The sequence below is a fragment of the Macrotis lagotis genome, chromosome 1, assembly GCF_037893015.1.
Source record: "Macrotis lagotis isolate mMagLag1 chromosome 1, bilby.v1.9.chrom.fasta, whole genome shotgun sequence".
NCBI lineage: Eukaryota > Metazoa > Chordata > Mammalia > Peramelemorphia > Peramelidae > Macrotis > Macrotis lagotis.
In genome coordinates, this window is record NC_133658.1 from 97,203,714 (window position 1) to 98,357,146 (window position 1,153,433).

At 37.6% G+C, this 1,153,433-nt stretch overlaps 3 protein-coding genes and 2 long non-coding RNA genes across 8 annotated transcripts; 3 read left to right on the forward strand and 2 right to left on the reverse strand.

Moving 5' to 3' along the window:
• Window positions 1-73,630: 73,630 nt before the first annotated feature.
• PRKCE (protein kinase C epsilon) lies at window positions 73,631-727,173 on the forward strand. 2 transcript variants are annotated; one of them, XM_074205195.1, is made up of 16 exons: window positions 73,631-74,156; window positions 311,673-311,736; window positions 449,620-449,694; window positions 467,694-467,853; window positions 468,707-468,741; window positions 470,269-470,354; window positions 477,935-478,064; window positions 497,964-498,106; window positions 502,806-502,902; window positions 506,990-507,189; window positions 509,682-509,855; window positions 606,408-606,562; window positions 673,326-673,464; window positions 677,148-677,336; window positions 684,762-684,908; window positions 721,310-727,173. In XM_074205195.1, the coding sequence occupies exons 1-16, from the start codon at window positions 73,809-73,811 to the stop codon at window positions 721,454-721,456; spliced, it is 2,289 nt and encodes a 762-aa protein (XP_074061296.1). In that variant the 5' UTR covers window positions 73,631-73,808; the 3' UTR covers window positions 721,457-727,173. The 2 variants fall into 2 exon arrangements, with proteins under 2 accessions (XP_074061296.1, XP_074061303.1); XM_074205202.1 differs by lacking the exon at window positions 449,620-449,694 and having other exon boundaries at window positions 73,635-74,156.
• Window positions 162,407-175,862, reverse strand: LOC141501304 (uncharacterized). The gene is made up of 4 exons (XR_012472202.1): window positions 175,802-175,862; window positions 171,256-171,434; window positions 165,048-165,238; window positions 162,407-162,610 (listed from the first exon to the last, which is right to left on the reverse strand). It is a non-coding gene; the product is annotated as an uncharacterized LOC141501304 (long non-coding RNA).
• On the reverse strand, window positions 689,913-771,637 carry LOC141501319 (uncharacterized). The gene is made up of 3 exons (XR_012472208.1): window positions 771,550-771,637; window positions 770,791-770,924; window positions 689,913-690,112 (listed from the first exon to the last, which is right to left on the reverse strand). It is a non-coding gene; the product is annotated as an uncharacterized LOC141501319 (long non-coding RNA).
• A 111,194-nt stretch (window positions 771,638-882,831) lies between these two features.
• On the forward strand, window positions 882,832-993,744 carry EPAS1 (endothelial PAS domain protein 1). Its single transcript, XM_074205219.1, has 16 exons — window positions 882,832-883,432; window positions 942,847-943,037; window positions 956,683-956,834; window positions 957,441-957,525; window positions 961,238-961,356; window positions 961,457-961,659; window positions 972,797-972,903; window positions 977,178-977,325; window positions 978,185-978,393; window positions 979,828-980,006; window positions 980,965-981,075; window positions 982,472-982,962; window positions 984,500-984,626; window positions 985,631-985,745; window positions 986,693-986,869; window positions 991,290-993,744. The coding sequence occupies exons 1-16, from the start codon at window positions 883,407-883,409 to the stop codon at window positions 991,439-991,441; spliced, it is 2,592 nt and encodes an 863-aa protein (XP_074061320.1). The 5' UTR covers window positions 882,832-883,406; the 3' UTR covers window positions 991,442-993,744.
• A 98,457-nt stretch (window positions 993,745-1,092,201) lies between these two features.
• Window positions 1,092,202-1,098,903, forward strand: TMEM247 (transmembrane protein 247). Of its 3 annotated transcripts, none has more exons than XM_074224184.1 (3): window positions 1,092,202-1,092,336; window positions 1,095,554-1,095,895; window positions 1,098,616-1,098,903. In XM_074224184.1, exons 1-3 carry the CDS (start codon window positions 1,092,298-1,092,300, stop codon window positions 1,098,820-1,098,822), a joined length of 588 nt encoding a protein of 195 aa, XP_074080285.1. In that variant the 5' UTR covers window positions 1,092,202-1,092,297; the 3' UTR covers window positions 1,098,823-1,098,903. The 3 variants fall into 3 exon arrangements, with proteins under 3 accessions (XP_074080285.1, XP_074080275.1, XP_074080294.1); XM_074224174.1 differs by lacking the exon at window positions 1,092,202-1,092,336 and adding an exon at window positions 1,094,564-1,094,650 and having other exon boundaries at window positions 1,098,616-1,098,900; XM_074224193.1 differs by lacking the exon at window positions 1,092,202-1,092,336 and adding an exon at window positions 1,094,700-1,094,762 and having other exon boundaries at window positions 1,098,616-1,098,897.
• Window positions 1,098,904-1,153,433: the final 54,530 nt, after the last annotated feature.

Consider the following 1,153,433-nt stretch of genomic DNA (forward strand, 5'->3'; position numbering starts at 1 on the left):
TCCTGCAAAAAAAAAAATAATAGTCACTCCTATTATACTATAGTAATCATAATTAGTGAAGTTTGAGTGGCACGGGGCGGAGCCAAAGAGCAGCTTGGGATGCGGGTACCGAGAGTTTACTACACTTTATTTCATCCTTCCTCCCTTTTCTCTAAACTAGCTTTGCTTTGGGATTTTTTAGGTTTAATACGCTTTGTCCTGCCAAAAAAATAATAGTCACTCCTATTATACTATAGTAATCACAATTAGTGAAGTTTGAGTGGCACGGGGCGGAGCCAAAGAGCAGCTTGGGATGCGGGTACCGAGAGTTTACTACACTTTATTTCATCCTTCCTCCCTTTTCTCTAAACTAGCTTTGCTTTGGGATTTTTTAGGTTTAATACGCTTTGTCCTGCCAAAAAAATAATAGTCACTCCTATTATACTATAGTAATCACAATTAGTGAAGTTTGAGTGGCACGGGGCGGAGCCAAAGAGCAGCTTGGGATGCGGGTACCGACAGTTTACTACACTTTATTTCATCCTTCCTCCCTTTTCTCTCAACTAGCTTTGGTTTGGGATTTTTTAGGTTTAATACGTGCTTTTTTCTTAAAGAATTCGGCGATTTAAGGGAAGTCTTCCTCCCTTTTCTCTAAACTAGGTTTGGTTTAGGGTTTTTTAGGTATAATAAGTGCTTTTTCTTAAAGGATTTGGGGATTTAAAGGAAGAAATTTTTTTAATTAGTTTTAAAATCAGATCACATGTGTCTGTTAAGGACCTCCATAAATATTAGCTAGTAATATTAATTATCATTAGAATTGTTGTATGCTAGACACTGGTTATAAAAATACAATGAATTTAATCCAGCGTCATTCACAGAAATTTTCATATGCTTGAAGAAGACAAGGACATGTTAAAAAAAATTAGAATATAAAGCAAATATATATATATATGTGTATATATATATATATATATATATATATAAAAAATTGTAAGTTACAAAGTATCTTGTGTGGAGAGGGCACTAGCAGTGGGGGCATCAGGAAAGGTTCCAAGCAGAAGAATTCTAAAAAGAATGGAATTATCTGGGGCACTCAGGAGATAAGAGAGTCAGTTCTAAGCATAGGATGGAGTCAGGTAAAGGCTCAGGAATGGAAAAGAAGTGTCCAGGTTAGCGATGCAGGCAGAGGGTATAATGAGATGTCTATTAGAGAAAATAGAAGCTTAATGGAATACCTGTGGATAACGGTGAGATACGGCGTGTGACCCTCTCTGTTCTTTTGTGTGACTGAGGTGGAGTGAAGAAGCAGATCCTGCAGTACTGCAGGAGCAGAATTTAAGGAAACTGAGGAGTTGGTAGATTAGAGAGTTTGAGAAAGTATGAATATAGAGGCTAAAATCCTCTAAGGTAAGAAAGGAAGACAGTGAACCAGGTGCTGAAATCCTTGAAAAAGGAGGAGAATGGCAGGTGGAGGAGGATAGGGGAGAGAGATGGTAGGGTATATCATACCATTAGAGGGAGAAAGTTTTGTGACTATGCATTAAGAAAGAATTCAGGGGTGGCTAGGTGGAGTAGCAGATAAAACACCGGCCCTTTATTCAGGAGTACCTGGGTTCAAATCCAATCTCAGACACTTAATAATTACCTAGCTGTGTGGCCTTGGGTAAGCTACTTAACCCCATTTGCCTTGCAAAAACCTAAAAAAAAAAAAAGAATTCATCATTGAACAAGAGATAGAGAAAATCAGAAAAATTACAAAAAAACAATTTTGATTACAAAACAAAAAGGAACAAATTGAAATATATATATAAGAATAAGGGCCATAGAGAAATAAAATTCAGTAATCACAAGATATATGAAAAAAATTCTAAATCAGTAATAATGAGAAAATACAGATTAAGGTAATTTTGAGGTTCTCATGCCCACCAAATTTACAAAAATGACAAGAATGAAAAATTACAGTTGTTGGAGAGTCTAAGGGAAGGCAAATCCTAATATACTACAGTGAAAGCCATGAATTAGTCTATCCATTGTAGAGAACAATTTGGAACTATATTCATAAAGTCACTAAATTGTGTATCCTTTGACCCAACAATAATATTATTAGACCTGCACATGAAAGAGACCATATAGAAAACACACACACACACACACACACACACACACACACACACACGCAAATTATTGCAGTTCTTTTTGTAGCAGTTCATAAATTGAGGAATGGCAAATTATTCTTATGAATGTAGTAATAAGAACATTATTATTCTGTAAGACATGATGAAGGGAATAGTTTCAGAGATACCTGGAAAGACTTTTATGAGCTAATACAGAGTAAAAGTCAACAGAATCAAAACAGTTTATAGAATAACAATATTATAAATAAAAAACTTTAAAATAATTAAAAATAATGAAATAGATAGCCATGACCCTAGAAGACTGATAATAAAACATGTTATTCCCTGATAGAAAAGTGACGGACTGAAGAGGTGTAAAATAAAATGTAATTTTTTTTCTTTTTATCATGAGCTTTGTTTGGATTTATTTTTGTGTGATCATGTATATTTGTTTAAAAACAGATTTGTTTTTTCTTTTTTTAATGAAATTATAACTGAGTGGGGGAAAGTGGGGGAAAGCAATAGTATCATTAAAAGAGAAAAAAACAAAGAAAGAGGGTTATTTGAACTTTTTTAATGCACAGAAGCAAACAGAAGAAAGGTTAGAAAGAAAGAAAGAAAGAAAGATATGAGCGGGACAGATTTTGAAATTAACAAAGCATTTCTCAAACTTTTTTGCCTCCTTTGCCACCCTGCTCTCACCCCAGTCTCTCAACTGAGAACTTTGCCTCATCTTTATTAAATTTTATTTTATTTTATTTTTGCAATTGCATGTAAATATAGTTTTCAACATTTATTTTTGAAAGATATTGAGATAATATAAGATATATTCATATTTTTCCCTCTCCCTCCCTTCCTTGCCCCTCCCCTTGATAGCGAGTAATCTGATATGGGTTATACATATTCAGTCATGTTAAACATATTTCTATATTAATCAGGTTGTAAAAGGAGAATTAGAACAAAATGGAGGGAATCATGAGAAAGGGAAAAACATAAAACAAAATTTTAAAAAGTATAAAAACTATGCTCTGATTCACATATTTCTTTTCTCTGTGAATGGTTATCACAAGTTTTTTAGAATTGTCATTGATCATTGCACTCCTGAGAAGAGTTATATCTGTCATAGCTGATCATCACAAAATATTGCTGTTAATGTGTATTATATTCTCCTGGTTCTGGCCACTTTGTTTGGCATTAGTCCATGTAATGGCCACTTTGTTTGGATTTGTCTATGTAAGTCTTTCCAGATCTTTCTGAAATCCACCAGCTCATGATTTCTTACAGAACAATTATATTCAATCACATTCATAAATCTCCATTCTTTGCCACAACAAAAAGAGCTGCTATAAATATTTTCTACAAGTGAGTCCTTTTCCCTTTTTTATGATCTCTTTAGAATACAGACCAGTAGTGTTTTTGCTGGATTAAAGAGTATATGCACAGTTTGATAGCACTTTGGGCACAGTTCCACATTCCTCTCCAGAATGGTTAGATCAGTTCATAACTTTATCAACTATGAATTAGTGTTCCAATTTTCCCACATCCCCTCCAACATTTATCATTTTCTTTTCTTTCATATTAGCAAATCTGATAGGTGTGAGGTGGCACCTCAGAGTTGTTTTAATTTGCATTTCTCTAATCAAAAATGATTTAGAGCATTTTTCAATGAATATAGATGACTTTAATTTCTTCATCTGAAAACAGCCTAAGCATATCCTTTGACTATTTATCAATTAGGAAATGACTTGTATTCTTATAAATTTGACTCATTTATATATTTTAGAAATGAGTCCTTTATCAAAAATTATTACTCAATATTCTGCATTCCTTTTAATCTTAGTTTCATTGGTTTTATTTGTGCAAAAAAAATTTAATGTAATGAAAATTATCCATTTTGCCTTTTACAATGTTCTCTATCATTTCTTTGGTCATAAACCCTTCCCCTTTCCATACATCTGATAGATAAACTATCTCCTAATTGGCTTATGGTATTACCATTTAAGTATAAATACTATGCCCATTTCGACTTTATTTTGGTATAGAGTGTGAGATGTTAGTCTATGCCTAGTTTCTAAGAGACTATTTTCCAGGTTTCCCAGCAGTTTTTGTCAAATAGCCCAGAATCTTAAGTCTTTGTATTTATCAAACAATAGATTAGTATAGTCATTTACTCTTTTTTTTTTGTACTGTGTCTATTCCATTGATCCACCACTCTGTTTCTTAGCCAGTACCAAGCAGTTTTGATGGCTGCTGCTTTAAAATATCATTTTAGATCTAGTATGGCTAGGCTATCTTCCTTTGCATTTTTTTCATTAATTTCCTTGATATTCTTGTTCTTTTCTTCCTCCATATGAATTTTATTACTATTTTTCTAACTTCATAAAATTTTTGGTAATTTGATTGCTATGGCACTGATTAAGTAATTTAATTTTTAGGTAGAATTTTCATTTTATTATATTAGTTTGGACTACCCATTTTTTATTTTTTTATTTTATTTTTAGGTTTTTGCAAGGCAAATGGAGTTAAGTGGCTTGCCCAAGGCCACACATCTAGGTAATTATTAAGTGTCTGAGACCAGACTTGAACCCAAGTACTCCTGACTCCAGGGCTGGTGCTTTATCCACTACGCCACCTAGTTGCCCCTGGACTACCCATTTTTACTTTATATTTTACTGGAAAAATTGAGACCATTCATTGAGAACTCCATCTTCTTTATTCATTATCTCATATTACCTGGTTGCCTTCTTCCACTATCTCCTCACCCACTATCTCTCAAAAAGAAACACCCCTTTTTTTTAGGGTTTTTTTTTTTGCAAGGCAACGGGGTTAAGTGGCTTGCCCAAGGCCACACAGCTAGGTAATTATTAAGTGTCTGAGATCGAATTTGAACCCAGGTACTCCTGACTCCAAAGCCAGTGCTTTATCCACTATGCCACCTAGCCGCCCTACACACCTTCTTTTTACCCAAAGTAAACTACTCTACACATATAAATGTCCCCATTCCATCACATCTTCTGCAGTTTGCCCTTTATATCATTGCCACTCTCCCTTATCTTCAATTTCTTCCTGTCTATTGCCTACTTCCCTACTACCTAAAACATACCTATGTTTCCCTTATCCTCAAAAAGTTCTCCCCTGATCCATTGATCCCTGCTATTTTTTGAACCACATCTCCTCTCCCTTTTGTGGCTAAATTCCTTGAGAAGGCAGTCTGCAGTTGTGCTTCTACTTCCTTTCCTCTTATTTTCTTCTTAACTTTTCTGCAGTCTGACCTCCAATTCTCATCATTAAACTGAATCTGCTCTCTCCAAAATTACCAAGGATCTCTTGATATCCACACACACAAGTCAAGACATCATCCTCACAAACTCATTGGTTCTCTCCAGAATAAAAGACAAACATCAAGAGTTCTTCATAGAGTCTCTACATAGAAAGACTTCCAGAGCAGGTGTTCTGAGTTAAAATTTTTTCACACATATTTCTTAAACATGTGTCTCACTACAATTATTTGGATTTCAGTATAATCTTATCCCTTTCATGGAGGCTGCATTTGTGGGAAAGAGTGAGCTAAGTTTGATAGCATGGGAATGCTAGGTAGTGAAAAGTATTATACCAGCAAATAGTGATTATTTCTTTTATTTTTCCATGTTAACTTTTCTCCCTACATAGCCCATCTTGTATAATGTCGTTTTTCTATCATGCCCCCAAAACTTGTCATTTCTGTATCATCCTTATGTTGATAACAACTATCTAACAAACTTATCTAGTCAGAAATCTTTTCCAAAGGATATACTCTATGTCCAGTGAATATAACTTATTTCAAAATTGTCATGCCTCATGGACTAGAACTATCTGGTCTACCAAGGCATATAAAGAAAGTAATAAAAAAAAATAAGTTTGAGATGACAATGTTAGTCAAATAATGAGCAAACTATTCTTGACAATTTCTGATGTGATTCCCTAAACCACATTTGTGCAGAAATCATCACTCTCAGTTCACCTTCTCTTTCTTGACTTCCTCTTTAAAAGATTTTTCCCTGCAGACCTCCAGGGCAGAGCCAAGATGGTGGTACAAAGCTAGGAAGCTTTTGGAGCTCTTCCTGAAACAATTTTAAATGAAACTGCTATGCAGACCCCAAAGTTACAGATTCCTCAAAAAAAATTTTTAAAAAGGACTGAAATAAGTTCTTAGCCACAGCACAGCTCAAATCCCAGCTCAGCAAGTCAGAGTTGCTACAAGTCAGCAGTGAGGGCCCCAACCCCAGCTTGAAAGACATAATTTGAGCCCTGGGAACACTTAGTGCAAAGACTGTACTGGGTTGTACTATCCTGATGCAGTGAACAAACTACCACATAGGCAAAGACATGGCAAGTAAAAAAGAAGGGCTACCCTAAAGGAAGGAACAAATCACTGCATAGGCAATACTGCATAGGCAAGTGGAAAGCCAGGGTTATCCTAAGAGAGGGAAGAAATCACTAAATAGGCAATGCCATTGGCAAAAATAGCCCAGAGACTGGATCTTGACCACCCAACACAAAAAACTTGGGACTTGTGCTCCAGGAATAGAGTTCAACTATCAAAATGAACAAAAAGAAAAAAAAAGCACTAATCAGAGATAGCTACAATCCTGATAGGGATGATAAAAATGCCATTTCAAGGAGGAAGCTAGGTGGCACAGTGGATAGAGCACCGGCTCTGGAGTCAGGAGGACCTGAGTTCAAATCCAGCCTCAGACATTTAATAATTACCTAGCTGTGCAAGGCACTTAACCCCATTGCCTTGCAGGAAAAAAAAATGAAAACAATACCATCTCAAAAGAGGAAAACAGTGACAAAATACCTGCATGTGAAGCCTCAAAGGAGTTTATGAATTCACTTCATTTCCAAAAATATCTCTTGGATGACCTCAAAAAGGATTTTAAAAAACAAAGAAGAGAGGAAGAAGAAAAATGGAGAAAAGAAATGAAAGCCATGCAGGAGAATTATGAAAAAATGATGGAAGAAATCAGCTCCTTAAAAGTAAAAAGTGACCAATTGGAAAAACAATTAACTCACCAAAAAGTAAAATCAACCAACTGGAAAAGGCATCAAAAAGTAAAATTAACCAACTGGAAAAGGAAATGTAAAAGCTAACTGAAGAAAATAAAATCTAAATGAGAATTAGACAAATGGAAGCTAGTGATTTTATGGAATCAAGATTCCATCAATCAAACCCAAAAGATTGAAAAAAATAGAAGAAAATATAAAGTACCTCTTAGGAAAAATGACTGACCTGGAAAATAGATTCAGGAGAAAAGATTTATGAATTACTGGTCCACCTGAAAGCCTCAAACAAAAAAAGAACCTGAAAAATATCTTTCAGGAAATTATCATGGAAAACTGTCCCTAATATCCTAGAAGAAAAAGACAAAATAGTCCTTGAAAGCATTCTCCAATCACCTCCAGAAAGAGATACCAAAATAAAAGTTTTTCCCTGTCTTCAAAAACTTCCTTAGTTTATGGAACTCAACACACTTGGAGAAGTCTAATAAACTTAACTTTCCCCACAACTCTAGGTCATTGTGTCTCTGAATATACCTCTCTATTCAAAACTGAAACCATTTACTTCATTCTTAATTCCAGTCCATCTGCCAATCAGCTGTCAAACTGATCTACCTAAAACACAAATCTGATCCAATTATCTGCCACATCCCTTTTCAATTAATACAGGATAGCCAAAGCTGGAGAAGGAATCCTTAAGGGGGTCTTTTTTTCTTTTTACGAGGCAAATGGGGCTAAGTGGCTTGCCCAAGGCCACACAGCTAGGTAATTATTAAGTGTCTGATGCCAGATTTGAACTCAGGTACTCCTAACTCCAGGGCCAGTGCTCTATCCACTGTGCCACCTAGCTACCCCTCCTTAGGGGTTCTTAATGAAGACTAGTAGATAGGAGTGTAAAAGAAAGAGGTTCAATATATAGGGTTCACTAATGAACAGGAACTGCTGAGGACACATTGAAAAGGGAGGGTTGGTATGATTTGAGTAGAAAAATAGATGGGGTGAGAGTGACAGGACAGAAAGATAGGCACAATAAGAAGTCAATACAACTGATAATGATGATGTACTCAAAGGATATCAGGGATGTGATACCATTACAAGCACATGAATTGGATTTGAGTGAGGGGCGCTGTGTTGTCACCAGTCTCACTTTCTCTCTAGAGCCCTCTGGGTCCTGTGGACAGATATAGATCAGGACAAGAGATGACCCTGGCTGTGAGGCAGTCAGGGTTAAGTGACTTGCCCAAGGTCACACAACTAATAAGTGTCAAGTGTCTGAGGTCACATTTGAACTCAGGATCTTCTAAGTCCAGGACTGTTGCTCTATCCACTGCATCTAGTTACCCAATACAAGTACAAACTTTTGAATTGCTACAGAGCTTTCAAGCTCCTAATTAAGCATTTTCCTATTTGCCCCTATAGGGCAAATCCTATTCATATCTTCTCTTTCAAAGACCCATTTTTGCCACTAAACCTTTAGAAACTCTTGTGATCTCTTCTTTGAACTCCTGAGAGGCAATGCAGTTTGACTCTCACAATAGAAACTGTGCTTCAATTGTATCTCCTACTGTTACTTAGGTAAATATTTGCTATTTTGCTTCTAATATTGTCGGCCTCACAAACCACCCTGGCAAGAAATAGCTTGCATGACCCTGAAGATGTCACTCATACCTAAAACCAAGTAAATTTGTTGACACACTAAATCTTACTTTTTACAGATTAAAGAAACTATTATATATATATATATATATATATATATATATATATATATATATATATATATATCTTCCTTTGGCTGCAAACATTCCTTATTACCCTCTTTGGCATTGATTTTCATGAGATTTTGACAAATTCTATAATTTCTCATCATGAAATCACACTTTTATCACATTGTATATTCAATGTAATTTTGATGCACAGACCATTTTTCCAAATTTAGCTTTAAATATAACACATAGTTTTTAATGAAATTTAAATAGGGCTGTGCTCAGGATATAGAAGTATGTGGAGCTACATTTCTCAGATCAGTTTCTTAACCTTTCTTGATGTATGACCAAATATAAAATTATGCTGCAGTATTTCATCTCTACTAAGGAAATTTTATAATTCTGAAACAACTCTGTTTCTCAATTTATCAATATATTTATCAGATCTCATCATTCCCTCAATGGCACAATATTTCTAAGACCACTGGAAGTACAAAACTCCTAAACAATTTTTAAGAAGAGGATTTTATAGTCTTATAGTCTTTTTAAATGCTATTTTATTTTATTTTTTCGATTACATACAAAGATAGTTTTCAACATTCACCTTTTTGAAAATTTTTGAGTTCCCCATTTTTTTTACCTCCCTCCCAGGCATTTTATAGTCTGATGAAAATACACAGAGCCTACAAGTCCATCTAGTCTTATCCTGACAATGGTTTTGACATATCTTTAAATAAAAAGGTGTACTTCCTCAATAAAAATTATCCTTTTCTAGTCTTCAGTAGTCCAGTCTTTACATTATCTTCCTCCTGATGAACATTTTATTCTTTATATACCAGCAGCATTTTTAATTGTTTTTCTCAATTCTTTAAGATGTCTACAAGAGGCAACAGAGTGATCAATAACCGAGTATGTATGTATGTAAGTATATATGTATGTATATGTCTATATATACAAACACACACATGGGGGGAGAGAGAGAACTATATATATTGAAGCAGGTATTGGTTACAACATGATACTGCTATATTCACATGCAAGTTCAAAACAAATGAATTATGTCATAGAATAGTCTTGCATTTGAAATGTATAAACTCAAAATTAAACAATATTTTATATAGAAGTTAATATTTCTACAATGTCTATTTTATTTTTTCCAGTGTCATTTATTCTGGTATATGCAAAGTAATAAAAAAATAAAATTTAAAAATTTTTTAAAGCTGAAACTTTTGTTTTGAAAAAATGAACATAGGAGCAGCGAGGTAACACAGTGGATAGAACACCAGCCCTGGAGTCAGGAGTACCTGAGTTCAAATCTGGCCTCAGACACTTAATAATTACCTAACTGTGTGGCCTTGGGCATGCCACTTAACCCCATTTGCCTTGCAAAATCCTAAAAAAAAATGAACATAATTTGAAAATAGTTACAATAGCTGGTCTGAAATTTTCAAAATTTTAATTTATCTTAAATTTTTACTGTGTCTAAAATAGAAATTACCTGTTTAAATTGTTTTATGAAGGAAGAAATATGAAGGAGCAGCTAGGTAGCACAGTGGATAGAACACCTACCCTGGAATCAGGAAGACCTGAGTTCAAATCCAATCTCAGACACTTAATAATTGCCTAGCTATGTGACCTTGGGCAAGTCACTTAACCCCATTGCCTTAAATAATTTTTAAATGAAGAAGGAAATATAACAATTTTGTGTAAAAGGTGTGATGATGAAAAGGAGAGTAAACTAGCATGAAGGAAGAGTTAGGGGTCATGGACATTAGGTAGCACCCATATCAGAAATGAACAAAGAGGATTTGAATACAAACATGTACACATGCATACACATACACATACACACATACATGCATACATACATACATACACACAAATTCGGTTTGGTGTAAAATGCATCAACTCTATAGGCAAACAAAATAGAATAGAAAAAGGGGAAGCCATAAAAAGGAGGACTATTGGGAATAGAAGAGGTGCCTTGAATTGCCTCCTAGACATTTGGAGAATGGTATGAATGTGATGGACTAATATTACTCAGTAAAAAGATTCCCTATCTGTAGTCTTTTTGTGTTGTGTTCTTAGCAACTCTCAACCTGGCTACAATACCAACAATGCAAAGGGGGAAAAAATCTCTTTATGATGCCTAGAAGAAAATCATCTGAAGATTGTATAATTTAGAATTTCCATTTCTTGTTCTGTTGATCTGAGCATTTTACATTTTTATAACTATTCATCAATTTCAAATAAGCTGTGAATTTTACTAGGGGAAAAATTGAACAGCCTGCTTTCAGACTTAAGAATCAATGCAGTGACCAATCCACAAACCCAGAGAAGTTAAAATGAAACATGATACTCACCTCTTGACAGAAATATGATAGGCTCAGGATGCAAAATGAAATGTAAATTTTTTTAGACAAGCCAAGATTTTATTTGACTGTACATTTGTTAGAAGCTTTTTTATTTGTTATTTGTTATTTTTATTTTTTAGTGGGGGGGTGAAGATAAGGGACAAAGAAAATAAATTTTTTATGAATTGGACAATATATGAAATAAAACAAGCCAAAAAAACCCAGAGGTTATCCATCTGCCACATGAACAGCTTTTATGACAAACATTCTGGAGAGATATATGTTAACCCTATCTTAGCATGAGATGCTCCTAATTATATCATTTTGAATAACAGAACAAGGTTCCTCTTTCTACAATTCTTCAAATACTTAAATAGCAAGTATGCTATTAGAAAGATAGACTGACAAACTGTGCATACCATTTGATCTATATCCAAAAGAGATCATAAAAAAGGGAAAGGGGGAATGTCCAACAACTGAGGAATGGATGAACAAGTTTTGGCATATGAATGTAATGTTATTATTAATAGTAATAATTAATACTATTATAAATTATAATATTAATAATAAATGGAATACTTGTGCTATAAAAAGGCAAATTTCAGAAAAACCAGGAAGTTTTCATTTTGGTTTTTCTTTCAAGAGATGTCTTATGGATTCTTTCTGTTTTCTCTCTGTCCTCTGGTTCTAAGAGATCTTGAGAAGTTTTCTTTTAAATTCTCTTGAATTATGATGTCTAGCCTCTCTGAGGTTTTTCCCCCCCTTGGATCTATTTTTCAAGTCAACTATTTTTGCTATGATTTTACCTTATAGTTTCTTATAATTTTTCCAGCTTTTTGATTTGTTTTAATATTCTTGTTACCTCATAGAGTCATTGACCTCTATTTAGTTCATTGTAATTTTCAGGGAGTCTGTTGCTTAGGAAAAGTTGTGTACCCCATGAGTCAAGTCCAGTTCCTTCCTTCATGGTTCTCATTTCTTTCTATTCCCCCTCCCCAAGAGCTTTCTTTTTAGGTTTTTGCAAGGCAAATGGGAACAGCTAGGTAATTATTAAGTGTCTGAGGCCAGATTTCCTGACTCCAGGGCCAGTGTCCACTGTGCCACCTAGCCACCCCTCCAAGCACTTTCAATCCAATAATTAAAAAATTAAAACTCTTTTTTTATTAACTCTGGATTTATCCCAGAGTTAGGATGAACTGGTTGAGTTGGTGCCCAAGCTATGTTTTTCCCCCGAAACATTGCTAGGTGATGATTTGTAGTCATTCTTTTCTTCTGTATTTGTGTCTTCAGAATCCTTGTCACCAAAACAACTTGTTATGACTGTTATTTTGTTGTTATTATTGTTTGTCCATTCTCTCAGCTTATTTCCTGATTTGGACTTCATATTAGAGTTGGATGGGGGCACATCTAGAGCTAAGTTCTGGGTTAATAACAATGCTGCTTCATTGTATTATTGAGTATTATGTTACTCTAGAATCCCAGGGATCTGGAGTATTGCAGCTTTGCTGTGTTCCCATAATGGTTTAGTCCAGATCAAATCTGATTGCTGCCCTCCTAGTCTAAGTTTTGCAAGTTCCAGGGTTTGAGAATGTGCAGGGGTAAACTGCTACTGGACTTCAGGGGAAAGCTATTGGTTCAGAAAGCCAGAATTGCAGGCTCCTCTTTGACCTAGGATTCCCATGTTCCCTGCTCTTCTGTAAACTTAGTTAGATGCTAGAAGTGAAACTGCCTTATGCCTAAGGTTTGAGCCACACCATTTTGTGTATTGAGTTCTGAACTTCTTACTTTCTAGATACATGATCATTGCCATGTATTATGTCCCCCTTCTCACTTTAACTTGGCTTAACCTAGGACTGAATAGTGGGCTTACAAATCTGACAGCTGAAATATATCCATGTTGAAGTGTCCTAGCATGGGTCTGGAGGAACCCCAGCAGGAGTCTAAGATAACCTCTTAAGCTAGACCTTGTATGTGGGTTCCTTACCTAATCCTATCCCCAGTGTCAGCAGCTGTCTGCTCCCTATATCAAGCTAGACTGCTAGACTGTACAAAGAATCCACTGTGGCTTTTTTGGTATTTCCTTATCAGGATTCAATCAGGTACATTTTCTTTTTTTTTTTTTTTTTAGGTTTTTGCAAGGCAAATGGGGTTAAGTGGCTTGCCCAAGGCCACACAGCTAGGTAATTATTAAGTGTCTGAGACTGGATTTGAACCCAGGTATTCCTGACACCAGGACTGGTGCTTTATCCACTGTGCCACCTAGCCACCCCTCAGGTACATTTTCAAAGCATTAATAGAAGAGAGCTCATGGCACTGCTTCCTTTAACTCCACCATCTTGACTTGTTTCTTAAAATACTTGAAAGCCATCAATTAGCTTTTACAAAAGAATATTTACTTTTTTGATATAGATAAAACAAAGCTATAAACATTTACCCCCAATACCATACCTTATGCCACATCTGAGCATAGTGGCTCACTCTTAGAACAGTTTCTACAGCATTAGGCCTATCAAGTTTAAGTCCAAATGCAGCAAACAACCAAGTAAATCTTGGTTCAGTTACTGTCCTCTCTCCTTAAGGCATTGATGCTGGACTGGCTGCAAAATTCAGTCTGAATTTTACTCTTAGATTCCTGATTTCTGAACTCCCAGACTCCTGGATGAATTGCTCTTCTAATCTTTCAAAACTCATACAGTTGTAAACACCAACTTCCTTCATCTAAAATGAAAGGGAAAATGCATAGACATGCAAAGAACCTAGGGTCATATATATTGAACCACATCCTGGACTTAGATGAGCATAGGGTCTAAGGTATCCCTCCTTTGTACCTCTCTCTCTGTTTTTTTGAGGTAATCAGGGTCATGTGACTTGCCCAGGGTCACACAGGTAGTGGATGTCTGAGATTGGATTTGAATTTAAGTCTTCCTGACTCCAGATCAGATGCTCTTTCTCCTGAGCCACCTGGCAACCATCTTACCAGACAATATCTAGCAGGAAGAAGTCAGTTAAAGCCCACGTAGTAAACAGGTATATTAATTGTCACATATGGAGCTTTCAATTTTGTTTTACATGCAGAATTTGCTAGAAAATTATCATCATCATCATCATCATCATCATTATTATTATTACAAGTGACCCAAGACAATAAAATTGCACTAATAATTTTAAAAAAAGTCATCCAGGGGCAGGTAGGTAGCGCAGTGGATAGAGCACCAGGTCTGGAGTCAGGAATACCTGAGTTCAAATCCAGCCTCAGACACTTAATAATTACCTAGCTGTGTGGCCTTGGGCAAGCCACTTAACCCCATTTGCCTTACAAAAACCTAAAAAAAAAAAGAAAGTCACCCAAAGAAAATAAACCAAAATAAGAGAACAGTACAATCAAGAGTGAAGTCAAAGCTAATTAAGCTTTTTTTTGAATGTACCTCTAATTCCAGTTCCACAAATACAACCTATTAAAGAGGCTGCTATACAATAAATGGTTGGTAGACGGCATCAGTTATAGAATATCTGCTCATGTTCCAATGTCCCTCCTAAACACCATACATCATCATGACTGTCCTGAAAGAAGGCTCCTCAGACTCTTCCATATAGAGAATTGCATCAGAAGTACTTTGCACATACATGCCCATAAGAATTGGGCTTACTATTACACTTAAAGAAAATTATCATTCTTAATTCCTTTTCTACATAAAATATATTCAGTTCTTTCAAATTTGCTTGCTATGAAATGAATTCTAAAACTTCACTATACTAGCTACTTTCTATAGTTGAATTTTATTCAACAAAATTTACTTAGATCTTCATTATCTGCCAGGTATTGTGTATAAGATATAAATAAGAAACAGTGTATCCTTTAGAGAAGTTTAGATTCTAATGGGGTGAGCTGGATTGTTACTTTTGTTGAGTTGTTTCAGTTGTGTCTGACACTCCATGACCCCATTTGAGGTGTTTCTCTGCAAAGGAGTGGTTTACCATTTCTCTCTCCATATCATTTACAGATGAGAAATAAAGGCAAATAGTGTTAATTTGCCTAGGGTCACACAGTTAGTAAATATCTGAGGCAGAATTTGAATTCAGGACCTAACTCTGGGACCAACACTTTGTCCAGTGTGCCCCCTAACTGCCCTTGCATGTGATGAGACATAATCACAAATATATAATAAACCAATTAGGATATTGTTAGGTATATAGATAAGGTCAATGTATACCATAAGAGAAGCACATTCTACAAAGGAGGGGTGGTCAGTACAAAGTCAAAGAAATAAGACTGAGTATAGTGTGTGGGCAACAAAGAGGAACAATATAGCTAGATCACAAAAAGTGAGAAGGGAAGTAATATCTATGCATTAATAAGATTACTTTGGCAGTAGTGTGAAGAATGCATTAGAGAAAAAAAGGCTGGGGGAAGGGAGAGAGAAGTAAGGAAGTCCTGAACTAGGTGGTAGCCATGGAAATGAATTGCTGGATGCTAAAGGAAAATAAGAGCATTTATGTTGTGAAGATGGAAATTGGGTAAGGAAGAAAGAAGAGACAAAGATGACTATGTGGTTTTGAATTTGGATGACACTATCTTCAGGAGAATTATGATACCATCATCAGAAATAGGGAAGTTGAGAGGGAGGACAAGTTCTGGAGGGAAGTTAAAAAGTTCTATTTTTGACATGCGATTGAGATGTCAGTGGAACATACTGACAGAAATGTGGGAAAAGAGCTCAAATGAGAGATTGAAATTAGTGCTATATATTTGAAAGCCATCTGTATATAAATTATCATTGAAACCATGGATATAGATGATAACACCATATAAGAAACAATAGAGAAAAAAAGAAAAGAGGTCCAAGAATAAAGTCTCTAGTTAACTTGTATTTAGGTACTAGGAAAAAGAGTAAAGGAAAATATTTAAAAAAAACATTTAGAGAAGTGTGAAGAGAACCAAGAAATTGTGGCACCCTGAAAGTTAAGGAAAGAGAGACTATAAAGAAAGAGGGTGATCAATAGTGTCAGCTTTTAGAGAAAGGTCATTAAATAAAACATCTCCAAGGTTAATGTTCAAATCAGCTTGATGTAAGGAAGTTTTTCTAAGTAGAGCTACTCAAAAGTATTTGAAAACTTGCACATTTCCCCTCCTTGCAAGTCTTCCAGTGAAGACTGAATGATCATTTTTAAGACAAGTTCTTATTCAAATTAAATGTGTAATTAATTCCAGCAACAAAAAGACATAAGGTATGTTCAAGGTCAGTAAGTATGGATTGGTTCTAGATTACAGGATGAACAAAATGGCTAATTAGAGCCTTGCCCAAACTCCATTTATTCTTTAAAACTACCCAAAAGAGAAATTGTGCACCACATTTAAAGCAATTACTGCAGAATTGGGGATGGGGAAAATAGTATTCATATGGTTAAAAAATAAAACAACCAAAAAAAAAGACCATCTGATGAATTAACAACAGAGAATGTTAATTTTTTTTTAGATTTCTTCAAGGCAATGGGGCTAAGTGGCTTGTCCAAGGCCACACAGCTAGGTAACGGTGTCTGAGACCACATTTGAACCCAGGCACTCCTGACTCCAGGGCCAGTGCTTTATCCACTGCACCACCTAGCCACTCCTGAGAATGCTAATTCTTAAAGAAATTACTCAGAATTTCCCCTCTTCTACCACCTCCACATGCCTTATGAAGATTCACAAATGGGATTCCCTTGTACTGCAATTACTTTCCAGTATCCTACAACCTCTGCCCGTTCCCTCACTGGCACCAAATACAGATACTGATTTTGCTCAGCCGCATGATGATTGGGAGTGGGAGGGATTCTATCTTCTTCCAGAAATATATCCTAAGTAAGAAAAACTAAAATCTGGAGAGACTCTGTCAAAAAGACCCTCTGAAATGTCCTCTATGCTCAACAAGGGACAGATAGACACTGATTCAGACTAGCTGTGGAAAAGAGCTGAGGGAGGAACTGGGGCAACAAACTGGTATAGATGACTGTGTCAAGACTGAAGAAGAAAGGATTAAAACTCAAACTAATTTTTGTCCCCCACTACCTTCCCAATAGGCTACTAATGGTTGGAACCTAGGTCACTGAATACTAAATCTTGCAACTTGGTAGAATACTGAGACAACTTTGCAATTTAAGTATAGTGGCCTATACACCACCAGCAAAAGGGGTGAAATCAGAAAGGGAGTGATGATGGAATATAAGGAAAAAGAGGTGAAATTCTAAAGATTTTAAGAGAAAAAATCACCAAAAACTTAAGCACAAACAAATAAATAGATCACATGGAAAAGATAAGAAATAAATCCTGAAGAGATTACAAAACTCTCTAAATAGATATTACAAGACAAAGGAAAATGAACCAAGGCTCAAAAAAAAATTCAAAATGTAATCCCAAAAGAATGTGGAACCAGAAAAATTCCAAAGTGATTCAAAAAGAAAATGAAATCCATAAGAAATTAGGAGTGACTATTTATTTCAGAATTTATAATCTAAACAAAGAAATTTTAAAAATTCGGCATATTAGAAAATTTAAATGCATGGTATAGAATTTCTCTAAAGAAGTTAAAAAGAGAGTAAAAGTTTTGCAATACAAAAATATTGAAGTGGAGATGGGAAATTAGGCAGAAGAGAAGCAAAAACTAACAACTTGAAAAGAATAAATGATCTATCTTGGTGCAAAAGACTTTGACCTCAGAGACTGTATGCACAAACACAACATAAGGACATACATAGGTCTCCCTAACAAAAATGACTATAGAACAAGATATCAACAGAATGCACAATTTATTTCTAGAAAAAACTCCAAAAAACAAAGCAGTTAAATTTAACAATTCTAAAAACAAACAGCAAGTTCTGCAAGAATCTAGGAGAGAGATCTTCAAAAATAAAGGAAAGAAATTTGAATGATACAACATTGTTCCTCAATCATCAGAAGCTATAGGTGGGGGTGGAATAAATTACATATTCCAAAAATAAAAAGATCTTAAGACAAAATCCAAAATGTCGTATCCTACAAATTTAAATCTTAACCCTGATGAAAATAAAAAGAGAAACATTCCATAAGAGAATCATTTGAGGCATTCCTATAGAACCTTTGGGAATATAGTTGTAGCAAAGAGTTTAATCAAAACTTATCAGAGGGGTGGCTAGGTGGAGCAGTGGATAAAGCACAGGCCCTGGAGTCAGGAGTACCTGGGTTCAAATCCGACCTCAGACGCTTAATAATTACCTAGCTGTGTGGCCTTGGGCAAGTCACTTAACCCCATTGCCTTGCAAAAAAAACCCTAAAAAAAAAAGAGTCTCTGAATTCTATCTGTATTTTCTTAATTGAAACTTACTCAAAATGGTACAATTTCTGTTAATGTGTTGTTTTTCATTCTTTCTGCCAAGAAGTCAAATCAATGAATTAATAAATATTTACTATGTTACTGGAAATGTACAAACAATATGCTAGGCTTCATTTCACATCACTAATAAACTTATCAAGTAGGAAAATAATGTAAAGGTAAGAGGAATATGAAGAATAATGTCCTCATTGTCTATGCCAATTTTACTCCAAATTTCATGCTTTTGAATGACTGATAAGCTACATTTTTTTTAGTTTTTTTTGGCAAAGCAGTGGAGTTAAGAAACTTGCCCAAAGTTACACAGCTAGGTAATTTTTGCAAGGCAATGGGGTTAAGTCTCTTGCCCAAGGTCACACAGTTAGGTAATTATTAAGCCTCTGAGGTCGGATTTGAACCCAGGTACTCCTGATTCCAGGGCCTGTGCTCTATCCACTGAGCAAACTAGCCACCCCTGAGAAGGATATTAAAAAAATTTTTTTTAAATACTAAGGATAAGTTCATGATCAAACAAAGAATAGGAGGATTATGGGAAGTAAAATGGATATTTTTAATTACATGAAATTAAAAAGATTGTGTATAAACAAAACCAATCTAACCAAAAGAAGAAACAAAGCAGTAAACTGAAAAAATTTAGGGCAAGTTTCTCAGATAAAAGTCTCATTTCTCAAACATATAGAGAAGCAAAACAAATTTGTAAAAAAAAAATCAAAGAAGATGAAAAGACAGTTTTTACATGAAGAAATTAAAGCTATCTGTAGTCATGTGAAAAAAATGCTCTAAATTATAATTGACTAAAAAATGAAAATTAAAACAACTCCTGAGGTACTTCATACCTATCAGATTGACTAATATGTCAGAAAAGGAAAATGATAAATGTTGAAAGGGATGTGGGAAAACTGGGACATTAATGCATTGATGAACTGATCCAACCATTTTGGAAAGTAATTTAAAACTGTGCTCAAAGAGCTATCAAACTGTACATATCCTTTGATCCAGCAAAACCACTACTAGTTCTGAATCTCAAAGAGATCATAAAAAAAGGAAAAGTATTCACATGTATAAGCAAATTCATAGCAGCTCTTTTTGACTTGGCAAAAATTTACAAATTGAGGTGTTATCCTTCAATTGGAGAATGACTGAACAAATTGTGGTAACAAAGAATTGGAAATTGAGGGGATGCCCATCAATTGGGGGATATCAGAACCAGTTATGATATATGGATTTTATGGAGTACTATTGTTCTATGGGAAACTAAGAATGGTTGGACCCTAGAGAAGCAATGAATGAATGAAAAGATCTGATGCTGAGAGAAGGGAGCAGAACCAAGAGAACATTGTACACCTTAAAAACATTGGGAGTTGATCAACCTTAAGGATACAGCTCCTCTTTGAAGTCCAAAGAGCTAGGACAACCCTAGGAGACCTATTATGGACAATGCTATCCACATCCAGAGGAAAAACAAAACAAAACAAAACTACATAAATCTACATAGCATTCACTTTTTAAAGATTTTTCTTATGTTTTTCTTTCCTATCTTATGGTTTTCCTTCTTTTCCTTTAGTCCTATGGCAAAAAAAAAATGACTAATCTGTAAACATGGTAAACACAAATGCATATATACAATATTCACCAGACTCTTCTCCATTGAGGGGAGGGGGAGTGAGAAGGGAGGGTGAAAGGGAATTATGTTAACTTATAAATAGGTATTTGGATGTGGATGAAGGTTGAAAAACTTTCATAAAATGTAATTGGAAGATTAAAATAAAAAACAATTGGGAAAAATTGTGGTATATAAAGGTGATGTTTCATAAGAAATTTTTGTTTCATAAGAAATCATGAGCATGTGGATTTTTGAAAAACCTGTAAAAATTTACATGGACTGATGCTAAGTGAAGTGACCAGAAGCAAGAGAACATTATACACATTAGCAACAGCATTGTGTGATGATCAACTGATAGATAGACTTAGCTCTTTTCAAAAATGCAGCAATCTAAAACAATTCCAAAAGGTTTGTGGTAGAAAATGCTATCCACATGCTAGGTGGCACAGTGGAGAGAGAACTGGTTCTAGAGTCAGGAGGACCTGAGTTCAAATCCAGCCTCACTCACTTAACAATTACCTAGCTGCGTGACCTTGGGCAAACCACTTAACCATGTTGCCTTGCAAAAAGAAAAAAGAAAGAAAATGCTATCCACATCCAGAGATAGAACTATAGAGTCTGAATGCAGACAAAAGCACATTCATTTCACTTTTTAAAATTTATGTTATTTTTTCTTTCTCGTGATTTTTCCCCTTTTTCTTCTGATTCTTCTTTCACAACATGACTAAAATGGAAATATATTTAATATGACTATGCATAAAAAGCCCATGTCAGATTACTTGCTATCTTGGAAAAGGGGAGGGAAGGATGAATGTTGAAAACTTTTTGCATATAACTGGAAAAAATAAAAATAAAGAAATCATTAAAGAATGTGAAGAGGCAGTTTTCAGAAGAAAAATAAGGCTATCAATATTCATATAAAATGTATTAAATCACTAATAAAGAATGCAAATTAAATCAACTTTAAGGTATCATGTCATATGTATCAGATTGACTACCATGACTCCAAAATAACGGTATATCAACACTTTTTGTGATAGCTAAGAACTGGAAACAAAGCAGATGTCCATCAACTGATGAATGGATAAATCAACTATGGTGCCTAAATGGAATGGAGTATTGCTATAATGTAAGAAATGATGTATGTGATAAATACAGAGAAGCATAAAAAGAATTAAATGAACTAATGCAGAGTGAAGGAAGCAGAACAAAGAAAACAATATACATGGTAACTATAACCATTTTAAATAGAACAAACACACACCAAAAAAAAATTTTTTTAAATAAATGTAACAAAATCAGTAAAAACCAAATAGGACTTGAATGAAGAGATATGAGAGAACACCTCTATCCCACCCCTTTGTGGAGATGGAAGGGCCATAGGTTATATAGGTACATGTTTTAAGACATTTCAACATATTGATCAGTCATGCTGATTTTTTTCCCTCTTAAAAATACTATTTGTTATTTTTATGAGTCTAGGGGGTAGAGAGAAAGGTACACTTAAGATGATTATGATGATGTAAGAAACTGAAGATATCATTGGAAGCTTATTTTACAAAATAAAAAAGAAACATTCAGAAAATTACAATCTTGAGTTTTGGATAAAAAACAAATATGACTTGATGAAGCCACAAATTAACCGATGAGAATTAAGTATACAGATTTTTCAAGGATATGGATTTTTTGATATTATTCAAAAGAGTAACATCTCCCTTTCAATTATTTTAATAAGAAGTGAAGTTTTCCAGAATTTTGCTCCAAAGTAAAAATTCACTTGGACTGATAGGCCCTAATTGAGACACTTTATAATTGCTCTTACCACTTACAGAGTAAGTGTGGAGCTATTTTGTAGCCTATGCATTGAAAATAAAAATTAAAAAGCAACAAAAGCTATTGAGCAGATTCAATGGAAGCTTTTAAAATATAACTTGGCTGTCTCATAACTAGTTCTCATATTTACCATCTCCCAGACAATAGACTAGAACAGAGGTATCAGATGTGATCTGCAGACTACATGCCATACTACAGACAGCAGACTGTAATTGTGAAATGTTTAACAAAACACAATTCAACATAGATTTTACATTTTAATAGTAATTCAAAAGGATACTGGCAGGAATACTTATGTACAGATTAATGGCCACTGTGTCATTTTGAGTTTAACACCACTGAATTAGAGGATTCAGGGAACCAGTTAATGATGAAGGTTTAATTGGTCAGCTCTATGGTAAAGTATATTGCTGGCATTTCTTTGAGCAATTTTCTCACTGGATAGCAGAGTCTATGGAATACTTCAAAAGTTTTTCTATCATACAAAAGCCTTCTGTACATTCATACTATTTCACACATTTTTACACATGATCATATATGAGTAACTTTCATTAGTTTGGGAGCTACAAAAACATGACAATGGATAATTTTGTTAATGGTTGTATTGTAGTAAATGCTGCTAAATGAATGATGCAAGGCTGCATGATTGGGCCAACTCTACTTCCATTACCTGTATCATCTTATATATAGCTACAACTAGGAACCTATAAACCAGAGATAATGTATTTTTATTCCTTTAAGAACCTCTTTCAACCTAATCACAGAGTTCTGGTTCTTACAGTTTAGGAAGGTTATTTATAAACTGGGGTACACATAGAGAAAAACCATTAAGGAGAGACAGAAAGGTGAACAGAAAGGATGAAACTCAAAAGGATGGTGATGAAGCCCCATAGAGATTGATTGAAGGAAATAACAATGTTTAGTCTATAGAAGAGAATCTTGGACTGGGAGTACATAATAGCTAGCATTTATAATACAGCTTTGGGCAGGTGAGGTGGCTCAATGGATGGAATGTTGAGCCTGGAGCCAGGAAGATTCATCTTCTTGAGTTCAACTACAACCTCAGACATTTAATAGCTGTGTGGCCCTGGGCAAATCTTTTAACACTGCCTAGAAGTGGAAAAGGAAATAGCAAACCACTCCAGTATCTGTGCCAAGAAAACCCTATGGGTAGTTATTCCATGGGATCATGAAGAGTTGTTCACAACTGAATAATGGAACAACAATAACATGATATGCATTTGTTATCTTGGGTCTCTCTGGGCACTGGGGTTTCTGTTACTTACATTTATAGATACAAACAAAACTACATTTGGAGATTTCCAACAATAAATTCTGGGGGGAGGCAATAGTGAGGTAGACAAGGTGCCATCATATCACTAGAACACTCACACAGCCTAGACCAATAATAGACTGGTTTTTTTAATTTACTAATTGATAGTTAATTGTAGAAAGTTACTCAAGTAACTTTTAAGGATCCATTAAATACAGGATTTCTATCCTATCATTCTTTACAGTTCCAGATTTATACCATTTACTTTTAAAAACAAAGTGATTCAGAAAAATCAGAAATTCAGACAGGTAAAGGATAAACAAAATTGTATATTCAAAAATATTTTTATTTATCAAAACAGCATTTCAGCATGTTATAAGAGCTGCTTGCTTGACTTTGTTTTAAATCCAAATATGGGAGTCTTCTTTTAGCAGCATAGTGGAACAGTTACAGATTTTGCCAAACAATTTCAGACAGTCTGAACTTAATGTAAAAAAAAGTTCCAACATTAAGTAATGTTTGGTTTAAATGAATACCAGAACAAATTTAAATTTATTCTTGGTGTTTTAAAGTGGGGGGGTGGGGTGGAGTGGGATGGTGATGGGGGGAGGGGAGTGGAGAGGAGATAAATAATTCAAATTTATTCTATTACAGTTCTTCTTTGGAAATCACAATGGATACAAGAAGTTTGAAAAACTCTCATATTTTCTCTATGACCAAATATAAAAAGTATTTCTGAAATAAAGCAGAAGCCCTTGCAGTTCATAATGACAGCCTTTTAGGAACTTTGGGGCTGGAAATCCCTCTGGCTAGATGGCTGCAAGTTGAATTCTACCTAAGATACCTTGGTAAAAATATTCAGATAAGCTCAGTTCAAAAGAGATACTTTTTGTATTTGGAACCCTTCAATATCAAAGTTAGTGAAACATGAGAGCGACCAGAAAGTAGTAGAAGTTTTTATATGATTTGGGTCATCAGCCGAATAATCTTTGACCCAATCACTCCAGGTGTTGGAAACAGCAACACCAGCTATATAAGCAGTATTTGCTTAAGATACTGTCAATTTTTAAACATTGAAGTGTTGTTGGAACTTTGAATCACTGTTTCCTTCTTTCTTTTCATTTTTAACTTCTCCCTCTTCTCTTCATCTTTTACTTGCCAATTTTTGAACATTTCATTGTTTTCTCTTGATAAGGACAAAGAAATAGTCATAGGGAAAAAATCTGTAAGAATTCCTTATTAAGACTATTTATGAATTGAAAGATAAATACTAGAGTATAGCTTGGAGCTTATAAAGATTAATTATTTTTTCTAGGATCACATGTTTATTGTTAGAGAATGAATTATTGACTCCAGAACTGTTATTCATAGGATCATAGAATTAGAACTGGAGGGATAGTTAGGTGGCCCAGTGGATAGAGCACAGGATAGAGAGGACCTGAGTTCAAATATGGTCTCAGACACTTGACACTATCTGTGTGACCTTGGGTAAGTCATTTAATTCTGGTTGTCTCACAAAAAAAAAAAAAGAAATAGGACTAGAAGAGATCTTAGAGGGTATCAAATCTAGTCCCTTCATCTTATGGATAAGGGAACTGAGGCCCAGGACATTTAAAAGACTTTACCAGTGTCACCTGGCTAGGATATGCCTGAGCTAAGATTCATACTCTATTCTCTCACCTATGGCTCCTCACTGATGAGAAATAGTAAACAAGGAAGGTCTGTGAGGAAAGGCCAAATTGACAATTAGTCCATCTAGAGAGAAATTAGAATGTACCTGATTATTGAATTCTATCAAAACCAATTTAAAACCAAGAGACTTCAGCAGCAGCCAGACCATCTTCAATAGTCCCAGTTCCTATAAATCAGGTTATGGGATAGAATGATTCTGGTAAAGACATAATCTAACCCTTTCAATAATAAACATAATCGTTCAACTCAGTAATTGGGGTGGTTGGTGTGGTCCTCTTCAATACCAAAGAACTAGTAGTACTCCATCCTCTGCCTCTCAAAAGGAGAAATTCAAATTAATTTGGGGGTTATTTTATAACTGCTTTGAAGAAAGATAAGTGAATCTAAAGTCTAAAATAATTTTTACTGTGTCCAAAAACTAGTTATTCATACTTTCTATTGCCTCAATTAGCACAGATTATTAATAATTTTCTAACTTGGAATGGGAAGATATCTTTCATGTGTTTTCTTTTGTTTTGGGGATTTGATCTACGAGGTGTTAAATGATAATTATTTTTAGTTCATGACTCAAAAGCTAAATCACTAGTCAGGTTTTTTTAGGAAATAGTTCTATCTTATAAAACTAATAAATCATGTACCTGCCTTTTCTGCTCTCAATGCAGGGAACCCCCAGAAAAACTGCTCTCTCATATCAATCAATCAATTCATAATAATAATAATATTTGTCCTTCATTCTCAAAGAAGACCATGACATTAAGGAGGTGATGCCAAGACAAGCACATGAATTGGATTTGAGTGACTTGCTGTGCTAAGTCACTGGCCTCACTTTCTTCTCCAGTTCTTGATCCAGTGGCCAGATATGAATCAGGACAACTGGAGATGACCCTGGATGAGAGACAGTTAGGTTCAAATGATTTGCCCAAAGTCATACAATTAGGAAGAGTCAAGTATCTGAGGCTAGATTCGAACTCCCATCCTCCTGACTGCAAGGTCTGTGCTCTATCCACTGTACCACCTATGTTCCTGGCACAGTTCTAAGCACTGGGAGATACAAAAGGAGGCAGAACACAGTCCCTTCCCTCAAAAAGTTTACAATCCATTGGAGGAGACAAAACAGAAGTGTGTGTGTGTGTGTGTGTGTGTGTGTGTGTGTGTGTGTGTCTGTCTGTGTGTCTGTGTGTGTGTGTGTGTGTGTGTGTATGTGTGTGTGTGTATGTGAAAAGCAAGCTAAATAGGAATGAATGAGAAATAATTACAGAGGTAATGCATTAGAATTAGGAGGGGATGGGATAAAGGCTTTCTATAAAAATTAAGATTATAAATGGGACTTAAAGGGAGCTAGGGGAATCAGAAGGGTAATTTGGGAAGGGGGAACAATTCAAGCCCAGAACCAAATGATGGAATGTCTTGTTTGTAGAATAGCCAAGAAATAATGCCAAAGAATTGGAAATCAAGTAAATGTCCTTCAATTGGGGAATGGCTTAGAAAACTGTGGTATATGTATGTCATGGAACACTATTGTTCTATTAGAACCCAGGAGGGATGGGAATTCAGGGAAGCCTGCAGGGATTTGCACGAACTGATGCTGAACAAGATGAGCAGAACCAGAAGAACACTGTACACCCTAACAGCAACTTGGGGGTGATGATCAACCTTGATGGACTTGCTCATTCCATCAGTGCAACAATCAGGGACAATTTTGAGTTGTCTGCAATGGAAAACACCATCTGTATCCAGATAAAGAACTGTAGAGATTGAACAAAGTTCAAGGACTATTCCCTTTAGAAAAAAAACCCAGATATCTTATTGTCTGATCTTGTTATCTCATACTTTTTGTTTCTTCCTTAAGGATATGATTTCTCTCTCATCACACTCAATTTGGATCAACATGGAGACAAAGTAAAGACTGACAAATTGCTTTCTGTGGGGGGGGAGGGAAGTAAGATTGTGGGGGAATTGTAAAACTCAAAATAAATAAAATCTTTAATAAAAAGAAAAAAAAGAAATAATGCCACTGGATAGAAGAGTATATGGTAAAAAACAAAGTGTAGGAGATGACTAATTTGTGAAAGTTTTGAATGACAAGTCATTTTATATTTGGTCCTGGGGTCTTTTGGAAGCTATTGAGTTTATTGAATAGGGAAATATTCAGTACCTGCACTTGAAGAAAAGCACTTTTATGGAGAAAGAAGAATCTGAGACAAACAGACCCACAAGAAAACTATTGAAATAGTCCTTGGGTGAGGTAATGAGGAACTCTGTTAAAGTGGTGGCAGTGTCAGAAGAGAAAAAGGGCTATATATAAAAGATGCTGCAGAGGTGAAATCAATCCTCCTTGTTTACAAATTATATCGGGGGCTGGAGAGGGGGGGAAGACATAGTGAAGAATTAAGAATGACATCTAGGTTCCAACTATGGGAGACTGGATGGATAGTGATGCCCTTTATAGTTATAGGGGAAAGAGTGAGGGAGGATTCAAAGGAAGAGATAATGAGTTCTGTTTTGGACATATTTTGTTTAAGATGTCTACTGGATATAATTCTAAACAATAGGAATGAGTCCGTTAGTATTAATGAAAATGATCAAAACCTTGGGCAGGGGAGAAACATCATTCTGGAAATCTATATAATGCAAAGCAATATAACACAAGGCAATAAACATTTATAGTTTATTACGTTCAAGGGATTGTGCTAAATACTTGAGATATACCCAAAGAGATCATTAAAAAAGGGAAAATCCTGACATGTAAAAATATTTATAGCAGCTTTTTTCGTAGTGGCAAAGAACTGGAAATAAAGGGCATGCTCATCAGCTGCGGAAATGACTGAATAAGTTGTGGCATATGAATGTAAAGGGATACCATTGTTCCATAAGAAATAATGAGATGTTTCAGAAAAACCTGGAAATAGTTACATGAACAGATGCTAAATGAGGTGAGGAGAACATTGTATACATTAGCAGCAACATTGTGTGATGATCAACTGTGATAGTCTTGGCTCTTCTCTGCAAGCTGAGATCAAGGGCAGTTCTAAAAGACTTGTGATGGAAAATGCCATCCACATCCAGAGAAAAGAACTATGGAGTCTGAAGACAGATCAAAGCAAACTACTTTTTGCTTTTTTGTTTTTGTTTTTTTCCTCATAGTTTTTCCCTTTAGTTCTGATTTTTGTTTCACAGCATGATAGTACATGCTATAACCTGATTGTACATGAGTAATCTGTATCAGATCACTTGTCTTTGAGAGAGGTGAGGAAAGAAAGGGAGGGCGAACATTTTACTAAAATGAATGTTAAAAACAATTTCTACATGTAATTGGAAAAAAACAAAATACTAAATTAAAAAATACCTAGTATACAAAAAGGAGCAAAAGACAGTCTCTGCCTTTAAGGAGTTTACAATCACTAGTTAAGAAAAGTGATAATGTGCAAAAGAATGTAAGAATTTCAAGAAAAAGAGGTATGATAGCCTGGCCTCAGATATTAAATGAGAATACTGCTCAGATCAAAGCAGATTAGCTTCTTTATGTTATTCTTTGCAAAAATAAGGAAGCCTTAGAAACTCATTCAATTCAATTCAGTTTAACAAGTGAATTGCCAAATAATTTATAAGATTATTAATTAATTGATTGTGGTTTAGAGAAAAGGGAAAAATTCTCTAGTAGGGGACACAAGATTTGATTATTTCTCCTTACTGAATTCACCCATGAGTTCATTTCACTCAGTTTATTCAGGGCAGGGATTGTGAATAGTTTATAATCTCAGTTCTCCCTATAGTGATCCCAGTTTATGACTAAGGGAATTGGACCATAAAGGGGTCCCTCTGGGTCAAAGTGGTGACAAGTCTAACCCAACTTTTTGGATACTCAACAGGAAAGTTCATGATGGTATAAGAGTATAATATTTCAGTTACACTTTAATAAGGCATAAAAAAATGTAGAGGCAAATATTTGGGGTAGAGTGCAGAGGCAGGGATGAAATAAGGATGAGGGTAGGGGGAGAAATGAGGTAGCATGGGGAATAGAACGGGAAGAAAAAGCATCACAGAGAGTTGCTTACATAAGTGCAAATAGAATTTGGGAGTACTGGGGCAGCATGGACTTGAAGCAGATAGAGGAATACTCTGGGTTGGATACGGGAAGAATTTGGGGAATCTCAATTTCAAAGGGTTTTGATTATGTTAGAATGACTAACTCTTATGTCACTTTAGAGCATGTTCACTAACATATCTACATCAAATCAAAGTTATCATTCATACTTTAGGCTTAGTCATTTAGCATAGCATTTTGCTGGTGTTCTTTGCTGCTCTTACTGCATATGTCTGAAGTTTTTTTACGATTTATAGAACATGGGCAGATGGCAGGGCTGGGGGACCCTTATAATAAGACCTATGTGACTTTCCTTAATTTAGCATATAGTCTTAGTTAATTTAAGAGATTATTTACAGTGTTTCCTATGCTCCCCTAATTTATAAAGCAATTTAACAAGTAATCTTTATGCTCCCCTAATTTATGGGTTAGTATGACTTCTAGATTCTGCTTTACAATCTTACTTCCTATGGTTATTACCTTATACTGCCTACTTATAAACTTCTTTATAACAGTAATTACAAGGAGAAGGGGTGGTCAAGAGGCCCAGAATAAGATATAGTTTTAACAGTGAGCGTTTATTAAATGTCTACTATGCACCAATTACTGGGCTAGATACTGGGATTTAAGTATAAAGAATGAAACAAGTGCAAGCTATGAAACAGTCCCCTATATTGTATCAGGGGAAACATATAAATATGTACACAATAAATATGAACTGAATAAGTACTAAAAAATATAAGCTTGTAAGAGAGACAGGATGGGGGACTCTTGAAAGGTTTCGTGTATTGTTTGAACTATGTCTGGAAGAAACAGAAGGGTTTGCTAAAGATATAAGAAGAGAGTGAATTCCAGGAACAGACAATGTCCAGTCCAAAGGCATGGAGAGAGAAGGTAGAAAGTCACATGAGAGGAACAAAGAGAAAGTCAGTATTGTATATGTATATATTTAATGAGACTGGAAAGCAAGAGTAGGGTCAGGTAGTAAAGAGTTTTAAAAGCAAAACAGAGGAGTTTTTGTTATCCAAGAGGCAACAGCCATAAAATTTTATTGAGTAGAGGATTCAAACATTAATTTAACCAGTTTAGTTTGGGAACTGTTCTTATCAACACTCAGTACCCTTTTATAATTTGATGGTTTTAGGAAACTGCTCAGATGCCTTCCAGTCACTTATTGGTAAATAGACTAACACCCTCCTCCCCACCCTATTCTCTCAGTAACACAAGACCCTAACCTGTTTACCTTCTGCCAACTCAATTCAATGATGATGATGATTGACCTTTGTTCTCTAAGAAGACCATGACATCAAGGGAGATGATGCCATAACAAACATATGAACTGGATTTGAGTAAGTGTTTAAGGCCAGGTTCATCCTTCTGACTCCACCTAGCTGCCCCAATTCAATTCAATAAGAATTCATTGAGTGTCTACTAAATGATAGGCTGGTTGGTTGGCTGGTTGGTTCTTGTCCTTTGTTATTAAAGAAGACCAAAATGATATCACTATGTTTGAGACAAATTACAGTGTGTCCTATTATGGCTAATCAGACCAATATGAGCTCAGAATACTCTATCACAGTTTGGGCATGAATAGTCTACCTGGGGTGGGATGTCACGTTTTCTTTGAGCTTCTTCCATTCTGCTTTCCTTATAGAGCACAGACCCTCACTGATGAGGGCATGCCATGCTGGGCAGTCCTATGCCAGTGTTTCCCATGCTGTACTAATCAGTTTTAAAGTTCTTCAATGAGACCTTCAGGGTATCTGGGTATTGCTTCTTCTGACCCCCTTTTGAGCACTTGTCTTGTGTGAGTTCCCCACAAAACAGTGGGGTTTTTTTTGGCAAACCTGGTGACACCTGGTGTCGTGGTTTATGTCCATGATGTCATTGTATTCTTTGAGAATGAGGGAAAAACATCAATAATTCTCCATAAAATAGTTTTTTGGGCAAATGTGCACCTGGCATTCTAACAATGTGTCCAGCCCATCATGGTTGCATTCTGTGTAGTAATGTTGGAATGCTAGGCAGTTTAGCTCGAGAAAGGACCTCAATGTTTGGTATCTTCTCCTGCCAGGTGATCTTCAGAATCTTCCTAAGACATTTTAAATGGAAGAGATTCAGTTTCCTGACATAGCACTGGTAGACTGTGCAGGTTTTCCAAGCATATAGCAATGAGGTCAGCACAACAGCTCTGTAGATCTTCAGTTTGGTAGTCTAATACCTCTTCTCTTCCATACTTTCTTTCTGAGCCTCCCAAATATTGAGCTAGCTCTTGCAATGCAAGTGCCAGTCTCATTTTTGCCCTGAATTCAAGGAAATAGGGGTTAAGTAACTTGCCCAAGATCACACAACTAGTGTCAAACATCTGAGGCCAGATATGAACTCAAGTCTTCTCACCTCCAGGGCCAGTGTTCTATCCACTGCATCATCTAGCCATGCTGTTGTTCATCCTTTGTTTTCAAAGAGGACCAATGGCATCACAGCATGATGTGAATTGGGTTGAGGAAGAATTGTACAAAGTTGTCTCTTCCAGAGTCATGGAAGTTCAGTGGCAAGACAAAGAATAAGAAGACTGATGATGAACCAGATTGCAGTGGATTACTTTGGCATCTTCAGTGTCTATCCAAGCTCTTACACTCCACAGTGCCTGCTTTAGCCATCTTCATGACAATTGAAACAAGTTGTTTTCATCTATCCATTTTACAGGGAGGAATCTTCACATGCTTGGAATAGATACACCCCTAACTCACAGACAGACTTGAGGCCTATTGGTCACCCCTCAACCTGACTAAACTGAGATAGTTTTGTCAGATTGTGTCTATTGCTCATGCTACAGTTTCTTGGAGTCACAGGTGAGAGTTGGGTGAAAGGTGGACACCAAAGGTAGATGAGCAGCTCTGAAAAGGGTTCAACAGGCCCTCATATCAGAACAGCTAGTCCTCCCTTAACATTCAATAAATAAAGGTTGAACTATAAAATAAAGTTATACATTTCATGTTTTTACATAGAGTCTTTCTTCCTAAAAGTTAAAGGTATTACACAACCCAGAGAACTTGTAGCATGAGACATATACTCATAATCTCATCATGTAGCTATATAATCCTTCATATCTTATAATTCTCTATGGTCACTTAGACAATACCACTTCTCAATGGTCCATTATACTAGCCCAATAACTGGTCTTCCTGTCCCTAGTCTCTTCCTCTCCATTCTATCTTCCACAGGGTAGCTATGATAAGAACCATAGCCATTTTAGATAGATGGTAGTGGTCCTTTCAGAGGGTAGAAAGACCATCTTGCTTCCTTGCTCCCAAAGGAGCAAGGTTCAGCTGAAAATGAATCAAAGTCAGAAAATTTCATCTCACCCTTCTTGCTAACCTCAGGCAAATGCTTTGGAGGCCAGTTGCTATGTAATTTCTCTAGCAGGCATCAAGTGGTGTTATTTTACCCTATATTCTTTTTAAACATTCTTTTCATTCTTGCTTTGCAAAATTGCTACATGAATGCTCATTGCATTTTAGTTTGATGCTGCTTGAATCCTGAACCCCAGATAACTATTAAAGTGATGTTTTTTAAGTTATTTATATATTTGTTTTGAATTTTACAATTTTCCCCCTCCCTTCCCTCCCTCCACTCCCCACAGAAGGCAGTCTGTTAGTCATTACATTGTTTCCATGGTGTACATTGATCTAAGTTGAATGTGATGAGAGATAAATCATGTCCTTAAGGAGGAAAAATAAAGTATAAGAGATAGCAAAATTACATAATAACATATTTTTTAAATTAAATATAGTGGTCTTTGGTCTTTGTTCAAACTCCACAATTCTTTCTCTGGATACAGATGGTAGTCTCCATTTCAGATACCCCCCAAATTGTGCCTGAATTTTGCACTGATGGAATGAGCAAGTCCATTGAGGTTGATCATCACCCCCAAGTTGCTATTAGAGTATACAATGTTCTTCTGCTTCTGCTCATCTTGCTCAGCATCAGTTCATGCAAATCCTTCCAGGTTTCCCTAAATTCCCATCCCTCCTGATTTCTAATAAAAAAACAGTGTCCCATCACAAACATATACCACAGTTTATTAAGCCACTCCCCAATTGGTGGATATCCCCTTGATTTCCAATTCATTGCCACCACAAACAGGGTTGCTATGAATATTTTTGTACAAATCATGTTTTTACCCTTTTTCATCATCTCTTCAGGGTATAGACCCAGTATTGGTATTGCTGGATCAAAGGGTATGCACATTTTTGTTGCGCTTTGGGCATAATTCCAAATTGCTCTCCAGAAAGGTTGGATGAGTCCACAGTTCCACCAACAATGCATTAGTGTCCCAGATTTCCCATATCCCTTCCAACATTGATCGTTGTCCTTTCTGGTCATATTAGCCAGTCTGAGAGGTGTGAGGTGGTACCTCAGAGATACTTTAATTTGCATTTCTCTAATAAGTAGTGATTTAGAGCAATATTTCATATGACTATGGATTGCTTTGGTTTCCTCATCTGTAAATTGCCTTTGCATATCCTTTGACCATTTGTCAATTGGGGAATGGCTTGTTTTTTTTTAAATTTGACTCAGTTTTCTATATATTTTAGAGTTATAAAGTTGTAAAAATTGTTTCCCAATTTGCTACATTTCTTTTGAACTTGCTTTCAGTGCTTTTGTCTGTGCAAAAGCTTTTTAATTTAATGTAATTGAAATTATCTAGTTTGTTTTAATGATGTTCTCTGTCTCTTCCTTGGCCATAAATGAAGTGATGTTCTTAAAGCACAAATTCAACCATGCTCTTTCCATCAGAGTAAGGCAATCTTTAGTCTTCCAACTCTATTTTGATTCTAGTGCTGACTCCTGCTTCTGATCCTGATGTTTCTTTTGCTGCTCTCGCAGCTCAAGACCCCATGTCCTTGAGACTCTGGCTTGGATATCTCAGCCTGTACTTCTGGCCCCCAAAATTTACAGCCACAAACTTTTATTATCCTACCCTTAGAAATGTTTAGCTTCTACAGAAAGACTCTCAGGTCCATCAAATGGCAAAAACAGTAGCAACAAGTCTATGTTCTTTATTCCCTAGGGAATTTTAGCTGGGATTCCTGGTATCTTTGACAGCTATTAATAGTTAGGTGTGGGGGCGGCTAGGTGGTGTAGTGGATGAAGCACCAGCCTTGGAGTCAGGAGTACCTGGGTTCAAATCAGGTCTCAGACACTTAATTACCTAGCTGTGTGGCCTTGGGCAAGCCATTTAACCCCATTTGCCTAGCAAAAACCTAAAAAAAACAAAACAAAGAATCAACTGAGTCTTTAAGAGAAAAAAGCCAAAGACAACAAAAAGGGAAAGACCTTATCATTTTTTATCTATGTTCTGAGTAAGAAAAGTAAGGAAATAATTGTAGCTTACATTTACATTTTGTTTTTAAGATCAATTTTCATTGATATCTTTTGTTTTTAAATCACCATTTCCCAATATATCCCTAATTATCAATTCCCACTCCTACCAGCCATCCCTTAAAATAAAGAATAAAAAAGATGATTTCAATAAAAATATTATATGGAAAAAGTCTAACATTATATTAAATATTTTGCATCTATATTCTGCCTCTCCCTCAGCTCTTCTTTATAGATTATCTTGTCCTATTAGAATGTAAACTCCTTGATAGAAGAAATGGTATTTTTTAAATAGGGCCACCTCCAGTCATCCTGATTCATATTTGACCACTGGACCCAGATGGTTCCAGAGGAGAAAGTGAGGTTTGTTGACAGCACAGCCACCCCTCATTTAGATCGAATTCATGTATGTGTCATGGCTTTACCTCCATGATGCCATGGTCTTCTTTGAAAATGAAGGACAAACATCATTGTCATCATCATCATCAACTTATGTTCCCAGTGCTAGGCATTTAGTAAACACTTAATAAATATCTTTATTTATGTGTTACATATCTGTAGAGAAGCAAAGGAAGGTGCTTTCTCATATCTCTTCTTTGTCATTATACTATTAATAATAATATGTAGGATTTTTTGCTTATGTAGATAGGTAGATGACATAGAGAAAAGAGTGTCAGCTTCGAGTCAAGAAGACCTGAGTTTAAATCTGACCTCTGACACTACCTAGACATGTGACCCTAAGCAAGTCACTTAATCTCTCTGCCTCAGTTTTCTCATCTGTAAAACTCTGGATTGTTGTGAGGTTCAAACGAGGTAAGAATTGTAAAGCATTAATCATAGTACCTTTATTTGGTTTCAATTGCTTTATTGAAGGCATTCTTCTTTTCATTTACATTGGCTAATTATTACCTATTAATTACTTAGCTGTATGACCTTGAGAAAGTCAATGGTGTGAAAACAAAAAATAAAAACAACAAAAAAGAAGTTATGTAAGTCTCAAGTACAGTAAGGTGAGAAGCGAGATGTCTGGGCTGAGCTCTCTCTCTCTCTCTCTCTCTCTCTCTCTCTCTCTCTCTCTAGGATTTTGCAAGGCAGATGGGGTTAAGTGACTTACCCAAGGCCACACAGTTAGGTAATTATTAATTGTCTGAGGCTGGATTTTAACTCAAGTACTCTTGACTCCAGGACTTCTGCCACCTAGCTGCCCCCTGTGCTCTCTCTTTAAATGAAGGTTTGGAGTTCATGGCCCCATGAACTTACAGGATCTTACAAGATGTTGTTATTCCATTAATGAGCTTTCTGGGACAAAATGGAAAGTCAGTCAGAAAAGTGCTGCCCTTCCCACCCCCACCCCCACCCCTTGATTTCTTAAGTGCCTTATAGTGGAATCTCTGGGGCAAAAGGTATAGGTATTTCAATCACTTTCTTCACTTAATTCCAGATTTATATCCAGAATGATTGCAACAATTCTTAGCTCCACCATCAACGGTATGCCTATCTTTCTACAGCCTCCTTAACATTGATTTTTTCCCCTATCTTTTGTCATCCTTCCCCATTTGTTGAGTGTAAGGCAAAACACCTTATGCTTAGTCTTTCAGAATACTTTTTCATATTATTGTTAATACTTGCAATTATTCTCTTGAGAACTGCTGATCATATCTTACAACTATCAAGTTCACATCCAATAACATCACTGTGGGATGTCTCTATTTAAGTACTGAAGGTTATTTCTTGGGCCTCAAATCTGGATTGGCTGCAAAATTCAGTGTGGACTCACTGACCTCAGGTGATGAATTTTGTCCATTTAATGCTTACAAGGCTGAAATTTTTCCCAGCTTCCTTTGGTGAAGGGTCAAATATCAAGGCAAAGAAGCAAGGCCTTTGTTCATAGGCCTCTTGTAATCTTTGAATGGGAAGGACACAAGACTGTTTCTATCACTAAGTTACATAAAGCAGGAAGAAGTCACATGAAGAAGAGGAATGAGAACCTAGAGTAGTTATGACAACTCAACTTCTAGTCTATCTTTTGTAGCAGTTGGCCAGAGAATTATGAGTTAAAAGAAAGTTGTCAGGTCCTGTAAAACGCTGTGTTTCTATACCATATCCACTATAACTAAACATAACTTTCAAGAACAAATAACCTTGGGGCAGTTGGGTGGCACAGTGGATAGAGCACTGGCCCTGGAGTTAGGTGTACCTGAGTTCAAATCCAGCCTCAGACACTTAATAATTACCTAGCTGTGTGGCCTTGGCCAAGTCACTTAACCCCATTTGCCTTGCAAAAATCTAAAAAACAAAAACAAACACAAGTAACCTCTTTAAAGTTTGAAGATGCTCCAAAACAGATCAGGAATTCACAAGAATTTGTCAAATTTAAGATAAATGTCCACAACTCTATTTCAGCTAAAAACATCAGCTAAGCCTGAAGTTGGAAGCAATAGATGCTGTAATACCATTGAGGAGCAAGCCCAGCAAAGCAGAACAGTTTAGGAAAAGGGCATCAGAGAAGCACTAGCAGAATGCCCTTCCAGGTGAGGGATGCCATCCTTATGATGGTATCAGGTCAGGGAAGTATAGATCAGGTTAAGGTGGGAGTAGAAGCATTTGTTCAAATAGAAAATATATTGGACAAGAAACTTTTAGGGACCATTCCTAAGACAAAAGGAAGATTTCTAAATCTGCAGTTCCAAATTTGTGAATTTTCCTGATCACATGTAAATCTATACATGTCTTATTACACTGGCACTTTTAGTATGTACCCCACTCTCTCCATGGAGACTAGGTATGTTAGTGGGGAAAAAAATCTAAATATATGAGAGGGGATGTTATGTAATGTTATATAAATATTATGTGCTTGGTTTTTTAATAAACATTTTAATTAAGGTTAATCATTATCAGCTGTCTATTAATGGAAATTACACGAATAGAAACTCAGTATAGTGCTAGATACATATTAGGTGCTTAATAAATATTTATTGATTTAACTGGAGTGTTATAGGAATAATCACCCATGAGAGGACCTTTAGAACCCTGAGAATATTAAGTTTTACATTTGCTCTCCCTGTGGGAAAACTGCAGTCTGTGGTTATGATGAAAGATCTAGAAAAAATAAGCCACAGAGAGAAAGAATGAGTGCCTTGGAAGTGGGGACAGTATCAATGGTTGCTCGTGTGTACACATATGCCACATGTGTGTATGCATGTGTGAATATGTACATGTCTACATATGCACACACCTGTATGTATTAAATATGAGAAGTTTCTTATTCCTTCTAGGCTCTCTGACCCTGCCATTCATTTATTGACTACTTCAAAAGAGATGATGACCCTGGAATAGCATGGTTCTGATCTTATCTAACCTTATGTGTATGTGTGTGCGCACGTGTGTGTGTGTGTGTGTTGTCAAATTTGGGTCCAGGTAGGGTCTTGAGAGAAACAGAAACAGAGCCAGAGAGATAGAAACAAAGAGAGTTAGTAAAAATATGGAGAGAGACTGAGACAGAGAGACAGAAGCAGAGATAGTAACTCAAGGAGAGAGGTGAAAGTGTTATCTCTCTTTTTTGCAATCACAGTTGGAGCTCCTTTTCTCTTGTCCTTTAGGTTATCTTAGCATTTTCCTCATTCTCTATTGCCATATTTTCTGATACCTTCCAGGAAAAATCACAGGTGCCTTTGGTTAAAAGAAGCTGCCACAAGAATACTACAGTAAAAGTTAGGACATTGCAAGTTTTGGACAATGGTTCACTCTTATAAACATATCTTTTCCTTCTTGACTGTTTTTTTCCCCGACAGTGCTAGTTATTTCCTGTAAGGAACAGAGAACAAGCAGAAACTCTGGCTTGCCTACTAATTATGCCACTCCTGAGAGTTAATGGGCCTGTTCTGAAAACAGTGAGTATAACCTTTACCAGGATGTGCATCCTGCTGGCCAAATTTGAGTAATGTCAGCAGAGACTAGAAAAGCTAGACTCTGCCTGCCAAGGGGAAGAGGAATAGAGGTGTTGGCAGAAGAGGCCTTTTGTCTCTAAACTGTGTTCATGTCTACCAATCTTGGGATCTGAATTAAAACAGACAAAAACACATGAAGTGGGCAAACACCACAGTATTATTTTATTTCTGAGTGAGATGTGATCTCAGAGTTAATGAATGGCTTTGGACCTTCAATCATGTCTATTTAAATACCAAATCGTTTGACATTTGAAGCTGGCATTTCTCCCTTAAATAAACAACTTATATGTATTAAATCTGAAAAGGTTGCTTATTCCTCCTACTTATACCATCTACTGATTACTTCAAAAGAGATGGAACTGGAATAACATGATTCCAATCTTTCCTGGTCTTAGTTCTTGAACATTTTTCAGATCCTTTGTTCTCCCCAAGTTCTAATGTCCCATGTGTCCAGGACCATGTGAATATGTTCTGACATATTCCTGTAAAGAGATAACACTCTTGACTATATTGAGGTGTGTTTCTATTTTGTCCCTCCCAATTTCCCTTAGGAACAAGGGATTTCTTAAATTCATATCCAAGTTGGGTTGGGGTTAAGAGTAAGGTTTATAACTAGGGCTAGAGGTCAGTTTTAAATATGGAACAATGAAAAATTAACTATATATTCTTTGTTCTACCTAGCCAATTAGGGTCCACACACGGGGTCTTTGTGACTAAATTAGCCTGACAGACAACCATATTGAAGCTTGAGTTTGAATGATAAGATACAAAAATTGGCTTACATGACATCCTTATGACCTAAATGCCCTAAAGTAGCAAACTCCTTTTAACTCAGATAGCCAGGTGAACCTACAGAGACACAACAGGGCACTGTCCAAATGCTGAGTTGTGCTGGGTTATTCCAGGGTCCTAAAGGAGAGGTTTTTAAAGTTACAAAGCAACATAGGATTGTAGGCTAAGAAGGGACATCTAGTTTGACTCTCTCATATAAAGAATGATGAGACTACTGGTTAGGGAAAGGAAATTACACCTAGGGTCATACAGGTAGCAAAACTGGAATTCAAACCTAATCCTGAAGTCAGTACTCTTTCCCCTGTACTTGTCCCTTTGAAGAGGGCTAGATAGAAAAATATTTGTAGTTATCAATTGCTATCTCTTGGGACCAACCTACCTTGGAGAGACAAAGGGCTTCAAAACACCTTGTAACCTAAGTGACATATCTTTGATTAGAGACTGCCCATGAGTGCTAGTCCTTATGAACATGCACAGTATGCTTCATATATGCAATTCCCATGTGGACTCTGAGCATGCACAAATGTTGTTTCCAGTCTGATACCATATGAAAAAGAGGAGCCTTCCAATTATGGGGCTGGAACTGAGAATATTTTCTAAAGAAACTGCCTAGCTGCATGTGGGTGAAACATGCAGTGGAAACTCTGGATTAGGAGGGGGCTTGGGCTCTCCCTGTCCATGGCTAACATATACCCCATGAATAAGGGCATTTGTTTTTGCCTCTGCGTAGGTGACACAGTGAATAGAACACTGACTTTGGAGTCAGGAAGAAGGGAGTTTGAATCCAGCCTCAGCTACTTGATACTCACTAGGTGTGTGACCTTGGGCAAATCACTTAATCCTGATGGTCTCACATCTAGGGCCATCTCCACTTGTTCTGAGTCATATTTGGTCATTGAATCCAGATAGCTTCACAGCAGAAAGTGAGGTTGGTGACTTAGCACAGCACTTCCTTACTCAAATGCCTTACACACATGTGTGTGTCTTGGCATCATCTCTCTGATATCATGGTCTTCAAGAATGAAGGACAAACATTATCACACCACATTCTGTTTTACTTTTAGGTAAAATAGTATTGAAGGTTTCTATATCCTTACAAGTTTTGACTATTGACATTTTTCAAATAGAATAACCTCTCAACTAGTAAACTTTCTGAACAAAAATTTTCTGATATTGGAATTACTATTTCATATTCTAGCAATATCATAGACCATGTCATTTGAGGAATAAAATGAAGAATTTTGTAATAAAATTTAATTTTTTTTCAATGATCAAGCATTCTTTTTTCATCTTTCTGCTTCCACTCACTCTCTAAAAAGAAAGGAAAGAAAGAAGGTAAAGGAAGGAAGGAAGGAAGGAAGGAAGGAAGGAAGGAAGGAAGGAAGGAAGGAGAGGGAAAGAAGGAGGGAAGGAAGGAGGGAAGAAGGAAGGAAAGAAGGAAGGAAGGAAGGAAGGAAGGAAGGAAGGAGAGAGGGAAAGAAGGAGGGTAGAATGAAGGAAGGAAGGAAGGAAGGAAGGAAAGAGGGAGGGAGGGAAAGAAGGAGGGAAGGAAGGAGGGAAGGAAGGGAGGAAGGAAGGAGGGAGGGAAGGAAGGAAGGAAGGAAGGAAGGAAGGAAGGAAGGAAGGAAGGAAGGAAGGAAGGAAGAAAAGAGAAAAGAATGCTTATATCATTTAAATGCAGACATGAAAAATAAATTATCTGGTGTCAGGAAGGCGTGAATCTAACTCCTACCTCAAACACTTGGCAAGTGTGTGACTGAGCAAGTCACTTAACCTGTGTCTGTCTTAATTTCCTCAACTATAAAATGGGACTAATACTAGCACCTACCTCCAAGAGTTTTTATGAGAATTAAATATGATAATTGTAAAGTTCTTAGCACAGAGTATGAAAAATAATAGTAAGTGCTATATAAATATTAAAAGGGGAGAGGAAACAAAGACCTGAGTTTAAATCTAGCCTCAGATACTAGCTCTATAACCCTAGGCAAGCCACTAAAACTCTATTTGCCTCAATTTCCTCATCTATAAAATGGAGATAATACCACCTATTAAAATATTAGCCATGGAGAGAGATGAGCAGAACCAGAAGAACATTGTACACCCTAACAGCAACATTGGGGTGATGATTGACCTTAATGAACTTGCTCATTTCATCAGTGCAACAATCAGGGACAATTTTATTGTATTTGCAATGGAGAATACCATCTGTATCCAAAAAATGAATTGTGGAGTTTAAACAAAGACCCAAGACCTTTAATTTTTAAAAAAGGTATCTCATTATGTAATTTTGCTATCTCTAATATTTTATTTTTCCTTAAAGATATAATTTCTCTCTCAACACATTCAATTTTGATCAATGAATAACATGGAAATGATGTAAAGACTATCAGACTGCCTTCTGTGGGGAGTGGGGGGAGGGAAGCAAGATGGGGGGAAAATTGTAAGATTAAAAAAGTAATAATAATAATAAAATTAGCTATGTTGTTGTCCTTTTCTTAAAAAATGCATAGTTGTTTTTCCTCCTGTGCTTCTAACTTCTTCATTTAGTTTCATGCTAATTTTGTGTTTGAGGGTGTCTGGGATATATGATGGAGAGTGATATTTAAACCATTCCTCTAGGTCCATACAACATATATAGAAATGTATAGTCTCTCTCTCTCTCTCTCTCTCTCTCTCTCTCTCTCTCTCTCTCTCTCTCTCTCTCTCTCTCTCTCCTCCCATTGTGATAAAGCTAGTCTCTAGTGTAATTACTGACAAACTGATGACAGTTTCTGTCCTCTCTTAGCACTGGTCTGACCCTTTTGTCCTTCCCTTCTCTTTCCTTCTAGGAAAGCTCTCCTTTCAGGGAAGAAGTTAATTGGTGAACTAACTCACACATATGATTTAATGTGTTATCATAAAACTGTATGTTCTAATAATAATAGCTCACATATATCTGCTTTAAGATTTATAAAGCAATGTACATATATTATTTCATTTGACCTTCATGACAAGCCTGAGAATACTATTGATAAATACTATTAACAATATCATTTTTATAGATGGGGAAACAAACTCAAATTGGTTAAGGTGACTTTTCCAACACAGATAATTAGTATCTACAGAGGAATTGAACTCATCTCACTGATTCCTAGGCCATCATTTTATCCACTGGACCCCCTCTGCCTCTATAGTAGAGCCAGTACCACTTTGGGAGTTAGAAGACCTGGATGTGCTATGTGAAAGAAAGAGCATCATTTTTCTGAGTACCAATCTTTGTATTTGTAAAATGGGGGGATTTGACTAGATGATCTCTGATCTCTTTATCCTGTAGTCTAAATCACTTTGAGTTAATCCAATTAAGTTAGAGATCATCTAGTCCAATCCCTTATCTTACAAATAAGGAAACTGAGACCCAAGGTCACAAGAGAAGTTGGGATTTGAATACATGTTCTGAACACTGATCTTCTTTGTGATCAGTGGGTTTTTTTGAGGGACGCATTTAAAAAAAATACCTCAAGAGAGACAGTAATGCTTCTTGTTATTCAAACATGCTTGACTCTTTGTTACTCCATCTAGAGTTTTCTTGGCAAGAATACTGGAGTGGTTTGCTATCTCCTTTTCCAGCTCATTTTACAGAAGAAGAAGCTGAGGTAACAGGGTTAAGTGACTTGTATAGGATAATACAACATATAATAATAAGTGTCTGAATTCACATTGGAAACACTAAATTTCCATCTTAAGCAAATCGATACAATCAATATTATACATTGTTAAAAACTGCACATTGTGTTCAAAGCTACCCAGTTTTTCTCTGCTTCCTTCTGGGTTTTCTTTTATTGTCCATTATTCACATTTTACTTTATTTTTGTCTCTCTTCCTCAGTCCTTGCTCTAGAGAAACTTACAATTAAGTTTAGATTATACACACACACACACACACACACATACACACATGTATATAGATATCTGTGAAAATACACACACTATTACATACACACATGTAGGAGCATACAATGCAAATTTCTTTTTGTCATTTCTTGCTCTGAATAGCATCTTCCTCCATAGGTCCAAGTCTTTCCATGTTTTACTAAATCAACTGCCTCATCATTTCTTATATCATAGCACTAATTCACCACTATCATATCCTATCTGGCAGATTGTCTAGGAAAGTTTTTTTCCCCATTTTTTTGCTTTCCTTCTACTCTTGGACCCATTGGTTTTATTTATCCTGGTAATACATTGTTAATGATTAATATTTTAATAATCCTCAAGTAGTTTTTTTTTGAAACAGGAACTTTTCAGAAATCCTAAGTCACACCAATCAATCAAATGACAAGCCATTATTAATTGCTTACTCTCAGGAACTTTGCTAAGTTCTAGGGACACAAATACAAAGACTAAGATAATTCCAACTGTCAAAAAATTTATTAAATTCAAATGTAGAAGACAGATATATATATAGATATATATCCATACATAAGAAAAAATACAAAGAGAAAACCCAAATGCTATGAGGAAGTTACTTATAAGACAGTCTGAGGGAAAACGCTAACAGTTGCGGAAGCAAAAAAAAAGCTTCGAGGAAAAGGTAGTTCTTGAGCCACAACTCAAAAGGAAAAGAGAAATTTTTTTTAGGCAAACGTGAAGAGGATGGCATTGGAGGCATCGGGCACAGAGAAAGAAGATAACTTGTTTTGTGTAAAAAAGAAACAAAAAAAAAGTTTCATTTGACTGGCTTCTAGAGGATAGGAGAAAAATACTATGAGACTGAAAAAAATTGTTTGAGGGCAGGCTGTGAAGGGCTTTAAAAACTAAAGAGAGGAGGTATATTTTCTCCTATAGATAACAGAGAACTCCTGAAAATTATACAAAAGGGAAGTGACATGATCATATCTGTTTTAAAGGAAAATCAGTCATGTGACTATGTGGCAAATGGATTGGACTGGGGTAAGATTTGAGACAGAGATACCAAAAAGAAAAATTTGACAATAATTGGGACTGATAGATGAGTTCAAAGTCCTAAGGTGTTAACACAGGAATCTTTTTTCCCAAGGATATCAGGGTTAAATGACTTTCTCAGGGTCACATAATTAATCTGAGGCTGAATTTGAATTTAGGTCCTCCTGACTCCAGGGTTGGTCCTCTATCTACTTGGCCACCTAGCTGCCCCCAGAGCTGGGGTTCTTGAGTTTTTGTGATATGTGATATTTCTTTTTGCAACATAGTGAAACCTATAGTTTCTTTCTCAGAATAATGTTTAAAAATGCAAAAACTGAAATACATTGAATTACAAAGGAAATTAATTATATTGGAATCTTTTTTTTTCCACCATTCAAATTCATGAATATGAATTCGTGGATTCATGGATTCATGAATTCCAGGCTAAGAATCCTTGGAATTGTGGAGGTGTAAATAAAAGATTTGGTGACTGATGGGCTATGTCCTATGAGGACTTGTGAGGAACATTGAGAGCTCTAAAGTTACCAACTGGAAGATAGGAAGGATACCTTGACAGAAAAGGAAAGCTGGCAAGTTTGGAATTAACAACAGCATTTGCAGCTTCTATGTAATGCCTTAAGGTTTATAAACCACTCTAGTTAATCAGCGAGCATTTATTAAGCCCCTACTGCATTCCAGGGACTTTAAAAATAGTATCCCATTTTATCCCCAAAACAGTACTAGGTGTTAGGAGCTATTATAACCCCCATTTTACAGATGAGAAACTGAAGCTGAGAGAAGTGAAATAATTTGCCTATATTTAGTGTGACTCTTTAGAAATAAGTTCTGTTTTGTTATTTATTGAGTTTGAGATGTTTTTGAAGATAGCTGACTTTGAACCTTCTGATAAGTAATGATCACGTATATGATAAATAATTATCTCTTCTGCCTATTTAGGACCACAGATTGTAATTGGAAGTGACCCTCATTTTACAAATGAAGAAAATAAGAAACCGAAGACTCACTCCAGATCATAAAAAAAAGTGGGGAGGAAAACTTAGATTCAAATCCAGTTCCTCTGATTCTATCTAGTTCTCTGTTTATTGTCCCAAAGTATCTAATAAAGTTAACTGTGCCAAAGATTGATGCTTTCATTAGGAAATATTTGATGGAAAACTTTTGGAATTTTTGCTTGTGAAATTAGGAATCTAGTGGAAAATTTCATTATGTTCATAAAGTAGAGGAGGAGTGAAACATTTGGAATAGTTTATGGCTGGTTTAAAAGAATATATACTCTTCTTAAAGGCCATCCCTTCAGCTACACAATATTTGAATTTTACGTCAGTGAGTTTGACTTGTACCTAGCAAAGAAACTGTGATTCAAATTGTTTGCCTTGGAAAAAGTTTAGCAATCTAAGTGTATTTTGAAAATTGGTTGAAGAGATCTTAAGATGAAGAAATATAAAAGACATTTGCACTTAAGTCAACTTGATGAATATATTGATAGCTGCTATGGCTGATGAGAATTAGATTAAAACCCATGACCTATGAGAAGCAAAAGATAAAAGTTACTCTGCATCCAAAAGAAATGTTAAAATGCATTAGTTTCTGAGATTGAGCAGCCTGCTGGGTTGACCAGTTCTTCAACCTTTTGTACTTTTTCTTCATATCTGTGCTGGTTCTAATTAACAATCTGTAATAGGAGTGTCAAAAGGCTGGTGGGGGATGAGGCTAGTGAAGGCCTAGCTGGACCTGAGTGATGTTCAAACCAAATTGAATTGTAATTGGGAAATATTTAACAAAATGAATAAAAAATACAATGGAATATTTTCAGTTGTCTCTGACTATTTGTGCCCCATTTGGACTTTTCTTGATCTTGGAAAATACTGGAGTGGCTTATCATTTTCTTCTCTAAGATATTTACAGAAAAGGAAACAGAGTCAAACAGGATAAATGACTTGTATCTAAGATGGGATTTGAACTCAGATAGATGAGTCTTTCTGACTTTAGACCCAGCGGCTACCGCCTAGCAATCATACAATGGGGCATTGTACTATTATGTGATTTTCTAAATCAATATACTGCCTCCTAAAATATGCTTTCATGTAACTATTTGAGTTTGTCATCTACAGCACATAATTTAACACTTTATTCTCTGTAATACTTTTGTATGTTTTAGTCTCCAACTAGACTATAAGATCAATTTTTAAAAACCACAAGAGGTGTTTATCTACTGTTCATTTTCCTTCTTGGCTATAAGGAAAAAAAAAATTCTTCATATTACCTGAATTGGTAATCAAGCTTCAGATTCTATAGTTAGCTTATATCCATATAGGTCTTTAAAGTTTGGAAAGTATTTACATATGTTGTTATCATATAATCTTCATTAAGTGCTTTTATCATGCCCATTTTACAGATTATGAAGCTAAGGCTAGGAAAGATGAAATAATGTCCTTATGGCCATGCATGTTTTCTTAACTCTAATTATAACATTCTATCCACTCTACCTTCTAGGATCCTGAAACTAAGGAAAAGAATATTATACAGGCAATTGGTTGGTGATGTGTATTGATTTATAGTTATTTAGTTGTTTCACTTGTTTATAATTATTGTCTTCCCTCTCAACTAGTCTGTAAATAGAAGGAAGACAGCAACGGGCTTACCTTTTTTCAATAATTTGTCCCTCCCTCTCTTCTTCCCCCTTCCCCCACATTATATAAGGGCAGGAATTATAGATTCATAGACTAGGGCTCATTCAGACCATTCCCTCATTTTACACAGATTTCTTTTGATTTCTTTTGTTACCAAAGAAGAAAGTTTTAAAACCCAGAAGCTGTAATTTGGCCAGATTCTTGAGAGAATAACTACCCAAGGGCAAATAATTCTAGCTAGAATTTACATAGCAAGTTAAAATTTGCAAGGCACTTTACATACTATTTCATTTGATCCGCACAGTTTTGTGAGGAAGGTGCTATTTTTTTTATTTCCCTTTTTACAAATGAGGAGTTTGAGTCAGACAGAGGTTAAGTGACTTACCTAGTATTGCACAGTCAACATATATCTGAGGCTGGATTTGAAATAGTTTTCCCTGCCTTCAGGTTCAATGGTCTTGTCCCTGCATTATCTAGTTTCTTAGGTTAATGGCAACTCCAGGGTACAGACATCTTAGGTGGGTGTACTTGATCCCTGTGATATCATGCTTCCTTCCCAAGATTACTACCAATCTGCTGCTGCATTTTGTCTTGAAGCTTCCATTAGTCTGTCTCTTAGTACAACACACTCTATCCTGCCTCTCCAAGATGTAGTCACTAATGACTATCCACTCAAAGTTTGTCCTCTCTTCTCTAACCGCTTTCCTCATATATCGCACCTATCCATGGTCAGACTTTCCACTATGCCAAATACTACAGTGCTGAATGAATATGGGTGCTTGGCAAATATTTCTTCCACTGATGCTTGAAATTTTGGGAATAGTTGTCTTAAGTAAGTACAGCTTGGCTTCCTCCCTCTCTTGACAAATACCCACATCTTTTCTTTACTGCCATCATTCATTCTACATTGGCTCCTCCTGGACTCATTTAATACATGGTCATAAGAAGTCTTTTGAATTTATCACAAGAAAAATTCCATTGGTCCACATAGTTGGAAATTATTCCAGAGCTAGAAGGGGAACTAACTAGCTTAATTTTTTTGTTTCCTTCTATTTTTTTATTTGATATTCCTTTTTTTGTTTTCATATAGGGATCTATATCCTCATTTTAAAAAATAGTCTTATCTATCTACTGGATGGTATAGCTTTAGAGATTTTGGGGCAGGGTCACCCTTAATGAGGTGCTAGGGCAAATTACTTGGTGTGGACTCCTGAGACAGAGAGCTGTAACGTTTTTACATAGATTAAATCTTGTTAAAATAAAATCAGGAGGGCAGCTAGGTGGTGCAGTGGATAAAGCACCGGCCCTGGAGTCAGGAATACCTGAGTTCAAATCCGGCCTCAGACACTTAATAATTGTCTAGCTGTGTGGCCTTGGGAAAGCCATTTAACTCTATTGCCTTGCAAAAACCTAAAAAAAAAAAAAAAAAAAAGTTAACATGCTTCCTAAGGGTGGTGTGAGAAATGAAGAAAAGGGCCGTGGTTTTCAGTCAGCCAACCTCAGGTCTATAACCACTATTGCCTTGCACTGTGATGAGGGGTTCATATGGATCATATCAGATATCTCCATATGCATAACATCTCTCAAAATACTTTGTATTCCTTTTATGCATTTAGCACATTTTAATTCTACAATCTCTAAAAGGTCACAATTGCAAATGATCCAAAGGATAGTGTAGAGATGTAGGTATATGTAAAAAGCACTCTTTACACCAAAGAAGCAGTATAAAAACATCAGCAATGAAATAAATGATCAGAAAGAAAAAAGAGCCAGTCATATCTTTTTTTGTGAATTTTTTATTCATTTTAAACTGAAATCTAGAGTAAGAAAAGAACATTTCCATGTACGTAGCAGAACATGAGAGGAATCAATATAAAGCAATGAACTCTATATAACAAACACTACCTAGCTTTTCTTTGCTTCCTTCTAGGTTTTCTTTTGCTTTCTTCTGTGTACTTTTTATCTCATTTTCTTCCTTCCCCAAACCATACCCCACCCTAAAAAAGGCTACAATTAAACCTAGCATATCTAAACATATATATATATATATATATGATATATGTTCATACAAATATATGTAAATTGTGCTATGCATATTTCCACTTGTCATCTCTTTCTCTGAAGGTAGATGGCATCTTCCTCTAATCATGTATCAAGACCAAAAGATAACAGCTCTAATACTAGGGTGACCAACCTCCAGCGTATTGGGAAGAGTCTTGGAGAAGAATTTATAGGAAACTATGAACTAGAATCAATCAGAATGAGAAGGGATGGATAGATGTGGAACTGCAATCTTAACAATGAGATCAGAGACACATTAAATTAGTGATGTTTTTGTCTCTTCCATTAAAGTCCCAAAGGATAATATAACCTGAACCCAAATCTTCTTGATGTTAAGGGCAGCCCACTATCCACTGTACAGAACAAAGGTTACTTGAAGAAGGAATGAATCTTTAAGGGAAAAAAAGTTGCAATTGACAGTGTCATGTCTTTACTGGATAACAGAAGTTTCAGTATCTTTGTCTCTGTATCTATAGAAGGAAGGCAGGAAGGTGAAAAGACAGGAAGGAAGGAAGGAAGGAAGGAAGGAAGGAAGGAAGGAAGGAAGGAAGGAAGGAAGGAAGGAAGGAAGAAACAAGTATTTATTTAATGCTTGTATGTACTAGACACCATGTTAAGGGCTATAGATCCAAATGTAAACTTAAGGACAGTCCCTGTCCTCAAGGAACTTACACTTTAACAGAGGAAAGTAACACCCAAAAGGGAACTGGAAATGGTGGGGCTGGAGAAAGGGAATATAAAAGTATGATTACCCAATGTGCCCTACTCTGGGATTGACTCTGCCCAGACTTATCCTGAGTTGGAATTCTGCCTTTTACTGACTTCTCTAACAATCTTTGAAATCTCAGTAGAAGGTTCACTTTATCTATACCCACAGGTAAATTTCATTTTAAAAAAATTATTTATTTAAGGTAATGGGATTAAGTGACATGGCCAGGGTCACACAGCTAGGTAATTATTAAGTGCCTGAGGTCAAATTTGACCTCAGGTCCTCCTGACTCCAGGGCCGGTGCTCCATTCACTGTGCCACCTAGCTACCCCACACACAAGTAAAAAGTACAAATTGTCAGATATAATTGCAAATGACTGAATAACAATAGACAGTCAATTAGTGGCAGAGAAAGGATTAGAACCCTAGTTCTTCTGGAATGCAATGCATTGCCTAGCCTATGATGTTATCCTATTCTCCTTTGTTTGCTATAATTCCAGATTGTCTAAAGAGTATTCTAGACCAGAGGTTTCAAACACAAATAGTAGCAACAGAAATAAGATTAAAATGTAATTGGAGGGGCGGCTAGGTGGCGCAGTGGATGGAGCACCGGCCCTGGAGTCAGGAGTATCTGGGTTCAAATCCGGTCTCAGACACTTAATAATTACCTAGCTGTGTGGCCTTGGGCAGGCCACTTAACCCTGTTTGCCTTGCAAAAACCTAAAAAACAAACAAACAAAATGTAATTGGAAAATATGAACAAAATAAATAAAATATAATAAAACATAGATATTGTTATTGTGTGGTTTTCTGAGTCAATATACTGCTGGCAAAGATCCTCACATATAGTTCAATGGCCTCTATTTCTATTTGAATTTGATATTATTGTTCTAGATTGATGCAAGTTTTGACCAGGATTTTACACAAAGAGAATAAGAACAAAAATAAATAGGAACCACTAAACGATACATAAGGATTCCTGCAGTTTCTAATGAACTACGAACAATTCCATGGACCTAAGTGGAACAATATATATACCCAAGTGACTGTCTCCTCTCCAGGACACCTCCCTGACAAGGACCCTTCTTGTGTACTTGGGGCATCCTCTTTTATTATAAGAATAATCTAATAGTAGTTTCTGTCTGAATTTCATGACTTCTTTCCCTTTGGGAGAGCCCAATGAGTAATGTTGGTTCACTCAGAATAATACCATGCATTTTTTGCATAGAATTTTTAGTTTTTCAAAGGGTTGTTATATATCCACCGTCTTATTTGATACTCTCTCCCAACCACAAGGATCATTTTTATATGTGGGAAAACTTAGGCTCAGAGTCATTGGTCAAGAGCATAGAGTAAATTAGAGATAAGATTTAAACTAGTTCTCTAATAAATCACTCAAAAATAAGAATTTATTAATCACCGTTCAGTCTCTGAGAACATAAAGACAAACATGCAATGGTCCCTATCCTCAAGGAATTTATATGGTATCAGGAGAGATAAGACCTGTATATACACAATAAAGTGTAGCTTGAAGAGGGAGAGAAATAGCAGCTGGAAGGATGGGGGACTAGGTTTTTTTACACTATAAAATGTTTGCCTCCTCAATCTCTTTATTGTGGGCACTATTCAGATGCCCACATCAATCAGGATTGCTCTGCCCAGCCCAGATGCTAACTACTTCTTATGTTTCCCCCTTATCCCTGCCAGGATATGCTGTTGAGGCAAAGGCTGCAACATCTGGGGGACTACATTTTAACATTCACACTTCATCTACTCTCATCTGCAGACTTGGCAGTGGAGACTTTGGCTTGAGAAGTCTCTTATTTGAAGATGAAGTAATGAGGTTTTTGGAACTTAAGATGGAAGGGCCAGAATGAGTAAGTAAAGAGAAAAATTACATCACACTTACTCTTTCATTTTATAGAGATTTTATAGTGCCTAGCATACAATATGTTCATTCATTTGTCAAAAAAATTAATTGAATAATTGTCAAGCAACACACACTATTCTGGGGACTCCAGAGGGAGATCAAGACTAATAAATGTAGTTTCTTGACTGTAGAAGGCCTAAGTTAGTAGGGGACTCATAGATATAACTTTGTTTCTCCCTACAGTCTCTCCAGCACTCCATCCCCCATCCCCAACAACACATAAATTAAAGGATTTGGTTTAAATCATAACTAGCATCTAGCCAGGAGTTTTCCTTAATAACCTCTTGATTTGTATTTTTGGTCTCTTTTGCTTGTTTAGGTTAACATGGTTGGAGTTCCAAAATAGAAAAACTGGTTGTAAGTAAAATGATATCGTCTCTCTTTGGTGGGTTTGTTTGTTTGTTTGTTTTTTTGGTCAATGTACTAAGAACTTTATTTCTTTTCCTCATTAGAAGAAACATCCTAACCTCCCTCCTTTCTTTTTTTCATTTTTGAAAGTACAAAAAGAATTGTCTATACTCTTTGATCCAGCAATCTGATCACTGGGTAGATACTCCAAAAGAATCAAATATGCATCAAAATATTCAAAGAATGACTCCTCTCAGGAACAAAGGACTGGAAGTGAAGTTGGTGCCCATCACCTAGGGAATGCTGAAGGAAAAAAAATCAAATTTCTGATATATAAATGTAGTGAAATATTATTTTATAAGAAATAATGAATATAAGAATATCAGAGAAATATGGAAAGATGATGAGGGGAAATAAGCAGAACCAGGAAACTAATATATCAAGTGACTACAATGATTTAAATGATCACATCACAAAAAAGCAGATGAATTTTGAATATAGGGAGAAAAACCAAGAAAGGTTCCGGAGGAGAGATAATGAAATACCTCCTCCCTCAAGTTTAGAAAATGGAAGACTTTTAGGACTGAATACTGGAGACATTGTCAGACAGTCTCTGGATTTATAATTTCTTCTTTATCACAAGGGAGGCAGAAGAGGTTAAGTGGACTATAAGTAGGAGCACTTTCTCATAGGAAGGAAAAATGACCAAAGGTTAATTTGATACAGGTAAATGCAAGGGTTTTCTTTGGGAAAGATACTAGAGTGGTTTGTCATATCTTTCTCCAAACTTATTCTGTGAATTTGTGTAAATCACTTAATTTCTCTATGTCTTGTTTTCTCATCTTTAAAATGAGAGTTTGGGGCTAGATTATTTCTAAGGCATCATTCAGGACTAAGAGTCCATGAATGTAGACTTTCTCTTTTTTTTTGAATTTTTTATTTAATATTTATTCTCATTTTGTACAAGTAATTTTTTTACATTAATAAAATATTCTTGTTTAAGAGTAAACGAAATACCCCTCCCCCCATAAATATAGACTTTCTTGAGTGATAAAGTAAAAGAGAGAGAAAAAAATCAAAATTAAAAAAATGATAGTAACAATTGTAGGTGTGGCCAGGTGTCGCAATGGACAGAGCACCAGCCCTGGAGCCATGAGCACCCGAGACCACATCCGGCCCTGTACACCCAACAATCACCCAACTGTGTGCCATGCAAGCCACCCGAACGCCACTGCCCTGCAAAAACCAAAAAAAGGGGAAAAAGCCCAAAATAAAATAAAATAGTAATAATAGTAGGGGTGGCTGGATGGTGGACAGAGCATTGGCCCTTGAGCCAGGAGCACCCAGGTCCAAACCTGGCCTCAGACACCCAATGATCACCCTGCTATGTGGCCCCAGGCAGTCCACCCAGCCCCATTTGCCTTGCATCCCCCCCCCAAATAATAATAATAATAATAACAAATGTGCTTGAGTCTTTGTTCCAACACCAACAACTCTGTCGTGGGTGGATCACATTCTTTATGATAAGTCCATGGCAAAAGTTACTTCCATATTTTTCCACCGTTGCCATTGCTGATCACAACTCCCTCCTTTCGTATTTCTCCACTACCATGTACTATGTTTTCTCTCTCCTTTCACTCTGATTCTGCTATAGGGTAGCTGAGTGGCACAGCAGACAGATCCCTGGTCCTGGGGCCAAAGGGCCCCGAGCCCCCCCTACCACCCCTTAGACCCAGCATCCACCCAGCCCTATGGTCCCAGACAGGCCATCCAATCCCAGGCCCTTGAAAGAAGTAAAAAAGAAAATGTGTTATATCTGACCACTCTCCTCCCATGGTCCATGCTCTCCTCCTTTATTCACATCCCCCCTTCCCCCTGCCCCCCCTCCTTCTTACTCCAGATGCCTATAACCCATTGAGTATATATGCTGTTTCCTCTCCTAACCATCTCTGATGAGTGAAGATTCCCTCATTCCCCCTTGCCTTCCCCCCTTCCATATCATTGCAATAGCTCATTGTAATAAAGAAAAATCTTATTATATGAAATATCTTGGCCTATTCCCCCTCTCCTTTTTCTTTCTTCCATTACATTTCCCTTTTTTCTATTGACTCCATTTTTACACCATATTTTATCTTCAAATTCAGCTTTCTCCTGTGCTTCAAATATAAAAGCTCCCTCTACCTGCTCTATTAACTGAGAAGGTTCATATGAGTATTATCAATGTCATTTTTCTATGCAGGAATACATGCTGTTTATCATCAAGTCCCTCATATTTTCCCTTTCTCCTCCAATCTCTATGCTTCACCCAAGTCCTGTATGTGAAGATCAAACCTTCTGTTCAGCTCTGGCCATTCCAGCAGGAACATCTGAAATTCCCCTGGTTCATTGAAAGTCCATCTTTTTGCCTGGAAGAGGACATTCAGCCTTGCTGGGTAGTTCATTCTTGGCTGCATTCTAAGCTCTTTTGCCTTCCAGTATATTATATTCCAAGCCCTATGAGCTTCCAATGTAGTTGCTGCTAAGTCCTGTGTGATTCTGACTGCAGCTCCACGATATTTGAACTGTGTCCTTCTGGCTGCTTGTAATTTTTCCTCTTTGACTTGGGAGTTCTGGAATTTGGCTATAACATACCTAGGAGTAGGTTTTTTTGGGATCTCTTTCTCAGGGGGATCGGTGGATTCTCTCCATTTCTATTTTGCCCTCTGCTTCTAGAATATCAGGGCAATTTTCCTGTAGTAATTCTTTGAAAATGATGTCAAGGCTCTTTTCCTGATCATGACTTTCAGGTATTCCAATAATTTTTAAATTATCTTTCCTAAGTCTGTTTTCCATATCAGTTGTTTTTTCAATGAGATATTTCACATTTTCTTCTAATTTTTCATTTTTTTGGTTTTGGAGTATTGATTCCTGATTTCTGGTAAATTCATCAATCTCCTTGAATTCTATTCTTTGTCTGAAGGATTTGTTCTCCTCAGAGAGTTTTTTTTATCTCTTTTTCTATCTGGCCAATTTTGCTTTTTTAAAGCATTCTTCTCCTCAATATCTTTTTGAACTGTTTTATCCATTTGACCTGAGCTGGTTTTTAGCATGCTATTTTCTCCAGCATTTTTTTGGATTTCCTTGACTAAGCTGCTGACTTCATTTTCATGTTTTTCCTGCATCTCTCTCATTTCTTTTCCCAGTTTTTCTTCTAACTCCCTCATTTAATTTTCAAAGTCTTTTTTGAGCTCTGTCATAGCCTGAGCCCAATTTCTGTTTTTCTTGGAGTCTTTAGATGCAGGAGTTTGTGATTCCTCATCTTCAGACTGAGTATTTTGATCCTTCTTGGGCTCATAGACAAAGAATTTCTCAATGGTGTTCCTCTTTTTTCTCTGCTTGTTCATTTTCCCAGCCTAAGCCTGTTTTGGGGTGCTTTCTGAGCTTTTTGGACACTCCCACAAGGGTCTCAGTGTGTGAGTCTCTGTCCTCTCTCCTGGTCTGTGAATGACCATATGTGCCCCCTCTGCCACACCCCCCTCTGCCACGCCCCCCTCTGCCATGGGGCTGAGGTGGGGTGGGCCCTGCTGTTCTATTGGGGCGGGCCTAGACTGGGATCAGGATCTGAATGTGGTCAGAGCCCCAGAGTCCTGTTCCAGGACAGAGGACAGAGCTTGGCAATCTCTCTCTCTCTTCACTCCCCTCCCTAGGTTCAATGGGCTCATACCCTGGGGGGCTGCTGCTTACCGGCTTGGCTGTGCTGGCCATGCTGCTCTCTGTGTGCCCTGAGGCTGGGCTTCATGTGCTCTCTCTGGCAGAGGCCCCCCACTGTTCCCCCAATTTGTGCCCAGTGCTCCCCAGGGTGTAGCTTAGGAAACTCCCCTGCTGCTGTGAGCTGAGGCTCCCAGCGCCTGAGGCTGAAGTTCTTTTGCTTTGGCGGGCCACCCCTCTGGCGGGCCGCCCCTCCAACTCCGGGGAGCAGAGCCTTTCTGTTCTTTTCCAGGTTACCTTGAGTAGGAGAACTGCCTCACTGGGTCCCTCTGTGGGTTCTGTCTCTTGAAAATTTAGAGTTCTTAGTTTATGAGTTTTATGAGAGAGCACCTGACAGGATTCGTTCTTGTTGTCATCTTGGCTCCGCCCCTAGACTTTCTCTTTAGCCTTATAATTGAGATTTCTTCTCCATCTTCCCTCCAGTCTGGTCTCCTCTTTTTACAGGTTTTTTCCCTCCCCTCTCCTATTTATACATATCACTTATGGCAAAATAATTTTCCTAATGCACAGAGATCTGATGACAGCATTCCTCTTGCTCAGAATCCTTCAGTTACTGCCTAATTGCTAATCAAATAAAATATAAGTAGGTGAATAATAATGATAATGATGAATATTGACTGAAATGGATGAAATTGAATTGTCTCTTAATCTTTCATTCCTTTCTCAGTTCACAGACAATGTCTTATCTTTGAGTGTACCTAAATTACTCCCACAACCTCTAACAGCTCAAGATTCTTGGCTCTGACTCTAAACCAAGATGAAAGGCAGAAACCCCACTAAGAATCACAAGCAGAGGGAAGGGAGACTAGTGTTATATGAAGGATTGTCTTGTTCCTTTTTCTTCTGCTAGGTCTCTATGAAAGTTTTTCTTCCACATAGTGTGGAGATAGTGATATATCAGTATGGTATGGGAGGGCTGTGCAAAGCCACAACCTGTTGAGCCATCTGGGCCCAGTGACCAAATATGGCCACTGTTGTTAAATTTGTATGGATCAATGTTATTTCTGGATAGTTGTGATAAACAATATTCAGTTCCAGCATACTTTATTTCCTGAATTTTGAAGGATGCCATATATTATTTTATAAAGAGAGCTTCTAGTATGTATAATTCTAACTACTAATTCTGTCTTTCTCTCCTTCCAGTAGATTTTTGCAACTTACAATGATGAGTTGTACAGTTTCCACCACTTCAATGAATAATCTGCACTGATGAATGAATGAATACAAAAACCATTGTTTAAATATTAAGTACTATAAACAAAATGCTATGTTAACTGCTGGGGATACCAAATGGATACTCTCCCTACTCTCAGGGAAGTCATACTCTAATTATGGGAAGAAACACATGAAGTTTGACCACAGGAAAGAAGGAAAATTCTGGATGTTCCAAGGACAGCACCAAGGGGCCTTAAGCTTTATCAATATGTCAGAGGCTAAGGATTCTAAAGGGCACAGAGGCAAGTTATATGATAAAACCTGTAGACCATTAGGAGGCATTGTTAGGGAAGATGGTGACTCCCCCATCAACTAAACTTTGTGAATATTCAAGCAGGCTAGATGTATTATGGGATGGCTCCAAAATGGGACTAAGAAGACAATGGTAGAGAGGACAATCTCAATAGTGTCAGGTCTTCCTGAAGGCCTGTCTAGTCTGGGATCTTAATGAATGCCTTCCTATAGTCTCTGGTGGAAATGATCTGATACTAAAATTGTACTCCTTAACCTCTACATAGATAACTAAGCAAATATACATGACTCAGTCACTCATTCAGGACTTCTTTGTCAGTCTCTTGTTGGTTGAGTTCATATGCATATATATATATATATATATATATATATATATATCATGCAAGACCTTTTGATTCTATTCTTGATTCTATTCTTGATTCTATCCCCTTCCTAAGTTTCATCTGGAGAGAAATCACTGCTTCCCTTTTTTTTTTTTAAGATTTTTGCAAGGCAATGGGGTTAAGTGGCTTGCCCAAGGCCACACAGCTAGGTAATTATTAAGTGTCTGAGACCAAATTTGAACTCAGGTACTCCTGACTCCAGGGCCGATGCTCTATCCACTGTGCCACCTAGCTGCCCCTACTGCTTCCCTTTCTAGGCGTTCCCTAACTACAAACTTTAGAATTTTCCCAGAAATCAAAACCAAGCTCCTTTGGCCAAAGGGCTATATACTTTTCATTTTAAAAAAATTAACATAATGTTTGCTCTTTTCCAACATTGTAGAGACTTGCCTATTTTTCACTTAAAGCTATGAAATCTGTAACTCTATAATAAATTCTAAAAGCAACAAAAAGGATTTTAAACTATTTTGGGCACAAAAAGCGGATCACAGCAATGACTAAACTACAGTTCAGGTTTATTGAACAATGATAATGGATGATGGAGAGAAGACAGAAGCTTTCAATTGTTATTTAGTTTGTTTCCCTTTACCAGAAATAATTATTTGACTGAGAAGTCTAGAACATATAAGGTTACATAGAGACCCATGAAGTGTGGGTGTGTGATATAAGACTATGAATTGTTCCTTCCTGGCTCAGACAAGAACAAAAACACTAATTTTCTGTTCCTTAATCCTCTGTTGTCTAGCCTTACAAATTCTCTATTTTATCAGGTCCAAAGGTAGCTGGTTATGCTCTAAAATGCTATCAGAAATCACCAAAACTACAAAGCTAAACTCTTGTCAGTTCAACTGTTACTCTGGTTTAATTGAGGAAATCTCCCAAGATTTAGGTTCTCCTCTTTCAATATCAAACTACAAACTCAACTTAGGGTTTACCAAACCCAAATCACTCTAGCTTTCCTAGATTGGTCAACAATAGGTCCCAGGCCAACCCCACTGGATCTTTATTTGGGTCCTGAGAGGCTCAGAAGGAAAGTAAATAGCAACTATTTCTGTTTTGACCAGAAACTCTGAGGGTCTTCTCCTCCTAGATTGATTTCATTCTTTCTTTTTTTGACTACACATAAGAGACTATTCTTTGCTTCTTTTCTTTCTTACCTGCCATAATAACTGAAATGGGCATTACCTCAGGCAAACTGAGACCTGTTAAAGAGACCTGTTAAAGACCTTAGCCAAGGTCTCCAAATGTGTATGGGGTCCTCTTCAGTCATCCTGATCCATATCTTACCACTGGACCTGTATGGCTCCAGAGGAGAAAATGAGACTGGTGACTTTGCACAATCCTCCTTCACTTAAATCCAACTTACTTGCATATAGTATTAGCTCCCTGATGTCATGGTCCTCTTTGGGAATGAAGGAAAAACAATAACAGCAATTAACTTATAGGCTTAAACAAAAATTACTGTTAATGGCCATGTAATTTATTTCCATATAAAATAAAAAAATATAAACAATATTTAACTGATACCTCAGGGTCAATACTGGAACAAGAAGGGAGCTAGATGGTGCCCTGGTCTTGGAGTTAGGAGGATGGGAATTTGAATCTAACTTCAAATCCAGGGCCATCTCCAGTCATCCTGATTCATATCTAGCCACTGGACCCAGAAAATGAGACTGGTGACTTTAGCACAGCGGCCCCTCACTCAAATCCAATTCATGTGCTTGGCATGGCATCACACCCCTTAATGTCATGGTCTTCTTTGAGACTGAAGGACTAGACATCATTATCACTGGAGCAAGAAATGTCTATATAAGACCTAAAAGTTAACCATAAGAAATACTCTCATGGTAGAGAAAGGATATTCCAGAAGGATGTTCAGTGAGGAGCCCACACTGATTCAGCTTAATGCTGAATTTTAGTTATATTATCTAAGGTCAGAAGTCTCAGAGAGCAAGTTGAAGTTTCTTCTGAACTTTTGTACTCAAAAAACCATGTTTGAGTCTTAGTCTCCTAAATCAATTGATTTTCAAGAAGAATTTAATGTCTTAAAGAAAAAGAAATATGTGAGGGGAAAGTAGGAAAAGGTAGCCCAGCCTATATGACAGGGCCCTGGGGAACATTATTTCTTTTGTTGTTCAATCTATTTTTAGTGACCTCACTTGAGGTTTTCTTGGCCAAGATACTGGAGTGTTTGGCATTTCATTATAGATGTGAAAACAGGCAAACAGTGACTTTCCCAGGGTCACACAACTAGAAAGTATCTGAGACCAGATTTGAACTCAGAAAAATGAGTCTTCCTGATTACAAGCCCTGTGCTCTGTAACACCTAGTTTCCCATTTTCCCTATGAACATTTAAACAAAGCAAAGGAAATGAGGAAAATCTCATGGTCAAAATCGCCTGGAACATAAGGGAAAGAAAAGCTGCAGACACTAATTGACTCTAACAAGTAGCACACCAGCTAGTTTCCCTTGTTCTCAGCTTCATGCTACTCCTCTTCCACATATCTACCTTTTTCTCCTCTTGATCTCAAGATCAGACATAGGAGAGGGATAGTTTGTGAGTATTTAGAGAAAAAAGGTGCTAAGTAACAGCCATCACATATTAGTATGACTATATTTTATAAATAAGATTTCCAAAATGCTAATTAACTACGGGTGAGAGAGGCAAGAGTTTGGAAATTTGCGGGGGAGACACTATGATTCTGGATGAGGGAATTATTTAATATCATTTCAAAGGTGGGAACTCTTAATGAAGGTGAGCTGGGCAACTATAATAATGTTTGTCCTTCATTTTTGAAAAAGATCAGAAAGTGATGCCATGACAAGCACATTAATTGGATTTGAGTGAGGGGGCTATGCTAAGTCACCAGCCTCACTTTCTCCTCCAGAGCCATCTGGGTCCAGTAGACAGATCAGGAAGACTGAACATGGCCCTGAATATGAGGTAATCAGGGTTAAGTGACTTGCCCAAAGTCACAACTATTAAGTGGCAAATGTCTAAGACCGAATTCGAACTCTCATTCTCCTGAATCCAAGGCCAGTGTTCTAATCACTGTACCTACCACCTAGCTGCAACTCGATGGGCAACTAAAGGCCACTGTGAGGGCTTCAGGCATCTTAGTGAGATTGGGGGGGAAGGCGGAATGGGAGGAAGGGAAATTATCATCCTTGAAAGTAGAGATTAGAGGGTAGCCAAGATAAATGATGGCTACTTATCAGTGTTGCTGAGGACCTCTCTGGGCAAGAGTATTCTGCATGTTCTCAGCATCTATCCCCTTCGCTCTTAACTTTCTTTTCTCTGAGACTTGGATTCCTCCATCTCCTGGTTCCATATTCCCTATTCTTCTCATTCCTTTTGTACTGTTGCTGTGTTGAGTCAGCTCCTCTGGGAGCACAGAACCTTTAGAGTGGTGTAGAATTCAGAACTGGCCCTGAGTGACCCTGTAACGAGGCCAGCCTAGTTTAGTATTTGGAGTATTTAAACCAGCTGGAAGTATGGCTCATACCTTCTCTCTTTCTCTTACCCAGCCAAACCCTTTCCTAGGCCAAGGTGACTGTTTTCCTGGGCTCTTTTCCCCCTACTTTGAGTGTGGGAGGGGGTGTTTCAGAAGGAAACCAAGTGGCTTCCTTTCCAAAGACTAGACAGATGGACTCTAGACCCAGGCTGGGAAGTGAAGGTGCAGGGGACACCCGAGGAGGTGGAGACAGAGAAAGAAAGAGGACTGAGTTAGGGAAAGTTCCTCTCCTGCTCACCCTGTGAGGGAGGGACAGCAGTCATCGCTGTGGGAGGCACAGTGGTCTTTGCAGGCTTATTCCACTAGAGGGAGATATCATTCCATAGAGCTTGGAGTCCTACTCGGGTCTAGGAATAAAATCCATAGAAACTGACAGCGTTAGGATTCTAAGCTCCTCCTATCTTTCAATAAAAATCGATTATATAATGAGGAATGGCTGCTGTTAAGGCTCTTCCTCAATAATAAGCCCAAAAGCCCTCAAATGGATATGAATTGGGCATCTTTTGGCTGTTTTCTAGTTTATTATATGTACTTGTATAATTAAATACTTTTAGGTAGTTGTAAATTGGGATAGATTGCATAAAGAGTTGGGTCTGTATTGGATCAATTCATCTCTTTGACCTCAGTTTTTCCAATATGTACAATGAAGGGGTTGGTCATGTGATCATCGAGTCTTCCAATTCTGACATTTTCTTTGGTTCAAATTGCATATTTTTCAGGAGGTGACAGATACCTACAATATTCCTTTTTATTTTAGGATCTCTTCCGGGGTGGGGGTGATCCATGCTAATTGTATTTTGGTATAATTGCATATTGCTAGTACTGGCCAAGATGGGCATAGGCAATTTGACCCTAAAAGTGTTCAAAGGAAAAACCCTGGGGGAAAAGATGGTCAAGCTGGTTGGAGAGAATGGAGAGAAAAGCTTAGTTTACACAGCTGCTATCTTAGATAAGGGGCAGGAACACCTTTATCATCTGAGTTATAGGATTATGGGATTTAGAATTTAAAAGGACTGTAGAGCTCATCTTTTCTGATTTCCTCATTTGGGCCTCTGTACCCCCCAATGCATTTGGATAGTCAAATGGTGATCCATATTGTTGCACCATAAAAAACTGGAGTTGGAAGATCTTTCAGCCACTGTCTCATTTTATACAGGAGGAAACTGAGGTCAAAATAGGTTGAATAGTTCCTCCAAGGTCACATGTGTAGTAAATATATTATTAATCTTCTATTATATTCAACCCTTTAATTGTCTTAAGAAAAGTAAAGTTCTTAAGAATTAGAACTATTATATCTCCCCTTTTAGGGTTGTATACAATTTGATGGTCTTGAGTAACATTTGTTTTGTTTTTTCTTTCACCTTTTCACTTCTGGTTCAGTGTCTTCTTTTTTTTAATTGATTAATTAGTTTTTGAATTTTACAGTTTTCCCCCTAATCTCACTTCCCTCCCACCACTCCCCACAGAAGGCAGTTTGTTAATTTTACATTGTTCCCATACTATACATTGATCTAAGTTGAATGTGTTGAGAGAGATATCATATCCTTAAAGAAAAAAATAAAATATAAGAGATAGCAAAATTATATAATAAGATAACATTTTGGTTTTTTTAATTAAAGGTAATAGTCTTTGGTCTTTGTTCAAACTCCACAATTCTTTCTCTGAATACAGATGATATTCTCCATCATAGATGCCCTAAAACTGTCTCTGATTGTTGCACTGATGGAATGAGAAAGTCCATTAAGATTGATCATCGCTCCCATGTTGTTGTTAGGGTGTACAGAGTTTTTCTGGTTCTGCTCATCTCATGCAGCATCAGTTTATGCAAGTCTTTCCAGGTTGCTCTGAATTCCCATCCCTCCTGGTTTTTAGCAGAATAATAGTGTTCTATAACATACATGTACCACAGTTTGTTCAGCCATTCCCCAACTGATGGACATTCACTCCATTTCCAGTTCTTTGCCACCACAAATATTTTTGTACAAGTAATGTTTTTGCCCTTTTTCATGATCTCTTCAAGATATAGAACCAGTAGTGGTATTGCTGGATCAAAGGGTATGCACATTTTTATTGCCTTTTGGGCATAATTCCATTCATTTACCTTTTAATGAAACTCTTGACTCCTGTATTTGGCAATTGAATTCTCTGTTCAGTTCTGGTCTTTGTGTCAGGAAATTCTGGACATCCTCTATTTTGTTGAACATCCATATTTTCTCCGAACAGCATATACCGATTTTGCAGGGTAGTGCATTCTAGTTGTAATCCTAGTCCTTTGTTCTCTGATATGTGCCATTTCAGGTCATCTGATTCTTCATTGTTGAGGCTGATAGGTCCTGTGTGTGTCTGATTGTGCTTCCTTTGTATTTGAATTGTTTTCTTTTTGCTACTTGCAATATTTTCTCCTTTATTTGAGAGTTCTGGAATTTGTCTATAATAGCCCTTGGAGTTTTTATCCTGGGATCTCTTTCTGGAGGGGTTCTGTGGATTTTTCAATGGTTATATTGTTTTCTTGTTCTAGCAGATTTGAACAGTTTTATCTTATAATTTCCTGCATGATGTTTTCCACATTCTTATTTTGATCTAGGCTTTCTGGTAGTCTGATGATTTATAGATTGTCTTTCCTGTATCTATTTTCCAGGTCATTCATTTTCCCTAAAAAGGTACTTTACACTTTCTTTAGCTTTTTTTAGCCTATTTATTTTGTTTGATGGAATCTTGAAGTCTTGTAGATACATTGGTTTCTATTTGTTCGATTCTAATTTTTAGCGTTTTATTTTCTTCAATTAGCTTTTGTGTTTCCTTTTCCAGTTAGTTATTTTTACTTTTAATGGAGTTGATTTCTTTGGTCAATTTTTCACAATTTTCCTGACTGACTCTCATTTATTTTTTCCATTTTTCTTCTCCCTCACTTCTTTGTTTTTTTTTTAAGTTTTTTTAAGCTCTTTGATGAGCTTTTGTATTTGAGTCCAGTTTATAGATTGTTTTGATACTTCCCCTGTGAATGATTTTTCATTGATTTCTTCTTCAGACATGGCACTGTTGACATTTTTGTCTGTAAAGTAGTTTTCTATAGTGAGTGCTCTTTTAGCTTTTTTGCTCATCTTTATTGTTTGAGCTCTGTTCCTGGGGCATAGGGAGTATAGATTCAAGCTTTCTTTTGCTGGGGTTTGGGGTTTGATCCCTGGCTTGCTGTTGGCCAAGATGTTGCCTCTGCAGTCCAAGCCTTGCCTTTGCAGAGGTTTGTTTCATCCTTTATGTCCAGGTTCTGACTTAGCAGTGCTTTGTTTCTAACCCAGCCCTGTCTTTTACCCCAGTGTTCCCAGGGTTCAGACTTTGTTTGGTGTTGGGATCTTCCTGGCTGGCTTGCTATCTAGCTGCTTAGGTCTCTGCTGTTGTCAAGCTGTTGGGACATGGATTGCACTGTGGTTAAAAGCCTCCTGCTAAAAAAACCCCACTCTCCCACCTCCTGGATTTTACTTCCCCTTCCCCCAAAGAAACAGACCTTCACTGAAGATCCTCCACAAGGTCTACCATGGAAAACCTCTTTGAATCTTCTCTTTTTTCTGGTGGGATCTATAGTGTGAATGTCAGAGTAGAGGTTTCATGCCACCATCTTGGCTCCACCCTACTCTTCTAAACTATATTGTAATCTACTTGGGAATAGGGACCAGGTTTACCCCATCACATCACCTCCAACAAGTGCTTTGTACAGAGTAGCCACACTACTAATATTTGTGGTTCAAATGATTGATCAATTTATTTCAGAGATTCCGATTAGAATGGGAGACCAAGAAAGTTAGATACCAATTTTTCTTTTCTGATGATGCTGATGTTTGTTCTTTGTTTTTGAAGTAGGCCATACATCAAGGAAATGAAGCCATGGCATAACAGGAATTGGATTTGAGAGAGGGAGGTGCTGTGGTAAGTCACCAGTCACCAGTCACTTTTTCTTTTAGAACTATCTAAATCCAGTGGCCAGATATGAGTCAGGATGATTGGAGATAAACCTGGAGAAGGGTAATCAGGGTTAAGTTACTTGTCCAGGTCACACAGTGTCTGAGGTCACATTTGAACTCAGGTCTTCCTGACTTCAGGGCTGGCTCTTTGTGCACTGCATCATTTCTTTGGTTGTGACTTGGTGGTGGAGGGAGCAAAATCTTTGGACACTTTCTCTGGTTGTCCCACAAACTTGGAATGCTCTCTTTTTTTTCTATTCTGACTACTGACCTAACTTCAAGTTGCAAATAAAATCTCAGCTTCTATAGTATGCCTTCCCCAACCTCTGTTAACTTTAGCATCTTTCCTCTTTTAATCATTTCCTATTTATCCAGCACATAGCTTGTTTTGTATATATTTGTTTGCATGTTATCTCCCCCAATAGATGTTAAACTCCATGAGGACAGGGAATTTTTTTTTTTTTGCTTCTTTTACTATCCCCCCAGGGCTTAGTGGTTTTTGGTGCTTTTTTGTATTTTCTGGCACCTGGTTGATTTTATAAATGCTTACTGAATTGAAAGGGAAGAGTCAACTGAACATGCTCCATTCATCAATGTCCTGTCCCCTCCTCTAGCTTTCCTCTACCTTAGTTAAGATTTATGAAGTTTAGATTCTACTCTAGCACACCTCCCAGTAGAGGCGAAGGCTCCAAAAAGAACAGGTAAAAGAGTGACAGGTGTGAAGTTAAAACCTGGGTTGGGGGGAGGAGGAGGCATCACAGGAGCCAGATAAATGTGGGTTTGGCAGGGTGCCAGATGAGTTCTGGCAATGTTTGCTTTTTGGTTGCTGAGTTATTATGTTCTATTACCCAGGTGATCAAATTTCTTCACCTGAGCACACATAGAATATAACACAGACAACTGATCATTTCAAAATCCATTAATATTTTGTTGTCTATAGTGTAGTGCCCCAGAGATTTGGGTTTGTCTTTTTATTGCTTAAGGTAATTAGATCATAAATCTAGAAGGGACCTCCAGAAGAGGTCATTTAGTCCAGCCTCCCCTCTCTCAATTTATAGAGGAGGAAACTGAGGTCCAAGGAGGTTAAATGAATTAGTTGCCTGGGGCCACAAAGGTAAGAAACATCAGATAAGGGATTTGAACCCAAGTCCTCTGATTTTATAACTAGTGCTCTTTTCCAAGTCTCCCATGACTCTGATAAAGTACCGGATAATATGCTTAGAAAATTTGCAGACACATGGTGGGGTGGGGGTGGGGGGAAGAACAGACATGTGTTAGGATTCAAAAAGACTTTTAAAAGCACATGGTCTGAGCAGCTAGGTGGTGCAGTGGATAGAGCACCAGCCCTGGAGTCAGGAGGACTTGAGTTCAAATCTAGCCTCAGACACATAATAATTGCCTAGCTGAGCAATCTTGGGCAAGTCACTCTTAAGTCCATTGCCTAAAATGAAAATAGATAGATAGATAGATAGATAGATAGATAGATAGATAAAGAAAAAAAACCACATGGTCCAATTCCAATCTTCTCTAGTCAAACTACACCTGAAGCTGTACTATTTGATTTGGGTCACCAAACTTATGAGGGGTCCTGATTAGCCAGACCAATTCTAGAGAAGGACAACATGAAAGGCCTTGTAGTTTAGAAAAAATAATGCTTGCACTTGGAATCACAAAGCTAGAGTTGGAATCCTAGTATTTCTATTTACTACCTGTATGATCTTGGGCAGGACATTTAACTCTCTGGGCCTCAGTTTGCTTATATTTAAAATGAGAGGGGTTGACTAAGTGAATTCTAAAGTCCTTTCCAGTTCTAAATCTATGATTCAACCTCAAGTTTGGATCATCTGAGCATCAGGTGAACAACTAGGCTAGGGATATTAAATATTAATCAATCAAGAAAGCATCTATTAAGGTTCTTCTATGTCTCAGACACAAAACCAAAAGGGAAATAGTCCCTCATCTCAAGAAGTTTACAGGCTAAAAGGGGAAATAGCATATTTATATCTATCATCTATCTATCTATCTATCTATCTATCTATCTATCTATCTATCATCTATCTATATCTTCATGTAATGATGATCATATATATATATGAACAGAGATAGCTAAATGGTGCAAAGGATAGAATCCTAGACCTGGAGTTAGGAAGACCTGAGTTCAAATCCTGTCTTAGACACTCACTAGCTTTATGAACCTCACTTCCTTGTCTGTAAAATGAGAGAAGGAAATGGCAAAACTTTCTAGTATCTTTGCCAGGAAAACCTCATGGAAAAAGTCCATGGGGTGACATAGTCAGACATGGCTGAACAATATTATACAAATATACAAATTTATATATATATATATATATATATATGTATGTATGTATGTATATGTCTGTCGATAAGATTAGGTAACCTCAGAGGGAAAGGGACTAGCAGTTGGTGGAATCAGGAAAGGTCTCATATAGAAGGAAACACCATAACTAGATTTTGAAGGAAATTCCAAGAGTTAGAAGTAAGGAGATGTAAAGGACAATTAGTATAAAGGCACCAAGATGGAAGATAGAAAGTTGTGTGTGAGGAGGTAAGACCTGTGTGTTTGGATCATAGAAGTAGGTAGAGTTTTGAAGAATTTTAAACACAAAAATGAAGGTGTTTTTATATTTGATCACAGGGGAAATGACAGAAATCTTCCAATAACTGAAGGACCACCATTTGGAAGTGGGATTGGATTGTTTGTTCCTAAAGGGCAGAATTAAAGGAATACAAGTTTCAAAGAAGTGAATTCAAGAATTCAGTAAAGAAAATGTCCTAGGGGAGACTAGGTGGTGTAGTGGATAAAGCACTGGCCCTGGAGTCAGGAGTACTTGGGTTCAAATCTGGTCTCAGACACTTAATAATTACCTAGCTGTGTGGCCTTGGGCAAACCACTTAACCCCGTTTGCCTTGCAAAAACCTAAAAAAAAAATGTCCTAATCAGAGCTTTTCAAAGGCTGGGGAAAAGAACAAAACAAGCAAACAAACCCAAAACTGTCTTTGTTCCTGCAGAGTATAAAGCAGAGATCTGACTTTGCATTTCTTCTCTACCTCCAGGTGTTCCAGAGTTTGGGTGTTCTCCAAACAGGAGAAAACAGTTCTTAGAATATTTCCTTTCTTCTTCTCTTCCTTCTTTCTTTCTTCTCTTCCTTTTTTTCCCCTTCCTTCCTTTCATCCTTTTTCCCCCTTCTCCCAATTCAAGTATCACACAGTAACCAAACTAGTAATCTGGTAACATTTCACTGATAAAGTCATGCCAATTGGACATAATCAATTTTGCACATACAGAATCAATAGTCAAGTAAGTGGGACATTGGATAGAGTACTGGAAAGATCAGAGTCAGAAAGATATGAGTTTAGATCAGATACTAAATGTGTGATCCTTAGCAAGTCACTTTCCCTCTGCCTGCCTCAGTTTCCTTATCTATTATCTGGAGATAATACTAGTACCTCCCTACCAGGTTGTTGTGAGAATAAAATGATCACCTTTATAAGCCTTAAAGTGCCTTATGAATAAATGTAAACTATTTTGCATAGAATTTTAGAATTAAAATGATCATAAATGATGAGTTCTTGTCAAAATGATTGTTTGCAATTTATTATCTTCAGTTGCTCAGAACATTTAGAATTGTTATTAGTTGGATTGGATTGGAAATTTCTGATGTTGTCTCCTGCTTCCCCCACTCCCCCCCAAATGTTTTTGATTTTTTTTATTCATTACTTTAAAGAAAAACAATCCATTGAAAGAATTTCCCCTTAAGGCAAATTTGGAGACTATTCCCCCTCATTCAGTTCAGAAATGATCATTTCCAAAGCTCAAATTTGTTATCTCCACAATCCCCAATGACTATGTGAATGTTTTAACTGCCAAATTTGGAGAAAGCCAGAAGAGAAAAATGTTTAGAAATGAAGAGATAGTAAGATGGTTAAATAGTAATGTAGCATATAATAATGACATACAGAGACTTTAAAATTTGCAGAGAGATTTTTCTACATTGGCTTAAGTGAAGTATGGTACAGTTAAAAGTATGTGTATTCTAGAGTCCAAGATTTGAGCTTAAAATGTGGCTATGTGACCATGGGCAAATCATAACCTTTTTGTCTGCTTTCTCACCTGTAAAATGAAGGGGTTGAATTCAGAGGGCATGGAGGGTCCCTTCAGGTTCTAAATTTGTGTCTATTCAATCCTGATCTTTACAAATAGCTCTGTGAGGGGTGGCTAGGTGGTGCAGTGGATAGAGCACTGGACCTGGAGTCAGGAGTACCTGAGTTCAAATCTGGCCTTGGACACTTAATAATTACCTAGCTGTGTGGCCTTGGGCAAGCCCCATTGCCTTGCAAAAACCTAAAAATACAAAAAACAAAAACATCAAATAGCTCTGTGAGACAAATGCTGCAGGCCTTGGAGTCAAGAACAATTGGATTGCACTCGTGACTCTGATATGAAGAATTTTGTGGCAATAGGTATTACTGAATTTCTTGGTGCCCCAGACATCTCTGTAGAGAAATCATAAAAAAAGGAAAAGTTGCTGATCTGCAACAAGGAAGGAGATTCCCCACACGGATGTAATCATAGGTCAAGACCAGAAACCCAAACCAGAACATCAACATTTCTCTGAATTCAACATGAACCAAAGACTATTAGTCACCAAGCATTGTTTTCCTTCATTATTTTCCAAAATGATATTTGTGTCTTTTGAGAAAGGAACACTATAGCAATTGAAGGTCAAATTATGATTATGGAATTCCTGGAATTCAACTTGAAGGCATCTGGTGTGATAGAAGATTGGAGCTCCAATCAGGAAGATTCATTTACGCAGACTCATTTAATAGCTGTGTCCCTTGACTTGTCACTTAAATTGTTTGCCTTAGTTTCTTTATCTGTAGAATGGAGATATCTACTTCACAAGCACATAGTTCAGTCCCTAGTACACAGTAGTACACATACTTACTCCCTTCCTAACAACACTCTAGATTATATTTCAAATAATAAATTTTATTGTTTAGTCATGATTGACTCTTCCTGATCCCATTAAGGATTTTCTTTGCAAAAATATTGGAGTAGTTTGCCATTTCCTTCTTCAGCTCATCTGACAGATGAAGAACTGAGCAAACATGGTCAAGTGTCTTGCCCAGGGCCACCCAGACAGTAAGTATCTGAGATCAGATTTGAATTTAGGACTTCCTGACTCCAGGTGGGGTGCTGCATCCACACCTAGCTGTCCAGTTTTCTTGATGTCTTCTAATGCACCTGGGAGCTAGGTGGTGAAATGACCTCAGATACTCCCTGTGTGATGGTGAACAATTCACTTAACTCTGTTTGGCTCAATTTCCTCAATGAGCTGAGGAAGGAAATGGCAAAATATTCCAGTATCTTTGCCAAGAAAACCCTAAAAGGGGTCACAAAGAGTCAGACAGGACTGAACAATAACTAATGCATCTATAGAAAAGATGATGGTGATTGTCCTTAGTAATTGAAGATGCCTGTGTCTTTATATACATATAGAAAAGAAATCTGATGGTGACCACAGTAACTCACCTTCTTCACCCTTCCTTAGTAAGATAACAAACAGATCGTTAAGATATGGGTGTAGATCTGAGTCATTGCACTTGAGGAATCTCCATTTTCACCAAGTAAGCATCCTGGATACTTACCCAGGCAATCTTGTCTGTCTTTGGAGCAACGGGGATTAGGTTCCATAATTCTAGAGTGACTTGTTTGACCTATCAAGACATGCCCGAGATAAAAATGAAAATATACTATGGTGTGTGTGTGTATGTCTGTGGAGTGTGTCTCTGTGTGTGTGTGTGTGTGTGTGTGTATGTCTGTGGAGTCTGTCTCTGTGTCTGTGTGTGTGTGTGTGGGGGGCAGTCAGAGATGAATAGGACACTTTCCTTGATTTAGGCCTCAGTTTCTTCATCTGTAAAACAAGTCGACTCGCCTACCTGGCTGCTGAAGCCCCTTCCAACTCAGCTCTATTTTCCTGTTTTTTAATTAAATACCGTCTGTAAGATGCTTTGAAAATTGTAAAGGGCTATATAAACGTCATTCGCATTATGTTATTGTCTAAGTCGGGATTGTAGGAAAAAAGTGCTTTTATGACAAGGACTGTATCGATTCGCATTAGTATTCTTATCAGCCGAATTATCGGCAGACCCGCCCGAGTCTCCAGCCTTAGTTCCCCTCGCAGCCCCTCCGGTCTCGGAGCGGGACAGGTAGTGCTCTCCTTCCCGGGCCGGCTCGTCGCCAGCCATCGCCCGGCGCTGTTCTTGCGGCCCTCGGTCCGCGTCCCTGCAGCGGGCAGTGCCGGGGCTGCGGGCTGGAGTCCGGCCCCAAGGCAGCCTGGGCCGGGCGCGCGCTCGGGCCAGAGGCAGCGGGCGGCTCAGCGCCCCGGCGGGAGTGGGACGAGCACCTGCGCAAGGTGGCCCGGGCGCGCGGCCCCTCCGAGCCCAGCTCGGGTGCTGGCCCGGGCCAAGGTTTTGATCCGCCCGCCTGCCGGCTTGGGGAGGACAGACTTTTTTTTTTTTTCCTTTTGCAAAAATTTCCGATTTCATTCCCCCCCTCCCCCTCCCTCCCCTCCCCTCCCCGCTGGGCGGCGCTGACGGCGTTTCTCGCCGCAGCCAATCCCAGGGCAGGGCCCGAGCGCCGAGGCCCGCCCCCCTGCGTCCGCCGGCGCGGGACGGGCCGCCCGGAGCCCGGCCCGGCCGCGCTTGGCCTCCCCGGCGCGGAGAGCCGAGAGCCCAGGGCCCGGGCCATCTCCCCCCGCCGCCCAGGGCTCCGGCCCTCACGTGACTGAGCCAGCGCCGCCGCTTTCCCGGGAGGAGAGAGAGAGTTTAAAGGTTACGGAGGAAATTAGCATACGGGCGGGCGCGCGCGCGCAGGCAGCCTGGCTCCCGGCCCGACTCTGCCCCGGGCGCCCGGGCTCCGGAGGCAGGACCGGGGCTGGCCGCTCGCCGGGATCCGAGCAGCAAAGATCCGGAAAATGCACCCCGGGCTGGGCGTGGGGGAGCCGCCCCGGCGCAGGCCGCCCGGGGCCGCGTTCTGTCCAGCCGCCCCGGGGCCAGGAGCGCCGCCGGCTCCCCGAGCCTGGAAGGTTGCAAACAGATACTTTGTAGCCGAACCAAACAAAGAAGCCAAGCACAACCTCCCCTCCCCCCTCCCGAGGCGCTTTCCCCGCGGTGGAGGGGAGCCCCTTGGGAGAGGCCGACCCCCTGCCCCCCATTTCTGTGCCCAGACTAAGCGAGGGGCTACCTCTTCCCGACCCTGGGTGGGCGGGGGTGGAGAGTGGAAAGGGGAGGAGGTTCCCCGAAGTCTCCAGCGCCGGATCGCTCCTCCCCAAGGAAGGGGAGTTGGGGCGGCTGGGACTTGGGGAGCGCCGCGCGGGCCCCCTCCTCCCGCCCCGCCAGCCCCGGGGCAAGCGGGACTGGCCCTCGCGGCCGCCCGCCCACTTCCCCCGCCCGCACCCACGGGGGGAAGATTTTTCCACTCTCCCTATTCCCTCCCTATCTTCTGCACACTTTTCCTCGTATTGCTCCCCCAACCGGCAAAACTTTCTATTTCCACACACATACACACACACACATACACACACAGGCGCGCGCGCACACACTCACACACATACACACACTGACGTCTTTTGCGCATTTCCTGCATTACAAACACACACACACACACAAACACACTGGAGGAGAGAGCGAGAGATCCGGAGACAGACGGCGAGGGCTGGCGGGGCGAGTGTCAGAGGCCGCGCTAGAAGCGAGGGAGGTGGGGCTTAGAGCCCGAGGCTCCCGCAGCCCCGGCCCCAGCAGCTCCTGCCGAGTCCTGGGCTAGTGCCTGCCTGGCCTGTGAGGTGGAGCCCCGGCGGCGGCGGCTGCGGCGGTGGCGGCGGCGGCGGCGGCGGCGGCTGGGGCTGCAGCTGCGGCGGCGGCAGCTTCGGCGGCGGCGGCGGCGGCGGCAACACAGACCCCCGAAGCCCGTGCGGATGTGAGGCTCTTGGCTTTTGGCGTGTCTCGAGTCCAGACTGAGGGCGAAGGAGAGCCACAAGAAGAAGGCAACGAGGGGTTGGGAGGAAACAGCGGGAGTTGTGAGTGTGTGTATTTTTGCAGGGGAGGTGTGTGCATGTGTGGTTTGGGGTTTTAAATTTTTTTTTTTCTGAAGAGGATCATTCCCTATCGACATGCATATCTCTTTATAGATAGAACATCCCTCCTTACACACACACACACACACACACACACACACACACACACACACACGCACCGCTCCTCTCCTAAAGGAGCAAAAACTGGATTTGCAAGGAGGATTCTGGTTGAATTTTATATTGCATCCCTCCTCCCCTTCCCCGTCCCTGCTCCATAGCCTTAACTCCCAAGCATCCCCCCGCCAAAGTAATCATTTCCCGGGGATTATGCTTTTGAAAGATAGGTAAGAGCTGGACACGGCGCCCCCCCCCCCCGACATTAGGAACATTAGAGGGGCGAAGGTGAGCCTCTATAGTGTGGATCTTTTTTGTCCTTTTGCTGTAGGTGCGCTGGGGAGAGAGGGGAGAGGGGTGATCTAAAGACGGACTCCCCCAGCTCTCCCTGAATCCCCATCCCTCCCCCTCTCCCTGTTTTCCGTTAGAAACCCAGCGAGGAAATACATGCACTCGCTGGGAATCGCCAGGGCCAGGGTGAAGCATTACAAGGTGTAGGTGGGGTGTAGGCGCGTGTGGGTGCGTGTGAGAGAGGGGGGGTCCGGGGGTCTGGGGGTCTGTGAGTGTAAACCTAAGAGAGGTGGGCGGGAGAGGGGGGACCCGGGCGTCCCCGTCCCTCCCGCCCCAAGAAGACCCCCCGCTGCACCAACCCCTCCTCCCAGCTCCGGGAGCTCGCGTTTATTCCCCGCGGAACTCTCGGCTTGAGTGACCCCGGCCCTGCGGCTCCCTGTCCCTGCCCCGCACCCTCACTGGCCCGCCTTCGACCATGGTAGTTTTCAATGGCCTCCTCAAGATCAAGATCTGCGAGGCCGTGAGCCTGAAACCCACAGCCTGGTCACTGCGCCATGCGGTGGGACCCCGGCCTCAGACCTTCCTCCTGGACCCTTACATCGCCCTCAACGTCGACGACTCGCGCATCGGACAGACGGCCACCAAGCAAAAGACCAACAGCCCGGCCTGGCACGATGAGTTTGTCACCGACGTGTGCAACGGGCGCAAGATTGAACTGGCCGTCTTCCACGATGCCCCCATCGGGTACGATGACTTCGTCGCCAACTGCACCATCCAGTTTGAGGAGCTGTTGCAGAACGGGAGCCGCCACTTCGAGGACTGGGTGAGACTGTCTGGGGCTGGGGTCGGGGTGGGGGGAAGCAGGAGTCCGGGCAGCGGAGGGGTGGGGTTCTGGGGGAAGTGTTGTCTTGAAGGGACAAGGTTCTTTCAAGTGGGGGTAGTTGAGGTTGCAAAGCAGTGTTCCATGGGAGTTGCACTGGGTACCCCTACCTCTATTTTTAATGGGGAGCAAAGTGAGAGGCCTGGGTCGAGGAAGCTGAACCTGGGGAAAAGGAGACAGTGGGCTCCTTTTTATGTTTCCTTATTCCTGTTTCTCTCTTCCTCCCACTCCCCCTCCGACCCCATCTCCCTACCTCCGTCTCAACTACTTCAGGTCGGGTTGATTCCCTATTCATGTCAGGAAACTCAGAGCAACTCAGGGAGCTGGAGCACTAGAGTAAAGAAACCCAAGGCTAGTCACCCAGTCGGGTCCTCGGGCTGCTTAGAGGGTTGGTGCCCTGATTCTGGGGGAGGCTTCTCACCTCTGGCAGTCCCTGGAAAATGCACGTGGCTCCACTCTTCTCCTTACCACTTAAGAGGTTATCCAGCTTGATTATTTTCATTTGCTTGAGGTCAAATAAATGCAGAGTGGGGTGGTTCAGCTTTTTCAGTAAAAACCTGCTTCTCTTTTAAAAAACTGTTTCTTGGTGGTTTGCTTATTTTCTGATATCTAGGTGTACAAATGTGATCTACTCTGTGACACCTACCTCCTCTCCCAAGTCCCTGAAACCTTAGCTGAGCCTCCTTTCAACAAACCTGAGATGCTACAGCCCACCCAGTTTCTTTCTTGCACTGCCTCTTGAGGGGGGGGGGGAATGGAAAAAATGTGGGCACTAGAGTTTCTGTGCATCTCTAGTTGAAGTCACATTGTTGCCCTATTTTATATTTTAAGGTACTGTGCAATGATACTTGTTCTAAGAGTGAGGTCTAGTTGATTGGTGAGATTGTCAAAATATTAGAATATTGGTAACAGGGCTTGTCAATGTGGTATCAGTTGAAATACATTCAACCTTGGCATTCAGAAAAGGAGGGAGAAGCAAGAACAGTTAAGCTTCTGTCAGAGAAGTATTAAATTAGAAATGCTTTTCTATGTTTTCAGATCTTTCTACTTGTTTCCAGAGAAAAAAAAGTGGGCATGGAGATTTGTTTATATTTTCCATAGTTCTGTTTTTGTTTTCCAGGGTTATCATTTATATTCTTAGCAGCAAAGGGATAGATCTCTGTTTTCCAAACCTGAATTTGGAATGTTGGTAACATTCTGAGTTTTAGATACAAAGACTTTCTTGTTTTATGATCGTTGCTCTTAGGGACCAAAAGTTGAATGTCAGTTCTGGTTAGTGCCATATCTATGTATTTTTATCCATATGTATCAGATTGAGACTCGGGGAAAAATGCGAGAGCCTTTTCTCTCTATGATCGTGAGTCTAATGTAGACTGACTGAAACCATGGTTACTGTGATGACAAGGAAGCTCCAGCAAGATTCACCAGTAAAATCTTAGGTGGAGAGCAGCTGGTACTTTGGAAAGCAGGGGATACAGATCTGGAAAAGTCATGCTAGTCCTTTCCATAGGGTTTCTCCCCACCCTCTCTTTATTCCTCTCAAGCTCACACTTAACCCTTAGTCTTGACATCATAAAAATAAACTCCATTTATTTTTCTTTGTATAAAGTGGATAACCGAAAGAATATTTGATTCCAGGAGCAGATTCTGAATCTACCAAACATGTCTTTGAATGGCTTTTTGGTGATGTGTTTTGTTTTTGCAAAGGATAGAGGGGGCTCCTCCATAAGGTAGTGCTGCCGTGTTTACAGATGAAATGGACAACACAATAGGGAGAGCGTTTACTGCTCAAAGACAAACATGGCTGCTTATGTGCAGGGGGTGGGGGGTCCTGCATGCATGGGTTCAGACCATGGCTAGAGGAAATCTGCAGTGTTGGTCTGGTGACTGTCTTCACCAACAAGTATGACTGGGAACTGTCCATGATGGAGATGTGAGAAGAGGCAGGGAGTCATGTTAAGGATCTGCAGGGGATGTTGAAGAATTCACGACCCTGTTTCCCTGGTTTTGATCCCTGGAAGGCCCAGAATTTCTTCCCTTGGAGGCGATTGCAACACTGTGTTAGAGACTTCTAAGTGCATTGTCAGTAGATGAATGCTGTTTTTCTTAAGAATTATGGCTTGGGTTCATATGGCACATTGTACTTTTCATGACTGGAAAAGAACTCATCATCTGCTCCAAACCCTTTCCTCCTTTGAACTTTTCTGTCCTCTCTGTCACCCATCTTTAATTCTTCACTCATCCTGGACCCAGATGATTCCGCAGGAAAAAATGAGGCTGGTGACTTTGCAAAGCACCACTCAGTCCACTCCCTGTTGAAGGTTCTCATCTCTGAGAATGAAGAACAATCATCATCATCCTCATTCCATACAGCCTGCATGGTACCCAATTGAAACTCTCTTATCTTCACAAAAATCTCTTCTGTATCCCTTTCTCTTCTCTCAACAGTCACCACCCTAGTATGGGCCCTTACCACTACCCTCCTGCACTACTGCAGTAGATTTCTGGTTGATCTCCTCCTCACAGTATTTTTCTTTTCCAACCATCCTCCACACAGCTGCCAAAGTGATTTTCTTAGTTATCTCTGGGTCAAATAAAAAGTCCTGTTTCACATTTAAAGTTCTTCCTAACTGACCCCTTCCTACTTTTCCAGTCTTCTTACACTTAACTCCCCTCTGAAGCCTCTGCAAACCAATTTTTTTTGGTTCTCACATAGAGTACCATCTCCCTTCTCTGTGTCTTTGTTACTGGTTTTTGCCTCTCGTCAGCTCTGTTCCTTAGATTTGTTGACTTCTTTCAAGGTCCAACTCAACTCCCACTTTCTGCCAAAATCTTTTCCCCTCACCCCAGCTGTTGGTATCTAACCTCCTCTAAATCTGCCTTTCATTTATTCTGTGTGTATCATTTATGTACCTAGTTATTTTCAGGTGGTCTCCCTAGAATATGAAGGTAGGAACCATTTTTGTTCCCCTTTCTCCCTTTTTTTTGCATCCCTACCACTTAGCAAAGTTATTGGAATATTGTAAATGTTTAAGAAATGCTAGCTGACTGATTGCTTCCTACCTTTATGAGCCATGTAGTGTAGGTTTTATATCCCATTTAAAAAAAGAATAGAGACGTTGTGATAATCATCAGATGAACCAATGTGCAAGCAAAGATGAAAACCCAGTCTCCTAGTTCCTAGTTCACTGTTCTTTTCGTTGCCCCAATCAACTTCTTGATTTGTGGGTCTTAATAAGAAGGGACCTGCTTCCTCTCCTCCAAAGGGGTCCTTCAGTGTAAAAATGGGGGTCACAGATAAGAGTGGCAATCTCAGGAAGTTATGGGGTTGATTATAACTATACTGGGTATCATCTCCTAAGACAACTGAGCTATAGTTCCAGAGGAATAGCTTCATCAGGAATAGCTGAAAAGTCCATTCTGAATAGAAGAGCTTAAAAGATCATAGGTATTAAGGGAATGGAAGGTTATAAGGGTTTATTAAATGTGTGAGCCAGGCACTATGGTAAGTGCTTTTATAAATATTATTTCATTTTATCCTCACAACAACCCTGTGATGCAAGCTCTATTACAACCCCCATTATGTGATTTGTCCTAGATCACACTGCTAATATGTGATCGAGGCTACATTTGAATTCAGGTCTTCCTGTCTCAGGTTTATCGCTCTCTTAGATCTTACAGAGAATCTAAGTCAATCCTTTCATTTTTGCAGATGAGGAAATTGAGGTTTCATCGATATTAAATGATTTATTTGAGGTCACATAACTTTTGAGTCAGAGCAGGGCTTTGGAAGGGACATTTTTTCAGCTACAGCTTAACATTTAATTTATCTCAACAAGTCTTTAGTGGGTAAGGGGAATTCTACAAAAGGAAATTAACTTTTATCTAAAGGACATACTCCTTTCCATTAAGATGGTCTTGTGTTGTTAAATTTAATTTATGTTTTTTCTCAAATCTTTCATTTAATCAGTATAAAGAACTACCAGTGTGAAAAATTCCTTGACAAGTACAGGTTACTATTAATAACTGGTAATAGCAATTTCTAGTTTTAAAAGAATTTCCTTGGTGGGAGAAAACGAGTAATGATCATTCAGTCATTGTATCTCAGAGGTGAGATTTGAACCTAGATCTGTGCTGACTCAAAGCTTCTTTCTTTAAGAACAAGATGCTTCCTTTTCTTTGCATAGATTAATTAGCCTCCACCCATTCCTTCCTCCACTCTCCTCGGTTTTTGGAAAGCATGATTAGAATAATATCATTTAATGAACATATTGGGTAAACCAGAAACCTCATGTATCCAGAGTAATTACCCATCTGGGTAAACCAGAAACCTCATGTATCCAGAGTGATCACCCATTTTTATCATTGATAACTTGTTCTCTGTGGCTTAAATCCAGTACCTCCAATCTGGTTTTTCTTCCCTCTTTACTTTCCTTCATATTATCTGACTTCACACTATCTTTCCAAAGTCTTTCCCACTGAATTCTAACATTCCATATAGGTTTGATGGACCTTTTTTACTTGTCATCATACACAGTCCCTGAAGGTCAGAGCTAAAAAGGATGTTAGAGGTTATCTAGTTGGAAAGAAGGAAACAAGCCTCTATTAGGCCCCTCCTATTTGCTAAATAATTTACAGATATGATTTCATTTGATATTAAGATAGCATCTGAGAACAGATTTGAACTCAGTTCTTCCTGACACAAGCCCTGTATCTACTGCATTACCAACTGCCTCAGATCATAGATAGAGCCCTATCTTTGGTACCTTTATTCATATTATGTCTCCTGGTCAGTATGCCAGTTTTTAAGGTTCTGTTTATTCTGTAAAACCTGCCAGAACTATTCAATAGTTCTATAGTACCACACCTTTAAGCATCTAATCATTTACTCTCTTAGAGGACTTGGCTCTGTCTTCTCTTTTCTGGACTGGGCACCTGTACTACATAATTGAATAGAATTGAATTTTAAGGAGCAACTGGAGAAGTGTTTCCCTGGTGCTCTATAAAACCCTTCCTGTCATTTGGGCTTTTCAGTCACAGTGACAAAATGAGTAGAAAACAAATGAAAAGTATCCCCATGTCTAGACTCATTCATTACATACTACTTACATACTAAGAAGTCTTCCCTGGTTGATAACACCTTGAGGAAGCTTTTACTCTGTGCCAATGAGCAAGAATTTATGAAGTGCTTGCTATTTACCAGGTACCAGAGTACTGGTAGTACTAGGCATGGGTTGATGACAAAAAAAAGTACTAAATCACTATAGCTTCTATCCTAAAAAAAAGTTTACATTCTATTGTGTGAGGTAATATGTACATAAAAATTAAATATAAAACATATACATATTTTCCTGAAAGGTCCAAAATAAAGGATAGTTTGTTAACTAGAGAGCTCAATGAGTAGGGTCAGAGTAGGATCAGGACATTAGAAGGTTGGGGATGACATGGATGTTAACATGGATGCTGTAGTGAGTGATATCATGGAAGGAAACCTTGGTCTCTAGAGCCTTCAACTCAGAATCATTGAGATTTTATATGTAAGAAATGTTGATCTGGGTCCAGATACTTGATATTTATTTGCTGTGTGTGAACTTGGGCAAATCACTTAACCCCATTGCCCCGCCCCCCACGAAATGGTTATGCCCTTTAGTGTAAGTGATGATGTTGATTTTCAATCCCAAAGTAACAGGTAAAAATCTTGGGGGCTTAGGGATGGTGGTGGTGATGTGTGGCAGGACAGATGGTGAGGACTGGGTCATACCTAATGATGAAGAGAGTACTTGATGGAATTCTGGACCCAGGTGATTATAAAGAAGTGAGGCATATTTTAGGTTCGACCCCCCTCCCACTCTAGGTCAGATTTCTTTAGCTTTCACACTCATCTAGAATTCCCATAATATTTTTTCTACTCACCATAGTGTTTACTCACATGCCACTTTAAGAATAAAGCTGCTCCTATATTATACCTATAATATAAAATATTAGCTCTCCCAGGAGGTTTAAATCTCTAGATGCCATTAAGACAATGAAAATGTTGGGAATCAGGGGGATGTGCTGTCTCTGTATGGGGATGGCACTAAAGATTGGCATGCAACCCTTTACTTGTTTTACTTCCTACCAGCGTTTGTTAAATAGGTATATCCAGAATAGAAGTTTCCTGGTATAGTGGATAGAATGTTAGATTTGGAGTCAGGAAGACCTTGTTTCAGATCCGACCTCTGAAGCCTCTTTCCCCTGCTCAGAATGTACTCCCTCCCCAACCCCCACCCCCATCCACACCCACTCTTCTGTGCTTTGAAAGCTCCTACCTCCCTTCAAGACTCAGATCAAATACTTCCTCCTTAGGACTCTAACTGATACCTGAAGATATTCATGCTCAATCCAATAAACATCAAGGGCTTATTATGTTCCAGGCCTTGTTCTAAGTGATGGGACAGTTCTAATGAAGAGAAACAACACACAAAAAGGGGCAGGAAAAGTGGGTATTTAGAGGGTACCTGCTGCAGGGATATCTTGTTCTTTGGATGTGAAATGGAATGAAATCAGTTTCTGCCTTTTTTTAAGTTCATAAAAATCTAGAATCTATTTAGTAGTGTACTTAGAATTGTTTATATCCCACCACATTAGAAAGTAAGCCCCTTGAAGGCTGGAGTCATCTTACTTTTGCATTGTAGCCCAGATGTCCAGCACATAAAGGACCTAAATAAATTCAGTTGATTACCTTTTTGATTCATTGAATTTTAGTAATTGGGTGGTACTGTGCAAATCACTTAATCTCTTTGCATTTCAAACAACTGTCTAGGATTTATCTGCTGAGTCACAAATTGAGAGATTTCTCAGGCCAGGAATTCTCCCCAGATCTTTCTGATTTCACTTCTGAATAGGCTATACCAGATGATGCTGACCTTGCCCTTACAGATTTATCATTTCATTGCAACTATAATAAGACAATAGCTATAAATAATCTAACAGCCCCTCTTCTTATTTAGATATAACTGCTTTGGCAGCAACAAGAGCCAAAAACATTCTTTTTGGAAAGCACTTGATATTTCAGCATCTAATCTCACTAAGTTCATCTAAATGAGCAGACAAAGTTTTCCAGGGTCTTACCTGTAGACAACTTCTGGAGTGAGCTTTGAATATTTTATATAAATAAATGTTATTTGCAGTAAAGCCTTCTGTGTTTCTTTGCAGAGTTCCCCTGGGTATATACAGGTTTGTTAAGTAATGATAGTCTATTATAATGCTAATCACCAGGCAGTACTTGTTTGGTGTTCAAGTTTCTGACAGTAACTCAGGTGAAATAGCCCCCCACAAGTCCGTGTTGTGCTGAAAAAAAAAATAGTAATAATATACTTAGACTGCAGCTCACCAGCCTCTACCAAATGAAAATTCTACTCTTAGAATCAGATATTAGCGATGTCTAGAAACTCAGAAAGGGGTTGAAGGTTTGGAAGGCATCCCCATATCCCAGGTCTGGGAGAAGTTTTTTAGAGCTAATACAGGTCATCTTACTTTATACAATAGGAAGGAGACTTGTGCCCTCATTAAACCAAGAAATATTATAGGTTATAAACAGAGTCAGATTCAAGCATTCTTGGATGGTGGATCTGTTAAAGGGTTATTATAGGAGAGAAGCTGCATGTTGTAGGGGATAAAAGGCTGCTCTTGGAAACAGGGAGGCTTTGAGTAAAGTTCTGTCTCTGTCGCTTTTTAGTTGAGTGACCCAGGCAAGTTATGCCTTATATAACTCTGGGTTTGCTCCTCTACTTACAAAATCACAGGTTCTTGATGTAATGTATTGAGGAAGTTGAATTACTTGGTTATATAACTTAACTGACTTCAGTTATCCTAGATCATCAATTGCTTGAGGGAAGAGAGATTGGAGACTGGGTTCAAGATTATATTGGTGTATGAACTCCAGGATGAAGAAACTCAGTGTGGCTGGGCATCTTCTCTAGAGCTGATAGCCACTGAGAGTTTGCCTGGAGCTCTGAGAGGTTGTGACTTGCCAGCATTACACAATCTCAAAGACAGGATTTGAATCCAGGTCTTTCTGGTTCCACGATGACTACTATTCTTTATTATGAACCACTCTTCTTTATTGTCTCTATTCTCTTGAGATTAGAGGAAATGCCTCAGTTATCTTTGTATCTTTTCTTGCACCTTGCTTATTGCTTAATAAATAAATGTGTGTGTGTTGAATGAATGAAAGAATGATTCAAGGAAAACCCTCTCTCATTGTCCTCATCAGATAGAATCATGGGACCATCAGGTACTGTGCAGTAGACTTATAAAATGTTATTGCTTCAAAGGACTTTAAGAATCTAGCACAATCCTCTAATTTTGCAGAAAAGGAAATGGAAATCCAAAGAGGGACACATAACATGGTACAGAAGAAAGAATACTGTCTGAATCCAAGAACCTGGGTTCAAATTCTAATTTTGTAGCTTTTCTGTATTACTACTGCTCTGGGCTTTAGTTTTCTCAACTCTAAAAGAGGTAGGAATTGACCCAGATCAGGGATGAATGATATTTAAAAATATTGTAATAACTATATTTTAGTATAATTGATTTCCTTTACAATCCTATAAATTTTATTTTATGCATTTTAAAATTATTATTCTGAGAAAGGGATCAATAGACTTTACCACATTCATGACACAAAATGGTTAAGAATTCTTAGTTTAGGCGGCTAGGTGGTGCAGTGGATAGAGCACCGGTCCTGGAGTCAAGAGTACCTGAGTTCAAATCCAGACTCAGACACTTAATAATTGCCTAGCTGTGTGGTCCTTGGGCAAGCCACTTAACCCCATTGCTTTCAAAAACTTTAAAAAAAAAAGAATTCTTAGTTTAGGTGATTTCTAAGTTTCCTTCCAACTCTATAAAAAAATCTTAAATTTTCTTACTTTTCTTACAATAACTCAGTAAAGTATAAATACTATGAAATTATCCCCATTTTTGGATGAGGAAACTGAAACTCTTCAAAGTTTAATGACTTTATCCATAGTTAAGCAGCTAATCAGAATTTTAAGTAAAATGTTAAGCCCTGATGTTAAGCCCAGAACTCTCCTGGTTTGCCTCTAGTTGCCTCTCATTGTCCTGATCTCTCTATCCCAAGAGGATGTCATAGTCTTTTTTTGAAGGACAGATATCATCATCATCATCATCATCATCATCATCATCATCATCATCATCATCATCATATGCCAAGAAACCAACACAGTCTCAGCAGCTAGACTAGAACCCACATCTCTTGATCCCTAGGACAGGAATTTTGCCCTTCAGGAAACCCAGATCTGGCACTGACTAATTGTATATCCTCAGAAAAATCATTTAACTTAGAGGCAATCTTGTGCTATGTCACTAATTAGTAGTCTCACTTAACTTCTAACATATATAAAATATGTATTGTTTCTCCCCATCTAAAATGCTGTTTCTTTAGGACAGGGACTGTGTCTTCTCTTTTTTTTTTCTCCCCTTTCTTCAAGATCTTGTATTGGATTGACACTTCCTAGATTTTCAATAAATACTTATTAGTTGATTGAATGAATAAATGACTTTCATATCATATAATACCTCTACTGTATATACCCAATTTGAGTACTGTATTATTAAATTCAGTTTTTAAAAAAAGCATTATTAACCTCCTACTATGTTCCAAGTACCTTGCTAGGTTTGCACAGATCCAGTCCCCAACATTTTATTTCCTCCTAGAGTATAAAATCCTTGATGACAGGGATTACCTTTTTTTCTCCTTTGTGTATCACTTTGTCTGACACATAGTAGGCATATTAATATTTATTGATTAGTCCAACCACTACCCTTGGGTGAGATATAATGACTGAATCTAGCAATAATTCTTATAACTAGATAGAGAATGGTTTGTAAATTAAATCTTCAGACTCATAATGCAAAGCCCATCAAGTATACTAACCAGAGATTTAGTGTTAGGAGGCCTTACAGGTTGACTAGTTCAATCCTTTCATTTATAGACAAGGAAACTGAGGACTCAGAGGAGTTCAACATCTGACTTCAGGTCACACAGATTTCAAGGAGCAGAGTCAAGGACCCCCTCAATCTACAACTTGGACTACTTCCTTCTGTACCCCTGAAAGACAGTGTCTATTTTGACTTAGAATTTGGAATCAAATGTCAGATGCTAAAGCCCATGAAATCACACCATCTGGATGGTCATCTATTCTACATTTATATTAAATTCTCAGTTGGATGTGTTTTAGTCCCTACATTAGCCTGGGGGAGGAACATGCGCGCAGTTTGTTTTTAACCACCCCCCCCCCAGTCCCCCCTCCCACATCTCACTCAGCCATTGTTCTACAGAGTCAGTATTTAGTAATTGAGTTTTTTTTTAAAAAAAAGATTACATTTTAAAATGGTGTATATCATTGAAATTCTAGGTTCCTGAGTACTTACTACATGGAGGAGACATTTCTGCTCAGTCTTGTGACTTTTCATTTGTTTTCCTCCAATGAAGTTCTTACTGCTTTTTTTTGTTAGGGTGGAAGTCATATAGGGATAATGACGCTAAAGATAGTTTTCAATGAATCACCCACCTCAAAAGACCTGCAATGTTGCCTGTCACTTTGAGAATAAAATTCAGACTTCTTAACCTGGTATTCTGAGCCCCCCAGAATCTGATTTTTGTCTACTTGACTTTGTCTTATGTTCCTAGAAGTCCCTTGCAGGCTGATTTCTTCAGTGTTCCCAAACTTATCTTGTACTTTCTTTCATCAGGGATTTTGTTTTACCTTTATAAAACTTACCTTTACACCTATTCAAATCCTTTCTTCTCTGTGAAGTTTTCCTTGACTGCACAGTGATTCTTTTCTCTGTAAATTCCTATTAGAACAACCCATATTTTAAAATGTAGGGGTGGCTAGGTGGCGCAGTGGATAAAGCACTGGCCCTGGAGTCAGGAGTACCTGGGTTCAAATCTGGTCTCGGACACTTAATAATTACCTAGCTGCGTGGCCTTGGGCAAGCCACTTAACCCCATTTGCCTTGCAAAAAACCTAAAAGAATGTAAATGTAATAAATATAATAAAATTAAATAAAATTGAATTATAATTTTTTCTTTTGTTAACTATTTCCCAATTTCAAATAAAAAACATCATTTTTTAAATTTCTGACTTCCAAATTCTCTCCCTCCTTTCCCTCTCCCTTGAAAAGGCCATAATTTAGTAGCAATTATACAAGACAACACATGTTTCTTAAACAGTAAAGGAGATACAGAAATTAAAAAAAAATAAGACAGATCCTTGCCCTAAGGGAGCTTACAGCATAATAGGAGAGAGAAGACTTTTTTTTTATAGTTGTCATCATTGTTGTTCAGATCTGTGATTTCTTCTAAGCATGGAGAACTCTGTAACTGTTAAATCTTGGAGAATTGTTATCTGGGACAAGTGAGAAAGGGCAAGAGACATGTCCAGGGTCACATAGCCAGAATGTATCCAGAAAAAGGATTTTATGGCACTTATCTCAGTATCATTATTTGGAACAATTTATTTCATATTAATTTATTGTTTTTACAACTTTAACTATGTCTTGAAGACACAAACTGTTTATCCTCCACAAATAAGGAAGCCACATTGTAAACCTTAAAATATCATATAAATGCCATTATTATCTTTATTAATAATATCATGGTAGGAAACAATGGATATGAGAACCTTCTCTATCAGTATATATCTCCTGTGACTTTTGCAGATAAATCCTGAGGAGTTGCCTGAGGCACATTGAGATTAGTGATTTGCCCAAGGTTCATAGCAAGAAAGTGTCAAAGACAATATTTGAACCCAGGAATTTTTCTCCTCTAAAAGAAATCCATCTCCAAACTTTGCTTTAAACATGTAATAATAATAATAGCCAATATTTATATGCTATATGCTTACTATGTGCCAGAGACTTTAGGAAAAAAGCACTTGAAGTGCTTTCTAGTAATATCTCATTTAATCCTCATTTTACAGATAAAGACTAAGGCAAACGGAGGTTTGTGTGTACAAACATATATATTTAAATCTGTGTATGTGTATATACACATAATATATGTTTGCATGTTGTCTCCCCCCTGCCCCCCTTTAAGTTGTAAGCTTCTTTAGTACAGGCATTGTCTTAGCACAGCCTCTGACACATCATAGGTGCTATTGTTGTTAAGTCTGACTCTCCATGACCCCATTTGGAATTTTCTTGGCAAAGATAGTGGAATTGTTTGCTATTTCTTTCTCTAGCTCTTTTTTACAAATAAAGAAACTAAAGCAAACAGAGTTAAGTGACTTGCCCAGGACCACATAGCTAGTAATCATCTGAGGTGGGATTTGAAATTAAGTCCTTAAAAAAAAAAGAAATCAAGTCCATCTGATTTCAGGACCAGTACTCCTGTACTAAGTGTAATATTTCTTGAATTTAATATCATATTCCTTTTATTGAACAGAATCGGGTATTTTTTTTTTATTTTTAGGTTTTTGCAAGGCAAATAGGGTTAAATGGCTTGCCCAAGGCATTTTGAGAAGGTCTTTTTTATCTGCAGTTTACAGACAGGGAAGCTGAGGCAAAGGAATTGATTTATATGTCAAATGACAGACAAATTTAGGACTCTGATTTCCCATGCTTCCTTCTGAACCCTTGAAATCAAACTGTATTTGGATCTCATCAGAATATCTGCCTTAGTTTCTTCCATCATCTAGATTTCCTCACTTTTACATCCCCTTCCCCAGTCTTCACCCCCAATTACCCTGCATTTATTTTGTACATACATACATATATGTGTATAGGAATATAATTGTTTTCCCCTTCATATGAAAATTCTTTGAGAAAAGGAATTATTTATTAAGTAGGAGCTTAATAAACAATTGTCGATTGATTAAGATTAATATAACAAGTGAGAGTTATAAAGCTTCTTAGCCAAGAAATTCTTACCTCCAGACCCCCAAGTAGAGCTCAACCTCTCTTCCCTTCCACTTCCTTATCCTGGTCTCCTTCACCTCCCCAGTTTATCATTGTTTATTGAATTGACTATGCACAGAACACCATAAGGCAAACTATTTTAAGGGGTAAGGGGGAGGAAGGCAGATAAGACAGTGATTCTGAAACTAGCAGGAAAATGGTGTCATGTGGCTGTCACCTTGTGGAGCAGAGCCAGGCTCAGCAGTTTTTTTCCTGAAGGTTCCTCCGCAGGACATATTTATTCACCATCCAGAGAGCCAGATTCTAGATTTTTCTGGGGTTTCTGGGATTTCCTTTTAGAGGAGGAAATTAGGAAGATTGATTAAGATCCCTTGGATGTTGGGCCATGAGGTAGTGATCAGAAGCCAGAGGAATGCAGAGGGCTGTGTTAATTGGACTAATTCGGTGCGGGTAGTATTTCTGGGTACCTTTTATATCCCTAAGGTAGCCAGAGCCTATGGAGGAAATAGGGGAAGAAGGCATAGTACCTGATGTCTAGGAATATAACATACATACATGAAATGGAGAACAATGTACAAGAGATTAAAATCAAGGACCAGCTGAAATATGATTTGGAGCTGTCATGGATGTTTCATCCAAGTGGGCCTCACTGCCTGGCTCAGCTCAGAAGCTGTTTCCCAGTGAACAGGCCCACCCACCTACAGACAGACAGAGGCCGAGATGGGAGAGCCTACACTCTGTGTGTTTGTGTGTATATAAATGTTTTGTGTGTGGAGGAGATAGAATTTGAGTCATGTAAGTACGATGTTCTTTCAGGATTTTAAATGGATTAATATTTCTGTATTTCTGTGGTATGTTTGTGTGCATTTTTACTTAATCCAACTCTATGTTTCTGTGTGTGTGTGTGTGTGTGTGTGTGTGTGCGTGTGTGACAAATGGTTTTGCAGGAGAAGAACCTTTTGGTTTTGAAGAAATAATAATAATTCACATATGTATAACAGTTTATGCACTTTCCTCATAACAATCTTGGAAGGTAAATTGTGCAATTTTTTTGGGTTATTTTGCTTGTTTGTTTGTGGTGGAATGCAAGTTGAGAACTCCCTCTGATAATTAGCAATTGAGAGATTTAGAGAGATGCTGCTGGATCATAAGAAGTCAAGGAACTTTCCTAGAATCTCAGATTTAATGTATATAGCACAGGCAAGACTTGAACTCAGGTCTTCCAAGCTCCAAGGCTTCTCTATCCACCCTACTGGCTGCCTCTAAGGGATTATTATTATTATTATCTCATTTGATAGATAAGAAAACTGAGGTTCAGAGAGATTCAATCACTTGCCTACTACCACATAAATAGAAAGTGGGAGAGGATGGACCCAAACCCAGGTCTAGGGCTCTGTTCACTCTACCATGTCATGACTCCTTAAAGATTTTCAATCCCAGTGCCTGGCTCATATCAGGTACTGCTAAAGGCTTGTTGATTGATTGATGGATGTGGTTCACAGCATTGAATGATCATTTATGCCATTGAATGATGATGACACATATAACATTTTATACTTAAAATAATCTTCCCTCCCCCATCCCATTTGATGATGACACCTTGATATGGCGATAGAACAGTTAATATTATCCCCACTTGGCAGATGAAGGAACTGAGACTTAAAAGAACAAGGAAGCCACTTGGTAAAGAACTCAGGTCCCCCTAAATTTTAGTCTAGTGCAGTGTTTCTTAACATGTGCCTTTTTCTGTATCTGTCATCACCATCAGTGGTTTTCAGGACCTCTCATGGAATGTTTTATAAAAATAGCATCTTTTAAAAATTAATCTTTTCTATAGGCCTGCTTGATTTGTAATTTGCATTATGGGATCTAAGAGATCACTTCACTAATTCATTGGCTTGTTACAATTATATTTTGTACCACATATTTAAATCGATCTTGATAAACCTTAGTTCCTGGAGTCTTTCATGAGAGACTCTCAAGTTGTCTTGGGAGGACAACTGCTTTACCCCTTTATTTTTGCTACTCTACTTTCATTTCTTGGCAATTTTCTGTGTGTGTGTGTGTGTGTAGCAAACCTGGAAATTTTTGACCTGCTCCACCATCTTCCCAGAATGCTTTATCTTGAAAGTAATTTCAATGAAATTAAGTACAAGTTTTTATTAAATATTTCCTATTTGCCTAAAAAAAAGGGGGGGACGGCTAGGTGGTGCAGTGGATAAAGCACCGGTCCTGGAGTCAGGAGTACCTGGGTTCAAATCTGGTCTCAAACACTTGATAATTACCTGTGTGGCCTTGGGCAAGCCACTTAACCCCATTTGCCTTGCAAAAACCTAAAAAAAAAATATTTCCTATTTGCCAGGTGCTAGAGAGAAGAAAAAAAATGGACCTGGCCCACAAGGACTTTACATTCTTGGCAAGGGGGAAAAAAGAAGGACCACAGGATGACTACATATGCATAAATAAATACAAAATATACACAAATTAATTTCCTGAGTCAGGAGAATGACTACCAGGATAATCAGGAAAGCTCTTTTGTAGAATTTGGGGCTTGAGACCTGAAGGATATTGGGAATAACTAGAAGTGGAAATAAAAAAGGAGAGCATTCTAAGCAGGGATAACTGAGGCAGAGACATAGAGGTAAGAAAGAATATTGTGCAAAGAATACATTTTTGTGGTGAGAAAAATTAATATGAAATCTGTTTAAAAAAGAAAGGCTGGAACCAGATTATGATGGGCTTTTAATGTTAATCAAGAATTTGACCTAGCATTTATTTAGGAAGTAATAGGAAGCCACCAAATCTTTTTGAGCAAAGAAGTGACTTGAGCAGGTCTGAATTTTAGGGATATCAGTTTGGTGGCTATGTGGAAAATTGTTTGAGGGAAGACAGGAGACCAATTATTTACTCCTGTACTGTACTAGGTAAGAAGTGATAAAAACCTGAATTCTGATGGTGGCTTCTGTGAGTTGAGAGGATGAACATGAGAGATATTAACTGATGTTACTTTAGTATAGCAGGTACTTAATCAATGCTTGTGGATTCGATTGGATTGATAAATAAAACTACTAAGTGATTGCTATTATAAGAATTTTCATTTTTGTCACTTGGCAAATAAGAGTTGGGTGGGAAAGATATCCACTGTAAATTTTTTTTCTTTATTGAATAATTTGAAAACGCAAAGAGATGGGGAAACTATTTGAGAAATATGACCTGCACAGCTGCATAGTTAGCAGTAGTTTCACAGCTACAACCCAGATCTCCCAACTCCCAGCCTGATGGTCTTTTGATTCACCATATGGTCTTAACTTATAGCTATCAAGTTATCAGTCTATTTGTGGTAGAAAAACACTGGATTTGGGGTCAAAACACTCTCTGTGAGTCTTACTCAGCAGTTTACCATTTGTGGAACTTTGGAAGTATCAAATAATCTCTTAGAGACTCAGTTTCTTCACTGTAATGTGGGAATATTGATGTATACATCTTACAATTCACAGGGAAGAACTAATGAGATAAATAAGTAAAATAAGCCAACAAATATTAAGTACCTACTATAAGTAATAAGCAATGTGCTAAGTTCTGGGGATACTAAAAGAAGCAAAAGACATCTGCCCTCAAGGTGATAAGAATCTAATGGGGTAAAGCATTACAAATGTGAACTATTATTATTCATCCATCCATCCATCTACTCTATTTTCCTCCCTCCTTATGGTTTGCATCATGTGATTAGAACCAGTTGTAAAAGGGTAATTAGAATTAATTTGACTCCTGTTTCTGATTCCATAGCTTGGATAGGGGGAGATCCAGGCAGAATTCAGGCAGATGAGTATTGCTAAGATATAATTTTTTTTGAACTGATAAAGTTAGTGCTTTTTATATGTAGGTGATAGATATGCTTGCATATCTATCACTTAAGGGTTGGTTTATATATTTACCAGGTAGAGGAAGGAACCTTTGATACAGGAGGGAAAGACCTGCTGATGATTCAGAAAAATGCCTTGATTCTAGATGGCCTTATGGAAAAATAATTGACATGAGTTTCCCTCCTTGTTTCCTTCCCAGCTAGAATTGCTAAGACTGAAATTCTAATGGAGGGGTCAAATTCATTGTTATTCACCCATAGGTATTCATTAGTAAAGGAAGGAAAAGATCTTCTTTTAATGGGAGAATACTTTAGTTCAAACAAATGTTTGGAGTTGATGATGAGAATAGCAACAGGATCCAAATGAGAGGAACTTGCTGACTGATCTTTCCTAAGTCTATTCATGCTCTGGATGTAGCTGGTGACATATTTATAAACAACAAAATGCTCTAGTTCCAAAGACTAGTTTACAGAGGATTATATGAAATAAGATTCAAGGTTTACACATTACTATGATAGGCTGAATGTAGGCAAAATGGATTATCTCCTTTTTGGAAGCAAATTTGCACTTATAATTAAAACAAACAAAACAAAAATAGGCCCTCTCTTTTCTTTTCTCCCTCCTCATACCTATTGAGATTCCCATTTCATTTACTCTTATTCATTATTAAAAGTTTAAAGAAAACTTTTGTATCAAGATAATTATAAAGATGTGATATGATTACCTCTGAGAACCTCTGCAAAATATGAATTTTGAATTCAGTGACTCTTGGCTTTCCCATCACCATCATCTTCTGTTATCTCTGCAAGGAACTAGTGCTCTCATTTTCCACTTGACTGTGATCTTAGAGTATCTTTGATTAAGGGATAAAAAAACTATGATTAGCATTTTTTACATCAGATTCTTAGGTACTGAATATGTTCCCTCTCTGGGAGGATTTGTATTTTTAAGGAAACCTGGAGAAGGATAAGTCTTCATCAAAAAGAATGAATCCTTTTATGTTTGAGAAATTTGGGATACCAGTTATCTCATGTGTGTGTGTGGGGGGGCAGAGTTAAGTTTGAGCAGGTGGAATCCCTTAAAATACCTTTTCAGAACTTGATGGCTACTTTAATAAAACTGTGCTTTCATCTTGAGGTCCAAGACCATGCCATGACATTCAAATAGTAGACTTGAATCTTATGGCTTCATTAGTTGATATGGAATAATAGAATTGGAAGTGTCTTAGAAAATGGTTCTATTTCTCACTTGGCAAATGAGGAATCTGAAGACTAAAGAGGGTAGATTGATGACTAGTTTATAGTTACAGAGCTAATAATGATCTGAACCAGGGTAGGTTTCCAAAGAATTTAGCAATGACCTCCTATTTCTTAGGACCTTGACATCATAGATTCAAAACTGGGAGAAACAATTTCTTTTTAAAAACTTAATTTAATTTTTTATTTATAAAAAAGATATATCTTCTCTACCTTTACCCAACTGGAAAATAAAGAAAAAACAAAACCCAGGTAATTAACTTAGTCAAGCAAAACAAATTTTCACATTGGTCATGTCAAAAAAAAGTCATCATTTGTATCCTAAATCCATTACCTCTCTGTTGGCAGTGGACAGCATGCCACATATTCAAGCTCTTGGAATCATAGTTGATCATTGCACTGATGAGAGTTAAGTCTTTCAGTGTTGTTTCACTTGACAGTGGTGGTGTTATGGTGTAAATTGCTCTCCTAGTTCTGCTGTCTTCACTCTACATCAGTTCCTACAAGTTCTGCTAAGTTTTTCTGAAACATCCCCATCATCATTTCTTTCTCTTTTAAAATTAATTTTAATTATTTTTCCAGTTACATGCAAAGGTAGTTTTTAACATTCATCCTTTTACAAGCTTTTGAATTCCATATTTTTCTACAAACTTCTCTTCCCTCCCCCCCTCCCTGAGGCATCAAACTATCTGATATGAGTTGTATATGTACCATTGTGTTTAAGATATTTTCATATTACTCATGTTGTAAGAGAAGAATTATGACTGAGGGGGTAAGAATCATGAGAAAGAAATAAAAAGCATAAAAGAAATTTCAAGATTGAACATAGCGTGCTATGCTCTGCATTCAGACTCCATAGTTGTTTTTTTTTTTTCTGGTAGTGGATGACATTTTCTTTCAGGATTGTCCTTTATCACTGAACTGCTGATAGGAGCATAGGATCATAGTTGATCATCTCACAGTGTTGCTTTTAATGTGTATAATATTCTCCTGGTTCTGCTGTCTTTACTCAGCATCAGTTCATGCAAGTCTTTCTGGGCTTTTCTAATGAGCTGCTCATGATTTCTCTTCCTTTTCTTTTTTAAAAAATTTTGTTTTATTTTTCCAATTGCATGCAAAGATAGTTTTCAACATTCATCCATTTGCAAGTTCATGAGTTCCTCATTTTTCTACAACTCTCCCTTCCCTTCCCTTCCCCCTCTCCAGGGTGGCAAACAATCTTCTGAAAGTTGTATATGTACAATTGTATTTAACATTTTCCGTATTAATCCTGATGTGAAAGAGGAATTAGAACTAAGGGGGAAAATACCATGAGTTAAAAAGAGAAAGCATTATATACTTTGCTCTGCATTCAGACTCTATATTACTATAGTTTTTTCCCTCTGAACCCATCTTTATTTCCTAAGTCACTATAGTATTCTGTCACATTCATGTAGCAGAACTTGTTCAGTCATTCTCTAATTGAGGGACATCTCCTTAGTTTTCACTTCTTCACTACCACATTAAAGCTATTGTAAATATTTTCATTCATCTGGGTCCTTTTCCTTTTTCTTTGATCTCTTTGGGAGTATGGACTTAGCAGTGGTATTGCTGGATCAAAGATTCATAACTTTTTGAGTATAGTTCCAAATTACTTTCCAGAATGACTGGATAGGTTTACAGTTCTACTAACAATACATGAATGTTCTGTTTCCCACAGCTCCATCGATATGGGTCATGTTCCATTTTTGTCAGTGTTACCAATCTGATAGGTACAAGATAGAGTCTCAGATTACTTTAATTTACATTTCTCTGATTATTAGTGATTAGAGCATTTTTTTTCACTTGACTATTGATATACTGCCCCCCCCCCTGAAAATTGCCTATTTCTATCATGTGACCATTTATCAGTCAGGGAATGCCTAAGTATATCTAGCCAAGTGATGGTCTAGCAATCATTTTCTATACCACTAAAAATTCAGTTCACCGATTCTTAGGGAGCTTTCAAGTATAACTCAAAACTCCAACTGGAAGCTGGGAAGGCAAAAACTGACCAGTTTCTTTTTGGAAAGGCACCTACAAAAGTAGGAGGAGGTAGGAAAAGAGATTATGATGAGATATGGTTGAGGAACAATTTTTTACCCCCTGACAAAAAATGTAGCTAGCATCACTTCTATCTCCAACATCAAAGTTTTGGCATTGTGAGATATCATGAGGTACATTTCACTTAGGCAGTAAGCATTTATTAAGTGCTTACTATATGTCTAATACAGTGGTAAGTGATGGGGATATAAAAAGAGACAATGGATAATCCCTACCCTCAAGTGGCTCACAATCTAAAGGCAGAGACAACAACCAACCAATTATGTACAAACAAAGCATATTCAGGATAAATAGGAAATAAGAGAGGGAAGGCACTAGAGTTAAATGGAGTTGGGGAAGACTTCCTATATAAAAGCTGTGATGTTAATTGACACTTAAAGAAAACCAGGAGGCAAAGAGGAGGAGTGAGAGAGTATTCTAGGTATATATTAGAACAGCTAGAAAAAATACTCAGTGCTGAGGGATGGAGGGTCTTGTTTGTGGAACAGGAAGGAAGTCAATGCCACTAGATGAAAGACTATATGGCAGGCAGGGTTAAGTTGCATATCAATCAGTCACTCATACAGTCGAGCTTTTATTCATACCTGCAGTGTGCCTGGCCTCTTTGGGAGCCTCATTGGGAAGTACTGCATTGGGAATATCAGCCATAGTTGCTGTCATTGTTTACAATATTTTTTCTTCCTTTTTTTAAAAAGAAATTTATTTATTTTTTTAACTTTCATTCAAAGATAGTTTTCAACATTCATTTTTTGGGTAAGATTTTGAGTTCCACATTTTTCTCCTTCCCGCCCTTATGGCCTGGTCTTGCCTTCTTCCCCAAACTGAGTAGATAAACAATTTTGGGGGGACCTGGATGAAGATAGATTTAGAAAGTGATTAATCCATTCAATTTTGATCAATGTATAGCATGGAAACAATGTAAAGACTATAAGACTGCCTTCTGTGGGGGGGGTAGGGAAGCGAGATTGGGGAAAAAATTGTAAAATTCAATTTAAAAAAATTTTTAAATGTACAGCTGAATTTTACAAAGACTTGAGAATTAAAAAATTATCTATGAACAAAAAAAGAAAGTGATTAATCTATTAGCTGTGTGACCAATGACCATGTCACAAAGTCTTGAAGCTGCAATGTGCTGAGAATAATAATAATAATAATAATTAATAATAATAATAATAATAATAATAATACCACCTACTGCACACGTGTATTGTAATGATGAAATGAGAGAAGGCTTATAAAGCATTTCCCAAACCTTGAAATAAGTTTTAAGTGTGAGCTTCTATGAAAAGATTTTGTGCTTGAATTATCCCTGTGATTGCTTCCAGCTCTACGTTTCTATTTCTCTTTGCCCCTTGTAGACACGGTTTGCCTCAACTTGACTGAGTTGAGATCCTCCCCTTGCTTCCCCCCTGGGAAGGGAAGACATTGGGGCTGATGGACAGTGCAGCATGCATATAGCTGAATTGTCTTGGACATGGATATGTTTCCTGTGCAGGCAGGCAGTGACCCAAGGCTAATGAGAGGAGGAGCAGATTGTATGAACTGGATGAATACTTGGTAATACTCCACAGACACATTTTTATAAAGACAGTTGTGCTATAAAAGTCATATGTAACCTTCCTCTTCTCTCCTCCACCCCCAACTCGTAAAAGTACCTAAAGTAAATTTGCTACTTAGCAAGGTTTAAAAAATGAGACTAAAGGGAAAATACCTTCTGTCATTTTTTCATACTCCTGATCAGTCAGGCAAATAGACTAATTTTGTTCCCTACCCTGTTTGACCCACATCCTCAGCTCAATCAATCATCTGAGTACTCTGGTGGAGTAAGGATCATGTCAACGTGAGACCCCCTTTTCCTTCTATCCAGTCTTTTGTACCTTAGCACATTCGAGAAATCTATTTCTATTGTTCCTTGGAAAACAAATTCACTGTCATTTTCCCTTTTAAGACTGGAATGAATATAGATGAATCATTACGGCTGCATTGAACAAATTCTTTTGAATATTGGTTAATTTGAAACCAGTAGGACAAGTTTTTGAAGGCTCTGTGGTTTGGGGAAGCTGGGAGGTACATTTTTCAGGTTATTAAACCCTCCCTCCCCACTACTACCATTTACCCATAGATGGCATAAATATTTTCTGCCAGGTCTTTTAGGAGAACAAGTGAAGGCAAGGCAAGGTGGAGGTTATTCCAGTGTCCAGAGGGTTCTGCTGTCACCCAGGCTCACCCAGAATTCTCAGTTGTTCTCTTAAGGAGATGAGTCAGGGTTCTGGTTTGCGGTACCTCTGGGAGATGATAACTGAGCTCATGAGAGAATCTCCATTGATCAGAGTAGCCGTACTCTTTCTAGGCTGGGGTTATGGAGAGATTGTTATTGAGTTTAAATGGCACTGTCAGTGGGCAATGACCTTCAATTATGGACCTGGATACAGTGCCTAATTATATAGTGCTGGAGGGGGCACCCTCAGAGGGGTTCAGAGGGTCTCAAAGGAGTCCATTGGAGTGCATCATTTTTAAAGTTAAGAAAAAGTCACCAGGTCTTTTGGTAGATCTGTATGCTTTCTTCTCCATTGTTTCATTCCTCCTCCCCTTCCCTGCCCCCAAATAGCTTCCCATTCCCAATCTCCTCACCCCTTGTTTTTTTTTTTCTTTCAGGGGTGGGAGGGATTTATGCCTTAGTGACTTTGGGCTATAGGACACAGGGTTCCTTCAAACCTTCCCATCAATCCACTCCCAGAAAATTCTTTCCATAAGGGCAAGCCATATAATGATGGAGTATCATGCCACAAAGGGATTTTAAAAATAAAGCAATTACAATAAAATATTTCAATGAATTTCTTAAATAATGCTAAAAGGATTGTTTTTTTTTTGAGGCCATCAGTGTTAAGAGACTTGCCAAGGATCACAAAGCTTCTAAGTGTCTGAGGCTAGATTTGAACCCAGGTTCAGGTCCGGTGCTCTATCCACTGTGTCACCTAGCTGTTCCAAAGGTTTGATTTAATACAAGGCTGTGAGAAGCATCAATGAGGGTTGTTTGTATGTGCATATGTTATACATATTAAACTTTATTTCATATATATATATAAATATATATATATATATATATATTAGTGTGAGTTTTCCACAAAGGAGTCAGAAGCAGCAATACTGAGACATCCTAAAGGTCTCATTGAAGAAGTTTAGAATTGATTGTACAGCATGGGAGCCCTTGGCACAGGACTGCCCAGCGTGGTGTGCCCTCATCAGCTGCACTCTATGAGGAAGGCAGAATGGAAGCAGCTTGAAGGAAACTTGACATACCTCAGTTTACAGTACCCACCCCAGGTCTTCACATGGACTATTTGTGTCCAACTTGTGGTAGAGCATCCCATCCTCTTATTGGTCTGATCAGCCACAGTTGGGCACACTGTAATTTGTCTCAAATATAGTTGATGTCATTTTGGTTTTCACTGACAACGAAGGACAAGAGCCAGACTGATATAACAGTGTGTGCTGGTAAATAGTTAAGAACAGATTTTCTTAGGGGTAAAAATATACCTGACATACTTTTAAGTTTAATCTGTATTATTGACATTTTCTCCACCATTTTGATAAGTCTGCTGTTCAGTCATGTCTTACTCTTCATGATGCCATTTGGGGTTTTCTTGGCAAAGAGCCTAGAGTGATTTGTCATTTCCTTCTCCAGCTCCTTTTACTGACAAGGAAACAGAGTCAAGGTTAAGTGACTTGCCCAGGGTCACACATTGCCTGAGGTCAGATTTGAACTCACAAAGATCAGTCTTCCTGACTTCAAGTAAGGTGCTTTCTCCTCTGCACCACTCAGCTGCCCCTTCTTAATTCTAGGCAAGAAATGAAACCATAAATCAAGTCCTGATTTACTAATCTCTGGAGTACCAATGCTCTCACTGAAAATTTAACTACTGGTTTTTGAGTCAATTCAAGTTGGCTCCAAATATCCCAATATATTGAGAGGAAAAGTCAAGCTTAAAACTCCAGTATGTATGTGAATCTGCTTATTTAGCTCAACTATCAGAAGGCAAGTACCAATTGAGAGAAAGGTTACATTGCCTTTTCAAGAAAGTCACATATGATTATCTTAAGGAATCCCACATTATTTTCAAACTTGGAATGCTTAGATATTATGAGTGTATTCATGGAAAGCACAAACCCTGGCTTAGGAATTACAGATGAAATACAAACTGGCAGTAAAGGAAGTGGTACAACTAGAAAGTGAAATGAAGTGGAAAGAACCTAAAAGATTTGGGTTCAAATCCTGCTTTGGCACATCCTGTGTGAATTTGGTCAAATCACCCACCTAATCTCAAGACTTCACTTGAGGGTCCCTGCAGCTCCAAGTCAGTGACCCCACAAGCTATGATCTTAGCATGAGAACGAGACCTTAAGGACAGTCACCCACTTTTTCTTTCTTGACTCCTGTATAATCTTTGCCTTGGGAGTTGAGCTAACAGTGACTCCAGTGTCGGGACAAAAGAATTGTCAAGAGCAAAACTTCTGCTCAGTTTTCTTGGCCCAGACTGTTTCCCTGGAAACAACAAAGAAGACATTTCCCTTGTTATTGAACATTTAGTTCCTTCCTATACATAGATCAAGATCAAGGGACTCACTATCTGTTATATTAGTTAGACAGTGATTGATAAGAACACCACTTCATATTGTTACATTGCTTTAAGCTGGCAAAGTACCTTCAAATGCATTATTGCTAGATTTCATAGGGAAGGCTGTTTCGGGACAGCTGTTTGAAATCTTACTAACGGACATGCAGGTGAAATCCCATAGGGCCAAAGTGGACAGGAAGTCCATTTCCTCAATTGACAGTGGGGTGATCTAGGCTCTTTCTCACTGGTGAGAATAACAAAGTTGTTTCTCCCTTCTGTGACCTTCCTTAAAATTTAGCACTTTTCATATATTTTCATTCTCTATATAAATATTCTTTTTATTTATATATGTTATTATTTACATATTTATGAATATATATTTTTATATGGTATGCTATTTATATCTATTTTGTAAGTTGGTAAACTGAATTTATTGACAAAGAATGCTTTCTCTGGCCATATACTGGCACAAATGAAAGGCTTAGTTCTACAGAATATCATATTATTCCTCCTGAGCTGATTTTATCTAACAAGTCCACATTTTCCTAACTCAGTCTTTTCATTTAGTTTTCATGGGAGCTATTTATTACTAAAACATGAAGAAAAATTGGGTTTTCTAAACTTAGTAACTTGGGGGCAGTGGAGTGAGAGGAGAATAATTTAACTTTTTAATAATAGTAGTATTTTCAGGCTTAACATTTTCACTTATTTAATCTGTGACTTGTCAAGCTCTTGGACTCAGTTTCTCTATCTGTAAAATGAGTAGGTTGGAAGGTTCCTTCCAGCATTAAGTCCTTCGATCCTATCTATAGGAATAGTGAAAATTTTGTTGGATAACTTTTGTAAACTGTTTTCAAGACTGTGTTGTGTGCTCATGCATACTTGAGTGTGAACAGATGTGTTCCTTGTGCAACACGCATGTTTAGCAATGAGCTCTCTGCATGAATATATAATACATGTTTGTGCATTTTAGATTATATAATGCCAAACATTCTGTGAGTACATTTTTAAATGCAAATAAACACAGGGGAAAAATGGAAGTTTTTAAAAAATTATCGTTTGAAGACTTAAAATTTGACTTTATTGTTAAAATGTGAGTGAAATATAATCCTACTAATTTTAGTATAAAGACACAGAATTTCAGAGTTTTCTCAGCATTACTATATTTTGCAAATTGAAGGTGATTTGTAACTGTAATTGCCAAATGGGTAATGCAGTTGTTAGTCACAAGAAGAAAGTCTGCTGTACCTGGTGGGCATTCAAGTTTCTGCCACAAACCATGCCAAGTGACCCAGAGTCTTCTGGAAATACCAATACAGTGACACTCTAGCTTACCAGCCTCTAAGAAAAGAAGGACTTGGCTCCTGAAAGCAGATATGACTGAAGCTAGATACTCAGGTTGGGGACAAAAAACCAGGACACGGCTGAGCCAAAGAGTTGTCATTTCAGGGCTAAGAAAAAGATTGTCTTAGATGGGAAGGAAAATTATGGAATTTAATATTCCAAGAAGTATGAATCTCCATTCCCATGCAACCTCCTACAAAAGTCCTTTCTTTCCTGAGCCTCCCCATTGCTCTCCTCCCAGTTTGTCTTTATTTCAATATTAAATTATTTAAATAATTTTATTAACTTAATATAAAATTAATTTAATATTTAATTATATTTGTACAAATTATATAAGCATATGTTATATATGTAGGTATACATACCCACATATTTATATATGTTCTATATTTACTTGTGTGTGATGTTATGTTTTTCCAGTAGCATGTAAGATACTAAAGGGTAGGAGATGAATGAATAGATGAATAAAAAACATTTTTTAAGTGCTTACATATTCCAAGTACTCTACGTTTTGGGGGAATAAAAGTACAAAGCTAGACAATCCCTTTCTGACCTTAAGGAGTTTACATTTTCATGGTGAGAGAAAACGTGGATGGGAGTGGTGACCTTGGAAGGAAGTCATTGGGCTGCTGAGTGGAAAAATAGGACAGTGTATTGATATTCTCTTTCTGGAGGCAATAGTAGTATGGATTTAATTGGGGAGTGAGTAGGAGAAGAAGGTCTACCCATGGCCAGCCTGGGCCAAGGATGATGATGAGAACATCCAGTGAAGTGACTGAGCTTAGCTCCTCCTAGGTGTGCTCTTTAGTTGTTTGGTTTGGAGGGTAGAGCAGCAGCACTGATTATCTTACTTTGTATTTGTACTTAGCACAGACTTGGAAGTTGATGTTATTGCTGATCAATTCATACCCTTAAGAATGCAACCTTTTATTATAATCCATCATTTAGCCCAACCTGGCTCTGGAGTCAGGAGGACCTGAGTTCAAATTTGACCTCAGACACTTAATAATTGTCTAAATGTGTGACCTTGGGCAAGTCACTCAACCCTATTGCCTTAAAAAAATAAGTTACGTGGGAATTTTTGAAAGATTTTTATATGGAAACTCTAAGCAGGAAAGGTTTTTAAGGAAAAGTTTAGCAAGACCAGGTTCCTTCCCCCTCTTCCCCTTGTTATATAATAACTTAGTTACAACCATAGTTGTTATGTGGTACCTAAGGAGCATGAAAGAATTAACTACCCCTATCCCCAATACCCAGTGTTTCTGCTACTATTATTTTTGAATTATGTGAGTATTTTTCTTGGTTTCTGGACAGTGGAAGCTGGCCTTAATGTATTATCAGATTTAACAAATACAATATATTTTAAAATTCTGCAGTCATGGAAACAGGAATGTATCTTTAGGCCTTTGTGAAATTTTACACACATATAATGAAATGATATATATTATATTTCCTTTTTTTTAATCCTATCTTTCTCTCCCCTAATCTTTCCCAGTTGTCAAGGAGATTCATCCTTGGTGAGAAGAGGGCAAGTAGAAAGTTTCAGATTTTGAAGTTTAATTGTTATAATAATAGTAGTAGTAACAGCTAGGATTTATATAGTGCCTTCAGGTTTGCAAAGCATTTTTACAAATATTATGTCATTTTATCCTCACAACAGCCATGAGAGGTAGGTTCTATTATTATCCTCATTTGGCAGAGGAAGACATAGAGGCAGACAGCAGTTAAGTGACTTGCCCAGGGTTACATGGCTAGTAAATATCTGAGATCAGATTTAACCTGACTCAGATTATCCTGACTCTAGGCTTGGTGCTCTCTATGTTGTGCCTTAATACAAAGCAGTTGATTTCTTTTTATCCCTGAGATAACTTTTGGTTTTGCTACTCACAGGTCAGTTTGCCTTTCAGGTCTACTGACTATCATTTTTTGACTCCAATAAAGGTGGTTAATTTGTTTAGCAAAAGCACTTTGTCTCTTTGTAGTTCTTTTAATTCTAAGATTATTAAAGTTTGCAGAATAGTTAGCTTGGCACAGTGCTAGGTAAAGAGTTGATCTCAAAGCTAAGAAGTGTTGAGTTCAAGTCCTGGCTTAGCTATATGCTCTCTCTTTGAACTTGGGGCAAGTCCCATAACCACTCAATGCTTTAGTATGATGGTAGAGATAAGTTGGTGCTGACCTGCATTGATGGAGAAATTGTCTTCCCTGGGAAATTCTCTATTCCAAGGAAATCACAAATTCAGTTAAAAGACAGGCATAATGGAAATTCATTGACTGACTTACGTTTCAAAAAAGACAGGTCCAAAAAATGGAGGAAGATACATATGGTGCCACTGGACCAGATCAAGAAACCTCCTTATTACTGGATAGTTTTTTGGTGCTTGAGGGGATGAAGTTCTCAGATTGACTCTGGGGAAATGATTAAGGCTTTGGCAGAGGCCCCGCAGCCCCCTATTCCGCTGCCATCCACTTAGCTGGTATGATGTCTAGGGGCAGGGTAGGAAAGCTTTTGGCATACAAGATCTTTGCCACATTTCTCTGGATTGCTACATGGAAACTCCCACAGTTGATGGAGGAAGGGGAAGTCTGGAGAGAAAATTGCAGGGTAACTTTGGCTCTTGACATATTTGACTTCCTCTAAGTATCTTGGGCATTCTCTAGGATGAGCTCCTGGCTTATACTGTATAACAAGCAGAATCATTGGTTGTTAGTACTGGAAGTGACTTTAGGGACCATCTAATTCAATTTATTAATGATAGAACCAAGGTACAAACAGGTCGGGTGAGGAGAAAGCCAATGGTGCTCTTTCCACTTTTGTTAATTTAGCCCAGGAGTTAGATACTCTGGTGGACGTGGATGCAGGAAGACTGTCTCACTGATGATGTAACTCTGGCAAGTTGTTTAACAATCTCTCAGTGTTTGTTTTCCTCAGGGAAATAGTAATAAATATCTACCCTACAGAGTTGTGAACATCAAATAAGATAAATGTGTGTAAAGGGCTGTACAAACCTTAAAGTGCCTTGGAAATGCTGGCCATACTCATCCTCAGTCTCATTGTCCTTTTCCCCACTTTGTAGTCTGCGAGGCTCCAGGTTCAGTGTAGCTAAGAACACTTAGTGTCTTGACTTTCCTGAGGATTGTTTCTAGATCTTTCCCTTTGTGTGGGGGTGTCCAACTCCAGTAGAAACAGGGTCCACTAAACCATACATAAGGATCTTTATAATTGCATTAGTGACTTTAAAAACCACATGTAACATATCTATGTCCTTTTGTATTTTTCTTTTGTTAACTATTCATCAATTATATTTATTGTGGTTCTTGCTACACTCAGGAATATTGGGGAATCAACTACATGCTCTGTGTGTTTGACATATTTGCCTTACTGTCCTCTTCAGGTAAAGGTAAATTTATATATACTTTGAGAGTTACTATTCATCATCAAGTCTAACAATGACTTCCTTTTCTGGGTGAAGACATACTTTCTGGGCAAGTATTTTTGTATGGAAGCTTCATTAAGGAAGGTAAATCAAATAGATAGATAGATAGATAATGGATAGATGGATGTGTGTATTTATATATGATATACATATATAAATATACATATACACATTTATAATCTCGCGATAGTAGAGTGCTTTTTTTTTCCTTCTCTGATTTTCTCAAGGACTAAGCCAACCCTGGAATGTATTTCAGTGCCAGGACAGAGCAGCTAAGCTGGAATAGGTACTAATTAGCACCTCAGAGGACAGTGACACATTTTCTCTCTTTTTTTTTCCTTTGTTAAATCTTCATGAAGTGGCTTGAGAAAGGTGAGAACATCTTTCTTTAGAGTCACCAAAGGGGCAGGGTTTGTCTTAGGCCTAATCTTTAGAATGAGAAATCCTGCGTTTCTTGGAAAGGAAGATGGCTGAGAAAAAGTCTTGGATGGGGGGCATGCATCCTGACTCAGGGAATAAGAGAGAAATACATCATGCCCGGCAGATGCCTTCATTCATTAGTAGAACAAACTTTTATTAGTATTTAATTCATGTGCTAGGTTGGGGGGGGTACAAGAAAACCTTTGAGAAATTTAAATTTTAGTTTGAGGATAAGATACATGTGTGTCCTTGAAACTGAGAAATATTAAATAGCTCTCGATAGACTTCTGCCTTGAGGCTTCTGGGGGAACACTGTATGGGGGCAATGATAACACACATTTTAGAGGTGATTATTTACTTGGGAGAGGCGCTTGGATATAATGCCAAAAAATAACATTTCATTTTTTAAGATGTAACAAAATTCCCTCTCTGATCCTTGAGCTCTCTCATGAAAAGAGTTATTCAATCAACAATGATGGATCATGTGCCTACTGCATATTAGGAGGTGCTAAGAGCTGGGGATACAAGGTCAGAAAAGAAACAGTCCCTCCTTTTTTGAAATTTATTTTCTATCAAGGGAGACAATAAACAGACATATACATAAGTACTCACAGAATGAATGCAAAGCAAATAGAAGGCAGTTTGGGAAAGGTGGGCACCAGCGGTGGTAAGGGTGTGTGTGTTTGTGTGTATATATGTGTGTGTGTGTGTGTGTGTGTGTGTGTGTGTGTGTGTGTGTGTGTGTGTAAGTCTATCAGGAAGACTGTCAAGTAGGGAGTGAATTGCTGAATCCTGAAGGAAGTGAATGATTCTTTGAATTGGGGGTACAGAGAGACCACATTCCAGGCCTTATAGACAGCCAGTTTAAAGGGAGAGGGAAGAGATTGAATGTCACATATAAATGAAGTGCAGAAAGAGGACCAGTTTAGGTTCCAGAGTTCCCAAAAGGGAGCCATGTTAAGGAAGCCTATAAAGGTAGATTGGAGCTATGGTGTGAAGGGATTTAAAGTCCAGGAGTTTAGAAGAAGCCATGTAGCTTATTGAGTGGATTGGTGACATGGTCAGACTTATCTGAATTGAAGTAAAACCACTTTGGCAGCTGTGTGGAAGATGGACTGCTTGGATGCAAGCCTGGAAAATTGAATCAGGATACTGTTTGTTTTAGGGAACTGATGCTTCAATGTTTTATTCAGATAAGTGGACATTTTAAAGAATTGATGAGTAGCTCAAATTTTAGCCAATTTTCAATCATTTGACCAATTGAGAGATCTTGGAGAATAAGTGTAAATAAATAGCATAATGTAGTAGACAGGGTGTTAATATTTGAATAAGAACTGGGTAATCCTTGTAGTTATATGACCCTAGGAAAGGTATTCAGTCTCTCTGGATTCACTTTTTTCATCCATTAAATGGGAAGAATAATAATACCTATCTCATAGGATTTTTGTGAAGATCAAATGAAATAATGTGCTTTGCAAACCATAAAGAACTTGATAAATGACAGCTTTCATTACTATTAAAAATCCCAAATCAACCCAAATCTTTAATCATTTCAATTCTTCTTTTGCCTTTATGCACCAAATCAGAAATACACAATGGAGGGCATAGAATGCATTCTGATCTTGGAAATTGGGAAATCTTGTATCCTATTTCAGAAACTATCTAGTTACTGGGGAAGGGAAGGAAAGAGGGAGGGAGGGAGAGGAAAGGGAGAGAGTGGAAAAAAAGGAGGGTGGGATGGAGGAGTGAGAGTGATTAGAATCTATTAAATGAAAGAAGCCATTCTGGCTCAGTGGTCATTCTTCTTTGACGTGTTTTTCAGGGCAATCATGGGAACCAAAAGAGCAGTTAGGAACTCTCACTGGAGTCCTATGTATCCATCTACCTTTTCCCATTATGAAGACCATGGGACCAAAGCCTTGGAGATGGATAATGAGTTGTAGTTGCTGAGTCATTCCAAAGTTGAAGATCTTCAATGCTGAATCAGAGCACATCTCTGGAAGAGGTCCAAGGCAAAGCGGTCCCTATGAATGGTCCATAGGATGGTTCCTATAGACCTAGCATAGCAAATTGAGGAGGAAGTTTTCCCTAGTCATTCCCATGATACGCCCAATCTGACCTAGAGAAAGCTAGCCAATTTATATAGCAAGGTATTTGAGATCCAGAGACTAAGAAGCAAGTTCTTAACGTATGTTCACTGATCACATTTAGATGGGTGGAAGACCGAAAGTCAGAACCCAAATCTCTTACCTCTCAGCTGTAGTCATAATATTATAGATTTATCATCTGTTCATCCTCCTCCTTTTATAGAAGAGAAAACTGAAGTTAAGTAATTTGCCCAGATTTAGTTATTTGCCCAAGGTTTTATAGATAGCAAATGTCAGAAGATAGAAGTGTCAAAAGATAGACCCATGTTATTTGACTCTATAGACAATGCTCTTTCCACTAAAACATACAACTTCTTCCCCTGGCCTCCTGCTTTTATCATATACTTTCCATTGTATCATGTTGTTCTTCTTTCTGATCCTCTCCTAACTATAACCTCATTTTCTCTTTCAGTGTCTTGGAATCTTCCCTCCTACCAAATATTCTGAAACATACTTGCTCTATGGAATATTTTTTTTTCCTATCAGCCCCCTACATTTTTCTGCCAAAAACCAAAAAACCACAGTAAAGGCATCTTAAACATAAACATAAACAAAAAAAAAGTTCAGGACCAATAATTTTGGAGAAAGTTAGGCATATTTATTTTATCCACTTCCAACTTCCTTCCATCATGTTGGAGCTATGATTTATTTTCCAAAGTGGAAGGATATTAGTGGGACAAGGGGTGTTAGGAAAATTAGTTAGTGGGACTTGAGAAATTCTTAAGCTATTACCTGATCTCTTAATTGTGAGTTGGTTACAATCACTTTAGATAGAAATGGACATCTATGCTGAAAAAGAAGAGTAGAATGATTTGGATGTTTTATTTCACATTTTCAACAGCATCGAAACTACTTTGTTAATTGGCCTGGACTGGTGAGAGACTGAGGATAAAAGTTCTGGTCTATATTATTGCTGTTGTTCAGTTGTGTCTGGTCTCATTTGAGATTTTTTTGTCAGAGATAGTATAGTGGTTTGCCATTTCCTTCTCCAGATTACTTTATAGATGAGAAAACTGAGGCAAATAGGATTAAGTGACTTGTCCAAGCTATACTAGCACATATACTTTCTCTCTCTCTCTCTCTCTCTCTCTCTCTCTCTCTCTCTCTATATATATATATATATATATATATATATATATATATATATATATATTACTAGATATACTAGCTATATCTATTATTGCCTGAGACTTGTTTTGAGTGCAGGTCTTACCTGACTTCAGGTCGAGTGCTCTATCCACTATCTAGCTTTCCTGCATACTACCTGTGTATTAATGGCAAAGCATCATTTAATCTCCCTGGGGCACAGTTATCTTTTTCAAAACTCAGGTAATAGTGATACTCTGTATCACTAGAGTGTTTTCCACATAGAAAATTTCTTGTAGTGATGAAACTCACTCAGTTGGAAGGTATTTAAGAACTTATGTATCTAGTATCTTGCTAAGTGATCTATGTTTCTCTAGGAACTCATGACCAATAAGGCCACTGTGAACTTCAGTGATTAATACCCCCCCCCCCCCAATTTTCCATCACTTTCCCCCTAGACTCCTAACCCCTAACTGGTCAACTAAGAACAAATTTCCCAAGGAGGAGAATGCCATTATGCATTCTATTGCTGTTATGCAAATGATGACCATTATCCCAAGGACGATATCAGGGAGTTAACTGAAATTATAAAACAATTATATACTTTCCCTAAGTAAGAAATATAATATTGTTTCTCCACTAGTTTAGTATCTTGAGCCTGATCTCTTATAGTATTCTTAAACTGAAGGTTTAGTTTTAAATCCTGCTAGCCCATCTTTTTTCCCCCACTAAGATCCATTTTTCTAGTCTTATTTTCATTCCTTAGAATTTATAATGGGACTTGGTTTTCTAAGTAACAATCAATCCATCAACAAGCATTTATTAAGGGCCGATTACTGATAGGCATTATCAGTACAAAATAAAGAATGAAATATTCCCTACTCAAAAAGTGTATACATTTTAATGGGGAAGATAGGAACACTAAGTCTTTATAGAATAAAGACATATTTACAAAGAAGTTTGGAAGGAAGGGAGGTTGAGGAAAGTTTCATGTAGAAAGTAGTCTTGAAGGGAGAGAGAGATTCTATGAGGAAGAGGTGAAGAAGGAATGCATTCTAGATATGGTTTACTAGAGCAAAGGCATGAGGATAGGGATTGATGTCATGTGAATAATAGAGAGAAATGAAGTTTGGTTGGATTGCAATTATGTGGGAGAGGTGGCAGTATACAATGAAGCTAGAAACAGATTTGTGAGTTTTGAAAGGAAATGAATAATTTAAACTATAATTATAAGTTTATAATACAACTCTAGATTAATCATAATCATTTTGGAATAAACATGGTAAGTTAACTGTCCTTTTATAATCCATATGTTCGCTCTATAATGTCTGAAACAGCCACTTCATTTGATCTTAGACTGATAATCCACAATAAATTGATATCTGGAAGGGAGTAGCTGGTTAAGATAAAATGTCTGGCCAGGGATGGAGTGTTTGTAGTAAGGTCTGGTAAATTTTTTATTTATTGGAATTTTACAAATTTAATCCAGAGGGTTTTAAAATGGAAAGGAAGGGGAAAGAAGAAAACCCACAACAAAATATTAGTAATAAAACCCCAAAGAAAAAATAATAATAGCAGAAGGAAGAAGTTTAGGAGTGGGGGTAGGATGAAAGAGAATATAACATGCTCAGTTTTGGATGGGTTGCTTTTGAGGGGCTGGCAGAACATCTGTAGCTCAGGAGAGGTTAAAACTAGATGAACAAATGCGGGAGTCAATAGCAAAGAGGAGTGATAGTTGAAGCCTTGGCATGAGGTCGCTTAGGGAGAGAATGGAGAGGAGTCTTAAGGATAGAGACCCTTAATGGAACACCCACATGATGGGAAAGAGAATAGGGAGCCAAGAGAGGAGATCGACAGGAAGAGTTATTAATTAAAAGGTAGGAGGAGAATCTGGAGCACTCTTTCCATAATGAGGAGGGAGGAAGGAGGAGGAGGTGCTCCTCTGTAACTGGACATCAGAGAGGATGAGGATGGAGATAATGCCATTGGGTTCACCATTTAGGAGGGCCAATGGTGACCTTTCAGAGAGCAGTTTGAGTTGAATGATGAGGGCGGAAGCCAGAATGTAAGAGTGGTTGAGAAGAGAGTGAATTGCAAGGAAGTGGAGGCATTGGGTATCTATTAAATCCTGTTTTTAAACACTCCAGAGGGCAACTTGCTATTTAAATGAGTCTGCGGTGAATTGTCTATAAAGTGAAAGTCATGCTTTGCCCCTCCCCTCTCATTTAGCTGTTTCTTCAGTTTGGATTTGGTTTCAGTTTGTTTAATGCTCACCCCACTGGGAAGGACTTCTTAAATAAAGGCATTTAAATAGTAATGATTTTTTTTAAAAAAGTCCTTTTTCTTTCTGAATGGCTTTCAATCCAATCCAGCAACTATTTAATCAAAGCTCTAGGGCGGCTAGGTGGCGTAGTGGATAAAGCACCGGCCTTGGAGTCAGGAGTACCTGGGTTCAAATCCGGTCTCAGACACTTAATAATTACCTGTGTGGCCTTGGGCAAGCCACTTAACCCCAATTGCCTTGCAAAAAACCCCCAAAAAACTAAAAAAATCCCCCCCCCAAAAAAGCTGTAGGGGTGGGGTGAGGAAGAGGAGGGGCCTCCTATGCCAGAGGGGATTTGATCACTACCCTAGAGCAGCTGGGTAGGCCACTGGCCTACCCCCCAATCCGAGAGCAGTCTGGGGAGACAAAGTGTAACTGAGGTTTTCAGAAGGGGTGAGGGACAGAATTCTATAGCAGCTTGGAAGGGAAAGATCAGTAGATTTGGTTTCTCTTGAGGAAGGCTTCATAGGAGGGCTGAGACTTTAGGTGGGTCTTGAATGATTCTTAAATAAAAGAAAATTAATTAAGCTTCTGTGTGCTAGGCTTCCTGCTAAGTCCTGGTGATACAAAAAGAAAATGGCCATAGCCCCTGCCCTCAGGGAGCATAAATTGTATTGTGCTGAGTGGAAGAGGAAAGGGATTTATGGGACAAGTAAATAGCAATTTATTTAAAGTAAATTCAGAGTAATTTTTGGACACTAGGAGGAACAGGATTTAGTTAAGGTAGGGGACTTAAATATCTGCTGAGTTCTTTTCACCTAATTCTCCAGGGCCTGCCTCTATTCAGCATGACCTCTGCTCTGCCTTTTATATGTATTCTCTATCTCCACCAACCACCCTAAAGAGGCTAGTCTAATATATACTGGGAGGACTAGAATTTTTAAAAAAATTATATAATTCTAGTACAAATAAATTTGAATATTTAGGAGACTGGTCTGGAGCTCCCAGGTCAGTTAAGGTTTGGGGTGAGACCTGACTCCACATAGCATAGGTCTCATTTCCCCAACTCCTTTCCCCTTAACAGATTGAGGTTATTTAGAGACTCTGGATAAAATATCTCTGTCCCATCTTTAGTTTAAAATTTTTGAATCCTTTGATTTGTTAAAGTACTAATAATCTCTTTAGGACTGAGACCTACTTTAAAATATTATCTATCACCTTTGTAAAAGAAGGTCAAAGAAAAGGTTTTGAATAGGGAATAAATGGGAAAAAAGTGAAGGTTAAAGTAGACCTTGGGAGGTGAAAGAGGTGGGGAGTATAAAAGGTCTCAAAATTTTGCCTTCCTACAAAGGTAACTTGCAGTTACATCAGAGAATGGATATTCTTCTCCCCATACTCCAAGATTCTGAAAAACAAAGAGGATATATTGAATCTTTGGAATGAAACATTTAAAATATAGTCATCTGTAGTAACCTACTAGGTTGGCTACTGAAGACCTTTTCTTTTCCCTTAGAGAGAGATTCTGAAGATTAGGAACTGTTCTCTTGTTATAGGGGCAGCATAATTTTCTCTGGAAATTTTTGCAAAGCTATGGGTGAGGGAATACCCGACAAGACATTTTCTTCTCCCCAAATGTTTCTTTTCTTTGGAGGGAGGGTATTACATGATATGTGCTTGAGTGGATTTTGCTTTACATAGCAGGTAGATCCTTGGAAATTCAATTCAGCAAAAAGTTTGGTAGGTACTGATAATTCATAAAAGAGTAAGATAGTCACAGTTGCAATAAGATAATTTTTCAAGCCATCTTTTCCCAGAATTTATAAGACTCATCATCTAAGATGTGTACTATTTATTATTAGTTCTTTGTATAGAAGATGACCATACCAGTATATCATTTAAGAAGAAAAACCCATCAGCTGAAAGACTTGGGGAAAGGCCTCTGGGACACTGGATGGACTCTACAGAAAATTCATGATAGGTCAGTGGACAAGAATTGCACTAGGAAAAAAAAAGTGGGGTGGGAGTAGAGGGTATTGTCTGTACCAGTGGATGGTCTACTTGAATTGAGATCATAATCTGTTGAACTATTGCTGATGTAATATACAGGGCTCAATTCAAGGTTCTGGATTATTGAGACAGAAAACAATACTGACTCTGCCCTCTAGGTCTTTATAATTCAGCATGAAGTGGGGTAGGATGAGACATAGAAAGAGCTGTGAAGCAAGTCAGAGTAGCAGTTTCCTACTGAGGAGAAATTGTTCAAGGAAGGAAGCAGAGACTAGCTGGAGGATCAAGAAAGGCATCTTGAGGGAAAGGAAATTTGTCTGTAGGTGGAGATGGAGGGTTGAGGAGGAAATTTGTTCCAGGCGTGGGGGTGATGTGTACAAAGCCACTGAGGCGGGAGAAGAGAGGATGAGATTCAGGAACAAAGAATAGTCTATTTTTGCTGGAGCAGAGTGTAATGGGGAGTAGAAATGAAGTAATAGGTTAGTTGGAAGGTTGCAGGTAAATCAATTGAATTCTGTTTTCCCTTTTTTTGTTCTTAGTTCTAGTCTTTTCCCTGCATGATGTTTTTTTTTTTCAGAAAGCAATGGCTTTAATAAAATGAGGTTTCTCTTATCTTTCTTTTTATCTCATTTCCATCCTCAACCTGTCCTCAGATCTAATTGGATGTTAATTCAACTCCTTGTGACTTGACTTGGGGTTTGCCATTTCCTTCTCCAGCTCATTTTATAGATGGGGAAACTGAGACAAGTGGTTAAGTAATTTCAGTGAGCTTAGGTCATATTTGAACTCAGAGAAAATGAATTTTCATGACTCTAAGCCTGGAGTTCTATCTACTGTGCTACCCATTTACCTCAGGTCTAGGCATTATTGATTTACGAAGGAGCACTTAAATGGATCAGGAAGACTGTTTCTTAAAGTATATCTGAAAATGTAAGTCTTTTTCTGCTTAAGTCCATCAACATTCTATGTGGTTTAAAGATGAGCTGTGTATTTCATCTTCAGTCTTTTGCTTTTTCACTCAGCTGATTAGAATTCTAAAGTTTTTCAAAGTTATTTTTCTCTAAAATATTGTTGTAATTATATAAATTATTCTCCTACCTTTGCTCACTTTACTCTGCATCAATTCACAGACTTCTTTCTAGTTCCCTCTGAAATTATTCATTTTGTCATTTCTTCAGATAGATAACCCTGCTTTCCTCAATTTCCTCATCTACAAAATGAGCTAGAGAAGGAAATGGCAAACCACCTCAATATCTTTGCTAAGAAAACCCCAAATAGGGTCATGGAGAGTCAGACATAACTGGAAAACAGCTGAACAACAAAGGCAACATTTTGAGACATTTTATACTCCCCACCTCTTTCACCTCCCAAGGTCTACTTTAACCTTCACTATTGGCAATAGTTCAACAGATATATGATATATATTCATATGTCATAATTTGTTTACCAAACTCCTTCTCTATATCTGCCACTGAACTCAGATAACTGTGGAAGAGAGAGTGAGAATGGTAACTTTTCACAGTGCTCCCTCATTTAAATCTAATTCACTTTCAAATCACCTTTCTGATGTCATTATCCTCTTTGAGAAGGAAGGGCAATCAACAATATCTTATATATGAGAAAACCAAATCCAAGGTTGTCCTGGAAGTATAAGTTGCAGGGATGGAATTTGAAGCTGGATTCTCCAGCATATCTAATATTCCGGCTACATCCATCATCTTTCTTATCTCAATTCACAATACAGCCTTATTCTGACCTCTAAGGAAGATGAGGAGTATTAATCAGAGGATTGTTGCCTAACCCTTTGACATTTTCATTTCTATGAGTCCATGATTTCCCCAGTGTGGCCATACCTTTCCCTAATGTAGACTTAGACCGGCTCTCCCTGCCTTTCATCCTCTGAAATTCTTGTCCTTGTCTTTTTAGAAATGCCTTTGCAGCAGATGATATAGTCAACCCATTGGAGACCTTTCCCTGGTTCTTGTAATAATCAGTTGCGATCAGTGTCCTAAAACTGTCCTATTGCCACCTCTTCCTAGTTCCATATTCTGCTTCTTATCCTCCTTCATAAGAGGCTACAGTTTATCCAGAGTCACCAAGCCTGGGAATTAAAAGGGACAGACTGGCAATAAAAATTTTGTGTGTTGTGTGTTTGTGTGCGTGTGTGTGTGTGTGTGTGTGTGTGTGTGTGTGTGTGTGTGTTTTGCAGCCTCTAATCTAGAGTGTACTGCTTGAAAATGAGACTCCAATTAGGTTAAGAATTGACTGGTATTGCTCAGAGATGGTATAATACTTAAAAGGGGAAGGGGGAAGAGACTTCTGCTATACTCACTACCTGCTGTTGGGTTCTGACCCGAGCTGGATTGGGGGAAGCCCACTTTGGGACATTCTCTTGAATTAGAGGGTGTGGAGACCCAAGACCTAACACTAACAAAAACATTAATTTGGTTCAGATAATGTTATGTAGTCTATTACTGAGTGAATCAGTATAATTACAGCTGAGGAAATTGCTAAGGGATGCTGCAGAGCACTGGTCACCAGAGGAAACATTTTCAGTTATTGAGCAGAGTAGGTAAAAATGGAAACCAACCAACTAAGCAAAAAGATCCCAGACCTTCAATATATTTCTGTCTCTCCCTGAGGATAAGGCCCCTGGAGTTACATGGCAAAGCTTCATAATCTCTGTTTGTAAAAGGGCATAAGCTAGAAGGGGAGAGCCATTGCCTGTGGTGTGAACTGAGAGCCATAGAAATTTTAAAACTGGTACCTAAGTGCTTTTTGTCTTACCACTAAAAGTCAAGTTTTTTTTGAAGCTATAAAACTAAAAATAATTAAAATGAAGACCTAATAAAATAAACACTAGATATTTCTAAAGGACTATGGCTCTAGCCAAATGCAGAAAAATTAATATAGGTGATTACATTATGAATATGAAACATGGAATGTACCATCATTTGATCGCAGTCAATGATTATGTGTTGAATCTGTGGGGGTTTCTTCAAAAGATTAAAACCTAGGGGTGGCTAGGTGGCACAGTGGATAGAGCACTGGCCTTGGGGTCAGGAGTACCCGAGTTCAAATCCAGCCTCAGACACTTAATAATTACCTAGCCATGTAGCCTTGGGCAAGCCACTTAACCCCATTTGCCTTGCAAAAACATAAAAAAAAAGAAAAAAGAAATGAACGCTTGCAGTACACTCTGTTCTCTTCCTACTGAGGGCCAACCTCATTTTAAGTACCATGGAGAATACAGGAAAGAATATAGAGTTTTAATCTTTGAGAGAGCTCTGATTTTGATGGGGATGAAAGAAAATTCACAAGAAACACTTAGAGAGCAATATAGACAGTATAATTGAATGACCTCCCACCCCTTCTCATATGTGAATTCCAAATCTAATGAGATAGCAGATGAACAATACTTTGTAAAAAATGCTAGCTCTTTCCCTGATCATTTCTTTACAAGTTGGTAAAGCCTATGCCCCTTGACCTCACAGTTCATTTTATTTTATTACTTTCTAATGCATTTTTCATGATGTATTGGGTCTGACTCTTATCTCAGCCAGATTGAAGATGGAAAGGCTTGGCTTTTCTAGCTTCATCAACTCGATTCAGTATATTTCTCATTATTGCTAGGCACCATGCTAGATGCTGGGAATACAAAGATAAAATTTAAAAAATGTTGGTTCTGTAGTTTGCTGATATATGATCCTACCTTCTAGGCTTTTGGTTCTGGGATTAGTTGACTGAATTCAGTAGTGACTGAATAAATCTTGGGGAAATGGAAGACATGGCTTTGTTCTTGAAATCATAGAATGGAATTCCTCCCTTTTGAACCTCTAGGAAAGTAAAAAAGGTTTTAGGTGAAACATTTGAAGAGAATGTTACAAAATTTTAGATCCTATTCAGATTATCAAGCAAACCTTGTCTTTTGGGATCATACATTCTAAGACAAACTGTTAAGATTCTTGGTTCATCATAGAATAGATATATAGGTTCAATATTGCTATGCTTTTGTTTAAGCAAAATCAACTTATTCTGACAAAATAATTTGACAAAAAAATTTATCAAAACATAGCTAGACTGAAATTTAGAGGATAAATAGACCAATGCATGCCACCTCTGACCTCATTTATAGATACTACAACTAAGGCTCAGATAGTTATTTGTACAAGTTCATAGAAGTTGTAAGTGGCAGAACCAGGATTTGAAAACTGGTCATCTAACTTTAAATCCAACATTTCCATACATTACATTGCCTCTGTATTGGGGGTCTTTTTTATGAAAGGATTCACCATAGCATCCTTTCAAGGCAGAATTCTCTTGTAATACATTAAATAAAAGATTCTAATTTATATAAATCTGGTTTGCATTCATGCTTTTAGATATACTCAATTTGAGTAAAATAAGTTCTTCTTTTAAATCAAGATGATGAAGAATTATAATAATGGTTCACTTTACTGGAGGTTGGACTTTTCGGCAGTTCTGACCATATAGAATATATGCATTGGTATAGTGGAAAAAGCATTGGGTTATAAATGATCATTTTTAGTGAGCCTCTCTTATCCTCAGTTTTCTCCTCTGCTAAAAAGAGGAGGTTGGAGTAGATTATTTTTTAATTCCTCTCAACTTCCACATTCTCTGACTTTCACATCTAAGTGAAAAGAGCCTCTAAAGAGAAAGAAAAATAATTTACATCATTCATTTCATAGGAGAGTCAGAACCATTTCATCAACCATATGAAAAATAAGGCAACAAATTATATCAGTACTGGCAAGACAAAGAATAGTCAGAAGGACAATAAAAACATCCTAGAAACTATGGTCAATGAGTATAAGGGCAAAAAAACCCTACACTGCATAACCTCAGAGTGCATCATCATTGTATTGTAGCAACTCATATTCATTTATGTAATTGTTCCTGAGTCATCAAGAAAATGCTCACTTATATTCAGAACACTAAGAAGACTGAGAAATATGTAATACAATTTCATTTATTTGCTTGTTCCTATCCAGTCCAACAAACATTTGTCAAGTGCCTATTTTGTACAAGTCATTGCTTCAGGTACTGGAGTTACAAAGACAAAACAAAACAAAACAAAAATGGTTCCTTTTCTTAAGTGACTTAGTATGGGAAGACAATATGTGAACATAAAAGTGCATTCATGACAATTATTTAAACTTTTTCTTTGAGGCAATCAGGTTTAAATGACTTGCTTTATCCATGATAATTTGAGGTGGAAAAAAAGTATTAACAAGTAGAAGAATCAGGAAAGACTAACTAATTCCTTCTTTAGGAGGTGGTTTATGAGATGAACCTTGATGGTAAAGGGGTAAGCAGGTAAAGGGTAAGCAGACATGGGAAATCACCTGTACAGAAGCAAAGAAATAAGCAATGGAATCCAGAATTTAGAAAACAATAAGTTCTTTTATTTCATTTAACAAGGATTTGTAAAGTTCTATAAGAGGCGACATAATATTGTAGGAAAAAACACTGGAGCACCTGCACTTGAATCTAGGTTATACTACTTCTTACCTGTAGGCCTGAGGAAAATGAGCCAATTTCTTTATTTGTGAAATGGGAGGATAAGGAACTTATCACCTCTAGCTACTGTTTGATTGTGCTGTGATGGACAGTGAAGGAAATCAAGAGAGAGTCCTTGTGATCCTTATTATTATGTTTTTTTTGGAAAGGTTACTATCCAAAATTTAAAAATAAATTTTCAGAAGCATAATCCTTGACTATTTGGAAATTAGCTTAGTTGGGGCATCTTAATTCCTTAACCATGTTAGATAGCTAAAATGTTATTGTATTAATATGTCTGAGCAGAAGGCCTAATGTGCAATGAGTCAGGAGAGTGAGGGGATTTGCAGAGTTAAATGTTTAGATAAGTTCAGACAAGGGGAGGGAAAGTGTTTTATTTGACCCCCTTTTTCCCTTGTAAAATGATATCAGATGAGAAGATCAATCCTCACCTTTCAGTTTTTTTAGGGAGAGGAAGAGGAAAATGCGCAGGTATTTTTGCCTTTTCTATAAAAGTAGGCCCAAGTAAGTAATACCCAGAACAAGGACTAGGAAACGAAATAGCAGAAGGAATTAGAGAATGCCTGTGATGGGGTCCTCAATTCAGACCATCCATATAGCCTATTATCTATGTTTATTTGACAGAAATGAATGTTATCACCTCCTCCAACTCTCTAGTAATTAAAATTTTAAATAAAAAAAACTTATAAATTTCCTTGAAGGAAAAAATAAATATGGTTTTTGTAATTTGACACATCCGGAGAGAGAATGGATTGTCACTGTGACTCATGAGTGTGATTTAGCGCTACAAATTAAATACAGCATATAGGCAGACACAGACACAGGCAAACCGAAATTCATAGTTCATTTCACCTTTTGCTGTAATGTTTTTCTAGTTTTGCCACAATCATTTAATTTTATTTTCTTTGTTTCAGAAGAGAAAGCAAGAGATGATCTGGATAAAAAAGTTCTTTTTTCCTTTCATCCTCCACCCTAATAGGTCTCCTCCTCCTCTCCACCCTATCGTTCAGCCTCCTAGCCAAATATACTCTTTCCTGAAATATCCATATGATTTCAGTCAGACTAGTTTGTATTTGAGTCCAGATCACTTAGAGAATTGTCCTATATTTCTCTCTGCACGTGCAGAAACTGCCTTTATCAGGCTTGCTCCTCCCTTTGCTTGAGCCAGTGATCCTTTTATTCTGGGTTAGTGTCCAGGCTGTTAGCTCAGTTGTCTGATGTTTGATGCCAACGAGGCCAAGGTCACAGTTCATTCTGCACAAAGAAAAATGGCTTTTGGCTGTACCTTGAATTTCCAACGTGTGTACCATTCATTGGTCACCAGGGAGGCCAAGAAAGAGAGTATGTTTGGAAGACTCATTGTAATCTGTTCCCAGTGCTGGAGGAAGAGTTCAGAATCTATTCTGGCTAGGCAGTAACATCATCTGCTCTATGTTCCTTTCTACTTTGAAAGTTCTCTGTTTCTATGACCTAGTGAAATAATATCTGGAAAAGTGATGTATAAATGCATGACATCTTTATACATTAAGGACAGCACATAATGCGGTGGGGAGATTGAGGAAAGTGTTAGGTTGTATTTGTCCTGATTATTTGTTTTGGCCATGGAAGCCCTTAGGGGATGTTTATAGTGTATGCTCACTTGGATTTTAATTCAGCAAATATTTATTAAGCTTCTGCTATATCTGAGGTGCTGTAGGTGCAAAGAAGAAAAGTATATAGTTTCTACCCTCAAGGAGTTTTTATTTTACTAGGAGAAAAGTGATGTACATATAAATGAGTATGATACAAAGTGGGACAAAATGAAGTAGGAGGAAGGGCTTGAGAAAGGATCTAGATGGGCACATTTGAGGAAGGAGAGATAATTGCAGTTTTGACTGCACCCATGTATCACCATTTTTCTGGGTCTCTTGAGAGTCTGCTAGCACTGACCTGGACAGACATGTTGAATAAGATTAGTCAAAATCTTGTCCAGGATTTTGCTATTTCATCCAGAAATAATTAGATTTAGTATAAGGGAAGACTCTGACATAGGGCGAGCATAAACAAAAAGGAGTTTAGGTGACATTGGATTAGAGGTTCAGAGAAGTTGTGCAAAGTTCTCCCATTTTCTGTGTGTGTGTGTGTGTGTGTGTGTGTATGTGTATGCACATTTTACATACTTATGTATGAACTGTGGTAAGTGTAGTCCTGTGTGAAGGGAAATAGTCAGATAAACTGATCTCTGGAGGGTCTTATGGCTTCAAGGTTTCTTGAGAATCAGCTGACTAAATTCATACTTATCTGCATATCTGGTAGAATTCATCCTCTAAGATTTTTCTTGGGGTTGAGGTCCCACTTTTCCCTTTCTTATCTCAAAACTCATTGACATCATTTCCTACACCTCCTCTTTTTATCTCTGACAATGAAGTGGCCTTCCTCCTTTCCAAGACAATCCTTCTCCAACTGTGCATAATCTCACCCCTTCATCTCTTCTCCAGCAGATTGCAACCTCAATCATCCCTCCTTTCTAGAGTTTAACCTTTACTTATAAAGTAATTCCTTCCCTGCTTCCTTCTAACATGCCCAAGTCTTCTACATATTTAAAAAAAAACCCTTCACTAGATCTTATCATACCTTCAATGACATTATTGATTAATCATCTTTTTTTTTTTTTCTGGATAGTCTCTCTCTGGGACCCTGCTTTTTTCTGGTTCTCCTCTTACCTGTCTAATTATTCTTTCTAGTCTCCTATGCAGATTCACATCCCCAAATCACATTTTCTTTGTGTAGGAGTTCCTTGTGGCTTCCATGTTTTTAATGATCATTTCCATGCTAGTGACTTCCAGATCTATGAATCTTTTCCCTGAATTTTAGCACCAAATCACCAGTTGCCAACTGGATGTCACAAACTATATTTTCCTTAGGCATCTCAAATTCACAGAGTTCATCATCTTTCCCTCCAAAACTACCTTCTTCTAAACTATGTCTATGTTTCAAATACACTTTCCCTCACCCCTCCTGTTCAATTGGTTATTTCTACTTCCATAATTATGTCTTTTGCATCTAGTTTCTTATTCACATAGCTACCATTTTTTCCCCTTATTCCAACTTGCCTTGACTTTGCAATAGAGTCCTAACTAATTTTCCTATCTACAATCATTCACTACTTCAGTCCATACAAAATAGTTGCTAAAGAAATTTCCTTCAAGAACAGCACTAACCATGCCACTCCCCTAACACAATAAACTTCAGTGACTCTTTGATGCCTTTAGAATCAAATATGAACTCCCGAGTAGCTTTTAAAGTCTCTCATAACATGCCCCCCCTTCTTTGCCTGTTGCATTGTGAATTAATTCTCTTTCATTCTCCGCAGTTCATCCAACCTGGATCTATGATCTTTGTCACACACTCAACATTCAAGCCCTTGTCTCTGTAACTTTGCTATCTCTATGCCCTCACCTCCATCCCATGGAATCCCTTCCCTTCCTTCAAGACTCAGCTCTAACACTACTTTATGTGTGAAACTTTTTCTCTCCCCTTAGACTGTAACTGTTCTCTCCCCTCTCAAGCCATTTGTATTTAACTATGGTACTTTACATTTATTTATATCTATATTCTGTGTGTTTATTCTATACATGTGCATTTATTCTGTAGATGTGCATATATATATATACATATATGCTTTCTCAGATAAGACAAAGACATTCTATCTATCCATGTATCTATGTATGTATGTATGTTTATTTGTATGTCTATCTGTCTATCCATCCAGCTATCCATCCATCCATCTATTGTGACATAGATCTATATTAGAACATAATTTATTTTTTGCATTTATACCCATAACATTGTATTTAGCACATAGTAGGCCCTTCATAAAATCTTGTTGATTGATTACAAGCATTTCTAGAATCAAAGATTCAATCAATCTTTTTCTTGTATTTAAGTCAAATGAAATATTTAGTCCAAAAGAAAAATCTAAGTCACTTGAATATAGGAGTGAAGATTACCCTTACTCCATCAAGACATGCAATATATGCTCTTCTCTTTATCCTCACCTTTCTCTGGACATCTGATCCTGGCAAATAAGTATGAAAGAGATAGTGGGGCAAATGAGAGAGTTGGTAGGTGGGAGGCCTAGGAGGAAAATCAACTTCTCTGCCTCAGCTAGTTTGAGGTGCCAAGATTATAAAGTCAACATGTCTTTATTGATTATCTAATATGTGTCCAGTGAGCTAGATACTGTAGGAGAATGGAAAAGAAAATATAGCTTTTTTGTTTGTAACCAAGCAGTTTTTAACCACAAGCAGAAAGAAGGGTGATCTCTGCCCTGAAGGAGCTTATATTCTAATGGGATCAGACAACAGAAAAAAAGACGTAAAATTAGGGTGTGGTGAAGAGAAGGTACCCAACTTGAAGTCATGATAGACAAAGTATTGTGGAAATGAGTTAGAAATGTAGCCTGTAGAGGGATTAAGAGCTGGAAGACCTGGGTCTCTGGTACCCAACTTGAAGTCATGACAGACAAGGTATTGTAGAAATGAGTTAGAAGTATAGCTTTTAGAGGGATTAATAGCTGGAAGACCTGGGTCTCTTTTTAAAAATGAAGATTTGGAAAGAAAGCACCCAGCTAGAGGGAGAAGCTCTATAGAGGTTGAAATGGCTGTTGCTGTAGTTTTGTCCATTTTCAAAGGAGACCATGATATCAGGGAGGTGATGCTGTGATATGCACATGAATTGGATTTGAGTAAGGGGGGCTGTGCTAAGTCGCCAGCTTCACTCCAGAACTATCTTTGTCCAGTGGCCACAGATTGATCAGGATGACTGGAGATGGTCCTGAATACAGTGAGAGACCTTGACCTTTTAAAGCTATTGTGAGAAGTAGACCAGGGATGGAGTGAGCTTCCAGGGTAGTAGGCAAACTCCTACGAAAATGAATCTGGAGTGTAGTCCTGGGAGGAATGAAGATGCTTGATTTCAAGTAGGCTACATCCAATGGCCATAGCAGTTCAAGAGATAAGATTTAACACACAAAACAGTGAACTACACTAGACAGTATGTGAATAAATGGTAAGTATGTTCTTCAGTTTATAAAATGACTGGTAATCAGGGTAGGCTTTGGAGAAAGTGGGACTTCAAATGGGCTTTGGGTTGTAGAGAGAAGAATGAAGAAATGGAATGAACAAAATCTTGGAATCAAGAGTAATCATATAGGGGCGGCTAGGTGGTGTAGTGGATAAAGTACTGGCCTTGGAGTCAGGAGTACCTGGGTTCAAATCCGGTCTCAGAGTCTTATAATTACCTAGCTGTGTGGTCTTGGGCAAGCCACTTAACCCCGTTTGCCTTGCAAAAACCTTAAAAAAAAAAGAGTAATCATACATTCTTCTGCACAGGTAGGTGGAGTTAAGCTGTTGAGTACTTTGTACTTTGTCCTTGATTATAGGGAGCCAAAGGAGGTTCTTGAGTAGAGAAGTAACAAAGTAAAAGCAATGTTTTAGACTGTTAATTACTGTCCTCTTTTATTAAATTTTGACTATGGTGAACAGGTTTCCTGTGTGAAATAAATTTAAGATGCTACCTTTGTTCTCGTGGAGCTTGAAGACATATATTTTACTTTTTCCTTTGTTCTATCATGAAGCTTTTTTCTGGGATCCTTTTTTAAAAATCTTTTTTAAAGTGAGGCAAAGCGTTTAAATGACTTGTCTAAGGTCACATAGCTATTAAATATCAAGTGTCCAGGACTGGATTTGAAGTCAGGTCCTCCTGACTCCAGGATCAGTGCTCTATTCACTGTTCCACCTAGCTGCTCTTCCTTGTATCCTTCTTTAAGAAGGTGGCTCAGTGTGAAACTTGGAGAGAAAAATCCCCTTTTTAAAGAAAATTTCCTTTTTCCTTTTCCCATCCTTTAAAAATTTCCCTTTTTCTCCCTTTTTTCTAAAAGATTTGGTCTCTTCCCTTACCCCTCTGGATATCTTGATAATAGTCATCTTTGTATTTTCTTTGCTCCCACATGATCCTCACCACCCACAGAAAAGAGCATGGTCCCAGGTAGGAGGCAGAAAGGTTGACTACATTATAATCTTTACCTTCCAGAAAAAGAGAGACAGGGAGAGACAGAGACAGAGAGACTGAGAAAGAGAGGGGGCGAGGAAAGGAGAGAGAGAGAGAGAGAGAGAGAGAGAGAGAGAGAGAGAGAGAGAGAGAGAGAGAGAAGAGACTGTATATCTGCGTGTAAGTGAATGTATAGTGAAAGATAGCTAAAAGCACCTACATGTAACAAAATAAACGCCCCTTCTCAAGCTCCTTGAAGAAACCCTATAATAACCATGATGGTGTACATACTCGTGGGATGTGAAGCCTAGTGGGGAGGACAATGATTGGGGGTGGGAGGGCACTGGGGAATATGAAAGAAAAACGGATTGTATTGTCAGACTGTCAAGAATTTATTATACACATCAGTAGGTAAAATAATTACTTTTTAAATTAAAAAAAAATTCCGGAGGCCCATTTAAATACCAGCTGCAGTTCGTCATGTTTTAAGGAATTGGAATGATTGACCTTTGCCAAGGCTCCCAAAAGACACCTTGTTTTTCCCTGTCTTTGTAGGAATTTTTGTTAGGAAGCAGAGAGAATGTCCTCATTCTCCCTTAGGCTCATTTTTCAGTCTGAGTTTTTTGGTTATTGAGTTTTCAAAAAAAAATTTTTAGTTATGTGTGTACATGTGCGTCTCTCTCTCCCATTCTCCACCCCCTCCTCTCTAACTCTTAGGCTTGTTCTTTCTCCCTCATGACTGCATTCCACTCCCTGCCCCACCAAGATTTGTGAACAAAATCTACAGGGTGCAGGGTAGAGGGAGATAGCTTCTTGCACATGCTTTTCATGTGGTTTTAATCATTAAGGCTCTTCTGAAATGAGCAAAATGCAAGTCTGGGAGCTTCAGAGGCAATATGAGCAATCAGAGACTAGAGACGCAGCCTTTCAGTCTTCCCAGTGGGATGGTATAGCTTTTCAGGCTTTGATGAAAATGCTGCAGCATTGATAAAGCTTAACAACTGTAGGGCATCTCCCTCAAATGACTGGCACTTTAACAAACCCAGCCTTAGAGATTCAGAACTGGAAGAGAATTATTGATTGCCCAGTACAATCCCTTCTTTTTGTCATTGAGGAAACTGAGATCCAATGACAGGTCAAGGACAGCTGTTATTTACTGGACACACAAGATAACATCTCTGATGTTACTGACATAGTTGCTTTTGTAGATTTGAGTAAATGGATATTTGAAACCAATTACGTTGTTATTTAAGGAAATTTGGGTGCAAGTTTTTATCCCTAATTTGTAGATGTTGATTTTGCAAATAGCAATATACTGTCATATGTAACAAATTTCTGAGAATTAGAGATTCTGTCACAAATTATTCCAATTTTTTTTTGCCCAAACAGTTTGTGAGGGTATGATCCTTGTGAGGGAGGGTGACCAATCTCAGCAGGTTCTGACACTATTATTCCTCCTGATGACCATCTACTTTATTGGCTCACTCTTAGTGTTAGAATAGGTTCACTCTCTCCATGATTACCAACCATAATCTCTCAGCTCCACTGACCTACTTCTCTAACCCAACTAAGGTATATGACATGATTCCTTTTCCTCTTAGTTCATCCAAGATTATATTTTTCTAAAGGAATTTTTACTAAAAACACCAAAACAAACACAGAAACAAAATCCTGGAGAAGCATAGAAAGAGATGAATTAATTAAATTTGTAACCTTAGTTTATTTGGTTAAACTCAATTCGTTGGGGGTGTTTAACCTCTAGTCCTTCACTTCAAATCTGTCTGTTTGGTGTCCAAGCAGCTTGATAGGAAGAATCAACTTGACTTGAGACCCCTCAGCAAAGCTAAAGGCCTCAGTTATAAGAAATATATTCCCCGCCCCTTCAATTCTTTTCAAGAAGCATTAATTATCTATTAGGTGCAAAGCATTGTGTTAGGTATAGAGGTAGGAAAAATGGCAAGTCTCTGCCCTTGATCTTAGGATCTGGCAGAGAGGTTAAGAAGTACACCAATGAGTTCGAAACAATGAGTTTGATGAAAGCAGAATGTGTTAAGGACAAAGGAAGGCTAGCAAATAACATAGTAATATAAAGTAGAGAGAGCCAGGGAGCTTGACTTCTAGCCCCAATTGGCAGCATGGTAGAAGCTGAACTTGGAGGCAGATAAGTGGCTTATCTAGATTGCTGGGCCGGGAGTCTGGAAGACCTGAGTTCAAATCTAACAGTACACTTATTAGCTATGTGACCTGGGAGCAAGTCATTTAACCTGTTTGCCTCAATTTCTTTGTCTGTAAAATCAGCTAGAGATGGTAACAATTAAGCACTCCAATATCTTTACCAAGAAAACCTTTGTCAAGAAAAGGGTTATGAAGACTTGGAGACAACCAAACAATAACAACAAAGAAATTAAATATGTTAAAGCCAAGTCTTAATTTTAGGGTCCAGCAGTTCATATAAATCTGAGTCTGAGATCCCAGTTTTTATGAGATTATATATCAAGCCCACAAAGGGCAGCCTGGGAAGAGGCAGTGGGGAATCCTACCCTGTGAGTTAGGAGTCCTGCATGCCAACCAGTCATGTAGTCTTAGGCAGGTCTCTCTGGGTCTCAAAATCTGTATCTGTAAAAGAATGTTTTAAATTTGGTCTCTGAAGTCTCCTTGTCTCCCCTCTTTTGTGAGTCTAAGGTAGAGGGACTATCCCTCTCTAAAACCCTTAAAGCAAAATGACTTCCTGGTTCACAGAAAGTCAAAGTGTGTCTGTCCTTCATTTTTGGTGTACCCACTACTTTCCTGTTTCTTGTCCTAGGAATGTCCCCTGCTCAGCTCATTTTTGTTACAGAGATTATTGATATACCCAGAGCTCAATGAATGACCAAATCTCCATGGTGCAATGGGGGAAAGCACCAGATTGAGTTAGAGTTGAAATTCTGGCTCTACTGTTTACTGCTTGGGAAACTCACTTCTCTTGGCCTCACTTTTGCTCATCTATCAAATGGAGATATAGAAGATGACCTTTCTAAGATCATACTGAAAACATATTGAGTTTATCTTTTAATGATAGCCTTTTGCTGTCATATTTAAATATCAGTGCTATATAACATGCGATTTTCAAAAGAATAAGATCAATTTAGCCTGTCACTAATAGAGGAAAACCAATCCCAAAATTTGTTTCCTAGTTCAGTTCATCTCTTGGGAGGCAAGTTAGATTTATTTCCATGTTTCAGGAAGGTGAGATACCAGCAAATATCAATCTTTCCTGTCTAGCTTAGCTTTATTTTCACAAATGACCTGTTTAGTGCAACATGTAAAAGTTGAATTTGGCCACATATCAATGTTCAGACATTCATTTATGAATGTGTGTTTTTGTGTGATTATTTTTTAATCACCTCTTTTCTGTATTAACATTAATTTTTCCAAATTTATAACTTGATGAGTTAGGCAGGTGTTTTCTCCAACCAAATCATGGCTAATACCATATTTAGACCATATTTAGACCTTCCATTTAGGAAGATTAATGTGGCTTGACTTTGATGTGGGTATGGTAATACAAACTCAAAGTTGCTTTTGAGTTCAGGAGAGTAGTCTAAGGAAAAGACTTCATTTAGCAGGAATAGGTTTAGTTTGGGGGAGGGGGTTTAGTTGTGGGAAGGTAACGGCTTTGGTTTTGCCCAGCATCTATATTAGTGATCTGGAACACCAAGTAAACAGAATGCTAATGAATTTCCCAGATATGTGAAATTCAGCAGCTGTTGCAAACAGTGTCGAGGACCAAAGTAAAATTACAAAGGGGGAGAGAGAAAGGAAGAGCATAGAGGAAGAAGAGATGAGGCGGGAGGAGGAAGAGGAAGAGGGGGAGAAGAGATTAGAAATGTAAGCAGGAAATAACAAGGCTAAGATTTCACTTTAAAAAAATTCAGTCTTTTGTATCTGAGATTGTAATCTTAAGAGCACAAAGCCAACCTGAGCCATGTATCCAAGGTTGGTCAAGCCCTCATGGAGGATTGCAATGAAGACAGTTTTTATGCTGGAATTTTTCAGAGGGGGATTGTCATTCTGTAATCTGTAACTTTGAGATAGTTTTTGATAGAGGAGATCTATTGGCTTCTTTCTCTCCAAAACTGATATCTGAGAGGAGAAGCCCATTCATGCTGTAGAATAGGGCTAGGAAACCTTTTTTCCTGCCATGGACCATTTGGATATTTATTAAAAACATTTGCAGACTATATTTGGTCAAACACTTAATTAATTCATCCCTAAAAAGCTGCTAGATTTGATGAATTTTGGGTCCCCGAAATATAGTTGCCTTGGCAACACTACATCAATATGGCCTGCATAGGAGGTTCCCTGTCCCTTTCTAGACCCCTGGCTTATAGAGGGTTAAGGGGCAAAAAGAAAAAAAGAAAAAAGCTACTGGTAGTTTGGGAAGGAGAGTTCTAATTGGTTCCAGGAGAAAAACCTAATATAGGATACTTGAAATAGCTACTGGTCTATTTCCTAATGCTCTAGGCAAGGACATAGCCAAACAGAGAATCTATAATTTTTTAAAATCTTCCACTCAAATGATTTCCCAGTAGTCTATGTCCTTCCCATATCAAATTGTTTCTCCCTCCGAGGAAATAATTCCTTATTTTTAACCTCACCTCCCTTGGGTACTTAGCCTCATTCCCTCTGGCTTTAATAAATGATTATTTATCATTTGCCTTACCCTATTATGCATTCCTCCCCCCCATCTGAGGACACAGAGAAATTAATAATAAAGGTGTTCCTGCCTTCACAGGAATTTATATTCTATCATGAGATTAGGGAGTCCACACTATGCTCAGTTTAGCATATATAAATAACCAGAAACAGGAGAGATTACCTAAAACCCGAAGGTTAAGGATTGACTTCCCACAGGAGGTAATTGCTGAGTTGATAATTGAAGAGTGATTCTCAAAGGTGAGGGGAATGAAGAAAAATGATGATTTCATTCCTGGTTATCAGCCATGCCTAGTCACAAAGGTAGAAATGGGGATGCCTAGGTCAGGGAAAAGTCAGCAGTCCAGTTGGGTTGTAACATGGAGCACATGAAGAAAAAAATCTAAGTCTAGAAAGGTAGGTTGGAACCAGATGTTAGAGGACTTTAAATTCAATACTGAGGATTTAGTAGTTTTTCTTAGATGCAATAAAAAGTTTTTTTTCCCTTAGCAGAGGAGTGGCCTAATTATTAGAGGTTTGGGTCTTAAGAATACTAATTTGGCAGTTGTGTGGAAAATGGATTGGAGAGAGGAGAGACTTGAAACAGGGCAATCAGAAGGCTATTGAAATTGTCCAGGTTAAGGTGATGAGGTCCTGAATTAGTGTAATGGCTGAATGGAGAGAAGGCATCAAAATATGTGTCTCTTTTATACACACACACACACAAACATATATATATATATATATATATATATATATATATACATATATATATATATATATATACTTGTTATGAGATATTATGATGGAAATAGGAGAATTAACATGATGATAGCAGATAATGAAAGAATAAAAATGTTCCAAAACTGGAAGGATGCTGATGAAAAGGGGGAATTTTAGAGGAGGGCATATTTAGCAGAAAAGAATGAATTCAATATTAGAACTCAGTGAGATGAGTTGAGATGCCAGTGAGACATTCAGATTGAATATTCAACAGACAACTAGTGATTTGAGACTTGAGTTCAGGAAATATATTAGAGCTGATATATTGATTTAGTTATCATTTGTACATAGTTCTCAAACTCACAGGATATGACAGAAGTCACCAACCGATAGAACATAGATATGGGGACAGGGAGAGGACCAGGTTACACCCTAGAGGGAAACTCAAGTTTAAGGGACCCGAGAAGTATGGTCAGAGTGGTAGAAGGAAACCCAAATGAAAGCAATGCCACAGAAGCTAAGGGGAGGAGAGAAAATCTGTGGCAGTTCAGAGTCAAAAGTATTGAAAGCTACTTTTTAAGAGGATGAGGACTGAGAAAAAGTCAGCAGGTTTGAATCTGAGACAGTTGATAACCTTAGAGATAGGAGTTTCAGAATAGTAGTTGGGTCAAAAGCTAGGCTGCATGTTTAAAATTAAGCTAGATGGTGAAGTAGATAGAGCACCAGTCCTGGAGTCAGGAGGACCTGAATTCAAATTTGGCCTCGGATGCTTAATACTTACAAGCTGTGACCTTGGGCAAGTCATTTAACTCTATTGCCTTGCAAACACCCCCCCCCCCCAAATAAATTAAGTGAGATTTAAGGGATTAGAGACAACAAGTCTAGACACCATTTTCTATAATTTTGGCTATTAAAGGAAGAGAAAATACTTAATAATAACTTGAAAGAATGATAGGGTTGTGTTAAGGATTGGTTTGTTTCCTTCTTTCCTCCCTCCCTTCCTCTTTTCCTTCCTTCCTTCCTTCCTTCCTTCCTTCCTTCCTTCCTTCCTTCCTTCCTTCCTTTTTTCTTGACATATTTGTAAGTATGGGGGAAAGAGTCAGTGGAGAAGAGAATTGAAGATGAGAGAAAGGTAGGAAATGATTGAAGGGAGAAGGTCTTGTAGGAGATAGGAGAGGGTGGAATCCAAAATGGAAGTTGGGGAGTTGACTTTGTCAAGGAGAAGAGCTATTTCTTTAGAGACAGGACGAAGAAAAGTAGGAGAGTATAGAAAAGGACTCTCAATAGTGGATGGTCTCTATTTTCTGAATAAAGTAGGAGGCAAAATTCTGGGCTGAGATACAGGATGATAGAAGGTTGAAGAGATTTGGAACAACCCATGCAAGAAATATGATTAAAAAATCATTCTGTGAAGAATAAAAGGATTTCCATTTTCCAGCACAAAGGCAGAGATCTGAGTGAAGAGATAGACTCTAAATCACATGCAGAGGATAGTGGGAGTAAATCTTATTATCTGTATTAAAATTCAGGTGCTCCAGTGTCAGTTGAAGAACGTTGGAGGTAGTGGACAAGAGTCATATGAGATGAGAAGGTACAAAAGGACTGTGATCCAATCTTCTAGAATAAGTATCCATGTTGAAAGGGATCACAGATCTATTAAATTTGGAAATATTGAATAATAATAATAATAATAATAAATATTAAGGTTCTGGTCCTTATAAGAATAGAGTTTTTTTTAAGGTGATTAGGATTGTGACTTGCCTAGGGTCAAACAGCTAATAAGTGTCTGAGGCTTCATTTGAATTGAGGTCTTCATGATTCAATGACCAGTGCTCTCACCATTGCAAACCCTACTGCTTCATAATGATAATGTTTGTCCTTCATTCTTTTTTTTAATTTTTATTAAAGATATTATTTGAGTTTTACAATTTCCCCCCAATCTTGCTTCCCTCACCACCCACAGAAAGCACTCTGTCAGTTTTTACTTTGTTTCCATGTTGTACCTTGATCCAAATTGGGTGTGATAAGAGAGAAATCATATCCTTAAAGAGAAGAGAAGTCTAAGAGGTAACAAGATCAGACAATAAAATATATGGTTTTTTTTTCTAAATTAAAGGGAATAGCCCTTGCACTTTGTTCAAACTCCATAGCTCCTTATCTGGATACAGATGGTACTCTCCTTTGCAGACAGCCCAAAATTGTTCCCAATTGTTGCACTGATGGAATGAGCAAGGTTGAACATCACTCCCATGTTGCTGTTAGAGTGTACAGTCTTTTTCTGGTTCTGCTCATCTCACTCAGCATCAGTTCATGCAAATCCCTCCAGGTTTCCCTGAAATCCCGTCCCTCCTGGTTTCTAATAGAACAATAGTGTTCCATGACATATATATACTACAGTTTGCTAATCCATTCCCCAATTGAAGGACATTTACTGGATTTCCAATTCTTTGCCACCACAAACAGGGCTGCTATAAATATTTTTGTACAAGTAATGTTTTTACCCTTTTTCCTCATCTCTTCAGGGTATAGACTCAGTAGTGGTATTGCTGGGTCAAAGGGTATGCACATTTTTTGTTGCCCTTTGGGCATAGTTCCAAATAGCTCTCCAGAAGGGTTGGATGAGTTCACAGCTCCACCAACAGTGTGATAGTGTCCCAGATTTCCCTCATCCCTTCCAACAATGATCATTATTCTTCCTGGTCATACTGGCCAATCTGAGAGGTGTGAGGTGGTACCTCAGAGAAGCTTTAATTTGAATTTCTCTAATAATTAATGATTTAGAGCATTTTTTCATATGCCTATGGATTACTTTGATCTCCTCATCTGTAAATTGCCTTTGCATATCCTTTGACTATCTGTCAATTGGAGAATGGCTTTTTGTTTTAAAAATATGACTCAGTTCTCTGTATATTTTAGAAATGAGTCCTTTGTCAGAATCATTAGCTGTAAAGATTGTTTCCCAATTTATTACATTTCTTTTGATCTTGGTTACATTGGTTTTATCTGTGCAAAAGGTTTTTAATTTAAGGTAATCAAAATGATCTAATTGGTTTTTGGTGATGTTCTCCAACTTTTCCTTAGTCATAAACTGTTCCCCTTTCCATAGATCTGACAGGTAGACTAGTCCTTGATCTTCTAATTTGCTTATAGTATTGTTTTTTATGTCTAAGTCGTGTAACCATTTGGATCTTATCTTGGTAAAGGGTGTGAGGTGTTGGTCTAATTTAAGTTTCTTCCATACTAACTTCCAATTATCCCAGCAATTTTTATCAAAGAGGGAGTTTTTATCCCAATGGCCAGACTCTCTGGGTTTATCAAACAGCAGATTACTATAATCATCTCCTGCTTTTACACCTAGTCTATTCCACTGGTCCACCACTCTATTTCTTAGCCAATACCAAACAGTTTTGATGACTGATGCTTTATAATATAATTTTAGATCAGGTAGGGCTAAGCCACTTTCTTTTGCACTTTTTTTTCATTAATCTCCTGGCAATTCTTGACTTTTTATTTCTCCATATGAATTTACTTACAATTTTTTCTAACTTGTTAAAGTAATTTTTTGGAATTTTGATTGGTAGGACACTAAACAGATAGTTTAGTTTTGGTAGAATTGTCATTTTTATTATATTAGCTCTACCTATCCATAAGCAGCTGATATTTGCCCAGTTATTTAAATCTAATTTAATTTGTGTGAGAAGTGTTTTATAATTGTTTTCAAAAAGATTCTGAGTCTGTCTTGGCAAATAGACTCCCAAATATTTTATATTGTCTGAGGTTACTTTGAATGGGATTTCTCTTTCTAGCTCTTCCTGCTGTTTCTTGCTAGACATATATAGAAAAGTTGAGGATTTATGAGGGTTTATTTTATAACCTCCAACTTTGCTAAAATTGCTAATTGTTTCCAGTAGTTTTTTAGATGATTTCTTGGGATTCTCTAGGTAGACCATCATGTCATATGCAAAGAGTGAGAGTTTTGTCTCTTCCTTCCCAATTCTAATTCCATTAATTTCTTTTTCTTCTCTACTTGCTGATGCTAACATTTCTAATACAATATTGAATAGTAGTGGTGATAATGGGCACTCTTGTTTCACCCCTGATCTTACTGGGAATGCCTCTAGCCTCTCCCCATTGAATATAATGCTTGTTGATGGTTTCAGATAGATACTGCTAATTATCCTAAGGAACAGTCCATTTATTCCTACACTCTCTAGTGTTTTTAATAGGAATGGATGCTGTATTTTGTCAAAAGTTTTTTCAGCATCTGTTGATATGATCATATGATTTCTGATAGGTTTGTTGTTGATATAATTGAGTATACTAACAGTTTTCCTAATATTGAACCAACCCTGCATTCCTGGAATAAATCCTACTTGATCATAATGTATTATCCTAGTGATGACTTGTTGTAATCGTTTTGCTAAGATTTTATTTAGGATTTTTGCATCTATATTCATCAGGGAAATAGGTCTATAATTTTCTCTGTTTTAACTCTTCCTGGTTTAGGTAACAGTACCATATTGGTTTCATAGAAAGAGTTAAGCAGAGTTCCATCTTTCCCTATTTTTCCAAAGAGTTTATATAGGATTGAAACCAATTGTTCCTTAAATGTTTGGTAGAATTCACTTGTGAATCCATCAGGCCCTGGAGATTTTTTTTAGGGAGTTCAGTAATGGCTTGTTGAATTTCTTTTTCTGAGATAGGATTGTTTAGGTATTTAATCTCTTTTTCATTTAACCTGGGCAACTTATATTTTTGTAAATATTCATCTATTTCACTTAGATTATCAAATTTATTGGCATAGAGTTGGGCAAAATAATTTTGAATTATTACTTTAATTTCATCCTCATTGGTGGTGAGTTCACCTTTTTCATTTATGATACTAGCAATTTGGTTTTCTTCTTTCTTTTTTTTAATCAAATTGACCAGAGGTTTCTCAATTTTATTGGTTTTTTTCATAATACCAACTTTTGGTTTTATTTATTAATTCAATAGTTTTTTTGCTTTCAATTTTATTAATTTCTCCTTTAATTTTTAGAATTTCTAATTTGGTATTTAATTGGGGATTTTTGATTTGTTCTTTCTCTAATTTTTTTAGTTGAATGTTTAGTTCATTGATTTCCCCTTTCTCCAATTTATTCATATAAGCATTTAGAGCTATAATATATCCCCTGAGAGTCACTTTGAATGAATCCCATAGGTTTTGGTATGTTGATTCATTATTATCATTATCTAGGATAAAATGGTTAATTCTTTCTATAATTTGTTTTTTGGTCCACTCATTTTTTAAAATGAGGTTATTCAGTTTCCAATTTGTTCTGGGTCTATATCTCCTTGGCCCAGTATTGCATATGACTTTTATTGCATTGTGATCTGAGAAAGATGTATTCACTATTTCTGCCTTTCTGCAGTTGATCATTAGGTTTTTATGTCCTAGTACATGGTCAATTTTTGTATAAGTTCCATGTACTTCAGAGAAAAAGGTATATTCCTTTCTATCCCCATTCAGTTTCCTCTATAAGTCTACCATATCTAATTTTTCTAACAATCTATTTACCTCCCTAATTTCTTTCTTGTTTGTTTTATGATTCGATGTATCTAGATCTGATAGTGGGAGGCTGAGGTCTCCCACTAGTAGAGTTTTGCTGTCTATGTCTTCCTGTAGTTCTTTCAGCTTCTCCTCTAAGAATTTGGGTGCTGTCCCACTGGGTGCCTACATATTCAATATTGAAATGACTTTATTGGATTCAGTGGGGGCAGAGACAAGATGGCGACATGAAGGGATCCAGTCTTAGGAGCTCTCTGATAAAATTCATAAGCTAAGGACTCTAACTAAACTTTGGAGAGACAGAACCCACAGAGGGACCCAGTGAGGCAGTTCTCCTACTCAAGGTAACCTGGAAAAGAGCAGAAAGGCTTTGCTCCCTGGGGTCAGAGGGGCAGCCCGCAGGAGGGGTGGCCTACCAGAGCGAAAGAACTTCAGCCTCCTGGGGGCAGCCCCAGAGCGCTGGGAGCCACGGCTCAGAGCAGCGGGGGAGTCTCCTGAGCTGCACCCTGGGGAGCACTGGGCACAAAGTGGGGGAACAGTGGGGGACCTCTGCCAGAGTGAGCACATGGAACCCAGCCCTCAGGGCACGCAGCAAGCAGCTTGGTCTTTGGGCAGCCCAGACCTGGAAACAGAAGCAGGCAGAGCTGGTAAGCAGGAGCCCCCAGGGCATGAGCCTATTGAGCTGAGGGAGGGGAGTGAGAGACTGCTGAGCTCTGTCCTCTTCCCCTGGAACAGGACTCTGGGGCTCTGATCACATTCAGATCCTGATCCCAGTCTAGGCCCCCCCACCTCGGCCCTGTGGCAGAGGGGGGCACTTATGGTCATTCACAGACCAGGAGGGAGGACAGACCCTCACACACTGAGACCCTTGTGGGAGTGTCCCAAAAGCTCAGGAACTACCCCAAAACCAGGCCAGGCTGGGAAAATGAGCAAGCAGAGAAATAAGAGGAAGACTATTGAGAAATATTTTGTAAATGAGCCCAAGAAGGATCAAAATACTCAGTCTGAAGATGAGGAAGCACAAGCTCCCGCATCTAAAGACTCCAAGAAAAACAGAAATTGGGCTCAGGCTATGACAGAGCTCAAAAAAGACTTTGAAAATCAAATGAGGGAGTTGGATGAAAAACTGGGAAAATAAAGGAGAGAGATGCAGGAAAAACATGAAAATGAAGTCAGCAGCTTAGTCAAGGAAATCCAGAAAAATGCTGAAGAAAATAGCATGCTAAAAAACAGCTTAGGTCAAATGGATAAAACAGTTCAAAAAGTTAGTGAGGAGAAGAATGCTTTAAAAAGCAAAATTGGCCAGTTGGAAAAAGAGCTAAGAAAACTCTCTGAGGAGAACAAATTCTTTAGACAAAGAATAGAATTCAGGGAGATTGATGAATTTACCAGAAATCAGGAATCAATACTTCAAAACCAAAAAAATGAAAAATTAGAAGAAAATGTGAAATATCTCATTGAAGAAAAACTGATATGGAAAACAGACTTAGGAAAGATAATTTAAAAATTATTGGAATACCTGAAAGTCATGATCAGGAAAAGAGCCTTGACATCATTTTCAAAGAATTACTACAGGAAAATTGCCCTGATATTCTAGAAGCAGAGGGCAAAATAGAAATGGAGAGAATCCATCGATCCCCACTGAGAAAGAGATCCCAAAAAACCAACCCCTAGGAATATTATAGCCACGTTCCAGAACTCCCAAATCAAAGAGAAAATATTACAAGCAGCCAGAAGGACACAGTTCAAATATCGTGGAGCTGCAGTCAGGATCACACAGGACTTAGCAGCAACTACATTGGAATCTCGTAGCGCTTGGAATACAATATACCGGAAGGCAAAAGAGCTTAGAATGCAGCCAAGAATGAACTACCCAGCAAGGCTGAATGTCCTCTTCCAGGGAAAAAGATGGACTTTCAATGAACCAGGGGAATTTGAAATGTTCCTTTTGGAATGGCCAGAGCTGAACAGAAGGTTTCATCTTCAGATACAGGACTCAGGTGAAGCATGGAGATTGGAGGAGAGGGGGGGAATATGAAGAACTTAATGAGGATGAACTGCATGTATTCCTGTATAGAAAAATGAGACTGATAATATTCATATGAACCTTCTTAGTTAATAGAGCAGGTAGAGGAGCTTTTATAGTTGAAGCACAGGAGAAAGCTGAATTTGAAGATAAAATATGGTGTAAAAATGGAGTCAATAAAAAAAAGGGAAATGGAATGGGAGAAAGAAAAAGGAGAGGGGGAATAGTCCAAGATATTTCATGTAATAAGATTTTTTTTTATTACAATGAGCTGTTGCAATGATATGGAAGGGGGGAGGCAAGGGGGAATGAGGGAACCTTTGCTCTCATCAGAGATGGCTAGGAGAGGAAACAACAAATATACTCAATGGGGTATAGACATCTGGAGTAAGAAGGAGGGGGGAGCAGGGGGAAGGGGTAGGGATGTGAATAAAGGAGGAGAGGATGGACCATGGGGAGAGAGTGGTCAGATATAACACATTTTCTTTTTTACTTCTTGCAAGGGGCTAGGATTGGAAGGCCTGCTCAGGACCATAGGGCCAGGTGGATTCTGAGCCTTAAGGGGTGGTATGGGGGCTTCTTGGCCCCTGGACCAGGGATATGTCTGCTGCGCCACTCAGCTACCTTACAGCAGAGTCAGAGTGAAAGGAGAGAGAAAATATAGTACATGGTAGTGGAGGAAAAAGAAAGGAGGGAGTTGCGATCAGCAATGGCAATGTTGGAAAAATATGGAAGTAACTTTTGTGATGGACTTATCATAAAGAATGTGATCCACCCGTGACAGAGTTGTTGGTGTTCGAAGAAAGACTGAAGCACATTTTTTGTTATTATTATTTGGGGGAGGGTGCAGGGCAAATGGGGCTGGGTGGCCTGCCTGGGGCCACATAGCAGGGTGATCTTTGGGTGTCTGGGGCCAGATTTGGACCCAGGTGCTCCTGGCTCAAGGGCCAATGCTCTGTCTGCCACCCAGCCACCCCTACTATTATTACTATTTTATTTTATTTTATTTTGGGTCTTTTTTTTTTTCTTCTTTTTGGTTTTTGCAGGGCAGTGGGGATCGGGTGGCTTGCATGTCACATGGCTGAGTGATTGTTGGGTTTGCGAGGCTGGATATGGACTCGGGTGCTCATGGCTCCAGGGCTGGTGATTCGTCCATTGCGCCACCTGGCCATACCTGCAATTATTACTATTATTTTTTTAATTTTAATTTTTTTTCTCTCCCCTTTACTTTTTTCACCCAAGCAAGTCTATCTATATTCATGGGGGAGGAGGGGTATTTTGTTTACTTGTAAACAAGAATATTTTATTAATGTAAAAAAAATTTGTACAAAATGAGAATAAAAAATAAATTTAAAAAAAAGAAATGACTTTATTGTCTATGGTACCTTTTAGGAGGATAAAGTTTCCTTCCTTATCTCTTTTAATGCTATCTATTTTTGCTGCTGCTTTGTCTGAGATAAGGATTGCTACCCCTGCTTTTTTTTTTACTTCACCTGAAGCAAAATATATTTTGCTCCAACCTTTTACCTTTACTCTATATGTATCTCTCTGCTTCAAATGAGTTTCTTGTAAGCAGCATATTGTAGGATTCTGGTTTTTAATCCACTCTACTATTTGCTTACTTTTAAGGGGGAGTTCATCCCATTCACATTCAAGGTTATGATTACTAATTCTTTATTGCCCTCAGTACTATCTTCCCTCTGTTTGTATTTTACCCCCTTTACCCCCTTTTATCCATATTCCCCAGTCTTCTGTTTCTGAAAACCACCCCCTTCAGTGTGTTTGCCCTCCTATATCACACCCTCCCCTTTCTTTCCCCTTTCTTTTTCTCCCTTCCCTTCCTTTTGTTATTTCCCCTACTCCCCTTCCCTTTCTCTCTCCCCCCTTCCCTTTTCCCCTTTTAATACTTGAAAAGGTTAAATGTTTTATAAGTTAACTGAGTATGTGTAGGTCGACTTTAAGCCAAGTCTTATGAGAAGAAGATTCAGGTGTTTCTCCTCTGTTCCCTTCTTCCCCACTATTGCCATAGGTTTTTTGTACCTCTTAGTGTAATGAGATTTACCCCATTCAATCCCCTCCCTCCTCCCGTCTCTTTCCTGTCCCCCTTTTTAGGGAGGTAGTGTTTTTTTAGGTCATTCTAAGTCATAGAAAATTCTGAGTGCCTGTCCCTTCTAGTTCTGTATATTCTATCAAATAGAGTCAAAATTCCTGAGAGTTATTAGAGTCTTTCTCCCAAGTGGGGTTAAAGCCAGTTACATCCCATTAGATAGTAGTCTGATGGATAGATCATGAATGTCCATCATTTCTAGCTAGCTTTATTCTCTCTGTTAGAGTTACATTTCTCAAGGTTTATAAGAATCCCCCCGCCCCCATGCTGGGATATAGCAAGTTTCAACTTACTGGATTGCATTTTTTTTCCTTTTACTGCCCCCCCCCCCCTTTTAACCTTTTCATGTGTCTCTTGAACCTCCTGTTTGATGTCCAAATTTTCTGTTTAGCTCTGGTCTTTTTGTCAGAAATTTTTGGAATTCTTCCATTTTGTTAAATGTCCATCTTTTTCCCTGGAAGAGAAGGCTCAGCTTTGTAGCAAAGTAGATTCTTGGCTGCATTCCAAACTCGTGTTCTTTGAAATATCTCATTCCAGGCCCTTCGATCCCTTAAAGTTGATGCAGCTAGGTCCTGTGTGATCCTTACTGTGGCTCCTTGATATTTAAATTGTTTCTTTCTGGCTGCTTGTAGGATTTTCTCTTTTATCTGATAGTTCTGGAGTTTGGCCACAACATTCCTTGGTGTTTTCATTTTAGGATCTTTTTCTGGTGGGGATCGATGTACTCTTTCAATAACTACTTTGCCCTCCGCTACTATGATATCAGGGCAGTTTTCCATCACTAGATCCTGTAATATTAAGTCCAGGCTTTTTTTCCTCTTCAGTGTTTTCAGGAAGTCCTATAATTTTCAGGTTACCCCTCCTCGATCTATTCTTGAGGTCAGTGGTTTTTTTTGATGAGTTATTTTATATTTGCTTCTATTTTTTCTATTTTTTGATTTTGTTTAACTGACTCTTGCTGTCTCATGGAGTCATTAGTTTCTGTAGACTCCATTATTTTTTTGGGGGTGGAGTTTTCTTCATTAACCTTTTGCAACTCCTTTTCCAATTGGTCAATTCTACTTTTGAAAGAGCTTTCTATTTGAGCAATTGAGGTTTTGAGAGAATTAATTTCATTTTGCATCTGCTCATTTGAGGATCTGAGAGAATTATTCTCATTTTGTAATTGTCCAATTGCGTGGGTCCTGCCTCTGCGGGGTCCTTGGAACTTGACAGGAGGGATAGAGTTGGCGAAATGAGTTGAGTCAACAAGTGGGTAAAGGCAGGAGCAGGTTGACTGACTGTCATCTGCTTAGATTTATTTTTATAGTCTTAGAATCATATGAAACAAGCAAACTAAAATCATTTCCTTGGTTACAAAAGTATACAACTTTCATTATTATTCACATAGTTCATATGGTTACAAGTTTGATAATGTAGTAGTTACAAGTGTGAATATCAATCATGTAATTAATTTTCTTGTCCCTGCTCAGACCGTGATGACCTCAACCTGCCTGTTGCCTAGTTTGTTGCTGCATAGTAAAGTTATTGATTAAACAGAACTTTCCTTAGAATAATCTTTGATATAATTTGTTTAATGGAATGCTTCTATGTTTTTGTACCACATATGTAATGTTTTCGATATGCTCCCTTGACAACCTATAGTGAGGGTAGCTATGTTTGTCTACCTGTTCGTTGACTCCTTCAATAACTAATTTTCCTTTCAGCCCTTGTTGGTAGATGCTATGGTTTCTATGACTTTTTATTCTTTGCCAATAAAGTAAGGCTGTTAGAGTTCACATACTGGTTACCTATGCTAATTATTCTCTCACCATCTTTATCATATATTCCTGTGTATGATAAGGGGGGCAAAACTGTTAATTTCCCTGGAATTCTATCTGACCCATCTTGTATCTGGTTTTCATATATATATTCTAACATCTCCCTGGAACTCTCAGTGCTGTGTCTTCCAAAGATTTCATAATCCTGAAGCCTTTTGTATGTCTCAGGGAGAGGCAGTCCTGTTAAATTTGGACAGAGTTCACAATCTGTTTTATTCAAGGAATTTCTCTGAAATCCTTCCTTTATAGTCATTCCACTATTAGGATGAGTAAGTTTTGCAATCAGTAACAGACCTATAAATATGGGTATACATGGAATCCCTAGATATATTGAAGAAGGAAATGTTGTTCCATCAGGCAGTGTGACTGCCCTGAGTCTTCTTGCTGCGACTGTGTCAAACAGCTTAGAGACCCTGGCTCCCAACATCCAATTGATGATATGAGAGATTTATTCTTCTTTTGTGTTTGTCCAATTGTACTTTCTAAGGTTTTGTTTTCTTGTTGCAAGGTATTAATTGTCTCTCTCAAATTTTTAAGCTCCTTCCTTATTTCTTCAAGGAAGTCTTTCTGTGCTGGAGACCAGATTGTATTCTCCTCAGAGGTTCCAGGTCTCTCTGAGTTGGGATCTTTCCCTTCCAGGAATTTTTCTATGGATCCACCTTTCAGCTGACCCTTCTTCATTATGCTAAGACCTTGAGTTGGGTGGGGCTGGTTCACCTGGGCTTGGGATCGCTAAAGGCTTTACTGAGTGCAGTTTCTCTGTCTGGCCAGTAGGAGGTGCTGGTTGCTTTCTCTGGAGTGTCTGTGACCTTGGTTGAGAGGCCTTCTCCCTTTGCCAGAAGGGAGGAATTGGAGCTATTGAATTCTTTTGCCTTCAATCAGTGGTGGGCTTTACCCTGGCCTGAGGTCATTCCTCAGCTGGGCTGGTTCTTCTGCTCACACACCTGGGCCTGAGGCAGAATTAGTTTGCATTTGTTTGGGAGGAGGCCTCTGTGCAATGGAGGTGTGCACTCAGAGTTTCTCAGCATGAGGAGCCCAGGGATGGTGTCTGCAGCTCTCCTGCACCAGACCTCTACCCCCAGCCTGGTCCCAGAGCTCCAGGGGGACAGCACCAACACCAGCACCTCTGCTTCCCCGCAGACCCAAGCCCCTTTCGTCCAGCCCCACCTCTGATCCAGCAGGTCCAGCTCTCTGGCCCTCAGACTCCCAGCTCCAATTCAGCTGTTAATCTGGTTGATCCGGGGCTGATCCTCCCTCTGAGCCCAGACTCACCCTCCCAAATTCGGTCAAAGCTGCTGCAGGAGACAAATCCTGAGGTAGATGTTCTTTCTCCTGGCTTTTCTTTCTGGGTTTTGTGGGTCGGATTTCTTTTAAGCGGTTTGTTTCATGTGATAGGGAAGAGATCAGGAGACTTTAGAACTGTGCCTGTCTTCTCTCCGCCATCTTGGCCGGAAGTCTGTCCTTCATTCTTGAAGAAGATCATGACATAGGGAGGTGATGCCATGAGAAGCATATGAATTGGATTTGAGGGAGGGGGTGCTGTGCTTTGTCAGCAACCTCACTTTCTCCTCTCGAGCCATCTGGGTCCAGTGACAAGATATCAATCAGGACAACAGGAGATGCCCTGGATGCAAGACAATCAGGGTTAAGTGAGTCACCCAAGGTTACACAGTTAAATGAGCGTCAAGTGTCTGAGGTTGGATTCAAGTTCCCATCCTCCTGACACCAAGGCCTGCGCTCTATCCGCTATGTGTGCCACCTAGCTGTCCCTGCTCCACAATAGTACAGCATCAAAGAATTCCATCTCTAACTATATTACTGTGGATTGGCAGTTGTTACTGCTGACATTATTTTCAGAGAGATTTATCTGTTAAAAAGGCTCAAAGAACTACCCATGGAATTATCTGAAGAGAATTGTGCAAACTCATCCATGTGCCTTTGGAAACTTAGCCCATTGGGATGAATTTATGCTGTATCATCCATTAATTTCCCATGATTTTTTTGAAGATTAAATTTAGGCAAAATCAACATATGCCTCTTCAACGTAATATAAGGAAATTGTAGCTTGATTACTTAGGGGATGTTTTTCTAGGGTGTAGATTATCAACTTCCTTTCCTCTTCCATTCCTGTATCTCTGCCTTTTGGCCAGGTTCTTGCTTCTCCAGAGCAAGTAGGAAGGGATATGGAGATGAGCTGTAAATCATTTTGCTCTTTGTTAGCAATTTTTGTTAGAGATTGTTTTAAAGAAAAGCTGAAAATGAAACTGCTGAATAAAATGAAATTCAGGGGTTATATGAGGATTTTATAATTTATTTCCCAGGATAACTACCAGTGGCCTGTACCAAAGAAACTTAGATTGTTTTTTGTAACCACAGTCAGCAGTGTTGGGAAGTTGAGCTATGAGTGAGTGAAGGCTGTCAGTAGCCCCAATGGGGGTGCTAACCTTTATTCTACTCTAAGACAGCCTTTGAAACCAAAGAAATCCCCAAGTTTGTGACCCAAACTGATCTTTATACTATAGAGTTGATTCTTCACTTCTACTGAACTCAGTTTCCTCAACTATAAAATGGGCCTAATAATAGCATTTGTCTCCCAGAGTTGTTGTGAGGATCAAATGAGATACTATTTTTAAAACCTTTAGCACAGTGCCAGACCTATAGTGGGTTTAATAAATTCATTCCTTTCTTTCTTCCTGACGATATTGGAGGGAGGGGAGAAATAGAGCCTGGTGATCTGTTGTAGAAGAGAAATTGAGCTATGAGAAGTTGTTTTCCTGGATAATTTTCCATGTTTTTGTTTGCATGGGGAAAAAAATCAGTGTACTGGATTGTGTTTTAATTTGCTTGAGATCTTTGGCACAAAATATGCCAAAGGACAAGACAGCAATGACTTGGTGTCATTGTTAATGATAATTATGTCCATCATGGCACCTTCTGAGCCTTTCCCTATTCTCTTGGACATGTCTGTGTTCAAAGGGATGGAACCTAGGCAGAATGTATGAATTCTATTTTCCTCTTCCAGCTCCTTCAGCCCACCAACCACCAGCATCTTGGAAATATAGATTCTTGGATACATGTATTCTGTAGTTATCAAACAACCAATATAAATAGTTAGATGATCTTGCAACTTTTCGGTTAAAAGAAGCTTTTGAACAAGAGTCAGGATACTAGTGTTTAGGGTCCTAATTCACAGTTTGACTTGTGAAGACCATGGATTTGGAATGAGAAGACAAGATTCCAATCCTATCCTTGACATTTATTAACTTGTGTGACCTTTTGGACATCATTTGATCTTTATGTGCCTCAGTTTCCTCATCTGCAAAATGAGGGCATTAGATTAGATGGGACATCCAAAGTTCCTCTATCTATGATCTTATGAATTAGCAAATGGAGAGAATAATACCTTTCATAAGGACAAAAAAATGAGACAAATGAGTGTAAAAGTCCCTTAAAAATCGTGGGACTCAATATTAATGTGAGGCACTATTATTAATAATAATAATAATAATAATAATAATAATAATAATAATGATAATGTTTTCCTTCATTTTGGAAGATCATGACATCAGGGATGTGATGCCACGACAAGCACATGAATTAGAGTGAGGAGGGCTGTGCTAAGTCACCAGTGTTACTTTCTCCTCCAGAGCCATCTGGGTCCAGTGACCAGATATGAATCAGGAGGACTGGAGATGGCCCTGGATGCAAGGCAATCAGGGTTAAGTGGCACCCAAGGAGGCAATCAGGGTTAAATGACTTACCCAAGGTCATACAGCTAGTACGTGGCAAATGTCTGTGGCTGGATTCAAACTCCCATCCTCCTGAATCCAAGGCCAGTGATCTGTTCAGAAAATGGTCAGACCCTAATTTTTCTAGCTTAGTAGTCTATAGGACATGCTATGAATCTTTCTAAGGACCTATAACATTTAATCAGTGGCTTTATTCTCTAAGTCTTGATGCCCTGGTTGATCAGTTCAACCAGTTCAATCCTCTATCTCTGATTTCCTTGCCCCCTTGGCCTATCACTGCATATATGCTGTTAAACCCCAATCCTGATTGTGTACCCCTAGCATTCATCATCTCTGTTTCTATTTCCAAACTTCAGAATGCTGCTGGTGAAAGTCACAAGGATTGAACTTTCCTTGAATGAAAGCTACTTGTCACAGTCTTCCATAGGGAGAAGCAGCCCCTCCCCACTAGCCCCTTTTTTATTGTTATTCACTCATTTCAGTTGTGTCTGACTCTCCATGATCCCATTTGAATTTTTCTTGACAAAAATACTGGTTTGCCACTTCTTTCTCCAGTTCATTTTTACAGATGAGAAAACTGAGGCAAACAGGGTTAAGTGACCTGAGCAGTATCACTAGTAAGTGTCTGAGGCTGAATTTGAACTCAGATCTTCCTTACCCTGGTGCTCTATCCACTCTACCACATAGCTGCCTTCATTTCTTTTACCTGCTTTTCAACCTCCATAGGCTGGAGAATTTGATCCAGCCTTTCCCAAATATACCCTCCTTTGGATTAAGGCTAAGAGCAGAAATGTTCAGCTGAAAGTAGTAACTTGGCAAAAATATTCATGTGTCTGGAGGCTGGAGGGTATAATAGAAGGCTGACTGTAACTCTAGTCATGTTCCTCATTGCCATACTCAGTCACCATCCCTTCCCTGAATACATGTTATATACCCACTGGAAGAAGGTAGGTATTAAAAATCTTAGGAAATGTCTGTTTTCTACTGTTGGATCAACCTCAGAGCTCTGGCTTCTGGAGTGATGGCTAGAATACCTTTCATTTGTGGATTTGATAGCATTTGGCTCTATAATTTATTCATCTCAGCTAAATATCCCTGAATATCCCTTGACATGATAGTGGTATAAGGTAGCTTTGCTAACCATAATTCCTATAATCCAGAGTGTTATCAGGAAGGTGCTTATTTTCAGATCAAATGGTACTGACCTGATTAAGTCTCCTATCTTGTCTTAAGAGCAAAGTTAATGGATTTGCCCAGTGCTCTGACTGGGGACCTGGGACTTTGTAAGCAGAAGTAGACTGAGGATGGAGATCTTGTGCCCCAAAGGACTTGAATGCCTGGGGAGGTACTTTGGAACAGCCTCTTTGCTCTATGAATTATGTAGATCCCTGTTAAGGGGAAAAGCTCTGGGCTGAAAAATCACATCTTGTCCTTTCTATTTCCATGTGTAGACTGGGACACGTCTTCTGTTTCATTTCTAAAATGAAGAAATTAGACCAGATGTGTACTAGGGTCTCTTCTAATTCTATCTCATGTCTGGTTCTACTGATCCAATGAACTGGGCAACTGATGGGACCAAGAGTGAGGATGTTAAGCATAAATGTGTGCATGTGTAGAGTAGTTAGGTGGTTCTGTGGATAGAGTTCTTAGTCTCAAATTAGGAAAACCTGAGTCAAATATGGCCTCAGGTTTTAATTGTGTGATGCCAGGCAAGTTTCCTCAACTATTTCTTCAATTTTCTAAACTGTAAAATGAACTAGAGAAAGAAATGATAAAACTTTCTAGTATCTTTACCAAGAAAACCCCAAATGGGGTCACAAAGAGTCAGACATGACTGAAATGACTGAACAGTACCAACAACAAAAATGTGTGTGTGTGTGATCCCTGCAGATAAAGGGGGATTCCTGAGCTTGTTCCTCAATAGCTTGACTTCTAGTTTCTTGTGGCATGACACTTAAGATATGTTATCTTTGGGGATTAAGAAGCCTCCTGGGTTAAAGGAGAAAAACTCTAGAATTGCAATATGTCTAGAGAAAAGATGTGAGATGGTATTGGCAGATAAACAACTTTGGGTGGGTTCTGGTGTAGTACCTTAGCGCTGACTAGACAATATCAATGGCATTCTACTTCCAGCTTTTCTCACATATGGAAAGGGGAGAGGACAGTAAAGGGGTGATGGCATAGGGAAAGGCTGTACAGAATTGCCTCAGACTGTTGCTTCCCTTCCTCCAGAGGAAATAAACAGAAATGATGATGAAAAAATGGAACTTTGAAAATGTTCCTCCATCCCCTAAGGAAAAAATCAAAATGTAGAGACTGCAGTTCTTACTTTTGGGGACTCCCTTGGTGGGGGAGGGAAAGTTTTTTTCCTGGCCTCCTCCTCAGTCTGCAAGACATGGTTCGTGATGAATCTGAAATAAAATGGAAACAGCTCTTGCTTCCTTCCCACACAGAAGAACTAAGAATCGGCATCTGACGTGACTATTGAACATAGCAGGAGACACAGCAGCTGTTGGTTTCTCCCTGGGTCTGCACCGTCAGGACAGGGAAGAGTCCTAGGCCTGTCTTATTACAAGGTAGACATCAATTTGCCAGTAATCCAGAATTTATTACCTGTGTAAATGCAGTCACAAACAACATAAATTGGGTTTTTTTTTAAACTGATTCTACGACTTTGGGATACTGTGTGCCCCAGAGTGATGGAAGCTGGAGAGTAGCATAAATGTCCTTTCCCTCCCTATACATCTTCCATGCCACATTCTGAACTTAGGGTAACATCCTACTTTCTTTTGACTCTGGCTGGAGTCATCTGCTCAGACCAGGATCTAGTACCAGGGAGCATTTCTAGTTCTATAGTCACTAAGCAAGACTCCAGAGTGCAGGTCTGGGTCAGAGGCTGGCTACCAGAAGAACCGGTTGAGCTAGGGTTAAAGGCTTTCCTAGGCTTTTTGGCTACTTTTTCTCATTCTGGCCAAGAACTAATCCTAAGTAACTCTAATGGCTTAAAAATATTGGTAAAGAAAGAGAAGCAGAGCATAATTTGTCATCGGTTCTACTTATTTCTCCAAAGTGATACTGGGTCCTGTACCTCTAACATATGGATTCTAGGCAGAAGTTTCCTGTGTTTGGAGTCATTCTTGCCTTTGGATGGGGCAATCAATTAGTCAGGAAACATTTTTTAAGGGCTGGGCCAAGAGCTGGGGGATACAAAAACAGAATGAGACAGTCCTTGATTTTAATTTGTTTTTAGACTCCTAAGGTTTACAAGTTGATAGTTAACTAATTTCGACTCCATGCAACATAAATACAAAGGTGTTTGCTTTTCTTTTTCATGGGTGGGAAGAAGAGCCATCTTGAAATGAGTGACACTTGAGCTGACATTGTAAAAGAAGGTAGAGGTCCCAAGAGATAGAGGTTTGAGAGTGATAATATTCTAGGCAGGGGAAACAGCAAAGGCAAAGGTAGGAGATGGCATGCCAAAGAAAAGAAGACCATGTGGCCAGTACAGATGGAGCAGAGAGTCTGTGATAGAGATTTAGTCCAGGAAAGACTTGAAATACCAAATAGAAAAATTTGTATTTCCCCTTACAGGAAGTAGGGAGCCACTGAAGATTTTTGAATAGGATAGTGACACGATGAGATTTGTGCTGGAGGGCAGAGAGACTGGCTGCAGGGAGAATGATTAGGAGACTGTGCAGGAGTCTATCTAGTGGCATCTAGATAGATAAATGGAAGTCTTGAGTTCAAATACCATTTTAGATTCTGAGGTCAGATCTGGCCTCAGATACTGACTAGCTATATAACACTGAGATACATAAGTCTGTTTGCCTCAATTTCCTCCACTGTAGATTGGGAATAATACCACTTCCTCCCAGGGTTGTTGTGGGAATCAAATGAGACAGAGTAGGTACTTAGTAAATTTTAATTTTCTTCCTAGGTGAGAGATGGTGGTATTCTGAGTTATGGTGGTTGCTCTGTGAGGGGAAAGAAGGGGACAGATGTGAGATATGGTGTGAATGTAGAAACAATCAAACTTGGATATTCATGGTGAAAGAGAGTGGGGAGCTTAAGATGACTCCAAGGCCATGAACTATCTGCTGATTTAATCCATTCTGCTTTTCTATGGTCTAGATTGTCAGAAAGTTTTTCCTGACTTCCCACCTCTATTTTCATCTGTGAAATTTCCACGCACTGCTTCGTGTTCCGTCCTCTGAGGTTGGGAAGAACAAGCTCCATTTCAGTTATGCATAAATATCCCAGCTAATATTTGAAGATATTTACTATCCTCCTAGATCTTCTCTTCTCCAAGGATGATAGCTCTAGTTTCTTCAGTTGCTATTCCTCAAATGATCCATCTTATCAATATCCTTCCTAAAACTTTAATATTTCAGATGAATATTCAGATGAAAACCCAGGTGAGGACAGAGGGACACTCATCTTCGTATTCCTGGAAGCTTTGCTGAATGTGGCCCTACATTAGCTTTCTTGGTTGCCATTTCACATTATCAATTCACATCAAGCAATATTAATAATTATAATAATAATGATAGCTAAAATTTATATAGTTCCTACTGTAGTAAATACTTTTCATAAATATTATTTCTTGATCCTTACAAGTTCTTGATCCTCACAAGAATCCTGGAATGTAGGGGCGATATTTACCCTCTTATTGCAGTTGAGAATCTGAGATGAGGCTGGGTGTCTTGTCCAGGGTCACACAGCTAGAAAGTGGCTGAGGCTGGATTTAAATTCAGGTCTTCCTGACTCCAGGCTCTGTGTTCTGTATCCAGCTATACAAGTCTCCCGAAAATAAGCCCATCAAAACCCCTCAATTGTTTTCTGAGAATCTGTTCTTCATCATGCCTTACTGTCTTGGACTTATGAAGTCAATTTTTACTAACCACAAGTGTCAGGCTTTACATTTATCTTTATTAAATTTTAATCTTTGAGTTCAGCCCAATTTATTCATCAAATTCAGCCTGCTTTAGCCTGTCACAGTTTTTTTGGATATCAACTCTTTCTTCTCATATGTTAGCTATCTCTTTTTAAAATTAACTTTTCTTTTTTATTATGAACTAATATTAATCAACAGATTTCAGTATAAACAAAGAACAAGAAAGAGGCAAGTACAAGAAACTGAGTTTCTGTTACTATTATTCTTTCTCTCCAGCTTTGCTTCATCCTTCTCTGACTGTGGCATCTGATGATCTCTTCCTTCTCTGAAGACTTCCTAAGGCACTTAGTCTCTGAGCCACTTAATTTGGCCTTAATTATGGAATGACTTATATTGTTCTCTATTGGTGTGTGTGTGTGTGTGTGTGTGTGTGTGTGTGTGTGTGTGTGTGTACGTGTGCATGCATGTACTATATTTTCTCAAGAACACTATAAAACCCTCTCTGCCTGTGTATTCCTCACAGTTCCTAGCAGAGTTCTAGACAAATAAGGACTGAATAAAAAAGAATTTCAGAATTTAGACACTAATCCCCAAGTATTTGCTGGCAAATCCATTTTGATATTAACATGGAAAGTGCAGTGTTATTATTAAAGCTGTTAAGTCTTCAAAAAATAAATTGAAATTTGCAACCTCATAATAAAGTTAACACCATGAAAGACATTAACTTTTTATGTCTTATATCTGCTCCATAAACCTAATTGATAAGATTATTATTATTTTTGTTTATTCCTCATGAATTGTCATTAAACATGACCCTTATAACTAATGTGATTGGATAGGTGATCCAGTGAAAAGAGCACCAGGTCTGAAATTAAGAAGATTCATCTTCTTGAGTCCAAATCTGACCTCAGGCACTACCTGTGTGACCATGGATAAGTCACTTAACCCCATTTGCCTTAGTTTCCTCTTTTGTAAAATGAGTTGGAGAAGGAAATGGCAAACCACTCTAGTATCTTTGTCAAGAAAACCCAAAATGGGGTCATGGAGCATCAGACATGACTGAAACAGTTGAACAACAATAAATAACAGTTGATATTAATAATGACCAAATCTTGTTGATAGAAGCTACAACTTAATTTTCAATAATAACCTTAAAAATGAGATAATGTACATAAAACCCTTTGCTAATATTAAAGCTCTCAATAAATGATACATTATCTATAAAGACATAGTATTTGACCGAAGTCCTTCTCCATTTCTAGCAGTGCTGATAGCAACCACTGCCATCAATCTGTCCATCAATGCACAAATCTTTATGAAGTGTTGGGTTACAAATACAACAAATGAAATAATCTTTACTTTCAAACAGCTTACATACTAATAGACGAGGCAGGAAACATATATATCAATACATAAATAAAATAATAATAATAATTAGTAGTAATAAATATTAGTAGTGGTAGAATTACCAGCACAATTAGATTTGTAAAATACTTTAAAATATCTCATTTTATTCTCACATCAATCATGCAAGGTAGGTGCTATTGTACAAATGAAAATAAACTGAGGCATAGAGCAATGAAGTGACTTGCTTAGGGACTCACAGATAGTCAGCACCTGAGGCATTATTTGAGCTCTGGTCTTCTTTATTGAACTGCCTGCTTGCAAAGTAGTTCAATACAAGGTAGTTTAAGAGAGAAGGCAGTTGCATTTGAGGGGATCAGAATAAGCTCTATGGAGAAAGTGGTGCTTGAGGTGCCTCTTGTTGGAAGAGAGGAATTACATGAGGCAGAGAGGAGGATAGAGAGCATTCCAGGCAGGAATGCCAGTCAGTGCAAAGACTCAGATGTATGGGAGGAGGAGTGGAGAGATGGCTAGTCTGACTAGATCACAAAATGGTGGAGTCCTGGTCAGTGAAGCTGGAAAGATAAATTGGGGACAGTTTGTGAAGTGTTTTAAAAGCTAAACAGAGAAGTTGATATTCTGGAGGCTCTGGAGAAAGCACTGGAAGATGGCATAAATGATCACATCTGCAGCTGGCTGATTTCTTTAGATCTCAGAATTAAACTGCAGAGGTTAGGTGATTTGGACTCATTTCAAGGCTTTGCCTGGGCATTGACCAGAAACTCCCTCAAAGATAGACACAAGAAGACTTTGAAAGATGTTTTCAGCTTCCATTGAGATGCCCTTGCAGTTTTCAAGGTGGAACAAAGAAAGGGAAAGCATGCAACTTGTCTTTGTTTAATCTTGGTACGAGGTAAGGAAAAGTCAGTGCTAGGGATTGGAGAAAATCCAACACACAAAATAAAGAGTGTAAAACTTGACTAGGGTTGCCAGAATGTGTGATAATATGGTCAAATTGAACTGGAAACATCTATGTACTTTCCTTGTTTTTGTGTTTTGTGTTTAGCACTAGTATCAGGTAGTTGATAATTCCATCCATCATCCATCCATCCATCCATCCATCCATCCATCCATCCATCCATCCATCCATCCATCCGTCCATCCATTTGTCCATCCATCTATCCATACATCTGTCTATCTATCCATCTGTCTATCTATCTAATTTGTCTGTCAGTCCATCCATCTAATTAGAAAGAAAAGGTTTTCCAAGGAAATTTTCATTGTAAACCAAACTATATATTTGTTTGGTATCAGAATGCAGGCAATGTGTTCTAGTGTAAAGAAGTGCAGTTTGGGGAATCTAAGGTCTTGAATTCTAGTCCTAACCATTGCTGTGTTTTTTGACTAGGGGGTCACTTTGTCTCCCTGAGTTTCATGTTTACATGCTTGGGAAGGGGGCTTATTATATCTTTTTTCACAAAGGAATCACAAAGAAGTCAGGGACTGTTACTTAACAATGTATTTTGGACTGATGCTGTTGATGATGTTTTGTCCTTCATTTTTGAAGATGATTTTGAGTCATATAAGGTGTTTTTGTTAACAGAGCAGCCTAACCTTCCAAGACAGGACTTAATGCTAGACAGGGTTATAAGCCTGAAGATGAATAATAATAATGATGATGATAACAATAATTACTAAAGATTTTAAGGTTTGCAAAGTGCTTTACAAATTATTTTCTCATTTGATTCTCCTAACAATGTTGAGAGCCAATGACTATTATTATGCCTACTTTTCAGTTAAAGAAACTGTAGTCGATTGAGATTAAGTGACTTGCTCAGGCTCACAAAGGTAGTAAAATATTTGCTAGATAATAATGCATTCCTCAGTTCTGCTGCATTATTTACAAACTGCTTGCAGAAATTCTATTTACATATCCCCTTTCCAGGAACAGATCTGTGTCATAAAACCAACACATGTAATAATCTACATTTCTTAATCTTAACAATAACCACTGATGTTGTGATTGGTATTCTTACTCAAGTGATCATACCCCAGGATATTCAATCTGGAAGTCACCTGAATAGCCCCTCCCTCTTGTTTCATGTGACATTGGTTATTTACAAAGTACTTTCCTTATAAAAACACTGTGAGGTAGACATTGCAAGTATTTATTATTATTAATATTTTCCAGAGGGAGGACCTAGAGAATCAGTGATGAGTGACTGGACCCAGAGTAAGCAGGCATGGGACTGAGCTGGATCTCCTGATTCCAGTTTCATCCCTTTTCCTGCCTCCCTCCACTGCTTTCCTTATGTGGAGGGAATTTTTACAGGATTGAGAACTGCTGTCCTCTGTTTGCCCTGAGGATGGGGCAGTGAAGGAAGTGAGGTTAGACATCCTGGAAGCACTTCCTGACTCTTGAGTGTTTTGAGGCTCATTAGGGACGGTTATCCCAGGAATCCTTTTCTCTTTCCTACAGCACCTTCCCGAGCCCAAGTCATAGACTCCTAGGATGTTGGAGCTGGAAGAGATTTGAGAAGCCATCCAGACCAAGCCCCTTAATTCAGGATCGGGGCATTGATTTTTGGCACAATTTTGTCTCAAAGTCTTTTTGTTATTTGAATAAACAGCTTGCAGCCTCTTCTTCCTGACCAGAAAAGAGCTGCTTCAGGGATTTTCAGGTTTTATGGACTTGCCACTGGGTCCTATGAGGAAATAGTGTAAAGAAGCAAACACTCCAGAAGAGAGAAATAAAAAATTGAAACTTACTGGAGCATCCAGGGAAAGGAGAGTTGTGGACTATACTAATAATTTTTAAAAATAAATATTTATTAAATCTGCTCTAAAAGGTCCTGTATTTAGGCATAGTGAGGAAACCAAAAGAACAAAGCACCCTACAATACAATACAAGAATCTTTACCATACAATTTAATATTTAATTATATTTTGTTTTGTGTGATTTTTTTTTTTTGCTGTTTTTTTTTTGGGGGGGTGAAGTACCTTCAGGGAACTTTATGTTCTTTCTTCCTCTGTATATCCCCCTATGGCATCTCCTGTGACAATGATAATAGAGTTTACAACTGTACTAGACCTTAGAGATCCCAAGGAGGATGCTATCTATCATAAGAGGTAGTGAGATGGATAGCATTCTGGGCCAACGTCAAGAAGATCTGAGGAGGACCTGCCTCGACAATGAATTTTTGTGTGACCCTCAGCAAGTCACTTAACCTCTGTCACTTATCCCTGATTTCTTCATTTGTAAAATGCACATGATAGTAAGACCTACCTTCCAGGGTTATTATGTAGATAAAATTGAGATAATATCTGTAAAGCACTATTTAAATATTATTATTATTTTACTTTCAGGACCTAGGTCCTATCTTATGATATATGGACCCCTAGAAAATTTACCTTTAGTGTGAAAAACTCTGTGAATTAGCACATTAACTTTGCAGGATATTTCTTTCACTAGCCAGCCAGAGGATAAATTAATTCAAAATAAAAAACATTTAATCAAATACAAAGCAAATAAAGGGAAAATAAAAGATTTTTTTTTTTTTTAGCAAACATGTGGAACCCACCAGGAATCCACCAGGAACTTCTGTGATGTTATTATATCACTTTCTGTTGCTTCTTGCTGTACTTTCTGTCTCTGCTCTCCTCTGGTCCCATGTCTCTGCAGAGCTCATTGTCCCTGAGCTTTTCTCTGCTAACATCTCCTGAGCTATAGTTAATTATTTAGGGCAATTAGCCCTGCTTAAGTGTAATAATGAGAAAGCCTCTCCCTGTCAATGGGAAAGATAACTCTTTTAGACTTTAGTTGAAGGGAAACCAACAATTGCCAGCTAGAGTGCCCCCAAGCTAAATGTAAGTCTATTTTTTTATCTGCTTGTATTTAGTGTTGAATGAATTCCTTGGTTCTAGATAGCCATTCAACAAGTTTAGAAATTTTAGCATAACTATTCTTTAACTCTTGTCAATATTCATTCTGGGCTGTACCTCTAAAAACCCCATAGGAACCACATTTTACCTCACCTTATTCCTGTTCAATAATATGCAAATGAATCAGAACAAGTAGAACAAAAGACCTTCACCTGCTTGGTCCACATTCTTACCTTTATTTTTATCTTCTATGAACTTAAGTCCCTGATATTTGTACTGTAGTCTGACTAGTGTAAAACTAACATTCTCCTGCATAAAGATTACAAATCTTGAGGCTGATGGAGATTCAAATGACTTGCCTAAGGTCAGTCAGGTTGTATTTGGTAAAAGAAGGACTGAAATATGAGTCCTCTCATTCCATAGCCAATGCCCTTGACTTTTCACCAGGACTGGATACATACTTTGATTAACTGAATGGTTATTCCTCAAGGAATTAATAGTTTTGTATGAAGGACTTGGTTTGTGTCTCTTCCTTTTTTGTGGTCAATTTAGACTTTTCCTCTGCTCTTTCTAAAAACCTTATGATTTCTAAGAGCAATCTTCTCTCTCTCTCCCATATGAAGATCATTGTTAATCCTGTTTTTGTCATACCTGGGAAATAAATGGCTCCCGACTCTCAATGGTTAATTTTTGGTGTCAGTTTGACTTGCCTGTCTACCCTGTCTATGACCCAAAGAAAGGGGAGGAAGGAAAGTTGCTATGGAAACAGAAGGGACACGGTGTTGTGTTTACCCCTTTTTGCCTCAGCCTTGAAAATGTCAAGCCTTTATTCAGTTAAGGAGATACCACTTTCTCCTCTTGTCCTTTTTCTTGTCTCTTGGTTACCCTTCCTCCTCATATTTATGGGTGTTTCCCACCCTGTGCCTCTTTTTTTGTGGCTATCCTTTTAACTATTTTAGGGGAAGTTTGGGGCTGGTTTTTCCTTCCTTCTTACATTTATTTTTGCTTTCTTGAGAAGTAGAAAGAAAGTACTATGAGATTAGGGCTATCTAGAAATGAATGTGAATTAAGGGTTTGTTTTTGATGTCTCATCCCACTTCATCTCTCCATTGGAAAATTGAACCTCCTCTTCAATGTTAGATTTTAGTGTGTGAAATATTTCATTTTTATTTTCAGTTCTAAATTCTTTCCTTTTCTCCCACTTTCCCCACCCATTGAGAAAACAAGAAATACAATACTCATTATATATATGAAGTCATGCAAAACATATTTTCATGTTAACCATGTTATAGAAAGAGCAAACATATGTTAGACTTGTGGTTACTATGTTACCTAGTATCTTTCTGGATCCCAGAAACCCTCACAGTTTCAGTCCAAGCTTATCTCTTTCTTTATTGGTAGATTTAATGGTTAGCACACCTAAATTCTATTTATGAATGTTTTATTTTCAGCTAGTCCAAGAAATGCTAACTTATAATATATGAAGGGCTAAAAATCTCTTACTCCAATTCAAGGATATTTGGATTTTGATAGGAAATAATTAAAAAACTCTAAATATTAGGCAACAGGACTCTTTGGTATGTGATATATATATATATATATATATATATATATAGTCATGCAGATGGTTCCAGTTGAAAACCCTACATTTGTACCTTGTGGAAACCTACCAATAATTGTTATATGTAGGAAAAATATTTGCCTGGTCAGAGTGATTGTACTTGGCACCCATGAAACATGGCTAGCTTACTTTTCTTGAGTGACTTAGATTAAAGACTCCTTTACAAAAACTGATCATAAGAGAAATGAGACTTTCATCTGGAACTCAAGAGGTAAGGGCTGAGAGTTGGGTGTTCTGTAATTAGGTGTGTTCATACTTGGTCTTGTTATTTTGTGTTTAAACCTGTGCCTTCAGTGAAAGGGGAAGAAAAAGACATGACCCAGTTCATTAATAATTTAAGGTAGGGAAATAGATAGTGGATGGTTTGTATTTCATTTCAGGTGGAGCAATGAAGCAGTCATTCAGTCAACAAGTATTTATTATGTTCTGTTTATTCTGTGTCAGACACTGCCCTGATTAGGAATACAAATAAAATTTAAAAAAAATGTTCCTATTCTCAATGAACTTTCTTCCTAATGGAGGGGGAAACAACATACAAATAGCCTATTAGATTGTTTTCTGTCAGGGGTAGGGAAGAAGGAAGAGAGGGAGAAAAATATGAACAGAAAAGCTTACCAAAAATAATTATTGAACCCTCTATCTTTGCATGTAGCTGGAAAAATAAATAAAAATAAAAAGCATTATTAATTAAAAATAAAGACAGCATTATATACTTTGTAATTACTCTCTCCAATTCTGTAGATAAAATCAAATCAACTCTGCCTTTTTTTTTTTTAGTTTTTTTTGCAAGGCAAATGGGGTTAAGTGCCACACAGCTACGTAATTATTAAGTGTCTGAGGCCGGAGTTGAACGTATGTACTACTGACTCCAGGGTCGGTGCTCTATCCGCTGTGCCACCTAGCTGCCCCTACTCTGCCATTTTTTTGGAAAAATATATGTCAACTTAATGTTTATTCATTATTCCTGTATCTTTCCAGAATGAAGTTTTCCTTCTTAATCATCAAAACAAACAAAAAACCCAAATAGCTTTGTATGTGGAAGATAAAGATAATTAATTGAGAGGGATCAGGAATAGTAGATATAGAAGATAATATTTGAGCTTTATCTTGAAAGAAAATGGAGCCTGAGAGGCAGAGGGAAGGAAGGAGGGCACATTCCAGACTTTGGGACAGCCAACCATTATAAAGCCCTGGGAGATAGAAGATAGAATCAATATAGGCCAATGGAACTGGACTATTACAGTGTGTAGAAGTGGGTGGATATGGAAAAGTAAGAAAGGGTCAAATTATGCTGAGCTTTAAATGCTCAACAGAGGACTTTACATTTGATTCTGGAGGTAATGGAAGGCCAATGGAATTTATTGAGGGGCAGCTGAGTGGCACAGTGGCTAGAGTACCCAACCTAAAGTCAGGAGGATTCCTCTTTGTGAGTTCAAATCCAGTCTCAGATACTTATTAGCTGTGTAATTCTATTTGTCTCAGTTTCCTCATCTGTAAAATGAACTGGAGAAGGAAATGGCAATGAACTTAAGCATCTTTGCCAAGAAGACACCAAATGGGGTCATGATGAGTCAGACATGACTGGAGAACAACTGCACAAACTATTGGAATTTATTGAGTAGGAGATGGCATGATCAGGCCTATGCTTCTAAAAAATAACTTTGGCAACTGTGTGGAGGATGGATTAGTTTGGAGTCTCAAGAGTGACTTGAAACAAGGAGATTAGTTAGAAGGCTATTGTGATAATCCAGGCAAGAAGTGATGATGAACTAACTAGAGAGTGACTGTGTCAGGTGAAGAGATGGGGACAAATAGGAGAGATAGGAAAGTAGAAATGACTAGGTTTTCTAAGGATTTGGTTATGTGGGTTAATGAGGAGTTGAAGATGACACTAGAGATGGACATAGTTCAGACCAATGTGGAATCTGAATTCAAAGATTATACAATCAGAAATTAAAGAAGTAGACAGACACCAGGAAAACCAGGAAAAAGCTGTGTTATAAAAACTCAGAGAAGAGATAATATCCTGGAGAATTTGAACTCAGACCTCCCCTACTCCAGAGCCCAGAACTATATCTCTTAGTTTTCTCTCTAGTTTATAGTCTAAAAACTTCTTATATTATAGATGGAGATTCTAAGAATCAGAGAGGTTGTGTCTTGCATAAGGTCACATATTTGCAGAAGATGGAGCCCAGCTGTTCTAACTCGAGGGCTCTGTAGTCTTTTCATGACCTCATGCTGTCCTCAATAAACACTTGCTGATTGATTCACTTTCTTACCAAGGATAATGACCATTGGGTATTGAGGTCTCCCCAGAAGGGCCAAGAAGAGAAAAAGGAAGGGCAAAATAAATATAGAGGTGGAGACCAGAGGAGAAATATAGCATGCTCAAATACTACCTCTCTCCTATTTTCAGTCCTGAATTTCAAGGTGTTCTTACAAGACAGCAGGTGATGGTAGATTATTGTTGGACAGGAAGAATGATTGAAAGGTTATGGTTGGTTCTGTTTATAACCTCCAAACTGTCTTGTAAATAAGTGAAAAATTGATCCACCCCCCCTCCTGACCCTAAGTAGCTTTTTCTCACTCTCTCGTATTTTCTCATTCTCACACATCTTTTTTATACACATGCTCACATTGCTATATACCTCTCTCTTAGACTTTTTCTTTTAGGATTTTGCAAGGCAAATGGGGTTAAGTGGCTTGCCCAAGGCCACACAGCTAGGTAATTATTAAGTGTCTGAGACTGGATTTGAACCCAGGTACTCCTGACTCCAAGGCTGGTGCTTTGTCCACTGCACCACCTAGCCGCCCTCTCTTAGACATTTTCTTGCACAATTGTTTTCTATCACATTAGCCGCTCTCTCTTAGACATTTTCTTACACAATTGTTTTCTCTCACATTTTCTTCTCTAGCACTTTTTTCCTACTTCCTTAAATATTTTTGTATTTTCCTCTTTTTTGTGTTTTCTTCACTTTTCTCTTCTACTCCCCATTCTCTCTCTCATTATGTCTTTTTTCTCTTTATATCTGCCTCTTTTTGCCTTCATCTTTCTCTTTCTCTTTTCTCTCTCTCTGTCTCTCTTTGTCTCTACATCTGCCTCTTTTTCTTTCTTTTTCTTTATCTCTTTTTCTCTCTGTCTCTGTTTTCTCTAACCATCAGTGTCTGTCTCTCCCTCTCATATACACATACAGAACACTTGCACACATGTTACCCACCTAGCATCATTTGTGACTTGTGCTGGGAGAGTTAACACCATTTTTCAGAGATGAGGCCAGCCAGGAGTACAAATGTGGAAGGTTGAGTTGAAGAGGATAGTGGGGCTTTGAATATGGTTATGGTGATGGGCCCTTGTGGGGGAAGCATTTTCAGGATATTTGAGTAAATGAATGATGTTCACATTGTGTTAACTGCCCAGAATAGACTGGGTCCAGACCAGGATGATGTAATTGCTGCTGTATGGAGAAAAGTTTGATTTTCTCTTTTGGTGCCCAGGATCTGCCTTGACGCCTGGGTTAGTCGGCTGCTGGCAGCCTTGCTGACTGAGAAGGAAAGTTTCTTAACTCCTTCCATGCTGGCATCTGTGACTTTGTCCTCTCCTTTCTCTAGGCATCTCATTTCCCTAGCTCTAGTCTACTAGACAAGTCTCCCATCAGGTTGGAGAAAAGAGTGGCTGGAAGTTTTCTTCTGGTCTCTCTGATTCCTTTTCTATATAGGTGGAGGGAATCTGAGCCATCTTATTAAATTTTCAGGATTTTCAATTGAATATCAACAATAATTGTTTTTCCTTCTCAGGTTAATATTAATAACGATAGCTAGATAAATTGGGATAGAAAGACAGAAAATGCACCTGCCTTCAAGGAGCTTACATTCTGATGGGGGGAGACAACTAATAAAATATCATGAAATATAAATGGGAAGTAATCTCAGCAAAGGCACTGGATGAGGGTTGAGGGAAGATCACAGGATTTAAACTGAGTCTTGAAACAAGTCATAGGAACAAGGAGGCAGAGACAAGAAGGCTAAGCCCCCCAGGTTGAGTGGCAACCAATACAAAGAAACAGAGTTTGGGAGAGAAACTGTCCTATATGAAGAACAGAAAAAGGGCCAGTGACTCTGGATCATCAAGAAAGTGGAGAGTAAGGTATTAGAAAGTGAAGGGATTATAAAGCCCCAAAGAGAACTTTGTGTTTTCTTTTAGAAGAAATAGAGAGCCACTGAAGCTTATTGAATGGGGGCAGTGACATGGCCACATCAGAAGATTATTGCCTTGGTTAGTGTGTGAAAAATGAAAGAGACAGTCCTGTGGAAATAGAGCTGAAGTTGCAGACAAAGAATCTAAATTTGAATGGCATCTTTATCCTTTAGGACCTATGTGATTTTTGTCAGGTTACTTATTACCTTGCTGACCCTCAGTTTCCCCACCTGTAAAGTGAGGGGAGTTGTTTTAATGCAGGGGTGGGAAACCCTTTTTCTGTCAAGGGCTGTTTGGAGATTTCTAACATCATTTGTGGGCTATATTGAATTTTGAGCTTCCCTCCTCCCTTTGCCCCACCTGTGGATGCTTTGACAATGCCAGATCAATACTACCCCAGGGCCAGACATTCCCCTTTATTCTAGTCTTAAGTTTTCCTTCTTCAGATCTAGATACCTATGAGATGATAACATTATTCCATTTTGTAAATCAGAAAAGTGAAATACATATCTAAGCAAGATCATATAGCAAAATAAGAGTGGCACCAGGACTAGAATGCAGACTTGTTGACCTATACCTACCACAGTGTTATTCTGTGTCTCAGGACTATCCTTATCAAACTCTATTGCTTTTGTGTGGTGCCTGTGGTTATGTGTGCCTGACCAATTTCCAATATAAATAGTTACACAATGTCTGCAATATTTCTGTGGGTTTCCCATTCTGGTAACCTTCCTTTAGATATGAACATATATTAAGCTGAATTTGTCAGCATGTATCTAATAAGGCCAAGGTCATGGGTTAAATCCCTCTGTACTAATATGTGAGCTCACTTGGAGATCAGAAGAAACAATCCAAGGTTATTCTCAAGGTCTCTCTGAAGAACTTTAGAACTTTAGAATCAATTGCGTGATATGAGAGACACTGGCACAAAACCACTCACCATGGTGTGCCCTCATCAAAGATGGCACTGTGCTCTATGAGCCAAGCAGAATTGCAGTAGCTCAAAAGAAATGTGAGATGTGCACATTTAGAAACATCTCTCTTCCAAATGTTCATGTGGACTCTTTGTGCCCAATCTGTGGTAGAGCCTTCTGAGCTCATATTGGTCTGATCAGACACAGTTGGACACACTGTACCTTGACTCTAACATAGTGATGTCATTTTGGTCCTGTTCCAGAATGAAGGACAACAACCAACCAACTAGTTATTATATATAACTTATTCCTTCTCCTCTAGATGAAGGGGAGTGAGTTAAAGGCCTGCATCTGATCCAGTCTCCTCTAATTCAATCTGATCCAATCCAGTGAGCATCTCTTAGCAATCGTAGGGAAAAAAGAAAAATAAAAAGTAATCATGAACTTCAAGAGCCAAGTATTCTCTTTGGATATATAATATGCATTTTTGTTGTTTAGTCATTTTCAGTCATGTCCAACTCTTTGTGGTTGTTGTTTGAGGTTTTCTTGGCAAAGATATTGAAGTGGTTTGCCATTCCCTTCTTTAGCTCATTTTTACAAATAAAGAAACTGAGGCAAACAGGATTAAGTGTTGTCAGAGGCTATATTTGAACTCAGGTCTTTATTGACTCCTGACCAGACACTCTATTTACTATGCCACCTAGTTGCCCATATGCAAATAGATAAATGTAAGCAACATAAAAATAGATAAATATATAATAATTTTTTTTGATGAAGGAAAGAGCTCTATGGAGATACAGAAAAGTTCCCTGTAGTAAGCAGACTATGTGACTTGTTTCCTAAAGTAGAATTGAGGTTGAAAGACTTACCTGTATAAAAGTCTTAGAGATGGGAGATGGAAAAATTTCTTCAGAGGAGGGCAAATAGACCGATTTGATGGAAATGGAAACAGAATGTGCTTGGAAGAGAATATAGGGAAGTATCTATACATCACTCTGTATATAACAATTTCTTTTTTGTTCTTCAGTCACACATTGTGCTGTCACTCCAGATTACTGTATGGAAGACCTTTATTTCTGGTTGAAAGGCAGAGTGGTTGAGAGAATTTGGATGAAGCAATTAAGCCTATGCCCTCTACAGAAAAAGTAACTTTCAAGATTGCCATTTTCCCCTCCCTTCTGTCCTTTCTTCCTTCCTTCCTTCCCTCCCTCCCTCCCTCCCTCCCTCCCTCCTTCCTTCCTTCCTTCCTTCCTTCCTTCCTTCCTTCCTTCCTTCCTTCCTTCCCTTCTTTTAAGAAAACTATTGTTTTGTTTGTCTGTGGCTACAACTTAGTAAATTAATTTAGATTGACTATAGTTCCAACCTCTAGACTCACCCTATATCCCAGCCTTCAAATAACCTGGAGAACACTCACCTCTTGAATTCTAGTACCAAAATTATACTCTACCTGCTTCATGGGACTATTGTATCCATTCAGTCAAATGTAATAACGTAAAATCAAGGGCTGTGTGTAGAATTGAATTGTTTAAGCACAATATACAAAAGTTTTAAAAAATGAATGACAATCTAAAATTAAATCAATTCAGTTAAAAATCATCTTTGCATTTTAATCACATGTATAAGAAAGTGTAAGAAAGCATTTTATGTACAAATGTATTGCATATACCACATAATGTGGCTGCGGATGGGGTATCTTCTAAAGAAGTTGGAAATCTCCCTCTTGTCTTTATTCTGACAAGATTAGATATCCAGGAGACAAATTAAAGCACATTGCCAGTGTCTGAGGTTTCTTCCCACAGTTCCTTTTCAACATGGACAGTACAAAGCCAATGAACTCAGAATTCACACAGCAACAACATTCCATTTCCTGATGGAGCCATGGGCTGCCTGCCAGGGGGAGAGAGAAGAGAGGAGGAAAGTAGGAGAGAGAGAGAGAGAGAGAGAGAGAGAGAGAGAGAGAGAGAGAGAGAGAGAGAGAGAGACAGACAGAGACAGAGACAGACAGAGAGAGACAGAGAGAGACAGAGCCAGAGAAGGAGGATGGGGGAAAAAGGGAAGGAGTGAGACTTGAGGACCTGAACTTGGGAGGCTGCTATTGAACTCTACAGGTTTATGAGGGTACAAGGGATGATGTGGCCAGAAGCCTGTTTGGACCCAGTTCTCTTCAGTTGTGAATTGAACTATATTGAAATGGCATGGGATTATTTTGATTCATCAGTAAGTCTTTAGAATGGGAGGGTGCTCTTTTGCTGACTGATTCTTAGGAGATATAATCAGTTTTGGTCCTTGTGGGATTTCATTTTCTTTTAGGTGAAATGTGCATCATGGTGATAAGTCTAGTTATATGGGTCCCTATGAGGTGCAAATAGGTGGTCTTCGAGCAAGTGGGGTCAATAGCTATCTTTTATTCATTTAATATAGTTTGAGCTTCTGCTCTGTAAATAGCATTGTACTGCTAGCTGTGGGAAATCAGTGTTGCCTTTAGGGAGCTTAAGTTCTATTTGGAAAAGTAAGGCATACCCCCATATAACAAATAAATAGTCACATAATACAAATCTACAAGAGATGTTACCAGGTGCCATGTGATCAAGGGTTAAATCATCTGGAACAAATTATAAGACCTATAGTAGTTCAGAGAAGGAGAGATCAGTGTGAGCTGGAGTATTTTGGGTAGGTTTCATGGAGACAGTGAGATTTTCACTGGGAATTGAAGGAAAATTAGGTTTTAGATATTATGGAGGAGAAGGTAGAATATTATCTACTTAATTTCTTTAAAAGCGTATCATGGAAATTTAGAACTTTCAATTTGAAGAACTTAAACCTTGATAGTTAAGGAGGGAATTGAAAGGAAGAGTGGCTTGTTATATCTCCTTCTAGAGAGAGGAAGAAGGAAAAGCAAAGGGAAGGGAATAAAGAGTAATTAGATACTCTTTTTTTTTTTTGGCTAGGCACTGTGCTAAGTTATATTATATAAATCAAGTCACAGTGTTATTATTTTTATTCTCATTTTATAGTTAAAGAAACTAGAGACAAATAATGATTAAGTGACTTGCCCAGGATCACACAATCAGTATGTATTGAACTCAGATCCCTCTGACTCCAGACCCAGTGTTCTATCCATGGCACCAACTATTTGCCCAGGAAGAAATGGAAAGTCTGGCAGAATGTGAGTTGTTTACAGTCATATCTGACTCCACTTGGGTTTTTTTTTTTAGCAAAGATATTGGACTGGTTTGCCATTTCCTTCTCTATTTTTATAAATGAGGAAACTGAGGCAAATAGGTTTAAGCGACTTGCTCAGGATCATATAGCTAGTAAGTGTCTGAGAGTGGATTTAAACTTAGGTCTCCCTGACTCTAGGTTCAGCACTCAATTCACTGTTCCAACTTATTTTTATCCTTTACTCTTTGGGAGCAGATAGGTGGCACAGTGAATTGAGTGCTTGGTATATCTATTGGATAGAGCACTGAACTTGGAGGCAGGAGGATAGGAGTCCAAATCCAACCTCACACACTTGACACTAACTGTGTGGTCTTGGGCAAGTCACTTAACCCAGATTGCCTCTCATCCAGGGTCGTCTCCAGTCGTCCTGATTCATATTTGTCCACTAAACCCAGATGGCTCCAGAGGAGAAAGTGAGGCTGGTGATTTAGCACAGCACCCCTTCACTCAAATCCAATTCATGTGCTTATAATGACATCACCTCTCTGATGTCATGGTCTTTTTTGAGAATGAAGGACAAAACATTTATCAGTTTATCTATTGGGAAAGAATTCTTTAATCAATTCTCCATATATCTTATATATCAGTTGCTCATCAGGGATGCTTGCTCCCATTTTATTCTTCTTCCTTATAGGAAGACAAGATTTACAAACATGAAACAACTGCAAAAAGGAGGCATAATGATTCAGGTGAAGAGCATTAACTTTGGAGTCAGGGCATGAGTTAAAATAATGTATCTGCAACTAAAAATCTGTGTGACCTTGGTCCAGTCCCTTCTGTAAAATGATGGCTATGAACTAGATGGACTCAGGGTCCCCTCCAGCTGACATTCATTGATCCACTAATCCTTTGAGAAAGAACACAGCTTTCTAGAGGCTCTCATTTAAGAAATGCTACATGCTGTCCAGACCAGAATGTGAAACCAAAGGAACAGACATGTGAATCTCCACCGTGTGTGTGTGTGTGTGTGTGTGTGTGTGTGTGTGTGTGTGCATGTGCACACTGTGGCTTTGTTACAATAGTACTCAGTATAATTCCCACAAACTTATGAAGTTTGGGATTGTTACAACTGCCCCTTTTCTACTCACCTCCCCCCATTTACCTTAGGTGTAGTGGTTGCTCCTTGGAGCAGTGCATCGAGGAGTCGTTGTCCTTTTTCCTAAGCTCTCTGCCACGTGGAGATCCATGACTCATACATCACTTCTGCCTTCTTTGGTTTTTATACAGCACAGTACATTTTCCAGGACTGGAGTTTAACCTTCCAGTGCATTTCCCCTCCTCCTTCTCCCTGTGCTGTGATGAAATAAATACCTTGCACTCTGAATTCTTTTAGGAGAAACTGCCCTCCATCGCTTATCTCTAAGTAGCTTAAACCACTATGAATCAACAATTATTACTGTCTGTCCTCAGAATCTGTTTGCATTGCCTGCTGGGGGCTCAGCTAAATAGTTTTTACCTTCAAGATGTTTCTCTGGGATGCATCAAAAACTTGAAAGCATGGAAATAGTCATTTTCTTTGGGGTTCTTTCAGCTGGGGATAGGACCAGTCATATTGCAGATGCTGTTTTTATAAACCCTCCCTTGACCCCCTTCTTCTATTTCCATTTTATCCATTGCCCTATCATGGAGCAGGCTCATCCTGGTGCATTGGTGGTGGACATGACAGGGCTTATTAGTGAATCTGTTTCACAGCCAGCCCAATTGCATAGGTGAAGATGATTGGCTGGACAAAAGTCAGAAATGTCTAGTCCTGTCCCTCCCCCATCTTTGCCCAAGGTGAGCAAATGTTATTTGTGTGAATGAGTTGAATTAATTTCAGTAGGGGAAATGATCCAGCCTTCCTTGGAGAGGAAAAAATGTTGATAGAAAATGCTGTGACTATGTATTGAATATCTTACCATATGAACAACTCTCTACTAGGGTTCATAGGGATTATGCATTTTTATATAAACAGGACTTAAGGAGCTTCAAATTTGACTTTTGGATAAAGAGAAAGCATGCATTTATGTAACCCTTACTATGTGCTTTTTATGTTTTAAATAAACATTTCATTTGATCATCACAATGCCCTACTGAAGAATGTGCTATTATTTTCATTGATGAAGGAAACTGAGGGAAACAGAGATTAAGTGATTTGCCTAGATTCACCCAGCTACTTGATGTTTGAGGTTAGATTTGAAGTCAGATCTTTCTGACTCTTAAGGTCCAGCTACCAGCTGCCTCAAAGCAATGAAGACCAGCATTCCAAGGAAAGTGGTGGTGATGGTGTTGATAATCTAACATATATAATCTGGTTTATATGGATGAGTCCTGGGGTTTGGTTTTGTTTTGTTTTTCTGATTCATTGAGCTTTGTGAAGCTTTGTGAGGTAAATAGTGCAGGTGTTGTTATTCCCTCCTTTTTTTCTTGATGAGGAAACTGAGGTATATTTTTTGATCATATAGTAAGGGTAGTTGCTGGAATGAAAACCCTGGTCTCCTAACTCCCAAGTCTAGTGCTCTTTCTGCTATATGATCTTTTAGAAAATTCCATCAATGAGTTTGTTAGTCAATCAGTCGGGGTCTAACCCTATAGTTTAAATGGGCAGCCACATGGCCCAGTGGACAGAGTGTCAGCCCTGAAGTCAGGAGAACCTGAGTTCAAATCCAGTTTCAGACATTTATTAGTTGTAAGACCTTGGGCAAGTCACTTAGCTCTGATTGCCCCACATCCAGGGCCATATCCAATCATCCTGATTCATATCTGGCCACTGGATCCAGATGGCTCTGGAGGAGAAAGTGATTTAGCACAGGCCTCTCCCCCAAATCCAACTGATATGCTTGTCATGGCATCACTTCCTTGATGTCATGGCCTTCTTCAAGAATGAAAGACAATTATCACTATGGTCCAGGTACTATTCCAGGTTTCCAGTATTCAAAGACAAAAAGAAACAGTCTCTGGTTCAAAGACAATAATTTCTATCAGAGGAGAGACAACATGTCCATATAGAGATGCAAGAAATTACCAGATACTTGAGGAAAGTGCTAGCAGCTGAATGGGGCTGAAAATGTATCAGGTAGAAGGTGGGGTGTGAGCACGGCTTCAAAGGAGACTACAGATGGCCTTTATTACTGGGGGATACTGTGGAAAGGATTCCTGCTGTACACTGGATATAGCAAGGAAGAGGATACATCCACTAGAAAACTTCCATTTCATTGTAGCTCTGATCTCCTTGCAAATAAATCACATGGCTGCCAAGCCACCCTATTCTTTGCAGTTCTTGTCTATATTATTCCATAAATCCTCTTATGGAATCTTAAGGGGAGACTCCTCTCTTAGGTCAGGTATTCTTAACCTTTATGGATAATGGATTACTTTGTTTACAAATTTTGGAAATTAATTTTAATACCTTATTGACTCTTTGAGTGTCCAGGCAAGACAGATTTGAAGTTTAATCCTTGATTAAACACATACCTCCTGCGTCTTCATCTAGTGAACTACACCTTTAAAGGTCCAGCTTAGGTCTCACTGTCTCCATATAGCATTCTCTGATTCTTTCTTCTGAATTGTGTATATAGTTTGTTGACTTTGAAAAAATTGATAAATGCTACTTTTACAAGATATTTCCTGTTCTTTTATCAAGATTGCTCAGAATTCCTTCAAAGATGTAATTTGTTCAATAACCTTTTGTTTGTAAACATCACATGATACATAAAACAAGGAGATGCATATTTTCTTTTTTTAGGCTTTTGCAAGGCAATGAGGTTAAGTGGCTTGCCCAAGGCCACACAGCTAGGTAATCATTAAGTGTCTGAGACCAGATTTGAACCCAGGTCCTCCTGACTCCAAGGCTGGTGCTCCATCCACTGCACCACCTAGCTGCCCAAGGAGATACATATTTGCCAAAACTATTCACCCCTTTGATGGGGGAAAGGGGAAATCCAGCATAGAAATTCAAAGGTTGCACCAGACTGCCCAAGAGGTCCTTCATACAAAATGGTTGAGAATCTTTGGCCTAGTTTAAGGAGGTATAGCATGTAGATAGATACTTCAGATACTTGTATTTGTGGATGATTTGTGGCTTGTGGTTTTGATCAGATCAAGTCCCATGACAATGTAAAGCCTCCTAAAATCATTCAAATGAGTTTGTGCTATTCATTCACATAGCAAAGACCAATTGGATGAAGAATGTCTATTGTCCAGATTTCAGCATCAACATCTGAACAGATACCCTCTAGAACTTGTTTGTCTTTTTGAGAAGGACAATGAGCTAGACCCACAACAAAAAAGGAGGAAGGGGGTAGGCCAAATTGAGTTTGGGAAAATGCAAACTGCAAAACTTACTGACTGTAAGCTTACATAATAACAAAAGCTCATTTTGACTTGTATTTAATTTTTTTTAAAGATTTTATTCTTACTTTCCTCTCCCCCCCCCAGAAGGCAATTTGCCAGTATTTACATTGTTTCCATGGTATACATTGATCCAAATTGAGTGTGATGAGAGAGAAATCATATCCTTAAGGAAGAAACATAAAGTATAAGAGATAGCAACATCAGACAATAAGATATCAGTTTTTTTTTTTTTCTAAATTAAAGGTAACGGTCCTTGGTCTTTGTTTAAACTCCATACTTCTTTCTCTGGATACTCTAGATACTGGTATTCTCCACTGCAGACAGTCCCAAATTGTCCCTGATTGTTGCACTTATGGAACGAGCAAGTCCATCAAGGTTGATCATCACTCCCATGTTGCTGTTGGGTTATATAGTGTTTTTCTGGTTCTGCTCATCTCACTCAGCATCAGTTCATGCAAATCCCTGCAGGCTTCCCTGAATTCCCATCCCTCCTGGTTTCTAATAGAACAATAATGTTCCATGACATACATATGCCACAGTTTGCTAAGTCATTCCCCAGTTGAAGGGCATTTACTTGATTTCCAATTCTTTGCCACCACAAACAGGGCTGCTATGAATGCTTTTGTACAAGTGATGTTTTTACCCTTTTTCATCATCTCTTCAGTGGTATTGCTGGATGACTATGGATTGCTTTGATCTCCTCATCTGTAAATTGCCTTTGCATATCCTTTGACCATTTATCAAATGGGGAATGCCTTTTTTTTTTTATTAAAACTGACTCAGTTCTCTGTATATTTTAGAAATGAGTCCTTTGTCAGAAACATTAGTTATAACGATTTTTTCCCAGTTTACTACATTTCTTTTGATCTTGGTTACAGTGGTTTTTGTCTGTTGTATTTAATTTTTTAAAAAAATTTATTTTTATTTTTATGTGTATGTTTATATTATATTTATATTATTTATATTTATTTTACAACAGTTTTTCCCCTAATCTTGCTTCCCGCCCCCTCCACTCCCCACAGAAGGCAGTCCGTTAGTCTTTACATTGTTTTTATGCTATAAATTGATATAAATTGAATGTATTGAGAGAGAAATCATATCCTTAAGAAAAAAATAAAATATAAGAGATAGCAAAATTACACAATAAGATAATGGTTTTATTTTTTAAATTAAATGTAATAATAGTCTTTGGTCTTTATTTAAACTCTACAATTCTTTCTCTGGATACAGATGGTATTCTCCATCACACCTCTCCGCACCCCAAAATTGTCCCTGATTGTTGCACTGATGGAATGGGGAAAATCCATTAAGACTGATAATCAACCCTATGTTGGTGTTATGGTATACAATGTTCTTCTGGTTCTGTTCATCTCGCTCAGCATCAGTTTCTGTAAGTCCCTCCAGGCTTCTCTGAATTTCTATCCCTCCTGGTTTCTAATAGAATAATAGTGTTCCATAATGTACATATACTATAATTTGTTCAGTCATCCCTCAGTTGAGGGACATTCACTCAATTTCCAATTCTTTGTCTCCACAAACAGGGCTGCTATGAATATTTTTGTACAAGTAACGTTTTTACCCTTTTTTCATGATCTCTTTGGGGTATAGACCCAGTAGAGGTATTGCTTTTTTCGCTTTGGGTGAAATTCCAAATTGCTCTCCAGAAAGGTTGGATGAGTTAGCAGCTCCACCAACAATGTATTAGTGTCCCAGATTTCCCACATTCTTTCCAACATTGGACATTGTCCTTTCTGGTCATATTGGCCAATTTGATAGGTTGAGGTGGTACCTCAGAGATCAAAAGCTCATTTTTTTAACACAAATATTTTACTAATGTATGGCAGTGATAAGAGGTACCCCACTGCCTCCAAAGAACTAGAGATGAACATGAAGGACAATGGAGGGCCACATAGTGGGGGTCAGTAGGTCACCCCATATTACTACCTAGCCAATAACTCCAAAGAAGAACTGGAGTTAAGGATGTTATTAAAGAATTGTATGACAGAAAGAGGAGATGGACTAGTCATGAGTGAGAGTGAAGGATGACTGATGAGAAGTGAGCACTCCAAATCCTAACTGGTTCTTTCCTTCAACCTAAACACATTCTGCTTTTTATAATGTTTATTTTTATATATGTCTATACATATTAGACTGAAAGTTATTTGAAATCAATTTTGTATCCCTCCCCGGTAGCATAACACTTTGCATATAGCAGGTACTTAGCAAACGTTTGTTAAGGTATTTTATGCATTTAAAAACCATGTTCAATTCTATTAAAAATTTTTTGCAAGGCTGTAGGGTTAAGTAACTTGTTCAAGGTCACACAGCTAGGTAAGTATTAAATATCTACGGCTGGATTTAAACTTAGGTCTTCCTGACTCCAGGGCCAGTGCTCTAACCATTATGGCACCTAGTTGCCCCCTAAATATGTTTTTAAAAGCTGTGCTTACACCAAATTAATTCTCACTGGGAGCTATTTAGAAAATCTGCATATTAATTAAATCTAAAGAGTCACCCTAATTTTAGAGACCCAGAGAGATATGCCCTAGGTAGGATAAGAATTGTGGACCAATAGAATTTTTGAGTTAGGAATGGTCTTGGAGAATATGGTTCTCTTTCCACCCCCACCCAAATTTATTAGATAAAATGATTATAAGTTAGATGTTTTACTTTCTGCTTTAGTGTTCTTTCTTTCATATTATTTCTAATGATTTAGAAAATGAAGCCATTTTCCTCCTACCATTAAGGACCATATCCAATTTATGATTTGGGAAATCTTATGTGATTTCCACCCTGGTGCATAAATCAGAGTTCATGCCACTGGAATAATTGCTGTGGCATCTTTCATTTCTCTATTATCTTTATGGTGAGGTGCTGTAAGACCACATTGTAGGGGAATGAAAAGACAAATGCAGATAGCAGAGCTATATTTGATACATATAATTGAACAATGGTAATTGTAGATAAAAATGAATTACCCATTGGCTTTGCTATGTGAAGAGAGCATCCTGTTTCTTTCCATCAGAAGATACTCATATTTCAGATGGTTAGAGCACAGAACCAATGAAACCCAATTTGTGGGTTTGGTTCTTTTAAGGGTCAAATCACTTTGTTCTCTTTCATAGACTGGTGAGATTTCTTGCCAATTTATGCCATTCTAGGAAACAGAAATAGACTTTAGAATTATAACCCTTTTAGGAATTGGAGATCATTTATTTCAGACTCTTCCTTTTTAAAGAAGAGGAAACTGAATTCCGAAGTGAAGTGGCATGTCAATAATTTTCTGCTGGAGCAGAAATGGGTACTGAAGACTACTGAGCCCATTTCCCACATTGACCAAAATCATCACACACACACACACACACACACACACACACACACACACACAATAATGGAGATAAGAGAATATGGATGTTATGATGTGACCCATCCCCACTGCTAGAGAGACAGCAAGTCAGTAGTTTCAACTTCATAGTCACAGAATAGCTAGGGAAAACCCCAACAAATGTGTATTTAAGTACCTGCTATGTGGAAAACATACAAAGTTCTGATAATATTGTCCTCCTATAAGTCAAAACTGTTAGATATTTTCAGGTGTAAATAATCTGTGATATTGGTGAAAATGACCTCTATGGTAATTAAAATTTTTTTTTAATTACTAGGTTTTTTTTTTTAATAAGGCAAATGCGGTTAAAGTGGCTTGCCCAAGGCCACACAGCTAGGTAATTAGTAATTGTCTGAGGCTGGATTTGAACTCAGGTACTCCTGACTCTGGTGCTCTATCCACTGCACCACCTACCGGCCCCTGCCTCTATGGTAATTGTTAAGAGAGCTTTCTACTATTCTGCCTCATATGCAGTTTATTCTCTCCTGCCCTCTATTATCCCCTTTCTACTAAGTTAACTTCTCCCCTGCCCTATTGGTATTGTTTAAACTCACTGGAGGTTCTCAGAATAGCAGAGGTCATTGATTTCTGGCTTATGTTTCCAAAATCTTTATAAAACATGTTAGAAATGTACACAGTCTCAGGAATCCAGACATCCTTAAAAGTGAATTTGAAATATGCTATTTAAGGGCTTCCCATATTGCTCAAGGGTATTTTGCTTCCAAGTTTTCAGCAGATTGTTTTCAGAGAGATATAAGAAGTTTGTTAATAAGAAATCATGACACTGATTCATCTCAAGGGGGAGAAACTGAAGACTAGACATCTTTTAGGATAGGAGAAGGAGAGTGGGGAAGGATTTCAATTTTCCTCATGCCCAAATGTGTGTGTGTGTGTGTGTGTGTGTGTGTGTGTGTGTGTAGGATTATAAACATGACTGGTTTCTAGAAATATATTTTCCAAGAAATAGGGAATAATATAATAATTATTATAATAAATACCTATTATTTATATACTTCTTTGAAATTTATAGAATGGAGGCAACTAGATGATGCAGTGGATAGAGCACCAGCCCTGGAGTCAGGAGGACCTGAGTTGAAATCTAGCCTCAAGACATTTAACGCTTACTTAGCTGTGTGACCTTGGGCAAGTCCCTTAATCCCAATGTCTTGCAGAATCCAAAAAAAAAAGTAAAAAATATTATAGAATATAGTTTATCATTATCTTCATTTTGAACATGAAGAAATTGAGACCCCGAGAGTCAAATAGCTTGTCCAATCTAGCCAGTGGAAGAGTAGGTTTAGGAGCTTAAGTCTCCTTAGCTTTTTCCTTTTGTTTCATTTCTATCCATAAGATTCTTCAATGTCTGTGGAATAGGATTTGTGTCTCATTTAATGACTCAGAGAATGGAACATAAGATGATCTGTTGTGATGACTATTATTACATATAAGTCATTCTGATTCTTTGACCCATTCTATATTTCTTTTTCTGATGGGGAGAGATGGGTTGGGAGTATCCCAGAGTATGACTCTTGTAAAAATTGTGGCATTGAAAACTTGTGGCTCTGAATCTGTTGTTGTTGACCTTATTTTAAAAAGAAGACATGATGGAAAATGCATTCAAGTAGAAATTTCCTCATGCCCCATATGGAAGAAATACCAGTGAGCATATGGTCACTCATGTTGGTCTTGGGTTAACCTAGACCCTCTTCCTAGGAGGCAAAGGGAAGTCATGGGGATATATCAAAGTTCTTTCCTCAACTCTTTTGAACTTCAGTATGCCTTATTTCCTTATTTTTTCCTGAAGGGGGAATCTCCATTAATTAACAAAGTGCTTGTGTCCTATGGAATGTTTTTAAAAACTCAAAATAGAATTGTTTCTATTTTTAAAAATAAACTTCACTTTCATAAAACTCACACACATGTAAATACATAGACACTCATAAGATCAATTAGATCTATCATATTTTTTTTTATCTTATGAAAAGGAAAAAAACAATCCCATGAATATTATCGATATTTCAATGAAGGTTATTAGTAGAAGGACATTTTGCTGTGTAAACTTACATGCTTTCTATTAAAAAAAACACTGGTATCTCTCAGATCAGAGGGAGAATTATGTTTGCATAAGTTGCATAAATAGAGGATAAAAAGAAGGCAACATTTGTAACTGATGGCTAAAATCATAATTAGGAACTCTTTCTTTTGGGAGAAGGGGAGGGATAAGTACACAGTTATCTAGAAGACAGTTGGGGATGAAAAGAATAATCCTACAATAGGAATAGTTGTACTCATAGAAGAGGACTGTCCCCCTAAAAATCAAGTCTATCTCCATGGCTTTTTTAGGATAGAAGGTGGGCATGGTGCAGAGATGATATGGTGACAGGACTATCAAGATCAGATGTGAGTGTAGATTCATACTGTGTAGTGTAGAGTTTCTGGACCAGTAGTTCCATAAGGAGGAAAATATTAAGGCATAAAAAGATGATCTTTAGACTAATACAGGGAGGAAGTATATCACAATTATGCTGACATCTGGGGACAAAGCCATTGTTATCCCACCCTAGTTATTCTGCCAAAAGATGATCATTATGGGGGTTAGCCTTTGTTAACATAGCTGATGTCACTGCCAGTTTTCAACCCAGGTGTGGGTGGGATTGGAAAGATACAGTGACATGCATATGGAATGTATCTTTTGGCTAGAGACCATAATTGTACTAGCAAGGGCTGCCTCAGTCTCAAAGGTTTTCTCAAAAATAAGCTCATTTCTTTCAGCTTCTACTGTTAATAATTTTGACATTAGTATTTTAGCAGTTAGTATCACTACAAGTACAGAAATTATAGATAAAATCTGTGCCTTTGATGGAGAAACTGAAAAGAGTTTCAGAAGATGGAAGGAGATTAGCAAATCTTGTGATAACAGTTGTTAGAATTAAGGAGAGGGCTTTTGTTGTTCTTTGCAGTTGTGTTCTGTTCTTCATAACCCCATTTGGTTTTCTTTTTGGTAAAAATACTAGAGTAGGTTTCCATTTCCTTCTCTAGCTTATTTTCCAGATAAGGAAACTAAGGCAAATAATGTTAAGTGACTTGCTCAGGGTCATATGGCTAGTAGGGGTCTGTGGCCAGATTAGAATTCAGGACAATGAGTCTTCCTGACACCAGGCCTGGCATTCTCTCAACTGAGTGCCACCCAGCTGCCCAAAGAGAAGGCAGTCTGTCCCTGTATCACCTCCCTCAACTACCCAGCCAATGAATTTTTACCATCAGTGTCACTTCTTAGTATTAAGACTTTGATCCCTATTAATATGTAAATTGCTTTTAAAAGGGTCATACCTTGTCCTATCAATCTTTTAGGTTTTATTGGGAATAATCTCAGATACTCTCCTGGAATTCTATTGCTAAAGAGTGTTGACAGATAAATGAGGCCATAGGGTCCTTGGAGAACCCAGACACAGAAAAAAGCCTTCCATCATTGAAGACAGCCAGCACTAAATTTGCAATTATTCCTAGAGCCATTTTTGGACATCCTAGTAGAATCAAATTTTCACCTTGGCAGCTGGGAGTGATTCTGCTTATAGATAGTGTCAAATGTTTTAGGGACCATGAGGTTGGTTATATGGCGTTGTCAACAGAAACAGTCCTGTACTTTAGTCTGCAGGTTTTTTTGACCAGCAGGAAATTTTCTGTTCACATTAGACCTCAAATGCCTAATGTTCATGTTGCTGTATATTAAACATTGTAGAATTCTAAGGAATCACCATAAAACAAGCCACTCTTACCAATTTCCATATGCCAGTTTTGTGCAGGTCAGGAATATAAAGTAAATAATGTTCCATTTAAAAATTCTTACCATACACACACACATGAACACACATCCTTAGCTCCTGGTGTTCTCCTAACCTGGAATGCGCCCTTACTCCTCTCTCTCTCTCTCTCTCTCTCTCTCTCTCTCTCTTAATATATATATATATATATACACTTTTCTCCATTGGGCCTAGCCCCTACTGTTTACAGTAGTATTTAACTCTTTAGTTAAATACTTTATTATTTTAGTATTTAGTATTTAACTGCTCTCTTAATTGTTTCAATTAACCATTCAGCAATATTTATTCAACCCCTGCTTGATTTTAGGTTTGACTTACCTTCCCCAATTACTTGTTGCTGGAATCTTTTTAAATGAATCCTCAGTTTTCTGGTCTTCAAAATGGGAATGATGTAATAATTGTATTGTCTGCCTCATGTGATGATGGGGACTGCTTTTTAAATCCTGGCTCTGATTCTTATAAATCTTTATGACCTTGGCAAGTTGAATCACCCAACCAGGTGTCTGTTTCTTCATCTGCAAAATGAGAGGGTTAGAATAGATGACACATATGTTCCCTTGAGGGAAAACATGATAGCAAAGTGTCTTCTAAACATTATCTATTCTCAATTCAGTTTAATTGAATACCTAACCAATTAGACACTGAAGTGCTTTTTAAAGGATGGTTATATAGGTAGCTCATAAGAGCGGAGGCAGCAGACTATTAAAATATATCCAGAGCTGTAAATTTTATTCTGGGTTGTTATAAATGTGCCTTAGTTAATGTCCCTCCCCCAATAAAATGATGCCTAAATTAAATATTTCTCCCATGAGCTATATAATTCATCCCTATTAATATTCTTTTGCCCAATGATAAAATGTATAACTCAAAAAGGATGATGATTTTTAGGGGCAAAAGATCTGACTTCTATCTATACATAATGATTCTGGTAAGCCTAGAAAGAAAAAGGGTTTCTGGTAGGGTTGTGTTGATCTCTTCCTTACTGGCTTTCCTCCCAAGAACAACAGCGTCTTTGGTGGAGCCTCTGGTCTCTGTCAAGGTAATGGCTGTGGTTGAGGAAGGCCAGGGTCAGACTGAAACATCAGCATGTAATTTGGGTGGCAGGTTTGTCCAAGGCACCAGAACATGATGTTACAACAACACTGAAAAGGCTTTTAAAAACTGATCTTGGTGGATGTGGGATGGCTAACAAATAAATATTTGTTGTGTGATTTGCAGGGTGCCACCAGCAAGACCTCCTTGATCCCAAATAGCTTTCTTCCTAAGGCTTAAAAATTCAACTTTAGAGCTTCATAATTCTTTGGGTTAAATTCACTGGAAGGAAGATCACAGTAAATCCCTTATAGATATCTCAGTATGCCAGTTCAGCAGGTGGATTTCCTATCTGACTAGAGGGATCTGGAATATTCTAAAATCACAGGACACTTTAACCTCTTTGGAGTTTCCCGTATTTGCTTCAATATTCACTTCAAGAGCCATGTTGAGATGCTAGTGCCTCCTGTCTTTTGTTTATATATCTTTATATACACCTCTGACTGCTCTATTAGATTATAATCCCCCTGAGGGCAGGAATTGTTTAGCTTTTATTGATGAATCAGTTCCTTGATCAGTGTCTGGCACATGACATGGAAAGTATTTAATAGATACTTTTTGATTGATTGATATGTCAACATGGGAACCTTCACAGCTTTTTCTCAGTGGTGAGGATTGGAATGCTATCAAATTAGAAAGGTGTCTCTTTTCCCAGGTGATTGTACAAGTCAACCTCTTGGTGTGTTTGTATATGAATCTTTCTCCAGGATGTGGGCCTCAGGGATTGGGGCTAATGAGATCAATCCCCAGATTTCATATAATGGAGTAATAAATTCAATAAATGAAAATTTAGTATATATTCGGCTCACTACTAGACTCTGAGATACCATGATATATGAAGTATCCTATTCTTAAGATATTCATAATCTTGTGAGTATTAAAAGGCAGCATTAAAATACAAAGCAATGTGTGATAAGTGCCTATCTTTTAGAATATGGGTTATGTTGTCCTGTCTTTTTCAGTCATATCCAAGTTTTGTGACTCTATTTAGGGTACAAAGATAATGGAATAGTTTACCTTTTCCTTCTGCAGCTCATTTAACAGATGAGAAAACTGAGGTTATGTAACTTGCCCAGGGATACACAACTAGGAAATTTCTGAGACCAGATCTGAACTCGGGGAGATGAGTCTTCCTGACTCCAGGTCCAATATTCTATGTACTGCACCATATATACAGATGGCTATTTTGAATGGGTGGCAGACCTATAACTAGTTATTTTGATCCCCTGGACAAACTTTACAAAAAATCATACTTAGGGCAGATTGCATGAATGGTGATCTCCAACTTTTAACTGAAAATTTAGTTGAGGTGGATAGTAAAGGTTTATTAGAACTTTTGGAGGTTGTCACTGGGAAGATCTTCTTTGAGAGGGGGATAAAAACAGACAAAACTAGGACTAGGAAAGAATTAACCTGTCTTCAATAAATCTTATTAACCTTATGAATCTTATTAGATAAGTTTTTTTCCTATACTACTGAAAGATTTTAAGTGCTGTCAGTTCCCTATCAATTTAGTGACACTTGGACAAATCAATAAATCAACCAGTAGGTTGATTTGAACCTATATGAACATTCTTATATCCTAAATAAGTGATATCTATTTGAAAGAGAGGGGAGGAAAAGGAATAGTTTTTTTGTAGGTGTCACTTGGACAGAGTTTTGATGCACATGAGGAATACTAAGAGGTGAAAGTGAGGAGGGAATGTAGTCTAGGAATGAGAAGACAGTCAGTGCAAAGAAGTGGCGATGAGAGATGGAACTGTCCAGTCTTATTTTTTACTGATCATTCAAATGTGTGAAGAAGAATAATGGATAATTAGGTTGGAAAAATAATCTGGGGCTAGGTTGTGAAGACCTTTCAAAGCCAAACAGAAAAGGATATTAGTTGGTTCTCAGAACACTAGGAACTGCTGAAGTGGCATTCATTTTCCTAGCACCCAACACAGGGTGTGGCACATATATTAAATGCTTAATAAAATGTTTACTTGCTTGATTAATTGAGTAGAGTAATGACCTACCCAGACTGGAATTTTAGGAAAATTACTTTGGCATCTGTGTGGGGGATGGAGTAGGGTAGAAAGACAACTGAGGCTGAGAGAACATTTAGGGGGCTACCCCAGGGGTGTATCACTGAATTAAGGTCCTGGCTGTGTGATTGATGAGAAGGGAGCATATACTGAGAAATGTCATGGTGGTTAACCCTAGTTAGAACAGCCCTGCTGAGTGGTCAGGAAAGGTTTCATAGAGGATAAAGAACCCAAGCTGTGTGGATCTCAAAAAAAAAAACCAGCTAAAGTTCAGTGAGACCAAGAGGAGGGGGTTGGGTATGGTAGAAGGTAATTGCCACCTTTTGACTAATACACAATAACCAAGCTAGGGAAAACCATTAGCAAGAATATGCCTGCTCCCACACCTCTCTGCTGTTTTGTCAGACAGCTACCTACCCAGAAAGGTAGATCTGTATCTCCGATTTGCCTGGAGTGGTAGATTCTCCTTCAGGAAGGTAGTCATGCCAGCCCTGCCAACTCAAGGGCCAAATGTTCTTCCTACACTCAAATCTTCAAAATAAAATCTTGCTCTGTAGGTGGGTGAGTAAGTAAGTGAGCATAAATTATATGTGGTCCTCATCTCAACCTGCTTAAAGGGATGTCTGGCTGGCTTCATTTTCTCACTTATCTTTTAGGTAACTCCAGAGAATTCTTTTACTGTTTATAACCACTCAGTTTTGGAATGATGAGGATAGAAATAATGCTTGGCATGCTTCTAATTTTAACAGGGGTGAATTGCATCCCACTTTGTACTTTTCAAAGCATTTCCCATCCTTTTATTTCAGTCCTTATAAGTTTTCTGTGAGGAAGATGACACCATCCCCATTTAACAAATGAGGAATTGAGGCAAAGACTTCATGGAATAATAGGACCCTTCCATTTTTTGATCTGTCTTCATGTTGTGTCCTCTTAGGTATAACTGAGAATAATCCAAATTCTGATTGTCACAGTGACTCACATTGATACCATACTGCATAGTTGACCAAAAGTCTTCTTCATAATAATTCCTGGTGGCACAAGCATTATTCCTATTTTTCAAATGAAGAAACTGAGGCTCAGTGATGAAATTACTTTCTCAGTGCTAGGAAGGGAATGTCAGGGTAGACTCTGAAATCTCAGGAATATTTGCATCTTAGGAGAAAACAAATATTTTCTTCTAAAGGCATTAAATTCTGATGATGGAATTTCAGGCATGAGTGGGAGTTGAGAGTTTTCTGTTGCTGCTGCTGATCAGCAGTAGGCAGGTTCCATTTGTAATATAAAGGCCATAATAATACCTTCTCTAGCACGTGAAATGCTTTAAAAATGGAAGAGTGTTAGACAAATATAAGGTATCATGACTAAGAATGTGACATGGTGCAATGGATGGTGGAGGTCTAGCTTTGGAGTGAAAGAACCTAGGTTTGAATCCTACCTCTCTTACTTATTGCCTGTATGTCTTTGGGAAAGTCATTTGACCCTCCATGTCTCAGTTTACTCATCTCCCAAATGAGGAATTGGATGAGATGACCTTAAAGGTCACTTTCAACTCTAAAGTTATGTTCTTTGTGTGTCTGTACTACATTCAACTTGAGTCTTTGTTTAGATCTATGAGAGGAGCAATTCAGTATGTATGGTTTCATTGGAAGGGGTCTTAGGCCATTCAGTAGCAACTAGAAGATGTTTTCAAAAACTGACTTAACAGTATCCCCCTGGTTATTGAAGTCCAGAATCATTGGCTGAATTGTGCTTTTCAAGGTTTGCAGAGAACTTTACATATATTGTCTCATTTTTTAACTTTACCTATGAGCTACATTTTACAGATGAGGAGACTGAGGTCCAAAGAGGCTTTTTCTAGATTATTTCTTGGTTTACACCTATTGCAAAGTTAGCCCTCTGATGTTGTTTGAAGGTTTTAGGAATGCTACTCCATGGACTTTAGGTGAATGGGTTATATAACATGATATATAACAAGTGAAAGTAGGGTATCTTTGTATGGATGGATCCTTGGAGCAGAATGTGCCACAGCCCTGGAGGCAGAGAAAAGAGAATGAGATCCCCTATGGAGGACAGATGGGGCTCCCAGGGCTCACTAGTCACCATTTCTGCTTTGCACTTGGCCCCTAGCCAGGACCTATCCATCAGGAGGAAGACAGTGACAACTCATCAGCATATGGGCATTAGCATCTGGCTTGGGTCTAGATGTTCTGGGCACAATGCCTGGACTGAGAATCATCACTCAAATAATGTGGACTTTGATCTTCTGAACTATAGGTGAAAGGGATATCCATTTGCTAATACAGTTCAGGGTGGGAATAAAGCCAGATCATTCACCAGAACTAAAAAAAATTGTCATTCTTTGCCTTAAAAGAAAGTTTTTTAAATGGTTTTCCTCTCTTTAAGCATTGCAGAGAATTACGGGAAGGATGTGAGGAGGTAAAGATGACATCACCCTTTTTTACTCAATCTCCCTTTTAAAAGTCTTCTTATTCAAGGCAGCCATACTCCTCACCCCTTGTCCATTCCTTCTCCTTTCGGTTAATTCTGCCCAGGCTGACAGGGTGTTTCTGCAAAGAGTTACTGCTCAGTCTTCTGCCTATATCGTAAGTAGATCTGAAACTATTTGAGATTTGATTCATTGCTAGTGAAGAAAGGACTGGACTTGAAACCAGAAAGACCTGAGTAAGAATCCTGCCACAGACACTAAGTAGCTTTGTGTCTCTGGCCAAGTTACTTAATCTCTGCTGTCTTTTTACTTCTCATTTATAAATAGGAATAATGCTATATTAGTCACTTGATAAGGGTATTGGAGGGATCAAATGTGATAACATGTGTTAAGTCCTTGGCAGAGCTTAAAGCTCTATGTTATTATGGGGTACAGAGCAAGTTAGCACACATGGTCCAATGGAATCAGAAAGGACAGATCCCAGCAACCTGTTAATGGTTATTATTATTCTCTACTCCTCACTTTTTTTTGATGGCACTCAGCTATAATTAGCTGGAGGGCAAATTGCTCTCATGCTATTCTTTTACATGGAGCACACACACACACACACGCGCATATATATATATATATATATATTTAAGTATCTCTCTATGTGAGTGTGTGTATGTGTGTGTGTGTATATGTATATGTATATGTATATACATGTGAATAAGTTAGCCACCTTTTGTAAAATAATCTTGACTACATTCATCTTCTATAGATACCTTGAAAAGACAATTTTATAGCAAGCAAGATGAAAGTAATGATATGTGTTTCTTCCTATTAGTCTGCTAGGTCTCTATATTTTGAAAGCTTTACATTCTATATAGTTTGGAGATTATGAGTTCGAGATATGTCAACCCTATTATAAACACTGTTGTGAAAGTTTTTTTTTAATCAAGATTATGTCTGTGTTGTTGTGAGCAACAATTGGGATGTGGGGGTCCAGTGGGCTTTTCCATCTGCTAATTTTTGAAAGATAGTGAGGTGCTTATGTGAAATTCTTATCATGTCTTGCTAAGTATCCAATAGACACTAAAGTTTTGCAAATTTCAGAGATGTGTTGCACATTTTCTACTAAATTATTAAACCAAAGATTCATAGAGAATTAGTCGTAGGACCCCAATGGCCATCTAGTCTAACATTCTCATTTTACAGATGAGGAAACTGTGGCCAAGGGCGATTAAATAACTTGCCTGAGGTTTTCTTACACAATTTGACTTATTTCTTCAGGATAACCCTTCTGTTATTTCTGCAAATGATAAACTGACCCTGAATTGCTATGGTCAGACTTTTCCCTTACTATAAACAAATCTGTATGACTGAGCCATATGTCAGACTCTCCCTTTCCACACCTTCCACTTTTGCTGTGCTCTCTCTCCTTCTTTCTCTTCTCTTCCCTTAACTCCACTTCAGTTTCCTTTTCTGTTCTTCTCCAAGTCTTTCTGCTTTCTCTTTCTTTCCTCCCCCTCTTCTCTGGCTATTGGCTCTCCTAGTCAACCCTGACCTCGGCTAAGGGGTTCAGTGTAATCAAGACTATTGACCCTCACTGTTGAGTCTACAGCATTTGTCCCCTTTCTTTGACTTTCATCACAGTCTGGTTCTTTTTGACAGAATTATCATCACAATCATCAGCCTCTGGGAGTTTCAATGTCATGCTCTTTGTCATACTTTGTTCCAAGGTCTTAGTCAACTGAGTCAGCACATTTATTTATTGAGCAGTAGAACAGAATCTCAGAATTGAACACACCTCTGAGTCAATGGAATCCAACCTTTATCTGTATGAGAATCCCCTTTGTACCATACTACCACACATTTATGTAAAGGTCTATATACAATGTTACCATGGATACGGAAATAAAAGAAACAGGTTTTGTCCTTAATAATCTTCCACATAGCTTAGAGGGACTGCAAATTGATGTATGAAAAAGATAACTAGCTATCTAAGGCAGTTCAGTTTGGCATGGACAGAAAAGGATTTTTCTAGAAAATGAGAATGTGAATTGGGTTTGATTTGGTGGAGAAGAGAGGGCAGAGCCTAGAAATAGGGGGGGTCCAGTGTGAACAGCATTCTAGAGGCAGGCATAAGTACAATATGTTCAAGGAAGAGGAAGAGACCAGTCTAACCAGAAGAGAAGAACCATATTGGGGAGTTACTAGAAGATGAAATGACAAAAGTCAGGAACACATTGTAAAGGATGATAAATGCCATTCATTCCAAAAATATTTATTAAGCATATGCTTTGCACAATATCCGTAGCAGAAGTAAGCCCCAAGTGGGGAAAATCTTTGTTTCTATTCTTAGCATGTGACAGTTCCTTGCATATAGTAGGTATATAATAAATACCTGGTGATTTGAATAGAAGATACTTGAATGCACCAGGAGAAATCTAAAGATAAATAATATATGTTTCTTACTTTTACAGAACTATTTATAGGAACAGTGGGAAACACGACCTAGGGTATAGAGCACTGGATTTGAAGCCAGGAAAACCTTGGGTCAAATCCTCCCTTGGTCACACATTTGTTGTATAACACTAGCCAAGTCACCTAGCTCAGCCTGTTTTCTTATCTATAAAATGGGGATGCTAGTACCTTTATTAGTTGATTATCTTCAGTTAAGCCTATAGAGATCTTGTTTGTACATGGTTGTCAGCCCCATTAAATTGTAAACTCTAAAGGACCTGGACCTAGTTTTTACCTTTTTTTTTTGTATCTCCAACATTTAGCACAAAACCTGATACATAAATAATCACTATTGTGATTTGCCCTTGAAATTACTTATGAAAGCAAGGCAATGGGGGGGGGGGGGTTGAGTTGAGAAAGAGCCAGCATGCAATTTAACCAAGACTTAAAATGAAACTTAGGGGAAGAGATAGCTGGGGGGGTGGGGAAGGAGAAGGGAAATAAAATAAACAAGTGTAAATGGACACACTTTTAAGTTTAATCTTCATTGTTAACATTTTCTCTATTACATTTTCAAATCTAGACAATCAACAGAACAATAAATCAAACCCTGATTTGTAGCAGTTGGCAATTTTTAATGTGTAAATACTTAACACTGAAAATTGAATTGTTGGCACTGGAGGCAGACTGGCTCTTGCACATCCTTGTTTTGGGAGAACTCACCAATTGAGGCTTCTAACTTCTATGTCTAAGTAGAGGTATGAGTTTCAAGATTTGGGGGAAAGCTTGAATTAACTCTAATAGGCCACACTTAACTCTAAGAATTTAAAGGAAACCTTTGAGGTTCTGTCTTCCCTTGTTGTTTCCTGTCGATCATAGATGGTGACCTGGGAACCCTAGAGGTTGAGTGGGATGTTTTATTCTTTTGACGTTTTCACCGGAAAAAACGGAACTAGTTGAAGTCAACCTAGGAAGTTAGCTCATCCCGCCTTACTGAACAGGCTAGGGGCAGGTTTCAGGTCCCACCCAGCCTGGCCACATCTGTATATGTTTGTTTATTTATTTTTCACATCCGTGTTTTAGGCTTGGGGATTCCCCACCTCCCTTCTCCCTTTTCACTTCTTTTCAAAGACCTGCCCAGATGGTTAGTTGGTCCAGAAGTTAACAATCTGAAGTTAGTAGTCTTTTCTAGTGCCTTGATTTCACCTCCAGTCTCTACAAAAGATCAGGACAGATGATCTTCAGGTCCTTATTTAATATTATTGCCTTTAGCAAAATAGAGGGTGAATTCTCTCAGAAGGAGAGTTAGACTTAATTTATTGAAAGGTTATAGCAAAAGTTCAATTAAATTCCTTGTCATTTAGTTCATACTCTGTATTAGACTTAAAGAACAAAAACATATATAAAAACACCCCTTACCCTCAAGGAACTTCAAATAACCTGGAGTACTGAGTCCAAGATCTAGTTGGGGGACACAGTTGATTGATGGGGGGGACAAAATTTGCATTATTTCTAGCTTACAGAGACTTGTTGCTTATGGTGTGGGGCTAATTGCTTTACTGAACAGTTATGAGGATGAAATTAATGTAACCTCAAAAATGGTAATTTTGGAAAGGGGACTTAGAACCATCTAGTTCAACTAACTCTTTGTGTCTCTATTAAACAAGCAAAGAGCAACAACAAAAAGCCCTAGACCCTCATTCTCCTGTAGTCTGGCAATTAAAGTGTCCAGGAGAAAAGGGAATGTGTTTGATTCCTTGCATTCTTAACCTCCCCACCCCCAAAACAAAAATACATCTTGTTCTGTGTCATCTGGGGGTAAGAGGACAGGAAAAGAAGGAAGAAAAAGAAGAAAATTAATCAGAAAAAAATGCAGAGCCAAAGATGGAATCCACGCCCCCCTTTTTAAAATAATGAGTAAAATGACTAATAGGGAAATATGTTAAATATGATGGTACATGTATAACCTATATCAAATTAATTGCTGTCATGGGGAAGGGGTAGGGAAGGGAGGGAGGCAGAAAAATGTGGAACTCAAAAGCTTATAAAAAAATAAATGTTGAAAACTATCTTTGCATGAAATTAGAAAAAATGAGATAAACTAGCATTAAAAAAATTAAGGGGGGGTGAAACCAAAATTTTTTTACTAAGAGGTTTAATGATTTGTATATTGAAAATAAAAGAAATGACAAAGTTGACTCTCAGTTGACCGACCTTGCCCAACCAAGATGGTGGTGACCCTTCCTCAGTTGCTAGAGACCTGATTTGTGAGGGGCTAGCTCCTGGAGACAAGAACTCTTGTCATTTTTGTCCTTGTATGGTTAGCAGGTGCCTAATCAGTGACAGTGAGAGAGTGAGCCAACAGATATTAGGTGCTTACTATATGTTAGAAAGGCAAAAGCACATGAGAGTAAATTTTAATATGCTTATGCACATAATAGAGGGCATGCAATCTCAGGGAAAATACTGAGGGTGGATAGTGAAGAAAAGAAGGGAGATCTATAAAGGTTTCTTGCAGAAAGTGAGACCTGATCTGAGACTTAAAGGAGGCCAAGGAAGCCAGGCAGCAAAGGAGAGAGTACATTATAACTGGCATGGGGTCAGTCAATACAAACGGCATAGTGTCTGGAGATGGAAAAGAATGTGAAAAGAACAGCAAGTTAGCCCCCCCCCCCCTTCCCCATCCTTCATAGCTGGATTGTGGAAAGACTAGACTTGAGAAAAATATAAGAAACCTGGAAAGGCAGAAAGGGGGTCACATGAAAAGTGCTCAAAATACCAAACAGAGAAGCTTTACATTTTAGGAAAATCCCTTTCCCAGATGGAATGAGGGTAGTGGAGTGAGGAGAGACGAGTCAGGGAGATCAATTAGAAGACTTGTGTTGTAGTCCAGGCAGAAGGGTGGGAGGTGAGTTGTGTGAGTGGGCCAAAGAGGACTTGACAGCACATCAGATTGTGTGGAGTGAGTGGCAGAGAAGAGCAAAGGATAACACTGAGGTTGTGAACCTGGGTAACTGGTTGTCTCCCTTAAGAGTAAAATGAAAGAAAGGAAGAGGGGAGGGCTTGGGGGAATGATCAAGATAAATTCCTGTTACTTGATTGTTGACTGCAATAGGGAAATAATTGACTAATACTAGTTAAATACTAAGGGTGCAAAAATAGACATGACATAGTCGTCCTTGAAGATCTTATTATCTCTGCTCTCAGGGAGCTCATACTGTAAAGGGGGAGACAACATACACATAATTATGCTTATATCACAAGTCCACATAGTAACTTTCAGACTTTTCCTATTGCTATTCCAATATATTGTGGGTCCGTATGAGAAATTAATGGGAAACTCAAAACCTTCCCAAAAATGATTTGAAATGTATTATTGTATATAGTTGGAAAAATAAATAATTTTTTTAGAAAAAAGAAATTAAATGTGAATTTTTTGGTTTTGCAGAAGCTGTAGATGACATGAGAAGACCAGTAGATGATACAGAAAAAGTTTAGAAACTCAGAAATGCATAAAATATATGTATAGTATTATATAACATCAACATTAAACTCCTTCTCCTAAAAATTTTACTTGGATTTCCAAGAACAAGGGGACAAAGCAATTCTAACTCCTGTGGAAGGGATAACTGTAGATGGGGTGGGACAGAAATAACTAATACAAATAAGAATGAGATCAAGGCAGCAAAGGATTAGCAAAAACTACCAGTCTCTGTGTCCTAGGTACAATTGCAATTGAGGGATTTATAATTTCTCTCTTTCTTCTATCATAATGGCTCTGATTCCTTGGGGGGTCCTCCTTTATTGCTCTGGGTATATTATTTCCTTTCTGTAGGGGGAAGTCGTATAATTTGAGGGCCTATGGCAGGAGGAGGAAGGAAATTTGGGTTGAGGGGGAGTTAGAAATAATGTCCCTGGTCTCACTTCTTTGACCCTATATCTTGTTCCTGCAGGATCAGAAACTCCTTATGGAAATCTGATTCTTTACTAGATTTTCCCCCACTGTCCTCTCAGCCCCTCCTTCCCCTCTGCTCTGCTCTGTTTATCTCTCCCATCCATGTTCTGGGCAGTTTTCTTTCCTTTCTTGTCCTAACACATATTACTCATCCTGCCTGGCGGGAGTCTGACCTCCCAGCCTGGCTATAATTGAAGGAAGGCTTTTCCATTGAAGCCAAGGGAGAAGGTGGTTTTACTTTTTTTCAATTTGTGGTTTGCACTGATAGCTGCCCCCAAATAGAAGGTTTTTTGGCATTTAAAGGAAAAGAAAGATTTTTTTAAATCTCCCTTGTAATCACGGTCAATTTAGTTTCTCTGCAGTTAATGGAAGAGAAGAAAAAAGTGAATTGGTACAAACCAAGCTTCTAAGCCCAAAGAAGAGGTCCCAGATTTACTCCTTCTTAAGTATTTGCCTAAGTGTACCAGACTTTTTCATGTACTGCTAAGACAGTGAGGAATTTAATAACAGTAACTTGCATTTACATAACCCTTTAGGGTTTATAAAATGCTTTATATACGTCATCTGATATGATTCTTGAAACAGTCATGTGAGGTAGAGTATCATTATGGTTATTATTGTTATTATTATTATTATCATCCCATTTTAATGATTGAGGCCTGAGATCAAGAAATTGGCCCCAATCACATTACTAGCTATTACTATTACCTATCTGAGGTAATATTAAAATTGTGATCTTTCTACAAGGTCAGCCACTGATGCCTGTGATAACAGTGAGGGGTAGAAGCCTGGTCAGCTGGATAGTCCAGTGAATAGAGTACTGGGTCTGGGTTCAGGAAAACTTAGTTCAAATCCAGCCTCAGCCCTGTAGTAGTTCTATGAACCTGGGCAAGTCACTTAACCCTATTTGCCTCAGTTTTCTCCTGTGCACAAAATGAACTAGAGAAGGAAATGGTTAGCCATTAATCCCAGTCCATGTCACTTAATCCTGGTTGCCACAAGTTTCCTCATCTATAAAAGTGAGCTAGAGAAGGAAATTGCAAACCATTCCAATATCTTTGCCAAGAAAACACCAATTTGGGTCAGGAAGGGTCTGAAACAACTGAACTACAGTGAATGATGGTATTTTTACTTGCTTACATCTTAATTTCATTTAGACTCAGAGGAATTTCTTTCTGGCCTTGGGCAATAGGCAACCCAAGAGTTGTCGTTGCAAACTGAGCTTTGTAATAATAATGGCAACAATAACAATAAATGACTAGCTTGCAAAATATTTCACATAAATTATCTCATTGGATCATGTTGGCTATTAGTATGCCAGTAATACCTGCTTCACGAGATTGTTTTGAAACTCAACTGAGATAATGCTTTGAAACCATTAAACGTGCTCTCAAACCTAGCCTAATTTTAAGGTAAGTAGGCACATGGGATTTCAGATTGTCTGATTGCTGAGCAGCTCCCATTCTCATATTACTTAGTATTTCATTACTCTTTGTATTTGAAGAAACCCGGAGAATGGGCAGGAAACCTGCTGCCAGAACTGCTGACACCAAGGTACCATCTTTCTTCTTCCTTGGATGTCAAGTCCTGGAAATTTCTATACTGAATGTTTCAATAATGACTCCATCTATTAGAGTCTTGGACTTGGATAATCCCTTTTGCATTGACTTTCTTTTCCTCTAGGATAGCTACCAGCAGAGTTGCTTGGTAGCCATTAAGCCATTAAGAAGTATTTACTAAGCAACTACTGTATTCCTTGGGTAGGTATTGTGTAGGATATAGTAGGAAAAGACAGAATCTTGTTTTAGGGAACTTCCTAGTTTAATCAGAAATTCATTTTTTAAAAACTTATTTATTTTTGAATTTTACAATTTTTCCCCTACTCTCACTTCCTTCCCCCCACCCTCCACAGAAGGCAAACTGATAGTTTTTACATTGTTTCCATGCTATACATTAATCAAAATTGAATGTGTTGAGAGAGAAATCATATACTTAGGAAAAAACAAAATATAAGAGATAGCAAGATTACATAATAAGTTAACTTTTTTTTTTAAATCAAAAGTAGTAGTATTTGGTCTTTGTTCAAACTCCACAGTTCTTTCTCTGAATACAGATGGTATTCTCCATCCCAGATACCCCCAAATTGTCTCTGATTGTTGCACCGATGAAATGAGCAAGTTCATTAAGATTAGATAAGTAGTTCTTAACCTGGGGTTCATAAATGCAATTTGATATGGATATTATGGTATGATATTATTTTGATATGGAACTTAAAACTTTTGCTTAAAAAGATTTTCAAAAAAATGTTTTAACATGTAATTGGGGAAAAATAAAGTATTATATGATATAGATATGACTTTATCAATATAATTGATTTGCTTTGTAATTCTATATATTTTATCTTATGCATTTAAAACATTCTGAAATGTTTTAACTTCGCCAGTCTGCCAAAGAGTCTTGGCACAAAGTCAAGAACTTCTTAATGGAACACAAAGTTAAGAACACAGTATTATGAACCCCTGGTCTAGACAAACATAGATATGAAATGATTAGGGAACAATACAAAGCAAAACTACAATGGGGTATAGTCATTAGGTCTTTGTCCTAAGACATGAAATTAAGAGGTATATTGATAGAATTTATAGAATGTAGAAACAATAGGAACAATCTAGCTGAGGACCAAGTTAGCAAGAACAATTAGTTAAAATTGGAAGTTACATACCCACCCCCAGCTGAATTTGTCTTTAGAGGTCTTTGAGGGTACATTTTCTGTTGCTTACTTTGGGGACATATTCTGTGAAGGCTGCCTCAGACACAACAGATCTTGGTTATGACTTTGATACAAGAAATACTGCTCATCTCTAGAGTTAGGCTAAAGCTCCTCCACCTACAAACCTATAATAGCATGGCAAGTTCTTAGTTTTAAAATTCAGACTTCATTGTTAGGAAGTTATGAGGGTCAGGATGAACGGGAATATTTGGAATAAGTTCCTCTTAGCTTGAATAAGCGAAATAAATATTGGTGATAACTCTTTAGAGGAAAATAACTAGTCCTTGATTATTTGTTCTGGACTTTCTACAGCAAATTAAATAATTAAACATTAAAAACTCAGGATAGTTAGGTGGTGCAGTGGTAAGAGAACTGGCCCTGGAGTCAGGAGGACCTGAGTTCAAATGTGTCCTCAGAAAGACTTAACAAAACTAACTTTCTGCCAGTTAGTTTACTAAGTACTGGAAATATAAAGGCAGAAATTAAATAGTTACTGTCCTTAAGAAGCTTATGTTCTAAAGAGGAAGAATATATGTGTGTTCATTTAAGTCTTTATAAAATATATATACAATATTATGTTATGATATTATAATTATAATAGAATAAATACAAAGTAAATTTTGGGCAGTGAGGTTGTGCCATGGATAGATTACTGAGCAAGGAATTAGGAGGGCTCATATTCATGAATCCAAATCTGGTCTCAGATACTAACTATGGGACTCTGGGCAAGTCATTTTGCTTTAGTTTTCTCATCTTTAAAATGAGTTGGAGAAGAAAAGGACAAATCACTCCAGGATTCTTGCTAAGGAAACCCCAAATGGGGTCATGAAGTGTGAGATATCACTGAACAAGAACCACTGCCACCACTGCTGCCACCACCACCATTTTGGGAAGGATACACTAGCAACAAGGACATGGAACTTGAGATGAGCTTTGAAGGAAACTAGGGATATGATGAGATCAAGGTGAAGGGGAAAGTGTTTCCATGCATAGAGGACAGCTTGTGCCAAGGTACAGAGATGGGAGATAGAATCTGGCAGGAAGAAGGAAGAAAGCTGGTTTGACCGGATTATGAAATTTATAAAGGGGAGTAATGTTTAGTAATATGACTTTTGCATCTGTGTAGGGAGTAGATCTTTGTGGAGAGAGACTTGAGACAAGGAGAAATAATGAATTAGGAAGATTCGTTAATTAAATTAGAAAAAAATTTGATTTGTTATAGGGTATGCAAGAGATGATGAGTTCTTTATTCACCTCACATGAATGAAGAGAAAGAGATGGATGTGAGACATGTGGAAGTTCAAATGATATTATCTGGTAACTCATGGATATGAGGGATGAATGAAAGTGAGAGGTAGAGGATGAATGATTTCAGGGCCAAGAAACTGGGTGGCTAGAAGAATGGCTTTGTCTTTGGTAGAAGTGGGAATCCTTCCTAGGACTTTCTCTCAGGTTCATCATGGATATGTACTCAGTGATGCAAAATGCATTTGAGAAAAATATCATTAGAAGGAAACCTGCTGTAATAAATTACACTGTATTAAGAAACCAAGTGGAAGTGAAATTTTGTCCATCCATTGTTTGGAATTATTCTCCATTAATGTAGATAACTGGGATTTGAATTGGGTACAGGATAATTCTGTTCTAATAAAGCATATTATGATATGAATTTTGATATGCCATAGAGGATAAGGAAAAATAAGCTTGTTAATAAATGATCTTAGGTTAATGTGTAAAATGGTGACTCTTTGACCTGGTCCTGACATTGTAAAGATTTTCTCTAGAATTCTACATGGTAGAACCATAACAGAATATGAAATTCATCATTTTAAATACATATATATGTGATATATAAATATTCTATCATAGTCTAACTTGACCATATGAGATAGGGATTTGAAAAAAAATCTCCAAATGATTAAATGATTTCCTAGATTTGCCAATGCTTTCCAATGACTTAGGATATTCTAAAAGACAGGATTGTTTTCCCATGTCCAAGTAAATCCTTATTTTTAGGTAGGGAACAAGGATTTATTGAATATTTACTGTTTGCTATAAATTGTGCTAACTGCTTACAGAACAAATACAAGCAAAAAGAAAGGCAGTCTCTGCTCTTAAGAAACTCATATTGTAGTGGGGAAAGATAATATACAAATGGGAACTGAAAAAACTAGGAAATGTGGGAAGAAAGTACCCCATGGTGCTGAAGTCCAAAAAGTCAGAAGCAGAGCTAGAGGGGAATGAAGAAAGGACCCTCCATGGGAGAAGGTCTGAACTGAAGGGGTTGCTGGGTAAGAAGGACCCTGAGGGGAATTCCAAGGTGAGATGAAACTAAGGTTTGTTTTAGGTTGGGAAGAGCAAGTAGAGCTATATGTTCCAAAATATAAAACATTTCTTTCCCAAAGGAATGTTATATAGCTTTAAAGGGGTGAGTGTATGAGTTACAGTTGACTTCTTCCCAAGAGGGGCCTCTTCAGACCCCCACTCTTCAGTCACCCTGGGTTTATTTAGGTTCACATGGTTGTTTCCCCAGAAGAGTGTAACCTCCTATTCCAGAGTTTCTTGATGAAACCTTTTCTTTTTATACCAAATGGTGCAGTGGGTAGAGCACTGACCTTGGATTCAGGAGGATGGGAGTTCAAATTCAATCTTAGATACTTGACACTTACTATCTGTGTGACCTTGGACAAATCACTTAACCCTGACTGCCCCATACCCAGGGCCATCTCCAGTCATCCTGTTTGATATCTGCCTACTGGACCCAGATGACTCTGGAGGAGAAAGTGAGACTGAGAACTTAGCACAGTTCCCCCACCATGAAATCCAATTCATGTGCTTGTCATGGCATCACCTCTATGATGTCATGGTCTTCTTCAAAAATGAAGGGAAAAAACAAAATATGATATAATGGAAAGAACTTGGAAGCTGTGCCACTCACTTAGGGACAAATCAGTTAATCTCTCTGGGACTTATTTTCTCATGTGGTAATAGAGAATATTAACTAGATGATTTCACAGGTCCCTTCCAAACTAAGCATCTATAATTCTATGAATAATATGGGAATTGCAGACATCCTGGTAGGTGGTGGTATAAGATCTCTTAAATCAATAACTCTTCTAGACCCCACACTTTACACTTGGTTGGTGGTTGGTGGCTGGTGGTTGTTTTCTGTTTGCTACTGGAGGCCACAGCTCAGAATGGGGACCTACCTACCACTTAGCCATCAATTGAACCTTTAGTTAAGTTCTAAACTCTTTCCCTTCCCTCATTTAAAAATAATAATCTTTTTTGAACAAAAATCTATCCTTTTCCCTTTTTTACCTATCCTTACTCCTACTGGGGGGAAAAAAGAAAAACAAAACCCTGGGAACAAATATGAATGCAAAACAAATACCTTCAGTGGTATGTCTAAAAATTATGTCTCAATCCATATATATACCCTGATTCTGTCACCTCTGTCAGGAGGTGGTTGGCATTTTTCTTAATTGGTGCTCTGGAATCATGGATTAGAGTTCTTTAAGTTGTTCAAAATTGTGTGTCTTTATAATGTCTTTTAATAAAATCCTCCTGGTTCTGTTTACTTCATTCTGCATCAGTTCACCCAAGTCTTCCAGGTTTCTCTAGACTGTTTTTTAAAATCATTACTTAAAGTATAAATAGTATTCCCACTACATCCATATACCCTTGTTCATTACATCATATACCCAAATGTTCATCCATTTCTCAATTGACATGCCCCTTAGTTTCCAGTTCTTTGCCACTACAGAAAGAGTTGCAATAAATATTTCTTTTCATTTTTGCAGCCTTTCCAGTTTTTTAGATAGAGATTAGATTGGGAAATTGTTGCTGTAAAGGTAATCCCCATAGAACCAGTAGATTCTTGAAAAAGAAGCAAAAAACAAAAAAATAGAAAATGCCAGAAATGTGACCAAATGGGCATAGTAGAACTGAAGGCAGTTTCCTGCCTTTGGGACCAAGACTCTGGTCCAACAGTAATTAGGAATATTTTTGTTCATAGATGTTGCTCTCTAGGGGCTTCATTGGGAGTTTCTTCTTTTCCCAAAATGCCTTTGTGTAGATATCTTGTCTTGACTATCTCATTTCTGGATTTCCCAGTTTGGCACTTCATTGAGTCTTGCCTGGTTTTGTTCTCTAATTGCTTCATGTGTGTTGGTCTTTTTTCCTCGGCTAAGTTCCTAGACTAATAAATACCTATTGAATTAGCTTGGTTGAAACAGCTCTGGACTGGGAGACAGGAAATTGGAATTCTGCTACTGTCTGTGTGACAATTTTGTTGTGTGACCTTGGCAAAAATCACTTTCCCTTTCTCTGCCTCAGTTTCTTCATCTGTTAAATTAGAAACCTAGACTAGATGGACCTCCAAGAGCCCTTTTGGTTCTAAAAAACCTTGAGGGCTCTGATTCTCAGATTCTTTGGGGTCAGAACATAGCTTTTGTTTTGACCTTCTTTCCCCCAGTTTCCTACACCCCCAGGAATATTATTTTCCTCAGTATGCAGGTAATCAGGTCACCTTGTCCCAGGGAAATCCTTTCTTATCTCTGTGTGGGTAGGGATGCCAACAAACAACCTATTGCTGAGGAGGGACTGGATCTTCAGCAACCCTTTTAATAGGGAGTTCACTTTTAATCGGTTATATAAGCCATTTATAATCTGTCCTAAAAGTGTGCTACCTTTAAACTGCAGACAAGGAACCGGGTGTTTATGGGGATTCTTGGCACAGAGGATTTGGAAAGGCAGCCTTTTGGATTTATGGAGTCCTTCCTCATGGTGAGCACATTTAGAGAGGAATGTGTTTTCCCTGTCTCTGCCTATTCCTACTGGTTCCTCCCCTGGTCACGAGGGTATTTCAAGGGCAGAAGTGGTTTTAATAAAGCATGTAGGTATAAGATGTGCCTATGTTTATATACTCAGAGACACACACAATTACTTATATGGGAACATTTTATTTGAAATCTTAAACTGGGTAATATGAGCCTTTATTATTATTGTCATTTTAAATTTTTCATTGATGGAAAATGATGATTTGTCATAAGTGAATTTTCCAGAAAACAGGAGCATTAAAACCTTTAAAAAAACATTTTAATATTTCTTGATTAAGTTGTCTGACATTTTAAAGTACCTTTAAGCAAAGCTGACTTCTTAAATAACCCAAGGACTACACTTAAGATTTTAAATGATCGAGGGAACTCCTGAATGAGAAATCTTCTTTCAAAGAAAATTGATCCTCCTTCTCTGAAATTTCTCTTAGTAGAGCCTGTATCACTTAGTGATATGCCCAAAATCACCCAGTCAGTTTTGTGAGAGACCTATCTTGAACCCCAGGCTTTCTGACCCCAAGGCCAGCTCTTTCTCGAATATCCCTCTTGAATAAAACAAAATGGATATACTCTAGCCTTTTTTGGATGACTCTGAGTCTTTAAGACCCTCAGTAACTGTACCTGGGCAGTATAGACCCTGGAGATCTCAGAGGTGTATAGGCTAATTGCCCCAATACTAAAATAGCCCCAGATAACTGGTGGTACTCTTCGTTTTTTAAATGTCTGCATTTGACAATTTTTCTATATTCTCCCTCATTATTATTGTTTATGATTGTCTTCATGCCAATCTCTAGCAAATACCATTTTCCCCTTGCATTCCCATTTATTTTTCTTGATCAATAGTGACTTGGGAAATCAGATAACCAATCTTGGGGCAGTTTTAAATTTTTTAAAATTAAATAAACTTGGAGGAAGGGCCTCAGAAGGGGCCCTCCTGTGAGTAAAAGTGATGAGCTCCTGTTTATGGGCTTTGGGACATCATTTGTTTTTGTTTCTTGGAGACCTTTTTCCTTCTGGTTTCTCAGTTCTCTTCCAGTTCAAAGAGGCTTCTTCTCAGTTAAGTAATTTGGATCTGGAAGGACTTAATCTGTAGTGGAAAGAATGCAGGGTGTGGAGAAGGAAGGCCTGTGTTCAAGACTAGGCTTTGTCATTTAGTAAATGTGTGGCTTTGGGTAAGGAACTTTGATTCTCTGTCCAACACTTTCTTGAAATTTAAATGGGAAAATGTGCATACATAAAACATTCAGTTAATTGTAAAATTCTTAGAAAAATGTCACTATTGTTAACATTTGTCTTATTATATATATATATGTAAATGTGTATGCACAAAATGTAACAGTATAATGTAATATAATGTGCTATACTGTGATGTGATATAATATAATGTAATATTACATATACATATACATTAGTAAAGCAAGGCTTAATGGATAAGTATTGGACTGTTAAGTCAGAATCACCTGGATTCAAATTCTGTTGCTATAACAATGGGTAATTGACTTCATCTGTCTGAACCTCAGACAGTGACTTGCCCAAGGTCACACAGCTAGGTAATTATTAAGTGTCCGAGGCCAAGTCCAGATGGATTTACAAGTGAATTCTACCAAAATTTAAGGAACAATTCCTATTCTACATAAACTATTAAAAAAAAGGAGCAGAAGGTGTTCTACAAAATTCCTTTTATGACACCAACATGGTGCTGATACCTAAATCAAGAAGAACCAAAATAGACAAAGAAAATTACAGACCAGTCTCCCTAATGAATATTGGTGCAAAAATATTAAATAAGATTTTAGCAATGAGACTACAAAAAAGTTATTACCATAATATACCATGCACAGGTTGGCTTTATACCAGGCAGTCATGGTTGGTTCAACATTAGGAAAACACTCAACATAATTAAACATATCAACAGTAAAACCAACAGAAACCATATGATTATCTCAATAGATGCTGAAAAAGCCTTTGATAAAATACAACATCCATTCCTATTAAAATCACTAGAAAGTATAGGAATAAATGGAGTTTTCCTTAAAATATAAATAGTACCCATCTAAAACCATCAACAAATATTATATTTAATGGGAATAAACTGGGAGGATTTCCAATAAATTAAGGGGTGAAACAAGGATACCCAGTATCACCATTACTATTCAATATAGTATTTTGAAATGCTAGCAGTAACAATAAGAGAAGAAAAAGAAATTGAAGGAATCAGAATAAGCAATGAGGAAACAAAACTTTCACTCATTGCAGATGATGTACTGATATACCTAGAGAACTCAAGAAAATCATCTAAAAAACTCATTGAAACAATTAACAAATTCAGCAAAGTAGCAGGATATAAAATAAACCCACACAAATCATCAGCATTTCTATCTATGAACAACAAAGCCCAAGAACAAGAGAGAAATTCCATTTAAAATAACTGTAGATAACATCAAGTACTTGAGAATCTACTTCCTCAGACAAACCCAGAAATTGTATGAACACAATTATAAAGCTCTCCTCACCAATAAAGTCAGTTCTAAATAATTGGAAAAGTGTCAAATGTTCATGGTTAGGTTGAGCTAATATAATAAAAATGACAATTCTACCCAAATTGAATTACTTATTCAGTGCCATACCAATCTAACTACCAAATAAATACTTCACCAAGCTAGGAAAAATAGTAACAGAATTCATCTGGAGTATCAAAAGGGTAAGAATATCAAGGGAATTGATGAAAAAAAAAATGTAAAGGAAGGTGGCCTAACTCTACCAGATTTAAAAGCTATAGTATAAAGTGGCAGTCATCAAAACTGCCTGGTACTGGTTAAGAAATAGAGTAATGGGGGTGGCTAGGTGGCGTAGTGGATAAAGCACCAGCCCTGGAGTCAGGAGTACCTGGGTTCAAATCGGGTCTCAGACACTTAATAATTACCTAGCTGTGTGGCCTTGGGCAAGCCACTTAACCCCATTTGCCTTGCAAAAAAAAAACCTAGGGAAAAAAAAGAAATAGAGTAATGGATCAGTGGATTAGGATAGGTTCAAAAGAAAACACAGTTGGTGGCTAGGTGGCGCAGTGGATAGAGCACTGGCCCTGGACTCTGGAGGACCTGTGTTCAAATTTGATCTCAGACACTTAATAACTACCTAGCTGTGTGGCCTTGAGGAAGCCACTTAACCCAATTTGCCTTGCAAAAACCTAAAAAATAAACCACACACAGTAAATAACTACAGCAATCTACTATTTGATAAGCCCAAAGATATCAGCCTCAGGGATAAGAACTCAGTAATTGATAAAAATTGTTGGGAAAGCTGGAAAGTAGTATGGTAAAAACTGGGCATAGATCCACATCTCACACCCTATACCAAAATAAGGTCAAAATGGATATATGATTTAGACATATAGAGTGATACCATAGATAAATTAATAGACCAAAAAATATTCTATCTGATCTATAGAAAGGGGATAAATTTATGACTAAACAAGAATTAGAGCACATTATAAACTGCAAAATGAATGATTTTGACTATATTAAATTAAAAAAATCTTTGGACTAATAAAATCAATGCTTCCAAAATTAGAAGGAAAGCAGGAAGCTGCCAGGTACAGGAGTTCTGATAAAGGTCTCATTTCTAAAATATATAGGGAATTACATCAAATTTTTAAGGTCACAATTCATTCCTCAATTGATAAATGGTCAAATGATATGAACAGACAGTTTTCAAATTAAGAAATTATAGCTATATATAAGCATATGAAAAAATGCCCCAAATCACCATTGATTAGAGAAATGCAAATTAAAACATGATTGAGGTATCATCTCATACCTATTAGATTAGCCCAGATGAGAAAAAGCAAAGATGATCAAAGTTGGAGCAGTTGTGGGAGGATTGGGACTTTAATGCATTGTTGGTGGAGTTGTGAATGGATCCAATCCTTCTGGAGAGCAATATGGAACTATGCCCAAAGAGCAATAAAACTGTTCATACCTTTTAACCCAGCAATTCCAAATCTAGGACTATATTCAGAAGAAATTATTAAAAAAATGGAAAAAGTCCTACATGTTCCAAAATATTCATAGCAGCTCTTTTTGTAGGGGCAAAGAGTTGGAAATTGAGGGGATGCCCATCAATTGGGGAATGGCTAAACAAGTTATGGCACACAAATACTATGGAATATTATTGTTCTATAAGAAACCATAAATGGTTGGACTGTAGAGAAGCATGGAATGACTTATGGGGTCTGATGCTGAGCGAAGGGAGTAGAGCCAAGAGAACAATTTACATATCAACATTATGAGATGAACAGCCTTGATGGAAGCAACCCCTCTTGGCAGTCCAGAGAGCTGGGACAACCATATTTGACAGATTATGGACTATATTATTCTCAACCAGAGGAAGAAAAACAAAACAAAACAAAATACACAGAAAAAAACGCACCCCTACTCAATCTGATGAACACTTTATAAAAAATTGTCTCTTATGTATCTCTTTCCCTTAATCCTAATTCCTCATGCCAAAAACTACTAATTTGTAAATATGTTTAACAAAATATGTATGTAAGATGATAACCTGACCATTCCCAACTGATGGCGGGGAAGGGAGGGTGGAGGGAAACTTTGTAACTTGGAAATATACATATACAAATGGATGAAAATAAATTAAAAAGAAAAAGGAAAAAAGTATCTGAGGCCAAATTTGAACTCAGGTCCTCCTGACTCCAGGGCTGTTGCTCTATCCACTGTACCACCTAGCTGCCCGTCCTTTATGCTTTGGTGTATAATAATAGATATTATTTAACAATAAAGAAATATCAACAGCAGTAGTTACTGAGAAGAAGGGAAAATGGTGGTCTGATTCCTTCCAACTCTTGGCTAAAAACCATTCCATTCATTTATAGAACTTTGAGGGTTCTATTTTGTCCTTCATATGTTCTCTTCTTATCCCTTTGTAAATACCTCATCCTTGTATGTTGTTCCACTGGGGGAGGAGGGAAGGGGAAAGGAAGGACAATTTCTTCTTTAGTGTTGGATCTTTTCAGACCCTCAACAACCTAATTCACTTTGTGGCCCCTCGGTCATGATAAATATCTATATGTTCAGTCTACTTCCCCCACCTCTTACGTAGGAGCTGTTGTTTCTAACATGTTACATGCTTCTAATTTAGCTCCCTCATTCAAACCAAAGGTCCCTGATGATGATTTAAATGCCACAGTGTACCCATGGCTCTGTCTGACGTGTTTTGCAATGGAAAGCTCTCCTGCGTCAGTCAGTATCAGCTGTAACACCAGATGGTCCAACTATGGGATGCTAAGAGGCTTGCCAGTTGCAATCTGGGGGTGTGGAGTGAAGTGGGATGCTGGCATGCAAGGATGGTCCTCTACAAAGCTGTCTCCATTATTGAAGATCACATATATTACCCAGAACATGACCAATATTCAGGAAGCACATACAAATAGGACAGGAAATTAGCCATGTCTAATCAAGGAGAGTCATCCAGTGAAGCCAGTCATCATCATCATCATCTTTGTCATCATTATCATCATCATAATGCATTTATTAAGCCCTTACTTTATGCTAAAGGGAAGGCTTGCTTATAAGTTGCCAGTTGTATCTAATGTAGCCCATAGGCAGATATTTGAGGGGTGGAGGATTTGCTGATGACTATTTAACCACTTTCTCTCTGCTTTTCCTTTTTATCTCAGCTATTAACATTCTCTTCATTACTTTCTTAAATACAGCCCAGAAGTATTAATCTTGCTATGACCCACAATATTCCCTAGTGTCTCAGGAACCAGATTAAAATGTATTTGGGAAATATTTAACAAAAGAAATAAAAATACAATAAAATAGAGATAATGTTAACATGTAATTTTCTAAGTTCATATGGGCCTGGAACAGATCCTTCTGTATAGTTTATTGACAGTCTTTTTACTTGTGTTTGACATCACTGGTAAAGATAATAATACACAAAGTTATAAAACAAGTCGCTGATTTGTACTTTGTTGATTTCCAAGATGTAAATACTAAGAAAGAAAATTCAAAAAGGTATTTATTATTTTATCTTTTCTCCAATTACATATAAAAACGATTTTAACATTCATTTTTTTTTAAACTTTTGAGTTCCAAATTCTCTCTCCCTTCCCTCTCCCCTCATTGAGAAGGTAAACAATTTGATATAGATTATATATGAGCAGTAAGATAAAAACTTGAACACTTGTCTCAAGAAAAACTGACTCTAGTAATATCTCTTCCTGGGATTATTTATGATTAAGTTTGAGTCCCCATTGTGCTGGTGTAAAACCAGTGATATAAAAGGAATAAGAGATATCTGAGTTTGACATTGCTACTGTCTAAGACCTTGAGTGCTAAAATTTGGCCAGCTATATAGATAGTGGCTACTTCATAATCTGGTTCATAAGTGTCTTGGGGATGCAGGAAGGTAATGAGAATTGATAGTTGCTAGTTAAAAGGAACTGTGATTTCATTGGTATAGGTGACCTATCCAATTGATACAATTAGCATCTGCTTGCTGTTGTTCTCCATGGGTTCTCCACAGTAAATGGATCTAAGCATTCGAGGCTTCTTTTGTTCTCTTTTCCCACTATATAATTGATCCACCTTCTTGTCTGTCACATAAATATGTCCTCAATTATGTCTTTTCTGACACTCTTCATTCTTGTCAGCATGCCATCATAATAGCCAATATTTTTACATAGTCCTTTAAAGATTGGAAAAGTGCTTTACAAATATAATATTGTTTTATCTTCTTTACAACCATATTATTGCTCCCTTTTTACAGATGGGAAGACTGACCCAGACTGAGGAGGTTAAATGACTTATCTAGGGACACACAACCAAAAAATGATTATAGCTGAATTGGAACTATATCTTCCTCATCCCTCTCCACTGTGTCATCAAACTGTCATGGACAGCTTATTTGTATATTTCTTTTTAAAAAAAATTTTTATTTATTTAAGGCTATGGGGTTAAGAGTGATGCCCAAGGGGGGTTGGCTAGGTGGCACAGTGGATAGAGCACCGGCCCTGGAGTCAGAAGTACCTGAGTTCAAATCTGGCCTCAGACACTTAATAATTACCTAGCTGTGTGGCCTTGGGCAGGGCACGTAACCCCATTTGACTTGCAAAAACCTTTAAAAAAAAGAATGATGCCCAAGGACACACAGCCAGGCAGTTATTAAGTATCTGAGGCCTGATTTGAACTCAGGTCCTCCCAACCAGGGTGGGTACCCTATCCACTGTACCATCCAGCTGCCCCAGTTTGTGTATTTCAATTACTTATTGGGTTATTTGTCATTTTGAGTCTTCTTGAAACTTGGATGTTTAAGGATATAGAGCATCATTAGGAGAATATTGGTTTTAAAAGAATTGGAAGTTTGCAGTGTTGAGCAGCATGGAGTCTCTACATAATTCATTACTCAGTGAAATCATCCCAGTTGCTTTTACTTGCTAAAGTCTAGGTCTAGCTAATTATCTATCACTTGTCCAAAAAAGCAAAGGAATAGCTTTGTTCAATGACCCATGGGCAATATTCCCTTTTTTAAATTCACTTTGTTGGGGGGCAGCTAGGTGGCCCTGTAGATAGAGTGCCGGCTCTGGAGTCAGGAGGACCTGAGTTCAAATCCAGCCTCAGTTATGTAATAATTGCCTGTGTGACCTTGGGCAACTCATTTAATCTCACTGCTTTAAATAAATAAAAATTTAAAAAATAAATAAATAAATCCACTTTGTTTGCACAGTACATGTCACTTGATTTATCCCTTTCCACATTGCTTTCACTAAGGAGCTTTGTTAACTTCTCAAGATTTGACCTATTAATTTGATGTCATTTATTTATGAATAGGACCTCTTGCAGAACCTCCTCATCAACAGGACATCCTTTTCTTTTGTTTGGACCAAGCATAGGATATCTTCCCTGATGCTAAGAGATCCATGTATAAACATTCTACTGGGGCCTGAGAACACAAGGAGAAAAGTAATCCAGTTCCTGCCATCCCAGGGCTTCCAGTCTATCAGGAGATGCTTACATCATGTACCTAGATAAATTTGCCTTTTAGGGAGACTACACTAACACTTGGGAGAAACCAGAGAAAAGTTTATAGGCAAAGGAGCACTGAGTTTATTCGTGAAAACAGGTAAAGAACCAGGAAGACATAATGGAAAGTTTGGGGAATGGTTAGTTGGCTAAAGCAGGGGAAGGAATAAGGAATAAATCTGAATGGGTAACGCTGAAGCCAGATTACAAAGAACCTTAAATGTGTCAAGGAAGGGTTTGTATTCTAATCTAGATGTAATCCTTTGTTTAATACCTCATTTGATTTTAAGATTTTTTAGCAGGGTTGGATCAGTCATAGAATTTTGTAGAATTTTTTTTAAGGCAATGGGGTTAAGTGACTTGCCCAAGGTCACACAGCTAGGTAATTATTGAGAATCTGAGGCCACATTTGAACTCAGGTCCTCCTGACTCTAGGTCCAGTGCTCTATCCACTGCACCACCTAGCTGCCCTGAATCTAATGGAATTTTGATGTTAGTTGTAGGAGATTTTTTTTTTGTCTGAGGTGAACCTTTAAGGTTGTATGTTGCTCTATAAGTTAAATATTTTCTTAAAATCAATATTCAATAAACACAGAGGAACATACAATTCTTCATGTGTGATTGAATTGTGTGATTGTAGAAAATCATCTGTGAAAACCTGCTTTCTCTCCTTAGCATATTTTCATTGATGATGCCTATAATGTATTCATAGTTCTGAGAAAGCAGACATATAAACTAGGAGCTGCTAATGTCTTCTCAGGTGACTTTTTTCAGAAAAAAAAAGTCACCAGAGATGCTCCTCTATTCCCTCATAAAAGTACAAACATATGTGATACCTCTATTACCCATAATTCATCCACAACTAAGATGGATACCCTAGCCTTAAAGTGACTGTTCTTGATATATATTCACAGACATACAATGGACTCTGTTTCCTGTATCTTATCTGTTTCCTGTTGCCTTTTCCTGTCTCTATATTTTCCCTGAAGCACATGATTGGTACTCAATACATACTTGATTGCATTGATTTGATTTCCTTGTGACCTTCTGTCTCCATGAAAGCTCAAGTTTGTGTTCATTCAATCAAGCCATCGCCTATTCTGTCTCTTACCCATGAACTGTAGGTGAGTGGTTTCCATGGTGTTGGGAGAAGCTTTTCCACTTTGAGGAACCAGGGAGAGAGAGAAAGAGATGAGAAGTTCTTACTCAAATAGTTCTTTCCCTTTTGGGAATAATACAAATTTGGGGATTGAAAAAATCAGAGAGGAGAGGCCGTTTTCTAAAGCAGAAACAAAAGTCAAAGTTAGAATCACAAGCTCTAAGGGGGTCCAGGCTGCAAGCATGTGGTTTGATATGGGGCAAGGAAGCAAAAGGATTACACACTAGACCAAGTCATCTCAGTTTGGTTCCCTCAGTCCACAGGATCATAGATTCAGTGTTGGAAGAGAACAGAGCATTGGTCTTCTGCACTATTCCAACCATTTTTTGATGAAGAAACTGAGAATCATAATGAATAAATAACTTGCCTAAGGTCACCCAGGTAGTAATAGAATAAATTGAAGTGCAGTCCAGAAGGGTTAACAGTCTGTCCTCTCTGTGTTAGGCGCTGTGCTCTGGGAATACAAAGAAAGGCAAAGCAACAAGCAAAACAAAAAGCCCTGGTCTGGTGGGGGGGAGGTAACAACATGCAAAAAACTATGAATAAATAAGATATGAATGGCATAAATTGGGAGTTATTTCAGAGGGAAGGCATAGCATCAAGAAGGATGTTGGGAAAGTTTCTTGAAATAGGATTTTAGCTGGGACCTAAATGAAACCAGGAAAGGCAGGAGGCAGAGATGAGGAGAGCTAGCAATCTAAGTACAGAGGACAGCCAGAGAAAATGACTATACTAGGGAGTTGTTGGAGTATTGTGTCACTGGATTGTAGAATACATGGAAAGAAAGTCAGATGCAAGTCTGAGAAGATAGGAAAGGAGCAGTCAATGTAAGGTTTTACTAATACTAACTGGGTGACCTTAGACAAATCACTTAACCCCATTATCTCACAAAAACAAAACAAAATAAAAAAGCAAACCAAACAGCATTTGATATTGCATTCTGGAAGTAATAGGGAGATTTTTGAATTGGTAGATGAGGGCTGTAGGGAGTGACATGCCTTGACCTAGATCCTTGGAATTTGAACTCATTGCCCTTCACTATTTATTCTTTAGACATGTGCCTGGCCATGTTTATTAGAGCTTTCCCTCCAACTTTCTCTGAAGTCCCCTTAGTGGGAAAGCTCCCACCATTGCCATTCATTTTTCTTCATACAGTGACTGGTGGTTCTGGGGTCGAATCTCTGCTATTTGCATGCTCCTTTGTTAGGATGGGAGGTGAGTAGAGAGGGATCAGAGGCGAGGATGCAAGAACATTATAGGTGGGGAGATAGGAAAGCCTAATTCATCCCAATACTGAATAATGGTATATAGGGTAGCGTGGGAGTGGTCAAGTCTGTAAGTGCTTTAAGGGCCCAGAGTCAGGGAGAAAGAACATGGTTTGTGGTCATTTTTGGCAGTCTTCCAGGGGGCGATGCGGTCTGAAGGATGGGCTGGGTGTTGATGGGTTCAAGGAGAGTAAACCAGCAAGATGCAGAGGAGAGTTTTCTTTTGGGGAAGACCAGTGGAAAACTTTGAACCATAATAGAAAATGATGAAGTTTCCCTACCCCAGGGGTATGAGGGTAAATTGCTTCTGAAAGATATAAGTGAGTTGGAATGCTGAATCATAGAAGCCTCAGGAATGCCTGTAGAAGGGTTAGATCTCAGCAGAAGGCAGTTATACTAATTAACCTTGAGCTATAGGTATGTGATTATTAATAACTTACAAACCAGACAACTCTCTCTAAATACTGGAGAGATTGACACAAGAGAAGAGTGGATGTGAAACACTCTAGGCAGAACAGGGTGATGCAATGAGGGAGGATAAATTGGATAAAGATAAAGATATTGTCTGGAATTCTGAAGACTTTTGGATAAGAAATTCACCTTATTTTCAAAATCTTAAGTGCTCCCTCTTTCCTCCAAAAACAGAACATTAAAGGTTTCTCTAAAAGAGACATGGGGGTCAGAAGAGGAGAGAAGAAGAGAGAATAATTAAAGGAGAAATGAAGTGGTGTAAATGAGATGATTAGGGTCGGGAAAGTAGGTAAAAAAAAGAAGGGATTGGGGAAAACTGAATGAGGTATTCAATACAGTTCAGTTCAACTGATTAGATATTTACTGAGAATCCATTATGTGCCAAGACCATGCTGTTTTAAGAGGAAAGGGGCATCTAGGGGTCTTAGTGGATAGAGCACTGGCCTTGGAGTGAGGAGGATGGGAATTTGAATCCAGCCATAGACATTTGACTCTTACTAGCTGTGTAAACCGACCCCCCCCCCCCAAATCATTTAATCCCACTTGCTTCAAAAAAAAAGCTTGCAATCTAGTTGCAAAGATGAAATATTTACACACACACACACAAAATGATAATTACAGGGATGGGTACCACATGACCAGTGACATATGGGTGTCATATGAGGGAATCTGTGACTATATCATGACCTGTTTCTTTTATTTACGTTTCTTTGTTTATGTGTGTGGCTCACACATAGGAGAATAAATATTCATCTGAGATCAGTTTGACTGGGAGCTGACACGAATTTCAGAGATAGAGTCGAGTCGCTGACCATTATCTATTAAATGTCAGTGCGCAATTTATGAACAGACCAGCTTGAGCTCGGACTGGTGCCCTTCCATTTCCTGTGCTGTTTAGACACAGAGAGAACAGGAATTTCCTTTCACATCTGATTGTTGCTTGTAAAGAATGCCGCAGGCTACACAATGCCTGTTGAGCCACTAGTGGCGATCGTGGCACTGTCTATCCATTAAGGATGGACTATTCTGTCCTGCCTTGGATATGTCCATTTTTGCTCCTTTAAATTAAAAACAAAATAGAAAATCTGCTAAGCTTATCTTTGTCCCTCCACTAACATCTCAGCTGCTCAGAGAGGGCTGGCATCTTTGGGCCACAGTGAAAATTTTTCTAAACTCTTATGATTCCTAGCTCTGCTTCCTATCTTTCTCAGTCTGACCCCTAACATTCATTCTTCCCCTCTCTGTAAACTTGCTGCCCTTCCAAACTTTCCTTTTTCTGTGTGACCCATGTGGTAACACAACTTCATCTTGAACTCTTCACTCTTCTGTACCCCATATCTAAGCAAATAGTCTTTTCTACTCTATCTCTCATAAATTTCACTCTGTCCCCTTCTTTTCCTTCATTCACCACCAGCTTAGTTTGGTTCTTCATTATTTCTTATCTACCCTATTGCCTTAGCTTTGCAATTGTTCTCCCCCACCCTGAAAATTTTCTCCTGTTTTCAATACATCTTCTAGCTATCAATATAATTTTCCTAAAGCATTAAACTGACCATGTCTCTCCCTGTTCAAGAATCTTCCTTGGCAATTTGATCTCTTTAGACAGATTCTCTACTTCTATTTGGCTTTTAGTGTTCTTCAAAATCTGGCCCACATCAAACTATTAAACTTATTTCACATTGCTTCCTGTTACCCACTCTATAGTTTGGTCAAACTTGGTTAGATTCTTTCTTGAACTGTTCCTTCTGTCTCCTTCAGAACCAGAAAGCATCTTCTTCTCTCCTCTACCTCTCGGCATCCCTAGAAGATTACTCAGTCTAGAGAAAGTCTTTCCTGACCTTCCTTGGGATTAGTGCTCTCTCCCTTCTCAGAGCATCTTATATTCACTTATCTAGTGATATGTTGTGTAACCTAGAATATAAATCCACATAGAAGGGATTTTTGTCTTTGTATTCCCATTGCCTAGAGCAGTGCCTTACCTAAAAATGCTTGTCAAATAGAATAAAATGGCTAGTAACATTCATCAGAACTTTGGAGACTGCACTATACATTTTATCAAAAGTTTGAAAAACTATCCACCAATTTAACATTATTATAGGAAAAAAATGTACTCTTGGACAAAATTTCATCATATAGAATATTATCTTAACCAATAAACATGTGTTGATTGAAAACCTCTTGAGCCTGAAAGGATACCAAGAGATGTAAAGATGTATTGGTCCTTAACTTCAAAGAGTTCACATTACAACTGGGAAGGCCAAAACAGTTATCTTAAAAAGCCATGATAGAAGCCATTGCGTGATGTGTCCAGTGAGCAGCATGTCCAAGGAAGTCAAAAGTGGAATCAGAGGGATGGAGTTGGAAGGGCCCTTTGAAACCTCCTATTTCAACCTTTTCATTTTATAGATCATAAACCTGAGACCCAGGAGAGATGAAGGCACCTGCCCAAGTTCACACTAACCTTGTGACAGAACTAGGGTTTGAATGCAGGTCTTCTGATTCTAAATTCATCCTTCTTTCTATTACATGAGATGGAGTAGCTAGGTGGTACAGTGGATAAAACACCAACCTTGGACTCAGGAGAACCTGAGGTTCAAATTTGACCTTAGATATGTGACACTTTCTAGCTGTGGACAAGTCATTTAACTCTGATTGCCTCTCATTCAGGACCATCTCCAGTTGTCCCGATTCATATCTGACCACTGTATCTAGATGACATCCATTTTCATTCCTTCATTCCTCTTTGGTAAAAGTGAGGTTGGTGACTTAGCACACTTCCTTCTTCAATAATGAAGGACAGGGAGAAGCTAGGTGATGCAGTGGATAGAGCACCAGCCCTGAAATCAGGAGGACCTGAGTTCAAGTCTGTTCTCACACACTTAATTACCTAGTTATATGACCTTTCACAAGTCACTTAACCCCATTGCCTTTTTTTTTAAAGAATTTTGCAAGGCAATGGGGTTAAGTGGCTTGCCCAAGTTCCACATGGCTAGGTAATTATTAAGTATCTGAGGTCAAATTTGAACTCAGGTACTCCTGACTCCAGGAGTACCACTGCCACCTAACTGCCCCGCCCATTGCTTTTTAAAAAGAAAAAAAAAGGACAAAAAGGAAGATTGAAGAAGCTGAGATATTTGAGGTGAAGCCTTGATTTTGGAGTGAAATATTCTTAATTCTAATGAAGAATCACCCTTCTGGGCTGGAGTCTTCTGACTTTAAATACAATGCTTTTTTAACCACCCTAGGCTTCCTCAGCTGTGGTTTTCAGTTATTCCTTTTTTCCCCCCATTTCTAGAGTGTTTACTATCACCACTGTACCCAGTTCCTAGGGCTACAGCACTCCCCATTACATTCTGATTGTATGCTTCCTGATGGAAGGAGCTAATGTGATGAGGACAGCTTTTGGAAAAGAGCAGCCCAGCTTTGGAAACCTTGAGATAAGTAGGTAGAATAAATTAAAATGGTGACAGTTTAGAATAGGGGGTGGTTCTTAACTTTTTCTTTTTTTTTTTGGTACCAGAGATTCCTTTGGGAGTCTGGTGAAGCTTGTGTTTCCTTTCTCAGAATATTATTTCACAAGAATTAGTAATTGAAAGATTTAACTTCATTGACTATCTGAAATCTATACAAGGATCCCTTTGGTTACCAGGTTTAGAATCCTGATTTAGAACAAGAGACTTCACTAAACTGTCAAACAAGTATGGCCACAAGCAACCCAAGCAGTTCAACAAGAAAAAGGATTAAGATGAGAATAGATACTTATAGGGAAACACCTACTCCTTCCCCTTGACAAACCCACAAACAGCCTAAAACCTTAAAAGGATTATTTTGCTAAGAAACTCCAAATTATGGTCACAGTCGCCTCAAAAGGGTATTAGGAAAGAGATGAGGCTACAGAGCATAAGATTCTAAATTGCTAGACAAAGACACTCCAAAGTGGAGGTCACATTAGCTGGTCTTGCTGCCCATACCACCATTCTATACTGGATCTGGTTCAACCCCTTCCAGAACCTGCTTTCTTCCTATTCTTCTTTGTAGGCTCAGGTCCCCAAATTGTGCCCTCTTAGCTGTTCTTCCATCCTTCCTACCCTAAATCCTTCTCTGATTTTTGCTTAAGGCAGAAGTACTTTTTCTCTGTGACTTTCAAAGATTTCTCCCCTCCACTTCAGGATGTCTTATAAATAACCTCTTTATCTCTGTCTTTGAGAGTGGTGACTGAAGAGAAAATGGTTGGGGTGGGTGTGAGGCAGGCAGACCCAGCAACAGACTATTGCAGTAATCAAGGTGTGAGATGGGGCAGGGGCAGCACTAGAATAATGGCAGTGTCAGAGAAGAGAAGGGGGCATATTTGAAAGATGTTACAGAGGTGAAGTCCTCAGCCTTTGCCAACAGCTTCTATATGGTGGGGAGAGGAGGGTGAGTGAGGTTGAGATAACTCTTGGGTGGTGAGCCTGAGGTACTGGGTGGATGATGTCTCTTTAGTAATAAGAGGAGTTTAAGAGGAAAGATAATGAGTTCTGATTGAGAAAAGTTTAGTTTCAAATGTCTATTGGATATCCAGTTGGAAATGTTTGAAGGGAAGTTGGAGATGCAATATTGGCAATCAGCAGAGAGGTCCCCTAGAAGCTTTTGCCTCACTCCTGAACCTTTTGAACATTTTTTTGAATGCTCCAATTTCTATGGAAATTGTGATCCCTTCTTCTGATTGGTCAGTTCTTCCTGAAACTTCCGTTTTAAGGAAATTGCCAAGAGCATCCATTTTCTTTCCTTCATTCCTCTTTGGGTTCCATCATTATTTTTTGGGGATTCTATTCTTCCTTCTAGGTATTGTTTTCCCTCAGAATACAAACTCTTTGAAGGTAGGGACTCTGTCTTTGTATTCATATCTTCTGGGGAGCACATTGTATAGAGCACAGATCCGAGTTCCAACCTATTTTACTAGCTATGCAGCTCTGGACAAGTCACTCTACCCTGTTTGCCTCAGTTTCCTTATCTATAAAATGATCTAGAGAAGGAAATCATTCCAGTATCTCTGCCAGGGGGACTCAACAACAGGTACTGCATGAGTTTAACAGATTACCTGACCTATATAATAAGTTCTTGATTAACACTTGATAACTTGATTTGACCAATTTGCAAGCCTGAGGGCTTTGGTGAGGTACCACTTCTCTTGCTCTTCTAAATCAGTCTTATCTTGTTGACTGTTGTGTGAGCAAGTGGCCCCCAGAGTGGGAGTTACCTTTTCCTGGATCGTGTTATCTTGACTTCAACTCCTTCTGAGATCCAGAAGCCGACTTTCTTGGGCCACCCACTAAGTTCCTGTTTCCTGTCTGTGACATAGCTTTTGTGCTCAACTCATTTGCCAAACAGTGGTCTGATTCAGGTTGTTAGCTCTGCCTGCTTCCCTAGGTTCTCTGACAATTCATCACACAGGTATTCCTAGGACAGTAGTGTCTCAAAATCCATTCATTATAGTTTGGGAATATTTTTTAAAATGCTAAAATGATAGATTTAAATGGAACTTATACTCTAATTTTAAAGAGGGAGATACTTGCATTGATGGGAAGCAGAAAAAGCTTCTTAGAGAAGATAAAACTTGAATGGTTAAGGAAGTCAGAAGACAGAGGTGAGAAAGAACATTTTCTGCTGGGGTATCAACCAGTGTTGTCATGAAGTCCAGCAGGATCATGGAGCATTTGGAGAGTAGTAAGTGCAAGAACATTGGGAAGATAGGAAAGGGACAGGCTGTGAAGGGTGTAAAAGTGAAATTTATGGTTTTCTATTTGATCCTGCAAATAATAGGGAGCCAGTGGAATTTATTGAGTAAAAGAGTGTCATAGTCAGACTTGTGCTTTTAGGGAAATCAGTTGGCAGCTTATTGGAGGATGGACTGGGAGGGGTGAAGAGAGAATTCCACCTTGGAGACTAGTTAGAGGGCTATTGAAGAAGCCCAGGCAAGAGGTGACGAGGGCTTGTATCAGGGTGGCAGCTCTCTGAGTGGAGAGAATAGAAATAGAAGAGAGAAGTTATAGAGGTAGAAATGACAAGATTTGACAGTATTTTGATATGTATGTGCCAAAGACAAGTTGAACATGATACCTGAGAAGTTGTCATAAGGAAATAGGGCTGGGTGGCACCCTTTAATGTAACAGGGAAATTTGGCAGAGGAAAGGATTTAACAGAAAGATGAGTTCCCTTTTGGAGCATTTCATCTCAGTGTTTAATTTTTTGGATAATTCCACAATAACAGTATTGTTTATTAGTAGAAAGGTGTTAGGTTCCTAGTGCCCATATGGCCTCATTGTCCTAAGGAGGACAAAATTATTTTATTTGAATAACCTTTGCATTTGCCCTGAAATTCTTTCCTTAACCCTTGTCTCCATTCACTTTCTTTTCTAGTCAATAAAGAATAATCTTGTTGATTATATTTGCTTTAAGTGGGTAAATGACAATCATTTTTCTGGGCTAAGTGAAAATCAATAGACTTTTATTTATCTTTTTACCCATGTGTTTGTTTTGTTTATTTATTTGTGAACCTTAGAGGTAGTTACATAGCTGTGGAGCCCACTCCATTTAGACTTAGGGTCTATATTGGCATTCAACAGTGATTCTGTTTAATCCAGTGGGCTCTTACTAAGTTTAAGATATACAAGGACAAAAAATAACCCCTGTCCTCAAGGGGATTCCTTTTTGGGGGGAGGAGGGGCAGAATTGGACTGTATACAGATAAGAAAATGAACATTCGAATAGGTACAGAAAGCTTCTCCCAGAGGGTCTCCTAGAGTTCAAAGTAGGAGGGGGCAGGGAGTAAGTATATTCCAGGCTCAGAAATTGGAGAGGACTTGCTGAGTTTGAGGGTAATGACCAAGTGGGCCATTTTGACCAAAATACAGTATATATGAAAGAGAATAATAAAAATTTAGAAAAGGTAGACTGTAGTCCTACTATCAAAGAATTTAATTCAAATAATAGGAATAATAATGGCTAACCTTGACAAAGAACTTACTATGTGCCAGACTAGTATGTTAAGCATTTTAAAATTTCAATCCTTTCAACAATCCTAGGAGGCAGGTACTATTGGTACTATTATTGTTCTCATTTTACAGACGAGGAAACTGAGGCAAATAGATTAAGTGACTTGTTCAGGGTCACCCACCGTAGAAGTGTTTGAGGTCTGAGGTGTTCCTGTGGATAGCATGCTATCCACTGCCCCACCTAAATGGCACCTAGCCAAAGAGTTTGTATTTTTTTCTGAGAGGCAATACAATAGGGAGCCACTGAAAATCTCTATCAACAATAATCACTAGACTGGCCTCATAAATAAAGAACTACTAATCAGACAATATTTTAATAATATTAAGATGACATTTGCCCCACCCACCCCCAAATCTTCCCCAACCAAATATCAGTGACCTTAAATATCCACCATTATTATTAGATATCCATTACTAGAAATATATTATTCTTCTTTTGGATCAAGTGTTATCTTTTCTGGGCTCCCTTTTGAAAATCCAAAATCCTTCCTTGGGAAGGGTAGCTTTTTTTTTTTTTAGGTTTTTGCAAGGCAAATGGGGTTAAGTGGCTTGCCCAAGGCCACACAGCTAGGTAATTATTAAGTGTCTGAGATAGGATTTGAACCCAGGTACTCCTGACTCCAGGGCCGGTGCTTTATCCACTGTGCCACCTAGCTGCCCCGGAAGGGTAGCTTTTGAGTGTGATTGAAATGAACTGAGCTTTCTCTTTGCTAAGGGCGTCAGACTTGAGGGTTTAGGAGAGAGGAGGGAAAGAAGGATGAAAGGAGGAAAGCAGACATGAAAAGATTTAACAAGGGGAAGGAGTGCTAAAGAGAGATGACCAGAAAACTATGTGATCCATTCCAGATAGTAGGTTGTAATGGATGAGAAAGGGGATGGGGGGGGAAGGGAAATGGAGGAGAGAGAAAAAAGAAGGAGGGAGGAGAGAGAGGAATAGGGAGAAAGAGGGTAGGAAAAAGAGAGGAGGTGAGGAAGAGGGGGAGGGAAAAAGAGGGAGGAGACACACACACACACACACACACACACACACACACACGGAGACAGAGAGTCAGATCCCAAAAGTCCAAGGCTGGAAATTTTAGGGAAGTGGAGTAAATTTGAGGTTCCTGAAGATAGCCTTGGTCATCTTCATAATTGTGCAGGGGACTGATTCTTCTTAGTGTTCCCACTCAGCTTCTCTTTTGCTTCATTTTTCTATTCTTCCCTTCCTCCTCCCCAAGATATACACTCTAGCTTTCTCTCAAGGGCAACTTCCACTAAACTTAATTACCCTTGCCTCTAGCCTCTATCATAGGAATTGCTGAGGCTGAAATGAGGGCAGATTCTTAATAAAGATGTTTGGCCCCTGCTAATTTGTCTATCAGCAGTGTACCAGGCCTCTTGGCTCCCACTGTAATATTACTACTAATAATTATCACAGACATTTTAAAATAGAGTCTGGGTAAGAAATGGTACTAAATCATTAATGTTATTGCTATTAATATTATTGTAATAATAAAAAATCAAATTTGTATTGTAATCTGTGGGTTCAAAGCATTTTTCTTTCAATAGCCCCTGGAAGTTCAGGGATTTGCCTGGATCAGACAGGTAGCAAGAACTGGGATTTACTTTCTTGGGTCTTTGCTCTCAAAGCTGACCCTAGATCTCTTTTTTTTCACTCTGACCTTTGGAAACCTAGCTCTGAATGGGAAATGTGAGGGGTAGAGGAGTGGGAGAAAGAAAATAGGGTTGTTAGCCTAGAAGACCCCACCATCCATTTTTAGGAGACAAAACAGCTACTTGCTAACTATCAGGCAGTCGGACTGTGATTTAATATCCAATCAAGCAGATACCAAGTGAAGCAATGCCCCTCAATCTTGTTGTCGAATCATTCAGTCACGGCCCATGGACCCTAGTATTCCAATATTGTCTATGGGGTTTTCTTGGCAGAGATACTAGAGTACTTTTCCATTTTCTTCCCAATGATAAGTGCTACAGGGAAGGAGGAAGGACATATCAACATGAATTGGATTAGGTAGGAAAGATGGAAATGGTATCGATGATGTTGTCAGCAGAAAGGAAGGAGATTTAGGACTTGAACTACTAACAGTTGGCATTTGGATTAACATCCAATAATCTTATTTGGTCCTTATAACAAACAGCCTTGAAAAGCAACTGCCACAGGCATTATACAAAAAAATGGGAAAACTGAGGTTTTGAGAGGTGAGGTGATTTATCCAATGTCATAAAGTTAGTAAGAGTAGGAGGAGGCATTACTCCAAGACTTTGTTGCTTCCTCATGGCCCTTGAAGGATGGCTAAGCATTGGCTAAGGAGAGAGGATTAGGACAGGCATTCTGGATGGTGATCACATGGTATGTTCAAGTGAACCAATCAACCTGGTTCAGATGTCTTCTGAATACTTATCTCCCCTCCTTTAACTATATCTTCATTTTTCCTTCTTTTTTTTTTGTCTTTTTACTTAGATATCTATTTCCTTCTCTTTTGATTCAACCTATTCAGTTTGCCCTGGGAATTTAGCAAGGGCCAAGGAAACCAATTTACCATAATCAAAGATGGTAGATGAGTCCTCTCTCATGGGAGGGTAGAATGGACATGGAGAATTGTAGTTTGCTGGCAAAATGAATTAGAATGTCAGAGTCCTAAGGCCTTCTGCAAAAGAGCAAGGCTTCATTTTAGCTGCTTAATGCTTTAAGACATTATTATTATTATTATTATTATTATTATTATTATTATTATTATTATTATATCACTTGTGCCTCACACTTAATCTATTTTTCCTTTATACTTGAAGCAGACTTTTGAAGCAATATGTATACTTTCATAATTCTCTGAATAGGAGGCTTATCAATGAGTTGATCTACATGTACTAAGTGTCTTCTATGTCCTGGGGATAGAAAGACTCAAAAGACTGTCCCTGCCCTCAAGGAATTTACAGTCTAATGTAGGAAACGCCATGCAAATTTCTCAATCTGACATTCAAGGTCCCCCATATCCTCATTAATCTGGCTTCATCCTACCCAACCAATCTTGGAACTCATTTTTCCTCATCATATGTTCTCCATGTCAACCAAGGCACTTAATTTATTGTTCCCTAATTCACTCTCATGTTTTTGATGAAATTTAAAATAAAGTTTCAAAATGATTTGGGATAGTCTAGTTTTCAGGTCACTGTTAATGTAAGGCCTGCTTAGAGGCTGTTTGACCCAGAGAATGCAGAGACAACAGATTAGTTATAGAACATATTGCTCTGTCCACTGTCTTCTCTTATTACACTTATATTCACTTCTGTAACTTGAGTTTTCTGTGATCTTCACCTGAAATGCCATTTCTCCTTCTCTTTTCTTTTATGTAAATCCTTTCCATTCTGCAGAATCCAGGTCATGTTTTGTACTATTCTTCAAATGAATTGTCAAAATTGAAACCCCCCATCTCCCACCTCCCTTTTCTCACCTTCTGTAGAACTGTAGAACTGGATTCAAGTCCTAACTGATGGTTACTACCTGTATAACCATTAATATCTCTGAGCCTCAGTTTCCTCAGGTCTGGGTCCCTAGTTCAGTCCACAGTGGGATGGGGAGATATGTATCAAGCAGTGTCAGGGCAGGGGGAAGGTCTTTGGTGGCACCTATGAGAAATTACAGTCCAAAGCTTTTTGCTTGGCTGATGCAGTCCCGTAGGACTGCAACAAGGATAATAATACCTGTGGTGTTTACTTTACAGGGTGACTGAGATGTCCACTCTCAATTCCTTTACACTTTTAAAAGTTACTAAGAACTCCTCAGAGACCTTTTGTTTCTGTGGTTTATATCTATTGATATTAAACTTAAAAATTGATTAAAAATTTAAAATGTTTATTTTAGTTCATTAAAATCATAATGATATATCTATTATCTACTAACTGAAATGACATTTTTAATAAAAAAACAGATATTTTCCAAAACAAAAAAAATTAGTGGAAATAGTGTAATTGCTTTACTTTTTTGTTATTTTTTAAAATCTCTTTAATGACTTGCTTAAAAATAAGATAGCTGAATTCTCTTATCTACTTCATTCAGTCTTTTGAGATACGTTGTTTTGGTTGAAGTAAAAGAAGAAAATCTGACTTCACATAGACATGTAGTTTGAAAAAGGAGTTTTTAATACGTAAATAATGTCTTAAGACTAGTTATATAAATAACTTTCACCTCACAAATGTCCTGGATCTTCAGGGGTTCTAGGACCTACTTTTAAAATACATGTCTTAGAAGAAAAGGGCCATCCATGCCTGTTTCTTTAGAATTCATTCACTTTCTGCCTATACAACTCAACAAATACTTTTTTCTTTTTGCAAGGCAAGGGGGTTAAGTGGTTTGCCCAAGGCCACACAGATAGATAATTATTAAATGTCTGAGGTGATCTGAACTCAGGACTGGTGCTCTATCCACTGTGCCACCTAGCTGCCTAACAAATACTTATTTTTAAAATATTTATTTTGAGTTTTACAGTTTTCCCCCTAATCTTACTCCCCCCCCCCCCAACAGAAGGCAGTCTGTTAGTCTTTACATTGTTTCCATGGTATACATTGATCTAATATTGTGAATGTGATGAGAGAGGAAATAATATCCTTAAGGAAGAAACATTAAGTATAAGAAATAGTAAGATCAGACAATAAGATATCAGGTTTTTTTCCTAAATTAAAGGCAATAATGCTTGGTCTTTGTTCAAACTCCACAGTTCTTTCTCTGGATACATATGGTATTCTCCACTGTGGTCAGTTCCAAATTGTCCCTGATTGTTGCACTGATGGAATGAGCACGTGCATCAAGGTTGATCATTGCCCCCATGTTGCTGTTAGGGTGTACAGTGTTTTTCTGGTTCTGCTCATCTCACTCAGCATCAGTTCATGCAACTCTCTCCAGGCTTCCCTGAATTCTCATCCTTCCTGGTTTCTAATAGAACAGTAGTGTTCCATGATATACATATACCACAGTTTGCTAAGCCATTTCCCAATTGAAGGACATTTACTTGATTTCTAATTCTTTGCCACCACAAACAGGGCTGCTATGAATATTTTTGTACCAGTGATGTTTTTTACCCTTTTTCATCATTTCTTCAGAGTATAGACCCAGTAGTGGTATTGCTGGATCATAGGGTATGCACATTTTTGTTGCCAAATAGAGTTATTTTTAAAAATATTTAGCATTTATATTTTCCTTCATCAACTACTCTTCCTTCCTCCCCTACCTTTCCCATTCCACTTCCATTCCCACTTCATGGGAAAAAAGAAAAACAAAACCCATATTACATAAATTCCTTAGTCAAGCAAAACAAATTCCCACATTGGTCATATCTAAAAATGTTCGACAAACATTTATTTTGTCCCTATTGTATGCAAAATTGTGTGATCAGCATCAGGGAATCAGACATAATATGGCAGCCCTTGAAGAACATAAGCCATTTAGTGGAATAAGACAAAGACACAAATTAATAATAATAAATAATGAGATTATACAAGAGGCACAGAAAAAGCGCTATGAGAAAATCTAGAGAGGATGGAGTATTTCCAGGTAGATATAATCATGAAATACTTCATGGCTGAAGGTGACATTGTAGTTGGTTAAATGAAAGAATGCTATTTCAATTTTAATACCAAGTAATTTTAGTGATTAGAAAGGTATTGCTTGCTATCCTCAGCATTTAATATTATATTTCAGGTATGCTAATACCAGATATACAAAGAAAGACAAGAGACTCCCTGTCCTTGAGGATCTCACAATATAATTAATTGTGCCTGAGCCAAAATGACTTTAGAGGAATCATCTACTCCCAGTTCCAACTCCCTTCTGTAAAGGAATAAGTAACCAAGAATTAGCTAAAGTGATTAATTTCTTACTCAGGGAATAATTCTGGTTTAGGATTATCATGCTTAGTGATATTGGCAATATGTACCCTTTAATCCTATTTGGGGCAAGCACTCATTCAAGAAAATTCTTAAGAATCCTGAGTCCTCAAAGAATTTAGGAATTGGAGTCATCTCTTGGTGGAGCAGTGTTAGTGGGATGCAATTTGTCATTTATTGGAGTGATAAATGCAGAGAATAGAAAACATTTAGCAGAGTTGGTGTTTAAACACACTTAAAACTTTAGCAATAAGAACTGATTTGATCATTTATTAAGAGCAGAAAAAAACTGATAAGACACAGAAACTCCTTAGCAATGTCTATCTTATCTGTTTCCTATTGTATCAAGTCAAAACTCTCCTGGAATTGAAGATCTTTCATAATCTGGTCTCATTCTATCTATTCAGTTTTACTTCTTATTATTCCCAATATGTCCTGGTCTTGTGACTCCACAATGTCATCCACAGAGATCCAGATCCCTGTTCTCCTTTTCCTTTGAATTCTTATAATACTCAGTACCATTTAAGCCATATATGCAATAACATAGATTATCATCTAAACCTAGCACTCTGTCTCATTCTCTTATTTATAAGTATTAAATCACTCTCTTTGTTGTCTTCACTATTCCTTTACTCCCTCTGTCATTCTGGACAAATTTCATAGAAAAGAATAGATCTGTATCATTCATTTATTCTTTGTATGAATGAATTTTTAGATTTGGAATTCTAAACATTTCAAACTGGAGGATCATCTTCCAGTTCAAATCCTTTATGTAAATGGAAGCCAAGAGAGATTAGACCTCAGACTATCTTAGAACCAGAACCAGAGTTCAAATATTCTGAAACCTAGGCCTTGTCTATTGTATTTCATAATCTGATATTACTCCTTCAAAGGTATTTGCACTTGAAGTTTATAGAACTCATTATAGAATCAAAAATTTTGTCCTAAAGTAGAGGAATTTCTATCATAATCATTAATAGCCAGAATTTATAATGCACTTTAACATTTAAAGAGCTCTTTGTAAATATTTTTTCATTTGATCTTCTCTATATAACTCCATTAATTAGTGTTATTATTATCCCCATTTTACAGATTTTTCTTCCTTAGCTTCTTAGACTTGAGATGCTAAGTGACTTTCCCAGGGTCACACAGCTGTTAAGTATATGAGAAGAAGGGATTTGTTTCAGTTTATCATTCGCCCTTAAGTCGCATGACTTTGTGAGTTGCTAGAGGGTGAAGGGGAATGAGATCATGATAGGAAGAACCTTTCTCAGAACTCCTGAAGACACCCCATTTAGGTAGCTACTATACAACTAACTTGGGTGTTTAGTATCATATTTAGTTAAGGATTCTGGTTTTCCGTTTTCTATTGCCCCATACAGCTCCCAATCCTGGGTGTTGCCAAAAAAAAATTTGCTGAACACCTATGTGTGATCAGTGGCAGACTAAGTACTAGGCCCTAAGCACCATGGGTCTTTATAGAGATTAAAGAAGACAGAATTCCTTTCACTGAGGAGTTTACAATCTAATTTCCGCCACTCCTCAGCAAATTAAAACAGCATCTGTGTTGACATTTCTTTCTTAACTTAATGGTTTATTTTGTTGATGGCTGCTGTTGAGTTGTAGTCAATCCAAATGATATTGTTTGCTTCAGAAAATGGTTTGTACTTGTTCTCTTCTTCCCAAAGCTAATAGTTGGGTATTGGCTTTTTAAAAAATTGTAATGCCCTTTAGATTTCCTGAAACCTTAATGAAGCTGGCAACTAATGGTTAAATAGTTTTAGATTGAAAAATGGAAATGTCAAGAGGCACCAATTTACTAAAAGTCACCGTACACTGTTTAAATTAGTTGATCTCTATATAAGAGTATTTATGAATGTTACAGCTAAAAATTAAGCCAGGAGGAGAAGAGGTATATTAGAAAGAGTGAACCTAGACTTAGAATCTGAGATGTGGTCCACCTGGGACAATAACTATTCTGTCATGGGCAACACACTTGCCCCTTTGAGCCTTCCATCTCTCTATCCCTATCTCTGGGGATAATAATTCACTATCGCTCAGGACTTTAGAGTGTGTTGGAAATAGCTTTGTAAATGTGAAAATTCCATATCTATATGAGTTGTTATTAAACAGTAGCTAATGGTCACACCAGGGAAGAAGTATTTGCTTTTAAGTAAGACTCAGTTGCTGATGTTCCTCAATTTTTATAATAAATGTGTTTCTAAAATTACATGTAAATCGGTTTTTAAGCTTATCTGAAATACATGAAGATCTTTGATATATCAAAGAACTCTGGAATTTGAACCACTTAATTAATTAATTAATCAAATGTACCAACTAATTAATTAATTAAATTAAGACTATAATGGGGGGGGTTAGGTGGCACAGTGGATAGAGCACCGGCCCTGGGGTCAAAAGTACCTTAGTTCAAGTCTGGCCTCAGATACTTAATAATTACCTAGCTGTGTGGCCTTGGGCAAGCCACTTTAACCCCATTGCCTTGCAAGAAAAAAAAAAAAAACCAAAAATACTATACTTTTAAGACTAATTAGTCCTTGTCTCTTTTGTTTTCAAAAACTAGATATTCATATATTCGGTTTTCTCCAGGTAGTATATATCTCTGTGTCATATATATATATATATATATATATATATATATATCATATTTATATAAATTTTGTATATAATTCATTTTAACTTAGGCTAATTCTCCTATGAAATATAAGATATGAGATTTTATCACATTTTGGAAGTTCACAAGAGGCAGGGTGACTTAGTAACATAGACAATTGGCCTTTATGCATAAAGATTAGCATTTAAGTTCTTTTCCTGACTCATAATAATGGAGTGACCTTGGAGAAATAACTCAGTCTTTACTATCCCATGCGACTCTCTGATTATAGATTGAGGCCGATGATCATGGAAAGAGGTGGTTTCTTCACTGAGAGCCTTCTGCAGAGATGAAGTCTATTGTTTTACAAAAGCAAAAAACCAAAAACCTAACTGAAAAATAATTCAAACCTCTGATTTACTATCATCATTTTATTATTTATATATCATATTCTAATTTTTATCAATACTCATATTAGCAAATAAATGATTAGCAAATCCTAAGTAAGGATTATTTGTTTAAATTCTCAATGTCCTTCATTCTTTTTATTTTTATTTTTATTTTTTTTGTCCTTCATTCTTGAAGAATTCTCCTTTTAATTGACCACTAACACAAGTTTTAGTCATATTATACACACACACACACACACACACACACACACACACACACACGAGAGGGGTTGTGGGGTAGAATTCAATTCCAAATTTCTTATTGTATGGTGATAATATTTGAGCCCCATAGATTCATAAGATTCAAAATAGGAAGGGAGCCTAGAATGTATTATCTAGTTCACTGCCTTGATGACACAATTGCCATCCCCCAGTTTCCTTAACTTTTAACATGTATCTATTAAATGGGAGTAGATGGTCTTAGCTGTTCCTGTGTTCACAGATGACATTCTGATGAAGCATATGGGTTTTTCTCATTTTTAAAATATGTGAAATAAAATAAATAGGATTACAAAGGAAATCAATTATATTGAAATACAGTGATCCAAGTAACAAAAGGAAAAGCAGGACTTCAGTTTAAGAATCCTTAAATTAGGGGTTAGGATAGAGTACCAGCCCTGGAGTCAGGAAGACCTGAGTTCAAATTTGGCCTCAGACACTTAATAATTACCTAGTTTGTGTGATCTTAGGCAAGTCACTTAATCCCATGGCCTTGCAAAAAAACAAAAAATCTAAACCAAAAACAAAGAAAAAGAATGCGTAAACGAAAGAGATTTTTTTTTTTTGGTCCTTTCTAGTCTTAATTCCCATGATCCTATGAGGCCAGCAATATAGCCATATCTGGACCTTATACATAGAGGGATAGACCTTGGTCAGTTTCCAATGGGATAGAACCCTTTTAAACCATACTTTACCATTATAAAATTTGACAGTAATCCATCCCTTCATTTTGAAAGCCCATGCCTCAGCAAATACAAACATACCTTTAACAACCCAGTGTAACGCTAAAGGATTACAGTTATCTTTAGAGTTGAAAGGAATTGCCATCTGTTAGGGTTTGAGACAAATTAGATAGCATTTTCAAAACCCACATTGGTAAATGCATATTTTAAAAAAATTGCTTTGTAAAATGATTTGAGTCAGACACATTAAAAAAAAAAAAACAACAAATCTCTGAAAAGGCACTCAGCCTTTTGGTAGATTATGCCCTTGGTGAAGAAAGGAACAGGAGTGGTATGGGGACTATTCCCAATCTGAAAAACAATGTCCTCCCTGTGGGACACAATGGGGCCACATCCCCCACCACCCTGCCAACAGCCGGTTTTCACATATCTGGGTTTCAGCAGATCTCAAGACATGCTTTGATGAAGAATTCTGCCTTCATTTGAAAACCCATGTGTAATTCTCAGAGAAATTTAACCATATGTATTTAATTAATATTCACTTAAATCCACAAATATTTTATTATTATTATTGTCTTTTTTTTTAAAGATCCATGTGATGAGTAAGTCTAGGGAATAAATTTTCTTGAAAACAAGAACAACATGTCTGCCGAGTCAAAAATTTTGGCAGAATCTTAGTTGATCCTCAGTAGAGTTTTGGTCTTCAACCTGTGTAGGGGTTGGAAACCAGAAGGTTCTTATTTGGACCTCCTTGTGGTGGTGGCTTTATTATTCAAACTGGCCTCTTCCCAAAATCCTATCCTTTTCTACAAACTGTTGTTATGGGACAAAACCTTCTGTGACTTTCTTCAAAGCCTCAATACCAAACATCTCCCTGTCCCTGATAGCTCTTTTTTTTTTTTTTTTTGTTTTTGTTTTCTACAACGATATTCTCTTAACCCCACTTCAATTTTGGGGGAAAACATCCTGTTTAGGAAGAAGGGTTAAATTAAATGTCTTGGCCTGAAATTTGAAAGAACTTGAAATAGAATTTTTGACTCTTGACTTCCACACCCCAAACCTAAAATTGAGAGACCACCCACTAGTATTCTGGGCTGCCTCAGAGAACTGGGCTCCTGCCATATTTTTCACTTTAGAAAACACGATCATACTTAGATCGGGTTCCCCCACCCCAGCTTTCTTTCTTCTCCCCTCTTCAAGCTAGGAAAAATCAATTAAATTGTGTGAACATAGTTAACAGAGAGTACTGAGAGGCATATTTTAGCAGCAATCAGAGAAAAGCCAACCCTATAGTTGGTTCTGTTAAGATGGTACTACCTAAATTAAAAGAGCTGTAAAGGGGGAAAAAAGAGTAATAGTAGATAATAGAAGATAACAGTGCCTCACTCTATCCAGGACAGTGGTTCCCTTTTGTTACCAACTGATTTTCAACTGGGCTATATTTATTGAGGACCTTCAGTCCATCAACAACTAAGTTTCCTTCTCATCCCAATGTTTCAGATCAAAATTATCAACTCAGGAGAGGGAAAGAGAGTGGTTATTAGCCTGAAAAACTTGGGCAAATATTAAATTATCATTTTTCCTTCTTAGTGGATAGTAGCAAAGGATAGAGTGAGGGGCCAGAACCAACATTTTTCACCCCAAAGACCAGAAATCCCTAGAGTTCCTTGAATCACTCTGCCCTTTCCCTTTCTCCTCCTCCTAACAATTGTTTCAGTTTTGGCCAGAAACCAGAGGGTCTTCCTCTCACAGATTGATTTTGGTTTTTGTTATTGTTTTTTGATTAAAAGAGACCATTCTTTGCCTCATTTCTTATCTAGCCTTTAATCACTTAATGGACATTACCTCAGTCAAACTTAAAAATGTCAAGATAATCCACTGCAGCTTCCTGTTCTATATCTTGCCACTGGACCTGTATATACGACTCTATGGAAGAAAATGAGATTGGTGACTTTGCACAGCTCTCCTTCACTTAAATCCAAATTCACTTGTATTTCATGACATCACCTTTCTGACGTGATGATGATTCTCTTCCAGAAGAAAGGACAACCAATGAAAAATCTAACTGGATCTTTCTTCCTTATCTTTAAGCCAGGGATGACCTTATCCAATGAATCCTGCACCAACAGCCCCATGACTAAGTGGAAAGATTATTTCATTGTTTTTGGGATCAAGGTTCAAATTCTAGTTTTGCTTTTTACTACCTTTATGGCCTTTAAGTTATTCAAACTTAATTTCCTTCCCTTAGTCTCAATTTCTTCTTCAGTAAAATGAAGGGCTTGGGAACTCCATCAACCCTAAAAACCTCATCTAGCCCTAAATATATAAATTCTTAGAGATCATCAGTCCAACTCTTTTTTTTTTTACAGAAACCAAGGCAAAATAGTAAATTGCAGGACCAGGATTTATTTTTTTGGCTCACTGACTATAATTCTAGCATATTCTTTTCATTGCACAGATAAGAAAACTGAAACTCAAAGAAGTTTTTAGAAATACAAAAGAAGCAGGATATTACTAATGAAAAAATCCAATCTTTGAAAATGTTTCAGAGATTAAACCTGAGGCTGATTTGAACTCAACTTTCTCTTAAAAGTAGAATATGAATTTTGTGGAATGACTATCAGGAGCAAGATGAGAAATTTCCAAATGAAAAGTGAAGATTATTGGTCAGTCACTAGTCCTGTTTCTAGAGATTCAGATGTATGGCATTTATGTAAATAAAATGACTACATGATTCTCTCCTCCTTTTCATCTGAGTCCTTTGTGAGTGTACTGGCTAAATACTAAGGTACTGAATTAGAGGAAAATGGGTGAAGTGAAGAAGTAAATTGAAACCTGCTTCATCATTCAATGTCATTTGGGACAGAGTTCTCAGTTTCTTCTTCCATCCCTACCCTCTACACACTCACACATTTATGGAGGCAACCTAACTTTGGTTATCTATAACGACAGAAACATATGATAAGCCCCCTGATGACACAATGGAAGTGTGAGACTCAAGGGGTGAGTTAAGGAGGAAACTGAATAATGGCATACTCCATTGATTAAGGCCTCTTTCCACATTGAAACATTCTGTTCTAGAATTGTAATTATCTATCAAATCCTGTGTTCACTAAATGTTGGAGATAGAAGGAAAAAAGAAAAACAGTTCCTTTCCCTCAAGAAGCTTTTGTTCTGTTTGGAGAATTAACATGTGTGTGTGTGTGTGTGTGTGTGTGTGTGTGTGTGTGTGTGTGTGTGTGTGTATGTATATATGAATCAGGACATACATATAAGGTAAATACAGTATAAAGGTGGAAAGAATGACAGTTCAAAGGCCTGGAGGAGGTGGTGCTTTAGCTGAGTTTTAAAGGAAGCTAGACATTCAAAGAGTCAGCAGTAGGGAGGGCATGCATTCCAGTCGTGAGGAATGGGATGTGCAAAGCCACAAAAATGGGAGATGAGTTGTTATATTTGAGAAGTTGTAATAGGCCAGTATGGCTAAATTGTAGAATATATGGAAGAAAAGAAATAAAATGCAAGGAGATTAAGAAGGGGTCAAGTTTTCGTAGAAAAGTTTAAATGACAAAGAGAGGACTTTAAATTTGATCCTGTAAAATAACAGGGAGTTTATTGAGCAGAGATAGTTCACAGTCCGAATTGTACATTAGGATTTTGTTAGCAGTTATAGGGGACTGAGTAAGGTGAAGAAAGGGAGACCAATTAGAATGTGATGGCAATAATCCAGGCAAGGAGTGATAAAGTCTGAACTAGGATGGTGGATATGTGTGGAGTGATGGGAAAGATGTAGTAGAAAAAAATGAGATGTAGTGATGGTTTGGATATGTGGGGAGAGAGAGAAAAGTTGATGTGAAACTGGGTGCTAGGAAGGATGATATGATAATGCCCTTGAAATTATTAAGGAAGTCCATAAGAGAGGAGTAAAGATAATTCATTCTTTCTTTTTTAAAATTTTATTTACTTTATTTTTAATTTAAGGAATAAAATAAGCATTTCTATAACACAGTAGAATAAAAAAGCTTATTTCACATGAAACTATGAATCTATTTTGTACAACATGCTATTCCTTTAGTTTTACATTTTTATTTATTTTTAAGGGATAAAAACAAACATTTCCATAGCACAGTAGAATTAAAAAAAAAGATGATTATGCATGAAACTGAAAATCTATTATGTACAACTTGCTAGTCATCATTCTATATATAAAATAAAGTTGTCAGATAACTCTTTTTTCCTTCTCTCCTCTCTATGCACCTCCCAACCCTCCCCCCAGCTTAGAGATGGCTACCATTTGTCACAAATATGTATATGTATGTGTGTATGTGTGCATATTGTATAAAATCATTCTATACATACTTCTGTTTATTATTTCTTTCTCTGGATACAGATAGCATCTTCCTTCATAGGTCCTTTATAGTCAGTCAAAATGCCTTAGATAGTCAAAGTTGTCCTCAAAGCAATATTGCAATATGCAATATTCTCTTGGTTCAACTCATTATTTTGGGGCAAATCTATCATGCATTTCTAAAATCCAATAACTCATTCTTTCTTGAATGTTTCTTGATTTTGAGACATCAATGGGGCATTCAGTTTGAAATGCTCAACTATGAGTTGGTGATAAGTGACTGGAGTTGAGGAGAGAAATTAAGACTGAATAAATTTATCAGGGAACCATCTATATAAGGATAATAATTAAATCACTTAAACAACTGTCTTCATGTGAGTGTAGAATAAAAAGAGAAGAGGGCTCAGGACAAAGACTTGGGAAGAGCCACAGTTATTGGTCATAACATGGGTGAAGATCTATCAAATGACAGTCAGTTGATAGAGGAGAGCAAGAGAGAGCAGTGTATGCAAAATTAGAAAGGAGAGCATATACAGGATGAGAGGGTGGTCACCAGTGTCAAATGCAGCAGATAAATTGAGAAAATTAAGAAATGAGAAAAGGATTCATCAGTTAAGAGATACAGTAACTTTGGAGAGAGCACAGAAGCTCATGAAGTCACAAGCCAGATTAGCAGAGGATTAAGAAGAGAATGAGGGAATAGGAAAGGGAAACACCAAATGTGCCTTTTTCAAATCCTTTTTTTCAAGGTTTTTAGCTGAAAAGGGAAGGACACAGTTGATAAGCATGGTCAGATTTTGTGAAGATTACTTTTTTTAAAGGATGAGAAATGTTTGGACATATTTGTAGGCACAGGGAAGTAGCTAGGAGATAGGAAGGGTGAGAGATTAGACAGAGACTAGAATGAAGGGCAGTGTACTTCAGAAGATAGGATGAGATGGGATCAAGGGTACATGAGGGATTGGCCTCTGTAAAGCACAAGGGCTGCCTTATCATCCAAGACCAGTGATGATGAAGATAACAGGGATGATATCAGAAGGAAGTGTGAGATGCAATGGAGAAGAGGAGAAGGGGGAACTCTGCAAATAGCTTCATTTTTTTCAGTGAAATATTAATAGAAGTTATCAGCAGAGATAGTAGTGGGGAGAGAGAGAGAGAGTGTGAAGAAGAAAGGGTTTGGAACAGTTATGTGGTGAATGGAAAATGGATTCAGGCTGTAACATATTAATATTATTAGACCTTGACCTTTGGTTGAGAGAACATCATAAAGTATATATAGGATATGAGGAGAACATTATGCATTGTATAGGATGTTTTGTCAATTCTTAATTCCTAGCACAGGTACTAGCATATAGTAGGTGCTTAATGCTTGTTGGGTCATATTTTATGCCTGAACCCTTTTCCAACTGCTTTATTCTTCATGGCCTTCTCTCTCCTAAGAACTCCTATTGACCCTCAGAGGCTCATGCTCGTTCATTCTTTTCGTTCACATCTCTTTTAGATTTATTACTATTCTCTCCTCAGCTAGACTGTATGCTACTTGAGGGTAAGGATGATGCCTTATTCTTCTTGTATCCTCCACATCACAAGACACATAAAAACTTACTGTTTATTATCATACATTTTACACAGATATTACATCAAAATCAGATTTTGGTACCCAACCAGAATTAGATGATTTTGGCTGCTGGTCTGTGGGATAAGATGCAAATAATTTGTTCTGATTTCTAGAAATCTTGGCAATCAGATCCACAAAATTCTTAATAATACATTTTTTTAGAAAGATTTTGAGTTTTAGAATTTTTCCCCTATTCTTGCTTCCCTCCCCCACCCCCACCCCCACCCCCACAGAAGACATTCTGTTAGTCTTTACATTGTTTCCATGGTATACATTGATCTCAGTTGAATGCAATGACAGAAAAATCATATTTTTAAGGAAGAAAAATTAAGTATGAGATAGTAAAATTATATAATAAGATAACTTTTTTTTTCTAATTTGAAATCCCATAATTCTTTCTCTGGATACAGATGGTATTCTCAATTGCAGATAGCCTAAAATTGCCCCTGGTTGTTGCACTGATGGAATGAGCAAGTCCATCAAGGTTGATCATCACCCCCATGTTGCTGTTGGGGTGGACAATATTTTTCTGGTTATGCTCAACTCGCTCTGAATACCCAGACCTCCTGGTTTCTAATAGAACAATAGTGTTCCGTGGTATACATATACCACAGTTTGTTAAGCCATTCCCTAATTGAAGGACATTCACTTAATTTCCAATTTTTTTTTTGCCACCACAAACAGGGCTACTATAAATATTTTTGTACAAGTGCTGTTTTTACCCTTTTTCATAATCTCTTCAAGGTATAGACCCAGTAGTGGTATTGCTGGATCAAAGGGTGTGCATTTAATAAATTTTTGATAACCAGAGTTCTAACTAGGTTTGTTCTGTATGGGAGCCCACAAATGTTAATTGCTTATGCCAGTCATCTCTGTGGTACATTGAAGGTCTTTTCAATTCTCGCCCACCTCAGTCCTAAAAGTTATGATTCAAACAGGGTTCTCTGGATAACAACTCTCTGTGTGTGTGTTGTTCTTTAAAAAAAAAACAACTCTACCATCTTTATTAGTCCTTATTACTCCTGAAGTCATGCTGACTGTTCTTCAGTAGGGGAGGATTATGTATGTATTGAAACTCTAGTCAGAGTTGCTCAGCAAGGATCACAGTTCCAGATTAGGGCTATTGGTTATGGTTATAATAAATATCTATCTAGGTAAAAAAATGAATGGTATTAAAATATGTAGGTGTTAGGTAATGTATGAACTAAAACATCTGTAATTTTAAAAAATTTCTATGGTCTAGAATTTTATGTCAGAATTTATCATCTCACTTATGTATAAAAATGATAAGAATAGATATTAGCTTTTGAGTCTTGAAGTCATGAAGACTTGACTTCAAACCTTTCAGACACTTAACTACCTATGTGACCTTGGGCAAATCACTTGAACTTTCTCCTAAACTATCTGCCCATTTCCATTATCTACTTTCTTCCTTCCTCTCTTCTCTCAATATCCAGTCTATACTATGAATGGTTTTCTTTTTTAGCACTTACTTATAAGGAGAAAGAGAATATACAATTTCAGAAATAACAAAAGGGCAATAATTATAAAATATATCTATTTAGTTTTAGACTAGGTGGCACCTAAACTTTCTAATTTAAACCTTGACTGAAGTTCCCCAGCACCATCACTCCATATTGACCAACTTCCATCCCAGAGAGAAATGGAATCTTTTCTCCTGGAACATCAGGTTATTTTGGGGGTTTACCTAGCTGGGCTCTTTGAATTGAATTCATTTGTTCATCCTTCTAATCTTAGGATCATGCCTCACCAATCACAAAAACTTCCTTATCGATCTAATGGAATAGGTGAGGTGTTCATCTACATTTCTTAGCTAATTAATTTTCTTGACCTCTACCTAAAGTGAATGAAAGGATAGAAGAAACTTGAAAAGTTTTTCTCATCAGAATAATTTGAACCAAATGCATAGGTTACTACAATTCTCAACAGGCACCTCTTTTTTATATAGGCCACACACATATATTGAGTATCTCTCCATCACCTTCTCTTGACTTGAAAGGTATCATGAGTGTTTTCCCCACCTGCATCCAACTTATTTCATCCTTCATAAGATCTAGGCAGCTTTTTATCACACAGACAAAAGGAAAATCTTAAACCGTGGTAAAAAGAAAACAAACCAAATTGAGAATCTTTGTTTGCACTTTTCAGAGGAAGCAATTAAGGAATTATTGAACTGATTTATGTCCATGGAAAATGTTTAAGTTTGTTCATTGTTAGAGCTGACCAGTCTGATTGCATTAAGAGCAGACTTGAAAGAACAGCTATTATGTCCTTCTGAAGACTCTTGGCAGTTTAGTGATGGGTCTTTGGATTGGTCCAGGTGACCTCTTCTCTCTAATTGACCCAGGGCTTGGGGTGGAGGTTTTAAGTTTTTGACCTCTCTGGTGGTAGAGCATGATTGAGGGGTGGGGAATTGGGAAGAAAGAAAACTGAAATCCAGTCCAGCTTCCCCCTTCTAAATTGGGATTCTTGTTTCTCCAAATGTTGGCCAGGATGGTGATGAGCTGGAGGCAGAAGGGAAAAAACAGACAAAAAAGGAAGTGGTGATGCTGGTGGTGGGGCAGCTAGGGAAAGAAGGAAAACACACCAGGATTTATTTATACAAGAATCAAAGGAACCTGCATTGAACAGATCCTTTCTCTGGCTGATGCTATTAGCAGTTAGTCAGCTCAGTGAAAGTCTATCAGTCATCTAATGAGAGGTTAGGCTCTGCTCAGTTCTTCCCTCTTCAGTCTTTGGAAGGCCTGAAGGAGTAGGGAACCTGTTGGCCGGGAGTTGACCTTTTCCCACTTAAATGTTTGTGCCTACCTTGTGTCTCCTCTGAGATTTCAAAACAGTGTACAAAGTTGGGTTCCTTCACCCCCCCCTTTCCAAAGAGCTGCCCACTCTACCTCTTGGTAAACCTTGGTTATTTTTTCCTTTCTCCTCTTTTGTCTCAGAATTTTTTTCACTTAGTTTTCAGGGTGTGAATATGTCTGTTAAAATAGCATGTCCATAATACCTGTGATAGTGGGCTCAACTCACAAGATCTATATCCTAGGGAGGACTAGAAAATGATCCTTAAGTTGATACAGGTGATGGTGTAGTGGCAGGAGGGTCCTCTCCCCAGCAACCCTGATAGACACCCCTCTGCCCCATCAGGGGCCAGTAGAATCATATATAAAACTGTGTGCAAAATTTTCCTTCTCTTTCTCTAAATCTAATATAGAATCATAGATTTAGAACAGGGATAGTCCTTAGAGGTCACCTAATACTAACCCTCTTATTTTATAGATGAAGAGACTGAGGCCCAGAGAGAGAAAATGAGATAATTATGATTTTGAATGGTCTATACAGATGTCAAGTATTATTATTATCATTATAACAAAATAAGTGGCTTGACCTAGTTCAAACAAAGAAGAGGAGACAGGATTGAAGTCCAAATCTGTCTACCCTCAAATCTGATCCTTTTCTAGATGACACAGTGGATAATACAGTGGGCCTGGAGTTGGGTAGTCCTGAGTTCAAATTCAGTCTCAGACACTAGTTGATTGAAGATACAAGACTAGCATTCTTGGAAGTGTAAACTACTCTATTAAAAAATAATGATGTTTGCCATTTTGTAGTATTTTGAAGTTCATAAAACACTATATGTCAGTTTATCAGTATTAGTTAAGAACCTACTAATGCAATCCAGTCTATGATATGCCTGATACTGTGCTGTTCACTTAAGATGCAATTATAGTAAATGAAATAAACCCAAGGATCTAGGAAATGATGTTGTCTCCAATTTACAGAAATTACAATTTTCAGAGGAAACCCAGGCTGAGAGCACTTAATTGAGGCAAGATTCTTTCCCAAGCCTTCCTGAGTCTAACCCACTGTGCACTAAAGGAAGGATCATGATACTCTCTTGTGTGAAACAGAATATGAGTAGATGTCAGGGGGAAATGGAATATAAAAGTAGACTCTCAGGGAATGGAATAGTCAACATGAGTAGCATCAGTCATATTGAGCTTCACATAGCATGTGGGATGAATTGTGTAGTGAATGCATAGGTTTCTGCTCGTAATTCTGTTTTGTAAAAGAATTGGAGTAATTACTGCAAATGTAGCAATGGGAGCAATTCTTGCTGAGATGATATGGCCTCATGGTTTAATGAGGAGAGCAATAACCAGGGGAGCTGGATTTGAGTCTCTACTCTACTTAACACAGGGTCATAGACAATGTGGTTGAAAATAGCCATTAAAATAATAAAATTAAAAAAAAAAAGAAAATAGCCATAGAGGTCATCCCTGCCATTTTGTAGATGAAGAAGCTGAGTCTCAGAAAGAGGAAGTGACATTATTCAAGGTCATAGAGTTAATAAATATCAGAGCTAGTATTCAAATATTAATCTCCAAATCCAGGGTGCTTTCTATTTGCCACACTAAGTTTGAATATTTCTCTGTGGGGTATTGGGCAAGTCATTGAATAGAGGTGAAAAGGAGCAATAGCATTTCATCCTACTCCTCACTTCATGAATCTTATTTACTTCATTTCTAACAGGTGGTCATTAGATCTCTTCTTAGAGTCATCAGTACAATCCATTTTTGGACATGCCTTTTTAGAAATTTTCCCTAATGTGCAGCTGAAATTTTCCTTTTGCTAATGTTTGCTCATTAGTGCTAATCACTCTTTATCTCTCTGAGTCTCCATTTCTTCATCTGTAAAACAGGGGATAGATTACATAACATTGAGGGTCCTTTCCATTGGTAGAATTGTAGAATAATTGTGAATATGTATCAGAGAACACCAAGACCTAGGTCTTGGGAGCCATGGTGTTTCAATTAGGAAGAAGATAGTCAAATTTCCCAAGTACATTTTTTTTTTTATAATTTGTTTTCCAAATACTTGCTACGAAAGTTTTTTAGGATTTATCCACATGCATATGTATATTTTTAAGTTACATAATTTCCTTCTACTCTCCCTTTCCACCCCCTTCCCCTCAGAGGCAAACAGTAAGGTGAATAGTATACATACACATTTATATTAAACATGTTTACAGATTAGTCCTTTTCTATATGAAGATTTAGGGTTAAGGAAAAGAAGTGAAATTTTCAAAAAAGTGAATGTAGTTAGGGGACAGCTAGGTGGCACAGTGGATAGAGCACTGGCCCTGGAGTCAGGAGGACTTGAGTTCAAATTCAGCTTCAGACACTTGATAATTGTCTAGCTGTGTGACCTTGGCCAAGTCACTTAACCCCATTGTCTTAAATAAATGAAATTTTTTTTTAAAGTGAATGTAGTTTACATCAGATTGGAAAGGCTTTTTGTTTGTTTGCTTTGTTTTGTTTTTCTTCCTCTAGATGGGGATAGCATTGTCCATAGCCGATCTAATAGGCTGTCCTAAACTCTGAACTGCTGAGAGGAGCAGCATTCAGCAAGGTTGATCAACTCACAATGTTATTGTTAATGTGTAGAATGTTCTCTTGGTTCTGCTCCCTTTGCTCAGCATCGGATCCTATAATTCATTTGATGCTTCTCTAGAGTCTGATCATTTATGGTTTCTTATAAAGCAATAATATTCGATAGTATTAATATACCATAACTTATTTAGACATTCCCCAATTGATGGGCATCCCCCCTCAATTTCCAGTTCTTTGCCGCTGCAAAAAGATGTGCTCTGAATATTTTGGAAATGTGGATTTTTTTCTATTTTTATGATTTCTTCTAGATATGGGCCTAGTATTGGCATTGCTGGGTCAAAGGGTATGAACAGTTTTATTGCTCTTTGGGTATAGTTCTATATTGCTCTCTAGAATGGTTGGATCAGTTCACAACTCTACCAGCAATGCATCAATGTCCCAATCATCCCACAATATCCACCATTGATCATTTTCTCTTTTTGTCATCTTAGCCAATCTGATAGGTGTGAGGTGATACCTCATATTTGTTTTAATTTGTGTTTTTCTAATCAATGATGATTTGGAGCACTTTTTCATTTATATATATATATATATATATATATATATATATATATACATATATCTTTAATTTCTTCATTTTAAAACTGTCTATTCATATCCCAAGTACATTTGTTAACCTCTTTTTCTCTAGGTCACCAGTCCTGTGTACTGGCTGGTATAGGAGTATTTGCAAGGGATTTGAAGGCAGCACCATGACAGAGGTCCTATCTCTTTGGTTCATCTTTGGACACTAATAGCAGCTCTCATCTGCACAAAGCTCACCTCACCTTCTACTAGACACCTTGGCTCCAGCGGAGCTGCCTATCCCCTATAGTCTGAGCTCAGGAGCTGAAGTTGTCTGCTGCTGTCACACCACAGCTGCCACTGACTGGCAACTCTAGTCAGAAATAGAAATCCCCTGCGGGGCTAGGGGAGATGGCTCATTACACCAGCTCCACCTACCTCCCCATTTCTTTGCACCCCCTCTATACACAAACTCAGTTTACTGCTCATCTGGAGAAAAGGTCTATTCTGAGTTGGATTTTCTGATTAAGGGCTGTACCAGAAGAGAGGGATTCTGGGGAGGATGCAAAGAGACTCGACTCGACACAGGCAAAGAGGCATGGCCTGAACCTTGGGGTCACACCTGTAGCTTTCCGTTGCTGTTTTCCTAACTGGGCTGCAAGACCAGTTAGTCTCTTAGCTTCCTAGTGTTCAGTCAGTGGCTTGCCTTTATTTTTTCTTCCCTGTAAGTTTGCTACAATTATCACCCATTAACATATTCTTTTATAAGTTATCAGGGATATGACTTGATCCAGGCAGAGCTCAAAGGTGCTTCGCTATCATTTTTGTTTTCCAGTTTGTCATTGAGCAAGGACTTGATAAATATATTCTTGTGCAACTGTGTTGTGAGCGCAGCTCAGGTGACCAGGATCAGGATTGCACATCTTTATAGAAATGAGCAATTCTGCGTCCAGGTTTTCTTTCTCTCCCCCTAGATCTTCCCCCACCTCCCTTCACCGTTTCAATCCACACCTTCTGTACTCTTCCTTTTTTCCTTCTGCCTTAGCATCCTCCATGCTGTGTTTATGCAGTCAGTGCTAGTTTTCTCTAGGGTGTGTTGTACCTTCAGAATCAAGCCTGAGACACTAAGAGGAAATACTGCTCTTATTCTGGTGACTCCAGCATATCCTCGTGGTGGGTGTTCTTAATCCTCAAATCCAAAGGGATTTGTTTTGGCACACTTAACCCACAGCCCTCCATGTTGGCCTCCTAGTGAGTGAAGTGGGGTGCACTGTCAACATCCAGATACAGCTACAGTCAGAAGGATCTTTCTGGGACTGGCTGCCCGAGGCTTCACCCTTTTCCACATTCACTGAGTGAGCACACTTGAGTTGATCATTGATCCTACTCCTCATGTTCCTGTGGGAACCAGGCACTTGAATTGGCAACTTTAGCTTACTACAATTTAGTGAAGAAAACTAGGATTTTGCAAGTCAAATCCACATAGGTCCATCCATCCTGATGAGCTCTTCATTAGAATACACATTTGCTTCATTGACATTCCTCTGGTGAATATTTTGTATGTCTCTGTCATTTAAAAGGAGCAAGCAATGGACAGGGTTGTCAGTATCTTTTGCACTGCTCCCCTCTTTATTCACGTGGCCACCAGTCTAAAGAATTGCCTCTTGTCTGGATTATTGTAATAGTATCTGTGCTTGTACCAGGAATTGTTTTCACATGAGTTCCCCCTGAGAAGGGTCCATGGTGCCGATTCTTTTTTTTTTAATTAATTTATTTTAGCCTGAACTTAAGAAATATTACAAAAATTTCCATAACAAAGTGTTACAGAAAAAACAGAGGATTACACCTGACATTGCAGATCCCTCATGTACAGCTTTCTAATCCTTTCAATTAGACAACAAAGCTAACAAGTAACTTTCGTTTTTTTTACCTTCTCTGCCCTAACTTCAAGATGGCTATCATTAGATACAAATCTGTATGTATGTATATAGTATATATGTACACACATGCCCACACATATACAGAGGGCTCTTTTGCTGAATTCAAACAGTATCTTCCTTCATAGGATCTTTACGATTAATTTGGTTATTTATAATAGTCAGAATGGCCTTGTTTCTCAAAGTTGTTCTTGAAACAATACTGCTCTTACCACATACAATGTTCTCTTCATTTTGCTCTTCTTTATATTGTGGAAGTTTCTCCAGGCTTTTCGAAAATCATTGAACTCATCATTTCTTATAGCAGAGTAATATTTCATCATGAATATATAACAAAATTTCTTTAGCTATTCCCCAATTAACAGATATCTCCACAATTTCCAGTTCTTGACCAACACAAAGAGAGCTGCTTTAAATATTTGAGAAAAATACTTAGAAAAAAAAATTTAGGTTTTTTACTTTTTCACTAATCATCTTGGGAAATAGACATAATACTGGTATTACTGGATCAAAGATATAAGCAGCTTAATAACTCTTTGAATATAATTCCAAATCTGTCTCCAAAAGAATGAATCAGCTCAGAAATCCACCAATGATGAAATAAGGTCCCAATTTTTTCACATCCCTTCCAAGATTTGTCACTTTCCCCTTCTATCCTTTTAGCTGATCTGATAAATATTAAATGAAATCTCAAGGTTGTTTTAATTTTCACTTCTCTAGTGAATAATGTTCTAGGACTTTTAAAAATATTTCTATAAATTTTTTTTGCTTTCTTCATCAGAAAACTGTCTCCAAAATTTGTTCCTCCAGTTTTCTGCTTTCCTTCTGATCTTGGCATCATTTGCTTTCTTTGAACAAAACTCTTTTAATTTAATGTAATCAAAAGTATCCATTTTAGAGCTCTCAATATTCTCCATCTCTTATTTGTTCATTAATTGTTTATTAAGTCTGATAGGATATGTTCAAGGATCTTCAGAGTTTCTTGTAATATATTCCTTTATATCTAGGTCATATAACCATTTTCATAAATTATATAAGATATTGGTTTATTCCCAGTTTCTGCCAGAGTGCTTTCTAGCTTTCCCAATAATTTTAGCAAATAATGAATTCTTATCTCCAAAACTTAAGTCTTTCCATTTGTCAAACACTAGATGCTGTTTTAGATTGTATGTCTATTGTATTCCATTGATCTACCTTTCTATTTCTTAGCCAGTACCAGTTAGTTTTGATAATTACTGTTTTATGATATAGTTCAAAATCTGGTACTGCTAAGTTCCCTTTCTTTATAGTTTTTCCTTTAGTTCTTTTGATATTCTTGACCTTTTGTTCTTTCAAATGAATTTTATTATTATTTTTCTAACTCAAGTAAAAAAATTTGGGGGGGATAATTTAATCGGGATGGCATTAAAATATGTAGATTAAGTTCAGTAAAATAGTTATTTTTGTTATATTGACCCTTCCTACCCATGAATAATTAAATTTTTTCCATTTATTAAATCCAATTGTTTGTATATAAAGTTTTTAATGGTTTTATTCATATATATGCTAGATTTGTTGGACTTTATTGAAATTGTAACTTTTAGGTAGTCGAATAATTTTTCTATTCCTCTTTTGGTTTTGATAGGTATATTCTCAGCCTATACATATATATATATATATATATATATGTATATATGTGTATATATATATATATATAGACACACACACACACACACACACACACACACACACACACACAGAGTCTACAGTTATTTTAAATGGAGCCATTCTGGCTATCTCTTTCTTTAGCATATTGTTGGTGATATGTGGAAATGCTGATGTTTTGTGTGGATTTACTTTATATTCTGCTATGTTGATGAAATGATTGTTTCAATTAACTTTTTTAGTTTAGAATTTTTCAAATATATTATATCATCGAAAAAAAAGTGATAGTTTTATTACATTATGTCCTAGTCTGATTCCTTCTATTTCTTTTTCTTTTCTGAGATTTTCAATACAATATTGAATAATATTGGTGACAGTGGGTATTCTTGTCACATACCTGAGGATTCTAGCTTACCCCTTTTATAAATAATGCTTGCTCACAGTTTTAGTTAAATAAGGCATATAGGCATGAACGAACTATACTTTCAAATGTATTTTAGTAGAAATGAGTGTTGTTATTCTGCATCTGTTGATATCATATAATTTTTATTACTTGATCAATTATGTTAATGATTTTCCTATGTTAACCTATCTTTGCATTCCTGGTATAAATCCTGATTGGTCATAATGTAGAATCTTTGCAATACATATCATTGTAATCATTTAGCTAGTATCTTATTTAGGATTTTTGAATACATATTCATTAATTAAATTGGTCTGTAATTTTCTTTCTGTTTTACTTTTCCTGGTTTAGGTATCAGTAGCATATTTTTTTCATAAAAGGAATTTGGTAGACTTTTTCTTTGACTATTATTCCAAATAATTTATTTAACATTGGAATTAGTTGGTTTTTAAATGTTTGATAGAATTCACTTGTAAATCTGTCTGGTCCTAAAACTTCTTTCTCAGGATGCTAATTTATGGCCAATTCAATTTCTTTTTCTAAAATAGAGCTATTTATTTATTTACTTACTTATTTATTTATTTTTGGTTTTTGTAAGGCAAATGGGGTTAAGTGGCTTGCCCAAGGCCACACAGCTAGGTAATTATTAAGTGTCTGAGACCGGATTTGAACCCAGGTACTCCTGACTCCAAGCCGGTGCTTTATCCACTACACCACCTAGCCGCCCCATAAAATAGAGCTATTTAGATATTCTAAGCTAATCTGCTAATTATCTGTTAAAATAAATCTTCCATAATCTGCTTGCTATTTTGTAAATATTCTTCCATTTCACTTATATTGTTAAATTTATTGCTATATAATTGGGCAAAATAGGATTTCATCTTCTTTAGTGGTCTTTTCACATTTTTCATTTTTGATACTTGTAATTTAGTTTTCTTCTCTTTATTTTTTAATCGTATTAGTTAATTTTGTTGATTTTTTTTAATGTAGTACCAACTCCTACTTTTGTTTATTAATTCATAGGTTTCTTGTAAGCAGCATATTGTTGGACTATGATTTTTAATCCATTCTGCTATCCATTTCCATTTTATGGGTGAATTCATCCCATTCATATTCGAAGTTATAATTATTTGTAAATTTGCTTCCATCCTATTTCTCCTTATTGTTGTCCTTCTCAGCCTCTCTTTTTTCCCCTATCCCTCATCTAGTTTACTTTTAGCTACTAACTCCCTATTTCATACCCTTTAAAGAATCTCTCTTCTCCTCCCTAACCCTCTTCTTATTCTAGCTGCCCTTCTAAGATTCTCTGCCTTGTCCTTTCCCCCCGACTATTCTAAATTTTAATCCACAAACTCTTCTAACCCTACCTCCTTGTTCAGTACCATCACTTTCTTAGTTCTTAATAAATTTAGAAGACTTTCATACCCTTCTAGATGTATCTGCTGTTCCCTCTTTAACCTAGATCTGATGAGAGTAGGATTCCAACACTACCACTCCTCCAGCCCATCTGATTCTTCTGTACCATTTGTTTGAGATAATTGCTCTTTTTACTTTTTACTACACAATTTTATTTCTTAGAATCATCACATCATACTTAATTCTTTGCCAATCTTTCTTCCAAACTACCCAATTACTAATGACTGTCTTAAGTATACAGTTTACATTTCTATGTATAAAGTGAGCAGTTTGACTTTTTTGAGGTTGTAACTTTTAGATTGTTCAAAAATTCTTATTTTTCTCATATCTATTTGCCAAGACAATACTTAGTGGGATCACAGAGTCAGATAACACTAATGTGATTGAACAACAACAGCAAGAAAAACATGAGTGGTATTTACCACACTGCCCTGTACATTTTTGTCGGGGAATCTGTAGGTGAAACACCCTCCACCAATGCCTAACAGCAACTCATTTGAAACATACTATTAGCTAATTGCTTAGGGGGTGGGGTCTGTGGAGAAGTGACTTGCTCTCTCTCTCCACTATACCCAGGATGCCTTGTCCTGCATATAAATATGTGCTTAATTTATTTTGAATATATAAAAGTATATATTTAAACATATAAACATTTTAAAACTAGTAATAAACTTATTCTTGGGTAACCAAATGATGATGGTGATAACATTGCAGAGAGAAGAAAATGAATTATGTATAAGATAATTTTACATATATATTCCCATTTGTGTCTAATGGTAGCCATCTCTAGAGCAGGGGTGGGGAGGGAAGAAAGAAAGAAAAAAAATAAATTTATATTATAACTTTATTTTAATTTAAAAGGAATCTAAGTTTGTACATAATCGATTTGCAGTTTTATGTGCATCATTTTTTTATTTACTATGGAAATATTTGTTTCATTCCATAAATTAAAAATGAAAAATATTTTAAAAAGAAAATGAATTAACTGCTTTTGCAGTTATTTGCTATTTTCTTTTCTCCTCTGCTGAACTTCCAGAGTTGGGTCCAAGTTACATGCTGTGTGTGTTCGTATGTGTGCATATTGCATCTGATAGTGTAATTCGATCTCATACTTAATATTCATGTACTCATCAGTTAAAAGAAAAAAAAAATCAACCTTTCCTGCCTTTGGCTAAATAGTTTTAACCCACTTGATTCAAAATACTTTCACATCTTTTTATTCTTCCACCAAGTCATTAGGGATTATACTTTCTCATTTTTTAAAGATGGGCTAAGTGAGATCCAGAGAGATTCCATAGCTTGAACTAGAATCTGAATGCTCTGAGGGAATCTTTTCCCTTGGCAATATTTTTCCTAAGAGGAAAAAACCCCTTAAAACAAGCCAACCATCCGACTGTGATGAAGTAGAATATGGTGGGCACATAAGCATGAAATTCAGCAGAAAGCATCACTAAGGAGACTGAAAATGAAAGAAACTACAAAGTTATTTCCTACATTTTCCCTCCATCATTGCTGGCATTATCACTGGATAGAAAAGAGGGAAAGATACTAGGATGCATATGGCTTGGGGCTTGGTGCTCTCTTAGCACCTCATGGCTTAATCCATTTTTCTTCTTCATTTCCTCTTCTCTTAGCTCTTAGCAGGCTATGGCTGATGCCTCCAAGTAGGTGCCCAGTCAGGCTCTGGGCACCTATCCAAACTCTAGCTGAGCTAAGCTTATTGGCTGATGGGTCATTGTGCCAACGAGGCACCTGTGGTGTTTGGCTGGTCACTGAGCGAACACATTAGCATCTGGCTGGTAGGACCTAGACATCAATAAGATCTACTCTAGCTGAGTTTAGTCCTTAAAGTCAGCAGTTTGTTGTCAGCAGGTATTCTGTAGTAGACATAGCCTCTTTTGGGGATCTGAGGAAGAAGCATGTTGGTGTAAAAGTGTATAGACTTATGTGCTGCTTCTTAGTTCATGAGAAAACAACCAGTTTCACAATCTGATGGAGTCTGGTAAGGATCTCTTAGCTCAAATGGACACAGAGAGGACCGACAAAGACTTGAGAATAACTGAATGATTTGGCAACAGAGAGAGAGAGACAGTACTATATAGTGAAAGAGAGTCAAAGTCATGGGTATTAGAGCTCTTTGTGGAGAATTATTTAACTTTGATCTCTAGTTCTGTCTCTGCCATCAATTGTGGCAGAGTGACTGATACTTCTCTGAGCCTCGGTTTTCCCATTTTTAACAAAGAAATAATAATCTTTGTTCCTAATCTCACAATGGTGTTGGTAGGACCAAATGAAAGGACAAAAAAGGCAGACCTTCAAGAAATTTAAAAATCAATCAACAGTTATTGGAGACATCGATATTCTTTGCAAGACATTATACCAGGTGATTCAGCATCTGGACAATCATATTAAAAAATGCCACATAAAGAGTAAGTGATATGAAGTATCATTTGTATTGTACATATAATAATCTTTTTCATGATTCATTGATTGAAAAGTTAAAAATCTTTTTAAGGTTTCTTTGTTAAGTGGCAGAGGTACTAATTGGTATGCATGAGAAGCTGCTGCTGGTGCCTCTATATTTGTCTTTGTGGACATCAGGCTAACAACAACAGCAATAGTGGTAATAATAATGATGATGATGATGATGATGATGATGATGATGATGATGATGATGATGATGATAATGGAAGTTAACATTTATACGGTGCTTATATATGCCAGGCACGATTTTATTCTCACAAGAAATTATCCCCATTTTACAGGAAACCAATGCAGATAGAAGTTAAGTTACTGAGCCCTAATCACATCACTAGTAATTGTCTGAGGTTGACTTTGAACTCATGTTGGTGGTCTATCTGTTGTACCATCTAGGTGACTTTGAATATGAGCAGTGAATATTTATTTAGCCTCCCAATGGCGAGGCTAGTAATCTAAGATGTAGTTTTCAAACTCAAGGAACAAGTAGTGATTGAAGGGTGGAAATACAATGTTAGACAGTCAAAAACCCCCCAAGCAAAAACATTTCTATGCACTAGACTCTGTGAGATATGCTGAAGGTACAAATGCAGAAAAGAAAGAGTCCCTGGCCTCAAGTAACTTATAATCTAATGGGAGAGGGGATATATGATGGAGAAGTCCAAGAGGAGTGTGAGTAGTCCAGAGTAGCACAAATCATAGATGTTTGAGAAAGTTTGGATCCAAATTTGTCTTTTAGGTTTGAAGAAGTGAAGATCCCTTTATCTAGGGAGAATCAGAACAGACTTCACGGGTGGATGGACCTTTGAGGATGGGTAGAAATAGTTGTGTTCTAAGCTTGTATTAGACAAGACACAGTTCTGCATAGAGCTAATTAAAAACAGAAAGGCAGGAAAAGTCCTCCTGCCAGTTGACAGGAAGGATAATTCCCTGGGGGAGTAGTTAGGAGCCCTTGGGGTCTAATCTGGAGTACTTTGATACTCTAAGTGATAAGAACTCTAGAAATAGGTTTAGACTATGCAGAGGGATATTATTTAGCACTTACACAGCATTTTCTGTTCTCCAAAAGGCTTTCAGAACATCCAGGACAATAAATATTTGTTGAATTGAATTGAAATTCCCTGAAGGGTCATCTCTTTGCCCTCTTGTGCAGTCAGGCATCCCAAGGACCTTATTGCTCCAGTGTCAGGGTATTGACCTTTGAAGGGTGAGAAACCCAAGCTCCATTTGCTTGTTGGACTTTTGGTTTCCTGTTCTTTCTTGTCCATGGGACAAGAGCTTGGGGAGTTAAGAACAGCTCTCCAGTAACAGTTACATCTATCTGAATACTGCTTATCATTCAAGGTCTGGCTGAAATCCTCTCTCACAGTGCTCCCTCCCTATTCCTACCTGCAGAGTTTTCTCTCCCTCCTAAGAACTTTCTTGGCATTTATAGCCATCATGTTTGTGTATTGCTGCAGAGGTCTTTAAATTGGGAACCTTTCTTATGGACAAGACCTCCTGATTTCTTCCTCTTATTGTTCCCTTCATAGGACTCAGTGGAGAGTGCAGGCAAATTTTTTTCCAGGGTATTTCAGGAGGCTAACCAAACTTCTATGATCTTCAATTTTAAATCTCGCATGAGAATATTCTCATGGACTTTTATCCTAGGGGAATTCATCTTAAAGATACCAGCACCAAATTGAATATTTTCTAGTGGAAAGGTAGGTGGTCTTGAAAACTATTCCTTATTTATTTTTAATCAAGGCTTGCCTATGAGAGCTGTTAATTCAGATGATATAATCAAAGCCACACACGATGAATTAATGATGTTACACACCCACTCCCACTAAAATTACACTGAGTGTGTTTAGAGAAGCCAAATAATTCCAGTCCTAAATCCTTAGAGGGAAAGAGCTGGATGAAACCAAAGCATGCAGATTTTTTTTTCCAGTAAGATTTCAGAAAAACTAACATTTCAGTCTGAAAATTTCTGAAGAAAGCTACCACTCCATCTTACTCTATCCGATGTCTTATATTGCAGGATTTCTAATAACTTTTTTCCTAACATAAACAATGTCTGATGAAGACTCCTAGTTCTAGAATTTTAGAATATATTCTAGAAGTGTTCTAGTATGGGAGATGCTTGCAAGCCTGTTCAATAACTGTATCTCTGCACTGACCTCAGGGCTTGTCTGAATAACTAAGCTTTTGAACTGTTAGAAAACAGCTGGTATCTGCTGTGAAAATTCTCTCCTCCCATGTGTCTGGTCCCTGAAGCCTCAGTGGAATCCCCTTAACTATGCAAAGTCACAATACAGTGTTAGAACCCGGATTCAAACTCAGGCCTTTGGATTTCAAGTCTAAAATGTTATTCTTTGAGCTAAAAAACTGAATTTTTAAAGAAAATCTGGATTCTAGTTTATTCTATTCCATAAGATGCATTAATATGAGTATTTGTCTAATGTGTACAAGAACAATGCATGACCCACTCTCTGTCTCTGGGCTATGAATGGTTTTGGGTAGGTTTTGGATAAGTGAAAGGAGGGGGGAATATGCAGGAATGAGACAACATGAAGAAAACATAGTAGTGGGGAGTCATTTTAGTAGTTAGAAGAGATTGACCTGGCTTGATCTGGTTTGGAGAATAAAAGCATTGACTAGGTAAGGTCATTCAGTCAATAAGCCTTTATTAAGCCCCATAACTGTGTACCAGTCCCTGTGCTAAATCTGAGGATACAAAGAAAGGTGAAAAACTAACTGGCCTCCCAAATAACTCACAGTCTAATGGGGGGAGGCAGCATGCAAATGACTATGTACAAATATGACATATCTAGGATATCACCACAGAAGGAAAGCACCACTTGTAAGCAGGATGGAGAAAAGGTTCTTTTAGAAGGTGAGGTTTTATTTGGGACTTGTAGGAAGTCAGAAAAGCCAGGAAGAAGAGATGAGGGAAAGCATTCTAGGTTTGGAGAACACTAATGAGAATGGCTATAAGTTAGGAGGTGGAATACCTTGTTTTGAGGAATAGCAAAAAGGGCAGTATCCCTGGATCTCAGAAGTATGTAGAGATGAATAGGATGTCAGAAGAATGGGAATGGGGGTGGGGCAGGTTATGAAGGGCTTTGAATGCTAAGCAGAGGATTTTATACTTGATTCTGAAGGTGATAAGGCACCACTGTAGTCTGTTGTATGATAGGGGAGGGACAGGGGCCATGATCAGAATTTCTCCTTAGGAAGATCACTTTGGCAGCTAAAATGTCACCCAGAGGACTTAGTTTTATCCTGGAGATACTTCAAAGGGAAATAAGATAAATGAAAATGAATAAACTTCTTTGGCCTATTCAGAATGAGGCTTTATACATTGAACACATGAGTCTAACCAGAGTAACTCAAGTGCTCAGTAAAACTCCACTAGCTTCCTTCTACTTTTTGGACCAAATATAGACTCTTGTCTGGCATTTAAAGTCCTTCACAATCTATTTCTAACCTACTTTTCTGTGCTTAATATATATGATTACCCTTCATAGTCTGTAAGGGCTGTTACAATCAAACTGGCCTTCTCACATGTGATTCTCTCTCTCTCTCTCTCTCTCTCTGCTCTTTCTTTCCTTTCAGATTCCCATTTCCAGAATGCACTCTCTCTCTTCTTCTCTGCCTCTTAGAAGCTCTATTTTCCTTCAAAACTCAGCAGGAGTGCTACCTTGAGGTCACATGAAGCTCTTTTTGATCTTCCTTCTAAATTTAGCTTGTTTTGTATATGTATGTTGTATATATCCCAACATTGGCCCATTGTCTCTCTTGATAGAATATAAGCACCTTGAAGGTCTTTCTTGAGGGTCTGATTCTTTTTTTTTTGTCTGTCTCCGAACAAGTAGTATAGTGCCTAGCACTTAGAAGGTACTTAATAAGTCCTTGATTCATTTGATTGAATGAATGACATTCCCCGAGAGAATAGCCACATTGAATTCTTTAAACACATGGATTATCCTCCAAAGAAGAGAGATTCATGCCTTAAATGTCTCATCCATGACATCACTTTGAAATGGAGAAAGGGAAGAGAATAAGGCAGTATATTAAACCCCATACATAAGGAAGACCTGAAAAGTCATAGCCTCTAGTTTCTAGGTGGGTAAGGAAGCTATCATTATCTCCATTCTATAGTGGAGTTCCAGAATGCTTATGGGTCTTGCTGGGGGGTCACATTGCAGGCTGATCAGAATCTTCTATGACTATTAGCATTTGCTGCATAGGGGCAGAGCTCAGACCCATATTTAGGTTTATTGAATTTCCTGCTGAGTGTATTAGCAATCCCCTTCAGGAGCCCTGAGTTTTCAGGGTGGTGCTCCTTTCTCAGCTGGGAAGTTTTTTCCCCAAGATTTCCCCATTTCTATCCATTTAAGAGATCATTAAGAGAAATTGTGTGTGTGTGTGTGTGTGTGTGTGTGTGTGTGTGTGTGTGTGTGTTTTGGGGGGCTCCCCATTTTTCCCTGACTGATTTGTATAGCTGTGGAGGAAAAAAATATTGACACCTAGCTGAATTCAGATCCTAGTCTTGAAAAGTCCACTCTCTGGGCTAATACCTTATTTTCATTATAGTTCTATGCAGTTAGGGCTCATCAAGTCTAGAGATGGAAAAACACTTAAGTGTTCCATCAACTCTAACTCCTTAATTCTGCATATGAAAAAACTGAGGGCCACATAAGTAGAGTGTCATAGGGGGAGTGTCCACAGAGCTGGGATTCAAATTCAGGTATCCTGACTCTTGATCCTAGGTTTGACCATAACAACTTTCATTGGCCGCTTTCCTTCTCTCTCCTTCTTCCAGTCTTATTGCATCCAAACTTGAACCTCAGAATGACTGTCCAAAATTCACATTTTCTAAGACTTGTCATTGAAGATCTTAGAAAAGTTCTTTGCAACATACCATAGGAGATATCAGTTAGCCAAATGGAAAGACTTTATTGAGCACCTAGCCCAATGTTATACTTTATGAAGAGATTCATGGTCCTTGCCTTTGAAAGAGATTACATTATAATTGAGTAAAAGAGATAAGACCAGGATCTTTCTGTTTCTGTTCTGTGCAACTATTTCTCCTTTTCCTTCTGTTTTCTCTTCCTCTCTACTCTCCTCACAAACATCATCAGCTTGTGAGTTTATTTACTACTTCTGTGCAGATCAGATGATTCAGAACTATAGAGAGTAGGCAGCCCCCATTCTTTCGCATGAGTTTACTGTATCACTAGTTGCCCATTGAAGAATCATCTCAAAATCAATGTCTAAAGTAGAACTCTGTCTTTTGCAGAAAACCTCATCTTCTTCCAAATATCCCAGTTTCTGTGGGAGGTACTGGTCTCCCAGGCTTGTACTGGTTATCCTTGACTCTTCATTCTCCCACACCCCATATGTTGTCTGTTGTCAGACCTTAGTGTGACATATTCCAACAATTCTTCCAAGGGATTCCTTCCTCTACACTCATATGTCATCTTAATTCACACACTCAGCACCTCTCCTTTTTGTGCCTTTGCATTCCCTTCTCTCTTCTACTTTAGAATTCTTCCTTCAGGAGACTGCTCAAGCACCATCTTCTACATGGTATTTTTCATGATTCCCAAATCTGCCCTCCCTTGGTGTATTTATTCCGCATATACTTACATATGCACTTGGTATCTCACCATTAGAATGCAATTTAAGAGTAGGAATTGTTTCATCCATTGAATATGTATCTCCAATACTTAGCCCATAATATATATTTAATAAATACTTGGTGGTGATGATGATAGTGATGAAAGTAAGCTTTTTGAGGCCAGGCATTATTTCATTTTTATTTCCTTATCCCCAGCACCTAGTACATAAAGACCTTGCGCATAGGTCCTAAATAAATGTTTGTGAATTATTTACTAACATTTGAGAGCTGCATTGGACAAAACAGGACAATTTAAGGACTACATATTATGATATAGGTAATAAATGATGTTGGGAGGTTAGAATGATCAGGGACCATCATGGAATGCTGCTTGGAGAAGGCAAAATGTTTGAATAGTTAGAAAGCAGATGGAAGAATATTTCAGAAGATGGAAAGAACAGAGGCTAGAACAAATACATGCAGTTTCTGACAGTGTAAAGAGAGACATGACTAGCGAAGTAGAATATGTCAGGTGTTACGAGGAAGTAAGGTTGGATGCCTGTAAAGTTGAGACAGATTGTGCAGGGGCAAGAAAACCAGGATAGATGAAATTGGACTTTGATAGAAAACAGAAAAACGTTTATGGATCTTTAATCAAGAGAATGACGTGTTGAAAAAAAACCCTCAATTCTTGGCTTTATGATAAGGCATGAAAAACCCAAGGGATTTCAAAGAGAAATTCTCCTGCTTTCTTCTTATCTCCCTCCCCCTTCCTCCATCTGCTTGGCTGTAAGAGGAAGGCAAAACCCCTCATTCTGCTGTTGGTACTCCTCTAAAAACAAATTGGAGCAACTGCTTCCTTGGCATTGAAAGAAAGGACAGTCCCCCCCCCCCCCCCTTTTTGTTTTTGTCCTCAAAGCCTAGCACAGTGTCTGATATATATATATATATATATACATATATATATGTGTATATATATATATATAGTCAGCTTAGTCAAACTTTTTTAGATTTTAAACATGCATTTCATTGATATCTCTTATTTTTACATAATCTCAATTTCCTACTTCATCAGTCCTTCCTCCCAGAGATCCATCCCTATATAGGAAAGAGTAGTTTTTCAAATTCTTGATAAATTCTTGTAGATTGCCATTGGGACATCATGCATCACTGTCTTTTCTGTGTGTGTCACTTTTCATAAAGCCTCAGCCAGGACCAGTGGATGCTGATTGGTTTTCATAATGTCGTAGTGAGGGGAAGCCTATGACACTTTCTGCTCTTTGTGGTTTTGAACTCCTCCCCCTCCCCACCCTCCTTCAAGAAACATTCTTCCAGTTTTTTTTTTAAATAAAAACACATACACAGAACTTTCTCTTTGCCAGTTCCTTCTGTTGTGAGTGCTTGAATCACTGAAGATAGCAGTTAAATCTAACACACCAGAGCATGAGGAAAAGGACCGGAGGGAAGTTTGCAGAAAAGGCTCTGAAGATCCTGGAGCGTTGTCATGGGATTTTTTCCCCCAATGTGCCCATCAAGAGGAAATAGGAAATCAATCTGATTATTAAGTTGTACATCTCTGAATTCCATCTGTGAATAGATTAGCTACTCCTACTTCCCATGAACTGGAAGAGAATTTAGAGATTACATAGTCCAACACCCATATTTTATAGGTGAGGGAACAAACCCCCAAAGGTTAAGTGACTTAACCAATTTTATACAGGTAGCACAATGAATTAGACATAAATCTTTTGATCCTAAATCTTCATATACTGGTTGTGCCTTTATTCTATGTTGCTAAATTCTTTTTCAAATAAGGATAGGTTCTGGACCTAGGAAAAATATATATGTATATGTATAAATGTGTGTGTGTGTATGTATGTATGTAGAAGGTCCCAGGAAAGGAATCTCCCTCTCCCTAATATATAGCAACACCTTTCCTTAGAGATTTATCTAGAACCTTGAGAGGTTCAGAGGTCCTTGGCTATTATTATCTATCAGAGATGGGATTTGAACCTAATCAAATCTAAGTTCTCTAAGGTTCACTTTCTAGTCACCCAATTTTGCTGCCTCCTTTGTTCATTGGTTATTTTTTTTCATTATTTTCTTTCTCTTACCCATTGTACCTCCCTTCGTTTAAACTATAACATTAGAAGGGACTAAGCATTTGATCCATTCTCCTTTCCCAGAGGTAATGCATACTGGCCAGATTTGATGCCTCTGGTACTTACTAGCTATAGGACCAAAGACAAGTTACTTAACCACAGTATCCTTATCTCTAAAAGAGGGTAATAGACCTGTTCTCATAGGGCTGTTGGGAGATTCAAGTTAGATCTTTGAGTAAATACTTTTAAAGTTTTACATTGTACTATATGAGGTAATATAATCATGGCCTAAAGGACTACTTAAATGTCGGAAGTTCTTTTTACTCATGTGGGTATGCCTTTATTTGTTACTATTGTTTGAAGTTAGATTTGAATTCAGAAGATGAATATTCCAGACTCTGTACCCCTGCCATCTAGCTGCCCATGATTTTAGAAATCTCTTAGTTCATTTTCCTCAAAGAAATTCAGAGGTTTAAGAATTTCCTCAAAGTTACAGAGCTAGCAGAACCAGTTCTTCAGGGCTTCTGACTGTAAGTCCTGGGCTGTTTCTACTGTCTCTTGCTGGTTGTATGGAGGCATTTATTCATGAAGGTACTGTATTAGATAACTCAGATAAAGATGAATGCCCTATCAGCCAAGTGCCTCTGTAGCCTAGAAACTTAACTTTACCATCTTTTTTGACTTTACTTTTTTCTAAGTCTCCAAATTAGCTGTATCCATTTAGACGAGGAAGGGGAAGGTAATAAGCATTTATATAAGAATTTTGTACCAAATACTCCGCTAAGCATTTTTTACAAATATTATCTCATTTGATCCCCATAACAGAATTGGGGTAGCTAGATGGTACAATGGTTAGAGTATTGGCCCTGAAGTCGGGAGGATCTGGGTTCATATTTGACCTCAGTTGATATTTACTAGCTGTGTGACCTTGGGCAAGTTATTTGACCCCATTACCTTTTAAAAAAGAAAAAAAATGCTGGTTCCTATTATTTTTGGAGGTGGTAGTTCTATAATAGTTAAGAGTACCAGATCTGGAATCAACAAGACTCATCTTGCTGGCTTCAAATCTGGCCTGAGACACTGACTAGCTGTGTGACCCTGGGCAAGTCATTTAACATGTTTGTCTTAGCTTCCTCAACTATAAAAATGGGAATGATAATGATACCCACTTAGCAGGGAGAGATTCTCTTTCTCCAGAATTAATATTCTTCATTTTTTATTCTGTTTCTCAGTTAAGTGAAGATATGGAATAATCAGTCATCCAGTTGCATCTTTCTCATCTCCCTCCTCTACTCCCACTTTATAGAGAGTTTAGGTGACTTGTTCAAGGTCACATAGATAATAAAATTTAGTTCTCTTTATACCATTCCATTTTGACTTCTTATTCAAATTTTCTTTCTAGTTGTCTCTTTCCTCTTCTCCCCTCTCTTTTGAACTCATACTCAAACCAAACCAAAAAACCTGAGTTGAGCTCTTTCAAATTTGTGGGTTTGTTTTTTGGTAGTTGGTGGGGAAAAGATGGTCAATCCCATGATACCTGCCTTGGCAATTCTGGGACCAAATGAGTTAGTGAATGATTTCTAGTAATCAACCAATGTCATTTCCCTTTTTCTGAATCCAGAAAGAAATCCAAGTTAGAAACTAACCACAGAAAACATCCCCTTTGATGACCTCCTCTGGGTTCTTCCTCTTTATTATTTGGTTATGTTTTTCTCCCCTCAGTGATTTTGCTCTTAAGGCCACAGTGTAATCAATTTACTTTCCCTTGCCTTTCCACCCAAATTGCATTACCAACATAAATAGCTTGGGGTTGGCCCTGGGGGCAAGCCTCCTTCCCGGGTTTTGGGTTGCAGACCAGTTTGTAGGTCTTTATCTTTCTGTGGGTTTGGGCTGTTTGTTTATTTTCAATTCAATCTGTAAGTGCTGGAATGCCTTCTGTGGCCTTTTAAAACACAGCTATCTCAAAAAAACCTTTATTCCCTGTTTTCCCCCTCTTAGTCTCCTTTGAGGCATTTTATTAAGCCTTCTGCTTCTCCCCCTTTTCCACTTTCTAGCTAATCTCCTGTGTAATTTGCCATTCTAAACCCTTGTTTTTTTCCTCCAAAAGATTATATTCAGCCAGTCTCTATGAGTTCACCTTACTGAGGAAAGGGGTTTCCTTCCAGGGGTAGGGAAATGTAATAATGTAATATGGCGGTAAAAAGAAAATGCTTCCAATGGCAGAGATCAATCTTTCCCTCTTTGGGGCTTGAGACTGATCTTGTTTTTTGGACCTCCAGGCTTCCAGGATTAAATGTTAACTAGAAAGTCATGCTCTGCTGTGTCCCCATTGGGCTTGCTTGTTTTCTCTCATCCCTCTTTGCAGTAGTTGCCCAGGGGAGAAGTTTTGGAGCATATGTCTGTCTGTAAATACCATTCCCCACTGTCCACTGGATAACTTCTTTTGTTCTTCTTTTGATTAGCATTTGCTTTTGTTTCAGTGGGACCCAGGGGAATTTGGTGCTCCTCCTTTCTAGTTCATAAATACAAAATGGGTTTATGAGTAGAATATTGACTCTTTATGGTGTTTCAGCTTCTAAATTCTATTTCTCATCCCTCTCAAGACCTGAGACCTCAACATTTTTTTTAGTATCAATTCTGTATTTTGATGTTTGGTAGATATTTCCTTTAATTTTGCTAATTTTTCTTGTATTTGCCTATTAACAGACATTTATTTGGTGTCTAACTATTGCTAGGTGCTGGGGATGTAAAGAACATTTTCTGTGCTCAAAGAGCTTGCATTCCAGTTGAAAGAGACAACAAAGAGGATACAAAAAGGGACCAAAAATAATCTCTGCCCTCAAAGTACTCACAATTTAAGAGTGGGGGGGAGATGAGCATACATATACAGAATAAACTATATATAGGACAAAAGGGAAATAATGAACAGAGGGAAGACACTGGAATTAAGAGGAGTTGGGGAAGATTTCCTGTTGAAGGTGAGATTTTAGTTGGGACTTAAAGGAAGCCCGGGGTCAGGAGTCACAGACCAGTAAGGTAGCATTCTGGGTGTGTTGCACAGCCACAGAGAGTGCTTGGAGAAGAAAGATGGGGAGTCTTGTTTGTGCAGCAGCCAGGAGGTCAGTTCCACTGGAGCCTATATTGGGAAGTAAAGTCTAAGAAAATTGTAAAAGTAGGTGGGGGACTAGTTTATGGGTAGCTTTGAATGCCAAGCAAAAGATTTTGTATTTGCTCCCAGAGGCAATAAGGAGCCACTGGAGTTTATTGAGGAGTAGGGGATGACATGATCACATCTGTGTTTTAGGAATCACTTTAGTGGCTGAATGGAAGATGGAGTGGAGTAAGGAGAGACTTGAGGCAGACAGACTCAGCAATAAATGAGAGCTATATGTAAGATATATAAATGTAACATAGTTTGTGGGAAAAGGCACTATAAATGCAGTTGTGGGAAGAGGGATAGATACAGTGGATGTGGAAAGTAATATTTGAACTGAGTCTTGAAGGAAAGTAGGAGTTTCTAGAGGCCAAGGTAGGAGAGAGTACATTTGAGACATTAAAATAGAATGAAGGGGTGGCTAGGCGGTGCAGTGGATAGAGCACCGGCCCTGGAGTCAGGACGACCTGGGTTCAAATCTGGTCTCAGATACTTAATAATTATCCAGCTGTGTGGCCTTGGGAAAGCCACTTAACCCCATTTACCTTGCAAAAAAAACCCCCTAAAAAAAAGAGAATGAAAAGGATGAAGACAGAAGATGAAAGTATGAGAAAGCAGTAAAAATGTTAATTTGATTGGATCATAGTATGCATGAAGGGGGGTAATGTATGATAAGACTAGGAAGGTAGGTTGGGGAATATTGCCAATGGCTTTAAATGCCAAGGAGAGATTTATGTTTGCTTCTAGAAACCATAGGGAGACACTGGAGCTTACTTGAGGAGGCAAGTGATATAGTTAGATGTGTCCCTTAAGCAAATCATTCTGTACTGTCAGAAAAACCTGGAAGGATTTACATGGGTTGATGCAAAGTGAAATGTACTGTGTACAACAACAATATTGTAAAATGATTAGCTGCTACTCACTTAGATATTCTCAGCAAATAATAATCCAAGACAACTCCGAAGGACTTCTGATGAAAAATGCTACTCATTCCAGAGAAAGAACTGATGGTGTCTGAATACAAATTGATGCATACTTTTTTAACTTTATTTTTCTTGTGTACTTTTAGGTTTATATTTTCTTTCATAACATAATTATGGAAATATTTTGTTTGACTGCACATACATAACCTATATTAAATCTCTTGCCTTCTCAATGAGAGAGGTATTGGGAGGAAGGGAGAGAATTTGGAACTCAAGTTAAAAATGAATGTTAAGAATTATTTTTAATATAACTGGAGGAAAATTAAAAAAATCACCAAAAAAAAAGAGAAAGAAAATCATCCTTGTTATCTATGAGGAAGATGGATTTGAAGTTGAAAGAGATGTAGTTGTTTTGGGTTTTTTTAGGTTTTTTTTCAAGGCAAATGGGGTTAAGTGGCTTTCCCAAGGCCACACAGCTAGGTAATAATTAAGTATTTGAGGTCAGATATGAACTCAGGTCCTCCTGACTCCAGTGCTGGTGCTCTATCCACTACCACCTAGCCACCCCCAAAGAAATATAGTTAAGTGATTTTTTTTTCTGCCTAATTGTAAATTGTTTTGCATAATGGGCAGATCATTTCACAGTTCCACTTAAAATATCAGTGTTCCTGTTTCCCAGAAGCCCCTTTTTTTCCATCTTTTGTCATCTTTGTCAGTTTGCTTTAATTTTAGGCTATGATGTTGGGTATTGAAAGGATTGTCTATAGGAACTCTAAAGAAGTGGTCTACCTGGACAAAGGGTATAGCAGTTAGAGTATTGGAGTTTAGAAAGACCTGGCTCAAATATGGGGTGATCCTGGGCTAATCACTTCATCCAATTTACCTCAGTTTCCTCATCTGTAAAATGAGTTTGAAGAGGCAAAGCTTTCCAGTATCTTTGCCAAATCTGATACTTTCTGGGTGATGTTGGCAAATCTTTTCACCTGTTTCAGCTTTAATTTCATCATTTGTAAAGTAAGGAGGCACCTAGTCTACACAGCAGATAACACACTGAATTTTAAAAAGACCTGGTTTCAAATCCTAGACAAATCATTTAAACTACCTTTCCTCTGTTTCTTTCCTGTAAAAGGGGGATAATAATGACTTTAGCCCTTCATGGGGATGATAATCTAGACTGAATAGGATAATTTACACAAAGTACTTTGCCAATCTTAAAGCATTAAATAACTGTTAATTGTTACTTTAACTAATATCTACTTTGCAGTTGTGAGAAAAACACTTTGTAAACGTTAAAGTGCTATTCAGACATATGCTATTATTTAAAATGAATTTTAAATGTTTTAAGAAGTATTATTTGTGATTCAGCTCTTGAGACATCCAAACATGGCAGCAACATGGTGCATTGGAAAATGTCTTGGATTTAAAGTCAGAGAAATTGGGTTTGAATTATGGTCCTATCATTTACTCCTGTAGGGATGATCCTGGGCAAGTCACTTAACATGGGGTCCTTAGGTTCATTGCCTGTAAAATAAAGTGATATGTGTATATGGCCTCTAAGCTTTCTTCCAATTCCCAATGCAATCAACAAACTCTCTTATTGCTCTTCCTCAGACACAAAATTCCTCCTTTGCACTAGAAACTTTGTAGAGACCTCAGTCATTTAAATCCAGTTCTCTTGCATATCATGACATCACCTTCCAGATGTCATGGTCCCCTTCCACAAAGGAAGGACAAGCAAGGAATGAAGTAATGAAAGAACTAACAGGAAGGAACTAACACGGGAAGGACAAGTGGCCCAGAACAGAGCTTTCCAAGATAAAGATAACAACCTTTACAATTTTGACAATAGATAGTCCTGAAAGGGTGGGATGTATATAATTAGACAGCCATTTTCAGCATCAAAAGGTGAACCTCCAACCCATTTCTGTTACCAGATGCAAGAGCTCAGGGCCCAGCAACAATTTTCCATTTTAGATACAATCTTTCAATTAAAATAAATTCAACTGCCATTTATTAACCATCTTCTTTATGTGCAAGGCACAGTTGGGGATATAGTGATGAGAAAAGCTTTTCTGTAGTGGGTAGCACCAGAGCTAGGCCTTAAAGAAAGCTCAAGATTATAAGAGGCACAATAAGGAGTTGGTATATTCCAGACAATGAATTAGACTGGCTTTAGTTATAAACTTAAATGAAAATTCACACCATCTGCCTTTCAGTACCCAAACTGTGTGAAGACTTGTTTAAAGAATCCCTCTCCATTTTTGTAAAGTTTTTCTAATATGCTATGGACTTGGAAGCCATAAGTGATATTTTGTAAATTAAGTAGGTTATGAGTGAATGCTTTCAGGGGCTCAGCAGAAGATTGTCAAAAGGCATGTGGTTTTTATTTTATTGATTTATTTTATTTTTAATTGTGAATGACAGATTTATTCTATTCAGAATTAGACATGTGCCCAGAAGTGCATGAGTTTTATGGGTTCTGTGACATTAACTTTTTGCTCCTCAGAGACCCTTTTTTGCTACCTGTTCTGGGTTCTAGATAAGTAAGGATAATTGAGTTTGGAATAGATCCAGGGAGACTTGGTTTCCAGTTTCATTCATCTGCCTCTTTTAAAATTCCACTGAGTTAGTGAATTAACAGAAGTTTTTCTAATCTCAAACCCTTAAAAACAACCACATTCTAAAGTTTTCAGACTGGGACATTTCATCTTATTACTATTCATGAAATTGCATTTTCTTAGGTAGTTAAAAAAAATTCTCATTTGTGAGCAAGTCCTTTTGTATGTTGCAACAAACTCTTTCCTTTTGCTTCTACAAATCTCGCACCAGCTTGGCTGTGTTCATGTTTATGCAACAAAGGCAAGGAGAGCTTTGATCAAACACCTGGGACTTCATGGAAGACACAACAGAACAAATTTTTCTTTGATAAGGAGAGAGGAAAGCCTGGGAGTCACATGGAATGACAACTCTCCCAGGAGTTTCCTGAACCCTCTTTGGCACCATCATAGATGATGCTGACCCAAATGGATTGTGCCTCCCACTGACTGCAGACTTGCATATATACATGCGTCTTTCTCAAAGCCTTCTGAGAATTTCCTGTCCATCTTACAGAAAATGGACATTTGAATTCAAAATACTCAAGACTCGAAGGAAATTGTTCTTTCTATAGCATGCCACTATTTTGTAATAAATTGCAATTTGTCTTGAGAAGCAGGGGGGATAGGATAGCTAATGCCACCGAGAACATGAAGAAAACATGGAAAAACAGATGTCAGATGAGTGCAGGAAAAAATACCCATGTGCCTCCCAGTCTCCCTGATACGGTGTCTCTCCTTGGCCATTCTGGACACATGTCCCTTTTGCTCCTGTTATCTTAGAGTAGCACAGGGTATTTCAGGCTTGTCATGATGTATCTATTAAAATAACTCAGGTCCTGAGTAATTTAGCTCACTTGAACATTTTTGTTCCACTGAAGTACAATGAGAGGAAACAGTTCAGCAGGAAATAGTCATCAAATCAGGAGATGCAAAGTAACAGAGGCCACTAGTATTTATACACATGCCAGCCACAGCACTTGCAACTTTGTTTAAGGTAGTAAATACAATTTGGGGGGTGATTGGAGGAGATTCTGCTTTTATTCTTCAGGAGAGATAGGCACACACATAGGCAGCACTGGGGATCTGAAGAAATGATTTATTAAAGTACTCATTCTCTTGTGGGAGAAATAATACAAAGTGGTTTGGTTCACATAATCATATAGCAAATGACAGTTTTTTGGAAGCAGCATTACTGTCTTATGGAGAAACAGCAGCACACAAGGGTCAGAAGAACTTAATTAAAAACAAGAAGAAAAAGAAAAGAGATGAAGCTATGGGATAAGATAGGCAAGAATTGAGGGCCTTAATGTTCTCTCCTTTCATTTTCTTTCCTAAGAGACAAATGTAGGTTTCCAAGGATAATCTTTGATCATGGTCTTGTACATTTCTTGGGAGATTTTCACCTTGAGAGTAAGGAGATCAGACTAAGCCAAAGGAAGTAACTTCAAGTTCAATGTTCATTGGACCATTTTGTCCACTTCTAGTACTATAGTATTTAGGACAAAGGACTTTAGAGGGTACTTTCAATTCAATTTTATCAGGGTTTTTTTTTTTTTGAGTATCTATCATGTTCTAGGCCTTGAGCTAAGGTGTCATAGATAAAAAGACAGAAAAATCCCTGCTCTCAAAGGATTTAAATTTAATTCTGGGAGATAGGGGCAGTATGTACATGGATTAAGTAAATATCAAACTTAGAAAAATCAAATGTAATTCCTTCTGTTCACCTCCTCCCTTTCCCCTCCACCTTGGGATTTGCCCAATTCTCATTACTACTGCAAGTTTAGATCCTCAGAAGTGTGGCTGCTAATATTTCCAGGGTTATAGGGGCAACCCTTGGGGAAGCTGTACTCAAATAGTAGTCATAAACCCTACCTTATATAGTAGACTCAGTTCCTTCACAAAGATAGTCACTAAAATAACAGAGCAAGGACAATAGTTACAGAATATTTCACCCAAGTATCAGGAGCTCACTCTGTCTCTTTGACACATAGAGTTGCTTAGAGTACAGTGGTAATGAACACAGGTATATAAGATACCTATGGTCAAAAACTTTCAACTCGGGTAATATAAAGTCTCAATATCCTTTTACTCTCCAGAAAATCATTAATATTACTCAACTAAAGTATTTTTTCCCTACCTTCATTCACTGTACTATGTTTAGCTAGGGAAAATTCTTCCTCACTCAAAAAATCCTTTCCATAAACCTTGGAATAATTAGTAATTTTTATCTCCCATAGTCTTTTTTTTTTCTTTTTTCCTTTGTTTTTTGCAAGGCAATAGGGTTAAGTGACTTGCCTAAGGTCAGACAGCTAAGGTAATTATTGTGTCTGAAGTCACATTTGAACTCAGGTCCTCTTGACTCTAGGGCCTGTGCTCTTTCTACTGCCCCTTTCCCATATTCTTCTGAAAATCTTATGTCCTTAAGTGGCTAGAAACTAAGGTGTGAATGCATTCTATGCTGTAGAGATACATTCATTATTATGCTAACCTTTTCATATGCAATTAGAGTATTCCTGACTTCTTTTCTTTCTAAGTTGGGAGATGTCTTTTTTTCATCTGAAAGCTTTCCCTTGGGGTGGCTAGGTGGTACAGTGGCTAGAGCACCGGTCCTGGAGTTCAAATCCAGCCTCAGACACTTAATAATTACCTTAGCTGTGTGGCCTTGGGCAAGCCACTTAATCCCATTGACTTGCAAAAAAAAAAGAAAAAGAAAAAGAAAACTTTCCCCTTTACCCATCAATGTGACCTATCTAGCTGTTTAACTTTTCATGAAATTTCCCTGCCTGCATTACATAAAATTGAAGTACTTTTTTTTGTTTGAGAGAAGTGTTCTCCTAACTAGGGGAATAAATTAGGGCTTCCTGTAGGCAACAGCCCTTGAGCAGAGCTTAGAAAATGCTTTGGACATTCTAAGATATGGAAGTGAAAAGGAGAGAGAGCAATCCAGACTGGTGGCCAGGTGGGCTGGGGATTTCATTCAAAGGCAGAAGAATGTACAAGGAACTGTGTTTCAGCCCTGCAGCCTTTAATTGTGTGACTTCCAGATAGATCACTTCACCTCTCAGTGTCCTCTATGTAAGATAATGAAGCTGGACTAGACTGATACAAGTCATTTTCTTGTATCTGCTATGGGCTAAGCACTGATCTAAGAGCGGTGCAGAAAGGACCTCAGGTTATCTAGTTTTATCCCTTTATTATATGAAAGGTGAGATGACTGGGACTAGAATGTTAGCCAGATTGAAAGCTCCCTGAGGGTATAGAGCAAGTTTTCAAGAACATCCTTGTGAAATTCAAGGAAACACTGAAAATTGCAAGTCCAAAATTCAAAATTCACTAATTCTTTTAGAGCCTTCTCTTTCAAAGTGGCCAGTCTCCTTTCTTCATTTATCCTCTCCAGTTAAAGTTTATTGTATGGTTCTCTTGGTTGCAGGAGGGTTAGGAGGAAGGGGATAAACCCTGAGCAAATATCTCTGAGTTCTGGAGTCCCTTGGATTTCCCAGCCTCAGGTCTCTCAATGATTCTTGAACAACATTATTGACAAAATTCAATCATTTGAATTTTTTACAAACCTGCTTCTATCAAGGTTAGGGTTCACAAGCACCTTGAGAGAATGGGAGTGATCTCATTCAAATGATATTATTCTATTTACTTCCTTACCTATAGGGTTTTGTTTCTAGATATACTATCCCAGTTAATTATGTTAGTTTTAAATAAAATTTTGATTATGGACATAAGTACCCATGAATAAAGTATATTTCATAAATTTCACATCTTACAGCAGAGACTTTGACTTAGTCAAAACTTTCTTGTTCTGACAGGGTCTGTCTCACATTAGTCCTGACTGTGGATGTGTCAGCTGGATCATGATTCCAGACAAATCTACTTATCATTGTTCTGTTTGTGCCTAAGACACATTCTGCGTGTCTCCGTCCAAGAAGAGATTTTTTGATTTTTCACCATAACATAGTCTAATTATGCTGGGGCCTGAACTGGAGGCTACAGCTATGTTAGCTCACTGCAAATGGGATTGTTGAGTCAATGTGAAAGTCTTCCTTGGGAGTATGGCATCATTGATTTATGGTCCTTTTAAACTCTCTGCTTGATATTGACTTTTTAAAAAAGTGATTTCTCCTAAGGATGCTTTTCAAAAACCTTGAGCACAGCCCAAGCCTACTCCTTTGCCAGAATGGAGTGCTTGGGGCCTGTGACTCCCATGAATAATGAATTCCTTAGTGAGAGGCTTTGCCTTTGAAAATGGCAAATGCTTTGCTAGGAGAGCCAGGAAGACATTAAGCTGCAAGCTGGGTGTTGCTTATTGTCTTTTAGGGATGAGTTAATCAGTGGATAGAGGAAAAATGCTTCTCCAGTTTTCTTACTGGAGTCAGACATTTTCTGGAGGTTTGAATTGCAAGGGAAGGGAGAGAAACAGTTCTGGTTTTTAGAAAACCCATGAGGAACTTAAAGAATGCCTAAATTCCTTCACTGCAGAGAAACAATATGATGAACATCTCAGAGCGCTTGATGGCTTTTCCTGGGTCTGCATGATACCCCTCTTTTCACCAAATTCTTTCAGAACAAAACCTTGCCTTTTTCTATTTAGATTGCATTTGGCAGTTTTTGCTCAGGCCCCAAACCAGATTGGGGGAAGGATGAGTTGCTATTCAGATTTGGGGCTAGGGTTGCATGTTGCTGAGGCCCATATTAACTGGAGGAAATGTGGCAGTAAAGAGGGCAGTCCTACTCACACATCTCATTGAAGCAAGAGAGGATGTCTTATCCTTCAGAATGTCTCATGGGGTAGTTACTCCCTGTAAGTCTGGAGCAATGGGCAGAAAGGTACAAGGCTGGTAGTCATATGGAGCAAACTCAAAAGCATCCCTCAGGGAGACAGTGTCATCTACCCCATCCTTCAAACAACATCCCCTCCCAGATGCTGGCACCCAGGGAGAAAGCCAGAGTGCAAGACTCTCTGCTGTCTTTGAAGACTGGACAATTTATATTCCTGAATCTTTCATCTCAGATCTTTCTGGAGTTTTATATTTCTTCCCACAAATTTGCCTTTTACCTTCTGAAGAGGCCAGCATCACTTTCGCAGAGCCATGCATAAGCATAGAGAACTGCCCCAAATATAAAAGCCAATACAGGCTTTTGGTCAGAATAGTTTTCAAGTTGGCAGGTCATTACAAAGCCATTCATTTGTTGTTTTTTTTATTTTCCTCTTTTGTTTCTTTTCATTTCCAATTTCATTTACCTTCTGCCAGACAGTAAATATTTTTTGAGCCCTTGCCATGGGCAAAGCATATGAAGGATGCAAAAAGGTATAAAATCCAATCTCTGCTTTTGATAAGTTTATTGGAGAATTATCAAGGGGAAGAAGGTAGGTAGAAAGAAGAACTGGGGCTTGGGGGAGGGAAAGGGAGAGAAAAGGAAAGAGAACAATCCAATGCAATCTTTTCTTCTTTCATCATCTTTTACTCAATGGCAAAAGAGAATGAGGGACTATCTTCTTTAGCTCAAGTATCACTTATTATTGTCAATGCTATTCTTTTCTCCCCCTTTCATTTCTCATCTGGACCATTTTCTTCAGATCTCTTTGCTGCCATAGGCTTTTACCCAGCCCAGATCTGCTGCTATCCAGTTAAGAGATTTTAGCCCTTGGACAATAATCTGCTTCTCCATCCTGTCCTCTGCTATTACACCTAGTGAACTTACCAAAGTTGATACTTTGGCTCCACTGATGTTATGGCTACAATTCCATTTGGTCATCTCAGTTTATAATTTAGTCAGGAAGACTGTATAGAAAAAAAAATCCAACCAACAACTTCTAGAGAGATTTTGCTTTAACTTGAACTCCCTCTTTGACCATGGTTTTCTTACCTTCTCCTTACCCTGATTCCCTATATCTATCAAACCATTTTTATTCCCTCACTAGGATATCCAGATGTTCAACCATCCTAATTTGCTCAATTTATTCGCCTTCACTTTGACTGCACTTGGCCCTCTGATCAGCCTGCACTCTAGCCTATTTTTCCAGCCAACTGTTTCACTTCATAAAATCCCAAAATACCAGAGGTAGTAGAGATCTCTAAAATCCTCTAGTCCAACTCTTTCTTGAATAGGATATAATAACTATATGTATGTACATTATCAAAAATATGTCCTTTAGTCTCTTATGTCCTTTAGTCTCTTCTTGAAGACTTCATTTGATGGGAAACTTACTATCTCTTTACAAATTTTTTATTTCTTTATTTTTCAAATGACACATCTTTAAAAAAATTAATATATTCCTCACACTTTACCTTGAAATACTTGAGGACAGTTACCATCTTCCCCCAAAGTGTTCTGGTTTCTAACAAACACTCCCATTTCCTTGATCTCATATGTGACAGTTTCTAATCCATTCTAATCCTGGAAGACATATTGAAAAGGGTTGAGAAGTGAGTGAAAAGGCAATTAGTGTAGAGAGTTTTGTTTCCTAGGAGTTTGGCTGAGAAGGGAGTATTCTAACTCTCCTTTCATGAAGATGTAGTGATAGTGATGAGAGGATGGCAAAGATGCAGTGTCATCTGAAGGAAGCCAAGTTTCTATGAGTACAGGTATATCTGGAACAAATATGAGAGGAAGTTTTAGAATGGAGGGAAGTTTGTTTGTTAAAGAATGGGAATCCCAAAGGATACAGGGAAAGGGGTAAGCAGTGTTGAAATGGGACATGGAAGGTTTAGGAGGATGGAAATGAAAGAATGGGAGCCAGTTTTTAGGGTTTATTTTGGAATAGAGAGAATAATAAATATTGTGCAAGGAATTTACTAACACATAGGGTTGTGGAAGGTGGAAGACAATCTCAGGGGTTCAACCTTGAGCTCTTGATGAGGACATTGGAATGGATAAATCCAAAACAGACTGGAGCCCTGAATTTGCTTTCCTGATAGCATATTTCATATCTTCTTTGGAAGGGGGGAGGGGGGAGAATAAAACCAGACTTGCTCATTATAATTAAACCATGTTCAGTTTGCTATTACTGTTTTAACTTATGCATTGTAGTTGTATGTATGTCATTTCCCAGGTTCTTCAGTGGAGGTTTTGAAGCTAATGGTTCCACCCTCCAGTCAGAGAGGCAAAGGGTAGTAATGAGATGTTATTACCAAGACTGATGGGATTTCCCAATAATAAGGTTCTAGGGGCATGATGGAGAAGTTCTAAGAAGCTCCAAAGCTACATGTTTGGTAGAAAATGAGACATTGTTTTGGCCTCCTTATGTGTTCCACTACCAGGGCAGCTGAAGTGTTAAGAAAATTATCTTGATGACTGTGCCCTCAACAGAAAGGAATTATCTGGTTTCTTTGACCTGTCTGCTTATTTAATGGAAAAATCAACATTTTAAAAGGAAAATACCAGTGCCATGAGAGAAAATGGATGTTTTCAACTGAGTAATTTGTTTTGTAAGGTTCAAAACTACATAGGATTGGTTATATATTTTCTTTTTATGGTCCTGGAAAGAGTTCCTTGTATAGCAAAATATGATAAACTTGGGAGCTGGTTCTGTGATATCTTGGGTAGAGGTTCTAGCCCTAATGAGGTTTCCAGGACTATGTGTTTAAAGCCCCTTCTCTTGGCTCTTTCTCAATGAAAATCACAAATAAGCCAATTGTTCAGATGAAGCATAGAATGTAAATAGTGAACCCCAAGAGATTAAACTCAGAATTCTTCAAGTTTAAGAAGGATAAGGTTATAAAAATAGTAGAAAGGCTGACAAGGAAGGAGGAAAGGGGAAAGTGCACACTGGGGATCCCTTAGAGTAGAGGTTCTTAACCTTTTTTGTTTCATGGGCCCTTTTGGTGACAAAATGGTGAAGTCTATGAACCCCTTTTCAGAAGTATTTTTAAATGAACAAAATAAAATATATTCATTTATAAAAGAAACCAATTATTGAAATATATTTTAATATATTACATATATGTATATATAAATGTATGGTATAGGCATACAAATTTATATACATATGTGCAACTATAAATATAAAATTCATTACGCACTCATTGACAACACAACTTCTCAGATCCCAAGTTAAGAACTTTTGCCTTAGGTTCACTAATATGCTCTTTGTCATTAGAATAAAGTCATTCCCATCCTGTTAAGCTGATTTAGTAGGATTTGGGCTATAGTTCAGGGTCAAATATTTCCAAATTAAACTACACTGTCAATCAAAGGGAGCAGTCAAGAGTGGGAGAGGGGCAGTCACTTCTCTGGAGTCTGAAAGAGAGGAGATCAAGACCTGGAAAAAAGCAGCCAGTGCAAATAAGAAGTGCAGGCCAAAGGCACTGGAGGATGGAATCTAATAGAACCCCAGGAGGAGATTTCAGACTGGAACACAGGGCAGCTCTTTTGTTCAGATTCCCAAGCCGAAAAAAGCCTGGGTCTGAAGAGGCAAGTATAATCATGAGCCACAGAGAAAGGTATCGTCGGTGTAAGTAGACTATACAATGTATGCCAATAGGGCATACAAGAAAAGGAAGCACTGTAGAGAAAGTATATGCCCATTGTCCAAGGCAATGGCTCGGTGGTATTTGGTGAGACCATAGCATCTCAAAAAAATGATAGCTCATGACCTCCCACAGTGACAACCAGAGAACACGATTCATTCAACAAAGACATTTAATGACATTGCATAAGACTTGCAAGAGAACTTTCTGAGACCCTCAATGAGAAGATGGCAGAAGGAGAAGGCAGGATAGTAGTGGGGGGGGTGGACAACAAACCTGGGTCCTGTTGGACTACATTGCCATGCTTCAGGGAAGCAGGTTTTACTCTTACTTAAGCTTACAACATGACATGTCTACACAGTGTTAATAGCTAATGTATTTCAAATTTGGATGTGGGGAGCTGTTTAGGGACTGGTTTCTGTGGTGAGAGCAATGTTATTCCCTCTCTTTGGGGACTGCAGGACTGCAGGTTCTGGTCACAGTAGCTATTTCCCTTAGGAGCTAGGAGACTCTGTTGGTAGATTCTGCCTGGAATGTTGCAGGAAGTCCCATTAGCTGTGTGTTAGAATGACCTAAAGACATTGGTTGACATAGGGCAGTAGTTCAGTCAGTCAATAAAGACTGGTGACTTTTCACTGCTCTCCCACCCTTAAATCCAACTCACTTGCATGTCATGGTATCCCTTCCTTGATGTCATGGTCTTCTTTGATAATAAAGGACAAACATCATCAATTAATCATCAATCAATTAGATGTTTACCATAATGTGCCAAGCACCTACTAAGTTCTGAGGAAGGGGGTGGATGAGAGGGGAATGGAACAAGCATTATTAAAGCATCACCTGTGGCCAGGTGGTGGATAGGCGGTGGATATAATGTTGAGCTTGGAGTCAGGAAGACCTGAGTTCAAATCAGGTGTGATCCTGGGCAAGTCATTTAACTCTGATTCCCTCAGTTTCCTTATCTGTAAAATGAGCTGGAGAGGGAAATGGTAAACCACTCCACTTTGAGCTGTATAGATTTTCTCTTTCTTAAGCAATCAGATTTCTCCCCTTTCTGATCCTCCCACTGCCAACTCTTCATTGCTCACCACTTATTGAAGCACACACTTATCCTGCAAATCACCAGCCTCCAGGAGCAGGGATTGATTTTAGGATTGGGTCACCTCACCTGGTCAGAGCTCTTTACACACTACCTGATTTTCAATAAGATTTACTTTATCTATTTCCAGAATACCATCTATAATTTAGGTTAAAAAATTATTATTATCATTTAGTCTTCAGTTGATATTATTGTGGATCTCTTTCTGTCTTTTAGGCATCTCTCAGCAAAAATCCTATTTCTATGACTGTGGGTTATTTTATTTAGTTTGGTGGGAAAAATGTTTAGTAAATTTTGTTTCTGAAATGTACTCTCAGAATAAGGTTCTCCCTATTTCTAGTGTGTTGTATACTTTTGTACATTTAGCCAATTAAAAAAAGTATTCATTAGACTTTTAATAAAGTCTTAGAAATTAGGCTATAGTTTTTCTCTAAATACTATCATAAATAGACCTGTTTAATGATTAGAGTTGGAATTTAGAATTCTGGACTCCATTTGTTGTACTGCTCTGACTAGGTTGACCTTTGACCACACCATTAGCCCCTCCATGTTCTACAGTCATCTATGAAATGGGAAGAATGTGGTTTTCAGTCATATCTCAATATAATCAGATATTTCAAAACCATATATAATTAGAATATTAACATTACTGTTATTGGCACCTGTTTCTTTATCAAGATCTTTAGTTATTTTTAAACTAAGTTTTTATTGATATATTTTGTTTTTACATCATGGATATTTTCCAATTCATTCCTCCTTCATATTCTTTCTAGAACCATTCCTTGTGAGGAAAAACAAAAAAAGAAAAAGTTAGTTTTTCTTGCTTATCTGGCAGCTTTCTCAGATGGAAACAAACTTTATAACTTGTTAGTTAACAGAATGCATCAAACTCAGTACCTATAATAGATGCTTTTGGGGATATAGGAAACATAGGAAATAGAATCTCTTATTAACTTTTTATAATGTATTGTGGAGACAAAATTATAACATGAGGACATTTACCAAAAACATAAATAATGCTTAATCCAATACTTTAATTGCTTTTATATCCTCCAGTGGTGCAAATCTCAATTTATTCATGTCTTTCCCTCTGAGCACCTCCTCCCAAAAGTCCACTACAAGTGGAACTCCCAATGTGTGTCTAGCTCTCTTGATATTATTTGAATATTAGTGGAGAACCTGGCCTTTTTACTATAAGTCCTTTCCTCCCCTTACCTTATTGTCATACATTCTTTTCTAGTCTTCTCTCTATGAAGGCATCTTGTACATTGCTTCTCCAGTGCAATTCTTGGAAATATGTGACACTCTACTCACATCCACCATATTTGCTTCTCCTTTGGATGACCTACAACTTTGATTCTTCAGAACCTGAGGTTTTCCATTACAGCATAGAAATGCTGATGTTCAAAAAAAAATAGCCCTTTGTTTCAGGCAGATGTTTGGATTCAGTAAAATCATTGCATAATTTCCCAAAGACAATCCAACCTGCATTTTTTCTTTCCCATTCAATTCTGAACTGAGCTCATTATTTACCCAGAGTATGTTACACAATACATATGAACATTTATATATGCACATGTATATGTTATATATATATATATATGTGTATTATGTAACATATGTATGTGTGCATGAATGTATGTATTATTGATTGACCACTTCTGGATTGCTCATTCTGTTGGATACCATGGAGAGCATATTGTATAACTAGAAATGCTGGGAACATAGAATAAATAGAAGATGGTGAGATTAATCAGGAAAAGCTGCTTGGAGGTAGTTAGTTTTTCTTGTCAATGTTAATTCTGATAAAGGTTAGTGATCATCACTTGAGGAGAAAGGAACAAGAGTCTAAGCACTGAGAAAAATACAGTATTCAGTCTCAGAAAACATTATAATTTGGGCTTTTAAGTTTAATGGACTTCTCACTGAGACTGACTTCATACAGAAGAAACTAAGTTTCTCCACTCAGAAACCAATTTAAACTTTCCTGTCAGAAAGAATTTGTCATTCTTTCTTCCCATAATGCCTAATGAACCCGGAGATTTGATCCAATCTAGATCACGTTAGAAATGGGCCATTCAATGTGGATGTCTGAACACGAAACTGGAGATTACAGGGCATTATTACAGCAGGAAGCCCAGCTTCAGTCAGTCAGCCAGAGGGCATTTATTAACATCTTGCACAGAGCAAAACCATGTCGTTTCTCTCAAAGAGCTCACTTGTAATAGGGGAGAGAGCATGTAGATAACTCTGAATACACAAGATAAATACAGTGTTAGTGAAATGCAGTGTCAGAGGAAGGGGCTCACAGTGGGAACCCCTGGGAGAGACCCCTTGTCCAATGGGGAATTTGAGCTGAGTCTTGAAGCGCCCCACATGAGCCAGGAGTTAGAGATTAGAAGGATATTCAAGCATGGAGGAGAACCAGGGCAAATGCTGAGTTGGGAGAAGATCCTTTGTGAGGGACAGCAAATAGGTCAGCGTCTCGAGCATAGAGAATGTGTGGAAGGGAGCCATGGGTAAGAAGGCAGAAAATGTAGAAGGGGGCCCCATTGTGAAGGGCTTTAAATATCAAACAGAACATTTTCCTTTATTTTATTTAAAAAAATTTATTTTTGCAAAGCAGTAGGGTTAAGTGACTTGTCCAAGGTTACACAGTTAGGCAATTATTAAGTGTCTGAGGTCAGATTTGAACTCAGGTCTTCCTGATTCCAGGTCCAGTGCTCTACTCACTGCATCACCTAGCTGCCCCCTAGAACATTTTCTAGTTGATGCTTGAGGCAATAGGGAGCCAGGGAATTTAATGAGCAGAGAGCATGACATGATAGGACATGTATGTTCAGAAAAATCACTTTGGCATCATTAAGGAGGATGTATTGCAGTAGGGGGAGACTTGAGGCAGGGAGATCAATGGAAAGGTTGTTGGAGTAGTCAAGATGACAAGTGATTAGGGCTTGTACTAAGGTGTTTTCTGTGTGAGTAGAGGAAAAAGCTATTATACAGTATTTGTTCTGAATGACAAGATTTGATATAATGGGGATAACATTGAGATGCTGAGTTTAAGAATGGTGATGCTCTCTACAGTAATAAGAAAGTGTGAAAGAGGGGAGGATTCAGGGAAGGGGAAAGAAAATGATTTATCTCTTGGATATGTTGAGTTTGAGATACCAATAGAACATCCAATTTGAAGTGCAAAAAAGTGCAATTGGTAATGTGGGAGTAGAGGTCACAAAAGAGATTAGGGCTGGATAAAAAAATCTAGACATTATATTCATAAAGATGATAACTAAACTTATGGGAGCCAATGAGATCACCAAGAGAGTACAGAGTAGGTGTTCTTAAACTATGGTTCATGACGTTTTTAAAAAGGTAGTCAATATAATTGATTTCCTTTGAAATCTTATTTATTTTTAAAATACATTAAAAAAACATTATTCTGATAAGAGCGTCCATAGGTTTCTCCAGACTGTCAAAATGTGACAAACTCTATGACACAAGAAAGGTTGAGAACTCACTGGTCCAGAGGGAAAAGAGAAGCAGGAGAGATTGCTTACTCAGGAAGCCATGGAAGGGATAACTAGTAATTACTTAGAAGTTCTCTTTTATTGTTATTTACTTCTTTTGAGAAGATAGGAGAGTTGTGAAAATACAATTGAAACAGAAGGTGTTCAAAATTCTTTAAAAATAAAATTTCATTAAATATATATCTGTTGAGTATCTATCATGGACTTGACCCTGTATCATAGATAAACTATGGGAGACAAAAAATAAGTTGCTGATGGAGGTGGGTAGGGCTTCCAATAGGTTCTGAGGGATAAGTTCCATGCACAGAAAGTTAATTCACATGTAAGCACTTATATTATTTATTTAATGAATTATTCATACAATAAATGCTATTGGAATCAGGGAGAAAGACCACAACAAATTGGAGTAGCTGGACTTGATCTAGTAATAAGGTCCTTGAGAGCAAGAGGGCAGGGTGAATTTATTTTTTGGCAGGTTAAAGATCTCCTTATGATTTTATTTCTCCAGTTTTCTTTGAGAAAAAACAACAAACACCACAACAACAATATAATGCAATTTGTAGTCTCCTTAAGATGACTCAGAGGAAAAATGAGCTTGATGGATTTTAGTTAACAGCCCCTTCCTATCTGAAGACTTATTGTGCATAGGGGGAGGTCAAGGAATCAATAGATTAAGAGCTCTAAGTAAGGTTGACCCAGCTTGTGAGAAAATTCCCTAAACTTCTCTACCCTACTTGAAAGGACAATTCATGATAGTTTCTGGCTTCTTTTTATAATATTTTTGTCTTTTTCTTTAAACTGGAGGAACAGAAGTAGGGAAGTAAGTCCCTTTTATTGAAATACATATATGCATATCCACATATGTCTATTCAGTTTGAAATAACTTCTCCTGGCATCTAAATACAATGGTAAAATAATTGATTTGTTTAAGACAAAAGAAGTATAGACATCACTAATTCATGGACTGAGCCTGGGCTAGTTAATGTGAATTTATTGAATGCCTCCATCTACAGAATTTTGTTATAGACACCGAGGGTGGGAGTGGTAGGGAGGGGATGAAGGCAGAAGGAAAATGGAGGGAGAGAGACACAAAAGAGAAGACATAATCCTTGGCTTCAGGTTGGGGAAAGAGAGTGGTTAGTCACAGAATCAGAGTGTCTGAGTTGCAAGAGATTTTAGAAGCCCTTCATACAATCATTTACCCTCCACTTGAAGACCTCTGGTGATTAGGAGGTTACTTCTTTGTAAAGAAGCTCTTCATTATATGACCTCAATTGTTTCCCTGCATTGACTTCATTTGTACTATCTGGAGCAATAAAATAATTTTATCTCTTCCACTTGGTGGACTTTCATATTTTTGAAGATTGCTATCATGTGCCACCTGATTTTTTCTACTGTAGGTTAAAAGACCCTTCTGCCTTCATTTGTTGTTGCTTTTGTTGAGGCATTTCAGTCATGTCCTGTTCTTTGTGACCCTTTTTTGGGGAGATTTTTTTTTTGGTAAAGATATTAGAATGGTTTTCCACTTTCTAACTTATTTTGCAGATGAAGAACTGAGTCAAACAGGATTAGATGAATTGTCCGGGGTCACACACAGCTAGCAAAAATCTAAGAGTGTATCTGAAGATGAAGCCCAGAGTTCTATGCAATAGTGTAGCTAGGTGTGTAGTGGATAGAACACTGTCCTTGGAGTCAGGATGGGAGTTCAAATTCAACCTCAGACGCTTGCCACTTACTAACTGTGTGACTTTGGGCAAGTCACCTAACCCTGATTGCTTTGAATCTAGGGCCATCTCCAGTCAACCTGATCCATATCTGGCCACTGAACCCAGATGGTTCTGGAGGAGAAAGTGAGACAGGTGACTTAGCATAGCACCTCTTCACTCCAATCCAATTCATGTGGTTGTCCTGGCATTACCTCCCTGATATCATGGTCTTCTTTGAGAATGAAGAGCAAACATCATTACTTTCTAACATTCTAATATTTCTCTTAAAATGTGTTTCCTAGAGCTCAACCCAATACCTTGAGTAACCAACACACAATACTTTCCTTATATTATATTAACATTACTATTAATGCAACATAAAATCACATTGTTTTGAGAGTCACATCACAGTTTTTGACTCATAATAGGATTATTTAAGACAACATCTTAACTACATATCTTTAATATTGTGTAGTTGATCTTTTAAAATCGGGTGTAGGACTTTCCATTCTTTTCTATGGAATTTCTTCCAGCCTCTCAAGATCTTTTTTGGATCCTAAATCTAGAATAACATAAATTGGCTATGCTTCCTAGTTTTGTCAAGCAATCAAATCCAAATACTTAGTAGATGTGTGATTCTGGACAAGTCACTTAACCCTGTTTACCTCAGTTCTTTACCTCCAGTATCTTTGCCAAGAAAACCCAAAAGGGGTCATGAAAAATCAGATATGACTAAAATGGCTGAACAACAACAAACAATACACATTTATTCAGCACTATGTCCTAGATATACTGTTTCTTATGGAAAGATTTTTATCCAGTAATTCTCATTATGGCAAACCTGATTATTCTGTGATGTGTACTTGGTTTCCCTTCAACAACTTCATTTGTATTCCTGTCCTCAGGTTCATGAGGAATGAAAAAGTGCCTAAATTCTTGGACTAGTGAGGAGGATTCACATACATTCGATAACTTATATGATTCACTCCATTTTTTTTCCTTTCACTAAGTAGAATATTTGAATCATAGAGCCTTAACAATAAATGGAACCAGAGATCTTGATCATCAATCCTATTAAATTATAGCAATTATCTAACACATTTTGAGGAGTTAATAAAAGGTTGACTGACTATATAGACTTTCTAGAACCTTCCCCAAAAGTGTTATCAAGCTTCTACTTGACTGTCTCCATTATTGCTTAATCCAGATTTCCTTTCAGGTCATCTGGTTGTGTGATGTGATATGTACAGATGTGAAGGTGTGTGTGGTATGTGGGAATATTTGAGAGCCTCAGTGAGAGGTGAGAATATAAGTAGAGGATAGTGGAGGTGAGGATGTGAGATTATGGTACCAACATAAGGGCCTGAGCAAGCATGTATGAGGGGATCTATGTGGTATGGCAGAGTATATGTGTTGGTGGGGTATGGAGAATCTGGCTTATGAGTCTGTGAGAATGTGTGTGTGTGTGTGTGAGGTTGTGAAAGGGAGATTACAGGTTATACTTGGACTCTAAGGACTTCTGCCATGGTAACCATTTTGAGAGTCTTCATCTGAGATTTCTGAAACCCTGAACATCCAAATGACTTCTAAAAGCTTTTTACAATTCTTCAGAGACATATTGAATTTCAAGAGCATTTATCATTGTATTCAAAGGGGAAAAGAAAGGCCATGGAAACATGAAGGGGACTCACTTTGCATTCCAAAGTAGGCAAGAAGTAATTACTAGGAACAAGACTTTGACTTTAACTTTGGAACTGATTTTTTTCTCCTCTACTTTTTTTTTAAATATCCCTTAATAGTAGTGGGGATTACACATCTTTGAGAACAAGGTCTTCAGCCTATCTGGCTCTCCAGTGCTTAGTATATTATGATGCACTTTTTTCTCCCTCTTTCTTTCTTATCCTCAACACTTAGCATAGTATCTGAACATAGTAGGCACTTCATAAATGTTAGTTGATTGACTGACTGACACAGCAAGCATATAGATATAGCCTTTGTTGGGTTGAACTAAATAAGAGTTGGGCTGCTTGTTTTTCATCAAGGGACAAGTATTTCCTAATGAATTGAGAAGTGGGGATATGGATGGAGATATTAATCCAGGCTGCCTGGTACCAAATATTGGAATTAATTTTCATTTACCTAGGGTAAAACTGAGAGAGAAAAATATACTGTATAAAAGAATGGGTTGAGAATCAAATAAGACTCTTTTTTTTCTTTAGTTTTTTTCAAGGCAATGGGGTTAAGTGATTTGCCCAATATCATACAGCTAGATAATTATTAAGTGTCTGAGGCTGGATTTGAACTCAGATCCTCCTAACTTCAGGGCCGGTGCTCTATCCACTGCACCACTTAGCTGCCCTAAATAAGACTCTTTACCATGCTTCTCCTCTGTGTAAAAATATTCCATGGCTCCCAATTTCCTATGAAAACCTGAGTTCAAACTTCTTGGCTTGGGTCTCAAGATTCACTCTAGAGTGGATCCCAATACATTTTTCTAACCTTATGTCTCATTACCCCAACTCTAGGCAGGGTAATCTTCTTACCATTCTGAATTCCTTGAGGATTTGGGGGTGATACCTTTACTAAACACATCTCCCACCACTGGCATGCTTGTCCCTTGGCCTTTTGAAATTTTACCTATTCTCCTGGACCCAGTTCAAGTTCTCATTCCTCTGTGAGTCCCTTCTCAGAATTGTTTCTCTTTCCCATCTACTTACTATTTACTATTCATTTTGACCTATGGGACTCACTGGCATTTTGATAACAACAATAATGAAAGCTAACATTTATAAAACATCTACTGTTCCAAGAACTATGTACTAAGCACTTTATTATGTCATTCGAGCCTCACAACAACCATGGGAGATAGGTACTATTATGATTCCCATTTTAGAGGTGAGGAAACAGAGGCAAATAGAATTTAAGTGACTTGCTCTGAACAAGTGATTAGCCATAGCTACTAAGTGTTTGAGGCAAGTCTTTTTGATTTCAAGCCTGGTGTTCTATTCCCTGTGCCAATTAGCCACCTAAGGGTTAGCTAGGTTTTTCCATGTGCACATCAAGTTGAATTCCTTCTAGTAAGGACTCTTTCATAGGCTTTGAGACCATCCTGGGTCTCAAAATACAATTCACTGAATGTGCTAGAGGCTATTGCTAGATGGAAACTTAGAAAAAAAATTACGAAAGGATGAGGGGTGTTTTGTTCCCATCATCTTTTATTGGTACATTTTGATGAACAATAGCAACCCTCCCACTCTGTCCCCCAAATCCCAATGCTCTCAGGATTTTGCTGCAGTAGGAGAAGCTTAACCAGGTGTTTCTGGAAAGCTGATGAAAAAGACCATTATTACTCATCCCCTGGCTTCCTGTTTGTGTTCACTGATGAAGGAGATCCCAAAGCCAGTCCACTGGCAAGCAGTCCATTCTCTTAATATTTTACCATCAAGGTCAGTTTTACCAGACATTCAGAGGACCAGGATCAGGACTCTCAGCTTGTTACAACATCAGATAATGGCATGGAATAGTCCCTGCCACTGACTTGGTGATACTTCTACTCCTTTCAACTCTGCTCTCTTAAGGTTGTCTGTTACAGTGCATGGCGATCCTTCCAAACACAGAAGATATAATTCTATGGACTTATTCTTTTAGGATCTTCCAGTGCTTATTCCAAAAGTGACCATATCATGCTTGACTTTGGAATCTGAATAATCCTCTCCCACTTTCTCAGGATATCTTGCATGTCACTTTCAATCTAATCCTTCTAAAACATGATTGCCATCATGATACCCCTCTGTTATAAAACCTCCATTGGTTCCTATTAATCACAAATTTTTCTATCTGGTTTTCAAGGCTTTCCACAAACTGACAACACTTTACTTGTAGCAAAATTTATCCCCTCCTATTCCTCAGCAAGTACCTTCTGTTCCCATCAGGTAGATGTCCTCACTCTCTTGTGCATGAACTAAGCTCTTTCTAACAATGATCTTATGCTGCTTTCCCCTTCTGGATTGGTACCCAAGTCTTACATGTCTTTCAAGACCTCTACTCAATCTATCCTCCACTGTCTAGATCTTCTGGGCATGCTTAAGATCCCACTCATCCATCTTTCCAAGGAATTCCTATAATAATAAGATCTCTTTAAGTTGCAGAGGCAGAATTAGGTTTGCCAAAAGGAAACTTTTCTAATATTTATGCTATCAAAGGGTGGAATAGGAGTCCTTGGTTCTTCTTTATTAAACATCTTTGAGCAAAATCTGGATGACCACTTATTAGGAAGATTAAAGAGGACTTTCAGGTTTAGATGAGGATTAGAGTGGATTGCCTTAGAATTTCTTACTACTGATTTTCTGATTCTAATTTATATTCTGAACCACACAATCTAACACCTCATTAGTTATCACAAGTTATTAGTTACCTTTTTAAAATTTTTTTATATATTAGTTATTCCTTCCCACTCAATCCATAACTTCCTTTAGGTCAGGGAACCTTGTCTTCACTTTCTTCTATGGCACTTACACACAGCACCCAGACCAATGCTTTCATTTTCTACCTCTGTAATGCTTCTCAGAATCCCTAGGTTTTTTTTTAAAAGACTATGATAAAACCTTCAGCAGGAGGTCTTTTCCCATCCCCTCAGCTGTTAGTACCCTCTCCTTCCTTTGACTTCATTTTTGTCTTGCATATACATTAGATTTATAGGTTGTGTCCCTCATTATAAAATAAGCTCCTAGAGGACAGGCACTATTTTTTGCTTTGGTTTTGTATCCCCAGTGCTTAACACAATGCCTGGCTAAGTATAATAACTTGCTTCATAAATTCTTCTTGATTGATTAGTATTAGGTGCTAAGCAAACATTTAGTCAATGATTACTCAGCTCCAGATTTGAATAGTCCTCCACATTAGCTCGACTGGCAAGGGAAGGCAGATAGCAGCCTTTTTGAACTGTGAAAACATAAGACAGATTGGAAAATCATCTCCATTAGTCTTGGAGACAGGTTTCATGTTCTATTTCATTTGAACCTCCTACCCTCTCTCCTCCCACTCCCTATGGAGTCCAGCCTCATGAAACTGTCAGTTAAAATGAATTATGTATAGTTGGATTGGGTGTTTTGTTCAGAACACAGAAGTTGCTGGTCTCCTCTTTCATAGGAAGGACCAAGGGATCTTTCACAAAAAAGTCTAATTCTAAGACTGCAAAGCACACTTAATTGTAATTTAGAGTTTACTGTTTTTTTGAAGACAATAACTTCAATCTCATAATTTAGAATGATAACCCCCCCCTTCCTGAAGGGATTATGGCTATAACTTCTGTATGTTTATATCTTTTAATATAAAGATGCTGTGAAATAATGTGGGGTACTTGGGGTCACTTGGGCTGATGAGTCAGAGAAGGGAGGCTGAGGATAGGGAAAACTGGTGACCTGACCAGGTAAATGTGAAGCAGGAGGAAATGGTAATAGTGGATTTGGCAGAAGACTTGTCAATCAGCTAATATAAAAGGGAACTGAGTGGGTGAGTGAACCAATAGTTATTATAAAGACAAAGAGAGGTTGGGACATAATGCAAAACTACTACTGATAATAAGATGGTAACCACTATGGGAATTTGAAATATATATCAAGTCTTGAGCCTTCTTGAGTTTTAGGTCTCCATCTCCAGCTATAGACTATTTTCAACAAGTCTTTGTACCCAAAACTGAGTTCATTATCTGAACTGATTATCTATACTTCAGATTGCTAATTAGATCTGAGGAAGAGAGAGCAGACCACATTTGGATGGGAGAAAGTCATGTGGGGGTGGGGACTTCTTAGCTAATGAACTGCAGGGTCTAGAGAAAAGGAGAGTAATGGTAAAAGTCCATTGGATTTAAACTGGGTGTAGTTACTTTGCCAATGCTATGTTCCCATGTTCTTTCTCTTGGGAGTGTGTGTGTGTGTGTGTGTGTGTGTGTGTGTGTGTGTGTGTTTAGTCCTCATGGTGATGGTGTGTGCTGTGTTGGACAGATCCTGAGCTTAGTCCTTGTTGACTTCCTGGAAGGTAGAGTGATTCAACCCAGAGGAGACATACATTGAGATTATAGTGGGGAATTTGAGGAATTAGAGCAGAAGTAGGAATCTGGGGCTTAGTGTCCCATCTGCCCTCAGCCATTTGCTCAAAGGGTGAGGGCTAAGACAGCTTTTGTATCTCCAGCACTTGGCATAGCTCCTGTTGGAGCAGCTATGGGGTGCAGTGGATAGAGCACTGGCCTTGGAGTCGGGAGGATGAGAATTTAAATTCAGTCTCAGACACTTGGCTCTTACTAGTTGTGTGAACTTGGACAAGTCTCTCTTAACCTTGATTGCCTCACATCCAGTCGAACTGGTCCATATCTGGCCACTGGATCCAGATGGTTCTAGAGGAAAAAGTGAGGCTAGTGACTTGGTACAGTACCCCCCTCACTCAAATCCAATTCACATGTATGTCATGGCATCACCTCTCTGATGTTCTGGTCTTCTTTGAGAATGAAGGACAAACATCATCAACCTAGTGCCTGTCGTAATAAGATATACTTGTTGACTGATTAGTCTCAAACTCTATGAAACTGAGTTTTCTTAAGGAATAGAATGAGGGAGGGGAATTAGATGATTCCTGAGCTCTCTGCTAGCTCAAAACTGTATGACCACAGGGTCTTTTGGGCTGAAGAATGGGTGGCTTTTAGTTCTCCATATAGGGGTCTTGGGCTGGTGGTTTTTCTTAGCTTAAGAAGTGACATTTTGGCATATCATCCAGGGAACTGGCAAAACCCTTTAGTTTTCCTGATCCTGTAACCAGCCAGGGAGCATAACCTTGTTTGGAATAGAGTTAATATGCCTTTGGCATCCAGTTCCAGGCTGCAGAACTTCAGGGAATTTTGCATTATCTCATCCAGTGTGCTAATCTCTAGCCAGGAAACCATTACACCTTCCTGAGACACTTATCTAACCATATTCAGAAACACAGCTGCTCTTTGAGAGCTTGGGCTCAGGATGGGTTGTGTTTCAAAGAAGAGCATTGCCCTTTGCCCCAAGATCAAGAGGGCAAAGGAACGGGCTTCATTTTCAAGAGTATGGTTTGTATATCACCGGTCCACATCATCCATAGGAGAGTGTGTACTGAGGTTAACAGCTGGGCCCCAAACACTCAGTAAATTTCTTTTGATGAGAAATATATCTGCTAAACAAAAGACGCTTTATACTCTGATGAAGTCAATAGAATTTTCAGTTTTTTCACATTCTGTCCCTTTGGTTATGGGAATTTTAGGATTGGGATTCAAGAGAAATAAAAGACTTGTCCTAAAGGAACATGCTACATTCTGATTGAACAAAAGGGACAATTCTGTAATAATTAATGAATAATGCAAAAGATCATCCAATGAAATGTTAAATTGAATACAGTAAAGTGTTTTTTGGGGGATAGAATGTTTAAATCTATGATTTTAGTTGTGTGGGGAATTTCTAATATAGAATGAAGATTGGCGATTTAACAATAATTTGTAGCTTTAGTGTGTTGCTTGGGGTCACTGGAAGCCTCATTGACTAACCATGGGCATTAGGTAGTTTGTATCAGAAATAGGATTTAAAAATTTGACTCTAATGGTAGCCCTTGATCCACTAGGCCAAATGAGTCATAGATTTAGAGGCCATTAAGTTGCAGCACTTCCTTTTGTAGATAAGTAAGCTGAGGCACAGAGAAATGAAATCTGATGCTCAGGGTTATCCTTAGTCACATTTGAGGATTTGAATGGTGGTCTTCTTCTTCTTCTTCTTCTTTCTTCTTCTTCTTCTTGTTCTTCTTTCTTCTTCTTTAATGGTCTTTTTTATTCTTTATTTCTTTGTCTTTTAAACCATGATACCTCTACTGATGTGACAAAAATTAAAAATAATATAAATATAATTGAATGAAGTATTAAAGCCTATGTTATAGATATAAGTTCTTTGATGGGTCAGGGATAATTTTTGATGGCAATATCTAGGAAAGCATGGAAAGCCTTGAGGATTGACTAGGATTTGAATTGGCTGAGAGGAAAACAATGGATTTCAAGTCAGGTCACTGTAAGGATGGATTGTCCTTTTTCCATATCATCCATTGAGAACATGTCACCATGTTTGCTTTAGTCCCTGGGGAGCTTCTAGCTCTTATGTCCCAGAGTAGGCTGAATGAGGCTACAAGGGGATCCCAGAATGGCAGACTATTATTTTTACCAAAATAAACATGTTATATAAAGCAGAACCCCTTTCTCAGTGGAATTCAAAGTCTAGACAATAGAAAAAGCCCTGAACCCTTGTGTGGATGCTTTGTACTGTTTTGGTGACCAAGGAATATGCTGCTGCTTCTTCTCCTGGCAACTGTGCCATTGATAAATGGCTGATGTTACTCCCACTCCCACTCCCATCCACAGACCCATCCTAGAGTCAGATTTCCTTACTCTCCTTTGGGATTTATGAAATTATTCCTGATGAAAGGCAGGAAGGCAAATTATATTCATAGTCAAAATGAGTATCTGTATAGAGGAGCTATCTGCACCCTTTGGAGAATGATAATAACCCCATTGTCTTGAATGTGGTTAAACTACTCATGGAAAAGTCTTCCCATCTCTCTGAGTCTCAGTTTTCCTATCTACAAATTGGGGATTGGTGAAACTCAAATGAACCTAGACAGGGAAAGTTAAAATATTCTACAAATATCATCAATATCATTTATTGACTCCTTTGGAAACAGCATTTGTCCCCTCTCAGACTTCTACATCTATGTTCGCCTTAGGATGACTAATAGACAGTTTTCCCTACTCATAAAACTTTTTCGTCCAAAGAGCTTCACTTAAAACCTTATAAGTTTACCCTACAAAGAAATAAACCTGACAATTTCTTTAATTTTTTAATTTTTAACTTATGTAATAAAACAGGCATTTTCCTTTGTTTTATCCCTGCATTTTTGCTTCTCTTTCCCATGGTCCTCTGCCTGTCCTGAGCCCCATGCCTTTGCCCCTGGGTCTCTGAGAACTGCAGTCTAGGATAAAGGATCTCTAATCCACAGTGTGATTTAGTTTGTGAAACACTTCTCTGGGGTCTTCATAGGGCAGCTGGTTTCTAAAGGATGTCAGATGAAATCAATGAGCCACTACTAACATTTTCCCTCATATTGTTTTCTTTGAAAAATTAAAAAAGAATTCAATTTTTTGAGTTGATTTAAAGAGAACCAGAAGCCTGGAATGCTTTATTGGCAGGATCCCATAGGAAACATGCTAGAAATCAAGTCCTGCAAATGAACTCTCACCTTAGCTGTGTGCACATACAGGTCTGGAGATGAAAGGGAGAACAAAGTAATTGAATTCATTCATTCCACAAATATTTTTTGAGCCTCTCCTATGTGCACTTATACTCAATAATGGAAAATGGTTAGTTATCCTGAAAGGAAGAAAAAAAAGAGAGAAGAAAAAAAAGAGGTTACCTATGTTGGGTAGAAGAGAGAAAGTACCTCCCACAATTGGGGTGACTTTAGCGACTGGTTTTCCACTCTAGGTCTTCTCTGCCTGGACTTTATCCAACCCCACCATTTTATCTCTGGGTCCCTGAAGAGGTGAGCTTTTTACAGCTCTTTAGCAACAGCCTGCTTTGAGCTGATAGTTTTTCCCTTGGGTTCACCAGGCTGCATTTGTGATAAGAGAGAAGGCCAAAGAAAGGGAAGCCTTGTGTCCAGCTACAATTACTCTTTTTTTCCAGCCCAGCATGAACAAAGTCCACCTCAAAGCAAATGCTCAGAATGAAATGCTCCTGTCCAATTTCCATTCCTATGAGGCATTGATAAATAACTGTTAGACCACATGTATCAAATCCCCTCCTCATTCGAAAATTACCAAATGGCTGTCTGGATATGGAACTGGAATTGTTTTCCCAGTATGCAGATAGAGTTGTACAGTGACTAAAATGCTGACCCCGGAGGCAGGGAAATCGAGGTCCAAATCTAGCCTTTGACACGTGACCAACTGTGTGGGCAAAGTACTTCATGTTTAAATTGATTCCCTATTTCTAAGTCTAAGACTTGGGTGATCTGAGATGAAATCACATATCCTCTAATGTAAACTTTCTGGGAGAGTCTCTTTAGTAGTGTATGGGTAAAGATCACATAATAATACTAATGAAAATAATAGTCCTCATTTATGTCATTCTTTATGATTTATAAGCACTTTATTCATCATAACCTTTAGGAAATTGAGGATCATAGCAGCAGTTGTAGAGAGAATAAATTGGAGAGGGGAGAGATGAAGCAGGGTGAGCAATTAGAAGCCTATTTTAATAGTCAAGGGAAGATGTGATTGAGGGCCTTACCTAGGGTGATGGCTTTGTGTGTGAAGAGTAGGAGATAAAACTGGAGAAACTGAAAAGGTAGAAATGACAATATTTCACACTGTTCATTTGATTCTCCTATGTCTATGACCACTCCTCAATTTTGCTTAAATTTTACTTATTTCATAATAAATGAATAAATATAACTAAATTTATTTATAAATAAAACAATGAAAGAAAACATTTCCATAACATAGTAGATTAAAAAAAGATGATTGTTCATGAAACTGTGAATCCATTATGTACAATCTGCTTTTCCTTTAATATATAATAAAATTATCATATACATTTTTCTTTTTTCCTTCTTTCCCTCTCCCATCATAGATATGACTACCATTAGACACAAATGTGTGTGTGTGTGTGTATGTGTGTGTATGTGTAAAATAATTCTGTGCATACTTCTATTTATTGGTTCACTTCTTAATTTTCTTTGTTGAATCTTCACTTTTAGTCTTTCCCCCATTAGTGCCCCCTAAAGCCCTCTTTTCTCTACATACCATCTGTCTTATAAATCTCATTAGTTTCCGTGGATTCCTTTTATCATTTTAATACTGGAGCTATGTATCTGGTCCATCATCTCTTCTGTGTACCCTGATCTTTCATTTCCAATTGCCTAACAGATGGACATTTTATATTGAATATTCTGAGGGCATTTCCAACTCATTATTCCACAACAAAAATCATTATCTTTCCCTTCAAACTCTTTCTTCATTCCTTTAAGGGCAGTCAGGTGACATAGTAGATAAAGCACTGGCCTTGGAGTCAGGAGGACAGGAGTTTGAATCCAGTCCCAGACACTTACTAGCTATGTGGCCTTGGGGAAGTCACTTGACCCTGATTGCCTGGCATCCAGGGTTATCTCCAGTCATGTTGATTGATATTTGACCACTGGACCCAGATGATTGGAAGAGAAAGTGAGGCTGGTTACTTCTCACAGCAACCCCTCACTCAAATCCAATCCATGTGCTTGTCATGGCATCATTTCCCCTGATGTCCTGGTCTTCTCCAAGAATTAAAGATAAACATCATCATTCTTGACTCCTTTAGCTAGTCTCCTCTATCCTCTTGGTCACCAAGTTGTACAACCTTCACTTCTGCTTCCACAGTAGGTCTTTTCTTCCTGGGCTTTATCCTAACCCACCATTTTATCTTTGGGTCTTTGAAGAGGTGAGTTTTTTTGTAGTTTTTGACTTCTACTCTTCACTCTAAACCCATATATCCAATCACTTATCAAATATTTTCATTTTTACTTTCTCAACATCACCATATTTGTCCTTTGTTCTCTGCTCACTCTAGTTAAGGTCTCCTTCACTTCTCCCCCAGACTTTTGAAATAGTCTTCTAATTGCTCTCCCTGCTTCATCTCTCCCTGCTCTAATCTCTCCCCTTCACAGCTGCCAAAATGGTTTTTCTAAGGTAGGATGGGGCAGTTAGAGCAATGAATAGAGTGCTGGGTCTATCATCAGGAAAACCTGAGTTTAAATCTTTCCTCAAGCACTTATTAGCAGTGTGATACTAGACAAGTCATTTCACCTTGTTTACCTCAGTTTCCATTTCTGTAAAATGAGCTGGAGGACAGCACACTAGTTTCTTTGCCAAAAAATATCTTCCCCCAAAGGGGTCATGAATAGTTTGACATGACTGAAAATGAATAAACAATACAAACAAGAGTTGTTCTAAACATGTCCTTTCCTTTGCTCAATAAACTTAGGTGGTTCTCTATTACTTTCAGAATCAAATAGAATGTCCTGTTGCATTTAAGCCTTTCCCTCCAACTTGGCCTATGCCTGTAATTCTAGTCTTAAAGTTTATTTAGTTGTTTCATTCATGTCTGATTCTTTGTGACCCCATCTAAGGGTTTTCTTGGCAAAGATACTATAGTGTTTTGTCATTTCCAGACCATTTTACCGATGGGAAAAATTGAGGTGAACAGGGTAAAATTACTTGCCCAGGTCACATGAAGAGGTGACTCCAGGTCTGTCCTTATTTTAAAGTTCCCCTCCATGTACCCTAGAGACCCATGATACTACCTATTTACTATTCCTTCCAGGAACACCCACTATCTACCATCTTAATTCCTTGGTATTGACTATCCTCCATGTCTGGAATACTTTCCTTTCTTATCTTTGCCTTTTCCATTCCCCTGGCTTCCTTCTAGATTGAGTTTAAATCCCACCTTCTACAGGAAGCCTTTCCTGTCCCCTCCCCTCCCTCCACTCCCCTTTCTTCAGCCTTCCCTTTTAAGGTTACCTTCCTTTTATTTAATGTGTACCTTGAACATTTCTATTTATATACATGTTCCTTGAGAACACAGCCCCATTTTTTGTTTTTGTTTTATGTTTCTTTTCTTTGTATCCCTGGGGCTTAGGTTTGGTGGATGGAGCATAGGCTTGGAGTCAGGAAGACTGAGTTCTAATTGGGTCTCAGAAATAAGCTGTGTGACTCTGGACAAGTCCCTTCTGCCTGCTGAAATTGGGATGACAATGGTTGGAACCTTCCTCCCAGGGTTGTGGTGAGGATGAAATAAGGTAATATTTGTCATGGTGCTTATTACAGTGCCCTAGGAAGGGTTTAGTAAAATTCTAGCTGTTATTATAATTATTTTTATTAGGACCAGCATAATACCTAAGTTCTGATTGATGGTTGAGTGACTTGCCCAAAGTCATACTGTCAGTAAATATCTGAGATTCAAACCCATGGCTTGAGACTTCACAAAAAACACTCCAAAAAAAGCATTTCACAATTTGATTTTAAATCTAAAAATGAGGAGAATGGTTAACTGCATCTTGGGTAAGTATTCCTGTGGTGATCCAAGATTCTGAAGGTATTCTCTACTCATCCCTTTCTTCCTGTACATAAGCAATGACCATGTCTACCTCTAAGACGGATCCATTAAAAAAAACACATTTATTTATTTATTTATGGCATTGGGGTTAAGTGACTTGGCCAAGGTCACACAGCTAAGCAATTATTCAGTGTCTGAGGCTGGATTTGAACTGGACTGACTCTAGCGCTGGTGTTCTATCCACTATGCCACCTAGCTGCCCCAAGATGAATCTATTTATGAACACTCCACCCCACACAGATCTTTTCTGATGAACTGCTGAAAATAGAAACCATCAATACTTTTGTGTCATTCTCTATTTCTTTGTGTTAGTCTGGGATGCCCAGCAGACTTTTAGCTCATTAGAGAGAGGGCAAGGTCTGTTTCCTCCCCTTTCCTTGCATCTGGCTTAGTTCTGAAGTCTAGACAGACAGTTGTCCCTCATTGAATACTCGCTCATTGACTGCTAACTCTATCTACAGCTTGGGTCAGACATAATGCCTCTGGGCTTCAGTTTTCTCATTCTCTGATTGTCTGACCCATCCTTTACAGAGTAGTTATGCAACTTAATTCAGAGCTGCTCAGTTGATACTAATAAATTGGGAATTTTGAGGACTAGTCCAACTCCAGTGAAGCATTTCATTAGTGGAATGCAGGGCTTGGAGTCAGCAGACCGGGGTTCAAGTGTTTGTTTTTGCTGTTTATGAGTTGTAAACTGTAAGTCATTTGCTTCCCTGAGCTATAGAAATGGGAATAATGAAAATTACTCTAATGACTTCCTGGAGTTGAGAGGCAAGAGCTATGGAACTTCGAAAAGCTATAGAAATGTGAATTATTATCATTATGAACAATAGGATGACTTCTATAGTGGCAGAGTGGTAGCCTTTATGAAAACCCTCTATTCCTTTGGAATGAACTGGATTCTGTGAAGACTGAGAAATATGACAGCAGGGAAACATATCTGATATAGCTGTGGAGAGAAGGTAAAACCTTTCAAGGCTTCCTTTTCTCTCTTTGTGTAATGGGGAAAAGCAGTATTTTATTTTAGTCTGGGAGGAGTACTAGAAAATTCATCCCCTTCTTTCTCTACCTACTCACCCTTCTCCCTTTCCAGCAGTGAATTATATAGCGTTGTGGTATAGCTATTCCCAGAAAGTCTGTGATTTAGGGATTCAGCTTTATAGGTTCTACTTGCCTATTCTCCAAATCCCAGACAGACTTGGAATATATAAATGCAGATTCAGGAGCTTAGCCAGCTTGAATGGTAATTTTCCTACCATCCTCTGCATTGCAGTAAGGAAGTAGTTAGTACTCTTGGGGTCTCTTGGCTGTGACATTAAGCTATTTGTTAGTGTTCATTACTGGGGATGGAAAGCTGAGCAGATTCCTTTCAGAACAGAGTTTTTAGCTTAGAGTATGTGAATTTAAAAAAAAATGTATATGTGATATGTATGTGTGTTCAAGTAAATGCATATATACACACACATATAAATATGGAAATATACACATACATGAAGGGAAGATCATATATATGCATATATACACATATCTTAAATGTATTCCATTGCAATTACTTTCATTCATGATTCTACATATTTTACTTTGTGCATTTAAAACCATGATTCTGAGAAGGGGTTGAGAGGCTTCCCCTGACTTCCAAGCAGGTCCAGGACCCAAACAAGCTTCCTGTTCTGGAACAAAGATAAAAATGCTAGGATCCTGTGACATTTTTCTTTGCCACGCACAACGAGTTTCTGTTAATGATTGATTGATAGGATAAATACCTTGATTTGTCACTGGAAATTAATGTTTTATTTCTTATCTCCAGTATTCATAAGGACACATTTTAATTTTTGCAGAAAAGTGGCTGAAGTCAGAAAGATGGACTCTTTGACATCTAACTCTACAATTTTGGGGAAGTTGTTTAATTGTTCAGTGCTCTGAAGTCTTTCTCCAAGCCCATAAGTTATAGATGAGATGCTAGTCCATATTGGTGGAGGGAATTTCCACTCTTGTTATATAGCTGAAACCATAGATACAAGTCAAAAATAATCCTGTGTTCATCTAATATACTTATGATCAGTATCTTTTATAGGCACTTTGCTTGGAGTTTTCTATCTCTTTCATTTTGCATCTCCTATGATTGGAGGGAGGGTCCAACATCTGCCGAATGGTGAAGTTTACTTTTATCTGAACCATAAGTTAACATTTATGAGATCAATACCCTACAGGAAGTTGTAACAGGAGGGAATAAACTAATCCAGAGCCCTCATTATCATGGCACATGTTTGCTTAGGAAGATGCTAGAAGATAGTGCTGCAAAAAGAGAGGGTCCTACTGTGGGACTCCTGACCTTTAGCTCCTTTTTATATATATCCACACCTTTTCACCATTTTCAACTTTCTCTGGGGTTCAGAGATCTCAGGGAGGCCCGACATGAAATCAGCCATTTGGAGTGGAGGTCCAACCACTCATGTGGCTTTGGCAGGGAAAACAATGGCAAGTTTTGAGTGGGGGAGGTGTAGATCTGTTTTCCATCTCCTAAACAGTGTTTTCTCTCTTGCCTGGCCTCAGCAGTCACCACGCATGTTTGAAAACACGGATAACGACAAAAACCTGTATAAACATTCTTGTCTTCACCACAGAGTGTATTCAGTAGCCTTCAGGATTCCTGAGTGTGTGTGTGTGTGGGGGGGGGGTGGGGGGCAAATCAGCCAGAGCTGTTCACTTGGGCAGCTTGGATGCCTAGATATTTAGTGATGGCACTCTGCTTCATGTAGAGAAGTGCTCTCGAGGGTGGCTTAGGTAGGGGTCCAGATGGCTCATCCCCTGGGATCCTCTCAGAATTGAAGGTATACAATTTATTATCATGGTGCCATGAAAAAAGAAAAAACTCTTAGGTCTCCATGATCTATGTGTTTTCTTTCCCCTGGGGATATTAATTAAAATACAGAAGGTACAGCCAAGATCCATCAGGATGGTTGGGAATGAAAAGGGAAGAATTAAAGAAAAGGAGAAAATTCCTTCAGAATCTGTAGCCCCGGTGCTAATTCTATTCACTCATTCAGTGTGAGTTGACTCTTGGGTGTCAGAGTGTGCTGAGGCTGGAGTGAGGAGGGGGTGCTGGATTCCTTTTCCAAGGGCAGTGCCCTGGGTTCTGGAAGTAAAGCAGTATTTTCAGGGTTGAGCCAAACCCTAGTGGAGTGGTCTGAAAAAGAGAAAGTCTTTTAATGGCAAAGGGGTTTGTGAAGCTCATGGACTCAGGTGACTTGAAAGTCCTGAAACTACAACTTTGAAGGGAAGATCATGAACTGGGCAGTATGGAATGTAGTATGGGACATAATTCATCCTCCTCTCAAGCTCCAGACTCCACAGTGCTCACTCTCTTTCTCTGTCTCTGAGTTTCTCTGTCTCCCTCTTTGTCTCTCTCTCTCTGTCTCTGTCTGTTTTTTCTGTCCCCCTCCCCCTTCTCTCTCTCTCTCTCTCTCTCTCTCTCTCTCTCTCTCTCTCTCTCTCTCTCCCTCCCTCTCTCTCTCTCTCTCTCTCTCAGAACAATGGTGAGAGTATAGGGAAAGAACATACGGAAATAATTGCATCAAGATGGAGTCCTACTCCGTCCCTCTTAGTGTCTTAGTGGACCTCCAGTTTCCATAATGTATGGAGCTTGAATGTTTTCCTTTTTTTTTTTTTAAGAAAGAAAGAAAGAAAGAAAGAAAGAAAGAAAGAAAGAAAGAAAGAGAAAACTTCTGAACAGGGATAATGCCATAGAGTTGGAAATGATCACTCATCTAGGGAACATAGCAGTTGGGTCTTGGACAAACTTGTGACTTTTTTCAAAGGACGTAGATGAGATCAACAGCACAATAAAAGATGTTTTAGGTGGATTAGTCCAGAGAATGGAATGCTAGCTGGGTTTACTGGCAAAATTGTGAAGCCCTAAATTCTCCAGGTGGCTAATAACCTTCTATTATCTCTCCTTTCCCTTTTCTCCTCTAAACTTCACAGTTTCTTTGACCACTCGTTCTCCCATGTTTTAAATCTTGGGATTATCTTTGACTCATTTTTCACCTCTATGTGCAACCAGTTGTCAAGTTTCTCTTGGTTCTTCCTATTTGACTTATTTCTCATTTGATCCCTCTTTTCCCATTGTCACCCTTCTCTTAGTATCTTATTGCTGCTCACCTGCATGATTCCTGTAACTTCCATAAAGTCTGGAAGAGAGGAACTGGAAACAATGGATATCAGAACCTTTTTAGAACCTCATGCAATTGCATATTTGGCTGAAAATCTCTGTCACAACCTTGACAAGTAATCACTCACACCTGCTTAAAACTTCCAATTAGGAGAAAGCCATTGCTTCCCAAAGCATTCTATTCTACTTTTAAATGACTTTGGTTGTTAGAAAGATTTTTCCTGCATCAGATCTAAATCTTTCTGAACCATTTACCTAGTGCTCTAGGTTCTGTCTTCTCAGAGGCCTAGGATAAAAAATTCAATTCTTCCACGTGCCAGATCTTCAAATCTCGGAAGATGATTATTATGGCCCCTGGATGTCTTTCTTTCTCTGGGTTCTCTAATTTCTTCATCTGTTCCCTGTGAATCATGATCTTGAGACCCTTTATCATCCTGGATCCTCTTTTCTGGACACTTTTCAGATAAATAAATAAATATCTTGGGGCATTCAGGTAATTTAGTGGATAGATTATTGGATCTGGAGTCAAGAAGCCCTGAGTTCAAATACAGTGTCAGACTCTTATAGGTATAACCCTGGTCAAGTTACTTAACCTTGGTTTGCCTCAGTTTCCTCATCTGTAAAATGGGAGTAATACTAGTACCTCCCTCCCCGGGTTGTTGTGAGGGCCAAGTAAGATAATAATTGTAAAATGCTTAGCCTGTTAGCCAAATAAAACATAGTAGATGCTTAAATAAATGTTAGTTATTATTAGATTTTTTTTTGCTGTAGTTGTTGACAATTGTTGCTCAAGAGCATTACTTGTCTTGTTTCCTTCTCTCCTTTCATAGGAACTTTTTCCTCTTCACACTTGGATTATTGCAATAGTTTACTAGCTGGGCCCCTATGGGAATAAATGAATGAAATTTTTTAAAGAGCTTACTATGTGCAAAGCATTGGAACTATAAATAGGCAAGTCAGAAAGGTCGTGCTCTTTAAGACTTTGCATTCTTTTTTTGAATGTTATTTTATTTGCTTTTCAATTACATGCAAAGATAATTTTCAACATTCAGCTTTTTTGTAAACTTTTAGTCCCACATTTTTCTACCTCCTTCCTTCCCTCCCCCTCCCCCTGACAATGAGTAATCTGAAATAGGTTATATGTGTATAATCATGTTTAAAAGACTTCTCATTCTAATGAGAGAGACAACACATAAAGCACAGTTGATTACCTCTAATCTTGCCCTTTTCCACTCTATCCTTCACATAGCTATCTGAATAATCTTTGTAAGACATAGACCTTTAATGGCTCTCTGTTGCCTTTATAACAAAATATAGCTTGGTATTTAAGGCATTCCTTAGTTTTTTTCCTGCTCTTTTCTATATCTTCATTCTTCATCTGTGTCTAGAATGCAGAGATATTGTGACTTGCCCAGGGTCACACAGGTAGTAATAAGCAGAGTCAATATTTGAACCCAAATCCTCTGATTTTCTTGAGCCTTTCTGTCTGTGACATTGTAATTCACAATAAAAGTTGTTCATCTTAGGAGGATTAGGAAAGTAAGGTTTTTCCTTGAAATGCTATCATTTTCAGCATTTTAGAATGACTTGCATTTTCCTTTTCTCCAAAGTACATACATGTGTTATTTGTATGCCTACATATATACTCAGATGAACATATATGCACACACATGTACATACAATACTATATATATGCTACATATATGGTATGATATGCCATATACTCAGATGTATTATAGTCAGGATAATTGTTCCTTTTACCTCCAGAAGGAAGGAAATTAATTTGAGGCTTATAGGGAGCAGATGGTGTTTTAAGAGCTTTAAGAGTCTGAAAAATGAGTCAACCCTAGGAAGAAAACTGTGTTTTGACCCTTGGGGGTAGGGATAGAGGATTATAGCCCCAAGCTCTGCCCTGCCAACCTCTCTGAGTGCTTTGGAAGCCTGGAGGAGAAGCTAGTGAGAGAGACAGCAGGGACTGGGCTGAGGGTAGTCAACCTAATGGCTAGCAAGGCCCTGGTCTGAAGGTTTTCCCCTCTAGTCTCAACCCCAAGATGTGTTTTGACCTAAGTCCGTTGTGACCAGTATTTACCTCCTCAGAGTTGTTTATAAGATATTTGATAATTAGATGGATTTGTGGTCTCATCAGTGTGGGTTTCCCCATCCAGTAATGTGGAAACTCAGCTGTGATCACTCATCCTGGGTAACTCTTCTCCACACCCTTCTATTAAATCTTCTGCAGGAGTTTCCCCCATTATCTAGTTCTCTTGACAGTAATTATAGATTGTAAAACAGGTAGATTGTCCATGAGCTATCCTTCTCTTTCACCATTTTTTGGATTTAACTTTTCTTGGATTGGGGGCATCACTGACATAATTGGACAATTCTTAGTTGGAAATAGAGTTTAATCATGCCTACAGTGTGTGATACTCTTGACTTCAGTCCTTCAGGGACTATGATGTTCTATAACTCATGGTCACACAGCATTGCCAAAAGAATGCTGCTAAAAATGTTTGTTTTAGGGAGAAACTCATGATCATTAAAAGTACTATCTAGTTTTATCCCAAGATAATCCTGTTTACAACACTCCTTTAATTCAGTTCTGAACTCACTTCATTGTCCATGCATTCCTCCTATGCAAATTGTGTATGTATATACATAGTTTGACAGCATTATATGTACATATATAAATAGAAATATGTGGGTATATGTGTGTTTGTATTGATCTACTTGCTTTGCTTGGATTGATAAGTAGATGGAAATCTCTTGAGTGGTGGCATATCTAATTTAGGAGGCTAAACAGTGTTATCATGCTGGGTTTAATCATCTGGAACACCTCATCATATCCCTCTTATTTTTGCACCATACCATAGACACCTTCCATGATGGAAGCAAGCATTCTTGGCCAGTATGTGTCCCCCAGTTTTATGCTTCATTTGTTATTTTGTTATTTTTTATTTTTTTAGATTTTTCAAGGCAATGGGGTTAAGTGGCTTGCCCCAAGGCCACACGGCTAGGTAATTATCAAGTGTCTGAGGTTGGATTTGAACCCAGGTACTCCTGACTCCAAGGCTGGTGCTCTATTCACTGCGGCACCTAGCCACCCCCTGCCTCATTTGTTATTGATGATCAGAAGAAGGTCTCTGTCATTTCTCTCAATAAATTGGGAAATACACCTGGGTAATCTTGTTGGAAGAGAATCTTTAAGATGTTACCTTTGGCTCCACCAAATCAAATGCTGTTTTTGGACAATACAGCCTTGTATTCTCTATACTTTATGATCAGTTATATGAGTGTAAAGAAATGGTTTGTTGTAGAATGTAATTTTCAAGAATATATACTCCCTTCTCATATCTTTACCAAGAAATGTATGGATTGTTTTCATAAATAATTTTGTAGAGATATGAAGTAAAAGTCTAGTGCAATTTCCCTAAGGTAATACAGCCCTTATTTCATTCTGAGTCTCAAATCTCCAGAAACACCACTTATAATCTTTGTGGACATTCTACTCTGGGATGATGGGCAAGCTCTCCTCCTCTGAAAACCTGATCTTCAAGCATAATGCCTAGAACTTAGAATTTAGGGCTTGAAAGATTCATAACATTCATCTAATCTAACTCCTTCATTTTACAGATCAATAAACTGAGGATCAGAGAAATTTAAGGATTTGTCCAAGATCTAGCTGTCATGACTCTCAGGGTGGACACATGATAGATGTTTTATCAAGACTGATTGACTTCCCATACACATTCAAATACATGTACATGTATGCACATGCTGCTGACATGATCACAGATTTTTCTTGAGGTTGTAGTGGTTTCACAGAATATAACTTCCCCCACATTTTTTTGGTTAAGTTCTTTGACCAGGGAAAAGTTTCCTGGAATCTGTTGTCTTCCTAGTTCCCATTTGACCCTCCTGCAACACAGAGTAAGGGACGATGGGTCAAGTATTTAGATAGATCCACCAGGGTTTTTCCATGATCTAGTAGCTGGGCTAGGAGAGTAAGCCTTGGGGTGGGAAGGTTTAGACCTTGCCTTCCTATGCCAACACTACAGCTGTTTTTTACTTAGTTCCACACATTTAGAGTTAGTGGTAGACTGAGGAAGCATTTGAGCAAAATCCTAGAGGTGGTAATGTACAAGAAATATCTAGAAATGGGTTACTACTGCAGGAATAGTCACAGCACTAGATTCTCAAGACCTCTGGACATTCTCTTGTTCTGTCTGGACTGTTTATCATGTAACTCTCTAATCTTTATATATTCTGGCTAAAATATCTGTGTTCCCTTGCTGGTCTTGGTGAATGAGGATTGAATCCCTGCTTTCATCTGTCCCCTTTCACCTCCATAGCTCCATTCTCTACCCCCTGTCCAATCAATCTTTCATATTATCACCCTACTCAAAATTTTTATTGCCTGCCAAAGAGAGCACAAATAGTCTGGAATTCAGGGCTCTTTATAATCTGGATACCATATTCCTGCTGGTGGAATTTCTGACACAAAATCCAGGTAAGCAGCAACTAGATGGCATGGTAGATAGGACAGTAGCCCTGGAATGAAGAGGACCTCAAATTTGGCCTCACACAATTACTAGCTGTGTGATCCTTGGCAAGTCACTAATGTGATTACCTCCCTTTTCATCACCACCCCCTCCAAAAAACAAACAAACCCAAAGACGCAGGATGTAAGCCCAAAGACAGCCAAGACAATCCCTACCTCTGTCCCATAGACACATTATCTTTTTGACTTACAGTGCTACCCTTTGTGGACTGGAAACGCTAAAGAATTGTTCTTTCCATATATATAGTAGTCATGACTCGGTAACTGTGAAGAATAAGGTCTTGGTTCTTTTCTCCCATAGTTCTGTTCTTCATGCTTCAAGGTAAGTGGCTCTCCACTGTGTTGGTGTCTCTCTTTCTTGGTCTTTTTCTCTGTCTCTGTCTCTTGTTCTCTCCTCTTTCTCCTTCTCTCCCTTCCCTCTCTCCCTCTTCTCTCCTTGACTCTCCCTGTCTGTCTCTGTCTCTCTCTCTCTTTCCCTTCCTTTCTCTGTCTGTCTGTCCCTCCCCACCTTCTCCCTCCTTCCTTCTCTCACTTCAGTCCTCTCTGTCTTTCTGTCTCTCTGTCTCTGTCTCTGTCTCTGTCTCTGTCTCTGTCTCTGTCTCTGTCTCTGTCTCTCTCTCTCTCTCTCTCTCTCTCTCTCTCTGACTCAGTGTCCTCGTGTCCATATAACTGTCACTGCCATCTTTCTTGCAGCCAGTTGCTGCCTACAGAATGATGTCTTCTTCAAACCAGGTCTTCTGTCTGTAGCCCACATGTTTCCACTTATCCAGCAGTAGCAGCTCTCTTCTTATACATAGACCCCATTTTTCCATTCATGAATAGGATAATAGGCATAGTTCACATTTAAATAGTGATTAAGTTTTGCAAAAAGCTTTACAAATATTATTGAAGATCCCTTTCATTTCTGTATCTATGCTCCTATGATCTCATTTCATCTTCTTGTCAACCCTAGGACATTGGTACCCCCATTTTGCTGATGAAGAAACTGATACCAAGGGGGCTAAATGACTTACATCAATTGTATGATCACAGGATTATATTAGTGAGAGTTTGTAGTAGGATTCAGCCTTCCTGAAGCCATATCTGCCATTCTTCTTGACACTTGCCTGATGTATAGTTTTGTGGTTTTATTTGCTATTAGTCCCTAGTCAATTTGGATTACTCAGTATTCCCATCTCATCTTGCTATCCCTTTCTATCTTTTGAAATCCTTTCCTTTTATTTTTTAAATAATTTTTTTATTGCTGTTTCTGCCAGTATCCCTTCCTTCCTCCTCCTGGAGAACCAACAGTATATGAAAAAAATTTTTTTCAAGGAAAGAAAGAAAATGAGGAAGAGGAAGATAATCAGCAAAAGTAATCAATACATCAAGAAAGTCAGAAAATGTCACACACTTACAGATCTCCAATGTCTACAAAGAAGCAGGGATCATCCAGGTTTAGAGGTTGTTTTCTGTCATCTCTTCTTTGAGGCCATGCTTGTTTTTTGTAATTTTGTAATATTGATTTTGGATTATTTATACTTTGATAGTCATTGTGTTTTGTAGTCATTGTATATACTATTTTTATAGGACTTTTCCTTTCTAATGGTCTGGTTCAGGTGCCATCTCCTTGTGGTAGCTTGCCAGGGAGAAATGATCACTTCTCCATATCTTGTAGGACTTTTGTTTCTCTTTCCTGATTATCTCTACTAACTTTGGGTCTCTCAGCTTCAGTTTCTTCAACTATTAAATGGGGAAAATGTCTGCATTATCTAACTCTCCTGGCTATCTCAAGACAGGTACTTTTTGAAGTATAAATCGAGTATAAATATAATAATAGTTGTAATATGGGTAGGGTCAAAATCCAGACTATGGCTAAATTCTCAATAGAAGTTTTATTTCCTTTTGGTTTGCTTTCCTAAAATTCTGTGCCTAGAAAAATCCAACAAAAATGTGATAATGATAATGGTAAGATCAGTAGCAACATGAATTTCATTTATTTATTTATTTTCTCTCCTTCCTGGATTTCATATTTGTGTTCCTTGAGGGTCTAATGACTTCTTTATATCCCCAGAGCCTTGTGTTGTGACCTTCATCTTATAGGTAATTAATAATAATTTGCTGAACTGAATTTAGCCTGGAGCAGGGCCTAGCATGCTCTTCCTGAACATCTATTTTCATTGTTTAGAAAACAGAGCAAGAAGGCATAATCTGAGTATTTGCTGTACTCAGGATGTACCTTGAAAGTTAATATTTGATTTAATGTTTTATCTCAACTCTTTCCTTAGAACTTGTCTTTCTCCTCCGAATTATTTGATTGACTTCTGAAGTTGAGTCCACAGGACCTTAGGGCTAAGAGCTAGGATCAATAACATGGCCCCCTAAACAGATGAAAGTAAAAAATGAAAGTGATTTCTCTAAAGAGGGAAGAGCTGGCATTTGGAACCAGGTCTTTTCACTTCAAATCGGTACATTTTCAACTACATCAGTTTACTCACTCATCTGGGTGTTTTTAATTATTATTATTGTTTTATATGGGTTTTCCTCCCTTCCCTTCCCTTCCCCTCCCTTTAAAAACTAATCATGTAATGGTTTCATAAGGGAGGAAGCTAGAATGAGGGGGATAGCACACAGATTTTCCCAAGTTCCCTGTCACTGAAGGTTTTCAAGTTGGATTGTTTGAGGCACAGAATTTGTGGAAAGTAAAACAAAAGCAAATGAAACTTCTACTGAAGAGAATTTAGTCATAGTTTGGATTTTGATCCTACCCCGTATTATAGAGAGAATTCCTGTATGGGTAGCAGTTGGACTGGATGGCTTTTGAGGTTCCTTCCAACTCTGAAATTTTGTTATTCCATCAGTCAGTGCAGGGGGTCGGTAATCCAACTAACCAAATGTTCTGGTTGGCAGAACTTGAACATAGTTTTATTTTGCTCCACACAAATACTGTTCCTGGAAAAATCCACATGAAATAGGGTGTCCACTAACCTCATAGAAGACAAGTTGGGGTAGTCACTTCCATGGGAGTCTTTAGCTTTTTTGGAGTAAGGAGAAGAGTTTGACTGGCATGCAGCTCTTGAAGTTACTGGACACCATTCCTAGTGTGACCAGGCTTTCTGAGTGGTGACCTGAATTTTGTCTTTTTGATCCTAGAGAGGTTGCTAATTTGAGCTCTCTTTAAATTGGAAAATGTCATTCTCTTCATATTGACTTAATTGGGCATGACAGATGGGGAAACATTGAAGTGTATCACATTTGACCTGATTTATGCATCAGGGATATGTGTAAATACTCTGGGATAGGAAAAACAACAACAGGAGAAATGAAATTGGCAGAAAGAAGCAGAATGAATTGGTAATTGTGTCCTCATTGAGCCAAGCCCCATTCCCAACACGCCATCTGCACACTCCCAAGGTGGAGGAAGTTGGGCTGTACCAGATGGGTTCAGGTTCTTCACACCTGATTTGTTCATTTGCAAATAATTCCCTAGACCCCAATCAGCTGCTGAAGGAGCACTTGGCCTTCCAGACAGACAGACTCACAAACCCACAGAAGGGTTAGGAATGGGCTGCTTCAGCAGTCAAACCTTGCCTGGATCCTCCGTCCCTGCCTAGAATTGGTGAGTGTAGTCAATGGGGGCACAGTGTTATATTCTGGTAAGGGGGTGGGGGGAAGGCATCCAAGTCCCTGAGCTTCAACTATAGCCAGAGGTACATATAGGAGAATTGACTTTGGTTCACTTGTGAAGGGTATCTTCCAGTGATCTCCCCCTTTCCTTTTCTCTTCTGTTTTTTACTCTTTATGGTTATCTCCCTGGATGGCAGCTCCCAGGTTATGGATGGATCTCATTTTCCTCTCAGCTAACAAAATCAGCTCTTAGCAAACTCTCTGAATAACATAAATTTTCAGAGCCAACCATGAATTCACTCTTCTGACATTTTGCATTTCCATTCTTTGACCCTTATTCCTCTTACCTGGACTATTGCAATAAACTATCAAGGGATATTCTGGGCTTTATTTCTCAACCTTCACTCTCTCCTCTATATTTTTACCAAATTGATTTTCCTTGCTCAGTAAATAATGGAAGTTTAGGAAATGTTTCTGGAACTGAATTAATAATAATAATTACATTTACATGTAATGGTGCTATGTGCCAGGCTTTTTACAATTATTCTCATTTGATTTTCACAACAACCCAGAGGACTAGATGCTATTATTATCCTCATTTTACAGATGAGGAAATTGAGCCTGAACTGCCTTGCCCAGGTCTTACAGGTGATAAGAATCTGGATCTGGATTTGAACTCAGGTCTTCCTGAAGCCAAGCCAAGTTCTCTGACCACTGCCCCACCTACCTGAATTGATTTGAATTCCTCATGGACAAACTCAACCCCACTCATCCCCAGACCAACAACATTAACTTTTCATGGCTCTCCATCAGAGTATATATTTTACAAAGAATTATAAACAATACATTTTAAACTGAATCTCAAATTCAAAACTAAGCTTTATTTCCAAATATATATTTCATATATACTTTTTATTTCTATCAAACCACACTACTTGGCCATGGTTTCCAGTAACTGCTCCAGATTTTGCCATCTTTGTACATCTGATTTTCTTTGCCTGGTATATATTCTCTTCATGCTAGCACTTTTCCCCTCTTCCCCTAATGTTCATTAGTTGAAACCTTAGCAATTTCTCCAGACCCAAATGAAATGTCATCTTTACTTTGAAGTGTTCCCTGAGCCCCCTAATGTACATTGATCCCCCTGTCCCTCCCCCTCTTCTCAGAATCTCTAAAGTACATATCTTCCATATGGCATTCATTGCATTCTGACATTCTTTTTCTATACATTTTTTCCTTAGAATCTTCACCTTTCCACCACTGTCCCCTGTACCAAAAAATTATCTTGAGTAAGGGACTGTATGTTTTTTTTCAAAATAAGTTTTATTGATGCCTTCTGGCTTTTTAAAATCATTATAATTATCTCAAGTATTCCTTTTTACTCTCCCGCTGTTCTAGACAGCCATTCTATATGACATAGTAGAATTTTTTTAAAATTAGTACAGCTGATCAATACATTGAAAAATCAGAAAATGAGAAATGTGTAAAAACTGTGGACCACCACCACCAGGATGGCTGAATTGGTTTTTCTTCTCCTAGTTCTTTATTTGAGCTTTTAAATTTTGTCACATTCTTTTCTGAATTTTTTTTTTTTTTTGGTAGTTAGCTATTCTTTTTTTTTTTTGGCAAGGCAAATGGGGGTTAAGTGGCTTGCCCAAGGCCACACAGCTAGGTAATTATTAAATGTTTGAGGTCAGATTTGAACTCAGGTACTCCTGACTCCAGGGCCAGTGCTCTATCCACTGCACCACCTAACTGCCCCCTGTAGTTAGCTAGTCTTTTAGGTACTTCATCTTACTCATCTTTCTATCTCTCCCACCTCTGCCAAGCCTGACCCAATATCTTACAGTAATAAGTGAAAACATCTGGTGTTTCAGTCTTACAGCAACCCTCTGAGGTACATGGTGCAAGAATTATTGTTCCCATTTTATGGGAAACTCTGATTCTGAGAGTTTGTGATCTTCTTCATAGTCATAAATCCATTAAGGATCTCAGGAATGATTTGGATCTAGAATCTTTCTGATTTCAAGTAATACTTCTATAAAGAGAGAATATTTAATGATCTATATGGTCCCATCCATCTCAAATCTATCATCCCAATGATAAATGTTCAATAATTATTTTTTGAAAATAATTTCATTGGTTCCAACCCTGTTTATTTTCAAGATGGGGAAGCTGCTTATGTGGCTATTTAGTGGCAGCTCCAGGATTAAATGAAAATTGATCCACTGATCCAATGTTTTCCCCCATTACTTTTTATTACTTTTTTTTCTTATTTTTTTGCAAGGCAAATGGGGTTAAGTGGCTTGCCCAAGATTAAGTGTCTGAGACCGGATTTGAACCCAGGTACTCCTGACTCCAAGGCTGGTGCTTTATCCACTACGTCACCTAGCCACCTGTTTTTATTACTTTCTTGAAAGGATCTCATGTACTAATTTACATCAAAGTATTATTGTTCCTCTTTAATCCAAAAAAAAAAGACTCTAATGCATTACATTTTATTAGAGGTGATAAAATTTGAGTCCAGGAGAACCTTCATAAAGACCTTAAGTCATTCACTGATCATACAAAAAGTATTTATTTAATGATTTGAGTGCTAGGCACTCTGCTAATGTGGAGGACATAGAGGCAAAACCAAAGTAGTTCTTGTCTTCAAGGAGTATGCAGTCTATTGGTGAGGAAGACATTTTGTTATGAGAAATTAGGATTAAGGGCAAAGAAGAAAAACCATGAGATAGAACATAAATACATAAGAGAAATTTTTAAAAAGTGAATGTAGTGTTTGTTCAGATTCTGAAAGGGAATTAGGATCATATTAACCAGAGGTATCCATTAATTCATCAATAAACATTTATTAATTGCCTATTATATACCAGGCACTATAAGGCAAGAGACAATTCCTTTCTTCAAGGAGCTCACAATTGAATGGAGAAGATGACATGCCAACAAAAGTGTATAAACAAAGCTATTTACGGCAAAACAAGGGTTTTTTTTTGTTTTTTTTTTGTTTTTTTTGTTTTTAGGTTTTTGCAATGCAATGAGATTAAGTGGCTTGCCCAAGGCCACACAGCTAGGTAATTATTAAGTGTCTGAGGTCAGATTTGAACTCAGGTACTCCTGACTCCACAGCTGGTTCTCTATCCACTCCACCACCTAGCCACCCCAAAATAAGTTTTAAACAGAAGAAAGGCCCTAGAGGGAAGACTGATTGGGGAAGGCTCAACTAGCCCAGTTCTTAATTTTTCTCTTTTCCCAGAACAAATATAGAAATCTTCATTACATTACTTTCATTTTGTATTCTCTAATCACTAACCTGCCTCCTGTCTCTAAGTCGTAGAGATTGGATTTGAACTCAGGTCCTCTGATTAGCATTCCCATGCTCTTTTCCATTGTCTCTCTATTTTATCTCCAGCCTAAGAGTTCATGTCAGTCATTAAATGTTATTCATTATTACACCAGTGTCAAAGACTTTCCGCCCTGTGAGTCTCATGACGGACCGAGGGACTTCCTGTTTCATTTTACCAGTGACAACATCTTAACAGTCCATGTAGTCGTGTGTGTGATGGTTCAAAAGGGATGCCCAAGAGTGCCTCAGAAGGACCAACCGCAGAGGCGGGCAGACTCTTCAGGCAGCAGGAAATGTGCTTGGTCACCCACTAAGCTGTACATTTTCCCATGCTTTTTTTTTTCTCACTCTACAGACTTCATCTTGGGGGAGGGGGGAACAAAACGGTGCAAAGAGTTAGAACTAAGCAGTGTGAGAAAAAACTTGACATCCTCAAAAAGCCAGCAGGCCTCATCCTTGTACCACACCCATCAAGGGCAGAAGTGGAAAGGGAGGAAGAAATGAAAAGAGGTTTTGTAAATTCTGTGTGTGTGAGAGAAATCCGGACAAGTCCAGGATAGACAGGCTTCAGGGTCATTTAGGAAATCCTTTCCCTTTACTGGTCGGGGCAGAGGATGCCAGGAGAGACAAATTCAGATTTATCTTTTCCATGTTCATCAGCTCCCTAGTTTATGAGGACTTTATTCTTCCTGGTCACCAAAGTCTTTTAGGAGAATACCACTTGGGCCATTTCTTCCCCCTTTCCCCACTTCCCATTTTCATTTTGTGTCCAAAAATTTTTTAGTGCAGTTTTAGGCTTTAATATCTTAAAACAGCACTAAGACTTTTGGGATACACTATATAGGGTCTGTGTGTGTGGGTGTGTGTGCTTTCTCCCTATAGAATAAAAACTCCTCAAAGGCAGAGAAAATTAATTTTTTAGTCTTTGTATTTCTAGCTCCTAGCATAGAATTTGACACATAGTAGGCCCTTAATGAATAATTCTTGTTGATTTATCAGGGACCCAGGTATTTAATAAATTAATTAGTCCTAACTGAATGGAACCCTGATAATTATGCTTTAAGGCTTAAAGTTTAAGTCCCTTGGCCATTCTTCTTTCCTTTCATCCCTGTTTACAAGACAAAGAGCTTTTCTTGTTGCGAGTTTTCATGATTGATTTGTAGGGGTTCCTGAGTTCCTTCCATATGAATCACAGCTAAAGATTTTCTTGGAATTGATAAGGTTACCATGTGGTAACACACACACACACACACACACACACAGAGCATCATAAATATGATGTTATTGAAGCACCATCAATGAGATGATGGTTTTTTTAGGTACTTTCCAAACTCTAGTAAGAGTGTGAGTTTGGGGTTAATTCATCTCTACCATTCATATTGATGACTCACATTTATGAGTCCACAGATTGGAATTATTAGGATAGAAGTTCAATCTGTAGAAATGAATTTGTATGAGAAGATAAGGGACTTGGTCAGGGTTGAAATTCTGGACACTGAGCCACCAAGAAAACTACAATTTGGCATCATCTATGTTCTGTTCTAAAGGATAGCTAGGTGACCAGTGGATAGAGCCCTGTGTCTGGAATCAGGAAGACCTTAGTTCAAATCTGGCTTCAGACACTTCCTTTCTCTAGCCCTCTATTTGAGATTCTATTTCAGAAACCTACAGATGCCCTTTTCCAGACATCATGACCATGATGACTATCTGATAGGTGGTGTGGTATTGATAGAAAAAGTAATGGGTTTGAAGTCAGATGACCTGTGTTCAGTCTTGATTTTGCCTCTTTCTGTTTGTGTGACCTTGAACAAATCACTTAATTTTTCTTTGCCTCACTTTCTTTATCTGTTTACAGATAAAGTATGGAGTGGAACCAGATGACTTGTACAGCCTCTTCCAGTCCTAGATCTGTGCTCCTATTTGAGCTTATACAATAGAATCTTCACTTTTATTCCCTATTTCTAAGATAATTTATTTCGTTTTTTATTAAAGATTTTATTTATTTTGAGTTTTACATTTTTTCCCCTAATCTTACTTCCCCCCTCCCCCAGAAGGCAATTTGTCAGTCTTTACATTGTTTCCATGGTATAAATTGATCCAAATTGAGTGTGATGAGAGAGAAATCATATCCTTAAGGAAGAAACATAAATTATAAGAGATAGCAAGATCAGACAATAAGATATCAGGTTTTTTTCCCCCAAATTTAAGGTAATAGTCCTTGGTCTTTGTTCAAACTCCACAGTTGTTTGATGGCAGAGAATTTATTTCTAATAAATAAATAAAACATCATTATTCACACCAGTGATTTGCATATGGTTTCCACACCTCTCTGTTCACGGTCTAAAGGTGTCCCAGTTAGTCACATTTCCTTAGATGGTAACCTGTGTTTCAGTTCACATTATGGAAATTGTCTACACATATTTTTAAACTTTTTTTTTTTGAGCAATGGGAGGGGGAATGACAGTAATTTAATTCTCACACAATTGACATAAAATATATAAATGATTCCCAAATACACTATTATAATATTTTTCCCTATGTTTTTAATTTCTATATAATTTTTAGTCTTGTGAAAGAAGTTTGTAATTAAATATAAACTGAATGAGTCTGTCTTGCCCCTATGTATGTTAGATAAGATTAAAGGAATGATACTCCAGCCCCAAATCTCTTCCTTATCTTATCTAAAAGTCTTTACTATGCTTGGTGACCTTGTCTAAAATCTCAGCAAATATAGATTCTGCTGAGTTAAGTTCTCTTTAAAATGCAAACATCCTTTAACTGGGTAGCTGAGTTGGGGGTTGGAATATTAGGTTCCTCACAGATTAGTTTCTCTCTGATAGGATCATTCATTGGACCTTTGCTCCAAAGCAGGAAGGGGTCTTAGAGACCATCACTTCCAAATCCTTCATTTTATAGACCAATCACTGCAGTTTTTTTCATGAAGTGATAGGATGATTTAACAGTTGGGATGCAGTGTGGGATGGGCAAGCCTTCAGGTGGGACCATAATCAGCCAGAGTAAAGCATTTGGGCTCTTGAGGCAAGGCGATGCAGGGGTCTTCACAACATCACCCAATGTGAAGATTCTCCTCCCAGGGGCACCTGTATGATTAGGGAAGAGCCGAGGCCATATCTTCAGCTCTCCCTTCCAGTTTCAGTACTTGTTACTTTTCTTTCCATATTTTATTAGCACATACTTTGACCCATAAACTGAAACCTGCTTCTATCTAGATAAGTAGGAATTGATGAAATTCAGATGACCATTTAAGGTCATTATAAATCTGATTCTGTCTGTCCACATTTGACATGGGGCTCCAAATGAATACAAATATGTGGCAAGTTTCCTCAGACATGAGAGATTATATAAGCAGTGAAACAATTAGAGAATTTCCAAATTCATCCAATATCACTGCCTAGTAAAATAGTTGGATATTCTTTTTTTTTTTTTTTTTAGGTTTTTGCAAGGCAAATGGGGTTAAGTGGCTTGCCCAAGGCCACACAGCTAGGCAATTATTAAGTGTCTGAGACCGGATTTGAACCTAGGTACTCCTGACTCCAAGGCCAGTGCTTTATCCACTACGCCACCTAGCCACCCCAATAGTTGGATATTCTACCTAAGAGTGTTTCTAAAAATAGTTACACTCCTCCTGTGCCCTAATTTTCCTTATTCACTTTCTATTGCACTCCAAGAATTGTTTTTAGATTGACTTTCTCTGCCTCAATTTCAATGACTTCTTTCTAGTACCTTCTTTTCAGTGCAAAGGAATCTACTTATTTATTTCTAGAAGTTGGTAGCAGATAGGTAGTGATGGAACCAGGACTTGAACACCAATTATTTTTTTTTTTTTTTACTTTAAGGCCATTCTTCCTCCTGGGTCTCCATTTAGGGATGGGAAGAAACCTGTATTTGATGAATTTCAGTTTATTATTGTTGTTCTGCCTCCTGCTCCTATTGAATTCTTAGTGAATGTCTGATCATTCAGTCATTTATTCTTCATTTATTCCTTCATCCTAGAAGCAATTATTGAGTAATTATTGTATACAGGTTACTGAGCTAGATGAGTGACATTTGTGTTCTATTGGGGGTTACTGTACTAGTACTAAGTAAGTTCAAGATAATATAAGGAGGGAAGAGCATTAATAATTAGGGGAATCAGGAAAGACTTCCTGTAGAAGATAGAATGAACAAGAAAACTGATGATTCTAAGAAATAGAGTAAAAGTGAGCAGGGGCATATTTGGGATATAGGTAAAGGTAGGAGGCAGGAAATAGGATGCTTAGTTTGGGTTGTAGCAAATAGACTTGGTTGGCTAGAACACTGAGTGTATAAAAGAACTAAAATGCAGTAAGCCTAGAAAGGTAGACTGAAGTCAGACTGTGAAGGACTGATATGCCAAGCAGAAGAGTTTGTGTTTATCCCAATTATTATTATAATATCTTGAATTTCTTCAAAAGACAACATTTGTGTAAAACTACATGCTAGCACATAGAGTTGAAAAGGTAATATTATACTCTGACGTTAAAAAAATGAGGAAAAAAGTTACATTAATTGTACAATGAATAGAGTTAACAGACCTGCTACCAGTCAGTTATACTGAGTTCAAATTCTGATTCAGACACTTCCCAACTTTGTGATGCCCTGCAAGTCACTTATCCTTTCTTTTTCTTAGAAAAATGTGAATGATAACAGAATCTACTATTTCCTTGTCCAATCTCTGAGGGCTGTTGGGAGACAAGATTAACATTCTCCTCATTTTGGTTATTATTCCTGCACCAAATGAATTTTGACTTGGGTGGGGGGATATAGATTCTTTGGCTAGATGATACAAGTCATCTGACTGCATGGATAATATCTCTTTCTGAGAGTGACATGATGTTACTCTCAACTCTTCACTGGAGTAGACTCTCTTCTCTTTGTAAAGTTCACCTCATTAATTGTGAACCAATCAGTATTGATTGGCACCCTCAGGAATACCCTTCTTCCAAGGGTATATAAACTGTGAGCTCACTGTCATGATTTTCTTTAGCATCCCAGAGTACCACCAATCTCCTTTTATTAAAATACTGGCATTCTTAATAAAATGATTAACTTACCCAGAAATTATCTCTTGAACTTTTTAAATGCCACATAACCTTAAGGTATTATTATGAGAATCAAATAAAATAACAAGTGTAAGGTGCTTTGCAAATCTTAAAGTATTAGCTATGATTATTATAAACACGTGTTAACAGTTAGGATTGACTATCTTCCAATTGCTATTTGGTGGTCTTTAAAAAGTCTTCAGTTGAATATTGATGGTGTGCTTTATCCTGTGCTAGGCATGTGAAGAACTGGAACAAAGAAGAAGGCAAAGGTCTCTCTCTTTCTCTCCTCAGGGAACACATAGTTTTGGTAGAAAGACATGATGTATGGACATAAAGCTACCCAATATAGGATATTGTTTAACAAATCACTGAGAAGTGAGACTGGGGAATGTCTCATCATTTAAAATGTCTTTATGACCTATTAAAGAGGGGAGAAGAGGTAAATGGAAAGATGGATATCCTTTTTTTATGTAGTCAAAAGCACTCCCTCCTGATCCTGGCACAGGGTAAAAATCCATATAATGCTCTTCCAATAGAGAAATTCAAAGGGAAAATTTAGCTTGAGGTGTGTGTGTGTGTGTGTGTGTGTGTGTACTGTTGTTCAGTCATTTCAATGACTCTTTGTGACCCCATTTGGGCTTTTCTTGGAAAGATACTAGAATATTTTACCATTTCCTTCTCCAGCTCATTTTGCAGATGAGGAAATTCAGGCAAACAGTTTAGTGACTTGCCTAGGGTCAAACAGCTAGTAAATGTCTGATAAAATGCAATAATTTGTAGAAAAATATCTCCCACTCTTGTTGGGCTACTGATTCATTGGGTTTGAAGAAAGCATCCATACAAGGGTTGATCTATAGTTTCATCCTCATTACAAATTCAGGATCAGTTTTGCCTCTAAGTGTCCAGGTCAATTTATTTCAATCCGGATCAGTTCTAAAAACATTCACATGACTACTCTAGAAAGCATGATTCAAAGATGAAATTGTACTCAAGATCTTGCCTATAGAGTTCATGGGTTCACTGACAATGCCAATGCAAGCTTAAATGTAGTTTGTCCTCAGTCCCTTAGGAAAGGAGCATTTCCTCAATTTGTATTTGCTTGGCTCATAAAATTGAGAAAGCTCTTGCAAAGTACTTTGTTACTGTGTTATCTATATTTCTATCCTTTCCTTATTCAGCCTTCCTTGGAGGCAGGGACAGTATCTTAAAGGAACTTTGTACATCTTTTTATTTTTTATTTTTTTTAGATTTTTTGCAAGGCAATGGGGTTAGGTTAAGTGTCTTGCCCAAGGCCTCACGGCTAGGTAATTATTAAGTGTCTGAGGTTGGATTTGAACTCAGGTACTCCTGACTCCAGCACTGGTGCTCTATCCACTGGTGCTCTATCCACTGTGCCACCTAGCCACCCCGGAACTTTGTTTATCTTATCTGAACTTGTATATCTCTTACTTTGTTCTTTGCTTGTCATAGGAGCTTGATCAATGCTGAGAAAATTGATATTTGCTTACCAGAGCAGCTAATGATTTTGATTTCCTGGGTTTCCCTTTTCTCATAGATAATTTCATCAGTTGAGTGATAAAACTATTTTTCCCTCCCCTCCCTTCCAAAAGGTTCTTTAAATTCACAAAAAAGTTAGGAAATCTGATATAAAGACATTTGCTGAATCTTCAGAATTGGGGAAGGGTACCTGGAATGTAGATTATTTTGGGGGAACCCCAGGGAAGAGATAAGAGGAGGATAGGAGATGAAGTGACAGTAAATTTTAATATGTGAAATTGTGCTTTCCTTTTATTGAGCTTCTTCACTTTTGTAATTTGGTGGGTCTAGCAGAAATTTAGCTTGGTGGACTGCTGCTACAGAGACTTTTAGTTAAGGGAAGGCTTTTCCTTTGATATATACTATCTATCATCTTGTCTTTTCCTTTTCTTATGAGTAATTAGGAGTTGCCTATAACACAAGTCATATAACTAGGGATAAAGTATTTCTTCAATTATTACTATAGTCTATGCTATAAATATAAGTGAGTAAGACAGTTCCTACTCTCAGAGAACTTACCTAGTAGAGGAAGAATACTGTTCATAAAGGGGAGCTGAAAAAGGAACTTGGGGGGGGGTACTTGCAAAGGCATGCCCTGGAAGTAGCATTTTGTGGTTAGCGAGATAAGGGGATTAATGGAAGGAGGAGGAGGAGGAAGAGGAGGAGGATGTATGGGACGAGTCCAGGGTTGGGGAAATGAAGGGGAGAGCTTAAGCTAAGATTGTAGTGTGGAGGTCTGCTTCTGGGTAAAAAAAGGGAAAACACCCATGCTAGAAGGAAGTTATAGTTCAAGTTTGGAGGTGTTGGTGGGATGTGAGATTAAAAAAAAATGATAGCTAGAATATAGGCCACATAGTGAAGAGATGATGCGGAAGATATATAGAATGTGAAAGGGATGGCTCTAGTGGGTTAGTCTCTAAATTTAGTTGTCTCTGTAGTCCGGATTACTTATACTTAGAAGCTAGGGGTTTGAAAAAATTATAATAAATCATCCTAAGGGACCTTAGAATCTGTCCAATCCAAGCTTCTCATTTATAGTTGAAAGTGAGAACCCTCAAGTTGAAGTAACTTGTTCAAAATCATGCTTGTAGGTCCTACCCACCCAATTCCTACCCCCCAAAAGGTCACAGAGCCAAGTTGGCTCCAAATTCACTTCTCTATCTACAATGTCCTATTCTGATGTCAACTCTGAATAGAATTTGTGATTAGATGCTTTAGATATGAAGTTGCATAGCATTGTATCATCCATACTCTTTCATCTATGTGTCTGTTATCCAAAGGTCTCTGCTAGAAAAATATCAATAGCTTAATTGCTCTGGATTGGACTCTTATTATATCTTCATTTAACTGGACAAGGCAGTATAGAGTCTATTTGAAACTACTTGCCCAGATAGGTGACAATATATACATATATATATGGGGCTAACTTGTTTTCAGTTTGATTTCTCTGTCTGTTTCCTTCTCTTCCTTTTTCTCCTTTCTTTCTTTTCTTGTTCCTCCTCTTCCTTCTCCCTTTCTTTTTTCCTTCCTTTGCCTGTGTCTGACTTTTTGACAGAGGAATGAATGATCCATTCTAGCCTCTGCTGTAGCTTCTTTCATCTCAGTCTCATTGATAGGACCATTCTATGAACCAGTTAATCAATATATTCTCAGTCCTTGCTGTATACCTTGTTTTGACCTTGAGAGGAATTTGAAGATGCTTCCTGATCCTTCTCTTTTAAATTCACGATTTCCAAACAAATGCCCTTAAAACCTAGGTCTAACTATGCTAGTCCAATACTCAAAATTAAAGGGCTTTTCCTGGCATTTGAAGCCCTTTAAAATCTGACTCCTGTTTACCCTTTCATTCAAATTGGCCTGATAGCTGTTTTTTTATGCTGACTATATCATCTTCTACTCTCTATGCTTTTGTGTACGTGGTCCCTTATGTTTGAAATGTGGTCCATTTCATACTTCTATAGCCAAAAATTTCTAAATTCCTTTAAGGCAAAGCCTTGGTTTCATTTTTATTTGAGGAGTTTCCTGATCTCTCAAATTTATTAGTCCTCCCTCCTTCTTGAGATTACTTTAAGTGTTGTGTACCCACAGTAGAACATTCACTCTTTGAGGCAGGCAGTTTCACTTCTATCTTTGCATCCCCCAGTGCCTCACAGAATCATACCTTGTAGATATAGGAGGGGTTTAATAAGTATTTGTTGAATTGGATTGAAAAAAGAGACTACTGGGTCTCTGCCCTTCAGGAGTTTAATAGTCTAGTTGAAGAATCAAGGCTAACATATATAGAACCATTAGAGAATGCAATCCAGCAATATTTGATACCTGGTACAGCCTTGTTGCTATAGGAATTCCGAACACAGAAAAGGAAGAATCAATGTAGGCTGGAGTAATGGAGGATACGTAGGACATCAAGGCAAATTTGGGCTTGCTGTCAGGAAATACTTCTTAACAATGAGAGTGATACAGCAATGGGATGGACTATCTGGGGGAATTAGGGGTTTCCTTTCTCTGAAAGTCTCTGAGAATAAAAGCTAGATGAGTGTATGTGGGAGAACTAAGACTTTTCAGGGTATGAGTGGACTATATAGCTTCTGGGATTCCTTCCTAGTCAGAAATTCTCTGATTTTAGGCTATAGAGAAGATGTGGTGTTTTGTATTTTTGGTGGGGCACATAACTAGTAAGTATTAGGTGTCTGAGGCTAGATTTGAACGCAGGTGTTCTTGACTCCAGGATCAATACTTTATCCAGTGCACTACCACTTGCCCCAAAAAAGTCTTCTGGAATTGGAGATGCAACATCATATGCCTCAGTATTTCTAAAGTATCCATAATACATCATGAGCCTCACAGTATGATTCTGTCTTCTTTAATGCCATAACCTTAGCAGAAACTGAGCCTAAGCTTTGGAAACAAGGGGAAAATTCTCTTTCAAACAGTAGGAGATCCCCCCCCCCCCCCCGCCATTTGTGTGTGTTCCAGCTGTTCCTCACACATGAAAGACCAGCTAGGTGTCTCAGTGGATAGAGCACTGGCCTTGGAGTCAGGAGGACAGGAGTTTGTATCCGAATCTGACTCTTACCACCACTTACTTAGTTATATGATCTTGGGCAAGTCACTTAATCCTGATTGCCTCACATCCAGGGCCATCTCCAGTCATCCTGATTCACGACTAGCCCCTGGATCCAGGTGACTCTGGAGGAAGACTGAGCCCAGCACCCCTCACTCAAATATAATTCATGTGCTTGTCATGGTGTCCTCTCCCTGATGCCATGGTCTTCTTCAAGAATGAAGGACAAAACATCACTCATGCCAGGCTAATACCTACCTCTAGGAATACTTTTTCTTCCTGGAATTCTATTTCCTTTACCCTTAATCTAGACAATTCCTGCTTATTCTTCTACACCCAAAACCACTATGAAATTGCCCATATCACCTTCAATCAAACATTGACATGTCCATGATTTGCCTATAGTAGGTGTCAAACTATTTCTTGCCTTTTTATTATCATGTGGGTCTGTCATGTATCTTCAATAAGAGTGATATTTTCTTCTCTTGTATATCATAAAGCTTTCAATGAAGTCTTGAGAATAAATCCTTGTTGAATTAAGATGTGGCCTTTGAGAAGCATATGGTGTTATGAAAAGAGTCCTAAACTTGAAATAAGAATGATCTGGATTCAAATCCTGCCTCTTATTACCTAAGGGACCAGGGGCAAGGCATTTATTAACTTCTCAACACCTTAATTTCCTCATCTGTTATATAGAATCATTCTATATAAAATGGACAGCTAGGTGGCACTGGCCTTGAAGTCAGGGGGACAGGAGTTTGAATTTAGCCTCAGACACTTGATGCTTACTAACTCTGCGATCTTGGGCAAGTCATTTAACCCTGATTGTCTCACATCCAGGGCCATCTCCAGTCTTCATGTTTCCTATCTGGCCACTGGATTCAGATGACTGGAGAGTAAAGTAAGGCTGGTGACTTAGCACAGATCCCTCCTTATTCAAATCCAATTCATGTGCTTGTCATGGCATCACCTCCCTGTTATTATGATCTTTTTAGAGAATGAAGGACAAACATCAACATCTCTATGAAACGCCTATCTTACAGTATTGTTGTTGAGGGTCCAATAGCATATTGTATGCAAAGTACTTTGCAAAGGATAGAGAGCCATATAAATGTGTGTTATTATAGTTAGCCTGAGCTTAAATACCTGATGATATCAAACCATGTGTAGAAAGAAGCCCACCTCCCAAGCTCATTAATAAGGTATCCATCTTTTTCTTAATTGCAGATTGACTTGGAACCAGAAGGAAGGGTATATGTGATCATCGATCTCTCTGGGTCATCAGGTGAAGGTAAGCGATCTTGGTATTATATCTCCTCTGCTCCCAGGTTGGTGTGTTTCAAAAGTGCAGGTTTTTGTTCTCAATTCTGGGACCTGCCACAGCTATATTTAATGACACTGAACTGATGTTAAAAGAAAAAAAAAGATGAATTCAAATGCTCAGGCCTGGATACCAGAAGGCAAAAGCCATCTGTCTACCTGTTACCTCTCACAGAGAACAGGGACTATTTTGATCTATTAATCTATTTACTGAGAGAAACTGATAGATATAGGAGTTACTCTGATATTGGTTTGTAAGGCAGGCTTGTATAAAATGACCATTTCTCATTATTCATATTCATGTTTTTGGTGTTTGGAATATCTGGGTATTCATAAGTGAAATGATTAAGTCACCAGTATGTATAGCTATATTTGCATTTTCTATGCAGATTTCTATGGAGCATTCTTTATGAGAGCAAACTGACCTTGTCTTATATATGACCATAAGTAATTGAGTGTTGGTTTGTAGAGAAATCTCCTAGTTGTTCATGGATAATGGATAATGAAGAAGAATGGTAATTTCTTGGTCCTAGGCTGCTTTGTTTCTCTTCTTTTCTGTTCTCAGTTTCCTGGGTCTCTTAGGTAATTTATTTGTTCTTTAATACTTGAGGATTTATGTTGGGAGTGAGAATAAAATCAAGAGAACTGTGTGAAACAAAGATAGATACCTTTGCTCTAGTTTAGTCTGATCTAGTCTGATCAAAAAGATTCTTTGTAAGAGTAAATTGGGCTTTAAACTGGTTTAGGGATCAGGATTAATAAATAAATAAACAAACAAATAAATAAATAAATTAGTGTGAATGAGTTAATTTTAGTGGTTAAAGAAATGAGGTTGGTTCTGAAATAAGAAAGTCACACAGAACTCCACACCCTTTTTCAAAGTCAATTTTGATAAATTGTCTGTGGCCAGACTGTGATAATTAAGTTCATAGACATAGACTACCACACCCACATAACCTCCACTCCTATCTATTTTAGGGGTGTGTGTGTGTGTGTGTGTGTGTGTGTGAGAGAGAGAGAGAGAGAGAGAGAGAGAGAAATAATGAATGAATATGAATATGGGAAAGGAGAAAAGAAACAAGTTTCTATTAAATGCTTAGCAAAAAGCCCCCAAAAAGGAACTTATATTCTAATTAATGGGGAAACATGCACAAAAGGGAATTGAAAAATGGTGGTGGTGGGAAAGCAGAGGAAATGAAGGTGTCCAGGAGGCAGTAACTGGGCTGAGAGGGGAGTGAAAACCATCTTGGGTCCATCCTTGAAATGGAGGCCCCAGAAAGAGCTCAACAATGAGAGAAGGCAAATCTTACAGAAGGCTGTTCCAGGTCAGGAAGGCCACAAGAATGGTTAGATGTTCCTGGGTGAGGAGACCAACATATGACAGCAGCAGCAGAGACATGGTTTGAATTGTGTAAGCCAGGAACAAGAGCTTCAGTGGAAAGAAAAGTTGAAGAATCATCCTAAGTTACTGGCAGAGCACTTAGCTGGGTTCTTCAACATTAGGTTTTACCCTTGACTTTGCTTCTAAATTTTTGGGTAACTGGGGCCAAAACCCTTTGCCTCTCTGAGAGTCAGTCTTCTCATTTATAAGTAAAAGATAATGCTGGCATATATAAACTGTCATTTCTATTTACAAAACACTTTGAAGTATGTGAGCACCATAAATGTTATCTCATTTGAGCTTCACAATAACTCTCTGAGTTAGATAATCTTAATAATACAGAAAAGAAAGTGGATTCTCTGAGAAATAAAGTGACTTACCTAGGGTTATATAACTAGTAAATATCAAAGACCAAAACTGGACTAAGTCTTTCTGACACCTGCACTTTAGTCCTCTTCACTAGCCCTCTATTTAATGAGGGACTGGGGAATGGGATTGCATAATTTTAGTTTCCCAATAAGCTTTGAAATTTACTATTTTATGTGAATAAATGTAAGTGAGGGGAGGAGGAAGCCTTTCAGGTTTCCCAAAGGAACCTGGACAAATGATGCTACCCACAATGGTGTCTGCTGATTTTCCTCTGGCTAATTAATCACCTAATTTTCAACATGTGCTCTATTAATTCAAAGTAATTCAGTGACTGCAGGGGATAATAGTGGGGCAGGTGAGAAATCATTGTGAGAATTAATCAAGCCTTTAACAGATCTCCATTATTGGGGATGGGTTATAAACTTTAACATTTTCACCCAAATCATTTATTTGCATTTTCTACTCTTTGCTCCAGTTGGCTTTACCAATTTACATCCTGTCTTTTTCAACTATAAGAACTGGGATACAATCTATTCCGGGAATGGAATGCATTTAATCATAATCTTATACTGCCTCCCCCCCCCCCCAACTTTGATCACACTAAAGATTCCTATAGGATGTCTGAGCTTAGACTCTAGCAAGACATCAGACATATAAAATTAATCACTCCGTGTAAGTTGTAGTCAAGTAGATAATTAAATATATATTTTCTATGCTAGCTGTATATTTCTATACTAGCTGTATATTTGCTCCGGAAACCTGAAAATCAAATAGTAGGGCAAAGTTTTCAATTTTGCATAAAGCAGTGGATGGCAAGATTCTGCTTGACCAATAAGGAAAACACATTTGCTCATAACTGGAGGGGAAAGTCAGACAGATGAATAAATAAATAAATTACCAACAATTGATTTCATTCCTGCTCCTACTCCTCATTGCCACATTAATGGCCAAGGCAATTTCCATTAGGCTCAGTTCTTTGTGAATTTTTATCTCTTCCATCTTATGAAAATACTCTGCTCTGGATGTGCTGACAGATACTAGAATCAGCAAAGAGCTAACAGGTGTTGCTTTCAAGAAAAGAAAACTTTCAGCCTTCTCCCTCTTTCTTGCTATTTTTGAAATCCCAGCCTGAAATCCCATCCTATCAATGGGATTTTTTAAACTTGAGTTTCTAATCTCATTGTTTTCTTCTTGTTTTTCCCTATCCACTCCATGTGATACAGGAAGTTCTAAGCACGTGCTGACTACCAGATTTGTTTGCAGAAGGACAGCAGGACAAGACTGGGAGCTAGGGAGTATTGGGAAGGGGGAGGGAGTATCATTGCTGATCTGTGAAGGATCTGGATTTAAAACCCAGAATCACAACAGAAACTTTTTTTTTTACCTTTTCCTATTTTTGGACAGAAATCTTGAATCAGTGCATGGAATATGTATACGTGTAGAGGGGCACATTCATGGCACAGTGGATAGAGTGCTGGCCCTAGAGTCAGGAGGACCCTGAGTTCAAATCCAGACTTGATAATTACCTAGCAAGTCACTTAACCCCACTTACCTTCCAAAAACCAAAAAAAAAAAATTGTACATATGTGAAAGAAAGGGAGTCTGTATGCTCTTATGGAAAGGGGATTTGAATTCAAATCTGTCCCTTATTGTGGGTGAAGCCTACCTGTAAGCAAGTCACTTACCCTATTTCCCCAGGTATGACACATCCTTTTCTGAAAAATTTGGGGGTATAAAAATTGGGAGGTTATTATACAGTGGTTGTATGAGTGGTTCCCACTTTTTCACTCTTGTTGTCTGGGAGCTCATTGTGACTGGTATATTAGGTTATATTTTTGCCACATTATGCCCAGAAATGGCTCAGAAAAGATTTTCAAGTTCAAAGTGATCCAGTTTGCAAAAGTGAATGGAAATTGGGCTGCTGAACATCAATTTTGTCCTCCTCCAACTGAGAAAACAATTCAAGATTGACTGTGGGAAGAAGAAACCTGACTGAAAATACCATGGCTGAAGAAGGTCATGAGGGGCAAATCAGCCAAATGGCCTGAATTAGAGAGGGAATTGAAGAGATGGGTTTGTAGAGCAATGGGCCTGTGTCCACAAAGATGGTTCAGCGTGAGGCAAGAAGAATTGTGATGAAAAAGAAGTGACTGATTTCAAAGGCCACAATTGTTGCTTCAGGTTCATGAAATGGAATGGACTGAGCATGTGTCCAGGCACCAGACTTGCCCAGGAAGTGCTTGTGGTCAACCACAGACCAGAGCACCAGCAGGAGAGCAGGCAGAGCCTCTCCTAAGTCATGATTCGTCATCAAACACAGATGAGGACAAGTTAATGGATAGGAGTTTTGACAGTGATGAGGAGTTCTAGGAATTTTATGATGAATAAAACTTGTAACTTTATGTAGAAATGTTTTTTAAAATTTCAGGCCCCCAAATTAAGATGCATCTTGAACATGGGGAAGTTGGTAACCTCTGTCAAAAAATTGGGTCCTGATTTCCTCATCTGTAAAATGAAGTACTTGGACCAGATGGTCTTTGGGGTCCTTTCCATGGGTCCTGGGGTTAGGAGGACCTGAGTTAAAAATCTGACTTCAGACACTTAATACTTTTTAACCATGTGACCTTGAGCAAGTCACTTAACCCTGATTGCCTTGCATCCAGGACCATCTCCAGTCATCCTGATTCATATTTGGCCACTGGGCCAGATGGGTCCAGAGGAGAAAGTGAAGATGGTGACTTAGCATAGCATCTCCTCACTCTACTTCAATTCACTTGCTTGTCATGGCATCACTTCCCTGATGTCATGGTCTTCTTTGAGAATGAAGGACAAAAAACAACAACAATGTAATCTAAGTATATACCAAAATAAGAATTATCACACCATGAAAGACCCCAGTGAGTGCACTTTGCACGCAGTAGGAATGGAGATATGAGTTGAGTTGGACTCTTTGCAGCAGTTTTGTTCTGTCACTACTTAATAATTAATTTGAATCAACTCTTCTAGCTTAACAAATGCTATAGAAATAGAAATCAATAATAAAACAATAGGAAAAAACCTATGTATATTCCCCCAAAATAGGATATATATATAATATATATATATATATATATAAATTTGCTGTTGTTTGGCAGAATGTATTCAAGTGAAGGTGTGTACATAATCTCTCTCTCTCTCTCTCTCTCTCTCTCTCTCTCTCTCTCTCTCTCTCTCTCTCTCTCCCCCCTGTTGTGCTTAGAACATTTTTTTTAATTTGTTGCAGAGAGCTTGGGTGTTTCCAGTCTTTTAGAGCTGAAGTGAATGTTATTTTTAGCCATTTAAGACAATTTTGAAAGACAGTTTAGTATACTATCCTGACTGGACCCAGAGTTAGAAACCTTAGATACTGCTTCTGACTCTTAACCATCTGTGACCTCTGACTACCTGTGATCATAAACAAGTTGCTTAGATTCTCTGAGCCTCAGACAACTCTCATACTTAACAATTAAATTAGACATGTTACAACCTTTATTAGGTGGAAGATGTTTACACTGAGGATCTGCATGTATCAGTGTATGAAATTGCATTAATAGAATATTATATCTTGGCTATCTTGGATAGTTTTTTTCCTCTTTTTTTTTACAAGGCAGTGGGGTTAAATGACTTGCCCAAGGTCACACAGATAGGTAATATATAAGTGTCTGAGGCCGGATTTGAACTCAGGTATTCCTGTTTCCAGAGCTGGTGCTCTATCCACTGTGCCACTGTCCCATGGATAGTTTTTTTTTTTAATAACGTTTGTGGTTAATTCATTGACCATTTTTACATTAAATATTTATAAGCTCCTACATTTGTGTAGACCCCCATTCTAGATATTGAATAACAAAGATAAAGGAACTATCTCAAAGAAATTATTATATTCTGTCCATCAGGGAAGATTAGCCATATGCCCCATAACTATAATACAAAACAGTATAATGAATCCATGAAAGAACAGCATCCATGGTGCAATGAGCTTTCCATAGACAGAAAGATTTTGTTCATGGGTAGAGGATGATGGAAAGTTTAGTGGAAGAAGTAAGATTTTTCATTCAGCAAATTTCAGAAGCACTTATTATAGTGGTAGGGGCCAGGGGAACTATAAATATTGAGTCCTTGATCTCAGGTACCATAGAATTCTGGGATCAGATGTTAAGACAATACATAAAATAATACAAGTGAGTATATAAATACCTAAGAAGAAAATAAACAGTTTTGTGGTTCAATGGATAGAGCACTGGACCTGGATTCAGGAAGACCTAAATTCAAATATACTGTCAGACATTGCTAACTGTGACCCTAGACAAGTCACTTAACCTCTTAGCCTCAGTTTCCTTATCTGTAAAATGGTAGTAATAATAGTACCTATCTCCCAACAACAATCTTGGAAAGGCATAAAATCCCAAGGCTTCTTTAAGGATCTAATGAAATCATTGTAGCTTTTATTGTTGTCATCATTTATTTGCTATGAGATCATATGAAAGAGAAATCACTTCCATCTTTGAGGGCAGGGTATTAGGGAAGGTGTCACAAAATAAGGGAGGTTATAGATCAAAAAGATGGATAATTAAGAATTTCATCAAGCATAATGATTATGTAACACAAATTATTAGTTAACACAATATATTAGGTATCTTTGAAAGTTTGTTTCAAGGTTATGATGGGGAAAAACTGTCAGCAAATCTATAAATGGCACCCAAGCTCAATGACTGTCTAAATGATCCCTTTTAATAAGAACTTTTTTTTTTTTTTTTTTTTTTTTAGATTTTTGCAAGGCAAATGGAGTTAAGTGGCTTGCCCAAGGCCACACAGCTAGGTAATTATTAAGTGTCTGAGACCGGATTTGAACCCAGGTACTCCTGACTCCAGGGCCGGTGCTTTATCCATTACGCCACCTAGCTGCCCCTAATAAGAACTTTTTGAACCAGAATAGCATGAAAACATTTTGTGAATTTACTGAATAACACTCACTGTTATAAAATACAAAATTTATAGATTGTATACATTGCCATTTTCTAGGGACCTCTAATCATTGCACAATTTGTTACTAAACGTAATGCTTCCATTAACTTTAGTAATAAAAGAGTAGACAGAAAAACTATTCATAAATGTGCCAATTTCCCGTGTCTATGAACATGAACTAGTGTTTAATTTATAACTGACATTTTAATATATTACATATTAATTTTTATAATAATAACTTTTCACTGAGAGTATGTTTATGAGGGAACAAACAAATAAAAAAATCCAATGATACCATTGATAGTAAAGATAAGATTTAGAGCTGGGAGATACTGTGAATAAAGGTCATTTGGTTGTTCAGTCCAACCTCTTCTCCCTTACCTTCCATTACAGATGAAAATGGGGTCTGGGGTAGAGAAGTAACTTAACTCAGGGTTAAACAGGTGACCTTGTAGAATCAGTAGTAGAGTATTGTAGAGTCAGGGTTTGATTTCAAATCCTGAGCTCATCCTTTTGTACCACATTAATGTTTTCCTTCTAATGCAGGAAAAATGATTTTTTTTTTTAATTGCCATACCATCCTTCTCTTACTTACTGTTTCAGTTATTTTTCAGTCAAGATCATGACTCTTCATGATCCATTTGGGTCAAAGATGCTAGAGTGGTTTACCATTTCCTTCTCCAGTTCATTTTGCAAATGGGGAAATGGAGGCAAACTTGCCCAGGATCACACAGCACGAGGCAAGATTTGAACACAGAAAGAGGTTTTTTGACCCTTGGCTCTGCTTCCATCTACTGCATCACTTTGTTGCCCTCCTTAAGTATGGTGTTTTCTAAAGTTCTGTTCTTATTCTTGGTCATCTTCTCATTTAGTCCCGCGTTTTTCCCTTGGTGATCTCATGGGTTCCCATATCTAGATAGACAATTGTGATTGGACATTTCTATGGAGATTTACATTGACATTGAAAACTCACCATGTCCAAAATGGAAGCGATAATTTCCAACATCCTATTTTACTTTTATTTACTGTAACTGCCCCTCTGACAAACTTCCTTATTTTTTTAAGGTATCATCATCTTTTTAATCATTTAGTTTAGATACTCTGTAATTAGCAAAGTCTTCCATCACTCACCACTTACCCTTGACTCTCTATATTGGTTTCCAAGATTTATCAATTCTAAATCCATAACATCTCTTATACCTGTTCATTCTTTAGCATAGTGTCTGGCCCATAATAAGCTTAGGGGAAGGTGAGTTAGTCTCTTTCTTTATAGAACAGAGACTTTAAAAAACATATTACAAATGATAGAATAAGGAACTTAGACTATAGACAAAATTTAAAAAGAAATATCCAAAAGTCAGTTGGCAGATGGAACTGTAGCTCAACTAAGAAAACTAAGAATTAAGTGGCTTGTCCAAGATCACACAGTTAATGATTCCTTCCTGCTGTGGACATTAATTAGCCTTTGATCTCCTGTGACATTATATATATATATATATATATATATACATATATATATATGTATATATATATATATACACATATATATATATATTTCACATTCTTTTTTATAATGCGGTGATGGTGTTTCTGGAGATATTTTCCTGTGAGTCAGGATGGAATTCTCCTAGTTTCCAGTTCCTTGCTGTTTCCATTAGCTAGGGCTATAATAATTAGAAATTTTGGAAAGATCACACTCTTTATCATTATTTATCTCCTATCTTCAAGAATTCAGAATATTTTTTATAGCTAAGGAAGAGGTTGAGGTTTTGCTTATCACTAGCCTTGAGTTCTGGGTTAGGAAACAAAAATATTCCAAAGGGTCCCTTGAAGATTTTTTCTCTAAATATCAGATAAACATACTCTATCTCTCCAATTGGGAAAATTTCTTGTTGGGATTGTTTCTATTCCTTCTTTTCTCTCCTGTGTGGCCAGGGAAGAAAAATAGTCCCAGTGGGTTTGAGCTATTTAAATGTGTTTTGATATGAGCCTTCCCTTCTCCTTAGAAATGGAAGTTTCTTTGGCTCTCATATAAGAGGGAGGTATTTCCTTTCAGTCCCTTCCCAACATCAGGTCAGACCCTTCTGTGGATATTGAGACCAAACTCAATTCCAGTGAGTGCTGTTTCCATTAACCCAGGAAATTAGGAATTTTGTAAAGATCACACTCTTTTATCTTTATGTATTGCCCATCTTCAAGAACCCAGGGTATTTTTTCTTACTGTGTTCCCTTCCTCCCTCAACACAATCGCCTTCTTTAAATGTGATGGGAGGTCTCTGTATTGTGTCACAGTGAGTGAGTGGGTCATTTGATAGCATCTCATTGATTCTATGGTTCTATTGAGACTTTAGCTCTCATGATACTTTCTTCCCATCATATATGATGTGATTTTTAAACCATTGTCAAATAAGCACCAGACTGGCTGAGTTTGTGTCCTGACTCCATAACCTGCATCCTGGAAAACCCTATTAAGTTAAAGTGCTTGTGTACATTTTGCTTCCCCTGACAAAATGTAAGCTTTTCAAAGGCAGGGACAATTTCATCTTATTTTTGCATGCCCAGTGCCCAGCACTATATCTGATGTGCAGTGGAGCCTAATAAATGCTTGAACATCTTAGGGTTGCTGTGAGCGTCAAATGAGCTATTTGTAAAGAATGTATTACAGAGGCATAAAGAAGATGCTAAATAGATACTTGTTTCTTCCCTTCTCTCTCTCCCTTCCTTCCTCCATCCTTTTCTTTTTCTTCCCTTCTTTACTTTTCTCCCATTCTTCTTTCCTTCCTCCCTTCCTTTCTTTTTCCTTTTTCTTCCCTCCCTCCTTTTCTCCTCCCCCTTCCTTACTTCTTTCCTTTTCCCCTTTCTTTTTCCCTCCTTGGTTTCAGCAAGCTCCATCTCCTTCAGCATTTGCCTTCCTGTAGTTTGGGGCACACAGTGCAATTCCATGTTGACTATCATCATCGTATCCTCCCAACCTCTGTCCCTTTCTTCCTTTTTTCCTTATTTCCTTCCTTCCTATCTCTGTCCCTCCCCTCCTTTCTCCCTTTTTTTCCATTCTTCCTTCCTCCCTTCCCTTAACTCATATATAATAAGAAAATAACATCCCTTATTGTGAGAGGCAGAGGGTGTAATGGATAGCTTGAGATTTGGCCTCAGAGTCAGGACAATTTGAACTCAAGCCCTAGTTCTAACAAATACTGGCTCTCTAATTCTGCACAAATCAATTAATCTCTCATTAGCCCCAGACTATGAATTGCAGAATCGGTCCTAATTTTCCGATATGGAAATCGATTTTAAGGAGAAGTTGCTGCAAAATGCTGAGAGTCCAGAAGAGGGAAGAAGTCTCTCCTTGCTCCAAGAAACATACTTGGATATTTGGATTAATGAACCAGATATTGGCAGTTTCCTTAGCAATTGCTTAAGTGGAATGACCACTTTAGGGAAGCCTAATCTGATCCAGGTCTTAAAGAATGTTGTAATTTGCTGACTACTTCTCATGTCCATGATTAGGAAGACTTGGCCATCAAAACTGAGGTCTAGTCTTTCCTCTGATGGGATGGGGTTTCCAGGAGTGACCAGATGTGTGAAATCTGAAGCAAGGCAACCCAGAAACAATAGCATATTGTTAACAGACCTGCTCAAGTCTCTATCCAGGCAGGCCTAATGTCTCAGAGATACATGGCTACAAATACACTATAAGAAATAAGTCAAGAACTGCTCATTTCCTTCCAAATGGCCTCTGGATACAAAGTAGTTCCTTTTAAATGAATCATCCATACTTAACTGCACGGACTGCCAACCATTAGCTAGTGAATAAGAGAAATGAATCCTCAGTTTTTGGAAAGCAGAGCAATTTATGATCATTACTGAGATTGCTTTCCTTGGGAGTCAAGGCAGAATGTTTGAGGGACCCTCCATAAGCAAGGAGAACTTGGGTATAGCTTCAAAATATTTTCAAAACATGGCCAAAAGAAATGCCAGCTTTTTATCATAGAAGCTACAAGTGCTGAGAACTACTGGAAGATATTATGGTGAAGAAAATTGAATTGGGGACTCAGGTTATTTGGGTTCAAAGCCAGGCTTACTTCCACCAGACCATATGACCTTGACCAACTCATTCTGGGCATCAATTTCCATACCTCTAAAATAGAAAAAGTTAAATTATTTGATTTCTAGAGTCCTTTTCAGCTCTAACATGAGAGTCAGCCTATTTAGTAACATGCATATTATAAATATTATTTTTTGATGGTGAGGAGTAGAAGTTTTGGAGCTTTAATTTAACTGGTTTAGGAATTTCCTAGTGTGGAAATCCTCTTGCCTTCATTATAATCTTAAGAAGGATGCCCAAGGCAATCTAAAGCCAAGTGTCTTGCAAACAATGATTTATGTCAGATATGGGACTTAGACTCAAGTCTTTCTGATTTCAAGGTCAGCTTTCTAGCCTCTATTCTAGATTGCCAAGCACAAATCATGTCTAGGAGTGAAAAGTCTCTCATATATATGCATATATAAATACATATATATATATATCCATACACACAAATATACAAAAATAATAATAGACAATAGAGGTATTATATATAAAATATTTTATTATAATGAATAAAACTATGCTTTATTATATCTATATAAACTATATATAGATAGATTAAATATAATATTCTACTATGTCTACATTCTATTATTCTTTATGCACATAAATATGAGAGACATTCACTTCTAGACATTATATATAATATGCATATAAATATATAAAGTCTCATATATTATATATATAAATAATTTTATAAATTATATATAATATAGGAGGAGTTTTAAACACACATACAACCTAATGATTTAATAACTATATATTACATATATGCATATGTAACATATAAACATAATCATATATATATATATAATACACATAACAGACAAATAGTCTGTGTCTGATTACCAATGAAATAATTGATAAAGAAATAAATGTGTTAAAGGACCCATTCTAAGCTAGGTTCATATTTGACAAGTTCTCTGTGTCCTATTACATATGAATTCTCTGGTTTTTAAGGCTGTATCTAACTCTGTCATGTCTTGGAAGGGGGCTGTCTGAAACCCCTGTCTTTAGCTTAGCACAGACTGGGTTGTAGCAGTCTATAATTGAATCTTTGGCTGCTGTTGGTGTCCACGTGGTCCAGTTTCAAAGAAAAAGGGTATTTCCATTCATCTAACCTGATTTAGAGGGCTGTCTTTCAGGACCAATTACTTGGTTCTTTTATCCGGTTGAAGCTAGCTATTGCTGACAGTCATATTGATTTTTCTTATTAACCCAGCTTTGTTGAAACATTCACATTTTCAGAATCAAGTACATTCACTGTCTTTAAATGAGAACCATTAACATTTTGCCTTTAATCACATTCTCTGTTTTATAAATCTCTAAGTGGTATGAGTGTGTATATGTGTGTGTGTGTGTGTGTGTGTGTGTGTGTGTATTTAAAAACCTGAAATGTTGTTCTAAAACATCTTATATCATTATCATATTACTGATATATTTTGATATCATTGATATTATATGTTGATATATGTGTGTGTGTGTGTGTGTGTGTGTGTGTGGATATGTTATTTTGATATTTTGAAGGAATGAATCTCATAGATCCCCAATTGTGGACTATTTGTAGGAGGACAAGGGGAGGAATTGTACAGAATTAGTGGGCATAGATGAGTTACAATTCATGTTCATAGAAATGATCACACTAAGAAATCACATATCTATGCAGAAATGTGAAATGCAGTACATCTTTGGCCTCCTACCTTTGATCAATTCTTGTCCATGTGTTCTTGCTCATTCTCCAAGGGTGGATCCCTTCCTCTAGTCTCAGGATCAAATGAAAAAATATTTGTAAAGCTTTTTAACACAGTTTATAGTGCTAAGTAAGTGCTTAATAAATTCTTGTTCTCTCTCCCTCTTTCTTCCTCCATCTCAATGTTGTGAAACTACTTAAATAATATGGAAACTATCCGTGGCTTACCCTTTACTCATGCTGTGTGATGGTACAACCTTCTTTTCCAGTCATGGATTTCTTTGATGAAATTCTTTACATAATTCTTGACTGGAAATATGGCCCATTCACCATGCATGAGCTTCTTTATCACCCTTTAGGAGACCTGTGACCTTAATTCATCAGATATAATGGGATTCCATGACTGTACAGTTTAGTTAATAAACATTTATTCAGGCCCTGTTTGTGCCTCATATATTGTTCTTGTTGCTGATGTTGTTCATTAATGTCAGTCATGTCTGATTCCTTGTGACCCCTTCTTTGCAAAGATACTAGAATGGTCTGCTGATCCTTTCTCTGACTCATTTTACAAATGAAGATACCAAGGCAAACAATGTGAAGTGCTTTGCTCTTTAACCCTTCCTAAATGATCTGAAACAAATGTAAGCTAAGTTTTAAGGTATGGGATTCCCAGGTTATACAATAAATAACATCAAGTGAAGTTACTCTTTCCCATCACAATCTTAAATCTCTTAATCTCTTTCCTGTTCTTTTCTGTTCAGTTTAACAGATAGGCAATAAACACGATTTACTATATACTAGGTACTGTGCTATTTTGTTATTAATCAGTCATTTCAGTTGTGCCCAACTCTTCAAGTTTGGGGTTATCTTGGCAAAGATACTAGAGTGGTTTGCCATTTCCTTCTCCAGTTCATTTTACAGATGAGGAAACTGTGGCAAATAGGATGAAGTGATTTGTTTGGGTTCACACAACTAATAAGTGTCTGAGGTCAGATTTGAATTTAGGAGAATATAACTATATATAATGTTGCTCCTGAGTGGTTCGAAAGAGAAATAGGAATTATGAATATAGAATTTAAGCCTAGACAGGATTAAAAAAAACCAGAATCTTCAATGTCAAGTTTGAACAAAAACAAAAAAAAAGAAAGAACAATAGACTTGGAATTTAGATACTCAAATATGACAGGCAATATAGGAGAACAGCAAAAGAAAAAAAAGCTGCCTAAAAAACTATTTTCAAAGAAACTATAATCACTTTTCAAGCAAACATCTTGAACTCAGACAGTTTGAACAGAGAAAATCTGAGGATCATATATCTCCCAGAAGAACCTGTCAAGATGAAAAATCTGAATACCATGATATAAGAAATAATACAAGAGAATTACCTAGAATTTCTGGACGCAAAAAATAAAATGTGAATTGAAAGAATTCATAGATTTCTTTCAGAAAAAAGAAGATTATTGCAATAGTCTAGTTGAGAGATGATGGAGAGTTTGTACTAGACTGGATGCTGTTTTAGTAGAGAGAGGGGAACAAATGTGAGATAAGCTATCAAGAAATTACAAAATTTTGCAGCAGATTAGTTAAGTGATATGTATGATAAGAAAAGTTGAGGAATTGAGAATAAATAACATTGAGGTTTTGAATTTAAATGATTAGAAGCCTACTCAATAATTACATTAAGTTGGGAAGAGAATTTGAATGGAGGGAATGATGATGACAACTGTTTTGGACATGTGATTTTGAGATGCTTATGAGTAATCCAGTTCAAAATGTCCAATAAGCAATTGGTGATACCAGGCTTGACTCAGGAGGGAGACTGGCCTAGATCAATTTATCTTTGAATCCTTTGAATAGAGACTTTAACCCATGGGAACTGATGAGTCACTCAGTGAGGGACTATGGAGAGAAACTATAAGAGCACTATGGGCAGAATCTTGGGAAACTCCTATAGTTGGTGGGTATAGATACAGTCAAGGAGAATGAGAAAGAGTGATCATTCGGATGAGAAGAGATAATCAGTTGTGTCATATACTGAAAAGAGGTTCAAAAGATGAAACTTGAGAAAAGGGCATTATATTTGGCAATTGAGAGCCTATTGATTAGTTTGGAGAGAACAGTTTTAGGTGAATATAAAGTTTGAAGCCAGATCACAGAGTATTAAGAAAAGAGGGAGAGGAGAAGACATGGGGGAGGGTGCATGACCTATGCTTTTTTTCAAAGAGTTTAGCTGACAAAGGATGAATTATAGAATGATAGTTGGCAGACATAGGAGGATCTAGCGAGTGTTTTTTAAATTGAAATAGACTTGGACAACTTCATGAGGGGAATAAGCAAGTAGCCAAGGAGATTGGAGAAAGAATAGCAGTGACTGGGAGTAATCTTTTAAAGAAGATGAGTTAGGTAGGGACTGAGGAACATGAAGAGGGGGTTGGCCTTGGGAAGCAGAATGGTCACTTCATGTTCAGAGACTAGAGTAAAGGAGGAGATAGTGAGGGGTATGAGGGATATGAGAGGATGATGAGGAAATCAGAGGGAGCTCTTAGTGAATGACTTTAGTTTTTAATGATGAAGTATAAAAAAAGGTCCTCAGCAGAGAAGCTGGGGGAAAAGGATAACTGTGGGAGACTTAAAGAGAGACAAAAGGCTTTAGAATAGTTGCTATGGTGACTAAGTATGAATCAGGGAGGATATAGTATTGGTTAATTGCTTTTTTAGACATATCAAACTGGATGTCCCAAATCAACCATTTGAATTCAAAATATCCAAAGTGGAAGTCATTAGATTTTTTTCCCCTTAAGCCCTCCCCTTTTCCCAAACTCCCTATTACTAATTTTTTAAGAACGAATTTTATTTTATTTTTTTAAGGTATTTTTTTTTTGCAAGGCAAATGGGGTTAAGTGGCTTGCCCAAGGCCACACAGCTAGGCAATTATTAAGTGTTTGAGACTGGATTTGAACCCAGGTACTCCTGACTCCAGGGCCGGTGCTTTATCCACTGCGCCACCTAGCTGCCCCTAGAATTTTATTTTTTTGAGTTTTACAAATTTTCCCTCATTTTTGCTTCCCTCCCCCCACCCACAGAAGGCATTCTGTTAATCTTTTACATTGGTTCCATGTTATACATTGATCTCAGTTGAATGTGATGATAGAGAAATCATATCCTTAAGGAAGAAAACATAAAGTATGAGATAGTAAAATGACTTAATAATATAACTTTTTTCCCCTAATTTGATGGTAATAATCAATCTTTGGTCTTTGTTCAAAGTCCACAATTCTTTCTCTGGATACAGATGGTATTCTCCATTATAGATAGCCCAAAATTGTCCCTGGTTGTTGCACTGAAGGGATGAGCAAGTCCATCAAGGTTGATCATCACCCTCGTGATATTGTTAGGGTGTACAATGGTTTTTCTGGTTCTGCTCATCTTGCTCAGCATCAGTTCATGAAAATCCTTCCAGCCTTCACAGAATTCCCATCCCTCCTGGTTTCTTGACATACATATACCACTTTTTGTTAAGCCATTCCCCAATTGAAGGACCTTTACTTATTTCCATTTCTTTGCCACCTCAAACAGGGCTGCTATAAATATTTTTTTTGTACAAGTGATGTTTTTACCCTTTTTCATAATCTCTTCAGAGTATAGACCCAGTAGTGGTATTGATGGGTCAAAGGGTATGCACATTTTTGTTGCCCTTTGGGCATAATCCCAACTTGCTCTCCAGAAAGGCTGGATGAGTTCACAGCTCCAGGAACAATGTATTAGTGTCCCAGATTTCCTGCATCCCTTCCAACAATGATCATTGTTCTGGTCATATTGGCCAGTCTGAGAGGTATGTGAGAGGTATCTCTAATAAGTAATGATTTGGAGCAATTTTTCACATGACTATGGATTGTTTTGATTTCCTCAGCTGAAAATTGCCTTTGCATATCCTTTGACCATTTGTCAATTGGGGAATGGCTTGTTTTTTTGAAAATTTGACTCAGTTCTCTGTATATTTTGGAAATGAGTCCTTTGTCAGAAATACTAGTTGCAAAAATTGTTTCCCAATTTACTACATTTCTTTTGATCTTAGTTACAGTCATTTTGTCTGTGCAAAAGCTTTTTATTTCAATATAGTCAAAATTATCTAGTTTGGTTTGAATGATGTTCGCTATCTCTTCCTTGATCATAAACTTTCCCTTTCCATAGATCTGACAGGTACACTACTCCTTGATCTTCTAGTTTGCTTATAGGATTGTTTTTTTATGTTGAAATCCTGTATCCATTTGGGTCTTATCTTGGTATAGGGTGTGAGGTGTTGGTCTAATCTAAGTTTCTTCCATACTAACTCCCAATTTTCTCAACAGTTCTTATCAAAGAGAGCCAAACTCCCTATTACTATTAAGTGCACCACCAACCTTTTAGTTAACCCAGGTTCAAAATCTCAATTTGCCCTTTGTTTATTTCTCACATCTCTTCTCTCCTGCTTGTTGCCAAGTATTGTGATTTCTGTTGTCAAAAACATTTCATACCAGATCTGAAGGACATATGATGAAAGTTGCTTTCCATCTCCAGAGAAAGAACTGGTAGAACCTGAATAAAGAGCTGATCACTTTTTCTTTACTTTCTTTTATTTTTGTCTTTTTTTCATAGCATGACTTACATGGAAATATGTTTTGCATGACTATACATATATCACCTTGTCTTCTCAGTGGGAGAGAAACTCAAATTTTGAAAAAAAATTTTTAAAGTGTTTTTACATGTTATTGCGGAACATGTAATTTAAAAATTTCTTTTAAAAAACATCCTTTACATTTTACTCTATATCAACCAAACTAATTCTGCCCTTATTACATCTTTCCTGATCTGTTATCAGGGCTTTCCAATGGATACCTTTTCCTTCAAAAATATCTCTGTCGCATTTCAGTTCTTACAGCTGTCAAAGTGATTTCCCTAAAGCTCAAATCTAACCATGTCCTCTGCTATTGAGAAACAACTGATTACCTCTGGATCAAATGTGATATTTAAAGTTAGCTCTTCATAACTTGACCCCTTATACCTTTCCTAGTTTTTTTTCTCCTCTGTCACACTCTATGATGCAAGTATACTGGCCCATTTATTGTTCCTCACATCAAACCCTCCAACTCTTGTCTCCATATTTTAGTGCATTCTTGGAATGCTCTTTCTCCTCATCTCTGATTCTTAGGTTGCTTGGTTTCCTTCAGGACTCAGATCAAGTGACAGTTACAGATGATATAAATATATATAAAATGGAAAATCATGTCAGAGGGAAATAAATTCAGAATTCATTTATAAGGACTCTTTCTACTATTATGTTACAGACTTCTGTCATACAATCATCCCTGAAATAATCAAACTGTGGTTCCCTAAAGGCAGTAAGTTAAAAGTCAATAGAATTGGGTCAGCTAGTTGATACAATGGATAGAGCACTGGGCATGGAGTCAGGAGAATCTGAATTCAAATCCTCAGATACTTGATACTTATTAAGTGTATGAGTTTGGGCAAGTCACTTAACATCCTTTCCCCCCACCAAAACACAAGAAAGAATGAAAAAAGTCAATAGAATTGAAATAGACACACAAAATGAGATGTTTCCTTAAATTTGATGGATTAAAAGATTTGTTATTGGTTTTATGAACAAACCTAAGGCTCTCACTCTACACATTATTATAGAAATGGAGTGCCTAAAATGACTAGAAAAGAAAAGATCCCTGAAGTTAGCTTGTATGATCAAAACATCTAAAGTGGTGCTGTCTCATTATGTAACAGTGAAGCAATTAAAAACCTGTGTAAGTGTGTATGTGTTTGCCTGCATTTTTGTAAATTAAATTTTAAGTACACTGAGGCAATTACCCCTGTGGATTTTCTATATTTAAATAAGCCTTGCAGGAAAACCTTTTTTTTTTTTTTTCTTTTTGGTAAGGTGAAGATTAATCATGCTAATTTATCTGAAAGGGGTTTCTTGTTACTTGCTGTCTGTTTGACCTTGGCCAAGTTTGACCATCAAAGCTCAATTTACCCATTTTTTTTTTGGCTTTTTTAAGGCAGTGAGGTGAAGTGATTTGCCCAAGATCACACAGCTAGGTAATTATTAAGTGTCTGAGGCCAGATTTGAACTCAGGCCTACTGACTCCAGGGCTGGTGCTCTATCCACTGTGCCACCACCTAGCTGCCCCCCCCATCTTTCAAATGAGAGAATTGGACTAGATGTTCTCTAAAGTCCTGTCTATCTCCCATGATGATGATTTCAAGATCTTTTATTTTCTGTATTCGGTTTTCAGGCATTATATTTATTTAAAAGGAGTTCCCTTCATAAATTAAAATGTCCATCTGGAGAAAGTCATAGTAGCTATACAATTCTTTGTTACATGATTATTGAAAAGGCAAGGAACTTGGCCCTTCACCATCTTCAGACAATGCACAAAACAAGGAATTCCTCTCTGGATTTAGGAATATTGTGGGGGGGGGATCTAATGATGACAGCATTGGAGAGCCCTTTTTTTAAAGAAGATAGTTGACTTTCCTGTGCATTTCACCCTTCTTCATCTCAGGGCTCTTCTGTAAAATATCAAATGGAACTAGATGAGGTCTGTTCCTAAGTTCTTTTCTAAGGCTTTTCCAGTTCTGACTACTTGAGGAGATGTGAGTTTTGAGCTTGCGGAGAGACCAAGTCTCTTATGTAATTATATAGAGATAATGACTTGAAGCCATGAGAAAATAGATGACATTGTTAAGGAGAGAACATAAATATAATTTAAATTTATTTATTTATTATTCCAACAACATGTAAAGATAGTTTTCAACATTAATTTTTTTCTAAGATTTGGAAGAGTTTCACAGTTTTCTACCTCCCTCCTTTCTCTCCTCCTTTCTTTGACAGTAATTTGATATAGGTTATACAGAGAGAACATAAATATAAAGAAGGAAAAAGTAGTCAGACTCTTGGATCATGCCCATGCTCATCAGGGAGTTGTTGAATCAGTGAAAGAGACTGGACAAAAGGGAGATGAACCAAGAGAGAGCAATGCCATAGAAGCCTAGGAAGGAGTGAGTGTCCTGATGAAGGGAGTGCAATAAACATTTATTAAATGACTCTCATCCATCAGGTGCTTCACTTGAGAGGAATTAGGGCTACAAAGAGACAGAAGTCTAAAAAGTACTTGTACTCAAGGATCTTACTCTATTGAATGGAGATGTCATAGAAATGTAAGGAATTTGAGAATTGAACTCATCAATGGATTAGCTGTCAAAATGATGTTGAAGGGAAGGATGATCCCAGAAGTCATATAGCAAAAGGTTGAGGGATAACTTGTTGATGAGCAAGTAGAGGCAACTAGTGGAGGCTACTCTTACTAGGAGTTTCACAGTGAAGGGAAGGAGCATTGTAGGACAGTAGTGTCAGTGTATTTTAGGGTCAAGAGAAACAATTTAAGGATAGAAGCAACTTGAAGATGATTGTAGGAAAGGAAGAAATTGGATAGGCCTGAAAATGAGATAGTGTGGGTTGGGAGGGGACAGTGATCAATGCCTCAAACTCCCAAAGGAAATATCCCAAATAGTATCAAGAATTCAGGTAGAGTAATAGATTTAGCAAGAAGGGTCAGCAGTACATTTAACTATACTTTTCTATTATTTCACAATACTTTGTCCTTGCTATGCTTCTTGCCACAGAGGAAATTATTAAATGATGTTAGATTGATTAAAGGCCAAAAAAAGGAACCAATAGTCATTTAAGAAAAAAATCATTTTGTGCTTTAGTCTTAGGTGAACAAGTCTTATTTTCCACTATTTGTTCTGAAGATCATCAGGCTGATGCTATTGTCTTATGGCTGTAATTCTTCTATCCCAACAGATTAACTTAAAAATTACTTGTAGCCTTTGTTTTAGTAAAAATATCATTTTTGAATATACTTCCCCCTTCCCAGCCAGAGCATCATCCCTTATAATAAAGAATGAAAAAGAAAGATAAAAAAAGTTTAGCAAAACTAAATAACATAAGTATTGCTATGTGCCAGATAGTGTGATAATTACTGGGGATACAAAAAGATGCAAAAGACAGTCCCTATACTCAAGGAGCTTGCAATCATCTAACGGGGGAGACAACATTTAAACAAATATTTACAATGCAAGTTGTTTACAGGATAAATAGGACATTATTAACAGAAGGAAGTCATTGGATTTTAGAGGGGTTTGGGAAGACTTTTTGTAGAGGGTAACATTTTAGTTGGGACTTAAATGAAGCCAGGGAGATCAGTAGTTTGAGTTGATAAAGGAGAGCATGCCAGGCATGGAGAACGATGCCAGAGAAAATGCCCAAGATTGTGGAATAGGAGTGGCTTGTTCACCGAAGAGTCAGGAGGCCATTGATACTGTGGGTAGAGGTTACATTATATAGGAGGCAGAATTCTGAAACCGCAGGCAAGATGGACTCAGGAAAGTATTCTTAAACTCTCCACGTTATTCGCCTCCTCCTTCCTGTCAATGCTCACTTGCTCCAGTGGAACAAGTTAAGTTTTCTAGAACTCTTTCCCCTGTTTTCTGGGGTGTGAAGTAGTCTGATCAAGATGGGAAGTGTCAGTAGATAATGATGATTTTAATGAATTAAAGCTCTATTCCTGAAATGTAACATATTTAGGTTTTAACAGCTGCTTTTATCCAAGGAAGAATTCTGGGGTTGTGGAAGTCTCTGCGTGTGTGTGTGTGTGTGTGTGTGTGTGTGTGTGTGTGTGTAAGAGAGACAGAGAGATACACACATACACCAAGAGGGGGATAGACAGACACAGAGACAGAAAGAGGAGTAATTTGGGGGTGAATTTACCTTATGGAATAATAATAATTGGCATTTGTAAATACTTTAAGATTTGAAAGTACTTTACCTTTTATCTCATTTGCTCCTCCCAACAACCCTTTGGGTAGATACTAAGGTATTATTTTTCCCCACTTTACAGTTATCACCAACTTTACAGGTATCAACAAGTATTAGACTTCACCATGCAGTTAATCATACTTATAATAGCTTCATTTGTATAGGCTTTTGAAGCTTATAAAACTTTTTCCTCAAAACAATCTCAAGCTAGGCATGGAAAGTATTTTGATTCCCATTTTATAAATGGAATAACTTAGGTTTGCTTATATAAGATCACTTTAAATAAGTGACTTTCCCAGGGTGAGTATATCCCAGGGAGCTGGGCATGACCCCCTAGACCCTTGGGTCTATCTCCAGCAGTAGATAGATTTTTTTTTTTGTACGGCAGTGGGGTTAAGTGGCTTGTCCAAGGCCACACAGCTAGGTAATTATTAAGTGTCTGAGGTCAGATTTGAACCTCAGATCCTCCTGACTCCAGGGTTGGTGCTCTATCCACTGTGCCACCTAGCTGCCCCAGTAGATAGACCCTTACTGTGAAAATAACCAGCCTTTCACCTGAATGGTCTCAGCCCGAGGGTCCTCTCTCTGGGTCACACCAGTGTGTTGGTCAGTACCTTGAAGCTCTGCAGAGGCTGATGATGACCTCTGAATTTTAGGGATTTCTTGGTTCATTGATCCAGGTCCCTAGGCACTGCTCATGCTGCTAAGCCTAGAGAAAGAATCCTTCCCTAAGCCATGTGGTGTAGAGCGGGAAAGGACTTTGAAGGTCTTCAAATCCAGCTTTCACATTGCGCAGAAGAAACTGAGACCCAGGGAAATGAAATTATTTAGTCAGAGTCCCCAGTACTAAGGAGCAGCATTAGGACCCAAACCCAGTTCCTTTGATTACAATTCTAGTAGTTTATAACCTTGTTCACACCATGACCTAGAAAATGGGATGGAGAACAGTCTTTGTAGAAGTTACTTAAATGTATGTGTATATATTATATATATTTGCATATATAATTATATTTTTATTTTTTTCCTTGTTTACATGTTAAAACAGTGTTTTAAGCATTTTTTTAAAAAGTTTTGAATTCTGAATTCTATCCCTCCTTTCCTCCCTTCCTTCCTCTTTCCCTTCCCTGAAATAATAAGCAATCCCTTGTAGGTTATACATGTTGACAGAACTTTTTAAATCACAGCTTAGAAGTTGGAGATAACACTATAGTAGTAGGTATGGTTCTATATCCTTTGAATGACTCTCTTTTCTGGTTTGAGTATCATTTCCCTGCCATAGATCAAATTGAGCTAGGGAAAAACATATATACTTTATTTTTTGAAAGTGCTTTTGAATATTTTTTTTTACCTTTGTCACACTCCCTGTTGAATCTAATTCCACAATAAATCTGAACCAGCTCTGCCTTAATTCTTCTATCAAGAAGTATCTGTATATTTTTAGCTATTCAACCCATTTATGAAGTCTTTCTCCCCCTTACTGTCACAATCAATCAATCTCTCTCTCTCTCTCTCTCTCTCTCTCTCTCTCTCTCTCTCTGTCTCTTTTGGTTTCTGACTCTATCTCTCTTCCTCTCTTTCTTTCTTGGTCTCTGTGTTTGTCTATCTATCTCTGTTTCTCCATTTCTCTACCTCTCCAATCATTCATGTCTAATATTTTTGATTTGCTTAACTTTTACCAAAACATTTATTAACTTAGCAAACATTTAATAAGAACCTAGTTATGTGTTGAATACTAGGATAAAGGCACATTTTTCAAGCTTCTGGAATGTTCAGTATACTTTTGGATGTTGTATGGTGGAACGTAGAAAGGAGGAAGTAGCAATTAAGTGGCATAGTGGAGAGAGTGCTAGGCCTGGAATCAGGAAAACAGATCTTGCTGAGTTCAAATCTGCCCTCAGATAACTTACTCACTGTGTGACCCTGAGCAAGTCACTTTACCCTTTTTTGCCCCAGTTTCCCCATCTGTCAAATGAATAAGAGAAAGAAATGGCAGACCACTCCAGTATCTTTGCCAAGAAAACCCCAAATGGAGTAATGAAGAGTTGGACACAACTGAAAATGACTGAGTATCAGCAGAAGGGAGGAGAGGGAAGCAAGTCTAACTTTTGTGAGGGTAGAGTTTGGTCCCAAGACTTATCAGTTCTTACCCGGGCCAGCTTGGCACATTCATTGGTGGAAGGGCTTTGATTTCCAACTTTGGCCTTCACTGCTGGCTCAGTTCCCGTTAGCTTTACTGGGTTTCTTCCTAACCACGTTAGCATTTTCCTTGTTGCTGTAGAAACCAGTCTGAGAAAACAGATCTCTCCTTTATGGCAGGCTGAGTATAATGGACCTCTGCCTATAGATATTGTATTTTAATGGAGAATGGACTGGTTTTGAAATAGAGGATTTAGGGCCAAAATCCAAGTTATCTTACTCTTTGCCTATGTGACCCTGCATGAGTCACATTTCTTCTTTGGGCTTCAATTTCTTCCCCTAATAAATCAGGGGGTTGGATTAGATAATCTCTAAGAAACTTCTTGCTTTCCAGTTCTATGAAGAGGAGCCTGATGATGTTATTCCTGATGGGTTTGGTCCTAGCCAGGGGCAGGGTTCCGTTCATTGATGCCCAGACGTCCTGTCCCATCAAAGGAGGGGCACTTTCAGAGGCAGTTAAGAGCACTTTTGATTTTGCATGATGCTTGCTTTGGGGAACAGACGTCCCTTTGTAGATCTGCAGAGCTCCCCTGGCGGGAGTCCAGCCAGTTGATGGAACATCTGGTAAGTGCTAGACCCTCCCCATACTGAGCCAGCCAAGCTTTTTAAGCAGAGATCAATGACCTCTTCTTGGCTAGTCCTTAACTGATTGTCTGGAGAAGTGTCTCACTGGGAGCAAGTAAGCAATGCAACCCTCAACTGCCCAGAGTCTTACAGTCCTTTTTTTGCTTTGGAGAGATATGAAGGGAGGTGAGCAGAGGATGGTGACTGAGGAGAGCAGCAAGAAACTTGACCTTTGGGAGAGCGGCTCTTCTTTCCTCCTTCCATTATCATTGTCCTCATCATTGGTAGAATCTGTGAATCTGTTGTCAGGGTTTTCCTGGCTGAGGCAAAAAACAACTCAGACCTGCCTGCCCCTTGCCATCAATTCTTTTTTTGCTCCCTTCCCAGCATTGCAGTTGATTTTTATGGATGAAGAGTTGGGACCTAGAAGAGAAATGAATCTGATTCTGATATGCCTGACCAACATTCTTTACAGCCCCACCAGAGATTATTCTGTAGATTCAGTTCAGGGCAAATTTTATGTCCTTAATTTGTTATGCACAGTTTTGTGTTGAAGAGAGTGAACTGAGTTTATGAGGTATAAGGGACCTGAATAAAAGGGCTTTGTAATTACTTGCTCTGTATGTCTGCATTATGATTCATGGGTTATGGTGTACATTTAACCTAAATCTTAAAAAAATACAGTGGAATTCTCTTTTTTCAGTTCCTTCCTAAACAGCACACATAGCTCCTTAGATGGCACCTGTGCCAAAAACCAGTTCCAATCCAGTTGATTTCATGGCATTTGAAGACCTTTCCTGGGAAGCCACGGTTATCCAACTATTAACCCTCTCCTTGCCCCACTGGAAGTCAACAAGGGTGATATTGAAGGCTCTCTCCTTCCTCCCTTTTTAGCCACATCATGTCTTGCTATTCATTCCCTCCTCTTAGTTTTCTGATCCTTCTGCTCCCTTTTCCTCCCCCTCCTCCTATCTCCAGTTACCCAAATCCTCCTTATCTCTTAAAACCCAGACTAAGTATCACTTCCTTGGTGAACCCTTCCTGGACCAACTCTCATCTGAACTCTTCAAGTACTTACAGATAAAATCACATACTGTAACACCAGCTTGTATCCTGGTTTAAGTTTAGCTCTTATTTGCTTCATGTATGTTAGTCTTTTATCCCCAACAAGACTCTTAAGAGTCTAAAGAATAAGAATGCTTTTTTCCTTGTGTCCCCAAAGAATCTTTGATGGAGTAAGAATCTATAACCATTAGATGGGGATAAATTAATTAGATAAATTCATAAATTAATTTAGTGAATATTAATTTATCTTGTACCCCAAAGGTTTTCAACATTTACTTGATGGAGATGATGATTAAAGCTGGTGAAATACCTTTAACCAGGGAAGGAAAATCCTTTCATTTTCCATACTTTGGTTCCTGGGTATAGAGGAAGGGTTTAGTCCCTGCTGTGACCAATCATGTCATGTCTTTATCCTTCAATATCCTCATCTAGAAAATGCTAACCAATCAATCAGCAAGTATTTATTTTTTTTTAATTTAAATATTTTCTTTATTTATTTTTCCAACTACATGAAATCATTTTTTTGGCAAGGTTTTGAGTTTTATAATTTTTCTCCCTCCCTCCCCTCCCCCTCCCTCCATGACAGAAGACAATTTGATATAATCAGCATGTGTTTCTTTAGTATCCCCATAATGGGGACTGGGAACATAAAAAAGAGTCCCTGCCTTCAAGGAGTTTGTATTTCTTATGCTATTTATCTCAATAGGAGAGCATTTTGTAGATTATGGAATGCTACAAAAGTTGAAAAATATTATTCCTTCTAACCAGCCATTTAGTAAGTTGGTATACCATGTTCCAAAGGCATGGATACTTGAAAGCTTGTTTCCCAATTAGCCTGGGGAACAATAGAAAGGGACCCTGCCCAGCCTTCTGGATCCTGATGGAAGGCAGAGAACAGTCAGCTGATTCTTTCACTGCCAGGCAGGACAGATTGAAAGAACCTCACTGTTATTGAGAACCAGCCTTCATTCTGATTTAGAGTGAGTGTGTGTGTATGTGTGTGTGTGTGTGTGTGTGTGTGTGTGTGTGTGTGTGTGTGTGTGTGTGTATGTGTGTGTGTGTATACGTGTGTACATGAGAAGGCATGCATTGGTATATGTATTTGTGTACATGTGCTTTGAATTCTTGGATTTCGAGCTCAGTGGGGGTTGCTGCAGGCTAGAAACTCTAACACATTTTTCTTTTCAGATTGGTCCATTCTTCTGTGAGCTGTTTAGAAACATACGGTTGTTATTGGTTTTTTTTTCATTTTATTCTGGGTTAAAATCCTTGTCTGCCAGGCGCCTGCTGCTTCTCTCTACCACCTGCCCAAGGACTTGATGTAGCAGAAGGAGGCAGATGTAGGTGTCTGGGAAGGATGGCCAAAGGACAGGATCGAAAGAATACCTCTGGTTTACCCCATGAATGGGAGTGCTGGGTGTCTTCAAGGGCTGGTGATGGGACGATTTGGTATATCAGACATTATCAGCAGCATTATTTTGGTCTTAAGTTCCTTTAATCCCTTTTGGAAAGCCCCTGAGACTCAGTGCAGGGACAAAAGTATTATCATCATTATGAAGGACAACTGCTATTTCCTGAATACTGTATACATGATGCTCTGCCCAGTTCTGGGAATACATAGAGTTTACAGATAGTTTTTGGTCTCCAGTCTAATTTGGGGACAGGGTATATAGAAATATAAAAAAGTAAATAACTAGACAAAGCAATATGTGCTAAGGACCTAATGAGGAGGTAGTAATAAGGGCAGGGAAAGATCATTAAGGCTGGCACAGTAAAGAAGGTTTCTTGTTGAAGGGGAGACTAGAACTTCAACTTAAAGATTGAATTGAGTTTATGTAAGTGGAGAGGAGGGAGGAAGATGTTATTTTGGACTTTTCTGACTTAGTTTTTCTTTCATAAATAGTAAAATTCATAAATTTCCTTTCATTTTTTCATAAATTTCATGAATTTGAAATTTATTTTGAAAAATACATGTTACATTAAATGTTACATACTTTACAAGTCTATTGTGAATCTTAAATGACATGCTAGACTGATCTGCACTGTTTTGTTCCTCATTTCCATGAAAACTTCAGTTTTGGTCGAAATGGTTTTATGGAATGTAGTTCTATGGGAAAAAGGCTCTAGCTGACTAGGGTTTTGTGATTCTCTGTTAGGGTGTGGTTATAATATATTAATATATTAGCAGGATTATAGGGAAAAAAGAGGAAAATATTCAAACATACAACAGTTTTTATTGTAGTTCTTTTTGTAAGGCAAAGAACTGGAAACTAAGGAAGGTGCCCATCCATTGGAGAATGACTGAACAAATTATGGCATATGAATGGAATGGGATAATTTGGGTGGTTACAAATGATGAAGGGAACAGATTCATAGAAAGCTGGGGAAATGGTTTAGAATGAAGTAAGCAGAAATAGGGGAAGAACTTTTATACTAATAATAACGATATGAAAAAACTTTGAAAGACTTAAGAATTCTGATAAGTATAATAGCAATCTAAAATTTCAGATAACCAGTGATGAAGCTACTCACCTCCTGATAGAGAGGTGATGGATTTATGATGTAGATGAGAAATATATATTTTTGGATAGAACCTTATACAGGAATTTGTTTTGCCAGACTATGCATATTTGCTACAGGAGGTTTTTTGTTGTTGCTGTTGTTTTTTGTCTTCTTTACAATAGGGTCAGAGTTGTGGGAGAGAGGAAGTAAGAGTTGGATTAAATTCCCCCCTCCCCCCAAAAGAAAGAGAGAGAGAGAGAGGAAAGAGGGGAGAGGAGAGGGAGGGAGGGAGGGAGAGAGAGAGAGAGAGAGAGAGAGAGAGAGAGAGAGAGAGATTGAGATCAAAAGGAATCACAGACAAGCAGGACAGCTTTGATTATGCCTGTATGTTAACATACTATGAAAATGGTAAACACACATGTGAGATATTATTCAGCAAAAACATAGCCAATTGCCCTGAGAGAAGCCAGTATATATTAGTATTTTTCAGAAGATATCTAGAACTTCTTCCTGTTTTTTTTTTTAATTCTGAATGGAGAAGGAGGACTCCTAAGGTTAAAGTCATGTAACAGGATAAGACCAGCACAGATAAACAGCAGTACACAATATTACAGTTAGTACATCAGAGTTTTGAAATAAAATTTTATGTAAGGTTTGAGAGGTGAAGGTCATTACCACCTTCACCTTTAAGGGTTGGGGATCAGGGTAAGCTCCATGGAAGATATGGGTTTTAGTGGGGTTATAAATGATGGTTAAGAATTCAGGAGTCAAACATAGAGGAATAGTACATTCCTGGCATGGAAAATGACAAGAGTAATGGCAAAAAGGAGGGAATATGTACATGTATGTTGAGGCAGCTAAGTGATGAAGTGGATAGAGCACTGGACTTGGAATCAGGATTACTCATCTTCTTCATCCAGACTCATGAAATCCAGTCTCAGATTCATTTACTAACTGTCTGACCATGGGCAAGTCATTTAACCCTGTTTGCCTCAGTTTCCTCATCTGTAAAATGAACTGTAGAAGGAAATGGCGAACCACTTCAGTTTCAAAAAAACCCCAAATGAGGTCAAGAAGAGACGGATATGACAGAAACAACTGAACAATAGATGTAGTTGGGGAACAGGGAGTGGTCCAGAAAAGTGAATCATTAAGTTGAGTTGTGTGAGTTGAAGCTTTCTAATAATAGAAAATATTATTATTGTTAATAATAATAACATCTCACATTAATATCTAACATAATGGTTTCTAAAGTGCTTTCTGTATGTTGTCATTTGTTCCTCACAAAAATCTTGGGAGGTGCTATTATTATCCATCTTTTACCCATGAGGAAACTGAAGTTGAGAGTTTAAGTGACTTATCCTTCTGAGTCACATAGTTCATAAATGCTTAAACTAAGCTTAGTCTTTCTGACTTGAAGTCTCTACCCTACCTCCCACACCACCAGGTTGACTCTGCTGGCCTTGTAGCACCAGATTGAGGAGCATCTGGAGTGCCAAGCAAATGAATCAGAGTGGCTTGAAGTTAGAAAGGACCTCAGAGGCCAATATAACCCACACCCGAACAATCATCTCTTTTACAGTAAACCCAACAAGTAGAAATATAGCCTTTTCCTGAAAGCCACCCAAGGCAGCCCAATTCCACTTTTAGAAAGTTCTATTAGGAAGTTTTTCATTTCATCAAGCCTATATTTGTCTCTTTGCAATTTCCACCCTTTGCTCTCAGGTCTGCCCGATGAAATCAGATAGAACAAGTAGAATCTCTCTTGCCTGTATCAATCTTTGAAATACTAGAAAATGACTACTTCGTACTCCCAAGTCTGCTTTTCTCTAGTTCTACTATCCCTAGTTTCTTTGAACGTTACTCAATTAACAATAGATACATACTGAAGAATTTTGAGTAGAAGAGAACCAAACCAGATCTATGTGTAAAACTAACAAATGACCTATTTCAGAAGGTGAACGGTTGCTCATCTTTTACAGCTCCCCAAAGTGTCTAATTTAAGTTCCTAGTACAAGTATTGCTAACCCTCCCCGCAATTTTACAACTAAGGAGTCCCTGGTCATATGGCTCATAGTTTTTGAAGGAAGGATTAAATATCAAAACTTTTCATTTTAAAGGAAATTCTTCTAAATATATTATGTGCTGTCTTAACTTGATAATATTGTATATCATTTAGCTTAAGTAATATTGATGAAAATCATTTTTTTGTAATATGGTGATGCCCTCAGTCTATTGTGACCCTCTTAACCCTTCCAAAAAATAGTTCCAGTGGGCCCCAGTCTTCTATGCTTTAATTTTATTCTCTCTTTTTTCTTCCTCAGTTATTTACTTCTATTAACTGTTATTGTGTTACCTCTTTCTAAACAGTTGCTTTTTTTTTTTTACATATAATTTTGTGGGTGGGATCCTTATTCTAATTTCTTCTATCCAGAGATCTGTTTCCTCTTTGTTGAGGATGTTGCACATCTGACCTCCAAATCAATGGAAGCTGTTTGGTGGAAATGAGACCCCTCTATGAGCTAGAAATGCTCTGTGATCTTTTTTTTTTTTTTTTAGATTTTTGCAAGGCAAATGAAGTGGCTTGCCCAAGACCACGCAGCTAGGTAATTATTAAGTGTCTGAGACTGGATTTGAACCCAGGTACTCCTGACTCGAGGGCTGGTGCTTTATCCACTATGCCTACTAGCCGCCCCTCTGTGATCTTTTGTTGATGCTTCACTTAAAGTAGGTAAAAGGGATTTGATTTCCTCAGATTCTCATGAAGATGATTAGAGCTCTAGAGGATGAATGTCTAACCTTTTAGGTCTTCTGGGTCTCATTGCCCAATAAAGCTTGACAAGGGCTGCATATAGAATTTAATATTTATTTATGACTACTAACCTATATTATTAATGAGTATAATAATAAAATATAATGATGCCACATGAATGGGCTTTGAGGACTGCAGTTTGGACTCACCTGCTCCAGAGTCTTTGGAGTAGCAGTGTCTGCCTAAATCATTACATCTCCTTCCACTCTAGGCCAGTCCCTGTAGATATCACTGAGGAGAGAAATCATTGTGACAAAGAGGCTCACCTTCCTCATTACCAACAGCTGCTGACCAAATGGCACCAATAGGCAGTAAAGCGCAGGATCCTGGGAGTAACAGTCTATGAGTCCATTTTCAGCCCAGCCATTACAGTCATCATCTGGGGAAGTGTCTTAGGGAAAGAGGACCAGTCATCTCAACCCAATGCTAACCAACAAGACAAGCAAGCCAGTCTTACTAAAGGAACAAGGCACCCTGAGTGAGAGACAGGAGACAAACAAGTCATATCCACCCCATCATCTTGACCACCATCTCCCCTCTGACCTTAATGAAAACAACCCAAGACCCCAAATCCAAGAGCCTTGAGAAAAGCATTCCTTCCACTTCAGTGTTCATAGCCATCATCCTGGGGAGTGTCTCCTGTAGAGATGCAACCTTGCAACTACTTCTATGAGTATGACAGCCAGAAAAGAAAGTTCTTGCCATCCATTTCCTTGGCAGCATGAAATAATTTAACCTCAGGAACTGATATGATTTTATCAGTGCAAATGACATTAAAAAGGAGGTATCAACATCTGCTTTGTTATTGTAACCTAAGGACCATGGAGAGTAAGGGATTACTCTTCTATTTGTACTCTTCTATCAGTGCTTTGTACAGATGCAGAGCTTAGTAAATACTACATTCATTCTTAGATGAGATGAGAAATTAGAATCCTTGGGCTCTATGCTTCCTTCCTTGTTTACCTGAGTGACCTTGGGTGAATCACATCTCTCTATGCTTGTATTCCCTTATAATGAGGATAATATTACTTCCCTTGGCAATCTCCCAGACTCTGGGACGATGAAATAAAATCACAGATGGGAATAGCTTTGAGAAGCTTAATGCATTATACCAATATGAGGGAATTATCACTTCTTTCTGTGCATGATTGTCTGCAGAGTTAGAGCCTGAGGCACAGTGATCCATACCATGTCTTTTTAGTGGACATGAGCAAGGAACTGGAGCAAACTCTATTCATTTAAATTCATAATAAGAAATATGTTTGCACCATTGTTTCTGATTAGCCTTATTCCCTTTAAGGTCAGGGTTTATTGTTTGCTATCATTATCTTGTAATGGAGGAAGACATTGATGGATCTCTGATTTGACCCTGAAACATGAGGACATGGATGGATTAAATATGTATATACATATTTTTAATAAAAGGTTTATGTGAAATGGAGATGTGATGAGAAGAAAGGGGGTCAAGACCTGCTTTAACTCCCTCAGCTGGGTAAGAGTCTGGAATATTAGATAATGTCCCAACCTTGTCATTCTTTTGCCTTTTTCTGGGTTTTCCTTATTAGCCTGTAAATAAGCCAATATAATGAAGTCATACTTTTTGTCTCCACATGTATCCTATGTGGATCTTTGTCATCAGGCCATATTTGAACTGCATGCTGATAAAGTAGAAATGAAACAAACCTTTGAATTAATAGTTATCCTAGGAAACATACTGCATTAGAGGCTATTTAGTGTAAAATGCAATTCGCATTCAAGCAGATTTCAAAGATAATTTCTATTGCCTTAGCATCCTCCTCAGAAAAGGTTAGAGCATCTAAAAATATGAAGTCTTACATAATGTGACACGAATGGGGGAAACAATAATAACAGCAACAGCAAAAAAGGATTGGGAATCTAGGTTTTACAGTTGATAGAGTGCCAGGCCTGGAGTCAGTATAAGACCTGAGTTCAAATCCAGCCTTGCACATTTACTAGATATGTGACCTTGGGCAAGTCCCTTAACCCTGTTTGCCTCAGGAAATGTAAAATGAACTGGAGAAGGAAATTTCAAGCCACTTCAATATCTTTGCCAAGAAGACCCTAAATAGGGTCATAAGGAGTCTGACATGACAGAAATGAGACAACAACATCATCATCATCATCATCATCATCATCATCATCACCATTTATTAGGCACTGTGCTGTGTATATTACACATATTATTATCCTCAGAACAACCATGAGAGGTACAATTTTACAGAAGAGAAAACTTGGGCAAACAGAAGGGATGAAATTACAGCTCTAGCCCCAGAGTGGGAAGAAGAATAGAAGAAGAGCTCAGGTCCAGAAATTGAAAATTATGACTTCTATCTATCATTAACTAGCTGTGAGACCTTGATCAAATCTATTTTTCTTTTTTTGGGTTTGTTTCTTCATTTGTCAAATGAAGCAGTTTAGATGGGATTATTTCTAAGTTCCCTTCAGATTCTATTATTTTTTCAAAGAAGGTAAGGAATCGGGCTTGTTGCAGACCATGATACAAATAGGTAAAGTGAATTTGTATTCTATTGTACTAATGGAAGAAGTTCTAGGAGTCTGTGAGGACCACCAGTCTGTCTTCATCACCTTCCCGCATTTTACTGGCGAATTTATCTAAAGGTGTAAATAACAAAAGAAACCATCATTAAAGGAAACACAGTACTCCACTGGAACCAGGGAAAATACAAGCTTGATTGGCAGTTAGTTTATCCTTTAATTTTGATAAGGATGTCTCATTCCTGGACTGTTGGGTTTTTCTTGGCTCTGGCTACAGTAGCTCTTTGTGAGAGCTAACTTATCCCCCCCTAGTGGTGATCAATGGAAGGGAGTGGATTTTCACATGTTTGCTTCCTGAGTACCAAGAGATACCCTCCACCTGGTGTGGGCTTTTCCATTAATGTGCTCTTCACTATCAGCAGGAGAGGTGTTGAGTCTCAAGAGCCTAGATGTGATGGACTGATTGCTCATGGATACAGGAACCCTTGATCATAGCTTGGTGAGAGTCGATTCCATTTAGAGGGATAAAAGTCTTCATTTGTTAGAGATTGAAAACAAGATAAAGCTGGTGGGTAGATAATTCAGCTCTCTGAGGAAAAGCTATAAATAACTAATTCATTGATTTAATATGGCTTCTCTTGATGGAAATTAAAGCCTGCTTTATCAAAGCAGTAACAGCCGGAGAAGAAATTTGGATGAGGTGATAGTTGGTGTTTCTTTTTTTTTTTTTTACCTCCCAGCTGCTGGCTATTTGAGAGTAGATTATTTAAATAATCTCTAGATGTGATTAAATGGAATTCAGGTAAACAGCTGAAGGATTTTTAGAGGGCTTTTATTTAATAGGCAAGGCAATATCTTGATTAAAGATAACAGAGTGTGGAGTTGATATTAGAAATATGGGTACTGAGAAAACCAAGTTCTCTATTATTTGAATATTTGAATTTGACTGATTGTAGAGTGATGTCTATTCAATAGGATTCAGGCAGAAGGGTCAGCTCATGACATCCATTAAAAACAAGATTCCAGGAGACAGAGAGTCCAAGGACTGGAAGTGAAACTTTGGAGATTATCCAATCGATTCCTTCCTTTTGTGTTTGGAGAAACTGAGACCCAGGGATTTGTGGGCTGGGTACTAATGGCAGGTCTATTTAGACCTGGTTTCAATAACTATGCAACATTTAATAGATTCTTATCTGGAAGGACTTGATGTGCCATGACTCTCTACTGTTTTTATAGATCATAGAATTATAGAATGATGAACCTACAACTGGAAAGCCCTTTAGATGCCATCTAGTCTACCTTCCTCTCATTTTATAGATGAGAAAAACTGAGATCCAGGAGGTTAAGTAATTTGTTAGGGTCACCCAGGTAAAGTAGAAGGACACTATGGATAACATGCTTATCAAGTTTGCCAATGACATCAAGAATCTAAAAATAAATTTAAAAGACTTGAGTAGATTAAATGTGATATTGAAAAATTGTAGGTTAAAAAGATTAACTGTACCAGTAGGATTATCTGCCCCTTCTCTCATCTCTACTTTCCATCTCCTGCCCCCTCTGTCATCTGTCTTGGCTAAAACATTTGGAATACTTTATCAGTCCTGGACACCACATGAAATTGAGAAATAGAGGAACGTTAGTTAAAAGGAAGGAAACTTTCTTGATGAGGGGAATTGAAACCATGCCTTATGAGGATCTGTGGAAAGAAACAGAGATACTTAATGCGAGAGGCAGAAAACTTAGTAGGGACAAGCTTATGAATGGCTTCTTGGGGTATACTGTTTTCAAATACATAATGAATAAGAAAAAGAAAGATTAGATATGCTTTTTGTTATTCCTAAAGATAGATCCAGACCCTGTGAGTGGAAATTTCCTTAATTTCTTAGAACTTTTAAAAATTAGAATGGGCCAAACTTTAGAAGGAAGTGAGCTCCAAATGTCAGTGGAGGTTTACAAGTGAATGATGAGTGACTGTTTTCAGAGATGTGGTAAAAGGGGTCTGTTCATGCCTAAAATGTGGCAACTATACCAAGCCAGATAGAATAAGGGGATGGGGGTGGGGGTGCAAGAAATTCATCCTTCCCTGAATTAAAAAGTAGAAAAATGTCAAAGATGTACATTATCATTTCAGTCATGTCCAACTCTTTGTGATCCCATTTGAGGTTTTCTTAGAAAAGATGTAGGGGTGATTTGTCATTTCCTTCTCCAACTCATTTTTACAGATGAGGAAACTGCGACGAAGTGAACTGTGTAGGGTCTCACAGTCTGTCTGAAGCCTGATTTGAACTCAGGTCTTATACTCCATCCATTGAACTACCTGGGTACCCTTGCCTAACACATAGTAGGTATTCTATAAATGCTAGCTATTATTATTAATAATATTAAATAAACTTCTTTGGGGAGGGTCTTCAGCATATTGGCATCCTTCTTTGCTGCCACCTGATTTTTTCCTATGCTCAGGAACCACAGAATCAGGCAGTGACAGCCCCTTCATCTTTCTCACTCAGATTGTCCAGGTGTAGCCTCCAGCCCCCAAAAGCTGAGCATCTTTCCTAGCAGTTCACCCACCCAGGTGGGGGCCTCTTTTTAAAATCATTATCAGCCTTAGGAAATCTTCATGGCTCCTCAAGGCCAATGGGCACCAATCCACCAAAGCACAAAGATGAATAAGATGAGCGAATAGCTGACAAGTCTACCCCTGATATCCTTCAGAGCACTTCAAGTGGAACTGAGGCATCTGCTGAGGACAGTAATGACCCTCCAGCTCCTTCCAGCTCCTTTCAACCTCTCAAAGTTCATATCAAAGCTATTAAACATCCTGTGGGAATAACATAAGAATCGTGACACATGTCCCCTTAGACTCTGACCCTTCTGTTGTGGGGGCCATTCCAGCTGAAGCGTATCATTCCAAAGGTTCTCCAAAACCTCTGTTCCTGAGAGCCCCAAAGTTGTTGTTGTCCAGCTAGGGGATGATATAAAGCTGAAGGGCACAGTACTCCAAGTAGCTACCATCCATGTCATGCCCCATAGGGTCATAGGCCTGTTGGCATCAGTCACTCCAAAGACTGTGACCAAAAATGTCCTTGGCTTGACACCCCAGAGCCCTGCTCTCAAACCGAAAGGGAGGGAGCATGGGTAACAGGGACAAGAAGGTCAACATTGCCTCCATGGTGATGCTGTAGCCCTCTTGTCATCTCTTGGATCCAAGATTATCTATAGATGTTCCATGTGCAACATAGCCTTCACTTACAAATTTCTTCTCTCCTCACATTTTGACCAGCATCCATGGCCCCAATGTGACGTGACTTCAAACCCATCCTGCCCTTTATGTTCTGCTGGGAATACAAATAAAAGCTAAAAGTAAAACAGCTCTGACCCTCAAGGAGTTTACATTTGAACGGGGAAGATAGGAGGCTGAAAAGGGAGAGAGAGGGAAGAAGGTACTAGACTGGGATGGATGATAATGAGGTTCAGAGGAGTACTATCTAGTGAGAAATGAAGCAATAATCTGCCTGGAGTCTCCTTAAATGGAGTTTTTGGGAAGAGCCATCCTGAGCAGTGGGAGGGACCCCAGGAAAAAAGGATGCTGCTGAGTTCCAGGGCTGAAATAATCTCCCAGGATGAGGAGGTTACTGGGACAGGATGGAGAAGTCTAGAGGTACGCACCCTAGATGAACACAACACATTAGCACAAGATCCTTTAAGTAATCCACTGGGACACTTCCCTTTAACTTGACTTTGAACTGTTAATGATTTCTCTTTGGGTTCTGCTGTTCAGTAAATTCTAAAATCACCTAACTCTGACTCTACTTTGATCTAGTTCATGTATTTCCTTCATGACAAGAATAGCACAAGAGTTTTTCTCCAAGTCTTGGCAAACAATATTCATGGGCATTCTCCTGATCCACCTGCCAGTGTATAATTCATAAAAAAGGAAATGAGATTAGTGTGGTATGACTTGTGGTCGATGAAATCAGGTTTTTACAATCACTGCTTTTTTCTCACATATTCACTGACCATCACTTTAATAATGCATTCTAAAATTTGACCAGGAATTAAACTCAAACTCACTGTTATACAGTCCACAAACTATTTGCTTCTCTCTCTCCCTCCCTCCCTCCCTTCCTTCTCTCCTTCCTCTCTCCCTCCTTCCCTTCCTCCCTCCTTCCCTTCCTTCCTTCTGTCCCTCCATTTCTTCTTCCTCCTGTTCTTTTTTTTTCAACTAATCAAGGTTAAGCGACTTGCCTATAATGACCCAGCTGGTAGGGGTCAGAGGCCAGATTTGAACTCCTGACTCTAAACCTGGTGCCGCTTAGTTGCTGCACCTTTCCATATTCTTGGTGATTTCAATATTCCTTTTGATGTTGTTTTGAACCCCAGACCTCCCTGTCACAAATCTCCTCAGCTCCCATGACTTACATATTCTACTTAACTACAAGTGCACTTTTGACTTCATCAAATGTTCAACTTGGATCATTTTTAAACTCTGAAATCTCCTCTTTAATTAGATCTCCTATCCTTCTACGCCCTTATTCCTCCAAAGTCTGAAGACTATTGCATCCTTACTGCTTCTCTCTCTGTCTCTGACTGTCTCTTTCTTTGTTTCTGTCTTGGTCTGTTTTTCTTTCTCAAGCATGGATCATAAAGACAAACTAATGTGACCAAAGGTCAGTAGGGAATTTAGAGTAGAAACTAACTTTTGAAAACACAATCAGAAAAAAATTGATAAAGAGGAAGCACCAGTGTTGAGTTAACAGGTATTTTATTAAATACTTATGCTATATCTGCACTGTGCTGATCATCAACAAGAATACAAAGAAATCGGTGAAAACAGTTTCTGCATTATGGGAGCTGACAATCTCATGGGAGAGATTAGAAAATGATTTCCTTGAAAGCAGTTTCTGTCTTTTTTTTCTAGATGTCTACTCAGTGCTTTATATACAGTTAAGTGCTTAATAAATCATTCATTCATTTATTCATTCATGTACAAACTAAGATATGTACAGGATAACTTTGAGATAATCTTAGAAAGAATGCACTAATATTAAGTGAGACCAGGGAAAACTTCTTATGGAAGAGGATTTTGAAAGAAAATTGGATTTGGAGTCAGAGGTTGTTCTAGATTCAAATTCTGACCCTGAGATGGGGCAATCAGTTTCCTTGCTTCTGAAATGAAGGGATTGGAGAAGACCTTTCTGACCCCAAGTCCTACAACTCTCTATATCTATGGTCAATACATGTTTTATACAGCTAAACATCCTTGGCTCATATTCTATCTGTTTTGAGTGGTCTCAAATCCTGGGAGGACTAAAAACCATGTATCTGCTCCTTGTCTTACTGTTGCCTTGAGAAGGGACAAGTCATCTGCTAACAGATAAGAAAAGGTTTCTCATATTTGGATGTTGATGATATGGATGAAAAGAATTATTAGCCACTTTAGCACCTAAGGACACTCCAGATGAGGACTGTCAGATGGCAGAAACAAGAAGAGAGAAAACCAGGTGTAGCTTTCCTTGGACTTCAATGAAGGTGCTTTCTTATCTGATACATTCAGCAGGTGATGCTCTGCTGAACTTCTAAACACATCTGTTTTTGCTCCCTTTTTGAAAATTTATCATCATTTTTTTCTTTTTTTTGGATTGGTTGTCTGGTTTCAACCTGGACTGGTTTGCCCATCTTTAGGTATCTGGTGATCGTTCACTCTCTTGGTCTAAGACTTAGTCTGGATTCTTGATTTAATTCAATTGCAACTCAGAACTACAGACTTCAAGCAACCCATCAACCTTAGTCTCCTCAGTAGCAAGGGTTATAGGTATGAATCACCAGGTCTGGTTTGTATTTTTAAAAAATAAGTTTTTATTTAAATATTTTGTTTTTATATCACAATGACTTTTAGCAATATCACCCTTTTCCTCTGTCATTTCCAGTTTGAATATTTTCTTGTAATATGCAAAAATAATTTAACAAAACATCCTTCAGTAGTGACTATTTCTGCAGTGCCTAGGTAGTCCCCCACCTCTTTGCATGAAGTGGGAGATATGTTTCATCATTCCTTTTCCAGTGCCACAATTGGTTTGTTTGTTTTTTAAGAGTTCAGGATCTTTTTAGTGATTGTTTTCATTAATTTTGTGATAGTTGTGAATATTGATGTTGGATTCTGATTATTTAATTCTATATAGATTCATGCAAATCTTCCTTTGCTCCTCTGAATTCTTCAAATTTTTCATTTTTTGCTATGCAATAATATTCCATTATATTTCTGTACCACAATTTTTAACCATTCTCCAAGTGATGGGCACTTATTTTTCTTTCAGTTCTTTGTTAACACAAATACTGATGGTATATAATAATTATATATATAATTTTATTTATATTTATTATATATATCATATATATATTAATATAACTGTGGGGGCAGCTAGGTGGCACAGTGGATAGAACACCAGCCCTGGAGTCAGGAAGACCTGAGTTCAAATGTGTCCTCAGACACTTAATAATTACCTGGCTGGGTGACTTTGGGCAAGTAACTTAACCCTGCTGCCTTTAATAAACCAAAAATAAATAAATAAATATAACAGTGATGATGTGCCAGCACTTTATAAACATTAACTCACTCTATATTCAAATAACCCTAGGAGGTCTTAGGTCAAATTTGAACTCAGGTCCTCCTGACTCCAGGGCTGATACTCTATCTACTGCTTCATCTAGCTGCCCAATATGCTCCTCTTGATCTCTCTCACTTCAAGTCTCTGTCCACTCCAATCTGTTCTCTACTCCACCTCTAATATGCAGGTCTGATAATGTCAACCCACTCCTCCATAATCTCCAATGGTTCCCTTTTATCCCTCTGGCCATGTCCTAATTTTCCAGCCTTGCATATTATTACTTACACAAAATCTGAGATTCAGTCATACTGGCCCTGAATGAGAACCTGACTGCAGACAAAGCCTGTAGAATTCATATACCTATAGCTCTAACTTCTTTCTCCATGACTTTGAATTGGTTTTTCTGGCAGATACCTTCTATTTTTACCCTGACCCCATGTAATACCCATGTTCCTTCAAAACAAAGGTCATTTTTTGCATGTAGACTTTACTCCTGATCCCTCTAAACTGCTAACTCTCCAAACCACCTTATATTTATTTTGTATATTTTATTAGTATACTTATCTATACATGTGTTAGCCTCCCTTGTTAAAATATAAACTCCTTGAAAATAGTTATTGTATTGGATTTTGTACCAAATTTTTATCTTCATATTGTATTTTTAAAATTGGATTTCTATCTTTGTATTTTTAATGCTTAACACAATGATTAGAATTTGACATTTAATAAATAACTATTGATCATTTGAATAGTTAAATGTTCTCTTTTCTTAGTGCTAAATGTAGCCTTTCTAGAGCTATTTCATATAATAGTGGGGAAGAACAAGACTATGTCTGCTTTTTCTCTTATTTGCATGGGATATTTCTTAGTATTATTGCTATTATTATAGTTATCTTAGCATTTCTCCTTTGTAATTAGCACTAGATGCTGGTTTTGATTTATGCTTTTGATCATATTTAAAGAACCCTACCACAACAATGCTTTTTTAAGGATTTTTAAAAATATAAATGAATGCTATAATTTTGCTATATTTTGTCTAGAGATGTTCCTGCTTCCATGGAAATAATAGTGTGGTTTTCGCTATTTTCACTATTTGTATGATTAATTAGGCTAACTCATTTTTGAATGCTGAACCATCCTTATATCCTAGGCATGAATCCAGCTTAGCTATAGTAAATTATTTTCTGGATATACTTTGCAAGTCATTAATTGAAAATGTTTGCATACATATTCTTTTGTATAATTGTTCTGTAGTTCTTTTTTGTCGTGTGTGTGTGTGTGTGTGTGTGTGTGTGTGTGTGTGTGTGTATGTATATTTTAAATCTCTCTGATTTGGATCTCAAAATCATATAAGTCCCCTAAAATGAGTTTGGTATGGGACTTTCAGTCTCTATTTTTTGAAGACAATTTTTGTAATAGAAATAATTTCTCTTCAAATATTTGATAAAAAATTCACTTGTCAATCTTTCTAGAGCTGGAACTTTTCTTTTGGGGAGTTAATTTAGAATTCATTAATTTGGGTTAGTTTAGCTTTTCATAGGTATTAGAAACTACTATAGGGTAGTTTCTAATAATCCTCTTTATTTAGCTTGTTCATTTTTTTGATTTGGTAATTTGATCTTTTTTTTTTTTTTTAGATTTTTCAAGGCGGTGGGTCTTAAGGTCTTAAGTGGCTTGCCCAAGGCCACATGGCTAGGTAATTATTAAATGTCTGAGGTCTGAACCCAGGTACTCCTGACTCCAAGGCCACTGCTCTATTCCTTGCCGCCTCTTAGCCACCCCTTTTTCTTTTTCTTGATCAGACTGGCAAATGGTTTGTTGATTTTGTCATTCTTTTTTTAAAAAAAAAATAGATGTTTTGATTATCAGTTATTTCCCCCCCGAGTTTCTTTATTTCTTTTATAAGTTTCCAAAGTTTGTCTTTTGTAAATCTTAGGATTAATTTAAAAAATTTTCTAGTCTATTTATTTATCTATTTGTTTTTTTTTTTTGCAAGGCAATGGAGTTAAGTGACTTGTCCAAAGTCACACAGCTAGGTAATTATTAAGTATCTGTGGCTGGATTTAAAACTCAGGTCCTCCTGACTCCAGGGCCAGTGCTCTATTCAGTGTACCACCTAGTTGCCCCTTTCCTAGTCTTTTTTTTTTAAGGTTTTTGTAAGGCAATGGGGTTAAGTGGCTTGCCTAAGGCCACATGGCTAGGTAATTAAGTGTCTGAGGTCAGATTTGAACTCAGGTACTCCTCACTCCAGGGTCAGTGCTTTATCTACTGAGTCACCTAGTTGCCCCCATGTATCACTTATAGTTTAAGTTCTATGCATTTTGGACTTTTTTGTCTCCTGATCATCATTCTCTTTAGCAGAATTTTTGTTGTTTTTGTGATTTATTTTTTGAAACTTTTAGGTGATCATTACTTACTCTTCATTTAGGTCTGTATCTTTTACTTCGTGAGTATTTTTGCTGTATTAAAGTCTATAAAGAATGTTTATTATTTTTATGTTTTTATTTCTAATTCTTCTGTGCCCTAGCACTTGATAAGTTTTTGAAGAACTGCTAAAAGATGCTGAATATATGTGTATTCTTTAGCATTCTTTTTTAGAAGTTGCCATAGACAAATCAAATCTAATTTTCAAAGATTTGTAAAACCTCTTATTTCCCCTTTTTTATCTTTCTGTCAGATCTATGCAGCTCTAAAAGAATTACATTAAAAAGTGTTACTGTCATTTTCTGTCATTGCCTTCTTATAAGAAGACTAGCTATTCTGTCAAGAACTTAGATGTTATGCCATTTGGTGCAAATATTTAATAGTTTTTCCCGCCTTGTCAATAGTGGTTTAAATATCGTATGGTTTCCCTGTTTAATCTTTCTTGACATCATTTTATATTATTGCCATATTGGAAATTATAGTTGTAATTCTGACTTTTAATAATTTGAAGTATAAGAGATTTTTGTTCTATCCTCCCATTTTCACTTTGAATATTTTAAATCTGTTGTCTTGTACTATTAGTGATTTCTTCACATGTGTAAATATTACTACATTAGCAAGATGGCAAGTATCCCAGGGGCATAGAGCATGGATCAGTCCCACTCCATCATTACCATTCTGTGAATGGCTACAAATCCAGATGCTCCATTTTAGGAGTGATGTTGTGCAGTTATAGTGTCCAACTGCAGAGAAGGCAACCCAGATAAAGCTGGTCTGTAAATCATACCATTGAAGGTATCTAAGACAGTGATTTCCATATAAAATTTCTCCACTGTTTCCTGAGTGAATAAATGACCATTTGGTTTAGAGGAGAGAAGATATGTGTGAGAGAATATGAATGAATATTAATATACAAGAAGGCAGAACTATGAAAGTTTCAGACAAGATGGGTTTAACTCAGGACAAGATGCTTTTACATAACTGTCCAAATAAATGAATTTCTTCCTCATGATGTTTTGTGTTTGAGCAGTGAAGATCTTTTGCTGCTCTTAGGAGCCTGAGCAACCTGAAAGGCTACTTCTAGCTCTTAGGAATTGGTGACTATTTTGATTACAATTATTCATTATTGTTTGATGGCATTGAATATGATATATTTGTCATTTTAAGCATAAAATGACTTTCCAAGAATTGGCAAAAGTATGAGGAAAACAGGATTGAAGGAATAGAAGGAAGTATTATTTCTATTCCATCTATAAAACTTGGATAATCAATTTCTTCCTCACTTTTCATAGAGGTTGTATACCTGTTTGAGGAAGTAAAAACTTGAAATGATAATGAAGGTGCTTTAGACGTATGGTTGTTTTATATATATATATATATATATATATATATATATATATATATATATACACACACACACATATATATGTATATATATATTCATTTATTCATTTATTTGTTTGTTTATTTATTTATTTATATAGATAGATACAGGGAATTTCAATTTCTATCCTAATCCCAAAGCCAGCAGTTGAAATGGATAAGGGTACTGTGAGGGATGTCGCTAACCCTCTTGACATGCTCCCATCTTCCTCCTCTCTATATACAGCATTTGACAGATGCTACAGAAGCAGAGAATGGACAGAATCCATATATAGGACAAGATTTGTTTTAATTTGTCATAAATAGAGAGAACACAGGGTGAACCTCACATCATTGTTGAGTCACATGCTTTTATTAATGTAGAAATGGCCTTTTTCTTATGATATCTTTGAGAAATGAATCTTACCCATAAATGAATTATCCACAAAATGTTTTCCCTAAAAGTTGAAAAAGAAGCATAATTTCATTTTGTTTATAGTCTGTTTTTCTCAATATATTATATCCTTTGCCTGCCTTTTTCAATATAATATATAAAATATATTTTACCTTTTAAAAATTATTAATTTTTAAAATTATTAATATTTGTTAGGTATGACTTTGTATGGGTCTAATATATGTTTGTAGATTGCTTTGATAGTACAAGATGATCATGTTGAATATCAATTAATGATAATATAGTCATGCCCTCTGGAGCTAATGACTAGTCACTCTTTTATTTTTTCCACCCACATTCAAAGATAATTTTCATCAATCTTTTTTTTGTAAAGTTTTGAGTTTCACATTTTCCTTCCTCCTTCCCCCTCCCCTGATAGAAAACTGTGCTTTTAAAATTTCTATAACTTCTTTAAAAATTGTTATTGATAACGTTTAATTCTCAATAAATCATCTTTCCCTACCTAGAGAGCTATCCCTTATAGAAAAAATGGAAAAGAAAGTTAGTTCAGCAAACTCACACAATAATCAAGTTCTACATTATATGCAATATCATGCAGCTATGTTTTTGTTTTTTAAAATTTTTGTTTCCTCTCTTGTGGTAAACAGCCACTTGAGAGAATATCTCCCCCACTTCTCCTTCCTACTTCTCTAGTTTTTTTTTTTTATTTTGCTGCAGTGATTTTATGAACTGGGAAATTGTGATAATCAAGTTTATTAGAGTTCTATGTTAAATGAAAGTCAGTAAGACAATAAGGGTCCAACAGAATCTTCTCTTGAGTAAAGTGTACAGACTTTATACTTTATGATCTTTGTGATGGTTATTTTGACTATTTAGAGGCCATTGATGCTTCTTCCTTCCTTTTCCTACTTTCTTTCTCATTCTTTTGTTTTTTTCTCCCATCCTTTCCTTTTCTTCTTTTCTTCTTTCCTTCTCTTTCTCTCCCTCCCTTCCTTTCTTCCTCCCTCCCTTCCTTTCTTTTGCTGGTTAGTGAGTAGAAAAACCAGAGATTAGAATTTAGAATTTAGCTAAGATATTCCCCTGACCCCATACCCATAGAGCTTCCAAGTTAGCTGTCCAGGCACCAACAAAGTTCTTTTCTAGAAGTTTGAAAGTGCAAGGAGTAGGGAAATTGATACCATTTGCTTTTTCTTTCCTTGCCATTTCAATGGGCAAGACCTGTTGACACCAGGAAGGCAAAGTCCAGTACATGCTTGTATCCCCTACTCCTTGCCCTGTAGTTTTTCTAATGACAGAGCTGTTGATAGTCATGGCTTCCTCCACTTCAGTCATGTTTTCTCTTTGCTTATCCTTATGGGTTAGTTTCTTTTTAAAGTATGGGAATATGTTACCATTATGGTGCATCAATGTAAAGTGAACCACCACAATTACTCAGAAATCTTGATTCCCACTTGAAAGCCTTATTGCTCAGCACTCTGGGTCATCTAGTGCTCTCAGGAACTCTTGATCCAAAACAAACCAGTTAGAGTTACAAAGCTCATGGCTTAGCCATCCTCTATAAGACAGAAACTTATGCAAGACTAGTGTATAAAATATTTGTGAGTGTGTGTGTGTGTGTGTGTGTATGCACCAGTTTTCCTAGAGAAGTAGTGTGTTTAGCTTTGGGGCAGTTGTGTGGTGCAGTAGATAGGTCATTGAGCCTGGAGATCTGAATTCAAATCTAGTTTCAGACACTTAACTAGCTATGTGACTCTAGGAAAGTCTTTTAAACCTCAGTTTTCCCATCTTTAAAATGAGTTGGAGGAGGAAATGGCAAGTTACTCCATTATTTTTGCCAAAACTAAAACAACCAAATAATAACACCATGGGTGGGTTCAGATCCAGAGAACTTTGATTCTTGGTCTAGCTCTGTGACATTGCTTCATATGCTTTCAATTCAGTTTCCTCACTGGTAAATCAAGAGAATTGAATAAGGTTTCTATGGTCCCTTCCAAATGCAAATCCATGACCTCATGATTCCTTACCCTCTGCCCATTCTAATCTTCAATCTTTGTTTTTACCCCTTGTTTTCTAACTGGTTCTTCTAGTCCTGGTCCTGAGTTGTTTTGCAATGAGTTGTTTTCTGCAACTGCCACCAGCATAGCCATGACAACTTGTGTTATTGCATATTTGATTTGCACAAATGCAGGGTATTGATCCATCAGTGTTTCCATATTATTTGTAGTCCATCTCCAGGTAAAATATGCTGTGAAAGCTGATCATCTTCCTTTGAGTTGATCTAGAAAGGATAAAGTTCTGTTTGCCTTCATTGAAAGAGACTGTGTAAAGGGGACATGGTGTCAGTGTAAGGGCAGCAGTTCCTTATTCTAACAACTTCATTATAGCCTCACAGAAAACTCAATAAACATTTGTGAAATGAAAACCAACCAAACAGGTAGGGACAATCTTTTTTGTGGCTATCTTAGAAGAAGAAAGTAAAAACCAATGATTGGTAAGTGAGCTGTGTAACCTTGGCAAGAATCTTAACAGAAAGCATTGTTGTAATCATACTGAGCATTGTTTGATCAGGCAAACAGAGGAAGTAATAAGAAAAAATAAAAACACCCCAATCCCAGGATTTGCTATATTGTCATGGAAGGGCTGAACTTGCAGGTATTTGAAAGGCTAAAGACGCTAGAATGTCATGTCCAGTTGCTCTAGACATTATATATAAATATACATATACATATATATATATATATATATACACATTAATCTCATGTATCACTTAGCTATTAAGTGGTTTCTCTCAAAATAGTTTAAACAATCCCTCTTCTCATGATTTTTAGGGGCTAGTAAGACATCATAGAATCTCTATCACATTGCAAGTACTCAAAATAATTGTGTGGATGATGATAAAATGAAGTCTTTCCTTATTGTTTTTCTCCCCTTTTTAATGGTCTTTCATGCTATTATCCTATTTAATTCTCACATTTTTACTTCCAAATACATAAGGCAAAAGTTATTATCCCCTATCTCAAAGATAAAAGCACTTGAGGTTTGGAGAGATATAGGACTTGATCCAGGATCAAAAGGCAAGTCAGCTGCCAGACCTGACTGTGGTTCTTTCCTAAAACCTGCTTGCACTATTGATCCTTTACTTTTATCACCTTAATGATATAAGAGTTCTCTAGAGGAGATTTTGGCAATAAGATTTATTTTTGAGAATGACAGCTAAGAGGCTCTCCGGTATATAGGCAACAAAGTGGACTTGATGTCCAAGGGTCTGAATCCTAGATTCAGTTTCACAGGAAGCCTGGAGAGGGTGGTTGGACTTCTCACCTGGGTGGGTGATTAAAGTTTCCTGCCTGAGCAGAGACTCTGACTTGTTCTGCTAAAACTCAGTTTGTATGTATGAATAAGAATGTTGACACAAACTGTTGAAATACAGCGCTGCTCAATAACCACTAGCTACAGGCCTGAAGTTCCATAATTACCAAAGCTAATTCGAGAAGGTAGAGTTGGAACAAGAACCAAAGTGAATTTCTCATGGAAATCTGTTTGGTTCCAGTGATCATTTTTTTTTTATGTATGAGTAAGTATGGATTTGAAAAGCACTGATCTTGTGATGAAAAACGACCTGGATCAAATTCTAGTTTTGCCAATAACTAGTGAATGTTTGGGGCCATTAGGTAGTACGATTGGAATGAATGTCAGGCCCTGAGTTAGAAAGACTCATCTTTCCGAGTTCAGACAATTACCAGCTGGGTGACATTGGGCAAGTCTCTTAATCTTGTTTGCCTCAGTTTCCTCATCTGTAAAATGAGTTGGAGAAGGAAATGGCAGACCACTCCAGTATCTTTGCCAAGAAAGCTCCAAATGGGGTTGCAAACAATCAGACATGACTAAAATACCAACAAAGTTGAGTTGACAATGGGGAAAGTCATTTTCTTTCTTTCAAGTCCTACTTTTCTTATATGTCATATGCTAATGATAATAACCTACTTCACAGGGTTGCTGTGGGGATCCAATGAGACAATAAATACCAAAAGCTTGATTATCTAAGATGCAGAAGAAATGTGAAATTTAATTATTGGTCTGTTTCTGAATTCCTGAGGTTTTATTGATTGCATTAATATAGTAAGGCTGAAATTACATGCTTTAGACCAGTTTCCTCTGACACTGACAGCATTTCTCGGCCTTCCCTCCCCTTCTCTGCCCTCACATCCCTGCCTTTAGCTTGCTCATATTAAAATTGCAGGCTTTGCCCTATGGTTCACCACTGACCTTTTCTGTTTTTTTAAGCTTTTTTTGGCTTGGGCCATCCCATTAATTCCTTTATCTAAAGCTTCTTCATCTCACTATAGGCTTTAACAAATAGGGGGGAACTTGCAGTCCATTTCTGGGGCTTTGCTGCTTTTATGAAATCCTGCCATTTCTCTATTGACATGGAGCTTGGTACTGGCTATCTTCTGAAACACCCTCTTCCCTTTGCAGTGACTGCTACTGCAGTGAACTTTGAATACCACATGTGATGATATGGGTTTTAAAACATTATGGTTTTAAAGTATTTAGATGCGTTCTCCCCTCTTTAGTTTTTTTCCCTCCTCATTGTGGACAGGCAAGCCACTCCTACCTTTTGCTATTCCTAATCAAGATTGGTTTCCATGTTGTTGCCTTAAAATGTGATTTCAGGAGCAAGAACTGCTTTAGCTGATGGGAATAAAGCATTTCAAATTACTTCAGTACTCACTAATAAATTTTGATCCATAAATTTGTGGAGGATCAACTATAATGGCTCACATTTCTATAGGACTTTGAAGTTATCAAATGTGGAAGAAAAACTATTTTCTTCATTTTAGCCAAAGTCTCTAAGTGACAATTTATTAATCTATAGACATTATTGCTTGAACATGTATTAGGTCTGTGACTCTGGACAAGTAACTTAGTTTCCTCATCTGTAAAATGGAGATGGTAATACGTAATCTCTGAGGATTGTAGTGAGGAATAAATGATGCAATATTTATAAAGCATTCATTATTATTATTATTATTATTATTATTATTATTATTATTATTATTATTATTATTATTTTGAATTACCAAACAAAGCTACAGGTGACACACCCTTGGAGAAAATATCTTTCTGAAACTAATCACTCCCTCTTTAGGAACTTCCCTTTTAATCTAGTTTTAAGCAACAAAGATCTATTTCTTTTAATTGAATTAAATGAAATCCATAAAGAAAAAGACCAAGTCTCTTAGATTCAGGGAATCAAGATCTCTCTGGGAATTGAGACTTTTATTCAAGGAAGACTGATTAGATCATCATTCCATTGAGATCAAGGACCTGAAATCAGGACATGGCCATAATACTCTTTCTTAATATTTATAATACAACTTTAGACCTTAGTGTTATTTTGTGCTATCATGCAAAACATTCCTTCTAACATTCCTGGAAGGAAGGTAGGATAAATATCATTACCTCTGGTTTGTAGGTAAAGAAATTGAGGCTCCAATTTATTAATTATTCTAATAATTAATTATTATTAGTATATTTTAAAAATTTTATATTATCTGGATTGCATTTTATATTATATAACTATATTTCTTTAGATTTCATTTTATTTATTAATTTATAGCAAAAATATAAATTTATTATATAAAATACATATTTATATATTAATTATTAATTTATTAACAAGCAATTTATTTCCTATATGTGCTAGACAATGAAAGGGGGGGAAGGTCCCATTCTTAAGCAAATATTAGGAGACTAATGGGACTCCTAATATAGTAGACATGTAAGCAACTATATTATACAAGATATAGACAGGATCATTTGGAGGAAAAATACCAAGACTAAGGAAGAACTGGAAAAATTTCTTTTAGAAAATAAGATTTGAGAAAATTATATAAGCTGTATAATGGCAGCAGATTCTCTGGGAATTGAGAGGTTGATTTGGATATGATGTTTGTCTTTCATTTTCAAAGAAGATGGATGCATCAGGAGTGACATCATGGCAAGCACTTGAATTGGAGGACTGTGCTAAGTTACCAGCCTTATTTATTCCTCCAGAATTATCCGGATCAGTGACCAAATATGAATCAGTGTAGCCACTGGTTCCTTGAGTTTGGTTTTGCCTATGAGGAATCATTATTCAGACTTGGGAAAGCAAGGGTGGAAATTAAATAAAAATTTATTAAAAAGGTTATGAGATGTAGGAAGGGCGAGAGAGAGAGAGAGAGAGAGAGAGAGAGAGAGAGAGAGAGAGAGAGAGAGAGAGAGAGAGAGAGAATGCAGTCAAGCAGCATTAGCTGGGCCATGGTCAGAGAAGACTGTGGCCCTGAGCCAGGGTCCAACCCAGGTTTTTATGTCTTGTCTCTCTTCCAGAGGGCAAAAGGTGAACTCCCTTCCCCTATACTGGATCCAGAATTAGGTAGAGGGTAAATCCTAAAGCTGTTAGGATTACATCAAGATTGGGGAGGGTCTCCACCCAAGAAGATTTTAAGATTACAGTTGTTTCTGTTACAATCATAATTCTCTACTTCAAGTCAATTTACATCTCCAATCAATTTATGTCTCCACCCAAATCCTTTCTGTTACATTCACAATTCTCTTCATCTTTCCCCTGCTTCATCAGGATAACTGGAGATGCCCTGGAGAAGAAAGGGAGACTCCCAAGAAATAATTTCTTAAGTTTTAGACCATGGTGCCATTAGTAGAAATAGAAAAGCTAGGGGGAAGATTTCTGTTGTTGTTTATTTGTTTTTGTGGAGTGGAAAATGATGAATTGTGTTTGGGATATTCTGAGTTTAATGTGGGACATTCAATTATGAAGTTAATTCTCTACTAGTTTCCTATATGTTAATCTCCAGGCTAAATAGTAAACTTTCTGTGGATAATCTAACAAGAGGATCCAAGAATTATAGAACTGGGAGGGGGGATCACTTTGACTGCCTAATCCAACCAACCACTTCCTTTTTTTTTTAAATATATAAAGTGGGGGAAAGGAAGAAGGTGTGTCTTTTGCTTGAAGGAAAAAAAAAATTGGAGGGGGAAGATATGATAACTGTTTTCAAGTCCTTAAAATGTTTCATAGAAGAGAGAGTAGACTAAGTCTACTTATAGAATAATTCTATAGAATAGAATAATTCTAAATAGAATAATTCTATTTAACTCCATAAGTTCAATAACTTTAGTGGTGGAAGGAAGGATAGCCCATGATGTTAGTTCAAGAGAGATAATAAGGGTCAACTGAAGATTTAAAAATAGGAACATCTTGGGCCTCTTTGTAGGCAGAAGTGAAAGAAGTAGAAAATGAGGATCAGAGATTCAGAGTTCTAAGAGACTTCAGAGGTCATCAAGTCCAAGTTCCTCACTTTAGAAGATGAGGAAACTTAGATTTAATGACTTTACCAAGGTCACATAATTTGTATTCTGAGCAGAATACAAATCAAGGCCAGTACTATGCTGTACACCACATTGCACTCAAGGAAAATGTCAATGTGTTAGAAGCAAAATGCATCTGGAGTGAATTAGTTAAAGATGTGAAATAAAATCATCCAGTTTAAAATGATACTTAGGCTTTCCTGATGGTGAATCCCTGATTTTTCTCTCCCTTTTGAATATGTAGCAGCAGTACCAAATATTCCTGTTAAGCAAACTCAAGATCCGTAAGTGATGGAAAATTGACATTATTAAGAAAACCAGAAGGATGAGTTTAGAATGTGCTATTCTTCATGGAACTAATTGATCAAATGTCTTTTCTGATTTCTTACTTATGGAAAATGATAGCTACTCTTATCATTTTGCTGTTTTTTTGCCTAGGGGGCCAAAAAAAATGAAGATTGGAACTGGCATTTTGCTATCACCTCTCCCTATAACAATTAAACTTGCCATATCTTGTGTCTGCATGAATGTGACACTGTCATATTAGAATTTCTGTACTCCCAGGAATCTTGAGGATTGCTGAATGCCAAAGCTAAGAAGGATAGTTTCGGGATCATTGTGTCAAAGTATTAGAAGACACCCTATTTTCCAGAACTAAGATTCATCAAGCAGGCTGAGGGTGGCATAAGAACAATTCTTACTGCTCACCCTCTGGGTGATCTCAGGCCTAAGAAAATGCTAGAATTGTTTCCCACCAGCATCAGGTATTCTCTGAGCTTGGACAAATTATATCCATGTTCTGGACGTGAAGCCCTGCAATGAATCAAATTTGTCATATTGTTACAGTGACCCCTCATTGCTAGGGCTACAACTCACTATACAGCCATAGATATGAGTATTGAGCTCTCCCTATACTACCTTAGGTCTCTCTCATTAGGGGTGGGACTCAAGGACATATATCCTTGCTAATTAGCCATTTTCCTTCCTCTGAAATTAAACTTACTTTTGTGTTCTGACTCTCCTGTCTCTGGCCTACTCTGTTTGGTTTTGGCCATACACAGGTTATAGACTGGTTCCTTTCTGGTTTCAGCTCCAAAGCTGGAAGAGAGTCCAGAGGTTCTTCTCCATTCAATTCCTTCATTTTATGGATTAGGAAACTGAGGTCCAGTTAAGTTAAGTGACAAAATTCACCCAGTTATAGGACAATAAAGAGAGGTTTTCTTCCTAAATGCTCTGACTCCAGGGAGTTCACCACACAATAGTATTTCAGGATAGCTAAACATACCCTCAATGAGCTCTGGGCAAGTCACTTAACTCTGCTGTTTGCCTTAGTTTCCTCATCTGTAAAAAAAACTACTTCTTGTCTTTGCCAAGAAAACCCCCAAATGGGGTCATGAAGAGTCAGAAATGACTGGAAAGTGACTGAATGATAATGAGATTAGAAAAAGTCCTCAGTGAGACTAAATTGAGAATGGGAAGATGTTCAGATAATTCAGAAGAGGACCAAGAGTTAGGTGCTGTTGATTCTAACTACGACTGCCAATAACTGCATAACTTTGGACAAATCATTTTTCAGCTCAGTAAATTTATATATATATATCTATATGTATATATATATATATATATATATATATATATATATATATATCTATATATGTATCTGTAGGAAGTGGTTGGTTGAATTAGGCAGTCTCAAAGTGGTCCAGTTCCCCCCTGATAGCTCTGTAGTTCTTGGACCATCTTGTTAGAGTGTTCACAGAAAGTTTATGGTTTGGCCTGGAGATTAATATACAGGAAGCTAGTAGAGAATTATTAAGTTCATAATTGAATTTCAAGGGATCAAGAAGAAATATATATCAGGACCTTCAGTGAAATTGCATGCTTTGTGAAAGGGATTCCTGGAGACACGTAGTGAGCCTTATGGATAAAAGAGAACCTAGAGATCTTTTTTCTAGGTCCCCAGGCAAATTACTCACAAGACACACACTTGGGAAACATCTTGTAGTAGATAATCTTTGGGCTAAATGGTCAGTTTATGATAGGGGTGGGAAACCTTTTTTCTACCAAGGACTGTTTCTATATCTGTAACATCATTTGCCTGCTATGTGGTCAAACATTTAATTAATTCAGCCCTAAAAATATCCTGGATTTCTTGAATTTTGAGTTCTGCCTGTATTTGCTATGGCAGTGATTTCAAGGTATGGTCAACATACCAACATACCAGAGATTCACTCTGATCCTATATATGTGTATATGTGTGTGTGTGTGTTCATATATATGAGTATATATGTAAATATATAAAATAGAACAAACCAATTTGGAATTGTACTTTCCAGTAAAAGTCAGATAGTTTTAGGCCTCAGTCAGGGATCTGAGATGAGGAGGTGGCAGGTGAGGCTCACCTGCTCCCCCTCACCTCAAGTCTCTGGGTCCTCAGTAGTGAAAAAGTCCAGAGTGAGATTTGACCTTGGGGAGGGGAGCATGAGGATTGAGTTTTTCAATCATTGAATGTATCTGGACCTTGGTAGCTGACTCTGGAGCACCATTGACTGATGGCAGTATCTGTATTCAGAGATAAGAGAGGGACAAATAACCTCAACAGTGAAAGGCAGCCGTGCCTTTAGACAACCATACCAGTAATCATGAAGGAATATACCTAGGAATACCTAGAGAACTATTCTTAGGAATGCTATGAAGATTATGGAGGAGAACCATTCATTACTCCTTTGACCACATGTGCCCTTAGTTAAGTCCGTTCTCTCAAAAGACCAAGTCCATCTGTCTGTTCACATTTGGGTTGACTCCCTGAGGTCCCTTTCCTGACAGGATCTATAGGGAGGAGTTTCTAATAGCAACTAAATTTATGATTTCATTGGCCAGACCTGTGCTCCTTGATACAGACAGTTTGATTTCAACTTCTATTTAGAACAAGGCTCTATGACTAAATTCAAATCGAGGTGATTCTCATGCAAATTGGCATAAGGGCAATCTACCTCCTTTACAAGGTGGCAGATGGGAAGTTTATATGAAGTAGATTTCCTGCCACACACTGCGGTTAATATGGATTGTTCTCACAGTTTGCAACTGGGACCCTTTTGCTTTTTTTTTTTTGCACAGAGAGCTAAAATTCTTTGACTTAGCCATGCTTGTGCCAGGGCTTTCATTGATGGATGACTTCCCAGAGGCAGCTTCTCCAAGCCTTCAGTTGTCAAGTTCACGGGATTTGCATGGGGTCATCACAGTGAAAATGCAGATGGAATGTCTGTTCTGCCTAGCCCAGCTCCTCATCAACACAGCATGGGAGCAGACTCAGAAGTGGGTGTGACTGCTGACTTTTTACTTTTCTAACAAAGTCTATACTGTTAGGCCCTTGTCAGATTCGCCATTTTTATCTATGTAGATTTTTTTGTATTCAGACTTCATTTTTTTTTTTTTTTTGCTTCAACACAGTCCAATGAGTCTTTAGCCTTAATGAGGGCAAGAAGGTACTGGAGGGAATACTCCATCAGAGGACTGAGAAAATCCTTGGGGAGAGGCAGCCTCTGATTTGTCAGGCATTGGCGTAACTAATCAAGTCCACACTCTCCAATGAGTTTGGGCAGAGCCCTCCCTAAGCTGGATGTTGTAGTGAAGTCATAAGAAAGAGAAGAAACTCTTCCTAAGAATGAGAGCTATTCAAAAAATGAAATGGACTGCCTTGGAATGCAGAAAGTTCCCTGTATTCAAGCAAAGTTTCCATGACTGACTCTAGGTTGTATTGTAGTGGGGGATATAAGTTGGACAAAAGAGCCTCTTAGATGCTTTCTAATTCAGAAATTTGGTGATTGATGAGAGCTTCTGATCTGGATGACAAATTAGGACAGATATAAATACACAGGCTTGAAAACGGTTAGCTCAGTGAGAATGCTCAGTGGGACCAGAGTGATGGGATCTTTGGCATGTCCACTTTACTTCCCTACAAATAAATGGATGAAAAAACAATCATAAAGTGATTCTCATGTGAAAAGAACTATGCTTAATGGCTGGGGATAAGAAGAGGAAAAAAACAACACAGTCCCTGATCTCAAAGGAGTTCATATTGGGGGAGACAGATTGGATGAACCATCTGCAAGTCAGATGAAAGACCCATTGTCTTTAGAGTGCAGTGGTAAAGAACATGATAATGCATTGTTTTAAATATCATTTTTATTGTCTGATGTTGAACTATTTGATGGGGATAAGGAACTTTGCTGGAGGAGCTTTCTTTTCATTAGTTGGGACTCCTGAGGAGGCAGGAAGTTCTGTCACCTGGAGAGGTGGTTGACAGGTCACATCTCTACAAAGATTGATCACTTCCTTGTGTAGCAACCTTGAAGTACATGAGTTGGTAGCAAGGTTAGTGGACTAGGGGGCACTGCTTTTCCTAAGGTTCTTCTTTACCTGTTTTTCAGTGGGAGTTTAGTGGTTAGTGATGAGAATAGCATGCTCTTTTTTCACAAAACATGTTCCCCTTGATGGCATTTGTAAACAGGATCAATGATCTGGCATATCCCAAACTTCTAGGCTATGAGACGCCGGTTCCTGGTTTCTCTTTACCAGGGTCCCTTTAGGGAGACAGTAGTTGAGGTGGTTTGAACACCCTGGCACATTTTACCACATGCCTTTCTCTAGGATTATTTGAATCCTAAGTTCAACTTCCTCCATGAATTCAATTCAGGAGACATTTATTAAGTCTTCTATGTTAAAATTACTCTTCTCAATAAGTGCTAAGCCTTCCCTGACTGCCCTAGTCAGAAGTGATTTGTCCTTTTTTTTTTTTGAACTCTTCAAGGGCTTTCTAACTGTATGTACTAACTCATCAGGGATGTCAAACATTGCCTTGTAGTTTTTATTATTTTATTTTTTAAAAATATTTTTAAAATTTTATTTAAGGCAATGGGATTAAGTGACTTGCCCAGGGTCACACAGCTAGGCAATAATTAAGTTGTCTGAGGTCAAACTTGAACCCAGGTCTTCTGACTCCAGGGCTGGTGCTCTATTTACTGTACCACCTAGCTGTCCCAGTTTTTATTATTTTCATGATCATATTTTTTTATATTTTTCCAATTACTTGCAAAGATAGTTTTCAATATTCATCTTTTTGTAAACTTTTGAGTTTCACATTTTTTTACCTCCCTCCCCTCCCCGTGATAGTGAGAAATCCAATATAGGTTATCCATGTATAATCATATTTAACATTTCTATATTAGTCATGACCATATTTTTAAGTCAAAATACCTTTAACAGACTGAGTTCTATAAGTTCATCTTATCTTCTTTTCTTTCTTAAAAACATGAATTAGATATATTTTTTCTTCCTAGTATTGAAAAATAGGCAGTAGATTTTCTAAAGTCAAAAGCCTATTTTAATTTGTTAGGAAAAGATATCCCTTCCAGTCATCTTGGAATCATTGACAAAGGACCTCAGAGGCAATCTTGTTCATGTTCCACTGAAGAGCTGATGACTGGTTCTCAAGGCTTTATTTCAAGACCTCCTCTGAGGAGGAACCCACTACATCTGAAGGGAGAGCATTACATTTTTGTACTGACCTTGCGCGATTTCATGTCTTTGTACTGGCCATCCCCAATGCCTAAAATTCCTCATTTTTTATTTCTCTGGCTTCCTTCCAGGCTCTGCTCAAATCCTACCTTTTGGAGGAGCCATTCTCCACTTCTCTTTCCCCAATTCTTTCCCTCAGATTATCTTATATTTGCACTGTGTTTAGCTTGTTTATAAAGTTATTTTCATGTTATCTCCCCTATTTGAATGTGAGCATCTTGAAGGCAGGGGTAACATGTTTGCCTATCTTTGTATCTAATATATAACATAGTACTTAGCATATAAATACAATGTTTAATAACTGCTTATTGATTGATGATATTAAGTCTGAGTCTGACTTTCACCACCTTCTAATCATTGATGGGTGTTTCTCTGTGTGTTTTCTATCTTCCTACCTAGACCCTGCATTATTCTTCTTCATATCCCTGCTCAGCACCTGGCTCAAGGCAGAGAGCTCCACAGATGCCCAGCAAATATTTGCTGATTGATTGACAGATTAGATCTTTGCCTTCTAGTTTAAGTAGAGACAGTGAGACATCTCTGTATCTTAAAAGGCCAATTGGAACTTATTTAATTTAAAATGTTTATCAAAAATACTTTGATGAAAAAGAAAAAATGAAGGAGCAGATTAGTTTCTGATCAACAGTTAAATAGCCCATGATAGGCAAAAGATTCTAAAAAGCTTCTCTTATCTTGGGCAGAGAGGCAATCAATAACTAATAAAGTCTAATAAAAATAGATTGGATAAATTTAAGGAAAGAAAAGGAATAAAAGATTGGATGCTGTGAAAGCTATTAAGATTTTGTGAGACTTATTGAACTATTGAATAACCTCCCAAGGCAATAGGGAGACTCCCTTGAGGTCCTTTTTAAGTGGACCAAGATGATATAAGTGATCCCAATTCTCATTCCCTAAGACCCTACTCAAATATAAAATGGGACCTAAGGGAGGCAAATTTGCTCTTTCAAGCCATTATCCATGAGTGTTCCCTTAGGACCTAAACACTAGGGAAGGTAGAAGCCAATATAACAATTTTATGATTTATGAAACACATTGGTTCCTGAAGATGTAATACAAATAAAGTAAAATTTTCTTTGCTGAACCCTATTGTCCCTCTGATTCTCACTATACAATTTGAGAGGTCTTCCTATAAGGAAAACCTCATTTTTAGTAAGAAGACTATCAAATTGGTGGTGTGTTTCTGTGAGATGCCTAGCACTTTAACACTATAACTAGATCAATGGTATGCCCAGCCATAGTTTATTTTGAAGAATAGAAATAAGCCTGAAGGAATGAAAGAAGGGTGGGAAGAACAGAAGAAAGAAGGGAGAGAAAGGATGCTTTGGATTCTCTCTTTTTTAAAAGTTGATATTTTATTTGTCCAGTTACATGTTCTCGTAGTTTTTCAACATTCATCCAATTGCAAATTTATAAGTTGCACATTTTTCTCCCTCCCTTTCCATGTCAGTGAACAGTCTGGTAAAAAGTATAGATGTACTTTTGGGTTTAACATTTTTAGAGATTAATCATTTTGAGTGTGAGAAACTAGGACTATGGAGAAAGACAGAAAACCATGAGAGATGAAGTAAATAGGTTTTCTTTTGTGACCTGCTGTGTCCAGTGCAGCTTGGTGGTGTAGTTGATAGAGCACTGGCCCTGGAGTCTGGAGGACCTCAGTTCCAATCTGGCCTCAAATACTTGCTCCTAGCTGTATGACCTTGGGAAAGTCATTTAACTCTGATCACCTGGAATCCAGGACAATCTCCAGTTTTCATGATTCATATCTGGCCACTGGACCCAGATGGTTTCTGAGGAGAGAGACTGGTGACTTAGCATAGTACCCTCTCACTCAAATCCATTTCAGTTGTGTGTTATGACATCACCTCCCTGATGTCATGGTCTTCTTTGAGCAGGAAGGACAAATATCATCATCATCTGCTTTGTGTAAGGCCTTATAGGAGACAAAAATAGATCTGCATGGATATTTCCTCTAACAATGCAGTTGGCAATTCAACCATGTCTACCTAACTTGTGCAACTCTTGACCATGTCCTCTCACAAAGGAGTCATAACCCAATGTATTAAGGATTTTCATTGGCCTTTCATTGGTTTTCCCTTGCTCTTATCATTTGACCAGTACGTCCTTTTTTTTTTTTTTTGTAGATCACCTATTTCTTTGAAGACATCTTTTCCCCTCATTCTCCTTTCTAGTTTTTTTTTTTAAATAATGAAGATGCCTCAGCCTCCGCATTCCCATGTCCCCTTACATTGCCCTTGAACAGAAATGAAACATTTCTGGTTTTACTCCTAGACTAGATGCAACATGCCTAAATGATAATCTCTGTAAAATCAATAAAAATCATTTTAAGAGGGGGAAATTCTTATAGTAGGGATGTGTGTGTTGGGACTGAGTTTCAGTAAAGCTCTCATGGAGGAAATTTATTTTGAATAAAACCATACTTCTGCCTCTAAATCTAATGCCCTTTCCTATATACTTCCTATATTGTGCTTGGATTATTCTGCCTCTGGTTGTCAAGAGTTGGTTCCCAGAACCGACTGTTAAATTTTCAGTGTGAGCATTTACACCTTGGGAAATGGCAAATGCTACAAATCAGTGTTTGATTTATTATTTTGTTGATTGTCTAGACTTAAGAAAGTGATGGAGAAAAATGTGAATAATTCATATTAAATTTAAAAGTGTGTGGTACATACATTTTCTCTTCCTGACTGGTCAGTTATTAAACACTTACCAGCATACTTCTGCTCTCAACAAATTTGCGAAGCATTATATCATCTTAAGATATTAATAGAATGTTGGAACTAGAAAACACCATTTATTCTCATTACTCCATTTTTAGATGGTGAAATTGAGGACCAGGGAAAACAGTTTTACTCCATACAAATATAAGACAATAAGGGATCTAAAAATCTGAGAATCTTAAGACAGACTAGGAGAGGGCATTTGTTCCCCCTCCCTATCTCTAGGAAGCATCATGGGAAAGGACAATTGTGGGAATTTCCCAATGAGCCATTGAGCCACCACAGATTTAAACATTGCAAGTGAATGAGAATCTGCCCTATTTTCTTCTTTAGTCTTTCCATTTAGTACCCCCTTAAAAAAAAAAGAATTTAAAGTATAGTTTGTGCATCTGAATCAGGAAATCTGCCATGAACTATAAATACCATATTGCAGGCAGTTTCCTCCTATAAATACTAGGCAGTTTGAGTAAGTACAGTCTTATCAAAGCAATGAGTGTGAAAATGCTATTTTTTGAGGACCCACCAGAGATATATAGTGAGCCAAGGTAACACCTGCCCATCACCAAGGCATAATAACCATAATTTATATTTCTGAGGTTTGTAAAATGCATAATACAAGGGGTCACAGATGGCATTTCAGGGCATCTGAGGTACCTTATCCACCACAATGACCAGTTACGATTCCAACTGACTAGTGATGAAGCATGCCACCCACATCCTCGTAGAAAGAATGGACTCAGAGTGCAAACTGAGACATGCTCTTTGCATATGGCCGATGATGGGACTTGTTTTGTTCAACTGTGTGCATCTGTTATTTGAGTTTTCATTTTCTTTTTCAAGTGGAAAAAAGAGAGATTAAAGGAAGATAGGCATTTATAAAAAGATAATTTTAAAAAGAAAAGAGATATATTAGTGATTTTATATATATATATATATAAATTCATATACAGCCTGCAAATTTACCAACATAAATACAAAATAATTACCTATTATTCCATTTGATAGATGAGAACTCTTTTTTTTTGTTTACATTAGACATTTAATAAAATGAAATAGAAAGAAATAAAGCATTTCCCCATAGAAACCTGAACCACCCTCTCCCACAAAGATACACAGAGTCCTAGAGAACAGTGAGAACATGAATTTCAAGCACAGTGATGGTCAAACAAACATGGAGGAAATATATATGGTCGAGGTAATGGACATCTCTTAACAGCAATGCTTCAATGTCTTTTGGGGGCTCTTATCTGGGGACAAAAATATGAAGGGCAATCTAGGCCCTATAGCAAATTCATTATCTTTGATGGCCTTTTCATAGGCAGTTAATCTATTCAAGCCATGGAATGCTTCTATTTCACAGATAGATGAGAACTCTTGAAGCCCATAGAAGTTAAAGGATTTTTCTGAGTCTTGCTATTAATCTACAGTAATTTTCATTATTCCAAACTATGCATGCTTACATATATATTTGTGTTTTTATATTTATAACATCCATGGTCCTGGTGTTTTATGTAGTTCTTCAGAATTTCATATACAACTCCTGAAGCAAGAAAAAATTTGCCATTTTGAATTATATTAATACTGTGAACAAAAGTTATATTTTATCCTTAGAAAGACGTGAACTGATATTTTATCCTTAGAAAGATGTGAACTGATATTTACAAAGTAGAGTTGATTCAAGTGACAAATATATTTGGTAGGGAAATTAAGATTTTATCTTAGTTGCTGTGACCCTTTGTTGGGAGCACTCACAAATCTGTACTTTTACCTTTGGTCGGGTTATTCACTATGTATGCAGGAAAGAAAATAATGTGACCAAAATGACTTCTCATTGTGTACTGTTGTTTTTCTGAATGAAATAATTGAGAACAAGTAAATTTGTTGAATGAATTTGTGAGTAAATTATTCATGTTTCATGACATGATGTAAAGAACCTTGATGTTGATAGAAGTTCTGCATTAAAATTTTGGCACTGCTAGTTTGTAGCCACATGACCCTTTGCAAATGTTTAACCTTTCAGAAGTGGAGTTCCCTACCCTGGAAAATGGACATAATACCTTTTCTGAGTAATTCATAGGTTCAAATGAGATAATAGATGCAACAGTTTTGTTATTGTCAAAGACTATATAAATTTATATAGTTGTTTTTGTCGTTTTGACATTTTGATAGTGAGGCTCTGTATCTGAGGGAGACAGTCTGGCCTCTTTGGGATGAGAGGGGACTTAGAATGTCTATCCTCTTCTTTCTAGTCTAAATATTAATAACCTGTGGGACTACTAGAATTCCCCTTCACTATTTTCCTTCTCTACCTGATTAAATATAAGAGTCAGGGGGAAACAGGACCATCCTTATTTGCAGGGGGAGCCATCCCCAAAGTACTGCCTCTTGTCCTTCACCCCAAATTCCCCCATTTCATTGGATTAACAAGTAATCTCTTTCATTTCCTCCCAAATTTTATTTTTTTAGAAAAATTCTAAATTTTATAAACATCTATAAACATAAACATTTCCATATTCAAAAACAGAAAAAAGAGAACTTTATTTATTTTGAGTTCTCCCTAATCTTGCTTCCCTTCTCCCCCCCCCCCCACAGGAGGCAGTCTGTTAGTCTTTACATTTCCATGATATACATTGATCTAAGATGAATATGATGAGAGAGAAATCATACCCTTAAGGAATAAAAATAAAGCATAAGAGACAGGAAAAATTACATAATAAGATAACTTTTTAAAACTAAAGGTCTTTGGTCTTTATTCAAACTCCACAATTAACAGAGTACTTTATCATAATCCTTTTCTCATGTCTTTTTTTTTTTTAGTTTGTTTTTGCAAGGCAAATGGGGTTAAGTGGCTTGCCCAAGGCCACACGACTAGGTAATTATTAAGTGTCTGAGACCGGATTTGAACCCAGGTACTCCTGACTACAAGGCCGGTGCTTTATCCAATATGCCACCTAGCCACCCCCCCCCCTTTTTTTTTAGTTTTTTTTTTTTTTTTGCAACCTTTTCTCATTTCTTGTGGTATGGTAATATTCCATGACATTCATATATCACAATTTATTCAACCTTTCCCTCTAAATACTTAACCACTTGGTTGCCAATTCTTTGATGTAGCTTGTCCCTTTTTATATGAGAAGAGCTGAAATCAGGTCACTAAGGAAAGGAAGTTTTGATGCATTTGGAGAGAGAGAGAGAGAGAGAGAGAGAGAGAATTTTGCAGGATGGAACATTATCAGAGGAAGCTATTAATTCATTCAAAAGTTACTTAGTGCTTATTTTGTATAACAAAGGCACTATACAAAGAGTTATTAGACATAAACAAATCTGATAACTTCATGGTGATGTCCTTGGTGTTGGATCTCAAGTGACAGGTAACATTTCAAACCCATAGATAAGGGATTAATTGACAAAGGGTACTCCAGGTATAGGAAATGAAGTGAGCAAATGGTAAAGGTAGGATGTGTTTGAGGGATGGCAATCAGTCCTGATTGAATGGAGGCTAGGGTACATGAGGAAAACAGAGTGTGAGATGAGCCTACAAAAATGAATTACCTCTGAACTCTGAAGATTCTGGTATGATAGCTTGTTGAGTTTGAATTTTATTCTGTAGGCAATGGGAAGCACTACAGATTGGGGTTAGGCAAGATACTATAGTAGTTGGAAGGGCAATATCATATCCAAAGGGAAAGGGTACCAGAAGGTGGGAGAAGAGGAACAGAGAAATGGGATGCAGGAGCATTCTAAGAACTGATCTTGAGGTACAGATGGGCAATATTCTTTTTTGACAGTGAACTTTCTGACCTATAGAGAAATTCTATTTGAAAAAAAAAAGTAACCTCTATTGAATGACCATGTTCATTCACTACCCTAGTGAACATCTGTCATGTTTGAGGGTCTCCATAACAGCAAAGGACAAAGTTCTACATCCTCTGGAACAGAAGTCCTCAATCTGTCCAGGACTGTTTAGTTCCTTGGGTTTGATTGGCTGAGCCCCAGTGATGGCAAGTTCCCCAAAGGCTGAGTTTGGGATTTTTTAGTCTTTGAGTTCCGGGAAATAACATTCTTGGATACCCTTATTCTTCTCCTATTCACGCAGCTCAGGAATTTTATCTCTTTGGATGTGAAGCATTTTTTCCCTCTGGTGTTTACAGGCTTCTAGTGTGTTAGGCAAAGATAAATCTGGGAAATTACATTCAGCTGTCTGCAATTTCCACTCTTCCTTCTCTCTAAGCTTTAATGGATGCGAATTCCTGTTTCCAAAAACCTTTCAGAGAATTTGGTTCAATTAAATTCAGTTCAATTCTGTTCAATTCAGCAAACATTTTCACTCTGAATAAAATTTATTATCAGTGATAATGGTGACATTGGTAATATAAAGTAGTTTCAGTTCTAATATTCTATGTTTTGATATTCTTCATTCTAAGCCTCTCCCAGTCATTAATCTTCCAGTATCAAATCTCAGATAGCTTTGGGGGTCTAACATGTCCACAAATAAGTGATCTATCTATCTATCTATTGATATACACACATATATACACACATAAATACATATATATGTAAACACTTCAAGAGTACTAATAATTAGGGATATCTCTTTAGATCTAGGGCTTTAAGTGGAACCTGATTTGCTTTGATGGAAGCTTGTGACTTTAAGAGATAGAGGTGAGGAGTGAGAACATTCTAGACCTGGGGACCAGTTATGTAAAGACTTGGAAATGAAAAAATGGAGCAGAAAGTATACTGTCCTAGCACTCAAGGAGCCTATTACAAGGTTCAGAACTACTCTGTATTTGAAGTATTTCCTGTTGGTGGCAGAGGGAAGATCAAAAGGATTTTAGGAAAGAAATAAGTGCTTGTTTGCGATGGACAATGCCATGTGTATGCAGGAAAGAATTGTGGAGTTTGAACAAAGACAAGGACTATTCCCTTTAAAAAAAAAGTTATCTTATTATGTAAGTATATGATTTCTCTCTCATCATATTCAACTTAGATCAATGTATACCATGGAAACAATGTAGAGACTAACAGACTGCCTTCTGTAGGGGATGGGGGGAGGGAAATGAAATTAAGGGAAATTTGTAAAATTCAAAATAAATAAAATCTTTCTAAAAGTAAAAACAAGAAATATGCTTGTTAGATACTTTGGGCAGGCTTGCTCTACTCTACACTTTTCTAGAGTATGAAGGGTATGGATATTTAGAAATAGTCACTGTACTTTTAACTGCAATGCAGCATATCTATAAGGTGAATCCTTATTTTTTTCATGTTTACTATACTATGATTTTGCCCTGATCTCTTAGGGATCATCTAGCCCAGAGGTAGTGACCCTTAAGTGTGGCCTATCCTAACCAGATTAAAATACATTTGGGGAAATATTTAACAAAATAAATAAAATTACAATAAAACCTAGGTACCATTACATTTTAAAACTAAGTCAATATGGCATAGAAATGGATTAGTGGATGGAAGTCTCTAGTGGCCCATATTGCCTCTTTCTATCACACAACTGCTGTTGGGGCAAACTACTGGCATTGTATTTGAAGGAAAACCCAAGAAAGGGTGGTTGGATCCAGTGAGTTTGGTAGCTATATAGATCTTAATGTTTGATAACAGACCTTTTAAGAGAGACTAAGAAAATTCTATAAAAAAAAATCAATAAGCCCTGGAACTTTTTAAAACCATGGTGACTATTAAGAATGTAATCCAGCACTTACATCTTAAAAACCAGAACAGCAGGAAACTCAATAGTTATATAATTTTAATATTTCCAAAAAATGACTTTTCACAGTAAAAATGATTTGAATGATAGTGAAGGGTATTTGCAGTCAATAGACACCATTTATTTGGATTTTAATGTTTAAAGAAATTCACATTTTAAAGAGACTCCTACTTTTAAAAAATATATTTCTTGAAATATTAAGAAATGTTATTAAATTGTTACAATCCTTCCTTTTGGGCTGAACTTAGACCACAAGGAATTCTTTGAGGAGAAAGAGAGAATGAGAGAGCAGTGGCTTCATTTTTATCTAACTGGTCATTTTGTATCTATCTTTTTTTCCCCACTAGAATGCATAAGGGAAAAGGTCAGTGATAATTAAGTATCATCAAGACCATGGGAATCCCCTGATCAGAATTCCTAATGCTTTAGGGAGCCTGGTCCAAAACTTTCTTGGGCACTCTTTACCTTTCAGTCGGGAAATGATTTCATGCTGATAAAAATCTTTCATCAGCCTGCCAAAAACAAGTGTACTTAGAAGAATTAGACTTTATAAAGCACTTTTCCTAAAGCAGTTTTGTGAAGGGAGCTAATAAGAGTATTTCATGCCCATTTTTCAGATGAAGTACAAGAGAAATAAGAGTTGCCTTGATCATATGCTGATTAAATGTTGGAGACAAGACTCAACCTTAAATCTTCCTAGGATGCCAGTAGGTCATTAAGATTGTCTGCTCCCCCTTTCCCACCTATTACCTTTAAAATGAAATAGGACCAGGAAGTCTTCTAAGTTCCTCAACAGTTCTGTATCCTAGGAGCCTGGAATTTGAATGAATGGTATGGTTGCCATGTCAACTGGTCACTTCTTTGATGAAACAAATGTACATGGAGTGAATTTCTGGAGGATTTCAGGGATTACTTCCAAATTTGGCTTCCTATGTATGCTACTTTAAGAAATAAAACTCTTTTAATTTGATGGAATTAACTGATCTTATTAAGTAGCATATCTCTAATTAATAAAAATTACCCAATCTACTGTTATTTACTGAGTCTCTACTATGCATCAGACCTTGCCAGGGAGAGGAAGAGCTTCTCATTCAATTGATGGGGAACAAGGCTAAGAGAAACAATCTAGGAACAAAACAACATCTGTCAAATTTAAATAAAAAAGGTTTCTTGATAATAGTTGGAGAAATTTTAAATATGTAAAGATGAGTGATGAAGGCCAGAGGTGTCAAAAATGTATTGTGGTACATAATGCTCCTGAGTTTGTCCAGATCTGATTAAAATAACATTGGGAAATTCAAACAAAAGAGGATTTTTTCATAAATGAGTACAACCAAATAGCCTATAAAGTCCTTTCCTACTCCAAGATTTTATGATTCTGATCTAAGAGGGAGAAGTGGGTGGTTTTGGTTGTGACAATCTGCTCCTCACAAAGTTTGGGTATGCCAACTGGGGGAAGCCTGGACACTGTTTTTTGGGCATCAGTCACTGGAATGAAAGACTTGTATACACACTAAAATTATTCTACTAGTTTTCCATATTGATGCTACCCTTAAACACGTCCCCCAGCACATTGCATCTGAGAAGAGAGCAATGGGAGGCTGGAAAAACACTTCTGCAGGGAAGCAATGAAAGATGGCTGGATTTTTCCCTTTCATTCACATATGTGTTTGCTTGCTGACCAATTTCCTCTTGAACCAGACTGTTTTATCCCAGGCTTCACAGTCTGTGTTGCTTTTAGAACAAGTCAAAAAATGGCTCTAGATTCCATGAAATCTAAAGAGTGTGCAAGCCTAGAGATTTGACAGTAAATGGATCATTTATCATTAATGGGAATTTGATCAATTAACAAATTTTGTTTTGTTTTTTAAGCCAAATAGATACTGTAGCTCTAGACATGGAAACATATTCTTTGTCTTCTTGAAATGAATAATAATAAAATTATTATTATTATTATTAATAATAATAGCTATTGTTATTAATATCTAACATTATAGTGTGCCTTCTATATGTCAGACACTGTGATAAGTGCTTTACAAATATTCTCTCATTTGATCCTCATACCAAACCAGAAAAGCAGTTATTTTTCCCATTTTATTGATGAGGAAACTGAAGCAAACAGCTTTATAATCTAGCTAGGGTTGGAAAAAGGTACATAAATGGAAACATTTTTAAAACTTAGTGCCAAATAGGGAGGTAGAATAGATGGAGAATTTGACATGGAGTTGGGGTTTCAAATCTATCTCAGATACTTAGTAGCTATGTGAACATTAGACAAACCACTTTCTCCTGGACCACAGTGTTTTCATCTATGAAATGGGTATAATATTAGTACCTACTTTATAGGGTCATTGTGATGATCAAATGAAATAAATACTTAATTAGCCTGTTTTTGGAAGGTTCTCATCTTTTGGATGTAGCTATATGCCTTTAACTTTCTATTAAAAGTGGAATCAAACTTGTGTCAACACATGAAATTTGACAAATCCTTTTCTAGTAATTTATGCCTTATTATGAAGTGTTTGAGTCAATAATCATGGCTTTCATCTGTCTCTCCTGCTTTCCAGTTTTTTGGAGAAGAATGTCAGTCACCTAACTAAATGTAATTGTTCTGTAATCAATTTTATTAATAATGTTATAATTTCTATTTTGTATTTGGTCCAACTTTTCTTTCATTGTGTTGCAATCATTGTTTGTTATTGTTTGGTTCTGTCTGACTCTTCATGACCTCATTTGGAGTTTTCTTGGCAAAGATATTGGAATGGTCTTCCATTTCCCTCTCCAGCTCACTTTACAGATGGAGAAACGGAGGCAGATAAGGTTACATGATTTTCCCAGGGTCACAGATCTAGTAAGTGTCTCATTTGAATTAAAGTCCTTCTCCCTCTAAGTCCATCACTCTATCCATTGTACTACCTAGCTGTCCCATACTCATTATAAGTTATTTTTATATATTTGTATTTGTTTATATACACACATACATATATTTACATATAATTTGTTCAATTATTGAATGATTAAGTGCATGTGGTCCTGCTCCTAAGTACAATTTATATTTAGAGAAAAGAGACATCTGAGAAGCTTCATGGTTAGGACTTGACCTGGACCTGGAAGGTTCAGTAGAATTTGGATAGATGGAGGCAGAAAGCTCTGTGCTGATGGAGTACAGCTGTCAGATTCTCCCTCCCAGTTAAAAACCTTGATTCCTATTTCATTAGGTCCCACAGCCTTCATGTTCACTATCTAGCCAGCATTAATTGCTGGGAAGATTTTTCTATCTGCTGGCTAATTTCCCCTAGGTGAAGTCATGGTGATAAAATCCTAAGTTCATCTCTTTCTAAAAGAAATTATGTCAACATAGGAACAGGCTCCTAGAGGGGCTGGACATTTATTCCAACCTCTCTCTCATTCTCTTCCAGATCACTCCATTCTCCTTATCTCCTCCTGAGTAGACTGCTTCTTTCTGTTGGCAATTAGAGATACATGACGTTTTTCTGACAGTGTGTAATGGCCAGCAGGCTATGTTCAGGCAGGTTTGGTTGCACAATATATTATGTGTATTGGAGATGAGAGGATGAGGCTTTGGGAAAGGAGGGTTTTGTGTGTGTGTGTGTGTAAATGTGTATTGGTGATGTGTGCTTGAGGGAGTTTTGCTGAGTTAGGATGGCCTTTAACCTCTGGTGACCATTTTTCAGGGAACATTGACAATACCAAGTCACCATGGACAGGTAGGACTGTGGCGTGGTATTGTCAGATTAACTGCCCAGATGAATGTTAATCACACCCAGGAACACATCATTTTCCCTGCTGTCTCCTATGGCAACAACAGTTCCTTGTTAATTCAGAATAAAACTGCGGGGCAGACAGTCTATTACAGGCTATCTCCTTGGCTAGGAAAATAACCCAGGTCATCCACTTGCCCAATTTACAGCTAACCCACAGGCACATCCTGGTCTGCTTCTCCCCTACTCTTCCACGCCCCCCCCAACCTCCTTGCTCAGTTTTGGGAGCCGGAGAGGGATGAAGTTCCAATTGTTTGAAAGGTCAGAATGAACCTTGAATAATGAGTCCATTAAATTCTGCAATCAATATCAAGCTTCTCAGTGTTATGTATATTGATGAGCTGATTGCTGTGAGCCTGGTGGGGAGGGAATTGGAATCCATTTGGATGTAGCCAAATTGGTTGTTGATGGGTTGTAGAATACTGTGGCTTTGATAATCAACTGGAAACATCCTAGAATCTGGTAAAGCTGCATTAAGGGCCCTGGAGTCACTGGGTACTTTACTGGAAAACTGCAGAGACAGGGATTTCTCTTCATGTTGCCTTTTGACCCCTAACAGCCCTTCTGCAAGGGACCAGTGGGACTGGGATCATGTAGGAGATGGATGAGAATTAAGTCGCTCAGTCTGGTGGGACCGATGGCTTTTAAGTCTCAGAGTCACACCATATAAAAACACAGAATATTTGTATAAGGATGAGCTGGCTTCTCTGAGTTAAGTGTCAGGAATAGTGGGAAGAAGAAGAAAGGATGAAAATTAATCAACAGGGCTGGATCTCCCTGGCCTTTAATAAGAATCCCTCAGATCAATCAGACTTACGGGTGTCCCTAATCTTTCTCAGACTCACTGAAGCGCAGAAGTGGAGAGGATCTGAAAGGTCCTTGAAACACTCTCTATCACATTTCCACCTAGCTTTAGCTTGTAAAGTTACTGGGTGACTGGGAACTTTCCCTGAACAGCCTGTTCCATTTCAGAAACTGGTTGGGTAGATTCCCCCTTATGTTGATCTGAAATCTGCCTCTCAGCAGCTTCCATCCTTTTTTCTAGTTCTGAAGAAGGGAATAGGCATATATTACATTTCTTCCATACCAGGCACCAGACTAAGCACTTTTTAAAACTATTTCTTCCTTTGAACTTGGGATGTAGGTGTCATTCCTCCTCCCCACCATTTTACAGTTGAGGAAACTAAGGCAGTTGGATGTGAAATGATTTACTCAGCTACCAGTAAGTGTCTGAGGCTAGAATTTAGTAAACATTTAGTAAACATCCATCAGATATGGTGCTAAACACTGAGACTATAATTTGAGCAGAAACACATTCTCTGCTCTAAGGGAACATACATTCTTATGGGAAAAGACATACATAAAAGGAAACTGAAAACGGATGGGGGACATATAGATACCCAAAATGGGACATGGTAGAGAAATGAGACATAGGTGACTTGATCCCCTCTTTCAATAGAGTTTTTGGGAGAAGACATCCTTCAAGAGAGAGAGGCCATAGGATCGGAGAACATGTCCAGTGAGCTTCTAAGATGACTAGGTTTCTAGGGTATGTTGGTGAAAGTCCTGAATGTGACATCTATTCTCTGGAATCATGAATGGTCATTGTATATATCATAGGTGCTACATATGGCATGGTTGGGAGTCCTTCTACCATCTTGGATGGGATCTAGGCTAGAACTGATGTTCCCCAAATTTGGCACCCCAAACTGAATACTATATTCCATATGTGGTGTGTTTGGGACAGAGATCAGTGAAACTCTAACCTCACTCATTAACTCTAACCTCACTTTGCTCATTCAGTCAAAGATCACAGTAGATTTTTGAGAGGTTGCCATATCCAACTGTTGACTAACACAAGCAAATTCCCTAAAACTCCTAGGTCTTTTTCTTATCAATTGTTTTCTTGTACAAATCTATTTGACATATCGAGGCACTATCCATCCTATCATAACCCCTCAAACCAGTGTGATGGGCAAGATAAATATAATTGTGTGTGTGTGTGTGTAGTGCTGTTGGGATTATAGAAACATATATACATTCATTACCTGAAGGAACTCATGTTCCTCTTGATGAAGAGGCAATATTGTGAGAAGAGCAATAGATTTGGAGTCATAGCATATGGGTTCAAATCTCTTAGTTTTATGTACAGCTTATGCACCTTTGGAAAAATTGCAGTTTCTTAAGACCTTGGTTTCCAAAATGGTTGGACTTGAAGGTCTCAAAAGCATTCTCTTCCAGTTCTGAATAAATGATTTTGAGGGAAATAATCCTTAATCTATGAACTAGATTTTGTTTAGGAGCCAGAAATAGAAAATCCCTTCCAGTCCGACAAGTGACAAAACCAGAAGCCCAAAGATGATGTTTACCTTGCTCAAGACCATAGAAGTAGACAACAGAACAGGACTGAATTGAAGTTCCAACCCAAGACTCTGCCTTCAGATCCAGTGCTCTAGCCTCAGTTGGAATCTGAATTAAGTCTTAGAGAATTCTTAAGCTTTTTCTTGGCAAGAAAAATCATACCAGGCAGAAAGAACAGTGCAAAGAAGTATCTTGGATGGGAACAAAGGTAGTACTTGTGGGAGGAGAGGAATACAGTTGACATTTAAACCACTGTGGACTTTTCTCCTAAGCCCAGTGATAAGGATTCCTTAGTTCTTCAGACTCTGTCTAACTAGATCTCTGAGCTAATGAGAATATCAGTAAATGATCCATTCAGTGTCTTTTTTTTCCATCAATGGGTGCCATTGCCACCAAAACCTTGTCCTTCATGCAAGTCTTCCTGGGTTTTTCTGAAGTCCCATCCCTCATGATTTCTTGTAGAACAGTAATAGTCCATCACATACATATAGTGGTTAATCTAGCTTGTGGTCAGCCATTCCTGGGAATCCACCAGGAAGGGAGGAGTGTGGCCAAGTCTAGAGGGAGCAGATTTACTTAAACAACAGGTTTTACTGATATCTTTTGGCTTTATATCACCTTCATTTCCAAATTATCCTTTCCCAGAGAGTTGTCTTTGCAAAAATAAATAATAAGAGGAAAAAATGCAATTCAGCAAAATAAACTGGTTGGCTGAGTATGCAGTATATACAATATATATATATATATATATATATATATATATATATGAATTATATAAGTATTTTATTTGTTTTCCAATTATTTACAATGGTAGTTTCTACCTGTAATTTTTATTTTCCAGGTTTCGAATTTTATTAGTTTTCTCTCTCCATCCCTCCCCCCGCCAACAAAAGGCATTAGAGATAGCAAAATTACATAAAACACACAACTTTGATATTGAAGATAATAATCTTTGGTCTTCATTTAAATCCCATAATTCCTTCTCTGTCTACAGATAGTATTCTCTATCACAGATCCCCTAAAATTATCCCTGATTGTTGCACTTATGAAATGAGCAAGTCCATTAAGGTTGATCACGAACCTCATGTTGCTGCTATGGTGTACAGTGTTCTTCTGGTTCTGCTCATCTTGCTCAGCATTAGTTCATGCACATCCCTCCAGGCTTCTCTGAATTCCCATCCCTCCTGGTTTCTAATAGAACAATAGTGTTCCATATCATACATATACCACAATTTTTCCCATCCCCCAATTGATGGGTACTCCCTCAATTTCAAGTTTTTTGCCACTACAAACAGAGCTGCTATGAATATTTTTGTACATGTGGGATTTTTACGCCTTTTCATGATCTCTTCAGGGTATAGATCTAGTAGTGGTATTGCTGAATCAAAGGGTATGCACACTTTTATTCCCCTTTGGTCATAATCCCAAATTGATCCCCAGAAAGGTTGAATCAGTTCACAGTCCCACCAGCAATGCATTAGTGCCCCCCAAATTTCCCACATTTTCTCCAATATACATTATCCTTTCTGATCATATTGACTAGTCTGAGAGGTGTGAAGTGGTGCCTCAGAGATGCTTTAATTCACATTTCTCTAATCAATAAGGACTTAGAGCAATTTTTCCTATGACTATAGATAACTTTGATTTCCTCATTGGAGAATTGAGGAATGACTTGTTTTTTTTTTTTTTTAATAAATTTGACTCTGTTCTCTATATATTTTAGAGATGTCAGAAGCACTAGTTATAAAAATTGTTTCCCAATTAGTTACTACATTCCTTTTGATCTTGGTTACAGTGGTTTTGTTTGTGCCAAAACTTTTTAATTTAATGTAATCAAAAATAACCAGTTTGTTTTTTATAATGATCTCTAGTCTCTTCTTTGGTCTAACTGCTTCCCTTTCCATAGATCTGACAGGTAAACTATCCCTTGTTCTCCTAATTTGCTTATAATATTGTCTTTTATCTCTAAATCTTGCACCCATTTTGATCTTATCTTGGAACAGGGTATGAGAGGTTGGTCTAATCCTAGTTTCTGCCATACTATCTTCCAGTTATCCCAGGCAGTTTTAATCAGAGTGAGTTCTTATCCCAGAAGCTAGTCTTTAGGTTTATCAAACAGTAGATTACTGTAATCATTTACTGCTGTCTCTTTTGCACCTAATCTATTCCACTGATCCACCACTCTATTTCTTAGCCAATACCAGAAAGTTTTGATAAAAGATGCTTTATAATATAATTTTATATAATGTAATACAATATATATTTTATTTTATATTATACAATATAACTTTATAATTATATAATTTATATCATATTGTAATAGATAGTATATTACATTATAACATTATATTATATAATTTTATAATTATAAGTTTAGATGCAGTATAGCCAAACTTTTGCATTTTTTTCCATTAAATCCCTTCATATGCTTGACTTTTTGTTCCTCCATATGAATTTAGTTACTGTTTTTTCCTAGCTCACTAAAGTAATTTTTTCAAAGTTTGATTGATATGGCACTAAACAAGTAGTTTAATTTAGTAGCATTGTCATTTTTATTATATCACCTAGCTTATCCATGAGCAGTTGATATTTGCTGAAATCTGATTTTATTTGGGTGAAAAGTGGTTTATAGTTGTTTTCATGGAGTTTCTGAGTCTGCCTTGGCAGGTAGACTCCAAGTATTTTGTGTTGTCAAGTTATTTTAAACGGGATTTCTCTTTCTATCTCTTGCATCATATCTTGTTAGTAATATATAGAATTGCTAAGGATTTATGTGGGTTTATTTTGTTTCCAGTTGTTTTTTAGATAATTTTTTAGGGTTCTCCAAGTATACCATCCTATCATCTGCAAAAATGTTTCTTCATTCCTAATTCTAATTCAGTTGCTTTTTCTTCTCTTATTTGTATGCAGTATATATGAACCCCATCTCCTATAAGATGTCTTTCCCATCCCCTATTAATTCTAGTGCCTTCTCTTGATTAATTATTTTCTATTTTCCATGCATATAACTTATTCTTACATATTTGCACATTCTCTCTTCTTTTAGATTGCAAACTCCTTGTGGGTAGGGGCTTCCTTTTGACTTTTTTTTTGTAACTCTTAAGACTGGCACATAATAGGTGACTAATAGATGTTTCTTGATTGATTTCCCATTTTCCCCTCATAGATCTTATTTGTACATTTTATATATATATATATATATATATATATATACACACAAATATATATATGTATGTATATATACATATATATGTACATATGTACATATGTATTTTTCTTTTTTTTTTTAGCATGTAGTCTCCCCATTTGTTTGTGAGTTCCTTCCTTCCAGGAAGGAACTACTTTGCCTCTTTTTATATCCTCAGCATTTAACATAGCGCCTCACATGTTGAAGATGCTTAATAAATGTTTATTGATTGACAATCTATTCTACATCCATTGTCCTCTGCTTCTCCAAACAAGGAAAGGAGGTTCTCTTCTACTTTCAGTTCTCCTTTGGTCCCAAAGTTTGATTAGAGGAAACAAACTTCCAAAGGAAAGATGATGAAAATACTATCCATACCCAAAAGCTTCAGAATTAAGGTAGTTATGTCCCTGAGATCCAGGTTTTAGATGGAAAATTGTACTGAATGGCTAAATGTTTTATCATAAGTGGGGGGGATAAGCCACTCCTATCCTTCTTACTTGCAGCACTCTGCTTGTTCTGAACAGAGTGGGACTGCTAGCTAAGGCCGTTTCTGCTCCCAGGATGAGACGCATGAGTCGACGTGCATGGACAAGAGAATTTCCATTTCCGCTAGATTCTTTGAATGTTGTTGATCAGAACCAGAGGACTAGCCTGGTTTTCAGGAATCCTCGCTCCTCTCTGCATCTCTCCCTCTGACTCATTACAATTAGAGACAGAACTGCCCCTGACTCAGTGATGATGATGGTCCCCTGGTGTCCATCACTCTGCAGAATGAACTCAGCTCCTGCTTCTGAATCATCTTTATCAGTTGGCAGAAGAGCAAAGAGACCACAGTTTCCAGATGCTGGTCTGGTAACTGCCCTGAGATTGAGGGGCACTTTGGGATTTGGGCCTCAGAATGTGCTGGGCTTGGGATAAATTAGGATGGTGGCCTTAACCTCATTGAGTCAGAGTCTTAGAAGACTTTCATTGGACTTAGCTTCCTATTCATTTTAACATTTTTTGAGCCTCCACCTGCAAAAGTGATAGATGTACAGATGGATGCTTCCCCATTTTACCTAGGGTTCCATATTTCTCAGGAAACTTGAAATGTCTCAAATTATGTAGAAATGGGCCATTTGGATATTAGTTTTAGTTAGTGAGAAAGGCTTACTTAAACTGTTTGAAAAGGTAGTCAGGTAACACCCAAACAGAGAGAGAATCAGAGGTAACACTACAACCTTAGGTTGTCAGAGTGCTGATACAATGATAGGACTGGATTTATGATTGGCCATTTTTTTTTAAAAAATCCAATAGCTAGCATTTATAAGCTGTTGTAAGGTTTGCAAACCTCTTTACAAAGGTTATCTCAATTGATACTCATAATAACCCTTTAAAACAAATGCATGAGATAGATGAAGAAACTGAGGCAGACAGAGGTTAAGTGACTTGCTTAGGTCCACCCAGCTAGGAAGTCTCTAAGGCTGGGTCTTAACTCAGGTTTTCCTGACTCCTCTATCCACTCTACCACATAACCTTAAATATCACTGAACATCTGACTTGAGAGGAAGAGGTTTTTTTTTAAATTTTTTGGAGGCAATTGGGGTTAAGTAGCTCAATGTTTGTCTTCCATTTTCAAAGAAGAAATATGATGGATATTAATAAATGAAGTAATCACAAAGTGCCATGAATGAATCAGGGGTTAAATAGAAGCCTGGACTTGAGGAATGAACCAAAAGTAAGCCTTTGTCTTAAAATTTCAGAAGCAGATGGAATAAGAGAAAATGTCAAACTATGGCACTTGTAAATTCTCAAGTATTAAAGGGAATCCAGCAAGAGGTAGTGCTCCAACAGCTTGCCTAGTTTGACTGAAATTCTAGAGGAATGGAAAGCAATAGCCAAAGGAAACAAGATTGAAAGAATGGAGAAATTTTTAGATAGTTTTAAAAGGAAAGGGCTCATTACTCATCTGGTATAATGGTGGAATAATGGATAGAGTACTGGGTTTGGAATCTTTTTGAGTTTCAAGTACAGCCTCAGCCAACTTACTGGCTACATGACCCCGGGCAAGAGCAAGAGTCACTTATCCCAGTTTGTCTCAGTTTTCTCTCTCTTTCTTTCTTTCTTTCTTTCTTTCTTTCTTTCTTTCTTTCTTTCTTTCTTTCTTTCTTTCTTTCTTCCTTCCTTCCTTCCTTCCTTCCTTCCTTCCTTCCTTCCTTCCTTCCTTCCTTCCTTCCTTTCTGTAAGGCAGTGGGTTAAGTGATTTGCCCAGGGTCACATAGCTAGTAAGTGTCTGAGGCTGGATTTGAACTTAGATCCTCCTGACTCCAGGGGCATGATCTAACCACTGCTTCACCTAAATAGATGCCCTTCTTCTCAGTATTTTCAAGAGTAAAATAGGTTGGAGAAGGAAATGGCAAACTACTCCTATATCTTTGTCAAGAAAACCCTAAATGGTGTCCAGAAGAATTAGGACCAGAGTGAAATGTCTGAATAACAAAAGAAGAGACCTTCAAGGACATCTAGTGTGATCTTTCCTCCCCACCTCCCTTTTTACAGAGGAAGAAACTGAGGTGTCTGCTTAAAGAGTTGATTTGCTCAAGGTCAAACAGGTAATGAGTGATTGTGTCCGCCTCAGGTCCTCTGGCTTTGACTTCTCCATTGAACTGTACTTTTTAGAGAGCAGTTTTTCTGCTTAAGGAATGAATTTGTAACAAGTAGAACCAAAGGAGAAGAGTATAGTCTAATAGAAAGAGGGCTTAATTTGGATCTGGATTTTGTACCTTATTACCAGGGTCATGTGAAGTCCCTTTAACTTCTCCACCTCAATTTTTTCATTAGAGGCTTTGACTACATTACCTCTAAGAATTCTTTCAGCTCTAAATCTATATTCCATGATCTTAAATTAATTTAGGAAACATGTTGGACCGGTGGAGTCATCATATGATGCTTAATTTTTAGAGGGTCTGACTTTAGCAAACCTCCTACTCCCTAACCCTTAAATACTAAATTTCATGCTTTGACTGACAGTCTTCTCACATCCGTCCCCATCGACAACTGCAAAAAGTACTTTTCTATTTTCTCACTAGCTCTAATTCACACCCACGAGTTTTTCAACACCAGTAAGATGGGAATAAGACACAATGAGGCTAATTAGGTCCTGCTGGGGAGATACAGCAGGTTCCTCTGGGAAGAAAAAAAAAAGATGTTTTCCTTTGGGTGTAGAGGAGTATCCCGAGTGATGATTTAAGACCCAGAGATGAGGGAAACCTTGAGAGGGGGCCATTTCCCTCATCCTGTTCTCTCCATTTGGCCAGCCTTGTAGGGGTCACCAGCTGCTGCTCTTTATGTAACCTGATTAGATGCTGCTGCCTTTAGGAATATGTAAAAATGGATGTCTTTACACAAAACTTCCTCAGAGGTTTCTGAGTTTGTTTAGCTTTCTGAACTTTGCCCCCTCTTCTCAGAGCTAGGAAAACCCTACTCGGCTCCTTACTGTCATGGGAAGTCAGATTTAGTGTTGGTAGGTCTTTAGAGACCACTTATAGTCCATATTCATTGTTTTCTATGTGAAGACAGGTGAATTCATTTATTGAGTCACATAGATGGCAAGAGGAAGAGATAAGATTGTAATCCAGGTCCTTTGTCCCCCAGTGTTAAAACGAAACCATCTTGTTGTTGTTCAGTTGTGTGTGAGTCTTTTAGACCTTGTTTGAAGATTTTCTTGGCAAAGATGCTATAGTGGTTTGCCATTTCCTTCTCTGTCTCATTGGACAGATGAGGAAACTGAGGCATTCAGGGTAAAGTGGCTTATATAGGATTATATATCTAGTAAGTACATAAGGTCAGATTTGAACTTGGATATTCAATTTACCTTGAAACTTTTATCTATTGTTGAATATATAACCTCTGGTGGATTTGGTAATACCATTCCAAACACATAAGTATAATAAACCTAATATATATGGTATAAATTTGAAAGAGACTCTGATCTGGGTGTTAATCCCGCCCCTTTAAGTGATGGAGGTCAAAGTGTTTCTGGAGTTCATAGTTGAGTATACCTTTTTAAATAAGTTTTATAAATATCTTAACCTACCCAATCCTTCCCCTCCCCCACAACACACACACACCTAGGTTAGAAAATTTTATTTGAAAAAATAGAACCTACTCGTCATGGTGAACACAGTGTACTCACTCATTTCTGAGACTATAATCCCCAAAGTTTTTTTTTTTTAATAGTCCTGTAATAGTCCATTAGAGCAAGTCTTATTTCCCTCTCCCCCCTTCTCAGTTTCCATTTCACCTGGTTACCTCGTCTGTGTTTCCACAGAGGACAACAGACTCTCACATTTACTGTGTACCTCAGGATAAAGGCAACAGGACTCCAACCCCTAACTTAATTTCCCCAGAATCTTATTTGGTCCCAACATCCACCTGCTAGTTGAGGTTGCCAAGGAAACAGCCTAATAATGCTTTCCTTTATGGAAATGGGAGTCTTACTGCTCTTTGTGGAAGGTGGAAGGGACAAAGTGGTATCTCCATCCATGGCTCTTCCTTTCAAATCAATCTCTCCTTGACAGGGTTCCCAAGAAGTCCAGGCTAAGCTGCAGTGTGATGGCCTTGGAACATTGAAAGGAAAGTAAAAATGAAGAATAAATACTTTCTGAAGAATTCTGTGCAAGGAATTTACTAGTTACTGTCAAAATAAAAACATAGCTGAGCTCCATCACTGTCACTTTATAGCTGGGATAATTTTTTAACCTCCCCACCCACACCCTAACCCCTAGCCAGCTTCAGTTTTTTTTAATCTTGAAAATCATGATGAAACTTGTAGTAGGTACCTCACTGATTGTTGAGAGGATTGAGATCATAGGGTAATGGGATCAAAGATTTGGAAACAGAAAGGTCTAGTCCATTTTTTCCCTATTCCCAGACACTCAAGGGGTTGTAACCCACCACTACATGAAGCTCCAAGAGTCTTGATATGGTGCCCAACTCCTGAGCTTGACCAATCTCCTCATTTTACAGAGGAGGAAATTGAAGCCAACAAAAATAATTTGTGCTTGATCACCTGCTAGTACTGTGCTCCAAGTCCAGATCTCTAACTTTAAGATCTAGCACTGTTTTCCACTGAATAATAATGGAACATGCTTTGCAAACTGTTATATACCTTTGAATCCATATACTCCTATTTATTAGTAATAATAATAATAATAATAATAATAATTAGTAATACTTCAAAGATTACAAAGCACTTCGTAGTCATTATCTCATTTGATCCTTACAATATCCCTATGAGGCAGATGCTTTTATAAAGGAGGAAACTAAGGCAGAGAGAGGTTAAGTGATTTGCCCACAGTCACATAACTCAAGTATCTGAAGCTAGAAAAGAACTTAGTTCATCCCAAATTCATGATACCAAGCCTTATTCACTGCACTCTGGGGCAGTGTCCTGGGGCAGGGGGTAGGGTCCCATGGGTGAAGCAGCCTTAGGGCGATGGTTCTTTGGCAACTGAATCTGTTTTGATGAGGTTCCAAAAAGACTGACTTTATTTAATTAAATTTAGTCCAACTCCTTATTTAATCATCTCCTACATGCGAAGGGCATTGCCAGTTATTAGGGAACAGAATAAAAAAATTGAAGTTATATATTTCTTCTTTTGTTCTGCTGGAGGGGAGAAATCAAAGTTATGCCCCAATAAATCAATACTAAGTAAATTTAGAAGGGAAAAAGTACTCACAACATAATTGACTGAGAGCAGCAATAGTTTGTATAGACAATGGACAATGGAGCTTATATTGTTTTGTGAAAAAAGTGGAAGATTCCAAAAGATGGAGGTAAGAAGGGAACTCACAGGAGATGACCTGTACAAAGATCAAGAGAGTGGAAAATGGGACCATCAACTGATCAACAAATGTTTGTTTATGTTTTATCATGAGCCAGTTACTAGGCTAAGTAATGGGAATATCAAGGAGGGGGAAAACCTATTTCTGCCCTCAGGAGCTCATGATTGACCAGGAGAGACAGCACATAAACCTAAGTACAAGACAGATATGGAGTAGATGGAAAGCAGTCTGAGAGAAGTCATTAGAACTGAGAGAATTAGGATGGCCTCCTGCAGAAGGTAAGATTGATATGAAGGTAGCCAGGGAAACTAAAACCCAGTTGAGGATTATAGCCTTATAGGCACAGAAAACAACAGTACAAACACAAATACACAGCGGACAGGGTGTCATGTCCTGGAAACTGCATGTAAGCCACTGTAGCTGGATTATAGAATGCATGGAGGGGAAAGTGTAAGAATATTGGAAAAGGGGGCAGTGAAGTGGCACAGTGGATAGATCACAAGCCCTGAATTCTAATTTGGTCTCAGACATTTAGTAACTATGTAATCCCAGGAAACTCACTTACCCTGTTTGCTTCACTTCTCTCATCTGTAACATGAACTGGAGAAGGAAATGGTAAACCACTCCAGTATTTTTGCCCAAAACAACCAATGAATGGTGATGCCTCCAAAAAAAAAAAAAGGAATATTCAAAAAATAGGAAAGAGACAGCTAATAAAGAACTTAAAATGCAAATCAGGTGAATTTGTGTTTGACCCTTGGTAGGAAAAGGTTAATGAAGATTAATGAGCAGAGGACATGGTCAGACCATGGCAGCTTAGTGAAGGATGCAGTGGAGGGAGGAGAGGCTTGAGCAGGGAGACCTATTAGAGGAATATTGCAATTGTCCAGGCAGCAGATGATGAAGGCATGAGCTAGGACCGTGGCTGTGCCTATGAAGAGGAAGTCCAGGACAGATTTTGTGAAAATAGAATCAAGATCAGAATGGATGTATGGTGTGTGAGTGTGAGTGAAGCATTGAAGATGATGCCAAACTTGGCGGCCTGGATGTTTGGAAAGATGAAGGTGTCCTTGAAAGTAATAGGGAAGTCAGAAGAGGGGAAGATTTAGAGAACTAAAGCTATTTTGCTTTAGAGTATATGAAGGGGGAGGAATATGAAATAAAGGTGAAATAAAGATAGGATCTAAATTGTGAAGGGCTTTAAATAGTAGGTATCAAGGAAAGTAACATAGATTTATGTCTAAGGAAAGTTAATTTGGAAGCTGTTTATTTTATCTTCTTTGTGGGAAATATATACATAAGCATCTACATAAAACAGATTACAGCTCATAGATCATATATATATTAGATCATAGATCATATATATAACACATGTGTGCATGCACACACATATTAGTGAGGCTTTATTTTTAGGTGGGTGAATATATATTAGATATAATATATATGATAGGTATCTGTTTCTGTGGTCATAAGTAATAGCATATAGGACTAATCAATATCTTAAGGGATGACTGTCTCACTTCAATTTTTGAATAAAGTAAGTGAAGATCAAATGAAATGATTTGTCCCTCAGGGTTAGGCAGGTAGGAAGTAGCTTGATTGGAATTTGAACCCAGACCCTCTGAGTCCACAGTCACTGATTTGTTTCCCCTCCAGCCCATTACTTCCTTTGTATAAATGTGGGAGACAAAGTAGAGGTGGGAGAAACTAAGAAGAAAATCATTTAAGCATTCACTCTGAAATAGAACTAGAAGCAAAGACCTTCCAAATGAGCTTTAAAGTTGTTCAAGAGCTCTTTCATTTATCTCTATTTATTCCCAGTGACTAGTTTGTGTATATTGGGGCTTTATATGGTCTCCTAGAACATGCCACCCTCACCCAGGAGCTGCTAAGTGTTGACATTTAAATTCTGAGGGGGATTTCTGAATACTATGAGTCATGAATCTTGTTTTCCTTCTCATCCCTATAGATCAGCTTCATTATTTGGAAAAGCTTTTTTTCTTCTCTCTCTCTCTCTCTCTCTCTCTCTCTCTCTCTCTCTCTCTCTCTCTCTCTCTCTCTCTCTCTCTCTCTCTCTCTCTCTCTCTCTCTCTCTCTCTGTCTCTCTCTCTCTCTCTCTCTGTCTCTCTCTCTCTCTAAATTACAAGGTTTCTGCAGAGTGTGGAGGTAAAAAGAAGGCCTGGAGAGCCCTGTGTAGAAAATCAGTTACTTTTAATGATTTTACTTCTAATGAATTATTTCTTTGTTTGTGTGTGTAATGGGGTGGTGGGGTGAGGGAGCCAACACATGTTCAGAGTGCGTCAGTGTTCATGACCAAGGCAAACTCCCCACATGGAAGAGATCAGGGCCACTTCTCCCCTATCCCTTTTCCCCTCCCCCCAATCCATATGATGCTGCCCATATGATGTCTTGGGATAAGGTGTCCCTAATTTGAACAAAGCAGATGGAACTGTTTCAAGGAAAATCCTTGTTTCTTGTCCCATAATTATTCTGATTTTCTTAAACTCTTGAAAAAAGTTTTTGAAAAAATATACAGGACGCCTCTCCCCCTCTTTTTTTTTTGCTGGTGAGAGGAACTACAGGTGTGGAAAACTCAGTTGATATGTTCATTAGCTTTGTCTAACTGCTTCCCCTCCCCCCCTCTTTTTTTCTTTTAAATTCTTTGTGACAAAGGACGTGAACTCTTTTGGAGAGAAGAATCATTTAGAAGCAAAGGTGACAGCTATTAAAAATATTTTTTGAGGAAAAAAGATAGGAATGCCTTTAGAGTGATCAGTTTGGTCCAGAGTCAGGGTGACCATTTTGATGACCTTTCAGAGTCCCAGGAGGTAACATTACTTAGTGGAAAGAGCCCTAGCTTCTGAGGATCTGGGATGGAATAGTGGCTCTGCCCTGAATGTCTGTGTAACCTTGGACAAGTGAGTTCTGCCTGGGTCTCTAAGTGACATCTACAAAATGAATGGGCTGGTGAGATCATCCCCCTGGTCCCTTTCAATCCTGTGACTCTTAACCCTTTTAGTTTTTAAAGAATGTTCCAAGACAAAAAAAAATAAAAGCAGTTAAATGGTGAATAAATGCTATTTGGTTTTAAGGCATATACTAGGAAGACAAATAAAAAGGAGGAAAATAGAGAGGTCCTAGACAGCAGAGGGTGGGGTAGGGGCATACAGAACATCCCTCACGTACGTTATCAATTGAATTTAGGGAAATCAACCCTTTATAAATGACTTCTTACCTCTTCTATAGTCCAACCATTGTTGAGTAAAGCAATAATAGTGAGAACTTTTATTTATAGTACTTCATATTTTTCAAACTGCTTATTTATGTATATTTGTGCACCTAATCCTATTTAATCTTTATAGTATGCCCATGAAATTGCTTGAAAGAATAGTATTATCCCCATTTTAAAAATAGAGAAACAGGCTCCCAGGAAGTATAGAATTTTAGGGACCAATTTTAGGGTCAGTTAAACCCCTTCAATCTACAGATGAGGAAACTGAGATCTATGTTGTTGAAGTGACTTTTTAGTGGCAGAGATAGGACTGAAACAATGACTGTTAATTATAAAATATTTACATTCATTATCTCATTAATTCTTCCCAAAATCTTGAGAAGTAGATACCTTACATGTTATTAAACTCTGCTTTGCAGATGAAAAAACTGAAACCCATATAAATCAAGTGGCTTGCCCAGGGTCAAACTGCTACTAAAAGTCAGAGGCATTCCCTGATTGGAAGGTTCACACTGTAGCCACAGGGCCTTCCAAAACATGTTGGTACTAGAACCCAGGGCTCTGGAATCCCAGGATGTTGTGTTTGCCATTTATAGCATTAAGTGATTTTGTTTGAATTTGAATAGTTGTGTAGTGATAGATCCAGAACAGAACTCAACTTTCCTTGCTTGTTTCTTTTTGTTTTTTTTTAACCTTGTTTTATAATAATAATGCTAGTGATATTAGTTGCTAGCATTTACACAACACAAATTTATATTGCAAAGCACTTTACAAAGACTATCTCATTTGATCCTCAAAACAACCATAGGTAGGTGCTGTTATGATGTCACTTGACTGAGGCAAATAGGAGTTAGTTAGTGATTTAGCTCTCCCCCCGTTGAGGCTGTAAAAGAAGAAGCAGAAGCCTCCAAGGTCAAATCCAAAGAGCATGTCATCAACTAATTGGAGATTAGAAAGATGAGCTACATCCCACCCCCAATCTAAGCACTAGCCAATCCCCCAAGTCTCTCCTATGCCTTTGGAGGGTGAGGTGTATGCTCTGTGATAGTGATCAGTAAGAAGTCTACCTCTCTTTGCTTAAATGGAATGGAGTGAACCATTCTGAATGAACTGGCATGGGCGGATTTTGATCTGCATCATATATCTTTCCCCATGAACCCACTCTTAAACCAAACTTTTGCTGTTACTGTTGAGTGCATCACCATTTTTCCCTAAATTCACAACCTCTTTCCCATCTCATATATCTAATCATTGACTAAATTTTATTGGTTCCCCTGCTATCTAGTTTTGTCCTACTGTCGAAAATTTTACCAAATTGAACCATGCTGAGGAGTGGTCCATCAAGAGACTATTCAGTTTTACTTCGTGGTCAAAATACTATCACCAAAACAATCACTGTACTAACAATCAAGAGACAACTTGGTGTTACCATAGTGTTGTAAGTTTTTCACCATAAAATTACCATACTGCTGGTGTGCTTAGTGTTACAATAATGCTATAAGATGGAAAGATCCCATCCAAAAGGTCAAAGTCTCCCAATGTGTCCAGATCATAACCAGAAGTCCTGTTTCCTATTGGATCTGGCCACTGTTTGAAGACAGTTCTGGAAGAGGCAGGGAGAAGAACATCTTTGTTCAACATTTTCCTCACTATAATCAACATAATGTGCAAATTATGCCATCATTCATATGGCATGTCTTCTATTACAAAAGACAAAAATCATCATCATCACCAATCATTTCTTTACTCATTTAGCCACTTCCCTAATTCAAACTGGTATAGCAGTGTTTGTCACATAGTAGACACTTAATATATGCTTACTGACCAATTGACAATTCCAAGAGAATTTATCAGATGAGAGAGAACCTGCTCATGAGAAGGCCATACCTCTGCTTTAAATGCAGTGAAGTTGGGTCAACCTGAAAAAGGAAATTAATTGTTCAGGTTTAGGCTGCACTGAGCTGTCTTGCAAAATCTTTGCCTTTAGAAAAACTGGGTTTAAGGTTTCCAGAGATGAAATTAAAGGAAAACTCTTTGAAAACAGTCAACAAGCATTCAACATAAGAGCCTCTAGATGTGAAAAGATTTGAATTGGTTTCTTAACAAACTGGGTGTGGGCATCTGGAAGGGTAGAAGTCACAGAAATCTAGGACTTGGGTACTGCAAGAAACCTGAAAAACATCTGGTTCAGTCCTTTTTATTCCAGATGTGGACATGCATTTGGAAACCTCTGACTTTGGGCTATAATCACCATCTGCTCATCCATCTACATATCCCCTATGAGTGAGGAATGAATGCCTCTGATACTGTAACCTTCAGTCCAAACATTACTGTTCTCTAGGGATAGAGTTAGTAATTATAGCCATCTGGTCTAGTAGAAAGTGATTGGGAATATGAATCAAAGTGAAGGGTTCCAGTTTCTTGTGTCCGATGAGGTATGTCACTTTCCCTCCCTGTGCTTGAGTATGTTCTTCGATAAAGTGAAGATAAAAATATTGGAAGGATCAACTTAGAAGTTCTGTCTTCAGGCTACTCAAGTGAACAATTGTTTCATATATACCTGGAGATAGTCTATATTATATATTTAAAGATGAGATCTGGGGAGCCCTACTCCACATCTGCATAGATTTCAGTTTCTACCATTGGGTTGAACTGGAGGAAGGTCATGACTGAGTCTTCAGGCTTGGTCAACTTAGCTCCCCTCCACCAAATACTTATTACACAAATGCTTATGACAATCTCAGGTAGCAAGAATACGTTTTTTTTTTATCCATGTAAGGTGCAAAATAGAATTTTAGGTAAAGTTATTACAGATTAGTGTAGATAATTGAATACATGAGAATAATTTTTGCTCTTCAGGGTGAGAGAAAGATAAAATCTGAGCTCAACCAAGGAAACAGTAAGCTCACCAGAGAAATCCTTTTCCAAACTCTAGTATTTCTGGAAATCCTAGATTTCTGGAAATCAAGGGACACAAGGAAAGATAGACTTTCTCCACCTGCCTGTAGTTCCTAAATGATCTTCGTGTTCCACTGATAACAGCCTTTTTGGAGATGAGATGAGATGGGCCATTATTCTCTTTAACTGTCTTAGTCTGGAATATTGAGCCAAAAATGGTGGTCCTGGATTAAAGTGCTCTCTTATTAGAAGTTTTCCAGATGGATGATTATTTGGTAGTTATGTTGTAGAAAGATTTGTTCAGATGAGTTGACCTATAAAGTGACTGAAGTCCTGTCCAGTTTTGTGATTCTGAAAAGAAGAATTCCAGGAAAATAGAAGTTAAGCTGATTAGCAGTGAAATCAGGTTTCAGAGGTCCTAAGGAAGTAGGATCTCTAAATGTTTCAGGGTTTAGAATGCTGGATCTAGATAAGGAAGACCTGAGTTCTAATGTGGCCTCATCACCTTCAGTTAACATATAGTCTCACTTAATAGCTGTGTGATCCTGGGCAAATCACTTAACTGTTTGCTTCAGTTCCTCATTTATAAGATGAGTTAGAGAGGGATAAAGAAAATCACTCCAGTGTCTCTTTGCCAAGAAAACTCCAAAGAGTAGGACATGACTGAAATGACTCAGCAAGGAAGTAGTGAGTGCTATTGATGGAAGAACATGCTAAAAATGAGTATTTTCAGAAGGTGAATCTGATATGGTGAAATGGAGTAGGGAGGAATTGGAGGCAAGGAGATCAAACCCAAAGCTATTTGCAGTAATTGAAACTACAAGGGTCTGAATTATTGGTGATAGTGGGAATAAAAAAGTTGGAGAAACATTTGGTTTCTTTGCTTTACATGTCTTCTAGCAGGCTTTGGTTACTTCTATTCTCATTAGGAGAAGGTGTTCTAGACTTCACACTCTTTCATTTTAGGGAATGCTCATACCTAGTCCAATAGAGTAATAGGATATGGTGATTTTGATCCAGCTTTGAGCTTGTTTTGACAAATTTCAAATCAAGGTATAGGTTTTCTTCTAAAATAATGCAAATGCAAAGGGGAAAAATATCCTTTCAGTAGATAATATGGCTCTCTAAGATAAAATAATTCATTTGCATTGAGCGAGCTCTTCTCAGTTGTTTTGTTTCTAAAGAATTTAGTAACTGCCTGTGTGTTTTATTTTTCAGTTAGAACCACATATACTCAGGGGCAGCTAGGTGGTGTAGTGATTAGGAACACCAGCCCTGGAGTTAGGAGTACTTGAGCTCAAATCCAGCCTCAGACACTTAATAATTGTCTAGCTCTGTGACCTTTGGCAAGTCACTTAACCCCATTGTCTTAAATAAAAATTAAAAAAAAAAGAACAGCACACACTCTAATTCCTCTTTTGAGTGAATACCACATTTCAAGGTATTGCACAGGGGTGGCTAGGTGGTGCAGTGGATAATGCACCAGCCCTGGAGTCAGGAGTACCTGGGTTCAAATCTGGTTTCAAACACTTAATAATTACCTATCTGTGTGGCCTTGGGTAAGCCACTTAACCCCATTTGCCTTGCAAAAACCTAAAAAAAAACAAACCCAAACAAACAAATCAAGGTATTGCACAGTCATTTATTCACTTTCCCTCCCTTGCCTCACTTATATACACACATACTCCAGAAGTCAACTGATACAGCATTCTAAGTTTGTAGTTCTTTTATTGATGTGTATGCTTTCACAACTTATATGGAATTCAACTGAAAAGGACCTTAAAGGTCATATAACCTTGAACCCAGTGTCGGAAGGTTCTCTAACCAGCAGATCAACTGAGAGTGCTAGTAAATGCAGTGTCCCACATCCATGGTTCTCCACTTCTGCAAAGAAAAGAGAAGTGCATATTTTTCTTTTTTTGGGGGCGGGGTCTAACTAGACTATTATAGTCTTGTTTCATTTCATTGTTATTACTGTTTCTTTTCATTTACATTGTTGTGGTCACTGTATGTATTGCTTTCAGCCTCTACGTATTTTATTTTGTATCAGTTCATAGAAATATTCTCTTGTTTCTCTGTATACCATTATTTTTTTTATAGAGCAGTATTATTTCATTACATTTAAATATCACTCCATGACATCAATCGTCTGGTACCTTTTTGTTCAACAATTACCAACAAATTTTTGATGGTCACATCTGCAAGTTCTTTCAGGAATCTGGTCTATAGTTCATATGGGTCAAGAATCTTAAATGTGCTTAAAATGATAGGTGCTCTGTAATGATCTTTTTAGAGTTTTATTCTACTTTTCCATTTTATAGATTATTATTCTTGATAGAAAGGATAGCAAAAACACAAAACAAGCAAATGAATAAAAAGGCCATCAGTTTTAAATAGCTCCACTCTATTTATTATCATTGGATCTACTCAATCTGACTACTATCTGACTAACTTTATGGCCTTATTGTATATTCTAAAATATATACTATACATATATACAAATATGCGTATATCTGGATATATATGATATGTATGCCAAACTGTTTGGAGGCTCCTATGTTGTAGCTCCAGAAGAGCATGGATTTTTTGGTTCAGCTAGAAGACCAAAGTTTAAACCTTGGGTCTCCCACTGATCAACCACCTAAGAGGCATGTTAATGATGATGATGAGAATAATAATGATAGTAATAATATTTGCAAACCTTGAAGTGCCTTTTAAGTTTCTGTTTATATTATTAGATGTATGACTTTGGGTGAGTCACGGAATATACAAGTTGGAAGGTACCTTGGTGATCAGAAGATTGTAGGATCATTGGGTCCATGTTGACCATCCTTCATTTCCTTCTTGGCTTCACTTTTGACATTTCAGAATTTCTCATCATGAATCATCTGCCATGTTGCTCTGGAGCTTTCCATAGTACCCAAGTTTTCTTCCCTCTGGATTGTCCCTCTTCCAATGCCATCCTCATTTCCCATTAATAAATTCTTCTAAGGGCCTCTATTTTATGAAGGGGCCCATAGGTGGTGTAAGCATGAGAAATGGGAATTTGAACACAGATCTTCTGACTGTATAATGCATATTTTTTCTACTCTGTGTCCAACTTCCTCATTTTACAAAAGCAGAAACTGAGAATCAGAGAGATAAAGAAGTCTACCAGGATAATTTAGTCAGTAAGTTTGGAACCAGAATTCCAGTCCTTGTCTTTTGACTCCAAGTTCATTGTTGTTTTCTACCACATTATGCTTTTTCCCTTAAGTCATTTGGCTTATTTCATTTTCTTTTTGTTCATCTGTTTTCTAATCTTCTCTTTAATAATTCAGTCTTGAATTTTGCCAAGAATTGAAGTCTTGAATACTGTTTTATACCACGCCAGTCTGAAGGTCTCCAGTAGGAATATTTTAACTTGTCAAAGGAAGATAATGATGGAAATTGGAATTAGGACTCAGGTCTCCTAGAATTGAATTGAATGCCCTATGTGCTGGATCTGTGGCAGACTAGTCATTGAACAACAGTGCCACTTCCTGCAGAAGGTAGCCTGCTACAGGAATGCCCATTGCTTCACAGTTATAAAACCCATAGCTACAGGTACCATGAACAATTTCTTGGTGACAAATATGGGTGTGGTGCAGGTTGAGGGACTCAACAATAGAAGTGGCCATCACTAAAACCATAGAATATAAAATATTAGAGTTAGAATCTAGTTCAGCCTCCTCATTTCATAGATGATATTATGAAAGCCCAGAGTGATGTTTTTCCCACAGATTACCCCTGGTCTTTCCTTCTTCCTCTTTTCTTCTCCCCAGTCCCTATGCTTGGACCATTTATCCTCACCTCATCATGAATCTTGGACTTCTTAGGTTCTAGGCTCATTTTGAGGGTTACTTCCTATATTAGGATGTCTTCAGTCCCCCCCTTGCTTACTTTGCATTTACTTTATGTATATGTCTTGTATTTCATTATCTGTGCATATGTGGTATTCTCCAAACAGATTATGAGTTCCTTGAAGGTATGATCTATCTCATTTTTATCTTTGTGTTTCCAGCACCTAGCACAGTGCTTTGGTACAGAGTAGGTGCATAATAAATATTTGTTGAATAAATGGATAAATCTGTAACCTAAAAGATAATATTTTCATTGCTTACCTGAGACTCAAATGAGATCAAATGTCTTGAAAGTGCTTTCTAAACCATAAAAATGCTATTTTAAAAATCAGATATTATTGTTTTAAAATTTTTGTAAATTTTTCTTGACATCTTGTTTTACATCATCAAAATTTTTCTCAGTATCCTTCCCTCCTTCTAGAACACTATATCATATAAGAATTAATACCTCTAAAGAAAAAAATCAAAATGTATATATTTTTGCCTCTAAACCATGCTGCTAACCCATTTGCTATAGTTTTGAATTGAGTACATTAGACTTTAGGAATGTAAAATCAAGGGAAATATAATGACTATGTTTGATCATCCTCAAGAAACAAATGAACTAGTTATTTCATTTTCCTTGGTTCTAGGTGAACTTATTTCATTTTCATTGTAGATGTGATCATTGAGGTGAAAGTAGGGGAAAAGTCAGGGATAATTTCAGGAAAACATCTCATCAGTTGGTATCTTGAGCATTCTCCCTCTGATTTGTATTATGACTTTAATATTATTATTTAGGCTCTTTTGCAGTAATCCTACTTTTATTCAAAGTTTCTGGAACCACCTTGGTGGGATGACATCTCCCTGCCTTTCAGAAGTGACTACTCACCCCTTTACTTGCTCTTCTTTTATTTACTCAAGTTAAGATGCATATTTTACATATTAGTCAAAGTCAAAGTTCTATCCTGGTGCTTTGAACAAATCAAAATAATAATGACAGTACAAGTTTATTTAGTGACTTAATGCTTTATATAAATGATCTTATTTAATCCTCATAATAACACTGAGGGAAGTCCCTTATTATTACCATTTTGTATATGAGGAAACTTAGACAAATTAAATGGCTTGTTCAGGGTCACATAGCTAATAAGTGTCTGAGGCAGGTTTTGAACTCAGACATTCCTGATTCCAAGAATAGGCTAACCATTATGTACCAGAGACTTCTCTAAAAGACAAGGAAGACTGGATTTCTGCCTTCAAAGAGTTGTTTGGGAAATTTATCTTGAGAGATAAGCTCACAATAAAAAGAATTAGATATTTAGGCTTTTGCAAGGCAATGGGGTTAAGTGGCTTGCCCAAGGCCACACAGATAGGTAATTGTTAAGTGTCTGAGGTCGGATTTGAACCCAGGTACTCCTGACTCCAAGGCCGGTGCTCTATCCACTGTGCCACCTAGCTGCCCCTTAGATTGCTTAGTCTTATAAAGGATTATAAATATAGACTTTCAGTCATCTAGTTCAACCTCTTCATATTATAGATAAGGAAACAACTGTCCAAAATATTAAAAATAAAAGAGTTTACAGAGCCATGGTTCAGAACCCCTGGTTTATTCCAATCTACTAATTTCAGATAATGAAACAGAAACCAAGAAGGCCAATGAAGTGATAGTCTGTGGTTCTGTGATCTAACTGGGAGGCTGGTGTCCTGGGACATGGATATTCCAATTTATAGAAAAGTCCATGGATTATAATCAGATTAGGAATTTTTAAAAAATTGATAAGGTTACTCAGGTGTCAAATTAATCACGTGCAGCCTTTTCAGATTATTAAAAGTGGCGACCAATGAGGAAGGACTATCATAAATCCATAGTTAGTGAGACTTATGTATGCATTTGCTATTTTCACTGTGAATTGAACCTTTAACCAAAATCCTCCTCTAATGCCCCCTTGTGGTCTGGAGTTTTAAAGTAGCACATACAAGTTCTAAAGGGTCCTGCCATGGGTCCAGCCTAGCTAAACTCGGGGAGTTTATCACCAATAAGTCTGTTACCAGATTGTGGATTTTTTCAGTAATTCAATTCAATTTAATTAATTGCCTACTATGTGTCAGAAATTTTTTGTTAGTTGAGGAAATAAAAAGACAAAAATGAAAAACAGCCCTTCTCAAGGAGATTACATTTTAATGGATAAAAACAATACCTGAGTGGAGCCTTGAATAGAGGAAGGGCTTCCAAGATTGAAGGTGAGAAGGAAGAACATTTCAGGAATGAAAGACAGCCCGTGCCAATACCCAGAAATGGGAAATGGAATGTTACATCCATCAAGGAGACCATTTTGGCTAGAACTAGATTGCTTTAGGAGGAATAATATTTAAAATTGAAAACTAAGCTCAAGAAAGCTGTTTTCTAAGATATACAAATATTATTGTGGAACAAGTACTAACACTAAATAAAAGTATGGAATTAAGTATCAGATTTCTAGAAAATTCTTTTATTAGTTGGAATTTTCATGTCAAATTTGTAGACTAAATGTGACTTCTGCTCTTCCCTTAGAAAGTCCTTGCAAAACAACTTCAGCTGTTTCTGTGTTATGGAAGGATGAAGGGAAAGCTGTGCTTTTAAACAGATAAAAGTCCAAATTTGACTTTGTCAGCATAAGCTGCTCAAAATTTACCAAGTGAAACATCTGTAGTCCTCCCACAAACAGATATCCATTAAGATCAATGTCTTGGTGAGCTATGAATGAAGAATGATTAAAAAAATAAAGAAACTGTTGATTGATTTGGAAAATTATATGCATTTTTCATGTTCACTAAGACTTCAATCAATTCTGAAAAACCCAATGCCATTTCTTTTCGTGCTGAGGAAGAATTTGGGTATCCTCATGGACCTGCCTAATTATTACTGCTCTAAGGATACAGTTTGAACGAGAAATCAGGAAAGATTTCTATCACTTGAAGTCAAAAGTTTTAAAAGCAATTAAAATTGTTTTTTTAATAATTTGACCCATGGTTGGCTAAGTGAGATGAAGCTGTCAATGAAATCAACACTTCAAATTATAGCTTGAATCCACACATTGTTTTTGAATCCACAGATTTTGCTTATTGTTTATCAATACATGGGTTTGGTTAACAAAAAGGACCAGGTGACAAAGTGTAGACACCTCCCAGTAGACTCTTTCTCCTTACTGGAGAAAGAATCAAAGCCCACCGTTCACTGACAGTGGGAAAATTGAGTAAAAGTCACTTCTCTTTTGGTCAGTTTGTTCTCACAATGGATCCTAGTCAGCATTTTATGAGACAGGATGAAATGAGCAGAAATGTAGAGATATTGGGAAGCTTAGTCAAGGATAACTTGTCACTTGTTAAGAAAATATACTAGAAGGGTATTTCAGTGCTTCAAGTGAATAATGAATGCAGAAAGATATGAAAAACTTAAATTGATACAAGGTGAAGTTATCAGTATAGAAAATAAAATACACAATGACTTCAATAATGTAAATGGATAGGCCAATCCCAAAATAAAGATGAATGTTGTAATATTACAAAGAACAAATTTGGGCTCAAAGAAGAGACATCATACATCTCTTCCCCAGTCTTTTGCAGAGGTGAGAGAAACATGGCCATGGATATGACATACAAAGATCAGTTTTGCTGACCTTCTTTTCTTTTACTGTTTTCATTTAAAAAAAAATTCTCTGTTATGAAGGGTAGCTTTCTGTCAGAGAGATTGGGGAAGATGGGGTAAATCTAAGTGATGTAAAAATTAAAGATGATTCATAAGAAATCCTATTTTTTTTGTTTTTTATTTTGTTTTATTTTAAGAAATTCTATTTTAAAAGGTATAAATATAGTTGAGCCCAAAATATTTTCAAGTTCTCATCTGAGAAACCATGTTGACTCACTGCCTATCTTATGTGCATAATTACATTAGCAACAACAACAATAATAATGGCAAAATTTGAATGTTGCTTTTCAGTCTAAGAGCACTTTAAGTCAAAGAGTGATGTTATTCCCATTTTACAGATAAGAAAACTATCTCAGAGAACTTTAAGAACATTGTCAAAGTCACATAGCTAATGGTACAGAAAAATCAGATTTGAAATTTGATTTATTTCCTCCATCTAACTTCATTATCTTATCTTAATTCATTAATATTTCACATGCTTCTAAAAGAGTTTCCCCCTGATATTCACAGAGAGGATATTTATTCCTGATGAAGGTGACTCTTTATTAAATTATTAATCGTTTATTACTTAGGTAGTTTTGACATATGCAAAAAGTTTATAGGCAAAGAGAATTTATCCAACATATTAGTGGCTTTTGTCTTGTTCTTTTTTTTGAGAATTCCAATGAATTCTATCTCTGTTTTGGATCAGATAGCTCTAATTTTTGTTGTATTGTTATATTGCCAGCCCTATCTCCTTTTCTGGTCATATATGACTTTCATGGAGAAGCAGCATAATGGAATGAATAGAAGCCATACTTAGAATGAGAAAGACTGGTAACATGGGATTTGTACATTTCTCTAGTAAAGAAAAAAGATCCGCTAGGATAGTTCACACTTTCTCATCTAGCCCCCTTTGTGATCAAGGAAATGTGTTGTTAAAGTTAGCCCAGGTGATCAGAAAAACAACTAACTGAACCACACTAGGTTCAAGGTATAATCTCAAGTTCTTTGATCTGAGTTCAGGTATACAGGTATACAGCCATGCACAAGTCAAGTCAATATGCATCTGTTAAGCTTTGGATGGGTTACTAAGGGCTAGGAATACAAATGCAAGGAGGAAAAAAATAGTCCCTGCCCTCATAGAACTTACATTGTAGTTGGGGGATGACAACACATAGAAGGAAGCTGAAAATTGGAGGGAAGAAAGAAGGGGAAGCTCCTTCATGGGTGCATGTTTTGAAATCTGAAGAATCAGAAGTAGAGTTGGGAGAGAATGAGATGACCATCCTGAGCACTTTTGTGAAGTGGAAAGTAAGATGAAATTGTCAATGAAATCAAAGCACTAGATTATACTTAGAACGTGATGTAGGCCACCTATTTTGGTTCTTTGATCAGGTATACTTTTGGTTGACTTTATTGATGTATATCTTTGGTCACAAGTGATCAAAATTTCTTTCAGTTCTGGGAGAACTTCACCAGTGGAACAAGGGGACCCCAGAAGCAGAAGTATATTTAAAAATAAGAAAGTAATTGAGATAAAGTATGAAGACCCAAAAGTGGAGTTGGGAGAGGAGTGAAGAATTATCCACCTAGCTCCATACTCACTCAAGAGGGGGCTGCCGAGATGAGGGACCTGAGGCATAGGAGTCAAAAGAGAAGTTCTAAGAGATTCCTTGACATTTTGGCATCTCAGTGACCCGGGCAATGTATAATGACTTGATGATAATGATATGATAAATGTTCTGTGTTCTCAAAGAAAATCATAACATCAGGAAGGTGATGCCATGACAAGCACATGAATTGGATTTGAGTGAGAGGGTGTTGTGCAAACTCATCAGCCTCACTTTCTTCTCCAAAGCCATCTAAGTTTACTGGTCAGGTATGAATCAGAAAGACTGGAGATGATCCTGAATGCAAGGCAATCAGGGTTAAGTGACCCAAGGTTACACAGTTATTAAGTGTCAGTTTTCTGAGGTCAAATTTGAACTCAGGTCTTCCTATCTCCAGAGTTGATGCTTTATCCACTGTATCATCTAGTGGCACAATAGAAAAAATTCTGGGGCTGGATTCATGGAGAGTCATCTTCCTGAGTTCAAAGCTGGCCTCAGACATTTCCTAGTTATGTTGATGAAGAGGGAACTAATTGAAGAATTGTTTTTAAATGATGTTTAATGATTTAAGTTTCAGATGGCTCTAGACTAATCAATAATATCTAACAGTGGAAAGAGTTTTTATACTTAAGAAGAAATCAGAGATCTGGACCTTCTTGCCTCAAAAAATGTGTCCTCTATAGTAATTATTATTCTACTTCTCATGCATATTGATTTTCAGTAACATGCTGTTACATGCTTACACTCACCGTGTATCTATTATTTCTAGAGAAGTTAAACTGATGCGAGACACTTGACACAATGAGTAGATCAAAAGAGCCAGGAAATTGCTTCAGCCATCAAAAGCATGCCAAGCAAAGCGATGTAGTAGCCAAAGGCAACATTGGTTTAGAGGGAACAATTTGTAAAACATTACAGAGGGGAAAAACTGAAATTTTTCATTTCAAGATGTGTCTGTGGAAAGCTTGGTGTAGAATCTAGCTAAGTCAAATAATTCCTGAAACAACATTTGTAGTAAAAACAGAAGGAAAGCAAACAGAATTGAAGTGGAACAGATCTGCCCATATTTTAATCTATCCTTACCAATAAATATAACAAAATCACTCCCATTTGAATTCTACCACCTTTGTGTGTAGAATTCCATTTAATAAATGTTTAAGGAATTGGTGAACATGATCAAGAAGAATGACCTGATAGAACTACATAGAAGAAGCTTCTGGTGAATATTAATACATATGAAAAGTCAAGTAGAGGGGTGGCTAGGTGGCGTAGTGGATAAAGCACCGGCCCTGGTGTCAGGAGTACCTGGGTTCAAATCCGGTCTCAGACACTTAATAATTACCTAGCTGTGTGGCCCTAGGCAAGCCACTTAACCCTGTTTGCCTTGCAAAAACCTTAAAAAAAAGAAAAGAAAAGAAAAGTTAAGTAGAAATGATAATAATAATGTTGATGTTTGTCCTTCATTTTCAAAGAAGACCACAACAGAGAACTACATAGAAGCTTCTAGTGAATATTAATGCATATGAAAAGTTAAACAGAAGTAATAATAATAATAATGATGTTCTTCATTTTCAAAGAAGACCACAACATCAGGGAAGTGATACTATGAACAAGCACATGAATTGTATTTGAGGGAGAGGATGCTGTGCTAAGTCATCAGCCTCACTTTCTTCTCCAGAGCCATCTGGGTCCAGGGGCTAGATATGAATCAGGATGACTGGAGATGGCCCTGGATGCTGGGCAATCAGGGTTAAGTAACTTTCCTAAGGTCATGCAACTAGTAGTAAGTGTCAGAGGCTGGATTTGAACTTCTGTCTTCCTGATTCCAAGGCCAGTGCTCTATCCATTGTGCCACCTAGTTGCCTCTAAATAGAAATACATGAGATGTCAATCAAAGGAGTGGTGCAGGCAATGAGATTCAACTGGTCTCATTTTCAGCTGGCATGGTCAAGGAAAACTTTATGGATTAAACTTGGACTCAGGTTCAAAGGACAGGTACAGTTTGAATTGACAGAGGATGGGGATGGAGAATTATGCAGAGGTGGGGTGTGGGTATTGTGTTCCTGGAGTCAGTGAAAAAAGACAAGCCTAATATAAAAATGTCATAACAATGGTTATGATGCTGACTTTAAGACTGATGTAAATGAAACCAGGATGTCAGAGCCAGGTTTGCATCATTGATGATGCCTGGGTCCCATCCATAACATTTTGTCATGATTAGAGGATTTATGCAAATCAAGATCATTAAGGAAAAATAGCCAGCTTCATTTAAGTTTAATTGAAAGCAAAGGGACTATTTTTTTTTTTAAAGACACAGGATCTGAGCTCCCATTTGTTTGCAAGAGGAAGGGGGTTGGTGGCAAATGGTCTAGAGAAAGAAAACACACAGTCAAATTGACAGCATCGATTTAACAATTTATTTTAGCAAACAAGGTGTTGGCTGGCTGGTTGTATCCTCACAATATGCTGTTTCTTTTCCAAGGGGTGTGATGGATCCTAAGTTAATTGGAGATAGATAGCTCAGTTCCATTGGCAACATCTAAGATTCCCCTAGATGGAAAATATTTCTTCCCAATATCTTCTGTCTACCCCACATGGAAAAAAAAATCCTGCTTTTAAATCATTGTGTTTGATCCTGAGTTGGACAACAGATTGGAACCCTGCCCTTCTAAACCAGGAAACTATACCTCCTCTCTTTAAACACACACTCTTGTATGCAATTGGCACTGTTTGTGAGCTGGGCTGTCTGTCTTGTACCTTTCATAATACAAAAGGAATCTGAAGTGGGGAAAACCCCTAGGAGACAATGGAATTGAAAAAAATCACCCAAGAACAGATTCTTGTTTGTAGGAGCAGTTTTTATGGACATGTGTATATTTGTGACACCTGCTTCCAAAGTTAAGATAAACCAGAGAAATATATTTGTTTCAGTGGAAGATGTCACCTTAACAAATATCGACAGGACTGGACATGGTAGTACATGTCCGTAATCTTGGTTCATGGGGCTGGTAGACAACTAGATGTTCTGGATTCTAATCAAACCAAGTGAAAATCAGTTTGCATATCATCCAAATCTTACGCTACAAGGAGAGGGGATGGTGATGGTGCAGACATCAGGTAGTCTAAGTTGCAAATCAGCCCAGGTCATAATTTCCATGCTGATCAACAATGGGACTGGCCATTGAATGGTCAGAATCTTTTCTATTTAGGAGAGATAGGAAGATCCAGTCTCAAAGGCAAAAAGCAAAATAAAGAGAAAATAAATCAGAATTCCACAGGGATGTCTAACTTGGCATCACATGCAAGGATTCATACTCTTGTATTTTAGGTAGTACATGTCTATAATGTAATATAATGCACTGGAAGTATTATTCAAAGTATTTAAGTTCTCATGAGTTCTTGATTCTTCCCCTAAGTAGCTATGTGAACTTTGACCAGTGGGTTTAATCTCACTGAGTCCCATTTTCCTTATCTGTAAAATGGAGATAACAATACTGACATGCCTTGCCAGGGCTTCCCAGTCCATTACCTCACTGGAATCATCATAATAACTAGGAGTGATAAGGAAGACAGGTGATACTGACCTCATTTTAACAAGTTAAGTAAACTGAGGCTCAGAGGGATTAAGAGACTTGCCCAAAGTTACACAAGTCCCAGAGCCACACACCTGTTTTTGTGTTGGCCCCTGAGTACCAGACAGTAGTACAAGACTCTTTACTCTGATTCTTCCTGTAGGGCATCAGAACAATGTCAGAAGGTCTGACTTTCTGGGAGTATGATGACATTCTCTTTGTTGCAGTTTCCTAGGGGTTTTGGAGTTTTCTCCGAAGACCTCAACCATCTAGAGCAAATGGCAGTTTGTTAGCAGATTTGCCGCCTCAGTAATTTCTTTGTTAAGCATCACGGTTTAATTTTCCTCTGCTTGGGAAGAACAGCATGGCCTGTTTTCACCTTGTCAAGGGGAAGATAGAGCAACTTTGTTAGGAGCAGCAGGAGTTTAGTATTCTCTGCTTATGGCTTGGGGTTGCTCAGGAGACCTCACCTTTGCCCAGCTCAGTCTCTAGTGGTATGCCAAAAGAGACTGGGAAGCTGGGAAGCATAGGCAAGGCATTGGGCTAGTTCTGTATGGATTTGGTTACCTCTCTATGTGCTGGGAATAGTTTACATTCTTGTTGTTTAATGTATAGACCAATTTTCCACCCCTTATCTGGTATCTGTTTTCTGATAATGTACCCAGAAAAGCTTGCTGTAGGTAGGGATGGCATCTATCCAAACACTTCAGCTCAGCCTCTAGGTGGGATCTGGACAGCAGTTTCTGATTAAATGTTCTGTTCTTTAAACATTCCATGGGGAGGGAAGAAAAAACAAAGGGAAGGGAGGGGAAGGAAATTTAGATTATAACTTTTTATGTATTTAAAAAGAACAGAAAGATTTTCAATTTCATGTGCAATCATCTTTTTTTTTATTAAGGAAATACATTTTTTTTTTATTCCATGAATTAAAACATGAAAAGTAAAATTTTTAAAAAAGAAGAAAAGTAAACCAGGGACAAGGCTATGGATGGCTGTAACAGATTGCTTTGGTCTTCAAATGTCAAAAAAATAGGAATAAACAAAGATTCCACATATGAAAAATGAATTTAACTCTAGGGTCAAAATGAAGGACCTGGAAGGTGGGATAAAGAAGGGGAATATGGATCTAGAATCTCTCCATCTTTTCTTAATCAACCACACCTACTGAGTACTTTTTCCAGCCTTATATAAAAACAATGTGGGAGATATAAGGAAACATAAAAAGCAGTAGATCATAACTGAGATAATGGCAGACTTGGAATCAAGAAAACCTGTGTTTGAATCTTGCCTCTTGATACTTCCTAACTGTGTGACCCTGAACAAATCATTTAACCATCCTGAATCTCTCATCTATAGAAAGGAATGGGGGGAGGGGAAGGAAGGGCTAGGACTAGATGACTTCTTCTGGCTCTAAATCTATGAGCTTATAAACCTTAGAGAGTTATCAAAAGGCTCATATGAGGCTATATAAATGTTAGTAATTATTCTAATATTTGGTTCTTACTCTCAAGAAGCCTACTAAAAATGTTCATAAAATATACTACAGTAGTTAGAACACAAGGGACATTATTTTTTTAAGATTACAGGACATGAGAGGATTGGGATAGAACAAAGAGGATTGTTTCACTTAGGAAGATATTAGGGGAATATCTTTTTTTTTTACAATATTGCGAAGTTCTGAATCACAAAAAGTTTAGTAAGACTGTCTCACAATGAAAGAAATTTAAAATCAATAGACAAATATAACAGGAAAGAAAAAGTGAGCAAGTTGTGGCTATAAGGAGGACATCTTAGATTTTTAGAAACTTCAGAGGCCTTCTAGGTTTTCAGATTTTAGCAAGCTTTCTGCCAATGGCCACCTAACTATTGCACGAAGACATCCAATAATGGGGCCTCCAGTTCTTCCTGAGGCAGCCAGTTATGCTTTTGGATATCTTACATCAGGAAGGATTTTCTCTTATTAAGTCAACATATTGGGGCAGTGGATAGAGCACTTGCCTTGGAATCAGGAGGACCTGAGTTCAAATATGACCTCAGACACTTGCTAGCTAAATGACCTTGGGCAAATCACTTAACCTTATTTGCCTACTCCCCCCCCCCCCCAAAGGCAGCAAATGTCTTCTTTGTAGTTTACCACTGCTCCTCATTCCAAGAAATGCATAATTTCTCTTATACATGAAAGTCCTTCACATTCTTGAAATGTCCCCTCTTCCCTCATCTTTTATTTCTTCCACACTAAATTTCCCATGTTCCTCCAAGCTATTTTCATATGACATGTCCTCTTCACCATCCTGATTGCTTTTGTAGGAGTTTTGTCTAGATTGTCAATGTGCTTCTTAAAATGATTCACTTAAACCTGAGATGGAGAATGTCTAAGCCAGAATACTTCAATTCTCTCTCCTACTTTTTCCTGGATATTTTACTTCTATGACTGCAAGCTAAGCTGCCCCCCCCCCCCCAAAATATAATTTGGATGAAGGTTGCTATGCATTCCTTGAGGTTGTTTTCTTACTGAGAATTCTGTACTTCAGTGATATCATAGGTTTCTATCCTTCCATTCCACTCAAATATGGCAACAGTTTTGTTTGACCTGTCATACTGTTGACTCATATTGAGCTGGCACAATTTTTCAGAGACTACTGTCTAGTCCTTTCTTATTTACTGGCCTTGTAAAAGGAAACAACAAAAGATCAGGTCAAAGATGAATATTCTAGGCAATAAAAATTTCTTGGGATAGCAAAAATGTACATAAATACATTTTAGATTCTAGAATCAGAGAAATTTAATCAGTGGAATACTGAATATAAACTAGAGGCATGGACCTGAGCTAGGAAGCTATTAAAATAGCATAGATGATGGGCAATAAAGACAAGAGCTTGGGTGGTAACAGTGAAAGGAATAATACCGGAGGTGACTATCCTTGGCAACTTGTTGCATATGGGAGTGAGTGAAAATGAAGCAACAAAGAATGGGTGACTAGTTAAGTGCTGGCATCAACAATAGAAACTGGTCATTTGGGGGAGGAGGGACAGGTTTTAGAGGGAAGGTGGGTTAATTTTGTACAAACATGTTGAGTTTGAATCATTGGCAGGACATTTAGAGGTTGGGCAGACAGTGAAAAAATGTGGGACTGAAGCTCAAGGGATTAAAGAGAGATTTGTTTGGGAGTTATCCATATAAAAGTGATAATTAAAGTTATGGAAATGGACCAAGGAATAGAGGAGAGATAAAGAAGAGAGCTGAGATCATTGTGCTGAGGAAGCCCACACTGAGTGGGCAAGATGATGAATAGGAATCAATGAAGGTGAATGAGAGGAAGCGGTCAGAGAGGAAGGAGGAGAAATAGTCATGAGCAGGATTTCACAAACCAGGCTTGGGAGGATAAATAATGGATCTTTAGAACACATTCATAATATGGAATCTTTCCTCAGGTATATTAATTTGAACTAAGAGAGACAATAGAACCAGTCCCTCAATCTAATTTTAGATTAAATCTATAATTTAATCTTCTGATGACAGTTCTCTACTCAATGGCTACCTCTCAGACAGATTCTTTATTTGCTTTTTAAAAAAAATTTTTCTTAATTACATGTAAATTTTTGACATTTTTAGCATTTTAACATTTAACATTTTTTTCAATTTTAACATTTTTTAAAAAAGTTTTGAGTTCCAAATTCTATCCCTCCCTCCCTCCCCATCTTCTTTTCTGAGATGGTAAGCAATCTGATATAGGTTGTACATGACTGATACCTTCATAATTTACTAAAAAATTAATAGAATCAAATGAATAACAGATGGGCAAGTATTTGAAAAAGTGAAAAAGTCAAGTGTAAGAAACTATTCCTTTTTATCACATTATTGGATGTGGAACTCTTAAGGGTAACTTCTCTCTTACTGTAACTTCATTTCTCCCTTAGTAAAATATCATTTCCCTAGGAAGATTCCAATTTATAAATTTTAAACTTCCTTCAAATCTCTTCTTCCTTGGCTCATGCCTAGTTCTCCTACTACTGAATGCTCTTTCTCAATCACCTTCATTGGTCCCTGTTTATCATTCTCTACCCACTCAGTGTGGGCATTGTTTTGGACAGTGTTCTAAGCTCTCTATAGTTCTTCTCTTATCTATTCCAATGTCTACTCCCATTGCTTTATCACCTCACCTTTTGGTGATCAACTCCCAAATAAATCTTTCTTTAATCTAGTCCTCTTCTTTGAGCTTCAGTTCCATATTGCCAACAACTTCTGAATGTATTGTTAACATATCAAATTCAATATGACTAAGGAGAACCCACCCTCTTTCCTCTAAACCTTGTATTCTTCTACTAATGACTGATTTCTATTGACAGCATCATCATTCTCCTAGTCACCCATACTTTGAGTTTTCACTCACCCCCACATCCATGAAATTGCCAAGGAGTCATTTCTGCCTTTGAAATGTCTCTGACATCATTCTCCTTCCTGCCCCCAAGTGACACCACCCTAATTTTGATCCTTTTTGTCTCTTACCTAGACAATTGAAATAGCCTTCTACTTTAATTAATTCATCAGTCAAATGAAGAAGTTGAACTAAACTGATTTTCAAGAAGAATTTCTGATACAAGACATGATCTCTCCCTCCCTAAACCTCTTAGTTTGTTCAGTTTGCTCTCTTGTTTGCCCTTAATAATTTTCTTATATTTTAGATATTTTTACTTTGTTGTTTTTGTTGTTTGATATGTCCAAATTATCATAACCCCATTTTGAAATTTTTTTTGGCAAAGATAATGGAGTGGTTTGCCATTTCTATGAGGAAACCAAGATAAACAGGGTTAAGTGATTTGCCCAAGGTCACACAGATAGTAAGTATCTGAGACTGCATTTCGACATAAGATGATGAATCTTTCTGACTCCAGGTCTGGCACTCTCTAGATACTGTGCCACCTAGGTGCCCAGATATTTTTATACATGACTCTTTTTCCTGACTAGATTATAAATTCTTTGAGAACAGTAACCCTTCTTATTTTTTTATATTATATCCTCAGTCCCTAGGATAATACTTTGAATAAATTAACACATAATCACACGTTGTCTTTTACTGTCCTCTTTGTTAATCTTGTCTCTCCAAACCCTCACAGTGTCTGATACATTATAGGTGCTCCAAAAATACTTGATTGATAATCATCCCCTGAGGAATCAAAGTTTGATTGTACCTCTAGGATCTGCAATTTGTCCATATGGGCTCTTCTCTTACTGACACAAAATACCACTCCTGTGAAATTTAATTGATGGATTCTAAAAGTTGCTGGGGTTCACCTGGATGTAAGATTCTCAAGCTTGAACCTGTATTCAAACCATTTCCAGTTTGGTTCCTGCCAGACTTTGTGTTTTGCTCCCTTGGCCTTACAAGATTCAATTAATCAGCCAATAATCTGTTTAGTGGCTACCATGTGTCATAGTAGGCTATATAAGCACAATGAATGAAACTTTCCCTACCTGCAAGGAGTTTTAAATTTTTTTCTTTTTTTTGGCAAGGCAATGGAGTTAAGTAATGTGCCCAAGGTCACTCAGCTAGGTAATTTTTAAGTGTCTGAGGATGGATTTTAACCCAGGTCCTCCTGACTACAGAGCCATGCCACTTGGCTAACCCTAAGGAGTTTACATTCTAATTAATGGACCCTTGCAAACTGCTGCAATATGATACTGCCTCAGAAAGCTTTAGCCTGGGGTCTTCCCACTTAAGATGTATTTGATAGAGGTTTATTAAATTGAAGTGAGGAAAAGAATCAAACATGGTCAAAGAGTTGGAAGTAACCTCAGAGATCATCTATCTTAATGAGCTATAGATTATCTATGGGCTATGGTGTGGAGGTAGAGAGTTTAGATAATCAAAATTCAGTAAGGGGGTGGCTAGGTGGCGCAGTGGATAAAGCACCAGCCCTGGAGTCAGGAGTACCTGGGTTCAAATCCGGTCTCAGACACTTAATAATTACCTAGCTGTGTGGCCTTGGGCAAGCCACTTAACCCCATTTGCCTTGCAAAAAAAAAAAAAAAACTATAAAAAAAATTCAGTAAGAATCCAAATATTTCCATCTCTTTCCTGTCAGACCTCTTAACAGAGGCAGATGATTTCTATGATGTTTGTGCTGTCTCTTCTTCCTTGTCTATCCTTTAGGGGACTAGAAGAAAGCCAAGCAAGCTGGGACTTGGAGGAGGAGAAGGGTAAAGAGGTCCCTCCGATTGAATATTAAATTCTTCACTCTGAATTGCTATGTGATTCATCATCTTTTTTTTTTTCACACAATTTAGCACTTAATTATATGCTGTCTTTTATTGTCTTCTGTATTAGCCTGGTCTCCCCAATCTTATTTCTACTTCTTCATCCCCCACAATGCCTAGCAGATACATAATAGGGGCTCCAGAAATGCTTGTTGATTCATAATCAGCCCCTGAGTAATCAAGATTTGATTGTACTTAATGGTTTCAAAATGTCCCTGTAGAGCCTCATGCTAAATTTAGTGTCGTCTGGTAGAAAAGTGGGGAGTTGAGGGCCTTAAAATTGGATTTAGGCTCAATGTTGAACTTGGGATGGGACCTGGGCTAAGGTGTCCATGGCAGCAATCAATAGATAGAAGATGATTGGATTTGGTCCATCTAATGAGGATAAAAATACCTGCCCTGATTTCCTCAAAGGGCTATTATGAGGTTACAGTGATGTTCCAGATATACAAAGCTTGGTGAGAAGGACCATAGATTGGTAAGGTGGTTTTCTAAGTCTTTGACTTGATTTCATTTCTGTCAGGCATGACTTGTTAAAGCAAAGGATTCAGAAGACTTGAGTTCAAATCCTGCCTCTGACAGTAATTATTAAGTGGTTCTCTGGGCCTTGGTTTCTTTTCTTTAGTTCTATAAAATGGAAGTGCACTAGATGTGCTAGACATTTGGGATCCCATGATCCTAGAGAAAAGGACAGAGAAAAAGGAACTAGATAGATTGCAGGAAAATGCAGAGATAATGATAATGATTGAGGTATCTTCTAGCTTTAAAACCATAATGATCTTTATTCGTTTGTGTGTGTGTGTGTGTGTGTGTGTGTGTGTGTGTGTGTGTGGTGTGTCTGTGTTTGAGAGAGAGAGAGAGAGATCAAGGAGATCTTTTTGGGGACTACCTTGTGAAACCTGAATCAAGTTTTTAAGTGCAGAAATTAAAATACATGGAATTACCAAGGAGATAATTGTATTGAAATAGTTATCAAAAATTTTTAAAAGGTCACATGCACAAACCTAACCCCCTCAGCTCCCAAAGGAAGAAGCTGAGACCCTAAGAAGAGAGGAAGTGATTTGCCCAAAAAGTAGGATTTGATCCCATGACCTCTGTCTGCAAATCTGTTGCCTTTTCTAGTGCAACGTTTTCTCTCCTTTCTTTTTAGGAACAAGGATGGAAAACCTGTCCCTGATTATCCCCTTCCCCACCCTTTGGTCATCCAAGGCATCTGAATTGTTTTGAACTTCATTCTCTGATTTTCAGCCCCTAACTGTGAGAACAAGGTTCATTCATTGATGAGAGAGGGTACTTGGGAGGCTTTGTTGTTATCTGCTGCCCGGGTCTCTTTAATAGAGACATGAGTGGTAAACTTCCCCTGGCTTGCGTTGCTTAGCAGCCAGCCTTTGGTTGCTTGGTGATTATCTTGGAGTTGAGACCTAAGGTTTTTTTTTTTTTTAAAAGTATATTCTTTTGGGTTCTGGGTAGCCTTGGATCACCTGGAAGCACCTAGCTTTTCCTTTGACAGTTCACTTTTTTTTTATTCTAGCTGTAACCTGCGGAGAAGCCTTCTGGATGTTATTTCTTGGGAATTCACAGTATGTTTTGATATCCTCAGGTCTTAGAAAGCCAGATGATTTCTTGTGTCAAATTTGGGAGGAGAAAAAGCTACTACACACATTCCATGGAGAAAGAAGATGGGGCAGGAAGGGTCTTTTTGTGTTGTTACTACAGTATAACTGTTGGAAGCAATAAGGGATGGGGGGATAATTAAAAGAGGAGAAAGTACATGAGTAGGGAAAATTTAAAAATATGTCTTTGATACAGAAATCATTCTTGTATGTAGAAATTTGCAGGTTTCTGTGTGTTGCCTCCTCCCTTTGAGCTGAGCAGACTTGTGCCTTATCATCATACTAATGTGATTTTGAAGAGTAGGGGTAACCTAGGGCAAAGCAGAGTGGGTCTGGAGTGAGGGAACCTGAGTTAAAAGCAGAGTTTTAATTCTTCCCTGTGCTCCTCATGCAAGTCTCTTTAGCCCTCATTTTCCTTATCTGTTGAATGAGTGGGATTAGACTAAATGGTTTTAAAAGTTCTTTAAAAGGCTCTAGCCTGCTCTGCTTCTTTAAGATGGCCAATGTCTTTGGAGCATGTCTTTGAGGCAAAGGGAAATAATAATAGCAACAATAATAATTGCTAGGATTTTCTCTTTGCTGTAAGGTCAGTAAAATACTTTATAAATATTAACTTATTGTGATCCTCACCGCACCCCTGGGATGTGGGTACTGTTATTGTCCCCATTTTACAGATGAAGAAGCTGAGGCAGAAATTCAATGATTAGCTCAGGTATTTGAACTTATTTTCCAGACTCTAGGTCCAGTCCATTATGCTACATAACTGCTGTTGTTTGTTTTAGTTTATGCATCACTGATATGATATGATATCTCAAATTGTCTAAAGCCTTTCTTACAATCTACATCTTGTGTCTGTAGTTGCAGTTATTCATGGGCAAGAGTTTGTTGAGTGCTGAAATGCCATGGAGAATATAGATTGTAGACAATATAACCAGTTCTTGTCCTCAAGGACCTTCCATATTTTGAGAAAAATCAGTACATATTTAACATTGAAAATGGAAGAGGGAAGAAGACAGAATTTTTCAATTTGATATGCATGGAGGGACACTGCATAGACAAAAATCTGGGAATTAATTTGGCATGAATGGGAACTGTGAAGAGACCATATTGAATAGGACAGAAATTATTTAAAAGAAGGTGAGAACTATGAAGAGACTATACTGAATAGAGCAGAGGATTTATATTGGAAGAGTGGGAAATAAAGTTTGATAGTTAAGTCTTGAAAACCCTCCATGTTATTTTCAGAGTATCCAGGAAAATACTCCATTTATTTCTTCTCCTTTCCCAGGAAACTTCAGACTTGAATTTCACAGACATTTGTAGTATAAATAGCCAGGAAGTTCTGAGATGACAAGGTTGGCAGGCATATATTTATAACTTGCTTCTTGGTACATAGACTAAATTCTCCAAGACTTCCAAGAGAAATAGAATACCCAGCTTGCTTTGGGTTTACTCTTCAATTCAGTTGAACTAAACAAACTTAAGTACCTGAATTGTGCAAAGCTGAGGCACCTAGATAGCACAGTGGAGAGAGTGCTGGGCCTTGAGTAGGAAAGACTCATCTTTGTGAGTTTAAATCTGGTCTCATATACATACTAGTTGTGTGACCCTTAATGATGTTTGTCTCAGTTTACTTATCTGTAAAATGAACTGGCAAAGGAAATAACAAATCATTCTAGTATCTCTACCAAGAAAACCCCAAATGGGGTTACAGAGGCAGAGATGACTAAAAAAACAAACCAACATATTCTTTTTTTCCCATTTTTATTAAACATATTATTTGAGTTTTACAATTTTCCCCCAATCTTGCTTCCCTACCCCCACCCCACCCCACAGATAGCACTCTGTCAGTTTTTACTTTGTTTCCATGTTGTACCTTGATCCAAATTGGGTGTGATGAGAGAAATCATATCCTTAAAGAGAACAGAATTCTCAGAGGTAACCAGATCAAACAATAAGACATCTGTTTTTTTTTTTCCAAATTAAAGGGAATAATCCTTGTACTTTGTTCAAACTCCACAGCTCCTTATCTGTATACAGATGGTACTCTCCTTTGTAGACAGCCTAAAATTGTTCCCAATTGTTGCACTGATGGAATGAGCGAGTCCTTCAAGGTTGAACATCACTCCCATGTTGCTGTTAGGGTGTACAGTGTTTTTCTGGTTCTGCTCATCTCACTCAGTATCAGTTCATGCAAATCCCTCCAGGTTTCCCTGAAATCCCATCCCTCCTGGTTTCTAATAGAACAATAGTGTTCCATGACATACATATACCACAGTTTGCTAAACCATTCCCCAATTGAAGGACATTTACTGGATTTCCAATTCTTTGCCACCACAAACAGGGCTGCTATAAATATTTTTGTACAAATAATGTTTTTACCCTTTTTCCTCATCTCTTCAGGGTATAGACCCAGTAGTGGTATTGCTGGGTCAAAGGGTATGCACATTTTTGTTGCCCTTTGGGCATAGTTCCAAATAGCTCTTCAGAAGGGTTGGATGAGTTCACAGCTCCACCAACAGTGTAATAGTGTCCCAGATTTCCCACAACCCTTCCAACAATGATCATTATCCTTTCTGGTCATATTGGCCAATCTGAGAGGTGTGAGGTGGTACCTCAGAGAAGCTTTAATTTGCATTTCTCTAATAAGTAATGATTTAGAGCAATTTTTTATATGGCTATGAATTGCTTTGATCTCCTCATCTGTAAATTGCCTTTGCATATCCTTTGACCATTTGTCAATTGGGGAATGGCTTTTTGTTTTAAAAATATGACTCAGTTCTCTGTATATTTTAGAAATGAGTCCTTTGTCAGAATCATTAGTTGTAAAGATTGTCTCCCAATTTACTACTTTTCTTTTGATCTTGATTACATTGGTTTTATCTGTGCAAAAACTTTTTAATTTAATGTAATCAAAATCATCTAATTGGTTTTTAGTGATGTTCTCCAACTCTTCCTTAGTCATAAACTGTTCCCTTTCCATAGATCTGACAGGTAGACTAGTCCTTGATCTTCTAATTTGCTTATAGTATTGTTTTTTATGTCTATGTCCTGTAACCATTTGGATCTTATCTTGGTAAAGGGTGTGAGGTGTTGGTCTAATCTAAGTTTCTTCCATACTAACTTCCAATTATCCCAGCAGTTTTTATCAAAGAGGGAGTTTTTATCCCTGTGGCCTGACTCTTTGGGTTTATCAAACAGCAGATTACTATAATCCTCTCCTGCTTTTACACCTAGTCTATTCCACTGGTCCACCACTCTATTTCTTAGCCAATACCAAACAGTTTTGATGACTGATGCTTTATAATATAATTTTAGATCGGGTAGTGCTAAGCCACCTTCATTTGCATTTTTTTTCATTAAGCTCCTGGCAATTCTTGACTTTTTATTTCTCCATATGAATTTACTTACAATTTTTTCTAACTCATTAAAGTAATTTTTTGGAATTTTGATTGGTAGGGCACTAAACAGATAGTTTAGTTTTGGTAGAATTGTCATTTTTATTATATTAGCTCTACCTATCCATGAGCAGTTGATATTTGCCCAGTTATTTAAATCTGATTTAATTTGTATGAGAAGTGTTTTATAATTGTTTTCAAAAAGATTCTGAGTCTGTCTTGGCAAATAGACTCCCAAGTATTTTACACTGTCTGAGGTTACTTTGAATGGGATTTCTCTTTCTAGCTCTTCCTGCTGTTTCTTGCTAGTCATATATAGGAAAGTTGAGGATTTATGAGGGTTTATTTTATAACCTGCAACTTTGCTAAAATTGCTAATTGTTTCCAGTAGTTTTTTAGATGATTTCTTGGGATTCTCTAGGTAGACCATCATGTCATCTGCGAATAGTGAGAGTTTTGTCTCTTCTTTCCCAATTCTAATTCCTTTAATTTCTTTTTCTTCTCTAATTGCTGATGCTAACATTTCTAATACAATATTGAATAGTAGTGGTGATAATGGGCACCCTTGTTTAACCCCTGATCTTATTGGGAATGCCTCTAGCCTCTCCCCATTGAGTATAATGCTTGTTGATGGTTTCAGATAGATACTGCTAATTATTTTAAGGAACAGTCCATTTATTCTATTATACTCTCTAGTGTTTTTAATAGGAATGGATGCTGTATCTTGTCAAAAGCTTTTTCAGCATCTATTGATATGATCATATGGTTTCTGTTAGGTTTGTTATTGATATAATTGAGTATACTAACAGTTTTCCTAATATTGAACCAACCCTGCATTCCTGGAATTAAAAAAACCCAGCATATTCAAGGCACCAAGTGACATAGACATATGGCTGGGGCATCATCTGTCCCATAATGCTCTCTCTATTTATTTACATTTTTCTGGTCTCCTACTCCCAAACTCTTCTCCTTGCCTGGGATGCAGAGAACAATCCTTTGTGTTCATATTTTCACCATATAGCAAGTTAGAAAATACCCCTTGAAAGAAATGATTCAAAAGATGCATGATTTTTTCCATTACTGATCCTTGTGCTTCCATATCAGTTCATAGTTGAACCAAGATAGATGTTCTGATACACAGCCCTTTAGGTATATTCAGTTTGTGACAAATACCAGTTGAGTAGTAACTATAGGAAGTGGTATAGTGGTTGGTAATAGACATATTTCATTGTGAGTTGTGATTAGTGAAAGCTTCTTATACAATGGCAAATTGTGTTGGCCTTTTTAAAATGGATGAATTTGAAAGAAGTGGTATGTGGGGGAACTTTTTTGATTCTTTTCCCTAGTACATGAAGGTGGATCTCTGTTCCTTAACAGTGCAGATGAGGTGTCTGCTAGAACCATATGGGAGTTGGTACCAAAGGAAAAACCCTCATGGGAGCTCCTCATGAGTCAAATCATCTTGGGTCCCCCATTCTGGGAAAATGCTTTCGGCCTCTTCACTTCCATCTGCTGAAAGAGTGAGATTTGGGGATGGAGCAGCCTTTTTCAAATACATTGAAGTTTGATTTAGAATTTTGCATTCTCTCTCTGCTTTCCCCTTTTAGGTCAGACTGATTTAGCCCTTGCATGCCAAAATAAAATCCCTTGTTTTATCTCAAGAGCTTTCCTTCACCCTTCCACCCCTTACCCCTCCACCACCACCCCAGGCAGGCTATTTACAGGCTCATCATGATCTGTTTGTCATTCTACCACTCAGGTCAATCCACCATGGAAATGTGAAGGGGGGAAGAAAAGAACCCAAGCCAACCAAATTGGACAGATGAGCATTACATAACAAACTAAAAATACTCAGCTAATTGTGATAGAAGAGTGAAAGATGATTTGGTCTCTATCTGTCCTGAAATAAGGCATTGGGAGGGATAGGAACCAAAGAATTTATCTTCCTTCACTACAGATGCCCGTATGGAATAGCCTTATCCTCTCTGGAAAGCTTCTGTTTCCTAGGCTTTTTACAAACATGTATAACTGTTCTGTTATTACTTCTTGCACCCAAAGGGACTGTCTTTTTTGGGTAGCTGAGGCCCAAATTAAAAGAAGTGTTCAAAAAAAAAAAACTGCAGCCCTTCTGTTATCCCTTTAGAGTAGAATATGCTGAGTACATATTGAAGCCTAATTTTTTCACTTTCTTTTTCTTTTTTTAATATGACTTTTATGGAAAAATGTTTTGCATGATTTCATATGTGTAATTGATATCACATTTCTTACCCTCTCAATGGGTGGGGAAGAGGGAGAGAATTCATAATTCAAAATGAAAAAAAAATGTTAAAAATAAATAATAAATTTTGGGAATGAGTAGAGTGGACTTTGCCTGTGTGGATGGGTGACTGTTTACATAGTAATTCTCCTTTTTATCTGGAATCCAAACAATAGAAAATTCAGATAATCAGAATAGCTTCCCATTATCCCCCAGGCTTTTCTTTTGGGGAAGGGGGTATAAGACCCCTAGTGAATAGTGAGCTGGTTTTGGAATAAGGGGATTCAAATACTGCTTCTATTATATATATATTGGCTATGCCATTCTGAACAAGTCACTTAATCCTCTTTAAGATTTTCAGTTTCAGAACAGGTACCCATCTCCATCACTGTGAGGATGACATCTTAGGACTGGTCCAACCTTTCCCTTCTCCCCCAACTTTATTAACTCAGCTCTATCCTGCTGGAAAATACAGAAATAAGAGGCAGAACAGGAAAGAAACTAATTCTAGTACTGAGAGAATTACTGAGCCACAGAGTGACTAAGGATGGGGATGGGGAAAGAGACAGAGACAGAGAGAAAGAGAGAGGCAGAGAGTGAGAGAAGCAAAATCCTTAAAAAGGTGGAGGTAATGAGAGACAAAATATGGCAAAAAACAGAATAACTATCTCTCCATCACTATCTATTTCCTTGTGTGTCCCTTCCCCCCATCAGATACAGTAGGGTATATCACCCTTTACTTTTTTGAGAAAGGGAAAGGACTCACAGCTCTATAAGTCTGTCTACCTACAGTACATCTCCACTTCAATGCCCTATTGACATTTCCAATTGTTTGTCTCCAACCCAAATCATCATCTATTACTCACCTCCCCAGATAAACTCCAATCTCTGACATTTCATTTTTTTGCTAATCATACCATCATCTTCCCAGTTCATCCTGTTTTGAAACCTTGAAATGATCATCACTGATTTCTCCCTTTCTCATCTTTCCCCTGCACCCACCACATCCAATATTGTGTTTTATTACTCCTTTCACAATATCTCTTTCATATAGTCCCTTCTTTCCAACATTATACTTTAGGTTTTCATTGCTACTCTTAACTGGTTTCCCTGCTTCCTTTCTCTCTCCTCCAATCCATACTAGATCCTTCTGTTAAAGTAATTCTCCTAATCTAAAGTTCTGATCATGTTACTCCCCTATTCAAAATCTTTCCATAGTTTCCCATTCTCTACCAAATAAAATGAATTAGAAGTGTTGCTTCTCTCCTTGGTTGTGGCTTGTGGGTACATTTCTTAAGTATTTACCATCTTCTTCTTTGTATATTAGTATTTGCTTATATACTTTCTCTATTTCATTAGATTATAATTAGGGACTAGGTCTCACCTATAATGCTTTGTATTTAGAAGCCACAAGATGTGTGTGTGTTTGTGTGTGTGTATGTGTGTATGTGTGCATTGAATGAAAAAATGAATGCAGATGTTATCCCTAACCTAGACTTTTGTTGTTCAGACATTTCAGTCATACCCGACTTTTTGTGATCCCATTTGGGGTTCTCTTGGCAAAGAAGCTGGATGAGTTGCCAATTTACTTCTTTAGCTCATTTTATAGATGAAGAAAAAACAGCTCTAAGTGACTTGTCCAGGGTCACACAACTGGCAAGTTTCTGAGCCCAAATTTGAACTCAAGTCTTTCTGACTCCAGGCTGCTACTCTTTAACTGCCCAAGCCTGGCTAGCCATCTTAGAAATATGTTCCCTGGATAAAGAGGGAGACCAGGTCATGAATTTTGATGGACCAACTGTTTCCAGATAGTAGAGAAACTCCTCAGCACTCTTATCCTACATCATGAGAATGTCTTTTCATATGCAAGATGCTAAATTTTGGTTAGTGAAAGATACTGTATGGTATGGACTCCACTTTTAGCTTATTTTATTGGCAGTGAGTTCCTTTGCATTTTGCAGTTATATTTTAAATCTGTTCTTGTTTCAATGAAGTATTGCTTTGTTTGGGCATCAATCCAACCGTCATTTTAGGCATCTCAGTATAGCTAAATACCAGGTATATTTTGGTAAAATTCCATTTCAAGAATTAGAATTACCAGAGGGGGGTGCTTTTAGCCTCTAAGAAGACATCTTAGTCAAAAAACCAGGTTCTTAAAACTAACCCACAAGATGTATTATTGGATCTGACATGAATAGTTGAGTTCAATTTCTGACTCAGTTTTTTCTTTTTCTGTCATGTTAGGAATTTAGATCACTTTCAGCTCTAGAGCTAGTCCAATCTTAAGATACAGAGGCTATCCCTAATCCTGGTTTTTGTTGTTCATTCATTTCATTGTGTTTGAGTCGTCTCAACCCCATTTGGGGTTTTCTTGGCAAAGATACTGGAGCATTTTGCCATTTCCTTCTACAGTTTATTTTACAGATGAAGAAACTGAGGCAAATGGGCTTAAATGACCTGCCCAGGTGTAACATGCCAGCTAGTGTGAGCCTAGTCCAATTCTCTGGCTTACTGTTTACCAGACTAAAGCCCAGAGTGATGAAGTCTCTTGCCCAAGGTCACACAGATAATTAATAGAACCATGATAAAAACCCAGATGTTCTGACTTCCCATTTAGCAGGCTTTCTGTCACTCTGTGTTATCTCACCAAATCAAGAAGCATCAATAAGGGAAAGAAGTCCAGCAGGCCCTTCCACAGATCCACTGTTTGGTCTCTCTTAACAAGTTTTTTTTTCCAATTGAATGTTTATGTTTAGACAGTAGAAGCTACAGGAGAAACCTGCCAACCAGCAGTGGGAGTGACGTCAGTCATACTTCTCTGCATCCTGTTCCCCCAAATGTCCCTTTCACTCGCATGACTTATTCTTCCTTGAACATACTTAATGCATCTGTTGTTTGCTTGGTTTTGTCTGGCTCCAGGATTTGTGGTTTGTGAACAGGTGTTCAGGTGAGGAGGATGGCTTATTTATTGCTCATATTGTCAGATGTGACTTACAGTTGAAGCAAGTTGGAGTATGACAGTGACAGAGACTGACTCTCTGTTTCTATCCTTTTTTCCCTTTCTCTCTCTCTCTCTCTCTCTCTCTCTCTCTCTCTCTTTCTCTCTCCTCTCCTCTCCTCTCCCCTTTTCTCTTCTTCTCTCTCCCTTCCTGCCCCTCAGCCCCCAAAATGCATTCCCCTCTGCTCAATATCAGTAATGAACAGCCCGAGGCTTGCCTGTCAAGTTTCTGTATTAGGTAATACGGTAGTAATTACATTTTTCTAATTATATTATAACATTCTGGTCAGCTAGTATTTGGGTACATTTACTAGGGGCTTAATGTTGTGGGAGATGCGGGCAGGGGGATAAAATCTTAGTGTAGAGGACAGAGCTACAGGCAATAGAATCAACAGGCTTAGTCTAGAATCTTTGATGTAACATGCCTGTCCTCCCCATCTCTGAGGGTTACTGTGCAAATGAGAGAAGAACCAGGGAAAGCATTTGGAAAACTCTCAAATATAGAAAGTTGTATTGTTGTTAAAGAGAAAACCCTCCTTTGAAAGGCCTCGCAGTCTAATTGGGAGCAGGACTGTCACACAAAAAATTAAATAGTGATCAAGTGCCAATAGGAATATTAAAGATAGAAGATACTTTGATTATAAAAACAATAACTACTTAGAGTTAGGAGGTCTTAAGGTCTGCAAAGTACTTTTTCCACAACCACCCAGAGAGATTGGTAGTGCAAGGATTATTCATCCCATTTTAGAGATGAGGAAACAGAACCCGGGGAGGTAAATTGTTGAATCTACTACAAGGCACCTAGCTAACAAGTATCAGGATTCAAACTCAGGTCTTTGTGACTGAATCTATTGTTCTTATTTCTAAACTTAAGAAATCACTAGCTAAGAGACCCAGATCCTCCCCATTCCAGCGACACTCCCCATAGTGAGTTAGGCTTTAGTGGACTAGGTTACATGGACTATTATGGCTCATTAAGAGCACTCTATGGTGACTTAGTGTGCCAAATAGTCCATAAAGTGATGCTTCCTTAAAGAAATGCACACTAAAGAGATAATGCAATTTTCAGGGGGTCTAACTTTTAATTAGGTTACAATTGAGGGGAATCTTTCATCTTCAACCATAGTTTCTTACTTCATACACTGTAGGCACAATAGCCAGGTTACTTTGAACAGGCTATGAGAAAAGTGGGTTGGATTTTTTATCAGGAGAAAGAGAATTCAAATTCTTGCTCTGGTCCTTACTATCTAATGAGATGCTCAGCAAGTCTATCACCTTCTCTGGACCTTGGCTGCCTTATCTTAAGGATGAGGTAGGGGGAGACAAGAAGACCTCTAAGAGATTTGTGTTTCAGAAACACATCCTCACTGAGGTAGATAATAACATGTGGTTTTGGAAAAGTCACAGGTAAATTGGGTGTTTACCTATTTTAGGATTTAGAGCTAGAGGAAAGCTCACATCTAGTTCAATACTCTCATTTCACAGATGAAGAAAGAGGTCCAGAGTAATTATGTGACTTGCCCAAGGCAACCTAGGTTGTTATAAATAGCTGAGTATATATTTGAAAACAGATTTTTCTGACTCCAAGACAAGGATTGCATTGCATTGATTCATTTTGTTGTCATTCAGTCATTTTTTCACTTGTTTCCAACTTTTTTAGGACCCTATTTGGGGTTTTCTTGGTAAAGACACTGGAGTGCTTTGGCATTTCCTTCTCTAGTTCATTTTATAGTTGAGGAAACCGAGACAAACAACTATAAGAGACTTGTCCAGGGTCACACAGCTAGTAAGAATCTGAGATTACATTTGAACTGAGGTCTTTGGGACTCCAGGCAGGGTGCTTGATCTATCCTCTGCCCATTAATTCAAGGCTTTGCATTGGATCAGACTATATTAAAATTCCCTAAGTAATCTATTAAGGGTGGGAACATTTCTTTTGTTTATTAGGTTATTTAATCATTTTAATGACCTGGGTGGGCATTCCCTCCATCAACTCAGACCACAAACCCTATCTACAATTGATAGTGCTCAGAGAATTAACTGAAACTCTGAAAAATTGAATGATTAGCCCAAATCATACAATCATTAAGTGTCAGAGGCTGCACTTGACATGAATCTTCTTAAGTCCAGCCCTGGGACCATTACAGCATGTTGCTTCTCTAAATAATTTAACTGTTCCCTAACATCTGGTAAGTTTTCCATTTGTCTTTATCAGATTCCTTTAAAATGGGGTCCACCTGTGTGCTTGTCAACTTCCCATGTGATCCTCTACTTGCACTTGCAAGCAGTAGTACTTTCTGCCAGTGACATTGGAAAAGGTGTCAATTCTCATTTAATTTACTATGTCTTTCCTTGAAGTTTAAGTCCTTGTCACAGTGACTTCTCTTGGGGTTATTCTTCTGCTATTGTGAGTAATAATGTCCAATATTTCTATGGGATTTCAAGGTTTGCAAAGTGTCTTACAGATGTTTTTTCATTTGATCCTTACCATAATCCTGTGGAGTATTATTATTATCTCCATTTTGCAGAGGAAGAACTGAGGCTGGGGAAAATCAAGTGACTGGGCCAACATAGCCAATGTGTAGGATTTGGACTCAGGAGGTCTTTAGGACTTCAAGTCTAGTGCTCTGTTACACTGACATATGAGAAAGTATAAAATACTATTTGGGAACCCTCACCGCCCAGATTTCTTGCATGCTAGAGACACAGTGATTGCCTACTGAATATTTTTAAGAACTGCGCTCTCTCTTGGATCTCTGGCTCTTGTCTTTTGCCTGGTAGGGTGCATCAACAATGTCCAATGGGCCCCATCAGTAGAGGACCATGACCAAGGGTTTCCCAGAATGAAGAGCCAGTTCTGGGTGCTGTTAAGGATTCTCTGTTACCAAATATCAGAGTTTTGGGAGAGGGTTAGGGGGGTTGGGAGAGCTAAATGGGAACTGGTGTGATGTCGTCCTCCTCAGAAGTTGAAATCTGATCTCCCATTAAACCTGTGCCATAAGGTTTCCTCCTCAGCATCCCTTGTGACTGTTCCTCAGCTACAGAACAGACTGGACTTTCTGCTCCCCAACCTCCTGTTCTTTCAGGCTGTCATCTGGGGCTATGTTTTTCACTTGCTCCCTCAGGGGTGTGCTGTTTTTTTCAAAAATATATTGACATTTTATTTTAAAAATCTGATTTATTTATTCAACCTTTCTTGCATGCTATAAAGTAGATTAGCATGTTTTCTGGCTAGGGACTGAATAGAGTTTCAAAAGCAGAGGGGAAAGTTCAGAGACAGGGAGGACAATCCTGGAAGTTTGAGGGACACTAGAGCTGGGTAATCCTGAGCCATTGTTCTACTGTGGTGGGCCAGACAGGAAAGGTTCAGCCCAGGGACAGAGCTCAGATCTGTTATCTTCTGTCTGGAGAACCTCAGCATCAAGACATTGATTCTTCTGCCCCCATGTGGTCATTAGGAATCTTGTTTCAAAAATATAGTATTCAAATACTTAGGAGCAGTATTTCTGTGAAAATAATGGTTTCATATTTGTGAATGCTGTAATGGGATCCCCTGCAACCTATACAGTTTTTCTCATTAGCAGATTGTTGGGGCATGCATGAATGCATGCATTCTTTTATCCATCTATTCATCCATCCATCCATCCATCCATCCATCCATCGCTGTTTATCCTCCAAATGATTTGTCACTTCTACTGTTAGAGAGCAATGAAATCATGAATCCTGGAAGTATTTTAGTACATTTAGTGGTGAAATCTCCCAGTGCCCCATTTAAGGGGAAACTGGTTCAATCAATCAAATAATTAGAAAATATTTATTAAGAACCTTCTATTTAAATAGGCATTGTGCTAGGGATGGGGAATATAAATATGAAAAATGAAACAATTCTGATTCTCAAGACATTTATGTGTGATAGTTATTTGGGGCCTTAGAGATTATAAGATCACAGAATTTAGAACTGGAAATTGCCTTAAAAGTCATGCCATCCAAGGCTCTCCTATTGTAGTGAAGAAACTGAGTCTCTAAAAAGTGAGGTGATTTGATCAAGCCCACATATTGAATTAATCAAAATACACAGAGTTCAAACCCAATGTTCTCTTTCCATTATACAACACTATCTCTTTGATGTGGTAAAGGGATATTTTTCTTTAAAGTTATAATTAATGAATGATTTTTTTGTTCTAATGTGAGTAAAACAAACACAACCTTATTATTGTTAAATATTCCCGACTCCTGGGATTTGGGAGATACTATATAGAAGGGGTGTAGAAAGGAATGGCAAACCACTCCAGCATCTTTGCCAAGGAAAGCCCAAATAGGCTCATGAAGTGTCGGCATGACTGAATTGACTGAACAATAACAACAAAATAGATGGAGCCCCTGGAAGAAAGAGAAAAGGAGTTCTGGGGATGAGAGCTCCCGAGTGAACTTCTAGCATCTCTTCAGCAACGATGTAATTAGGGCAGGGTGCCCAGGATGCTTAACTTTAGAGAGTACACTTAGAGAAAGCACTTTAAGGCTTTTAGCAATCACAGAAACCAGTGTATATAGCAGTTACCCAGAATTAGTTAAAATTGCCTGCTGCTGGAGGCCACCATCCTGGTGCTCAGCCCCAGGTTGGATCTTCTTTGTCTTGTTTCCCTATTTCCTACCCTTGCAGTTGGACACTTGGTCTTGCTACCTCTTGAAATTAGTTGATAAAGTTGCTAAGCACTATAGGAGTTCGTTGATAATGATGATGGCAGTGATGCCACTGATAATTGCTAACTGATAAATTGCTTTAATATTTGCCAAGGGTGTTATTTATGTCATTTCATTTTGGTTCCCACGGAGGTAGATATTGTAATCCTTGTCTTACAAATGAGGAAACTGAGGCAGAGAGAAATTAAGTGACTTGACTAGAGTTCTACAGCTGAGTAATTGTTTAAGGCAGATCTTCCAGATTCCAGAACTAGCACTCTAATCACTCACTATTTGCTCTGTGAATCATCCTGTTTCTTTATTTCTCCCTTATCTTCTATTTCAATAGAATTGTGATTTCTTTGAGAGTAGGGTTGAGTTCATTTTTTGATATTATATACTCATTGCTTACTACAACCATATAGTGGGCACTAAATAATGTTTGTTAAATTGAATTGAATTCTCTGCTTAATAACTTCTCTCCACCTTCCAGGTAGGGGAAAGTTCCATTTAGCTCCTCATGAGCAATTGTGATTAAAAAAAAAAAAAAAAGATTTGACAGGCTGGAGAAGGAAAATATTCCATTCTCTTTCTATCTAAATTATCTAAACTCTATAGATACCAAAGAGCCAGAGTTGGTGCTGAAAGATTACCACAATGTTAGACATTCTCAGTAACATGTCCTGGTGTCATTAAACATCACTTGGATCCCTGATGGTTTCTTATTGGACAAGACTGTCCCATTTATTTATTTATTTATTTATTTATTTATTTATTTATTTGCTTGCTTACTTATTTATTTACTTGCTTACTTATTTATTTATCTATCTATTTATTCATTCATTTTTTTGTTTGTTTTGCTTATTTATTTATTTGTTTATTTAGTTTTAGGTTGTTTTTTTTTTGCAAGGCAAGTGGGGTTAGGTGGCTTGCCCAAGGCCACACAGCTAGGTCATTATTAAGTGTTTGGAGTGGGATTTGAACTCAGGTACTCCCGACTCCAGGGCTGGTGCTCTATCCACGGCGCCATGTAGCCACCCCAAGACTGTTCCTTTTGTTGAAATCAAACCTCCCACTCTGCAGTACTATCACTATGTATGTGTAACATTCCTTCTGATTCTACTTCCCCCTACCCCAAATCTCCCTTGCAGATTGAATCATTCAGGGGATGATTGCCTTAAGTTCAAGGTACTTTGTGAACCCTTAAAACTATAGCTTATGAACCCCTACCAATGTGTTTATATTGACTCAATTTGTTTTTTTCACTTGTTTCAGTTATGTCTGAATCTTCTTGACCTCCATTTGAGGTTTTCTTGGCAAAGATACCGGAGAGGTTTGTCATCTCCTTCTCCAGCTTATTTTACAGATGAGTAACTGAGGCAAACAGCATTAAGTGACTTGCCCAGGATCACTCAGCTAGTGAGTGTCTGTGGCCAGATTTGAATTCATGAAGATAAGTCTTCCTGATTCCAGGTCCAACACCGAATGAACTGTTCTAATATTGGCTTTGGATATCTAGAAATGGAGTAATAAGAATAGTAGCAACAATACTTCTGTGCATAAATGAACCTGGGATTTTCTCACAAAGACATATCATGTTAGTGAGAATAGTGTGTCATTCACAAATGGAGAAAAACACAAAGTCTAAGGGATATGGCAAGAGAAAATTCAAGCTGCTGGGTCATTGATGTCTTCATATTGCTCATGCTATCCATGTTCTTATAGTCTCCACAAGATACTCCTTTACTGTTCATAGTCAAATGCTGCTCTGTTGGATCATTGTGTACATCTAGAAATCCTCCTGGATCACACAGGATGATATTAATTTTGTTTAAAAAAGGAATTTTATTAATGTGCCAATATCAAAAGTCTAGGCTCAAAGCTTCTATGTTTTGGGTACTTGATGGATGTGCATTTTCACCCAGGGACTCTCCACTTGTCTATGGCTTGAGTTGACACAAAAGTCTCCTTAACATTCTTGGTCTATCTCACAATGCCCTGAAGAGAAGAATCTGGGTTCTCTCCACAAATTTTAGGTTGGGGGGTGGCTGGGGGGTGCAGTGGATAAAGCACAGGCCCTGGAGTCGGGAGTACCTGGGTTCAAATCTGGTCTGAGACACTTAATAATTACCTAGCTGTGTGGCCTTGGTCAAGCCACTTCACGCCATTTGCCTTGCAAAAACCTTAAAAAAAAATTCTTAGGTTGGACAAGTAGGACTGAAGAGTGAAGAATAAAGTAGAATTCAGGGAAGCAGCTAAAATTAGAGGATTGGGTTAGGTGATCTCTGAGATTTCTTGCAGTTTTAGATTTATGGTCTTATGAACACAACTGCATTAGGGGACAACATTGGCTGAATAACATTACCATAAAATACAGGCCTCAGTTTCCCTCTCTGAAAAAGCAAGGGATTAGGCAAGACACTCTCTAAGGTCCTTCTGTTTTTCAGGTGTATGATTCTATTAAACTTGAAGGTGCATTGGATGTGGTACAGATAACTTCCCTTTGTCCTGGGATTGAGAATTCTCCAATTGCATAAACAACAACAACAAAAAAAAACCTCTAGGTATAGAAATCAAGCAACTTTCTACAATATATTAGGTTGATTTATGTGGTCAAGTGTCATTTACATTGAATTATGATCAATAATTTTGACCATCTTAATGAACATAATGTAATGTGGAGGGTAAAAAACATAATTGTATTTCCAACTTTCCCCCCATCATTTTCTGCAATAAAGACTTAGATGTCCCCTCTGAAAATGGTTTAAATATCAGTAGAATTAAGAATACTGATTATTTTCTAGATCTCTACTTCTATGTTAGTTTTCCTTAGATTTCATCATGACCAGAATTTCCTCTCATTGTGGTCTTTTATTTACTGAATTGCTTCCCATCTCCCCTGTCCCAGATGCCTCAGTAGAAAGACAAGGGTGGGTGTCAAGAACCCACCACATTTCAGCATGTCCAGATTGCTTCTTCCAAGTCCAACAGGATCCAAGTAAACAGCCTTTCCTCCTTGCCCTTTTCTTTTTACACACCAGGTTTTTGTTTTTCAGAATTCTCCAGATTGCTTCCCTCAAAAGTGTCAGCAATGTGTCAGTGATCCAAGTAAAGAAAAAATTTGAGCCTAGTAACATGAATCTCCCCACCACCACCCAGAAATCAATGGTGGGAATTCCTGTTTTTGTTTTTCTTGTTCTTGTTCTTCTTCTCCTTTTCCTTCTGCTCCTCCTCTTCTTCCTCTTTCTTTTCCTCCTCATTCTTCTCCTCCTACGTTTTTTTCCTTCTTCTCCTTCTTCAACATCAACAGTGTTGTTGTGGATGTAATTGTTAATACTACTACTAATATTTAGCATTCATAGTGCTTTAAGGTTACAAAACACTATATGTTATCTCATTTGGTCATTTCAACAATCCTGTGACTTAAATCCTATTATGAACCCCATTTTAGAGATGAGAAGGGAAACAGATATTAAGTGACTTCAGTGAATTTGTACAATTTAATTTTTTCTGAGGCAGTTTGAAAACTCTGGTTTTCCTTAGCTATGCACTGTACCACCTTGGTGCTTAAAATTAAATTCCATAGAAATTTAAAACCAGTAGAGAACTGAATTCCCTCATCTTTAAAATGACTGGAGATTGGAGGTGGGGTGTGAGTGATCTCTTTGTCTTGGAGATGCAAAATAACATGTCCAGGCTCCTGTAGGTAGAGTGCCAGAGATGGACCTGAACCTTCCCTTGGTCTTTTGGTTTGGTTCCCTTTCTAGGATACCATACCAAACTAACAGTTAGGTTCAAATTTTTACTGGATTTTTTCACACAGCAGTATTTTTCCCCCTAAATTATCTGGATAATGTCTCAGTTCTTTGCTTTGCCATCTCCCTCTTCATATGTCCTATTCGCTTCATCCAGATTCCTATTTGCTGCTTTTATTCAACATTTCCTGGGCAACCTCAGGGTGCAAAGGATGAACTGAAAAGCCCTGTGCTCACCACAGTTGGATATCCTTGAATCATGAGCTCTGCCCCATTCCCTTTGAGCCACAATGAAAAGATATCTCTGTCAACCTTCAATAGTTGAAAGACAAATCCATCTTTTCTATTTAGGGTGGGAGAATTGCTCTCTGGAAAGCATTTTGTGATGAAGGCAGGTCAACTGTTTGCATGGTCTAGTAGCAGTAGCTCTTGGATTCATATGACTTTGGGTTTTTTCTCTTAATGACCTTTGTGAACTTGGACGAAGTTTACCTCTCTTGGTCTTGGTTTTTTCCCTTGTAAAGTGACTCTAAAATTCCTTTTACTATAAATCATAGGAGCTATGACCAATGGAAAAATCAGAACCTCCATCACATTTGTCTTCATGATTATCATCATCATCATCATCATCATCATCATCATAATCATCATCATTTCCACCTCCCCTTTCTATATTCGTTTCCTATAAGATGATGTGGAACAGCTCTAGACTTGAAACTGAGATCTGGGCCAAAATACTGATTCTGGCATATTAATTAGCTTTGTGCCCATAGACAAATCACTTAGCATTTCAGAACTTCATTTACTTTTCCTGTAGACTGGCTCTAATAATTTTATATACTGCCTATCTCACATAGATGTTGAGAAGGAAGTACTCTGGAAAATTCAAAAGGCAATATGTTTTGCATGACTTCCTATGTGTAATTAGTATCATATTTTTTTCCTTCAGAATAGATGGGCCAGGGTCTAGAGCAAGGGAATTTCAAAATAGATATAAATTTTTTTTTAAATTAAGAGGAAACTATCTAATCTATCTATCTATCAATCCATTCAGGTATAATTATTGCAACCTGGTCTTCATGTAGCCCTGATCTTTCCTTAGAAGAAATAAGTTCATTTAGATTAAGTTATTAGGGAATTAGTATGTTGCTTCTTCAAGGGGAATATTTATATCCAAACTAGGAGTCTGAAGAGGGCAATGTTCAATCCAAAAAATGTATCCAATGGTAGAAGCTTAAGTTTCTATTGGGGAAGATCTTTTGAGAAAAAGGAGATGTTCTAAAAAGCTTTTCAAATTACAATCCAAAGCAAGTCACTTTTACTTCTTTTCCTCACAGGCAACCCTGAATTGAAGCTGAGCAAAAGGAATGTGTGATGGATATGTACTTGCACAATATTTAGAAAAAAAAGAGCAAAAAAACTCTATGCTTTAAGTAAACTCAAAAAGAGCAGGGATGACAATTATTTCAGGCAGGACAATAATAAAAATAAAAATAAAAAATGAAGGCACTATTGATAGTGGCCATTAATTAATAGTTCAGGTTTAAGCCTGCACTAACATTTTTGGTATACTTGTATATTTATGTCTGTTTGAATGTGTTTATAAATGTGACACACACACACACACACATACACATGGAAGTGCAATGCATACATGCTTAAAATGCATAAACACACATGTACATATATTCACACAAATGTATAAAGAAATACATGACATTGTCATAACATCTGAATACTTAAAGAAAAGTTTATCATTTTATAGGAAAGAATAAACACTGAAACTTTTAAGAGATGGGTAAATACAATGAGCTGTATCAAACTATACAAGTCTAAATCATCAATAAAAAAGAAGTCAAGGACTTGAACAAAATTCTAGAAAAATAAAACATGATAAATCTCTGGTATAACTGGAAATTTTTGGAAATTGACCATGTTTTAGGGCTTAAAAAACCTCACAATGCAGAAAAACAAGAAACTATTAAACATACCTTTACCAGCTATAATTAACAGTAAAAATATGATCAATAAAAGACTCTTAGAAAAGAGATTCAAAATTAGTTTGAGATGAAATAGTTTAATATTAAGGAATTCATGAGTCAAAAAGTGAATCATAGAAACAATAGAAGAAAATAACAACAATGAGATAATCTACCAAAACTTTTGGTTTGAAGCCAGAGAAGTCCTAGGGGCAAATTTTATATCTCTAAGCACTTTCATAAACAGAAAAAAGAAAGAACAGATTAATAAATTAGTTATTCAGCTAAAAAGCCTAGAAAACCAACAAATTGATAAAAACTTGAAAAGACACAAAAATAGAAATTCTAAAAATCCAAGATGAAGGTAATAAAATTGAAAGCAAAAACAAAAAGAAATTAAAATAATAAATAAAAGTAGAAACTTTTAAAAATGTAGATGTCATTAGCAAGGTTGATTAAAAAAAGAGAAGAAAGTCAAATTGCTAATATCAAAAAAGAAAAGGAGAAATCAAAACTAAAGAATACAGGAAATTATTATAAACTGCCCAATTTATATGCCCATAAAACTGACAATTTCAGTAAATTGATATCTATAAAAATCAAAATACCTAGTTTAATAGAATAGAATTGAGCTAGCTCCATCTCAGAAAAAAAATGAATGGCCTACAAATATTGAGGAAAAAAAATCAGGATTAGATTGATTTACAAATGAATTTCATCAAAAATTCAAAGATAAAAATAATTCCAATGTTGTATTATATAAACCATTTGCAAAAAAAATTACCAAACTTTTTTATAATACAAATATAGTCTTGAATCCTAAATAGGGAAAGAAAAATCAGAGGAAAAAATATCTCTAAAGCACATTAACTGTCAAATTTTAAATGAAGTATTAGCAAGGTTACAGAAATACATAAGAAATAGAATATATTATAATCAGGTAGGGTGTATTCGAAGTATACAAGATTGACTTAATATTATGAAAACAAGGACCATAATAACAATACAAAGTCAAAGGATTATATCAGTGCAGAAAAAACTAAGAAGAATAGGAATAAACTTTTGTCTAATACGTAGCAAGTAATATATACCTAAAATTAAGAGCAAACATTGCATACAATCAAAATAAAATAGAGACCTTTCCAATAAAATTAAGTCAAATAAGAATGTCCTTTATCACCATTATCAAGAGGAGCTTTTCAGACCTTTAATAGCAATAGAAATTATAGTTATGGCAATAAGACCAGAAAAAAGGAAATTGAGGTTTTAAATATTTACGCAGATGATATTAAATCTAGGGAGTCAACTAAAAATTAAATGAAACAATTAACTATTTCAAGAAAGTAGCATTTATCTGGGGGAAAATGAGATCAAGTTTCTCCAGGGAAATAATGGAAAGAGTCTGAATATACTACCAAACAATAATAACCCAAACTATTTGGTGCTAAATGAAAAAGTCAGTCAATGGAACCAATCAGGCATACAATATATAAATATTGTAGTGTAGTATATAAAGTTAACCCAAGGACCCTACTAATAGAGTAAAGGGAACATTGGAAAGCAATCTAGGAGAAATTTGATTTATCAGAATCTCTTATCATGTGCCATAATATACTCCATATGGATAGCTAACCCATCTAGAAGAGATCAAATCATAATCAAATTAGATAAGAAAAAATTCATTTTATAACCAGAGAATTGACCATTAGGTTGGAAAGTATATAGATTATGAGACTTGGATTCAGGAAGAAGAGTTCAAATCCTGATTCAGAAGCTAAATAGGGCAACTTGGTGGTGCAGTGGATAGAGCACTGACCCTAGAGTTAGGAGGACCTCAGTTCAAATTTGATCTTGATGCTTAAGCAAGTGACCTTAAGCAAGTCACTTAACCCCATTTCCTCCCAAAAACCCAAAGAGAAAAGAAAAAAGAAAAGAAACCAACTAGTTGAATGACCCTGGGAAAATCACTTAACTGCTCAGCCTCAGTTTCCTTAGGTATAAAATGGAGATAACCAATAATGTTCCTCATAGGACTGTTGTGAGAATCAATTGATATATCATTGTTAAGAACTTTGCAAAATTTAGATTTCTATATAGATGTTAGCTATCATGATCATGATCATTATTATTGTGTTCATGACCAGACAATGGTTGGAGAGTATAGAGGATTCCAGAATATATAAAGGATAATTTTGTTTACTTAAAATTAAAAAAACAAAACAAAACTCGGGGCGGCTAGGTGGCATGGTGGATAAAGCACCGGCCTTGGAGTCAGGAGTACCTGGGTTCAAATCTGGTCTCAGACACTTAATAATTACTAGCTGTGTGGCCTTGGGCAAGCCACTTAACCCCATTTGCCTTGCAAAAACCTAAAAAAAAATTAAAAAAAACTCGTATACATTCAATTCAGTAAAAATTAGAAATGAAACAGATAAATGGGGAAAAAAGAAATCTTCACAGCAAGATTCTGATAGGTTCTGATATACAAGATAAATGGGAAATTAATTTTAAATATACAAAAACAAGAACCATTGCCATTAGAATAAAAAGGTCTCATAATAATAGGTACCTCCACTTCCTCTCTTCTCACTCTCTTCTTAACCCTTTACACCTAACTTCTTCTGACTTTTACATTCCATCAGAATTATAAATGATTTATCTGTTGCCAAATCCAGTAGCCTTTTCTCCAACCTCACTGTCATTGACTTCTCTGCAGTCTTTGACATTGCTGACCACTCTCTTCTCTTCCGCTGTCCTCTCTCTCTCTCGGTTTTCCTCTTACCTAACTGACCACCCCTTCTTTGTTTCCTTTGCTAGATTCACTTTCCGATCAAACCTTCTAACCCTGGCTATCCCCTCAGGGTTCTGTCTGGGCCCTCTTTTCTATATATACTACTTCACTTGGTGATCTCATTAGCTTGCATCAATTTAATTATCATCTTTATATAGATGATTCTCAAATCTACCTATCCTTCCCCAAACTCTCTCCTGATCTCTAAACTCACATCTCCAGCTGTTTTTCAGACATCTTGAACTCCATGTCCAGTAGGCATCTTAAACTCAATAGATTCAAAACAGCTCATTATCTTTCCCCTTCAACACTCTATTCTGCCCTACCATCGCTGTTACTGGAGAGGGCAACATCATCTTCCCAGTTCCTCAAGCTTGCAACCTAGAAGCCATCCTGGTTTCTACTATCTCTCATCCCACATATATAATTTGTTGCCAAGGAAATTTCACTTTTGTAACATCTCTTGAATATGTTCCCTTCTTTCCTTTGACACTGTCATCACTCTAGTGAAGTCCCCTATCACCTGAATTATTGCAGTAACTGCTGGTGGGGAAGTCTGTTTTAAATCTCTCTCACTCCAATCCTTTTCCTTTTCAGTCACTAAAGCTTAGGTTACATCAAAAAACCTTCTTTTTCCTGCCATCCTGCCCCCAATTCAATAAACTCCAATGGCTTCTTCTTGTTTCCAGGATCAAATACAAAATGCTCTCTTTGGCTTTCAAAATCCTTCATATCATAGTTCCCTTTCCAGTCTTCTAACATCTTATTCTTGTCATTTACTCTTTAGCTTCCTGGTTGTTCTATGAACAAGACCTCCATTTCTAAGCTCTGTGAATTTTCTCTTGTTGTCCTCAATGTTTGGAATATTATCCCTATTCCACTTTGACTTCTGGCCTTCCTGACTTCCTTTAAGACCCCACTAAATCTCACCTTCTATAGGAAGACTTCTCCAACTCTTCTTAATTTCACTGCCTCCCATTTATAATTTCCTATTTATCTATTTGTAAATTATTTTCTATTTAACATTTGTTAATTATTTCTATTTATCCTACACATAGCTATTTTTGTAAATGTCTGAATGTTTATTCCATCAGATTATAAACATTTTGAGGACAGGGACTCTCATTTGCAGTGCCTAGGGTATTGGTAAGTTCTTAATAAATGTTTATTGACTGAGATAATGGTCAGAGGATATGAATAGAAATTCAACATATCTACAGTTATATAAAAACATTTTCCAAATCACCAATAATGGGAAATGCAAATGGAAACAACTCTGAAATTCGACTTCACACCTATCAAATTCTCAATTATGAGCAAAAAAAGGGAAAATGATGATTGTTGAAGTGGCTCCAGGAAGAAAGCTGCATATTCATAGTTCTGTTAGAACTGTGAAATGACCCAGTCATTCTGGAATGGTTCAAAATTCTGGAACTTTGCTCTAAAGTCTTTAAACTGTGCATCCCCTGGATGTTGCAATACTTCTAGTAGGAATAAATCCCTAAGAAAAATAAAAGCATGGGGTGGCCAGGTGGCGCAGTGAATAGAGCACCGGCCTTGGAGTCAGGAGTACCTGGGTTCAAATCCAAACTCAGACACTTAATAATTATCTAGCTGTGTGGTCTTGGGCAAGCCACTTAACCCCATTGCCTTGAAAAATCTAAAAAAAAAGTAAACAAAAATAAAAGCAAAAAAAGAAGCTCAATATCTACAAAAATATTAAAGCAGAACTTTTATTGTAGCGAAGAACTGGAAACAAAAGTTGTGGTGGAAACAAAAGTTGTGGGGGTGCCCATCAATTGGGGAACAATAGCTGAAAAATTATGGCATGTGAATGGAATGCAATATTATTATGTAATAAGAAATCATGAAAAGGACTTTCTCAGAAGACTGATGGAGAGGGAAATGAAAAGAATATTTGGGTAAACTATTAATATAGTAACAATAACATTGTAAAGCAGGCAACTTTGAAAGAAAAAACTCTGATCAATTCTATGACCATGAATGAATATACACAAGACCTATGATGAAACATGCTTCCCAACTCATGATAGAGAAGTGATGGACTCACTGGACATGGTATAAGTGTAGATTTTTTTTTTTTGTTGACCATTCTTATTTCTTACAAAGATTGTGATTTTAATTTTTGGGTATAGAGTAGATTTGGGTATGAGGAAAAGATAAGGATAGAATTGTTTAAAAGAAGAAGAAAAGAAATTAGAGAGATTCATTGAATGTGTAGGAAAGAACAGAAAGAAGTTCAAAGAAAAACTGACAAACAAGACAGCTTTGAAAATAACATAATATATTTAAAAGCAAGTTTATTAGAGATTCATGATTTCACATTATCTTTGTCTTTTCTAATGTGTTTATGAAAATCTTTTTTGTTTCTTTTGGAATTCAGAAGAAAAACAATTAAAAAAAGAAAACAAGATCAGTTATTTTCAATATGTAATTGTAGGCTCTTGGAAGTTTCAGAGCCACTAGGCAATAGGGAATTAGCTGGATAGAAACCAAAGTGGCTGGAATTCACAGAATGTCAGCTGGCTGAGCCAAGCTGAACACCAAGTCCCCTGCATTCCAGCCCAATGCTCTGTCCTTATGGCCTCTCGACTTCTTTGATAAGATTGCCAGAAACTGCAAGAGCAGGCTATGACTAAGTGTATTTTAGATACACACACACACACACACACACACAAACACAAACACACACACAAGATTAGTTAATCTGTTGGTTTTTCTAGCTCTCTAACCTAGCCCATTTTCCATTGAAAAATCTGTGAAAATGAGGAGCACCTAGTTGGTATGGTGGATAGGGCACTGACTCTGGAGGCAGGAGGATCTGAGTTCAAATTTGTCGCTAGAGTGTATGACCTTAGGCAAGTCTCTTTATTCTGATTGCCACCCCCCAATGCCAAGAAAAAAGAGAAAGAAAATTTGTGAAAATGAAATAAATTATAAAAGACTTGTGTCAAAATTTCAAAGCAGTACCAAACATTGGTTGTTCAGTTGCCCAAAGACTCATCACTTAGTCAAACTCTTTGAGAAGTGGAAACCTGGAGGTGAGCCCACTTCTACCCCAAATTTAGCTAAATTGTATAGTAGATGGAAGTTTCATGTATCACTTTCTTATTTTTTTTTTAGCTTTTCGCAAGGCAAATAGGATTAAGTGGCTTGCCCAAGGCCACACAACTGGGTAATTATTAAGTGTCTGAGACTGGATTTGAACCCAGGACTCCTGACTCCAGGGCCGGTGCTCTATCCACTGCGTCACCTAGTCGCCCCGTGTATCACTTTCAATGTTTTTTGCTCCATAATGGACTGAGGCTATAGGAGTGATGCTAGTAACCAAGCCCTGATTAAGACAACCCCTATGTACACAGCCCCACATATCACAGTAACCAAGTTTGAAGGTTGCCAGCTTCAATCTGGTTTGAACTTGACTCCCTGACCTTACTGTGAAATAAATACATAACTGACACAGATTGCCAGATTGTAGTCACCTTATCCCTTGCTCTCCTGCCAAAGCATGTACTCGTCTCTACTGTGGCCTCTCCTTTCTTTGCCCCCACGCTGACCATTCACACCCACTTACAAATGTCCTTTGCCACAAATACCAGTACTTTACATGCTTCCTGTTGGCCTTAATGCCTCTTGAAGAAATATGTAATTGGGCCTCTTTCCAGCTTTCCCTGTATTGGCAAGAAAAGGGAAGGAAGATTTCCTTACAAGTATCTCTCTTTTCTCAACTTTTTAAAATTTAAAATTTATTTTTAATTTATGGAATAAAACCAACATTTCCATAACAAAATAATGTAAAAAAGATGATTGTACATGGAACTGAAAATACAGCCCTGCCATTTGAGGACTTCAGGGAAGATAAATGCTCTTAAATCATCTGTATGGTGTTTTATGCAGAGCATTGAGAGCCAGGGAGAGGCTGCAGAATTTCAGAGACAGTCAACAGCATTGCCATGCTCAGAAAACATCAAAGCTGAGAATGCAGCAATGGCACCAGCCTCCCCTCTGCAGATGGTGAGATCCATACTACGGCTGTTTGTCATGTGTTCTTTGAACCAGCTACTGCAAGACAAAAGTATCAGAAGACAACCTGATGGCTCCATAAGCCAGGAAAACTGGGTATTTTGAGCATTGATGTGCTCTCTGAATTTGAACAAAGAAATTATTAGACCCATAGACCCAAAGATTTAGAGCTGGAAAAGACAGTGGAAATCCACTAGTTTACATTCCTCCTTTTATAGATAAAAACATGACAGCCAGTTTCAGTGATTAACCCAAGGTCACTCAGGGGAATAAGAACAGTTTCTTACATCTTATCTTTTTTTCTGTATATAGTCTCCATATATTTGTCTATATTCTGTCTCTCCAAAGAATGGAAGTTCCTTGAGTGTGTGAGCTGTTTTATTTTTGTCTGTATCCCCAGCATCTCATGTACTTTTTGATTAATAGCAGTTTGAATTGAATTAAGTAAAAAAAAAGAAGAAACAGAGCTGTGTCTTGAATCTAGACTAACTCTAAATCCATGCTACCTATCATTTTAATATTTTAATTGTACCTCAGTTTTTGCATATCTAAAAATGAGAATCATAATACTTGTTCTTCTTTACCTCAGAGTCAATCAAAAGCAAATGTTATTAAGCACTTTTCTGGGGGCTAACCCCTGAGGAATATTTAAAAAAAAGGTAAAAGCCAGTCTCTGCTCTCAAGGAACTCACAGTCTAGTGGTGGCAGACAACATGCAAAAAAAAAAAAAAGCAGGGCAGCTAGGTGACACAGTGGATAGAGAACTGGCCCTGGAGTCAGGAGTACCTGAGTTCAAATCCAGCCTCAGACACTTAATAATTACCTATCTGTGTGGTCTTGGGCAAGCCACTTGACCCCATTTACTTCACAAAAACCTAAAATAAAAATGTATATACAAAGAAGATGTGTATAGGGTAAATTAGAAATAGTCAATAGAGAGAAGCAGTAGCTTTTCTATTTTTGCTTTGGTTATTGTTCCATCTTTTCTCACTCTTCATGATCCCATTTGGAATTTTCTTGGCAAAGATACTGAGATGTTTGCCATTTCCTTTTCTAGCTTATTTTACAGATGAGGAAACCAAGGCAAACAGGATTAAGTGATTTCCTCCATTTGAAGGTCCTGAGCAGAGCTGTAACTACTGTGCCACATAATTGCCATAGACCTGATAAAATCACTATCAACTCCGATTTTTACTTTTGAGGATTAAAAAGCATTTTGTACAAAACCCTGGGTGGGGTTGGTATAAGTGTTATCCTCATTTTTCAAACTAGGAAACTGATAGAGAAGTCAAATGACTTGCCTAATGTCACCCAACTTATAACTACTAGAATTTGAATGTCTAAATCCACCTCTTGCCAGTGTACCTCTCCTAGGCACTGTGTGTGAAATGCTATGGTGAATGGAGTGCTATAACAATGCAAGGCTTCAATGCTGTTATCCCTGTGGAATAAACTAACAAACCCATGTATCAGAAGGTAACAGTGCTGCCTAGCCTTGGCTACCCTGCAGCAGTAGAAGCTATGGGGAAAGTATCTATTAGTAGGCCTTCCCAACAAGAAGACAGCATTGGCATCAATAAGTAATGATCAGCTTGGCTCCCTGTATCTCAAATCTCTTCATTCTTCATTGTTAAGTACTTGAGGTCAAGGACTCACTAGTTTCAGTAAACTCGACCTCACTGCCTGCTGGTACTGTTCTGATCTTGTACCCTGGTGACCTGGCAGCGACTTGGTCCTTCCTTTACTGACCTGATCAAGTCCCTTATCTGCTAGGCTCTCTTGTTCTCTGGTGCAGGAGACCAGCCTTACCTCCATGTTAGTCATTGTAACACCTGGAATTGTGCCTGTAAGCTCAAATCCTGTATCTAAAATTCCTGTTCTCTATTACTAAGGCATATTTCCTCATCTTTCCTCTATCCTCTAAGCCCATCCTCCCTGAATGTTGCTGTGGAGATGATAGACACTCCCTCCAAACAATTAACTCCCCTTCTCTGATATGATCTCTATCTGTTGGTCACTGCAACATCTTCCTAATTTCTAGGATTGGCTGTCAATTTATCTGGTGTCTCTAACAGGTCATCTGCTTTTGTTGTTTTCTGGGAGGACTTCCCTTACTTGCTTTCCCTATTCCTGTGATTTTGTCTTTTCATTTCTAGAAATAACCATGTGATCATTGAATCAAAATAGCACTTATTGGACCTACTCCTGATCTCAGAATTGAAAAGGATTTTATTTCAGCCCCTTCATTTTACAGATAAAGAAACAGGCTCAATTGGATCAAGTGGTTTTTGAGAGAGCTCACAAAGATCTAGGGTTTGACCCATAATCTACTGCTTTATCTGCTATTTCAAACTGTTTCCCTTGGGACCTTGTTTAATTTCTTATTTTCATGTTCATCCTTTCTATCTCTTTTCTTTCCTAGGTCGTTTCTCTCTTCCTGCAAACTCAGATCCACTAAAATTCATTCATTCATTCATTCATTCATTCATTCATTTAAGATTTTATTTGAGTTTTACAATTTTCCCCCATCTTACTTCTCCCCCCACCCCCATGGAAAGCAATCTGTCAGTCTTTACTTTGTTTCCATGTTGTACATTGATCCAAATTGAGTGTGATGAGAGAGAAATCATATCCTTAACAGGATCAGACAATAAGATATGGTTTTTTTTTCTAAATTAAAGGGAATAGTCTTTGGTTTTTGTTCAAACTCCACAATTGTTTCTCTGGATACAGATGGTATTCTCCATTGCAGACAGCCCCAAATTGTCCCTGATTGTTGCACTGATGGAATGAGCAAGTCTATCAAGGTGGATCATCACCCCCATGTTGCTGTTAGGGTATAAAGCCATTCCCCCATTGAAGGACATTTACTTGATTTCCAATTCTTTGCCATCACAAACAGAGCTGCTATGAATATTTTTGTACAAGTGATGTTTTAACCCTTTTTCATCATCTCTTCAGAGTATAGACTCAGTAGGGATTGCTGGATCAAAGGGTGTGCACATTTTTGTTGCCCTTTGGGCGTAGTTCCAAATTTCTCTCTAGAAAGGTTGGATGAGTTCACAGCTGCACCAACAGTGTAATAGTGTCCCAGATTTCCCACAACCCTTCCAACAATGATCGTTATCCTTTCTGGTCATATTGGCCAGTCTGAGAGCTGTGTGAGGTGGTACCTCAGAGACTATCCAAATTTAAATAAAACCATCAGATGACCTTGTCACCATCTCAGACTATCTTCATTCCTTAGCTTTGTGAAACTTCTCAAGAGTTATCTATATCAGTTGCCTTCATTTTCTTATCACCCATTCCCTTCAGTCCCCTAAAATATGCCTTCTGACCTTGACACTTGATGCAACTTCTCTCTCACAGGAGACAATGAATAAGAAAAAAAGACAGCAATAAAGGCCATGTCCTGATGTTTACACTTAAATGCAGAAAGTATGGCTGATCAAATAGCAGCTATGGGATGCAATATATGGAGTGCCTGGTCAGTAGTCAGAAAGACTCTTAGTTCAAATCTGACTTCAGTCACTTATTAACTGTATGACCTTGAACAAGTCACTTAATCCTTTTTTGCCTCAGTTTCCTCATATATGAAATGAGCTAGAAAATGAAATGGCAAATGACTACAAAGAAAACCCTAAATGAGGTCATGAGGAATTGGATATGACTGAAAAAACAACTGAACAGCAACAAATGAATGATGAACAGGGTACTCAAGTCATGCTTCATGGACCATTTCAACACTCTAGTCACATCTATCAATGCCATCTTAGAATCATATTTTTAATTTAATAAAATACCAATTTTATTAGAACCAATCTATGAAATATAGTTACCTCCAAAAGAAAACTTACAGAGCTCAGATTAAGGACCAACTATCCTAAAATGTATTGAATATTAAGAAGATGTGTTCATAAAGGAAATTCAGGCCCCTGGGTATATATTTGAAAGGTGATAGAATGGTGGATGGGAATAGATAAAGGGAAATGGGAGTATACTGCCTGTTACCTGGACAGAAGGAGGGATTCGATGATTAATTCAGTTGCGTATATCAACCTGGGTATATCCAACAATGGCCAAATCCATTTCTCATTACTCATTCTCTTTGAACTTTCTGTAGAATTCAACATAGTTAACCTTTCCAGTCCTACTGACATCAAAGCAATATATCCAAACTCAACTCATCATTCCTCTTCCCATAACCACCCACACACCTGTATCTTTTTCCAATTTTTTTTTCTGTTGATAATATGACAGTTACCCAGGCTTAAAAATTTTTGAGTCATCTGTTATTCTTCTTTTTTCTTCACTCCTAACATCTAATCAGTCTCCAGAATCTATTAATTATATTGTCACTATATCTCTTGCGTCTGCCTTATTCACATTACCATTACTCTAGCTCTGTCTCTTATTTCCCACCTCCTAAATAATTATTATATCCTCCTAATTGGTCATTCTGTTTCTAGTTTCTCTCCTTCAGCACATTCTTCCCAAAGTCACCATAGTATCTTCATTGTGACCACATATAACCACTGCATTTAAATCAACATATGGGGCCTTTCATAATTTGACTTCAAACCATCTTTCCAAATCCTTTCCCTTATTTTGGATAGCATGTGCCTCATTCTGGAATGCTCCATTATCTAAAACTTTATTGACATTTGCCTCTTTCTTCAAGGATAGATTTGTGTGAAACCTTCCAAGATAATAATGCATATTCATTGATTGGGCTTTCCTCCAACCCCAGATTCCGCTGACTGAAAAGGATAAATCCTTCCTCAAGTTTTCTTAGAACTCTTTGTCTGAATCTCTCATTTTATAGGGTCAGAGATTTCATGTTGGAAGGGTCCTGAGAGTCCATCAAGCCTAATTCCTTCATTTTGCAGAGAAGAAGCTAGTAAGTACTTGAGTCAGGATTTAAACTTTTGCTTCTTGGTTTCAAATGCAGCCCTTTATCCATTATAATATTTTGCTCTAATGTTTTATCTAGTAGCATATTTTATATGCATGTATATGTATTATATGTGAATATATGTATGTACCTATGTGCGTATATATGCCTTATTTTCCCTATTATACTGAGAGCCCCTTGAGGACAGAAACCATACTATTTTTCAAATTGATATGCCCCCAGTGTTCATATGTATATATTTGTGTTTTTTGTACACACACACACACACACACACACACACACACACACACACACACACACACACACACACACACACACACACACACAGACACACACACACCCTGATCCTGATCCTGATGCACATTCTCTACTCTGGTTCTAGTTTAAAATTCTGTTGTGAAGGACAGTCATCTCTGATTATGGGTAGAAACTAATACTTTGGTGATATTTGTCAGTCTGGATTAGGTCTGGGTTTTTGCTATATAAAATTTGTGAAATTTAAACTCTTTCTTTGTTGGCAAAGATAGTTTTAATGAGAAGAAAATGCTATACTTAAAAGAAATAAATGATTGTTTTTCATAAAGGAAATACAAACAAGATACTAATGAATAAATTTGCTCAGTTTTCTCTTTGTTATAGATATTGGAAGGTATCTGATCAGGCTTTAAGTGACATTGATAGATGAAAGTGATTTAAGGAATTATTAGGAAAAGATTTAGGTTGTATATTCCTTCTCTGAATTTTGGTTCCTGGTCCTTGCAGTTTATTTAATTTCAGTCTTTCACTTTTTAATTCAGAGGGAGGTTGATAAAGATGTCATAGTGCATTTTCATGAGGAAGAATGGCAGAGTGAAAAGAAAGTAGATTAAAAGGTCAGGAACATTCTTGGCCTGGCTCCATTCCTCTGGGGGATTTTCTTTCCTTGAGCTTGTTTGACTACACTGTGGTATATGAATCTAGTAAAAACATACTGTAACAGAATTCTTGTGGGCACTTGGAGGGCAAAGTGAGACCAATCCATTGGGCTTGGTTTCCACATTTGTTCAAATATATGTGATTTAGCAGATATCTCTTGTCTTATATCTTATATCTCTTCTTCATTAATGGAAGTGGAAAGGTTTATGGAATAGGGTAATTATGGGACCCATTATGTGGCACTATAGTTTCTTAAATAGTAATTCTGAGGATCCTGGGTTCCCACATCCACAGCCCAGGTATCTGATATTATTACTGTAAAGAAATTCTCAATATGGAATTCTTTTACTTCTTCTGCTATCACATAGCCATGGGTCATAGGATTTTAGTTCTTAGAGATCCTTCAGTTGAATCCCCTCATTTTACAGAAGAAACCAGGTTTCTGAGTTGAATAACTTTGGGTCAGGTTGAACTTAAGGTAAGACATTTATATTGTATCTACTATGTGTTAGTTACTATACTAAGTGCTTTTTTTAAAAAAAAATCTTTTTGTCATAATAATAATAATTTCTAGCATTTATATAGTGGTTATTATGTGCCAGTCATTATGTTAGGTGCTTTATAATTATCTCAATTGATATTTACAACAACCTTGCATAACACCAACATTCCTAAAGGGCAAGAGGAAGAGACACCATTTTCATCACTGGATACTGGTGTGGTTAGTATTTGACTTGTAGAGGAGAGAAGCTCCTGAGAAAATCTCATGATCTCAGCTCACTTAGACCCATTAAGCCTTTCTTACCTTCCTAGCCATTCTAGGAAAGGATCTCTCATATGGACCTTGCCAAGTGAACAATCAGACTTGTGTCTCCCTCCTCTCCAGTAGGAACTCCAAACAGAGTTAAGCCTTTTATTCATGCAGTGAAGTCAACTGAGCTTCTTGATAAAAAAAAAAATGGAAAAAAAAAGCTAGCTGCTCTCATCACCATATTAAAGACAAGGAAAATGAGACATACAGAGGTTAAGTTTCTAGTCCAGGGTCACACAGCTAGTAGATATCTGAAGTTGAATTTGAACTCAGGTCCTTCCTTGCTCAAGACCCAGGACTGTGTCCACTGCCCCAGCTTGCTATGACAGCTATTCCAGTTGAAAGTCATGATTCCCTCCTCCCCTCGGCATGATTCCCTTTTTCGCAAGATTTCTCTTGCTGCATACTCCTGAACCTCCTTTCATGCTTCTTGTAAGCACTGTTCTGTTTTGTGGGTACTCTGTAATCAATGAATTAAAAGACTTGCTGAAATTTTTTGTTCTCCTCTTTCATCAATTTCCTTGATTGCTGTTGAGGAATGATGATAAATATACGATGATAACTGCTAACAGGCCTCTCTCTACTTATCTGGTCCTGCTCAGCTGAACTACGCACTCTCTTCACCTGCTTAGTGGACACAATACTGGAGGTCTTTTCTCTGCAACCCATGTGAGTGAAATACAAGAAGGTGACTTTTCAAGGAGTTGAATATACTCACAAAACCCGCTCATTAGCCTGTTATCTCCCCTGCCCTCTGCCAAGGAATTCCAGGCCTCTACTTCCTGCTTATAAATAAAAACATGCAATATTTAAATCCCATTGCCCATAGTTTTTACTTTTTCACATAACACAGCAGACCTCTTCCCTGCTGTAAGTAGAAATAGGCATTTAAGGCACAGAAAGGGAGAGAAAGAAAATCCAGTCCTTTTTTTTTTTCCAGGAAGCTCAGTTGACTCCATTGCAGGAACAAAAAAGCTTAACTCTGTGGGGTCCCTGCTGGGGGAAGGGGAAGCCTAAGTCTGATTGTTCACTTGGCAGGATAAATGCCAGGGATCCTTTCCTAGATCAGTTAGGATGGTGAGAAAGACTTAATGGCCCTAGGTGAGCTGAGATAATGGGACTTTCTCAGGAGCTTCTCTCTTATCTTCTACAGTTCAAATGCTAACTTCACACCAATTCCCTGTGATGGAAATGCCTTCTCCCATCTCTAGTACTTTGGAAATGCTGGTGTTTTGCCAAATCAATCTCACTGACACACACTGGTGCCTTCTTTGATGTCTGTCTAGCTGGGCAAAATAGTGTATTTGTAAATGCCATTGGGAATCTAGAAATGTGGCAATGTGAAACCTTCAAGGCTATCTTCTGTGACATTTACCCTCTCCATTTCTTCTAGTTCCTGTTCTTTCAGCATCTTTTATCACTATTGTAAAGGGTCAGTCTGCTATCCATAGGAAAAGGTGTCATGATTCTGGCAAGGTGCTTGTGACTTCATATATTACACCAGAGGGATTTATATTTAAAAGAAGAACTTTGTTTAATCCAAAGGGGGGGGGATGTCTAATGGTAAAATTTTAGGAAACAGAGGAAGACATACTCCTGGCCCATTATGTCATTTAAGATGTTGCTCAGAGTCAACCTCTTCTATGGGGCATTCTCTGAGTAATAACACTTTCCTGTCATAGCTAATTCCAGCCTTTTTTCTCTTTGCATAAGGAATTTGAGTCTTTGTCACTTGGTTCTTCTTGATAGATTGATTTATATCTGCTTTCCTTAGAGAGATTGCAGATTTCTACTGGGAGAGTTCTTAAGATTTTTTTTTTTTGGTATCATGGACTCCTTGAAAAATCTGGTGAACTTTTCTCATCATCACTTCTCTTTTTTTCCCCAAAAATTCATAATTGAAGGAAGTGTTATATCTCAGTTAGAGGTTAGTGAAAATAAAGATGCATTTTTTTTTCTCATTCAAGTCCATAGATACCTCCAAATCTATCTGTGGACTCCAAGTTTAGAACTTCCATTGTTCAGAGTGGGAATCATATGAACCATTCAGTACTTCTTTCTAACCTCTGGATGTTCGACTCTTTCCAAAGCTGTAGTTTAGATGATAGGAAACTTTCTTAAGTAAAACAATCCCCTTGTGGAGATAAGGGATCATTATCAATATCACAGCCCTACCTACTCCGTATTTTACAGGAATTTTTAAAAAAGTAATAATATGGAGCATAAGACATTGAATACAGTGGCAACAACATGGCAGGTTCTTCCTCTTATTTTGCTGGATGGGCCAATGAATTAACAAAGTAATTAAATTGGCTCATGAAATTTAAAGCTAAGCATGAAAATAGGAAACATTCATAGAGATTACATATTAATTAAAGATTGTTGTTAAAGACAGACTTCTAGGAGAGCAGATATATAGATTTTATTACTTTATGAAAAGGATGAAACTCTGTTGCTGGAGTAGGGTAAGGAAATGAAAGGAATCTAGTGCATGGAAATATATTTAAAATATATTGTCACATTTTTCCTCTGATAGGCACTTTGGAAATTGCTGCTTTGTTTAGGCATTTTATTGTAAGAAGGTATTTTACTAATATTGTCCATCAGGAAAACTTCTCCATAATGACTTGTTTTTGTACTAATAGAATGATCTGCTTATCTCCAGCTCAGTGGTAGAGATCACCGTATCTTGCACATAGTAGGCGAAGATAGATTGCCTTAAGGAACAAAAATGTCTAAGCATCCACTGTGTACCTATTCCTCTGATAGATGATATAGGGTAGAATTTCAGTTCAATTTGACTATATGCTTAGTTGCTTACATGCTCTATCCACTCAGCAGCAAATAAGATCCTTAAGGACATGGACTGTTGTTAGGATAAAACTTGAATCTTTTGTTCTACTGACATGTCCATAATTTGTATTCATGTTTTGCAAATGAGATGAATATTTTTTTTTCAGTTCACTAAGGGTTCACTGCATTTGCTTGTACTGTTTGCCCAATAGTGTACTGTTTTTTTTTTTCTCCTGGGGGCAATTGAGGTTAAATGAATTGCTCAGGGTCACACAACTAGTAAGTGTATGAGGTCAGATTTAAACTCAGGTCCTCCTGACTACAGGACTGATGCTCTTTCTACTGCACCATTTAGCTTAACAATTTTACCTTTACCTATTTGGATGAGGCAACAATGACTTTGCTTTTCCATCCCTCCAAATTTCTTAAGGACAGCAAAATCTTTCTTATCCCATTCTCTATCTAAGCTATTTCCTTCCCCTCAATCATTAGAATGAGATTTCCCCTTAAGAAATAATGATTCATGGGTAGCCAGGTGGTGCAGTAGATAGAGCACTGGCCCTGGAGTCCAGAGGATCTGAGTTCAAATTTGGCCTCAGGCACTTAATAATTACCTATCTGTATGGCCTTGGGCACATCACTTAATCCCATTGCCTTGTAAAAACCAAATTAAAAAAAAAGAAATGATGGTTCACTTTAAGTAGCAAATTCAAAGGATTCCAGTTTTCCCGCTGTTCATTGATTGACTCTTCTCTTGCATATATACTAAAAACTAGGCAAAAAGATTAAGACAAAGGTAAGAAGACATTGTTACTGCTGTCAAGGAGCTTATAGTCTAGCACATACATACAAGCACAAATAATTAGACTATAAATTAGAGACTAATAATTGCATCATAATGAGGCAAATGATGAGTTCTGAACACTATAGAGATTGTAAGAAACATGAGAAAACAAGGGGATAGGGGAAGGGTACTTAACTAAAACTCTCAATATTCTCAACATCACCTCTGGAAGTAGGAAGAAATTGTTCCCCTTTGTTCAGAAAGAGATCTGAGGAAGGACTGCTCAATCCCTGCCCCACAACTCACCCCCTCCAGATTCCAAGATTCCAGATTCCTGCCAGATTCCAAGGCAATCTTGCAATGAATTAAAGAATGTCTTTGGACAACTAAGTGGCGCAGTGGACAGAGGGTTGGGTCTGGCGTCAAGAAGATGCAAGTTTATGAGTTCAAAATCCTTAATAGCTGTATGACCTTGGGTAAGTCACTTAACCCTGTTTATCTCAGTTTCCTCATCTGTCAAATGAACTGGAGAAGAAAATGGCAAACTATTTCATTTCAGTATCTTTGTTAAGAAAATCTCAAAGAATCAGACATGACTGAATGACAAAAAAAGAATGCCATTAGGAACAGATCTCTACACAGATTGTCTTCTGAAATTTAATAAATTCTCCATATGCCATATTAGTCACTGGCAGGTGTCCTAAAGGAACCAAAAGCAAACGATTTGATGGTCGTCTCCAAAGTCCTTTTGCTCCCACATTCTGAAAATAGGCTCTGAGGCTTATGTGAAGCCCTGTTCTGTGATGAAAAAGAACATATTGGTGATTAGAGAAATTAGACCTTGATCATAGGCTTTCTAGCCTGGGGCAGAGACAGGGTGCTGGTCATGGGGAGAAAGGAACAGACTCTTTCTTATTTTTCTGAGGTTGAAGATTGCCTGGTAGGGACAAAGGTGCTTATGAGCAGCTGACTTGGAGCAGGTTTGAGAGGGAGAGGACTGTTTCATCTGAAACTTCTGCCTTCTTTTTGGCTCCAAAAGCAAGCAGGAAGATCTTGTTCCAAGTGTTTGCTGCTGAGCTGGTAACTGGCCCAGTCCCCAGCAACATACCATGTGTTTCCTTACCCCATTCTTTTCAGTCTATCAAATTACTAGAGTCAGCTTGGCAAATTAGCTGGGTTCCTGGACCCTGAACTTCTCTCTGTAATTTGGTTAAAGCAATCTGGCTTTGTGCTCTGGTGTGAGTGTGGTGATGGGAGTTGTGGGGAATAGAGAGAGGTGCTATAAATATTCTTCAACCTGGTCGAAGGATCTGGTTTTCTAACACAAACCAGAAAACTTCTCCCAAACTCTCTCCTTTCCAAACACAGAGGCAGCACTTTTATTTTTCCAATTGTTGGCATTTTCTTTTGTCAAGGAAAGGGCACTTTTGCCCTGATTTTCATATCATGGTACAGTGGGAAAAAATAAATGGAAAGTAAAAGTAAATGGAAAGACTTATGGAATCAGGAAGACCTGGGCTCAAATTCTGCCTCTGATACTAGCTGTGTGGCCCTGGACAATTGACTTTACCTCTCTGAATTTCAGCATTCTAATAAGTATAATAGTACCTGTAGTTCTTGCCAGTGTAATTTTACACACACATTATACACACACACACACACACACACACACACACACACACACATATATAAAGTTCTGTGAATTCTTTCTTCTGATTTTGGGTTCCATATGCATATTCATTCTCTCATAAGAAGTCTTTTAAAATAATAAATAAATTGATGTGTTACAAATGCCTTAAGGATTTGTGATACTGTTTTTGCTTTAACCCTGGCATGCTTATTGTGGATCTCAAATAAGATAACTGAAGGAAAATGAAGAGAAATACATATTAATATAGTATCTACTATGATAGGTAATATGCTAACTGCTTTAGAAATGTTATCTTATTTGAGCATTATAATGTTAAACCCATTTTACAGTTGAGGAAAGTGAGGTGATTTGTGCAGGTCAAACAGCTAGTAAGTGTCTAAGGACAAATTTGAACTTGGGACTTCTTGAGGTCAAACTCTCTATTCAGTATACCACCTAACTGCCTATAGCTAATGTTATCCAACATACTTTAGATAATATTAAATGGTACCCACCATCTTTTGAAGAATACAAAAATCTAAATAAATATTAATTAAGGAGAAAAATATAATGTGTAGCTCTGACTCTGGACTACCCCAACTTGAACTCCCTAATTGGGTTCCCAGGGAGATGATTACCCTTGAAAGTTTAAGGTCTTCTGTGCATCTGTACTCCTAAAACTATAGCTTATGAGCCCTCAAAAGTGCGTTTATCCTCAGTTGTCAGCTAAGTAGCTCAAGGCAATATCAAAATAATGATAATAATAATGGAATATTCCCTGTGTAAATTTGGGACGTGCTTTCTCAGAGATAGATACAGAGACAGCTGCTGGTACATGGATGGAATATTGGACCTGGAATTAGAAAGGAAATAATTAAAATTCAGCCTCAGTTTCCTTTATAATGGAGATAATAATAGCACCAACCTCACAAGATTGTTCTAAGGATCAAATGAGGTAATATTTTAAAAAGTCCTTGACACAGTATCTTGCACATAGTATTTATCACCTACCCCCCTAGAATTCATGGAATAATGGGCAAACACATGATCGCCATGTCTGAGCCATAAACCAAACTCCTCTCCTGTAATTCCACACACACTGATTAATGAGCAATATCACAACTCAAAAGGAAGTGTTAACACCTCTTTATAGTTTCTTTAACTCTTCTTTGAAGATAAGTAAAGAGAAGCTAGGGAATGTTGATATGAATTCATACAAAGTGAAGTAAGCAGTCAGGGAAACAGTTGATACAATGCTATAACACAAGAAAGGAAAGAATAATAACAAAATAAAGCTAAATGCAATGAAATTATATTGACCAAGCCTGACCCTCAAAGAAGAGATGAGAATCTATCTCCTCTCTATTTTTGCAAAGTTGGAGAATTCAATGGGTGTTGCAACTCTGTATGTAATGTTGGACTTGATTATTGAATCAGTTAGTTTTACTTAACCTTTTCTTCTTTTTAATTTTTTTATTAGAGATGATTTAGAGAAAGTGATAATTTGAACAATGTAGGTGATGGAAAACCAAAATGGAATAAAAGTTGTACCTATCTAAACTCTAGGGATATGAGGAAAGGGAAGGGACAATCTTTGTCTTTGAGGAGCTTACAGTCTAGTGTTATTATTATTAAAATTGACATTACAATAGATGAGTTAGTGGCATCCTGACTTTATGTCAGAATGGGAGGCCTTGACCTTCCCATTCCCAGTTAGCACCAAGAAAGGAACCCCGAACTCATAAGAGACATAGTCTGGAAGTAGGGCTATACTGACCATTCTTTTTATTGCTCAGGTCAGGTCATCATTTTTTGACACATTGATGTTAGTTCTGAGCTAAACTACCATATAGAGAGCCAAGCACTGTATCTGGACTACTCTAAGTCGTCTGGATGATTTAATTAGGAAGGAACTTAAAAATAATCTAGTATTTATTTATATAATCCAATTTTTTTGTTTTTGCTTTTGCAAGGCAATGGGATTAAGAGACTTGCCCAAGGTCACACAGCTAGGTAATTCTTAAGTGTGTGGGACTGGATTTGAATTCAGGTCCTCCTGACTCTATCCACTGTGCCACCTAGCCACCCTAATCTTCAAATATTAAAATGGTTGTTTGTGGAAGAGATGATTAATGGAAGAGAGAATAAAATTATGCTGCTTGCCCTCAAAGGAAGGAAAAGCATCAGTGGATGATAATTCCAAAGATAAGTTTACATATGATATAAAAGGAAAACCTTCCCCCAAAAAAGAGACAGCTCTCTCCAAATGGAACAGACTGCCTTTAGATCAGAGTGACCTCTCATCTCACTGGAAGTCTTTAAGTGGCCTAGCCAATTGTTGAGTATATTGTAGGGAACATTCCTGTTCAGGTACAAGGTAACCACAGAGAACCTTTAAATGATATTCTAGATTCCCTTGTTCCCTTTGTTAGCAGTAGAAAAGGCACAACTATCTAAGGCTAAGGAATAGATTCACTCCCATAATGATTTAACCTTGATTTTAATAGTTTCGAACTAACCAGCCATTCCTTCATATTTGAGGACTTGAAGCACTGTTTCCTGAAGACCTCTGAACTTCGGGCACATTTGTGCTTCCCCCCTGCTATTTTCTCTGTAGTTTCAGCTACAACTGTGCTTCATAAACACACTACCTGAAGTTCACCAAAAGTTTTGTTAAGAAAGTCTACAGTTTGCAGAAATGTCAAAAATAGATTTTTCTCTTCTGCTTAGTGACTGATCCTTCCATAAGGTTTTTCTTTCTTTTTTTTAAACTTCATTTGCTATTGTTAACCCATGGGGTATCTACTTGGCTGTTAGTTGTGTTTAAAGGACACCATATTGTAGTATCCTAAGGGAACCTTAAACATAAACAGACAATCCAGGTTCTGTTCAGTACCTGGGAGCCTGGTCACCATCAGGCAGGCCTGCCTCCTGGTGATTTGCAGACACTTCTTCTATGCCTAAAATGTTAAGTATAACATCTTTTTCCATTTCCCATATTTCTAAATTGAAAAGTTTTCTTCCTTTGGCATTCTCATCTCTACAAACAAAGATGCAACTTCAAAGTTACATCGGAATTTACTGCAGTAAGGAAGGAAGAGTATTAAGATTGTTGACTTAGGGGCGGTTAGGTGTCGTAGTGGATAAAGCACTGGCCCTGGAGTCAGGAGTACCTGGGTTCAAATCCGGTCTCAGACACTTAATAATTACCTAGCTGTGTGGCCTTGGGCAAGCCACTTAACCCCCGTTGCCTTGCAAAAACCTAAAAAAAAAAAAGATTGTTGATTTCAAGGAAATAATGGATGAAGAAGAGATTTCGACCACGCCATGTATGTGTATGTGGCTACTATATTCAGGGTATATGTCTCATCCTCTTTCTACTGAGAATGGAGAAAATGAAGGGCATATTAGTCATACTACAAGACTCCCCAAGGAAAAGAAAGTTCATTCTCTTAATGTCACTGAATCAGAAGTATGGTTTGGGAGGACTAAAGGACTAAAGAAGAAACAGGGACCACCATGTCCTTTGTGCAAATATGATCCAAATAAGATATGTACAACAAAATGGCTCTCCCAGAATTACTCCATTTTCCTTCAGAAAGTATTATGGTCAAGCTATCTTATTCAGCCAAGAACCAAACTTGACTTTGGTGGTTAAATAATATATCTTCATCCCCCTTTTCTTTCCTCATTGCTTTTCTTTTTCATTTCCTTGACTCAGGTCCTCAAAAAATTTCATTTCACTTTTCAGTGTTCATTCTGTTTGTAGCTTTCCCAAAGCTCATCTCTTCCTAAATGTGATCCTTGAAACCTGAAAAGAAATTTCCCCCTTCTGCATCAGACTTTGCCCATGGTAAATTTGGAGAAAGGCACTAGAGGGTTTTGGGGAGGGATAAAGAAAAGTTTCCTTTGTAACAAGACTTATTAATTAAAAAAAATTTTTTTGGTCATGGATTACCTTGCAGTTTGGAAAAACCTATGCACCCTTTCTCAAGATAGAATTTTTGTTTGTTTTAGTTTATAATTGAGGAAGTACCACATTTCAGTTAGAGATTAGTGGAAATAAAGATACAATTTTTTTCTCATTCACAATGGATAGGGGGCCATGAAACTTGGATTAAGAACTTTCACTTTATAAGATGTTATTTGAAGTTAAGCCTTAAAGTAAATCATGGATTCTAAGAGGTAGTATTGAGGAGTGAGTAAATTCCAGTCATAAAGGATAATCAGTACAAAGGCATCTTCCCTACTTCCCTGCTTCCTCACTCAATCTTTGCATTTTTCTCTTGTAAACAAGATCAGAGACTAAAGTCTCTAAAATCCATTGAAATGGAGCACTAAATCAACTTTCTTGGCAATAATGGAAAAATATTCTACTTGAGTTTCCTTCAGAATGGGGAGTGAACCTTCAAATCCAAAGTGGATGTTACAGAAAAAAAAAAAATGTCTGTTCCTAAATTGTGACATTTTGGGAACTTTCTAACCACATAGATTTGGGGAAAGAAATACAGTGTGGGAGATGAGGGCCTAGTCAGAGAAAACTCTCCCAAAGGAGAACTTACTTTGCTTCTCTCCTATTGCCTGTGTAAGGGTATTGACATAGATGTAAGTTAGATACGTGTATTTTATTTTCATTCAATAAAATATAGATTTGTTGCAACTTTCACAACTAGGTCAATACCCATAATGACAATCTTGCTGTAGGACCCATTTTGAAATGATGATTTGTTTGAAATCTCTGAGCATTAGATGAGCATTACCATGATCATGGGAAAAATCATTCAGATGATAAAGCAAAGAAGGAAAAAAATGTTGATTATGTTAAGATTGAGACACAAATGTTGAAGTGCAACTGGCTCCCTTGCCCTTAGATTACAAAGGAAATACAACATGCAGACAGTTTGGAGGATCTCTGTTCAACCACTCCTGATCAACATTGTTTGAACCTCTGGGAAGATATAGATAGCATAGAATAATCTCTTTGTGAGGAATTAATTGCTGTTTCCCTTTTCCTGTTTTGAGTAGAAAAATGTCTTTAATGTATTGTGTGAGTTCAGCATGAAGAACGTGTTCTTTGGCATTACATAAATATTTATTTAATGCTGAAAATTTATTGTCATGCAACAGTCATTTAACTAGAAAATATTGCAAGCTTATTTTCTTTTGGGGATAAAGGACACCACTCTTTGATTTTTATTTTCAGGATATTTGTCTTTCTCTTCCTTTTCCCTGCTTCCTCTCTTGATCTTGGAATTTTTCACCAGAGAAATGAGTCAGAGACTAAAGTCTCTTGAATTCATTGAAATGGAGCAGTAAATCAACTATCCCCACAATTATGGAGAAAATGTTTTTTTCTTCCCATTCAAATAAACTAAAAGATTGTAGTCAAAATGGGGTTGTTTGTGGCAACCTAAACCTTGAGGGCTAGTCCCAAATGTTGTAACTGAGTGTGTAAAGGCTGCTCCCCTCCTCCATAGCCAACACCAGAACAACAAATAGCAGCTGAGTCTGTTCTGAGGGAAGGAACTGGCACCTGCTATAAAGCAGGGGGATCTGGGTTGGAGAAAAATAGAGAAGGAAGCAGGAAAGTTCATAATGTGGGCAGGGAACAGTGAACAGATAAATTAAATTGGAGGATTGTAGAGAAATAGTGGAAAATAAGGGCTGATATCTAGTTTGGGCAGTTGGTTAGGGTGGTAGATAGAGTACTTAGCCTGGAAGCAGGAAGACCCAAGTTCAAATTTGGTCTCAGACTCTTATTAGCTGTATGACCCTGGGCAAGGTCACTTAATCCTGTTTACCTCCATTTCCTCATCTGTAAAATGAGTTGGAGAAGGAAATGGCAAATCACTCTAGTAGCTTTGCCAAGAAAATTCCAAATGGAGTCACAAAGACTCAAACACAAAATATTGAATAACCACAGCACCTAATTTGAAGACTCTCCAATATCATGCTGGGAAGTGTATCTAATAAGATCATAAACTTAAAAATGTAAATACCTTAACTTTGTCAACTCAAGTCCAACCATGTCACTTTTCAGATGATGAAACTGAGGCCCACGGAGCCTTTGTGACTTAGCTATAGTTATAGAGTCAGGATCCAAAACCAGGTCTTCCCTACTTCAAGTCCAACACAATTCCCACTCTGTGCATAGTGTAAGTTATTTGGGAATCATTGTAGGTTCCTGAACAATACACCTGCTCTGGGTTTGTACTCTTTTAAGTCAAGTCCATTGGGTTAAAGATATGAATGGAAAGAGCATTAAGCTATCAACAAGGAGACTTGGCATTCAGTCTCAGAAATATCTCACATTGATCTTGAGACTCAACTATTTGAATTCTCTGAGTCAGGCAGCATAGATTTATTAAAACCCTTTATCAAACTTTGGGGATACAAAGAAAGGTAAAAAAGAGATCCTTATTTTAAGGACTTAAAGTCTAATTAATGAGGAAACAACATGAACAAATAAGATGTATTCAGAGTAAAATGGAGATAATTAACAGAGGGACAACATTAACATTAAAGGGGGCCATAAGATCTTGGAGAAGGTAGGATTTTAGTTGGTATTTGAAGGAATCTAGAGGAGCTAAGAGGCAGATTATGGGAAGAGAGAATTCCAGGCGTGGGAGCAGTTCATGGATATGAACACTCAGGAGATGGAGTCTCTTGGGCAAGGAATGGCAAGGAGGCCAGTGACATTGAGAAGAGTGAACTCCTCAGTAACAGCTTCAATTTTTTTCAGTGAAATATGGGTCAAAGTTCTCAGCTAAGAGGGTGGTGAGGAAGCACTATGGGAGACTGAAAGGGAGAAAAGGTTTGGAAATGCCACAATGATGAATAGACTAGTGTGAGAATTGGGGATTTGTAAAAGGATTGCCTCAGTGTAGTAAAGGTTCAATTGAGATGATGTAATATAATTTTGCAGTATCGAAATCAACATGATATTATGATTTTTCTCCAGCTTCATTAAGTGGAATTTAAATTGTTATTGTACAGTTGTTTGGGTTTTCTTGAAAAAGATATTGGAGAGGTTTAGCATTTCCATCTCTACTCATGTACAGATGAGGAAACTGAGGCAAATAAGTTTAAGTGACTTGCCTAGGGTCACTTAGCTAGTAATTGAGATCAGATTTGAAGTGGTAGAAATGATCCAGACTCAGCACTTTATGCACCATGGCGCCATCTAGCTGTCCTAGTATTTAAATAAGAACTTATTTAATAGAGGGTAGGTTATAGGACATAGAAACAAAAATGCAAGCTCTAGCATAATATTTTTCCTTGGAGCAGTTTCCCAGGGAATTATAATGTTATTTTTTTAAGGGGAACATTTACTGAACACTCAATCATAAAGGATGCTATTTTTTTATTCAAACTTCTGATATTTTATTCAAAATATCAAAAAAGTAAAAAAAAAATTAAAAAATATATATACATAGAAATTTGCAAAGGGCTCGTTTTAATCATATTCTTTCTTTAAGTAACCTTTTCACTTTACCTCTGGCTACTAAAAAAAAATCATCGAAAATAAAATTCTAAATGTCCTTGACTTATCAAATGGTTCAACATCAGAAATGAATATAGTTTTATCAATGGAAATATTATTAATAAAGATGGTTTACTGTCTCTTTTGCCATTCCACCCTAAGGACCAAAATTTTTTTCATATAATTGAAACCTCCTATATGTTTTCTCTTCCCCCGCACCCCAATAGAATGTTAGTGACTTGAAATCAGAGACTATCTTTTTTTAAAATTGTATTTCCAGTGTTTCCCATAATTATCTGCACATGGAAGCACTTAATATAAATGTTTATTTATATACTCGTCTTCCTCAAAAAAGCATTCCAGAGGCATAAGGGAGAAAGGTGGATAACCCAAACTGACTTCAAGAAAAAAACACTATCAGGCAGATTCTTAAATCTCTATTTGACTCAGTTTTCTCTTTTGTAAAACAGAGGGGATTTGGAGTGATGACCCTCAAGGAGCCTTTCAATCTGCAATCTTATGACACTGGGACTTTTTAAAAGCATTCAGTTTCGGAACTTTGAAGTGAAGGAGAACTGGATTTTCCTGATCCCCTCCACTTGATGCAAATTCCATCTGACATTGTTAGATTTCTGACTACAAGCAAGTCACTTAAACCTATCAGTCTCAGTTTCCTTATCTGTAAAATAGAAATGATACCTCAGAAGGTTCTTGTAAAACTCAAAAAAGATAAATTATATGAATAACTTTTTATAGTTTGTTTCTCTATAAATGTTATTAATAAAAACCCTACTTGCTATTGCTAGAGAAGCATTTTTCTCTCTCCCATTGCCTTGTACGTTCCCAAGGGATATCCTAGAGGAATGAAACTGGGCATGGGCAACATGGAAAGATAGAAAGAGACAGGAAATTGGGTTTGAATTCTAGCTTTGTCCCTTATTTTTCTTATGACCTATGTCAAGTTGAGACCATTTATTGCTTTAGTTTCCCTACTTACAAGATAAAGGCTTTGGGATAAATGATCTTTAAGGCCTTCTATGGCTCAAAATTATTGTGCTATGTGTTGTCCAGCCCTGAGTCAGCATTAGCATCTTAGTTCAGATTGAAGTCACTTTAGCCTGCTCAGAAAAGGAGACAAATTAAGATAAGATAAAAAATGTAATAAGAAATGTAATGTGGAATCCTTTCTGGTTGACTGCAAAGCATTCTGCTGATGCTATCATGAGCTTTGGTCTGTTTCAAGGATTCATGAGCTATTGATTGGCATGAAAATACCTAAGATTTTGCAATCTACAGACAAATTGAATGAAATGGCAATTGTCCCTGGAATTTTGACTTAGGGATAACCTAAGCTGCCACTTTTATGGGACAAAATGTTTACTGGAACATGTACATATCTATACATATGCATGTCTTCATAGAAATAACTAATCTCTTACCATATTTTCCCTTTTTTCTTTCCTTCTCTTCTCTCTCTCTCTCTCTCTCTCTCTCTCTCTCTCTCTCTCTCTCTCTCTTCTCCCCCTCTCTCTTTCTTTTCTTCCTCTCTTTCTTTCTCCCCCTCTCTCTTTCTTTGCCTGCCTGTCATTCTTTCCACATTCCCTCCACTGGAAACATAGCACCTATTCATGGATCCTGATACCACTATTAGCATAGAAACTTGGATTGGCTGTATCTCTAATATGAGGTAGTTCACCCTTTCTTAGATGATCTGGGAGCTTTCTACTCCCAGAGACTCGTTATATTAGTTTTGTACTTAATACAGACCCCCCAATTAGCATTGGTCATGCTGTAGCTCAGAATTCCTGAGCTCAAGAAACCCGGCTCACTCAGCATCCCTAGAAGGATGGACCACCAAAGACCTATATGTCCAACTCCCATCACCACTCAAAGACCCTTAGCTTTCTGCATCTATGATGTCAGCCATCATGGAAGTCCCTGGCTGACTTTTTCAAAGCACATCTCTTGTTAAGCTTTTGCCTTATAATAAACTGCAGCTGCATCCCTGTTATTTATTTGACCATTCAAGTTCATGATTTCCAAGGAAGTTTTTGAGAAAATTGACTAAGTCCCATAAACAACCTTTTGTAATAACTTTCCCTGATGCAGGGGGCAGACTTCTTTCTCTTTGTTTGAGGAAGCTCATAAACTGGATTCTAAATAGCTGTGTGAGTACTCTGGGAGTTTGGACTGCCTTTTTCCCCCCTTAATGGACTATCAGGCAATGTAAGTTTAAGGTGGACCAAACACAGAAATCCAGGCCTCGCCCAGTGACAGGAGTGATTTTTCCTTTGGAAACATGAGGGCATTTCCATATCCTGGGAGGGCTGCTGGATGGAGAACACTTTAAGCAGGTGCATTGGCCAGTATGTTATTTTCATTCCAGCACCACTGCCAAAGCATAGAATCTGAGGAGTTTTCTTGTCTTACAGGCTCTTTGCTTCATCTTTGGAGCCTTTGTCACTCTTTTTCTCTTCCTATCCCTCACTTCATCTTACCTTCTATTCATTTTCCTTTCTCATTTCCCCTTTCCTATTGATAAATAATGACACAACCCCTACACCCCCAAAATAGAATGTGTTCCTCTTTCCAGGAAGGTTTCTATTTTAAACGAGGACATGAGAAAAGTGACTCCCATGAGCATCTCAGGGGCAGTGGTGAGCCAGGGGGAGGCTACCTAGGGGCATTGGTGAGGGCTTCCTCAGCTTGTCCCAGTACCCTGTAAAGATGATGCCTGACCCTCACCCTTCTTTACAAGTGGTCCACAGTCTAAATGCAAACATATTGACACAGCTCACAAATGGCTACTTTGGGATGCTCATGGCCTGTGTGGAGCTGCTTTTCCAGCACCTTCTTTGGTACTGTGAGATGTTCAGTAATTTGTCTTGGGATGGCTCTATTCTTCCAGATGATTGTGATGAGCACAATCTCTCTGTTAGTCCATGTTATTATATTTCCACAAAGGTCTTAGGATTTCAGCTCTCCATGAGTAATATGGAAAGAGGAGAAATGAGGAGGGATGGGATACAAGAGCAGGGAGGAAGAGGCAGATATCCTGAGGAGTTGGGAATGGATTTTTCCCCCACCATAATTAGGGTATTACATATTAAGATGATAAGTTCCAGGGACCAAAGGGACAGTCCATTTTCAGTGTGTCTCTTTCCTTCTCATCTCAAACTATAGAAGAATACTAGGGGTTTTCTGAATTTCCTTTTGAAACTATTTTAAGAGTGGCAGAAATATTTGGGTCCAGTGAGAAAGAAAAGAGAGGCCTGATCTTCCCCATAACCTCAAGGGGGGGTTGAAATGAAATCTGAGGATGTTTGGTTGTCTATAACATACATGCACTTGGTTCTTTGCCCCAGGAGCTCCTGGGTGACTGTAACATGAGGGCAGTTTGAATACTGTTGATTTCTATATATCACAAGTCAAGGACTCTTTTTCAATCTGTAGCCTGAAGGCTCAATGTCAATCAGTCTTTGATGGAGTAGTTTCTTATGGAGAAACAGAGTATTAGTCTCATTCATCTTAACTTTGCTTTTCCTCTTTTTTTTTAATCCCTCCCCAGCACCTAAAGACAATGAGGAGCGAGTGTTCAGGGAACGGATGCGGCCAAGGAAACGTCAGGGGGCTGTCCGCCGCAGGGTCCATCAAGTTAATGGCCACAAGTTCATGGCCACCTACCTTCGGCAGCCCACCTATTGTTCTCACTGCAGGGACTTCATCTGGTAAGGCTCTTCTTCCTACTTTTGTTTTCCTGTTCTTCAGTTTGGAAGGGTGAGTGGGTAGGGAGGTTATACATTTAATTTGGAAAGCATTGACAGCTTGTCCTTTTATTTCTTCATGATTTAATCGAGTTTTGTAAGGCTTACACAAATGCTTTCAGTGCATTTGGTAACATCCAGTTCTATGCTAGGCTCTGTGGAGGGTAAGAAATATAAAGAAAACTAGACAGGAAATCAGAAAATCCTACTTCTATCCCAGCTCTCTCACTAACTCTCTGAGGGACCTTGGTCAAGTCACTGTTCATGTAGACAATAAAATGCCACAGACACAGTCCAGATGGTACGCTCACCTCTCAATCTAGGGGCATTCCAGTATTCATCATCTAAGTAGGTAAGCATCCCTTCATCCTCAAAGATAAAAAGGGATTAAATTCCACTGTTCAGTGGAATCCAGTTAAACATTTCCTGGAACCTCTGTGCTTTCAATGGTAAGTGTCTTAGTCTCTCTCTCTCTCTCTCTCTCTCTCTCTCCTTTATTCCTCCTTCCTTCCTTCATCCCTTTCTCCTTTGTTTATTTCTCCCTCTCTCTTTCTTTCTCTCTTTCTCTCTCTCTTTTTCTTTCTTTCTTTTTCTTTCTTTCTTTCTTTCTTTCTTTCTTTCTTTCTTTCTTTCTTTCTTTCTTTCTTTCTTTCTTTCTTTCTTTCTTTCTTTCTTTCTTTCTTCCTTCCTTCCTTCCTTCCTTCCTTCCTTCCTTCCTTCCTTCCTTCCTTCCTTCCTTCCTTCCTTCCTTCCTTCTTTCTTTTTCTTTCTTAAATTGAAACTTCATTTCCTAAAGTGAGCCTGTTCTTGCTTTCAGGGGTGTCATAGGAAAACAGGGATACCAATGTCAAGGTAAGTGGTACAATATGAACAAAGTCAATGTTTAGATGAATAGATACATTCTCTTTAATAGACTTGGAGGGTGTATGTCTTAGACATCTTCATATATATATATATATTAGATCAAATGAGTGCCTGGATACAGGTTCTCTTAGCTCATCTTTTTCTCTCCTCCTCCCACTCTTCCCCTATATATATGCTTCCCTCTCCTCAATTTTACTGCCCTCTCTTTCTTTCATTTTTTCCCATGGGTCATAGGATAAAGAGGCTACTTTACTCCATTTCAGAGGCTTCAATGAAGTCCTAGAGAGCACCAGTCACACCCAGTCCTTTATTTTTCTAGTTATAGCAGGCAGCTCAGGATTTTTGGTCTCATTCAGAGATTTAAAATCTTTCTTTCTTTCTAATGGCAGACCAAACATTAGAGGTCTGGCAGAAATGTTTGGTCTGCCATTAGAAAGAAAGAAAGATTTCAAATTTCATTTGAGCTGGAGGATTTCTATTTTATTTCCTCACTTGTGCTAATGCATCCTGTGGGATCACACTCAACTCCCTTGTCTGCTCACCCTGTTTAGTATTTATGAAGCACTACTTTACTGATTCTTTTGTCCCTGTATGAATTGGGAAACATCCTTAGCCATTTGAAAATTAAAGCCCCCTGAAATTCTTGAAGGTAATTTTTAAACTACTTTAAGTGTTAGCCTTGGTTGTCCATATATAATTAGGAAATTGGGTGTCACCTGTATTCACATTTTGACTTTTTTGCTACTAAGAACTATGAAGCAGTCTGTCTAGCCCAGCCCTGGCTGCCTTGTATCTTAAAATTAGAGGAAGTTATCCAACTTAGTTAGAAAATATCATTACTTCCAGGGTTGCCTCATAACCCAGTGTGGGGTGATTTTCTTGATCACCTCTAACTTGGGGCTTTTATGCATATTGTCCTATGGGAATACTTAAAAGACTGTGGTCGTTTTAATGCGGAGATAGAAATTAAGTAGAAACTTTACAGTGGAGAGGGTCAAGACCCTACTTGATTGAAAAACAAAGCAGCCAGAGAAAGTCTCATGGCAAAGCTGCTAATGGTTAAAGAGCTTCACTGCTCTATCTTCTACCTTGGTTCTGTTCTGAGGAGTGAATGTAAGCACCATAAAGCCCACAACAGGAACAACTGTGCCGGTGGGAGAGCTTAGAAAGGAAATGGTTTCTTGACCTTGCCTATGCTTTGAATGAAACAAGAAAGTTGATCAGGGCTCCCAGAACCCTGGAAAACCACTGATGCTTCTTAAGCATAAATGTTTAATTCTTCTCTAAAAGCATCTAGTAAATCCTAATTTCAGGGATGACAAAGCACCTTTCAAAGAGCTCTGGGATGGGTTGGAGGGGAGAGGATGATGGGTGGCTTTTAAATAGAGGTGGAAAGGTCTTGTATTTCATCTTGTATTTGAAAACCCTGCCCCATTCCCTTCTTCCCTGTAATCCCCCTTGGCCCTCGTCACTTCTCCCCAGAAGCTCAGTCTGTCCATCTTCTGTTGTTTACAGTTTGCACTTGTGTGGTTCACAAGAGGTGCCATGAGCTTATAATAACGAAGTGTGCGGGCTTAAAGAAACATGAAGCACATGATGAGGTAAACATTTATAACATAAAAGTCTACCCTATAACATTCCCAAAGTGCATGTGTGTGTGTGTGTGTGTGTGTGTAACTTATTTGTCTAAGGTCCTGTTCCCTCCTTTATTTGTCAAACAAAAACTTGGGGAGTTGGTTTGTAATCCTCTGGAAAAAATGCTGCAGAGAGATTGGACTCCCTATGTTTGTGGGCACTGTGCCATTGGTAGCTAAGTTCCGGGATTCAAGCCTATAGGGACAATGTGCTGTAAATTTTATTTTAAATTCTCACTCTTGCCAGTAAATTGGGAGAAGCTGATTGGTGGGTAGGTGAAATATGGATTGCTGCTGGGCCCAGGAAGCTGAGCTAGCATTACAGTGGGGCTACCTCTAACTCCAGGGATGATGGATGGCAGACCATCCGACAGAATGATGATACTGGCAAAAATGCAGGAATTTAACTGACCATGTACTGAACTTCCATTCTGCTTTCTTAGTTGAAGGTTAGCTCATTACTCTAGCTGTTGGTCTTAAAAATGGGCATGTATGAATAGACTTGGCATGGTTTTGCACAAGCCAATTAGTAGAAGTACATTGAGAGCTGGTAAGCCAGGGATGGCATCTTTACCTGAAGACCATGAAAATGGAGAAGAATGGGCAAAACCTAGCCATTTGGAAAAAGGAAATGGCAGGATTTTGTGACTGATTGGCTAGGAGTGGGAGTGAAAGAGAAAAAAGGATCAAAGGTAACTGCAAGAAGTTCTTTTTTTGGGGGGGAAACGGCAAGAATGATGATGTCTTTGACAGAATCAATGAAAAAGAACACACATGGGGGGGATGTTGAATGTTTTTATGTGTACATGTGGATGGTCTGTATTTATGTTCAGGCTGGTTGCGTATATATATACATATATATTACACGCATACACATTTATATACATACATTACATCCATACATGCATACATATATGTGTATACATATGGTTATCTATATCTACCCATATTGTTGTTTAGTTGTTCAGTTATATCTGACTCTTCATGACCCTGTGGGCCAACTGTCCATGGGGTTTTCTTGGCTAAGATACTAGAGTGGTTGGTTTTATGCAGGCAGGAATTAAATGACTAATCGATCAGTGTATGAGGTCAGATTTGAGTTAATCTTTTTGACTCTAGACCCAGTGCTCTTTCCACTGTATCATCTAGCTACTCTACATGGATGCATGTATGCATATATGTATATGTGTGTTTGTATGTGTATATGAATATATGTATGTGTATATACACACAGACATAGAAAAAAGAGGGAGGGAGGGAGAGAGAGAGAGAGAAGGAGAGAGAGAGAGAGAGAGAGAGAGAGAGAGAGAGAGAGAGAGAGAAATAGGGATAGGCATTATAGTGCATAGACTGGTCCTGGAGTCAGAAACATTAGTGGCCAGGGCATCCCATTATTTTTTTTGAGAAAAATATTATTTATTTTGAGCTTTACAATCCCCCCCCAATCTTTCTTTCCTCCCCCCCCCACTCCCCACAGAAGGCAGTCAATTAGTCTTTACATTGTTTCCATGGTATAAGTTGATCCAAGTTGAATGTGATGAGAGAGAAATCATATCCTTAAGGAAGGAAAATAAAGTATAAGAGATATCAAAATTACATAATATGATAACTTTTTTTCCTAAATTGAAGGTAATTGTCTTTGGTCTTTGTTCAAACTCCACAATTCTTTCTTGGGATACAGATGGTACAGGGCATCCCATTATTAATTTTTTTTGGCATTAGCATGCATTAACAGAAGCAATGGTCAGTACAATAGAAACAATCTGCCTCTGGAGTATTATATTGAATTCTGATACTGTAATTTAGAAAGGACATTGGTCAAAAACACTTAATCCAAAAAAGGGTGAGCAGGTGGGTGAAAGCATTCAAAGTCTTGATTGAAGAAACTGAGAATATTCAGCTTGAAGAAGAGAGGATTTTGGAGAGATGATAGAGCTATCTTCAAGTATTTGAAAAGCTCTCTTATGGAAGGAAGATTCAAATCAGAGTATCTGAAAATTGAAAGAATATTCATCACCTAACTGGTCTAATCTATACTTGTAAGAACGGTGTCCTTTAACATCCAAGAAGTGGTTCTATAGCCTCTGCATGATCTCTAGACCAGAGGAACCCAGTCCCTTTCTAGATGGCCCATTCCTCTCTTGGGCAACTTTCCTTGTCAGACATATTTTGTTGATATCAAGCCTAAAGGGACTTCTGCAAATTCAACTTCTGGGAACAAGCAGAATAAGTCTAATCTCCCTTCCATTTGATAGCTCTTCAGATACTTGAATGCAGCTGGCCCTAAATCTTTTCTGCTCCAGTCAAAATAACCCCATTTTCTTTAACTGATCCTCATATGACTCAAGGAGTTTGAACATCTCAGTTGCCCTCCTGGATTCTCTCCAGCTTATCCGCATCCTTTTTAAACACTGGCGCCTAGAACCAAACATAACACTCCAGATGTAGTCAGAGATTAGGCTTGTGTTTGGCTCCAAGGGCAGGATTTAGAGTGATAGGTTAAAATGAATAAGTGGTGTTTGTTGAATTGAATCAAATTGAGATGAATTTGTTGAGAGGCAAATGTCAAGTAGATATTTGGGGAAACTTCTTAACCTATAAGCAATTCCAAAGCAGAACAGGCTTCTTTTGGGAGGTAGTGAGTTCTCTGTAGTCAGGTTTTCAAATATAAGCAAGATTAGGCTGGTTGGGAAAGTAATAGAGGGCCTTCTGTTCAGATACTAGATTGGAAAGAATAACTTAATGTTCTCTTGCAACTCTGAACTCTAATTCTAAGAATATGATTCTTTGAACTACAATTTTTTGGTGGCCTTGGCCAAGGTTCAAGATAGTTTAGATGCAAAATAACTTCATTTGAGAAGGGGCAGTTCTTCTTTGTTGGAAATTTGGCTAAGGAGCATCTTACCTTTCAGAGAACTTTCCCACCAATCCTAGTGTACCCTATACCAACCATTTCTGCCTGGATAGCATCAGTAAGAGGAGGGGAATTTGTAGTAATGTCAAATTCTGACTACAAAGAATTAAAAAGAAAGTTCTCACTGAGATGAATACTGACGATCTGGTTGCATTGGGTGCACAATTTTTTTTAAAAATAAGGTTCTTTTGCAGACAGGCAAATACATGTTTTAACTAGAACAAGGTTAAAATTGAACTAGTCACATATTATTAAATGGGGAATAACAGCAGTAATAGTAATAACAATAACTAGCATTTATATAGCACTTTACAAATACTATTTCATTTTATCCTTATAGTAATCTTAGGAGTTTGGTGTTATTAATAGCCATTTTAGAGATGAGAAAACCGAAGTAGACTGTGGTTAAGTGACTTGCCCAGGTTATACAGCTCAGAGAGCTTAGAACTGAATAAGAATTAAAGTCTAATGCTTTATTCTTTGCATAACTATATACTGAGATTTTGAAATTTCACAAGTTTGCTGTTTAGTAGTTAGCCCCAAAGATGGGAAGTGACTTGTCCAAAGGTCCTCTTTTGGGAAATAGTGCCAGGATTTCAAACTATCATTTGGGTTTCTTAGCTGCAAGGACTAAACTATAACCATTAGTCCTCATACTCTATCTGTCTTGTCACTTTTACAGGCAGTCAATAGGAGGATGTGATGGAGATTGTAGAAATTATACGTATTTCTGAGTTTCTAAGGCTGTTAAATATTGCAGTGATAAAGTGCTAAGTCTGAGTCAGGAAGATTCATTTTTCATAGTTCAAATCTGGCCTCTTACTAGCCGTGTGACCCTAGTCACTTTGCTTAATCTGTATGCCTCAATTACCTCATCTGTCTGTAAAATGAGTTGGAGAAGGAAATGACAAACCACTCCAATATTTCTTTCAAGAAAACCCCAAATGATGTCACAACCTGATAGAAAACAACTAAACAACTAAAACCAACTAAAAACCAACTGAAACATTTTACTGAATGGGACAAATGCTGGAAAAACTTATCAGTATCCAGTGGAGGTTTGACACCTGAACTGCAAAAGAATCAAAAGATTGAGTCCCAATTCTTTCAACAACTGGACTTCTTCTTCTTCTTCTTTTTTTTTTTTTTTAGTTTTTGCAATGGGGTTAAGTGGCTTGCCCAAGGCCACACAGCTAGGTAATTATTAAGTGTCTGAGACCAGATTTGAACCCAGGTACTCCTGACTCCAGGGCCGATGCTTTATCCACTATGCCACCTAGCCGCCCCAAGCTGGATTTGTTATAGATGGCATCAGTGACATTGTATTTATGAAGTCAGCATAGGTCCTTAGATAGTAAGTTATTACTACCTTAGAAAGCAGAAATTTTGGGGATTCTTTCATAAACAAGAATAGAATCATCATGATTATATGAAAAGAGTACTGAATTTCTAGTCCTGACTCTTAAAAACTTGGACAAGTCACTTCCCCCTGCCTTCCCTCTCTGAGATTCAGTTTGCCCAACTATAAAAAAAAGGTGTTTAGAGTAGATGATCTCTAAGCTCAGTGAAAGAGACATTTATCAGGCACTTATTCTATGCTGAAATCTAGATAGAAGAATGCAAAAGTGAATTCAGCCCCTACTCTCAAGGAAATTAAATTCTAATAATAATGGAGACCCAAGGACCAGCTTCCTTTACCCTTCTGCCTATGGAAAAATGTTTTCAGATTGGATCCCCTTATCACTCACCCCTTGAGAATGACTTTTTATGTGTCAGGAACATCACATTTATCACTGAACAGTCAAGCAAAGAAGCCAAACAATGCTTAGTTTTTCTCTTTCTTCTGCTCTCCTCCCCTTTCCCTCCCTGCAGATTATTATTATTTCTCTGTGATTTCAACATTTCCCTTCCTCCTTTGGTCTCATTCACTTTCTCTCCATCTCCTTCTGTGTCTCCCTGAGTTTCTCTTCTTGTCTATTTGCAACAGGATGCATGTCTCCTTTTGCATCTGTTTTTGGTCCCACCATCTCTCTTGCATACCTCAAACAATCAAACTGATCTTCTCATTGTTACTCATATATAGTACCTTCAAGCACCATTTTCTGTATGAAATTCTCCTCCCCCCACTTCTAGTATCTCTCTCATGAACAATCTTGCATGTAACTACTTTGTCTTTAATAACTTAATATTTATGCCTTCTAAAATCATAGATATAATTGTCTTCCCTATTAAAATGTTAACTCCTTGTGAGGAGGGATTGTTTCAATCTTTGTATTTGTATCTCACTAATCTAACAGTGCTTGGTAATTAGTGCTTAATAAATTCTTCTTGAATGATTAGAATGAAAACATTACTTCCTGTGCCTTGGAAGTCTGATCCCAAATAGTCTGTAGTGAAGGTGGGACAAGAAGATGTTGGAGCTGGCTCCCCTGCATAACCACACATCTAGTTCTTTTCCCTTTGGCCACTCACTAGGTGTATGTCTCTCCCCTGGGGAATTTTCATGAGGCATGATTTACTTCACTGTCTATATCCATAAAAATACATAAAAATAAATGCCAGAGATATATCTAGTCCTTTAAAGGTTACAGAAGACTTTCCAAACGTTATCCCATTTACTCTGATAGATAGTATCATCCCTGTTTCTCATAATCTCTATAGTTATTACTTTGTCTTTTTTTTCCTGATAAGAAAACTAAGGAAGTACTCTAAATATCTTACCCACACTCAGTCAGTAAGTGTCAGATGCAAAATTTGAACCCTCATCTATCATGATTGAATTTTTTCCACTATAATATATCACGTTGCCTCTGTATATAGCAAGTATACAAATAAGGAACAAGCAATCTATTCATAAGTGAAATACATTTATAGAGTTGAGAAGTTCAGGTAAGGCCCTAGCTAGCCAGTATCTCAAATGATATTTAATATAATCTCATTTGCTCCAACAAGGGGGAATGGTCTAATTCTTAGAGTTTTCTCTCAAGGGATCTGACTGGTTTCTGTTAGGGTAGATTAGCAACATGGAACCATTGTGTGCATGTGGGAGTCTATGCTTATTTTGGGAGTTTCAACAATTTATCAGACAGCCCAAGCATAGCAACCCTCCCTCTTCTCCTTTGTCTTTGACTCAGAACAGCTAGGAGGGACTTCCTTGCTCAGCCCACACTAAGAAGACAGTAGACTATTGGGGAAGTTGCTCTCTCTTTCTTGTCACTTTTACAAGCAGACAACCAGACAGCTAGCTTTGGAAAGGACAATGGCAGCATCCCACTTTCTACGATTGCCCAAGGCCATTTTTGGGAAGGGGAGTAAAGTTGGTAAAGACAATTTGTATCTAGATTAATGGGAAGCAAGAGAAGAATATCTTAGTTAAAACAGTAAAAACATCTAGAACACTCCTCAAAGAAAACTGTCAGTAATTAGGCTTTTTATTTCTTTTGAAAGGAAACCTGGTATCCTGGGTTAATCACTGGACATGAAATCAGGAGAAATTGAGTTCAAACCTGGCCTCAGATACTTTCTTATGCTGTGACCCTAGACAAGTCATTTAATCTCTCTCAGCCTCAGTTTCCTCATTTGTATAAAGAGGAAAATAATACCTGTAGCCCTTTAGGGTTGTTGTGAGAATCAAATAAGATAATGCATGTAAAGTTCTATTCAGTCCAAGAACATCATATGAATATGAATTTATATATAATATTTAAATATCTGTATAATAAGTATTCACATATAAGTAATGACACATAACTTTCTAGAGTTCTTTCTCATTCATTATTTACTTTGATCCTCAGAAATTTCATGGGCTTTGATTGACAGTGGAGAGGCAGTATGACATAGTGGAAAGGCTACTAGTCTTGAAATCAGTAATATATGAATTCAAATCCTGCCTCAGACAACTACTAGCTTTAAATCTCTGTGTGACTCAATTTCCCAAAATGAGGGACTCAGTGACCTCTAAGGTCCCTTCCAATTGTAAAGCAATGACTCTGTGATGAAATAAACTTCCTTTCTGAAGGTCAAGCAGAGCCAAGATTTGATCCCCTTGTTGTCACCTCCCAGGTCATTGTCCTTTCATCAAGGTTATCTCCCTCATACTACAATAGCCTCCTTTTGAAGGAGGCAATTAACAGATTCTATTAAACCTTTAGTTAGTGTTAGGTACTGTCCAAGGTACTGGGGGATTTATAAAAGATGTCTTAGATACTAACCCTGCCTTCAAGGGGATATCAGTTTAATATTTTTGTGGTTGGAGTGGGGAGAGAGAAAAGCACAAGAGTGAAGTGATAACAGTAATAATTTGCTATTAAGTTTTGAGTTTGTAGATTGTAAGTAGTTCAGAAGAAGAAAGAGTCAGAAAGGGCTTCATGGAAGTAAGACTTGAGTTGGGCTTTGAAGAAAAATGAATAAAAGTAGCAAAGAATATTATCCTGGGGTAAATGAAGAGCAGACCAAGCAAAGGGTCAGGTCTGAGAAGAAGATCCCACCCCAAGTTTACCATCAGCATTTCAGATCTGAGCCAGGATCTCTTAGGTATAATACCTGTATTTTTCAGAAGGAAAAAAAAATTGAATAAAAAGCATCACTGAGGGCAAGTGTCCTGAGTAAACCATTTATTATGCTTTCCTTACAGGTGGGTTCCCAGCGGTTCAGTGTCAACATGCCCCACAAATTTAGTATCCACAACTATAAAGTACCTACTTTCTGTGACCATTGCGGATCCTTGCTCTGGGGTCTCTTACGACAAGGTTTACAATGCAAGGGTAAGGTGTTTTTGACTGGCCTATCCTCACATTCTATTTCACTTTACCAAAATTCCTCCCCTTTTTGTCTTGCCATGAAAAAAAATTGATTTATAGATTTGGCCAAGAAGATAAGGAAATTATATATTTTGCATACAATAGCTACTAAATAAACATTTTTGCCTTGTTTTGTTCATTGAATTTATATTGCATTGTATCAGTTAGCAATAATTTATTGAGCACATAAGTGTTAGGGTCCTTTGAGAGAAATAGAAAGCTCAGAGTGGAAGGGTGATCCGGGAAGGCTCTCAGAGGAGGTAAGTATAAAGCTGAAAGTGGACGATGATAAATTAGAGAATAGGTTTCCCCTCTTCCCATGATGCTACATAGAGGCATCCTTGTTAAGTTTCATCAAGTAGAAATGTTTAAGAATAGAAGAAAGTCTTTATTTGCGTTCAGAGAAAGATCTGATAAATAGAAGTAGATATAGAAAAATTGTATGTGCCTATATATGTATATGTGTGTGTGTGTTTGTCACACACACACACACATCTATATATGTCTAATGATAATCATCTCTAAGCAGGGGAGAGGGAAGAAAGAGAGAAAAATAATAAATTTACATGATAATTTTGATGAATAGTTGAAAGGAATAGCAAGTTGTGCATAGCAGATTTGCAGTTTCATGTACAGTCAACTTTTTTTTTAATAGTATTACATTATGGAAATGATAATTTTGTTCCCTAAATTAAAAAAAAATAGAATTGATATCATCTGCTGAGGTAGGTTATCCAAGTTAAGTTAATTCAATTCAATCCAAGAAATATTTATTAAAGTTGAGTGGCCCAAAAGAAGAACCTTCAGACCAGTGTTTTTCCTCTACCAAATCAAATGCTTTTGAAAATAGGCAAAAAACTGTAAGCACGAGATCTTTTATTCTTTTTAAATTTTTTTTATTTTTGAAAATTAGTTTATTTTCATCCATATGCAGAGATCTTTTATTCTTAATACTTTGCTGAACTGAACCAAACTCAATGTTAAGAAAGAATAGAGAAAACAGATTGCCTTTAGGATCTGATATAAAACTTTTAACAGCTTTAAGCTCTCCCTGAAACAAAGGTCCATCTTTACAAACATCACTATTCTTCTGCTGATACTGTATGGTTTTTGAGTCATGGGAAATGGGAACCCCAGAGAATATTGTAGTTCATTCAACAGGTAGTGAGGTGGAAGTGAGCACATTGTGACTTATTACCAATGAAAAACTTCACAGAAAAGAAAGCTTTAGTATCTTTGCAAGAATAATGTCTGACAAGATAGGAGATAGGTCAGTTATGGAGTAAGAATAAAGGGCAATCTTTGAACAAATCCTGTCTTCTATTGCTTTCCACATTAAGAAATCTAGAGAAACTCTGCATCTCAGGGTGTTGTGTGTTCCCCTGTAGAAAATTTATAGGCAGTCATAGACAATCATAAAGACAGGGAGCCAGGGACAAGAAAATATAGATAGGTACTGATTGGGAGAATACACATATTGAATAAATCCGAGTTTCTCCTTTTCTATCAGTTGGTACCATTCTGATCCATTTTACCATCTAATTTTTCCACTTAGTCCTGCATCTCAACAACTCTTTGTGAGAAATTGATCCTAAAGTCATAGATATTTATTTCTTAGCCAAACCTAACATTCTGTCCAAATCTTGCTTCCAGAAGGTTAATTTCTTCAGACTAGCAAGAAGTTTTTATAACAGGAATCTCCTGATGAACTCCTATAACTCGTACCCAGGCCAATGGTTTCCACTCTCTGTGTACAATATAGAGAAGGTAAAAGGGCAAACAGTGGTTGGAACAAGTGTATATTATGGAAAAATTCTGATATTCAGTGAGGCGAGAGTCCTTGCAGACCATACAAGACAAATATACCTAAAAACTGTCAGAAAACAATATGTCAGGACCAAGTGGGAAATTGTGTGACACTAAATTCAAGGAGTTAAAAAGTTCACTGAAGTGAAAAAATAATATGGATTGGTGTACTAAAGAGGACTTCCTAGAGGAAGTGGGACTTGAAGTGTATTTTTAAAGATGGATAGGATTTGGGTAGATAGATTTGGAAGGAAGGAAGAAAGAGTAAGGAACCATAGAAATTAAAAATCTGGATTAAGGAGCACGATGGGTTAGTTCATTGGAATAGAAATGAGACCAGTTTGATTAAATCAACAAGTTAATGGGAGACAGGGTAGTGTGATGGCTTTTTAGTCTGAGGAGCTCAGTTAAAATTCTGACTCCTCCAGTAATACCTGCATGATTTTTCACAAATCAGTTTACGTTGCTGATCCTCAGCTCTTTCATTTTAAGAATGTAAAATGAAGAGCCTAGAATAGATATGACTTAAGGGCCTTTTAAAATCTTTATTCAATGAATGAATAATCTTTGTTTTTATATCACTTTGGTTTTGAAGTTTATTTTTACCTCCTTTTTCATCTAGGGATCTAGCCATTGTATTAAAGAATTAAAAAAAGAAAGAGAAAGAGAAAAAAAAAAACCAAATTGGCAATATTAACCAACACATTAACCAAAAGTGACATTGTATATATGTAGTGTTCTAGACAGTCCCCTACTTCTTCAAAGAAGGGAGAGAAGTATATTTTCTCATCTCTCTCCTTCAGGGCAATCCTTGGTCATTATAATTACAGTGTTCAGATTCTTTTGTGCTGTTGTTTCTACTTACATTGATGCAGATGTTATATATCTTGTTTTCCTGGCTTGCTTACTTTAATCTGTATCGGTGTATATGTCTTCTTTTGCTCCTAGAATTCTTTATATTCATTATAACTTCTGGCACTGTGATATGTTATGTGGATGTATCTCTATCCAGTTTGCAGATGAGAGGGTCCTTATACCCCCATGTTAGGAGCAACTGAAGACAAAGTTGATAAGTGGAATAATAACAGATTTCAGATAGCCATGAAATTCAGGCATGGGAGTTTAGATTTGATGGGATAGGAAACAGGAAACTAATCCTGTTTCTCAGAAGGGAAGTGACAAGTCAAGTTAAAAAGTATTTAACTACCCACCATGGACCCCATGGGGCAGCTGGGTGACAGTAGATAGAATGTCAGACTTGGAGTCAGGAAGACTCACCTTCCTGAGTTCAAATCTGGTCCCAGACATGTACTAGTTGTTTGACCCTAGGCAAGTCATTTGACCCTATTTACCTCAGTTTTCTCACCTGTAAAAGGAAATGGCAAATCACTCCAGGATCTTTGCCAAAAAAAAAAAAAAAAAAACCAGAGTCAGACATAACTGAAATAATTGAATAATGTCCCAAGTGAAGGGCAAAAATAGGCCCTGCCCTCAAGGAGCTCACATTCTAAAGGGATGTCAACATGCAAACATTTCTATATATGCAAGATCTATACCAAGTGAAGGTAATTTCAGAGGGAAGCCACTTGTATTAAAAAGGGGAAGTCTATTTCAGAAGGTAGGATTTTACTAAGACTTGAAAGAAGTCTGGATATAAAGACTAGGAAGGACTGGGTATGAGGAATAACCAATTCAAAAGCATAGAGATGGGAAATTGAGCATCTTTGCAAGGAACAGTAAGGAGGGTGATATCCTTTAGGACAGTGGACTTCTGGGAAGATTAATCTTGCATGGGCTATTTGCTCCTACTTGCCACCAGAAAGGAAAAAGAAACCTTCTCGGAACAAATGGCAGAAAATAGCATTGCTTTGGCTAGGGTATGGCACCAATGAGGTGATGTCTGATTTTTTTAAATAAATATCTTAAGTGAATTGTTGATTTGTGCCAGGAGCTAAAATGCAGACACTGTCATTTCTGAAATATTAATGTGCCCAGAGCCTAGCCCCAGACCACTGAGATCACCCTCATTCAGCATTACAGATGATAGAGAACCATAACTTCACAGAGCTACAGTTAGAAAATGGGGAAAAGTTCTACAAATATGCTTGGTTGATCATTTGTTATTGTCTTTACCCTGTGTGAACAGACAAATCCTCAGATCATGGTCCAATATTGGTGCTCTTGTAATATTCACCCCATTAAATCCCAGATATTTCTCCAACCTACATCCCTTTCCTCTAAGATGGCTATAGTGTTTTCCCCTTCTGCAGGGTCTCAACTGTTACTGGAATTATCACCTGGAATCTGTCAACTTGTTCTTTTAAAAAAATTCTAATAGTGGCCTTTCAAAATAATTGATTTCCTGTTTAATTCTATGTATTTTATTTTATACATTTAAAAATATTATTCTGAGCATGTGTCCATAGGTTTCACCAGATTTCTAGAGGTGGGAAGAGGAGATCTATGACTAAAAGGATTAAGAAGCAGGTAGACAAATAGAATGGTGATCAGGGACCTGAATTGTGTGACCCTTGGTGAGTCTTGACTTTTGTTTGCTTCAATTTCCTCATCTATAAATTGGGAATAATAATAGTACCTATCTCCCAAGTTGTTTTGAGGATTAAATAAGATGATATCTGTAAAGTGATTTGTAAATATTTTGTTGTGATCACTCAGTTTTTTGTCCAACTCTTCATGACCCCATTTGGAATTTTCTTGGTAAAGATTCTAGAATGGTTTACTTTTTTTCTTTTCCAGATGTGGAAACTGAGACAATGAGGGTTCAGTGACATGCAGCTTAGTTTGTGTCTAAGGATGGATTTGAGTTTAGAAAGAAAAGTCTTCCTGAGTTCAGACCTACCTGTCTATCAATTGGACCACCTAACTTCCTTTATAGACCTTTAGAGTGCTAGCTAATATCATTGTTATTATGATGATTATTATTAAGAACTCTTGTCCTAATGTATTATCAGATGAAGTTTTTATTTTGAAAACACTCAGGAATACTTGCTTTTAATTGGGCAATATACCATAGGTCCCAAGACCTTTAAAATTCTAAGCTGTGATTCTCTGTCAGATTTTATATATTATATTAATTATATTATATTAATTATATTAATTATATTAATTATATTATATTATATTATATTATATTATATTATATTATATTATATTATATTATATTATATTATATTATATTATATTATATTATATTGCCACTAGTGGGAGTTGTTTCTTCTTGCATTTTGAGACAAGGTAGCATTCAGAGTCCTTCTAGGAACTGCTCCTATCATATCAGCCCTCATCTCCTTGCAATGTCTGTCCCAAATTGAGCTTCAGTCACCTAGCTTCCTTCTTCCTTCTTTTGCCACAGAGAATGTGTGTTATGCACGTGTGTGCATGTTTCATGCCTCCCTGACCCAGATGCCTGCATACAAAGGACCAAGGGCAAAAGGATGCTGAAACCTCTCCTGTCTTGGTTGTGTCCATCCTACTCTCCACTAAGTTCTTCCCCTAAAGGAGTGCTTCCTTGTCTGTAAGAAGATCACAGTCCCAAAACAACAGAGAAATTTCCTCCTCACTATTAAAACGTGTGACTTCCTATTTTCCCCCCACTTTTAGTTCCCAGGTCGCCTGTTCCTTCCCAGGAAATTTGCCTTCTCATAGGAATTATTGTTCACAATTGGTCCTGGCCTTTCCTCATCTCCTTAATGAGTAACGTTCAACTGAGAGATAGATTTGATTCCTTAATCTCATTTACATCTCTCTAAGTCATCATTTTCTTCTATTTGGAAAGTTATTATATATAATCTTAGGAATTTTGAAGGGATTTAGGAATTATATAATCCAAACTCTTTCTTACTTTCCATCCCATTTTATAGATAAGGAACTTGAGGCTATGAGAGAATGATTAAAGTTATAAGGTCATGTAGATTGTTCACTTTTTTGATATCCCTAGCCTTTCTTCTCAACTTTGAGCACTAGGTGAAGGAGAGGGGATGGTCTAGGATGGTAGAGATGAGAATGGCACATGTCTGGACCAGCTTAACTGTTGTATGTCCTTGGAACTTGATCTCTTAACTCCTGAGTGTGGAAACCCCCGAGATCCTGGTTTTCTCAAGAGCTGAATACTGATATCTTCTTGCTTCAAAGGTTTTTTTGACAAATCTTATCTCATTTTTAACCTCCCAGCACCCCTGTAAGGAAAGTTGAACAAACATGTTTATAATCAGCTAGTTGACAAAGTGAAACAAGCACTTATCCTGAAGACAGGAAGACCTGGGTTCAAATGTGACCTCAGACACTTTACCACCTGTGTGATCATGAGCAAAGGCTCTAACCTTTATTTGCCTCAGTTTCCTCAAGTATAAAAGGAGAATAAAAATAGCACCTACCTTAAAAGATTGTTTTGAGGACCAAATGAGATATTTATAAAGGTCTTAACAAAGTGCTTGACAAATGCTTTTAAATGCTGAATTCTTTCCCCGTCACCTTCGTTTCCCTCTTGTCTATTGCCTTATGTGGTGACTTGGATGAGATCATTTAGTATATTAGGGATGGAACTGGGATTAGAACCCAAGTCTGCCAATAGCTTGTCTTATGTTCCTTCTATAGCAAGTATGGGAACCTGGACCAAATGTGTGTGCATTAGAGGGAGAAGAGGATATTTGTAGCTATCTCTTTAGGGAAGGGATATCTATTTAAGCATAGAAAGGTGTGTATGTGCGTGTTGTGTGTGTGTGTGTGTGTGTGTGTGTGTGTGTAGAAACAATTGCTCATTCTTTCTTTTCATCCTGTAAATCAATGGCCCACCAGAGTAGCTAAATCTTTGTCCCATGACTCATCCCTTCTTCTTTTGAATCACCTCAAATTTTATTTAACTTCTTAGAAATGTGCCTTAGCTATTTGCACAATTTTCTTGCTCTATTTTTTTTAAACTGGGATGATTTATTAAACATAAGCAGTTTTTCAGCTGGATAATGATTTAGTTTAAGGTCCTGCTTCATCAGAATTTTATTTTTCATGGGTTTGTTGAAATGCTGTAATATAGCAATTACACACACACACACACACACACACACACACACACACACACACCCCTAGCCCTCTCAACTCCAAATTCATTATTTTTGCTCTCATCCTAAACAGGATATTCATTCAGTCCCCACTTGACCCCCTTCATTTCTTTTCTACCGACACACCATCACAGTGCATCATACACAGCTACATGAGAGTTTTAGGGACCTGGCATAAAAATAACTTTTTTAAACAAGCAAACAATGCTTCACATTGTAGTGGAGGCCAAACACTTTGGTTTTCTTTATCCTCATCAAATACAAGAGCAGAAGAGTCCTTCTGTCCCCTTTAACTTTAGTTTCAGTTTTACTCTTAGTTAAACATAACAAGTTTAGAAGATGTACCAAGGGAAGAGTCTTTACCCAGATTGGCTTAGCATCTTGATGTGACTCTCAGTATTTTTTCAGAACTGAAAGGTTACCCATCTTTCCCATGATATTGCTTCCATGCTCGTTATTAATAAGACTGTCTATAAAGTTTCAGTATGTCAATAGACACTATATAAATGGGCAAGTTTTTGCTCCCTCTGTTTCTATTGATTGAGTCAGAAGGGATATCTTCACAGAATCTTAAAGATGGATAGGACAACAGTGGACATCTAATTCAACACAGATCTGAACAAATACCTTCTCTAGTATACCCATATAACCTTTTTCTGAAAATCCCCAAAGAGGGACTAGTTCCTGCAAAAACCCATTTTATCTTTGAACAACTCTCATCCTTGGAGAGTGTCTTCTCATGTTAAGTCTAAATAGGCTCCTGATAATTCCCAACCACTGATCCCATTTCTTCCTTCTGGTACCAAACAGAAGAAGTCTTATCACTTTTCCATAAGGCACCTTTACGAATTGGACCATAATCTTGAATAGAATTGAAAAGTCAAGGAATTCACCAAGAGTCACACAACTAGTAAGTATCTGAGGGAACAAGGCATCTTTAATTTCCTCCAAATCTTCTCCAGGCTAATCATTCTCAGTCCCTTTGACAGCCCTTCATATAAAGACCTTTCCCTAGGCTTGATGCCCTCCTCTGGACATTTTCTAACTTGTAACCTTCCTGAACTATGTCACCAGAACTGAATGCAGTGTTTCTTGTGTGGTCTGGTCATGGTAGAATAAGCAAGGAGCATCACCTCCTTAGACCTGGGGAATTTAGTATTAGAAAACAGAAACTGATTCAGTTGAAAGAAAGGTATAAAGACTAGGTTTAAGGCCACACTTTTCCAAATATTAGCTCACTGTAATTTAACTGTTCTGGCTCTTATTTTAGCCTCTGTTTAAATTAACCACCACTGATATTTTTCTCAAAGCCTTCTCTCCTGATGTGTCTAGCTACTTCGTAGTATTTTTTAAATTGACTTTTGTTTGGTATTCACACACAAAATAAATATGGGTGGTCATTTCATCAGAGAATTAAAGCTATGAAGGTGATTTTGTTCTTTTCTATACTGATATATGGCTTTTTTGAGAATGAATTGTTATGGTTAGGCAAATCTATTCATTGAGTCATTATTTCTGCTGAAGGTACCACCCATTTAGTCAGTCTACCCATTTCACAATCTTGATATTGTTCTTCATTTCTTCCTGTTTTCACCCCATTTTGTGGGCTGGGTCTAATTTAGGCTAATCTCATCTGATAGTTTAGGTTCAATAATGGAACAAAATGAGACCTTACTGAATCACAGGAGGTTTACTGAAATGGAGATTTACTTAACCTGGAAGAAAAAAAGATATTCAGCAAAGATATTCTGCAAGGACATTACTGCTTTAGTTAAGCATGGCTTCCTGGTATTGATTTTACGGTTGATTCACAATGAGATAATTCATAGAAGGAGTAAGACCTCTTTGTAGACTTGTGTCTGTAGTTATATGTAGTTATATGAATTAATTGGTCAGTCAACAAACATCTAGCCTAGATCTTGGCTTGGGGGATACACATATCAGCAAAAAAGAAAAGGCCATTCCTGCCCTCAAGGAGATTACAGCCTAATAAGACAAGATATAAGAGAAGTTCAGAGAATGGATCCTCTTTCAAGATGGAAGTTTTCAGAGGAACTCAGGAAATATCAACAATTTAAGCCAATCAGGAGAGTCTCAGGACCAGTTAAGGGGAAAAAAAAATTAACCTATCCTGTACAAGGGAGGGTAGCCCAGTTGATAAGAAAAAACCTTTTGCACCTTAGCTACTCAATCAGTACCCAAATCTTGTCATTTGTATCTTCATTATCCCTCTCTCACCACAACCACCACCCTAATTCAAGCCTTCATTACATCTCAACTCAGACTCTTGCCATGAACTTCTAATCTCCTGGCTTCAGGCAACTCCCCATTCCAATTCATTCTTCCCAAAGCTGCTGAAATGATTTTTTTATAGAACTTCAGATTTGATAATGTAACTCCCTTCCTCCTTAACCTTATTGCCTCTAGAATAAAATATATTTTTTTAAAAAAATTATCAAAATGTACATTTCTTTGCTTGACTTTGAAAACCCTGGTTCTCACCTACCTTTCTGGTCTTGTTAAATACATTGTTCCCTTTCCTGTACTTGATGATCCAGGCCAGTTGGTCTTTGGTCACTTCGTGGCACACTACATTTTGTCCCCTGTCGGTACCTTTTCATTGACTTACTCCCATTCCTGAATTTACTCCTTCCTTTTCTCTACCTTGTAGAATCCCTTATTTCTTCAAGACTGAAGTCAAGAATTACCTGGAACCTGAAGCCTGAAACCCTCCCAATATTAGTTCCCTCCTTTCCTAAACTATCTTTTATTTATTTTTAATTTATATTCCAAGACTTTGATAACTCTGGAAGAAGTTGTCAATTTTGTGTAGCTCTGTCTCACTTAAATTCAATTTATAAAATAACATCAAATCAGTCAAAATATCATCCATCACATCATGATGTCACTGATCCTCTTCAAAAGTGAAGGACAAACAATATCTACTTATATGAGTACATTTTGTCTCTTCTCCCCTCACTGAATGTAAATTTTTTGAGGGGAAACAACCACTCTTTTGTCTTTGTTTTCCTAGTATCTACCATAGACATTAAAAATGCTTGTTGATGCATTGATTATATTTAAAATTTTTCACTATGTTCACAACTCCGAGCTAAATCTTTCTGATGATTTGAGAAAATCTAAGTCTCAGTCTCTTCTGTTTTTCTGGGGAGACAAGACATGTCCTTGTGAAAGATTAAACAATAATAGAAGACACCAACTTGTGAGGCCACAAAGCTATATCTGATTAAATGCCAAATTAATGGTAAAGTTAGGTGCTATAAAAGATCATACCAAGGAAGGAGAGATCAGTGTGAGATTGGAGGAGGAAACTCTTAAGTCGTGGCTCAAAGAATAGGGTGAGATTCAGAAAGGTCATTCCAGGAAAGAAAAAAAGACATGGACAATTTCACTGATACAGGAGGAATACATTGTGTTCATAGTAAAACTGATGTTGATGATTCAGAAAGCACTCCAAAGTCTTATATGACATTAGGAACAGCAAGGATTATTGAGTGGTTGATAAGAACAGACCCCAGTAGATCAAAGGCTGGTGCAGAGTTCAGGGTAATTCCTCTCTCTAGATACTGAGACATGATATTGCCACTGCAAATGTTTGATAGTAGTTTTCTTTGCATTCAGAGATTTCTGCCCTACATCTTCCTGATCCCCTTTTTGCCCCCTCCCTAAAATGAAATCAAATAATTTTGTCCACTTTTTTGTTTTGCCACATACATCTGACACAATCTCTAGGTGGCCCTATGTGTCCCATATCTGTGGCCAGAGAAGTAAAAACCTTCTGTCCTTGTCCTCATTCAGCAGAGTAAGACAGGCTTTTGTTCAGTTCCCTCTGATATCAAGACAGGAAAATGGAGGTTGGATTTGTAACAGTAGACAGACCATTTAAAGGGTTCTTTTTAAATCTCAGCTTTTTTATTTACTTCCTTTGTGACTGTGGGCATCTCTGTGTGCCTCAGTTTATTCATCTATATATTGAGTCAACAATCTGTAACTTCCCTTCCAACTGATTTTGTAATCCTGTGATAGTAGTGATCTCTTAGTTTTGATAGACTCTGTAATAGTCCTGACTCTCCCAGAATAAAAAAAAAATTCTTACTTTTGTTAAGCAACAGAAAATATGAAAATATAGAGACAAAATCATCAGAGCAAAATGCTCTGATATTTAGTAACTTATATAACTAGCATTTCCTTGTCTGATAAAATGGGAGAGGAAGAAAGGAGAAAGAAGAGAGGAGGGAAAGGAGAGGGAGAGAGAAGAAAGTGGGGGGGGAGAAGAGAGGAGAGTTGGAGGGAAAGGAGAGTGGGAGAGAGGAAGGGTGGGAGGCAGAGAAGAGTAAGTAGGCGAGGAGAGAAAGAAAGAGGAAGGAAGGGAAGGAGAGGGAGAAGGACAGGGAGGTGGGGGAGGAGGAAAGACCCTTTTCTGAATTTCCCTTTTTTATGTTAACGGTATAACAGTTCTAGTTACCCAGATTGGCTACCCCTAGAACCATCCTCAATGCTTCACTTTCCCTCATGTCCTAAATCCAGTCAACTGCCAAGTCACCTCCATAGCATATTAACCACTTCCCCTTCTGTCCATTCATAATATAACTGCTGCTCTGGTACAGGCTCTCATAACCTTTTTCTCAGACTATTGAATAGCCTCCTAATGAACCTTCCTGACTCCAGATTCTTTCTTCTCCACTCCTGCCTCCAAAAAACTACCAAATTAATACAACTGCACAACTTTGTCACTCCTCTGCTTGGAAAATTCTACTGGCTCCCTCTTGCTTTTCTGATTTATACAAATTTATCTTGATTTGTATATAAAGCCTTCCCAAATTGGCTACAGCCCACCTTTCCAAGCTTATTGCTCATATTCTTCTCTGTGTATTGTGTTTCTGCCAAGCTGGTTACCTGCTGTTCCCCAAACTAGAGATTCTATTGCCTGTCTCACCCCCTTCTCATCTCTGCCTTCTACCATCCTTCAAAGCTTGACTCAACATCTCCTACATGAAGTCTTTTCTTATCCCTTCAGGTACTAATTGTACCCCCTTCATCCATAATTTGCTTCTGTGTTGTAATTATTTATGTATGTAGGAGTTGCTTTCCCCTTTGGAATTTAAGCTTTTTTTTAAAGAGGGGCTGTTTTAATCTTTGCATTCCTAGTGCCTGGTTCATAGTAGTTGCTTAATAAATACTTATTTGTGATTAATTCTCCCCCACCAGTTGCTTCCTTGTGTAACTCATGGCCCAGTGGCCAAAGTCAAAATGTGGCCATATCTTGATTGCCTCAGCTCACCAAAACTTAGGGGAAAATAGACTCTTACTCATATAAAACTTGTAGATTTTTTCATTTCAACAATGAACACATTTATTAAGCATCTATTGTCCTCCAAAAAATGAAAATGAACAATCTCTGAACTCAAATTGCTAATCAAAGAGCTACTAGAAGAAAGAGGTATGGTGTGCTGACACATGAATATATATGAAGTAAAACGTGATTACAGCTAATCAGAGATGAAGGCAAAATGCTATGAGAAATTTGGGGGCAGTTAGGTGGTGCAGGGGATAGAGCATCAATCCTGGATTTATGAGGACCTGAATTCAAATCCAACTTCAGACACTTGATACGTACTAGCTGTGGGACCTTGGAGAAGTCATTTAACCCTATTGCCACCGCCCCCCCCCCCCCCAAAAAAAATATCATTGAGGAGGGAGAGATCACTTTTGATCCAGGGAGCCTGGCCTCTGAGGCACTTTTACAACTATTGTGTCATATGACCTGTTTTCATTAAAGCATTTATAGGGGAATTAAATCTACCCTCCCCACCCCACCCCCAGGAAGTAAAAAAAACTTTAAAAAAAGTCAAAGATTTTCTATTCCCACATCTAGACATGTAGATTTAATGTACAAACACAAGAGGGCAGTAACGATTAAGTTATATCCTTATATGAATAGCTTATAGACCACTTACTTCAGTTCTAAAAAGGAATTGTGGCTCCAGTGGTGTGGGTGGTCCTCCACAGCTTGCAAACTTTCTCTGCCTTACAAAACTATCTTGGTTGCAATAGTTTCCTCCTCTCAAAAAAAAATAATCTGTTGGTAATGAGGGTCCCTGAACTCAGCTAGCTGGGTTCCTAGACAATAATTACCCAGGATATTCTTCTGCTTTAACTTAACTCTTCACTTTGTTGGGGCCTACAAAGTTCATGTGCTATTCACATCACCTTGTCACCATGAGACATCATGTAGAATCCTAGCAGCTATGCTGGAAAATGTGAAAAAAAAACCAGCTTCCCACTTTCTCACTCTTCTGCCCCCCCTCCCCAAAACAATGGATTGACTGTTAGGTTTACTCTAATTGTTAACATTTTCTCCATTACTTTCTAAGTCTAGACAATCAATGAGGCAAAACAATTGAGCCTTGATTTGTAGCGTTTGCAGGCTTTCCAGGGTATAAATGCTCAGGCTGAAAATTTAACATTTTGCAAACTGCATTAAGCTGCTTCCACCAGCAGCACTTAGAGTCTATATTTGCCTAAATCTGCTCTTCTATTTCTTCTTAACACACAATCAACCAATCGAATATTTTGTAACTCTCTAATATGTGCCAGGCCCTTTGCCAGAAATTGGAGCTGCACAGAGAAAGAAATGAAACAGCCTTTGCCATGGAGAAGGAGAAGTTTATTTTCTATCAGGGAAACAGCAATACACCTCTGTATGTGTGTGTGTCCAATTCATGAACAAGTTGTGATGTCATTGGCCCCTCTTTGAGAAAAAAGGGCAAACAGCAATAGCATATTCATATATTATATGTCTTCATAATATATTTATTTGGATTTATGAATAAAAATAAGTAGTTAAATATAAGATAGAGACAGAAGGGACTGTAGCTGGGAATGATTGAGAAAGGTTTCACAATCATGAGACTTGAACTGCATCTTCAAGGAAAAGAAGAATTCTCAGAGGAAGATTTGAGGAAAGAGATGGAGTGCTTTGTGAGAAAAAATAGAGGAAAAAGTCAGCTTGTCTGGATCACAAAAATTGATTTTGTTTAAAATGAATGGTTTGTTAACAGGTAGGGCATTGTAAAGGGAAAAAGGGCAGCTGTTTCTGAGAGGAGTTAAGAGAGATAATCTCTGCTTCCATTAGCCCATAATCACATCCAATTACCCAGTAGAAATGACAATACTATTTGTAGACAGCCCAGCTAAGGTAGTAGAGTTTTTATAGGAAGTTTATTAAGAATAATTCAATTTTTAGGAATGACCCCCAAAAAGAGTGTGAGAGGCTATAGTGGATTTCTTTTTCTAAGAAACCAGACCTAAAGTGTCCCCAGGGCAATTGGCATCTTGGTTTGAGTTGTATAAATCATTTCCTCTAACTAGCTGGGTATGTGACATCTCCTTCCCTTAGGCCACTGACCCAATCATTCATGGGGAGCAGGTGGCCTGGTGCATGCCACTCTGCTTGGCTTCTGTTCAGCTCTCATTTTAACCCTTGCTGAGTAACCTGGAAGGCATCCACTCAAAAGGAAAATTTGAGAGTGAAACAAGGAAATTATATTTATAGAATCACAGAATTTTTAGAATTCAGTAGACTTCAGCAGCCATTGAGCTCAAACATACTCAAAAAGGAATCCTCTCCTTTGCCATGCATGACAAATGATGATGATGATGATGATGATGATGATAATAAACAACTAATATTTATAGAACACTTACAATGTGCCAGACATTGTGCTGAGTGGTGCTGTTATTATTCTCATTTTACAATTGAGGAAAACTGAGACAAACAGATTTAAGTGTTTTTTCCAGCATTATATAGCCAGTAAGTGTTTGAGGATGAATTTGAACTCAGGTCTTTCTAAAGCTGGGCTGGGTGCCCTATCCACCCACTTACTTAACTGTCCCTGCTTCCTTCTACTGGAAGATCTCTAGGAACAGAAAATCCATTACCTCTCAAGGCAACATATTTCACTTTTGGACAGCTTCTAATTGTTAGAAATTTATTTTGCTAACCAAGCTTCAATTTACCCCATTTTGTAATTTCTAGTGTTATTCCTGGTTCTGCCCCCAAACAAAACAAATCTAATTACTTTTAAAGGGGCACCTAGATGGTAGAGTGGAGAGAGCCCTGAAATTGTAGTCAAGAAGAGCTGAGTTTAAATAAGCATCAGATGGGGCAGCTAGGTGGCGTAGTGGATAAAGCACCGGCCTTGGAGTCAGGAGTACTTGGGTTCAAATCTGGCCTCAGACACTTAATAATTACCTAGCTGTGTGGCCTTGGGCAAGCCACTTAACTCCATTTGCCTTGCAAAAACCTAAAAAAAAAAGTTAAAAGTTAAATAAGCATCAGATACTTTCTAGCTATGTGATACTTCACAAGTTACTTAATATTTGTCTCTGCCACAGTTTACTTATCTGTAAAATGAGAATGATAGCAGAACTCTCCAGGATTGTCGTGAGGATCAAATGAGATAATGTTTCTAAAGCACTTAGCACAGGAGTAGGTAAATGCTTGTTAGTTTTTAAATAAAAATTAAATCTTCACATGGTATCCCTTCAAACACGTGCTACTGCCATAGACCTTTTTTAATTTTAATTTTAATTTTAATTTTTTTTCTCTTAAAGATTTTATTTATTTTGAGTTTTACCATTTTTCCTCTAATCTTACTTCCCTCCCCCCACCCCCAGAGAAGGTCATTTGCCAGTCTTTGCATTGTTTCCATGTTGTCCATTGATCCAAATTGAATGTGATGAGAGAAAAATCATATTCTTAAGGAAGAAACATAAAGTATAAGAGATAGCAAGATCAGACAATAAGATATCAGCTCCCCCCCCCTAAATTAAAGGTAATAGTTCTTGTTTTTTGTTCAATCTCCACAGTTTTTTATCTGGATACAGATGGTATTCTCCATTGCAGACAGCCCCAAATTGTTCCTGCTTGTTGTACTGATGGAATGAGCAAGTCCATCAAGGTTGATCATCACCCCCATGTTGCTGTTAGGGTGTACAGTGTTTTTGTGGTTCTGCTCATCTCACTCAGCACCAGTTCATGCAAATCCCTCCAGGCTTCCCTGAATTCCCATCCCTCCTGGTTTCTAATAGAACAGTAGTGTTCCATGACATACATATACCACAGTTTGCTAAGCCATTCCCCAATTGAAGGACATTTACTTGATTTCCAATTCTTTGCTACCACAAACAGGGCTGCTGTGAATATTTTTGTACAAGTCCTGTTTTTACCCTTCTTCATCATCTCTTCAGGGTATAGTCCCAGTAGTGGTATTGCTGGATCAAAGGCATAGACCTCCCTTTTAAAAAAGAAAACTCTCAAGGGGCGGCTAGGTGGCGCAGTGGATAGAGCATCAGCCCTGGAGTCAGGAGTACCTGGGTTCAAATCCGGTCTCAGACGCTTAATAATTACCTAGCTGTGTGGCCTTGGACAAGCCACTTAACCCCATTGCCTTGCAAAAGGAAAAAAAAAAGAAAACTCTCACTAGGAAGAAAAGCTAAGAAAGAGCTTACAATGTTCCAGGTACTTTACAAATATCATCTCATTTGTTTATCATGATAATCTTGGGAGTCACACACTATTATTATCTTTTCATGCTAGAATCTAGCTGTTGTTTGTTGAAGAAAACAATGATTTTAGGGAGTTGGAGTTGAGGGAGGGGCTGCTGTGCTAGGTCACCAGCCTTACTGTCTCCTCTCTGTCATCTGGGTCTAGTGGCCAGATACAGCTTAGGATGACTGGAGAATGGTCCTAGATGTGAGGCAATCAGGGTTAAGTGACTTACCCAGGGTCTCATAGCTAGTTAGGATCAAATGTCTGAGGCTAAATTTGAACTCAGGTCCTCTCGATTCCAGGGCTGGTGCTCAATTCACTGCACCACTTAGTTATATTGGTCTATACTAGCTATATGCTATTTTTTCTATATGATACCCCATTTCCTCTCCCTGCTCCTTTGCTCTGGCTGTTCAACATGCCTAGAATACTTTCCCTCCTAGCCCTCAGCTTTTAGACTCCCTGGCTTCCTTTAAGGCTCATCCCTATTCTGGCAAATATATATCACCAACTAGTTTCACACGAGCTAGGGCTACTTTTCTCCTCTCCTTCAATATTAGTGCTATCACTTCCAAGGTTATCTTCCATGCATTCATCTTGCATGGTCTGACTTATATGTGTTGTTTTCCCAATTAGAATATAAGCTCCTTGAGGTCAGAATTCACTTTGGACTTTTGATAATATATAAATGTTGATTGATTCTTTGTGTCTTCAGCACTCAGCAGAGTGCTTAACATATAATTGTTAACTAATTTTTCCATCTTTTAATAATAAGCCTATTACATGTTAATGCAAATAACATTTTATTGAAAACAATATTTTTCCAAAACTAAAAATATTAGTGAAAAGAAGATTAGTAATTTTTGTAGTAAATCTTTTTTTGTGTCTAGCTTAATAAAATCTCCTGTCTGTTTCTGTATTTATTTGTTGTTTTTGTTAAAATCTAAGAAAAAAATCTAGAGTCTCTCACATGCATATACATATTTTTGCATATATATACATGCACACACACACATATATTTGAAAATAATGGAAATTTCTCTATTAGGTAAATAATGTCAATGTTTTTATGAAAATCATTTTGACTTCATGAATTCACTGAAAGGACCTCAGGGGTTCTCAAGGTTATGTAGACTTATACTTTGAGAATTACTGCCTTGGCTGTATTCTTAGATGAGTTGCTATGAGCAAATACATCGTTTGACCTCTTCTTAAAAGTGTCTCTTCACCACTCTCCTAAGAAAAGGGCTTAATGAATACTTCCTTCCCTCCTTCCTTAACCTTTTTTGAACTTAAAAAAACATATTTCCTTAGCTCTTCTTGACTGTGAACTATCACCACCTTCCCCTGGGGCCCCCTCAATTCTACTGATACTCAACTTAGGGTCAGGAATCCATTTCAGGACATCTTGATTGAGGAATATCTCCCCAGATTGTCACTTCCTTTAACAGAAAAGGGACTGAGAACTCTGTGATAAGGAGACAATTTAACTTTCCTCCAGCAGCTCCTCTATTCTAGATAAAGCAGCATTTGTTATGCTGCCTAGAGAATTCTGAGATGATCCTATGAAATTCTCCCAGGCACATATTACAACCTGGTCTCTTTTTCTGACCTCTTTACATAAGCATGCTCTTTTAAAATCTAAGGGCTGACTACCCATGCGGGATATTCCCTCATCCAACAAGCATATTTTTAGCAACTCTCCGCAGACAACCCTAAAAAGGGAGTCAGTAATCAAAGAAACAGAAATTTGAAGGCTTGCTTTTGTAAAACATTAGGGATCTCCTAAAATAAGATACAGCTTAAAAATATAAAACAGTTTAATTTCAATTGCAAAAGAATATATTGCAAAGTGTGAAAGTGAAAAAGAATAAAGAAGAGGTAGCAGGTATATGGAACTGCATCAAGTGGAAAGAACACTGGTCTGGAAGTCTGGAGATTTGGGTTATAGACTCAGCTCTATTTTTGTCTATGGTAATGATCTGCAGAGAACATTTATCTCTCTAACCACCAGACATTTCCTTGTCCGTAAAACGAAGGAATTGGATGTGATGGTAACAATTTACTCTTTAGCTTTACAAAATACTTAACTCACCATAAAACTCTGAGGCAGGTAGAATGAATAGTATTAGCCTCATTTTAGAAGTAAAAAAAAAAAAACCTAACTAGCAACAATAATAGCTTTTATATAGAAGTTCAATGTTTGCAAATCACTTTACAAATATTTCATTCGATTCATTTTACTGATGAGTAAACTCATTCTGAAAGAGGTCAGGGAACTTGCCTCAAGTCACACAGCTACACTGCTAGTAAGTGTCTAAGGCAGAGATTTGAACTCATATCTTCCTGATTCCAAGTCCCCCATGCTGTCCATGACACTTCCTCCTTGCCCCATTCTCAAGAAATAAACTGACTTGCTTTTGATTATATAGATAGGAAGTGTCTGAGGCCAGATTCAAAATTAGTTTTCTTGACTCCAAGTCAAATTATTTTTGTCACTCAATAAATGAGTCCTTTTTAGATCTGACTTTTATAGAAGATAATAAAGAAGATAATAAATTATCTAAATAAATCTATAAGATAAAATACTCTATCAGAGTCCTTTCCATGGGAAAGACAGGAGGTGATGGATGTTGAATGTTACCATATATTCTCATACAAGGGCAGTTGGCTTTGAGTACCTAGAAGGGGAGATAGATAGATAAGTAGATGATAGATGATAATTAGATAAATGATAATGAAATAGATATAAGAATTTAGTATCTAATGTGGTATATTGGGGAAAATAATGTGGTGTATATGATGTATATGGGGAAATCATGTGATATAAAAATAGAACTGAAACTTAAAAAGAAAACCAAAACACCAGGAATCAACTACATAAAAAGCATCTATGACAGAATAATGAGACTTAGAGTAAATCAAGTTCCCATGACTTCTCCATTAGATTGTAAGTTCCTAACATATAGTAGGCACTTAATTAATATTTATTGAGTGACTAATAAAGATCAGAGATTTAGAGCTAGAAGAGATGTTAGACATTAATCCACTCTCCTCATTTTATATCTACAGAAATAGATGAGGTTAAGAGTGAGTGGATTAAGGTCACACATTGGTACTAATTTCCTGTATGATCCTTGAAAAGTCAAAGGACTTTCCCTGAGCCTCAGTTTCTTCGTTGGTAAAAAAAAAAAGGTATAATGAAATGTGTATTCCCTAGTTGAGATGAGGTAAAAAAATAAGACATTTCATGGAAGAGGTGAGTGTGGAAGGAATTTTAAAAAATCAATTTTCCTATGTAAGATAAGACTTACTTATCTTCCTGAAGCTCACAAGGGATTGTTGTGATAATTATTGTTTGTTTTTTTTCTGGGAAACATGCATTTGATCCTCAATATCTCCTTTCAGTTTGCAAGATGAATGTCCATCGGCGCTGTGAAACAAACGTCGCACCCAACTGTGGGGTGGATGCAAGGGGGATCGCCAAAGTGCTGGCTGATCTGGGAGTCACCCCAGACAAAATCACCAACAGTGGTCAGAGGAGGAAAAAGGTAAATTATGCAGCTACTCTGAACCTTTTCAAGACTGCTGGCTTTGCCTTGTAGGGAGTAGAATAATAAAATTCAGGAAGTCCCAGAGATTCATAGAATTCACTTGAAAATAAGTCTTTATTTAAAAAAAAAAAGGAAGAAGAATTCACCACAAGTTGGTTTCAGCCATTGCCTTTTTTTCATTGGCCTGAAGGAAAGTTTGTCAAGAGAATATCTAAGTTTAAAGAGCAAGACTTTGAAATTTTCTCCAGGAGAAAGGGAGGACAACTTACAATGAAACCCCATAGCATTCAAAATATACTCCCATGCCCCCAGGTTGGGATAAGATTGGCATTAGGGGATAGAACCCACCAGTGACATTACTATAATTTCAAAAGTAAAACAAACAAAACAAAAAACCCTGTAACAACATACTTTTCCAGAGGGGAAGAAAAGTCGAAACAAGAATGTCAGAATACAGCTACCCGTGGACATGGTCAAAATTCCATGACGTGAAACATCTGTGTCTTTCTCTAGAGAAGCCAATCTGACCTCCATCTGTAGGAAATAATAAATGCAGTTATTAAAAAATCCTTTTGCTATTCATTTTCAGGGGAATGTGTGTGTCTATACATATAAGCACACATATACCTATTGTATATGTACATATACGTTGCAGGGATTATGTACATGTATGTGTATCTAAACTTTAATAGCTTAAAACTGCAGTAAGAGAGACTTTTGAGACATACTGTATGTAGTCATATACATAAACATGTATACATATAAATCGTGAAATGTAGATGTGTATGACATATATGTTTACATGTATCATATATAGATATTCAAGTGTATGACATCTACATTGCATAATTTTTTTTCATAAGTCAAGGTCCACAGATGGAAGTTGTTCCCTCAAGGCTTTAAGTAGCAATTTTGTATCCGAGGTCTTCTCCAACCTTGGCTTCCTGCCTAGAAGTTTTCAGAAATTTTTGAAAAAGTAGTTATGAGAAAAGTGGAAGCAAGTTAATTGAACTATAAATCTTAGCATAGGGGAATGATTTCCATCAGTCAGTTCTTTCCAATATTTTTTAGTACTGGGTCCTGAGCAAAAATTTAAGAGGACTTCCATCTAACTTTGCAGAGTATTCTACTCTAGCCTCTACTGACAGCTCAGATATGGCCTCAGATACTTATCCACAGGACTCTACTAGTCCAGAAAAAAGAAAAGAACCCTCAATCTCTTCTTTTAAAAAATATATATATATATATATTTTCCCAATTATATGCAATAACAGTTTTCAACAATCCTTTTTTCCAAAAGGTTTGAGTTTCACATTTTCTCCAGTCTCATTTAATCATTAGAACTCACATAAAGGAGCCATTTATTTCCCAGATAGCATCTCACTGTAGATGCTACTTCCATGCTTTCCCTTGTGACTGACTCTTAAAAATGCTTTAGTCCTTGACTGCAGAAGAATAGATACATTTTTTTCCTAAAACAAGTTTTCCAGTTTTTTATTTTTTTATTTTTTTTTAGGTTGGTTTGTTTGGGATTTTTTTGCAAGGCAATGGGGTTAAGTGGCTTGCCCAAGGTCACACAGCTAGGTAATTATTAAGTATCTGAGGCTGGATTTGAACTCAGGTACTCCTGACTCCAGGGCTGGTGCTCTATCCACTGTACCACCTAGCCATCCCCCAGTTTTTTCCTTTAAGAAATATTGTTAGGGGTGGCTAGGTGGTGTAGTGGATAAAGCACCGGCCCTGGAGTCAGGAGTACCTGGGTTCAAATCCGGTCTGAGACACTTAATAATTACCTAGCTGTGTGGCCTTGGGCAAGCCAATTTAACCCCATTTGCCTTGCAAAAACCTAAAAAAAAAATGTTGTTGCAAAAGCTAAATAGAAAATGTCACCCTTGCAAGGGAATTTAACTATGATCTACATGTCTCTAGTGGCCATCTTCTCATTCCAACTTTCCCTTCTCCACTTCCAATAGGAATGGGACTGGAGTCAGCAGTTAACTTGTCAGACTGTATATAAATATATTTTTAATCAAATTTTTTTCAATTAATGAACTTTTTTCTTTCATCTTCCCATTCCCTCAAAAAATGAAAAATAAGAGAAAGAAAAGCAAAGCAAAAGTCATAACAAATACTCAGTCAATGAAAACAAATTTCCACGTTGGCATGTATTTCATTTTGTATCCTGAGTCTATATCTCTCTTTCTTGAAGTAGGTAGCATGTTTCATCATTATATCCCTGGAATCATGATTGATTATTATATGAATCAGGAGTTTTAAAGTCTTCAAAATTGTTTATTTTTTCAATGATGCATTTTCAGGATCACTTCTTATCTTGGTTCTTCTCATTTTATTCAGCATCAGTCTATATTAGACTTCCCACATTTTTCTAAAAACACACCCTTCATAGTTTCTTATAGCACAGAGGTCTTCCATTATATTCATATATCCTAATTTGTTCAGCCATTCTGAGTGAAAGACACCCACTTAGTTTACTTGTCACCACAAAAAGATAAATAAAATTTTAATTTCTATAATTTACTAAATTAGATAACTACATAAATTTGAATACATTTATATAAATTAGAAAAATATTTTTGTACATATAAGATTATTTCCAGGGAGTTCTTAAGGGAGATTCAGATAAATGTATAGGATGGAAGTAAGAACAAAGTAGAATCTTCCACTGAAGATTTTCTTTTTTTCCCTTCTCTTGGGTTAGAAATAATGTAACAAAACAATCTTTTTATTGATTAAAGAATAAAATTACATTAAAAAGCACAGATTTCTTTAAAGTTATGGTGTCACTCTAGCATCTGTGCTTCATCTGAATATCCTGGGTCATTATAAGGCCTGTTGGCAAGAGCCCAACATGGATCATTTTAACAAGAGATACTGCCAAAAATAAGAGTTTATGATTGTGATATTTTTATCACTCAAATTCCATTGGAAAATGGTTTAGTCTCTTTGTTCCTGCATTATAATTGGAAAGACTGCCATAGCTCAACAGAGGCCCCTGTGGTCTTCAACACAAGATAGTTGCTCAGCTGCAGATCCTGAATTTGACATCATGTCATCACCAACTTCTGTACAGAGGGTCCATTCAGAAAGAGAGTGAATATGAATGGCTCTTCTGGACTAAAAGGGCAAGAACCAAAGAAATCCAACCTACTAAGAAAACCTCAAACACGATTGCCAATGCCTAGGGCAGGAATTGATTCCCTGGAGAGAGATGTTGATCAAAGTTAGGAGCATGATTAGCAAATGTTTCTTGACCTTATATTGTGAAGAGTACAAAGAAATTGAAAACATACCTCCTCTCCCCACTTAACTAGTTTATAATCCCATTTAATGAATAAAGAATGTACATATTGGAAGTTAGCATGGTTCCATGGTTGGAGTTCTGGACTTGGAGTTAGGAATACCTTGATTTGAATTATGCCTCTGATGCTTTTTTTAATTAAAATTTTTTTCACTTAACAATTATTTTTTTTTCTCCTTCCCAACCTCTCCGTCTTTGGAAACAAAAAGAAAATAAAAACCAAACCCCTATAACAAAAATGCATATTCAAACTAAAGCAACTCCACTCATTGTGTTTATGTCTCACTGCATGCTCTGAGTCTGTCGCTTCTCTGTTAGGAGGTGGATAAGATGTTTCATCATTGCATCCTCTGCTTAGATTCATGACTGATCCTTGAATTGATCAAAGTTCTCACAGCTTTCAAAGTTGCTTATTTATACATTGTTATTGTACAAATTGTTCAACTGCTTTTGCTCAACTGTATCAGTTCATACCAATCTTTCCAGGTTTCTTTGAAATCATACCTTTCATCATTTCTTTAGTACAATAATATTGCATGATATTAGTAGACCCAAATTTTTTCAGCCACTCCCCAATTGATGGGTCTCTCTTTAGTATCCAGTTATTTACCATCATAACATGAGTTGCTATAAAGATTTTTGTCCATATGATTCTGTTTCCTCTTTCTTGTGTGCTTTGGGCAATCTCTTAGAATATAAGTTTCAGAGAAGGTATTAACTTTCATTGTCAGAGGTACTTTGCTCATCTTGAAGTTCCCTATATCAATAATATCAGAGATTCAATCCCTTTTTCAATCCTTAGTACCAACTTCACAGTCTGTTGTGAGGATGAATTCCTTGACTTGAAATGTTTTGTAAATTTTGATATGGACTAGTTTTATATATAAGTAAAAATTAATTAGAAAAACTAAATAAAATTATTTTAAATTATATATGCATTTTTGATAAAGTTTTTAAGTAAATGAATAAAAAATTGACAGTACAAAGCAGTATGAGATTAGGGGCCAAAGGATCAGTATAAACAGAAAGTGTTCTAGGAGTTCAGAGAGAGAATAGAAATTACTTTTAACCTAGGTGATCTAGGGCAAATGGATTTGAGACTGATTTCATTGGGATCCAAATAATTAAAGCATCTATATTATATTCATTTGGAAATCTCAATCTCTCTCTCTCTCTCTCTCTCTCTCTCTCTCTCTCTCTCTCTCTCTCTCTCTCTCTTTTTCTTTTTTCTTATCCTTAATGCGATCACAAGCTTTAAAATGAATTATGATAGTTGGAAAGCATGCTGCCTGTCAGCTCTTTGGCTGATTTGGGTCCAGAGAATCCCACAGCTAACCATTTCTATGTCTGTGTGTGTCTGCATGTTTATGTTCTCAGTTAATTGCAGGTGCTGAGTCTCAGCAGCCAGTCCCTGGGAGTTCCCCATCTGAAGAAGATCGATCCAAGTCAGCACCCACTTCCCCTTGTGATCAAGGTGAGAAGCTATGATGCTCTTCACTCAATTTCAAATTGTGCTTTTGCAGTATCAGCTTGTTCTAATCCTTTTTAAAAAAAAATTTTTTTACATATATATATATATATATATATATATATATATATATATATATATATATATATATATAGTAGGTTCTCAATAAATAGTGGATTTAATTTAAAGCAATTTGGAAACCTAAAAAACCCTTGTGTTAGAATCACTCATAGTCTGATGAAGATCTCCCCATTCCCTTTTCTCATTCAGTCATTCAACAGATATTTCTGAAGTCCTACTGGGAGCAAGGAATTGAATTTTATTAAGCCTTATCTGAATGACTGGGTCTTTTCTAAAGTTCCTCTGCAAAACATCCTCTTTCCTTGCCTTCTCTTCTTTCCTAATATTTACTCAGAAGGAAGTTTATGATTATCATGATGAGGTGTTAGGTATATGGTTTTTTTCTATTTTTAATTTTTTTCCCTCAGTTACATGTAAAGACAAGTTTCAACATTTACTTTCAAAACCTTGAGTTCCAAATTCTTTCCCTTCTTCTCACTCTACTCCCTCCATTGAGAAAACAAGTTACTTGGTGTAGGTTAAAAATGTGTGGCCATGAAAAATATTACTACAATAGTCATGTTGTAAAAGTAAATATAACCACCCCACCCCACCATAAAAAAAGAGAAATAAAGTGAGGTTTAAAAAAAAGTGTGCTTCAGGCTGTATTCAGATACCATCAGCTCTGTCTTTGGGATGGATAGCATTCTTTATCATAAGCCTATCAGAGAAATTTCTTCAATATTTTTTCCCCATAGTTGCTATTGCTAGCTACATTTCCCTCTTTTTCTAGCATCCGTAGCATATATGGTTTAGCCACTTTGCTAGTCAGTGATCCTGCTCCCTCCCATCTTCTATCAACCTTCCCATATCTATGTACCTCCTTATCACCAGACCATTGTGTTCCTTCTCATTGTAACTGACTTTTTACCTTGGAATCAGGAGAGAGAGAAGAAGAAGAATCAGTACCTTGAGTATTTATAATGACTAGTGGATCGTTATGGGACTATGCTGGGCTATGATGGGGGGGTTAGCTTTAATCTTGATTTGTTATTAAAATTCAGCCTGCATGTCTCAGAGAGTGGAAGGGACCATCAAGTTAACCTCCTCTCCCATTTTGTAGCTAAGGAATTGAATGGACCAGAGAGATTAAATGATTTGATCTTCTAGTTAGTAAGAAATGAACCCAGTCTTGATCCCATGTCTTCTGACTCCATGCTCAGAGTTCTTTCATTTCCATAGCACTCTTCTTGTTTTTAAATTTATTAGGACTTGTCTTATCATGGGAAAATATCAGAATGCTACACAGTGGGCCTGGGAATTTATTCATTCATCCAGTTCATTCAACCAAGTATTGCAAGCATTGACTATAGAGGTTTAGGTGAGATACATTCCCTACCCTCACAGAGCTTGAGAGAAGTGGGTCCTTTTCCTGATAATATAAACATTTTGCCTTTTGAAATCACTGTCTTTTGTTTCTCTTCATGTTAGCTTGTGAAGTAAGCAGGGCCAATAGTTCATTACTTTTCCTGTTATACAGATGGGGAAGCTAGAGGTCAGAGAGGTGAAGGGACTTAAGAATCACACATTGATTCAGTGGCATTGTGAGATTAGAACCTCAATCTCCTGACTCGATGTAGCCTAGCCTAAAGATAGATTCTTTAAAGGTGAATATTTATATACTTACCTTAGCTTTTAATGAGGAGCCAATTTCACTGCAGGGTCACCTTGATAACTATAAGGAAATCAACTATTCTTCCTTCAATGCTGAGGAATACTGGGGAATGAGGGCCTTGAGAGGCTGAAGATCTTTAATTTAATAAATACTCTCCCTGGGGCTTTGGAATGAATAGGAATGATCTCTTGGACTTATGTGGATGTTATCATATGAGCTTTCAGAGATGTCCCCAAGAGAAGCCTTAGGTTGTATTTGAGAGAGATGACATGATTTTAGAGGCAGAAGTCGTGTTGAGAAAGTTGCTCTGCTGTTTATGACCTCAGGAGCCATCAACAGATTACTTTACTCAATAAAGAGATTGGACTAGTTCTTAAGCTTTTTTTTGATGTCACATTATGCCTTTGGCAAGGGTTTAAGGACTCCATAGACTATTGTTTCTAAATGCATAAAATGTACATAATATAAAGGAAACCTGCCATTTAGAAGTATCAGATATTTTTAATATCAATTTGAATTTGAAATATCAAAATATTTAAAAAAAAAAACTAAGTTCACAAGCCCTGGGCAAGAGGGAATCTCAACTCTAAATATATGATCTTACTGGAGAAAAAAATCACTTGTGATCATTAGGGAGTGTTTGGGAAAGAACACTGGGGTAGGAAGGCATTAGGTGACTTAGTGGTGAAGACTTGGCTAATTTACTACCATTATCCTTTATTTTGGTTCTGAGCCTTAGTTTCCTCAACCGTTAAGGAAGATTTTGATATCTACCTCACATGATTGATAAACATGAAGATAGAGAGGAAAAAATAGATGGGAGGGCACTTTGAATAATAAAAAGTAGTATTATATGTATTATTCTTTGTTATAAAACATGTGGAAGGTGTGTTTTCTGGGATCTCTCAAGGTATTTTGAGGAAATAGCCCATTAGCCTCATGCCTTATTATCCTAAATCAATGAAATATTGCCTTCCAAAAGCTATTCGAGCTTCAGCATTTAAAACTGGATTGTTTTTAATGTGTTCTCTAGGAGTTTTTCTCTCTGGGATTTGCTTTAGTAGAGAGTGAGCAGAGGGTAACCCAGATTCATTTGATGTCAGGAAGCCATGCTTCAGGGAGGGCTGTCAGTTTAATGAAATGCCCCCAACATTACATACTAAGAGTAACAGAAGCACCTTGGATTTTAGAGAACCTGGGTTTGGAATCCAGCTGAGTCATTTGGAAGTGTATAACCTTGGAAGTGTGTACACTCTTGGAAGTGTGTGACTATCCCCAGATTTTGATTTCCTCATCTTTAAAATAGTGGGGAGAGAGTTGTACTAGACAGTCCCTAAAATCCCTTCCAGTTCTTATAGGTTGCCAATTTCAATTGGTTCTGTGTAGGTACATCCTGATTCCTTCACTAAACTCTAATGATTTCCAACTCAGCAGGATAAATTCTAGGGGAAAGATGAATAAATAGACATACATTTAAGCTTTCAGATGAAAAGTCATAGCTCCTTTTGCCTTGACAAGTCTCTTGTAAAAGTAAAACCTTATGTTGATCCAAAGGGTTAATAATTCCATGTACCCCTCTGAGTAATCTTATTTATTCATAGACATATTTTGAAATCAGATTATGCTGAAGATGTCCATTTTGGCACAGGCTAATGTGTGCCTTTAGTTAATGAGTAGCTCATGATAAAGCTTCTTCAAATATAAAAGGTCAAAGGATTAACTAGTGTTATCATACACATATAACATACGTCACATGCTCTAACAGAGAGAGAGAGAGAGAGAATTTGTTCTTGCAAAATCTCCTAAATGTGTAGAAGCATTCTGATCATGTCTAAGATAATCTATCCATCCATATGACTTGGGGAGGATTCTATTGTTAATCCTAAATCTTTGCTCATCTTCCCAAGCAGTCCTTATTGCTACATAGGTAATTGAGGCAAATCCAGGAACAAAACAAGGTGAAGTCATTGAGATGAAAATTGAAATTAGGGATATCAGCTGTGATTGGCTGCTCTTAGTTAGTAGTCATGGTCATTCTTGTCTCTATTTTTAGATCTTAGAATAGGACCTGCCAAGCTTGTTACTGTGGAGATGTCACAAGACTCTGAGGTCTAACTAGAGTGTCATCCTTTCTTCCTGCATAGAGTACTGGACCAGGCCCTGTAGGAAGGGTGTTACTGTCCAGGGTTCCTGGGTCTAAAGTAAATCAGTTTTGGGCCTCTGGCAGTTTTTGAGCAGAGAGTAGAAAAGGAGGCCTTAGGGGTGAGGAGGGGAGGAAGTTCAGAAGCTTGAATATTAAGAGGAAAAGACCAGTAGAGTTGTTTGCCTCATTTCATGATTTGTCATCCTTGTTCTCAGAAATAAAAGAACTTGAAAACAACATTAGGAAGGCCTTGTCATTTGACAACCGAGGAGAAGAGCACCGGGCAGCATCATCAACAGATGGTCAACTGGCCAGTCCTGGAGAGAATGGCGAGATCCAACAGAGCCAAACAAAACGGATGGGGCTTGAAGAGTTCAACTTCATCAAGGTGTTAGGCAAAGGAAGCTTTGGCAAGGTGTGTGGTGTCAATGATTCCTATGACTTTGCTTAACAAGGTGTTCAATTTAGTTCAATAAACATTAATTAGGGCCTCATGGTTTTCAAGGCATTATTGCCTCATTTACACTCTCTAATACTAGGTTGCCTTGGGTTCAAATAGGTCCTGTGAAGTTTCCTTCTTATTATAGCCAGCTGGGTTAACTTAGTCACATCATTTAAACTCCTACTCTGCAAAATGAGGAAATTGATACTTTCCTTCTCTTTACCCTTAAAATTTTTATTTTTATGGTTTTCTGTTTTTTAAGCAGTGGTCAAATGAGGTAAATGATATTAAATACATTTTGAAAAGTTAAAGTGTGTGTGTGTGTGCACGCACACACACACACTCACATATATACATATATATATATATATATATGTATGTAGTTTTGTGTGTGTTTAGGTATAAACATGCACAAATATGCCCATACTCAAAAATGTGTGTATATAGAATATCTATATGTTCATACATATATCCATATCTATCTATTATCCAATCATTCCCCTTTTCTTCCTTCTACATCTCTTCATTTCTTATTTCTTCTTCCTTCCTTTCAGTTTGAGATCTTGCTTTTTATTTATTACAAAGTCATTATAAATGTTTCCTATGAAATTTATAATTTTTTCTTAAGTGAGTCTACCTGAACAAGTCTAGCCCAATGTTAGCCTCATTTTGGACACATCAGAGAATATGTATTGTCCATTTTTCCTCGTCTTCCCTGTTGGACTCTGACCTGAGTTCTATATGAAGTACATTACAAGGTGAAGCTTTTGATCTAAAGTAGATCTTAAAATAGGCTAGTTTATAAGGAAAATACAGTTTGTCACTCACTTTCAGCACTACTCTTTTCATGTGGCAGGAATACTAATAACCCAAAAGTCTTAGAAGTATAGGAATGCTGCCTATGTATTGGCAGCACATTTTATAAGGGATTAATGAAAAGGCATGAACAAAAATCCCATAGGTATGTGGAAGGATTGTGATTTGGCAACAGGGGATAGATTACTTATTTGAACAAGATCATGGATTCATCCAAAGCAATGAAAAGCGGTATCCTTTGGCTTAGACCTTCCTTGATCTTTTTTATATATATATATCGTCTCCCAAGTGTCTGAACACAAGAGTAGGTGATACAGATTTGATGTTCAACTTGTATTAGGTGATTTTTGATAATGTAGCAATTCTCATGATGGTCTATTATATAAAGATATCTATGTATATAGAGATATAAATATGTAAATAATAATAATAATAATACTCAATTTAGATGGGAGTCAGAGTACAGAGATCCTAAATAGATCAGGGTTTGGACTCTATCCTTGACTTCCCCTTTATAGACCCTTAGACCTAATCTGAGGTTATCATGCACCTCTTTTGATCAAGGAGCTAATAGGAATTGGCCATTCAAAAATCTACAGAATAGAAGCACCAGTGATTCTGGAGACAAACAGACTAGTCCCAGCAGATCAAGGGGAAACATGCTAAGGCAAGTCCTGGACACTTGAAAGCTCTAGTATGTAGGTCAGCTGGCTTTCTTGACATATGGCCCTGTTCCATGTCTCTCTAACTGACCACCTCAAAGAGAATGAGTGCATGAAATTGCCCCAGGGAACTTGTGGCTATTTTTCCAGTTCTCTTACCTTCTTCTATCTGACCCTGAAATCTTAGGGGAAGGGCCAGGATGGGAACCTTCATTTTACCAGATGATAATTCCTGAAGTAACTACATTCTTTAGATAGGCTAAAAAAGAACCAGACCACAGTACTGGGACCAGTCTCAATTCCATGCAGAAAGAACTTTGCCAGAAATTGGACCTAATATTCCTCATTGCAAGCATGTGGTACCAGCACTAGGAAAGGAAAATAGGGCAATTTAGAGTTTCTGTATAGTAAAGACACCATACAAGTCTATTACCTATAGTTTTATGGGAAAAAACACACAGATCAAACTTAAGTCAATTTTAAAGAGAGAGAGAGAGAGAGAAGAGAGGGTGTATGTGAATGTGTGTGTTTTGGTAGGTGATCAAAGGTCTTTAGGCTGGCATCATGAATTCCCTAATTAGTTTCATTCAGTTGGATAATAACCATGAATTTTTATGATTCAAATGGGAGTAAAAAGAATCTACTATATAAAAGCAATAGGATACTTGGGTTCAAATCTTGATGGTCATTAACTGTTTGATCATAGGTAAATCGGTTAATTTTTCTGAACCTTCACTTTCTCATCTATCAGATGAAGAAAATAGTCTTTCTATTATCAATCTTCCAGGTTTACTGTGAAGAAAAGTATTTTGTGCTATATAAATGTGAATTAAATAAATAAAATTAATAAGATTAGTTTTTGCATATATGATAAAACTTTGTTATTTCCAAAGAAATGGATCTTTAAATCACTTTTGGCTGATTGCAAGTTTTTACTAGGTGTCTGGTTATAGGAGTGCTTGACATAAATATTTTGCTTGGTTTCAGGTTATGCTAGCTGAGCTCAAGGGCAAAGATGAGGTGTATGCTGTAAAAGTCTTAAAGAAAGATGTTATCCTTCAGGATGATGATGTAGATTGCACCATGACAGAAAAGAGGATTCTAGCCCTAGCACGAAAACACCCCTACCTGACACAACTCTACTGCTGCTTCCAGACTAAGGTAGGAGTCAGCAAGTTGTCTGAACATCTGCGTGAAGGGGGTGGGATGCCAGAATTCTGAATTTCAGATAGAAAAGCACTTACACTATCATTTTGTACTCTGTCTACAAAGAATTTATAAGCATGATGGGTTTCTTCTTTGGAAAGATCAGTGTAACAGAATTTTTCTTTGAGAGCAGAGTTCATCTATTAGTTGTGTGGGAATGAGGGATTCTTGACAACGACTAAATTCCTTTGTGATAAAACTAGGCCATGCCGGGTAGCCTAACTCCTGGTCTGATAAAAGGTACACTGGACTAGGATGTAGATGGCCCTAGGATCTAGTCTGGTCCTGCTGCTGGCTTACTTTATGATCTTAGAGAAGACCATAAGCCTCCTTTGTTTGAAGTGTCTTTACAAGTCTGGCAAAGATTTCATTAAACCTATCCAACTTATTTCCTCATATAAGGAGGAACAGATCATAAAAGTGAAAATATTTTATAAATTATCATATGAATACATCATAATTGAAACATTGCTCAATTCTAGAACATGTTGGAGGTCAGGTACCAGAAGATGGCAGTAAAGAAACAAAGATATTACGAATATACAAACTAGTAGAAAAATGATAATTTCAAGCTCTTAGAACTTTTTTTCTGTTCAGTTCAAGGGCAAGATAGAGATGTGGTAAATGGTGAGAGTGGAGACACTTTGGATTCTAGTTCCTACTCTGGTATTGATTAGTAAACAATTTTGTGACTTTGGTCAAGTCCTTTAATCTCCTCTGTGCTCATTTTCTTTGTAAAAGAGTGGGAGGTATAGTTCAAATTGATTGAAGCTCATCCTCCATCTATCTCTGGTGGTGGGAATGGATAAATGGGGGTAGGGAGTGAAATAGTTACAATAATGGCAATAAGGACTTTGTCTGACTCTGGTGTGACTCTGATTCCCAAGAGACTCATGGTATAATTGGAAATTTGTGATGAATACAGAATTATGTTGGATGATGCCTCTAGTTGCATTTATGAAAGCAAAGAAGCTTTCATGGAGATTGAAGGGTCTTTTTCTGCTCCCCTTTGCCCTCTTATATTGATTTCTGTGGTAGATTTCTACCAGTCCTTTCACAACCACCCCTCACCTTTCCAATGTTATGGGAAACTATCTTTCCACCAGCCTTTTCATACCACCACTAAACTACATTGTACAGATGGACTTCACTTCTCATTCCACATGCAGTCCTGAAAAGTTGCAAGCAGTAACATTCTTTTAAAATGAATCATTTTTTTGGAATTCACTAAGCTAGCTTAAAAGTATAAAGTAGATTAAAAGAACCCCATGATGAATCCTTTCCTAATACAAATAATCACCAAATAATTAATCCCTTTTGGGGCAAATATGTATTTTCTTATCATATCAATCAGAATATGATAGGATAGAAAGAAGAGTTGATTTGGAGCCAGAGGAGAGACAGTGTGATATAGGAGAAAAGGTACTGGGTTTGAAATCAGAAGATTTCAACTATTTATTGGCCATTTGATCTTGGTCAAACCACTTATTCACCCTAGGAATCAGTTTCCTCTTTTGTGACTAGAAGGAGTCGTATTGGATAGCTTCTCACAAGCTTTTAACTTTAAGTCTTGTGATTATTTTTACTGACTTCCTACTTTTTGTCTAGTACTCTGAGATTTCAATGGAAGAAGAAGACTAAGTCCTTTCTTTCCTTTTTTTTTAGGGTTTTTTTTTTTTTTACAAGACAAATGGGGTTAAGTGTCTTGCCCAAGGCCACACAGCTAGATAATTATTAAGTGTCTGAGGCCGTATTTTAACTCAGGTACCCCTGACTCCAGAGCCAGTGCTCTATCCACTGCGCCACCTAGCTGCCCCAGACTAAGTCCTTTCTAATGAATTTACTTAGTCTAGGATAGAGGAGTCATGCAACATTCCCTAATGCCAGCCCTGATTAAAATATAATCGGAAAATGTTTAACAAAATAAGTGAAAAAAAATGCAACACAGATAATGTTAATTTGTGGTTTTCTAAGCCAATATATTGGCTGCATTTTGGGATTTAAGATGAGATCAGGGGTCTGAGAAGATAAAAACACATTAATGTCATCTTAGTGGCTCATCAGATAGAGCTCTAGGTCTGTGGTCTGGAATATTTGAGTTCAGAGCCGGTTTCAGATACCCACTAGTTGTGACATGATGGGCAAGTCATTTAACCTTTGTTTGTCCCAGTTTCCTCATTTGTAAAATGAGAAGAATAAGAGCATATAACATTCAGGGTTGTAAGGTTCAAAAATGTAAAGCACAAAATGTGTCAGCACATTGTAAAGTGCTATATAAATATAAATTTATATAATAATTATATTGTTATTATTATATAGAATTTCAGTAGGAAGCCCTCCTTGATAGTCTGTGAATTCTTAAGACAAGTCATGAAGTATTGAGATCTTTGTTCTATCATTAACTCAGGTTAGTTCTAACTACTGAGTTTATCCTTAGCATTGGCATTTGATAGAGGAATAAATACCTCAAGGGGACTGAAAAAAAGTTCAGTGGAAATGAAAGAAGGTCTTTAGGCTCAGACTCATGTCTCTGGAGAGACACCTTTGTACCCATGGGCCCCTCCATATAGGAGCCACATGACCCCTGGAATGACAACAAACAGGAGCAGGAATGGAACAGTAAGAGACTTCTAGACCAAACTGGAGTATTTAAGAATATGAACAAAGAACAGGATGGGGCAGTGGCAGAGAAGTCCCTGGACCAAGTCAAAGATTGATTTCAAGCCAGGACCTGTGGGAACCAGAAGCAGCAAAGCACTAAACCAGAATGAGGAGCATACCTGGACATCTCCCATCAGTGGTATTGTGAGTCATATGGACTGTGCAGATCTAGTAGTGGTGATGATGATGATGAAAGAAATTTACTCAAGATCTTGGGTTGGTGCTTTAAATCTGAAGAGATATACCAACCCACCATTGGGGACAATCACTTGACCTTTCCTTGTGGGACCTTTAATTCGGTCAAGTTGGATAGGTCCCTGAAGAAGAAAGGAGACAGACAGACAGACAAAGAATCGTCTTCACTATTTATGTACTCAGATTAAAGTCTTTGCATTTTTTAGTCATGTGAAATAAAACTATTCTATATTTGGTTGATTAGTTAGCCTGAGCTTTTCAATGGGATTTTACAGCCCTTATCTTATTCTTGTATAACCCTAAACAAGAGTCAGATTCTGGTGTTCTTCCTTAGAGGGGTCAAACATGAGCCAATTTTTGATGGTACCGGTAGCTACCTGCAGATGGGCAAGCATGAGTTGAATTCTGATGTTCCATGGGGAAATTCTAGATGGGGGCTATAGCTTAAGAGGTATGTTGGTCCTGGAGGTGGATCAGATTTATTTTTTCTTCCTTTGCTTGTTTGTCCTTATCTTCAGATTTGTTTAAATTCTTCCCTTCCTCCAAGCAAAAACAGGTATCACCTCTACAGTTAAAATTTCTCTTATGTGAAATCCTAATCAGGAAATTTAGATGAGAATTATTTCTATAATTTAGGATTGGGCCAAATACCTGACCCTCCCCTTTCTCAAATTTTATTGCCTGAATTTTCCCTTAGCTTTTATTCCCTTCTACCTTCCACCATGTGTATATATATATATATATATATATATATATATATATATATATATATCTGTGTGTGTGTGTATATATATATATTTATATTTATATTTATATTTATATATATGGAGTATATACTAGATGGTAAGCTCCTCGAGAACAGGGACTGTGCTATTTGTTCATTTTTTGTGTCTGTGAGACCTGGTATAGTCCCTTTTACATATTAGGCACTGAGTAAATGTTTTTTTTTTTAATTGAACCCCTGTAGTTGTTTAGTTATTTCAGGCATGTCTGGCTCTTTGTGACCACATTTAGGGTTTTCTTGGCAAAGATACTAGAGTAGCTACAAATGAGGAAACAGAGCCAAACAGGGTTAAGTGACTAGAGTCTGAGACTAGATTTGAACTTGGATCTTCCTGAATTTAGACCTGACACTCTATCCACTTTGCCACCTAGTTGCCCTGACATTTAAATTTAAAAAAATGACAATTTCAACGCATTACTTTTCAAATGTTTGAAAGTACTACCATGAATTGAGCAACTCTAGGGGAGTGGAAAGAGCATTTGACCTGAATTAAAAGTCCGGGGTTTGAGTCCTGGTTCTACATAGACACGCTGCCTATGTGACAATAAGTAAGTCATGCCAATCCTCTGAACCTGTTTGCTTATTTGTAAAGCAGGGATATTGATAATTAAATTTTCCTTCCCAAATGACCCTCACTGAGACATGAGGAAGTTACCTAAACATGGGGGGGTGGTTATTAATGAGACCTGAAAATCAACCAATCTGGTAGTGAGTTCCCCATCCCTGAGAATTTCAAGGTGAAGCTAGATAATTTCTTCTTGGATATATTGTGGAAAGATGAATTTGTGCCTCAGATCCTTGGCAAGACTGGACTTGATGTCCAGGACTGTCACTTTCTGACTATATAGAACCAAGGATTTACTAGTATAGTTCAAATAATTAATAATCAAGCACTTCACAGATACAGAATGAGACATACAGTTCCGACACGATCAATGTGAGAATGTGTTTTGTTTGGTTATGTATACTTATATAAAGTTTTACTTCTGTTTTTTTTTTTACAATGGGGGATTGGAGGGAGAGAAATGAGAGTTTTGTTAATTGAAAAATAAAATTTAATTTAAAAAACTTTCAAAAATATTAAAACTAAGAAAAAAGAGTGCTGGGGTGGGTGAGAGTTATTCAATCAAAGAAGATTTCATGGAGAAGACAGGCCTCCTGTAAGATCTTGAAGAATGAATGAAATTTTTACAGATCAAGAATTTGGGGTGGGGAGACATTCAAAGAAAAGTGGAATGGGAGGAGGGAGGAGAAGAAGACCTTATTCTCATGGCTACACCTCACTACTCTTAGACTCATTTCTGCTGCCAACTATGTACCTTTCCCACCATGGACTTGTTTTTGACTTGGATGCCATCATCTCATTAAGGAAAGCAAACATTTACTTTCAATCCTATTAAGATTTCTTTCACTTTTGTTTGTTTATCAAACACAAGGCAATAATCATGTTAAGTACAAATTTAATTATTTTAGGAGGATTATTTTTGTTTAGAAGTGTAGAAATAAATGTCACCAAGGAAAACATTTCTTTGAGAATTCCCCTCCCCATTACATAAGTCTGAGTGTCGAGAAGAAGCTATTGACTGGGAGCCCAATTCTCTGGCTAAGCTTCAAAGGGAGCAGGTGCTGGGCCTTGCTCTTTGCCACTCCAAGAGAGTCTTGGAGGTCACTTACATAAGCCCATTGACATCGGCCTGGAGGACGGGTATTATGTTTAGTCCTTGCAAGTCACATTAGAAAGGGGAATCTATTTGTGAGGAAGAGTAGTTAGATCCCAATATCCCCTCAGGGTCTAGAAGAGGGAAAAATCAAATGATATATTACTATTTTTTCAAAGTTAACAGACAATTGGCAATAATCACAATGCCAATAAAAACCAAATTGAATGTACTCTGCCCGCATATTGAGGACTAAGATCACAAAAGTTGTAGGTCCTCTGGGAAGATAGAACTAACATATGGGTCAGAGAGGAAGGAATATAAGACACTTTCTAATTGTGTCCAAATCAGCTAATAAATTATTATTAATTAAATGCCTGCTAAATATCAGGCACTGTACTAGCCAGTGGAGAAAAAAGAAAATTCCCCAAGAAACGTATTCCTTTTTTCTTACTTTATTTTATTTTTCCCCATTACAAATAAAAACAAGTTTTAATATACATTATATAAATTTTAAGTTCTGAATTCTCACCCTTCTTTTGACCCCACTCCTTCTCACTGAGAAAGCAAGTTATTTGATGTAGGTTAAAAATATGCAATCATGCAAAATATTTCCATAATAGTGATGTTGTAAAAATAAACATAGAACTCCCCTTTCCCCTCCCCCAAAAGAAACCTCAAGAAAAATAAAGTTTTAAAAAAAAAGTTTTCTTCAATCTGTATTCAGACACCATCAGTTCTGTCTTTGTGGTTGGGTAGTGTTCTTGATCATGAGTCCTTCAGGGTTTTCTTGGGTCACAACATTGCTGAGAAAAAAAAAGTTGTTTACTACTGATCATCCTGCAATATTGCTGTTACTTTGTATATAGGTACTTTTCCCATTGTATTTGCTCCTAGAAGTCTTTCCCTGCTTTACTGAGAGCATGCTGCTCATTATTTCTTATAGCAGAATAACATTCAATCATAATCTCACATTACAATTTGTTCAACCATTCCCTAACTGATGAACATCCCCTCAATTTCCAGTTTCTTGCCATCAGAAAAGGGCTGCTATCAATATACTTAAATTTATAGGTCCTTTTCCTTCCTGTTTTTCATCTCATCTATAATAGAGACTTGGTAGTGGCATTGCTAAATCAAAGGGTAGGCTTAGTTCCCAATTGCTCTACAGAATTATTGAATCATTTTTCAACTCCTCCAAGAGTGCATTAATATTTCATTTCCCCTACATCCCCTCAAGCATTTGTTATTTTCTCTTTCTGTACTATTAGCCAATCCAGTAGGTATAAGGTAGTACTTCAGAATTATTCTAATTTGCTTTTCTCCAACCAGTAAATAGCTTACATCCTAATGAGAAAACCTAACATGTTCAATCTAGGATAGGCATTGGACCTGTGATGAGTAGTATAAGGAGCCCCCAGATGCAGAATCTCTTCAACTAATGCATGTTGGCATCTTCTTTGTGACTTATGCTTCAGTCACTGAAAAGTTAAGGGACCTGGCCAGAGTCCCATAGCCATAGGTATATCAGAAATAGGTATTGAAATCAGATGTGCCTAGTTTCCAGATCAGATCCCTTTGTCATACCTATCTCATATACCTATATAAATATGTTCAAAAGACAAATTAAAAAATACACTCTGATTTTGGGAAAGAAGATCTAATATGTGTCAAATGCATATCATGTGTAAGAACTATATAGATCTAGTTTTATAGAGGCATATATCTATATGTCATTTTTTCACTAATGTAATACTATTTGTTTATCAGAGTTCAAGGGGAGAGAGAGAGATAAATCTATAGATAGATCATTGATAATCTATAGATAGATAAATCTCACTCTGCCCCCTTCCAGAGCTCTGATGCATACATGAATAAAAAATAAAGTGTGTGTATATGTAGAGCTGTAGATATGGGCATATCATTGCACATACATACCAACATGTATATATGAAAATACACACAGTACACATATACAATACACTTAGTTGGGCGTATATATGTATGTGTGTGGAGATATTCAGATGTATATACATATGATTACTTACACATATACACACATGCACAACTGAACATGTGTCCACGCATATGTGTATGTGATATAGTTATGCACATATATAAGCTACTCTTCATATATACTCTTCAGCAATATATGTGTATTTGCATATATATGTCCATTTGTATGCTTGTAACTACTATGAATATACACACAAATACATATGTACAATTGTTTATGTGGGTGTATGTGTGCCTAGTCATGCATGTTTATAGACATGTGAACATATAAAAATATATAAACATATATCTCCAAACATATCTACATACCTATATCTATATCTTTGGATCTCAGATGGGACCTGAGCTGAGCCTTGTCCATTTGGGAGAGGAGTAAGGGACTGGAGGCAACTGGATCTTTCAATGTAATTTTACTTCTTTATTTCATGTTCTTTACCCACTGAGGATTCCAAGAAGCAAACTGTAGTGGGAGATGGAATTCCCACCTCTTTGCAATTTCCCGGATCACTTCTCACCAGAAGGCAGTAAGGAAGGGGTGGGACAAAAGGAGTAGGATCAAGAAAAAGAAGGGGAATTAGAAAAAGGAGAGTCTCCCCATTGAGTCATCAGATCCTGAATAATTGATTAACAACTGGATGAAACTTTTAAAATTGTCATTAATCATAAATTTAGAGAATAAGAAAATTTAGGGGTCATCCAGTCTACTTCCTCCTCTACCCTCTGCTTTATAGGCAAGGAAACTGAGACCCAAGGATGTTAAATGACTTGCCCCAATGCCCCAGTCATGTAAGTAGCAGAGTTGACATTCAACCCCTCTGACTCCAGATGCCCATTCTTTCCTCTACACTATATTTCTTCATCTTTTTTATGTTCTCTCTGTTTTGGAATTTTTGAGAACCAATGTGTGTACTAGGTCTCAGGTCTTTGTGGGAAAGCAGGAATAATGATAAAAATAGGTGGTATAGGAGACAAATTATAACTTCAGTAAGAAGTTAGTTGCTTATTTCTGGGTTCCCTTCCCTTTTCTTCCTAAGAGAAATAGATTATGGATTTAATGAATTTTTTTTTCTTGTTATAGGAAATTAAATTCTCAGATATTTCTAGAATAATACACAGCTTATGTCTTGGGATCTCATGGATACAATCCCAACCAAATGCATCCCTCAAAACTTGCCATAAATAAATATAGGAATGCTTTTTCCCTCCTCATTTGTAATCATAATTGCAATGGGATCTAAATTGTTGGGATTTTTTTTGGTGGGGGGAACAATTCCCTAGTAAGACCATACAGCTTAAAATCAACAATTCTTAGGACCTAGCAAGGAAACAAAAAATAAGTCCCCTGTGATTCTCACTTGGAGAGTTTCCCTCACTGCCATGGGGGTGGTGGGGTGTTGGAAATCAAATGGAAAAATCCTTAAAAAGCAGTAAGATGAATGTTTTCAAATAAGCTATGTTGTAGTGATCTCTCTCTCTCTCTCTTTGCTGTGATGATAGGGGAGAAAATGGAGTTTCAATGAACTCTGATGTTTATTTTGACTGTTAGCTTTGTAGAACAGCAAACATACTATCTATAAAAAACCCACAGATACAACCAATCAGCAGTATGGATGAACCCGTTGCTTGACTTGGGGAATTTTTCATTTTAGTCTCTATTTGTGTTTTTGTTTTGAGAAATGAATATTTTAGATTGGGTCCAAAAATCATACATTGAAGTCCTATTTTGATGCCTCAATGTATAGATGAGGTTCTACCTTCAAAAGCAGAGTGCCAGGGAATCAATTGTTCTGCTGATTTCTAGTAATTTGATCTAGCATTCCAGAATGATGAGCCCCCATCAATCCATGGATCTTTCTTCCAAGAATCAGTCTAGCCAAGGTTGTCCAGCAAAGGTTGCATTTTTTTTATAGCTACAATAACTCATGAAGATTGTCTACTAAGACGTAAAGTGAATATGAGCTATAGGGGCCAATAATGACGATGATAACAATTGCTAACATTTATATAGTATTTTTAAGGTCTGCAAAGCATTTCAAATATATCATCTCATCTGATTCTTGCAAGATAGTTACTATTTTTATTCTCATTTTACAGATGATAAAACTGAGGCACAGAGATTAAAGAAATTCACACAGCAAATGAGTGTCCGAGATAAGATTTGAACTCAGGTCTTCCTAGTTCAGCACTCTTCTCTGGGTCATCTAACTTACCAAGTCATGAGGGAGACACAATACCCATGAAGTTACAAGTCTTCTTTAAAAAAATCAAAATATCCTGATAATTCTCTTATACTGTATTAAAAAGGTTCTCTTTCAATTCAATACAATTCAGTAGACATCTATTAAGCACCAGACCCTCCAAAAGGAGCAAAAACATCTCAGCCCTCAAAGAGCTGCTATTCTGCCAAAAGAAAACAAGATATATACAGATAAGTAAAAGTCCCTGCATTTACTTATCTGTATACATCTTATTCTCTTTTGGCAGCACTGCAGCAAACATCTCAAGTAAGCCAGTTTGACTGGTAGATAGATTGTTCATAATGTGAAATAAGTCTGGTAAGAAAATTTAGAGTCAGATTATGAAAGGCTTTAGGCATTTAAAAAATAAAAAGCATTTCTATTACATCTTTAAGTCCAGTGGAAAATGCTGAAATTTTTTAGCTGGAATGACATAGACCAATGCTTTAATTAATTTGGTAGTTGGGTGAAGGATTAGTTGAAGGACTGGAGTCAGAGAAGCCAATTAGGAAGCTATTACAGTAGTCCAGGTAAATGGTAAGAAAGACCTGAATTAGTCAGGGATGGCCATGTAAGTAGAGGGAAGGAGACTTTATAATATTCAAAGAGAGAAAGCTATGGTAGAATAATGGGAACAAGAGGAACTGGATTTAGGACCTGAATTCAGATCTCGATTCTGCTGCTTAGTACCTGTGGGATCCAGGTTTCTACAGTTCTGAGTTTCCTATTCTATAAAATGTGATAGTTGGACTTGCTCAATCAATCAATAAGCATTTATTAAACATTAAATGTGCTAGGCATTAATATTTTAAATTTTATAAAAAACTGGAACCAGGATTAACTTGGAAGGGTTTGACCTGGCTTGGTATTGTGTATGAATTTATAGATTAGTCATTGACCTTGAAACCAAATCACTACTAATCAAAGTTTCCAAATAAAACATATCTTCTGTCATTTTAATAACTTTCAGTGAAACTTGGTCCATGCTAAAAATTACAGAAATAGTGCTGACATTCATAGAATCACTAAGAAAGGTGATTTCACCACATAATTTTCATGATCAATCAGGATCTGTGGCTTCTGGAATTTTGTACTTGCAAAATGATGCACTGAGAAATGATTATTACTATTTCATTGACCTATTTCCCATCAGCTGCATTCCTTAAATTTGATTCTATCATCATCATATTCTGACCCAAGCCCTAATCTTTAGTATCATTTTGTGCTTATTGAGGGCAGGAACCATCTTGGTCATGAAACTACCTCCTACTCATTCTGGAGCTCAACTACTTCTTCTGTCCCTTCCTTCTTGTACCCACTAGGCTCCAGTGTCTAAAAGTTCTTGACAATTTGTTGCTGTTGAGACATTTCAGTTGTGTGTAATTCCCCATGACTCCATTTAAGTGTTTTCTTGGCAAAGATACTGGAGTGGTTTGCCATTTCATTTTCCTTTGGAAACTGAGGCAAACAGGATTAAGAGACTAGTACAGAGTCACAACTAGTGTGTGAGGTCAGATTTGAACTCATGAGTCTTCTTGATTTGAAGTCCATACCCCACTGCCCATTCCTGACATATAGGGCTTGTTTGCTGCAGTGACCAGTGACTGGAGCTCACTCCCACTTCCCCTTAGGATCCCACAGCTTGTCTCAGACAAAGGTGTGAAGGGTAATATGAGTCATGACTCAGGTTTTTGAAATCCATGCAGCGTCATGCGGTTTGCCTTTTTGTGAACAAAGCATCTCCTTCTATTTAGTTTTCCTTTTTTTGGTGCGTAATATAAACATTCCTTCATTTGGTAAATTATCTTACTGGCATTGGTATTTTGTAAGAAGTAGTTGAAATTCCCTTTTGCATTTTATATCTAATGCACACACACATATTTGCATTGTATATATACAAGTTTATATACATGGATTTAGTGGGCTCATGTTTTATGGGGACCAATTCTTCTAATCAAATAAGTCAAAAGACCAGTGGAATAGGAGTTAGAGAAACTCATGTTCTGTTCAGAGGAGAGAAAACTGGAACATGGGTCTTTCTAACTCTCATTCCAGTGAAAGAGTCAAAACTAGAACATGGGTCTCCTTAACTCCCAGAGTAATGATTCCTATAATTCACACCTTCCTTCATTGCCCACATATCTTGGCATAATATGAGCATGTCATAGTGAATTATACTCTATCCCCATAACTCAATTTGTTCCTTTTATTTCTCTGAGAAGTCATTCACTTTATGTAAAAGTTGCATTCTTGGAGAGCTGTATGAAAATTTCTATTGAATTTTTGTATATCAAATGTTATTCCCAAGATCTATGTTAAGATGTCATTTGTTCTTTATTTTTGTTCTTATGATTCCCTATTGACAGAATTACATGGGAGGCCAGACAGCCACATATGACAAATCGCTTTGGGACATTTAGGAAGGAAATGATGTCCCTGCAGTAACAATAAGCACCAAGACTCTAGAACAGCCATTGAAGTCAACTTTTGTGATATTTAGCTTTTTGATGGTGGTAAATGGGAAGAAAACTAAGACACAATTCTAGTATTGAACAAAGAGCAGAAGGCAACATAGGCAGCTGTTTTTAGTTCACTGTTTGCTGAGAGGGGATTTTATATTAGTATAATTATGTAGTAAATATATATTAGATTTTATGCATGTGTATATATACAAATACATACATATGTATGTATATATGTCTGTGTGTGTGGAAAAGATTCAATAAATCTTTAGTGGGCAACCACAAAGTACCTAAAACTATATTAAGCACCATAAAATTTGAAAGATTTGTCCCTGTCCTCTAGGAGCATGCTTTCTGATTAGAGCAGTAAGGACCAAATGAATAATGCAAATAGGAAGTACTAATGGAAACTTGTAAGAGGAGATAAATTATTATGGGTAGATTTGGTCAGAGTGAACCTCATGAAGAAAGATGGAACTTTTGAAAGATAAATAGTGTTTTATTTAATAGATGGAAAGAAAAAAATGACATTTTAGGTAAGAAGACTAGTTTTGGGCAGAGGTACAGAGAGGAATGAAGATGACCATGGTTAAGTCAGTGATCTTTCTGACTGGCAATAACTTGACTCTTAGTCATAATGGGTAAATAAATGCCTATCATTTCCTTTGAACCAGGGAGACTATAAAAGCAATAACAACAATAATTAATATTTACATAGAACTTTAAGGCTTACAAAGTAGTTTACATATGTTAATTCCTGTGAAGCAATTGTTATTATCATACTCATTTTACAGATGAGAAAACAGACTGTAAGTTAATAATGGAAAGTAGATGAGACAGGATTCAAACTCCGATCTTTATGACTTCAAGTCCTATATTTTACCCACTGCACCACTTATCTGCTCTAAGAATTGCTGGTAATTCTATGTAAAAATAATAGCAAAATACCTGATTTAAAAGGAAATAAAATAGATCAGCTAAGATCATGGAATAGGACTACAGTTCTAGCTCCTGACAACTATTCTATAAACACCTAGGAAATGCCTGAGAGCAAGTCTTGATTAGGAATCCAAGGAAAAGTGAACTGTGAGTTTATTTTTTCCAACCTAAGGAGATCAACAGTGATCTTCTAACCATGAGGGTGAGTTTAGCCATCAAGACATCCCCTATGGGGACGACAGAGCTGGGTCCTGGGATTGTGTACTAAGGTGCGAAGAGGTCTTGAATCCAGTAGAAAGAGGGTCAATGATATTCAGGGAGCAGGAACAGGTCCCAAACTAATAGCTCTGTCGTTTGCATTTGAGAACAGGGTTACATATCAGTGGGGATTAAGGAGACCTGTATTTAAGAAGGACAGAGCAGGGCAAGGAGTTGTCGTAGCCTTAGGCTATTTACATGGGCAGAAATTGTACAGTTGTGACCCCAGGAGCAAAGCAGCATCTCAGATCTAACCACTAGTCCAGGATGAATCTTGTAGAGGAAGTTCAGAATAAGGGAGACCCTAAAGTTCAATCACTCATAACCTGCAGTGACATCCAGTTAACTGAAAATAATTGGGTCTAGCAGTAGTCTACTGGGGTTCCAACTAGGGGTGAGCCTATAGCTGTTTTGTTCAACTCTAAACCCCAGTCAGCAGTTTGTAAAGCTCAGGTTAGGAGAGGGACATTCAGACTTTTCCCTGGATCATATTGCTTTTGACACCCTTAAAGACTGCAGATACCCAGCTTGAAGAACAAAGGACTTTATCCCTGGAGAAGTCAGCAGAAAGACCCAAGAATACCTAGGGCCAAGCAAGGTCTAGATATTCCTTCTAGTAGTACTTAGAGTCTAGTTCTTTAACATGAAATCTGAATTTAAGAAGTAAGTCTGAAAGAATGGAGTAAACAAAACAAATAAAAAACCTCCCCAAAATAAAAAAAATAAAAAAAAGCAAAAAAAAAGTTGCACATTAAAAAAAATTTATGTCACAGTCATTTCTGAATATACCTCTCCCTAGGAAGGGATTCCACTTCTACCTGTCCCATCCCTCCTGTGTAAAATCCCACCATCAGTACAGATCAACAGCTCATCAGTGATTTAAAATCTTAAGTGCATTATCTGTGGTCTACTAAAAGTTTAAGTGACTTGCCTCTCTTCTTATGACTAGCATGTTTCAGTGTTTTCCTCATTCCAAGGCTTCCTATATATCAGACATTATACCTTATTACCCTCTTACTGAAGAATTATTTGGTGGTACTAAGGTCTTCTTGCATGTGAAGAAAATGATACTGAGCTCCTTTAGTTACTTCTGAAATTGTTGGTTATATACAGGTGGACGGAGAAGAGAGACATCTAATATCATTGTGGAGTGTGTGAAGTAACACCCTTTCCCTCCCTCCACCCCCACTCCCGCAATCCAACGGGTCATTATTTGTGTACAGTTCAGTGGATGCTTAGTGGTGCAGATGAAAAATAAAAATAAAGTTAAATCTTGAAACCTGAAGCCAAGTCATCTAACCCTTTCAGCAAAAGTGCCAAACAAAGCCCATTTTCCTCCCCAGCTGTTATTCGTTGGAACATTAAACCTTTTATTGGATTTCAGAATGAAACTTTTTAGGATCCTCTGTTCTTGGGTGTTGAATTGAGTTTTGGTTCTGATGTCGGCTTGATGTAATGGGAAGAACCCTGAATTTGGAATCACATACCCTAGATCCAAGTTTCGGATCTGCCGCTTGTGTTGATATACCCCAGACAAGGCTTTTCATCTCTCTTAAACTCAGTTTCCCTGTCTGTAAATAGGAAACTGAGTTAGAACTTTGAAAATAAGCATAGAGATTTCAGGCCTCTTCTGGCTCTAAACACAACATCCCTATATCTTTAATGTTTTTATAAGACTGGCCTTGAAAAGGAAACATGGAACTTCATGCAAGTGTCTGTGTAGTCAAGTAATAGTTTTAAAACCTAAAATGAGTATCTTCCTACATGAATGAGACTGCCTGTCCCATCAGTCCTGCATCCTCTTGATAATTGTGAAACTTCTTTTAATGTCTGGTTTTATAGTTTTTTTTTATTTTTGCCAGAGATGTGCCCCTTTCAGATATTACTTTTAAGTTGGGTTTCAATAATTTATTGGGTCTGTGTGTTATAATGAAAAGAACACTGACTTAGCAACAGGAGACCTGACTGCTATTCCCAGATCTGCTGCAAAATTACTGTGTAATCTTGGGAATTCATTTAATCTCTCTAGGCTTCAGTTTCTTCATTTGTTTAAAAAGAAAAGAGAAAGGAGGTTGAGTTAGATCAATCCTAAATCCCTTCTCTATCTTTGAGATTCAGTAATTTTATAAATCATTAAGAACTTTATATATTATATCTTGAGATCATTTACTTTAGGATAAGAACAAATATTCAAATTAATGTTTTTATAAGACTGACCTTGCAAAGAAACATGGAATTTTGTGGAAGTGTCCAAAGCTAGAAGTTTATAGAGGCAGGTAGGTAGTATGGTAGATAAAATGCTGTATCTATAGTCCTTTAGAGACCTGAGTTCAAATCCTCTGATATAAGATGTGTAACCCTAGGCAAGTCACTTCATCTTTCTGCCTCAGTTTCTTCATCTGCCTTCCCTGGGCTGTGCCACATTTTGCAAAATTACCTTCCTATCCACTTTAAAACTTTCCCTCCTCTCAATCTTTGGCTCTTAGGTATGGATGATGGGGTGGGGAGAGGAGAGGAGTAATGGGATCCTTTTAAATTAATTTTCATTAAGATATGAATGAATGAAAATATTTTAAATTGTGCTATCTCCTCAGATATTTACATTTTAAAAGTCTTGCTCTTCTGGGTGGCTAGGTGGTGCAGTGAATAGAGTACCTACCTTGGAGTCAGGAGGACCTGAGTTGAAATCCCGGCTCAGACAGTGACCCTGGGCAAGCCAATTAACTCCATTGCCTTCCAAAAACCTAAAAAAAAAAAAAAAAAAAGTCTTGCTCTTTGAAATATTTGAAAAGGATTCTAAGGTATAAAATCCAGTGATATAGTGGTAAAATAAGAGAAATGAAAGTAATGCTTGGCTGTCTTTTAAGATATCACCAAGCAAAGGCTGTACCTATCTTTATCAGATGGATCTTAAGAGATGAGTCCTGTTCAAGTGTAGTTGAGGAGTAGCCTCTTCTCCTTCTGTGATTTCATGATTTGGGTGAAAAGTCTCAAATAGTTATTAATGGTATATCATTAATCTGATGGGAGGTCTCTATAGAGGTCCTACTTTTTTTTTTATTGACTTGTAGTCATGGAAACTTTGCAAATTCACTTATTATATAGCTAAAAAGCAAGATTGATAAAAATCTCAACAGACTAAAATAATGGATTATTCTTATTAGATGAAATTAAATAAAGATAAATGTAAAGTTCTGTATTTCAGTTCAAACAATCAAATTTACAATACAAGGTTGGGGAGGGATATCTAAATATCAACTCGATTGATAATTTTTGGAGGCCAAGTCAGCAAGTGATTGCTAAGTATTAACTAACTATTAATTATTTACTAAGATTAACTGAGTATTGATCACTGTACCATGTGCCAGGAATGCAAATATAAATAAAACCGAATGAAATATAAGCTCAAAGTGCTTATATTTTAATGAAGGAAGAAACATATAAAAGACAATTGAAAGGAGAGGAGAAGGAAGGAGACATCTGAATTGGCAGATGGTGGTAAGGCCTGGAGAATGAAGAATAACTGGTCTGGGACCCTTCCTCAAAATGGAGGCTACAGGAAGAACTCATCAGTGGGAGAAGGGGGCACAGAGATAGAAGAAAAAACAACTGAGGCATGATGGGGTTAAAGTTGAAGAATGAAGGTTTTAATACACTACACATTTAATATGAGTATGATATGATGACCAAAAAAGCTAATTCTCACTGGTCTACATTATGTGACCTAGTGACCATAATACAGAAGAACCAGACTAACTGTCTTCTGCCCTTGACAAAGTCCATCTTCAATACTGGGTTTATTTCTAGATTACCCATTTAAGGGAGGACATTGCTAAATTGAAGTCTGTTCAGAAGATGGATAACTAACATGGTGAGAAGACAGATGTGAGAACTGGGAGGATTTCATTTTCACTGCTATATCCATAGAACATGACCCAGTACCTGAAATTTAGTAGTTGCTTACTATATTGATTCCAGAATTTGAAGATTTGTCTTGTTTAAGAATAATTAGATTTTATTTTACTTGCTCTCAGAAGCCAGAACTAGGAGCAATACTTGCTCATTTCAGAGGGGCAGATTTAGGTGTGATGGGAGGAGAAACTTGCTAACAATTATTTTATTGTTGTTGCTTTGGGAGACAGTGGATTCTCAGTTAATAGAAGTATCCTAATGAGTCCTGGATAGTCACTCATCAGAGATGTTGTACTGTTGGGTATCAAGCTCAAATTGAAACTAAGGCTACCAATCCAAACAGAAAATCCCTGTGGGTCACATACTGACTCAGTTTTAAAATGGCATCTATTTTTTATTGTAGTTTTATCTAAATTTATTAGATCCTTCTTTTTGTTTTCTTTTGGGGTTTTTTAAGTGACTTGCCCAAGGTCACACAGCTATTACTAGATTGTCTTAATTATATTTTAATCTGGTATGTCCACCACTGAGGAGTGGTACAGCTACACATTGACACCTCTGCTGTGCAACATATCACTTGGACTGGTCTTTGAGCATCTTCTAACTCTTAGGTTTACCGGACTCCAAGAAAACCCATCCTGTATCTCCTGTGGGATTTGACACAGTGTTATGATGACTGCTCTATAGAGATGACAATACAGACCTGGAAACATCATTTTCTTACTCCAGTTTGTTTTCTTAGCATTCATTCTCTTCACCTGCCCTGGCAGGAGGCAGAAGGTACAAATTAACTTCAGTTACTAGGTCAGTGGTATACTGTACTGATGAATCTGTGGCATGTAATCCATTTTATGGGGTATTCTTGTGAGCTAGTTGCCAGGCAGCTAAGCTCATTACCCGGCTACGGGTCATGGGCCTCACTAATTTTGCAGCAAGTTGTTTTTTCTTAGGGAATAACTGGACTTCAGAAGCCTGGCTGTCTGGACCCTTTACCCTGCTGTCCATTTCTCCATAACCTTGTTTGTATCACTGGATGAAGCCTGTGAACCTTTTTTGGTGAAAAATCTATTTATGTAAAATAAATTGCATGAGATTATAAAGAAAATTGGAGAAACTGAAAGACTCTTGTTAAACTTTAAAAAACAAAAACAATTCCCAAACCCCAAGTGAAGAACTCTTGTTTAAGAGAGTGCCTTGCTGTTCCTCAGAGTGGATTTGGGGGATACAACAAAGGGGTGGGGGGGATGACTGGGGAATTAAATAGCTTGTATATTCTCACCATTAACATCCCTGCTGCCATCTAGAAAATCCTTCCCTTCTCTTTTATCCCCGTTGAAATTTTGCTTTTTTGTCCTAATCTTACCTGTTTCATGAAGCTTAGGCCCTGTCTAGGCCTGTTGATGTATGGACTCCTCTGATATTATCTTTGAAGGTCATTTAGCAGTTAGCAACCAGCCTCTTTTTATTGTTATAAGCCTTGTCTCTCCAACCAGGCTAATGTCTCTGAGGACAGTTTGGATGTTCCTTTATATCTTCTCTGAAGGGGTGGTCAATAATTGCTGTTCAGTTATGTTTCAGCTGTGTCTGATTTCTGTGACCCTATTTGAGATTTTCTTGGCAGAGATACTGGAGGGATTGACCATTTCCTTCTCCAAATTATTTTATAGATGAGGAAACTGAAGCAATCAGGGTTAAGTGACTGGTCCAGGGTCACAAAGATAGTAAGGATCTGAGGCCAAATTTGAACTCAGAAAGGTGAATATTCCCGATTCCAGTCCCAACACTCTAATCACTGTACCACTTGGCTTCCCCAATCAAAAAATATAACTTTATGATTACTGCCGCTGCTACTACTATTACCATTTGTATATCTTTTTAAGGATTGTGAAATATTCTGCATTTATTTTCTCATTTTATTCTCTTAACAACCCTGTGAAATCCCTGCTGCTATTATCTCTATTTTACAGAGGAGGAAACAGATTGGTAGGAATCTGAGGAAGGATTTGGATTTCGGGTTTTTTTCAAATTCAGGTCCAACATTGAAATGAGGGCTGGGTCATAAATTGATGACAGATTGGTCATGAACCCAGTCAGGACAGTCAAGTCAGTGAGGATTTATGAAGTGCCCCTTGTGGTTTATGGCAGGGGGGCAGCGCTACAAGGAAAGGCAAAAGTCTTACTATGATCTCTTAGCCATTCCTCAAAGGCATTTTCGCCCACTGTCCCCATGCCTGGAATGCTCTTTCCTCTTATCTCTGCCTTTTGGTTTCCTTTAAATCTAAAGCAAAATTTCTCCTTCTATAAGTACTGCCCCCCCCATCCCCTTCAACGCTTATCACTCTTGATTATTTCCAATTTATCCTGCCTGTATCATATTTGTATATAGTTTGTTAATTTGCATGTTGTTTCCCTCATTAAAATGTAAGCTCCTTGAACAGTCTTTTGTCTTTCTGTTGCTTGGCTCACTTGATAAATAATCATTTCAGTTAATGTCCTAAGCCATTCATGCTTCATGTAGGATTTTCTTGGCAGAGATACTGGAGTAGTTTGCCATTTCCTTCTTCAGCTCATTTGATGGATGAGGAAACTGAGGTAAAAAGGTTTAAGTTACTTGCCCAGCTAGGAATGCCTGAAGTAACATTTGAACTCAGGTCTTTTTGAATTCTGGCCATGCTCTGTCTATTGTGCCACCTAGCTGCCCCAGTATGATGTTTGTTGACTTTATGTACACTTGTCTTCCAAAGTATCTTCTAGCTCTAAAATTTTATCTAATTGGGCAGTGAGTCAGCAGAGTAGATAAAGTGCTAGACCTGGAGTCAGTAAGACTCACCTTCCTGAGTTCAAATCCAGTCTCAGACACTTGCTAGCTATGTGAGCCTAGTCAAGGCATTTATCCCTGTTTGCCTCAGTTTCCTTATTTGTGAAATGATCTGGATAAGGAAATGGCAAGTCATTCTAGTGTTTTTGCCAAGAAAACCCCAAAAAGAGTCATGAAGAGTCTGACAAGACTGAAACAACTGAATAGCAACGAGAATGTGTGATTAGTTCAGTGGTGGATACAGAGGTATTCTTGATCCCTTGGGTATGACAGAATGAATATGTGCTTTAGACAAGTAGCAGGAAAAATGCCCAGAGAGATTTTTAGACAAATTAAGTTGAAGTTGTTGTGGTAGGGAAGATGTTTGGGAGAGAAAGAACTTAGATCTTGGAAAATAAGTCCCTGAAAGAAGTACACTGAGGCCTGGCCCTAAGATGCCCAAAGATTTATTTCTGGGGTGGTAGGAAGAGAGAGAGTGAGCAGACCAGACCCTGGAAGAGAGTTTCTGTGTATGGAGAGATGACAGGGTCAGGCATGGAAGATGAACTATCAGGGCGGTAGTGGGGAGGGGGATGACTTCCTTTTTAATTTTTAGTGAATTTTTCTTGCTTACAGGGTGTTAAACTCAATTATTTCTATGTGCTTGAAGGAGTATGTATATTTTTGTCTCTCTCTAAATTTCAGCACCTTGGATCTAAATCCTAGGCTTATTTACAGCTCTGAAGAGGGAGATGTTTAAGACAAAGGGGAAAAAAAAAAAGATATGAAAGAGCTCACCTTTTGGTGTTGGGATTTTGAGTTCAAAAGAATTGGAAAGATCATTTAGTCCAACCCCCCTCATTTTTCAGATGAAGAAACTCCCAGAAAGTTGAAGCAATTTGTCCATTGCCCCAAAGGTTTTAGAGCTGAGACTTAAGTACGTCCAAGTCTTCTGACTCTCAATCTAGTGTTCTTTCCAATGGGGAGTCAAGAATGCAAAAATGAAACTGAGAGTAACCCAAGAAAGTTGGTGAGTAATTGCTGGAATGAGTGGTTTAGCTGAGAAGTCAGTTCTAGTTGGAGTTGTTGGGGCAAGATCTTAAGCTAGAAAACCAAAGTGTCAACTCCCTTTGGGAACCTGGGAAAATTATTTCCACTTTCCTGGGGCTCAGTTTCTTCACCTTTAAAATGAGGGGGTTGAACTAGATGACTTTCAGTTGTATTTCTTTCTGTCCATATTTATATCTAAAAATATCTAAGTCTTTATCTAAATGCTTATCTTCTTGCTACCTAAATAAATCTATTTTTCTATCTGTAGAGCTATCTAAATCTCTCTCTGTATAGCTATCTATATCTAAATATTTAAATCTATATCTCTATCTATATGTCTAGCTGTATTGCTCTCTAAATATCTAAATCTCTTCTAACTTTATCTGTATATCTTTATCTAAATAGCTAAATCCCTAACTATTTCTACTAATCTCAATATCTATCTATAATTCTGTTTAACTATATTGCTATCTACATCTAAAATCTTTCTATTTCTATCTCTATTTAAGTCTATCCATCCATCATTTATCTATCTATATCTATCTATCACCTGTCTTTATCTGTCTATCATTTATCTCTCACATATCTATCATCTCTATCATCTATCAATCATTTATCTGTCTATAAATCTGTCTAGTTATCTATTATTTATCACCTATCTATAATTTTTCTATCTTTCTATGTATCTATGTATCTATGTATCTATATCTATCAATCTATCTATCTATCTATCTATCTATCTATCTATCTATCTAGGACACCATGATTCTGGTATGCCTATTTCTTGAAAGTGACTCAAAATTTCTCTAAGATTCTTGGGTCATTGGGTCACACCCTTGCTTCAGCATCCTGGTGGTTAAGGCTAGACCTTGACCAGAGAGCTTTGCTTCTAGGTGTCATGCCCGAGATCTTTGTAAACTCATAAGGTTGGAACATGACAAATCCCTCAGGAGACAGATCTTTAAGGCCACAGTTATTGAAGGTTCTGTCAACTACCTGACTGGGCAAGTAGTGACCTATACCATTTTCAGCCGTTTAAAGAGTAGACAAAAATCTGTATGTTGCCATGGGAACTGAGTATTTTCAGCATCTGTAGGAGCTGGGTCAGTGAGGGAATTTTGGAGATAATGGGAACACATTGAGACCTTCCAGATGCTTGAAGGAATAGACTGTCCCTTCCAGCTCTTAAATTCTGTGCTCCTACATAGCAGGCTGGGTGGAGGCACCTCAGTTCTTTTATTTAATTATTAATTCTTAACATAATGAGATTGAAGCACCCACATACTCCTTGTACCAAGTCATGGGTTGGATTGAATGGTCTCCAAAGGCTAGCAAGAGAAACAGAGACAAACACATTGGGATAGAATTAATAGTTAGAAAAATAATTTAAAAAAAGAAGGGAAGGGACATGATGAAACCAAGTTAACTGAACAAAAGGGCAGAAAACCCAAATGGCAATGCTGCTGAAGGGGAAACTGCTCTGGATGACTCAGTGCAGGGTTAGCACAAGGAGATAACATGAAGTTATTGGGGGTTGTCAGAAAAGTTTTAGAAATGGGACTCAACTGGAGTTCATATAATTTGGCAGTGAGTCAGCAGAGTAGATAAAATACTTCCCAGGTTCAAATCCAGTCTCAGATACTTGCTAGCTATGTGACCCTATTCCAGTCATTTAATCTCTGTTTGCCTCAGTTTCCTTATTTGTGAAATTATCTGGATAAGGAAATGGCAAGTCAAAAAATTATTTAAGTTCATTAGTTATGAGAGAAAGAAATTATGTTCAATTACTCAAACAGTTATTAACAGTATACATAAGGGGGAAATAGTATTTGCCTGTAAGGAGCTTTGATTCTAATGGTGTGGTATTCTAATGGAGGGAGATGAGACAAGTCCATCCTCATGTCCACAGAAAAGCAAATGCAAAATATTTGCTATGTAAATATAAAGTAATTTTGATTTAGGTTCTTTGCAGAGCTTGGGGGAAGATCAGGACCATTCTTAAGTATGAGGTGACATTTGAGATGAGTCCAATTGGGAATAGGGATAAGGAGATCTAGGATTGGATCCTAGCCCTGTTATTTGCTAGCTGAGTGACCATGGCAAGTCATTTCATAGCTGTGAGTCTCAGTTTCCTCATCAGTAAAATGAAAACTCTTACCTACTTCATAGGGTTATTGTTTGAAAAACTCTTAAAGGATTATGGTTTAAGTATTTAAAGTATTAAAGTTTAAGTGGGGACCCTAATGTGTTATGAAAATGCCATTTATTATGATTGTTGCTTAGCCCTGGCTATATTCTGATGCCTTTAAAAATTTTCCTTTTACTAAAATCATGCTCAATTCTGAGCTGAGAAGACAGTATCTGAGAAGGAAAGACATAAAACTGGTAAACCAAGGGAGGAATGAATGCAGGTTCCCTTCAGAAGCCCAAGGGTAGTGGAGGAATTGGTTTCATCACAATGACACTATCTCTCATCTCGAAGGGAGTTTTTCAAAATCTGAAAGAGGCCCCAAATACCATCTGTCTCCTAAAAAGAGAAAAGTGATGCCCTGAACAATTCAGACTTGTCAAGTCAGCCTTGATACTTAAAAGACAGACCAAGGTAAATAATGAGGCTGAAAAGACTTTTTAAAGATAAATTGTAGCCATTTAAGATGGTACAGTGGAAACAAGATTGGATTTGGAATCAAAGGGCTTGGGGCTGAATGGTTACTAACTACCTGTATGACCTTGGACAAGTCATTTTCAGCCTCAGTTTCTTCATCTGTAAAAGAAGTTTGTCAACAGGGTCTTCTCTGGCTTTAGATGGTAAGTATTTATACCATTTCACGCCCTCCTTAAACCCCAAGTTCTTTAAACTAAAGCAAAAAATTGGGCTTAGGGAAAAATGTCCAGACATTATTATTTTGCCCTCAAAGTCATGATTTTCCTATTGCCTTTGGCAATGTGGTCTGTGTCAGGGGAATGTCAGGAAATGAGGGGGCCTGATCATGTGGTTGTTCTGAGCTGGGAGAGTAGAACAAATAGCCCAAATCTCTGTCCAGAGCTGGTCTGAGAGAAAGGAGTGACTCCTTTTCCTGGGGCCTTCATTCCTCAGAAATACCCCCGACTCTTCCAGCTGTGCTGGTGGGCCACAGATGGCTGGTTTGCTTTTGTTTTCATCCTACCGAGCTTCTTAAACACCTCCAACTAAGAAGGAACGTTTCACCAAGCCCTTAAATGACCACTAAGGCCTGCTTTAAGAAAATTCAATGATGATTCAAGGACAACTTGCTAGGTAGACTGGACTGGGAAGACTCCTCTTCCTGAAGTTATATCTGGCCTCAGATACTTCCTAGATGAGTGACCCTGGGCCAGTCACTTAGCCCTGTTTGCCTCAGTTCCTTATCTGTAAAATTAGCTGGAGAAGGAAATGGCAAACCAGTCCAGTATATTTGCCGAGGAAAACCCAAATAAGGTCATGAAGAGTTGGACATGTCTGAAAAATGACTGAACAACAACAAAGTCACTTAACCCTGTTTGCTTCAGTTCTTCATTTTTAAAATGAACAGGAGAAGGAAATGGCAAACTCCTTCAGTATCTTTGCCTAGAAAATCCCAAATAGGGTCATGAAGAGTCAGACATGACTGATGAACAATGACAAAATAATAATTCAAGGAGTATTTATTGAGTGAGTGTGAATCAAGCCTGCTTCTAGATGCAAAGACCATAAGCTCTCAAGCTTGAAGGAACCAGAAAGTCAAATGTGTCCTGAAGGCCGCTGGAACCAGATCAAAATATAATTGAGAAATATTGACAAAATCAATAAAAATGCAAGAAAACAGGGACTGTTACTAATAATTTTTTGTTATTGTCATAGCTGTTGTTTTTGAAGTTAAGTGACTGGCCCAAGGTCTCAAAACTAGTAAGTATTGAGTATCTGAGGTCGGATTTAAACCCAGGCCTCCTGAATCCAAGCTCAGTGCTCTACCAACCATCCCACCTAGCTGCCTCAGTTTTCTAACTCAATATAAGGTCCATAGATATCCTTATGTACTGATTAGTGACTCCCATGTAATTTGTTTAGTGCTATTAAACATAATTATTTGAGTCTAGTCCAGTCTCTCATTTAATCCTCCTAACTTTTTAGGTCATGAAATTCAAGTCCAGAATAGTCAAGTGTTCTGAACAAAATCATCTCAATATTAAGTTATAACTCACATCAAGGGCTCAGGTCCTCTGACTCCAAATCCAGGACCCTTTTCATTACAGGACACTGCCACTAATAACGCATGATTCCTGCCCTCAAAGAGCTTAAAATCCAAATTTTCCAAATGGATCACCATTGTACAGTATTCTGTAGAGGATTCTGTTACAGACTATGAGCTCCTCCATTAGATTGTGAGCTCACTGAGGGCAGGAACTGTCTTTTCTTTTTCTTTGTATCTTCAACACTTAACATGATGCCTGGTGTATTGTGGGTGGTCAATAAATGTTTATTGATTGGTTTTCCATAGCAAATTATTTCAAATCAATGATCTGATTGAAATCTGATTTGCTAAAGAAATTCTCCTTTATCAAACCTTTAAAATTGAGACTTAGATATATAGTCTTTCAAAGTGCATCAAACAATGCCCTTAGAAGACATTTATTCAAGTTTGTGTCTGTCTTACACATTTCTTTTTTCCTCTGGAACATTTACAGTCATCTTCACAAGCATACTGTCCAAGAGTCTTTAGCACTATGAATTTCTCTGTGACTTTAACGATCCTTCACTCAATCAATTATCTTGACTCTGACACTCATTATATTCTGACTTCTCAGAGCTTTAGTTTTCTCACCTTTTAAGAGGAAGAGCTGGGTGGTACAGTGAATTCAGTGCTATCCCGGAGTCAGAACAGCCTGAGTTCAAATCCAGCCTCAGACTATGTGACCCTGGATTAGTCACTTAACCTTTTTTACCTCAATTTTCTCATCTGTCAAGTGAGATGGAGAAGAAAATGATAAATCATTCTTGTAGCCCTGTCAAGAAAACCCCAAATGGGGTCACTAAAAGTCTGATACAACTTAATCAACTAACCTCCACCAACAGTAAATGGTTGTAGTGGCATTGCTATATTCTAGGATGTGAAAAGGTCAAATGAAGATGAATAGTTAGATAGGTAGGTCGGTAAGAGAGAGAGAGAAAAAACTTTATAAACTTTAATTGTATGAAACTGTGTTATAGTTCAGGCCCCACTTCTGATACTATTGACTCTGTCACACTGGGCAGATCACTCAGTCACTAAGATTTCTATACAACTTTCAGTGATGAGAAGATGCTGGCCTTCATTGGTAGATGGAACTTTTTCAGTCTCAGAGTTCTCTGTGCTAGCAAACACAGATTCAGACCTTATCTTAAAGTGCTCTGTAAATTCCCTTTCTATGACTGATTTACACCTGACTTTCATTGGTCCTATGGGAGACTATTGAAGTAGCATATGACATGTTTTTTTGTCCTTGGGTTTGCTTAAAGCCATCATGAAATAATAAGAAGATGGTACCCAGTGATTACTCAAATGATAAATTGAGTTTAATTCAACAATCTTTTTTTTAAGCACCTACTACATGGCAGGCACTGAGGTTAATGAACAAACCCTGTCCTTAAAATACTTACATTCCATGAAAATGTGTACCACTGACTCTAAGCAATAAAAGTCCTAAACCCAGAGAGATGAGTGGGTGCTGATCAAGAAAAATGATGAAAAGGGTAATTTGAGCTGAGCCATCAAGAATGAGGGGATTTGGGTAGATTAGCAGAAAAAAGAGGGGTATTTCTAGTATTATAAATGGTAGAAACTGGCATCAAAGGGCACTTGTAGAAGTGATGGCAAGAAGAGAACCTGATGGAGTACAGTGTATCTGCTCTCCTTAATCCCTTAGACAATTGCCCCCCCTTCATAACCGCAGAGAGGAGGAGAGGGCAAGTCCAAGAGGCAGAACATGAGTCTAATCTGTTTATGTGTTACTAATTGTTCGAACAATGCTCAGAGAGGTTTGTCTTATGACACAGGGCTTTGTGGACACCCATTTTGTACCTCGTTGCAACCCCTCAAGTAAATAATTACATCACCCTATGGGAGAATTTGAAGGTGGTTGGTGGGGAGGGGCAGGGAAGGAAACCATTAAGAAAAGATGCTGCTTCTCCAGGTCACTTTTTAAATGGAATGGCATTTGGGGAGGTGGGGTTCAGGGTTGAAAATGCTTCCCATTTGTTCTTGCTCAGTCATGTCCAATTTTATATGACACCATGGACTTTTGTCATTTGGGTTTTCTTGGAAAACCTACTGGAGTAGTTTGTCATTTTGTTCCATTTCTCCACTGTGTCCCCAATTTACAGATTTGGAACTGAGGCATAGAAACAGGTATTAAATGATTTGTCCAGAGTCATACAGAATCTGATGTTGGATTTGAACTCAGATCTTCCTGACAAGGTCAGGAAGGCCTTAGAGGCTCCTTTCTAATTCTACTTGGAGCCTGATCAGACCCCTTTCTGCCCACCATTTACTAATAAAATGCATATCTCTAAACTCCCCTGTTACGCAAGATAAGATGAGGAATGGTCCACAGTCATCTCTCCATAGATAATGTCATAAGGACTCAAGGAGAAAATTATTGGGTATTTAACAGTAAAAAAATAAAATAAAATCCGGGGCTTGCAGCTTGACCAGCTTTAGGATAATGTAATGACTTTGCCATTCACTGACATCATCACTACCACTGAGCTTGATATGAAAAGGCTTTAGTTCCTGGGGTCTAGGAACCTAGGCCATCACTTCATATAGAGTGAATCAATCAGCCTTTCAACAAGTGCCTACTATGTCCCAGTCCCCTTGCTAAGTCCTAGAGAGCCAAAATCAGAGAAAAAAGTAATACAGTTTCTGTTTGCAAAGAACTTTGGGAGCCAGCATGTACATATGAGATATATCAAAAGTCCTTAATAGATTATAATGATACCAAGACTTGGTACACCCTATATACATGACAACATGAAATACATACAAAATACAGTGAAATAAAAAAAATTATAACATCTTGTACCAACATAGGTTAAGATTTCATGTTTGAGCTTTGCATTTCTGTTAAGAAAGGGCTTTCCAGTCCTTATAATATAACCCCCTCTTTTTTATAGAGGTGGAAACTTAGGTCCTCAAAATAAAATGAGTTGCCCAGTATGACATACTGAGATAGGAATCGAACCCAGATCCCTGACTTCAAATCCAGTAGTTCTTTCCCATAAGTACATCTGTGGGTGGGTGTGAACCACCAACATTAAAGCAGTTTGTTGTATTTTAACTTACTTTGTTAGTCCATGGGGACTTCCCTTGTTAAAAACCATGAAAGCTTTGGGATTCTGAAATTACTCTATCAGAGGTGGGGCTAAATGCATAGTCCCTTTGGGAAGTTGTGTGTCTGTCTCAGAAAGGGGAATTCTCACTTTTTCTATTCTAACACAGCAGGTATATTGTCCTGTGTCATCTAAAAATAGTTGGCATTTGGAAAGTACTGAAAGGCTTTTAAAGCCTTTGGCATATGGTAACCCATTTGACTTAAGGCACTTTTTCTGTGCTTGTCATCTGCTTCTTGTCTCAGCCTCTGCTTTTCCCAGTGTAAATGAGTAGCTTTTCACTGAATAATTGAGACTGTCTGATTCTTACTCATGAAATACATCCATATCTTCCCTTGTGGGGGGCATCCTCTTACAGATTCCCATGGAGATGATGAGGGCTCTCCCAAAGACCTCCTTTGACTCATTTTTCCTAGGAAGGGCTTGAATAATTGTGAAAAAAATCCCTATGGGAAATTGGTTTGGTGTTGGTGTGAAAAGGATGTATGATTCATGTTTCACAATATGAAGAAACTGAGGCAAGCAAAAGGTTAAGTGGCTTGCCCAGGATAATTAATGAACCATAATATCTAATAATTATGTAGATTCTACTACGTGCCAAGTACCTTACAAATATCTCATCCTGCACAATAACCCTGGGAAGGAAGTACTATTATTATTCCATTTTACAATTGAGGAAACTGAGGTAAGCCGAAGTATGTGTTATGTATACTGTAATTTTATGACAGTGAGGCTTATGGAGAGCTGAGAAAAATCCTTTTGAACTCAAGGAGAACACTCTTTTCAGTGGTGGGGAGCAAGAATTCAGCAGTTGACTGGATTCTGAACCTTCCAATAATGCTAGTGGCATCCATGTCTGTTATCCTTTTTACCCTTCTCACAATAAGCCTGCAATTGCCATTAGGATCCCTCTTTAACAGAAATAGGGATGGAGAAGTGATTTCCCTAAGACCACACAGTGAGGAGGGAGCATAGCAGAACTGTCTCCTACAGTCTTCTCTATACTCTTTCCACCCACCATTCATCACTAATGTTGAATTTAGAAGGACCAGGTCTAACAATTTGGATAATCAGCTGCAGATAACAAACTCCTGTCTAAGTAAGCCAATGGTACCTGTCACAAAAAAGGGAGGTCAGAAGTTTCTGATGAGGCCTCCTTCATTGCCCAACCAATCTTCTCTCTAGTTCATTCTTGGCTATTCTATTTAGGTAAACTCCTGTGATACTTTCCGAGTTTGTCTTTCATCCCAATTGGCCTAGAGGCACTCCTGGAAAGCTTGGAAATTTTTATTTGGCTGGACAGGAAAGTGATCAGGAGGCTATGGGGTGTGATTTTAGGAGACGGTCTGGCTGCAATCTGGGATCTGTGTAAAGTAATGTAACTCTTAACAACTCCCAATTTGGGACCCTGATTGAAAAAGCTAAAACACATTAATTCTCAGAGTAATTTTCTAATTAATAATGATTTTAATTCATCATGAGCAAAACTTCTCCCAAGGAGAAATCTATCTGGAAAGCAACAGTTTCTCATTTCCCAATCTAGTAATTCACATTTGTGGCCTGCCAGTGTTTTCAGCTGCAAGAAAAGTTGTCTTTGCCAAGAATTAATCATGTCCTGGAAACAGAGAAACATGGAAAATGAAGTAGCTCCCATTAAAGCTGCTTCTAAAGGTCACTGTTACATTTATAGAAAGAGAGCCATCCAGTTGGAAGAGAAAGACCAACTCTTGTCTGTAATCAATTTGAAAAGGTACAGAAAAAGTGGATCAGGTCACTTACCCTTGTTATATAATTGAAAGAAGCTGATTTACTGCATTTAAGAAGGTCAATCTTTCTTTAAGGATTAGAAGAGAGGAAAGATGAAAGAAACATTACTTGCTGAATAAAGCATATCCATTTTCAGTGACAGCATCGATACCAAACCATCCTTTTCTCCAAAGAGAGGAAGGGCGACCATTGCTTCATATTTCTCACTAGGGCTGATATGGGGTAGCCATGAGGGAAAGGTTTTGAAGGAGAAAGAGCTCTCTTATGTCACAAGCAAAATCCCTTATTCTATAAGCCACCTCTTAAAAAAGGTCTTGTTGCCCCTTTTGCAGGGATTTCACTTTTCTTGCTAAGAGAATCTCTAACTTCTGTCCAGGTTCATTTTGCATGCTACTTCCTACATGAGATATTTTTTCTGATTCTTTCCTTCTCAGTTATTAAGTGTCTGTCTGTCAATCTGTCTCCCCCCCCCCCCCACACACTTTTGACATTTCTATGAATTTATTTTCTTGGATACATCCTGCATCCTCTGGTGGATTGTAAATTCCTGGAGGGTAGAGACAATTTCATTCTTCCCTAGAACAGTGCCTTATTGGCACAAAATACTTTTTTATTGATTTTATTTGAATTGAATGATCCCACATTAATGTGATCCCACATATCCAAAGAGAAGTGTGGAACCTTTGGCAGGTCCTGGGGATTGTAGAAGAAGTATGACATGACCCTTGATCTCAAGGACCAGTAGTCACCATGCAGTAGTGAGTATAATATGAATGAATTGGAGGTGAAATTATTGGGATGGTGAAAGGTCTGGAGAAAGATGGCTGTGGAAGGAACTAAAGATGTTTCAGCCTATTGAAAAGACTTAGCAAGGACCATAATGTGGCTCTTCAGTGGAAGAAAGACCAAATTCACATGGCTTGGCCTTAGAAGAATTTGAAGCAATGAGAAGAGTTATAGAATAGCAGATTTAGATTTGGTGGAAGAAAAAGCTTTCTTACACTTCAAACAGCCTAAGAATAGAATGGACTTCCTTGGAAATGGAGGTTCCCCTTCACTGAGCTGGATCTTGTAGATGGATGTACAAAGATGGGTTGGATCACAGGCCTCTAAGTCTCTTTCACCTCTGAGATGCTCTGAAATTCAAAAGAAGGTGATCAGTAAGGATTGAAGTGGTTAAGGATAAGCTCAAGGAGGAACTGAGTCTAATTCTGGACCCGAGGATGGGTGCTTTTTAGAAAGTATCTAAGAACATTTGAATTGAGAGGAATGATATAATTGAAGAAGGTAGAGATGGGAATGAGCATGGTTATTTCTACAAAAAAAGGGAAGGTAGAAAGAGTTCTGTTCAGAAGATTTAATCTTGAATTATAACCTTTGTATTAGCTCTTTGAGCTCTCACTCTTTGGACCTCAGTGTCCTTAGATGTAAAGAAAAATAGGTTGGACCAGATGACCTCTAAGATCTTCCAGCTTGCTAAGCTACTCTTTCCTCATTGGCTCATTTTGGAATCATTGAGTCATAAAACAATGGCCATTGCTCATTTGGTAAATGCCTAGAGTCTGGCCAGAAACTAACTTGTAAGCCTTTGCATGCTCCATCAGTGGAAGTTAACTCAAGTTTGTTCTTAATGAGTAAAAATTCTCTCTGTTGCTTAATCCAATTTCCTCTCAAATAAAATGCCTTCTTAGATCATAGAATTGAGATACAAGGATAGGAATGGCTGTTTATCCAGCACGCTTCCAAGGCATAAGCAATCCAGCAAGGGAGAAGAGGAGAAAGTATTTTGATCTAGTCTGTAATAGGTGTACAAGCAGCAGCATCTTCAGTATTGTAGTGTTACTGTAGTGGCTTGTGAGCACACTTTCTATGAAAATGTTTCTTATTATCTGTTCATGTTTTCAAATATTTATTGAGTCCTTTTTATGTACTTTGTGCTATGGAGAAAATGAAGAGAGGTAACATGGTACTCGCAATTCATCCTTTCTCCTCTTGAGATGACCCCACTCTGGAGTCTGATCTTTTGAATGATGAATACCTGACCTCTTTTCCTGAATGTAGTCAGATAAGATGATCTCTGAGATTCCTCCCAGGGTCACCATCACAAGGAACCCAAACCATGTTGAGCTCTCTCTCAGCTCAATTCACTTCAGACCTCCTTACCAGCAGCCTGCTTTCCCCCTTTCCAGTGCCCCTTGATGTTTTGTCTTTTTCTTTGAGAATTTAAACTCCTGCAAAGTTTGCTTGTATTAATACATCTAGCATAGGGTCAGGCCCATAGTAGGTGCTTTAAAAATACTTTATTCCCTAAATTTCTATGGAATTTATTGACTACACCATAATTTTATATATGTTCTTATATTGTAAATATTGCTCTTTCTTTGTTCTGTGTTGATCTTGTCATCCCTTGCTGTCCTTCCCCCAACTAAGTAGATTGTTAGATGAGAGAGAGAGAGAGAGAGAGAGAGAGAGAGAGAGAGAGAGAGAGAGAGATTGGAAGACAGGAAGCAAGAGAGGAAGAGAGAGACAAAGACAAATGAATTGTTGCCTGGCTGGATAAATGAATGGATGAATGAATAAAGTGATTTATATAGCTCAGAATGATAAGAGAAAATTTCAATAGGGGGGCATACTCCTTTTAAAGAATGATTAGTGTTATGTATACAGGCATGTGAAAAGAAGATAATTCAGAGAATAAGCTCTAAATGAGCAAGAGTCAGATGTGTGAATAAAAAAATTGATGATGATGATGATAATAATAATAAATAATTCACATCAAATTGGATGCAGAATGGGGTAGACAGTTGTGGAGAGCCATCTAAGCCTGGAAGGAAAGTTTGAACTTGAAAAGGAAGCATAGGAAACTATTGCAGGTTCTTGTACAAGAGAATAATAACACAATGATTATAGGATTTATCTAGAAATTGTTCTTTGACTAGTTCTTTCTCCTCTCCTTATACCTCTGGAATTCAGTAGAATGTAAGTTGCTTGAAGGCAGAAACTATTTTTCATTTTGTCTCTGAATCCCCAGTGTTTATCTACCATGACATTTTAAACAAAATAGGTGCTTGCTGAATGTTTGTTGGCTTGGATTGAATTGAAATTGAGGTCTCATTAGTTCTTGTCACTCTTCATTCAAAAAATATCACAATCGTCTGAGGTTTCATCTAGAACTACCCTGCCGTCCTTCTCCCCTATCCGCCATCAATATGTGCTCCATATTGGGCTAGCCTAGGCAACCAGCTTCTACCAGGAAATTATGAAGTTTTGGACCTGCACTGAGTCACAGGCTCAGCCTACATGTGAGGTGACTTAATGCCTCTGAGACCTGTTCTGACTATCCCTCAAAGTGATCAGCACAGTCTGTTTGCACAGCAAAGCAATTAGACAAACCAGGTCTCAGCAGATCTTGCTGCCATGAAGGTGGGTCGTGACTAATGGGTTTGACCTGAAATTATTGACTTGGATACTTTGTTGGAGCCACGGTTTCATCCTGGCACTCCCTCTACCAGAGTAACCCTTCCCCACCTTCTCTTCATGTGCAGTTCTTATTTTCATCTTTCCATAAATCACTCCATAAACTGGAGTCTGTCGTCATATGGGATACAAAGTTAGAATTGTGGAATGTTGGAATTGAAAGGGATTTTAGAAACCAACTAGTGTGACTTCCTCCATGGAAGGAGAAGTAACTTGTCTAAAGTCACACAGTATGTAGCAAATTCTGGAATCAAACCTGGGTCCTCTGATTCAAGACAATTCAAAAAGCATTTATTAAGCACCTATTATATGCCAGACATGATATTAAGTGCTAGATTCCAAGATGTATGCTATTTCTGATGGACCTCTGCATTTTCATCTTCTTCTGATTCCTTTGTATTTCCAGGGTCCCAAGATAGCCCAGATACTGTTTATTTTTTATTTTTTTAATTTTTCACTCATCTAACATGACTGGACTACCTCCTTTCCCATGACTTGCTCTTTTAAGTGTCCATGGGCAGCCAGATGGTGAGGTGGATTGGAATGCTAGACTTGAAGTCAGGAAGACCTGATTTTATATCTGACCTCAGAGACTTATTACCTATTCAACTCTGGGCAGTACAATCCAGAAGTGAAACTCTGTCTCCTTTTTCTTCACTGTAATAGAATAATGACTCTTACCTTAGAAGGTTGTTGTGAAGATCAAATGAGATAAATTTATAAAGTGCTTTGTAAACTTTAGAGTGTCTTATAAATATAAATATTTATTATTATTATTATTATTATTATTATTATTATTATTGATGCTTTCCTGTATGCCCTTTCTCTTGTGTCTAACTACAGGGTAACTTGCTGTAGTCTTGTTTAAAAAAATGATGAAGCCACCTTGGGCAAATCACTTAACCCCATTGCCTCACAAAAACAACACCCACCCACAAAATGATGAAGATAGCCTTTATATAGTACTTTAAGGTTTGTGAAGTGTTTTTTATTTATTTTTTGAAGTGTTTTATAAATATCATTTTATTTCATCCTCACAGTCATTCTTGTAGATCGATGCTAATACTTCCCCTATTTTATAGATGAGGAAACTGAGGCAAGCAGGTTAAATGATCTGTCTAGGGTCACATAGCTGATAAATATTTGATTCTTATTTGAACTCAGATCTTCCAGATTCCATGTTCAGAACTCTATATACCTAGCTACCACCATACATCTTTGTAATACATTTTGGCTACTTGAGAATTTGATTCTTCTGACATAGTAGTGTTCCAGAATTTGTAGTCATTGGTCCTCTTATTAGAAGAGTTCTTGGATATGTTCTGCCATTCCGCATGAGATTCCTTGCAGTAAAATTTGTAGACATATTATCTCATTCCAGTTTTCTGCCTTTGGGCTAATTCATATTCAAAATATCCCAAATGTTGGGGCAACTAGGTGGTGCAGTAGATAGAGTACCAGCCCTGGAGTCAGGAGTACCTGAGTTCAAATCCAGCCTCAAACACTTAATAATTACCTAGCTGTGCGGCCTTGGGCAAATCACTTAACTCCATTGCCTTGCAAAAACAAAAACAAAACAAAACAAAACAAAACAAAAAACCAAGAACAAAATATCCGCAATTTTCTCTGATTTTTAAGGGTCTCCAGGGGGGAAAGAGGTTATAGATCTCCTCAGACATTCACTGCAGGATAGGACTATGTTTTTTGGATGAAGGACTGCAGTCTTTTCCTTTCCTGGAATGGTGTATCTTCTCATAGATAATGAAAAATTATATATCGATGTATATATTTGATTCACTAGACATATCAATATTATTACTATTGGTGAAAAGATGAGGAAAAATTCAGAAACATTTTTCCAGTCCAGGAATATAGACTCTCACCAGAGTATTCTTATTGGCAAAATAAATGGTGAGACAACTAGGTGGCTCAGTGGATAGAGTGTTGAGCTGGGTCTGTTGGCCTCAGACACCTATTAGCTGTGTGATCCTGGACAAATCACTTAACTCCTGTTCATTTTAATCCACTGGTGAAGAAATGGTACCACTCTAACATCTATCAAGAAAATGGACAATTTTGGCATGCTGTGGTCCCTGGGGTCTTGAAATAGAATAACAATAGCAATAACAACAGAATAACAAAATAAAAAGTTCAGACCAGACAGTCTTCAAGGCCCCTTCTAACTCTACCTCTCTTCATCTTTTTTCTGACTCTTATTTGTTCGAAGAAGTGATGAAGTATTACTGGAGTTCTTAGAGTAGACCCAGAACCCCTTTATGGACTGGAAATTGTATGGGACAATAGAACCAACCCTATTCAAATAGCTGTGGATTGATTTTTATTATTTTCTGTTTTCCCATTTTACTTCTCAGCCCTACCAATTAGGATATTCATTCCTGATTTGATATATAATTAATAAAAATGAAATAAATTACATGGTAGATAGAGGGCTCTCTCCTAACATAGCCTCACCTTTAGGTGACAGGACCAGCAGTATTTCCCCACCTCTGCTTTACTACTGGTAGATCCTCCCCTGTCCTCATTCTTTAGTAAAAGACGCTAGCCAGTGTGAGAGAGAAACAATCTTGCTGTGAGAAGAGAGTGTACTGACTATTTATAGCAAGGATTTATTGAGTACCATTGACATGCAAGCAGAGCTAGGCTAGTAAAGGTTTAACCACCAGCTCTCTTGGGGGAAAAAATGCACATACAAAATGGTAGAAGCTGATTCCATCATATCCCTGCAGACTCTGGGGATACAAGGAGACATAAGATAAGGCTTCTGTTTTGCATTCTAGATAAAGAGACAAAACACTGATAGAGAATCACAATAGAAGGCTGTATATGCCAAGTGTCAACTGAATGATGTGGATGATAAGTGTTGTCAGAGTTTCAGTTCCAAAGGTGACTGATGATTGTCTTCCTGGAAGAGGCCCTACTTGAGAGAGGCCTTGAAACTAGGGGGGCAGTAGCTATGTAGACAATGAAAGCATAGCTGCCTTCAAGGATACAGCAATTAGTGTGGAGTAGATTTGTGTAGGGGAGTAGAAAGTCCTGGCTATATAAATTAGGGTCAGATTGTGGAAGACTTTGAATTGCCTTAGTAAGGACAATATGGAGAATCAGCTGGTAGATTCCCTTTCATATTTCCTATTTTCTATCTGATGAGAGGTAAGATAACATTTTGATTAGAAAACTAGCCTCCTAGTCAGGAAGACCAGGATTGAATAGCTAACTCCACTATTCTTATGTCCTGCTAATAATGGGTGCCCCCTTCCATCCCTTCCTGGATCTCAAACCATTTGCTGTCCAAATTCCAAGTCTCCCACCTAGATATGAATCTTTATGTTCTACGGGACTCTTTCTTCTTCCTTGCTGGACTCTCTGGAATCCTTAGAACCCAAGGACTCTTCTCATGAGAATTACAGCCCAGTTTCTGAATCTGAAACATATATATGTCTAAGCTGAAGAAAAGAGTTCAAAATTCTACCGCAGACTTGGGAGACTTTTTCACCTCTCCCCATCCATAATTATCCTCTTGTGAGAAAAGTGAGGAGGCATTATTACACATGACAGGCACAAAATACACAGGTCTAGTTCAAATATCCCCTAGGCAAATGCTTGCTTTTCCAGGTTTGTAACACTATAGCTCTGTATTGTTTTACTTGCCTTAAAAAGAGAAGAAAGAAAAGAGGGGAGGGGAAATTAAAAAAAAAAAAACATTATTCACTCCAATTATGATGTGTTTGAAGGAAACAACCGCCATGTAACTCCCAAGCAATTCTCCTTGTATAGGCAGGACGTTGTTGTAATATTGTTCTCACCTAGGCCACTGAGCCCACTGAAACTTGTCTCGGTTTCAGTACGATTTCGGGGAGGGCCTTAGGGAAAGAAGGTGAAACAAACCCAAGGCAGACTTGCAACTGCTGCGATAACAGATGGAGGAAGACAGTAGGTGGGGGCAGTGCCTCTTGGATCATACTAAGCCCACCCCAGTCCACTGTGGAAGAGGCTGCCTGAAGAAACTTAGCCTTATGGATTCTGTTTTGCATATTTTCTCCCATAGAGTTTCCAGTGGCATTGTTAATTAAGGCTATTTCCCAGATAGGAGAGAATGCTGGCAAAGCCAGATGGGGAATTTTTGTGAGTGATATTTGAATAAAGAAATCTAAACTATGAAAAAAAAAGTTTCCCTAGATCTTATCAGAGTACAATGAAGGGTTGTATAAAAACTATTTGTCCCCACTACATGTTTGCTTACAAATGGGCAGGATATCTCCCAGGCTAAAAGTTCAAACTACTGTTAACTACTAGTCCATGTATGAACTTCAAGTGAACTGATTGCAGAAGATGGCTTAAAAGTGCTTTGGCCCTCAAATATGATGATATCTTCTCAGATATTCTTCCAATCCTGGCTACTCATCATGGTGGTATGAATATAATGCAAATGGCGATGGGCAGATGGCAGGGGGATGAAGAAATAGTTCTCTGATGGACATTCTCCACCACTTTTTAAATTATTCATTGCCTGTAGCTTGATTTTCTTTTCTGGACCTGCTTTTCTTTTAGGTTTTTTTCCCTTGAGAGCCATGGTAATAAGTTTTTTCCACTCATTACAGCATACTCATCACTCTCCTTCTTGGGAATTTAAGTTTCTGGGGGTTTTTTAAGTTTTATTTATCAAAAGAATCATTTTATCACATATCAGTGGGTCCACTCAGCATTGACATTTTCATTTTCACTAACTTCTAACTGATATTTGGCATTTCCTTCAGTCATGTTGAAACATGATTATGAGAAGGGGTCCTTGGACTTCACTAGTCTCCCAGGAGGTACAATGATGCAGTCAAGGTGAGGAACCCCTGTCCTGCCCTTTTTTCTGACATTGGGAATATACCAGTGGCACACTGAGGCTGTGTGCCCATTATCCTCATTCTCGCCATGTAGTTAGTCTATCTTCTTTTTTTTGGTGACAAGAACTTTTCTTTCTGAGTCTTCAATAGATGGGATTGTAATATTATCAAGAGAAGTTACCAGGCTATCTCCATAAGAATTGTTTTCCAGGATGGTCACTGAAGGCACTCAACTGAAAACATTTTTATTCTCAAGGTTCTTGGGTTCAGTATCTGCAGGAAGATGGTAGTCAATGGGGTAATGATGGTCTGATTTATATTCTTTCCTTTTTACAACTCTATCTTTTTATTAGACTTTATAGAGGTAAGACAGATTTTTCACTACTCAGTAGAAGTAGGGGAGTGATGAAAATGTCTAAATACTTTCAACATTCCCCAAATGAGAGAGAGAGAGAGAGAGAGAGAGAGAGAGAGAGAGAGAGAAGAAGGAGGAAGAAGGGAATGAAGGAATGGAGGGATAAAGGAAAGAAGGAAGACACTTTTAATATTTATGAATAATTCTGCTTTTTATTGGACAACCTGCTATTAAAGAACTGTGTAATATTTAAATGATGCTTTCCTCTATTCCCCTTTCCTACTCCCAATTTTTCTCAGTTAATTTTGTCTGATGCAGCATTTCTGATAGCTTGGGAAGTAGCTGTGGCTATGGGCAAAATAACCCTGGCAAATCAGAGTTCCTGATCCTCAAGAGAGCTTTCTGAGAATCATGTAAAATAAACTTGGGCACTTCTCAGATTTTTGTTCTTCCCCATGATTCCTTTTCTTTCCCTTGGCCTTCTGGCTACATTGCTAGCTCATGTCATGATGCCCCATGTCCATAAGGCATTTTAAAAAACAACAACATAATAATCTTCACTCCTCAAATCAAACCCAAATCTCTGTATAGAATCGGCCTTTGTGTCCCAGTGGACTGTTCTGGGTAATATCTTCTTAAAGGTTTCTCCCCCCCCCCCACCACCCTTTGCCTTTTTTGATGTTTATTCAAGAAATAGTTGAAAGTAAAGTTTTGACATTCTAGTCTAGAACTAGGACACGGCCCAGTCAATCTTGCATAAACCCTGAACTACTATCTTTCATCTCTACTGATGTGACTTATGAAGAAAGACGTTTCATATCACACTATGGATAAATTCTTCTTTAAATTTTCTCTGATTCTCCTGAATATGCTACATTTAATCATACTATTGAAAATGTTTTCTTCTCAGATTTCTCATGGTATTTGTCTAGTTCTGTTAGACCATTATTATATTCTACTTTGTATCATACTTATCAACTCATAAGAATGAGGGCCAGAAGGAACTTTAGGAATAATATAGGCAATGCTTCCCCTCAAATCTGGCTCCTTTTTTTACAGTAAAGGCAAATGAAGTGTAGGAAGAGAAAGTGATTTAACCAAAATCACACATAAGTGATGGATTTGCACTCAGACCCTCTGACTTCAGTATGGTGAGTTATAGGAAGTTTGGAGATATGACTTCACAAAAAGATCTAACTTTTTCTATAATTTACCCCCCAAAATGTTCACCTCTAAAACAGAATGTAAGTCAATTGATTAATCACAATATTAGACATAATACAGACTTTAGCTGAGATAATAGCTAATATGTCTGTCTCCCTATTATAGATATAAATATCAGCAAAGTAAAAGAGGAAGAGAAAGTGCCTATTATGTAACACTGCTAAATATTTGATCCTCAAAACAACCCTTTGAATTATGTGCTGTTATTATCCCCCATTTACAGTTGAGGAAACTGAGGCAAACAGAAATTAAGTGACTTTCCCAGGATAACAGAGTTAGCAAGTATCTGAGATCATATTTGAACTCAAGTCTTCCTGCTTTCAAGTCCAACTGTACTATCTATGGCACCACCTAGTTGAAAGGGCAATTAGGAAATTCTTTCTTTTTTTAATTATCATTCAAAATAATCAGTCATTTATTTTAATTTTGATATTTTGACTTGATTAACTCCATTTATACCTATGAGCAAATGATAATAGGTGTTAATTTCATAAGTAACTTTTAATTCTATTTATCTTGCATTTCACAATAGGAACCCAGGTTCAGATGCTTTCATTTACTAATACCTACAATCAGGACCAGAATCTTAAGCTAACAATTGCTTTTTCTTGAAAACAGTGTATTAATTTCTACTTTAGAGGGTTTTTTTTTTTAGGTTTTTGCAAGGCAAATGGGGTTAAAGTGGCTTGCCCAAGGCCACACAGCTAGGTAATTATTAAGTGTCTGAGATCTGATTTGAACCCAGGTACTCCTGACTCCAAGGCCGGTGCCTTATCCACTACGCCACCTATCCACCCCTACTTTAGAGGTTTTTTAAAAGAGTGCTGCTTCATGGGTTTGCTAATTATCTTTCCCCTCATAAAAATTAGCTTGTGTCTAATTTTATTTTCCTTGCAGAAGTTATTCATATACCCTCTTCTATCCTAGCTTATGTTTCATACCCTCCTTGGCTCTTAAAAAAGAAGGCAGAAAAAACTTACATTATAAAATGTTTTGGACTGTACAATTCTAAACATGAACTTCAGAACCCATGAGTTTTGGCAGAGAATGTACAAAGTCCAAAACTTGAAATTTAATAAGTTAATGATGGAGTTGCAAATAATGGTGTTTAAATAACATACAACATAGAAGGAAACTATTTTTTTCAGAATTATTTCCATATTCCTCATGTTAAATTACAGATAATTTTACAGTATTTGGATAAAATTTAAAATTATTTTATCTGAAAGAATTTTTTCTTTAACATCACTACCAGTAATTAGAGATTAGAAAAATAAGGTTCTGGTTAGAACTCAGTCCCTCTTAATTTTTTAAAAAAGTTTTTTAAAAGTTTAAGTTTGACACTCTCTCTCTCTCTCTCTCTCTTGTAATACTTCATACTTGGAATGTTCTTTTTTTAGAATATTTTCCCTCTTAATCACCTCCTCTTGAATTTCTTGGCATCCTTCAAGACTCAGTTTTCCTCTCAGAATTCCTTCTGAGTTTATTTCTTGATTTGTATGTGTCCATTGGACCCAGATGGCTCCAGAGAAGAAAGTGAGGCTGGAGACTTTGCATAGTCCTCCCTCACTTAAATTCAATTCACTTATATGTCATGGCATCCCCTCTTCAAGAATGAAGGACAAACAAAAACAACACTTTCCATCTAACATATATATTTATATATCTTTACATTTTGCTTTCTCTATTAGAATGTGAGTTCCTAATTTGGGGGGTAGGGAGAGGAAAAAGAAGAGAGGAAGAGAGGGGGTAGCATGAGGTTCCAAAAAATAATGAAAAGAGAAGAGAAGGTAGACCAGAAAATCCAGAACAGACAAGCAGGACAGCCTTGAAAGCTACATATTGAATGAATATATATATATATATATATATATATATATATATATATATATATATATATATATATATATATTATATATATTTAATATATATATATATATTAAAAAGCAAGATCTATAGTTGCATAGACCCCTCCTTCTATGATACAAGGTATGTGAAAATACTTGTTTTATTTGGCATTTGACAAGTTAAAAATAAAATATAAAATAAAGACAAAAAATAAACAAGTGAATACCCCTTCCCTCCACCAAAAAACAAAACTAAGCAACAAAGCATATGTGTTCCCTGAGGCCAGGGATTGAATTTATCTTTCTTTGTATCCTTAGAGTTTCTATAGGGTCTGGCACATGGTAAGAGCTTAATAAAAGGTTTTTGGTCTGATTCATTGTCTTAATTTTCCAGTAAGCACAGTTCTTCCCCTTTTAACATACAGAAAGATTTGATGTCTTTAATTACTGAAATACATTATTTCAGAAGGTTGAATCACAAGTACTACAGTAATTCATCTTGCCATTGCCATGGCTTTCATTTTTTTTCTTAATTCTGTTTTGTGTGTTCTGAACGAAGCTCAGATCATAGATAACATCAGCAGTAGTCAATTAAAGTGAACATTAACCAAACTGCCCTAATGTGAAATGATTATAATAGCATTATTTTTAATTAAAATTTGTATTTATAATTATAACTCATTATAATTAAGAAATATCAATAATAGCTGGCATTTATATACAATTATATACCATGCCAAGGTTTCATATTCCACCTAATCTTATGTTCACAACAATGCTGAGAACAAATCTTAGAACAAAGAAAAATTTACTGTGCTATAACGATTGGATTAGTACTAGTAAATATTAACATTCTTAGTATAAGAGTGGATGGGATGGCCCAGGCAGAAGAGCTCTTTCTTGGCTCTATCCCTTCTGGCTTTTTACCAACAATGGTCAAGCCATTCTAATTTTTCTAAGTTCCGGAGTTGTTCTTATCTCATGGCAACCATTACATTTGGTTAGTGGAGTACTCTAGCCCTAGTTTCTAAACATTATTATATAAGTTCGAAGAAATGCTTTCCTCTTTAATTTTGTTAAGAAAGATTAGAATATTCCTCAAGGAATGATTACTAAGAAATTAAGAAAACCCAACAAAAACTCAAGAGAATGTAAAATTTGGAGGAAGCTAAAGATTAAGCTCATGTAAATTTTGGCCTAAATGTTCCCTAAGGAATATCAAACCTTACTCAAGATTGTCTGTGATAGTTGATGGGGTTTAGAGAATACTCAGCACCCCCCCCCCATTATTCCCCTTAGATTTCTCTAGAAAATTTCAAATAAAAGTTCCCTTTTAAGACCATGAATATTTCTCCTTCCTCTTTTCTCATGAGTCATCACATCTTTCCTGCTAACTGTTCGGTGTTACATTGTCAGCCCTAATTGGAAAAAGAAACCACTCTATTATACTCTGATGTTCCTGTGTTGTCATTTCTGTGTAATCCTTCAATAAAAGGGGACTGACTTATCAGCATTCCCTCCTCTACCCCAAATCATCGCACACCAACAGAAGGAAAGCAAAAGATCAGTTTCCCATAATGGATCATATCACCAGAAAAAAATAAAAACTAGTTAAAAAAGAATTATTTGTACATTTACTTTTCCCCTTGCTGGATTAATTGTGGATTTGTTGGACTTCAATTTGTGTTGGATACAGTTCTGACTCATATGTTGGGTAAAACTGAGAAGTTTTATCTATATCTAATGTTATACCAGATATCTAGTTAGAAATTTAGTGATATTTCAACTGAATGTTGTAATATATGATGTTAGGAAGACTGAGATCCTCTTTTGAATATTTACTGAATATGGGACCCTGAACCATCTCTGACTCTGTTTATCTGTATAATAATTGGTTATAGAAATAGATTGTTGAAAAAAGAGGCAATATATGTAAAATATTTTTGCAAATTTTTGAAAGCAGAATAAATGTTAATTTAAATAATCATCAGTATCTTCAACATAATTATATTGGGGACCCAAGCCATATTGTAGCCAATATTCTAAATCTGCTATTTGATTATGTAGAGAACTCCTAATGAGGAAATTCTACTAATCAAGGTTGTCACTGTTCTGTTACTTATATACAGTTTTAGAGATTAATCAGAGACACCAAAAAAGTTGAGTCACTTTACCAGGCTCCAAAGCAGTATATGTTAGAGGCCCAGATTGAACCAGATCTTCTTTCCAAGACTTCCTTTATCCACTATGATTCCTGTTTGTCCAAAGAACCATAGAAGGTTGGAGCTGCAAGAAATCTGTGGGGTCATCAAGTTCAAATAGAAGAAACAAAGGCCACTTATCACAATAAAGATTCCTGAGGGCTTCATATAATTTAGATAATGATACATTAATATTATCTATGTTTGAATATATTTTTATTTATTCTTGTTAATTATGCCCCCAAAACATTTTAATCTGGTTTGAGCAGCTGCCTGGGCTGCTACTAAGGCAATGGTTAACAGGCATTGGGTTTGATTCCACCGATTTAGTCCATACTTCTCATTTGTCAGCTGAGGGACCTAAGGTCCAGAAAGGGGAAATTACTTAGCTGAAATCACATACCTAATGAATGACAGTACACAGTCCAATACTCACTTCTCCCAGTTATTTATCCATTGTACTAAGGCTGCCTCCCATTCTTTTTAAAAACTCTTTTTGGTAGCAATTTTCATTCTTATCTTATGTGCTTCTCATTTCAAAATTTCATTCTAAACTCAGAAGGGCATGATGTACTGAAAACAACTTATAACATCTTTGGAAATGGATTATTTTGTGTAGATCCTTTGAAAAAATAACTTCTCAAAGGCATTGTGTAAACCCCAGGATTACTAATGCCCCTCATGCCTAATTCTTGTTCAATAAAAACAGTTTCAGGTTTGTACTCTTATTGACCTAAGACTTCTTTCATCACAGTGTTGTGTCCTTAATCTGTTCTAGGATCTTTGCCATAATCTTATCACTCTAATTATAGCCCCTAAAAATGTGAAATATGTTATATAACTCTTTCAAAGCTTGTTTGGACTTCTTATAGGCATGCTTATATGGTCAAAAAATCTTTTAAGCCAGAATGAAAGTCATTTGTATAATAATTTTTCCATTTTCTTTAACACACACACACACACCCCTTCACCCAACTAATAGGAAAATAGCAACCAGGTATGCTTAGTTACTAAAGCTCTGTTAAAGTATATTCAGTCTCATAGAACAATTAATGATACAAAATATAGCCTTGTTATGATGCAGTAAAAGTGTGAAATAACTGAAGTAATGACTAGAGTAACCTGAGTTCTGATTCTACTTCTGACACATAGCAACTGCGTGACATTTGATAAGCTATTGACTTTCCATACATCTCCGTTTCCTCATCTGCAGAATGAGGGTGTGCAATGAGATGGCCTCCAGGATGACTCCTTATTCTAAAATCTCAAATCCCAAGTGAGTCCAATCAAGATGATCTCTTACTGCTTAAGGAAAACTGTGGCTTCTTATTTAGAGAGTGAGGGATTTGGAGGAGAGGGGAGGGGGTGACTTGGAACATTTTACAATTTTTGTAAAAATGTTAAAATTGTAAAATGAAGAATATGAATTCTATATTTTTGTTAGTCTAAAGTAACCAGAAAGGAACCAAGGAAGCAATAGCCCCAGTTGAATTGACTCAGAGATTGCTGGTCTCCACTACTCAATCATTTGCTTCTGTTGATGCCCCAAACAGAAATGGTATATTGAGTCTTTAGTGAACTGGAACAGGCCTTGGAGGCCAAATACTCTAGACCCTTCATTTTATAAAGAAAGAAACTGCTAAGACAGTGTTGTGACTTGATTGAGATCACATAGGAAAAAATACATTGATTTAAAGTAAAAGCCAGGATCCAATTCCAGGTCCTCATCCTCCTTTCTTGTACCAAGTCACACACATGTATTAGCATGCCACATATGTAATAATTTTTGTCCAAGCTTTTTACCTAAATCTTTATGATTTTTAAAATTCCAATTAAAGAATCTTGAAAAAAAGTTTAAAAAAACTTTCTCTAAGTTGAACTAATTTGTTTTCTTTGCCACCATCCCAAAACAAATGTTGACTTACAATGAGGGAAGTTGGCGGTGTTCATAGGGGTTGGCTAACGTGGTTGGTTATTGTCCCCTGCTAATACAACCTAAGTGAGAAATTCAATAGCTCTGCGAGATAATTAAGTTTTTAACCAAAAATGGCCTATGCTGCGTTCACAGAATGTGTGTCTAACCTTGCTCACCTATGATGCTCTAAACACTGTTCAGTTTCTCAGGTATCTGATGACTAAATGACCAGTCTCGTGAGAGTGGTTAAGAGGAAATAAAATAGATGTCTCAAAATTCTTACCTTAAAGGAACTTGTGACTCTTTGAATCCATGATTCTATAGCTTAATCTTCCTGAGAAACAAGGGCAAACCCTGTTGTAAACACTCAAAGAATGATGATATAAGATAGGGATACTGTATGAATAAGGGCCAGAAATGATCTTAGAGGGGAACAGTGAGGAAAGTCACCAAAACTAGACACATGTGATAGTGGGAACTAAGATTGGATGAATAGGATTGGTCTGCTTTTGAATGACTTTGGATTTTAGAAGAATGCTTTTGGTTGTATAGCGTTTCTTGTATGTTCCTAGAGAAATAACCGAAAGCATAAGGACACACTCCACATAAAGATTGGTGTAAGAAGAGTAGTTGGATTTTTTATAGAACTTTAAGATTTTCAAAGTGTTTTATATATCACATGTTATCCTCAAATTAATGTCTAAAACATAGAATGATTGTACATGAATCTATTAATATATAACTTACTATTCCTTTTAAATATAAGGAAGTTAAAAATTAGGTAATTTTTTTTCATTATTTTTCTTCTTTCCGCTTGGTTAATTGTTTAAAAACATTTGTGTAACTATGATTTATTATAACTGATTTCATTTGTAATCTGATGTGTTTTATTTCATACATTTAAAAATGCCATAATGTAAAGGTTTAATCACAGATAAAATGCAAACTTCTCCATTTGTCATTTAAAACCCCTCTCAATCTGGTTTCAGACTTTCCTATCTTATTGAACACTGTGGTCCTTTACATACTCTACATTCCTTCTCAATGTTCTTCCTTTACAGCATTCCATCACCTTTCTCCAGAGTTTTTGCCCTGGTTGTCCTTTTGCCTGGTTGCTTCCTTCCTCTTACAATCTATAGATTCCAAATCTCAGCTCATATCACCTACTACATAAGACCTTTTCTGATTTTCTGATTTCCCCTCCTCTAATCCCCTGACCAATGCTAGGTCCCCATACCCCCAATAATTGTATATTTGCTTTGTATATATCTTAATGAGGACATTTTATTTTCCTCCAATAGCACATAAACATCTTGAGGGCAAAGATGATTTCATTTTTGTTTTGGTATGTGAAGTCCCTGGTATAAGGCTTAGTTCAGAGTAAGGGCTTAAAAAGAACTTATTTAATTAGTGAACAAATATTTTCAACTCTATTGATTGGAGACTTGCATCACCAACTCTATAGCCTCTCCCCAAGAACTTTTTTCCAGTCAGTTTATCTCTTCTTTCTTGTTTTCCACTGCCTGGAACTTGGAATGTCTATATCAGACCCTTCGATAGTTCCCAACATATTTATTTCTCCATTTTTTAACCTGGCAGTGAGGAAAAGAGATAGGCACCAAAAAGTCATTATGTGTATAAGCAGAAATCAATCTCAGGAGGATGTGTAAGTGAAAAGTACAAGGAAAGAAAAGGGGAGATCAAATATAATTTTTAGAGAGAGACATAAAGGGAACAAAGAAACTAAGCAAGTTTGTTTAAGGATTGTCATGTGGGCCTGAGCTACACTATGAGGAATTAATTTAATTCAATTCAGTAAACATTTATGAAGTGCTCACTATTTGCTAAGCACTTGGGAAATAAATAGGAAAAAGAATGACAATCCCTGCCCTCAAGGAACTTATCATCTAATAGGGGAAAACCAAGAAAAGCAAAAGACACAGTTTTTGTTCTAATTGGAGTCATTAGGGATGTGTCATATGAAAATGTGTCATATCAATCATATGCAAAAAACAAAATTCCTTATAGCAGAAGTGGGGAAACTTTCTTCTTCTGCCAAGGGCCATTTGGATATTTATAGCAACATTCTTGGACCATACAAAATTATCAAATTAAAAATTAGCCTGCTATATTTGGTCAAACATTTAATTAATTCACCCCTAAAAAATTTCCTAGATTATTGAATTTCCAGTCCCACCTGTGGTTGCTGTGGCAGACCAAATGATTTTGCAGACCTTACAGGGTCCCCAGGCTGGTCATTCCCTGCCCCTGCCTTATACTCTAGCAATTCAGAAAATCAGAAAGATCTTTGCAAGAATTCAGTTACTAGGGGCAGCTAAGTGGGTGCAGTAGATAGAGCACTGGCCCTGGAGTCAGGAGTAGCTGAGTTCAAATCTGGTCTCAGACACTTAATAATTACCTAACTGTGTGGCCTTGGGCAAGCCGCTTAACTCCATTGCCTTGCAAAAACTTAAAAAAAAAAAGAATTCAGTTACTGGCAGGTCTGCTTCTAATTCATTCTGTGACCTTTCTGTGTCTTTTTTTTTCTTTATCAATATTAGTGAGGGTCAAATAAGATAACAGATATGACAGAAAGTGGAAGAATTTCTCATTTTTGCCCATATCTCACCCTATTAGTGATGGTGATTACTATATTAGGAGACGGTATGGGTTGAATTCAACACAGAGAACCAGTTTGGGATCGTGATCTCTGGATACAGTGCTTGTAGAGGAATAGCAGTAATAGCAATATAGTAAAAGTAAAATAGTAATAGTAGCTGTAAAAATAATTATAATAATGAAACAGGAATAGCAAAGTAATAACAATAGTAACAGTAAAATAATAATAGTAATAGTGAAGACAATAGTAAATAGTAACCACAGAAATAGTAACACTAAAATAATAGTAATAGTAAAGTAGTAGATAGTGCTTGATAATAGCATTTATATTGTATTTTAAAGTTTTCAAAGAGCTATAAATGAATGTTCTCATTTAATCTTTTCAGTAACTCTGGGAGATAGGGGCTATGATTATTCTGATTTTATTAACTTAGTATTTATTATTTCAATTCTGGTTGAGAAAATCGAGGCAAATAGAGGTCAGAAGACTTGCCCAAGGTCACACAACTGGTGCATGAGGCAGAATTTAAGCTCAGATCTTCTTGACTCCAGGGTCAGTGCACTTATTCACTGACCCATCTCACTATTAATAAATCATTTCTATAAGATCTTTAAGGTTCTCAAATTTTTTCCTCAATCTAACCTCTGAGGAAGGTATATTATCCCCATGTTTTTGATGATGGAAATGTTGCTCAGAGAGGTCCCACTGCCAATAAATACATCAAGGGTAAGATTCAAATGCAGGTCCCCTGAACCCTCAGGCTTGATGCTTTTCCCACTAATTCCTATTGCCTCCACGGAATTCAGAGCAGGAAAAAGGGCAATCCTTTCTGTGTTGCTTTTGATCTTTGTTGTGCTAGTGACCACCTTTTTCCCAGTAGGGTTGCTGAATGATGAAGCTCTTCACCAGTTCTCTGATCCATATTTTTGTGGGATTGTGGGGGAGGGGTGAATCACATTTCTGTACTTAACAGGCTTGCAGAAGATAGAGGGAATGAATGAATAAACTGGATGAATCAATATATACCAAGATTTCCAGATGAAATTTAAAAAGGATAAATATTCATCTCTATATCTGGGGTTCAACTCCATAAGTACAAGATGGGAGGCATTGTAACTTGACAGTAATAGAATCCCTGACAAAAAATTTGGAGGGCTGGGGTAGGGAGGACGTGGGATTAATTGACTACAAGCTTAAGATGAGTCAACTGTCTGGCATGGTAGTCAAAAAGTTAATATAGTCTTGGGCTCTATTGTTATTGTTCAGTTGTTTGCAGACATATCTGTCTCTTTGTGACCCTATTTAGGATTTTCTTACAAAGATACTAGAGTGGTTTGCTATTTTGTTCTCTAGTCCATTTTGCAGATGAGGAAATTGAGGCAAACAGGATTAAGTGACTTGTCCAGGAGCATAGCTGTTAAATATCTGAGGCCAAATCTGAATTCAGGCCTTCCTAATTCCAGACTAATTCCTAATTCCACAACCCCACATAGCTGCCTAACTAATATTGTCAAGATCAAAGGAAGTGATGATTTTGCTGTAATAATAATGTTTGTCCTTCATTTTCAGAGAAGACCATGGCATCAGGGTCGTGATGTCATGACAAACACATGAACTGGATTGGGGGGGTGGTAGGAGGCTGTGCTAGATTGCCAGCTTCACTTTCTCCTCCACAACCATCTGGGTTCAGGGTCCAGATATGAATCAGGATAACTGGAGATGGCCCTGGATGTGAGGCAGTCAGGGTCAAGTGACTTTCCCAAGTTCACACAGCTAGCTAGTATCAAGTGTCTGAGACCAGTTTCTGCTGATTTCAGGGCCAGTGCCCTATCCACTGTATTAGTTGTATTCTGCCCAGGTCAGACCACATCTGGAAAGTTTCAATTCTGAGCTCATTTTAGGAAGCATATTGACCAAATGTATGGAGGCCATTTGAGGGAAAACATTTAAAGGACATTTGGATGCATAGATGTCACAAAACCATGCCTTATGAACCTTGAAGAAACTAAGGTTACATAGCTGGGAGAACTGAACACTGAATGGAGGTCTGATTGCTTCCTTCAAGCCTTTCATATGTAACAGAGAGATTAAATATATTTTATTTGGCCTCACAGGGAAATACTAGGAGCATTGTGTTGAAGTTGCCTAGATTCTGAGTATGCAGGTATACAATTCCCAACTTTCCTCCTTTTAAGATTTGGAGTTCTAAATTTTTCTCATTCCCTCCCCTCCTCCAAATTCCTATATAAGGTTATACATGATCAGTCTTGTTAAACCTATTTCTGTCCAAGTATATAATTCCCCCAAAATTAGAGTTATCAGAAATGGCTACTCAAGTTCCATTGAGTCACAAAGTTGAGTTCTTAATCCTCAGAAATAAATAGAAAATGAAGAAAAATGAAAAGGATTAACCAAGGAACCTCTTGGGGCAACTGGATAGCACAGTAGATTCAGGAAGACTCATTTTCATAAGTTCAAATCCGGCCTCAGACATTTAGTAGTTATATAACAATGGGCAAGTCACTTAACCCTGTTTACCTGTAAAACAGTAAACCACTCTGGTCTCTTTGCCATAAATACCCTAAATGAGGTCACAAAGAGTTCAACATTACTGAAACAACTGAAAAGCAACAACTCAGAAACCTCAAACTCATCAGAGGCTTAAAATAAAAGGACAAGAAAATGACCAAACATTAAGGGGGAAAATCCAACTTAACAATGAATAGTGTAGATGAGAAGAACTTGGAAGAGAAGGCACCGGAATGAGGGGGAAAAAACCCAGTAACTTCAAAAATAGCTCAAGAAATGAAACTAAACTTAAGTCACATCAGGTGTGATAATAAATCTCCTTTATTTTCCTAGGTTTTTTTGCAGGGCAATGGGGTTAAGTGGCTTGCCCAAGGCCACATAGCTAGGTAATTACTAAGTGTCTGAGGCCAGATTTGAACTCAGGTTCTCCTGACTCCAGGGCCGGTGCTCTATCCACTACACCACCTAGCTGCCCCAAATAATAGATGTCTTAAAAGGAAATGGGGAGGAGGATTTGGCATCACCCCAAAAAGATGTTCTATCAATAAAGTGAGATTTGGTTATAAGATAGGTATCACCAGGAAAGTGGTTTCCCCATAACAAAAGTCTTTCATACAAGGCTTTGAAAACACTATACCCTTCCCCTCCTCTCCAGTGGACCCCGACTCCTTTCAGTATTGAAGGGTACCATGTGCTAGGCACATGGATCCTTTAAACCTCTGTTGACAGAATGCTTAGAGAGAGGGAAGCAGCAAAAGGGGACAGTATGTTCCAGATTGGTCTAAAGCCCTTTACACATATATTTTGCAATCAATGGTGGGTCCAAGCCAGAGTCCAGTCCTCAGGGAGATTTATTCTCTTCCCTATTAATCAAGCTATAATTTCCCTAGGAAATGCCTCTGATCAAGGGAAACATCTGGAAGTTCACACACCTGTTGCCTGTGCTACATCAAGTCTAGGGAACCTATGGTATAGATTAGAGGTTTTCTTTTTTTATCATTTAACCACAGATTCCCTCCAATTCAGCCTCTTGCATGAAGCCTTCCACTCATACATTGCTGAGATTCAGGACACAGCATATAACCCTGGATTCACTTCTCTTATCTTTCTCTCTGATCTTGCTCCATGAGGTTGTGTTATATGACTGACTAAGCTTCTGTAAGGAAAAAAATGTCTTGTCTTGTTAGGCAGCCCCCACTCATAGTGCTGAGCCTACAATAAGCATACATAAATACAATTATCTTAACTGGACTTAAGGAGTTGATTTTCCCATTTTGCTCAAAACCCCTGGTCAGTGCGAAGGGTGAAAGAGACAAGGTGAGTTTAAAACTTATCCATATTTAGCAGAAAGTTTTAACCACTTCATTTCTGAGTCATCTGGAGACAACTTTCAGGTGATGTCATAGCCTCTTCTTGTACATCCCCAGTCTGTAAAGTCATGTCCTCTCAATTATATTTACTTTATGGCACTTGAAATGTCTGATGAGCTCTTTGTGATCATTCAGTTTATTAAATCTAAGTAAACAATATTCCTTGGAATCCCTGAGCCATGAAAGAGCTGTTTTATTTGCCAAGCCGTTTTGACATGTCTACTGGGTGGTACACCTATGCTCCAGCACCCAACTCATTAAAAGTTGTCTAATTTCTATAATCACCTCAGAGTTTAATAGGTTTAAACCACATGGGTTGCAGTGGAAAGAAAATATTATTTCTGGTCTTTATTTCCCTTACACACATTTATACACACACACACCCACACACACACACATGCTCTTCCCACTTGCAGTCTGGATAGATTTATAAGATATTAGGTATGACTTTAAGAGTTGGAAAGAAAGAAAAAGGTGTGGCAATATTTTATTTTCCCCTATTGCCTGGCCCTGGCTAGGATTTTCAGGTCAACAAAGGACATGTTCAGGACAATAATAGTAAGCTAGCATTTCTTTAAAGCACTTTTCAAATATTATTGCATTTTTATCTTCACAATAACCTTTTCTGTTAGGTATTAGTATTATTATTACCCTTGTTTTAGAGATAAGGAAACTTAAGCAGACAGAGGTCAAGTGACTTGCCCCAATTATAAAGCTAATAAATGTCCAATGTTGAATTTGAACTCAGGTCTTCTAACTTCCAAGTTCAGAAGTTTGTCCTCTATGCTGCTGGGCTAGCCTACTTAGAAAGAAAGTTCACCTTAAATGTGGCAGGAGCATAACCCCTCCACCATTACCAGAGTCTCTTCAGACTGAGGATTGACATCTTTCTATCTGAATTTTATGTCCATTCTCTTGGTAGGTTCCATTTACATTTAACAGGCAGAATAAGTGAGCAGGAAATCATGGATATGGATCAAGCTGACAAATATGGGAAGAATCTCTCTTCCTCAGTCCTACTGAGGGAAAGAAAAAAATAAAAAGAGCCAGTTCAGATGTATTTGGCAGCTTGTTTTTTGTTTTGTTTTGTTTTTTAACAATTACACAAAGAGTGAGTTGGGACTAAAGAGGACCAATGGTTTTTTAAAGCTAGTCATCTCTGGCTACACTTAAGATTAGTTTTTCTTCTCGCTTTACCTTTTATTTGGTCCTGGAGAAGTCCCCTAACTTCTCAATGTCCTAGCCAACTCTCTTAGTCTACAGAAGGTGCTGACCTGCACTAGTAGAGAGAGTTTCTTCATCTGGGAGTTACCTATATACGAGATATCACAGAACTATCTATCACTCTCCATTTATCCATCCATCTTAATTCATCTCTTTCTAACCATCTCTCTTTCTCTAGTTATTGTTTGCTGTCATCTATTTCTCTATCTCTATTCCTCTCTCTCTATCCATCTCTTTATCCATCATTATCCATCTCTTTCTAGTCATCTTTCTCTCTTTGAAAGATACTAAATTCATTCAAGTAAGTAATAGAACCTTGATATTAGTTACTAGTGATTGAAAGGAGAGGACAAAAAATTAAGACCCATAAAGTTTGAGGTCTAATTGTTTTTCTCCAAATGTTCCTCAGCTCATATTTCCTACCAAATTTAATTCAGCCTCTTTTTTGCTTGAGATTCTGAAAAAACAAATCTGTGATTTGAGGATATTTTTCCTCATCTCTATCACAGCTGTTGTAAACTTGAGGCTAATTGTCACCTCTCTGGGAATCTGAAGCAAGGGACTAAATATCATGTCCTAAGCAATTCATAAAGGGCTCCAACTTCCTGGGGATGGAGAAGGGCCAATAGATTTCATGAAGTTTTATTAGCAGCAGGCAGGCTGTTCCAGAACAAGGTTTTAATTTATTTCTGCAAGTATATCAGAAAGCGTGGGAAGTGTGCTCAGGGTGACGTCCCCTTTTGCATGGTGTGCAGAATTCTCCTATCATAATTTAGAGATGGAATCCTAGAATTAGTGAATTATTAGGCCTGAAAAGAAGGGAGAAGGAAAAAATGTTAAGTTTAATTTATCATGTAGGAAATATTCTTCATTAGGAATCAGATGTTCTCACAGTTCTGGCATAACATGTCCCTGCTCTTCTGCAAGCTTGGACTTAAAATGCTTCTCCTCCAGTAAACTTTCCCTGTTAATACATATTCAGTTCAATTCAGTTCTGTTCAAGTCAGTAAATATTTATTAAATGCCTACTATGTGTAAGCTGCAGATGCCAAGAAAAAAAGAAAAAGGACAATTCCTGCCTTCCAAAAGTTTACATTCTACAGGAAGCATCCATAATGCAAATATATATGTGTGTGTGTGTGTGTGTGTGTGTGTGTGTGATATAAAGTAGGAAGTGATGGGTCAAAGAGTAGACCTAGACAAAATAGCTCTGTCCTTTACACATGTGCATAGGTTCTTTCTTAACAGGTAGATTATGAGGTAAAACAAGTATTCCATGGTACTGTGAAGACTTTAAATTCTCCTGAAATTCATTAAAGTGAGGAATCATTTTGTAATGATAACTCTATGTTTATACAACATGTTATAGTTTGCAAAGTACTTTACACATAATATCTCATTTGATCCTCACTACAACCTGGGATATAGGCACTAGAATTATCCCCATTTTTTACAAATGAGGGTCACATAGCTATTAAATCGGTCTGAGGTTAGATTTGAACTTGTTTTCCTGACTCTGGAGCCAGCACTCTCTTCACTGCCCCTACCTAGTTTCTTCTATTGTCAGGGCTGATCATTAGTTTTAATGAAATTGCAGGAAAGACTTAGAGTGTTATTGAATTGGAGCTAGACAGGACTTTGGATATAGCCTCTAAGTCCAACTCTCCCATTTTGAAATGAAAAAACTGAAGCCAAGAAAATAAAATAACTTGCCTAAGGTCACACAAGTGTCAGAATCAGGATTTGAAGCCAGGTCTTTTGATTCCAAATGCAGTACCATTTCCACTGTACCACTGTATAGTATTTGATAAAAGAACAGAAGGCCCTGTTATGGGATAAGGCATTTTTTTTATACAATCTTCTGAATTACAGCTATATATGGGGAAAAAAACACTGTGTTGTACTGAATCTTGTATCAAACCTGAAGGTTATGTTTGGAAAGTCCACATCAGGGGAAGTGTTTTCTGTTTTTTTAAGTTGAGGTCGTCTGCAGATATCATTTTTCATTAACTTTGAATATGATTCGGGGTGTTTTGGTGCCAGACTTTTCCCATTGTGCTTAAATACACAGATATGGCATTGAGTCAGGGAGCTAAGGTAACATTAGGAGGAGCTGGCTGAAAATGCAGGAAGAGTGACCTTCTGACCTAAACCACACAGCTGCCATCTTTACACTCCAAGACAAGCCTAGAAACAAGCCAAGAGACAGAAACAAGTTTACCTGCCATTAGGTAAACCAGAGGTAGTTAAAAGTCTACTGTCTAAAGTTTCTTGTGCCCTCTGTAGTGTGCAGGGGGATTATGGTATTTGAATGGTTGGCTAACTTGGCTTTCTTGACTTTGTGAAAAAGAAAGAGAAGTTGGGGGAGGCAGGGATTGTACTCACAAGTTTGGTAGAGTGGGGTTATGGAGACATTGAGTGTATTTCCAGTTCTCCAGATGATTTTCCAAAAATCGGACTTCCTTTGTATTCCATGCCACTCTTGCCTAGAGGAAAATGGAAAGTAGAGTTGGAAGGGACCTGAGAACTTGTTGTATCCAATCTCAATATTTTATTCCAATGTCATTTTTTCATCTGATTCTTAAAAAAAAAAGCTATGAAAGCTCTGGAGGTTAGGGTGGATATGTTTCAGTCTGCATAAATGGAGGTGGTACTCATTCAGTTGAAATCACACATTATCCAAAGTATATAGAAAGGAACCGAGTGGCTCAATAGATAGAATGCTGAAATTAGGTTAGAACCAGAGTCAGGAAAACCTGGATAAATCCAATCCCGCATATTTACTCCCTATGAGACCCTGAGCAAATCACTTAATCTCTGCCTCAGTTTCCTCATCTATAAAATAAGAATAATAATAGCACCTACCCTCCAGGATTGTTGTGAGGTTCAAATGAGATAATATTTGTAAAGTGCTTAGCTTAATAAATAATTCTCTTCTTCCTTCATTCTTCTTTCCTTCCTTTTCCCCTCCCTTCCTTCTCTCCTTCCTTCCTTTTTTCTTTTCTTCCTTAATTCCTTCCTTCCTTTCATCTTTTCTTCTTTCCTTTATAGAAAAGACTATTAAATTTCCATTTTTTTCAGATAAGGAAATCAAGAATAAGATAATTTAAATAATCCTGTCTAAGTTAAATATGATAATGGGCAGAGTTAGAACCCAGTCTTCTTGTCTTTAGTTCTTGATTATCCCAATGGACAATATTACCTCCTGATTATCCCAGTGGGCAACATTTACCTTCCCTGACCCTCCCTACTCCATATACTCAAAGTCCCTTGTCTCTAATTAGAGCATATAGTCCATATATGTACAGTGTTTAGAGTGTAATGATAGATGACCTAAGATGTTATTCTTAGGCTCAGACAATGTAGGTCATATATACATTTAGTTTTCATAGAAATTTAAAAATTGGAAGAAACTTTCTATAACAGCTAATCCAATCTCTAGTCCATTGAAAGAATCCCTTTTGCTTGAACAGCTCTGGGGACAGAAAGATCACCACCTTATGAGATAGCCTACCTCATTGTTAGATAAGATGATTTTCAGGAAGTTTTTCTTTAAGGTGATTTGAAATCTGTCTTTCTGGAATGCTTAGCCATTGGTTTCTTCTCTCCAAGGCCACATAGAACAAATCTTTGGGATCATTTCTTTTTGTTTTTATCCTTAGTTGAGAAGCATTGAGCAAACTGCTGAATTATATGAACCTCAGGTTCCTCATCCATGAAATGGAATCATAATAGCTCCACTGCTTACCTCCCAGGAATGTTGTTAGGAACAAAGCTCTGAAGAAATATCAGCACTGTCATTATTATCAATATTCCATAAGTCTTCCATTTACATAGGCATGGGCTTTGTATTGAAAAACCTGGCTTCAGATCTCACCTCTGATACTTGTTTGTGTACATACTTAAATTCTACATGTCTTAAGTTCCTGAGAACTTCTCTGCCATTTAGCAAGCCTGGCCTTGCCAAGGAAACTAGGGATCCTTCTCATATTCTTGGGGCTACTTGCATCCATCTAAAGATTTGCCCTTAAGAGCTTTGTTGTTTACTCTCCTCCTCATGAGAGATCTTTCGCCATTCTGGTTTTTAAAAAAATTTTATTGTATTTAAGGCAGTGGAGTTAAGTGCCTTGCCCAAGGTCACACAGCTAGGCAATTATTAAGTAAGTGTCTGAGGTCAGATTTGAACTCAGGTCCTCCTGAATCCAGGGTCAGTGCTCTATCCATACGCAAGCTAGCTGCCCCCTCACCATTTCTATTGTGTTAGTATCCTTAAAATATGAGCCTGGAAATGAAAATAGTAGAACCTGACCAGCCACACTTGGTGATTTTAACATACTGCCACCTCACCTAGATGATCTGTGTAACCAGAATGGGTTTTAAACCTATAATAAACCCCTCACTATAATTTTTATATATTCTGGCTTCAGAGCTTTTCTTCTTTCCTTTCCCCAATAGTATTATTTGATTTAAGGGCAAAGTTGGCTACTAGTGTGGGATCTAGGGCAGAATTTTTTTTTAATCTTTTCCTTTATTGTTATACTATTGCTTAAGAACTTAATAGGGCTTTGTAAAGAGGTGTTTAATTACCTCCTCCCTCCTCCCTCCAATACCAAAGGAGTCATCTAGGGAATTTTTATATTGCCCTTTTCATATCACTGCTCTGAGGAGTAGGAAAAGGAAGCAGACATTATTCAATCCTTGATATAAAGAATACTAAAGTATCAATCTGCCTCTATTTGACTATGTAATCTTGGAAAAATTCCAGTTTTTTCATCTGTAAAAAGATGGCAATTTAATTAAGGGGTTCTATTTTGACCCTGAGGTCTGTGAAGTTGTTATTGTTTTAATAATTGGTTCTGAACTTGAGATCTGTGAAGTTTTGTTTTAATAAAATACTTCGAAAACTGTATTTGAATGCAATTGATCTGTAATCCTATGTATTTTACTTTATCCATTTCTTCAAAAAGCTTCATTCTTGTTTCAAAACAGAGACTCCATAGGTTTCACTGACTATTGCCAGAGGGACCCATGATACTCAAAGGGTTTAGAAAGCCGGGAACTAAGAACTCTTCCAGGTCTAAGAAGTTTCTGATCCCATCTGCCCCCTTATAAATTGTCCCCCTTTATCCCTTGTCCATGCTCATCCACTTCTTTCATCTCTTCCTCTCCCCAGCCCATACTTGCCCCTCTTAGCCTCTGATAATGAAACCTTAGCCCTCATTTTCTGTTTCTCAGAGTGTTGTACACAGTTGGAGTCCAGTAGGTCCAGGTTTTGTAGCTGATAAATGGATTAGGTTCCCTTGTAGTGAACTCAGTTCCCCTTGAATGTGGTAAGCCCCTTTCAATCTACAAACCTTCTGTGTGGGTGTGATATAAATATCCGGTGTTCCACAGCCCAGCTGTACATGGCATGGGGCAGGTCAGGACAGGAGGACTTCAGATGGCCACCCCCATCCATCCGGCCGTTGTCTTCAGCAACCTGGAGTGGAGATGGCTGTGATCCAGATAGACAGTCATTGTGTAGAGATGGAATGAAATGTTTCGGAAGGAACTAGCTCATTGTCCAGGATGTTAAATATTTATTTGGCCAAACAAAACTACATTGAAAGAAGGCAAAAGGTCTGAGCCGCAAAACTCCCAAACCAGGGTGGGAGAAGAGAAGAGCAGGGAATGGAGTGAGGAGGGGGAGTGTTCGGTGCAGAAAGATGGAGTTGATGCTTTGAAGACATAAACAACTCCACAAATCATCTGGTGGATTGTGTGTTGTGTTCTCCATCAGAGATGTACAAATTCAACTGAGCTTTCAGTCAAGCAGATATTTCTGGGTATTTTTCAAAGACTGTGAGTTTCCTTAGATTTAAAAGTGCTTTGTTCTAGCACCATAAAATAACATTCTAATCTAAGTAAAATATCACATGTGCCTCCTTTGATATCTTATCTATCTATATCTATATCTATATCTATATCTATATTTATATCTATATCTATGTCTATATCTATATATGTAGAGATAGATATGTACATTTCGCATCACTTTAAGCTGAGAAATTATTGGTTGCACAGATATTAGAGTCTTTCCCATAAGCTTTATAGAATCCATAGGCTATACAGGCTTCTCATGATTCTTTGTTCTCCCTAGTCCTTTACAGATCCCATGATAACCTAAAAGATGGTGTGTATTGTACCGCAACCTCCCCATGGTACCGTGACATAATGAACTCATCTGATTCTGAATTTTCTAACTTCCAGGCTGTTATAATCTCTGTAGGTTTGATATCCTAGTGATTTCCATGAGCTTCCATGTCAGAAGTCCTGGAGATGTTTGGTCTTTTCATGTTTTCAAACTGACTTAAGAGGCAGGTTTTCTGTCTGCCACATTCATATGCCTCAAAATTTCCAAAACCCAACAGAAAGTTTGAGCCACATACATACTCACCATTTGGAAGTCATCCATTTAAAACTAATATTTAGATTTGTTCCCAGTCAACAAGTTTCAATTCAATGATATTTATTAAGGACCTACTGGGTGCAAAAAGGTACTTGGTGTCATACAAAGTTGAGAAAACCCATGTTTCCTGCACTAAGGGAATTTATAGCATCAAGGAAAACAGATGACACAGAGTAGCAGTGCTATCCAGTCTTATTTGACTTTCTTTCCCCCTGCCAGAAAAATCATCTTTGGACTGGAAAGGACAGAATGAAAATGAACATTTGGGAGTTGATTCACAAGATCAGTAGAGATAGAAACAGAGCACTTAGTTTCCCTGGATTAATTCAAATCACCAGGTGACCTACATCCCAAAGTACTGAAAAATGGTAAATGTAACCAAGGAGACATAGTCAATTATCTGAGAAAGATGAATGGAATATAATGGTATTGAGAGAAGGTTGAGAAATGGTCAAACATCCAGATTTTCAAAAAAGAGGAAAGGATATATTCTAAAAGCTGTAAACCACTCAGCTTCACCGATTCCTGGCAAATTTCTAGAAGGTATTATTAAAGGGGTGGCTATTGAATATCTAGAAAGGAAAACAGCAATCACAGAAAGCGAATGTAGCCAGATCACAATGATGACATTACTTCCTTTTGTGAATGATCATTAAAGCATTAGCTGAACCTAAATATAGTCTAATTTAAAAAGAAGAAATTGAATAAGGATAAATATAAGTCCCTACACCTAGGTTCAAAGATCAACTTTACAAAGAGATGGAAGTGGAGATCTGGCTGGGCACCTGTTGTTAGTGCCATTGTGTCTTCTGTCTTCAATATAATTTGTTACTGTATTTTTCATTAATGCAACAATTACAGAGAGTTATTATGTTCTGGTTATGTGCAAGGTGATATGAGAAGAGTATCCTTTTCTTTACTTCTTCCCCCAGGTTTTACCTGGGAGCAAGAGTAAATTTTCAGTAGAGCTTCTACAGTTTTTGGTCCTACTCTTCAACATTGGGAGCTGGTGCTTTTTGCTGCATTGAAAGTTGTATCAGAAAATAAAATGTTGAAAAACATCATTTTTACCTTTGCAGTGAATGCCCTGAATGACTCACAGTTATGTTCTTTTGCTCCTGGATGATTTTCATGTGTTGACAAAGTTCAATGATACCTGAGAATATGAGGGGGCTCAAACTGATAGTCAGATTCTGAAAGTGATGAGTGAGGAAGTCAAATCCTTTACAGAGGGTACTTCTCAGTTGTCGGATTGAGCTCAGTTGAGTGGATTGGTAAAATTCAAGGAAGTGAAGACTAAACTCCTTTTGAAAGAGATCCATATTTTGACTTCTGCATAATTGACTATATTACTACCCAGGGTGATCATTCCATGTCTTTTATTTTCTTCTCTTAAAGCTTCCCACATCTTCTTAGGTGAAGACTTTGCCTCAGATATTATTGAGAAACTCCTCTCTCTCTCTCTCTCTCTCTCTCTCTCTCTCTCTCTCTCTCTCTCTCTCTCCCCCTCCCCCTCCCCTTTCTCCCTCTCTCCTCTATCTCTCACAAACATGGACATCTTTTCTTCTTAACTCCAGTTTCTGAGGAAGAGGTGATCTTTCTTCCTGTCAAAAAATGAAAAGTTGGAATTTACTCCTAGGTTCAAGGTTTAGGAATATGGTGACCTTGAATGGGTGATAATATACTACCAAAATACTTTAAAACAGAAGCAACATTCAAAACCATTTTAGAAGCAATAACCCCTGGTAAAGGAGACAAATGAATCATATAGAGGCAATGGGAAATGTCCAGTGGACAGCACTTATAATCTGGGTGGCCCAGTGAATAGAGTATTGGGGCTGGAGTCAGAAAGACTCATCTTGAGTTCAAATCCAGTTTCAGATACTTAAAATAGCTGTGAGCCTTGGCAAGTCATTTAATCCTGTTTGCCTCAGTTTGTTGTTCTATAAGATGAGCTGGAGAAGAAAATGGCAAATAATTCCATTACCTTTTCCAAGAAAACCCCGAATGGGGTCATGAAGAGTTGGAAATTCTTGAAAAAAAGACTGAAAATATTCTTTCAATGTCAAGAGAACTTGAAGAAGCCTCTCAGAATTTTGGGTGGATACTTTGAGAAGGTTAGAAGGATTTGCTGAAGAATGTGATCAAGAATCATAAAATGACACATAGGATCACAGATTGCTCAAAGTATAGAAGAAAAAGGTGAAAGAAAGATTGTCTAAATGTTCATCCTGGTGATGTACTTATTATAATAACAATATTTTAAGCCTGAACCAAATCAGCTGAGGATAGACTCATAGGCTCTGGGCCATAGGATCAGATAGATAGTGACCTTGGAGAACTAGTTTTTCTTTTTCAAATAAACACATAGTTATGTCTCCCTTTCTTGGTGGTTCCCCTCCCCCTCCCCTCTTTCAACAGCTGAAATAATTTTTGAATTTTTCTTTGCCCTCTGGTCACATCCAAAGGCATGTTTCCATGGACTTGGCTCTGAAAAGCCCACCTGATGGGTGATGGGACCAGTTTTTGGGAAAAGGCATTGGAGGTTGTGTGAATTAGACCTCTGCTTGTTTATTTTTCCTCTGAGCTTGAAAAGAAAAGTGAAGGATGCTCCCAGGACACTGGGGTCACCTGTGGTCATTTTTAAACAGGAACATCATTTGCATAGTTTTCTGGAGCAGTTCATCATCATTCTTGTATTTAAAAAATTCTTTTTGATGGAGCATTTGTAATGGTGATACCTTCTTTGCCTATATTTATATATATTGATATTACCAATCAGTTTCCATCTGACTGATTTATGACTTTTGGTTCTGAATAGCCCACAGGACAAATTTAAAACCATTAGAAATGGACACAGAAAAACCCTTGTTCATCTCTAGGCTATTGATGGGACATTATAGGTCCCAGGATCCCTCAATGACTATAATCTTATTATATGTAGATTTTAAAATTGTCTTTTGGATTATCACACACACACACACACATATATCTTAAATGTTATTATTAAGACTTATTAAGTCTTAACTATATGACTGACATTGTCTCTACCCTCATGAAGTTTATATTTTAATGGAATAAAATAACACAAAAGGGAAGCTGAAAGGTGAGGAGACCATGTGGTTCTGCTTGGTATGGCACAGGCTAGGAAAAGGTGTGGAGGGAAGTCTGGATAGCAGCAAGATAAGGATGATTATTATTATTAGAGCTGAGAGACCCAGGAGAATAGAGAGGTTATTATTTAGGAGAAGGTAGAGGTGACCTTCTGAGTAGAGAAGAACCACTTCTCTGACACCCTAATTGGTATAAATATATTAGAAAATGATTATTTCTATGAATTTTAATTAGTGGAATTCTTCCCAACACTAATTTAATGAAAAAACCTCCATACACATGGGGAAAAGTTCTACAATGATATCTTAGATAGAAATTAAATCTTTATCCCTGTTCAGGGTTTTCCATGGGAAATTCAGTTTGTGTTTCTGTCTTGTTAGGAAAAGTCCCATGAAAGTAATCTACTAAATAGAAAACAAACTGTAATCAACCTTTCTAATACTCCTATTAATCATTCTACCACCAGCCTTCCTCCTCCATCAAAAAAAAAATTAAACAGAAAAGATGTGTTCCTGAACCTGTAAATAATTAAGAGAATTTTTCCTTCCATTTCTGGAGGGTTTTTGGGTTTTTTTGGTTTTTTTAGATATTTCAAGGCAATGGAGTTAGGTGGCTTGCCCAAGGCCACACAGCTAGGTAATTATTAAGTGTCTGAGGCTAGATTTGAACTCAGGTTCTCCTGACTCCAGGGTTGGTGCTCTATCTACTGCACCACCTAGCCACCCCTTTTCCTTCCATTTCTAATGGATTTTCATCTCTGTCAAGGACTCCCCTCAGATTGAGGCCTTCTCATAAAAGGAAAGCCCTTGGGTTTCATAGAGAGCTCACTTCTTGCCCTCCAGTGAGTCAGCCCTTCTCAGTGATTTGTTCAGACTTCATCCTAGTTGAGACTGACCCTGGTAGGGGAATGTTCTTGGGGTCACTAGAAGAGGAGGACTAATCCTTCTATGAAATGTCACCCCCACCCCAAGGGCCTGTCTAGTCTTTCAGACCTGCACTATCCTGGAATTGAGCAGGATATTTTCTCTCTCTCAAAAGGAAAAAAGAGCTGGACATTGCTATGGAGTCATCACCTTCCTCTTTAGACCCTACAGGGTCTAAATATTTCCCAGTCATTGTGGAAACTGGGATCTGGGTTTGAGTCTTCACATCAAGGCACTCTTAATGATTGCTCTTTGTCTCCAATTTCTCTTTTGTCCTGAAACTAGAGGATCTTGGTCACAGAACTCCACATTCTCTTTAGAATCTTCATTTCTAAAGTTATTACTCTGTTTTGAAAATGCCATTGAATAATGAGGTGGCAAAGTGAATAGAGTTCCAGTTTGGGAGTCAGGAAGACTCATTATCCTCAGTTCAAATGTGACCTCAAACACTAGCTGTATGTATGACACTGGACAAATACTTAACATTGTTTGCATCCATTTTCTTAACTGTAAATTAAACAAGAGAAGGGAATGGCAAACCACTCCGATATCTTTACCTAGAAAATCACAAATATGGTCACAAGGAGTTGGATATGACTGAAATAATTGAACAATAACAAAAGAATTCCACTACTTATTTAGGAACTCCTTACTACTTTTGGTGCCAACGCACATGGATTCTTTCTCTCTTGAAGCCATATGTTTTGTTAGCCAAGGTGTCATAGATATGCAGAGTTCCCCGAGTTTTTGGTCTTAATATTTAGCTCCTTTCCTATGTGTGGTTTTTAGTTTCAGGATTTGTTGTCTTTTTACTCTCCTTTTAAAGGATGGAGTGCAAGTGCTCTGAAAATGACTAGACTATAATCATTGATACCTGTCTATGGAGCAAGGTAAGGGGAGTTCACACATTATCAAGGGAATGTCAGCAATGTCAGAATAAAAGCCTCATCCTTAAACATTGTTAACCTTGAGCAAGGTCCTCTTGGGCATAGAAGTTGGGATTTTTAATGCAAAACATCTTCTCATAAAGATAAGAGGACAGACCCAGTTTTGAAAAGGGTCTATACTGATGACTGAAGGGTTTGGATAAATAGTAGCATCACCATTGCCACAGACATTTGTTGAGAGTTTTCTGTTTCAATGACAAGTGATTGTTAGAAGAGATACAGCATGATGCCAGAGAAGTGCTTTTTTCTGGGGGTCAAAAACCATTTGTATGACCCTTAGTTCTTCTATTGACTACCTCTGTGGTCTTGGAAAGTCACTGCTCCTCTGGGAGTCTTGGCTTTCTCCTATGTAAAATGGAATTGTTGAATCAAATGAATCCTCTAAGATTTATTCAAGCTCTAAATCTGTGGTCCTGTAGGAAAAATATAAGGAGTCATAGACTGAAGGAGTAGTCTCAGACACTCATGGTTGTGGATGCATAAAAAACGCATCAGGATGTGGAATAGGGAATACCATGGAATAGGTAGAGATATAAGTTAATTTACATTGTTAGGTTTCTCTTAGCTTGTAGTATTCTAAGATTCTAAGGGAGGGGGAGGAAAACTATCTCTTTTCATCTAGTATGCTAAGACTTTGATACTAATTGTAGTAGTAGAATTATCTGGGACTCTAAGACTGATAGAAATGATGGTAGATAGTAGTAGTAGTAGTAGGAGGAGGAGGAGGAGGAGGAAGAAGAGGAGGAGGAGGAGGAGGAGGAGTTGTCTAACCTAGGATACTTTGAGATTTAGATAGTAATAGTAGTAGTAGTGGTGGTAGTTGTTGTAAAAGTAAAGGACAGCTAGATGGTGTGGTGAATCAAACACCAGTCCTGGAGTCAGGAGATCTGAGTTCAAATTTGACCTCAGCCACTTAAATACTTACTAGCTGGGTGACCTTGAGCAGTCACTAAAACCCTGTCTGCCTCACATCCAGGGCCATCTCCAGTTGTCTTGATTCATATCTGACCACTGGACCCAGATGGCTCCAAAGAAGAAAGTGAGGCAGGTGACTTAGCACAGCGCAACCTCACTCAAATCCAATTCACATGCTTGTCATGACATCGCCTCCCTGATGTCATGGTCTTCAATAAGAATGAAGGAGGAACAACATCGTCATCATGTAAAACTTTAAGATTTACAAAGTACTTTACATTTGTTATGTTTTTGCTAATTACAAAAATCCTGTGGAGTAGATATTATTATACCCATTTAGATTTGTTAAAAGTGCCTGCCACATAGCAGAAACTTAATAAAAACTTGTCCCCTTCTCCTTCTCTAGGTTGAATGACTCATACAGCATCACATAGCAGTAAGATTGAGATAGAATGCAAGCTCCTAATTCAAATTTCCTAATTCCATCTACTGCCACCCACAGCACCATTTTGACTCAAAAATAACCATTTGTCTAAGTTATATTCCCATTTGTGACCCATCGGTGGCATTTTTTTTCCTTTTTAAGCTCATCCTTGTTTCAAGTTTAAAAAATTTTAAAAAGAAAGTGACTACCCTTTAGATGTCATTTTGTCTTTGAAAGTGCAAATGTCAATGAAAATGTTGAGTTTTTCTTTGAAAAAGTAAGACTTACATTATTTGACCTCTGTACATTGCCTTTTCATTAAAATTCTTTTCATTATTTGTTTCATATCATTATTTCACCATTTAAAGTTCATATTTAAACATTTTCATTTAAACTAATTTTATTTAAATTTATTTTTAAATTTCATTTAAATTCTTTTACACTTTTGGACTATACTTAGATTGTTTGAAAAATAGCTTTTGAAGCTTTGTCCAGGAGGGAGAAAAAATATAGAATGGAGGTAATAGACTTGATTGGTAAAGCCTAAAATATGTCTTTAGTAAGGAAAAGAAAAAAATGTTCTTGAGAAAGATGATTAAGACTAGTTGTCTCTTCCTTGATGTCCAAAAAAGTTCTAAGAGTATATCAGACATCCAGGGAGTATTTACCAGCTTATCCTCTCTTAAAACTCCTCTTGGACTAGGTTCTGGACATTTCCTTTTTGTGTAAAAATTTTCAAATGGACATTTGAAATGAGTTGTTTCCTAAGTAGGAAATTAAAACTGTATCTCTTGTTATGGTTTCTGACTCCCAAATCCTTCCAAAGTATATTTCTGTGCCAATTTCAGATTCATGGTCAGACTAAAAGAAGGTCTATTTTGGTTTCTGGTTTGCTCAGGATTTTCTGTGCATGATAACAACTCAGAGAACTTCTGGCATCTCCATTTTGAGCAGAATTAATGCCCTGGGTCTGGTTCTGGATTTAGGCACTTCTGATAACAGTCTGCTTTATCTGCACTATCAAGATCTAATGCCATCACAGGGTAAACATGTAAGGAAAGGAAAATTTGAGTATTTTCCAATCATAAAAAAATCTCCCAAAATATCTGCGTTATATTTCCAAGTCATAAAGCATCACAGGTGCTTTCAGTCATGTTACTGATTCCAGGAAAGTACTTACACAAGTTTAGAATATAGAACGGGCTAGTTATTTCATGCCCTAGCAAATCACATTGTCTTCTAGAATGGCCAGGTCACCCTTGCCTCTTGCTTATTGGGAATGGACTTGGAGGGGGCCCTTTTCAATTCAAATTCATCTTGTGCATCATGGAAGACTTTAGCTTCAGTCAACTATTTGACAAAACTTCTTGCCTCTGAGTTCAAATCCTGCCTCAGACACTTCCTTATTTGTATAACACTCGGCAGGTGATTTAACTTTCTGTCTTTCTTCTTTCCTTCTTTCTGTCTTTCTTCCTTTCTTCCTTCATTCCTTCCTTCCTTTTTCTCTCCCTTTCCTTTCCTTTCCTTTCCTTTCCTTTCTTCTCCTTTCCTTTCTTCTCCTTTCCTTTCTTCTCCTTTCCTTTCTTCTCCTTTCCTTTCCTTTCCTTTCCTTTCCTTTCCTTTCCTTTCCTTTCCTTTCCTTTCCTTTCCTTTCCTTTCTTCTCCTTTCCTTTCTTCTCCTTTCCTTTCTTCTCCTTTCCTTTCTTCTCCTTTCCTTTCTTCTCCTTTCCTTTCTTCTCCTTTCCTTTCTTCTCCTTTCCTTTCTTCTCCTTTCCTTTCTTCTCCTTTCCTTTCTTCTCCTTAACTTTCTTCTCCTTAACTTTCTTCTCCTTAACTTTCTTCTCCTTAACTTTCTTCTCCTTAACTTTCTTCTCCTTAACTTTCTTCTTAACTAACTTTCTTCTTAACTAACTTTCTTCTTAACTAACTTTCTCCTTAACTTTCTTCTTAACTAACTTTCTCCTTAACTTTCCCCTTTCCTTTCCTTTCCTTTCCTTTCCTTTCCTTTCCTTTCCTTTCCTTTCCTTTCCTTTCCTTTCCTTTCCTTTCCTTTCCTTTCCTTTCCTTTCCTTTCCTTTCCTTCCTTTCCTTCTTTCCTTCCTGCCTCCCTTTCTTCCTGCTTTCCTTCATTTCCTTTCTAAATCCCAAATGGAAAGAGACAGTTCTGCAGTTGGTTAACATTGCCTGTTGCTTTTCGATTTTCAGTCTCAGGGGGAATCTTCTGCCCCAGTTAGAAATCCTGCTCTTAACATCAATTTAATAATTTTACATTACACAGAACATTTTGTTCAAATAAATTGTGAAAATAAGTTATTTCTGGCACTTGGGGCATAGCCTGTGAACTGATACAACAGTATCTTTTGTAAATTTTCCATTTGGATGATCTGAGTAGGATAGAAGTAGGATAGAAGTTTCTCACTGTACTGTCAGACCAGAGGCAACTGTTGTCACTGGCTGACCCATGTTAGTGAGTACGTGGGAACATTGCTCAAATCCTGAACATTGTAGAGATGTTATTTCTCTGATGGTGACCATCTTTGGGGTTGGCTCAGGGTACCCTCAAAGCAGCTCTTTAGACATTGCTGTGACTTTGAAGTTTTACCTCCAACTGAGATGGCTAGATGGTAAAACCTCACTAATGTTTGAAAGTTAAGTGTTTTAAATTTGTGGGAAATCTGAATTTTAAAATAGCCAGCAATATATCTAGTTTTATTATTTTATATAATTTCTAGTAATTAGAATTAACTGATAATAAAGGATAGCTAAATCAAGTGAACAAGCATTTACTAAGCTATTATATGGCAGACACTATGCTAAAAGAAGGTAATACAAAAAAGGCAAAGGAACAACCCCAACTTTTGAGAAACAAAATCTAATGGGAGAGACAACAACAAACAACCATGTCCACACCAGATAATCTTCCTAACTTCCTATCTATCTTCCTGTCTCATTTTCTCTTTTTTCTTTCTATGTATCTTTGTATGTATGCATCTATCTATATACATACATATATCTATATCTATATCTATCATCATCTATATCTATATCATCTATATCTATATCATCTATATCTATATGAAAAAATAGCTAATTTTACAGGAAAGCCACTAGCATTAAGGGGGAATCAAGAAAATATTGTAGTAGGCAGGATTTTTATCTGGGAATTGAAGGAAGCCAGGAAAAGTCAAGAGTCAAAGAGGAAGGCTAGAATTCTGGGCATGGAGGTGGGGGAGTTGGGAAAGACAGCCAGTGAAGATCCCTCTAGCTGGAAGATGAGTGTTTTTATGGGAAGATTAGGAAGAAGCCTGGTGTTTACTGGGAGTCAGAGTATTGGAAAGATAGGAGATGAACCATGCTATTAGGGGCTTTAAGAGCCAAATAGAGAATTTTATATCTGATACTAAAGGTAATAGGGAGCCTATGGAGTTTATTGAACAGAGTTATGATATGGTCAGACCCTTGCTTTAGAAAGATCAATTTGATAGCTGAATATAGAAGGGACTGAATTGGAGAGAGACTTGGGTCCGGCAAACCAACCAGTAGGCTATTTCAGTTGTCCATCCACAAAGTGATAGAGGCCTGGATCAGCTTAGTGGCAGTGTTAGAAGTGAGAAGAAAGCCTATAAGAAGAGATATTGCAAAGGTGATAACAATATAGAAATCCCTTTACATATCACTTTGTTAGTATGCTTGACTGTAAAATAGGGAATGATACTGCTTGTGACACCAAGGCAGCAAGATAGCAAAGTAAATAGTGTGCCATATTTGGAGCCTGAAGACCTGAGTTCAAATTCTACCTTAGAACCTTACTAGCCTCTATCCTTAAAATAATACCATGAAGTAAGTTTGATTATTACTCTCATTTTACATTGGAGGAAATTGAGGCAAACAGGTTTAGTCCTTCCTATATTTAATTTACTTAGTAGACTAACTTTTGAAATACTTATACAAATAACATAAATAATAATAATTACTCACATTTGCTGCTGCCCTCAAGGAATATACCTTCTCCTACAGATGGGGGATATAAGTTGTATCCAGGTAAGAAAACCATGATATGGAACAGTTCCTTTAGGGCAGCCAGGTGACATAGTGGATACAGTGCTGGACCTAGAATCAGGAAGACTTGAAGTCAAATCCAGCTTCAGACATTTACTAGTTGTATGACCTTGGACAAGTCACTTAACTATACTGGAAAGAGAACTAGAATCTTTTTCCTCATTTCATATACTATCTGCTACTAAATATGTGATTTTAGGCAAGACCATCTTTCTGAGATTTACTTTCCTCACCAATAAAATAATAATTGATCCTTAGGGAGCACAATAAAATTTGCAAAGCAAATTTGGCATACAGCATCCCCCTTGATTCTCACAAAAATCCTGTATTATTGTCCTCAATTTACAGAGAAGGAAACTGAGACTTGAAAAGTTTAAGTGACTTGTCTCTGTTCACACAACTAGTTAAGTGTAAGAGGAAGAATTTAAATCTTGACTTCCTAGCTCCAGGTCCTGTTTTATTTTTGTCTTATGTAACACAGCATCTTGAATATACACAAATTCATTGAAGTGACTTCCTATTATAATATGGTTACTGATCCCTCCATCCTGAATGTCTTTTCTTAAGCATTTTTCTTCATTTTGGACTTTCACTTCAGAGTGGGCAGCTATACAGTTCTTCAAAGTGTGAAAGTGTGAGATTTTCTGTAAAGGATAGCCTCAAATTCCTCTGATGCAATGCTGGGAACTAGAAGAATAAATATGATAGCTTATGAGTCAGAGATCATCTATTCAAGCAAAGTTAAGAACTGGGGAGTTTTAAGACCTGTGCTCTGGCACTGTTCATACCTAGAGAATGTGCTGAATAAACTCTTGTAAAATGATTTGAAGTGTAAAATGGTTGTTAACAGTACGTTTTGGGTTTTGTTTTCCCTAAGAAAATCTTCCAGTAAAGTCAAGGCAAAGTCTCAAGTCTTGAACTTAGGGGTTGGATTGCCACATGGCCCAAAGATACCTAATCATTGCTCAATTCTCTTCTTCACTTGGCAACCTGAAATTCTGGCAAAATACTGTGGTACAGTAGAAATCACATTATTGTAGAAATTCATCTATTTTCCAGGCAGCTAGTCAGAAAGTTCCTGGCATTGTCTATGGAGGGTGGTGTTGCAAGGCTTGAATGTTTCCTTGCACCATAATAGGACAGCTGAGAACCTAGCTTCTACAAGTTTTGGGTTTTTTTTTTTTTACTGATTATTTCACTGACTAAAGCATTTATCACAGAACAAGTTAAAATAATTTGTGAAATACGTTGTTCAAAAAATGGCATCTACTTTGTGTTTGCATTCATGGGTGAGAATAGTCTGGATTCTGTGAGTGAAAGACAATAAGAAATAGACTTCATTCTAATTTAAGTTTTCTATAAAAATTGAATTTTCCTGATGAATTGATTAAAATCAATAAATCAGTGTGCTTCCTATGTACTCAGTACTGGTGGAAGAGATAGATATAGAAATAAAATGTAAGCATCCTCTTCCCAAGGATCTTATAGTCTATGGAGACTCAAAAAACAAGACTAAATGAATGTAACTGCTGCCATTTTGGATAATTTAGATATCCTTGGGTGACTCATGTCTGCCCTTTCTGCCAGTTGCATCAATCAATCAATATTCGATGTTTCTTATGGAGCAACCATTATAAGACTATAAATTTTAGGGCTGATGCCCATTTGCATTGGTTTTTTTTTTACAAGGCAATGGGGTTAAGTGACTTGCTCAAGGTCTCACACAGGTAATTATTAAGTGTCTGAGACTGAATTTGAACTCAGATCCTCCTGACTCCAGGGCCGGTGCTCTATCTGCTGTGCCACCTAGCTGCCCCAATTTGCATTGTTACAAAGGGTTTCCTCACTAGTAGTTATCTAGATTAATGAAATTTCAGGTCTGATTCCCATCCATACAAGCCTCCCACTCCTGAGTTCAGAGGAAGGAGCATCTTCATGGGTCTTGATTTGGGGAGCCATCATAGAGGAGATGATGGCTTTATAAGATTTATATGGCTCGAATTGATAACAGAGAAGGCTAATGCGTTCTTGACATAGGGAAGCAGTGTCAGTAAGAGCACAGATGTTGAAAAGCACAAAGTTTGACTGGGAGAGAGTTTTTCTGAAACGATATCTTTGGTCCTTTTTGAAACAAAGGACAGCAGCAGCACCATTTCTTGGAACTGCTGATTGATTTCCTTTAAGATTCATCTCAACTATCACTCAACTATCATCCTAGGCTTCTTTCCTGGTCCGCCCCCCTCCCAGATGCTTGTTTGTTATCCTTTTCTCCAGAGTACTTTGTCTCTATTTTGTGTCTATCTATAGCTGTCTGTTGTCCTCTCTGTTAGAGTGTAAGCTTCTTGAAGGCAGGGATCTTTTTTTTTGGACTCCTCAACACCAAGTTTAATGCCTGCCTTAATAAATTCTTAATGCGTAATTTCAATTCTAGATGATGTATAAGCACTAATTATTAGTAGTAATATATTAATTTTATTAATATTAAATAAGCAAAGGGCTAGTACAATGTGGAAGGCTGTTTGCCCCTAAACTAAATAGCCTTGTGCAACTATTTTGCCTTCCAAGTTGTTGATTATATATCTTAGTTCCTTGCCTTTTACTCATATTGCTTGTGTCTGGCCTATAGTGGTTGCTTGTGGGCAAGTGGGTGGTGTAGAGGTTAGAGTGCTAGGCCTGGAGTCAGGAAGACCTGGAATCAAATCTAGTCTGTACATCAACTAGTTGTTTGATGCTGAGCACTTAACTCTGCCTCAGTTTCCTCACCTGTAAAATGAACTGGTGAAGAAATGATCAACCATCTCAGTATCTTTGTCAGGAAAAGCCCAAGTGAGGTCAAGAAGAGTCAAACTCACAGAAATGACTGAATAGCAACAGTCAATGCTTATTGATTATTGATTGATTGACTCTCTGGGTTCAAGTCCTTTCTCTGACATTGCTGCTTATATGGATACGGGCAAAGCATTTACTCTCTCAGGCAACTCTTTAAGATTAAGTTGCAGTCCTAACTTGCATTGGTAGAGGGAGTTCTCTCTGAATTTATAAAAAATCACAATCCAGACCCTATAATTTACCAAAGCCATAGCAAGGAATTTGGCCCCATGTTTCTGTTATGGGACACCAGGAGCATGTCCTGGAGATTGAAGAACCCCTGCTATAGGTGTGGTTTTAACTCACACAGTAAATAGATCTGGGCACTCATCCTTGTTCCCCACGCCAGAGGCTGTTATTCTTGGTGCGTGTATAGCATATGCTTAATCGACCCTCTTTCTTTCTGTTGGGTGATTTTCAAACCCCACTGCCTGTGCATCTATTTATCCTGTGCATATTTGACTGTGTCACCTTGTCTACTTTAGAGAGCAAGATCTAAGTGTATGGCATGATCCTGATGCAACAACCTTTCTTCCCTGACCCCCTTTTGACTTCATTCCTGCCTCCCCTTTCACTTATGTTTTCCTTTCATTTCAAATTTCCTTTTCTTTCCTCAAAATTAATCTAAATCTTTCTTATCCTTCAAGATCTATATTGTATCACACCCCCCTCCATGAACTTGTCTTGACTAATCCATCCCCTATTAATTTCCTACTCTTGTATATTCTCATAATATTTATACCTATATAATAAAACAGTTAGCTATATTATTCATTGTCTTGTCATCTGCATTGGCATGGTCTCTTTAGCTAGGTTATAAATTCTTTTGGAAAGTGGGGGTTAAGCTGGGATCCTAGAAAGTCTTCATTTCTTGTGTATTTCTTAGCACCTAACATAGGAACGACATGAAGTAAGAAAAGACTCAATAAATGCTGACTAGAATGATGGATTCAGTACATAATGTTCAATTCCACTCAAATTATTGCATATCTTTTGTATTTATTCTATATACACATATATACACATGTATACATGCAAATATGTACATATTTATAGGTATGTATGTATGCATAGTTATACATATTTAGTTGAATATACACAACTAAATTTATATGTATGTGTATATACATACATACATACATACATACATACATATTCAGATGTTTTTCAGTCATGTCTGACTTTTTAGGACCCCATCTGGGGCAAAGATTTTGAAGGGTTTGTCATTTCCTTCTCCAGTTCATTTTTACAGATGAGGAAACTGAGGCAAAGAAGGTTAAGTGACTTGCCCAAGATCACACAGTTGGTATCTGAGGCTGAATTTGAACTCAGATCTTCCTGATTCTAGGCTCAGCACTCTATCCACTGCTCAACCTAGCTGCAACCTTCCCAGACTTAGTCATCAACAGCAGAGAAGTAGGTTTTCCCCAGAAGACTGGGAAGCAGGTTAAGTGTGGGAGCTTTTGTTTACTATAAATTCCCCCCCCCCCCATCCCCATCCCCCTACACAACCTGCTCACTACATGGGCAATGATGGTTATTTATGGTTAGATTCACAGCAGCAGGGCTTAATAACTTCTTCCCAACAATGGCACTCCATGAGTTAAGCAGATTCTTGGCGAGGGCATGGAGGTATTATATATTAGATGACTTGAAGTTATCTCATCAGAGCTGTTCAGCTTTCAAAGCAACAGTGAAAGGAAATGTGGAGATCAAAGAAATTAATTTTTAAAAAATCCCCTTTCAGAGTTTATCTGTCATCAGTGAAATGCTATGGAAATCCTTTTTTGACTGCCTTAAATAACCAACCACACAACATAGGGCTTAAGTCAACATGACCAAAGGCTCAGAATATACAGGACTGCATTTTTGTGTGCAGGATAATATATTACTTCTGAGTTACTCATTTTCCCCAGATTAACACTTTTTTAAAAAAAATGAGCTTTATGAGAGGAATTAGAACATAAAAAGGAATCTGGTTCATGAAGATGTCAATCTCCTATTCTTAGCATCCCTAGCGGCATGTTCTCCTTTAGGCATCCCTTCCCAGGAATCAGAGGGCAGAGGTGGGGTGGTAAAAGAGATTATGAGAGCCAAGGTCCCACTAAGTAACTAGTATCACACAAACTTGATGCATATCTTCCTATTTGATCCTCACAGTGACCCTATGAAGTAGGTTGTATGAGGGTTAGCTACTTCATTTTGGTGAGGGAAAGGCATCTGGATGGAACCTAGATGGCTACAAGAAGACTCATCTTTGTGAGGCCAAGCCACTTACTAGCCATGACCCTGGACAAATCTCTTAACCCTGTTCAGTTTCCTCATCTCTAAAATGAGCTGGAAAAGGAAATGGCAAACTACTCCCATATCTTTGCCCAAATAGTATCCTGAGGAGATAGACAAAACTGGAAAATGACTGAACAAGAAAAAGAGAGGGGAAACATTAAGTGACTTGGGGTTATCTAGTCTAACATTTTTATTTGACAGAAGGAAACCGAAGCCTCAAGAGTTAAGATGACCTTGCTCAAAGGCACATAGCTAATAACTAGAACTGGATTTGAAACTAGAGGATCTGGGTTCCAATTCTACCTTTGCCACTTAGAAGCTACATGAGCTTCAGTGAGTCAAGCAAACTTTCAAGGTTTAGGCTTCTCATCTGTAAATTGAGGGTATTGGATCACCAGAGTCTACAGGGAACTTGGTGATACCACTTTGATCAAAAAAGAATGTCAACTCTTTGTTCACTTCTGTGATATTAAATAGGAGTCACAACTCAAGTCTCCTAATCCTAATGCTCTTTCTACTATATAGCTCAGGGACTTTCTTAAATTTAATTTACCAAGGGTGGGGATCCTCAAGCCCCTGGCTTTGATTGCATTTGGCCTTTGGAACAAGTACCAAGAATTGATCTCATTTGAGAATATAATAACAAAGACACAGTAGGACTTTAAAAGATTTTAGCAGCAAAAGTAGAAAGAATCATAATATCCAATTGCTATGCTTTTCCATGTTGAAGAAGTGAATTGGACTGAATTCTTTACAGAAGAATTCAGGTATATGTTACCTAGAGTGCTTTCAAAAACGTTTGTCCCATTGAATCTAGGTTATATAGTCAGAGATTTTGTAAGAAAACTGACTGCACTAGGGAAATTTGAAATCTACCTCAATCAATAGCTAACAGTTGTAGAGCACTTCACCTTTTACAAATTACTTTATCTACATTATCTCATTTAATCCTTACAACAGCCTAATAAGGTAGGTGTTCTTATTCAACCTCATTTTATAGATATTGAAGCCTCTTCATGCATTTGTAATTTATGCTTACCTTCTCGGTGCATTTGACTAGAGGCTATTATGGACCCAGCAGTCTGATTGTCCCTATGCCTTATTTTGACTAATTAAGGTCATCAAAGAGGAAACTGGAAGTTCACTGTAGATTCTGATAGAGGCTGACCCAACAGAAAAAGTAGGTCATCCAGGTTCCCATGCTTACCATAACCTAGCAACCCCCTAGAAACTTCCTTGATTTTCCAGAAAGAGAAAATGGGTGTAGTTTGGTAATTAAGTTTTCACAACCAGTGGAAATACAGAATTGGGAGAGTCATCATTCCCCAGTTCTATCTTCCATAGAATGTAAAGATCTTTTAATTAAAAAGTATATTTGGGGGGCAGCTAGGTGGTGCAGTGGATAGAGCACCGGCCCTGGAGTCAGGAGTACCTGAGTTCAAATTCAGCCTTAGACACTTAATAATTACCTAGCTGTGTGTGGCCTTGTGCAAGCCACTTAACCCCATTTGCCTTGCTAAAACCTTAAAAAAAAAAGTATATTTGGGGTTTTGAAGGGAAAAATGAGAACTAATGTACCTTTTCTCCTTTAGATGTTATAGACCCCTTTGGTGACAGTCTAAAAAAGTCAATGAACTCCTTCTCAAAATAATGTTTTAGAATTAATGCATAAAATCCCTACTATTACAGAGGAAGTCAAAGTTACAGAAAATAAAAATGAACTTATGGACCTGCAATCTATCCACTGATCACATGAAGATTCCCTACTCTAAAGCATATTTCTTTTGACCCCTCTCCTTCTTTGCCAGCTCATTGTTTTTAAAGCAGTATTGTGTAGAAGCAAGACCCTGGATTGGAGTCATAAACCCTGTACTCTTATTCTCTCACTGACTCTCTATATCAGCATGGACAAGACTCTGACTCAGTTTTCTTGTTTATAAAAGAAGGCAATTGGGCTAGATGACCTCTAAGGAACCTTATAGCTCCAGATCTCATACTATGCTCCAATTTCCAGGGAAGGAGTTAGGAATTAATTTTGATTGTTTTCTACAGAAATGAGTAAAAAAGAGAATTGCTAGATTCTTGTGCTTTCAAAACTCAGATGAGAGTTTTTTAGAAAAATCTGGCAATATTTACTCCTTTTTTTTTCCAGCTTAAATGTGTGTGTATTTTTAAACAGCAATTCTGATAAATGAGTTAGTGTTTTTGCCTCTTGTGATTTTGGCAGAAATTGAGTTTGGTTGATTCCCACCTATTGCATTCCCCATTTTTCTCTCATTCTTCTCTGTTTCTACTCCTCTAAGTATGGCACTGAACTGGATATGTTATTTTCTGTTATACTTATTGAATGGGATTTTATGGTTTTTATCCTTAATTTTAAAAGCTAACATTTTATAATTCTTTCTTTGTCTTCAAAAAAAAAACCCCAAATCATCTAAATTAAATTGCTTTTTTACTTTTATAGTTTCTAATTGTTTGTTTTATGTTGGCTTGATGGTCTCACTGGATTATTCATAGACTGTGCATCTATTTTTACTGGAATTATTTGATTAACTTGTTAAATTTATTCTTGATGCACCTTTTTGAATCCCAGTATTGAGCTAGGAGTTGTAAGGCACAGGTGTTACACACATAATCCATTGTGGCCTACAACAGTCCTGCCTGGGGAATCAAATTAAAATGTAACTAGATAACATTAAAAAAATAAATAAAAATAGTATAGAATATAGGTCATGTTAATATGTAGTTTTGGGGGGGTTTTTTTGTTTTTTTTTAGTTTTTTCAAGGCAATGGGGTTAAGTGGCTTGTCCAAGGCCACATGGCTAGGTATTTATTAAGCTTCTGAGGTTGGATTTGAACTCAGGTACTCCTGACTCCAAGGCCAGTGCTCTATCCATTGCGCCACCTAGCCGCCCCTAATATGTGGTTTTCTACACAACCTGCAGGGATTGTTACATATGATTTAGTGACCCATCTCTGTAGTTTGACATTTCTGGTGTTGAGGGATTTAAGAGATTTCAGAGACGTGTTTCTTACAAGCTATGAGCTCACAATTTGCTAAAAGATTGGACTTAGGTATAATGATAAATATTGGATAATGGAAAATAGAATAGAGTCACAATGAAGAAGATGGTTATGAAGCACTTTGTTGGTAAAGTACTTTAACCTAGACCATCTCCTTTGAGCCTCACAAATACATACAAGGTAGGTGCTGCTATCTCCTTTTTAATTCTTTAGGAAAGTGAGTCTGAAAAGACATTAAGGGGAGGTACTACAGTTATTATTATTATTCCCATTTTACAGATGAAGAAATTGATTCCATAAGAGACTGAGTAACAACCATACAGCTAAAAAGTTTTGGAGACAGGATTTGAACCCAGATCTTTCATGACTCCAAAGCCTCTTTCCATTATTTTACTCATTTGGAAGGGTCCATAGATGGTGTCATTTAGTGACATTTCCCTCTAGAAGTAGCATGTGTATTCCTGATAAACTAATCATCTAGGCTTAAGTCTGTCCTGTGGATATAAATACTACAAGAAATTCATGGAAACTCAGTGTTTTTCTTTGTTCTTCCTTTTATCTTTTTCCTTCTTCCTCTTCTTTCTTCCTCCTCCTTCTTTCTACCCTTAACCCCCTCAGCATTGACTTTAGTAACTTAGATGAGTTAATCTTGGTATCATTTTTTTTTCACATAATAGAAATGAAATTCTCTCTTAGGTTGGTGTCAGCAGATGGGTGTTTTGTTCACTTTTTACAACTGCAGAAATCAGAGATCATTTTGTACTACTTCTGGAAAGAAAGAAGAGTGAGAAAAGGCACTGCAGAAGTATCAGCATGACTTCAAAACAAAAATAGTCAAGAAGTGAAAAAAATGAAGTCAATTTGTTTTGAATACCTAACCACCACCACCAGAGCCCCATTCAGTTTCATTGTATCATATATATTTATACACTCACACCTACACCTACACATACGCACACACATATACCTACACTCTCTCGCTTTCACAGACACACACAACTTCTATTTGAGAGCCTAAAATCACCTAGAATCTCAAGGTTGGTAGGGCCTTCAGAGACATCTTTGTCTAACTCTTACCTAAAGAAGAATTCCTTGAGTATTCTGCACCCGGGGTACTCCACTGAATCCTTATTTGAGGACCTCCCCTGAAAAGCACTGATACTTTTGGTAGTGGTGAGCACCATTACTTCCTAAGGCATCATCCCCTTCCATTCTCGAATTATGCTAGTTGTTCTTTCCATTGAACTTAAATCTTGGATTCTATTCCAACTTCATCTATTATGAGTCCAAGCAGAATAAATAGAATTTTTTCATGTGAGAATTCTTTCAACTACCTGAAGATTTCCAAAGTCTTTTCTTCTCCATGCTAAATATCCCTAGCTCCTTCAACCATCCTTATTTGGCAATTGCTTCAAATTGACAGCTTTGTTGTCCTGTTTTGGATGTCCACAATCTATTTTTTCCTGAGTCCTTATTATATGATGAAACTCTCAGTGGTCATATTTTTTGTTCTGCAAAGGGTAGGACACAATGAGACTGTTATTTGTCTCTTTGTTCTACCTTAACTAATAAACCATCAGATTTTAGTCATCATTCTTACTTCTGTGTCACTAGTCACTGACCCTGAGCTTTCAGTCCCCTAAAAAACACTAATTTCATTTATGTCTATTATGACTAGTTATTCTGCCTTTATCCTCATTGATGCAGTTAAGTTTTCAAATTCATGGGGAACTTCATATTTATCTTTTGTTCCTTGGCATAGGAAATTAAATGGTAAGAACCTAGATAAGAGGAATTATTGTCAGGATAACTCTACCATGTGAATATAGGTATCTGGTGAGCTGGAAGCCAAGTAAATTCAATCAATAAGACTATTGACCTTAGGCTGAGCCTAGACTTGAGGAAATTAGTGGATAGAATGTTGGGTTTGGAATCAGAAAGTTGTTTAATCATTTAAATTATGGCTCATTCTTCATAACCCCATCAGGGCTTTTCTTGTCAAAGATACTGGAATGGTTTGCCATTTCCTGTTCTAGCTCATTTTACAGAGGAGGAAACTAAGGTAAACCAGGTTGAGTGCTTGCCCCAAGGTCATACAACTATTAAGTGTCTGAGGTTATATTTGAATGGAAGTTTTTCTGACTATAGGCACAGGGTTCTATTCACTGCCACCAACTCAGAAAGACCTGAGTTCAAATTTGACCTCAGACACTTAGCTGTGTGACCCTAAGCAGATCACAAAAGGTCTGTCTACTTGATTTTCTCATCTGTAAAAATGGAGAAATGGTTTGTAAACATTTAAAGCCCTATATAAAATGCTAGTTGTTATTATAATTAAGAAAGAGAAGGCATTTCCTCCCCTCAAAGTGTTCACAGTCTAGAGACTGCCATTTGAAACAATTAGAGATGTCCTATAATTAAAACTAAATAATTCACTAAAAACCAGTCCTCCTGGTTGCTTCGTTGGACTTTTCTATTCTATGAAGAAATTCATCTTCCTACAAGTGCAAATCAACTCTGAGACTCCTAATATCCTCAGTCCCTCCTGTCTCTTGGGTACCTGGCTCTCTCAGACTGGAGAAGGTACAAGATGCACATCAGAGATTTTCTCAGATCCTCCATTTAAAGAGGAGTCTCAGGGAATCACCACATCATTTCCCACCTAACTGTGGTACTTCATTGTGTTTCCAGTCTGGCCCATCCATAGGCTTCAGGGTCTCCCTCTTCCCTTCCCTTTCAAAGCTTCTTCTTCTTAAGTGTTACCTTCTCCCCTCCTCCATTAGATTGTAAGCTCCTTGAAGGAAGGGACTCTTTTTTGTCTTTCTTTGTACCCACAGTGCTTAGCATATGGTGCCTGTTACTGAATAAATATTTGCTGACTATGGACTAAGTCAGAAAAGGAAAGGATATCTGTAGGGAACCAATCTCTGATTTAGAACCTTGAATGAGAGTTCAAGTAGTTCCCATCTGATACTATTTTTATAATTATTATTATTATTATTGGAAGTCCCATCTTTTAACCCCATTTTTTCAATAACATGAAGATATATGTAACAGGATCCCAAAGAGTAACCACAATTTAATTTTTTCTTTTTTAAATTACCTCTTCCCAGCCAGCTGTACTGAAGATAAAACTTGAATGACTTCAGAATTTTGCCTTGGTCCTAGAGGGCAGTGTTTTTTCTCGGCTGTTGTTCAATCCACAGAGCATGAATTTTATACAATATATTTTAAGGGAACACCTAGGGGACCAAATTGGGCACAACACTCTGAAATAGAATTTTTTTATATCTTATCTCCCAGCCCAAGGTCCAGAGAGATCACCTAAGATTTTAGAATTGGAAGGATTCCTAGAGACTATTTTGTCTAAATCATACCTGAATAAAAATGCTACAAAAAATTGTAGAATACTGTCTTCAGCAAGTGGTCATCTAGCTTCTACTTAAATACCTTCTATGTTGGGGAATCCATTGTCTTCCCCAAACTACCCATTCTACTCCTGGGCAGTTCTAATTATTAGTTCCTGGATGATCAACTCTAAAGCTACTTTTTTGTGATACCTTCTTCTCAATTGATTATCTCTAGTCTGTATCTTATTTCTCTATCGTTATGTAATGTTATCTTCCTATTAGACTGTGAGTTCCTTGAGAGTAGGAACTGTCTTTTATTTTGGCTTTACATGCCTTATGTTTAGTATAGTGAACTGGCACATAATAGATAATGAATGATGTTTGTTGTTTGATTTGACTTACCTCTAGTATTCCTAGTCTCCTCTGGGGCTAAAAAGATCAAATTTAATCTCTTTCCCATGTAATAATGGCTCTTCAAATCCATGAACGCAACCATCATGTCTCCCTTCAGTTTTCTTGAAGGTAAACATTCTAGTTATTTTCACCTGACAAGTTTAAAGGGCATCAACCTGATGTTCTTTATTCTAGTGGACATTCCAGCTTATCAATGTCTAATATGGGTACATAGATGTGAGTACAATGCCTCAGATGGAATCTGTTTAAGGCAGAGTACAAAGAGACCATCATCCTATTTCTGGAAGCTTATCAATGTCTAATTCCAGCTTATCAGTGTGATCATTATGATACATCCATGTGAGTGCAATACCTTGGATGGGATCTGATTAAGGCAGAGTACAAAGGGACCATCATCCTATTTCTGGAAGCTGTGTCTCCCAATGCAGCTTGAAATGCCATAAAGGGTATCACTGTGACTGGAGGGAACTTTGAGTTCTGGAAAGAAGATCCCTTTTAAAACTGAACATCTGGTCTAGTTAACCAAGTGAGGGAAATGAAGGTGACATCAGGGAGGCCTCCAGAAAAAAAAAAGCTGTATTGTTCAATTGGCAACACATCCAATCTAAACTTTTGACCCTAGTTAAAAAAAATGCTTCCTACTTAGTATCCAAAGAAGTTCTTAATAGCAGTCGTAACTGCATTATTTTTAAAGTTTTCCCTCTTAGGAAAGTTGAGTGTCTGGGGGTTATCTGTTAGTTTGGAGTACACAATGAGACGTTTATTTTTGTTAAGATATTGTTGAACCCAGGCAAAGGAAATTGCCTTTCACTTTTGATGAAATTGAAACTTATCTTTTTACAAAATGTGGGGATCAATTTGCCGATTGGCAGTAACTGAGTCACTGGCAATAAATAATTCTTTTGATTGAGTGTTAAAATACTTTGAAAAATATATATATATATTTTAAAGTGCTTTTGTTGTTCAGTTGTTTTTAACTTTGTTTGATTCTTCATGACCCCATTTGGGGTTTTCTTCACAAATAATGGGAATTCCCATTTCCTTCTCTAGTTTATTTTACAGAAAAGGTAACTGAGACAAACAGGGTTAAGTGACCAACCCAAGATCAGATCATATTTGAACTCAGGAAGATGAGAATTTCTGACTCCAAGGTCTGATACTTTATCCATTGTGCCACCAACAGTTCCCAAATACCTTTGTACTTAGATTCTAATGTGAAGATTTTCCCAGTGCTCCTTAATCGTAGTGCCTTTTCTCTAAAATTACCCCCAACTTCCCTGGACTAATTTGTTGAAGTAAAGTAAGTAGTCATAGTTGTTATGTGGCGAAGATGGAATTTCACATTACTGTGAATAGACTATGTACAATCTCATCCAGTGAGTAAGCATATGCCAGCCATTGTCTGACTGACAGAAATCACCTCTGGTCATCTTTGGCACAGGTCAGTGGCTTCCTACAAGGAAAAGCAGACCTCTGCCTTTGACAGAAATCTGTTTGAGTAAGTTTCTTAAATGCTGCTCAGTATGCAATTGGCCATATGGATACCATGATTCCTGAGGTACCATTTTGTTGCTTTGCAATCAATGTCCATGAATTTAAATTGACATATAGAATGATAGGATCAAAGTATGTTAAGAGTTGGGAGGGAGGGACCTTGGAGATAATCTACATTTATAGATGAAGAAACTGAGGCCCAGGGAGGGGGAATCACTAGCTAAGGTTCACTTTGAAGACCAGTCTCAGGACCAAAATGAAAACTTAGACTCCTTTGACTCCTTAGATCTCTTTCCAAATAGCACTGTGAACCTTGAGTTGGGCAGCTAGTTCAAATTTGGCTTCAGACACTTCCCAATTGTCACTAAATCCTTTGTGCCTCAGTTTTTTCCATCTGTAAAATTAGGTGGAGAAGGAAATGGCAAACAACTCCAGTATCTTGCCAAGAAAATCTCCCAAGAAGGAATCACAAAGAGTTAGACATGACTGAATAACAATGACTAAAAAATACCAAGCATTGAGGATCCAAAAGAAAATTATTTCTGCCCCCAAAGAGCTTACATTCTAGGATACGGTATGGTCTTGTTAAATTACGATGACTCTTTCTTTACTTTTTCCTCTCAATACCTCTGCCCTGTTGGTCTATTTATCACATAAAGTTGTAGTATGTGGGCAGCTAGGTGGTGCAGTGGATAGAACACTGTCCCTGGAGTCAGTAGGACCTTAGTTCTAATCGGCCTCAGGCACTTAATAAATACTTAGCTGTTTGACCTTGGGCATTGCCTTGTTAAAAAAAATTCTAATATGTTAGGCTGTGTGCTAAGTTTTCAAGCATGTCTATCTTGTATCTTGGTTTCTCAGATAGATTTCAACTCTTCATGAATAAGGACTTGTTTTATACTTTTAGATGAGCTCAGCTCAGGATTAGGCACATTAAGCTACTAAGTGAAGAACTGTTTATTTCTTTTTTGGACCAAACTTGAGAACTGAGTGGTATAAAGAATTCAAGGTCTCTCTCCTAGTGCCTTATTGTCAACTGATAGTCACAAGGCATCTCCTAGGGGACCTGAGACATCAAGTCACATAAGCTCTATGTCAGAAACAGAATTTGAACTCAAATCTTCCTGGCTGTTACTCTAGCCACTCTCTATACTGTTATTTTTCTTCAGCAGTCAATAAAATTGTATAATTGGTCAAATGAATAATGTGGATGCCAAGGCAGTTGAGGGAAAGGAGGGAATTGAGCGACCAATATGGACTCCATCTTGTGACTCAGTTGTTTCTTCTTTCACTCACTAGGATGATAAAAGGAAAAGGAAATCTTTATAGGGTGGATGAAGATAGCAGGGCAGGGAAGGGGATAGAAGTCCTCTTAAACTGTAAATTGAAGATAATCGACATGTTGTAATCAGAACATCAAAGCAGAGTCATTCCCCTTCTAATCTTTTGTTGAGTACTTAAATGAACTGGGTTCACAAATGAAACTTTGTAGATATAAACAGCTAAAAGATGGTGAATAATTGTGTATCCAAACAAAACCAATTGGCAAGAACATCTGGTGCTACTCATAGGAAGCTCTTGCCTATCGATCACACCTTGAAAAATGAACTGGGCGTGCCCCAACTTCCCTTCAAAGGCAGGAAGGGTTTAGTGAACTGGGAAAATGGAACCCAATGGGAATTGTAACCCCGTGGTGTGTCCTTTTGGTTTGGGCAGATCATTATTAACAACAATGCATAATCTTTTTTCCTAATTTCATTATTCTACTTGCTATCATAAGACCCTAACTTTTTAGACATTTAAGGGAGATTAAAAGGGGTGGTGGGAGTATGGGGAAAAAAAGGTTTTTAAATCTCTGATTAGCTCAGAAAACATATTTGCTTACTTTACCAGGAAGTTTTTTTTTTCTGTGTGTGTGTGTGTGTGTGTGTGTGTGTGTGTGTTTTTCTCTATGAATGCCAAGAGGGGATTAGCTTATAGTTGGTATGTTTGCCAGGTTTCTTTTGATTTCAAGTTTATGTAATTAAGGAGTTCCCAGAATGATTTAAGATTCTCATGTGCCTCAAAGCATGCTCCCTTAGATGCTTTGGGTATGGAGGTCAAAAAATATCCATTTATTGGAAGAAAGAAAATGGGGGTAGATAGATCTCTTTTTAAGCTTTCTTGAGCATATTCTGATCTACCAGAATGAGGTAGGTAAGGTGAAAAGAAAGAGACTAAAGTAAAAAATTGGCTTAGGTTCAAATAAATAAAAAACATGAATGATTAAGAATAGAAACAGTATAATCAATTTCAAGCTAGGAGGGAACCTAGTCATCATTTAATCTATATTTTATATAGATTATGTTATATAGATTTCATATATTTATGAATCCAATTTATTTTATAGATGAGGAATTGAGACCCAGAGAGGTGAGATTAATTTACCTAAGAAGTAAGTAACTGAAACAGAAATTAAACCCAGCTCATCTAATTTCAAGACCTATCATTTCCCTCTGTTCTATGCTTGCTTTTGAATGGAGAAATGATTAATCAATCAGCAAGTATTTATTAAGTGTCTGAGGGTTGTCCACTTCAAGTATGTGAAGTCTTTCCCTGATAGAATGGGTAGATAAGAACAGTTTGTTCCAGTGGTCATGAAGATGACTGAAGAAGGTACAGTAGAATTCCTAGAGCTTATTCAGACATCAGAGATGACAAAGTCATCCACTGTGTCCTGAGTCATCACTGGACTTAGATGACTTTGGAAGAAAAGTGAGGCTGACTACTTTGTGCAGTTCTTTCATCTAAATCAAATCCACGTGATGATGTCATTGGTCCTCTTCCAAATGAAGACCAAACAAAATTATTACATACTTGCTGTTAATTGTCTGACTGATTGCTTAGTCCTGTGCTTGGAGGAATACCAAATACAGGAATGTATTAAATATTGTGACTGCCCTTGAAGATCTTAAAATCTAACAAGGGAGAAAAAAATATTTTAACCCTGGTCCACCCCTCTAAAAAGGCAAGATATTTTGTAACTAATTACTAGTATATGTGCTTTTGATAGATGACTATAAGTCCAAATCATTAATCTAATCAATGAATTCAGTTTAATTAAAATTATAGGTGCCTGTTTTTCTACAATAAACTTCTAATCTCATTTATGGATATGGAAGTCTATAACTTTTACAAAACTCTCAAACTCTCTTTTGTCATTCCTTTCCAACTTCATCTACTCTACCCAACCATGTTTTCATTCTATGGCAATGCAATATGGAAGGAATCCCACCTTGACCCAGAGAAAGATTTTTCCCTATATTCCTCAATACTTTTCCCCCTGGAAGGGTGGACTTCAGATCCCCTGATTTGGTTATGCTTCCTCAATTTTGATTTGAAAAATCTGGGACCCCAACCTGTTGAACTTTCCTTCTCTCTCCCCCATCTGATTTGGACCTATATTCTGACATGGCTTGTTTAAAGTCATTTCTCTATCCATTCCAGATTTAGCTATGGTACTTCTCAGCCTTGATTTGCAACACAGGTAAGATTCCCAATTCCAATCTGATATCCTGGAATGTATGGCATTTCCACAGAATACAGAGCTGATAGCTATGAATGCACCATTTATATTTAATTCCTGTAGAATTGGTACTCCAAAATATATCCAGTAAGATAATCAGTTGGATGCTGAAGAGTGTAGTGTGGGTTCCAGAATGTGTCCAGGAAGCAGCAGCTGCTGTCTCTGACTTGAAAATTCATAAAAAAAAAACCCCAAACCATTGATGTATAAAATAAATGTGGCATTTTACAAGGGGATTTAGCAAGTCTGTGATCCCAGACTCTTACTGTATGTAGGACTCTGTTCTAGCTACTGAAGGAATATGGAAAATTCAATTCAAGAAGAGACAGTTATATTAAGTGCCTATCATGCCTTTGGATTTCTATTTAGAAGGGAACTCTAACCCAGTCACTTAACAAATTGAGAAATTGAGCCCCAAATCACAAAGCAGCAAGCAACAGGGCAAATATTTAAATCGATTCTTCTGATTCTAAAGTCAGCATTATTTCTACTATAGCTATATAGGGTGCTAGTGATACTAAGTTTAAGAATAATACAGTCCTTGTCCTCAAGGAGCTTCCAGTCTAGAAGAAGGGTAAAATTTGCAAATTAAGGATTATTGTACAAATTACTATATTACTTTTACAGAAAGAGATGAGAAATTAGGGAAAGGAGAGATCCTTTCAAACTTGAGGTGAGAAACAATTGATGAAGTTCCAAGAAGGCTTCATGGATTCAGGAGGTGAGAGGTTTATTGTAACTACTATATTATTATATTGAAAGGGATGAGAAATTAGGGAAGGGAGGGATCCTTTCAAGCTTGGGGTGAGAGAAAATTGATGAGGATCCAAGAAGGCTTCAAGGATTCAGGAGGTGAGAGCCTGGAAGGAAGAGAAGTGTTCCAACATGTAATTGAATCAGTTCTAGTCAGAAGGGACATTTTATGCAAACACATGAAAGCAGAAGAGAAAATAATTGAAGGATAGCTAGAATCTACCTTGGACTAAGGCAGAGAATTTATAAAGGGAATAGTAAAAAATAAGTCTACTGTTTGGAATCATGTTGTATAACTCAGTACAGAGTTTTATATATTTCCCTGAGGATCATGGAATGCTAATTAAGGATTTTAAAACCTTGCATAAGCCCTGCATAAAATTATGTGGCAGTATAATCAGACCTGTGTCTTAGGAAGATTACTTTGGCAGTGGTGTGAAGGATGGATAGAAGAGAAGTGAGAGACTGGAGGCAAGGAGCCCAGTGGCTATTAAAATAGTCCATGCATATAGAACTTTACCAGAGACTTTCCATTATATCTGAAGCCATTTTTTTCAGAAGTCTCCTTTGTCCTTCCTATGATATGGTTCATTTCTTCATAACAAGTACTTGCTCAGAATATAATAAAAATTTACTTGTATTTCTCAAGAGAGAAATCCCAATTTTAAAGAAAAGATAACTAAATAAGTTTTAACGGTAAATGATGAAAATTTGTTTGGAATTGTGTCAGTGTAGGACAAGTGGAGAGTGGACAAATTTCACCTTGTCACCAGACTGCAGAAAATTCTATCTAGTAAGGTCAAACCTTAACGGGGATAGTGGGAAAACCCAAGGCTCTAAATTCTCCTGGTTATATTTAGTTGAGGTAGCAGCACTCTTGCAATTGACAGGCTGGTGCTGACCTTTGACTATATACTCTTGGACCTAGTCTCTCTATGGGGCACAAACAGTGACTTTATCTTCTTTTTTTTTTAAGGTTTTTGCTAGGCAATGGGCTTAAGTGGCTTGCCCAAGGCCACACAGCTAGGTAATTATTAAGTGTCTGAGACTGGATTTGAACCCAGGTACTCCTGACTCCAGGGACAGTGTTCTATCCACTGCGCCACCTAGCCACCCCCAACTTCATCTTCTGATATCCTTCAGTCCCTATTTCCTTAGAGAAGCTTTGCTTCTCATCAGACCCCTTGATGACAAAGAACTACAAATATGCCATATCTCCCTGACTAGATTGTCACTCCATTAGGGTGGGAGTCAATTTTTATATGTTGCATTCTCAGCACTAAGCAGAAAGCTCTCAAGAGTAGGTATTCACTTAATGTTCACTGATCATAAGATTTTACAGAAGGAAACAAACCAACCCAGGATATACTCATATTTTTGAAAAGTCTGTATCTTAGAAACACTTGATTTAATCCCGTGCTGCTTTGGATCAGGGCCTAGAACAGACTCCAGTGAGGCTTCCATGAAGCTATTTACAGCAGTGGAAATTGGCTGGAATGCACCCGAACTCCATTCCTGACCTTTAAAAAAATACATTTTAAAACATAGTTCTCTAAGATCCTGCCCCATCTGCTACTCTCTGCCTGGCCAGAAGTAAATCTAGTCTGTTCTTGGAATAGTAAATTTAGAAGATTTTGCTGTAAATTGCAGTAATACCACTAGGAGAGGATGAGGGCATTACATACCTGGAGGACAAGTTAATGATCCTCACCTTCCCATGATCTACATCAGAGATGTCAAATATATGGCTTCTGGCTGCATGCAGGCCCATCATACCCTTGGTGAACCAGATGAAAAGGTAATTGAGAAATATTTAACAAAATAAATGAAAATCCAATAAAATGTAGATAATATGACATTTTAAAACTAAGTCAATATATGCCTCTTGCAGGAATCTTTATGTGTGGTTTTCTATTTGAATTTGACACCATTGGTCTACATGAATCATTTGGGTATTCAAGTTGGGATTTGTATTCATTCTTCTAAACCACAAGGCAATCCTTGGTGAATTGTGAGTTAGATGCACCCAGCTGCCTAGAAAAGATTGATCCACTAAAATTCCCATCTTCTCCCTTGTAATTTTGAATGACTACTTATCCTGACTCCTTCAGTACCTAGCTCAAACTCAACCATCTCCTTATCCACCACAGCACTCAACTAAATTTCCTTTTCTCTCCTCTCTTGTAGCATATACTATCTTTTCTATAAGGAAAAAGTAATACATTTTCCATCAGAAGTCTTGGGTTCTAACGTTAATTTGACCTCTTACTAGATGTATAACTTTGAGTAAATCATTGTATGACATCCACAAAATCAAGACTGGTCCATTGAAGAAGTATTTATTCTAGCCCTCGCTATGTGCAGGGTCCCATATTAGGCATTGTGGAGACACAAAGAAAAATAGGAAATAATCCCTTCCCTAATGGAGCTCAACTATTCATTCAATAAATATTTAGAGTCTAATAAGAAAGATAGGACACAACAACAACTCTAAAATAGACTGTGAAAGCTTTATAAAAGAACTACAAAAATTATGAGTTTAGAAGAGAAAGAAAACATTATTAGATAATATTAATAATACTTTGATAATATAAGTGAATGTCCTGTCTAATACAAATGCAAATCAGTTCATTGGCAAGCACTTATTAATTGGCAGTCACTTACTATCTGCTGGGATATCATGCTAGATATGAGAATATAAAGAGAAAAATAACATAGTTAAGTATTATTATCATCATCATTATTATTAAGGGGAATTTGGCTCAGTAGCTGTAAAAGAAATATATTTGAGATCCTTAAAAGGACGTACTCTGTGATATTGATAAACTATTATCATTTGTGCTATTCATTTTATCTTAAAATGTACATGTATGGATTACATTTAAAAGATATTAATGAAGTTTTATTGAACTAGGAATCCCTTTGCATTGTAAAAGATTTAGCTCCTCAATGAATTGATAGCAGTACATTATATATTTTTGGGGGAGTTAGAGAAAAATGATGGAGTTAGAGTCATAGGATCTTGGTGGCTTTGTGTAAGTCTCTTTACTCTCTCTGTCTCAGTTTACTCATGTGAAAGAAAACAAAGGAGATTAGCCCAGATAATTTCCAAGTTCTCTCCAGTTCTAAATCCTTAATCCTATAATTTAATATGTGATAGAAGAAGGATAGAAAGAGGAGGAAAATGAAGTCGTCAGTCAACAAATATTTATTAGGCTCTAAGTACCAGGCCCTGTGTCTTAACACATTAGGAATACAAATAAAAACCTAAAACAACCCTCAAGAATCTTATAATCTAATGGAAGATGATTAATCCATAAAAGGAAGTAGAAGGACTGAAGAGAAGGGTAGAAAAGGTGCCCTAGTGGAGGCATGGTGGGGACAAATTCAGACTGTTGAGCAAGAAGTCCAGAGAGTAATGAAAGACAAAAGTAGTGAAGACCAAGAAGACACAGACATAATTATGAAGAGAACTTCAAGAAATCAGTGTCTTAGAAGATAGGGAAAAGCTGGATCATCAAGAAATGGAAGTGGCCCTGTCAAATGCTACAAAAGCATCCAGGAGTTTGGGGAAGAAGAGGAAATGGGGATTTTATCATTAACCTTGAACAGAGATATTTCATTGAAATACTGAGTACAGAAGCCAATTTGCAATAGGATTGGTGGCTATGAAATCTTAGCTCTAGATTTGGAAGAGACCCCAGAGAGCATCTTAATCCAACATCTCATTTTACAGCCAAGCAAATGGCCACCCATCTAAGAAGGTTCAGTGATCTACCCAAGGTCCCAGAGGGAGTGAATATCAGAGGAGTGAAAGGACATCTAGGAGATGGAGAGAGTGAATACCAACTACTCTTTCAGGAAGTTCTGTAGTAAAAGAAAAGAAAGAAAGAAAATCACAGGGTCATAGTTGAGAGCTTGAAGGGACTTTAGAAGCAATGTGGTTCAGCTCTCTTATTTTACATCAGACTGAACTGAAGCCCAGAGAAGTAATTGACCTGTGTAAGTTGGAAGTTTGAGATTTAACTTAAAGGTGTTAAGGAGACAAAAGAAGGATTTAAGTTGATGTTTAATTATTTGTTAGGTTAGGGAGAATTAAACATGCTTATAGATAGAATGAAAGAAGCTAAGGAGAGAGGGAGAGATTGGTGATGGGAACAAGAAGAGGTAGAAAGTCTCCCATCTCTCACAACTTCCCCACTTTCCTCACCCCCTTTCCCACCCAACTCACCAAATATGAACTGCAAAATGAAGTTTTTCAGACTGGGAGACTTGAGTGAGGATTCACAACTTCCCTTAATGTTCCACATTAAGCCATAGTTTATCTCATGTCACCCATGTCATGTCCACCAGGGATAAAAATAGTCCCTAAAAGTGCCAAGACCAAAATGAAGTGAAATTCTGAGAGCAAGCACAAGGAGAGAGGGAGGAAGCTATCCTTACAGTCATCTCTATGTTCATACCCCGTATGTGCTGTGGTAGATTTCAAACTTTGAAAATTATAAGAATTCTGCTGTTGACATGTTTGATGTAGAGTAGGCTGAACTTTCATCTTCTACCTTTAGATAGAGCTGGGTCCATGAACAGATTTTAGAGTGAATGTGGACTTATATTAGGGGAAAAATTTCTTGTTTATTTTCATTAACCTCGAACTGAAATTTAGCATTTCAGCAAAATCTTTGTATTGAGAAGAGGGTCATAGGCTTCAGCAGACTACTGTAGGCATGTATGATACAAAAAAAGGTTAGAATCTCTGACACAGATAATGGCATGACTACCTTAGTTATCTAAACTTGAAAAAAATGGGTTTCTTGGAATAAAATGTGAAAAATTTAACATTTGTCTCAACACAGGCTGCACATTTCTCTCATCTGATTTGTGTAACCTGAATACAAATTCTTAAGCAATAGGCATACTTTGGTACTTGTTAAACTCTTTCAATTAGTCAGCCAACTGGTTTTTCTTATTTATCATGTACTTAGAAAGACAAAAACATGGTCCTAGCTTTTAGGAAACTTACAATCTAATAAGATGGGGGTGGGGGTGTAAATAGCTGTGAATAACTACAGATGAAATATATACATATATATATATGTATACATATATATATATATATATATATATATATATATATATGTACAAGATATAGCCAAGGTAGATATCAGATCAATTCAGAGGGAAGACACTAGAACATTAGGAAAAGACCTCTGCCAAACATGGGATTTGAGATGGGTGTTTTAGAAGATCTGAAAACATAGGTGAGAAGGGGAAAAAATTCCAGGAGTGGGGATTAACCAGTAAAAAGACATAGACTCTACTGATGGAATGTTATGAATGAGGAATTACAAGAAAGTGAGAATGGCCAGACCTTAGAGTACAGTTGAGGAGAACAAAAGTGTAAGAAGATTGGAAAGGTAGGAAAAAGTGATACATTTTATATGCTAAACAAATGATTTTATATTTGCTCCTGAAAGTAATAGGGAACCACTAGAGTTTATTGAGTGAGAGAGGGAGGGTGACATAGTCTGTCTTGACCTTTAGAAAAATCAATTTAGTAAATGAATGGAAAAAAGAAAGACTGGCTTGGGAAGAAATTTGAAACATTTCCTATGAGCTGTACTCCTTGGATTGGACTACATCATGAATATGCCCCAGAAAACCACATCATTAGGAAATTCTAGATCCTTCAGAGATTGCATCAGCTTTTATATTTAAACCTCATCAGAACACATAGAATCCTCTGCCCTCTGATTGGAGGCTTGGAGAAGGAGCAAAGAACTTTTTTCCAAGGCTTCTATTTAAAAAGGGCTTTAAATTAAATTAAAAAAGGGCTTCCAAGTCAGCAACTCTTCATTTCCTACCAATTTACTCTATCATTGTCTCCTAGAATCTTTCTTCCCCAATCTTTCTCTGCCTTCACTTACTCTCATTTTACAGCTTCCTCCTGTGAATTGTCTTCATTCATTAGACTATAAGCCACATGAGGTCAGGAATTGTCTTTTTTCTTATTTGTGTCTTCAGCAGGTAGCATGGTGCCTTGGTGAATGATAAATGATTATTGATTGACAGGAAACCAATCACATTATTGACGTAGTTCATGTGTGAGATGATGAGGATTTGTCTCAAAGCAGCAAAAAGGGGACAAATACAAGAGATGATATCACGGTAGAAATGGCAACAATAGGTTGGATTCATTTGGTTAATGGAAATGAAGAGTCAAGAAGCACACAAAGGGGGCAGCTAGGTAGTACAGTGGATAGAGCACCAGTTCTGGAGTCAGGAGGATCTGAGTTCAAATATGACCTCAGCCACTTAATAATTACTTGAGTGACCTTGGGCAAATCACTTAACCCCATTGTCTTGGAGAGGGCGGCAGAAGAAGCACACCGAGTAACCAGTCCAAGCCTGTGGGACTGAGAGGATGGTGGTGCCCTGTATAAAAATAATAGGAAAGTTGAGAAGAAGGGAGTGAATTAAGAGATAAAGACAATAATGTACTCTGTTTAGGACTTGTTGAGTTTGAGATGCGTACAGAATATCCATTTTGTTGGGATGATTATTAAATCCATGGAATGAGATCACTCTATCAAGCAAGATAATAGAAAAGAAGGAATATAAAAATCAGTAGGTGTTTTATTGGGGGTTTTTTTGTCCTTCATTTCAAAGAAGACCATGGCATCAAGGAGGTGATGCCATGACAAGTACATGAATTGGATTTGAGGGGATGCTGTGCTAAGTCACAGCCTCACTTTCTCCTCCAGGGCCATCTGGGTCCAGTGGCCAGATACAAATCAGGACAATGGAGATGACCCTGGAGGTGGGGCAGTCAGAGTTAAGTGACTTGCCCAAGGTCACACAGGTAATTAAGTGTCTGAAGCCAGAATCAAACTTGCATCCTCCTGAATCCAAGGTCAGTGCTCTATCTGCTGCTCCCTAGCAGAAATTGGTCTGTATACATACTAGAGTGGTTTTTAAGCCCCTATTCATGGTGTAATACTGTAAGGGAGGCATATTTCTCCCACTCACACACTCAGAAGGATCAACCTACATCCCTGTCCTATCTCATTGCAAGACCCATCAATTGCTTCTCACTCCCATGTATTTCCGGTACTGGGGAAGTTCTCTTGGAGATACATGATGGGAGAGATTCTGAGGGGATCTTCCAAAAAGACTTTACTTTATCCCTTGGCCTCTACTTTCTACTAGTACACAGAATTAGTCTCCAGAGATAGCTCTGGGGAACTCGGTTTTACAGCAAACAAAAGTAGATGGATTCAGATGGATCCCTGAGAATAATGGCTATTGTAAATTTTGAGTTTCTAGGAGTATTGAGAAAAGAAGTGGGACAAGAAGGGATAAAGGAAAATAATCTGTCATTTTGATTACTGAACAACTTTGAAACGTCTTTTCAAGTTTGGGAATTTCTTTCAAAATAATGTAGTAATTTAAAAAAATAAATATATACAAACATTTACCATACATGCAATTTTTTCCTTTTCAGGATCTCATTTTAGGGATGTGGTCCAAGTAATACTCAAAAGTGCTCTTAAAATTATAATTTTTAAGGTACATGCACATATTTCCTTTATTCCCTTTAGAAACAACACAAAAGGGGAAGTTAGGTGGCATAGTGGATAAAGCACCGGCCCTGGAGTCAGGAGTACCTGGGTTCAAATCCAGTCTCAGACACTTAATAGTTACCTAGCTGTGTGGCCTTGGGCAAGCCACTTAACCCTATTAGCCTTGCAAAAACCTAAACACACACACACACACACACACACAAAAAAGTAAGTATGGCAGGAATTGCTCTATCCCCTGTTTTATAGATGATGACAATGAAGCCTATGTGGAACCCTTTTTTCAGTGCAGAATCATTTAGGTTAATGACAGATTCAGTGCTAAAACTGGTATCTCCTGACTTACTCTCCAACACTCCTTCTAGTATCTACATCTGAGCTAGTCCCAACTCTTATGTCATGCTCATTGACCTCATGCTTCCTGTTCTTCCTTTTCTTTGCCCTTTTCTCATTTGTGTTTCCTGGGGGTTATCCTTTCTTCCCTATACCCAAGCCCCAAGGTCTAAGTTTGTTCTTTCTGATTCTTTATGCAGGTGTTTGAGGAACAGTGAGTGAACAGGCAAAACAAACTCTTTTGATCACCTACCTGAAAGGAAATTAGCTAAATGTCTTATCTTGATTAATTTCAGGATCGCCTCTTTTTTGTCATGGAATATGTAAATGGAGGAGACCTGATGTTTCAAATTCAACGTTCCCGAAAATTTGATGAACCTCGATCCCGATTCTATGCTGCAGAGGTCACATCGGCACTCATGTTCCTTCACCAACATGGCGTCATCTACAGGTTGGCTTCTTCTTCTTTTCAAAAATAAAAACATAATTAAATCTCTAGACATTTGGACTGATTTTGGCTCCTTTCCCACTGGTCTCTTAGCAACTAGCTTTAGATTAGTTGTTTGTTCCAATTTGCTTACATAGAAGGGGGGTTTTTTTTTTGGCTGTTTATCATTGTGAATGTTAACATTTGAATGGTCTCTGGAGCCTGGGCCAAATGTTTGTGCCAGTTTTGTATTAAAGTACAAGCAAGGCATTTTAAAGAACTTGGCACAAAGTGACCTTGGGGTGACCTTCCCCTTCCCCTCGCAGACCAACCGTAATCTCTTCACTTTTCCCTCCAGTGCCATGGATTTCTTCTGCTTCCCAACCTTTTGCCACTTCCTGAGTTTGTTTGTCTTAGCTGTCTCCAACAGATAGGATCGGGAAAGGAGGAGTCATAAGGGGGGGGGGGGAGTTCTCAATTTGTGATGTAGGGGGAAGGGGGGAGTTGAAGACTCCCAACAGGAAGTAACTCTTTGAAGACCATTTAGCTTTGCTTGTTGCCCCCCTAAATTTCCCTTCCAAGAAGACAACACACACACACACACACACACACACACACACACACACACACTCCCTTTCCAGTAAGGAAGAAGGCGCATTTACGTAGGCTACTCTATGAGGTCAGGAATTCTGGGAGGAATGACTACTTATTATTAGAAACAAGGACATTAAAGGTCCTCGAGGGATTTTTTTTCAGCCACTGTCAACTACTGCATTTAGTTAGCTGCTCTTTCCTACTTTTTCCTCCTTTTTTTAAATTCAATTCAAGGGATTTATTGCTATTGGCCATAAACCCCTCAGAAAGAGGAGCTGCAGCCTTGATTGAGTCCACGTAGGTTCCATCTGGTTTGACTCAAATTCCAGGCCTCAATCAATCAAGTATTGATTGGATCACCTTGTATGGTCAAGGCACTATGGGGACACAGAATGTGAAAAACCAACTAGCAAACAAGCCAGGATGGGAATCACTGCTAATCATGCTCCCCAACACAAAGAGGTATGGGCAGGGCATGATTCTTTCAGTGAGAATTCTACAGAATGGGTGAGGACAGAACATGAAAAGTCCTCCATGAAAAATGGAGGACACTGTAAAAGAGCTAGATAGATGATCAGAATGTGATTTCAATGGCATATAATCAAAAAGACAAACCATTTTGGGTTGGGGTGATCAAGAAAAGTTTCACAGAGAAGATCTTTATAGGTTGACTTTGAAGGATGGATAGATAGTTTGGGGGCACAGAGCAATAAGAGTAGGAGACATGCCATACCCATGGGGAAATAAGTGTTGCTCATGGAGGAATGGTGAAAACATGGGCCTAGGCAGAGAAAACTTTTCATAGAAGAACTACAAAAAAGAAATAGAACCACAGATGTTTTTCCCCTTAATAAATTATTTTTCATATACTTATATTAATAATAAAGAACCAAGGTAGCATGGGAGATTGAGAGCATGCTTAGAAAACAAGTAGAGTTCTGCCTCTGTCACATACTGATTGTGGGACACCAAACAAATCCTTTAGTCCCTCCGGGCTTTAGGCAATTCTTTAAAACTAAAAAACAAAAACTTTATTAAATAGTTATTAAAATTAAAAATTCATTAAATAAATAAAAAATTATTAAAAATAAAAACTAACACTATAAAACTAAAAATTTCACAGAAGGTGCTAATCTGAGTTGGTGAAGGTAGTTTCCTCATCTGAGCCTACACCAATGAAATCACAGGTCTAGTCCCTTTCTTTATAATAATAACAATGATGATGACAATGATAGTTGGTATTTTTATAGTGCTCATTCACATAATGATAATAATTCAAATTTCTAGAGTATGTTAATTTTTGCCAAGTCTGTTATATATCACCCCACATGATACATGCCAAGACCCAACTCAGTTTCCATAGATCAAAGCAACCAAAATGTAATCAGATGGGATTTCTGTGAAACAAAATGGTGTTGGAAAGAGGATTGGATTTAGAACCAGATAATCTGAGTTTAAATCATATCTCTGCCTCTTAAGACCTGTGTGACTTGAGAATTGAATTTCTATGAGTTTTCCCATCTTGAAATGAGGTGGTTAGACTAGGTGGTCTCTGAGATTTCTTTCTATTCTAAACCTATGATCCTAGGAAAGCAGAGCATTTTCCACTATGATATATCTGAGATACTGATATTTTCTTTGGAGTTGCATCAGAAAGGTTCAAAGAATGCATCTTGAATGCTCAAAAACATTCAGTAACAAATAAGATCCCATTAACTTGTGTGAACTTAAAGTCTTGTCACAGTTTTGTCCTATCACACCAAATATCTCACTGCTCCCCTTGGTTTCTCTTCCTTTACTCAATGTATTCTCGTCCCCTTATCTCCTTTTGGGATCTTTGTTTATACTATTTCCCCATCCATAGATAATAAATGCCTTCCATGTCTCACTCCTGAGTCTGACCAAGACCTGCACATCCTTCAAGGTCCAGTTCAAATTTCATCTCCATGAAGCTAAACTCTATATAGTTCAGGTCCTCTTCTTTGAACTCTTTTTTTTCTTTTTTTTTATTAAAGATATTATTTGAGTTTTACAATTTTCCCCCATTCTTGCTTCCCTCCCCCCACCCCCCCCTACAGATAGCACTCCGTCAGTCTTTACTTTGTTTCCATGTTGTACCTTGTTCCAAATTGGGTGTTATGAGAGAGAAATCATATCCTTAAAGAGAACAGAATTCTCAGAGGTAACCAGATCAGACAATAAGATATCTGGTTTTATCTTCTTTGAACTCTTAAACAATTTCTCTTCATCATTAATGTGTTACTTAGCATATAGTTCCTTATGATTTCTATTTCATATATATATATATATATATGCAAAGTCTCATCAACTAGATCTTAAATTCTTGAAAGCATGTATAGTTGAGAAATTTCTCCAAAGTATTTGCATATACATACATACATACTTATCCAAACATGTTGTTTCCCTCACCCCAACCCCCACACCTTCAGGATTTCTTACCCTATACAGCTAAGTTTTTGGTTATGTCCATAAACAGATGGATTCTCTGCCTTTTGGATTAATCAGGTTCACAATTTCCCTACTGCCCACTTGGGTGCCAAGTTGCCAGCAGAAGGGACTAAGTTACAAAGGAGGCAGGAAAATTAAGTGGTGAATATGTAGTCCTGCTTGTGTCTCTCTGACTATTCCAAAAACTAAAGAAGGATTAGTTTGGAATCATCCACTGTGCTGTATTACCTAAGTCTCCCCTCCCTTCCTCTGGTAGCAGTGATTGACAGTCTAGCAGGGTCAGGGGTTGAAGGATTAGCTTCACTGCTGAAAATGAAGCTTAATTAGCCAGCCCTGCCCACTGGAAATTATATACAAAATAATTAGCAGTTAAATTGCCAATCTCTGAGAATCAAACGAAGAGGTCACTTCTCAAGCCAGTTGCTTACAGTTGAAAGGAGACCCAAAGTGATAAACAAAGTGACCCCACCTTTTTCCTTGGGTGGGTTTCCAGTACAGCCTACATCCCATGTCCTAGTCCACATGTAAACATAGCCTCTGTTAGGGTAACTCATCTTCATCCTCTCCCCCACCCCGTCTGCTTTCTAACCCCTACTTCTTTTTCCTTTCCTTCCCATTTTTGTTCAGCTTTCTTGCCCCCTGTTTCTCTCCTATTAGTTTGCCAGGTTTCAGGTTTGGATTATTATTATGTAGGATCCCTTTTTACTAACTCTGACACTAATGATGGCTGGTTTTCCTTTTTCTATGTGCGTGCATGCACGCATGTGCACACACACACACACACACACACAGTGTTCTTGACTGCCTGGGTTAGTGACGTGAGAGATAAAATACATATTTCACTTTAGTGCTCATAAGACCTCCAATAGCCACCATTCTGACATGATTTCTAGGACAAAGAAGACTGGGCATCAAAGTCCTCATGAGGACAGTTGGTTCTTGAAGTGAGGGGAAGAATGCAAATGACATGAAAATGCCAAAACAATAAGCATAAATCTTGGCAAGACCCGCATTCCCCATTTTGTCACCTTGGTTGCCAAAGCTTCTCTCTCTGTCTCTCTCTCTCCGCCCTTCCCCTTCTCTCTCCTTCCCTCTCTCCCTCTCCAGATCTTTTCAATTACCTCTCAGTAGTGACAAAAGCCTCTGTCTTTTATTGGGCACAGATAAAATTCAGTAACTTAGGATCATAGTGGTTAGAGTTAAATTTTTCAAATGGCTGAGTAAACTGAGGCTAGGGAGAAAAAGCAGTTTATCTAAGATGACAAAGCTAAATGAGCAGCAGAAGCAAAATGGCATAAGGTAAAAAGTATGGAGCTTAGAGTCAGAAGACCTGGGTTACAATACCAACTTTGATACTTGCCAACCTTGTGAATCTCAGCAGCTTACTTCTCCATCCTGGGCCTCAATTTCTTCATGTATGGGAATAGACTAGGTGACCTTGAAGGTCCTTACCAGCCCCAAATCCTACAAGTTGCTCATCTGACTCCATATCCTCCATACTCATCCATCCTCTCACCACACTGCAAGGACATGGATGCTCATGTACACACAGACATACACCCACAGGTGTATATAGACATCTGGACACATAGCCACAGACATGTGAAAGTTTTGAGTGTAGCTGCGGTGGAAGCAGATGATTAACCTACCCAAAAAGGAAGTGAATTTGGGATTCCTGTGGATTTTTTCTTCCTCTATTTATCTTGTGCTCAGACCTTCTAGCCTTTGACTATTTAGCCTATTGAGGCAATGAGATGGTGCAGGGAGTAGGACTTTGGACCAGGAATCAGGAAGACCTGAGTTCAAATTTGATACAGATATTATCTAGCCATATAACCCAGGGAAAAATACTTAACCTCACTCCTCAGTTTTCTCCTCTGTAAAAAGGGAATAAATGATAACAATAAAACAATAACAGTAATCCCTACTTTACAAAGATGTGATGAGACTCAAATGAGGTGCTATGTAAAGCACTTTGCAAAGCTCAAAGTGCTATATAAATTCTAGCTATTAAGTGGTGATAGTGAGAATAGTAACTGTCTTTTGTGCTTTCTTTAGACAATAGTTGAATTGATGCATTGGCCAAGACCAGGCTCCTCCACTGGTCTCTCTGCAGGACCTCTCTCTGCATTTGCAGGCCTGTCATGTGTAAGAAAAACTAGGTTTGTTCTGTTTGGACAGAACCAGGAGCTGCAGGTTATCAGCTGCTAAGTAAGAGTCAGATTAAGGTTTGATGTCAGACTGAACTCCAAATGACCAGAGAAGTCCAGGTCCCGTGGAGGAGTGGTAGCTATGTGTCTGCTTACAGGGAAGTGTTAGAATAAATAAATAAGTGTTGGAATAAATGAAGGAACCCAGAGGCTCCTTCCAACTCTGAAATTCTTAGAAAAAAAATCTAAATTGAAAGATGGAAACACCTACTACATGCCTGCCACTCTCCTCTGGGATATAATAAATAAAAAGAAAGACCATCCCTTGTCCTCAAGGAGTTTACAGTCTAATGATTGGTCTCTTTGTTTTAGGTCTCTCCTCACTACAATTTGTCTTCCACTCAGTTGCCAAGAAGTTTTTTCCTACAATGTAGGTCTGACTCTGTCATTCTACTGCTCATTGAGTTCCAGGGACTTTCTATTCCCTCCAAGACCAAATATAAAAATCTTCTGTTTGGCATTTAAATCTATTCATAACCTGGCCCCTTCTCACTTTCCAGGCTTCTTAATCTTTACTGCCCTCCATGCACTCAGTGATGAGATTACACACCCTACTTGCCTTTCCCTCAAATTGACATTCACTCTTCCATCTGTGTTTTTATGTTGGTTGTCCCTCATGACTGGAATGTTCTGTCCTTCAACCCCACTTCTGGACTTCTTTGGTTTCCTTCAAGACTCAGCTCAAATTCCTCCCTTGTAAGAGGCAGCCTTCCCCCTCCCCAACTCTAGCATACCCTACATTACTTCCCAACTACTTTGTATATATCTTTTTTGTCCATAATTATTATATTATCTCCCACCATCTGAAAATGAGCTCTTTGAGCATAGAAACTTGTTTTTTTTAAATCTCCCTTTATGGGGCGGCTAGGTGGCGTAGTGGATAAAGCACCAGCCTTGGAGTCAGGAGTACCTGGGTTCAAATCTGGTCTCAGACACTAAATAATTACCTAGCTGTGTGGCCTTGGGCAAGACACTTAACCCCATTTGCCTTGCAAAAAAAACCTAAAAAATTCTCCTTTTATATTCCCAATATTTATTACAATTCCAGGCACATGGTATGTGCAAGTAGATGGACTAACTGTTGCAACTGTTCAGGCAAGAGGTGATGACTAATTGTTGCTATTGTTCTGGCAAGAGGTGATGAAAGCTTATCATCACCTAAGGTGGTGGCCACCTGGGTGGAGAAAAGGGGCTAGTTTTGGAAGAAATTTTGGAGGTAGAATAAAAAAGACTTGGCAACTGATAGAGGATACACAAAAGCAAAGAGTCAGTAAAGATATTAAAGTTATGATAGGAATAGCAACCTCAACAGAAATGGGGAAATCTGGAGAAGATTTAGGAGAGAAGATAATGAGTTCTGCTTTGGGCATGTAGAGTTTGAAGGTCCATAAAACATCCACACACACACACACACACACACATACACACATAGAGATATAAATATATCCCTATACATATTTCTCTTTATATATATGATATATATTAGAACTAGCTAGTGATGCTGATCTAAAGTTTATGAAAGAGATTGGTCTAGATTAGGGTGGGGAGTCATCAGTATAGAGAAGGTAATTAAATCAAAATAATTTACTGATTGCCCAATCTTGCCCAACCCCATACCAGGGAAAGAAGGCAATCTGAACTATACCTGCTTGGGAAACAAGTTGGGACACCTGAAGTGGAAGTACATTATATGGTCTTATACTATTAATTGTGAAAAAACTACTGCTGTGTAAAAAAAAGCAATAAATACTGAAGGAGGTCAGAGAAGGAAGAGATGAGTATTAGCCATGACTTCTTACAGAGTTTTCTGCTAAGCACGGAAAGAAAGTCTGAAGACCTGGATTCAAATTCTGACTCCACCATTAAGAGTGACCTTGATTAAGCTGATGTTTACTTTTTCAGGAATTGATTTCCTTTTTTAAGAGAAAGTAGACTAGACTAGACAATTTTCAAAAGTCCCTCCAAGCTCTAGCTTTTGATTAGTACTTTTTCTTATGAATTTGGAGCAGTCCTCAAGTTGCTTTCAAATTCTTGGTTTTGTGGTCAATGGATTTTGTTTTGCTTTCCTACAAAAATTGGTTTCCAGAGAAGACTCAATACTTGGGTTTCAAAGATGATGTTAGCAGATATAGAGGACCAGGCTAATTTGGGGGATCTTTCCAAGTCTATTCTTACTAGCTTAGAGTCTAGCATCATCCAGAGAGGTCATATGATCAGCCCTTCAAAATCCTGCCTTAGACAACAGAAAGTTCATCAATTTACCATACAACTAATAAGTGCCACCATCAAGATTCAAGTCAAAGTCTTCTGGCTCTAGGATCAGGGCCATTTCCATCATACCAAAGTTGCCCTCTTCTCCAAGTTCCTTAGTGAAGAGCATTCCATAATGATTTTTGCTCAGAGACAATGGGATGATATCAAAGACTAGAAGTTTGGAATGTTCTTTTTCCTCTAGTCTTGGTCCTCCTCACCATGGAAAGAAAACTTTAATCACATATGCCATCGGAGTAAAGAATAAAAGACTCCAGAAAACAGAATAAAACAAGTGTGAACCCTGCCTGTATTTTTTTTAGATTTTTTTGCAAGGCAAATGGGGTTAAGTGACTTGCCCAAGGCCACACGACTAGGTAATTATTAAGTGTTTGAGACCAGATTTGAACCCAGGTACTCCTGACTCCAGAGCCGGTGCTTTATCCACTGAGCCACCTAGCCAACCCCACCCTACCTATATTGAATGGGAAGCAATCACAGCCAAAGGGTAGGGTCTTGGGGCTCCACTGTCTATCAGCCACCAATTTATTCCATATTAAGCAAGCAGTCTTTGAAATGGCCTTTAAAAAATGCAACTTGATCCTGGGCATTAGATAAAGAAGAGTGTAGAGTTCAAGCATCCTTTCATCCATCCATAGAAATTCTGTCATTCTCTTTTACACTTATTATCTCAACTCCTTAGCTCTAATAGGTGAGTTTTTGTCCTGTCTTCCTGGGCCTAGGCATTCATACCATTTCTACATTCTCTGTGCCATAGTCCTACCCTATTACTATCTCTACTCACCTTGGAAATTCAGACAATACTCCCAACTTTGCCAACACCAGTGAGAGTTTTGCATTATCTTACTAGGGCTTCCTGATGTTCTCGTTCTCTCTCTCTCTCTCTCTCTCTCTCTCTCTCTCTCTCTCTCTCTCTCTCTCTCCTTCCTGCTTCCAGTGATCATATCCTTCCTTATTCCTTTTCTATCACCCTTTTATTTATTATCTTCCCCAAATAGAATGTCAGTTCCCTCGGGGCTGTTATTGTCTTCCCTGTATCTATATTCCCAACACAAAACAATGTGTCTGACACAGAGCCCATAGTAAGAACTTCATAAATGTTCTTTTCTACCTATCTTTTATCTATCTGTCATCTAGCATCTATCCATCTATATTTGATAATAGCCACCCATCATTTGGAGCATGAGGAAATATTTTGGGATTGTAAAGTATAGACATTAAAAAATAAGAATGGTAATACCTCTGTATAAGAGAGGATAAGTCTGCGTTAAGTCTGCATTCAGTGAAGGGTCATTATCCACTCATGACCTAATAGACCAAAGGTAGAAAACAATATGAATGCAGGGAGCTCATATTACATGTGCTGAAATACATATAAAAGCATGTGATCAGAACTTGTACATAGAGACTGACTGGTCATATAAAAGATTGGCCTCCAGCAATGTTGTAAAGTGTCTTCTTGCCATGTTTTTATCCTTTTCCAATCTCCTTTGAGGTCCCCCTTTTCTTTCTGCTTTCTTCCCTGCCTAACATATTGTTCTCAGGGAAGTTACCAATATCAGTCATTGCTACCTTGGTCAATGAATGAATGAAGCAAAACATTTATTCAATGCTTCTTACCAGCCAGGCACTATGGAAAATCCTTGCAAAACAAATACAAAAGAAAGATAGTCCCTGCCCCCCCCCCAAAATTTACATTCCAAAGAGGAGAAAATATAGATGCAAAATGGAACCATGAGGAGATTGATGAATACTTCCTTTCTAAAAGCAATGGCATTATTGATTTGATTAGAATTCTCAGAATCCAGAGAGGGAGAAGACAGATCATAAAACAAGAAGATGACCAGGATGTCTGGCTGAATGGGAATATGAAGAGTACTCTGAGGTCAGCTGTGCTTTGTGAGGCTGTTTTCATTGACATGCCAGTTGGTACAGCAGGTACCCCAGACTAAAACTCTGAAGCTGAATCAATTAAGTCCTCCAGGGCATTGTCTCCAGAAGTCTGGAGACCTGGAGGATACAGAGTAAATGACAAGAAGATGACTGGGGGAGGTGGCTGAATGAAATATGGGGCATGAGCTCATTTGGACTGGTCTGAGACCAGCTAGTAACAGTTGAGTGGGGTGCAAATTAAACTCAATGTGTTTCCTTTCCCCGGAGTAGATTTGCTTCAGTGTCTCATGGTCAAATAAATTTTATCTCTTGATAGTCTCTGATGAAGGAATTTCAGTCATTAGAGTGTATTATGGGTAAGGGAAGGATATTTTGGGCGAGGAACTTGGGGGGAGATGATGAGAACGTCCTCATGGCCCATGAAGTTATGCCAGTAGGTGACCTCCTATTATATAGAAGATTGTACCTTTTAATGCTCAAATTTTAGAAAACTAGGAAATTAAGGCAGGCAAATATCATTGAATCATAGACCTAGAGGTAGAATAAACCTCAAAGGGTTATAATTAATGCTGGTCTTCACTTCTAAGTTTCACAAAAGATGCCAGGCTAACTCAAGGAGAAGTTTGGTATCTTCAGACAAGGTTGGCATCCACATCCCTTTGGGCTCTGTATTTGTTCAGTGGATGGCCTTCCTTGTCTAACACTGATTTGTAAAATGTTGTGTTTGTGTAAATAGACAGGCGACCTTTACTTTCTGATAATAGATGGGGGAGGGGGGGTGCAGTTAATATTAAATGGCCAAGGAGGGGGGGAGAGGGGAACAGAGGAAGAGGGAGCTAGCTGGGCTCTGGATAAGAGCCAAGTTTCCATTCCTCTGAGGAAAGCTGTTAGTGCTGAGCAGATCAGAAGTGGGATTTGGACTGTCTGTGACATTTTAGCTTGAGAACAAACAGGAAGTTGGGAGTATCGAGGGAAATTCCTGATTAAATTTGGTTGAACATTTCAATAACGGCACATTCGTTTAAGAGGAAATGGGCAGAGGCTGTGTCCCCTTTTTCTCTGGCCCCATATCACCCCACACATACTGGGCACAAGAAGGTATTAAAAATGATTGGCAAATGGGAATTGAATTGAACTGAGAGAGGAGCTAATAACTGAAATTTGCAGTCACTGAGGCTTGAAACCTCAGTCATCTTTGACTTTTCCCTCACCTTCATTCCCATGATGAGTCAATGGCCAAGTTCTGGTCTTTCCACCTCTGCGATTTCTCTTATATCTATCCTCTTATCTCCATTCATGAAGCACCTTCCTAGAATGAACTTTTGTTACCTCTTTTCAGAATGATTATAACAGTTTCCCTGATTGGTCTCCCTGCCTCTCATACTCTCTTTCTTCCTATCAGTTACTTCAGGGAATCCATGATCTGAAGAAATGGGTACTGCTGTCCCTAGTGCAGATGACAGCAATTCATGGTCACCTTGTCACCTTGAATGATTCCTGTCTATGCACTATCCTGAATCCTAGAGAAAAAAAATCTATTAAGTATCCTAGGTCTTCTTCTAGGTCTTTCAAAAATTCATGGATATTGGTGCAGCATTCAGGTTATTTCTCTGTTTTTCTTCATTCCTATTATATAACCAATGCATTTTTTCCTCAGGTCATATCTTTCTTGTTGTCTTTTTACCACTGACTATAAGCATATCATAATACAAGAAAGCAACAAACATTTTCTAAGTGCCTGTTTTGTACCAGGTGTGGGGTAAACACTTCTATTGAAATTTGTATATTTAAGTTAATACAGAAAAAAATAAATAAGTACAAGGTAGTGCAATGCAAAGTTATTAAGAAAAGGAGCAACTAGCCATTGAAGAGGAAAGGAAGGGCATTAGACCCGGAATCAATAAGACCTCAATTCATACCCTCAATTCAGACCTTTCACAAAATTAGTCCATATCAAAATTATAGCTTTTCCTAAGTAATTCATGTACCATTGTAAAAGCTTTCTCTTATTTCACTAAAGATAGCTAGTATTTGTAAAATGCCTTAGGGTTTCAAGCCCACCACTTTCACAAAAGAGGAAACTGAGACCCAGGGAAGTTGTGACTTGCCCCAAATCACAGCAATAGTAAATGGCAGAGGCAGGATTTGTATTTATATCCTTTGAAGTCACAGCAAGTCCTCTTTCTATTGTACCACTTCACCAAACATCCATTTGTATATTGTACTATATTAGGAGTCGGAGATTCTCACCTAAGACAGGTGGGTACCAAGTACATCCAAAGGGGTGCATGTTCATTTAGTAAGTGTTTCCTGAGCACTAGCCATGGAGAAAGATTAACATCCTGGTGTGAATGATTTACAGAGGAAATTTATCATTCCAAAAATCCTCTACAAAGAAACATGTTATAGAAGCTGACATTCCTTATATCCCAAGCTATAATGTCTTAAGCCTAGATAACTGGGAAGCCGTTGAAGAGACGTTATGTTGTTATTGCTGTGCGTAAGTGACAGATATCGATGAGTATATTCCTCAAGAAGCAAAGCACAGCAGATGAGTATTGGAAGGAACCTCACAAATCACCAGCCCCATCTCTGCCTGAATAGGAATTCTCTCTACAATATTTCAAAAAAAAAAAAAAAAACAGTCATGCAGGCTCTTCTATGGAGAACACTACTGTTAGGGAAATCATTATTTCTTGAAATAGCCCATTCAACTTTGGGATTGTTCTAATTGTTCTTTCTATTTAGGACTGAAAACTGCCTCCTTGCTATTTGCTTTCTCTCTTCTAGTTTTACACTTAAGACCAAACCCAACAAATGTAATCCCTTTTCTGCCAGAAAGTCCTTCAGATACTCAAAGAAATCTCCTCCTTACTCTGTCTTGTCTTCTACTGTATAACCTAAATATTCCATGATCCTCTGTGGGTGCATCTTTAAAAATGAGGGACTGGGTGGTCTCTAAGTACCTTTCATTTTGTCAATAGACTTCCTAAAACGTGCCAAGAACATGGCAATCTCCCTAGAGGTGGTCTACCTAGGGTACTGCAGTCTGTGCTAGATTCTTATCTAATGAGCACTTCTTCCAGGCTAGACACTGAGTCTCTGTTTCAAGGCAAGTTAAAGTTACCTTCTTACATGCTTTTGACTTATATCAGATTTCCAATTCACCACTACAGATCCCAATGTAATACAAACTTTTCCGTGATTCTTATTGCATTTCATGTGTTCCAGCCTCTTGAGATCTTCTATTATCCTGATTGTATTCTGACAGTCTAAGTATACCTTCCAGCTTCATCATCTACAAACTTGATAAACAAATCACTGATAAAAATGTAAATAAAATGGAACTGGCAGACAGATCAACAAGGCAGATCCCTGGGGCCTTCCTCTAGGTTGGCATGGACCACTCACTACATTTTATATGTAGTCATTCAGCTAATTGTGTTAAATATTCCTAACTATTTTGTCATCTAGGCTACATCTTTTCATCTTGTACATTAGAAATCTTGAGAAATTTAAACAAATTCTAGACTGGAATGTCAGGGTTATTATAAATGGCATTATCCTGATTTTTCATACAAGTAACACATTCAAAAAAGAAAATGAAATTAGGGGGAATGCCCTGTCCACTCTTCCCTTTCTTTTAGTGTTGTTTGTGACTTTTGTATTCATATTTTTAGTTCTTTTCTGATATGTTATTGTTGTTGTTGTGTTGTTCAGTTATATCTGATTCTTAGTGACCCCATGAACCAAATGTCCATGGGGTTTTCTTGGTAAAGATACAAGAGAGGTTTGCCATTGCCTTCTCTGGTTTTATATAGGCAGGACTCAAGTGACTCACCCAAGGTCACATAGCTAATAAGAGTCTGAATGAACATTTGAACTTTAGTCTTTCTGACTCCAGGGACAGGTCTCTGGGTCACTGTACCACCTAGCTACCTCTCAATCATCAATTTGACAAATCAAGACAATAAACATAATTTAAGTGTTTGCTTCCTTAAAATAGAGAGACAGTCAAGAAAATCTGATTTATAAAAAACAATGGAGGATTTCAATAGTCAGCTTATATAACATTCTGCATCTTTGGTTTACCATTTTTCTTCTTTGAGAAAGCATATTTCATCATAGGAATGTAATTAGTCTTTGCAATGAATTTGAGTTTGACTGTTAGGATTGTTTTCATTTACATTCTTATAGTCATATATATTGTTTTTGTGTTTTTGCTTTCTTTATTATATGTTGGTTCAAATAAGTCATTCCATCTTTATCTAGATTCCCACTATTTATCATTTATAGCATTCCATGATCCTCTTTGGGTTCATCTCAAAATGAGGGACTGGGTGGGAGTTGTGTACATACAGAGTTGTGCTGTATATGCCTCCTTTCTCAAAGTCAGGACCCAAGCAACCTCCCCAGGAGTGCTGGTCTTAACTCATGAATTTTCACAAAAATGTGAGAGAGGGTAACTGTGTGACCAGGATGCTGCATCACATGCATCTAAATTTTTATTAGTCAAATAGAAAGACTCCCTAAATGGTGAGTAAACTGATGGGGTGAATTGATAAAACCAGTTCATTCTCATTTAAAGTAAGTTATAAGATGTCCAGTCTATCTCAGTTATAGACTTTATTCTAGATGCCTAGTACTCTAGTATTCTAGTACTTTAGTACTTAAAAACAGGATGAATGTTACATAGGAGCTACATGAAGATAGGGTGAGGGAGCTTGGTTATACTCAAGAGGTCACCCATAAATTATCAAGCTAATTTAAAACTGGATTCAATTAGGACACTGGAGCAAGTGGCATTCCAGGAAAACCCTTAAGAGAGGCCTAAGCTTTTACCTTGACCTGTGTTTCCTTTCTCTTCTTACTTTGGTCAAGAATTTAAAAGCTCCAAACAATTAGATTTCTCATTTCCCTCCATGATATCCTAACAACATCCCCAGTTTGGCTGATGGCAGTAACCAAGGAGAGACATGATATAAATCCATAGCTCCATATGGGGCCCAGCAAAGACAGTCTATCATATCTAAGGGGTACTTCCTGAGGGATCAAAAGAACTCTTAGTAATTAGGATTTTGTCACCTCTTTGCCCATCTATTCATTACTGCTGTATGCACTGATACCTCTAATCTCCCATATTTAGAATGTTATTAGAGCCCCTTTCCTCTGTTGAATGTTGATTATAGTTTTATACCCTATACAAATGCATTAATGTAGGTCCCCCTCAAAGTGCACAGATTGGGTTATAATTCCTAAGCAGCCCTGTTCTTTTCATTCTATTTAGGTTTCATTCAACCAGAGGAGAAAATGTGCTATTACTCTCAGATGCACTAATTTTATCGAATTGTTTAGGTTTATCTCCCCATCTAACCTAAAGCTCCCTGAAAGCAGGAATTGAATTCTGTTTCTTTTGTGTCTGTTATAGAACCATAACAGGGTCGACTGTCAGTAAAGAATAACCTTTTCCATTTAGAAAACCATTAAGGGACCTTTACATACTGTTGAAGTAAATTGACCTTGGAGAATGAATTTAATTGAATCATATACAATAGTAGAATACAACAATAGGAGCCACAGAATACTTAAACGTTGGTAACTCCTTGATTACTTGTGTTTCTATTCCTGGTATACCAACTATAGAAATGTGCTTCCAAGGCCCTATGTATAGGTTACATAGCTTATTTGATTTATATCTCCTATCCTAATTTGTGGAGTTCTAGATTAAGAACCAGAAAACCTAGTGTTTCCATTTAATACCTTTTGACCAAGTCACTTATACCTCAGTTTCCTCATGTGCAAATTGAGACCTTAGGCTAGATAATCTGTAAGGTTTTTTTTCAGGGTTTATATTCTGGGAATGTCTGAGTTCCTTTCCAGCTCTGTGATTCAGTGAGGCTGAGAATAATCATGTATCATCCTTAGTATTTTTTAAACTTAAAGAGTTTTGCAATGCATGGATGCATTGTTAACAGCTGATGCCATTTTAGAGATTTTTTTTAAAATGTCATTCCTGATTTTGACTCTTGCTTATCCCATGTTACAATTTCTTGAATCAGGGAATGGGAATGGAAATGAATCACTTTCTTTCCTTCCCAACTCCTCCCACTTCCAACCTACCACACTTTTCATGTTTGGACAGATCCTAAAAAGGGACCAAGGGAGTGTTTTCTAATATAGTTAGATGTCTGTTTCCAGAAACTTTTTTTTCAGAGCATTCTCACAGTTCTTTGCATTACAATAAAATTTTATGAGATGTAATTTTAAGTGAGCCTTCTACTCAAAGTTGGTCCATCATCATGAGGGAAAGAGTCATTTCTACCTTCGTTTTCCATGGTCATGAGATATTTATTCATCAATTCCTGAGTCACAAGAGTAATATTCCCAGGAGAGTTTGGGGAATTCTCCAGCTAGAATGGCAAATTGTGATTCAGACTTCTAGAGTTGTAGGCCATTTCTGGGTATCCTAAGACCTTTATGTCTTTATCCCAGGAGGCCCTGTTTTCCACATTAAGAATACCAGATTAAGCTTGGGTGTAGCTTGAAAATCTGAAGGATATGGTAAATTAAAGTATTATGTGTTATAAGGGGTTGAGGTTATAGAGAAGCAGAGAAGAGAGAGATTAATAGTCTGAATCATCTCGATTCAGGTTTGACTTCTCCTAAGGTAAGGAGGCATTAAAGGTCTGGAGCTGGAAGTACCCTAAAGATTCCCCTTGGGATCATAGCATTTAGAATTTAGTAATTTAATTTAAAGTGATTTCCAGATTATCCAGACTTGCTAGAGGTTACCAATCCTACTGACCCTTTTCTAGGAAGGTAGGAACATTAATAATTGCCTAAGGTCCTGGACAATGCAACCAGCAACCTGGCTACCAAGGGTTAGGCCAACCAGTGGAAGGAGAGCTACATTGATACAATTCTCTAGATGAATTACTCAATTTTTCCTTTCATTTTTATTATGTAGACATTTAAATATGCAGGCAAAATTCTGAAATGCTATTGATGAGTTTTAAAACAGTAAAAATGAAACACCAATGCCTAAACCACACCATTTATCTCAGAAAGTTTGTTGTGCTTCGGACACAACAAACAGTCTCTAAACTCAACATGTTATCTTGGTTTCCCATCACTTTATTGAATCCTTGTGGTTTTTATTAAATCAGTTTCCCAAATCATGTGTTCTAAATTATTTTAGTATTTGTGTTGCAGGTATTATAATATAATAATATTAACAATAACAATAGCTGTTCCCATTTATAGAGAACTTGATGGTTTTCTAACTCTTTTCCTCCTATTCTATAATGCAAGTATTCTTAGTTTCACTTACCAATGAGGAAACTGAGTCAAAATGGTTAAGTGACTAACTCATGTCTGGCTAGCTCATAGGAATTTGAATTCAGGTCTCTGCATTCTAAGTTTACTGCTTTTTCCCCACAACACAGTCTCCTCTTGCCTCCCTGGTAATCATTATCACCTCAGTCTTCAATTGAGGTAATGGAGTTCCCCTTGGTTGACAACAACCTGAGCATCTGACTTGTCTTTGTCCAAATAAAAGACTTCCCATCAGATTTCCCACCAGTTCCCCTGAGTCCCCACTCCCATAAGATTACAACACTGGCTATCTCAACCATACAGAGCTCATGACAAACATACAGACAAGATTGGACATGTGAAGAACTGTGCCAAACAGAGGCAGAATGGTTGTGTAGCAAGAGTCAGGAGGTCTGGATCTGAATCTTGGCAAGCCCTTATGGTCTCCAGTTTCTTCTTTTGCAGAAGTTAGGCTGTTTAGATGATTACCTGAATGTGAGTTCTATGATATCAAAGTCCCACTCCAAAAGAACTTAGTCTTCCTCATAGTCCATAGGAGGAACATTTGCAATAGCAGCATTTATGATGTACCCAGTCATTTAGTTTATATCACACAATCCAGAAAATCATGAAAAGACTGAATTATGAGAAAAACAAAACCCATTCTAAAATGAATATGAGGCCAATTTAGAATGAACATATATACATATATATATATGTATATATATATATATATATATATATATATCTTTATATGTGTGCATCAAAGTTTTCTTCAAAGCTTAAGAGCTTCTTATTTATTTGAATCTGGATTATAAATCATTTTTTTAGATGAAAGCAAGATAGGGAGCTATACTTAGAGCCTGCTTGGAGCTAGATGCAGTTATTTTCCCCCTCCCTGTATCAGAAGGAACCCTGGGGGATCAGAGGGTGTGTTTGGATAAGTTGGTCTTCTTTGACATTGGCTTCATCCATAACTTTGTGGGAGAAGTAGTTCAGTTCAATGGTTTCTGTTTTCTGACTAGTCTTCCAGAAAAGAGGATTATATTTAGAATGACTTGTAGACAGGAACTTTGTCTAAGAGCTAAGAAGGAAAAGATGCCAGATTTCTCACGTGAGAATCATAATCTTGCCTGGATCTGAGATTTTTAGCACAGTCAGCTTGAAGTATCCTCAGATTTTGAGCCATTTGCAACAGCCCCTCCTGGTCTCCCCTTTCCTTTGTGATGTCTGTATTCAGTGGATAAACTGACATGCATTATTTGGACATGCATTATTATTGATCAAGGTATAAGACTGCCTGCAATTTACACTCAAAATTTCGGATTTATACATAGTTTGCATGCAGGCAATTTTGCAGGCAAAATTCCTTGTTTCACTATTAGACTGTAAGTCCTTGAGAGCTGGGATTGTCTGCTTTGTTTTTGTTTTTGCCAAAACCAACCCTACAAGGAGACACCAATGTTAAGATTGAGGCATCTATGTTAGCAGGTACCATTTGTTTTAACTTTCTTTCCAGTCTCAGTTTCCTTCATCTATAAGATGAAAGGGTGAACTGAACTATGGTAGTCTTCCTGACTTCTACCCAATAACAAATGTCTCTTTTTCTTTCAAAAGAGAAGGAAAAATTTGGCCTTGAAATTTGTCAGCTACTATCCCAACTCATCCCACACTAAGATTATGGATAAAAGAGAATTATTTAGCATTATATTCATTCATTCACAGATATTCATTGAATGTGCACTGTATGTAGAGCACTTGAAGACAAAACCTCCTTCAAGGAACTTACAGTAACCTGGGGGGAGTACAACATTTTAACAAATAAATAAGTGCAAGACTAGCAAGAGGGCAACTAGGTGGTGCAGAGGATAGAGTCTGCTTGGAAATATAACCCTGGAGTCAGGAGGACCTAGGTCAAACCCTGCCTTAGATACTTACTGGTTGTGTGACCTTGGGCAAGTTATTACATCCTGTTTGCCTCAGTGTCCTCATCTGAAAAATGAGCTAGAGAAGAAAATAGCAAACCACTTTGCTATCTTTGCCAAGAAAACCCCAAATGGGGTCACAAAGAGTCAGACATGACTAAATCGACTAACAACAAAACATTTTATTTTTGTACTTGAGTAGGCAGGAAAGGAGAGTAGCAGGGGACCCGATATTGTGCCAGTTCCCATGGTTTGCCTTTCATAAATCTCTTTTTTCTTCACAACTACCTCTTCCTCCATGAAGTATTCTGGGATTCTTCTAACCCTTTCTCAAATATTCTTTTTACAGATATACATTTTTCAGCATTATCATCATCTTTATAGTTATTTAAAAACCATATTTTCATGAACATAGAAAGATTGTGACCTGTACATCAAATTTGTATGATAGTGTCCACTACCCTTTTTGTCTGTTTCCTTTTCTGATCTTCCTTTCTCTATTCCATGTTGGGGTTTTTTAATACTTTTTTCTTTTTTTTCTTCTTTTATTGCCATTGCCCCTTCATTTTCTTGTATAAGCCTCTCTTCCCAGACAAAATGCTTACTTGCAATAAATGAATATAGTCCTTTATTGGCAAAGAGACTGATGGGAAATGCCATTTTTCTCAGCTGGAAAGGGACTGAAGGATGAGAGATGGATACTGCACTGGAAGAGGGAAACCTGGAACTTTGGAGCCCCATAGAGAGCATAGGGACCCTGGGAAATGCAGAGTTGGACCATTGCCAGCAGCCAATTGCAAGAGAAAGGCACTGCTATTCCCAATTAAATATAATGAAGAGCTGTTGGAGCCTCATTTGGCTCACTGACCCACTTAAGGAATGACCTTTCTGGACCTAAATTGCTGCTGTACTGGGACCAGGTGAATTTATCCTATTTCTTTACTTCCTCCCAGTCTTTATTTACTTTGAAATCTTATTTATTTGCTTTTATAACTTTTATAATTTTGCCCTTAAATTAATAAAAATAAGATGATTTTCTTTTTGTGTTCTAAACAAGTGTTTGCTACACAAGAGTGTTCCACATTATGGACAAGGACAAAAGGGAGTCATGGGATAAATAAACCTAGACTTATTCATGAGCTTCTGTTGAATCTCTGTCTGCCTTTCTCTATCTCTTGGTCTCTGCACTGTCATTTTCTGTTTCTATTTCTCAACAAAAAGCAAGCATCATAAGTATTGCCAAACAAAAGAAATTTGGGCTGTTTTTGGTCATGTCTGAAAAATATATATTGCCTTATTCTGTACCTAAAATGCATCACCCTTCTACCAAGATGAAGAGGTATGCTTCATCATCTACCTTCTGTGGAAGATGATTTTCTATTACATTGATCAGAATTCTTAAGTTTTTCAAAATTGCTGTCCTTTTCAGTATTGTAAATGATACATAAATTGATCTAAGGAACAAAAGGGCTTCCCCCTTGATTGGTGAGTAGCCAAACCGATCATGATCTCTGAATGTAACAGAACATTTCTGAACTTTAAGAAACAGGTAATATGATGAAATCACAGAAACATGGGAAAGACATATATGATTTAATGAAATGTGAACAAGCAGACCCAGAAAACTACAATGCAAAGAACATCCACAAAATAATTGAAACTGAATGTTGCAGAATTATCATGATCAAGTTAGATCTCAAAGAAAAGATATGAGAAATTGTCCCTCTTGACCCTTTGCAAGGATATAGAACATTGTATATAATGATTTTTTCCCTTTTTAAAAAAAATCAGTTTTTCTAATCCCCCCTTTTATTTCTTATAAGGGATAGCTCTCTGGGAGAGGATAGGGAAAGAGATGCAAGGAAAATATAAGTTATGTAAAAACAAAAGATTTTAAAATCCATTTTCTATATATTTTCAAAGAGAAGAAATAAAGCATAAAAAATGAACTTCTAGTTCTGCTTCTTTGGTTCCGCATTAATTCATACAAGTTTTACCAGGTTTCTTTGAAGCAATCCCTTTAAGTATTTGTTAATGGGAATTATTATTTCATTTCATTCATATGTCATAATTGATTCAGACATTTCCTAGTTGATGAGGCACTCCTTTTGTTTCTAATTCTTTGTTATAACAAAAAAATACCACTATAAATAGTTCTGTATATATGGATCCCTCTCTTCTTTCTTTAATCTCTTTGTAGTAATAAGTCTAGTATTGGTATCATTATGTTAGAAAGTATATTCACAGTTTAGTAATTTGGAGGTATAATTCCAAGTTATTTTCCAGAAATGTTAAATCATTTCACAACTTCATCAATAGTGTGTCAGTATGCCATATCCCTTTCAACAAGCATTATTTTCCTTTTTCATCATCTTGGTCAATTTGATGAGTATAAAATAGAAGCTCATAGTGATTTATACTTTTCTTATTAGTGATTTATACTTTTCTTATTAGTGATTTTTCATTTGATTTGATAATTTGCATTTCTTCTCTCAAAATTGAGTTTTTCATATAATTTGGCCAATTTTCTTTTGAAATTTAATATTTGTATCAATTCCCTAATGTATGTTACAGATCAGATCTTTACTTTTTCAGAAAAATTTGCTTCAAAGATTTTCTTCTCCTAGCTAACTATTTTCATTATAATATTAATTTAATCCAACTTTTAGGGGCAAAATTTTTTTCAATTTTATATAATCCAAATTTTCCAGCTGATTTTTTTGTGATCTTTCTATCCCTTGTTGGTTAGGAGCTCTTTCTCTATCCATAACTGTTTAAAGTATCTCCCTATCTAATCCTCTATTATGTTTATGATATGACCTTTTTAATATCAAGGTAGTCTATTCAAAACTTTTCATGACATTATGTAACATGTTAGTCTAACCCCAAATTCTTTCATACTTCTTTCAAATTTCCCAGCACTATTTTTCCCCAAATAGTGAGATCTTACCTGACTAGTTTATGGGGATCTTAAGTTTATAAAACAAGATGCTATTATGTTCATTTGATTTTGGATAATCTCAGCATGTCATGTGAGACTACATATACTCCCTTGGTTTCCATTCAGTTTGCAGTAGTGAATACCTAGGTTTTCTAAAATTCCATTTATTTCTTTACCTTCTTTTTTGTTTATCATTTTGCTATAGTTGCCTAATTTTGAAAGGAGCATATTGAAGTCACCAACTACTTTATTATTATTATTATTATTATTATTATTATTATTATTATTATATTTTAAGTGCTTAGATTCCATGCTATTTTCTCCACAAATATTAAGTACTGATGTTATTTCAATATTGATGTGCCATAGAGTATCATGTAGTTCCTCTGCTTATCTTTTTAGTCATCTTTTTACTATTGCCTTGTATGATATGATTGCTAGACTTACTTTTTAAATTCACTTGAGGTATAACATATTTTTCCAGTGTCTTCATTCTGTATGAGTCTCTGTGTTTCAAGTATTGTTCTTATAAACATCTCTTCCTTGGATTCTTTTTTGTAATCAATGTGATTGTCCTTCTCCATTTTATGAGTGAGTTAATCCCATTTGTGATCAAGGTCCTGACTGATAACTATGTTTTGTTTTTCCTCCTTAACATATTCACTTTCACTTTTTCTCCTTTATTTTTCCTCTATTCTCATCTTTACAGAAAATATATTAATAATGTATAACTATTTTTCTTCATCTAGTGCAGATCTTGATCTGTATACTTTCTCTCCTTTTGATCCCTCCCTTTATGATCTACTCTCTAAAATAAAGTTTGTTTTATTTATGCTCATTCCCTCCCTGAATCTACCTTTTTCTCTTAAACTTCCCTCTCCTCTCATCTCTTTTGAGTACCCACCAGTTCCCCTGTTGAATTTAATGAAATTTAATGTTCATGTTTGTGTATTCAGCTCTTCTTTCTTCAATTCAGTTATATGTGGTTCATCATATGTCCTCTCTCTGTTTTCATTTTCACATATTCTTGTTCTTGTATATCCCAATAGAAAAGTTCTTTTTCTTCATTATTTCTCTATTATATTATTTTACCATCCCTTTCCTTTCTTAAAACAGACAAATTGAAACCAAACCAACCACAAGTCCTATATTTCTTTCTTTACTCCTTCTGTGATAGAAAAGCTAGTAGAATTCTAATGAGAAACTTGTATCTTCTTACTTATTAAATGTAAGTTTTTAATCATCATTAATCCACTTTGCATTCAATGCTCAAATGAATTTATCTTTTAGTTTTCTCTTATCTCTTATGTTTGCATTTCTAAAATTCTACCTAGGTCTGGTATTTCAAAAGAAATGATCAAAAACCTTTTCTTCTGTTAAAGGTTCATTTTTATCCCTGTAGAATTATGCTGTTTTGCAGACTAAATTGTTCTAGGATGTAAGCCTTTATCTTTTGCTTTCTAGAATATCCTATTCCAAGATTTTTTCTTTTTTGTAATAGTTTCAATTTAGTCTTGTGTAATCCTGATTGCATATCTTTGATACTTGAACTATTTCCTTCTATTGGCTTTTTTTTCAGTATTCCTTGTCTTGGAAACTCTAAATTTAGGTTATAAAATACCTGAGCATTTTCCATTTGGGGTATAAATTTTTCTATTTTTACTTTGTTTTCTAATTGATATAATTGTGGACAATTTTCTTTAATTATTTTTTGAAATAAGATATACAGGTTATTTGTTTAGTCTTTGTTCTTATGAAATCTAGTGATTTTTTTTAGGTTCTTTCTCCTTGATTTATTTTCTAGACCAGTTGTTTTGGGGCAAGGCACTCTCTTCATTGTGCCATCCAGCTACCTTAGCTGCCTCTATGATACAACAAATGCAATACATGTTCAAATCTGGGCATTTCTACTGACTGTCCCCTATAGCTAGAATGTTCTTTCTCTGTCTTTTTGCCTCTTAGCTTTTCTGGCTTCCATCAGGTATCAGCTGAAATCCTACCTTCTGTAAGAAGTTTTTACCATTGTCCCTCAATGTTAATGATGCTCCTCTGAGTCTACCTCCAACTTAACTCTCTCTATAGCTTATGTGTATATAATGGTTTGTATATTGTTTCCCCCATTGGAATTTGAGCTAGGGAATAGTTTCTGCATTTGTATCTCCAGGACTTAGCACAGTACCTGACCTATAGCAAGTGCTCAATAAATGTTAACTTGTTTGTTGATTCGACTCCCTTGGACAAACACTGAGTAGCCCCCAATCTGGTCTTTATCATGTTTCCACTTCCCAGGCTGTACTTGTTTTTCCATTTCTTTATCAATAGTCTTGTACTTCACTCCCCCAATCCATATATACCCTATCTATTTATCTGTCTGTCAGTCTGCCTGCCTGCCTATCGATGCACCTATCTGTCTGTATGTCTAGCTATTCATCCTTTCCATCCATCTATCCTATCCATCCTTCCACCAAACCATCCATTCATCATCCATCCCATCCATCCACCTACCTGTCTGCCTATATATCCATCTATCTGTCTGTATGTCTTGCTATCCATCCAACCATCCATCCATCCAATAGTCCATCCATCATCTACCCACCTACCTGTCTATCTGTCTATCTATGTATTTATCTGTGTGTCTAGCTATTTGTTCATTCTTCTATCCAACCACCCAACTATCTGTTTATCTATCTATTGATCAAACTATTTATCATCCATCCATATATCTATGTGCACATACACATATATATTTAAGTATATATATATATATATATATATATATATATATATATATATATCTCCAGGAAATATGGCCTTGAGGACCAGATTCTGCTGAGCAGTTATGTAATCAAATAGACCCCCAAATTTTACAAGGTTCTCCCAAAGCTTTATCTTTTTAAGGTTTTATGCTGAAAATACTCTCCAATAGAAAGGAGAGACCATCGCATTATTGCTAACTAACCCAGAAGCAGGTCTTGTTGGCACAGTCTCTTCTGGGCGGAGAGTCAGCTGTACTATGCATCTGGAGCATGTCCCTTTGTTGAATTGTTCCCAAGTTCTCTAACTGTTTCTGGGCACATGGCACTGCTGGCTGCAGAAACTGGTTGTGGTCACCATAGCTCCAGTTTTCTTTCCAAGACTAACTTGTTAACAAATGCTTTGTGACACATGTATCCAGATACATTTACCCTTCAATGAAGTTACCCTGGATGGGCTATTCAAGAAAGTATAGAAAGTTCACTGTTGGAGAGTGGAGAGTTGGGTAAGATGAGTCCTACATTTCTTTCTTATTTGAAAGCATATAGATTCATAGTTCTGGGTCACTTATTGTTGATAGTCCCTAGGAGCAGCAAAGTTTTAGTTTTTGACTATGGATTTGATTATTGAAATTTATCATAAGTCATTCAACAATTTGGTGAAGAGAATGGCTGATCAATTCCAGTACTTCAGTGGAATCTCTCCTCATGGATGTAAACTCTCCCATTGGTGACACAGATCAGAACCTATCCAAGACTCCCATGCTGCAGGACCCCGTCCATGCCCTTCCTTAAATCTGTTACTTAACATGGTGGAGTCTTCTGCACATCCACTAGACATTGTGTGGCTACCAGTGGAGCCCACACAGGGGTTGGCTGTAGATTACATTTCATACTATCCCCACAACTCATAGAACAAGGAGGACCAAGCTGAGTGATGAGTATCAGGAAGGAAGATCTGACCATAACGTGATAACCGTAACTCCTTCATGTGTCTCTAAATGCAATAACTGAGGAGGATACTTGATTTAGAACTGAAAAAGAACTCAGAGACCATTGAATCCTCTTTTTTTGCAGATGAGAAAATTAAGCCCCAGGGAATTTATTATTCTCTGTGTGACTTTCAAAGTCACACAGAGAATAATAAAGACACAACTTGAACCCATTTCTTCTGACTCTGCATCCTCACACTTGAAGTCTAGATAACAAAGGAGAAGACAACGTGCAGCTCCCCAAGGGAACCTACCAGACAGAATCAGGATGTTTACATACTGATATATTTTTTGTTAGAGGACTGGGACTGCTGTCAGGAAAACCTGATATTTACTAGTTACATGACCCTGGACAAGTCACTTAATCTCTGTCTGCTTCAGTTTCCTTATCTGTAAAATGGGGTTAATAATAGTACCTACATCCCAGGGTTCTTGTAGAAAAATAAGACATATTTGTAAAGCATTTCACAAACCTTAAAGCTATATGCCATCTCCATAGCCACAGAAAAAATGGTATGCATTCTCATATCTTTTTATTATTTAACTTTCTATGTATCTATGGCTTGTCTTCCCAAGGAAATTTGTAAATTTGTGAAGGTAAGGCAGAGAGAAACTGAGACCATCTTTTATACTTCATATTCTCCCTACAACTTATCACAGATTTGGGGCATTCAGTAACTATTTAATGATTGATTTGCTGGTTCATATTAAAGAATGTTGAAGTTTATTCTTAGAAAATATGACCTTCCTTGCATAGTCTGGGTTGCCTGCCAAAAGAGCAGAAGACTGCTGATACCGAAGACAAATAAACCTACAAATGGTACACTTCAATCTTTAAGGTTCCTTCTAATGTTAAAATTCTCAGTTTTTTTTTTTGTAAAACAATGGAGTACTCTAAAAACAAAATCTCACAAGCCAAAACAATGAAAAAACGTAGAAAAAAATGAAAAATGAAGAAAAGTTAAAAAAGAGGCCAGGGAAGTATTTTTTATTATAGAGAATTGGGATCCAATTGAGACAATAAAATTCTTAATAGTTACATTTTGATATAACCCCTTCCCCAACATATTCTAACCCAATAATAACATTAACAACAGTTGATTTGTTTCATGTCCCTCTTACATCTCTTTTCTAAGTCCCTGTACATTTAGCAATTATTGCTCTTTTTATGTTGTTATGATCAATGTAGGTAATGTTCTAATTCCTTCAATGCCACTCAGCAGATGTTTATATGGAGAGGTAGTGGCTAGAGAACCAAGCTAGAATCTAGAAAGACCTGGCTTCCAACCATACTGATCTACCGATAGAACTATCTCTCTCTCTCTCTCTATCTATCAATCTCCATCAATATTTCTGTCTACATCTATATCTGTGTGTATGTGTGTGAATGATATGCTTGTCCTTCATTCTCTTTTTTTTGCAAGGCAAATGGGGTTAAGTGGCTTGCCCAAGGCCACACAGCTAGGTAATTATTAAGTGTCTGAGACCGGATTTGAACCCAGGTACTCCTGACTCCAAGGCCGGTGCTTTATCCACTATGCCACCTAGCCACCCCTTGTCCTTCATTCTCAAAGCCTTGCAAGTCATGGCACCACCTTCCTGATGTCATGGTCCTCTTTGAGGACCAAATGTGTCTGTCTGTCTGTCTCTCTCTCTCTCCCTCCCTCCCTCCCTCTCTCTCCCTCTCTCCCTCTCCCTCTCTCCCTCTCCCTCTCTCCCTCTCCCTCTCCCCCTCCCCTCCTTCTTTCTGTCTCTCTCTGAAGTGCTTGTCCACTCTCGAAGATGAGAAAGGACAAACACAGCAACAATAACAACATGGGCTGTGGGGCCCTGAGTAAACTACCCTCTTTGCACTGTTCTAAACCATTCTCTAAAACTATAAATTGTTAGAGAAGGTACCAACCTGCCTTAATAGAGGGAGTTTCCTTATCAGGGAATTCCCTATGCCAATGAAATTACAGGTTTAGTCCCTCTTCTGAAACATTAAACTCCTATGTTCAAGGGCCCTTAGATGCTAGATATAAAGTTAAAAACTAAATAGTTCCTGCCTTCAAGAAACCTATTCTTGGTGGGTAGAGGATAGGGAGAAGAATGTGGGAAGATTATAACATTCACATAGGTTTATATACAAACTAGTTTCCAGAGTGAATCCAAGCTGACTTCTTTGGAGGGCATGACATTCCATCTTCTAACTCCTGCCTCTAACTAGGTTAGAGTATGCTCCTTCCTTCCTTATCCAATATTATCCTTAACTTCCTTCATAGCTAAATTTAAATATCACTTCCTACAAACACCCTAGTTCAGTCCCTAAATAAATCTTACCTGTATCGTTTTAAGAGCCTTCCAACTAATCTACCTGCATCTTTTCTTTCCCTTTCCAAAACCGTCCTTGACTCAGCTACCAAAGGGATTTTCCCAAACCATAGTTTTGACAATGTCACCCTTCTCTACTCAATAGAATTCAGCGGCAAAGTAATCATTTAGTAAATGCTTTCTGATTGACTGCCACCCTTTTTTTCTTTAGGATCAAATATAAATCCCTCTGTTTATCAGTTGTTTTTTTAGTCATGTCCAGTTCTTTGACCCTATTTGGAGTTTTCTTGGCAAAGATACTGGAGTGGCTTGCCATTTCCATCTCTAGCTCATTTTACTGGTGAGAAAACTGAGGAGGGTGAAGTAACCTGCCCAGGGTCTCACACAATTGTCTGAGGCCCAGTTTGAAGTCAGGGAGATGAGTCTTCCTGACTCTAGGTCTGGCACCCTATCCACTAAATTACCTAGCTGCCCTCTAGCTGCCCCATAATCTAGCTACACAGGCAACCTTCTCTTCCTTGAACTTGACCCTCCATTTCCTATCTTTGCACAGCTCTCCACCCTCCCACCCACTGGGTCTCTTTCTTTGCTCTTATCTTTTAGCTGCCCTGGTTTCCTTCAGGATTCAGCTCAAATCCTACTTTCTGTAGTGTCTTCCCAGGTCCTTCCAGTTCCTAGTTCCTTCCCTTACTGAATATCTTTCACCTCTTCCGAATAGTTCTAGTTTGTTCTTTCTGGTTTCTTTCTTCCATTAAAATATCAGCTGTTGTTAGAGCTTTTATTTGTATCTTCAGTACTTAGCACAGTCCTGGCCTATATTAAGCACTTAAAAAAATAAATGTTTGTTGATTGACTCATATTAGTGTGTATTTGAATTTAATCTTAAGAGTCCTGTCAAGATCATATTGGGTTTCAGGGAGCTCTGTGTAACAGTTAAACTAATTTGATTAACTTGGGTGTGAGCAATGTTCTTCAGAGGGAAACCTCTTTTTAAAAAATCCACAAGAGGACAATAGTTATTTTAGAAGCTGTGGGAGAGGGGATAAAAGAGACTTCCCAGTTATAGCAAAAGATTTCATCTTATTAAATGTCTTTTCTAAGTGTTAGAATTAGAACACAGTTTTTACACATTTTCAGAGTTTCTGCAGAATGGGCACTGTCAGCTGGTAGAAAAAATACTTAAGTGACAAGAGCCCATATGTTACTGTGTGTCCCTCTGCCTCCCACCCACATATAAAAAGCCAAATAATGCAAACTTATCACCGAGGATGTCTCTTCTATGAAAGCTGCAAGAGTCAAACATGGGATGGGAATAAGAAGATGGATTACCATCATAAAGTATTGAAATGGAAGATCTGGAAAACTAGAATTTTTGCTTGCTGTCATTCATTGAAGATAGGTAGTTGGACATGGAGTCGTTTGAATCCTAATTCAAATTCTTCCTAGCTGTGTCAAATCACTTTACTTCTCTAAGCCTCAGTTTCCTTATCTGCAAAATGGAGATCATAATAACACCTACTTTATAGGGTTGTTGTGAAGATCAGATGAGTTAACATATATGACATCTTTTTCCAACCTCATTGTCCTATATTAATTAGCCCTATAGCTAATTAATTAATAGCCTATAGCTATTATTAGCTATTAAGAAATGGAGGTCAGCAAAGTTCTCTTATGAATTATATCTTTTTCTCTAATTTTTTTTCTCTTCCATTTGGATGTGATTCTTCTTTCACAACATGAATAATGTGGAAATATGTATAGCATGCTTATAGATATAGAGCTTATACTATATTGCTTTCTGTCAGGGACAGGGAGGAAGGAAGGGAGGGAGAAAATATAGAAAAATAATTATTGAAAATTACTGTCTAATGTAGGAAAACAAACAAACAAATAAACAACTAACTAACTAAATAAGAGATGGAGGTCAGATATAAGGAAGAATCTTTTCTGAATCTTTTTGTTTTTGCAAGGCAGTGGGGTTAAGTGACTTGCCCAAGGCCACACAGCTGGATAATTATTAAGTGTCTGAGGTTGGATTTGAACTCAGGTCCTCCTAACTCCAGGGCCGGTGCTCTATCCATTGCACCACCTAGCTGCTCCAGCTTTTGATCTTTTGATCAGCTGGAGGATTTAATTCTAGAAAGAGTGACCTAGAGGATTTGAAAGGGGCACATTTCTGGTTGTCTTCAAGAAAACAATAAAATTTAGAACTGAATCTTTTAAACCTGCCTGAAGGCTGCGGGCTGGACTGGATGACCTCTTAGAATCCCTTCCAGTTCTGGGATTCTCTGAGTCTATGAGAAAACAAACATAAGGCTTCACCCAGAGTCAGCAATCTCCTTGACCTAACCATGATATCTCAACTCAGGACAAATAGAGAAAATCCACATCTTGTACTATGTTGAAGTAAGCTGACTAAGAATAGGGAGTGTCCTGCAAAGACCTCACCATGGAGAACTGCAGACAGGGGAATGACCCAGGAAGATTCTTTTCTCTCCATCCCCCCTGGTTGTCAGTGATTTGAGAGAGAGAGAGAGTGGTGGTGGTGGTGGGGGGGCTAAGTGGGCAGATTGGTGGGATAGTAGGCATAATTGGTCCTATTTTCCTCCAGTGTCTTGACCTAACTAGAGTTCACTGGGTATGTAATGGAAAAAAACAACCAGTTTGGTATAAAAATACAGGAAATGCCTGTAATCACTACTGATTACAGTAGCAGCTTTCCTTCTGTTATTTTTTTGTGGAAGAAAGGAAAAAAAAGTCTTTCCCCCCCTTTTCTAAGTGGCAAGAATAACTTGGAATACTCAGCTAGGAGGGAACCTCTTACTGTATCTGCATATCATCAAGTCTTTCAAACTGGGAGGTCAGGAGAATGGATGCTCATCTTTTTCTTTTAAATCCTTTAAGTATCATTTACTAATTTCGGTCATTCTAAATAAGATTTTGTTTCCCTTGAGTTTAATCTATCTGAATCTCTCCAAATCCTAATCTCACTGCATAGATCTGGCAGGCTTTACTAGTTATGGTCATATTTAAATATTATCTACTTACCATCTGGATCTTGTTTCAAAGCTTTTACTCCCCATTTTCAATACTTGTTAAGATAAAAAAACAAACTAAACAATGCCCTCAAATCTCTGTTAACTGATAGGAAAATTAATCAATTTTTTTAGAAGAGTAGAGAAAAATGGGCTCATAATTTAAACTTAAAGGAACTTCTGAAAAAATAAGGAAAGGAAAATAACACCCTATACATCCTGAATTCAAGAAAAGGAGATTTAATAAGATTTTCCAAATTACCACATGTGATTTTTGGTTTTAGTGATTTACGTTCACCATTGGCATGTTCTGTGCAATGAGGGGCAAATTATTGTGCTTTAATTTAAATATATATGAGATTTTTGTTCTTAAGTTGTTTTCCTGTCATATCTGACAGTTTTCCTGGGAGAGATACTGGATTGGTTTGCCATTTTCCTTCTTCAGATCATTTTACAGATGGGGAAACTGAGGCAAACAGAGTTAAGTGACTTGCCAGAGATCACACAGTTAGTAAGCGTCCAAGACAGAATTTGAACTCATGAAGAGGAGTCTCTCTGGTGCTCTCTCCACTGTGCCACCTAACTATATCTATGAGGTTATTTAAATAAAATGTAAGTGGAAATTTGTCCTTATCTCACACCTCCTTTCCTTAGGGAATCTCCCATCTTCCACCTCTTCTAGAACTTGGCTCAGCCATATATCCCTTCTCCTTCAAACCTTCTTCTGTCTCCTCCTACTCCCTAGGCTAGGCTTTCTCTAGGCTCCAAAGTGATAATTAGCTAAACTGGTAAAGTCACTATAGTAATAGACTCATGAGGGAAGATTATTGGAACCCTCTAGGCTTATCCTTCCAGGTCCTTGGTTCCCTACAGCCACTAATAATAGTTATGATTTATAGAAAGCATTAATATTTGCAAAGCTCTGAAATGAGGCTCCGTTGCTAAAGCAAATGATACTTACATGTTAAAAAAAAAACCAAAGTTTGCCTAGCTCCATTCACTGAGATTAGGACTTAGAGAAGTTCAGAGAGATTTACACAGAGATTTCATTTGAGCTTCTTGACAGTCCTATGAGATGCGTACAATTATTAATCCCATTTTACATATGAGGAAACAAGCTGAAAGAGGCAAATGATTTGCCCAAGATCAAACAGCAAGCAGGTATCTGAAGCAGGGTTTGAACTCAAGTCTTGCTGATTCCATGTCTATCACTATTCTGATGGAGGCTGCCTGCCACTAGACCTATGACCATTGGTGGGGGGAAAATGACCATTTTGTTTTTTTATTGATTGCCCTTGATAATTGGAAAATTTGATTTAGGTAGAATGAAACTAATCCTTCCACCTAGGCAAATCATAATATTTTAAGAGATTGCATAGCTAGAAACTTTATTACCTAGTGACTAACAGTATTAATAATAACATTTTTATATATCACCTACTTGTAAGCACTGTTATTATGTCATTGAATCTTCATAACAATTCTGGGAGGTAATAATAATAATAATGATCATAATTGTAGCTAACATTTATATAATGCCTACTATGTGTTAGACTCTATTTTAAGTCTTTTACAATTATTGTTTCACTGGATCTTCACAGCACCCCGATGGGGCAGGGACTGGTTTTCTGGGAATGACCTCCCCACCAGGTGAGGCTGGTCCTCAGATAACAGACATACCTTGTTTAAAGGATTCATACTTGAAGTCTTTTCACCTGGGTCAAGTTTGTACTTCTAACCAAGTTTACCCATGAAGAAGTTTAACCCTATGTAAGTTTGTGCTTCATTAGCAAAGCATTCTGTTACTCTCATTTACTTGAATATTATTCTATTTTGATTACTCAGAAGATCTAAATTCTTATCTTTACTTAGGTCCTTGTGTGATTTCAGTCAAGTCTTGTATAAGAGGAGAGAAGCTTCTTTGTAAACTTTAGAAATATGAGATAAATGCCTGATGATAAGGTGATTGCACTCCTGATAAGGAGGACCTGAATTCAGATCCTGTCTCAGATACTTACTTAGAGCTGTGACCCTGGGCAAATCACTTTAAAAAAATAATCTCTGCATATACCAATTTTTTCATCTGTAAAATGGGATAAGCATTGCACCTACCTCTCCCAGAGGTTGTTGTGAGGATCAAATGAAATAATGTTTGCAAGGGGCTTTACTGAAAGTACTATCTAAATCAGGAGTAGGGAACCTCTTTTCTGCCAAGGGCTTTTTGGATATTTATAACATTATTCACAGACCATACAGAATTATCAGCTTTTTAAAAAATTTTATTTATTTTGAGTTTTACCATTTTTCCTAATCTTATTCCCTCCGCGTCACCCCCCAACAGAAGGCAATTTGCCAGTTCCTACATTGTTTCATGGTATACATTGTTCCAAACTGAATGTGATGAGACAGAAATCATATCCTTAAGGAAGAAACATAAAGTATAAGAGATAGCAAGATCAGACAATAACAAGTTTTTTTTTCCCCTAAATTAAAGTTAATAGTCCTTGGTCTTTGTTCAAACTCCACAATTCTTTCTCTGGATACGGATGGTATTCTCCATTGCAGACAGTCCCAAATTGTCCCTGATTGTTGCACTGATGGAATGAGCTAGTCCATCAAGGTTGATCATCGCCCCCATGTTGCTGTTAGGGTGTACAGTGTTTTTCTGGTTCTGCTCATCTCACTCAGCATCAGTTCTTGCAAATCCCTCCAGACTTCCCTGAATTCCCATCCCTCCTGGTTTCTAATAGAACAATAGTGTTCCACGACATACATATACCAGTTTGCTAAGTCCTTGCCCAATTGAAGGACATTTACTTGATTTCTAATTCTTTGCCACCATAAACAGGGCTGCTGTGAATATTTTTGTACAAGTGATGTTTTTACCCTTTTTCATCATCTCTTCAGGGTATAGACCCAGTAGTGGTATTGCTGGATCAAAGGGTGTACACATTTTTGTTGCCCTTTGGGCTTAGTTCCAAATTTCTCTCCAGAAAGGCTGGAGTTCACAGCTCCACCAACAGTGTAATAGTGTCCCAGATTTCCCACAACCCTTCCAACAATGATCATTATCCTTTCTGGTCATATTGGCCAGTCTGAGGGGTGTGAGGTGGTACCTCAGAGAAGCTTTAATTTGAATTTCTCTAATAATTAATGATTTAGAGCAATTTTTCATATGACTATGGATCGCCAAAATCATCAACTTAAAAATTAACCTGCTGTATTTAGTCAAATAATTAATTCACCCCTAAAAAGCTTCTAGTTGGGACAGCTAGGTGGCACAGTAGATAGAGCACTGGTCCTGGAATGAGGAGGACCTGAGTCCAAATCCGACCTCATACATTTAATAATAACCTAGATGTGTGACCTTGGGCAAGTCACTCAGCCCCACTACCTTGCAAAAAACAAAAACAAAAGAAGCTTATAGATTTATTGAACCTGTGGCTGCTGTGGCAATTGGTTTTTAGTGCTAAATCCCTGCCCATTATCTAATTATTGACCATTATTCTGCCATCTCTCCCAAAGTACTCAACATTACACTGGGTACTTTAGCAGACCCTTGATACAAATTTAATGATTGATTAAACTCTAGAAAGCCATTTTTTTTAAAAGATTGTCTTATTTTACATTCCAATGCTAAAAGGACTCTTTATTTGGGAACTGTTGCGATTTTTTCCCTATTTTTTTTTAATTTAACTTTCCCCTTTTGGTTTCTTTCTCTTATCTTTTTTGGAGGTAGTATTATTATCCTATTTGGAGGTAATTATCCCAAGCAACCGAATTTGTTAGTGTATTTGAGAATATAAGATGAAAAAGACTCTAGTCTTTTTCTTTGTAGAGTCCAATCTCCTTTGGTGGAGATACTAGTGCTGATTGGAAATAAACAATGGTAGATTTCTTCCATGATATCACCTTCAGAAATTTGGGGTGTCAGACCAATGGTGTTAAATTCAAATAGAAATAGGGGCCACGACACCTCACATAAAATATTTCTTGTGAAACAGCATCTTGACTTAGAAAATCACATTATGTTCTATTATATTTTTATTCATTTTATTAAATATTTCCCAGTTACATTTTAATCAGTGTCCCTGAAGAATGTATCGGATCTAGACTCCCTTACATAATTTAGCATTTGGTTATAAACTTTCTTATTTCATTCTCTACTGCTTCCTGTATGAGATTTTTCAGTTCAATTGTTACAGTCATGCCCAACTCTTCATGACCTCACTTGAGGTTTTCTTGGCAAAGATATTGGAGTGGTTTACCATTTCCTTCTCCAGCTTGTTTTACAAATGAGGAAACTAAGACAAACAGGGTAAAGTGACTTGCCCTGAGTCACATAGCTAGTAAGTATTTGAAACTGGATTTGAACTCAGATCTTCTTAATCATAGGCCTAGTGCTCTATCTTTTGGGTCCCCTAGCTGCCTATTGGTATTACCTCCTAACAAAATAAGATTCGTGAGGCCTTGATGCCTTCTTTTCTTATCCTTCCACAAGCTGGGCAACACAAATAGAGTCCCAGAGAATTATAGAGCTGGAAGAAAACTTAAAGACCATCTAGTGCAACTTCATTGATTTACAGTTGAAGTGAATTCCCTAAGGTAACCAAGTGTTTGTCAAGATGAGGGGTTTTCTCTGCTTTAGCCAGTTACCAAATAGTATTTTGTGAACTGTCTAATCTAAATTTTCTAATTCCTCCCCCTTATGTTTAGCCTAGACATATTTCCAGTATCTAGCAGAGTAACTGAAACATAGTAGACCCTTAATAAATGTATGTTGACTTGACTTATAACTGCGTTGAGCTGCCATTGTGGACTGAGCTCTTATAAGTCAGAGAACCTACTTTAAAATGCCACCTCTGAAGCTTGTTGTCTACAACCAGTCACAGCTTTTGGGAGTCTTATATTCCTTATTCATAAAATGAAGGGATAAAACTAAGTGACCTTTAAGATCTCTTCCAACTCTGGATCTCTCTTCTTATCCCTTATGATTTATGAGAGAAACCAAAGAAATGAACTAGGTATCCTTCCATATCAAGGGATAATAATATCTGATATTCTCTGGGCTTCTTGTGACTCAGGAGCTCTAAGATATGATATATTTGTGTTGTAGCAGACTGAAGTCACTTGGAGTTTAACATTTATATGTAGAGCTGATTACAGAGCATTCGGTCTCATTCTTCTTTCTTTTGCACTCTCCCCCTCCCCCTTTATGCTTAACATTTATTATTTTTTTGTCACTATGCAATCAGCAAAGCCATTTGGTCAATTAATTCAATACTGAATGGCACATTCTAAAGTCCTTCTGTTTTTCTCATTAATATCAATTTTCCATCACTGGTGGCCCTTGAGTTTGCAGAACATGAATATTTGGCACTCCCATTACATGTTCAGAAAGGGAAGGAAAATCATTTTAAAGCCCTAAGATTTACTGTTGGAGAAGCCAAAATGCTCTCTTGAACTGCATAATTCCATTCCAGGACTTAAACTTTAAACTTAAACTCCAGATACATCATGTCTCTAGCAGTGTGTTGACATTTTAACCATTCAGCCATTCCAACATGCTTCAAGTAGAACATCTGAATTTCACACCATCCTTTCACCAGAATTTTTCATGGAGAGATTGATTCCAGCCCTGGCTTTGTGTTATTAGAATTAAGAGGATTAAGAATGTAAGGAAAGACTGTCTTTATTTCCACCTGACCACATCTTTTGTCATTCTCCCATTTTAATGTTTACCACCTCTTATGGTCATATTAGCTTGTGGCTTTTTAACTATGAAATCAGTCTGATGATCAACAGAGCAATACCATGAAACAGAACCAAACTCTTCATGCTGGTAAAGCCCCCTTCTGGGCAACATGTATCATGATCCCCCACTACAACCACCACCAGACAGCATCTCTATGCTGCTATCTCCATCTTCTCATTGCCATGGTGTTTGCACAATACATCTAATTGGATACAAGGAGGGCTCTTCCAAGGTGCTGGGGGGAGCAGGAGGGGGAATTGCCACAGCATCCCTGGAAGGAACAATAGAGCTAATTTACTTCAGTTAAAAAAAAAACATTTACCCAATGCTCACTAGGACTTTGTAACACTTAGCATTCACCTGAACAGGTCATTTGCAATAGCTAAAGGCATATTGATTTGCTTATTGATCAAAGGAATGCAAACTATGGTGAAACCAGAAAGAACTGAAGGTTCTCAGTGAGTATAATATTTATTGAATATTTTATACATAGTAACTGGTGCTTAATGCCAATTGAATTGAATTGATTAAGGGGAAACAACTTGGCATCAACTAGGGGAACAAGGTATTTTATTGGCTGATGATAGACAAACATAAAAAACCTGATGTATAGAAATACCTCTGGACACAGATGTCCCCAGTACCCACATAAATCAATCAAGTCACCAATCAGTAAATATCTACTATGAATTTACTTTAAAAATCAGATGCTCTACTGGGTGCTGGAGCAGCAGAGACAAAAATGAAATAGTGCTGCCTCAAGGAGCTTATGTTTTATAGGGAAACACCATATACATGTGTGGGTGTGCATATACATACATCTATACTCTGCATATTCATACATATATATACATACATTTATACATATTCATACTACTTTCTGCTGCATTTATACATATATCCATATTTACATATACATGTAAAATATATGCACATATTTATATATTCTTACACACTTGCATACATACACATATATAAATATACATGTCATAACATATTTTCTCTATATATAAAATATGTATATATATACACCTGTGTACATAGTTTCCTGTTTCTATGTGTGTATAAGTAAAAACATTTGTATTTGTGTATATATATATATGCACATATACATATATTTTCCTGTGTCTATATGTGGATATATAAACATATTTTTATATACACACTGCCCCATGTGTGTATATATATGAACATATGCATGTGTGTATCTTCACATATAGAGGTAAGCATACACAGTCAAGCCCAGTGTAATTTGGGGAACAGGTCCAAGCAGCTGACCAAGGATAGGGAAGGCACATCAAGAGAGATACATAGAAAATAGTTCCACAATTACAAAAATATGTTACTTTGTGTAGTGAAAAAAGATCATTGAAATTCAGGTCAAAAGCCTAGGTTCAAGTTTTCCAAACTTTGATTCCTTTGAGCTTTGTGATTATGATTAAGTTACTAATCACTCTGAGTCTTAGCTTTACCAACATTGGAGCAGGCTGATTCATCCTCCTATGCTGAAAACTCACCATACAAAGTAAAAATTCCTTCATGTCATTCAAGACCCACTACAACTTGGTGGTACCACTCCTCTCCTGTTTTTCAAGGTCTGTAAAATGGGCGTTGTCAGACTCGTATTATACAACTCATGAGGTGATTGTTGAGAAACATTTCATTGACCATACAGCACCATATAAATGTGAACCATTATTAATAACTAACTCATTGAGCCAGCTGCCTAACCTTGATCTATGAGTAAATGGGAAAGAATAATACAAAACATGTAACAAGCCACATGGTGCCATTCAGTTGCAAGCTCAAGGCAACAGTCTGTCAAAAAGACCCTCCAGCACCAGTATCCCCCCCTCCTTCCCTCCTTATTAAGACAAACTAAGACCCTTAGCATGCTAATAAGACTGGAGGTAGGGTATATACAGGAAGGTATGCTCACTTTGGAGTTAGAAGACATTAGTTCAAATCCCAGCTCTGCTTTGGGACTAGTACTTAAACTCAGCCAAGGCAATAGTCAGTCAATAAACATTTATTAACAGCTGCTTTGCATTAACTGTAAAAAGCCTCTGAACACTCTTCCAGCCATAATATTTTTTGTTTTGTAATCTCATCCTTCACTCAACCATGATCTCAGCTGCTACATAGCTAGCATAATAATTAGCATTTACTTTAAGGTTTGCAAAGTACTTTACAAATATTATCTTTGGGGGGGGAGACAAATGCTTTTGTTGTTCCCATATTTCAGATGAGGAACCAAGACAGAGAGGTTAAGTGATTTGCCCAGGATCACACAACTAGGAAGAGACTGAGTCTGACTTTGTACTTCCTGTCTCAAGATGTAGCAGTCTATCAACTGTGCTATTTAATATTACTAGAGGGACATTATACTTGGATATAATGTTTGATTCAACTCCATTTGGAGTGAACAAGGCCCAAGACAAGCTGATTTCCATCTCAAATCAATTTTGGGGACCCCCTCTATTGAGGCAGCATTGAAAATGAATCATCATCTTCCCCTTTACTAGGTTGCCCTCTCCCTGACCAATGTGGCCAGTGGTTTTCCAGGAATGGTGTTTTCTGATCCCTTGCTTTCCTCCGAATGTATATGTAAACTTCACCTAAGTTCATTAACAAAAACGTGCAGATACTTTGAAAGGAAATGTCTCACAAAGGCTGAAAGCTGTGAAGCTCTGTATGTTCTTTGTTCAGTAGTTGAAGGAAACCTACCATAGAAAGATAAGGAAATCCCTCACTTTAATGTCAAAAGCCTGGGCCTCCAGTAAGGGACTAATAGCACTTGCCCATCTTCCTAGAAGATTCTGAGAATCAACAAGGAGAATGTGTGCCTTGGCCATGGGTGTGTGTGTGTATGTATATGATGTATCTAAACAGCTTTTAAATAATAAAAGCAGTACTATTCTTGTTGAGAGGCAGGGGTCTGTCTCCCTCAGCCTTGCCATGACAGTTATCTGAAGGAAGGGCTACTGAGGATTCCAGTCTCACTCTATGTCCAGGTCATCTTCACTCCATATCCACCCATCCCGTGGATGCCTACTGGACTTGGAGCCAGGAAGATTTGGTTTCAACTTCCTCCTCTGACACTTGCTAGCTATGGGACCCCCCAAGGTGATCACTTAACCTTTTCTAAGACTGAGTTTCCTCATCTGTGCAATGAGAATGTTGAATTAGATCACCCCCTAAAGTCCTTTCTACCTTTAAATCCATGATCCTTCTAATGCTTAGCATAAAGGTAAGCTCTTATTAAAAAAAAAAAGGAAAAAAAAAGAAAAAAGTGTATTGATGGTTTAAGGACAAAATGTCCTTATGTGATTTTCCCTAGGAAAATTGCATGGAAGTATAAAACATGATTCCTAAGCATTTTGTTCTTTGTGCATTGAGATGAGCCTAAATATAATGAATTAGTCTTCTTTCTGGAGTCTAGAGGTATAAATCTCAGCCCCCTCTATGCTTGCCTATCCTATGCTACAGACAGAAAAGTTCCAACCATCATACTAGGATCCTTCTACAGTTCTTTTGGCAATTGTATAGATTCCAAAGGAGCACATAGATTTTCAGATGATTTCTCCTTCACTTGCTTTATGTGATTTCCCTCTTTTTTTCTGATCATACATCCTATGCATATGCACATGTGTTCTTGTGGTGGAGGAGTGGCAACTCCTTTGTATAGATTTGGAGAGAAATTTCCTAAGGGAGCAGCACCAGAATCAAGCTGGGATTAAAATTCAGCCCTTCCCTAGAATCTAGTTCTTATATAATAGTAATCATTTCATAATAGTAGAGATGTCATAAAAAAGCAAAATGGGACATGAGGCACATAGCTTTTCTTTAGCATATCCATAAATGCTCAATAAATGTTAAGGTTAGATGGCACAGTAAATAGAGTACCAACCCTGGAGTCAGGAGAACCAGAGTTCAAATCTGGCCTCAGACGTTTACTAGCTGTGTGACCTTGAACAAGTTATTTCACCCTGTTCACCTCAGTTTATTCATCTATAAAATGAACTGGAGAAGGAAATGGCAAACCATTTCTGTATCTTTGCCAAGAAAACCCTAAATGGGGTCATGGAGAATCAGACATGACTAATTGACTAAATAACAATAAATGTTTATTGACTGTGAGCCTTTGCTTAACTGTTACAAAATCAGTTAGTTTCAAATGTATACACTATGGACCCCTTTAGAAAGTTCCTTGGGACTTGTTTATGTGTGAATATGGGTAAAGATAATATTGATCCAATACAGATAAAAGTGTCTTTTATTTTAGTGAAAACTTTTGCCATTAAAAAAAAAATTGGATGATTGAGCTAAAAAAATAAAAATAAAAGGTGTCTAGTCCAATCCCCTCACTTAATAGATGGAAAAATAAGACCCACAGAAGTTAAGTGACATCCCCAATGTCACACAAATAGCAATTGGAAGAGCTGAGATTTGAACCCAGGTCCTCTGACACCTAAATCCTGCTTGCCCTCACTGACTGCTTTCCATCCCTAAGTAGATCTTGACAGGTTTATTTGTGAATAGAAGTTAGTAGTAAAATGTAATGTTGTTTATTAGAGAAGCTTCCAGGCTTCCATTCATCTTATCCAACAGAATAAATGTTTATTAAATAGAAGAAAAAATATAAAACTGGACTAGAATTTAGCAGTGTGTTAGAAATTGCTTTCTCTCTGCTATTATAATCTTAGAATAAGAAAAGAAAGCTCCTCAGCAAAGACTTACCAGTACAAAACACACCAGAAAGCCCAGGGATGAGCTGAGAGAACTGAGTGGTGCTAAGCCTTCAGTCTCACATCTCAGTTTAGTCTTCATCTCTACAAGATTAGTGTGAAACCCTCAAAGATCCTTTTCCTATAAGTTATATATAAACAAATAAGATTTTCTGTTCCCAAGATCCCATTTCCATACATAAAACCCATAACTATATAGCTGTCAAAAAAAATAATTAGAGAATGGAACCTGGTAACTCCCATAGGTTGTTGCTGCAAATCCAAAGCTTTGCCAGGTACTGAGTCATTGCTTCTAAAATATGAAGGGATGTATCAACCAATAACAAACATTCATTAAGACTACTATGTTCCAGATATTATGCTAGACATTGAAAGATCCAGAGGCAAGAATGATACAGTCCTTGAGCTTCAGAAGGTTACTTTTTAAAAAATTTTTTTTTAGTTTAAGGCAATAGGGTTAAGTGACTTGCCCAAGGTCACACAACTAGGCAATTATTAAGTGTCTGAGGCTGAATTTGAACTCAGGTCCTCCTGACTCCAGGGCCAGTGCTCTATCCACTATGCCACCTAGCTGCCCTGAGGGTTACTTTTTACTAGGAGGACATATTTGAACAGATTAGTGAATAAAAGATTGATGCAAAACCAACACAACATGTTATTAGATCAGATCATGAAGAATTGAAGAATTCAAAAAAGATCCCTTGAAGGAAGTGGTACTTGACCTGAACCTGGAGGGATCTCAGTGATCCCAGGAGCTGAAGATGAAGAACAAAACATTCCTCACATGAAGGGAAGACAAAGAAGAAGCATTTAGGTAGTTTATTTCACTTAGCACTTTTTCTCATTGAATCCTCACTACTACTCTGACAGGCAGACGTTATTATTATCCCCATTTAATAGTTGAGACAAATGGAGGTTAAGTGATTTGCCCAGGGTCACACAGTTAGAAAGAATTGGAGGACAGATTTGACCTTAGGTCTTTCTGATTCTATCCACTGACCTACCCAGCTACCTCTAAGGTGGTAACCTCATAAAAGTATGGAGGTGGGAAATGGAATAGAGTATACAAGGAAAAACAAATAGACTGGAGTGAAGCAAGTGTGAGGGGAAATAATATGTCATTATTTGGGTTCTCATGTATTTTGTCTTTTTTTTTTGTAAGGCAATGGGGTTAAGTGACTTGCCCAAGGTCACATAACTAGGTAATTATTCAGGGTCTGAGGCCGAATTTGAACTCAGGTTCTCTTGACTCCAGGGTCAGTGCTCTATCCATTGCACCACCTAGCTGCCCCTCTTGTATTTTGTCTTGACAGAACCATCAAAGCCTAATGCACTGAGACACAAAACTTCTGGGAGGTGATACCAGAGTTTTTCCAAATGGGTTTTCCAATGCCTACAAACATAGAATGTCAGAGACCCAACACTAGCCTCTGTCTTCCAGTTAATGTTTTTGATATTGACAGTATCTCTTCCATATGGAAAAAAAGGTCAATTTGGTGAAAAAGAAAGTCAGGCAGAAAATTAGTATTATAGAGACAAACTTTCTAGGTGGATTTTTCCTCTTTTCAAGTGGGGTTTTTTTTTTTTCAGAATCTGTGATTTCATCAATGTGGGGAACTCCTGTTACAGGCAGTCCCTCTCCCAACTCTGCTTCTCTGTAATTTAGTGTTTGTGAGATATCTGAGGCCCTGAGGTCTAAGGATCTAAGGCTTAGGATCACATAATGTGTATAAGGGGCAATACCTGAGTTCAGTGGCTTTCTAACCCCAAAGCCAATCCTCTCTCTACAGTATAAGCTGCCTCTCATGAACACCATTTTGGTCAGAAAGATCTACAGAAAGTTAGGTGCCATTGCCAAACAATTCCTTTCCCCCCTAATTCTATACATTGCAAATATATTTGTGTGTGTGTGTGTGTGTATATATATATATATATATATATATATATATATATATGTATCATTTGAATATATATACATATATGCACATATATAAATATAATTTGTGTACATGTATATTATTTATAAATGTATATACATATATATGCATATAGATATAATTTATAATTTGTAAATAACAAATTCCCTGGGAAGTTAATATAAACAATATTGCATTAGAAGACTAAAGTCATTCTCAATTCATGTTCAACAAGAAAGAAAGACATAAAAATCAGTGTCCATTGACTCTGGATTTTGTTTCTGTAATAAAATGGAGTGAGTCAGAAGCAAATAGTACATGTCTTCATTGAACTGAAATGAGGAACCTGGTGAAAATGATTGTTGGTTTTTTTTTTTTAATGTGGTATTAGAGCAGTGTAATCTGTGCAAACAACACAGCAGCTGTAAGTAGCCATGTCTCCTGTGGCTGCCAGGCCAATCCTCTAATTCCTTCACAGGTCGGTTCTTGTAGAGCTAGGTAGAGCGTAGTGTTCTTTCACAAACCTGGCATCTCTCCACTGGCAGGAGTATCAGTTAATTTCAGGGGAAAAAATGACTTCATGTGTTTTCCTCTATGACAAGTATTCTATTTCTTGAGTGGGCTGCCCATACTAGTCTCCTCCAAGGTCTGTGAACATTTATTCCTTCTATTTCTCATTTGGCTCCACGTGATATCTCTTGCTATCTTTTCATTTGTTAATGGTCCAGATGTGTATACTCACCAAATAGTATATCTAGATTGTAGTAAAATATAAGAGAGATAAAAACAAGAAAACAAGACAATCTCTGCCTTCAGGGAGCATATATTCTCATGTGAAGACAGTACATAGAAGGAAGGTGGAAATGGGGGAGAAGATTCAGTAGGGATGTAGTGGCTTAGAAAGAAGCAGATTGGGAAGTGTTATGGGGGTCTTGACTTTGACATGATAAAGCAAAGACTGACCAAGGACTCAGGGACAGAATCTAGGTTACTGTTGGGGATGAGGATCCTAGAGTTGATAATTGACATGGAGTAATAAAGAAAATGGTGACATGGAGGATGTTGGATTACCACAGGAATATGGACTTGCCCTGTTGGATTGTGCTTGAAGGGAGAGGCTATTAATGCTGTGTACTTGATTTGATTGCACTATTTAACATTTTTATCAGTCCCTTGAATAAAGGCAATGAATAAAGGCCATCAATTTTGCAGATAACACGATGATGGAAGGGATATCTAGCTTGCTAGATGACAGAACAAGATCCCAAAGGGAATTGTAGAGCTTGAGTATTGGACTGGCATAATTTTAAAGAGACTTATCACTTTGGGCCTTGATTTTTCCATCTTTAAAGTGAGGATCTAAATAAACTTTAAAAAGTCTATTATTTTAGAATATATTGGTTAATTGGTAGTTTTGTGATGAAACTTTCTCATCCCTATCTGAAATGATACACTTCACCAGACTTATTTCCAAGACATGTAGTATGAATAATTTTGACTGTGAAGAAAAATCAAAATGTAAAACTGAAATCATAACAAAACCTCTTATTTTATTCTCAGACCAGCCCATATACACAGCACAATCACAGCCACCAATGGAAAAGTAAAACATTCTATTATTTCACTGGGTTGTTTTATATACATAACATGATTGATTTTCTCTTGAGGAGCAGCCAGGTGTTAATGCAGGTGCTATTATGAAACCAACTGCATGTATGGTAGTAGAAGGATACTCTGCCTCTAGCATATTTACCGACCTTTTCATTGATGTCTGACAGTCCATTCAAGGAAGCCAAAATTCTTCACTCCACAATGAGGCAATGACTTAAATTCACATTAAAATGTAAATGAAATTCCAGAACTAGGTTATAATTAATGGGGAAGCTAGGTGATACAGTGAATAGGGTGGAAGGTGTGTTATCAGAGTGAGTTCAAATCCAGATTTAGACACTTAGTAGTTGTGTGGCCCTGGTTAAGTCACTTAACCCTGTTTGCCTCAATTTCTTCATCTGGAAAATGATCTGGAAAAGGAAATGGCAAACTCCTTGAGTATCTTTGCCAAGAAAACCCCAAATAGGGTCATGAAGAACTGGACATAAGTAAACAGTGACAATAACAATGGGACTAAGCAAGAGAACAGAAGACATTGGAAGTTTGAGATAGGGTCAAGGGTTGAAGGAAGAAGTACATGGGGGAAGCCACAAAACAAAGTGTCCCCAGGGAGCACAGAAAAAAGAAATAATATATAATAAAGCATAATTTTGTCCAGGATTTTCACTGACCCTTTTGTGCTTATAAGCTCCTTTAGATGCCTCATTCTTTGCATTTGTTCCCCAGTACAACACCTGGGACAGTGCCTGGCCTATTACAATATAACTGCTTATTGATTGTTTATTAATTTGAAGTAAAAAAACCCCAGAGCTTTTTAATAAAGGACTTTAGTATCAGAAATAGTAACCACTACTATGTCCAGCCCTATTCTAGGTACTGTGGGGAGGTACAAGAAAAGGATCCTTTCAGATTGCCAATACCACCCCCTTATTTAGGCTCCAGTTTGGTGAATGACACACACTACCTTATAGTGGTAGCTGTCTTTTCTTCTGTGTATTTTCTAATCCATATATATATATATATATATATATATATATATATATATATATATATATATAGTTAGTATGGTACAATGGAAAGATTCCTGTCTCTGGTGCTAAAGGACATGGGTTCAAATTCTCCCCTCTGCTTCCTATTTCTGTGACATTCTTGGACATCAATTTCTTCATTGAAAATTAGGAGAGAAAAGTTGAATTATGGTACCTCTAAGGTCCTTTCTTATTCCAGAATCTATGATCCTATCATTTTGGATTGTAAATTCCTTGAGGTCCGCAATCTTCTGAGTCTCCCACAGTGCCTTGCACATAGAAGCCATTTTGGCTAGGTATCTCTCAAACAATCAATGGAGTTGATGCCTACAGGCTTTTATAGGTTGAAAAAAGTCTAGAATTCTAGTTCATTCTATTACTTGATCAGTATCAGATTCTTCTTTATCTCTGACTGTATCCTAGAGCCTTTTGGTCACAAGATTTGTTTCAGATGCCTAGAGTATGATTATAGCTTTAAAGGTATACTTCAGTTCAGATGAGTCGATCCTTTCCCTTTTAACAATTCATTACTGAGATATAACTAACGTCCTTGACTCTTGGAATCTTTTTTCATTCTCTGCCACCCATACTGATCCTTCACATTAATATGCTGGTGCTTATACCAGAGTTTTGAGGTTAGAGCAGAAACAACTTATATAGAAATAAATCTTAGGAAAATGAAAAATGTTGAGCCATTAAAACTGGTATCTGACCTCTTCCAAGACTGTTTCATACTACTATTAGATATCTTTTTTCTCCCAAGGAACAACTTTAGTTTTAACTTATTCAAAACACAGGACCATTTGCCCAAAATAATTGTTCAAGAGATATCTGTGGAATGAATAAATGAATGAATGCATGAATGGATGCATGAATGAATGAATGGAAGGAATGACCCTCTCTCTAGTAAAAATGTGCTGATATGTTTCCTTAGTACATGCTTGGTGTGAGAAAACAGGATAGCCTAAATGACTGTAACCATTAAAAAATATACAGACCTGAAGGGTTGAGGGATTGTTCTGCCCACTTAGGGAAGAAAGTATAATTGGAAATCTTTTTTAAGTTTACAAGTTTCCAGGAAAGGGGTGGGGTGGGAGGAAGGAGAACTTCAGGTCCAGCCAACTCTCAATTATACAGGGTCCATATTTCCTCACTCACTTGTTTCTTTCTCTTCCTCCTTTCCTTGACCATCCTTTTTTTTGCCATTTTAGTGATCCCTAAAGGAGGCATTGCTCAGTTCTATCCATGTTTGTTTTTCTAATGATTTATCAGCTTCAGTTGAAAGAAGACAAGGAGACTAATGGCAAGAAAAATGGAGGTCTGAAAGAAGATTTAATAAAATATAACTCTTCTTACCTGTTACAAGAGAGTGGGGAGGACTATTTGGTTATCAAACTATTTATCCATTTACTTTATCTATTTTCTATATAACCATCAATAAACATATGTGTATGTATGTATATATATACATGTGTCCATCATTATGATAACACCATTAAGTAAATATTATTATGTTCATTTTTAAGCTGAAGAAACTGAATTAAACAGGGTTAAATGACTTGCACAAGCTTAAACAGACACTAGACATCTGAGGCCAAATTTGAACTCGGAAAAATGAATCTTCCCAACTTCAGACCAGCACCATATCCATGGTGCCACCTAGCTGCTCAAGAAAAAGATCATGGGTCAAGAAAAGCTTCATGCATAAGATGACACTTGAGTTGTGTCATTAATGTAGCGAAAATATGTAGGAAGTTCATTTGAGGCATGTGGAGCAGCCAGTTCAAAGAATGGCACAGAATCAGGAGTTGGTGGGTTGCATCCTACTAAGTAAGCATGCAATATTAGGAATATTGAACAATGGGATTACAAAGAAAGGTGAAGGTCGATCAGTATAGGGCTCTGGAAGTTATAGGAGTTAACATTTGGTCCTTATGGCGTGATAAGAAGCCACTGGAGTTGAGTCAGAAAATCATATAGTCAGATCTGTGATTAAGGAATATCACTTGGGGATGAAAATGTTGGGTGTACTACAATGATGAAAGATTTTAAGAAGGCTGTTGGTACTAATCTAGGTGAGACATGATGAAAACATGATGAGATCCTGAGTGAAGGTGGCATCCATGTCAGTAAAGGATGTTATGAAATTAGAAGGAGCAAGATGTAGCCAATGATTGGGTATCTGAGTGAGGCTCAAGGACTAGAGAATGATGCTTATGTTATGGACCTGGGAGACTAGAAAAATGGTGGTGCTTTTGAAGAAGAAGTGGGGAGGGTTTAGCAGGAAAAATAATGAATTCAGCCTTATATATGTTGAATGTGAAATGGTTGTGAAGACCTGACACCAGAACTAGGATTGATGTAGTTCTGTAGGAAAGGATAAGCCTAGACAATATAGATCTGTGAGTCATCTTCATAGGAGTGACAATTAAATCCAGGGAAGCTGATAAGTTTGTCAGAAGAGCATATAGAGGGAGAAGAGATATGACCTCAAGAAACAGTTACAATTAGGTGATATAATGTAGATGAGGAGGTAACAGAAGAGATAGAGCAAGGGTCATCAGATAGTTAGGAAGGGAGCTGGGAAACAATGGTGTCACCAAAACCCAGAAAGAAAAGAGATGAGTTTGATCTTAGGCATTGAGTTTGAAATGCTAAGAAGATTAACCTACTATCTGTCCAATATTAGGAAATACAAGAGGAGAAGACAAATGCATTGCCCTCCAGGGTTTTACAGCTGCTTTAAGTACTTCTTGTTTTCAACTTCCCTAATTAGGTAGGCATTTGTGTTGCAATTACATTACTGGAAAAGGAATTCTGCCTTTTCTCAATTCTGCAAAAGTCTAGTAAACACTTCAAAATGTTTGTGTGTGTGTATGTTCATCATTTCTTTCTCCAGATCATTTTATAGATGAGGAGACAGCGGCAAATAGGGTTAAGTTAAGTGACTTGCCCAAGGTCAAGGTTGGATCTTCCTGACTCCAGGTCTGGCACTCTACCCATTGTGCCCCCTAGTTGCCCTACCTTTTTATTTTTACATTACCTTTATTTACCTATATCTTATATTATTTTACATTACCTATCCATTGAGCCTGATACATGATACATAATATCCAATGATAGATACTTATATTAAAGATTTTAAAAGAGGAAAAAAGCAATCAAATAAAACTAACCAAACACCAACTTCATTTGAACACACACATAGTCCCTTTTGCATCTATAAAAAGAAGGTTCATTTGTTCATTTGATGAAAGGTCAAACTTGGTCACTATCATTTCATAGTGCTCCATTTGGAGTTTTGTTGGGTTTTTATTTGCATTTATAGTGTGGAAGTTATTGTGTACATGATCTTCCTGCTACAACTTTACCCTATATAGTTGAAATATCTTTTCCCATACTTTGCCGAATTCTTTGTATTTCTTTTGGCTCCTTACATTTATGTACTCTAATTTGCTCAGTTATCCTACAATAGATTCTCCAGTCCACCATGAAGATCAAGTGAGAGCATATTTGGTATCACACTTAGGAAAGTTGAAAGTTCTTTATTAAATTCTCAGACTTTGAAAATCATAGGATTCTATAGAAGAGACCTTAGAAAATCTTGGACAACCCTCCTCATTTTCTGGAATGGAAATCATAGAACCTGAGGTCCAGAGATGAGAAGTCATATAATTACAAAGCTTTCTCATCTCCTTTATCAAAGCTTTCTCATCTCCTTTATGTTGTTTCCTAGTGGGCCAACATAGGGAAAGATACATGGTCAGCCCTCATTTAAATGTGTGTTGAAATGCATTTTTAAGTCATTCTTGGAGGCATGTGGTCACTATGTTTTCTCTAAATTCCTTCTTTGGAAAAACGTATGATGACACCAAACTCAAAGTAATAGATTTTTTTTTAAAATCTATGTCCCTTTAACTATCATTCAGTTTGTAATAACCTGAGTCAGTGATTTCACAGAAACCAAAAATTAATCGAATGCTGGAGCCTCAAAGACAGCCAGCCTGGCCTGATCAGATTTCTGTACTGGATTGGGGCAGCCCTGGACTAAGCTTGTTGTCTTGGGCCTGTGAACAACCATTGCCACGTCCATTTCTCTTTTTTCAGTTTCTGTCTCCCTGTCTTTTCCTGATGAATTTATGATTTACATTACCAAAATAGATTTTTTCAACGTCACAGAGTTTGAATCAATCAAATACTTTGCCCAAAAAAGTTCATAGTTTGGAATGGTCATTGAAGTCAAGGCAGAAGGGGGGTGGGGATGGTTGGAGAGGGAGAGTAGTGTAAGAAAATGAGCATGGGACTTGGAAACTGAAGACATGGGTTTGATCATAGCTCTGCCTCTTATGTTGTGTGACCCTGGGTAAGTCCCTTGACTTTGCTCTTTGCTTCTTTATCTTAAAAAGAAAGGGTGGTTTTGGACTGGATGATCTTTAAGGGTCCTTTTGGACAAAACCTTTGAGATTTAGTGAAGCTGCCTCTATTGCTTATAAAGGGACTAGAAAGTATAGGATTTGTAGAAACTCTGAATTGGAATGTTGCAGAATTGGGTGAGGTATAGGTATCTATGCCAACCCATATTGGAAGGAGGGGGAAAGAGCCCCACTGCTACAAAACCAAAGGTGGTCCTCAGTATCTGCTTAGAGACCTCCCATGAGTGAAAATGCACTATTCTCTGAGCCCACCCATTTCATATTGGGGGTAGTTTTCATTGTTAGGAAAAAAATCTTTCTGATATGAAACCTGTACTTTGCTTCTTTATACCTTTTATCTATTTCTTCTGGTTCTACCCTACAGTGCCAAATAGAAGATGCCTAGTTTCTCTCCAGCAGCTTTTGACATACTTGAAGACAGTTATAATATACTTCATATTGAATGAACCCAAGGACCTTCATCTTTCTTGTTCCCATTTTCTGGAAAATCTATAGCTTATCAATTTCCTTCCCAAAATAAACATTCAGGATTGAATATAGTACTGCAAACTTCATGTTACCTAAAGCAGGATTCTTATCTCCTTATGCATAGAAGTCAAATCTCTCTTGATGCAGCCTAAAATAATTAATTTTTTGATTGCCATATAACACTGTAGACTTGGAGGTTCCTAAAACACCCTTAATCTTTTTCAGCTAAACTGCCTTTTAATCACATTCTTCTTTCTTGGATCTGTGGACCCACATTTTCAAGAATGAGGAGGTCTAAGGGACTAACTGATGGGACTTGGACACTCCCTGACCACCATTAGCTGCCACATGGGTTGTGGCCCCTAAGAAAAGGGAAACTGAATACAAACAAGAGCTAATAGTGTTCTTCCCTCATCAGAGTTCTCCATGCCAAGGCATCCATCTGGAGCCAACTCAAAGAGCCTCTGGCATAAACAACAAGAGGGCAAAATAAATCATTTCCCCAAGATCACTCTTGTAAGTTACCAAAATGGAAAACATCTTGGCTCCCAGGCATGAGGGGAGAGTCTTGACCCTTCCTGTAAATGATGGAAGTTCTATTGCCTTCCCTAACTTCTTATTTCTCTTTACTTTTTTGTTTCTCCTTTACCTAAAATTTTAGAAATCCAAACTCCTTGGTGTTGATAGCTTTCCATATTTGGAACTATACTATGTCTTTCACCTGGTCTCTGGGTTATTCTCCAATGGACATTCTCTGCTCTAGTCAGGTCATTCTCCCCTGAACTTATTGATTGCCAAAATCTCCTTCCTTTTGGTCAGGTTCTTCCCCTTCTCTGGAATGACTTCATTGCTCCTTTCTTCTAGCCCTGTCCAAATTCTGCTCATCTTTTGTGGCTTAGCTAAAGTCCTAATTGTTCCTACAAAGCTTTCCAGAATAGTCCAGTTCAGACTGACCTCCCAGTCTACTGAATTATCTTGCTCAAATTTGATTATTCAATGTTTATTATATTCCTTCCAATCTTGTTTTTTAGCTTGTTTCATGTCACCTATCCAGGTGTATCCTCCACCGAACAGGGCTGGGCATATATAAGAGATGCTCAAGGAATACTTATAGGTTAATTAATTAACTAATTATAACAACTGCAAGAGCACTAACCCATGAACATGGTATTGACCAAACTCTTCCTCCATTCTCTCTGGTAATTGAAAGCTACAAAATGTTTTTGCTAGAAGTGCCCTTGGCCATGGTAGTAGTGGCAATGAGGGGCATTCCTTATCTGTACTTCCTCTTATATTCTGCTCACCTGCAGGCTCTGGGCACAGCCTTTTCATTGGCATTCCTTTAATTGATGTTGGGAGATTGTGGGAATGGTTCTAACTTGGCTTTATGACTTTAATTGTTTTGTAATTTGTACATGTGCCCCAAGGTGATTTTCCATAAGCAGAGAAATTTTACAAGTCAAATAAAAACAGGCATAGGAGCGGGTGTGTCTCATAGTTCATCTTTGCCAAGAAGATAATGTTCAACAGCTATCAGTAATTTAGGAGATTAGCATCCATTTAATAGTGATAGCTGACATTTATGCAGACTCTCAAAAGTCGTAGTGCAGTTTTAAGGTTTAATAGCTTTTGGGACACCTGTGTAGTAACTTAAGGTTATCAAAGCATTTTGCATACATTATCTCATTTGAATTTGACAGCATGTTTTTAAGGTAACTGCTATCAGGTGTCATTATTCCAAATTTTTTCAGTCATTTTTCAGTCTTGCCTGGCTCTTCATGATCCCTTTTAGAGTTTTCTTGTCAGAGATTTAGGAGTGGTTTTTTCATTTCCTCCACATCATTTTACATGTGAAGAAATTGAGGCAAAAGGGTTAAGTGACTTGCCCAGAGTCACCAGTTAGGAAGTGTCTGAGGCAAGATTTGAACTCAGGAATATGAGTCTTCCTGACTCCAGGATGGCTGCTTTATCCATTGTACCACCTAGCAGAAGAGGAGACTGAGATGCATAGGAGTTAAGTGACTTTCACAGTCACTCAGCTACTAAATGTTAGAGGCAGGATTTGACCCCAGGTTTCTCTTGACTCCAGGCTTAGTATTATTACTACTCCTCACTATAAGTTAGTAAGTGAAAATGACTGTATTTCAAGAGCAGAATTGCCCATTTAGATAGTGAGTTCCCTAGGATTTCTGAAGTGAATAACAAATTGTTACATTTCTACAACACTAAGACTTCTAACATGCTTTCTTCACAACTTTCTGAGATAAGATAGTAGAAGCCCTTTTACCTCCATTTTATAGAAGGAAAAAACTGAGATGAAATTTGAACTCAGCTTTCTCCTAACATTACTTTCATTACCTTGAGGGCTAGTATTTTCATTAAAGACAACTAGTTCATCAACTAGTTGCTGAAGAACATAGAAAATAATTTTTTAAAACCTGTACATTATTTCTCCTTTTACTTCTCAGAATCATCTGCAATATACCTAATTTAAAATTTTTATTTAATACATTCTGTTTTTATATGTCTTGATTTCTGCATATCTCTCTTTCCCTTCTCTTATGCATTAACAACATGCATATAACAACAATAAAAAAAATTGAGTAGAAAAAACAGTAGTTAACTGAGATATCAACCAAATGTACCGGTATAGCTTTCTGCACCCACAGTCTCTCACCTCTGCAGAGAAAGAATACATTTATTCCCTCCCTTTTCTAGTTCCACAATTAGTCAATGGCAATTCAGCTCTTTTATAATGCTCTTTCCATTTTGAATTGTAATATAGTCTTGGCATACATTGGTATACATATCCTTGATCATTTTTACTTCCTTCTGCATCATCATTATCTTCCCATGCATCTCTGAATTCTTCCTATTGATCAGCTCGTACAAAAGAATAACATTCTATTATAGTGGCTGACTTCTTTCATCATTTCAAATCAATGGGCATTTACTGTTTTCAATTTTTTACTACTGTATGAAGTGCTGTGATAATGACTAAGTTGTTTTCTAAGGGGTTCTTTCTTTTGACCTCTGATCTCTTTGACGTATGAGTCTATCAACCTCTAATCAAAGGGCTCAATACCTGCTTTCAATGTACTGAAAAGAACCACTTAAGACAAGTTGTAGGGGATGAGATGTGATTTCATTTGAGTTTTGTTTTTGTTTGTATTTTTCCCTTGCAAAAGCACAACTAATTTCATTTTTCATACTGAATTGGAGATTGAAGGTCCAGAGAGAAAAAACAAAAAACAAAAGAAAAAAAATGGAAGGAATCTGGACATCTCTCACCCTTCACCCAGTACATATTTGCATAGAACTATAAGTCAATTAATTCACAAGCATTTATTAAACTACTATAGACACTGTTCTAGATGCTGAATATATACAAAGTGCCCCTGAGGCACATATTCTATTTGGAGATTCAACAGGCACATATATATGCTTTTTTTATTCAATTATTTTTCAGTTGTTCTGGCACTCCTTGACCCTATTTTGGGTTTTACTGGCAGAGATCTTGGAGTTATTTCTCATTTCCTTCTTCAAGAGAAACTGAGGCAAGCAAGGTCAAGTGACTTGCCCAGGGTCACACAGCTAGTAAGTGTTAGATTTGAATTCAAGAAGAGAAGTCTTCCTGACAACGGGTCAGGTGCTTTATATACTATGATACCATAGGATTGATTTGGGGGAAAGGGAAGAGAATACAGGGGAAGCAGGAAAGACTTTTTATAGGAGGTGGCAGTTAAGTTGAACTCTGAAGAAAGCTAGGACCTCAAGTAGGAAGAACATTAAGTCCTGGAGACATTTACAAGCTTGTTCACATGTGCATACCACCTCTTCCTTGAAGTCTTCTTTTTTCCTTCTGCTTAGTAGTGGCCTTTCCCATAAAGATCACATACCTTGTTTTGCAACTCTCTAACCCACTTGAAAGGCAGTGTGGCCTGGTAGATAGAGAACCTGAAGCTAGAAACACCTAGGATTAAGTCCCTCTTCTAAATCATTATGTACTTTTGGTCACTCTCTATGTCATGAAGTTTTAGAAAAGATGTTGACCTACATTGGTAGAGGGAATTTCCTCACTTGGGAGTACAATATGCCAATGAAATCCCAGCTCTGCTCCCCATCCCAATTGACTTAGCTTGTAATAGTTTGTTGGTTCATTATCTGTAAGCTTCATGAGGGTAAAGGATGTGTTTTATCTTAATTTGGTAAGAAGTCATGGAAACACAGCACCTCCATGGAAACATTGGCACCTACACACACAATATGAACATTTATATATATATGTATGTATGGCACAATGCAATACAGCAAATATTTATTAACAGCCTGCTAATAATACACTGGCAACATAGAAAGGTGAAAACCTACATGGTCCCTACCTTTAGGGAATTTCCATTCTAATAGAAAGAAGGGACAAATACATGAGTGATTAGGATGCAAGATGGGTGGCAAAGTAAAGAGAGATTGAAAAAGAGACGGGGAGGGGTGGCTAGGTGGTGCAGTGGATAGAGCACTGGCCCTGGGATCAGGAGTACCAGAGTTCAAATTTGTCCTCAGACACTTAATAATTACCTAGTTGTGTGGCACACCCCATTACCTTGCAAACCCCATTACCTTGCAAACAAAACTAAAAAAAGAAAGAAAGAAAAAGAGACAGAGACAAACAGAGATGTATATAGAGACAGAGACAAAATATAGAGAGAAGAGCGACAGAGACAGAGGGAGAGAGGAGAGATGGAGAGGAGAGGGAAGAAGACGGGTGAGAGAAAATCAGAGATTCAGGGGTGAGAAAAGGAGAAAGAACTGGAGGAAATCAGCTGAGTCTTTATAAAGGAGATGATATCTGAAGAAGGAGAAGAGAGGCAAAGAAGTTAAGGATAGAGTACCTTCCATCAATGGGAGGGGGGGCTGGCTTGTGAGAATGCATGGAAGCAGTAATACATGGAAATACATGTGAACTCACTCAATGCATACGCCTATCCAAAATCACACACACACATAGTATATATTAAAACCTATTTCCACTTTTCTCACCATTAAAATAGGCAATTTGAATGACTATGACAATAAGGATATAGGAAAGGCATGGTATAAATCTTAAATGACTTATAATGAAGGTAGTTGGGAGGCAGTCTGGCATGGTAGATGGAACACTGATCTTGGAATAATGAAGATGTGGATCCAAATCCTGTCTCAATTACTTACTAGTAATTTCATGAGTAAAAGTAAGTCATTCAATGTCTCTGAATCTCTGTTTCCTCATCTGTAAAATGGGAATAATAAGAGTAGTGACATCACACAATTATTTGAAACCAAAGGGATTTTGTGAAACTTTAAGTGCTTCATAGATATGAGCTATTACTATAACTGCTATAATTATGTGAACTCTGAACCATCCCCCTCCCTGCAATACCTCACATCATACTCTATATCTGGTACTTATGAATTAAATGAAAGGTAGATTTGGATTAGATCAGGGATTCTTAGGGTTTGTGAGCTTTTGGGGGGAGGAATTGAAAGACAATGGGGTTAAGTGACTTGCCCAAGGTCACACAGCTAGGTAACTATTTAAGTGTCAGGCCGAATTTGAACTCAGGTCCTCCTCACTCCAGGATCGACGCTCTATCCACTGCACCACTTAGCTGCCCCTGAGCTTTCTGTGAAATATATTTTGATAACTGTATTTGAATAGAATTTATTTCCTTTCTAATATTTATGTATTTTAATGCATTTAAAGAACTGATTCTAGGAAGGGGTCCCTGGGCTTCATCAGATCATCACCAAAGTGGTTCAAGTCACAAAACAAAGTTAAGAACTTGTTGAACTAGGCAATCTCTAGAGCCCCTCATAGTTTTAAAATCCTTGAACCTCCTTGTAGAATCCCATACCTGCTCATCTGGCCCTTAAATAGCAGCACCACTATATACTATGTACCCATACAAACACATATGTGTATGTGTATGTATGTGTATATATATATATATATATATATATATATATATATGTATTTAGTATTCCTGTGCTATTGTCAATAGAGAAACCAAAAACAATCATAAAGCAAGCACTAGCCAAGCTAAACAAATAAAAATAGAAGATTTCTTTTCAATAATCATAAAAACTGTTTTCTGTCCTCTTAGGGGTCAGCCCATTTTCAGTCCCTCTGCCCTCTTAGGAGGCCTCTGCTATTCTGCCAGGAGTTTCAGTGACCTCCCCTTTGCAGGAAGACGTGCTTCCCAACATCCCCTTCACCTTGGGTTCAGTTCCATTTATATTTCCTCAAGTCTTTATCTGGACTGGGGTGACAGGGTTGGGGCCAACTGCTGTTCCAGCACACGGCTCCTTGTGTCCTGGAAGCCTGGAACATCTCTTAAACAATTCTTCATATTGTCAGAGAGTTTTGGAGAATGGCAGTCTCTTCTTCTAAATTAGAAATCTGGGCCTTGTTTAAGGTTTTATAGCCCATTCTCTGTGTGTTTTAATCTTACCCCACCCCATTCCTTGATTGTGACCTGGCTCACTGACTGGTTGGCTTTGCTACAGCAAACCTCCAGAAAGTCGAGGCCATCAACACTCTGGTTAGACCCTGGGAATGATGATAGATGGGTTTTGATAACCATACCGGGAACTGTGGAATCGTTACAAAATATCCAACTAGTATTGCCAAAAGTTTTCCAAATGAATGTGGAAGCCTTAGTTGAACTAGACTGAAAAACTGCAATCAAAGGTTTTAGAGATAGAAAGGATCTTGGAGATTATCCTATATAACTCATTTGTTTTAGAGAAAAGAAAACTGAGAGTGAGAGAGGAGAAGATGGTTGTTCTAGATTGTGCCAACAACTAGGGATTACAAAGAAAGGCAAAAACAGTTCCTGTCCTCAGTATATCCACTATGTTCTAGATATAGACAAAGTGAATTACAGGTGATCTTGGGGGAAAGATATTGGTTGGTTGGTTGTTTTCCTTTGTTTTTGAAGAGGATCAAAGTAACAATACTTTGTCAGGTGAGTCCAACTGTGGCTGATCAAACCAATACAATCTAGAAATGTTCTATCACAAATCAAGCACAATAGTCCATAGACTAGAATTGAGGGGCACCAGGAAAAATTTTTTTCCAAGAGATAGATTATTCCAAGCTTGGAGAAGAGCAAGTGAGAAGTCATGGAATGGAATGTGGGGAATGGAGATGGAGAGTTGTTCTTGAGGAATTTTGAGGGGGTCAAGGAAAAGTGAGAAATGAGATCAGAGAGGCAAGATGGAACCATTTGGTGAAGGGCCTTGAATGCCAGGGTAAAGAGTTTAAGGTTTGATCTGATAAACAGCAAGTGGTAACTCTAGGTTCTAAAGTCAGGGAGTGACATGTTGAAAACAATAATTTAGGAGAGAATTAAAACAGTAATTAGAATTATTATAAGAGAGGCTCCTGATTCTGGTAATTCTTGGATTCATTTATGAATGTTATTCCCAGGTATGTACTGATGTCATCTGCCAGTTTAGAGGCATGGCTATTCCAAATGTAATTCAGACTAGCAAAGTTTTGTCTCAAAAAAATGTAGGTTAAGGAAAATCCACATATCAATCAACTAAGATCATAGGTTTGGTTTACTTGTGGTCAGTTACCTTTCCAAATGGAAGGAAGATGATGGATTCTGTGCTCAGAGACTTAGAACTGAAAGGAATCTTAGAGATCATCTAGTCTAGCCCTTATAGAAAAATGAGAACTTGGGATGTAGAATAATTTGTCCAAGGTTAGTTAATTATAGGGACAGGATTTGAACTCAGGTTCTCTGATTCCAAAGCTCATGCTCTTCCCCCAGCGGTCTACACAAGAAGAAAGTGCAGTATGGAGTTAGAAACAAAGATAATATCACTCTGATCCATCAACACTTAATCTCAACCAGGATCCTCGTGATGAATCTTCTTTGTCTCAATGGCTAAACTGGAAAGTGTAGAAAATAAAATGTAGTCCTGACCCATTGCCAAAAGCAAGCCTCAACTCATGTACTATTTACCAGTGTCAGTAGAGTCTGTACAAACAAGGCAAACAACAAGAAAATCCTGTTCCTATTTGAGGACTTTCAGTCCTCAAGGTCTCAACATTGATACCATCATTCTTTTTCACTCTATATATCCAATTAAATCAATAAATCAAACAAGCCCTATCCTAGACCCTGGGATTATAATTATAGAAGTATACAAGTATATATAAGATATAGAGTAGCCTGATGCTATTGAGGATAGAACTTGGGAGTCAGGAAGACTCATTTTCAAAAGTTCAAATCCAGCCTCAGACACTTACTAGCTATATGACCCTGGGAAAGTCACTTAACCTTATTTGCCTCCGTTTCCTCATCTGTGAAATGAACTAGAGAAAGCAATGACAAACTACTCTGATGTCTTTGCCAAGAAAACCCTAAATGTGTTCACAAAGAGAAAGACAGAATTGAAACATTTGAACAACAACAAAATAGTAAAGTTAAGGTGTTTTGGGGGGGTAGGGTTAGGATGAATCAGGAAAGGCATCAAGTAGAAGGTAATGCTAAAGCTAGCTTTTAAAGGAAACAAGGAGTTCTGTGAAGTGAAAGTGAGAAGGAAGAACATCCAAGTAGTGTTATGTGTAAGGTCAGTTTTGCTAGACCATAGCATTAGGGAAAAGGAATGTTGGAAAGATAGGTTGGGGCCAGGTGTAGAGATTCATGAAAAATAAGTACAAAATAAATTTGGGAAGGAAGTGAGGGGGTGAAGAAATGGCTTCGTGTAGAAGTGTACTGGTGTTTTGAAGGAAAGTCAGGATTCTAAAAGGTACAAATGAGGAGAGAGAACAGCTGCTTATGACAAGCTTTATAGTATAGGGATAGGAGATAGCATATGTGAGGAACAGCAAGGCCAATTTGACTGAACCTTAAAGAACTGAACCAAGGATAGTTTAGGGGCAGTCTCCTCTTTGTACTCCCCCACCATGATTGAACCTGGTTCATGTAAGTTCAAAGCTTGAACTGCTGCACCATGAATTAGGAATAAATTTGAATTTTTACTTCACTAAAGTGTACTACAGGAAGGTGAAGCCAGTTTGAGTTTTTCAATTTACCCTGGATGGGTCATATATCTAGAGTAAAGAGTTTGACTATATTGGGAAAAGACTTTCGTTTTACTGCTTTGGGTGGGGGGGGCTGACTAAGATGTTTGCTAATAGCTGTAGGGATAACTTGCCTTTATCACAGGGTAAACTATGGTCCTCCTTTTTCTGCCAAAATATGGAAACTCTTTTGGTATTTTTAAAGTCTTTCTCAGAGTCTGTCCTTCTCACAACTCAGATACTTGGGCCATGAAGCAATTCTCTAATCTCTCCTATTATTACCAAATATCTGAAAGAATTCACAGTGGGTATGTGCCTAAGCTTGTGTTTTGTTTAAACAGTGTGCCTGAGGATTGAGAGGGTATCTTTCAGGTTAAGTGTTCTTGAGTGAAAGCCACAGCGATGCCCAGATACATTAATTTCCAAATTATTATTAAGCTGACAAACAGAACCATTTTCACTTCAGCTCAATTTGTTGAACAACTCCTGTGTACGTATTAGGAGGGCTCTCTCTCTCTCTCTCTCTCTCTCTCTCTCTCTCTCTCTCTCTCTCTCTCTCTCTCTCCCTTCCCCTCCCCTCTCCTCTCCTCTCCTCTCTTTCCCTCCCTATCTCTCTTTTCCCTCTGCTTCTCTATCTCCTCTCTAACTTTCTTTCCCTCCTCTTCCCTATGAGATAGTAAAGAGACAATAGTAACAGCTGAGAGGATCAAGGAAAAGTCAAATGTAGCAGGTATCCCTTGAGATGAGCTTTGAAAGGAACTAGAGATTTTCAGAGACACACATAAAAGGAGAGCATTCCAAGTATGGGAGAGTGCTAGTAAAAAATGGTACAGAAGTTCCTTCTCTTTGTCTCTATCTCTCTCAGTCTTTCTCTCTCTCCCCCCCCTCCCCTTTTCCTCTCCCTCTCTCCCCCTCCCTCTCTCCCCTCCTCTCCATTCTCTAGGAAAGGCTTTTAACATTTCTAAACTTCAATGTCCTCATCTGCACAATGGGAAGAATGTCTGTGGTAGCTCCTCCTTCATAAAATTGGAGTGAAGTTCAGATAAAACAATATGTGTGAAACAGTGACCTCACTGTCTGAAAGCATCATTCCTTCCCCAAGGTTCTTCAGTTCCCATAAGGAGTTTGGGAGGTGTCTAGTCTCTATCAATAGATTATGCCCACACTTATTGTGTTTTCCAAATTTTAGAAGATCAGTTCCATTTACAAAGGAATATTAGGAAAAAAACAAATATACAAAAATTCCCTGTAAAGTCTGATGGGCATAATCCCACACTACCATTTGGGCATTGCCTCAATCTTGAGAGACAAGAAAGGGATTAAGTTCACATTTTCACTCAATTACTCTATAACTTTAGTCCCACTCCATTCTACATCCAAAGCCCCCTGGGCTCCAGTCCCATCCCTCTGACTTCTCAAGGTTTCCCTGCACAGCTGGCAGCAACATTCAGCCCGGCATGTGCCTCCAAGGTCATCATGGCTTAAGCTCACAAGGTCTGGGGACTGTACTGCTTGCATCTAAAACTGAACAGAACAAATGAAACTGTTTCAAACCCCAAGCCCATTTCTCAGGCTTATAAGACCTCAAGGGAGGAGGGCAAAGTAGTGCATGATGCCCAGGCTTCAGTAAACAGGATTTTCATCCCCTGACGCTGGCAAAGAGAGAGCCTGACTCCCAAGTCTGGTAGTTTTATTTACATTTATATATTTAGTTTTCCATCTATATGCAAAGATAGTTTTTAACAATCATTTTTTGTAAGATTTTGAATTCCACATTGAGAGTCTGATAATTTTAAAGATAGATCCTATTCTGTCTCCATAGGCAATGGATTGAGGTTGTTCTCCTTCCCACCACCCCCCCATAGGCTGGGCGAAAAGTGTCTTCTCCCAGAAGCCTCCTGATTCATCTTTGGACTCAGATGGCTTCCAAGAAGAAAATGAGGCTAGAGACATAACACAGAACCCCCTCACTCAAACCCAGTTCACTTGTTTGTCTTGACATCACCTCCCTGATATCATAGTCTTCTTTGAGACTGAAGGACAAACATCATCACCATCATCATCATCACCTCCCAGAAGCACATCTTTGCTGTCTCCTACATCTTAGGTGATCTCGGCATGCTCCAAGTTCCAGCATATATGTAACTTATTTTGGAAACCTGAGAATATTTCTATAAATATAAAAGGAAGAATAAGAACAAAACTAAAATCATCAAACTTTGATGGGTGGACAGGGAATCAGATTACCTCCTGAAATCAATTGTAGGTCATAGTAATCTTCCAGTCTTTCTGAAACTTAACCTTACATCCCTGGCCAAGGCACTAAGCTTTCTCTTGACTCTTATTCTCAGAGTTTTCCCTGTCTTAGAGGAAAATGATTTATTAAACACATCATCATGAGGGAGCTAAGGAAAAGAGATAGAGCACTTTTTTTTTTTAATGAAGTATATGAGGCCAGATTTGAACCCAGGTACTCCTGACTCCAGGGCTGGTGCTTTATCCACTGCACCACCTACTCACCCCGAGATAGAGCACTCTTAAGAAAACCTAAGTTTAAATCCAGTCTCAGACACATACTGTGTGATCCTAGGCAAGTCACTTAACATCTGGCTGCCTCAATTTCCTCAACTTTAAACTTTAAACAGCACCCATCAAACAGAGTTGTTATGAGGATCAAATAATACACTATTTTTTTAAAATGTTTGATACATAGTGATGTTTTTGTCTTTCATTCTCGAAGAAGCCCTTGACATCAGGGAGGTGATGTCATGACAAGCACCTGAATTAGTGAGGGGTTGCTGTGGTAAGTCACCAGCCTCATTATCTCCTCCAGAGTCACCTGGATCCAATGGCCAAATATGGATCAGGACAACTGGAGATAGTCCTGGATGTGAGGCAATCAGGGTTAAATGACACAGCTAGTAAGAGTCAAGAGTCTGAGGTCAGATTTGAAGTCAAGCTGTCCAATTTGGCACATAGTAGGTGTGATATAAATGCTCTTTTCCCCTTCTCTTTCATCACCACAAAGACTTGGGGAAATAAATGTGAGTTTAATCTTTAAATCCAAAGTTTTCATTTTAAATGAAATATTTAAAGAGGGCAAAAGAATGAATCTCTTGTGTTGGCATTTTAAATGTTAATGTTGTTTGGAGTCTAGAGAGAGTAGGGTCTAATCCTGCCTGTTCTGCTTAGGTGGAAGGGTTCCCATAATAGAAATAGAATCTCTGATTTCACTCATTACCAGTAAAAACTGTTTATAAACCAAAATATGAATATCAAATTTCTTTGATGCATTTGCTCGTTTTCATCATTTCTTCTGAACACTCACCAGTCACCTTGTTTGTCACTCATTAGTGACAGAACCAGCAAAACTACCTAATTTCTTTTATTGTTCAGTCATGTCCAATTTTTGTGATCTCATTTGGGGTTTTCTTGGCAGAGATAATGGAGTGGTTTGCCATTGTCTTTTCCAGCTCGTTTTACAGATGAGGAAACTGAGGCAACAGGTATAAATGACTTGCCCAGAGTCACATAGCTAACAAGTGTCTGAGGTCAGATTTGAACTCAGGAAGATGAATCTTCCTGTTTCCAGGCCCAGCACTCTATCCACTGTACCACCTAGTGCTCCTTGATGGATTACTACTTAACTTTTAAAGCACCATTCAAATGCTAACCCTTCCAAAAAACCTTCCCTGCTCTCCAGGACTCTGGTAACACTTTAGTCAGTCATCAAGCTATGCCTCAGATCCTGTGCTAAACATGAGGGAAATGAAGGAAGGCTGTCAGTCAACAGGCATTGTGCCAGAACTTGGCTAAACTCTAGGGATATGAAGGAAGTTGGTCAGTCAGCAAGCATTTATTAAGTGCCTGCTATGTACCAGGACTTTGCTAAACACCAGGGATAGGAAGGAAGGTGATCAATCAGCAAGCATTGATTAAGCACCTTCAGCGTGCCACACATTGTGCCAAGTGCTAGGAATTCTAAGAAAGGCAAAAGACAGTCCCTGTCCTCAAGAAGAACAATCTAACAGGGGAGATAACCTGGAAACAACAACATTCAAATGAGAGGTGTAGAGGACAAACTGGAATAATCTGATGGTAGAGCCTTAACTCAGAGATTATTCTAAAGGAGGAGACAACCCATAGACAGACTACTGGGAGCATCAAAGATACTCATCAAAAAGAGGCATGCAATCTGAACAGCAAGAGCCTTGGCAGACTTTGGGACCAGGGAAGGCCCTCAGGAGGAGCTGGCCCTGGAAGGAAACCCCACATTCTGGCATCTTCTGGATTTATCAGTGTTTGTATTTGCCCCCAGAGAACAGGGAGTCCATCTTATCTTAACTTTCTGTCTTCCCCCCAGCGAGTGGCCCAAGGTTCTACAAACAAGGGGCTGTTTGTAAGTGTCCATTCCCTGTGGTTGGGAAGGAAACTGGGCCAGGCTCTGCTATGGCAGCAGATTGGAGGGACTAGCAAATAGACATTTTCTCCTGTGTGTTGGTTTTTGCTCCTTCATTGCAGTCATTCCTGTGCTGTATCAGCACATTTTGAAGCTAGTCCCTGGTCTCTCTGGAAGTCGGAAACTGGGTCACATGCTGGAGAGGAGAGAGTTGAAAATATTTCCTGCCCCCACTACAACACTGAATGAATGATGTTAAACAATGCCAAAAGTTCAAGTTCACAGACCCTCAGCAAAAATGGCCCAGAGACCCTCTTACTCTTTGTTTGAAAAAGAAGAGGAATAATAATAATAATAATAAGCAGATTTCTGGTTTCCTTTAGATGGGGCATCCTTTCTGTTGTATTACAGTGGGGGAACTCACACTAATCATTGGGGGAAGGGAAAAGAACAAGTATTTAAATAAAGCCTACTAACTACCAGGCTGTGCTAGGTACTTTTTCAAACATTTTCTCATTTGATCCTTCTAATGACCCAATAAGGTAGGGGTCATTATTATCCTCATTTTACCACTTGAGGAAACTGAGGCAAGCAGAGTTTAAATGATTTGCCCAGGATCCCACAGCTAGTAAATATTGCTAGTCAAATTTGTTTTTTTTGTTTGTTTTGGTTTTTTGGGGTTTTTTTTAGTTTTTTGCAAGGCAAATGGGGTCAAGTGTCATGCCCAAGGCCACACAGCTAGGTAATTATTAAGTGTCTGATGCCAGATTTGAACTCAGGTACTCCTGACTCCAGATCTGGGCTCTCTAGTTTTTGTTTACTCATTTCAGTTGTGTCTGACTCTTCTTGACCCTACTTGGGATTTTCTTGGCTAAGATACTAAAGTGGTTTGCCATTTGCTTCTCCAGCTCATTTATTTTATTAATTGAAATTTTTTTCCAATTACACACAAAGATAGTTTTTCAACATTCATTCATTTGTATATTTATGAGTTCCACTCCAGCTCATTTTAAAGATTAGGAAATTAAGGCAAATAGGGCTAAGTGACTTGCCCAGAGTCACACAGCAAGTTTCAGAGGTCACATTTGAACCCAGGCTCCCTATGGGATTCTGATAATATTTGAATATGAATTCAGGGACAGATGAGTCAGGACTTAACTAAGGTACTTCGATTATGGTTATGATCATAGATTTATAACTAACAGGGACCTTGTGTCCAATCCCCTTAGTTTACAAATGAGGAAACAGGCCAGCTCAAGATCCCACCCAAGGCAACAGAGAAGAGATTCAAATCTGGCTCTTCCTGGATCTAAGTCCAGAGCCCCATCCATAAACTATTCTGCCTAGAGCTCTAACTTTCTAGGAGCTTTCCTTACTCCTGGTGTCTCTCCCTGTCTCCATTCTTCTGGTTGCTTTTAGACAGATATCCTTAAAACATATTTTCCTCAAGTCATTTGTCTGCATCCAAAGGCCCCTTCTTACCCTCAGGGTGAAGGCCAAATTCCTGAATGTGGTATTTGAGGACCTTCTACTCTACCCCCCCCCATTTCCTATTTCCCTCCAAACAAGTTTAACTCCCTTTTTCCTTGTTGGGACTGTCATCTTGTTTCCTTTCTTCTGCATCTGGACATGCTCTTTCCAGCTACAGAAAGCAGGGGCACAAATAGCTATTTCAGTAACTTTGGGGCTCCTCCACTACTGCCACCCCTACATCCTATTTTTCTTTGTATCCAAACTTGAACATTCTCTCAAAACCCAGTTCCCCTAAAATCTTATCCAGGACTTCTCATTAATTTCTTCTTCATCTGAATTGCCAAGTCTTTGGAGTCTGTACACACTTGATTCCAGTCTTCTATTGATAGATGTGGTTTACTTGTGTTGGTAGTAATTGTCCCTTTATATGTGGGTAACTCTAATTTTTTCAGATGACTTCCACATGAATAATGTGGGTTTAAGATGACTCTGAAAGAGAGCATGAGTCTGACCATTTTGTGCAAACTCTGCCTCTTTCCAATCTAACATACCCACCACTCAAGAAATCATCCAGCGATTTTTTTTCATAATAAAGGATAACATAAATAATCTTATTAGATTTGCATAGCAATCCTGTGAGGGAGATAAGACCAGTATTATCATTCTCCTCATCAAGGTAAAGAAACTGAGACTCTAGACTTTTCTGAAGGAAGAAATCCTTTATATGATCCCCTTTCGACCTTACTATGTTTTGGTCCCTCAGTTGAAAACTGAGTATCAGAGCTTGATGTCAAATGTTCTAAGTCTTACAATGTTGTCCATTCAACTAGATCTTCCAGTTTATGGGAACAGAATATGGGTGATTAATAAATATTGGTTTTTTTCAATGATTTGCAAAAACTCTAGTACATTCCCCAGTGTTATCAGAGATTCTCATTCATGCCAGGAAAGAAAGCAAAAAAATCTTTACATCTTGTAGGCTTCCTTTTGGCAGCTGTGGTGGAACTCTTTGAAATATTATCTGGGAAAGATTTCCTGCCTCAAAGACTTACTTGCTTCAGATTTCCATGGACTATAATTCATTATCCAACTGGATATGCCAGTTCATGGCAAAGTCCATATCTTATGTCAAAGAAGTGTTAATGTTTGATTTTTCTTTTTTTTACCCAGGGATTTGAAACTGGATAATATTCTTCTGGATGCAGAAGGTCACTGTAAGCTGGCTGATTTTGGGATGTGTAAGGAAGGAATTTTGAATGGTGTGACCACAACCACTTTCTGTGGGACTCCTGATTACATTGCACCAGAGGTAAGTTCTCCATCCACATTGGGTTGGACCACTCACAGAAGTATTGCAGGTGACCAAGTTTTCCCAGGCAGTATGCTGGCCTTTGTACTTGAAAGAACCATGATCAACATGGGCAATGGAAGAGAAGCCTGCTGAATTCAGAGGGAAGTGAGCACTATTGTCAACTGATAAAAGCCCAGACTTAGAGAAACACATCACTCCTCAGTGTTGCTTTCATTGCTATACAGCCTAAGAGAATTATAAGAGGGAGGAATTTTATCATTCCCAAATCACTAACAACAAATCCAAGACTCTTTATCACCTCAAGGGGTTCGGTTTGGGTTTTTTTTTTCCTCCAAAGTAACAGGACAGGATAGGAAAGGGAAGGGAAATTTTTCTGTATGTTTAAATTGAAAATTATAACAAAATTGTTGCTTTCATCTCGTCAGTGGTTTGAAGAGTTAAAAATAAATAAATACCCTAAAGTTGTGTTTGTTTTTAATATCTCCAAATCAACCTGGTAGACCAGGGCAACATTGAATTCACTCTAGTGTCATAAAGCTCATTTTCAGCATGGCCTATAACATATGCTAGAATAGAATCATTTGTAAGGTTTTAATGTAATAAAATGGAAACAAGTGGGTGTTTGTAAGCACTTCCCTCCCCTGTTCCATGGATGCTCTTCAAGTCATTCATTTTCAAAACACTTATTAGATACTTCACTCAATATGTGAATTCTCTGAAAAGCAGAGAATACCAGTCCATTCTGGGCGTAGATGCCCTTTCAGCAAGTACACCAGAAAACTCAGACATGGGAAGGCAGGAAACCCTGTTCTGAGCTGGTGGAGCCCAGCTCCACCACTAATTTACTGTGTAACCTCAATCCAGTCACTGAACCTCTCGGACAGGTTCCTCCTCTGGCAGATGAGGAGAGTCATGGGACCTGCCCTAACAGGGCGGGCTGTTGTGAAAATGTAAAGGAGATTACCTAGGTGGACTTGGAAAGCACAAGCAGCTATACTAACAGAGGTACAAAGACATGGTGGCAAGGGATAAAAGGAATGAGAGACAGCATTCTGGGGTATTGGGTGACCCTGCCCCAACACTTTTCTACTCACTGTATTCCTGTGCTTGGGCAGTCTCCCTTCCTCAGAACTCTCTTGGCTTATCTCCTTTTCTTTCACTTCCATCTCAGTCTACTTATTAACCTTATCTTTCTGGCAGTAACCATGACCTGGACACTTCCATCTCAGGATTCAGCTGCTGCCTCTGTTTTTCCCTCAAGTTCAATTCCCATCCACACTGGGTGTTAACTACAAATCTAGATACCCTCCCACAAGATGTGGGCCGTTGCCACCTTCGTCTTCATGAAGGCAATTAGAAAGTAGAAATTATCAGAGCTAAGCCTAGCAGGAATCTTACAAAGTTGGCACCTGAAAAAAGAAGTGGGAAGCTTCTGGGAAGGGTGAGCAAGGTGTTACCAAGGATTCAATCAGATCTACCTGTAAGATAAAGTTCACCCAAAGGTAACCTTGCAAACATATTGGTATATGCCTGTTATGAAGGCAATGACTTAACTTCTGGCTTTTGATCATCTAGAAAAGTAAAGTAATCAGGGAAGGCTTCATGAAGGAAATGGGGTTTAAAGTGGAATTCCTGGGGAAAGAAGAGCTTAAAAGGGGTTTTTTCCTTTTCTATTCTTAAGACTTCATGATGATGAAAAATTAGTTTCTCTTCACAAAATTCTTGCCAGACTCTCCTGTTTATAGTGGGGAGCATTGGAGAATCATAGAGCAAGAGTATGAAATGATAAAAGTGATGTTTTCAACTTTCCCATAAACTCTACCCAACCTTTAAGCAGAGCTTCTCAGAGGCAGCTGCTAGGATGTATTTGTATTTCATTTATTTCTCCTTCCTATGCCCTTCTTCTGGTAGAGATGCTGTTGAGAAAAGAAAGGGAAAGTGCAGAAGTCAAGGACCTTAAAAATTGGACAGTAACTATGTGCTCTCCAGAACCCATGGCAATGATGCTTCTAACCCATACACTTTGAATGGTTTGTGCAATAAAGAGAGTAAGCTGTGCTGAGCCATTCACATTTTGACCTGTTCTCCCTCTGTGGGCACACATTTCATAGTATCAGAGGATTGAGAATTGAACAGATTATGAGATTTTAGGACTCCAACCAAAAAAAAAAAAGGAACTCACAGTCTAAGAAACCTTAGGGTCCAGTGCTTTATATTGTATGATGTTAGATGGCCAGCCAAATCAGGGGGTAGAATTTTTGTTAAGTTGTTTCAGTCATGTCTGACTCTATATGACCCCATTTGGCTTTTTTTTTGGCAGAGACACTGGAATAGTTTGCCATTTCTTTCTTCAGCTCATTTTATATCTTTATAATTTTACCTCATTTACAGATGAGAAAACTGAGGGGAAAAGGGTTAAATGATCTGCCCAGGGTCACACAGCTAGGAAAAGTTTGAGACTGGATCTGAATTCAGGTCTTCCTGATTCCAGATTTGGAGTCTATCCATTTCAATCACCTAGCTGCCCCCAAGTCATAGAAGTTAACTGTCCTGCATGGTAAAGAACCTGTGGCTTTTACCTCACTAGTACTATGCTCTTAGATAATGAAATAAAGGACACAGATATTAACAGACTCAGCAGCCAGTAAAGAATTTTGAGTTGTCCACATTTCCTCAAATTCTTTTTTTAATTCCAGTAACCTGTAAGGGCTAAATAGGAGTGAGCACATTACGATGGAGCCAGACCCTTCAGTCCTGCCTCTTCCTTCCTTAACTTACTGCTCTTGAATCTCAAAGCTCAATCAGAAACTGGCACCTCCCATTGTAAGGCTTCCCTTGAGAGTTCTCACAAGAATCACAAGGACCAGGGATCTGGAAGAATGCCCAGTCTTAGGGGGCATTGGGTGGTAACTCAGTCCCAGAAAGCTTCTAGAACCATTATAGTCACATAGCAAGATGAGGTATGGAGCGCTTAGGTCTACAAACCTTATTCTATTCTAAGCCTGTTTTCTTCACTCAATCTTGTAACCTCAGATACTTTCCTTAGAAATTTAGAGGGGAACTGAAAGAGATGTTAGAGGTCATTTCATCTAATTCTCTCATTTACAGATGAGGAAACCCAAAGACATATTTCTGCTTGTCCAGAGTCACATGGGGAACAATTAACCAGATTCAAACCTAGGCCCATTGACACAAACTATATTTATTTCCTCTATGCTGCCTCACCTCTCTAAACCTTAGTTTCCTTATCTGTTAAGTAAGGAGATGATGATAAATCATCTCCAGTTTCCCTTCCTGCTCTGTGGTCTATGTTTCATGTTCCCAATTCATAATAATTCTAGAGTGGAGAGCCTGGAGATGCCACCTAACCTGTTTCAGATAGATAAGAATGGATCATCTATCATGTAGGAAAGCCACATTTCATTTTTTAGTGGTAGGGCTAGCTCAGGGATTGCTTCTGTGTTGGTCAAGCACACAGTATTGGTGTATACCTCTCTAAGGTATATTGGTGTATGGCCTCTCTAAGGAAAAAAATTCAGTCAGAAAAAAAGATCAACCTTTAGAGCTGTCCCCTCCCTCTCCCACTCTTGCCCTTTCCCCTTGTTGTCTGCCCAGGCTTTATTTGGCTCTTGTCAACATCTTGGCCTTGCCACTAATCAGCTTTTTCCTGCTCTGGACAGATTCTTCAGGAGTTGGAGTATGGCCCCTCAGTGGACTGGTGGGCCCTAGGAGTGCTGATGTATGAAATGATGGCTGGGCAGCCCCCTTTTGAAGCCGACAATGAAGATGACCTCTTTGAGTCCATCCTCCATGACGATGTGCTCTACCCGGTTTGGCTCAGCAAGGAAGCTGTCAGTATTCTCAAAGCAGTGAGTGTCTCTCCTTTAACCTTGTTATTCCCCTAGTCTTTCTTTTTTCTCTAACTCACAATCAATTTCTTTTTTTAATTTAATTGTATTTTTTTCAATTAATAAGTATTTAGGTTGCCTTCCCTCCACTGAAAAGAAAAATATAAGAGAAAGCCTTTGTGAAAAATATGCTTAGTCAAGGAAAACAAATCTACAAATTGAGTCTGTCCAAAAAATCTTGCCTTCTGTGTGTGTCTTAAGTCCAACACCTCTTTTTTTGGGAGGTGGATAGCATGCTTCATCATTGGTCCTCCAGAATAGTGGCTGATCTTCACATTGATCAGAGTTCAGAAGTCTTTCAAAGCTGTTGGTCTTCAGAATGTAGTTATTGTGTAAATTGTTTTTCTGGTTCTGCCCACTTCATTCTGCATTTGTTCATACAAATCTTCTAGGAGTTTTCTAAACACATCCCTTTCAACATTTCTTTGGGTGTAATAGCATTCCATTGCATTTATATGTGATACTTGTTCAGCTGTTCCCCATTTGATGGGTATGCCTGTCATTTCCAATTCTGTTCTATTACAAAAAGAGGTTCTATAATTATCTATCCATTTATCCATTATCTACCTATCTATCTTTCTTTCTTTCTTTTTATCTATCTATCTATCTATCACCTATCTATCTACATGCTTTTCTCTTTATTTTGATCTCTTTGGGGTATATACCCAGTAATATCTCTTAATCTAGTGGGAGGCATAGTGTCTGTTTCTTTCTCATTCTCTCATCATTTTCTCTCTCTTTTTTCTCTTTCCATCTGTCTCTCCATTTCCCCTTCCCTCTTCCTTCTCTTCCTCCCCTTCCTTGACTCTCTTTCTTTCATCTCTTCCATTCTCCCATGTCTTTTTTGTTCCCTTTCATAGCTGAATCGGAGTGCTGGGAGTTCAGGCACAGTTCAGAGGCTGCCATCAGAAGGACGTAGCCTGGGATAAATTATTCTTCTTGTGGGAAAGAAACAGAATGTTTGTGTTCTCTGTGGTTGTACATTCTCTAAATCTGTCTCCTCCAGCATCAGATTTCGGAGGGTGGGAGGAGGAAGGAGGCAAAATGCAACCAACTCAAGCTTCTTTGTTATCTTTGATCCCTAAATACATCATATCCTGGGTCCTGACTTGAAGGAGAGGGAGGCATCAGATAGGGATCTGTATGAACTCTGGCCAACTATCTATTATGCCACCCAACTGGGCTGTGTTCACTTCACTCACCGGCCTGGTGGTTCAAAGAGAGAGAGAGAGAGACAGAGAGAGACAGAGACAGAGTTAGAAAGCTTGAATTAAATAAAAATAATATCTCATAGCAATGTGACTGATCATAAAATACTGTGGCTCACAGTTTTAACAGCTTGACTGGACAAGATGTTCATCTCTATTACAGTGAGTCCTCCCGCATGTCAAAATGCTTCTGTTTCACATGTACTCTCTTTTTCCTATTGTATCTTCCTGCAAACTCCAAAGAATGAGTTGGGTATTATTATTAATACCTTTGGCAGATGGGAAATTGTCTATCAGAACACATTCTCTTTTCCCTCTGTTTTCCCTCCTTCTGCAATTCTTGGGATCACAGGATTCAAATTGGAAAGAATCCTAGAAATCAAATCATTTTGGGGTGCCACTGGAAAGAAAGGAGGGAGGAAGGGAAGGAAAGAAGGAGAGGCAGCTAGGTTGCACAGTGGATAGAGCACCAGCCTTGGAGTTAGGAGGACCTGAGTTCAAATTTGGCTTAATAATTGCATGTGACCTTGGGCAAATCACTTAACCCCACTGCCTTAAATGAATAAAAAAAAAAATTTTAATCAGTAAAGAAAAAAAGGGAAAGAAGGAAGGAGAGAGGGAAGAAAAGAAATAAAAGAGGGAAGGAAAGAAGAAGGACTATTTTAGTGCCTATTATGTGACAGATTCTACAATTATGGTCTCATTTGATCCTCGCAACTATTATTATTATCCCCATTTTACAATTGAGGAAAATGAGGTACACAGTGACTTGTCTAGAATCATGGAGCTAGTATGTATAACTAGTAGTTAAGTCCTAAGCACTCTATCTGCCCCACCACCTTGCTACCTCTGCTTGCTTTGGTGAAATGACAATTTGAAGTCAAAAAATCTGGGTTCAGATTTTGACTCTGATACTTATTAGCCCGACTATTTAACTTCCAAAGGATTTCATTGTCTTCATTTGTAAAATGAGGAAAATTATATTCACTCTACCTACCTAAAGACTTATGGTGATTGAAGTACTTTTTATACAGGTGAATTGATTTTATTACTTCAAAAGCCTCCTCAACATTCCCAACCCATCCTCCCTATAGCTGCCAAAGCACAGGTCCAACCATATCATTCCCCAGTGGTTGGTCTTCTGTAGAATAACATACAAACTCTGCAGTTTGTCATTTAAATCCCTTCACAATCTGATTGTAGTGGACCTTTCCAGAATTATTATAATCACTCACCTTCATGGACTCTACCAAGCTGGCTTAAATTGCTGTTCCTTCTCCATCCTAGACCTCTGTCCTTTGCCCAGACTGTATTCTCTCCTCATCTCTCTCTCTGCCACTTACAATCCCCCCCCAAAGCTCAGCTCCAAGGCTGCCCCTACAAGAGGTTTTTCCTGATCTTTCATCCAGGTAGTAGGGCCTCCCCCTTATATTTACCTTATTTACATTTTCCATTTGCTTATTGTTTTCCCCCAAGAGCCTTGCAAGGTGTCTTGCTTTGACAGTTTGATTCAACTTTGACATTGCTTAATAAATATTTGTTGATCAATTGACTCTTGACTATTTTTATTCCTCCTAGTGATTCAGTAAGGTAGAACAGTAGAGAGAATGTTAGATTGAAGCCAGGAAGAAAAAGTCACTTTTACTATAGTGAGAAGTCCGAAGCCAACTACTCTGAACTGCACATCCTTATCTTATCCTGCTACCTTGAGTCCACACATCCTTGCCCACTCTCTCCTGCTTCCCTCCTGTCCCAGAAAAGGAGGTGTCCCAGCATCTTACTAAACATCCCTCTTTCTCTCTGAAGCATTTGGTACCATTGCCCACCCTTTGTGCATCAGCTCTGATCCCATGGTCTCAAAGTTATTACATTTTCTCAATTGCCCTATTTTTCTCTAATACTCCTTTTGTAAAAATTTACTTTATTTTTAATTTTAGAATAAAAAAGATTTCCATTACATAGTTTAATTTAAAAAAGATGATTCCACATGAAACTTCAAATATATTATTTTTAACTTGCTAGTCATTTTAAATATATAATAAAGTTGTCATTCAAATTTCTTTTTTTTTTTTCTTTTCTTCTCTTTACTGGCTCTTTGCCCTCTTTGGCTATCCCATAAGGCAGGCATTTTCCAAGAATCTCTCTTTAGTCCTCTTCTTTCTGTATCCTTTCTCCTTTATAATCTCCTTTATTCCCAAATCATTAACTATTTATTTCAATGGAGATGATTCCCCATCTTAATCTCCAGCTCTAGACTCATATTTGTAAATGGGTATAGAATATTGTGTCGATGTCCTTGGACTATAATTCAAACTCTTCATGTCCAAAACCAAGTTTATTATCTTCCTTCTGACTTCACCATCATTAACTTACTCCTTCTTCCACATTTGTAACCTTGGAGTTATCTTTAACTTTTCCTAGTCCACTTTCATATCTGTTTTCTAAATTCTGTTGATTCCATTTTTGCAGCTCTTTCTGCACTGCCTGCTTCTTTCTGTTCCCAATGCCACCACCATGAAGCAGGCTGGCATTACCATGTGCCAATTACACCATAGCCCCCTAACAAGTACTGCCATTTCCACTGTCTCATACTATAGTGTAGCCTTCATTTCACACAATCAAAAATTATTTTTAAGTACCTACTATATGCTTTCAAATACTGTGATAGGTGCTGTGCATACAATGAAATTTATATCACATTTAATATATTATATTATAATGCTATGTTATATATTATGTATGTTATATAACAATTTGTTTTTATGTTACATTAGTCAGGTTATGTCATATTATATATATATATATATTATGTCATGTTATATCTATTAGTTTATACAGAATAAAGATAAAAAAGAAATGCAGCAAGTTAGTTCAGAAGGAAAGTTCCCTAGAAGTTAAAGGGATAAGGAAAGGCTTCCAAGAGATTCTTAGCCTAATCTTTTGGGGGAGGCAAGTCTATAAATAGATTCAAGGGGTCTATGAATTTGGATGGGAAAAATACATCTTTATTTTCACTAACATCTAACTGAAACTATTCTTATGAAAAATAGTCTACAGGTTTCGCTTGGCTGCCAAAAGGGGTTCCACGACACAAAAAAAGTTAAAAATTGTTGATGAAGATGATGGTACTTGGGTATCATCTTGAAAGGAATAGAGGCTAAGAAGCGGAGTTGAGGAAGGAGGGCATTCCAGGTGTGGCAACAGCTGGTGCAAAGGAGATAGAATACTATATGGAAGGAGCAGAGAAGACTAGTTTGGTTGAATTGTATAAGAAGAGAGAGTGGTATCTAAGGAAGCTGGAAAAATAGCTTGGGGCCATGTTGTGACTTCCTTTTTTTTTCAAGGCAAATGGGGTTAAGTGGCTTGCCCAAGGCCACACAGCTAGGTAATTATTAAGTGTCTGAGACCGAATTTGAACCCAGGTACTCCTGACTCCAGGGCTGGTGCTTTATCCACTACGCCACCTAGCCGCCCCTGTGAATTCCTTAAGCAGAGAAATTTGTACTTTATCCTAAAGGCAATAGGGAGTCACTAGGGTTGACCAGGAAAAGAAGTGCCATGGCTCCAGATCTGGCACTTTATTCAACATGCCATCTAACCTTCCCCATTTTAAAAACTCAAAACCAACAGTAAAGCAAATAGAACACCTTATATATTTCTTGTAATCTGCCTTACATGTCATTGTGTCTTCTCTTTAATGCTTCCTCTATCAGCACACTGGAAACTTGCTATTAGAGTCTAAGTGAATCAATTCCATTGTTCTTCATTAAAGAAATGATTCCTTTCAGCCTAGAATGCTCTAGGGGTGACTTTGCTTAGTTGGATCACTTACCATAATTTCTACAAACTGGTTTAACCTTCCACTGTTTCTTTCAGCTCTAAGAGACAGTATGGCTCATATCCATCCATCATCCTGCCGCATAAGATTTTACGAACGAGTTTATAGTCTAACCTCATGTTGGTTTTGGCAGTCATCTCTTTATGTTTGGCAAGTAAGACAGATGTTTGCTGATTAAGGTGCTTTCTGGGCTCTTTTAGTCTCCTTTCGGTGGTAGTTAATTTACGTTAGTTATACAACTGATTAAAATATGGTCAGGTAATCATTTTCATTTCTGGTACATTTCCCATTTTTGTTCCACCTTTAATATTTATTTCAAAAAGTTCAGAACTAAGTTGATTTTATTTTATACCAAATCTTTTTGCCATGACTCTTTCATTTTGTTCTTTACTGATTCTGTTCTTAGCTCCAAGGAGTTGATAATCCAGCTGTACAATTATCAAATTAAGGGTAACTTTCTTTATTTTTTTTTGCAAGGCAAACAGGGTTAAGTGGCTTGCCCAAGGCCACACAGCTAGGTAATTATTAAGTGTCTGAGACCGGATTTGAACCAAGGTACTCCTGACTCCAAGGCCGGTGCTTTATCCACTACGCCACCTAGCCGCCCCAATTAAGGGTAACTTTCATAACAACAGTAAGCCTTCTTCTGTCCACTAAAACATAATCCATTTCATTCCTTTTTTATTTTATTTTATTTTATTTGGTGCTTTCTATGTCCAGGACCTACTGATTCTGTTTTCAAAGAAAGCATTCATTAGATAGAGGATTCTATGCAATCTCTTAAGTCTTTGACTACTCCTATTCCTTCTGAACCATCATTTTCTATTTACTTCTCCCTATTCTTGCCTTTTCCCTCCTATGCATTTATGTTACCAATTATCACAATGTATGTTGATTAGATTTGAAGAGTTTCATCAAATTCTCCAAAGAATTTCTCTTCCCCTTTATCCTCAACAACCGATGTTGATGCATAAGCTACAATTATTTTTGTGATAGTTATTTGCAAATATTTACCATTATATTCCATTATAATACTGTAAGACAGGATGGCCAATATTCTATGAAATGTGTGTATTATTGCATTTATGCATATCATAAAACTTTACTCTGCTAGTCACTTTCTTCATATCCCCAAAGAGTTAACTGAGAGCCATTCTTCCTTTGACAGTCTATAAACATTTTTGAAATACCTACTATGTGCTAGTAATCTTCATCCTTAAGACAATGTTGATGAATAAGCTACAATTATTTTTAGAAGTCATTTGTAAATACTTATTAATACTGTAATACTTGTAATGATCAAATATTTCATGAAATATACTTTTATTTTATTTATACATACAATAAAAACCCATTCTAACAATCCCTTTCTTTGCATTATCCAAGAAGTTACCTGTTAGCCATCCTTCCATTTAGTTAGTCAATGAAGATTTAAGTGCCTAATATTTTTCAGGCACTAGGCTAAGCACTAGGGAAACAAATACAGAGTAAAAGAGAGTCCCTCCCCTCAAGGAGTTTACTATCTAACAGTTGCAAACTCCTTGTTTTAGTTTTGTTTATAGTAAGACTATCAAGAGTAATAGAGATTCATTCATTGGTCATTCCAGTAGTGAAATGAAAACTTATTAGTAGCCTTAAATTGCTTTTCAGCATCTTCTGCCCAGTCTCCTTCCTCTGTCACTGGGGGCTGCACAGGACTGAGGATCATATGAGTTCTTTGTTTAATGTGTTCCAACCTGAGAAAGAGAAGTGTCTCTGTAGTTAGCTAGGTTAGGCCTTGGAAAACAGATTCAGCCTGTTACTGGGGATATATTTAAAGCCTTTCCAGCATGGCAGAAGCTGTCAGATCTTTCACTGTACTAGTTTGTTCTTCAAATCTTCAAGTCGCAGGGAGGCATCTGAGGAAGACTTGTGGAATCTTGTGCCAAGACTTGGATAAACTGACCTTTAGATGAGATTCTGAGGTTTGCAAAGTGCTTTAACAAACTTTTTTGTTTGGTTTTTCATTTGATCTTGAGATATAAGTATAGTAACATCTTTACTACGCAGATAAAGACATGGAGATTGACAGAGGTTAAGTGACTTGCCTGTGATAACTGGACTAGTAAGAGTTATTTAAATCTACAATTAAATACAAGACTCCAAATCAAATGTTCTTTCCACCATGACATATCTTATTCAGAAAAGTGGAGTGTATTTAAAGGTGACAGAACAGAAAAAAGGGCAGAGAGGTGAGAGGGCAGCAAAAGACAATTCTGCCATTGCCCAGTTTCCTCCATAAAGTTGGACCCTGATGGATTTTTTTCATTAATCTCATTTCATCATCTCTTCCTCTTCCAGTTCATGACAAAAAACCCCAATAAGCGATTGGGCTGTGTGGCAACGCAAAGTGGTGAGGAAGCCATTCGACAGCATCCGTTCTTCAAGGAGATTGATTGGGTACTGCTGGAGCAAAAGAAAATCAAACCCCCTTTCAAACCTCGAATTGTAAGTACTGCTTTGGACAACTCAAAGCTAGACACCTCCCCAAGCAGGCAGAACTGCTGGCAAAAACCTCCCACATCCTGCTGGGTGGTATGAGTACAGCCTGGGCAGGGCAGCTGTATAGGCAAGGAGCTCATCAGAGAAAAACATGGTCCCTTATTGCAGTAGAAATTTAAATACAGAAGCAGTCCCTCCCTGCACACCTGGGACTGATAGAGAAGGTAAATAAATATGAAGTTCAGCTGCCCCCAGAAGACTGGAAGCTTCCTTTGCTTATTTCAAAGATTCCTTTTTTCCCCCATTGAATTCTCTCTTCATCTCTTATACTCAAGTATTTTCCCCAGGAATTAAAAAATCCCTTGCATAAGCCTCTGACCAAAGTATTCTGGAAACTAGAATGGGTTGTTGGGTTGTCAGACTTTGGAAATCCATAAAATAGAGAAGGAAAACATAATGGAAAAAGTATCTGAAGACTAAGTTCTATCAGTGCCTTGCAGTTGGATGCAGGGGAAACAGGATTGGGATTGGGAGGAGAGACTCCTGCAAGTTGGCATTATCTTATCCAGACTTGAAATGAAACAAATCTTTTTTGGCCTCTCTCAAAATAAAAGGTGGGGGGTAAGGGGGGAGATTATGGTTTTATTGATTTTTAAGCCAAACATAGCATTAGTTTCAGCCTAGGAACTCATGATTGAGTTAGTACAGTGTAAAGGGTGACTGACTGGGTTAAGATAAGAATCTGTGTGCATTGGGATCTTGATGCCTATGGTCCTGCTCAAGATATGGCTCTAGGCACCAAATGTTTTAGGCCTGTAAGCTGACATTCTGCCAGCTATAATGCTCAGCTAACATATACTCCATCTCTATGCTCCTGAGGAATGGCAAGACCCGGAAAATATGGGGTTCTATTTAGTGTAGTTTTAGCATGAAACATTATACTGGTATTCCAAATCTTGGCAGATTATAATAATACCACATTTACATACTGCTTTATAATGTATAAAATACTTTTTTGGTACTCCATCTGTGGAAATGCTTACCTAATCAAAAGATTGGGGTGCTCAGGATACTCAGTTCCTCAACAATAACCGATAAGAGATAGTAAAATGTAGTGGCTAAGGTACTTGACTTGAAATCAGAAGAACCTGGGTTCAAATCTACCTTTGATAACTACTTGCTGAGTAACCTTTGGCAAGTGATAGCCTCTCAATGTTCCAGACAGCTCTCTAAGAATTTCTCTTGCAGAGAAAGCATTGCTCTATATTAGTGGAGGGAGCTAATCCAATGAGAGTTACCTTTGCCAGGTCTGGCTTAATTAAAAATAAAATTTGGATTTAGGTTGCCCTTTGTTGGATTCAAAACCATCACCATGAGATTCTTTCTAGCCCCTGAATAATCATATCCCATATCAATATGGGAAAGTTTAGATGAAGACCATGAGTTTCCCATTGGGAAAGCTCAAGTCAGACTCTATCATCTGGGTCTGTGGCACCTGATATATTTGGAACAGGTTTTGAGGAAGACCTTCCCAAGAAAACTTGCCAATCATGGGCCAAAAGAAAAGAGAAATGCTAGAGGCAGATTGAACTAGTGGAAGCAGATTTTTAATTTAGATAAAATAATAGCTAACAAAGTCAATGGAAAGGGAAACACTATGCAGAAGAGCCAAGATGAACATCCATAGAAAGTAAACAGAAGGAGAATTGAGCAATATTCCAGGGTCAGTTGGATGGTTATGAGTCCACTGGAGCTTGAAATGGGATGTTCAGAAAGGAAGTATGAAGAGAAAAAAAATTCAAAATAGTCCATGAATTGGGCCTTAGTCCTGGCCCAAGTAGGGTAGGGGCCATGGGGAACAGCTGCTGCTAATTCAGCAAGGTTGTGAATTGTAGTCCCAGGAAGAGAAACAAAGGCTATTGAAGGTCCTAGAGCAGAGTCTGACTGGGGAGAAAGAAGACTAGGGGGTTAGAATACAATGTAGGGAAAGTCATATAGAAGAGGCAGTTTACTATGTGACACTCCCCAAAGAAGAAGAAATCAGGAAACTTTTACTTTGTCAAAAGGGAAAATAAAAGTTTCTGAAATGCTGAATGAGGATATTTCATTGGATCTGCAAGAAATATGAGATTGTTTGCCAGAGATATGTGTCACCAAAGGTCTTTCCAAGGATCATTTCAGATTAGAGTCATAGACAAGCTGTGTGATTCAAGAGTACTAGGAAAGTCCTTCATCCCCCCAGCCCTGAGATTAGAGCTTCATCCCTTAAAGGTGTTGATCCCTGAAAAATCTTTCTAGGAGATCATGCTTTAAACTGTTATTGGTTATTCACACCTCAGAGTGAATAAAGAATCTTGAGGTTGTGTTTTTCATAACAAGAGATGTGATAAAGGTATTGGAGGGATCATGAAAGAAGGGGGGGGAAGAGGTAAGAGAGATACATAGGACTAGTCCTACATCTTCCAGGAAATCTTTGCCAAGGATATAGTTATACAATTAGAATCTTTCAGGGAAGCTTAGTGGCACAGTGGAAAGAGCATTGGCCATACAGTCAGGAGAACCTGAGTTCAAATTTGGCCTCAGACACTTAATAATTACCTAGCTGTGTGACTGTGGGCAAGTCACTTAAGCCCATTGCCTTGCAAAAACCAAAAAAAAAAAAGAATCTTTCAGAAAACTTGAAACTGTTCTTGTAGCCCCCAAGAGCAGGATGCTATGAGGGAGGAAAGGAACTCCATTCTTTGAGATGAGGAGATTGACTTTAGGGTAGAAATAGGCTATCATTTCCAGAGAAATGATATCCCAGCCATGGTCTGGAATGAAAAAGATGTAACCAGAGAAACCCCAACCTGGCAACCCATGTCCATACCCTAGGTAATGGCTTCTTTGCTAGATGGAGCCAACATTGCCCCAGGCAAAGAAATCATAAGAAGCAGAGTTACCAGTCCCTTCCTTGGCTGTAACTCCAGCTGGCATCCAAGGGAGACAGGAGTTCCAGCTGGAAAGATGGCAAACAGAAGACACTAACAAAGAAATGCAAGTAGCTTTCAGAGTTATCTTGCTCAGATATTAAATCTTGATTCAATTTAATTTAACAAATATTTATTAAACATGTGCCAGGTGCTGGAAATACAAATATCCATTGCTTCTGAAAAGAGCATGACAGTTGAAAGCCCTATGGACTAATAATCCCAATGATTCCTCAAACCAAAACTTCCTTTTTTGGCCATTATCCCCTCACATACTGCTCCCTCCTATTAGAACATAACCCTCTTGAATACAGGGACTTTCTCACTTTTTTGTACTTGTATCCCCAGCACTTAGCACAATGTCTAGCAAATAGCAATCATGTAATAGATGTTTTTTCATTCATTCATCCATCAGTCCATCCATTCATTTATTCACACATTCCTTCATTCAGCAGTCCATGCAAAGTCAAAAATGAAAAGATTCTCTGCCCTCAAGAGTATTCATTTTATTAAGAGTAGATAATACAGTTAACTAGATATAAAGTAATGGCAGAGCATTGGTAGGGAACCCTAAACCCAAGGTGATCAGAAAAGGGTCTTGCACCTGAGTGGAATCTTGAAGGCAGTTATCAAATCCAAGAAGAGAAAATGAGAAGGGAGAACATCCTAATTATTTGGGACAATCTTTACAGAGTCACCAAGATGGGAGAGGGAATGTCCTGTAAAGCAAGTTAGTCAATTTGGTTGGCACAGAAGGTGCATGGGGGGGGGGGGCTAGTGAAAATAACATGAAATCAATCTGGAAACATAGATTGGCTATAAAGAGAAAAGCTTGAATTTTATCCTGGAGGGAAAAGGGGACTCCTAGATCTTCTTGAGTTGGGGATCAGATCTATGGTTTGTAAATATCCTTTTGACAACTGTGTGGAGGATGCTTTGGAGACAAAGTCCAGAGAATCTCTTCCTTGCAACTTCTCTTGGTTTCTCCCTCCATATCTTCATGAAGCTGAGAACTTTGAGAGAGTTTCTAGCTTGTTGGTTGTATTGATTTCATTTAGGCTGATATAAGGATCTAGTTGGAGCATACAGAAAGTAATTTTCCAAAAAGAGAAAGAGAGGCACGAGGCAAAAATATGTCTAAACGTGAGCAAGGACTGTTTTTGCCTTCCTTTGCTTTCCTAAGTGATTTCTATGACTTAGTTTGGCATACAGTTAGGGTTTAATAAATGCTTGTTGACTTGAGAAATATTAAACATAATATTAAAATATGAAATATATTAACTCTTAGGACATATGTCTAGCCTAGCCATGTCAACTGTCTCTGTGTCTGCAATCCTTGGTCCTTAAAATGATCTAGGCTATGAGTCTCAAAGGACTTTTTAAAGTGTTCAAGAATGTTTAAATTCTCCAGGCTGTTTCTATGTATGGAAGCTTAGCCCAGTAATGTCCAGTTTGGGAAAGAATTTAAAGAGAAAGAGTATCCTATTTAGCCCTTACATGGTTGCCCATCTCCATCCTTCTATTTAGAGTTAGTCTCTAAAAAACTTAAAGGCAGTCAAAGCCTTCTTTCTGATAGTCTCATTTGTTCATAGTTGAGATGGACCAAGATGCTGGATGTTACATTTCCTAGCAAGGTTGGCTAACAGAAACATCTATTTAGGAGTTGTATGGAGAATGATTTTCAGGAAATACAATAAGTTTCTTCTGTGTATGTTCTTCTAACCTATCCTCCCCTTGCTCCTCCACTCTCTAAAATGAAATTATGAGGCTGTGTAAATTTGATTTTTATCATACTTTTTAAAGTCTTTTAAATGATAAAACTAAGAAACAGCCTTTGGGGAAATTTTAACCAAAAGAGAAGTGTCAGTTCTCTGGATGACTGACTACTCTGGCCGCATATTCTGATCCCAGGAAGAAACCCAGAAATGTCCTGCAGGTAGCTCATAAATTTCTTAGCTAGTTGCCTATATAGTGGAATTTGAGAAGTCCAGGGAATGTTCTAGGCATCCCAAATATCTCCCTCACCTACCTGCCATAATGCAGATTCTTCTCTCCATGATGTATATCTCCTTTCACTTCCACATGCTTTGATTTAATTGTCCTTGAGTAAAATCATTATCCCCTTTAGAATGTAAAGATTCTTGGGAGACACAGTAGACCAATTTCTTATCAGTCATTACCTTCTCCTCTTGAATTCATTTATTAGCAATTTTTCCCCATAAAGACAGATTTCAATGGAGCCTGGAGATCAGAAAAAGAAGAGAGATTCAGTGCCTAAATCCAGATAGAGCAAGCCTTGGCTAAGTAGGAGACGGTGGCAGTAGGGCAAAGTCCCAAGTTTTCCCCAGGTTGATCATTGTCTTGCAAGTCTTTGAGGGTCCCAGGACAGAACTTTAGACAGAAAAGATAGCTTCCCTGAGAAACTGAGGCCAGATTAGGTAGCCTAAGTGGAATTTGAGAAGCCCAGGGAATGTTCCAGGCATCCCAAATATCTCTCTCTCCTACCTGCCATAATGCAGATTCTTTTCTCCATGATATATATCTCCTCTCACTTCTACATGCTTTGATCTCATTTCCCTTAAGTAAAATCATTATCCTCTTTAAAATGTAAAGACTCTTGGGAGACACAGTAGACCAATTTCTTATCCTTATCAGCCATTACCTCCTCCACTTGAAGTCATTTATTAGCATTTTTTTATAAAGACAGGTTTCAATGGAGACTGGAGACTAGGAAAAGAAGAGAGATTCAAAGCCTGAATCCAGATAAGGCAGACCTTGGCTAAGTAGGAGAGAGTGTCAGTTGGGGAAAGGCCTACCTTCAAATTTTCCCCAGGTTGACCATGGTTTTATATCTTTGAGGGTCCCAGGACAGAAATTTAGACAGAAAAGATAGCTCCTCTGAGAAACTGACACCAGATTAACTAACCTAAGTGATGAAATGAAAGCCAGCACTTGGTATAGTAACCTTATATAACCGAATTTGGGTACCCTAGGAGAGAATTCTAGCATATGCTTAGGGGTCTTTAGAATCAGGGAAAACCCCCACCTCCTCCCTGATCTCACCCTCATGAAGATTACACAGAGTACCTGCCAAACCCCACAAGTCATAGGACCATAAGGCTCAGAACTGGATAGGACTTTAGAGATTACCTAGCACTGTTATCCAGTTTTAGAGATGAAGAAAGTATGATGTCAAGTGACTTGCCCAAGGTTACAAAATCATAGTGCTTCAGAGGTAGAAGGAATCCCCAAAAGTTACTTTAATACATACTAGTGAACACTAGTAAAAAGCAGAGCCAGCATTTGAACCCAAATCTTCCAAATCCATATTCAATGCCCTTCCTGCTATATTGAATATCACTGAGTTCACTTCAGGGAATTGACATGCTTTCTGTATTTATATCTCCAGCACCTACCACAGTTTTGGACAAATAGCATTTAATAAACACTTTTCAGCCATCCATTGTCATTCAACATTCATTCATCTTCTTCCTTATCTTCCTTCTGTCCTCCCCCTACACCCCATCACCAGGTAATTTGCTTTGCCTGATCCATGAAATTCATCCACCTCTGTCTAGTCAGGATTTTTTTAGTGATCCATCAGTCATCCTGTCATTCAGAGTAGAAATTTCCCAGGTTCTAGTTTCATTGTTTGAAGGGACAAGGATTATAAATTATTAATTGGATTAGAAAGAAAGTAGGATTATATATAGTTATCTTTTCTACAACATGGAGGTTGGGGATGGTGGTGCCTCCTCCATTCACATAAACATTTTGACTCTCCTTTCATACCAGAGAAGAAGCCTGAATTTATTTTTACTTTTATGGGATGTTTACAGTAAATTATTGTAAAATTTGGGTCAAGTATTTGATTATTGGCTTTGTGCCAACTGCTGGCTTTCACATGTCACCTGTGGTTTCCTGCAAAACACCTCAAAAATTTCCTTTAAATGTCTTAAACCAACTTGTGAAATATCTAAACCATCATGGGGGAAAGTCACTATGGGGAAGAGATAACTTAGCTATTAAATGGCAGGTAGTAAAGCTCTATTGTCCCACAAATCTAGCTTTTCCTCCCCTACCCGCAAAAAAAAAAAAATCCTTAAGAGGACACCTTTAGACAAGGCCTGCCCAGCAGATAGCATGGCAAATATGGGATCTGTCCCAAGTTGTGCTTGCATATATGGGCAAGAAAATTCCAGTACTCCTCTGTCAGGAGTATTAGGAAGGAGCCAGATTATTTAATTATCCCTTTTCCATTCAGTTGTAGATAACTTCTAGAATCTAGACTGAGATTTCCATCTGTTCCCTAAAAAGATCTGTCCTTACTCTAGTAGACTTTCCTGGCAATATTTTCTGATTCCTATCCAAAGGTTGGTTCCTTATTTTATCCATAAATATCAGAGCTGTAAGACAACTTAGAGTAGATATAGGTAGTGAAAAGTGGATATTAAGTGGATTCCTTGCAACAAACTTAAAGGAAGACATGGACAAGATTGGGCCAGGATGGCAGGCATGGATCAGCTACAATCTGCATTAGTGGAGGCAACTTTCCATCCATGAGCTCACAGACCCAATTGAATAGTTGAGGGAGTTATGGAATGGAACTTGGGGAGTCCAGATCTTTTGACTCAAGTGGAGTTCATTCCTTTGGTGAGGTTACATCCCTCTATTTCCTTCCCAAGTGGTCCCTCTAAATTTCTATTTTCTTAAGATTTTTTCTTTCCCTATTAGAGTAAACTTAGTCTGTTTGTTTTATCCCTGGTTGACCCTACACCATTCAGTTCAATTCAACAATTCAAGAAACTTCTGTGTAAGGCAGGTCACTAGGTGCTTGGGATACAAACAGTCTCTCCCCTCAAGAAGCTTAGCTTACATTCCACTCTAGGGATGCATTGTGTACACAGATGAGTCATTACTGAGTTATTTGAGGAGGGATTGCTAACTGCATCATCACCAACCTCCTCTCTTTCCACCCCTCTTCCCACTACAGTAATTCTTGGTACAACTGAATATTGCTTTTAGTTTGGTCTCCACTGCTTCACTCCTTCCTTGTGGACAATGCACCTTTTAAAAGGTTGTAACTCTAGCTAGGTGGTTTCAGATTCCCATGTCATGCATGGAGACAATGAGTTTTACACAAGTGATGTCCCATCACCAGAAATTTCATGACTCGTGATGTCACTCAGATCTATAGTCAGGGGTAGTTTGAACTGAAACAGGGGACTAGTTTTGACAGGCCTGAGAGAGAAGTTTGTTTCATATCAGAGATCCTCTTACTGTAGTAGTGAGCAGAAGAACTTACTTGACTGTGTCCAGAAAACTGGACATATAATAAACATATGTGTGTCCATTTCTATGTCAAGATGTGAATGGAAGGTATATATTGTTGTTATTCCAAATAAGTTTTTTTTTGGGGGGGGGGGAGGAGGAAGTGGATGGGGAGGGTTGATATCTTTCATAAACCAAGAAACAAGACCAAGTTTGGCTTTTGAATTCCCTAAGGGGAAGGTCCTATTGCTTTCCGAGTGATGAAGGAATATAGCTGGAGGGCAGAATATTTTGCCTACAGTCTAGTTTTTCTTCTCTACTGAAAAATCTCAGAAATGCCAAATAACAACAATTCCCCCCAAAACTTTTAGACTCCAAATTTCTGGTATAGCTGTGATTTCCTAGTACTGTGGCACCAGGATCAGGGGAAGTTGTTCTGGGAGGGAGAAAACATCCTCCTGTATTTCTTCTTAGTCATAGCAAAAGAGAACTGGGGAAAATGCAGGCCAAGTAAATTTTTCTTTGTATGAATGTTCTCTTTTTTCAAGTTTGCTTCAGTGTGAATGCCCCTCTTTAAGGTAAGGCTTCCAATATGGGAAAACTTTCCAGGTAGGTCAACCTTCAGGCTCGGTAACTTGGAGGTGTCCCTTCCACATCATGACTGATTTCCATCCAGCCATCCGCGCTGCATGGCAATAACCATTGAGCAGACAACTCAGCTGCATGCTTTTGCATGAAGTGATCTATGGTGAGATAAAATCCTCGGAAATGACTTTAAGAACTTCAACTTAGTCCCTTACTCACTTAAGTAACCAATCAAGGAGACCCAGGGACAGATCTCCATGAACAGACAGGTAAAATCCAACAGTACCCCACCCCCATAATGTATTAGGCAATGAGATGGAGAATAAAACTAATAGTGACAGTAATAAATGATATAAATTTATAATTTTCTCATTTTATTTGAAAAGTCAGAAAAATAATTAGAAACCATTCCTTATTATAGAGGCTAGAAAACTGAGGAAAAGATTGAGCATAACAGGACAAAGAAATTTGATAGTCTCCTATATACTTGAAGAGGCAGGAAAATGGCCTTGATGATATCCTGAGTGTTCGTTAGGATTAAATTCTCAAGATCCTAGAACTTTGCTGATTAGGAGGGTCTTCATCACTGACCCCTGAGAGTTGGTAGCATGATTAATTTGTATAGTTGTCTAGACACTCTTAACAAGAAGACAAAGCCTCCCAAAATCAAAAACAATGGATTATGGGGAAAGAGCTGGTACAGTATGGCTAGTTTTTAGTAGATGGCTGAATCATCACCTCTGCCAGGGAAGTCAGTCAAAGGGGCAGCTTTATACCATCCCTCACTAGGATTCCCTAGTGGACAACTGAATGCCCTCTCATCTTTGTTCCATCTTCCCTATGACTTAAACTGAGAAAACCATTTAGGGACATTTGCCACTGAGGATAAGATTAGTGTCAGCTCTGAACTATGGTGAGCAAGTATAATAAGAAATGGGAGAGAAGTAAGGGTCAAAAATTAAAATGTTAAGTGCAGTAAGCCCAAAAAAGGGCACAAGAATAGATGCACCCCAAAACTGATGCTCACAGCCGAACTGAGGGGATCCTCAGTGACCAGATGGTGGACTAGAGCAAAGAGTCAGGAACAGACAAGAGATCAGAATTCAGAAAGGCAGGCTTCAGGCATCAGAAACAAGGTAAAGTGATATGCATAACATATATATATATACATATATATATGTATATATATATATATATATATGGCATACCAGTAGCAAGGGAGAAATATGATATTGAGCCATATTGTTCAGATCCAACCCCAACAAGCCCAACAAGGTCAGCACAGTCTGTTGCATCCCCCAACTTGAATGAAAGGGTAGAGAGCTGGGAAATTCCTGATGTCATAATACTGAGTAAGCTTGCTTGTGCCAAACATTGCCACCATCATGAAAAGAACCTTTCATGTCATGGGCTAACAAGCTCAGGCTCCCCCATTTCAGTAGCCCCCTCTACCTTAGACTTCATATGCATTGATTCATCTTTATTTTTATTCTCTGAGGTGTTATTGCTGAGGGCAGCTATCTGAGGTTTTGATTGCCCTAGCACTGAAAGGACAAAAGTATTGAGGATGTTTCCCAGAACTGCAGTATTCCAAATATTTATAAGCTAAACAGCCTTTATGGTTCTGCTTTTAAATTTGTACAAGAGGACCATCTGCGTTTGTTTCTTCCCCTGAGAATTCCCATTACAGTGGCATCAGAGCATCGCAAGGTCAATGGACAGTGATCAGTGAATCATTCTTACTTTTAACTCTCTCTTTACCTTGGCAATCCTGTGGGAGGGAATGTAACCCTGTGTTAATCTCAAAATTCCAGTGATTGCCAAGCTTTGGGGAGTACAAGGCCCAAAAGTCCAAGTTATCTGCTATGGACCATCTATTCAGACTGTGATTCTTTGGCCAAGATGTGTCTTTGTTAAATAATCATGTATTCACATACACCTACATACCTCTGTGTTTATCCAATCCCATGCTAGATGTTGCAGAGGAGACAAGAAAAAGAAAAGTCACAATCTCTGACTTTGGGGAGGTGATAGGCTATTGAAGCAGATGTTTAAGGGACTGAAGACTCAAAAAGCCATACCCATTCAGGGAAAGGAGAACTTTATGGATGGGATAGAGTGGTAATAATTCATAGTATCATGGAAAGGCAGAACTGGAAGTAATCTCAGAGATTATCTCTTTATCTTTCAATCTGATTCCTTCATTTAAAGATGGGAAAATGGAGGGTGAAAGAGGGAAATTGATTTTCCTAAAATTAAATCATTAGTATCCATAATGCAAAGGCCGGGATTTGAGCTGGTCCTTAAAGGATGAGCAGAGAGTTGAGAGGAAAAAGGGTTTCAGATGATGTAAGAGAAGCATGAGCAAAGACATGGAAGCAGTAACATAAAAGATATATTTCAGTTCAATTTTTTGAGTATTTATTGAGTGCTTACTGTCACCATTGTGTTAAAAACTATAGGAGTTAAGAGAGATGTAAAACATGACTCCTACTTTCAGAGAATTTCAGTCACAAGGCAGGCACAGAAAATACTGATAGAACAATATAGCACAAGATCTAATTTCTATATGCTATATTTTGATTGATTAAAGAAACAGGACTTCCCCCTTCCCAAGTTCAGAAGGACCTCTTTAAAAAAGAGAGATAATATGAAGGGATGCTGCCTTCAAAAACCTGCAGAATGGAAGAATGATGGAAATTCAGTTAATTCAAAGGATCCTTATATCTACTCTTTTCCAACCTTTCCTAAGAATTATGCCAAAAGAGAACTCATTAGAACTTCCCCTCTTGGAGTGCTAATGGATATTGGAAAAGCCTAAATAATTAGCACTCTTCATCTCTTAAGCCAGTATTATGCCAAGCCCAATCTTCTAATTGTTTCACATAACCTGAATATGCTTGTCTGCCCAAAGGGTGGGGATGATGATATGAATATGAGAATATTGGATTGTCAGAGAACTTCCCTGTCATCTCTCCCTTCCCTCCCCATCTCTGATAAAGCCACAGAAGGGACATTAAGGAAAGGCCATTGTCATTCCTCTCAACATCAACTTCAAAGCCCCAGACATTCTGTGTAACACACCACCATCCATGAATTTAAACTTTCTGACATCACATTTCCAGTCTATGCTCTCTCTCAATATAACAAGAACAGTTGACTTATATTTACATTTTCTAATATTTAGTGCTCCTCCTCAACTTCTAGCATATGCGGACTAGACCCATGACCATCTTCATGTCCTTCATGATTTTATAACCTTCAGATATGATCCATGTCAGTTTTCATCTTTTCATATTAGAAGTTTGATTTTTTTAAAGTCTCATTTTATTCAGGAAGACTTCCCATATCCCAAGTCCTAGATTATTTTGGTTGCCAATCTCTGTATCTCCCTCCACTGTGATTTCTTGAGGTGTACTCTAGTCAAATCCAAACAAATGATTCTTAGGTTCTTCATTCTAGCCAAATTGACATTGATGGGATATGAATAGAATGGGAATAGATTGAGAAGATAAGAACTACTACATTCATTGAATGAGAAGATGAGAAGACCCATGGGAGCTTACTGTTGAATCACAGAACCTTAGAATTGGAAGGGACCTTAGAGTTTATCTTTTTCAAACCAAACCAGAACAAGACTATTTATTCTCTTCAAGAACATGACAAGGGTTCATCCAACCTGTTCAGAAAGATCTCCTATGAAGGGAAATCCACTACTACCCAAAATGGCCAAATCTACATTTGAATAGCTCTTTCTGTTGACAATATTTCCCTATGTGGATCCTAAATAAATTCAGTCTGTTGTATATCCTGTCCAACTATATGTTATCTAAAAATTATATAATCATGCCATCTAGCCTTTACTCAGGTCATTGACAAAAATGTTAAGCAACACAAGGCCAAGGATAGCTCTCTGGAGCACTCAACTGGAGATATCCTGCCATGTTGACATTAAAGATTAATGATTACTCTTTTTGACCCAAATATTCAACTAGTTTTGAATTCCTTTAAACAAACCTTTGTTTAGCCTACATCTCTTCATATTGTTCCAGAATAGTATATAAGATTTTATCAAGCATTTTGCTGGTCTAGATAAACTATATTTATAGTATCTCTCTTAGCCAGCAGCCTGATAACCCCTGCAATAAAGAGAAATATAGGGGCAGCTAGGTGGCGTAGTGGATAGAGCACTGGCCTTGGAGTCAGGAGTACCTGAGTTCAAATCCGGCCTCAGACACTTAATAATTACCTAGCCGTGTGGCCTTGGGCAAGCCACTTAACCCCATTGCCTTGCAAAAACTAAAAAGAGAGAGAGAGAGAGAGAGAGAGAGAGAGAGAGAGAGAGAGAGAGAGAGAGAAATATAGCTAGTCTGGCATGACCTGTTCTTAATGAAGACTTATGGGCTTTTCATGGTCACCACTTCCTTTTTAAGTGTTCATCAAGGGAATATTCAATTATACCTTCTAGAATTTTGCCTCATAATGAAAATTTTTGACTCAGATTTCATTCTCTGCTCTTTTTTTGCAAATCAAGACATTTGCCCTTCTAAGAATCCTGTAGAGTCTCTTCCATTACTCATGCTCTTCAAAGATCTCTGACAGTGGCTTACTAATGTGATCTCCCCATTCTGATATAAAATAGTCAATTCTCATCATTCACAGTAGCTATGTTCCATAAAGATGCTGCAAACCCTGAATTAGTGAAGAATGAGCTAGTACTCCTAAGAGAAATACAAACTTAGATTCCTATAAGCTACAACATCTACTTTAGCCTCACATACAGACTAGCAAATTTCTTTTTCCTTTATGTGGATATTTCATATTGTTGATTCACTGACACAATTCACAGAACCAAAAGCATTATGACTTATGCACGAATAAAATTTATTTAACACATATTTTTTCTATAAGGCACATCATTGACTTCTTACATTTAAGAACACTAAGACAAAACTTTAGTGCTATGCTTAGGGGTCATTTTAAATCATAAAATCATCAACAAAAAGCACAAAAATGAGAAAAACATAACACTCCATAGACCATGACTCTTGTTAAAGTATAGACAGCAGAAATAAGAAGGCAGAATGTGGGAGACTCAAGATTTTTTGCTACTTTGCAGATTTCTATAAATGATCATGAAAGGATCATGAGTATTGATTTGGAAGTTACAAGTAAGTTTTAGAGCGAAGGCCAATTCACAAATATAGAATTCTTGAATGATGATCAATTATATATACATGTATTATTATGTATTTTTGTTTCTATGCACACATAATTACATGTACATATACATTAACATGTTTGTACATGAATGTATACATGTCTTTTTAGACAAGTCCCCTTTTTTCCTCCTATTTGAAAATTTTTTCTCATTATTGAGGGCTTTCCATTCTTCTTGGGGGGAGGGGTTAATGTCACCAGTAGAATTCTAGGCCATGGAATTTCACCAGTCTTTTCTTTGAACCATCTGATATTTGATCTCATAAATCAGGGTACATGTCCAGATTATACTTTACTTTTTTTTCCTCCCTTTTTTCACAAATCTATGATGCTATACATTACTTTTCCCCTAAAGTTTCTTTCATTTCCCCCATCAAACATTTTCTCCTTATGGGCAAAAATCAGATCAAGAATGAAATTTCTCTTAAGTGATTTCTTAACCTTAATCTTTTAAAACAGGATTTCTTCACCTTTTGGGGGTCATGCAACCCCTTGGAAGTGTGATGAAATCTATGAATCTTCTCATAGTAACATTTTAAATGTATAAAGTTAAACATACAAATAACAAAAGAAACCAATTGTATTGGAACAGTGATCCAAATATATTTTTAAAAATTTGCAGATTCCAAGAGAAGAACCCCACTTTCAAAAGATGAGATTATCAATAAGGCAAGTCAAAAATCCTTGACTGTTTTGTTTTTAGTAGAAAGAGACCCCCATCAAATACCCAGATTTGGACAATCTGCCATCACCATTATATCATACCCAATGTGGTCCATTTGCTGACCTGCTTGGCTATTTTCACTTTCTGTCCCAGTCTTCTGTAGTATATTCTCTTACAATATCACTTTTACTTCTGTTCTCCAGTGATCTTCAGCCAGATAATCTCTGTCATGTATTTCTCTCCTCTTCCCAGCCCCATCCCTGCATTTCCTCACCTGAGCATTTTGCCTTAATTTACTTAATCTATTTTGCTCACTGACATCTCATTTTTTCCTAACTTGATTCTTTTGAATCAAATATGCTTATTGAGAGCCATGTTCTAGGCATTGCTTTTATCCTAACCATTCTCAGTGATGCAAATAAAGTCAACTTTACTTTCTTGTCTTAAGCTCTCTAATCCATCTTGCTTATTTCCTAAGTTTTTATATATAGACATCTGAGGTCATGGATTTTGTTGTGGTTTCATTTCCTAAAACATGTCTCCTATGAACTTCTATCCTTCTTCATACTTGTAGACACTTTTTAAGTTAGGTGATACAGTAATTAAACATTGGGTCTGGAGTCCAGAAGACCTGAGTTCAGATTTTACCTGAGATACTAGCTATGTGATCCTGAGCATTTAGCCACAGTTTCAGAAAGTGAGAACAATAGTAGCTTGTTGAGAAGATGAAATCAGATAATATTTGTAAAGTACTTTGCATAGTGACTAAACTATATTAGGTACCATATAAATGTTTATTCCCTTTCCTATCTAGATTGATGTGTGTATGTATGTATACATACACATATATATTTATATACATATATACATAATACATATATTTACACATATATACATATTTGTATATACACACATTTTTCTCTATGCTCCTTTATTTTCAGTTTAAAGTCCTTTTGATTAGATATATAAGAATCCAAGCAAACCAAATTTTAGCAGTTCTTAATAGGTATACTAGTGGTAACATAATGGATAGAGTGCCTGTGAGTTCAAGTCTGGCCTCAGACACTAGCTGTGACCCTGAGCAAGTCATTTAACCCTGATTGCCTCAGATCATTGTCTGTAAAATGAGCTTGAGAAGGAAATGGCAAACCACTGTAGTATCTCTATCAAAAAAATCTATAATGAGGTCATGGAGAGTCAGACATGACTGAACAACAAAAAATTCATGATCAGTGAATGACCCTGTCATTTTTATATTGTAAGCAAAATCCAGAAAACCAAATCTCTTCTTAGAAATCATCTTTTTTTTAAACAGTTGTTCAATTTCCAAACTTCCTTATCATTTTTCTCCTTTAGTTGACCTAGATTAGATAACAATCCCAATTTTGGAATTTAGCCAGTTCTCTCTATTCCTGTTTGAAAACAGTAGAATTTGTAAGGAAACATTGTAATCTTGGAGCACTGGTTCTGAAACTAGGCTGCATAGGATCAGTCATTGTTAATAAACATTTATTAATGTGACACACACATTGCAAAAGACAATACATGCTCCCAAGAAGCTTATAATATAATGGGAGGGACAACATACAAATGGCTAGGTACAAACAAGTAAACAAAGAGAAATTAGGAATAAGCAATAAGAAGGAAGCAATTGGAATTATGATGGACTGTATAGGCTTCCTAGAGAAGGTGGGATTTTTGCTGGAACTTGAAGGAAAACCAAAGTGCAGAGATGAAAAGGGGAAGCATTCTATACATAGGAACTAGCCAATGAAAATATTTAAAGTCAGGAGTGGGGGTGTCTTCTTCAAGAAAAATAGAGGAGATCAGTATTACTGGCAAAAGACTCAAAGTCACACGAATGTAGAAGGATATGTATTCTGGGATGAGACTGGGAGGGAAGTGATCTGGATTTGAGCTTCAATGATACCAACTATTTGCTATGTGAGCTGAGGAAGATGATTTTAATTGGATTACACAAATTTAGTAACCACCTCTTAGAAGCAAAGAGCAAATTGAAATCAGCTAAGCCTTGAAGAAGTTTATATTCTGCTGGGAAGGTATAAACAGATAATACTTTGGATGTACTGATATGCAGTTATTTTAGAGTGAAGAACATTCAAAACTTGGTGACTATTATCAGAAATATGAAATACAGATTCCAACATGGCATTAGAGGTTAGAGTAAGTGACCTCCTCAAACTCCAAGATTTTAAAGGAGACATCCAAGGACAAAATGACATCACACTTAAATGTTTGTTTCAGTTACTTCACTTAAATGTTTGTCTTGGTTACTTCATCTGTGAAATAAAAATAATTCTACCTGTCCCATTTCCTTTCTTGAGATAGTATTTGGATGTTGTAAGCTAACAACAATAAAACTATAAAGATTTTAAGGACAGTATACATAATCTATATTTCCCATGGTGCCTGACACAAAACTAAAAATAACAGGTGCTTAGTGACTGGTCTGTTGTTGGTATTGCTATATTTTATATATAATCTTGTTATATGATAACATAAAATACAAGATATAAAAATGCTTTAAACATGTTATAAAATTCCCAAGTATGACTGTTCTTTCTACAGTATTTTTCAGTCTAGATTTGAATCAGCAGTGCAAAATGAGACTATTTTATTTCATTAATATATTTTTCACAATCACTTCCCAATAACCACCTTATAGAATCTTGCCCCATAACAATTTTTAAAAGCAATAGTTGAACAAAGAGCAATGTCCACACTTGTAGTCTCCTAGCTCTTTACCAAAAAGTGGAAAGTGTGTTCTAACTTGGGCCACCTGAAAGCTATTATCTGTGATTGCATCGGTCCCAATTTCTATTATTTTTTCATAACCAAACTAGCATTTTTAAAGAAGGTAACCACAATAATGATTATTTGTTCCCATAAACATCTCAAATTTATTATTGTTTTATCCATGCATAGAATAGCCAGAGAATAACAGAGGATTTCAAGGGAATGATATAAACAGGATAAAAGAAAATATTTTCATGAAACCATGAATATATGAACCATTCATGAACCATAAATATCATCAACTTTCCACTCTGTTTCGTCAGGGGTAGAGGGAATTCTTGTTCCAACATAGCATTCAGAACCAAGGAAGATGACAACAAATCTAAATGGTGTTCTGACTCAGACTTGCAACATTAATCCTCTCTGTGTCACTTCACCCTGGACCTCTTGGTTCATTAACTGTCACTCCCCTCCTTCTGAGGTATAGATTACACTCTTCCCCACCCTGTTCCTTAGAGAGGTAGAGTGTGAGTCCTTTCATCATATTTGGGAAAGCAAGTTTGTCAGGCTTTTTTGTTCCCTAGGTGGCAAAGTTAAAAAAAAATATTCTCAGAATAGGCTCAGGTATCAGAAATGATGTTAACTACACATGATTTGAACAAGCCTTTGATAACATAATGCTCCAAAATTTAACCATTCCCCTAACATTCCATTTCTAATCTCTCAATCAAATTCTGGGGAATGGTTAGGTAAAGGTAGAAAGAGATTGTACCCCTTCTCTCAATAAGTCTATTTTATTGTTGTTTCTAAATTTTCTTTTTTAAAAATAAATTTACCACTGACAAATATATATATATATATATATATATATCCTAGTATGAAAATACAAAAAAGGATAATTGTACATGAAACCATGAATATATGAACCATTCATGAACTATAAATATCTAATTTGTTTTTTAAGTATACATATATATATATACATTATATATATATATATATATATATATATATATATATATATATATATACACACACATCTGGAAAGTACCATGATTGTAATAACATTTTCCTGTTTATTTGTGTCCCATTTGAATTCCTTTTTTGGTTTCTTCTGTGTATATTTTTAGGTTTTATTGCTGTCCCTTTTTCCCCTCCCTTCCTCCATTCTTTCATACTTCCCTCTTTCTCTCCCTCTCTACTTTCCTTCCTTCCTTCCTTCCTTCCTCTCTCTCTCTCTATTCCTTCCTTCCCTTTCTTTTTTCTCTTCCTTTTTTTCCTCTCTTTCTCTGTCTCTCCTCACTTCTTCCTATCTTCTCTCTTTCTCTTTCTATCATTACTTCCCACTAAGTCACCTTGGAAAGTCCACCTTGGCAGAAAGTTACTAGACATAAACTTTCTTCTACCCTCAAAAGCTGACAAATCTCTTGCTACTTTTCAGAAATTTGCAGGCTTTATTTGGTTGAAATGGGTCAAGGAGTAGAAATAAAAAAAGAGAGATGGCCTGGTTTAGCAGAAGGAAGACTGGACTTGGGAGCAGTGATGTGAATTTTATTCTTAGCTCTTTCTCTATCTCTGGGCTTTAGTTTCTATATTTCATATTTGAAGAGTGTTTTATACCTTAACAGCTAGGTGAGATGACCTGCCTCCCAAACCTAGCTATCAAGGGGCAGAGCTAGGCCTGTATCTAGCCTGTGACTCTCAAGCCTGACCATACTTCTTCCTGGAAAATGAGGGAGTTGGGCTAGCACCTGACCACACCACAGGACTTAGAGCTGTAAAGGTCTAAGTGGTTTTTAAATCTTTTTTTTTTCCTGTCATGAGTCCTTTGAAGCCTATGGCCACCTTTTCAAAAGAATGTTTTTAAATGCATAAAATAAAATACTTGGGAAAAGGAAACCAATTATATTGAAATATACTTATCAAATTTTTAAGAATAAATGCATAGACCCCAAGGTTAAGACTTATTCCTGATCTAGTCTTTATTTTACAGGGGAATAATCTGATGTCTAGGGTGTTTCAGTGATTTCTGAGGCATTCTAGGATACTAAGATCTGAGGGTGCTTGGTCCAGCCCCTACCCATATTCTCCTAGTTCAGTCTTAAATGATTTTAGTATCATAGATTAAAAATCAAAATATGACCTCATCAGTCATCTAGTCCAACTCCTCGTTTTACAGATAAGGAAACCAAGTACCAGGGAAGCAAATTAACTTGCTCAAAGTCACACAGATAATTAGTGACACAGATGGATTTGAACCAAGAATTTTATGATTTTATATTCAATGTTCTTTGCAGTTACCCTTACTCCCCAACACACACACACACACACACACGCGCGCGCGCGCGTGCACAGAGCCCCTCTCCCCTTCTTTGATCCAAGACCTGTTTCAGATCCTTGGAAGGCAGGGCATTGTGATTGTACCTCAGGAAACTACAGAATATCAAGGAAGGGTTGGTTACCTCATCTTGCCTCACAGGGCGGGTGTTCAAGTGTTTGCAGTTCCCATTTCAGGGTAGACAGGGTTCTAATAAATACTGAGCCAAGGGAAAAGATCTTTATCTGGAGCATTTTCACAAATAAGGAAAAAAAGGATTAAGAAGGGGTGAATGCAGGAACAGCAACCCTTGCCAGGAGGAGATAGGAGACCTTCTCTAAGCACTAGGAACAGCCCCAAAACAAATATTCAACCACTGTTGACCTTAGTAGTGTCTCTGTAGTAAAAAAAAAAAAAAAAAAAAAAAAAAAAAAAAGCAAAAAAGGACTGAGAGCGCCTATGATTAAAAACAAGCTCTGAAGTAGAGGGTACCCAGATGCCAGCAGAGCTATTCTGGGCCTGCCTCCCACTACCAGTTCAGGATGCACACTTTCTAAAGGTGTTATCAGATCTGGGCTTCTGCCTATCGTAAGGCAGTAGTGTTGTCTACTGGGGTCTGATAGATGACGCAAATGGAACCCTGTGGCAAGCTGAAGCATTGTACTACTGCCTGGGGCTAATGGCCCTGACTGGTGGAAAGCAACTAAAGGTGCAGCCAAGTCATCTTTGGCATCCCTTCCCCTCCTCTTTTTTTACCTTCTCCCTACCTACACATCAGCTGTTCCTTTCCTTGTGCATAGGGAAAAGATAGTTTGTGTGGAGACTGAATCAAATCAAGTACCATCAGCTTGGTGGCATTTGGGTGGCATTTCATGCTTCTGAAAGTCCTTTTTCCCCTGTCTTATTTTATCCACATACTCTGGTTGTAAAGGTAATATGCTTGGGTATGTTAGACCAGTAATAACATTAGGTATTATTATGTCACCAAGTTGCTATGATTGGTTTTAATCAACTCTGACACCTTCCTCCCTCCAGCCTAAGTTTTTATTATTTAGGGACAACAAAAAATGCAGGCCATTCCTAAAGCAAGCTGGTCCAAAAGTTTTTGTTATTGAATTTTATTTAAAGATAGTGAATATAATTCCTTAAGCATTCACTAAACTTTTATAGCAAGCTTTATATGGGGCACTAGGAGCTTACAGAGAAGCTCAAGATTCTTACATTTAGGGAAATATACTAGTCAGTGATTGTTAAATATTCAGTGTGAGCAAATTCAATAAATCTAGGGCTTAATTTGTTCTATAGATTTTCTAAACTTAAGAAGTTAATGGTAATAATGTAGAGAAAAATTAAAAGTATATTGTAGAGACTTTTTTGGTGGAGGAAACTAGTTGTTAAATATTTACCTTTGATAAGATATATAAACATAAAGCAATTGGTGAAGAGGCCATAAGGTATACTGGAAAGAGCAGAAATTTGGAGGCAGAAAAGCTAGATTTCAATTCAACTACTGATCTTCCTGTCCATAAAATGTAACCTGGGTCTGGGTCTGCCTGAATTTTTTTCTCACCTCCTATATTTACTAATCAGAATAGATCATATATCTAAAAAGAGTGCCCTGGAGGAGAGCTTCAAAGCATGTAACAGGGAAGGTTGAGTGCAGTGAAGTATAAGGGAAGACACAGTATTAGAGTTAAGAGATTTTGGTTTGCTTAAAAAAATGATTCAAATCATCATCATCATTCACTTTTGAGCATTGTGTTGGTGATACAAAGACAAAAAGCATTCTATCAAGAGAAACAGTATGTATTTAAGTATATACAAAATAAATACAGTATTTCTATTTGGGGGTAGGAGAGGACACTAGCAGCTTGGGGTCAGGGGTAAACAAGACAATCTTCATGCAGTAGAGCTGTACAGGGATTCTGGAAACCAAGTTTCTGGAGCTGGATTTGGGGGTGGGGAAGGCATCATTGGCCTCCCCCCTTTACTTTTGATAGGAAAGAGCTTTGCTACCTTGAACAACCTCCTCCCTTCTTTCATCCCTTTCTCCTTCCCTTCTTCTCTTCTTTCATCTCTCCCTCCTCTCCCTCCTTCCCTTTCTTCTGTCTTTCTTCTCTCCTTTCTTTCCTTTCTCCCTCCCTCCTTGCCTTCTTCCATCTCTTCCTCTGTCCCTCCACCTCTTTTCTTTGATCCTTTCATCCCTTCCTTCCTTTGTGATTTCTGTCAAGGAGAAGGCTTTTTTGGTCACACTCTGTCCCTTTGTTTTTTTATGGAAGCATAAGGGAGAATGCTTCTTATAAAGCTTCAAGAGACCTCCAAGCTGGTCATTACCTAAAACTACTTTTCTAATTTTTGTCCTGAAAGTTTGTTTAGAAATTCAAATTACTGGTTCTTGAAACTACCAACATGTTTTCAAAAGGTATAGTCCCTATGAGCCAAAAATTTCCTTTTCTTTGAGACTTCTGGAGCTGTGTCTACTTATACAAACCAGTTGTTTGGGGGGTGGGAGGGGCAGGAGGATATACCATCATGCCATGGGGTATTGGCCAGGTTGGGGAGTTGAATTTAGTCAATAACAGGTTGTGTAACCAAATACTATTGTTTTTCCAAAACACTTTAAAATGAACTTTAAGCCCCTCCCCTCCTTTTTTTAAATAGACAAACAACCAGTTATTTTAGGGGAAAATAGGTAAGTCTTAGCAAACAACTGGTGACTAAGAGAATTCAGTTACTGTTCTCCCCTCCCCCCCCATTCCTGGTTATTTGAAAGACTTCAGTCAAATGTTTTTGGAGTTTTTTTGCCTTACGAAAAATGATTTAAGTGATACTAGGTGATATCACATGGATAAGAGAAAAAGTTATACAACTCTTATCAATTAAATGTTAAAGGACTGACGAAGCATGTGGCTCTGAAAATGGAGAGAAAATTAGGGTTCAAGCTAAGTTATGAAATTAATAAGCAGTGAGTTTCCAGTTCCAGGCAAAGATAATTACATCCCAGGAAGTGGAAAGAATTTGAAGGTGTGAACACAATACAATTGTCAACAACCTTTGAAAAATCATGCAAAAAAAAAAGGCAGGTCAGAAGACTAGAAAAGGGCAAGGGTTTTCCCATTTTTCAGAAAGGGACAAAGGCTGGACTTCAGGAAGCTTGACATTAATCCCTAGTCAAGTCAAGTCAACAAATATTTATCAAGGATCTGCGTACACAAAGTATTGCGTGAAGATTAAAAAGAAAGGCAAAAAATAGTCCCTCCTCTCAAATCCTAGAGAATTTCTTCTGTTCTATTATTAAGTAGATGCTTTATGAGTATTTAACAAAGAAACTGCTGATCACTCTCAGCCAGCATAGGTTCACTCAGAAAAAGCCATGCCAAAGTAGCCTAATTTTACTGTTTCACAGGATTACTCAAATTGTAGGACAAAAGGCATAATAATGCCCATTGGTTTCAGTAGGGGATTTGAAAAGTCTCTCATGAAATCCTTCTGGATAAGATGGAAAAATATGGTTTCAGATCAGTCATAAAATGTAGTGAATTAATATTTCATTGTTCAACCAAACCAAAACATATTGATTGATGGATGGATGGATGTCACTTGTATGAGATCTTCTGTTTTTGACCTTATTCAGTGTGTATTCAAATTCACAGATACTTACATATTCAAATAAGATATATATATATACATAAATACATACAAATTCAAATAAGAATATTAATAAATTGAGAGCATTGCTAGAACAGATGTCAGGATCAAGATTAAGAGAGATCTCATGACAAGCTTGGATATGAAATTTAATGAGAATATGAAGTTTGTAGTTAGTTTGAAAAGTTTACTTAAAAAACTATAAGGGGAAATGATTTGACAGCAAAGTTATAGTTAATTGTATTATACAAATGATATGCCCCAACTATTCCTTAAGTTAATACAAACATAATTCAAAGATGTTTGTGTTTGGGCACTTTCTCCACCAATATAAATCATACTCTCTCCATTGAACTAAGAGAAGGAAATTGAGCATCTGAGGCAAAATTAGTCCATATTGAATCCCAGTTGTATAGTATTTTATTTTATAAAAACAAATATTTTATTGATGCCTTTTTCCTCTCTATCATAGTCCTTTCCTTTCCCTGATTGCATTTTTTCTTATATCAAAGCAAAACAACTAAGCAAAATATTCCATATTTTGAACATATCTCTAATATATACAATATTCTGTTCTGGTTAAATCCATCCTCTCTGCCCCAAAGCAAGAAATTTTTTGTTGTCTATTGTCACTTTCATTTTTTCAATTATTGGAAAGTTTGGCTTCCCTTGGTAATCTTCATATTTATATTTTTGTATTATGTTATATTATAATCATTGTGCATATGGTGTTGCTTATTTCTGCATCAGTTGAGTCTTTCCATACTTCTTTGAATTCCTCATATTCATCAACTTGTATTGCACCATAATATTTTATTACTAAATTAGACAACATTTATAAAGTACTTACTATAGTGCAAGGCAAAAAAATAGGTACTTAATAAAAGTTTATTCCCTCCCTTTCCCTTCCCATTATTTGCATATTCAGAGAGGTTTTTTTGTTTTATTTTTATCTGTTCCCCAATTGATTGAGCTCCCACTCCACTTTTGGTACTGCACTAGCAGAAAGAAAGCAGTTATAGATATTTTGGTGGACCATATACCCAGCAGTAGAAACACCAGTCAAAGTATGGAGAATTTGGTTAATCACTCTTCATACATAATTCCAAATTGATATGTAAATTGACTACTTCATATCTCTAAGTATCTCCAGATGTCTACCTGTCTTCTCACAGTGCCTCTAGCTCTGGCTTCCCCCATCTTTGATCATCTTTACCAATTTGCACAATGTGAAGTGAAATGACAGAGTTGTTTTAATTTTCATTTCATTTCATTTTAATTTTCATTTAATTTTCATTTCCCTTACAGGTTAGAGCATATTTTTTTTGTTTTTTTAGAGCATATTTTGATATGGTCATTTATAGTTTACATTTATATATTTTTTAAAAAATTCTCTATTGAGGGTATTTCTGACATTCCCTATATATTTTAAGTATCAGAATTTTATTGATATTTGACTCAGATATCCTTTTTACTATACCATTTATCTTCTACTTTTGTTTCTATTGACTTTTTTGTTATTTAAAAACTTTAAATTTTATGTAGTCTATTATCTTTGACAATCTTTATCTTTTGGTTAAGAAAACTAGGGAAATGTTCTAGCTTAGAACAATTTGTCACTTATGGTTGACTAAGAGAAAAAAAATGCATTAGAAGAATGAGCAATGGTTTGGAGTGGTTACAAATAACCAGAATACCTTGAATCCATCATTCTGGGACATGTAATTTTGCCTTCAGACATTTATTAGCTGTATGACTCTGGATAAGTTGCATGTTCAATGCATTCAGTTATCTCCATCACCTCAGATCTATACTTCACAAGTCCTCATTGATTTGAACAGAATTTCCCCCAAGTTATGGTTTTATGTAGAGAGCTTATGGTCTCTATTGGTGGAAAAGGTATCTGAACCAACAAAAATCACAGATCTTTGAAGAAATGTCTTGTCCCCCGTTGTTTAGGGGAGTTAACATTCTGTACTAACTTTAGTACCAGTCCCATCACATTGACAATCATGTCTCCTCCTCTGGTCTCTAATAAGCCAGATAATAGTCAGTTCATAGTACCCTAGATTTAGGGCTATAGTGAATTTTAGAGGCTATGTAGTCCAACCCCATCCTTTTATAGATGAAGTAACTGAGAGATATAGTGACTTGTCAAAGGTCACACATGGTAAGTAGCAGGAAGGATTTAAACTCAAATTCTCAGACTTTACAGTCTAACACTTTTTAATTCAAATCAAATTACTTTTATAATATACATAATAAAAAGTCACAGTAAACCATCCCCAAAGCCATGACCAAAATCTCCCCCCAAAAAGCTAGGAGATAGTTTTCCATAAATGCACACACAATCAGCAAGGAAAATATGTAAATATAAGAATCACACACAAGAGGATCACTCCTAAGGAACATTAATGAAGAAAGCACATAAGAAAAGTTATATATAGCATTTATATAGAGCATTAAGTTTACAAAGTGCTATAGAATTAGGCAATACCAAAATTCTCACTGGCTTTTCCTGTAGTTAAATTTGAGTCAGGAAAAAAAAAGTAAAGTGAGGAGGCAAAGTCATTGCTCTAGGCTAGCTAACATTATAGCCTTTATTATGTAGATCCACAAAGAGCAAAAAACCCTTAATGTTATTGTGATTTAGTGGCTTGAATACCTGACTTAGGGTCAGGAAGACAAATTTTGCCTTCAGACATTTATTAGCTGTATGACTCTGGATAAGTTGCTTACTTTTTTTTTCCTAAGTCTCATTACCCTCATCTCTAAAATGAGGGAGACTGGACATGACTCCTCATAAGGTCCTTCAAGCTCTAAATTTATGTCCTTTCATTTCAGTACAATAGTTTTTTACTCAAGTAACTCATGGTCTATTAGAGAAATAAGATGTGTATCTATGGAGTAATTAGAGAATGATCATGATCTAAATCAGGGCAGCTAAGGTGGACTTCACTGGTTTCTTAATTAGTGGGTATCTTAGCATATAGTCCATTACCTACATGCTGCCTCCTTTTGATCAATAGTCTTACTGTATAGGCCCAGATAAAGAGGTTGAGAAGGGATAGATTATTAATCTGGGAATGTTCTGGACTCAGGACACCTGTCCTGGTAGTTGAATAATTTGACTCACTGCTTTTGACCAGTCATAACTCTGCATCCATAGGATGCAGTTGAATAAAGTTCTTGAATAATTTCCCAACACCAGTTTGACTTCTTTTATCAGTCTCCCCTCTATAAGTATCTGAAGGTCAACACTGTATCATCTCCCTGATGTCATGGACTTTTTCAAGAATGAAGGACAAACATCATCATCACCTAAAGATCATCTGTCTGTTTTTCCCCGAAATACAAAATAACATTAATTTCAGACTCATTAGTGGTGCTAGAGTGTTGATAGCATCTCTTCATCTCTCCAAAATTTACACACCTCTTCATTCAAGAAGACTTAAGTCTGCCTTCTGCAGAAGACCTAAGGATTTAGAGCTTTCTCCTCTAAAGTTACTTTCTGTTTACTCCATGTTTCTCATATGTACTTATTGATTTTATGTGTTCTCCCTCACTGGAATGTAGGCTCCTTGAAGACAGGAACTATTCTTGCCTTTCTTTGTATTGCCAAAACAAAGCACAATCCCTTGTGCCAAGGAAATCTTTAACAAAGGTTTAATTGATATAACTTATTGAAATAGAATAGAAAGGTCCATTTTGCATCAGAGTCCTGTTCTTCTTTGCCTCTCTAGCATTGAAGCCATGTTGCTGCTCCTCTTCTCTCCAGGAGTCTTGGCTCAACTACCCAAATGGAAGGCCCCTTCTTTGAGCATCCTGATGAATAGAATTCTAATTACTCAAGCTTTGACATTTTTTTCTTTTAGAATATTTTGTAGAATACCATGAAGAAATGAAATTCAGATGTTTTGATTAGAATTTCAAAGCAAAAATGCTAATCTTATTATTAAAATGAACAATAATTTAGTTTGACAAATAATTGCTATATCACTATGCAGAGTAATTTAGGAAGATGCAATAAAAGATGGGGTTTAGCCTTGATCTCAAAGAGCATAGAGTCTATTTGAGAAGACAGAATAGACCCATGACTGGATGTGGCCTCAACTGGCCCAATTTTTATGGTAGCCACCATACCACCTCCCTAGCAGCCCTCTCCAGCTTTCTTCTTTCCTACCCCCAATTCTTCATACCCTTGGAAAATATTTCAGTCTTCTTCCCCATAGCCCAACTCATCATACCAGCAAGCAAAGTGTTGTCCCTAACAACCACTTCTGTATATATTATCTTCCCTTCACTGGATTGGCAAGAATGACCTTTGCTTTTGTATCCCCAGCACTGAGTTGATACTGAGCACATTGTAAAATGCTTTTTTCATTCATTCATTCATTTTTTCATTTATCAAAAAGACTTAAGTCCTGAATCAGGTCATTAAATTTTCCACTAGAGTTTGCAGAAAGGCTACAGTTTTGTAAAGAAAGGATTCATGGAAGAAATGAAATTTGAATTGGATCATGAAAGACAAGACAAAAATCTTGTGCTTTCAAATGCATGAAAGTGTCTGCTGTTCTTCAACCATAATTTTTTTCTCACCAGTGTATAAGGAGACCATTTAGTTTGAGGGATTTTTCATCCTTTGACTAGCTCACTATCTTTGTGTTTCTGGCAGCAAAGCTATTGATTATACTTCCATACAGTCAATCAGTTCTCATTCAGAGCTACTCAGGTTATACTTAAATCATTATCCCTTTGTTTTAGAATTATCTCTTTCAGGGAAAGACATTTCTCAGATTCTCTCTGGCTTCACATGCAAATGAATTTGAGTCAGAACAAAAAATAAGCCAAGAAGCCAAGGTCATTCTGCTACCACACCAACAAGGGACAAAGATAGGCAGAAATTAGTGCACTTAATAAATATTCTGTCCCCTTCTCTGAACCACTAAAATTGAGCTTTTTTTCCTTTGCTTATGAACTCATCAGAACCACAATGAATAGAAAACATGTACAGAAAGCCCACTGCTTTTAAAAGTATATGACTATAATTTAAATATAGTTAAAGCACTTCTAAATAAGGCCTGGGTGACAAGTCAACCAGCAGCTTCAATAAAATGTGAAGAAGTCAAGTGAAGAAGTAAAGAAACTCAAAGTCGCAAGGGCAGGGGAAAGGAAAAGGAAAATTCCGGGTAATAGAAAGTGCATGGTTATCAAAATATGGACATCCTGTGGATGCAGAGTCATGACTGCTCAATAGCAGTGGGTCTAATTAATGCTCTTTCTCATAGTGATCAATAATATCTGATGAATAGATTCTCTATCATAATAGTTTATTTATAATCTCTATTCTCTAAATACCATTAGAATTATCCTCTCTTTATCCTTGCTTATTAGCCCTAGTAGCCTGTCTTTTCCTGGGGAATTAACAAGCCTATCAGAGACAGTGTGGTCATCCTCCCTGATTCAACTGCTATGGCTAGGGACATATCTCCTCAGGAATCCTTAATAGTCCCTCATTTTATCTACTCACTAAGAATTTATCTAAATTTTTCTCAAACTATTTATGCTTCAAGTTGGTTTCACCTTTTAGTAGTACCATATTTAATTTATTCTTTACTTAACCTTTTTTTTAAAAAAAAACCATAGAATGAACCTTGCAGCTACTGAGAGGGGTAGAAAATAGGAGATCCCATTTTGTTTATTATTTGTTGATTACTGAAAGGAAAAAGAAAAGAAATTTGCCTTGGTACAACAAACTACAACCTTGGAGACTCACTTACAGCAAGGGATCTTCCATGCATATGTTAGAATCAACCGGTCAGCAAGCATTAATTAAGTCCTTATTAAATGCCAGGTGTTGTACTAATGACTAAGCATACAAAGAAGATAAAAATATAGTTCCCATCCTTGAGGAGCCTGCATCATGCAAGATTCCTTGTTATCTGCAAACAAAAATTTCTTTGAGCAGTGATTCTCTGTTATTTTAAACAAGGCAGGAATGTTCATTCGGGTCTTAGAGGGTGACCAGCACCAAGCTCAAATGCAGGAAGAAATCCCCATGGGTGGTTCTTCACATTCTTCTGTTTACCAGTGACATGGTACTGACAATGAACCTTAACATACTACAGGGGGTACTCCAATCAATCAATCAATAAGTATTTATAAGTAACTGCTTTAGGCAAGGCTATGTACTGGAGCTACAAAAGACAAAAATGAATTAATTCCCACTCTCAGTCTATTGTGGAAGACATCCAAATACAAGTTGTCACCAAAGTCTTGGTGCAGTTTGTTCTTAAATGATCTTAATGTTCTTAAAGTTTAAAACTACATATAAGTGTATTCAAATTATCTACAAGACAAACACAAAGTAGTCTGGGGATATGGGAAAGGGCGGGGTGTGGAGGCAATATAAGATGACTGATATGAAAATGTAGAGGGTGGAAACCCAAGTTGAATTTTGAAAGAAAACAGCTATTCTGTGAAGAGGAGGAGATATAGGAGGATTGAATTTCATCCATGGGACAGAATTAGTTTAAAGTCCCAGAGATGGGAGATGAATTATTTTGTCTGAAGAACAGCAAGAAGGTTAGTTTGGAAAGGGAGTGGTATATAATGTACCTAGAAAGGTAGTTTTGGGCAAAATTTGAGGGTCTTTGAAAACCACACAGAAAAATGTATATCTATTCTAGAGGAAATAGAGAGCCACTGGCATTTATTTAGCCAAGGAGTGACATGGATAAGCCTACAACTAAATTAAGTCCATAATCATATAGAAGAAAAACCCAAAGGAATCAAGAAATCACACAAGTGATAATCCATCAGTAACAGATGGATAGTTTGTGTGTTCCTCTGGTACCATCCTAGGGTCCCCAGGAGAATGCAAGGAAGGCCATCAGTTTGTTGTAATTAGTTTATGGAGAACATGAGACAAGGACCCTGGGTCCCCTTGGTCCCCTAATTCATCACCTTGCAACCAACTAGCTAGTGACAAGTCCTCTGTTTGTCTCAGCCCCTGGGGAACAGACAAAGTCTTTTAGCTAAATTAGTGCTCCAAACCTTTTCAGCTTACAAGGCATGCTGCAGTTGTGTTCTAGTAGAATCTTCAAGAATCTAGAGGCAAGGACCCAGATCAGGAGAACAACTCCAGGATTTTATGATCAAGTTGACTTACTTCATTTCATCATCATAGCCTTTCATAACATTTCTATTCGAATGTTTAACAGAAATATGGAGGTGATCATGATTCCTTGAAGACTTCATTCCAGATTTATACAAGCCAGATTTAGGCACAGGGATTAGAGGAAGAGAAGGGAGGGAGATTAGTCTACAGTCATAATATGATAATATTACTTAGTGCCTTGTATCCTTGGTTACTATATGCTTTAGTGTTCTCCCTTTCTATAATATTAGCTGCTTACATGTCTTGTCACAGAATCACAGTCCCAATTTTTCAGTTTACATAGGAAAGAGGGGGAGGAAGAAAGAAGGAAGGAAAGGATAGAAGGAAAGAAGGGAAGAGAGGATGGAAAAGAGGCAGAAAGGGAGGAAGGATTGGAAGGAATGATAAAAAAAGGAAGAAAGAAGAAGTGATGAAGGAGGTCAGGAAAGATAGAAAAAAGGGATGGAGGAAGAGAGGAAGAAGGAAGGGTGGATTTATTAAGTACCTACTATGGCCCAAAATTAATGCCAAGCATTCTGCAAATATATCATTTCATCCTCACAACAACCTTGAGAGGTAGGTACTATTGTTATTCCTCATTTTTATAGTTGAGGAAACTAAGGCAGACAGAAATTCAGCGACTCATCCAGGACCTGTCTCAGGGTTACACAAGTTGTACAAAACCAGGTCCTCTCACTCCAGGGCCCTCTTCCCATTACTTCCCTTTTAATTCAGCCTCAATGTATATTTATTAACTACCTACTCTGTATGAAGTATTCTACTAGCAGATATGAAGTTTAGAAAGCTCTTGACCTCTCAGAATTTATGGTCAAATGGGGAGGGGAGGAGATGAGATACAAATATACACAGCTAAAACATATAATGCTATATGAGAAGTACATAAGGGGAATGAAAATGATAATAGCTGACATTTATACATTACTTTGTGGTATACAGAGTAATTTACATGTTATGTCATTTGATTCTCATCATACCCCATAAAGTGAATAAGACAAGAATTGTTATCCTGGCTTTATAGATGAGAGGCACTGAAAATTTCAGTGACTTGCCCAAGTTTATCTAGATGGTGAGGGATGAAAGCATAATTTTATCCCAAATCTTCTGCCAACAAGAGAGGGGTCTGGGTGGGGTTGGAGCTGGAGAAAAAGCAGAGAGAAGAGGAATCAGAAAAAGCTTCCTCACTAGGCAGCAGTGGAGTTAGAGGCTTTAAAAATTGAAAAAAGATTCAACAGGTGGAGGCAGAAATAGACATCATGGGTGCAGGTGGGAAATTGTGCTAGTAACAATTTCCAAATTCATGACATTTCCCTTTGTTCATTCTTCGATTCCCAAGACAAAGTGTAAGTTCATTGTCTTGCATAGTAATTTGACTGTGGGTGTTTCCATGTTTAAGTGCTGATGGAACTTGGCTCTCTAATCTCAGATGAATGAATTGTGAAATTCCAAAGTACTTCTGGATATTAAAACATGGTTTCCTTTCCTAATGGCCTAAAATCAAAGTATAACCTGTTAGCTAGACAGTGAGTATAAACAGAACATTACTTAGGGTTTTGCTAATGTTCTTCCCACTCATCATTATTAACAGCCAGTTTGTAGGCAGCCAGGAATGGCAAGATCATGGGAACTGAAAATGGAGATTCATTGAAAAGGAAACTAACCTCTGGGTGGGGGGGGGTTGATAAGTTTGCCTTCCATTTGTGTCCTCATCCCCTCTCCTACCTTCTTCCTCCTGGCCCCCTAATCCACTTTGGACCCTCTGGGCGCCATTTACTTATTCTTTCACCTGGGCAGATTTGTGGTCCAAAGGAAAGGGCAAAGGACTTGGAATCAGGAAGGCTTGAGTTCAGAATCAGACTTAGGCACTTACTAACTGTACAACCCTGGGCAAGTCACTTATTCACTGCTTGCCTCAGTTTCTTCATCTGTAAAATGGGAATAACAGTAACACTTGACTTCCAGAGTTGTTGCAAGAATAAAATGAGCTAATATTTATAAAACTTTTTGCAAACTTTAAAACACCATGTAAATGCCAGCTATTACAACTTATAATCATATAAGCCAATATTTATGTGCAAACCAAAGAGTTAAATAGTGAGAAGACAATGAATTTTCAAAATGACACATTTTCTGCTATCAAAGAATCTGGATTCTACCATCAATAATATAGCATGTCTAAAGATAAATATGATGTAAGATAGAGTGATAAGGACAAAGAGGAGACAGAATGATCTAGGAAAAACTGAGGAGGTAGAAAATACTTTTACTTCTTGGCAATACTGCCTTATGTTTTCATACACGTGTTATATTTCCATAAAGTAGGCTTAGCTGTCTGGGGGCACGAATGTTAATTTACTACAGTTTCCTAGAAACACCATGGAATCAGGGGATCAGAATATTAGAGAAAACTTAAGAGATCCTTTGCCAGGGGGCAATTAAGTGACTCAGTGGATAAAGCACCAGCCCAGTAGTCAGGAGGATCTGAGTTCAAATTTGTCCTCAGACATTAAAAATTACCTAGCTATGTAACCTTCAGCAAGTCACTTAACCCCATTGCCTTGCAAAAAAAGCAAAAAAAAAAAAAAAGAGAGATCATTTGCCCGAGACCTCTCCTTTTCTACTTAACCCGCTCTTCTTTATATCATAGCTACTTCTTTATATGGTCTTTTCTCCTATTAGATTATTAGAAATGGAGGGTGGCAGTGCCATTTGGGAGGTAATACAAGTATGAACATCCTCATGGGTACAGGTGAGGAAACTGAGTCATATAAATAGACTGAGCTGCCTGAAATTACCTGGGTTTTTAGTGTTTAGGTGGGAACTAAACCTAGGTCTTTTATCTGAAGTTTAGAAGTCTTGCCACTATGTCAAACAGCTGCTCACCATCTTCTCTAATAGTCCTTATTCTATTTGCCTACTGAGATTTCTCTTTTCAAAGTTAAAATAATACCAATTCTTTTAATCTTTTCTTATACATTTAGTTTCCAGCTGTTTACTTGTCCTTCTTCTTTTCTGATTACTCTCAACTGACCAGTCCTTAAAAGTTAGGAGGATAACTTACACTATTTCACATTATTTTCCCAAGTCTGAATATCAGTCAATCAATGCATTAAAAAAAAGTCTTTCTTGGAAAAGCTCCTGGCCAGTTTGTTCTCCACTCTGACCCATGGATCTTTTTTACTGTAGTGATTACATAGCATTGCACAGTCCTTCCTCACCTTATGTTGAAATGAAGTCTTACCCTGAACTTCTGGCTGAATTTAGCATATTCTTTTTCTGACTTATTCTCTCGAATTCCAAAGTTACTTGGAATTCTGACCATATACACTCATTCCAAGTCATTGACCCTTGCACAATTACTGTGTGCCCAATTCTTTGCTAGCTGCCATAGGAATACACTATTTATCCTGGATTGTAATTTTTTGCCCTGACATTCGAAGCCCCCCACAATCTGACCTCATTCATACATATATCCATGCATTCATTTATTCAAAAGGTAAGTTCTTGTATCTCTTATATCAGAGTTCTGTGTGAGGCAATGGACAAGACAATGAGTTTAAACAAAGATAGAAAGCCTCATGAAGCTTGCAACCTACCTTTATGACCTCCCACAAACCTGTTCCCTGAACTTTTTGTTCCACCTAGATTGGTCTTTTCATTGTCTTCTGTAAACATCTCTGACATTCCTACCTTTATTCATGGTGTTTTATCTACCTAGAACATCCTTGCATCTTAGAAGAAGCAGCTCAAGCCTCCTCCTTTTTACAGAGGTGTTCTGGAATCAACCTGAACCAGTTCAGGAGTGCCTATTATTAAATTTTCAGTATGAGCATTAAAATTTGACAATTAAAAATTGACAAATTCTACAAATAGAGACTTGATTTTTCTTGTTGTTTTGTTTTATTGCTTATCTAAACTGAAGAAAGGAATGTGGGAAGAATGTTAATAATGCAAATAAAACTAAAGTTTATCCTGTTTGTCACACACAAACACACATGGCAAACTTGCTATATTTATGTGTTTGCATATATTATATATTATATATGTATATGTATATACACACACACATATATTTATTTATTTTTGAAGAGTCTACTGTTTTAATTCTTTCAGAGCACCTTCCCTAGGAGTTTTTCCCTGCTCAGTTTATCCCATGTTGACCTTTTCCATCCCAGAATTCTTGCATGGTACTTCATAAGGATGCAACTCAACTACTACCTTTTCTTTTCAGACTAGACTGTGTTTCCATTAGTATAGGGAGTCTTTTTTGAAGAAAATAACTCAGCCTCAACACAAGTGAGCACCTGTCTCGTCTATTAGAATGTTAGAAACTTAGCTCTGTCTTTACTGAGAGGTTAACTGACTTTCCTAGCATACAGAGCTGGTGTGTATCAGAGGCAGACCTTGCAATCAGTTCTTTCTAACTCTGAGGGCAGCTCCCTGACCACTATGTTCCTTTCTTGGCTAGCAGGATTTGAGATCTCTTTTCATGTAATAGCCACTGTATTTCCCTAAGCAGCCTTAAAGAACCTAATGCTGTGGAACCAGGGAATCAGAGAATATTAGAGGAAACCTTGGACCTCTCCTTTTGTACTTACCCCACTCTCTCCCTTGTATCATACTTGTGTGTTTATAGTTTTCTCCTGTTAGATAAGTTCTTTGATAAGCATCTAAATACCTTTCTATTCCTTGGATAACACCTCACACACAGTAGGTACTCAAGAAATGATCTTTGACTTAATGAAGTTCATTCCTCTCTGTTTATAGTAGAGGAAACAAGGAGCAAAGAGACATGATATAATATGACCAAAGTCACACAGCTACTTAGTGACAGAACTCAGAGAGCTCAGATTTCAAGATTCCCTGCCTGGAACTTGAGGCTCAAAATTTGCCTGGTCTGCAAGACTGGCAGTGATCTATAGAACTCTCTTCTCAGACTTGGAATCCTCCCTCTCCCTCCCAATCAGTGTTTCATCCTTCTTACAAATTTGCCTAGCTCATCCATTCCCCATTGTTTGATGAGAATGCTTTTTTTTTGGACTTGGTCAAAATCCTTGGCTGGATCTCCTCTGGGGTCAGAAAGGGATCTTATACCCATAATCTAGGGCAATAATTTTATCTGTCTGTGTTATGGAAGGCAGGGAGAGAGGTAGGTCTCTCCATGGCCATAGGAGGTAAGGGAGCAGAACATTCCAAAGGAATGAGATATAGATTACTGAACGGCTAGAATGTTTGACCTAATCTATCAGACTATATTTCACCTCCTTCCCACACACCAGAGTATAGAATGTATAATGGTCCCACTTAACTGCTTTTCCATCATTGCTAGTCACTTCTTCCTCTTCTGCATTCCCAACCAGAAACAGATCCACATATTTCCTAAACCCATCCATTCTCTCCATCCCAGCTACTTTCACTTGTCCCCATTGCCATCTAAGTGATACAGTAAATAAAATGCTATGCTTGGAATCAAGAAGACCCAAGCTCAGACACTTACTATGTCACTCTGGATAAGTCACTTAATCTCTGCCTTAGTTTCCTCAATTATGAAATGGAGATCACATCCACTTTGTAGGATAGGAAGGATAAGAGAGATAATATTTTTAAAGGGCTTTGTAAGTCATTATATAAATGGTAGTTATTATTAATTTCCTGAGTGACGTAGCCTCAAAGGTTGATTACTCTTTACTTAGCTTGAACAAGAGGCTTTTGATCAAGTATAATAGTCACTCCTTATAGAGATCCCTGGATGGAAAAGGTCAGTCCAAACTCAACTTCTCTTCTTTTTTCCCCCTGCAGAAAACCAAAAGAGATGTCAATAACTTTGATCAAGACTTTACCCGGGAAGAACCAGTCCTCACACTAGTTGATGAAGCAATTGTTAAGCAAATCAATCAAGAGGAATTCAAAGGGTTCTCATATTTTGGAGATGAGCTGCTCCCTTAAGAAGCTGCCCCAGGATACAGGATTCAGGAGACTGAAGAAAGGGTTTCCATGGAAGTCAAATTTCCTGAGATTCAGTAATTCATGAACTACATCTGCCAAGAGCCCACACCCCCACTTATAACTTTATTTATTGTATCCCACTCTCATCTCCCTCAGGTTCAACTTAGCAGCCTGGCCTATCTCCTATCTTGTGACCCAAAGGCACTCTTAAGTTCTGTCTCACCAAGGAACACAAAATCACTTTGTTCCAGAAATTGTAGTTGTAACACACTGCCATATTTTTTTTACCATTTGCAAACCGGGTTTCACTACTAGGGGTCACTTGTCAAGGATGCAAATATCATGCTTTTTACTGAACAGGAAAAAGGGAGGAGGAGGAGGAGGAGGAAGACAAGAAGGCAGAAGAGGAGGAGGAGGAGGAAGAAGAAAAGGAAGAAGAGAAGGAGAAAGAAGGGGAAGAAGAGAAAGAAGAAGAAGAAGAAGAAGAATTAACTACATTTTTTGGCAAATCTTACTTCTCATAAACTTGTATCTCAAGAAAGGAATCACTATTAATTTTTAATGTCAATTTGATTTCTCATGAAATTGCATTTTTAAGTAGAAGAACATTTGAAAAGAAAATCAAACTGGCTAAAGGTAAGAAACTTTGATATCATGTCAGTAGCTATTAAAGGGCTAAATTGCAATGAGAACCAAATTATCCAAAGTCAGTATAAAATATAGCTTTAGTAGAGAGAGGTTTTCATAGGGGTCTTCCCATGTGTTTATAGACAGATGAACATTCAGGACTTCTCCCAAACTAGTGAGACTCTGCCTGAACACACATGCCATTGGAGAGAAAGCCAAAAACACTGGTGATCTTGGAGAAGTTCAGTTCCAAAATTCTGCTCCTAGTTTTGGTCCTAGATCCTGCATCATCTATTTATATTTATTTTTCACTGCAGTGTGTTACTTTTGCACACTTTTATAAAATCATAGTACTACTATGTTGTGTTGTGTGTGTATGTGTGTGTTTTTAATTAACTGTATAAAACTGAATCTAAAACCTCTGCTTTGGGAAGAAGCAGAAGAAAACAAAAGATGGCAGAAGGTCAAGATATGTGAATAGTGACCATCTGGCAGGGGTGAATGCATGTGGCGGTATATAGTGGTAACTTAGGCGAATGCCACTAAGAGACTGTGAAGTTACCTCTTGTAGATACGCTGACAGTGTTATATACCTTGATTTCCAGGTATTCATCCCCTGTAATTTTGTGTAGTTTGAGCTCAGAGGTCATTTGATTATCTATTTTATTGAACCCATTGCGCAGCAAACCAAATCCGCACTAAGCATTGTAGGTGGATTACTCAGCTGCGCCCCACCCCGTATACATATACATATATATAAATATATACATATATATATATATATACTTGTGAGTGGCAAAGTAGCCCCAATAAAGCTTTTTGCCTTTTGTACAGGTGAGATTTTTGTACATAGTGTTTGCTGCAAGGCCTGTGGAATTAATTCATTGAATATAAAGGTATCAACTGCTGCATGTCCAGGCATATTATAAAACTTTAGTCTATGAAAGAATAATTATAATAATGTCAGGTGCAATACTCTGTATGTGTATTGGTTCAAGTTTTGTTGGAGAGATGGGGATGTATTTTCAGTTCATTTGTTTTGTTTGAAAAGATGTAAACTTATATTAAGCTATGCTCGAGCCCCTGTATAGTTCTCTTAAACTCTGCTATATGATGATCATGATTGGAAAGAGAAAGGCATGTTGGGTGGGGAAGAAGAGGGGGTGGGATTGGCAGCAGCAGAGATGGAGTCCGTGGTTCCCAAAAGATATTGTTCACCTGGGTGACCACGAGAGAGTTGTAAGAGTCCTTTTTACATCTGGCTGGTCACAGCCTTTGAGACTATTGATAATGTTCAGTTCGATTCTTTTAAAAACTCAGGTGTAATTATTATCTATTCTTATGATGCTTTCAAATATTAAATATTACTCTATATAAGTCTATGTGTATCTGTTGGCATACAGGTGAAATAATGGAGCGGGCAAACAGATTAATTTAATTTATCTTCAATGACTTTATATCCTGGGGAAAGTCTATCTTCTGGAGTTGAGTACAAGCACAGAACATCTTAATGGTTGCATCATCTCATTTTTAGAAAGACATGATAATACTGCCCATAAATTTTCATGTGTCACTACTGCTTTCTGTATTTTTCTTTCCCTACCATATTTAAGTTGGAACATCTAGACAAGAATTAGCCACCATGCCAAGTGGCCTTGTACTAGGGGACTAAACAGCTAGGAAGATGCCATTTATTTATAATGTTCTACTATTGATAGAACAGCTAGTGGGCCTTCCTCCCATATGATTGGAAATTCTTCAGGGGGTGTGGGGGAGAAAGATCTAAAAAGCCCATCTCCCAAGCCTACATGAGTGGGCCCTCCCTCTGCCTTGCAGGGAAGTCAGTCCTCATAAGCCTTGGATTTACACAAAACCTTGGACTCTATCAAAATATCCCATAACAGAGTTTTCAACCCAACAGTCAATAAATTAATCTTAATGGATTTCCATTAGTAAGTTTCTCTGTTACCTTGAGTGTTATTATTTTATTTTATTCTTAAAAGAAAGATTTCCTTAAAATGGACACACTGTTACAATTCTGCCTAATCTTTCTTTTTTTTCTAGTGACTAAGGGTCTTTCTCTCTCTCTCTCTCTCTCTCTCTCTCTCTCTCTCTCTCTCTCTCTCTCTCTCTCTCTCTCTCTCCCTCTCTCCCCCCCCCCCCCCTCCCTCCCCTTCTCTCCCTCTCCCTCTCTCTCCCTGTCTTTTTCTAAGGGGAAAAAAATAACACACATACAATCACAGAATTCAGAATGCCCCTAGAATTAAGGATAACTATCTGTCCTCTTATATTCTTTCAACATGGAATTTAAACAGAAATAATGTTTTTCCCAGAAGTGAAAAAACAAATCTCTCTCTCTCTCTCTCTCTCTCTCTCTCTCTCTCTCTCTCTCTCTCTCTCTCTCTCAAGAAATGACTCAGAAATTACCTCTTTTTAAATTATGTGCAAAATAGTTTCAGCTATATAGAAAATGTATTCAGTTTTAGGAATTTTTTTTGTATAGTGATGCTTTATTTGTACAGGATTTTCTCCTTTTGTGGATGTAATTTGAATTTCTTGCCATTCATTAGTGTTATTTTCATTGTAAACATGACTGTGCCAAATGTACTGTATTCAAAAGGATGTGAATGTGTATGTTTCAGAACCTAATAAATACAACTGATGTTCAATCTTATCACTTAAAATCTGAGTGAACATATTTATTCCCTCCCCAAAAATATTCTTTGCTCCCTCCTAAGAATAAATTGTTTGGTGGGGAAAATGATTTGGCTCTATCTCACTTTCAGATTGGGCTTTTCAGCATTGAGTGTTTTCATGAAAAATAATCCAATTTATATGCCCCCCTCCCTATTATGTACTATCCTTCCTTACTATTTCTGTGATTGCTGCTCACAAGAGATAAAACTGAAGTGAATAGTTTAACAAGATCAGCTGATGCTTCTAATGGGCAGGAAGCCCAGTTTTAGGCTGCATTCCCCTGAAAAAAAAGTTCTTAACCCTTTTTGTGTGTATTATGGACCCCTTGGTAAAATGTATGGACTCCAGCTTATTGACTCCTCAGAATAACATATTTAAAAACATAAAATAAAATGGATAGGATTACAATTTTGTTGTTGTTGTTCAGTCATTTTTTTAGTTGGCTCTTTGTTGACCCCATTTGGATTTATTTTTTTGGTAAAGATACTGGAGAGATTTGTCAGTTCCTTCTCCAGCTCATGTTACAGATGAAGAAACTAAGGCAAATGATGTAGAGTGACTTGGCCAAGGTCACACAATTAGAAGTGTCTGAGGCCAGATTTGAACTCAGGAAAGTGAGACTTACTGACTTCAAGCATGGCTTTCTATCCATTGCATCACCTTACACCCATGGGATTACAAAGAAACCAATTATGGTGAACCACAATTCTCAGAAAATTGTTTTAAAAAAAAATGTCTGTATACTCCAGCTTAAGGACCTCTACTCTAGAAGCACCAAGAGAGAGCTAATATTTATATCATACTTTCAAGTTTCTGAACCATTCTTCATGCAAATATTATTCTCATTTTATAGATGGGGAAATTTGGGGTGAAAAAATAAATGACTTGTCCAGAGCTAATAAGTATCAAAAGTGGAATCTGAGGTCAGGTCTTCCCAACACCAAATGGAGCACTCTCTCTACTCTCTCATGCTGCATTCTAACATGAAGGCCAGAGATACAAGAGAATTTTGAAACCTGCATTTTCACTTGTTGTCCCTTAGCATTCTGAACCAATGATATATTCCAGTCTGGAAAGAACTCCTTGAGCTTAAGGACCTTGTCTTGTTCTTCTTTGTCCATTCCACAATGTATGACACCTAGAAGCCACTCAATAAATATCTGTAGATAGCAATAATGACAATGGTGGAAATCTAGCTGGGGGGTGCTGGTAAATGTTTAACAACCAGCTCTCAAAAAGAGAAAAAAAATATACACCACATACTTTTTAAGTTTAATCTGAATTATTGACATTTTTATGCCTCAGTTTCTTAAGTCTATGTGATCAAAAAGATAAAGAATTAAGCCCTGATTTACCAATTTCTGAGGTGTTAATACTTAACAATGAAAATTTAACAACCAGCTCTTGAAGCTGACTCCAACACAGCCCTGGATTCAACCCAATGTCTGTGCTTTTTCTACTCCATTAATGATCTCTAAAGATCTTTTCAGCTCTAAAGCAATGATCCTATTCCCCTGATTACTGTAACACTCGGCTTTTCCCTCCTTTAAACACAACTTTTCCCAAAAGACTGAACAAGGAAGTCCTTTGTGAACTTTGCACTCACCAGATGGTACAGGCAACCAGAACATCCCATTCCCTGAATATTGTGGGAATTGGCCAAGATTTTCTCTGCCAACCCAAAGTTACAGCCTCAAAGTAACAGTTCTCAGTACATGTAATCCTCTCTTTTCCTCTTCACATTTTTTCCAACACCTTCAAAATGGTGGATGAAATCTTGATTCCCTTTTCTCTTCAACTTTTTGTTGCTTTAATTGAATTGTATTCCTTCTTCAGTGGGAATCAGGAGTGCAAAAAGTTTTGACTCAAATGGCAAGGCAGATAAAACTGTGTAGTTATGTTATTTATCATTACAAATTCTACCTACATTAATTCAGGGTGGCCATTAGAGTTCATTAGCTGAGAGCTAAATGTGACTTCCCAGACCATCCATTCCAATCTCTTCATCTTATAGGAAATGAAAGAGCTCAAAGGAGAGAATGATTTGACTGCAATCGTATAGGAAATAGCAGGGCTTGGATAGTTCAGCATTTCTGAGTTCAAAGTTAGTACTTTTCCTATTATACTATGCTAGCTCCCATGAAACACTAAACAAAAAGTAGCTTGGTAGGTCAGTAATCTGCCAGACCTGGAATCAGGAAGACTTGAGTTCAAATCCAACCTCAGGCACCTTCTAGCTATGTAACCCTAAGCAAGACACTTCACTGTTGTTTGCCTTGGTTTCCTCATCTGTAAAATGGAAATAATAAGAGCACCCACCTCCCTCAGTTGGTGTGAGAATCCAATGAAATAATAATCATAAAGAGCCCAGCACAGTGTCTGGCAGATAGTAAGAACTATTTGAATATTAGCTAGTAGAATTATCTATGTAATCAAGCACTTATGGTATATTTTAAATAATATTATAATGATTAAGTATTTATATATACTTTATATGTTACATTTTATATTTTATTAAACATTTATGCTTGGTTATATTTTATATAAATATTTACATAATTGTTACATAATGTATTTTATTATTTGTGTTATATTACATTTTATGATAGTTTATTAAATATTTATAATATATTATTACTTATATCTTATATTTATATTTCATTAAGTATTTCTGAGATATTATATTACTATTATAAGTAATGTAATTTGTATATGCATAGTATTTTATGCTTAACAAGGAAAGGACAAAAGACAATCTTGTCAGGTAGGTAAGACATGTCACATCCCTAATTGACAGATATGGAAGCTATGGTTCAGACGAAATGATTTGCCCATGGCTGTATATCTAATAAGAATAGAATCTAAGCTTTGGGAAGGCTGGAATTATTTGTTTGGGATTTGGTAACCATAACTCTAACATAATAGCTGTTCCATACTAGGTGTCTAAAGTATTTGAATTAAATTAGATTAAAGTATCAGAGCTGAGATTCAAGCCCACACTTTTCCTACTCCCAAATCTAGAGCTCTTAATGGTAACATGAAGTCATTTTCCTTGGGAAAGATTCCTTATTCTCTTCTATTTAGCTTTTCTCCCACTAACAGAATTCCCAGGTGACTCTGAACATCACACACACTAAGGTGATTCCCAGATCTGAAGAGGGATTTTGGAGTAATTTCTGAAACAGGATACATGGGTTAAACAATTTTCATCAAAATGTAGACCTGCATAGAACCTTGAACATCATCTTGTCAATGTTGCTCATTATCTCTGCTCAGGGGGACTAAAGCAGTTATTCCCTGACCTGATGTTAATAATAAAGAAGTCTATCTTTCTGTGACATGACAGAAGCAGATGGGAGAGATTGTATGGCTACTTGTCAGATTATTTTTTTAAATAAGATCAATCAAATAGTCATAATATCCTTTAGCTTAGAAGTTCTATGATTCTTGGGGCAGCTAGGTGGCATAGTGGATAAAGCACCAGCCCTGGAGTCAGGAGTACCTGGGTTCAAATCCTGTCTCAGACACTTAATAATTACCTAGCTGTGTGGCCTTGGGCAAGCCAGTTAACCCCATTTGCCTTGCAAAAAAAACCTAAAAAAAAATTTCTATGATTTTATGACTTGTCAAAACATATGACTAAACTTCATTTCTGATGAATCATGGGCAAAAGATACTGCCAGAAAGAACCTAGCAAGCATTGCCAAGGATTATGAAGTATGGGTCAAAAAATGGAAGATATTGGAGGCATAGGAGGTGTTTTGACAAAATAGGCAGATTCAGGAGGCTAGCTGATATTAAGAAGATGGGATCTAAACATGGAATCTGGAATTCTAAACCACCACTTAACCTATAATAATGATGGATATCTGAAGGCTGATAAAAGCACATTTGCCTGAAGAGCTATAAATCTATCCAAAAAGGTTTTTTACTATTCTTTTTTTATTTTTATTTTTTTTCCCAAAAGGTTTTTCAAATGAAAAGTTAGATTGTGAGCTCCTTGAGAGCTAGGACTATCTCTTTTTGATTATTTTTGGATCTCTCATATCTAGCACAGTTCCTACCAAAGAAGTGTTAAACAAATTTGATTGATTGAATGAAAGGGGGGGGGGACAATAAGATTGAAGATTTATATCTATCAAGCTAAATGCAATAATTACAAATAGAAAAATAGCAGTGGAGATGTCCCAAAACTCACTGAAGTCAAATTCAAGAAAGGATTGAGTAAAATCAAAACAGGGCCTCAGAAATATACTCAAATGTACAAATTATGAATGACAAAGTGAGCCGAAGACCTCAAAGCAAACATGCATATTTGGTTTCGTAGATATTATTGCATGGGAACCTACTGAATAGAACACAGGGTGTGACATCAGGAAACCCTGAATTGGAACTCTAGCCTCAAACACTTCCCAACTGTAACCCTGGGCAAGTCACTTCCCCCTATTTGTCTCAATTCCTCATCTATAAAATTAGCTGGAGAAGGAAATGGCAAATCATTCTGGTATCTTTGCCAAGGAAACCCCAAATGGGGCCATGAAGAGTTGAATATAACTGAACCATTAAACAGCAACAGCAATAACAACAAAAGATATTATTGAGACTTGATAGGATTGTCTCAATCAGGAAGACTAGACATTTTGCGAGGCAGAGATGAAAAAATGAGATGAAAAGAGAGAGCATTTCAGGAAGGAAAGGAGAGAGGAAAGAAGGAAGGAAAAGAAAGAGGAGAGAAGGAAGGGAAAGAAGAAAGAAGGGAGACAGGAAAGAAGAAAGAAGGAGAGAGGAAAGAAGGAAGGAAAGAAGAAAGGAAGGCAGGAAGAAAAAGAAAAAGGAAGAAGAAAAATGAATGAATGAAAAAAATTATTCTCTGTTTATTAATATATACCAAGCATTGTTTCCCAGTAAAAAATACAAAAAGAAGACAGTTATGCTTTCAGGAAACTCACATTCCACTTGATGAAGAGATCATAAGCAAGAGAGTTCAGCTGCAAGATAGGTTAAAAACTCAGAGTTCATAAGGTACACAAGTTAGGAAGATGGCATGACCAAGGAATCCTTAAAATCAACTAGGTGGCTTGTGCAAAGATATGGGAGGTAGTTTATGGGGAAGAGCTGGCAGGTCAGTGTGGCTAGAGTGTAGAATTCATGAAGAGGAAATATTAAATAATTCTGGAAAGGCAAATGATAATCAGGTTATGGAGGTCTTAAATGTCTGTAGGTAAGAGAGGAAAGATAAATACATGGGAATGTTTTGAGCAGGGGAATGACATGGTTCCTTATCTGTCCCCCCCCCCCAAAATTGATTTATTGGGTATGCAAAGGATGAATTGAAAGGTAAAGCAGAGGGAGCAGAAGGATTTTACAGTAGTCTCAGTATGTGATAAGGGTCTGAACTAGGATTTTAGTGACATGAGTAGAGAAGACAGGATGGATATGAAAGATGTTAGGGAAGTAGAATCAACAAAATTGATCAACAAAATCAGCAAAATTCTTTAACAATTGAGTTAATATGAGAGGAAGGTATAAGAGAAAGATATGTCTGATGTCAATATAGGTGTCTAGAAAGATGGAGGTATGTTAAGAGTCACATGGATGGATTTCAAGAAGCCACCAATCTTCTGAAACTCTCAAAAGCTGGTAAATTTTTGTCTTTTCTCAATGACAATTTAATCTTTCTTTAGAAAGATTCTGCTACCTTTAGGTAGCAGAAAAAGGAAAAGGAAAACATTAAGCACCTATTAGGGGCAACTAAGTGACAAAGAACTAGGAGGTCTCATCTTCAAGAGTTCACATCTGACCTTAGATACTTCCTAACTGTGTCATCCTGGGGAAAGTCACTTCACCCTATTTGCTTCAGTTTCTTCATCTGTAAAATGAACTGGAGAAGGAAATGGTAAACCACTTCAGTATCTTTGTTAAGAAAACCCTAAATGGGGTCAGGAAGAATCTGACATGACTGAAAACAACACAACAAACCCCTTCTAGGCACCAGACATTGTGGTAAGTGTTTTATAAATATTATCTTGTTTGATTCTTACAACAATCCTGTAAGGAAGGTCCTATTATCATTGTCCTCATTTACATGTGAGGTCAAATTTGAACTCAGGTCTCCATGACTCCAGATCAGTGTGAAGAAGGATAATGGTTATTCTGGACAAGACTAGCCAATAAAGAAGAATTAGTTGCTGAAGTACAAATAATAGGAATTTGAGGAAAACTAAATCTTAGACAGTATGATAGAAAAAAAAATCTGACTTTGTCTTCCACATGCTCTTGTTTACAAGAAAGCAGTTTTCACCAGGTTGAGAGAAAAGTTAGGTGTGCTCCCCTGGCCAAAAATTCTAAAAGGGAAATCAGCCCTGAAGGTATGAAAATGAGAGTCTGAATAGATAAAAAGAAAGGATTCTAATAAGGATGGGAAAGGGATGTTGCCTCAAGAGAATAATATGGATGCAAGGGAATTCAATCAAGAACTGAAATTATTTTAGAATAAGTACATAAGATGGAAACAAGTTTTAGAAAGAATATATTTTAAAATGGACTGGTCTTAACATTTTCATATTGTTAGTTCATTAACGTTTTCAGAGCACTCTAAATACATCATCTCATCTGTTAGGTCTGCATCAGTAGCCCTTAAATTCAGTATAAGCTAACACTGATAAATGCTGAACATAGCAAAAATAAAACAAAATAACATCAATCTTTTTATTGTTTTAATGCAGGGAAAAAAAGAATTACAACCTGGTGACTGGAGGACTGGGGGATTCAAATGTTATTTCAATTTTTGAAGAAGAAAAGAGTGCAGAATCAGATAAGCCCATGAGCTTGATTTCGATCCCTTTCAAAATTCTAGAATGTATTAGAAAAATAGTGAGCATCTTAAGTAAGAAAGGGACAATTCAAGAGAGTTTGTTTGCACAGCAACCTGGGAAAGACAGATGCAATTATTATCCCCAGTTTAAAACTGAGAAATCGGAGGTAGGTAGAGGTTAAGTGACTTGTCCAAGGTCAAACACAACTAGGATATGGTTGAGACCAGATTTAAACTTAGGTCTTCCAGGACCATCTAGCTGGACTATCCAGGACTATCCACTGAGCCGCCTAGTTGATTCTAAGGCTTCCTTGGTCATGCCATCTTCCTAACTTGTGTACCTTATGAACTCTGAGTTTTTAACCTATCTTGCAGCTGAACTCTCCTGCTTATGATCTCTTCATCAAGTGAAATGTGAGTTCCCTGAAAGCATAACTGTCTTCTTTTTTGTATTTTTACTGGGAAACAATGCTTGGTACATTAATAAACAGAGAATAATTTTTTTCATTCATTCATTTTTCTTCTTCCTTTTTCTTTTTCTTCCTGCCTTCCTTTCTTCTTTCCTTCCTTCTTTCCTCTCTCCCTTTCTTTCTTCTTTCCTGTCTCCCTTCCTTCTCTCCTCTTTCTTTTCCTTCCTTCTTTCCTCTCTCCTTTCCTTCCTTCTTTTCTTCTTTCTCTTCCTTCCTTTCTTTTCTTCTCCCTTCCTTTGTGTTGCTCAAGTCCATAACCTGGGACTTAATCTTTCACTCTTCATTCTCACTTACTCCATCTCTCTCATCTGTTCCCCTCTTTCTAGTCACATCACAACTACCCAGATTCATCTCACTACTCTACTAATTGCTCTCTCTGCACCCAGCTTCTTTACTTTCCAATCTAAATTCTATACAGTTACCAAGTTGATACTCTTAAAGCACAGATGAGACATGATCATGGCACTCTCCTGTTCTGAAAACCTTCAGTGTCTCCTACTTCTTCTAGAATAAATTATACACTCATCTGCTTATCAGTTAAAGCATCCAAACTCCAAATCTGAGCTGAAACTATGTATTCAGTGATAGGATAGGATGGGATGGGATGGGATGGGTAGATGACAGAGATAGATCAAAGTATGATAGAGATGGATGATGCATGATAGAACTACATGAGTAGACAGATAGATGATAGAAATAGAAAGAGATGATAGATAGATGATAGAGATAGAAAGAGATGATAGATAGATGATAGAGATAGAAAGAGATGATAGATAGATGATAGATAGATAGATGATAGAGATAGAAAGAGATAGATAGATGATAGAGATAGAAAGAGATGATAGATGGATAGATGATAGAGATAGAAAGAGATGATAGATAGATAGATAGATATAGATAGGTGATAGAGATAGAAAGAGATGATAGATAGATGATAGATAGATAGATAGATGATAGAGATAGAAAGAGATGATAGATAGATAGATGATAGAGATAGAAAGAGATGATAGATGGATAGATAGATGATAGAGATAGAAAGAGATGATAGATGGATAGATAGATGATAGAGATAGAAAGAGATGATAGATGGATAGATAGATGATAGAGATAGAAAGAGATGATAGATAGATGATAGAGATAGAAAGAGATGATAGATATAGATAGATGATAGAGATAGAAAGAGCTGATAGATAGATAGATGATAGAGATAGAGATGATAGATAGATAGATAGATAGATGATAGAGATAGAAAGAGATGATAGATAGATGATAGAGATAGAAAGATGATAGATAGATAGATAGATAGATAGATAGATGATAGAGATAGAAAGAGATGATAGATAGATGATAGAGATAGAAAGAGATGATAGACAGATAGATGATAGAGATAGAAAGAGATGATAGATAGATGATAGATAGATAGATAGATAGATACATAGATGATAGAGATAGAAAGAGATAATAGATAGATAGATGATAGAGATAGAAAGAGATGATAGATAGATAGATAGATGATAAAGATAGAAAGAGATGATAGATAGATGATAGATAGATAGATAGATAGATAGATAGATGATAGAGATAGAAAGAGATGATAGATAGATAGATGGGTGATAGAGATAGAAAGAGATGATAGATGGATAGATGATAGAGATAGAAAGAGATGATAGTTAGATGATAGAGTAGAAAGAGATGATAGATAGATGATAGAGATAGAACTACATGAGTAGACAGATAGATGATAGAGATAGAAAGAGATGATAGATAGATAGATGATAGAGATAGAAAGAGATGATAGATAGATAGATGATAGAGATAGAAAGAGATGATTGATGGATAGATAGATGATAGAGATAGAAAGAGATGATAGATAGATGATAGAGATAGAAAGAGATGATAGATAGATAGATGATAGAGATAGAAAGAGATGATAGATAGGTGATAGAGATAGAAAGAGATGATAGATAGATAAATGATAGAGATAGAAAGAGATGATAGATAGATGATAGATAGATAGATAGATAGATGATAGAGATAGAGAAAGAGATGATAGATAGATAGATGGGTGATAGAGATAGAAAGAGATGATAGATGGATAGATGATAGAGATAGAAAGAGATGATAGATAGATGATAGAGATAGAAAGAGATGATAGATAGATGATAGAGATAGAACTACATGAGTAGACAGATAGATGATAGAGATAGAAAGAGATGATAGATAGATAGATGATAGAGATAGAAAGAGATGATAGATAGATAGATGATAGAGATAGAAAGAGATGATAGATAGATGATAGAGATAGAAAGAGATGATAGATAGATGATAGAGATAGAAAGAGATGATAGATAGATAGATATAGATAGATGATAGAGATAGAAAGAGATGATAGATAGATGATAGATAGATAGATAGATAGATGATAGAGATAGAAAGAGATGATAGATAGATAGATAGATGGGTGATAGAGATAGAAAGAGATGATGGATAGATGATAGAGATAGAAAGAGATGATAGACAGATGATAGAGATAGAAAGAGATGATAGATAGATGATAGAGATAGAACTACATGAGTAGACAGATAGATGATAGAGATAGAAAGAGATGATAGATAGATAGATAGATGATAGAGATAGAAAGAGATGATACATGGATAGATGATAGAGATAGAAAGAGATGATAGATAGATGATAGAGATAGAAAGAGATGATAGATAGATAGATATAGATAGGTGATAGAGATAGAAAGAGATGATAGATAGATGATAGATAGATAGATAGATGATAGAGATAGAAAGAGATGATAGATAGATGATAGAGATAGAAAGAGATGATAGATAGATAGATATAGATAGGTGATAGAGATAGAAAGAGATGATAGATAGATGATAGATAGATAGATAGATAGATAGATGATAGAGATAGAAAGAGATGGTAGATAGATGATAGAGATAGAAAGAGATGATAGATAGATAGATGATAGAGAAAGAGATGATAGATAGATGATAGATAGATAGATAGATAGATGATAGAGATAGAAAGAGATGCTAGATAGATAGATGATAGAGATAGAAAGAGATGCTAGATAGATGATAGAGATAGAAAGAGATGCTAGATAGATAGATGATAGAGATAGAAACAGATGATAGATAGATAGATAGATAGATAGATAGATAGATAGATGATAGAGATAGATAGAGATGATAGATAGATAGATAGATAGATAGATAGATAGATAGATAGATAGATAGATAGATATAGATGATAGAAAGAGAAAGAGAGATAGACAGACAGATCATTTAAGGACTTAATATGTATCAGACACTGTCCTAAATGCTGGAAATCCATATAAAGGAAATAAGCTAGTCCTTGTATTCAAAGAGTTTATCTTCTAATAGGGCATGACAATACCTAGGGGTGGGAAGAAGGTTGACTGTGAGACCATAGGAAGTGGTGCAGTACTCTGGTTACCATCCAGAAAAAGGACAATTACCTGAATTCATGTGCTTCCCCTAATTGAATATAAGCTCCTTGAGGGTAGGAACTGTTTGGAGGTTTGTCTTTGTAAGCTCAGGACCTGAGTTAACAGGGGAGTCAGGGTCCCCTTTTACACATGAGCTGAGAGGGTGACAAGAATTTAAAGGACCCCCCCCCAACTTGGGCTAGCTAATTTGTGATGGGGGGTATTTGGATAGGAGGATTCAGAGTAGAAACTACTCCCCTAGGAAGCCAAGCCTGGGTAGAGTACTCTAAGAGGATGGTCTAGGAGGCAAAGGAGCCTAAGATAAGAAGTAGCAAGGCAGGGAAGGAGAGATGAGAACATACCCCAAACAAAGGCCTGACTTCCTAGCTCAGCCATGGGCCAGCCCTGTGGGTACTCAGTAAATATTTATTGGGTGGCCAGGGGACTGAATACCCGTCTGTAAACACTCTGCCCCCTGTGTCGGAGCACAATGGCTCATTTTTCTTCAGCCCTGCACACTGTCTGCCTTCTGTTTCTGGAGTCCTGGGCTTCTGAGATCCCCTTATTGAGAGCTGAGCTGACGTGGTCAGACCCACTTTCCTGGGGCTCAGCATCACCCTGCCTTGGCTCTGACTCAGCAGACCCTTCATCTCCTACCAAATTCCCCAGGAAGCAGCCTGGCAAGGGGCAGCAGGGATGAGTGTTCAGAGAGCCCATTTGTCCCCTCAGACCTGCTCCTACATTTCCCTTGAGCCATTCTCCTCCTGGACTATCCTAGTCAAACAGATTCCTTGTAAGGGAAACACTTCCTTTGGGATTTTCATTTCGTTGTAAAGTAGCCTGTTTGGGTGGTGGTTTTTCCTGAAAGCAAACAATGAGAAGAATAATAGCAACTGAGAACAGACTTCAAGCCTGGAATGGGGTCTGGTTTGCTCTGACCAGGGCTGGAAAACCTTTGTTCCTATCACTGGTTACTGGCCCACAGAAAAATCAATTGAGCAGCCCCTAGAGGCTGAGGTGAAATGTTTCTGAGAGATGTTTTTGATCAGAGAGGCTGTATGAAATCTGAGGGAAGTGTGTAAGCTGGGGGGTTTGCAGTGAATACCATTATTTGGAGCCTTTCAGTGGGATTTGGTTTTGTGGGATTTATAGGGGTTCAAATCAATGTAATTGAAAATGTTTAATTAATCGACTTTTTAAAAGAAAAGTTGAAGCTGTATTCACTAAGTATAACATTGATACAAAATATACTTCAGTTTTATACTGGGGAGGGAAATAAATGAGGAAGAAGAGAGGAGGGATAAAAAAGAAAAGGAAGAGAGGAGAGAAAGAAATAAGAGAGGAAGGGGAAAAGGGAATGAAGGAGGGGGAGAGGAAAAGGGGAGGGAGGTAAGGGGAGGGGTAAAGAGGAGAAGGGAGAGGGAAAGAGGAGAGCAAGGAGGGGAGAGAGAGAAGAGATGGGGACAGAAAGGGGAGGGGAATTGAGGGAGAGATATAAAGGAAAAGAGAGGGAATGGGGAGAAGGGGAGAGAGAAGAGGAAAGAGGAAGAGAGAAGGGGGAGGAAAGGAGGAGGAGGTGAGGTGAGGGACAAAGAGATGAAGGGGAGGAATGGAGAGGAGAGGAAAAGTGGGGGAAGAAGAGGAGGAGAGGAAAAGGGAATGGAGGTATGAAGGGGGAAGGAGAAAGGGGAGGAGAAGAAAGAAAGGTGGGGAAAGAAGGGGTAGAGGAGAGCAGGGAGAGGGAAAAAGGAGAACAAGGGAAGAATAGATGGGGAGAGGGGAGAGAAGAGGGTAAAGGAGAGGGCAGAGGGGGAGAGAAGAGGAGAAGGGAGGGAAGGATTTGCTTTTATGTAAAGTTTTAAATCTGTGACTTTATAACAACACTATGAAATTGGTAGAAATCACAGCATCACAGAAACTCTAAGTTGGAAAGAAGGCTCAGTGGCCATTTAGCCCAACCCATGGAGAACCTCAATGCTCTCTCCCACACACCAGAGTGGTCATCTCTGGGCTGTTTTTAGATATCTAATGAGGAAAAGGCCCTAACTTCTGGGGGCTGTCCTCTTCACTGTAGGAGAGTTTTCATGGTTCCAAAGTTTTCCTTATACTGATTCCAAACTCAACTGCAGTTTTCAGACATTGATATTCTATGGTCTTGGGCACTAAGCAGGACAAGTCTATTCCCTCTTTTTTCTGTTGTTTCTATTTAGTCTTATTTCAACTGCATCTGACTCCAAGTAGAGTTTTGGAATTTTTTTGGCAAAGATACTGGAGTGGTTTGCCATCTCATTTTTCCAGATAAGGAAACTGAGACAAACAGGATTAAGTACCTTAGCCAGGGTCACTCAGCTAGTGTCTGAGGTCAGATTTGAACTCAGGGAGATTGATCTTTCTGACTTTAGCCTGGCACTTTATCTACAGTAGCATCTAGCTGCCTCTTCTCTATGAAAGTATTTCAAATATTTGCAAACAGTAATCATTCCCTCCTCCCCAAGCAATTTTTCTCTGTAGTTTACAGATGAGGAAACTGAGACTAAGGCAATTTTCAGTTTACCTAATTATGTACAACTTTTTGTCACACCTCCCTCAAAAAAACAAAACCAAAAGAAAAATAACTCACTACCTTTGCCTAAAGAGTTGAAAGGTAGCTGAATAGGATTCCTCCAGGACAGATTAGGACAAGACAGGGTAATAATCTTCACTGTCTCCTGATGTAAGGAGGCTGTGAACCTGTCTATCTCACTTTGTGAGAAAGGGAGAGCTGAAACTATACGGGAAGACAGAGATAAACAATGTATTTGGGAGAGTGTAACACACTGTCCTAAATTCCCCCCCCAAAAAAGGGGGAAAAAACCCAGAAAAACCAATCCAAACCAGGACAGAGGGCCTCCTCAGGGAGTTTATATTCCAAATCTTGGGTTATGAGGTCTAAGGAATGGGGCAGAGTACTGGGGGTGGGGGGAAGAGAGAATCCCCACATAGGTTTCTGAACTGAAGTCCAAGATATTCATCATATCTCTCCATATATATCTTGTCTAAAATGCAGAATGCTTTGCAATAGGTGATAGCCTAGAAAAGGCCTAGCTACCTGAAAGACCATTAAGATGATGATGATGATGATGATGATAGTTCCCATGTATATGCTGCTTTAAGGTTCCCAAAGAACCTTCATCATAACTATCCTTGGCTATCTAGCACATGCTTCTACTTTCTATTTTATGGGTGAGAAAAGTAAGACTTTAGGGTAAGCAGAATGAGGCTCTTCATGGGGCACCCTCTGTAGTTGGGGTCCCACTGTTGCCTTAAAACTGATTGAATTTAAACAAATTGTGATGTGAACCCCCCCCCCCCAGAAAAAGACTGTTGCCATTGGCTTAGGAAATTTGCCTTAAGAAAACTTTCTACCGATGCACTTTCACTATCTTTTGATCTTAAATTGTTATAGGGAACAGGAAACTTGTAAGGGACTTGCCTGGGATCACCTCCTAGTCAAATTAATCAATAGACATTTATAAAGCACCTACTATGGTTCAGACACTAAACTAAGTACCAAGGATACAAGAGGAAGCAAATGACTGTCCCTACCCTCAAGGAGCTTACAATCTAATGGGGGATAATGTGCAAATTATGTATATATATTTAACACAAACGTATATGTAAATGTATGTGTGTATGTGTACATATAATATATATATATATATATATACATTTTTTATATGTACAAACACACAAAGCAAGTTATAAACAGGATAAATAGGAATTAATTATCAGAGGGAAGGCACTGGAATTAAGAATGGATAGGGAAGGCTTCTAGTAAAAGAAGGCATTTTAGTTGGAAATCTTTTTTTTTTAGGTTTTTGCAAGGCAAATGGGGTTAAGTGGCTTGCCCAAGTCCACACAGCTAGGTAATTATTAAGTGTCTGAGACCAGATTTGAACCCAGGTACTCCTGACTCCAAGGCCGGTGCTTTATCCACTACACCACCTAGCTGCCCCTTTAGTTGGAAATTTAAAGGAATCCAGGGAAACCTGGGAGGGAGACTTGAAGGAGAATGTTCCAGGTATAGGGGACAAAGGAAATGCCCAGAGCTCAAAGATGGAGAGGCTACTCCATGGATAGTCAGGAGGTTGATATCACTAGGTCCAAGAGGGAGGTATAAGAAGACTAGGAAGGTAGAATGCTGATAGGTTGTGAAGGCTTTGAACACCAAAGAGGATTCTAAATATGGTCCTAGAGACAATGGGAAACCATTGAAGTTTGGGGTTGGGGTAGAGTTCACATGATTGAGCCTGTGCTCTGAGAAAATCCCTTTAGTGTCTGAATGGAAGATGGGTTTGATTTGAGACAGGTGGATTCACCAATTGTAATTATTGTAATAATTAGGAGCAAGGTGATCAGGTCCTGCAGGAGAAGGGTAGAGAATGGAACTAAATCAAGATATATTGCAAAGGGGACATCAGTAGACCTTGGCAATCATTTAAATATGGCAGGGTGAGAAATGTAATAGAAACGAATCCAGGATGACTTCTAGGCTGAAAGTCTGAGGGACAGGGAGAATAGTGTTACCCTCTACAAAAATAAGGAAGATAGGATTGGGTGGGGGGAAGGATTTATGGGGGAAAGAATGAGTTCCATTTTAGACATGTTTGGACAGATGGTCACTAGACAACCAGGATGATGAATTGAAGATGTGAGACTGGAAGTCAGCAGAGTAATTGTGGCGGGAAGGGTAGATTTAAGAATTAGCTATATAGAGATGGTAATTAAATCATCAGATCTTCCTAAACTCAAGTATGCTATCTTTTTATCCAATACCTCCCACACTGCTTCTATTAAAAAGAACCTGTCTTTTTTTTCCTCTTCTTTCTTCTTCTCTCCTCTCAAAGTGAAAAAAAAAATCGATTCACTTGTTGAATGGCAGCCTTATTGTTTCTTTTATATTTAACACTATTTGAGGGATTTGGATTTCTGGTTTTCCTTTCCAATACAACTTATTTGAACAGTCTTGCCTATATTCAGATCAACATGATAAAATGTTATCTTTAAGGGAAAAAAAGTGCTCATTTGGTTAAATTCTAAATCTTTTCCTTTAAAAGTTTTTCTTTCCATGTTTATATTTGCAAACACACACAGAACAATGGTATGTCGGTTGGGGAGGGATATTTGAAAGTTTCTCTTCTTTTCTTTATTATTTGGGGGAGGGAAGGGTGGGATGGGAATGGGGAACTTCCCTCTTCTATCTCTACTTCCCAAGTCTCAGGCCCTAGTTCAACAAAACCCACCCCCTTCCACCACCACTACCAAAGTCATCACAGAATTTTCTAATCAGGAACTGCAGGTTCAGTCTAGTTTGAAAACAGGAAGTTTCTCTAGGGGGGTCCTAAGCCTTTGTAGCCGCCTCAGCTGCCCAGCAGGGAATTTGAACAGAAAGGTGTCTGCTGCTTTACCTTGGGAAGCAGGCTTTTCCTTTGCCACAAGGACCAGCTGTAGGGTGGGTGAATGGGTCAAGAGGGGCAGTGAGTGTGTAACCTGTGCCTCGGTTGTACCAAGCTCTACTTGGAACTCCATGATGTGACTGCCTGTTTGTGTTCTTGGTTAGGACGAGGTCACCTAAAAAGCTATTACTTCACTCAAAGCATTTATGTCCACTGACTGGCCTTTTACTTAATCTATATTCTTAAGCTGAACTAGGGCTTTGAGCTTCTAAGGCCAAAGCCTCAGATGTAATTCCCAAAGTTGACTCTAATCTTGCCCACACATTGACTTGACCAGAAATCCACTGACCTCTAATCTTAGTCACAGACTGACCCAAGTTCAAACAGGTAGTATAGGAGCCAAGATTTGAAACTGTTCTCTGACTCCAAATACCATGCCCATTCTACTGCTCCAGAAACCTTCAGCGTTCAATCTCTTTTTATAGGACAAGGACACTAAGGAAATTGCACAAATAGTAAACTGCAGAACTGTGATTCAAATGTACAAATGCTGATCAAATAAATCTACTGTTTCTTCAGCTATACTATTTAGTCAGTTGTCTTATATACAATAGAGAAGAAAGTCCACTGCTAAAGAGTAATCCTCTAACTCAAGGTAGTTATTTGAATTTAACTTCCAAACTCTCCCTGCAAGATGGCTTGCCTCCTAGCTCCTGAGAAACTGAGAAGCAAAAGGAGTTATGAAAATGTTTGACATGGATCCATATATCACAGGGTAAGCTTATGACAGCAATGAGACTATAAGGGGGAAAGAATCCTGGGAAAATATCAAAATGATGAACCCTTCATTCTCTGGGTTAATAGGGAAATGTGGTACCTGGGAAATTCCCAAATGAAATTGCTAGATTTCAACATCCCTATCTATAAAATGGAGATCATAGTGCATTCTTGCTATTATTTTATGAGAGTTACATATGAGACAGTCCAAGACTGTGGATATGAAGTGGAAGGATATTACCTTGCTCCAGCTATTTTATTTCTGGGATGGTTGGAAGGAATTCTAGAATTGGGTTTCTGGCTCCAAAATGTCTCAGATTTCCTGCACCTTGATTTTTGTTCCTTGATGTCCTTATCTGCAAAGAGGATAGAGGGATATGCTCATGGGTAGGAGCACTGCCTTGTAAGAGATAACTATTAAATTTTCAATGTGAACATTTATATTTCAAAAGTCAGCAAAGGCTACAAAAATAAGGGCTTAAAATGATGGAGAAAATGATGATAATAATGCAGATTAAGCATAAAAGTATGTCTTTGTACAGTTTTCCCCATTTCTGGCTGTTAGATATTTGCCAGGATATCCCCTAGATTTGCTTTACATTGATGTGCAAGGCCTTTTTGGAAGCTAGGATGAGAAAGAAAGGAATTTAAGAAGACCCTTGGAAAAGATGCCCCTCCCCCCAGTGAAATCAAAGATAACATCATTCTTATTGTTTTTCTCAAAGGGATGAAACCCCAAGGAACTTCCTCTCCTAAAGCAGTGTCAGATCAACAGAAACATAAAGATTCCACAGCTATTATCTCTCTGTTTAGCGGTCAGAATAGATAGCCTGGTCTTATACCTAAGCAAAGAAGGCCACCTACGTAGTCCTTCCTTTAAAAAAAGTTATATTGATCCATTTTAGATATTTTTGTCACAGAACAATGACAGCACACACACATACACACACACACACACACACACACACACACACGTACACACACAGACACAGACACAAACACACACAGAGACATGCACCTTCCCTATAATTACAAAATATATTTAGCAAAATATTCTATACTTCATTTCACACCTATGGTCTACCATCTAACTTTTGAGAGAAAGAAAGGACTAGATTTCATCATCAGTCTTCCAGATATCATGATTAGTCTCTGCATTCGTCAAAGTTCTTATGTCTTTTATTGTCATTTTTCCTTATACTATTATTCATTTTGTGGGTTCTGCTGACAGTCTGTATCAGTTCAGTTGGATCTTTCCAAGTTTCTCTGAACTCTTCATATTTGTTATTTCTTACAGTGCAGTAATATTCTATTACAGTGAAAAGTCACAATTTGATAAGTCTTTCTCCAGTTGATGGGGACTTTGCTGCCCTAGATAAAGGCCCAACATGGGTGTGTGTGTGTGTGTGTGTGTGTGTGTGTGTGTGTGTGTGCATGTGTGCATGATACCTTTCCCTCTATCTTTGACCTCCATGGGGTTTGACTGTGTCAACGCAAATTCTCCCTTATTTTTCAGGATGGTTGAACTTATTCTTAGATCCCCTAAAATGCTAGCCTTTTTAATATGAAATCATTTCAAGAGTTTCAGGAAGAATTTCAAACTTCCTCAAAAATTCTTTCCCACCAGTGACCACATTGATTGAAATTCTACCCCAATAATACTATTCCTTTGTTTAAAGACATTCTCAAGGAAGAGGAAAATATATTTAGATCAGTTGTTGCTGGAACCTTAATGACAATGAATTACATTAGCTCAAATCTGGACTCTGAGGAAATGGAAACTATACAAGTAAATTTTGCTATAGAATTGATATGAAACTCAGGATATTGCCTGGAGAAGACAAATCTAGGAAGTTAATGACCTCCTAAGGGCACCAAATTCTTTCAGAGTATGAATCTTTGCAGTTTTGCACAGGATTAGCTCTGTTTGCAGGGGCAGTTAGGAGGCACAGTGGATGGAGTACCAGATCTAAAGCCAGAAAGACTTGTCTTCATGAGTTCAAATCTGACCTCAGACTCTAGTTGGGCAAATCATTTAACCATGTTTGTCTCCATTACCTCATCTGTAAAATGAGATGGAGAAGTAAAATGGAAGACCACTCCATTTTCTTTGCCAAGAAAACCCAAAATGGGGTCTGAAGAAGAACTGGATGTAACTGAAATGACTGAACAACAGCTGTTTGCATGTGCATCTCTGCATGTATGTATGCAAATGCTAGGGTAAGCATGCATGTGTGTTCATAGCTAAATGTATTTGCACATATGATTCTAGGACCTTTGAAATAGGGATCCAAACCCAAGGAGTCATGGGATGGAATGCTGGGGGTGGCATGCATGAAAGAAAATTTGCTACTTCTGAATCCTGAGATGCCTTCTATCCTTGCTCCTTCTTTTCCCAGCAGGGCTTGAAAATATTTTCATCTTCTATGGGAATTTCCTGTCCAACTTCCTGTTGTTCTTGGTCTTTATTTTTTCAAATGTGAAAAAAAATTGCAATATTATCTGTTTGCTTATTCTGCCCCTGAAATAAAATACTGTCTACCATAGCCAATGAAGAGAGAGATAGATTAATTGTGGACCAAGATCTCCTTTTTAGTTCCAAGGATTTCTGAAAGTCACAGACAGAGAAGACAAGAGATTCTCCAGGAATGAGCGTTAAAGATTATCCCCATTGATTCACTTTCCCATTCCCATCCTTGTCCCTTCTACACACACACACACACACACACACACACACACACACACACACACACAAACACAAGCAAATTTCTAACATTGTTAACTATGGTACTCTAAATAAGTCAATTAATCCCTCTGATCCTCAGTTTCTTTAGCCATAAAATAGGAGTAATGATTACACTCTATATTTTATAGATTTTTAGGTACTATAGAAATGAATTTTAAATATTATTTTTTCTTTACAACACTAGAATATATATATATATACATTATATATATATATATATATATATATATATATATATATTCAGACATCAAACATTTATTGGTGACTATGCCAGATAGCTACAACCTGAAGTCATAAAAACAAAACTTAGGTCTTTCCTAAATGGATAAATAAGATTTAAAGGATTTGAACAGGCAGTTTTCTAAGGAAGAAATCCAAAAACCTATGTGTAGGTTTGTGGGGAAAAAAAAGTGTTCCAAACAACTAATAATTAGAAATATGAAAATTAAACAACTTTGAGGTTTAACTGACACTCAGAAGATTAAAAAACTTGACAAAGGCAGAAAATAATTAATGTTGCAAGAGTTGTGGTGGAACTATGAACTGGTCCAGGCATCTGGAAAGCAATTTGGAAATATATCCCAAAAGACACTATGCAGACACTTGGAATCAGCAATATTACTACCAGGTCTATATCCCTCAAAATATGTTTATCAACTATTTCTGTAGTATCAAAGTATTGAAAGTTAAGGAAGTACCATCATTTGACTGAAAAAATTATGACATATAATTTATAGTATTGTACTTTGAGAAAAGATTGAAGGGAACAGAAGATTTATAGGCTAATTGAATGTTTAAGTGAGAAGGAATTCCAGTGTCTCAGAATCTCAACTAATCCAACCCTCCCATCTTAAAGGTGGAAGAAACTGAGAATATTCAACTGTGTTCAAATCCTGAGGGGATAAGCAATGAGGCAGTAGGAAGAAAGAAAAGAATGTTGTTCTAGCTGGATGTGGAGCAGCAAGGGGAAAAGAACTTTGCAGAGCATAGTGGAATGACCAAAATCATACCCAAATCTTCTGAGTGTCTGGGGATGGATTGGATGGTCTGGGTTCCTTCCCTGTAGATTTAGGAGTGCCCTGTAGGCTTCTTCATCAATTTGGCCAAAGGCACATATTTCAGCTGGTCAGCAAGCCCCCTGTGCTAACCAGACTCAGGAATGTCAAAGAACAAGCTCCTTATTTATGAGAAGTAGTGGAAAGAGAACTGGTTTGGGAGCCAAAAGTACTTGGTTAGAATCCTGGCTCTGTAACTTTCTACCTGTGTGACCTTAAGCAAGTTTTCATCCCTGGTCACTCTCACCATCCCTGGCTGCTCCTTCTTCTATGCCTCCTGATAGACTGGCCTAAGAGGAAGAGTTGACATATTCTATAATTTACATTGCCACTTCTAGACTTCCCTTTGCTGCCATCACTTAGTAGTCTTTTCTCCCTCAAGTCATTCCATTCATTATATCATCTTATCTAGATCCTTGTTCTCTTACAGCTTCTAGGTCATTCTTTCTTCTATCTCAAGGTGCTCAATATCTATCTACTTGTCATGTAATTTAGTATTTCTATATTACTTTTCTTTTTTCCTTCCTTTCTTCATTCCTTCCTTCTTTCCTTTCTTTCTCCCTGCCTCTCTCCTTCCCTTCTTCCCTCCCTCCATTTCTTTCTTTCTTCTTTTCTTTCCTTTTGTCAGTGTTAAGAGACTTGCCCATAGTCACCCAGCTAGTAGGTATTTAAGGTCAGATTTGAACTCAGATCCTCCTGACTCCAGGATTGGTGCCAATTAATTACTATACCTTTCCATATTCTTGGTGACTTCAAATTTCCTTTTGATGTTGTTTTGAACCCCCAGACCTTCCAGTCACAAATCTCCTCAACTCCTATGACTTCCATGTTCCTATTCAATTATAGATATACTTTTGAACTCATCATATGTCCTGTTTTCATAATTTTAAACTTTGAAGTCCCTTCTTTAATTAAATCTCTTATCCTTCCACCTCATCCTTATTCCTCTCATATCTGAAGAACACTGCATCCTTATTTAAACTTCCAGTCTTCCCATTCCCTCCAATTCTCCTAAGCCATCACCCTGTTCTGTTTTCATTCTCCTACAGCTCAATCTTGACTCCATCATCCCCTAGTTCAATTATGCACTATCTTCTACCCTTGAATGCACTATTCCCTTTGTCCCACACCCTAACAACCCTTAGTCTTGGATCATCTACACTCTTTCCCCATTGTATTCTTACTTATGCATTGATAAATACTGCTGAAGGAAATCCTACACCTGTGGTCAATAGCTCTATTACAAATTCATGTTATCTAAAAATATCAACTGGTCCCTCACTACTGCATGGCAATTCTTTGATTCTTTCCTGATTGCCTCTCTAGAACACTTTGTAGAAGCCCTTCCAAAGCTCTCTCCTCAGATTACCAACACTCTTACTCTCTGAGAAGCTCATCCAATTTCAGTTATTTCATCTGTACTTCTATACCTAAAAATTTCACTGATTTTCAGCCATTCTATTCATTTCTCTAGTCCCTATGAAGAGAGGAAGTCTTTCTCCCTGCTTCTATTTGTTTACTTGACTCTGTCCTCTCCATGCTTCTCTCAGAATTTGACCCACCAAACTTTTTTCCTCTCATCTTCAATCTTCCCCAATCCTCTGTACTCTTTCCTAGTACTCAGTTTTCATTATCTTTATTTTCTCAAAATCAGAATGGTAAATAATGAAAAATCATATGAAAGACTGTTCCAAATCACTAAAAAGAAAAGCAAAGCAAATCAAAACACTATTGAAGATTGGCACTGAGCAGACTGGCAGAAATGACAAAAGATAGGGAAACAGTAGCTGCTGTTGGAGGGGTTGTGGAGAAGCTGGCATGCTAATACATTATTGATGGGTCTGTGAATCAGTACAACCCTTCTGGAAAATGATATGAAATTAGCAAATAAAATAACTAAGGAGGCACCCATACTCTTTGACCCAGAGATTCCAGTGCTGAGCATATACCCCAAGAAGATTACTGACTAAAAGAAGGATGCTACATATACTAAAATATTATAGTGGCACTTTTGTGGTAGCAAAGAACTAAAACAAATAGATACTCATCAATTAGGAAACAAATTGTGGTATATAAATGTATTGGAATATTACTTGTGCTATAAACAATTTTGAGCATGATGAATAGAGAGAAGCATGGAAAGGTCTTTTCTTCATAAAAAAATCCTTCACTTGATCCCATCTTCCCAAGTCGTCCTATACCTTTTGTTTCTCCCTTTCATCATCAAATTCCCAGAAACAGTTGTCTCTATACCTCCACCTCCCATTCATTTCTCAACCCCTTGTCATCTGGCTCTTGGCTCTACTACTCTATTGAAACTACATCTCAAAGACTACTGTGGACCACAATCACTAGACATTGCTTAAATTCAAAGGCTCCCTCTTCATTCACATTGTCTTTGATTGTTCATTAGTTTTTGATACTATTGCTTTTTTCTCCCCCAATTCCCAGGTCTTTTCTCCTTCCTTAGCATCCATGACACTAACTAGTAGCATAGTAAATAGAGAACTGGGTCAGAATCAGGAAGATCTGAATTCAAATCCAACCTTAGACACTTATTAGCTATTTGACCCTGGGCAAGTCATTTAACCTCTCTTTTTTCTGTTCCCTCTACTATAACATGAGGATATTAATAGCGCTTGTCTCACAGGGTGATTTTGAGGACCAAATGAGATAATATCTGTAAAGTACTTAGCCCAGCATCTGGAACATAATAGTTGCTATATAAATGTTTCTTCCATTCACCTTCTCTTCCCATCTGCCTGATAGATCCTTGTCAGTCTCCCTGAAAATTCTGCTTAAATTTAATTGAGTCAAATTGGCCCAAGTGTTCCAGCTGCTTTTGGAGAGACAGAGAGGGTCCATCAGGGTGACATCATTAAGGAAAGGGTCAGATGCTGAGAATGCATCCTGGTGGGGTTGTGTTTTCCAAAGATGAGGGAGGAGATGGCCTCAGCTATTTCCTCAGGGCCATTGTCATATCCTAAGGCCCCAGCTGTCTTCCCTTTCCAGCCCCCTTCTCTCCATGGTCTCATAGGAAAAAATGTTTATGACAATTCTGATTGTTCCTTAGAACCTGCCCTTCCAAACAGCATTCCTGAAGCCCATTGTTTATTTGAAGAGGTTAGAGGGCAGGGGACCACTTTCTAGTTTTGCTGCTCACTAAGTGATAGGCAGAGACTCTTTATTTCTGTCTAGCACCTTCAAGAAGAGCTTTAAAAACAACCACCCAGATATGCTTAAGGTCCCAGAGTCTATATCCATCCAAATGGATTAGCAAACAAAGAATTTCCCTCTCCTGGATGATTGCCTTTGACACCAAAGTCAGTCCTTTCCTTCTTCCCTGTCAGTTCCTTTCCTTCTTATTTAGCAAATGGTACTTTCCACTCATGGAAGCTGTTGAAGTTTCATTCTCTAATAGTAGGCAAAAATGTATATCAGATAATATATTAGAATAGCCAGAAAGGATTTTAAAGAATATTTTACCCCAAGACACAGAAAGGTCAAAGCACCTGCCCAAGGTCACAAAAGCAAGTCAGTGGTAAAAGTAGAACTAGAACCCAGAGTTTTATGGTTCTCAAGCCCCATGCTTTCCTTACTGTGCCACTACACATTTTCATCTCCTTTAGAGTAACCTCAAAATTATACTATTCCCCTTCTCTTATGTTTTTTCCATCATGTTGGCCTTCTTACTGTCCCTTGCTTTCAATCTGTTCTTTCCTATTTCCACAGATTTTCTCCCCTAATCCTAGACATGAACCTCTTTCCAACCTCCACCTCAAGCCCCATATCCACTTGTTGAAGTCTCTCTCTCTCTCTCTCTCTCTCTCTCTCTCTCTCTCTCTCTCTCTCTCTCTCTCTCTCTCTCTCTGTTCAATACCAATTTGAATGCTACCTGCTCTGTGAAGACTCTCTGATCCCTACATCTGAGAGAAATGCCATCTCCCATCTCTAGTGGTTCAAGGCTGGCTATACTCTCCTTTGAAGTTCTGAGTTAATATGAAGCACATTCTGCCCTGAGTTTGTTTATCCATCAGAGATTCCCCCCCCCCCATCATGAAATCCTCTAGGAGAGGACTCTCTCAATATTCTCAGTATCTATCCCATTGCTTGAGGAGGGAAGTCAGAATCTAGGTCTGTGATTCCACTGATTTAAGAAAAATTCCATGGGGATACTTCCTTTACCCTCCTCAAATCCCCCCCCAAAATAGCTCATAAATTTCTCTATTTTTATTTAAGGGAATTGTTGTTATTAAGAAGTTGTGGCATTCTCAAGATTACATGTCTTGTATGTAACACAGATGAAGTCTATCTCCAATTTTTAAAGAGTGTAGTCATTAGACCACACAGTCCTTCTAATGGAATCATAGGAGATTGAATTAGAGATCATCTAATCTAACCATCTCTTTTTTATAGCTAAGAAAACTAGGGCAAAAAGCTAAGAAAACTAGGGCAAAAAGAAGATAATTGTCACAAAGTGAAAATATGCAGTTAAGGGCAGAGCTAAGATTAAAATACTGACCCCTAATCTAGGGTCTTAGAGCTCCAACCTTCTTAAAGGGTTTGCTGAATTGAATAGAATTTAGTTATCTTCCATTCTTATGTATTATGGTTCCTACTATGTGCTCAGCTATTATGGTGCCTACTGGGTGCTCAGTCCTATGCCTGGCATTATGAGACATGAAAAAAAGATTCATTGTCTTTTCTTGAATCTTTAGTCTGGTTGAAGATGACATACATACTCAAAAATGTGTAAATCCATATAAGTTATTGGTCAAATTGGTCAAATGAGTCCTGGAGGATTTCAGAGGAGAAAGACTGATAGATCAGTCAGAGAAGCCTTCATAGAAGAGATGGACTCTATAAAATGTAATATTCTTGAAGGCAGGCACTGTTCCATTTCTGTCTTTGTATTGCCCATAGCTAAAATAATACTTAACTCACAGTGAGCATTTAGTAAATGTTGATTTATTGAGGAGCAATAAGTAAAATCATAAAGTGTGGATTTATTATTATAATGCTAATAACAACAAATACTCAACACTGGTAGTTGTGTTGACAAAATACTTTCCCCTACACTAATCCCTAGGAAGCAGGTGTAGGATAAAGAAGGTAAGTAGTTATTGAACCTGAGATTTCAAAGATGGAGAGAACTTTTAATGAGGACATTTTCTCTTCTAATGGAGATCAGCACCTGCTCTGAAATTTAAAGAATTAGTGAGCTGTCCGGGGTACTGAAAAATTAAGCCACTTGCCCAGGCACATAACCAGTATGTGTCAGAAAAGGACTTTGAAATCAGGTCTTCCTCATTCTGAGGTCAACTCCCTACCCATTGTGCTACATGACCACTCTGGCCCCATCTTACAGAAGAAGATACTGAGACACAGAAAGGCCTGGTGACTTACCTATGATTACACTGTTAGGATGCATCAAGACCTAAATCCAAACCTAGGTTCCTGATTCAAACATGAAATGGATGAAGTATGCACAAGGAATGAGGGGAGTTCAGTTGGACTAGAACATAGAAGGATGTTGGAGAAGAGCCAGAAATACTGAGTATGGAGAAACAAAACTAAGAATTTGAGAGTGGGATATGGGAGGAACTGGTTCACATGAAAATCACTAATGAATACTATATATCAATGCATTGGGTCCCCTGGGATAGACAGAACAGACAAAGGAAGGAGACAAAGGTCCTTGCCCTCCCACTTGCAAATCAGTTCAGATAAAACAATCAGATCTAGAGGGAAAGAAAATACATACCAAGTTACCTTGGTTTCAAATACATATATGTAACCAGCATCAGTATGAAATACATAAAATGATGCTGATTTTGCCCAAGCATGTGCTGGAATCCCACAAAAGGAGATTACAGAAGAGAAAGAAACCATCTGGTACTTGAGGGTGAAGGTGGTTTTATAGAGAAGGAAGCTAACTTACCCAAGGTAACCAAGTTAGTCCAAGAGCTAGGACTAAAACTCTGGTCTCTTAGAACAATAAAGGAGAGCAAGATGAATTACAGAGGCATCTCAAGTAACAGACATCATCTTCTTCATGATTTTACAAACAGAAAGCCAGACCTTCTATGAATATATTGCTCAGCTGTTTTCAGTCATGTCTGACCCTTTGTGATGCCATGTGGTGTTTTATATTGAATGGTTTGCTTTTCCTTTTCCAGTTCATTTTACAGATCAGAAAACTGAGACAACTGTGTTAAATGATTTGCCCAGGGTCACACAGCTAATAAATGTTTGAGACCAGATTTTAACTTAGGAATATAAGTCTTCCTGACTCCAGGTCCTGAGCTCTACTCACTGTGCTATATCTAATGAACCTGATGCTTGCAGACTTGAGAGCTATTAAGCTTTGATCTGCCTCATGTTGAACTCATTCTCAGGCCCAAGGGATAAAATATTCAGAACTTAGAAGTTGGACACAATGTCTACCATTGGGGATCCAGGTTCACTACCTTCTTTTACCTCTGGTTTATCTCTCAGTTCCTTTTTTAAATTAACCACACCATCAGATATGGAGACTAGACCCTAAAAATTTGAGTTTTCCCTGTTTCTTCTCTTCTCCCTAACTCACATTCACCTAGACCTTTTTTTCCTTCTGATGTGTCTCCCAATTGAAATGGTAGCTTCTATTTCTACTCCTCTACTGACATTTCTTTTCTTAAAATCACCAATGGCTTCTTAGTTCTTATCTCTTTTCCTTTGTCCTCCAACTTGATCTTCTATTGATCATTTTCTCCATCTTCTCTGCTTGTCTCCATGAAATTGAATAATAGGATCATCATAAATTAGTTAAACTTCTAACTTAATTCATTCTCTGGACATCTCCATCTCTAGAAATGCTTCATCCTACACTGGAGAAACCTTCACCTAATGTCTCCTGTCCTAACTGACACCCTAGCTCAGAGCTCCATTTCTTGAGAAGTTTCCGTTAAGCTCACTTCACATCCTCCTTGACTCTCCAGACTTCATCTCTTCAACTCCCCATTCTCTAGACTTCATTTCTTCAACTTTGCCCTTTCCCCTAATGGGGTACCTTTTCCCCTCCCATTCATGCCCATACCTTTCAACTCCACTTCATGCATTGTCTGCTACCATTAGACTATAAACTATTCTGCTAGTCAAGGATTGCCATGCTTGCTTATAATGATATGCCTATTATGTTCTAAGCATTTAACAAATACCATCTCATTTGAGACTCACCAGATGGTATTATTATCCCTATTCTATGGTTGTGGAATCTGAGGCAAAGAGAAACTAAATAACTTACCCAGGATCCCACAGATAGCAAGTGTCTGACCTTCAAGTCTTCCTTTCTTAAGGCCTGTCCCTTAATCCAAATCTTCCAGCACATAATAAATATTTAATAATTCTTTAAGTTGTCAGGGCCTCTATTTAAGTCTAAAATTAGCACATCCAAAAAGGAACCTATCCCTCTTTCCACAAAGCTTTCCCCTTAACTTCTCTTTAATGTCTATGATATTTCTCCAGCTATTCTAGCCCACAACCTCAAGTCACCTTGATCTGTTCCATCTCCTTCCACTGTACTCCACACACCATATCAAATCAGTTCCCAGACTAACCCAAAAAGTACTTATGAATCATCCAATGAGTTCAAGGTTGGAATATAGTATGGTAGACAGAAAACTGATCTTAGAGTAAGAAAGACTCAGGTCTAAGTCTAGCCTCTGATGCTAGTTGTGTGACCCTGGATAAGTCACTTTATTTCTCAGGTTCCCCTAAAGTTTTGTAAGAATAGAAATTACAGAGCATAACTCTGCAGCAAATCTCTTCACTAGTCAAAGGGTATTTCATAGCAGTTCCCAAAACCAATGAAAGCATAGGTTCAATTCAAAAGAAAAAAGATGTATACTAAATTTCTTTGATTCTATTACTATTCTATCTCTCTTTCTCCTCCTTCCCTGACTCTCTTTTCATACAACTCCTCTGCTAGCTTAGATCTTCATTATCTCCAGCCTAAATGATAAATTGATTAATAGATGTGTCTCATTTTCTTTTCCTTTTTTTGTTTTTGTTTTTGCAAGGCATTGGGGTTAAGTGATTTGCCCAAGGTCACACAGCTAGGTCATTATTAAGTCTCTAAAGTGGGATGTGAACTCAGGTCCTCCTGATTCCAGGGCTGGTGCTCTCTCCACTGCACCACCTAGCTACCCCTTGTGACTCATTTTCAAAGAATAGCACGGCATCAGGCAGGTGATGCCATGATAAGAAAGTGAATTGGATTTGACTGATGGAGATTCTGTGCGAAGTCATCAACTTCACTTTCTCCTCCAAAGTCATCTTGATCCAGTGGTCAGATATGAATCAGGTGATACAGTAGATAGAACACAAACCCTGAAGTCAGGAGGAACAAAGTTCAAATCTGACCTCAGACTCTTACTAACTATATGACCCAGGCAAGTCACTTAATCCTGTTTTGCCACCAAAGGGAGGGGAAGAAATAATAAAAATATTTTACATCACCCCCCCCCCCGCCAAAAGGCTCATTAAGTACTGTATGACTTTGTCTTTTTTTGTTTTGTCTTAGAAACTAAAAAAACCAAGTGTAGAATATATGAAAACCCTTTGCTAACCATGATATTTGATTAATTGCACTCTCAGTCCTTTGACAGATTAATCCTTAGTTAAACTCCCTTTCTGATGATAATGGCTCAACTCTATAAATAAACAGTTCATAGCTTACAAAACATTTTCCTTCATAACCACCAGGCAAAATAGGAAGTACAAGTCATATTATACCCCTTTTATAGATAGGAAAACTGTAAACCATGAGAAATGTAACAAACCGAACTGACAATAGTATGAGAGAGTTCAAAGATTCACACTTCACAGCTTCCCTTCAATAAGAGCAGACATCTTGTTAAATTATTTATGAATTCAAGGACTGGTGTGCTCTGAAGTTAGTATTCAGATGTAATTGGCAAGTTTTATGAATTTTGTAAACACTCTGATTACTATGTTAAGTATTCTGGGTAAGTAAACATTAAATATAATTATTCATAATATTACTTTTAATATTCAACTACATAATACACTACAAACATAATATGACAATAAGTCATCAACTAAAACTTGAATTAGTATATCCCATATATTATGGTCTGCACAAATGTACCAGAGGAGAAGGAAAAGGATGACAAGAATTTAAGCGGCCAGTCTGCCTATTATATGTCTAAGAATTTAGTCTACAGATTAGGGCAGCTAAAGAGTTATGAACATTCATGGATCAGCTAAACAGAGATATAATTTAAAGAGAATGTTGCATTGAGCAATAACACTCTGAAACCTACATGATTAAAGAATGTGACCTCCAATTCTATAATCAACTTAGCTCAACTATTCCAAAACTCTTCCTCTTTGTGGCAGAGTATTCCTGCCTCCCTTTTCCATTGTGGGTATCTCTCTGCTTCTCTCTATAACTCTCCATCCTGCTCTGTCCCTTTCTCTGCATGTTTTTCTCACTTTCTCTCATTTCCCTCCTCTTTTCTAGTTTGTTTTTCTGACTACCTCTTAATTGGCCATAATTTGTAAATGAAGCATATATTTTTAAATTTTAAAAATTGTCTAATCTTAAATAATTTTTATGAATACAAGACTAAATATTTTATTATCTCTAAGGAAAAACAAAAAGCAAAATTTAGTTACTTTTTAAAATATATCTCTCAATTACACCCCCAAGGGAAAAAAGAAAGTGCCAGGAAAAAGAAAGTCTTGTCCTATACATTTTTGGTTGTGTCTGATTCTCTGTAACCCCATTTGAAATATTCTTAGCAAAGATACTAGAGTGGTTAGCCATCTCCTTCTCCAGTTCATTTTACAGGTGAAAAAACTAAGGCCTACAGGGTTCAGTGACTCGGTCAAGATCAACCAGTCCTGGATTTGAACTCAGGAAGAGTTCTGACCCCTAGCTCAATAGTCGATATATTGTGCCACCTCGCTGCTCCTAGGAAGAAGGTATTCTATTTATATCCTACATACTTCTAGAAAGTATTCAAGCTTGGATACCAATTTAGATATTCTGATTAAATGACTTATGTTCTGATAATGCCATGAGACATGAGAGGCAGCTATATGGTAGAATGGTTCAAGGCTTGACTCTGGAGTCAGGAAGACCTGAGTTCAAATTTGATCTTAGATACTTAACAGCTTTGTGATCCTAGGGAATTCAATAAAGTTCTTTCTGGGTCAGTTAGTTTCTTTAACTTTAAAATAGGAATAATAATAGCACCTACCTCCTAGTTGTTGAAAATAAAATGAGATATTTGTAAAGAGCTATATAAATGGGGTGGCTAGGTGGTGCAGTGGATAAAGCATCGGCCCTGGAGTTAGGAGTGCCTGGGTTCAAATGCAGCCTCAGACACTTAATAATTACCTAGCTGTGTGGCCTTCCACAAGCCACTTAACCCCATTTGCCTTGCAAAAAAAAGTATAAAAAAAGAGCTATATAAATGCTGGCTATGTGGAAAGGAGTTTGGGGATGGGGAGTTTGATGAGGAAGATAAACAAAATTTCCTGGCCCTATCCACCTATTCCTTTCAATCTAGCTTTCTCCTACACACACACACACACACACACACACACACACACACACACACACATACACACACACAGACACACAGAGTTCAGATGCTATTCCTAAAACTTCATATTTATGTTCAACTCCCTGTTACCTGATTATCTGAATAACAGAAGAAACTTAGGCTATTGCTAATCTCACATAGAGTACGATACAAATATTATTTCTATGTGTTTTTACAATTCATTGTAAATATGTATCAATTTGTTCATCACTCAATAAATAGGTCGTTATTAAATGTTTTCTCTATTACTAGGAACTCTGGTAAAAGCTTGGGATTCAAAGAAAGACAAAAACATTTTCTGCCTTCAAGATGCTGCTGTTTTAATAGGGGAGACAACATGGAAATAACAGTATTTCACACAGAGTAAATGAAAGGTCATCTCAGAGGGTAATGCTTGAGTGGTTGAAGGCCTTTTGTGGAAAGCAGGATTTGAATTGAGTCTTGAAGAAGGCAGAGATGCTAAGAGGTTGAGTTAAGGAGGAAAAACATTCCAGATGCAGAGTAATGCCCAAACACAGGCAGGTAGGTACAAAGATTGGAGAGGAAGTGCATTTTTGAAGAAATACAAGTAAACCAGTATAACTGAATCATAAAATGTGTTGAAAAGGAAATATAAGCAGAATGGAAAGGTAGGAAAGAGGCCAGAGTTTTAGATGCCAAATAGTGGACTTTATATTTGATCCAAGAGGTAATAGGCAAACATTGAATGAAGTGGGGAGTAACATGGTAGACCTACACTTTAGGAAAATTGCTTTGGCCCATGTTTAGAAAAATGGATCAGGGTGACAAAAGATTTGATGCAGGCTAGTTTGAGAGGTGATGAAGACCTGAACAAGGATAGCTGTGTGAGTGGGAAAATAGGCAGGGATATTGTGAAGATCTAAATGTAAAATTTACCTAAGTGACTAGAAATGCAGACTGGGGACTATAGGAAGATACCCAATTTTGAATTTCTGTGACTGGGAGAATTGTAGTGCCTTCAACAGTAATAAGAAAATTTGGAACAGAGTAGGGTTTGGGTAGGAAGTTAATGAATCATATTTTGAAGTATAGCCTGAGGACAAGAATGACCTGGGAAAGAACTGAGAGGGAAAGGGAAAGGAGATCATGGTAAAAAAAAATGAACAGAATTGGTGTTAAAAGGCAAAGGGATTTATGAGATGATAAAAGCTTATGATCAGGTAAAGCAATTTTGGAATTCATGAACACAAGAGTGGACCATTGGTGGGTGATGACAAGACTAAGGGTACTAGAATTCCATTGTGTAGCTGAAATGGAGTAGAGGAGTAAGTCAAGGGAACAGAATAGATTGAGGAACTGGGAAGATAGAGTACTTCATAAATGCAGTGTGCATGCTGAAGTCTATTCTAAGGGCAGGAGTTAGGTTGGGGTAAAAACAATGATCCAAGTATTGAAGTAAAGAAAAGGAAGAAGGATGAGTAGCATGTTGTAGATTATAGACCCTAGGATCCAAATTGGGTGATATATTTAAATAGCCTCAAAGGAGGAGAGACTACTGAGTCATTATGGTAGAGGGAGAGTCTGAAAGTACAGATAGGAATAAAGAATTATTCTGATTCTTCTTCTATGAGCAGTGAGTTAGGGAATATGAGATAAAGTGGAAAAGACCAGGTAGGTAGTGTCATCTGGAAGTATCTAGCTCTCAATGAGAGCCAAAAAAAAAAAAAAAAAAAAAGGAAAGCAGGTAAGGAAAAAGTTTTAAATAAAAACAAGTTTGTTAATTTTGGAGCAGGCATTCCAGAGGGCAATATAAAAGGGCTAGGAAGATACAGTGCAGGATCTTCAGATGGGGTAGGGTTGTTGTTGTAAATAAGGGAATGGATAGTGGGAATAGGAGAAAGAGATTTATTTTTATTTTATTTATTTTTTTTTTATTTTTTGCAAGGCAATGGGGTTAAGTGGTTTGCCCAAGGCCACACAGCTAAGTAAGTTTTAAGCGTCTGAAATCGGATTTGAACTCAGGTACTCCTGACTCCAGGGCCGGTGCTCTATCCACTGCGCCACCTAGCTGCCCCAAAGAGATTTATTCTTAAACAGCCCAGGCTGTTTAAGATAGGGAGAGAAATAAAGAGGTGGAGGGTAGGCAGCAGTATGCAAATCTTTGTGGAATAAGGGGCAGCTAAGTGACACAGCAGATAGAACATTGGCCCTGAAGTCAGGAGGACCTGAGTTCAAATTTGACCTCAGACACTTAATAATTACCTATCTGTGTGGGCAAGTCACTTAAATACATTGCCTTGCAAAAAAAAAAAAAATCATTGTGGAGTGAGTCCAGGCAAAGTATCAGTGGATCAAAAGAAGTGTGTTGAGAAAGGTGGTTGCTTACTTAGATAAATGATTCAAGGCAGTCTCTCAAGGACCAAGCTGACTGAAAATGGTGTTATTATGACCCATGAGGAGAAAGTATGGTCAGGGGAACCTGGAAGTTCAGTCAGGGGTGTGAGACGAATGAAGTGCTGAAGTTAAAACTGGGTGGCTCAGACAAGCATCTCCCAGTGTGGGTCTGACAGAGTTGATTTGACCTGGTAGAGTTAGCATGGGACCTTCCTTCACCAATGCAGATGAAAACTCTCAGCTAATTTGGTAAATGTCTTTAGGAAGTTGTCAGAGACTAAATGACATCAGAGGTGAGATTTGTACCCAGGCGGTCCTGGGTATGAATCTATGCAACCCGAGTGTGAATCGCTGTGCCCTGTTGCCTCTCATCATATGGTTTAGTTTTTCTTGTTATTGTTTTAGAAGTGGGAGGAATCATTCTGTATCATCAGATGACTATTTTCAGAGAAGCCTAGTACTTTTCAGAAGCCTAATACTCTGGTAGCATTCACTCCATCCAACCCCAGTCCCTAGGGATAGTTTTTTCCTCTTGTTCTTTTCTGAAAGCCAGTAAGAGTTCTAGGATCATGGTTTCTGAAGCAAGACGGAGCCCCAAGGATCATCCAGGTCAACATACTCATTTGAAAAGAGATTGATTTAATTGAGTTGTTCAGTCAAACAAGTAATAAATGGCCAAACTAGGAATTTCAGCCTAAGCCCTCTGACTCCAAATATGGTATTCTTTCCACTTCATCAAGTGGCCTGGTAGTAGGGGACAGTACTGTGACCTATTGGGGAATGCGCTGGCTGGAGAGCCAGGGTAATGGGTCCTTCTCTGGGCTCTGTCACTAACATTCTGTGTGATAAGACATTTCCCTTCTCAGGGCATCAGTTTTCTTTTCTATGAAATGAGAAAGGGTGGATTGGAATTGAGAGGGTCTTTAAGCTCACTTACCTCCTTTGAGTCTGTGACTTCAGAGGTCTTGCCTCCTAGCCTCCTACAGAGGTTGAAGAGTGCTTTTGGGATGAGCTGTGTTCAAAGACTCTGCCTGGCCCTGGGTATCCCTCTCTGGGCATCCTGGTTGCTTCAGCTGCCGTAAATCTTGGCAGAGAAGGTAGGGAGGAGGAGGGGGCCCTGGAATAGCCGTGCACTCTGGCATGTCCTTTTAAGTCTCTCAAACACCCCTGACTTGGTTCCAGCATCTCAATTAGTAGAAGAATGTGTCCAGGGCCAGGGGACAGAGAGCCCATTCAGCCTGGCTAGGGAGTCCAGGAGGGCTCCCAGGAGGGGTAGGCCTGGGAAGCCGGGCCAATAGCGGAGAGTTTCCTCTCTGACTCTAGGGAAAATCCATTTGATACATTGATCTCTTGCTTTAGATCAAGGCATGGGCCTTACAGGTCCAGAGCCTGCCTAGAGGTCCAAATCCCCAAAGTTACAGGTTCCATATCCCATCCCCCTCCTTCCACCCCTTATAGCAGTTGGAGTCTCTGCCAGTCAAAGGGGAGATGGTGATGAGAGGCCAGTAGCTGCAAGCTTTGGAGCCCCACACAATGGACCATTCCGAGTCAAAGAAAGCTCTTATTCAGCTGGGCAGTTTCACACCCAGATGTCGGTGAGGGTGGCAGACTGGAGCTGAGCCTTTGAAATTTCACTCGAAAGGAACCCATAAGAACCTTTCCCCTTACAGACCTGGGTCTGCCTTTTTTTTCCCTTTTATCACTAGAACTTAGCACATTGCCTGTTAGTTTTTCATAATTGCTTGTTGATTGACTGACCAATTGTGAGTGTCCCAGATCTTTTCAGGAAAGGTTCTTATGGGCCCCTCTACTGCTCCCCCACCCCCTAGGCATCAAGTCCCACACCATGGAGATGAGCCTGGCCTGCTTCAGAACAGGAGCAGACAAAGCCCTTACTTTCTTCAATGCAGTTCCATTCAAATCAATGAGAAACAAGCTCCAGGGAAGAATAAGAGGATGCAGCGTGTTCTCTGCCAACCCCTGCAGAATATAAGCTGTTGCTCATCCCTTGGTCCCCAGCCTCAGCCTGCAGAGCCACAAATCAATCCATATTTTCTGAAACCTTCATCCTTCCTGCTATGGTCCAAGTTTTCTTCATTCCTGATGCTGACGTGAAAGGAAACTGAACTAAAACCCTATCCACCCTGTTTTCCAAAGAGCAGGGGAACTTGAGGGAGATTCTTTGTACACTGGGGTATGCTGGTAAATATTTAACAATCAAATCTCTGGACACATTTAATTTGCAGTTAAATATTTTCTTCCTTTTCCTAAGGCGAGATCAGTCATATCAAACTCAAGTAGAAATATAATATTATCTATACACATCCTATACATAAGGATGTATACAGGTTATATATTGACTTCATTTTAAAATGCAATATCAGGGGTAGCTAGGTGGCACAGTGGATAGAGCACCAGCCTTGGATTCAAGAGTACCTGGGTTCAAATCTGACCTCAGACAATAATTACCTAGCCGTGTGACCTTGGGCAAGCCACTTAACCCTATTGTCTTGTAAAATCTAAAAAAAAAAATGCAATATCATATTTATATTTCATAATATTTTCATTTATTTCATTAAATATTTCCCAATTATATTTAATCAGGATTTTTCCTGGATTTGATCAACAAAACAATAAATCAAATCCTAATTTGTAGCATTTGATAATTTCCAAAGTATAAATATCCCGTGAAAATTGTACAAACTAACTCCTAACTTATATCCCTTTTTTACCCCTGAGTCAATGGCGTTTTTCCATCAGGTTGCTATATGTGGGGAGACAAGTGGTTGGGAGGGAATGACTTCATAGGAGTAGTTTATAAAGGATTCCTGAATGGTCTTCTTCCTTTTGCTGCTGGTTGGAGCTAAGATCACATAATGCTTGTTCTTCATTTTTAACTATTTTTAATTAAAAATTTTTTTAATGGGGGTTAAGTGGCTTGCCCAAGGCCACACAGCTAGGTAATTATTAAGTGTCTGAGGCCAAATTTGAACTCAGGTACTCCTGACTCCAGAGCTGGTGCTCTATCCACTGCATGACCTAGCCACTCTTTTGTCCTTCATTTTTGAAGAAGATCATGATAAAACATGACTCCATGAAATGGTATCATGGCAAGCACATGAATTGGATTTGAGTAAGGGAGATGCTGTGCTAAGAACAACCTCATTTTCTCCTGCAGAGCCATCTAGGTCCAGTGACCAGATATGTATTAGGATAACTGGAAATGACCCTGAATGTGAGTCATTCATGGTTAAGTGACTTGCCCAAGATCTGAGGCTTTGAACTTCTGTCCTCCTGTGTTCGATCCACTGAGCCACATAGTGAATCAAGGGCAAAAACAACACTTAAACCCAGGTCTCTTGAATAATAATCTTTATAGAATTTAGGTTCCTTACTTTCTTTTTGTATTAGACCCTTCTAGCAATCTAGTGAAATCTATAGACCCCTTCTCAGAATATAGCAACATTTGTTGTCTACATTCATAGTTGAAGAACTTAAGTAAGAAGCTAGTGAAAAGAAAGATGAATTTTTTTTCCTGTCCAAATTCATAGAATCCCTGAAATTTCTGGACACTTAGGCTAAGAATCCCTGTTCTAGTGACCTGGTATGAATAGGCTGCATCCCATTACAAACTAGGGATTACAAAGGAAGACCAGAATAAAGAATAGTCAATAGTCAACCACCCTGGAGTGAGGCAATTGGAAACCATAATTCCTGATCTGGCCATCTATCAGCAGGCATGGTAATAGGGACTCCTGTTTGCTCCCAGTGTCAAGCCTTTGGATATGCAGACCAGGGAAGTCTTAAGTTTTTTTTTTTTTCAGAGCTGGCCTAATATGTAATCATTTACCATAGCAGTGATGTGAAAGTTCAATGACCCAACTACTCAAATTTTCAAGGCAGGGTCAGCTTTCCAAAGGAGGGAAGGGTCTTTTGTCAGGAAAGTCAATACAGAACAGAAGTGTCTCCTGGACCAAGCAAAAGATGAGCAGACTCATAAAAAGTCTGCATTGACAACAATCACAGAAGAGCAGAGTTGTAGGGATTTTACATTAGCTGGAATGATCTTTTTAGGTCACCTACTCCAATCTTCTCATTTTACAGCTGGGGTAACAGAGGCCTAGTGACTTGCTCTAGGAAGTATTTAAACTTATGACCTGGGGCACCAGACTCAGTCTTCTAAGTTCCTACTATAACAAACATGCATCCATCATATAATCCAGTCAAACTTATATAGAAATGGCAGCCATATAAACTGTACATAAGGATCCCTGTTGGTTTCATATTAATTTTAAAAACCACATCTTACTATCTCTATATTCTATTATTATTTCATTTACATTTTTTCCCAGTTATATTTCAGTCTGATTCAGGTAGCACTACAGGATGTTGCTAGCCACAATGGATCAAGCGAAGGACACCTCTGATCCAATCCCTCTTTTCCATTTTACAGATGAGGAAATGCTGTAGAAGTTCAGTGCAGGGGCAAGAGCCTGAATTTGGAGTCAATGGGTTTGGGTTGGATTCCTACCCCTGTCTCTCACTCACTTCCAGTGACCCTATGTCTCCTTCATTTATCCTTCATTAGCCTCAGTTTCCTCAACTGTAAAATGAGGAGATGCCGCTAAGGAATCTCCTGGTTCTAGATCTTTCCACTCCCTGAAAGGTCCGCACCCAAAAAAATTATGACATTGGCTTTCATTGTGGACATGATCCTAAGTTTAGAGTTAATGCCTACTGGCCACACCATTCCTCCATCCCCTACCCCCAGAAGAGTGTAAGTTTTCCTCTTTGGATATATTTTATACATAGGAAATGATAAATCTTTGTCAGATTGGATTGACCCAGGATTCATGGAATCAAAGTTCCAAGAGAGTCTTCTGGGCCAGGGAGTGGGAAAAGAACAAAGAGAAAATGTGCCCCTAGAAAGAATCTTCCCTCCCTAAACCAAGATAAGATTTAAAAGGGTGCAGGATTTAGACATAAGAGGTAATATTATAAGCCAATTAAGAGAAAAAGGAATAGTTTGCCTATCAGATCTATGGAGAGGGGAGCAGTTTATGACTAGAGAAGAGACAGAGAACATTATAAAAAAGCAAACTGGATAATTTTTATTACATTAAATTAAAAAAATTTTGCATGAACAAAACCACTGTAATCATGATTAAAAGGAATATAATAAATTGGGAAACAATTTTTACAACTAGCATTTCTGACAAAGGACACATTTCTAAAATATGTAGAAAACTGAGTCAAATTTATAAAAAGTCAAGTCATTCCTCAAATGATAAATGGTCAAAGGATATGAAAAGGGAGACAAAAAAAAATCAAAGCTATCTTTACTAACATGAAAAATTACTCTAAATCCTTATTGATTAGAGAAATGCAAATTATAACATCTCTGAGGTACCTCACACCTCTCAGATTGACCAATATGACTAGAAAGGAAAATGATCAGTGTTGGAAGGGATGTGGAAAAACCGGAACACTAATGCATTGTTGGTTGAGCTGTGAACTCATCCAAACTTTCTAGAGAGAAATTTGGAATTATGCCCAAAGAGCAATAAAAATGTGCATACCATTTGATCCAGCAATACCTCTCCTAGGTCTGTATCCTGAAGAGATTCCACATGTACAAAAATATTCATAGCAGTTTCTTTTGTAGTAGTAAAGATATGGAAATTGAGGGGGTGCCCATCAATTGAGGAATGGCTGAACAATTTGTGTATATGTATGTGATGGAACACTATTGTTCTATGAGAAATCATGAGGGATGGGATTTCAGAAAATCCTGGAAAGACTTTCATGAATTGATGCTGAAATAAGTAGAACCAGAAGAACATTATACACATTAACAACAACATGGGATGATGATCAACGATGATGGACTTGTTCATTCCAGTGAACAATAATCAAAGACAATTTTAAAAGACTTATGATGAAAACTACAATCTATATTGTACTGTAGAGTTTATTTTTAATTTTTTTTTTAATTTTTTGGTTTTTGCAAGGCAATGGGGTTAAGTGATTTGCCCTAGGTCACACAGCTAGGTAATTATTAAGTCTGAGACCAGAATTGAACTCAGATCCTCCTGACCCCAAGCTTCCCAGGACTGTGGAGTTTAAATGAAGACCAAAGCTTATTAGCTATAATTTTTAAAAGTCGTCTCATGGATTATGTCATTTTTTTCTCTCTAATTTTTTCCTTCCATTTGGATCTGTCCTTCTCTCATAACATGTTCAATATTGATCTAGGTTTACCATGGTTATAAATATAGAACTTATATTGGATTGTTTTCTGTCAGGAGTAGGGAGATGGAAGGGAGGGAGGGAGAAAAATGTAAAATTCAAAAACTTGAAAAAAATATTGGTTAAAAACTACCATTGCAAGTAGTTGGAAAAAAATAAATAAAATATTTAATTTTTTAAGAAAAGAGTCTTCCTTTCTGGCTCTTCATGTGCACCTTTGACTGATGAGGTTGCCAAGAGCAACCTTAGATAAAACTCTTCCAAGGGGGAATGTTCCCCTTTCCCCATTGTTGTAGAAAAGTATGTGGCCCTGCCAGTAGGTACAGAAACATAGTTCCCACAGAAGTCTGCTCACCCTCCCACCAGCCTCTGGCTAGCTAGCTCTGAGGTCAGTCCGAGAATGACCTGAAAGACTGTCTGACAACAACCAGAAGAACCTGATGTTCTACCCTCTCAGCAAGCCTCTAGAATCTGGCTAAAATCAAGAGCATCTTAGAGACACAATTAGTGACTTTAAAGAAGCAAGCCACCTTTCAAGGTGGGGAAATTGAATGTTATCCATTTAGGGCAATTTTCTGCTCTCAAATCACAAAATCTAACAGAACTTAGAAGCCAAGAATTGCTTCTACCAATGACCAACGAGATGTCATCTCAATTTTACAAGAAGACCTTACTGTCTCCCAGGGAAGTCCAGCCTACTTTGGAAAAAAACTTAAATGCCTAATCAATCAACAAATATATATATTAATTGCCTGCTACTTCCCTGACACTGTGCTAGGTGGAAGGGAAATGAACATAAAAACCTAAGTGAGATAGTTCCTGCTGCTAAGGAGTTTACAATCCATCAAGGGGAAATAATATATTTGTAAATATAAGAGGTATGATCTCTGGCTCTATCTCTATCTTTCAATCTTGCTACATATATATATATATATATATATATATATATATATAAATACATATATGATATATATGTATATATTATGCATGCATGTATGTGTTTGTTTTCCAGCTTTTTTCAGTTATGTCTGACATTCCTTAGTATGTGTAAATTAGAGCTATAATCCATATATGTCTTTCTGCACACATGTATGTATGTATGTATTTTTTCAGATTTTTTTTTCCAGTTATATCTGCCTTTTTCTGATCTCATTTGAGGTTTTCTTGGCAGTGATACTGTAGTGGTTCACCATTCCATCCCCCAGTTCATTTTATAAGTGAGAAAACAGAGGCACACAGAATTAAATGACTTGTCCAGGGTTACAGCTAATAAGTATCTGAGGCCAGATTTGAACTCAGGAAGAGGAGTCTTCTTCACTTCAGGTCTGATGCTCTATCCATTGTGCCACCTAGCTGTCCCATATTATACATGTGCATATTAAACATATATGAAAATACATATATGCTTGTGTATATAGCTTTATATATGTACATAAACATATATATATGTATATATATGTGTATATATATATATATATATATATATAAAATACCCATACATATACACAATGATGGAGGGGAGTATTAATATCTGGGAGAATCAGGAAAGGTCTCTCTTTTGTTTTGTAATATTTTCTTTTCTTTTTTTGGCTTGCTTTGTGAGGTCATGGGGTTAAGTGACTTGCCCAAGGTCACATAGCTAGGTAATTTATTAAGAATCTGAGGTCAGATTTGAACTCAGGTCCTCTTGACTCCAGGGCCGGTGCTCTATTCACTGTACCATCTAGCTTCACAAGAAAGGTCTCTTAAAGGTAGTGCCACTTGAGTTGAAATCTGAATGTCATCAAGGTTTCAAAAGTATACAGATGAATAAGGAGAGTAGTACAAAGAAGGAGGACTGTCTTTGCAAAGGCTTGGAGATGGAAGATTGGAATGTCATATACAGGAACTATCAGTATAATAATAGATAATAGCAAGCATTTATCCAGGGCTTACTATGTGCCAGCCATCATGTTAAACACTTCACAAATCTGATCTCCTTAGTTCCTCATAACAACCCTGGAGGAAGGTGTTATTATTATCCCCATTTTTGCAGTTGAGGAAACTAAGATAAACAGAAGTAAAGTGACTTGCTCAGGGCCCCACAACTAGTAACTGTTTAAAGCTGGATCTGAATTCAGTTCTTCCTGACTCTGACCCAGAACTCTAGTCAATTATGCATGTGAGAGAGAGCAACATGTAATCAGTATGGAAAGATAGACTGTGAGATGGACATCTTAGCCTAAAAACTTAATTGGAGCCACAGAAGATTTTTTTTTAATATATTTTAATTTTCCCCAATTACATGTAAAATAATTTTTAACATTTTAAAAAAAGTTTTGAGCTCTAAATTCTCTTCCTTCTTCCCTCCCCTCTTTCCTCCCTGAGACAGTAAGCAGTCTGCTATAGATTATACAAGAGCAATCATTTAAAACACTTCCATATTAATTATTTTGTGTAAAAAAAACTCTAAAAAGCAAAATGAAGGTAGGAAGGAAGGGATGGCAGGAGGAGGAGGGAGGAAGGGAGGAAGGAAGGAAGGGAGGGAGGAATTGAGGGAGGGAGGAAGTGAGGGAGGGAGGACAGAAGCGAAAGAGAGAAAAGAAGGGAGGAGGGAGGGAAGGAGAGAGTGAGGGAGAGAGGAGAAATAGGGAAACTTGAGTAATGATAAAGACAATAGGATTAATCAATCCATCAGCATGAATTAAACTCCTACTATGTACTAGGAATCATGCTAAACTTTGGGGATACAAAGAAAGGCAAAACATAGTCTTGACTCTCAAGAAGTTCATAATCTAATAACAAGTGAACAACTAGGTATAATAAACAATTTATAAGGAAAAAGAAGAGCTAGTTAGCAGGGGAAAGCACTCCTGATATTAAGTGGGATTTGGAAAGGCTTCCTGCCAGAAGAAGAGATTTTAATTGAGAGTGGAAGAAAGTTAGAAAAGCCAGGAGATAGAGATGAGGAAGAACATTCTAGGCATGGGAGACATGTTCTCAAAATGCCTGGAGCCAAGAGAGGAGTGTCTTGTTCGTGGAACATCCAGGAGACCAGTACTACTGGGTTGAACAGTATGTCAAGAGAGTAAGATGGAATAAGACTGGAAAGTTAGGAGGAGGTTTGAATGCTAAACAGAAGCACTTGCCTTTGATCCCAGAGGTGATAGGGAGACTTGGAGTTTATTGATCATGGAGGCAATGTGGTCAGAAGTGTTTTTTTGTGGTGGGGAGATCAACAAACAGACCTGTGGTGGTCTGTTGCAGGCTACTGAAATGGTCAGGTGTGAAGTGATAAGGGCCAGAAGCACCAGATTGGTGGAGAGAAGGGGGGGTGTATCCAAGAGATTGCAAAAGATAAAATGAACAGACCTTGACAATGGATTGAATGAGGGGAAGGGGCAGTGAGAGATGGGGAAGGGTTTAAGGATGATGCCTAGATTTTGAGTCCAAAGACTGGGATGCCCTCAACAGTAACAGAAAAGTTTGGAAGGGGAGAAGGGTTTAAGGGGAAAGAAAATAAGAACAGCTTTAGACAAGTTGGAGTTTAAGAAGTGTATTAGACATCCAGTTCAAGATGCCTGAAAGGCATGTGAGACTGGAGGTTAGCAGAAGGACTGAGGCAAGAAAGGTGGATTTGAAATCTACAGTAACTAAATCTTTGGGAATGGATGAGATCACTAAGTCAAGAAATATAGAGGAAGAAAAGAAGAGGACCCAGGACATAGCCCTGTGGGACACCAGTGATTAGTAAGTGTGATCTGGATATGGTCGTGTCCCAAAAACCTCTAAGGAAAAAAAAGTACCAAGAAGAAGAGGGTATCAAAGGCTGCTGAGAGCTCAAGGGGTAGGAGGATTAAGAAAAGACAATTAGATGATTGTTAACTTTGAAGTGAGCTGTTTCAGTGGACAGATGGACAGATTGTAGAAGATTTAAACAAGGGAAAGGGGAAGACACGATGGCTTCTATTGTAGCTTTCGTAAATGGCAGTCAATACCTTTTTCAGTTGTCTTGTCTCCATTTGGGGTTTCCTTGACAAAGATATTAGGGTGACTTGCCATTTCGTTCTCTAATTCATTTTACAGATGAGGAAATTAAGGCAAGTGGGGTTAAGTGATTTGCCTGGCTGCTAAGTATCTGAGAACAGATGTGACCTCAGGTAGATGAATTTTCCTGACTACTGGCCTGGTACTCTATTCATTGTACCATCCAGCTGCCCACCCTTGATGGGATGTACAAAATCACTTGGATATTTAAAGGTATAAAAGTTAACTTGGAACCAGTATGTAGAGGCCTCAACTTTTAGGCAAAAGGGATCTACTGGATGTTTTTAAGTAGGGGAATGACACAGTCAGACATGTACATTAGGAAGATTCTTTTAATGAGAGTTACAAACAAAATGCTACTCAAAATCTGAGAAGGAATAGTCTCTGTTTTGGATGCTGAGGAAGAGAAGCTCTATATCCTGGGTCTTAGAGATTCATTAAAACATTAAATGTTTTTGTCATCACTCTTATAAGTTAATGTTCTTTTATAACCAAATTTAAAATGGAATTCTATTTAGGGAATACATCAAATCATGATTTTTGGTCTCTGTACCCACCTTCTTCATTAAACCTGCATTATCTTTCCTTCATTTCTGTCTCCCGAAATCCTATATATCCTTAAGACCAAGGCTGAAGACCTAATCTACTGTAAAACTTCCCTCAACTCCTGCCAGAGATTGATTATCTATCACTCTTCTATCTATCTATCACTATTGATTGATTATTTATCACTACTATTATTATCTATTACTACTATCTATCATTACTATTCCCTTGGCTCCTGTCAGAGATTGATTATCACTACTATTTGAGTTTGTAAGTCTCATTAAAAGAATCTTCCTAATATGCCTTTCTAACCAAATCATTCCCCTACCAGAAAGCTGCATTGTTTCTCTTTCATCTAAAAGTCAAGACCTTCTACCCTCTAGTTTCAAGTTTTCCTTCTCCTTGATAATTTGTTCATTTTAGCAAACCAGGACTGAACTGCTGCATTATCTTATCCCATTCTGTACTTCTTCCCTGGATTGGTACAAGTCTGGTCCTCAGCACAGGAATACATTCCCTCTTCATTTCTACATATTAAAATTCTTTTCTTCCCTTAAAACTAGCTCAAAAACCACTACTTCTATGAAGTCTTCCCTAAATGTCCCCTCTTCTTTCCCACACTACAGAAAATATTCTCTCCTTCCTCAAACTTTTCTGGAGCACCAAGGCTCCAACTTTTGTTTTATCACATTGTACCATTAAGGACATCTTTATTTATGGACATGTCAGATCACATAAATATACTCATTAGATTGGAAGTATCTTGAAGGAAGAGATTATTATCTTTTCATCTTGGTATTCTTATATATAATACTCTGACTTGGGACCTAGAAGGCATCATAAATAGTGAGTGATTTGATTTCAATTAATTTTTTATTTTGTCTTCTAGCCATTTGGGCGTATGTTATATACCCTGACTCTCCCCACTAAACTGTAATTTCTCTGAGAGCAATAGCCAAAATCTTGCTCATTTTTTGTTGGCCCAGGACCTGGTACAATGCCTCATACATAGTACATTAACAAACATCTGTTCAAGTGAATTCAATTATTCCCAAATAACCAAAAATGAATTGGCTGAAATATCTTCATTTTACTGTGATCCCATTTTCCTCCTCTTTGTTCACTTTCATCTTCTCTCCTGCCCAGTTCCTGGGAAGGAGCCAGGTTGACCGGTGTTTTTAGAGTCTGGATGCTGGTTCTAAAAGAATGTGAAGTGTACATGCTTTTCCTGCTGAATAGAAAGTCCATTTCCCATTGAATAGTTTCATGCTCTGGGAGAGAAAAGCTCCAAAGCACAAAGAGGGAGCCTACGTGTTCAAGTCTTGAGGCTAATCCCAAAGTACATGCGAACAGTGTCACAGCCACTTATCACCTGTCTATCTTCTTTACCAGCAGATATACTATAGGTATAGTTCTTATTAAATTAAGCATGACATGAAATCATTTAAAGTATTTTACCTGTCCATTCCCCCAGGGCAGCTTCTTTACTAAAAGATTTCTCAGATTTTCCATGAGTCATTTGGGTGATGGATCAGGGAGGTGTCAGGAGGGTGGCTTGGTATGTATTGCCAACGAAAGTCCAACATGAGTATCTGAAAGGAGGAGAGAATATGTGAGGAAAAATGAGTATCTGAAAGGAGGAGAGAATATGTGAGGAAAAAAATAGCATCTATGTTGATAATGAGGGGATCAAGAAGCCCTTCTCATGCAAAACATTTCCTCTACTGATGCCTGAAATTCTGTTCTTAGAAATTCTTTCCTTTGGGTTACGTAGAGTCTCATTGTCAACTTATAAAATGCAAATTCCCTTAGAATTTATCTTGAAATTTATCTTGAAAAGAACTTTGACATTGAAGTCAATGGACCTGGATTTGAGACCTGATTTCACCCACTGTGGTTCTTTAGCCAAACCATTTCCTTGAGGCTACTGAGTCTCATTTTTTTCAAAAATACCCACTATGCACTAGCAACTTCTCAAGATTATTGTGGAGAAAGTACTCTGAACTCAGAGCTAAATTTGAGCTATGATTAAGAGTATAAACAAGGGGCAGCTAGGTGGCGAAGTGGATAAAGCACCAGCCCTGGAGTCAGGAGTACCTGGGTTCAAATCTGGTCTCAGACACTTAATAATTACCTAGCTGTGTGGCCTTGGGCAAGCCACTTAACCCCATTTTCCTTGCCAAAAAAAAACCCCTAAAATAAAGAGTATAAACATACCAGATTTGGAATCAGGAAGAGTTGGATTCAAATCCTGCCTTATGTCCTTAAGGATGGCATAATTCTTCTGGGCTTGAGTTCTTTTACCTGGAAAAGAAGGATAAGAATACCTGAAGATGGTACAGTGAATAGAGCTCCTGGCCTGGGGTTAAAAAGACCTAAGTTCAATTACTGCCTCAAACACTTGCTGGAAGCTGTAGAACCCTAGTCAAGTCACTTAGCCCTGTTTACCTCTGTTTCCTCATCTGTAAAATGAGCTGGAAAAGGAAATCAAATGACATCCTATATGTAACATGCTTTGCCAACTGAAGTATTATATTAATGTCACCAATTCTTGGTTTTAATCCCTCCCATTAGATAGATTTTTGTTCATTCTTGAAGAAGACCATGCCAGCAGCATGCTAGGACAAGTATAATGTCCCTGAAAGCAGGGAGTCTGTCTTAGCTGTACCTTGTATCTCCCTGGCATCTTACACAGGGCCCATATACAATAATCACTTAGTCTTAAATCATCCACTTCATCCATTGAACTCAATAGGATGAAGTGTGATAGTTTTTTTCCTGCCTGAGAAAAGGTCCTGCAAAAGGGGTTGGGGGAAGGTTTAGGAAGATCTGAGAAAGTCCAAGAAAAGGGAGGCCAGGGAAGGGCATCCAAGGCCAACTTCCTCCATTTTTGGAATCTTCTTTAACATTTCCAGGAGGATGAAAAGTTTTGAATGGTCACTCTCATTACCACTCTGGGAACATGTTATACTATAAGAATAGCTACCCACCTGCCTCCCAAATCTGATCTTCTACTAGTCAGGGTGATTTATCAGCCTGCAACTTCATCCCCTGGTCTCCAAGAACCCTTTGATAATCCCTTGGAGGGAACCCCAAGAAAGATGGAAAGAGATTCTATGAAATGGTAGTACCCTCCCTCTGTTGATAATCTCACATTTATCTTTATATATCTTATCTCTATAGAGTTGCTTGCATGCTCTCTGCCTCTCTTTAGACTGAGAGTTCTCTGAGAGCAGGAACTGTTATTTGTTTTGTTATTTGGCTTGGTTTTGCCTTTCCTTGTATCACCAGCACTTAGCGTAAGGCTTGATAAATAGTAAATGCTTCATTAATCTTAGTTGACTGACTGACAGTATACACTGAAGCAAAGAATTAACTTGTCCCCTCAGCAGCAAAATATAGTGTTAAATAGGAATCTCACACAATAGTCCTGTAAAGCTCAAATGATGCAATATATGTAAATCCTGGCAAACTAAATAAATGCCAATTATTATCTTCATTATTATGTAACCAGATATGTTTATTTGACAGTGAAAAGAAAGTTGTTACTGTCATTGTTCAATCATTTTCAATCATGTCTGACTTCATCCATTTGGTGTTTTCTTAGCAGACATAATGGAGTGATTCACTATTCCTTCTCAAGCTCATTTTATAGATGAGGAAACTGAGGCAAACAAGGTTAAGTGACTTGCCCAGGATCACAAAACTACTAAGTGTCTGAGGTCAGATTTGAACTCAGGAGATGAATCTTTCTGACCCTGGGGCTGATACTCTATCCACTGAGCTACTGGAAAGTGACTTTCCCAAGGTTATGTAGTAAGTCAGGGTTTCTCCTACTCTAATACTTTTGGTATTTTTATATTTATTTCACAGATAAAGAAATAGAGACTCAGAAAATTTAATTGAATTGCCTGTGGCTATATAGCTAATATAAGTTGCAGGGGTTTTTACCCAAGTTTAATGAGATAGCCAGATGGCATAGTGCTTAGGATGCCAAGTCTTACTACTTGATTGACCCTGGGCAAGTCACCTAACCCTGTTTGCCTCAGTTTCCTCATGTGCAAAGTGAACTGGAAAAGGAAATGGCAATATCTCTGCCAAGAAAACCACAAAAAAAGGTCACAGAGAGTAGGACATGACTGAAAATGACTGAACATCAACAAAAAATGGGATAATATGGCTCAGTGATTCAAACTCTGAGATCATCTCTTATTCTATGCTCTTCCAAAACCAGATTTTAATCCTCACTTCCTCCAGCTTCAGCAACAAGGCAACCACTCAGGAAAAGTATCCTAAGCCTGAATCATCATCAAGAAGGCAGGCCTTAAATGAATTTCCATTAAACAGAAAGAACCTGAGGCTAAATGCAGTAGAAACCCTTGATTATTTTCATGTGCTGGCAATTTATTCAACAGCTATCTATGAGTAACTGAGTGCCTACTATGTGTCAGATACTATTTGTCCTTCATTCCCAAAGAAGACCATAACATCAGGGAGCTGATGCCATGACTTGTAAGTGAATTGGATTTGAGTGAGGGAGTGCTGTGCTAAATCATCAGACTCGATTTTCTCCACCAGAACCATCTAGGTCCAAATATGGATCAGGACAACCAAAGATGGCCCTGGAGACAGTGGGAGACCTTGGTCTTCTTAAGCTAAAGTCTTTAACAAGTCTCAGTTTGACTTAGTCCATACCTTCCAGGGATTAAGATTGGATAAGAAAAGAGGTAAAGAATGGTCTCTTTTACTTAGTCTAAAAAAAGAAAATCAATTCAGTGAAGATGGACAGTGATTCTGGGAAGCAACAGATAGGGAGGAGGAAATAACTTTGTCGATCTGTGCAAAATCATCATCATCATCATCATCATCACATCCATTTATATCACCACTACCTTGGGTGGGTTGACAGTGGCTCCACCTCATTCCCAAACACACCCCTGCACAATAGTTTCTCTTCCTCCATTTCCTCCTGCCTTTAGCAATCACTTTCACCTGACTTCACCTGTTAGAATAGTGGGAGGAGGAATCATGATTGCATAATTTTCCCCAGAACTAAGTCCCATCAGGAAGACCTTGACCATTTATTGACCAGCTTCTCATTTTTTTCAATCAGTGTCAATGAATTCAGGAACTCAACAGCTCACAGAATGTTAACCATAGAGGGGATTTTAGGATTCACTCAAATCTAGAGAAGCAGACACCAAACACAAACTCATTTGAAATTTTTTCAGAACCACACATTAGGACACAAAATCATTTTCCAAAAGCATTCAAAATTACATTCAAAATTCAGAATCGAGGACGGGGTAATCCACAGCCTGCTCAATGCATTATAGATTATCCACTTAATGGATTAACTATACATTCAGATAATATTAAAAATAATTTTATTTATTATTTTAAACTGTCTTCAATCTTGAGACCTTTCCACTTACCAGCCCATCTTTTAATCTCTTTTGGGCAAAATAATTATTGTTGTGTCCTATTCTTTGTGATCCTATTTGGGGTTTTCTTGGCAAAGATACTTGAGTGGTTTGCCATTACCTTCTCCAGTTCATTTTCTAGATAAAGAAACTGAGGCAAACAAGATTTAGTGACTTGCCCAGGGTCACATACCCTTAGTCTGAAGCCGTTTTTGAATGCAGGAAGATGAATCTTCCTGACTCCTGTCCACTGTGACCTACCCTGCTTCCTAAGTGTTGCCTGTAATTGAATATTTTGAGAAGAGATGCTATCATCATTGTAGAGGGTACAGTGGGAAGATGCTAGATATGAAGTCAGATCATCTAGTATTCAAATCCCAGTGCTACTACTCACTCCCTGAATGATCTTAGGCAAAATATTTAATCTCTCTGGGCCTCAGTTTCCCCATCTGCAAAATGGTAGTCTAGATCCCTCTACTGATCCTCATAGACCCCTATGCCTTCTCATGAAATGCTATGCAGTAATTCCTCCCATAAATCACAAATCCTCTAAAGAAGCTGTACCTGACAGGTCTTCTTCTCCATCTTTTAGTATTTGATAATAGTAATAATAATAATAATAATAATAATAATAATAATAATAATAATAATGGTTAACATTTCTATAACTCTTTTAAGGTTTGCAAAGCATTTTATAAATATCTTATTTGAGCTTGACAACAACTCTGGAAGTAGAAATTATTATGATTTCCATTTTTACATGGGCATACTGAGGCAGGCAAGTTAAATGACTCATTCAGGATCACACAGCTAGTAAGGTTTGAGGCTACATTTGAATCCAAGTTTTTCTGACTAAGGGTTCAGTCTTGTTCAGCCTTGCTATATGTTTGACTCTCCTCCTTTTCTGATCACATAAATGATGTCTTGATGATTTTACACTAAGATAGCCAGGTGGCACAAGCTTAGAGTGTTGGAATTAGTAGTCAGGAAGACCTGAGTTCAAATTCTGCTTCTGATACTGACTGTTTGTATGGTTCTAGATAAGTCTCTCTTTGCCTCAGTTTCCTCATCTGAAACATGGGATTAATAATAGTATCCCCTCTGGGGAGGAGGGATCAAATGAGATCAAAATTACAAAATAATTAACACAGCATCTACACATAGCAATCACTATATAAATGTTAGTTGTCGTTGTTATGATTATTACACCATAGCTATATACCACATAGGCTGTAGGCTACCTATACTCAGCATAAGGAAATTTTGCTTCATTGGGGATTTTGGTATTTAATAGAAAAGGGATATAGAGAAGAGGATAATCATTGAGAGAGCTCTAAGGTGTCAGTCAAAAAACCTGAATTCAAAATTTCTAACATTAGAAATAGAATCCTGGACTTAGTCTCTCAAGTCTCAGTTTTTATAAAATGAGAATTATCAATAAAATAAGAATAATAAATCCCTTTAATATCTGCCTCACAGGTCTATTATGAAGCCCAAATGAGATTAAGTGGATAAAACACTCAGCCACCTTTAAAACTCTAATAATTAAATCAAGTCCACTGCCTTTAGGAACTTACATTCTAATGGAGGAAGATGGCATAAAAAAAAGAAGCTGAAGGATGTGGGGTGGGGGCATAAGCATTCAGGCCACGGCGACAAATTCAGGAAAATGTGGGGTGACAAAATTGATCCTTCCTCAAAATGGAAGTTTTGTGGGGAATACACCAATGGTAGGAAAGAGGACACAGGAGCAGAGGAAGGATTATTAGCTAACAATAAATTTCAGTTTTTATTACTACATGATTCATAATTATTGATCCTCCAACAAAGAATCCTGGAGTAAATAGATAACGTTCTGTGTCAAAGAAACATGGTCTTAATGAAAACATTGTCTAATTCCCCCAAATTGTGAAGCCTGTTCTTTTCCCACCAACCTTTAAATAGTTCCTTAAGGTTTACGAAGCACTTTCCTCACAACAATCCTATATGCAAGTATTATCATCCCCATTTTATAAATGAACAAACTGAGACTCAAAAAAGATCAACAAATTGTTCAAAGTCTAACAACTAGCAAGTGTTGGAGCTGATCTTCAAATCCATGACTTTCCTTTCCCCAGGCTCTTTCATCCCATCATTCAAGAGACCTGATGATCTTATTTCATTATCAATAGAATCCCTTATGATTAGTGATCTCTCTGCTTTCTTTGCATAACCATCCCAGTGTCTTGTGGGAGTAAACTGGCCAATAATTGGCAGCCCTGGCAGTCTCCAGAGAATATTTCTTTGGGGAAGAATATTTTCCGTTACTAAAGAAGTTGGGAAGGCACCAGGGCAAGACGGAGGTCAAAGTAACCCTAACTAAACATACATCATCAGTTATATTTTTCCAAGTGAGATCATAAGAATACAGTTTTGAGCTGGACAGGATAGAAGATTAGGAAGACAGGGATGTATAATTATTTATTTCCCAAAGATTTTCTGGCCCCTGAACATACCTGGCATAGTAGAGGACATACATTTCAAGGTAAAAAGGAAGCTATAAGACCATGGAGTTCAACTCATCTGTTTTATGGATAAGGGCCTTGAGGCTTAGACAGGTTAAATGACTAACCCAGGATAACTGAACCACTAGAAAAGAAACACTTTGATTAAAGACAACACAAGAACAAGGCTCTCTTTTGAAGTCACTTAGTCACTGATTAGATTATGAGGGCAATACCCGCACTTCTGACAACACTAAGGATATCTAGAGAAAAGCTATAGCTCTGTAACTGTGGACAAGTTACACAGGAACTTCCCTTTCTTCCTCTGTATCATGAAGGAAATGATATTTGAAGAATCCTCTAAACAGAAGTTTTCTGAGGGAAACATTTGGGGAACTTTTAAAGTCAGGATATTATCACCATCCCTCTGGAAAGTACAGACTAGGAGAAATGTGACCCCATTAACAAATGGCAGTCCTCCTGAGATGACTTGGCCACCATAGGTGATTCTTTAGCCTGAAAATATAAAACTATAAATGACTGGGAAGAAGGGGCAGGGGGAGAAACAGAGAGAGAGAGAGAGAGAGAATGACAGAGACAGAGAGAGAGAGACAGAGACAGAGACAGAGACACAGAGACAGAGAGAGAGACAGAGACAGACAGAAAGAGAAAGAGACAGACAGACAGAGACAGAGACAGACAGAAAGCAAAATTGAGATTTTAAAATAAATTTGCTTTTTGCTTGAGAACACAAATCACCTCCTCCATAATGTCAACATAATAATTGCGGTTACATTTTTTTTAATATCTTGAAACTGTATTCTCTATTCAAATTATAGTCATTTGCCACTTACTGGATCTGGTCATAACATCGGACCTGGAGACAAGCAAAGTTGTCATAAACAGTGAGGAAAATAGCTGTCATAAAATCCGTATCCTTTTCTACATAAGAGAGAAAAGGAACCACCCTCAGGTCAGAGTCTAGTGACTTTATATTGTATTTAAAATGAAGGTTACTGATTTATCAAGCTGCTACCTAATTTCCAGTAGTGTTCCAATTTCCAAAGTTCTCTTTAATTATAGGATTCAGCAGATGATAAGGAGCTGTGGGAAAAGGAGCAAAAGCTACTAGAAGGAGACACACTGATTCAGTTCAATAGGCATTTTACCTAATAAGGCCTCATAAAGGGAGGATACTGGGACTAAGGGCTACCATGTCAAAAGAGAAACAGAAGTTTACCTTCTACCTAAAGTGGTTACAGTCCTGCAATAGCGAAGAAATGGGCAGAAGACATAGAACCTCCTAACAGAGTAAAGATTCTTTAATGGAAAGGCAAACAACCCTATTTGGCCCTACTGTAGAGGTGACATGTCTGAGTGGGACTGAACCCGTTTGAAGCTTATTAATAAATAAAAATAGAAGGAAACATCGATAATATTAATAAGTGGTTTTTCTAAGTTCAGAGGCAGTTGTGATAGAGTGGGTAGAGCACTGGGCCTGGGGTTAGGAAGACCTGAGAACAAATCTGGCTTCAGACACTAGCTGTGTGACCCTGGGTAAGTCATTTAGTTTCTGCCTCAGCTTTCTCAAGTATAAAATGATGATAATAAAAGGACCTGAAAGATTCAATGTGAGGATCAAATGAGATAATACTTGTAAAAAAGCATTTAGTACATTGCCTAACTTTAAAAAGACAGACAATGTGAATTAAATATAAATTATATAAATATATTTATATGAATATAAATATATAGTAGGTACTATTTAAATGCTTATTCCTTTCCCCCTTTCCTTAAGTACAGTTTAATGATCCTTATTTCCCTTTGAGTTTGACATCATTGTCCTATAGCTCCAGAAGGCACTGCTATATTTCAGTTTTGCAAAATAATGTAGTCCCTTATTACTGAAAGCAAGAAGTATTTCTTATCAGCATCTTTCATTCAATGATTGAGCTCTAGATTATAAAGGAGAATATCTAGGCCAGAGAAAGAAGGAATGAAAATTTGGCAGACCAATGGAGTAGGAGGAAAAATAGAGAATCAGAGCTTGGGTTTGCATCCCAGTGTGAGCTTCTGGTAAGAAGTTTGTCTTAAACACTTATCAGGGGTCATTCACTGTGCTAAAGTGCTAGGGAATGAGAAATAGAGAGAGACAGAGACAGAGACAGACAGAGATAGACAAAAAGATTGAGAGAAATACAGTTCTTATTCTCAAGGAGACCACCATCTAATGGGGAGACATGCAAACAATGATGTGAAAGCAAGATGTAGAGAGAAAAAACTCAAGGTAATCTCTGAGACAGGGCAGCTAGGTGACACAGAGCACCAGGAAGAACTAAGTTCGAATCTAGCCTCAGACACGTACTAGCTGTGTGACCTTGGGCAAGTCACTTAACCATATTTGCCTCAGTTTCCTCATCTATGAAATGAGTCAGAGAAAGAAATAGTATCTCTATTATCTTTACCAAGAAAACTTCCAAAAGGGTCATGAAGAGTGACACTACTGAACAACAATCTTAATGTCACTGACATTAAAGGAGATCAGGGGGAAATTTTCTTGCAGAAGGTGGGAATCGCAATACTTTCATCTGCAAAGATAATATCTGTTATATAAGGTTATGATGAAGAAAGGGCTTTGCATGATTTGTTGTTAGTATTCTAAGATTCAGAATCAAAAGGAACCTTAGAACTCACCTAATCTTCTCCTCTCCTCTTTATAAACTGAGTCCCTGGGAGGAATAGTAACTATTACCCCCAATCAGGGAGGCAGGGTTATTGAGTTGTAAGGGCAGAAAGCAACAGTTGATTCCAGTAACCCTGGTGAGGGCACCAGTCACTTGTTTCTATTTGGAGCCAACTTTTGAAAGCAGAGCTGGCCCAAGTTTCTAGGTTGGAGTTTCTAAACTACCTCTTATAATGTAAGGGAAGAAAGCAAGGGAGAAAACCCTTAGTATCATAAGAGAACAACTCTAGGGAATCTTCCTCTGGATAACTTTCCTTGTGCTTCTAATTTTGAGATATTACATTTGTCCCTGGGGAAATCTCAAATAGTAAACTGTATTGTAAGTTTGGGGAGGGTTAAAGGTACAGCTTAAACCAAAGGGCATGGATAGTTGATGACACTATGACTGAAGGCCAACAACAGCTGCATTCTTGTTAATTGAGTCTTCCCTTATTCTAGCAGGGAAAAGGTCAAGTCCTTGATGAAGACTCCCTATTATAGGCCATCCTTAATGTTGACTCAGAGAATAAGAGAAAACTCATAGCATATTAATAAGCATTTAACTGGGCCAGAGGGGAGCCTTGTAATGACTTACTTACCTAAAGTCTTCTTGTAGTTAGTAGTTAGAGGACCCTGATGGTGACTTATTTGCCCCAAATCTTCTCAAGAGGAAGATTAAAGTAGCTCCAAGTTCTGGTTGTTTCTATGTCAGCTCTCAAGCCTTTGACCAACTTGAGCTTATGGCTAAAAATACTCCACTATGTCTTGTGCCTGAATACCTGCCATGGTCTTAGAAAAGCATGTGACTCTGTAACACATTTGTTGGAGGATGGTAGAAAACTCACCAAATTACAGTGTACTGCAAGCCCCAGAACCATTGTTGACTGATCTGTTGCTCAGGCAAGAGAACGAATTTTAGCCTTGCATATCTTGTCAACAAGGGATATCTTGCCTTTTATTAAAGGAGAGGGGGTGCAGTGGGGAGGGAGGGAGAGAATTTACTGCAAGTTTCTCTAACAAAGGTCTCATTTCTCAAATATGTAGAGAATGAGTCAAATTTATAAGAATACAAGTCAATTGATCAAGATTATGAACAGGTTGTTTTCAGAACAGAAAATCAAACTCCCTATAACCATATCAAAAAATGTTTTAAATCACTATTAATTAGGAAAATGGAAATTAGCATCTCATACCTATTCGATTGGCTAATATGTCAGAAAAGGAAAATAATCAATTTTAAAGGGGATGTGGAAAAAGTGAGGAACCAATACCCTGTTGGTAGAGTTGTGAATTGATTCATCCATTCTGGAGATCAATTTGGAACTATACTCAAAGAACTTAAAAACTGGGCATACCTTTTGGCCTCAGTCAGTACCACTCCTAGGTCTAGAGGAAAGGACTTAGTTGTACAAAAATATTTGTAATAGGTTTATTTGATAGTGACAAAGAATTGGAAATGGAGAGGACACTCAATAATTGGGGAATGACTGAACAAGTTATGGTTCATGAATGTAATGGAATAATTCTGAGCATTAAGAAATGTGGATAGGAGTGAGGTTGGAATCAGGAAATAGAACCTAAGCTAAGCCCTGAAGGTACAGGATTCCAAAAAAGGGAGGGAAGGAGGTATTGTCATTCCAGAGATTAGGGACTGACAGCCAAGTCACTGAGGTAAAAGAAAGAATGGCATCTATGGGGAACAAAGATTAGGCAAATTTAATTGGAACACAAAGTGCATGAAGGATATTCATGTAAAATAAATCTAGAAAAATTGGCCAGACTCAAATTGAAAAGAAGTTTAAATGCCAAAGAGAAGAATTTATATCTCATTCTAGAGGCAAGAAGGAAGGATTAAAACTTCATAAGCAAAACTGGTTAACAACAGAGAAGTTATTTCTTATTCTGTTGTCTATGTATAATCAGACTATTAACTTGTTAGAGAAAAGACCCAAACCACAGCATCGTGGAGTGGGAGTGGGGGATGGGGAGGGGGAGTAAAGACTTCACTATCCACTACTAAAACAACTCCAACCTGAGCTGTTGAAACAAGCTATGAAGGCTAGAAAATCGAAAATGAATAAAAGAAAACATAGATGACGGTCATTATCATTTCCTACTGAAGTTTACCCAATGTAAAAGAATCACTCATCTGTAAGATAAGGATAATAATAGCATCTGTCTCATATGGCTGTTATGAGGATCAAATGAGATAATATATTTCAAAAGCTTTATAAAACTTAAAAGCTATATAAATGTCAGCTATTATTATTGCCGCAAACAAGGAGAACAAAACCACCCAGAAAGTGACATAGCCAGCAAACAGTTGATCTCCTTGCCAACTTCAAATGTGGGGCAATCTGGTGGGATAGAAGGGCAGGTGTTTAGAAAATCAGCTTGTTTGCAGAACTTAAGATGGCAGATTACCTTGCCAAATGGTACCCTTGTGCTTCGTTCTCATCCTAAGGTCTTTTTTCTGTTTATTATTCTCTGTCTCTCATCTTCAGTTTTTCTCCCTCTAACTCCTTACCCTCTTGTGAACTTGTTCAAGTATTTATGACTCCAGAACAAAGTAAACAAGTTAAAAAAAATTAAGGAGCAACCTCCCTAGCCCTCTTATCCAGTAGAAAATAAGTTTCCTGAGGGTAGAGAATATTTTCATTTCGTCCTTATCTCTCCACTTCCTGATACATAATACATTATGAATTTGTGGTTGCTTGATTTCATTGCTAATCCTATAGTAAGACCGCCAGCCACTCCTCATGCTTTCCCCAATCTGGGTTCATTTTCATGTGTCTATGGAATATGCTGTCTCAAAGGTTACCCAGGAATTCTTAATTATTAGTGGCCTTTTTTGTCAGGTCTGTCCTGACCTTTCTAAAGTATTTGATAGTTCTCTCTTCTCCCCACCTTCTCTTGGCTTTGGTGACACTGATATTTTCTTCTCTGACTGGCCTTCTGTGGATGCTTCAGTGGTTATTTTCCTTCTCCCTCCTTCTAACATTAGTGTATCCCCCAAAGCTTTGTTTTAGACTGCTTTCTCTCTCTCTCTCTATGCTTTCTCCCTTGGTGATCTCATGTGCTACTATGGTTTAATTTCTCACTTCTATGCAGATAAACACATCTACCTCATTCAGAACTCCAGTCTATTATTTCTAATTGCCCTGTGGGACAACTCCCCTGGATGTCCTACTAATGCCCCAAATTCAACATATTCCATATGTAGTTTATCATTGCTAGTCTCTCAGGCCTAAAAGCCTATTTTTCTCACCTTCTTACATTGAATCAGTTGTCATGTCCAATTAATTTTATCTCTACATCATTCTCACATCTGAACCCTGCTCTCCACATTTACTATTACAACCCTATTTAAAAGGCATAGTACATTTTGGGGATTGGTTTGGATTTTTGTAATAGCCTTTAACTGGTCTTCTTGACTCCCAATTCCCCTCTATCCAGCTCATCTCAGGGACATATAATGAGGGGAGGGAGAAGAGACCCCCACCTGTGCCTCACTTCTCATTGCAAAAGGATGGGTGCATTCAACTGAAACACGCTTAGTGTATTCACCAGGTGTATATGCTCAGTCTTTCACAATCAGAGGTGAGGTTCGGCTCTGCCTCATCTGCCTCCCCATCACTGCACATCCCTGGATCATCTTTAAGTTAGAGGATCCCCTTGATACCAAAGGACTGGACCCCTTTTAAGTATTTCTCATTTCTCTTACTCCTTGCACCTATGGTGTGATGGTAAATTGATTCCTGAAAGGTCAATTCTTAAATTAATCTGGAACACAGAAAGTTTGAATAGTTCAACTATGACTTTAGGTGACTACCCCTACTCAAGGAATTCCTTTAGGATTTCTATAAACACTCCTCTCTATCCTGAAATTCAAGAAAACTTTGCTGTAATTAATACAAATCACAAAGGCAAAATCCTTCATTTGAGAGATTCCCATCCCCTAGAAAAGAAAGATGTTTAGGTGAAATACATCTGTAGGGTTTATGAACATATGTTTTGTTTGTGAATATTCCTCCCACCTTCCTATAAGAATTCTAAACTATGTATGCTAAGTTTTGACAAGGCCATGCAGGCCTAGTTTACAAGAAACCACCCCACAAGCAAGGGATGGATTGAAATTATTCTCAACATCCAAACATCCACTCAAACCTGATTCTCTCTACCTGTAATAGTACCCAACCCCAGAAACCAATGATCCCACTTCCTGGGGAAGTTAATATATTCAACTTTGGAATTCCCATTGTAGGGCTATCTAAATTAATAAGCAAGTAAAAACCATTTATCTAGCCCCAGACTATGGGCATAACCCATTTTGCTGTCAACATCCCTGCCTATGCCACCTCTGTCCTATGAGACTATTTCTTTCAGGGATATAGTATCATAAATATAACTATACAGGTCCAGGAGATATATTCCCTGAACTACTGAACTGGCCTGTGCTAGAATTTTTCAAAGCTATAGACCAATAGGTGTAAAGTGTGTTTGTAACCTTTTGGGTGTCACTGAATAAAAGTGAAATCAATAGCACATTAGATGTGTGTTGGGTGTGTATTTGACTTAGCAGATTCCAAAGATGGGAGAGACTGATGGCTCTACTCACCTTAGGAGAACCTTACATAGACACCTGATTTCAAATCTGTCTGTGTGACTCTGGCAAATCCCTTGAAATGTCCCTCAACTTACTCAATAGTAAAATGGAAATAATAATTGCACCTAACTCCCAAGATTGTCGTGAGAATCAGATGAGATAAAATTTGCAAAATACTTAGCTCAGTGCCTGCCAAATAATAGGTACACAATAAATGATTATTTCTCTCCCCCCACCTCATGACTTAATCTTATCCTGACTTCAGCCCTAAAACCATTTCCACAAATGATAGACCCCTTTTGAATGGATCATTACTAGGCTCTAGGGACCTTCATAGTCCTTTGGATTTAAGGCAAGATTTCCTATAAGGGAAAAAGGATAAATGGTTGAGTTCACAAGGAATGAAGCTTAAGAGAGTCAAGAGACTCCTTTCTCCTGGGACTCATCTCTATGGCTTATAATGCTATCCAGAGTGATGATCTAAAAAAAAAAAATTCCATGATGATGCTCTCCTGGTTCTTGTATAGACAGATCTTCCTTTAGGAATTTCCCTGACTGGCTGTTGTCATGCCCTCTCAAAATAAGCATCCCAGATAATGGGTTGCCACTTTTGTTTGGTTGTCCATTTGCAGATATTCCACCCTTTTGCTATCATTGACATTTGTTCTAACAGGTATTATGGGTCTGATATTTATTAGGCTCTATCCACTGGGATCACCTAGCCATCTCTGATATGTGAGGATCTTGAGTTCATAACCATATGAGGATTATATATATATATATATATATATATATAGATATAGATATAGATATAGATATATATAGATATATATATATATGTACATATATCTTTTTTTTTTTATTTTTGCAAGGCAATGGAGTTAAATGACTTGCCCAAAGTCACACAGCTAAGTAAGTATTAAGCATCTGGGACCATATTTGAACCCAGGTCCTCCTAATTCCAGGGTCAGTTCTCTAACTACTGTGTCACCTAGCTACCCCCCCGTATGAGGATGATTTAAAGGAAAATATGTTAAACCTAGAGAACAGAAGAGAAGACTTAGCTGGGACCCAAGATTCATTCTAGTACAAGGGTCATTCATTCTCCTTGACAGAGAAAACTGAAGCAAGATAACAGAATGATAGTTTTATCTTCATTATATCATTTGTCTCCCCATTCACCCTGAGAATAATCTTATCCCTTCTTTAATCTTCCCCTTTTCCCCAAAATATATTTTTCAAACAATTTTCTTTGCTTTTCCTTTTTTCAATATCTCATACACTTGAGCTATTCCCCTGGGAAGATGTTCGTGAGGATTTTCAACACTAATTATATAGCTATGTAATTAAAATTCTGGAAATGCCTACAGTGCCAACATTTCCAGCTAGGGTTCCTAACAAAAATATCTGGTTTGCTGTCTTGTGAGTCTTCCTTGACTAACCTATCTCCGTGGTTATCCAATCAAAAGCCAGAGCAGACTTGTATAAGAGGAACACCTGGTAGTCTAGGAGAACGTTATTACATTTAATGAGGAAGATGATTCTAATTACAAGATGCATATGCTTACCTCATTTGACATCACCTTTAATGGGATAATTCCTGGAAAATAAGAATAACTTCCAGAGACAGCTCCACCATAAATATTTCCATTGGGTCCATGGGGTCAATATTCCGTTTGGTCAGCCAACACTTAATTATTTATTAAGTCCTGTGTTAAACAATTATAAGAAAGGCATAAATGTGATATCTCATCTCAAGGAGCCTACAGACTGGTTGGAGGAGAAAAATGCAAATAACTTTGTATAGAAAGGATAATGGAATATCAATCTTTAACAAAATAGAGGACTTCTAAACATTTTTGATTAAATGACCAATATTTTGAAATGCAAACATAGGAGTAAAAAGAAGCATAAAAAGTTACACATGTGTGGTATATGAAGGTGATGGAATACTTTGTGCTAGAAGAAATGATGAAGGATATGGTTTCATGAAACCCTAGGAAAACCAAAGACTAACCACACTTCTTAAGGACTTATGATGAAACTAGGCAGAGAGCTGATGGGCTCAAATGCAGATTGAAGCATATTTTCTCTTCATTTTTTTGGACATAACTAGTGTAGGAATTTGTTCTTATCTATGCATATTTGTAATGAGTTTTGTTTTTCTTGTCTTCTCAATGGGCAGGGAGGTGAGGTGAAAGCAAAAAAAAATCAAAATTGAAAAATAAAATTGAATTTTAAAGAAAGTTCCTTTGAAAAGTGCAAATCACTGTAGGAATAGAAAACATTGTTAATGATTTGCTATTTGGGGACTAGATAGTGGGGATTATTTTCTTCCTAGAGTTATTTTATATCACAAGTCTGAAGCAAGATGCTCTGTCTTTTCCCTGAGCCATTATGTCACACTATAGGGGGTGGTTGGATCTTCAAGCCTCACTCCATGGACCTGAATCTACATCACCCTTCTTTTTGGGACCTATTTTCCAAAAGCCTCTTTCTTCCTTCCTTCCTTCCTGTCTTCGGTTCTTCACTCAATAAGTAGTTCTTGCAAGTTCTCTCTGATTCTGTTGACCTGTCCTATCTGACACTGTGTTTCTGTGTGTCTCTGTCTCTGTTTCTCCATCTCCAACTATCTCTATCTTATAATCTCTCTCTTTTTGTTTTTGTCTCTCTGTGTCTCACTGTTTTTCTCTTGTGTCTCTGTCTTTCTCTGTATCTCTCTGTCTTCCTCTTTTTCTCTCTCTCTCTCTGTTTATGAGTCTATGAATTCACAATGTCAGTGAAGCAACTAATAATCAGAATAAGGCAAGGAATTCACACATTATCAAAGAGATTATCTTCTGGGTCAGATCAATGTTTTTTCCTATGTGGCAACCCAATACAGTGGGTGGGCACACCCCTCACAGAAGAATCCTGTAAACTGAGTTAGAGAAGGAATTCAACTCTTTCTAGCCTCTTCCCCTTGCCTCTTTCTCATAAAGTTCACATTCTTGTTTGAAACTTATACCCTCTGTTCTACCTCACACCTACAAGATTAACAGAGTTGTCAAAAAGAGAAATGGCAACTATTGGGAAGACAGGCACACTGCCCTCTTGGTAAACTTGTAGTTTGTATCGCAATTCAGAGCCATACCTAAGAAATCAACAAAACTATATAGACTGACCTAGTAATGCCACTACTAGATGCATACCTTGAAAATATCAAAATAGCAAAGAGAGAAAAAGTACCCATATATACAAAAAGGTGTTTATATAAAAAATTTTATTATAATAAAACTCTGGAATCAACATTGAAACCTACCAATTGGGGAACAGTGAAATAAATTATGGTATATCAGTTTATTGGAATATTATTGCTCCATAAACAATGGAGTTGAAATCTGGCCTCAAACACTTACTTGCCATATGACCCTGGGCAAGTCACTTAACCCTGGTTGCCTCAGTTTCTTAACTGTAAAAATGAACTTAAATATAAAATGAGAAGGAAACAGCAAATCACTCCAGTGTCTTTGACAAGAATAATCTAAATAGGACCATGAAGAATCAGCCATGATTAAAAACAACTCATCAACAAGAAGAAATGATGAATGAGATAGATTCAGAGAAGACTTCTTTGAACTGATACAGAGTGAAGTTAGAAGACCAAGAGACTAATTTGTACATTGACTGTGGGATTGTAAAATACAATTTTAAAAGCAATAATTGATCAGTCATGACCCTAGAAGACTAATGATGAACTGTGCTTCCTATCTCTTGATAGGGAAGTAGCAACTGTAGCTATAGAATGAGATATACTTTTAAAAAATGCAGCACAAATTTATTTTATTTGACTATACTACTTACTTATAATGGAGAAGTACTAGAAGTATTTTAAAAATAGGGAAAGAGTATCAATAAAATATTTTTTTAAATGCACAGAAGACAGAAGGTGATTCAGAAGGAAACAGACAAGATGAGCAGCATTGTACTAACATGTTAAATTTTATATTTTCTTAAAAAAATGTGCATGGTAGAGTCACAGTTCCATATACAATCATCTTTTTCTTTGGATATGGAATGCTTGAATTTGTTAATGATGGTAAAGTTCATAAGAAAAAAATTAAATTATACCCTCTATATGAATGGAAATAGTTCATACTTCTATAGGTTAACTATCAGAAGTTTTGAGCCTTCATTGTAACACATATAACTTTCCTTTAAATAAGTTACTTTTACTCACAGAGAGAGCCTATGAGAATTTAAAGTATTTTCCTTAGATCATTGCTAAGAAGAAAATAGAACAGTTACTTATTCTATCCCTCTCTGTCTCTGTCTCTCTCCCTCTCTTGCTCTCTCCCCCTCCCCCCTCCCTCTCCCTCTCCGTCTTCCTCTCTCTCTCTCTCTCTCTCTCTCTCTCTCTCTCTCTCTCTCTCTCTCTCTTAATCCAATTTTACATATAAGAAAAACCTTGGAGAGGTTATGTCTTGGAAAGAACAAGAGACTTTAATGAATTTAAAAATAAAAATTACAAGGTACATTTTATGATGTTAAATTTCTGGTCCAACTTTTCTAATCTTAAAAGATCCATTTTTAAACACCTACATTTTACTAATTTTGCTGGATGGCATCTTAACATGAAATATAATGGTCTCTGAAGAAGTTAAAAACAAGTATTACACAGAGACCAATGGAGAGAAGCATGATGGGTATCAGTGGGCTACACATGTAATCAGTGAAGAATTTCAAAAAAAAGTAGGAGTAACAGATGTCATCAAAGAATTATATGAAGGGAAGAGAAGATATGCTGGCAATATTGCCAGGGAAAGGAAGAGCAAAAGGATGGTCTGAGAACTCCACTGGTGTTCTAATATCAGGAGATACTAAAAAAGAGGTCCAGTGCATGGAGTAGAATTGGTAGGATTTGGACAAAGATCTCACAGGATGGATAGATGTGGATGAGTTGCAATCTGTATCACTGAATGAAAAATTTCTAATCAATGAAATCCCAGGGATATTGGAAGTTTTTAAAAATTGATGCCTTTATAAAAAAGTAAAGTTTGTAAGTAGACATGATTAGATCACAGATTCTAAGGGAAAAGGGCCCAAAGAAGCCATGCAGTCCAATCCAGTTCTTTTTATAGTTGAAGAAATTAAGGAAATTAACTGAATTAAATGACTTAACCAAAACCACATAAGGTAGAATTGGAGTGGGCTTGGAAATCTAGGTTCTCTGATTCCAGAGTCAGGTTCTAATCCTACCATCTACTGATATACCTGCATTGTGTTACTGTTATTATTTAGTTGTTTACAGTCATGTCCAATTCTTTCTCGGCAAAGACACTGGAGTGATTTGACATTTCCTTCTTAATTCATTTTATAGATGAGAAAACTGAAGTGAATAGAGTTAAGTTGTTCCACATCACACAATCAATATGTCTGAGGTCAGATTTGAACTCAGGAAGATGAGTCTTCCTAACTCTAGGCTGAAGCACTCTATCCACCTTGCCACCTATCTGCCCCTACACTTTACCCCATGTGGCCCCTCTACTATATCTACCTCATTCTGGCCCCTGGAAGGTCTTACCAGTTCTTTGCTCATGGAATGTGTTTAATAGATGTATTCAATTGGATTGAATGCTTTTATTCTGTGAGAGTGTGCCCTGATTTTTGTATCACACCTCTCCCACACCCTGCTGACCCAACAGCCAAATGGGTCACTTAAGACTATCAGACAGTTGATTAATAACACCTAGTAATGAGGCAGAGTTGAAAAATAACAAACATACATGCATATACTCACTCTCATGTATTCTCAGGTCAAAGCTCTTCAATTCAACCTGAAAGGCACCGGACCAGTAAACCACCCCCTCCTCCTCTTATTACTCACTGAGGAATTATTGCCTAGAGGAATGGTTGGTATTGGGTTAGAAGACATCTGAATTTGAATCCAGCTCCAAAACTACTTTTCTCTCTGTCTGGGTCTCACTTTCCTCATCTGTAAAACGTATAGACAATCTCAGACTGTGATGGGCAATGAGGGGCTAGGGGATCCTGAATTTTATCTATTGGCAGACATAGGATTCAGTAAATATGGTTGTACTGGGTTCCTTTCTCTCCTTGGCCATTCCACCTCTTTAAGTTCCATTTCTTCCAAAAAGTCCTTGCTGATTATTCCCTTTTCTTGTAATTTAGCAATGGATTCTTAAGTGTTTGTTTTCTGTTTCCTGAGTGTGTGTATTGCCTTGTTTCATTTCCCCAACTCATCTATGAGGTCCCTGAGAAGAGAGGATGTGACTGATTTTTCTTACTTATTCCCTCCAACATCTACCTCAGGGCTGAGCCTACAGTAAGTGCTTAATTAACATCTAGAACTTAGAAGAGATACAGATAGTTTAGGAGATCAAGAGAAAAAAAAGAGAAAAAGGCAAATTTTTTAAACTAACCCTATAATTTTTGGAAAATCAACAATCAACAAGAGAAGATATCTCTCCCTTTCAAATAAAGGATGAAACTTCACTTCCTCCAATTCCATCTCTTCATAGATGAAGAAACCCAGGCCCAGAAAGAGTGACTTGAACATATAGTAAAGGAGAAATCTATGTGTTGGATGATTACCTGCTCCTAAAGAATCATACTTATGTGAATGTAGTAATGATTTCTTAGTTTACCAGAAGTCAAACTATGCCTAGGTTATCAAGAACTATTTAGACTTCTCTTGTCTCTTGTTCATTTGTCAACTTCAGCATTCACAAGGTTTTGTGTTTTTGTTTTTGGTTGGGTCTTCCTGATGAACTTGCACATTCATAACTGCAGAATAGAAAGGGAACGTAAAGACATGAAGTCAACGTTCTCATTTTGCAAATAAGACAACCCGGTCTAAATCAGATTGTGGGGTAGTATAGTGAATAGAGTGCTGGTATGGAGGTCAGGAAGGCCTGAGGTCCAATTCTGGCTTGGATACATACTAAGTAACCCTGGGTAATTCCTCAGTTTCCTTATTTGTAAAATGAGAATGAAGATAGCATTTGCTTCTTGTGGTTGTTGTAAAGATCAATTGGAAAAGTGTATAAACTTGAAAGCATTATGTAAATGCTAGCTATTATTAATTAAAGTCATGGATTTCAATTGCAGAGCAGATATTTTAGAGGTAGATCTTATCATTAATCCATTGTGCAGATGAGGAAACTGAGGCAATCTCCCAATGTTATTATAGAGATCAGATGAAATCTTTGTAAAGTTCTTGACAACCTTAAAGTTCCTATCAGATTATCAGGGTAGCTAGGTGGTATAGTGAATAGAGTGCCTCTGAGTTCGAATCCAACCTCAGACACTTACTAGCTGTGTGATCCTGGACACGTCACCTAACCCTGTTTGTTTCAGTTTCCTCATCTGTAAAATGAGCTGGAGAAGGAAATAGTAAACCAATCCAGTATCTTTGCCAAGAAAACCCCAAATAGAGTCATGACAGAAGCAACTGAACAACAATAATTGTTATATGAAGGCTTTTCTTTCACTTCCACAGGCCTAAGTTCTTCTCCTGATCCTAAGAAGAAACGAAGATCACTTTAGACCAAAAGTATCTTCCTTCTCATGGTAGAACTCTTCATTGTTAGACATTAGTGTGGGGTCAGAGTTTTTGACAGGCATAAAATTTTCTTTCCTTGACATCTAATCATTTTCTTGTAGTTTCTTTTGTAAGGCATACCACCAAGGTTATATCTTTATGAAAAGTCACAGAATCACATATTTAGACCCAGAAGAAATCTTAGAGATCCTCCAATACTATCTCTTTGTAGATGAGGAAAACCAGACCCAGAAAGGGTGATTTGAACATATAATAAGGGATTGATCTGTGATTTGAATTCAAGTGTTCTAGGTAATACATGTTCCTAAAGAATGATGCCATATTTATTTGGTTGTAGTTATGATTTGATAGTTTGCCAGAAGTCAAATTATTCCTAGGAATCAGGAACTATCTAACCTTCTCTTGTCTCTAGTCTGTTTGTCAACTTTAGCTTTATAGGAATGAGGATGAGACAAAATCAACAGTTGTTGACCTTTTTAATAAAGAAATAGCCTTGGGTTTGTTTGAGGTTTTATTTTATTTTTTTTTTGAGTTAATATAATTCAATCTTAACCTCAGACTTATTTCTCTGAGCAACAGATGACTGTAAAGGATTTTATATTTTTAAAGTTACACAACCTAGATACACATCACCTAAATAAACTCAATAAGTTCATAAGGTAATCATCTACTTTTCAAAAATATTTAAATAAGACTCCTAAACTGGGTGTGATGGGAGATACCTGTATTCCCTTCTACTAGGGATGGTGAGATTGATGGATCATTTGAGTTCAAGTTGCAGTAGGGCTAAAGTCCATCTATTAACTTCAAAAGCAATATGGAGAGGCCCTCTTCACCCCCCCCCCCCCAATCTCGTTGAGAAAACAAAGTCTAAGAAGGGAGTAAACCACTCCAGGTTGTAAATAGAAAAGGCCACAGTTCTGTACTAATTAAAAAATGGTATTGGGGTATGAGTGACAACTGCCTATGTGTCCTACACAAGATATCAAGAAAAAATCTCCTCTTCACCACTCTGGATTCCTATGTGAGTTCACTTTGAATGCATTTAAATTAAGCTTTTGGCTTATAAAAATTTCATTTACATGCAACTTCAAGAGATAAGTATCCTAAGAATTAATGTTTATTTCTTGCATATCAGCCTTGAATTATTAAGATCAGATGGAAACTGGGTGCTTTGGATAACCAATTGCAATATTCATGAGGCACAGGCCCTATTTATATTTCTGCTCAGTTTAGAATGGTTAAATAGCTGGGAGGGAGAGGCAAGATTTCTTCATTTTATTCATTCCTCTCATTCATCAGTCATCTGCCAAGTACCAAGCCTGTGTTCCAAAGTTTATACAAGGTAAGATACAAAGTGAAGACCTAGCTTCTGTTCTGTAAGAACTTTAAGCCTAGAAGGAGGGAGAAGATAAGCACCCAAATAACATATTATCAAGAAGGAAAAAGAAAAGCCTGCACCAAAGAGGTATAAGAAGCTATTACAAAAATTCATAGTGAGAGATTCTTTTTAAAATTGCTTTGAGGGGAGGCTAGGTGGCGCAGTAGATAAAGCACCAGCCCTGAAGTCAGGAGAGTACCTGGGTTCAAATCGGGTCTCAGACACTTAATAATTACCTAGCCGTGTGGCCTTGGGCAAGCCACTTAACCCCAATGCCTTGCAAAAACCTAAAAAAACAAAACAAAAAATAAATAAAATCACTTTGAAGACTGGGATATGGAAATGAGCTGGATCTACAAAAGGATGCTTCCCACTCACATTCCACAGACACAATGGTGCCCACAAGGCAGTGTTTCTATAGACTGGGCTACACAAGATAGGGACAAATGTCTTGTGGGGTCATCAAATAGACCTTCTGTCTTCAGGGTCTTTTGGAAAGCCTGTGCTACTTCCTATATATCAGTGAGGGACATTCAATAAGCATTTGTTAATTGCTTACATGTGCTGGGAACTATGCTAAATGTTATCAATAACCATTCATAAAGGACCTACTATGTCCAGGCACTATGCTAGGTAGCACTGGAGATTGAAAGACAAAACTGAAGCAATCTCTGCATTTAAAGAGCTTAGAAAATAATCTGCAACAGGTAAGGGTGTGCTGATAATGGTTTAACAACCAATTCTTGGGGAAGAATGTCTAATTAATATGCTTTTAAGTTTATATTATTAAATTTACTTCCCATCACTTTCTTAGGTCCAAACAATCAATATAATCTGAAATTAAGTCCTGACTTTGTAGCATTTGCTGAATAACAAGATGCACATACTCACAGTAGAAATTTAACCATTGACTTTAAAGAAGCTGATTTGGAATAAATAGGTCAGGAAATGTGGAGAGAGCCTGTGACATACTAGTAGGTCTTTCTGCAGAACAGTTTTTACTATGACCAAATTCATATAGATTACCTGCCAAGGATCCCAATTTTCCTCTTCTAGAATTCCGTAAGTATCTTGGTCAATAAATATTTATTAAATACCTATTTGGACCATACGTATATTAATCAATAAAAATTTATCAAATATCTACTCTCTATCAGGTCCTGTGCTAAACACATAAAGTCATAAAGAAAGACAGAAGACAATCCCTGTGCTAGGCAAGGTCTTGAGAGAAGATGATGTCATTAAGGCAAAAGCTCCCTCATTTCAACATTTCAAAATCTCAAACTACTGAACTTATGAAGGATTTGGAGAAATGCATAAATGACAAAACATAACCTGATATTCATACAAGCCATAATAGATCTGAATGGCCATCTTCCATTTGCTGTCTCTCAGCATCTGAAAGATTTCTCAGCGTTCTCTCCACGACAGTTTTCATTACCATTCTTGCCAACTCTTCCATCAAGTCAGATAGAAAGGGTGTGCGTGTTATGGGGAGGGGTGGGAAGAGAGGAGAATGGCATTAAAAACTCTGAGATCTATAGAGAAAAGACACAATTTCCTTCAACTAGGGCTCCATAAGAAGTAGAGGACCAGGAAATCTCTTTTTCCTGATTTCCTTGAAAACCCAAATTCTTCAGGAGATCTTTCCAAGTCTCCTGACACATAATTGCATCTCGATCTCATCATACCTTGAGATACTCCCCTCTGTGGTCATTTCCTACTAATTCTAAATAATGAAATGTGTGTGTGTGTGTGTGTGTGTGTGTGTGTGTGTGTGTGTAGTTATTTGTATCATCTTCCCCATTTTATATATGCATTTACTTCTTTAAGGGATTGTTTTTAAGTCTTTCTTATGCCTGACATAAAATGAGTGCTTGATAAATGTTGATGGATTGTTCTTTCTGGAGAAGGTCCTCTGAGCCATCACTTAAGACTTCTTTAATGGGTAACTTCTCTTCTTGAACTGTTTTACTGATATGAAGTTCTGGGTTAGAATTATGCCTAGATACACCATTTTTCCGCTCCAGGCAATGCAGCAAGAAAACGTTTTTAGTTGTGTCTGATCCTTTGTGACCCCATTTGGGGTTTCTTGGCAAAGATCCTGGAGGAGTTTACCATCTCCTTCTCCAGTTCATTTTACAGATGAAGAAACTGAGGCAGGCAGGGTCACACAGTTTGAGACCAGATTTGAACTCGGGAAGAGGTCAGATTTGAATTCCCATTTCCAGTTCCATCATTCTAATAGCACAGAATGTGTACTTAACAAATTCCTTTTAAATTACTGTTTGAAATTAAAACTAATCCCATGAATTTAGATGTTTTTAAATGGGCTCAACTTAAAACTTTAATAATTCATTAACTTTCATTTAAAATGAGTGGGAACATATCTTAATACACTATTTGCATCTGTGAATTGATCAAACTATTCTGGAAAGCATTTGGAATTGGACCCACACATTCCACTAGTTATATATCTCAAGGAAGTCAAAGACAGAAAAAATATTGCCATGTACAGTAAAATATTTGTAAGAGATAATTTTTTATAGGGTGGCAAAGACTGAAAATAAAGTAGAAGAAGCCCATTTTGGGGGAATAGCAAAAAAAATTTTGCAGTATTTCAACATAATAAAATATTACTGAACCACAAGAAAAAAATGACTATGATGAATATAGAGAAGAGTGATGAATATATGTAAATTGAAATAGAACCAAGACTGCCTCATATACAGTGAATACAACAATGTAAATGAAAAGCATGGTAATAACAAACTGAACAATGTATAATTGCAATGATCAAGTTTGGTCTCTAAGCAGAGAACAGAAAATGGACCTCCCTTCCTTATTTACAAAAATTGGAGTCAATGAACTGTTAATTTTGTCCCATTGGTTTTTTGTTTACAAATCAAAGTGCTATAAAATGAAAGATGATAATTACAAATAAAGGTGTTATTGATAAAAAATGAATCTATAAGTTGGCAATTTTAAAAAATAAACAAAGTAACAATACAAATTGTTACTTTTCATCTCTTCAAATATAAATCCTCTTGTACACAATCATTTGAAATTCTCAAACTTTAATTATAGGATTATAAATTCAGTGCTGGAAGAGCCTGACTATCCTGTAGTTTTAACCTCCTTTTTCAGACCAACTCAGTAAATAAACATCTATTACAGTCATTCTTTGTGCCAGCACTAAGGGCTGGGAATAGGAAGAAGGGCAAAAGATAGTTCCTGCTCTCAAGGTGTTCATAGTCTAATAAAGGACTCAACATGCAAACATCTAAGTATAATTAAGTTATCTGCAAGATAAATTGGAAATAACTAGGGTTCAGAAGACCTTTAAAAAGTCAAATAGAGGATCTTATTTTTGATCCTGGAAATAATGAGGAGCTATTAGAATTCATCAAACAGTGAAAACATTTTGCTATTTTGACAACTAAATAGAAAGATGCTGGTAGCTGGAAGGCCAACCAAGAAGTTTTTTGCAATAGTCCAGACAAAGTATTGAGGACCTGCACACCAAGGTGACAAAAGTGTCAGAGAAAAGGGGCACATCTGAGGTAGAAGTGACAGAACTTGGCGACAGATTGTATATGGGGACTGAGGAACAGTCAAGTGAGAAATAGCACCTTGTTTTTGACCCTGGGGGACTAGAAGACTAAATAGTTAACAAAGTTTCTCTCCTCAGGCCATGATGGCATTGTTTCTGGATCACTAGTAATGTCTGAAGTGACTAAATAAAATGAAAACTTTATTGCACTTTTCCAAAAAGTAATGCACAAGAGGAGGGCTGTTTCAGGTCAAGGCATGACTTAGTTGCCTGAAGAAGTGGCAATATTTGCCATAGAGGTAATGAATCCATTGGTTGGCAATTTATATCTAAGGTGGCAAGTCTCCTAGAGCTTCTGGGTTACCCATTCTATCTTGTACAAGAAGAGATTGGATTTTTGTGTGGTGGTGGTGAGGCAGAAAAGGACTTGTCTCATTTGATGTGCTAGCCTTTAACTAAGTCATCATCCATCCATACATACATATATCCAGCCATTCAGCATTTGTTAATGGCCTATTCTGTGCCAAATCCTATGTTAGTTTTTGAGAATAAAAAGAAAAAAACACAAAATTATCTTTCCCTCAAAAAGTTTACACTCCATTTAGGGAAATAATACATGCACATATTTAGAAAATTAAGTAAAAAATAATTGGGGATAGGCTTACTAAAAGATGTAGCATTTGAACTAAGATTTGAAGGAAGCTAAGCTATGAGCTGGAGATAAGGAAGGAGTTAGCTTTGGGACAGGCTGCCAGCAGAGTGAGCAATGTTGGAGAAACACCACAGAAGGAAAAGATAAATGGTTGCCAGTTTACTTCTTGCAAGATATCAACATTGTTACAATGCCAGACGTACGTTTGCCAAAAAAACTATTTTTTGGTGAACTCACACAGGGCAAGCACTCACAGGGGGTTAAGAAGCAATACTGGGCACCTTGAAGGTCTCATTGAAGAATTTTAGAATTGATTATACAGCATAGGAATACTGGCACAGGACCACCCAGCATGGCATGCCATCCTCAGTGAAGGTGCTGCACTCTATGAGGAAGACAACTGGAGCAGCTCATAGAAAACATGACATCTGTAAATTTAGAGTAACCACTCCAGGTGTTCACATGGACTATTTGTGCCCAACCTGTAGAGCATTTCGAGCTCATACTGGTATGATCTGCCACAGTTGAACACATTGTAATTTGTCTCAAATATAGTGATGTCATTTTAGTCTACTTTGATAATGAAGGACAAGAAAAACCAATCAACCAGGAAAGTATCCGGGAAGATATGTCCTCTCCTTGATCAGCAATATCTGACACAATTGTAGGCTCAGAAGATATACTTAGAAAGTTAAGTGAATGCCACATTTTTAAATGTTTTGGATAACAGACTAAGGAATGTGCCTCAATAGATCCTTCAAAGGTTTTTATGAAGCTAATATGAAACATTCACTAATCTCTGCTTTGAAGTCCATACTATTTATCTCTATCTCTGGATCAAAATCCTTGTAGCTGTTGTCCACATACTCCCTGGTTACTTCCCTTCCTTTTTCAATGAGTTTGGTATATGGCTCACAATATTTCTCTTCTTCCCAATTCCTGTCCTCATATCAGGAGATTTCAACATACACATTAATTCTCCCTCAAACACCCTACCCACTCAGTTCCTCAACCTACTCACTTCTCATGCTCCTGTTCCTCCTTACCTCAGCCACATACAAAAATGGTTATATCCTTGATTCTCCAGTACTCATAAATGCACCATCTCCATTTTCAGGAATTCTGAAATCCCCTGATTTGACCTATTTGCTTTCCACCTCTCCCTCTGCTTTCCCTTATCATAAGACGACTTCTAAATTGTTGATATAACTTCTTCAGAACTATATTTCCCTCATTAACTCACTATTCAATTTTTTTCCCTCAGTTTTTCCAAACCTTTTCATCCTGACTCAAACTTCCTAGTTCCCTCTTCAGCTAAGAACTTTGCCTCATATTTGACAGGAAAAATAAAAAGGGCATTAGGTGTGAATTCTCTCTTCTTCCTTCATAATCATCTCATATCACACATGCCTTTTGCCACCATTGCCTCCATCACCTTTATTTCAAATGATGAGGCGACCTTACCAAAGTCAAACCCCACTATCTGCTCAAGTAATCCAATTTCAACTCATCTCCTCCAACAGATTGCCCCTTTTCTCATCCCCACTTTCTCAGCCATTTTCTTTTTTCTTTTTTTCCTTTTGCAAGGCAATGGGGTTAAGTGACTTGCTCAAAATCACACAGCTAGGCAGTTAGTGTGTCTAAGGTCGAATTTGAGCTCAGGTCCTCCTGACTCCAGGACTGGTGCTCTATTCATTCAATCTAGTGTATGACCACATCCTTCTAAAAAAACTGCTCTCTCCAAAGTTATCAATTAATTGTTAGATCCAGTAGGTTTTTTCCCATCCTCATTCTTCCTACAGGCTTTGAAATTGTTGATGACCATCTTCTTAAATCTATTTTCTCTCTAGGTTTTTGGGATACCACTCTTTTCTTTTTCTTCTTTTATCTATCAGCTTTTCTCAGTGTCATTCATGGGTTTCTCATCCAGATCACACTCTTTAACTATAGGTGTCCCACAGAGTTCTATCCTAGATCCTCTTCTCTTCTCTTTCTGTAGTATTTCCCTTGGTAATCTCATCCTATCTCATGGATTTAATTACTATCTCTAGGTTGATGTTTCTCAAAGCTATATAACTTGACTCAACTTCTCTGTTGATCTCCATTCTCACATCTCCAACTTCCTTTCAGACATCTCAAGATAGCTACCAAGAGATAACTTAAATTCAGCAGTCCCCAAACAGAATTCACTATATTCCACAATAAACCCTCCTCCTCCTATCTTCCTTATTGTTAGAGAAGCCAAGACAATCCTTCCAGTTCCTCAGGCTTACAACCTAGGAGTCATGTTCAACTCTTCTCACTCCACCACATCCAGTCTCTCTTACCAACAAATGGCCTTACTTTCTGTCCTTGTTTAAGTCTATCATATCTAACTTTTCTAAAATTCAATTCACCTCCTAACTTTTTTTCTTCTTGTTTATTTTATGGCAAGATTTATCTAGTTCTGAGAGGGGAGGCCCCAAAAGTGTAGTATTGCTGTCTATGTCTTTCTGTGACTCATTTAGCTTCTTCTTTAAGAAACTGGATTCCATACCACTTGGTGTGTATATGGTTAATAATGATTTTACTTCATTGCCTTGGACACCTTTTAAGATGTAGTTTTCTTCCTTATCCCTTTTAATAAGTTCTATTTTTGCTTTTGCTTTGTCTGAGATGAGATCTCAACCTTTTTTTTTTAACTTTAACTGAAGGTATGCTATTTAGCTATAGGAAATGATGAGCAGGATGTGCTCAGTAAAACCTGGAATTGCAAGATAGCAACAAGAAGGAATCCAGTCTTAGGTGCTCTCTGATATAACGTTGAAACTAAGGACTCTAACTAAACTTTCAAGAAACAGAACCCACAAAGGGACCCAGAGAGTCAGTTCTCCTACTCATGGTAACCTGGAAAAGAGCAGAAAGGCTCTGCTCCCCGCAGTTGGAGGGGTGGCCCACCAGAGGGGTGGCCTGCCAGAGCGAAAGAACTTCAGCCTCCCAGAGGCAGGCCCAGGGCACTGGGAGCCTCAGCTCACAGCAGCAGGAATCTCCTGAACTGCACCCTGGGGGAGCATCTGGCACAAAATGGGGGAACAGCGGCAGGGGGGGGGACCTCTGCCAGAGAGAGCACTGGAGCCCAGCCCTCAGAACACACAGCGAGGAGCTTGGTCTTTCTGCAGCCCTGATCCTGAAACAGAAGCAGGCAGAGCCAGTAGGCAGGAGCCTCCAGGGCATGAGCCCATTGAGCTGAGGGAGGGGAGTGAAGAGAGACTACAGAGCTCTGTTCTCTGCCTCTGGAACAGGACTCTGGGGGTCTGACCACATTCAAATCGTGATCCCAGTCTAGGCCCCCCAATAGAACAGCAGGACCCCCCCCCCACCTGAGCCCTGTGGCAGAGGGGAGCGCTTATGGTCATTCACAGACCAGGAGGAAGGACAGAGCCTCACACACTGAGACCCTTGTGGGAGTGTCCTAAAAGCTCAGGAAGCACCCCAAAACCAGGCCCGGGCTGGGAAAATGAGCAAGCAGAAAAACAAGAGGAAGACCATTGAGAAATATTTTGGATATGATCCCAAGAAGGATCAAAATACTCAGTCTGAAGATGAGGAAGCACAAGCTCCTGTATCTAAAGACTCCAAGAAAAATAGAAATTGGGCTCAGGCTATGACAGCTCAAAAAAGACTTTGAAAATCAAATGAGGGAGTTGGAAGAAAAATTGGGAAAAGAAAGGAGAGAGATGCAGGAAAAACATGAAAATGAAGTCAGCAGCTTAGTCAAGGAAATCCAAAAAAATGCTGAAGAAACTAGCATGCTAAAAACCAGCTTAGGTCAAATGGATAAAACAGTTCAAAAAAGTTATTGAGGAGAAGAATGCTTTAAAAAGCAAAATTGGACAGATGGAAAAAGAGATAAGAAAACTCTCTGAGGAGAACAAATCCTTCAGACAAAGAATAGAATTCAGGGAAATTGATGAATTTACCAGAAATCAGGAATCAATACTTCAAAACCAAAAAAATGAAGAATTAGAAGAAAATGTGAAATATCTCATTGAAAAAACAACTGATATGGAAAACAGACTTAGGAAAGATAATTTAAAAATTATTGGAATACCTGAAAGTCATGATCAGGAAAAGAGCCTTGACATCATTTTCAAAGAATTACTACAGGAAAATTGCCCTGATATTCTAGAAGCAGAGGGCAAAATAGAAATGGAGAGAATCCATTGATCCCCCCTAGAAAGAGATCCCCCAAACCAACCCCTAGGAATATTATAGCCAAGTTCCAGAACTCCCAAGTCAAAGAGAAAATATTACAAGCAGCCAGAAGGACACAGTTCAAATATCATGGAGCTGCAGTCAGGATCACACAGGACTTAGCAGCAACTATAATGGAATCTCTGAGGGCTTGGAATATAATATACCAGAAGGCAAAAGAGCTTAGAATGCAGCCAAGAATGAACTACCCAGCAAGGCTGAATGTCCTCTTCCAGGGAAAAAGATGGCCTTTCAATGGACCAGGGGAATTTCAGATGTTCCTGCTGGAATGGCCAGAGCTGAACAGAAGGTTTGATCTTCAGATACAGGACTCAGGTGAAGCATGGAGATTGGAGGAGAGGGGGAAAATATGAGGGACTTAATGATGATGAACTGCATTGTATTCCTGCATAGAAAAATGACACTGATAATACTCATATGAACCTTCTCAGTTAATAGAGCAGGTAGAGGGAGCTTTTATAATTGAAGCACAGGAGAAAGCTGAATTCGAAGATAAAATATGGTGTAAAAATGGGATAGAGAAAAAAAGGGAAATTTAATGGGAGAAAGAAAAAGGAGAGGGGGAATAGGCCAAGACATTTCATATAAGATTTTTTTTTATTGCAATGAGCTATTGCAATGATATGGAAGGGGGGGGAGGCAAGGGGGAATGAGGGAATCTTTGCCCTCATCAGAGATGGCTAGGAGAAGAAACAGCATATATACTCAATGGAGTATAGGCATCTGGAGTAAGAAGGAGGGGGGAGCAGGGGGGGGAAGGGGTGGGGATGTGAATAAAGGAGGAGAGGATGGACCATGGGGGGAGAGTGGTCAGATATAACACATTTTCTTTTTTACTTGTTGCAAGGGGCTGGGATTGGAAGGCCTGTCCAGGACCATGGGGCCAGGTGGATTCTGGGCCTAAGGGGTGGTGTGGGGGCCCAGGGCTTCTTGGCCCCAAGACCAGGGATCAGTCTGCTGTACCACTCAGCTACCCTACAGCAGAGTCAGAGTGAAAGGAGAGAGAAAATATAGTATATGGTAGTGGAGAAATAAGAAAGGAAGGAGTTGCGATCAGCAATGGCAATGGTGGAAAAATATGGAAGTAACTTTTGTGATGGACTTATCATAAAGAATGAGATCCACCCATGACAGAGTTGTTGGTGTTGGAACAAAGACTGAAGCACATTTTTTATTATTATTATTTTGGGGAGGGTGCAGGGCAAATGGGGCTGGGTGGCCAGCCTGGGGCCACATAGCAGGGTGATCATTGGGTGTCTTGAGGCCAGATTTGGACCTGGGTGCTCCTGGCTCAAGGGCCAATGCTCTGTCTGCTACCCAGCCATGCCTATTATTACTATTTTATTTTATTTTGGGTCCTTTCTTTTCTTCTTTTTGGTTTTTGCAGGGCAGTGGGGATCGGGTGGCTTGCATGTCACACGGCTGGGTGATTGTTGGGTCTACAGGTCTGGATGTGGGCTCCGGAGCTCATGGCTTCAGGGCTGGTGCTTCGTCCATTGCTCCACCTGGCCATACCTACAATTATTACTATTATTTTTTTTTAATTTTAATTTTTTTTCTTTCCCCTTTACTTTATCGCTCAAGCAAGTCTATATTTATGAGGGGAGGGGTTTTTTGTTTACTCTTAAACAAGAATATTTTATTAATGTAAAAAACGTTTGTACAAAATGAGAATTAAAAATTAAATTTACATAAATAAATAAATAAATGAAAAGTGAAAATTAAGAAAAAAACCCCTGGAATTACAGGAGCAGATGCAATGGGAAATGTACCAAATACAAAGTAACAGCTAAATTGTAGGATGATAAGTTGTGAATGACTTGCCTTTTCTCTGTGACCCAAGACAACTCTAAAGAATGTGTAATAAAGAATATTATCCAATTCCAGCAACAGAACTGATGGTATCTGGATATAGATTGAAACATACTTTTTTTAACTTTATTTTTCTTGTGGTTTCTTTTGGGGGAGAGAGGAAACCCTATCTTTACCTTCACAACATAACTAGTAGGTAAATATTTTGCATGATTACACATTTTTAACCTCTATCAATAACTTGCTTTCTCAATGATGGGGAATGGGATGAAAAGAAGGAAAAGTATTCAGAACTCAAAGTTTTAAAAATGAATGTTAAAACTTGTTTTTACATGTAACTGGGGAAAAATAAAATAATTTTTAAATCCTTAAGAAAAAAGAAAAAAAGAGGAAAGTTCTTCTTTTCCCCTGAAAGATTATACTGAATTTTGCAGAGTAGTTGATTTTGGTTGAAATCCAAACTCCTTTGCCCTCCAGAATATCGTGTTCCAGGCCTTCGAGTCCTTTAATGTTGAAGCTGATAAGCCTTGCATAATCCTGACTGTGGCTCCCTGGTGTTTAATTTGCTTCTTTTTGGCTACTTACAGAATTTTTCTCCTTTAACTGGGAATTCTGAAATTTGACTACAATATTCCTTGAAGTTTTTATTTTGGGATCTTTTTCTGGAGATGAGGGATTCTTTCAAGGACTCTTTTATTTATCTTGTATCTTATCAAGGACACAGTTTTCCATGATGATTTCCTGCCAGATATTGGCCTTATTCTGATTGTGGCATTCAGCTAGACCAATGATTCATAAATTATCTCTCTTGGATCTACTTTTCAGGTCGGTCATTTTTCCTAATAGATGCCTTGCATTTTTTTCTACTTTTTAAGACTTTTGGTTTAGTTTGATGGCATCTTGGTGTCTCGTAGAGTCATTTATTTGTATTTCTTCAATTCTAGTTTTTAGGGTTTTATTTTCCTAAGCAGTTTTCTTTTAATTTCCTTTTCTAGTTAGTTGATTTTACTTTTTTTTAACATTTTAAAATTTATTTACACATTGCTAAAATATTCCTGTAAGAGTAAAAATAATCCCCCCTTCCCCCACAAAAATCCTCATGAGAAATAAAGTGAAAGAAAGAGGAAAAAAAATGTGCTTCAGTCTGTTTTCAAATACCATCAGCTCTGCTTCTGGAGTGGATCACATTCTTTATCATAAGTCAATCGGAGAAGTTACTTCCATATTTTTCCACAGTTGCTGTTGCTCCTTGTAATTTCCTTTATCCATTCCCCACCCCATCTATTATATTTTCTCTCTCCTTTTAATCTTTCCCTCTTCAAAAATGTGCTGTGGGGAAGCTGAGTGGCGCAATGGACAGACACTAGCCTTGGGGCCAGGAGGCCCAAGCCTATATCCCATGCCAGTGATCCAGCAACCACCCAGTCCCTTGGTCCTGGACAGGCCACCCAATCCCACCATCTTAAAAAAAAAGTAAAAAAAACCCCAACAACAACAAAAAAAGTGCTATATCTAACTATCCTCTCCTATGTTATGTTATGCCCTCTCCTCTATCACCTACATTCCCCCTCCCCTCCCCCTGTCCCCTTTCTCTCCTTTTCCTTCTAGATTTCTATACCCTATTGAGTATGTATGCTGTTTCCTCTCTGAACCATTTCTGATGAAAATGAAGGCTCCCTCATTCCCCCCTCACCTTCCCCCTTTCCATTACCATTGCAAAAGTTATTTCTTGACTTTTTTACATGAAATATCTTAACCTATTCTACCTCTCCTTTCTTTTTCTCCTAGTATTTCATTTTCACCCATTGACTCCATTTTTACAATATATTATGCCTTCAAATTCAGCTCTCTCCTGTGCCTTGTCTATATATGCTCCTAACTGCTCTAATAAATGAGAAGATTCATATGAGTATTATCAGTATTATGCTCCCATTCAGGAATACACACAATTCATCACCATTAAAAACTTCAAAATTTATCCTTCTCAGTCAGCTAGGTGGCTCAGTGGATAGAGCACCGGCCTTGGAGTCAGGAGTACCTGAGTTCAAATCCGGCCTCAGACACTTAATAATTACCTAGCTGTGTGGCCTTGGGCAAGCCACTTAACCCCACTGCCTTAACCCCATTTACCCTCCTCCTCCACTCTCTATGCTTCACCTGAGTCCTGTACTTGAAGATCAAACTTTCTGGTCATCTCTGCTCATTTCAACAGAAACATTTGAAATTCCCTTCTTGAAAGTTCATCTTTTCCTCTGGAAGAGGCTGTTCAGTTTTGCTAGGTAAATGATTCTCGGTTGCATTCCAAGCTCTTTGGCCTTCTGGAATATTATATTCCAAACCCTACAAGACCTTAATGTGGATGCTGCTAAGTCCTGTGTAATCTTGACTGTAGCTCCATGACATTTGAATTGTTTCCTTCTGGCTGCTTGTAATATTTTCTCTTTGACTTGGGAGTTCTGGAACCTGGCTATAATATTCCAGGGGGAATCTCTTTCAGGAGATTGGTGGATTCTCTCAATTTCTATTTCGCCTCTGCTTCTAGGATATCAGGGTAGTTTTCCTGGAGAAAATCTTTTAAAGATGAGGTCATGGCTCTTTTCCTGATCATGACAATTTTTAAATTGTCTCTTCTTGGCCTGTTTTCCAGATCAGTTGTTTTTCAAAGAGATATTTCACATTTTCTTCTAGTTTTTCATTCTTTTGATATTGAATTATTGTGTCTCCATTCCTCACCAAGTCATTGGCTTCCTTTAGTTCCATTCTACATTGGAAGGATTTGTTTTCCTCAGACAGCTTTCTTATCTCCTTTTTCAACTGGCCAATTCTGCTTTTTAAGGCATTCTTCATTAACTTTTTGAATTGTTTTATCCATTTGACCTAAACTGGTTTTTAACATGTTGTTTTCTTCAGCATTTTTTGGGATCTCCTTGACTAAGCTGGTTTTTTTTTTCATGTTTTTTCCTGCATTTCTCTCATTTCTCTTCCCACTTTTTTCTCTACCTCCTTTGTTTGATTTTCAAAATCTTATTTGACCCCTGTCATAGCTTGAGTCCAACTTCTATATTTCTTGGAACCTTTAGATGCAGAAGCTTGGACTTTTTCCATCTTCTGAGTGTGTAGTTAATTTTACTTTTTAGATGAACTGCTCTCCATTTCCACTTGGTCAATTTTATTTTCTAGTTGTCAATTTTACTTTTAAAAATTGTTTCCTTTGGTTAATTTTTTATAATTCTCTCACATGACTGTGATTTCTTTTCTCTGTTTTTCTTCTTCCTTTCTTTTTTTGTTTTTAAAATTCTTTTTTGAGCTCTTTTAGGAGATCTTTTTGGATTTGAGATCAATTCATAAATCCTTTTGAGATTTCACATGTAAGCATTTTTCCTACTGTGATGGCATTTTAATCATGCTTATCAGAACAGTAGCTGTCAATAGTTATTGCTTTTTTTTTGACTTTTTGCTCATTTTGATAGTTGAATTCTGATCTTGTGATATAGGGTTTATAGTCCCAAACTTTATTTTGTTTGGGGCTGGAGGGCTGGTACCTGGTAGCTCTGACATTTCTGTTATGCGCCCAATTTGTTCCCTGTGCTAGGGCAACCCAACTAGGCACCAACAATCCAGGACTCAGAATCTTGCTTTCTGACCTAGGGTTGTGACCCACACTGCTGACCTGCTATGCTGGGATCTGAATTGTGCTGTGGCTTAAAGCCTCCCATTGGTTTCCCAGAATCATCTTCACCTACACTGTGCTGTGCTCCCATTTACCCATGAGATAGACTGTTTCTTGAAATTCCTCCCAGGTATCTCACTATTTGTTTCACTGTTTATTTGGGGGTTTTGTCTGTGTGTGTGTGTGTGTGTGTGTGTGTGTGTGTGTGTGTGTGTGTGTGTAGGGGGTTCTGTTGCTTTAGAATCAGTTTAGAAGCTTCACTGGAAGTTTTCTGGGGAAAAATTTTGGGAGTTTCCTAGTTCTGTGCCTCCATTGGGACTCTACAGCAGAAGTCTCTAGATAAGAAATCAAGACCCAACCTCAAATTAAAAAAAGGAAAATTTTATAAGAAAAATAATTTTTATAAGGAACTCATCTAATACTTTAAAATAAATCTTTGAATTATAAAATTTCTATTTATGTGCAATTTCAATTGCACAATTATCATGTAAAAACAACACATGTGTATATCCTTGTTTCTTGTACACCAATTTTGAATTATTGATTTTGAATGGAAACTAGACATCTTAGATAGCTTATTGGAATATTTGTGAAGTACAAGTCTCATCTATGCCTATCTTCACTTTAGAATGTGAAGATAGGGTGGCTAGGTTGCACAGTGCATAGAGCCCTGGCTCTGGAGTCAGGAGTACCTGAGTTCAAATCCAGCCTGAGACTCAAGCCACTTAACCCCATTGCCTTGCAAAAAAACAAAAAAAAAAAACTTAGAATGTGAAAATAGCTTGGAGGGAAAGGCAAAATAACTTTATTTCCCTTTCTTTCTTGCATTGAATAGACATCTGTTATGTGCCTACCCTGTGTTCCAAATGTAACAACAGTTATTGCTTACTAGCTGCAAAGTCTTAGGCAAGTTCCTTATTCTACCCCCACCCCCAGCTTTAGTTTCCTTATCTGTAAAATGTGGGGGGTGGATTCTATGGTTCTGAGGTTCCTTCTAACTCCAACTACCTGAATCCATGAACTCAACATTCTTTCATACATAATTCAATTCAACAAGCACTTATTGTTTCCTGTGATGTGACATATATAGTTATTCAGTGACTTTGTCTAAAACTGGATATAAGGAAGAACTACAAAAAATGTTAGAAAATTTAATTTGAAAATGAAAAATAAAATGAAGGAAAGCCTTGTAAGATTACCTTGAAGTTTAATAATTTTAAATCACAAATTAATAATGGTGAGCAACACATGATGCCACAAAAATGAAATTGATTTTATCTCTCCAGGAAATGACTGGTTAGCAATGTGGGAGTTATTTCTGAGTCAGTTGTCTATGTATATAATCAAATAATTGACTCATTGCACCAAATTGAAAGTTAAGGCAGAGATGTGAAAATAGAACAGCTTAAACCTGATCTATTCAAGAAAGTCATTAATGCTTAAAAAAAAGGAAAATAGATAAAGGAAAATATACACTCTTATTATCATTGTTTCCTCTTATAATCTAACTATTATAAAATAGTCACCAAATCAAAACAGTCAAAAAGAGTCATGGCCACCTCAGTCATAAAAGAGTGTATCTCTTTGCCATGTAGAGAGACCTGACAACTGTGGGTAACCTTGCTTTGCAATATAAAATCATTCACTAAATATTTATAGAATAGAATGGTGGAAATGGTAAAATGTTATGAGCAATATCACTTCATAAAACAAGAGTTGTAGAGAGGAAAACCTATCTGCACAAGGTTGAGAGGAAAAGTGGTGCTGTGGAAAGAGGATTAGACTTAGAGTTACAGACTTAGGAACCAGTGTTAGCTTCGATGTTTTATTTGGCTAGCCTTGGGAAAATCACTTAGCCTCCCTGGTCACATATTCTTCACCAATATAATGAATAAATTGGTCTAGATGATCTATGATGTCCTACTTGGCACTAAAACTTTGGCCTTATAAGACTTGACTTGAAACTCAATTAAATCAGATTATCCCAAGAGCATTAATGGTTTGATAAAACTGGAAGAATAGCAAGTAATTGGCTGAAAGAGGGAATAACACATACACTCAGTTAGGTATAGAAATCTATCTTACAGAGAAGGAAAGGAAGTGGGAAAAGGGATAAGAAAAGGGACTGATAGAGGTGCAGATTTGGGGGGAAGTCAAAAGTTATACACTTTTGAGAATGGATAGAGTTAAAAGAGAGAGAGAATAGAATAAGCAGGGTGAAAATATTTTACAGGAAGTTTTTTCTGATAAAAATTTCATTTCTTGAAGATATAAACAACTGAGTCAAATTTATAATTGCCATTCCTCAGTTGATAAATGATCAAATAGACAATTTTTGCATAAAGTAATCAAAGCGATCTATGTCATGAAAAAATGTTCTAAATCCCTGTTGATTTGAGAAATACAAATGCAAATTTAATAAAAAGAAAACTCTGAGCTACTACCCCAACCCAAAAAGAATATGACAAATGGAGGAAATATGGGAAAATTGAGACACTAATGCTCTGTGAAGAAATTTTCTGTAGAGCAATTTGGAATTATGCCCAATGGACTATAAAATCAAGCATATCTTTTGACCAAGCAGTACCACTACTAGATCTGTATATGAAGGAGACAAAAAAAATAAGGAAAAGGACTTACATTGTCAAAAATATTTATAGCAGATCTTTTAGAGGTGGCAAAGAATTGGAAATTGAGGGGATGTTCAATGGCTGAACAAGTTGAAGTATATGATTGTGAGACGCTATAAGAAATGATGAGCAGGATGTTTTCCAAAAAACCTTAAAAGACTGAACTGATGCAAAGTGAAATGAGGAGAACCAGGAGAACATTGTATAGAATTACAACAATATTATATGATGATCAACTGGGGATGACTTAACTATTTACAGGAATACAATGTTTAAGATGATTCTGAAGGACTTGTTTTGAAAAATGCTAATCATTTCCAAAGAAAGAACTGATGAAGTCTAAATGCAAGTCAAAGCATACTTTTTCTTTCCTTTCTTTGTTTTTCTTGGGGGTTGTTATTTGTTTTCTTACAGAATATGATATATATGGAAATATATTTCAATGACTGCACACCTTCTCAATGAGGGAGGAAGCTAAGGGAGGGAAGGAGAGAATCTGGAATTCTAAAATTTTTTTAAATGGATGTTTAAATTGTTTTTATATGTAATTGGGGAAAAATAAAACATCAAATAAAAAGAATAGCAAGTAGAAAATGCAGATATCAGAGTTCCTGGGAAGAGTCAAGATGGTGGTGTGAAGTGAGGAAGCTCCCGGAACTCTTCAACTTTTAATGAAACCTCTAAACAGACCCTAAATCTACAGAACCCACAAAAAAACCAGAATGAAACAACATCTCATTTCAAGATATAATGAAGGAACTTCAGAAAACATCAGTCTCATATGAGTAAAAGGAAAGCATAGCTCAACATAGGCAGGAGAGCTATAAAGACAGTGGGAGGCCCTTAGCCATAGGACAGTTCAGTTCACGGCTCAGCAAGTCAGCAATATAATGGACCAACAAAGAGGGTCCCAAGACTGAGTCAGGCAACCCTAATGCAGGGAACAAAATGTGAGCATACCTAGGCAACACCATAGGGAAGCACTAACCAGGGACTAAACCCCAAGGCCCCAACACAAAAAGCTTGGGATTAAACCCCCCTTGCCCCAAGTATCAAAAAGAGCAGAAAACAAAAAAAGACCACGAACTATAAATAGTTACTATTGTGATAGAATGATAAAAACACCATCTCAGAAGAGGAAATCAGTGACAAAATGCCTACATGTGAAGCCTCAAATGGGTTTATGAATTGGTCTCAAATCCAAAAAGATCTCCCATAAGAGTTTCACAAAGGATTTTAAAAACCAAAGAAGAAAAGAAGAAAAATAGAGAAAAAGAATGAGTCATGAAGGAGAATTATGAAAATTAACTGAAAAAAATACCATTAAAGTAAAATTGGTCAAATGGAGAAAGAAATAAACTCTTTTAAAAGTAAAATTAATCAAATTGAAAAGGAAAATTACTCCTTTAAAGGTAAAAATGACCATGTGCAAAAGGAGCATAACTCACCTAAAAGTAACATTAACCAACTGGAAAAAGAAAACAACTCTAAAAGTAAAATTAACCAACTGAAGAAGGAAACAGAAAAGGTTCAATGAATAAAATAAAATCTTAAAAACTAGAATTGAACAAGTAGAAATGAATGACTCTATGAGACACCAAGATTCCATGAAACAAAACTAAAAGCCTGAAAAAAAATAGAAAAAATATAAAGTACCTGTTAGTTAAAACAAACAACCTGGAAAATGGATCCAGGAGAGATGATTTATCAATTATTAATCTATTTGAATTATAATAAGAGTCTGGACAATATCTGGTAGGAAATTATCTTAGAAAACTCCCCTAATATCATAGAACAAGAAGATAAAATAGTCCTTGAAAGAATCCATCAATTATCTCCAGAAGGAGATTCCCAGCATAAAAACTTAGAGGAATATTGTAGCCAAATTTCAGAATTTTCAGTTAGAGAAGAAAATACTACAAGCAGCCAAAAACACCAGGGAATCACACTCAGGATTCTGCTGGATTTATCAGCCTCAACATTCAAGGATTGGAGGACCAAAAATATGATATTTTGGAGGGCAAATGGGCTTGGATTACAATCAAGAATCCACTATCCTGCAAAAGTCAGCATATTCTTTCAGAGGAAAAGATGGAGTTTTAACAAAATAGAGAACTTTCAAACTTAAATGATAAAAAAGACCAGAACTGAACAGAAAATTTGATTTTCAAATACAAGACACTAGAAAATCAACAAAAAACTAATTGAAACAATTAGCAACTTTAACAATATTGTAGAATATAAAATAAACCTGCATAAATCATTACCATTTCTATATTTGATCAACAAAGCCCAATGGCAAGAGATAGAAAACAAAATTCCATTTTAAGTAACCATAGACAACATAAAATACTTGAGAATTTACCTTCCAAGAAAAACCCAGAAACTATATATAAACATAATTTAAAAACCCCTTTTACACAAATAAAATCTGATGTAAACAATTGGAAAAATGTCAGTTGCTCATAGCTGGACTGAGAGTATATAATAAAAATGATAATTCTACCTAAACTATTACTTACTCAGAGCCATACCAATCAAAATATCAAAAAACTATTTTACAGAGCAAGAAAAATGAACAACAAAATTCATCTGGAGCAACAAATGTGAAGAAAATCAAGGAATTAATGAAAAATGCAAAAGAAAGTGGCTTAGTTATATCAGATATAAAACTATATTATAAACTGGCAGTCATCATTGCCTGGAATTGGCTAAGAAATAGAGAAGTGAATCAGTGGAGTAGATTAGGTGCAAAAAAATAGTAAATGATTATAGTATTCTACTGTTTGATAAAGGCAAAGACTCAAGCTTCTGGGATAAGAATTCACAATTTGACAAAAACTGCTGAGAAACCTGGAAAATTGAATGGCAAAAACTAGGCATAGACCTTATTTTGTGTGCAAAATAAGGTCAAAATGTATACAGGATTTAGACATAAAGGGTGATATCAAAGACCAATTAGGAGAACAAGAAATCTTCTATCTGTCAAATCTAGGGAGAGGGGAGAAGTTTGTGACCAAACAAGAGAAAGAGAATATTATAAATTGCAAAATGGATAATTTTGACTACATTATATTAAATTTTTTTGCAGTAACAAAACCAAGATTAAAAGAAATGCTTAAAGTGCAGAAAATATTTTCATTACTAGTATTTCTGATAAAGGACTCTTTTCTAAAATACATAGAGAACTGAGTCAAATTTATAAACATACAAGTCATTCTCTATTTTGTAAAGGGCAAATGATAGCAACAGACAGCTCTCAGATAAAAAAGTTAAAGATATCTATAGTCAAATGAAAAAATATCCCAAATCAGTATTAATTAGAGAAATGCAAATTAAAACAACTCTGGGGTGCCACTTCAAACCTATCAGCTTGGTTAAGATTACAAAAAAGGAAAATAAACAATATTGGAGGGGATGTGGGAAACATGGGACTCTAATACACTATTGGTGGAATTGTGAACTAATCCAAACTTTCTGGAGAGCAATTTGGAACCATGTCCAAAGGGCAATAAAACTGTGTATAGCCTTTGATACAGCAATACCACTATTAGGTCTATATTCCAAGAAGTCATAAAAAAAAAGGAGGAAAGAATTACATGCACAAAAATATTCATAACTGCTCTTTTTGTAATGGTAAACAACTGAAAATTGAGGGAATGCCCATAAATTGAATAATGGCTGAACAAGTTATGGTATATGAATGTTATGGAATACTTTTGTTCCATAAGAAACCATGAGAGGCCAGACTTCAGAAAAGCTTGGAAAGACTTGCATGAACTGATGCTGAATAAAGTAAGCAGATCTAAAAGAACAATGAACACACTAAGAGCAGCATTTTGAAATAGCTCAACTATGATTAACACACTCCTGTCAAAAGTTCAATTATCAAAGACATCCTTGGGGGACTTGTTATGGAAAGTGACATCCACATCCAGAAAACAAACAAATGAACAAAAAAACTACAGAGTATGAATGCAGAGCAAAGCCTATTATGTTCACTTTTTAAATTTTCTTTTATGTCTACTTTCTTTTTCATGATTTCTGTCCTTAGTTCTAATTACTCTTTCACAACAGTACTATTTTGGAAATATACATAATTATAAATGTACAATTTTTTCCATATTGTTCCCTTCCATGGGGAGGAAGGAAGAGAGGGTATTAGAAAATATAGAACTCTTAAACTAGTGAATGTATGACTCTTTAAAATTACCTTTGCAAGTAATTGAAAAAATAAAATAAACAGAAGAATACATAAAAATGCAATATATTAGCATTTTGGTGACTTATTTGTTTTAACATTTATGATATTGGAACCACCACATTTGCATTTTATTTTTAAAAATTTCAATGAACAAAAATCTATGTTTCCCTGCATCAAAAATTTATAAAAATTATGCATAGTCAAGCAAACAAGATTCATATGTTATTCATGTCTGAAAAATATATCTTAATATGTACCCTGAATTCATCACTCCTCTATCAGGAGGTATATATCATGTTTTATCATAAGTTCTCCGGAATTTTAATTAGTCATTGTGATGATTGGAAGCTTAAATCTTTCAAAATATTTATTAGTTATAATGCTGTTATTTTTATAGATTGTATCTGAGTTTTACTCATTTCACTGTGCTTTGGTTCATACAAGTCCTCCCCTTGATCCTCTGAAACTATCCCCTATTCATTTCTTACAGCACAAGCATATACTATTACTTTCATAGACAGTAATTTACTCACCTATTTCCCCAACTGATGAGCAATCCACTACAAAAAGAGCTTCTGTAAACATGTTTATACATATGGGCCCTTTTCCTTTGTAGAGATTTGCAAATTTTAAGGGCTATATCAATTCTAGTTATTATTATTATTATTATCATCATTATCCTCCCTAATAGAAATAGTATTGCTGAGTCACATTCAGACTTTATTATATAGTCCACAGTGAACTCAGTCTTTAGTAAGGAAATGGCAATTTAAAAAAATGAAGTTGGGGCAGCTGGGTGGTGCAGTGGATAGAGCACTGGCCCTGGAGTTAGAATGGACCTGAGTTCAAATTCAGATTCAGATAGTTAATAGTTCCCTAGCTTTGTGACCTTGGGGAAGTCCCCTAATCCCACTGCCTTGCAAAAACAAAAAGAAAAAAAAACCCATGAAGTTGGAGAGATGTATTGGGATAGACTGAAGTACACATAGAAGACATCTGTATTGAAAGTGATAATATTGTGGATTGATTTGCATGAAATAATGAAGAGGAAAATGAACAGAATCATCAGAGAATGTTGTGTACAGTAAGCATTTTTTAGGGCAGGGGAGGGGAGGGAAGAAAATAAAGTTGATAGCTTTATGATATATTTAAAAAGCAAGTTGTATATAGTAGAATTGCAGTTTTATGAACAATCTCTTTTTTTATTATGCTATGTTGTGGAAATGCTTGTTTTATTCCATTAATTAAAAAATAAATAAATAAATAAATAAAATTTAAAAAGAAAATGACACAGTTTTAAAAGAATTATGAAACTGCTTTTCAAAATATCTAAAAGAGGAGAAGGTGCTGAACGACTGGAAAAAACATTATATTATTACTTTCCTGTCCCATTCTGCCCCCCTCAGTGATTGAGAGAACTTTAGTAGCTACTGATTCAAATGGTTGATTTCCTATTTCTAATCAAATGCACATTTATTATACATGATGATAATATGAAAAGGAAACAGATTTTCAAAATGAACATTTTACAGCAGACAGTGTTTTCATAGTCAAACAAATAATTTAAAGGTATAGGCTATATAAGATCCTGTGATGTTTCTTATTCAGCTTTACATACACCCTTCCAACAAGACATCTCCCACATGTTAAGATCAGAAAAGAAACTTTGATAGCTGCAACCAGAGATAAGATTTAAGAATTTCCAGGTATCATTGACTGGTGGCATATAACAGAGATATATCATTGCCAAGGGTATCGGCTTCTATTAAAAAAAAAAGGTCTAGATGACCCAGTGCTGAGTGGAAAAACAATGAAGAACATGACAACAATCTATGCAATGTCATGATAATAAAGGGGGGAAAACTTGGAAAGATTACAGAACTCTAATCAATTCAGTAGCTAATCATTACTTTAGAGAACTGATGATGAAACATAGCACCCATTCCTGGCAGAGAAGGAATGGGTTAGAAATACAGAAGAGACATTTTCTGACAAGGCCAATGTGTCCATTTTTTCCTATACTTTTTATTATGAGGGGAGGTTTTTATTTTTTAGGGGAAGGAGTCATAGAGAAATTGTGTTAGAAGGTAGTGATAATAACATGAAAGAAAGAAGAAAGAAAGAAAGAAAGAAAGAAAGAAAGAAAGAAAGAAAGAAAGAAAGAAAGAAAGGAAGGAAGGAAGGAAGGAAGGAAGGAAGGAAGGAAGGAAGGAAAGAAGGAAGGAAGGAAGGAAGGAAAGAAGGAAGGAAGGAAGAAAAAATAGAACAAATAAAACATTTGCAAAAACAGAAGGAAACAAAAAGATGTTCAGAAGGGGACACAAACAGAACAATTCTATTACAGTTCTTTATTTGTTGCCAGGCTATATGATTGACTTATTTCCTTAGTATTTTTTCTACCATACCAGAGAAGCTTATTCAACCCTGAATAACTTTTTTGAAAAAAAATTATAGGGTCTTCTTGATTTGATTTATTATAGAACAAGTCAATAATCTACTAGAGTAATTTCAAATGGATGAAAAATACTTATTTCCAAAACTGTTACATCAAATGAAGGGCAAGTCCTTGGGTAATACTAAATAGTATTTAGTTTAAGAAATGGTATGATCTTAGTGTCGGGAAGACCTAGGATTAAGTCTTGCTTTTGACAACTAATGGCTAAGTCACTGCCCCAAGTAAGTTTTTAGACCATAAAATAAGAAGCAGAGCCAGTCTCCATCTACAAAAGGAGATTGAAAGGTTGACAAGTACTGGGACTGGGGTCTAGTCAGAGATGGCCATGCAGCACATTCCAGCTCAGGGGAAGGCTATATACCAGAACTTTGAAGAGATCCCATATTTGTCAGAACTTGTGAAGGTAAAAGGATTAATTGACAACTGGCATTTTTTTTTTTGTTTACTACATAGTTCTAGGTCATATATCCAGGGCAGACTGAGAAGGGAACCTATGCCCAGGGGTGGTATTACAGACTGAATAAACTCCAATTTACCTGGTTCTGAACCCAGGAATGGAAATGAGGAGGAGAGTCTCATCTATAAATAAAGCCTCAAGGAAAAATACAGCTTGGTTACAAATTCAACTACAATTCTCAGGACAAATAAAGCAAGTTTTTTTATATTTAAAATAGTTTAGTAGACTAAATGGGAGCACTAGAAGGAAAATTGGAAAAGAAATGAGAGTATGGAATAAAGAATTGGAAAAGAAACCAATAGCTTGATTTAAGAAGTTTAAAATTTTTATCCAAGCAATAGACTCCCTGAAGATTAGAACAGATCAAATAGAAAATAATAATATTCATGAGACAACAAGAAATATTAAAACAAAGTGGGAGAAATGCAAAAAAAAAGAAGAAAATGTAAATTTTTTCATTGAAAAAATAACTGCTCTGGAAAAAAACAGATTAAGGGAGGGGAATAATTTAAGAATTACTGGACCTAATGGCAACTAGGTGGTATAGTGGATAGAAATCTGCCCTCAGACACTTAATAATTACCTAGCTGTGTGACTTTGAGCAAATCACTAAACCCCATTACCTAGCAAAAACCAAAAAAAAAAAATTATTGGACCTGAGGTGATGAACCAAAAAAGTTTTTTTTAAGCCCAAAACACAGTGCATAGCTTGGTATATGGTAAAAGCTTAATAAATCCTTGCTGAATGTTTGATTGATCTTATCCAAAGTTCCATGGAAATAGCAAATAATAACTCATACTGCCTTATGGCCTTCCTCTTCTCTTCAGTATATCCAAGTTTAAAGTACTATTTAAGTCATCATTCACTTACAATCATAACTTCAGCTTCTATTAACACATCTCTTTGCTAGGTCATGCCAAAAGACACATGATTTCAAAATTAAAAGGAACTCCATCAAAACAAAATAGAGCGGGCCACTAGATCAAGCAGTGGATAGAGCACCAACCCTGGAGTCAGGAGTACCTGAGAGACACTTACTAATTACCTAGCTGTGTGGCCTTGGGCAAGCCACTTAACCCCATTGCCTTGATAAAAAAAAACACGTAAAAAAGTAGAGAAGTAATCCTTACCTAATTCAGTGATAAATATTGCTTACACTGATAATCAAGCAAGCAATTATTAAAAGCCTACTATGCATCTGACACTGTGCTGTGCATTGGGATACAAAGAAAGAGAAAAGAAACTACCAAGAATTGTGTACAAAGAAAGGGAAAAGACTACTCTCAAGGAGACAAGTTGGAGAATTAACAGGGGAAAGACATTAAGCAGTATGATGGCTGCCAACTTCGATGTATCAAAGGAAAATTTAGTCAAAACTCACATTTAACTCAACTGTGTCCCTAAGATAGCAGTGTTGGTACTAAAAGTTAAAAAATCACTCTACCTATTAGCATCCATTCAGTCTATGTGTCAGTCTCAAGGGCACTGATTCCTCAAAACTAGACAAATACTGAAGTTTCTTTGAAGTGTTCTCATAACTGTCAATCCAAAAAAGAAGTTAAGAGTTCAGGACACTGCAGTCAGTTCTAAATCACTTGCTTTCTCTGCCCTTCTGTTCCATCATATACCACCCACAGCTCTTTAACTCAAATCTCTGCCACTCATGCTAGAGTTTCATACAAGATTGTTGTAGCACTTTTTGAAAACCCATACTTGATAATGGTTTATAATGGATAAATTTATCATACTTTGTATTCAAGATATAGCTTTCTGGGAAATGTATTCCAAAGAAAATTTTCACAATGAGAATGTTTAAACATTTTAGAAAAATGGAGTACATGGGCATGTCTCAATTTTGTGTTGGAATTAAAATTTTATACTAGTGAATTCTTTGTTATTGTTTATTAATAAATGACTAATTTAATTGGGTAATCCACTGATGTATTATATAACAAAATTAGTTACTATAGATTCTGGGAAAGGTTGAAAGCTGTAATAGACCTACTGAAAGTCTACAGTCAAGATATGACCTATTTCCATTCAAAAATCTGAGAAATTCTGAAAAGAGTCATAGAAACATAAAATATTAAATCTGGATATTATCTAAGAGATCACCTGATAGGTTCTTCACTCCTTATCTGTCAGACATAATGTGAGTAATTAAAACAGATCAAGGGGACCAAAAGCTTCCTCCCATTTATGTGCAAGTCTTATCTTTAGTTGCTTGAAATAAGCTTAAGAATGAATCTTGGCTTTCCCTTGTTGGAGTCCATAGAGCCCTCTGTAAAACACTTTGAGAAGTGACCTATTTATAAACAGTAAGTAAATGCATGGCTGAAGTAGGACAGCAATACCCACTTACACTGTGCAGGAGGTTGCCCAAGCTCTCTCCCAGTTTCCCTCAAAAACAATGATAAATCAAGCCTCTAAAGGGATTCAGGAGTGACAGAACCTACAAAAAATGTGAAACAATTTTTCAACTGAAGATACCTTAGAAGGACTTCAAGAAATGTCTGGCTCACTTGGTAAAGCACAGCCCAGGATAGGCAATGTCTGGGCAAACCTGCTGGGGACTGTTAACCACAGCATAGATCAGCAACTGAAACCTCTCAGTCCTGGCTCAGCAGACTAATGGCACAACAACCAACAGTGAGGCCTTCAGTCTCAGCACAGAAGGCAAACTGCCATCCTCTTAAACCCTGGCAAAACAGGTAAGATGAGGTCAGACTTTTTCCAGCCCAGTGGGCAACTCATCAGTATCCAAGACTCTAGCACAGAAAGTCGGCAATCAGATCCCTGGTACCTACTACAAGAAGCTTGGTATAATGCCCCCTATGCCTCAGGAGCAAGGTTCAACTTTGAAAGTCACAAAATAGGCTAAAAAATGAGCAAAAAAAGAGAAATGAACCTCATCAGAAGAAAGCTACTATGGTAACAAGGAATATCAAAACAGAAACTCAGAAAAGGACAATAATTTTAAAATGCCTACATGTGAAAACTCAAAGTAGAAAAAGAATTGGTCTCAAGACCAAAATTTGTTATTAGAAGAGCTCAAAAAGTATTTTAAAATCAAATTAGAGAGGTAGTAGAAAAATGGGGAAAGAATGAGAATTTTGCAAAGAGAGAATCAACAGTTTGGAAAAGGAAGGACAAAAATTGACTGAAGCAAACAATTTCTTAAAAAATTACAATTGACCAAATGGAGAAAAAAAATCTACTGAAGACAAATCTTTAAAAATAGAATTGGTGGGGTGTAGAATTGGTGGGGTGGCTAGGTGGCGCAGTGGATAGAGCACTGGCCCTAGAGTCAGGAGTACCTGAGTTCAAATCCGACCTCAGATATTTAATTAATTACCTAGCTCTGTGGCCTTGGGCAAGCCACTTAACCCCATTTGTCTTGAAAAAAACTAAAAAAAAATGGAATTTGTTAAATGGAAAAGGAGATACAAAAGCTAACCAAAGGAAAAAAAATTTCTTAAAAATTACAATTGGGCAAGTAGAAGTCTATGAGATATCAAACCAAACAAAATCAAATGAATGAAAAAATAGAAGAATATGTATAATACCTCACTGGAAAAACAATTGACTTGGAAAATAGATTCAGAGAGAGAGAGAGAGATAGCTGAAAATTTATTGAACTATCTGAAAACCATGATAAAAAATAGTAAGAGCCCAAGTAGCATCTTTCAAGAAATGACCCAGGAAAATTGCCCTGATATCCTAGAACCAGAGGTAAAATAGTAATTGAAAGTATCCACTGATCACCTTATGAAAGAGACCCCAAATGAAAATTACAAGGAATGTTATAGTCACTTTAATAATTATCAGGGAAAAAATACTGCAGGTAGCAAGAAAGAAATGACTCAAATTTCAAGGAGTCATAATCAGGCTTAGGATTTAGCAGCTTCAAAATTAAAGTATCAGAAGGTTTGGAATATGATATTCTGGAATACAAAGGAGCTCGGATTACAGCCAAGAATCAACTACACAGCAAAATTAAGCAAAATCTTTCAGGGGAAAAGATGAACATTCAATAAAAAAGGGGATCTTCAAACTTTCCTGATGAAAAGACCAGAGCTGAAAAGAATATTTGCTCTTCAAATACAAGACTTCGGAGAAGCATTCAAAGGTAAGCAGGCAAAAAACACATTTTATTTGATAAGATTAAACTCTTGTTTAAACTTGTAACTTGAGAACTGTATCTTTATTACATGTGGGTATAAGGTAACTTTGATATGCTGTCTAAAAATATTAAAGGGCGATAAAAAGGATTGTACAAAGAGAAAAGAAAAGGGAAGGTAAAATAGGGTAAATTATATCACATAAAGAGGTGCAAAAGAACTATTATGGTAGAGGGAATGAAGGGAGAGGCTGAGCATTGTTTGAACCTTACTCTCATTAGATTTGACTCAAAGAGGGAATAACATACACAGTTAGTTGGATATAGAAATAAATCTGACCTTATAAGGAAGTGGGAGGGGAAAAGGAAAAGAAAAGGGCCCAGATTGAGGGAGGCAGTGGTCAGAAGCAAAATATTAGTAAAGAGGGATAGAGTAAAAGGAGAGAGAAGTACAAATGGGGAAAATAGGATGAAGGGAAATACAAAATTAGTAATCATAACTATGAGCGTGAATAGGATAGACTTTCTCGTAAAATAGAAATGCATAGCAGAGTGGATTACAAACCAGAATACTACATATGTTGATTAATTGAAACACATGTGAAGCAGAGAAATATACCTAGAGAAAAGGTAAAAGTCTGAAGAAGAATATATTAACCTTCAGTTAAATAAAAAAAAGAAAAAATCAGGGATAGCAATCTTGATCCCAGACAAATTAAAAGCAAAAATAAATCTAATTCAGTGAAAAAATGAAGGAAACTACATCTTGCTACAAGATATCATGGATAATGAAGTAATATCAGTACTAAACATGTATGCATCAGGTGGGATAGTATGCAAATTCTTAGAGAAATTAAGTGAGTGGCAGGAAGACATAAGACAGCAAAACTAGGCTTTGAAATACTTCAATCTCTCCCTTTTAGAAGTAGATAAATCTAATCATAAAAAAGAAGAAAAAGTTAGGGAAGTGAATAGAATTTTAGAAAAGTTAGATATGATAGACCTCTGGAGAAAGTTGAATGAGAATAAAAGGGAATATACCATGTGGTACATGACATCTATCCAGAAACTGACCATGTTTTAGGACATAAAAATCTTACAATCTGAATGCAGAAATGCAGAAAGGCAAAAATATTAAATGTGTCCCTTTCAGGTCATGATTTAATAAAAATTACATGTAACAAAGAGCCAAGGAAAGATAGATTAAAAATTAATTTGAAACTAAATAATCTAATCCTAAAGAATGAATAGGTCAAACAATGAATCATAGCAACAATCAATAATTTCATCAAACTGAGTAACAATTATGAGACACCATGCCAAAATTTAAGGGACAGTTCTTAGAGGACATTTTATAACTCTAAATGCTTAAATGAATAAAATAGAGAAAGAAGAGATAAATGAATTGGATGTGCAACTTAAAAAAGCTAGAAAATACCTCAATTAAATACCAAATTAGAATTTCTGAAAAATCAAAGCAGAGATTAATAAAATTGAAAGTAAGAAAATTATTGAACTAATAAATAAAACTAAGAGCTGGTGTTATGAAAAACCTATAAAATCAGGAAAGCTTAGGTTAAGATGATTTATTTTATTTTATTTTTTGCTTTTTTTGTAAGGCAATGGGGTTAAATGACTTGCCCAGGGTCACACAGCTAGGTAATTATTACATATCTGAGGTGGTTAATAGGATTTTTAAAAAAGGAAGAAAACCAAATTACTAGTATCAAAAATGAAAAAGATGAATTCACTACTAACAAAGAGTAAATTAAAACAATAATTAAAAGCTATTTTGTCCATCTATATGCCAATAAATCAGACAATCTAAGTGAAATGAATAAATACATAAAAATAAATTGCCCAGATTAACAGAAAAAATAAAATCACAATTCCATTGTAGAAAAAGAAACTGAACAAGCCATCAATGAACTAAGAAAACTAAGGGGAAAAACCTCTAATATCAGATAAATTTGCAAGTGAATTGTTCCAAACATTTAAAGAACATTTTATTCTAATAATATATTTTAAAAATAGGTGAAGAAGCAGTCCTACCAAATTCATTTTATGACACAAATATGGAACTGATAGCTAAACCAGGAAGAGTCAAAAGAAATTTATTGACCAATTTCCCTAATAAACATTGATGTAAAAATTTTAAATAAAATATTAGCAAAGAGATTACAGCAATTTATCATGAGGATAATATACTGATTAGGTGGATTTATGCCAAGAGTGCAGGGATGGTTCAATATTAGGAAAATTACAAGCAAAAATTGACTATATCAATAACAAAACTAAAGAAATTGAATGATTATCTCAATAGATACATAAAAAGATTTTTTGACAAAATATAGAATCTGTTCCTCTTTAAAAACATTAGAGTATAGAAATCAATGGAGTTTTCCTTAAAATGATAAGTAGAATCTAAAGTCATCAGCAAGCAATGTACTGGGGAGATTCTGGAAGCTTTCATAATAAGATCAGAGTGAAACAAGGATGCCCATTATCACCACTATTATTTATTGCTGTACTAGAAATGTTAACTTTAGCAATAAGACAAGAAAAAGAAATTGAAGGAATTAGAATAGGCAAAAGAATAAATAAACCATCACTTTTTTGCAGATATATGATAGTGTGCTTAGAGAATGCTAGAGAATCACTAAAAAAACACTTGGAATAATTAACTACTTTAGCAAAGTTGCAGGATATAAAATAAATGCACATAAGCCATCAGCATTTCTATATATAATCAACAAAGCCCAGCAGTAAGAAAAAAAAAGAGAAATGCCATTTAAATAATTGTAGAAAATATAAAATATTTGGGTGTCTACTGCCAAGAAAAAACCAGCAACTCAATGAACACAGTTACAAAATACTTTTCACACAAATAAAGTCAAATCTAAATAATTGGAAAATATCAATTGCTCATGGGTAGTCTGAACTAATATGATAACAATGACAATTTAACATAAATTAATTTACTTATTCAGTGTCATACCAATCAACTACCAAAAATTATTTTATATAGTTAGGAAAAATAATTCTTCAGAATTCATCTCAAAGAACAAAAGATAAAAATTATCAAAGGAATTAATGAAAAGTACAAAGGAAGATGGCCTGACCATACCAGTTCTACTTTGTCAGTTGGTACTGGTAAAGAAATAGCATGGTGGATCAGTGAAATATAAGTACAAGGTATACAAGACATAGTAAAAAAATGACTATAGTAATCTAACTATTCAATAAATCCAAAGACTCCAGCTTTTGGAATAAGAACTCATTATTTGACAAAAGCTGCTGGAAAAACTGGGAAATAGTATGGCAAAATCTAGAAAGAGTCCAGTATCTGCCACTCTATTCCAAGATAAGGTCAAAATGGGTACATAATTTGGATATAGAGGGTGATGTCATAGGCAAATTAAGAGAGCAAGGAATAGTTTACCTGTCAGATATATGGAAAAGAGAAGAATTTACAACAAGAGAACATTTGGAAAGACAAAATGGATAATTTTGATTATATTTTTTTCACAAACAAAATAAATGCAACAAGATTAAAAGGAAAGCAAAAAAGTTAGGAAACAATTTTTATAACCATTGTTTCTGATAAAGTCCTTCTTTCTCAAATATAAAAAGAATTAAATCAAATTTATAAAAATACAAGTCATTCCCCAATTGATGAATGATCAAAGGAATTTATATAGTTTTCTGTCTAATCAAATGATTAGTACTCAAAGCTATGTATGTCAAATTAAAAAATACTCTAAATCACTATTGATTAGAGAAATGCAAATCAAAACAAAGTTGAGGCACCATCTCACACCTATTAAATTGGCTAATATGACAGAAAAGACCAAAGATAAATATGAGAGGGGATGTGGGAAAACTGGACATTAATGCACTGTTGGTGGAGTTGTGAACTGATCCAACCATACTGAAGAACAATTTGGAATGTGCCCACAGGGCCATAAAACCATGCATACTCTTTGATCCAGCAATGCCACTTCTAGATCTGTATTTCAGAGACCATAAAAAAGTGAAAAATGCCCACATCTAATATATATATATATTAGATGTGGGCATTTCATATATATATATATATATATATATATATATATATATATATATATATATATATGTATGTATGTATGGAGAGAGAGAGAGAAAAGAGAGAGAGAGAGAGAGAGAGAGAGAGAGAGAGAGAGAGAGAGATTGACACTTGACACTTTTTTGTGGTGGCAAAGAAACAGAAATTAAGTGGATGTTTGTCAACTGGAGAATAACTGAGCAAGTAGTGGTATATGAATATCATGCAATACTATTGTGCTATAAGAAATGATGAACAGGTGTACAGGCATATTTCAGAAAAGCTGGAAAGACTTATATGAACTTATGCTGAGTGTAGTGAGCAGAACCAGGAGAGTATTGTACACAAAAAAGCAACATTGTGAGATGATCAACTATGACAAACTTAGCTCTTCTCAGCAATAAAATGACCATAGACAGTTCCAAAATATTCATGATGGAAAATGCCATCCACATACAGAGAAAGAACTATGGATTCTGAATGTAGATAAAAGCATACTATTTTCATTTTTTTTTCTTTCTCATGGTTTTCCCCTTTTGTTCTGAGTCTTCTTTCACAACATGACTAATGTGGAAATACATTTAACATGATTATACCTGTCTAAACTATATCAGATTGCTTGCTGTCTTTGGGAGAGGGTGGAAGGGAGGGAAGGAAAAAAAATGGAACTCAAAATCTTATGAAAAGGAATGCTGAAAACTATCAACTATCGTGTGATTGGAAAAAATAAAATACTATTAAGTGAGAAAAGTAGCCTGAAAATCACAGTGACAAAGAGAAGGGACATTAGAGAACATCCTTTCCATCTCTGTCATTTACAGATGAAGAAAGGGAGACTCAAGGTATCAAGTAATTTGATTAAGGTCACATACAATTATTTTTGAGGGTCTTTTTTTTTCCTTTGGGAAGAAATGAGCACATCAAGGTTAAGCTGTCCACGTTATCCATTCTTCTGTCTCCAGGAAGAACGATACTTAAACCTTCACTATCTGACTAAAAATTCTTCCTATTTCTCCTTAGTTTCTCATTACAAAGGAGATTTATAATTTTACTTCTTGACTCTTTGCCAATGTCCAACAAACCTCCTACCTAATTGAATCCCTTTTCCTAATTCAAATCCCTCAATTTGTATAGTGTTCCTCCCAGAAAGAATCGATAAATTCTGCAAATGAATTGTTGTTCAATTGTTTCAATCATATCTGACTCCTCCTGACCCCATTTGAGATTTTCTTGGCAGAGATATTGAAGTTATTAGCTAATTCTTTCTCCGGCTCATTTTACAGATGAGGAAACTGAGGCAAACAGGGTTAAGTGATTTGTCCAGGATTGCACAGCTAGTAAAGTGTCTAAGCCTAGATTTGAACTCAGGGAGATGAGTCTTGTACTTTATCCACTGCACCACCTAGAAGCTTACAAAAGAACTAGTGATCTTTTCTTAAAATGTTATGTTAGATGACTATAACAATGTAACTGGAAAAAACTACACCCACAATCACAAAAGCTGAATGTTCCAAAGAATAAATGATAAGCTTAGCTCCAAAGAAGTTTTGAGAAGATACATCCTCCTGACTCCTTGGCATAGATGTGGAACATTGTAACACTTTTTTTCTCCCCTAATGTGCTGATCACTTTTTCTACTTTAAAAAATAAATTCTTTGTTATAAGGGAGGATCCTTGGGAGGAATGAGGAATGAGAGAATCTAATCAATTAAAACACATATATCAATTTTTTTAATTAGCTATTTTGGACTACTGACATATACTAGTCACAAAGAAACATGACAGTTAGCTAATACTGTGAACCTCATCTTGCAGGCTGGGAAACTGAGGCTGAGAATAACAGTTTCATGATGTTTTTGCTCAAGGAGTGTCTGCCATTTATGGAACTCTTAACTACACCAGAGATGTTGTAAAGAGTATAGAATTAGACATTGGGCTACAGCCCAATGTAATCATTGAAGATCAGAGTGAGTCAGTGGTGGAACCAAGAATAGAAACCACTGTTCTTGACTCAGGCCAGGACCCTGCCCACAGGGCAACTCCTTCTCCCTCCTGAGAATAGCAATCTGGGGACATGGGGACAAATCCCAACATAGCTGGAATGATTTTTGGAGGAAGAAGGAAGGATATCTTTCTTCCTATTATTGGTGAGTCTCTGGTCTGTCTCTTTTTGCTTCTTCTGAGAGATGGAAGAGAAGACAGCTTAGGCAAGAATGGAGTAGTTCTCAAGAAGTAGGAATATAGTAATATGAATCCATTGCTCCTTATCCCTTCTTCCTCCCTTTGGGAGGCTTCTCTTGTCTCAGAGCAGAGACATTAGCTTTAAGGAAGCTGGGGAAAGCCTTCTTGCAAAAGGGGAAAGTGTAGATGGGATTTAAGGGAAGCCAGAGGGCCTTAAGGCAAGGAAGAAGAGCATCACCTAGAGGTGACAGACAGTGAAAATGGCTCCTGCAGATGTCCAGGTGATGAGGGCTACCCTTTGGTCATTTCACTATGTGGCTAATATTTACTTGGCAAATTTCCCCTTATGATCCCTTACAATAGCTCTGTGAATCAGTAATATGATAATTTCACTTTTATAGATGGAAATTAAATCTGGGAAAGGTTGTATATTCCTCAGAACTCAGTTTGTTTGAACTCAAGCCCAGAACTCGTCTACTAAGACACCTACCACTACCTAGCTCATAGACATTTTAGGAGATTCAAATGAGATAATTTATGAGTTTAATTGTAAACCACAAAACCAAGGATCAACTATTGTTTCTGAGATTCCTTGTAGTTCCAAACTATGAATTCCTACAGAGGCAAAGCAGGAGTGACTTAAATACTATCCTTTGAAAATTTATAGATGCTTTCTCAACTGCCCCCCCTCCCCCAAAGTCACTGCCATTCTTTAAGTATATCTGAAATTCTACCATTAATTCTTCATTTCCTTTGGAGTAGGTAGCTAGATAACTCGGTGGCTAGAGAATAAGACTTGAATTCAAGAACCCTGTGCTCAAATCAACCTCAGACCCTTCCTAACTATATTCTAGGCTACCCTGGGAGTAAGACACTTAGCCCTGTTTGTCTCAGTTCCCTCATATTTAAAATGAAGTAGAGAAGGAAATAGCAAACATCTCCAGTATCTTTGGCAAGACAATTTCAAATGGACATGACTGAAAAATTACAACTACAAAAATATCACTTTCTCAACCCCCTGACTTTTTATATATTGTATATATTTGTATATTCACCCATGAAATGAAGGGGTTAGACTAGGTTATAGAGTCTCTAAGGTGCCTCCCAATTCTGACTGCACAGTGATTGTGTTTTTCTCCTTTCCTTCTTCCTTGCTAACAAGCTATGAGGCCTGCAGCTGAGAGAAGGGACAACTAGTCACTGAATTGCCAATCCTTCCTTTTTAATTAGTAGTACTTAACTCAGGAAGCTGTGAATTGGCCAGGTCCATTTTTACTTGCCAACTAGAATATTTATTTTTATATCAGAAGATCAAAGGATTTAGAATTAAAAGATACCTTAGGAGGTAACATGTAACCATTAGAGTTTCATTTTTTTAGAAAAAATTATTTAAGGCAATGTGGTTAAGTGATTTGCCCAAGGTCACACAGCTAGGCAATTATTAAGTGTCTGAAGCCAGATTTCAACTCAGGTCTTCCTTATTCCAGGGCCAGAGCTCTATTCACTGCACCACCTAGCTGCCCAACCCTTAGGGTTTCATACCTAGAAACACAGAAATTCTTGAATTCATTTTATCCTGTCTCAGTGGCTGAATAAAAATTTAGCATGAAGTTGAAGTTGGGTTCCTTGGTATCTTTTGAAGGCTCAGAATGATCCAGAATCTGTACCTTTGTTCTGTTCTTCCCTCCTGAGACATTCTAGTTGGAAAAGAAGAAATGTGGTGGTGGTGGGGGGGGGACTATAAACCCAGTACAAAATGAGCATGTGTCAATGAGAGACATAGAGTGCTGTAAAAATTCAGAGATTAGCATCGAGATGTCCACAGTCTCTTGGCAGAGGATAGAGGCATAGCCTCCATGTGACTTTTAGAAGCCTTTGATAGCCCAGTTCATTCTTATCTTTTCCAGTGTTCTTAAACCTTCCTCTCATCTACTCTGCAACCCAGGGGCATTCATTTTCAGACAAGCTCAATGTTTTGATTTCTTTTCCTTGATTCTAACTAATTGTACCAAGAAAGGGTTCATGAAAGGGAGTGGGGGTGAAGAATTAGTACATAGTTATAAAGATAAGCTTCAAAAGTAAAGGAAGTATATTTATCATACAATAAAATCAGAGCACAATGTCTGATCTGGAAAGATATCAAAGATCATCTAGTTCTCCCTCATCGTTTTACAAATGAGGAGACTGAATGGTTGAGTGTAAAGATTTTGATAGTTAAGGGCAACTAGATGGCACAGTGGCTAGAGTGCAGGGACTGGGGTCAAGAAAATTCATCTTCCAGAGTTCAAATATAGCTATGTAATTCTTGGAAAGTCATTTAACCCTATTTGCCTCAATTTTCTCATCTGTAAAATAGAGAAGGAAATGGTAAACCACTCTTGTGTCTTTGCCAAGAAAACCCCAAATGGAGTCATGAAGAGTCAGATGGGACAGAACAAAAAATAAAAAGCGTAGAACAACAAGTTCTTAATCCCTTGACACTTGACAAGTAATGTGGACTTGGTCAAGTCACTTCTGTCTTCTGAGCCTCAGTTTTCTCATTGAAGATACAATGTTTATGTGAATGACAGAAAATCCATAGCAGATATAGGTAGGACTAGTTCTCAAATATTTTAATTATTTATGCAGAGAACTTTTCCTGTCAGGATGTTCCAATAGCCATATAACTATGGACTGGGGAGGCCAGCTGTCATAGATGGGACGGTTTGGTAACTAAACCACAAAGAATGGGGAAAACCCATGTAAAGGTAGAGGTGGAAGGTGGAGGGAGTGAGGTTTCTAGGTAGGAGGTAAGGAAGGAAAGGGGAAGGGGGAGGGGGGCAATAAATAGAAGACAAAGCTAAAAGGGAACATGCTGGTGAAATACAGAGATGCTCCTCAAGGCCTCAGAATCCAAGAATTGTTTCAAGACCTTTGTTGAAATTTTTTGCCAGACATTTCCACTACTGGGAGATGGCTGAAACTAAATGGATTACTTTTTTTTTTTAATATCTTCAGGCAAAAGTTGTTGGAGGTGGGAGCAGAGCAAAACCTGCTTCCTAGTAAACTCCACCCAAACTTCCTTTCTTGTGTTTTGCCTTTTCCTTTGAGCCATTGTGAATGATTTTATGATTATCAGTAGATGGAACTCATATTGTAAAATGTATGAAAAAGGGGGAGGTGTTTCCTGGATGCCCTTGGGGCCCTGGGCAGCCAGACTGGGGCCAGACTCCTCAGAGGAAAGACTTTAGTCTCTAAATGGCACGTTTACTCTGAGAAGTGCCAAGTCCTTCGATGGGGCAAAAGAGGAGAGGGGAGTTGAGGAGGTGCCAATGTTGGAGCTAGAAATGTACTTTTCTATTTCTATGATTCTTCTGGGACTGAAACCCTACTTCTAATGATTCCTGGTAGAAACCCTTGGTTTGCCATATTTATGTACTATTAGATTAGAATCTAGTGTCATTTGGTAAAAAGAACCCAGGAGAGCTGGATTCAGATTCTGACTCTGCCACTTAATTTGTATGTACCTGATAAAGTCACTCCATCTCCTTAGGAATTGGTTTCCTCATCTGGTTTGTATTGGATAGGATGCTCAAGGAGTCAGAAAGACCTGAATTCAAATCAAATCTTGGCCACTTGTAGACATTCAAATTTAAGCAAGTCAAATTTCTCTCAGCCTCATTTTCTTTACCTATAAAATGGAGATAGTAATATGGTTATTGTGAGGATCCAATGAAATAAGGTATCCTTCAAAAACCTTAAACCATTATATAAATGGCAGCTGTTGCTGCTGCTGCTAACAATAATAATAATAATAAAATAATAATAAAAGCTGACATTTATCACAGAACTATAGAATGTTAGGAGCAACTAGATGGCATAGGAAGACTTATCTTCATGAGTTCACATCCAGTCTCAGACACCTCCTAGTTGAATGACCCTAGGCAAGTCACTTAGCTCCCTCATTTGTAAAATGAGCTGGAAAAGGAAATGACAAATTACTCCAGTATCTTTGCCAAGAAAAACCCCCAATGGGGTCATGAAGAGTCAGGTATGACTGAAAAAATGACTGAATAACAAAATAGAATGTTAGAGCTAGAAGTGGCCTTTAAGATTATTAGTCAAAATACAGAAATATTTTTAACAAGATTATACATATATAAGCTATATCAGATGGCTTGATGTCCTGGGGATGTGGGATGGAAGGGAAGGAAGGAGAAAACTTTCAAACTCAAAATCTTACAAAAATGAATGTTGAAAACTATGTAATTAGAAATGATAAAATAATAATTGAAAAATTCTTGAGTTGAACTCATTTTTAGATAAGGAAAATGAATCCCAGAAAATGAAGTAACTTCCTCATGGTGACATAAGTTGTAAACCACAGTACCAGAGTGCAAACCCAGGTTCTCTGACTACAGATTAGACACTTTTTCTACTGTTTTGTTGCAAGTCTTATTCAGATAGCATACCCCAGTGTGACAGTGAAGCTGGTTTGTCCAGGGCCATACCGATAGAGTATAAGCTATCTCAGGTCTGGTCAAGCTGACAAGACCTAGCAATAGATTGTGTGATGGTGATCCAAAGATCAGCCTAAATAGCTTCAAAGTTATTCATCACCAGGTTAACAATCAGACAATGGTCTCTTTTCTTTGGCAAAAACAACTCGTGAAACATGTCCAATGGCATGGGAAAGCTCATGACTTCTGTTGGTGGAGGAAGGTGATATACTGGATCTTTCTCAGTAAGAATGGGCAATGAATGAAAAAGCATTTGATAGTGCCAACTGTGACTAGCACTATTCTAAGTGCAAGAGAGACAAATGGAAAAAAAACTAGATAGTTCTTGCTCTCAAGGACACTCTAATTGGGGGAGATAATATATAGAGAGGTTCCATCTGCAGAATGAATAGAAAGGTCAGAAGTTTTAAGAATGCCTCTACAGGGAAGATGGTAAAACCAAGAAGCCTTCAGGGTATATCACCATGTCAGATGGCATTGCCTATGAGTTTGGGGAGTATAGCAGTAGCATAGATGGCAAGGTCTGGAGGAAGGAAATATTTATTAATCAATTAGTACCAGGTCAACCTTGGAAGGTAATTTTTATTAACTCCTTTTTTCAGTTGGGGAAACTAAGGCATATTAAGTGATTTTTTCAGGCTCACACAGCTAGTAGTGTCTAAGACTGAATTTGAACTCAGATCTTTCTGACTCTAGGATTGGGCTCTAATCATGAAGCCACTTAGCGGCCTGGAAGATGCAGCTTCAGGACTTAATTAGTAGGGGCTATTCATCTTCCATCTTACCTGAATGACTATAATTGGAGACTCCTAATTCACCCACCTTATGACTCAAGACTGTAGTTCTGAGCTCTCACTGACTTTACACTCATGTTGAATTAAGTTTAATGGATGGAAAAACATAAGTGATTTTTGTCTTTTTGGTAGACTATAGACCACTTGGACAGAAAGAGTAAATAGATGAGGAGTTTGGGAAATAATCAAAAGCATGACCCAGAGGTGGGATAGATCAGTGATGGGAAATGCTTTGAGCTCAACTCTCACAGTCATCATCTAGAGAGAAGTCAGTCATCCCTACCAACAGCCAACCAACTGGCACTCACAGGGCAAGCACGTAAGCTTAGTTAAAATAGCAGAGAATGATGCAAATGAGATGGGAGATTGGTGAACCAGGGAGGTTAAGCCACCACTTCCTTGATCATCATCTCCCCCCAGAACTTGAAAATTTCAATTCAGTAGCCTACACCTAAGAGTGTTCCCTGAACCTCCAGACCTGCTTCCATTCCAGTCTACACAGCCATCAGTGAAGAGAGAAATTATTTTGGAGAAGAGTCTCACTTTCTTCAGCACCATCAGCAACAGCTGCTGACCAAATGCCATCACCAGGAAGATAAGCAAAAAAGCCCTGAGCATGGCAGCATTCCCAGACCACTGGTCCTGCTTCCAGGTCAGTCTTCCCATCCATCATTCAGATAATCAACTCTTGTTGAAAAGAAACCAAGGGCCAACCAACTACCACTCAAAGATCAGGCAAGACATCTTGGTTGAAACAATAAGTCACAATGAGTGAGAAACAGAAAGAAGTCTGTACTGAACAGGTCAAAGCATCAGCACCATCACCACCTTGACCTCCATCTCCTTTCAAATTCTGAGGCAGCTTAGAACCCTGAAACCAAGGGTTTTGGGGATAGACTTCTAGATTAGTGTCCTGTCCAACATCATCCTGAGAAACAATCTCTGTGGAAGTATACCTGGCAACTGCTCGTGGAGGAACCACAACTGCATCCGTTGAAGACTGAGAAAAGCCCTTGGTACCATCAAATGGTTCAGCATCATATGATGTATCCATGGAAATGACAATAAAGAGGCATTGCCATGGATACATCATATGATGCTGAACCAAAGACCATAATACCTTTCCCTCCAACAGTAACTGAAATCTTCCACATATATGTTGTTTCTAGAAGAAAGGGACTTGTCTTGCTCTTCTATTTGTATCCCCAGAATTTAACATTTGTACATAATAAAGTTTCATTCATTCATTCATTCATTATCAAGACACCTGCCAGCACTATTTCTCTGTCAAAAGCAGAGAAGCAAATAACAACTTGATTTACCATAGTGATGGCTTTATCCCTTAAAAGCAAATCAATTTTTTTTAAAAGTTGCCTTATGTACTACATAATTTTGCTTTTTCTAATATTTTATTTCTTCCTCGAGGACTGTTTTTCTCTCAACACATTCAATTTTGATCAATGCATAGCAAGGAAATAATGTAAAGATTATCAAATTGTCTTCTGTGGATGAGAGGGAGGAAGGAAGGGAGAACGGTGGAAAATTATAAAATTCAAAATCTTACAAAAAATGATAGGTAGAAATTACTATTGTATATGATTAGAAAACACAAAATATTTTTATATCAAAAATAAACAAATGAAGGAATTCTCTTTCAAAAAGAGGGGATTTTCTTCTGGACCTGGATTCTCAGTAGTAAAGAAGAAGTGGTTGATAGGGTGGAAATTATGTGAACTCTACCTGAAAACACAATTTATGAAAGAGAAGAAAAATTCAATGGACAATTTGATGCACACTCTGGATTTGGGGGAAACAGATTTCAAAGGATTAAGAGGAAAGGTAGGATTTTGTAAATTAAAATGCTACAAGGGGAGGTTATTAATGGTTCAATGCCATAATGATAAGAAATAGAATACCCCAGAGATCTGTGGTTGACTTTCTGCTAATAGATGAGAAGTCCAGACATTTTTAACAATGACTTGGGCAAAAGCACAGATACTAATTTACTCAAATTCGCAGATGATATAAACATAGTTATATGTTACACATATGTGTGTGCATCAGACTTTCTTTTTGGCCCCATAAAAGTGGTAAAGAATCTGGTTCTGAAAGTTTATAAATAATGAAAGTGGTTACATATTCTATATCAAAGCACACTGGACTTTAGAGAGACTTGGCCATTTAGTGAGTAGGGAGTATTGACAGTGGCTGCAGCTCATCTAATCCTTCTCAGCAAAAAAGAATCTGTATCATGGGGAGTCCCCTACTCACCCTGGCAGTTTGTATGTGCCCAGTTGGACAGAAATGCTAGGTAAGTGCCAAGTGGTCTGTGATTATTATTGAGTCAGCAAACTTTTAGCCTTCACCTCTACCACCTCTCTAGGCAGCAGCAACAATTTTAAGTATGTGTATTTGTAGGTCTATTCAATCAGACTTCAGTTCTCAAACCCTACCTACTAGTGAATCTTACCCTCTTCGATCCTCTTCAAGGCTTTATTTTAGTAAAGCCTGGCCACATGAAGTTGGCTTAGAGTTGACTTTTCACTGAAGAAATAATAACAATAACAATGATTAACATTTATATAATATTTTAAGATTTGCAAACTTATTTATAACAATCTCTTTTTATCCTCATAGCAAACCTGGGAGGCTACCCATTTTTCATATCAGAAAACTGAAGCAGACAGATGTTAAGTAATTTGCCCAAGTTCATACAACTAGTAAGTATCTGAATCTGGATTTGAATTCTGGTTTTCCAGACTCCAGATCCAATTCTCTATCCATTTAGCTTCCTATAAGCATTTATTACCTGGGCCAGTGTGAACCCTGGATATTTAAAGACAAGAACTTGACACTCTTACTTTCAAGGATTTTATATTTTAACAGTACATAATGTCAGGGAAACAATATTTGTGGTTGAGTTCTTTCAGTAGTGTCTGACTCTTTGTGTTCCCAGTTGGGGTTTTCTTGGCAAAGTGATTTGCTATTTCCTTCTCCATTTCATGTTATAGAGGAGGAAACTGAGGCAAGCAGGGTTAGGAGACTTGCTAGGTAATTCAGGGTTATGTGACTCAGCTTCCAGGAAGAGGAAAGCTGTATAGGTTCCTAAGATTTATATGGTATGCCACACCTAGAGGACTTCAATTCAGATCCGAGCCCATCATATTGGGATTCTTTCCATTGAGGCAGATCATAACATACTCATGCTTGCCTATCCTTTATAACTCTTGTCCATGATAATCTATCAAGGATCAACCAACAAACATTAAGCACCTGCCCTGTTCCAGAGACTGGAGAAGGGAATACAAAAATAAATGAAAAAACAACATCTCCTCATGAGTTCATCATAATGGGTTCACAAAAGACAGGGGCCTTCCTTAATTTCATTCTTTTTTTTCTTTCTTTCTTTTTTTTTTGCAAGGCAATGGGGTTAAGTGGCTTGCCCAAGGTCACACAGCTAGGTAATTATTAAGTGTCTGAGGCTGGATTTGAAATTAAGTACTTCTTATTCCAAGTTTCTTTTGACAACATGAGGACACCAAGGAATACAGTTATTAGTTATTCCTTGATTACATTTTTCTTTCTAGAAATCCTTTAAAACCATTCCTCTTTCATAGGTTTTTTGTAGTGTGTAATTCCAGATTTCCTCACACCCAGAATGCATTTTTACCTTTGGATGATTGTTGATTTCAATTCTTCAAAGGTTATCACGCTTTCTGACTTCTAGTCATATTGAAAAAATTAGTACAATACTTGTATTTTAAAAATTAAATAAGCAGCTGAGTGGCACAGTGGATAAAGAGACAGGACTAGAGTCAGGAAGATCTGAATTCAAATCCAGTCTCAGACACTTAGGTTTGTTTGTTTGTTTGCTTTTTCTTAAAGCCTTTCATTTCATAGACATGATGGAAATTTTTTTAGAGAGACACTTGGAAAACTTAGACATGATCAAAATTTTAATTGTTAGCTGTACTATCAAGTCTGCCTTCATACCATCATGATACCTTCTAAACAGTAGCCTAATTACAGATAAACTAAGTGTTTTAAAATGATGTAATTTGGTTGCAATAAGCTGCACAGTTATAAGGAAGTTGTACTCTTCTCCTTCCTCTTCACCCACTCCTTCAACAGAATTCCACACCAACCTCCTTAATTCCTGCATCAATAAAATGGAATAATAGGATTAATTTCTCAGAGATGTTAAAATGAGATAATAATTGTAAAACCCTTTGCACAAACATTAAAGCACTACACAGACACTAGTTAGTATTTATTATTCGGGGAGAAATTTGGGGTAATTATGTAATTTTACAATTTTTCAAAGGTGTTCCAGCCTGCTTTACTCTACCTGTTTCCAATTCATTTTCTCTTTGCAATGGTAGTCTATGACATACATATACTGATGATAAGTTCTGTAGATTTCCCATCCAACTATATCATGGTTTGGACAAAAGGTATTCTTTATCCACTTGATTGGTTTTTTCCCAAGAAGATAGTTAAGCCATTTACTTATGTATGATTATCAATTAGATCTAGGGGGCTCTGCAGTGTTGCAAACGATGCAGGCAGTACAATGCTATTCCCAAATAGGAGTATCTGAAGGGTTTTTGTGTGTTTGCAATTGGCATAGATGTGTGTATATGTATACATGTGTGTGTCTGTGTGTGTATATACATATATGTATATATATATATTTGTGTGCCTTTATGTATACCTCTATCTATTAATAAATGTTAATATGTATATACATCTAAAAAAACAAACAAAAACCCCAATTGCCTCCTGTCATGTCCTGATATATTTATCATCATGTATAACCTTCATAGTGCATGTATAACCTTCATAGTGCAGTATAGCTTATTATACAAATTTTATGCAGTTGAGTAAATAGATAGGTAAGGTTATTTTGGATATATTTTAAACTGATATTCAGGTATATCAATAAGGGAGTTTTAAATTTGAAGTGAATTTTGGGATAACGTGAATTGTGATGGGGTTATTTTTTGCCTATTGCTTATTGAGCTCTGGATATGGAATCAGGAATACCTGATTTCAAATCCCACCTCCAAAATTTGTGAAACTCTGGGGAAATTTTACTTAATATATCTTAAACTCTGTACAATAGATAACAACGTGTATATTCAGAGGGCACAGTGGGCAGAGCACTGGCTCTCAAGTCAGGAGAACCTGAGTTCAAATGTGACCTTAGATACTTTCTAACTACATGACCTTGGGCAAGACACTTAACCCTGATTGTCTCACATCCAGGGCCATCTCCAGTCATCCTGATTCATAACTGGCCACTGGGCCCAGATGGCTCTAAAGGAGAAAGTAAGGTTGGTGACTTCGCACAGCACCCCCTCATTCAAATACAATTCATATACTTGTAATGACATCACTTCCATAATGTCATGATCTTCAGAAATGAAGACAAACATTAAGGTGAAATGAGAACATCTGTAGAGGACTTTACAAAGCTTAAAAGCCATCTAGAAACTTTAAACTTTGTAAATGTGAGCCATTATTATCTTAATCCCTATTATTTGAATATGATCATACTGAAAATTTGTAAAAATAAAAATTCCCCAATTTTTCTTTCTCAGTAATTAAGAACAATTTCCCTGGCATACCTAGAGATGCTTAACTGTCTATCTAGATTGGCTCCCACTCAGAAGGTCTGCTTGAGACCTCATAAAATAATTTATGTTTTTCTGTAGCTAATGAAAATGAGCAGTTCTGATAATGTGTGTTCTGGAATGTAGGAGCACATTGGCCCATGTAATATTACACAGCAGAATTCCCAGTGATTTACCCTGAGTCTTTCTCTTGAAAAAAATATTCATGGAGAAGCCATGCCTATAAAAAAAGGTACACTCATAGTATACTTTTGGAATCAAAAGTAACTATTCAGTTCTTCTCCTGAGGCTTTTCCTACTGCAGATACCTGATGATATAAGAATTTCTCAGATCTTAATGATGATGGAACTGGTTTTAGATGGAGAGCCTGCCAAAGGAGTTTTAACTCACTGATAATGCTAACTGAGCATGACTATATGTGTAGACAATAATGTTGGCCCTGATTAAAAATGATATTTGATTCTCTTTTGGAGACTTTTACATCTATGTCCTACCCTACCCTAATAGCGTCTTCTTACATTTTCTCTCATTGCTTCTACCAGATTCTTCATATAAATTAGCATGTTATCATAGAAAGAACACTGACTATTGAGTAGGAAGATGTGGATTTGAATCTTAGCTCTCGCATTTATTAGCTCTTGTTTTTCATCCTTTGTTTCTGAAGAGGACCAATGATATCACAGGACAACGTATTGACTTGCTCATGAAGTGGATTCAAATGAAGCAGGACTGGGAAAAATCATCATCCTCACTCTCTCTTGAGTCATCAAAGTTCAGTGGCAAGAAGAAAGTTAGGAAGACTGGTGACAGCCCAGTATGGAGTAGATGACCTTGGTATCTTTGATTTCTGACCAAGCCCCAAGCACTCCATAGCACTATTTTAGTTGTCTTCGTGGTCATTGCAACAAATTGTTATCATAGGGGAAATGTTCACATGTTTGGGATAAACATTCCTCCAATTAACTGATGGGTTTGAGACCTGTCAGTTATCCTCAACTTGGCTTAGCCCATTTGCCAAGAGAGTTTTACTAAGGTGTGGCTGCTGTACATGCTACGACTTCATGGAGTCACAGGTAAGTGTTGGGTGAAAGGTAGACTAAAGGTAAATGAGAAACCCTGAAAAGGACTCAACAAACTCTCATATCAGAGGTGCCAGTTCTTCCTGAACATCCTGTATACATACCTCTTCCTATGAGGTGACTATGGGCAAGTCATCTAACCTCAATGATTTATTCTTTTAACTATAAAATAGGTCTGGTTAGAAGTGTGAGAATATGTGTGTCAGAGAATTTATTAATGTTTATGATGTACTTAAAATTCTATATTAATTTCTACCTAACAGTATATGGTAAGGGGGAACAGAAATGTAAACAGGCAGCCCCCCATCCTCAAGTGATTTACATTCTAATGGAGGGAAGAGATAGAATTAAGATTTCTGGTAATATAAAGCAGAAGGCCTACTATCAGATTCAGGAATGGGAGTTCAAGGTACTGGTGGGGAGGAGGTAGAGATGATGCCCAAGTAGTGAATGAGAATATCTACAATACCTACCTCACAAAATTGTTGTAAGCAAAATATTTTGTAAACTTTAAAGTACATCCAAAATGTGACCCTTTATGGTGCTGATGAAGTCTGAAACCACCTTTCAGGAACCATCTAATCAATAGAAAGAGCTATATGTTTATCTCTTCCAAGAGGATTCATATTTTAACAAGTGACTAAAGGACAAATGCATAGTTCTACAGTTTCAGTTGCCTGTGAGTCAAATGAATGAGTCAGAGAGAAGGAGATTTTCTGAGACTTCTGAAAGTACCTCATGAGGACAACCATCCCCACAATTTGTAAACACAACAGTATATACAAAATGTGAACAAGATGAATGAAAAGTATATGGAAGGGGAGGAGGAAGAAAGAAGATAACATGAGTTAGAAGGATCAGGAATGATCTCATGGAAAGTGGTGGAAAGTGTAGAAAGTAAAATTTTGATTGTCAAATGTCTGACCCCAAATGTCTGAAGGAGCCCCAGCTACCAAATCTAATTCTCTTGCTGTACTGCCTGTTGTTCAGTTTTTTCAGTTATAACTCACTCTTCACAACCCTTTTTGAGATTTTCTTGACAAAACACTAGAGTGGTTTGCTATTTCCTTCTCCAACTCATTTTATAAATGAGGAAACTGAGGCAAACAGAGGTAAGTGACTTAACCAGAGTCACACAACTAGCATAAGTCTGACACCAGGTTTGAACTTAGGTCTTCCTGACTCCAGCCCCAGCACTCTTTCAACTGTACCACCTAGCTACCCTAAAAGAAGGAAGTCAATCATTAACCAAAAGAAAAAGAAAAATCATTTACGTTGTTGAAAGTTCTGGGGTACCAGACATAGTTCTGCATTAGTTTTTGCCCTTCATATCATATCAAAGGTAACTAACTATTTTTTCTTCACCCATTCCTTTTTTATGTATTAAATTTAATTTGAACATTTTCTATGTTCAAAGACCTAAACTTGGCTTTTGGGGTGAGGTATAAAGACAATTAAGATATAATTTCTTGGTTGAAAAACAGAAACGGGGCGGCTAAGTGGCACAGTGGATAGAGAACTGGCCTTGGAGTCAAGAGAACCTGAGTTCAAATTCAGTCTCAGACACTTATTACCTGGCTTTGTGGCCCTGGGCAAGCCACTTAACCCCATTGCCTTGCAAAAACCTAAAAAAACAAAAAAACAAAAAAACCCAGAAACAGTAGCAGGAGCTGCCTTACTGGAGGATCTGTCTTTAATATTATTGCCTTTCTACCATCAGGAACATGAGGTACTCCTCAGATGGCCAGGGCAGCTCAAAAGGCTGCATTACAAGCTAAAGCATTGGCAGAGATGGGAATAGCTGTACCTAGCCATTATAATCCAACAGCTATGAATCCAGAGCAATTTACTGAACAGGAAAAGAAAAGGAAAATTCTTTGGCAAGGCAAAAAAGGGGGATAAGTCATGGTCTGCTGAAATTTGGGAAAAAATGAATTTGGGAAACAAGGACCAGAAAGTCATATTTTGAAAATAAATGGGTATTAAGAGTGAGAATAAAGCTGGTTGTCATTCAGATGAAGAAGAAAATTATTAAACTCTAAGCAACAGGAAATTTGGAAATCTGAATGCTCAATGAGAGAAGGCAAGATCACAAACCCACACACAAAGAATGCTGGCTTCACATCTTCTATGCTGGGGAAATGCATGCAGTTTGAAAAAATTTAATTTCAAAGTTTGGGATTCTGTGAAATTCTTGTTCTGATGTTTTATTCACCAAACAATTAGCACTCTAGTTTGCACCTGGCTGTTGATTTTATTGAAAAACTTCAGTGTTTTTTGGTTTTTTTTAGCAGCTATCTGATCAGTGATACTGGCATTATTATTGTAATCAGGCTAAATTTGACAGAACTATATCTAGTCAAAAAGTTGTACTTTTCAAACAAAGCTTCAGGAAAAGTAAAACTTCACACATAAAAAAAGATAATTTCTTCTGCTTCTAAAATTTATAATCTAGCAATAATTATATATAAAATAGAGAAATATAGTAATACAATAACCATGTAATAATTGAAGCACAAAATAAAATTTCAAAGCATATGAGAGGTACAAAATATTATGCAAGGTCTAATTCTGAGAGAAAAAAGAATTTACAAATGTGAACTGACATAAGGGAGAGGATCAAGATGAATTTTATGGGAAAAGTGGCATGTGAGAAGTTTTTTGAAGAAAAACTAAAATTTTCAGAGTAGATGGGGAGAACGTGAGGAAAAGGATGGTGCTTTATCTAAGGTCTAAACTTTCTTTGTCTCTCTATGTCTTTGTACACAGTAAATATTCACTATTATATAAATATACACTCTATGAACATTTGTGTCCTAGATCAATGCAGTTTTCTAAGGTAAGAAAAAGATTTCATTCCGTAAAGAATTGAAAGGGAAAAGTTCAAGTTAAACTCATGGAGAATTAGCAAGGCTCAGTGTCTTGAGCAGATGTGAAATGGCAGCTTGATCCCTATTTTCAGACATTATGGTCCAGTATGAATGAGAGTAGTCCAATATGAATGAAAGTGAAACTGAAGAATTTAGGTTGACTGATACTGAGAGGGAGGTAGACATAAAACACCGAGGCAGACCTATTGGCTTTGACTGTTGAAGAAGCACAAGAATGTTCTGCTGCCTCTTAGCACCGTCCTGAGTTATTTTCATGGTCTGTAATCACAACTGTGGTCTCTAGGGTCCAGAACTTCCTGTGGGTAAGGGACTGGCTGGGAAAGGGGCTCTTGGCTTTGGCCTCAGGAAATGCCTGACCACGGGGTCATTGGTGTTTCAGATTGCATATCCCTTCTGTCCCTCTGTGGCTCTGTTCCTCCTCTCGGTGCCCATCTGCAGACTGTACAACTCCTGGAAGTGTGAGGCTAGAATATGCTTCCTCCCCACCCTCCTCTGGCCCCCAAAGTGTGTCTTGAATACTCCCAGAACAACTGCAATGCAGAAAGGCTGACTGGAAAGCAAGCAATGAGATGAAGTTAGCAAAATGGGTCACCCATCATGGAATCCTGTTGATTCTTCCTTCAAGATTCCTCTTGCAATGGTTAGAAAGGCAGTCATTCTCTCTGCTACTACCGTGGTCAGGTGCCTTATCACCTCTCCCTTAGAATAGGCTCCTGAATGATTTCCTCAGTTCATCTCTTCCTATTCCATTTATCCTACCAATCTTCCTAAAAACAGTTTCCCCCTTCATTTCCAGTGTAAAAAACTGTCAGAGGTTTCCTATGGCCAAAAAAGTTAAAGTCCAAATTCATGTTTCACTGCCTAGGTTTCTCACAATCAAAATGAACCCAACTCTCCATTGCAGTCTCATCTCAATTGTTTTTGTGGTCATGTGGATATGATTCATCATGGCCCCATTTGGAGTTTTCTTGCCAAAGATACTAGAGGGATTTACCATTTCCTTCTCCCCCTCATTTTACAGATGAGGAAATTGGAGACTAAGGTTTAAGATACCTGTCTAGGGTCACTCACTTAGTAAGTACATAGCTGAGGTTAGATTTGAACTCAGGGCTTCTGACTCCAGGGCCCAGTGTTTCTCCACTGTCTTCATTCTAATTATTCTCTCCTTATTTTCTACTCTAACATTTAGTTCACATATATCTTGCTCCTATTTTCTTACTTATCCCCTTTCGTTTCTTTAACACTTTTTTCACAGCCCTTTCCTTTCTTTTTTGCTTATAGAAATCCTACTTATCTTCAAGGGTCATAGATTTATAGCTGGGAGTGACCTTTAATGTTATATCTAGTCAATTCCCTTATTTTACAGATGAGGAAACTGAGACCCAGAAAGCCTTGCCCAGAGGTAGCAAGTGGCAGAACTGGACTTCTTTTTTTTAATATTTCATATTTATTTATTCTCATTTTGTACAATTTTTTTATACATTAATAAAATATTCTTGTTGAAGAGTAAACAAAGTACCCCTCCCCCAAAAAATATAGACTCACTTGAGCAATAAAGAGGAAAGAAAAAAATTAAAATAAAAAAATAATAATAATAATTGTAGGTATGGCCAGGTGGCACAGTGGACGGAGCACCAGCCCTGGAGTCATGAGCATCCAAGCCCACATCTGGCCCCGTACACCCAACAATCACCCAGCCGTGTGACATGCAAGCCATCCGAACACCATTGCCCTGCAAAAAAACAAAAAAGAAAAAAAAACCCAAAATAAAATAAAATAGTAATAATAGTAAAGGCAGTTAGGTGGCAGACAGAGCATTGGCCCTTGAGCCAGAAGCACCTGGGTCCAAACCTGGCTTCAGACACCCAACGATCACCCTGTTATGTGGCTCCAGGCAGGCCACCCAGCCCCATTTGCCCTGCACCCCCCCCAAAATAATAATAATAAAAAAATGTGCTTGAGTCTTTGTTCCAACACCAACAGTTCTGTCACGAGTGGGTCTCATTCTTTATAAGTCCATGGCAAAAGTTACTTCCATATTTGTCCACTGTTGCTATTGCTGATCGCAACTCCCTCCTTTCATATTTCTCCACTACCGTGTACTATATTTTCTCTCTCCTTTCACTCTGACTCTGCTGTAGGGTCGTTGACTGGCTCAGCAGACAGATCCCTGGCCCTGGGGCCAAGAAGCCCTGAGCCCCCATACCAACCCTTAGGCCCAGAATCCACCTGGCCTTATGGTCCTGGGGCAGGCCATCCAATCCCAGCCCCTTGCAAGAAGTCAAAAAGAAAATGTGTTATATCTGACCACTCTCCCCCCATGGCCCATCCTCTCCTCCTTTATTCACATCCCCACCCCTTCCCCCTGCTCCCCCCTCCTTCTTACTCCAGATGTCTATACCCCATTGAATACATATGCTGTTTCCTCTCCTAGCCACCTCTGATGAGAGCAAAGATTCCCTCATTCCCTCTTGCCTTCCCCGCTTCCATATCATTGCAGTAGCTCATTGTAATAAAGAAAAATCTTATTATATGAAATATCTTGGCCTATTTCCCCCTCTCCTTTTTCTTTCTCCCATTACATTTCCCTTTTTTCTATTGACTCCATTTTTTACTCCATATTTTATCTTTGAATTCAGCTTTCTCCTGTGCTTTAACTATAAAAGCTCCCTCTACCTGCTCTATTGACTGAGAAGGTTCATATGAGTATTATCAGTGTCATTTTTCTATGCAGGAATACATGCAGTTCATCATCATTATGTCCCTCATATTTTCCCCTTCTCCTCCAATCGCCATGCTTCACTGAGTCCTGTATCTGAAGATCAAACCTTCTGTTCAGCTCTGGCCATTCCAAAAAGAACATTTGAAATTCCCCTGGTTCATTGAAATTCCATCTTTTTCCCTGGAAGATGACATTCATTTTTGCTGGGTAGTTGATTCTCGGCTGCATTCTAAGCTCTTTTGCCTTCCAGTATATTATATTCCAATGAGCTTCCAATGTAGCTGCTAAGTCCTGTGTGATCCTGACTGCAGCTCCATGATATTTGAACTGTGTCCTTCTGGCTGCTTGTAATATTTTCTCTTTGACTTGGGAGCTCTGGAACTTGGCTATAATATTCCTAGGGGTTGGTTTTTTGGGATCTCTTTCTCGGGGGGATCGGTGGATTCTTTCCATTTCTATTTTGCCCTCTGCTTCTAGAATATCAGGGCAATTTTCCTGTAGTAATTCTTTGAAAATGATGTCAAGGCTCCTTTTCTGATCATGACTTTCAGGTATTCCAATAATTTTTAAATTATCTTTCCTAAGTCTGTGTTCCATATCAGTTGTTTTTTCAATGAGATAGTTCACATTTTCTTCTAATTTTTCATTTTTTTGGTTTTGAAGTATTGATTCCTGATTTCTTGGTAAATTCATCAATCTCCCTGAATTCTATTCTTTGTCTGAAGGATTTGTTCTCCTCAGAGAGTTTTCTTATCTCTTTTTCCATCTGGCCAATTTTGCTTTTTAAAGCATTCTTCTCCTCAATAACTTTTTGAACTGTTTTATCCATTTGACCTAATCGCATTTTTAACATGCGGTTTTCTTCAGCATTTTTTGGATTTCCTTGACTAAACTGCTGACTTCATTTTCATGTTTTTCCTGCATCTCTCTCCTTTCTTTTCCCCGTTTTTCTTCCAACTCCCTCATTTGATTTTCAAAGTCTTTTTGAGCTGTCATAGCCTGAGCCCAATTTCTATTTTTCTTGGAGCCTTTAGATGCAGGAGCTTGTGTTTCCTCATCTTCAGACTGAGTATATTGATCCTTCTTGGGATCATAGATAATGTATTTCTCAATGGTGTTCCTCTTTTTTCTCTGCTTGCTCATTTTCCCAGCCTAAGCCTGTTTTGGGGGGTGCTTCCTGAGCTTTTAGGACACTCCCACAAGAGTCTCAGTGTGTGAGGCTCTGTCCTCCCTCTTGGTCTGTAAATGGCTATAGGCGCACCCCTCTGCCACAGGCCTGAGGTGGGGGGGCCCTGCTGTTCTATTGGGGGGCCTGGACTGCGATCAGGACCTGAATGTGGTCAGAGCCCCAGAGTCCTGTTCCAGGGTCAGAGGACAGAGCTCGGCAGTCTCTCTCTCTCTTCACTCCCCTCCTGAGGTTCAATGGGCTCATGCCCTGGGGGCTCCTGCTTACCAGCTCTGCCTGCTTCTGTTTCCTGGATCTAGAATGCAGTGGCCACACTGCTTGCTGTGTGCCCTGAGGGCTGGGCTTCACGTGCTCACTCTGGCAGAGGTCCCCTGCTGTTCCCCCAATTTGTGCCAGTGCTCCCCGGGGCACAGATCAGGTAACTCCTGCGCTGCTGTGAGCTGCGGCTCCCAGCGCCCTGGGACTGCCTCCGGGAGGCTGAAGTTCTTTCGCACAGGTGGGCTGCCCCTCCAACCCCGGGGAGCAGAGCCTTTCTGCTCTTTTCCAGGTCACCTTGAGTAGGAGAACTGCCTCACTGGGTCGCTCTGTGGGTTCTGTCTCTCGAAAGTTTAGTTAGAGTCCTTAGTTTATGAGTTTTATCAGAGAGCGCCTAAAACCTGATCCTTTCTTGTCAGAACTGGACTTCTAATCCAGGTCCTCTGGCTCCAAACTCATCATTCTTTCTATAACTATGTCCACTATGTTGACATACTTTTCTAGACTTTATGTTATTCATAGAACCTGATAATTTACTTTCTTCTGAATTTTCTGCCTTTCCGTCTTTTCATCTTTTTTGAGTCTGGCCACTGACTTTAATTTCCTTAGAATTGGATATGCCCACTCCAAGTTGCACATCATGAAAATGGGACACTCTTAAGCCTACAGTGTAGACAGGGTTAGGCTAGGACTGATGGTTCCTGAGCTGGCTGTAAAGATGAATCCCTCTATTTCTCTTCTTTTAACTAATATTTCTTCCCATGTTGGTTAGATCATCACCCTGGCAATTTAAATGGCAAAGTGTATTGTTAGAAGGCTGCATGTGTATTTCAAAGGATCTAAATTAGAATTTTGCCTCACTTAGATATGAAAACCTGAGCAAGTAAATCATAGTAATCTGTTTAATACTCTCCTTTCTCCTTGACAAAAGTGCAAGAATAATTGCATCTACCTCTGAAGGATATTGTGAGTGCAAAAATGAGATAATTTGAGCAGTTCTTTGCAAACCTTAAAAAATTATAGAAATGTTAGTTAACAGTAATATTTTTATTAATGATAACAATCTTCCAACTCAGCACCTGGAGTTTTTTCTTGTGACCAGTAAAATGTTTCCTCATAAAGACCAAATCCTTGCCCAAAGATTTGGGAGCTTCTCATGTCAAACCGGGGTAGACTCCCTCCAGTTCCATCCCCAAACTCACTTGATGCTGTGATAGTGCACATACTTCGTAGAACTCTAGTTTCTAATTTTATGGCATCTGGGTTATAGGAAAATTCTTGGATACAGCTATTTTTCTTCCATATCTATGGTTTGTGAGTTCAGAATAATTGCTAAAATTTGAAAGAGAGAAATAAAATTGAATAAGAAAAGTGGAACATTATTTTGTTACCTATCTTTGTATTGTATCTGTCCTTGAGGGTAGAAACAGTTGTCTTTTTTTGGGGGGGGAACCAAGGCCAAGGTTGAATATATCATACCTCTATAATGAAAATTTGTAGGTTGGTTGGTGAAGAATCAGTCTGTCCTTACAAATGAGTTTATACAATCCTGGGAATATAATCCTGGGATATAAAAAGAAAAACATCATGGGGAAAATAACTGAAATTTTCATCTAGAAAACAAATGGGTTCACATGATTTGAGGTATGTAGAGGTGAAGAAGGAGAAAAATGAGGAGGAAAATGAAAAACAGAGGTCCTCTTGTTCCTTGGCATTTTTTTAAATTCTTGCACAGTTCTGTCTGAATTTGGTCTTGGGAATTTTGAAAATTTATAAAATTCCATTTGGAGAGCTTACTGTGCCTGAGGGATTGGGTATGAGCTTGAAGTCTTTCAAAAGGACAGGCAGGAAGGCAGGGTAGATGGCAGCGTAGGAGGAAGTCCTAAAGGTTGAGGAGGCCTTGCTTACCAGAGGTCTCTGAGTGGAGAAGGAAAATCAGAGATGAAAGACTTCTAGGGAAAATGTTCTGTTTTGAGCTCAATAAAGACCCCAGGTATCTCAGAAAACTGTGGGGAACAGGGACTGATATTAAGGTTGAAAATAATGGTGAAGATTAGAAAGAGATTTGAGCATCAGGGTCAGGTTAGAATTGGAATTCCCACAACAGCTAAGATTTGGATCAGGGTTATATAATGGTAGAGGTGATGACCTAAACCTTATGGAACTATGGAGCTGTAAAGGACCTTATAGACTTCCTAGTACAACTAACTCATTTTAAAGATGAGAAAACTGAGACCTAGGAAAAGGAAAAAAGAAGGATGAGGTAAGGGAAGGACAAGGGAGGAGAAGGGAAGGGAAGGAAAGAGAAGGAAGAATGAAAGGAAGGGAAAGGAAGAGAAGAGAAGAGAAAGGAAGGGAAGGGAAGTGGAAAGGGAAGGGAAAGGAAGGGGGAAGGAAAGGGAAAGGGAAATCACATTTATATAGCACCTGATGTTCCAGGCACTCCTGCTTCTTGCTGAAAGAAACCCATATGGCTCAGTGGTTAATATTCTAAACATTTTTATTTTAAATTGCTTCTTGTTCTTATCCCTGGATTCAGGGGCAATTTTGTGAGGAAGGAACTTTTGTTATATGTGACCCTAAAGATCTCTCTCACCGTGCACAGAAGATTTGGGTAAAATATCAGCTCTGCTATTATGTAACCCTGGGAAAGTCACTTAACCTCTGCCTGCCTCAGTTTCTTCAGTCTAAAATGAGGGGGATGGAGTAGATAACTTCTAAGGCCCCTTTTTCAACCTATGATCATTTAACTTCAGTGGATGATTTCTCAACTTTCTTTTAGCTCTAAATCTTATCATTCAATCAACAATAATTCATTGAGTTTCTACTTCAGGGTAGATACTGTGCTAGATACAAGGTCTACAAAGACAAAAAAAAATAGGATTTGTCTTTGAACAACTTACATTTTTCCAGGGGAAAGGACTTACACCCAAAATAATTACCCACAGAGTTTTAGGGTTTTGTTTTTGGAGGATGGGACCTATGCTTCATTAAAGAAAGAAGTTCCCTGAGAAGAACTTCCTCAACTAATGAAAATGGGTACCTTCCCTGCAACATATAGTATTAAAGGTAGTTTGGTGGAAGAGCAGACAGCACACTAAGCCTAGAGTCAGGAAGACCTGAATTCAAATCCAGCCTCAGACACTTACTAGCTGTTTGTCCCTGGACAAGTCACTCAGTTTCCTCATCAGTAAAATGGAGATAATGATAGCACCTACCTCAGAAGATTGTTGGGAGGTATGAGATAATATTTTTGAAACACTTAGCTAAGGTATTATAATATATCTTAGCTATTATGAAAAGAGTTTATACTTAGAAAGGTGAGCTTTTTGCACAGTAGGCTAAGAAAATATTGAGAGGAGATTTAAGTGTTATTTCAAAACAGTAAAAGGACAAAGGCCACTCTGAAAGAGAATTATAAAGCCATCAATTTGCCTTTTTTTTCCAAATAGGCTCCCAGGTTGTTAACAACTCCACCCACTCCCCCCAGATTTCCCTCAATGACTCATCTTTTCCCTTCTCTGTCCTGAGGGAATGACTCTTTTACAATAAAAAAATTTACATGTGTAGGTTCAATAACTACCAATATTATGGAGAGAATAAAGGGGCATGGAAGTGGAGAAAAGCAGACTAGTCATGAGATGAATGTTTGAGTCACAATGAAACTGTTGGGAATAGCTGAAATCAAAGAAGACTAATTTCATCAGTACCCTAGTCCAGAGTGCTTAGGGAAGCCAAATATTGGGAAAGGGTCTGATGTGTCTTCTACCGAATACATTTACAAACAAGATGATGCACAGAGCCTGTGATCAGGGCAAATGAAGTGAGACCAGGGGTAAAAGATCTCAGTAGTTGCTGGGAGATGTATTGTTTGGTGCTGAGTATTTCTTCCTTTGTATCATCATTGTAATATGTAAAGGTGTCAATTGAGAGTCCTAGCTCCTGCCATTCCAGAGCCCCCATCCAAGGTTCATCACTGGTGGAGTAAGCAATGAAGAAAGTTGTGATCAAGTCTAACTTAAAACTGCCTATCTGAACTGTACCATCTAAGCTCCAGTATAGGGCACCCAACAGTGGACACTGCTCTGCTTAACAATAACAGAAAAAATCTCACCCATCCAGGAAGAGACTCCTCTAAAGTCTTACTCAGGTATTCCACTGTGATGTAGAGATGACCCTGACTTCCCAAAAGTTAAGTACCTTTAGAGATCAAGTTTTCCCTTTTACAAACAGGTCCCATGATGATTCATCTGACCATGATTTATCTAGCTAATATATATTATACTACATGTGCATATATACTTATAAATTAATTAATTTTTCTGGTCAAAACAACTCTTAAAGAGTATCCACTAAATTAGAGTGGGATGATGATCTGTGTTAATGGAAAGAATAATCACATGAATGAAATTACAGATTGTTGAAGGAGAGGAGGAAGAGAAGGAGGAAAAAAGACAAAAAAGAATAGTCAGTTTGTGATACTCTAGGTACATAAACTTTTCAATTTAAAAATCTCAAACATTTATTAAGTGGACACAAAGTACAAAACATTTTTCTAGATACTGGTCAACAGACTACCTATCTATGACACATAATTCAGAAATAATATGAGCACTTGAATCACAGAAGTGTGATAAAGTTCAAGTCAGATAGCGAATATAAGAATGCTTGAATTGAGTTGAATTGATTGAATCTTTCAAGTTAAAATGCATGAAGTTCCTAATTTTTGCAAAACAATGTGCTAAATGTTGGGAATACAAAGATTAAAAATATGGTCAAGTTCCTGCTCTTAAAGAGCCCATGATTAAATATATATATATATATATATATATATATATATATATATACATATATATATATATTATACAAAGGAAACTATAAGACAAGGGAAAATATAAGGAAAACAATACAAGATAATACAAGATAAATGTAAGTAAGAAAAAGGAGAGACACAGGCAAAGAACTTTTATCTGAACGAAGTAGAAAAACATTGGTGGAAAAGGTCATATCTAAGTCTAATCTTTTTTTTCCAAGGCAATGGGGTTAAGTGGCTTGCCCAAGGCCACAGGGCTAGGTCATTATTAAGTGTCTGAGGTCGGATTTGAGCCCAGGTACTCCTGACTCCAAGGCCGGTGCTCTATTCACTGCACCACCTAGCCGCCCCGTAAGCCTAATCTTAAAGGATCTTTTTTTTTTTGAAAGGCAGTGGGGTTAAGATCCTACAGCTAGGTAATTATTAAGTATCTGAGACTGGATATGAACTCAGGTCCTCCTGACTCCTGGACTGGAGCTCTATCCACTGCACCATCTAGCTGCCCCATCTTAAAGAATCTCTTTTTTTAATTTATTTTGAGTTTTACAAATTTACCCCTAGTCTTGCTTCCCTCCCCCCTCCCCCCACAAAAGGCAGTCTGCTAGTCTTTACATTGCTTCCATGGTCTAACTTGAATGTGATGAGAGAGAAATCATATCCTTGAGGAAGAAAAATAAAGTATAAGAGATAGAAAAATTACATAATAAGATAACAGGTTTTTTTTTTTCTAAATTGAAAGTAATAGACTTTGGTCTTTGTTCACACTCCACAACTCCTTCTCTAGATATAGATGGTATTCTTCATTGCAGACAGTCCAGAATTGTCCCTGATTGTTGCACTGATGGAATGAGCAAATCCATCAAGCATGATGATCACCCCCATGTTGCTGTTAGGGTACACAACTTTCTCCTGGTTCTGCTCATCCCACTCAGCCCCAGTTCATGCAACCCCCTCCATGCCTCATTGAATTCCCATCCCTCCTGGTTTCTTTTTTTTTTTTTTTGGTTAATATGACTTTATTTACACATTACTAAAAAATTCTTGTTTAAGAGTAAACATAATACTCTCTCCCCCTCAAAAATTTAGAACCTCATGAGAAATAAAGTAAAAGAAAGAGAAAAAATGTGTTTCAGTCTGTGTTCTGATACCATCAGCTCTTTCTCAGAGGTGGATCACATTCTTTATCATAAGTCCATCACAGAAATTACTTCCATATTTTTCCATAGTTGCTGTTGCTGATTGTAATTCCCTCCATCCATTCTTCCCCAGTATCATATGTCATTTTTTCTTTCTCCTTTCACTATCCCTCTTCTTCTTCTTTTTTTTTTTTTGGCAAGGCAATGGGGTTAAGTGGATTACCCAAGGCCACAGAGCTAGGTAATTATTAAGTGTTTGAAGTCAGATTTGATCTCAGGTACTCCTGACTCCAGGGCTTGTGCACTATTCACTGTGCCATCTAGCTCCCCTTCTGCCCTTCTTCTAAAATGTTCTGTAGGGTAGCTGAGTAACAGCAGACAGAGCAGCGGCCCTGGAGCTAAGAGGCCCCAAGCCCACATACCACCCCAGAGACCCAGCAACCACATGGTCCCATGGTCCTGGACAGGCCACCCAATCCCAGCACCTTGCAAAAAGTAAAAAAGAAAATGTGTTATATCTGACTATTCTCTCCTATAATCTACCCTCTCCTCTATCACCCACATCCCCCCTTCCCCTGTCCCCCTTCTCTTCTTTTTACTCTAGATGTCTATACCTTATTGAGTGTGTGTGCTGTTTCCTCTCTGAGCCATTTCTGAAGAGAGTAAAGGCTCCCTTGTTCCCCCTCACCTTCCTCCCTTCCATATCATTGCAAAAACTCATTGCAAAATATATATATATATATATATATATATATATATCGTTTATATGAAATATCTTAGACTATTCTACCTCTCCTTTCTCTTGCTCTCTGTACATTTCCCATTTAGCCATTGACTCCATTTTTACAATATATTATATCTTCAAATTCAGCTCTCTCCTGTTCCTGATCTATAAAAACTCCTTCTATGCACTCTATTAAATGAGAAGGTTCATATGAGTATTATCAGTATCATTTTTCTATTCAGGGATACATGCAGTTCATTATCATTAAGTCCCTTATAATTTACCCTTGTCCTCTGCTCTCTATGCTTCACCTGAGTGCTGTACTTGAAGGTCAAACTTTCTGTTCAGCTCTGATCATTTTAAAAGGAACATTTGAAATTCCCCTGTTTCATTGAAAGTCCATCTTTTCCCCTGGAAGAGGATATTCAGTTTTGCTGGGTAGTTGATTCTCAGTTGCATTCTAAGCTCTTTTGCCTTCCAGAATATTATCTTCCAAACCCTATGAGCCTTTAATGTAGTTGCTGCTAAATCCTGTGTGATCCTGACTGCACTTCCATTATATTTGAGTTGTGTCCTTCTGGCTGCTTGTAATATTTTCTCTTTGACTTGAGAGTTCTGGAACTTGGCTATAATATTCCTGAGCTTTTTTTTTTTTTGATCCCTTTCTGGGGGAGATCGGTGGATTCTCTCAATTTTATTTTACCCTTTGCTTCTAGGATATCAGGGCAATTTTCCTGTAGGAATTCTTTAAAAATGAGGTCAAGGCTCTTTTTTCTGATCATGACTGTCAGGTATCCCAATAATTTTTAAATTATTGTTTCTTAATATGTTTCCAGATCAGTTGTTTTTTTTAATGAGATATTTCACATTTTCTTCTAATTTTTCATTTTTTTGTTTTGAAATATTATATCTTCATTTCTTGCAACATCAGCAGCTTCCTTCAGATCCATTCTAAATCTGAAGGATTTATTTTCCTCAGAGAGCTTTCTAATCTCTTTTTCCATCTGGCCTATTCTGATTTTTAAAGCATTCTTCTCCATAACTTTTTAAACTATTTTATCCATTTGACCTAAGCTGATAAAATTTGACATTATTTTTTTCAGCATTTTTTTTTTGGATCTCCTTGACTAAGCTGCTGACATAATTTTCATGTTTTTTTTCCTGCATCTCTCTCATTTCTTTCCCCAATTTTTCTTCTATCTCCCTTACTTGACTTTCAAAATGTTTTTTGAGCTCTATCATAGCCTGAGCCCAACTTCTATTTTTCTTGGAGTCTTTAGATGCAGAAGCTTGTACCTCCTCAACTTCAGATTGAGTATTTTCATCCTCCTTGGGATCAAAGACAAAGTATTTGTCAATGGTCAGGTTCCTTTTTTTCCTGTTTATTCATTTCCCCAGCCTGTGCCTGGTTTTGGGGTACTTCCTGAGCTTTTGAGTTTTATTGGGCTACCCCCACAAGAACCTTAGTGTGTGAGACTCTGACTGCTCTCTTGGTCTGTAAATGACCACAAGCTCATCCCTCTGCCACAGGGCTGAGGGTGGGGTCCCTGTTCTATGGAGGGCTTAGACTTTGATCGAGATCTGAATGTGGTCAGAGCCCCAGAGTCCTGTTCCAGGGACAGAGGACAGACCTTGGAAGTCTCCCTCCATTTCTCTTACCTTTGGTGGGCTGAGCACTCAGGGTGCAGCTGCCTAGAGGCTCCTGCTTGCTGGCTCCATGAGCCTGCTTCCATTTCCTGGATCTGGCACTCTGAGTGCCTCGGCAATGCTGAGTGTCGCGACTGGCTGAGGGCCTGGGCTTCGTACTCACTCTGTCAGAGGTCTCCCTGTTGATCTTCCAAATTGTATTTTGTGCTCCCTGGGGTACAGGTCAGGAAACTGCTTCAGCTGCCAGGAGCCACAGCTCCCAGGCACCCAGGAGCTGTTCCTGGGAGGCTAAAATTTCTTCACTGGTGGCACCACCCCTCTAACCCCATGGAACAGAGTTTTCCCCACTATTTTCCAGGTTATCTTGGACTGGAGAGTTACATCACTGGATCTTTCTGTGGGTTCTGTCTCTTGAAAATTTAGTTAAAGTCATAATTTTAAGATTTTTGAAATATTTTGGAGAGAGCACCTAGGAGAGGCTCTTCTCCTGCTCCCATCTTGGCTCTGTACCCACCCCCCGCCAAAGAATCTTAAAAAAAATTCAGTAGGCAAAAGGAGGATAGAAATATTCCAGTCATGGGAACATTTTGAGCCCATAGATAGGATAGTGCAGGATGAATTAATGAATGATTAAAAACACCTAGTAAATCCCTACTTTGCTTTGGACCAGGGGCTAGGAATACTAAGGTACAAAGAATGAAACAATCTCTGCCACCATCATGCTCTTGTTCAAATGGTAGTCACAAGATGATAAATGAAGCAATAGGGCAGCCACTAGCATGTTCTAAATGCCAAAGTGATAGTGTTATTGGTAGGGTGTTGGACTTGAAGTAAGGAATACAGAAAAGAAAGCTATTGAAAGTATTTAGGTAACATGGAAAGATTTTCAATAGGAATCTGAGTAATGGGATAAAAGCTGGGCTAGAGAGAGGATATAAGGAGGAAAATGAGGGAATAATAATAAATTAGGAGGCTGTAGCAATTATCCCAGTATGAAGTAATGGACTGCTGCATGATAAAGTGGAAAGTATACTGGTCCTAGAGGCAGAAGATAGGTATTTGAGTAGCAGCTTCGATGTCTACAAGGTGTGTATGCCTGTACAAATGACTTAACCTCTCTGTTCCTCAGTTTTCTCATGTGTCACTTATGGACCAGAGGACCCCTAAAAGCTCCAGAATAGCATGGTCTCAGTCTTATCCTGTTGGCTTACCCAAATGTATTATTTTATCTGTTCTTGGTTTGTTTCTTCTACCAGTAGTTGCACCAGAAAGATTTAATTAACTCAGCATATAACCTGTATCCAGGGTTTAAAATGTGAGTAAGAGTCCATGAAGGTTTCCATAAAAGCATTCAATATGGCAAAGACATATCTGGTAGAGAATAGCCTTTATTTAACCTCTATAATAGATGTTTATAACTCAGCAGCCTATAACCAGATTCAGAAACAACTAAAACACTTAACTGACTCATCAGCTTTTTCCAGAAACTAATTATATTTGGGGGGAGTGCCATTAAGACAAAGTGTTGGCATTCCAGTGAGTTCTTCTATGTCAGTTATACACAACACTTCTATAACTCCTCAGTTTTACAGCATTGTCTGCGGTTTAATCTCCCCCTAGAAGGTAAAAATACTTTGGGTCAACTGAACCAGTCTTCCTATGATACCTGACCAGTCCAAGCAAGTCAGTGTGCTTGCTCTACAAATGTACTATTTTGTTCTTTCTTCAAGGAGTATGCTGTGTGAGGAAATCATGTCTCTAGGAAGTTCAATTCTCAAATTAAAGAAACTTCAAACTGGAGAATCCTTGAATGTGGTGTTGAATAAGCAGGTACATGTCTGTTTCCTCCATGTGCTTCTGCAAGATGTCTGTTTGATCCTTTGTTGTTTCATTCTCTTGTCTGGGAAAAATCTACTAAGAAGCATCCAGGCTCTGACTTGTGCTCTGAAAAGGAAACAGAAACGTGGAAGGTAGCCAGGAACCTAAGATCCAAGAACGCCCCTTTCATGTTAACTTACACAAATGCGGGCATCTTATAAAGTGTTTCTCCATCAAAAAAAACCCCCACTACTTTTTATGAGGAGAGGGGAAAGCAAAACTTTGGAACATGCTCTCCTTCCCAAAACATACAATCTTTAGACCCACCTTGTTGCACCATAGTCTACCTTCTGAAGGTAGAAAGGAAATTTCAGAATACTGGTTTCCTTTTATAAACCAGAAGTTGAGAGCTGTCTCCTCCAACATGGTTTCACCTACTGAAATTAGTCCAGCCAACTAATCATCTTGCATTTTTGGTGACTTTTCAAAAAGACAGTAGTAGTATATTATAATTTGTGCACAAATGCACAAACAATAATCTCACCAAGTTGATTAGGGAGCTCATTAGGTGGATCAGTGACTCTTCTGATGAATTGTCCCCACCTTACTCTTCTATACATAAAGAAGGAATGATAATATTTTCATTTACCTACTTAACTGGATTTTTGTGGGGAAAATTTTAAAATACTATGTGCATTATTGGAATGTGACTGAGTATATGTACTTGCGAGAAAGAAATTGTGCTGATGTTGATCTTCAGTAGTTTCAGTCACACCTAAATCTTTGTGATCCTATTTTGGTTTTCTTGGCAAAAAATGTGATGGTTTGTCATTTCCTTCATTTTACAGATAAGGAAACTGAGGCAAACAGGATGATGTGACTTACCCAGAGTCATATAACTTATAGGTGTTTGAGGCTGGATTTGAACTCAGGTCTTCCTGACTCCAGGCCTGGCACTCTCTCCATTGCACCACCTAGCAGCTCTGAATTGGGATACATCAAATACAAATTTCAATGACCTCTCCATTTTGCCAAGGAGTGCCTCTGGTAGTAAATTTACTGAGTGATACATATGCAAGTGGTGAATCTGTACGAGGGAACTTCATGGGGATCAGACCATGGGATCTGCAGGATCAAAGTTTTGCATATATTTGGGGGAGCAGAAAAGAGTATAATGAGAGAGATACTGATGATATTGTGTTCCTAGAAGGCTATACTTTATTTAATCTCTACTAAGAATCTGAGAAGACTATATTGGTTAAAGGTTCCCATTGGCTATCATTGTTACATGCTGTGCCTAACTCAGCCACCAAAGCAATCTGGATTCTGGAACCCAGCAAAGGAAGAAGGAAAAACCTGCTCTTCCTGTCAGGCTGCTGGGACTGGGGCTGGGTGGACCTCCTCTACAATTTTAAAAATGCAACTGAAGTGAGGATTTAATGTAGTCACCTAACTGGGGTGGGGGAGAGGAAAGACAGGGGAGTCAGAAGAGCATAATAAGACCAAGACTGAGTGCTGACCTTCCTAACCTTCTCTAGGAAGAATTCCAGTCTAGTAAGCACTGTCTGAGAATAGAAAAACAAAGTTTCTCTTTTGGGGAATATGTTTTTTTTTTGGTATTAGAAAATAATAAGATGGGTCTTCCTAACATTATTTTTTTTCTGGGAGCAAAGGAAGGGGAGAATTGAAACTACCTCTCTTCTTTTCACCCTAAGCTTCATTTTGAATAATTGCCAATAATTGAAGTTGGATTTGAACTCAGATCTTCCCGACTCCAGGACTGGTGCTCTTCCCACTGCTGTCTTTAATCATATACTAGCACAGCACTAACTCATTCAAATCCAACTCATGTGCTTGTCATGACATCACCTTGATATCGTGGTCTTCTTCAAGAACAAAGGACAAAAGATCTTCATTATCAACTCTACTAGGCTTTGTAAGAGACAGAAAAGAAGGGAAAGATATCATATAGCATCACTATGTTGTGGGAGTGACTGTGGGTGTGAAGAGAGTCCATGTTTTGTCATTCTAACAAGATGAAAAGGTTTCAGATAGGGGTCTGGATAAGGAGCTGAATGTTTATCCTTCAAAGACTCCACTTAAATCCAGTTCATTGAAAGTCAAGACATCACTCTTGTGATGTCATTCTCTTCTAGAATGAAGGATGAATAACAGCTTCACTAAGATGAGACTCACAATAGAGTAACATCTGGTTTTGTTATCCAAGCAAGCTAGTGGACTTCAAGTCTCATGTTAGAATACTGGATTTGGAGTTAGAAAAAATAGAGTTCAAATTTGTCATAAGCCACTTACTAGCTATGTGACTTTGGGCAGGTCATTTAACCTGTTCCTTGTTCGGTTTCTTCAACTATTAAAACAGCCATAATAATAGCATCTACATATCAGGATGTTAAGAAGAACAAATGAGATAATATTCATAAAAGTCTCAGTATAGTGTCTGCTGCATAATAGGAACTTTATAAATACTTGTTTTTTCTCCCTCCCTCCCTTCCTTCCTTCCTTCCTTCCTTCCTTCCTTCCTTCCTTCCTTCCTTCCTTCCTTCCTTCCTCCTTCCTTTTCTCCCTTTCTCTTCCTTCAGTAAAGAAAAAATCCACATCTCATTCTAGGATAAGGATTCTTAACCTTTTTTTGTGTTGTGATCTCTTTACTCAGTCTGCTGAAGCCTATGAACCCCTTCTCAGAATTATGTTTTTAAATAAATAAAATAAATGTCATAGAATAATGGAGAAAATCAAGATTGATGAAAATAAAACTGTAAATATTTTTCCTTCCAAGTTCACGTACTTCCTGAAATCTATCTTCAGTCCCCTTAGGGGTCACGGACTTCAGATTAATAACCCCTGTCATAGATGGTTTAATCCTCAACTTTTAAGAATTTTAATAGTTGAGAATTCCTGAGTTAAAAAGGGCAGGCACAAGTGTGCTTCTGCCATGTGCTTCTGCAGGTCTTGCTGTTTGCTGCTACAGTCTCTTAACTGGAGAAAATTCACTAGGAGGTATCCCATCTCTGATGTGCTCAGAAAAAGGAAACAGGGATGGGGATGGGGTCAGGAACCTGAGGTCCAGAAACTCCCCTTTCATGGCACCTCAACAAGGGCATGCACTTTGCTATATGTTTCTGCTGTGAAATATTAACTGACATTTTAAATTTGAGGCGGGGGGGAAAGTAAGGAAGAACACATATATAGATGCAAATTCACCTGCCGTATAACATATACTATTTCAAATAGAACTCCATCAAAAGCAGTGAAAGCAAAGTAATGGTGGTAATGAAGGTTGTGATGATATATCTTCATAGCACTTTAAGGTATATGAATGACTTTATATATACTGTTATATACATATATATATATATATATATATATATATATATATATATTTCCCTATTTGTATAATCTTACTTGATTCTCACAATGGCTTTATCAGGTAGGTACTATTTTGTTGCTCAATTGTGTCCAACTCTTCATGACCCCATTTGGGATTTTCTTGCCAAAAGATACTGAAGTGGTTTACCATTTCCTTCTGTAGTCATTTTACTGAGTCAGTCAGGGTTAGGTGATTTGCCCAGGGTCACACAGTTCAAATCTGAGACCAGATTTGAAATAAGAAAGATGAATCTTCCATGATTCCATGGAGACTTAAGAGAATTAAATGATTTGCCCAGCTAAGTGAGATTCTAACATGTCTTTCTAGAGTTCTATCTTCTACTACTATGTATTATTATATATTATTACAATATTTATATTATATAATATATATTCACATAATTATATTATATAATATATGTTATGATATACAGTTATTATAATTAATACACTATATATTGTATTAGAGTATAGAGTATTCTATACTTTAATACTTTTATGGATACAATCATGAAGAAAGTACCCACACCAGTGAAACAATCCACTTAACAGACATGATCAGACTGAGATGCTATTCAGAAAGGAGTTCAGATATGCTCAAACAGCTATAAAATTGTGTGTATACCCTTTGATTCAGCAATACCACAGCTAGGTCTATATCCCAAAGAAATTTTTAAAAAGTAGAAAGGAAGATAGCTAGGTGGCACCACCCCTAGTCAGGAGGACCTGAGTTCAAATCCACCTCAGATGCTTAATAATTACCTAGCTGTGTGACTTTGGGCAAGTCATTTAACCCCATTGCCTTGTGAAAAACAAAAAAGAGAAAAGTACAGGGGAAGGACCCATTTGTACAAAAATATTTATAGTAGCTCCTTTTGGGGGGGGATTTGTGTATGGAAATTGAAGGGCTGCCTATCAATTGAGGAATGGCTGAATAGGATGTGGTATATGGTTGTGATGAAATATGATAGTGCTGTAAGAAATGAGAAGCAGACAGATTTCAGAAAAACCTAGAAATACTTACATAAACTGATGCAAAATGAAGTAGAAAGAACCAGAAAAACACTGGACAGTGACAGTAATACTGAATCATGATAAACTGTGATTTAGCTATTCTCAGCAATAAAATGTTCTAAGACAAATCCCAAATCCCATGCTCATGATGACATATGTTATCTATCTCCAGAGAAAGAACTATCTGAATTCAGACTGAAGCATTCTATTTTTCACTTTTTTTTGTTTTTTGTTTGAGTTTTCTTGCACAAAATGAATAATATGGTAATGTTTTACTTGTCTGCAAATAAGTAACCTGTATTAGAATAATCATCTCAAAGATGGGATGGGGAGAAGGTATAGAATTTGGAACTCAAAAATATTTTTTAAAAATGTTAAAAATTGTTTTAAAATGTAATTGAGGGTGAATAAAATATTATTTTCTTCAAAAAGGGAGTTCAGAAAAAGAAGAGAGCAATATAACTTGGGGTGGTTATTAAAGCTTTTCTGTAGGGGAATGTCATTAGAATTGAACCTTGATGGATAGGCAGATTTAAATAGACCCAAGGGAGGGTCTTCAATAAAGGGAAGGAATGCTTATACTAGTCATAGAAATCCAGTAATGACCTGCCCTCCAAGTCAGTAAACTCAGTATGAGGAGCTGCCAGCCCTTCTGATATTTTGAGATCCCTCTACCTACAATAAGAGGCCTCTGAAAATTGGAGATGATGATACCTAGAATGCCAACTTCAGGGCTTGTTGTGAGGATTAATAATTAAATAAGACATAATTTACATGTAACTTTGTGAACCTTAAAATGTGAGATCCCACCCTGGAAGCTATGTGTCTTTTTATAAGGGAGCTGATTGAGTAGAAGCAGTCATTTCATGTGATGAATCAAGATTCTAAAGAAATAAAAATACCTCTGGAGATGGAATAAATATTATGTCTTAAATTTCTGTCTTCCCTATTTGTCTAAACTCCATATTTCTAAACTGTGATTTCACTGGTGTGGGGAGCTCCTGCCTCAGAAATTCCCTTCACTGGTGAAAACTGGAAATTCAACTGTAACTTGTAAAATAATAATAACTAGCATTTAATTAATGCTTTAAAGTATGCAAAGAATTTTACAGAGGCCCTTCTTTGTTTGGGGTGGGTAGTTCTTTTTCCTCTTTTCTTTTGTCCCAAAATCAGTAAAGTCAAGTGCCAACGGAAAAAGATCGAAGGAGAAATGACGTAGATCCTGAACTCAAAGTCAGAGATGTGGCAATTTGGTGGTAGATTCTCCTTGTTGCTATTTTCTATGATTTCACTCCCCATGCTCCACAGGTGATGAATTAGATTTGACATGAAGCATTTAAGCATTTAAGTGTTTATTTTTATCAAGAACAGTCACCAAAAGGAAAAGCATTAGCCTCAGGAACTGGCAAGACACAGATGATACTCAGACATCATAGACTAGTTCTTTTGAGGAAGCAATGATTGATTCTAGAGAACCATTGACTGAACCAGAAAGGTTGAATAATTTTTACACTGGGCAAATTTGGCTGGCATTAAAATTGAAGATAGCTGCCAGTTATCTGGAATGGCCAGCTGAACCTAGACACATGAAAATGTATACCAAAATTCTTGGATTTGGATGATGCCTATATATCATCATCATCATCATCATCATTATCATCATCATCATCATCATAATCTCATTATTATTATTATTATTATTATTATTATTATTAGGGAAGGCTTGGGTCTAGAAGAAATTGCTAGCATTAAATGGATGCTCTATTAAATGGATATTCTATTAAGTTTTGTCTTATTCCTTTTATTGATTTCATGCAAAGATTAAAAACTGCATTTGCTAAATCTATTTATGGGGATAGTCAGCTCTTTTATCCCAACAATGCATAATTATTATGGTGACCATATATAATTAAGACTCAGAAAAAATATATTATTCCAAGAGATAGCAAATTCCAGCAGATGGGAACTGAAAGTGCCATTTTAAGTGGGTAATCCATATTAATCCTAACCCCTAGGATTACAAAATGGGCACAGTCACTCAGAAAGGCAGAACTAGGAAATGGTTCTACTCCATTATTGAAGAGGACCAAAATGACATCACTAGTGTCTGACTTTGGCTGATCAGACAAATATGAGCTCAGAATGCTCTGTCACAAGTTAGGCACAAATAGTGAGCTCAGAATGTTCTACCACAGGTTGGGCACAAATAGTCCATGTGAACACCAAGGGGTGGGTTCTTTAAATTTGTACATCTCATATTTCCTTTGAGCTACTTTAATTCTGTCTTGTTAATAGAGCACTGTGCCCTTTCTGAAGAGGGCACACCATGCTGAGCAGTCCTGTGCCAGTGTCTACCATGTCACACAATCAATTCCAAAATTCTTAAGAGAGATCTTTATATTGTCCTTTTATTGCTTTTTTTTCTGGCTTCCCTGTAAGCAAACATAAGTTTGGCATTCAAAAAATATGGCTAGTCCATCATAGATTTGCTCTCTGTAGTAATGTTTGAATGCTTGGCAGTTTAGCTCAAGAAAGGATCTCTATGTCTTGTATCTTCTCCTGCCAAATGATCTTCAGAATCTTCCTAAGACAATTTAAATGGAAGCCATTCAGTTTCCTGACATGTCGGGTAGATTGTCCAGGTTCAACAATGAAGTCAGCACAACGGCTCTGTAGACCTTCAGTTTAATAGTCAGTCTAATACCTCTTCTCTCTCATTCTTTCTTTCAGAGTCTCCCAAATACTGAGCTACTCCTGGCAATACATGTGTCAACCTCATTATCAATGTCTACCTCCCAGGAAAGTATACTGCCATGGTAAGTGAACTTATCTACAATATTCAAAACTTTTCCATTTACTGTTAACCAATGGTTCCACATATGGATGGTGTGGTGCTGGCTGGTGGAGCACCTGTGTTTCCTTGGTGTTAATTGTTAGGTCAAAATTAGCACAACTATCAGAGAATCAGTCCATCTTTGTTGCATCTCAGCTTCAGAGGTTGCATTGAGTACACAATCATCTACAAACAGAAAATCATGCACCAACACTCTCTCCATTTTGGTTTTGGATTGTAGTCTTTTTAAATTGAAGAATTTACAGGTAGTGTGATAACTGACCTTCATGCTTCATTCATCCTCAGTGAAGGCATTTGATAGCATGGCTGAAAACACCATGCTAAAAGGCATGGTGGCTAGGTGGTGCAGTGGATAGGGCACAGGCCCTGGAGTCAGGAGTATCTGAGTTCAAATCCAGCCTCAGACATTTAATAATTACCTAGCTGTATTGCCTTGGGCAAGCCACTCAACCCCATTTGCCTTGCAAAAAAAAAACTAAAAAAATTCAATTTAAAAAGCATGGATACAACCCTTGTTTCCCTCCATTGATGACTAGGAAACCACAAGAGCATCTCCCACTATCCAGATCCCTGGCAAGCATGCCATCATAAAACTGGTACAATACCGATGGTATCAAAGGCCTTGGTCAGATCTACAATACTGATGGTATCAAAGGCCTTGGTCAGATCTACAAATACTGTATACAGACCTCTTTTCTTAGCATTTTTCTGGTATCAGTCATCAAATACCAAATCAACTGTTTTGCAACCCTTTCAGAAGTCACATTGGCTCTCAAGTAGGTTACTATCTTTAGGTAAAGAATCAGCCTATTAAGGAGGACTCTGACAGGAATAAGATGCTGGTTATCAAATTGTCATGGGACAATTTGTTCCCTTTACCTTTATAGAAATGGACAATGGAGGCATCCTTGAACTCCTGGGGGATAACTTCTTCATTGTCATAAAACCTGGAAAATTTCAGCCAGCTTTTGTATGAGCAATGGACTCCCCCCCCCCCCCCCGCCCCGCTTATAAATCTCAGCTGAAATAGAATCAGTTCCTGGTGCTTTGACTCATAACAGGAACCTAATGGTATTCAAAACCTCTTCTTCAATTAGAACTTCAGCTAGGGATGGATTGACTTCAACTTGAGATAAATGGTCAATGGTTCCACATTGATTGATGATGGTCTGTTAAGAGCACTAAGGAAGTGTTCAGCCCATCTTTCTAGGATCATATCCCTATCATTAAGTAATGTGGCTCCATTAATACTGAGTAATTGAGAAGCACCATATGACTTTGACTCATAAATAGCCTTCAGAGCATCATAAAGGCACTTGGGATTGTTACTATCCACACAAAACTGAATTTTATCTATCTTCTTACTGAGCCAAGAATTTTGCCTTGTTCTAAGATTCCCTTGTACTTTACTTTTGATGGAATTAAATACTGCCTTCTTAGAAATGGAATAATTATCCTGTGGATAAACCTTATGTGGTTCTTGCTTTTCATTTAGTAGCTTCTATACCTCCCCATCATTTTCATCAAACAAATCTTGTTGTTTGTAAGTGTACTGACCAAGATGAACAAATAGCTGCCCACTCCTTTTCTGTTCTTGTTGTCAACTATGTGTCAGCTCAGCTTTTCCTCCAAGTTAGCAACAAACTGTTCCTGGTCATAGAGGCTCTCTAATCTCTTGACATTAATTCGTCTAGTAGTAATTTTGCCTTGGCACCACCACTTCAGTTGAATGTGAATATTTACCTTGGAGAGGATGAGTCTGTTATCAGTTCAGCACTCTGCGCCAAACATTGCTTTCATCACTCTCACATTCTCTCTCTTCTCTTTACAATCACATAGTCTATTAGATGCCAATGTTTGCTTCAAGGGTGCAAATAGGCAGTTTTATTGCATTTAGATAAATGTGTTTGTGATGAGAAGGTCATGAGATGCACAAATCTTCAGTAGTAGATGACCAGTGCCAACCTCATTCCTCCCAAGGATTCCCTTCTATGTCCATCAGTTTTAAAGACACCCAGAATTAAAAGCTTGTCCTCTTTTGGCACATTGATGATGAGGGACTCCAGGTCTTCCTAAAATTTTTCTTTAACCTCATCAGAGTTCATCACAGTGGAGCATATGCACTGATGATGGTAGTTTGCATTTTCCTGCAAGTGGCAAAGTCATTCACTTCTTTTGGTAGAAATACAAGCTCATTGACTAGATTAGTTTTGATTGCAAAACTTCCCTCAGTCACAGTTCACTCCTTCACTGCAACCACTCCAGAGAGTATATATCCAGCTCCAACTTTAGTAAGTTGGTCTCATTTGCTAGCCTTGTTTCACTCAGGGTTGCTATTTGGATGTGATACCTTCTGAGTTCTCTCACAACAGAAACTGTGTCTTTCAGGTCTATTGGATCCTGTGTTGTCTATAGGTATGAGCACATTCTATGTACCAATGCTGAGTGGAATAATTTCTGAAGAAGTTTTTGAACATTTTTTTGTGTGTGTTTCTACCACAGGGTGGAATTCCTGCCTGCTGCTGTAATCAGTTCAGGGTTGGGTAAGCAGACAATTTTTAGGGCAACTTTTCTAGCTCCTTCCTCACATCAGGAGGTAAGCAGTGCAATCCTTTTTAGGTTTTTGCAAGGCAATGGGCTTAAGTGACTTGCCCAAGGTCACACAACTAGGTAATTGTTAAGTGTTTGAGGTTGGATTTGAACTCAGGACTCCAGGACCAGGGCTCTATTCACTGCATCATCTAGCTGGCCCCCATAATGTTTTTTTCCCTTTATTTTCAAAGAAGACCACAACATCAGAGAGGTGATGCCATGACAAGCATGTGAATTGGATTTGAGTGAGGGGGATGCTGTGCTAAGTCATCGGCCTCACTTTCTCCTCCAGAGCCATTTAGGTCCAGTGGCTAGATATAAATCAGGACAACTGGAGATATCCCTGTATCCAAGGTCACACAGCTAATAAGTGGTAAGTGTCTAAGTCTGGATTCAGACTCCTGTCCTCCTGACCCCGAAGTCAGTGATCTATCCATTATGCCACCTAGCTGCTCTTAAGCAGTGCAGTCCTTAAAAGGCTACTCAGACACCCAGGGGCTGCCAAATCCCAGTATTGCTTCCTGTATGCAGGGTTTTGACTACAGATCCCAGGGTATCCACACCTGATACTTCATCACTAGCCTGTCACCAACAGATTCTAGCCTTCCTTGAAAACATCCTACCTCCCAGAATGAATATGAAATTAGTGAATAGAATCAGATTAGTAGCTAGTAACAATATCTTATACTAATTTCATCTGAGATTGACACTGTGAGGTAGATACTCCAGGATTATTGTTATTCCATAGTTTTAGTCTTGTTGTGGGGTTTTCTTCCCAAAGATACTGGTTACCATTTCCTTCTGTAGTAAATTTTAAAGATGAGGAAACTGAGGAAAAAGAGGTTAAGTGACCTGCCCAGGTAAATGTATAAGCTGAATTTTAGCTCAGATCTTTCTGATTTCAGTATTGGAGTTCCTTTCCCTGTACCACCTACTTAACCCAGGTACAGTATCTTCTTTTTAAAGATGAAGAAACTGGGCTGCTAATTGTTAGAAAATTTTGGATTATCTCAAGTCCAAATTGACCCCTTTGAAATTTCTCCCTATTCATTTTGGATTCTGGAGTCAAATAGAATACCAGGTACTATCTGGTGGGTCTTCACAAGATCTTTTCACATTAAAATAAGGGGCTATCATATCTTAAAAAGATTGCTTTCAAGCATTATTCCACATTATGCCACAATCATTACATCTTATTCAACATCTCTCCTTTTCACAGAACACCCCTCATAAGACCACTACACTTGACAAACCCCTTCCAAAGAAAAATTAGAACTTCTCCTGGCATTAAGTTGCAGAAAGATCTCAGAAACACTCAAGTTTTTTAAATAAACCTTCATCTCTATAGTGTATGGGAATTCAATGTGAAGCAGATCTAACTAGGAATTGGCCCAAAGGATTTTTTTGACTAATTATTATTATGTTCCATAACGCTTTCCCATTATAGTCAGTGCCTGTATCTTCAAGTCACAGAGCACTACTTCAAAGTTTTCCAGCAGAACTTTATTAATCACACTCTTTGGGCACATGGGTTGACAAAGAAATAGAATCTGCCATATTTTGGTAGGTCGGCAGGAGAATCATGGATATGTGAGCCATTATTATGATTATTTACTGGACCTGTATTTATTGAGATAGTGAAAGACTTTATCAATGCAGATTGGTACTTTCTCCACTACTTCAGTCTTTACAGATTAACTTGGGGCACTGAATGATTTGCCCAGGATACAAATAGTATGTAAGAGTCAGGACTTGAACCCAGGATAGACATTAATGAAAATAGACCCCTCCCCCTCCCAATGGTAGGGAAAAAGGGAGTTCTTTGGTGAATAATTTGTCTGAAATTTCATAGGTTATAAATAGCTACCATTTTAGCAGTAATGATCATAATTATAATAGCAGCTAGCATTTATTAGCATTTACTACATAGTTGGAATTGTGCTAAATGCTTTACAATTATTAACTCATTTGATCTACCAACAACTCTAGGAGGAAGCATTATTATTATTATTATTATTATTATCATCATCATCATCATCATTCCTATTGTACAGGTGAGGAAACTGAGGCAAAAAGAGGTTAAGTGACTTGACTAGAACCTTACAGCTAGTACATTTCCCATGCCAATTTTGAACTCAGGTTTTCCTAATTCAAGATCATTCTTTTCTTTGAGATTTGATTTATTCTTTTTTTCCCCCCAGATTTACCTCCTGGACTTAATTCAAAATATTTTTTCATTGTGTTTGACATTTTTCCTGTTTTCCTCTCATCTTTAACCTCTTTCTAGATGAGAGTTTTATTTATGAATAAACTACTGATTTCAATACTTTATGGTTTTTTTTTTAGATTTTTGCAAGGCAAATGGGGTTAAGTGGCTTGCCCAAGGCCACACAGCTAGGTAATTATTAGGTGTCTGAGACCGGATTTGAACCCGGGTACTCCTGACTCCAAGGCCGTTGCTTTATCCACTACGCCACCTAGCTGCCCCGATTTCAATACTTTTGGATGGTTTGGGCAGACCTTGCTTACTCTTGGATATGGTGACTAAGATAGGGTCTTCTGCAAGAATTAAAGTGTTTTGGCTGTTTCCCAGTGACCCAACTTAGGTTTTAGTTTTATCCTCTGTCTCCTTTTTTGCATGGTTTTGAACAGGATTTGGTACTGTCCTTTGCTATGAGACTGATAAGTTCCACTCAGATATCAATTTTAGCAAAAGGCCTCCTGGAAGATCCAAAACACATTACTTCTTAGCCACTGCCTTGGTCTGTTCTCTTGCTGTGGTTCAGATGTGGGATACATGGGTGCTGTGAAACCTGAATCTGGGAGCCGATGTCTAAGCAAGGGTTCGACCCTATTCTTTTAGATGTTGTGACTAGGATGCCACTATTCAGGTGATAGACACTATTACCTGACTACTCATCTGGCCCCTGTATTCTGGTATGCCTCTGGTAGTTTTACCTGGTCACTACATAGTCTGCTGCCTGAGTATTTGTGTGATGTGTTTCCAGGAAGCATCCTGCCTCTCGCCATGTTTCTTTTGGGGATACTGGGAGTAGATATGGTTTCTGGATGGTATGTGCTTGTATTCTCAGGTACTATTACTGCCATGTTTCTGAGATATTGCCTAGGTGGGAAGTTCCTTGTATACTTAACTGTCTGAGTGCTTCATGCTCCCTAGATTTTGGCTTGGCTTTGTCTGCTGGCTTGGGTTCATGTTTAACTTCTGCCTGGTAAGAGCCCCAGGGTTCTAGTTGTCTGTACAGTCATGGACTGGTGGAAGGAGCTGCTTCTCTTTGTTCCCTTGGGCACATTTTCTGAGTGTTGGGATTGGGGGCGGGGAGGGTGAAGAGGAATCTAGACTTCTTTAGATCCTAACATACTGCCATCTTCCCATCATTCCCCACTAATACCATTTTGTGATAACATTTTTACTATATTAAAACCATTATGATGTCACTAATCCTAATATTCTTAATAGAAGCTTTATCTTTAAATTTTGAACCTCCTTCACAGGCTAGCTCTGCAAACAGTAGGATCTTAATGTTTGTTGATCTGAATTAAAAAAATCAAAGCTAAAAATTAAAATTGCAAAACCCATCTATAACACTGTCAATCAGCCTTTTATGTTCATGTCTTATAAAATTTATAGGGTCATAGATTTATATTTGGAAATGACTTTTAAGATTATGAAATCCAATCTTATTAATTTAAAGATAAAGAAACTGAGTTGCAAAGAAGTTAAGTGAGTTAGGGTGACATTGATAGTAGGTTTCTGAGGCAAGATCTGAACCCAGATTTTCTTGACTCCAAATTTACTACATCGTAATATAATGTGCCAATTATCTTTTAGAGCAGATACTGGAACTATGCCTGTGGCTGTCCTGTTGGAAATCACAGAAACTGGGGAATCAACAACTGACTCTCTTACATAACAAAGCTAAAAAAGAATTTCAAGAGGCTAAAAATCTTAAATATTTATGGACACATTCCCAACATTGCAACACCAGTCTTTTCAAAGAGGGGAACTAGAACTATACACCCATGAGAAACTAAAGGATAAGGCAGCTTCTCTTCTTACTTGGCTTCCAAGTTTGTATGTATTTATGCACATAAATGTATTTATGTATCTTCATTTAAGAATGGTAGAAGAAAAACTGGGTAATGAATTATTTAAAAAAAGAGTCAACAGCTTGGACAAAGAAGGCTTAAAAAGTACAATTGGTCAAATGTAAAAGGAAATACAAAAATCTACTGAAGAAAGCAACTCCTTAGAAAGTACAATTGGTCAAATGGAAAAGGAAGTACAAAAGTTAACTGAAGAAAACATCTTCTTAGTATTGGGAAATTGGAAGCTAGTGACTCCATAAGACATCGAGATTCAGACAAATTCAGCAGATTGGAAAAATAGAGGAAAATATAAAATAGCTCATCAGAAAAACAATTGATCTGAAAAACAGATCCAAGAGAGACAATATAAAAATCATTAGACTAAAAGCCATAACCAAAAGGAGCAAGAAATTATCTGAGGTACCTCACACCTATCAGATAGCTAAAATGTACCCCCCCAAAAGAAAAATGATCAATATTGAAGGGGATGTGGGAAAATTGGGACATTAATGCACTGCTGGTGAAATTGTGAATTGATCTAATCATTCTGGAGAATAATCTGGAACTATGCCCAAAAGAAAATAAAACTGTTAGACCCTTCAATCCAGCAATACCACTCTAGGTCTATAACCCAAAGAGATTATAAAAAGGGGGGGGGGGACTGGCATGTACAAACATATTTATAGTAACTCTTTTAGTAGTGGCAAAGAATTGGAAAATGAGAGGATGCCCATCAATTGGAGAATGGCTAAACAAGATATGGTATATAGAATGCTATTGTTTTGTAAGAAATCAAGAGCAATCAAACTTTAGAAAAGCATGAACTGAAGCTAAGTGAAGTGAGCAAAGCCAGGGGAATATTGTATACACTAATAGCAACATTGTGAGATGACCAACTACAATGTATGCAACTCCTCTCAGCAGTTCAATGATCAAGGACATCCTGAGAGATCTTTTAAGGAAAATGCTATACATATCCAAAGGAAAAAAACTTTGGATTCTGAATGCAGAACAAAGCATGCTATGTTTACTTTTTAAAAATTCTTTTATATTTTTACTTTCCCTCTCATTCTTTTTCTCCCTTAATTTTTTTTCACAACCTGACTAATATGGAAATATGTTAAACATGATGTACAACCTATGTTTGCTGCCATGGGGTGGGGGAGGATAATAGAAAAATGTGGAACTCAAAAGCTTGCAAAAGGATAAATGCTGAAACTATCTTTGCACGTAATTGGGAAAAAATGTTTGAGTCATTATAAGATATTTTTTAAAAAAATTTTTAAAAAGAAATTATTAAGAAAAACTGCTCTGATATCCTGAAACCAGAAGACAATATAGTCATAGAAAAAAATTTGCTGATCACCACAGGAAAGAGATTCTAAAATAAAATTCAGGGAACATCATTGCTAAATTATAGAACCAGCAGGCAAAGTAAAAACCACTGAAAGTGACCAGAAAGAAACATTTCAAATATTGGGGAACCACAATCAGAATTATTCAGGTCTTAGCAGCTACAACATTAAAGGATTAGAAGTCATGAAATATAACAGGCAAAGGAGCTGGGATTACAACCAAGAATAACCTGTTTGGTGAAATTAAGCATAATACTTTAAGGGAAAACATTCAATGAAATAAAAAAATTTCAATTTTCCATAAAAACAATATCAGAAAAAAATTTCATCTCAGAGATAGCAATCTTGATCTCAGGCTAAGTAAAAGCAAAAAGAAACCTAACTAAAGTTACCATAGATATTGAAGTAATATCAATACTGAACATATATACATCAAGTGGTATAGTTTATAAATTCTTAAAGTGCAAATGAAGTATAGTTCATGATCAAACAAGAGATAGAGAGCATTATGAAATATAAAATAGATGATCTTGATTATATTAAATTACAAAATTTTTGTACAAAGAAAACCAATGCAACCAAGAGAAGTAAAGCAGCAAGCTAGAAAAAATTTTTTCAAGTGTCTCTGATAAGACTTCAATTCTCTCTTTTTTTTAAGGCTTTTGCAAGGCAATGGGGTTAAGTGACTTGCCCAAGGCCACATAGCTAGGTAATTATTAAGTGTCTGAGGCTGGATTTGAACTCAGGTACTCCTGACTCCAGGGTCGGTGCTCTATCCACTGTACCACCTAGCTGCCCCTTCAATTCTCAAATATATAGAGAGCCAAGTAAAATTTATAATACCTTTCCCCAGTTGATAAATAGCCAAAGGATATGAACAGGAAGTTTTCAGATGAAGAAATCAAAGCCATCTATATTTGCTGAAGGAAGGAATGGTAGGCTGGGTCAGAACAGGCCCCAGCACTGAGGAATTGGAAGAACATGTCTTTTATAGGATGAGTGTTACAAGAAAGCAAGGTATTGTGACTTCATGGGAGGCTGAGAGTTATTTGGGGTCTCCATGGAGGTTGAGAGAATCATTTGGGATTTCTATGGAAGTTAAGATTCATTTTCTATGGACGTTAAGATTCATTTTCTCAGGAAACTATCAACAAAGTTCAACTGGTCAAGAATGAAACACGAGTCTGGATCCAATGCTGTCATATTGACTAATATGACAAAGAAAAAAAATGACAAATGTTGAAGAGGATATGAGACAACTGGAAGACTAATATACTATTGGTGTAGTTGTGAACTGATCCAACCATTCTGTAGAACAATTTGAAGCTATGATCAAAAGGTTGTACCCTTTGATCCAGTAATGCCATTACTAGATCTGTGTCCCAAAAAAGAATTTTAAAAAGGGCTGGCAGGGAGGGGGGAGAGAAAAAATATTCATAGCAACCCTTTTTATAGTGGCAAAATATTGAAAACTGAGAAGATTCCCTTGAATTAGGGAATGACTGAACAAGTTGTGTGGCATATTGTTGTTTTGGTTTTTTGCAAGGAAATAGAGGTTAAGTGACTTGCCCAAGGTCACACAGCTAGAAGTGTCTGAGGTTGGATTTGAACTCATCACTTCAAGACTGGTGCTCTATCCACTGCACCACCTAGCTGACTCATGTCCTTCATTTTTGAAGAAGAGCCTGACATCAGGGACATGATGCCATGACAAGCACATGAACTGGATTTGAGTGAGGAGGGTTTGTGCTAAGTCACTTGACTCACTTTTTCCTCTGGAGCCATCTGGGTCCAGTGGCCAGACATGGATCAGGATGATTGGATATAGACCTTGGCTTCACAGTTTGATTGAGGCAACATCCATTCAGTCATTAAGGTTAGATGGGAGAGATAAGGCAAGCTAAGAATGACTACTTCCAAAAAAGGAAAGGGGAAAAAAAATGATGGTAAGGTAACACATTCAGGATATCTCAGTAATTAAGGCAGGTAAGAAAAAAAAGGAAGCAAAGATCCTTTTTTGTATAGTCCAAAATAAAAATTAAAAAAAAGAAAACTGGGAGGGGAAGACCTGAAACAGAAACACTTCACTCAGAAAAAAATCAAGGTCCAAGCAATGTCCTAGTGGGTTTAGCCTGAGATCCACTGTTGGTCAATCAAGAAAAGCCAGAGTGATTTGGGACCTGCAAATACCAAGAAATCTTACCAAGCCTTTGGGTAGAGCACCCATAATTATGAGAAGAAAAGGAGAAAGAAGTAGTAGTAGTAGTAGTAGTAGTAGTAGTAGTAGTAGTAGTAGTAGTAGTAGTAGTAGTAGTAGTAATGAAGAAGAGAAGAAGAAAAGAAGAAGAAAGAGAGAGAGAGAGAGACAGAGAGAGAGAGAGAGAGAGAGAGAGAGAGAGAGAGAGAGAGAGAGAGAGAGAGAGAGAGAGAGAGAGACTATAGCAGACTATAGCCTAACTTGCCAGCAGTGGGGCTGCTCTTATTACTCACAAAGGTTGTGGTGGTTGTTGTTTGTCCTTCTTTCTCAGGGAAGACTATAACTATAACATCAGAGAAGTGATATCACTACCTGCAAGTTAGTTGGAGTTAAGTGAGAGGGTGCTGTGCAAAGTCACCTTTTTATCTCCTCCAGAGGGTCTTGTGGTATATGAATTTAATGGAATACTATTGTGCAATAAGAAATTATAATACACAAATTTTTCCCCATTCTTTTTATATTGTTTTCTTGCTTCTTATTTATTTATTGAGATTTTATTTTTGAAAATGTGTGTTATGAAAGTTTTTCAACATTTATTCATATACATATGTATATTTTAAAGTTTCAAAATTTCCTTCCACCCTCCCTTCCCATCCCCTCCCCTCAATGGTAAACAGTTAACATTGTACATGCATATTTGTGAAAAACATGTTTACAGATTAGTCATTTTTGGCATGAGTAATTAGGATTAAGGGGAAAAGGTAATAAGATTTTTATAAAATATTCATCAGATTCTGAAGGGGTTTTAAAAACTTTTTTTTGTTTGATTTGGTTTGGTTTGGTTTGGTTTTTCTTACTCTGGATGGGGATACCATTGTCCATAGCAGATCTAATATGGTTGTCCTAGCTCTCTGAACTGCTGAGAGAAGCTGCTTCCATCAAAGTTGATCATCTCACTATGTTGATCTTAAGGTGTGCATTGTTCTCTTGGTTCAGTTCCCTTCTCTCAGCATCAGATCCTGTAACTCATTCCATGCTTCTCTAGAATCCAATCATTTATGGTTTCTTTCTTTTTCTTTTTTTTTTTTTTTTTTAGGTTTTTTTTGTAAGGCAAATGGGGTTAAGTGGCCTGCCCAAGGCCACACAGCTAGGTAATTATTAAGTGTCTGAGACCAGATTTGAACCCAGGTACTCTTGACTCCAGGGCCGGTGCTTTATCCACTATGCCACCTAGCCTGCCCCCATTTATGGTTTCTTATAGAGCAATAATATTCCACAGTATTCATGTACTATAACTTGTTTAGCCATTCCCCAATTGTTGGGTATTCCCTCAATTTCCAATTTTTTGCCACTACAAAAAGAGTTGCTGTGAATATTTTGCAACATGTAGGACTTCTCCCTTTTTTTTATAATTTCTTCTGGATATAGACCCAGAATTGGAATTGCTGGGTCAAAGGGAATGAACAGTTTTATTGCTCTTTGGCATAGTTCCATATTGTTCTCCAAAACACACAGATTTCAGAAAAACCTGGAAAGACTTGTATTAACTGATGTAAAGTGAAATGAATAGAACCAGGAAATAGTTGTCATATTATCAGCAACATTGTATGATGATAAATCAAAAACGATTCAGCTCTTCTCTGCAACACAACCCTTTAAGACAAGTATGGTAAAGGAAATGGTATCCATATCCAGACAAAGAACTGATAAATTCTGAATGCAAATGGAAGCATGCTTTTATTCTCTTTAATCTTTTTCATGTTTTTTTCTTTTTGATATGTTTTTTCTTTCACCAATGTCATTAATATGGAAATATGTTTTACATGATAGCACATGTACAACTCATATCAAATTACCTTCTATTTTAGAAAAAGGGGAAAGGAAGGAGGGAGAAAAGTTTAGAACTAAAACTCTTGTAAAAATGAATGCTAAAAATTATCTTGACATCTAATTGGGGAAAAACAGAAGAGAAAATAATAACAATAACAATAATAATAATAATGAAGAACTCACAACTTAATCACTTTATAAAGCTCCTAGAGAAATCTCAAGTCTGTCCTAATGAAGTCCAAAGTAGGATTGCAGGGGTAATGTTTTATAATTAAAAAGTACTTAAACCTTTTTTTAAAATAAGGACTCTGCTGTAACTAGAATAGTTAAACAAAAAAATACTTTCACAGCATTTTGATATTAATTTAGCTTCAAAGTCTGATCCTTGTGGTATCCAGGTCCATTGAACAACCCAAAAGACCTTGGAAGCATTGGTTCATTAGATTCAAAGGTCTACTACTGACCATCTAGCAGAGGGTTCCTTTGATGCCCCTGTGGACATATAGAGAGGAGAGGCACAGCTTTGGAAGGAGAGCAGCTTTGCCAAAATTACCAGGAATTTCTCCATTTTTATTTGGGCAGCATACATTTACATTTGAAAAACAAGACTGGAGAAGACCAAAGGGACAAAATAACTGCTTTCAAATATTTGAAGAGCTTTCATAATCAAAGAGAAAGCTAGCTGACTTACTGGAAGAGGGAATGAAAACTAATGGGCAGAAGTTAAAAAGGAGACAATTTCAACTAATTATAATTAAGTACTTTTCATCAATTAAAATTATCCAACAAGAGACTGAATTGCCTCATGAAGTAGTGAGCTCTCTCCATCACTTGGAAGTATTTGATCAACCAATGAGTCAACAACTAACAATTAATTATTAATTCAAGATGCTTACCTTTTATTGGAAGAAGGGAAAAACATAAGTTATACAAATATAAAAAACATTCAGAGTAGAACGTCAGATGTACACTTGCCAAAAAAACTATTTTATAGAGAACTCACACAGAACAAGTGCTCACAAGGGGGTAAGAAAAAGCAATACCGAGACACCCTGAAGGTCTCATTGAAGAACTTTAGATTGTATAGCATGGGAGACACTGGTACAGGACCACCCAGCATGGTGTGTCCTCATGAGTGGAAATGCTGCACTCTATGAGGAAGGCAGAATTGAAGCAACTCAAAGGAAAGGTGACATTCATAAGTTTAGAGTACACACCCCAGTTGTTCACATTTACTATTTTGTGCCCAACCTGTGATAGAGCATTCTGAGCTGCCATTAGTCTGATCAGCCACACTGTAATTTGTTTCAAACATAGGGATTTCATTTTGGTCTTCTTCAAAAATGAAGGACAAGAACCAACCAACCAACATACAGAGTGAAAACAAGGTAAATTGGCAAGAAGAGCAATGGCAGTTGAAGAATTACAAAAATCAAACAAAGGTCCTTTTAATTTGTTCTGGAGGCAATAGGGAGCCATTAGGGTTTGTTAAGGAAGGGAAGGAGTAGGCTCAGATCTACATTTAAAGAAAATCATATTAGCAACAGTTCAGAAAATGGATTAGATTAAGAAGAGATGAGTTAGGGAGACCACTCAATAAGCCAGAGCAGTAACCTAGGAGGGAGGTCTGAACTAGAGTGATAACTGTGTGAGTAGAGAGGAGTGAAATGTAAGAAATGTTGTGAATGTAGAAATTGTAACTTTTAGGAACATTTGTTCTGTGGGGTGAGGAAAAATAAGGATCATTATTGAGACTATACTAATAATTAGCATTGATATAGTGCTTTAGGGTATACAGAATGCTTCATAAATATCTCATTTTTCCTCACTGAACCTTATTATCATCCCCATTTTACAGATGGGAAACTGAGACAGAAATTAAGTGATTTCCTTGGGATCTCAGAATTAATAAGTGTCTGAGGCTGAATTTGAATTCAGGTCTTGTTGATTCTAAGCTTTAGCCATCCTAGATGCCTCAAGGATGATGCCAGGAATACAAATTTGGGAGACAAGAAGCAGAACAGTATCTTTGACAAATGACCCTAGGATCAAAGATTTAGAATTTTAAGGAGTCTTAGAGACCACCAAGTTTAATCCATTCATTTTACAGATGAGGAAACTGAGTCAGAGGTCAAGTGACTTGCTCAGAGTCATATAGCTAGTAAATGTCTGAGGGAGATTGGAAATAGATCTTCCTGATCCCAAGTCCAGTATAAACTTTATTAAACAGATTTGAAAGGAAAGAATTAGTTATGGTTTGAACATGATGAATTTGAATTTGAAATGTCCAGTAGAGAGTACTGAAAACTACTGAGAAATCTTATATTTAAGGCCATTTAAAGAAATAGATACAATTGTCCATCCCTTCCATCCCTCACACCAGTGTCTTAACAATCTATTCCTTATCCTTCAAGCTATGTTTCAACACTCTGTGACTACCCTGCCCTTAGCAACAATGAAAACATTTTCACATGCTGCATTAACTCGCTGACAGTTTGGCCCACCCTTCTCATCTGGGTTTCCTTTGCAGCTATTCTCTTTGTCACTTATCTTGACTGTGGTCATATGTCTGATCTTCAGACTTTCTCAAGCAGTTGAAGGTCTAATCTGAGATTGATTCAGAAAAGGGTTATCAAGGAATCTTCTAGGAAAAGTATGATCAATTGAGTCTTCTGCTAAGTTGTATGTTAGTTGAAGCTTATCTTTTACATCATTCTGGATGCCCTTGTTCCGGGAATTTTTCTCAGTGGTGCTCTCGACCCACCCTTATCCATTAGTGATATCCCAAATATCTGGAACTTTCTGTAGAGTCCTTCAAGTTCTGTTCTAACCCTTCTTCCTTCCCACTGAATTACCATGTCCAACTTTCCATGTGAATCCTGTCTTTTCTTTGTCAGGGAATAATTTTGCTGATATGAATAGTGTCCATTGCTGGAGTCTCATAGGCTGACATGGGGAAAAAGGAAGGGCACCTAGTATGAGGGCAGACCCGTTTAGCCCCTGGTTCAATAATCAGGATTGTGGAGCTTGGATCTGTAGTGGCCTCTACTGCCCTCTGTGGCCTACATATCTATGTGTCTAGTCAGTGCTGTAAATGGAACAGGTCTGGAGACCTGACATTGGGTTGCTTCTTTGAACTTGAGTTTCCTCAACTACGAGATGAACTTAAAGATCTGTTCCTGCTCTAATGTTCAAGAATTCTCTCAGTCATATCTCAGTCACCTGACTCCCAAGCTTGACCCTTCTCTTCCTCTTCCTCCTCCTCCTCCTCCTCCCTCCCTCCCTCCTTCTCCCTTGCTTGCTTGGAAACTTTCAAAACTTTTTCAGTTTTGTCAAAGATTCTGTATTCAGTAATGGGAGAGACATGCTAATCTTAGACCTGAAATCTCGTTTAGTCAACTCTATGCTTTCTTGATGGACCATTCCCATAAAGATTAAAGAAACTTTTTGAAAATCCATTGAATCTGCCCCCTTCTTCACTTAATTTGACCAGAGGGGATGTAATATATGTCCTTCAACAAACTGAGCAACAGTAAACATATAAACCCTCTTACTGAAGAATATGATGAAAAACTTTTTCCCTTTAGGTAAGAACTCAAATTAACACAGGTGGCCAGGCAACATAATGGAGGAAAAATTATCCTTATTAAACTAGATAATGTGTTAATTATTTAGTCCCTCATTCCTTAAATAAGCCCTTCATTTCTAAAGTCTAGAGGACTAAATTTATAAGACCACCAAACAAATTTGAATTCTGAGTTTCAATGGTTTCAATTTTGCTTCGAAGGCAACAGCATTACCCTTGAAAGTAAAGATAGTCACTTTGTAAGCCATTTTCTTCTGTCAGTGGTATTCCAGGGCACCAATACTGTTGTTAGCTCTAAAAAGATCTTCCTTCCTTTCATCTAAATGAATGCCTCTAGAAGGCTAGGAAATAGGCAAGGCATTTTTTTCCCACTTCCTCCCACTCCATTACCTCCTTTCTGATTTCAAGAGAAAAGTATCAGCAGTTTTAAAAGCTACCTATTATAGTAAGTAAATCAGCCAATAAAGCCTGGTCCACTGGAGCAGGCCTAGCTAAGCTTGCATATAATCACCTTGATAAAAATGAGAAAAGTTACTAATATGATTTTTAAAAAAAGTAACTAAGCTGAGAAATGGTCTCCCAGGACAATATTTGAGATCTGGGACATGATGTGTGAGTTTTACAAGTCAGAACATACAGTGCTCAATACTGACGAACTCTAAGGAAGATTAAAAAACATGATTTGCACAAATCACCCCCTCCACTCCCCAACATCCATGCCAAAAAAAAAAATCTAAGTTACTCTTTCCCATTAAAATGTCTTTCATTTTGTATGAGAAACATTTTAAACATAGTCATATAGATAGATATAGACATACCCACATATACCTTCTGGTCATAATTTACACATTTCTAACCACTGTTTGTTGTTTAGTTGTTATTCTTGGTGACCCTTTGGGGTTTCTTAGCAAAGATATTGGAGTGGTTTGCCACTTCCTTCTCCAGCACATTTTACTGATTAGAAAGCTGAGGCAAACAGGGTGAAATAACTTGTCAAGGGTCACACAACTACTAAGGGGTCTGAGGCCAGATTAGAACTCAGGAAGATGAGTCTTCCTGACTTTGAGCCTGGCACTCTATCCACTGGACCACCTAGATGACTTTTTTTTTTTTTTAGATTTTTCAAGGCAATGGGGTTAAGTGGCTTGCCCAAGGCCACACAGCTAGGTCATTATTAAGTGTCTGAGACCAGATTTGAACCCAGGTACTCCTGACTCCAGGGCTGGTGCTTTATTCACTGCACCACCTAGCCACCCCTCTAGCTGACTTTCTGTAAGGTTTGGATACATGTAGACATGAATATTAACTCGTGGAAGCCTAGTCTAGGGGATAAGAGATTGTCCTTGAAGACAAGGAAGGTGTCAAACCTTGTTTCTAACACATACTAGCATATGATCACAGGCAAGTCACTTAGCCTCTAGCTATCTGAGTCAACTTTAAAACTATAAGACTATAAAGCATATATCAGTGGAGGAATTTTCCATATCTAAGACTATACACTGACAAAAATCATAGGTTCAATCAAACCTTCCCCTCTATCCCTGAAAAATACCTCACACTTCTAGTTTTCAAAGCAAATTTCTTTCAAGTCCTCTATGAGATAGGTGGTGCATTTTATTACTATTACATGGATAAGGAAACTTTTTCATGGAAGTGGTTTACTCCAGATTCTCTTGACTCCAGGGTCCCTACTCTTTTCACAGCTCCAAGACAACAGTTTAAGGAAAACAGTCTTCTAGAAAGCACTCTGATCAGACCAGTTCCTTGCCCTTAGTCCCCTTTATTATTTCACACCTGCATTGTGTGTCCAGACCCTTGGGCTCTTCCCAAGGCCTCAACCAAAGCCTCAGGCTGACATCCTTTTAGCATACTTTTCTTCCTTAAGAAACAGGTAAAGCCTAGTTCCCTTTTACTTCGGAAGGTAAGAACAGAGGGGAATCTTTCCGAGAACAGTTGCTCTGAGTTGCAAGTTTGGGAGGGGGTGGGTAGTAAGAAGAGGCCTTGCAAAGACCTGGATTCCTAGGCTTTTGGCCTAACCTGCTGGCACTTCAGTGAAGATGTCCTGGCTGTCTGAAGTCACCTGAAGGTGTGCTTTGAAAAGTCAGAAAAGCGCCCTTGCTTCTTGGCCTTTCTTCTTTCCACCTGCAGAAAGACTTGGATGTTTAAAACTTTTTTTAAATTTAATCCTGAGTTCTAGGAATTTTTGTGAGGAGACCATCCGTCCAATCGGGGATAGGCCCGTTTAAAATCCGGACCCGCACCACCACCGTCCAAACAAAACCATTTCAAATTTCCTTTTTGTTGTTGTTGTCATATGGTCGGAATAGCCAAGAAAAACACCAGTTCAGGTCTCGGGTGGGGTGAGGTGGGGGTGGAAGAGGGCGGTGGATGCTTGCTAGGTCTGTCTCCCGCATAATAGGCAAACGATTTAAGTGCAGAGTGGGCTATGGTCGCGAAGGAGAAGGTCCCTGCTTGGATCCTACTGGGGCTGTCTCAATCCCCCTCCCCGGCTCCCACGGGCCCCCCTTCCCCACCCTGGGAGCCTTGGCTCCTCTTCCCAGCCTGGATACAGCAATCGCGCCAGGGGCCCGGGACTGGTCTCGAGGATCAGGCCGAACTGGCCAAGGAATCCGAGTGGGAGGGGCGAATGCGGACAGGACTTTTTGGGAGTTAGCCCCGGCTGGCTTCGGAGGGGGGCGCAGGGCTGGCCAGGCGCTGGGAGGGCCCGCTCTCCGCATGTGACTCTCCCCTCCCAGCCCCCAAGGGCAAAGCTGGGGAGGAGGGCAGGGGCATCCTGGCGCTGGATGGAGCCCCCTCTCCCGCGGGGTCCCGGCCCTTCTCCGGGGGGCTCCGAGTCCCCTTCCAGCCCGCCGACCTCATAAACAACTCCTGGCCATGCAGGGCCGGGGGGCGGGCCGGGCGGAGGGGCGGGCCCGGGGTCGGGGGCAGAGACTGGAGCCGCACCTCCCCATTGGCGGAGCCCCGCGGGCCGCCCCAGCCGCTGCCCCGAAGAGGACGGGGCTGACGGCCGCCCCGCCCCCCGCCCCCTCCCCCAAGCCCCCCTGCCCCAGTCACCGGCCTCCCCCCCCCACCCCGCCCCGACCCCTCCTTCTGCGCGGGGCGGCCGAAGTGTTAAAGTGGGGCGGCCGGCGGCGCTGGCGACATTCGGGACGCGGCCAGCCCCCGAGCCCCCGAGCTCGCCGCGCTCCCGCGCCCCTGCTCTCCTGGGCGGGCTGTACAATCCTCGGCAGTGTCCTGAGACTGTATGGTCAGCTCAGAGGCCACGGCCGCGGCAGCGCGGGCGGCCCGAGGACTCGCTTCACGCCCGCCTTGCTCCGGCTCCCTCCCTCCTCCCGCACTCAGTTTCACTGTATTTTTTTCCAGAAACAATTTTTAAACTTTTTTCTCGCCTCCCGGTCCGCATCTGACAGCCGCCCCCCCCCCCCCCCCCGCCGCACCTCTCCACCCTGCCCTCCTCCACCCGCCCCTCCTCCCGGGTCCTCCCCCGTCACCTCTCTCCACCCCTCCGCTTTCCCCGCACCTCCCCAGCCACCTGCCACCTGCCACCTGATTTTGCGGAGCGCTTGGGACCAGAAAGCGCTGCGGCCCTTCAGCGCTCGGGCCAGGGCCTCGGGGAGCCAGCAGGGCAGCAGCCCGGGGTCGGAAGGCGCCTGGGGGCCCCGAGGCAGGAGCGGGAAAATGACAGCTGACAAGGAGAAGAAAAGGTAAGCCGGGCGCCGGGAAGCCCTGGACGGCCGGGGGCAGGCCGCCGCGGAAGGGGTGAGGGCGACCCCGGGGCTGCGCGCCCAAAGCCCGGGAGGGAAGCAAGCGGAAAAGTTCGGGCCGGTGGGAGCTTGGGAGAAGACCAGGTGGGCCCCAAGCACGGGCCAGCCCGAGTGTCCTGCACGTCTCCTAGCCCGGCCGAGGGACTGCCGAGCCCCTTCCTCACCTCTGCCCTTGCCCGGAGTGGAGGTGGCGGCCACCTCGCTCCCTCCTCCAGCGCCGCCCTCTCCCCGCGCCCCCGGGGGTGCCAGGGGCCGGGAGAAGGCTGCCCTGTCATTCTCAGAGTCGACCTCGTCGCCCAGAGAAGGGCTGGAGGACGTGGGCTGCGCACTGGGGTGGCTCCGAGGAGGGCAGAGAAGGGCGGCCAGGTTGGACCCGCCACTCTCTCGTCTTCAATAGGTGAAAGGCAAGGCAGAAGCGCGCTGCCTCTGCTGCTTCCCTCTGCGCGCCGGCCCGAGCAAAGTGGGAACGGCTGGGAGCGCTGCGCTCGCTCCCCGGCCCCTCAGCTGCCCGGAGCCCAAGCCAGCCTTCCCTGGCCCCCAGATAGGCAGGCGTTGTCCCCAGCTCGCAGAGGCCGAGCCTCAGATAAGCCCGCTCGCTACTTGGCCGCTTCCCTTTCCCGGCCGCGGCTCGGAGAGAGCAGAAAGGGGGTGGGGTGGGGGTGGAGAAGGGGGGGCGGGAGCGTTCTTCTCCGGGACCCGGGCTGGTGCCAGGTGGCTGGGAGGTGAGTGTGGCCGCGAGAATGCCCCGCGTGAGGACCAGGTTGTGGGGAGGCTTGGCCCGCGATCCCCACCCACACTACCCAGGGGAGCGACCCAGCGGAACTTTGCGGCAGTTCAGAAATGGCCCCAGGCCGCTTGGCTGGGGGGGGGGGGGGGGGGTGGGGGGTTGTTGGTGGGGGGAGAATCTGGTCTCTGACTTGTCTGGGGTGGTTAGCTTCGGCCAAGGATCTCAGGCAGAAGGGGCGCGCTGGGATTGACTTGGTGCTAGACTTGGCTCTGCTCGCCCGCCCACCCTAGCTGCGGGCTCCCGAGGTCCCCGGTGGAAGTGACACTCCCTCTGCGTTCCCTTGGATAAGCGGCGATGGAGCCCCGGCTCTGGCGGTTCCTCCCCGGTCATTTCCCCCGCGCCCCTCCTTCTGAGACATGGGCTTGTTTTCTGAACTTTCTTTAAATGGCCGGAATGACAGAGACCACGCCGCTTGGCGAGGCCAGTCTGGTCAAGCGTGGCTCAGCTGGCGCTCCGAGGCGGGGCGGGGGCACGTTGCGCACCTTCCAGTCCTGGAAGCGCACCCCACAGTTGGAGCCGCTGGAGAGGGGCGATCTCCGGGGTGCTGGGGGCAGCTTGGGGGAGGAAGCCACCTCCGTGCAGGCCTGCACCTTGGGGCCGAACCGAGACCCCCCGGATCCTAGCGCCGCGAGCAATAATGATTAATCCAAAAGACCCCGGGCTCAATATCGGAGTCCCGGGCAGCCAGCGAGAACTTATTGTTCGTTTTACAGCCCAGATGCCTATCGGGCAATGTCGAAATCAGAGGGGGAGTGGTTTGATCGTAATCTTGACAAATGTGTGAGATGTCATCTCCTCCTACGGTGCCCCGTTCTGGGTGATGTGCTACGTCCTGCCATTATGCATATTAATTATTGCAAAAAACTTGGAAGCTAACGATTTCAACATACCAGATGGGCCGTCCTCTTCTACAGGATCTGGGCAAGCAGAGAGAGAGAGGCACAGAGTTTGGAGCCAGCCCTAGAGTTATGTAATTGGGCCCCAAACTCTATTGCCCAGCTGCCTCTCTAAGAATCGTTAGGGGCCGACCAGCTATATTTGAGGGGCCAGCTGGGATTCCCTGAACTAGAATGGAAACCTGAACTTCTTACCCTGAGTCTGCTCTCACAATTGATTAAATTTCTGTGCTTCCATAGACTGGAGTGAGAGAGAGAGAGAGAGAGAGAGAGAGAGAGAGAGAGAGAGAGAGAGAGAGAGAGAGAGAGAGAGAGCTAGCGAGAAAGGGAGAGAGAGAGAGAGAGAGAGAGAGAGAGAGAGAGAGAGAGAGAGAGAGAGTGAGAGTGTCAAACAGAGACACTAAGACAGATAAAACACGGAGACAGAGAGACAGACACACATAGAGTAAGAGAGCCCCAGAGACGACACCGAGATAGAGACAGGGGGAGGAAGCTGTTTCTTCTTTGCAACCTCCTCAGGGTTACTTTCTGAATGCCCTATTTAATATTTGGTTCTGGTCCTTGTTGATCAGCTTCAGGCTATTTATTGGAGAGCTCAAATTGTAATTAAAACCTGTAAACAATACATCAGCGCTGGTTCCATGCCCCAGAGCAATTGTTTTATCTATAACCTGGCGGTAAGATTCACTAGTGAACTATTTATTTTAAGAGGGTATTTTGCCAGTGAGCTTTGCATTGGTTCTAGCCACAGAGGGATCTGTTAGAAACCCTGGTTAACCATGTGTAGTGTTAAATTCAGGATAAAGAAGTTTCTCCTCCTCAAATGTAAACAACTGTAGCAAAACAACAACAACAGAAGCATTTGTGGCCCTTCTCCAAAATAAGATGATCTGTTAGAAGTTATTTATTTGAAACAGAAAATTGCCAAAATTGGTGGTTCCTAAAACATTAACTGAATGACTGATCCTGGTATTGTATTTATACCAAACTACAATGAGTCCTTTGTAGTTGAAGTCATAATGTATTAATATAGTGATCCCAGTTTAAAATGACTGCAATATGTATATTCTGGGTTCTTTATTGAAATATGTGGACTTAGAGGGAGTAACCTGGGCCCTTCTGAAAGAGCTTAGGACAAATCTCTTCAGGACTTTGGACTTTGGTTTCCTCATCTGCAAAATAAAGAAATTGAACTAGGGACCTTCCTAGGCCTCTTCTAGCCCTAAAGCTATTTATCTTTTAATGGAAACTGAGACCCTGATATAGTACTTTCACTTACCATTCTTCCAGAGGTAATTTATTGTTGGTCTGAGAGAATTTGTGAGGTCACTGACTCAGCTTCTGTTTAGATGAGAATCTAGAAAGTGGCTGGTGATTCACCTCTTCATTAGGTGATGCTGAGACTAACACCTCTCTGAGACTCAGGTTTTCTCATCTGTCCACAGGGGATAATGGCTCTTGGATCATGGTAAGGATCAAATAAGATGTATCTAATTGTAAAATAGTATTTTATCTAATCTTGTAGTGTGATCCACAGAAGAAGGGAACTCGAGGTTGACCATAAAGGAAACTCAGACTTTTTTTAGGTTCTTGGGATCAGTGAGTGCTCAGTTAGAAATAAACAAAAGCACTTTGTTTACAGGTTGGATTTTATTTACATCTTACCAATACTCAAATTCCTTTCATATGACAACTCTCTAGGATAGGAGCTTTGGGCTTGAAAGGGACCTTAGAGATCTAGAAACCAGTTTACCACTTCAAAGAAAATGCTGTAGTATATGGAAAGACTTATTCCAGGTCATGCGTTTATAGTCAGAAGAGGTCTTGGAGATCCAAGATCTAGACAGGTTGAGATTTGTAAATGTAGGATTTGAGTGTAGACCCTCTCTCACTAAATCCAAATATTGAGCCTTGCTCAAAGTCATAAAGAAACTCAACAGCAGTCACATAAAAAGTAGTAGTCCCTTAATAAATGTTTGTTGAATTGACTATTTTGCATACTGAAAACAGTAGTCCTTAAGAATTCTGAAGCTGAGTTTTTAACATTTTGATAACAATATTTCAATATAATTCATTTCCTATGTAATTTTATGTATTTTATGCATTTAAAAATATTCCAAGAAGAGGTCCAGATTCACTAGATTGTTAAAGGGGTCCATGTCACAACACAAGGTAAAGAATCCCTCCAATGTCCCTATTTAACAGAGAAGATTGAGAATTTAAGTGACTTATCCAAAGTTACAAAGCTTAATTAATTAAAGTCAGGAAAGAATCTTAAGCTACCCACTACAGGTAATTGCCTCCCATCCAGTGCAGGTTGGTGAGGCTGACACTGGTATCCAGTTTATATGTATTCTATAATGGATTGAATTCCATTCAGCTTAAAATTTACTTTTGGTGTATACTAAGTTTTAGCCCACACTTAAAAATCATCATGACTTTGTCTTGAAATTAATTATCTACAAATGGAAACTGAGGTTCTGCAGTGACTGGGCAAGGCAAAACCTCAAAATACCTAGTGTGGAGGTAGGATGACTTTCCTGGCAATTATTCTTGTGCATCTGGAAGTATTAGAGATGCCAAGTGACCTTCTGAAGTCACTGAAAGCCAAGTGAAGGAGTCTGGGGGAGGGGCAGGTCTGAGTGCAGGGGATTTTCAAGGGCTATTAAAAACCTCTGGCTGTTGAGAGAGAGAGAGAGACAGAGACAGAGACAGAGACAGAGACAGAGACAGAGACAGAGACAGAGACAGAGACAGAGAGACAGACTTAAAGCATGAACTTGTCTTTTGGGGGAAAGAAGTCTATTGTAGTTTGTTCGAAACTTATGACTATGTCGACTTTGGAAACTAAAGTCACTGTAGTTTAAACTTTCAAAATTATTACTACATGTATGGATAGACTTTGTTTTAAATTAAAAAAAATACAGTAGGTTTTCTAGCACTGGCATTGTGATGTAGTTAGCTTCCTATAACCAGAAGAATTAAGTCAGAAGTTGAATTGATGATTAGAGGGATTCTCAAGGTTCTTATGGGATCTATAGGACCCATGACTAGGGAGCAGCTGGATAGCAGAGTGGTTAGGGTTAGTCACAACTTCCTAAATTCAAATCTGACCTCAGATCCTAGTAGTTGTGTGACCATGGATAATTGATTTCCTTAGTTTTCTCATTTGTAAAATGTGCTGGGGAAGGAAACAGCAAATCATTCCAGTATCTTTGCTAAGAAAACCCCAAATGGCATCCTGAAACACTGAAGATATGTAGGATTATTTTTTGTGACTTCTACTGATAAGAAAGAAGAGCATCACAGATTGAATGTTTTATCTGTTCATTTAACTTGAATGATAGTCAATCAGAGATCAGAGAATGGTTGGGTCATGTTGAAGAAGAGTTTGGGTCAAGATGTCACTTTTTTGGTTCCCAATGAAAAAATGATCAGGATTTGTTTTCCAAGACATCTGTAAGGTTGGAAATGTTTGTAGTTTTTTTTTTAATTCATAAAGTTTTAAAGTCTTGTTCTACATTTTTATTTAGTGGTCATCCTTGAGGGTCATGGCCTAGGGGAATGTGGAAGGATCCACATGTCTGGTATAGAGGATATATATGACTGTTTTTTTTAACCTCAATGAATCTATACCTACCAATCTATATTGTATGCCTCCTGATTTTTCTGGGGCAGCTAGGTGGTGAGTTAGAAAAATCTGAGTTCAAATGTGACCTCATACACTAACTAATTGGACCAAGCCATTTAACCTCATTTGCCTCAGTTTCCTCATCTGTAAAATGTGCTGGAGAAGGAAATGGCAAATCCTTTCACTATCTTTGCCAAGAAAACCACAAATGGGATCACAAAGAGTCAGACACAATTGAAACAACTGAACACAAATGTTTCTAACCTCCCCCAGATTTGCTTAAAAGTATAAGACACAGTGTTGGAAAGTTGGATTTGAACATCTAAAGAATATTAAGAGGGATCTGTTTCTTCTAAACATTAACAATGGATTTTTTTTTCTTTCCTATTATTTTTTCTCACTGCTAAACTATTTTTTTTCTGGGCCTCTTCATGCACTGATCTTTAAATCTTCAAAGAGTATTCCTTCACTTTCTTGACTCACTATAATATTCATACAATGGGAAAATCTGGAGTTTTGTCCCCTTCAGAGACTTTCCCAACCTTTGACATATGAAAACTCTCCAATTGTTCTGGAGGTTCAAAGCTCTCCTGTTTCTTTCTCAAAGTTTTCCCCAGAATTGGTGGCAAGGCCTCAATGCTACTCAGTCATCAAACTCCATTGTACAGAATAACCTGTTGTAAGGACATCCTCTGTGGTTTTAGGGAAAAAAAACAGCCTCCAAATCAAGGCATAGAATGCTTCCTTTGGATCTTTTGATCTTTTGGAACCACAAGTACTGGACAGAAAAAAAAATGGATGGCCAAATAAAGTATAGGAGCAATCATCTTCATAATAATACCTTGCATTTTAATAGAATCTTCTTGCTGAGGAGTTACAAACATTCACACACTCACCTACACACTATTTGGTCTTCTTCAGCCCTGTGAAGGTTTTCCCAAAGGGCGCCTTAAGTTTTCATAAAAAAATGAAATGTATGATTACATTGACACATTATTGTTGTTAATAATGATGATAATAATGATAATGAAAAGCCTCTTGGATGATTTCTCCTAAACTCTTGTGTGAGTGTCTACTGCCAATGGATGATGTCAAAAAATGCCACTGGCAAGCATCTGCAATTTTCAAGTTGAAGCTGTATATAATTTAATGTCTAGTTCAGAAGATTCTTAGGATCACATATTTAGAATTGAAAAGCACCTTTAAAGTTGCCTAGTGCAAGTGCTCCATTTTATAGTTGAGGAAACTGAAGCTTAGAGAGTTTAAGTGATTTGAAGTCAAACAAGGAGTAAATGGCAGTCAGTATTTGAATTCCTGTCTTCAGGCTTCTTGATCTGAAAAGGTACAGGGTTGATCTGAACATAAAGTATTGAAGAGCTCCATATTGCCCTGAAATTAATAGATCTAGAGAGATTCAGATGAGGAATGAACCCAGAATGTTATCTACTCTCTGTTGGTCTGATTTTGCCTGCTTTTCTCAAGAAAAACTGGTTTGTGAGTCTGCCTTAGGCTATTTCTGGACACCTGAACATCAGCAAAGCATTTTATTATATGGCCTCCTCACTAAAGCCTTCAAGCATTCATGAAAGATATTTATTTTTTTTCTTAATTTGGAAAGTTATCTCTAATCATTTTACATAAGAAGAGTTGAGGTACATTGCCCTCTTAATTTAGAATGGAATTTTTTTTTCAGATTAGTTGTCTGTCAGTCAAGAAAAAAAGACCTTCCCATTCTTTGTATTTGGCATGGGTCCATTTCCACTTTCTCTTGATTCTCTGCTTTCCAACTCTAGAAATTTATTCTTAGATGTAACAGAAATAGCCTTTTAAAGAGCTCTTTTTTTCTACCTCCTCTATATCCCCAAGCCAAAAACAAATCAACAAAAACATAGGATTTAAAACTGAAGGGGACCTTGATCCTTGGTGTTCACCCCCTTTTCTATTCTTACAGATAAAGAAACTGAGACCATGAGAGATCAAGGAATTCTCCAAGGTCATTACTGTTAGTAAACAGAAGAGTTGGTATTCAAAACCCAAGGATTCTGACCAGAAAAAATGCTCCACCATAAACACATAGGCACCGGGAATCCTAAAAATCTATGATTTGAATTGATTCAGCTATTTGCTATAGAGGTTTGAATGGGGGTGATATGTTCATTATGCTCCACGAAGCATCAAATTACCAACAGTCTCTTCTGTAGGAGTTCACCAATTGTTTTTTTTTTCTGACAAGGAGAAAAGTTGCTTTAGTAAATTTTTTTGTCTGATATTTTGTCAGAGGTGGCCTGATCTTGACCTGCCCTCTGCCTAAGAATATGAAAAGTAAGCAATTTTCCTTGATTAAAGGGAAGGGAGACAGGAGCAGGGGAATTTAGAGTTTTCCCTGCTAGGAAAAAAGTTGAAAAAATGTATAATTCCTCTAATGATTTAAGCTTCTTAAATGCCTTTGAGATTGTTTCTACTGTTCAGAGAGCTGGCTTTCTTTCCTTTCTTTTTCTACTTTGTTTTTGAATCATAAGGATGTACATTAATTTCCAGAAAATAGGCCATCGTCAATTAATAATAATATTGTTACCTAGCATTTACACAATACTTTGAGGTTTGTAAAGCACTTTTATAAATATTTCATTTATACTCACTGGGAGGTGATTAGATGATATTATTATCCCCATTTTACAGATGAGAAAACAGAAGCTAAGGGCTAGGGCTTCACAGCTAGTTAGTGTCTGAGACAGAATCTAAATTTAGGTCTTCCTGATTCAAAGACTAATGCTTTTTATCCACATTACCCCCCCCCCCCGCCCCCAACCTATGTTTTTGCTAACAAAAGAAACTTATTTATATGATTCTTAACCATGTAAAAACAAAACACCCGAATATTAATGCTTTGTATGTGGTAGCAATTTATTGTTATAGAAAGGGGACTGAGTTTGGAGTAGGGAAAGACTTGGATTCAATCCCCAATCCTGAAAATTACTCAGCTTCTTAGTCTCAGTTTATTACCTGTGAAATGGCAACAGTATTTATGTTACCCTCCTCGGATTTAATTGGGACAATATATATGAAACACTTTGCAAACTTAGCAATATCTGTTGTTATTATTATTATTACTGACACAGCACTTTTCATCCAAGGGAGTCAAAGGACTCTGAATAGATGACCTCATTCATTCTGGCAATGGTTCTATGAAAGGTAGAAGGGTAACATTTATTATCATCTCAGTCATAAGAATGGAAATACTGAATCTCAGAGAGAGGAAAGTCTTATAAGAAAAAAGTGAACCTAAGTCTCTGTGGCCGAGCCAGGCCCCTCTCCACCAATTTATGCCATAGGCTACTTACTTACAAGTTAGTGAACCAAGAATACAAAGGTAGTGACTCAAACTTCATTGTTAACAATTCTCATTACTAATGAGTAATTACAGCAAATATTTACAGGGTTCCTTCATACTTTTACGACTTCCTGCTTGCCAAAGCACTTTGGAACATTAAGAAAGATGGTGCTAGAAAATTAACATCAGAGCTTTATAAAGGTGGTTTGAACCTTCAAGATACCAGCTAGTCATGTTATTCTTTTATGAGAAGCACCATAAGAACTCTGTCTTAAAAAACAGTCTTCCTGGAAGGTTGATGTTAATTTTCTAGTACTAACTTTCTTGATGGACAGGGGCCTCAAAGTCCTTCCTTATTTTCTACATCGTTGGTCCTAAGGTTATGGACAACTTCCTACACATTATCCCACTAAGTTTTCACAACAATGCCATGATATAGGGGGTGCAAGGACAATTATCTCGATTTTACTGATGAAGAAATTGGAGGTGTTAAAATATATTAAGTAACTTTCCCAGTGTCACACCAATAATGTAGGCTCAGAGACAGAATCAGGGCTTCTATCTTTTGTAATGGAGTCTAAGGTTTTTTTTTTTTCATTGCTTTGAATTTTGGACAGAAAACAATACTTAGAGAATTGAATGTCTTATTCTCCAGTTATTTTAAAGCTTCTTTTAAGCTGAGGGAAAGGGAAGGATTGACCAGAGATTGTATAATGTCATGAAAAGAATGCTGACTGGGGAGTCAGAATACTTGGGTTCAAGTACAATTCGGTCATTAATTTCCTTGGGCAAGTAGCTTTATATGTATTAACCTTAGTTTTTTTAATTTTGAAAAATGAGGGGTGGCTAGGTGGCGCAGTGGATAGAGCACTGGCCCTGGAGTCAAGAGTACCTGAGTTCAAATCCAGACTCAGACACTTAATAATGACTGTGTGGCCTTGGGCAAGTCACTTAACCCCATTGCCTTGCAAAAACCTAAAAAGAAAGAAAAATGAGTGGGGTATTAGTCTAAATAACCTCTTTTGAAGTTCATTTAGGTCTAATATTATATGATTTTTGTGAAATTAGTTAATCTTTAGAAAACAGAAACTTAATGATGTTAATGATGTTAAGCCACCTAAAAGAAGCATGGACAACTTGAAAATTATTCTTCACATGAATATGAGATTGAGACACCATTGTTGTATACAAAGTCAGTCTGAGGGAGAGGTGGAGAGGAGTGAATTGAAAAGAATCAGTCAAAATCACCACCCTTTTCTTGGTTGGCATTGGTGATGATCATAGATAATCAACCAAGATTCTTTTTATATAAATGAAAAATGTTTGATTTTTATTTATAGTCCTTGATTGAAAGTGAAGTTGTATAATTTTTCTGTAAATTGCCTTAGAATTGCAGAATATTAAAGCTGAAAGAAAACTCCCATTCCCATAAGTTACCCAGTTTACCCAGTTGATAAGCAGCAGAGCTGACTCCTGGTCCAGCACATCAGCCAAATACTAGAATGCTTTGTGCTGCTTAGTCCTCTGTTCTTGAGAACTTGTTACCACTCTTAGAATGGTATTGAATAAGTAACTCCAACACTAGCTATCCTTCACAATGCTTCATCCAGGTGCCTAATGTCTAAGAAAATGGTCAAATAGCCAAGAGGACTTTCTAGGCCTGAATCTGTTAGCAATTTTACTGTTACTAGACATACCACATTTCACCTTTAGAACATTTATTTGTGTGCTTGCACAACAAATGTTTACTTAGATATTAAGATAAGGAAAGTATGAAGGTCACATTTCACTGGTCACAATGGAGTTTCTATAAATGTCTCCATATGACTGTTAGACTACAGTCTCTCCCTCTTCCTCCTCCTCCTCCTCCTCCTCCTCCTCTTCTTTCTCTTTTAATCCTCTCTCTCTCTCTCTTACTCTCTCTCTCTCTCTCTCTCTCTCTCTCTCTCTCTCTCATATATGGAATTCTGAGTAACCAGTGGCCATGTTACTGGATGTAAGACTGTTCTTTCCTATGTTTTGCTGGAAGTTTTCCTTGTCACAAGCAAGTATTCAGAAGCTAGCTGAGATGAGACATGGAAGAATAGAGATGTCATTAGATTTGTGATCAGAAAACCTGGGTGCAAATCCAGCCTCAGCTATTTATGATCTTAGATAAGTCACTTAATTTCTCTGGGCTGCAGTTCCTTCATCTGTAAAATGACCTAGATTCTTCTAAATCTCACTGTTCTCTTCAAAATTATTCTTCCATTCGCCTATTTAAATATTATTATAGCCTGCAAAGTTTCCTATAAACTCAAAATGGCTGCCCAGCCTCACCATCCTACCCATCCATCCATTCTATACCTTTCATAAGCTTTCCCTTATACCATCTACTCTCTGTGTTTGTCTCTTTATAGATCTTGTTCTTGTAAGTTCTTTGAACCCAGAACATTTTCCCCATTTTTTTTTGTATTATTCACAATACTTAGCACAGTTCTGACATATTAAATTCAGTTATAGTGTCTTCTGGCTATATAAAGGTCAACTTTTGTGCTGGACTTTTCCCCCCTCTCTATGGGAGGGGGTCCCTTTAACATCTCCCTGAAAAAGAAGCAGGCTAAAAAATGACCTCCTTCAACCCCCCTCTATCCCCATGGTGGCTGGTGTCCTCACAAGTCTTTAAAGCAAGGTTGGGCAGTATCCTGTCAATGATTCACTTAAAGAAAATACCCTCTACCCACAGACAAGTAACAACCTGCCAGCAAACTAAGCCAGAAGCACATGTGCAGCTTCAGGACAGTTTGGCCTTAAGATTAGGAGAAGCATCTTTCATTCTTGTGGATAAGATCAACTCTCTACACCCCCCTCCCCCCCACACCTAAAAAAAAAGCCGCAAAAACAAACAAGCAAACAAAAAAGTACTTTTTGCAAGAAATCTTACACAGAATTATAGCACTTCAAGATCAGAGAAGACTTCAAGGACTATCTAGTGCAATCAAATAAGCAAGTCAAGGCCCAAGAGGGAGAAATGGCCTGCCCCACCCAATTTCATCTTTCTTGAGCCTCATATCTTTTTAAGACATGCTAAAATAATTTTCACTTTGCACTCCAGAGCATATAAATATATATTTATATACACCAATATAGCCTTACAGAATAATTTTTTTCCATCACCATCAATCTCTGGGGATCAGATGAGGCAATTTCCATTAAACAATTCTAAAGCTTTTAAGCAATAACAGAGTTTGTCTCCCTTTGTTAGCAAACTCCTTGAAGGCAGGGATCATATTTTCTATTCTATTTCTTTCTTCATTTCTCTAGGTCATCTAGAACAGATACAAGGAATGACTGACCAGCCCACCTATAAGGCCTATGAAATAATTTGCTCTGATGCTGCCACAGCAACTACAGGCAGAACTCAAAATTCAATAAATCTAGGAATATTTTAGGGGGAAATAAATGTTTCAATAATTATTAATTTTTTAAGTTGATAATTTTATGTGACCCACAAATGATGTTATAAATATCTAAATGGCCCTTGGCAGAAAAACAGGTTCCCCACACCTGACCTAGAATGAAATTCAATATATGATGGAGAATTTGGACCTCATAATGGTGGTAGTTTGTCCAGTAGTCCCAAGAGCCAAGGTCTTTGTACAGGAGAACCAGAGTCCATGAGCAGAATTCTTTACCCTGAATGTCTCTTCTTAATTATTCTTTTTGCTTAGAACAGTTCAACATGTTATTATTAAGAACCTAAAATCCGCCTATCTCTGATTAGTCCTGTGCTAGATTCTGCAGAAGATAATTCACTAATTCCCAACAGCAAACATTTGTTCCACGCCTACTCTGTACAAGGAATGATGCTATTCTCTCCATTTATAGATAGTTATCAGTGGCAGAACTGGGCCTCAAACCCAAGTTGGCTGACTCCAAATCCTTTGACCCTCTACTCTATATTACTTATTAGAGAGGATACTGTCCAACATAAGGCTGAATGAAATATAATCATGATTTGGTTTTCAGTTTTTTAATTGTATCTAATTCTTCATGATCCCATTTAGATTTTCTTGGCAAGGACAAGTGAACAAAGACAACAGCTGGTTTGCCATTGCCATTTCTAGCTCAGGTGAGGAAACTGAGGAAAACAAAGATAAGTGACTTGCCCAGGGTTACACAGTTACTAAGTGTCTAAGACCAGATTTGAATTCAAATTTTCTTGACTTCAGACCTAGAATTCTATTTTCCACTAGCTGCCCACAATCATAATGATAATAGGCCACATTTGAGTGAACCATCAGTATTCATGCTTTTATTGAATTCTGTTACTGCTCCTCTTAAATATAGTCTTTTCTTTTAAGACTTTATTTTTGTTTTTTTGATATCTCTCATCTGCTAGAATAACACCTCCATCCCCCTCAATTATAAAATTCGGAGATCATTGTAGTTGAACCCACTCATTTAGTAGATGAGATGTTGTTTGTCCTTTGTTCTGAAGGAGGACCATGTTATCAGGAAGGTGATATGCAAAGTTACCATCCTCCTTTTCTCCTCTGGAGTTGTCTGGATCCAGTGGAAAGATATAGATCAGGTTGCTGGGAGATGACCCAGGATGCAGTGGGGGACTGAGACCTGGAGGGGAGGACCTTAGCTTAAAAAAAAGAGAGAAATGAGGTACCTGGGTGCTAGTGAGAGCTGACCTGGTGAAGGTATAACAGCTGAGCTGAGATTTGAACCTGGGTCATCTATTACTTGATTTGTTCAATCTATGTTACATGTCAAGGCTCCCTCTGCTTGCTCTGTGGGAACTTTAGAAACACATGCTACCTAGAACTTATCAGTCAGAGGCAAACAGAAATGGGAAGAGAAATCTGGCAAAACTACCAGGAATCTCTTACCTAATAGGAATGTCAAACCAATTTTAGGGTGGAGATAAAACCTATATCTGGTTAAGATAGCACATGGTTTGCCAGAATGTTCTTAGGTGTGTTGTTATATGCCCCAAAGACAACAAGAGAATCCATCTATCAACACTTTGTGGAAAGTCAGGCAGAAACCTCTGACTTTGTTTATCTAACACTTATGTTGGGCAGATGGAGATTGCTTGGCTATCTCAATGAAGTTATCCTTTCAGAAGAGCTGCAGCCAGTCCAGTAGCCCCAGCTCTGGACTGTGCCCTGAAGTACTTGGCTAGAGCTTCCAAAAGAGGAAAGACTAAAAATTTCAGACTGATGGAAAAGCTCTGGCAGGAAAAGTATCTGACACCAAGAGATTCCTGGAAGCCACTGGAGCCATGGCTCAAGTTGCATGCACAGACATGGCTTTGGCTTTAAAGTCTGATGTTCAATAAAAAAACAAAAAACAAAAAACTCCTGACTGGTGATAAAAGGAGTGGAGTCAGGCTTATCATTTTATACTCCTCACTGCTTATATAATAAATCTGTGATGCTGTGTGATGATATTCTTAATATCTTTGCCTCTAGGTTATTACTTACAATTGAATTAAATTCATCTAATCAATTTCTAGACTTGAATGCTTACTTTTAGTCTACATATTCCATTACTGTACCTTCCTCTTTGGCTCACATTGCTTTCATCACCTTTATCATAGACTATCATAATAGTTTTGTCTCCAGTCTCTTCTCTTTCCAGCCCATCCTTACCACAGGTGCCAAAAAAGAAGTTTCCCAATCATTCATGTCACCACCTATTTCAGAAACATGCATTGACTCCCATTAGCTTGTAAGTTGAAATAGAAACTCATTGGCCTGGTGTTGATGCTCTCCAAAATATGCTCCAGTCTACCACCCTAGCTTTATTTTACATGAGTCCCCTTTGTCTTTTCCATATCTGAAACTCAACCTGCCATCTCCCATCTTCTTATGTTCAAACAGGAGGAACCCTACTACCTACCATTCAATTAAGCACTTTTTTTAAAGTTTGAGTTCAGTTGCCAACTTTTTAATGAAGTCTTCCTTGATGCCCACCATCTTCCCTTGAAGTGTTCTACATGAAAGTGTTTTTTCCATACTCAAAATTTCCTAGGGTAGAATTCTAAAACTGTCTTTTACCTCATTCAGTTCTATCCTTTGTTATACTTATTTGTCAGTCAAGGTCCCCTAGTAAAATTTTAAGATTATCAACTTGAGAATAGAGACTAAGTCATTTCTCATCTTCGTATTTCCCCAGGACTTAGCAAAATAGACTAAAGATGTAGACTAAAAATAAGCTTTAAAGTTTAGAAAATGTTTGTTTGAATTGAATAGAAATAACCATTCCACACACATTCTTTGAGTCTGACTTTTGCTTCAATCCAATTCAATCAGCATTTATCAAACACATTAGAATAGTAGCTGATAATTATGTTTTGTTTGCAAAATATTTTCTTTATTGTCACTCTATGAAATATATGATGCAAATATTCTTTTCTAATTATATAGATAGGGAAACTGATACTCAGAGAGGACATCTTGGTATTAGCAGAACTCTGATAAGCATTGATCAGCATATTTATTGAGGTTTTGGTGTGACTTGTCCAGACCCAACTCTGGACTTGTCCCATATTCACCTCTGACCCCCTCTTGTCCTGCCAACTTGCCTCCTAAACCTCTTCTTCCATAATTGTCACCTCTGCAGGAAATTCTCTTTGTCAATGGATTCAACTCTGGAAAATAAAAATCTTCTTGTAAAACTTCAGAATGTCTTTGAGCTAGGTTCAAATCTACTTAGCTCATGATTGCTAACTCCCGAGTCATTATATAGTCTTTAGAAAGATTACCTCCCTTATAATTCAGGAACTGGTGCAGTTGTTTGTTGTTCCATGGAGTCCTGTCCTCCAGGGAATAGCCAGTCTCTTCCCTTGATAGAAATGTTGTGTCTGCTGTTTTTATTGTTTGTATATATATATAGTAATCCTGCAGTGATAAAAAAATTTTTTTGAGCTATTCACACTCCTGGGGGCACCTGAGTCATCAAAGAGAGTCTAAGGACATGGGTGGAGTTGTTAACATGAGCTTGGTCTTTCATTGGGTTGCAGGAATATTATGATTAGAGGCCTGTTTCATACAGGGAAGAACAACTTAGGAGTTAGGGCAATAGGGAAAAATAGGTTTTGAAGAAAAATACTCACGCATTATCTTAATGTATACATTACAAAGTATACATTAAGTACTTCCCCCTACCCCCCAAAATACACTGTGGAGTACATAGTAAATTATTCCTATTTTATAGATGAGAAAACTAAGGTTCAGAGAAGTTTAGTGACTCATCTAAGATCCTAGAACTGGAGAGGGTCAAAGAAAGAACTTAGACAAAGGCCTTCTGCTTCTAAGATTGAAACTCACTTTGTTGCCTCTCAAGTAGCAAAGACTCCAATACTGTCTATAGGGAACTGGGTGTACAAAAATATTTTTAGGGGCCACAAAATTGGAAACTGATGGAATGTTCTGCTATTGGCACTTTAGATAAATAAATTATGGTAATTGCAGAGATTATAATCTTATTGTATCATAAGAAAGGATAAAATGGGCAGTTCCTAAGAAAACTGGGAAGATTTCTATGAAATGAGGCAGTGAAATGAGCAGAACCAGACGAACAATGACAGAAGAACAGTGACAACATTATAAAGGAAAACAAGTTAGAAGTTTTTAAAAACCTCAGACCAATGCAATGATAAAGGAGTCCAAAAGATTGGTGATAGAACATGATGAGCTTAAAATGCAAAGACAGAAAGAGTTCATTGATCATTTTTGGTCATGGTCAATGTAGAAATATTTGTTTTGCTGGACTATTCATGTTTATGATGAGGGTTGTTCTTTTTTTGTTTGTTCAATTGGAGGGAGGCAGTAGGAGGGACAGATTATAAATGGGTATAAAATAAATAAATATATTTGCTTGAAAAACTGCAATGGATCCATGATCTCACTGATGTGGTAATTTCTTCCCTCAGTGAAAATTGTGACCCATCTTGTGCAATTTGTGACCCTGTTCTCCCAGAGATCTTCCAGAAGCAGAGGTGTCAAACATATGACCAATAGTCCCAAGTGGCCACTGCCTAAACCAATATTAAAATATAATTGAGAAATCGTTTAACAAAATAAATAAAAAACACAATAAAATATAGATCAAGTGAACCTGTGGTTTTTCAAGTACATATGTGACTCACAGGGCAGTCCCAGGTGAATACTGTTCATGCATATCACAATTAACAATTGTTTTGCCCAGGCATTAATGGTGTAAATGGTGTTCTGTGGCAATTCCTTCTACACATCAACATAGCCCTGTCTGTTTCAAATATTTTGCTGCCAATGTTCTAGACAAGGGCCAAAAGGCAAGATACCTTTGTCACACATCTGACAAAGTGTTTGAGTTTGACACCACTAGATTTACCCATAATTCTAGGAAGAAGTCTTCTAGATCTTTCATACATGAAGCTCAGATGGATCCCTCAGGCTCCCCTACCAAACCTAGCCCATCTCCTTTTCTAATCAAATATTTCCTCACTGAAATCCTTTACCTCACGCCTTGAAAAGAGGTCTTTATTCGAAATGTGCTTCAGCTTCCTTATAAAATCCCTTGCGTCTCCCCATTGCCTTTGGCAAAGTTTACTTATAGACTGGCTGACTGACAAATTATCTGCTCTTTAGTAAATAGTTGGTTCCCTAGAATTCTACAGGCAAAGCATTTATCACCTGGTAGTCCAATCTTTTGATGATGAATCTCTCCACCTGAGTTATTCTGGCCTCAGATAACAGGAATGGAATTCATCTTCCAGACTCATGCTCCAACTCTTTGTAGTAGGGTGAGCCTGCCAGAGTTTTGAGTCACACCCACACCATGATGAGGCAACAGAATTTCTTACTATGCAATTTCTTACAGGTGCATTAGTACTGTTCTAGGATTTACTCAGTATTGGAAGACCTTGAAAGAGATCTCTGGCACTTTGGGTGCACTCCGTTTGGAGAATTTCAGGGTAGACCCAAACAAGAATCACACAGGATGGGAAAATCCACACAAGTTGGATAGGTTTTGATCTGTACATTGGAAGCACCCATATTGGAACTTGCACATAGCAGGTGATTAATAATGCTTACCTGCTTCATCAGTGAGATTGTGGTTATATTTAGCCATGGAATTTTTCACTTCCAAAAGCATTTTAACATTTGTTATTTCCTAAGATCTTCATGACAATATCATGAGGTAGGTTATTCCTTTTAGATATATGAAGACACCAAGGTCCAGAGAAGATGAAAGACTTGCCCAGGTCACAAAGTGACAGAGGTATATTAAGAGTCTTGGTCTCCTGCCTCCCAGACTCACTTTCTTCCCATCACCCCAGACTCGTTCCACAATACTTTCCCCATCAGTTCATGTTATTGTTTGTTTTATTTAGTTATGTTTACACTATAAGGGTAGAGCTATTGTGTGTTGGCGGCGTCTGGAAATACAAAGTCCCAGGAGAATCCTGTTAGTACATATCACAATTAACAATTGTTTTGCCTAGGCATTGGTGGTGTAAATGGCGTTCTATGTGACAGCCCCTTGCATACATCAACATGGCCCTATCTGTTTCGGATATTTTGCTGCCAATGTTCTAGACTAGGGCCAAAAGGAAAGGTACATTTAGCAGTCTTTCTAGCCTTCAATCTTTACATCAAGTGCATTTTTACTATAGAAATAGATTTTCTTAGACATCACTAATTTTTGAACATGGGAGAAAGACAATAATAATAATAATAACTGATTTTTATAGAGCAATTTAAGATCTATCTATGAAATATATATTCACTTATATAATAAACATATATATATTTCACATATATATCATATATATACAAATTAAATATAACTCAAATATATACATATTTGATCCTCAACAACAACTCAGTGAAATGTGTCATTATTATACCCATTTTACAGATGAAGAAACTGAAGATGAATGAGTTTGCTGTGGTCACATTACTGGTAAATATCTGAGGTAGTATTTGAATTCAGTTCTATCCTGAATCCCAGTATTACTAAACTATGCTGCCTCATCCAACTTGGATGACCTTAGGTAAACACATCACCTATCTCTTTTACTTCAGTTTTCCCATCTGAAAAATAAAAAATTGAATCATATGATCTTTCTAGATCTTTCTTGATCTGAGGACCTAAGAATTCTATAATTCTAAATTTTAGTACCACTCTCAATTTTATGTTTTAAGTGCCCACCATAGCCTGATTCTTGGAGTTGGTTTCAGAGGGAGGAAAAGAGAAAGAAGTGTAAAAATGGTGGTCTAAAGCAGGAAAAAAGGTGGTCTGAAACTGTCTTCAGTGATTTTTTTTAAGGAACTATCTTCCTTACAAAGAGGGATGACGGTTTGAAGGGATATAAGAATTTAAGGTCAGCATGTTACTTAACTAGGCATTGCAACCCCCATCCTCATCATCTATCAGGAGAGAACTTGGCTTTGATCTTATCTCCATATATAGCATCAAGGATTATCCTTGAGAAGGTCACTAAATTGCAAATGTGCTCAGCTGAAAAGGATCTTTCTTGAACTCCCTCGTTCTGGTAAAGAGAGGTTGTGCTATTGTAGAAAGAACCTTGAACTCAGAATCCTCAAATCTGAGTTCTAGTGGTAATTCAGCCACTCTTTGACCTCTGACCATTTATTTTTTTTTATAGACAATTTTTCCCCACCTGCCAAATGGAGGCAATATTATCTGCTCTGCCTATTTTTTGCCAGGCTGCTGTAAAGATCAAATAATACAAAGGGATTCTCTTTGAAAAATACCAGTTGGGGAGACAGCTAGGTGGCGCAGTGTACAGAGCACCGGCTCTAGAGTCAGGAGGACCTGAGTTCAAATGTGGCCTCAGACACTTAATAATTGCCTAGCTGTGCAACCTTGGGCAAGTCACTTAACCCCATTGCCTTAAATAAATAAAATTTATTTTAAAAAAAGAAAGAAAAATATGGGTTGTATCAACACCTTGTTAGGTTATCATTGTTGTTAATAAAAAATTCAAACCAAACTTTTTTAAATTAAAAAACTCAAATGTTTTAGGGTATTTTTGTTGGTAAAAAAAATCAAACAATTATTTTAATTCAAAATAACTCAAGCAAATATTAGGGTATTGTTGTTAGCAAAACAAATCAAACAGATTTTTTTTTTAAATTCACAGAAAACCCCAAATAAATGCTAAGGTAAAATAATTCAAACCTCCAAGTTAAAAATGAAAAAAAAAACTTCAAACAAATTTTAGGATATTGTTGATGTCAGTTAAAAAAATTCAAATTAAAAAAATTTATTAAAAAACCTCTCAAATGCTAGGGTACCATTGTTGCTAGTTAAAAAAAAATTCAAGCCACCAGTTTGTCTGTTTTCCCCCAAGTTAAAAGTGTATGAGATATTGAACCTGCAAATCCTGTTTTCAGTTTTCCTTTTCTACTTCATTAACCAGAGAGGTTGAGAAAGGGGCCCAGAATTGGACCTCTCAATTTGAGGTAGATGTACATGTTAACGTCTTCATTTTATTGGTGGGGAAGCTGAGGCAAGGTTAAGTGATTTCCCACAGTAAGTTGGTGAGTAATTATTGGAGATATCAAATCCAAGTCTTGAACTCCATTCTCTTTGCCACACTTCCCTATTAGCATGACTATTAGAGTCCTTGCCTTTAGTGATTAAAATCATGTCACAGAAGGGGTGGAGTCAGGGGATAGGTCAGGGGCTTAGAAAAATTTTGAATTTGAGTTAACACACACATTCACACAAACACACACACAAATTAGCTTGGACTTAGGGTTATCTATTTTACATCAGGTACATGAAGTTCTGGATTACAGCCCACTGACCAGAGACATGATGTGGACTGTTATCCTTTGCTGGGCTGGGAAGGTTTCTGCTGGCTCTGGCCCCACTGAGCAAAGTCCGCTTGTTAACTAGAGTTCACACAGATTCTTTGCCAGGCCTGCCCAGAATCCTGTCTCCTGTAACTTCCTGTGGTCTTGCATAATATTTCCTTGCTTTTTGAATGACTGCCCTGGATGTTGGGGCTGCTCACTTACACTGCGCAAAGGAAAGCAGGATGTGGAACTGGGTGTGGGAGAGTGTGTGTGTGTGTGTGTGTGTGTGTGTGTGTGTGTGTGTATGTGTATGTATGTATGTATATGTATGAGTGTGCATATAGGTGAAGTGTGTGTGTGTGTATATATATGTGAGGTATGTGTATGTGTCAGTATATGAGTGTGTGCTTGTCTTTGTGTGTGTGTGTGTGTGTGTGTGTGTGTGTGTGTGTGTGAGAGAGAGAGAGAGAGAGAGAGAGAGAGAGAGAGAGAGAGAGAGAGAGAGAGTCCCTGGAATGCTAGAGCATAGATGAACCTGGAGACTGACCGTGGAGAAATTTCTCAAACATTTCTAAAAAATTTCCTACCAGACACTCTCTCCTTTACCAGAAATAAAGGTTCTTATAAGGTTTCTGGTTGGGAAAAACAGTGGGAAGATCAAATAGACAACCTCTGTATAGTTTGACTGTCCTTATAAAAGGACCCATCTGTTGGATTTTCCCTAATCCTAGGAAACAAGCTAAAACACAGATCTAAAAAGAAAAAAATTCTTATCAGTTCTTCTAGGGTCCTCTTTGAGTGTCCACAATTTGGTAAAGCTGAATTTATAAACCTGAAAGGAAAACAGAACATAGCTACATATAAAGACGTTTTGTAGTTACTTTTTGCTGATTATAATTTCTGAGACTATATGGAAAGATGAAGGCCAAGGAGAAAAACATTGTATCAGAAGAACTGTAACAGGTCACAGACTTAGAATTGGGAGGAACCTTAGAATTCTTGGATTCTAGTTTTAACACTTCTACTAAGTAGCTAACCAGAATGTCGCCTAACCATTGGGCCTCAGTTTCCTCAGATGTAAAATGGACAAGATCAGTGGTGACAAACTCAAAGAGAAAAAGAGATGACTAAATCTTATATAAGAATCCCTATGAGCTGCATATTGACTCAGGAAATCATATATTAACATTATATTATATTGTATTTTTATTTATTTTGTTAACTATTTCCCACTGGTTCCCCAGATTTGGATCTGTGGTATGCCCTTAAATTCTAAAAGTATGAGCATGTGAGCAAAGCTGGGAAAGAATAACAGACCTCTGCATTTTATGGAAGAGAGATAAGGTCAGCTAATTAATATACATTTATTAATACTAGGTATTGTGATAAGTGATGGGCATAAAAAAAAGGAAGGTTAAAAACCAGTCTCTGCTACTCTTAAGGAGACCAATATCTAGTGAGGGAGACAATATGTAAACAATTATATATAAACAAGACATATCTAGAATGAGACAGAGAAAATTACTTGGTCAAGGTCACATAGATAATCAATAGTCGAACTCTAGTCCCCTGGATCCATATTCAATGCCTTTTCCACTTTCCCTTCATTATCCAGTATTTTGTGAGTTATCTCTATGCTCACAATGGGAATATAGATGCTGAACAAGGAAAATGATGAAATAATTGCTGGCAGAACTAGTTTTCCTTCAATATTTGTATGCCTTGGTTTTCTACTAAGCTGACTTTATTATTTTATTTTGTCAATGCCTTTTTAAAATTTTATAGCCATTTATAACACTCCCACACCCAAATTGTCACCTTTTTTCCCTGCTTGGGTTTTTATGCAGGTTATGTTTATGTGTTAGTGAAATAAAAGGGGAAAATAGAGTAGGATACAAATTCCTTAAAAATAGAGTAAGATAAAATTTGGCAATGAGACTGAGGAACATGCTGTAAGTAAAACATACTGCTGCGTTTTATAGTCATATTTTCCTAAGGTTAACTATTAGCAGCTTCCTGGTCATTTTGGTGAGTTTGGTTGGATTAGATTATGATCTCAAAACTCTCTCATCAACTGCTCCTGGTCCATATTCTCTTTCTACACTCTTAAGGATTTGTTTTAAAATTGGATTACTAGGTTTCTTTGATTTCATCTGGAGGTTTAATTTGAAAATGGGCATAATTGCCTGTGCTTCAGAAGAAAATTGTTTTCCTAGAGCTCCCTATTCTCCCTGCTTTGAAATGATCAGTTGCATCTTCTGAATTTAAACCCTTGATAAAGCTAATCAGCTTCATCACATTGGTTTAAAAGCTCTTCTCCAGATTCTCTAAACAATATTTTGTAACAAAATTTCATGTCATCTGACAAGGAATATCTTCCCTGGTTGTCTGCTATCCGGATAAATTATCTTATAAACAATTTTTGTAATTATACTCCCTGTTAGTATGGATTCACGTAGTACTCCTTTTTCTAGAATGACTGGCCAGACAGCTATTCAAATTTCTAGACCTAACCACCTTTGGATCTTTGTGTGTGTGTGTGTGTGTGTGTGTGTGTGTGTGTACACATGGGTGTTAGGAAGGAGTTATGTTCAAAGTGGATAGAATAATCACTGTTGATTTTCTTGTTCTGTGTCTACACTGGAGGTAGAAATACAGATGGCTTCTCAAGTAGCCCTCAGTTTCTGCATGGTCTTTTGTAAACTCTTTCTAATCATAAGCAGCCACAGTGGGAGGTTGGGGCGAGACACTCTAATGGGGAAGGAAGGGAGGGAACACTGATTTAGACTTCAGCATTATGAAACAAGACTTTGTTGAAATTGATACTTTGGTACAATGAACGGAGAGCAGTTGTTGCTATGGCAACCCCTACGTGGAAAAGTGCATGCTGCCTGCAGATGATTTTTGCAACGTTCAGTGTTAATCTGATAAATGTCTTTTTTAATAGTAGTTTGTTGGCTAATGGGGAGGATGAAGTGAACCTTCACTAACCAAAAGGAGGATGGGAATTTTTGAAGCCTCCAGCTCACTGGAAAACAATAGCTAAATATCTGTTTTTGTTGGGGACTCATAATAATATGATAAACTTGAATGACATCAAACAGTGATGCAGTGTTAGTTTTGTGGTCACCTGGCTTGATTTTTCAGAGAAGGCCTGGGGATTAGGGGGCTACAGAAGCAGTTTGCTACATGAGTCAAAAATTGACTTGGATTAAATAAATTTTCACTGGGAGTATTATTTAGTAAGACTCATTCTCAAAAACAGGGGAAGGGTTCTTACCCTTGTATCCATAACATTTTTTTATAAAATTGAAAAACTATATTTCAATATAATTGCTTTCTTTTATTCCAATGTATTTTATTTTATACATTTAAAACTTTGATTCCAAGAAGTCTAGACCTTTGGACTAATAATTCCATTAATGGAGCACCTGTCATGCAATTTATAATTCTTAGAGAGTTTTACCTTGGGGCACTGAGCGGTTGTGCTTTGGTCAGGGTCACATTGCCAATATTTTTTTATCAGAGGGAAGAAGGAAACCCAGGTTTTCCAAGACCTCTCTATTAACTATGCCATTCTGTCTCCATCTGGGATTTGCGAATGATGGATGACCCATAGCCCTTATCCTATCTGAGAACACTGACTTTGGAGAAGAATTAAAAGTACTGTGTGGTTATTACTGTTTCTGCATATTATTATGTGAGAATGTCACTTTAGTTAACTCTGTTCTCTGTGATCTTCAGGAACCATACTGTGGGGCAGGTGAAACTGCCTTTTTTTTTTTTTGCAATGGGCTTAAGTGGCTTGCCCAAGGCCACACGGCTAGGTAATTATTAAGTGTCTGAGGCTGGATTTGAACTCGGGTACTCCTGACTCCAGGGCCAGTGCTCTATCCACTGCACCACATAGCCACCCCGAAACTGCCATCTAAGGAAAAACTTTGATAGTCTATCATTACTTCTTGACTTCCATAATAGACCTACTGCACATTGTACAACTCATAACCCATCCCTGTTTAAGCCAGGGGAAAAAAATTGCATCTGGCACATCATGATGGAACTGTAAAAGTAATGGCCTTATGGGTAAGAACACTGGTCTTAGAGTCAGCTCTCCCAGGATAATTAATTACTATTATACTAGTTAGAAAAGCTTAACCTTTTTGAACCTATTTCCTCATCTGTAAAATAAGATTAATAATTCTTATACAATGTATTTTACAAAGTTGTGTCTCAGATCTTTAACCCTGCTTACCTCAGTTTCCTCATCTGTCAAATGAGCTGAAGAAGGAAATGGAAAACCATTCCAATATCTTTGCCAAGAAAATCTCAAATGGGGTCAGGAGGAGTTGGTCACAACTGCAACAATTAAACAACAACACCTCCACCACCAACAAAAGAAACATTTGAGTATAAATCTTAAAACAATGGGCAATTAATAATTTATTAAGGTCCTTTAATCCATCTTCTCAATCAAAAATCCTTAACAGGAGCTGAAGCTGAAATAAGACAAGATGACACCTGACTTTCTCTGCCCTATAAGAGTTTGCTTTCTTGAGTCATTTTTAAAAATACCCTGCTACCTGGGGCAGCTAGGTGACACAGTGGATAGAACACCGGCCCTGGAGTCAGGAGTACCCGAGTTCAAATCCAGCCTCAGACACTTATAATTACCTAGCGGTGTGACCTTGGGCAAGCCACTTAACCCCATTGCCTTGCAAAAAAAATAAATAAATAACCTGCTACCTAAAATGATACCCAGTCCACTTAGAATCTTGATGGTTCAAAGGAAGGGTTGCAGGTATAACTTCAGTAGAGCAAGTATCCACATTGATTTTTGCAAGGGACAAAGTTGAATAATTATTATAATGTCCATTGAGCAACAATCATTTATTAAATGCCTACTATATGCTATACAAAAGTTGCACCAATAATGGAGGGACCTCAGAGGCTGTCTAATCCAAGCCCCTCATTTTACAGATGAGAGGTGAGTTCCCTGAGGGAAGGGATTGTATGATTTGCATTTCTCCCATATTGGGCATAATGCTTGGCACATGATGAGTTCTTAAAGAATGTTTGTTGACTGGCTGACAAGGAATTATAAATTGAGAAGTAGAAGGGACCCTAGAAGCATTTAGTCTAGCTCCTTGTTCAGGAGAGGAAAGTGAGCCACAAAGATTGTGACTTGCCAAAGAGTCCCCACTCTTTGAAAGTATCAACACTGCAATTTGAAAGCAAGCTTTCTGATGACCAATCCAGCATCTGTGCCAGTGTGCCACAATGCCCAACATCTTCATCTCCTCACAAAGAGACATTGAATAAGTGGTAAACTGAATTGAATTGTCTCTCCATTGCTCCTCTTAGAGCAGAGCGCAGGTGTTTTTCTTTTTTATGTCAGACAACAAGTTAAGTGCCAGGGATACAAAACAGGGCAGCTTCCCACAATACCTTACATACAAATGATAGTTGAGTAGACAAAAAATGAATGCACAGAATTTGTTTTAAATTCTTAGTAGATCTCTGTGGGTAAATTTGTGTGAGGGTGTGTTTATAATATGATTAAAGAGACTGTATCATAAATGGGATTAGGTATTTGTATAAGGTAGTCATTTAAATCTTTGTATAATTGCCCCTCGGTGGGAAGTAATAATAAAGACGGATGGGAAGGTAAGGAGTACTAACAAGGAAGATGCGGGTTGGGGGAGGGAAAGAGGATCCCATGAGATAAGACTGACCAGAGGTTACCTCTAGATAATCCATGCTCCAGTCTGTGTGGACATTCAAGGTAATACCCTTGAAAACCTCTAATGAGCCCTGGTCAGGACATTCTTCCCCTTATCAGGTAGGAAGAAGACCGTGTAGAGATTGACCCTTCTCTACCACAGATGACCCTGCTAATAGAACTCTGTCCTTTCTTGACTAGTTAATACCAGATTGCATTCCTGGAACCCAAGACTACTATTCATTTGCTTCTTAAAATTCCCACTAGCCACAGTAAGAGAGGGGTGGAGGGGAAGGAAATGAGGTAGGAGGGAAAGTCTATTCTGTCATCCATCTGGGAGGCCAAAAGAGAAGAATATAGCAATGTCCACCTTGGCTTGTTCTGGCTATGATTCTAAGCAATGGGCAAGAGTAAGGGATGATTTACTTGAAAAATGGCCATTTCTTGGCAACTCCAAGATACTAAGATTTTCTGCAATATAAGTTTTTAAGCCATTTATTAAAGGGGGTTACGTAAGTGGAAAACTAATCTCTTCATATAAAAGTCCTTACAGGAGAGGCAGAGGCCTCCATTTGGAGCCTTTGGGTTTGTTAAATGTCATGGAGAGAAAACATTCCAAAACCAGTAAAGGCTGGTGTTCAGGACTGAAAGGGGGATTAGTGTGGAGCCAGTGGCACCAGCAGCAGCCTGGACCTAACAAGACACGCTCCTCATTCCAACCTAGCTCAATAGCAGACTTTTGCATCATGGCAAAAAGAAGAATTTCAGTTAACAGGTATATTTATTTCAGGTATGTTACCATGGCAGTTATGAGTAAAACATTTTTTAATCTGGCATTTAACTCCATTATAGAATTAGCTTTCCAGGTGGAAACAGGAAATCCCTAGGAGGTCAAGCCAGGCCAGGCCACTCATTGAACACAGTTAGCTGCCACTCTTTCTTTTCTATGCTGTCTAAAAAGGAATCTATAGTGGGTTTCCCAGGAATAATAATTTAGAGATTGGACATTCATTATTTCCTGTTTGATGGGTCTGACCCTGTTTAATCCTAAGAGAAGTTATTTACAATACTGTTCTCTGGTCCCCATACATGTCTTGTGGTTTCCTCTCTCTATGTATGTAGTTCCCTAACCCATGTGGTATACACATTTATTTCTTGTATGTTCTCTGCATTCCATCCTATCCTTTTCCCTTCCTGAACTTCTGCTTATCTTTTAAAGTCCAACTCAAGTGTCACTTCCTCCAGAAAGTCTTTCTTGATTTTCCCTGAGTTTATAATGACTTCAAGACTTGAATCTCATTTAGCCATTTTGCTTTCCAATTTACCAATGCACTTATCATATAATATTGCATTTAATTATAGTTAATAATGTTTGTGCCTTACCCTTTCCTATAATAGAAGCTCCATAAAAGCAGGAATAGCTTTATGAAATATTTTTTATCTTCTATGACACAGTGCTCTTCAAACAGTAGATGCCTAATAAATGTTTGTTGAATAAATAAATAAGTATATGTTGAATAATATTTGATTGGTTTTTACATAAGACAGTTTACTAATGTTCCCTTTTTTTAGGAATGAATTTTTGGAAAGTGGGATTTTCTTTTAGGGGAACAAGGGATGAAGGTTAGGGTAAAGACTATCAGCAATGGCAATGTAGCATTGTAGAATGAATCCTGTACTTGGAACCAAAAGATATGAATTCAAATCTCAGGTCATTCTAAGTGTCGATTTTCACATTTATAAAATGAAAGAGTCTTGAACTAGATGATCTCTAAGTTCCATTTCCATTCTGACATTCTATGGCTTTATAATCTGATTTCTTCCTTGGGAAAAGGCTCCCTTCTTAGATGTTCCCCAAGGAATTTGCAGTGTAAAGTTACTCTAGTCAGGTGATGATTACTAGGGGTGATGGCCCCCCATAATTCTGGGGCAGAAAGTTCCTGACTTGCTTGAGCTGGGTAGGTAGACCAGATCAAAAACAAAAACAAAAACAAAAAACCAAAAACCAATGGGATTATAAATTTTAAAATGATAAGAACCTTAGACATTTATTCCATTCCCCTAGTTGTAAAAATGAGGAAATAAGCCCCCAAAGTGAATAGCTTGCCCAAAATTATACAAATAATAAGTGGAAGATCTGAGGTTCAAACCCAGGTTCCCTGATTTGAAATCAAGCCTTCTTTCCACTGTGGGTCACTCCTTTCAGTTGCTTGGTTGCACTTTAACTCCTTTCTTTTGATCTGTTCAAGTCATTTCTTGCATGTGTGTAACATTACTGATATGGGAGTGTTTGAAATGACAACATCAATACTCACTTTCTTGGTTCTTGCCAAGTCAGGAAAGAAGAGAGGTTCAATGCTCAACAATCTGGATATTTTCCATGGACCCATAGCTGCCATTCTTCTTTTTGGGGGAACAAAATAAGTATAATAATGAAAAGAGAAATCTTTCCATCCTAATTTTTATAATAATAATAATAATTATTATTATTATTGTTATTATTGTTATTTTAATCAGGGAGTGGTTTTGTTCGTAAACCTCAAGTACTCAGTAGGGAAGGGAAAGTAACAAAGCCCCATTTAAGATTGATACTGATCCATCTATGGAGACAAGTTCTTCATCCCTCCTGAAAGGGAAACTGCTATGCAGTCTTATTAAGGCTTGAGTAGAGTAAATAATTAAGTTGTAATGATTGCTTCCAGCAAAAGAAATTGCCTTTATCATGCCTGATCTGTCTTTAAAAGAGCTGCCTCTAGAGCAAAATAATAGGAAGGGGGATTCTCTAGTGCTCAGAAAAAGAATGATTTTCAACTTGAAACAGCATGCAGCACAGATAGGTTTCAGCATTCAGAATGAGACAGTTCCTCCCAGGGGTTCAACTATCCTTGAAAAGGAAGTTAACCCCCAAAGAGCGATGCCTCCCCACTCCTAGGTCAGTATCATATTAAGTATAAGGATGGGGTACAGCAAATCAATTTCATCTAATTTAGCAAAAGTGATAAGATGCTATGATATTTTTTTTTGATTGGCCATTTTTTAATTTTGGATTTTTTACAATTTTCCCTTAATCTTGCTTTCCTTCCCCACCAGCTCCCACAGAAGGCAGTCTGTTAGTCTTGATATTGTTTCCATGGTATACATTAATCTAAGTTTAATATGATTAGAGAGAAATCATATCCTTAAGGAAGAAAAATAAAGTATTGTGCCTGATTGTTGCACTAATGGAATGAGCAAATCCATCAAGGTTGGTTATTACCCCCCATATTGCTGCTAGGGTGCACAGTGTTCCTCTGTTCTGCTCATCTTGCTCAGCGTCAGTCCATGCAAATCTTTCCAGGCTTCCCTGAATTTCCAACCCTCCTGGTTTCTAATATAATAGTGTTCCATCACATACATATACCACATTTTGTTAAGCCATTCCCCAATTGAAGGACATTTACTTAATTTCCATTTCTTTGCCACCATGAACAGAGCTGCTATGAATATTTTTGTACAAATGATTTTTTATACATTACTAAAATATTCTTGTTTAAGTGTAAACATAATACCACCTCCCCCCAAAAAAATATAGGCCCTCATGAGAAATAAAGTAAAAGAAAGAGAAAAAAAAATGTTTTTCAATCTGTGTTCTGATACCATCCGCTCTGTCTTGGGTGGATCACATTCTTTATGGTAAGCCCATCACAACAGTTAACTGTTGCTGTTGCTGATTCTAATTCCCTCCATCCATTCCTCCCCACTACCATATATTATATTTTCTCTCTCTCCTTTCAGTCTATCCCTCTTCTAAAATGTGCTATAGGGTAGCTGAGTGGCACAGAAGACTGATCACTGGCCCTGGGGCCAAGAGGCTCAGAACCCACATGCAACCCCTGAGACCCAGCAACCACCCTGCCCCGTGGTCCTGGACAAGCCACCCAATCCCAGTCCTTTGCAAGAAGTAAAAAAGGAAATGTATTATATTTGATAATTCTCTCTTATAATCTACCCTCTCCTCTATCAACCATACCCCCCTTCCCCCTTCTCTCCTTTTTATGATGCTGTGATATTTTAAAGGAAATGAGAATCAGTCTCAATCAATATCAGTCATAGATTTTCATTTTAATCAATCATAAACTTCAAACTAATACCCCCCCCCAAAAAAATCCTTAGAACTACACTAACACTGAAGTAATTTGATCAAGTTCTAGAGGTCATCTTTGAAGTATTTAGTCTAGTGCCAAGGTTATTCTAGAGATTGGATCTGGCATTGAAAGTCAAATTGGGAAACTGCTTCCATTTATCTCCTCTCCTGGAAGAGCAGCTTTTTAATTCTCCCAAGCACTGGGAGAATGTGGCTCATTGTTTTGTTTTGTTTTTTTTCTGTTACCTGCTTCATTACTTAATCTTCAAATTCTACTATAGCACCTTTGGCTTCTCATCTCACCTATTATCTCCTCATAAATGAATGCTGGGGCTGTTTATCTATATCAGTATTTCAATGATGAGGACTTCAGATTCCTGGAAGAGCTTGGAGGACTCTTCAAGGTCATCAATTTGCTTAGAAGCCCATAGTGATCAAGAGATTGACTTTGTCCACTGTCGCAAAGAAACAAAGACACTGAGCTAAGGTATATTCCCACTCTGAAAAATTACAGGGAACTGAATAGAACAAGAGATGAGGGGCAGGGTCACCCAGTCAGAGAAGTGACAATGCTATGTGAAAGAGTTGGATGGGCATCTAGGTGACTCAGTGGAGAGGGCACTGGTCTTGGAATCACAACACTTGAGTTTAGATCTGGCCTCAGTCACTTCCTAGATATGTGAATCCTGAACAATAATGTTGGCTAGTCACTTAACCCTATTTGCCTCAGTTTCCTCCTCTGTAAAATGATCAGAAGAAGGAAGTGGCAAATAGTTTCCGCATCTTTGTCAAGAAAACTCTAAATGGGGATATGACTGAAATGACTCAACAGCAGTAACAGCCTAATAAAATCTAATATCTTAGGTTGAATAAACTAGTGTGGAATTATCCTCTCCAGCTTTGCAGAAAGATGAGACCTGGAACTCTTATTGAAGCATTTAAGAGTTTAAACATTTTCTTTGTCACTTTTATTAAACCAAAGGTTTTTCCTTTCTTCACCTGTTGAAAAACAATTCTTCCTCCAACTCAGAACTTATTTTCATATCAGGTCTATGTCAAAGACTGGGGAGGATAAGGCTTCAGAGGCATTGTTTGAGGTGTTAAACATGCTGCCTGTGGCTCAGAACTTCCAAGAACTGTCTGAACCAGATTAAAACATAATTAGGAAAATGTGGAACTCAAAATCTTACAGAAATGAATCTTGAAAATTATATAATTGAATATAATACTATTACTTAAAAAACAAAGTTAAGAAACATTTAACAAAATAAGTAAAAATAATAGAACATAGACAATGTTAATATGTAACTTTCATTTTTTGCCACATTTTACTTCTTTTAAAAATTAGTAATTTGTTTGTTTTTACAATGACATGTAAAGATAATTTTCAACTTTCATTTTTGTAAAGTTTTCTCCCTCCCATCCTTCCCTCCCCCTACTCTAAGATAGCAAGTAACCTGATTCTGATGTAGGCTATATGTATATGTACAATTTGTTTCACATAATATGTAGTTTTCTATCAATAAGTGATTTTCAAGGATCCTTATATACAGTTTAGTGATCCTGATTCCATTTGTTTAATACCAGTACACTAAATATATGTATCTCACATTTATAAATAGTATTTAAAGATTGTAAAGCACTTTACCTAAATTATCTATTTGATATACCCTTTATGAGCACTGGATTTGAAGTCAAAGGAACTAGGTTCAAATCCTACTTCTGTTACTTATTAATAATAACAAACCTTTATAAAGAGCTTACTAGATACCAAAAACTATGGTAAAGTGAATTACAATTACAATTTGTAACCTTGGTTGGACAGGTCTTTGAGCTTCCCTGGGCTTATAGCTTGGTTAAATGAGGGGGTCAGTCTAATGGTTTTGAAAGCCTTCAAAGTTCAAATCCATGAGGTAGTCCCATGCTCCTATCAAATGCATTGTTCTGTTCACCAAGAACTACCATCTGGCTCTGTAGACAAAGCTAACTTTAGGAAGGTGATTCTACTTCAATGGGTTCATATCATCTCATACTGCTTAACCATGTGGTCCAGTCGGTTTGCAGAAGGGTGATTACAAAAATAACAGCTTCCATATATGTGTCTAATTAGAACTTTAGAGTTTACAAAGTGCTTTCTTTCCAATATCTTTGGGAGGTTTGGCAGTATAATTATCATCTCTCCTTTTTTTTAATAAATGAAGAACATGAAGCTTAGAGAGATTAAGTGACCTGTCCAAATTCACACGACTAGCAAGCAAGCACTTGATAGTCTGGATCAAACCCGTTTGTCTGAAGAAGCCCAGTTTACTTTTTCCTACATTAAGGTGCCTTTTGGTAGGAATTCAGAGAAGGGAGAGATCAATGGAGTCATAAAGAGTCAACTATGAAAGCTGTGATAGGCTTTTTGTTTTCAACTCTCTTTCTGTAGTCAGTATACATATAAGGATGGAATCTAAAAATTAGGATTCATTAATCCAGAAAAGCAAAGGCTGAGGACATCATCCGGGAGAAACTAGAATTCCTGATGCTTGAAGCCAATTCCCTTGGAAGGAGGAGACAATTGGAGATGAGGAGAAAGAACCATCTAGTACGTTATTAAACCCATTGCTTTGAGGTTAGGGAAAAGTAAGTAGAGCTTTGGAGAAAGAGTCTAACTAGGATCACCCCTTCCCTTCCACTTCAGCAACTCCATTTACTCACCTGTCTCCTGTGATCTGCCAAAACCTCTGTGAAAGCTCAGTAAAGAACCACAAAATATGGGGGAAGGGAAGGGAATAAACATTGATAAAACACCTACTGTATGCAGGTTTTGTGCTAATGGTTTTACAAATATTATATCATTTGATTCTCTTAAAAAACCCTGAGAGGTAGATGCTGTTATTTTCCTAATTTTGCAGTTGAGAAAACTGAGGCAAACAGAAGTTAAATGACTTATACAGACTCACACAGCTAGGAAGGGTGATTCTGGATTTGAACTTAGGTCTTCTAGACTCCACCAGACCCAGTGCTTTATTCATGAAATCACTTATATCTATGCTTGGGACTTCTGGGTCTTTCTCCCATTCCCCTACTTTATTACAAAAAAAGATACTCATCTGCTGTGTAAATTCTAAAAAGCCACAGCCCCTTAATTTCAGCTCATCTTCCTTCAAAACCCCTACGACAAATAATATAATGGGCAAAATATCAATTGAGTGACTATTCTGGGCAAAGTACTTTGCTAGGTCATGAGCCAGGCTTCAGATAAGCATAACACGGACTCCTACTTACGGGGAGTTAACAATTGGGTTGGGGAGAGATAAGATAACATAAAATTAAAGCAATAAGCACTATATGATGTGTTGGATAAATGCTACAGACTGACAATATCATCAGAATCCTAAGGAAAGGAAACCTGGACTGAGTAGTCAGGGATTATGCAGAAAGTATGAAACTTGTGCTGAGCCTCCATGGACAGAAAGGAATTAGATCAGGAGAATTTTGGAAGGGAATTCCTAAGTTTCTATTGTTTCTACTTTATACTCCAAAAAGGTCACATAACAGAACGGAACTGGGGATGAAGAAGATAAAATTTTAGATTTGATTCTTTTTTTGTGGAGTGGGGATGGGGAAAGTGGTGTACAAGGAGCTATGAAGACCTTGTGTCATATATCTTTAATGCAAGCAAATAGTGTCCCCTCCTCTGCCCTCACCTTACCTGATTGTCTGATCCAAGAAACTAACTTTAACCATTGACCCAATCTCTGAAATTCTCAGGTATCTCTGCACATTTTTATTCCTTATCCCACACCTCTAGCAAACAGGTTCCCTTTCCCTCAGCCCCCATCCCAGCTTTTGTTTTTCAAAGAAAAATTTTTTTGAGTGATTAACGATAAAGACATTCATTGTTGTGTATATATGTGCTGCCTCATTTCCAATTATGAGCAAAAGTTGTATATATCATTCAGGAAAAGTATGACAGCAAAAAGATAGATCAAGTCAGATAGCAAGGGTAAGAGGAAGCTTATCTATCACCCTGATAATCACTCTGGTAAAATATTAAAATGTCAAATAAGGGGGTGGAAAGGTGGTGCAGTGAACTGGAGTCAGGAGGTCCTGAGTTCAAATCCAACCTCAGACACTTAATAATTTCCTAGCTGTGTGGCCTTGGGCAAGTCACTTAACCTCCATTGCCTTGCAAAAACTAAAAAAATAAAATAAAATGTCAAATAAATAAATAATAACCACCTTTTTAGTTCATACTAGAGATTCTTTTATGAATAATTCTGTTTCCTTTAAAATACTCTGTGATTTCTACATGTTGATCCTGCTTACCTCATATAAAATATTACAAACCTCAGTTTGTTCATTCATCACTACCCCATCCCCTAGTGTCTGCCTACAGACATTCTAATGCATCATTCACTAAATGACTTAAAACCACCTTACTCTTAGCCAATGACTGCTTTCTAATGTCACGATAATTAAGGTAGCATGTGTGTTTGTTGGAACATGCAGGGGGTTGGTTGCATTTTAATTGCTCCCCTTTGTTTCTTAGAGTTCCTCTTATTTTCTGTCTTCTGAAGGATGCCCCTCTATTAATCAGTCCTAGCTTTCAAAATCATCATCTTCCCTCATGATTAACCTTCATTTGGATACACACCTACTCTATCCACATCACTTAGTCCTAATTCCATATTGGGACCATCAGGGGAAGAGAGTATTTCTTCCCTTGATGAAAGCCAACAGTAGCCAACAGGAATACAACCTATTGCTAGACTGTAAATTCCTAACAGCAAAGTCCTACCACCAAAGCAAAAGGCTAGATCCAGTTGGTGTTCATTAAATAAAAAAATAAGACTTTATGGGCAGAATGTAGCAGGGAAAGTGACATTCCCTTTTAGGTGTAGCGCATCATCAAACGGAGGAGGGATAAAATGAATACTTGGCATGAATTCTCTTATAAAGAGCAGGTATTCCTCTGACATTAAGGTTCCCATGAGGTTCTCTTCAGAAAAGAAAAAGGCAAGGGTGACCTCAGAAGACTTTGCTGAACTGAGACCAGGTCTTTGTGGTGGAGTGGGCTTCCTGCCCATGGGGATAATCACCTCCTGTAGGATCCACACAATCATCCCATTGTCAAAGCAGAAGAAATATAAAAATAGAAGAAATACCCTGGTAGGTCAGCCAATGTTCACCCAGTCCAGGATTCAGTCTCTGGTGGGGCACACTCACAAGATACATCCAGGATTGGTAGAGTTTGACATATTTTGTCTGAGAAAAGCTATATTCATGTGGCCAGACCTTTAGAGCAAATGGAGACAATTACAATGGCAAGGCCAAATCTAGCATTTTTTATAGGATTGACCTTCTCAAGGAAAGATAATGAACTGAGAAATATAGAACACCATGTCTTCTTTTGAAATGGGAAGAATTAACTATACTTTCCCAGTCTTGGAACTACAGAGTCAGGGAAAGCTGGAGCTTCTCAACAAAGTTATGAAAACAATTAGGATGAGATCTCCTCATACAGTTAAATCAACTACAGACCTTCACAGGGGTTTTACTGTAGGGACTTTCTCCCCTCCCCCCCCCAAGAGTCTTATTCTGAAGATGATTCATTTTTTAATTATTGCTTTCCACAAAGAAGAGTTAATAATACTGGCATTCTCTCTCTCCCTTTTCTCTCTCTTTGTCTCTTTCTCTTTTTCTTTCCCCTTTCCCCCCCCTTTCCCCCCCTTTTCCCCACTTAGATGTTCTACAACTGTTTTCCTTTTTGGAGGGGACTGAACATGTGGGATGACAGCCAGACAGCCAAGTGTCTCTGCTCCCACCTTAATGAAATTAATGGTGACAAATATGAGCTCTTGCATTAGCTTGAGAGACATGATAGAAAGCAGCAGACATCCTCTGAACACCTGAGGAGATACAGGGGTTAAGCCTTGAGTACTTATGACAAAAATCCCTCAAAAATGTGGCTGAAGAACCTCAGTCTTCTGTCATCTGTCAGTGTTAATAGGCAGTACAAGTGTTGTTTGGAAGAAAAAAAAAATCAACCTATTTTATCCTTTGTCTGCTGTCTGGGTAATGAAATAAAAAGCAAAATTATCTCTGATAAAAGTAATTTGCAGAAAAACTGACAGAACCATTGGCACAGAGATTTGTCCCTGCCAGTCTGCTCAGATAAGGGGAGTTTCTGGATCCTATTAACCCCTTCCCGTCTAAGAACCAGTAGGGAAAGATTTTTTTAAAACCAGAACTTGGGCTGAGAGGTCCCTAAATTCGGGAGATTGTGCTGGATCAGGCTCCTTTTTTTTTTTTTGGTTGGTCTATTACTAAGTATAATAATCCTAAGAGATCTGGAGTGGGGGAAGGAGATTCTTGAAAAGGACTTAAAACATCCCAGTATCCTGCTCTGTACTTCCTGCCAGAAATCTAGCCTTAAGGGGTATCCCTCAGGTATGTGATAAGAACTCTTTTTTGAGCAATGGATTATTTTACTGCATCACAAAGAAAGCATCCTCTGCAGAAGATCATTGGTGGGAATATTCTTGTTAAGACTTGTTAGATAAATTCAGTGAAAGTTTTATTTCCTCTTTACTTAAGTGTTGGCTCCACTGGATTGATTCTGTGAATTCTCAGCAAGAACAGCTGTAAATTCAGTTTCCTGAGTGAAAGACAATTTCAGAATGCTAGATATGTCAAAGGATTCCTCTTATAGCATTGTTTGGGTCTGTTTTGGCACAATATGATACTGAGAACTGTAGAATCTAGAAGCTAGAAGAATCCTCAGTGATTCCCTTCAGAGGTTTCTTCCTAGTTCCAAGCTTCTTAACTTATTTTAAGATCATCTCTCCTACTAAATTGTTACCTATTTGAGGGCATGGACTGTGATATACTTATCCCAATATCCCCCTTTGCACTGAGCATATACTATATTTTTCTATAGTAATTTCCTATACAAATAATATTTGCTATACTAATAATAGCAATAATAATTAGCATTGAAGTAGTACTTTTAGATTTGCAAAACACTTCACATGTGTTCTCATTTGATCATTTAACAATTTAGTAAGGTGGGTATCCCCATTTTACAAATATGGAAAATGAGTCAAAGAGCAGTTAAATGACTTGCTCAAGGTCATACAGATAGGAAATGTCTGAAGAAGGATGGAAACTTAATCTTCCTCACTCCAAATCAACACCCTATCCACTATACTGCCTAGCTGCTGAATTGTGGAGGATATTCAGTGCTAGACCAAGGAATTTGAATTTTATCCTACAGGTATTGTCAAGTCTTACAATATGAGGAAAAAGGTGTTTGAGGAAAATTAGTCTGGTGATGATTTTCATCTTTGTGGTTTTCTTCTTTAATGGAAAACACTAGAGTGTTGGGATGATCCTACAAGAATAAATCATTAAGAAAGTCACAAAATGTCAGAGCTGAAAGGGACTTCTTTTTTTAGTCCCAGTTTTCTCATCTTTAAAGTGCAGGACGTTAAACTAAATGACAGCTAATGTCTCTTCCAGCTCTTAATCTCAGGTTCTAGCATCATTCTTTGGCCTTAGATAAAACTTATTAGATTAGATACCCAACCTTCCCATTTTTCAGATGTAAGGAAATTGAGACCCAGAGATAGCAATTCAACAGCAAGATGGCTTGGTAGAGTATCATTTTGGAAATCAGGAAGATCAGAGCATTAGAGAGAGTTCTTGGGTTGGAGTTGGGAGATCTGAGTTCAAATCCAACCTCAAACACTTTACTATGTGACCCTGGGAAAGTCACTTGACTTCTCCCTAAGTTTCTTTCACTATAAATGGGTATATTAAAAGAATCTATTTCCCAGGACCCAATGATGTAATATTTATAAAGTACATAGCAGGCACTTAATATATGCTTATTTCCTTCCTTTCAGAGAAAGAAAGGTACTTGCCTAAGTTTTCAAAATTAGTCAGTAGCTGAACTGACTCAACCTCAAATCTTCTGACTCCCAACTTCACTTCTCAATGACCTGGAAATGATGATTCATAACCACATAACTATTAATTTCCCTCCTCTTCTACTAAATAGACAGAAGTGATAACAGTGAATCAGAAAATATTTGTTGCATTTTACATAGATGAAGATATAAAGAGGGGATAAGCCCTGGAAGACTTTACTGTCTGCCAGGTATAGATAAAGGTCTTAGTGTATATGATAATATAATTAGGATATGTCACAAGATAGTATATAGGTGGTATAGACACAAATAAGAGCAACTAAATGTTTTTATCTAGTGCTTAAAGATTTGCAAAGTGTATGTGCAAATCTGTAACTATCTCTATGTGTACCTATATATGGACAGGTAGATATTGCAAATATATATATATATATATATATACACATATATATATGTGCATGTGTATGTATAAACTTATTTAATCCTCATAACAAGTCTTTATGTAAATGAGGAACTAAGACTTAATAAAGAGGTCAGGTTACTTGGTCATGGCCATATGACTAGTGTTAGAGGCAGGATATGAATACAAGTCTCTTGAATTCAGACCAGTATATAATCAACTATAACACACTGCCTCCATTAAGGACTATGCCCATTCAAAAGAAAGAGAGAGGAGAGCATAGAGGAAGGCAGGAAAAGGAGAGAAATATGTGGGTTTCTAGGCTCTTGTTGAAAAGTGAGTGGGAGTTGGGATGGGAGAGGGAAGAGCTTAAGGAAGCTCTGTAGAAGAATTAGGACTTGTGTTGGACCTTAAAGAATTTGAATAGGAAGAAAGAAGGTCTGTCAGATCATTTGGCATGACCCAAGGCCTACCTTATGGAGTAGCAGACAAATATGGCTCTAACCTGGGCTAGACTGGAGAGTGAGGATGTAAAGTTTAAATAGCTGGAACTATATTGTGGAAAGACTGGAATACCAGTCCCAAATTTGTTCTAAGTCTTGACAACCACTGGAGGGTTGGTTTGTTGTTGTTGTTTTATTTTTTTTTAGAAGAGGAATAAATGACATGCTGGGAAGCAGTATTTTAGGAATAAAAGTTTGATGACTTACACTTTCCTCAAGGTGTAATTAGCTGTCAATTAGTGGAGTTATTTTCAGTTTCCACAATGGGAAAAAAGAGATTAAGGGCCAGTGGGGTGTAGATGAGAAATTTAAACAAAATTTTACTACTTCTAAGTCAAAGCATCCTTGGTAAGATTTGTATTCCATCCTTTGGATACCATTTATTAATCATTGCTTGATTTATACCACCAAAAATATGGAACTAACAGCTCAGACTTTTGGTGTGCCCCCTGAAAATTACTCTGGTATTTAGTCCTTGTAAGCAAAAGTTATTCATTCACTTCCCCTACCTTAATTTGGTGCTGGAAAGAAGGCAATTTTACATTTCTTGTCCAAATTAGCCAGTAAGTGATGTAGGATAGAAGGATAGACTCTGATCTAGTAATATATGTGCTGGGGTTATTCCAACAAACCCCCCCACATTCCCAGATATTGAGTGCTTACTAGGAGCTGAATGGTCAATCAAGAAAAATTTAATTACCTGATCTTTTGTATTTGTATATCTATTATTCCTAGAGATATTCCTTTCAAAATCTTTTTTCTTCAACTCTTCTTGAGTGTTTCAGCTCTTGTCACACTACTTCCATAGCTAAAACCAGGGAAAGACAACTGGGGGTTGACCCATAGTGGGAAATTTTTAAAAGTATTGGACAAGAGAACCAGGTTTAAAGTATGACATCCTGTCAACCAAGAGAAGAAAATGCTTCTCCAGGCCTAGAATTATTCATCTATCCTATAGAATAATCTGCCCTGAGGGAAAAGGGCAGGGTACTTCAGATGGGGCAAGAGGGGAAGAAATCAGCTATTCAACCATGAATACTTTTATTTTCCTCTGAAATTTTGCCTTCCCAGTTTCTTAAACCAAAATCCTGAATGGAAGGAGATGGCACAGGTTGCCCAAGTATGCCTGGAAAGATCAAGGGTGACCCTTCTTTACTCAGCTACCTGTCCAGAGTCATGAGGCCAAGGACTGATATTTCTGGAAAATCTGAGGACCTCTGAGTGGTAGTCAGAAGATTAAATTTCAACAGTCTCATATAAAAAAACAAAAACCAAAAACACACTGACCCTGAAGTCAGGAGAGAACTGAAGTTTTGTCTCTCTGCTGTGACCCAAACTCAGGGTTCCTATTTTCCTCTCTGAAATATGAGGGAGTTAGATAAGATCTTACAGTTCCTTCCAGAAGTACCCCAGCAAAGAGTACTGAATGTGGAGTCAGAGGACCTGAATTCAAATTCTAACTCTGTCACTGAATACTTGGGTGATTTTAAGCAAGTCCTTACTTGCTCTCAGCTTCAGTTTCCCCCTCTGTATATTGGAAGAATTGGACTAGTTGGACTCTGAAATCTCATCCTTCTCTAAACACATGATTCTATAATTCCAATTACCAACCAGCTTGGGAGTCTATGAGCTTAGGTTTCCTATAAACTAGTCTACAGCACAACCTCAGTTTCATTAAGAGTTGAATGAACTTTGTCCCATCACAGGCAAGCCACCTCTCTGGGGTCTTAGTTACCTCCTCAACCCATTCCATCTAACTTTTTAGTGATTACAGTCTTTGAGGTATTTCATTTGTTTGTTTTTGTTTTTGAAGGAGGCAAGAGGGAAAGTTGTCTTTAAGCCAACTCTTTCCTCAAAAGCATCTCTCCTGGTCAGAAGGGTCACAACCCCACCTCCATGCCCTACTAGTTAGGTGTCTAGATAGATGCCAATGGAGGAAGAAGCAAAAGCATCATGTTGTCACTCCTTAGTTAAACTGTATGCTCCTTAAGACAGGAACAAAGTTTTGTATTTAAACTCCATGTTAGAGTGGTAGGATTAGCAGGTGCCTTAGCAATCAACTACCAAGGGATCTTCACTGGAGTCTGTGAGCTCCAAAAAAAATTGATGATTGAAAATCAATATACTTAGTTTCCTTTGCAATTCTATGCATTTTATTTTACATGGGTCTTCATGCTGCTTTCTGTTGCTTTCTGTCTCACTTCTACTATTTGGCCTTCAGCCTGAGAACTGTGTTTTTCAATCTGTCTATTCAGATTTCCCATCATTTTTTCCCATGGTGTTGAATTTTATCTTGTACTTATTTTCTATAAATTTTGCATATACTTGTTTATGTAAATATTGTTTCTATGATAGAATATAAAACCTGTGAGAGCAGAGACTGTTTCATCATGTTTTTCGCATCTCTAACACTAATATGTCTTTAATGAGTGCTTATTGATGGATTGATTAAAAGAAAATCAGTTAGATTGATTGAATTGATTAAAAACATGGGTCTGAAAGGGAGTCCATAGGCTTCACCAGAATGACACCAAAGGGATCACACAAGATGGTTCAGAAGCTTTGACACGTCTCATTTCTATGGATCTCTCACAAAGCCAAGTCAAATGCTTTCCCTCATTTTAGGCCTCTGCCTAGTATATGTTTGTGGAATGAAAGTTCTCCTGGAGAGTCAGAAATTGAGCAATTTGGGAAATGGTTGTGAATGTTATCATTTGGGGGATATGCTAAGTAGTTGGCAGGGAACTCTTGGTCATTTCCCAGATTTTTTTTTGACAGCTTCGGTAAGGTTGATTTCAGCATAGCTTACTGCTTACGTGCGTATGAATTTGTAAATATTGTAAGTCACAAAGTTAAGGGCAGAACTTCTGGGGGGGAAATTTTTCTGTTTTGGAATGAAGTGGAATCAATACAAGAGTTCCCATTAAGGCAATGGAGAATGTGGGGGCAGGAGGGGGAGGAAAAGGACAGTGTCAGAGATTCTCAGACTTCATTGAAGTCATTTCCTCTTTTTTTAGTGAATGATAGAGAATTAAAAAGGGCCAAAGGGCTTCTGTGTTGGTTTTCCCTTACGTTTTCAAAATCTTTTAATGAGTGGGCCTCAAGTGCAGCTACTGGAAGTTCAGGGGGAAAAAAAAACCCATATTCATTACTTAGGCAGAGCTGATGGTTTGCTCTGTTCACAAATCAAAGAATTTAGTCATAATAATAAACTCAACAAACATGTCTTTCCTTAAAAGAAAGTGTGTGGGTAGTGAAGGAGAGTACCAGCCACTGGGTACTTTTGGAAAAAAGTATCCTTTTGACAATCCTGCTAATCATTTTCAACCAGCATGTTTGCTGGCTCTGCCAGTGGGAGATTCTGCCCTCCCCTTCTTGGATACATCCAGCTCTGGCCCCTGGGGAAGCAGAGTTTTATTTTTCTCATGACACAGTGATTATTTTAGGCATACTTCATATTTTTTCCTAATATTATTATAATTTGAAGTGGAATATGGGGGGGGGGATCTGGCTTGGTTAGAATGAGGAAGACTCATTCTAAGCAGCCTCATCCTTCAGATCCAATGGTTAAATTTAGATCAGATGTCCAATAAAGTGTGGGGTGGGGGTCAGAGTGACTTTTTTTGCCCCCAGATTGCCATTCTTAGTTCTTCTTTGCCACTTACTTTGGTGCAAATCAAAATGAACATTTCATTTTCTTCATTCTTGAAAGAAGTCACCCTCCCCCCTGCCTGCCATGTTCTCTGTTCCTCATTCAGTCTTTTCTGTGGCAGGATTTGATTGGGTATCTTCAACATAACATTAGGGATTTGCACTTCCAGGGTGGCATCCTAATGAATTTGTTAAAACAGACCCATTCAGAATGAGTTAGTATCATGCACAGTTGGCATACTCCCCCAGTCTCTGTCCCATAGATATTCCCTTGTTCTGCACATTTGTAGACAGAATTGCAAGAGGCAAATAGCCTCTCCTCCCTTCCAATTTTAACTCTAAATTTGTAGAAGAGTGAAAAGAAATGTAGAGAATTTAAATGAAAAATGAGGCTGGTCTGGCTTAGAATTTAAGAAAGAGAGAAATATAACACTTGAAAGGCCCAGGCATGCATCCGGTTTGAAGAGTAGTATTAAGGGAGAAGGCATGTTTCTGATAAAGAAATAGATGGGGATAATAAGAAAGAGGAAGAGGGCCAACTAGATTGTATCTGAAACCAGTCAAAAGGTTTGCTAAATATGTCCTATGTACTAGCACTGTCTTTGTGAAGGATACAAAGAAATATAATATGATCCACTGGCCTCATTTTCAGGGAGTTAATTGGTGAGTTACAGAGACAGTATATATAGGATTTTTTTTAAGACAATAGATCTAGGTAGTTGATGATAAAGGATAGGAGTAGTGAAGATAAAAAAGGTATTTGTGGGTGAAGGATGTTGCAAAGATCTTTTGCAAAGGAAGCTCTAAAAATGAATACAAAGCCTAGAAAGATCTTACTCCTAATATCTCTAGAGCCTTAGAGGTTACTTCGCTTAACCTCGTATTCTACAGGTGATAAAACTGAGCCCTGGTTGTTCAAGGTTATCGTGGTAGAGTCAGGACTAGACTTTGTGCCATTTTATGGCACATATTGACCTATTGCTGTTGTCCCTTAAGTTAGGGCAAGGAAAACTTGCTGAATTGTATTAGAATCTCTTATTTTTGGGTCTTTAAGACTTTTCTCATTCATGAAGTGTCCACTTGGAAGGTTCCATGAGTTAGTATATGGGTTAATTCCAAAATGACCTGATAGTTACAAAAGTTTAGATGAAGAAACTACAATAAGAAATTTAAAAAAAACTAACAGAACTCTTGAATGAAGGAAATTAAAATTCTCTTTGCCTAAACCCATTTGGATATCTTTTGGGCAACACTGTAGACCAGATAATGCTCTCCCTCCTCATCTCTGATTCTTGCCTTCTCTGATATTCCTGAAGATTCAGTTTAAATCCCACCTTTTGAAGGAGGCCTTTCCTTCCTCCTTCTACACAAAGCTTCTCTTTAAGATTTCCTTCCATTTGCCATGTACATATATATCTTGACAGTGTATGTGTGTTTCTCACATGTACACTGCCATTTGCTTATTGTCATCTTCTTTAGAATGTGGGATTCATGAAGGCAAGGACCATGATTTTGCCTTTCTGATCCCCCAGTAGTTAACCCAATGCTTGCCTTGTTGTAAGATCTTAATAAATATTTGTTGCCTGACTGACAATGAGTAAGTGATATGGGAGACTTAGAGAAGGAGTATGTCAATAAGTCTTCTTCTCAGAGCAATGTGGGGGCACAGAAAAGGAATGAGAGGGTCCCTACTTTCAAAGTGTTTACTGCATGGTTGAGAGGCAAAATGATATCACATGAATAATAAAAGGAGATCCAGAGAAGGAAAATCAAGATATTGCAAAAGTATGTCTGAAGCTATGTCAATTTTTCAGTTAGCAAAGGGTGTAATTGCCCCATTTCTGCCATTTTTTGCTTGACTGGAGGAGGGATCAGGAAAGCACAGAACAGGGAAGGGGAGATATGACTATTGACTTACAAAGGTAGGGGAAAAGGTGAGGAATAAAAAACTTGGCTTTGATAGCCTCTAGTCACCAGGAGTTGATGGGAAGTAATCAGCTGAGGCATTTGATCTGCAGTCCCAGGATTCGGGAAGAGTTTAAAGAAAACTCCCATAACCTCTGCATTTTTCCCTGCTCTCACCAGATGTTTTATCAAACTGAATATGGCAGGAAGAAATGTGAAAAACCCTCAGAAAGTTATAACTTTTAGTATTAGCTCCAAAGGAGCAATAAATTGGGAGGAGAGAACTGTAGTTTTTTCTTAAGGGCACTGTTAATACTGGAAATGAATACTACCTCATTACCAAACCAGAGAGGATTTCCTAATTTTATTTAATTTGAACATTTTAACAAGAATTTATACAGTCTCTGGAGATATACTCCATCATAGGCAATCTACTATAGGAGATTCAAACAGAGATGGCATGATCTCTTCCCTCAAAGGATCTTATAGTCCAGTAACAAATAGAAATAAAGGAGACATCATGATACAATGGAAAAAATTAAAGACTTTGAAAGTAGAGGAGCTTTGTTCAAATCTTGCCATTAACACTTATAATGGACAAGTCATCAAATTTCCTGGCCCTTAAATTCATCATTTGTAAAATACTATGTGTTTGGGACTAGATTAATGGTGTTAAATTCAAATAGAATCAAATTATGTTTTATTCTGTTCAGGGTTATAGTCTGGGGGGGGGGTCTGAGAATTGAACTTTTGACTCCTCTGAACCCTAAGATTCCTTTTAGCTCTAGACTTACGAGCCTATAAATATATCATAAAACATTAGTAGAAATATTCTGAATGTTTTTAGAGAAATTTTCATGGACTGTGTACTGAATATGGTTCTCCAAGTAGATTTTAATTCCCTAGAGGACAATGACAAGGCCAGCTATTTCTTGTGTGTTTCTCCATTCCCTAATATCTATTCCCGGGAATTCCTGGGAAGCATCCTCCAAATGATAATGACTTAGGGTCAAGTTTGTTCTCAAAGATTTTAATGTAGCCATTTCTGGCTAGTTGACTTGTTCCATGTTGCTAGAAGGGAAGAGGGGGTGTTCTAAGTGGGAAGAAGTAGTGAAAAGTTGGGAATAACCTAGAAAAAGTACTCTCCTTTATTAAAAAAGGATTAAAAAGAAGCTTTAGGGCCTTGAAAAGGGCTTTATTTTCCCAGGTTTTGGAGGTCCACACCCATTTGTGGACCTGTCTTTCATTGTCTCTCTTCCAACAAAGACATCCAGTGCAAGAAATTTAATATATCTTGATGCCAGTGATATGAGATAAGAAGTCAGAGTTGCAGGAGAGTTGAGAATATTGGGCATGGTGGATAATTGACCACAAAGCCAGTGAACAAGTCCCCACATCTTTAACCATGGTGTGGCCTTGCTGCTGAAGCCATCACCATGGAAAGTCCTTCAGATGCACACCTACAGAGAGGTCAGAATGTGAGTGGAAAAGAGCCTCATGGCAGTGCTCCCCTCACTCTTTTTTTTCATCTATAGACCCTGAGCAGAAGGCCAAACATTCTATTACTCCAGTAACCCAGACAAATTAGACCAATAGCAGTTGTTTTAGAATTAAAAAGAGCACATTTCCTTGACCAGGGGCTTAGATTAAAGCACTCTGAGACTTTTCCATAGCCCAGCCCCAACTAGCTCACACTGGGTGGAGTCATGTCAGAGTAAGATGGAAAGTTGTGTCATTGTGTTTTGTGCCTCCAGTTCCATCAAAGAAGGTGGCAGTTGGACTGTGTGCACAAGGACATTACATAAGTGGCTGAGTTATCTAGGGTCATACCTACTGACTTATTCTTTAATTGAAGCTGCAGCCTTCCTCACCCTGGAACTGTCATGAGCACAGAATACCACCAGATAAGGATCTCTAATCTCTCTGAAGTAGAAATCACCACTAGAGAGCCAATTTGGATAGTGTCCAAACATTATTCTGGGCTCTAAATAGGGATCTGCATTCACTGCTCTGATACCATGAAGTCTCTCAGGGGTAACTTCAGGGAAGGAGTAACTGTCCCAGTGGTCAAGTCTTAGAAGAGGAAAGATTGGAAAGGTTATTTGAGGCACAGTCCACTTTCCAGGATTCACATAGTGAAAATGGCCTGGGTTGGGGAGGCTAGCAAGGGGGAATAATAAGAAGTGATTCTGAATAGCTTAATAGCAATAGTAATAATAAAGTACCTACTTTGAGCCAGGCAACATGCTTAGGCACTTTACAAACATAAACATTTAATCCTCATAAAAGCCCTTAGAGGTAGGTACTATTGTTATCTACATTTTACATTTGAGGAAACTGAGATAGGCAGAAGTTAAGTGACTTGCCCAGGGTCAGAGTATTAGTAAGAGTCTAAGGCTGAATTTGAATTCATGAAGAGCCCAATGTACTATCTACAGCACCACTCAGTTGTCCCTAGCTACTTGACTTTTTTCAATGACTCAGTTTCTTTTAATGAGTACCTTCTTCTAATCTTTAATCTAGAACTAACCTTAGCTCTCCTCTTAGCTAACAGCTTTTTTTTTCTTAGATTCAGAAAATATTTATGAAATACGTAGTATTTGCAAGTTTGGGGATTGTTTTTTGTGGGGGAGCTACTGAGATTTAAAAAAAACCCACCATTTCTTCCTTCAAGGCACCTGTTAACTAGTGAGGATTATAGGGAAATGGAGACAAACACAAATTATAATACAAATTTTAAAATTAAGCACATTTGTTCTTAACAATGAGACCCAGTCACTCCTCTCTCTCATAAGTTATATCCCATGTTCATTCCAAAGACTACATTGGGTGTCAGTGAATTTTTTACCTCATAATAAATGCAATAAGCATTCTGCAATATTGGCATATTTTCATAACCTCCTCCTGCCTGGGCCAGTTCATTTTGCCCTATTCCCTTATAGACACACATTGCCTTTCTTTGAGAGGCATCATGTTTGTTGCAACTTTCCTTTACCTTAATCATAAAATGGTTGACTTGGGAATAGGAGACTTGGGTTCAAATGTTAGCACTTCCATGTGGCTATGGACAAATTTCTTCACTTTCTGAGATCAGTTTTTCATCCTTCTAAATGAGTATAATGATACTCTCACTACCTATTTCATAAAGAAGAAAATTCATTGAGCTTATAACCAATATGACTTATAGTTTTGAAGAGGTATCTCCAGTAGTAAAATTTGAGCGCAGATCTTCTTACTTAACTCTCCAGCCACTCCTCACTCCCAGAATGGTAGTCTGGCTCTCCATTTAAGATCATTTTGGAATTCTACCACCTCCAGGCTGGCTGATCTAAGTAGTCACATGTCTCTACAACCTCCTGAAATCCATGTTGCATCTGTTCCCTGACCAGAACCTCCAATTATTAGGTAGAGTTGAAATTTTTTTCCCTAATTAAGTTTCTCTTCTAGGCCAGATAGATATTTTTTAGAGTTTTGTTCTAGCATTTACCTAGCAGCCAGAAGCCAGAATAATCTTGGCCAAGAAGAGGAAGTAAGTCATTTGGTTACCAATCAAGCAGAGATCTCCCTAGAGACTGAGTCAGGCCTTGGGAAATGACCTAAAATTAAAGAGAGGCTTTTAAGATAAGCATTGGAAGCAAACATTTTTCCCAGTTGAGCTGTTGTTTCTACAATGTTCCCCATCACCCCTTTCCAAAAACATCAGAAAAATTTAGGTTATTTTTCATCACTTGTCCTTTCCTTTTAGCATTTCTTCATTTCTTCTCAATGTGACTTGATGCTTTCTTCCCTTCTTTAGCAGAAAATTCCAGAATTTGAATTTCTATCTTGAGGAGAGTCATAAGTATAAATATGTATATATATAATATATATATATATGTATATGGGGAAGGGGACAGCTAAGTAGTATATTGAATAGAGTATAGGATCTGTAGTCAGGAAGACTCATCTTCGTGAGTTCAAATCTGGATTCAGATATTTACTAATTTTGTGACTCTGGGCAAGTCATTTATCCCTATTTGCCTTAGTTTCCTCATCTATAAAATGAGCTGGCAATGGACAAACTAATCCAGTATCTTTATCAAGAAAACCCCAAATAGGGTCATGAAGAATCAGACATGCCTGAAAATAACTGAACAGCTACATCAAATATAAAAGAATGTTGTCTAGGAAATAGAAATTCTTAGACTACATATCTTTGGTTTGAATTCTGGTTTTCCTCTTTTACTATGTGACTGTGGGGAGATCATTTCAACTCTCTGAACCTCAGTTTCCTCTGTAAAATAGGGTTGGTAATAACAGCACTTGCCTAATAAGGTTAACTAAATATGTATTTATATTTATATATTATTATAGTATATATATATATATATATACATATATATATATATATCCTTTGTTTATGAAGAAGAAGAAGAAGAAGAAGAAGAAGAAGAAGAAGAAGACCATGACATCAGGGAGATGATGCCATGACAAGCACATGAAATGGATTTGTGTGAGGAGGTGCTGTGCTAAGTCACCAGCCTCACTTTCTCCTCCAGAGTCATCTGGGACCAGTAGCCAGACATGAATCAGGATGACTGGAGATGACCCTGAATGCAAGGCAATCAGGGTTAAATGGCTTGCCCAATGTCACACAGCTAGTTAGTGTCAGGTATCTGAGGCTGGATTCAAACTCCTGTCCTCCAACTTCAGGGTCAATGCTCTATCCACTGTAACATCTATATCATTTATTCATTACATATCATTATTTATTTCATATATTTTGCATAATTTACATTATAACAAAATATATTTTATATTAATATATTACACATTCTATATTTAAAGATTTTTTTATTTATTTATAGGCATATATATATATAAATCCTATATATATAAATCCTTTTTAAAAAAATATGATCTAACTAGTATAGGCAATAGCAGGCAACCAAAAAGGTTTGGTGGATGAATGAATTATTACATTTTTATCTATTACCAATTATCCTTTTATTCCATTTTCTTCTATGCTTCAGTACTTAGCATAGGAATAAGCAGTAGTATGCAAACAAAATTACAGATTATCTAATTAAATATATTTTTAATCTATCCCTCAGTGCTTAGCATAGGAATAAACAATAATATGCAGCCAAAAAATATTTTATAAATGAATGGGCTATTTTGCTAATTCATTTGTGACATTGGGGCAGTGCTGGCTATGTCTCCACATTGGTGCCATCTAGTTTTCTAAAGAACACCTGATGGAAAGAATGATCTCTAGATCATCTCCATTTTGCATAAGAGGGACCGTGCATTGAAGAATTTGTTTTTTCTAACTCTAAAAGTAGCTTTTGAGCTAGTCCTCTGCATTTAGCAGCACTAAAGCTACTTTTAGAGTCACAAAAAATGAGTTGAAAAACTGTAACTCAGATCAAGTCATTACCCTCTCTACAATTCAGTGATCTCTTCTCTAAAAAGAGACTGATAATAGGTATCTCCTAGAGGCAGATAGGTGTCAAATGAATAGAACATTGGATTTAGAATCAGGAAAACTTGAATTCAGATGCTGCCAAACACTGCTTGTGTGAGCCCAGGAAGTCATTTAACCTCTCTATGCCTCAGTTTCCTCATTTGTAAAATGAGGATGATAATAGCATTTACCTCCCAGGGTTATTGTATCAAATGAGATAATATTTGTAAAGCATAAAGTGCTATATTAATAGCTATCATGATTGATTTTAGTTATGGTTGTTGGAAAGATCAAAAGTAGAAATAAAGTACTTTGAAAATATTAACTATCTAAATGTCAGGTGTTATTTACTTCATTAAGACAGCTAAGCAGTAATGCCATGAAATTTATGGTGCAATCTGTAGCTAAGTATGTATATGTTGAGTGTTTGTCCACCATATCCAACACAGTTCTATACAAGGTGCCACAGGAAATATGAGAGAAGACACAGTGCCTGCCTTCAAGGTTCTTCCCATCTAATTTCAATCCAGTGTATGAAACAACATTACAGAATGTTAAATTGTGTATTGACCCATGCTCCCAGGTCATCACATCATAGATGCAGCTATTTTTAGTATTTGTCTTTAAAAAAAACAAAAGGAATTAAGAACAAGTTGAGGAGGAGTTGAACTGAGATTCTCAACCATTTGTAAGGAGAACAGGATGGACAGGAAATAAGCTTCTGGAATTCTTATGGGAATTAAGAAATTGAAGAGGGGAGAAGTGAGAAGTGTGAAAATGAGGAATTCTAGGTAAACTTCAAAAGGGGTGAAATGAAATGTAAAGGAAGAAGGAAAGAAGGAAGGAAGGAAGGAAGGAAGGAAGGAAGGAAGGAAGGAAGGAAGGAAGGAAGGAGAAAGAGGAAAGAAGAAAATAGGAGGGAAGGATATAGGGAAGAAAAAGAGGGGGAAAAGGGAAAGGAGGAGAGTTGGGGGAAAAAAAAGGAGAGCAGAAGGAAAGAAAGGAAACAAACATTTAAGTGCCTTGCTAATATAATCTCATTTGATGCTTATAAAAATCTTTCTAGGTACATTTTACATTTGAGTAAACTGAAGCAGTCAGAGATTAATTGAGTTGTCCACAGTCACACAATTAATAAGCCTCTGAGTCATAATTTGAACTCAGGTCTTCCTGACTCCAGACCCACTTAAAAAAAAAGCAGTGGTATTAAAAAGTTTATCAATATTGCTTTAGGACATTTGCATAACTTTGGGTAAATTATTTAACAGTTCTCAACCAACAGTTCTAATCTATAAAAACAAGGGGGTTAGACTAGGTGATCATTAAGTCTCTTGTGGCTATAAATTCTTAGATCAAAATTAAGTATTCTTTTTTCCATTTTTACAAATGGCACCAAAAGATTTAGTGATGATCAAGGCAGGATTATAATTCCTGTCTCTTTATTCATAAATTTATTCATAAACAGTGCAGTGAATAGAGTACAGGGCTTGGAGTGAAGAAGGTTCATCTTTGTGAGTTCAAATTTGGCCTCAGACACTAGCTGTGTGACTTTGGGCAAAATCACTTAATGCTGTTTGTCTGTTTCCTCATCTGTAAAAAAGAAAACTCGCCTGAGTCATGAAGAGTTGGACAAGATTGAAACAACTAAACAACACTCTTCTGAACACTCTTGGCAATCTTAAATCCTGCAAAGAAATTTTAAATCTTGTAAAGAATAGACAAAGGTTGCCTATTAACTGGGTTTACAAAAGGTGTCATTTTAAAAGTGCTAATAATTCTTAATTTTTAATAGTGTCAATTAATTACCACAATTACTTCCAAATTTCACATTAGTCAGGAATTTTCCATGATATGTGATAACTCAGATGATTTGTTTATGATGAAAAGAATAGTATTCTTAAAGCATTCTAAACTTTGCAAGGCATTATCCGTATAAGATCTCATTTAATTCTTACCCTGTCAGGTAAATATTGTAGATATTTTAATCCCACTTTACAGATGAGAAAATGGAAATATAAGAATTTTAAATGATTTGTCCAGGATTTCAAACTGAGTAAATGACAGGGGTGGGATATGAACCTAGGTTCTTCTGATTCCCACTTGAAAAGCCCAGCTTTATAAAATGCAGTAAAAATTAGTTTGTGGCTTTTCAAGCAAGGCAACTGATTAAATGTTGACTTCCTACTTTTTTCTTTTTTCTTCTCTAAGTAAGTTTTTCAGTCTTTTTCTGGAAATGCTTATTGGAGAGAGCACAGAGGCCAGGATCTGCCATTTTGATTTGTGACTCTGTGTCTAACATTAATCTATCTGGGCCTGTGTTTCCTCAGTTAAAAGGGATGGCACATACATAAAATGGGGTACATAACTAAAATTATAAATGGGGATGAAACTGTCTCTTTTGTCAACCTTTCAGAGTAGAGACAAGATAAAATCAAATAATGAGGGGGGGGAGTGCTATAACAAATGTAAATCATTGACTTGGTGGCACCTTCTATCATTGAGGGTTTTCAAGAGTTTGCGTCATTAAGGAAGTCCATCTTGGACTGCTCTGAAATTTGAGGGATTTTGCTTTTTTCAAGGGAAGGAGATTCATAAATATCCTCTTTGCATGACCACCGGCAACAAAAAGAAGAAACCACTAGGTACTGTGGGCATTTTGAAACTAAGACTTATCACTTGAACAATGGTAACCATTATCACTGTCTTTATCCATTTTAATTCACATTTTTATATTATTATTGTTATTATTGGAAAGGACTTGTGATTTCATAGATATCTCCATCTCCTGAAAGAGACCTTTCTAAGTCTTCTTCCCCTGAGATTACTTCTACTTTCTACCATATAGATCTTGTATGTGCATAATGGCTTGCGTGTTGCTTCTGTCATTAAGAGTGTGAGCTCCTTGAGGGCATGTTACAAAAGAAAATGCACATACACACAAAACAAGAAAAATGAAGAGAGTTTTAAGAAGTTTACTTCAATCTTCAATTAAAGTTCACCAGTTCTCTTCTTTGGAAGGGGATAGGAGAGCATTTTTCACCAAGGATCCTTTGGAATTGTCTTGGATTATTGTCTTGATTAGAACTAAGTCATTCAAAACTGATTACTGCTCTTACTGCTTATGATCACTTCTCTTTTCATCAGTCCATTTAAATCTTCCCAGGTTCAAACAATTCTGGTTATTCATTCTCTGAAACTTCATTCTTGCCTTCCCTGACCACTGCAAGTCTTTTCCCTTCTAATTCCCAGCTTCCATTGAACTTACTATCTGTATTTCTCTTGATATCTAACCATTTACTTAGTGATGGTAACATAGCATAGTGAGTGGATAGAGAGTTGGGGGTTAGAATCATGCAGAGACTCAGGTTCAAATTAAACCAGCTGGGGAATCCTGGGTGATTCAATGTCTGATGAAGGGAACTTCCACAATAGAGTGCCCATATCTATATGTCTTATCTCTCCAATGTGATTATAATTATAATTCCCCATCAGGGCATGATGGAAAAACTAGTCAAATTTATCATATACTGTTTGTATTCAGGGCATTCTCAAGCTCTATGGAGAAGGGAACTGAAAAATTGGTCCCTACAAAAAAAAAGAAAGATTGGTCCCTGTAGAATCTTCTGAGAGAAGTTGGTGATCATATTTGTTTGATGTTTGAATATTTGGAAAAAATCCCTTTCTCCCATTTACACTTAGATCCCCTGGAAGAGTAGGTCTCCTTCACAACTGGCTTTTCTCCCCACCACTCCCCAGCCTTCACTTATTTACTTCTATTGGGCTCCTCTTGACAAGCTCAGTACCCTCCAAATTAGTTTGCTTTCCTGGGGAGCAGTGGGAAGTCAGAGGAAGATTTTCCCTGTAGCATCATGATCCTCATTGGAGTTTCCTAGGACTTCACACAATGCCCACTGTGCAGTAGATCCTTAATGCTATTTACTTGACTTGCCATTGGAATATTTTCTGATGTCCAATATTTTCCCAAGAACCTGAGCCATGACCCTATTTAGAAGGCTTTTGTTTCCATAATGTTTAGGATTTGGATCATGCTATTGATGCTGAGAATGGAGTTAAGCAATTTAAAAATAGTTCAGGCTTTACTTCAAGGTCCTTAGAGGTAACTAGGTAATAAAGTGGATAGATCACTGGATCTGGAGTCAGGAAGGCCAGAGTTCTAATCCTCAGACCCTAACTAGCTCTGTGATCCAAGGAAAGGCACCTACTCAGTTTCCTCAAATGTAAAATGGAATCCTAACAGCACCTACTTCCCCAGAGTTGTTGTGAGGATCAAATGAAGTAAGATATATATAGATATAGATTAGATATAGATATAGATATAGATATAGATATAGATGTAGATGTAGATATAGGTATAGATGTAGATATAGATATAGATCACTTAGTGCTTTGCACATCTTAGGGGCTTGTTTTCTTTCTCCCTCCCTTGATCCAAAGGAAGTCTCGATTGATTTCTTAGAAAGGGATAAAGAGGCAGCTAATGAAGGAATGAGTTCCAGTCCTGTCTCCAACATGTACTGGTTGTATGACCCTGAGAGAATCCCCTCAATTCTAAAAGCCTCCGGCAACTCTGTTCATCTAGTAGGTACAGAACATGTGCTGATCTATATTAGTGGGAGGAGTTTCCTCGTATGTAATTCTCTGTAACAATGAACTCATAGATCAATTTTTAAAAAATCTATTTTTTAAAATTTAATTTAAATGTAAATCTAATTAAAAAACAGCACTAATTTTGCTCATAGGTGATGATGATGATGTTTGCCCTTCATTCTCAAAGAAGACCATCAAGGAAATGATGACATGACAAGAACATGAACTGGATTTGAGTGAGGTGGGGCTGTGCTAAGTAACCAGTCTCACTTTCTCCTCCAGAGCCAACTGAGTCCAGTGGTCAGACTGGATATGGCTCTGGATGCAAGGAAACAGGGTTAACTTGTCCAGAGTCACATAGCTAGTAAGAGTTTTAAGTTGATTTAAACTCGAGTCCTCCTGACTTCAGGGCTGGCATTATGCCCACTGTGCTATCTAGCCCATCTAGCTCATCTAGCTTTATCCATAAGCAGGGTAGGTAACCACTTTACTAGTATAATTTGAGCGGGAGAGGAAGTTAGGAAGACTCTTTTTTCTTATTAAATACTTACTCATAGATGGAAAAAGAAAACAAAGAAAAGAAGAAAAAGCAAAAGGAAGGAAGGAAGGAAGGAAGGAAGGAAGGAAGGAAGGAAGGAAGGAAGGAAGGAAGGAAGGAAGGAAGGAAGGAAGGGAGAGAAAAAGTAGGAAGGGAGAGAGGGAGGAAAGAAGAATGGACAGGAGGAAGGAAGGAAGAATATTTACTAAATAATTACCATGTGATAAGCAATGTGTCAAGCATAGGAAAGTGGAGTGGAGGAAGAGAACAGTAGTCTACAGACTCATGATTTGGAAATGGCACAGTGGCCTGGTTTTAGAGAAGATGAAAGGTGGGAGTGAGTTTCTATACTGGGAGGAGAAATTAGGCATGGTTAGATATGACTGATTCATATCTAGTTTATCTAGTTATCCCTCTCATTTGATCGATGAGATAGCTGAGGGCCAATGACTTAGAGAGACTTCCCCAATGCCACAAAACTTGTAAGTGGAAGACTGGGGATTTGAATTCAAATCCTTTGAAATGTCAATACTTATCCCACTGTGCATAGTCTTCAAAATTCAAAATTCCTTTAATAGGGAATGTCAGTAAGAGGAAGAAATCATGGTGAAGATCTCAGAGTTTTCCTGAGAGTGGATTTGGAGAAGAAGAAAGGGTAAAAGTAGTCATTGGACCCATGGCAGGGAAGTGAGAGGAAGTACTTTGGGGAATAGAAGTCAGGGAGCAGAAAGGGGAGATTGGAGGTATGCCAGCAAACCACCCCCATTTCATAATTATGCTGAGGTCTGATCTTATCCGCCAAGGTTTGGAGTAGCTAGATGCTGGAAAATTATTTCTCTGGTATGACTCTACGCTTACTTTGGGTGACTAACCAGCCCTCAGGGAAAATTAGGAGAGTCAACCTTCCCCAAAAACAAACCTGGCAAAGACATCAGGACTGAGAATTTCTGTCATACTACTAGAGAACAAAACAAATCTCTTCCTTCTCCCTCTCAGGAGACCGAAGAATGTTCCAAAGAGATTTTTTGACATTGAAGAGACTGAAAAAATCTTGAATTTGCTTGTTTTGATGAAATCATAGATGTTTTGAAATGCCAAAATTGCCCTCCATGCCGTTCTAGGTAGGTGCTTTGGCCAAAATGATTAATTATCTAGTGGCCCTGTTCTGAGTTCAAATCTTCATTCTGCGACTTACTATCTATGTGAATTGGGGAAAGTTATTTAATTTTTCTAGGCAGCTCTAGCCTTAGAATCTGGAAGACTTGAGTTCAAACACAGTATCAGATACTTATAGCTGTATGACCCTAGGCAAGTCACTTAAAGTTTTCATGTTTTCTCAGTTTTCTCCAATATAAAATCTCAGAGAATTGTTATGAAGGTCAAATGAGATGATATTTGCATAATGCTTTGCAAACCTTAAAGTAAATGCTGCTATTTATTAGTTATCATCATTATAATTATAATTATTTATCATTATTATTATTATTTAGGTTTAATTTCCTCATCTGTAAAATGAGGTATCAAGTGAAGGCATTGGACATGTAGTTGTCATAACTTCCCTAACAAAAGACTCTTAAAGTGCTAATCCTGGTGAGCCCAGGAGGGCCAGTGTGACTTTGTCAGACTAAGTGAGGATAGACTTTGAAATATAAGAGCTTCTCTAACAGCATTTCTAAACCTAAACTGCAGTGTAGTAAAGTCTAGGATCACCTGAAGGACTTCCTGAAAGACATGGTTCTCTAAATCTTCTACTTCCTACCTAGGAGTTCTCATCTCATATTGATTTTTTTTTGTAGACATGAATATGTTATCTTTCCCAATATACTTTCTTATTTGAAAATTTATCTCCCCTTATAGACTATAAGTCAGCCCTTTGAGAGCAAGAACTGATTTATGTTTTTGTCTCCATGTTCCTCATCATACAGTAATACCAGACACAAGGTAGGCCCTTAATGACCACTGATTAGCTGATTACTTGAGGGAGGGAGAAAGAGATACCGTGACAAGCTTGGCCTAATGGAGTTTGGACTCATGCACCAATGCTGGGTTGGAACCTTATTTAAAACATACCAGTTACATACTTGGTCCTGCAAAGCACGTAGCATTTCCTAAGATGTCTGGCTAGCTGCTTCTCCTCTGGCTGTGATAGGGCTTTCAGTTTTTATCATGGAAATAATAATGATTTGAAATATGTTTTGAATTCCAACACAGGAAGACTGTTTTCTTTGAGCTGTTATTTTCTTTTAGAAAAGAAAAGTTTTTGTCTATCTTACCTCTGTCTTGCTGTTGTCCAAAGGATGTTCTCACCTGCCCACCCAACTTTACCCCTCACAACTGTATTTCATCTGTTCTGTTACTGATTCTTAATTAATTTACCCATTTCCTATCCGTTTTGTTCTTAGGCCAAAGATAGACATGGTGAGGATGTATGAGAAAAAGACAGGGCTTGTCTTTGAGCCCTAGCTTACTTTCTGGTTGAGAAAGTCAGATTGATAGTGAAAGTCAGTGGAGAATGAATGAGTAGTATAAGCAAGGATATGTATTTGGATTTCAAAGGAGGGAGATATCTCTATGGCCTGGGAATGGTTAGAGAAGTTTTCCCAGAGGAGGTGGGATTTGAACTAAGCCTTGAAAGACAGAAGATTGTATAATTGGACATAAAATTGAAAGGGGACATGGTGCCTTCTAGAAGGCCAGAGGAATGGAATGAACCAAAGTGCAGAGGTGGGAAAGCACAAGGTTCATCCAGTTGAGAGTGACTGGACCATCCTACCTGAAATGAAAGGTCCTGGAAGGTCAGAGTGGGAGATAGAATTGGAAAGAGAATTTGAAGCCAGATTGTGGAAGACCTTGAATGTCAGGCTGAGGAATCTGGACTTGATCTTGCAGAGGATGGGCAAATGTCCTAAACTGCCTTTAATAGAAGCATGGCATTCTGAAGTAGGGACTTCTGGGGACTTTGCCACTGAGGATCATTTAACGAACCTGAGGACATTTATTCTAGAGAAGAGATGTTCAAAGGACATTGTTACTTTATTTGTTCTGCATGAATCCGAGGGCAGTGCTAGGAGAACTAGGTTATAGTTGCAAATAGACGTATTTTGAGTCAATGTAAAAAAATCCCCAAACATAAAAAGTTTCCCATCAAACTATTCTTTTCCAAAAGCAGAATGGACCTCCTGGGAAGCTTAATGGATTTTCCCTTACTGAATGACCACAAGTATGTTTTCTATCTGGATAACCCTGAATAAATCAATCTCTTTCAGCCTTAGTTCCTCATCCTGTAAGACGAGAGTGATAATAGTGATATTTTCATATTATGTTATCAATAGTGCTCTTATTATAGATTTTAGTTTGGAGAACCAAATGAGATAACCTGTCAAGTGTTTCTCAACTCTTAAAGTCCTTTATAAATGCTAGCTATCCTTATCGTTAAAGATGGGTCCACTACTTTACAGGGATATAATTCAAGAGATTCCTTGCTCAGACATTCAAAGCTCTTCATAACTTAGCCTCCTCCTACTTTTCCAGTCTTTTTACACCCTCCTTCCAACTCTTTGTTCCAGTGATACTGATCACCTGGCTGTCCCAAGAACAAGACATGCCATCTTTCTCCAGCGGGCATTCTTGAAGGTTGTCCCCCTTACCTGAAAGGCTCTCCCCTCCTCCATTCCGACACCTGACCTCCCTGGCTTTCTCTAAGTGCCAACAAAAATCTCAGCTTTTACAAGAAGCCTTCCCAAATTCCTCAGAATTCCAGTGCCTTTACTTTTATTTTTTATTTCCTATTTTTCCTTATATAGCTCACTTTGTATATATTTGCTTGCTGGTTTTCTCCCCATTAGATTATAAACTCCTTGAGGGTAGGGTTTTATTTTGCCTCTTTTTGTTTCTTCATATAGTGTCTGGCACACTAATAAATGTTTATTGATTGATTATTGATTAGACCAGATGACTTCAGTGGGCCCATGCAATTCACCCATCTGGTGATTTTTTTCATAGGATGCTCACTAACAGGTATTTGATGAGATGAAATAGGTATTTTCATAAATACTTCATATCCTCTTTCTCATTTTCTTTTATTCAGGAGTAGCTCAGAGAGGAGAAAGGAGAAGTCAAGAGATGCTGCCCGGTGCAGAAGGAGTAAGGAAACTGAGGTTTTCTATGAGCTTGCCCATGAGCTCCCTCTGCCTCACAATGTCAGTTCACAGCTGGACAAGGCTTCCATTATGCGTCTGGCCATCAGCTTCCTCCGGACACACAAACTCCTGTCCTCAGGTAAGAGAAAGGGGTACCCCCTACCTTCAACTAGAAGTACTAAAAAAAAACTATCAAACTATCTCCTTCCTCAGAAAGACCAGCCTCATCCATAAGAGGTCTGTTCTATGTGCGATGTTTATCCAACAGAGAATATCTACCTTTTTGACCTGAATTTTCATAATTATTCATTCTTTCATAATTTACTCATTCTTTTGTGATAGATATTGCTAGAGAGCTAGCCCCATGTAGCAGAAAGAACTGACTTCAGTGTCGGGTGACTAGGTTTGGAACCTGATTCTAAAATTTTCTAGCCATATGACTGAGGACAGTTTCTTTAATCAATCAGAGCCTCAGTTTCTTCATATATAAAATTGGGTAATAATACCTACCCTACCTAACTCAGATATTTGTTGGGGGGAAAAGGACTTCATAAGCTTTAAACCATTATGGAAATGTTTTATTATTATTCTTGGTCTCTGTCTCTCTCCTTTCTCTGTCTGTTTCTCTTCTTCTTCCCCAATCTCTTCTTCATTTATATTTATCTTTAATCTTTCCCTTTCTACTCTCTACACAATTTTAAACACCTAGAGAAAGAATGATTTGAGTTTCTTTTCTGCAACTTTAGTGCGTTTGTTAATTGATCTCAGGCTAGGTTATTTTCCTTTGCCCATCTTCCCCTAAAATACAGCAATATAACCATAGAGTAGAAGACTCATACAGTGAACACTAAGTATTTAATGTGTGCAGAGCACTGTGCTACATGCAAAGTTTAGAAAATAAGATTATATTGGTCTGTACCACTGAAGTGTTTTATCCAGGGAAAGGAGACAGCACCACACTCATGTAAGCACATTGTTTATTAGACCAGCACAAGGTCAGAACATGTCTGTGGTATCAGGTCCCTAGAGTCCCAAATTCTGGGATAGGCAGTAAACATTGAAGATCATATCAAAGAATGGTCCAAGAGGACCAATTTATACAGGCTGAGGAGAGGCGGTAGTCAACACAAGTTTTTTATATAAGTAGGCATCTAGGTGGTCCAATGACTAGAGCTCTGGGCCAGAAGACCTGAATTCACATCTAACCTCAGACACTTACTAATTGTGTGACCCTAGGCAAGTCACTTAACCTTTTTCCAGAGTTTCCTTAGTTATAAAATGGGGATAAAAATAGCATCTACTTTCCAGGGTTGTTGTGAGAGTCAAATGAGATATTTGTATAGCATTTATAAATAATATAAATATAAATGCTTGCTATTTTTCTTATCTGTAAAAAATAAATCATAATATCATTTGCATCAGTTTATGGGATTTAAAGAATGACCTTAATGCTGGAATTATTGGAGTAAATAACTATCATTTGACCTATCTTGGATTAAAATTTAAGATTTAATTAAGAATGACAAGGGAATATCTAATTAAGGTTCATGATAAGGTTAGGGGGTAGGGAGAGAGATATTTAAGAGTTTTATGTTCCCCAAAAGAAACAATTGTAGGGCTATAAAGTAGGAAAGGGTGTACCTTGCTTATGCCTTTCCCACAAGTCCCAAGAGCAATTCTAAGTCATGGCACAGAAGACAATATGCTGAAAGTAAGTCCTAGAGGTCTCTCTGGTCTGTGATCCTGAGTTCCTCTGGACCACTAGCAAGAAAACTTGTCTTCATGAAGCTGGCAGTCTCATAGAGGGATAAGACAAATATACAAAGGACAGAAGATAACTCTATAATAGTGGTATAAAAACGAAGTGACCTATAATCCCCAATTGGAGAAATTAAACTTAGAAATGATCAAAGATTGTCTTCTGATGTCTCCCCTCACACACTCTCCCTCTCCTTTCCTCTCCTCTCCTGTCCTCTCCCCTTCTCTCCTCTCCATTCCCTTCTTCTTTCCTCTCTGATCAGAATTAGAACCAAAAATTCCACCTTTCCTGATATTTTGGTCCAAAGGTTGAACAATAAAGGGATTTGGGGACAAGGAACTGGCATGGGGATGAATCATTTTAAAAATTCTTCCATTTTCCCACCATTCAGGTAGGAAAGCATACTCCCTCAGAGTCCAGTTGTCATTTCTACCCCATTGTAAATTGTGCTATTCTAGGAGAGAAATCCTGAATAGAGGGGAATCTAATTTAAGAGAGAGAGAGAGAGAGAGAGAGAGAGAGAGAGAGAGAGAGAGAGAGAGAGATGCTGAAATGGTATGTGCTATTCCTGTCCCTCAAGCACAGGAAGGATATAGAGGGTAAGGAAAAAAAAATCTGAAAGAAAATGCAGAGAAGGGCAACCTGATTGATACCAGGGACTGGGGAGTAGGAACTGTGTAGGGAGCTTAAATGAGCTAAATGTGTAAATTCTAGAGGAAGAGAAAACCCTAAAGGAGGGGCCAAGGGCAAGACCACATTCTATAAATACCTTCAAAGTAACAATGCAAAAGAAACGATTATTCACCACCCTGGGATATAGGAAAACTAGGAACAATGGCTTGAAGCAAAAGTTCAGGCTAGATATGGACAAATATTATGAGAAGGCTGTTCATGCTGAGAAACTAATGCTGGGAACATCAGTGAAAAGTTACAGCTTATAAGCATAAATCCTTATCATATCTCTCCTGCTACTGTTCCAAAGGAGGGCAGATAAATCTTTAGTAGAGGCAGGGCTGTCTGCCAAGTAGGCAGAGCAAGCAAAATGCTGCATTGCAAAGAGTTCTGGATTTGGTGTCAAAAGACCTGAGTTCAAATTCCAACTCTGGGTTTTTAACCCTCATCTATAAAATGTGAAGGTTATGACTAGATGACCACTCAGGGCCATTCCAATTCTTAAGAAACAAAATGCTCCAGAATTAAGCATGATCATCTTTCATAAAATTCTCAAATTTATTAAATTGAATTAAGTTAAAATTAATGCAATTGTGTTGACTTAAGTAGCTTTATGAATTTTACCTTCTAGCTATTAACTTTAAGATTTGAATTCATGTCAATGATTGCTGAAGAAGTATGCTTTTGGTTTTTGGTTCTTGCAATTTCTCCTAACATCCCTTTGTCATCTTACGTTGAGGATATTTATGTGAATCAACAGAAACCAAAGGTCATTGGGAGAAATGCAGATATTAGGCTAATGCTCCTTCTGCTATACTGCAAGGACCCTAAAATACCTTTCCAACAACTTTTCTCTGGATACTCTAATTTAATTTCTGTTGATTCACACAGGTCTTTTTTGCCTCACCATTAACTGACAATAAACTGAAATAAATTCCAGAATTTGGAAACTGTGCCTGATCATGCTTGTTTCTGGAAGATATTATTTTGATTTTATGGAGAAGGGATGCCCAATCCCTTCCTCCATCCCTGCTCATCCCTCTGTGACTTTCCCCTAACTCCAGGCTGCCACAAATGAAGAGAGAAGCTAATAGTGATCCAAAAGAGGATATCATAGATATTGAGATTGACCTGTGTTTTCAATGGTGTAGAAACTCTCACTATAATACAAGATTATACCTTCTTAGAAACTTACATTCATATGCTCCTGTCCACATCTCTCTAGAGCTCTAAGAAGTTCAACAGTTGCCAATATTGATATTTATTAAGCCCCTACTATTGTCAGGCTAAGGGCTAAAGTGACTTGCCCAGGGTCATGTTGTTGTCACCATCGTATAGCCTGTAGGTGTCCTTCAGACCTGGAACCCAGTTCTCCCTAGCTTTGAGACCAGCTCTCTATGGATTATGCCTTACTGTCTATTTTACCATATTGTAATATGGTATTATTCTTCAACTTATATAGCAGTGTGATACCACCTAGACCCTGTATCCCAGGAGGGCTTCTCCAGGATGACATCACTCTAGAGCCTTTACGCCTGTTCACAAAATGTAGCAAATGTCGATTATTATTGGCACCCCACTCAGCCTTGGGTACACCTTGGGCCATGGGGCTACAGGACTGACCTTGCAACATTCACGTAGTCACTCTTTCCTCTTGTTCTGTGAAGCTGCTTGGAGGCTGAAACAAAGAAAAAGTATAAAAAGTTTCTACCCTTGGTAGATTTGCTCTTGGTAGCCTTGAAGTGATGACCATATAAAGGCACAACAGCCATCAAGAAAAGGAAGGGGAAGAGCAAGGCCTGCTCAATTGATTTTTTTGTTCATTCACTTATCTATCTAGTTTTTTGTCTCTCTTGGATACAAAATTTTTGTTTCAAGGTTCTGAGATTTCCTTAGTGTGAGTCCACCCTACTGCAGATTGCAGCCATTTAATAGACAGAGCTCCCTGAGTTGTTGAAGTGGGATGGGCTGGGGGTAGGGGATGAAATTACCTGGTTGTTAAATCTCTGGCAATGAGCTGTTCCAAATTCCAAGAGCCGAATCTCTACAAACAAACACATAATCTGTTGCTGGCCTGTTCTCAAAGACTTCCCAGCTGGGGAAGACCTTACCAGACTTTGGGCTTCCCTGACATAGCCTTCCTGAACCAGGGCTCACTTCTTACCAAGAGGCACCAAAGCAGAACCTCATTGGAAGACCAATAATAGTAATATCTTACCATTTTAAGAAAATGGTGTTTGAAAATCTAAAGCATTTTATATTTATATATAATATTATATATATTATATTATATTATATTTATTATATTATATTATATTAATTAGTTACATATATACACATATATGTACATACATACATATATAGGCTTCTCTGATTCTGGGCTTTTCCAATACTGAGCATATTACCATACCACTAACCTCAAGACAAAACCACTAGGCTCTGTTAGCTATCTGACCCAAGAAGCAACTGAAGTCATAGTGCTGAAATATCCTTGGCTACTAAGTCATCCTATCTGGTTCATGTTCACCTTATGAGGAAGCATTAATCAACCCCATTTTACAAATGAAAAAATTAAGGATTAGAGAGCTGATGTCAAAAGACAACAGCAGCAAAATTAAGTCCAAAGTTTTTTTTCCTGATGGCTAAAGTGTTCTTTTCTTGCTAGTCCTCTTTGGACTCCTGGCCCTGCATCCCTTGGTTCAGCTTCTTATAGAAATTGTTAGCAAACATTTTCTTTCCTTCTTTGGGGGCCATTTTCTTTTGGAGAACATATGTTCTTTTTTAAAAAAAATTAATCCACACATTTTCTCATAAAACTACTTATAATCCTATTTTAAGCACAGAATCTGTTGGAAGAACATTCGGAAAAGGAAACTGAATGCAAAACAGTAAACAAACAAAACAAATTGAACCAACAGTTTCATGATTTATTTTGAGGGCTCTTGTTTCAGGGACATCTCTCAAATTGTAGCAAGCACTCCTGTGCTTTAACCAAGGCAAACAAACTGGAAATCTATTGTTTGAGTTCTTTCCTTGCACCCAGAGCAATTCCCCCATTCAGGTTCATTTCATAATAGGAAATAGCTGGTTGTACAACTCAGAGTTGAAAAGTGTACAAAACACCAAGACTGGCTTTAGAAAGACTTCGCCTTCACTCACAGACACATTTCCCTTTGATTTTCTCAGTAGGCAATTCTGGGTGGGAACGTTGGAGAGGAAACCTGTAACATTTAGAAATCCAGGCTGTGGGTCGGGACCTTCCCTCTGACTGAGATTAGTATCACAGGAAGCCAACTCAAACAATAGCTTTATAATATTTGCTTCCATGTGGAGCAGAGAACAGAACACCCTCTTAAGTGGAGGGAACACCAGTAGAATGGATGCTTACTTACTCACAAGTTTTTTCGTGGGAAGTGTTCAGCAAACAGTGGCCTGATAGGTTATCATCTCAGTGGAACAGCGCTGCCTGCTGGGTATCATTATTTGCAATGGAATTGAATCAAATATGCAAACTTTGGTTTTATTGAAAATAAGTTAGCAGCTTCCCAAAACAAGGGCATTAAATTATCTTTCTCCCCTTCATTTAAAACCAGAGAAGCACAGAAGGCCTGTTTTTGAAAGTGTGTTTTCATCCCTGAAAAGGAAGCTCAAATGGATTTCCAGAATGTTATGTGGGGGTACCAGATATTTTTTTAATGAAAAATCTGTATTTGAGGCTTTCTAACCACTAGAAGAAAGATGGTTTGGGGTACAAATGCTTTCAAGATTTTATTATGTCCATGTTTCTCCCTCCCTCCATCCCTGCCTCTGGTAGGTTTAACTACAAGTCTGGACAACTTAGATGGCGAAGTGGATAGCAATTGGTCTTGGAGTCGGGAGCCTGGGAGTTCGAATCTGGCCTCAGACATTTACTAGCCGTGTGACCTTGGGCAAGTCATTTAACATTGCCTCATATCTAGGGTCATTTCCAATTGTCTTGATCCATATCTGGCTATGGACCCAGATGATTCTAGAGGAGAAAATGAGACTGGTGACTTAGCACAGCACCCCCCCACACACACACACTCAAATCCTATTCATGTGATTGTCATGATAACCCCTCCCTGATATCATAGTCTTCTTTGAGAAAGGACAACCATTATTATTATTATTATTATTATTATTATTATTATTATTATTATTATTATTATTTTTATACTATAGGTTCATAGAAAGTGTCAGCTCATGGCAAAATTGTGAAGGAGACAAAGTTTGTCTTCTTTTTTTGGTGCCCTTCCCTCCAACAATTCCTTTTCCCTAGGTCTCGGATACCACTATTCTTCCCCTTTCTGACTGTTAGAAGGGATACAAGAGATATGTGTAAGATGCACCTCTTTCCCTTCCATACTACTAATCTCAGGTCAAAATTGCTTAGCTTTTTTAGCTACCTGAGCCAAGAAGTGGTTGAAGTATTGGAGTGCTCAGGTATTGGCAGCTGCTAAGTCATTCTCTTTGGTTCATGTGTCATTCTCCCAGAAGCATTCACACTTCATAAGGAGCCCCAAAATTCAATTTTAAAATTGAAAAGTGATCTGAGGGACCATAGTTTAGCAAAATTTAGAGATGGAAAGGACATTGGATTTTTAACACATTTTTCTTCATCGGAGCACCCACCGTTAATTGGTCAACATAGATGATAGATAAGTGCTAGGCTCAAGACAAATGTAAAATGTTTAAAAGATAATCTACCTGTGGATACCATTCCCTCCACCACCACCACCAAAGCAGGTAAAGAAGAGCTGACTGGGTCTTTAAGGTATACTCAAATCACAAAAGCTGTTCTTATTTTAGCTGTCAGATGTTTGAAAGCAAAAGTAGAATTTTCCAAGAAAAGACAAAAATTGATTTTGAAAATTCCTTCAAGAGAAATTCTTCAGTTACAGTAAAGATCTACCCTCCTGGAAAAGCTTGCTTTGATGCCACAGCCTTAGAATATCCAAACCAGGAGGCTGTTGCTTTTGCTTACCCTGACTGTAGATGGTAAACCACTTGTACCCCTTGGCTCCTGGGCCAACATGCCCCCCCATGGGGCTGCACTGCCTGAAGGAAGCAAGCTAGCACTCTGGAAAAGGTGCCCCCAAACTCAGAGCCAGTGTACATACTGGCAGTGGGGAGCCATCAAAGCCTGCTTCCCTGCACTATTATTAGCATTAAAGATTATTGTTTTAGACCTTGTGGGTAGTCTTCCCCCAGACAGCCCAACTCCCAACTGGCACTCCTGTGCCAGTTATTAACCAGCTTCTGTTGGGCTTAAACCCAAAGAAATGGTGGGAGGAAAATGAGCTGGAACCAAAGATCAATTAAGTGGTTACCAAATATGTACTAATAGTGTACCACACAGTAATTGGAGCAGACCATTAATATGATGCTTCATGGTTAGAAATTACTGGACATATCATTTAACCCATATAACAACCACGGGTGCTAGTGTTATTACTTTCATTTTCCAGAAGAAAAGCTTAAAACTCAGAGAGATGGGAGATTAAACACATGCCAAAGTCATGGCCCTGGAGATGGAATCCAGGGCTTCTGAGTCTAGTATCTTGGGCTCATTCCTTTGCCAAGTGCTCAAACCTCTTGTCAGGGATTTCAGTTTTTGTGTCTGTTTTTTGATAGATTGTGAACCCCTGAAAAGAGAGTCTGCTTTCTAGCTTTCTCCGTATTCTTCACACTACTGGGGAGAAGTAGGCGTTTAATAAATGTTTGATTCATGCATTAAGTCCCCAACAGTCTACTACTAAGACCATAAAGATTTGTCAATATTTATCGATTGAATTTTTTTAGATATTTTAATACCTATTGTATGCTCAGCTAGTTCTATAATGTTAGAGGCTGTGGCAGTATAGAAGAGGTCTGTGCACTCTAAGAGTTTATAATCTTTAGAGGAAAACAAAACGTGAACAAAGAAAACAAAGAACAGTCTGTTCTTGGGTATGATGAGGTTTTCAGTCATGTGGTACTACTGTGACTTAGCACAGTACCCCCCACTCAGATCCAGTTCACTTGCATGCCATGGCATCACCTCTCTGATGTCATGTCTTCTTCAATAACAAAAGACAAAACATCACCATCATTACCTACCGAAAGGGGGATCTTACTTTTCCTTAGAGACCCTAACCCCTAAGTTAGTGGGCCTTCTTTCCTCATTGTAGATGATGGAGGGGGTGGGAGGGTGGACTTTGAATTCACAAGATGATAGAAGCTCTTACGATTATCTTGTCCCATGTTCCTAACCTGTGTTTTGTGATATGGTACCTTTGGTAACAGTCTGGTGAAGCCTATGGATTCCTGAGTAGTGTTTTTAAATGCATAAAATAAAATACATAGGATTACAAAGGAAACCATTTATATCAAAATGTATTATGGTCTCAGAGTTGCCTCTAGCATTAAGAGGTTAAGGACTTTGCCCAGAATCTCTCATCTACTTTGTTTCACAGACCCTTTGTTCAGAACCCTTGATCCAAGCTACCCCTCTTCTTTATAGATGAGTCAACAGGTTCAGGGAGGTGAAATTACTTGCCCTGAGACACATAAATATCGAATAGTAGAATTGGGATTTTTTACCAGGTTTTCTGATGCTATAGTTTCTAGTCTGTACTTAACCTTGGAAAATGAACTGAGAATGTTCTCCTCAGGACCCCATGGGCATCACCTGCAAGAGTAAAATGCAGATGCTCCTGGACCCCAAGACATAAATATAAGGATACTCAACCCAGGCTCATTGCCCCTAAATCCCAGGGCAAAGGTCATTTCAGTGACCACTTCCCCTTCCTCACCCCATACTCAATCCCATTCCTAGCCCCTGTTGTCCCTTTCTCACTGCTAGGATCAGGTGCCACTCAATGTCATCTCTTCCTGGAAGCAAATACTTTGATCATGTTTGGAAACCAGTCTGGAGCCAGTTAAAAAGAGGAAATGAAAATAGGAGCAGTTCTCTTCAGACTGAATGAATCCCAAAAAGTTGATTTCCATCCCACCCACCCCCAGGCTGATAGTTCCCTCAGGGTGTGGTCCAAGGTCATTTAGATTTCAAAGTAATTGGAGATGATTGGAATTACATAGATGTATAGATGTAATAGGAGACTGCCTCTGTGAGGGATGTATGCATGTGCATGTGTGTGTGTGTGTGTGTGTGTGTGTGTGTGTGTGTGTGTCAAGAAAAGGAGCATCTCCAGGGCCTGAAATTGCCTCTATTTCCTTTGATTTAAGGTGCTAGGTCTCCAGAAAAACTCCTGTAAAACTGCAGCTACATTTCCTGAGAAGGGTGTTAATAATGTCTAACATTATGTCACACATTGCCACTTACAAATTCTTTCTCCACAAGAAGCCAGCAAGGATGGTAGAAGCATTTTTCACTTTGTTTTGCAAATAAGGAAACTGAACCTTATCAAGAATGAGGGACTTGCCCGATGTTCAACCAAGTGACTAAGTACTGCAGCCAGTACTTGAACTCAAGCCTTCTGACTCTCCTTCCAGTGCTCTTTGCACCCCATTTTCAGTATTAACTTATTTGCTGTACCCATTAGTGTATCAGCAGATTAACTTATCAGTTCAGTAGGCCAATTCTCTTGCAGAGGGCAGGGTCCTACTCTGGGGTAAGGCTCAAGAAAGAGGGAGACACCTCCCATTCTCACCAGGATCCCATTCAGACACAGGAATGAGCCCTCTTCCCCAAGAGACCCACTACCTCCCCTATTCCCAGCAGTCAGGAAAGGGTGGAGAGCAGAAAAGAAATTCCCCCCATTCACTCCCTCCTGTTAGTCAGGGTGAGGCAGAGGAAAAGCTGGCAGTGCACTATTGTATGAAATTAAACATCTGAGAAGACTGAAGACCTGCTTGGTCTGAGTTTTGTCTGTTAAAGGATCTTTAAAGACAGAAACATAAAATCATGTAGACTTCCTGACCCAGAAGTGTATCTTCCCCCCCACCAAAGTCTAAGAAATGGACCCAACAGCAACTTCTTGTTCAGTTGTGTCTAATTCTCCACAATGCCATTTTGAGGTTTTTCTTGACAAAGATACTGGAGTGGTTTTCTTACTTTCTCTAATTTATTGTAAAGGACTGGGGCAAAGAAGATGAAGTGACTTGCCCAGGGTTACCCAGCTAATAAGTGTCTGAGGCTAGATTTGAATTCATGAAAATGAGTCTTCTGATCTGGGTCCAGTGCTCTATTCACATCACCATCATCATCTTAGACATTCCTTTTATAGGGAATCTCTGTATTTCCTTTCAAAGGGAAGGGGTAGAAATTTTTGTTCCTGAATCCAAATTTGGTAGGTAGGGAGGAAGCCATTATGGTAGGTTTGACTTATAAAATGTATTCCTTACAAATGTATTCCTGAAAAAAGTTACTTATAAATCAAATTCTACATAGTTCTCAGGGGAAGCGTGGTCATCTCTACTTAAAGAAGAAAAAGATTTTCACAGGGTAACAAATTACTTCCTAATTTAACTGCCTTATAAATACAGATTGTGTTTGCTTAAGATGAGGCATACCTGAATTTCTCTAGGTCTTTTTGTGGCTAACACTGGATGAGTGGAGAGGGATGAGGGAAAGCAAATTAGAGTTTGTGGTTTGAAACACCGATTAGGCTGGATTAGGCAGGGCCCTGCCTTCCCTGCTTGGTTTGGGTTATTGCCAACTGTCTAGATGACCAAGCATTTTTTTTTGTCTGAGACAAGTGCAGAGTCTTTACATTTTGCAAATATCATCAGGGCACTTGATGGGTCAGTGGCGGTCCAATGTGATTGGTAGGTCAGTGTTTTCACAGGTTTCAAGTTTTCTAACTTCTAGACTGCCCATTCCCACTTCAATCCTTCAGGCAGACCATCATCAAAATTTAGCATCCTAAAATCTGGCTCAAAAATTGTCCGTTTACCTCTAAGCATCAATTCAGACCCTCCCTTTCTTCCAGGAAGCTTTTCTCAACTACCCCTTTCTCTCTCCCTTCTGCTGTTTATCACTTGGATGCCCTCAGTTTCCTCATCTATATAACGAGGTTGGACTAGATCCTTCCTAAGATCCCTTCAAGATATCTAAATCTGTGATCATGGGAATTCCTAGAACATTTCTTCTGAGCCATACTATTTGACTCTGATTGTATAACTTGGCTTAAAATGGTCTTTTAAGCAAGAGAATGTTGTTTTCCCAGCCAGAATGTGAGCTTCTCAAGAACTAGCAAAGAACTTGGGTTCCCCATTCAGTGATTGATGAATCTTTGGGGAAGAGAGAGACAGCTATATTGCTCAGTGGGTAATAGAGTCAGAAAGACCTGAGTTCAAAACCAGTTCTAGAAATGTATTTTGAGAACATTCTCATTTCCTAACTGTGTGATGCTGGGTAAGTCATTTAACTTCTGTATTAATCTACTGGAGAAGGGAATGGAAATTCACTCCCTTGGACTCCATGGGCAGGATAGTCCATGAGGTCCATGAGATCACAAACACAACTAATTGACTGAGTAGCAGAGTCAAGGAGTTCAACAGAAGGGAATCCAGGGTGTCATATTTAAAAACACAAATTTGAATTGAGTTTATATTGGGTATAGGGGAGAGGTAGCAAGAGGCAGTGTGGCATAGTACTTAGTGTGCTAGCCTTGTAGTCAAGAAGATTTGGGTTCAAGTCTCAGCTGGGACATATACTGGATATGTGAGTCCCACATCATGAGCAAAGCACTTAACATTTCTGTGATCAGTGGTGTCAGAAACAGGAAACATTAAGTCATCCAGAAGGATTCCTCTGGATACATATTGTCTTAGAAAACCACATACACATATGTTTTGTTGTATTTTTATATATTTTGGTAAATATTTCCTAATTTCATTTAATCTAGCTCAAGCTGTTCTTGGAAGTGTTTGGAGGAGTATTTGACACCTCTACTCCTGCCACTCTCCAAAACTGTGATCCAGAGAAGGTGATGACCTACATTATTAAAGGGACTTTTCCTCAGATGGAGATCCCTCTACCAATGAGATATATGTGTCTAGTTCCTATCTCATATTTTTATTAATTATTTTATGATACATCATTATTATATTAATTAATTATTCATATTTGTAGTATGTGCAGAATTTGGAGTGAGGAGTCAAACCCAAACCTCATTTCCAACCATGTAAACAGGAAAGGTTATTTAGGCTTCAAAGAAATAAGTGGGTGAGGGTAGAATAATATTTAAAAGAAGAGTCAGCTTCCTGATTACTCTTTTTTATTCATGTGATGAAAGAAAACACAGAGATGCTTGCTGTAATGTAGGATTTCATTCCATTGATCTAAAAGAAATAATTGTTATATAGTAATTTTATTGGATCATAGCATAAGAAATCATTCTATCTACTATATGCTTAGATCTGAAAGAAACCTTACTTATCTACTCTGACTCTCTCTTCTGTACTGACACAGAGAATTTAAGTGACTTGTCCAAGGTTGAACAGGTGATATGTGATCAAGGCAAAATTTGAACTCAGGTCCTCTGACTTTACATCCATTAATTTTCCATCCTTTCCACTGTACTGTCCTATAAGATTCAGAAAGTACCAGTTAGAATTGGGGAGTAGGGAATAGGGAAGACTAACTTCAGAACAATTCTAATGTTATATATTTTATTCCTTGAAAAATTTTGATCTATATTTTGAATATATAGTAATAATCAAGAACCTTGGCTTAACTAAAACACATCATTTCCTAACTCTTCTGAATAATTTATTTGCTGTTCATTGATGGACCCAATGACAACTTAATTTTGGCATATTAGGGAATGTCCCAATTAATTTTTTCATTTTTTTAAAATCAAGGTATTGCTTATTTCCAGATTATATAAACATAAAATTTAGAGCTAGATAGAACCTTAAAAGTTCATGTCCCAATAATCTTAGTGCTTAAGCAGTTTAAAACTTCACCAGGACTTTTGAGATAGACTATCTATAAAATATGTGTGCTTTTTTTGGTCAGTCATATGCATGAAATTCATAAAGGACCTAAATTTTTAATAGTGTGGACAACTCCTGGTGTGGGGATTCCCTGCTCCATGCCAATAGAATCCATCTTTAACTTACTTAGTAGGAAAGTCCTAGGGGGTGTCCTGAGCTATAGCCTGCTTATTATCATACAGAAAATGAGTAAAGGAGGTAGATCTAGAATTCAAGTCTTTCTAAGTCCAACACAGGTCTTTTATCCATCCTACTATACTGCTTCTCCTGCATGTGTGTGAATGTGTACATTGATATACCTATCTAGAGACAATCTCTATGCATTTATGAATCTATCAACTGGGTCCCTTTTCATGCAAGTCATCATTTTCCTACCCTCTCCCTCCAGTGTGTACTGAGAATGAAACTGAAGTTGAGGCAGATCAGCAAATGGACAACTTGTACCTGAAAGCCTTGGAAGGCTTCATTGCTGTGGTGACTCAAGATGGAGACATGATTTTTCTGTCGGAAAACATCAACAAGTTCATGGGACTCACACAGGTTGGCACTTCCTCCTCCTCTACTCTTCTCTGAACTTTTCTGTCTTGAAGCAGAGATGATTTATTTCCCACAAACAACCCCTTGGGCTGTAATCCCATATTTCTGGAAACCAACCAGTCCTCAACTAGCCTGGGACTGACCAACAGTGATTACCTCCAACCCTGAAGGAAAGTTCTTGTTTGGGGAAATTTGCATACTTGAGTCTATTCCCTTTCTGATTTTCACTTTAAAAGTTGTAATATTTTCTTAGCCATAGTGTTCAGTGTATTGGGAGGGGGTAGGAGTAACAGGAGATCTAGAATCGGGGTTGTCCTGGAGTCCCATCTGCTGATTGCTGAATTTTCAGTTAATACCTCAGAAATCTGCAAACTCTACAAATCAAACAAAGCATCTAGAAAGTGATGGAAAATGATGCAAATTAAACTTAAAAGTTTGTTGTACATTTGGGAGAGCTGGCTGTTAAATGTTTACCAACATATCCCTGGCTAGAATCATTTCCTTCCCCATCTCCACTTGAGCAAATTGATCTTTTTTCTTGTGTTCCTTCATCCCTGAACAAGAAGAATGATGCTTACACATCCCAACTACTCTTATTTTTTGGAATAGGTGGAACTAACTGGACACAGTATCTTTGACTTTACTCACCCTTGTGACCATGAAGAGATTCGAGAGAACCTGAGTCTAAAGAATGGTAAAGTGACTTTCCAATTCATGTTATCTTGCCTTTAATAAATCTTGGGGAAGTTTGTGTTCTGTGTGCCAATTGTCCACTGTCTGTGAATGCAAGGGAAGCAACTCTTCATTATTATAATCTATTAATTTTCCTACAGTAGGGATTTGTAATATGCTTGGGCCAAGTGGACCAGAGACCCTATGATAAGATTTGTAAGATGCTAGAAGGTCTCCTCCTCCAATATTTCTCACTGTGATCCCACTTTAGCTCAAGAAATTCCATCTCTATAGTGGAATTTCTTTTGGGTTAAAGTACTTTCCCTGGCAAGACTCCTCTAATTATCCACATGTTAGCCAAGACAGGGGTAACATATTAACTCATTAGTGCCTATTAATTCCTTGGCACAGATTAGCTTTTTGTGATCAAGGCAAGAACTAGACTATTTAGAGGATGGGATATTGAAAGAATGAGTTTTGATAAGGAAAGTAGGAAAGAAAAAGAGCAGAGTACAGTGTTCTGCCTAGGAAGGACAGGCTTGAATGAAATACCAGTTAAGAAATACCTCTGTGGCAAGGAGAAGCATGAGATCACTCTGTTCCATGAATAGAAGGAAGGATAAGAAGAAAATTTCCTTTCCTATTTTAGGGGAGACCCTAAGTATAAAAATATTAGGGGTTCCCTTACACATAAATTGAGGGTCACTAAAGAGGTGTCCCTTCCCAAAAATATTTGCTCTATTCAAACTTATATGGGATATGAGATTCAATCTCAGAATCAATTCCTTTTTTTAAAATTCATTTAAGAGGCATTCATTGTGCCCCTGCCAAGTATTTGGCTCTGTGATGTACTGTGCCTGCAGTACTCTGATAAAAGGTTGAGGTTGTTTGATTTCAAATATAGGCTACCCTGAGCAAAAAGAATAGAAAGAATGTGCTATAATGAAAAGCATTCTGGTCTTGGAATCTGGGGAGAGCTGGGTTGGAATCCCATCTCTGACTCTCCTTGGTTGGTAGATCATAGGCCAGTCATCAGATTTGATGCCTCATTTTCCACATTTGTAAACTAGAACTGAGAGCATTCTCTATATCTGTAGGTTGTTGAGAGGTAAGCTTTAAACGTATAGCACCATAGAAATGTGGGGTGCAATTATTATTACCTTGGCTGCACACCTAAAATAAGATCTCCTTATTAAAAAAAAAAAACTCAGCCTCCAAACCTGAGACATATATGTACCTTAAAAAGAACACTGATTATTGACTATACTTGGGTTTGATCTCCCCACAAGCATATCTTCTTCTGGAACCAATCTGTTACATTTACCTGTGGCAGGCAGATCAGCCAGTGGAAAACTTGTACCTGAAACCCTTGGAAGGTTTTATGGCTGTGATGATTTGTAGGAACAAGGTGAGAGGAGAGAGGGCAGTAAAAATGGCATGCAGGGCAAAGGGCTTCCTGACTCTACCTTCTGCCTCTGTCTGTCTCTGTGCAGCTTCTGCTTGCTTCCAGACTTCTCTATTAGGGGCATATGATCTTGCTGGATGAGGTATCCAAGGAGAAGCTGGGATTGAACCCCAGCAGCTGCCCTTCAAGATCAGGCTATAACTTCACCCACTCAAAAAAAAGAGGAACTTGTCCAGACAGTTTCATTAAAAAAGAACTGAGGAGGATGTATTCCTGCTCCAACAAGATCAGAACACTATTTCCTTTCCTTCCTTTCCTTCTCCTGGGCCCCCTCCCCAGATACTCACTGCCTGCAGACTAGATCTAGTATAAGTATCTTCTCAACCTGAGGCTTGGTTCCAAATACCCAGGTGGAGTTCATTGCATTATGCTATTGAGAAAGGAGGTCTGGGTCTTAATCTTGGAGGTAAAGAGGCTACTACCATACTTGCTAAGCTTTCAAAGGATAGTCATATTAATATCCAGTATTTCTGGAGTGCCTTAAGTACTTTCCTCACAATACCTCTGGGAGATTCAATGTAAGTGTGGCTATCCCCATTTTACAAGTGAGGAAACTGAAGCATGAGGCCTTTAGGGCCCAACTGTGGTCCTTTATTAGCTGTATGACCCTGATCAAATCATTTGACCTCTCTGAATTCCAGTAATATCCTCCCTCCCCAAACCCATCCCCCAAACACACACACACACACACACACACACACACACACACACACACACCACAATACCACCACCACAATCACCACCACCCTTAAGAGGTAGGCTTGGATTTATCTCAGCAAGTATCTTTTTTACAAAGAGGACAAAGCAGAGGCTCTGGGGTCAGTAGACTGGAATTCAAATTCCAGCTCTGCCATTTTCTCCTTCTATGACCCCAAGCTTGTCTCTTAACCTCCACAGATCTCTGTTTCCTCAACTGTAAAATGAAGAAGTTAGACTAGATGACCCATGAGGTCTCTTTCACCTTCAGCTCTATTTTCCTAGGAATCATTCAGTATTCATTCATTGATCAAATATTTCTAAAATGGCCACTATGTATCAGAGAGGATTGTTCTGGGGAAAGGATAGAGTTTAGATAAGACATGATCCTTGTCCTTGGGGAGTTTTTGGTTTAGTAGGCATTAATACAGAGTAACATATTATATTAATTGATTAATCATTAATTATTAATTAAATTAATATTTAGAAAGGTAATAAAGGTCTATATCAATAAGATCTAAGGCCTAGCTAGCTCGCTAGCTTTAAGGTTTGCAAAGCACAAATGTAATTTCATTTGACTCTTACAATGACTCTTCAAGATAATTGCTAATGATCACCATTTGGTAGATGAGGAAATTGAGACTAAGAAGTTAAATGTCTTGCCAAGATCATGTAGCTACTAAACATCTGGGGTCATATTTGAATACAGGTCTTCCCAACTAGTCCTGTTCTAGGTTCTAGGGTGATAATGCAAGAGAAGGGAAAGTCAGCCTAGATTTTGACCTTGATGAGATCTTCAATGCCATTTCTCCTTTTACAGAAAAGGAAAATTAAGTCTCAGGGAAGTTAAATGATTTGCCCATAGTCACATAGGCAGCAAGTGGGAGAAGCAGGATGTGGAAACAAGTCCCTGGCTCCAGAGTCAGTACTTTTCTCATTCTCCAAGAGCTTGCAATCAGTTTTTCCTGAGTAACCAAAATGATCACTATAAAACCAAGTAGAGCCAATGGAAAATTGTGTGATCTGTAGGCTAAAATTTTGCAGGGGAAGAAGAAAGGGAGTTGGTTTCAGGATCCCTTAAGGAGATTAAAATATAAGAATCAGAGAGTGTCAGCAAATTGTTTCTGTGCTCACTATCTGGTTCAAAATGGTGAAGTCCAGTTCAGAATCTCAGAGCATTTAGTTCAAATTCCAATTCCCACCCCCACCTATACAGTCCATGGATTCCTTGACAAAGGGTTATCCAGCCTTCATTTGATTACTTCCAAGGATGGTGAACTCATTCCTTTATGAAGCAAACACATTCTTCTTCTTTTGGAGAACTCTGATCTTTAATGAGATTTTTCCTTCTGAGCCAAAATCTACTACTCATTATAGTTTTGCCCTCTGGAGTCATGAAAAAATGAATCTAATCCTTCTGTAGGAAAGCTCTTTAGATACTTTTAAATGTTGGTTTTGTCCTCCTCAAGTGCTCTCTTGTCAGGCTAAATACCCCTGTTTCTTCAACCAACTTACCCGGCGTATAATTTTTAATAATCTCACCATTTTTGGTCTGTTTTTCTCTTCCCCAAAGGGTCTGGTTTTGGAAAGAAAAGCAAAGATGTGTCCACAGAACGGGATTTCTTCATGAGGATGAAATGCACTGTCACCAACAGAGGCAGGACTGTCAACCTAAAATCTGCCACATGGAAAGTAAGAGAGGATCATGTAACAGTGGTGTACCTCTTGGGGAACCCCCTTGCCCACTTCTCTACTGAAATGGTAACATTTTGGATCCCTTCTCTATCCCCAGGTCTTACACTGCACAGGTCAGGTGAAAGTCTACAATAGCTGTGCCCCCCACAGCCTCTGTGGGTATAAGGAGCCTTTACTGACCTGCCTTATCATCATGTGTGAGCCCATTCAGCATCCATCCACCATGGACATCCCCCTAGATAGCAAGACTTTCCTGAGTCGTCACAGCATGGACATGAAGTTTACCTATTGTGATGACAGGTGAGGATGATCCATGTGTGTACATGGGTCTGAGTTTGTGACAACCTGTATATGTGTGTGAATACACATGTGTATCCATACATATATATTAAGCACATGTGTACAGAGACATGTTTGTTTTTGAGAGCATGTATAGGCACAAATTGAAATTTGCATATATGTATATGAGTTAAGGTACACATCACAGATAAATTATGTTAATTTTATATGTCTAAGGCAGTTAGGGAGACGAGTTCAGATCCTCTCTCAGACATTTTCTAGCTAAGGGAGCCTAAATAAGTCCCTTGACTCCCCTCAGCCTCAGTTCCCCCATATGGAAAATGGAGATAATAATAGAATCTACTTCACAGCATTGTTTGAGGATCAAATGAGATCACATACACAAAGTGTCTTGCAAATCTTAAAGCGAATGCTATCCATTATAATGTCTATATATTTGGATATCTAAGCTCATAGGCCTGCATTTCTGTATAATAGCCCCCCAAAAGATTCCTTGTTTGTTGCTTTTTTGAAAAGATCTCCATCTATGCATTAATAATACCTACCTCAGCTTTCTTCCATTTGGAGCCAAATCCAATCCATTTTTGTGGATGTACTCCAGTACACTCCAGTGTACTCCAGTACTTACTCTCCCCTACCAGACCAATCATTCTCCCCTATCAGTTATTGGAGAGCCCCACCCTCCACTCCAAGTGAAACACCAGCTGGGAGCTTTGGGTTCCAGCCTGGAAACTGTGACCTAAAACTCCCTATCTTTCTCCTGTTCTCTTCCTCCCCAGGTGGTTTTCCTCTTGAGCTTTGTTCTCCTCCTCAGACCCTCTGGGCCTTTTGCCCAAAAGCTTTTTAGTCCAGGGACTTCAACCTGAACTAATCTTTCCTAAGCAAGGCCCCATTGGGACATTTTTCTGACCCTGAGTCTTCTCTTGAATCTAGCCTTTGTTGGGACTAAGATCGGTGCCCAAGTCAGCACGAGAGGTTGAGAGCACTTGGGTATGGATGGGGGGAGAAGCTATTAGTATCTCAGCAAAGATTCCTGAGATGTCCGCCCCCCTTTGTATCACTTCCCTCCTTCTTTGTCATTCTCTATGCTCAGTTGACCAACTGAGACTTGGGGAAGTAAAGGACGGTATGGTATGGAATGGTATGGTATGGAAACTTGAGGAATAAAATGAGAATCTATCTAGAGAGCTGGAAGAACCATGAAGAAAAATCCAGCTTAAACACCAGCCAAGTTCTGCCCCAGCTACACAACATTCAGTTATAGCTATAACGTGTTGGGTTTTTCTGTGGAAGATGACCCACCCCTGCCCCATCTCAAAAGACATCCTCTATTTCTGCTCAACATGGGATGGTGGAAAGAGCAGAGGAAAATTGATTCTGGTATCAACTCTACCACTTAGAAACTGTGAGATAGATCACTGAGACCTTCTGAGTCTCAGTTTCCTCAAATGTAAAATGAAAGAATCAGACATGCTAATCATCAACCAATCAGTCCACCAACCCAGCAATCAACAAACAATTTATTAATCATTCATTATCTGTCAGACACTGTGTGGGTGTTAGGAATACCAAGATAAAAATAAAACAATCCCTTTCCTTTTTTTTATCAGAGGATAACTTATATATGAAAGACTAAGGCTACTGGATCACTCAACCTAAGCAATAGAGATAAAACATCATTCTTAGCTCAAGGGCCACTCAAAAAAGAGGCAGCAGACCAGATTTGAACCTCAGATCATAATTGGCCCATCCAACTGCTATAGCATTAGATAGCTAAATAGATGGCTGGATGGATGGGTGGGTGGATGGATGGATAGACAGACAGAGATATGCATGCATGTGTGTATATGCTCATATTTTATATACAAACATATTATATATGCTATATTTTATGTATGTTGTAACATATTTATACGGGATCCATACAAAATAAACTAGAAGGAATTTTGGGAGGGAGAGCAATAGGAAATAAGGACTTCAAGAAAGACTTCATGTGGAAGATAGTGCTTAACTTGAAGGAAACAAAGAATACTATGAGATAGAAGAGAGAGAGAAGAGAAAGGACATTCCTGGCATGAGGAGTTGCCAGTACAAAGGCTCTGAGGTGGTTAAGTGGAAAGGCATATGTGAGGAAGAGCAACATTAATTCATCTAAATTGCAAAAATTTGGGAAGCTAGAAACATAGATGAAGACCAGGTGGTGAAGGGTTTTGAAAGCCAAACAAACGAGCTTATATTTTATCCAAAAAAAGCAAATGAGAACCACTAGGGTTTATTGAGTAAGGAAGTGATATGGTCACTCACTTGATCATCTGTAAGTGTTCCTCTAGAACTGGCATTCTAGAATTTCCCAGCTCCCCACAATGTCAGTTGGCATCAGTTCCTCAAGAGAGCTTTGGCTATTACAGGAATTTCTAGTCATATAGTTCCTATATGAGAATATGCCTATTAATTTCTTGTCTCCCCTCCTCAGGACTTCTTAGGAAATCATGATATTTATTTCATTTGTCAGTAAAATAGACTCTGCCTCTAAGCCACAGGAGGCAAGCTTCATGAGCTGCTATGACTGAAAAAAAATAGTGAACAACCTTCTCTTAATAATCTTAGAACTTAATCCAATATTTGAATGACAGATATTCAGTTATTTGGGTCCTTCCTCTAAAACCTATCTAATTTGGATAAGATACATTAACTTAGCCTTTTGAGAACCCAGGATCACTTCTTCACTATCAGAAAGTTGCCGTGCATGGAATGTCAATGGAGGGAAGCAAGGGTTTTCATTATCCAAGTTGTTTTATTTCTCTTGCATTACAAGCAGGTCCTTGATTTTTAATCATTTGTAAAGTGAGAGGGTTCTGTGCTCCCTCAAGAAACCTGGAGCTAACATTCCCTCCAAAAATACTGAAGGTTGAATGAAGGGAGCACAAATCAAAATGATCTTTTCCTCAACCAAGAAGAAAACTACATAGGAAATAGCCTTTGCTAGCTAGGGAACTTCTTTTCTCCAGGGTCCATCTCAGCCTAACTCAGGCAGGGGACAAAGACTGTGAGAACTAGTTCATATTTCAGACTTCTCATTTCCTAATCGGGAAAATTTAGTTTTCTTGACCCAGATTAATTTCTCCCTCTCCTATTTCCAGCCTGACCTGGGTACTGGTCAGATAACCTTCTCTTCCAGTTAATCATTCTCCCATCCCCTTCTGCAAAAACTTCATCACCTTTGACCTTCCTGATAAAAGACCCTTTCCCTCAACTCCAGCCACCTCAGACCTCATCTACAAGGACAAGACATCTATAGAACACATGAAGCACTCTGAACTTGGAAGGGAGAGTTGAATGCAACTACTTCCACCTTCTGATAGACAGGACCAGGTGTTTTTCCGAAATCCTAGATCTGTGAGCATGTCTAGATTGTAGTTGTAGTTTCAGCATTGAGAGAATCAAGGAAGGAACTAAGGAAGCCTTTAGTTTCTTCTCCTGGGGAGGCTGAAGGCTAGTGGAGTCATTGAGCTCAGGAGTTCTGGGCTGCAGAAGAAATAAAACACCATTCTTAGCTCAAGGGCCACTCAAAAATAGGTAGCAAGTCAGATGCACGAGATAGAGAGACAGAGACAGACAGAGACAGAGAACATAGAGATAGAGATATAAATGTGTGTGCAGTTATGGGCATGTATGTGTATATACACATTCATGTACATAAACATATAATATATAACATTATAGCATATATAGTATATATATATATATACATACATACATACATATATATGCATGTGGGAGGAGTAGAGTGCCAAGTACTAAAGTGTACTTTCCATGTACACAAAATCGGTGACAACCTACATGGTATAACTTGAAGGGCAATATTGGTATTATTGTTTTGGACTTAACTCTTCTTTCTCCTTCCCCTCCTTCTCCCCACCTATGAAATTCTACCATGAGTTTTGCATTCCTTTTGTCTGAGACTTTGATCCCTATTAAAGGATAATTACCCTTGGGAGCTAGCACATAGAGATGAGATTGGTCAGCAGAGAATAGCAGTTCTTGTAGGGGAATGGAGATGTCAGGAAAGAGGGAATGGGTGCAAACAAGAGGATCTGAAGGCCAGAAACAAATTTGATCAATATTACAATTGTGTTGGAGGTAAACCATGTTCACTAATTGTATGATGTAGTAAAGAGCAGAGAGCAGATATCTAGACCTCATAGAGCACTTTTGTAATTCTCAAAATGCACATATCATGTTATCATGAGTACTTATGTCTTAGCCACTGCGATAGGGGGTAAGCTTCATGAGAGCAAAGATCTAAACTTGACCTAACCTTATCTTAACTCATCTTGACTTATCTAAACTTTCCTCCAGTGCCTTGTAAAGGGATCTGTACAACATTAATAATAATTAATTATCATGACTATTGCTGTCATCATACAAAGGCATAAGGTTTTGCAATTCTCAATAAGTAGAACTACTTTAAAAAGTCTACTAAGGGCATTGCATTTTTCTCCCAGTAAACTTTCAGGAGACCAATTAAAAGAACTAAACTCTAAATTCAGTAATGCTGAAGTGATGAGTGGAGAGAGAAGTTTAATGACATTAATTGTGCAGTGGGGGAGAATTGTGTTGAAGTGATTAGCAGATTAGTTAATAAGGGCACATGAGCAGTTTAGCTGTAGTCCATAGCTATTTTAAGTCCTTAATCCCTAGGTATTGTTTGTTAGTTGCTTGAACTAGGTTTAGAATTTTCTTCTTTTTTTTTTTTTTGATCACCTCCATTTGTTTTCTTGTCTTGCTTTTCCTCCCCATGTACTTAACTACCAGCTCCTGGATACCCAGCCAGAGATGAACACTCCAAAACTCACCACTCACCTGTATCAGTTAATACGAAAGGGGTTTGGCTCTCCCCTCCCACTTTCAGTATTAATCTGGAATTACACCAGATAGAATGAAATATGACACGCATGAGAGCATATGCATTCCTGCCCAAGGGAGCATTTTCTCATAAGAGAAATTAGGAGGGAAATGTCAGGCAATTTAGAGCCCATGAAATGATCTTGGTGGAAGCCTGGAGACATTTTCTTAGGTACAAAAGGGTAAATACAGCAGATTGAAGAAAGTGGAGAAAGATGGAGCATGAAAGACATTAGTTGCTTCCAAATAAACAATATAATGAGATATTATTTGTAAAGTGCTTTATAGGCACATAATAAACATATAGCATAAAATGCTATATAAATATTAGCTATGGGGGAAAAAAGCATTTTAAATCACAGGAAATCAAAGACAAGGGTTTCAGATGATTTGGAACCAAGCTTCTATTTGTGGGGTTTTTTTTTTTTTGCTTCTCTAGTAAACCCCACAAAGTTCATCATTAATTATGCCCAACACAACAAACTTTCTTTTATTGATATGTTGTAAAATCAATCATGTATTTTTCTGTATCTGTTATGTATATGTATGTCTGGCACATAGTGGGGAGGAAGAAGCTGAAGAGATTGCTCAGGGGTGAAAAGTGGTCATCATCAATCTGTTACAATGAGAAGAACATAGAAGATGATATGAATTGATTCCTTCTACCTGGATGACTGTACTCTAGATGTTTTTCTAAGTTGCTATTTAGTTTATCATCTAATGTGTGCCAAACATTGCAATATAGTACCTAGGACATTGGACTTGGAGTCAGGAAGAACTGAGTTCATATCCTGTCTCAGATATTTTCTAGTCATGATCCTAGGAAAGTTATTTAATCACTCCTGGTTTCTTTCTCTTCATCTGTAAAAAATGAGGGGATTGGACTTGATGGCCCTTTCCATCTATGGATAGGTAATTCCCTGAAGAGAGAAATATAAGACATACCCCTTGCCTTCAAAGAGTTTACAATGGAGTAGGAAAAATGAGAGAAAGTAACACAAACTAAATAATACTTTACTACCCAAAGTGAAGACAATATGTGTGTGTGTTTTGTGCCCTAGTAATGTAACTTAAAAATCAGCTTTTTTTTAAAATTCGTGAGTCATCTAATGGAGAAAGAAGTTTCAAGCAGAAAAATATACCTTATAATTAAAAGGGAAGGATTGAGAAGAAACCTCTGATGACTGATTTCCCTCACACCTAATATAGGTTTGAGGATTGCTGCCATTCCAAAAATTCTTCTCTAATTGTTGTTAGTTTGATGTCTTCCCAGTATCATAGGAAATGACCCACTGGGTAAAAGTAGGAACATAAAAAGAGTCCAAAAAAAAGAATTTAGGAATTCAATTTATGCTGGCCCTAAAGGCAGGCATCCTTGGTCCATAGGTCTAGAATTAGAAGGAATCTTAGAAGCCATGAAATCTAACTCCCTCATACAGAGGAGGAAACAGAGGACTAAGAAGATTAAGAGACATGCCTAACGTCATTCAGCTAGTAAGTGGCAGAGGTCACATTTGAACACAGGATCTTTGGACTCCAGAGTCAATATTCTTCCTACTGTACCAACCTAGATGATGAGTCCATGTCCATAGACTCAAATTCTGTGTCCATGTGGCTTTTACATATTTGCATGCTTCATTGAGACCAGGCAGTGACAATCTCAGCTTAATACATTATAGTTTATAACTAATCTGAAGCCCTTATACTACTGAGTCTCAGAGCAGTTAAGTAATTTACCCATGGTTACATATATATGACAAAGTAAGAGTCAGAAGGATTTGAACCCAGGTCTTTTTGGCTTTAAGTCCAGCAATCTATAAAAATAAAACTCAGTTCATTTGGAGTAACTGAAAAATCACTTAAAATAATGAAAAAGTATCAAAGTCATTGAGAAATTGCATTTTTAATAAAATCCTTCATAATGACTGGAACTAGTTTAGTAAACTTCTGCCTGGTATTGTAAGGGGCTGCCGTGATGAATGTTTCAGAATTAGCTCCTAACTTAAATATAAATAGCTAATTTATTTAGTGTACCCTCTATTAATGGAACAGAGATACAAGCTATGGCTGTGAGAGTTGGACTATAAGGAAAGTTGAGGGCCACAGAATTGGTACTTTTGAATTGTGGTACTGGAGATGACTTTTGAGAGTACTTTGGACAGTAAGGAGATCAAACCAGTCAAAACTTAAAAGAAATTATTCACTAGAAGATCATTTGGGCAAGCTGAAGCTTAAGTACTTTGACTGCATAATGAGAAGATAGAAGAAGATGGAATTCATTGGACCCTGATGTTAGGAAAGATTGAAGGGAAAAGGTAAAGGGGACGGCCAAGGATGAGTTGGATAGATATTGTCATGAGGTAATGAACATGAGTTTGGGAGATAGTAGAGGGTAGAAGGGTCTGGGTACTGTGGTTACAAAAAGTCAAACACAATTGAACAACAACAAACAGTAAATTTGAATTCCAAAGCAGTAGAATCTGAATTTTGTGCCATTATCACATCTGGGCTTGTATCTTAGTTTTTTTTGTTTGTTTGTTTGTTTGGGCAATGGGGCTAAGTGGCGTGCCCAAGGTCACACAGCTAGGTAATTATTAAGTGTCTGAGGCCGGATTTGAACTCAGGTACTCCTGACTCCAGGGCCTACACTCTATCCACTGTGCCACCTAGCTGCCCCCTGGGCTTGTATATTAGAACAGAAGTGAGACTCTCCATTTGCTTTCATGTGACCTTGGGAGTGTCCTAATCATTGTCACTATAACTCTGAGAATCATTTCCTTCATATACCTCTCCACTTCAGGAAAATTGCTTTCAAGTATACTTGTTTTGTTTTTTTCAAGGATAAGGAGTAATTCAAAATGTTTGAACAATGATTTCAAAAGCAATGAAGATGTTTTAAAATCATCTTTACCTGGAAATAGAAACACATAGATTTTCTTTCTGTGTCTTCCCTATTTCTAAGTTATCATTTTATTCTCTTTCTTCCATTGCCTCTCTCTTGATTCACTGTCATTTAATCACCTTCCCCTTTCTCCAGATCATTCTATTTCTATTTCTATTTCTTCTTCCTTCTTCCTTGCCTTGCTTAATCTTCCATTCCAGTCCTGCCCTTCTGCCTATACCATTTAATGAAAATAAATTTTAAAACATTTATTACATCTGTTGAAAAAATCTTGGTGCTCCTCATTTAATTTTCAAACTAGGTGAATTGATTGAATCTTTTATATTTATAATCCTTGAAAAGAAAAAGAATGGAAATGAAATTGAATGGTTGTTTTTTTTTTTTAACTAATTTGTGAATCTCAATTGTTTTATAATACTATAGAGCCAAACTCCTTTTCCAGAGTCTGGCATAGACCACTTCTTAGAAGCATCCTGAAATACTTGGAATGCCTTCTCTGGACTCCTGCAATCCCCTGTCCCGGTAAACTGGCGCCGAGTCATGTACATTAAGGGTAGCTACGTGCTGGCAGACAGAGGCAGAGAACCATGAGCTTGAAGTTGGGGTTTCCTGGCTTTGTGAACTTTGACAACTCAAATGGTAGCTGATTGTGTATATGCTCGGTATATTTCCCAGATTTTTTTTATGGCAATCTGTTTTTTAAAAAAAAAATGGAAGAAGAAACATTACATGTTTATTTTAGTTGACAAGATAAATTGTGGCAGCTTCTAGTTAACTATCTGGCAATTCTGAAGAATAAGCTTGTTCTTCTGTTTTCAAAACATGTCATTGTATGTCTTTCATTAATTAGATAATGGATATTATATTATCAGCTTGGTTATTATAAATATTTGCTTTGAGAGTTTTCTCTGGACTATACTAACTTTGAAAGAGGATGTTTCAACTCCTCTTGGGAGAGGGAGGTGCAATTAACTCCTCAGCTCTCCAAATCTTCATTTTTAAGCTCTCTAGGAAATGTATTTTAATAGGAGGTGAATTTTTATTCACCCTAGCAAATAAATGAATTTGGCAGGTTACCTTGCCCTCCCTCCCCCCACAAAAAAATCCTAACCCTCCTCTCAATCACCAATATCTCCCTAATGCCAACAACCTATATCTCTGGAAGGGATTTTTTAAAAATTGAAAAGAAGTTGGATGTATTGTAAAGAAATTAGACTCTGGGTAACAGAAGGACCCACACTGTCCTGTCCCCAAATACTCCAATCATTCCCCTTCACTATGAGGTACACTAAGTTGAAGACATTGGTGTGGGAGACCAGAGAGCATGTGTGCAGGCCCCTCTCAGTTCAAGGCCAAGGGAAGGAAACAAATCCTTCTCAGTCCATAGCTGGCAGCTCAGGGAAAGTGAGTTCCCTGTACTAAAGTTGGCTGGACCGGAATTTCACTTGAGAAACCTCTTTGCCTCAGCCAAATCAGCTGATGCTAAAGCCTTTCTAACTTAGCTTTGCTGTGGTATAACTTGGCTTGGACCCCAAGTACCACACAAGCAGAGAATTTACCCTTTCTTTGCCCAGATCTGCTTTTCCAGTAGAAAATCAGAACCTCATTTTGATTTTATTCATGGTAGTGGTAATAGTAGTAAATTCTGCTGGTGGTGGTAGTAGAAGTAGGAGGAGGAGGAGGAGTCATGGTTAATGTTTATGTAACTCTTTAAAGCTTGCAAAGCCCGTTTCCAAATACATTAATTCATTTACTTCTTACAAAAGGTACTAATATTATTTCCATTTTACAGATAAGAAAACAAAGGATTAAGTTACTTGTCCAGGGTCACACAACTAGTAAGCATCTGAGGCAGAAGTCAAATTAGAGTCTTCCTGTATGTCTACCATGCCCCTTACCTGCTTTTATCAGCAGAAGATGGCATGGGTTTTGCAAGTAGGTTTAGATCATGATGGAGGGAGACACTAGTGAACTCTTCCCCCTACTAGGCTTGATGGTACACTGACCCTAGATTTAATGAAGTAGAGGAAAAAGCAAATGATTGGAAGGAAGAAAACTCAATATTTTTCTTTCTTCTTTGCTTGTTTTCAGTGGTGATGTATAACATAGAAAAAGTACAATTTAAGTCATATTCAATTTCTGACACCCACTGACTCTGACTGTGGAATCCTGATCAAGTGATCTACCTGCTTAGTCCCTATGGCAATAGGGAATACTCATCTGCATTAGAAAAGGGAACCTTTTCACACAGATTAGACACAGTTCTAGGACCAAAAAAAAAAATCTAGAATACTCTAATTAAAGACCCACTTTATTATTATTATTATATAAATTTATTTATTTATTTTTCCAACTACATGCTAAGAGTTTTCAGTATTCATTTTTTGTAAGATTTTGATTCCACATTTTCCTCCCTCCCTCCTTTCTTTCCCTCTCCTTGAAATGAATACTCCGATTTAGGTTATAACTATGTTAAACTTATTTCCATATAGGTCACATTGTGAAAGAAGAATCAGAACAAAAGGGGGAAAAAACCCTGAGAGGGAAAAAAACATGAAACATAAAACATTTTTAAAAAAAAGGAAAATAGTATGCTTTGGTCTGCATTCAAACTCCATATTTCTATCTCTGAATGTATAATTGTGAAGTCCTACTTTAAAGTCAAATGGGGAAGTTCAGCTTTCCAAGATCAGTCCTTCCCCCCCCCCGATATCTCATATTTTCCTATTTTTTTTCCTTCTTTCTCCCTATCAAATGTCATTCATAGTTATACTGAGATTTAGGTGGACTGATAATAGTTTAAGGTATGGACTTCTTTCAGGGGGCTTTGTTCTGTAACAGGGATCAACACTTCAACTAAAGAGATGAATCACTAAAGTAGAATTTTAGGCATTAGTGAAGAGGGTGAGGAAATTTTTAGGAGTCAACAGTATCTCGCCAATGACTCAGAAAGCACATCATGAAATCACATGTCTATTCCCCCTACATATAAAGCCAACCTTGTCTGTCTTACTCTAAATGTTTGCATCTCAGAGTATTTCATCTCCCTGAATAGAAATCTCTTCCTACTTCCATGGGGTGGTGTAGAAGAGTAGATAGACTGGATCTTATTTTTGATAAAATGTTAGTACAGTGACACTCCCTTTGGGTCCCACTTGAGTGGAAGAGAGGCAAAGCCTGTAAGGGAAGAAAAGATAATATATGTGTTTGATTTACAATGATATGAGACAGCCAAAGCTAACTATGGCTATTGGTATATGCTTTCATCTTTGCTAAATCTGTTTGTCTTTTTGTTTTTGCTTTTCCATATGCATTTGATTTTAAATGAAGAATTACTGAATTGATTGGCTACCATCCTGAAGAGCTGCTTGGGCGCTCTGCCTATGAGTTCTACCATGCCCTGGATTCAGAAAGTATGACCAAGAGTCACCAGAATCGTAAGTGATTCAGTTTTCCCCCAAGTCTTCCTAGATATAAGCTGAGTTGGATAATAAGGAGTGTACTTGTAGATTTTGTCCTTTTGGTTCTTCTCCAGGTGACAGGTTAACAAAGGTCTGAGTGTTGGACTTTGTGGTCTAGAAATGGACTGGCAGGGACTGGGAAGACGCTTAGGGCAAGAAGCCCTTGGATAGGAGAAGCTATAATAAATTATTCTTTATAATTTGGATCCACAGGGAGAGTTGGTTGAGGGAAGAGTCTTATCTAAGGGCCTAATGTACAACCATCCTTGGGCTGGGTTCTGTTGGAAGGAAAAAAATAAGTACAATCACCTCAAGTAACTTATAATCTTCTTGAAAAGGCAGAACAAAAAGATATGAAAAAAATGAAGAGGCAAGCCAGGGTATAGTGGGAAAAGAACACTGGATTTGGAGTAAAAAAAGCCTGGGTTAAAATCCTGGTTCAGCTGCGTGATCCTGACTAGACTGCTTTCCTTCTGATCCTCAGATTTCCTTACTTGTAAGATAGACTAAAAATACTTATACTATCTACCTCACAGGGCTGTTGGAAGATCAAGTGAGGAAATACATCTAGGATATTCTTTGAAGTACTTGAAATATTTTATGTAGGCTATTGAGTATAATAATGAAACGGATCCATGTGGACAAAAGCAATAATGGTCTGAAAAGAAGTGGCCTGGTCATGAATTGAGTATAAGAGATAACAGAAGGACAGCTAAGTGATGCTCTGGTATCACTTGTGCATGGATTAAGGTCTCTTTGGAGAATTTACAGAACTATATGAATGAGACTCACCTAGGATGAGAAAGGGGCTCATAATCTGTAGCAATGGAGGAAGTTCTTACTGCAATGAAATCATAAAATTATTGAATTTTCATGAGTTATAATATCAATTGATGTTAGAACAATAGCATGATTTTCTATGATTATATGTTCATTGTATAGTATGTATTCTGCAGAAGAAGCCAAAATGGACAATTTTATTGCAGAAAATGGAAATGTTTTTGTATAAACAAAATCAACATAATCCATATTGGAAAGGAAAGATATAATTGGGAAGAACAATCTTTGCAGCAAGTATATAAAGGTCTAATAAAATATATATGTGAGTGTATATATATCTATCTATATATATATATATATTTCAAATATGTAAGACTATTTCAAATATGCAAGACTGTCAGTTATGTACAGTTAATAAAACTATTAAAGAACAATTCTCAACAGAAAAAAATGACAGCTATCAACAGTCATATGAAGAAATGTTCCAAAATACTAGCTCAAAATATGGGGGAATTGGGCATGGGTTAGAAGTTGGATCAACTTAAACTGAAGTTTCTGTTTTCCTCCTTGCTCTCACACAGGCATCTTTGTTAGTAAATAGTGGCAAATTTTCTTCCCATTTTTCTTTATTCATTGACACATAAAAAATCCAAAAAAAATATATTTGTTTAAGTTTACATATTACTCTGCTTGTAAGAGACAAAAAGAGAATAGAGTACCTTTCTAATGACTGGGTAAGCTCAGTATTTAAAACAGACAGATAATTGAAAGCTGTCATTTCCAAATGGATTTGTAATTTATCCCATTTTAAGTCTCAAGGAAGGGTTTAGTTGCTCTTTGTTGTATAAGGACATTACGTGCTCTTAGAAAAAAACAGAATCAAGATTAAAGGCAATAAAAGGTCTGTCTGTGATGTAGCAGGCCCCCTCATCATGCTTGCAATGATGAGAAAACTGATGTAATTATATTGCAGTGACAGAGCAGGACTGTCTGATCACTAGAAATACAATTAAAATCTTCCCAAAATGCACTATTTAATCAACATTAACAGTACTAATTCTGTACCTCTTCCACACAAAGGCAAGTCTGCCAGAGTTAACAACAGCCTGGTGGAAGTTTCCTGGAATCACTGTTTGTAGCCTAAATTCTATCAAATTTCCTGGTTCCCAGAGTAGAGAGTGAATGATGGCCATGCCCAAACCATGAGTGATCAGATGGTCCAAACATCCTTGGGGTTGGCCATGGGGCAAGTGCTAGATTTTATTTTCAAGAGCAATGACAAATTTATCTTTTAGTGATATATTCAGGTTCTGGTGACAGAGAACTTACTATGCATATTAATATTGACGAAATGCAGGTTAAATTGAGTAACAGAAATAGCCAGAGGTGGAAAAAAAATCACCAAAGAAAGAGTAACCTGAGAAGGGGGTTATGGTAGGGGGAAGAAGTGGTCCTCCTCCTGTGCTTTGGCAGTGAATCAGGATGTGTATGATCAGAATGTGAAAACCATCTGTAGGACCACCCTTTTGTAGGACTGTCTCACCTGAACCACCTCCTAATTTGTATACTGCTGCCTTCCCAAGTTATTTCCCCAGAAGCATAGTTATGATTATTATATACATACATATATATATATATATATGTTTGTGTGTTTATGGTGGATCAAGCATTTTCTACATAACTGTCTTCCATGGCAAGTATATTATTCCCTTGTTACAGATATGAAACCCTGAAGAGGTAAACCCTGTACACTTGCTCAGTTATAGAGTTAGTAAGGGGCAAAAGCCAGGATTCTAGACCAGGTCTCTTCATGGCAAACCAAAGGACTTTTTCCACTGAACCACATTGCCCACAAAGCACCCAACCATAGGTTAAAAGCATAAGTTCATCCACTTGATCTGCCTCTTTAGGAAGGGCCGTGAGTCTAGAATATTGTTAAATATTTCTGTACCTTGTTATTAGAGCACTTCCATACCTCATAATGTGATAAAAGACCCAAAAAGGCCAAGAAGGTATAGGTATTTCTGTAATGAAATCCAGTGCAAAGGAACTAGTGAGAGAATTGGGGAGCAATAATGTACATTTTTCAAAGAAACTAATGACAAGACTGTTTGTACTTGGAAAGGAAGAGTTTTTATTAAGGACACTTATCTCTGGGAGATTAATTTGTTAGTTCTTCAGGGGGAAAAAATTCCTAGAATGTGTCCCATGGTCAAACGAAAATTTGGATAAAGTTTTTTTTTTCTTGAAGTTTGGATACTCTCCCTACTCCACCCCATTCCTGCTCAGGCTCTGTGAATCATAAATTGATGCTATTTTAATAAGATTTTTGTTAAGAAGAGTCTTAAAGTGTGCTGTGTTTATAGCCTGGTGCACTATTTCTAAGACTACTACTTTCACCAGAAAGTATTTTTCTAAGGATGCTGATTTTATTTATTGCTGTGAGGCAGATAGAAAGGTACCATCATTTATTTCTTTCTTATCTATGAGCAAATCAATTTCCCAAAAAAAAAGCCAAATGGATGGCTTTGGACCACATAAAAAGTCAGGTGTTGGGTTGAAAACAAAAAGTCATAGAAATTCAGAAAGATTAACTTGGAACAGGAAGGGAATTTAAGAGAAAGTCTAGTTCCATCTTTCTATTTTGTAGATGGGAAATCTGAGTCTCAAAGAGGTTAATGGTTTGCTCAATTGTAAGTAAGTGATAGAGGTGGGATCTATATATAAATCCCTAATCTCTCTCCTGAGCTCCAGTCCTACATCATCAAATACCTTTTGGACTCTGTAATGTGACTTCCGTAGACATCTCAAATTCAACATGTCCAAAAACAGAATTTATCATCTTTTCCCACCCATCTTCTGAATTTTCCTAGTGAAATCAAGGACAATCACTCTCCTCCCAGTCACACAAGTGTGAAACCTAAGTATCATCCTTGTTAACATCACTCCCTCACCTCATACATCCAAAGCATTGTCTGCTTTTGTCATTTCTATCTTCACTGCTAGTTCCTCTATTCTCTTCTTGAAAAGCTACCACTTCTTCCTCACTTCTCTGCTTCTTAGAATCCCTGGCTCCCTGTAAGACTCAACTCAAATACCATCTTTTGAAGGATGCCTGTCCCAGACCCCTTGGGTATTATAGCTTTCCTCTCTGACTTAACTTCTGTAATTACTCTGTATGCATCTTGTATGAACCTAATTATTGGAGTGTTTTTTTCCTCATTAAGTTCCTTGAGGACAGGGACCATTTTTGTCTTTTTTCTAAAAATCACCATCATTTAGCACAGAGTGTAGTTCATTGAGAGCACTTAATATTCATTGTTGATTGAACAATTTGTAAATGAGGGCCTTAGACCAAGGTTCCTTCCAATTCTAACATTTTATCTTCTTCCTATCAAACCATGAGTTCTATTATCTCCATTTCATACTCTTCCTAGCCCTCTGACTTCAGACTCTCCTTTTGTTTTCAGTGTGTACCAAAGGTCAGGTGATCAGTGGTCAGTACAGGATGCTTGCCAAGCACGGTGGGTATGTGTGGCTGGAAACCCAAGGGACTGTTATATACAACACTCGAAACCTGCAACCCCAGTGTATCATCTGTGTTAACTATGTCCTGAGGTGAGTTCTTCTAAAACTCCTCTGAGGGGGCCTGGGAACCTAAAGATGGACCCATAGCATTTTTAAGTCTTGAGAAACTTGAAGTCCCACAATAAGGGTGGACCTCCTCATAGACAGGACCTGAAAACATTCATGGCAAATTAATAATTCCAGACTTAATTTTTACACCCTCTTTTCCTATCCCCACCTTATTTTTGTTACAATGTGCATTGTCTGTGATGCAGGGTGGAGAGGAAGTTGAGAAAGAGGAATGAGAACGACTTTCTGGGAAAGGCAAGGTGGAAATTCTTTAGCTGGTATCTTTAGAAACTGAGGAAACAGTACCAGGAAGACATTCTGTCCCCAAAAACCACTTCTGAAAACCTAATGTCAGAAACCTAAAGGTTCTATGTAAAAAGTCTATGATAAAAAGCAGCCTTCACAGTAGGCTTGGGTTCAGAGGATGTTATAATTGTAATCACCTCCATGGTTAGTCGCAGAGTTGAATTATACAGTTCCTTGAAGAACCCAGAGAAACAGCTGTTTTCCCCTTCTGCCTACTGAGAATATCCTTAGACAGAGCAGTCAGGAACCCTGGGATTCTGGGACATCCATACACTTGAATGCTTCTTGTAAGAAAACATATATGAAGAATCTGTGAGTTTGTGGATAAGGGAATTCCTATAACCACCACAGATCCCAACCTATTACAACTTAGTAAATCTTTGGGAGTCACTTAAGTCTCAGAGAGATTAAGAGACTTGCAGATGGCCACATAGTAAATGTCCCAAGCAAGATTTGAACCTAAGTCTTCCTAATATCCCCTACACCATACTGCCTATGTAAAAAGGGACTTGAAGTCTCTTTTTCATTTTATTAGTGAAATCGAGAAGAATGATGTGGTGTTCTCCATGGACCAGACTGAGTCCCTGTTCAAGCCCCACCTGATGGCCATGAACAGTATCTTTGACACCAATGTCCCTGTGTCGGAGAAGAGTAACTTCCTATTTACCAAGCTCAAGGAAGAGCCTGAAGAGCTGGCGCAACTGGCGCCTACACCAGGAGATGCCATCATTTCTCTGGACTTTGGTCAGTACCTCCCACCTGTACAAGCAACCTAGAAGACCCTGAGGAAGGGTAGCTTTCATTTTGCCTTGACCAACTTGAACATGCTTCTCTCTCTTTTTTAATTGAAATTTTTATTGACATCTTTTGTTTTTACATCACCTTAATTTCCTAATATAGTCTTATACTCTCCCCCACCCAAAGCACTATCTCTTATCAAAATATATATAAATATATATATATATATATATATATATATATATATATTTTAAAAGAGAGGAACTAAGGAAGCAGTTTCACAATATTAACCAATTCATCAGTCAAACTCGATAATGCTTTAACTTCTGCTTCCACAGTCCTACAACTCTGGAAAAAAAAAAGGAGGTACTTACTCTTTCAGGGGTTGGGAGTAACCCTGGTCATTATAATTACAGTGTTCTGTTTTGATTTCTGGAGTTACTCTTTCAGTTTACATTGTTGGGCTTTTTTTATGTATGTTGTTTTCCTGGTTGTGCTTCATTTATTTTGTATCAGTTCATATGAATCTTCTCATATTCATCATTTCTTATGTATAATTAAATTCTCCTACACTTACCTACTACATACTACTTCACCATTTGCTCAAACATTCTCTAATCAATTGGCATTTCCCTTGTTTCCTATTCGTTGCAATACAGAGGGCAATTCTAAATATTTTGATGTATATTGGTCAAAGGAATCACAGCTTTCTTTCTATCTTGAATCTCTGAGGGGCTTAGCCCTGAGATATCTATGTAAAAAGTTCATCCCACACTCAACTTTATTCTTTGAATTTTAGGATTAAATGGAATTTTAGAGACCATCTTGTATGATCCCCTCATTTTATCATAGGAGCACAAATTTAGCTAGAAGAGTCCTTAGAAATCATTGAGTCCAACCCCCTCCTTTTACAGATATGGAAACTGAGGCACAGAGAATTTAAGTGATTTGCCCAGGTTACACTGTTAGCAGGTCTGAGATGGGATTTGAATTCATTGCTCTAGCCCCTATATTAAAGAGAGAAGAAAGCTAAGTGACTTATCCAGGACTTCTCTTATGCTACCTCACCTTCATTTTTAATTGTCTTTAAAAGACAGAGGCACTAACTCTATAGGTTATATATATAATTATGTGTAGAAGAGAAATATCCATTTAATGGAATTCTAGTAATGTAGTATCATTCTTAAAACTAATCCTTTCTCTTTGTTTCTTTTTGTGTGTTTCTGTCTCACAACTATATACACAATTTAAATTTGCAAATTTAAATTGTCAAATTTAAATTTATGGCCTACCCAAAACCTGTCCACAAGGCTTTTACTACCTTTCCTGTGTAATTTGAGATTCCCCCTCACTCTTTCCCCCCCCCTCCATGTTTATTCATGACCAATGTAAGTTAACTTAGAGTAAACCTACCCTGACTGCTGGCTCTTATCTCTACAGGAAATCAGAGCTTTGAAGAATCATCTACTTATAACAAAGCCCTTCTGACCCCAAGCCAGCCATGGCCAGGAGACATGAAGAACCACAGTTCTCAGAGTGAGGCCTCATTCACTGTACCCCAGATGGCCCCTCCTGGCAGTACCACCCCCAGTGCCAGCAGCAACAGTAGCTGTTCCACGGTAGGAGGCAAACCAAGCCAGAAATTATTGGGTAGATGACAGGTCAATCAAGCACAAAGTAGGAAGGAGACATTTAGCTTTCTTAATTCCATTATCTTCTTCTTTCCTTTGACAGCCTCAGGTTGCTTGTTGAACAATTTTGTTCTATACACATGGGCTAAACTGCTACTTTTTACTAGATTCAGGAGGGAAATAAGGTAAAATATAGCCACCCCTGCCTTCAGGGGTTTACAGTCTAACAAAAGCAGTAACAGTAATAAAAATTGGAATATGTTAAGTGAACAATGAGTACAAATAAACTACTTAAGAGGTCTGAAGCAAGAAAGTGGGAGATAATGGGGGACCAGGGAGGTCCTCTGAGAAGGAGGGCCAATTGTTAAGAGGGCTAAATGATTTTTCAAAATTGCTCATATTTTAACAGAAAACATTTTTGATAAGAGCCACAAGCCCAACTTACTAAAGATGACCTTGTGCTTAGGAGCAATTCTAACTGAAAGGAGTCTTTGTCCTCTCTTTGCTTTATGTTGACACAAATAGAAAAAAAAAATGTAGACATCTGGACTAATTAACAATCCCTCTTCAAATCCCTACCTCAGTCTATATGTATGGATTGTATAATCATTGAGATATGTTAAACCATATGGAAGAGATAAGAGAAGGTAGTTGACACACACCCTTCCCCACTCTACCTGCCTCTTTATAGTTTCTTGGGAGAAATTGAGCTCATGCATATGAAACTCTGAGAAAACATATAAATTCATGAAGTACTAAATGATATAGGCCAGACTAGATATATACTTCAAGAGATGATATATGAAAACAGCTAATGAGCCTGGCGTTGAGGTTTCCCAACAACCATAGTTACAGACCCCTTGCCAAATAGGGAGAGAGCTGACCAACTGTCTAATAGTCAATCCATTTTTCTTGCCTCTTCTTCTCCCCTATCATTCTCCAACAGCCAAGCAGCCCAGGAGATTATTATAGCTCTCTGGATGAAAATCTGAAGATGGAAGTGATAGAAAAGCTTTTTGCTATGGACACTGAATCCAAGAACCAATGTAATACACAGGTGAGTGATCAGAGAGAGTAATTCCCACCTTCACCTTCATAGAGACTTTGTGAATCCCTAACACTTTCAAGGTTCATAAGCTAGGTAATGATGATGAAAGATCTATATCTCCTCCTATAACTCAACCTGGATTAGGATCTTCATCACCTTTTATGTGGGAACTATTACAATCATTTCCTAAATAGTTTTCCAGTTTCTAGTCTCTCTTTTCTCTAACCCACAGCTAGAGTAATCTTGGCACAAGGTCTGACATATTAACACCTACACTTCCTGCTTAAAGATATGGGGTGGGGGGTTCCCCTATGGAGTAGAATATAACTCCTTATCCTGATATTCAAAGCCATTTAAACTTGGCTTCAGCCTGTCTTTTCAGTTCATTTCCTATTACACTCAATTCTGTTCCCTGATTTGACTCTGCTCAAGCTTGTCTCCATACATTTGCCCAAGCAATCCACCATGCATAGAAAAGATTCCCATCTTCATCCCAATACATGACATCTCCTCTTTTTGAAACCCTTCTCTTCCTTCAAGGTCCAGTCTAGATACCACTTTCTGTCGGAGGCCTTCCCTCATTCCTACCTCCAGCAAGAAATTAGGATCATAGATTTAGAATTTTCTTTAGGGAAGGGAATAAGCAATTATTTACATAGCACCTACTATGTGCTAACCATTTAGATTAGTGCTTTTATAAATATCAACTTATTTGATCCTCAAAGCAACTGCTGTTAGTAGGTACTGTTGTTATTCTCATTTTATAGTTGAGGAAACTGAGGCCAGCAGAGGTTAAGTGACTTTTCCAGTGTCACACAGTTAATTAAGTCTGTGAGGTAGGATTTAAGCTGAGGTATCCCTGACCCCCAAAACAAATATTCTGTCCATTAAGCCACCTCAGTACCGCCCTCCTTGAACTTCTCTAATCACTCTGTTCTACAGTCCTAAGAAATTAATCATTTTCTAAATAGGCCTCCATTTCTGTCACACTAGACTATGATTTTCTTGAGGACTGATGTTGTGCTGTTTTTCATCTTTATCATATCTCTAGCCCTAATATATTGATGTGCATTTAGTAGGTGTCTATTGGTCATTGAACAATTATTTATTAAGCACTTGCCTAGTACTGGGTTCAATTCTGAAAATATTAATACAAGAAAAAAAATAGTCCCTTCCTTCAAGGAACTTCTATCCTAACAGAAAAAGACAATATACTTGAGGAAACTGAATAACTTTGTTTGCTGTCAAACTTCAGAATGAATTGGAGTGGTGAATCTAGAGACAGAGATACAAGAAAGGCAGATTATAGATGATGAAGAGGGTCTAGTCTAGGATGGTAGCAGTGAGGATGAACCATGATTCTTTCAGATTCTTGCTATCTTTTCTTTTCCTTATTTTTATACAGACGGACTTCAATGAGCTGGACTTAGAGACACTGGCTCCCTACATCCCCATGGATGGAGAAGATTTCCAGCTGAGCCCTATCTGTCAAGAGGAACGTCCCCCTCTGGAGAATGTTCAACCCAGCCCTCAGGCCAATTTCAGTACCATGACCAGCATCTTCCAGCCTCTGACTCCAACATCCTCCCATAATCCCTTCATGCTGGACAAGTACCAACATCAAATGGAAAACAAGAAGTCAGACCTGGAGCCCCAGCCAATGTCATTCATATTCTTTGATGGTGGGAGCAAGATGAACCTACCCCCATGCTATGGGCCTGCCAATACCCCACTATCCTCTATGGGAGGAAGGTCTAATACTCAGTGGCCCCCTGATCCACCATTAGAGTATGGACCAATAAAGTGGACATTAGCAGATCAATATGCCAAATCCTTAAGAAGACCTCCCTCTGGGCCCCCTCTGCCACCACCTAACATCTCAATGTATAAGAAAAGGTAAAATGTCCAGTTTACTGTTGTTATTTCAAGAAAATTATTATTGTAAAGAAAACTAAAAGTATTACTAAGGGGTCACTTTATGTATAGGCAAAATAGGTGGCCATGCTGGTAGAATAGATTTTAGGATTACTGTGAAAATTACTTGTTCCCTCAAAAGTATCTCTTCCATCTATTTTGTGATTACTTCTCTGCACTTATATGCCTAAGCCCCTTTAAACCTTTAGCTTCACAGTCTGAGATCACACCTAAAATGCAAACGTCACAGAGAAAAAGGAAGTATAGTGGCTTTTATTCACACAAAGCTTCAGGATCTGATCTTTTCTGAGAGTAGGGGGTGGGATGAAAACATGAAAATCCTGCACACCCAAAATTAGAACTATGGAAGGAATGCCAATAAGGTAGGAAGACTCATGGGAAGGAGTAGCTAGGTCCCCAAAAGATAAACATTTTACTTGGAGTCAGCTTGAACAAATTCAAAATTTTCATAGGTATTTCTGTTGCTACATGTGTAAAGAGGGAAGTAAGCAGAGCTTGTCTTGTGACCCCAATCTCTACTCTGTGTCCTTCTCCTACCTCCTACCAGAGTCCCCAGAGTCCCCATACTATTCCCAAATAGCTCAAGGCTCCTGCTCCAATGACATCTCCACAAAGTTCATGCTCCAAAAATCATCTATCCCTCCATTAGAGCTCATTTCCTCAAAGGGACTATTCTCAATGCATTGCCGAAATTTCTGAGTTAATCAAATTCTTATTACAGGATGAGTCACTGATGACTTCCAAGACTTGTATGTCAGCTTTGTCAATCAAATGAGACAACATTTTTAGCATTACAGTTATGTAGAAATAGCAAACCTTAAAGATATATATATATATATATGTGTGTGTGTATACATATATATATATATATCATTATCAGCATCAGCATTATTATTTTCAGAGATATTTGAGCTTTAAAAGAGTACTTTTAACCTACTTCTTACTGATGGAATATCAAGCAGAATGCAAAACGAGAAGAAGAGCATTGTCAGGCAGCATGTAGAAGTGACTTCCCACTGCTCCTCAGATCTCACCAACTCAGTGACTCTGCCTATGCTTAGGTTAACTATACAATTTGCAATTAAAGGAATGTAGAGGCAACAGATGGAGGGTGAAGCAGAATCACTCATTTTTTTAAATCACTTGTTTAATATCTTTCCAGAAGGAACCTGAGACACAGATTAAGGGGGGGAATCTATTTAAATAATCAAACATTTTCCACTCCAAAGCTCATAATTCCTGCTCTTTTAGTATTATAGAATCACAAGTTTTAGAACTAGCAGGACCTTTGAGATTTCCTGGTTCAATTTATTTAATATATATATATATATATATATATATATATATATATATATGTATATATATATATACATATCTATTGAAGCCAAAAGAAATTCATTGAATTGAATTAAATGTTAAGTTTTCTTTCTAACTTCCAGGCTAATTTTGCATGCCTGCTTAACCAAATGGTCACTTTGTCCCTTTTTGCTCCTGACAGTTTGGTGAAGGGACTGGGGCCACGAGGTCCAGATAAGATGAACCCAGCAGTGATAGCCCTCTCCAATAAGTTGAAGATGAAGCGGCAGCTGGAGTATGAAGAACAAAATTTTCATGATATGAGTGGGGTAAGTCTGCCATAAGCTTGATTGTGGGAGAAGGGGAGTACGTGTGTGTGTGGGGGGGGTGTATCTGTGTCTGTGTCTGTATGTCTATGTGTGCTGCAATCTGTGTCTATGTTTATATGTCTGTGTATATTTGTCTCTGTATGTGTGTCCATCTGTAGCTATGTATCTGTGTCTATGTAGTTATCTGGATCTGCCACTATCTATCTATGTATGTATCTATGTAACTATCTATATTTGTGTCTTTGTATGTGTATCAGTATCTATATCTGTGTCTCCATCTCTAACTATTCTTGTGTTCAAGTAACTCCTAAGAGAAATGAGGAAACAGACCTTCACTTTGTAGGAGAGGTGGTGGACTTTTGTGGAATGTTGTGTGTGATGTTAAATGTGGTCAATGTGTCCATTGGATTGGCTTGACTGATTTTTTTCCTCTCTTATAAGGAAAGACCTTATTATGTAGGGGTAGGAGATAGATGGAATATTGTAGTATAGATCCAGAAATAACTGTGAAGTAAAATCAAAAAAAGAATCAATAAAACTTACAAAAGTAAAGGAAGCATAACCCTTCTGGATTAGTGTTTTCTCATCCCTTGCTCAGCATGGGTGAGATGTTTGGCAAATGCCTAAAAAATACTACTCTGGAAGATGTTTTGATGCTTTTTAGTTGGTATCAGTCTCTGATGAAATCCCCATTAATGATTATATTAGAAAGTTGGCAGAAGGGGAAAGAAAGGAAAAATGGGAGTGTACATATGTCCTTAAGCTAAGAGTCATCCATGCTACTTCTTGGCTATCTCTCCATGGGAAGTAAAGGACATGCTGCCCAACCTATCCCATGTTTTTGATTGCCCTCAGGGTTGATGTGCCTCTAACATGAATTCCAATGATAACTAGAAAGATCTGATGGAGCAATGCCACCCCTCTGTCCCTGGTAAACTATTCTGAGGTAGTTTTTTTTTCCCTCATTGGCTAAATCATGGATTTTCTGCTCACTTTGATCCAAGGGAGATTTGCCTGGCAACAGTGCTCCTCACCTAATGTGGAAAAGGATGAAGAGTCTCAAAGGTGGAAGCTGTTCTTTAATGCCAGAGAAATCCTTGAGTCTGAGTGTCCTCAATGGTAAGTAGCCTAGCCTTAAGTCATTCCCAATATAGGGCTCAAAAAAGATCAGAGATGTGAAAGAATATTGTAGAATATTACGGTCTCCCAAAATGGAAAGCATTGTTTCTGGCTATGACCTTTGAAAAGCAAAGTAGATCGGATAAAATGTTCTGCTGTCCTCCTCCATGCTGACTTCCAAATGCTCTCCTTAACCCATCAGCCAAGGGCTACCCTATCTTGCCCCCCACAAATGATGTCTACTTGGGAGGTTTAGGACCCTCATTCAGTCTCTAACATCTGTTCTGAAGGGTTATAAATGGCTTTTCCTTGGCTCCTAACTGTTATACTTTAAACCTAGGTCAGGTCAACTGCCTTTTCAAATGATTTTGGAATCGTATAATCTATAATACACTGACATAGTAGATAAAGCATTGGACCTGGAGTTTGGAAGACCTGAGTTTGAATCCTGCCTTTGACACACCTACTGGATGTGTGACCCTGGGCAAGTCACTTAATCTTTCAGACCCAGTTCTCTCAACTGTAAAATGAAGATAATAATAATAATCTACAACTCCCAGAGTTGCAAACTTTCGAGTACTATGTAAATGCTAACTAGTATTGTTGCTATTTTATCTATATATCCCCTTTGAGTTCTAATTCCCATGATTCCATCCCTGTACAGGGATTCTGAGCTCCTCCTCCCTAGTCAAGTTTAGGAAGAAGAACTTGACACATGGGCCACCTGCTAAAAGATCTGGTTTAGTGTATTCTTTTAGAAGTTTTTAAGATTTGAAATGATGGTCTTCTGTATATACCCTCCTCTCATTAGACTGTGATGCTTCAGTTACAGTCTAAGAGAGGAAAGGTCATTACAGTGGGTTAGCAGTCCTATACCCTGCCCCACAGACTTGAATGATATCTACACCCAGTCATAGCACACTCATTCTCAGGCATTTTTCTTTCAGACGAGTTTATCCATAACCCAGCTCTGGGCCTGAGCCAGCCCTTAAGTCATCTGCCAGCCCCACAACCACCATCTTCTATGGGCCCTGGGGAAAATCCAAAAGAAGTTTATCCTCCCCAGTTTTATGCTCCCCACTATCAGGATTACAACCCACCACCACTGGTTCACAAGTTATCAGGTAAGTGTCATTCAATCATTCCAAGTTCATCTTTATGGTTCAATCATAGCAAAGAGGTCAGAGGGCTAGGAAAAGAACAGAGTGCCTCATAAATCATTGTTTAATAAATATTTTTTGAGAAATTTTTGGAAAGGGTACTGGGTTTGGCATCACAAGAGATGCAATTCAAATTCCACCTTTGAGGCTAATTAGTAATAGGATCAAAAGCAAATCACTCAATTCTCTTTAAAGTTTTGTCATTTGTAAACTGAAAATGATAAATATATATTGTTGAGCTTACCATGCTGTTTGGAGGATCAAATGAGCTAATATAATTTATAAAGCACCTTGCAAGCCTTGCAGTTTTTTCTAAAAATTAGCTATTATTATTTGATTTGTGGACAAACAAAACAGAAAAGTATGAAAAATAACAATTTAGAATAATATCATTCACTTTGTTACTATTTTCCTTAATGGCAAGTACTGCTAAAAATAAAAAATAAAAAACTTCCCTTCAGTGTCTAGACCAGAGCTGGACATGTAGGTGGTATTTAATAAACATTTCTGGATTGAATGAAAAAATGAATAGATATCCTGAGTCCCTGCCCTGGAGATGGTCTCATACATAGTACTCCCTTACAGCAGCCTTCTGAAACTTCCTGTGGATGGGATTTGAGATATAACTGTTCAAAAAATTAATGAGATGAGGTTACATGAAGAGAAGTCCAGTATTCAGACCACAGAAAGTAAGAACCCCTTTTGTTAAAGAGCCTCCGTGGAATGTTATTTGCAGTTAAACACTGTATTTTAAGGGCATTGACAAACAAAAGAGAAAACATACAGATAAAGACAAGCTAGGATGGAAAGTATTTGTAAGCCATGTCATATGATACATTAAATACATAGAAGGAGTCTTGGATGAATCACTTTATGTCTGGGTCACATCAATTAAATGAGGGAGTTGAATAAGATGATCCCTAAGATCAGGAGTCACCTTCCTTTTCCTTGAAGACATCATTCCATCTCTTGATTGTGTGCCTTTTCAGTGTGATCATTCTCAAGCAAAATTCATTCATGGCATCCCTTATACCTCTACCTCTCAGTTTCCCTGGCTCAAGTCTTAGTTCAAATCCTACCTTCTTCAGAAAACATTTTCCTACTACTGGTGTCCTCCTTCTGAGATTATCTCTAAATTTATCCTGTGTCTATCTTGTGTTGACATAGGTATGTTCTGTATACATAACTTATATAAATCACTGTTTGCACGTTGTCTCCCTATGAAAATGTGAACTAGTTGAGAGCAAGTATTTTGCTTTTGCTTTTCTTTGTATCACTAGTACTTAGCACTATGTCTGACAAAATCTAAGTGCTTAATAAATGTTTTATGATGTTCCTTCCCATTCTAAAACCCTATGATTCTTTTGTTGAGTCTGAAGAAGAGAAAAGAAAAGGGACCTATTTTCAAGAACTGTCAGACTGCCATGTCAAAGGAAAAGCAGACTCCTGTATTGCTTTGGAGGACTAAGACTGATGAGTAAAAAGTTACTAGTAGGATGGTTTCTGCTTGATTTTAAGAAGAATTGGGGGGGGGGGGATTTTCTAACATCATCTGAAATTGAATAGGCTTCCTTAAAAAACTCTTTCAATGGGGCAGCTAGGTAGCACAGTGGATAGAACCCCGGCCCTGGAGTCAGGAGTACTTGAGTTCAAATCTGGCCTCAGACACTTAATAATTGCCTAGCTATGTTTAAAAAACAAAACAAAACAAAAAACTCTCACATCCTCTTAGTCCGGGTTTGATAATGAAGACAAAATGATGCATTTGCAAGTGACTGAAGAAAAAAGATTTACTTTATCTTAAGAGAGTAAAAATATAGATTATCTGGAGTTGGTACTTTTTGTCCTTTCCACCCCAACTTCCACCCCCAGTTTCCATCTTAAAATGTGTCTGGTCTAAAACTCATCAATGTATTTTAACTCATATGATTTTAGACAGTCACCAAGCCTGAGAGCCCTGGATGATATAGGACTGGGGCTTTTTAATGCTTTTTGACTAGGAAACTACACCAAGCTTACATCAAGGAAGCTATTAAAAAAAATGTGACTGGAGAAAATCATGTGGCTATTGTGTGTTGAGAGGAAACTGAATGATAGAAACTGGAGCCATCAGAGGGAAGAAAACACTAGTACTGTCATATACCACCCCTTGGTGTCAAGGTCCTAAGGGTCTTCTAAAGAATCTCCCACCATTTAAATGATTATAGAGCCTTTACTACACAACCCTTGATAATCCTAAAGAAAAAACAAGGGAAATAAACAAAAGCAGAACAAAATTTTGAAGAACAAAACCCAGAAATCCTAGGTATTTCTTCTCCCTTTCAGAAGGTCCAAATCTTAAATCTTTTACTGGACAGGTATCCAAAAGTCAGGTCATATCATAAGCACTTTCTGAATGCCAGGCACTATGCAATGTAATAGAGATACAAAAAAAAAAAAGAATAAAAACAGCCCCTGCTCTCAAGGAGCTCATATTTTAAAGGAGGAGATGATGTGTAAACAATTTTACACAAACAAGATATAGACGAAGTAATTGGGAACTAATCTCAGGGAAAGCACTATAATTAAAGACTTTGGGGAGAGGCTTCTTGCAGAATGTGGAATTTTAGTTGAGATTTGAAGCAAGTTAAGGGGTAAAGATGAGGAGGAGCATTCTAAGCATGGGAGACTACCCGTGAAAATGAATGGAATTGGGAGATAGGGTGCTATCTTGATTCAGACAGAGGCTGGTTGATCATGTTTTGAGTATGTTTTAAACAGATTCTCTTTTGGGTATGGGTTGTACTATATGGGCACCAAGGCCCATTTCCTTCCCTGAAATATGATAAATAGAGGGAAGGTCAGGGTAAAGGAAGAAGGGAATAAGCATTTATAAAATGCCTACTCTGCTCCAGGTACTGTGCAAAGTACTTTACAAATATGATCTGATTTTATCTTCACAGCTACCTTGTGAGGTAGGTGCTGGTATTCATTTTATGGTTGAGGAAACTAAGGTAAACAGTCAATTGATTTACCCAGGATTCCATAAGGTAGTAAGTATATAGTCCCATAGTTATTAATAGTGGATTGGAACCCAGGTTTCACTGACTTCAGGTCCAGCTCTCTATCCACATACAAGCAAAAAGAAAGAAAAATGCATAATGGACTTGTATCCTACACATAACAAAAACCTGGATCATGTGAGAGGGGTCTAGTTCATTCAAATTCCATACTCCACCCCAAGTCACATATTTTTTTTTTTTTGCCCTGAGAGCAGGCCCTCAAAACTTGTCAAATTGCATTTTTTAACCCATTCAAAAATGGAACTTCCAACTAGATTCTCTCAGCAGTGAAGATAGTTCCAAGACTAAGTAGCCAGATGATTGGAGTTAGCAAGTTCAGCAACTGTTCTGCTCCCTTTCCCTGTCAGGACACAAAGGGAAAAAGTAAAACAAGGGTTCTGCAAAGTACTCTTCTTACCAATCTACCATTCTTCAAGGTGTGACAGTATAGTCCTGCCTTCACTTGGAAGCCTCCCTGGAATACACTGACCAACAGAACTGGGCTTTCCCTTTTCAGAACTCCTAACACATAGTGTCAGACTAAATTAGAAACAGTGACCTCTAGACCCCACAGAAAGATCCCCATGGACCACATACTTAGAAAAACTCAGATTAACATTATCTATATTCTAAGGAATTTTTATTTATGTATTTTGTTAAACATTGCCCAAATATGCTTTAATTCTTTTACCTTATTAATTATATTTTAATTTATATTTTAATCAGTTTCAAGAAGTACTATGGAGTGTTTCCAACCCATTTAACACCTCTGGTCTGGACTACACATCTTCTAGCTTTTATTCATATTGTTCTTATACTACTTTCTATTTCCTGTGTTAGTATTATTTTTACTTTGACTCTTGTGATAGAAGAGCCTGGGTTTTCTCCTCTGGTATCTCATAAACTCCCTAGGACAAGGCTAGTAAGAGAGCTTGAACTATTTCAGCTGGGGGCAGTTAGGCTGCAAAAAAGACTCTCATACATCAAGAAAGGAGGAAGCTTCCCCTCTAGATAGTCTAGTCTGTTCCTCCATTGGAGTTTGGAAGGGAAATGAGACTCAGAACAAAAAAGAACCATAAGAACTCAGGGATGAAAGAGAGAATAGAGACATATCCTGCAGTACAGACTGATTCCTTTAAGAACTGGACACCATGATGGTTGGGAATCCTAGGGAGGAAACACACCATCCCTCCCTAGTGCAAAACCCACACTGCTCCACCCTAATTACAGCGTTGAAAGCAAGCACTCAATACTTGTTGAATCTTATTTTTACTCACACAAAAAATGGTACAGTCAACCAGATTCCTTTTATCAGAGGTGTTTGATTTCATTTTTTTTTTCAGGCATGACAAGTCGACTTCTTGGTCCCTCGTTTGAACCCTATTTACTGCCTGAATTGACCAGATATGACTGTGAGGTTAACGTCCCTGTCCCCGGCAGCTCCACACTCCTGCAAGGGAGTGAATTGCTCAGAGCCCTGGACCAGGCCACTTGAACCAGGGCCAGGTGGGAGCAACCCCTCCCTCCGCCAACACTCTCTCAACAGCGTCGGTTTCTAAGTCTATTTTTGCAACTAGATGATATTTCTAACACCAAAACACTTTCTACGAGATGTACTTAACATGTCGAATTTGTCTACATCACCAAACAGTGGCCTTTCTGAATTTACTCACTTTATTATCTATGTTTAAAAAGAGAAATATGTTTGTTTCAGCTACTGTATTTTTCTCTCAATGAAAATGTTTAAAAAGTTTATATGATCTTATTTCCCTTTCCCCTATCTCTTCTAATTTATAGCCACCATGAATTTTTTTCTGCAATATCTATACTAATGAGCTGTGGTGTGTATTTGTGCCTTTGTAGAGAAAACACTTTGGCTCCATTTTATTGCAAAGAATTATTTTGTGTTGTTGTTGCCAAAGATAAGTGAATCAAAAACAAGTCTGCTCCCAAACTGTGGTTCATGGTTCCCTCAGTCCCCTATTATCTGTTCTCTTCTTCCTAGCACTAATGACCATATTGTAAATGTAATGTCTTTTTTTTTTTTAAGCTGACTATTCTCATTATGATACCGTCTGTCGGAAACAGAAATGTGAAGAGTGAGCTGCAATGTTTGTGGTTTTCTGTGAAAGTGGCACATTGTAGGTTTTCCTAAATTGTGTAGTGTTATGTTTTGGGGGGCTTTTTTCCATTTGGTGGGTTGGTGTTTTTATTATTGTTGTTGTTATTATTATTATTATACAAAAGCATACCTGAGGTTTGTATTTTTTTTAAGAAAATTGATATCTGGGTTAAGCGTTTATCATATATATTGGTACTTTGTTATATCTAAAAACTTCAAAACCGAAATGGAGTCCTGCTCAGAGATCACTTTAAGAGCTTTTTTCCCCAAGCTGTTCATTTTGTTTGTCCTGGTGTTGCTGATATTGCAGGATTGTACATATCTTTCCCATAGGCTGGCACTAACATTGCTTGCTAATTGTCTCTCCTCCACTGTTTGCTCATTGTGTCTCCTATCTACTAGAGATGTGACTCTAAGTCCATCAAAAGTCAGCAGAATCATTACACTGATGCATTAAAAGACATATTTCCCTTGTATTTGAAGTATTATTATGTATGCATTATTATTGTTATTATGATTATGGCTGGGATGATGTCATGGGGTGAGGGTGGGAAGAGAGCTGGAGAAAGCTGGGGGGGAGGGCATGGGGGGGGGTTGTTGTTGTTGATAGCCCTTCAAGTTTCTGGAGTGAGGTGACTCTAATTGCATTCCACTTGAGGTATTAGAATGCTTTCAGGACTGTCATTAAAAATGGCTTTGATGTGAATTGAGGAAAGGAAGCAAGACTCAGAAACAAGGTTTGTTATATAAAGCATGGAAACAAGATTCAGAAATGAGGTTTGTTGTATGGAGCAGGCCAGTCTCTTGGGGTGACACCTTTACATGAGCAAGGCTGAGTTAAGGCTCTAAGTGAGAACCCAGGGAGGTACTGGAACCCACAGAGACAGTCTGGAGCCAAGGCTAAGCTGGAAGGGAGGGCAAAGGGCAACCCCATAGCCAGCTAGGCAGCAAGGCTGCCATTCCTGCTGGTTTCCTCCTTGGAACTGCCCACTCACTGGTGACCAGCCTGCCTGGCAGCTTCCAAGCTTCCTCTATGGTTTTCTCTTCTCTAACTTGCACTGACTTGCTCAGAAAGGGAAGCACTGTAACTGAGTGAGTGTTCCAGGAACACGCTAATTCGCTGTATATGGGTGAGTTTACCTTTATTGGTTTGAATACACTGAACCTATAAGCTTTGAAAACTTAGAACCATTGAAAAAAACTTAAAAACAAGCAAGTATAAAAAATAATCACCATGGACCATGATTTGGTAAGCTTAGAAAATCTTGTCCAAAGCAAAATCATAAAGGAAATTAACTTTAAAAATGAATCTAAGTACAAAATGAATTAATTTCTGTAGCATCCATGTTGAATGAGTAGTACTTTGGGCAAAGCAGCTTTGACAAACCTACATACTTTGTGAGTACTTGAAGGGTTATTGACTCATAAACTCATGTTTTATTTCTGTCTCTGTTGCCTCCTCATAAAAGGGCATTTTTTTTTACCCTTGCAGTTTTTACTAAAAACACTCTGAGAACTATTCTAAGCTTCATATTAACCTGACCTGTTGGCATAGTGACTTCATAAACTATTATATTGTTGACTTCTTACTGATGACATTATAAGTGTATGGGAACTTTAACTTTATAAGGAATTGTATTTTGCCACTGACACCTTATTAAAGAATATTGATCCTACCACTGTGGGTGGCTCTTGCTTACTACGGGTGTACTTTTAAAAAAAAAGAACTATTTATTAAATTATTTCTAGAAAATTAAAGTTTACATTGATTCAATAAATCCAATTCAACAAGCATTTATCAAGCATCTGCTGTGAGCGAGGTACTGTCCTAGGGACTGGGTACAAAAAGATAATACATATATTTCAGTCCTTTAGGAGTTTAAGACATTTTCCTGAGGGTCAACAATGTAGTAAATACCACAATACATGAAGCAATTCAAGGTAAGTTCAAAAGGGAGAGAGTGCTAATGACTGAACAGATCAGCAAAAGCCTCCAAGGGAAGCTTTGAAACAAGCTAAGGAGCCCAGGGAGAGATGAGGAGAGGATTGACTCTTTAGGGACATATTCAACAGCTAGTGAGTTGGCAGCAGCCTTTCCTTGGCCTGAAAGTAAAGCTTTCAATACTTCCAATGATCACCTCTTAATGGAGTCTCCAACCTTGAAAGGCATACTCTCTAAGATTTTTCATTAGGGGACAATTAGGTGGTGCAGTGAATAGAACACCAGCCTGGAGTCAGGAGGACCTGAGTTGAAATCTAGCTTCAGACACTTAATAATTACCTAGCTGTGTGATCTTGGGCAAGTCACTTAACCCCACTACCTTGCAAAAACAAAAACATCCAAAAAAAGAATATATAGACAATACTAATAACATGAAGCAACATAATGAACAATCTTCTATAAATTAATTTCCTATAATTTCATTTAGTCAAATGATCCTTAAGAAGGAGGACTTAACCCCAAAAAAAACTTTGTTGCCCTACCACCCAGCACAGTACCTTGCATATAGGGACCACCTGATAAGTATTTGCTGAATTGAATTGACTTGCTAAAGTATGCTATAAACTCTTATGGGAATTCAGAGGAGGAGAGTTGGAATGATTTGGAAGATTTTGAGGGGGGATTTGAGCTGGGCTCTAAAGAATGAGTAGGATTCAGATAAGTGTAAAAGAAGAAAGAAGATATTAAGGTGGGAATAAATATGATGTAAGAGACCAACAGTGAAGACATTGACCTGGTTAAAGTGAAAAGGGACTAAAATGTTGGTGATTCCATTTCCAACTTAATAGTCCAGAGTTCTTTGCCCATTTCTTTAATCTTATATTTCTTCATTTCTCCCTCAATATACTGGATCATTTATTTAGAGCTGGAAGTGGCTTTAGAGATCATTTCTGCCTGTTCATTTTACAGAAGAAAGAAGTTTATGAGAACCAGAGAAGTTGCACAAGGTCACATAGGTAGAAAGTAGCCAAACCAAAGACCTCTCATTCCAGACCCAGTGTTCCTTTTACTCTATCACACTACCTCCTGTCTTTAGGGCTAGCCTCTCTTAACCCTGTTCACCCTTGTAATTGTCCTTCCCTTCCCACTTGTACTGTCATTCCTGGCAACATAACTTAACTTGTATGTATCCTGTGAATTCTATATTTCAGACCATCCTTCAGGAACACAAATTCCAATTTCTTAGAAGCATCTATATATTTATAGCTAGTAGTGCCTTTAACAGACATTGAAGCCTACCCCTCATTTTACACATGAGAAAGGTAAGGCCAAGAGATTAAGTGCCTTGACTAAGCTCATATAGCTAGGAATATCTTAGGCAAGATCAGAATTTAGATCTTTGAATGGAACTAGAATAGATTCAGGTCAGCATGCTCTGGCACAATTACAGTCCCAACCTATGAGATAGCCCTACTTCAAACCTATTTGCAGAGTGATGGATTTTTGCTAATATCTTCATTTAATAAAATACTAAGAAAACCAGAACTTCCCATTCCTTCCAGAACTTGTGAAATGAAGTAGAACAAGGCAGGTCCCTGTTTCTACTTCTTTTCATGTTCTTGATAGCACCTGCTGGGATGAAATTCTAAAAAAGTTCATGTGTGTGTGTGTAAAACAGAGAGAGAGAGAGAGAGAGAGAGAGAGAGAGAGAGAGAGAGAGAGGCGTGTATCTTAATGCATAAATCATGAAAATGGTCATCAGTGCTTTCCACTTAAATAAGATCTCTATTACAACTGAGAAAGAAACAGTCTACAATTAGCCAATTAGCCAAAAATACATTATTATGCAAGCAATTCTGGTTAACAAAAACCTCCTACTAATCAGAAATTCTCCCTGACTTCAGCAATTTGCAACTCACATTTTATAGTAATTATAAAACAAAAAATGAATCCTTAGAGATCTGGCTTCTCCAAAAACTAATGAAACTTCCTTGATTTGATCAAAGGTTCTGACTTCTCAAAAGTTAAAAGTAGTTACTCTCAAATTCTGATATGATCATTGATTCAAGGGAAACAAGAGACCAAAGATACATTAAAACACAAATTTCTAATTCTTACAACACAGTGAGGACTTTAGAGCCAGTCACTAAGGTAGCAGGATGACTTGGCTAATAGGGGAATGAGAGGTGCCATTGAAGTGGTCTCTTTGCCAAGTGATTCTCCTGGCTTTCTTTGCCACCTGTTGCAAGAAGGAAGGAGGTGGGGGATCCCTACTTCACCCTTTGTAATTACCAAAAGCCTAGGTCGGGGAAAACTACAGTGACTAAGAAGAGAGGAGAGGCTCTTGAAAACATGGCCATAGTCCTGGTCCCTCATCAGAAGTGATGGAGCAAAGTGGCCAAATGCTTCCTTGAGTCAGAGAATACCTTCATCAGAGAATCCTCTTCATTGCCATCAAGCCCTCCTAAACAACACTGGACCCTTTCAAGGATGTAAATAAGTTTAAGCTTTTTAAAAATCCCTGCTTGGGAATTGTCTGGAATTAGTGAACTTTTCCCTACAACTTTATCTTTTCTCATTGCTATACATCCTCTGGACCTTTTAAATCAATTGCTTTTGAAATAAAGTCTTGGGGTATAGAGGATAAAGTACTATATTTGAAATAAAAAAATTCTGGGTTTTAATCCTGCTTCAGATACCAGCTATGTGACGATCAATTTGACTCTGTCTCAGTTTCCTGATCTATCAAAAAAGAAGTTTGGACACACTGATATTTATGATCCTCTTAGCTCTGATTGTGATCTTATGATCCTCTATACTAGTATTTCCCACTTCCTGCTCTATTAATTCCTATGATCCAGAGGCACCATTAGTCAAGGAAAAGCCCCTTTCTTGTGCTACCTCTCCCTGGAACCTCATCTTTATGCTATGTCCCACCTCCTCCCCCATACTTCTTCCCTGGGTTCTACTTTTTACTCTTACCTCCTGGTGAGCTCTCTGAAACTTGTATTCAACCATTATCATTTCTCTCTTTATCCTAGACAGTATCCTTTCACAGTTTCCATTTTATGGCACATCTAAATTTTCCTCAAAGAATATTCTTCATCCCATCCCACCATCTTCTAAGCTGGTTGAATGCCTCTCCCTCCTTGCAGCACATATCCTCATACACTAGTCTAAGAGAATAGACTGCTCCCTATTTTCACTCCCACTTTTTTGTCATCATCTCTCATCCACTTCTGTGAGCTTATAGTATATTTGCCACTTTCACCTACTAACTCTCAGGTCACTCTCCCTCTTTTGTTCAGAGAGGTCAGCTACTGGATCACAATCTTCTCCATCTGTCATATTTGTACACTTCAATATCCACATTGACCCACAATTGGAATACTCATACCCCAGTTCATCCCCCACCCCAATTCATCATGCTCCTCTATACTGCCTTCAGGAATGGCCACATTTTAGACCCCATCATTCCTGAAAAAAATGCCCCTTCCTAGTCTAAACTTATCTCTGAAAATAAATTCCTATCCTTCCATCTCTTCTTCTTCCTCATTCCTTCTCTTTTATTATTACCTCCATTTCTTCTCTCACTTCTAATTCTAATTCTCCACTACTCTCTTTATTGTCTTGACTTGTTCAGCTATGTACTTTCTTTCACTTTTAAATCACTTACCTACAATCTACTATATGCCCATCCTGGTCCACTCCCAACACCTACAATCTCTGCTCCTACCTCCAAACAATTAAACAGAGGCACAAATCCATTTATGTTAGCTAATCTCTGATTCCTTGGTGCTGCCAGTCAATCTTTATGTCTTTCATGATTGACTCTCTATTGTGATTCATCAAATTTGTTCTAAACTTTCTCCTCTCTCCAATCCCTCAAAGCCATTCTCAGTTCCCTCTCTCACAATTGATAACTTTGCCTCCTACTATATTAAGAAATTTAAGACCATTCCATTATGAACTTCCTCTCTTTTCCCAGTACACAGATCAAACTTTCTCTATGTCTTCCCCTGTTCTCTCCCTTTTTTGTTGTACTCGCTACGAAATCTTTCTCTGACAAAGAGAACATCTTTAGCCCATATTCTGTCCCATTCCCTTCTGGGAATTTTCTGTATATCAGTCCCTCTCCCTCTCATCCTCAAAACTCTAGCTACTTCACTACCAACTATAAAAATGTTAAATGTTCAGATCTCTTTCCTTCTTAAAAGCAGCAAAAATAAAAATAAAAATCTTTACATGATCCTCAAGTTTCTGTCAATTCAATGAATTTTGACAATGTCTCTATTCAAAGCACTGTAAGAGAAAATAAGGATAATCTTTACTCTCAAAAAAACTAGCTAAAACAGCCAAGAAACTGTTACCCAAGCTTAATATGCCATCTCCCACCTCCAAGCCCTGGCACAAGTTGTTACAATTTACACAATGATACATAACATATCAGTAAGTGACGGGGCAATGGAGAGAAAAAAGTACTTAGGAAATTTTGAGAGAGTACCAACAACTGAGGAATCCAGGATAGGCTTTAAAGAGGATTTGGAGCTTCAGCTGACCCTGAAAAGAGATTTTTTTAAAAGTAATATTTATTTTTTCATTAATTATGCATAAAGACAATTTTAACAGTATTTTTTTAAAATTTTGAGTTCCAAATTTTTTCTTTCCCTGCCTCTCCTCCCTATTCCCTCAGGCAGTAAGCAATTTTATATAGGTTATACATGTACAATCATACAAAACATATTTCCATAGCAATCAAGATGTGAAAGAAGACACAGGCACAAAAGAAAAAAAGTTACAAAAAGTAAAGAAAGTGAAAAATAGTATGCTTTGATCTGCATTCAGACTCCATCAGTTCTTTCTTTGGATATGGATAATATTTTTCATCATGAGTCCTTAGAAGTCTTAGATCTATGCATTGCTGATCATTGATGATCATATAAAATAGTTTTTGCTGTGTACAATTTTCTGATTCTGCTCATTTCATTTTGTATCAGTTCATATAAGTCTTTTCAGATTTTTCTGAAATCATCTTGCTCATGATTTCTTACAGTACATTAGTAGTCTATCATAATCATATACCACAACTTATTCAACCATCCCCCAATTGAAGGGCATCTCCTCAATATCCAAATCTTTGACACCACAAAGGGATCAGCTATAAACATTTTTGTACAAATAGATTCCTTTTTAAAATCTCTTTTCGGGAGGCTAGGTGGTGCAGTGGATAAAGCGCCAGCCCTGGAGTTAGGAGTACCTGGGTTCAAATCCAGTCTCAGACACTTAATAATTACCTAGCTGTGTGGCCCTGGGCAAGCCACTTAACTCCATTTGCTTTGCAAAAACCTAAAAAAAAATATCTTTGGGATGCAGCCCTAGTAAAGGTATTGCTGGATCAGAGAGTATGCACAGATTTATAGCCCTTTGGGCATATTCCAAATTGCTCTCTAGAAAAATTGGAGCAGATCACCACTCCACTAATGGTGTCAAGAAGATTCTGAAAATGCAAGATTAAAAAAAAACATTCTAATAATCAATCAACTATCAAATATTTATTAAGCGTTTAGTAGGCTAGTCACTGGGTACATAAAGAATAAATGAGGAAGTATTTGACTTCAAAGCATTTACAGTCTATTAGAAGTAGATAATATGACCATGAATACACACGCACACACATACACACACACACACACACACACGCACGCACGCACGCACGCACACACTTTTTGTGGGAAGAGTATTAGGAAGGAACTGTGGATGAAGTCAGAGAAGGTTTCATACAGAAGGTATTATTTAAACAGAGTTTTGAAAAAAACAAAGGATTCTAAGAAGCAGAGGTAAAATGGGAGATGGGAGAAAAAACAAATAGGTACAAAGGCAGAGAAATGGGAATGGGGTGTTTCATGGCGTCATGGTCTTATGGCAGAAGTTTCAAGCCTACTTAAGTTCATAATAAGCTGGGACTACAAGAGAAAATCAAAAAAAATGCTCCCCCACACCCATCCCCTTCTCTACTTTGATTGTTTTGTTTAGGTTTGTTTTGTTTTGAAGCTATATTTGGTAAAAGAGAATGACCAGAGAAGAGAAATCGCCCTCTGCTCAGAGTGGGTGGCACAGAAATAATCACTAATTAGGAAAATGTAACCTTGTAGCTCAACTATTATTTTGCTTCTGCTTTCTCCATCAAGGAGTGTGATTTTTGGACTGGAAAAAATGACAAAAATGGCAAACAGGTCCCTTGTGAGTCATTGTTTATAATATTTGAAAAGTCATGGAGAACTAGAGAAATCCTAAAGATTTGAGGGACAAATATTCTGATTTTCCAAAAACAAAACAAAACAAAAGAAAAAAAGAGTCCACAAGGCTAATGAGCTTGACTTTTATTCCTATCAAAGTTTGCTGTGGGATAGTTATTGAATAGTTAGAAAAAGAAACAGTGATTAAAAAGAGATAACATGGAATAGGAAGATGACAGAGAAAAGTCAATAACTTCCCTGAGCTCTTCTCAGCTTCCCTCTAAAACAATGCTAATCAAGCCTCTAAATGCATTCTGGTATGACAGAACCCACAAAAAAGAGTGAACTTTTTTCCAAGCTTGAGATCTCTTAAGGGGACTTCAGGAAAGGTCTTTCTCATTGGGGGAGCATGGCCTAGCACAAGCTGGTGTGGGGGAAACCAGCAGTAGGCTCTCAGTTACAGTGCAGATTAGCAAACAAGGCCAGTTCAGCAGATCAGTGGCATAGCAAGCCAACTGTGAGACTCCCAGGATCAGTGTGGAAGGCAAATTATAAATCACAGAATCCTAGCACAGCCAATGAGACAAAATAAGGTAACCCCAGCCCAGGGGGTGAGCCACTAGCACTTGAGGGCCCCAGAACATGAAAAGTCAGTAAGCAGGCCTTTGAACTTCACCCCAAGAAGCTTGGCACAGAGCCCCCTGTGACAAAGAAGTAAAGCTCAACTTTTAAAACCACAAACTAGGCTAAAATGAGGAAGAAACATAAAAAAACACTTAACTGTAGAAAGTTACTATGGTATAAGGAAAATCAAATACCATCTCAGAAGAGGACACTGGAAAAAGGTCTTCATGTGAAGCTCCAGAGGAGAATATGAATTGACCTCAAGTTCAAAAGGTTATCTTGGAAGAGATCAAAAAGGATTTTTATTTTTATTTTTTTTCTTGGAAAGGTAATTTTATTTATTTTTTTAATTTATTTTTTATTCTCATTTTGTACAAATGTTTTTTTTTTACATTAATAAAATATACTTGTTTACAAGTAAACAAAATACCCCTCCCCCCATGAATATAGATAGACTTGGTTGGGAAAAAAAGTAAAGGGGAGAGAAAAAAATTAAAATTAAAAAAATAATAGTAATAATTGTAGGTATGGCCAGGTGGTGCAATGGATGAAGCCCCAGCCCTGGAGCCATGAGCACCCGAGTCCATATCCAGCCTCGTAAACCCAATAATCACCCAGCCATGTGACATGCAAGCTACCCGATCCCCACTGCCCTGCAAAAACCAAAAAGAAGAAAAAAAATGACCTAAAATAAAAAAAAATAGTAGGGGTGGCTGGGTGGCAGACAGAGCATTGGCCCTTGTGCCAGGAGTACCTGGGTCCGAATCCGGCCCCAGACAACCAAAGATCACCCTGCTATGTGGCCCCAGGCAGGACACCCAGCCCCACTTGACCTGCACCCTCCCCCAAATAATAATAACAAAAAATGTGCTTCAGTCTTTGTTCCAACACCATCAACTCTGTCGTGGGTGGATCACATTCTTTATGATAAGTCCATCACAAAAGTTACTTCCATATTTTTCCAACGTTGCCATTGTTGATCGCAACTCCCTCCTTTCTTATTTCTCCACTTCTATGTACTATATTTTCTCTCTCCTTTCACTCTGACTCTGCTGTAGGGTCACTGAGTGGCGCAGCAGACAGATCCCTGGTCCTAGGGCCAAGAAGCCCTGAGCCCCCATACCACCCCTTAGGCCCAGAATCCACCTGGCCCTATGGTCCTGGGCAGGCCATCCAATCCCAGCTCCTTGCAAGAAGTAAAAAAGAAAATGTGTTATATCTGACCACTGTCCCTGCATGGTCCATCCTCTCCTCCTTTATTCACATCCCCACCCCTTCCCCTTGCTCCCCCCTCCTTCTTACTCCAGTTGTCTATGCCCCATTGAGTATATTTGCTGTTTCCTCTCCTAGCCATCTCTGATGAGGGCAAAGGTTCCCTCATTCCCCCTTGCCTCCCCCCTTCCATATCATTGCAATAGCTCATTGTAATAAAAAAAAATTTTATTATGTGAAATATCTTGGACTATTCCCCCTCTCCTTTTTCTTTCTCCCATTCAATTTCCCTTTTTTTCCTATTGACTCCATTTTTACACCATATTTTATCTTCGAATTCAGATTTCTCCTGTACTTCAACTATAAAAGCTCCCTCTACCTGCTCTATTAACTGAGATGATTCATATGAATATTATCAGTATCATTTTTCTATACATGCAATTCATCCTCATTAAGTCCCTCATATTTCCCCCCTTCTCCTCCAATCTCCATGCTTCACCTGAGTCCTGTATCTGAAGATGAAACCTTCTGTTCAGCTCTGGCCATTCCAAAAGGAACCTTTGAAATTCCCCTGGTTCATTGAAAGTCCATCTTTTTCCCTGGAAGAGGACATTCAGCCTTGCTGATTAGTTCATTCTTGGCTGCATCCTAAGCTCTTTTGCCTTTTGGTATATTGTATTCCAAGCCCTACGAGCTTCCAATGTAGTTGCTGCTAAGTCCTGTGTGATCCTGACTGCAGCTCCATGATATTTGAACTGTGTCCTTCTGGCTGCTTGTAATATTTTCTCTTTGACTTGGGAGTTCTGGAACTTGGCTATAATATTCCTGGGGGTTGGTTTTTTGGGATCTCTTTCTTGGGGGGATCGGTGGATTCTCTCCATTTCTATTTTGCCCTCTGCTTCTAGAATATCAGGGCAATTTTCCTGTAGTATTTCTTTGAAAATGATGTCAAGGCTCTTTTCCTGATCATGACTTTCAGGTATTCCAATAATTTTCAAATTATCTTTCCTAAGTCTGTTTTCCATATCAGTTGTTTTTTCAATGAGATATTTCACATTTTCTTCTAATTTTTCATTTTTTTGGTTTTGAAGTATTGATTCCTGATTTCTGGTAAATTCATCAATCTCCCTGAATTCTATTCTTTGTCTGAAGGATTTGTTCTCCTCAGAGAGTTTTCTTATCTCTTTTTCCATCTGGACAATTTTGCTTTTTAAAGCATTCTTCTCCTCAATAACTTTTTGAACTGTTTTATCCATTTGACCTAAGCTGTTTTTTAGCATGCTATTTTCTTCAGCATTTTTTTAGATTTCCTTGACTAAGCTGCTGACTTCATTTTCATGTTTTTTCCTGCATCTCTCTCCTTTCTTTTCCCAGTTTTTCTTCCAACTCCCTCATTTGATTTTCAAAGGGTTTTTTTTTGAGCTCTATCATAGCCTGAGCCCAATTTCTGTTTTTCTTGGAGTCTTTAGATGCAGGAGCTTGTGCTTCCTCATCTTCAGACTGAGTATTTTGATCCTTATTGGGCTCATTTGCAAAATATTTCTCAATGGTCTTCCTCTTGTTTCTTTGCTTGTTCATTTTCCCAGCCTAAGCCTATTTTGGGGGGTGCTTCCTGAGCTTTTGGGACATTCCCACAAGGGTCTCAGTGTGTGAGGTTCTGTCCTCCCTCCTGGTCTGTGAATGACCATAAGCACCCCCCTCTGCCACAGGGCCGAGGTAGGGGGGCCCTGTTGTTCTATTGGGGGGGGCCTAGACTGGGATTAGGATCCGAATGTGGTCAGAGCCCCAGAGTCCTGTTCCAGGGGCAGAGGACAGAGCTCTGCAGTCTCTTTCTCTTCATTCCCCTCCCTTAGCTCAATGGGCTCATGCCCTGGGGGCTCCTGCTTACCGGCTCCGCCTGCTTCTGTTTCTGGATCAGGGCTGCGGAAAGACCAAGCTGCTTGCTGTGTGCCCTGGGGGCTAGGCTTCACGTGCTCACTCTGGCAGAGGTCCCCCCCACTGTTCCACCACTTTGTGCCCAGTGCTCCCCGGGGTGCAGCTCAGGAGACTCCCCTGCTGCTGTGAGCTGCAGCTCCCAGCGCCCTGGGGCTGCCTCCGGGAGGCTGAAGTTCTTTGGCTCTGGTAGTCACCCCTCTGGTGGGCCGCCCCTCTGACCCCGGGGAGCAGAGCCTTTCTGCTCTTTTCCAGGTTATCTTGAGTAGGAGAACTGCCTCACTGGGTCCCTTTGTGGGTTCTGTCTCTCGAAAGTTTAGAGTCCTTAGTTTATGAGTTTTTATCAGAGAGCTCCTAAGACTCAATCCCTTCATGTCACCATCTTGGCTCCACCCCCCAAAAAAGGATTTTTTTAAATCAATTAGAAAAATTGGGGAAAGAAATGAGAGATATGGAAGAGAAAGTCAACTTGGAATAGGAAGCACAAAAATTGACTGAAGAAAATAACTCCTTCAAAAACACAATTGGCCAACTGGACAAAAAAAAGCAATTCTTGAAAAAATAGAATTGGGTAAATGGAAAAGGAGATGCAAAAGGTAACTGATGAAAATAATTCCTTAAAAATTAGAATTAGGCAAGGAGAAGTTAATGTCTTTATGAGACATCCAGAATCAGTCAAGCAAAATCAAAGAAAACTAAAAAGATAGAAGAAAATGTAAAATACCTTACTGGAAAAACAACTGACCTGGAAAATAGATCCAGGAAAGAGAATTTAAAAATTATTGAATTACCTAAAAGCTATGATTTTTAAAAAAGAGCCTGAATAACATCTTTCAGGAAATCATCAAGGAAAATTGTCCTATACCATTGAATAAGAGGGTAAAATAGTCATTGAAAGAATCTATTACCACAGATGAATGAATAATGAAACGGATCTCAAAATGAAAACACCAAGGAAAATGTAGCCTAATTTCAGAATTTCAGGTCAAGGGAAAAAAGATCAGGCAGCCAGAAAGAAACAATTCAAATACCAAGGAATCACAGTCAGGATGACATAGGATTTAGCTGCTTTGATGTTAAAGGGTCTAAGGAGCTTGGATTACAATGAAGAATCAACTAGCCTGCAAAAATTGAGCATACTATTTCAGGAGAAAAGATTAACATTCAATAAAATAGGGGACTTACAAACTTTTCTGATGAAAAGACAAGAACGGAACAGAAAAGTTGATCTCTAAATTACAAGACTCAAGAGATCTATGAAAAGGTAAAGAGGGAAAAAAATGGCAAATAATAAGATTAAACTGTTTACATATCTACACAGGAAGATTCTACTTGTAACTCAAGAATTATATCTCTGTTAGAAGGAGTATACTTAGACAGAGGGTATGGGCATAAATTGATTTTGATATGATGATATAAAAATAATTAGGAAATGAAAATACTGGAAAAAAGAGGAAAAGTGGAGGCAGAATAGGATAAATTACATCACCCCAAAAGGCACAAAGTACAGTAAAAGGAAACAAGGGAGGGGTTGATAATTCCTTAAATATTATTTTCATTGGATCTGGCTCAAAGAGGGAATAATTCAGTTGGGTTTAGAAATTTATCTTTTTTACAGGGAATTAGGAAGGGAAAGGGGAAAGAAAAGGAAATGAAGAGCTGATAGAAGGGAGGACAGTTCGAGGAGGTGGTGGTCAGAAGAAAAACAGGTGAAGAAGGATAGGGTGAAAGGAGAGATAAAAGTACAAATGGAGGGAAAATAAAATGGGGGATACTACAGAGTTAGTGATCTTAACTGTGAATGTGAATGAGATAATTCTCCCATAAAATGAAAATCTAGTAGATAGCAGAATGGATTAAAAACCAGAATCCTACAATATACTGTTTACAAGAAACAAATTTGAAGCAGGGAGATATATACAGGGTAAAGGTAAAAGACTGGAGCAGAATATATTATGCTTTGGTTGAAGTAAAAAAAAAAGCCACAGTAGCAATCCTGATCTCAGATAAAGAAAAAAAATTGATATAATTAAAAGGGATAAGGAAAGAACCTACCTCTTCTTAAAAGATACCATATACAATGAGGTAATATCAATATTAAACATTATAGTATCCAAATGCTAAGAAGAGAAGATAAATGAGTCACAAGAAAAAGTAGACAGCAAAACTGTACTAGTGAGGAACTCAATTTCTCTCTCTCATAATTAGATAAATATAACCACAAAATAAACAAGAAGGAAGTTAGGGAAGTGAATAGAAATTTAGAAAAGTTATATATTATTTGGAGAAAATTGAATGAAAATAAAAATAAACCTTTTTTTTCTCAGCAGTAAATGGCACAGAAAAAACTGACTATATATTAGTGAATAAAAACCTCATAATTAAATGCAGAAAGGCAGAAATATTAAATGCATCCATTTTCAGATATTGATGCAATAAAACTTATATATAATAAAGGTCAAACATAGAATAAAAATCGATTGCAAACTAAATAACCTAATTTTAAAGAATAAGTGGGTCAAACAACAAATTAAAGAAATAATTAATTTCTTCCAAGACATTGACAATGAGACAACATGCCAAAACACTTGTAACTTCTGACACAAAGTAGTTTTAAGAGAAGCTGTATATCTCTAAAGGTTTATATGAATAAAATAAAGAGATCTATTAATATAGTATGCAATTTTGGAAAAGGCTAGAAAAAGAACAAACTAAAATCCCCAATTAAATATCAAATTAGAAATTCTGAAAATCAAAGGAAAGAGGGGTGGCTAGGTGGTGCAGTGGATAGAGCACCAGACCTGGAGTCAGGAGTACCTTAGTTCAAATCCGGCCTCAGACACTTAATAATTACCTAGCTGTGTGGCCTTGGGCAAGCCACTTAACCCCATTGCCTTGCAAAAACTAAAAACTAAAACTAAAAAAAAAAAATCAAAGGAAAGATTAATAAAATTAAAAGTAAGAAACTAATAAAGCTGAGTTTTATGGAAAAAATAAAATAGATAAACCTTTGGTTCATTTGATTAATCAAAAAGAAGAGGAAAATCAAATTACAAATATCAAAAATGAAAAGGGTATATTCATCATTAAACAAGAGGAAATTAAATAACATTCAGAGCTATCTTGCCCAACTGTATGTCAATAAATATGACAGTCTAAGTGAAATGGATGAATATCTACAAAAACATAAATTTCCCAAATTAATAGAAGAGGAAATAAAATTCTTAAATCCATTTGAGAAAAATCTTCAGGGTAAGATAGTTTTATAAGTGAATGCTAATAAGCATTTAAGGAACAATTAATTTAAATTCTTTATAAACTAGTTGAAAAAATAAATTAATTTTTGACACCAATATGGTGCTAATATTTAAACCAGGAAGAGCCAAAACAGAAAAAAAAATTGTAAGACAATTTCCCTAATTGATATTGTTGCAACAATTTTAAATAAAATGTAAGCAGACATTCCAGCAATTTATCACTAAAATAATATATTATGATCATGTAGGATTTATACCAGGAATGCAGAGATGGTTCAATTTTAAGAAAACAATTGGCATAATTAACCTTATCAATAGCAAACTAATAAATTATATGGTTATCTCAATATATGCTAAAAAAATACTTTTGACAAAATATAGCATCCATTTCTATTAAAAACACTAGAGAGCATAGGAATAAATGGAGTTTTCCTTAAAATAATAAGCAATATCTATCTAAATCCATAATAAAGCCTTATCTATAATAGAGATAAGCTACAAACATTCCCAATAAGAACAGGGGTGAAACAAGGATGCTCATTATCACCACTATTATGAAATATAGTATCAAAAATGTTAGCCTTAACAATGAAAAGGAAACAGAAAGAATTAGAATAGACAAGGAAAGAAAACCTTCACTCTTTTTGTTAAGAAAGATTTTATTTATTTTGAATTTTACAAATTTTTCCCCATTCTTGCTTCCCTCTCCCCACTCCCCACAAAGGCATTCTGCTAGTCTTTACATTGGTTCCATGTTATGCATTGATCTCAGTTGAATGTGATGAAAGAGAAATCATATCCTTAAGGAAGAAAAGTAAAGTATGAGATAGTAAAAGAATAAAAGAATAAAATAAAAATAATATAACTTTTTTTTTCTAATTTGACGGTAATAGTCTTTGGTCTTTGTTCAAAGTCCATTCTTTCTCTGGATACAGATGGTATTCTCCATTGCAGACAGCCCCAAATTGTCTCTGGTTGCTGAACTGAAGGGATGAGTAAGTCCATCAAAGTTGATTATCACCCCTGTTAGGGTATACAATGTTTTTCTGGTTCTGTTCATCTCACTCAGCATCAGTTCATGCAAGTCCTTCCAAGGCTTCCCTGAATTCCCATCCCTCCTGGTTTTTTAATAGAACAATAGTGTTTCATGACATACATATACCACAGTTTGCTAAGTCATTCCCCAATTGAAGGGCATTTACTTGATTTCCAATTCTTTGCCACCACAAATAGGGCTGCTATAAATACTTTTGTACAAGTGATGTTTTTTTACCCATTTTCATCATCTCTTCAGTGGTATTGCTGTATCAAAAGGAGATAGGTTTTTAATTTTCTTTCTCTGTTTTAACTCTTCCTGGTTTAGGTATCAACACCATATTGGTGTCATAGAAAGACTTTGGCAGAGTTCCGTCTTCATCTATTTTTCCAAAGAGTTTATATAGAATTGGAATCAATTGTTCCTTAAATGTTTGATAGAATTCACTTGTGAATCCATCTGGCCCTGGAAATTTCTCCTTAGGGAATTCAATAACGGCTTGTTGAATTTCTTTTTCTGAGATAGATTTATTTAGGTTTTAAATTTATCCTTCATTTAATCTGGGCAATTTATATTTTTGTAAATATTCATCCATTTCACTTAGATTGTCAAATTTATTGGCATAGAGTTGGGCAAAATAATTCCTAATTATTACTTTAATTTCTTCCTCATTGGTAGTGAGTTCACCTTTTTCATTTATGATACTAGCAATTTGGTTTTCTTCTTTCTTTTTTTAAATCAAATTGGCCAGAGGCTTACCAATTTTATTGGGTTTTTCATAAAAACCAGCTCTTGGTTTTATTAGTTCAATAGTTGTCTTGCTTTCGATTTTATTAATTTCTCCTTTAATTTTTAGAATTTCTAATTTGGTATTTAATTGGGGGGTTTTAATTTGTTCTTTCTCTAATTTTTTAGTTGCATATTTAGTTCATTGATTTCTTCTTTCTCTAATTTATTCATGTAACCTTTAAAAATATAATATATATCCCCTGACAGTCACCTTGAGTGTATATTGGAATTGAGTGGTATGTTGTACCATTATTGTCATTATCTAGGATGAAATAATTAATTCTTTCTATAATTTGTTGTTTGATCCACTCATTCTTTAAAATGAAGTTATTTGGTTTCCCATTAGTTCTGGGTCTATATCTCCCTAGCCCAGTATTGCATATGATTTTTATTGCATTATGATCTGAGAAAGATGCATTCACTATTTCTGCCTTGCTTCAATTGAACATTAGGGGTTTTTTTTTTTTAGGTTTTTGTAAGACAAATGGGGTTAAGTGGTTTGCCCAAGGCCACACAGCTAGGTAATTATTAAGTGCCTGAGACTGGATTTGAACCCAGGTACTCCTGACTCCAGGGCTGGTGCTTTATCCACTGTGCTACCTAGCCGCCCCTGATCATTAGGTTTTTAATGTCCTAGTGTATGATCAATGTTTGTTTAAGTGCCATGTACTGCAGGAAAAAAATATATTCCTTTCTATCCCCATTTAGTTTCCTCCATAGGTCTTCTATCATATCTAGGGTTTTTAACAATCTATCTCCTTGACTTTCTTCCTGTTTATTTTATGATTCAATTTATCTTCTGAGAGCAGGAGGATGAGGTCTCCCACTAATAGAGTTTTGCTGTCTATGTCTTTCTAAAGCTCTTTCAACTTCTCCTCTAAGAATTTGGATGCTGTCCCATTGGGTGCATACATATTTAGTATTGAAATTACTTTATTGTCCATGGTACAGATATAGTTTCCTTCCTTATCTCTTTTAATGCTATCTATTTTTGCAACAACTTTGTCTGAGATAAGGATTGCTACCCCTGCTTTTTTCACTTCAGCTGAAGCAAAATATATTTTGCTCCAACCTTTCACCTTTACTCTATATGTATCACTCTGCTTCAAATGAGTTTCTTGTAAATAGCATATTGTAGGATTCTGGTTTTTAATCCAGTCTGCTATTCATTGTTTTAAGGGAGATTTCATCCCATTTACATTCAAAGTTATAATTACTAACTCTTTATTGCCTTCCATGCTATCTTCCTTATGTTTGTATTCCCCCCCCCCTTTTTCCCTTTATCCATATTCTCCAGTGTTTTGTTTCTGAATACCAACACTTTCAGTGTGTTTGCCCTCTTATATCAACCCCCCCTCCCCTTTTTTATCCCTTTCCCTTTTCCCCCTTCTTTCCTTCCTTCTGTTAGTTCCCCTTTTTCTCTCCCTCCCTGTCCCTCCTCCCCTTTTCCCTTTTTAATGCTTGAAAGGTAAGATAAATTTCTTAACTTGATTAAGTATGTCTAAGTTAACTTTAAGCCAAGTCTGATGAGATGAAGATTCAGGTGATTCTCACCTACTCCCTTATTCCCCTCAATTACAATAGGTCTTTTGTGCCTCTTGTTGTAATGAGATTTACCCCCATTCACTCTCCCTGCCACCTCCCTTCTCTTTACTGCCCCCCCCCTTTTAAGGAGGTATTGTTTTTTAAATCATTCTATCTGAGTCATCTATGTGTCCATCCCTTCTGGCTATGTATATTCTCTCTAATAGAGTTACAATTCTCAAGAGTTATCAGAATCTTTCTCCCAAGTGGGTATATAGCCAGTTTCATCTTATTGTATGGTAGTTTGGGGTTTTTTTTAACTTTTTCATGTGTCTCTTGAGCCTCCTGTTTGATGTCCAAATTTTCTATTTATCTCTGGTCTTTTCATCATGAAATCTTGGAAGTCTTCCATTTCATTAAATCTCCATCTTTTTCCCTGGAAGAAAAGACTCAGCTTTGCCAGGTAGTGGATTCTTGACTGCATTTCAAATTCCCTTGCTCTTCAGAATATCTCATTCCAGGCCCTTTGATCCCTTAAAGTTGCTTCAGCCAGGTCCTGTGTAATCCTTACTGTGGTTCCTTGGTATTTACACTTTTTCTTTCTGGCTGCTTGTAGGATTTTATCTTTTATCTGATAGTCCTGGAATTTGGCCACAACATTCCTTGGTGTTTTCATTTTAAAATCTCTTTGTGGAGGGGATCTATGTATTCTTTCAATAACTATTTTGCCCTCTGGTTCCATATCAGGTCAATTTTTCATCACTAAATCCTGTAATATTAAGTCCAGGCTTTTTTTTTTTCCTCTTCAGTGTTTTCAGGAAGGCTGATAATTCTCAGATTCTCCCTTCTTGACCTATGCTCAAGGTCAGTGGTTTAGATGATGAGGTATTTTACATTTTTTCTATTTTTTCGATCTTTTGATTTTGTTTAACACAATCTTGTTTCATAAAGTCATTAGTTTCCGCCGATTCCATTCTTTATTTAGAGAAGATTTTTCTTCATTTATCTTTTCCAGCTCCTTTTCCAGTTGATCCATTTCATTTTTTGAAGGACTTTTCTATTTGCCCAAATGTAGTTTTGAGAGAATAATTTTCTTTTTGCATTTTCCCAATTGAAGATTTGAGAGAGTTAGTCTTATTTTGCATTTGTCCAATTGTATCTTCCAGGGATTTATTTTCTTGTTGCATGATGTTAATTTTCTCTTGGGTTTCTTTTCCCAATTTTTCCAATTGATTTTAAACTCCTTCCTGATTTCTTCAAGGAAGCCTTTCTGGGCTGGAGATCAATTCATATTCTCCTCAGCAATGCTAGCTCTCTCTGGGTTAGAATCTGTCCTTTCTAAGTATTTCTCCATGGGTGCCCCTTTTCTCTGGTCTTCTTTCATCTTGTACTGAGGGAGGCTGGCTCTCAGAGGTTTGCTTTTAAAGATCCTAGAGGCTTTGTTCACTTAGCTTAGTAATTCCAGGGACCAACCAGTAGGGGGTGCTGGTTGCTTTCTCTGTAGTGAGGTCCTCAGCAGCAGGATCTGAGTTGACTTTGAACACTAGGCTGGGCCCTGGGGGAGGGAGTTAATCTCTTTCTGGTGAGTGAACTCTGTTGCCCTGAGGGAGTGGTGGTGGTGGTGGTGGTGGGGGGGGGTTGTTCATTGTTTGTTCTAGACAAAGGGTTGTGCTGAAGCATGGAGTTCAGGTCCCCCACCCAGCTGGTTGTTCTTCAGTCATGCTCTAAGATGCTATGCTAGAACTCACCCTCCTGTAGCTCCTCTCCCCCAGGCCAAAGATCTCCCACCAGCCACTCACTGAAGTCTCTATGGCTGAGGCTGGCCTTCTGGCTTCTCCCAGCTGCTATCCCTATGCTGATCCTCTGCTCTTGTGTCTCCTGGTTCACCCACAGACCCCTGAGACAGACCTTCTTGGTAGGTATTCTTCTCCTAGCTTCTCTTTCTGGGTTTTGTTGATTGAATTTCTGTTAAGAGGTTTCTCTCATGTTATTTCTGAGGGGAAGGAGAGAGCACCTATCATAGTGCCTGTCTTCTCTCTGCCATCTTGGCCAGGAAACTTTAACTCTTTACAGATGATATGATATACCTAGAGAATTCTAGAAAATCAAATAAGAAACTACTTGAAACAATTAACAACTTTATTAAAGTTGCTGGATATAAAATAAACTCACATAAATCATCAATATTTCTATATATGACCAACAAAACCCAGCAGCAAGATAGAGAAATTCCAATTAAAGTAATTGAAGACAACATAAAATATTTGGGAGTCCCCTTGCCAAGACAAATCCCAAAACTATATGAACACAATTACAAAATACTTTTCACACAAATAAGGTCAGATCTAAGGAAAAATGTCAGTTGTTTATGTGTAGGTCAAGCTAATATAATAAAAAAAAAGTCTATCCAAATTAAATTACCTATTCAATATCATAGCAATCAAACTATCATACAAACTAAGAAAAAAATGACAAAATTCATCTAGATGAACAAAAGGTCAGAAATATCAAAGAAATTAATGAAAGAAATGCATAGGAGGATGACCTAATTGTACTAGATCTAAAACTATATTATAAAGTGATTGTCATCAAAACTGTTTGGTACTGACTAAGAAATAGAGTGGTGGACCACTGAGATAGCTCAGGGACAAAAAAAATACTAATAAATGACTATAATAATCTACTGTTTGATAAACCCAAAGACACTAATTTCTGGGCTAAGAACTCACTATTTTACAAAAATCTTCTGGAAAAACTGGAAAATAATATGGTAGAAACTAGGCCTAGACCAATATCTCACAATTTACACCAAGAGAAGGTCAAAATGGGTACATCAACATAAAGGTTGATATCATAAACCAATTACAAGGACAAGAAATAGTTTATCTCTCATATCTATGAAGAGAGTATTTATGACCAACCAAGAGATGAAGAACATTATAAAATGCAAAATGGGCAATTTTGATTACATTAAATTAAAAAGTGTTTGCACAAATAAAACCAATGCAACCATGATTAGAAGGAACACAAACAGTTGGCAAACAATTTTCACAGTTAACATTTTAGATAAAGGACTCATTTCTAATATATATAAAGAGTTTTAAGAATACAAGTCACTCCACAATAGGTAGTTTTCTAATGAAAAAATTAAAGTTATTTATAGTCATATGGAAAATGTTCTAAATCATTATTGATTAGAAAAATACAAATTAAAACAACTCTGAAACACCACTTCACATCTATCAGATTACCTAAAAATAACATAAAAGGAGAATGATAAACGTTGGAAGGGGTGTGGGAAAACTAGGGGCACTAATGCACTATTGGTGGAATTGTGATCTAGTGCAATCATTCTGGAGAGCAATTTGGAATTCTACTCAAAGAGCTATCAAATTGTGCATACTCTTTGATCCAGCAATACCACTATTGGGTCTGCATCCTAAAGAGATCATAAAAAAGAAAGTGTCAAAGAATTGGAAATTAAGGGGATGTCCATCAATTGGGAAAAGGCTGAACAAATGTGGTATATAAATATGATGGAATATTACTGTACTGTAAGAAATCCTAAGTAGGTAGATTTCATTAAAAAAATTAGAAAGATTAATATGAACTCATGCTGAGTGAAATGAGCAGAACCAGAAGAACATTGTAGAAATTAACAGCAACATTGTCTAATGATCAGCTATGACAGATTTAGTTCCTCTCATCAGTTCAATGATCAAAGACAATTCTAAAAGATAGAAACATGTCATCCACATTCAGAGAAAAAAATTATGGAGTCTGAAAGCAGGTCAAAGCATACTATTTCCTTTTTTTGAAATTTGTTTTGTTTTTTCTTTCTTATTTTTTCCCCATTTGTTCTGATTCTGGAAACATATTAAACTTGATTGTATATGTATAACCTATATCAAATTATTCTCTGACTTGGGAAGGGGGAGGGAAGGGAGGGAGATAGAAAATGTGGAACTCAAAATTTTACAAAAAATGAATGTTGAAAACTATCTTGACATGTAATTGAAAAAATAAAATTAAAATTAAAAAAGTAAAGTAAAAGATAACATGGCTTCATCAAGAACAGGTAATATCATATATCATATATCATATAAACCTCATTTCTATGTGATATTTAACCACCATGTGGTGCTGATACCTGCTCAGTGGTGAACCCCACATTCAACTTGGTGGTTTACACATCCTACCCTGGAGGAGAAATACCAAGTAAGTGCTATCTTTCTATAATCTTTACAGGGTCTGGACCTCAGACAATGTGCAGAATCTGGTGACAAGTTGAAGAGGGTGAATTTGTGGGTATGTACAATCAAAACAAGCCCAAGCTCTAAGCCCCAGGGTGAATAAATATAAATATATTGAAAATAGTTAAATACATGGTAAATTTGGAAGAAGGGAACTCTCATTTAAAGGGATGAGGAAAGCTTTCTTTACAAAAAAATGGTACTTGAGGAAGCAAAGGAGCTATGAGGCAGAGGTGAGAAAGGAGTCCTATCTAGGTATAAAAGATGACCGGAGCGAAGAGATGGGAGGTAGAGAGCTACATTCAAGAAATGCCTAGATCACAGAGTGTGGGAGGAGTGGTAATATCCAGTGAAGCTGGAAAGAGAGAATGGAGACCAGTAAATAAACATATAACACACACACACACACACACACACACACACACACACACACACACACAACAAGGAATAGATTAAAACTTTTAAATGCTGAATAGATGGTTTTCTGTTTTATTCTAGAAGCAATGGAAATTGATTGGTCTAGATGGAAAAACTAAATGAATTAAGCAGAAGTTGCAAAAAAGACCATTTTTCTATGTGGAAGGAAAACCTTCCTAATAAGTAGAACTGTTCAACAATGATATGGGCCTTCTTGGGAAGATCTGCCTCATTAAAGGGCTTCAAACAAAAGTTGTGTGACCATTAGATAGGTGTGATGAAGAGACAATTCTCATTTAGAAAAAGCATGGACTAGTTAGTAACTAAGGCCTTTCCAGCTCTGAGGTTCAATGCTTTGATGAATTTAGAGAAAATGCAACTCATTGTGAACAACAGTTGTTTGGGTAAATCTCTGAACTTTATTCCTCCCTAAGCTGGATGGAATATATGTTTGTTGAATTTTGTTGTATTGAGGGAACCTGAATGATGAATCTGAATGTCTGAATTCAAGATCCTTTCCTTGGTACTTATACCCTCCTGCCTGAGAGCACACATTCCAACCCCATATTTCTCAGATGAGGGAACCAAAGACCCAAAGGTTCAGTTGCCCAAACTTACAAAAGTAATAAGTAGACTGAAGATTAGAGATCAGATCCTCTGAATTAAAATCCACTGATCTTTTGATTAAACTTTCATTCATTAAACATGTATTAAACACTTCCATATGTCTCTTCAAAAGAAAAGTTGATACCTTAATAAATGTCCATTCCTCCTCCCCTTGACTTCTTTGACACTAGAATGTCCAGCCCTCAGTCCTGTACCTCCCAAGAAGAGATTTTCCTATTTCCCACCCCCCATACATCATTGGGGCCATGCTGATTGCTAACCTCAGGCACCCTACCAGACCATCTTCTTACATAAACTTCTTCCCACCACAGAGACACATATTCCCTGTTATACTTTTTACCTCTTGCTATGGAAACAATTTTCAAATCAATAGTATCATTGCTTCTAGAAAGTATGTATCATTTAATTGCACCATAGATTCACTCACTGTTCCTGTAATCTTCTGGCCATTAAATATATATATATATATATATGTATATATATATATATATATATATATATATATATAGAGAGAGAGAGAGAGAGAGAGAGAGAGAGAGAGAGAGAGAGAGAATGAAAGAGAGAGGGAGAGAGAGAGAGAGTCTTTTCTTATTAAAATCTAAGCTCCTTGAAGGCAAGGATTTTCTCTGTATTTGTTTCCCCACCTATGATACACAGCAAGAACTAATAAATGCTTTTCAATTCATTCATTCATTCATTCATTCATTCATTCATTCTGCTTTCTGATCATTCCTTCTCTATCTCTTTCCATAGTTTTATTCTCTCCTTGTCCCTTTCATGTGGACTATCTCCTTTCATTTCTCTCTACCTATTGATATTCCATCACTCAGTTTCAGTTATTTCCTCTTTACTCTGAACAAGTACTTGCCAAAAGCACCATATTAGGTTCTGGAGATGAGATAACAAACAAGACAAAAGAAATGAGAGTTGGAAAGGAAGGAAAGGGGTTCAGAGAGCATCAAAATCCAGTGCCTTTGTTTTACAGAAACTGAGGCTGAAACAGACCCAATGATCCCATATATCTTACAGTATACTGAAGAGATGGATGTATTAAACTCCAGTTCTATTCCCAAAGGCACTTTGATATAGTGGGTAGATTTCTGACTCTTGCTCTGTGACCCTGGATAAGTCTCTTTACTTCCATGTGCCTCAGGCAACTCCCCAATGCATCTACTTCAGTCATAAAGAATAGATTCTTCCCTGTTTTTTCTTTCCTCAGTAATCTTATCTATATTTTAAATAATTCCTGAAAGGGGGGAGGGGGTGGAGTGAGGAGAAGAACCTGGAAGCTTCTAGAGTCCTGATCTCCTATAATTTGGTTGATTTAGGGGCATTACACAAAGAGTCCTAGAATGTTCAGATAGAGGGAACTTACAAGATCTTCACATTCAAACCTCTCATCTTATTGGTGAGGAAACAGAAATCCAATGAAATCAAGTTTTCCCAAAGTTCCATAGTTATTTGGTGAAAGATCTGGAGCTAGTACTCCTATCCCTTAACTCCTAGTGTCATAGGACACCAGTGTCCTTAACTCCTAGCTGTCACATCTCTTCTCCTCCATGAAGCTTTCCTTAGCCACTACTAACCATATACATCATCCCTAGTATATTTCTCAACCATACATATTCTAGCAAGTCTTGAGTTATTCTCCAAGTGTCCCATGATTGAATGACTCAATTCTCAAGCTAGAATGTGTTTTACCTGTTTTATCTTTATCCTTTATCCCCCACAACATAAATGAATGCCTCCCCCCCAGCACCATATTTGTCATCATCAATGCTGCCAAACACAAAGACCCAAGTGTATATCTTAAGGATAGAGTAGAAATGAAATTCAGCAGCCCAGCAGATCTGAACTGCCCTCCAATCTTATTGTCTGACCTCTTAAATGGCTGACCTCTTAATGTCTGAACCAGTCTGCCCATTGAACAGGATGGACAGATATCATATCACTGTGGAGTCAAAACTTCATCAGACAGTAGTGTTGGGCATATAACTCCCAAAGAATCCCAAACTGCTCAGATCCCTTCACAATCTGCAGCTTTCATTAGGGCCCCTGGCCAATGAGGCATGAAAGGAGCTGTTCATTTGGGGACAGCATCATGCTGACAGCCAACTGAAGCAGCACAGAAACTTCATTGTGCCCCTTATCCCCTGCTGGGGGGCTAAAGCCTCTGCCTGGTTTCTCAGAGTGAGATGGGAGGGTTTAGGGGAGTAAGAAGATATTTGGGGGGAGTAAAGGAAAAAGGAAGGAAATGGGAAAAAAAGAGGAAGAAGACTGAAAAAATAGTAACTACTTGGAAAAAAAGTATGGAAACAGTTAACAAATTATAACTTCCAGTTGGACAAGTAGTTTCCAGGAAGAGTGGCCTCATTTTAAGCATTAAGTAAAAAATTGTACATGAGCTGAATTTTTATAGGTGAAATCTTAATTTCTGTTCCCATTCCCCCTTTCTTGACAAAGATGCTACTTCTTCCTACTTCACTATTTATTGTAGGGGAGGGGTGGGGAAGGAGATCTTAATATTTCAGCAGCAAAAATCTTTGAACCCTCTGTATCACTCTATCATCCACATCAAACATCCTTCTGTCAATGATTATTGACCTATAAACAAACTCCTAAGGACAATAGAAGTATTCATTCATAGAAAACTGTGATGAATCCTTTTGTAAAGTGAAGAATCTTTCTATATTATAAACCATCCATCCCCCTTCTATTCCTACTCTAGTACATGGGACTATGGAGAGCTAGCTCTAGTTTGGATCTTATGTCCAATCACCAGTTGAACCTGGTAAGAAAGGTAGGCTAATCTATAAACTTTAGAATTTAGGGTGGGGCAGGGTTGGGAATGATACTGATTGTGAATGTCTATAAGATTTCTTTGGTCTCTAATCACTCTTCATAACTCCCCACACGTGACTCTTTCTTACAAGTTATTATGTTGCTATCCTTCTTTCCACCAATCTCCTTCTTTTTCCCACAAATCTCTTTCAATCTGGCCTTGAGTTATTCTCCAAGTGTCCCCAATCCAAGACCATTAGAATTTATAAAATGTCAGTTAAGGGACTTCTACCAATGCTTCCTTTTTGTACTTCTGTTGGTTGGGCTCCAAAGATAGGATGTCTCAGGTAAGAAATAAGTCTCTTAACATAAGGTCAACAGAGGGAAGGTAAAAGTATGCAGAAACTTATGCTATGTTGATATTGTAGTTTATCTTTTCCATTAGGGCAACATTCCTGGCTGACAGGTAGATTTATATAGGAAAAAAAAAAGACAAAGAGGAAGACAGCAAGAAATTAAGGGAGAGGATAAAACAAAAATAAAGATGATGAAGTGAAAGGTAGAAAAGTTAGAGAATTGAAGAAAGGAAAAAAAAATGAAGAGTGACAGAGACAGCCAGCAAGAGCATTAGAACAAGAAAATGAAGAAATAAGATGATGAGAGAGAAAGAAAACCAAAAAGAAAAAGGCAGTAGATACCAGCTAATATTGAAGCAGATAAAGAAATAGAAAAGGGACAAAATAGAAATGAAACAGAAAAAGGACATGACTAATATAGGGAATCTTTCAATCACAGAGACTCAAAGTTAGAAAGAACCTCAGAGGTACATTGTCCAACTCATGACAAAAGTGTCCCCCTCTATGATAATCCTTTCAAGTAGTCATTTAATTGAAAGCTTTCCATGGTGGGGAATGGGTCATTCTCATTCTGAAAAAGTCAGATTATTAGGAATTTCTTCTACCCTGTAGTCAAAGTTCTGTCTAGCACACATGCCCCCTGTTTTCTAAATAGCCTCAGTTCCTTCAGTCAATTGCCTGAGAACTTGATTTCAGTACCCCCACCATCTGGCCATCCTCCACTTTGTTGATTTTCAGTCTCTACTAACATGATCAAACTGGGGGAGCCATGAGGAGAAAGATAAAGAGAAACACTCCGAGCTATGACTGGAACTGAGTTCTAGACTAGAACTCTTCTACCACAATACTAGTTCTTTGAGTGACTAAATTCTCTGCTTGATTGATTACAGTTTTCAATACAATAGTGTTAAAAAGTTTTCCTGAGTTGATGAGATGCTCATCCATTGGGGAATGGCTGACCAAGTTATGGTATAGAGTATAGAGTACTGTTGTTTTGTAAGAAATAATGAGCAATCAGACTTTGGAAAAGCAAAGAAAAATTTACATGAACTGAGGCTGAGTGAAGAGAGTAGATTTACACATTAACAGTAGCATTGTAAGATGGTCAACTATGATAGGTACAACCTCTCTCAGAAGTTCAGAGATCAAGGACAATGCTGAGAGATCTGTTATGGCAAACATCATCCACATCCATATCCACCATTCCAAAACTATGGAATCTGAATGCAGAGCAAAGCATTTATCCCTTTTTAAAACTTCTTTTATTTTTTTCTCATGGTTCTTTTCCCCCTTAATTCTAAATCTTCTTTCAGAACATGACTAATTTGGAAATATATTAAACATGATTCTTTATGTACAACCTAGATCAGATTTCCTTTCAGAGTGGGGAGGGAAGGGAAGGTGGTAAGGGTGGAACTGAAAAGCTTGCAAAAGGATAAATGTTGAAAACTATATTCACATGTAACTAGAAATAGGAAAGAAAAAGAGGGGCAGCTAGGTGGCACAGTGGATAGAGCACTGGCCTTGAAGTCAGGAGTACCTGAGTTCAAATCCGGCCTCAGACATTTAATAATTACCTAGCTGTGTGGTCTTGGGCAAGCCACTTAACCCCACTGCCTTGAAAAAAAAAAATCTAAAAAAAACAAAAAAGAAAAATACTTTCCTAATGAGTCTGATATGAAGTAAGTTTGTATCTTTGCAACTTCCCCTGATCATATGGACTAACCGGAACAAGTCCAATCTTTCTTATCCATGTTAGCCCCTACAAACAGTTGAAGACAGTGATCATGACTCCCCTGAGTCTTTTCTTCTTCAGGATCAACATTGTCAGGTTGTCAAGCTACCTTTCGTAGGGTAACCAATCAACAAGAATGTATTAAGGCCCCAATATGCGCTAGTCTCAGACACTCATGTCAACAGCTGTGTATACATATTCCAAGAATGAACAACCCCTAATTTCTAGGAACTTGAACTCAGATGAGGAAGATAAGTAATGATAGGGGTTGATCAGATGACCACTAACATACCTCCTAAAGGGTTTGAAGAGCTTGGAGTCATCAACACATAGGAAGCTACTGAGAAGGAAGTCCAACTGTCTAGGACCTGAATTATTATTACCTCTAGGTCAGTGGCACCATCTCAGCCCTTTCTGAGAAGGACACTGGTCAAAAAAATCAGTCACCAGAAGTTGCCTGTTTTCAAACCAGTCACTTTCCCTTCCTTTCTTCAAAGAATGATTTGCTAGAATAATTTAAGCAGTGTTCAGCACAGGAAGCTTAGGAAATACAGATTTATTTTTTTAAAGCCTAAGTTTGCTAGAATTAGAAAGACATTTGGTTTTCTGGGGACATCAAATATTGAAGTAGGGTTCAGGAGTGTAAGGGGTGGGGGAAGATTTGATTTCAACTTCAGCTTGTCCAGAAAACATTTAAAGCTTCCCAACGTTGAGAAGGCATACTGCCCTCACAGAGAAATTCTTTGATTGTATATTGAACTTAATTACATGCCTCTGACCACCAAAGTGAGTATCCAGGTGGATAGAGTACTGTTCTTGAGTCAGGAAGATAAATTCGTGAATTCAAATATAACCTTTCTAGCTTGTGATCATAGACAAGTCACTTTATTGTCTTTACCTCAGTTCCTCATCTGATAAAATGAGATGGAGAAGGAAATGGCAAACCACTTTAATATCCTTAACAAGAAAACCTAATAGTGTCACAAAGAGCTGAATGTGAATAACAACAGCAATATTCTGAATAAAGTTCATGTAAGATATCTTTGAGTTAGAAGTAAAATATATGTTGATTGGTTTGTTGGCTGGATGGTTCTTGTCCTTCATATCAAAGAAGATCAATATGACATCACTATATAAGAGACAAGCTATAGTGTGTTCAACTGTGGCTGATCAAACCAATACAAGCTTGGAATACTCTACCACAGGTCAGGCACAAATAATCCATGCAAACACTTTGGTGATCACTCTAAACTTACCTAGCTCATGTTTCCTTTGAGCTACTTCAGTTCTGCCATGCTCTTAGAGCAGAGCTCTCTCTGATGGGGTCACACCACACCGGGTGGTCCTATGTCAGTGTTTCTCATATTGCACAAACAATTCCAAAGTTCTTAAAAGGTGAGGGTGAGGGTGAGTGTTGTTTCTTTTGACCCCCCATGAATTCTTCACAAAATAGTCATTTTGTCAAGTGTAGGTTTGGCATTCAAGGTTGAGGAGACAATTTTTAGGGCACCTTTTCTAGCCCCTTCCTCATACCAGAAGGTGAGCAGTGCTATCCTTCAAAGATTGATTAAGGGGTTACCAAATCCCACTGCTGCTTCCAGTGAGATGACCCTAGCCTACATTTTGGAACAGGTAGGTGCCTTTGCAAGGTGTTGTTAACCTATGTGTACACACACATATTCTCACATTCACATAGTTTCTCTCTTTCTCTCTCTCTCTCTCTCTCTCTCTCTCTCTCTCTCTCTCTCTCTCTCACACACACACACACACACACACACTCCAAATTTGTTATACAAATTTGGCAAACATACCTTTTTACAAAATTTTCATACCCACTTATCTTGATGCTTTTGAAAACCTGCCCCAAGCCCCTCTCCCCAAATAAAGAAAAGGGGAGAGAAATTTGGTGTTCTCCCTTCAGAGGGAAATCCATGTCCCTATTGAGTTCCTAACAGGTATGTGCAATATGGAACAAATGGAATGTTGCCTAGAAGTCACTCCCTCATCTTCATATGAGAACTTGTGCTAGAGAAAAAAAATTCCTCTATGTCTCTGAAACAGAGAGCATCCGGAGGGCAAATCTATATGGGGAAGGAGAAAGCAAGGGGCAAGCTAATTAATGCTGAATATGTATAGGCTAATCCTGAAACTCCAGGCAGCTATCAAAGCTTGCTGCTTGGGGCAGCTAGGTGATGCAGTGGATAGAGCACCAGCCCTGGAACCAGGAAGATCTGAGTTCAAATCTGGTCTCAGACACATAATATTTACCTAGCTGGGTGACCTTAGGCAAGTCACTTAACCCCATTGTCTTGCAAAAAAAAAAGAAGAAGAAAGCTGGCTGCTTCTCCTTGCTGACTGGCTCACTTGAATACCTCCTGCCTGTCAGATTAAATCATTGAACTCAACAGAAGTTCATATTCCTCCACTTATGAGTCATTTACCACTTTCCAAAATTCCCTTTTATTCTCCCCATTGCTAGGATATAGTAGGTGCTTAATATGTATTTTTTTTTTTGACTGGCTGACTCAATTCTATCTTTTCTCCACTAAGAGGGAAAATGAGAGAATTTCAGGCAAGAGTTCTGATATGCTTGTTATCTTGTGGCTCTAGGAGTACATTGCTAATATCCACTCCTTAAAGCTCACGAGTCCCCATGTGTGCATCCGATTCATAGTCAGCCAGTAGAGTCAATTCTTTCAAAGCAAAGGCATTTACTAAGATAGCACAGTTAAAAAAAAATAACCAGTAACCACAAAATAATCTCCCTAAAAACTTGAAGGACACAGAAGTAATATGAAAGGTCATGGAAAGACAATTCTACCTAGAATCCAAAGACCTCAGTTCAAAACTTGACCCTGTCATTGACTATTTGTATGCCATTAAGAAAGTCACTTCACTTGTCTGGGCCTCGATTTTTTCTTCTGTAAAATGGGATGATTGGATTAGTTCATTCCCTTCTCTCTCCTCTGTTCTGTGGTTGCATAACACACAAATTCTGCCTTTATTGTATTTCAAAAAGTCTTCTGTAGTGGTCAGTGAATGTAAGTCCAATCTGTGGCCAAAGAATTTTTTTTTGAGAGCAGAATGCTTTCCCAGTATTGAGGGGGCTCCAAATACCCTCCCAGTGCTGAGGGGTTCAAAAAAGCTTCCAAATGCTGAGGTGCTTTGAATGCCTTCCTAATATGGGGAAGCTCAGGTTTTTTAAAAAGTAAGTCTATGGGGATGGCTAGGTGGTGCAGTGGATAGAGCACTGGCCCTGAAGTCAGGAGTACCTGAGTTCAAATCCGACCTCAGACACTTAATAATTACTTAGCTGTGTGGCCTTGGGGCAAGCCACTTAACCCCATTGCCTTGCAAAAAAAAAAAAAACCTAAAAAAAAAAGGAAGTCTATATTCCTCATACTGAACAATGAAAACAAATAAATTTAGCAAATCATTCCTAGATAACCTAAAGAAAAAGTTCATTTGTTGGTAGGTCTTGGGAAAGGAAAATGTATGGTTTGAAAATAGGTATCTTCTGGTAATCAGTCTGTCAGACCAGCTACATTCTTGGAAAGGATTCTAGGATGGGAGTGTAGTGTTCTAGAGGTAAAATGGCAATTCAGGGCTTGATTGATTGAACTTTCTCTCTTGTCATAGGATTAAAAACTAGAGATCATCTTAATAAATCATATTATTGCAGTAATTGTGTAATTGAACGTGAGAAAGGGAAGTGCCATATGGGTTCCAAGGACAGAATTTGAACCCCAGTTCTTTGATTCAGCATAGAAAAGGCTCTGGCTTTAGAATCAATGGACCTGGGGTTCAATTTTCACCCTATCAATTACCTGTGTGACCTCAGGTGCAGACCTCCACTTTTGGGAAGCCAAATTTCCCCAGCTGTAAAAAAGAGAGTGTTTGGTCAGATGACTTCCAAGGTCCCTTCTAACTCCAAATCTATAACCACATGAGCTATGACCCAAATTCAGTGTTCTTGACATTCCATCAATCCACACTGATCTGGTTTGCCAGTGTTCACGCACTGTAGCCTGGTCCGTAGCCAGTCATCTTGACTTTTGTCTTGCCATTGAACTTGCATGTCTAGAGGAGAGAATGAGACTGATGACTGTTCATTTCTGCCTCACTTCAATCCAAATCACATGCAAGTCAAGACATTACCCTCATGATGTCATTGGTCCTCTTTGAGAACAAAGGTTGAATAACAACAGATTCTGCCCCTTTTGTTGGCATCAAATTCCTTTAACACCTCCCACCACCTCTTACTTTATAACTGAGGAAATGAAATGGCTTGTCAAAGTCATGCAGCTAAGTGGTAACTGAGGCTAACCAACCAGTTCTTCCCTCTAGAGCAGAAGCATGGAAAGAGTAGCTTCCTTTCCCCAAATGGGCATGGAAGAGGTCACTTCTTTGGTGCCTTGCTTTTCAATGTCAACTAAATTCCTGCTTCTCTCATCTGAGCAGCATTGTACATCGGCCCAGAAATTAAATACAACAAAAGAACACTGCCAGCAGACAAGTGTACATTGGTTTTGAAACAAAGTGGTGTTTTCCTCTCAAGCCTCATTAGTTTGATTAGACTCTAGGGTCAGGGTAGGGAAGTGAAGCATAAACTTTGACATGAACTAGTTTGGCTAAGTGATCAAAATTACTCTCTAACTTAAGGACTTCAACTAGGTTGGGGTGGGGGCTGGGGGTAGAATGAAAACTTGGAGAATAGGGAAAGAGGCATGGACAAAAAGAGGCATAGAGATTCTGAATAAGTGGGGCGGGTATCCACTGCCCTTTGTAAAACTGTCAGAAAACTCTACCAGTTTTATCTAGAAGTGTAGAATAGAATTTTAGAGCTAGAAGGGACCTTGGGATTTTCAAGTCTAAGTCTCTCATTCTATAGATGTTAAAGTTCAGAAAATAAGTAACTGATCTAAACACATACAGAGTGTGATAGAATAAAGACTGAAACCCAGATCTCTGGGTCTCAGTCTAGTTCTCCTATCCAGCCATGCTATTCACTTTTGAATCTTTGTTTCTCTGATTGGTGGAGGAGGAGGAGAAAGGAGGAATAAGGGGTCGTTAATTAATGTTCCACTAAGAACCCAATTGTAACTGGACAATTGAGCAATGTAACTTCTTCCCCCGCTCCCTCCTTCCTTCCTCCTTTCCATCCATCCTTTCCTCCTTCCTTCCTTTTCTTTTTCTTTCTTTTTCTTCCTTTTGTCCTTCTCTTCTTTTTCTTCCTTCTTCCTTCCTTCCTTCTTTTTCCTTCCTTTCTTCCTTTTTACTTTCATTCTTTCTTCCTTTTTTCTTTCTTTCTTTCTTTCTTTCTTTCCTTTCCTTGCCCTTTCTGGTGCTCTGCCCAAAGGAATATAATAGTAGATACCACAGAAGATATCTTGAGGTTTATGGTCTAGATTTCTCTCTTAAGAACCAAGCCTTAGACCCAAATCACTGTTGCTTTCTTTGATTGACCAATAATAAGTCTCAGGCCAACCCCCCACTTGGGGTTTGTTTGGCTTCTGATTTCTCAGAGTAAATGTAAACAGCAATTGTTTGTGTTTTGACTTGGAAACCAGGTGGTCTTCCCCTCCCAGAATGCTGAATACATGTATTGGCTCATCCTGAAACTCCAGGCAAAAGTCAAAGCCTGCTACTCCTCCTTGCTTCCTGGCTCACTGAATACCTGTCTGTCAGGCCAAATCAATGAACTCAGCAGAAGTTTGTTTTTCTACATTTCTGAGTCACTTCTATCTTTACAAGCCTCCTGAACCCATTGTTGGCACATAGTAGGTGCTTAATAAATATTTTTTGACTGACATTCTGACTTTCCTCTATTGAAGATAGATGAGATTATTTAGGAAGCATGGTGTGTTAGACTAGGAGAAGGGAGCCCCCAGATCATTTGATGTAGATGGGATGGAGCATAATCCTTATGACTTCTTGAACCACTTGGGTTCCTTCATTTGGGACTTCCACCTAAGTCTATGGATATTAGCTTGTACCTATCTTCCTTTCATTCCTCTCCTCTATCACCCAATTAGTCACACATTTATTTAGTGACCAATATGCTATTGATTTTTTACTTAGTGATGGCTATTATTTATTTAATGACTATTATCAGACACTCTGTTAGGAACTGGGATTTACAGGTAGAAAAGGAGGATAGCCCCTCTCTTTGTTTTTCCTTCTACTAGGGGTCAGGGAAGGGAGTTTTTGGTTAAAGCAGTCACCTTAAATAGTGAGTAACAAGGCTGGGACTGTCATACCCATTCCAGTGGCTACAGTAATGTTGATCTGATTATTTCTCTCTAAGCAAGAGGAAGAAAGGGTTTGAATGAAGGGAGCATACCATCTGTACTAGCAAGGCAGATGGAAAGATGCTTAGGGTAGCAAGGCCCTGTTGTCCCAATAGATGAATCAACAGGCTGAAGCATTGTCTAGGGGTCCAGGGCTGGCCAGAAACAGAGAGAGGAAGTGAATATTGACTCATTCACTCTAATTTGGGGAGCTCTGCCTACCTGCACCCAGTTTTATGAACCAATCCTTTGTATTGCAAGAGTTTGTTATAGGATTGCATTATCCATTTCAAATCCAGGACAAATGGTCTTAAAGCTACACTTTCCCCTTACCTTTTTAACTATTTTGGGAGTTAGGTATGCTAACGATTCATGGAATTCAAGATGCTCAGAGCACCCAGACTAAAGAAGACATCTTTTCCCTTTCCTATCCATCGGGCAAAGATTGGTTTCTCTGTTCTTTAGAGTCTGAGTTTCCCCTCTCTTACCCTCGCCTTTATAGCAAACTTGTGCTCCAAATAGAGACAAAACTGTTATAAAGATACAGAGTGCAGATGAAGGTTTGAAATGAGCAAAAAAACTCCAAAAGGTTAAGCAATGCTGGTTCACCAGGCAGCAATGAGGCTGGGGGGGGGGGGTGAAAATGAAGGTGGGGCAAGGAAGGAAATGAAGAACAGATAAATTTACCAGGTCCCAGTAGTATAATGAGGCAGGCACATCTAGGTCAACAGCAAGCTTGGAACAAGCAGATCAGCAAGTCAAACAAGGCTCTGTCTGCTCACAATTATAAACCTGTAGTAAATTCAGAATAGTTGTGCTCCTTATTTTCAATCAGCTCTTACCACTGACTTCCCCTATGAGCTACCAAGGAGGTATATAGTATTTTAAGGGTTGTTAAGTATTTTATTAAGATTTATTTATTTATAAACTCAGGGAGGTAGGCTCTTATAATGCCCATTTTACAAATAAGAAAATGAAGGCAAACCAAGTTTAAATGATTTGCCAAGGATTATATAGTTAGTAAGAGATGGAGGCTGAATTTGAACTTCCTAACTCCAGGTCCTGGGCTCTGTCACACCGCATTCTAACTTCCACCTCTCTGCAGAGGCTAATTTGACTCTTTCCTGTGTTTCCATTAGCATCTTCTGTGACGTTTGTGCAGCAAATTGTAGGGTCATGAAATATTAAGGCACACAAAGCCCCTTTATAGATGTGGAAACCAAGGTCAAGAAAAGAGAAATAAATTGTCCCAGAACCAGAGAAGAAAGACAGCATTCCAAAGCCAGGAGATATGGATGGGATAAAGGGGGAAAATGAGGCATATCACATTTGCCAAAGATTTTAAAGGTGGACACTGTTCTAGGGACTCAGTGATAACATCATAAATCCTTCTCCAGTTTTTTCTTTCTGAGCAGCTGCAAGATCACTGTTCTATCTCTGCATCCACCTAGAGTTATGGCTTAGAGTCTGTTGACTAGTAGTTCAGAAAACATTTAGCCCAGTCTCAGCCTACACTTTGGCACATTCCCCCCATTGGGGAATGTTATTAGCATACACACACTCATACTTTCATCCTCTCTCTCTCTCTCTCTCTCTCTCTCTCTCTCTCTCTCTCTCTCACACACACACACACACACACACACACACACACCCTTAACTGAGTGAGTGGCAGCAGCCTTGGGTCATGGAGCCTCAGCCAAATCCATTCCAAGCTAATTGAGTCTCTCTTGACAGAGCAGCTTCATAACAGGTAATCTCCCCAAGAGCTACAGGTTTAGATGAGATTTTACTGGCTCAGTAACTTGCTTAATGAGCTTAAACTTGATCAAGAGGAGAGGCCTCTACCTAAAGTCTAGGTGTGTCAGGGCTCAAGACATAGATCAACACTTTCACCTCCAAGACTAGAACAAAAGGGGAGTGGTCAAAATAAGCAGAAGGTAAGGAAGCACCTCTCACTCTCTTCATATATGTGTGTGTGTGTGTGTGTGTGTGTATACACATGAATAATATCTGCATATTTAGATATATAATCCATATAGTATATAGAATATATGTATGCATATATAATATATATTGTATATATGTATAGCATATGCCATATATTTATGCACACATACCACACATATTTGCATATTTATCAATATATTTATCAACATAAACAAATACATTTAAATATGTATGTATATATTACATTGATTTAATTATAGATATAGATTCTCAGAGTTTGGTCATTTCTGTGAATATGACTGAGGGATTCTTTTCATGGCAAAGAAATTGTTTCTCATCACTGAGGTAAAAAAATCAGCTCCTAGATCTATTTATGTGGAAGGGGACTTTAAGATCATCTAGTGTAACATCCTTGTTTCACCACTAAGGATATCATTACCCAGAGCAAGTTAAGGTCTTCTACTATTTGAATCTTGCTTTTTCCTCCACATTCCTCATTCTCATCCTAAACTCGCTGGATTTCAGAAACTTCAGAAACTATGCCTGGCTCATCTTTCTGTTCTCCAAATAAGTGTAAGTTTCTTGATGGCAGGAACTGTATCATTTTTCAAAATATACTTTATTTCTCCCCCAATTACATGTTAAAACAATTTTTTTAACAATTGGATTTTTTAAAAAGTTCTGAGTCCCAAATGCTATCCCTTTGTCCTTCCTCACTTTCCTGAGATAGTAAGCAAGCAGATATAGGTAATACATGTGCTGTCATGTAAAACATTTCCATATTAGTCATTTTGTACAGGAAGACTTGAATAAAAGAAAAAGAATGAAAGAAAGAAATTGAAAAAAGCATGCTTCAGTCTGTATTCAAACAATATCAGTTCTTTCTCTATAGATGGATAGTATGCTTTCTCATATAAAATCCTTTGGGACTTTTTTGCACCACTGTATTGTTGAGAATAGCTATGCCATTCACAATTCTTCATTGAGCAATATTACTATCATTATGTATATAACAGCCTCCTGGTTCTGTTCACTTCACTTTACATTAGTTCCTGTAAATCTTTCCAGGTTTTTCTGAATCATCCTATTTGTCATTTCATATATATCAGTTTGCTTAGTCATTCCCCAAGTGATGAGAAATTTCAATTTCCATTTCTCAGCTGTCATAAAATAATGCTATCAATATTTTTGTACAGATTTTGTACCCTCTTTTTTAATATCTTTGGGATATAGACCTAGTAGTAGTAGTATTTCTGGATCAAAGGGTATGCACAGTTTTACAGCCCTTTGGGTATGATGATAGAACAATATCATTTTTAAAAAATTTATCTCTGATACTTAGAATATATGCTTGGCATAGGAGGAGTTTAATAAATTTTTTTGTTTTATTGTTCTCCTAGTGCCTTGTGCCTATACAGGGTTATCAATGAGTCTCTCCTCATCTCTGCCTTAGATTACTTGACTTCCTTCAAATTCCAGCTAAAATTTTACCTTCTACAGAAGTTTTTTCCTCCCCCCCTCCTCAGTTCTAGTACTTTCCCTCTGTTGGTTTATCCTTTGCATTGTAGAGCTTGTTTCCACATAGGAGTTTGCATATTGTTCCCACCACTATACTTCAAGACCATGGAGAGCAAAATCCTGCCTTTTTATGTATTTCTAGCAATTAACACAGAACTTAGTACATAGTGGCACTTAATAAATATTGAGTGACTAACATATTCTCCTATATACCTTCTATAGGGACATCAAGATGTTGCAATGGATAGAGTGCCAGATCAGGATCAGAACTTTCTGAGTTCAAATCCAGCCTTAGACATTTTTCAGTTGTGTGATACTGAGCAGGTCACTTAACTCTGGTTACATTAGTTTCCTCATCCATAAAATGAACTGAAGGAGGAAATGGCAAACCTCTCTATATCTTTGTCAAAAAAAGCCCAAATGGGGTCACAAAAAATCTGAAACAAATGAATAACATAAACCCTCTATACTCCAATCCAACTAAACAACTCTCTTTTTATCCAGCATTCCTTCTTTTTCCAACCTCTGTTCTTTTGCTTTTGAAGTTCCCCATGTCTGGAACATTCCTCTCCTTCATTTGTTGAATTTTTTTTTTCTAAAGTTCAACTGAAATGGCACCTCTTCCATAAAGTCCTCCTTGATCTTTGGAGGGACTGGCATTTTTTAAAAACTTCCTTAATGAGCTATTATAAGACAGTAATGCCCTAAGAATAATCAGAGATAATGAGAAAGCTAAGTCCTTTCAAGTTCCTACCTGGTAATAGCTGATAGAAATATGCAAAAAATCAGAAGCTCCCTCTACCTAATGAAGATTAAAATCATCTGTGGCTTACTAAGAAGTTAGCTGATGTATATAGATAGAGATTAAGTTACTTGCTCAGGGTTACTCACCTCATAAATATCCAAGGTGGGATTTGAACCCAGATCATACTTATTCAAGCCTACCACATTATACCATAATATCACACTATTTGTGTATTAAATAGTTTAGCATGAGAATGATAGAATTTTTTAGTTTGATACTTTGAGATATCTAATCCAACTCCAGAATGGGCAGATAAAGAAGATGAGAATCAGAGAATTTATATATGTTGTCTAATATCACATAACTGAAGCAATTTGACAACGCTTGAACCTAAATCTTTTCATCCTCAATTCAGTGCTCTTTTCAATTTTTAAATTATGAACAGTTATCGTCAAACATGAATACTTTAGCTTACAAAATAAAAAGAACAAAAAGGAGGACGATATATGAAACTAAGAATTTAGTTTACATACTTTGTTTAGTAAATGTACAGTAAATTTTACACAATAGTAATAATATTGCTCTGTTTTCATCTTCTGAACTTTTTTATCATAAATATTTTAAAACAGTTTGTTGATACTTTTTCTTCTATTTTTTGCATCTTTATCATTGCCACTGATGGGTGACACAATGGACAGAAGCTTAGATTCAGGAAGACCTGAGTTCAAATTTGATCTCAAAAACTTACTAGTGTGACCTCAGGCAAGTCACTTCTCTTTGCTAGCCTGCAAACTAAGCTGGAGAAGGAAATGGCAAATCACTCCAGCATCTTTGCCAAGGAAACCTTAAATGGAAACATGAAGAGTTGAATTCAACTGAAATGATTTGAAAAACAACTGAACTATTTAACACAACCCCAAAAAAGATCTCCCTTGGAACAAATAAGCACAAAGAAAATAAATCAATCCATTTATGAAAATCTGTATCTCATTCTGAAATTCTTATCTACCACTTTACCAAATAACCTCTAAAATCATATGCTTTAGTTTTTCAAAGTTGTTTTTCCCCCTATATTATTTTGATCATCATGTAAATTGTTCTCTTGGTTCTGCTCATTTCAACATGCATAATTCCATAAAAGTCTTCCCAGGTTTTTTGAATCTATCACATTCATAATTTTTCATATTGACTTCCCTGGCCTTCACTGCCTGGAATATCAGATAGATTAGATTTCACCTCTCCCCAAGATTCTCTGGTGAACTTAAGGGAGTTAAAGGATGTTTAAGCTCTCTGCAAATGGTTTCAGTCCCCACCAATGTTGTTCCACTATGTATAAGAGGGTCTCCTGAACTCCGGTTTCATCTTGCCACTAACTTTTGTACTAGTTTTTATAAAAAAGGAATATTTACTTCAAAGGCAAAATCACAAATATGTAAACTTACTTCCAAAATTTGCGGAAAGCAAAAGTCTTCTTTTTTGTACCATCTTAGTCTCTGAGAGGGAAGGGTAGTTTAGCTCAGTTTTTATAGTCAATCTCAAGTAAAAAAACTCATTTTGGGCTTGAGCACCATGAACTATAGTTTCTCAGAATTTCCCTACTTGGCTGGCTACACAATTTTGCCTGGAATCCTGGTTCCAAGGTCATTATGATTTGCACTTCTGGAACAACACTTGAACTAGAAAAGAATAGCGCAGAACAGAGTAGACCCATTTTTCTGAACCAAAATAAAAAAAAAGAATATCGTGATATCAGTAATTTTTAAAAATATAGTCTTTTCTGGATTTACAGTACATTGAGTTTTAGCATTCCTTTTATCATCTTTTGCTATTCCTTACCCCTTTCATTGTGAAACTTGCTGAGTGGCACAAGCTCTGAGGTCTTCTCTCCATCTCCCATCACCTACCTTTGTACCTTTTCTGCTCTCCCAGACTCTTTGGGACACTCTAGGCTATTTCTTGTCATTTATTAAATGTTCTCAGGAGAGATTCTGATTTTTCCATGCCAATATGGTATCATGGAAAATGCCTTGGATTTGGAATCAGATAACCTGAACTTGAATACTTTGTGACTTTGGGCAAGTCAGTTCATCTTTCTAAATCCCTTAGTGATTCCCTCAGGGTAAAACAGCTGGAGAAGAATAATAAATGTAGCACCCACCATGTTCATGACCCTAATGAGGTAGAGATTAATTGGACTGGCAGCAAGAGATGGTTAAATTTCCTTAGAAAATGGTGCTAGTCTGTATTAATATCTATTATTTTATCCTGTTCCCATATTTCAGGATCAATAACTTTCTTAAGCAAGTCATTTTGAGAAACCTCAATTGCTTGCCAAAATGATCTAATTTTTTATTCTTTCAATTTGTTATTTACATTTTTCTTCTAACAGTTCAGGGGGCTGACTGTTGTTTTCACTTCCTCAGGTCTCTGATTTCCTTCAAATACCAGCTATAATCCAACTTCTATGAGAAGCTTTTCCTGTTTACCTTAATATCAGTGCCTTTCTTCTAAAAATATCCCCATTTATCCTTTCTATAGTTTGTTTGTACATAGTTCTTTGCATTAGATTGTGAGTACCTTCACACTTAATAATGCATCTAGCTCATGGTAGATATTTAATAAATACATGTTGACTTGACTACATAGACAGTAAATTTGGAAATCATTCCCACTAGCTATTTTCTATCTGCTAAAAGATAATCAATTTCATTTTAATGATATAATTCAATGTCTTCCATCTTCAGTGTTTTCTTTCTTCTTTTAAAAAAATCAAATAAATTTTATTGCTATTGCTTGTTTTTTATCATTTTTATATTTCTTCTCCCCCCCAGAGAATCTTATAATATATTAAAGAAAAAATTAGTAAGACCGAACAAAACTTTGAAAAATCTGAAAATATATACAATGTTCCACATGTGTGAACCTCTCACCTCTCAAAGGAATGGTGTGTGTTTTCTCATCTTTCTTCCATGGAAACATTTTTGTTTTTTGTAATCTTTGAACATTTACTTTCAATTGCTTTTTGATAGTTCTCTCCATTAATATTATTATAATCATTATATATATATATATATAATTTTATTGCTTTGCTTACTTCATTCTGTATCATTCATTTCCTGTAAGTCTTTCCATGCTTCTCTATATTTGTCATATTCATTATTTCTCATAGCAAAGTAATATTCAATAGGAAGAGAGATGCTTTAGTGGATAGAGCACCAGCCCTGCAGACGGGAGGATTTGACCTCAAATCTTGACAATTACTGTTTCAAGCTGTGTGACCTTGGACAATTGCCCTAATTGCCTTGAATCCAGGGCCATCTCCAGTTATTCTGATCCATATCTGGCCATTGGACCCATTTGGCTCTGGAGAAGACAGTGAAGCAAAGCACCCTTTCACTCAAATCCAATTCATTTGCTTGTCATGAACATCCACCTCCTTGATGTCATGGTCTTCTATGAGAACAAAGGACAAGCCTCATCACCATCATCATCTTCATCATCATCATCATCACTTTAAGATTTGAAAAAATTCTTTACATATGCTAATCATTTTATCTTCACAACAAACTGATGAAATAAGTTCTATTGCTATTCCAATTTAACAGATGAGAAAATAGTTCAGAGTGGTTAAGTGTCTGAAGCTATATTTGTACTCAGGTCTTCCTGATTCCAAGTCTAACCATATTTCTTAATTCCGTATACCAGAGAAATCAAAGATAAAAAGAAAGATCCCATGTATACTAAAATATTTAGAGTAACTCCTTTTGTGATAGCAAAGAAATGGAAACACATCCATCAATTGAGGGTATGACTAAACAAACATTATTTGCTATTGTTTAGTTGTTTCAGTCATGTCCAACTCTTCATGATGTCATTTGAGGTTTTCTTGGGAAAGATACTGCTTGCCATTTTCTTCATCAACTAATTTTACAGATGAGGAAACTGAGGGAAACAGGGTGAAGTGACTTGCCCAGGATCACACAGCAAGTATCTGAAGCCAGATTTGACCTTGAAAGATGCCTTTCTGACTTCAAGTCTTGAATTCTATCCACAGATATGGATCAGGATGACTGGTGATGACCCTGGATTTAAGGCAATTAGGGTTAAATGACTTGTCCAAGATCACATAGCTAGTAAGGTCCTCCTATCTCCAGGGCTGTTGCTCTATCCACTGCACCGCCTAGCTGCCCCTTATAAAGTTATACATATGCATACACACATACACATATTATATATATATATATGTATATATATATTAGCAAATATCATATAGTGAAATCTCTGAGTCAAAGTATATATTTTAGTTACTGTATTTGTGTAATTCCAAATTACTTTCCAAAATAGTTATATTGATTCTTAGCTCCACCCATAATAGACAAATGTACCAATGTTCTAAACTGTTTACTTCCAACTTCTGTCAATTTGCTGAGTATTTCTTGCTCTCTTCTTGAACAAAATCTTCATTCTAAATGAGGATTTTGTATTGTCCCCAATCCTTCGGTTTCTTCCTAAACTATCTTTTCCAACATATTTTTCACACTAAATTTGGATGATCTTACTGAGTTCTTTACAGACTTCCTCTCTACCTCCTCAATTGCTATCATAGATATTAATGCATAAGTTCATCATTTTCAAGGCAATCATTTTGCAAATGCTTATCATAAACATTGCAATCTGAGATAACCACATGTCCCAATTAAACAATATAATAATGATATTGCCTTGATATTCACAATGAAACCAATGCAGGACCTATGAGCCATCTTTTTTTTAAGTTGTAATTTCCTTTTTTGTTTTTGGTTGGATATCAAAAAGAATGTCAAAATTGATTTGATGTTTACTAATCATATCCTTTTCTAAAAAAAATAAATACTATGAAGATATAGCAAGAATAGCAAGATAAAATAAGATTTCTCTTCATTACCTAGGAGCACATCTTATAGTCTCATGTTCCCTTGATAATTACAAGATAAGGATCTCACATTCAGATTACCAATAGCTATATAAAAGTTTGTAGACAGTTTCAAACCTGTGATCTTCATCACTTGCTGCTTTTCTACCATCATTTCATTTCTAGAAAAGCAAAAGAAAGTCATACAGGATCATTTTGCTTTTTCCTTTGTTTCATGAGTTGCTGTGGTCAGAAAATTCATCATCAAGTGACCAGTTTACAGATGATGAGTCTTTCTGTACTTAGCTAGGCTATCCCTGAAAAAGCAGATATTATCTTGTCAGTACTTTTTCAGAACCTGTCAAAACCTGTGCTACACTAGGATGGCATCAGTAAACTCCAAGACATGATGAAGAACCAGAGTAGTATTTTATGGAGAGAATGAGATGTAAGTCAGAAAAACATTCCAATCTAGTTTTCCAGGAGTTACATTAATGACATGGGATGATTCTGTCTATAATGGAAATGAGCTGTGGAGAAAGGGGCTTAGCTTATTTATCATTTTAGAAGAAGAATCAATAATGCTTATACTTCATCTAAAGCTTATCCAATGTACAAGCAGTCTTCCTTTAATATTTTTTAGTTTTGTGAGTACTGGCATGAAATTCAGGCTGTCTCTCTACTACTGCTCATTTTACTTAATTCCTGACTCATCCTTTTTTGGTGAGTTCTCAGATATGAGACTTCACTGGTAATATGCTGCAGCCTGTTTATGCCCACAGTGAATTCTCTACAACTCTTTGGGCCAGTCTGAAATTTCAATTTTTCTGAAGCTATGATTTAGAGCGCTTTGTCTTTTTAAAAATTCTTTATTCTAAGAGATGATTTTCTGGGAGAAGTGAGAGGAAAGGATACAGAGGAAAATATAGGCAGTATAAAAACAAAATGAAATACAAAAATTTAAAAAAGCAAAAAAAGTATTACAATACCATCAAGATCAGTTTTAATCCCACCCCTCTTCCAACCTCACCAAGGTTCTAGAGTGTTCCCAAGAAGTCAGAGGTGTTTTTCTCTAAAGCTATGGTTTCAGCACTTATTATGATATTTCTGCTGCTCTAACTCTTCTGTTAGCCACCAGTAATTAGGTCCCCAATTCCAGTTAAGCAATTATCACAAAGTAAGTTTTATATAAAAGGATATGTACTTTGAAGATATAGCAAGATTTCATTCCATCCCCTGGGGAGCAAACTCTATCCTTTACTACCTAGGACTCTAAGGGCATAGACTCAGACTTAACACAGTTTCTATATAGTATCAGTCCCACCATGCAGCAAAACCATTCCAGTGATGAGTGAGTAGATGAGTCTGCATCCTTGCTATTGCTGAACTGGAAAGGTCACTGGAGACTTTGTTCTTCAATGTCAGGCTTCTGTCAAATCCCAGAACAGGTTTCACTTCTAAAATTCATTTGGTTTATCCTTCCAGCCTTTCAAAACTCCTATTATAAGCTGAACAAAATAAAAAGGTAAAAAGTAGGGGCTGGGGGTCTTTCCCCTCACAGTTTTCACCAGAAAGCAAAGAGCCAGACCAAGAGGAGACCCAGGCTGCCTAGTACCTTTAGTACCAGTAAATCAAGTCCATGTCTTCCTCGGGTAGTTAACTGACTAGAACTAGCCACAATATGTCAGCACATTCTCCCAATCAAGGAGTGCAAAAAATTATACATCACCATGCCTTTCCAGAGGTAGTCTTCATATCCTCTTCCATGTGCAGGGTTGCATCAGCCCCATCTTTCCTAGTTTCAAAACATACAAATATAAATTTATTTAAAAGAAAAAAAGAACCACTGTTTCTAAAGATGGGCTTTTGTAACAAGAAGCAGCTTAGATTCATCAAATGTAAACCAGTCAGGTGCTGGAGATCTGAATACAAAAATACTACTCTTCCTTCAGCTGAGGAATTTATTTGCCATTGGCAGGAGAAAACATGTACAATATAATGTGTTTCCCTTAAGCTGAATTTTGAAGCAAGGTAGAGATTCCAAAAGATGGAGATGAAGAGAAAGCATAATCCAGGCCAGAGCCTAATGATGATCCAGCTATGCAGCAGGCAGTCAAGTGGTAAATAGATACAGTGCTGGACCTGGAGTCAGAAAGACTGGAGGTCAAATTTGAGCTTCATAGCTCTGTGACTTTACCCTGCTTGCCTCAGTTTCCTCATCTATAAAATGAGCTGGAGAAGAAAATGTCAAACCACTCCAGTATCTTTGCCAAGAAAACACTGAGTGAGTCAATGAAAAGTCAGACACAACTGAAAAAAAAATTGTTGTTCACAGCAACACATGATATAACCAGAACAATATGCATCCGTTATCCATTAGTTTGTTTTTTTTTCCTGTGTGATTTACCAGGCTTCTTTTTTTTTTTTGAGTGTCCATGTAGCCCACTGAGGAGGTCCTGCATAAGTTCTGAGACTGGACACAGCATCATCTCTTTAACAGACAGGGATATCTGGAGGAATTCAGCATCCATTAGAAGCTTCTTCTATTTAGACTCCTTAGAGGCAAGACATTCTCTCAGACAGTGAGCAACACTTTGGGGTCTGTGTTTCATTGGCTATCTGTGCACAGCACAGTGTTACAAAAAGCTATTAATGTAATGAATCTATCCAGGAATCACAGACCTTTAAAGAAGGTGTTCTGGATGTCCTGGTCCAACCTGTGGATGACTAACTACCCAGCACTTCCCATCAGGTGAAGTACCAAGGGTAATTAATGTCCTCTATAGGCTACACCTCATACCTTCAATGCACACCTATGCCCAGAATAAAAATATTGTATGGGAAAACTTTTAGAAATTGGTTTTTAATCTGTGTCTGTAACTTGGTGGGATTAAAAATAACTATGTTGATAATTATATTTCAATATAATTAGTTTATGATATTTATGATACTGTATATTTTTACAAATTTAAAAATATTATTTTGATGAATCTGTGGGTTTCACTAGACTGCTAAATGGGTCCATGAAATAAAAAAGGTTAAGAATCCCTTCCTTAAGGTCCAAGTTTCAAGAAGTTTTGATCATAAAAATCTTATAGATAGGTAAAATTTCATTATGAAGAAGTAAGTGAGAAACATTGACTAGAGTACAAAAGGACCTTGTAGAAAAACTAGCTCATTCCCCTTCGTTTAACAGTTGGGGAAGATAGCCCCAAGGGAATATATAAGTGATTTGTCTAAGGTTACACAATTCAAAAATAACCAAGCAAGGACATTAATCCAGGTCTTTTAATTCTCATACAAATGTTCTTTATATCTATTCTTCTGCCCCTGAAGTTCTATTTCTTCTGGCAAAAGATCCTTCCAGGTCTTACAGTCAGGTACTATATTATTTTCTTTTTTAAAATATTTCTTTTATTTATTTACACATTATTAAAATATTCTTGTTTAACAATAAACATAATACCCCCTCCCCCCACAAAAATATAAAACCTCATGAGAAATAAAGGAAAAAAATGAAAAAAAGTGTTTTAGTCTGTGTTCTGATACCATCAGCTCTGTCTTAGGTGGGTCACATTCTTTATTATAACTATATTGCATATGTTTTAAAGTTAGAGCTCTTCCCAAACTCCAATAAATTTGGTGATGAGGGTGATGTGATTTATGGTGTCATACTCTCTTATTACTACAAATCACAAGCTGTCAATCCTATCTATTCTAAGTGACTCCTTCCTTTAAGTTACCTTTTTGCAAATGGGAGAAGAAAAGATGACGTGAAGGGTTCTTTAGCTCAAAATATCTAAAGGTAATTGTCTTCAAGGACTAAAGTTAGCCCAGTCTAAAAATGGGTTAATTTAAATTTGAAAAATGAAAGATTGACCAGGTCTAGTGACCTGCTGTGATCACATTTATTTAGTCTAAGCCACCTAGAAAAATATAACCAATCTATGGTTTGATATGTCAGTGGTTACTCACAGCATGGTACTCAACAGACATTTATTAATGATTTATTTATTAATTTATTAATTATGAGAGGTATCTAGGTGGTGCAGTGAATAGAGTACTAGTCCTAGAGTCAGGAGGACCTGAGTTCAAATCCAACATCAGACACTTAATAATTACTCAGCTGTGTGACCTTAGACAAGTCAACTTAACCCCAATGCTTTGCAAAAAAAAAAAAGAGCCTATTATGTGCCAGATTCTGAACTAATCTCTGGAGATATATGTTAAGACAAAAACTGTCCAAGAAGTATCTAGTCCAATGGGGGAGATGACATTTGAAATAACTATGGACAAGCAAATTTCCTAGAGACTTCTTTTTCAAAAGATGAGACTTCAGTTGAGACTCTAGGGAGTCAACAGGCAAAGATAAGGAGGGATTGCATTCAGTCATGACATTCACCTAATGAGTTTTTAAAAGGAATCTTTGAGAAAATTAGCTTCTAATTTACCACAAGTAAGACCAACCCTCATTTGCATAACGTCTTTGAATTTAAAAAACATTTCCTTCACTTCAGCTCTAGGGAGTAACTATTGCAAGTATTATTATTATCCTAATCATCATCATCATATTCATCACCCCATTTTAATCTTGAAGAAATAGAAGTATGGAAGTGAAGCAACTTACCCAAAGTCAAAACAATCAGAGAGCCTTAACTGGGAGTTGAGAACTGGTTACTATGTGTATAGTCTTGTGTTACCTTGCCATAGGATTTGCAAAATATGTAACTTGGTCTATATTCTCAAATTTACTCTAGTTTGGGAGCCAAGGCTAATGCACATAAAACTATTAAACTGGGATTCATGGACCTTCCAATTATGAGATTCTCCAGTCACAGTACAATTCAGAAAGGACCATGTAAAGGGATCAGTGATATGGGTATGACCTGGGATAAGAAGGCAGGGCAAAGAGGATATCTACCTCATCCCTGAAAGTACAGTTAAGTTTCTTCTTGAAGTTTGGTGATTCTAGGGTATTTTGGGAGTTGAAAGTTATTTTGGGAGTTCTCACCCCAATTTGTAAAAATCAAGGAAGGCTGAAGGCAATCTCAGTTGGTCAGTTAACATTTTTAAAAAATGTTTTTTCCCATTACATGTAAAAAATCATTTTTAACATTTTGCTTTTTTAAATTTTGAGTTACAAATTCCTCCTGCCCCTTCCACCTCCCTGAGACAGCAAGAATTTTGATATAGGTTTTACATGTGCAGTCAAAAACATATTTCCATACAAGTCATGTTACAAAAGAAAACACATAACACCCCAAAAATTCACACACTAAGAAGAAAAAAGTATGCTTCATTCTACATTTGGAATCCATCAGTTCTTTCTCTGAAAGTTGACAGCAATATACCACTGAGGAAAATATATTCTCATGTGATCATTTTAAATTTTCTAAAATTCCATTCATCTCCCTAATTTCTTTCTTGTTTATTTTTTGGTTGATTTTACCTAGTTCTGAGAGGGGAAAGTTAAGATCCTCCCCTAGTATAGTTTTACTATTTCTTCTTATAACTCATTTGACTTTTTAAAAAAGAATTTGGCTTCTTTAACATTCTGGAGAATAACTTGGAACTATGCCCAAAGAACTTTAAAATTGTGCACACTCTTTGATCCAGTAATATCAGGAAAAATGACTTTCTTGTAAAAAAAATATTTATAGCAACTTTTTTGTGGTGCAAAGAACTATAAATTAAGGAGATGCCCATCAATTAGGAAGTTTAGTATATGATGGAATACTATTGTGCTATAAGGAAAGATAAACAAGATACATCCAGAAAAACTTGAAAAGACTAAAAAATGAATGACACAAAGTAAAGTGAGCAGAGCCAGGAGAACTCTGTTCACAGAAACAGCAATAGTTTAAGGATGATCAACTGTGGAAAAACTTAGCTCTTCTCAGTAATATATTGTTCCAATACAATTCCAAAGGACCTATGATGAAATATGTTATCTACATCCAGAGAGAAAACTGATGAACTCTGAACAGAGAGGTTTTTTTTTCACTTTCTTTTTTTTCTTTCTTATATCATAATGCTTGCTTTCTCAATAAAGTAGGACAGGAAAAGGGGAGAGAATTTGGAACTCAAAATCTAAAAAAGATTGCCAAAAAATTGTACATGTAATTGGGCAATATTAATGAAATAGATAAAAATATATGTTTTAAAAGAAAAGAAAGGTTTTAGAGTGTCTGTTTCCCCATGAGTGAGAGGGATTGGAGAAGTTCCCAAGTGGGAAGGGAGGAAATGTGAGGAGCAGACCTCTAGAGTCTCAGTGAAGGTGCCAGGCATGTGGATCCTGACCTAAATATAAGAACGGACTCAATGCCACAGGCAGGAGTGCAATAATGAGCTCAGGAGCACCTCAGGGTAAATCAAATGAAAATTTTCAACTGGCAAAGAACTGAATTTCATTCAGGTAACAACTTGTCTTTGAGGAACTTCAGTTTACTCTTTCTGTGACTTGTGGGAACAACTTAGGAAGAACATTTCAGATCATGAAGTATAGTAGAGGGAAAAGAGAACCACACAGAAAATGAGAAATTTACTCCTTCTCCAGCATTCCATCTATTCAGCCTTGAAAAGAGAAAAGAAGGTCTCACTCCCCATTTATAAGTGTCCTCTTTCCCATAGCTTCCCTTCTATTCTTCAATGAAGAATCAGTATGGTCCATTGGATAGGATGCTGTCCCTGGAGTCAGGAAGACCTGAGTTGGAGCTCTATCTTAGACCAGTCTTTGTGACACTGAGAAAATCACTTAAACTCTCTGAACCTGTTTCCTCAACTGTAAAAGTGAGTTGGTTGTCTTAAGGTCCCTCCCATCTTCACATCCATGAACCTTTACAAACTTCATTCCAGCAGCTTCACTGGGCAAGGGACTTTCTTTTCATGCCTTCCTGTTAAGGGCCCTGATCTATTCTCCAGAGCGAACTGAGGTCATCTTGTAAATCAAGATAAAACCAGGGAGCCAAACTATGAGATCAAGCCAAGAAGTCTATGAACAAGGTGGCATTAAAACTTAGAGCCATGGTCTCTCAGTTTTCTGTATAGTAGAAGGAGGTGAAAAAGAAAGAATTGTCTTTCCTGCACACAAGGAGTTTATAGTCTGGTTGACATTACAAGACTAATTCACCCAAACCAACAAGGGGTTCAGCTAGATGACATCCCAGTTCCTTCCCAACTCAGGTCTTTTAAACAAGAAAAGTCCCAAGATAATAAAAATACAAATGAGCCAGTCAACAAACATTTATACAACAGGTATTCTGCTAAGTTTTGGGAATATAAACAAGGATAAAGTCAGTCTCTGGTCTCAACATACTACAGTTTTCTCCATGTTATTGTACAGCACCTGTACTCACCACCGTCTTTCCACATCTAGTTCTAAATAATAATCATAATCATAATCATAAATAATAATAATAATAACAACAGCAATAGCAATAGCTAGAATTTTTATAATGCCCACTAAGAACCATAAGCATAACATTCTGTGAAGCCAAAGAGAATAAGGTTTTCACATATCCTTAAACTAATACCACCCTGCTCCAGGTACTCTTCAATCCAATGTCACTAACCTCTTTTGCTGTGCTTCAAATTAGATACTCCATCTTCTAACTTCAAGCATTTCACTCCAAGAAATCCCTCCTGCCCGGAATGTTCTTCTTCATCTCTACTTTCTGTTTCCCTTGACCTCCTTCAGATTCCAATTAGATTCTTAATTCCTACAGGAAACCTTTTCTGATCATCTCTTTGATTCCAGTGCTTTTCCTTCTGTTAGTTCCCAGTTATCCCCATATATATATTTTGACAGTCTATAGTTGTTTGCATGTTGTCTCCTCCATTAGACTATGAGGTCCTGAAGTGTAAGGGCTGTCTTCACTTTTCTTTATATTCCCAGGACTTAGCACATATATTTATTGACGAACTGACTGACTCTCTAGAACTTCTCTCCATTTATCCTAGCTCTGTCTTCTGGTGCTCAGCCAGAAAAAGCTCAGTTCCTCTTCCATGTTAAAGTCCTTCAAATTCTTTTTTTTTTTTAGGTTTTTGTAAGGCAAATGAGGTTAAGTGGTTTGCCCAAGGCCACATGGCTAGGTAATTATTAAGTGTTTGAGACCGGATTTGAACTCAGGAACTCCTGACTCCAAGGCCGGTGCTTTATCCACTGAGCCACCTAGCTGGCCCCAGTCCTTCAAATTCTTAAGCACCACTGTGATCCCTGCTCCCCAACCCCAACTTCTCATTTCCATTCTAACTTTCAACAGATCTTCCAAGTGATGGTCTTACGTCATGAACTCACAACTCTTCACCATCTAGTGAGGCAATATATGAAAAACATTTTGCAAACTTTAAAATGCTTCCCTAAGTGTGAACTATCATGATGATGATAGTGATGATGATGATGATGATGATGATGATGATGGTGGTGGTGATGATTATCCTGAACCATGTCCTTTCTAAAACATGGTGACTTGGACTGACACACAAACTTAGATTGTAGTCTGTCCAAGCAGACTCTCACTTCCCTCATCTTTATGCAGCCTCACAGAGCATTAGGGTTTTGGGCTATTATTGACACATTGCTGACTCATGTTGAGTTTGCCAGCCACTAAAACTCAAGAGACTTTTTGCTGTCTAAACGCTACTTGGCTACAATACCCTGATTTTTTTTAACCTGAGAAGTTGCTTTTGAATCCATAGGTGAGATGTTATGTTTTTATGGACTCTGACTTTGATAGAGAATATTTCCAGGAAAGAAATTCTATCCTAGCAATCCAGATACTATAAATATAGCTTTTAAAAAACCTTCTGTGCAACTTTTCGTCTTAGAGAATTTACTAGAGCACTAAGAGGTTAAATGACTTGCCCAAGAACAATTATTAAATTTCATCTTCTTCAATCAGTCCAATAGTCTAGCCTGTAAGATCTCACTTTTTAAAAGTTTTCTGGGGAGAAATAGTAAGGTGATCAATAATACAGATTTTATTTTTATTTTACTATGTTAAGTTTGATCACATTAATGAAATAGTATAAGTATTTCTCAATTCATTTACTATCATGGAAGGACTTTGGTCCTGAAGTAAAGAGATCTAGTTTTGCTAAGATTTTTCCTTAACCATGACTCTGTTACCCAATAGATGAGTATGACAATTATCCTTTTCCCAAGTCATTGGATAAAATAGTGTTAAATCTATTAAAGGACTGAGCTCAGATGCCAGAAACATTTCACTGGAGACTGACTTCTGAGGAAATGTCAAGTCATTTTGACCTATTCTTCAAATAGTCCTGAATCTACCTAATTATAGAGTTGTTTTGCCCACAACCTTTTCCAAAGAATAATAAGATCTTGTCAAGTGTCTGTATAAAATTGAAACAAACTATATCCACACAATTCCCCTGGATTATCACTCTAGAAACTCTGCTAAAAAATTAATTACTAAAAACAAAAAAAAAAGGGGGGGTAGCTAGGTGGCACAGTGGATAGAGCACCGACTTTGGAGTCAAGAGGGCCTGAGTTCAAATTGGACTTCAGACACTTAATAATTACCCCACTGTGTGGCCTTGACCAAGTCACTTAACCCCATTGCCTTGCAAAAAAAACAAAAAAAAATTAATTACTGTTGGTCTGGCATACCCCATTCCTAATTAATCCATGTGATTCATTTTTATGTTCACCACTTCCTTTTCTAAGCATACTTGAAATACATCTTTCATGATAGAGGGCACCCCCAAAGTCTTAATGTTCTTTTCAGTACTAGGATCTTTGTGATACTTTATATCTACTATAATGTTACAAGAAATCAAAGTCTACAGAATCCATTCCTTTTTTTAAGATTGAGGCATTTGCCTTTCTTTCTCCAATGCTTCAGTATTTTTCTCATCTTCTAAGATGTTGTCAGTCTCCAACAATAGTTCAATCAATCCCATATGCCAGTTCTATCAGGAATGTAATGTGTGGTCATCAGACACTGTGTAGAGTAGTTTTCCTTTGACTGTATCCCAAACCACTATTGTATCTCTTTTTTTATACTATTTTTTTCTAAATATAGCTTTAAAAAAATTTTAAACCCTTTTTTTGACCTTATCTTCCTTCAATTGATTCAGAGCTTTACCATTCCTAAAATTATATATGATCCTATGGTCCATAGACTATACATGATGCTATTAAGACCATGCTTATTCTTGGTTTTGTTCATTGTTACCTACCCTTTCTTCTTTCTCCTGGAAATGTCTATTTGAAATCTAAGTTGTTGAGTTTCTCAATTTAGTAAGCAGCTAAGGAAAAAAGAGCACTGATTTGGGAGTCAGAAAGATGGCTTCAAATTCAGCTTCATACATTTACTTTCTGTGTGATGCTGGGCAAGTCACTAACCTCTCTCAGCCTCAGATTCCTCATCTATAAAATGAAGAACCTTCCATGATTATTGTGAGGCAAAGTGAATTAATATTTACATTAAGGTACTCTTTAAATGCTAGTTATTATTATTAGCCCTCTAAACATCAAAGAAACTTCCCAATGCACATTTTACTATTTATGTAGTTATCTTGCTTATTACCCATACTTTGTGTATACTTTTATGTGACCTCAAAGCACAGCTAGAAATTAGCTACCATATGCATCATTACCTTATTATATGGATGAGGAAACTAAAGCTTACAGAAATCATCTTTCCCCAAAGTCACATTGCTGATTTATTCCAGAGGCAGGATTCCAATTCAAGTCTTTCCTGACAACAAATTCAGAATCCCTTTCTCTGATTATGATTTCATATTTACAAAAATACTTGTAGCATCTTTTTTTGCAGTGACAGAGAATTGTAAACTAGATTTACATGTGCAAAATAATTTATAGCAGCTATTTTGTGGTGGCAGTAAATAGGAATTTGAGAAGTTATCCATCAATTTGGTTAGTTGGTTAGTTACTGTCCATTATCAAAGAAGATCAAAATGACATCACTATGTTTAAAACCAATTTCAGTGTATCTTAGTGTGACTGATCAGACCATTATGAGTTCAGAATGCTCTACCACAGGTTGGGCACATATAGTCTATGTGAACACCTGGGGTAAGTACTCAGCTTATGGATGTCATGCTTCCTCTGAGTTGTGTTGATTCTGCTTTTCTCATAGAGTGCAGCACTCTCACTGATGAAGTCATACCATACTGGGCTGGCAGTGTCTCTCATGCTGTACAATAAATTCTGAAATTCTTCAATAAGATCTTCAGGGTGTTTTGGTATCACTTCTTCTGACCCCCTTGTGAGCATTTACCCTGTGTGAGTTCTCCCTAAAATAGTTTTTTGGCAAGTGTATGGCTGGCATTCTAACAACATGTCCTAGTTGCCACACTCTCTGTAGTAATGTTGGAATGACCTCAAGAAAGGACCTCAGTGTCTGATATCTTCTCCTGCCAGGTGATCTTCAGAATCTTCCTAAGACAATTTAAATGGAAGCAATTCAGTTTCCTGACATGGTGCTGAGACACTGTCCAGGTTTCACAGGTATATCTCATGAGGTTATCACAACAGCTCTGTGGACCTTCAGTTTAGTAATCAATCTAATACCTCTTCTCTCCCTCACTTTATTTCAGAGCCTCCCAAATACTGAACTAGCTCAGGCAATGTGAGTGTCAATCTCATTGTCAATGTGTACTCCCTTGGAAAGAACACTGCCTAGGTAAGTGAACTTGTCCACAGTACTCAAAACTTTTCTATTTGCTGTAATTAATTGATGGGTGCATATATGGGTGGTGTGGTACTACCTATTGGAGCATAAACTTATAATTTTGGATAACTTTAATGCTAGAGCAGGCTGAAATTACCAGACATGAGAGGGAGTACTTGGGAGGAATGGAGTTGGAAACAGCAGCAGCAATGATCACCTTCTATTGAAAACTTGTGCATCTCGTGATCTTCTCATCACAAACACTGTCTTCCCTTTACCTAAATCAATAAAACTTCCTGGATGCACCCTCATAGCAAACATTGGTATCTGTTAGACTATGTGATTGTAAGGAGAGACAGACAGGATGTGAGAGTGACAGGTAGCATGTGGTGCAGAGTGCTGGACTGATCACAGACTCATCCTCTCTAAACTAAACATTTATATTCATCAAAAGAGGTAGCCCTAAGGCAAAATGAATACTAGAAGAATTAATGTCAAGAGATAGAGTACCTCTCTGAATGGGAACAGTTTGTTGCTAACTTGGAGGGAAAACTGAGCCAACAAACATTTGGCAACAGTGGAGCAAAAAAGGAGTGGGTAACTTTCAGAGATCTGGTGTACAGCACTGCATTTGGCTATCTGAGCCAGAAAACTCACAAACACCAACATTGGTTTGATGAAAATGATGTGAAAATACAGAAGCTGCTAAATGAAAAATGAGAACTCCACACAGTTTACTAGCAGAATAGTTCATCCATTTCTAAGAAGACAGCATTTAATTCAATCAAAAGTAGTCTAAGAGAAACTTAGAGAGATGCAGGACTCTTGACTCAGTAAGAAGGCAGATGAAATTCAATTTTATGCAGACAATAACAAACAAAAAAATGCTTTTATGATGCTCTGAAGGCTACTTTTGGGTCAATGACATATGGTGCATCTCAGCTACTCAGTGCTGATGGATCCACATTGATTAATGATGGGGACAATGTCCTAGAGAGATAGACTGAACACTTCTCTAGTGTTCTTAACAAAACATCATCAATCAATGCAGAAGCCATTGACCATTTACCTCAAGTCAATCAGTCCCTAGCTGAAGTTCCAACTGAAGAAGTTTTGAATGCCTTTAGACTCCTTTCAAGTGGCAAAGCACCTGGTGCTGATTCCATTCCAGCTGAGATCTATAAAGTGGGGAGGTCCATTGGTCATCCAAAAGCTGACTGACCTTTTATAGGCTATATGACAGGTTATCCTCCAAAGAATTCAAGGATACCACCCATCAATTTAGAGATGGCTGAAAACATTGTGGTATATGAATGTAATTGCATACTATCGTGCTATAAGAAATGACATGCAGGTGGATTTCAGAAAAATCTACAAAAACTTACAAGAACTGAGTGAAGAAAGCAGAATCAGGAGAACATTGTATACAATAACATAATTGTGAAATGATCAAATGATCACCTGTGATTGACTTAGATATTCTGATCAGCACAATAGTTCAAGACAATTCTTCAAAAGACACATGGTGGAAAAGGCCTTGTACATCCGCATCTACATCCACATCCATCAGCCAATTGATGGAGTCTGATTGCAGATTAAAGTATACTATTTTCGCTTCCTTTATTTTTCTGGTGATTTTTTCTTTTGACCTGTTTCTTTCACAACATAACTAATATGGAAATATTTTATATTATTGCATATATATATACATATATATATGTGTATATATATATATATATATATATATATATATATATATATATAACCTACATCAGATTGTTTAGCATCTTAGGGAGGAGAGGGGTAAGGAAGGGAGTGAGAAAATTTGGAAGTCATGAATGTTAAAAAATGCCCTACATATAACTGGAAAAAAATAAAATACTATTTTTAAAAAGAACAATAAATTAATGGGGTAACTTTGAGAGGAATAGTTGAATAAAATTATGGTTAATGAATGTAATAGAATATAAATTGTGTTGTAAGAAATGACAAAAGGGGATGATTTCAGGGAAGCTTTGGAAGACTTGTATGAATAGATGCAAAATAAAATAAACAGAACCAGGAGAAAAAATTATATCAATATTTTAAAGATAATCAGCTTTGAAAGATTTAAGACCCTTAGTCTACACAAATACAATTCCAGAGGATATATGTGGAAGTTTATGTGATCCATTTCCTAAGTGATTAAAACATATGCTTTTTGGACACAGCTAATGAAGAAATTTATTTTGTTTAGCTATGCATATTTGTTATATTTTTCTTTTTTCTTCAATGGGGAAAGTGAGAGTAGAGAGAAAATAGATTTTTTTGTTCATTATAAAAATTCAATTAAAAAAGGAAATATTTGAGCATACTGGTTTGCTTTATAGGCTCACTGCTTCAGTACTCTGATATCTGGAACATGGATGGCAAATGTAAAAGATCAGGTGCTTGTCACGGAAAATGTTCTCCTTGACCCTGGAGAGATCCCATTTGTTTCAGAGTAAAGATGAAAGTCTCCAGAGTTTTGTTGTTTCTAACACAGAAACACTATATTTTAGCTTTGGCTTCTAGAATCCGATGATACTTTGTTCTACCAACAGCAACTAGGTTCTCAGATAGCTGAATTTCCTAAAGTCAGCACTTGATCCATGATCAGCATGATCCATGAGCAGCTCCAGAAGGTGCCACATTAGCTTCTCCTGCTAAATCCTATGTGTTTAGGAAGACTCAGATCAAACCCTGGATAATTAGCAAAAAACATCCTTGTCAACTCCAATTCACAAAGAATCTCTTCCTTCTCTACACAACTTGGATCTCTTATTATCTGCACCCCCACATTTGGTATGGCATACCCTGGCCTACAACAGGAATTAAAGGATTAGAGGATTATAGAGCATTGGAACTGGCAGGGAACTTTTAAGATCATCCCCTCCAACTCTTTCATTTTATAATGTAACTCAGATCCAACTATCCTTTGCTACTTGATGACTAAAGACCAGGACTTCAAATCAGTGAAAAGAAGGCAGACATGAGACTGTGGACCAGTATGAGGAGTTGGTGGCAGATTCTCCAGAGGCAACTAGGTGGCAGAATGGATAGAGCCCTAATCCTAGGTCAGGAAGACCTAGTTCAAAACTGACCTGTTCCTGTGACCCAAAAAAGTCACTTAACCTCAGGTTTCTTAACAGTAAAACAGGGGAAATAGCAGCATCTATTTCTCAGGGTTGTTATGAGGATCAAATGAATTAATATTTTTAAAAGTGTTTAGCACATAGTAGGGACCAGGTAAATGCTTATTTTTCCCCATTCCCTTTTTTCCCTTGGTCAGAGAAATATGAGTGGTACTAGAAATTCTTTGAAACAGATAAAGATAGATGTACATGAGAGAGAGATAGTATATGTGTGCATGTATACAAACACATGTGTGCTTGTTTGTATATACAAATGTATGTGTTTGTGAATAAATGTATGTATACTCACATATATAGATATATACATAGTTTAATCCGTTGCCCTTTTCTGAGTTTCTTTTTACTTAGATAAATGGGTTTACATTTTATTCACTATTTGTGATTTTCTATTGTCTAACTAGCTTGGGACTTCTCCCTTCCATAAGTTAAGGTCTATGAACCAGGGAAGTACTAGTATTCCACAATCATTAGCATTTGGCAAATAGATATAATCTCACCCTAAATTCTTCTTAGAGACAATTGAGGGAAGAAGTGAGCACCCAGCCATGACCCTTCTGCTCTGCTCACAGTGAAAATCACATCTCCTTTGAAGAAGAGTGACCTAGACCTCAGAGATATCTATTCATGTTTCATGTGAGCCACATTTTAGACAGCCCCTATATAGACATATATATGTGGGATTCAAAAAACTTATATATAATTGAGGAAACTGAAGCCCAAGGAAATGAAACAATTTGTACAAAGCAATAAGCAATAAGTATAATAGAACAAGGATTCAAATATAGATTCCCCTGACTTCAAATCTCATGGGTTTTTTTTTTTAGGAAAGAAGGGTATGGAATAGGCAATTATTTAGTGCTTACTGCATGCTAAGTATCGTGCTAAGCACTTTTCAATTGTTAGCTCTCTCTCTCTCTTTTTAAAGATTTTTCAAGGCAATGAGGTTAAGTGGCTTGCCCAAAGGCCACATGGCTAGGTAATTATTAAGTGTCTGAAGTTGGATTTGAACCAGGTACTCCTGACTCCAAGGCCGGTGCTCTATTCACTGCGCCACCTAGCTGCCCCAATTGTTATCTCTTTTGATCCTCACAACACCAATGAAAAATAGGTGGTTGCAGTTGAGAAAATTGAGGCGGTTAGTTTAATTGACTTTCCAAGGGTCACTCAACTAGGAAATACTTGAGACCAAATTTGAAGTCAATAATCCTGACTTTATTCTTAGTGTTCCATCAACTGTGCTGCAGAGTTGCCCCTAAGTAGTTTTGGTGTGTTGGACAAAGCTTTTAACTTGGAGGGAGGAGACCATGTTCAAACCTCACCCTCAATAACATATGCGGTCAACCAGTCAGTTTATCTCTCAGATCTTTAGTTTCTTCATCAGCAAAATGGTGCTATCCTCACAATGCAGTGAGAAAATATTTCATAGCTTTGAATGTGAATTGCTATTATTTTTGCTATTTGCCTTCTAATTACAGTTCTATAACTGAATGTGTAAGCTTGACCAAGTCACTCCCCTTCCCTATGCTTCAGTTTCCTCAACTGCAAAAAAGGAAAAATCTGGACTTGATTTTCAGTAACCTTCCTCTGAAAAGAATTGAGAGATTATTTAGTCTGGTTGTTCTCACAATGTACTGCCGTGATGGGAAGGATCCTAAAGACCCCTTTTAGGAGGGATTCCAGAAAATAAAACTTAACAATACCTATTACCATAATGTTGCTGTTCAGTTGTTACAGTCCTGACTGACTCTTTATGACTCCATTTAGCATTTTCTTGGCAAAGATAATTGAAGTATTTACCATTTCCCGACTTGCCCAAGGTCACATCACTCCTATATGTCTGAGGTCACATTCGAATTCAGACCTTCCTGACTCCAGGTTTGGCACTCTACCCACTCTATCCCTCACTGTCCAATTGTTATAATACATGCATAATAATATATAATAATGCTTACTATCAATATTTTAATTTTTAACATGATTAAAATTTATATAAACAAAAGTCCATCAGGGACAATTCTTCTATTATGAATAAAAGCCACTTAAACGAAAGTTCTTCACTTATTATTCTCACAATTTTATGAGTTTCAAGAGATCCTGACACCAAAAATTTGAAACGGACTGAGTTTAACCATTTCATTTTACTGAAAAATAAAGGGATTTATCCAAGGTCATATAGGGAGACATTAAGATCATAGATCCTATGATTCTTACTCTACTGTTCTTATAAATGCTTCTGTGGTTTTGGGAAAGGCAAGAGAAAACAACTTGTGTTGTTGCCAAATAATGTACTATCTGGTGTTGATGGAAAAGATTAAAGTACTTATTGGATTAGCCCAGAGGTCTAAGAAGAGAACAAAGGGAGAGCTAGGAAGGGGGAGGAGGACAAGGAGTTACTGGGAGAGAACAGAACAGGGAAGAAGGAACAAAAATAAGTAATAAAGTGCGGAAGAGAGGCAGAGAGAGGACCCTCCCAAGGAGAGACTGCCCTTTGGAAAGGCACTAAACCTGTAGGCAAAACTGAATGCTGGCATGGAGGAGGAGAAGGCAGTTGGGGAAAGCGTGAGGGAAACAGCAAGACCCCAAGCTTAAGGAATTCAGAGAAAACATGATGAAGAAAGTTCTTACGAACAACTGCTTTTTATTCCCTAAAGAATCTTCTCCAGCTTTATTATTTGCTACCTGTATGTATGACCTTGATCTAGTAATTTCTGTTCCTAGGGTGTTGGTAAAATGAAGGCATTGCAAGAGAGGAAAGGGAGATATATTCAGAAATCAAGATAATTTGAAAACAAAAGATATTGATAATTTTTTTAAATATAAAAAATAAAAAAGAGAAAGTTGGAGCAGATGGCCTCTAAGGTTCTTTCCAGCTCTAAAGTCTATGATTTTGTAGGTTTAAAATCTAGGACATTTTCAAATATTTATGGGTTGTCTGTTATGTGTAGGTTGCAAAGAGCTTGCTATACACAGCAAACACAGATAATTTAAAAAATAAAATTTCAACACAGTAAGAACAATATTGAATGGTGACCAACTGTGAATGACTTTGCTATTTACAGCAATGCAACGATCCAAAACAATTCGGAAGGACTCATGATGAAAAATGCTGTCTAGCCTCAGAGAAAGAACTGATGGGATCTGAATGCTAATCATATTTTTTTTCATTTTATTTATCTTAGTTTTTTCTTCATTTTTGATCTGTGTTCTCTTTTGTAACATAGTTAATATGGAAATATGTTCTGCATGACTGCATTCTTAAAAAGAGAAAGAGAGGGAGGGAATTTCAAAAAAAGAATGTTGCACCAACCCTTAAGTCAGGAGGACCTAGTTCAAATTTGACCTATGATGCCAAATGGCTGTATAACCTTGGACAAATCATTTAACCCTGACTGCCAAAAAAAAATTAAAAATTGTTTTTACATGTAATTGGAAAAAAATAAAATTTAACTATTCTTTAAAAAAAACCTTTCTGATGTATCCTAGACTATTAAGTAGAAAACCATTTGCCCAAAATTTAATTAAGTTCAATAAATATTTAAGTCTTGCCATGTATAAGGAACACAAAGATGGAAAATAACTCAGGCTTTGAACTTAAAGCACTTAGAATCTTGAGACATGGTAGGAGAGGCAGTGGTGAACAGTGTACACAAATAATTACAATGGAAGTTACAATGAGATGAATGAATAAAATAGATAGAAAACTATTTAAAACTGGGATGGAGGAATCACCACTAAATGGGAGTAAATCATAGAGACGCTGATACCTGGGTAGGGTCTTAAAGGAAGGAAAAGACTTTCCCAGGCAAAAATGTTAAGTAGTTATATTGTAGGAAGGAAAGGACTGAGGCCAGCTTGAACCTACTCATGAAAACTGATTATTAAATTTTTATTGTGAGCTTATATACCTTGAAATGTGACAAACACTACAAATCAGAACTTGATGAATTGCTTTGTTAATATAATGGACTTAAAATAGAGATCAAGAAAATGTTAATAATGAAGATCAAATTTTAAAGTGTGTTAAGTGCATAGATTTTTTCTTTTGTAGAGCTGATTGTTAAATATTTTACAAACAAACCCCTGGTTTTAGATCTGGAGAATAGCCCACATCCATTCAGAGAGGTGAAAGAATACAGATTAAAACCATCAAACATATAGCAGTCTACTGCAACTAGAATGTAAAGTTCATGAAAGGCAGAAGAATGAAGTAGGGTTGGAAAGATAGGATGGTGCCCAACTTTGGAAAGTTTATAATATAGTTGTCTATATTTAATGTGATAGGCAATGGGGAGCTATGGAAGATTTTTTGATCAAGGGAGAGATATCATGTTTCTACATTAAGAAGATACTTTGGGCAAGATATATTGAAGAGAGGAGAGTCTGGAGGCAGAAAGATCAGGTGTCCAGGTAATTTTTGAAATCATCATGGAGGTAGGTAATAAGGACATTTTCAGGTGGAATGGAAAGAAGGGAATAGATGCAGGAAAGTTTGCATTGACAGGACATGGAATGTTTTGAGAAATCAGAAAGTGAGGGGGAAAAGACTCTTTTCATCTAGAGATATACAATGAAGTCATAAATCATCAGGATTAAGAGTGTAGAGAAAGAGAAGAAGAAGATTAAGAATAGAACTTTGGGAGGCATCTACAGTTAGTAGGAGAAAGAATAAATATGAATGAACAAAGAAACTATTACCATCCCTGATGTCCACCTCAGACCTCTCTGCTTTGACATAAATAAAGACCTGATGATTATCCTATCTCCTGAAAAACTAGAGGCTGCCATCAAATCACTGATTCTGATTTGGCAAAGCAGATCCATTGAAACTTCAGGAGAGAATACTTGTAGCTCATCCAGCTGGCTTGGCTGCCCTAAATGAATCATTGTGAAAAATGTCCATGAGGTATTTTTTCCATTGACTCCAGGGACTTCTCAACTCTGGAAGCCAAGAGCAGCAAGCCTTGCTGATGGATGTCTTTTCCTGTCAAATCCCAATTAACAGGAATGGGTTTACATTCACTTTCAGCCCAAAGATGTCCCTGTCACCACATAGCTTCATGGCACTCCTACCTTTCTAAATTTTCCCAAAGCAAATTCCCCACAGATATTTGGCTCTAGTGGTTGCCAGAATTCCAAAATATTTATCCGAATGTCTTAGAGGGACCTAAGGGTCTTGGTGGATTTTTTAGTGAGTCTTCGGCAAAAATGAAAGCACAGGGTGTTTTAAAATTAAACAATTTAGGTTATCTGAAAATACATTTTAAAAAATCATCCAGATATTTTATTTGCATAATGTCAAATATCTGGATATTTGGAGATATCATAAAGCCCTGGAGAAACAGAAATGAAATAAGGAGCAATAAATTTCAGAATCTCAGAGGTAGAGGTTAAAATATTCCAAAAATTAGAGAAAAATGGTGGAAAAAATATAAAACTAACTCTCAAAACTTTAAATGTGAATGGATTAAATAATCCAATAAAATAAAAAAGAATGACAGATTAAATAAGACAACAAAAGTTTACAACCAGCTGCTTACAAGAAATATATTTTAAAAAACAACTCAAAAGAAAATAGAGGTGATGGGGAAATTCTTCCTATGTATCAAAAAGTACTGGAGTTGCAATATCGCTAGCTGGCAAAGTAAAAATTCAAATGATTTTTAAAAATATAAGCAAGGAAACTATATTATGCTGAAAGGAATTATAGACAATAAACTAATATAAATAATTAATTATATGCCCCAAATGCCTTACCATCAAATTCAAAAAGAAAAAATTAGAACTATAAGAAGACATAGTCAATAATCTGATAGTGGCTGAAGATTTCAATATTTCCCTCAGGTTCAGATAACCCTAACAGAAAGAAAAAAAGAAAGGAAAATGTAGAACCAAACAAATTGTCGAAGAAACCAGAGCTGGAAAGACTTGTGATATCTTCTAAAAGAAGAAAGAAGAAGAAAAAGAAGAAGAAGGAGAAGAAGAAGGATAACAACACTGGAGAGTGAGACTCTATTAATATCTACATTTTACAGATAATAAAACTGAGTCAGAGAGGTTAAGCAATTTCAGCAAATAATTGCCTGAGATAGAATTTGAATGCAGGGCTTCTTGAATCTAGGTCCAGCTCTCCATCCACTGCAACATCTAACCACCCCATAAACAAACTTATCATCACCACCCATGAAACTTTAACAAAATTTGACTAATTTTTTAGAGCACAGATATATTTATAACAAAAAAAATAAAAATAACAAATGCATATTTTACAGATCATAGCACAAAAAAATAGAATTGCTTCAGGAATCATAAAAGACAAAGGCCCAATGGACAATTAACAATAAAATCCTAAATAATGAGTTTTGTTGTTGTTTTGTTGTTTCCACTCCTTCTTTGTGACCTCTTTTAGGGTTTTCTTGGCAAAAATCCTGAAGGTGTTTATTATTTCCTCTTCCCACTTATTTTTACAGATGAGGAAACTGAGGAAAACAGGGTTAAATGACTTGCCTAGAATCCCACATCTATTAAGTGTCTGAAGCTGGATTTGAGTTCAGCTCTTCTTGACTTCAGGCCTGACACTCAAACCATTGTGCCACCTAACTGCCCAAAATAATGTGTAGATCAAAGAAAAATATCATAGAAACAATTACAGGAGATAAATTGATGGCAATGAAAAAAATACCAAAATCTCTGGGAGGCAAATAAATCCATCCTCAGGGGAAAAACCATATTCCTACACATACATTAACAAAATGGAAAAAGAAGATTAATGAACTGAGTACACATTTTTAAAAAATTAGAAAATCAACAAATAAACAAACCTAAAAATAAGTATGTGGGAAGCGATATTAAAAATTAGATGAGAAATAAATTAGGAATAAAAAATACATAGAAATGATAAATAAAAGTAAAATTTGTTTCAATCAAATTGACAGACCTTTAAGCTAATTTGATTAAAATGAAGAGTAGAAAATCAAATCTATAAGATAGCAAATGAGAAAGAGGAAATCTGAATAAAACCAGAAGAAATTTAAAAAATAATCAAAACACATTATGCACAAAAGCACATTATGATAAATATAAAAGAAACAGGAAATAGTTTCAAAAACATAAAATATCCAATCAGAAGACAAGCTAGAGATTTAAGAAAAATAAAAATATCTAATTTAAAAAAACTCTCAAAGAAAAGAAACTTCTAGTCCCCCCTTAGTCACAGAACTCTACCAGACTTTTAAAAAATAATTAGTATGCATATTTTACAAATTATTTTCAAAAATTGAGAAAGAAGGTACCATATCTGCCTAATACCTAAGCCAAGAAAGGATAAAACACAGAAGGAAAATTATAGAGCACTAACTTAATGCATATTAATTCAAATCTTTTTTTTGCCTTTTTTCTTTTTTGTGAGGCAATAGGGTCGTCACACAAAAGTCACACAGCTAGTAAGTATCAAGTGTCTGAAGCTGGATTTGAAATCGTCTCCCTGTCTCCAGGACTGGTGCTTTATCCACTGAGCTACCTAGAGTACCCTCCACAACATTTTAAACAAAATCCTATCAAAAAGTAAAGATTTATCTAAGAAATAATTTATTATGACCAAGTGGAATTTCTATCAGGGTAAGGGTAGTGGAACATTAGCAAAAACAATTAACATAAGAATAGTAAAAACCAAAACATCCAAAATTGCATGATTATCTTGATAGATGCAGAAAAAACTTTTGACTAAGTTAAGCACTCATTTATGCCCCCAAACCCTCCAAATATAAGCATAGAGTATCTTTTTAGTATCATTAAAAAAATCTATCTAAAACCCAAAGTAAGCATCTTAGTCAATGGGGTTAAAATGAGCTGCAGAAGGAAATGACAAACCCCACCAATATATTTACCAAGAAAACCTCAAAAGGGAGTCACAAAGAAATGAATGCAACTAACAAATGATTGAATAACAACAAAATACATAAAAGGGTACTAAGAGGGCCCAAGATAAAGCCTTGGGAAATATTCACTGCTATGATCTGATATGGATGATGATGTTATACCTCCAAGATAATGAATGCTTAACAACCTTGCTCTGATCATAATCTCTTTTCCACTTCTGTCACTGTCTACTACTCCTAAACTTGCTCTTTATCCTCAAGATGACCTCTGGTCTTTTATACTCTCTCTCTCAATCCACCATTCTTGTTCTAGTTTCACTTTCACGCATTTACAGTGATAAGTATATAGGTAGCTGGTTCAACCATGGACCATTCTTCATCATTTTCCCTTTTACCTTCTCCTGGGCATTTGCTAAAAATTTTTAACCTTGAGCTAGCCATTTTTCATATTTGAGAAGGTCATGAAATCAGGCTGGTTGGATAAACTATACATTCATCTCAATTGACCTCAAAGTGATCCCTCACAGTTAAAGAATAATCCTTTTATTCATCTCAGAAAGACTTCATATCATAGGCAGATGACAATGCTTTCTATTCTCCTGGAAAAATTAAAGACAGCTAACATTGAGTCCCTCTTCTCCCATTTCTCACACCTCAAAACTCCTCTCTACATCTTCCCTGTCCTCTCTTCCTTTGCTCTAATCTCACTTCTGAATTGGGCTTTGAGGACAAAGAATAATAATCAGTGATTTAACAGAAGTGGAAAGGAATATTCTAACCCCAAGTAAAATAGTTATCTTTGGTCAGGGATTTTGATTTGGCATTAGGAAAAATGTGGTCAATAGAATAGACAGTCTTTACCTGATACATTCCATCAGCTCATCTTGAATTCCTGGCTGTATGTGACAGGTTTAAAGATCATTAGTTACCTATTGCCAAAAAGAGGCTTTCTAACTACTACATTCTAGCAAATGGTGGCAAGGAACAGTAGATGATCCTGAAGAGATTGAAGACAGAAGATGGAAGTAAAAAGCAATACCAGCATAGATGCTCAGCAGAAAGAACTATCACACAAACAGCAAAACAGAAGATCCATTAGAATCCATTAGAAAACAGGCAAGAAGTTCTGTGATGACAACAGCAGAAAATATTGGTAGTCTTATAGCCTCAGATACATTTGTACCTTCATCACCCACATTTTATATGTGCATTCTTTATTAGCCACATGTATTCCCTGCCTTGGCTGCATGAGTTCTCTTTTGTGTTCTCCCATTGATTATTTGGACACATATGGGAAAAAATACCTTATGCATGCTAGGGATGATTTTTTTGTAACTTAATTTGCCATGCTATTTGATTAAATTTCTTTTGCTTTGAACTAAGGTGCCCTTTTATTGAACTGGTAAAAGAAGATACATGTTTGAGGACTCTGGCAGATGAATTTTTACCTTATCTTCTTGCCTGCATCCAATAGTTCATGCCGCTTTCCGTATTTCTCCACCTCTTGCCACTACATGCATGTCTTTCATATTCTCTTCCTAGCTCTGCTTGATGAGTGATTTTTTTGTTTGTTACAATTTAAGTTCTTTCAAAGCAGATTCTGTCTCAAAATAATAAACACTTAATAAATACACTTTATGATGGTCTAAACTATAGTTTTGCTAGCAATAGATTGCCTTGAAACTGGGGATGACCCATTTGTAAGGGGATAGCTGGTTGTTACAATTTGGCTTGTCCAGGATCTCTATTTTTTATAATATATTAGCATTATAGGAATCCTGGAAGATTTGTTTTCTCTTCTTTTGATATATTTTCCTTTCCTAAGCTGTGATTGGATGGCAGAGTTTCTCTTATGATTTTTAGACAAATTGTTTTACTGTAACTATTATATTGCTGTATACTAAGGTGAGGGTGTATTGTTATAGTGTTGCTTATTGAACTTGTTACTGCAATAATACCATGGTAATTGTGCCAATGGGAATGGATCCTCGCTGAATAATTTTAATTTCAGGGATATACTTAGATTATAGTGCTAACAAATATTGAACTACTTTTATCAGTGATTGAAGATGGAGGACAGACTGTAAGCCTGCAAGTGAAAGAAAGGGGAATTCATATGGTAAGTTAACATTGTTCTCAGGAAATCTCTGGGGAGGAACCATATGAGTGCTTGATAGGAAATGCCTCTATGAAGTACTATAATTATAGAAGGGGACTTTTTATTTTCAAAAATAAAGGAAACTAATGGAAAGCTTCAGGAAACGCACATTCTATTTCTTATTTTCCCTTAAAATAGAATCTTGAGGTCATAGCATTGGAGCACTTCAGGATAACAGAGAGTATGCATGAAGCCTTGATTCATTTCCTCAAAATTTAAACATGAGAATAAAAACCTTTCTGATTGTATTTTTCATGTGAAAAAACTATGAAAAAGACCTGGGGTCAAAGGAACAATGAATAAAGTGAAGATGAAAAGTACTAAACTGATTCAAGTAGCCAGCCTGGATGCAGACCTATGGAGTCACCATTTGACATTTGAACCATAAGGAAAGTTTCCTGACTGTGTAGATCTGGTTCTATCAGTGAAGAGATTAAAAACAAAACACCTAAAAAGAGAAATGAGTGACATGTTGGAAGAATATGAGAAAAGATTAGTACAAATGTTGTGTTGACTGGAAGTATTGTGTTGACTGGAAGATACTGGTTTGAAGTTACTATCTGACAAGTGATGATCATTTAGCACTTAACATAGCGCCCAGTATATAGTGGAAATAAGTTGAACAACTTATTATTGCTGAATAAATAGAACAATATTAAAAAGAACAAACCAATGAAGGAATGAAAATATATATGTGACAGCATCATATCAGCAACTGAATACTGACCTGAGAAGATAGAAGCACTTGGCAGCTAGTCTTGTCTAAAGAATATTTCAGAGCTAAAGACTTTTCTAATCAAATATTTGAAGTGTAAATCAAATATACTTCTGGAGAAGAGAGTGCTGCTGGGAAATAGTCTAAAGCCACGAAACAATGAAAGGGCTGAATGACTGCTGAATGAAAGGAATGTCCCATCCTCCTCCTCCTTCCCAATGCCATCCTCTTTAAAAAGTAATATAGTTCCATGATACCTCTTTGTCTCCTCATCCCTCTTCTTCACGCACTCCAATTTATCACTCTATTAGCAAAGTATTTAAAAATACATTTGAATTTAAGACAGAAGAGATAAAAAAGAGTTTATTTCTTCCCATGAGAACTTTCTGTACTGTGGTTTATGTAGGAAGCTGACTATAACAATTTTGATCAAGTGGTGGTTATTTGGAGAGAACAGTGGCCGTTAAGATAAAATATGTGTCTAAATATGTCTACAGGTGCAAGAACTCTCTTATCACACTGTGGCTACAGGAAACCTATTAACCCAAATGTATAGGTCACAGATAGGTCAGAGAGATAGCATACTACCAGGCTGTTAAATCATGGGGGATGAGCTCATTAAAAAAATGCCTTCTCTCTTGAGCTTGATGAATTAAAAAAAATACTAGAAAATACTACTGTATTAATATAGAAACAAATGGAGAAGGATATGCATTTTTCTTATTCTTCAGATTCAAGGAGCTTATTTGTTTTAATGTTTAATTTTAAATGTTTAAATTCTGTTTCCTTGTAGTCCATGGAAACTGAGTATGTATATGTGCCTTTTCTGGCACTTTGACTGATATGGTTCCCCATTCCTGGATTTCTCTAGCTCCTCTCTCTGCATTTCCTAAACCTACCTTGTCCTTCTAGATCCAGTTCAGAAGACACTACCTTCTCCAGAAATTCTTTCCTCTTAACATTCCCTTCAGTTCTGAAGGTCAAGATTATACAATGAAAAGAGGGCTAGTCTTTGAATCCTGATATTATTACATACCACTTGGGTGCCCACAGACAAGTCATTTAACCTAGATGGTGCAATGGATAGTGTGCTGAGCCTAATATCAGGAAAACCAGAGTTCAAATTCCAACCACAGACACTTACTAGCTACAACCCTGGAAAAATCACTAGACCTTCTTTGCCTCAGTTTCCATATTTTTAAAATGAGATGGAGAAGGAAATGCAAATTACTCCAGTAACTTTGCTAAGAAAATCACAAATAGGGTCATAGAGTCAGACCTGACTGAATAACAATCTACACATGCTAGCTGTTGTTGCTTTTGTTATTACTTAACCTTTCAGCTTTAGTTTCCTAATCAATGAAATTAATGAAAATAATACTAATGAGAATAATAATTCCTGTAACATATACCTCACCAGATTATTGTACAGCTCAAACAGAAGATTAGTATTGAAAGCACTTTACAAAGCAAAAACACTGTATGACTTATTATTATCATGATTTTTGGTGTCTCTACTGAATTCCTCTCCACTCTAATAGATAACATAGTCCTTTGAAAAGAGTAATAAATCTGAAGTCAGAGGACCTGAGTTTGAATCTCAATCTTGTCACTTGGTGGCTAGGTGACATCAAGCAAATCACTTCCCCCTTGACTTCAGTTTCCTCACCTGAAACCAAACTATTGCTTAGTCTCAGAAGTCCCTCCCACCTCTCCTAAACTGTATTATCTTTTACTATATATGTCAATCATTCAGCAGTTGCTGCATTCTACATTGCTTTGTTTGCTTAACATTTTGAACTCAGTCCAGCGACATTTACTTGTGGCACAGTCTATCTCCTCAAGTAGTCTGAAAACTTCTTGAAGGCAGGAACCTGTTCTAGTAACTCTGTATGATGCTACATTATCATACCCAGCAGATGCTTAAATTGCCCTGAGTTCTCGTCTCTAATTTGTTGAGGTATACAGGGGGTGGGAGGTGTCATACAGCTGCAAACCACAATGAAAATAAGAAGAAAATGTTTGCTTTGTGTTATGACTCAATTTTTTTCCTGTTCATATAGAAAGTCCATCTAATTTTTTCACATGCTAAGAATGCATCTTTTTATTTTTCAAAATTGCAATCACTTTCTATTTAAGTATTGATGTTAAATATAATTTTTTGAACACTTCTTATCTTCAAATTTTAATGTATTTGTTGGGTAGAACTCAAGTAGTTAACCTGGCAGATTAGTAAAAGCTATGTGCAACAGAAACAATATAACAGTATAATATAATGTAATGTAATACAACAAATACCCAAATGCTAAAATGGTTTGGTGATCTCATCATCCAACTACACAGATCTCAAACAATTTACGCCTTTCCATCCAATGTGACTTTTGCTCATATTCTCCCTTTAGGTGATTATATGGAGTCTACTTAATATGCTGGAAGTCTTCTTGGATTTCTCCTGACAACTTGAGGCATACAGTTCTCATTGGAGATCTCTGTTCATCTATTGCCCCATGACCAGTCCATCTTTTTTTCCTACCATTATAATTTTTTGATGATATCTTTCACTTCTATTAATTTTCATATTGCCTCATTACAGACTGCTGGCATTATCAGAGTTTCTCTATTGCTCTCTGTGAGATATTCATTTTAATAAATAATTTAAACTAATACATGTAAATATATGTACAATGATGATCTTATCTGATAATTATAATTATTTCTCATAATAATTGCAATTATTTATTATAATAAAGCCCCTAAAGGTTTGGGGCATTTCCCTCTCTAAAGCTATTGGCTTAAACTTCCTGTTTATTGTGCCTCCTGTTAACCAATAGAAATTAATTTAATCAATGAATTGAATTAACCACTTAACCAATTAATATCGATTTGTTTTTACAAAAGAATATTTAATGCAAAACTATAAGTAAGAAGAAACATTTCATCGAATACTTATACCCCATACTCTCTCCTATACCACCTTTGTCCCTCAGGAGAGAAGGCTCAAACTTAAAACTGTTTCTACATAGCCATTTCCCACCCACTTGGTTTGATTCTAAATGCAGCACAGTGACTGGATGAGTTCTCCTCTTAGAGATCACAATGCTACTGAGCTTTCCGACTGGCCACAAAACCAGACATGGAATCCACTTGCTCCCTCCCCAGAACTTTCAAAGTCCATAAGGTCACCATCAGAGCCATCTCCTTCACCAAAAAGCAGAACATTGAGACATAACAGAAGCAGAAATAACAGAAGAGCCATGCCCCAAGCACCTCCCCCACCAAGAGACCCAGAGCATCCAGTGCTAGCCCAAAGATTTACCTTCTGAATGCACCTGAGCTACAGCCCTACAGCCAATCAGACCCAGCTATGGAACATCTGTGAATGCTCCAAATCAGGGATGGGGATGCTTCCATTACATACTTGCTTTTCCAGAATCAGTCCCTTCCATAAGCAGGACATCATCCCCACCCATTACCTGGTATGAATGTATATCTCTTAGGTTTACAAAGTTTTTTTTCCTTAAAAAGTGCAAGAGGAAAATTCAAATAAGAAAACATTTTTAGTTGGGGCAGAGGTGAAGTAAGGGAAATCTTCCTGGAGGAAATTGTTGAACTTAGCCTTGAGAGAAGAGAGGATTCTCAAAAGTTAAGATGAGGGGCAACAGATAGAGCACTGGCCCTGGAGTCAGGAGGACCTGAGTTCGAATGTGACCTCACACACTTACTAACTTAACCCCATTACCCTACAAAAAAACCCCAAAAAATGAAAGAAAAGTTAAGATGAGAAGGGAGGCCATTTCAGGCATATTATTTTCAGTTGTTCTTCATAACTTTAGTTGTATTTCATAACATAACTTTGCAACTTCATTTGGGGATTTCTTAGCAAAGATACTGGAGTTGTTTGCCATTTCTTTCTCCAGTTCATTTTACATTTGAGAGAATGGGCAACCAGAAGAAAATGACTTGCCCAGAGTCACCCAGTTAGAAAGTGAACCTGGATTTGAACTCATAAAGATGAATCTTCCTGCTGCTAAGTTCAGTATACTGGGCACCATAGCATCATGTTTCATGCTATGTTTCAGGTATAGCAAATGGATGGGAGCATAGAATGTTCTTTCCTGAGAAGTTCCTGCAGTCCAATTTGACTGGGATCTAGTAATATAAAAGATTTCGGATAGGTTGGTTGGATCTGGAAAAAAAAGACCTTCTGGACCAGTCATAAGTTTCTGTTTTATTCCAAAGGTAATAGGGAGTCATGGAAGGATTTTGGACAGAGGAGCAAAGTGATCAGACTTTTGCATTAAAAGAACTATTTCTGCAGCTATCAGAAAGAACTGCTGAGACCAGAGACAATGCAGGAAGACCAGCTAGTAGTCTTTTATAAAATAGGCCAGGAAAGAGTTAATGAAAGCAGAGAGAAGAGATACAAGTAAAGAGATGATAAAGATATAATGGAAATAGAATCAACAGGACTCTACAATTGATTCTATATAAGGATGAGGAAGAGAAAAAGGTCAAAGATGATGCTGAGGTTTTGAGCCCAAGTGACTGGGAGGTCAGGGTGCTCTTAATATGAATAGGGAACTTGTGAAGAGGCGGGAATTAAATGGGGAAGAAGATGAATTCAGTCTTAGATCATACTTGGTTTGAGTTGCCAGTAAACTTACTAGGTAGATGCCCTGTGGGTAATTATATGGGGTCAGGCAGGAAAGAGAAAAGAAGAGATGAATGAGGAGACAGAAAGGCAAGTAGATACAGAAAAACAGATTTTTCTGACTCATTTTTAGTAGTTTCTTGTGTCTTCCATTTCATTTTCTTTTTTGAGAGTCCTTTACCAATAGTTAGTCAATAGTGGTTACTAGATGCTCACTAGACATTAAAAACAAACAAAAAAAAAGGTAAAAAAACAGTCACTGCCCTGAGGAGGCTCACCTTCATATGAAAGAGGTATTCTCCAGAGGAAATAAACCAGGTTCAATAGCAGTCCAATGGGTCCCTGAGGAACACAACTCAGAGTTGTTCACCAGATTCAATTAAACCATCTCCAGCTTGCCTCTGATGGGTTAATCACTTTGTGACTCCAGAATAGAGGGGTCTAGCCACAGCTATTGTCCTTACACCACAGGAATGTAAGAGGAGTTAACAGGAAAGGGAAGCTGGTGTGTTGGGCTTTGAGATCTCTGCAAAAAATAGACCAAAGATCAGATGCAGGGACCTGACCTGTAATAACTGGAAGCTAACCTGCTAACTGTTTGCTTTTCAAGTCCCAAGGACAAATCTTTCTCCTTAGACAGTTGTGGAGTCATTTGCATTCTCAGGCCAGAAGTTTATTTAGAAAATTGGTTGAGTATTTCTTGAGTAGAAGGAAAAATTTATATAAAAAGACAGAATGCAAAGTTTCATACATTTAGATTTATGAGGAATCACATCGATCTGAATTAGGGACAAATGAATCATAAAAATATTTTAACTTAAATATTTTAATATAGTTATATTATGCTTCAAGTACATGACATAGAATAAACACTAATTAGGTATCACTGAGAAATGGAGACATTATATTCTGTAGAGCATAAATCAATAAATGTTTTGAATCTTGCTCTGTCACTGTGTGCCCATGGGCGCATCATCTCTCTGAGACTCAGTTTCCTTATCCATAAAATGGGGTTGATAAAGCCAAGAATAACAACTTCACAATTTGATGCTGTTAGCATCAAATATATATATATATATATATATATATATATATATATATATATATATATGTATGTATAAGGTTTGAAACTACAAGTTCTTTTCTTTTTAAGGTTTTTGCAAGGCAAATGGGGTTAAGTGGCTTGCCCAAAGCCACACAGCTAGGTAATTATTAAGTGTCTGAGGCTGGATTTGAACTCAGGTACTCCTGACTCCAGGGCTGGTGCTTGATCCACTGTGCCACCTAGCCTCCCCAAAACTACAAATTCTTATAGAACCTGTCTCAATCAATAGATAAGAAAAGTTATTTGTGAAAAGAGATTGTCCAGAGCAAATGTAGTACCTCAGACATCTCTGACTTGGAAGTCTACTTGTGACCTCAAAAGTTATGTTGCCTGAGGATGAGCTCAGCCTACAAAGCAGAAAAGACTTTTCCCATGAGATCCAACAATATGGCCAACAATATGGCAATTGACTGAGGACCAGATCTTTGGAGGACTTCTTACTAGAAGGATGGTCAGCAAATGCTAACTAATTTTATCTTCAACAAATGAAAAACTACCACTAATGTATACATGGGCTGTATTATTCAGTGGAGGGATTACCTACAATATATCCAGTCTTGACTCAAAATTATGGCAAACAAAAGTAGAAGAATCAATTAATCATTCAACAAACATATTTTAGGACAGATGGTACAAAAGCACCAAGATAAATGTAATGAGTATCAAGAACCCCAATCTGGCTAAATCAAATATGGGAAAGGAGTAATGTATAATAAGGCTGAAAAGGTAGGTCAAAATCAAGTTGTAAAGGTCTTTACATGTCAGAGGTGTTTTATTAAATTCTAGAGGCAATGGATATATTGAGTAGGGGAGTAATATGGAAAGACTGTGCTTTAAGAAAAGCACTTGCTAGCTATGTAGATTAGAGAAGAGAAAGACTAGAGATAGATGATCAATGAATTGGCAACAATTCAAAGAAGAGGCTTTAAGGGCATGAAATAAGATTGTGGCCATATGTGAAGAGGTAAGTGGATGGGCACAAGAGGTGTTGGGCAAGTAGAATCAATAAGAACTGGCAGCTAGTTGGATAGGTGAGGTGAAACAATGTGAGGAGTGAGAGGAAGGACTGAGGTTATGACCTTGGCTAAGGAAGGATGGTGTCTTTCAGATCAAATGCAAAATCCTCTGTTTGTCATTCAACATCCTTCTAAACCTAGCCCCCCTCTTATTTTCCAGATGTTTTTAACCTTATTCCCTGACAAATTCTCTTTGATCCAATGAGGCCTCCATGAACAAGACACTCTATCTCTTGGCATGTTCTCTGAATGTTCTTGGTTCCTGGAATGCTCTCCTTCCTCCATTTTTCTTATGGAGCTCCCTAGTTTCCTTGAAGTCCCAACAAAATGATTTTTTTTAAACTGGAAGCTTTCCCCAGCCCCTCTTAATTTCACTTCCTTCCTTCTGTTAATTATCTCCTATCTATTCTGCATAGAACTCACTTTGCATATATTTGTTTGTATTCTCTCTTCCCCATGGAAGCTCCTTGAGGGCAGAGACTATCTTTTGCCTCCTTTGCATCTTTGGCATCTAGTACAGTGCCTATAGGTCCTTAATAAAGGTTTATTGATTAACTGATATATTAGTGCCTTAAACACAAAGAAAGAAACTAAGAAGCAAGGTGGATTTAGATAGAAAGACAATGAATTTTCCTTTAGACATGTTGATGTCTGTATGACATCTAATTTGAAAGCAGGTAGTTGATATCACAGGTCTACAGCTCAGGAGAGAGTCTCAGGCTAGATAAATACAAGTCAGGTCTCTGTCCTCATGATTGGGAAGACAAAAAAGTGGTATCATAGGTTCATAGATCTAGGATTGGAAGGGACCTCAAAGCCACTAGATCAATCTCTCACTTTACAAATGAGGAAACTGAGGTGTAAGGAAGTTAAGACACTCATGCAAGACCATATGAATAGTATCAAAAATGGACTTTGTACTCATGTCCTCTGCTTTTCCCATATTACACTATCTTTCCTAATAATACATGAAACTTAGTAGAAAAAAATGAATTGGCAGGTAAAGGATGAAATGACTGAGGCAACAAAGGTTCAAGATTCCAAGCATATTGATTTATTAAGCAATGCATGCTAATTGCCTATAAATCCTTCCTCATCTTTGACTCTGAACCCTCAATTACAGGGGTAGGTAGACTTTTATGCATTAAAAGCAAATAATACAAATTAATTAAAAGAAAACAATTAACCAAGATACAATATTAGGTAATTTGATTTATAATTGGAGGAAATATTAGGGATTTTCCAAGTTGGAAGGAGGGCAAACAGGTGCAATTCCCCAAATTCAGATAAAAGAGTTCGATCCCCCCCCCCCCCAAGTGTCTGTAAACAATCAAAAGAACATTGCAAAACAAAAGAACATGGAAACAACAACTGATTGCCCAATACAGGATAAGTTTTCAGATAAGACATATGAGTTGCTTGAGGATATACAACTTTGGGGAGGAAAATCTTTCACTTCAGATCTGACTAGATTTCTGGTCAGCATAACTTTTATAGTTTCTTAGTTAAGGTTCTCTAAGCAGTAGGTAGAGGTGGTCCAACTTCCCAGCCACAAAGGGCCAGGTTCAAACAATGCAATAAAGTTTTCTCACAATTCACACAACTGAATAAAATTTTCTCAAAAAGCAGAAATTGTCCTAGACCCAAAATTGAATAGAAAAGATATTGAACTAGTTCCAGAATTGAATGCAAGATAGAATCAGTATGGCTCATCCAATTTCTTCTACCACTTGGTATTTTATTTCCCTCAATTCCCTCAGTATTAAACCACTTGGTAATTAATGTAAAGGCTGCTGTAATTCAGAGAAGTTGATCTTTATTTGATAGTTTATGTGATAAAAAGATATTAGTACCTAAAATTATCTGAAAAGGGAATAGTTAAATTCATCTAATAGTTTGACTATTTTGAAAGGCAACATGAAGATGAATCTTCCTGATTCCAAGGCCAGTGTACCATAGCATCATGTTTCATGCTGTGTTTCTATAGCAAATGAATGGGAAGATAGAATGTTCTTTCCTGAGAAGTTCCTGCAGTCCAATTTGACTAGGATCTAGTAACATAAAAGCTTGGAAGAAAACTTGGAAACAGTGAGATATTCTTCCTCCAATATTCCCAAACTGTCTTTGAAGCTTCTTTAAGGTGGTACAGTTGGATAGAACTCCATTCCTAGAGTTCGGGAGGACCTGAGTTCAAATCCAACCACAGACACTTTAATACTTAGCTGAATGAACTTGGAGAAGTCACTAAATCCCATTGCTTTGCAAAATCCAAGTCACCCCCCCCCAAAAAAAGTTTCTGTAAATGGAAAATGGAAAGGGGTATGACTGTTTTTCTACATCTCTAAAAAAAGATTCAGTGGGAAATGCTGACCATAATGGGAGGAATAGAGGGGAAGAAGGGTAAAGAGCAAGAATTGACTAAGCATCTACTAAAAAAGCAAGTACTTTATATAAATATTATCTCATTTGATCCTCACACTTCAAGATAGATGCCATCAGGGACAGCTAGGTGGCACAGTGGATAAAGCACCAGCCCTGGAGTCAGGAGTACCTGGGTTCAAATCCAGCCTCAGACACTTAATAATTACCTAGCTGTGTGGCCTTGGGCAAGCCACTTAACCCCATTTGCCTTGCAAAAACCTAAAAAAAAGATAGATGCCATCATCACCCCACTTTACAGATGAGGAGACTGAGACAGATAGAGGTAAGGTGATTTGCCCAGGATCTGACAGCTAATAAGTATTTGGGGTCAATTTCAACTCCAATCTCCCTGACTTCAGGCCGGGTGCTCTATCCTCTGCACCACCTAATATATAGCCTGAACCCTAACAATACTGAGAACTAGAGCTCTCTAGTTGAGAAGAATCTGTTGTGTCCCCACTGGGGTAGAGTCATACACCTGACCAACAAGAGAGCTGGAAATTTGTTGACATGACCGAAGGAATGAGTCAAACAAGGGTCAAGGAAATCTCATTCTAAAAAACTAACACTTTGACTAAAAGGCAGCAATAGAGAGGAAAAGGCAGCAATTAAAGAAAATCTGGACCAGCTAAATCTAGTACTATCTGAATTAACTCTGGGCAAGTCACTTAACTCTTGTTTGCTTAAGTTTCCTCATCTGTGAAATAAATTAGAGAAAGAAATGCAAATCACTCCAATATCTCTGCTAAGCAAACCCCAAATGGGGTCATGAAAAGTCAGAAACAACTGAAGTGAAAGAAAAACAACAACAAACTAAAGATGATCCACAGAGTTAGAAACCATTTCAGCGATCTACAGGAACCAGTGAATCAGAATGGGTCAAATGATGGCAACAGACCAATGAAGACTCTCGAATGGTGGAGGAATTTATGGACCCAAGTATAGACCTTGACTTGTCCTGATAGCTTAAGTCATATTGTGCAGAACTTGCATACCGACTCAGAAATCTTTCCCCAATTGAGGAACCTCAATCTGAAGCAACTAAGTCCCCAAGGTGGTGTGGCTTACCAGGGCAGTAGGTTGCTAGACTTTTTAGGAAACCCAAATTCTTTTTCTCCATGAGATACCTCAAATCCTAGAGTAACAGAATGGGTCCCTGGGGAAGATGGAACTCACCAGAGGGCAGTGTTCTTTGCTATCTATGGGCTCAGAGAGGAGTCTTCTTTATAGTTTTTGCCTGATATTATATGCTGATTCTGTATTCCCATCAGTACCTCATCATATTGCAAAAGACCTAAGAATACTTAAACAAACACTAGAAATGAGTCAAATTCAGAGGGCTAAAGAAGGATGGAAAAATTCTTTGGGTTTGATCAAGACATAGGTTGTATATAGAGGCAAAAGGAATTTGGAAATCACTTACTTAGTCAAGTCTATTTTACAGACAAGGAAATTAAGGTACAAGGAGGCTAAGGAGCTTACTTAAGGTGAAAAAGTAGGAAATAACCAAGTTGGGAGTCAAACCCAGATTTTCTGACTCCAAATTAAACACATGTCACTGTAGCACAGATGTATTTATTATCAATAAGCTTGCAAAACTGAACTTCTTTCAACTTGTCATCAATCAATTCAAGGGTTACCACAAGACAAATCAGCATTACAATGTCTCTCCCAAGCATTAGTTTTTCTTCCATATTTTAAAAGTCTAAATGGCTCCTTCAATTTGTTTACAAGCCATTAAGAACATTTCACAGACAGGACTCTGGTCCTTCCTTGAAGTCACCAGATACTTAAAACTTTGATATCCTTCTTTAATCAAACCATCAAAGAAAAACCATATATTCCTTGTGCCATTGTCAGAGCAAACCCAATTATATAGAGTTGACAGGAAAGTTAGTAATTCAATTTCTTCAATCTAATTATACCCCCCCCACACACACCTGAACCTCTTTGCCCAACCTATTCTGCTTACTATTTCCCAATATGGGGGAGAAAATCCACTGTGTACAAAGGACACTTGAAGATTGAATAGTTTCCTTGGAGTCTTAGAGTGGTCTATAATTACACTTATAATTATATTTAATGTAATAAATTTGTCATTAAAGGCAGAAACTTTGATTCAAGGACTATGCTAGTACTCATGGAAAATAAGGCCTCATCTCAAATTAAATATTTGTGCTTGCAATGATTCGGCTGTTACATTGTACTATTGATCTTCCATTTAGAGCTTAGGCTTTCAATGGTTGAATAGATCTGGGTTACTGAGGGGTGGTTATTGAGTTTATTTGTTTTCTTGACTTCAGAGTGATGGTAAGTCACTTGGTCAAATATATTTAAAAACACAGAATCAGACCTTCTCAGTCATTGAATCTGCAGAAGACCCAAGCTGAAGAAGGTCAGGAAAAAAGGCATCATTTACACTATCTGGATGGGAGCCTGAGAAATCACTCACTGAAAAGGGTATTAAGGGGTTGCAGATTTGACCTCTTTGTTAAAGAAGAAAGCCTACTAGAAAGTATAACCTAATAAAGCACAAAAGATCAAAGTCTACACTTTTCCTAAGTGTTGTAGACCCACAAAGATAGAACTAACACAAAGCAAAATGTGTTAAGTAGGTGAAATGTGTCTTTCACACTTCATGTGATCAGCTTTTCAATTAGCAATTTTCAATTATTTCCCCATCCATCTTGTCACTTGATCCTCACAATATGCCTGTAAAGTAAAATCAGACCTGTGATTCCTAATACCATTTCATGGTGAGAGAACTGAGATTCATAGAAAGTGTATTTATCCAGGTGTCTTCCTGAAACCTCAGAGGTCCTACTGTAGAATCCCCTCCTACAGCATCCCCAGTTCCTGTAATACCCTTCCTTGCCCAAGATCACAGTCAGAATGTAAACTCAGATCTACTGATACTCAAACCTATTGACTAGCATTTTATTTTTTATGCTGAATTTAATAAGCATTAATATTTCCATTTATAAAGAAGAAAAAAGGAGATTGAATATGAAACTCAACATATGTTATGCATGTTTTTTCTATTATATATAGCTTAGTTTTTTATTTAATTAAAATTTAAAATTAATCACTTCTGTTGATTGTATCTACTTCTGGATTTCATTATTCTCTCTTCTTTTTTTTTACTTTTTTAAGTGATACATTGATGCCTTTTTTTCCCTTCTTTTCTTCTTTTTTTATTAGTATATCTTTTACTGGCCCACAATTCTTCCTACTTTGTTGTTGCTATTGTTAAGTTGCTTCAGTTGTGACAGACTCTTGTGACCCTATTTGGAGTTTTCTTGAGAAAGATACCAGAGTGGTTCACCATTTCCTTCTCCAGTTTATTTTACAGATGAGGAAACAGAAAGAAATAGGATTAAGTGACTTGACCAGGGTCACTCAGCTAAGAAGTGTTTCAGGTCAAATTTAAACTTGTGAAGATGAGTCTTCCTGATTCTAAGACTAGTGTTCTAACTACTCTGCCACCTAGCTGTCTTTTCCCACTTTATTCCTCTCTTCAAAAGAAGAAGAATAAAGTTTCCGCCTTGTACTAAATAATTGTAACCATATAAAACAAATTCAAACATTGGTTATATCAGAAATGTTTGACTTGTGCTACTCTCCTGATCCATCATTTTATCATCAAGATGGAAGAAGTATGGAGCACAATTGGTCTTTGGGAGTTGTGATTAGACATTTTATTGATTATTTTAAGACATAATCAATACCATGTCTTTCACAATTGTTTTCTCTTGCAGAGTTGTTTAATTGTTGAAATAGTTCTCCTGTTTCTCCTTGACCCATCTTGTCCAGGACTCTTTCCATTATTAAAGTTCTTCCCCACTAGTCCTTTTTTTTCCTGTTCCCAGTTGCATTTATTCACATACCTTCATGCTATCTCAGACTCCCTCTCACATATACTCTCCTCATTAACCCTGAAACACCCAGTTATACCACTAACACCCAGCAAACCCAGTTGCCTATTTCACCTTTTCTGTTCACCTAAGACCTGAATTTCCAAAGTTAGATATCTTATCTCCAATCTACTATGTATGATTAGTAAATATGAAATTAAATTATGCTAATGTATTACCCATAGGCCTTTATACCATGTCTTTCTGTAGACATGATCCTTAACTCAAATGAGTAATAACTGCTGTAATAGGGAGGGGACAGTGTGTAAAATTTCATGCATTGGAGCAAACAGTGGGGAAGACACTCTGAAAATATAAGAATACATCACTAAATGTTTAACAATTAGCTTTCTAGAAAGAAAAAAAGAAAATAGGCACAACACATTTTAAAAGTTTAATCTTCATTATCACATTTTCCCCTTTATTTTCTTAAGTCTAGAGAGCAGCAAAACAAATCAAGCCCTGATCTGTAATGTTAACCAATCTCCAGAGTGTAAATGTGCACACTGAAAATATAACATATGACTCTCCTGATTCAATATGACCCAGCTTTAGTACATCACTGGCATAGAGATATTTTTGAAGCTCCTCAAAGTTATGTTGATATTTATGCTTAGGGATGGTAATTACCATTAACACGTCTTTTGTTCTTCTGAGAATTCGGAAATACTTTAGGCCAAATCATGGAGCCTGAAACAAACCCATCCCCTATTGTGACAGGGAGACAGTGTGATCACAAAAAGAATATTTGACTAGGCACCAGAAGTCCTAATTTTTACTCCTAACATTGCCAGCAAATATAGAAAATTCAACAGTGGCCACTAGATTGGAAAAGATCAGTCTATGTCCCAGTTCCAAAGAAGGTCAAGGTAAAAAAAAATGTTCAAATTATTGTAAAACTGCCCTCATTTCAAACATCAGCATGGTTTTTCTTAAAATTCTGCAAGCAATACTTCAGCAACATATGAAATGAAAATTACCAGGAGTCTTGTTTTTAAAGAGGCAGAAGAACTAGGAACCAAATAGCCAACATTTACTGATTTATAGAGAAAGCAAAGGAGTTCCAGAAAAACATCTACTTCTGCTTCATTGACTACACTAAAGCTTTTGATTGGATCACAAACAAATGTGGCAAGTCCCCAAAGAGATGGGAGTCACAGATCATCCTCTTTCCTTAGGAACCTCTATGTGGGCCAAAAAGAAATAGTTAGAACTAAACATGAAGCAATTGATTAGTTTAAGGTTGGAAAAGGAATACAACAAGGCTGTATATTCTCACCTTATTTATTTAATTTCTATGCAAAATACATAATAAGAAATGCCAGGCTTGACAAATCAAAAGCTAGAATTAAGGATGTGGGGAGAAATATCAACAGTATTAGATATGTAGATGATACAATTATGATGGCAAAAAGTAAAGAGGAATTAAGAAGCTTCCTGAAGATGGTGAAAGCAGAGAAGTATAAAAGCTGTCTTGAAGATTAACATCAAAAAGACTAAGATCTTGGCAAGTCACATCACTTTCTGTCAAATAGAAAGAGAAGAAATGGAAATAGAGTCAAATTTTATATTTTTTCAGCTCAAAGATGGCAACTATAGCCATGAAATTAAAAGACATTTACTTTGTGGCAGGAAACTATGGAAAACCTGGGCAGTACACTAAAAAACAAAAACATTACCTCACTGACAAAGATCTGTATAGCCAAATTTATGTTTTTTTCCAGTAACAGTGTATGGCTGTGAGAATTGAACTAACAAGGAAAGCTGAGCTCCACAAAGATAACACTTTCAAATTGTGGTGCTGTAGAAGACTTTTGAGAGGCCCTAGGACAGCAAGGAAATTAAATCAGTCAATATTAAAGAAATTAATTCAGGCTATTCACTGGAAGGTCAAACTGAAGCTGAAGCTTAAGGACTTTTGCCACATAATGAGAAGACAAGACCCTGATATTGGGAAAGACAGAAGACAAAAGGAGAAGGAGATGACAGTGGATAAGTTGGATAGATAGTTTCATGGAAGCAAAGAAAGGATACAATCAGGAAGGATGTCAGAATCTGGGGCATGATAGTCCTTCAGGTCACAGCAGAAAACATAAGGGGAATAAGTCTTGATTGTTCTTTGGAGATGTTGAACCCCAGTTAGAACATTCCGTTTTTGCTAAGCTCTCTCTGTCACTGCTGGTTGAACTAAGGGTTGTTTGGGTTCTTATCATCTCTACCTACAGGGCAGCAGGATGAGACTCTCAAAGCTCAAGATTTTGGGGGAGGGGGAGGGAAGACATTGGTAGGGTACACCTCATCATTTTCCATTCTCTGATGCACTGAGCAGAAAGACTGAGCTCAACCTTGGGATATGAAAGTCTCCAGAAGAGGGTAGAAAGTGGGAACATGATTCATTTTCCACAGTAGAGAGAAGCTAACACAAGTGAGTTTTACAGGTCTTAGACAACTCTCCCTACTCAAAACTCACCAGCCCAATCATGTGCACACACATGTACAAATAAATACAGAGAATTTTAGAAAATGTTCCATTGTATTGAAGACTCTTCTTTCTTTGAACTCATAGCAATTACTGCCCATACCACTCAAGTGACTGCTTTATATTGCTAAATATGTTTTGATCATTCATGGGTTAGTGTGGTATCCTAAAGACAGAAGCCATGTGGTCTTTTAATATCATCACCACCCAGCACAGGATCAAATTCACCAATTTTTGAGACTTCTCTATTTTTGCCATTGGACATAGTTTTCCCAGTCACATGGGCTTAAAAACTTCAATTCCTTCTGGGCTCCTTTAGTTTTTTCCTGTCCACCAAGTCATGTTGATTTTTTCTTTCCCTTTCCACAATATCTCTAGTATCTATCTAGCTGTCTCATTGTCATCATCTCAGTTCAGATTTTCCTTACTACATACTACATACTTTCATACTGCATCCATTGCTGTATGAATGTCAATCATTATTACCATTATATGATATTAGTTCAGCACAATCTTAGAAAGAACAAGACTATACACATTTTTCATCTGAAATTTACAATAGTACTGTGGGATAAAGTTACCAGAATTAAGATCATTACTACATACTACATACTACATACTACTAGAACTGGTTAGGACCTTAGAGGTGATCTAGCACCAGTCCTCATTTTACAGATGAAGAAATAGAGGTTCTCAATTAAGATTTATGTCAAGCAATCTTTATGCTCCATTTCTCCCCTGGTCCCTTCTTCTCTGATGTCCTGTCTGCTCTCTTCCATTCTCCAATCCAACCTATAATGCTTCCAGATTAATCTTTCTACAACACTTTGCACATGTGACTTCCATGCTCATAAACCTTCCAAGATTTCCCAGTGGCTACACAATTAGTTCAAACCTGATCCAGGTGCTCCACGCCTACCTCTGACCAATCTTCAATTTTTTCCTTACATGAACCCTATGCTCCAGACAACCTGGTCACTTTATCTGAAAATACTATAGAAATATACATATATACATACATAAATATATATACACACACACACACACATACATAGACAACATATATATATATACAAGCATATTCTCCAAGACCTTTCTCTTAGCCTAGTATGTCCTTCTCTCTTCTTTTTTAATCATATTTCTAAATCATACCATTATTCAAAATCTTTCTCAAGACATTCCTGCATCCTGAATCCTTCAACCATCCCACCCCATCCCCACACCCCCACAGTAAGCTCTGAGAAACTACCACTCAGTATTTCTACTGGTATTTAGTAAACACAATCAGGGGTTGGTCATGGTAATTGTTTGAACTTCTTATCTCCTAGTTTAGTTCCTAGCCTGCCAAATTACACTGAGTTCCACAAGCATTCATCCAGTATCTTCTGTGTCCCAAGGCATCATGCTAGAAACTGAGGATCAAAAACCAAAAATGAAAGCCAGTCTCTACCCTCAAAGAACTTTTATTTTGTTTTTCTTTATCTCCAAAAAATTGTATTGAACTTTGTAAATATCTACTGTTAGATCTCAATCTAACAATCGAGTTAGAGTTTTATGCTTTTCCAAGTTTGTTCACATATCTGCCTGCCCCAGAGAGGGTTGCCCAGTCAACTGTGTTTGATTATTAACTCACTCTAACCAAACCAAATCATGAAGTCAGGAAACCATACTATATTATCATTTGACCAATTCCCATTTACTGCACTTATAACATTGTCTTCATCAAACTACCACTTCTCTGCCACTACCACTACCTCTTTTTAGTGACTGTCCCATTTTCACTGTGGTGTGATACACAGACTATATGAAGACCTGAAGCCTTGCTTTATACACTAGCTTTAGGAATGTGAACAAGTCACTTAACTTCAGTTTCCTCATCTGTAAAATGGGAATAATGATAGTACCTGCTTCCCAGGGTTATTCTGAAGATCAAATGAGATAATATATGTAAAAGTGCTTTGCAAAAACTTCAAGTTGCTGTTTGACTGTGAGCCATTATTGATCCTAGTTAAACACAATCTTAGGAAGAACAAGACTACACATTGTCTCATCTGAATTTCACAGTAGTGTTGTGGGATAAAAACACCAGAATTCAGATCAGTCAACTGACCAATTTTAATTTCAAATGACTGACTATGAAACAAGTCTCTCCCTCCTCTCAGAAGAAAGGTGAGATAATATATGTAAAAGTGTTTGCAAAGATTTCAAATTGCTATGTGAATGTCAACCATTATTTTTATTACATGATACTAGTTAAACACAATCTTAGAAAGAACAAGACTACACATTGTCTCATCTGAACTTTACAGTAGTACTGTGGAATATAGAAACCAGAATTAAGATCAATGTACTGACCAATTTTGATTTCAAATGATTAACTGTGAAACAGGTCTCTCCCTCCTTTTAGGAGAAAGGTAATAGGCAATAAGTGCAAAATAAAGCATACATTATCAGATATGGCCAATGAGTTGGAGTGGTTTTTTAAATTATGGTTGGATATAAGAGTGGGTCCCATGGATACCAAAGTCACTGGAAAGTGATGGTGATGTTCAAAAAGCAAACATCAATAAAGTCTATATCATGTGGTAAATAGGACAAGTGTCATTGTCTTCATTATATGGATAGAAAAACCAAGAGAGAGAGAGAAAGAGAGAGAGAGAGAGAGAGAGAGAGAGAGAGAGAGAGAGAGAGAGAAACGGGCATGCCAAATGACCCCCCATATTTTAAAATATGAGAACCCAGAAACCCAGAGAAGTTAAGATACTTGTCTAAGGACATGGAGGCAGTAACCAAGGAACCAGCTCCTCCAACCCAGTGTGCTTTTGTTCTTTTACCCATTGCCAAACTTCAAGTCAATGTGGTACCAGGACCAGGATCCAGTTCTCCTTACTCTCCATATCCAATCTTTCTGCCTATAGGTCAAGAAAGGAAAAAATCCAGGAATAGAAAGAGGAGGGTGAAATTATTGCATTTACCATGGTATGACAGAAAGCTAGAGGTGGAAGGTCCTTTAGATATTATTTATTCCAATCCACTAATTTTTTAGATTAGGAAACTGAAGTCTAGAGAAATTAAGCTATTTGCTTAAGGTCTCACATTAGCAGAATATAAACCTGGTGAAAAGAAATGGGGTATCAATAGAGACCTAGTGAATCTTGAGAACAGGGATTTAGTAAAGGTTTGCTTTACACTCAGTTTAGGGAACTAAGTCAAGCCTCAACTTAAAAAAATTAATATTTGATTTTTTCCCCAATTTTGTCTTAGGACCATATGTAGTACACTGATTTATTCAGTCACTTTTCAGTTGTGTTCATCTCTTCATGACCCTATTTGGAATTTTCTTAGCAAAGATACCAAAGAAGTCTTTTTCCTTCTCCAGCTCATTTTACAGATGAGGAAACAGAGGCAAACAGGATTAAGAGATATGCCCAGTATCACACAACTAGAAAAGATCTGAGATTGGATTTGAACTCAGGAATATGAGTCTTCCTGACTCCTGGTCCATTATACTCTCCACTGTGCCACCCAGCTGCCCCTTACACTGCTTTAACTAACCCTCAAAGATAAGGGGGGAAAAGGTACAATTTTTTTTATTTCCTAATGCTGCGTGGTAGACAATATTAGAGAGAAATTGTCTCTGGTTTCCTAGAAGATGGTACTATAGAAATGATTGCTATATTTGTTTCTCTATATCATCATGGTTACTCAGGAAACGTTTGATCCTTTGTCAGCTCATATAAGAAAACCCAATAGCTCAGTCTTTGAAACAGGGTTTCATTGTGAACTAACTGAAACAGTTTTAAGTCCAGTTTTATTACTAAGGAAAGATTTAAGTTAGGGGAAAAAAGAGGTCTCAACTGTGTCTTTAAAGACACTTTGGAGGGGGGTGGCTAGGTGGCACAGTGGATAGAGCACCGGCCCTGGAGTCAGGAGTACCTGGGTTCAAATCCGACCTCAGATGCTTAATAATTACCTAGTTGTGTGACCTTGGGCAAGTAAGCCCAAGGCCCACCCCATTGCCTTTCAAGAAAAAAAAATTTTAAAAAAAAGACACTTTAAGGGGCAGCTAGGTGTCATAGTGGATAAAACACCAGCCCTGGAGTCAGGAGTACCTGGGTTCAAATCCGGTCTCAGACACTTAATAATTACCTAGCTGTGTGGCCTTGGGCAAGTCACTTAACCCCATTTGCCTTGCAAAAACCTAAAAGAATTTTTTTTTTAAAAAGACACTTTGGGTATAAGATTTGGATAGTATGCTTGAGTCAGCTTGTCTTATTCTAACAAGCACATTTCTGATTCAAGGGAAAATGGCCAGCCTTGAGAAAATGCTCTTTCCTTTTTGCAGTGGTGAAGTGTTATAAGGATGAAATATGGCATCTACTATCAGACATGGTTGCTATGTTAGTTGCATTTGCTAACCTGTGTTCCCCCCCCCTTTTCTTTTTTAAATATTTGTTAAAAAAAGGTGATTCGCTGGAAAGTCAAAGGCAGAAAAATGAAGACAGTGAAAAAAACAAAAAATTATAAGTTTTTTTTTTTTAATTCAAGCTTGAAAAAGATAATCATGGTCATGGGATCACAGATCTGGGGCTGGATCCCAACAAGCTCAACCTCATTATTTTACAAATGAGGAAATTGAATCATGAGACATTAAAAAACTTTTCAAGGTCACACAGAGTTTTTGGCAGATCTGGGATTATGAACCTATTATCAGTGTTCTTTTCACTGTACCAAGATGGCATCATATTGAAAAATCTCTTAAATATATTCTTAGGGGCTACCTAAGAACATTCACATCACTTCATTTCTTTTTAATGAATAAGTCTTTATTGATATCTACTATAGATCATGCTGCCTTTTGTTAGGCTTCATGGTAAATGTAAAGAGGATAAAGGAGGACAACCACAAATTTTCTCAAGAAAAATCATACTATGTAGTCTGCAGATGGATTTTTCTTATGCAAAGTCTTATTCAAAGCATACTTTATTTTCTTGAAATCAAAACTGTAACCAGAAAATGGGCTATTTGATTGCAGTGTGATTCTGGTACTTCTGTGTGGGATGGTGACTCTTAGTTCTTGAAAACCACCCAAACTCTAGGAGCTACTAACTAACCAGAAGTTATCAACTGTCAAGTATGTCAAATCATGTGAAGACCAATCTAGCTGGGTTATTTGATTGGAATTTGATCAAAAGCTGATCTATTTTAGTTAAGCCAGGGAAGACTGTCTACTAAGGCCTGGAGGACTTGAGATATGCTTGGATGGCCTTTGGCTTCCTCAACTATAAAATGAGGGGTTAGGGGTGTTCTATGTGCTCTTCTCCATCTTTAAATTGATAATCTCATTAAAGTATTGAAGGATAGTTCCTGTAGACATGATTCCTACCTCTCAGAACTTCCAGTACAGCTAGAGAGAAAAGAAGATACAAACAATAAATGGAGAACAATTTCCAAAGTCTTTCTTTTCTTTTTCTTTCTTTCTTTTTTTTTTTTTTTTTTTTGGCTAGGCAAAGGGTCACACAGCTATCTTCTGAGACCAGATTTGAACTCAGGTCCTCCTGACTGGTGCTCTATCCACTGCACAACCTAGCTGCCCCTCCAAAGTCTTTCTTCATTCATTATGTAAGATCTAATCATCTTGAGTCATACACGAAAGTTATTATTGTTCAGTTGTTTTAGTTATTTCCAACTCTTCATGACCCCATTTGGGTCAAACATATTGGAGTGGTTTGACATTTTCTTCTCTAGCTCATTTTACAGAGAAGGAAACTGAGGCAAACAGGATTAAGTGACTTGTCCAGGGTCACACAACTAATAAATATCTGAAGTCATATTTGAAATCAGTTCTTCCTCACTCCAAGTCCAGCACTCTATCCATTGAGTCACCAAGCTTTCTCCACCCCACTCTTCATAGAAGGGAAAACAAATTTAAAAAGAAACGGTACTAGATGGGGAGTGAGGAAGGATTTGCCTGTGTTTGATTTATAACATATCTGGATGGTTACAGTGAATGAAGTCTTGGAAATAAGGAAGAACTGAATTAAAAATGCTGCAGCAATTAAGCAAGTGTAGCTCTGGGCAAGTATAGTAATCCCTCAGAATATCAATTTCCCTTATCTATAAAATGAGAATATTACCCTCACAAGGATAAAATTGTGATAATTTATAGTGATTTTACAAACTTAAAGCTCTACAAAAATTCTAGTAATGATGAAGATAATGGTGGTGATAATGATGGTGATGTGTTTTCACTTCTCCTACCCCCCCCCAAATACTTGAAGATACACTACAAAAAGGATATGAAGTTTGAGTGGAAAAGACACAATTTCCTTAGCATCTACTCTAATTTCTACTGGTTAAATAAGTTTCCAATAGGAGTCCCCTTTCCTAATTACTATAGGACAGAATCAACTGAAGTTTTGACTAGAGGGTTATTGCCTAAAGTCTATACACAATTACAGAAATAGCAAATATTTGTCTGACACACAGTTTTGGGGTTTTCCTTTATCTTTTAAAGGTTAGTCAGGAAAAAAATATATAAACTGTGGGAATCTAAAAGTAAACTAGAGGCAACTCAAAAATGAAAAGATTTTCTCTTAGTAGAAACTGCCATCTTGTGGAATAAAAGGTTACAGTTGACCTGGGAAACAGTTCTCCTTATTAAACCCCACAGCTTCCTTTAACTTCCACTTTCAGTACAATGTTGAAAATGAACAGAAGTTTCCATTAGTGATTGTGTGTGTGTGGGGGGGGGGGGGGGAATAAAAGAATAAGGAAGTGAAGGCAAATAGGGAGAATAGAACTAAAGAAAATGATCAGAATGAAAATAACCAGCATTAAAAAATGAACAATTTGTTACAGAATGTAAGAAAATGGTATTTAATCATTAACTACTCTATGCTATTATTTTACTATTTCATGGTATTTCTATTTCTACTATTGTCTAAATTTATAGAAGAGGGAAATGACGAAGGAAAAATGACCAAAAGAAAAATGCAAAGAACCTATATGTTCTAAAGTATTTATAGCAGTTCTCTTTGTGGTAGAAATTGTAGGGATGCCTGTCAAAAGGGGAATGCCTAAACAAGATGTGATAAATTATTGTGCTATAATACTACTGTGCTATAAGAAAAACATGGAAAGACTTGTATGAAATAATGAAGAGTGAAATGAGTTGATCTAAGAGAATGTTGTCTACAATAACTGCAATATTGTTCAAAGCATAACTGTGAATGACTAAGCTATTCTAGTATTATAAATATTCAAATCAACTACAAAGGATCTATGAAGGAAGATGTAATCTAACTCCACAAGAAAAAAACTGATAAATAAACATATATATAGTATGATTTTACATTTGTATATATATAGATATAGATATGTCTGTGCCAAATGATTGCCTTCTCTAGTGTGAGGAGGTGAGGGAGGTAGATAGTTTAGCACTTAAAATGTAACAAAAAATTAAAGTTAATTTTTTTTTAGTTTTTGCAAGACAATGAGGTAAAGTGGCTTGCCCAAGGCAACACAGCTTGATGATTATTAAGTATCTGAGGTCAGATTTGAACCCAAGTACTCCTGACTCCAGGGCTGGTGCTCTATCTACTGCACCACCTAGCTGCCCCTTAATATTTTTGAAAAGAAGAAAAGAAAAAACACTGGTACCAGGGCAAAAGACCTAGTGTCAAATCCATTTTTGACACCTAACTTTCTCAGTTTATTCATCTGTAAAACAAGAGAACTGGAGCAGATGATATTAAAAAATCACTTCTCATGCTAAATCCTTTGGTTCTGATTCTATGTTGCTTTGCCCTTTGATATTGTAGATAACTTGGAATCAGAGACTCTGTCTTCTATAAGTATTATTAATCACTTAGTAAAAAAATTGTGTCAAATTGAAATAAAGTACTGAAAGGGAAAATACTCTCACTAACCATGGATAGTCATTTCAAGTTCGTGGCCATCAGCAACACTGTTGCTAGGGCACAGTCCAAGTAAGAGGCCATTTTTATTTTCAAGATTTCATTTAGAATTGTAGGGCTATTTGATTCTACATGCAGAAAATCTGGATAAATTTGCTCAGTGGCCACAGTATTTTGACTTCGAGCTAATTGCTTCATCAATGTGAAGGTTTTCTCATCTGAAAAAGGTTATCTCCAACTGATATTTCTCCAGCCACAGACTACATGGCAACCTCAAGTCAGACAACTCCAGACCATAGAGTTTGTGTTGTTGGTCACAGAAGCAAGTGGAAAATATGATCCTAGAGTTGGTTCATTACAATCTCTCCCAATTAGTGAAATAAACTCAAAGTCAAAAGGGAGCTTAGAATTTATCTAGTCCAACTCCTTTTACAGAGGAGCATACTATGTTTCAAAGAAATGGAGAGACTTGTTCAAGGTCACTAGGAAGTCAAGTGTCAGAGCTGGGATCTGAACTCCTGGCTCGAAAACCAATGGTCTTTCCCCTATATCAATGGTTCCTAAACTTTTCCAGTATGAGAATTTCTTAACATTAAGAATTCATAGATTTCCCATAGACACACACATATGATATTAATAGTTCTATTAGTATCTATTAATTGAAAAATGTACAATGACAAAAGGCTGCTATGAATTTGACAACCCCGGTGTTGAAGGCTTGGAGAGGTGCCTCACTGAAATGGGTAGAAGAAAAACCAATTTTTTGTCTTTTGTTGTGTATACCATCATAATTTTCCTTTCTATGCTTCTTCCCCCCTCCCAGAGAGCCATCCCACATAACAAACTATTAAAAAAAAAAAGGAAAAAAATCGGTACCGCTGACCAATATATTGAAAAGTCTGGAAATATATGTAGAGTATGAAAACCCGTGGACCTTCCAGTAAGCTATTGTGTTTTCTTGTATGAGTAGACAAAGGGATGCACTGAGGCTGTCCTCTCATTTCTTTATGTTTGATCTTTAGAATTTTGTTACATTTACTTTATGTGTGTATGGTTATTCTTTTCATTTACCTTATAGTTACTTTGTATCTTCAAAGTTCTCATTTCTCATTTCTCATTTCTGAAGTGGAGAAGGGTTTTATGTGAACAGCAGTAAAACATAGTCCATCAGTCCTGAGAAATAAGAGAACTCCTTTCCGAAGGCCCTCCACCAATCAAAAGGGAATCAGGTTCAGATCCTCAAATCTGGAGTAGCAAAGACCCACATTTCAAGGCATCCAGAGAGTTCTCTTTTTTTGTGAAGGGCAGAGTCATTCTACAATGGGTTCCCCTGAGAAGGGACCTGCACCTTGGAAAGCATCATGGTTCCTGTGGTGTTTGGTAAACTTGAGCTTTGGGAAATGTTCTAACAGAACAGTAGCATAGAATTATGAATGTTAAAACGGCATTGTCCTATTGTTTCAAGGTGATGATTAGTCCATTGAGAGACAGGTTTGCATTTTATCACTAGGAACTACATGCTGGTGCCAAAGGCTTGGGTAGGTGCCTCGCTGCTACAGAAAAAAGAGAAATCAAGTCAAAGGCCAAGAGACTCCCAGAGCATCCAGACCATCACCAATAGTCTTGTTTCCTATTAGATCAGGTCACGGGGTGAATTGGTTGGGGAAAAGACAAGTGAGAAGGGTGTCTTGAACAGCATGCTCCTCACTTTAATAAACTTAATTGCACAACTCACACTACCAATCACTTGATGGAGCAGTTTCATCTTCAGTATGGAAGGATAACTATCATCATCATCATCATCATCATTATTATTATTATTACCATTATTATTATTATTATTATTACTATGTATATTAGTTTTTTGACTCCATTTACTTCATTCTGCATCAGTTCACATAGCTCTTTCCATTCTTCTCTAAATTCATCACATACCCATTTCTTACTGTACAATAATATTAGATTATATTCACATATCACAATTTGTTTATTCATTCTCCAATCTTTGGGCATCTATTTTGTTTCTAATTCTATTTCTCTCTCTGTCTTTTTCTCTCTCTGGGCCTTTCTGATCTGTTTCTTTCTCTCCCTGTCTCTCTCAAACACACACACATACACACACACACACACACACACACACACACACACACACACACACACAAATGCTGTCATAAACAGTCCTGTGTATTTGAGGACTTATTCTTGTTGATAATATCCTTGAGATTCAAGTCCAGGAATAGAGTTTCTGGATCAAAAGGTCGCTTCATTTGTTTAAATCCAAATTGCTTTCCAAAATGATTGCACCACTTTCACAACTTCACTAACAATGTATCAACATATCTATCTTCCCACAACACCCCCAATAATGACTGTTAACATTTTTTGTCATTTTTTTCAATTTGCATATTGTGAAGTAAAACCTTAGTTATTTTTATTTTTATTTCTCTTATCATTAATAATTTGTTCTTCTATGCAATATTTTGCCATTTTTATTTTGCAACTTGTTCATTCATATCCTGTGACCACTTATCTTTGGGGGAATAGCTAAAAGTTATGTAGTATATAGATATACACATTATATGTATTACATATAGTATTTAGTATATGAATATACACATATATGTATTACATATATACACATACATTATTTATATATCTTGGATACCAAACCCTTAGAGGGAAGCAAGGTGGAACAGTAGACAAAGTTCCAGGCCCTTAGGCAAAAAAAGCCAATCTCAAACACTAGCTGTGTGACCTTGGCAAGTCATTTAACTTTTGTCTGCCTCAATTTCCTCAACAGTGTCATGGAAATAATATTAATCTCTTCCTCTTGGGATTGTTGAAAGGCTCAAATGAGATAATATTTGTATAAAGTTCTTAGAAAAATTTCTGACACTTTATACATGCTTCCTTCACTGCCAAGTAGTAGTCATCCAGCCTTTTCTTTTCCCTGTTTCTATTTTCCTTTTCATTTCAGAGAAGGGAAACCAGTCAACTCTAGTAAAAGTTCATCCTAATTTGGGGTAGCTTTCTTTCTCAAGAAGTCTCTTCGAAGAAGAAGAAAGAGAAATTCACAATAATAACTAGCATTTCTATAGTTTTATATATTATTTCAAATAACAAACCATTATGGTAAAATTAGTTCTATTATTATCATCATTTAACAGATTCAAAACCTGAGAGGTTGACAAGAGATCAAATGATTTGTTCAGGGTGTCACACAGCTAGAAAGTTTATCTAAAACAGGATATGAACTAAGATCTTTTTTTTAGGTTTTTGCAAGGCAATGGGGTTAAATGGCTTGCCCAAGGCCACATAGCTAGGTAATTATTAAGTGTCTGAGGTCAGATTTGAACTCAGATACTCCTGACTCCAGGGTCAGTGCTCTATCCACTGCGCCACCTAGCCACCCAAACTAAGGTCTTCTTGATCCTAAGTCTAAAAATCTCTTCACTGTACCACTTAACTGACCTTTGTAAATGATCTACTTTCCAGGAAAGGTAGACAGCAAGAGAATACTTCTGTACATATCTATGGAGAAGCAATAAAAAGTGGGAGACAGGAATACAGAAGATAAAATTGGTTTATTTCACAGTCCTGCCAAGTGCTAAGTACATATGTATATGTAACAGCTAAATATATACATAACTAAGATGCAGAGTGTATAGAGTGACCAACTTGGAATCAGTAAGACCTGAGTTTGAATCCTTATTAGCTGTGTAACTCTAGGCAAGGTACTTAATCTCTACCTCCCTCAGTTTCCTCAGCTGCAAAATATAGCACCTCCTTACAGGGTTGTTGTGAGAATCAAATAAGTTAATCTATGCAAAGCTATTTGCAAATCTCAAAGCAAAACTTGTCAACTGGTTGACTCACTATCCCTTTCTTCAAAACTGTCATAATAACCGCTTAGCTGTGTGACCTTGGACAAGTCACTTAATCCCATCACCTTAAATAAATATTTTTTTAAACTAATGCCATTTAACCCCCTCCTATAGTTTCAGCCTTTCTTCAGATTCTCTGGTAAACCCTGGTAGCAGCCAGGGAGAATTTTAGGGAGCCTCATTCCAGTAGATCACTGACTCTGCCTCAATTCAAGGTAGCTTCTCATTCCATTCTGATGTGTATCCAATGTTGTAGCTCAACCTTTATCTTATCTGTGTCATCAAATCCCCACCTCACAGTCAATAATAGCAGTATTCATAGCTCTTACTATCTTCCAGATACTCATTTAATCCTCACAACAACTCTGGGAGGTAAGTGTTAAAATGATTCCCATTTTACAGATGGGAAAACTGAGGCAAAGAGAATTTAAGTAACTTGTCAAGAGTCTCATAATCAGTAGTGTCTGAGGTTAGCCAAACATCCAACTGAAGAAGCTTTCAATGGGGTTAGGTTCCTTTCAAGTGGCAAAGTGCTGATTACTATTCCAATAGAGATTTACAAGGCAGGGGTTCCAATGCTTATTCAAAAGTTGACTGAAATCTTCTAGGTTATATGGCAAGAGGTGATTATCCCCCAAGAGTTCAAGGCTGCCTCATTATCCAGCCCCATAAAGGAAAAAAAATAGGTTGTTCTGGGACAAGCAAAGAGGTCAGGATGGGGAGGGAAAGCGCTCTCTCTCTCTCTCTCTCTCTCTCTCTCTCTCTCTCTCTGTATGTGTGTGTGTGTGTGTGTGTGTGTGTGTGTGTGTGTGTCTGTCTGTCTGTCTGTCTGTCTTATTCATTGCTGGCAAGATTCTTTCTAGAGCCCTCTTTAATCAGCTGATCCTTTATCTGGAAGATGGTCATTTACCTGAGAGCCAGTGCGGCTTCAGAAAGGGTAGAGAGATGTACAGTTGATATGGTGTTTGCTGCCCAACAACTCCAGGAGAAATGTCAGTGGCAGAACAGAGGTCAGTATACAATTTTTGATGATCTAACCAAGTTGTAAGAACCTGAGGAAGATCATGATAAAATTTGATTGCCCAGAGAAGTTCATAAGTACTGTATGATAGCTTCAAGAAAGGCATGCACACACAGATTCTGGATAATGGACAGTGCTCTCACACTTTTCCATTCATAGTGGAGTGAAGCAGGTCATGTGCTTACTACCATGTTTAGTAAGATGTTTTCAGCAGTGTTGTTGGATACCTTTCATGAGAATGAAAACACTGACCATAAATCATTTAACTTGAAAAAGCTACAAGCCAAGACTAAAGTGGAGGAAGAATTGGTGAGCAACTTTTTGTTCACAGGTGATTGTGTACTTAATGCAGCCTCTGAGGCTGAGAAGCAATCTAGTGTGAATTGATTTTCCAGTGCTTGTGCTGGTTTTGCTCTTATTGTTGTTCAGTCATTTTTCAGTTGTATCCAATTCTTCATGACCCCATTTGGGGGTTTTCTTGGCAAAAATACCAGAGTCATTTGCCATTTCCTTCTCTAGCTCTTTGAAATATGAAGAAACTGAGGCAAACAAAGCTAAATGCTTTGCCCAGGGTCACTTAACTAGCAAGTATCTAGGGGCAGCTAGATCACTCAGTGGATAGAGCAATGACCCTGAGGTCAGGAAGACCCAAGTTCAAATTTGATCTCAGACATTTACTGTGTAACCTTGGGCAAGTCACTTAACCCCATTTGCCTTGCATTCAATGCTATTTCCAGTTGTCCTGATTTCATATCTGGCCATTGGACTTGGATGGCTCCAGAGGAAAAAGTGAGGCTGGTGATGGTACAACGGCCCCTTCATTCAAATCCAATTCACATGCATATCATGGTGTCACCTCCCTGATGTCTCGGCCTTCTTCAAAAATGAAGGACAAACATCATCATCATCATTATCAAGTATTTTGAGGTCAGATCTAAACTCATGAGAATGAATCTTCCTGACTCCACTGTACCACCTAAAACAACAAGAAAGCATAGGTTCTCCACCACCCACATGTGAAGCCACTGGTTATAGTAAATGGAGAAATGTTGAATTCTATGGATAAGTTCACTCTGTTCTAGAAGTAGAAGCTGCCTCTTGGTGTCCAGGGAACAGTTTCTCAGCTGATAGGGGGAGACCATCCCACTGACATTTATCACTTTTCCACAAGAGACTAGGTTAGGGAGTAGTCAGTATCGCCACTCATACCAAAATGCTTTCCTATGCCCGTCTCTGCCCTCTTCCCAACAAAGACTTTGACAAAAATGAGACATGACCACAAGGGGGTGCCCTTAACCAATACAATACATGCCAAGTTCAAAAGCTACTCAATTCTTCTCAGAAGAAAAAAAAATCTATCCCAAGAATAGGATATATGTTTTTAATTTTAAAGTAAATCCCAGTGAATGAGATAGTGTCTAATAAAAATGTTTGTTAATTTGTGAGGGATAGATTAAATAATAGTTCGGATCTCTTGCAGAAGACAGATAAGCAGAGTGAAAAGTGCGGGGTCTGAGTTCAGATGGGATTTGGGGTGGTCCTTTGAAGCAAGAGATGGTCTTTGGCAAAATCATTAAAGCCTCATTAAAACCTTCATGTACCTCTCCCTCTAACCATCATCATCACACACATGCCCTTTCTATTCCCTTCTAAGAGCAGATAGACAGAGTCATCCACCCTGGGCAAATAGGGGCTGAATGTATTCACCCTCCCAAGAGGTTGAGTTTTCCAAAAGGAAAGGACAATACTTAAGCCAAAGAAATGGAGTTCTAACAATAGAATTCTAAGTTATCTGGCAGGTCAATGGGAGAGAGGCACAGACTTTGGAACAAACTATTCTAGAGAGCCTTATACTACACCAAGTCAGCAACTGCCCTCTCTGTTTCAGAGTAAAGAAATCTCTTGTCCAGGCCCCTAGCAACTGGTAGAATGTAGGACATTATGAGAGCAGGGGATTGTGATGGTGGCTGAGGGTGGAATCTGGTGAGGCCAAGCCAGGGCTCTGAAAGTGTTTCTTTGGCTTAAATTAAATCCATGTTGGTTGTTCAGATGATGGAAGAACGCAAATAGATTCTGACAACAGGGTGTTGTGAGGGTGAGGGCTGTCTGACTGATTTGGAATGTCCTATGAACCCTTTGGTCCTGGCAGAGATAGGGGTTTCCACGGTAAGAGTAAGACTCTGGGCCTTAACTACCCTACTGAGTTATGACTTCTCACTGGTCTATTCGAGTATCACTAAATAGGGACAAGCAGGGGACTGAGGTTTACTAAACACATTTGATCTTCTGAAAACAACCAAGGATGTTGGCTAGGTTGGCGTGCTTTTTCAGACAAAAGAGAAATTTTACACTGAAGTATCATCCCTTGATCTTCATGCTAATTCTTCTGTCCCTCACTATAGATCTCATTGGGCTACTAGGTGGAACAGTGGATAGAGTGCCAGGCTCCTATCAAATCTAATCTCAGATATTTACTAGCTGTGTGATCCTGGTAAGTCACTTAACTCTGCCTTAGTTTCTTCATCTGTAAAAGGAGCTGGAGAAGGAAATAGAAAACCACTACAGTGTCTCTGCCAACAAAACCCCAAATAGGGTCATAGTCAGACATAACTGAAAAAATGATGGAACACCACTATCTCATTGAGCTTTGCAACCTTTTTGGTGCTTCCACCTCTCTAGGTTGTGGTGACATTGCCCTCTTCTGGTTCTCCTCCTACCTATCTGACCTATCCTCAGTCTCTGCTGGATCTTCATTCAGGTCCTCCCCATTAACCATGAGGTCCCCAGAGACTTTGCCCCTGGGCTCTCCTCTCCCTCTTCCCTTGGTCATCTCATCATTTCCCATGGATTTGTATCTCTGTCTCATTGGCTCCTCTGGATTCCTTCAAGGCTCAGCTGAAGTTCCGTCTTCGACAAGAGACTTTTCCCAGATCTCAGTCTTAGTCCCTTCCCTGAAAATATCTTCAATTTACCTCTATATCTATTCTATTTGTACAAAAGTATTTTCATTCTAGCTCCCACTTTAGACTGGGCAGAAAACTAGCTTTATTTTTGATATTCCTAGGGTTTTGTCCAGAGCCTAGCAACACAGTAAGCACTCAGTTAAGAAATGTTTGTTGACTGACTTTTTGGGACCCTGGTGTTTTTCTCAGTTTTTCTTGAGCCTAGGGTCAGCTCTCAAAAAAAAAACAAACCACAAAAAAAAGTCACAATGAAACCAACAAAGTTGTTCCAAAATACCTAACCCAGTTTTCTATGTCTTCACCCAACTTTTACCCCATTATGTTCACTACTCCTACATAGGATTTGTAACTTGAAAGGATCCTAAAGATCATGTAGATAAGGATGCTTATCCTTAATCCATGAACTTGATCCTATGTGGGTATGTCAGTGTGTTATATATACATATGCATGTCTTTATATGTCTTTGTGTGTATGTGCAGTTATCCCTTCCATCCCTGGGAAGTAGGGGGATGTATAGCACCCCCACAATCTAGAAAATCCACATAAAATTTTTGCTCTTCCCTACATACCAGAAAAGAAGTCTGATCTATTGTGGTATTAAAAGAGAAAATATGTTGATATTTTCTAATATTAAGTATTTTGGAGTTTCTAAGCTTTTTCTGTATCATCTGATGGCCTTTACGGGCTGTCTGTGCTACCACAAACTCCCCCCCAAATTCTCATTTAATTTCTTATGCCTAGCCATAATATATCAAAATTACAATAGACAAAGTCAAAATGTGGAAGGAATTAACTATAGGTATATGCATATATGTGTGTATATATATATATATATATACACATAGGTAAAGTGTATAGGACATATATACATGAATGTGCATGTATATCAGTGTGTGTGTTGTATCTATGCTTTGTGTCTGCTAAATGCAGGTATATATGCTGTGTGTGTGTGATGTATAATGCTCCATGTCTTATGTGCATATGTGATATATGTGTATATTGTATGCACATGCATGCTTGCATGACTATTTCAAAATAGCTGCTTTTCTTTGTAATCCTGAGAAGAGATCCAATGACTTCCAAAAGTTTCCATGACAGGTAAAGAATCTCTGATTTAGAAAAAAACCCTCACTTTATAGATTAAAAACAAACAAAAATCCCCACAATGTGAAGCTCAAAGAGGGATTCTGTAGGTAGTAATGATGGCCAAGATTTGAAAGGAGTCCTTTGCCTTCAAATTCAAGGTGTTCTTCACAATCAGTGGTGTGAAAGGGTCCTGAAAAGGTGGCAGGACCCCATATCTGTCTCCTCACGACAGCAGGGTGGGAACTGTTTGTCTTCCTTCCTCACAACAGTCGGGTGGGACTATGCCTGTCCCCTCACAAAAGAAGGGTGGGGCCCATAGCTGACCTCCCAAATAAGAGGTTGGAGATCCTATAACTGCCTCCTCAAACCAGAAGACCCTCATGGAGGGGCCATGTCTCTTCTTTCTTCTGTTTCCTCTATGGCACACAGTGTAGGGTGGACCTCATCTTGATAGAGGTCATAGACTCATAGAGCTTAGACGCCACTTTAGCTCAACTCCCTCATTTTATAGATAAGGAAATCAGAGAAGTGACTTCTCTAAGGTCAGGCAGTGACAGAACAGGGAGGGACTAGAATCCAGGGCTTCTTACTCCCCTACTCCAATATTAGAGTTTAAAGAACACTAAGAAAGCCCAACTTGCCCATCATCACCCCCATTTCCCCCAACTGGTCTGTTTCCAGGCCTGAAACTCCCATAACAGGAAACTGCTCCTTAGACTACCCTCTTTTTAAAAATCACAAATCTCCCTGAGGAGAACAAAACTTTTGGTGTCTATGATTTGAACAGAGATTTTTCATTCCAGATAGGGGGGTGGGAAATCACAGAGAGTCCAGGAGTAAGGGGGGACAGGAGGCCCTAGGGTATGTATTAAAAACTGCCCAGCTCATCAGTGCTCTCTTCTCTGTCTCTGTGTCTCTCTGTGTCTGTCTCTGTCTGTCTGTCTCTCCTCTCACTCTGTCTCTCTCTCTCTGTCTCTGTCTCTCTTCACTTTTTCTCTACTTCTGGGTCTCACTCTTTCTGTCTCGGTCTGTCTGTCTCTGTCTCTGTCTCTCTCCTCTCTATCTCTTCTATCTTTCACTCTTTCTCTCTTTCCTCTCTTTGTCTCTCTCTGGCCCTCTCTCACTCTGTGTCTCTGTCTCTTTCTCTGATTCTCTCTGGCTCCCCCCTACCCATCTGTCTCTCTCTGTCTCTGTCTCTCTCTGTCTCTCTGTCTCTCTCTCTCTCTCTCTCTCTCTCTCTCTCTCTCTTCTCTTCTCTTCTCTTCTCTTCTCTTCTCTTCTCTTCTCTTCTCTTCTCTTCTCTTCTCTTCTCTTCTCTTCTCTTCTCTTGCAGGAAATACCATATCTGACCCAGAACTCCTCCTATGACTTCTTGGAGGACAGTGAGGTCAACATGGAGGGCAGCCCCCAAGAGGAAGTAAAACATATAAAGGTTCAGGTCATTGAGCCTCCACCATCAAATTCAGCTCCAGGCAAAGGACCTGCCGGGGATGAGCCAAAGCCTCCTGCTGGGCTTCGGGAGGTAGCAAAGGAAAGAACTTCAGAGATAGAACTGGAGAAAGTGCGAATGGAGTTTGAACTGACCAGGCTGAAATACTTGCATGAGGAAAATGAGCGTCAGCGGCAACATGAGGAGGTCATGGAGCAATTGCACCGCCAGGCACCACCCCGACTGGTAGGTGCCTGAAAGATTTCACCAGGGTCTGGGGGAGAATCTGCACCCGAGATATCCATCTTAAGTCCTTGAGGTTAAAGCAGCAGACCTAACCTTTCCCATAGGTCACAGGTAAAGTCACTATAAGATTAAGAACTGGAAGGGGGCCTTTGAGGTCACCTATTTTTATAGATGAGCAAATTGAGGTCTAGAGGGTTAAAGGACTTTTATAAAGTCACCTAGGTCAGTCATGAATCCAAAATTTGAATCTAGGGTCTGGAAATCAATAAGCATTTATTTTGCTATCCTTGGGCTAATCCTTTAGGACTGCACTAAGTACTGGGAAAACAAAGAAAGGCAAAAACAAGTCTCCCCCCTTCTCACATTCATTTGAACAGGGAAGCAACATGTAAATAATTTGACATAGAAGATACATAATAGGGCAAATGACAAAAAATATCAGAGTTCTAAAGTGTGAACTTGAACAAGTCAGTCACCTCACTGTGCCTTGGTTTCCTTATATGTAAAATAGACATACAAATAATACTAGACCCACATAATCCACATGAAATTTTGTTAGCATCATAGAGTATTAAAGATTGATGAGATCTTGGCAGGCATTTTGCCTGTTCAATGCAGTAATTATCTGTAGAAATCATTGTTGACAAATGGTCATGCAGTTTTTGAACTTTTTCATAGTAGGATGCCCATTATTGGACAGTTGGGTAGCTCTGTTTCAAAGTTCTTCCCTTTATTGAGAGAAAACTTGTCTCTCACTAGTTCTAATTCTAACCTATTAGTTCGATGAAATTCCTATGTGATAATTTTTAAAATATCATGCTCCTCCAATACTCTTCTTCAAGTTAAAAAAATCCAAATTCCTTCAATAGCCACTTTGGTCTAGACATACTCTAGCATATTCATGTAATTCAAATATTTTTTAATCTTTCATAAAATGTGATGACCAAAGCTATAAATAATTCAATAGTGTTTGGACCAATGGAATATTCTCCCTACCTCTTGGATCTCTATTGATTACATGCAATAGAACCAACAATTGCATTAACGTTTCAATAGCCAAAAATATTCTTGGTTCATATTGAATGAGGTGATCTGCTTTCTTTTCTTAGGCAATTGCTTTTGGATATAAAATACCAGATTTTCTATCCTTCTATACATCAAGGAGCCATGATTTCAACAATGTGGATACTCCTTCCACATGCAAAAAAATACAACCCCTTTATAATTTAGTGGATGGACTTTGCTGTGGCCAAATATAGCCTACCTGGTGATAAGCCTCTCCAAACTATAGACTAGACTCACCTTGGACAACAGTCTTTACCCTAGCCCATACTCAAAGGCCCATACCTTGATGATGATGATAACTGCCAATATTTATGTTCTGCTGACTTTGATACTGTATTAATCTTGTTCTTGAAGCTGTATTAACCCTGTTAACTCATTGCAATTCTGCTGCTCTCTCTCATTTTGCAATAGAGATGGCCCTGAATTCTAGAAAGTTACAGAGTTCACAAGCTCTGACAGGATCTACTATTTCAAAAATTATTTTGAACAAGGATCATACTAAAGATCATCCTAGCTATTAATGAGAGTCAACCTCAGCTTGACCACCAATTAAGTTATTGTTGTTTTTTCCAAACACAGCAAGCAGCCAAGACTTGTCTACTAAGGTATGGGGGCAGTTGTGATCTGTCTTGGTTGTTGGAACATGCACACCAATGACGGAAATTATGGATCTTAGAAAATCCTGAACTTTACTTATTATTACTAGTATTGATCAATTATTGTAGCCCTTGAAAACCTTTCGTATTTGAATTCTATCTACTCTATTAGCTATATGAACTGTAATTCCCACTTTGCCACCCACATATTTGATAAATATGCTTTTTATGTGTATTCAAGTTATCATACAAAAGTTGAATAGTGCAGGATGAGTTCAGAGTCCTGAGGCATACTATTTAAAGATCATCATCCAACTTGAGATGGATCCTTTAATGAACATTTTTTGGTATGATTTAATTTTCTCCCAAATCGTTCCTCATTGTTTTCTTCAATGATAGATTCCTGGGCTTGCAGGGATAATGGGACTGAGATAGGATTCTCAAAGGTCTTTACAGGGGGAAACAAGTCAGAAACAATAAAATTCCTCAATGTGTTCACCAAACAGCTCATCCTCAGTTTTGTCTGACAGTTCTCCCAAATATGGTATTTCCTCCATGGGAGTTATTTATACCAATGAAATAACAAGTCCAGTCTAATAATTAGTAACCATTAACCATCCACAGCATGGAACTTAAGACATAGTACCCCCAAATCTGAAAAATTCAAGTTTGATTTTTTCTTTTGTGGGCTGTTTATATTATCTTATATTATTTGGTCATAGACTGTCATAAACTGATTAAGTACGAGGTGTTGGGTATAGTGACAGATAAATCATTGTACAAAGATCTCCAGTTGCATTAGCTTTTTCATCATACATCCCTGGCTTATAATAAGTTAGTGAACAGTGATTCCTGAAGGAGGGACAGATAACTGGCTGAGTCTGGGAAAGATCAGTGGAGAGGAGGTGACTCCACCCTCCCAGATTCATGGTGAAGGCAGAATGGGGGAATGGTTGTTAGTCAGTCATGGGAGAAGATCTGTGTTTAGAAAAGGCAGAATCCTTCAGCTATCCCAATAACCTGAGGCCGTGTTGTTTCAATCTCTTTTTCCCCCTACAGTTCCCAGGAGGATTACAAGACCTCCTACTCCCCCAGAATCAGTTTGCCATGTTCCTGTATTGCTTCATCTTCATTCATATCATCTACGTCACCAAGGAGATGGTTTTCTTCCTCTTTACCAAGCATTACCTCTTCTGCATTGCTGCCATTCTGCTCTGTTTGATTAAAACTTTGTGGTCTTATGTCCCTGTGCCCCCCTACTCCTGATGATCCACTGTGGAAACTTAATTTCAAGTAGGCAAAGTTGTCCTCTCTTTTCTTATCCTTATCACTCCCTCTTTGGTACACACATTCAAAGGAACCAGAAGATTTTATCACTCCCAAATGTGTTTCGAAGAAAGCGATAAACCTTTGTTCCTTTGTTCCCTCTCACACACTTCTTTTCAGATTCTGCATTTTGTTTCTTGATAAAGGAATTTCAGAGTACCTGGGTTCAAATCCGGTCTCAGACACTTAATAATTACCTACCTGTGTGGCCTTGGGCAAGCCACTTAACCCTGTTTGCCTTGCAAAAAACCTAAAAAAAAAACCAAGAGAAAGGAATTTTATATACCAGCTAACAGGTGAAAAAACTGTTTTGGAAGGGAGGAGGCCTCCTGAGATCAATCAGCAGCAAGTAGGGAGAGGGAAATGATTTGGGCCCACACACCCCATGATCACTAACCTAACAAAATTTTCTATGAGATTTTTACTGTCAATTCTTTTTGATTTACATGCGAGTAGATGCACAATTATCTTAAAGTTTCTGTCAAAGTTACTTAATCTGGATTTAGGAGTCCCATATAAAAACACTGAAATAAATCATGACAGTCAGACAAGAGCATAATAGATAGACAGCTGGAAGAAAGAAGAGTCCTTAAAATTTATGTCAGAGGGTTTTATTTTATATAGCAATCCCCCTCCCTTTTTTAATCTTTTTCATAAAATGGTCTATGTAAATAATTTTCTAATCTTGTATTTTATTCAAATAGTTAAGAATTTATTATAATATTTATGGCACAAAATCTTAAATATATAATAAACTCAAATAGCACAATATACACAGGAATCTATTGATGGATTGAGTTCTTCGTAATTTCCTTAATTATGAAAAATAACCACAGTATTAATACTATGGTGGTGTGGCATAATAGAGAAGCAGACTTCAGGGTTAATAAGACTTGAGTGGAAGTTCCAGCATGACACAGAGGTTATATGACCCTGCACAACTCTCTTAACTTCTCTGTGCCCTACATAACTCTCTATCAGACTCTTTAAGTTATAGATTTGCAACTTATGTAGATTTACATTGGCAGGTGTTTCTTCAGTGGGAGGTTTTGGTGTTTTTTTTTTTTAAGGTTTTATAGGCAAACAGGGTTAAGTGGATTGCCCAAGGCCACACAGCTAGGTAATTATTAAGTGTCTGAGACCGGATTTGAACCCAGGTACTCCTGACTCCAGGGCCAGTGCTTTATCTACTACACCACCTAGCCGCCACCCCCGGGGAGTTTTTTACAAATGAAATCACAGATCCAGTCTAATAATAGTATACAGTTATCCCTTCCACAGTGTGGGGCTTAGGAATACTGCAATCTCAGTCTAGAAAATCCGAGTAAAACATTTTGGCTCCCCTTCATACTCCCTTCATATCTGAGAAGTTTGATTTTTTTTCTTTTTCTTTTCGATGAGCTATTTACAATACCTCATTGTAAAGTTTGGGTTAAATATTTGGTCATAGGCTCTGTGTCATATCCTGGTCTTGGAGTATCATCTGCAACTTCCACAAAACTACCCCAAAATTCCCATCAATTTATTTTTTAATCTTTCATTTTCATATTAAAATACAATATTCTTGTATCCCCCCCAAAAAAGATAAGAGAAATCCCAAGAAAAATAAAATGAAAGGGGAAAAAAAGTATTTCATTTTGTGATCAGATACCATTGGCTCTGTCTCTCTGATGTGTTGCATTCTTTATCATGTCTTTCAGAGAAGTTGCTTCAATGTCTTTTCCCCCATAGTTGTTATTGTTAACTGTTTCCCTCCATTCTATTCCTCCCTACACCCATTTATTCTATTCTCTCTCTCTCCTTTCACCGTGTCCCTGCTCAAAAGTATGCTGTATCTGACTATCCTCTCCCATGATTTTCCCTCTATTCTAATAACTCTACCTCCCCTCCCTTCCCCCTGTCCTTTTCTCCCATTCCTTTCCTCTCCTTTTTCCTCTAGGATAAGATAGATTTCTATACCCTATTGACTGTGTACATTATTTCTCTGAACCATTTCCAATGAGAATGAAAGTTCACTCATTCCCCCTCACCTTCACCCCCTTCCACTCCATTGCAAAAGCTTTTCTTGAATCTTTTACATGAAATATCAACCATTCTACCTTAACTTTTCCTTTCTCCCAGTACATTTGTTTTTCATCCATTGACTCCATCTTTATACTGTATTATACCTTCATATTCAATTCCCTCCTGTGCCATGTATATATATATATATATATATATATATATATATATATATATATATGTATACTCCTTTTAACTGCTCTGATAAATGAGAAAGTTCATATGTTATCAGTATCTTCTTCCCATGTAGGATTACATGCAGTTCATTATCATTAAATCCCTCATAATTTGTCCTTCCCATCCACCCTCTATTCTTCACCTGAGTCCTGTACTTAAAGAGCAGACTTTCTATTCAGCTCTGGTCATTTCAACAAGAACATTTGAAATTCCCCCATTTCATTGAATGTCCATCTTTTCCCCAAAAAGAGAATGTTGGGTAGATGGGTAGTTGATTCTCAGTTTTAATCCAAACACTTTTGCCTTCTGAACTATCATATTCCAAGTCCTATGAGCTTTTAATACAGAAGCTGCTAAATCTGTGTAATTCTAACTGTAATGCCACAGTAATTGAATTCTTTCTTTCTGCCTGTAATATTTTCTCTTTGACTTGGGAGGAATTCTGGAATTTTGACTATAATATTCCTGAGAGGTTTTATTTTGGAATCCCTTTCAGGAGATTATTGGTGGATTCTCTCAATTTCTATTTTACCCTCTGCTTCTAGGATCTCAGGGCAATTTTGCTGGATTATTTCTTGAAAAATGAAGCCTGGCTATTTTCCTGGTCATGACTTTCATGTAGCTGAATCATTTTTAAATTCTCTCTTCTGAATCTGCTTTTCCAATGAGATATTTCACATATTGTTCTAGTTTTTCATTTTTTGGTTTTGTTTTATTGTTTCTTGATTTCTCACAAAGTCAATCAGCTTCTTAGCCCCATTCTACATTTGAAGAGTTATTTTCTTCAGAGAGTTTTTCTATATCCTTTTCCATCTGGACAATTCTGTTTTTTAAGGCATTTTTTTCCCCTCATTGACCTTTAGGACTGCTTTCTCCATTTGACCCTAAACTATATAATATATACAGCAGGAAACTTTCACATGAACAAGACATGTTTAATGGGAGTGAAAATTGTATCTTATACTTTGACAATCCCAAGAACTCTCTACATGCAGTACATAATACCTTTCAGGTGCAAACTCTTATTTTAAAACAATTTTAAACCAAGTCTATTAATTGTTCCTACTCATAGAGGTGGTTAAGTGGACTAGAGAGAGAAGGTCTTGAATTAAGGAAGATCTGAGTTCAAATCTTTCCTCAGACACTTAGGAGCTGTGTGACCCTGACAAGTTGTTTACCCTCTGTGTGTCTGTTTCTTCATAGAATAAACTAACTTTGCAGAGTCATTGTGAAGATCTCAAATAAATTAACAATGTAAAGCTTTGAAAAACATTAAAACACTGTGTAATTATAGCTGCCTATTCAGATAAAAATTACATGTTATGTATTTGTCCATAGCAATTGGCTTTCTTATGCATTCTTATCCTCCAGATCTTTAAAATCAAATTAGAAATACTTCTGTGGGTAAATCAAGAGACTACGATGCAAATTTTTATTTCTGGGTATTTTAAAAATTAGGAAATTTAAAAATTGTAAATATTAATAGCTCTTTTCCCACAAATGTGTAGCTACTTTTTCTTTCTGAATCAGTGTATGATATGAGGACCTTTCATTAATTTACCTGGAGTACTTAGATATTTTGGATCTGATGAACAGCAAGATCTAAGAGTAGTCACTTTCTAAAGACTTTTCCATACCTATCAAGAAAGGGATCATAAACCAGATCTGTAGAAATTACTGATTCCATAAGATGACAAAATCACTCCCTCCTAAATATACATATGTTTAACACCTGAGAACTCTAACCTTTAGAACTCTCAAGTGTCCCTTCCCCACTCCTGACACAATAAATTCAAATTCTCAGGCTTTTGACCTAAACAAAAGGCAGGAAATAACTCCCATGGTTACAGTGGAGATGACCTTGAGCTTGGCCTCATTTTCCTCATCTCTAATATGAGGGAATTGAACTCAATAGCCTTCCAGGTTCCCTTATAGCTCTACATCTATAATCTTATAATTCTATGATAAATACGAATCAAATGGGTTAAAATTCAACAAAAGTATTTGATTAAGAGTCATAGTGTTCAAGAAGATAAACAACAGAAAAGACTTTCAAAAGAATAAAATCCAAAAGAAAAACCAAAGCATATTAAGAAAACATAAGACAATGAACCAATAATGCCTGTTGAAAGAATGCTGTTACTTTCCCAGAGACTGTGGAACAATAGAAACTACAAAAAAGAAATTCATAAAAAAAAAATCAGAAGTGAATATAAGGAAGAATAGCTCATGTTGAATGCAGTATTATAAAACAATTTTTGGAGTAGAAAAAAGTAAATATAATAATTTCTTCAAAGAAATAGAAGCTATGTGAGAGAGAGAAATAGATTTGGAATGCAGAAGTACTAAAGTTGAAAGAAAATTTAACCGGAAAGGTTATGGTAACATTTTTTTAAAACCATGTGGCAAGAGGCAGATAGGTGGCACAGTGGATAGAACACCAGCCCTGGAGTCAGGAGGACCTGAGTTCAAATCCAACCTAAGACACTTAATAATTATCTAGCTGTGTGGCCTTGGGCAAGCCACTTAACCCCATTGCCTTGAAAAAAATCCTAAAAAACAAAACAAAGCAAAAAAAAAAAAAATGTGACAGGACTTCTGGCCAAGATGGCAGAGAGAACTTGGGCACTGTGTTAAGTGCTCCTGGTTCCCCTCAAAAAATAACATGAAAGAAACTTCTTAACAGAAATTTGATCGACAAAACCCAGAAAGAGAAGCTAGGAGAAGAAACCATTATCTTATTATATAATTTTGCTATCTCTCATACTTTATTTTTCTTAAGGATATGATTTCTCTCTCATCACATTCAACTTAAATCATTGTCTACCATGGAAACAATGTAAAGACTAACAGACTGCTTTCTGTGGGGGGGAAGCAAGAATAGGGGAAAAATTGTTAAAACTGAAAATAAGTAAAATCTTTCTTTAAAAAAAATTTTTTTTAAAGCCATATGGCAAGGGGCAGCTAGGTGGAGCAGTGAATAAAGACCAACCTTGGAGTCTGGAGGACCTGAATTCAAATCGAACCTCAGACACTAATTGCTTAGCTGTGTGGCTTTGGGCAAGTCACAACCCCATTGTCTTAAATAAAAAATTTTTTAAAAACCATATGGCAATTTAGATTACGTTGTTGTTTAGACATTTCAGTGGTATTTAGTTCTAAGGTTTTCCTTTCCAGAAATACTGGGGTAGTTTGTTGCTTCCTTCTATAGCTCATTTTACTGATGAAGTATTAAAGCAAACAGGGTTAAGTGACTTGCCTAGAGATACATGGTATCTGAGGTTGAATTTGAACTCAGAAAGATAAGTCTCACTGTCTCCAAATTTGGCACTCCATCCACTGCACCACCTAACTGCCAATTTAGAGTGCTGTTTTTTGGGGGGGGTTGTTTTTGTTTTCAAAATCCACCATACATGGAGAATTCTGGTAAGATGGTAGAGTAAGACAGAAAATGCCAGGCTCTCCAACTTTCTTTCACAAATAAGACAAAACGTCGCCTCAAAGTGAACTCTGAGTGTCACAAGTAATTAAAAGTCAGGGTAAAGCACTTGTCCTTCTAAAACAACAACTCGGGAAAGGCCTGATCTGGAAGAGGCAGAGGTTTGACCTTGATTCAAGGGTTAATACCTCAAGGCAAATTCTGATGAATAAAGGGAAAGGCGGAGGGGCAGTCTGTTGCAGGAACTTTTACTTCATGAACAGTATGAGGATCAGACAGCTAAGCAGGGGAAAATTGAAAGACCTATTGTGGGATGCTAGGGCCAGTTATGCTGATCAGACATGGTCACAGGTTATGGTTGAGGGAGACAATGACAGAGCACATACCCAGTGAATGTTGTAGTAGAAGGGTTGTAGACCTTCCAGGAGAGTGGGGTCCTCGGTTTCAGTTCTTGGACAGAGGGGTGAGCTGGAGTTTAAAGGACCACAAGGAATGAGTATTTGTGGCAACAGCATGACTAAAGCTCTAGCTGTGATTTAGGGGTTGTGGCAGAGTACCCAAGGTCAGATTCCCAGACAGAACTCAGAAAACATGTTAAAAAAAACCCTGTAGCCTGAGGCATCATTCCCACCCCCCACTACCTAGACCCTGACCTTAATAATAAAATGCTCTTTTAAAAAAAGATCAAAGAAGAAAGGACCCAATCATAGACATCTATTTTGAGTATAAAGAAGATCTGGGTTTATATTCAGAATAAGGAAATTTTTAAAAAAGCACTCCTACTTCAAAGAAAAATGTTAATTGGTCAAAAGTCCAAAAACAATTCTTGTAAGAGTTTAAAAAGGATTTTAAAAAATCAAGAGAGGCTGAGGAAAATTAGGGAAAAAAATAAAAGCAATTTAAGAAAAGCTGGAAAATTATGAAAAGTCAACCAATTGGAAAAAGAGATCTAAAAACTTATGGTAGAAAACTCCATGAAAACCAGAATTGGGCAAAGAGGAACCTAATGACATAAGACACCAAGAAATTTTTAAAAATCAAAATAATGAAAAAATAAAAGAATATGAAGCATCTCATTAGAAAAACTGATCTGAAGATCAGATGAGGAGAGGAAATATAAAAATTGCTAAGGTATCTGAAAGTTATGATAAAAAAAAGAGGTCTAGATACAATATTACAAGATGTTATTAAGGAAAATTGACCTGAAATTCTAAAATGAGCGGGTAAAATAGAAATAGAAAAAAAAATACATCACCACTTGAAAGAGAGTCCACAATAAAAACTCAAACAACCTGTGTTTCAAAGCATCTGGATCAGGAGAAAATATTGCAACAAGAAAAAAAGAATTAGTACTATGGAGTCACAGTCAAAATAATACATGATCTAGCAGTTTCTACATTAAAAGACTAAAGGGCTTGTACCATTGTATTTTGAGGAGTAAAGGACCTAGGTTTGTAATGAAGAAAAACTTACCAGCATGTGACTCACAGTACAATTTTATGTGGGTTTACTAAATGCTTTAGTTAGCAAAGCTACGGATCTCTCACGAAAATGGCAAATCAAAATATATTGTCTATTTCAATAAAAAAAACTTTTAAAAGTAAGGTTGGACAGCCCCAACTTACCCAACAAAGCTGATTATAATCCAGAATGAAAAAGGTGGCATAAGGGAGCAGTATTTAATGATATAATTTTCAGATATTTGTTACAAAAAAATGAAAATTCAGATATTTGTTACCAAAAAAACAGAACTCAATGGAAAATTTGACATATAAGATCCAGGAAAAACATAAGGCAAACATTAAGACCAATAATAAGGAACATAATAAAGTCAAAAAGATTTACTTCTAATATGGGAAAATGTTATCTGTACTCTTAAGAAAGTTATCATTAAACTGATATTAAGTAAAGTGAGCAGAACCAGGAGAACATTGTACACATTAATAGCAACATTGTGTGATGATCAACTATGATGTACTTATCTCCTCTCAGCTGTTCACTACTCAAGGACAATTCTAAACCACTTGTGATGGAAAATGCCATCCATATCCAGAGAACTGTGGAGTCTGAATGCAGACCAAAAAATATTATTTTCACTTTTTAAAAACTTGTTTTATGTTTTTTTCTTTTTCTCGTGGTTTTTTCTCCCTTTAATTCTGATTCTGTTTCACAAAATGACTAATAAAAATAAGTTAAAAAATTGCACATGTATACCCTATATTAGATTATTCACTGTCATGGGGAGGGGTGAAGGAGGCTAGAAAATGTGGAACTCAAAAACTTTTAAAAAGGTGAATCTTGAAAACTATCTTTGTTTGAAATTGAAATAATAAAATAACATGTTAGCATTACCTAGGTAGTCTGAAAGAGCATACATAGAAGTTAAGTATGATGGAATGATTCCAAAAAAATAAAATTGGGTAGGGAAAGGCAAAATGAAGTAATTATCTCAAACAAATAAGACATCAAAAGAAGAACTGTTCAGAGGAATCAGGTGGGAATGAAAGGCTAATAATGCTGGTATCTTATTCTCATTGGAACTGATTTTAAGAGGGAATAACATCCATCTAGAAAGATAAAAAAGTCTTCTAAATATACAAATAGGAAGGCAAGGGGACACTTTTAGAAGGCTGTGTAGATCCAAAAAGTAGCAGGATAAGGGGAAAGGATTAGAGGAATTCTTTAAAAGGGTATATACTAGGGAGATTATGGTTAGAAGTAAATTAGTCATGTGAGGATGGAAAGGGCAGGTTATGGTTAGAAGTAAATTAGTCATGTGAGGATGGAAAGGGCAAAAAGAGTAAAAAGGAAAAATATGATGGAGGGAAATGTGTAAATCATAAATATAATTTTTTTTAGGTTTTTTGCAGGGCCAATGGGGTTAAGTGGCTTGCCCAAGGCCACACAGCTAGGTAATTATTAAGTGACTGAGGCCAGATTTGAACACAGGTACTCCTGACTCCAGGGCCAGTGCTCCATCCACTGTGCCACCTAGCCAGCCCCATAAATATAATTTTGATTGTGAATAACATTCAAAAAATCAGAATCCAACATGATATTGTTTATAAGAAACAGTTAAAAATGAGAGATACAGCCAGACTTAAAATGAAGAGCTGAAGTAGAATTTATTATACTTTAGCTGATGTGAAAAAAAAATCAGGGATAGTAATCATAGTTTCAGACAAAGTTAAAGCTAAAATAGATTTAATTAAAACATAAATAGGGAAATTACATTATGATTAAAAAAGACAATGAAGCAATACCATTACTAAATCTATATGTACCAAATGTTATCAAATCTAAATTTTAAAGGAGAATTTAAATAAAGGTGGAAGTAGATTGTAGCATTATAATAGTGGGGGACTTTAACCATCCTTTCTCAGAATTAGTTAAATTCAACCAAAAAAAATTTTAGATAAGCTAGATAATGATAGATACCTTGAGAGAAGTAAAACTAGAATGGAATATACTTTTTCCCAGCAGCACATGGCACCTTTCCAAAAGATGACCATATATTTCATTATAAAATCTTATAGTTGAATGCAGGAAAAAAAACAGAAATTACATCTTGTTCAGATCACAATGCAATAAAAATCATATTCAATAGGGGTCTATGAAAATACAGATTAAAAAGTACTTGGAGACTAAACAACCTAATCTTAAAGAATGAATAGGTTAAAGGACAAATTATAGAAACAATAATTTCATTAACGAGAATGATAATGAGATGGTTCATCATAACCTATGGAAAAAACAGTAATCAGAGGAAAGTGTTTAGGCTAATATCAATAAAATAGAGATACTGTGGACCAATGAATGGAATGTTTTAAAAATTTTGAAACACTACAAATTAAAAATCTTGAATTTTAATTCAATTGGATTTAATTCGATTGGAAATTCTAAAAAATAAAAGATTAATAAAACTAATTGTAAGAAAATCGTTGAATTAATAAATAAGCTAGAATTTTTATTTATGAAAAAACAAAATAGATAAACCATTTGGTTAACTTTTTTAAAAAAGGAACCCCAAATCACTACTATTAAAAATGAAAAGAGGGACAGCTAGGTGGAACAGTGGATAGAGTTCTGGCCCTTGAGTCAGAAGGACCTGAGTCCAAATTTTACCTCAAACACTTAATTGCCTAGCTATGTGACCTTGGGCAAGTCACTCTTAACCCCATTGCCTTAAATAAATAAAGTAAAAATGAAAAGAGTGAATATACCACTAAAGAAAACAAAATCAAAGGAACTATAAGGAGTTATTTTGCCCAATTTAATGCCAATAAATTTAATATTTTAAGTGAAATGGAATAATATCTACAAAAAATATAAACAGCCTGGATTAACAGTAGAAATAGAATAAATAAATCTACTTTGGAAAAATATTAGAACAGTCATACATGAATATTATTTTTAAAAAGCATCATGACCAAATGGATTTACATGTGAATTCTACCAAACATTTAAAGTTCAACTTGTTCCAATATTAAATAAATTATTTGGAAAAAGAGGCAAAGAAGGATTTCTACCAAAGTCCTTTGATAAAACAGATATGGTACTGATATTTAAACCAGGAAGAGCAAAATCAGAGAAAGAAATTTTTAGACTAATTTTATTAGTTAATATGGATGCAAAAATTCCAAATAGAATACTAGGTGGGATATTAAAGCAATATTACAAAGATTTTGCAGTGTGACCAACTGGTATTTATACCAGGAATGCAGAAATGATTTAACATAAGGAAAAATATTAATATAACTGACCATGTCAATAACAAGAATAACAAAATCATTTTATCATCAATAAATGCAGAAAAAGGTTTTGATAAAACAAAACATTCGTGCCTAATGAAAACACATGAAAGCACAGTTATAAATATTATTTTCCTCAAAATTATAAGAAACATCTACTTAAAACCATCCATCACTAAGTATTATTTATTATGAGGACAAATTAGAAACCCTCCCATTAAGATCAGGAGGAAAATAAGGATGTGAATTGTCACTAATATCATTCAATATTATATTAGAAATCTTAGCAAGGGCAATAAAATAAAAAGAAATTAAAGGAATCACTTTACAGATGATATGATAATATATGTATAAAATCCAGGAGATTCAACTGAAAATTGAAATGATAGTTTAATAAAGTAGCAGGATATAAAATAAACCCACATAAATCATCAGCATTTCTATATAACATCAACAAAACCCTACAAGAAGAAATGGTAAGAGAGACCCAATTTAAAATAATTATTAGACAATATAAAATAACCTGGGAGTATACCTGGCAAAACAAACCCAAAAATCTACTTGAACATAATTATGAAATACTTTTTATACAAATAAAGTCAGATTTAAATAATTGGAGAAATAATAATTGTTCATGGGTAGGCAGAGTCAATATTATAAAAATTACATATTACCTAACCTACTTATCAAAGTTATTCCAATTAAATTGCAAAAAAATTATTTTATTGAATTAGAAAAAATAATAAGAAAATTCAAATAGAAGAACAAAAGTGAAGAATATCAAAGGAACTAATGAAAACTATAAAGGAAGATTTAACAATACCATGTCTTAAATTATATTACAAAGGCAGTATTTATCAAAACTATCTGATACTGATTAAAAAATAGAGAGTTAGATCAATGGAACAAAGAAGACCTACAATATACAGTAGCAAATGATTATAAGAATGTGTTTTTGAATGCAGCATAGCTGAAGAATGAGTCAGTGTTGCAGACTCTTTGTCATTGTTGTTTAGTCTTGTTCAAATCTTCCATTTATTCTCCAGTGTGTCCCTATTTTACATACAAGGAATTGAGACAAATAGAGTTAAGTGACTTTGTCCAGTATCACCCAGCTAGCAAGTGTCTGAGGTCAGGTTTGAACTCAGATCTTTCTGACTCCAGACCCAATGCTTTATCCACCCAATGCCGTTGAACTACACATTGCTACATGTCTTTGATTCACTCAGTTCAGCTGTCCAAAAATCCTGGCATTGACTATTGTCCTCAGACCTCTGGTGACTTTCTTGACTTTTTTAAACTATCAAGATTCAAGTCTAATCCAGTATACCTTCTCCTAAGAGCATCAAAGAACACAAAGAGACAAAGAACAGAGGCACATATTTTTAGATCATATTTCAGTCTGGGTGGAAAGATTAAGATCCTACCCAGATACCCGGAGGCTTAGAGGAATACCTTCCTCTGGTTCAAGTGAGCCAGACAATATTAGTGATGTTTATAATACCATTCTAAGTCCTGGCTGAACAATCAATGAAAAGTATCTTCTTCACATGGTTAGCAGAGTAAAAACAATGCGAGTATGTTAATATGGAAAACATTTCCAGAAACAGGTTAGCCAAACCTTCTCACTTATTTTAGCAGTAGGCAAAGCACACTGATTATAATGTTTTGTCCTTCTTTTTAAAGAAAACCATGACAACAGGGAGGTGATGTCATGATAATAAGCATATGAACTGGATTTGAGTGAGGAAGTGATGTGCTAAATCACCAATCTCACTTTCTCCTCTAGAGCCATCTGGGTCCATGGCCAGATATGAAGCAAGATGACTGAAAATGGTTCCAAATGCAAGGCAATCAGTCAAGTTTGAACTTATGTCCTCCTGATTCTGACTGGTGCTCTATCCCCTGCACCATGTAGCTGCCACTGCACCACCTAGGCTGTTCTGAAGATGCAGCTCTTATTAACCAGCCTTCCATTAGACCAGAATAGAAACTTCACTTTATAACTTCTATGCAGAGTAATTAAGTAGCTTGAGACAAGTGTGTGTGTGTGTGTGTGTGTGTGTGTGTGTGTGTGTGTGTGTGTTATGTCTCATTCCTATGAAGTGGGGTGAAGTGGGAACTCTCTTAATTTTATTTTTGCTTCCCTTTCCCCCCCTTGCTTATCCCTACTAGCCTTCTCATCTATCCCTGACTTGAAAAAGAAAAAACAAAGCACTTGTAAAAAATATGCAAAGTCAAGCAAACAAATTCTCACTTTGTGTTCAAAAATATAGGTCTTATTCTAGATTTTGAATTTTTATTTCCCTGTCAAGATGTGGATATTTATACCTCATCATTTCTCTGGAATCATACACAGTTAATCATTGCATTTATCAAAGTTCTCTTTTTTCCTTATATGTTTTTAATACCTTCTTTTCCTAGTACTTTTCGTTTCATTCTTCATTAACTCATTAATTCATACATAATTCAGTTTTCTCTGAACCCATTTATTTTATCTTTTCTTATGGTGTAATAACATTCCATTACAAAATCATTTAACCATTCTCTATAAAATGAGTAACTCCATAGTTTCTAGTTCTTTGATAATAAAATAATAGCCAGTATAAATAATTTTGTACATATTAATCCTCTTTCTTTGAGCTATTTGGAATACAAAGTTTCACTTTTAAGGAACAATAATCATCCAGTGATTTATATGTCTATGAGCCACGGAAAGCAAGCCTTCAAAGAATTTAAGATGAGATTCACCTAAAAAAAGGCAATCTTGCAGAACATAGCATAAATAAATAGGTTTCAAAAATATGAAATTCTAAGAATTAGAACAAGCATAAAGTAAATTATCAGAGATGAATTAAAAATGAATGTAAGGGGTAAGTCATGTGGCAAAGAGTAGAGGATACTGGTGGACTGGCTATGTGTTCCATGGTAATCACCCTATATCAGGCGATTTAGAGGAAAGTTCCAGGTACATTAGACCACACACACACACACACACACACACACACACACAAACACACATGCACACTCAATCTTTGTGTGAGATTTACAAGAAAAGCAATCCCAGAGGATAGTTTGTGATTTGCACCACTAGAGGGAGATAGCAGTATTGTGAGATCATATGGAAGCACTTTTGAAGATTTTTGAATAGGGGAATGAAATAACCCATCAGACACCAGTTATGTGGTCTTTTGCCAAATCCATATTTAAAGCCACTTCAGCTTGATTGGAAATGGAATTTGAACTACATTGGTAATCCCTGCAGAGTCAGCTCCCCAATACAGGGTAAGGAAACATACCAACTCAATAGCATCCATACCCCCAAACACAGGAAAATACACAGAAGAAAATTTCCAAGTACACATGCACTCCCGGAGATCGATATTATAATTTCTATATTCCAGTGCTCTGTAATTTAGCAGGTGTGAGTAGCTCCCTTCCAATAATGTGTGAATTCCAAATTCCTTTTTAACTTCATTGGGGACCCCTAAAAATTGTGGGTCTGATTGTAGAGTTCATCATATTGCATTCAACTTGGTCTTGAGCATCTCTGAAATTAACCAGGTGAATGCTCAGAAAAGAGTCAGGGCCAGATTCAGAGCCTCTTTAGATCCTCAGAATCTTCAAAGGTTCATGTATGCAGTTTTCAAAAACTAATCACTGCAGTACAAGAAATATTAGATTGAGATTTAATTCAATTCATGTATATATTAAGTACCTTCTATGAGTCAGGTATTTTGTTGGACAAAATACTGACATAGTGCCTGTTCTGAAAAATGTTCCCTTCTACTAGGCTTCTAGATAAGAAAATGTCCCAAATAGACAAGTAAAATTCAAGTAATTTTAGAGGAAAGCAAAGCACTAACAATGAGGGAATTAAGAAAAGCTTCATGTAGAAGGAAGGACTTGAGCTGAGGAGGAAGGAAAGAAAGAAATACATTTATTAAACATATTAAACACGTCCTAGCACTTTACAAAAAATGGTTTCATTTGATCCTCACAACAATCCTGGGAGTAGGGGTTTATTATGATCTCTGTTTTATAATTGAGGTAATAGAGACAGATAGATTTAAAGAGACTTGCTCAAGGTCATACAACTAGTAAATATTTGAGGCCAGATTTGAACCTAGGGCTTCCTAGCTCCAGGTTTTGTGATCTATCTACTGTACCAAGTAGTTGCCAAAGGAAGGCAAAAAAAGGAAAACATTCCATGAAAACAGGACAGACTGTGCAAAAGTATGGAGTCAGAAGATTTAGGTGTCATATTTGGGAATCATCAGGTAATACAGCTTGGTTTGAGTAACATACAAAAGGAATAGTGCAAAATATATAGCTGTGAAAAGAAAGGTTTGAGTCAGATTGTGGAGAATTTCCAATACCAAAAAAAAAAAAGTTTGTATTTAATTTTAAAGGCAGTATGGAATCACTAAAGTTTCATGAGCAAGAAAATAATGAGTCAGACTCACATTTTAGGAATATTGATTTGGCAGTCATGAGAAGGATGAATTGGAGAGAGCAACTGTAGGCAGAGAACCGATTAGAAGGCTTCTGCAAAAGAAAAAGTGACAAGGGTAATCTAGAGTTGGGGTTTGAAAAGAAAAGAACACCAGTAGAGTAAGAGACCAAGGGATAAAAAGATAGAAGACAGCATCAAAATGAATAGGCAAACTCTAGCATAAAGATTTCTTGGAGAGATCTTCAGTTATACCTTTGAAAGAGACATTTGACCAGAGTAGAACATGCTTACCCACTTAGCCTGAAAGAGGAAACCCTCAAAGTTGCCTTAACTCTGACCTTCTAGTTAAATGAGAATGAAATTCCTTGGTGGGGAGGGGAAGGAGGGTTGCCCCATGGGTACAAGTTAAAGTGTCTTAGAATTTGGATTTCTTCTAGCTAGAGAAAAATGATTTCCCAGGCAATGTGATCATAGAATTTCAACCTTCTACCTAGAGAAAGGAAAATTTTTTTGAGTGGGGAGAGGGGTGTCAGTCTCAAGGGTTGCCTCAAATATAACCCCAAGTCCAGAGAAAGGGAATCTGGCCTTCAACCAGAGAAAGAGAATTTCCTGAGTACCATGACTCCAGGAGAAAGAAAAGGGTTAAACACTTGACTCCCAACACTGGGCAGAATAGTAGCAAGAGACCAAAAGCCCCCACATGGAAGAATTACAGATTTGAACTTTGCTCTGTACTATTCCCCATGAGATATTAGATAATGTAGATTCGATGTAAAAGGACTTGCCCATTTAGAAGCCCCATATGTGTTTCATTTCTGAGGGAACTCAAGCCCTTGGGGTTTTCTCATAGAATGAGAAAGACTTAGTGCATTTTTGGAAAATTGCCCCCAGCAGAGACCATAAGTTCTGTCTAAGCTATAGTATGGTATTATCTAGAGTATATAATTTTCTGTGGCACAGTGGATAGAGCACTGGTCCTGGAGTCAGGAGGACTTGAGTTAAAAATATGACCTTGGACACTTACTAACAGTGTGACCTTGGGCAAGGCACTTAACCCCAGTAGACTTGCATCTAGGGGGGCAGCTAGGTGGCGCAGTAGATAAAACACCGGCCCTGGAGTCAGGAGTACCTGGGTTCAGATCCGGTCTCAGACACTTAATAATTACCTAGCTGTGTGGCCTTGGGCAAGCCACTTAACCCCATTTGCCTTGCAAAAATCTGAAAAAAAAAAGACTTGCATCTAGGACTATATAACCAATTATCCTGATTCATATCTGGCTACTGGACCCAGATGACTCTGGAGGAGAAGGTGAAGTTGATGACTGCACAGCAGTCCCTCATTCAAATCCAATTCACATGCATGTCATGGTATCACCTTCCTGATGTCATGGACTTCTTCAAAAATGAAAGTCAAACATCACATCATATCAGTACCCTCTGGAAAAGTAGCACTCACCAGGTAGAAGATAATTTTACTGAGTTTTATGAGTTATGAATTTGATAACAAAATTTCTGTATTTTTGAAGGCTCCTATGAGTCTTTGCACTTTTAAAAGATTCCTCTAGGAGTGAAATAAGGACTATACTATATTAAATAAATGCATTTGCTATCCAGAGTGCTTGTATAGGTTATGAGGATTATTAGGACCCTATTTCCTATGTTTTGGAAACCCAGATACAAATTAAATTTAGTGATTTTCTAGAGGAAACTTTGAAATAAAATGAGTCAGACAAAGAATGATCTTTTAAGGGCCACCCTCAAGATTGGACCATGTCCATATATGCCCAGAGCTTAGAATGCTGGGCTGTGGGCTACATATTATCATAAAACAAGCACAACTAAGGAACCCAAAATATAAACCAAGAAGATATACTCTGTCAGTTTAGGGACTTCAGGGAAAAGAGGATTGGTCAGCAATGAGGTAATGTAAATAATAGGAAAAAAATTTATCAAGTGAAAGACCAATCTTAGTCTAAATACCTAAAGGTCACATGGAGTCTCAACTCTGAATAGTCTTCAAAACTAGACCGCAAGACATCTACTCATCAGGTTTTTCCACTCTAAAGACAAAGCATTTTATAACTGCCAAAAAAAGAAAGGAAAGATAATATTTCAGACTTTGGAGGACCTTTAATTAGCCCCTCAGACATTGAAAAAAAATCAAGGAATTGAGATAAACTCTCCAAAAACAAAGGAAAGATGCTATCAGGAATATATCTTTACTGAAATTTTTTCTATTCTTATGGGACTTTTTATTTTTTATTACAAATTTTATTTTTTATTATATTGCTGAGAGGGGATATAGGTGAAAATCAAAGTAATATAAAGCAAAAGCTATCAATAAGAGTGAGGAATACAATCTCTGGACAATTTAAGGTGACCTTTAAAGAATGAATAGAAAGATAAGGTAGATTTTTGTAGCAGAAATCATGGAATGAGAGAAACAAGGTCATTATATATATATATATATATGTATATATGTATATATATATTAGGATACCAATTATAACTCACATTTATACAGTCCTTTACTATTATTATGGCAGAAGATTCATTGACCAATAAAAACTTAATAATGTTGAATTTTTATGTTCCAAATCCCATCATAGCAATATATTAGAGAAAACCTGGCAGGAAAGCAAGAAACAATAAGCCAGGAATATTATATAATATTATATAACTAGAAATCTCCACACTACTGTCAGTAATAGGTCAAATAGACAAAGTATCATAGAATTTAGAGCCAGAAGGGAACATGGATATTATCCTTTCCAATCCCCTCATTTTGCAGATGAAGCAACTAAGTCCTAGAGAGAAAAAGTAATTTGTTCAAGATCATATTGTTAGTAGTATTAATGAAGGGGGAAAAAAGAGCTAAAAATATAACAGTGTAGAATTAACTGACATAACACACAAGTTAATGAGAGGACAAGAAAACATCTTTTTTCAATTGCATATTAATCAATTGCCAAAAAAAAAAAGACTCTTGGAACATAAATATTTGATTGATACAAAAAAAGCTAAAAAAATATATATATATATATGTACAAATATATATATATATATATATACATCTGTATCACATTCTCAGAGCACAATATAGCACAATTAGAAATAAGTAAATCTTCAATCTTATAAGTTTCAAAAAGCATTATTATAAGTAACTCCTGAGTCAGAGAGAGATCAGTCCAAGCACTAGAGAATTTCTTTTGAGCAATGAAAAAATAAATAAAAAACAGCATATCAAAATGCATTGCATAGGAGCTTTATTGTCCTGAATATAAATCTAACATGGAAACTAGAGGCACATTACCTTTGTGGTTTGCCCAGGTTCAGGTATGAAGGAAAATTAAGCTCCCCATTCTCAAAATTTATTTGCATAGCCACACACCGTACTCCTTTCCCAGAATCCTGAGGAAAGTTGCTGTTTACATAAATAAGACTAGAAAACTATGGCATAACCTGGTATGGAGAAAAGTAAGGAAGGTTCAAATGTACATGAATTAGGTATATAAAAGAGCACATACTCAGAAAAAGGAATACTAAGCACAAAAGAATCACAGTATTACAGAATATTTTAAATACAATTTGGTAATTTCCTTATAACTATCATTGTGATCTAATGGAAGAGTGTTAGTTAAATCTCAGCAAGCCATAATAGAAATTGGCAATGATGTTAATTAATCTTTTCAGATTCACCTCTGCATCTGCAATCCCTGGTCATTTTTTTCCTGGCACTAGTTGAATTGTACAAATGTAAATGCTTCCTCCTGCCATTAGCCACTACTACTCTGGTGGGGTTGGGGTGGGGGTGGGGTGAGGGAGGCAGGGAGATGGAATTTGCCACTGCCGCTAGCTTGCTGGTGGAAGATGTCACTGATACAATTTCTTCAGACCTTTCAGTATTAAGAAAGACAATGCTAATGAAAGAAAACACACAAGAGAAGCAAAGGCAACCAGGGGTTTGGGTATAAGCCCAAATAGAGAAGTATCTGCTCCATATGGGGAATTGTGAACATAGTTGCTATTATATTAGACTAGAGGACTTTCCACTCCTCCTTGAGATCATATCTAGTCACCTGGAAGATTATATCCAAGAGGATCCCCTACCTGGAAACTACCTCTTCTTCCACCAGATGTGGCATTAGCTCTTCCATCTCAGCAAACAATGAGAGAATTCTTGGAAATAAGTCATACCTGATCAGAAGCCAACTCCTAGAATTCCATCAAGATAGACTGTCATATCAGCTGTATGTGTCCTGTGGAGATTGGGGAGATAGAAAAGGAAAAATAGAAAGAAAAGATATTTTTAAAACAGAAAAAGGGAAAATATAATTCATTCAATTTTTTACAAAAAAAATGAGAAGGGAGAGGGGGGGAAGATATTAGAGAAAAGAAAGAAGGAACCATATGTGATCAAACTGAGAGTTGCAATAAACAAACTGGAGAGGGGGAAAGCTGGAAACAACTCATATGTCCTTCAACTAGGACAGAGGTTAAAGCATATTCTGAGAATAGATGATGGATTGATAGTCAGACAGATAGATAGATGAATTATAAATGAGAGAGAGCTGATAGATGATAATAGATGATAGAGATGATAGATTGATAAAAGATAAATAGATAGATGATATGATAGAGATGATAGATTGATAAAAAGATAGATAATAGTTAGATGGTAGATATTTCGATGAATGATGAAAGATAGATATATAGATAGATAATGATGATGATAGGTAGATGATAGATAATTGATAGATGATAGAAGATAGATGATGGTTAAAGATGGATAGACATGATAGATTGATAGAGATAGACAATAAATATAGATAAATAATAGAAAATAGATGATAAATAGATAAATAGATAGATGATAAATAAATAGATAGATGATAGATGATTGATAGAGATAAGTATATGTGTGTATGTAAATGCACAAATACATATCTATAAAGTGTAAATATGTGTTTCTATATGCATGCAATCCTTGAATCAAAGGTACAATTAATTACAAGGAACTGTCCTCATCTTCAAGCTTTGTGGACACTGATTACTTATTATTACTTATTATTATTTATTATTTCATGCTTGAATGAGGAGTGCAGTTGGTGATAGCTGGAGAAAAGAGAGAGATCAATAAAATCAATCAATAAACATTGATTAAGCATGGATTGTATGCCAGACACTGTGCTAAATGTTGAGAATATAGATACAAAAGACAGCTCCTGCTCCTAAGAGGGTCACAATCTAATAGAATTCTGTTCTTCTGACTTCCAGTAGTAAGAGTAAAGACTCAGCATTCCAGATTTTCTTCAGATCTATGAAGGAAAACACTCTTGGAAGAAAGCAACATCTGAAGGAGCTCCACTTTCATTATGTCCTAACTTTCTACACTGGACAAGAAAGAGAACTTATAATAGCTATTTCTTAACAGGAAAGAAAAGCTCCAAGCTATATATCCAAGACTCAACTCCCTTCCCCCTTCCACTTTTTTTATTTTTAATTTTTTATATAATTCTATTATCATTTACCAGTTCTACAATGAAGACACAAGAAAAATAGCAAATAAACCCATTTATTTAAGTTGATAGCAAAATAGGAATCAAAGGAAATATACATAGAAGAACATGTACCAGATATTAGAGTGAAGGAGCTCTCCCTTGAGTGAGATCTAGGACTCCTCTTGGTTGAGCTAAGTTACTCATTCCCAAGGGAAGAGCTCCTTCACTCTGAAATATCTGGTATTATAATCCCTATTTTACAGAGAGTATTGTGATAAATAGAGGCTCAGTGACTTACCTGGGGTCATAGTTAGTAGGTGTCTGAGGTTGAATTTGAACTCAAGTCTTCCTGATTCTAGGTCTGGCACTCTCTCCACTATGCCACCTAAGTGTCCTGAGAGACTTGTGTATGGAACTAAAAGAAGACTAGTTTAGCTAGTCAGAAGAGAATAGGAAAGGGAGAAATGAATAATGAAGCAGGGAAGATAGGTTAGGAGTCCATGTTGTAAATGATATAAAGTCAATCAGAAGAATCAACAGTTCACCAGTTTGTCCTCCTCACCTTTTCTAATTTCTTGAGAATTAATCTGGAATAGTAGATAAAGGGATAGTCAGGAAACCTGCATTCAGGTCCTGCCCCTTACAAATGTTATTTACATGATCATGGACAAGTCCATTTATCACCACCAGCCCCACCACTCCCAAATAACACTCTCAGAGTATAAGTTACAAAGGATTTAATGAACTACTTCAGTGAAAAAACTTTCCACACTGAGAGTTCTCTACACTGATAAAATCAAAAGCTTGAAGAAAAAATATGAGGGAGGGTGAAATCAGGACAGGTATTCTAATCAACCAGTAGAGGGGTCAAAGATGGCACAAGAACATGTAGGAAGATGGTGGGCTGTTTCAGGAAAACGCAAGACATACTTTGTTTCATTCTCTATTTTCCTGATATCTTCTCAGACAGTTTTGCTTACCATCCTCCACCACCACTCAACCTCATTCCCTCCTCTCCCCGCCTCCCCCAGTTCTGGAATCATTCTGTCATTTTTCGGCAAGGCTATGTCAGTCTTCTCCCTTATGATCTCACTTAGCATCCTTGGAACTTCCTAGACTTAGAACACACTGGTTGCCATTCTCCGACCTGTGTTGTTCCCCTTTTTTTGGAATATAAGCCCCTGGAGGGCAGGGATAGTTTTTGCTTCACTTTTGTGTCCCCAGCACTTAACCCACTGCTTAGCACATAGTAGGCACTTAATAAATGCTTTTTCATTCATTTTTTCACTCAGAAGAATGAAACATGGGAAGATCATGTGGACTCAAGACAATCAACAAATCAGCAAAACAAAAGATAGGCTCTGAGACATTTTATTTTTTTAAGTTCTGATTTTATTTTTAATAGTATTTTATTTTTTTCCTCACATACATGTCAAGACAATTTTAGCATTAATTTTTACAAGATTTTGAGTTCCAAATTTTTCTCCCTCTCTCCTTCACCTCACCTCTTTCCTAAAATGATAAGCAATTTGATATAGTTTATTTATATGCTATCATTTAGAACATATCTCCATATTAGTCACAATTGTGAAAGGAGAAACAAATCAAAAGACAAAAAACATGAAAAAATAAAGTAAGAGAAAAAAAGACTTTGATTGACATTCAGAGTCAGATTTTAACTGTACATAAGCAGAATTTTCCCTGGTGAGTTCTTTTAACTTGTCTTTGAATGCTTTATTGCTGAGAAGACCTGAGTCATTCCTAGTTGATCATCACACAGTGCTACTGATGCTATGTACAATATGTTTCTAGTTCGGTTCATTTCACTTTACATCAGTTTCTACAAGTTTTTCTAGGTTTTTTTGAAATCTTCCTGCTCGTCATTTCTTATTGCACAATAGAATTCCATTACATAATTTGCTTTTTTCCCTTAACCATTTTCCTAATTACCTCAATTTTACAATGAAGAAATTGAGCCTATCAAGAAGAGGAAGCATAATTTTCAAACCTTATCTAGGGCACCCAATCACCCTGAGATGAGATGCACCCAGATTGGAGGGAAAAACAATTTACAATACAAGTATGGTGATGATAATGATGTTTACCCTTTGTTCTCAAAGAAGACCATGACATAAGGAAGTGATGTCATGACAGACAGGTGAACTGGATTTGAGTGAAGTGGTGCTGTGCTAAGTCACCAGCCTCACTTTCTTCTCTAGAACCATCTGAGTCCAGTGGCCAGATATGAATCAGATGACCAGAGATGGCTCTAGATATGAGACAATCAGGGTTAAGTGACTTTCCCAGGGTAACACAGCTAGTGTCATGTGCTGAGGCTGGATTTGAAAGCAGGTCCTCCTGACTTTGGGGCCAGTGCTAACTACTGTGCCATCTAGCTGCCCAGACAAGTATAGTGAGTGCCAAATGAATCATACTATGAATGCAATACAATTCAAAAGAGAGAAATCTCTACTATTGTATATAATTGGAAAAGAAATAAAATATTTATATTTGAGAGAGAGAGAGAGATCTCAGTCAGAATAACTCTAAAAGGTATCATGAAGGAGGTGAAATTTGAGGTATACATTGAGGGATGCATAAGATCTAAATAGGTAAAAAGGAAAGAGCATTTCAGTCAGTAAATAAATATTTACTAATCCCCACAATGTGCTAGACACAGTGCTAACTGTTGAGAATACCAGGGAAATGATGAACAATGAAATGGAAGCAAGAAGTTTCCAAAAATATTCAAAGAACACTGAGAAAGAACAGACTACATCAGAGAGGAATAATAGGTGTCAGAAATATTAGTAAATAGGATTGAAAAGATAGGCTGCACCCAGATTCTGAAAGGCCTTGAATGTCAGTCTGAGCATGGCTTGTAACCTTTATGCAATGAAAAACCCCTGAAAGTTTCTGAGTAAGGCTATAGTGATAAGGGGTGGGAAGGGGGACAGGAAGGAGAGTAAAGCAGGGGAATCTTCTATCAATTGGATATGTTCCTCAATTATTTTGAAGAAATTACAGGTATGGTCTTTTGTCTAGTGGCATCAAGTTGACACCTTCTCCAAGGGCAAGCATGAGGGACACTAACATGAGGGATAGCCATAAGTATTTGCAGAGCAGGGACAGAAAGATTTATCACCAGTGGCACTACAGCGAATCTAAAGTTTAATAATCCCCCAATTCAAGAATTAGGGCACTGGCCTTCTAGATGGAAATTTCCTCAAAAAAGTACTTATTAGAGAAGGAGGGGCATCTAGAGGACTACTAGCATGAGGGATATTCATGAATACTTGCAGAGACGGAAAACTCCTTTGATTTGTCACTAGTGGTATTATAGTTAATCTCAAATTTGATAATCTCCAAATTCAAGAATTAGGGCACTGGCCTTCTAGATGGAAATTTCCTCAAAAAATACTTATTAGAGAAGGAGGGGCATCTAAAGGACTGCATGAGAAAGGGGGAAAGGAAAGAGATGAATATTCAGTACAACAGCAGTCTAATGAGCATGGGGCTGCTTGTTCAGAAGTCCCAATGCGTTTACTTTCCAAAAGACATCCAATAAACTATTGGAGTATTCTTTGCCATTTTTTGTATCTTTCCATGAGCCCCTATGAATACTTTGTAACTGATGTATTTTCTATGGATTGAAATAAAAACTATCCTAATACCTGATGTGCATTTAATATCTTATATGCCTGTGTGGGAATTGTAGATCCTATCACCCACATTTGAGGAAATTTAAACACAAAATTTTATTTATTTTCCTGCAATAATCTCTGTAAGGACAGCAGAGTCAAAGAGAAAAAAATGACCCTCATCTCTCAACCAACAGATCAGTTTTTATGATAACATACCAAGCAAGGTTTTTCTTCTGGTGTCCATCCTTTCCCTTTAGGCTCTTGCTCTTATACACAGTCTTCTTCCCTTCTTTTTATGCTTCCTCCTTTTTGGAAGTCCTAATCTTTTCACCCCTGGCCCTATGTCAAACTGTCTTTCTGTTTTTGTTTGGTTTTTTGATTTTTGCAAGGCATTGGGGTTAAGTGGCTTGACCAAGGTCGCACAGCATTAAGTGTCTGATACTGGATTTGAACTTTGGTTCTCCTGACTACAGGGCTGGTGTTCACTGTGCCGCCTAGCTTCCCCTATCTTTCTGTTTTCTAAAGGCACAGCCAAGAGCCAGGACTAGACAGATTAGAGCACTTCAGAAAGGAGCCTCACTGGCTCTAAGTTACTTTTTGCCCAAATGGACTTTTAAACAAAACATAGCAGAAGGCAATTTTCTCCCCTTCATACACAAATACACACAAAACACAAAAATGTTCAGAATACATAAATACATAGAAATCTCAACAAAGCTAGAGTAAAACTGCCTTCCTCGATAGCCTTAATTTTCTCTATGAACACCTAAGTATTGCAAGATCAGGAGTGACTCTTTCCTTCTGGGTAATTAGAAGGTAGCAGTGTTTGCCTCTAGATCTCTCTGTCCAGAAGAGAAAACCACAAACATGGGCATGGATTTATAGATGGCAAGGAGAGAGCAGGTTAAAAAGTCAGATACAAGTGGCAAAACCTTTCTGGGTCATGGATGCAGTGGACAGATATCTAAGGGCAGAGCCAACTCATTATACTTTCCATGTTCTTTTTCTTTTCCCCCCCTCTAGTCCCAAATGAAATTCACATTTACTTCATATAAATTCTCCTGTACAGGAGAAAAATATTTGAGAAACTCCTTCATATTAAGATGTTGTTGGACTTGATACAAAGCTTTAATAGCTTAAAACTGCACTAAGACTTTTGGAACATACTGAGTTCATCCGCCAAGGATTGTTTATACGTTAATTATTTAATTTGCATATTCACCCTGGGGGATGAATCTCTAATAGTGAGATTTCAGGTCCTGAGATAGGCTGGTAGAAGAAATATTTTTGAGCAAAGGAGATATTCTGTCCTAAACCACAGCATACAGGATAACAGATATTATACTGCTGGAAGGGTCTCCAGAGACCATCTAGTGAGTCCAAGTTGGACCAGAACAAGCATCCTCTCTACCACATTTATGGCAAATGATCATCTAGTCTCCACTGGAAGACCTTCAGCAATAGGAAATTCCCAGATGCCCTGGAGCTGCCAAGCAATGACAGGCAGGAAGAGATATATGTTTTCAAGGGATCTGTATTTGAGTTATTGTTGGACCTGGGCTCTCTGGATATAAGACCATTCTTAAAGGTCTGATGAAACTCAGCCATATACTGTTCCCCATTCACCTTAGCTAGGTGGCACAATGAATAGAGCATTAGACTTGGAATCAGGAAGACTCAGCTTCATGTATTGGAATCTAGACCCAAGCATTTACTGGACAAGTGACTGGGCAACCCTGTTTGTCTCAGAGTTGGAGAAAGAAATGACAAACCATTCCAGTATCTTTGCCAAGAAAATTCCAAAAGGGATCTGGAAACTACTGAACAACAAAAATCCTCCTTTATAGAAGAGTAGGCTTTACTGGTAAGGACTACTGAATAAAGAGTTAGAGGACATGACTTCAAGTATTACCATATTCATTACATAACTGTTCCCAAATCATTTTGCTTCTGAACTTTAGTTTTATCATCTATCAAATGGAAAAATAATAACTTAGACAATCTTCTTTGAATGAATAAATGATTGGGATGTCATTTATTTAGTATTTACTTGGGGTCAAATACTGTTTAGCAGTGACTGATGCTTTCCATGAAGAGAATATTTTGTAAAACATACAGTATTTTGTTATTTATAAAAATATTAATATTTTTCCATTTTCAAGAATAGCCATAATGATCATTGCTCCCCCATCCAATCCTGTTCCACCAGGTAATTATTCTGAAAAATCACCACAGCCCCTCAACCACAGTTCCAATTCATGATTTCAAGATCCAGGGTATGACACTCTGAGTCCAACTGGAGCAAACAGATCAATTTAGACCAAGAATTTCATTATATGTGAGTGGTAGGCTCAAGTTTCCTTTTCTATGACAAACATTGGCCAAGAAATACAAATACACAGGTTCTATTCTCAACTCTACTGTAAACAGGCCATGTGACCTCAGATAAATCACTGCTCCTCTGGTCCCCAATTTCCTCCTCTGTAAAGTGACATAGATTCTAAGGCTTGCCTAGCTCTAAAAAGATTCTTTTTTTCTATTTCATCCCTGGACACCTATACTATATCCAGTCATCTTCTGATTGCTGTAAAAGAAATGAAAAAGAGAAAGCAATCTCCCCATTCTGGGGAAATCTCTAATTCAATGGGAAAAATAAGACCACACATGGAACATTTAAAAAACGAAATCAGAGTATATAGTCAAGTGCTGAATTACTTGTGCAGACTCTAACCACTCAAAGAGTTCAGCCAAAGAAAAAAAGAATAAAATTTTGAGTAATCCATTCCCCCAACAAAAAGACATAAAGTCGGGTCAGAGGCATCCGCCAAAATATTCACAATAATACTTTTTGTGTTAGAAAAAAAATGGAAACAAAACCATGAATTGAGAAATAACTAAACAAATTCTGTTATATGAATGCAATTAAATATTATTGCACAATAAGAAATATGAGGAATTCAGAGGAGCATGAGAAGACATATCAACTGATACAAGGGAAGAGAGCCCAGCCAGAACTATGTATACTATGACTGAAATAATTTAATGAAAACAACATGAGAAGTCAGCCAAACTTGGATTAAATAATGGCAAATCTTAGTTCTGGAAAATTAATGGTGAAATTCATTTCCCTCCTCTTAGCAGAAAGAAAAAGGACTGCAAGTACTGAATGTTATAATAATGTTTGTCCTTCGTTTTCTTTCTTTCTTTTTTTTATTTAAGGCAATGGAATTAAATGACTTGTCCAAGGTCACACAGCTAGGAAATTATTAAGTGTCTGAGGCCGGATTTGAACTCAGATCTTCCTGACTTCAGGGCCAGTGCTCTATCCATTGTGCCACCTAACTACCCCTGGCCTTCATTTTTGAAGAAGACCATAACATCAGAGAGGTGATGCCATGACAAGCATATGAACTGGATTTGAGTGAGGGGGTGCTATGCTAAGTCACCAATCTCACTTTCTCCTCCAGAGTAATCTAGGTCCAATGGTCAGATATGAATCGGGACAACTGGAGATGGCTCTGGATGCAAGGTAATCAGGGCTAAGTGACTTGCCCAAGGTCACACAGGTACTAAATGGTAAGTATGTGAGACTGGATTCTAACTCTTGTCCTCTTGACTCCAAGGCTCTATCCACTGCCCCCTTAGCTGTCCTACTGAATGTTATATAAGCTGACAGATGGGTTTTATTTTTCCAGTTGGTTGGATTGTTTTGCATTCTTACGAAGGAGAAATTTGTGGGGGGCAGGAGGAGGCGGGAAGATGAACTTATATCAATGTAACAGGGACAATCAGGAGATAACATTGCTTGAATGATGCTGAGAACACCTGATTGGTCCCTAGTCAGTCAATCAATCAAATAATCCTTTATTAAGTGTTTACTATATGCCAGGCATGTGCTGAATTGGAAATATATTTTATATACTGCAACTTTGCTAAAGTTGTTAATTGTTTCAAGTAGTATTTTAGAGGATTCTCTAATGTTCTCTAAGAATACTATCATATCATCTGCAAAGAGTGATAGCTTTGCTTCCTCATTAGCTGTTCTAATTCATTTAATTTCTTTTTCTTCCCATTACCAAAGCTAACATTTCTAATACAATATTGAGTAATAATGGTGATAACAGGCATCCTTATTTCACCCCTAAACTTACTGGGAAGCCTTTCAGTTTATCCCCATTGTATATGAGGCTTGCTAATGGTTTTATTTTATTTTATTTTATTTTAGGGTTTTTTGCAAGGCAAATGGGGTTAAGTGGCTTGCCCAAGGTCACACAGCTAGGTAATTATTAAGTGTCTGAGGCTGGATTTGAACTCCTGACTCCAGGGCCAATGCTCTATCCACCGTGCCATTGCTAATGGCTTTAGATAAATATTGTTTATCAATTTTAAGAAAAAGTTCAATTATTCTTATGCTCTGTAATGTTTTTATTAGGAATGGATACTATATTTTGACCAAAGTTTTTTCAGCATCTATTGAGATAATCATATGATTCTAATAGTTTTATTATTGATATGGTTGATAATGCTGGTAGTTTACCTAATATTGAATCAGTCCTGTATTCCTGGTTCATTGCTTGTCTTCAATTCTCAAAGAAGAACATAACAACAGGGAAATAATGCCATGATATACCCATGAATTGGGTTTTAGTGAGGGGGTACTGTGCAATGTCACCAACCTCACTTTCTCCTCCAGAACTTACTGGATCCCATGACCAGATATGGATCAGGATAACTGAAGATTCCCCTGGATGCAAGGCTATCAGGGTTAAGTGACTTGCCCAAGGTCACACATCTATAAGTGTCAAGTGTCATGAGGTCAAATTTGAACTTGGGTCCTCTTGACTCTAACCACTGTGCAATCTAGCTGCCCTTTTCCTGTTTTACATCCCTCTTGGGAATAGTGTATTATCCTGGTGACAATTTGCTATAATTTCTTTGTTAATATTTTATTTTAAAGTTTTACATCAATATTCATTAGGGAAATTGATCTATAATTTTGTTTCTCAGTTATGGATCTTCCTTCCTGGTCTAGGTACCAGCACCATATTTGTGTCATAAAAGGAATTTGACAGGACTCCTTCTTTGTCTATTTTTCCAAATAGTTTATGTAGTATTGGAATTAATTGTTTTTTTAAATATTTGGTAGAATTTACTTGCAAATCTGGCTCTGGAGATTTTTTCTTAGAGAATTTATTGATGACTTGTTCAATTTCTTTTTTATGAAAGTATTTCTTCTGCTGATCTGTGCAATTTGTATTTTCATATATTCATTCATTTCACTTAGTTTGCCATATTTTCATATACTTGGGCAAAATAGCTGCAAATTATTGCTTTAATTTCCTCTTCATGGGTGGTTTTCATTTTTTTCATTTTTGATATTTGATTTTCTTCTTTCTTTTTTAATCAAATTAACTTAAAATTTATCAATTTTGCTAAGGTTTTTTAATAAAGCTAACTTAGTTTTATTTATTAATTCAATACTTTTGCTACTTTCAATTTTATTATAGGACAACTAAATGACAATGAATAGAGCAATGACCTTGGAGTCAAGAAGAGAGAAGGTCCAATCCAGCCTGGACACTTGACTCTTACTAGTTATGTGACCTTGGGCAAGTCACTTAACCCTGATAGCCTTGCATCGGGGGCCATCTCCAGTCATCTTGATTCATATCCACCACAGAACCCAGCTAACACTGGAGGAAAAAGTGAGGCTGGTGACTTAGCACAGTACTCCCTCACTCAAATTCAAATCAAATGTTCGTCATGACATCACCTCCCTGATGCTGTGGTCTTCTTCAAGAATGAAGGACAAACATTACTATTACTGTAATTTTATTAATCTCTCCTTTGATTTTCAGGATTTCTATTTTGGTATTTAATTGGAAATTTTAAATTTGCTCTTTTTCTAGCTTTTTAGTTGCATGCCCAACTCATTGATCTCTTCTTTCTCTAATTTATTTATGTATGCATTTAGAGAAATAAAAATTTTCTATAAGAACTACTTTGGCTGCTTCTTATAAACTTTGATATGTTGTCTCATTATTTTCATTCTCTATGTCTCTATTGTCATTCTATGATGAAATTACTGAATGTTTCAATCATTTGTTATTTGATCCCCTCATTTTTTCAGATTAGGTTATTTAGTTTCCAATTAATTTTTAGTCCATCTTCCATGACCCTTTATTGCATGTAATTTTATTGTATCATGCTCTGAGAGAGATAAATTTAATATTTCTAACTTTCTGAATTTGATTGTGAGATTTCTATGCCCTAATACATGGTCAGTTTTTGTGTAGGTGACATGCACTGTTGATAAAAAAAAAAAAAAGATATACTTCTTTCTATCTTTGTTAAGTTTTCTCCAGAGATCCATCATAGCTAACTTTTCTAAGATTCTGTACAACTCTTTCACTTCTTTCTTATTTATTTTGTGGTTAGATTTATCTCATTCTGAGAGAGCAAGGTTGAGATCTCCTACTAGTATAGTTTTACTGGCTGTTTCTTCCTGTAAATCACTTACTTCTCCTCTATAAATTTGGATGCTATACACCACTTGATGTATATATATTTAGTATAGATAATACTTCATTGTCTATGGTACCTTTTAGCAGGATGTAGTTTCCTTTCTTATTTCTTTTAATTAGATCTATTTTTACTTTTGCTTTCTCTGAGATCAAGATTGATACTTCTGTGGCAAAGTATTGGAAATTAACTGAATTCCTACAAGAAACCAGGAGAGATGAGAATTCAGGGAAGCCTGGAAGGATTTGCATGAACTTATGCTGAGCGAGATGAGTAAAACCAGAAAAACATTATACACCCTAACAGCATAATGGGGGTGATGATCAACCTTAATGGACTTCCTCATTCTATCAATGCAATAACCAGAGACAATTTTGGGCTATTTGCAATGTAGAATACCATCTGTATCCAGAGAAAGAATTGTGGAGTTTGAACAAAGACCAAAGACTATTACCTTCACTTTAGAAAAAAAAAATATTATCTTATTATGTAATTTTGCTATCTCTTATACTTTATTTTTCTTCCTTAAGGATATGATTTCTCTCTCATCAAATTCAACTTAGATCAACGTATACCGTGGAAACAATGAAAAGACTAATAGAATGCCTTCTTGTGGGGGGTGGGGGGAGGGAAGCAAGAATGGGGGGAAAATTATAAAACTCAAAATAAATAAGATCTTTCAAAAAAGAAAAGATTGATACCTCTGCTTTTTTTTTTAAAGGAGTTGGGAATATAAAAGAAAGGTAAAAGATAGTCCTGGCTCTTGAGATTCTTACCATCTTAATGAGGAAGAAATCATACAAACAACTATGAATGGTAACTCTGATGAGCAGATGATAATTGGCCACCATAAGTCATGGGAAATGGACTCTTGTTGAGGAATCTCATTTCCTTCTTCTACCTTGCCCCACCTCTGTCAATAAGAGTGCTTCCCACTTCTACTATCAAGCATTCAGCATCACTGGATGAAAAAAATCATTGGAATCCATGGACTCAGAAAGCCTTTCCCAATATCTCTTTTTTTTAGTTGTTTTTTTTTTTTGCAAGGCAATGTGGTTAAGTGACTTGCCAAAAGGCAAGTGTTATTATTAAGTGTCTGAGGTCACATTTGAACTCAGGTCCTCTTGTCTCAGGGCTGGTGCTCTATCCACTGTACCACCTAGCTGCCTTCCAATGTCTCTTAAAACTAACACCTTCCCTTTGTTTATAATTTCACATTGTCTACCTATTTAGTTAACTGTATAGCTGATCTGTATATCGTTGTTTGGGTATTTTCTCCCCCAAATAGACTGTGATGTGAATTCCTTGAAAGCAGAAGTTGTCTTTTGCCTTTCTCTGTATTCCTATTGTTTGTTTAGCACAATCCCTGGCCCATCATCTCTGGGTGCCTAATTCACATTTATTGACCACCTTCAGTCTCTGGCTAAGTTGTGTATGATTGCACTCTCTTCATCAAGAACATTGCATGCTCTGTTAAGTTAGAACACAAATGTGGCCCTTTAACCACCATTAACCTAGACTTCACAGAATCCTTTTCTCTTTGGCTGTCTCAAGGGCCTTGGTCCTAAGGTTTATCATGAATGACAGAATGAAGACTTCTCCATCCAAAAATTCTTCCTTAATTCAGAATTGTCTTCCCTGAAAGAAAGAACTCTAAAATGGGCTGTCAGTTATATTACCGACATTCCTGTGGGGGCCTAATTGAAAAGAGTGGTCAGAGAAAGATATTAAAGCTGCCAGTGTTCTGAGGCATAATCACTGTCTGGCTGACCTTTTCATATACAAATAAGTTATTCAATCTACAGACCCTTTCTAAGGTATGCTATTATATAGTAAAGAGCTTCTCCTATACAGTTTAACATCCCTTTTGATTTTGAACTTTATTCAGTCTATAGGGCCACATCCTTAAAAAGATATATCAGGCTGCCATATAATCTATTATATATATATATATATATATATATATATATATATATATATAATATATTATATTCATCACCTGAAAAAATGCTAGCTGCCCCACTGGGGAACTTGGGATATGTGGGGAACGTGAAAGATAACCAAGAGATCATTAATACAGCCTCTTAGTCTTGCATCTCTTCTGGTCTTTATTGCCCCCTGGGCTACCTGCTCCTTTTCATTGTGCCCTGTGAAAACCATACCACTGTAGTGCAGTTGAAAAATTGCTAACTTAAGTCAGAGGACCTGAGTGTGAATCCTGATTCTGCCATTTACTACATGTGTGAACTTGTGAGAGTCATTATACTTCTATCAGCTTCAGTGTCCTCATCTGTAGAGTCAGTTAGATGGTACAGAGGATAAAGCCCTAGGTCTGAACTCAGGAAGACTGGAGTTCCATTCTGGTCTCAGATATCAAGCTAGAGAGAGAGAGAGAGAGAGAGAGAGAGAGAGAGAGAGAGAGAGAGAGAGAGAGAGAGAGAGAGAGAGGATGTGCTGACCTCATGTCAGGTTGCTGAAAGAAAAGCCAGAGAGGAAACCAACATAAGAGCAACTAGGAATCTGTATCATGCTCTAACCTCTACCTTTTTATTGAGGACCACACATCTTTTGGCATCTTCTCAAGAGCTGCTGCTCCTTTTCTCATTCTCCCAAGAGGATGGGTTAAAATACTCTGCTATGTACTAATTTTTTCAGACCCTTTCCTCTGAACATCCTTGATTTAGAAAGGCCAAAGCCATGCACTACATCCCAAGTCATCACCTGTCCTCTTGTCTTTTGTCTTGCCACTGGGTTCAGATGACTCTAGAGGAAAAAAATGAGACTGGCTGTATTTCTGCCTCACTTAAATTTAGTCCTCAGCTAGTCAAGACATCATCACCCTTGTGATGTCACTGGTCTTCTTCAAAAATGAAGGATGAATAACTGTTCCATTAAAGATGGAGCTCCATTAAAGACTCCTAACCACTGCAGAGATTTCAGGTGCTCATTGTCATATTCTATTTGTTTCTAAATAATTCTCCTTCTCCCAGTAAATTGAGAACTAATGGCCTGGACCATTCTCTTATTCTCTACTGGCTGTCTTTGAGAACACTGGCCTCAACTTCCTCAACTCCCATGACTCCATATATACCTCAGCCACATACAGGATTGGTCATCCCTTAGACCAGTGACTTCAAACTCAAGTAGCAATGGGAGTCACAGATCTGTATATAAGGATCCCTGTAGATTACTTTTTATGAAATGTAATATTATCTATACTTTGTTACATTTTTATTTATTTTGTTAATTACTCCCAGTTACATTTTAATCTGCTTGAGTTCACTAGGGAGATTTGTGGATTGTGTGACATTTGATACAACTATCTTAGACCACAACACCTCATCCCCAATATCACTCAACTCAATTTGTACCAGGTTCTGGAATTCCTGGCTAAGCCTCTGCTTAAACTCACAAAGCAAATGATACCCTCTCTGATTCCTTCCCTCAAAAGTTAAACCCAAGTGACCTTTCCTTTTCCCTTTCTCTGTGGTAATCTTATAATATTTATCTCTTTTTTTACTTGTTTCAAAGTTATTTCTTATTTATTTACATGTTGTATCTTCCCTACACTAGATAACAATGTCCTATAATAATAATGGATAGGGAAATAAGCTTTGCATGACCACAAATATATAATCTATTTCAAATTGCTTGCCTTCTTAAGGAGAGGAGAAGGAAAGAAGGAACACAAAATATTACAAGCAGAATGCTAAAAAATTACTTTTACATATAATTAGAAAAAATATAAAATATACAAAATTTAAATAATGATAATAATAGGTGTGCCATCATGTTCTACTCTGGGAATTCCTTTGGGTTTTGGGGGAGGGGTTAAGTGACTTGTCCAAGGTCACACAGCTAGTGTTGAATGTCTGAAGCAAGATTTGAACTCAGATCCTACTAACTCCAGGGCCAGTGCTTTATCTACTGTATCATTTAGCTACCCCTTGGGATTTTTCTTGGCAAAGATCCTGAAGTGGTTTGTCATTTTCTTCTCTGGTTCATTTTACAGGTGAGGAAACTGAGGCAAATAAAGTTAAATGACTTGCCCAGGATCACACAACTCATAAGTGTCTGAGATCAGATTTGAACTCAGGAAGATGAGTCTTCCTGACTCTAGGTCTGACATTCTAACCACCTGAACTACCTAGATGCCCCTCATAATAATAACAAGTGACATTTATAAACATACTATGTCTAGGCACTATGGTAAGAGATCTAAAATATTATTTGATCCTAACAAAAACATCAAGGGGTAGGTGCTATTGTTATTCCCATTTTTATAGATGGGGAAAGTGGAGTACAGTGACTTGCCCAGGGTTCTTATAACTATTAAGTGTTTGAGGTTAGATTCAAACTCAGTCTTCCTGTTAGAGAGAGTCTTCCAAGTTCTTGCTCTCTATCCACTGAGCCATTTGGCTGTGTTTTAGGCAAGAGGTTGTTCTATTTGAATCTTTGCATCAGTTGATTCCCTTAGCCAATTTTGTACCCAGAGGACTGTGGGTAGAGGACAATAGCTCAGTATGTATAAATCAAGGGAAGTGAGACACTGATGTAAGCTCTTCTGTGCTGAGGTATTAGGGGATTCACATCTGTTCCTTTTCAGCTAGTCTCTACCCAACCCTTACTAGCTCTGGGCCTTGGAGGAGTAGAATGACTTCACCCAGAGCTTGCACAACCCATCCCGAGTTTGGGAATCTCCCAGAGCTATCTCTGTCTTTTCTCTAATCCCTTTTGATCAAGCTCCAGTGAGTTCAACTTCAGGAGGAGGGGAGGAAGCTTGCTAATATACTTTCATTTATTATTTAAAAGTTGCCACAGTTCCTGCAGGAAAGTTAAACATAATTAAAAGATGGTATTTTTCCATGAGACACAGCAAAAAACAATGTCTACAGCATTTCAAAGTCATTTTGGCCAAGCCTCAGTGAACAATTTATAAAGTCTGGAGTTTATTTGGATTCAATTAGCCACAGAGGCAACAGCTGCAAGTTCATCAGTCAGGATTCATCAAGCATCCTCAGATAAGGCAGAATATTTTCCACCATCCAGAATATTGCAGAATTCTCACCTTGGATCTCAGGAAACTTTCATGAAATATAATTCCTTAGTATTAACTCTATTCTCCTCAAAGTACTTTCATTTCTCCTCATAGCCCAAAGCTGTGAGATAGGAAGGGTAAGACTTAAGCAGTTAAAAAAATAAATTTAAAGAGCACTGAATTTGTAATCAGAAAACTAGGGTTGAAAATGCACCCCTGCTATTCAATGAATATAGTACTGTGCTATTCTTAGAGCCAGGAAATCCTGGGTTCAAATACTTTTTTCTGCACCTGAAATTTGGATGATCATGGATATGTTATTTGATCTCTCTAAATGTCACTGTTCTCATCTGTAAATTAGGGAGAATAATCTCTGTGATACCTACCCCATTGGGTGGTTGTGAGGATCAAGTGAGATAATTGTGTACTATAACCTTAAAGTATTACATAAATGTCAGTTAATTTTATTACTACCCAAGTGACTTTAGACAAGTCACCTTATCCCTCTAAGATTCAAGTGGTTTCATTTGTTAAAAAACAAACAACAAAAAAGGATAGTTGAATGTGATTATCCCTTTGGCCCCTTCATGGTCTAAATTCTAAACTCCCCATGTTTCAGATGAGAAAAGTAAGACCTGGAGAATTTCAGTTCAGTGATAGGTTCAGGGAGTAAGGACTCAAACCAAGGTCTTTGGATATCCTTTTCAGGGCTTCTTATTCTTTCTAGTTTCAATTTGATGCCTAAAATTTTTGATGGCTTCATGGGAAAACAATTTATATCCCTTAAGCAGTTCCCACCTCATAATTAGACTTCAGAAACTGGGGAATTGTGAATCTCTGCTGTCAGGTCACAGTTCTGTATTCCAGAGGACTGCCAAAGTCTTACAGAGAAGGTGTAGGCTGGAGACAGATGCCGAATTGGCCAGCAGAGACATTTCTTAGTATGCTGCTCACGTATCTACCTTTCAGCTCCTCATCACATGGTTAACACAAAACTAATGTTCTCTAAGTTGACTTTACAGCATTCTCTTCCCCACAGAGGTAGGCGGAGATTCAACTAAAATCCCTTTTCTCTGGTATTTGAGCTATGAACCTATTCAATCAACAAAGTGAAGAATCTAACTGAATGGTTTCTCCCCCCTTCTACTCACCCCCCCCCCCAGCTTTGCTAATGCCAAATGACTCAACCATTTTACTTCAAACTTTCCATCAAAGGACCCTTTGTAATGTTCTTGGGGCAGAAAGCAAATACTGGAAGCTTGCAGCCTGGAAACATTTTTTCTGGAAAGTGCTGAGCAAGTCAATACAAGTTGGGTTGGATACTGCTGGGAGCAGAGAACTCCCTCCACCAAAATCTGCCATATTGAAAACTCAAGCAATCTGTAAATTAACCAGAATTTCTTAAATATCAACTATGTACTGAACCCTATGCTAGTGCCTACAGAGAATACAAAGAACTATAGAATGAGTTTTCTAGCCACAAGGACATTGTCATCTAGCTGGGGAGACAACTACTATCAGTAAAACAATTAGAAAACAATTCAGTTGAATTAATAAATATTTATGAAGCATCTACTACATGCAAGGTTATCAAGACAAAAATAAATGAATGGATGAATGAATGAATAAATAAATGAATGAATGAATGAATGAATGAATAAACAGATAAATAAATAAATGCTAGCCCTATCCTCAAAGAATTAACATTGCAGATAAGTACCTGTGGCCAAGCTCTGGACTTATATGGATCAGATTCAGTCTAATAGAAAAAAAATGTATCTCTTTGACTCAATTTCCCCCATCCATGGTTCTCTCTGATTGTGACCCATTTCTCGAGAAATGAATAAAACCTTCTCTTCATACCTTGAAAAGAAAAAATATCAGAACATTGGGGGCGGCTAGGTGGAGCAGTGGATAGAGCACCAGCCCTGGAGTCAGGAGCATCTGAGTTCAGATTTGGCCTCAGATACTTAATAATAACCTAGCTGTGTGAACTTGGGCAAGCCACTTAACCCCATTGCCTTGCAAAAAATGGGGGCGGGGGAAGAGCAGAACAAAGCTTGTTTCTCGACTTCACTAATATAGAGGTAAGAGTAAGCAGGTCCTATACAAGCGCTCAAGGTAACAATGTATATCAGGCCAAAGATAATCCTTATTCCACCAGAAAGAAATTGTAGAAAATATAAAACAGGCTCACAGTAGACCAAAAATACAAGTCCTCTTCCATCTCCACTAAGTCATGTTGTCCTTCAGATTTCATAACCATTCAAAGGTTTAGATAACACTCAGAAGGGAAACAAATGGAGTTGCCAAACAGGAAACCCCATGACTTAGAGACTTATATAAAGATCTAGCCTTATGGGACTACCATGAGATCTTGGACTTCCTAAGAAGGAGAGATGAAATGGGGCTTACTAGAGAGACAGTTCTGTTCCCGTCAGACCTAAACAGAGGAGAACAAAATTCATATCTTTTGTATCCCCCTATGTCATAGCTTCAGTCCATTGACTCTTCCAGATATGAGGAGCATATATGTAATATGAATGTAACAGGTCTGTATCAACTAAGAGGAAGGTATGTGTCCCCTCTCTCCAGAAATCAAAATCTTGAGATTTCTAAAGAGGCAATTTTAAATTTGATGCCACCCAGGAAATACCCATCCTCTCTCTGGAATGTTGGGTTCTCTGAACTCTTGAACCTAGAACAGTCAGTTAACAAACTGAAGACTGGTGCTGCTCAGGAATTTCCTCTTTGCTTTCTCTAAAAGGCCAGATTCCAGTGCTTGAGATCTAGAAATTCTTCTAGGAGAGTGTGGGTGGAAGCACATGAAACTCCCATGTCTCTTGCCTTACAGTAGCCACTAACTGTTGGGGTGGGGGGTGCTGGGCATAAGCACAAGCTTCCTGCTCCTCTCCCTTCTGAAGGACCCATGGACGTTTTTAGCTCTGCTACTTTCTGGGCACAGTCGCTAAGTCTAGCTCTAAATCCTGTGGCATATACTCTCTGAGAATGACTTTTTTTGCCTATAAAATGAGGAAGTTGGTCTCTTCTAGTGCTCACATTCTATGACTCTATCTCAAGAGGTTTTAAGACAATATTTTGTTCTATTGAGTCAGATGCTTTTTTGGTTTGGTTTTGTTTTTTTTTAGGTTTTTTCAAGGCAAACGGGGTTAAGTGGCTTGCCCAAGGCCACACAACTAGGTAATTATTAAGTGTCTGAGACTGGATTTGAACCCAGGTACTCCTGACTCCAGGGCCGGTGCTTTATCCACTATGCCACCTAGCCGCCCTGAGTCAGATGCTTTTTAAAAAGTTATAGTACACTAAATGCTGAGGGATTTTATATTCTCCATATCTTTTGAACAGATGTGTGATTGTGAAGATATTTTGACACTTTCCCTAAGAGTCTGATTTCAATGTGAATACTCCCTGCAGCAATGCAGACCACATTGTGTAACTGTGTAACTTGTGTAACTGTAACTTGTCTAACTTTGATTTATGCCCTCCCAGAATGCTTCACAGAAGAATCTACCCAATATGTTCAGTCTTCCTCTAGATAAATTCATCCATTGAATGAATATCAAAGGAACATATAGTCTGTCTATTGTATCCCTCATTCTCACTCCTTTCCTTTCCCATCACACAGTTGTTGACATTTTGTATTCCATTTCTCCTGTGCTGTATCACATCAGCCATGTAGTCTGGAGAACTTTGCTCTTTAATTCTTTAGAAAAAAAGGCTTATGGAAGGAAATCATCACTCAGATGAGAATTGAGAGGTAGATTGAACTGGGGAAAACACATAACTCTTCTCAATACAAAAACCACCCTTTTATTCAAGAGTAGACACTATCTGACTGAAAGTCATGAAACACCACCATATTAGCATCAGATTTACAAGCCACCCAAACAGCAATGAAAAATCCTCGAGGGTTTTTTTTCCTAAGGACATACATGAATGGGAAAGGATATGGGTCAGTCAGATGGCAAGAATGAGAGATAACAAATGACCAGTCCTAGGGATATATATATACTGATGCACCCAAAATATGAAAGAACCAGAGGAAGGTTCTCTGAAGAATTATTGGAAAGATAAAGACAAGAATTACATGGAATGAGAAGGCATGGATGAGGATACGATCTTTTTTTGATGAATGGAATACCTACATCAGCCAAAGAATGAATTTTTCCAAGGACTCACAAGAGGATTCCAGAGGACCAATTTCTCAGAGATGCATGTTGCTTTTTACTGAGCCATAAGGGATTAAAGAAACAAAACCCCTATTTCACACTTCAACTAATCTAAAGAACTCTGCTTTCTCCATGCAAGCAAGCAAATATGAAATTAATAGCTACATAATGACTTCTTCCAGCCCCTGCTTGGGATCATCCCTGTTTCCCTCTCTCCCAATTCCCCCATTGGTGGGCTACCTCTGTCTGGACAGGAATGTGTGTCTCAGGAAAGGGATGTGGCCTGAATAGAAGATACATTTCTTTTTTTCCCTTTCAGTTAATTGTCCTAAATTCTCTAAATCTCACTCAGATGAAGGTTCAATTCCAGATCAAGGGCAGCATCAGGATTAATTAGAAGAGGTCCACTTTAACCAAACCTATTAGATGCAATAAGAAGCAAATTGATTACATTGATTATTCTCATTACTACAGAATTATTTGGACTTGAATAGTCATCTGACTAGGAAACCCTTAGAGTGCATTTTTTTTAAAAAAGAAGGAAAAGGCACACCTCCATGGTTTAGTTATAAAAATTTGATCAAAAATGAAAGATATATTAGGAGGTGATTTCTCTAGCTAATAAAAGATTCACTGTAGGATATTATGAAAAAGTCTTTTAGGGAATTTTGAATCAGTTTAGAGTTTATAGGAAACTCTATAGGAATCTAATTAAATGGAACCTTTAGGATCACTTAGTATCAGGTAGAAGTCATTCACCAGAGGCCCAAGATAAGCCTATCATAAAAGTAAAGGAGAGTTCAGGGCCAAAGCTGATGAGCTTGAATGGGCTGTAGAGAGAAAATGAACCCAGATGCTAGGGCCAAGGCTTAATAATGTCTTGGAGAGAAGGCAATCAGAAGACAATGGGAGCAAGGAGCCCATATGGTTAATTAAATAGAGAATGAGAAAGAGAGCAGCACTTAACTGTCAATAAAAAGAAGGGAAAGGAAATCACACACACACACACACTGGTAGGATTAGGGTGGGATAGGAAAGAAGGAAGATCTTGGAGTATCTGGGTGACAAATTAGGACCAGAGTCAGAGAGACCTAAGTTCAAATCCAGTCTCTGATACTCACTAGCTGTGTGACCTTAGGCTAGTCACTTAACCTCCACTTGCTTCAGTTTCCTCATCTGTAAAATGGGATTAATATCACTTACCTCCTAGAGGTGTTGTGAGGATGAACTAAGATAATTGCAAAGTGCTTAGCACAGTACCTGCTACATTGTTATATAAGTGTTATATAAACGTTTGCTTTTACCGTTATTATCATTATTATCATCATCTTCTTACCTAGTAGTCCTACAGTAAGTTCTACTTACCTAGTAACAGTGACAGAAGAGCCTGGAACAGACCCTTTCTCCTCAAATCTGCACCATCTTCAAATGTTCCAAATGTTCTGCAATAAATGTTGTGGCTCTCAGTTCCTGTGATACTTCTGGGATAACAGCCTTCAGCCTTGACCTTCCAGTTCCCAGTATATAGGCACAGGTCTAATAGTAGTAATGTACCTTCTCCTTATGCTAAGTGACCACTTAATATATTTTTTCTAAATGAATGATTTCTTCCTTTAGAATTACTAAATTACTGAGAAGTTAAACAAGTCAGATACATTTAATACAAGCAGGATAGACTTCATGTATAAGCAAAGTAGGCTGGTATGAAGGTCTTCAGGAGCCTCAATCAGTTCTTCCATCAGTCTGCCACCAGGCCAGTTTCCACTATTAAGGTTTTGTTCCCTATTAAAACAGAAATCCACCTGAAGGGAAGAGTAAGATGTTAATTATCAACAATTAACACCTTGCCTTGAATTATCTTATCATAAGTTAGCAAAGCATACACCCAGCAAGGCCCTGAAGGTATGAGGCAGAGACTCAATAAATTTGTATGATGGAGTTAAAGGAAGGAAAGGTCTGAAACCTAGAAAGATTTTTTGTTGTTGTTCAGTCATTTCAGTCATGCCCAATTCTTTATGACCCCATTTAGAGTTTGTCTGGCAAAGATACTGGAGTTGTTTGTCATTTTCTTCTCCAGTTCATTTTACAGATGAGGAAACTGAGGCAAATAGGGGTAAGTGATTTGCCCAGGATCACACAGATAATAACTATCTGAGGACAGATTTGTACTCATAGAAATGAGTCTGTCTAACTCTAGACCTAGGATGGCATCCAGTGAACTGTCTAGTTACATAAATAGAGAGATAGAGAAATGGATAGATAGATAAATTAACAAATAGATAAATCTATCTACTTAACAATGGACCAAAAGAGAGAGAGACAGAGAGAGACAGAGAGAGAGACAGAGAGACAGAGAGAGAGACAGAGAGACAGAGAGGCAGAGAGACAGAGACAGAGAGAGACAGAGAGAAACAGAGACAGAGAGAGACAGAGAGAAATGAATGATGATACTAACTTCAATTCAGGTTGCTGAAAGAAAAGACAGAGAGGAAACCAACATAAGAGGAACCAGGAGTCTTCACTGTGTCTCTAGTCCCAGTTTTATGCTATGGACTTCAAGGCTCTTCCCTTGGGTAAGATCCAGGACCCTCTCCTAATTGAGTTGAATTCCTTTCCTACCAATGGGAGAACTCTTCATTCTGTAGTGTTTGCTATATATTCTCCTATGTACACTCTCTTTAATATCTATTTGCTCCTAATTTGTATAAATGGATTTCTTGCTATTTACCATAGATAAATTCATTGTAGAATTAGTATTTGATAGGGAGGGAGTCAAGCTGTTTATGAATGAATTAATGAAAGAGACATCAGAAGTTAGCTTGAATCTGAAAAGTACATCTCTTAGAGTAATAATATTTAAGAAAACAGACCTAAGTTCCTAAGAGAGGAAGACTTGAGTTCCAATCCTTATTCAGTCCTTTACACTCTGTGTGACCCTGGATAAGTCACTTTACCTCTCTCCCTCAGTTTCTTCATCTGTAAAATGGGGACAATAATAATACCTACCTCTCAGGATTGTTATGAACAACATATGAGGTTACACATATAAAGTACTATATAAATGTTAGGTATTATCATAAGTATTCCTATCCTTGTGTGAGATGATTTGAACCCTAAGTCCACACTTTCTCCTGTACCATGAAACCTCATTTCTAGAATCTAGTCTAGTCTTGAATACAAAAACCTTTTTCTAAGAATCAACTCTACATGCCTGATTGCCAAGCTCTGGAGAATCCTGTAAAATCTAGAGACATGTCTCCCCTCAAGAAGGCGTTAACTGTAGGTAATAGCTATTCTGTGAGATGCTCAATTTAAAAGAGAAATCTATCTGAGCCCCATTCTACAGTGAAGTCCAGGAAGGGGACGTTCATAGGACTGACTCAGTTCTGCTGGGTCACTAAAGAGCCATAGATTATAGCTATATTTAGGCTTGCCAAGAGAAAAATACTAAGCTATTGTCAACAGCCTCAAGATACTAATGAATTGTCTATGAAATGGGGTAATAACCAATGAGGGACTAGTTTTTAAAACACACTCAACACTCCCTGCCTGAAACAAGCCCATGTCGATGCAGAGTGGACCTCTTTCTAGGCATGTATGTCAGCACTTCAGAACTCCCATAGGTATCTTCTGACTGTTTCCTACCTTATTCTTTTCCCTAATTATTCTGTTGTGACAACAAGTCTTTTAATTGGAATCTGAGCAGCATTTGAGTATGCTTACAAAAGATTTATGTAAAGGAACTCTTCAATTCTTCCCTGGTAGCCAATGAGGCAAGAATTGTTTGGGGCTAAAGGGTAGGGCTGGTTGACTAGGCAGCCATGTGGGTGAGAATACATGGAATTTCAGTTTCTTTTATATCTTATGTTTATTATTTTCCTGATCTTAGGTGACAAAATACTCATTGACAGAATTGGCCTGGTTAAGACTTTGCAAGCTTTGCAAAGTTAGAAGGGTTATTAGAGTAATCCAGAAACTGTCATCAGAAGCAGCAACCCTGAGAGTGGTTTAGTTAGAGAGAGACTTATCTAAGGGCTATACAGGGATATCCGACACCTAGAAGTGAAGTTGGCAGGGATGTTACAAAGGAAAAAAAGACTCCCAAGTCCACAAAATCCTATCCTCTCAGCTGGGGAGTGGGATGGGGCAATAGTGTTAAACTCTTCTTAGAGAAAGAAACTAGTACATACGGATAAGATCCCTGCACTTCACATTATCTTAGAAAACTGCATATTTATTATCGAGTTTCTGTTGTATTTCTATTTATTTGATTAAATGTTTTCCATTTACATTTTAATCTGATTCAGTTACACTGGGGATTATTGTGGGCTGCATGCAGCCAAGAGGTTGAGTGTTTGACATCCTCATTTTGGGGAGTACAATTTTGCAATTACTTTAAGTTTGAGGATACTTTTCTCAGAGATCTGGTGAGTGAGTAAATGAGAAGTGCATCTCTTGGTTTAGATCACTGTTACACTTTGGTATTTGCTATACTTATGAGGCAAATATCACCCTTTGTAAGAACTAAATTGGTCTTAATTGGTTAAAAGATCTTAGGGAGATGTTAATTGGTTAAATGATGAATGCATGTACTGTCCTATTTCCCCAAATAGTGATTTCCCCCTCACTATAGGACTTCAAACAAATTTCATTGACAACTTATTGAGTATGTTGTTAAGAGGATTCTTTTTTTCTTTTTAATAGTATTTTATTTTTTCCAATTACAACAATTTTTAACATTCTTTTTTAAATAAAATTTTGAGTTGCAAATTTTTACCTACCTTCTTTCCCTCCCTTTTCCCTAAGAGGCAAGCAATTTGATATGATATATGTATGTATGTATGTATGTATGTATATACAAACATTTAAACATATTTCCACATTAGTTATATTGTGAAGGAAGAAACAGAACAAAAATAAAATATATAAAAAATAAAGTGAAAATAATATGTTGATTTGCATTCAGACTATCAGTTTTATCTCTGGATATGGATAGAATACTTCATCAGAAGAGCTAAGTCATTCAGTTGATCATCTCAGTGTTGCTGTTATTATGCACAATGAACTCTGTTTCTGCTCACTTCTTTCCCTAGTTCATACAAATCTTTCCAGGTTTTTCTGAAATCCACCAACTCATCACTTCTTATAGCACAATAGTATTCCATTATATTCATACACTACAGTTTGTTCAGTCATTCCCTAATGTAATGACATCCCCTCTTCTTCTAACTCTTTTGCCACAACAAAAAGTGCTGCTATAAATATTTGTATATGTGAGGGTCCTTTTCCCTATTAAAGAAATTCTTGAGGCACATTTTTGACTAGAAATTCTCTGAAGTCTCTTCCAACTCCTTAGAGCTTGTGATTCTTATTGTCTCCACTCTTAGCATGATCATCTTTTGATTTGTCACTTGTATACTAGAAAAGTAAATCCAAGAAGGAAAATAAGACAGGGAGGGAAGTTCTTATCAAAGCAGGACAAATCCAAGGGAGAAAAGGGACCCTGAAGAAAAGCTTCCAGAGCTAGACTGGGTCACCTAGTTTAGACAGCCTTCAAGGCATTTTCCTATCCTAGGGGAAAAAAGTCAAATTGGGAGATCCACAGATTACCCAGAATTGCTCTCAGGAAGAAGTGACCTTTATCCAAGAGCATGTCATCACCTACAAAGAGGATCTTTGGCAGTTACAAAAAAAAATAGTCCATAACCTCTACCCATCACCTCTATCATTTCCTTTTGCCCTATAAAATATTCTGTGTTCAATAGGGAAAGAGCTCATTCTAGAATCCTAGAACCTCAAGTAGTATGTCACCTAAATCATCCCAAACCAAAAGGAACAGTCAGGAAGGAAGAGGTAAGCAAGGAAGAGGCATGGACTGAAGATTGGTTGTGGGAAGTTCCCTAAAGGTCAATATATTTGATTTTAATATCTGCTGCAATTCTATAGCACATTATTAAAAATATGGTTTTTGAAGCAAAAAAAAGGAGGGGTCATCCTTATGAGTTTTAATCACTTCATCCAGAATAGCTTAGATTTTAGAAAAGCATTTGATGATGTCTCTCATTAGCTTGAACATTATGGAGAGATCTATGCTAAATTATAGTATGGTTAGGTGAAATCAGCATTCATTAAATGACTAGGGAGGCAAAGTAATATTGTGTGGGGAAAAGATAGTGGCTTTGTAGTCAGAGGACAATGTATTCAAATTTCACCTCTGATACTTAACTATCCATGTGATCTTTAGCTTCCCTGAGATTTGACATCTTCACCTGTAAAATGAAACATTTGACTAAAAGGTCTATGACATCTCACCCAGCTCTAAATCTGTGATCTTTTAATTAGTTATTAATGACTCAGTAACTGTTTGGAGAGAATTATCTAGTGGAGTACTCCTCAATCTATCTTTGACCCTGAGTTGTTGACATTTCATCAAGGATTTGGAAGAAGGCACACGATGAAATTCTTCTCATTTGTCAGATTACAAACATCTCAGAGTAACAGTTAATATATTATGTGGATAGCAGTCATGATTCAAAAATTTCTTCACAGAATGACTGGGATGAATCTAATAAGATAAAATTTAATAGAGATGAATGTAAAAACTTACACTTAAGTTCAGAAAGACAGTTTTATAAGTACAAGATAGGGGAGAAACAGTAGCTCCCAATCATCAGGGCATTGCATCAAGTTGGCCAAACTTTGAGAATGCCCCCATCGTGGATTAAGTGGCTATGACTTAGTTGTATTGAAGTAAGAAAAGATTTCCCTTGATTTCCAAATTTCTTTTACATCTGATTTGTATGTTTCTTGAATAAAAGATATATTCTTTTTTTCTAATTGAAATTTTATTTTTTATTTATTTTATTTTTCCAATTATATCAATAGTAGTTTTTCAACATTCATCCATTTGCAAATTTATGAGTTCCACATTTTTCTACCACTCTCCATTCCCTCCCCACTCTCCAGAGCAGCAAACAATCTGGTAAAAGTTGTACAATTGTGTGTGTTTAACATATTTACATATTAGAACTAAGGGGAAAGGACAAAACAATGAGAAACAAAGGAACAGCATAAAAAGTTTTTTTTTAAAGTGAACATAGTGTGCATTCAAACTGGTTTTTGTCCTCTGGATATGAGTGGCATTGTCCATAGCAGATCTCTCTGGGCTGTCCTTGATCTCTGAACTGCTGAGAGGAGCAGTATCCATAGTTGATCATCTCACAGTGTTGTTATTAATATGTACAATGTTCTCTTGGTTCTGCTCACTTCACTCAGCATCAGTTCATGTAGATCTTTTCATGCTTCTCTAAAGTTCAAACACTCATAGTTTCTTATAGAACTATAGTACTTTATAACCTTCATATTCCATAATTTGTTTAATCATTCCTCAATTGATGGGCATCCCCTCAATTTCTAATTCTTTGCCACTACAAAAATTTATAAATATTTCTGAATATGTGAGATTTTTCTCATTTGGGGGGAGATATAGACTAAGTAGTGGTATTGCTGGATCAAATGGTTATGAATAATTTTATTGCTCTTTGAATATAGTTCCAAATTGTTCTGATAAGTCCACAATTCCATCAACAATGCATTAATGTCCCAATTTTCCCCACATCTTCTCCAACATTGATAATTTTCCTTTTTTTGTCATCTTAACCAATCTGATTGGTGGGAGGTGTTACCTCATAGTTGTTTTCATTTATATTTCTCTAAGCATTAATGATTTGGGGTATTTTTCATATGACTATAAATAGCTTTAATTTCTTCATCTAAAAACTGCCTATTTGTATCCTTTGATCATCTATCAATTGAAGAATAATCTATAATCTTATAAATTTGATTCAGTTCTCTATATATTTTAGAAATGAGTCCTTTATCAGAAACACTATGAAAATTGTTTCCTAGTTTTCTGCCTTCCTTTTAACCTTGCTTGCATTGTTTTATTAGTGCATAAACATTTTAATTTAATATAGTCAAAGTCATCCATTTTGTAGTATTCTCTATTTCTTGCTTGGGTACACATTTTCCCCCCTGTCCATAGATGTGACAGATAGAGTATTTCTTGCTCTCTTAATTGGTCTATAGCATCTCCCTTTGTGTCTGAATCCTGTACCCACTTTGACCTCATTTTGGTTTAGAGTGTGAGAAGTGGGTCAATGCCTAATTTTTGCCATAGTTTTCCCAAGAACTCAGATACGAGTTCTTATCCCAGATGTCCTTAGATTTGTCAAACAGTATATAGTCATTTATTACTGTTTCTTCTGAACCTACTCCAATCCACTGGCCCATTATTCCATTTTTTACTAGGCAGTTTTGATGACTGCCTAGATCTAGTACAACTAGATCATCTTCTTTGTATTTTATTTTCATCAGTTCCCTTGATATTCCTGAACTCTTGCTGCCCAGATGAATTTTATTACTATTTTTTCTAGTTCTGTAAAATATTTTTGGTAGTTTGATTGATATGGCATTGAATAAGTCATTTTTATTATATTAGCTCAGTCTAACCATGAGCATTAGTCACTTTTCCAATTGTTTAGATTTCACTTTATTTGTATGAAAAGTATTTTGTAATTGTGTTCATATAGTTTTTGAGTTTGTTTTGGTAGAAAAATTCCTAAGTATTTCATATTGTTTGCAGTTATTTTAAATGGAACTTTTTTTCTCTTTCTTGTTCTTGTGCTTTATTGGTCATACATAGAAATGCTGATCATTGATGTGGGTTTATTTTAATATCCTGTTACTTTGCTGAAGTTATTGTTTTAAATATTTTGATTTTCTAGGGTTCTAGTCTAAGTATACCCTTATATCGTCTGCAAAGAATGAAAGTTTTGTATATGTTCTGCTTCGTATGTTTTTTATATTATAAAAGAAATGTTCTTTTCTTTATTTTTGCAAGGCAATGGGGTTAAGTGACTTGCCCAAGGTCACACAGCTGGCAATTATTAAGTGTCTGAGTCTGGATTTGAATTCAGGTCTTCCTGACTTCAGAGCCGGTGCTCTATCTACTGTGCCACCTAGCTGCCCCCAAGAAATATTCTTGTATTTTGTATATTCTGTCTCCTCTATTAGAAAATATGATATTGAGGGCAAAGATTATTTCAATTTTGTGTGCTAGGAGAATCTGGGGAAGTTGGAAGACTCTGGAAAACAGGGATGTGTAGACTGGCCTAAAATAATGCTTTTCATTCCATTTAGTCATCTAATTAAGATATCTCACCTTCTGCCTTGATACAATATGTATAGCACCACACTCCCACCCTGCTTCCTCTCTCTTGCTCTGAGGATTCTAATGAGATCAATATTATTATCATTACTTTTGAAAATTTCTGTTCATCAACCCTGTGATTCTGGAAACCAAATCTCTTTCCTGGTCACACTCCTCAATGTGTAATTTCCCCAAATTAGAATGCAAGTCACTCTATGAATTGTTCAACCCTTCTAGGAATCAATTAGGAATATGATATGCAAAGAAAGTAGCTAAAATGACCAGAGCCCTTAGTGCAAAGATTACACTTCTAGGCATGTACCCAAAAAATGGAAACTAGTGTTTATGAATCACCTAATCTTTACTGGGCAGTATGCTAAGTACTTTACAAATATTTCCTCACAGCAGCTCTAAGAGGTAGGTGCTATTATTATTCATCTAGGAAATTTAGGAAACTGAGGCAAACAGCAATTAAGTGACTAGCTAAAGGTCAAAAAACTAGTAAATATCTGAGGCCAAATTCAAACTCAAATCCTTCTGACTCTCAGCTTGCATTTTAACATTTGTATTGCCTAATGGAATTGGTATTAAGAAATTATGAATATGATGAATATAGAAATATATGGGAGCACTTATGTAAACTGAGACATAGGGAAGTTATTAGAACCAGAAAGACAATAAGCACAATTACTACAATAATAGAAATTGGAAGAAAAATAACAAAACAATGGAAATTGAATGCTGTAAAAGCATAATAATAATCTTGACACCAAGCAAGAAATATGTACATACAACTCCTCCCTTGTTTGCAGAGTTGAGGAACTTTGGGTGTGGAACATACACCAGATGTTGTCAACTTTAGTTCACAAAATGATTATTTTGGTTTATGTGTTTTTATTTTTCTCTCTTTTTATTTTTTATTATAAGAGAGGACTTGGAGTAGAAGGATACATTGGGAAATGTAGATGATGTAAAAACAAAATATATCAATAAACTTTTAAAGATGTGTATAAACCCCTTCAGCAGAAAGACTCCCATTTTTGTATTTGTATTTACCATTCTAACATAGTGTTTTAAGTAGGTGCTTAAAGAATGCTTTTTAATTCATTCATTTATTCCTAGAGAGTTAGGAAGGGGGTCATGACCTCATCAGTTTTCAAGCAAATAAAGCATACTCAAACTCTAATGTGCAGTTAGGTGAAGTTTATTTGTTATCTCTTTCACATCTTGAGGGTTAGGAGTGTGACACCCCCTTGATCTGGAAAAAATTCATAAAATTTTTTGACCCTCCTTTCATACAAGAGAAATCTGAGGTATGGTATTAAATGATAAAAAAAAGTTGGTATTATATAATACTATACTTATATTTTATGCATTTCTGAATTTCTAAACTTTTTCCATGTTTTTGGCTGACCTTTGTCTGTCATCTGCAAAACTCCCCCCCCCCAATTCCTATTCAATTCATTTTTAAGCCTGAACTTTATTACTTTATTATAGAATGAAGACAAAAACAAGATTTTATACACATACGGAAAACATAAAAATACAAAGATTTGATTAAACAGGGTCATAGTCACTCACATAAGGAAGTGGCAAAATTTCTACTGAGAGCACACACTAAGAAGTAAGCTATATATCTTTTTTTAGAAAGATTTTATTTATTTTGAGTTTTACAATTTTTCCCCCATTCTTGCTTCCCTCCCCCCCACAAAAGGCATTCTGTTAAGTCTTTACATTGTTTTCATGTTATACATTGATCTCAGTTGAATGTGATGACAGAGAAATCATATCCTTAAGGAAGAAAAATAAAGTATGAGATAGAAAAATTACATAATAAGATAATTGTTTTTTTGTTTTTCTAATTTGAAGGTTAATAATCTTTGGTCTTTGTTCAAATTCCCTAATTCTTTCTCTGGGTACAGAAGGTATTCTCCTTTGCAGATAGCCCGATATTGTCCCTGGTGGCTGCACTGATGGAATGAGCAAGTCCATCAAGGTTGATCATCACCCCCATGTTGCTGTTAGGGTGTACAATGTTTTTCTGGTTCTGTTCATCTCGCTCAGCATCAGTACATTAAGCTATATATCTTAAAGTTAGTGCCAAATATGGGAAGGGACATTTCTAATCAGATCCAGATATGGTAGGAAAATTTCCTGGGTGACTTTTCATTACCAGATTCAAATTGGGGAGCTTCCTGAGTAGAAGCAGAAATTGGAGGAGAATCCTAATCTGTACTTGGCTATTCCAGAAATGGGCAATGAGCTGAGATTCTTGTCCAATAAAAAGTCATGTTTATTATGTTTAAAGTGTCAGATTGTAGTCGCTGGCTAATTGAGTTCAGATCTGCCTATGAGGAATCATTATTCATACTCGGGAAAGAAAGGGTGAAAAAAAATAAAAATTTATTAAAAGAAGTTACAACACATAAGAAGGGATTGGGTGGGGGAGGGGGAGGGGGAGAGAGAGAGAGAGAGAGAGAGAGAGAGAGAGAGAGAGAGAGAGAGAGAGAGAGAGAGAGAGAGAGAGAGCAGCATTGGCTGGACCAGAGGTTGGTTGACTGTGGCCCTGAGCTGGAGCCCAACCCAGGTTTTTTATGTCTGGCCTCTCATACAGAGGGCAAAAGGTGAACTCCCTTTCTCTTTACTGGATCAGGAATTAGGTAGAGGGCTTAGGCTTTAGCCTAAGGAGAACAGGTTACAAATTTTACATTAAACAATAAATCAGTGGCAATGGGGATCTCCACACAATTTGAGCAGATTACAAATTGTTTGTTACAATCATAATTCTCTCCTTTTAGTCAACTTACATCTCCACCCAATTTCTACATTCACAATTCTCTTCATCTTTCCCCTGCATCAAGTTCATTCAATTTTTTATGCTGACCTATGCTATATTGAAACTGATAGAAAAAGTTGTGAGGTGAAAGGGATAACTGTATATGTATATTAGACAGACACTGCAAATAGATGATTATATTTAGAATTACACAGGAGTCTGGCTGGTCTCCTTTCTCACAGAATGGCAGAACTTCATTGCAATCATTTCTGAGAAATCATTCCTGTCCACTCCATAAGTCAATGAGCAATTTGTCTTTTGAATCACAAATTTTTTGAGTTAGAAGGGATCATAAACATGAGGAGTAGTCATCCAGTCTTTAATGTAAAGATGTCTAATGAAGAGACCCCAACTACTTTTTTGCATTTCCTGTCTCATCTCTTCATTTCAGTATGTGCTCCCCACAATCATTGAAGGAATTTTTTTCTTTTTTTTCTGGCAGTTCATCTAAGTTGCCCCAAAGGAATTTCTTAAAACATAAATCTGACCACATCACCTCTGTCCACCTTTACTTGATAAACTCCAATGGCTTATCTCTAGGATAAAATAATAAATTCTTTGCCATTTCAAGCTCTTCACAACCTGAGCCTTTCCTACAGGCCCTTTCCAGGCTTATTACACATTAGTCCCCTCCACAAACTCTCTATAGTCAAGCTATTCTGGCCTTCCTGTGGTCAGTTTCTCAATCACAATACTCCATTCCCTCTTCTTTGTGGATTATTCCCTATGGACAAGCCTGGAAAACATTCTTTCCTTACTTCCCCTCTTGGGACCTCTAATTTTCTTCCAGACAGGTTAAAGGGCCAACTTGTACAAGAAGTCTTTCTGGGATCTTCCCATCCCCACCTTTTACAGTTGAATCTATCACCCTGAATCTATTGTGTGGCTATATGATGGAGAGAGAGAGAGAGAGAGAGAGAGAGAGAGAGAGAGAGACAGAGAGACAGAGAGACAGAGAGACAGAGAGACAGAGACACAGAGAGAAAGAGAGAGACAGAGACAGAGACAGAGAGACAGAGAGACAGAGAGAGAGAGAGAGAGACAGAGAGAGACAGAGAGAGACAGAGATGTACATCTGGTCCCTACTCTCAGCTCCCTCAGAATGTAAGCTCTTTGAGGACAGGGACTATTTCAATTCTGTATTTGTGTCTTCAGTACAATGCCTGGCAAGTAGGACCTAGATAAATATCAATTGATTGACCCAAGAATGGATGGATGGATGGATGGTCTTCAACCTTTCACCCACTAGTCATTTCCCGGCTAAAATATGGGGCTCAGGGGCAGCTAGGTGGCACAGTGGATAAAGCACCAGCCCTGGAGTCAGGAAGACCTGAGTTCAAATTCGACCTCAGACGTTTAATAATTACCTGTGTGACATTTTGCCTTACAAAAAGTAAAAAAAACAAAACAAAACTGAGTCTCAGAACTGAATGTAGCCCTGAAGAGTCTGATTCACAAATTAAACTCCTCTTTCTTCCCTGTTCTGTTCTTTTGATTTTTTTTTCATAACTGAGTCTTATCTTTCCAATTAGACTGCACTCTCCCGTGGGGAGGATGAGATTTTCACCTCTGCTGGAGGGCTCGATGAAGACTTGTTGAATGATGGATTCACTTTGGAGTGGCAGAAAAAACCATCTCGCTATCCACTGCATGGGTCCAAAAAGAAAAAAAAGCAGCTAAGCCGTTAGTTATGGATGTCTTTGCCCATTCCTCCTCCCAGGGAGCATCTGCGAGTTCCCAAATTCCCACATCTCCTTTAAATAACTTGCCAACTTGTACAGTGGAAATGCCTTCCACACCCACTCTTGCCTCCACGGAGGGGAGAGCCGGGGAGCTATGAGGTCATGTTCTGGTCACGTGGGCGCTGCAGCATCTGTCACCCGCGATACAATTACGGAGACAGAATGGTGCGCTGATGCCATTCCAACCTGCTCTCTCCGCCTCCAGTCCACTGGCCCCCTTTCACACCTAGGGATCGTCTCAAAAGTCTCAGGACGCGAGTGACAGTGCTTCTCCAAGCACTTAGTTTTACTGGAGAATTAAATAGAGCACAGAAAAGAAAGGAGTCATTAAAAAAAAAAAATACAGGCTATGCATTTTTAAAATCACACGCATAACCTCTGTCATTTAAAATCATTTCCATCAAGTTGCTTTGACCATAAGCTCCGTCTCTGCCAAAGTTAACCCAGAACATATGGGTCCTCTTTTGCATTTGAAGAAATAGCTTTTATTTTCCTTCTTTTTTTCAAAATCCTTTTTTTTTTTAACAATTAACTCATTTCATCTTTAGAACACCACTTCGGGTCAGGAATGCTTATCCCCATTTTCCAGATCAGAAAACTAAGAGAGAAAAAGTAACTTACCCAACTGGCCCTGGCAGTAACCAGGGTGAGGGCTTTGTGCTAGAGTACACTTAACTGGAGCATGCAATGTATCAGCAATGAAGGTTTCTTTTATTCACTTTAGTAATCCCTAACTCTTCCTCTCTTTAGTAAACTTGTCTGAATTGTTGCTCTCTTATTTTTTGGTTTTGTTTATCTGTATTTTCTCTCATTATTTTCAAGCAAGGCAATGGGGTAGAGTGGATAAAGAGTCTTGGTTTAGTAAGAAAGATCTGCTCCAATTCTGCTCCTGACACATAATAGCTATGTAACTCTGAGCAAGTAACAACGTATCATTGCCTTGGCAAATTCTCTTGACTCAAGAGTTTCCATAGGGGCAGCTA

What these genes read in the sequence shown, in the direction of transcription:
- EPAS1 (XM_074205219.1), top strand. Translation starts at nt 883,407, where the DNA reads ATGACAGCTGACAAGGAGAAGAAAAG. An exon ending in TGTGTTAACTATGTCCTGAG is followed by an intron (nt 977,326 to 978,184) that starts GTGAGTTCTTCT and finishes TCATTTTATTAG; the next exon opens with TGAAATCGAGAAGAATGATG. An exon ending in ATCTCAATGTATAAGAAAAG is followed by an intron (nt 982,963 to 984,499) that starts GTAAAATGTCCA and finishes TGCTCCTGACAG; the next exon opens with TTTGGTGAAGGGACTGGGGC.
- PRKCE (XM_074205195.1), top strand. Translation starts at nt 73,809, where the DNA reads ATGGTAGTTTTCAATGGCCTCCTCAAGATCAAGATCTGCGAGGCCGTG. An exon ending in GCCGCCACTTCGAGGACTGG is followed by an intron (nt 74,157 to 311,672) that starts GTGAGACTGTCT and finishes TCTTAATTGCAG; the next exon opens with ATTGACTTGGAACCAGAAGG. An exon ending in CTGATTACATTGCACCAGAG is followed by an intron (nt 673,465 to 677,147) that starts GTAAGTTCTCCA and finishes TGCTCTGGACAG; the next exon opens with ATTCTTCAGGAGTTGGAGTA.
- TMEM247 (XM_074224184.1), top strand. Translation starts at nt 1,092,298, where the DNA reads ATGAACCCTTTGGTCCTGGCAGAGATAGGGGTTTCCACG. An exon ending in CAGAGATAGGGGTTTCCACG is followed by an intron (nt 1,092,337 to 1,095,553) that starts GTAAGAGTAAGA and finishes CTTCTCTTGCAG; the next exon opens with GAAATACCATATCTGACCCA. An exon ending in GCCAGGCACCACCCCGACTG is followed by an intron (nt 1,095,896 to 1,098,615) that starts GTAGGTGCCTGA and finishes TTCCCCCTACAG; the next exon opens with TTCCCAGGAGGATTACAAGA.